The sequence below is a fragment of the Galleria mellonella genome, unplaced genomic scaffold (genome assembly GCF_026898425.1).
Source record: "Galleria mellonella isolate WM207_F2 unplaced genomic scaffold, CSIRO_AGI_GalMel_v1 utg99, whole genome shotgun sequence".
Classification (NCBI taxonomy): domain Eukaryota; kingdom Metazoa; phylum Arthropoda; class Insecta; order Lepidoptera; family Pyralidae; genus Galleria; species Galleria mellonella.
Window position 1 is genome coordinate 1 of NW_026442184.1, and position 833866 is coordinate 833866.

The 833866-nt window shown below is 36.7% G+C and overlaps 11 protein-coding genes and 1 non-coding gene across 14 annotated transcripts; 6 read left to right on the forward strand and 6 right to left on the reverse strand.

Moving 5' to 3' along the window:
• Positions 1-4227: 4227 nt before the first annotated feature.
• LOC113511381 (uncharacterized) lies at positions 4228-9554 on the forward strand. The gene is made up of 9 exons (XM_031909039.2): positions 4228-4930; positions 5005-5136; positions 5231-5353; positions 5955-6242; positions 6357-6520; positions 6597-7432; positions 7520-7749; positions 7865-8038; positions 8319-9554. Exons 1-9 carry the CDS (start codon positions 4365-4367, stop codon positions 8905-8907), a joined length of 3102 nt encoding a protein of 1033 aa, XP_031764899.2. The 5' UTR covers positions 4228-4364; the 3' UTR covers positions 8908-9554.
• Positions 9555-20196: 10642 nt separating this feature from the next.
• LOC128202481 (uncharacterized) lies at positions 20197-21639 on the reverse strand. The gene is made up of 2 exons (XM_052903004.1): positions 21331-21639; positions 20197-20606 (listed from the first exon to the last, which is right to left on the reverse strand). Exons 1-2 carry the CDS (start codon positions 21481-21483, stop codon positions 20388-20390), a joined length of 372 nt encoding a protein of 123 aa, XP_052758964.1. The 5' UTR covers positions 21484-21639; the 3' UTR covers positions 20197-20387.
• Positions 21640-183551: 161912 nt separating this feature from the next.
• Positions 183552-228718, reverse strand: LOC113516445 (alanine aminotransferase 1-like). The gene is made up of 10 exons (XM_052903001.1): positions 228520-228718; positions 213945-214034; positions 212779-212873; positions 209895-210085; positions 202586-202788; positions 199805-199927; positions 193670-193876; positions 190863-191006; positions 189858-189972; positions 183552-184299 (listed from the first exon to the last, which is right to left on the reverse strand). The coding sequence occupies exons 1-10, from the start codon at positions 228640-228642 to the stop codon at positions 184151-184153; spliced, it is 1440 nt and encodes a 479-aa protein (XP_052758961.1). The 5' UTR covers positions 228643-228718; the 3' UTR covers positions 183552-184150.
• Positions 228719-233783: 5065 nt separating this feature from the next.
• On the reverse strand, positions 233784-267539 carry LOC113521182 (alanine aminotransferase 1). The gene is made up of 10 exons (XM_026906635.3): positions 266776-267539; positions 256906-256995; positions 255574-255668; positions 249119-249309; positions 244820-245022; positions 242057-242185; positions 240512-240718; positions 239409-239552; positions 238370-238484; positions 233784-237339 (listed from the first exon to the last, which is right to left on the reverse strand). The coding sequence occupies exons 1-10, from the start codon at positions 267007-267009 to the stop codon at positions 237191-237193; spliced, it is 1557 nt and encodes a 518-aa protein (XP_026762436.2). The 5' UTR covers positions 267010-267539; the 3' UTR covers positions 233784-237190.
• Positions 267540-273652: 6113 nt separating this feature from the next.
• Positions 273653-618982, reverse strand: LOC113521536 (low-density lipoprotein receptor-related protein 2). The gene is made up of 28 exons (XM_052903003.1): positions 618738-618982; positions 317397-317516; positions 306205-306336; positions 297640-297748; positions 296431-296597; positions 295126-295380; positions 294301-294588; positions 294041-294201; positions 293269-293538; positions 290962-292570; positions 290441-290700; positions 289824-289976; positions 288939-289089; positions 288376-288562; positions 288037-288140; positions 286781-287962; positions 286585-286689; positions 286144-286489; positions 280030-285972; positions 279313-279471; positions 278771-278997; positions 278487-278688; positions 277559-278400; positions 277084-277248; positions 275866-276115; positions 275042-275241; positions 274837-274927; positions 273653-274694 (listed from the first exon to the last, which is right to left on the reverse strand). Exons 1-28 carry the CDS (start codon positions 618820-618822, stop codon positions 274604-274606), a joined length of 13854 nt encoding a protein of 4617 aa, XP_052758963.1. The 5' UTR covers positions 618823-618982; the 3' UTR covers positions 273653-274603.
• Positions 618983-626851: 7869 nt separating this feature from the next.
• LOC113521474 (protein virilizer) lies at positions 626852-641957 on the forward strand. The gene is made up of 9 exons (XM_052903000.1): positions 626852-627081; positions 627166-627457; positions 630191-635016; positions 635528-635791; positions 636231-636393; positions 638279-638471; positions 639102-639224; positions 640492-640565; positions 641768-641957. Exons 1-9 carry the CDS (start codon positions 626992-626994, stop codon positions 641830-641832), a joined length of 6090 nt encoding a protein of 2029 aa, XP_052758960.1. The 5' UTR covers positions 626852-626991; the 3' UTR covers positions 641833-641957.
• Positions 641958-642751: 794 nt separating this feature from the next.
• Positions 642752-796451, reverse strand: LOC113521224 (E3 ubiquitin-protein ligase ZNRF2). 2 transcript variants are annotated; one of them, XM_026906692.3, is made up of 4 exons: positions 795838-796451; positions 648903-648998; positions 645765-645870; positions 642752-643456 (listed from the first exon to the last, which is right to left on the reverse strand). In XM_026906692.3, the coding sequence occupies exons 1-4, from the start codon at positions 796202-796204 to the stop codon at positions 643399-643401; spliced, it is 627 nt and encodes a 208-aa protein (XP_026762493.1). In that variant the 5' UTR covers positions 796205-796451; the 3' UTR covers positions 642752-643398. The 2 variants fall into 2 exon arrangements, with proteins under 2 accessions (XP_026762493.1, XP_052758962.1); XM_052903002.1 differs by lacking the exon at positions 795838-796451 and adding an exon at positions 792832-793030.
• A 1280-nt stretch (positions 796452-797731) lies between these two features.
• Positions 797732-802243, forward strand: LOC113521310 (uncharacterized Golgi apparatus membrane protein-like protein CG5021). Of its 2 annotated transcripts, none has more exons than XM_026906814.3 (6): positions 797732-797892; positions 798152-798231; positions 798933-799087; positions 799296-799375; positions 800368-800481; positions 801948-802243. In XM_026906814.3, the coding sequence occupies exons 1-6, from the start codon at positions 797863-797865 to the stop codon at positions 802137-802139; spliced, it is 651 nt and encodes a 216-aa protein (XP_026762615.2). In that variant the 5' UTR covers positions 797732-797862; the 3' UTR covers positions 802140-802243. The 2 variants fall into 2 exon arrangements, with proteins under 2 accessions (XP_026762615.2, XP_026762616.2); XM_026906815.3 differs by having other exon boundaries at positions 797733-797892; positions 798167-798231.
• Positions 802244-806493: 4250 nt separating this feature from the next.
• On the reverse strand, positions 806494-806587 carry Trnai-uau (transfer RNA isoleucine (anticodon UAU)). The gene is made up of 2 exons: positions 806550-806587; positions 806494-806529 (listed from the first exon to the last, which is right to left on the reverse strand). It is a non-coding gene; the product is annotated as a tRNA-Ile (tRNA).
• Positions 806588-806690: 103 nt separating this feature from the next.
• LOC113521475 (TATA element modulatory factor) lies at positions 806691-830996 on the forward strand. Its single transcript, XM_052902988.1, has 11 exons — positions 806691-808890; positions 809135-809352; positions 810783-810924; positions 812554-812773; positions 818307-818528; positions 818805-818922; positions 819793-819988; positions 820595-820675; positions 828126-828338; positions 829617-829700; positions 830728-830996. Exons 1-11 carry the CDS (start codon positions 806995-806997, stop codon positions 830797-830799), a joined length of 3462 nt encoding a protein of 1153 aa, XP_052758948.1. The 5' UTR covers positions 806691-806994; the 3' UTR covers positions 830800-830996.
• LOC128202475 (uncharacterized) lies at positions 820728-821740 on the forward strand. The gene has a single exon (XM_052902986.1). The coding sequence runs from the start codon at positions 820829-820831 to the stop codon at positions 821723-821725; it is 897 nt and encodes a 298-aa protein (XP_052758946.1). The 5' UTR covers positions 820728-820828; the 3' UTR covers positions 821726-821740.
• Positions 822036-822960, forward strand: LOC128202476 (uncharacterized). The gene has a single exon (XM_052902987.1). It carries the CDS (start codon positions 822062-822064, stop codon positions 822725-822727), a length of 666 nt encoding a protein of 221 aa, XP_052758947.1. The 5' UTR covers positions 822036-822061; the 3' UTR covers positions 822728-822960.
• Positions 830997-833866: the final 2870 nt, after the last annotated feature.

Sequence of the window (833866 nt, forward strand, 5' to 3'; positions counted from 1 at the left end):
AGGACAATCGTGTTTTTAATTTGCGAAACGGAGTGTACTTGTTTAAAACGTAAAGTCATCGTTTGAATCTCTGGAACTAGATGTAATGTTATGAACAGCGCATGAAAACGGTGCATCGACTATTCGTCGATGAGTTGTTTAATATTGAGAGTTCAGTTTCGTATAATTAAATAAAAATCGGTAAAAAAACTTTTAAGTTAAACGGTTTTATTTTATGTGCACTGAAAACTACAAAATAAATAAATAGTTACTTACCTATCAACCTACGTAGGTGATCTCGGTCATTAATATCTCTGATGGTAGTGGTTGTCATAACATGAACCATGTCAGCGGCCGAAAGGCAGTTCATGAGAGAACACTAACACCAGGGGTTGCTTGGTAGGTAAACTAAGCAGCCCACACTATAACAAGTAGGTATTTTGACCTTCTAGTTCAGAAATATTTTAGTACTAGGCAGAATAGCTTTTAGGCATATTAGACTAAAATAAAAACGTGGGGCCCATTAACTATTTCTGTATTATTTTATACTATACTAAGTGTGGATTACATCGACTTATTATAATCGTCATCATCATCATCCTAGCGGTTTATCCCGGTCGCATCCGAAATCTCATAGCTCCGGAGTCCAGGGTCCGCTGAATCGACTTACTATAATCGTAACTGGAGGTTTTGACCATCAATAACCAGCCGTTACGGCTTCACCAACGAACGCCGAGCTCATGATCTACCAAAGTATAAGATATGCTCTGCTATAGGTATGATTTCAGAGGGGCCCCACGTTTTTATTTTAGTCTAATATGCCTAAAAGCTATTCTGCCTAGTACTAAAATATTTCTGAACTAGAAGGTCAAAATACCTACTTGTTATAGTGTGGGCTGCTTAGTTTACCTACCAAGCAAACCCTGGTGTTAGTGTTCTCTCATGAACTGCCTTTCGGCCGCTGACATGGTTCATGTTATGACAACCACTACCATCAGAGATATTAATGACCGAGATCACCTACGTAGGTTGATAGGTAAGTAACTATTTATTTATTTTGTAGTTTTCAGTGCACATAAAATAAAACCGTTTAACTTAAAAGTTTTTTTACCGATTTTTATTTTCTTGCTTTTAGTATTTAGTGAAATTGTTTACCGAATATTCCTCATTCTATTTAATTCATTCAGTGCATCATTATTATATGGTTTCTTACCTGATAATTTAGTACAATCTAATTCCTCAATACATAGCCCTTCCAGAGACTTGACTCGACTTAGAGCCACGTATGCTTGTCCTTCCTCAAACCATTTTGAGCCCAAATATACTACTGCATGGTCGACGGTGCTGACCTGCATTTTATGGACGGTGAATGCTCATGACAAAACTAAGGGCAACATCCTTTTTTCAGCCGTACCATAATTGAATTTTGCTGGAAACTGTATGGCTTTAGGGTAAATAACGTGCATGCCGTCTGTGCCAAAGTCAATTAAAACTGATGATATATCTGTTTCGTACATTTGGGTTCGACGGAACTGAGGCCAAAAAGGTGTCTGAGAGTCAAGTGTCTGAGAGTCTAGTGTCTGAGTGTCTTGTATCCGAGTGTCCAGTGTCTGAGTGTCTAGTATCTGGATGTCTGAGTGTCTAGTGTCTAGTGTTTAGTATCTGAGTGTCGAGTGTCGAGTGTCTAGTGTCTGAGTGTCGAGTGTCTGAGTGTCGAGTGTCTAGTGTCTAGTGTCTAGTGTCTAGTTTGAGTGTCGAGTGTCGAGTGTCGAGTGTCGAGTGTCGAGTGTCGAGTGTCGAGTGTCTAGTGACGAGTGTCTAGTGTCTAGTGTCTGAGTGTCGAGTGTCTGAGTGTCTTGTGTCTAAGTGTCGAGTGTCGAGTGTCGAGTGTCGAGTGTCGAGTGTCGAGTGTCGAGTGTCGAGTTTCGAGTGTCTAGTGTCTGAGTGTCTAGTGTCTGGGTGTCTGAGTGTCAAGTGCCTGAGTGTCTTATATCCGAGTGTCGGAGTGTCTAGTGTCTAGTGTTTAGTATTTGAGTGTCGAGTGTCGAGTGTCGAGTGTCTAGTGTCTGAGTGTCGAGTGTCTGAGTGTCTAGTGTCTAGTGTTTAGTGTCTGAGTGTCGAGTGTCGAGTGTCGAGTGTCGAGTGTCAGGTGTCGAGTGTCGAGAGTCTGAGTGACTTGTATCCGAGTGTATAGAGTATGTGTGTCTAGGGTCTGAGTGTCTGAGTGTCTAGTGTCTGAGGGTCTAGTGTCTGGTGTCTGAGAATCTAGTGTCTGAGTGTCTTATATCCGAGTGTCGGAGTGTCTTGTGTCTAGTGTTTAGTATTTGAGTGTCGAGTGTCTGAGTGTCGAGTGTCGAGTGTCGAGTGTCTAGTGTCTGAGTGTCCAGTGTCTGAGTGTCTAGTGTCTAGTCGACACTAAACACTAGACGTTTAGTGTCGAGTGTCGAGTGTCGGGTGTCGAGTGTCGGGTGTCGAGTGTCGAGTGTCGAGTGTCGAGTGTCGAGTGTCGAGTGACGTCGAGTGTCGAGTGTCTGAGTGTCTTGTGTCTGGTGTTTAGTGTCTGAGTGTCGAGTGTCGAGTGTCTAGTGTCTGAGTGTCTAGTGTCCGAGTGTCTAGTGTCTGAGTGTCTTGTATCCGAGTGTCTAGTGTCTGTGTCTAGGGTCTGAGTGTCTGAGTGTCTAGTGTCTGAGGGTCTAGTGTCTGGTGTCTGAGAATCTAGTGTCTGAGTGTCTTATATCCGAGTGTCGGAGTGTCTAGTGTCTAGTGTTTAGTATTTGAGTGTCGAGTGTCGAGTGTCGAGTGTCTAGTGTCTGAGTGTCCAGTGTCTGAGTGTCTAGTGTCTAGTGTCTAGTGTTTAGTGTCGAGTGTCGAGTGTCGAGTGTCGAGTGTCGAGTGTCGGGTGTCGAGTGTCGGGTGTCGAGTGTCGAGTGTCGAGTGTCGAGTGTCGACTGTTGAGTGACGTCGAGTGTCGAGTGTCTGAGTGTCTAGTGTCTGGTGTTTAGTGTCTGAGTGTCGAGTGTCGAAGTGTCTAGTGTCGAGTGTCGAGTGTCTAGTGTCGAGTGTCGAGTTTCGAGTGTCTAGTGTCTGTGTGTCTAGTGTCTAGTGTCTGAGTGTCAAGTGTCTGAGGTCTAGCGTCTGAGTGTCTAGTGTCCGAGTGTCTAGTGTCTGGGTGTCTCAGTGTAGTCCTATTATTTGATACCCTATTGTGGTGGTTGTGGAAAAATATGTACCTAGTCCGCCATATTGGAACGGCGTCCATCTTGAATTTTAAATTTTGACATAATCATCGTGTTTTACTAGTGTATAAAATTTGATACCCATATTGCGGGGTGTGTAATCATTTTTGTATCGGCGGCCATCTTAGATTTATAATGTTATTGATTTTATTATATATTGTATTGTCATCTAAATTAAATGTGTGTACCAAATTTCAGATCAATCTGACAACGGAAGGTGCTTAAATTCCAATTTCTTACCGTCTAAAAAGCCCGTTGAACATGTAGCAGAAATGTAAAATTAAATAATAATAATAAAATAAAATACTTGATAATAACAATTCATGTGTATATAATAATTCAGCAATAATGTAGTGGCATTGCGGCTGGTATAATTCGTTCATGACATTTGGTCTAGTTTGTGTTTGAGGCGTGTCACCTCGCTTCTCTTTTTTCAGTTCGTCGATGAGAATTGACAAACGTCCAAAATATTAATTTCCGAAACAGTGGTTTACAACTATCATTATACCATGCATTACACATTGTATCATGCACTACTTTTGAATTATGAAATCTCTTTTCCCCCTTTTTTTGTTTTTTTTTTCTGTTCTGTTTTTTTTTATTTTCATTCTTTTATCTCTTTTACTGTGTATTATGTGTATGTTTGTATTGTAATTTGTGTGCTGTAAGTAATGGTAATAAATTATCTATCTATCAAAGTATTATTAATCTATAACTGAACACAGACGACACAATAGCCATGATTTGCAGTTAAAGCAGCTTCTGTAGAGTAAATATATTGAATTGTATGCGGCTGTATGTGATGTTGTACGTTGATACGCTATCAACGAGTAGAAGAGATCTATTTCATCGGTTTTCTTATTTCCAATTCCCGTGAAAATGATAGTATGATTATATTAATGTACGTTGTAAGCGAACATGTTTCTCTTCCAGCTGCCCTTCATGTCACAAGTAGTGGGCGGAAGAATCCGCTCCCGCTGACAGCGGAGATAGCCGCCGGCGGCCGCTCGGCGACCGGTGCCGTGTGTGTGACGGACTCGTGAGCATGAGGAAGCGAGGTGTTCGATAGCGAGCACGAGTGCGAGCTGTGCAGCGGCGAGCGGCGAGCGGCGAGCGGCGAGCGGCGAGCGGCGCGAGGCGCGTAGTGCGATGTGGGCGATGCGCGTGCTGCTGGCGCTGGCGCTGGCGGCGGTGCGCGGCGCGGCCGGCGGCTGCGGCGTGGCCGAGTTCGCGTGCCGCAGCGGGGAGTGCGTGCGGCTGGACGCGTACTGCGACGAGCGGCCGCACTGCGCGGACGGCAGCGACGAGCCGCCGCACTGCACCGTGTGCAACCGCACGTACTACGGGCGCGCGGGCGTCGCGTACGCGGTGGCGGTGCGCCAGGCGCCGCGCGCGCCCTTCCTGTGCCACCTGACGTTCACGGCGGGCGGCGGCGCGCACGGCGACCTGGTGCAGCTCGCGTTCGACAAGTTCCGCGTGGGCCGCTACGAGGCGGGCGCGCTGGACGGCTGCCCGGACGGCTACATGCAGCTGTCCGAGCTGGGCCGGCCCTTTACCGGCGGCTCGTGGTGCGGCGAGGCGGACGGCGCCGCGCTCTACTACAGCGAGACCGCCACCGTTACCGTCTCCGTCAAGTTATTCCGCGCGCGGCTCGGCGAGCCGTTCGGCTTTCAACTGCGATATAAATTTCTGGCTCAGCGAGACGCCGTAGTCAGGTATATTTTAGTCCATGAATTATTCATGTACGTAAAAATGTTTTCCTATTTCTCTACATTACTTATGCACACAGATTCGGGGCGATGGAAGCACCCATAGAGCGTGGCGCGGTTTCCCCGGGCACTTACTGTACGCGTACTTACGAGGAGTGCCATCGGAAGCCCTGTCGACTTCAGAGTCCTAATTATCCCGGCATGTATCCGAGGCATGTATTATGCAAAGCTATGTAATGGATATATACACTCGTAGATTATTAAATTTGCAGTAATATGAGAATTATTTATTACTTCTTTCACCAGGAACGTTACATGTTACTGGAGCTTGCGTCAGAAGGATATACCTACGTGTAAACATGCGATGATTTCGGTTCGACAGGAATACTCACACAAAATGCAAATAAAACGCTCCATATCAATGGCTAGGTGAGTTGTGTTATTTTAATACATATTCGTATATAGATAGAGTAGTTAGACGTTTTATAAAATTGTATGATTTAAACTCTGAGTACCCGCGGTTCACTCATTTTCAGATATTTTGTCATGTATTAACATTTTGTGTATATTGCCCTTTTTTTAAACACTGTTTATGTTTTTTTTTTATAACAATTCTATGAATTTTAAAACCATAAGACAATATTCATTAATATATACAATTCAAAGGTTTCGACAGAAATAGTAAAAATAGATATGCGCGATTTACAATAAACAACATTTAATACAGGTTTCATTAGTCGGCTTTTAGTAACGTACATTAATAGTAATTTCGCTGATAGTAGACAAAGGTCTGACCTGAAAAGCATTTGAGGTGGATATTAACGTAAATAAATAGTCGAAGAATGCTAAAAAAAAAAAAAAAAAAAATGGGTTTTTGAATTTCTTCAGTTACCAGAAGAAAATTGTAAAACCGTACCTTTGTCATATTTGTATTTCGTACATATAGTATGAAAAAAAAAAAAAAAAAAAAAAAAAAAATATAGATCATTCTAATATATTATAACAACATATATTGTATATTCAAATCCAGTTTAAACAAAACTGGGCGGGTGGTGCGTGCATGGCGAGAGTGCACGGGCGAGCGAGACCGCCTCATATTCTACGATGGGGCATCTACTGACGATCCGGTGCTGGTGGAGTACTGCGGCGGCGACTGGCTGCCACGGGTCACGTCGCGCGGCCCTGAGATGCTTGTCGCCTTCCACTCGTCACCGTTCAGTGCACCCTTGAGGCCTGCCGTTCCAGCGGCGCCTCTTCGTGGTTTTGAGTTAGATGTTGACGTAGTGTTTGCAGATTCAGATTCACTTGATTATGCGAGGTGAGCGATGGTTTCCAGCTGAATTGTATAAATAATTCTACGTAATACTTACATTTAATGAGATAATTTTAAAACACAAAAAGTATTGTCTGATGATGCTAACATTTTTTGCAGAGAAGCGCGACGCTGCGAGTTTCATGTGAAAGCATCGTCATCCGAGGAGGATACGAACTCGACGCTCGCAAGCGGCGGACGCGGCAGGCGAGGACGACTACGTGCTCCCGCTCACACGTTACCTCCCAACACTACCTGTACATGGACATTTCACGGACGTCCAGGTCAGTATATTGTAATGAAAAATATTTAAATTTTGCCTATATTTGATATAAAATTAAATAAACAATATTTCCACAGGGGATCTTGTTTGGATCTATTTCTCCAGCTTTACACATTACTCGTTAGTTGAACCACGTCGAATTGAGAGTGGAGAACGAGAGGAAGAAAATGGCAATGGACCTCCAATGCCACGGACTTTGCCACCCCCTACTGCGGGGCGTGAGGGTCGTGAAGGGAGTGGTGTTTGTGCAGTAGAGTTGCGCATCTGGGATGGTGGAGGAGCAGGTGAAGCAGGCGCTTTACTGTTAGGTCACTATTGTGATGTGGCGCCTGCTTTATGTGCGCGAGCCGCACTCGCTAACGCTACGAGGTCACCGCGTCCTTGTGCACCGCCGGACGGTTATGTATCAGCCGCGCCACTGTTATCCTTGGCTGCAACTTCTTTACCAGGAACGGCTACACATCCTCTTGCATTCGCTCTACATTATGAATTCATAGATGCACGGTTAGAAGGAGCTCCATTGCTGGACAACGGAAGAGGAACTCGTGCTATACCAAGCGAATGTGCACGTATATTGAATATACCGGGTGCTTTTGCTTCACCACGCAACGCTCTTTGGTTTGGACGTGGAGGAGCTCGCAGGCTACGCTGTATATATCGACTTCAGGCACCCAGTGGCCGTATCGTACTTGATTTGACTGCGGCAACTTTCGGTCGGGAACCAATGTGTTCTACACGATCCGATACACTGACGGGGCGGTCCACTTGTGTGGTAGATCCAGTGGAACCACGATTGGAGGCGGTCGATGCGGATATGTCAGAAAATGAGTTTAGTGATTTAGATGATGATATGGAAGTTCCATTACGTGTTCCACATCTTCGAATATATGAATCACCATGGCCAGGATACAGGGTGAGTGTAGCGTAGTAAATTAAAACAATATTTTTTAACTCAAAGAGATCAAACAAGGGCTGTATAACGTAACATTTTATGTTGCAGGTTCCAATAGCTTGTGTGTGCGATAATAGTAGCACACCATTGCGATTAGAGTCAGCGGGAGGGGCGCTAGAGTTAGAGTTAGTGGCTAGATCGCTATTACCAGCCGAAGACCACAGGCATGTGCAATTCCGAGGCACGTGGTCCCATGTTTCTGGATATTCACCACCATGTGCTGCACGTCGACGTTTACCACCTCCCGGACAAAGAGTTCATTTGCTTTATCCTTATATGTGAGCATAATATAAATTATATTACAAATAATTGTTCCTGTATTTAAATATAAGTTTAATTAACTTATATTTAGATATTACAGTATTTTTACGTTTTATTATGTTTATTATACAGAGACAACAGCATGTCGGAATGCGAGGAAACTCCGTTTTTACTGGCGGCACGTGGTAATCGGTCTGTGTTTTTGCGTGTCTGGGGTGACGAGTTGCCGGCTACGGTGGCCAACTCTGACCCTCCTCCATGTCACACTTTGAATCGTATCCTCGTCTACGAAGCTCATAGTTCTCGGTAAGTAGCGTCAGAGTAGACTCTTGGAAGTACGCCTAAGTTCCAGTTACGTCCCTTCTTAGTACTGAAGTTATTCTTAAAGCAATCATTAAAATTGGTCCAATGCTGGAAATAGTCCATATAATAGTATCATGTTGTAGAATTTATTGTATCATTACGTTTTCTGTATAGTCTACTACTCGTATTTTATATATGTGGGAATTTTATATATTCAGTAGATTTGATTAAGTTTCAGCTTCAATGATAGTATGCATTGAGCCAGAGTAATGGTTGCGGACAGGCTGGTGCGCACGGTGTGCCCGGGCGGCGCGGAGGCGCGCGCCGTGCAGGTGTTCACGGACGACTGGTGGGGGCGCGGCGCGCGGCCCGCGGCGCTGCTGCTGGTGTGGGCGGCGCGCGAGCCCGGCCGCGCGCACTTCGCCTGGATGGAGGTGTGGCGCGCCGGGCCCGCGCCCGCGCTGCAGCGCCTCGCCGCCGCCGCCGCCGCCGCCGCCGCCGCCGCCGCCGCCGACGCCTGGCCCAACGCGTCCGCGCACTGCGCGCACCCCTGCGCCGCGCTCGGCGCCTGCATGGAGGCCGAGCTGTGGTGCGACGGCGAGCCCGACTGCCCGGGCGGCGGCGACGAGGCCGGCGGCTGCGGCACCGGCGCGCGGCTGCTGGCCGCGCTGGCCGCGCCGGCGGTGGCGGGCGCGGCGGCGGGCGTCGCGGCCGCCGCCTCGCTGCTGGCGCTCGTGTGCGCGGCGGCGCTGCGCCGGCGGCGGGCGCGGCGCGCCGACAAGCAGCTGCTCGGCGCGCTGGCGGCCGGCCGCCGCCTCACCGAGGAGCTGCTGTACGACGCGTCGCGCGCCTCGTCCGCAGCGTCGTCCTGACGTCGCGAGCGCTCCGTCGAGTACATCCACGTGGACCGCGAGACCACTGTGTGACGGAGCGCCGCCCCTGCACGCCCCGTGAGCCGCGCCCGTCTGTGCGTAGCGTGCGCGCGTGTATATAGCGACCCTGTACCATATTACGCGGCGCGGTAGTCGAATGCGGCGACGCCCGCGCGCGGCGTGGCGTCCCCGTGTGATATTATAAACTGTGTGTCACTCTGTTCCTCGTTACTGTGTTACGTTCTTTGTTACGTTGATACTTTGTGGATTTGTTACTACTAAAAGTGATTTTTACGTACTATTGTTTTTGAATCACGCCCGTCTCAGACCGCGAGCGCGCCCGCCGCCACAGCGGGGGCGCCGGGCGACGGATCGACACCCTCGAAGCGTGCCATATTCCTTTATATTATTCTCATACAGAATGATCGTTCCGAATGTGTTCTCTTCAACTTATTGTATCTTATTAAAACGAAACTTAGCGACAATTGATATTGAGTTGAAATTAGCGCACAACGAAATGACCCTTCACTCTGTATGCAATAATAATGCGTATTGTGTTTATCATTGATGAACTGTCCCGTCCCTCGTTTCCACCTAATTTATGGAACGCCAAATAAACACAGTTCAAATTTACGAACTAAACTGAATGTAGTTTTATTTACTGGCGAGCTGACGGTGTGTACTACCTATATAGCTACTCGTGTTTACAATATGCTGACATACATTTACACAGGTATATTAAATAGCTCTAGGTGTGTAGTATGTCGTCGTGATTGATGCCACTTAGAGAACTTCGTAGACATGCGACTATTGAAAACACAGAAATCTTTAAATTGATTGCACGGGAACTACTTGTAGTATAAAATTAACCTTAGAAAATGCCCTAAACGGCGAATCTGGTCAGGTATTTATCATAAAACCTTTTTTATGGAAAAGTATAAGTATTTTCTAAAAATATCAATAATGCTAAGTACCTAGTTACTTTGAAAACTCACGAAACTAAGGGACAAAGCTCAGCGTGCATGTTCATCTAAATGAAATACTCACATCAATCAATCACAAACTTTTGATTGCTATAACACATGCAAGTCCGTGAAGGTACAACTGTGATAAAATGCTTGTTTGCCACCTCAGTGGTATAAAAACAATATTGAATTGGCTGCGACCAAAAAGTCCTTCGTCTGCACAGGTCTAAATAACTAGTACAAAAAGAAATTGTTTAAAAGTTTTGTTACGAATGTCTGAAGTTATTTACAACGTAGAGAATAAAATAATTCCGCTATAGTAAAAAATTAAATAGTAAATACTGGCCACTGTGCGGCGGAGGCTTTAGAGCTGGTGCTGTCTCTCGATCAGAACAAACGCAACCTTCGCAGCCCACAAATGTCGGTACAACGATATTAAGCGGCTTTAAAAAGGACGTTGTCAATCCTATATTATTGTGTAACTGTTAATCCTGAACTTTTAGTTACAATATTGTTTCCTCCCGTTAACACAGTTTTAGTCTCGTTACGCTGTTATTCAAAGATGATAAAACTCGATACAAAGACACGCTAAGGCTGTTTACTAACTGACACACGTTACCTCTGTAAACAAAGTATGTATAATTGAATCACAATTCGCACCCATCGATACGTAGGTAGTTCGGTCGTTAAATAGAATATCAAATTGTTTTGAAAATGGTGTAAAATGTTTTTTCCATTACGCAACTAGCGTTGCGGAGTGCGGGGACGGAGAACGGCGAACGAGAGCGGATGATAAATTCGAATTTATCAACGCGACGAATGACGGATGGAACCGAGCAGTTTCACGCTTATTGACGGGGAAGAATCGTCGAAGTAAGAATAAAAACAATAATAAATGGCTCGGCTGGCGGTTGATTAAAGCCGCGCCACGTGGCTCGTGCGCCGCGCGCCCCTCCCTGTTATTATTCGCCTGAAACCGATTGAAACTTTTAAATTAGCCTTTCAGTTGGAGAGTTGAAAGCTTCATAAATGATAACGCTTTGTAATGCTCTACAAATAATTAGCTCCACGATTCGGGTCCATTTGGAAAAATATATTCATAATTTATTTAAATTAAACTGTATTCCCTAATAGAAACGGTTTTCTTAGTCGGTACTTCAATTGTAGCAAAACTAGTTATTTTTATTAAAAAGTTTACTGAATCGATTTTGATAAAATTTCTATGAAATCTTCATTGAGAGAGATTGGCGGAGAGCATAACACACTCGTCAATGGTTGTTACCAGAGGGAGACTTTGTACAAAAGTCGATTGCTTGGGTACCTCTGTCCCATTCGTGTTTCAACCGTGAAGCAGTTGTGTTTGCATGGCTGTGTTTCAGTTTGAAGAGTGGGATATGGCGTGAATTTACTGGGTACAGAGGAATAACACCTGAGTCCTCAGGAATGGCAACGCATGGGGAGTATCATGGGCGAAACAGTATACTGTGTTATGTCCATGGTACTGCTCATGTCTATAGGCGACGGTTACCACTTTCCATCAGGCGAGCCGTCAGCTTGTTTGCCATTCTAAGTTCTATAAAAAAAAAAACTGGTGTAGGCACTTCAGAATTATGTACATGATGGATACTCTCGCCTCAGCTAGTTGCAATATTGTTTTATATTAACTGTTATATGATGTGATATAATATGACGAAATCATACATTTTGCTGTGTTCGTGGACCGTGTCATAAGTCACGTTACCATATCACAAACCAAGTAAGTGTATCCTATTAAGTAGAAAAAAAATCTAAATTGGTTTATAAATTACAACCGAACTGAGAATTTCCTTCAATTTGAAGTCGGTTGAAAAGTAACGATAATTTAAACTTGGTAAAGATATATAAAATACTATAATATGGTAACGACTTTGTCGATTGGTAGATGAAATTTCTACGGCACGTACTCGTATAGTGGTAGCGGCAATAAGGCAGCGCGCGGGCCGCGTAGCTCCGTGATGCGTGCACTGCGCTGTCGTGGCCGCGGGCGACGCAAGTCACCCACTTGATATTAAGCGAGGATGCTACGGAGAAAATACAATACTACCTTACTGTCTGACTCGACCCACTGAAACTGCGTAGAGATGTTGCATTTCTGTGTGCGTCTGTGTCTGCGGGGAGTGCTCTGAGGAATTTGATTGAAATTGATACCTGTTGCTGATTTCTGACACCGTACAACCAGCCATAAAGTTTCATCCCAACCATCTGGAGTGGCAGTCTTCCACCGTGCATTTTTCTAGGCACTTTCTTCCACGCACAACCACTCATTAAATCAACTTTCAGTAGCATTATTTCCGAACCGATACGACATCATAACCTTCAAGAAAAAAGCATATTCCTTTTTAAAAGACCGGCAGTACTCCTACAATGCCTCTGGTGCTCATAGGCGGCGGTAGTCACTCACCATCTGGTGAGCCGCACGCTTGTTTGCCCCCTGTGTTGTAAAAAAAAAACAACTTCTATTCTATTCTGTTTTCCAAAAAAATTAAATTAATAACGTTCTTAATGTTGTATACTTGTACATATATATCTTTTATAGTATCACGATCACGACATGATACTCGTATTATCATTCAAAACCATCTTAGTCTGACGAAAGCAGCTTGCGGCCAACACGAGACAAAACGTTCTGTAATAAAAAATATATATATAATCAACAAAATCGGATCACACATATTCTACAAAATACAGTCGAATTGAATTGTTTAATTAATTATTTATTAATATTAAGTCAAACAAAAAGAGTTCCTAAAACTTAAAAAAAAAAAAACTTATAAAAAATATATCTTATAAGAAAATTCGATGACGAGAATTGACATAGTAAAAGGTAGGTCATCAATCAATAGCTGATCATCAAAATCAAATGGAACAATTCTTTATGGACGGTAAAATACACAGAAGGAGGATGCAAACTTATTAAAAAAGTTATTAAATACATGAAAGTGACGAGTCCGCCGGCCGTGTAGGTGGGTGAGTGCTCGTGTGGTATTCTTGGTGTGGAGATGCACTTATTTGTCAGATGTGACGATGAGTCCTTGACATGCGGCGCGTCACGTCGCGGCGGCGGCGGCGGCGTTCACGCTCGCGTGGGTGGCGGGATGGCGGTGTGGGAGGGAGCGCGCGGGTGGGGTGGGGGGGGGGGGGGGAGGTAGCTCGCTCGAGTGCAATCACTCAACGTCAATATTTGCGTTCGTATGCAGCAGTCGCGTCTGTAACGTCTTCACAAATTCTATGCGATCCAAACGTAAGGTCACATGTGCACGTGTGTGGTGAAGCCATTACCAATAATGTACTGTGCCCTGTATACACAGACCGTTGTCACGTACCAACGTTTAAAAAACAACAATAATAAATAATAACATACCAATATTATAAAGAAATGAAATGATATTTATTTGCCAGAAACATTGTAGATAAGATGTTGCATTTGTCAAGCTTACAAGATGTCGAAATTCGTATCTTAGGTAATAATATTATAATGCTTGGAATTATGGAGTATCAAGCGAGCTGTCGGACTGCTTGATGGACAGTGGTAGCCGTTGCCTGTAGATATGTACAGTGCAATGTTCATTATAAAACTGCGAAGCACATGGGAGTTATAGTAAGTTACTATAGCTTAGAGGTATGTTGCTGCGGTGCCTACGTACTCTATTTTATCGTAATCTCACAGTCGTACAATACAGCTGCTTTACGGCAGAACTACGACATCATCATACAACATGGGTACAGAAACAAAAAAAATACAGAAATAAATAAAAAATAAGATCTTTTGTTTCTGTTGCAATAAGTAGGCATTTATGTGTGTGTATTACAGACAGATAGTGCGACAATACTCGTAGTGTGCGGTTTTAACAATTGAAAATTTATTTTATTTACATTTGAACGAAATTGAGCGAAGTTTGTTGAGATATGAAATAATATTTATTGTGTATGCGTAAATGACACAGCGAAGATAAAGGAACAAGGGGAGAGAAGGGCAGAAAAGAATACAACCGAAGAATTTTCAGAATCAGCAACGACGGCTTGTAGTTCGCTGCTCGTCAGTGCGCCGCGACGCGCCGCGGAACGATGCGCTCCATTGACCTGAAAATATATTTTGGTTGAATTAGAACACGAGCAGTATTATTATCCTGATAGCAACAGAACTATCAGTATAAACTTATGTAACTTGCTTGTTACAAATTGCTTATAAAAATATAGTGTGAATTTTTTTTTATTATTTTTGCAGAGTTTTAAGATAAGCAGATATCGATTCGTAAAAATATTGACTACTTACTAACAGAAGTTCGAAGTTCGCGGCTCTACCCGTATCTTATTTTGTATACACCTGTATACTTGTACACCAAATTTTAAAGAAATCTGTTCAATAAAATATTTAAATATCCACACATTTTACACTTTCAGACCTATATTATTCGCTAGCTGGCTTCATTAGTATTACAGCTATAAAGTTAAAGAGAAACGAACTAGAAACAAAATGGTAAACGTAAATATTATGTATAATCGGAAACAAACTGCAATAATCATTGGATATAATGACGATGTACAGTAATCACGCGATGGGGAGCATTCACCCACGCTAATACTACTAGTACTAGCACGTTAGTATTTGGGAAACTGCAATATGGCAAGTAGAGCTCTTAACATCAACTGATGGAAAGAAAGAATTGACGAAAGAACACCGCGTTGTCTGCTACTAACATTCTCTCGTACAAGCCTCTAGGTTCTCCAGGTGCAATAAAATGTAAGCCCAAGCAAAGTATTTACTGTGTAGACTCAGTGAGAATATAAACAGACTACGCGCGAGTACATCAGGCGGATCATAAGCTTGATTGAAGCCTTATTAATAGAAAAAGTATTATAAAAATACATAACATGGACGGGGAAAGTGGCGAGAGATATTCAACCGCTTGGTGTGGAGTTCAAGTATATCAAGTTGTACTCTTTATTTGTATACAAATGGTCCTATTATTTTATTACTACGAAGTATAATATGTGAAAACTTGTAAAGATATTTCTTGTTATTGGTTACTTAAACAATGAATAGTTTTTAATGAAACTAGATACTACTCTGGATTAAGTAAACTTCAAATCATATTCTAGGAACCCGTATGGGTATTTTTTAGTGGATGATAATGTAATGGTAGCCTCGTCTGCGTTTACGGTATACGCTAGCGGGGCACCAGTGAGGGACGATAGGTGAACTAGAAAAGGCAGGACAGCTCATTGCGATAAATGCACCTTGAAATCAACACGATGGTTTCCAGTTGGGACCACGTAGAGGTCGACCTGCCAGGGTATATTTTTTTTTAATGGAAGATAATGAAATAGCAACCCCGCCTGCGCTATCGGTTTACACTGGCGAGGCACCAGTGAGGGATGATTGGTGAGGTAGGTCAGTTAGTCCATCGTGACGAATTTAACAATAATATAGTCACAATAGTTTCCAGGGGGAACCGCGTGGAGATCAGATAGAGTATATTGATAGTAATGGAGACCAACTGCCCCATTACTACCAATCGATAGGACATATTGCTAGCAATAAGTATTACTAACAGTCCTTTTTCCCCCCTTCCCCCTCGACTATATAGGTTTTTTTTTAAAAGTGAAAATGGAACGGCAACTTCGCCCGCGCTAACGGGATACGTTGGCGGGGCACCAGTGAAGGGTGATCGATGAGAATGAAAACAGGCCAGTTAGCCCATCATGACGATTTCATCAGGAATTAACCATGATAGTTTCCAGGGAGAACCGCGAGAAGGGCGACCTGGTTGGATATATTGCTAGCAATGGGATTTTTAGCCTCCATTAAACCATTTCTTTGCAACTGCTCACTGCGGTGCGGAGTAAACACCAGTAAGTCCACAATAGTACGGTGAAATTAAAAGATTACCTGAGCCGATTCAGAGAGAGTACATTTGTCTGCATTAATATTTATTTAATTACGTTCTTTATGTGCTGTGAGCCGCGGCGCCGCCTCCGCGCCCGCCGCGTCTCGCCGCCGCCGCCGCCGCCGCCGCCGCCGCCGCCGCCACTGCCGCGACCTCCGACGCAGTACGCACCGGCAGGATTACAATACAATTATATGGATTTACCTTTCAATTGGAAAGTGGATTAACATTGACGAGTTTCGAAAGAATACGCTTTAATTAGTAACATCGCTGCTTTTTTAATGAAACTCATTAAATGAATACTAATAAGAGACATTCCATATAAGCGACGCAAGTTTCTATGGTATAAAGTAACATAGTGTTGTGTTTACCTAGTTGTAACGTGCTCTTCATCTAGACGTGTTCGTTGAGTTCACATCGTGGATATAAGTAAGTAGTAAGTGCCCGCACACGTGTCTGCACGAGTAGCTACACAATAGAGGACAGTTGGGGAGTATTCATTAAAATATATGTATTTGTTGGTGACAGGGGCACGGGACGTCTGCCGTGTTTCACACGTCACAGACGCTGAATAAATTCAATTAACACCGCAAGCGGTGAATATTTGTTTTGTGTACGCCTACACGTACATATGTAAGTACATATGTGAAGGTACACACGAGTAGTGAGTTCGGTGCTCGCGCGTGCCCACCCACAATGGAGACGCAAGCTGCCAGTTATGGAATTTAAATTTTAAATAAACGAGCGCAGTAATGTTACGTTACAACGTACAAATTTGCAAAATCATTATATTCACTCCTAATATTTTTTTCTTCTATAGATTTTGGAAGGAGGTAAATTCTAAATGGTGTATTATACACCCTACCAGGTCGACCTCCACGCGGTTCCCTCTGGAAACCATCGTGACTAATTTATGATTAAATTCGTCACGATGGGCTAACTGACCTGCCTATTCAACTTCACCAATCAATCTTTTCGTCAATCGTTGTATCTGCATGGCTGTGTTTCGGTTTGAAGAGTGGGATATGACAGTGAATTTACAGGGTACAAAGGAATAACACCTGAGTTCTCAGGAATGGCAATACATGGGTGGGGTATCATGTTTGAAACAGTTTACTCTGTTATATCTATTACATATATATACAGGGGACAGTTACCACTTTCCATCAGGTGAGCTATCAGCTTGTTTACCATACTAAGTTGTATAAAAAAAATGACCGAGACAGTTGTTATTTTAAACACAAAAATTGGGCCACAAACGTTCCGCTGGGAATTGGCGGTTATATCTTCTAATCTACAACGCTCGCTTGTTATAATTGGCTATAAGTTAACCGTACTAGTATCCCTCGTACAAACTGCGCATTCATACTGTCATTACTCGTCAAGTGGGATACGTAGGTAGTGTACTTTAATGATAGGGCTCAGGGCGAGGCGAGCGGCGACCGTGTCCTTCGTAATTGAATATAAAGTTAATGAAAGAGCAACGCGGCCGCGTGGCCATCACTCCCGGACACCGAAATACGCTAATTACCCTCGGACACTGGCCGGGTGGGCAGCAGAATTATGTCGCATTACATTATAATATACTGGTACATATAGAAATAATATTTAATGTAAACTTACGTACTTAGCTAATACTACCAGGATAGAGTAGCGTTGGGTGAGATTCGTAACATTAAAGTGGATAACTGGTCCAAATATTAGTGAAATTGTAGCATGTTAATGGGGCTCTTTAGAAAGGACGTATTATGATTTCTTCAGGGTCGGCAACGTGCATGTGACAGCTCTGTTGCAGGCGTCCATAGGCTAAAGTGACCGTTTATCTTAAGATGTTTTTTTTATAAATGATAATGGAGTGGTTACCTCGTCTGCTCTATGGGTATATATTGGTGAAGTACTAGTAAGGGATGACAGATGATGATGAATTCAACAATAAATCAGTCAGGATAGTTTCCAGGGAGAACCGCGTGCAGGTCGACCTGATATCGGTATCGGTATATTGCTAGCAATGGGATTGCTAATCTCCATCACTCTCTCCTATTATCCCATCTCTCCCCTCATAAGATGGGTTAAATGCTTACATACCACTTTTACAGTACAAAAAAAATATAGTTCAGGCATTACTTTGGGCAATGTCTTTGCTTTTTGGTGGAAATAAATTATATTATTTCTCCAGTTACGTTGGAGACCTTAAACGGAGCTCACCAGAATGAGCGCACGTTAGATTTTAATAAGGACACAGAAAATTGTCGACTAAAATTCAATACAGACTCCGAGACGGCTGGTCATGGTAGTTATTTGAAAACAATTGAAAGAGAAGACGCGTCTTAGATTTATTCTATATCCGGACGAAGATTACGGAGAGAGACGTGATGCCGGGTCGCGTCCACGTCAGGGGCGCGCGCGGCGGGCGGCGGGGGCCGCGGCGGAGGAGGAGGAGCGGTTGGGGCGTGCAGCTCTCTAGTTAATGTGTTTAACGAAGCGCCGCGGATCGAACCCTTCAGCCGTCGGCGGCGATCACGTGAAATATCCGGCGTTATCGATATCTTATTCTTAGCGGATAATTTGCACGTAAAGTATTTGACTGTCAATACGAACATTTAGTTCACGGGGGAAATTTAATTTGCTCTCTTATACGCAGGAAAATTGTATAAAAATATTTTCGAAAAACAACAACTGAGACCTTTATTGAAAACCAATAAGAGGTTTACAATAACAATTATGAAGGCAGTAGATAATGTCATTTTCTTACTGTCATATTAAAGCTACCGAAGTTCAAGGTACTCGTAGTTCAGAAGACGATTAGAAATTATTACTACATTGTGTAGTCCGCCTCACCCGCCAGGTTTGGATTTTACGGCACTGGTTGTTGGTAAGGTCACCTTATCGGATATTTTTTTGAGCGCAAAGAGATGGAGATTAATCCCGTTAATAAACATTGTTAGAGTCAAACTCGATAATATAAAGAGCCGTATTTAAGTACGATTTAAAGCGCCACTAAGTTTTTCGCTTCATTCGTTTTTGACTTCATTTTCTATAATTTTGTAAAATCATTTCATCATTAAACATCTTACAAATTAATTAAAAATTGATCCGTCGTCTTCATTATAATATAATTTTGTCGCGGCATCCCAGAGATGACTCCGATGACTCCAGAAATTTCCCACATCTTAACCGCAGTTTTAACAATATCCGGAGCAATTTACACGTCACGTCACGCAGTCAAGGATGAAATGACAGTTATATGACACGAGGCGCAAAGTTTGCACATTCGGCGACGCGGCGCGTGTGCCCACCATTAGATAAAGCCGACTTGTACTGCTACACCTCCCCCCCCCCTCCCACTCCTCCCCGCCCCTGCTCCGGCCAGTCGGCTAAGTTGCCGGCCGAGGACACACCGGCGACACGCCGTCACTGTTATGTCATTTATGGTATAGGGATTTGTTTTTATGTAACCTGGAATGACGCACAAGCTGGAAACCCATCTGATGACAATGAGCACCATGGACATCACAGAATGCATTCTGATGCCTCCCTCACGTGTTGCCAGCTCGTTCCCAGCTGCCTGGCGGCAGTTCAAACTTGACAGTAGCAGACATTGCTTATATTAAAATATCCTGATACTTCTTCTACCCAGTGTATGTGTGTATAAAACGTGCCCTAAGTGTTAAACCAGGCTACAACACTACACTGTTGAGCAATAAACGTCGGTACAACATTGTATTGTAAACATTCCTATTAATGGGATACTAATTAAATAAATAATTGAGTCCTCGTTGCTGAGGCACCAAGTGCCACTGCGTTATTTACGGTTATACTCAGTCGTAACCGTCTCGTAGCTAAATCGTAGCACTGTAGCGCGTATGCTACGCTGTGCTACGGCGTTCAACTTGAATTACCTTCTTACCGTTCAAATGAACATAAGAAAATCTGCTATATTTTTTTTTGATGGGTGGAAGTGGTATGGTAGCCCCGCCTGCGCTAACGGGATACGCTGGCGGAGCACCAGTGAAGGGTGATCGATGAGAATGAAAACAGGCCAGTTATCCCATCATGATGAATTCATCAGGAATTAACCATGATAGTTTCTAGGGGGAACCGCGAGGAGGGCGACCTGGTAATATACCCAATATTGCTAGCAATGGGATTCTCTACCTCCATTACTGACAATCCATTTCCCCCCAATCTGCTATATTAGGAATAAGTTCTTGGTGATGTTATTTAATTCGAGTTTAAAATTGCAGGAAAACGCAGTATAGAATGGGTGCCTCTGCGTCACTAGATGGAGGTACAACCCCGAATGCAAAGTGCATATGCTATATAGAAAAGGCATATATTATATAATAATGACTTTTATTTAATCGCGTCATGTGGATATTTGTCTTCTGAAATAAAAATTTAAATGTGAATATAACGGCAGTACAATGTGAAAGTTTTGAAATCATAATGTGTGTTGATGCGGGTGCCGGTGGTGGGTAGGTTTGCATTCTAATCGAGAGCTGTACTCGTATTGAGGAGCAGACAGGCGGCAAGTAGCGTGCGGAGAGCGCGCCGCTGCGCCGGTGTGCGGCCGCGTTGACACATTGTATTAGCAATCAGCGCGACTCGTGCCGCCGCCGCTCGCACCGCTGCCGCGCCGCCGCTCACACCGCCCTGTTGCCACGCAGTACAGTACGATTCCGTACAACGGGACACCCGGCACAAGTTTGTTAACTCTCCAGTGAACCGTGTACACACCATCTGTAGGGCCGAGGATATTTCCATGCGAAACATTCCATGTTTTGCTAACCCGATTCAGTAGTTTGAGCTGTCAAAAAGGAAAAAGGTTAATGAATCAGATCTCAGACCATGGAAAAGTGGGCAAATAAAGGTATTATTTATTATTTATAAAGGGTTTGCCTGCATAATGACGATAGTCTTGTGTATAGCCCAATTGTGTATCAACCATCCAAATTTGTTTAGTACCAGAGGGAGACTTTGTACAAAAGTCGTTTGCTTGGATATCTCTCTCCTATTCGTGTTAAAGCAATTGTGTTTGCATGGTTGTGTTTCAGTTTGAAGGGTGGAATATGGCAGTGAATTTACAGGGTACAGAGGAATAACACCTGAGTCCCGAGGAATGGCAACGCATGGGGGGTATCATGAGCGAAACAGTATACTCTGTTTTGTTTATAGTACTGCTCATGTCTATAGGCGACGGTTACCACTTTCCATCAGATAGATAGATAGATAGCTAGATAATTTATTTGCATCACTTACAGCGCACAAACAGCAAAAGATACAAAAGCAAAGTGAAAAAAGATAAAAAAACATACATGTACAAAAGATAAAAAAAAAAAACCAAAAACAAAATCAGAATGCATAATAATTTTTTTTTATCATCAGGTGGGCCGTCAGCTTGTTTGCCATTCTGAGTTGTATAACAAAAAAGTAACGAATGACCTATAAAATGGTTGGATGATTTTTGTTATGTAGAACAGATAATAGAAGTAGATGATGAAAATGAGAGGACTGTGGGTGCTAGTGAACACCTGCGGAGTTGCAGCGAGCAGCGCGTCCCGGGCTGTCTCCGACGTTAAGTACTCGTTCATCAAGAACGCCATTTGTATATGTAGTACGGTTAAGGTAAAGCTGTTATTTGTAGTAGCGATCGTGTACATAAAGTAATATAACTGCATTCTCATGTACGCTAGCAGTAGGCGAGGCGCTGCGTGGTCGCTGGCGGCGGCGGTGGCGGGTGCAGCGCCGAGCGCGGGTTATCAGAGCGCGACGATTTAATGAGCGCGGTCACCGGCGCGGCGCGCTGCTACCTTGCCGCCACTTTTTATTGCACTCCCTCGCCCTCGCCCTCGCCCTCGCCCCCGCCCCCGCCGATACGAGTAGCTAAGTAGCAATACAGTCGCGAACGTTTATAACTGTACTTAAACAAATTTAAAAGCCTTCCAAGAGGACGAGGAGGAGGAGGAGGTCACCACTTTGTATTTTTTTGTGTAGCCATAAAAGTAATTCAGATAGGTGACCGATTTATAATCGATGTCCACAATTACTTTTACAATACGTAGAGTACGTATTGCTTACATATTAGTTTTATTACGATTGAAGTTCTTTGTGGAGTAAAAGTAAGCAAGTAAAAACAAAGCAAAAATAAAAAAAGATAAGCAGTTTCCAGATCTTTGATATTGAGTTCTAAATCACTGTTATTTGTTGGTGAAATATGAAGGATGATGATGACGAGACTTTTCTGATGCTGACTTATCATTCATCATCATTTCAGCCATAATCCGTCCACTGCTGGACATAAGCCTCCCCCAGAGACTGCCATAAAGATCGGTCCTGAGCCACCTGCATCCACTGACTTCCTGCAGCGCATTTCAGGTCGTCACTCCTAGTGAGGGGTCGTCCTACATTGCGTTTACCCGTACGTGGCCGCAACTCGAGAACCTTTCTCTCCCATTGGTTGTCGGTTCTTCGAGCTATGTGACCAACCCATTGCCACTTGAGTCTTCGGGCTATGTACTTAAAGCTGATTACTTTAATAGACAATTGAATGAAAATAAAAATGCGCCAAAAAAGCTTTGGAGTACTATTAAACGCATTACTCATAATTCTGTTGCTGTATCGACACCTGAGGAGTTAACCAGATCTAAAAGCACTATTATGGAGTCTCTTAATTACTGCAATTCCTTTTTCTCCTCTATAGGATACAGGCTGGCAAATAATATTTTGACAAAATTAAATGAAACACAAGAATCACTTGCCAAAAAAATAAAATTTACTTCTACTCTTAAAAATTCCTTTTTCATCAATCCCACTGACGCTCAAGAAGTATTAAATGTTATAAACACTCTAGATTCTGGTAACGCCTCTGGTTTTGATGGTCTTAACAATTATATTTTAAAAAACATTGGTCATCTTATTGCGAGCCCGCTGGCATCAATATTTAATCGCAGTATACTGTCTGGATATTTTCCTCAGATCTGGAAAACAGCTGTAGTGGTTCCTATACATAAAAGTGGAACTAAAGATGATCCCAGCAATTATCGTCCAATTTCACTCTTGCCCGCATTTTCCAAACTTCTAGAGCGTATCATCTACAAGCGACTAGTTGAGTTTCTACAGGAAAATAAAATTTTGAACAACAATCAGTTCGGATTTCGTCAGGGTAAGTCAACTGAGGACGCTGTGACGCTTCTGACGGATACTGTCGTCGATCATCTGGATGAGGGTAAATGCTGTATTGGTGTCTTTCTTGACCTTGCCAAGGCATTCGATACGGTTTCAGTTCCAATGCTTCTAAGGAAACTCGAGAGTTACGGTATTCGTGGTTTGCCTTTAGATTGGTTCAACAGTTATTTGTCACAAAGAAGCCAATGTGTAAAAATAGGAGATCAGAGAAGCGATCTTAACTGTGTATCCTTTGGTGTTCCTCAAGGAAGTATACTGGGTCCTGTCCTGTTTATTTTATATATTAACGATATTTTAAACGCCCAGCTGTAGAATTGTGATATAATATGTTTTTTTTTTTTTTTTTTTTTTTTTTTTACAACACAGGGGGCAAACGAGCATGCGGCTCACCTGATGGTAAGTGACTACCGCCGCCCATGATCACCCACAACACCAGCGGCATTGCAGGTGTGAACTGCATTGTGTGTGTGAATGTTACGCAGATGATACAGCTTTAATTTTTCACGGTCAATCGTGGCAGGAAGCACAATGCTTGACGGAAGCTGGTCTTCAGCGAGTATACAAGTGGCTAAATCACAACCTCCTTACACTAAATGCTTCAAAAACACAATTCATGTGCTTTCATAAAACAGCTGCATCTCGTCCTCCTACACTGATTGCTCTTAAGGTTCATGCTAATGGCTGCTCCCTTTCTGGTGGTAATTTATCTACAAATTGTAGTTGTAATCAAATTGAAAAAGTTTGCTCGTTAAGATATCTCGGTATTGTATTAGATGAAAATCTAAACTTCAAAAATCACGTATCAATAACAACTAAACGGGTCCGTAAATTAATGTATACTATGAAATTATTGCGGGGTGTTACCGATGGTCCTACCGTCAAATTTGTGTATTTAGCTTTGTGTCAATCCGTCCTTAATTATTGTCTGCTGGCGTGGGGTGGTATTGCGAAGTCAAACCTAATAGCTCTAGAGCGAGCTCAGCGCGCTGTCCTAAAAGTATCACTGAGAAAACCGCGGCGTTATGATACGAAGAAATTATATGAGGAAGCTCAGGTACTAAGTGTTCGTAAATTATTCATCTTGCGAGCGACTGTATACATGCATAAATATGCAATAAATCTCCCTACATATAATGACATGTTATCGAAACGAATTTACAAACTCCCTAACACACACACACACACACACACACACACACACACACACACACACACACACACACACACACACACACACACACACACACACACTCACACACACTCGTGTACCCAAACTCACATGAAACATTATATAATTAGATTAACCCTGTTCGCCGCACCATAACTGTAAAATGACTTGCTTTGACTTCCACGAGACAGGCTTTGCCTAGTGTGGGGTCATAGCTATATTGTACCATAGGCTAATTTTGTTAAAGGAAATAAAGATATTCTTATTCTTATTCTTATTCTTATTCTTATTCTTATGTCGGCTGACTCACTCACTCACTGTTAATTATTTTGCCATAATTTTAAATTCCATATTCAAAACTGTTCAACCATTTTCTGTGTTTTAATATCCGCATTTCACGTCAGCTGAGCTGTTGTTCCTATCTGTGTGAACATCTGTATGTGCGCGGACTCCTTCCATTCGACCGCTCCCATTTAATATGGGGCATCTCAATTAGTCAGCGAGCCGGCGATGTCCAGCCGGCGGGACTCTCTCTGTTCGATTTGATATCAGCTCCTGAGTATCAGTAACGTGGAACTCGTTGCCAATTAAAATTATATTACATAAGTAGATTAGATACTGTTTTACGTGTCTATTACGGAGCGGTGGACTGTAATGAGGTGATGAAATTATGTAGACACGGAATTTAGTAGCGAAAAAATGTATCAACAGCGAGCAAGGACAATATGATATATGGCAAAAAATATAAAAATGAAATTACAAATAATAATAACATTATAAAAGTAAATGTGTATAAAATAGTATAATAATGTCTAAAGAGTTTGCATCGGCCGGTCGCCAATAGTGCCTTTTGTGAATAGGACTCCCGAAGTGTCACTCAAAGATTACAACATAATATTTCTTTAAAACGAGGGTATTATTATTACTTTACATGATTTCTTCAAAATCGTTAATATCAACCACTCCACATTCCGGACATGGGCGTGCGTATAAATTCTCTGAGGTATTCAGAGGTTACGGTGATCATCCTCAATCAATATCAGGAATGCGAAAGTTTATAGTAATGGATGAATGGATGTATGGATGGATATTTTTTACACTTTCACGTAAAAACTACTGAATAGATTTAAACTAAATTTAGTTTACAGTTAAGTTATATCTTAATTTAGTACGTAGGACATTTTATATACTGATTCATACGAGCGGAGCCGTGGGATGCAGCTAGTTTACAATGATGCATTAGGAACACAATTACTATTTTACTTAAAATATATACTCTGTTCATTACTATTTATAACACGGTTAACAAAAAAATAAATAAAAAAAAAACATGAAATATAGATCCAATCCATTTAAGACTGTATGTATTGAGAACACACGCAGAAATGGGACTCTTTAGTTATGCAAAGCAGTCCGCGTTGCTTGTAGGACGCGGCGCGGCGGCGGTCGTATGTTGTACTCGTAACACTGGGAGCACTGTAATTACGTGTGTCGTGACGATGACGACAAGGCTCGCCGTACCAGTGTAGCGAGCGGCGGCGAGCAGCCGCGTTACGGTGCACATGTCGAGTCGCGGCTCACGGAGTGTATACAGGGCGCGGGGAACTCGCATATGCTATGAGCCTGCACCCGAGGACAGAAGGGGTTCACACCACTTACGACACGGATCATGTGATATTTACAGTCATGCAATCTTGAAAATGGTTTATATGAGTTTAGTGGAGAGTGCGGGAAATAGAGCCATGGAAGGAAAATTGTTGATTAAAGTCACATTTGTTGTAATTATTATAACTATTAGTTAGGAGCCATAAACTTTGTATAGTTGAGTATCAAATTATCACATTACAAATCAGGTATATTTGAACATTTCAGTAAAATAAGATTTTTCAAACAAAGTCATTAGCTACCATGACTCTATAATTCGGGAAACGAGGTCCTATTTAACACTCATATGTGAAATAATAGTTTTTAGTCAGTGTAATGGTGGTAAATTTTAATAACTTTTAAATTGTTAGATTTAAAAAATAAATTGTTAAACACAAGGAAATAAATATTAAGGATAATTATAAAAAAATAGAGTTTAAATATAAGAAGCTGGATTATCACTGAGAGAACATTCTTTATTCGCTCAGTTTCCGCAATTTTTGCAACGGTACCACATCTCTCCAGTGTTGTCCGTATCTAAACAAATTGCACGTGGAGTTTCTTCTCCCGAGTTCTTAAGAGCTATGAAAACTCCTTGCATTACTCATCAACCACTATTTATTACTAAAATTATTAATACAAATATTTTACTTGAATTTAGATCACAGTTTAACTACTGGTACTTAAAAAGAAGTCTGGGTATATAATTAGTATAAACATAAAACTGATAAATATTAATTTTTGTAAGCGTGGAATAAAATATCGACATGTGTCCCTTGGCTCGACTCGAGATACTTATGAGTTGGGGATGTTAGAGGCACTTTCTCGCTAGTCGACAAATTCGTACGAGTACCAAAGGGTGCGCGAAGGGGGGAGGGATTGTTAGTAATGAGGAGGTTAGTCCCCATTGCTATCAGTATACCCTATCAGGTCGATCTCCACGCGGTTCCCCCTGGAAACCATCGTGACTATATTTCAATTCGTCACGATGGGCTAACTGATCTGCCTTTTCATGCTCACTTAACATCCGTCACTGGTGCCCCGCCAGTGTATATCGATAGCGTACGAGTAGGCGGGGTTACTATTCCATTATCACCCATTAAAAAAGAAAGGGTACGCTAGGAAATGTAGACTCCATCCAACCACCATCGTTCTTATTACCCAACCGCTCTCATTACCGCACTCTAGCCTACTAAACAATTCATACCGTAGTTGTAAGGAGCCATCGAGGACTATCACTAGTCCGTACATGGAATACGTAACTATGATATTTAGAGTAATGCCATTTCATCGGTTTGTTTGCAATCTTGAGGAAGTAGAGGCGGCGGTGGTGCGGCGCCTGATTACACCGTGAGCTCCAATTAGGGGCGGCGCCGCGCACAGCGGCCGCCCGATATGAAAGGATCACGATTTAATTAAAAAGGGCCTTTTTAGCCACGTTGTTATAATTAAGTTTAAAATAAGGTACATTCCAGCGACACTGTAACCTTATAGTGAGCATAATTAGGGCTTCCAATTCAATTTGAACATTTTGTAAGTGAATACATTTTTAATTAACCTATTATTCAAGTGCCAAGCGTGGCAACTACTGGCGAAACCCCCCAAAGGGGAGGCTTATATTTAACAGTGTTCAACAGTTAAAGGCTGATTTGATGATGTTTATTCAAGTATGGGCATAATTTAAATTTATATAAAATATGCAATTGTAAATTTTCTCTAACTGTAATAGTCGAGTATACCGTTAGACGTCAAATATTCAAAATATTTTAACGATAACTTACGCTCCACGCACATTTTGTATATTTTAATTTAATATAAAATAAAGGCAAGGGTATCGTATTTCATTCCGCCAACAACCGTTTCTTACACGAGCGCAAACAACTATTTTTTAATTAAGATTTTAATTAACATGGTTATACATTATTTATTCTTGTAATTAAACACATAATGTATTATTATTAAATTATAATACATTTTAAAATGGCTGCTTTATCTAGTAAGTAATGGATTAGACGACACGATTGCACGTTGCGAAGTATGACTAACGTAGGATTAGAACCTAAACAGGCAAAATAAGACGAAAGTAATGACGCTGCAGCATGCAGTCTCGTGTGTAATTTTATACAGGGTAAAGAATGTTTCATTTTCAAGGAGCATTGTAACAGAGAGACCGAACATTTACCTAAGGGGTACTCATTTCACCGGTGTCTTATGATTATGGTGTTGTTATTATATATGAAATTAGTTTATACCTGGTTTAATACAGAGAGTGATTCCTTGCGTGATTCCTTTCTATAAAATTAAATTGAATTTAAACTAATATAATGTATTTTATATAACTGTAATAGTTATATTTTTATTAAAATATTAATATGTTTAAACGATATAATTTTTCTATATTCGGGTACATCATTATCGTGTCCGTCTCCCATCGAAGTACACAGAAACGATGTCAGTGGAACGAAAATAAATAACTTGGTTGTAATGTCTGTATATTTACAAAATTAACCAGTGACAGCGTATAATTTACGCTATTCACGCTCTGAAAAATCACTTTGTGGGAATAAATCTTTTCCCGCCGCAACGCGCGCCCGCGGCCCGCCGCCGGCCCGCGACGTCTCGCCCTCTACATTTGTCAGTGTAAATTATTAGAAAAAAATGCACGGGACCTTTATAGAGTCAATAGTGGCGGGCGCTCGTTTATCCGCCCTTTATCTGGACGTGTGTCAGGTCGCGTTGACGACGGCGATCCGTACGTTGCGGAAGTGCTGCCTTAAATCGGTTACTTTTTCATCGCAGAGCGAGTCGTATAAATCACAACGAATGGGAATCGATAAAACCAGTCATGAATACGGTCGCTTTTCCTAAATTCTCCATTACTGTTTCAAATCTCATCTTACTTATATAATAAAATTGTAACTAGACGATGTCTGTATGTAACCGACAACCGATGGGGAAGAAAGGTACCGTGTACGGGTAAACGCAGTGTAGGGCGACCCCCCCACTAGATGGAGTGACGATCTGAAATGCATTGCAGGGAGTCAGTGGATGCAGGTGGCTCAGGTTCGATCTTTATGGCAATCTATGAGGAGAGGCTTATGTCCAGCAGTGGACGGATAATGGCTGAAATGATGAATGATGATGATGTCTGTATATGGGACATAAGAAAAAATAATGTTAGAGTTTTAATAAGGCAAAAGGAACATCTGCTGACTGTAATTTCTGCATCAAATTGGATGCACATTTCACAGTGGTGTTCCTGAAGGTTTAACTTAAAATGTGATCTATGTTTTATCTGAATGCGACATCTAGAAGTAATCTACTTTACTGGTTTTATAAAAAAGCGAGCAAAAAGCTAGTTTGAAATAAAATTATATGAGAGAGAACTTAAAATTTAAACAACTTTTTTCGCTTAAATAATAATATTAAAATAGTCGATAACCACTAAAAATACAATATAATAATATATTGTATTTTTTATGTTCACACAATTGTTAACTACATAATAGCTACCGTCGTTTACTTTCACCTCTACCCAAAGGTTGTCTGAAAGAGATTACTTTAGCGACAAGACCGCCTTTTGTACTCCACAAATGTAATATATATTTAACTTCTTTAAGCGGCGCAATAATATATAATTGTAAAAAAACATTTGTATTTATTTACAACAATGACAGAATATAATAAATTCACACCCAGAGACCCCACACAACTGAAACTACCCACCTGTAAGTTGCATCAACAAAATTGCGGTGGCTATTCGAATTTATAATAGGATACCAAAAAAAATAAGAGAATTGCCATTAAATTATTTTAAATTAAAATTGAAAACATGGTTAATAGAAAATAATTTTTACAATATTAATGAGTTTTTGTAAAATATAAATGCTGTGACATTGACTTAGTTGAAATTTAAATTGTAATTTTAATTTTATTTGACATTTTTATTATTTTATTATTTGTAGTAGCTTTATTGATAAAATATGTAATTGAAAATTAAATATATGATGTACCTGTATAAAATAGACAATGGATAAATTCAATAATTAATATTTGCATGCCATTTGATGTGGCGAAACATAATGGACATCTAAATATATATAGCAAATAAATTCCATTTCATTTCATTTCATTTCATTTCATTTCAATAAAGAGCAAATAAATAAATAAATAGTACAACAATAATACGACTCTTTACTTCAAGCAACGAATACTTGTGTTATTACGAAATACTCGACACGACCAACTACTAAACAACTAATAAAACTAATAACTAACATAATATTCAGGCAGACAATCATGACCGTGGCCATAGTCAGTGGGATCCGCGGCACATGACGTGACGTCTGCAGAAACGATTCCCCTCAACGTCGCGTCGGCGGAGCGAGAGCAAACGGCACGGCCCCACTCGCGCGGTGTGGCGTCGTAATAATAAGCTATAGCTACTGATATACCTTTAATACCTCGTTGTGAATTAGTTTTTTTATGTAACAAGCTGACGGCCCATCTGATGGAAAGTGTACGGTATCATAAAAATATAGTCATTGGTCCATCTATAGTTTTTTACTTCAAATATTAACTGTCCACTGCTGGCCATAAGCCTTCCCCATAAGGGGAGTATTGTCAGTAGTTGCCACGCTTGGCAGTCGGGTCGGCAGTCGCAGTTAGGTTTAAGAGATGTTTTAAGAGGGACACTGCTGTCCATCCCTCGCCCTCCCTTAGTCGCCCTTACATCTATTGTATTGACATTTAAATTAATTAGCATCAAACATTATTGCAATCTTTCATGTGTGAATATTTGCAAGATTCATATAAAAGTAGGGTAATCAGACAAATAGTCTGTTGTCATTCGTACCAGAAACACGTTATGTACAAAAGTCGATTGCTTGGGTACCTCTGTCCCATTGATGTTTCAACAGTAAAGCAGTTATATCTGCATGGCTGTGTTTCGGTTTGAAGGGTGGGATATGGTGTGAATTTACAGGGTACAGAGGAATAACACCTGAGTCCTCAGGAACGCATGGGGGTTATCATGGGCGAAACAGTAAACTCTGTTATGTCCATGATACTGCTCATGTCTATAGGCGACGGTTAGCACTTTTCATCAGGTGGGCCGTCAGCTTGTTTGCCATTCTAAGTAGTATAAAAAAAACTTATTATATTAAAAGTTAGACAGAGTTGTCTGGATATGATTTGTCAAAAACTGCTAGAAAAGAGTCATAAATCACACAGCGATAATACTTAGGCGAGTCCGCGTGCCAGTCGAGTAGCCATTTGGCTACGATTTGCCAGCAGTTATACAATTAGGCAGTCATAGTCGTCAGTAACGTGAGATGGCGCGAGACAGACGTTGTACCGATATGAGCGGTTCATTTAAGCTCGCGTATCGAGTTGACGAACGACTGTCTGGCACAGCACTCATCCCTCGCCCCACCTCCACCCCGGCTGCCACGCCCCGCCAGCCACGACACAACTTGGAAACACTTTAAAAAGTTTGAGTTGGAACTTAAGTTTAAACTAATTAGGTATTTATGTACACATTTGTCTGCCAGCGGGGCAGGCGTAGGAACCAAATAACGAAGAGACCCTTAATATATTTCATGCTTTCATATAACGTCAAATTCAAGCATACTAGGCCTAAAGGCTCTAGCTTTACTTCTTTCCTTATGCAACCTAGAATGGCAAACAAGGTGACAGATGGCCCGCCTAATGGAATGTGGCTTTTTTGTTATTAAAGTATTTCATAAAAATAATAATCGTTGCGTATGTCAGTTATTTTATTTCTTATTAAAATTTCAAATGGAAATAATCACCGGAATATGCAGGTAAGAAAGTAAAGTACAATGGCTGAGTAAATTATGAAATATTTAAGTGTGGGCTCGGACTCGGAGCCAAGTTAACGGGTGGAGAGTAACGTGCCTTATAATTAATTCACTGTTGACATTTGAAACCGGACTCCATTTGTATTAATTTCGCGAGCAGCAGATAGACATCGGGCCGTAATAGGCATGTTACGAGTACGTACACCACTCGTGCATAATACAACAGTTCAATTGAGTTAACCCCGTGTCGTGACTTAGTGGTTTACTGACCCAGCTTACAGACGCCATATCAAGTGAGTACCAATTCTACTCACACTGAACACTTTGTGTCAATATATATTTCTGCCTAACTCTCTGATGAGGGGGAAAAGGGATTGTTAGTAATGAGATTTAACAGCTCCATTGCTAGCAATACACCCTATCGGGTCGACCTTCACGCGGTTCTCCCTGGAAACCATAGTGGTTAATTCTTGTTCAATTGATCACTATAGGCCAACTCATGCCATCATCCTCACCTGTCACCTTTCACTGGTTCCCCGTCAGTGTAGGTATACCGATAGCGCAGGCGGGGTTACCATTCTATCTTCACCCATTCAAAAAAAACTTTCGGATGAAGACACCCATTAACAAACTAAGTCAATCAGAGGGTTTGATACAGATTGTACTTTTTTTTTAACTTTAAATATTTTTGCACGAGATATTTTTTATTGTAAAATATGTAAAGTGGAGAACATCATGTAGCGTGACTTTATAACAGGACAGCCGTGCGTCCGTGAGTGGGTCATTAATAATAAATGAGAGCGGGCGACTGACTGGCCGGCTGTCGGCTGTCGGCTGTCGGCTGTCGGCTGTCGGCTGTCGGCTGTCGGCTGTCGGCTGTCGGCTGTCGGCTGTCACCAGTCGGCTGTCGGCTGTCGGCTGTCGGCTGTCGGCTGTCGGCTGTCGGCTGTCGGCTGTCGGCTGTCGGCTGTCGGCTGTCGGCTGTCGGCTGTCGGCTGTCGGCTGTCGGCTGTCGGCTGTCAGCTGTTGGCTGCCGGCGTCGCGCGAGACCCTCGTGCCGTGTTCACACAAGCCGGTGCTCTTGGTGCAGTGTGCACGGCTGGTCATCATGAACTCACTCCATGGACATCCCGTCGTTAGCCATGCGTTCTCTTATAGCAGGATTTAAGCTAAAATGGTACGTTGCCTGTAATAAATAAATTACCACTCTTTACTAAATTACAGATCTCGAATAAAAACTAACGAATGAGGAAGTCCTGAAAAAAGTGAATGAGAAACGAACATTAATAAAAACAATAGAGAATAGAAGAGGCATAATGCTGGGCCACCTTATACGACATAATAATTGTTTTAAGGGCATAGTAGAAGGAAAAATAGAGAGCAAAAGAGGAAGGGGAAGACCAACGAATAACAACATGGGACAGATAAAAGAAATACTAGGTGTCATGTCGTATAGGGAGGTCAAGGATATGGCCTGATATAGAGGTGGCTGGAAGGAGATGCATGAATTAGTTGCACCGACAAGAGGAAACTTTTAAATAAAAACATCTCGAATCCTTGGAACATAGAGTGAACAAACAATTTTAATATGTACTGTATACTATGCCTATAGGTACTAATGACATTTGCTAATTTTGTAATTTTTGGACAATTAATTATTGGTTATTTTGTTGCTGCATACTTTTTGTTTTATTGTAAAGTTGTTTCATGATATCTACTTGTTACTTATAAAAAAAATATTCAACACATAGTAGTATTTGTAGAGAATAAATTGAATTGAATATTGCATGATTTTAATATCTACTTTATTCTGTCGTACGTTGATATTCTGCATATTCATATCAACTTCATCTCGCTGTAATCCTCTTCGTATAATAATTTCTGTAGTATCTAGGTAGTATTCAACCTGTGAGTTTCAGTTTTACATCCTAGTGTTTCCTTGTAAGTGCAATATATCATGTCAGGAATGAAACAACCTTGTACAATGTCGTTGTAAATAAAATTTGATATTGTTTCAAAATAATTTTATAAGTAGTTGTAAATTTTAGAAAATTATGCTTTCCAAATTTAACAATAGATGCATCCCCCCCACCCCTCCATCGGTGATATCGGGCGGCCATCATTATGTAAGTTGCCAAACGGAAATAATCTGAGAGCAGCCAGCGATTTGGCAGCAAACGCTCTCCTCGAACATGCAAAAACTAATGCAGTCGTGCAGGGAAATAAATACTTGGCTCGTTAAATAACCATTAAATCCATCGGCCTGTAAACACCATTTGTGATGCAGCTGCACCGTCAAAATGGCGATATATTTACATCGTCGTGTAATCATGTAATTAGATAATTTACGAGCACCGCGACCTCGACCGCGGAGGGTCGCTCGCCCTGAGCGTTGCCGCAGCGCGTGGTGTAGCGCGGCGCCGCGCGGTGCGACGCGACGCCGATATTAACTTTTAATCTGGCCGCCCATTAATCTTCAAGATGTGGAAGAAGAATGACTAGTCACTAATCGTTTATGGCGGGGAACATGACGTGCAGTATACGTGCGAGCGGGCGACGGCGGCGGCGGCGGCGGCGAGCTACAAATCGCAGGTTGTTAGGCGCATAATAAATCGCATAATCACTGCTTGAACGCGTGCCGGGCCGGGCCGGGCCGGGCCGGGCGGCGCGCCGCCTCATATATTATTATCAAGTATTTGCACCAATTTAAATCCATATGCTCGTACTGACTATGATTGACTGATTGTGAATTACACTGTAGTAATAGTTACGCACGCGAATTTGCCTGTGTCACTGGACGCACTGACTAATGGGGAAAAAGTAACTTATACAAAAGTAACTTATACTTAAAGTAACTCCATCTCAAGTATGGTGCGTAGACGGCTCGCCATGTAAATATGGCAATTGATTACCCGTTATATATTAATATTATAAAGAGGAAAGATTAGATTTTTTGTATGTGTGTGGATGTAATGGATAAACTTAAAAATTACTCAACCGATTGTAATATTTCCTTTACATGTATAAAGCTACATTATTATCAGGGAGTAATATGGGCTATATGAGTATAGTTTTAATTGACAAATACCAAGGTATTTGTTAAATTAAAATTAACATAAAGTACTAATTTATCTTTATATCTATCTACACATACGAAGCCGGAGTGGATCGTTAGTTACTTTTATATTTATAATATCCGTAATGATATATAGGAGTTTTTTTTAATGGGTGAAAATGGCATGGTAATTCCGCCTGCGCTATCAGTATACACTGGCGGGGCACCAGTGAGAGCAGGTATGTTGATAACAATGGGGACTAACCTTTCCATTACTAACAATCCCCTCCCCCCGTTATATAGGAGTAGGTAGTTATAACAAAGTATAGTAATGTTAATATTTTGCAGCAATATCAACATTAAATAGATATATACCAAGCTAGGAACAAGTGTATATCTCAGACCTTATCACCTATATTTATTTATTTATTTATTTATTAAATACAAAAAAAAATTACAACAGCGAGTACATTGGACCCCGCACTAGGAGAACCTGTATCGCGGGAGTCCATATGAGATTACCAAGACACGGTGGTTTACAAATATAAATTAAATTAAAATACTAAGCCAGTTTTACGAAAGCAACAAGTTAAAATGAAGTGCTTCAGAACATAAAACAGAAAATTATGTAAATACTCACATAAATAAATACATACAATTAAATATACTAAAGACATACACTACTATATACGAATATCAATAAATGGTATATAACATGAATTCTGTGGCATCGTAATCAAGATTTTGTAAATATCCTTGTATCCTATGTTTAGCTTCCGCATTGTTAAGACCATCCAGTTTGCAGAGATTATTAAGTTTTTTATATATAAATGGGCACGAATAATAACTAAAGCGCTTTGCAAATGCAGTATTAATGCGAGGGATGATTATTTTGCGCCTTCTCTGGTCCGAAGGTTTTTATATAAACAAACATACAGTATTTCACATATAAATATTTTATAATTATAACATTTATTATAACATCCAAGAAACTACAGCATGGGGTTCCTCAAAAAAGGATAAAGAGGTTCCTTCAGGGTCGGAAATGTGCGCGTAATGCCCCTCCTGGTGGTATTGCAGGCGTTCATAGGCTACGATAACCACTTACCATCAAGTCGGTCGTATGCTTGTTCGCCACCACAGTGGTATAAAAAAAATTACTAATAGGGTAAATAACGCGCGACTATAGTATAATAAATTAATATAGTAATGTACATATGATGGTACATGCTCGATAGTGTAATATGGCCCGTAATTACGTACAAAATATGAGCAGCTAACGTGTGTGTGTGTGTGTGTGTATGTGTGTGTGTGTGTGTGTGTGAAGTGAGTGTCGCGTAATGCATCGAGTATTCATGGCGCCGGGCGGGACCGCGGCCCACGACGCGGCGCGCCCGTCGCGTCGCACCATCACGGGTAAAAGCTCGCAATATTACGTGCAAATGAAATACGCCCGCCATTAAAATACATTGAATGTTATATTTCGCGGCGCCCGATATGGATGGACCTAAATAAAAACAACGGCCAAGTGTGAGTTATACCATATCTGTGTATATTTAAAATTATGACAAATTGTGGTTCCTATATTTTTTTCTACAGATCAGAGAGATATCATTGAATGAATGAAGGAGTATACTTTATGTGTATTATACAATATAGGAAATCAGTAAGACAACAAATATAACGATACAATTGTTTATGTAAATACAATAAGGCTATTTTTTTTATACAACTTAGAATTGCAAACAAGCTGACGGCCCACCTGATGGAAAATGTTAACCGTCGCCTATAGATATGAGCAGTACCATGGACATAACAGAGTATACTGTACCATGATACCCCCCATGCGTTGCCATTCCTGAGGACTCAGGTGTTATTCCTCTTTACCTTGTAAATTCACGCCATATCCCACCCTTCAAACCGAAACACAGCCATGCAAACACAACTGCTTTACGGTTGAAACACGAATGGAACAGAGGTACCCAAGCAAACGACTTTTGTACAGTCTCCCTCTGGTATACTTTATCTGCATTATACTATATAGGAAATCAGTAAGACAATTAACAAATATAACGATACAATTGTATATGTAAGTACAGTAAGGTAGTCTTATTGCTGGGAGCAATCTTTTCAAGACAGCCTTAGGGTAATGGACTAATTGTTGTACAAGTAGGTATGATAGTACTGTATAATCAATCTTAACAAAGCCAATATAAGATTAACATAATGGCAAACTATTTTGATTAATAATTTAAAATAGCGTTCAACAGAAAAAAAACTACTAGGTACAACATGGTGGCAACACTATTTTGCTTAAACTCTACTTACTTTACTCACATTGATTTAAAATCAAAGCTACTAAATCGATTTTGATAAAATCTGTAAGTATATATTTTCTAATAAAAAAGAAATATTACAAATCAGTTTATAAATAACGGAGTTATGAGGTAACAAACATAAAAGCAAACGAACTGTAAACCTCCTTTTTGAAGTCGATTGAAAAAGAAAATACAAATTCTGGTCACAATTGGCGACGACGAGAATGGAGAAGGGATAAAAATAAGAGTTGAATTAAGAACTTTCTCTTTTTTGAGGACAGTTGTAAATTGTTTTTTATTTTCACATCACAAACATGTGTTTACTTATTAGCTACAACCCGTGGTATAGCTTGAGTATATTGATCATAAGTAGGATAAAGAACACCCATACATTAATCATTCAATCAGTTCAACTATGTAAACACAACTAAGTGACAAGTATCTACACATATTCACAAACTTTCGCATATATTATTAACAAATTTGAATCATACCTCTTTGATGCACATGCTTGATTACTGTTTCTTTAATGAATGATTATGGAATGTTATCCCTGCTTGCGCTATTGGTATACACTGGCGGGACACCAATGAGGCTTTGGCGAGACACGCACGCACGTACCCACGCACGTACGCACGCACGCACGCACGCATGCTTGCACGCATTCACTCACGCACGCACGCACACACACGCACGTAAACACGTATGCACACGCACACGTATACGCACATAATCCTAGTCAAATAAAGGTGGTAAGGATAAATGGGAACTCACCCACACAATGATACATATGGGACACAAGTCCCATATGTATCATTTGCCACTACTATACTACACTGCTACTATAGTTCCGAATATAAGAAGAGGAATGGACGAAGAAGATGTACCAAGTTTGCCTAATACTAAATAAAATATTTGGATCTCAAACTCAACCATTCATATCATTATACATATGATATCATTAGCTTATCTATTTTCCTCATAATAAGACAACGCAATGATAATATCTTTCAGATTGAATGGTCGCAAAAGTACGGTACATTTATCGTATCTAGAGATATTGCGCCAAAATGGCAACGTAGAGTTGCCAGTTAAAATGATCTTCGGGTCGTATACTTATTGTTGAACCCTAAAACAATTTCAACCCGTCGACTCGTCCCACCCCTGATCCCTCCTGCCGTACCTTCACTCGTCGTCCGGCAGCACTTGAGAAATGAGGGCGATGATTATAAACGCGTACCCACCCGGCGATCTTGTTAGAGGTCACAAATGACCGCCATAATATAATTCGGCCGTAAATATTTCACAAGCAGGCCGAATGTAAAGAAATATTCATTTTATAATTTCATCTGCGACTTGTCTGTATCAGAAATGTGGCGATAAGTATAAATCGAGTGCGTCCCGGGAGCGGCGGCTCAGTTCAAGTGGTCATTACGTGAACACACTTACGCGGGAGTGTGTGGAACTGCGGATGCAAGGAACCTCCCTCCACTGAAGTGGACTAATTAATGACCGACATTACGTGCAGGTGACCTTCTCCCCCGCCCCGCCCCGCACCGCACCGCACCACCTGCATGACCCCGGTGATTTAACAAGTTAAGCAACACGAGGCAAATTGCGAACTTACCCGCCAGCGGCGGTATGTAATGAACGCATTATAATACTTACCAAGTATGTCGCTCACGTATAAGTTTCAGCTTAAACAGGTGTCCAGTCTAAACACAAACGGTTATCTAGTCCTGACTGTAATAGGTGACTAAAATGCTTTGTACCATATACTGCCATTGCAAATATAAAACTACTCTGGTAACGCTGTTGAGCCATGTGAAGCTGGTTCGACCGCTGCTATGTGATGATAACAGCTGGGCTTCAACTGCGGCTCACTGTGTCCACTACTTTGAATCAATGCTCGTGTCAGAATTACACTAAATATTTTCTTTTGTGAGAAATGAGAATCCTGCTATTTACTTATAAATAATGACAGATATATACAATTATATTATAATAAACTTTAAAAAAATCATTGTTATTATAAAATTTGATACTATATTAGTATTATAGTGCAGTTCGCCAGTGGAACTCACTACTTACGTCTATTCGGTGCACTCACTCTTACTAGCTTCAAAACCTCTGTTAAAGCCTACTACTTCTCCCTTTAGTACTATTTTCCTGTGTTCTCTCTTCGTTTTCCTTCGTTATTTTTTTCTGTTGTATGTGTGCTATTATGTGTATGTTTATGTATATATTTGATTGTGTATATATAATATATGCATATATGTATATATGTTTGTATATGATAATATTTATATAACAGTGCGCCACCTATCCTTTGTCTTTTTTTCTCAATGTCCTCTACTCAAAGGTTGTCTGGAAGAGATTGCTTAGCGATAAGGCCGCCTTTTATATCACTTCTCATTAATATTTACTATATTTGTTTATTTTTATCTTTTTACTTGGTGCAATAAAGTGTAAATAAATAAAAACATATTGTAAGTGCTCATTTAATGAGTTGACGTAAATTTAAATAAGACAAGAGTAAATAGAACTGGTCGGCGTTGCGGACAAAGTTACTCTGACACGAAGCGGCGCCGCCGCGCCGTGTCGGCCGACAAGCGATAACTCGCAGCGAAGTTGTCGGGCTCCGCTCGCAGCGCACTCGCTGGCGTGGTGTGTACTCACCACGTACGGCCGCCCTCCACCAACGTCTGCCACCAGCCGCCGTGCCTTCAATATACTTCACACTACACAAACGTTGTTGACTCCGCAAAATTATCATATCGCATTACAAACTGAGCAGTAACTAAGTTCGAACCCGTGTAAGTGAATAAGAACTATATTCTGTGATGTGCATGGTGTTGTCCATGTCTATAAGCTAAGGTTATCACTTGCCATATGATCGTCCGTTGGCTTGTTTATGAATTTATTTATTTACATTACTCTAATATGGGTGTATATTACTAAAACAAATATAGTATTAATAGACAAATATGTACCTAGTAGAAATTGTAGTGGAAGCGAGAGAGATAGACTTTCTATTAATATTATAAGTAGACAAGTTTGTAAAGATGTATGTATATTTGTGACTCAATCACGCTGAAACGGCTGCACGGCGTACGAACAGGCCACATCACAACTTAACACACGATATATATTTATGCATTTATAAAATTCCGCTGTTAGTAGCTTGAAAAGAAGAAAAAGCCAAGACTAGAGGACATTGAGACGACCTCTTTTTTTAACATGATAATAAGCCCTACTTTGACGAAGCTGTTTAAATAGTCTATCCAACTTACGAAATTTATTTTCACTATTAACATGTTAGCCATTTTAAGTTGCATAGAACAAACTGTTGGCTCCACTAAAACATATTTGCGTTGTTTCTTGACCCAAAAATGAAAGAGTAAAACTGAATCTAACGAGTAGGAAATACTTCTTTTTACGTTTAAAAAAGGTTGGCTTAAATTTAAATCAGAAACCTTTTTATAATCAAGTAATATAATGATTTTGGATATGAACTGTAACTTCCAAAGACAAGACAATTTTTGGGGCAGGCAAGGGTCAGGTCTCTTCGTAGAGTGCAGTATGATGTATAATAAGTGTTAGAATTTAATTGTTGTTATCACATAGCATATTTTTTTTAATGGATGATAATGGAATGGTAACCGCGCCTGCGCTACCAGTGAGGGATGATTTGTGAGGATGAAAAGACAGGTCAGTTAGCTTATTGTGAAAAATTCAACGATAAATTAGTCAAGACGGTTTTCAGGGGGAACCACGTGAAGGTCGACCTAATAGGGCATATTGATAGCAATGGGGACTAATCTTCCCATTACTAACAATCTCTTCTCCCCACATAGCATATATTAGCTCAAAAGGGGCACCTCAAACACCGGTAGTTTTTAAATTTTTTAGTCAATTATATAATAAAAAACTATCGGTAAAAAAGTTCTTAATTTTAATTTTTTGTACCTAAAAAAAATAACACGTCATATAAAAATAAAAGATTGTTTCTATTCTATTCTTCACTAATTCTGATCCCCTTTTAATAATTTATTTGCATTCCATAAATTTTCTCATACAAATATTGTTAGGATGGAAGCAACTGTTTTAGTTATGGATAAAACTAAATTGTCCACATATGCAGTAGTAGTGTAAGCAAATATCATCCATAAGCGTGGCGGCGAGTTGCGCTGCCTCGCGCGGCCGCCTCCTCTAATTGGAGACAACTTGGTTACGGTTAGTTAGGATGTGCTCCCCTCCCCTTCCCCAGTTCTGCCTTGGAGCTGCACAGTTTGCATCGTGGGGCTTATTAAATCTTGAATATTTTTTTCGGTAGGGGTACAAATCTAGTACGTAAAAGGCTACGTTAGCAGCAGTTGTGTATTAATATCAAAGTAATTTATCGATGTATTGGATCCAAATTGTTTTTTTTTTTCATTATATTATGTTCACATAGCGTTAGAAGCCAGAGGTATTCTTCTCTAGAAATCTGTCCGATTTTAGAATAAGGGCATACGGGTATGCGATATTGGCCTTCCGAGCCGCTGCAGTATCCCAGTCCTTTCCGCAACTGCAGTGTCGCCCCCACCCTCTTTTTTCCCACATAAGTCCCTTATTTCTCTCATTTACCAATTTCCTTTACGCATTTCCAACGTTCCCTTTCTTTTATCCATATCCCTCAATTCTTTTCTCCATACCGTAGGTGTCGAAAACCACTAACAAACGCATTCCCAAAGAGGGTCGACGTCAGGCAGGCGGCCGGTCGTAAAACTAAAAACCAAATCTTTTTGTAATATTGATAAAAACATAGTACGCCGACCCCAAACAATAATTGGGATAAGGGTAGGAAGATGACGATGATGATTAGATTTAAATTGGTGACCGTAACAATGTTACTCACACTGATCGCAGTGAATACATGAATAGTCACATATGTTGTGGCGAGCGTAACTACAAGTTGCGTCTTAGCAAATGTTGTCATTGTGTTGATAGTATAATCGTAAATTCAAATAGCAAATATTTAAAAAATATTTTCATGGATTCCTATTACCACAATAATGTGGAAATTTCCTGACTGCCATAAGAAAAAGTCCCGAACCATGCTTCCATCGATTATGTGTAACACAGTTGTATTCGTCATTCCAAATGTAGGAGGCTTGCTCAACATACATTAGGCATCTGATAACAAGCATATAGTTATTTCATTAAATAGGTAGTAAAGTAGAAAAGTTTTACTCAACATGATGAAAGAAAGAAAGAAAGAAAAAACTTTATTTTACAAATGCGAGCACCCACACATGAATTATAATAAAGAAACAGCACAAAAAAATATTTATAAAATAAAATATATAAAATTAAAAAAGAAAAATAAAACGATTCGTATTATAACAATTTCATCAAAAATGAGTGTGTGTGTACGTGCGTCGCAATACCTGCAAAATGATGAGAAAGAAGAACATCAAATAGATGAGAAGGAAGAGTTGGACGTGGAACATCTTGCTTGTGTTATAATAATAAATTAGTTCGGTACCTATCTTCCTAGACACTAGACCAAAGTGTAATATACCTAATGCAGTGAATGCACACGTAGTGCATTGTGATGCAGCTCACGCGCCCGCACTCAGTCAACCAGTAGGTGGCGTGCAACGTGCAGCGGCCCACCGGAGACAGACGCGACAAATATTCACTGCCATTTTAGCACATGTCGGGCAAATGGTACCAGTATGTATTACAGTACCGTATGAAATACTGACGGCGTTTATAAAGCGGGAAATCAACGGTTTAACGGTATGTATTACGGATTCAACGAGTACCAATATCCAATTAGGTAATGCCGTGCCATTGCAGCATTAGTTTCAAATTTGAATTAGCAAAATTTTTAACAGATTAAATTAGGATTCCACATTAATTTCATATTTGTAGTCTAGGACGCAGGCAATATAATATTTAGAACTGTGTCTCTACAAAATTTTTATCCATGTACAACCGAGATCTATACATTTTGCATAAGTAAAATGAGAAAGACCTATGTCCAGCAGTGGACAAATAATGCCGGAGATGATGATGATGAAGTAAGGGTCATCTCATCAGGGTTTCTGATATAATTATAAAAATGTTTATATATATATTTTAATTAGTAGAGCATTTTATTTGCCTATCTATAATTGAGGAATAATAAATATGTGAAAGTTTGTGAAGCTGACTCTCTATATTTATTATATTGGTAGGGTTGCTTAGCTAAGAGCATCATTAATAGTAATTGTCCGTATGGTCCCGGCATAGAATAGATCACCACTTCTATATATATAGCCCGTATAAGGAAAATGCTATAGGGATGGGCAGTAGCGTCCCTCTTAAAACATCTCTAAAAGCCTAACTGCGGTTGCCAATTCGCTTATCAAGCGTGGCAACTACTGGCGGAACTTCCTTTATAGCGAAGTCTTATGTGTGTAAGCAGTGAACAATTAACGGCTGAAATGATGATCATAGTAGTGATAATAATATCAGCATATAGTGTCAACATTAATGATATCCGACTAAGTACAAGACGGGCAATAATAGATAATTTACTGCAAACATTACGGCACACACGTCGCCGGTAGCTAACTAACGACGCCAGCGGGACTCGCTCAAAATCTATTTGATTTATATCAATACTACTTCTATACTGGGCTTATCACAAACTTCTTTTTGTTTAATTCAAAATATCTGATAACTAGATACTTCCCACTGGTGAACATTGGCCTCCACCATAAAGGTGAGATTTTGCTAGTAGTTGCCATGATTGGCAGGCGGTTTGGTAACCGCAGGTAGCCTTTGGTAATGTTTTAAGAGTGTCACTGCTATTCATTCCTCGACTATTAAGTTCCCTTAGTCGCTTTTTACGACACCTACGAGAAAGTAGAGGGTAGTCCATCCTATGTATGTGGGGAACACACAGTAACAATTTTTGTGTTATATAGTTATGTTACAACAATATACCAATGTTACTTTAATATAGAATTCTTTAATAAAAAATAAAATACGAAGTAGGCACACAGTTCTTTTATTGCATACCATTTTCGTTTCAACATTCCATTTTTGTAGCTCCCTAAGCTTGGGTTTACACGGCTTGATAAATGAAATGAAGGGAGAGCGAAGGACTTTAGGTAGAGGTAAAAAATAAAAAAAGCATACGTAATAGGGAAAGTAAATACAAACCAATCGAGCGGGGTATTAGAAAGTTAAGAGGGAGAAATTCCCGAATGTATCAGCGCTGCGAACTTTCAATAGACCGCTGTAAGGGAATCTTATCACTGCCGGTTAGTCATAATGATGCGTACATTTAATTTTTAGAAAACTTGTTTGAGAAGGTCGTTAATTTAATTAGTTAATTTATTACTCACTTGATTGTTATTACTACCATAAATATATAAAATAATATTATTATTTATTCTGTGTTAATCAATAATATTATAAAGAAACAAAAAAGGGACGTTTGCCGCTACTCCGCTGCTACTATTCGTGTCGGAGTACCGCCATCCGGTATTGAGATGTTCTCAAGTTCCCTCCGTAGGCTTTTATACATAGTGACATTCTTATGTAAATTGTCATAATATTAACTTAAAAGAATACAGAAGTTTGGACAGGAATTCGATCTTCTATATACGTGCACAAAGGGAATTTTACGAACTTACTGTGTTTGTTGTTTCCGACAATTGTTCGATTTCATATGGAAATCTTCTTTAGAGGGCATACGGTGCTTTTCTTCTTCTGAGTAAAAACTCAGTAAGTTAGTATACTGTGTATAGACATCGTTAAAAAAATATCGAAACGAGGATATCCGCAAAAGAACCAAAATAAATGACATAGCCCGAAGAATAAGCATGCTGAAGTGGCAATGGGCTGGTCACGTAGCTCGTAGAACCGACAATCGATGGGGAAGAAAGGTTCTTGAGTGGCGACCGTGTACGGACAAACGCAGTGTAGGACAACCCCACACTAGATGTAGTGACGACCTGAAATGCATTGCAGAGAGTCAGTGGATGCAGGTGACTTAGGACCATTCTTTATATCAGTCTATGTGGGAAGCTTGTGTCCAGCAGTGGACGGATAATGGCTGCAATGACGATGATAATGATTCGCCGTAGTACAAACGGTATATAATACTGGGTAGGCTTTAAAATCGATTGTTCGCTCACTTAGAAATGTACAGGAAAAGGTTAAGTTGTTTATTTTTTGAATCTCATACAAGCTGTTTGCAGTAATGAGCGTGCGTGACGGCGACGGCCGGCCGCGGCCGGCGTGTTGCCTACCTGCTTAATATTTATATACGCTCGATTACTAATTCTGTGCCGGCCTCATAGAATAGCATAGAATAGCATAGAAGGTTATACAATACATTACACATCTCGTATATCACAATGAATGTCAAATTGTTCTAAGGGTCACTTCATCAGCCTATTCTGATTTGCTGCAACTTGGTCAGCCGGCGTTTTCTACACATTTGATAAATGTTTTTTTTTGTCCTTTTTTGTTCGTTCATTGTAAAATATACAGTTTTACGTGACATTGATTTTCATTTGTTCTTCAGTCATACCCATCATTGATTCTCTTCTTTTTGCTACCATTTTCTTCTCGTAATCTTTTGAAGGTTGCCGACCTCTGCTCTAGATAATTCGGAAGAGTAAATATTACATTTTATAAAACTTCAAAGTTTTTAAAGAGTCATAAAACTTTTCTTGCCAACAATAAAACGTATTTCTCTGTTTGCCCATTGGTTGGCCGGTAGAGAACACCGTCCGGTGTTAAGTCCGCCAAATGTACATAGAATTTTACTGTGCATTAAAGTTTAAATAAATAAATAGTACCTGTATAAATAAATTTAAGTGCCTAATCCTTGTTAATCGATTCAAAACCATTAACAACAATATTATTATTTTGTTAATATAAAACAAATAATATTTGCTTATGGCACTAAAAAGTCGCAGCTTTTTTTTTTTTATACAACTTAGAATGGCAAACAAGCTGACCGCCCACCTGATGGAAAGTGGTAACCGTCACCTATAGACATGAGCAGTACCATGAACATAACAGAGTATACCGTTTTGCCCATGATACCCCCCAAGCATTGCCATTCCTGAGGACTCAGGTGTGATTCCTCTGTAGCCTGTAAATTCAAACCGAAACACAGCCATGCAAACACAACTGCTTCACGGTAGAAACACGAATGGGATAGAGCTTCATATTCCAAGAGCCGCAGGTTGTCGACCCCTGGTCTAGAGTTTATATGGTAATGCTTGCACCATTATTTCGCGATAAGAAATGTGATCTTCTCTTTATAATGAAGTACTTATATTATTTCTATATAATATACTTACTCTCCGCGGTATCGTGTTACGTTATGATAGCTAGCTATATATATATATATATATATATATATATATATGTATGTATTGCGCAATGTAAACTATGAATATAAATAATTTCCCATGTCATTGTTGGGCCGGCGAACGAGTGTGGCGGGCGGAAGAGATATCGATCCCCGGTAATGCCGTGCAAAACGTAATGCTTCCGAGATTAGGGCGAGCAGTGGATAGAGGGAGGGGGGGGGGATGATCTTTTCGCTGGAGTGTTACGATACTCAACCAAACTATTCACTGACAAGGTCACGCAACACAAACCTTTTTCTTAAGTCAATTAACCTTATATAAATTAATCATTGTGATGAGCTATTTGTCAATAAAATATGATACCTCAATATAATATTCACATTGTCGTAACATTCGTAGGCTGTTACGATTAAATTAAACGAAACCGCCAATTAGCGGTGAGCGAACCTGAACGATTTCGTTATTCGATTAATTAGTAGTTACTAATTGTATAATTCGACTATTAAATTAGTAATGCACTAATATTTGTATTCGATTAATTTTACTACTTAGTATAAGTAGGTCACTATCCACTACCTTAGGAATAGTCGATATATATTCAACATGACGACCAAAAAAACAAACATTTTCTCAGTAGTGGTTACTCCAACATCTTTAAAAAAGTATAAATAATAATTAATCTACTTTACTAATAAATTAAATTAAATAACAAATTTTGTTTATTGCTTTTTTTTTTAAATAAACTGAATTGGATACACAATTAACCATTAATAAAAAAGCAATATAGTGAATGAATAAAATTAATAGTCGAATGATTTTCAGATACATTCGAATAAATCGAATGGATTACTAAGTCGAATAATTAGTAGTTTTAGTAATGAGGCGTATTCCTACCGTCAATATATAATCAATTTTGATGACTTGAGAGAACAAAAAATGGACAAACATACAATCATGAACTACGGAAACATTACACCATGGCAGCGGATTCATCCCATGACAGACATACGTTTACAATTTTCTTTTATCCTATACGTGCTCCAGGGACTGATCTATCAATTTGCCCTAAGAATAATATCCAGGCGTTTTTATGTCGAGCTAGCAACATCGAATATGTGGGAGTAACTTCAGGAATAAAATTAGATAAGAATTTCTGTTACTAATATCCAAAGAATAAATAAAGAAGGACAGACAAGCTGAAGTGGCAATGGCCTGGTCACATAGCTTGAAGAACCGTCAACAGATGGGGAAGAAAGATTCTTGAGTGGCGATCGCATACGGGGCTTACAACGCAGTGTAGGACGATCTCCCACTAGATGAAATGAGGACCTCAAATGCATTGCAGGGAGTCAGTGGATGCAGGTGACTCAGGACCGTTCTTTATAGTCTATGGGAGAAGCCTATGTTCAGCAGTGGACGGATTATGGCTGAAATGATGATAATATTATTACATCCCATTAATCATTAATTGTCCTACTGAACATAGGCCTCCCCATAAAGTGGGTTTGCCAGTAGTTGCCTCGCTTGGCAAGGGCGTTAGTAACCGCATTTAGGCTTTGGTGATGTTTTACGAAGGACGCTATTGCCCATCTATCAGCCATTAAGTTTCCTTAGTCGCCACTTACGACACCTACGGGAAAAGAAGGTCCATTCTGTGCCGGGACCACAGGGCAATATTATTATTATTGCTTGTTATTAATTTTATTTATTTATTTTAAGATTAATGCACAGTTTTTTAAGTACATTTGGCGGACTTAACACCGGCCGGTTTTCTCTACCAGTCAACCATTGGGTAAACCGAGAAATACGTAGGTGGTGCATTTTTGAATAGAGGAATTTTATGTTCTTGTAATAATGATAAAATTGTTAGTAATCATGCAATATAGATTCTGCATATATATAATGAAACGGTTTAGGTATGGACACCTTATAAACTAGCAGTGAACTGCATCGAGGGAAGCACGTAGGTAATATTTACTTCCTTTATAGAACGACAAACATGTTTACGGGCCACCGGTTATGGAAAACAATATACGTCGCCTATACACATGACCATAGAGCTCATGAATTATTACCGCGAAGCTCTTTCATGGCACCCCTCGTGTGTCACCCTTCACTTCCAGGGCAGGTATTATACCTTTACTATTAGTTCCTTTTACACCTGCTTTTTAACCGACTTCAAAAAAACGAGAAGGCTCTCATTTTGTCGAAATCTTTAATATTTGTTTTTAAGTATTTTTTTTACATTACTGAGATGGTAAACAAGCATACGGCCCACCTGATGGTAAACGGTTGCTAAAGGATATTAAGGGTTACGTTACTTAAGGCTTCCATACCGTTTGTAAGTCTGGGATCATCGACAAATCTCATAGCTTGTAAGTTCCTCGATTATTAGAAGACACTTGGATCAATTAAAAAAAATGATTTTTTTTAAGAATATATTATTGCTGTAAATATAAATATTAGCTTGAATTCAAAACTTGAATGTGAAATCAAGCTAACAACATACGGTAGTCATGGAAGGTTAATTTTTTTTTAACTCCTACATCAGCTCGTGTGAGGATGAACGCCCACGTTAAACATTGAGGCCCCTAACTCGACCGGACCACGGTTTAACTAATTTTCCGCAGCACGAAACAAGTGCTTTTTTTATGCAACTTAAAATGGCGAACAAGCTGATGGCTCAACTAATGGAAAGTGGTAACCGTCGCCTATAGACATGAGCAGTACCATTAACAGAGTATACTGTTTCGCCCATGATACCCCCATGCGTTGCTATTCCTGAGGACTCAAGTGTTATATCTCTGTACCCTGTCACTCACTGCCATATCACACCTTTCAAACCGAAATAGCCATGCAAAGATAACGAGTGACAATTACTTTTAATATATTAAAAAATAATTTAAAATTAGAAGTAGAGGTGGAATGAAGGGTATTAGGACTAATGAGCCGTCACTGATAAACAATTTGTATGACATGTAATTTTATTATATATAGTTCAATAAAAATATTATTATTAGTGTAACAGTAACGTAGTAGCGTCTCACTGACACAACTGTCCTGTCTGTGTAAGTGGAACATGTCGTCACTTCATTCGTGGTGGTATCCAATAGAACGAGTACACTCGTTTATTACAATGGTGGTTATTGACCACGAAATCATCTAATAAATATATATAAATGATATAGCTCTCTATCTATCTATAGGTATAGATGTAGATCAGATATTGGATCAAGGTATAGATCACAGTAAGATCAGTACTGGTTTTTAGCTTCGCTAAACCAAGACGACTGGCTCAAAAAGTTATATTTTGAAAATAGATAACTTTTTGAGCCAGTCAACTAATAATCTTATGTTAAACGCTAAAAAAACAAAATACAACTAACAAAAAGATACAACTAACAATCTTATGTTAAACGCTAAAAAAACAAAATGTGTTAATTTCTCTCTATCTAAAATTTTTAATACTAATTGCAATATTAAATTAAATGACGAATCTCTCGAATTTATAGAATCTACTGTCTTTCTAGGAATCACACTAGATAATAAAACACAATGGGGTGCACAAATTCAAAGCCTTGCAGCGAAACTAAGTTCAGCAGCTTTTGCCGTGCGTAAAGTTAGACAGTACACTGATACTGATACTGCTAGATTAGTCTATTTTAGTTATTTTCATAGTTTACTCTCTTATGGAATATTACTATGGGGAAAAGCGGCAGATATTAAGAATATATTCATATTACAAAAACGTGCCGTTCGAGCGATCTACTGTATGAAGAGTCGTGACTCATTAAGAGAGAAATTCAAAGAGGCAAATATTCTCACCGTTGCTTCTCAATTTATATATTCAAATATTCTATATGTTCATAAAAATCTTGACTTATTTCCAAAAAACAGCAATATTCATAATATTAATACTAGATTTAAAGACAAACTTGCTGTCCCCAAGTATCGTTTAGAAAAAGTTAATAGGTATAAAAATTTACAATAAGATACCAAAGGATATGTTGGAATTACCCTTAAATAAATTCAAAACATCTGTTAAATCATATTTACTGAGCAAAGCCTATTACTCACTAAACGATTACTTGAATGACGAGTGTGCATGGCAATAGTTGTTCATGCACTGAATTTTCATTTAATGTTAGACATAGACACCTATATAAATATACATTGTAAATAAACTGGCTTTAAAAAAAAAAGTAATTCAATTGAGTTTCTTGCCAGTTCTTCTCAATTGGATCTATATACCGAACTGGACGGTAGGGAAAATATAAAATTATAATGTAAAAATTTGACGTTCATAAGCGGCTAAAATGTCCTACATGAATAAATGATTTTTGAATTTTGAATTTTGAATTTAGAGAATGTATACCATTTACCGTTTTTGGAACTTGGAATACAAGTATACGTGTGTGGATATGTTCGAGGAAAAGGAATAATCTTCAGCAAAACATGTGAACGTGATATGGATATCTTGAGAAATAAATTATGTTAAAGGAAAAGTGGAAAAATAAGAGAGTTAAAGACATCGGGTGCCCCGGGCCGGGCCGTCTCCAGCGGCGGCCCGAGTTGGCCCGCAGCCAACATCGCCCCCGGTGCCCCTGCGCCCCCGCGTCCCCGCGCCCCTCGTCTCACCCCTCCACGTAGAGCACTCAGTGCGATTCTTACATATCACCCGGTGGCCACAATAAGCACCGAATTGCTGTTTTTGCCTTTTTTCGAGACGTTCACTGTTTGTATGCCGAGCAACGAATGCGTCGTAAGTCGTAACTGCGAGGGTTAGAAGCCCGCTGACATAATAAAGTCAATAAAATGTCCCAAAAAAGTATGCAGATAAACAAAAAAAAAACAAAAGGGGTACATAGGGAAGCGCACCTCGTGTGCAGTGATGGAGTCTTGATATAATGTGGCAGTATAATTTTTCGCCCAGGGTGTCGTAAGCAGCAACCAAGAGAATAAAACACAATACATCACGGCAAGAACAGGAAAATTCTTAATAAAAATAAACCCCGCATAGATCTCTTTTTTGCCGCGCCTCTTGTAACGGTTCTGTGACTTCTTTGTATTGAGGGAAGAGAATTGTTACAAGGATTAGTGGCCATGAAGTAAGTAGAGTATGGTGCCAGGCTAACTTCTATGCAGTCCCCCGGAAACTGTCGTAATTATTTTCTGGTGGATTAATATCATTACTCACTGGTGATCTTATCAAAGTGCAACGATTGTTAAAGATAGGAATGTTGCATCAGCCGTTATCTGTCCATTGCTGAACATAGCCTCCCCTATAAGGGGGGTTTCGCCAGTAGTTACTACGCTTGGCAGGCGAGTTGACAACCGCAGTTTGGCTTTTGGTGATGTTTTAAGACGGATGCTCCTGTTCATCCCTCCACTCTTAGTCGCCTTTTACGACATCCACAGAAAAGGAAGGGGTAGCCTATTCTATGCCAGGACCTACACAGCTAAAGATAGGGATAATCTATTTTATTCTATTATAAATCCCTCGGTGTTAAGTGGCAGTATACCTAACAATAGTAACAACATTTCGAGCGGTTTTGTTTGGTTCTTCTATTTAATGAGTGGAGTCGTTGGCAATCAAAAGAAAAGTGTTGATTTACACGCGATGCGATAATGTTAGGTCACGCATATATTATATAGATAGATAAATAATTTATTTGCATTACTTACAGCACATAAACAGCAATAGACATAAATGCACAGTGAAAAATATAAAAAAGATACATGTACAAAAAAAAAAAACAAAAACAAAATGCATAAAATTTGTAACAATTTTTCCCTTCACACGTGCGCCACAATAACACAAAATGGTCACAACTCAGCTTATTGCTTTGCCCTCAAAAGAGCAGAACACTGATATTCTGTTGTGGCCAAAAGTAAGACGCGAAATTCCACTGAAAAAAATAATAAATAAAAGAAATATAGATAAAAAACATTGTGTGTGTTCGTTGTATTCGCTATTAGTAAATAATATTTTATGATAAACAATAAATGACAAATACCATTAGAAGAAGGGTAGTCAGAAGTCAATTTCTATCAGTTTCAAGCACTCTAAACATAATGAATACTTAAATTATACAAATCCAATTACATAAAAGCATGTTAAAGAGGCAACGACAGGCGTGCCCATTACTCATAACAGTACTAGATATTTGCCTTACAAAGGAAAACGGAAGCTTAGATAGTCACAACTCTAAAATAGACCAAGACGGGAAATCAGTCCAGAATTGGCGATGTATTTGTCAACTCAAAAAATATTGACAAGAATCGAGAAATTCTTTCTTTTGGAAATCGCTTGAAGATAAATGACGACCTTTTTACAGTGGTTCAATTTTTTAACATGTAAAAATGAAATTCAAATTGGAAAATAGAAACGGAGCTGCGAAACTGCAGATAGTAATAGATCGCAGTGATAGCTCAGTGAGAGTACTTTGAATGATATTTTAGCTTGTCTATTAAGTTACTAACCACAAAGAACAAGGTTTACAGCAGTTCTATCTAAACGGTATTGTATTATTCATATATAGTTCATACTATCCTGAATAATAATTTACAGGGAAGATCATGGTAAAGTAAACGGAGTATCAGTTTGAGAAATAGTTCTATAGAATCGATCCCGTTATAGCCATATTTACTTTAGGATCCTCTGTCCACTTTCTAGTAAAATTATATGGTATCCATTTAAACTAAAAGATAAGAGTAGAGGCATATGGTATAAACAGTGTTGGTAAGGGCCAACATGTACGCACCGCCGTCGATGGCTTGGCGAGATCGTTCGGTGACCTTGTTTCATATTTCACGTTGAATTACATCTCTCAGCATATTTGTCGAGGAAATTGTCTACGAATTTCCGCTAATGTGTTTACTGACGCGTCTCGCCACACCCCACTACACATATTTCATGTTTCACCGAGAAAAAATTCACGCAATTTTTTTCCTAAACCTACTGGTACATAATGTGTTGTAGATGCAACGATATATGATGAGTGACAGCTAGGTAATCATTTATTGACAGCTCTGAAAGGAGAATCCGTTTATTACATATTTCATATATGGATGAAATGGAATACTAATCCCATCGGGCCTATTTGAGTATGCTGAATTCGTGTACCAGAGTGGGATGACAGGATGAGGTTGAAGTAAAGTTAGTTGGTCCGTTATGACGAATTTACCAGGAACTAATCACTCCCTGTCACAGACGCAAGAACAAATTTTGCACAGCATTTCAAAAAATATCTGTTTCCACGAATCTACAACCAAATCTCTAGACTTATTGATATAAAAGGTAGCCAATTTTCATTTGCAAAAAACCTTTTCATGAATTATTGATGTCTTGGTCTTACGAGGATATAGAGAAAATCTTAAGAAGCGTATTGTGATTTATGGGACAGAACTAAAAGTTTATGAGCTTCACACACACATACGCACGCACGCACGCATGCACGCACGCACGCACTCACGCACGCATGCACGCACTCACGCACGCACGCACGCACTCACGCACGCACGAACACACAAACACCTATGCATATCCAAACTCACATTCAATGTCACATAATTAAATTAACTTTTTATTTTTAAATTAGATTTATATTTTATTCTAGCTTTGACTTCCACGAGACAGGCTTTGTCTAGTGTGGGGTCATAGTTATATTGTACTACAGGCTAATTTTGTTTAAGGAAATAAAGTTATTATTATTATTAATGAATCACAATGATTTTCATACGGAAACGCGTCTAGATCGTCCTGAAGGTACATTGTCAGAAATGAGAACGCTAATCCCCGTTAACAATAACCCCTTCTCTCTACAATCGGATGTGGCTCATATTGTTTTCAAAAACGGTAGTACTCCGTCATGTTCTTGTTGCACCCTGGAAATTATCTTAAGATGTATGATATTTCATTGTTCCCACAGAATACGCCCTTTAATACGGCCTCTTTATAAAATAGCATGTACGTCATTCACAAAACGCTATCAGTATCTTTGTTTGTAATCAGTGTCGCTATTGATGGTATTTTTGGCCGTGTTGGTTAATTGGGAATAAAATAGTCGACTCTCTCACAGACTGTACCGTAAACTGCACACGGATTGGTATTTAAGAGTAGACTCACACCACCATCCATAGTACCTATCTTTAGTGCCTCAAGCTTTAATTAATAGGGCACTGAGATAATGTGATCCGTAGTACGTAGAAGTGGAACTCGCTTATGTGAAAGAAGTGCTTGAGAGAAATGGGTATAGTTGACAACAGAGCAATCGGACTGCAAACATCCCCATAACTAACGACACAATGGACAAAGGGCCGCATAATATCAACATACCTAACAGTTGTCAAAGGACGACAGAATAAAATGGACACTTAAACATGGCAAATATTACATTAAGACAATAATCAATTCCATCATACGAGTCAGAGAGTTGCTGCGTCTCCAAAAGATAGAGACCCACTGGGGGTCCCTGGCGTCTAAATCATTCCATGCAATTGTGGTAAATGTTACGTGTTTGAGACAAGGAGAAATGTATCCAGACGGCTGGTTAAACAAATTCGATCTATGAAGAATGTGAACACATATACATAGTTCCGCTGTAACAAAACACCTTTTGTCCTCTGGTGTGCCACACTACATGTTTTGAGAGGGATCGAAGCGTGGCGAGAGAGAAGTCGCTCTTTCCTCACAAGATTCGTACAGTAATCAAGTATCAGTTGCCGCCATAATGAAGAGATAACAGAGACAATGGGATGGACTTGGTCATAGAGTTAGAGAACATGTCTCCATGGATGGATGCGTCATGTTTCGGAGTTGCAAGTCTGGTAACTAAGTTTAAAAATTTCCCAGGTAAAATCAATTTTTTTAAAATTTAATTGGAAACTATTTTTCTGATAAATATATAGGTAGCATGAGTACGCATATGTACGTATTATTATGACTAATCATTAGAGACTTCATCTTGTTTTTCACATATATAATGGGTACAACTTTTGTATCATTTTTATTTTTCAGTTTTATAATATAATATAATATGTAAATGTAAAAGTTTACCTGTTTTTGGCGAAGCATTTGTATGGAGGCACTTTATCTTTATAATCTAAGTTGTCTACTTATGTGGTCATGGTGAATTATCAGAAATTATTTATTCAACAGTATACCTATAATGAAAGTCCAAACACAAACAACAAATACAAACCAAAAACGGTACAATAATTTTATAAAATCAAAAACACCCCTATTTTTGCGGTAATAGGATTACCCCTTTTTTATATTGGGTTCCAATGTACTCTGCAAATTCTACTTCCAACTAAGTCGAATTCGCAATTAAAATCTCAAATTCAGGTCTACTGAACTAAGATTACTCGGTCTAAGATTACAGTTGTGAGCTTGTTTCTCTCATGTGAGAGTGGCGTCATCTGGTGTCAAATGTTCTAGGCTGTCTTCATTATATATGAAATCCTCTAGTGTGTTTTACCTGCCTTGCGAAACATGATCCAAGAGATGTATATTTCTTGTTTGGAGTATTTAGAAATGTAAAGAATCAAAACAAAATATGAATTGAAAGTTCAAACGTTTGTGCTAGAGTTCTATCTTGAAATACCCAGACCACAGTCAAGATTACGGAGCTTAAAAATAATTACCTACTAAAAATGTTCGCAAGTGAAGTTAAAGTAATGGCTGTACTGTGATCGCGTTTCTGTGATGTCATGTAATATTGCACAGAACAATAATACGAGGGCAGACAAGACACGTTCAAATGCCGTGTCAGAACGACGGTTTATTACTATATATTTTCGAAATAAACGAGAATAACCTGACATCCGAATGTAATAATATATAATAACGTGTGCCTTAAAGGCTTCAGAGCAGCCGAAAAAATTGTTGCAGCGTCTACAACAGGGAATTAGATTGTTTGTTGTGCGTGCCTTACCCGACTGTGAGAACAGAGGTTAACAATTTTCTTATTTACTTATAAGTTCCCGTTATAGATTTCATTAAATTTTTAATATTCACACGTATAGACTGAACTTTCATGAAGTAAGTTTAGTAAAAAAGAGAAATAAATTCTTCTAATAGCAAAAGTTGTAAATTATTTTCTGCGGAGGTTTCATCGCCAATTATCTCAAGGCGTTATAGAGCGCGTAAAGATCTCTCAGGCGAAACTTGCCCAACTCCGGCGATGTTTATTTGATGCCCGGATTGGACACGAGGGGAGCGGAAGACATTTAGCTAAATAATGCAGACTCTGACATCAGTAGCGGAGTCTTCAAACTTTCATGGTGACATCGCCGTCGTGCCGCCGCCGCCGCCGCCGTTGGCGTACCATACTTAAGTCCACCTTAAGTAGCGCGCCGTTTTCAATTTTAAAATAGACTTTAAGCTCTCCAGAGGGCTCATTTGTGTAAATGATAAATGAGCATCATGAATTTACAAAATGTGTTTGGTCATGTGTTTTGTTTTAAACTAGTTCTAGTTTTGTTTTCGCAATAATCTGGATTAGATCAGTGTTTTTAAATCACGTCGTGTATCATGTCTCGTTGACAGAAGAACATTCTATCACGGTATGAGGGATATACTACTGGTTAGGTTCTAACTATGTATTTATCTTCACTTCAGGTTTCATTCTCGGATATCTAAGAAATAATAATCTCAGGATATTCAATAATATTGTTAATATAATTTCTTGTTTGTAACAACACGACAATGGCGTACGACTCACCTGATCATAAGCGCTTAGTTTATGGATACTTGCAAATAACCAATGGCGTACAAGTCACGCTATTGGTTACCCACCTTCTTGACTTAAAGGTCGCAAGTCATAGTACCTAGTAATTTTACTCAATAATTTCAAAATTTTAATTATTTTGGAGAAGTTGATTAAACAGACTTTTCCTAAAGATAGCTGTAAGGAACGACCCTGAATCACCTGCGTTCACCACTCTCTGCAACATATTTGAGGTCATTTTATGTAATGGGAGACCGTTATATATTGTGTTATTTAAATATATATCTATAATTTAAGTTTGAAGGGATATGTCAGTTTAATTACAAAGTACAGAGGCATAAGACCACAGTCCTCAGAAAGGGCAACACATGACGTCTTGTACCATAGGCGTCACAGTATATACCGTGATGTCCATGGTGCTGTTCACGTCTGTAGGCGATGCGACGGTTATCATTTTACATTAGGTGGGCTGTCACCTTGTTTGACAATGTAATTCGCATAAAAAAAAACATAAAAAAATATTACTTTTCCCTTTAAGAGGCCTTCCATTACGTATACAACTCCGTTTCGACTTCGTTGACTTCGTTTATTTGGTGTACGGAAGGGAATGGGCGAGGAGGCGGCGGGTGACGGGAGACGGACGTTGACGGTAAGAAAAAGATAAAGTTTGGTTGTTAATGAGCACTCTTGAATATTTAAAGGACGCCGTTAACGAGATGGCTCCGCAGACAATTCGACCGTAATGGACGCGTATCGTAAGATCCCGTCGACAATAGCCGAATTATGCCGCGACTCTATAGAACGCTAATTTAAACACAATACTGCCTTCGGGCCCTCCGGTGAGAATGAAAGGAAGTATGTCGGCACAGAAGCCGGTGACGGTTTGTGCTCTTTGTCTGCGCCTGAGGGAAATATCGTCTCGAAATAATGAAACTATATCTAACACAACAGAGAGGCAATACAACTAAGTCTCCATACGTTACAACATATGAAGACTTATGGGGAGAAGCGAGGAGGTGGAAGCAATGGTTAGTGATGAGTATCACCATTGTCTTGTCAGCTCGACCTCCACTCGATGCCCCCTGGAAACCATCGTGGTTAATTTTTTTTATACAACAGAATGACAAATAAACTGACGGTCCACCTGATACCACCACGGAAAGTGGTAACCGTCGCCTATATATATGAGCAGTACCATGGACATAATAGAGTGTATTATTTCGCCCATGATACCCCTCATGCGTTACCATTTCTGAGGACTCAGGTATTATTCCTCTGTACCCTGTAAATTCACGCCATCAAACCGAAACACAAACAAAACCTCTAGTAAATTTGCCGCGAGTGACCAACTTACTCGACTTCATTCTTTTTTTTATGCAACTTAAAATGGCAAACAAGCTGACGGCCCACCTGATGGAAAGTGGTAATATAGACATGAACAGTTGGCGCCTATAGACATGAGTAGGGCCAAGGACATAACAGAGTATACAGTTTCGCCTATTAAATATTCTCATACTTTTATCCTCACTGAAGCCTCGGCATTGTAGACCATAGAAACCATTAACATAGGAACGAGAAAAAAATAAAAATAAAAAAAAAGAAATAAAAAAAGGCAATAAATAGACAATATGACAAAGATATGAAGGTTGTCGCATTAAAACATAGCGATAGAAGCATTGGAAAAATTAAAAAAAAAACAGTTACGGATTCTTTCATGATCATCTATTAAATAAACACATAAACATATGTTGTACCCGTGAGTACTCTCTCTCTGTGGTACCCATGAGGCTGTTCCTGTCTATAAGCGATGATAGAGTAGCACTACTGTCCCTCAAGTAGGTCGTCTGCTTGTTCGCTATTCTAAAAGTGCTTTTTGTTATTGTCTCACCCTACATTATGTAAATGTACAAGAACATGAGTAATTTATGGAAAAAGTTGAAAGATTAATGTAATTTCACACAATTTTTTGTATCACAGAATCGATACTCGGAATCGTCATATAGTCTATACCGGTGGTCCTTTCGTAGGGAGTGTTTGCTATGAATAAAACAACTTTTGAAATACATACATTTGTGCTTTATAATTTTTTTATGAATATTCTACCAGGATATATCCATTTATTTGTGGTATTAGGATTGATTACGTTTTTAGTAAAATACTGGTACATTAGAAGAGATTTTATACTTACTTCTGTATAATCATAAACAATGTACATCGGGTATTGGAGATAGAAACTCTTGACTATTCTTACTACGAGTAATATTATAAATGTCGAAATAAATGTGTTTGTTTATTTGTTACTTTTCAATGCCATATAAGCTTAATCAATCGCTATGAAATTTAGTATACCTACACGTACTGTATAGAATGGAGGTGGATACTTTTATCTCAGTCAGTGAATATATTCTGGCCACACGAACGAAGTCGCGGGTAAAAGTAAATAATATAATGTAGTTTAATATTTTGTTTTTTTTAAAAAGACCATCCATTTAGACGAAATTAGTATTAAATAAATACAACTACAAATTCTAAGTTTCTCGGTCTGTTTGAATTTAATCTGTTTATAATCAGACATCAAGAAACACACATAAATACGAATATAATAAATAAATATTAAGGAACACCTGCTTTTAAGTATTCGAAGATAACATATAACAGTTGTTATTGCGATGTCTATATATCTGTTAAATAATATCATTTATAATTCACCACACTCAAGTTAATCAACCACTATCAACTATCAACATTTTCAGTATTCGATAACTGCCGCTCACTAACAAAGCTTGAAATAACAGATCAGCCAATAAAAATGAAACAACTATTCTTGTCTTTGTCTTTTGTATAATATTGTCATAAGCAAAAACGAGACACACGTAGTATTTATTTGAAATAAACCAAAATTATATAGTAAGTCGCTTCATAAGAAGAAATTCTCTTTGAAAAGCGAATACTTAATTAGATCGTGTTATCTGTTATTTCGCTGATTAAACTAGCTCGCTCACACCCATTTGATATACTGTTGCTAAAACGAGATGCACCTAGTATTATACTTAAACTCATATTTGTATGTCATTTCCTTCCTAATGGGCCGTGGTTGAAAAAAATAACACCTGTTATTTAATAACAGATATTGGTAGCTGTTATTATTGCGTAACAGTAATAACAGTTGTTATGTTTATCCTGTTATTGCCCATGTCTAGAAACAAACATTAGCTCGTCTTGTGCAATCAGCGGCACGTGTGTGACGCGCGACGGCCCGCGCAATTCCTCGGCTAACGATAGTTGTCGGCGAGTTGGTGCGACAACTACGACTACGTGCCAACTGCGACGTGTTCGACGACGCGTGCTGCCGCCTTCTACACACTAATTGTTACTCTCCATTAGCTTAGCATCTTGTAACATATGTTATATTAAATGATATACTCGTATTCTATATTTCTATTAAACTAGTTGGTCACCCCCTTATGAGGGAGGCTTGTGTCCAGCAGTGGGCAGTTAATAACTGATATAAGAATAATAATAGTTGGTCCCAATTTGCAGATTTCCCTTATCTAGTAACTTATAGGTGGGGCCTTTTAAATATACTAATGTAGCAGTTCTGCTCTTCGAAAAATCTGTTATTTTAAAGAAACAAATAAATCTATTTTCAAAATACTCAGTATAATAAATGCAGAGTTTCTGTCGGTCGATACATCTTTTTCTGTCAAAAATATTTATTATGTTAAAAACAGTGAAAGTGAATACCACCGCTCCCTTAAAAGGATTATAATGGTATCGATGTCAAACGGAGTATCGTGGTAGCACAATATTTTTTATTAACATACGAGATGAAACCGAAATTATTAGCTTTTGAAGAGACACTCTCTTCAAAAGTTAATAATTTCGGTAACAGTTAATTATTAGTAACCAGCGAAACTGACAATTTTTATAAAAAAAACATGGGGTTTAAATATAAAAAAAAAAATTGAGTTTGCCATACAAACACGGTACATGCAGTTGTTAAGTTGGTATAGGTGGCCCTACATTGTTTGTTGTTTTTGAATTACGTTAGTTATATAGGTACGGCAAACGACTTCGATTTCACTCTGTAGTGTAACACTGTATTTTCTGTTGCTATCCTGGGGTCAACTATTATGTCGGCGAGGCTACTGGCCGCGGCGGTAGTGTGAGGTACGATTCCTGCTCACGGGAGATTTACTAGTGGGCAGTACTTCGGCTATGTATCATTGCCCGTCGCGGCGAGCCGTGAGAGCTCGCTCGACATAAATCTGCAAAGGTGCACTATTGCACTTTCTAACGCTACGCTAACTAAAATCGTACCGCAAGATTGAGTACAGTGCGGATGCTGCATATTACATTTTACCTGCACACATATATATACATATCTACTTGCTTGTACTCGTAGTTCAAAGAAATAAGAATGTTCTCTTACGTCTTGACCAGACACAATTTTAGATATTCCTCTCCATGCTAAGGTTGTTTGGAAGAGATTGTTATTTATCGATAAGACCGCCCATTGTTGCCACTCTATATTGCTTCTATATAATGAAGTTTATGCAATTAAGTATTCGTTTTATTTGTGTACATATTGTTTATCTTTATAATCTGTATCATTCTTTGATGGGAACAACAAAGAGAGTTCATTCATTCTAATAAGAAGCTAATAATTAAAGAAGTTTATTAGACAAAAGTTTTGTTATGGCATTTAATTAATTTCGATGGAGCTTATACATTGTCTTTTATATTAATCATCTCACACGGAACCCAAGATAAGAGGTTATTATCTTCAAACACTTTACTAATGATATTTTTTAAATACAGATTTCATTGTAATAATTGAGATGCATTTCTAATTTATATTAAACTACGATGTGAAGTAGTAATACTAACCCCTATAAACGTACAAAGATCGGTCGTAATTCGGATGTTTAGCTCGGCTCTGTTAATATCGTTATCCGTGTAGGCATGTATTGAACCTGCGGGGACTTTGCGTCAATTTCAGCAAAACCAATCAGCTTTATCGACCACCAGCTGGCGTATCGTATGCAGCCGCGCTTTATACCCGTACGTGAGTAGCTCTCGGTGTCCCCGGGTATTGTCACTCTGTTGAATTACTGCCGGCTGTCAATAGAAAAAATGTATTTTCAAACGTGGAAAATCGTGTCATACGACGAATCAAACTGACAATACATTCATGGCACAAAAAGAAGCGCTATAAAAATGAAATAATGCAGCATGTTATGTCATGTGAATAATAGGACACAATTCCCGCGAATGGGAATAAGGACACCGGGCAATTTATAAGCGAGCGGAGAGCACGGCAGCGAGCAAACAATAGCTAGTGGGACGCGCCCGGCGCGCCGCGTCGTATTAATCAGACGGTGCACAGTGTGCGCACCCACTCACTACCTGGACACCGTACCACACATGGCCACCGTCCCTCCACGCTAATATACATTACTCTTTTACCGTGATATATTCTTGTTAATTTAGATAGCTGGAATGCAGTGAACGTCACCTGAATGCATATTGTGGGTTAGCTCTCAGCGAGAAATAAATCGGATGATAGTGGCAACATGCACGGAGCACCGAGACCACTGCAGTATTGCGATGAAAAATTTATGCATTTCGTAGGAAGATGAAATACAGTCGATGTTGCATGTTACGAATTGTATTTACGTAGAGAAGATTCAAAATGTTATCTCTAGTACGTAATCTTTATAAAAATAAACATAATTCAGTATGTGGTCATAAAATAATGTGTACAGTTTACCGAGGAATTTGAAAATACCGACATACTTTGTTGATTTAAACATCCGAATATCGAAGCTCAAATTTATGTGTACTCGTTTGGGAAGCCATGCAGTAACCGCAGCGAGATATAGGAGCTTCTTTTTACATTGTATCGTGGATATATTTACAGTGAACCGTTCATTACATTTTCCTTCATGTTTCCTGGCAAGAGAGCACGAGTGGGGGTGGGGTGCGGCGCGGGTGTGGGGGGAGAGACGATATTTACGAGCCGGTCTGCTCCCTGATCAGCTGATGCAGCGGATCCTGCTTCCGTTGGCGGCGCGCAGCCGCCGACGTACGAATCGTGAGGGAAAAGCTCGACAATCAATGCGGAACGCGGTTGCATCTGAAAACTCCATTAGTTCACCTGTCCGCTCCAGTTTTGCGGGATCCGTTCAGAGAGATAACGTTTGTGAAGCTTTTATTGGAGAACACAAAGGCGGGAACTCGAACTCGGGGCATAGTCAGTACGGAGGCAAATGTTTACGTGGAGAGCAGACGTATCAATCAATAGCGTACGCACGAGGCGAGTGCTGGCGCGCCGCCAACTCGGGCCGATCCTCGACATCCGTACACTTGTAGTGCTTGCTGGCCTCGAGCAGTAAGTTGGAGGCCGGTGCCTGACCGGCGCGGGACGGAAGGGGGGGGGGGGGGGGTGAGCAGGGCCGGGCTCGCGCCGCGTAATTCAATTCGCATGTTTAATTAATTTGAACCTAAACCAAGTTCGCGACTGCCGCTGATTATTCATGTACTTCATGTCGCTCTAGTTGGAGCGCGTCAATTATGTTGTAAATATGCCGATTTGTATACACCTTCATTGTATGTATTAATAAACACATCGCATAAATATAAGGATCGATTTCTTTTTATGCTAATCATAAAGTCTACCAGGTAGTAGTCGGATATATTCTATAGAGCTTAAAAAAATTTAACCACAAAAGTCTGGTAAAAATAAAGTTTGGAATAAAGAAGTCAATAAAACCATACGCTCTGGCGAAATTAGTGTTATTTTCTTTTTTTTTTTTTAATATTAATAACTCTTTCGTGGAAAACCGAATGTGTCTTCAAAAACTGTGTAAAAATGTTTCCTAACATTGATACTGTGGATGACGATATTTCTGCTACCTATAGACCACAGTCAGATGACTAAAATCAAATACATGTTTCTTAAATAATTATTTATCTATAAAATATCACGTGATCCTTCAGTGCGTTTCGATTGTTTTAAAATAAGAATACCGAGTAATTAATTAAATAAAGTAGTTATTTTTCGTGGATTAAAAAAAAACATCTAGTGTCTGTGTACTCGACACTAAAACGTAATGTGTGGTCAGGAGATGGACGGCGCGGTGGTAAAGAGCACGAGGTCCACTAGTAGGTAATTATTCAAATGCGTGCGATGCGAGGAGCCCATTGTGAGAGGGCCCGGCGGCGGCGCGGCCGGCCGGGGCCGACCCTCCCCTAATAGAAATTAAGACAATTAATTCATTAGACATGTTATGGCAATATACGCGCATGATGTATTGTATGTAATTGTGTTTATACGACGTATCTAATATACAGGCCCGAACAGGCATCGTACACGGACACTAATTGTGTTGTCATAGTCACACACATGCGTGTATGCGTTTGTGTGACTATGTGTGCGTTATTTACTTCCTGTTTATGTGTTTTATTGTGCTTCTTACAATGAACGAGCTTGGACAGTGGGCCTCTAGACACTTCTTTCTTACTCCCCGCTTCTTGCTTCCTGTTACCCGATGATTTACTGCGCTGATAATGACTATCGAATAATGCCGAGTCATTCTCATCGCGCGAGAAATAAAATATATTTGACAAGAAATAAAAAAAATGTAAGGAAACCTTTTCATTGAGAAAGAGTAAATTAAAACGTATATTAATAAAGACAACATTGTTATTTAGTGAAAAGTCAAAAGTTATGGTTTCCTGCTAACTGCCACAAAATATCAATATTTTATTTATATATATTGAAATATCAAATGGTATGACCATTCCAGTGTTGCTAGTTGACCTCACTCCTTCTATGTAAGTCAGTTATGACATAGGTCCTTGTATATATAACTTTACGTGTGTACAGTCGTCATCCAAGGTCAGTCATCACAGCAGTGATGGATAGACATTTTGAGGACAATATATAGCTCTGCTTACTTATACTTCTTAGGAATGTCCCGCTAGTCACCATCGTGTAGGGTCACGAGAGGCTGCAGTCCAAACCATTTGTTACGCGAGATAACATCGCCGCAAATGGGAACTTTCTAGTTGGCCCATATATCGCTGTGCTTTGCCTATTCATAGGAAGTGCCGCACGTCGCTTCCCGTCCGCTCCCCTCTGCCCCCCGCCGTTCCACCCCCTCTTGTTCCAACTGCCAACTATAAGTGCCTACTCTGTGGTATTGTGGGATAAAATTAAAAAAAAGAATAGGTATAATAGTCCTGTAATGTAACAAAGATTTTTTTTTAATTTAAAGTCTAAGATATTATCTGGAAAACCCAGTAAATATTTTATTTACTGTCGATTTGTCGGTTGTATTACTTCTAGAATATTGAAATCGAAAATATATATTTATTTTGATTAATTGTTAATATATACCATGCAGTTTTTATGGTCTGCTAGCCAACTGTTCTTAAGTTTGGAAGATGGGATAAAATTGTTCAGTGGCATCGCTTGTGGAGTACTCTGTGACCATCACGCTGTTCCTGTCTGTGTGTCTGTGGGTGACAATCGTTCACCATTCTCATTCGGTTGGTTCAACAGTTTATCTGTCATTTGGAGTGATATAAAATAGCGTTACACGTGTGATCATAAACGTATATTGTAAAGTTGGATATATGTGCAGCACGAGTACTGGCTAAATGGCTTCGGATCTGGGTTCGTTCCGAATGCGAATGTGGGCAAATACCGGGGAAATTACCTCATGAATAAAATAGGGTTTATGTTGGCTGGTTGGAATATTTTTAGAAAGCGTACCTATTTGTATCCGTAGACGAGCTAGAGTACGTCTCTGTGCATCTTCTACCGAATTTATCATGGGGAGTGTTCTGAGGAATTGTTCGGATTGATACCTGCTGCTGATTTTCACCACCGTACAACCCGCCACAAACTAAAGTTTCATCCCAATCATCTGGACGAGTGGCGGTCTTCCACCGTGCGTTTTTCAAGGCACTTTCTTCCACGCACAACCATTCTTTGGAATCAACTTCCAGCAGCAGTATTTCCGAACCGATACGACAACATAACCTTCAAGAAAAGAGTATATTCCTTTTTAAAAGGCCGGCAGCATACCTGCAATGCCGCTGGTGTTGTGGGTGATCATGGGCGGCGGTAGTCACTTACCATCAGGTGAGCCGCATGCTCGTTTGCCCCCTGTGTTGTAAAAAAAAAAAAAAAAAAAACAGCGAAATACGCTTAATCGTCACCTTTCAACGTGTCAACTATAAAGATACCAATGTTATGTGATGTTTACCGTGGTTCGAGAGCAGATTCAGTGTAAAAATCACGTAGGTAGGACACCCTCCAACTATGTTATTATTTAATACTTTATTATATTTTATACATAATAACCTCCAATGATAATTAGAAATTAAAGCATCATAGAACAGAGTACAGATCAAATTATGGACATAAAAAGGTAGGCTTTGTACAAAAGTCGATTGCTTGGGTACCTCTGTCCCATTCGTATTTCTACTGTGAAGCAGTTGTGTTTGCATGGTTGTGTGTGGATTATGGCAATGAATTTATAGGGTACAAAGGAATAACACCTGAGTCCTCAGGAATGGCAACGCATAGGGGGTATCATGGGCGAAACAGTATACTCTGTATCCATGTCTCCATGATCTGTGTCCATGGTACTGCTCATGTCTATAGGCGACGGTTACCACTTTCCATCAGGTGGACCGTTAGCTTGTTTGCCATTCTAAGTTGTATAAAAAAAAAAAGGTAGAGAAGGCAGTCTTACCGCTATGGCCTCTTAAATCCTATTATATAATCCTATTATATCCTATCTCTCTAATCCCTTAATCTCTTACAGACAACCTTTATATCAGGTACATAGGTTGTGTGTATTTTTTACATAACAGAGTATATCGCTCATGATACTCTTCATGCGTTGCCATTTATTTATTTATTTTTTATTGTCAAATTACAAAAAATTTTTGGTATAAAAGGCGCACTTATTCTTTCCCAGCCAATCTTTGCAAAAAACGAAAATGTAATATTATTGAAAGTTGTTGTAGATTAATAGTTACAGACGATAGGCAATGTAGATATTGCCTCACAAATTTTATAATCGAGTGATCAAGGTGATGGACTGACGTCATCAAAACGGTTATCAGCAGTCTATTGCGGAATGCTCTCGCTCGGCTGTGAACGGAAATAGATGGAGACACGTTGCGAGGACCTCAATCACAAAGAAGAGCCTCATCGACAATCCACTATAATCATGAAAACTACGACCACTCTGTCAGAAGTAAGAACAAAAGCAAAAACAATCGTTCGTTCGCCCAAACTTGCCCTACAGCAATCGCTACCTTTTTTCGGTGTTGATTTCATTCACTGAGATGAACAAACAGAGCCGTCTATAATGTTATTACGAATTTAATCTTATAAGATGACGTCAAAACAGGAATAATTATTATGGCTTCCAGCGCAATTTGCTGGAAATATGGTAACGAAGCGTGAAATGATAATATTGCCGGGGGAATTCATGTCGTTAATCTCCAAAGAGTGCAGCCGTTTTTTAACGAAGTACGTGATTATGTTACGCTTTGTGTTTTTAATAGTTGCAAGGAAGACAGCATAGGTTTGGAAGTTGATAAGGAGACAAGATAGGATAGGTATTTGGGATACCTGTCCCCAGTAGGGGGGAAAGGGATTGTTAGTAATGGAGACTAAGATTTCCATTGTTAGCAATATACCCAACCAAGTCGACTTTCTCGCGGTTCTATCTGGAAACTATCATGATTAATTCCTGATGAATTCATCATGATGGGCTAACTGGCCTGTCTTCATTCTCATCTATCACCCTTCACTGGTGCCGCGCCAGCGTATCCCGTTAGCGAAGGCCCCGTACTATACCATTTTCACCGATAAAAAAAAAACCTGTCCCCAATAGACATATATGCGTCACAAGTATTAGTCGACAATTTTGAGCCGAAATGCGTGTTTATTATTTCTTTAAGAAAGTCAATAGAAGTAATTGTGTATATGGCACTTGTTTCTTCACAAGGCCTTTCTATTTATTGGATCCGCGTGGGCCCCTCAGTCGTGGGCGCAGCAGCGCGAGCGGGGGACGAGAGCTGTCCAGCTGTTGCCTCCCATAACCGCAGCACGAGTCGCTCCCGTGAACTCTTACCTTACAAGTAACACCGTTTCACCGCCGCCATTTATAGCCGCAACCCGACATTTCCACGATATTAACCGCCTACAGGCGGGGCGGCCTTACAAACCCGCTGCATTACCTTAATTTAGCGATAATCTTAACAAGGGTTAAGTTTAGTATTTTTTTATTCCAAGGTTCACTTAACTCCCGTGTAGTGATAGCCGACACACGAATTTGTTTGTTTATTTATCAAAAAGAATAATATATTGCTTTATTTTTTTTCTCTATTAAAAAATGCACCGCCTATGTATTTCTCTGTTCGCCCAACGGTTGCTGGTAGAGAACACCGTCCGATGTTAAATGTACATAGAATTTTACTGTGCATTAAAGTTTAAATAAATAATCTAAATCGGTCTACTATATAAAAAGCTACGTTCGTGTAATTCACGGAAATATCATTACACGCGTCAATTTGAGAATTTTGTCGATTATAAAAGGAGTAAATATTAAATAGGAAAATCCCATGATCGTTATCATATCAGAGGTGAACTATCCACTGCGTAACACAAGGCTACTCCATAAGGAGCGTTTTGCCAGTAATTGCCATGCTTGGTAAACAAGTTGGCGACCGAAGTAAGGATTTGACGATTTTTTAAGAGGGATACTTCTATCTATCCATTAATTTAAATTCTAGCATTAAGTTCCCTTAGTTACCACTTACGACACGGGAAAGGGAGGAGTGGCCTGTACTATGTTGGGACCACACGGCGTAATACCCCATAATACCAGATAATACATTCTATTCTTCTTTAAATATTGGCAACTGTACAGCTTATCCAATACAGTTTAGAATGTTATTATGTAAAGTACGAGTATACTCATAATTTTATAAACGTCGATCGTGTACGTACACCGTAGCACTATCGTAGCAGTAGCTTTGTGTGCTACGAAGCTACATCGTGCCATAGTGGTTTCGCGTAGCAAAGAAAAATAACGTTTTAGCGTAGCACTTTCGTAGCAAACGTAGAAAAACTGTATTTTATTGAGTACATTCATTTCAACCATTATCCGTCCACTACTGGACACAAGCCTCCCCCATAGACTGCCATAAAGAATGGTCCTGAACCACCCACTTCCACTGATTCTCAAGAACCTTTCTACTCCATCGGTTATCGGTGTTTCCAGCTATGTGACTAGCCCATTGCCACTTCAGCTTGCTTATCCTTCCTTAATCAAATACATGTGTTCTATTAATTCGGATTCGGACCCACCTGAAGTATAACTAGCACTTTTGAGAACTCATCGACCTTATTAATTGCTGCGCGTGTTAAGCGCAAGCAAGAATAGACAAACGAATTGAGAGCCTTTATGTAGTTGTCTAAAACTATTATAAAAATACATATGTAATTAAAAAAGTTAATTAAAAAAATTCAGTAGAGTCATGTGCAAACGGTCGTGTGGAGCGGTTGGCGTTTGTTTGTAACTCAGTTACGGCCGTCCGGAGTGCAGCGGCGGCGGCGGCGGCGGCGCGGGGGGGCGATCGATCCCCCTCCCCCGCTGCCCCGCTCCCCGCTCCCATACCTACCAGCAGGGGGCGCGTTACGTCACGCGCGGTGTACGTGACGGTATATATCGGGCGGCGAAGAATTCACCGGCGACCGTCCGGACCGGGATACTCTCGGCCGACCACTGCTCATACAATAATACATTTCAATTGCTTCAATTGTCACTTTACTAGCGATCCGACCCGGCTTCACGCGAGTACGAGGGTCGAGAGGACAGCTAACATAGTTAGTATTTTAAAACATGGCAAATTTTTGTATGTCGGGTGTAATATTACTGTTATATTCTTAAAGACAACTGTTTGTTTTTATTTAATACATAGTCCATGTTACTCACTGATAATGTAACTTTTTTTATGCAACTTAGAATGGCAAACAAATTAGTATTACATAATTGTACAGAAGAATAACATCTGAGTCCTCAGGAATGGCAACGCATTGGGGGTATCATGTGCGAAACAGTATACTCTGTTATGTCCATAGTACTGCTCATGTCTATAGGCGACGGTTACCACTTTTCATCAGGCGGGCCGTCAGCTTGTTTGCCATTCTAAGTTGTGTAAAAAAAAATACCAAAATTGACCCAGTAAATGGAGTTTAACATTTTCTTCGTCATAAATCCTAACCTTAAAAACCCAAATGAACGATGTATTTATTTATTTTTTTTTTATTTATTTATTAAATGCAAAAAAAAAAAAAAATTACAACAGCGAGTACATTGGACCCCGCACTAGGAGAACCTGTATCGCGGGAGTCCATATGAGATTACCAAGACACGGTGGTTTACAAATATAAATTAAATTAAAATACTAAGCCAGTTTTACGAAAGCAACAAGTTAAAATGAAGTGCTTCGTGAAGACATGCGCATAAAACAGAAAATTATGTAAATACTCTAATATTACATAAATAAATACATACAATTAAATATACTAAAGACATACACTACTATATACGAATATCAATAAATGGTATATAATATTAATTCTGTGGCATCGTAATCAAGATTTTGTAAATATCCTTGTATCCTATGTTTAGCTTCCGCATTGTTAAGACCATCCAGTTTGCAGAGATTATTAAGTTTTTTATATATAAATGGGCACGAATAATAACTAAAGCGCTTTGCAAATGCAGTATTAATGCGAGGGATGATTATTTTGCGCCTTCTCTGGTCCGAAGGTTTTGCTGGAGGAGAGGAGATTTGTGGTGCATCATTACTACTTTAAGTATATAAAGTTGACGCACTGTCAGAACAGCAGCCTCCTGATACAAAAGATAGGTGGGAAAACGAATTGGTTTCCTAAACATTACTTTTAAGACAGATCTTTGTGCCCTTTCAAGTGCAATCATATATGATTTTGATGCACCGCCCCACACTGTGATGCAGTACATCAACTGTGATTGAGCTATGCTTTTGTATACAAGTAATAAAACATTCTTGCTCGCGCCGTTACGCAGAAGCTTCATAACGTGTATAAGTTTTCGTATACGTTTAGAAAGCACTTGTATATGAGAAGCAAAAGTCAACTTTTGATCCAAGATTAATCCCAAATATTTCACTTCATGAACCCTATCAAGGAAATCACAACTGCAGATTTTGTTATTATCACATGAATACTTATGGATAATCAAGGATAATGATGTTGGGGGACTAGAAGCTTTGGTGTTGTGAAAACAAACATACCTAGATTTTGCAGTGTTTAAAGTAAGTAGGTTTGCTCCCAACCAATTTGATACAATCTTCATGGCCGAGTTAGCTGCAGAAAAAACAGAAAACCAATTTTCTTGAGTGCAAATTATTGCAGTGTCATCAGCATAACAGATTACTTGGACGTTGTTGTCATCATCAAATAGATGGCAGAGGTCATTCATGTAAATAGAAAACAGTGTAGGCCCGAGGATACTTCCTTGTGGAATTCCAAAAGAAATATATGATGTATTACTTTTATGTTCATCTACGACTACGATTTGGTTTCTCCTTTCAAGATAACTAGAAAACCATCTAAGAGTCACGCCTCGTATTCCAATAACTTCGAGCTTCCGTAGTAGAATATAGTGAGAAACAGTATCAAATGCCTTGGAAAGATCGAGAAATATTCCAAGAGATTTCTGTCTATGATCAATAGCGTCAGTTACAGTTTTTATAAGGAAATTAGCTGCTTCTTCAGTAGATCTTCCTTTACGAAAACCAAACTGGTTATGACTTATAACGTTTTGAGATTCTAAAAATTTTGTTAAGCGAACGATATTTTAACATTTTTGGACTCAGGTGTTATTCCTTTGTACCCTGTAAATTCACGGCATATCCCACCCTTCAAACCGAAACACAGTCATGCAAACACAACTGCTTCACGGTTGAAACACGAATGGGACAGAGGTACCCAAGCAATCGACTTTTGTACAAAGTCTCCCTCTGGTATGATCGAAAACGAAATTGAATTGGAAAATTTGGTATTTCATTTCTTTGTAGATCCCTAGGCTCGTAAGCTTGTTTCGTAAATAAGTACAGGTTTATTGCCATTTTCGGTCCGGTTCTTGAACACTTTCATCATTTATGTAACTCAATCTATTAACATACATTTTAAAAAGAAATAAAAAAAGGAAACATATTTATTTATTTATTATTAATTTGTAAAAAGCATAAGTACATGTTTCGCTATACATAGGCGTGTAAATGTTGGGTGTTTAATATTATTTTTATTTATATTATTCTATTATTTTATAAGGATAAGCAAGCTGAAGTGGCAATGAGCTGGTCACATAGCTCGAAGATCCGACAACCGGTGGAGAAGAAAGGTTCTTGAGTGGCGACCCCCGTACAGGGATTACAACTACACTAGATGAAGTGATGACCTGAAATGCATTGCAGGGTATCAGTGGATGCAGGTGGCTAGGACTGTTCCTTATGGCTGTCAATGGGGTAGGCGTATGTCTAGCAGTGGACGGATAATGGCTGAAATGATGATGATGATTATATTATATCAATACGTCAGTGTTAATGTAATCGTTCATAATAAAAGCTGGTTGTGGTTGTATAAGGTATACTCGTATTTGAAATAACATAATAATACTCTCAAAGTATTCATGTATCAGTAGCTGTGTAGCTGTATAGCTGTACAACTAATGCACGAGTCGTCGCGTCGACTGAATTAACTTCAGTGATTGTATTCGAAATAATGTATTATTACACAAATGGTGAAGGTACGTTAAATTCTCATTCCACTAAAAGCCAATATTGCCAACTGGCGGCACTATTCAATAAATTTGCACAATCCTGTTTGCGTGTGTGTACGACAACTTAATTCATGATTTATTCGTTCTATATTGGACACGGTGCCGACTGTATTTGTTTGGTCGAGTCCAATTAATTTTGTGCTTATTTATCTTTATTACAATGATAACTAAATTCGTACGAAATTAATTAATGAACGTGCAATTATTTCTATGAACAATTTTATCGATTTAAAAAGAACAACACATAGATTTGTTGTGTCTTATCAGCTGAAATTTGTTACTAATGTGGATTATGTAGTAAAACATTCAGTCAATATCTATATTGCTAAAAAAAAAAAAAATAGACATTATTATATATTAATAAGACATTATTATATCAGGTGGGGAATCCATCGTGCTGAATTCCAAGTATACACTTGTAAGTATTCAACACGATGGGCTAAATGATCTGTCTTTTCATTTTCACCTATCATCACTCACTGGTGCCCCGCTAGTGTATACCGATAGCGTAGGCGGGGTTACTATTCCATCATCACTTATTAAAAAAAAAATAGATATTATTAACTTGAAAAAAATCCATTAAAATTAAATTGTAAATCTTCGATCGGATTAAAGGATTAGAGGATTTAAAAAAGGTGAATAAATTTAGTAAATGCTCTTGCTCTTCAAAAAGAAACTGGCAGGTCGATGCCGAATCAAAACAGAAGTCGAAGTAACAAACGATATAAGATCTCCAGATATGTAAAAGATATGTGATGCAGAACAATCCACTGTGGCTGCATTAGTATACGCCAGTGACCTCAGCGTAAGTAGTTTGGGTAACAAGATATCTCTAACTCTCGCTGCATACCCTTCAATAGCTTTGTACACGAGTATATATATACATAGTTATTGAAGTAACATCTAACTTCATAGTACTGTTGAGGGCAGGTCCTCTACTATATTTTAATGAAACATGCTCCTCGTGCTCTCGACAAGATCTCACGTTATGAATAGTGGATAAAATACGCTAGTGTATCAAGTGTCCTTGTGCACGTGAAACGATACCACAAACCCGTATGTCCAATTTTTAAAGTAAAACAATTTTCTTGTGTTGTTTATTTCATATTTGCTACAATAAAATAAGTTTATTTATTCCTAACTTGATTGTTTGTATCATCATGCCAGCCGTTACCTGCCCATAACTGAACATAGGTCTCCCCCATAGACTGCGACAAGCGTGCGGCTCACCTGATGGTAAGTGACTACCGTCGCCCATTGATACCCGCAACACCAGAGGCATTGCAGGTGTGCTGCCGGCCTTTTAAAAAGGAATATGCTCTTTTCTTGAAGGTTGTGACGTCGTATCGGTTCAGAAATACTGCTGCTGGAAGTTTATTTCAAAGCGTGGTAGTGCGTGCGCGTTTTTCAAGGTACTTTCACCTTGAAAAACGCGAGTGCGTTTTTCAATGTTCAATCCTGGCCAATTGCCATGACAGTTTCCAGGGGGAACCGCGAGGAGGTCGAGGGTATATTGCTAGCAATGGGATTCTCAGTTTCCATTACTAACAATCCCTTTATCCTCTAATGAGGGAGGTTAGCGGGGAATAAAAGACACTCGCTAATGGTAGTGAACTGGTGTACTTCAGATTTACATGATGCATACTCTGGCTTTAACCAGTTACAATATCTTTTATATTCACTGCTACTTGCTAATATGGAATATAACATTAAGTTACTTACTCGATTATATATTTTTATATGTTTCTTACCTTGGAATTCCATCATTTATAGATTCGATTTAGATTTTTTTTTTCAGAAAGGATATACTTACCGATGGAGACTTTGTACAAAATTGCTTGGGTACCTCTGTCCCGTTCGTGTTTCAACCGTGAAGCAGTTGTGTTTGCATGGCTGTGTTTTGGTTTGAAGGGTGGGATATGGCGTGAATTTACTGGGTACAGAGGAATAACACCTGAGTTCTCAGGAATGGCAATACATGGGGGGTATCATGGGCGAAACAGTATACTCTGTTATGTCCATGGTACTGCTCATGTCTCTAGGCGACGGTTACCACTTTCCATCAGGTGGGCCGTCAGCTTGTTTGCTATTCTAAGTTGTATAAAAAAAAACTTTTTTTATATATTTTTTATCAACATCGGTTAGTAGTTTAGTATTTAGATCAAAAAAACTGGTCACAATTGACGTAGATTTTTGTTGTGGGACACGATTTTGTTCGAGTGTTCTGTTGACGCGGTTCTACAGTCGAGAGTGCACTGTTTGTGTTTACTTTTTGTGCCAATTTCACAGCTATTTGGCTCCCACCGTCCGCCGCACATATATTGATAACGTTGCGCTACAATAAGACGTAGGATTAGTCGGGGCCGCAGCTCCCCAGGCCCGACCAGCACCGCTCTCTGTGTGCACGGGGAACGAGAGAAATCGAGGGAAATAACAAATTATATGCCTAGCTATTTGTTATACAGTAAACATGGGTCATTTGTGAACGATTATAATAAGAGAAGATATTTTTTTTTTACACCAAGGCGCTAAATACTGTCTGAATTCTCTTATTCAGTGAAGACAAACTGAAATACAGACGAACTGTGAATTTAATCTTTTTGAAAGTCACAAGTAATTGGATTAATAACTTAAAATGAGTGCCCCCCCCCCCCCCCACGAGCATGCGATGCTATAGTTCAAAAATTTCTCTCCTGACACATCGGTTTCCGTTTTCACTGCATTTTTTGCTCATTTCCAGTTCCCGACACTTTATGTTTGTCTCCACTACCTTAATTATTTTTCTGGCAAACATCTAAACCGAGATGCTCTATCTCTGTCGCACGTATGCGGCGGCGAGAGAACAGATTTATTCCACAGTGAATGAGGGCTCCGAGTCGTCTATAGCGCAGCAAATAAATATCCGAAGCACCGCAGCGCCATGCCAAAGGAATCTATTTGTACAGCCTTTGGTAGCATGTAGCTCTTAGCAAAGGCTATATAATATACTATATACTCTAGTTTCTTAGTAAAATTGCAGCAAAATGAAATTTCCTTGAAAGGCTTCCGTTTAGGTACCTTATGAGAAGCTATTATAAATATTAAATTCTGGATAAGTATCTGGTTCTCCCTGGTACAGGGTGTCATACCTTGAGGGTCAGGCGATTGGTGTAAACGTGTGCCACTTCATCATTTTCCTACCCTTATCCTATTTATTATATGGGGTTACTGTAATATGTTTTTTATTCATATTACAAAAAGATGTAACACGTGTGCTATCTTTTTGTTCTTTTTTTATAACACAGAGGGCAAACGAACTGTTGGCTCACCTGATGGTAAGTCACTACCGCCGCTCTTGATCATCCATAACACCAAAAGCATTGCAGGTGTAGTACTGGTCTTTTAAAAAGGAATATGCTCTTTTCTTGAAGGTTATGATGTCGTATCGATTCGGAAATACTGTTGCTGGAAGTTGATTCCAAAGAGTGGTTGTGCGTGGAAGAAAGTGTCTTGAAAAACGCACGGTGGAGGACTGCCACTCGTCCAGATGGTTGGGATAAAACTTTAGTTTATGTCGGGTTGTACGGTGGTGAAAGTCAACAGCAGGTATCCGAACAATTTTAAACAAACTTATTTAATCTTATTCTACAGTGACATAATAATGATCGTAGGTTGAATACGTATTGTCTAGAAAAGATCGCTTAGCGATAAGGCCGTCTTTTGTATCACTTCTCATTAATATTAACTGTATTTATTATTTTTTTGCTTGGCGCTATAAACGTAGTGTAAAATAAATAAATTAATAAACGTAGACATCGTCGCGGGTTATCGTTACAGCTGTTATATTTATTCGGATAATCGACTCAATTTTTCTGACAAGAAAAAACGGGCTGATAATTAAAAATACAAGAAAGAAGTCACAAATAAAAATATATTTCGTGAGGATATTAAAATTTTTATATTTATAACCATTTAATATGGATTCCACGACTTGAATGTACATATAAGTATATATTTTTAATAGCGTCAAACTTTTATACACGTGTTATATTGTTAAAAGTTTAATAAGCATACATTGTATTACATCCACGGTTAATGCCAAAAATGTCGAGTTAAAGGGTGACTTACTAACACACCTAGTGGCATAAAGATAGCAGACAGAGAAGAAGATTACGGAGACTAGCCGTTTATATCTGAAGAGTTCTAAACGTCTTTCATTATCCGTGACGATGCCGCAAGGGCCTACAGTTCGCGCTCAGCGGGTCGAGGCGCGCAGTAAGGCGTGTTAGCGTCATAGTTGCTCATGACTAAGGATCACGAATTGATTCCGAAACTAGTCGAGCTTTTCGACCTAATTACACGTAAGTAAAATCGGCAGTATTATGTTAAAAAAAAGGTATTAAACTGTTTCTAAGGGCGATCACGTAATTGTTTTGTGCCTAAAATCCGGACAAACCAGAGCTGGTTTTGTATGGTTTTTTTTAATGGAATGGTAACCCCGCCTACGCTAACAAATAACATGATAATGAAAAAGCAGGTCAGTTAGCCCATCGTGATGAATACATCTGGAATTCAGCACGATGGTTTCCAGGGGTAATCGCGTGGAGGTCGACCTGCCAGGGTATGTTGCTAGCAATGGGACTGGTAGCCCGCATTACTTACATTCCCTTGCCCCCGGATCTGTACGGTAAATCGACCTAACTGTTAGAGCGCATCCGTTCTTCCGCAACACATGCCGGTTAGTTTAGGTCAAACTCATGCGGTACTACCAAATCTCTCCACCGAGACTCTGATTTTACAATATTCTTGCTATAAAGGCTCATAGGCGGTATCGAACCCTTAAATCTTAGGAGAAATTTTGCCTCACTCTACGTGTTCTACCGCCTGTACAATGGATTGTGCTCAGAGGAATTGTTCAATATGATGCCCACAGCCACTTTCTACCATCGTACGGCTCGCCATCGACAGGGAATTCATCCTCATGTCCTACAGCCTCAATGGTCGCGTACTGCGCGGTTTCAGAGGTGTTTCCTCCCACGAACACTCAGGTGGAATGAGCTCCCTGCCGAGATTTTCCCAAGAGACTACAGCATGGGGTTCTTCAAAAGAGGGGTAAAGAGGTTTCTTCAGGGTCGGCAACGCACGCGTAATACCTCTGGTATTGCAGGTGTTCATAGGCTACGGTAACCACTTACCATCAGGTGGGCCGAATGCTTGTTTGCCACCTCAGTGGTATAAAAAAAAATATAAAGTAATTTAAAATATATAGTTGCAAATAATAGAGAATAGAAGAGGCAAAATGCTGTGCCACCTTATACGACATGACGATTTTTGTAAGAGTATAGTAGAGGGAAAAAAGATGGCAAAAGAGGAAGAGGAAGACCAATGAATAACTACATGGGACAGATAAAAGAAACAACAGGTGTCATGTCGTATAGGGAGGTCAAGGATATGGCCTGGAATAGAGCTGGCTGGAAGAAGATGCATGAATTAGTTACACCGACAAGAGGAAACTCTTAAATGAAAAGAGAGTTGCATTCAAATAAATATTTACCACAGTACCGGGGCCACGGATTCGTTTCAATATTATTCAAATTGTAAATTTTTCTTAAAATAAAACAACGTAAGTACCTCGGATTATAATCTAGAGTGGCTACAAAATATCGTTCCTTAGCGAATTTTTTTCCTTAAGTGAACTGTTCATTTGTTATAATCATTCCAGGCTGTTCCGACAGTGCCCGCGAGGGACTAATTCCGAAAAAAATACTTTGCTCTGAATATCTTAAAACTATAATTACAATGGAAAATGAAGTCATGATGGGATGAGAACGTTTTTATTCCATGTCTTGCTCTCAGTATAATGTCTCTAGGTCTAAGGTCAATTAGACTATAAGGTTCGCAAATTTTATTGATTACAAAGATTAATTAGTTATTAATGGATAGATTTTTTTTATCAATACCTATTTCTTATTAGAAGTAAAATGTAAGATTTCTTAATCAGTTCATTGCATAAAATTACTGTGAAGGAGAAGCTGAAAATTCGCCGTCACAGGAAAATAAATCGAACGAACTCTAATTACATCCGCTGCACTTGCGAGCTTTCCTGAAACCGTATTAGATGTCTCAATCTCCGAATTATACCTCTAATCCGCTGGCGAGGCTCGGAGGAGATTATTCATAATTTCTTCGACGTAATAAATAGCCAGTCAAGATAATTATATTTTTTTTTAACTAAAAGTAATTTAATAACATAATTACAAGTAGAAAATTAAATCACATTTGGATAGATAGATTTGCCATGATTTAAGATAAAAGTGATCTATTTATTAATCCAATATATTGTTGTCCATGTGGTCCCGGCATAGAATAGGCCACCCCTTCCTGTCCCGTAGGTATCTAAGTGGCGACTAAGGGAGGGCTAAGGATGGGCAGCAGCGTCTCTCTAAACATCTCCAAAGCCTAAAACATAAAAGTCTAATAAACTTTTTTTAAGAGTGACCCTGCTGCTCAAGCCGGGTCCCTCTTAAAATATCTCTAAAGCGTAGTTGTGGTTGGCAATCTACCTGCCAAGCGTGGCAACTACTGTCAAAACCCTCTGGCTGATGAGATGATTGTAATGGTCCGTTTATGTACTTTTTAGCAAAAAATAACGACTTCAATGGCGACAAATCCAATGAAAATAAAAAAAAATGTTTCAGGATTACACAAAAAAAAAGTACAAGTTAGTCTACCAATCTCTATTCGAAATGTACAATGTCTACTGAGTTTTAAAACAAAACTTAAGGATTTTAATCTGGTTAAGTTGTCATTTTTTTAATGTGTTTATTTGTTTGGTTAGCATACATATTTCTTTAGATTGTATTTCATCTTCATATATAAAAATGTTAGAATTTTCATCGCGCCTCCGATCAAACTTTACTTTACTCCTCTCCATCCAAAGGTTGCCTGTAAAAGAACGCTCTTAGCGATAAGGCCGCTCATTGTTTTCTTGTAATTGTTTGTATTTAAAAGTAAATAAAATTAAAGTAAATAAGTTTACTATTGTAATTTTTAAAGGAAACAATAAAGAGTATCTATCTACAAGTGAATTGTGTACCTTCTCTTTGAAATCATTAAAACATGACATTCCGAGGGCATCGAAAGGTTTGTAAGTTGTAATATGATTGTACAAAAACTATATCCTCGAATGTAATACTCATTACTCAGGAGAATTCTTTCTATACGTATAGACGGATACAAAAGTGTAATTAGCTGAGTTGCAGCATCCCTCCCCGGGGAGCACGCAACCATGGTCCGCGGTGCACAACGCGCGGGCGGGAACTAGAGATGTGGGACGAAAATACGATTATAAATATAATAAAATAAAATGGGAAATGTCTGCTCTCAGCAAACTAGCGAGCTCATCAGATGGTGCCTCGACATGCGATGTATTTAATAAATATATTTTCCTCACTCACCACCGGTCACGCCAATTTTTCATTTATAGATACTTTATTTTTGTAGAGTTTTATAACAGCGGAATAGTAGGTTAACAGTAGGTCAAATAGTTACTGTTTAAAATGGTTTAAACTATGGTTAAAAATTTATGAATAAATACAAAATAGTATACATATTTGTAATGACTCATGATAGAATTACAATGTGTTGTTATTATTCTCGTAAATGTCCACTGTTGAACAACCTCCCCCATAAAGGGAGTTTCGCCAGTAGTTGCCACACCTGTTATATACATTTTACTGTGTAATATGTTGAAACTGTAACTGTTATGTATCATGTAGTGCGAAATTATTTTAATTTGGCTATCTTCATAGCCAAGCCACCAAACCACTTCTGGTTGGAGAAGTGGTTGGACATAGGATTTTTTGGGCAAAATATAGAAAATTATTTTAATTTTCGAGTAAAAACATTTCAGATATTATTAACGGTCGGTAATTCAACGGGTGCGCTGCCACGAGCCGGTCGCCTCGTCGTGTGTATACTATAAATAATGAGAGCGCGCCGACGGACCGATCTAAGCCATCGGAGATCTATTCCAATACAGATACAGCCCGAGAGCCAAGTTAAACACTAGTCACAAACAGGACATGTTGGGGGCGCGGCGCGGCGCGACGCGGGCAGCTGCTGAATTATAAATTAGTGGCCCGGAGGGCGCAGGGCCCAGGGCGTATTCGAGGTGTGCCGGGGGGTGCGGGACGCTGTTTGCTGAGATAATTGTCTGGTTCGCCGACTACGGATATATCTCGTGTTCAGCCTGCGAGACGGGGCCGGGGTAGGGCGGGGGGAGGGAGCGACGTGTTAGCGGTAGATGCGGTGAACGTCTCCACCCGATACCTAAGGCTTCGCTTTAAAATAGATACCAATTCCTGATACTAAGACTTTCCACTTGGTAAACCTACTACGCGTCATATACACGAAATAGAATTAAAACTACTCTGTGTACCGAACTGTATTAACAATTCAACCGCTTTACTGTGACTGAATAATAATTTTCCAAACGAAAAAACTTTACAAACTTTCCTATTTATAACGTTAGAAGTAGTTCCTTATACTGTAATATTGGTACCTACATACAGTGCGGTTCCAGAGAAATTTTCTCCCATGAACGCTCAGGCTGTGGAATGAGCTCCCTGCCGAGGATTACTCTACAGACTGCAATATGGGGTTCTTCAAAAAGGGTATATTAAGATTTCTCCAGGGTTGGAAACGCGCACGTGAAACCCCTGGTATTGCAGGCGTCCATAAGCTATATTGACCATTTACCATTTTCTGGTATAAAATCTAGCGATTTTGTTCAGGCATTCGGCCATGTGATTACTATTTTGTATAGTATCATAGTCCTATATTTAATAGATTTTTTATGGAAGAAAATAGAATAGTAACCCCGTCTATGCTATTGCACTATGGTTTATACTGGAGGGTTACTCGCGAGGAATGGAGGATGAAGTTAGTTTATCCATTGTAAAGAATTTATCATGTTGATTTTCTAGGGGGCCTGTATTGAGGTCGCTTCATCGGGGCGTATTCTGACAGTAAATGTGACCACAATATCAATTTTTTCCCCATATTCGAACTCAAATTGACACCGATGTGATCCCATAAAATGATTCTACAACTTGGATACTAAATATAAATCTCGCAGCATACTTGCCAAGTAGGTAAATCGTGAACTATTTTCATTTTAAAAACAAGGGAAATTGCAAATAGCGGTGCAAAGGTGCGTTTAACCGCAGCAGTGACGCGCGCCGACCGCACGCCTCCCGCAGCGTCCCGGCGACGTGCCGCCGGCGCCGCCACCGCCGCCGCCGCCGCAGCAGCGCCGCGCCGCGGACGACCCATCGCACAATTTGCATTCATTGTATCCTGCATTTTATCATATACATTTGGAATTATTGTTGAAAATACATTTAACATTGTTAAAATTTCTAACGTGCTCGCTGGTCGTTAGGGAATGCAGAGGCTGCGATTGTGTTAATACAATATTCAGTTATGAAAGAACTATTTTAACAACAATGCGCTTAGGAATTGTTTTTGCAAATCTAGTTTTCGGTACTCTCTTCCTCATTATCACTGTTGTACAACGATACTTATTTTTCTATTCTCTCTTTAACTTTGCTATAAGATGTAGAGATTTTTTTTAATAATGAATAATGAATCATTTTTAAGGAAGATTAAAAATTTTTAATCAATGGTATTTCAACATTTTTACGTATACACTATAGCTAGTTCATCTGATAATAGGCGGCCAGCTTGAAAGCATTTCATTATTATTTTTTTTAATATGTTAAAAGTTCAGAAGCAAACAATATGTTATGTACATGTAATCTTATGTACATATGTTTTCCTAATGAGTTTTTTTTTAATACAACGTAGAATGGCAAACAAGCTGACGGCCCACCTGGTGGAAAGTGGTAACCGTCGCCTATAGACATGAGCAGTACCATGCACATAATAGAATATACTGTTTCGCCCATGATACCCCCATGCGTTGCCATTCCTGAGGACTCAGGTGTTATTCCTCTGTACCCAGTAAATTCACGCCATATCCCACCCTTCAAACCGAAACACAGCTATGCAAACACAGCTGCTTCACGTTTGAAACACGAATGGGATAGAGGTGCCCAAGCAATCGACTTTTGTACAAAGTCTCCTTCTAGTAATAATGTTTAAAGTAACCGTGTGCCCGTTACGTTACATAGTCCAATTTTGTATGAAGGCTAGAAAGGTTTGTAGACATTTATATTTTTAATACGATTATTAATGAAATTTCCAAAATAATGAAAAGTAGGATTTCCTCAATTATCGAGAGTTTCCTCAATTTCATAATTCTACTTCCTACTAATGATATAAATATACAAGCTCTGAAGTTTGGATGTTCGTTACTCAATCACGCCTGGCTGACGGCTCACGGGTGGGTGGGTTTGAATTTAATTTGCTACATAGACCATACTGTAGATTAATTCAGAACATTTTATCCTAATTAACTCAGGTAAAGCCACAGAATACCGCTTGCGAAACCAGAATTGTCAATAACACATAGTCGACATAAATAATTTTATTCTTAGAAAAAAGTTAATACAATGAAAAATAAATTATAATATTTATTTAAAAAAATAAATTACATTAATTCAACTTGAAAGTACAACAATTTCTAACGTATTATGTACATTACAGAATGAAAAGCAACAAAAACATGAGATCCAATTCAAGAAGCGCGGAGCGTTTCCGCGAGTCATCGCTTCACGGGGATTAATTAAAACTTGTATCGCGGACTGCCCCTATTCTATTCCCACGACTAACAACCTCCCTTCGCGGCGCTGCAGGATTATAACCCTTACGGGGTCTGCGTAAGGTTTATATCTGGTGCAGTGGTAGGTGCGCCGTCGGCGAGCTCACGGCGGAGGTGCACAATGGACGCGTATTTGCTGTTTATTAAAGGTACAGCTGTCGGCGACAAAAGAGCGAGCGTGCACTGCGATATAATGTGAAGCGAGTTATGATTCGCTTTCAGTCCGGATGAGACTCCATTTGATTATTCTTTAAAATGTTCTGACGTGGAAACGAATTCCAGTAGTCAGCCATAATTATGACAGTGTACATTTTTTATTATCTGTATTCGTGTTACAAGCTAACTCGCAGTCGACAAGTTGTTCATGCATTTTTTATGCGATTTGTATAGTAACAAAGTAGACGCTTTGAGAGAGACGTACATATGATGGATGTTGATAAAAGCAGCTTGTAGTCTTGGTAAGCGGCATGGATGTCGATACGCATGGTACAATTACATGGTAAAGTTTACCAGAGGGGATTTTGTACAAAAGTCGATTGCTTGGGTACCTCTGTCCCATTCGTGCTTCAACCGTGAAGCAGCTGTGTTTGCATAACTGTGTTTTGGTTTGAAGGGTGGGATATGGCGTGAATTTACTGGGTACAGAGGAATAACACCTGAGTCCTCAGGAATGGCAACGCATGGGGGGTATCATGGGCGAAACAGTATACTCTGTTATGTCTATGGTACTGCTCATGTCTATAGGCGACGGTTACCACTTTCCATCAAGTGGGCCGTCAACTTGTATGCCATTCTAAGTTGTATAAAAAAAAACATGATTACCCAGGCGGAAAAAAGATTGCTAAAAATGGTATCTAACAGCCTCATTGCTGGTAATGTCAGGTCGATCTTCGAGTGGTTATTTGTAATGGATAAATTAAAAAATATTTATATTTATCAAATTGTTTCATCTATAAAAGTCTACATTATCAGCGAGTGTAGTTAAAGATTGTCTCACAAAAAGAAAATTAAATAAATAATAAAAATAAAGATATTAATAAAATTTCTATAAGACTAATTTAAAAATATGTCCTTTCGGATAAAAATTAATTATTCAAATTAGTTTAGAACCGACGGAGTTATAAGGCAACAAATAAAGAAAAAAATTGAGAGCCTACTTATTTTTGAAGTCGGTTGAAAATGGGCTGCTGTATATTAAAAAAAATAGTGATCTTTGAATGACGAAGTGATTGATGAAGCAAGAGTGAGACGCTAGTTGCATACAAATCTGGAACCGTATGCATTGTGTAAATAAATATAATTTAGCAAAAATTCATATTGCATACTAAATTATTGAAGTATTGTTTAATTTGATTTGACTAAAGTGTTAAACAATTATCTCAACTGCCTTCTAACATCAAACAACGTCTGTACAAACCCAGAAGTTAGTTTCAATTTTGTTTTGATCAACCACGTACGTAATGAAATTTCGGTTCTAAATGTTACAAATTGTTAATCAATAACATATACTTACACGTGTCATTTTTGTATTATCATTTTAGCCATTATCCGTCCATTGCTGGACATAAGCAAATTAATTGTAATTGTAATTTATGTAAATATTTATTTTAATTTCTGTTTAGCACTACTACTGCCCACTCACTACTTCCTATGCCACTGTGTTAGGTTGACTGGAAGAAATCTCTTTTAGAGATATGTTCGCCTTTGCTAACATTGTTATTAACTTATTGTTGTTACTGTATGTTTTAGTGCAATGAAGTATATATATAGCCTCCCCCATAGACTGCCATAAAGAACGGTCCTAACCCACCTGAATCCGCTAACTCCCTGCATTTCAGGTCGTCACTCCATCTAGTGGAGGGGTCGTCTTTTACTGCGTTTACCCGCACGCGGTCGCCACTCAAAATTTTTTTTGTATAGATAATAATAAACTTTATTTATCTGAGAATATTCAACATTTTTCTTTGTGTATGTACTGACATGTACACAATGGAAGTAATGTTCCTCCTCCTCGGGTAATTTATTCAATTATCATCATCAGTGTCATCATCACCTTAGGACTGGACTTATAAACTTTATGAAAAAAAAACAACAGCTGAGTTTTTTTTTCCTTTCTTCTTAGCTGAAATTGTGTTCCGAATAGGCGGTAATGAAAAAATGACTATTTAGAAATGTTTAAATGTACGTTTACTTCAATAAAAATGATTCTTTCTTTCTTTCTATAGGCGACGGTTACCACTTTCCATCAGGTGGGCCGTCAACTTGTTTGCCATTTTACGTTGTAATAAAATGTTTTATCAGAAAAACGCCTTGTTACCTTAACATTACATTGTTTATTCTAGCTTTAAGATCGTTTAATTAAAACAACGAAAAGCGTCCCGTATATTGTACGGACATTAATTTTAAAAGGACGAGAGGTTTTGAATATTCCTTTATACACTTTCCAACAGCTCCGTCCAAAGTTCCTTCCGTTATCTCTTTAATGTCGACTTTCTCAACAAAACGTCTAGCGAACCATTAACCAGAGCTGACAGTCTTGAAAAGAGGGACTATTACAAACCGAGCTTATTTACTTTTCACATCTTTCTTGATCGGACACGAATATACGAATTATGAATGAATCCGGCCGACGGCAAGTTTTCCCGATCTCTATTTATAGCTATAAATATGTCTGTACAACGTGTAGTAGAACGGGTATAACGAGTGGCAATGCGGCGATGGTGTCCATACAGCGACGTGACGTGCTACCAATGTACGGCGTATGATTTTTAAACGACTTTACGAAAGAGATTTTCAAATCGTTTTGTTTCTTTTTTTTGTTGGCAACTTTACGTTCTTAGTTTTGAACTGATTTTCATAACTCTTTTTGTCATTAAAACGTGTTGTCGTGTCGGTGTGTGTGATTGTTCATTTTAGATGAGTTACTTATATAGATTTTTTATACAATTATGATGGCAAAGCAGCACACGGCTGGTCTGATGGTAAACGGGGTTACCGTAGCCTATGGATGCTTGTAATACCAAGGATATCACACGCGCGTTACCGTCCTTTAAGAAACCTTAATATGTCTTTTTTGACGAACCTCAAGCTGTAGTTTCTAGGGAAAGCCTCGGCAGAAAGATCATTCCAGAACCTGAGTGTCCGTGGAGGGAAGCTTCTCTAAATCTGTACTGTACGTAATCATTCTGATTCTAAGATGTGGGGGTGGATTTCTTGCCGATGGTAAGCGGTACGATGGTAAAAAGTCTCTATAGTTTTTTTTTTTTTACAACACAGGGGGCAACCGAGCATGCAGCTCACCTGATGGTAAGTGACTACCGCCGCCCATATAGATAATATAGACTTCATATTGAAGAGTTTTTCGGAACACAATCCGTTATACAGGCGGTAAAAGGTGCAAAGCGAAGCAAAGTCTCGCCTGAAAATTAAGGGGCTCAGTTAACCTGGGATCGTCGATAATTCTCATAGCACGCCTCTGGATCGCATCAAGAGGGCTAAGCTGGTATCCAGGAGCTCCCGTTCACAAGTGATTTCAACTTATATTTCTTTTAAAAAAACTTTTTCAGTTTCACGCATATTATGGCTGGGTTTGGATATGCTCGTTTCCTTTATTTACGACTTTTATTGATATTTGTTGGATAAAGATATTTTACATTTACGCATCGGAAATAATTTACCCCACACAAAAAAAGAAAAACATCAAGATAAACGAATACGACTGTGATCTTTAAGCCAAGATCCTAGATGGATCTTAGTGGTAGGATTTGATCAGGATGCGAAGGATAACAATGCCTATCCTACCTAAATCTACATTTTCATTTTTTTTAATGAATGATAATGGAATGGTAACCCCGCCTACGCTATCAGTATACACTGGCGGGGCACCAGTGAGGGATAATAGGTGAGAATGAAAAAGCAGGTCAGCCCATCGTGACGAATTCAACGATAAATTAGTCACGATAGTTTCCAGGGGGAACTACGTGGAGGTCGACCTGATGGGGTTGATAGTAATGGGGAATAACCTCCCCTTTACTAACAATCCCTCCACCATCATTTACATATTTGAAGTCGCTTAAAAATATTAGTGTGGTGGCAGGCTGCTGTAACAGCTGGATGTTTATTGACACATAGGAGCAGTGCGCGGAGTACGCAAGTGTTTATAAATCTTCAAGCAACTCACGTAATGAACGTCAGGTCAGATCGTAGATTGAGCTCGGCGCCGGCACTCGGCCGGCCACCTGAGTAAGTATATACACAGACCTCCAGTTACATACAAACGGTCTGCTCTAGATACTTTTTTGTACTCTTCGGTGGAACATTATGTAAACTTATCACAACAACTTAGAATGGCAAACAAGCTAAGGACTTACCTGATGTTATGTAATGTACGGGTGTTATGTCTGACAGAACATTGGCTTAAACAATATGAAATAATTTGTCCTTTTGAACATTATAATATAGCTAGTTTTTTTGCTAGGAACAATGCCATTCATGGCGGGTCAATTATTATTTTAAAAAATGATGTAGAATATAAAAACCGATTATGTCTTGACATTGTAAATATTTCTATTGAGCAAACAATTGAACTATCTTGCGTAGAATTAGTTACTTGTATAATAATTTGCGTTTATCGTCCGCCATCGGCTTGTTTTGATTCTTTTGAACTGGCTATGGAGGAAGCATTGAGACGAGTCGCACGGAGGAATAAAACATTATTTGTATGTGGCGATTTTAATGTTGATTTATTATCGGAATGCTCAATAAGCTTAAGATTGATTAACTTATTTAAATCATTTAATTTGCACAATCTTTTTTTAGAACCCACTAGGGTCGCAGGAAATTCTGCCACTTGTATAGATAATGTTTTTTGTAATTGTGAAGTAAAGGTGAAAATGAATTTCGACTGTCTTGGATCGCCGGCCACCTGAGTAAGTTTATACACAGACCTCGGACAGTGAAACTAAGGGATCCAAAGGGACTCAAACAATTACATGCAGACAAATAACACAAAAGAATTTGGCACGTTTTAAAAATAAAATTGAACATAAAATATCTAGTGTCATAGTACCTCAATATGACCCGGACATTGTATGTGAACATATTTTTAATTTAATTGAACATGAAGCTAGCAGTGAATTTAAAACAAAAACATTTTCAACAAGTCTAGGGCTAATCTTTACGAACTTTACGAAAAACGAAGCTATATATCCGATCCCTTATTTCACGAAAATATTTAAAAAGGTTTGTCATACAGCTAAGTCTCTCTATTTAGGTAAAATAATAACTAAATCTAAAGATAAAATTTGCGCATACATTCGAATCTTATTTTACTAATATTCGACACAGATACTTTTTATCAGTAGAAATAATGAACTAATAATTCGGTGGATAGTATAATGGGCTTTTAATATTATGTATAGAACTTGTCAAAATCAACTGGAGATAGAATAGCATAACAAGCACTCAGTAAATTTTTTGAAAAAACAACCTGCCTGATGGAAAGTGGACCTTTCTAAGGCTTTTGAACCTAAAAAATCTTTAAATTTAATAAAATCTTATTATAGATATGTGCAAATGGGTGTACCTCAAGGATCTATTCTCGGTCCACTAGTTTACATGGACACGATACTTCATTGATTTTTAAAGTTAATAGAATGACTAATAATTAAGAGACTGGTTTACAACTAACAATCTTATGTTAAACGCTAAAAAAACAAAATGTGTTAATTTCTCTCTAAAAGTTTTAATACTAATTGCAATATTAAATTAAATTTCGTTCAAGCTACTCCCAATGCGTTCCTGAAGACTTAGGTGTTATTTCTCTGTACCCTGTAAATTCACTACCATATCCCACCCTTCTAACCGAAACACAGTCATGCAAACACAACTACTTCACTGTAGACAGAGGTGCCATAGCAAACTATTCTAAACTATGGTATTATTATTGTAGATGGCCAGTATCAATTATATAACAATATTTTATACGTTCACTAAAATACATGAATAAATGATTTTTGAATTTGAATTTGAATTTGATGGGTTACGCTTATTTTATTTTATACACCCTTCCAACCGAAAAACAGCCATGCAAACACAACTACTTCACGGTAGAAACACGAATGGGACAGAGGTGCCATAGCAAACTATTCTAAACTATGGTATTATTATTATAGATGGCCAGTATCAATTATATAACAATATTTTATACCACATACAGGTTACTTTTATTTTATACATTTTTGCTCTTTTGACGACAAAATGAACGTGAACTGAATTTTAACAGTATTGTGTTATTGTTTGTCTCTTTTTATCGTATTCTATTTCTGCTAATACATAATAATTAAAAATGTGACAGTTACATATATTAGTGTGCACGACGCACCATTTTAGTTTCTTTTTTTAATTTTATTAAAAAGATGTTTTGTTTGTAATTTGAAGTCTGTATCAGTTCAGTTTTGTTCTGGTTCGCTTTTTTGCTCCGTTGCTTTGCTTTTGTATATTTTTTTATATAATTATATTATCTTTCTAAAACACCGTGTTTCCATACCAGTATACAGTCCTTTCGCCCACAATTATCAAATACTGTTTTCTATATTATACGCAAATAATATACGTCTGTACATTTACTTTTTTTGTATAATGCTTGTGCTCTGTAGAGATACTTACTCGTTGCGGGTGCGGGCTGCCGTGCAAACAGAATCGGTATGGACGAGGTGTCGCGGGGCGCTCACCGCCGCTGCTAACCTCCGCACCTCCGTGACCCGGCACCTACTCAATAGAACTTAGATAAAATGCTTCAAACAAACGGAAAGAGAAGTCTTTCCCATTATTTTAAGAATATCAAATTGAAATTTTATCCAAGTTAACAAAATGTCGACAATACTAATAAGGAATAATAACAATCAGCCCATGGATGGATCGGTGAATTCCGTATAACAAAAAGAAATTGTTATATAAAATGTTAGTCATTTACATAATATATATTTAAATTTGTAGTAGCGCCTTAAAATTGTGTACGTACCTACGTATATATATAATATTTTAACCTTTTTTTACTAATTGCAGTTTTATATTTGTGATAAAAAATGTTTATTCTACTGAAAGAAGAAAATCGCAAAATCACCATATTTCAATCAATCTAACTAGAACTTTATTCATGTACATCTGTTGGTACGTCATTTTATAATTATTATAATTACTACATAAAATAATATTGATTAAAATAATTAATAGTCATTTAAATCAGAATAAGACGAAAAAAAAAATAATTATACACTTTACATGAATATTATGCTGAATTCTATGTACTATTGCCATTTAAATAGTCGTTTATTTTACAATATGCAGCAAGAATAACAAAAATAATATAAGTATGCAGATTATTTTATTAGGCGCAGGTAAAACTCGACCAATTAGAAATCTATCTAGGTTTTTTTATAGAGCTACGTACAACTTCTTACTTGTGATCTGATGATTTACAAGATAATTGCGATAAAGGTAAGTAATGCTATTAATGCGCAATAGAACAGTATCTGTCTGTCTATCAGTTTTACTTCTTTGGCGTAACGTTATAGAAAATTTGGCGGCGTATAAAAGTTGAGTGAAAAACATAAACGAGAATGAATGAATAAATAAATGAGTATACTTTATTTGCATTATACAACATAGGGGAATGTTGTTTCTGTATGTTTTGACAAGTTTACTTCTCGATATTCTCGAATTCTCATCAAACCTAATTGTATTTACATTTTGAAAATATTACCATTACTTACTCTGATTGTTCAGAATGAATAACAAATGATTTTAAATAAGGAGAACCTCTTAAACGAAGACAATGTTCGTAATGAACGCTTTAGTGTGCCGCGTCACGTCGCTCTTGTAAATGACGTCGGCCACCAAACTCGCATTAAACTCGCGTCAAACGCGCGTGTCGTCGATAGACGTGAAGCGGTGCGCGGCGAGCGATGTGAGCGATCTGAGCGTCCGACGTGTGCAGAGCGAGCGAGCGAGCGGGCGATGTGTCACGAAGCGAGCGAAGCGTAATAAGTAGCGATTTGTGTGACGGGACCCTCGTAACGCCGGCTTTAAGACAAAAAGCCGTGTCCTCGTTCGGCCTTCGCAGTTTTTGATAGACACCTGTCACAGAAGTAACTGTGAGCTGACAAGCGAGAGCTACCTTACCTTACTTTGCGGCTAGTGCTGCAATCAAGCGATTTTAAAGGTCAACACCGAAAGAAGCGTGTTATATATAATTGTCTGGCTCTTATTATTAATATATTTATGTGTATATAAATATTTCAGAAAAAATAAAACGATGTTTCTAACTAGCACCGTTTGTAGTTAAAAACTTACAAAATGCAATTTAGTTATGCGGTTTAGGTTTTAACCAAAACTATGGCCTTAAATAAGAAACTGTAAATTGAAATAACATTAAAAATAACTATTAGGTATAATAATAACTATTAATATATATACTAATAATAACTATCGATTTCGTATAAAAAAAACAGTAAAGGATTTTATTTCTTCTCTATCTATGTACGAAACCTTCGGCGTGTGAGATCAATTCACACCTTACCGGTTTTTTAAATTTAATACTTATAAACTAAGTAGAAATCGGCCTAAGCTTTATTTATTTGTAAAATCCCCTTGAGCATACCCTTAATTCATTTAAGTGATGCCATTTATCAGGGTTAGCAAAATAAAATTTACCTCGCAGTATAGCTATGATAGGCGGAATAATTAAATAGATTTTAAGACTACAAAAATGTATAATCGATCCATATTGAATATATGTATGTCAATATATAAAATATACACAAGTTCTCGTATAATTGTAGTTAGACGCTGTCTTATGGTTTTAATTTAGTGGCATGATTATTTATTTATATGATCATCATCTCCCAGTCCTTTGCTTTATTTAGTATTAGCCTAGTATATTTTTATGGGCTGTATTTCTGTGTTTTCCTATTTCTAGTGTTTTCATGACAGATAGATATCAGAAGGAGACTTTGTACAAAAGTCGTTTGCTTGGACATCTCTGCCCCATTAGTGTTTCTACATTGAAGCAGTTGTGTTTGCATGGCTGTGTTTCGGTTTAAAGGGTGGGATATGGCAATGAATTTATAGGGTACAGAGGAATAACACCTGAGTCCTCAGGAATCGCAACGCATGGGGGATATCATGGGCGAAACGGTATACTCTGTTATGTCCATGGAACTGCTCATGTCTGAAGGTGACGGTTAGTACATTCCATCAGGTGGGCCGTCAGCTTGTTTGTCATTCAAGTTGCATAAAAATAGACAAATATTCCTACGGTTCAATCAAAATATATGACGAATTAAACATCTGGCACATTGCAGGGATAACAGTGGATCAATTTTAAGGTAACTGCTATCGCAACGGGACGTGCCGTCGCAGTAATCTCCATAAATCTGAGGAGCGAACAGGTGTAAGCTGCGGTTTATATGTCGCTCACGATATAAAGTTACTTGTATTAATTTAGTTAGTCGATGCGTACATACAAGTAGATAGCGAGCGAGCGTCGCGCGCTCTGAGTTGTGATGAATAACAATCGTTGGATATCGATAGAGCGATTACGGCTAGTTACCTTATAAAATGATAATAATTCTATCTCTTTCTTTTCATTTAACAGTTTCCTTTTGACGGTGCAACTAATTCATGCATTCTCTTCCAGCTAGTTCTATCTCAGGCCATATCGTTGACCTCCCTATACGACATGACACCTAGTGCTTCCTTTATCTGTCCCATGTCCATTCCTCGGTTTTCTCCTTCTCTTTTTTATTCTATAATTAATTACAAATTACAATTGACTGGATATTATCGATTGATCGATATAATAGTATCGAGAGTAAGTACTAAAATAATCTTATGAAATAACGTGTAATATTGTTTTGAAGTTGTAATCAAAGTGATCGATACTGTTATATTACATACCGTAGGCGATTATAATAAATAAATAAATAAACAGATTTATTTCTCTTCACAATTCATTACAGTGAAATACAATGCTTATATTAAACAAATTATAAATATAACTGTGAGAGACTGGTGCCTGAGATAGGTATAAGAATACCTGTATTACAGCTCACCAGGGCCTCACTCCGCAGGGTTACTTACTAAGCACTTGTATTACAATAAAAGAATTCAATGTGTGAATAGATTCAACTGTGTGAGTTAACGATTTTTATCGATAATCTATTATTATTGGTAAATACATTCGACTAATTGATTATTAGGCGACACTAGTAAAAGCGATGGGAGGGTGTAGGTGCGAGGTGCGAGGTGCGAGGTGCGAGATGTGGCGAGGACCTGTAATTGAATGCCGGATGGGGGATTATACAATATTACGTAACGACATAAACTCGTAACGAGGCAGCGGCGGCGGCGGGGCGGGCGGGATGGTGGGGCGGTGGCCCGGCCCGGCCGGGCTGGGACCATATTACCATATCATGTTTATCGACAACATAAGCCCCTTGTTTAATTGGCATAGGCACCCACCTGTCTGTACAATCAATAAGACAAATATAATTATTCTGAGCCGGTAATATAAATACAAAGCGGGACACTGATCACTCTTAGTGAGATGCGTTTTGCATTCCTTTAAAGGGATCGTAAATAAATGATAATTACCAGGATTCTTTTATATTAACGACTTTAAAGTATTAACGAGTATAATGGGAAATTTGAAAAAATATAACGCGTATTACATTGTAGTTTGTTGGCAAGTAAGTCCAAATACAAAATGGAAAGTTCATGTAATTTCTTTCTGCGTCATGATCGGTGTTCTTATGATGCCGTGATGAACGATCCACGTGAGTGGTTGGTGATGCGGAATGCTCAGCTGTCGTGTAATGGTTATCCCGGAGAAAGGGCCTAATTATGCGTGTGAATAACCAAAGAATTTTGAAGCATATTGTTAATGCTTCATTAATCACGTTATTTCATATTAACATGATTGTGTAATAAATAAAGATTGTGACCCATCGATAAAGAGTTCAAATGTGACAAAATCAGTAAATTTGATCTAAAAACTAAATTACTAAATCGATTTTGATATAATTTTTATGGGACCAATCTGTGAGTACACTTTTACAGACAAAAAAATATTTTTCCGAACCGATTTACAACTGATGAAATTATGAGGTTACAAACATAAAAAATATGACCGAATAGTCGGTTGAAAATACTAAATTAGTTGCGCAAGGGATGATAAAAAAAAGCTTATTTCGATTAAATAAAGAAAAACTTATCATCCTTTACAACCGCTTTTAATAAAAATAAATAATCAGGGTTACAGTCAGTAGTTGGAGTTAGTTCCAAAACACTGGAATGAGCGACAGGGATCTTAAAAGTAATAGAAACATGTATTTTCATGGCGGGCATGGGCAGGCCGACAATCACAACATGTAGTTAAGGACAGGGGGCGATGAACCAAGAAACATAAAAGTAAAAGACATCAGCGCGAGGGGCCCTCGAACCATTCTCGACGGGGATTTATTTTAATGTAGTACTCTTGTAAGCTTTGTTTGTTCCTTAGATATTTAATAGATCGATAAAAATATTATATTACGAAAATAAACAAATAAAAAAAGATACTGTAATGTAAAATAAAGTACAATCAAAGTACATTAGCGACAATACTTACGTGTTGAGATTTCAAAGGGCTACTTTTAACATTCTTTAGTTTGTACAATTAATATTAAATTAAATGCACGGATACTTGTTTCGTTTTATAATGTAGTTAGCAAGCCCGGTCTGGAATGTGAGAATTCAGCTGTATTTTTGTTATGTTTGTTACTTCATAACTCCGTCAGTTGTAAACTGATTTGTAAAATTCTTTTTTTATTTCCTACATATGTATTGATTCCATAGAAAATTTATCAAACTTGGTACAATACTTTAGTTTTTATATCAAAATAACTGGATTTACCACAATTGAAGTCGTTTCATTATAGAATACAGTCTTCTCTGCGTACTCTAATGAGATAGGTACAAGGTTACTTTTCGCAAACGCTTGTCAGCTAGTTTTATGAGCATTTGTAGTATCGTATCTTCCGAAAAAGTACAACTCGTCACCCATCCTGCACATAGCCCCGACCTAGACCTTGTGATTTCTGTATTTTCTCCAAAATTAAAGATTTGATGGGAGATTTCACTTTTACCAACTCCGAAGAGGCAGTGATAGCGTTCAACCAGCACGTAGAAAACATGCCTTCAGATCTGTGGTCCTCCTGTTTTAAAAGATGGTTCGATCGTATGAAAAAATGTTTAAAATGTAAAGGAGATTTTGAAAAGCAATAAACATAATATTTTGGTTATAACATGTTGGTTTTTTAAGTTACGCAAAACTTATATGTGACATATTATCTTTTATAGTCTAACATAAACTGAGTTTAAAAATAAGATTTTTAATAAATTTATGGCGTTACTGAATAAAGCGATAAAAGGCAGTATCAACTTATTAAAAAAAATTGAAGTCTTTGCTATTAAAATGACATAATTTTATAATGATTCTTTAAATTTAATTTTATTTATAAATCTTATGATGCGTATTAATTGAAAGTCGAATAAGTATATGTATTATTGAAATCGTCAATAATGAAATTTACAATTTTAGACATCATGTAATAAGATTTATACGATAGCAAAACACAACAAACATCATATTTATAAGGTTTGAAAGTACATTATTCAGTATTTAACATTTGTCAGTTAATTATTTAATATGAGAAACACTAGCGATACCATTGGAAAGGCTCTTTGTACATGTGAATGAATTAATTGCTATGTTCACAATTAGTTAATTCTCTCAAGTTAATGAGTCTATGGCATGTAGTAGACAAGTCGACCGATTACTTAGGTACAGTATTCACGTGTCGTATAAACATAATGTATTGTACCTACATACATATCTACCGAATATCATACCCAGATACAGATGCCTTACGGTTATAGTCTGTGGCTTCCTCTCTATTAGACTCGAAATGGAAATTGTGGTGTGGCATATGCCTAGAATAATTTATATTTCATAACCTTATTCTATAACATAAATCTATCCAACATTTATTTGCTTGTAATGATTTAATTTCAGGCTTGAGAAAGTTACAAATGTCTCCGTAGACTTGTAATTTTTAATCTAAATAAACAAATTCCAAAATGTAGCTCAATGAATAGACAACCGATGGGGAAGAAAGGTTCTTGAGTGACGACCCTGTACGCAAATGCAGTGTGTCCTACACTACTGATCACCCACTAGATGGAGTGACGACCTCAAATGCATTGCAGGGAGTCAGTGGATGCAGGTGGCTCAGGACCATTCCTTATGGCAGTCTATGGAGGAGGCCTATGTCAAGCAGTGGACAGATAAAAGCTGAAATGATGATGGTAATGATGATAATATGAGTTAAGTACGCTACCTACAACGGGCCGCTTGTATGTACCTTGGCCTCTGTAAAGATACTTACTCGTGTGGTACGTACATGTGCGGAAGCGGTTGGTCGGCCGATCAACTTTTATAAATAAAACAATAACTGCCAAGGGTTGCCAGGGGACTCGACCGGGAAAAGGTAACCGTCTTTTCACAGGGAGGAAATCTAAATATTATGTAGATTCAATATAGCGATTCTGAATGCCTCATAGCGAGTGACAATGATATGACAGCTCTGCACATAGCTCCCGTGTTATTACAAGTGAATAATATAATACGGATACGAAGGTGTTTTGCGTATTAGATAACATTTCATTTTGCGTATAACAGATACTTTTTTATTTATATAGGGGGGGGAGGGGATTGTTATTAATGCAAATCACCAGTCTCATTGCTAGCAATGTACTCAGTCAGGTCGACCTCCACGTGGTCTCCCCTGGAAACCATCGTGATGAATTCCAAGTGTATTCATCACGATAGGCTAACTGACCTGTCTTTTCATCCTCTCCTATCATCACTTACTGGTGGTCCGCCAGTGTATACCGATAGCGCAGGCGGGGTTACCATTCCATCATCACCCATTAAAAAAAATACCTTTTTATATATTATATGATAATAAACTCGGTATTGCGCACAATAGAGATTTATACAAGGAGTATTTATACAGAATGTGCATATACAAAAGGCGGCCTTATCGCTCTTACAGACAACCTGGCATAAATAGTAGATAAGTACAGAGAGAAAGATAGACGGCGCAAGTGATACACAGTAAAACACACAAGTAACACAGTATTGTATTTTTATAAATAAAATTTTTGATACTATAAATATAGTATTCTCGATACAGGATGGAATGGATAAGTCTGGATACTCAGTGTCAGTATTGGTGGCTCCTATTTTTATTATTGTTTTATGATCCATGTTTATTTGAATAAACAAACTAGATTTATCGATAGAAAAAAAAAAGAAAGCAAAAAACTGAATTTTGTACAAACATGCGACAGCACCCATATAGAGGTAAAAAAATAATTAAAACAAATAATAATAATAATCAAGTACTACTGAGGTAACAAAATACGTAGGAGAAAATAAATTATGTGTGTATTACTGCAGTCTAAGCGTGTGTGCGTGCGTGCATGCGTGCGTGGGTGCATACGTGTGTGGCTGCGTGGATACGCGCGTACGTGTTTGCGTGCGTGCGTGTGTGAATGCGTGCGTGGGTTCGTGCATGCGTACGTACGTGCGTAGGTGCATGCGTACGTGCGTACATGCGTGCTTCGCAATAATCGCCAAAACGAGGTCTGTGCTCAATATGTTGCTGCAGTGTTAGGGACGCTACAGCGCTGATCTTCAGAGAACACTGTTTATCTCTTCACTACTTTACAGATAGTAATAATTTCAGTATCACTCTATATATTATAACTTAATACAAAGCAATGTAACCAAAAACATTTTTATTATTTTTCTGTTGACAAGTCAATTTGACAAGTAAATAACACGTGAAACAAACTTTGAATAGGGCTCCGAGCGAATGACTTCTCAACTTCAATTATATTTGAACGGTTTATTTTTCCGAGAATTTAGCCCTGAGGGCTGCCACCTAACCGGGTACGGTAGACACTTACAAAGTAGTGTTTTACCGGGCAAGAAACTGTTTATAAGTTTATAAAACTCTATAGAGAAGGGATCGAAATCAATAGTATCCTTTTAAGGGAATGTTCTATGAGTGAAACTCAACATTACACATAATTAAGATTGTTTTCCACAATAAAAAAAAAGTCTACAATTGTGGCAAAACTAGTTATTTTGATTTAAAAAACTGATTTTACCAAAATTTCTATGGGACCAAACTGTAAGATAAAAAAGAATCTACCAAATCGGTTTACAACTGATACAATTATAAGGTAGCAAACATAAAAAAATAAGAATCTCTTTTTTTTCTAAATCCATCGAAAATGATTTTTTTTGTTATCGATGTTTCTTTGGGAAAAAGTAAAACGCTCGTATTCTCTTTAAAGGACAGCAACTGCAATATATACAAAGCGATTAAATTAAAGAGTATTATAGTACAAAGAGTAAATTACAATTTTTACTGTCACATATATTAGTGATCGCAATTCCCTCTATATAATTGCAACACATAATATACCAGGAGCCTACGTATTCACCATCCACTATAGGATACTCCCTAGATAATTGCATCTAATTGTTGCAGTCACGATCGCTCTGCAACGCCTGAGATAAATCCCCACTGCACAGTAGACAGTGCAAGCTCTCTACGTCAATAGCAATTCGATAGAACAACGACCTCCCCGGGACCAGACGCTCACCGCTAGAGCACTGTCTGCAGAATTGATATCCCTCTTAGGATAATCTGTTCTCCACTGCGCCGCCCACAATCGCGTGCTCCTTCTATTTTCAAACGTTCCAAATAAATTCACCATTAAAAACGCTTTGTTGTATCACGCAGATGAATTGCATATTTTTAAATCATAAAATAACAAGGAGATTTCTCAAGCGGTGAGGAGTAAAAAGGAAAATAGGAAAAAAAAAAAAACAAAACCGATGCTTCAACATCAAAGAACGTAATTTGATATTTTTTAAACAAAGACTCTTCAATTTCGACAAAATTAGTATGGGACCACCAGGAAAATAAATGTTTTTGATTAAAATAATTAGAGGGAGATTTTGTGTAAGAGCCTGTGTTTAGTGTGATCTAAGCAGCTTTACTTGTGTGGCTGTTTAGGTTTGAAAAGCTATGTCCCATAGCAGTGAAATTACAGAGCTGTTTCAGTTTGAAGGGTGGGATATAACAGTTAGATTATAGGTTACGGATATGACGTATGAAAATACCTTTCATAGTGTATTTTTTACTATGCTTTTCACGTCTATGCGACATTTACCACTTTCCATCAGACGAGCCGCCAGCATACTTGCCATTTCCAATGCATAAGGTGAATTTTGTTACACAAAAAACCACAAGTTTTAATCAAAATTGCGTATTTTGATTTAAAAACTAAATTATTGTACTGATTTATATAAAAAAAGATTTTTTTTAAATCAGTTTACAAATTATGAAGTTCTGGGGTAATAAATATAAGAAATACAACTGAATTGAATACATCCTTCTTTCTGTGATATCGGTTAAAACTCCCTCCAACAACACTTAAAATTTTGGTACAGATTCTTTGGCGACGACTCAAAATGTATATTGTTTATAGGCATAAAATAAACATCGCGACGTATAATTTTCCAATACTGATCTAGAAAATATGATAACAAACAGCTCGAAAGTACTCCTGTGCCAGAAACTAGCGCCGCCAGCCTCGGGCGACACAATTCGCTTGTATGGAATCGTAAGTAATGCTTTGTACTGTATTCATGGCGAACACGGGCGTAGATTTCGGGAGTGGTACACACTATGCGTACTTGTAGTTTCATTATTAAAACCTGTCTTTCTATAATAAAGACATATTTTAACTTAACTGTCAAAGAATGGGGAGTGATTTTTTTGGCGGTTGTGGACTAAACTTGGTACCAGTAATATTTTTGCCAATTTTGAACAGAGATTCAAAATACTTTTTCTAAATTTGTTATAGAAAAAAATGTTATAATTGTTATAGAAAAATATCTAGAAAACTTAAAAAAAAACTTGTAGACTCAAAACGCAGGCAAGAGAAATAGAAAATAAAGTACAGATAGTATGTTTTTTATGCAACTTAGAATGGCAAATAAGCTGATAGTCCACCTGATGGAAAGTGATAACCGTCGCCTATAGACATGAGCAGTACGATGGACATAACACAGTAAACAGTTACGCCCATGATACCCCCCATGCATTGCCATGCCGAAACACAGCCATGCAAACACAACTGCTTCACAGTAGAAACACGAATGGGACAGAGGTGCTAAAGCAAACAACTTTTGTACAGTCTCCGTCTGTTGAGTACATATGTACACTTTATCAAGCAGCTCGATCGATTTATCGAGCGGTTTTATACAAACGCGCTTGATTTAAGCAGCTGAACCGTCTACAGATATACTGACCTCTTTATCCGGACTACGATGACAAAATACATAGTTCACCGCGCCTTGCAAGCTCTTGCAATGTCCGCTGCATGCAAACGTAATGCGATTGTACGAGTATATTGATTTCCTTAGCAATGCTCAGGTTGGTAACGGAGTAAGAATACAATTTCTTACCAGTTCTAGGTTTTTCCTTAAGACTACAGTATGGGATTCTTCAAAAATTTATTCTTTAAATATTAAGGTTTAATCAGGGTCAGCAACGCGCACCTACTACCTCTAGTGTTGCAGGAGTCCATGGGCTACAGTGACCATTTATCATTAGACGGTCTGTATGCTTGTTTACCGCCTTTGTGGTAAAACAAAAAAAGTTCTCATTATTTTCCTTTTATTCTCAATAGGCTGTCGTACAAAGTGACAATATTTAAGCACAATACTAATGTAACAGAAAGAAAATTGTAATTTTAACAAGTGACGTGATAGTAATCGCCTTGTGGTCCCGACATCCTTTCCTTTCCCATGGATGTCGTAAGAGGCGACTAAAGAAGATCAAGGGATGAGCAATGGCGCTCCTTATAAAAAATCACCAGTCTAACTGCGATTGCCAACCCGCTTGCCAAGCGTGGCAACTACTGACAAAACCCCCTTTGGGGAGGCCTATGTTCAGCAGTGGACAGTTAACAACTGATATGATGAACGTGATGCTAATGATATGATAATAAGTTTACAGAGGGAGACTTTGTACAAAAATCTATTGCTTGGGTACCTCTGTCCCATTCGTGTTTCAACCGTAATGCAGTTGTGTTTGCATGGCTGGGTTTCGGTTTGAAGCGTGGGATATGGCGTGAATTTACAAGGTAAAGAAGAATAACACCTAAGTCCTCAGGAATGGCAACGCATGGGGAGTATCATGGGCGAAACAGTATACTCTGTTATGTCCATGGTACTGCTCATGTCTATAGGCGACAGTTACCACTTTCCATCAGGTGACCGTCAGCTTGTTTGCCATTCTAAGTTGTATAAAAAAAGTAGAGGTCATATCATAATTAAAATATTGTCTCATTCAATTATTGAATCCGTCACAATAGAAAATATAATGATCGGAGGATAAAAGAAGAACAGTAATTTCGGTAGATAGTAATTGGAACGTTTGTTCTTTGCAACATATATTTTTTTTCTTTGTAAAAAAATAATTAATCGAATAAATATTCTAAACGTAAAGACATTTCTTAAATTCGTCTTTTTTTTTCAAGATAGTTTTAGGGCTGTCATAGGTATCATAGTATATTCTGTAATGCCTTTGATATTATTTTTCCTGTCAGAGGGCTGTAAACTTAAATGCTTTCCTAATTTATCGTGGTTCTAATAAGTACTCGGTTGGGCCCTTAGATATCCATGGCCTGGTTCTTCATGACACTATCCTATCCTATTGTGTCCTAGGGTATCCTAGGTATCATAGTTTAACGAGCAGATGATTGGTGTGATCGTGTTTTTTTTTTATTCAACTTAGAATGGCAAACAAACTGACGGCCTGCCTGATGGAAAGTGGTAACCGTCGCCTGTAGACATGAGCAGTACCGTGGACATAACAGAATGTGCAGTTTCGCCCATGATACCCCCCATGTGTTGCCATTCCTGAGGACTCAGGTGTTATTCCTCTGTACCCAGGAAATTCGGTTAGTTGTTTTAAGTTATTTGTTACAATTAATTGTAAATTATAATAATAAGCGTACATAGTTAGTCATGAAAGGTATAACCAACTCGAAGCTTAGCCATAGTATTAATTGATATGAACCATTTGTCCCACAAAGAATAAACAAGTTCAACATAACATACTTCGCGGCAATAATTAACGGAGATAACATTGGAATAGACGTATTTCTCATTTTTCTAAGAAATATTATTTATTTATTATAACATTTCTACATGCGCTCTCTCCAAACTTCGCAGAAATATTCAACGTAAAAGATCCGAATTCAGTACACAATCGATCTGATTATAAAAAAAAAAAAATATGTGTATATTTTGCATTCCTACAACTTCTTCGACTTTCAATCTTTTGAATTGAGAATATGTGAATGACAACTCTATTGAGAAGTACATGCAATAATAAATTGTATATTTCCCCTTTGAAATTTCCTTTTAAATCAAGAACAACCGTGCAAACCCGAGCTATGAAACGTTATGAGAGACAGAAAAACGGAGCAAATCAAATTACTGTTTCACGTCCGCGTTTTGCTTGCGCTCGCCTTCGGGAATTAACTTAGCAAATAGGTTAGGAGGTACGTCAGTGGGCGAGTAGTCGAGTTATCGAGGTGAGTCCCTGAGTCGACGACTCGCTCCAGTTTATTCAAAGTTAAACAACGGCGTTTAATTCCGGTCCAGTGTGGGTAAGAGGTTTACTCGGCAGGCTCCCCAAACAGCGAGCGTAAAACATTAAGAACATGCATCAAAACAATTCAAGCCGGAGACGCCATTACAGACACAATGTAATTTATTTTTCGAGAACGTGTACGGTTAACCTTTTTAACTTTATTATGGTCGTGCATTAGTTAAATTAGATATAAAAATTAAGTTGAAAAGATTATAATGACTTTGTCTCCCGTGAAAGCTCTTAAAATAATATTTATATCAACATGAATGATATCTTTTGTTCTCTGCTGAACGTAACATTACTTCTTTTGACCGTACATATCATACTCATTATCAAATGGTTTGCCAAATCGTTTAGGTGCTTTAGTTATAATATACTCGTATATACTTTTAGGTACGTTTGTTTCTTTTTTTCTCTTCAAACAATCTCAGTAATATTTACATATTAAGTAACAATAACATGCCTACCATTTTTTGTATTAACGACAATTCGACAATCCAATATATACCATGAAAGTTTCTAACGATGTCTTAATATCTATGTTTTTTTGGCCGTGATTAATACGAGTGATAAGCCATACAAATGTGTTATAAAGAGGATTAACATATGATATTTTTATCATAATAAATGTGGTCAAGTCGCTTGGATACAGATATTTATATAAATGCTTGCATATCATTTTGTTTATATTAATAATCGATTGTTAATCATGCTATTTAGTGACTCTATTGCTAAAAGTAGAGTAACAATTCCTTCTTGAAAGCCTTATGGTTAATTCTTAATAAAATGATAATTTGGAAAATTTCTTCAATAAATTGTGAAAGAGTTATCACGGTGAGCCTACTGAAACTCTTTTGAGGGCAAATCAATAAACTGAGTTGTGACCATTTTGTGTTACTATGGCACACGCATGAAAAAAGGAAAAAGTTGTTTTTATCTTTTGCTTTTTGTTCTTTTTTTGTTGCTTTTTTTTGGTTTTTCATTCTTTTATCTCTTTTACTGTGTATGCCTGTATTATGTGTATGTTTGTATTGTTATTTGTGTGCTGTAAGTAATGCAAATAAATTATCTATCTATCTATCTATCTACTGGCATACTTTCATCCTCACTAATCACCTCTCACTGGTGCTCTGCCAGTGTATATCGATAGCGTGAGCATTACCATTCCTTTATGATTCTTTTCCATGAATATGAAATGTAGTACCAGGTATTCACCTATCTATTCACCAGGTTTATCAGATGACAGATACAGAAAGTATCTGTAAAAAGTTTTAATGTCTTCCGCTACGGAAGTTATGGTTATAAATAGGGATAATTTGTATAAATTATCGAGGACGAGAGAGGAGGGCGCGGCGCCGCCGCCGGGCGCGCGCCGACCACTCGGATCCTTATGGAAAACTTGATTTGCAAATGGAAGTAACATTTTATTGCCAAGAATGAGACGTCTGCTTTTTATCGGCTTTTTGCAGACAGCGTCGTTGAACGAAGCATTCTTGTTTTTATAAACAAGTGAAGGCAAACAGCTTACCAGTTTGTATCTGGTCTAGTACTATATTATAAATGCGACTGTTACAATTGGAATAGTTTTATTACATTTTTTTATATATATTCTGTGCCGTTATCCACAATGAGTTTGATCAGATTCATATACAACGGCATTAGTAATGAAACTTAATTATACTACAATACAATCTGGTTTTAAAGCCACATTGTGTTACGGATTGCGATTTATGCTCTCAGATGTTTGTTGATACTGAAATTCGAGAAAAAAAACGTAATTTCCTTAATAAAAAATTATATTAATATAATAGAAAAAAAAACTTCCCTATAGTTGACTGGGAGAGAATGCTTTTAGCATTAAGTCTGCCATGTATACATATTTGTACTAATGAATAAATAAATAAATAAATTAATTAAAAATTTTCCTAAAAAAATAATAGTATTATTTTATTATGTGTGACAGTATGTATGGTGACAGATATTATAACTATTTCTAGCGCCACGATCAGTTACTGATTTAACCCTCATTTAATGAGAACTAGTCACCCGTGTAACTGATTTGACCAGGCGTAATAAAGGTCAATCCCATCGCCATATTGTACAAGCAACATCTAACGGATTTTCGATCTCACAACTCCCCTAAGTCTCCGAGATTCGTCTAACGTTAAAGTTTTACTCCAACCGAAAGCGGTAAACAAAATACTACCAATTAAAAAGTTTTATCGGAACAGAGATAGCAGCCGATACTTATAATTAGTAGTTCGTTCATAAAATACTTTATTTGGCCATCGAAATTTTACTAATGTTTCTAAAAATAAACACTCAGATATATGTTACGAAAATAACTATAAAGAGAAGAATATAACTATAAAAACTATCGTGAATCTAACATGCAATTAACAACCTTTTGTATAAGTTCTTATTTTGTATCTAGTGACATGTTATTCAAATTTAACAATGCTGTGGGACTACATACAAATTACATTATATACTAGAAATGTATTGGTCCACAAAGCTGATTTAAAATATCTCGATGCTGCCAAGTTTCTTGCTATTGTTACCCCGTCCAATACCAAATACATACCATAGAGGAATCATTTATTTTATCAAAGAAAGTAGTACGAATTGAAATAACTTCTAGACAAACATGGTATTACGTATGTAAAGAGTTTTAATAATACCTCAAAATATTATATATAAATACCCTATAAACCACCCTACTGTTATAACTTAAAATATTAAATCGATTCTTAAACGAAAACCGATACCAAAGAAAGGACAAGAAATTAGAAGTTCTATCGGAGGATGAATAAATCTACGCGCGCCCGTATTTCTTGTCGGTTCGACGGGAACCTTTCGTTTGTCGTTCCAACTAGTGCTATTACAGCGTAGTTTTTTCGTTCCGCACCTCGTTCCGACCAGATATTTCCCTGAGGAACGCTACCGTTCCACTATTATTACATAGCTACGTGTATTACGCGCGGAATACGATTATACGCGCTTATAGTCTTTGTTTAGTCCAAGTCCCTTCGATGGTTACGTGCTGATTGTACTTTTAATTGTTGCTAATAACCACCAAACTTAATAAAAGACGGCATTGTCGAAGTCCACCGCATTGTGGGATGTGTTTGCGTTCACCTTAATTTTACAGTCAATAAATTCACGACACAATACCCCGTTCGAGCATCGGTCTGCTCCCGGGGTGTTGTTTCGGCAAAATTGAAATGAGATTTACCTAACTATTTGTTAGAAGGTCAGATTCTATAGAAACTAAATGTCTTTCATTGGTTTTCTAGCTTCGAAAGTAAGTTCTCAATTCGACTGTTGATATTTTCTTCAAATATAATCAGATTTTTATGATTCGTGTTAATCGAAAGTTGTTCATATGAACAACGTGATGAAATGTTAGATTTAGTATGAAAGTTTCGAAAAGTATTTTCATAAATTCATGTATGCTTTCTTCAGTTCAATGGATACCATCACTGAGATTAGATTCCTTATACTACTAATCCCATAAACAACACTTGTGAGAAATGTACACAACCATAAAGAAGTTTCACTTCAAAACGACACAACCGCAGCGATCGTAAATTCCATGAAGTAATTCATTTAACTGCTAAAGTTCTTGTAACCTCATTCCTTTCAATTCGGAAATCGAGAAACAAAATGCAAGCGCAGCGGTGGAACGCGAATCCGTATATTACGGTAACGACCGGCTGAAAATATTGCCACAAAAACATAGATGCGAGTCGGAAAATGCGGAGTGCAGCCATTTCCAGGGCAATGGAGTGATTTCCTGAAAGGCTGGCGAGTCGCGCCCGGCCGCGCCCGCCGCCCTCTCCTGCGAGATACGTCGGCGACTACAGAACCTGCATTATGCACATTCATCTCTAAACATACACACTGCATCTAGAAATACAGCTAACAAATAGCTCTGTAATATCTGTTTATAAGGATACCATCATGCACCACGAAAATTACTGGAAATATTACAAAATGACTTAGGTTCTTAATGCTTTGTGTCGTTCAGTAATAAATAAAGAACTATACATAACATGGTACTGTCCATGTCTATAGGCGACGGTTACCATTTTCCATCAGGTGGGCCGTCAGCTTGTTTTCCCTTTTAAGTTACATAAAAAAGGTATGACATTCTCTTCTAGAACGAAACTAGGCAGAGCTACTAGATTAGACGTACTAGATAATAAGGCATAATTATTATTACGGGGAATGATGTATATTATTTTTATTGTACTCAGATACACAGTAATAATTACAAATGAGTGTGTGAAAACCCCTAACCACACACAAGTACATGTACCTACTGATGAATACAAATGTTTGTATTGTATTGGGCTCGAACCCGTGACTATTAGAAAGTGAGGCGGTGTGTTAAACCGCTACACCGTCAAGGTAGGGGGGAAAGGGATTGTTAACAATGGAGTTTGACAGCCCCATTGCTAGCAATATGTCCTATTAGGTCGACCTCCACGTAGTTCCCCCTGGAAACCATCGTGAACAATTCTTGTTGAATTCGTCACAATAGGCTAACTGACCTGCTTCATACTCACCTATCATCCTTCACTGGTGCTCCGCCAGCGTATCCCGATAGCGCAGGCGGGGTTACCATTCCATTATCACCCATTAAAAAAAAAAAAAAAACCGTCAAGGTAATCAATAGTTTTATGTTTTCGTCCATTTACATATAAGTAATATTTATAACATACAATATTTTATATTGTTGATCTTTACTGGTACTTCATTTTTCATACGGTTTTTGATATGCTGGCAACAGACACTTCAAAGTGTTTGAGTCATATTTAAGACCCAGCGAACTAAGCACAAAATAACTTATTATTTCAAAAATAATAAATTGCTACAGATAATAACATCCGGTTATATTGTCTCGCGTCGCGTTCGAATTTCGGACCAATGACTGGAAATATTGTCTGAGTGAAAAGAGTTGAACTGCAGGAATCGCAAACCAATGTTGCATAATAAATACGCTATCAGCGGATTATACTTGTAGGGGGCGCACGCTCTCCAGCGGCTCCTGTGGGAGGGGGAGGGGGGGGGGGGGTGGCGGGCAGCGGCGGAGAGGTACATCGTGTAGTACATTTAGAGATACGCAAGTATGAGGACCTTTTCAGCGGAGCGTGTCGCGCGGCCCGTTCATCCATCACTCGTAATCCGAGCAATTGTGCCGATCGCCTCAACTTGCACGCCACTCGTTCACTCGCTCACAACACGTCACTGTATAAAAACTTAGCGTGAAATAGAAACATATTGTTTTATAATTGCTTTTGTGACATCGATTATTGGTTTAGTTTAGACGTTTGTAAATAGGATCTTTTTTGGTAAATTATTAAACAAATCGGTAAATCTTTTTTGAATGTCCTCTAGCCAAAGGTTGTCTGAAAGAGAATGCTTTAGCGATAAGACCGCTTTTTGTACTCCACAAGGAGTCTTCCAGAGGGAGACTTTGTACAAAAGTAGTTTGCTTGGATATCTCTGTCCCATCCGTGTTTCAACCGTAAAGCAGTTGTGTTTGCTATGTTTCGGTGAGCTGTTTGTGTTGTACTGCTCATGTCTATAGGCGACGGTTACCACTTTCCCCCAGGTGGGTCGTCCGCTTGTTTGCATTCTAAGTTGCATAAAAAAAATCTTGTTGTACAATACCAATCTATGTCGAGGTACTATAAGCGGTTTCTGTGCAACCTTTCTCCTTAACAAACACTTTGCATCGTTCTCAAAATTTGTATAGTGTATCAAAAAGTAACAATCATCCGAACGTCATTGCATTATATTTATAATAGATGATTCTATTGATGTGGTTTCGCTTATAGTTATTGTGTTGTCGTTCATTCCTTTCATCCTTTTCATCCCCATGACGTCGTCGCGATTAGCTAAACAAAGGACAATGCACCAGTCAAAGCAAAGAATAACATAACATATAACTAAATTTCTTATCAAATGGTTTATTTTGATGATAATGCAATTTGTATATATTTAAGCGAATTTTTCTTAGATTGTTAAATCCCAAATGTTCATCAAGTGTTTAAACCCATACGTTTTATATTATAGTAAGTACATCTTTAGCCAAAAACAAAACGTTTCCCGTCCTTATAAGCCGCGGATTACCACAAAAAATGTAGATGCGTTCCTCAAAGGTAGACTTTTGGCAGACTTTTTGCGGTGTAACGACGGAGGGTCGGATTAAAGAGGATGCCAACTAAATACTGTTTGGTTTGTGATAAAAGCTTATTTTTGTTACATCTTACACTTTATTGATATCGTGTAAATGTTTGTTACTGAATCACTGTCGAGTAGATTTGAATAACATTTGAACTAGAACATAGGATACTTTTATTTTACGCCATCAAGGTCACGAGTTCTGGGTTTGGTATTACAAGTTCAATTTGCTTCACAATAAAAAAAATAGTGATTTCAATAATAAAAACATACGCGCAGATGTTTATTATTAATAAAATAATAAATTTAAACTAATATTTACTTATATGTAAGTAAATTTTAATCGAATCCGAAACGAGGATATCTCTAAAAGAACCAAAGTAACCGACATAGCCTGAAGGATAAGCATGCTGAAGTGGCAATGTCACATAGTTCGAAGGATCGATAACCGACGCGGAAAAAAAGTTCTCGAGTGGTGACCATGTACGGGCAAACGCAGAGAAGGATACCCCCCCCCTCACTAAATGGAGTGACGACCTCAAATGCATTGCAGGGAGTCAGTGGAAGCAGGTGGCTCAGGACCGTTGCTTATGGCAGTCTATGGAGGAGGCCTGTGTCCAGCAGTGGACTGATAATGGCTGAGATGATAATACTGAAGTAGATTTTGTTCCACAAATAAAACGGCAACTTCAATCGAAATGAATTGAATAAGTAAAATCAATTCAGGACTGACTATAACTTACTGAGTACAGAGGAATAACACCTGAGTCCTAAGGAATGGCAACGCATGGGGGGTATCATGGGCGAAACAGTATACTCTGTTAAGGCCATGGTACTGCTCATATCTATAGGCGATGGTTATCACTTTCCATCAGGTGGGCCGTCAGCTTTTTTGCAATTCTATGTTGTATATATATAAATTTTAGAAACACAAAAAATATGAACGAATTTAAGAATCTTCTTCATTTCAAAGTCGCTTAAAAATTGTTAGCTGATTACTAGTGTTAGTTTAGCACCAGTTGGGAAAACAAACGGCCATGTGGTTGAAGGCTCACATTAATATTTGTGAGTAAGGAGTGAGACAGAGGGCGCGCGTGTCCGCTCCCTGCTCGACGTGTAAATAACAGCAATTCAGTTGTTTGAGGAGCGATTTAATTTAACTTTGCGGTTGTTGAAGGTGGGCGAGTGTGGTATGAGGCGGTGCCGACGCGGCACCCGGAGACTCCGCTTTACTGAACTAAATTCTAAGTTTCTTAACAGCCCAAAGGGTTCACGGTCCAGTGTTTGTTAGAATAAGAAATATTATCTTATATTTAATATTCATTTTGAATGGTTCTCTCATTTTATAAATATTTCCAACAAAAATAACCTGCAAAATCGCAACGGTTTGTTTTTACCAATCAATCAAAAGCGTCCTTACTTCTGTCTCATTTTACGTTAAAATTATTTCATCATCATCATCATATCCGCCGTTCACTGTCCACTGCCCACACAACTGTTGATCATAGGCTCCCTCAATAAGGGGATTTTACTAGTATTCGTTACGATTGGCAGGCGAGTTGGCAAAGGTAGTTAGGCTTTGGTGATGTATTAAGAAGACGCTGCTGCCAATTCCTTGACAATTAATTACAATTGTTTACTTGCTACAAATATATGTTATTATTTTGTTATGAATACAGAGGAAAATCAAACACAAGAAGCAGTCAAATATAGATTAAAAATATATAGTAAATACCTTTTTATAAATGTCAGAATCATATTAATGTACTGTGAAATCAATTCGTTATTTATTTTTATACTTCATTAATAAAATCATTTATTAATAAAATTGAAAATAAAAAAAAAATAAGTACATATACATAAAATCAGACACCTGTGGGAGTGCTCCAAGATTATTCATTCTAGCACGAGTGAATATATGCATTAAACCCGCCTTTGGTACCGCGTGTTAGGCCAGTAAATTATAAATAAATAAGAAATAGAAAATGTTCTTTCATTACCAGACGAGTCAAATAGGCGCTTTGCATATATAAAAGAAATATATCTGAAAATATATGAAAAGCCAACGATAACTCTGGGTATGCTTATATGTGTGTTTATTCAACATATATAAGTAGAATAGAATAGAATAGAATAGAAATCATTTATTCAAATAAACTTACATTGAAGCACTTTTGAAAAGTCATTACATTTTTTTTTTTTAATCTACCGCTCGTTCGGAAAGCTGTCTCATCACAAGAAGAACGAGCAAGAAACTTGCGTGTTGCTCTTTTAAATAATTTTATTATTACTTTACATTTTCAAGTTTAATTGTGTGAATACAAACCACCAATTAGCATATATTCAATTAAATACTCAAAAAAAAAAATATTGAATACATAACCAACTGGTTAAACAATTAATAAGAGTAAATCAGTCATAGTGATTAGAGCAGACCAGTCCCTACAAGCAGCACCCGTTCACGAGTATGACGGATGAGCCAGCCATCACTGCGCTCGACCATATTTTAGGGAGCCCAATGACCGCGGCCCACCACGCCGCCACAAGTCTGGACATTTTAGTGAGCATGACTACTCAAAACACTAGACCACGTCAAAGCTACTCACAATTGCCATCTGATAGTTATAGTATTCATATTTTACATAAGAATGCATGCGGCAATTAATACAAAAAACCGCTACGCTTTCATATTTCTAAAATTAATCAATTAAATCAAGAAAGCAATGAGAAAATAAAATTATAACGTTGTATGCTAATAAACTAATTATTTACTTGATATGTTGTCATCTATGAATTCGTCTATCCTGTAATAGGCTTTCTTACATAAAAATTGTTTAATATAAGATTTGAATTGCCTCTCTGTCAGATTTAATGCAGATTCCGGCAGTTTATTATAAAATCTTATGCAATTACCATAGAATGAATAACTGATTTTGTGCAGACGGCATTTAGGTAAAATAAGCTTATTTATATTGCGTAAGTTTCTACTTGTACAGTCTTTGAGTTTTTTAAAACTCTCTAAGTTCTTCCGTGTATACATAATATTTTCATAAATGTATTGTGAAGTAACTGTGAGGATATTTGAGTCTTTAAAGCACTGACGTAATGACTCTCTCGAACCCATACCATAAATAGAACGTATGGCTCTCTTTTGTAAAACAAATATAGTATTTATATTGCTTTACCCCACAGCAGTATGCCATAAGACATTATGCTATGGAAATAACTAAAATATAAAAATATATAGCCGTTGCCACGTCTGTTAATTGTCTAATTCTTCTAATTGCATATGCAGCAGAACTGAGTCTACTGGCCAATTTTGAAATATGGGGCCCCCATTGTAATTTCGAGTCCACTATTATACCTAAAAAAACTGTATCATTAACAAAATTTACTATTTCATCATTAAGCAATAACTGTGTATTTATTAGTCTTACATTAGGAAGTGTAAATTTTATACACTTTGTTTTGCTGGAATTTAATAATAGGTTATTACATGTAAACCAATTTAATATTGCAGACATAGCACAATTTACATCGTCTAATTGATTACTTTGACGTCCAATTTTAAACACTAACGCATATATCCGCAAACAGCACTATATCTGCAATTTTCTCTACCATAAAGGGAAGGTCATTTATGTAGATTAAAAAGAGAAAGGGGCCTAAGATTGATTGAAGAAGTTAAAATATATATCATTTGCAGGGTCCTTATCTACACACACAAATACAAGTACAATACTATGTCCGGCGCGTGGTGCACGGCGCGGCGGCGGCTCCGGGCTGCGGTCAAACGAATGCTGTTCACAGAAGGTATGGGACACCTGCGTCACGATCGATCCCGCCCTGTCTCTAACCCTTACTAGCGCGCCCTTATTACGCGTACCAGCTATAACAGAATTACTATAATATATATAATATATTTATATATATATCACGTTCATTTATAGCATTTATATATAAATGCTATAAATGAACGTGACGAACGAATCATGACGAAATCACGAAAAAACCTGACTGTAAAATGAGTTTTTAAAAGTTTATCGTCGTTACATTTATTTTATTTTAGTTGTTAATTGTTAATCCAGGATATTATCTATCTATAGGCATATTTAAAAGGATCCGTACAGACACTAGAATTATTTGGCGCCCATCCCAGGATCAGGAAGGGAGCCTTTCAAGGGGCAGGTCTCCCCTGGAAAATAAACACGCATAAATAATACCCTGAGACTAAATTTCACTTAAATTCGTTAAGGTGTTTAGACCTGATTGAATATCTTTATTCATCTAAACATGTTCATATTTATAATATTAATGGGATTTGATGCGGTGAATGCATAAACAATATTTATATTCCATCTAAATATTTATAATTTCAGACAGATGCAACGATCCCGTCTGAATGCGTACCGCGGTGGCGTTACAAGAAAACAGAATACTAAAAAGGTAGAATAAATACATTAACAAACGAGCGCCAGAAGGACAGAAGTTCATTGGCGTAGCAGGATTTGCTCGTAGAATTTTATTAAACCTCCATTCGTCCCTACGAGTACACATTTTTAATGGTAAATACTTGCACAAAGTACATCAGTAAACACCGTTAGGTTGCTGTATTTTAATTATATTTTCTCGAAACTTGAGATGCTCCGAGAGTATAAACCACTAGTTTGATTTAATTAATTACCAGAGGGAGACTTTGTACAAAGTGATCAGTGTGCGCTGTGTTGCGCTTTGAAGAGTAAGGTGTACCTACGGTATGAATTAGTCATGTCATTTCATATGCATTTTACAATTTTACAATCAAACAAACAGCACTACAATATGATAAAGGTTCCAGTTTGAACATTCACTTATGAAACACTAAAAATGTTTATACAAAGAAATTTATTTCAAAAATAAATCACTAATATTGGGAGACCGGGGTAGTTACTAGTAGCGTCAGCGATCCCATTATACCCTATCAGGTCCGTTTCTACTGGTTCCTTACGGAAACCATTATGATCGATTCCTAGAACATTTTTTATGGTTGATCCACTAACCTGATACATTTTTAAAATTATTTTTAATGTGTAACCTCAAATTGGGAATCCTAAATTATTAATAGGTTGAAATAAAAATGACTGACTCATTCTCACTTATCATCCTTCACTAGAACCCATATAATAATGCAAAATTGTGTGTATAGTGAAAAGCATTGAATCGGTTAAGAAAAAAAAATCCCTTAATATTGATGAAATTTTATTTAATCCGAAGAAACCTCATGACGTTTGAAACAAATTGAAGAGAACAATTTACTAGTGAATCCGGTCTGATAGAAAATTCCAAGACGGCCAAAGATATCGGTTGGGTTTTTTAGTGGCCGTAACGAAATTTAGGGGCCGTAAAATTTAGAACTAATAAAGTATGATCGTCGAGAGCTGGCGCGGCGTCCACTCTGAATAATGTAGTCGCAGGGCACGATCACGTGATGCGGCCGCCACTAAAGATGCCATTTGGAAGTGCTACCACTATTGCTTTTTTTAATAGGGTGAAAATGGAAGGATAGCCGCGCCTGTGCTATCGGTATACGTTGACGGGAGATCATTCATTGATAATAGACGAGGATGAAATCAGGTCAGTGGATCTATCGTGATTAATTCGCTAGAAATTCACTACGATGGTTTTTAAGGGGAAAATCTACCTGACAGGACGAAGACTAATCTTCCCATTTATTACTTTTGTACAAAGATTCCCTCTGGTAAAACATATATTACCGAAGTCACAAATCACGTAGGTGCAGGTGGCTCAGAACCGTTCTTTATAGCAGTTTATGTGGCAAGCCTTTGTTTAACAGTGGACGGATAATGACAGATGTTGGTGACTTTGTCACGTATGTAAGATCGTATTTGAGCCAATTTCCCTAATACTGAGTTAGTCCTCACAGGCATACCAAACTTAAATTCAGTGACAATATATTCATGAAACTAACAACTTTTCCCAAGAAGCAAAGTCGACATCCTTAAACAACTTTGGAACTTTTCTTACAAACGACACGTGTTCAGTTTAGTTTGAAAGGTTCAAAAATTATTTTCCGATTTCAGCTATATTTATTGGGGTAAGTGGTTGAGTTTCTTACTGTCACCACTGAGTGCCAGTTTGGTATATCTATAGTGATGTTGACAAGATTATTTGATTTTACTGTCCACTGCTGGACATTAGCCTTCCTCTTGAGGGGTTTTGCCAGTAGTTAACACGCTTGACAGGTGGATTGACAACTGCAGTTAGACTTTGGAGATTTTTTTTACAACACAGAGGGCAAACGACCATGCGGCTCACCTGGTGGTAAGTGACTACCGCCGCCCATGATTACCCACAACACTAACGGCATTGCAGGTGCGCTGCCGGCCTTTTAAAAAGGAATATGCTCTTTTCTTGAAGGTTATGTTGTCGTATCGATTCGGAAATATTGCTGCTGGAAGTTAATGTTTTAAGAGGGACCCTGTTGCCCATCCTCGCCCTCCCTTTGTCGCGTCTTAAGACATCCAACGGGTGCCTTAAGACATCCAAGACATTTAAGAAGGGGTGGCCTATTCTATGGGAACCACACGACGAAGTATCATCTATCTAGTATTTATCTGTCTTCATGTTAAGACCATTTGGAGTATACAGACGGTATTAAGTGACAAAGATCAATATCCTTATGTCCATTGTTTTATTCAATTTTGTAACACGTCTTATAAATACACGCTTATTTCGGATACTCACGACTCCTCCACCCGAGAGCGCATAGAAGGATACACTCTTGCATTTTCTGTCACTATATATCTATTACAACTTGTCATCTGTCATTCCTTGCACATGCTGGAACCACTGTATTATTTCTCATTGACACTGACACTCCATTCAAAATTCGCTTTTACATTTGTTATTGCATTACAAATGCGATCTGATGGTCTTACTTCACAAATTCTGTGCAATGGTCGTACTGCGACCGCATACATATAATCCGCTTAGGTATGATCAAATATATTTGATAGCGTAATATAGTTTAGTGACGTTGCATTTGGAAATTACAACCATATTACTATAATACTAGAGGCTATAAATGCATATTTTCCCTCACATCAAATTTATTGCTTTTAAAAAGGATAATATAAAGTATGTATTTTTATAGTGCACCTTGAATGTGAATGTGAGAAAGACTCTGTTTTCCGCGCTTATCATTCATTTGGGCCATTGTGCGTATGAGTCGTGGCTAGTGCAGCCAACCTAGCTCCGCCCAGAAGCGCAGAAGCTTCCTGGGTTCTTCACAGGCCTCACGGAGCGACCTTACCGTTCCGTGCATTTCTAAACGTTGATGGGCCACAGCCTCACATTCCAGGATTACGTGAGCAGCCGTTTCTTCGACGTCGAAACAGCCTCAACATAGAGGGCTGTCTGTGGTTCCTATTGTGTATAATTGTTTGTTTAAGGACAATGGCCCGTTATTGTCCCTATCATTATTTTGAGGTTTTTTCTATCTAGTATAGTGCACCTTTATATTAGATCAATTAATATAAATATATAGATGACTACTAATAGTGAGGTGGTTTCTCAACCGTAAGCTATGTCATGGGTAACATGGCATGTCTTTGTAGCCGGGGTATTATGAAATATGTTTGTTAACAACAGTCATTAGTGTACTTCAGGTGAAGCATAACGATCCACAGGGTAACAGACAAAACAAGCAATCAAGATTATGTAATAGGTATTCATAAATTATATAACTAAGATGAAACCAACAAGTAATAGTACTGACGATCTATAAATATGTCTTCAAATTATATTTTGATATTATTCGATTTTTAACAAGAGATCAGGTCATTCAACCACAACAATTAGACCGTGGAATACGCCAATTAGCTGATACCTATCGATTATCGTTTCATCTTTATTCGCTCTCCAACGGGAAGGCTTAAACAAACCTTCGTCCCCTTCTCTCCCACCGTAGCGGAGGTACGTGAGTAAGTATCCTTACAGAGCCCAATCTACATACAAGCGGTCCGCTGTAGGTATCTACACTCAGCCATAGCTGTGTAGCTCTCTTGATCGCAAACTTATTCATTCTAGGTTAAGAATGAGTTTACCTACATTGAGACACTTATACGTAACTTAAATAAAATCCTTAAAGTATCTCATATTTTAGTTTCAATATTTGCTGGAAGGGGGGAAAGGGATTGTTAGTAATGGAGTTTGACAGTCCCATTGCTAGCAATATGCCTTATTAGGTCGATCTCCACGTGGCTCCCCCTGGAAACCATCGTAAACAATTCTTGTTGAATTTGTCACAATGGGCTAACTGACCTACTTCATCCTTCACTGGTGCCCCGCCGGTGTATACCGATAGCGCGGATGGGATTACCATTCCATTATCATCCATTAAAAAAAAAAATATTTGCTGGAAAGTATAAAATAGTACAGCTTCAGTAGTTCTTATATACACATTAACAAGCGTTTAAATCATTTAGGTCACTAACTACTACTATAGATTACGCTAAAGATGAAAGTAATTATGTCGTAATTTTCTTTAATGATCTGGTACTCAAGGAGATTACACAGTTTGTAGAGAGCAAGCGGAAGGGTTTGCCTCTGTGTAGATAATTACTCATGTGCAGAAGCTTCATCGCCCTTACAAAGTTAGCGACGTGACCGCAATAACTCGACGTTGTCGCCTCGCCCCGCTCGCCTGCGCCCGCCGGGAGGGGCCCCTTCCCGGCGTCTTGTTCCTTCGCGCTCCTATATTCGGACATTATATTCGGGCTTCGAGATAAAAACTAACTCAATTCCACGCACATGCTCACCCCACATGGCTACCATGTAATGGAATAAGTTATCTTCATGGTGGACCGTTTGGATTACACGCTTACCCATCTCATGGATTTTGGAATCATATTGCAAGGAGTTCGATCTCGTTCCGTAATCAGGTAACGGAATCAAATTATAATCCAAATAATATTCATGGAACTGAACAACTTTACCCGAAGAATGTTAGTTGATATTCGGAATACAAATATAATTTTATACCATATCCTACTGGGAATGGCCACTTTTACTTTTTTTCCATCAAAACTAAGAGGAATTTTTTTTACTTGAGTTGGTTAAACTACAGCGGAAGGCAATAAAAAATTTCATCTCTAATAATCCCAACCTGATGGAATAATCAGGGTTATTTGTTTACATGATCATATATTATTTAGTATATATACCATTATATATATATATATATACCAGAGAGAGACTTTGTACAAAAGTCGATTGCGTGGGTACCTCTGTCCCAGTCGTGTTTCAACCGTGAAGCAGTTGTGTTTGCATGGCTGTGTTTCGGTTTGAAGTTTGGGATATGGCGTGAATTTACTGGGTACAGAGGAATAACACCTGAGTCCTCAGGAATGGCAACGCATTGACGGTATCGTGGATGAAACAGTATACTCTGTTATGTCCATGGTACTGCTCATGTCTATAGGTGACGGTTACCACTTTCCATCAGGTGGGCCATCAGCTTTTTTGCCATTCTAAGTTGTATAAAAAAAAATATATTTGATTGGTCTTAAAACACTGTTATCGAGCTAATGGTCGAAACGGTAGAGTATATTAGAATTTGTGACAAAAGATCAACTGTCCTGCTTTCATTCTCAACTAGTACAATCGTCTGTCACTGGTACCTTGCCAGTGTACACCAATAGCGCTGGCGGAGTTATTATTCCATATTCACCCATTAAAAAAAGTAGCCGATGACGTCTTTTTTTTTTTTTTACAACACAGGGGGCAAACGAGCATGCGGCTCACCTGATGGTAAGTGACTACCGCCGCCCATGGTCACCCACAACACCTACGGCATTGCAGGTGTGCTGCCGGCCTTTTAAAAAGGAATATGCTCTTTTCTTGAAGGTTATGTTGTCGTATCGGTTCGGAAAAATACTGCTGCTGGAAGTTGATTCCAAAGAGTGGTTGTGCGTGGGAGAAAGTGCCTTGAAAAACGCACGGTGGAGGACCGCCACTCGTCCAGATGGTTGGGATGAAATTTTAGTTTATGGCGGGTTGTACATTTTATTTTATCAACCCTCGAAACTGAAACCGTCGCCTTTATCTTGATCATAAAATGTCACATTCGTGGGTAATCGGTCACTTCCACACTCCCCTCGGTGAGCAATGTACCATTAAATCGTTCACATGAGTCGGGCGTATGTCGAACGAGATATATTGAAGTACGAAAAGTTCATATCTCGAGTCATTTTCCTCGAGGGAAGTTGTTCATAAAATTTTTAATATAACAATACTCTCCGTGGATTTTAAGCTATGCGTTTCCCAAAAATATTATCAGTACTCTCGGACTCGAGCATTACATCTGCGAAATACCATCACAGTTTAGTAGTTCAGCTGTGAAACTTTATGTAAGTCTAAAACTACTCATGTTGTACTATTATAATGTGGATTGATCTCCCGTCGGATATTTTCCCTCCAATTTACAATCTTGGGTCTTCAAAAGACGTGTGATAAAGCAGCCTGTATCTCGACATTGTAGTGACGGCTGATATGATAATCTGACATAGCTACAAGTGTGTTAGGTTCACCTAGCTTACCAGTTGATCCTGTTCATGGATTGATTTTACTTCTGCAGACATTTGTTACATCACATGTGGAGCTATTATAAAAAAAAAAGTATCATATGGACAAAAACTCCACTGCCGTCTAAAAACATTTCTAATTTTTATACCACATTATTAAACAGAACATATGTATGGATTTCTTCTTCGGCGGTCTTTCACTGTGCGTTTTTCAATATACTTTCTTCCACGCACAACCACACTTTGGAATTAACTTCCAGCAGCAATATTTCCGAACCGATACGACATCATAACCTTCAAGAAAAAACATATTCCTTTTTAAAAGGCCGGCAGCACACCTGCAATTCCGTTGGTGTTATGGGTGATCATAGGCGACGGTAGTCATTTACCATCAGGTGTGCCGCAAGATCGTTTGCCTCCTATGTCTTAAAAAAATTTAGAATACGCGTTAGAGTCCACGAACAAGAAATCTGCTGGGCGAAATCAAACTGTTGGACTGAATTTATCGCATTGCATGCTGTACATTAACCATTTCTGTAACATACTACCGTTCAACATGAAGTATGTATGACTAGTTTAGTCCGTTAGTGATTATGCCCAGGATACTGTCGATTCTCTTCCGAACCCTGCGCACCAGGGACACGCACCTCTTTCTCTAGTCGCGTAGAAACATTTGTTACTTGATTACAATTATTTTGTTTAATTCTACTAACGGCTAACACTGACAGTAGACTCGAGCAACTATCTATTTATTTGCCTGAAAAATATTTGTTTAGAGGTGAATGTGTTGCAAAACGTGCGTAGACTGAATGGCGATCGGAGATTGATAGCTAATATGGATGATTGCAGAACTTATGGTAATAATAATAATATTTTTTTTTTTTTTTACAACACAGGGGGCAAACGAGCATGCGGCTCACCTGATGGTAAGTGACTACCGCCGCCCATGATCACCCACAACACCAGCGGCATTGCAGGTGTGCTGCCGGCCTTTTAAAAAGGAATATACTCTTTTCTTGAAGGTTATGTTGTCGTATCGGTTCGGAAATACTGCTGCTGGAAGTTGATTCCAAAGAATGGTTGTGCGTGGAAGAAAGTGCCTTGAAAAACGCACGGTGGAAGACCGCCACTCGTCCAGATGATTGGGATGAAACTTTAGTTTGTGGCGGGTTGTACGGTGGTGAAAATCAGCAGCAGGTATCAATCCGAACAATTCCTCAGAACACTCCCCATGATAAATTCGGTAGAAGATGCACAGAGATGCAACATCTCTGCGCAGTTTCAGTGGGTCGAGTCGGACAGTAAGGCGTTGACTATCGATAATTCGAGCCGCCCGACTTTGAATGCGGTCTAACGGAAGGAGTTGGTACTGTGGCGCTCCTGCCCACAGGTGAGAACAGTATTCCATATGCGGCCTGACTTGGGCTTTATATAATTTCAGGCGGTGTTCTGGCATGAAATATCGTCTCACCCTATTGAGTACTCCTAACTTTTTGGAAGCTATCTTAGCCTTCTCCTCCAGATGACCGCAAAACTGGACGTCGCAAGATATATCAACGCCCAGAATTCCTAGACTCGACTTTTTATCAAGGGAAGTGCCCTGAAAGTGAGGAGATACGACAAACGGCGTCTTTTTTGCGGTAAACGCGCAGACTTGTGTCTTTTTGGGGTTAAATTGGACAAGATTTTGTTCACCCCAGATCGAAACTTGATGGAGTGAAGTTTCGATTTCAGACACAAGTCTATTCCGGCACTCATCGGTATGTGCCCGCGAGATCTTTGCATGACCGGTATATAATGTATCTCCTGTACTGTCGTCTGCATAGCAATGAATATTACTTATCTGTAACATATCATTGATATGCAGAAGAAACAGAGTCGGAGATAGTACACAGCCTTGCGGGACACCAGCATTCAAAGGTTTTAAATCAGAGCATGCTCCGTCGACTACGACCTTAATGCTACGTTCCTTGAGAAAACTGGCGACCCAAATGCACAGTCTCGCAGGCAACCCAAATGAAGGTAGCTTTGAAAGCAGCGCTCTATGCCACACCCGATCAAAGGCCTTCGCGATATCCAGACTAACTGCTAAGGCCTCTCCCTTACTCTCGATTGCCACTGCCCATCGGTGTGTTAAGTAAGCTAAAAGATCACCAGCCGAACGTCCCTGTCGAAAGCCGTACTGGCGATCACAGATCAGCTGGTGCTCTTCTAGGTACCGGAGCAGTTGACGGTTAATGATGGATTCCATAACCTTCGAGAATAAGGAAGTGATAGCTATGGGCCTATAGTTAGCTGGATCTGAGCGATCTCCCTTTTTAGGGATCGGATGCACCAGAGCAGTCTTCCAAAACTTTGGGACTATGCCCGATGAGTAGCTAAGCCGAAAAAGACGCGTAAGAACCGGAGCCAACTCTGGTGCGCACGTCCTAAGCACAATTGGAGGAATACCATCGGGCCCACTCGACTTATGGATTTCGAGGGAGAAAAGTGCTCTACGCACTGAGCTATGCGTGAATTTAATGTCAGGCATAGAGCTCCTACAACACGTGATGGTCGGTGGTGATTTCATCCCGTCATCCAATGTCGAGTTTGACGCAAAGATGGATCCAAGAAGATCGGCCTTTTCCTTAGCGTTCTGGGCCAACGAGTCATCCTCCCTGCGCAATGGTGGAAAAGATGACTTACAGAAATTCCCTTGTGCAGCTTTGGCAAGAGACCAGAAAGCTCGAGTCCCAGAGGGCAAACTAGCCAATCTCTTGCCAATTCTACTAATATGCTCTGACTTCGCTGTGGCTATAACTCTTTTGAAAGACCTAGAGGCAGAGTTATACTTCTTTTTGAGAGCACTGGTGTTAGGATCTCGCGACGCCACACCTTTAGCCCAGGTTAGGAAGCACTCCTGTTTCAGACGAGATGCTGTTCTACAAGAGGCTCCATACCAGGGCTGGGATTTCCCGCCGACGGGCACCACAGAGTTAGGAATAAATAATTCCATTCCCTGAAGCACCACATCAGCAATGGAATCGGCAATGGCGTCAGGATCATCCAGTGTGAAGCAAACCCGCCTCCATGGGTAAGATGCGAAAAAAATCCGCATCTCATCCCAGTCCGCTGACCTGTAGTGCCAGACACGACGTCTACCCGTGGAACGTGGTGGAATCGGACTCATGAGAGGCACCTCGCTCCGCACCAGACTGTGATCCGACGATCCAAGCGGAGCTTCGACGGAAATCACATAGTTGTCTGGGTGGGTGGTCAGCAGAAGGTCCAACAGTGAAGGTGAATGGTCCAACACATCAGGTATTCGCGTAGGCGAGGAAACAAGCTGCGTCAGACCATAAGCCAAAGCAAAGTCATGAACAGATCTTCCCGCATAGTCGGTTGTACGTGAACCAAGCCATTCGGTATGGTGGGCATTAAAATCGCCAAGAATCACGACTTCAGCGGAAGGAATCTGTTCGAGCAGGGAATCTGTAGCCATTTGGACGTGCTCAATGAGTTGGTCGGTTTCGATGTTACCGCTGTGGGACCTGTATAGGCATGCATAGACGCGAGGATGGTCATTGCAGTCTACGCGCAGCCATAAAATAGACAGGTCCGTACCTTCAAGAGTTCCAAGGCGGCGACAGCAGATATCCTCTCTGACATACGCGCATACACCGGCACGCGAAACAAAACAATGTTCAAGTTTATAGCCCGGGTACGTCAGGTATGAAGTTTCGTTTGGAGAGGATATCTGTGTCTCCGTTAGAAAGAGCAATGCCGGCCGCGCCGTTTCTAGGTGGTGGTGGACAGCGTTTAGGTTAGAATGTAATCCCCTGATATTGCAGAAGCTCACATTGAGCGAAGGGGATGCCGTAGAAATCTTGCTCCGTTTGCCCTTGGTTCCAAAGAGCGGAATTTTGCCCCCCCCAGAATACGCAGGGCAGCCCGAGCGTGGTTGCTCGAGAGAGGATTCTCCAGCAACATGGTTACTGGTACCTCCCTGGGGTATGCTATTTTTTTTTAATTCCACTGCCATGGTTGCGTGTTGTAAGATAGGGGGACGGGGTTGGGGAAAGGATTTTAGGAATAGGAAAGGGATGGGTATGGGATGGGTATGGGATGGGCCTCCGGACTCCCTCACTCACCGTACAAGTGCAACCACTTAGCGTCGGTATTCTGTGAGGGTGTGGTACTTCCCCGGTCGAGCCGGCCCATTCATGCTGCAATACCATATGGTATTACAGCGTGGCTCTACCACCTAAAAAATAATAATAGTAAATTTTCGAGTGTTGGCAGTCGCACGTATACAAATGGTAGCGGAATTAAACAAAATAATTCCAATAAAGCAAAATAACATCTAGTTCAGTAAAATATTTGCATAGAAACAGTCTATTTCGTGTCTGCAAATATCTCTGACAAATTCACTCCATCTCTGTGGTAGCTTTCTGAATACGTAGTTGTATTGGATTTGTTGAGATTTTTTGCACTGTCAAATTTTATTATTAAGTATAATAATAATTTAGAGATATAAATACAGGACTAGAAATGAAGAGAAACCTCAATAAATATGAATTAATATAGATAAACTATATGAGATATTCTAAAACATTTAGGTACTAATATTAAAAGTGGCTCAAATGCTTAGTCAATTGATCAATGGATTTATACAACCCATGTATGTATTTCACAGTGTAATAACTACGTCCCTTACTAACTTGAAACTCAACTAGTAACATTTGGCTTTGCATAGTTATAACAAAGTTACACGTAATCGACGACACCGCATAACTAAACTACAAATTAACTGAACAATTAATCAACTGTGACTAACTCAAACATGTATTGTCAATCCGTACACCAGTAAAAGAGCACGTGTAAGTAACTACTTGATATGTACTATGGTATGAATAAGTTAGTGATACCATCATCATTATTTCAACCATTATCCGTCCACTGCTGGACATAGGCCTCTCCCACAGACTGCCTACTGGAAACACAGGAAAGGTCCTGAGCCACCTGCATACACTGACTCCCTGAAATGCATTTGAGGTCGTTACTCCATCTAGTAGGGGGTCATCTTGCATTGCGTTTGACGGTCCACCTAAAAAGTAGTAACCGTCGCCTTTAGACATGAGCAGTACCATGGACATAAAAGAGTATACTGTTTCGCCCATGATACCCCTCCCCATGCGTTGCCATTCCTGAGGACTCAGGTGTTATTCCTCTGTACCCTGTAAATTCACGGTGTATCACACCCTTCAAACCGAAACACAGCTATACAAACACAACTGCTTTTCGGTTGAAACACGAATAGGACAGATGTACCCAAGCAAACGACTTTTGTACAAAGTCTTCCTCTGGTAATTAGTTTCCTCAATAACTTAAAACTTTTGCATACGAACAATCGTGTAGGAGCATGTTTCGGTTTCATAAATCATCACTAGCAAAGACCTTCGTCTTCAAATTCTGAGGTATTTTGTATGAAAAGATATAGCGTAGTTTCTCAAACGCTGCCCAGCCGAATTGGATACGCCGGTATGACCTCTCGGTCGAAGTTGAACTTATCTATTCGGACAACGTGTTCCAGGTATACATACTCGTCGACAACTTCGAGCGTAGTGTTCTCAATCGTAACCGGTATAGGTGTGACATGGACGTTAGACATGATTTTATTCTTGTCCATGTTTTATCCACCAGTTGTGATATATATAACATTACATATATAATAATAAAATAAAACTCAATATACATTAACGTACTCGTATTTGTAATTATTTTTGCTTAAAATAATCCAGCGCCAGTATCCATTCGTACATTTTCTAGATCCAGCCTAATATTACACATGCGAAACTAATTCTGTCTGTCAATAGATGGGCTCCTATTTGTTATTTAGCTTTCTATTCATGTAAAAGTTAGAGGAGGTGAAATAAGGGGAAAGTTTTTATGCACAGTCAATTGTTTTTCAAGTATAAATCATAAAACTTAGTTCTACGCAGACGTTACCTAGTTTTACACAAATATTAGAGATAAAATAATGATTACAAATCTAGGTAGCGTTGTAACTGGCTACACTGAGAGTAATTATGATTTGTAAAGTACCTTAAGTTAGCTCAAAATAAAAGTAGGACTTTTAATGAAAAAGTAGATTAAACCAACAAAAACATCATAATCATATCAGTCTTTAACTGCCCACTGCTGGACATAGCCTTGGGGAATTGCTTGGCAGACGGATTGGTAACCGCAGTTAGGATTTGAAGTTTTAAGAGGGACGCTGCTGCCCATCCCTCGCCCTTCCTTAGTCGCCTCTAACGACGCCCACGGGAAAGGAATGGGTGGCCTCTTCTATGCTGGGACCACAAGACAATAAAAACATAAAGTACATAAACATGAAACCAAATCCTTGCAAATATAAAGGTTTATTAATCATAATGGTGTTCAACAAAAGTTTGTATTTTAGGGAAAAATTTTCAATTTCGCTCTTAACTACAAGAGTAGCTAATTATGTAATTTTGATTCCACCGTGTGGATCTCATACATTCATTACATTAAATAGATCCTGCCGCCCTCCCCTTTTGTTGTTGATACACAAATGCCTCGTCATGAAACCAATTCGCGGTCGTACTGCTGGCGCCATTTTTCTGCATTGACGAGCACGTCCCACTCATTACAGCTCCGGCGGCTCACGTCCTGTACTAAGTTACGACTACCACTCCAGCACGCCAACATCGACCTTAATACTGTCACGAGAAGGTCCAGTCTCCCGTATCGACGAAGACGAGCCCGTGCCAAAACTACTGCAAGATTGTACAAAGCTTGCTGGCACTGCCGAAGATTTCAATCTCTATTTCCAGCTTTGGGAAATTAATGGCGAATTCTTACAAGTACCCACGGAGTTTATATGTTACAGGATAATGAGTGGTTTGAGTGGTTCGTAAATTATTATTAGGCACTAGATTAGATTTATGTGAACCGAGATACATGTAAAAATATTTTTCCTTCTGAATATACACGAAGATAACAACAGTATAGTTCCAGAATAGAATGAACCACCCCTTTTATTCCCGTGAATGTCGTATAAGGCGACCAAGAGAATTTATCATCAAAGCCTAACTGTGGTAGCCAACCCACCTGCCAAACGTGGCAACTACTGAAAAAGCCTCCAATAGGGAGAAGCCTATCATAATATACCTTTAGAAGTGGACAGTTGAGAGCTGATATGACGATGATGAATAAACATTTGAGTGTATTGATTATTTCAAAGTGCAAATTATGGCATAAGGATTAATTAAAAAAAAAGTTGGAAAATAATCAGGTAATAAAAGTGGAAAAAATATGGCAAAAAGTAGTATGTTTAAACGAAAACAAATTAAATCTATTAGTACATTAATATCCTAACAATCCTTATAAAAACAAAAACTTTTATAATGCACTTTTTTTCAAAGTCTATGAAAACAAGTTAAAACATATGGTAACTACAATAGTTAAGACATCTGACGTTATTATCACGTGTTAAACTTCTTTCTGTATAAATATTATACCATTTCCATCAGACAGTCAGGATAAATCATTCTAATTAGGTAACTCAAAGGAGAAACTGGGACTGGCAACACTGAACTTTGATATTACGCCGCCTTCTGTACTCCCAACACTAAATGACGTGTACATGAATACAAAGTTCACAGTAAAATTGCGTAATTTTTTAGATCATAAATAAACCTGTTAGATGGAGCAGGTCACGTGGAGCGGCGCTCGCTGGAACGCTTTGAAATATGTATCGTACGCGGTTGCGATCCGTTGCCGACCCGTTCCCGCCGCGCGCAATAATCGCCCCAAATGTGGTCTTTATTTCTATTACGTTAAAAAGCAAGGAAATGCAACTAGGAAAGCGGATCATATTAAATAGTTCCGTAGATCGGCGCAGGAAGGAAAACTTCCCTAATAATGTAGTTTGATGCGTGGAATATGTGAATATTTTATGGAGCCAAACGAACTTACGTATTCTCAGCGAGCCAGCGCTGCTCAGCCCCGGCATCCGGCCACGAGGGGTGCGTCCAAACAATATCATATAAATATAGCTTTTTATGATATCGATGACATGTTACCGGAGGGAGACTTTGTATAAAAGTTATATTCTTGTATATCTGACTAGCGGCTGTGCTTGTATGGCTGTTTCCAGATTGAAGGATGGGACGGTAACCGTCGCCTATAGACATGAGCAGTACTATTGACATAACAGAGTATACTGTTTCATCCATGATACCGTCAATGCGTTGCCATTCCTGAGGACTAAGGTGTTATTCCTCTATACCCTGTAAATTCACTGCCATATCGCACCCTTCAAACTGAAACAATGTCATGCAATCACAACTGCTTCACTGTAGAAACGCGAGTGAGGCAGAGGTACTTAAACAATCGACGTTTGTACAAGATCTTTCTCTGGTAAAACGTATATAGGTAGTAAAATTACAAGATATTGAGGCAAAACATCTTAATTCTCAAAATTACAACAAAGTATTTACTACACTCATATCTATAGGCAACGTATTTTTCAAGTTTTCATCCAAAGAGCCCTTAGATTATTAACCATTCAAATTATAAAAAAAAAATAACAGTAAAAGAAATTAAAGATGAAGCAACGAACAATTTTTAAATTAATAGTAGAAATGTTGTTTTGAATGAATTATTTAAAAAAAATCTTATTTATTAGGTACAAGCCGTTGTCATTACGATTAAAACATCACCAAAGTCTAACTATGGTTGCTAACCAAACGTGGCAACTACTGACAATACTCCCCAAGGGAGAGGCCTATGTTCAACAATGGATCGTTAACGATTGGAATGTTGATAATGTTGTAATTTTGGTGTTATCTATGTTTTTTTTTTATTGTTACGGAGGTAAACTAGAATAAAATTAGACGGTCCACCTGACGGAAAGCGGCTACCGGCGCCCAAGAACACCTGCAACTCGAGTGGAGTTGCTTGTGCGTTGCTGGCCTTTTAAATTGATAGGCACGTATTTTTTTTAAATTCCCCATATTATATCATCATCATCATATCAGCCTTTAACTGTCCACTGTTGAACATAAGTCTCCCCCTTGAGGGGTTTTACCAGTAGTTGCCACGCTTGGCAGGCGGATTGATAACTGTAGTCAGGCCTTATAAATGTTTTAAGACGCTGCTGCCCATCCCTAGTCCTCGCTTAGTCACTCTTACGACAGCCGCGGAAAAGGAAGGGGTGCCTATTCTATGCCGGGACCACACGGCCACATTATATAGTTAAGGAAAAACTGAAGACGGGAGCTCATTCCACAACCTAGATGTATGTTAGTTCATACTTTTAAACCCTAAGTTTAAGTTACGTATTCTTTATCAGCTAGTCATGATAAATAATATCATAGTGACAATAATACCGATTCCAAACATCGCCTCAAGCTGTGTGTAAAAACGATAAAAGCAAATGTTCGATGCATTACAATCGACAGAGGGCTATTTTAATAAAACGTTTTCGAGCTGAAATAGCTTAAGTTCACTTGTGTCGATCGAGTGTCGACGCGGTCAGTGACGTAGAGCGTGGCGCGGACACCGAGTGCCCGTTAACGACAATCCAGCCTTCAACGGCCACTCGGCTACTATCGTCGCGTCGCGATCGTAATTATGCTCGTGAATATATGTGTATGTACTAGTAGGTCCAATGTTAGCGTTGTAATCACTCAAAAGAAACAGACAATGATTTTTGAAAGAAAGAAGAGATTCAGAAAGAAATTGCCAATTTCATGTGCTTTCATTGTATAGCTTTGTAATTTGACATTGTATGCCGAAGCGAGTCCGATATTGAAAATATATGTGTGCCTTTAATAAATAAATAAATAAATAAATAGACAGCTTATGCATAATAAAGCAGCCGATATGAAAATATATTTCTCGTCAGATATTTAAGGTACTTTATAAAATATCTATATTTCAGTAAACTCATATAGTTACGGAATATAAATAATATTATAATAATACTATAATATAAATATATTATATTAATATAGCTTATATATTACCAAATTTCATAGTGATTGATTAAGCCGTTAAGGCTTTACACTTACAACAAGCTTTGTTTTTACAATGCATGCGGTTCACCTGATGGTAAGTGACTACCGCCACCCATGGTCACCCACAACACCAACGGCATTGCAGGTGTGCTGCCGGCCTTTTAAAAAGGAATATACTCTTTTCTTGAAGGTGTGTGTGTGGTATCTTGCCGTGTGATGTTTTACTCCCATATAGATGATGAAGGATATATATATATATATATATATATATATATATATATATATATATATATATATATATATATATATATATATATATATATCACCAAGATACAGGTCTGGCCTAGTTGGGGACTGATGGTAATGCATATATTTGCTCGTTGAATATAAATTGTAAAAATTGAAAATTGTACCTTATGCAACTGTATCTTTCTTGAATAAATATTATTATTATATAAAATCCAAAAAAGTTGATTAGGGACAGTATGGAGACTCAATGTGACAATATATTTTATTATGTGGCAATATTTTGTATCTTTTGCTGTTTGTGCGCTGTAAGTGATGCAAATAAATTATCTATCTATCTATCTATCTATATATATTTGCATGTTAGTACTTTTTTCCTACTGTATATCGAAATTTAGATACTAACTGCTCTTTGTGTAGTCATTAGTGAAAACCTTATTGGTTACTAACTACTTATCATGTAAAACTTATATGATAATTGTACCATTTGTTTCTCAAATAAAAAAAATAATATTTTTTTAGAAAATCATAAACAAATACAATATTAAACATAAACATATACTCGAGCATTATAAACACCAATCAGTGGGGGGAAAGGGATTGTTAGCAATGGAGTTTGATAGCCCCATTGCTAGCAATATACCTTATTAGATCGACCTCCACGTGGTTCCCCCTGGAAACAATCGTGAACAATTCTTGTTGAATTCGTCACGATGAGCTAACTGACCTGCTCCATCCTCACCTATCATCCTTCACTGGTGCGTCGCCGATGTATACGGATAGCGCGGGTGGGGTTACCATTCCATTATCTTCCATTAAAAAAAAATACCAATCAGTTACAATGGAAAAAAAGGTTCTCGAGAGGCGATCCCTCTAGATGGAGCGATAACCTCAAATATATTGTAAGGAATTCATGGATACAAGTAGACCAGGGTTGATCCAAACGGCTATCAGTATATAATATTTAGTAATGAACAAAGAATTGCTGATATGACGTTAAAAACTTTAAACAGTACCTTCAGACGACGACCGGCAGGAAATCATATTTATATCTCCCAGTAAAATGTTCTCGTCACATTTTCAATAAATTGGATTTAATCCAAAAGATACGGCTAATTAACGACAATAGACCTAATGAAGAAGATATAATTTGGGACACGACTCTTTGTTTGAGAACAGAATGGACATACTAATTTCGTTCACGCTTGTTAGAGCCAATTGTCCCGGAATTAGGTGCGACGGACACACAGACTGTCATTAATAGTATACGACCGATCTGCACTAAGTCAGACATTACAGGTGCATCCTAAGATGCCTGTGAGATTTTGTAGTAGAGTTTAGCGTGTATTCATTCATTCCAGGTGACAACTGTCCACTGCTAAACATAAGACTTTTCCATTAGGAAAGTTTTGTCAGTTGTTGCAACGCTTGGCAGGTGAGTTGGCAACTGCAGTTGGGCCTTAGAGACATTTTAAGAAGGACGCTGCTGCCCATTCCTCGCCCTCCCTTAGTCGCCTCTTACAACGCCCACAGGAAAGGAAGAAGTGGCCTATTCTATGCCGGGACCACACGGACTTAGCGTGTATAGTAAGCACTATTATATTACTTCTGGAAACATAACGTTTGCTTATTTAAATTAACATTCACTTGTTCTCTTGTTAGGCTCATATTTTAATTAAATATTTCGCAATGTAAATAAATTAATACTAATATTATAAAGAAAATATATTTGATTGTTCGTTTCTAATGACTAAATACAAAAACTACAAACCGATTTTAAAATTCTTTAACTTATAGAAAAGTACTTTAGCTGTATGGTCTCGGCATAGGAAAGGTCATCCCTTCCCATCCCGTTGATGTTGTAAGAGATGTTGCGTCTCGATCTTCTAAGAGAACCTGCTGCTGATTTTTACAACCCGCCACAAAAAAGTTTCATCCCAATCATCTGGACGAGTGGCGGTCTTCCACCGTGCGTTTTTCAAGGCACTTTCTTCCACGCACAACCATTCTTTGGCAGCAGCAGTATTTCCGAACCGATACGACAACATAACCTTTTAAAACATCATCAAATAAAGAAAATATATTTGATTGTTCGTTTCTAATGACTAAACACAAAAACTACAAACCGATTTTAAAATTCTTTAACTTATAGAAAAGTGCATTAGCTGTATGGTCTCGGCATAGGAAAGGTCATCCCTTCCCATCCCGTTGATGTTGTAAGAGGCGACTAAGAGAATTTAAAGGTCAAGGGATGGGCAGCAGCGCCCCTTTTAAAACATCATCAAAGCCTAACCTGCTTGCCAAGCGTGGCAACTAACTGGCAAAACCTACTAAGAGAGAGGCCTACGTTCAGCAGTGGAATGTTAACAACTGATATGATGATGATGATGAAAGAAAGCAACATTAAAAGCGAGTAAAATAAACTATATATTATTTACGATAATTCTATATACCCGCGCGAAGCCGGGCCGCATCATTAGTTAACGATACAACTCTAACTAGCACCGTAACAAGCACACAAGGATATTAATGAGTTCTTGTAAGATATATAAATCAATGCTGCCACCATTGAAACGCAAGCAAATTTGTTCTACATGAATCCCCGAACATCATTACTTGGCGAAACATTAATAGGAACGCGTAACTCTACGCTTTGATCACAGCAAGCGATCCTTCAATAGCAGGCGTTTCATAAATACTTTATACAGCTCAACAAGGCCATCAGCGCAAATTAAAAAGTGAAAAGATAAATAAATTAGTGTAATGTGCCATTATACTACACACTGAACGAATAAAAATGGTATTAAAAGCCTTTGAGGTACAGTATAATAGCTTATTTTGGTATAAACGTACGCCCATTCGCAATAACACAGCGACGCGACTCTCCGTCCCACGCGGTGTGTCCTTTGACCTTTATAAAAGAGCTATATAAAACTCATGGATCTTCTCACAGAACGATCGCGAAAACCAAGTCACCTGTGAGTTTTCTTCCTTTGATCTTCTGTTACATTTTCTTTAGGATTTATAATTTTAGGTTAACAATTCTTTTCGTGTAGTGTAGGTTAGGTTCAGGGCGCGTTTCTTTAAACGAGGACTTGGTTTAGAATGAATACGCAATATTACCTAAGGCGTCCAGTTGTATCCGTAGTATATTCGTAATTTTAATTGGAATTTTACGGATATAAATCTCGACTCATTTGCAAAAAAAAAACGGCTACTTCAATCTTAAGAAAATTTATCGGATCAATGCGGGAGTAAAACTTATATCATACCACATCTGCCGTTAATTGTCCACTGCTGAACACAGGCCTCCCTCGATTGAGAGGTTTTGCCATGTTTGGCAAGCGGATTGGCAACCGCAATTAGGCTTTGGAGATGTTTAGGAGGTACGCTGCTGTCCATCCCTCGCCCTCCCTTAGTCCCCTCTTATGACATCCACGAGAAAGGAAAGGGTAGCCTATTCTATACCGGGACCTCACGGCGACAAAGACATAGATTTGTGAAAATACATAAATATCAATACCGTTATTACAATATAAACATAGTTATGTTTATACTTGGAGAAATGTAGCCATATTATAACAGCAATTGCCAAATACTGTTCCACTGTTGGAATGCGGTTTCGCCCTACCCCTGACAGGGCCAAGGGCTTTAATCATACCACTTGGGTTCTTGTTGGCACCTCGTTCTAATGTCCTTGACATGTTTTATCGCCTGTTGTTTAGCGATAACAACCGGCGGCGACAGTTTAATGTGGGTTGTCTGTGGAGTGCGGTGAACTCTGGTTAACATGCTATACAGTACTTACTACTAATCATTGATTTATACACTATTTATTATTTTGAAGTTGACACTACTAAACGGTAGTTTAATTATAAAATGATTCTAAAATATATAACATCGAAGCTTTATCAAAATTATACATTGTTTCATGATCATTTCAGCCCTTAATTGTTTAATGCAATGCAACCTTTCCCAAAGTGGGCGATAACGCCCCCTTGTGGACACTGCAGGCCTAAGAGGGGGGGGGGGATAAGAGATCCAGCCAAAAATGGGGGTGCTAAAAATAATTTATTCTCAAAGTGGGCAGTAGCAACAAGTTTGGGAACCCCTGCTGTAGAGCATCGATTGGTACTTTTGAAATCGTCTCTCCATCTAGAGGAAGAATGTCTTACATTACCGGAGGGAGACTTTGTACAAAAGTCGTTTGCTTGTGCACCTCTGTCCCATTCATGTTTCAACCGTGAAACAGTTGTGTTTGCATGACTGTGTTTCGGTTTGAAGGGTGGGATATGGCAGTGAATTTACAGGGTATGGAGGAATAACATCTGAGTCCTCAGTAATGGCAACGTATGGAGGGTATCATGGGCGAAACAGTATACTCTGTTATGTCCATGGTACTGCTCATGTCCATAGGCGACGGTTACCACTTTCCATCTGGTGGGCCATCAGCTTGTTTGCCATTCTAAGTTGCATAAAAAACTCTATTGTACAGGGCATTGTACGTAGTCATATGTTAAATAATTAATGACTTAATTAAGTAATTATTTAATTTTAGGTATTGGTTTAATTAAAGTGAATAGTGTGCCATTGTAAACTATAAAATTATTAACAAATACCATAACATTTCCTATAATATATAGTCTACTGAAGTAGTTTGTTATTCATTTTTCTGAATGATCATTCATGATTTCATTTATTTCGATTGAAGTATCAAGCAATAATATTAGTCGATCCATCCGTAAGCTGAATCCTACGTGCTTGATTCAAACTGCTTAACTGTCTCCGAACTTCTTCGGAATTCCCATTCCATATATTTACGCGGGGGAGTGCGGGCAACGGGCGGGGCGAGGGAGTTCGTCATCGTTAAAAACTTTCCGTATTTCCAGCAGTACACACGAAAGGTGTTACCGAAGCGCCACCTACTTAAATAAGTATCACCACTTAAGATTTGAGGCTCATCCCAGACGAAAATGTGAGAGAACTCCGATCCGGGAGGCAATAGCGTCCCTACATTATGTATGAACGTGGATACTGACAGTGCACATGGCATATTATACCTTAGCTTGATAATTTTAAAGATAATATTCTTTGAACACGCGGAACAGCCAGTACCGTGAGCAAAGCCCGCCTGTCCGCACGTATTGAACGCTGAATGAATGATCGGTGGGTATTTATGAGGTGACAATCGATGCGAATCTATTCGTTGAGAATTACGTTATTTTTATACCATCAATGATAACAAACAAGCATTCCCTTTTGATAATATTTGTTACTATAATCCATGGGCTTCAAAGATGTCACATGCATATTGTTGAAGCAAACTAATAAATCTTATTGGGGGGAAAGGGATTGTTAGTAATGGAGACTGAGAATCCCATTGCTAGCAATATACTCAACCAGGTCGATCTCCTCGCGGTTCTCCCTGGAAACTATCATGGTTAATTCCTGATGAATTCATCATGATGGGCTAACTGGCCTGTTTTCATTCTCATCTATCACCTTTTACTGGTGCTCCGCCAGCGTATCCCGTTAGCGCAGACGGGGTTCCCATACCATTTTCACCCATCAAAAAAAAGAAATTTTATTAGATATCCTTTATAAATGACAAGCTGTAATCTCTAAGGAAATTCATCACATAACCTGAGAGTTTGTATGAGGAAATTTCTCTGAAACCGCAGAGTTTCCACCATCATCATTTAGATTTTAAAGTATAAGAATGGAGCCGCAGTCAATGAAGAGTCATGCGTTCATAGATAGTGACTGCAAAACAATTCTTCAAAACACATAAAGGAAATGGTCATCCGATGTCGTTATGAGATATTAGAGTAAACACCGTCATCAATCGCCGGCATCGACGCTATAAAACTTTTAATGAAACACACGCCAACAGACGGTTGTTCCATAAAAGTTAACCAAACTGTCTGAAGCATCATGGCCAACAAACTATTGCGATTTATTGACAATCCATACGATGTGTCACGATAACAAATACGAGTACGTACCAATTTTGTGAACTATTCCCGTTATCCTTTTCATAGTTTGTGACTTTAGATAGATTTCTTTTTATTTGGGAGTTTATTAAAAGTTCTCAGACTCTCATGATCCTATCAAAATATCGTTATGAGAATTGAATTGGTCGATCATCGTATGGTATCTGGCGGAGTAAGTATACAATATCTCATTAGACTTTTTTTATCCCCAAAATATCGATTACGGGTATGAAGATAAAGTTTCATCCCAATCATCTGGACGAGTGGCGATCTTCCACCGTGCGTTTTTCAAGGCACTTTCTTCCACGCACAACCATTCTTTGGAATCAACTTCCAGCAGCAGTATTTCCGAACTGATACGACAACATAACCTTCAAGAAAAGAGCACATTCCCTTTTAAAAGGCCGGCAGCACGCCTGCAATGCCGCTGGTGTTGTGGGTGATCATGGGCGGCGGTAGTTACTTACCATCAGGTGAGCTGCATGCTCGTTTGCCTCCTGTGTTGTAAAAAAAAAAAGATAGGTGTCGCAAGCTCAAGAGAAGAAAATCTAGAAATAAAACAATATTTCAGCTATCTGGTTACCACATTAATAGCTTTCTCCCATAAAAACTCATGCCTAGTACTACATGATAATGATGTCGATCGAATTGGTAATTGGCAAGAAAGAAACTAAAAGAACCTTGATTAGTAGACATGTGTACCGTGTTTATAGTCAGGTACCAGAGGGAGACTTTGTACAAAAGTCGTTTGCTTGGGTGCCTCTGTCCCATTCGTGTTTTAACCATAAAGTAGTTGTGTTTGCATGGCTGTGTTTCAGTTTGAAGGGTGGCATATGGCGTTAATTTACAGGGTACAGAGGAATAACACCCGAGTCCTCAGAGATGGCAACGCACGGGGGGTATCATGGGTGAAACAGTATACTCTGTTATGTCCATGAGCAGTACGTTCATGTCTATAGACGACGGTTACTACTTTCCTTCAGATGGGCCGTCAGCTTGTTTGCCATTCTAAGTTGTATAAAAAAACATGTATTTTTCATCACACAGTATCAACTTCTCTAAATCCCCTGTGTCTATTGCATACCTATTCAATAAATGACCTCTTAGTCTATACCGTAACCGCAATGAGCTTTCTCATTAAAACGTAGTGTAGATGCTGGTAAGCACCTATTCATCTTTGTGCCCTTTGACGTTTAGGTGGTGTGTGGCGCAGTTCAGTCAGCACACAGTGGCCCCATCTAGATTTAAGGTTACTTTATATCTATATATATTCAGAACAGTAAGTTATACATGCCCCGTAGTAAACTAATATTATACAAGTCAACAAGGTTCAAAATCGAAGAGAGAATGTTGCGTTTGTTTGGCCATTTGGAGAGGATTGATAAAAGAAGAATTACAAAAGAGATTTATCGAGCAAGAATGAATGGAGATATTGATAGGAGCCGCCCTAGATGCACATATGTCGACCAAATAGGCGACGTGCTGAAGAAGGGCCAAATTAAAAGTACCCGTAACCGGCGAGCGTGTACGAAAAGATTGATGAATGTGGAAGAAGCGAAAGAGGTTTGTTTGTATCGAAGTATTTGGCGTTCCATTGTTTCTACCTACTCTAATAGGAGACAGGCGTGACAGATATGTATGTAAATCAACAAGTCTTAAATATTGTATTTTATTCTTTATTGTGCACAAAAGGTTATTAAAATGTAAAGTTTATATTTATGCAGCAACTATTTTAGCAGATAATGTGGGTTCAGTTTTACCGGATTGGCAGAGGAACACTGTTGATAATCGTCGACACTTGATTACAGTATTGTTCATTATCAGTTCCGTGTCCAGAACGCATCTTGAACATCTACTCTCTTTACATATAAATAGATGCTGTCTGTGTGCAAGGGCGCGGGGCTGACTCGCGAACTTTTCGCTTCGTACGTACATTCGGCCACCGACACCGCGTGGCGTGCCGTGTATCTACTTTATAATAAAGAATTTAAGGGTGAACAGCGAGAGCGAATGTTACATATTCATGCAGAGAGCCGAGCTCACTATGAATTATTCTGGGACATTATAAAAGCGAGCGACATGTTTCAGAATTTGCAAAAAGTCGTGACCGTAGGTGAACGAGGTCGCAACGTTATGTGTACACACATGTTATACTGATTGACATGTTAATTCGTGGGCCACGAACTCAACGTTTAAATACGTCTACAACCCCGGTGCTGTAAAGCGATAGTGTCTACATTAAACCAAAGTAAATATGGGACACAAATAAATATCAAATGTTTTGTCAGACCCTGAAATACGCGATAGTCAAAATTTATTAAAAATGGATCAATAGAAATGAAAATTTAATAATCATGCCTGCGTTTTTTCTAGTTTACAGATAGATGTGACACAAAATACATCCCTTGCCAACAACATTTAATAGTTAATTTTAGATACTATATACCTGCACAGGTGTTTTCATCGCGTTAAGTCCCGGTTGTATATTTAAAACAATATTGTAGCCATATAACCATGTACCAGAGGGAGACTTTGTACAAAAGTCGATTGCTTGGATACCTCTGTCCCATTCGTGTTTCAACCGTGAAGCAGTTGTGTTTGCATGACTGTGTTTCGGTTTGAAGGGTGGGATATGCCATGAATTTACAGGGTACAGAAGAATTACACCTGAGTCCTCAGGAATGGCAACGCATGGAGGGTATCATGGGCAAAACAGTATACTCTGTTACGTCCATGGTACTGCTCATGTCTATAAACTAAACTAAAATAACTAATATGAGCGGCGTCTTCGTCTGACAGCCCACGCAGTTTCGTCGGCCACACTTATATTGTTACTACTATTGTCTAGATCAGCCTTTCCCAAAGTGGGCGATAACGCCCCCTTGTTGGCGCTGCAGGTCTAAAAGAGGGCGGTAAGAGACCCAGGAAAAAAAATGGGGGCGTTATGTAGAGGCTTGGGGGGTGATTTGTAATTTGAAGTAATAGTAGTTTTTAAGTAGGTGAAAAAATTGGGGCGCTAAAAATAATTTATTCTCAAAGTGTTAAAAAACAGTAGACAAAATAAGTTTGGGAAGCCCTGATCTAGATCTCCCCTACACACCGCACATGAGTGACCCACGATGACGTATCCACACTGCGTTTAAACAAACATATGTGTCAATGCGAAAATTTAAAGTTATTAAATTTTTGTTTCTAAATTATATTTACATATTTAACTATGTATTTTTAATACCAGGGGTGTTTATTTTTTATGGGTGATAATCAAATAGTAACCCCGCCCGCGCTATCGGTATACACTGGCGGGGCACCAGTGAAGGATGATAGATGAGGATGAAGCAGGTCAGTTAGCCTATCGTGACGAATTCAACAAGAATTGTTCTCGATGGTTTCCAGGGGGAACCACGTGGAGGTCGACCTGATAGAGCTGGGCTATCAAACTCCATTGCAAACTCCATCCCTTTCCCCCCTACCAGGGGTGTTATCCTGTAGTGATTTGTCGAATTTTAGAGTAAGGGTGTGACCCCGACTTTCCGAGTCACTGCAGTTTATAATCAGTATACCCTCCGCAAGTACAGTGTCCCTCTTTCCATTTTCCTCATACATTTTTCATTACTTTTTTACCCATTTCTTTTACACACTCCCAACGTCTTCCTCATTTTTCTTCAATCCTTTCCTCCATTACCGTAGATGGCGAATACCACTAACAAATGCGTTCGTAAAAAGGGTTGATGTCAGGCAGGCGGCCGGTCGTAAAACCAAATACCAAAACCTTGTGTAATACGAATAAAATCATATGATGCTGACCCCAAGTAATTGAGATAAGGGTAGAAAGGTGTTGACGATTAACTATGCTACATACAGCTGTGTTTCTTGCCCGTTCTCAGCTAAAATTGCATTCCGAATAGGGCGGTAGATTCATAGAAAAATAACTATTCAGAAATGCTTTTTCTTATTTTTTTAATAGATGAAAATAAAATAGTATTTTTTTTATACTACTTAGAATGGCAAACAAGCTGACAGCCCACCTGATGGAAAGTGGTAACCGTCGCCTATAGACATGAGCAGTGCCATGGACATAACAGAGTATATTGTTTCGCCCATGATACCCCCATGCGTTGCCATTCCTGAGGACTCAGGTGTTATTCCTCTGTACCCTGTAAATTCACGCCATATTCCACCCTACAAACTGAAACACAGCCATGCAAACACAACTGCTTCACGGTTGAAACACGAATGGGACAGAGGTACCCAAGCAATCGACTTTTATACAAAGTCTTCCTCTGGTAACCCCGCTTGCGCTATCGAGGTACATTGGCGGGGCACTAGTGAGGGATGATAGGTGAAGATGTAGCAAGTCAGTTGGTCCGTTGCTGATGAATCCGTCAAGAATTCATCACGATGGTTTCCAGGGAGAACTAGGTACTTTGTTAGTAATATGTCTGTTGGGTCTCATTATTAACAATCCCTGTTCCCCCAAATGCTTATTATTGAGTTTTCATGAATAAAAATTATTTTTATATTTATTTATTTTATTTATGTATTTTTTTATACAATTTGAAATGCTACCTAACGTCATCTTACTCTTATCTATATCTGTCTATTGAGTTCGTTTCATAAGAGTGACTCGTAATATAAATTCATTACTGTGTAACGTTACTCGGTAGGCTAAAGACTAATCCGCCGATCAATCAAAACAACTTGATATTTAACTTTATCTGCGTGTAGGTGTGTGTGGGAGAGTTCATTATAACTCCATCAAGTACTTAGTCACTGAATGTATCGAGGGTAAATTGAATTTGAGGATTTGTGTGTGTCTCTGAATGAGATAGAACGTCCCTGTGTCCAGCTGTTGACGATAGGAGCGTTACAAGGGCTCCCACTGGTAGATAACTTTAGGAAGTTTATTACATGTCTACGTATCTATGTTAGGTATACATATAATTTTTTATGCAATTTAGAATGGCAATCAAGCTGACGGTCTACCTGATGGAATGTGGTAACCGTCGCCTATAGACATGAGCAGTATTATGGACATAACATTGACATTCCTGAGGACTCAGGTGTTATTCCTCTGTACCCAGTAAATTCACGCCATATCCCACCCTTCAAACCAAAATACACCAATGCAAACACAGCTGCTTCACGGTCGAAACACGAATGGGACAGAGGTACCCAAGTAATTTATACCGAGACCACACCGCATTTACTAAAATTTAAAGACAATAAATAAAATTAAAAAGTAATAACGTAGTGAAATGAAAGGAAAATATATACTAGAAATAATTTGATATCTTGCATGAAAGATTTAGCTCTGCTAACGAACAATGACTAATCGTGACCTAATTAAGTGGGACTGGGGGGAAAGGGATTGTTAGCAATGGAGTTTGACAGCCCCATTGCTAGCAATATGCCTTATTAGATCAACCTCCACGTGGTTCCCCCTGGAAACCATCGTGAACAATTCTTGTTGAATTTGTCACGATGGGCTAACTGACCTACTTCATCCTCACCTATCATCCTATACTGGTGCCCCGCCGGTGTATACCGATAGCGCGGGTGGAGCTACTATTACATTATCGTCTATTAAAAAAAATTAAGTGGGACTCACATGGAAGTAAACTATTAAATGCAAAAAGAATTATCAAACTCGAATTCAGAATTGGCAAAGACATAAAAAATACACACAAATTGTATACATATATGTATATCCGCTCCTTTTGAAGGCATAAAAATAGGGTAATTCGCTTCAGGGAAAAACGATTTATTGGTTTTGCCTGTGACCTTTCGAAATCGTGGCTACCGTTTTTTATTTAAATGATTTTATTGTAATAATTATCCATGAGTAATTCTGTAGTCGCTGTAAAAATAATTCTGTCCTAAACTACCGATATTGCAGGTGATATGGGAGGTAGGACAGTTTCTTATGGCAGTCTGTGGAGGAGGCGTATGTTCGTTCAACAGCGGAAAGATTATGGCTGGTATGATGATATCATGAATCGACTTATATTATAAGTAAACATGTTATAGAAGTATGTGGAGATTTTTGTATCTATTAATTTTTTTAAAGAGTATATACGTGCCTTTTTTATGAAACCAGACACCCCTGAAAATTAATCTTAAATACGCAGATGAAATACCTTTTATTTTTTGAAAAATGTTTTTACCTAATGGTTAACTGGTAGAGAATGCCATATGGCATTAAACTCGCCACTTGTACAAAGTTTTATTGTGCAATAAATAACAAATACAGCTAACTTTCACTATTGCACTGCTCGCCGTCGGTAGGGAATCCATCCTCAGACCTTGGAACTAGAATGGTCACGCAGAGTGCGTTTCAGATGAGTTTACTTTTGGAGCACTTAGATTGTGGAATGATTTTTCTGCTGAGGCTTTCCCTAGAGACTACAGGGTAGGACGTCCCCTATAAACATGGACAGTACTATTTAGAATAGAGAACAGATTCGTATAAAATTAAGTACATAGATATATCATAGCCTGTATTATCGAAGAGGGTACATTTGTCCTAATCATATGTAAAACCATCGGATGCAGCTAGTAAATAAATAAATCCAATCACTATGTAATTTACTAGTAAGAATTTGAGTTACGCTCATAAATTGAGTAGTATTACGCCGAGAGCGGGTATAAAGCCAATATCTGGTGCGATCACGTACCTCATAGCACATTACACATACCCACGCCGGGCTTCAAACCAGCCATATCAGTTTTATCACGAGCGCACACGTCACCCCGACGAGACGGTGCTGGCCATTCGTGGTATTTCATACGAATTATGGAATTGCTCGCTGAAAACATATTTTATGGCATTGACGTGAATCGACATTAGGAAATATTAACGCCACATATCTACGGTACATATGTAAATAATGTATTTCACTCTGTATGTAGGATAATTGTTAAAGTTTAAATAAATGTTTTCGGATTTCACTTTCACTTTTTTTTTAACGTCTGGAAAATGCTTTATGCAGATCCATACAGATTGTGGGAGGTGAATGGGTACTGTGGGAATCCCCCCATAAGGTGGGGGGTGTACCCACCATAAACCAGACGATATACCCTCGAGGTGCCATATGTCGGAGACATGGGTTCGCTTTCGCATTCACCACGTCTCCGACTTTCGGATTTCACTGCCATAGCTTAAACTAATCATAAGGAGGGTAAGGGAGAGTTACTGAAGAGGACTAGCAGCCCCATTGCTAACAATATACTCTGTCAGGTCGACCTCCTAGTGGTCCCCACTAGAAAACATTCTGATTAAGCTATCTGTGTCCTTCAAAGTACGAAGTAATAATCACTTTTAAACGATTCTAAATGTATTTGAATATTCAGAGGTTTAGGCTGGGAACTAGTCGTGGCTTTCCTGGTCCCAATTCAATCAATTAAATCGTTGTCAAACTGTGCTATCAGACTCTTGAAACTAGAAATTACTAAAAAACGGCCAAGCAAGCACGGCTAGTTGGCGGCAAAATAAGTAAGATAAGGGTGTCCATGCAAATGAATTTTGTATGAACTATCTGCACACAAACCTGTGATAGTTTTAGTATGAAAGGTTCAGAATAGTATATATGTATATTTATGTATATAATTTCTTGTTATTGTTTTCTAACACAGGGGGTAAACGAGCATGCGGCTCACCTGATGGTAAGTGACTACCGCCGCCCATGATCACCCACAACACCAACGACATTACAGATGTGCTGCCGGCTTTTTAATTAATATTTAATTAATATTTAATTTTTATTAATTTTTATATATAAATATTTTAAATGCTTTTCCTTGAAGGTTATGATATCGTATCTTGATATTAGAAATACCTGTTAATTATATTTTGTTTGTCACGGATATCATTTTTTTTTAATGGGTGAAAATGGTATGGTAACCCCGCCTGCGCTAACGGTATACGCTGGCGGAGCACCAGTGAAGGGTGATAGATGAGAATGAAAACAGGCCAGTTAGCCCATCATGATGAATTCATCAGGAATTAATCATAATAGTTTCCAGGGAGAACCGCGAAGAGGTCGACCTGGTTGGGTATATTGCTAGCAATGGGATTCCCAATCTCCATTACTAACAATCCCTTTCCCCCCTCACGGATATCATTTGTATATAGACAGTGAATAGACGAGGCAAATACCTACCTGAAGTCATATTAAAATTAAACCTGCCATTAATAAATTAGTGGCCTTAAAGTTACATTGTTTCGGTAATATTATATAAACTTGTTTTTGTCGATCCTTTAAACATTTTTCAACATAAATACATAACGGGGACTCCTTATTGAGAATTGGTCGGAATCAATTAATCTCTTATGAGTCTATTTTAATACCGGTACCCAGTAACGGTATCGATTTTAGACGATATCTTTGTTATAGTGGTTATTTTGGTATAGTTAGTTTGGTACCTATTTCATGGCTGTGTTTCGGTTTGAAGGGTGGGATATGGCGTGAATTTACTGGGTAAAGAGGAATAACACCTGAGTCCTCAGGAGTGGCAACGCATGGGGGGTATCATGGGCGAAACAGTATACTCTGTTATGTCCATGGTACTGCACATATCTATAGGCGACGGTTACCACTTTACATCAGGTGGGCCGTCAGCTTGTCTGCCATTCTAAGTTGTATAAAAAAAAAATAAACGTTGTTCTCGGTTCCCCCACACGTGCGCGTATTTAATTAAATTTTACATCGCGCGATGAAAAATAAGAGTCATAATATTTGATGTCCAGCGAATGAGGGGACGAGGCGGTCACGGGACCAGTCCGCCATAATTTTAGCTGGGTCAAAATGTCAGACATTAAAATGAGTAGACTATCAAAGAATATAAATCAAAATAAATTAAAGAAAATTAACCTGGTACTTCTAAAAGTAATAAGCGAGAAATACAACTCGCCTATAATTAAACGTTTCATTCTGGTGTGAGTGAATTGCTTTAGTTGTATGTTCTCTTTTTACTAACATAGTTTGTATGAAAATTGTTTTAAACAAAATGGACCAAATTGTGGTCTGAAATAAAAAAAATATAATTATATTATTATTATAAATAGAATTGGGACGCTAGAAAATACGGTCAATGATCAATGATCGTCTTCTTACATGTTTACCGTGGAAGTTGTTAACTAGTAGTGTATACATGTAAATATAATATGCGTATTTTTTGTGGGCACTGCAGGCCTAAAGGGAGGCGGTCAGAGACCCAGAAAAAAATGGGGGCGTTGTGTAGAGGCTCGTTTAGAATTAATGTTTAATCTCCGCTAATACAGCTCACAACAATTGATTAATTTCATTTGAAGTAATAATGGTTTTTATGTAGGTGAAAAATGGGGGCGTTAAAAAATAATTTATTCTCAAAGTGGGCAGTAGACAAAATAGGTTCGGGAACCCCTGGTCTATAATAACAAGAGTAGTCTATCATTTAAGTAGAAAGGTTTTTTTGTATAATAATAATAATTTATACAACTTAGAATGGCAAAGAAGCTGACGGTCCACCTGATGGAAAGTGGTAACCGTAGCCTATAGACATGAGCAGTACCATGAACATAACAGAGAATACTGTTTCGCCCATGATACCCCCCATGCGTTGCCATTCCTGAGGACTCGGATGTTATTCCTCTGTACCCACTAAATTCACGCCATATCCCACCCTTCAAACCGACCAAACTTTATTATATAAACTTTATATTTATAAATTTGATTGTGTATTGTCTGTAATTCAGCTGTACGTTTTCCAAAAAATAAATAAATAAATAAGCAGCACAGCGTCGCTTGGACATGGACAATCAACGGGAGTGACCCAGTGACCAGTTGCCACCCACTGAGTCAGTGCTGAATCGATACACTTCTCAGTATCGAGCGTACTCGTGAGTCTTTCGTGGAATATCGCCATTTCTATTTTCCGCTAATATACTAACCCTTGCCGTCCTAGGGGGAAAGGCATTATTAGCAACTAATGCCCCCATTGCTAATAAACCCTGTCAGGTCGACCTCCACGCGGCTCCCCCTGGAAACCATTGTGACTAATACTTGTCGCATTCGTCACGATGGGCTAACTGACCTGCTTACATACTCATCTATCATCCATCACTGGTGCCCCGCTAGCGTATACCGTTAGCGCAGGCGGGGTCACTATTCCATTATCATTCATTAAAAAAAACCCTTGCCGTCCCCACAAAATCCCGTCTCACGTCATGTTAATTTCCAAGACTGCTTTTATTATTTTTATAATTTTACTAAAATTTTGTAAATAAGTGTAGCGGAGCAGCAGTAAGTAGCAGCTTTAATTTAAGAGAATAAAAGATAAATACAGTATGGGCTGCTTCGAGATAAAGAGGTTTCTTTAGTGCGCCTGTAATGCCTTAGGAACTGCAGGCTTAATGGGCTATGGTAACTGTTTACTATCAGGTGTGTCGTATGCTTGTGTGCAACATCAGTGGTATAGAAAAAAGAAGAAAACTTTATTTCTATAACTTATTTCTATGTCTATGTACATATATTTATTTATGTACATGTGTAAGTATATTATATGTTAATGTATGTGTAAGTATATGCATAGATGTAGGTATATATTTATGTATGTGTGTATTTATAAGATTAAATATAATGTAATTAATTTAATTTTGTCTAGTTTCTTTGTTTAAAAATTGTCACAATATTGTACACCGCTCTACCCGCTGACATTGATGCTCCTTTCCACATTTGGTTTGCTGGAAGAGAACTATTAGAGTTATTTTTATTTTTATTTATTTATTTTTTTATTTATTGCATTCAATAATAATTAATTAATACATAATACATAATTATAACATAAGGTTTCAATTATGGACCCTGTTGAGCACAGCAAGTAGGAGAGAGGAGGACAACACTTTTTTCACTTTCGAAATAGTATATCACGATAAGTACGTATTTTCTTATTATTATTACTCATTATTTAAGTATCAGTTAAGCATTAGTTAAGCTCGCCTCTGTACATTTGATTACCTCTGTCATATTCTTATAACTGGTGTGTACAATAAAGTATTAGATAAATAAATAAACTAGATTTCTTTACAACAAAAACAACTTCCTACAAGTGAAAGTTGATTTAAAGTTTGCAGTTTACGTTTACTGGCGCAACATAAATCTTAGCTAAGCTTCTACCGTGTCACAGTTAAATCTATTTTTGAAACTTATCCGATTAAGTTCAAACTAGATATAGAAGAAAAACAGTGTAATGTTTACCATTGTAATAGACATTGAGTTTTTTACAAAAAACATTACGAAAGGTATCAATTACAAAAAGAATGATCAAAATAGGTTCTGAATTGACGAAGATGTCTTGTAACAAATAAAATGAAACATGAGATCTCTCTCTTCTTCGATGTAATTTAAAAAGACCAATAATATAATAAAATTTAATAATCTTTAATATCTCTAAACAGATACATTGCAGGCACTAATGCAGGCATTCAGTTGACTTTTGAATGACTTTTTTAACTTGAAACTAAAATTTTTGTTTCACATTATGCTGTGATGGTCCCCCCCTTTGCAACCCTGTGTACCCCTTTATAATATAACTACCCTCTTAACTAAACCTACACATGGAAAACCTACAAAGCCTAAGAAGGCTTACGAAGGCTTTACCTAATGAAATCTATGAAAATATAATGAAAATCTACCCTAAAGAAAGGCCTAACACTCTCAATATAACCCCATACCTATATTGTCTTATACACCCCAAACAACCTATGAATCATATAAACCCTTACAATAAATACATAATATTGAACAGATCTTATAATAGAACACTTGATCATTTGGCCAAATAAATAAATGTGTGATCGTCTAGAAATGTAGGACCCGTTGTGTGTGTAATAACCAAAAGGTTCTTTAATTGGTATATGATAGGAGTTAAATAATGAAGATAATTGATAAAGCTTTAAGGATTAAGAATAATTAATGAATTATACTCATAATTCATGTAACTAGGAAGTTATGTTATTTTAATAGTAAATTACAGTATAACTGTAATAATAAAAAAAAATGGGGGAGCGGTCGGGCCCTCACACGCCCGGACCAGTGGAAGACTTTCCAACTATCTATAACTCTTCCTCCAAAAAGGTAGGGAAGGGTATTACTATTTATTAATGCACTCTGATGGTAATAAGGGAATGAGTATTCTCAGTTCCAAACCAAACATAAGTACATTTACTTCAACATTACAGTGGCTCCACCAGCCCCACGATGCTTCCAGTATAAATTAGTGTTTGCCAGAGGCAAACGGATCGGAACTGAAATCCCAGGATCACTCCGACACGAGAGCTTACTCATGGGCGATGACCCTTTCAGTCCTATATGGCGACATAGAGATCACCCACTAACAGTACGAAACTGTTTCCCAGCGTCACCCTGTTACGAGCTTACTCAATGGGGGTTTCCCTTCGGCTCCACAAGAGATCAGACCAAGAAGCGAGATCACCCAGACACCAGAACTTACTTTGTTGGGACATAACCCTTCGGCCCTATAATGTGACATTAGAGATCACCTGTGAAGACAGTCCGATAGAGATGAAGATTTGTGTGATAGGGGGGATACCTTCCACACCCTGGAATTGGCCAAGCCATATAATGTTGATAATTGCTATATCATAACATAGCATTGTCAATTTAATATTATTTACTTAATACCAAGAATACTCAAGGTTCAAGTTAAATCTGTTGATTAGGCCGGAGCCTAAAAACGAGTAGTCCAACCCATAGGTCGAGAGCTACTAAAAGTAATGAGTGCTATTGAATGAACTATAAGTCCAGTCAATTATATATAATATTATTGTTGATTAACCACATTGTGAATTAACCAATTATTTATTCAGAGAGATATATCTAAAGGAACTATAAGTCCTTTAAAAGACACTGATTAATCACAAGTTAACAACGTCTCGTGAAATAACCAGTTGGGTTTTCTATAAGTTTGAGGACACTAAGTCCAACAAGCTATTATTGTGTTGAGAGTAATAGAGATCTTTTGTAATATTTGTAGAGGTTTGATTAATCACATAGTGAAATAATCAGATTAAATAATTATGTAGCTTTATAGAGAGGACTATAAGTCCTAATTGGTTGTTGTCATAAGTACTGATAAATTACACATTAAAGTGCCAGGTCAATTATTATATATAGGTATATAGGAAGGACAATAAGTCCTATTTGTGTATGTTGTAGTAGTAGAGGCAATATATTGCATAATTATAATGTGAAAGATATAGATTAAATATATATTTGTATAGAAAGGACAGTAAGTCCCATACAATTATTGTAGCTGTACTATAGTTATACTATATCTACTTCCTTTTAGTGTCTTAGTAAACCTATTTACTAAGAGGATTTCTCAGATAAACAAGTGTTTTAGTGTTTAAATCATCATGATTAAATCCCTAAGAAATTAGGTCTTTAAATAATTATCATATCATTTAAGTGAAATTTCTCATATAAATAATTCCAATATTTTCCCTACAGTTATTATAAAATAACAGAAAATTATATAAATTTTCTATAGACTTAGATATAGAATCATAACGTGTATAATCTCCTTTTGTTTGACATCTGTCACATTAATGACGTATTGATGTATTGAATTGAATTTTGATTATCTATCACAACTGTCAACGTAACAAATACTAGCAAGTTTGTTTATTTGTATTTGTTTAATATAATTAAATATAAAATCATCATATATCAACCGTAATATACAACTAAATTATCAGTGACATAAATAATCATGGTTTACACCAGAAATAATTAATAGTATCCAGTAATGCTGCAGTTTATATTCATATCAGTAGCCAAGCTTACTTTCAAATTCAAGAATGAACAGAAGATTAGAAGTTTAACATTCTTATTGCAATTGTACTTGCAATAATATATACATACAGTACTAATTATCAAGAACATTCCTCAAATACATGTGTGGTGAAGATTTTCCCAATATGCTATCTATTTGATTTCTAAACTCTAATGTAAATTTATTAAAGAAGTGAATAATCAGTGTTAGTGTTTGCTTTATTAATATTTAAAGTAATTGTCCTAACTTGATATTAATAGGTTCATATCTCCTTGGATGCAGCCCAACATATACAACTAACTCGATAATGAAATTTATAAAATACTAATATTATATTTTACTACTTGTATATCTCCATTCTATTCCCATAAATATTCAAAATATGTATATTAAATATAAATCCAATAAAGATTCACTAATTTTAACCCTGTCTGAACTTGTCTAGTCAATATAGCATGAACAAACAACACACATACAAACCTTATCGCCATAACAACTTTCTTCCTAAATATGAGTAAAATACATAGCTCACACTTGTCATTTAGTACTAATTTTATACTGTATCTCATACCTAGTTAAGAGTAACTATAGTCAGAGAATCCTTTAGTACATTTATTACCATTAGGAAATAAATCCACACCCATAATATCAGCATAATTAAATATTATTAGAAACCAGTAATACACACAGAATTGTTATTATCAGCTTGCTTACTACAACAAAATCAATATTAAAGTTTATAATAAATCAAGACAAAATATCTATTTAAACAATACAGGCTTGTTTACCATAAACATCCCACCGTTACATGAATTTATCTACTAACACAATAATGTATTAAAAGTAATACATTCACATAAAATCACCTGCAACAGCTAAGCTGTTTCTCTGTACATCTGGAGTAAAACAAATCCCCACATGTAGTCATGGATAATCAAATATAGACTAAGAATCATTAATCTGGTCGACCGAGTAATGGTATAAAAACACTTCACCATGAAGCGTTAAGTATGAATAGATATTCTAAACCAACACTGTAATAGTGTAATAAATACAAATATTTCATCATCATCATCGTCTCAACCATCACCAACCCACGACTGAACACAGGCAATTTCCACCGACTGACACAAGGAACGGCCCCACAATACACATAAAACAGTCACTCCAAACAATGGAGGTAGCCCACACCGCACTTGCATTCACAGGGTCGCCACTCAATAACCCCTCTCTCTCATCAATGGCTGTTTCCCCAGCAATGAGACCAGACCATAGTCACTTTAGTCTATTATCCTCAATAAATAAATACTTTATAATAACTAGATATGAAACTAGTTAGTATTGTAATAGTTCAATAGTTGATTCAATAAGTATTTTCCAAAACTGGACAATTAGAACATTGAATCAAATTGATGAAGTTCTATCAAACGACCATATAATTGGATTTTGTATATGAGTAAAATAACGTAAGTACGTAAATTATATTGATGTAAACTTTGTTTAAATGTGATTGCATTTAACGATATACGCATTACCTAAAGGTATATGGACTCGACTAAATACGTATTTTAATAGTTGTTGGGAAAAATATTAAGTATAGACTTTGCCTGTGATCACAGTCAAAAATCTAACTACGTAGTAATAAATGGAACAAGCTCACCGGATTCTCCAGTCTTCTATTGATTAATTTCACACACTTAATCGATAGTGATACACTAAGATCTCAAACCCCTTCATCGATCCAGTCTCTCCTAGATCTATATCCCAGTTAATTTTTTATTTTATTGCGCAATCCCTAAAACACGACTCCCCGCCATTTGCCGTCCTTTTTTTCTTCTTTCATTGCGCAATTCCTAAAAAAAGCAACTCTCGCGCGCCCGCCGATCCGCCGTCTTTTTTTTTTTTTTTTTTTCTCACCTCGTAACGTCATAGATTATGTCACCGAAGGGTAGATATTTCAATAATCGGATTTAGCCTATTATTCGAACTGAACTTTTCTTTAAATTCAATTTAATTATATGTTAACGTATTTTGGTATTTTCTATTAAATTGATTATCGAATTTATAAAACTTTAAAGGCTCTCATAATTCTTATTAAACTGTGTTATATGCATCCTTTTTACACCTGATGAGAAAAAGGTAAACTATAATTTGGTTAATATAAAATATAATATATTTTTGTTTAATTTATTTAATTTTCTTGTGACGTCCACTACACTCTGGAAACACATCAAAGGAGTTTCCCTTCTGTGTCAATATTTCATATATGGTAACGTCTTCTCTGTATACTATTGTGAACCTTGACTTTAAAGTTTGTTTATATTAAATAGCTCAGCTTTCGCAGCGGTCACCCATAGGAACCCCTGTTTCTTTTCTATGTACTTATGGTATTAAACCTATTGTACTATAGGCGAACCGTCACATCCGGCCCCCTAATTATCAAGGAGTTTACCGGATTGATAATTACAAATATTCTGTTTAGCTTCCCCTCCCTTTTTGACATTACCATATTAAATCTATTTCCCTATATGCGAACCGTCACATCCGGCCCCCTAATTATCAAGAAGTTTACCGTAGTGATAATTACAACAAGATAAGTTTATCGTTACAAAAAAAAAAATTTTTTTTTTTTTTCGACCCTAAAAATGTACCTCACATATCTGTATATAATTTAACTTTACAGAGCTTAAGATCATCATTTATATTTTCATTGATTAATCTAATATTAAACATACTATCATAATATGAATCAGAGATACAGATAACTAAAGATAATATTATTCAAAATTCTTAAGGCTCAAAACAATAAAAGTATTAAAAAGATCTTTAAACCCGAAGTTATGTGTTGTTGAATGTTATGTGTATGAATAGCCTTAAAATTTCTACTCAATATATTAATAATTAAGCATAATATTTATTTATGAATAGATTTGTAAATAATTATTTATAATTAATTTGCATACGCTGTAATGATAGAGTGAATCCATTAAATTTTATAATTAATATTTTTATACTCGTTAAATGTGTGTAAAGGAGTCTATAAAACCTAAATGTATGAAAAGCCTAAGTATGTGAGGAGTCTAAATGTATAAAACCTAAATATGTGAAGAGCTTCAAGTAAAGAACCTAATAGATACGTTATTTGTATCAGTAAATTTAGATAAAGTATCTGTTTAAAAGATACGAGTTAAAACATCTAAATGGAAGTTCATAATTAAAAGCTTAAATGTATGAGTATAACATATCAACAAGCGAAAGAGCCTAAGTAAAAAACCTAAAGCGAAATGAAGTGAAATAATTTAAGCATTAAAATGTAATAAATGCAAAAAGGAATCCTAAAATAATTGTATATATAAGTGTAAATAAATAATTAGATAAAATCCCAAGTTAATTAAATATTAAAATGAAGATGTTCAAATAAATTTGTTAAAATAAATTTAAACAATACGAATAAAACTTTATGAAGCGTCTAAGTAACAACAAATACATATTTCATCTAAGAAATAACCTAGTGTTCATTGAATAAAAAAATAATAGTCCCTAACAAAATTCTAATAAATTTAATTTTTATTTATTAATTTTAATCATAGAAGTAAAGCTTATATAAATAATAATTTATCACCACCGGCCCCCCTGTCTGACAAATTTTGCACGGCCCCCCAATTTTAAGACTCCTATAAATATGTTGCATAAAATAATACAAACGGCCCCCATAGTTTAAAACTCTTATTATAAGAAATTCCTTTAATATACTTAAATTACCAATGACTATTTCTTAATACTCTCAGAAATAACATGATCAATAAGTTTTATAATAAAATATTATGTAACCCCATTAGATAGGTAGATAGACACGCCCCATCGCCTCCTCCAAAAGATCACAACAGCAAACCCAACACAAATACAACCAAATATATTAGATACATCAATTAATTTATTTTGTACAATAAATTATCATTTAAAAAGATACAAATGTCTTGTGTTATGTGCAATTACAAAGAGCAAAATAAACTAAGTGTGCGCAACATCTAAGTATATAAAATGCTTAGGTATGTAAAGAGTGTATATGTATAAAGAACCTACAAAATCTCTCTCTGATATAAGTATAAAGTTTTTTTTTTTTTTTTATAATAAGTGTCTAAGTCAAAATAAGCGAATAATCAAATAAAATCTGAAATATAATTGTAAAGTGGAATAAAGAAATTATGTATAGAACCATAAATAAAATATTATAATAGCATCCTAATAAATTGTTGGAATTAAATTTAACAACATGAAAACACCTAATTAAATTTTCAAATTTAGGTAATCAAATAAAGTAACTAAAGGCCCTAACTAACCTTAATGATATTTTATGAAACGTCTAACTTTCAATTTGAAACCCCCTATAAAACATTATATAAGCTATTTAAACATCTTAGGATGATCAAAATCAAATCATAATTATTTAATATTTTTATTTTTATATATATATAATCACTGTCACTACATCATAAAAGTTTATGAAATAAAAGTCAATTGGATATTTCCTCAGAAATAAATAATGTCATTAATTCATCTTAAATCATTTCTTTCACAATAAAAAGAATTTAATAAATTTTATGTATAAGTCATTATAGCATAATTATTGTTTATAAAATTTATATAATGTTAAATTAATAGTTCAGTAAGTATTGAGAATTAATGAAGCAAAAGAATAATAAATGTGTCCTATAGCATAAAATTAGATCAATGTGAACTGAATATAACCTAGTAAGCTATCCTCACTACTATTGTTATGTACCTATTAGTGTAATACTTAATATTATTTACTCAATTGATATAGAGTAAAATAAAATATAAACCAAATCATGTAAATTTATTGTATAATTGACTCCAATAGGTAACCACTGAATGAATTTGATAATTTAAATCCTAAGAACATGAGATAACAGTAAAATAGGCTATTTACCTATAGACATAGAAATCATGAAATTAGGTTCAAATCCTAGATCTATGACGGTATAATTATTTAGTCATAATCATCAAAGTTGGTTTTGAGTTATACTATTAGCAGATATTACTGTTTAACTTTATACTCCTTCATATTTTAATAACCAATCCCTGAAGTCACAAGCTCCAATTGTGACCAAGTGTTCTTATTGATCTGATATGTGTAAATAGTCATGAACCAATTATATCCTGGTCACGGCACCAATTGTGATGGTCCCCCCCTTTGCAACCCTGTGTACCCCTTTATAATATAACTACCCTCTTAACTAAACCTACACATGGAAAACCTACAAAGCCTAAGAAGGCTTACGAAGGCTTTACCTAATGAAATCTATGAAAATATAATGAAAATCTACCCTAAAGAAAGGCCTAACACTCTCAATATAACCCCATACCTATATTGTCTTATACACCCCAAACAACCTATGAATCATATAAACCCTTACAATAAATACATAATATTGAACAGATCTTATAATAGAACACTTGATCATTTGGCCAAATAAATAAATGTGTGATCGTCTAGAAATGTAGGACCCGTTGTGTGTGTAATAACCAAAAGGTTCTTTAATTGGTATATGATAGGAGTTAAATAATGAAGATAATTGATAAAGCTTTAAGGATTAAGAATAATTAATGAATTATACTCATAATTCATGTAACTAGGAAGTTATGTTATTTTAATAGTAAATTACAGTATAACTGTAATAATAAAAAAAAAATGGGGGAGCGGTCGGGCCCCTCACACGCCCGGACCAGTGGAAGACTTTCCAACTATCTATAACTCTTCCTCCAAAAAGGTAGGGAAGGGTATTACTATTTATTAATGCACTCTGATGGTAATAAGGGAATGAGTATTCTCAGTTCCAAACCAAACATAAGTACATTTACTTCAACATTACAGTGGCTCCACCAGCCCCACGATGCTTCCAGTATAAATTAGTGTTTGCCAGAGGCAAACGGATCGGAACTGAAATCCCAGGATCACTCCGACACGAGAGCTTACTCATGGGCGATGACCCTTTCAGTCCTATATGGCGACATAGAGATCACCCACTAACAGTACGAAACTGTTTCCCAGCGTCACCCTGTTACGAGCTTACTCAATGGGGGTTTCCCTTCGGCTCCACAAGAGATCAGACCAAGAAGCGAGATCACCCAGACACCAGAACTTACTTTGTTGGGACATAACCCTTCGGCCCTATAATGTGACATTAGAGATCACCTGTGAAGACAGTCCGATAGAGATGAAGATTTGTGTGATAGGGGGGATACCTTCCACACCCTGGAATTGGCCAAGCCATATAATGTTGATAATTGCTATATCATAACATAGCATTGTCAATTTAATATTATTTACTTAATACCAAGAATACTCAAGGTTCAAGTTAAATCTGTTGATTAGGCCGGAGCCTAAAAACGAGTAGTCCAACCCATAGGTCGAGAGCTACTAAAAGTAATGAGTGCTATTGAATGAACTATAAGTCCAGTCAATTATATATAATATTATTGTTGATTAACCACATTGTGAATTAACCAATTATTTATTCAGAGAGATATATCTAAAGGAACTATAAGTCCTTTAAAAGACACTGATTAATCACAAGTTAACAACGTCTCGTGAAATAACCAGTTGGGTTTTCTATAAGTTTGAGGACACTAAGTCCAACAAGCTATTATTGTGTTGAGAGTAATAGAGATCTTTTGTAATATTTGTAGAGGTTTGATTAATCACATAGTGAAATAATCAGATTAAATAATTATGTAGCTTTATAGAGAGGACTATAAGTCCTAATTGGTTGTTGTCATAAGTACTGATAAATTACACATTAAAGTGCCAGGTCAATTATTATATATAGGTATATAGGAAGGACAATAAGTCCTATTTGTGTATGTTGTAGTAGTAGAGGCAATATATTGCATAATTATAATGTGAAAGATATAGATTAAATATATATTTGTATAGAAAGGACAGTAAGTCCCATACAATTATTGTAGCTGTACTATAGTTATACTATATCTACTTCCTTTTAGTGTCTTAGTAAACCTATTTACTAAGAGGATTTCTCAGATAAACAAGTGTTTTAGTGTTTAAATCATCATGATTAAATCCCTAAGAAATTAGGTCTTTAAATAATTATCATATCATTTAAGTGAAATTTCTCATATAAATAATTCCAATATTTTCCCTACAGTTATTATAAAATAACAGAAAATTATATAAATTTTCTATAGACTTAGATATAGAATCATAACGTGTATAATCTCCTTTTGTTTGACATCTGTCACATTAATGACGTATTGATGTATTGAATTGAATTTTGATTATCTATCACAACTGTCAACGTAACAAATACTAGCAAGTTTGTTTATTTGTATTTGTTTAATATAATTAAATATAAAATCATCATATATCAACCGTAATATACAACTAAATTATCAGTGACATAAATAATCATGGTTTACACCAGAAATAATTAATAGTATCCAGTAATGCTGCAGTTTATATTCATATCAGTAGCCAAGCTTACTTTCAAATTCAAGAATGAACAGAAGATTAGAAGTTTAACATTCTTATTGCAATTGTACTTGCAATAATATATACATACAGTACTAATTATCAAGAACATTCCTCAAATACATGTGTGGTGAAGATTTTCCCAATATGCTATCTATTTGATTTCTAAACTCTAATGTAAATTTATTAAAGAAGTGAATAATCAGTGTTAGTGTTTGCTTTATTAATATTTAAAGTAATTGTCCTAACTTGATATTAATAGGTTCATATCTCCTTGGATGCAGCCCAACATATACAACTAACTCGATAATGAAATTTATAAAATACTAATATTATATTTTACTACTTGTATATCTCCATTCTATTCCCATAAATATTCAAAATATGTATATTAAATATAAATCCAATAAAGATTCACTAATTTTAACCCTGTCTGAACTTGTCTAGTCAATATAGCATGAACAAACAACACACATACAAACCTTATCGCCATAACAACTTTCTTCCTAAATATGAGTAAAATACATAGCTCACACTTGTCATTTAGTACTAATTTTATACTGTATCTCATACCTAGTTAAGAGTAACTATAGTCAGAGAATCCTTTAGTACATTTATTACCATTAGGAAATAAATCCACACCCATAATATCAGCATAATTAAATATTATTAGAAACCAGTAATACACACAGAATTGTTATTATCAGCTTGCTTACTACAACAAAATCAATATTAAAGTTTATAATAAATCAAGACAAAATATCTATTTAAACAATACAGGCTTGTTTACCATAAACATCCCACCGTTACATGAATTTATCTACTAACACAATAATGTATTAAAAGTAATACATTCACATAAAATCACCTGCAACAGCTAAGCTGTTTCTCTGTACATCTGGAGTAAAACAAATCCCCACATGTAGTCATGGATAATCAAATATAGACTAAGAATCATTAATCTGGTCGACCGAGTAATGGTATAAAAACACTTCACCATGAAGCGTTAAGTATGAATAGATATTCTAAACCAACACTGTAATAGTGTAATAAATACAAATATTTCATCATCATCATCGTCTCAACCATCACCAACCCACGACTGAACACAGGCAATTTCCACCGACTGACACAAGGAACGGCCCCACAATACACATAAAACAGTCACTCCAAACAATGGAGGTAGCCCACACCGCACTTGCATTCACAGGGTCGCCACTCAATAACCCCTCTCTCTCATCAATGGCTGTTTCCCCAGCAATGAGACCAGACCATAGTCACTTTAGTCTATTATCCTCAATAAATAAATACTTTATAATAACTAGATATGAAACTAGTTAGTATTGTAATAGTTCAATAGTTGATTCAATAAGTATTTTCCAAAACTGGACAATTAGAACATTGAATCAAATTGATGAAGTTCTATCAAACGACCATATAATTGGATTTTGTATATGAGTAAAATAACGTAAGTACGTAAATTATATTGATGTAAACTTTGTTTAAATGTGATTGCATTTAACGATATACGCATTACCTAAAGGTATATGGACTCGACTAAATACGTATTTTAATAGTTGTTGGGAAAAATATTAAGTATAGACTTTGCCTGTGATCACAGTCAAAAATCTAACTACGTAGTAATAAATGGAACAAGCTCACCGGATTCTCCAGTCTTCTATTGATTAATTTCACACACTTAATCGATAGTGATACACTAAGATCTCAAACCCCTTCATCGATCCAGTCTCTCCTAGATCTATATCCCAGTTAATTTTTTATTTTATTGCGCAATCCCTAAAACACGACTCCCCGCCATTTGCCGTCCTTTTTTTCTTCTTTCATTGCGCAATTCCTAAAAAAAGCAACTCTCGCGCGCCCGCCGATCCGCCGTCTCTCCTCTTTTTTCTTTTTTTTTTTTTTCTCACCTCGTAACGTCATAGATTATGTCACCGAAGGGTAGATATTTCAATAATCGGATTTAGCCTATTATTCGAACTGAACTTTTCTTTAAATTCAATTTAATTATATGTTAACGTATTTTGGTATTTTCTATTAAATTGATTATCGAATTTATAAAACTTTAAAGGCTCTCATAATTCTTATTAAACTGTGTTATATGCATCCTTTTTACACCTGATGAGAAAAAAGGTAAACTATAATTTGGTTAATATAAAATATAATATATTTTTGTTTAATTTATTTAATTTTCTTGTGACGTCCACTACACTCTGGAAACACATCAAAGGAGTTTCCCTTCTGTGTCAATATTTCATATATGGTAACGTCTTCTCTGTATACTATTGTGAACCTTGACTTTAAAGTTTGTTTATATTAAATAGCTCAGCTTTCGCAGCGGTCACCCATAGGAACCCCTGTTTCTTTTCTATGTACTTATGGTATTAAACCTATTGTACTATAGGCGAACCGTCACAATGCGAATTTGTTGTTCTAGGAATCATTACAAAATAAATTGAAAAAAGCGGACATACGCTTCCCCCTAGGGGGGCTATACCAGTAGTTGTCACGCTTGGCAAGCGGATTGTCATCAGTAGTTAGGCTTTGAAGACGTTTTAAAAGGAACATTGCTACCCATCGCTCGCCCTCATTTAGTCGCCTCTTACGACACCTACGTAAAGGAAGGGGTAGTTTATTGTATGCCGGGACCACACGGAAATTACTACTTTAATAATGCAGGGAGAAAGGGATTGTTAGTAATGGAGACTGAGAATCCCATTGCTGGCAATATACCCAACCAGGACGACCTCCCCGCGGTTCCCCCTGGAAACTATCGTGGTTAATTCCTGATGAATTCATCATGATGGGCTAACTGGCCTGTTTTCATTCTCATCTATCACCCTTCACTGGTGCTCCGCCAGCGTATCGCATTAGCGCAGGCGGGGTTACCATAACATTTTCACCCATCAAAAAAAACTATAAGAATGCATGTTGCTAAATAAAATGTTTCATTGATTTAGCAACATTTAAACGCTCACAAATATTTCACTAAAGTATTAAACGCATTTATTTTCAGCTCAAGTGAAAAGTGTCGTGTACATGCACGCCTCGCAAAAAGTCGAAGCAAAAATAAGCGCTTACATAATACTCGTATGTAGTACAGGCGTGGCCGGGTGCTGCCGGCAGCTCACAGCGACGCTATTCAAACAGGACCTATTACGGAGGTCACAAACTGAATTAACGGGTTCTCTAAATCGGGATTGGATAGTTTTGTTGTAAAGCATTGTTTTGAACACGTATTTAATCTTTTTTATTTTCAATATAATTTAAATGTATAGTATTGAGGGGAAAGGGATTGTTAGTAATGGGGTCTAATTTGCCCATTACTAGCAATACACCTTATCAGGTCGACTTCCACGCGGTTCCCCCTAGAAACTATCAATGTACCCCGCCAATGTACCGATAGCGGACGGGGTTACCATTTCATTGTCACCTTTAAAATACGAGTATATCTATATATACAAATACGGGATATTTTTCTATTGTTAACCGTCAAATATCTAAGGAAGACCTTATCTACTTAGATATGATTAGTGACAACTGGTGAGGAACATCATACAGTTTTTTTTAATGTTGACAATGGATTAGCAACCCCGCCTGTGCTATCAGTATACGCTGACGGGGCACCAGTGGGAGATGGTGAATATGAAAGTAAGGCAATTGGTTTATCATGATTAATACAACAGCAATTATACACGATAATTTCCAGAGAGGAACCGCGTGGAGGTCGATCTAATAGTGTGTATTGGTAGCAAAGGACTCCATCCCTGACAATCCCTTTTCCCTCAATAACATAGAGTGCAAATGGTAACAGCTATCAGTTTCTATTCGGTATAGATAGTAGGAACTATTACACTATAAGTGAATATTTTAAAAAAGTTTGTTTAAAAATCAATTGTTGTTCTTTTCCTAACAAAACTCAGTAACACATTTAGTAAAGACTTGACAAAAAGCTACAACAGCAGTCATTCAAACAACACTGTTTTAACTGTGCACAAAAAGCGCGAGAAAAATTCGTAACTGAATTAAAAGTCCCATACAAATTGCACTGAGACTTTTCACGTATTTGTGTAGCAAAAAGCGGTGGGTCAGACGACGCGGCATTTCGTTGTTCCTTTTTCAGTAACAGCCCGCTGCGAGCCTGTGATGTCGGCAACGCACGGGGCACGGAATGTTTGCACAACGTGACGCGGCCGTCTGACCACCAGCCTTGAAAAATAAACAATTCGATACATCGGCGAAATTTGATTTCACATACAGCCGCCTTTCGCATCAAAGCGAGCGACAAGGCTTTATTGGAAATGTTCCACTTATTTAGTGAAGGTCCAAATAGCTTTTATATAAATTCATTGTAGCAACACTCCTTTTGGGGATTAGGAATTTTGTAAACGGGATAAAAATAATCTTCGGAGTAAACTTTTGTCAACCGGCTTTAAGGGGTTGGTTCTCGATCAAATTTGATTCAGTAAAAAATGATGTTTTTTCATCAAGACGATGTTTTGCCTTTACTAAATTAAATACGATGATATTTTTCTAATCGTAATCATTTAGCCTCGTATTGGTTGCATACTGGCGTGGTTGGCGTGAATTTACTGGGTACAGAGGAATAACACTTGAGTCATGCGTTGCCATTCCTGAGGACTCAGGTGTTGTTCCTCTGTACTATGTAAATTCGCTGCTATATCCCCCCCCCCCCCAAAATCGAAATACAGCCATTCAAACACAACTGCTTCACGGTAGAAACACGAATAGGACAGAGGTACCCAAGCAGATGACTTTTGTATTAATCAACCAGTAAGCGTATTTTTGAAAGAAGACTTTTTAATTATTTGTTAAGTGAACAAAATTAATTCTAGCTACATACTACTCAACGGTTACTATATAGATAGATAGATAATTTATTTGCATTACTTATTTACTTACTATATCTCATAATGCTTATCGTTGTCTTATACATATTTATTTATTTATTTAAACTTTACGACGAACAGTACACTCTGTTATGTCCATGGTACTGCTCATGTCTATAGGTGATGGTTACCACTTTCCATCAGGTGGACCGTCAGCTTGTTTGCCATCCAAAGATGTATAAAAAAAAATACTAAATGTATCAAGTTGAAGGTCAGGGTTTCTTAAACGAAATCTTAAATTTTAATATACGAAATATTAGAAAGTACCACACAGTTGGCCGTGTGGTCCCGGCATAGAATAGGCCACCCCTTCTTTTCCCGTGGGTGTCGTAAGAGGCGACAAAATGAACTAAATTGTCGAGGTATGGACAGCAGCGTCCCTCTTAAAACATCTTGAAAACTTAATGTGGTTGGCAACCCGCCTGCCAAACGTGGCAACTACTGGCAAAACCTCCCAATTGGGGGAGGCCTAAGTTTAGCAGTGGACAGTTAACGGCTGATATGATCACAGAATTGCGTGATTTTCGAGCATTCCTCTTTCGTACAAATTACAAACTAGAGAACGAATATTTAGAGCCATACCCCAAAATACTCAAAATCAAACTAACTGCTACACTTCGGAGGTGGAAATAAAATTATTAAATTAAATATTAACAAGAAAAGGAAAAAAAAAAATAAACCGTGCAGGTAATGCTGTTAGTTGCTATTACAATATATATAAAAAACCTCGAGCTTACCGCAGCGGTTGTGGTAGCGGCGCGGTCCAATGCATTTGAAATGAATTCAATTGTACACGGGCAAGGCGGCCGCGGTGGCGCCCCCGACCGTCAGGTACCGATCCCGTAATTTACCGGTGAGTGGACGCTTAGCTGGGAATTTCTACTCGAGAAAATGCAGCTATATAGAGGCTACATTTCCAAGTCGCTATTGCTGTTTAGCTTGCGATATTAAATAAAGACGGATTTAATTTAGATATTTCTTCTATAGAATTGTAAATATGCGAATAGGTTTTTTTTTATACAACTTAGAATGGCAAACAAGCTGACGGCCCGCCTGATGGAAAGTGGTAACTGTCGCCTATAGACATGAGCAGTACTATGGACATAACAAAGTATATTGTTTCGCCCCCATGCGTTGCCATTCCTGAGGACTCAGATGTTATTCCTCTGTACTCTGTAAATTCACGCCATATCTCACTCTTCAAACCGAAACACAGCCATGCAAACACTGCTTCACGGTTGAAACACGAATGGGACAGAAGTACCCAAGCAATCGACTTTTGTATAAAGTCTTCCTCTGGTGAGGTACTTTGTATACGATTTATCATCATGATCTCTGCCATTATCTGCCCATTGCTGAACATAGACCCCCATAGACTGCCATAAGGAACGCTCCTGAACCATCTGCATCCACTGACTACCTGCAATGCATTTGAGGTCGTCACTTCATTTAGTGGGGCCTTCAATGCATTTTCCTGTACGACGTCGCCACTCAACAATCTTTCTTCTCCTTCAGTTGACAGTTCTCAGAGCTATGTAACCAGCCCATTGCCACTTCAGCTTGCTTATCCTTTGGGCTTTGGCGACGATTTTGGTTTTTTTGCGGATATCATCATTGCGTTTCAGGTTCTCAGGCAAAGAAATCTCGAGAATAGGTCTCTCCATAGTTCGTCGAGTAATTTGAAGCTGTTGCATATAATTCAGAAATAACAAATTAAATATATATATATATATATATATATATATATATATATATATATATATATATATATATATATATATATATATATACGAAATAAATGAATATAAAAAATAAATGTATACATGTTTAAATCTTACAATACACTGAGTTGAATTAAGATTGTATTGCAAAAAAAACCGACTTCAATTATGAAAGAACTAATTTGTAAGTATATCCTTTTAGATAAAAAATAAAAGATAGTTATTCAAATCATTTTATAACTGCTAGAATTATGAGGTAATAAATGTAAAAAGAAAATAAAAGCGAATCGAGAACCTCTTTTCTTTCGAAATTGATTGAAAATACGATTTAACGATAGCTCGATTTGCCGAGATTCGAACACATAGTTCTCAAATCGCAGCAATCTCAATCGCAGCGTTTGATACAAAAAGTTCAAAACGCCTGTTGTAGGTTTTCTTTCAACATTTCTCCTCGTAGTCACATTTCACCCTACTTGAATATGGCGTCTATGCTCAATATGGAATCCCGGCGACAATTACATTTAGCTACTTTGTTATTTGGTGTAATGAAATTTAAAAATCCGGAATATCTTCACAGTAAGTTGAAGTTCTCCACTTTTTATGATAGGTATCATTCTAGATCAGTGCGACCACCACTGTCACTTCAATGTCATAAAACTGTGGCATTTACCGGCAGCTTTCGCTATCAGGCCACGAAATGTTGGAATAATATCCCACCGCCCCTCAGAATAATGACATCTTTACATACGTTTAGGAAAAATATTAAAGAAATGCTATTAGAAAAACAAAAATCGGTGGCGGAAGCTGTCTCCCTTTGTACAGTACATTTTTATTCTTCTCCGTCGTAGTACTTAATACACCAATATATGCATACTCATATACACATATGTATTATTTATTTGCGTTTATCTTTTTAGTATATTATAAGGATTTAATTATTATTATGATTATATGTAAGTCTATTTTATTTATATTGTTTATACTGTGTTTAAATTGATTCTTACCCATTTTTTCTCTCATATTTTAGTCTTATTACTTTTCTGTCACACCTTTAACAGACACAATTTAATTCTCTCCATCCTTGGGTTGTCTGGGAGGGATCGCTGTCTGGCGATGGGCATGCCTGCTGTTGCCTCTTTAATATGCTTTTATGTAACTAGTTGTATTTGTATAATTTGGGTATTCATTTTGTTTTGAGTGCTTGAAACTGATAGAAATTAACTTCTGACTACCCTTCTTCTAAATAGCGAGTATAACGAACGCACACTATGTATTTGATCTATATTTCTTTCTTTTTTTATTATTTTTTTTTCAGTGCTATTTTGCGGCTCACTTTTGGCCACAACAGAATATCACTGTTTTGCTCTTTTTAGGGCAAAGCAAAAAGCTGAGTTGTGGCCATTTTGCATTACTGTGGCACACGCATGAAGAAAAAAAAATTATTATGCATTCTGATTTTGTTTTTGGTTTTTTTTTTTTTAATCTTTTGTACATGTATCTTTTTTATCTTTTTTCACATTGCTTTTGTGTCTTTTGTTTGTGTGCTGTAAGTTATGCAAATAAATTATCTATCTATCTATCTATCAAATTCAGCTATACGGGCCGAATGCGCTCCTAGTTCCGGAAGGTGTCAATGGTGGCAAATTTTTCACTCTTATATAAATGCCATTAAGTTTAACTTAGGCGCCATCTATCAAGCTATCAGAAGGTTAAATTTTTCAATCGAATTACTATTTTTTAAGATTCCTGAATGCTGTGTTAGTATTTAAAAAAAATGTTTTCAAACCATTCGTAAATACTTGATTTAATGAATATTTAAAACATACCTACAAAACTTATATGAATTGCCTGACCTTCAAACGAGGATGATTGGATTAATAATTTGAATGAGAAAAGCTCCAACATACCTACACACAATGTTTGTTTGCGTCCCTAAAGTACACGATGCCTTTGAATCTCATAACCGGCTCCAAAATAAAGTTTAGATCCCGGGATTAAACTAAGACGAACAACTAACTCTATCAAACACTAAGTACTTTGTACTGTACATTATACGTCACGAACTCCCGCGGAGACGTCGATAACTTGGATACGTTTCATTGCCTCTAATAGTTAATTGCTTCATCACCCTTTCTCTAAACTTAGAAACAGTATCTTATATCTGACTAATATAAAATAGTAAGACTGTAGCTAGCTAGACGATGTCTATACATGGGAGATATTAAAGGAAAATTTATATTAGGGGTCTTAGTAAAAGTAACAGAAGTGAGGAAAAAAATTTTTAGATCGTCTTTTTGTCTTTTTTCATGGTTTTGACGAGATTTCTTGGCGAGAGCAATTCTTATTCTTTACGTAGTACTGACAACCTCCAACTCAAAGTTCCTGCTTTCTTTTTCTACTCCTTTTCCCTGCAAGCAGTTCGTTTATGGAACTCACTCTGTACCTCTATACGATGCGCTCAATCTCTGGCTATTTTTAAAACTTTGTTAAAATTTTAAATCCCACTACCTATCCATATAACCTCCAATGTTCTCCTCTATACTTATTGAAAAATTTTCAACAAGTCCTGTAATATTAGTGCAATAAAGTGTTAAATAAATAAATTAAAAAAATCTATTAGTTAGTCTGTTTTCACAGTTGTATTCTTTAAGGTCTGGCTTAAAATATTGTATATGTTAAATCTCCATCTAGAAATGGTCCATTATATTCGTTTTCAATCAATTTGAAAAAGAAGGAGATTACGCAGTTTTAGTTTTCAAGTTTCTTTCATCTTTCACCTCCCGCCTACATCGGGTTCTGTTCATCAGAAGTAGCAACATTGATGCTGTACACCTTTACAATTAAACACCACAAAATATTAATTATTGCAATATTTAATTGAAATCCAACCACAATTACGAAGCGGGCCCCTCGCAACCGCGCCCGCACACCACCTGCATCCGACATAAAATACGGACGCGTTATTGTTCACGCGACACTGTTTTTATGTTCGGCCGAGTTGTGAAACTGCTTGGAATCTGTTACGAGTACTTGGCGAATGTTGTGCCCCAGTGCAGCGAGCACACGCTACCACACCACGCGTGACGCAAATAACAAATATATATATAGAAACGACATCCTGTAATGCACGATGCAAACATGGGGACACTGAATAATCCATGATACTTTTAGGTGTATCTCCCGTGTGATAGCGGAGTTGGAATTTATATGCCATCATTTTTCTCGTTCCCAAAATGTAGAAAAAGATGACTAAGGAACAAAGAACAGTAAATATATAATAAAACGCAAAAAATGATCTAAAACTATATAAAAAAATATATTCATCACCGTCATCATCATATCAGCTGTTACTGTCCAGGCGTTCTCCTATTGGAGAGTTTTATCAGTAGTTGCCACGTTTGGCAGGCGTTTTAAAGACTTTTAAAGAAGGATGCTGCTCCAACTTAGTTCCCTTAGTCACCTCTTACGCCACTTACCATAGGGAGACTTTGTAAAAAAAATCCAATGGTACAATTGAAAGCTGAAGAGTAAGAGATCTTTCTTAAGTCATAAATAAGTCTAGCCATTGACGAGAATAAGACACATTCTCTTATCCTTATATCCTTAGATTGACTAACAATGATTAATTACTGTCTATATACCTGAACGATTTAACAGAGGTTATGAATTTCGCAACGCTTTCTTATGTTGAGCACACACGAGCTACATTTTTGGCACAAAATGTAGATACGAAATATTGTTGTTGTATATGTATTGTATATGTATTGTATCTATGCTATGCTTGAGCGAGGGCAACACTAGGCAGGCGGCCATGTTGTAGACAATTAAAGCAGCTGTGAAAAGTACGACCCGGTCTTTTACTTATATTTAAGTAGTGTTATTTTTTTTCCATTTAAGAGTTTCCTTATATCGGTGCAACTAATTTATGCATCTTCTTCCAGCCAGCTCTATCCCAGGCCATGTCCTTGATCTCCCTATACGACATGACACCTAGTGTTTCTTTTATCTGTCCCATGTAGTTATTCCTCGGTCATCCCCTTCCTGTTTTGCCCTCTATTTTTCCTTCTACAATGCTCTTAAAAAAATCGTCATGTCGTATGAGGTGGCCCAGCATTTTGCCTCTTCTATTCTTTTAATTAATGTTCTTTTCTCGGTTACTCTTTCAGGACTTCCTCATTCGTTACTTTTTCTGTCCAGCTTAGTAGTAATATAGTGAACCCGAATACATATTCAAAAATTATTAACATACAAACAAACATAAAACCCATGCGGTCGTCCTTTGCAAACGTACCGTAACGATAAAACAGTTTTTTCTAAGCTGACCACATTTAAACACGTGTCTCTCGCTCATTACCATCCCTAACAATCGAGTGTCGAACATGTAAATATTTATATACACTGTCGCCATATAACGCGATGAAAAATTGCAAGTAAATAGTAGTTTCATACCTGCTTCTTTATTGCTGACATTTCGACGTGGATTACACCACATCGTGGTCACGACAGGATTGAAATAAGCCGCGTCTTTATTTAGCAACCCTCGCAGCCTTTCCAGGTTGACACACTAGATGTTAAACAATAATATCAAATAGATATTGTTCTCTCAATGAAAGGCTTTAATCATGCCTAAATTAATATTAACATGAGCGCAAGTAATTGTTTTAATATTCTTATTTTAAATATGGGTTATAGCAGGGAGACTAGAGGCATACCACCATGTTATCTTATATTCGCATATGGGGTCAGCTAAGCCGTTGCACGTCGAGCCATCGGAATCTTTTGTGCTTCCCCCTGCCTTATACCATCATTTCATAGATTGTATGTGTTACCCTAATGATATCCCGCTGTTTAAGATATTCGTAGTCCCCTGGCTCTGGATAAGCCGCTCCCAGTAGTCTCATGCGCATGCTCGCTAACGAATCACAGTTGCACATCAAGTGTTCCATGGATTCCGATTTCTCCCCGCACAGTCTCCACAGTGTTTACGAAGATAGACCCATCTTGTGTAGTATATGCCTTATTGGCATACCACCATAATCTCAGGAATGGCAACAGATTAATAGTTGGTCCTGTGGGCATTGTAGTACATTCTGTGGCGTCCATGGTCCTGCAAATACATATTTATAGGCGACAGTTACCACTTTTTATCAGGTGAGCAACCAGCTTGTTTGCTACTCCCCACAGATCCAGAAAAGTCCTTTAAATTTCTAAAATCAATATTTTTGTAACTGGAATAAATTCTTCTAAGTCCGCTTATTACCGTTTACAGCCTACTCATATAACTACATCTTTTTTTACATTTCGCTGAGCATATTTGAATTCTACGTGGCAGAGGGCGAGTCTATCGCCAAGCGCCGCCTCTTGGATTAATTAAGTTTGATAACGGTGTTTTCCATCACTGAAATTTAAATTGCCACTCAAAGTTTCTGATGTCGGTTCAATTCGAATTCATGGCATTATCTAATCATTCTATTTATACAAATCAACGTTAAAATACCACATCTTGTCATTTTACTAATAAAACGTACAAGTTTTATACAGAGGACTAAAATAGGTTTCTTTTTTTTTAGAAATTATTCAAACCACTGTGACATTTTGAAGTCTATTATGTTTATTTGTTGTTTCTTAAAGACTAATAACTCCTGTTAGTAATAGAAATTTTAGAATCTTCTCGACGACTTTGTATTTCTTTCCTTAAAATAAAGAATAACTATAACCAAAAGAATCTGAGATGAGTGGAATCTAAGAGATAATTTGGGCATTTAATTTGCAGTATCAAATAAGGGTCGCAGGTACTGTCAAATATCCTTTATTAGGACTTTCGTTAGCATATGGAATACTTTTTATTTTTCTTCAATGTAAAGCCAAAGCCAAAGATACAGCTAGTATGACAGTATGCTCAAATGTAGCCCGTGTACTAGCTCCAACACAGTTTGACGGGTGAATAATTAACGTGGAACGGAACACGCGGCGCGCGCCTAATCAGTGCTTGTGATTACAAGAGACGATTCAATTAGCAGGTTAATTATACACAAGCCGTTCCGCGATCCTCTCTTCACGGGGAGAGAGCGAATAGCGTTTTCTCGAATTAGTTTCGAGGCATTATTAGTCCAGTTCCTGTTATGTTAGATCTAATAAATGTTATAAATATGTTTATAAAGATATCTGTATGTTTATTGCCTAAACACGTTTAAACGGTTAAGAGCATTTCTTTATTATCCTGAGAATATTTTTTATCCCAAGTCATGAAGAGAAAATTACGAGTTTTTTTTTTGATGGGTGAAAATGGTATGGTAATCCCGCCTACGCTAACGGGATACGCTGGCGGAGCACCAGTGAATGGTGATAGATGAGAATGAAAACAAGTTAGTTAACCTATCATGATAAATTCATCAGGAATTAACCATGATAGTTTCCAGGGGGAACCGCGAGGAGGTCGTCCTGGTTGGGTATATTGCTAGCAATGGGATTCTCAGTCTCCATTACTATCTAACAATCCCTTTCTCCCCGAAAGTTACGAGTTAGGAGACAATAAAATATAATGTGGTATCAATATAGTTTTGTCCCCTAAGCCATGCCTAAAAATGGCAAATAAATTACTTACGGGATAGTTATATGAATGAATGGATTGATAATCATAGTTATAGTGGTAGTGGTAGACAAAATCCCATCGATTATGCTTATTGAAGCTAAATGTGTTGCCTGGAGACTAAACCTGAAGTATACCGCATTTGATGATTGAAGATTTGAAGTAATCTCATCAAGAAAATACGAGTCGTATAATGTGGATCCAATTTAGTGACTTTTACATGTTTATTTTTATACCACTGAGGTGCAAACAAGCATACGGCCTACCTGATGGTAAACGCCTGAAATACCGGAGGTATTATGCGCGCGTTGCCGACCCTGAAGAAACCTTTTTACCTTCCCTTTTAGAAGAACTCCATGCTGTTTTAACAACTAGATGTTTATTTAATTTCGTCTCTGTTTCAAAGCTATGATTTTTACAATAAGTACACGTGGTGCAACTACTCGTAACAAATGTAGAAATAGTAACCAACCTATAAATACGCAAGAATAATAGCATCATAGATAAGGGTTCCAATGAAATAAAAACAAACTGCCGGGACAAATTGAAAGTGGCTTAAGATGCTAAACAGTACTCCTGGTGCTAAGGGAGGAATTTGGAACGACACAAAGATGGTTTGCGAATTTCACGGGATGAGCCCACGAAGTAACCCGACACTCTAATTTCATTCCTTTTAAATCTTGACATTTTTGTTTCCAGTTTATTCAAAATAACGTTAATGATGATAATGCTCAATTTACATGATTATAAAAAAAAAGATGAAATACACATAAAACGGAAATAAAATCGGCAAATAAAATTCAGCTGCGGTTTCTGATATTGAATCTTTAAGTTACATTTTAATAATCTTTTTCTATTGTTTTAATGACAGATACATACACAGGGTAAGTATGGTCATTTTGATCGTTAATATAATTAAAATTTTGTTTAAATTCAAATTTAATTTTCCTTGTATTTTATTGATGTGTTAAGAGAAATTGTATTAATGAGTAGGAACAAATTCTTTTTAAAAATGTTTACTATGAAACCAATCAAACTTGTGGAACGTTTTATATTAATTCCAATTTTTCAATCAACGGTTACCACTTTTAATCACGTGGGTCACAAGACTGTTTGCCATTCTGGTATAGAGAAAAAAAAATAAACCTACTAAATGCCAACAATCACCAACACCGAAATTCTATTAACTGATAACACAAATATGTAAATCTAAATTAACGAGTAAATAATTCACTGCCTTCACCCATTACTTGATACGAACAAATGCCCAACATTCCGGCCGTCGCTACAAAATCGCCTCCAAAGAGACCAATATCGAAGGCTTTGTTCCCGCGTCCTTTGAAATTGAATGTCGCCTAATCTGTTATTATTAGCATAACAAAAACAAGGGACGGCTGAGAGCTGGGACGAAACAGTTGGACAATACGAGTACGTGTATCTGTAGGGCGGCGGGCGTCGTCAGGGGTGCGGGGTGATCAGTCGACTGATGCTGAGTTGGTTCTGTTTGTTTGTTGTGTGCCTTCAGCGGGGACATCACGAGTATTGACGAGTAATTTTGCACCGAAAAAAAGAGAATAAATAGATAGATAGGTGATTTATTTACATTACTTGCAGCACATAAATTACAATACAAACACACACATAATACACAGTAAAAGAGATAAAAGAATAAAAAGTGTATAGTAAAAATAGTGATTAAATTTTTACCTTTAAAACGAATAAAAGGCATTGATGATCAATGAAGCGGTTCACAGGCATATTAAATTTAGAGTATGTGGATTTACCACTCAGAATGATGTGTCTATATTTAGATTTTGCTTCGCTATCGACACAGTACCTCATTTACTAAAAACAAAATGTATCAAAATCTTTAGACTACTTGTAGAGCTAAATATTCATACATTCAAAGTCAGTTTCTACATTCTTCGATAAGTAAGTACCTAAGAAAATCAAAATATGAAATCCCACCTGAGTCTTTCTCCTTTTAATTCTTTGCTATCAGGCAATTTATACGACAATATTTCAGCTATTTTATGCTATTTAGTGTTCCGGATATTCTAAATGGATGTCAATTAGTCCACTTTATAGTTCGCGATATTTCGGGACGTAAGCTTGAACTAACTTACCTTCACAGTTGCTAACAACTTAGCGCGGCAGCTACTCGACAACGTTGCTGTTGAGAGGTAACATAGGAAGGTTTGTTAACAATATTACGAGTTTCACCTCTTAAGTCTATTCTGTGTGAATTTTGTGACATCAACAGGTTAATTAGGTTTTTAATAGATTATCATCAGCTCAGCCGTTAACTGTCCACTGTTGGCATATTCCTTCTCCTATATTTGGGATTTGCTAGCAGTTGCCATACTTGGCAGGCGAGTTGGCAACCGCAGTTAGGCTCCATCTTAAAATATTATAATAAAAATGAAAAAGGGATGCTGCTGTCCATTCCTCTAACATTAAGTTTCCTTAGTCGCCTCTTACAACACCTTCGGTAAAGAAAGAGGTGACACATATTATGCTGGGATCATATGGTAATAGATACTTTGTGATTAATGGCTAATTCTGGTAATACTATGTAAAACAATCACTAGATGGGTACATGTACTTTTCTAAGACAAACAGTGCCATTAGCGATCAGGACCTCTAAACAAGTGGCAAACGAATTCATCGATGGAATCGACATCGCTAGTGAGTCCATGAGATAGAATGAAATAACAACGCCTGGTGACTTATTCCAACTCACGGACTTGCTAGCGATGTCAATTCCATCGACGAATTCGCTTGCCACTTATCTAGAGGCCCTGGTGGCAATAAACAAAAGTAATTCGTAATAGTTTTAACTTCAACTTTTTAGTTTCAACCGTGAAGCAGTTGTGTTTGCATGGCTGTGTTTCGGTTTGAAGGGTGGGATATGGCGTGAATTTACAGGGTACAGAGAAATAACACCCGAGTCCTCAGGAGTGTCAACGGATGGGGGGTATCATGGGTGAAACAGTATACTCTGTTATGTCCATGGTACATGTCTATAGGCGACGGTTACCACTTTCCATCAGGTGGGCCTTCTACTAGTTTGCCATTCTAAGTTGTATGAAAAAAAGTCAAAGGTCGAGGAAGTGCCAGACTATATCGAAGTGAAATCCACCTTCATCCTGATTCCTGAGAGTCGAGCAGTTCGAATCTAGCCACAAATTTAATTTCACATCCTTTACGATGGAAGTGCCATCTGTCAACTCTTATGGTGGAAGAATTTTGGCAGAAACGTATTATTTTCCAACATTTTCAAGCGCATCACTCATCACCGACAAAACGTCTGAAAAATATTATATAATTCTTATGTATACTTCAATATGTATGTTAGACTATAAGGTCTGTATTTATTATGAGTCTATATTTATAAACTTATTGGTTGAAATAAATACTACCCACATTTAATTCTCCCATTACTCCTCACACGTAATATTGCTGATCGCTTACTAATCGCTTTTAGGTAATACAAAACATATCGAAAGAGAAGATTGAGTGCAGATATCGAACAATTTTCTACTTTACAAACAGTCCTAATGAACATAACGAATTAATATATCACATTTGCATCATCATACAATAATTATAACAAACCCATATCTACTATTTGTTGAACACTATACAATAAATTTTTAATCAATGTTAGTGACCCGAAATTTCCGGACCCGAAACTTTTAAAACGTCACCCGTGTCAAAATTTAAACACCCACATCGGTTTTCAAGTTGACCCAAATTTGAAATTCCGCCTCGCTGGAAACCTCACAAAGTAAAATTTTGATTATTACAGTAGGGATGCCAAACAGCGTAGGTATATTTATTATTTGGTCAGTCTTTTTGTATCTATATTTACACGATATTGTTGAGACTACAGCGATAATACAGATACCTGAGTCCTCAGGAATGGCAACGCATGTATCATGGGCGAAACAGACTGTTATGTATTATAATAGGCGGTGTTACCACTTTCCATAGGTGGGCCGTCAGCTTGTTTGCCATTCTAATTAAAAAAAAAAAAAAAAGATAAGATTTACATTTTTGAATGACGGCAGCAATCCCAGAATATCGAGACACTATTAGAATAAAAATAACAATCAAAGTACAAAAAATGACAGTTTGATTCGGCTTTACTTAATAAAAAATTTGTAAACTAAACCAGAACAATATCGAGCCATTGGTAAATTAGTGTTCAGAGGATATAGTGGAACGGTAATTGATATGGCATAACAAGCGCATGTGACGGTCACAGAAAACCGACTGTTAAATTCGACAAGTCTCTGACATTTATTACCATCATATTTATTTTACACTGTCGTATTGTAGCGTATATAAAATACTTTCTTTATTAAAATTGGATAACCTTTAGATAATATATTTTATATGTAATTTCACCATACATATGTAGTGGGGGAATGTGCAAAAAGACGTATAAAAATAAATATCCACTACCATTCAGAGAGCTGCGGTCACTGGTACAGATTTAGTTATTTCGCTGATCAAAAATACAATAGTCAAGGCTTGTTATCCGCATTATCTTAGGCTTATACTCTTGGAGATTACTTCACACACACAGTTCATAGGTAGTACAGATTTTTTTTACATTACTGGAGGCAAACGAGCATGCGGCTCACCTGATGGTAAGTTACTACCGCCGCTCATGATCACCCACAACACCAACGGCATTGCAGGTGTGCTGTCGGCCTTTTAAAAGATACCAAGTAAATTAGAAAATATGAGAGAATCGATCCATAATGTGACCGGCCGTTGTTGCGATTAATTACAACTACCTAGTCACACTCGCAAAGGATACTCACAAAATAACAAATAGACAATTGGTCTGGTTGGTTTGTATGTAAAATAAGTATCAAATAAAATTAATGCCACTATTTGTAAGTGATGTTACCAATCAAAAATAAACAAATATTCGAAAAATACTGAGCAACCTTCTCTTTTCGGCAGTTGAATAAGTAGATGAGTCAAATAAGAGTTTTATAATATGTATTTTATTGTTCCATTGTTTCTGCCTACCCTAATGGGAGACAGGCGTGACAGATATGTATGTATGTATGTATTTTATATATTAGTCGTATATATGTATTATATTAATAATAATAGAGTAAAATTATAGTCAATAAAAGATTTGCTACAGTTAAAGATTTGCTTCGTGTAAATATTTCGAAGTTTTATCACGTCTTTGAAGTTACAACTTATAATTATTGAAGTTCCAGCCTTTCTTACGATGTAAGTTATACAACATTAAGTTTATATTCGAAATTACTTAATCCTGTTATTTAAGGTTGCTTAGAATAATTTGGCAAACATTTTCTTCTGACTTTGAATCTTGCTTTGAACTAAATTAAAAGCAATTTATATTTTATATATAAAGGAAATGTTACTGTAACATTTATAATCTATGCGTATATGTTCTAACTTTTGGAATGCAACCTTTAGCTGTGCTATGTGCATATTATATTAATACATAACTAAAACAGAAACTTGCATGAACATTGTGAGTGATACCTAAATTATAAAAAAAGAAAATTATCTAACACAAATTAGGTAGGGGGGCAATTGGATTGCAGAAGAACGTTATCAAATTTTAATGTTAAGGTTTTAATATAATTTTAAGTAATATATAATTATATATATTATAATTTTTTAAGTATCCTAGTCACCCTATCAGCTGGCAGTGATCTCAAAGAAATTCTTTATATTTTTTTTATTTTTTAATTACTGGTATCTCTAATTATATATCGCAGGCGGGGTTACCATTTATTATTATCAAAAAAAAAAACACAAATTAGGTAGATTTCATTGAAAATAAAAAAAAAAAATTTTAAAGTAGAAAATTATAAAATACAATCGACAGCAGAAGGGTTTTATTTATTTTTTATTAGGAAAAATTTATGTTTAATAGTTCTTATGTTTTTCTATGCTAGAATATTAATAAAAGTTTTAATGCAGTGTAAAAAAACAAAAAGAGTGCTATTTAATAGATTATGTGATTCTCTTGATCAGGAAAAATATGTAATTATAAATTTAATTTATTATATAATGACATTTATATACATATAATCTGTAGTCAATATTGTGTAAAACACAAAGAAAGTGATAAAGTGGCAACACAAAAAATGTTATTTAATTCAAGAGACAATAAATAAATACTTAGCGTTATCAAACAAAGCGATTTTGTATTTTTAATGGAAGGAAAAAAAAACTGAATTTAAAATGAACTGAAGCGACTTTGATCTAGTTGTTGTTGTTATTGTATCAGCCGTTAACTGCCCACTGCTGGACATAGCCTCTCCCATAAGGGGAGGATTTGCATCTAGATAATAATGGTAAATGCTTGGAAAGAAGATTAGAGACCGTACATTTAGGCTTTAGAGAGTTTTAAAAGCAACACTGGTGCCTATCCCTCGCCCTATCTTAATCGCCTCTTACAACACCTACAGGAAAAGGAAGAGATGGACTATTCTATGCCGGTACTAACACGGCTTTGATCTAGTAGTAATGATAAAATAGTTAAGAGCAATGACTTTCCCTGTATGTTTTCAGTAGCAAGATACAATTGTGCCTTTAATAATTTTACTGTCTGTGTCGTTACCGTTCTGTAATTTATTGTCTAGATTGTATCCTAAATTCTAAGTTCATAATAATTATCGATTTATTTAAATCATAATAATTGTAAGCCTTATGACGATGATAATAAAATTGTGTTTATCCAGATTTAGATCGGATCGTCAAATCGTAGCCTATGTACATACAATAATTCGCACACCGATTATCCCCAGTTTGGTTGATGTACATTTATCAGGGCATGTTTAACGACGAGCTCATTAAATTCTTCCTTATAGATCTGCTATTATATTTAACGTAATTGTCCTTTATCAATATTATTGGGAACCATAAATATATTTATATTTACTGTTCTTATATTATACTACTGTTATTATATGTAAATATGCTTTAATTTTGAATGTCAGGCCAAACTTGTAATGGTTTATTTTTTTATTCCAGGTTCCAGCGTCACTGACGGAACTAATGAAAGCACTCAAGATGTTACGATATTCCAAAAATCCCTAGGCGGTATATTTAATTACTGAGATTCTCCACCATTAGATATAAAGTTTATGAGAGTTAACTTCGTTTTACGGTGTTAAAGGCGACTGAGACATGCGAGGAGGCGGGCGCGGGCAGTCAGCGGCTAGTCAAACACACATCAAGTTAATGCGCCTCGCGAAGTTAATCTCGTCTCGTTAAACATTACGGTTTGATGTCACGCCCCCCTTTCGACCCCCTCGCATGCTCCGAGCTCTGTGTGACGGGTTGACGGCACAGAATTAACTAATTCTAGTGTAGTGGCTCATTTAGCGGGGCATATGCGGGCGACGGCCGCGGCCCGCAACATACATACGCCACGTTTGACGTCCTACTTTATTTTGGATCATTTATTTATTGTAACTGTAAAATTTTAATGTTAGATTAATGTAGAAGTATTTTTAAATAAAGGATAAGGGACGACTGCCTTGTATCAGTAATTAAGGAATAAAGTTTATTTATTTTCCCAACGTTGAGTCTTTTTCGTCTTGCATTTTCTCACACATGGTCAAAATACAAGTTCATGGTACATAGATTGTAATACTACCATCAACCTCGTGGTAGGAACATTCAAATTGTGCAATGCCTACCTGTACCCTCGACTTTCCGTGTATACTGTCTTTGTGAATGTAGACACAAGTTATGTTCGAGTCAGTCATGTGCCTCCTATGAAAATAGTTCACATAATCCGCTGACAGTTGTAATGTAAGAGAAATATATCAATGTGATATTATATAAATTCTTTAGGGAGATCGCTGTGCTGTGGTAGTGTAGTCTGATATACCAGAAATAAGTAACGTACATTAAGGCAGCGCGGCCACCAACGTATACCTTGTAATCAATTATCAACTTGATAAAAACGGACTTAAAAAAATGAACCTATAGCTGCGAATAAGGTAGGTTTTGAGTATTAAAGTACCAGGGAATTTCTGTATGTAACTATCCCGTAACAATAGCTCTTCCAGTAACCACTGACCTGATAAATAGTCCGTGAAGCTGGACTTATACAATGCATTAGCGGTTGCCCGCATCTCTGCACGCGTGGTGTCATGTTTCTTCTTTAAGTTGAATCCTTTCTTATGCTTTCGTATTAAAATGAACCTATGCTATTTTTAGCTTTCAGTTAATAGTAAGTCAGGATAAACTATTTTATAAGTATAGATTAGTTTCACCAGCATACGTTGTTTTATCCTATCGCCAACTGTAAGATCCATTTTTTCTTACAAAAGCACAGAGATACAAAATTTCATTAAAATTGGTTGAGCGGTTTTGGAGATTGGCGTGAATGAACGTTGTAACACGGGATTTTTATAAGTTGCGTTTGCACTTCTGTGACTGTTTTAGACACAAAAAGAAAATTTTTACATAAAATTGTGTCAAGTTTTAATTACTATCCACATATTCAGTTGATAAACATAATTTAAAAGTGAATGATCGTCGCCTGTATACCTAAACAGCAGTATGGACCATGTCGTACCACATGGTACTTGCCATACAATACTGTTCCTGAGCACAGATGTGTTGAGCATCATTCCTGTAGACCGTGTTCCACGAGCATAGAACATCACTATACCGTTCAAGTGACGAAGTAAACTACCCTAATCCATAAACACTAAAGTCCTATACAAATCTTCCGGTTGATAGCCGTCCCTCCCTGATGCTATATTCAGCGTATATTTTATAGGAACGTCAAATGCGACGTGGGAGCAGACGGGACATCACATTACCGCCACTATACACGTAACGAGGCATCTTAAAACGTCCCTCCCCGCTGAGACGCCGCGGAGTACAAACGTAACAAACAGCTCCCAGCGCAATTCCATAGGGGATAATAAAACTTTACTCACCACTAAACCCCTTATCACTGTGCACTGTTTAATGCCGATTTTTATCGGTGCTTGTTCGTTTTATTCGAGTTCTACGGACGGAGTGAGCGCGTGAACACCTCACTCGATCCGCTAATATGTACTTCTATTATTTGACGCTAGTGACGGTGGACATAGTTGATGCTTTAATATTAAGGTAAGGTGTTTTGACAGATGACGTTTGGACGCCATTACCAACCAGTGCCGCCAACCTGAAAAACTTAACTCTTAAAAAATCACCCGTTATATTAGCCAATAGTCGTGTAGGTTCCGGCATAGAATAGGTCACACCTTTCTTTCCCGTGTGTGTTGTAATAGAGGACTAAAGGAGGGCGAGGGATGGGCAACAGCATCCCACTTAAAACATTATCCAAAGCTAAATTACATACAATGTTATTTATGATATATATATATATATATATATATATATATATATATATATATTTATCTGTATTCGTGTTCCACATTACTAGACTATATACATTTTGTTGTAATTGCAGTCGCTGTTATACTACGAGATAAAGTCATGTAACGTTATTCTACGAGATAAAGTCATGTAAATTAACGTACTTTCATTCTCTATTCCTATCTAAATATATCTGTGAGCATAACTGTCTTTATACGTTTCAATTAATATTAATTTGATGTCTGAAGGTTTATGGAGAGACGCATAAATATTTAATGTAGAGGAGACGATTACAGTTTATACGAGCAGCTTAGGAACAAGCTTGAACTGCTTCTATTAATCAGAAGGGAAATCTAAAAATTGTTAGAATTAAATCCTGTTTGTGAAACATTTATTGGGATATATTAAGCGAAATAAGACGGAGCTTTAATTATGTAAATAGAACTAAATAATTACACGTTACAGGAACTAGGGTAGCCATAATTATTTTCCTGGGAATGAATAATTATGGGGAAATTAAATGTACAAAAATACGCTCACAATTACGCGACTTTAATGAAAGGCATTTGTCATTAATTGCAATTACAGCGAACGTAACAATTGACGTGGCCATATTTCGCTGAATTATTGTATTAGTACAGTCTATTGGCATCAATTAAATAATAATACAGCACATCCTACTGCCGTCACTTCATCATCATCTCAGCCACTATCAGTTCACTGCTGAACATACGCCGACCATAGACTGCCCTAAGGAACGGTCCTGAGTCACCTGCAATCACGTGAACGTTTACCCGTATGGGGTCTTCCCTATCGGTTCTTCAGTCTATGTGACCATAGCCACTTCAGCTTGACTTATCCTTCGGGCTATGTCGGTTACTTTGGTTTCTCCTCATTTCAGATTCACGTCATCACTTCGATCGGTCTTAAATTATCTATCTATATCTACGTAAGTTTTTGTGCGGGCACGCGATTATATACGAGGTTTCATAGACGGACGCTGCAAGAAGGTAACCAGATTCGTAGTTGTTTCCGTCAGAAACGCCACCTTTTCTGAGAATGTTTACTTTAACATGACGCAAGTACAATGTACAAATAATTTTACCCAGAGGGAGACTTTGTACAAAAGTCGATTGCTTGGGTACCTCTGTCCCATTCGTGTTTCAACCGTGAAGCAGTTGTGTTTGTATGGCTGTGTTTCGGTTTGAAGGGTAGGATATGGCGTGAATTTACTGGGTACAGAGGAATAACATCTGAGTCCTCAGGAATGGCAACGCATGGGGGTATCATGGGCGAAACAGTATACTCTGTTATGTCCATGGTACTGCTCATGTCTATAGGCGACGGTTACCACTTTCCATCAGGTGGGCCGTCAGCTTCATTGCCATTCTAAGTTGTATAAAAAAAATATACCAGAATTAGTGAACAAGTTAAAAGTTACCATTTTCATCTAGTTTTGTTAAGTGATTTGCAGGCTGATGAAAACCTTACGCTCTCTCTGATTAGTCAACGTTTACTGTAAGAGTAATTTATAGACGCTTAACAACTACAGCCATTGCACGCGCATTGCTTATCTTTAGTCCTATTTTTAAGAAAGAAAAACATCAGCAGGTTATTCCATAAGCTGATTATCCTCAGGAGAAAGCATCTTTGAATCCTTATTACAATAAGCCAATATAATTATGCCAATTTTATGATCTTCAAGTTATAACCAAAAAATATTTAGAAGCACGACCACACCTGAATCAATTTAGAAGAGTTTGTTACGGGTGCAAACCCCTTCCAAACCATACTACAACATACCAATACATATTGCACAATAGCTATTCCCACGCACAAATTTCCAGAAAGAATGATAAAAGGGAATACCATAGGGTAGTGAGAGGCCAGTATGTTTTAAGTCGCGAACGTACGGTGTATATTTTAGGAATCAATCACGATTCATAGATATAACTAATATTATATAATTACTAATTTTAAATAAAGACTCTGTGTTAAATTATATTAAACGACATTGTGAACTTAAATAGTATGCGTTTTTAAAAAAACCTATCACCGACCGTCAGAACGTAATTAGCTTGTTTCCTGTATTGATAATCTGGAAATACTGTACTACTGTATTAATAATGCCATAAAGATACATACAATGTTCGTGACAAATTGCATCAATAAATGCAAAAAAAAAACTTCAAATAAGCGCAAGATAAACGGAACAATTATTTTTTCCCAGCAAAGCATTCTATAAAACTAATTCACGCCCCACGAATACTAAGAAGGAATTTCTGTCGTAAATGAGAAGAATATTACTACGCTGGCCTGGCAACTTGGTAAAAGTACTTTTTTAAATTTCTTGCTAAGTGTATTGCTTTCTTTGTAAGTCTACTGTGATTGTTACCCGTAGTTGTCTTTTACGATATCCTTGAGGTGTATAGGTGTGATGATATTAGCGACTCTTACTCAGTCACTAGCTAGATAGCTGTATGCTGATATAGCAGCTCGAGTGCTGCGGTCGCACGACCCGTGCCAACAACAAAACGAGCTGAAGCAGACCTGGCGGGAGCTGCTAGAGCGATCATTGGCAACACTTAGGTGGGCTGTGATGCGGTGTAAAAACCAAATCCTAGCCAATAACTCTCTAGACGAGAAGAACCGCGTGCGTCGTAAACTCAGCCAGTTTCTGATGAATGAGGTGGAGAGAACAAGGTCTTTCCAACTGGACATGCTGTGTGATAACTTTCAGTTATGCTACAATGAGCTGGTTCAAGTTAAATATCTTTCGACTTTCAATCAGAAGAAAAGTAACTTTTATTTTTTGTTTATTTATTTTAATACTTATCATCCAATTATCACATTTGTATGTACGTTTTCTAAAACAAAGGTGTTCGATTGAAAAACATGCTACAAATTTGTACAATTATTTATTTTCTAAAATAATTTACTGAATATGAATAAATTAATTACCGAATTGTCAGTGTAGTCTCTCAGTGGAATCCAATTTATCATAATGAGTGTGACTGGGGTTCATTTACATTTTATGTGTGAAATTGCTTAAATAATAATAAATATATAATCCAAACTTAATGGACATCAGCGTCCCTCTTAGAACATTCTTAAAATCTTAAAACCAAGGTCTAACTGTGGTTGCCAATCCACCTGCAAAGCGTGCCAACTACTGACAATACTCCCCTCATGGGGAGAGAGGTCTATGACCAGCAGTGGACAGTTAACGGCTGATCCCAATCCCAAAATAATTAAATATTTATAAATACAATTTTTTTTAATTACTTAATTTAAAAATAATAGCATGGCCGTAGCTTGAGGAAGGCATTAAGAGGCAATGCTCTACCTTAAAATTAAAAGTCCCAAGAAAATTAGACAGATTCGCTTTAATCAATTATGACTTATGCCCTACCAAAAAGTTTTTTGCCCTACATTAAACATGGGTCTAGCTACGGCCCTGAATAACAAGCTATCGATTAATATATGTAAATTAAATCGTCAGGAATACTGATCGAGGAAGTGTTGATGAAACTTGGCGATAGAGTGGAGCATGTGTTGGAACTCGTCTGGGGAATGCATTATCGTGGTGCGGAAGTGAAAGGAGCCCGGCAACTGACCGAATCCTGACCCTAGCACCACGCAGATACCTGCAACATAAACGAAGTCAGTTATCTGATATACTGGTCTATATATTCTAATGATAATTAAATCAACTTTTTTCAAATATACTTATTTACAAGCACTTTTAAATCGTAATTTTTTATGTATGCAGGGTTCAAATAGTTCTTATCGGTTGGGTAAAAACTCAACAGTTATTTTTTAAAATCTCTGTTAACATTATGTGTATAATTAAACGTAATATGTTTCAAAATTATACGGTCGTTAAAAGCCCATGCATGATCGACTAACACCATGCACATTTTTTATTCAAATAATCGTTAAGTGTGTAATAAATAGGCGTTATTCAATAAGTATTTTTAACCACAGTTTTAAATTTATTAAAAGGTATATCCAAAATATCCTTCAGTATCTTTTTTTTTATTTATTTAATTAGCATGCATAAATACATTAAAAAAAACTGAAATTTTTGGTATTACTTAAACCTCTTGGGCTTGTCTTATTATGAATATTTAATGTCCATTCCCATAAAATACCTAATATTTTTTTCTGAAAGATACTTTGAAACAGCAAGTTTGAATTTGTATCTAATGTTAAAATTATTAATGACCTTTTTAAGAAATAGTTGAAGAATAACAGAAGCTGACGGTTCACCTGATGGAAAGTGGTAACCGTCACTTATGGCTAGAACCATAGTCAATTGCATAAGGTATCACACATCCATGGTGCTGTAAAAGAAATTGATTTGACTAGAGCTTTATAAAGAAGTGCATATACAACAAGTTTTATTACAAAAACTATTTGAAGAGCGCTGAAGACCTATCCTTACACACATATCTCGCTTCATAAAAATTCTGAAATGTTTTGTCAACTATAATAAGTCAATCTAGACCCCTTCCGGCACCATATCTGTCAATTTGTTTTTTCTCGCATTTAAATCTGTTTAGTCACCGTTACATCTATTATTCTTTCCACATGCTCGAACAATAATTAATTTTATAAATAACTCAATCAGAGATCTATAGGTTAATATAAAATAAAAAATTATACAAACCGGAACGCGGACGCACTGCGAACATAAACATTTTTAATATTCACCGAGTTTATGTCGGAGCGGCGGAGGGCCCGCGCCGACTTGAGAATTTATCCCACTTCCCCAGTTGTTGGCCCTCGATAAATAAATGGAGTAAACTCCCCCTGGACCCCTTTCAGCCACCCCGCCGATATCGCGGCTGTATCTCTTGCATATATTTCATATCACTGAATATAATCGTCTAATGTATCAACAAATCGCTATTCCTTATAATAATATTTACATAAACAAAATAACAAAGCGAGAGACGACGTATGTAAGGCTACATACACGCGGTGCTCTCAACCGCCGTGCCGTGCTGTGGTTACATTTTTTTTATACAACTTAGAATGGCAAACAAGCTGACAGTCCACCTGATGGAAAGTGGTAACCGTCGCCTATAGACATGAGCAGTACCATGGACATAACAGAGTATACTGTTTCTTTTGCCCATGATACTATATCTTAAATAATAAAATAATATTAAATTATAAATATAATTTGTCTACAAACAAAATGAATAATCAATAACTTATACTCGTAATTTATTTTTGCAACATTCCGTCATAATAAATAGAGGACTCATTCTTGATTATGTTATTCATAGAATTCAATCATATACGTATATATCTTAGTTATAATGTACACCTGGTGTTAAAGTGTAAATTCACACCATAGAATCCCACCCTTCAAACCAAAACAAAGCTATGCCAACACAACCAGTGAAGACATCTAGTATTAAAAATATGTATTATATAGAAATGAGATTGAACAGTAATATTCATTGACGCTGTGCTCAATTCAATTAGCCAAAACAATAATAATCCATCAGCTATACGCGTGCACATCCAGTACTAATTGGACAACACGATTCACTTCTAATCAGCGGAATTGTTAGCGAGCGCGACACACTCGCTCGCACTAAGATAATTATCAACTTTAGTTGCATATACTATGTTAATATCACATCCGATGCCTACAGCTTCGGGGGATTACTTGTAATTAATATAGGGACTTTGAAATTAGTAAGCTTTATTATAATATTTAATCCCGCCGAGATGTCCTTTCACATTTCCGAATAAAGTTATAATGTTTTATATTGAGGGAGAAAGGAATAACAATCCCTTTCTCCCTCAAAAGTCTCCATTACTAACAAGTAATGGAGACTGAGAATCCCATTGCTAGCAATATACCCAACCAGGTCGACCTCCTCGCGGTTCCCCCTGGAAACTATCGTGGTTAATTCCTGATGAATTCATCATGATGGGCTATCTGGCCTGTTTTCATTCTCATCTATCACCCTTCACTGGTGCTCCGCCAGCGTATCCCGTTAGCGCAGGCGGGGTTACCATACCATTTTCACCCATTAAAAAAACTATCATGATTAATTCTTGATGAATTCATCATGATGGGCTAACTGGCCTGTTTTCATTCTCATCTATCACCCTTCACTGGTGCTCTGCCAGCGTATCCCGTTAGCGCAGGCGGGGTTACCATTCCATTTTCACCCATATATAAAAAAAAATGTTTTATATTATTATATGTAGTTAGAGGGAGAGGGAGACATTGTACAAAAATCGATTGCTCGAGTACCTCTAGTCCCATTCGTGTTTCTACCGTGAAGCAGTTGTGTTTGCATGGCTGTGTTTCGGTTTGAAGGGTGGGATATGACATGAATTTACAGGGTACAGAGGAATAACATCTGAGTCCTCAGGAATGGCAACGCATGGGGGTATCATGGGCGAAACAGTATACTCTGTTATGTCCATGGTACTGCTCAAGTCTATAGGCGACGGTTATCACTTTCCATCAGGTGGGCCGTCATTGTTTGCCATTCTAAGTTGTATAAAAAAAAAAGTAACAACGTAACAATACTAAAAATATATCAGTAGAAATACATGTAGTCAGAAAATATACAAGAGGCAGACAATAACCTCCGGTTACTTAATAAACTCTTATGGTTAAACTAGAGTGAAGAAATCACCTGACTCAACAAGGCAAGACAGAGAATCCTGCTCTGCAAAATCCAATGTTTAAATGTAATACATACAACCAAAACCGCAGGTTATATCTAGTTAGGTACTAAATAAATTGACCCAACCGAGAACTTTCTATCTAGTTAAATATTACTGTACTCCTGTACGAAGAGTTAAACAGTACAATGTTGAGACTGTCGGATTAGTTTATTTCAGTTATTTTCATATACTTATTGAAACTTGTTTATGATCGACTTTTGTACTAGAGGGAGACTTTGTACAAAAGTTTGCTTGGGTACCTCTGTCCCGGTGTTTCGGTTTGAAGGGTGGGATATGGCGTGAATTTACAGGGTACAGAGAAATAACATCCGAGTCCTCAAGAATGGCAACGCATGGGAGGTATCATGGGCGAAACAGTATACTCTGTTATGTTCATGATACTGCTCATGTCTATAGGCGACGGTTACCACTTTCCATCAGGTGGGCCGTCAGTTTGTTTGCCATTCAAAGTTGTATAAAAAAAAAATTTAAAAAAAATATAATTTTAGTCTGACAACATGTGTATGTAGATATTACATTTCTTATTGTATTTTGTTTCTCTTGGAATAATGTTCGTGACATATACAATATTCGTACATATGTATAAAATATGGTCTGAAAATATAGAAATTGTTGTCTCTGAAGATATTTATTCCCGTATGATCTTCTACAATATCATCTTATGTAATATTATTATAGGGTACAATCAATCAATCACTTATGTATCCAATGTATTTTTTATGCAAAACCGTGCTCTTCGCGCAATTTAATCTATGGAAAATCGTGAATCATTAAGAGAGAAGTTTAAAGAAGCAAATATTTTCGCTGTACCTTCACAATACATATACGCAAATATTTTTATAATTTTCAACTATATCTTATTAACAGTGATTTTAATAAATACAAACATGCTGTTCTGAAGTATCGTATTGAAAAAGTTAATAGGTCTTTTATGAGAATGGGCATTAAATGTTATAGAAGCACACCGATTGATATTTTAAATCTACTTTTTAATAAATTTAAAACTGTTATTAAGAAACAATAGGCTTTGTCCGTGTTATTAATGAGTAAATAATATTATATCCTAAACGATTACTTTAATGACAAACGTGCATGTGGTTAGTCGACCATACACGAGCTTTTTAATGATCATATAATTTTAGACACGGTACATTTCAATAAATACACATAATGTTAACAGAGATTTAAAAGAGTAACTGTTGAGTTTTTTGCGGGTTCTCCTCAGTAGATGACAACATTCCGAACCCTACAGTACAAGTCTATTTGAATAAAGTTGAATTTGAATTAATCATTTGGGGTTTCTGGGCCAGTTTTAATTATACCTGAAATATGAGCCTTGTGTTTTATTGGCAAAAAATATTGGAATATTAATACAATATCAATCGATTCTATTGTTTTTGATTGTCGTGTGGATTATCGTTATTTATTTCGTTTTGTGTCGTGGAACAATAGGGGCTTTATGAATATGCCGTCTACAATTCAGAACGAATATTAGAATTTTAATTATCCCGAAAAAATGAAGGGGCTTTATGTTGCTTGACGACTCTAAGTTCAGACAAAATCTCGACGGTATCAGCGTGTTATGTACGAAAAAGTGAAGAATATAGGGAATAAGAGTCCTAAACGAAACCTTTCTTTTTCTGTTTCGCTTTTTCCTCTCAAAGTCAGTTTTTTCTAATCTCGTAGCGCCATTTCTTTATGTTACAATCATTCTTCTCCATAAAAATCAACCATTCCAAATCTCTATAAACTTTTTAAAACCATATCGTTTCTTCTCCTTCCTCTTTTCTTTATATACATAAAAACTTTTTCTCGGCATGGTTTTTCCTTAACAGCAAATATCTATGCTGTCCCAACCTAGAATCTATAATATTATCAGATATCGGTGCAACAAACTTCCTCTAACATACTCATTTCGCACCGTCAACTCTAGTTAAATATGAATAGGCAGGTAGCAACTGGCCTGTTCAAGAATACTGCGTTTGATTGTAGCCGTGTATTTTTTTATTTTCTATCTTTTTATTAATATAAAGTTTGCAACAGTCATTTTATATTCATTTACATTTTTATTGTAAACTTAACTTGTATTTGAAAAAAGCAACAGCTGCGTTTTTGCTCATTATTCTTAGCTGTAATTGCATGCCGAACTGAGTGGTAGATTCATAAAAAATGTTCATAGGAATAAACCTACTTCAAATAATTATTTGAATTGAATAAACAAATTATTTATTATAATTATTATTAATAGCACCATGGATATTACAGAATACTAAGCGATCGTGAACTTGTTCATTACTGTTTCCAAAGGCTAAAATACTATGGCTCTGTACCTTAAAAAAGTATTGCTAACATGTACTTTAAATTCTATAGTCACGATCTCTATTCGCTCATCACTCCTCCTATTGGCATCATTAGTAACAGTGAAACCCGAAACTGTATTACTGTATGGTAGTGAAATATTGTCTGTGGTAAAAGTAACCTGTCTCTTCGAGCAGTCGAATGCAGTAAAATTCATCCGGTGTGACGCCCGCGTCGCGCGCTGCCTGCTGTGCTCGCTCCGGAACGTCGATGCGAGGATACGCAAACATGGAACCCTGCACATCAGTACCACCATTATATTACTTATAAAATAACATAATCCTGAATACAATTTGTCGAAAATTCCAAACGCACTGGCAGTATCGAGCCCCTAAATCTAAAGCAAGACTTTATGTATTCTATTTGTATAACGGATTGTGTTCTGAGGAACTGCTTAAAATGATACCCACAGCCACCTTTTATCATCACGTCGTTTGCTATCAACAAGGAGTTCATTCCCACGTTCTTGAACCAAAATGATACAGTGATTTCGGAGAAGTTTTCTTTCGCAAACACTCAAGCTGTAAAATAAGCTCCATACCGAAGTTGTCCTTGGAGATAACAGTATGGGGTTCTTAAAAAAGGGTGCAATAAGGTATCTTCAGCGCATGTGCCATTCCTAACGTTACAGACGTCCATAGGGTACAGTGACTGTTTACCGTTAGATGGGCTGTATGCTTGTTTCCCACCTTAATGGTATAAAAAGAATTGTTAATTTTTTCTCCACCTTAGTTAAGAAAACAATTGTTAATTTTTTTGAATTTTCTGAGAAGAGGCGACTAACGAACATAACATATCAGAAACAAGAGCATCGCAACGGCATCGCAGTCCCTATAGTAAGTCATCTAGGCAATGCGTTACGTTATCGCTAATATGGGAAGAAATCCGCCCCCAGCAGTGGGATATTAATAAGTAGTGATGAGTAAGCGAGTAGACACATTTATTGCCATGTTATCGAGAAAGTTTTGTTTCGAGTTTTCCTTGTCTTGCATTGATATATTGTTATACGGCGCTTTGTTATTTTTTCCTGTAGTTGCCTCTTATGATATTATGGGGATTAAAAAGAGGTACACTATTCTAACTCCGTCACACAAAGTTTAAATATTATTTTATATGATGCACCAACCTCAATGGGATTGCAGAAGTATCCGGGTATACTGTTGAAAGCTTCGTACGCGACAGCTGCCCTCTCGCACAGAGTACGGTGTATGTCGGAACGTTCCTTGATGAACTGCGGGTACGATGCAGACCCGGGAGTTGGAGGGCTCATCTTTAACAGATAACCTCAACATCAAACTGTGTCTCTATAATAGAATAGTATAAAACAAAGGCGCTTCTGTACGTTTACGAGTACATCTTTCAAATTATGCTACGGATTTCAATGCGGTTTTTATTAATAGTCAGAGTGATCCAAAAGGAAGGTTTATATGTACTATATAATGCATGCATGTTACAGATAAAAGTCGTACAAAGCCGGTGCGGGTTGCTAGTTTTCTAAACGAACGTGGAGACGCTTAGAATTGCAAACAAGCTGACGGCCCATCTCACGGAAAGGGGTAACCATCGCTCGCCTACAGACAGCTGTTGTTCCGCATAAGTGGCATCAGAGAGTATATTTTTATTTCAGCCGTTAAATGTCCGCTGCTGAACATAAGCTTTCCCCATAAGGGAAGTTTTGCCAGTAGTTGCCACGCTTGGCAGGCGGGTTAACAACTACAGTTAGGCATTTAGAGATGTTTTAAAAGAAACGTTGCTGTCCATCCATCGCCCTCCTTTAGTTGCCTCTTACGACATCCACGGGAAAGGGAAGGGTGGCCCATTTTATACCGGAGAACACACGGAGAATACATTACTACACTATAATACCGCTCATGTTTTGTCATATACTTGCACGTAGGTTTTTTTTAATGGGTGATAATAAAATGTTAACTCCATCCGCGTTATCGATATTTTATTTATTTATTTAATAAGGTTCACATACAACTTTTACATTTTACATGCAACTTAATAACACAAAAAATAATTTTGCCTAATGTAAAAATCTTTTATACGCGAACACTACATGCACTATTATAATATTTAATAAATCATTAACAATAACAGTAACAGTAAAATTATCTGAATAATAAGTAATTATGAACTTATGTCTAAGATTTTCCGCAATAAGCTATATCTGCTGTTGGTGGGTCCAAAATTGATGTCAATTTGATCGCTGTGAGCATTCAGAATCCTACACAATCTGGGTACAGGCGAGTTGGCTCCTAACACTGTTCTTCTTAACGGAGGACATAAAGGTGTTATCTGTTTCCGAGGTATTCTAGAGGGAACACGAAAGTTAAACAATTGAAGCAATGATATACACCGGCGGGGCACCAATGAAGGATGATAGGTGAGGATGAAGCAGGTCAGTTATCCCATCGTGACGAATTTAACAAGAATCGTTCACGGTGGTTTCCAGAGGGAACTACGTGGAGGTTGACCTAATATGGCATATTGCTAGCAATGGGGCTGTCAGACTCCATTACTAACAATCCCATTCCCCCCAAACTAGTACATAGGTATCTTACGCATATTCCGCTAATTGAGAATCTTAGATTGCAGCCCATAAAACTTGCTCAGATATATCAGTTACGCTTTGTCGCTTAACATCTCATGTACATCATGCGTCATGCGTTATGCGTACCCAGAAATTTCACTTCTCTCTTTTTCAACAGAATTCTTAGTTAAGACCCATGTTGCCATATTATAAAAATAAGTTTCTTTTCTAACCTTATATTATTCAATGTTATCCACGTGTAAATATCTCGCGAGATGTATATTGCTATTTAGTATATGGAACGGGCTGACCTTTCACGTCGATATTTGAGACCGTACTTGCGTCCGGCGCCCTCTCGTCGATCAGTAGCAACCCTTACATTGATTAAGTAATCTATAAACTACGACAGTAAACCCTTTTTATATAAATAACATACTAATGTTTATCATTTTTTTGTTTGCATTTCGGACTCATCCACGCGGTCATAGCTGGAAATCGGTGTTTTTCTCTTTGAGTTAAATTCCACACTGAGCTTTGAGCCTTTTTGCATTGCTGAGGCACAGACGTGTAAGCATATTTGTAATCTATATTTTGTTTGTTGTATTGTATGTTTTAAAATTTATTTGTAATGACTATTGTTGACTGTATTTAAATTATAATTTGATGAGTGTGCTTTAGGTGCAGATACTTTTTTTACCTCTTAGATAATTAGATTCTAATCTGGTAGACACTCCTAATAATTAGATTAATTAAAATTGTCCCACAACGAAAAAAAAAACAAACAGATTTCAATTAAAAACTAAACTACTAAACCGATTTTGATAAAAAATCTATGAAACTAATTTGTAAGTATATCCTTTTAGATAAACAAAAAAAATCCAAATCGGTTTACTACTGACGAAGGTATGAGGTAATTATCATAAAAGAAAATACAACCTCACTGAAAACCTCTTTTTTGAAGTCGTTTAAAAATTTATTTCCATATACACGTAAAGAATAATTACAGTATTAAAAAAAAAAACATTTTTTACGCTGAAAGAGATACGAATTCGGAGTAGAGTAATTTTTTGATGCTTTGGAACTATACGGGCTGACGATCTGTTTGATGAAATATGGTATCTTTCACTTATAGCAAAAAAAAAACTGTCACAGCTATGGTAGTTCTCATGCATTGCCATTGCCACGAATTATATCTCCGCATCTAGTAATATTACGGCGCCTATCTATCTAACTGAAATACAACCAAGCTAGTACAGTTATTTCACAGCACAAATACGAGCAATATTTGAAACATTGTCATATTCACTCGTTTTAAAAAATATTCGAACAATCATATTCCTTTGGAGTTCTCCGTATTTACCCTGTAAGTCTTAAGGATAGATATGCACATATCTCACCACACAATGTAGGACACACTGGCCCAGCACGCTGGGGCACTGCAGGATGGTGCGAGCGGCCCTCAACGCTGTATCCACCGCCGGCTGCAGTCGCAGCAACTCCACGTAGGCAGCACGCATCCCGGATTCCGCCGCCCAGCCTTTAGAGCACGTCACGAAGCTCGCCAGCTCCATTTGCGAATACGGCGGGCCCATCTCGAACATAACCTACGATTTAGAGTGATTAATTCATAAATTTTTTTATGCAACTTAGGTGAGATATGGCAGTGAATTAACAGGGTACAGAGGCATAATACTAGTCATTTGGAATTGCAACACATGGAAGTATCATGGGCGAAACAGTATACTCTGTTATGTCCATGTTACTACTCATGTCTATAGGCAACGGTTACCACTTTTCATCAGGTGGGCCGTCGGCTTGTTTGCCATTCTAAGTTACAGAAAAGAATCTGAAACCAATCAAACAGAAAAAATTCAAGACATTATTATTTTTAGCTTTTATTACTCTTATTAAGATCCCTCCCCCATATTTTTTTTCTTAAATATCACTTATATGCAGACATCGTCTATTTATTTATAGTTAACTGGACAATAAAATCTGTACAAGTGGCGAGCTTTATTTCGTATAGCATTCTCTACCAGGAAAAATAGAAGTTATTTGATAATAATGTAAATATAAGCACTAAGAAGAACTACGCTTCGCTTGTCACTACCACAGGATGGAGACAGGCCAGCGGCTGCTAAATTGTAATAATAGCAAGTGCCGCACAGCCTCGCCGATATGACCCTAGAGAGACCAAACTACTAAGAACCTGTTCACAATCCAGACGCCGAACAAACAAGACCCGAGGCAAATTAGGAAACTTTATGTCCTAAATTAAATTTCGTCTCCTAAAACTTGTTGGTCTGTTTATTTTGGTTATTGTTCTAAAGCCTAAGATTGTTTTGAGTTTGAGCTCGAACTATATACGCTATACGCTTTACAAATCTAGTACACATAAATTCAGTTTACAATATTTCCATATTTTTATTGTTTTTTTTTTCTTTGACGGCTCACAGGCGGTATCGAACCCTTAAATCTTAGGAGAGATTTTGCCTCACTCTACGTGTTCTACCGCCTGTACAATGGATTGTGCTCAGAGGAATTGTTCAATATGATGCCCACAGCCACTTTCTACCATCGTACGGCTCGCCATCGACAGGGAGTTCATCCTCATGTCCTACAGCCTCAATGGTCGCGTACTGCGCGGTTTCAGAGATGTTTCCTCCCACGAACACTCAGGTTGCGGAATGAGCTCCCTGCCGAGGTTTTCTCAAGAGACTACAGCATGGGGTTCTTCAAAAGGGGGGTAAAGAGGTTTCTTCAGGGTAGGCAACGCGCGCGTAATACCTCTGGTATTGCAGACGTTCATAGGCTACGATAACCACTTACCATCAGGTGGGCCGTATGCTTGTTTGACACCTCAGTGGTATAAAAAAAAAGATGATAATGAAATGGCAACCCCGCCCGCGCTATCGGTTTACACTGGCGAGGCACCACAGTGGTCAGACAATGGCCGAGATGATGAGATGATGAAGACAAGCTCAATAATAACACAAATAAAAAACAGATTAATTGATTGAACATTTTGATTTGTTACTAATTTCATTTTCTTTTTATTTATTTAACACTTTGTTGTATCAATGTTACATAAATTGTTGATGGATTTTAAATAAGTGTAATATATAGAGAGAGTTTATTTGATAACTATTTTGTAATATATTTACCAGAGGGAGACTTTGTACAAAAGTCGATTGCTTGGGTACCTCTGTCCCATTTGTGTTTCTACCGTGAAGCAGTTATGTTTGCATGGCTGTGTTTCGGTTTGAAGGGTGGGATATGGCGTGAATTTACTGGGTACAGAGGAATAACACCTGAGTCCTCAGGAATGGCAACGCATGGGGGGTATCATGGGCGAAACAATATGTGTCTATAGGCGACGGTTACCACTTGCCATCAGGTGGGCCGTCAGCTTGTTTGCTTAATAAAAAAAAATCACAACACACGTTGGTCACCTTATTATAGCGATTTGTTAAAATAGTTTATAGTAATATATTACAGAATACTTGTTATATTAATACTAATATGCCTGACAGATAGATACATAGACACTCTTTATTGTTTCCTCCAAAAGATTACAATAGTAAACTTATTATAAATATAAACAATTATAGACACACACACACACACACACACACACACACACACACACACACACGCATTATTTGTCGTTATATTTTTTTAATAAACTAACAAACTGATTATAAGATAAATTTAAAAAAAAATCCGATAGAAATTGTTAGCGCCGCCGTAATAAATTTGACTCCATATGAAATGGGAATAAGCTAGGGGCAAGAACAAGAGCTAGAGAGAATTAAACCCGAGACCTAAACTACATAACAGAATTTCCAAAATGTTGATAAGTTGTAACAGTGAGTTATGTCAGCGGTCGTGTTCCCGATGGGGCGGTAGAGGGCGCCCCGGGCGGCCGTGTCGACACGGGACCCAATGATAACATCGCTAATACCACAGCCGCGCCCTACCAAAACAATCGACCAGGAACTAATATTTACGGATCATACAAATCTTCATTTCATATAGGAAATTAAAATAATCCACGGGAAAAAACGTGATAACATAGCATTCAATAAGAAGTTGGACTTATTGGTCCAACTTCTTCGGCTGTAAAGTTGTTAAATAGTTAATAAAAGTTTGTTAAATATATGTGTATATTTGTCTATCTATATCGTATATTATATTTATAGATGAACCAGTGGAAGACTGTACAAAATTCATCTGCTTGGGTACCTTTGTCTCATTTGTGTTTCTGCCGTGAAGCGGTTTTGTTTGCATGATTGTGTTTCAGTTTGATGGGTGGGGTATGGCAAAGAAATTACAAAGACATAAATTTAGTCCTCAAGAATGGCAACGCATGAGGGATATCGTGATTGACAAAGTGTACTCTTTTACGTCTATGGGCCGTCAGCTTGTTTGCTATTTTAAGTTGCACAAAAAAGTGTATATAAGAATAGATATCAAACTGTAACAAACCTAAACAAAACCATGCAAACACAACTAGTTCACGGTTGAAATACGAATAGGATAGAGGTACCCAAGCAAACGACTTTTGCACAAAGTCTCCGTCTGGTAAAAACTAGCCATTCTATAAAATAAAGAAAAGGGCAATATTAACCAATTTTTAGAAGAAGTCAAAATTTTTATATATAGATATCTGTGATTGTTTGTTTATCACTACATAGTCACTTCCCGTCTGTCTGTCCTTATGTATGCTTACATCTTTAAAATTACGCAACGGATTTTGATGTGGTTTTTTTAAAAGATAGAGTTATTCAAAAGGAAGATTTATATGTATAATACATGCATAATATAGTGGAGAAACATTGATAAATTTAAAGGTTTCTAATGTGATATGAAATGTGATTAAATATAGTAATACTACGAGTATTAGTATAACAAATTTTATGTTTATAGATAACAAAGAAACTCATTTTGACTCGTTTTGAAAATCATTGTACGCAGCCACATACGCGGCGCCGTGACAGTGAGCCGCGGAAATCACGAAAATTCATGACGTTTACGTAACTGCAACGATAAACATCGGTGTGCGAGTGACAGTTTCATTACATTGTCCATGCATAAATAATTTACTGCACGTGTTACTTATTAAAATTTTGTATACGTATGACATGTGAGGTGCCTTACATAATATTTATAACGCGAGAGTTTTTAAAAACCTATTTAATGGTGGATCGCTGAGTGAAACTGAGGTACAGAGGAATAACACGAGAGTCCTCAGGAATGGCAACGCATAGGGGGTATTTTGGGTGAAACAGTATACTCTATTATGTCCATGGTACTGCTCATGTCTATAGGCGACGGTTACCACTTTCTATTAGGTGGGTTGTCAGCTTGTTTGCCATTCTAAATTGCATAAAAAATATAAATGTATACCTAACATAGATTTTTTTTTTTTTTACAACACAGGGGGCAAACGAGCATGCGGCTCACCTGATGGTAAGTGACTACCGCCGCCCATGGTCACCCACAACACCTACGGCATTGCAGGTGTGCTGCCGGCCATGTAGACATACGTAGACATGTAGCTCCGGTCGTCAACAGCTGGACACAGCTGGTTGCATATAAGTGGATACATATATGATATATGATATATATATATATATATATAGTATTATGTAACTTTACACGAATGTTCGCGTTGATTTTCATCTTTTATAAACCATAAATCATTGAACACGAAAATCTAAAATGCTCCGATGGTGAATTGGTCAACATTAGCACGATCATTTTAAATTGTCTTCGAGAGACTGTTTGATTACATTTTTCGTGGGCGCTCGCGTAATTGTATTACAAACTCTTCCGGCTTGATTGGATACTTATATAACTGTATAGATACAATTAAGGTTAACAACGCCCGTTCCGCTCCGCGCCGACACATACAAACTCCAGCGAGCCACTAATCCCGCCAGATTTCGGAGGCTTCCGAGTTTGGAATGACAGAAGGATAAATATGGATGAGGGTGTTTGTTTTGCCAATCGAACGCTACAAACTATACTTCGTGATACTCGTCTCCAATTTAAAACATTTAATATAAAAGATTTCAATCGTTACCGAGTTAAGCCTAATTTCTAAAAATAATCTTCCAACAGCGTCCCTCTTAAAACATCTCCAAAGCTTAACTGTGGTTGCCAATCCGCATGCCGAGCATGGTTACTACTGGTAAAACCCCCCTATTTAAAGATATTGTTAGTAATGGATTTTAACTGACCTATTGTCAACAATACACCCTATCATGTCGACCTCCACGCGGTTCCCCCTGGAAACCATCGTGGTTAATTCTAGTGGAATTCGTCACGACGGGCTCACTGACCTACTTTCATCATCACCTATCATCCCTCACGGGTGCTCCGCCAGCGTGTACCGATAGCGCAAACGGTGTTACCATTGCATTATCACCCATTAATTAGATATAGTGCTTCTAAGCCACCTGCGTCCACTGACTCTCTTCACACCTTTAAGGATGCTCGCTCCATCTAGTGGCATATACAAATAACCTATAAAATTATTATGAAGATTCTTCTCATGGAATAACCTTCCCTATATTATGATTCGCTCCTCTGAATCGCATGTCACTGAATAAATAACATAGCTGATCATGTGATGCTAAACGTATTGAACTCTCACGCTTGATTTGTTGATTTCTCTTAACTTTATTTCCTTAGAGAGTTAAGCTTATCCGAGCGATGTTAGCTGCGAGTGACTCAGTAATCGAACGATGTGTGAACAATTTCAACTGTGTGTAAAATCGCAAATTTTTAAATAACTTAGTTTAATATAAGGCCAACAAGGCAGTAAATCCTTTCGATTGGTGAAAAATATCAAAAAAGCTTAATAATTAGTAAAGGTTACTTAACGATTCACATACAAAAATAATTCTCTTTTTGGAAGTCTTTTGCAAAATATGTAATGGCAACACGCTACGCAGTGTTCTTTAAACTTTTAAAAACCACGAACGTCTTTCAAACTGTTCATGTAAAGCTGATCTCGGCAAAAGACAACTATTGTAGAAAGAGCATACGACATTAATTTCAACAAAATTATTTTAAATACAAAACTTTTTAATTATAAAATAATCATGCAAATTGATCCTTAATGTGGAAGAAACCGGTACACAAAGACTCTCGAACACAGTACCTTTTACAGAATTATATTAAAGTTTAACCAGAGGGAGACTGTACAAAAGTCGATTGCTTGGGTGCCTCTGTCCATTCGTGTTTCAACCTTGAAGCAGTTGTGTTTGCATGGCTGTGTTTCGGTTTGAAGGGTGGGGTATGGCGTGAATATATTGGGTACAGAGAAATAACGCCTGAGTCCTAAGGAATGGCAACGCATAGGGGTATCATGGGCGAAACAGTATACTCTGTAATGTCCATGGTACTGCTCATGTCTATAGGCGACGGTTACCACTTTCCATCAGGTGAACCATCAGCTTGTTTGCCATTCTAAATCGTATAAAAAAAAGTGTAGAAAGTGTTCTTTAGAAGTAGTAGCGTACCTTCTTGAAGGAGTGGAACGGCTTGCTGATTATGTTCTCCTGGTACACTTCGTCTGCGATCAGGAACAAATCGTGTTCATAGGCGAATTTTATCACCTCTTGTATATTCTCGCGGCTTAGTACCTATAACAATATAATATTATTTAAATTCATTGTTTAAATCAGATAAACAAATAGTACATTACTGCAGCGGCCAGCAACTGAGGCATTGATGGACGAACGTGCAAATGTGGGCCGAGGCGAAGCCGAGGCACACATACGTGAGTCCATCAATGCCTAGTTGTGGCCAAGGCTTGTATAGTACTTTTCTCAAACAATGCGCGGAAATCAAAAACATAATTTTACTTTTTAAGTTCAATGACGAATAACGAACAATAATTTTTCACGCGCCATAATGTTCTTTTGTTTTTTTTTTTTTTCAATAAACAGCTTTCTATTTGCAAACCAGTTCGAAATTTAAATAAAACCTTTTATTAGTTACCTCCTTGGTAGCCATGTTTCGAAGTAAAAAGTCATTCCATTTTTAAATTACAGGACAGATATGAGTTTACATAGTAATTTATCTGGTCGCAAAACACGACAGATATGGATTTTCATACAACTTTTGCCGGCCGCTGCCCGCATGTATCTGGCCAGTACGGCAAGTTTGATTTATCTCGAAGAAGATTGTCAAAATAATGCTCACATTTCCAAGCATGTTTGAGAAAAGGATATTCTATTCTATACATTTAATGTTAAGTAATAAAATAATAAATGTTGTATTAAAATACAATATTACGATTTATTAACGATCGAATCTCTTCCCTATACGAACACAATAAGATTTAACTTTGTATACGCTACACGAACCCTTAAAGTTGGAATGGAGACTATAAAACCGTATTTACGGGTTGGTAACGATTACATGAGAATCTATAAGAATATTTTATTCAAATCCAATTAAAACAAATAATTTATTCAGAGTGTTGTCTGACCATAGATATATATTACAATAGATAGCGTATCTATCGGTATATTATAACAACGAAACGTTACTTAGTTTTTTTTTTATATATATAAAAGAAAATACGAAGTAATCTGAATCGTGAGTACTGACATAGTCTACCTATCGTATAAACATGAATAACGCCATGGAAATCACATAATATATTATGACGGCCATGGTACGCCTCATGTGTTGCTGAGATGTCATCCATTGACTTAAATCAAAACACAGTCATGCAAACTCAGCTACATGATACCAGAAATACGAGTGGACGAGAAGTACACTACCACAGATAATATACTATGTATCACCACACCATTTAAGGGAACAAAACACAATACAACACTGCAAAATATCTTTAACAAACTTTAACTTAATATATCTATAAACAATGTTTAAATCGCGTACAACCAAGTATAAATAGAGAAATATTATGGGGCTCCATGCCTAGCAGTGGACACCACTGACAATAACTAATTTATTGATTACTTCACATTCGGCGTCAAATAGCTTCGTCCTCGTCGAACGAACGTTGATAAATCTGAATAGTCTTTTTTTATAAATTATTAAACCATTAATTTTATTACAATAAAAAACAAATGTAATGAATGTTTTGCCGCTGTCCAAATAAACTTCTGCTTTCTTATGATTACAAATTAACTTGCAAATTTATAGTTCAGTTGCGACATCTGTTTACAACCATATCTATGTGAAGGGAAAGGGATTTTTAGTGATGGAGACTGAGAATCCCATTGCTGGCAACATACCCAACCAGGTCGACCTCCTCGCGGTTCCCCCTGAAAACTATCATGGTCAATTCCTGATGAAATCATCACGATGGGCTAACTGGCCTGTTTTCATTCTCATCTATCACCCTCCACTGGTGCTCCGCCAGCGTATACCGATAGCGCAAGCGGAGTTACCATGCCATTTTCACTCATTAAAAAAAACTATACCTATGTATTTATATTTGTAATTCCAGCAGTACATTACAAAGGAATATAATTTGTTCCACTAAAAAGTAGCTATTCTCTTTATCATCACTAATATTGTAAATGTAAAAGTGTGTTTGTTTCATAGTTTTCTTTTCTCTTGGTAGCTTCAACTAATCCAAATTAAATTTTGATATACACATAATATTTGTGATGGCCTACATAGTTTACATTTTATTTAAATCAATTATCGTAGTCATGCGGACGAAGCTGTCGGTAAAAACTAGTATTTTTATAACTATTATACTCTGTCCCATTCGTGTTTCTACCGTGAAGCAGTTGTGTTTGCATGGCTGTGTTTCGGTTTGATGGGTGGGATATGGCGTGAATTTACAGGCTACAGAGAAATAACACCTGAGTCCTCAGGAATGGTAACGCATGGCGAAACAGTATACTCTGTTATGTCTATGGTACTGCTCATGTCTATAGGCGACAGTTACCACTTTCCATCAGGTGGGCCATCAGCTTATTTGCCATTCTAAGTTGTATAAAAAAAAAACTATATTAACTTTCATCTTGACCGCTTTTTAGCTTTTAGTCTGGTTTAAAAAGCATCTTCTATTCTTATGAATATATTATATTAATATTTATGAATGTGTATGTTATGTGTTTGTGTATAAATAAAATTGGCTATGTATAAAATTTTGTCTATTTTTTTTTTGTTTGTAAATTGTCACCGCCCGTTGATACTCATGCCTGTTTCCACTTTAGGTTTATTAAAAAAAAGCAACTCAGACTCGCTCGCCCTTGTGCATTTGTTTTACACTATGTATTTCTATATATTGCATGTATATTAAAACATACCTGTCCCGTCGGATTCCCAGGATTAATAACAACGAGTGCGCGGACATGCGCAGTCTGGCTGGCCTGCCGCCAGCTCCGCGCCAGCTCCTCCGTCTGCAGCGCCCACCGGTTGTCCTCGTCCAGGTAGTAGCCCGCTTGCTGCACGCCCAGCTCCGACAGTGTGCCCGAGAACAACGGATACTGGGGTATCGGGATCATCACCGCTGTTGGTCATTGGGATGATTGAGAAAAAAACAGAATAGAATTGTCCTAATAATGTAGTTCTATAGATGAAAACACACACAGCAGTCTATTGTGGAATGCTCCTGCTCGGCTGTGAGCGGAAATAGATGGAGACACGTTGCGAGGACCTCAATCACGAAGAATATATAATTATAGTGGATTGTCGATGAGGCTGATCGATTGGTTTTTTAACCTACTATTATAATTTTATTATTATTAATTGAATAAATAGTTAATGTAATGTTAAGTCTGTATTAATATATATTTCTTTTCAGTTACATGCTGATATATTGGGAGAAACATCAGGCGATATGTATTAGATATAATGTAACTTGTACCCAATAATAATTTTGTATGCTTTAGAATATAAGGCGACCATTTGTACTTTACAATAGATCAATATCTGTAAAAACAATGTTCTGGCAAATAAACAAATGTAATCTAATCTAATCATAAAAATTATGGCCACTCTGTCAAGAGAATGTGGCTGTAGAGAGACAGAGAGAGAGCGAGATAGGTGAAGAAAATTTTAAAATTGGTTAAGTAATTTTTGAGTTTATCCATTACAAATAAAGTAGTGATGCAATGGAAGGAGACGACGTAATAGATTGTGTGATAGATGATATGCATAAAAATAACAGACAGAGATCTCTAAAAGAATAACGTGGAACCATGTGTCTTTTCAAGCAAATTTTAGATCACAAAGTTAATATGCGATTAAACTCTATTGCAAAAAGAATTAAAATCAATTTGGAACTGGCAACGTCGCAAATAGTCGCAAAATATAAACGAATCGTAATAAAAACTTTTTGTGGACGTTTCAAAAACGGTTTTTAGAATTTGAAACGTGCAAATGAACGCTTTCGTGTGATTCTTCACTTGAAATAGTAGCCTTAAAATTCGAACCCACTTTACGGACCCTCTTAGAAAAGAGAAATATTTTTTCAATTTTTTCTTTGCAATAACTTTGAGCCAGCGATACCTAAAGCCACGTATAAAATATATACTTTCGTGTATATTTTGACTTTTTATAATTTCTTCTGAAACTTTCGACCCTCTTTTTAACCCCGTAAAATTACGGGGTCAAAAAGAGGGTTGAAAGTTTAATGAAGGATTTATTTTAATAATGGTCCGAAGAACTTAGAACTTGGTGAAAATTCTTCGATATATATATTTATTAGCTGCGACTTTGTCTGTATGACCGTTATACATTAATAATTTTTTGCATTATTCATACAAAATCGTTGAATAATATGAGTAAAGATGTGATATTAGATTTACGTTTTGCCTATTTTAGTATAAATTCTAAAGGCCTTTACGTTTTATCTACCTACTTGTACTAATGTACAGTCAATTAAAAGTTTATCTGCTAACTACATGCCAAGCCATTAGGTATAGTACTTGGCTCGCCCCAGATTGAGTTACTTAAGCGATTGTTGAGCTTCACTTTGTTATTTACTAAATTAACATGCGCCTCCTCACCGCACCAAGCCGATAACAGGTTCATGTGGCGACCGACTTAACTGTCAATTTGATATCGCCCACGGAATAACCCTTGTTAGGTTACAATTTGGTTATAGCATTAAACAAAAGGGTAATGTAATATTGTTGAACCTTTTTGCTTTAAATAGAAAATGTTAAAAATACGTTACGAGTTTAACTCTATAGACTTATTTTTATGGTATACGAACTTTGCCCATGACTCTGTCCGAATGACAGGAACCTATCGATTGCCCAGAATGAAATTTAGCGTATGTTATTCTACATAGTAAATAGTTAATTTCACCTAACCACTAAGACACCATGAGATAACATGAGCTGTAAATGGAGTAAGAGAGTAGGGATTTTTAACAATGTACTTTATCAGGTCGACCTCCACGCAGTTCCTTTTAGAAACCATCGTGGTTAATTATTGCTGAATTCGTCACGACGGGCCTACTGACATTTTTTTTACAACACAGAGGGCAAACGAGCATGCGGCTCACCTGGTAGTAAGTGACTACCGTCGCCCATGATCACTCACAACACTAAAGACATTGCAGGTGTGCTGCCGGCCTTTTAAAAAGGAATATGCTCTTTTCTTGAAGGTTATGTTGTCGTATCGGTTGGAAAATACTGCTGCTGGAAGTTGATTATAAAGAGTGGTTGTGCGTGGGAGACCCTGCTTCCATTTCACCTGTCACCCTTCACTGGTGCCTCGCAAGCGTATATCGATAGCGCAAGTTGAGTTACCATTCCAATATCATGCAAACAGAAAAAAACAAGAACTACAAACCCAATTGGCTACTCGACTTTTATCCGCGTGATTAAAACATTTAATTGAACATAATACAAAATACTATATAACTTTCTATTCTTAATATATGCTATGGGGGGGAAAGGAGTTGTTAGCAATGGAGTGTGACAGCCCCATTGCTAGCAATATGCCCTATCAGGTCGACCTTCACATGGTTCCTCCTGGAAACCATCGTGAACAATTCTTGTTGAATTCGTCACGATGGGCTAACTGACCTGCTTCATCCTCACCTATCATCCTTCACTGGTGCCCCGCCGGTGTATATCGATAGCGCGGGTGGGGTTACCATTCCATTATCATATCCATAAAAAAGTTGTGCTATATATTTCGTGACGATTTGCTAAGTCGTTAAGGTGTTAAACAAACAGGTTCACTCGTGCCAGTTTTAAATTAATTATAAAGTGTTTACCTCCGCGTCGATCCCGTACTAATTTGTAAAGATTGAATTCATTTCAAATTATGAAATTTAACGTTTCATCAATTGTCGCGGTGAGTATTGTCGTCGCTACGAAGTAATATAATAACATTACAGTAAACTTCATGCTCTCAGCTTCGTTAAATACATTAACTTTTTAACAAACATCCTTCCCAGACTTTTATTGTTTTCGACAAATTTTCAGACCTTATTTGTGCACGCGCCAGTCTGTTTTAAACTTAATTCGAGTTGAAAACTTTCTGTTGGTGTATTAATAAACAAATTGAGTACTAATTGGGTAAGGACTCAGTTACACCGTACTCTGCGTGGGCTGGTGACCTCTCCATCGGCCTACACACTAATTTTATTTAAATAAATTACATAAGAATAGGTCATTAAATATAAATGACCTATTTATAGACTACGGATGTGCTAAATATATATATTAATATATCCGCATTTAACTGTTTATTTAATTTAACACTCAGGTTATGAAATGAGCTCCCTGCCAAGGTTTTCCTAAGCGACTACAGCATGGGGTTCTTCAAAAGGGGGGTAAAGAGGTTTCTTCAGGGTCGGCAACGCGCGCGTAATACCTCTGGTATTGCAGGCGTTCATAGGCTACGGTAACCGCTTACCATCAGGTGGGCCGTATGCTTGTTTGCCACCTCAGTGGTATAAAAAAACTGTCCACTGCTATACATAATCCTACCTTTTAGAGGGGTTTGCCAGTAGTTGCTACGCTTGACAGGCGCATTGGTAGGCTTTGGAGATGTTTTAAGGGGAACGCTGTTGCTCATTTCCCCACCATAAGCTCTCTTAGTCGCCTCTTACGACACCCATGGGAAGGATGGCCTATTCTATCCAAAAAGGAGGTTATCAAATTGATTGTATTTTTATTACGTTTGTTACCTCTTAACTCCACCACCACCAGAGGGAGACTTTGTACAAAAATCGTTTGCTTGGGTACCTCTGTCCTATTCGTGTTTCAACCGTAAAGCAGTTGTTTGCATGGCTGTGTTTCGGTTTGAAGGATTGGTATGGCGTGAATTTACAAGATACAAAGGAATAACACCTGAGTCCTCAGAAATGGCAACGCATGGGGGGTATCATAGGCGAAACAGTATACTCTGTTATGTCCATGGTACTGCTCATGTCTATAGGCGACCACTGACATGTATATGTATAATATGCTCAATAAGCTTAAGATTGATTAACTTATTTAAATCATTTAATTTGCACAATCTTTTTTTAGAACCCACTAGGGTCACAGGAAATTCTGAAAAAAACTTGTATAGATAATGTTTTTTGTAATTGTGAAGTAAAGGTGAAAATGAATTTCGACTGTCTTGGATCTGATCATTACGGACAAAAAGTTATAATTGAAACTAAGGGATCCAAAGGGACTCAAACAATTACATGCAGACAAATAACACAAAAGAATTTGGCACGTTTTAAAAATAAAATTGAACATAAAATATCTAGTGTCATAGTACTCAATATGACGGACATTGTATGTGAACATATTTTTAATTTAATTGAACATGAAGCTAGCAGTGAATTTAAAACAAAAACATTTTCAACTAGTGTAAAATCAAAGTTTTGTGACTGGGCCACGTTTGGTATTTATAAGTCTAGGGCTAATCTTTACGAACTTTACGAAAAACGAAGCTATATATCCGATCCCTTATTTCATTAACATGTAAAATCTTATTCTAAAATATTTAAAAAGGTTTGTCATACAGCTAAGTCTCTCTATTTAGGTAAAATAATAACTAAATCTAAAGATAAAATAAAAGCCACTTGGAAAGTAATAAATAGCGAAACTGGAAAAGTTAATTTTCAAAATAGCAAAATAGCTTTAAATATTAATAACAAATTGGTAAATTCCGATACAGAGGTCGCGCATACATTCGAATCTTATTTTACTAATATTCCATTAATTACGACACAGGCTCTAAAATCTTCCCCGTCTGCTGCTGAAACTTTACTAACAGACAATGTTAGCAAGTCATCAGCTGTATTTAACTTTAGACATACATCATCAGTAGAAATAATGAAAATATTCAAACAGCTTAATAATAAAAAAACAGAGGATCTATGGGGTATATCTGTTAAAATACTGGATAGTATAATGGAAATTATTGCGCCCTCTCTTGCTTTTATTTTCAATAAATGTATAGATGAAGGTAAATTTCCTAACATAATGAAAATTAGTAAAATCATATTTTTAAATCTGGAGATAGGAGTGACCCAATAAATTATAGACCTATATCCATACTCCCAGCACTCAGTAAAATTTTGAAAAAATAATCCTTATGCAACTTGTCAGTTATTTCAATTTAAATAATTTAATCCACAATAGTCAATTCGGTTTTTCCAAAGGTCGTTCAACTACAGACGCAGGTGCAGAGTTGCTTAGACACGTATTTGCTGCATGGGAAACTAAAATGGATGTGATAGGTATTTTTTGTGACCTTTCTAAGGCTTTTGATTGCGTTGATCATAATACATTGCTAAAAAAACTTGCTTTTTATGGCGTCAAAGACAATGCTTTAAATTTAATAAAATCTTATCTATCTGATAGAATACAGAAAGTGAAGATTAGCAACGCTACGTCTGACGGGTCACTTGTGCAAATGGGTGTACCTCCAGGATCTATTCTCGGTCCATTTTTATTCCTAGTTTACATTAATGATCTCCCATATGCCATGCAGGATAGATGCGGCATAGTATTATTTGCAGACGATACTTCATTGATTTTTAAAGTTAATAGAATGACTAATAATTATGACGATGTAAATAGTGCTTTGCGGCGTCTCCTGCACTGGTTTACAACTAACAATCTTATGTTAAACCCTAAAAAAACAAAATGTGTTAATTTCTCTCTGTCTAAAAGTTTTAATACTAATTGCAATATTAAATTAAATGACGAATCTCCTCGAATTTATAGAATCTACTGTCTTTCTAGGAATCACACTAGATAATAAAACACAATGGGGTGCACAAATATAAAGCCTTGCAGCGAAACTAAGTTCAGCAGCTTTTGCCGTGCGTAAATATATATAGTACACTGATACTGATACTGCTAGATTAGTCTATTTTAGTTATTTTCATAGTTTACTCTCTTATGGAATATTACTATGGGGAAAAGCGGCAGATATTAAGAATATATTCATATTACAAAAACGTGCCGTTCGAGCGATCTACTGTATGAAGAGTCGTGACTCATTAAGAGAGAAATTCAAAGAGGCAAATATTCTCACCGTTGCTTCTCAATTTATATATTCAAATATTATATATGTTCATAAAAATCTTGACTTATTTACAAAAAACAGCAATATTCATAATATTAATAGTTGCTAGATTTAAAGACAAACTTGCTGTCCCCAAGTATCGTTTAGAAAAAGTTAATAGGTCTTTTATGGGAATAGGTATAAAAATTTACAATAAGATACCAAAGGATATGTTGGAATTACCCTTAAATAAATCTCAAAACATCTGTTAAATCATATTTACTGAGCAAAGCCTATTACTCACTAAACGATTACTTGAATGACGAGTGTGCATGGCAATAGTTGTTCATGCACTGAATTTTCATTTAATGTTAGACATAGACACCTATATAAATATACATTGTAAATAAACTGGCTTTAAAAAAAAGTAATTCAATTGAGTTTCTTGCCAGTTCTTCTCAATTGGATCTATATACCGAACTGGACGGTAGGGAAAAAAATAAAATTATATGTAAAAATTTGACGTTCATAAGCGGCTAAAATGTCCTACATGAATAAATGATTTTTGAATTTTGAATTTTTTGAATTTTATATGGCGTGAATTTACAGGGAACAGAGGAATAACACTTAAGTCCTCAGGAATGACAAATGGGGGGTATCGTGGGCGAAGCAGTATACTCTTATTATTTATTTATGTCCATGTTACTGCTCATGTCTATAGGCGACGGATACCATTTTCCATCAGGTGGGCCGTCAGCTTGTTTGTCATTCTAAGTTGTATAAAAATATCCATCAACTGTAAACTGATTTAGGAAATTCTTTTTTTTTATCTGAAAGAATATATTTACAAATAGGTCCCGTAAAAATTTTACCAAAATCGGTTCAGTAGGTATAAAATAACTAGTTTTGCAAAAATTTTTTTGTAAAACACTTTCTTATAGAAATAATTAACATATTATAAATAAATAAAGTTAAAACTGAATGTGTTTTTTTTTTCGTATTTGGCATTATATTTGTCATATTTTTTTTTAGTTTAAATTAATCTTTAATTACTGGTATTATTTCTCAACGATTAAGTTATTTCTCTAATTGTTTTTGTGAGTATACCAATCATGTATTAATCAAAAAAGCCATGGTTACCTGAAGGTTTCCCATCGATGTCTTGGGCAAACAATGTGAGCACTGCTTTGATGAGATCCGAAGCTCCGGCTCCCAGGAGTATATCATCAGGAGACGCAGGCACACCGTCCCGGGCTGTCAGATATGCTGCCACTTGTCTTCTCACCACAGACAGGCCTGCTGGTGGTGAACACGCGCCCACAGTTCCACGCCTGTGACAATTTAAAAAAAAATACTTATTTTAAGAGATGAATACTAATAATAATATATGAGCATACTATAATTCAGATGAATTTGTTTTTTTAAGGATAAGCAAGCTGAAAAAGCTATGGTCTGGTAACGTAGCTCTAAGAAACGGCAACTGAATGGGAAGAAAAGTTCTTGAGTGGCGACCCCATACGGGAAAAGACAGCGTAGGATGACCCCCCCCCCCCCACTAGATGGAGTAATGACTTCAAATGTATTGCAGGGAGTCAGTGGATGCAGATGGCTCAGGAGCGTTCCTTATGGCAGTCTATGGGGAGGCCTATGTCCAACAGTGGACAGATAATGGCTGATGTTGATGATGGTTTAAAGGAAAGGAATAGTAATCTCGACTATCCTCTTGCTAGCAAACATACTCTGTCGGGGGGAAAGGGATTGTTAGTAATGGAGACTGAGAATCCCATTGCTAGCAATATACCCAACCAGGTCGTCCTCCTCGCGGTTCCCCCTGGAAACTATCATGGTTAATTCCTGATGAATTCATCATGATGTGCTAACTGGCCTGTTTTCATTCTCATCTATCACCCTTCACTGGTGCTCCGCCAGCGTATCCCGTTAGCGCAGGCGGGATTACCATACCATTTTTACTTATAAAAAAAAACATACTCTGTCAACTCGACCTCCTTGTACATTATCTTGATATAGTGATCAATTGACCATGCTCTATCTTCACCCATCATTGCTACCACATCGTCGTAAACTGGGCGTGATAAATTCCATTTTCTTCCATAATAAAAATATTTCTAAGTCAACCGATTCGACTGCCTTCGCTTAATCAAATTCGGATACTATAAATGTCGAGCGAGCCGCATAAATCAGGCGTGATGCAATATCAGCCATAAATTAATCACGTCAAATCACGCTCATGAATCATTTATCATCGATATTGGTTAATGAGCCGATGGTTCGTAGGGAAAAGTAGGGGTAAAGAGAGCGGGGGGGGGGGGAGGACGGTGCGTGAACGAAAAGTGCGAGGTGTGTAAACAAGAAGCGGTAATTAGGATCGCATTAAGTGACTCGTGTCCACTGTATTTTATCACGGTACGGTTATAGTTCAAATTAGGATATTGCTTAACCCAGTTACTACACTGTCAAGAGTGTTTATTTTATGCAACTTAGAATAGCAAACAAGTTGACAGCCCACCTGATCGAAAGTGGTAACCGTCGCCTATAGATATGAACAGTACAATGGACATAACAAAGTATACAGTGATACTCATGATACCCCCCCATGCGTTGCCATTCATGAGGACTAAGGTGTTATACCTCTGTACCCTGCAAATATCATTGCCATATCCCACCCTTCAACCAAAACATAGCAATGCGTACACAATTGCATCATAACAGAAACAAGAAAGAGACACCGTTACTCAAGCAGACGATTTTTGTACAAAGTCTCTCTTTGGTAATTTTTCAGGTGTTCCTTGCAAAATTTAAAAGAATTTTAGGCAACAAATAAAAACAATCTTAAACTTGTATAATTTTTGTCAAATTTCATAGCATGTTTATAAAAATATTTTTTTAATATTTTTCTATTTAATTATAATAGTGTATTTATTTCATAAATTTACATTGCTGTTTTCAAATTTGACCCAAACGTGATAGTGGATAAGTTAATTTGTTAGTATTATTTTTTAAATTCCGCTACCAAGATTTGGAGTTCTGCAAATTAATACGTCAACCGATAAAACATGCAGTGGACACAGGCACAGACATTAAGTTTTCCTTTTCTAACATTTGTACGTTTCTTTGTCAGATGTCGATACGGAGAGCTCTGTCATTTCCTGGGTTCAAATCCCTTGTCGTTTATGACACGCATTCTTCCAATTACGCCGCCCCTCCATTGTGCACTAATTGAAAGGCCTATTTTTAAAAATCCATACATACATATATACAGTTAGCTAACAATAGTTACCTGTATGTTGTTGTGTTTTTAGTTCCACTTTCGTTACGATTTCTCTTTCTCCTTTCGAGAATTTCATAAGAAATAAATTAATCTTAGGAAGTTTGCATAGGAAAACTTATTTCTATAATGTCATAACTTATAATTTAATAATCCCGTAGTTAATTTCTAGCGAAGTCTTCACGATGGGCTCACTTTCTTTCATCCTCACTTGGTACTCATTGGTACTTTGTCAACATATGCTGATTATGCAGTTAAAGTTACCATTCCATTTTCATCCTTAAAAACATGTCAAGTTGCATGACCAGTAATTATTAAACTAATATCCCACTTTTATGGGAAGAGACTCGTGTGTAGTAGTGCATCATTAACGGGTTATGATGATTTCACTTCCAATATTGGCAAGATGCATTCAACCGTATGTGAAGTAATGAAAAGCTCGAAATTCTTTGTACTTCTTTACTGATAATTCATTGAGACAAATGTACACATTCGATTTATATTTATTTCATTTGCAACTTTAGTATCTACATTTAGCAGCAGAATTGTACTATTTCTGTAAAGCACAACTTAAAATAATTGAGCTACAATAATATCGTCGACATCGTAACTCTTGATCAATAATACTGCAGACACCTCTCATTCGCCACAAAGTCAGACGAATTTATCTGTAGCATCACCATTGCTACAAGAAAATATTACAAAACCCCTACTTCTTGTATTATTCAATACACTTACGTGCAGTCAGCTAGGATCTTCCTGGCACGCTCCTTCGCGTCATCTGGGATGTCAGGACTTGACATCAGCTGAGGACATGCCGCCAGTGCCACCACCTGATAAAGAAATCGATTTGATAATTCAATTCCATGTATTTATGCAATTTTATACTTTAAACTGTTATTTTAGTACTTATAACATATTCAATACAACAAATGTTCAACAAAAGTCTTAAAAAATTCTGTTCTGGCAAAGGACAGAGAATTTTTTAAGGATGTTTCATCATAGACAACTACTGAAAAGAATCTATTTTTATTTCTTATCTTCATTCAATACGTAGTAGGCTCGGCTCTTTTTTGTTCGACAACCTTTCTGATCGAGTTACAGAGGCGTCCTGATTGATTTGCGCCGAAGTCTCGTGCACTCTCCGGGGACACCTTTACAATTGTTCGGAAACAAAGAAATTCCTCGGCCCTTTTAACTGGGTTTAATACTCGGCTTATTGTTGGATAAATGGTATTGACCTCAAACAGCTCGAGTTTACTGGACTGTGATGAGCGCGATGAATCGTGTAAATAACGTGTTCAATTCTCGATTGAATCAACTTTGTTGTGATGGTGGAAAGATGTCATAGGGAAAATCATGTTTAAACTCTCTTTGTATAAAGCCATCGTCTGATAAACAAGACAAAAGACTTAGATATTCGCAAGACCAGAAAATACTATTAATAAAATGAACACAAGAATAACACTAGCTCTTGGCAAAAATATCAAGAAAGCAAATATCAGGCATGTAATCGTATCTCAGTCAATTTCCAAAATATTCATTTTTTATAGAACTTAGAATGGCAAACATGCAGACGGCTTACTTGATCAAAAGCGATCAAAAGCCATATACCTACAGTGAGCTCTAAATACTTCAAGTCCATACCCAATAATTTCGCTCCCATATCGTTTAGATGACTTTTATATTGGGTTTACATAGATCCAATTAAGCAGACCAGTCTACTTGTACAATGATAGGACAATAAAGTATTTCATTCCAATAATTCCACTGACGTCATGAACAAATGATGCCAATATTTTATTTTTTTACATTTTTTCTGAAATCACAATTCTGTATTGTAAGAATACTATTCTCTGAATTCTTTCTCTCTCCGTATTATTAACTTACAATGATGCACCTACCTGTCGGATGAAGGTAATCGGCTTCTGTCCCAAGGCTTGGCAGTCTCCGATGTTAGCACGCACCACGCAATCGAATGGCTTGCGAATCCCCTGCATCAAACATTATACTATTAATTTTTTTAAATACAGGCAGCAAATGAGCATGCGGTCATCTGATGGTATGTGACTATCGCCGCCTATGAGCACGCAGGATCATAGGAATTACAGGTGTGTTGTCGACCTTTAAAAAGAAACATGCTCTTTTCTTGAAGATTACGAAGACAATGATGGAGCAGGTATGTAGGTACTATTAACCTGTAAAAGCTTTTACATCGCGTTAAGACCCGATTATGTATTTTAAATATGTGTAAAGAACGCGAAAGTGTAAGTTTAACCAAAATTAACTGATTACGACGTAATGTCGTAATTCCAAAATGTAGCTGCGTGTGAAAGAAAGTGCTTTGAAAAGTATATGGTACAAGACCGCCGCTCATTCAAATAATGAAAATTTATTTGTGACGGGTTGTACGGTAGTATAATATATTATGTCAATATAACAGAAATACAGCAGCAGGTATCAAACCGAATAATTCCTTAGAAACATTCCCCATCATACATTCGATAAAAAATGCATAGAGATGCAATGTCTCTGCACAGTTTCAGTGGGCAAAGTCGGATACTAACATTAATAATTCGAGCTGCCTGACTGTATTTTTACTATTAGATTTTCATACACTGGAGGAGGACTACGTACGAAAATTTCTTGAAGATTGTATTTCGGTTTGAGTGGTAGAATATGGCAGTGAAATTACAAGATATGCAGACTTAATCTACAATAATAGCAACACACTTGCTGTCCATTTCTATAAGTGACGGTTACCACTTTTCATTAGGACAATCATTAACTTATTTGATATTCTTTACATTAACATTTAAATAGTCAAGTAAAAAAAATTATGTGTCAATGAACAAAAACGCTAGATCAATTTTAGAACTTTTCTGTTATTCAACTCTCAATGGGTGTACTCGAATGATACGTATAATAATATTATTGATGATAACCTAATTAAACATCTAGGCCTTAGTAAGAGGGCCTGCGTTAAAATCTCCATATCTCCTTAAATATATATATTTCAAACATGCTTGGAAATGTGAGCATTATTTTGACAATCATGTATATGGACTCACGTATATGTGCCTCGGCTACGCCTCGGCCCACATTTGCACGTTCGTCCATCAATGACTCAATTGCTGGCCGCTGCAGTAATGTACTATATATATATATATATATATATATATATATATATATATATATATATATATATATATATATATATATATATATATATATATATATATATATATATTATTAATAGGGCTCTTACCTTCTTCAGGTATATCAGCCCTATTGTACCCTAAAGTGATTTCTTAAATAAAGTTTTATCTACTTTCCCTAGACACGAGAAGAGAGGAATCAATGGGCATCAATATCATCTGATTTAGGTTCAGCTATTGATATTTTAATCTCCTAAATATATACTGTTAGTAATGGATGTATATAATTTAAAATCTCTCAATTTATTATGTACATTGAATATAAACAAATAAATCATTTAAATTTTATTCCGGTGCAGTTTTTAAACCCATTTCAGGTCAACGGTCGGTGAGAATTATGCAATATTTAAAATTTAACGCCAGCCAGTGGTGAACATTTATATTGATATTCGTATGTACGTATGTTGGAGCGCACGACAATTACGTGCGATCAATAGTTAATTACGTTTCGTTATTGAATAGGTGCTGTGCACTCATTGGAATTCACAATTATACGCCGGCGACAATATATCATCAGTCGTCACACGTGTTATTGGAACTAATGCAAATTGCAATACATTCGTTTGCAACATCATTTCATTTCATTTATTTATTTTGTGATACATAGGTAACAACGGATGGTAAAACAAGATAAGTCGTTTATATCGAGGTAACAATCAAATTCGCAATTATATAAGAAAATATATATAATTATATATTTCTTATATATATATATATAGTGCAGTAAAAAAATCTGAGGCATTGATGGACGAACGTGCAAATGTGGACCGAGGCATAGCCGAGGCACACATATATGAGTCCATCAATGCTTAGTTGTGGCCAAGGCTTGTATAGTATTTTTTTCAAACAATGCGCGGAAATCAAAAACAAAATTTTACTTTTTAAGTTCAATGACGAATAACGAACAATAATAATTTTTCACGCGCCATAATGTTCCTTTGTTTTTTTTTTTCAATAAACAGCTTTCTATTTGCAAGCCAGTTCGAAATTTAAATAAACCCTTGTATAAGTTACCTCATGCTCACATTTCTAAACATGTTTAAGAAAAGGAAATTTATTGCATTCATCTCCAAGGAAATATATATAATAAAATATCTTTATTATATCATCATATAATAGACATTTTTATTAATCAACATTTATATATTTCCCGGGATTATTTGTATAGATTATTTAAATAGATTTTTCCATTGCCGTGTGATCCCCGTATAGGATAGGTAACCCCTTCCTCTCCCGTGGGAGGACAGGACAGGCAGCAACGTCCCTCTTAAAACATCTCTAAAGCCTAACTGCGGTTGCCAACCCACCTGCCAAGCGTGGCAACTACAGGCAAAATCCTCCTAGGGGGAGGCTTGTGTCCAACAGTGGACAGTTAAAAGCTGATATGATGACGATGATTCCTTTCTAGTTTTAAAGAGCGACGTAACAAATAATTTGTGTGAAGGACTCTATAGTCATTATCATCCGCTAACTGTCGACTGCTGAACATAGGTCTTTACCTTCGGGAGTTTTGCCAACCGCAGTTAGGTTTTTTTTTTGATGGGTGAAAATGGTATGGTAACCCCGCCTGCGCTAACGGGATACGCTGGCGGAGCACCAGTGAAGGGTGATAGATGAGAATGAAAACAGGCCAGTTAGCCCATCATGACGAATTCATCAGGAATTAACCATGATAGTTTCCAGGGGGAACCGCGAAGAGGTCAACCTGATTGGGTATATTGCCAGCAATGAAATTCTTAGTCTCCATTACTAACAATCCCTTTCCCCCACCGCAGTTAGATTTTGGTGATGTTTGAAGAGGGACACTGCTGCTCACCGACCGTTAAATTCCCATAATCACCTCTTATCACAGCTACGGGAACAAGAATTATCAAAACTGGTTGTATCAAAATTGATTAATAGCAAAGAGTCCGTGTAACATACACACAAAAAGAAATATAAGCGAATGATTTGTACCATCCCTTCTTGAAATCACATAAAAATTATTCCCTGTTTCAAAAACGACACTTTAAAAACTTATACGAGAAAGTTCACCATCGTGTTAAATTATGTAGGACACATCCATGGCATTCTACACGAGTGTCCGTGGAAGCCATTCGGCAGCAATAAAATTGTTTTACTCTCTCATATTTTATAGAAACAAACGACGGTTGCGGCCATTACAAGCGCCGTGAACCGCCGTGGGCCCCATGGGCCGCCACTGGCCGCGCCATCGACGCATCCGGAGTCAGGATGCGATTCATTGTGAACGAACAACCCAGTGCACTTTACCGCCTTTTAGATTTACGTTGATATGGTTACGTGGAAACTACATGGAATGAAAATACGACGAAAGAGATGCGCAATGTGGATTTTTTAAACACAATAAATAATATAAAATAAATCCCCCTAAGACAATAACCTTTTTTCTTTTAATGGATGATAATTATATGGTAATCCCGCCTGCGCTATCGGTATACACTGGCGGTGTACCAGTGGGAGATGAGGATGAAAGCAAGTCAGTTGGCTCATCCTGACAAATTCAACTAAAATTAACACGATGGTTTCCAGGAGGAACCGCGTGGAGACCAACTTGACAGGGTATATTGCTAGTAATGGGGTTTTTGACCCCATTACTAACCCCTTGGGGGGAAAGGGATTTTTTTAATGAGTGATAATGATATGGTAACTCCACCTGCGCTATCGGTATACACTGGCGGGACACCAGTGATAGATGACTGATGAGGATGAAAGTAGGTCAATTAATCCATCCTGATGAATTCAACTAGAATTAACCACGATGGTTACCAGGTGGAACCACTTGGAGATCGACCTGACAGGGTATATTGCTAGTAATGGGGCTACTTGGCTTCATTACTAACAATCCCTTTCCCCCCCGTAAAGGGATTGTTAGTAATGCGGACTACTAGTCCCCTAAAACAGCCATGTAATCGATGTCTGTTATAGATACTGACCTCTTTTTCATTTGTATATTATTGATTGATTGATGTATACTGTACAGGCGGGGTTACCATTCCATTATCATCCATAAAAAAATCGCGGTTAGGCTGTGGTGATGGTTTAAGAGGAACGCTGACTGTCCCTCGACCATTAAATTCTATTAGTCACCTATTACGGCATCCACGGGAAAGGAAGGGGTGGTTCTTTCTATACCGGGACCACACGACCATATATCCATATCATAGTCATGATTAATTTATTTATTTATACGTTTGCACACATTAAAATATGTCTACAGGGCGGACTTGATGCCTGATAACATTTTGAACCAGTCAATCATTTATTTACAATATTATTTATCTAATACAATGTTTTTCAATCTTTTTCATGACGGACTTAGTATATAAAAAATGGAGGCATTCGAAACCATGGAACAGCGCCGGTTTCGAATGTGTATGGATTTTATAGAACAATTATGAAATGTACAGTTGTATTTATATTCATAGTTAGGTATTGATAAAATAAAAGAAATAATACGTAATAAAGTATCTAAAACATATGTGTAATCGATGTCTATAGAATGGCAAACAAGTGACGGGCACGCTGATGGTGTTTTATTGGCAATATAATAAACTTTATTATTACTAGCTTTTTTTTACAATTCTTTTTCTATTCTCTAATTTATATTACCTTTTCTCAAACATGTTTGGAAATATGAGCATTATTTTGACAGTCTTCTGTCTGTTATAGATACTTCATTATGTATTATTGATAGATTGATGTATTTACGGAACTGTTGATTTTTCAATGCTTCGCGACCTTCCGCGACCCCCGTGTAGAGGCTCTGGGAAAACACTGATCTAATACATTTGCAGGGATAAATTGTTAGTAATGGAGACTGAGAATCTGTCCATTGTAATATACCCAAAGGTGGAATCTCCTCGCGGTTTGGAAACTATTATGGTTAAACTGATGAATTCATCATGATGGGCTAACTAATGGCCTGTTTTATTTAAATTGCTCCGAACTCCCGTTGCGCAAATAGAAACCATTTTCATCCATCAAAAAAAAAATAAAGTTTCTATCTAAAGACATGGTTGTCATTTGACTGAAATAAATATTATTTTTCGTTATTCATCAATTGATCTATCATATAAAGAATAAATGTGATTATGATTTGATTTAACAGCGGCGCGTATTGTTTGAGAACAATCGCTCGCAATGAAGGGATCGTGCCTGTTATGTAAGAAACTACTTCATAGAAATCTATAGTTACCTATAGAAAAAGTAGGGCACGCTAGTGTTTTATTGGCAATATAATAATAAAGTTGGCTAGCTCTTTTTTTACAATTCTCTTTCTATTTTCTCATTTATATTACCTTACCTTCTATTACTTCTTTCAAGAACAGGTTGAAATTTCATTTTTTTTTAGTTATATTTTTTTATGTTTCTAATTGAATTGTCAAATTTTAAAATCTTTAAACTAAATTTCTAATTTAGGTAGTATATTCATTTATTTTATTTTTTTATTTTATAAGTAAGTAGGTATTATATTTATTTATAGTATAGTATGTAATATTTCACAATATTTATAAATGCATTATATTACATGTAATTTACAAGTGCATATATATATACCGCACGTTTTGATATTATTTTTGAAGTGAAAACTTCTTTAGGCATTGGACATTTTTTGAGATAGGAAAAACCATTGAACTGTCGACATTGTTACCATTATCATCACCTCTGTATATATGTATCTACATACATATATTGTGTATATACGTACAAAGATACACAAGCATTTTGGCATTTTTTGAGGTGGAAAAAACCATTGAGTTCGCGACACTGTTACCCTCACCGTAACCGACACCTCTGCAGATTCAAAAAGTACACACGTAATAGTTCAAGTTTTGACTTCTGTCGGCACTCCTGGAGTACCACAAGTTTTTTTCTAAGAAATTGAACATACAAAGTAAGGTTTAAAAACTAACTATCGCATTTGTGCCACTAACTTTTAAGTAGCCAGTAATTTAACTACCAACAGAAGAATAACTGTTCAAATCAAATTAGCAACGAAGAGAGCTGCCTCGCGGCAGAATTAATTAGTTAAGACTTAAGACAAATATCCTTCCCTGTAATACAGAGTCCAGTGATAATAAAACCTTATTTTTAAATTATCGAAAAAAAAATATAGTAAAGAATTTTATAAGTTCCTCTATTTTATTTATTTAAAAAACTTTATTAATCAAAAGAAAATCTGCTAGAAAAGGATATATATATATATATATATATATATATATATATAATCACATATATACCAATATATATATATATATTGGTATATATGTGTATATATAATAGATAGGATAGGTACAGAAAAAACAGTCAATAATGTATACTCTTTTTCATAGATAGAGTGTCTCCGTATAAATGCGTCGAGAAAAGTGGGTCAATTTTTTCATACAATTTTTCATACAATGTATGGGGAGAAAGGGATTGTTAGTAATAGAGACTAAAAATCTTATTGCTAGCAATATACCCAACCAGGTCGATTTCCTCGCGGTTCCCCTTGGAAACTGTCATGGTTAATTCCTAATGAATTCATCATGATGGGCTAACTGGCCTGTTTTCATTCTCATCTATGACCCTTCACTGGTGCTCCGCCAGCGTATCCCGTTAGCGCAGGCTCTACTATTTTCACCCATCAAAAAAAAAAGAGCCTATGTACAGTAATAAACGGTTAATGATTGATATGATGATGTTGATCAACTCTATTAACTATCATTTTAAAATAAAAAAGTAAGAAATATAACAGCTAAAAACAATACAAATTGAAAAGGTAACATTCCGTGGATAGATACATCCTTACACACGGTGCGTTTCGCCGCCTCTTTCATATTGCGGACAGCCAAAGAATGGAGTTCTCAGCCGTCCATTTTCCCGGAGCGTTCTGACCGTTTCAAGGATACAGTGGATGAATAGGCGTTTTCTAGGCAACTATGTAACAACTTAATACTGCTACTTTTTCTATTACAAATTCTTTTCATGTTTTCTTTTTTTTTTATTTTATTTTATGCAACTTAGAATGGCAAACAAGATGACGGGGGAAGATTGCTTGTAATTTGGATAAGCGACCCCATTGCTAACAATAATCAGGTCGACCTCCTCACGGTTCTCCCTGTAAATTATCGTGATTGATTATTGTTAAATTGGTTTCGATGGACCAACTGACCTGTTTCATCCTCACTAGTATCCTGCTAGTGTATACCGATAGCACAGGCGAGGTTACTATTCCATTATCACCCATTAAAAAAACCAAGCTGACGGCCCACCTGATGGAAAGTGGTAAACGTCACCTATAGATATTAGCAGTACCATGGACATAACAGAGTATACTGTTTCGCCCATGATAACACCTATGCGTTGCCATTCCTGAGGACTAAGGTGTTATGTTTCCGTACCCTGTAAATTCACTGCCATATCTCACCCTTTAGACTAAAACACAGCCATGCAAACGCTACTGCTTTACGGTTGAAACACGAATGGGACAGTGTTACCCAAGCAAACGATTTTTGTACAAAGGTGACTCGTAAGTATTTACTCGTAAGTACCGCACAATAAACATACTACGCAACGCCATCTAGTTCCAAACTAAGCAGAGCTCGCACTATGTGTATTGATGATGAGTCCCGACCATTTTCGGTCGGTCGGTAAAATAGTATTCACATAAAAAATATAGACGAAAACTATTGGCAACCTTCCTTTATCCAAGCCACAGAATGACACGGCCAACGTTGCTGAGCTCGGCGAATTCATTGATAGTTTGACAAGTGACAAATTAACTGAAGCGCAAGCGGCAAAAATAGGACGGTCTTACCCTCTTTTGATTAAAGCGCCAAGTATTAAGCGATATAGCTTTGCTTAATATACGAGTATAGTATTTATAAATTGCATTTTGAATTTATACATACATACATACATACATATCTGTCACGCCTGTCTCCCATTAGGGTAGGCAGAAACAATGGAACGCCAAATGCTTCGATTCAAACAAACCTCTTTCGTTTCCTCCACATTCATCAATCTTTTCATACACGCTCGCCGGTTACGGGTACTTATAATTTGGCCCTTCTTTAGCCCTTTGAATTTATAGTAGTCGTGAATGACAACGAATTACAAGTATTATAGGCATTACAGTTTTTCTGCAATGTTCATAATGCTGGTCATATCTAAGTATAGGTAGCGGTTATCACTTTCCATTAGCTAGGTCGTTAACTTATTTGTCATTTTAAATACCATAATTTTGTTTTGACATCACAATTTTTAATATAAACGTGCACAGCTTACTAAGACTAGCAAGGTAAAGAATTTATTTTACAACTAGTTTTTACTCGCGACTTTGTCCGCGTGACCGGGATATGTTTGCTAACCGGGATAAAAAATAGCCTATATCCTTGTCCATCGCATATAGCACATGTATACCAAATTACATAGCAATTGGGTAAACCATTAAAGTGATTTGGCGAAATAACAAACAAACTTACTTTCACATTTACAATAATAATAAGAACTAGCTATGTTCTCATTGAGATTTTTTTTTACAACTTAGAATGGCAAACAAGCTGACGGTCCACCTGATGGAAAGTGGTAACCGTCGCCTATAGACATGAGCAGTACCACGGACATAACAGAGTATACTGATTCGCCCATGATACCCATCATGCGTTGCCATTCCTGAGGACTCGAATGTTATTCCTCTGTACCCAGTAAATTCACGCTATATCCTACCCTTCAAACCGAAACACAGCCATGCAAACACAACTGCTTCATGGCTGAAAAACGAATGGGACAGAGGTACCCAAGCAATCGACTTTTGTACAAAGTCACCCTCTGGTTCTCCAAAATTTCAAGCTTCTAAATTCACTATTTTAGACTGTCAATTAATTACATTATTTTATCTCTTTTACATTTTATCATTTGCAATTAATGAACTCTATAGAGTCATAAAACAAGAGAAAAAATGTCTAATGACCTATAAATACCTTTCTAATGACCCCAGATTTCCTTGTAAAAAAGTTAATGGTTTAAAGACATTGTCTGGTTTAAAACTTACGATTGGAGTAGAGAGAGAGAGTAGAATACGGTAATTTTTTAACGAGTCCCATAATATTAAGTTTCTTAATAAATTTTATTTTCATAGCTATGTTATGTGATTAAGTCGCCAATTCTGAATGATTATTTACAATCGATAGATTTCACTCTCGATTTGTTCACACGAAGGGATATAGATAAGTTGACTGGTGGAGAACACCGTCCGGTGTTAAGTCCGCCAAATGTACATAGAATTTTACTGTGCATTCAAGTTTAAATAAATAAATATAGGTATAACACCTTAGTCCTCAGGATGGCAACGCATGATGGGTATCATAGACAACACAGTTTACTCTATTATGCCCATGGTACTGTTTATGTCTAAAGAAGATAGTTATCACTTTCCATAAGATCGGCCATCAGTTTGTTTGCCATTCTAAGCATTGCATAAAAAAACAGAATTATTACAGTCCGACCAAAATTGGCAATGTATGACGTAACACAAAAAAAAATACACAAGATTTGAGTACCTCCTCGTTTTACAGTATTATACTCATAATTTGTTAAGTCTTCTATCTCCGTAGATCATATAGGTACATAGTAATCGACCCACGCCACCTCAAGCGACAACAAAGGCCTACGACTCAAGTAACATTGAATTAGTAGGGCATTCGGCCATTCCGCGTCGACAACAAGCGACAAACAGCCCGATAAATCTCGCTTATTGCGTCGAACTGAGTATAATTCAGGCAAAAAGGGGTAGCCGACGAAAATATGTTTTTATTGGTCGTGTTTCGTAGTTTACGACCATTGCACTTCACATTCAAAACATCACACAGAGAAATATGATTATATTTCCCCCTATATCTTAGTTTATCGTTGGATCGGACTCTTTCTGAGCCCGTGGACCGTGGGTTATATTGGTAAGCTTATATCTGGCCAAGTTCTTATTATGAATATACATATGTCTACACAATAGGGTAAAATCCTAAAAATTAAGATTTTAATTTGATAGTCGAGCAAAACTGTAATGTTACGAATCATTAAGAACTGTCAAATAGTAAAATCATTAAACTAAATTTCTTATGTAGGTAGTATATTTATAGGTAGGTAGGTTTTATATATAGTTTACGTATTTATATAATATGCCAATGTAATAATAATAATAAACTCTTTATTGCACATAATAGAGATGTATACAAGGAGTATTTATACAGAATGTGCATATACAAAAGGCGGCCTTATCACTAGAAGCAATCTCTTACAGACAATATTGCAATGTATATATTAATATTTAATTTAACTGTTTATTTATAAATTGGTATTAATAGTTGTTCGTACACTTTATCTGCCCGCTAACGACATACTATCCAACTGTATTGGGTTGACTGGAAGAGATCTCTGTCAGGGATAAGTCCACCCTTGCTCACGATATTTATAAATGCATTAACAATAATATTTACAAGTACGATAAAGAATATATATATAAATATATAAATATATATATATATATATATATATATATATATATATATATATTCTCTTCATCCCAAAGGTCGACTAGTAGAGAATGTTTCTAGCATTAAATCCTTTTCTAGCAGATTTTCTTTTGATTAATAAAGTTGTTTAAATAAATAAAATAGAGGAACTTATAAAATTCTTTACTATATTTTTTATTCAATAATCTTAAAATAAGGTTTTATTATCACTAGACTCTGTATTACAGGCAATATATATATATATATATATATATATATATATATATATATATATATATATATATATATATATATATATATATATATATAGAGTCCGATCCAACGATAAACTAAGATATAGGGGGAAATATAATCATATTTCTCTGTGTGATGTTTTGAATGTGAAGTGCAATGGTCGTAAACTACGAAACACGACCAATAAAAACATATTTTCGTCGGCTACCCCTTTTTGCCTGAATTATACTCAGTTCGACGCAATAAGCGAGATTTATCGGGCTGTTTGTCGCTTGTTGTCGACGCGGAATGGCCGAATGCCCTACTAATTCAATGTTACTTGAGTCGTAGGCCTTTGTTGTCGCTTGAGGTGGCGTGGGTCGATTACTATGTACCTATATGATCTACGGAGATAGAAGACTTAACAAATTATGAGTATAATACTGTAAAACGAGGAGGTACTCAAATCTTGTGTATTTTTTTTTGTGTTACGTCATACATTGCCAATTTTGGTCGGACTGTAATAATTCTGTTTTTTTATGCAATGCTTAGAATGGCAAACAAACTGATGGCCGACCTTATGGAAAGTGATAACTATCTTCTTTAGACATAAACAGTACCATGGGCATATACTGTGTTGTCTATGATACCCATCATGCGTTGCCATCCTGAGGACTAGGTGTTATATTTATATATAAAATTCTATGTACATTTGGCGGACTTAACACCGGACGGTGTTCTCCACCAGTCAACTTATCTATATCCCTTCGTGTGAACAAATCGAGAGTGAAATCTATCGATTGTAAATAATCATTCAGAATTGGCGACTTAATCACATAACATAGCTATGAAAATAAAATTTATTAAGAAACTTAATATTATGGGACTCGTTAAAAAATTACCGTATTCTACTCTCTCTCTCTACTCCAATCGTAAGTTTTAAACCAGACAATGTCTTTAAACCATTAACTTTTTTACAAGGAAATCTGGGGTCATTAGAAAGGTATTTATAGGTCATTAGACATTTTTTCTCTTGTTTTATGACTCTATCGAGTTCATTAATTGCAAATGATAAAATGTAAAAGAGATAAAATAATGTAATTAATTGACAGTCTAAAATAGTGAATTTAGAAGCTTGAAATTTTGGAGAACCAGAGGGTGACTTTGTACAAAAGTCGATTGCTTGGGTACCTCTGTCCCATTCGTTTTTCAGCCATGAAGCAGTTGTGTTTGCATGGCTGTGTTTCGGTTTGAAGGGTAGGATATAGCGTGAATTTACTGGGTACAGAGATAACATTCGAGTCCTCAGGAATGGCAACGCATGATGGGTATCATGGGCGAATCAGTATACTCTGTTATATATGTCTATACTTTCCATCAGGTGGACCGTCAGCTTGTTTGCCATTCTAAGTTGTAAAAAAAAATCTCAATGAGAACATACGAGGTCTGTCCGGAAAGTTCGTATAAAAGTGTTCTGGAATGCGAGAAAGAGGAGTGGGGAGGCCAGGTAAGCGCAGGACCCCTTCCTTATGTCCCTAACAATGCTTCAGTTCTGGTCTGACCGCCGTGCGGTGCGAACTGGCTTGTCACGCCATCTGTGAAGTTACCTCTTAACGAAACCCCGTATGGAGCCCGCTTCCGTTGAAGATATCAAGTTTCTCTCGAAACTCGGCAAGAATGGCCGTGAAATTTTTGCCGATCTCAGAACAGTTTATGGGGATGATGCTGTGAAGGAACCAACCGTCCACAAGTGGCTAAAAAGATTCAGAGAGGGCCGAGAAAGCGTTCAAGATGACCCACGTTCAGGACGTCCTTCCACTTCACATTCCGACGAAAACGTGGAAAGAATTCGAACTTGTGTTAATGGGGACCGTCGTTTAACGGTCAGACAGTCGTGTGGCACGAGTTCGTCCAGAATTGGCGCGAGAGGGGCGTTGGATTCTTCACCACGACAATGCCCTTGCCCACACCTCTCTTGTTGTCCGTGAGTTTTTGAGTAAAAATTCCATTACGGTGACCGAACACCCCCCCTATTCGCCGGATTTGGCCCCGTGTGACTTCTTCTTGTTCCCAAAAACCAAATTGGTACTTCGGGGGCGGCATTTGGGGGACATAAATGAGATAAAAAAAGCTACGACGGGGCAGCTGAGAAACCTACAACCAGAGGACTTTCAAGGAGCCTTCTCACAGTGGAAACGGCGTTGGCACAAGTGCATTATGTCACAGGGGGAGTACTTTGAAGGGGATAAAATTGATTTACCTGAATAATTGTAAAATAAAATTTTTAAAAAACTTTTATACGTACTTTCCGGACAAACCTCGTAGCTAGTTCTTATTATTATTGTAAATGTGAAAGTAAGTTTGTTTGTTATTTCGCCAAATCACTTTAATGGTTTACCCAATTGCTATGTAATTTGGTATACATGTGCTATATGCGATGGACAAGGATATAGGCTATTTTTTATCCCGGTTAGCAAACATATATCACGCGGACAAAGTAGTAAAAACTAGTTGTAAAATAAATTCTTTACCTTGCTAGTCTTAGTAAGCTGTGCACGTTTATATTAAAAATTGTGATGTCAAAACAAAATTATGGTATTTAAAATGACAAATAAGTTAACGACCTAGCTAATGGAAAATGATAACCGTTACCTATACTTAGATATGACCAGCATTATGAACATTGCAGAAAAACTGTAATGCCTATAATACGAAGAAGAACTTATAAAATTCTTTACTATATTTTTTATTCAATAATCTTAAAATAAGGTTTTATTATCACTAGACTCTGTATTACAGGCAATATATATATATATATTTGTTTAGCTTTCGTATACTATGCGATATCTCCTCTGATTTGAAATTAATTTCAACAATTGTTTTTTATAATCAAGACATTTCTCCTATTAATTTTGTGCCTCTATTGACGAGCTGGAAACGAACTCCGAACGTCTATATTTCAAATCACTACACTAATGACTTTAGGCTGCAGCTGAAAATCAGAATTAGTGGGGGGAAAGGGATTGTTAGTAATGGAGACTGAGAATCCCTATTGCTAGCAATATACCCAACCAGGTCGACATCCTCGCGGTTCTCCCTGGAAACTATCATGGTTAATTCCTGATGAATTCATCATGATGGGCTAACTGGCCTGTTTTCATTCTCATCTATCACCCTTCACTGGTGTTCCGCCAGCGTATCCCGTTAGCGCAGGCGGGGTTACCATTTCATTTTCACACATAAAAAAAAATCTGAATCAGTGCTTTGCTTTTAAGCACAACTATCACTGAGCTATAGTTGCCTATTTGGGTCACTGCGACACACATGGCGAAAACATATTTTTGTATTTTATCTTTGGTTTTATATTTAAAAAAAAAATGTAATTAATTTAATGGTATGAACTCATTTGTTAATTTACGTGTGTCATAAATGGCTCAAATAAAGCGTTTATCTATCTATCTATCTATGTAATGATTACTCTGAAAAATATACGAAGCTGTATCTGAACTCCATACCTTATCTAATTCCCGTTCGAGTTGCGTCGCTCGCTCAGCTAGAGGTCCGCGCACTGCATACTTAACGTTTAGCAAGTTCTGATTAACATTATCAGACGTTATACACTTCTTATTTAAATTCATTTTTTTTATATAACCACCTCTTTTTACACCAATTTAGCCGTTACGGTTTACAAGTAGAACTGAAATGCAACGTACTTGCGAGGTCTAGATATATATATTTTTTTTTTATTTTGACACCTTATCGAGCTGGTAGATTCCCGAGCACTGAATTTAGTTTACATTGATTTTTCCCTGTGATAACATCACGACTCTGTCTTAACTAAAAATCAATATAACTATACAATGATTATAAAGTAGGTTTCCTTAAAAGAATATTACGGTAGATAATTGCATGAGATTTTTAGGGAACTATTTGTGATGCGTAAGGTCTTTTCACCCCGTATATATTTAGCTGTCAATGAAGTGTAGTCACGGGGTATTCGAACAATAAATATCATTAATAAAATGGAGGTACAATAAGATCAGAAGGTGCCAGCAGACGGCGTGTTTACGGAAGTGGAATAAAGAGAGTTATGATGTGGTTTCAGCCGACCTAATTAAGTTCCGTTATTATAATACTAGTGAACAGAAACAGTTTTTTTTTGTTTGGGTAAAAATGGTAACCCCGCCTGCGCTGACGGGATACGCTGGCGGAACACCAGTCAAGGGTAATAGATGAGAATAAAAAAAGGCCAGTTAGCCCATCATGATGAATTCATCAGGAATTAACCATGATAGTTTTCAGGGAGAACCGCGAGGAGGTCGACCTGGTTGGGTATATTGCTAGCAATGGGATTCTTAGTCTCCATTACTAACAATCCCTTTCCCTCCCATATAACCGTTAGGTATACCAATTTGTAAGTCTCTGAACTTACTCATTCTGTATATAATCATCGGTTACATGGAACGTATAATATCACAGTCAATAACGATGTTTCTTCATTGTTGTAGCCTAAGGAAATGCCCTTGATTAAATCCTGAAGTGACACATTAAGTATTCCTGAGAACAGCCGTGGCTTGGTTCTGGCAGAGTTCCGCAAGTGACATGAAGACTCTCCTGGCGTCCAAATTTAGTTCTAGTCATAGATTTAAATTGTAGTTTAAGTTATCAGGCAGTTCATCTATTATATCTGTTTAATTTAGTAAACGTTCCTTTTATTTGCAAGAAAATCCGTAACAAGATAAGTACCAAAAATATAATTAATTTATTTTCTTAGTGCTTATTCTTTTCATTGTTTTTTGTTTATTATTAAATATTTTTTATTATTATTATGTGTTTTTTAATGTGAAATTAAGCACTGAAATAAATATTTCTTTCTTTATTTCTAGCTTTCAATGAAAATGTATTGGTAACCGCCTACGCTATTTGCATTTGGCTCTATATGCAATAAAATATTTGTATATCCAATAAATAACAGCATAACATAGCGTTTTTTTCAATAATAATAATATTATAAATATAATAGTTAGTTTTTTCCAAAATACTACAGCATTCGATTCTTCAAAAAAGGGGCAAAGAGGTTTCTTCAGGGCCGGCAACGCGCGTGTTATGCCCCTGGTATTACAGGCGTTCTTAAGCTACGGGTATAGTATATTATCTGTGGCTACGGTAACCACTCACCATCAGGTGAGTCGTATGCTTATCTGCCACCTTAGTGGTATAAAAAAAGTAAAATATTTTTGATAATGATAATATTACTAGAGGGAAACTTTGTACAAAAGTCGATTGCTTGGGTACCTCTGTCCCATTCGTGTTTCAACCGTGAAGCAGTTGTGTTTACATGGCTGTGTTTCGGTTTAAAGGCTGGGATATGGCGTGAATTTACTGGGTACAGAGGAATAACACCTGAGTCCTCAGGAATGGCAACGCATGGGGGGTATCATGGGCGAAACAGTATACTCTGTTATGTCCATGGTACTGCTTATGTCTATAGGCGACGGTTACCACTTTCCATCAGGTGGGCCGTCAGCTTGTTTGCCATTCTAAGTTGTATAAAAAAAAACAGTACATATGTAAAATAAGTAGTATTATGTATATATTTTTTTAATGGGTGATGATGCAATAGTGTCCCCACTTGAGCTATCGGTATACACCGGCGGGGCACCAGTGAGGGATGATAGGTGAAAATGAAAGCAGGTCAGTTAGCCCATCGTGAAGAATTCCACGAGAAGTAACCACGATGGTTTCCAGGGGGAACCTGATTAGTAACATTGCTAGCATTGGGGCTGTTAGACCCCACCGCTAACAATCTCTTTCGCCCCTTATTTTGTATTTTAGGTACATATATAAGAGACACAACTACCAATTAAATTATCTATAAGGAAACTGGCGGGCGACGGGTATGTCCCTGCCCCGGGCTGCGCACGCGCCGCACACTGAATATCCCCTTATATACTTATAAATTAAAATTTCAATAAATTATTTCCTTATACATACTAGCTTTATCCCGTGGCTTTACCGTGGGATATTGGACAGAGCACAGTTCATAGTAAATGGAAAGCATATTATTGGTCCATGTCGATCAGACTCACATGATATACTGTGCCGCCCGTAGTGTTTCTTACCAGTACTATTCCCGTTCAAAAGAAACAAAAAGTTAGCTCCAGTGTTTCAGAGCAAAACAGTGATCTTATGGTTACACTCATTTACTGAGTTTTGTACTATTTTTTCGCAAACCGTACTTTTTCAAATCCTGTACCCTGAAAATACCCATTTGTATAATTTTATACTCACTTTTGTATTTTCACTGGGGAAAGGGATTGTTAGTAATGACGTTTAATAGCCCCATTGCTAGCAATATACCCTCTCAGGTCGACCTTCACGCGGTTCCCCCTCGAAACCATCATGGTTAATTCTTGTCGAATTCATCATGGTGGGCCAACTGACCTGCACTCGTTCTCACCTATCATCTTTCACTGGTGCCTCGTCGATGTACACCGATAGCGCGGGCGGGGTTACCATTCCATTTTCATTAAAAAAAAACCTACTAGTCCCATTGCTAGAAATATACCCCGTCAGATCGACCTCCACGCGGTTCCCCCTGGAAACTATCATGGTTAATGCCTGATGAATTCATCATGATGTGCTAACTGGCCTGTTTTCATTCTCATCGATCACCCTTCACTGGTGCTCCGCCAACGTATACCGTTAGCGCAGACGGGGATGCCATTCCATTTCATCCATCAAAAAAAAATAACAGGTTATATTAGAGGTGGTTTAATCTCAAAGACTCTGCATTGTGTGATGGGCAAATATTTCACTTGGAACTTATATTTAATATATTAAATTAATAAGGCCTCCTATTATAAGTCCGTAAACAAACACTGCACTCCGCAGACAGATTATCGTGTCGACAATCGTTATTCTTCGTGACTCTTAGAAAGCCAGATGATAAAAAGTTAAGCCGCTCCGAAGCGAGATTTAATTTATGTATATGGAGCGTTCGCCGAGCGCTCGGGTGACGGATTCGAACAAAGCTTTTTGTCTCAACCAAACGTGTTTTGGAAACGTGGCTTACAGTGAGAAAATATAAGATGAAAAACATTTAAGCGACTACCAATATTTTATATTTGTTTATGTATTAACTTTTTTTATACAACTCAGAATGGCAAACAAGCTGACGGTCCACCTGATGGAAAGTGGTAACCGTCGCCTATAGACATGAGCAGTAGCATGGACATAACAGAGTATACTGTTACGCCCATGATACCCCCCATGCGTTGCCATTCCTGAGGACTCGTGTGTTATTCCTCTGTACCCAGTAAATTCACGCCATATCCCAACCTTCAAACCGAAACACAGCCATGCAAACACAACTGCTTCACGGTTGAAACACGAATGGGACAGAGGTACCCAAGCAATCGACTTTTGTACAAAGTCTCCCTCTGGTCACTTTTTTGTGGCTATGTATGCCAATATGTCGCCAATTCTGAACCAACAGCCACACAGCAAATATAAAAATAAAGTACAATAGAGTATCTACTTCAATCCCATGCGGAGAGAATTTACATTTTTTTTTTTTTTATATTATTTATAATCCCTTCGATGCTCCATACCCTTACGCTTTAACAACAATAACATTACGTATGGTAACCCCCTTAGATTAGGGGGAAAGGGATTGTTAGCAATGGAGTTTGACAGCCCCATTGCTAGCAATATGCCTTATTAGGTCAACCTCCACGTGGTTCCCCTGGAAACCATCGTGAACAATTCTTGTTGAATTCTTCACGATGGGCTAACTGACCTGCTTCATCCTCACCTATCATCCTTCACTGGTGCCCCGCCGGTGTATACCGATAGCGCGGGTGGGGTTACCATACCATTATCATCCATTAAAAAAACCCCTTAGATTATATAGTGTCTCCATACAAATACTTCGAGAAAAGCAGCTCAACTTTTTCTTACAATTTTGCCTTATAAATAGTTATGAGTGATTCCTATATAACTTCTATATTTATTTTGTCTTATAATTTCTGCATCTTACATCTTTACAAATACGTCAAAAGACATTATGTGAGCAAGTAAGAACACTGACAAAAAAGCGAGTCAGCTAATTTGACAATTAGCTGACAAATAGTTGACCCGTTTTTAGGCTTGATGCGTTGTCAATTTATTTATTTATTTATTTAAATAAATTACTTACCACACTTACAGTGTCCCAAAACATTTTAAAAATATATCTATTTTGTCATTAAATATATCAATATCTGGCTGCTGAGCAATCAGCGAATTGAGCAGAGAAATAGCCTGATAAGTGGGAGCAAACTGAGCAGTACAGGTGCGAACCGGCGGTGCCGATAGTAGTCGACAAGCACGCAATCGCATGCAGCGTTGGGTGCGTACAAAGAACAACAGCTGAGGGTTGCAGGATTGTCTATTCCGCTGATTCTGACACTTATCCTTGGCAACCCTCTGGTTAGGGGGAAAGGGATTGTTAGCAATGGAGTTTGACAGCCCCATTGCTAGCAATATGCCCTATTAGGTCGACCTCCACGTGGTTCCCCCTGGAAACCATCGTGTTCAATTCTTGTTGAATTCGTCACGATGGGCTAACTGACCTGCTGCATCCTCACCTATCATCCTTCACTGGTGCCCCGCCAGCGTATCCTAATAGCGCAGGCGGGGTTACCATTCCATTATCACCCATTAAAAAAAATCCCTCTGGTTATGAGGCGTTCCCTCTCGTATCAAAGGCAGAGGAACATCAAAGAAAGAACACAAGTAAGCGTTTTACCACTTTAATACAACTCAACAATGACATATCAACAATGAAACTAACATTTTTAACTTCCTAATGGGAATGTAACCAAAATACGCCCAAGGAGACGAACAGATGTGCATGAAGTAATTTCATCGCTTGTTGTTACTTGAGTGCAATTAAAAAATTTAGGATCAAAGAATATCGTACCCTCTGCTTTAGTCAATAAAATCGATTTTCATATCTCGCACAGATCACGTTTAAATAATTCATTTTTTTATTTACATCAAAACAATTTAAGAGTCAAAAGCCTCAATTATGTATATACAATACTTTTAGCATAATTTCATTACATGTCAATTTCATTTATTTATTGAAAATTGTAAAATTTAATTCCATATTCATAGACAACATAATACTTTGACATTTGACGTAAACGAACGCAATCGTGGTTGTCTATGATATTATAAAGTGTGCGAACTTATTCTAAATTCAAAAACTTGACACATCCTTGTAGCATTTACATTAGAGTTACAATCCTTCTACTTTTTTTTTTTTGTAAATGGAATTATTTACCTCATTACTTCTTCTTACAAGTGTTACATTACCACTATTTTAAGCTAAACTTTTAGTCACGTAGCTACAGTATTAATTTATACAATAAAATAAATGTAGACATGAGTTAGTGACGAATAAATTAAATAAATCACAGTAGAACCTAGTCTTCGCGTCATCCTGATGAGTAAAACAAAAAAATAGTTAAACTACATTTTGTATATCAAAATACGTCATACTACATCTACACAAGCATACCAATATTCCGCGATACACTTGTATCTAATCTCACTGTCAAATTCAATTCAATACCAATGACGGTCTCAGACTAAGAACAAGGTATTACATAGGAGTGATAAAATTGTCAATTCATAGCAGGCTAGTGTATAGAAAATGTTATACGGCCGTATAACCCTACCAAATACAGATCTACTGTCTACATAAAGTGTGTCCAATATATAATCTAGTAATGTAAAATTTGTCATTGACAAATAATTGACATATCAAACATTTTCTACACACTAGTCTGCTATGAATTGAGAAAAATAGCAACTGATGGTGTATCTTTCGTCCTCTTTTTACTAATTATATTTGTATAAGAATAAAGGAGACAACCATATTATTCAAAATTTTAATTTATCATTCCTTCTATGTAATCCTTGTTCTTAGGTCTCATAGTGCACTCTTGAAACGTAACAGTTAGGTATTGGTTTTAAATTAACAAGTTACACTCACATGTATCCGTTAAAATAGCGTCAAGAGTGGTAGATAAATGAATTACAATATTACCCCTCAAAGATTACGCTATATAGAAACCAATATATCGCTAGTGTTCCAATTCTTGAGTGCGAACCGTATTTTTTTTTACTACACAGGGGGCAAACGTGCATGCGGCTCACCTGATGGTAAGTGACTACAGCCGACCATGATCACCCACAGCACAAACGGCTTTGCAGGTGTGCTGCCGCCCTTTTAAAAAGGAATATACTCTTTTCTTGAAGATTATGTTGTCGTATCGGTTCGGAAATACTGCTGCTGGAAGTTGATTCCAAAGAGTGGTTGTGCGTGGGAGAAAGTGCCTTGAAAAACGCACGGTGCAAGACGTTCATAATTGTCATATCGATCGATCGGAATCGATTTAAAGAGATATGGTTACTCTTATGGCCACCTAACTCACTGAATAAACGGCAAACGAATTTATCAATAGACCTTTTTTATACCATAAAGGTGGCAAAGAAGCCTACAGCCCGTCTGATGGTAAACGGTCACTGTAGCCTGTGGACGCCTGCGACACTAGGGGAGTCACGTGCGCGTTGTCGACCCTGAAGAAACCTTAATATACCCTTTTTGAAAAACCCCATACTGTTGTCTCTAGAGAAAACCTCGGCAGGGAGCTCATTCTACAGTCTGAGAGTTCGCGGAAGAAAATTTCTTTAGAACTGCACTGTACGTATCCATTTAGGTTAAGGCGCGTGAGGATGAATTCCCTGTCGATGGCGAGCGATGCGGTGATAAAAGGCGGCTGTCGCCCTCTACACAAGTAACCACCGATTCTATCGATAGAATCGTTATAGCTTGTGAATATATCAAATAGCGACATCTAGTGAATAGTTCTTTGTAATGTGAGCGCTGACCGAAACAATTCTATCGATAATCCTTTCCTTGTCTAGGGAGATGTTATTTAACTCTACCTCATGTATGAAGTAGCGATAACGTATCTATCGATAGAATCGTTAAAGAAAACGCATAATGAACATCAGAGACACAATACTCAAATTTCCTAAATCGGTGTAAGTGACATCGAACCCGGGGCCTAATTTGCGCGAAACATTCGTCTTAACACTGCCGAGGTCGTCGCAACTAATACTGTCCGCACGATATACCAACGGATGACTCGCGGTTCTACTGCCTTGTAAAATGCAATTGAATTATAAATAATAAACGAATTTTTTTTTTTGTAAATACTAAAACTGTACCAAGTGAATGGCACAGCCGAGACTAGACAGAAATAATTTAGTTCTTTAACAAAAAAGCATTTTAAATATAAAGTTCACAAAAATATACTATGTAATATTAAAAAAAAAAAGCAACAGCTCAACTATCCAAGCGGTGTACAAAGTATAACTTTCGTAATGTATTCCTTTACTATTTAAATATCTCGGTATCATATTAAAAAAATAGTAATAAAAAAAAAATATATAATAAGAAGCTAAATAATCACTGACCAGAGTTGCACCAACTTAACATTTGACTAATTTTTTTTAAAACTGACGGAGTAATCACAACACTATTATATTGCCATTTCTGAAACGTATAAGTGTATAATTCGACTACGTACATAATATCATAATGCAATTAATAATATCAAAAAAATATCGCTGCCCGTTAAGAAAGCCAAATACTGTCTGTACATTTAGTTCATTTCAATTTCGGAATTCAAAATTATGAAACAAATGATATTTTACTGATTTAACTGCAGCCTCCCACAATCCATACGATTGGAGGTTGCACATTATTAATGTAATTCATAGCTTTTTAGTTGGAAAATACAAAGTGCCCTCTCCCTTTCCAACTTCGATCACAAAACTCCTTTTTAAATACGACGACACGGCTGACACATCCTTAGAGCTAATTAAATAAATTCTAAGTTTCACATATGAAATAAATTACAACGGAACAAAACAATGTTAAAAAAATACTAGTCACTTACTGTAGTAATGAGTTACCTTCAAAAATCACATTGTCGTTTACACTTCAGCCATACTTCAGTCGTATTTCAAAGAGTAAAATTATGAAATTTGTCAATATATAACTTGTAGCGTGTTGCGGCGTGTTGCAACGTGTTGCGATATGTTGCGGCGTGTCGCGAAGTGCGTCTACTTGTACTCGCTGGTGAACTTGGCGTGGAAATCTTTAAAGATGTTGAGCATCTGCTGCAGCAGCGCCGGCTGCGGCAGGATGGTGGTGCGGAAGTGGTAGGTGCCGGGCCGCTGCCCGAACCCGGAGCCCGGTACTATGCAGATACCTGTGAATCAATAAAGTAATTAAAACTGACGTTCACCTCAGAAAAATACAAAAAAATATGTAAAAAAAAATTCCAACATTGCTAGAAACAAGGCAACAATGGAAAGCTTTTGAAAGTGCATGTTTGTCTGTTTATTACAGGGTCACTAGAGAACGGCTAAATGAATTTCGACGTTATAATTGAGTAGGTTTTCTATGAAACCGGCTATGACTATTTTTTTATACATACATACATATATATAAGATATATAGAATAGGGAAATTTTGTGTAAAATCATCTGCATTAGATCGATTTCATTCTTGTTTGCCTTCAAACAGCTATACTTCAGTCTCCAGTATTTGCCACACTTTACTAGTGAGGTGGTAAACGTAGTTAGGTTTTTGGTGGTGTCTAAGAGGGACGCTGCTGCTCATCCCTCGACTATTAATTTCCCTTACTCGCCTTTTACGACACCCACGGGAAAAGTCTTTATGTTTGAGATATGATTATAAAATTATTGGAAACACCTCAATTTCCAAGAATGACGACACGTCAGTGAGTACAGGAATAACAATTTAGTAAAACTGACAGTGCATTTCACATCATTGGGCGACAGTTACCAGTTTCCACCTGGTGGTCCGTCAGTCTAAGCCAGTATAGAAAATCTTTAGGTGTCGTAAGAGACGATTAAGGAAAGGCGAGGGATGGGCAGCAGCGTCCCTATTAAAACATCTCCGAAGCTTAACTGCAGTTACCCACCTGCCAAGCGTGGTCACTACGGGCAAAACTCTCCCAAGGGGGAGGATTTTGTTCAGCGGTGAACAGTTAAAGGCAGTCAAAGGTATGATGATGATGAAGTATGTATCTTAAAATTGAAAGCCAAACCTCATTTGCATTGAGCAACATATCTACTATCTTGTTACTCAAATTTGGCATTTTCAATCATTTGGCGTCATTTTCATCTTAGTTAATTAACCTTACAGAGCATACCTCTATGCTTTCTCTTGGAGACATGGCCAATATATATAAAAAAGTACCCATAAGTACGTACCCGTTTGTTCGAGCAGTTTGAACGCGTAGAACACGTCGGGCGCCTGGTTCTGTTTCTTGGCCTCCTCCACAGCTCGTGGCGGCAGCTCGAACCGCGGGAACGCATACATAGCGCCCTGATACGAACTCGCTCGGTTAGTTTATTACAGTATGAAGATTATTAAACAATGAACAGGGAGTCTACCATGAAATGAATTCCGAATTTTCGGACTCATCTTCCTGTTTTTATTCATGCCGAAATCGACCCAATGAATGGAACTTAACAATTCCTTTGTCATAAATCCTAATATAAAGGTCTAAAGGAATGATAATTTAACATTTTTATCAATTTTAAACAATATGTACCATGTAATTTCAATATCAAATTTGTGGGCCGGAATTTTGAAAAATATTTCACGGTTAGCCCTCAGTTTTCAATACTCTTCATATTTCAATGTTAGGGCGAAATTATTTGTCAACTTTCAAATAAATAACTATAATTGTGGCAAAACCTGTTATTTCGATTTAAAAACTTAAACTACTGTATTACACAGGGACTACCATGAAATAAAATTCCGAATTTCGAACTCAATTACGTGATTACGTACACACCGAAATCAGCACAGTAAATAGAGATTAATAGTTTGTTCGTCATAAATACTTCCATAAAGATCCAAAGAAATGATATTTCAACATTTTAAATACAGTGAACGCTATACATAGATAAGCAACTCGTTTGAACCAATTTTAATAAAAAAAGATACTTATCGTGTAAAGTTGCTTACAGGGAAAAAAGGAGTATAAAAATACTTACCGTCTGGAAAATATTTTTACTTATTTCTTTTACTAAGTTGAGTAGAATAATTAAAATATAAAGAATGTTGTTTATATAGAGCGTCACTGTATTTTTAAACGGTATGTAATATTTAATTTTAACATCAAATTTGTGTTTCGTTCGGTTCCTAAATTTCGGAAAACATTTCATGGTGGATCCTCTGATTTTGATAAAAATTAAGGCACTGGCTTAAAGTACGTAGCAAACAAGATATGAGGGTGGAGACCTGCACGATGTTGCAGTGGAAGCCCTCCATCTGGTTGAAGGTGTGAGCGATCATCTGCGCGCGCTTGTTGAGCGAGGCGAGCACGCCGTCCCTTTCTTTCTTCCACAGCGCGAACGACGGCTCGCCCTCCCGCGGCGGCCGCGCCTGCATCCAATACCACTTATCATAATAATAAATTATATAACTGTGTCACCTTTTTTATACAACTTAGAATGGCAAACAATCTGACGGCCCACCTGATGGACAGTGGTAACCGTCGCCTATAGACATGAGCAGTACCATGGACATAACAGAGTATACTGTTTCGCCCATGATACCCCCCATGCGTTACCATTCCTGAGGACTCAGGTGTTATTCCTCTGTACCCTGTAAATTCACGCCATATCCCACCCTTGAAACCGAAACACAGCCATGCAAACACAACTGCTTCACGGTAGAAACACGAATGAAATAGAGGTACCCAAGCAATCGACTTGTACAAAGTCTCCCTCTGGTACAACAGAAATCTTCATTATTATGTTGTCATATGTAACATGTATAATTTATATTATTTTTCTTAAAGAGAGATTGTATCTAATTAGTATTAGTTAATGTGTAAATAAATAAATAAATCAAATGAATAATTACTAACTATTCTAAACAGTGTGATTAGAGAGAAGTGTGGACTGAAAGACGATGTAGTGACAAAAATCGAAAAAGGAATGTTGCGTTGGTTTGGTCATTTGGAGAGGATGGATGAAAGAAGAATTACGAAAGAGATTTATCGAGCAAGAATGAATGGAGATGTCGGTAGGGGCCGCCCTAGACGGACGTATGTCGACCAAATAGGCGACGTGCTGAAGAAGGGCCAAATTAAAAGTACCCGTAACCGGCGAGCGTGTATGAAAAGATTGATGCATGTGGAGGAAGCGAAAGAGGTTTGTTTGTATCGAAGTATTTGGTGTTCCATTGTTTCTGCTAATTCTAATAGGAGACAAACGTGACAGATATGTATATACGTAACTATTCAAATGACAAAATAATTTGGATTCGCGCACTGATAGATGGCTCGTGTGTGCCAGTGGATATAAATGTAAATGTTGTAGTAGGCGCGACATACTGACCACGCAGTCGACGGCGGCCTGGCCGAGCGTGGTGGGGCACAGCATGGCGGAGATGGCCTTGTAGAGGTTGGCCTGCACGTCGCGCTGCAGGTGCACCAGCTCCATCCAGCCGCCACGCAGCCCGCATTCGCCCATGTAGCCCTTCGACACCGACATGAACGACGCCAGCTCCACGCCGCTGTACTCGCTGCCCATCTCTGTCAGCACCTGGTAGTATGGAGAAGAAATTTTTTTTATACAAATTAAAATGGCAAACAAGCTGACAGCCCACCTGATGGAAAGTGGTAACCGTCGCCTATAGACATGAGCAGTACCATGGACATAACAGAGTATACTGTTTCGCCCATGATATCCCCCATGCGTTGCCATTCCTGAGGACTCAAATGTTATTCCTCTGTACCCTGTAAATTCACGCCATACCCCACCCTTCAAACCGAAACACAGCCATGCAAACACAACTGCTTCACGGTAGAAACACGAATGGGACAGAGGTACCCAAGCAAACGACTTTTGTACTATGCATGCCAGTATTTATTTTTTTTCTTACCAAGGAGTATATCGTTCTCACTACTTTTTGATCCCTCTTTGTATAATGGACAGAAAAGTGGCGTAACTCGTAATCGAATCTATCGCTATGTGCTGTAAGTAACTACTAGTTAGTAACACGGATAACCAGTTATTTCGTGTTTTGGTTACAATGATTAATTATTGATATTATCAGACAGCACTGTGTGAGTGCGGGTCGTTCACTCGAGCTCGTGTCATGGCCGCGCGGAGACGAAGCCAGTGATAACATACCATGATCCAGTTACACGTGTTTTCTTTTATAGGAAACGCTTATTCATTACTACTAATATTATAAAGAGGAAAGATTTGTATTTCTGTGTGTATGTATGTTTGTAATGAATAAACACAAAAACTACTTTGCCTATTTCAAAAATTCTTTCACCATTAGAAAGCTACATTCACCCTGAGTAATATAGGCTATATTTATTGCTAGAAAAGAATAAGGATCCTTACTAAAACTTTAGTAACGTAACTCAAGGTGTAAAAAATGCTATAAAATATCTTTGGTCGCGTACGCTGCGGAAACTGTTGGTGATAGAACAAAAGTATGTTCTACAATATTGAAGAAAATATCGATAACTACAAAGAACTTCGCGATACTATATGTCCAACTATTATCGTTATGTCACAATAACCACTTTTTAAAATGTTGTAAACATGTACCACCCGTGCGAAGCCGGGCGATCCGCTAGTTCATTATAAGAATAAAAATAGTTTTTGTTCAATTATAATTAATTACTAGCCGTCTCCCGCGGCGTTTCTCGCTTCTATATAGTTCCCGTACATCATTCCCATGGAGACCCTTCATGAATCCGGTATTATATTTGTATTATTAACTAAAATATTTTTCTACAAACAATGTATATGGTAAAACAACGTTTGTCGAACAAAGCTTGTGCCCTTGATACTAGAGGGCGCCACCGTAACGGGGCGTAGTGGCGGCGTGTGTACATGTTATACCTTCATTTATAAACATACCTTCTTGAAGGAGAAGAACTTGCTGCCCTTGGCGTACACGTTGTCCTGGTACACCTCGTCCGCGAACACGAACAGGTTGTGTTTCTTAGCAAACTTTATGATGGACTCGATGTTGTCGCGCGTCAGCACCTGCCACGTAACCGAATTATATTTATAAATATGCTCACTATCATGGTACTACACAATTTTTACTTCATTGTAGGCAGTACGAACTGATGCAAAGTCTTGGCCAATTAATTAAGGACACATAAATTAAGTAACTATATTTTTTTATACCACTGAGGTGGCAAACAAGCATACGGCCCACCTGATGGTAAGCGGTTACCGTAGCCTATGAACGCCTGCAATACCAGAGGTATTACGCGCGCGTTGCCGACACTGAAGAATCCTCTTTACCCCCCTTTTGAAGAACCCCATGCTGTAGTCTCTTGGGAAAACCTCGGCAGTGAGCTCATTCCATAACCTGAGTGTTCGTGGGAGAAAGCATCTCTGAAACCGCGTTGTACGCGACCATTTAGGCTGTAAGGTATGAGGGTGAACTCCCTGTCGATGGCGAGCCGTACAATGATAGAAAGTGGCCGTAGGCATCATATTGAATAATTCCTCTGAGCACAATCCGTTGTGTATTGTAAATAATATTTTTATTACAACACAGGGGGCAAACGAGCATGCGGCTCACCTGATGGTAAGTGACTACCGCCGCCCATGATCACCCACAACACCAGCGGCAATGCAGGTGCGCTGCCGGCCTTTGAAACGGACTTAACTATAATTAATTTTATATGTATAATAAAATCATAAAAGTATGTTATTAATATTTTGTAGCATGCCTTTTAGCAGCAATGACGGCCTGACACCGCCTAGGCATTGAAGCAATCAATTTATTGCAGGTTCCGATCGATATCTGCTCCCATGCCTGTTTAAATGCCGTGTAAAGTTGATGCGCATAACTTGTACGTTTCTTTGCCACTATTTTCTTCACACGGGACCACAAGTTTTCGATCGGCTTAATGTCGGGACTGTATGGTGGCTAATTTAAAACTGTAACTGATCGGCGAGAAGACTCAAGAATAGCATTGTTGGCTAAAAAAGACCCTTTCAAAGGATCAGAAACTATTCGCTGGGAAGTAATTGGTGCAGAGGGGGCTAATAGAGTGTCCGCAAGAACGGTTCGAAGGCGATTATGCGAGGCAGGTTTGTTTGGAAGAATTTCTCGTAAGGTCCCACTTCTGAAGAAGGAAAGTATTTGCCCATATACATACATACACACATATATATATATATATATATATATATATATATATATATATATATATATATATATATATATATATATATATATATATATATATATATATATATATATATATATATATATATATATATATATATATATATATATATATATATATATATATATGTATGTATGTATGTATGTATGTATATATGTCAAATGCGGTTAGTCAAAGTTCATATATTTTTTTATTTATACGTTTCGTGCGGGTATTTTTTGTGTGTATGTGTGTAAATAGAACTTGTTTGATTTAATTTTATTACTGTTATCTTTATTGTTGTTTTTGTACTATTATAAACAAAGTTTTATATTTATTTGAAGGTTTAATATTTTTATCTTTATGTTTTTTCTTACATTAGATATAAACATGAACAAGTAGTTTAACGCATAAATGTTTTAATTATAGATTATTTCTTTTTAATAAAATCAATTTATGATTAATTACAACTAGAAAAAAGGCATAAATAGATACTGATTTAGAACAGTTCGTTAGATACACCAGTTTTCCGCTGTATCGATGCGATGAGATAGAACAATGTAAACATTAATCACAGACGATGTCACGGTCATTGGTTTAGAATTCTAGATGACTGCTTACCGTCACTGATCTGTGCATTTTTTTATACATTTTCTGATGCGTAGCTAACGACATGGTATTTAAGACTTGATTTTTTTATTTGTAATGGATAAACTCAATTTAAATTTATCAATTACTCTTATTTATTCAGGGGCGAAACAGTATACTCTGTTATGTCCATGGTACTGCTCATGTCTATAGGCGACGGTTACCACTTTCCATCAGGTGGGCCGTCAGCTTGTTTGCCATTCTAAGTTGTATAAAAAAAGAAAAAATTACTAAATTTTTAAAATTCTTTTCTCAATAGAATGCTATATTAGTAGCGAGAAAGATGGGTTGTACTTTATTTTAAAACAAAACCTTGGGAAGCGGAGGTGAATAGTTTTAAAAACATTAATCTCTCTCTCTCTCTAAAAAAGAGAGGATACAGCCTTGTACGATTACATTGGCCATTTGGTTTGATATACATTTTGATCTGAAGTTTTTACTCCCTGTACTCGTTGAATTATGCTGTTCCTTAGTCGCTTTTAACATTCTGGGAATTAAATGATTATATACATACTTACATACATATCTGTCACGCCTGTCTCCCATCAGGGAAGGCAGAAACAATGGAACGCCAAATGCTTCGATTCAAACAAACTTTTTTCGCTTCTTCCACATTCATCAATCTTTTCATACACGCTCCCTGGTTACAGGTACTTTTAATTTGGCCCTTAAAAGATTATTTCTATTTGTAATCCAATATAAAATCATAGTGAACCACCTGGATCTTTATTCTTACCTATTATCCCTTACTAGTACCCCCGTAGCGCATACCAATAGCCCAGACAAGGTCACCTATTCAATTTCATCCTTTTAAAAAAAAATACAGCAAATTCTGTGTGCTAACCTGTCCAGTGGGGTTGCCAGGGTTGATCACGACAATCGCGCGCACTTTGCACTTCTTCTCAGCTTCAGCCAGCGAGCGTTCAAGCTCTGATACATCCAGGGCCCAGTTGTTGTCCTCGTCCAGGTAGTAGCCCACCTGCTCCAAGCCGTACTCCGCCAGGGAGGCCGAGTACAACGGGTACTGGGGGATGGGAATCATGACTCCTGCAAAACATAACAATTTGATATTATACCAACTATCACAGTATTTTTCTATGCATCTTGGAATGGGAAACAGGTAAACGGCACTCCTTGTGGAAAATGGCAACTGTTTCATACAAACATGTACAGCACCATAATGCACTTTGATACCTATGGTGCTTTTCATGCGACACACTTCTCGAGGACTATGGTGTTGCCTCCGAAATCTGTAATTTCACTGATATATCATAATCATTGTGTCAGCCATAATCCGTCCACTACTGGACATAGCTACTGCCATGTACTACCAGTTCACAATAGAAACACAGGTAAAACAGAGATATACAAATAGGCAACTTTTATACAAAGTTTCCCTTCTGGTGAAATATATACTTTTTATCCGGTTGGCTCCAAGAATATACAGATCACCTTCGTCATGTCCAGGTAAAGTACTAATGTTATGATTGTCTCCATCATGATTGTCAACATCATTCATGGGTTGCTATGGAGACAATCATCGTCATGATCGTCTCCATAGCAACCCATGAACGCCCCATTATTGGGCACACGAGTACTAAAATCATGCCGATCAGGAAACTTTTTATAGCTTGGCAGTCTACTTAGTTATCTCTTATGATATCCTAAGGATGAAAAAGATGTGGAGACAGTGCATTCTGGATCGGATCTGGTAAATGCCATTGCTAGAAGTAAATGGTGTAACAGACTAGAAGGCAAAGTCATCTGCTTGATTATTGGCTATACGCATCACATACAAATTACGTATAAAAATGTTTGATCAGCATACCGTAACAAACCGGGGGAAAGGGATTGTTAGTAATGGAGACTGAGAATCCTATTGCTAGCAATATACCCAACCAGGTCGACCTCCTCGCGGTCCTCCCTGAAAACTATCATGGTTAATTCCTGATGAATTCATCATGATGGGCTAACTGGCCTGTTTTCATTCTCATCGATCATCCTTCACTGGTGCTCCGCCAGCGTATCCCGTTAGCGCAGGCGGGGTTACCATATCATTTATGAATTTATAGGGTACAGAGGAATAACATCTGAGTCCTCAGGAATGGCAACGCATGCGGGGGTATCATGGAGGAAACAGTATACTCTGTTATGACCATGGTACTGCTCATGTTTATAGGCGACGGTTACCACTTTCCATCAGGTGGGCCGACAGCTTGTTTGCCATTTTAAGTTGTATAAAAAAAAATTTTTCACCTATAAAAAAAAACCATAACAAACCGTAGCTATTACGATAAACAGAGATGAAGCCAGTTCATACGACCAGTCTTACAAACAACGTGACAAAAGATAAATATAGGAACTCTTACAATGAAACGGGTATTATATGAGCCGCGTATGACTGTGACCGTGAGACTGTCCCGCTAACATTGCCCTACTGGGGGGAAAGGGATTGTTAGTAATGGAGTTTGACAGCCCCATTGCTAGCAATATGCCCTATTAGGTCGACCTCCACGTGGTTCCCCCTGGAAACCATCATGAACAATTCTTGTTGAATTCGTCACGATGGGCTAACTGACCTACTTCATCTCCTCACCTATCATCCTTCACTGGTGCCCCACCGGTGTATACCGATAGCGCGGGTGGGGTTACCATTCCATTATCATTCATTAAAAAAAAAAACATTGCCCTACTGCGTTCGTAACAAGTGGATTCTTATATAAAGATTAACACCTTTACTTATAAATACTAAAACCGCCTACAAACCTATTTTAACTAGGCCAATGGGGCTAGCAATATACCCTATCAGGTCGACCTCCACGCGGTTCCCCCTGGAAACCATCGTGGTTAATGTTTGTGCATTCGTCACGATGGGCTAACTGGCCTGCTTTCATCCTCACCTATCATTTATTACTGGTGCTTCGCTAGTGTATACCGACAGCGCTGGCGAGGTCACTATTTCTTTTTACAAAAAAAAAAACCTGCTTTAACTGTATTTTTTTTTATACAACCATGATAGTTTCCAGGGGGAACCGCGAGGAGGTCGACCTGGTTGGGTATATTGCTAGCAATGGGATTCTCAGTCTCCATTACTAACAATCCCTTTCCCCACTAGATTACCATATTGTACCAGTCGTTAACTATTCACTGTTGAACATAGCCTCCCCCATAGGGGGAAGGGGGGTTGCCAGTAGTTGCCACGCTTGGCAGACAGGTTGGCAACTGCAATTTAGCCTATGATTATGTTTTATGAGTGACACTACCGCCTATCCCCCCATCATAAGCTGCCTTAGTCGCCTATGGTATGTTGCCTATCCTATGCCGTGACCTGCACAGCTAGGTTACCATATAAGACACTATTGATCCCAAATCACACAAACAAAGCTGTGAATTACAACTAGTAAAATATATTTACTTTTATGATTACGTTATGGAGTCGCGTAATAGAAGCGTGACTACTACATATTACTATAGTGCGCAAGGTCAAGCGACACGGTAGCCGGCTACGCGCTAATTAAAATAATGTGACGACGGCGACCGGCGCATGCGCATACTACCGTCAGGGGTGCTGCACGATCGTTTTAATACGAGTGTATCAATCCAATCGGATGGTAAAAGAGCACCACAGTGTATAAACGCTTGCAACGCCAGAGGTATGACGTACCAATACCCTAAGATAAGGAGGGAGGGATTGCTAATAATGCAAACTAAGGGCCCATTGCTAACAATATACCCAACCAGGTCGACCTCCACGTGGTCCCCCCTGGAAACCATCGTGCTGAATTCCAAGTGCATTTATCACGATGGGCTAACTGACCTGTCTTTTCATCCTCACCTATCATCCATCACTGGTGCCCCGCCAGCGTATACTGATAGCGCAGGCGGGGTTCCATCATCACCCATTAAAAAAAGTACCCTAAGATAAATACCCCGTACAAGCATAAAAATTTACGTGCTAGGTGCTTTCGGAGGGCACATCAGACTGTCGTCTGATAAGCCACAGAAAGGACCTTCAAAAAGCCGGCTAAGAAACTTGAGGCCGGACGACGCTACAGTAACTATCACATTATAATTGCAACCGTTAACTGCCCACTGCTGGACATAAGCCTTCCCCATAAGGGAAGTTTTGCCAGAAGTTGCCACGCTTGGCAAGCGGGTTTGCAACCGCAATTAGGCTTTTAGAGATATTTTAAGAGGGACGCTGCTACCAATCCCGCGCCATCCCTTAGTCGCCTCTTACGACGCGTACGGACAAGGAAGGGGTGGCTCATTCTATGCCGGGACACACACGGCACTCTCACACGAGCAGTAGTAAAATAGAATAGGTAGCATTGATATTAAAGTCATGTGTCAACCCTATTGTTGCGTTTATTACACATAAGGTAGAGGCGTAACTATCGCTGGTTCTAGAATCGATTGTGAATGCAACGTACATGTCGTGTAATTATTTTACCTGTAATTATTATACCGCATTATATTATAATGATTAAAGGTTAATTACCCGACATTATCACGTCAAGATAACTTGTCTTTCTTGATAATGCAGAGTTTTACACTATCATATAAGACTTGCATTAAATAAATAAAACGTTAAATGCAAGTTAGCGAACTCTCTACAAATTATATTATGGTATTTTTAGAAAACCTCATGCTACAGTGTGTAGGATAAAGTATTAGGAGGCTGATAGTGAAAGTATACTGGGCCCATAACCGGATAGAATTATTATGAGGGACTTGTTAAAATACTTTACATACTGTTGCCTATAGACATGAACAAGTATGTACAACACAAAATACTCTGTGGAGTTCATGGTGCCGCTCGTGCATTGCCATTCCATAAGACTATGGTGTTATACCTCCGTACCCTGTAATTGTACCACCATATGCCAACCTCCAAACCGAAATACAGCCATACAAGCTACTCGGCTACAGAGTGGAACCGAGGTACCCAAGCAGAGGACTTTTGTAATCTCCTTCTGGTTTTTCTAGACTTTTGGTTGTTTCTTTGCGTCGATCCGCAGATCGATACTATCCACAGTGGGATATAAGCCCAGCTGCTTCACGGCAGCAACACAAATGGAGCTAAGATATCCAAGCAGGCGACTTCTGTACAAACTACATCTCTGATAAGACCTCATCTTACCGGAGTTCTTGCCATCGATCTGATTGCAGAAAAGTTGTAGCACGTTCTTGATGGCGTTGGAGGCGCCGGCGGAGAGCACGATGTCCTGCCAGTCGGCCGGGTGGCCGTCGCGCCGCTCGATGTACTCGGCCACGTGCCGCCTGATCAGCTCGATGCCGTGCGACGCCGTGTACGAGCCCACTGACTGCCCGCTGATCCCAAGCAATGTAAACATTATACAAAATTGGTGACAAGTGAGGTCTTGGCGTCGAAGTCCAACGAAGTCCAAAAGGAGCGCCGAGTAATATAATTTGAATTAATTTAATTCCAGACCACAAGATCTATTTTGTTGGTAGTAAACTTAAAATTACGTTAGTAAAATAATTTAATAAATAATATACCTGAAAGGCATTCGGTCAGGACGGTAACAAACCAGGGCATGGTTATCTTGTGTTTTAGTCATCGCCCTGACGAAATGCCCTATCACAGGTGCATGGACATCCTCAGCTATCATTTTAAAAATGGTGTTGTCACTCTCTGACTTTCTTACGAATGATGGCATAAACACCATCAATCCGTGCTTGTGCAAACATTTCTGAAACGCTACAAAAGCGGGGAAGTCCTAACGTCTTCCTAAATATTATTGTACAGGACACGTAGAGCATCCAGCGATTTTTCAGTATGTCTGAACTATAAACCGCTTGCGTAGAGACCCTGACAATATGCCTGAACAGTGTAATCTTGACCTGGTACGAATATCGGGCGAATCTACGCCTCGAATCGCCAATGCCCTACGCTCCCTCTCTATATCAACATCATCTTTAGGGTCGTCAATAAACCAATGTCCTAGTATTTAAATTTATATACACGCTTGAGTAGGGTTCCATTTAAAACAAATTGGCGGAACATCATTCGGACACCTACCGACGACCTTAAAGACCATGTAATCACTTTTCTGACTATTGTAACTCAAGCCATAAGACATGGCGTAATTCTCACTCACTCAATATAATAAGCTGTAAGAGAGATGCTAGGATAATTAAAGGATCATGTTGATTTTTCACCAATCCCATCTGTGAGGAGAGTCATCAGACGTTCGCACTTTGCTCAGGGTTCCCCCAGTTATGACTGCTTTTTTGTCATCAGAGGGCAACTTGCCGATGCCCCAAGTACTATAAGACCGGCACTGAACGCATCACAGTGTATTGCGTGATGTCTATGTCTATAAGCGACTATTATCACTCTCCATCAGGTGGGCCGTCAGCTTGGTTGCCATTCTATATTGCATAAAAAGCTACATTATGTGATCGCGTCATATGTCTAAGATTTCATCTATCTATCCTATAGAAGAGCTGCTCTCTTGTCGGTGGAGTTCCTGCCACTCAATACGATTTTCTGCGGGTCTCTTCACCTCTTCATAAAACCCGACACCAATTCCTTCCTTGATCTGCTTGATGTAACTATGCCTTGGTCTGCTTCTTCCCCTCCTTCCTTCTATCTTACCTTCTATTATAATTTTCATAAATTCGTCGTGTCGTATCAAGTGCCCCAACATTTTTTTCCCTTCTGTACTCAATAGTTCTACTTATAATTTGTGTCTAACCCTAAGCAGGACCTCGTCATTACTAATAAAATTCCTTAAAAGATATGTTTTTCTTAGAGATTGCAGCATAAGATTCTACAAGGACGTAATTCTTAAGGATGCCTGCAAAACTAAGGGTGTCGCCCTGGCGTTTATTCATAGGCTACGGTAACCGTTTACCAGCGGAAGGGCTGTATACTCGTTTTCCATTATAGTATCATGAAAACTGCCACCATTATAAGGCTCGAAATATTTTTAAAAACGATGCAATCATTTACAAAAGTCGCCGGTGCGCTCTTATGCAAACATGTATGACGCACTGTCGCTATAACCGCGCGGAATGTAGGCAGGTCTCCGAATCGATATGTCTCAAGGTCTCAACTATGCAATAACTTCTACTGACGCCAGTATTTGGTGGAACAAATATTTGACATATTTGTTCCACCAAACTGAAAGTACCAACACTAGATTAACTCTATCTATTAACAAGCATTGCTTGGGTACCTCTGTCCCATTCGTGTTTCTACCGTGAAGCAGTTGTGTTTGCATGGCTGTGTTTCGGTTTGAAGGGTGGGATATGGCGTGAATTTACAGGGTACAGAGGAATAATACCTGAGTCCTCAGGACTGGCAAAGCATGGGTGGTATCATGGGCGAAACAGCATACTCTGTTATGTCCATGGTACTGCTCATGTTTATAGGCGACGGTTATCACTTTCAGACAGTTAGCTATGAGGTCTAACAGCCCCATCGCTAGCAATGTTACTAATCAGGTCGATCTCCACGTGGAAACCGTCGTGATTACTTCTCGTGGAATTCTTCACGATGGGCTAACTGACCTGCTTTCATCCACATCTATCTCTCACTGGTGCCCCGTCAGCGTATACCGTTAGCGCTTTCGGGGCTACCATTTCATTATCACCCATTAAAAAAAATAAACAGTCGAGCTCACTTTAGTAATGGGTTTATTATCATTAGCTCTAAGTACTTATCGTAAAATATCCACTTGTAAACAATCGAGCGCACTGATAGCCGTATCTGATAGTTACAGGTTTCGAAACGGCAGTGATAACATCGATTATGGTGCAATTTAGATCAATTCATCGTGTCACACACTACACTACGCTCTCAAGTGGCGGCCCCCCTGGGTGGCTGGGGAACGTGACTCGGGATACGTCGTGGAAAAATAAAAATGAAATTAAAATAAATTCTAATCGAAGTATGTCTAATACATAAAATGTGGGTGGGGGGAAGGGATTGTTAGTAATGCATACTACCAGTCCCATTGATAGCAATATACCCTGTCAGATCGACCTCCACGCGGTTCCCTCTGGAAACCATCATGGTAATTTTTTATCGAATTCCTCATGGTGGGCCAACTGATCTGCTTTCATCGTCACCTATCATCCCTCACCGGCGCTCTGCCAGCGTATACCGATAGCGCAGGCGAGTTTACCATTCCATAATCACCCATTAAAAAATCGAACCCTCTCTTTCGAAGTTGTTTAAAAAGGAAGTTGATTGCACTCGTCGACTTTTGCACCGCAGATTACAAGCGGAGCGAGCCGGGCGCCTTATAATCTCCTTCGACAAGTACAAAGTGCACAGTCGTACGGCATCCGTATCAAATGTCAATAACAATATATTTTCAAATATCTATATTAAACATGAAATATAAACAACATGGAAAAAAATGTGTCAGATAACACGAAACTATAAAGGAATAGATAATAATAAATAGATACGTATGTTTATTGTAAGTATTTAAAAATACACCTAATCTATATGAGCGCTGTGAATGGTACGTCAAATGTATGTCTATTTATCTAAAAAAACGTTGATAATTAGTGACCGCAAAAAAAGACTATAAAAATGCTAAAAAAGCGCAAATAAAAAAAAATCGGACAACGCGAGTACAAATAAGGTTCATTTATTGAGTTTCTAACGACAGTTGTCGTAGGTCAACCCAAATTATACTTAGACCAGGCTAGAACATCGCCGTGTGGTCCCGGCATAGAATAGGCCACCCCTTCCTTTCCCATAGATGTCGTAAGAATCGACTAAGGAAGGGCGAAAGATGGGTGAACAACGTCCCTCTTAAAACATCTATAAAACCTAACTACGATTACGAACCCGCCTGCCAAGCGTGGCAACTACTGGCAAAACAAACCTATGGGGAGAGAAAGGGATTGTTAGTCATGGAGACTGAGAATCCCATTGCTAGCAATATACCCAACCAGGTCGACCTCCTTGCGGTTCTCTCTGGAAACTATCGTGGTTAATTCTTGATGAAATTATCATGATGGGCTAACTGGCCTGTTTTCATTCTCATCTATCACCCTTCACTGGTGCTCCGCCAGCGTATCCCGTTAGCGCAGGCGAGGTTACCATACCATTTTCACCCATCAAAAAAAAACATATGGGGAGACTAATGTTTAGCGTTGGATAGTTAAAGGATGATACAATGATGATGATGATAGGTTAGATATGAAAAATGATGGTGATAATGATTATAATCATCAGCTGTTAACTTTTTTCTTCCCCATAGTCTTTCCCATAAGAGAAATATAACTAAACAGTCATGTTCATTCCCGTCTTTTATACAATATAAAACGTGCATCGCGTCCTAAAGCCCTCATCCAAAAAACTTACGCGTTAGCGGCCTATTTGTAAAACGAAGCCGGTTTATAACTTGACACGAGACAGAGGGTAAGGGACTACTCACACTTATTCATCTCTATTCAGCTTTTGACCATAGAAAACAACGATTTTGCATGGAGACGTGTACGCATCCATTCAGCTTTCCGCGTATATTCTGCTTTCGCGGCAACTCAGTATAAAATGAGGATAAATGTGTATCTATCATGCGAATGCTATAGAGAGTGTTCAGCGCTGTTCCGCCGCATTCACCGTCGAACGCGGCGAACCAACTTTTCAGAGGTGTTTCGCGACTCCTTGTCGACAAGTTGCGACCTGTATTGTTTCTCAATGGATTTGATTTATTATTGCGTAATCATTATGTACGCAAGGATTAAAGAGTGCATACGTATTTTATAGTAATTATAAGTATTTTTTTAACGAAATGCAGCATATTCAACGCCGTACGCAGTAGACAAGCATTTCAGCGGAGATAGCACGCTATGACGGCTTTTCTCATTCATACGACGCCGTACGCAGGTGATAGAAAGAGAGCTGAATAAGTGTGAGTAGTCCCTAACACTAACACGAGTAGCATGTAGATGAATTTGGTCAAACAAACTACTTGGTATTAAAAACTATGAGATAAAAAAATATACAAATTCATTAGTAAAATGTTCACAGTGTTGCCAGAGTCATTGACACAAAAGTGCATAAGTTCGTCTCACAATTCAATTCGTAATCGCGTGCATGCTAAGTGTACTAACGTTTTACAACACGTCAACACAATATAGAGTTTAGTGCTTTGGTCAACCATTTACTCGATTGTACCTAATTGATATGAGCTAGTTCACAATGGATGTGAGGTTATTCTTAGCATATCAGATATTCTTAAGGCCGGATTGACCATTAGACAGTGTAATCTACTGCCTGGAGACCGGTAGACAGCAGAGGTCGCCAGTTCGGAGGCCGACCACATACTCTTTTTTTTGTTGCAGTATCCGGCCGTAGTGCTCCTCAAATATTGCATCCACCATGTACCCTCTTGTATAGGCATTCCGTCACCCGTATCCAATAGCGAGGACGGGATGCCTTAAATATTGCACCGCAAACCATAAAAAAAAACTGCCTAACGACTCCAACTACTAGAAGCCCATGCCCCTGCATTTTTTTTTTCAGAAAATCTTTAAATGGAATATTTTATTTGAAGATTTGTAACTAAGAAACCCTCAATGAAAATATTATCGCATAGTATTTTCGTTAAAATATATATTTTCTCGTCATATTTCAGTATATTTCGTAACGCATTTGCAGTTATTACATGTAAAATAATATTATATCATTTTTTTGAGACCTAAGACCCAAACCTGTTTAATTTCTAATGACAAAACAAGTAAACACAAACAGTAAACTTTGTTACACCAGTTTTTTTTTTTTATACAGCTTACAATGGCAAACAAGCTGACGGCCCACCTGATGGAAAGTTGTAACCGTCGCCTATAAACATGAGCAGTAGCATGGACATAAAAGAGTATACTGTTTCGCCCATGATACCCCCCATGCGTTGCCATTCCTGAGGACTCAGATGTTATTCCTCTGTACCCTGTAAATTCACGCCATATCCCACCCTTCAAACTGAAACACAGCCATGCAAACACAACTGTTTCACGGTAGAAACACGAATGGGACAGAGGTACCCAAGCAATCGACTTTTTTACAAAGTCTCCCTCTGGTTAAAGGAAATTCACATTTGAATCCACAGTAATAATTGAAAATTGTGTTCCTAGAAAACAAACTTTTTATTTAGTTAAAATTAATATAGAATCCCATCGTAATTTCTATACCAAGATTTAAAAAAAGACCCTCTTTATGTATGTATAGTAAAAAGCAATCGTTCGAAAACACGCCTGCCTACTTCAGAAAAGACTTAGCTAAGAAATTTTTTTTTATAACACTGAGGTGGCAAACTAACATACGGCCAAACTGATGGTAAACGATTACCGTAGTGAACATCTGAAGAAACCTCTAGATAAAAGATATAAGAAATACAAATACATAGATAATCAAAACCATTACACGGAACGATCAGCTTTATTACGACTACATAAGATTCAAAGTTGCAGCTCCGACGTGACGCTATTTATATCAACTGTATAGCAACGGATATTACAGTACCAGAGCAGTACCGACGAAAATAAACACGTCATTCGATATAACTATAGTGTATTGAGGAGAGCGTTTAAAAAATAATGTCTCACCCGCAGCCATTCAAGATGTCGCGAGCTCTCTGCCTCACGTCCTCTGGGTAGCCGCCTTTCTCTATCAACTCCGGTAGGGTTACACAGGCGATCACCTGACAAGATGGAATTTATATATTTATTTATTCTTTACTATTTCCCGCGGCTTTGCTCGCGTGAAACAGTACATACATACAGTATTCAATAACCTACCTATTGCACCAAATTTCATTCAAATACGTTTAGTAGTTTTTGCGTGAAATAGTAACAAACATCGATCTATTCATTATAAGCCAAATATTTTATATATTTATATCATATTTATAATATTAATAAAAAAAAGCATTAATTGTATTGTATTGTAAAATCTTTATTGTACATAATTCAAATTAAGCACTGATAAATGATTTAATATACTCGTATAATGGCGGACTTATCCCATAAAGGGATCTCTTACAGTCGACCTTTGAGAAGCTAAAAGAAAACTGTAGAATGTATAAGGGTAATAACCGTACAATTGAAGATAAACTAAATAATACCCAGTAAAAAATTAAATATATAATACAATAAAAACAGCTCTATATACCTACATATGTAAATAATGTTGATCATATTTACAAAAGGACTGAATTTATATTAAATATATTCGAGGTTACAAACAAGAGAAATATAATTATTTATTTATTTAACTCTTTATTGCACCATAAATACAAATATACAATGACAAGTGAATAATTCAAGTGAAATACAGTAACATAAATACAGATTGAAATATACACATAAAGGTACTAAAGGCGGTCTTATCGCTAGGGCAATCTCTTACAGACAACCTTTAGTTAAAGGAGGAGTTTAGTTAAACAGATAGAAAAGGGCAGGTGGCGCAAGAGTGAATTAATAATTTTCGTGTATAAAATACAAAAACATGTAATGCACAAAAATATCAAATACATATAATTTATTAAACTGCTTACTATAACAATATATATACATATATACACATACATACACATATAAATATATATACATTCACATACACATACCTATTCTAGTGATGTTTTACTAAAAATTGAATTGTGAATAAATTACTTTACGAATAAATTAAATTACAAACATATAGAATTACAAAGAATTTAATTTTGTACACTAAATATGGTAACTAAGATATATTTGTTATTTCCCAACGCAGTTGAAGAATTATTTACTTGTTTTATAAGGTGACAATATAAATACCACTTTTTATTCAATGCAGGTCCCATCCCAGGCTGGTCTTACTTTCACATACCGGTGCAAAAGTTTTGAATCAAGAAATAAACAGACTTACAAACATGAAGAAAGAGAACGGTAAAGCCATACCTGTCTGATGAAGGTGATGGGCTGCTGTCCCATGGCGTGGGCATCTCCAATGTTGGCTTTTATTACAGTCTTGAATGGTTTTTGTGCTCCCTAGAAAAAGATAAAAATAAATGTAAATATTTGATAATTGTTACTATAACTCGGACCTTTTGACATTTGGCCTACATTCATACCCGACTGCGCAAGATGTTAGTATAATGATTTTTGATATGTATATTTTTACACAATTTAATTTTTTTTTATACAACTTTGAATCGCAAACAAGCTGACGGCCCACCTGATGGAAAGTGGTAACCGTTGCCTATAGACATGAGCAGCACCATGGACATAACAGAGTATACTGTTTCGCCCATGATGACCCCCACGTGTTGCCATTCCTGAGGACTCAGGTGTTATTCCTCTGTACCCAGTAAATTCACGCCATATCCCACCCTTCAAACCGAAACACAGCCATGCAAACACAACTGCTTCACGGTTAAAACACGGATGGGACAGAGGTACCTAAGCAATCGACTTTTGTACAAAGTCTCCCTCGTACAAACTGACAGCCCACTGATGGAAAGTGGGAACCGTCGCCTATATATAATATATGTAACATAGCAACTAGATGGATTTTAGTAATGAGATGTCATTAAACTAGGATTATCCTCTAATCCTAAGCTTCGACACACAATTTTGTACTTTTATGTTAAGACACAGACAAAAACACAGAATTGCATACTACAATTCATAGAACTAGTAGAGAAAGGGTTTTTTTACAATACAGAGGGTAAACGAACTTAGGGCTCACTTGATAGTAAGTGACTACCACCGCCCATGATCACCCACAACACTAAAGGCATTGCAAGTATGCTGCGGGCCTTTTAAAAAGGAATATGCTCTTTTTTTGAAGCTTTCATCCTCACCTATCATCTTTCACTTGTGCCTTGACAATCTACAATATATCAATAGCAAGCATTACCATTCAAATTTCACCCATTTAAAAAACACATAGACATACTTCAATTTTTTTGGATTTCATTCCTTTCACTCTTCATTCCATTCACACTATTCCCAGACGAGGACGGACAAAAGTCCCTCATCTGGACCAGATTTTTTTTTAATTTATTATTTCCGCCTGATTACTGTATGTGTTTTTATGTAATTTCTATTACTAATCTCCAATTTAGATTATATGTCATAATCAGAGTTTAGTATAAGTGCTCTCTACGCTTATCAAACTGGAACGAGCGAATTGTGTTCACAGTACTGTATAATTGCGACAGATAATGCATGTGTATGTATATAATAATAATAATAATAATAACCCCCCCAGGGGATCACCTTGGCGCGGTGGGGGGGCTTACGGGGAGTATGGTGCAGGACATAAGCTTATACCATCTTAAGCACAAATTTTAGTAAAAATCACAGATTAACAGTCTTTAACATCTAGACTACCCTCCTCAAACTAACGATCCCAACCCTTAACCCTCAAATTAATATATGATGGAAAATAATAAAAGGAAATATAATTTACGGCCGCTACCCGGGGGTCGCCGGGGCGCATCTGGGGCCAATGCTGGATGCCACAGTATACGAACCATTGGCGACGGAGAGTTGAACAGGCGGACTCTCGTCGATAAATATACTACAGCCGAAAACATTTCTCACCCAAATTCACCATCATCTGATTCACTTTCATCAATCAATAGCCTTTTTTCATCACCTAACTCATCTTCATACCCATCTGAAATACAATCCACATCACGATCATCCACTTTATCGCCAGAGTCAGTTGATGTTGTGCAGGAGGCATGCGCCGATAATCTAGCACCCATCTCTGGCATTACTAGCGCAAGACGTAAATGGAGCCCAGATATGAACGAATTTATATTGCGCAACTACCTTATTATAACTAAAATGGAAACAGATACGCGAAACTATCTAGACACACTACACCGAAAATTCATTGAAAAATACCCTGAAATGAATGCATCTAAACAAAGAATAGGTGATCAACGCAGAGCAATCATAAACAATAAATTATTACCTCAATCTGTAATTGATGAAATCAAGACCAATGTGTCGCCAATACTTGAAGATTTTCCATCAAATAGTGAGCCCACCCTAACATTAACACAGTCAACCGGAAGCCGAATGAGATGGTCAAATGAAATAAATGAATCTATTTTACGTATTTACTTTGAGGTAACAAATAATGAAACTGATATGACAGCACATCAGAAAAAGTTACACTGTGAATTTATAAAGCGATTTCCACACCTGTCACATATAACAGAAAAAAGATTATCAGATCAAAGAAGAGCAATAATGAACAACAATATGGTAACACAAAATAGGATTCAAGAAATAAAAATGGAAGTAGAAGCCTACACACATACAATCCAGATTAGTACTCCACCTGAAAACCAACCAAATATAAACCTCACTTACGAAACCATACAAATACCCAGAATAGAAAAGGAACAGACAATGTTAACAAACACACAACATCTTACACACACACATACTGAACAAATATCTACCATCGATAATAATAATCTACAACCAGATATACAGAAGAGAATCACGGAGCAATTTGTAACAGCTGTTGAAAAATTTGAATATACTGATCCAACAAGTAGACCATATATACCCAAACAGAAAACATCCAAAAAGCTTGCAAAGATTGTAGCATTCATTAATACAAACATCTTACCTGACTATTTAAAAGAAGATTTAGATTTCAATAAATTGCATAGTTTGATCTACATCGCTGCATATACTGCAGCAAGTTGTAACGGAACGAAAATTAAAGAAAGTAACACCTATAATAGAAATAAACATATAAAACCATCTTGGCAAAAAAGATTAGAAGATAAAGTCATAAAACTACGAACAAATATAGCACAGTTAACACATTATATAAGAGGGAATAGAAGCAAAAGTGTAATGACAGCAGTAGAGAAAATAAAAGTCAAATATTTAATCCATGCACAATATGAGAACCCAAACACACAATTAAACCATTATTTAGACACCTTAAAACAAAAACTTAACACAGTTTCCAGCCGTCTTAAACGATATATGACATGTACAGCGCGAAAAACACAAAATCAGAAATTCACCAATAACGAAAAAAGTTTTTATAGAAACCTAACTTCCACAACACAACAAGGTAGTCAAATAACTACTGAACCCTTATTAACTGAATCTCTTAGAGAATTCTGGAGTAATATATGGGAAGAGCCTATTGAACACAATGAAAACGCTGAATGGATTAATATAATTAATAAAACTACTGAAAATATCCCCATGATGAATTTCGACTCAATACCAATAGATACATTTCTACATGTTCTCAACCGTGCTCATAACTGGAAATCGCCTGGTTCAGACAATATACATAATTATTGGTATAAAAAGTTTACATCCACTCATATACACATACATAATCATTTAAACTCATTCATACACTCACCTACCAGTATACCCGCTTTTGTAACACAAGGAATCACCTATATGCTGCCTAAAGATAAAAATGATGCACAAAACCCGGCTAAATATAGACCAATTACTCCAGAATATTTACAAACTCTTAACGGCATGTCTGAGTGAATTAATTTATCAACACATAACTACACACAAGATCCTCACGGAACAGCAAAAAGGATGCAGGAAAAATAGCCAAGAATGTAAAGAACAACTAACTATAGACGCTATTGTTATGAACAATGCATATAAACAGAAAAAAGATATTCACACTATGTTTATAGATTATCGTAAAGCATTTGACTCGGTACCTCACAGCTGGCTAATTCGAATTCTTCAAATATATAAAATTAACCCTAAAATCATATCCTTCTTACAAACTGCAATGAGAAACTGGCAAACAACCCTAAAAATTAACCATAATACTCAATCATTAACTACTGAACCAATTTATATCAAACGAGGGATTTTCCAAGGCGACGCTCTTAGCCCTTTGTGGTTCTGCCTTGCCCTAAACCCTTTATCTAATCTACTTATAAACAGTAATCTCGGATACAAACTAGACAAAAATAATGATGATAGTTCAATTTCACATTTAATGTACATGGACGATATTAAATTATTTGCCACAAAAAAAACAGACCTCTTTCTTCTAGCTGACATTACACAAGAATTCTCAAAAGATATCCAAATGCAGTTCGGTGTTGACAAATGCAAAATTCTATCAGTTAATAAAGGTAAAATTCAAAATAACGGATATGCACTTGAAACTGGAGAAATGATCGAACCGATGGATGAAGCTAGCACATACAAATATCTTGGATTTCACCAATCTAGACAAATTCACCAAAAAGCAGCTAAACATGATCTTACAACTAAATTCAAGTATCGACTTAATTTTGAAAACTGAACTCAATTCAAAAAATACTATAAAAGCTATTAATACATTTGCTATCCCAATCCTCACTTACTCTTTTGGTATATTAAATTGGTCACAAACAGACCTAAAAAACCTACAACGCACCGTGAACACGCACCTTACTAAATATAGGAAACATCACCCTAAATCATCCATCCAAAGACTCTTTCTGCCACGACATGAAGGAGGAAGAGGAGTGATAGATATCCAAAACCTACATAACAAACAAATAGCTACCCTTAGACAATACTTCCACACTAAATCTCAACAGTCATTAATCCACAAATATGTTACAGAAACAGACAAAAAACTCACACCACTCAACCTGTGCGACAGACAAACTCAAACCAACGAGCAACTGACTAATTTAGAACAGAAAATCGCAACATGGACTGGAAAATCATTACACGGAAGACACCGATCCAACCTTTGCCATCCACACGTCGACAAAGATAAGTCGAACGAATGGTTAAAGAGAGGCGAACTGTTTCCCGAGACTGAAGGGTTCATGCTTGCGATACAAGATGAGGTAATAGCCACCCGTAATTACAAAAAACATATTATAAAAGATCCGAACCAGACCACCGACTTATGCAGACACTGCAATAGTGCAGCAGAAACTATTCAGCATATAACTGGATCCTGTAAGAGTATTGTGCAAACGGACTACAAACATAGACATGATCAAGTAGCTTCAATAATTCACCAACAACTCGCTTACAAATATGATTTTATAAGAAAAAAACAGCCTTACTATAAATACAAGCCTGAAACTGTTCTAGACAATCAAAAGTGTAAGCTTTACTGGGATAGGACTATACTTACAGACAAAACGGTACACTACAATAGACCGGATATCACACTTCATGACAAAAACAGTAACACAATATACCTCATAGACATCGCTATCCCTAACACACATAATCTCCAAACTACAATCTCAGATAAACTTGCGAAGTACCAGGATCTTGCAATAGCAGTGAAAACACAATGGCAAGCCCATACAGTACATATTGTACCCATTGTTCTATCTTCCACCGGCATTATCCCAAAGACTCTAAGTAATAGCCTACAAACACTAAATATCCACACTAATCAAACATACCTACTACAAAAGGCCACTATCTTAAATACCTGCCATATTACTAGAAAATTCCTCACCTCGTCTACTATTACATCTTCCTACTCTGAAACCTCTCCTACACTTGGTTAAGGCCCGTGTCGGTGAGTAAACCTTCGTCCATGTGAAGAAGAGAAAGAAAAACAAAAATAAATAATAATAATAATAAAGCCTTTATTCTCTGACATTTTTACTTTAACTTATATACTACTTATTACTAAGGTAGCTTTCTAGCAACCATTATGTTAGTCAGGTTGTCTGTCGACATAGGCCTCCCCCAACTGTTTCCACTTTCCCCTATCCCTAGCTGAGTTTCTCCATCCTTTAGGTAAATCGTTCTCCCATCTTTTGATTTGTCCTCCTCGTTGTCTTGGGGGGTATGTATATTATTAGCGTGTAAACAGCAGAATATATCTTTGTACCAGAAAGCTGGCACAAATTAGCAAACAGTTCGTTTTATAGTAAACGATTGCCACAGCCCAGGGAACCTGTTACACCATGTCATGTCATGGGTTTTTTTAATGGGTAATAATGGTATGGTAACCTCGTCTGCGCTGTCGGTATAAAATGGCGGGGCGCCAGTGATAGATGACTAATGAGGATGAAAGCACGTCAGTTAGCCCATCCTGATGAATTCAACTAGAATTAGCCACGATGGTTTCCAGGGGGAACCATGTGGAGGTCGACAATGGACAGTTGAAGGCCGATATGATGATGAATTGATACTATTGTTGGTGTCTAATACAATTTTTTTTTTCTATTAAAATGTTTATTTTGTATATTAAAATTCAGTAGGTATTTCATAATTACCTAAATTCTCTATTGTTTGTAAATATCACGTCAACTTATCAGCATGATGAAATGATTAGATCTGATTAGGCACGTTCGATGATACCAGCTGAATATAAATAATATTTATATTATATATTTTTAATATTTATTTACCAGAGGGAGACTTTGTACAAAAGTCGTTTGCTTGGGTACCTCTGTCCCATTCGTGTTTCAACCGTAAAGCAGTTGTGTTTTCATGGCTGTGTTTCGGTTTGAAGGGTGGGATATGGCGTGAATTTACAGGGTACAGAGGAATAACATCTGAGTCCTTAGGAGGGGCAACACATGGGGGGTATCATGGGCGAAACAGTTTATTATGTTATGTCCATGGTACTGCTCATGTCTAAAGGCGACGGTTACCACTTTCCATCAGGTGGGCCATCAACTTGTTTACCAATCTAAGTTGTATAAAAAAAAACATCATTTAAGGAATAATTCATCTGAGTGTTTAGCCATTCGCAGATTACTACAGAGTATGCGCCAGCATTACAATATTTATAATTGAAGTAGTTAACAAAGGTTTAATTACATGTTCCTTATCATTGTTATCGCCACTTTCACACAAACACCATCTATCATGCAAGGTAATGTATTTTCAGACTATTACATAATAGCTCAACCTTTGCAGACTTACATAATGGAATTTACCGAGTTGCATTTCAAGCTAAACAAGCAATATTTTTTATCTTTCATACTTATTATGACAATTAATAATATCAAAATTATGGTTTTGAGTTATATGTATTAATTCCTAATTTTCTTTTTTATATTACAATTTAAATAGTAAACAAGCTAACAGACTACATGTCAGAATATGGTAACTGTTGCCTATAGAAATGCACAGTACGAGTACTATAGACATAACAGATTTTTTTAAACAAAATTGGCTATTGGCCGCCTATGTCCTTTACAGCTTTACCGACTGAAAATGAAGCAAATACAGATGGAAATCCGAACCTTCCATTCTGTAATGCAATAGAACCTCTATGTAATAACATTCTTGAGGACAGTCCTCAAGAATGATGTCATGTATGGAGGGATAACCATAATAATAAAGATGTTAAGAAGATGTACTCGGGTGTCATAACAACAAAGTATACTAAAATGGAAAAACACACCTCATTAACATCTTAAACCACATAAATGGACTGTTAAATATTATTTTAAATAAATAAAATTCTACAATACATTCTGATGGAATAAACTTACAATATCTGGCACATCCATCACATAGAATTATTGCTTAAAATTTATTTTTCAGCTCCACCCATCAGTAAGAGATTACTTATTAGATATTTAGAATGAGAGTATAGTAAATTATTACATTAATATCAAAAAAAAAAAAAAAAACTTTAATAATATTTTATTTAATTTGATATCAATTAAAATAAATTATTTCATTTATTTCATATAAATATCATCATTTTCCTACCCTTATCCCAATCATTTGTGGTCGGCGTAATATGATTTTATCCATATTACAAAAAGATTTGGTTTTTAGTTTTACGACCGGCCACCTGCAGGACGTCAACCCTCTTTGGGAATTTTATATAAATATATTATTTTATATTTATTTAATACATTTGTAGACTATATCATACTTTGATGGGAACCATAAAGAGTTTTCATTTATTTATTTCTGTATTTAATGTAAATGTTTGAAGATAGCAATTGGTGTAGTTTTAAAACCATACATTTATGTAACAAGAAAGATAATGCTGAGTTGGAGAGCATTAAATATCTATTTTTGGATATAATTACTATCTTATCATAGCATGTGAAGGGTGACCTCTATGAGATCCAGTTCCAGACAATTTGGAGTGTAATCAGTGTGGCATATCATTTTAAAGATCATTCATTATAATGTACTATTTATTAGTCAATTAGTTTTTTTATACACTGTTAGATTACATATCTATTGGGGGATTCATTAATAAATATTTTTATAATAATCATTATAAAAAAAAATATGATTTTTTTAATATAATAAAATCATTTATTTGAAAATAGTAATTGTTGAGTTTCTTATGAGTTCTTCTCTAGTGAGATAACAACATTTTGAACCGAGCAATAGAATAAAAAAAAATTGTTCGATTTAAAAAGGCTTGTAAACAAGTATATTTGAATACATATTATTTCTATTTTATTCTAATAGATATAAAAATTTGTATACTATATATATATATATATATATATATATATATATATATATATATATATATATATATATATATATATATATATATATATATATATATATATATATATATATATATATATATATATATATATATATATATATATATATATATGCTATGCATATTAAGCACTTAACATTATTTTTAATATACCTTAGAAAATCGGCAGACATTGTCATGTCTGAATTCCATTTTTGTCGTTCCATAAGAACCTTAATGAGATCATTATAAATATTTCAATTTAGCCAAAATATTACAATAATCCACAAATGATATACTAACAAGAATTTAAAATTTTCTTCACACATATTTTAAAACTGCCTTTTACAAAATTTGCTTTAGAAACTAGATGTGGTATAACCTGAAGCAGGTATTAAAAATAAAACAATGGAAAGGGAAGAATAAAAATGCTATGTAACTACAGCATATTGTGAATTACAGAAACAATTAGCTTCACCATGACAATGCATGCATGGTAATAACTGTGACAAATAAATAAAAATAGTATATGTGTTAATTACTCATTGACACAGTCATTAGCGAATAAGCCATATTAGGATGTTACATAAATAGTGGTCATAAAATATACTCTGAATCTTTTATGAATAACACATAAAATAAAACTATTATAATAAAAGAAAAATAAATCCTAGTATTTCTAGTGGGTACATTCATTTTTTTTTTTTTGTACAATTTATTCTATGCTTGTGCAATATGTTTTCATTCATTCAATGAGTTCAAATAACAATGTTACCTATCAGAACACAAATGATCATGGAAAGGTTGCTATGTCACAGGTTTTTCTGACTAAAAGAAGTCCGCCTTTCCAAAATACCTATCAGAAAATATATTGAAGTGAAAATTCTTTATAGGTAAGTGGTCAATTAATATTAACATTAATGCCATAACCCTCTTATTAAAAAAAAAAAGTCAAATGCCTTTTAAATCTATTTTAGCTACTGGAGGGTGTATTGTGTATGTTTAGCTAGTCTTTTTTTGTTTATGGTAAATTAAATTTATAGGAAGTTTTAGATTTTATGAAAAAGTGGTTAAAGTGTACAACATAGTTTTAAAATAACATCTAAGTACTTTAATAGCTATTTTTTTTTATTTGAGTAAATAAAAGCTAAATATTTTGCAGGTTAAATTAAAATGGAACTAGTGTAGTGAATGCTTGGCCTTGATACATAAATTATACATGTACTTTCTTAGCAATTTTCACATTGTATATTTTTATAAAGAGTGGTAATTAATTATATGGCTACACACTAACTAAATTAAACCATGTAAGTAGTAATTATTTATTAAAAACAAAAATAAACACATCATACCTTTTGCAGCTCCTTTTCAATTTCCGCAGCGCGTATAACCAGTGGGCCGCGTACAGCATACTCCAATTTTAATATATTAGGATTAATATTCTCTATTGTTAACGATTTCGAAGCCATTGTGCGTGTGTTACTGGGGCTCTTCCGCGAAAATAATGGTACGAAATCCGCGATTTCCGATTGTGCCGCGCCACGGGACAACAGCCGGGCGCAACTTAATAATCTCATCTGTGACATTTTGTGGAATCAATGACAGTACTTTATAATTGTCACAATTTCCAATTCGTTGCACAAACTAGTCGGGCACAACAATAAATTGTAAAAATATTATACAGTCCCTTTTATAAAACGAAATAGTACAGTAAAATTACTTTAAAATACAACTGGAAATCCTGAACACAGCCAGTCTAGAAATACTAAAGTCGATCGATATTTAACTCACAAATTTGTAAACAAATACCGAACCCACTTGTTTCTTCGAATGCCGTAATACGATTAATTATTAAATTGTCGAATGGTATATTTGTAACCTCCTGAAAGGTTATCTGATTACAACTGTAGTTAATAGGTCCGATATTGTTATAAATTAATACTGGACTTTATCAGTACCACGGTCACAATTAATAATATTACTTAATCATTGTTTTCGTTACACTAGTTCATAGTCACAACAAATTTTGAAAAATACTCTGATTATGATTACGTAAAGTTGGTGCTTCGTCTTGGATTTGAAAATGTTTCAAAATTTATTTTGGCATTAGGCCCACATAGCCGCGTTCCTGTACACACAAACACGATTGGACTTTGACAGTTGGTTATAATTTCATTCCTATTCGAAGGTATAAACTATAATCTAAGGTATAAACCTCAGTATAAACATTATCCAATTCTAAAAAATTTGTCTTTAGAAAATTTAGTACATAACGTTGTCATCAAAATATATTTAACAAAATTTTGAAACCTTTCTCATGGCTAAAAATCATGTAATGTAAAAAATAATATAGAGATACTGTTCTTTTTTTATATTGATTAAACACGTAGTATATAAATTTGATAAATGAATTAGTGTATCGATGGACTTCCGCGACATAGCACGCTTCGCAGGTGGTCAATAAATAAAAAGAAACTATTAGTAATAAATTTATATTACCGAACAAATAACAATTTTCCTCCAATAAGTAATTATTTTATCCAGACTTATGAAAAAAGTAGCCTCTTTTATACCACTGAGATAGCAAACAAGAATACGGTCCACCTGATGGTAAACGGTCACTGTAACCTATTAACGCCAACAATACCAGAGGTATTACATGCGCGTTGCCGATCCTGAAGAAACCTTTTTACCCCCCTTTTGAAGAACTGCATCCTGTAGTCTCTTGGAAAAACCTCGGCACGAAGCTCATTCCATAATCTGAGTATTCGTGGGAGAAAACATCTCTGAAACCGCGTTGTATGCGACCATTTAAGCTGTTGGGTATAAAGCTGAACTCCCTGTCTCTCCCTCTCTAAATAGAAAGTAGCCGTGGGTATCATATTGAACAAATCCTTTGGGTACAATCTGTTGTACAAGTGGTAGAACACGCTGAGCGAGGCAAAATCTCTCCTAAGACTTAAGGGTCCAATATCGATTGCAAGCCTGGGATCTTCGACAATTCTTATAGCTGCTCGTTGCACTGAGTTGAAGGATTCAAGCTGGTATCTCGGTGCTCCTGCCCATAAGTAACAGCAATACTCCATGTAGGGCTGGATTTGCCATTTGTAGAGCATTATTCGCTGAACCAGCGTGAAGTAATGCTTTGCTCTATTAATCACACCGATTTTTTTAGATGCCATCTTAAAGTTATTTTGGAGATGGTCACGGAACTGTACGTCGCTAGAGATATCGACACCAAGGATCCCAATGCTTTTAGAGATGTTAAAAGACGTATCCTGGAACTATGGAGCCACAGCAAATGGTTTTTTTAGCGATGAACGCGCAAGCTTGTGTCGTAGCGGGGTTAAATTGGACTAAGTTTTGTCGTCCTAAATCAGGGACTCCAGTTAACGTTCTCTTCTTTTCAGACACAAACTGTTCAAGATTGTTCTCCAGGACGAGGGATTTTGGTACGACCCGTTTAATGGGCATCCCTAGTACTGTCATCCGCATAACAATGAATGTCACCAAAGGTTAACATATCATTAATATGCAGCAGAACCAGCGTTGGGGATAATACAGAGTCTTAAGGGACGGCAGCGTTAATATCCATGCTATCGGAGCAGCAACCATCTACAACGGTTTTTATGCATGTGCCGGACAAATAACTGGCGATCTATTTACACAGGCTGTCTGGAAATCCATAGTAGGGCAATTTCAACAGAAGACCCTGATGCCAGACCCGGTCAAATGCCTTTGCAATATCAAGATCGACAGCGAGCGCCTCACTATAACTCTCAATGGGTAATGCCCATCGATACGTAAGATATACCAAGAGGTCACCAGTTGAGCGACTATGGCGATAGCGATATTTGTGGTCACTCAATATATCGTGATCCTCTAGGTATTTTAACAGCTGTGCGTTAACTATAGGCTTCATCACCTTAGAGAGATGGGAAGCGATTGCAATCGGCCTGTAATTTCAAGGGTCCGACTTATCGCCTTTTTTAGGTACAGGATGTACAAGGGTGATTTTCCATATCGAAGAAAATTACCCTGAGGAGTACGAGATCGTAAAGAGATGCCTTAATACAGGACATAGTTCCGGAGCGCATTGCTTTAGGACCATTGCCGGTATATCGTCTGGCCCACTCCACTTATGAACATCTAAGAAGAATAACTCCCGCCAGATTTTATATTGTGTTATGGTAATTTTCGGTATAGAGTTTCCGCAACACAAGATGGTAGGTGATACAGAATTACCTTCGTCCATAGTCGAGTTAGAGAAAAAGAGAATATCAAATAAGTTGGATTTTTCTTTAGCACAGTAGGCCAAGTTACCTTTCGGTTTCCGAAGTGGTGGAAAAGATGACTAACACAAGTTTCCTTGGGCAGCTTTAGCAAGCGACCAGAAAGCACGTTTACCAGAAGAAAGGCTAGATAGTCGCCTGCCAATTTTGCCCACATATTTAAATTTGGCTCTGGCAATTACTCTCTTACTGTACTTCGAAACAGCGTTTAATTTCTGTTCTGCATCAGTGATTCAAGGTTCCGAATTATTGTGAGCCGTAGTCCAAAGCCTATGTGCAGCTTACTTAGCAAATCTGTCACTAGTGGTTTGAGGATAAATAACTCCATACCTTCAATGATTGCCTCGCTAACGGCAATTGCGCAGACATTAGGATCATGTGATGCAAAACAGAGTCGCTTCCACGGGTACGATGCATAAAATTGTCGCAATCCATCCCAGTTTTCTGACTTATAGTGCCGCACGCGACGTCGTCCAATAAGACGGGGTAGATCAGGTCGAGTGTTGGAGACATCAATCCGGATAAGACAATGGTCGGATATGCCAATTGGCACATCCACTCTGACGGTATATCCATCCGGTTGTGTTATCCAACAAGGAGCTTGTATGGTTCTCTATATCTGGTATTCTCATTGGAGAATGGACCAACTGAGAGAATCCATAGGTCAGAGCAAATTTATGAGCAGCTTTTTCCGCACAGTCAGTGGACCGAAAACCAAGCTACTCGGAGTGGTGAGCATTAAAGTCTCCAAGTATCATTAACTCCGTAGAAGGGTACTGCTCGAGAACTTTATCAATCGTCCTTTGCAGGTGCTAAAAAAGAACGAAAGTGTCCAAATCACCGCTGTGAGACCTGTAAAGACACGCGTAAATACGAGTGTTACGGCCGGAAGGGCCCCCGGTCCCCACTGATGCAGCAGCCGGGTCCATCTCCAGCACGACTACTACACTAGGGATTATGTACAGGCGGCGGTTTAGCTTCCCAGGGTGGAGATTAGGTACTCTCTGGGCTCGGGAACCCAACAACCTGCGGGCGGCCAGCGAGCGACTGTTTCACCAGGTCTCTTTGAACGCCGTGTCGATTGGCACCTCGCCCAGCACAAAGACAGTAATAAAAAACACGCGGGTCCCTCTAGTATTGGCACATCCCTCCCCAAGATGAAACTGGAAATCTTACTCCCCGCAGGAACACAACGCTATTAAAACAACATTATTTGGCTGTGAACTTCTGAAAGGTGGAGGTCTTTCCCCAAGCGGGAGGTTCCATTTACGAGCGAAAGTCTCGCTGCAATTTGAATCAATCAAATTTTTCAATTCGGCAATAATATGCCTATATACCAGAGTTATTACAGAATATTATATCTATTGTCAAATCCACGATCTTTGTAATTTGCTCGTAAATTATACCATTGTTTTTTATATGATCCTTTATTTTAGGTAGTCTAAAAAATGTCTATTTCATAACGTTAAATATAAATTAACTGTTAAATGTTAAATATAAAATCATGTATCGATATTAAAAGAATATGTACATACGTTACATATAAAATAGCCCTATTTGTACAAAATTATTATAATTACATATAATTATGAGTAAAATGCCTTGTGGTCTCAGCATAGTATGGGCCACCCCATTCTTACCCGTAGGTGTCATAAGTAGTAACTAAGAACACTTAATAGTCAAGGGATTTTTGCTTCATAAATCATAATACACATTAGTTATTTCATTTTTTTAAATATATAGATAAGTGAAACATTATTTTTAAAACAATACTGTGACTCTGACTATTATAGCGCCTATTCGAGATGGTGATAATCCGCCATGTTAAAATCTAGTCTCATAATGTTGGTTGGGGACGGTAACATAGTTTCATATAATTTTAAGGGTGACAAAGGCTTGTTACTATGAAACAAAACGTCAGATCGGTGTTGCCAAGACAGTGAAACTAAAAAAGCTAAATAATATCAAATGATTCCTAAAATGCTTTAATGCTACTGATAATTATACAAGTGAAAATTTGTTGTCGTTTGAATATTTGTATGTTTGTTACTCAATCGTTCCTAAACAGATGAACGGATTTGAATGAAATTATTAGTATTTCAGGCAATGTTTATCACGACACCTTTTGCTGACTAATTAATAATATAGAGGATTCTTATTTATTTTTCGTTTTGCAATCCATATGCCTTAAAAATATTGTACTCAGTTGCTCTAATAAACCTTTTTAAAAGGGTGTTAATGACTAACGTCTCATTAAGGTTCATAGTAGTGTAGCTGAAATAGAAATACAAATGGCTTTATTATGAATCTCAGATTAAAATCATTTCCTTATTTCGTCTTCCTCTTTCCAATTTCGCCATCACGAGGATGGACCAGCGACTATATCCAAGGTAGTCCTCTGCGTTCGTGTACAAATAAGTTTGCCCACTCTTACGTGAACGGTACCATTAGTGTGGAATAGTCTTTCCTGAGAAGTATTTTTTTAATCTTAGGATTAATGAATCATGAATCCTTCAAACATAGCTTGAAAAAGTACTTAGTGAGCCAGCATAGTGCGGTCAACCGATAAAAGTAAATCATTCTCTCTTCAGTTGATCGCCTTCATGGAACATATGCGTATCTCTGTTCGCTCAGAATGGTGTGGTCATATATTGATTTATTTATTTAAACTTTAAGGCACAGTAAAATTCTATGTACATTTGGCGGACGGTGTTCTCTACCAGTCAACCATTGGGCAAACCTAGAAATACGTAGGCGAATATATCGTGCTATAATAAAAAAAAATTTCGTGGTACAGTAACCATTGCTTATTAGACAAAGAATAACGAATAGATTAATATTGGGATTTACAATGAAACAGTAATCCTGTGCTATCGGTATTCGCTGGTGAGGCAGCAGTGAATAATGACAGTTAAGGATGAAAGCAGGACAGTTGTCCATTGTGACGAATTCATCGAGATTAATCACGGTGGTTTCCAGGGGGGCCCGACCTTACTTAATACGTTGCGGGGAATTGGGAGTGTTATTAACGGGGATTAGCAACCCTATTACCAGCAATATACCTTATCAGGTCGACCTCGCGGTTCCCCCTGGAAACCATTGTGATTGATTCATTGGTGAATTTATCACGATGGGCTGACTGACCTACTTCATCTTCACTTATCATCCCTCACTAGTGCTCCGTCGGTGTATACCGATAGCGCAGGCGGGGTTACCATTCCATTATCATCCATTAAAAAAAGCCGGATAAGGACTAACAAACCTTTTCCCCCATCATGCTACTGTTGTAGATATGTAGTTGTATTTCCTGGAGACTAGAATTTTTTTTAATGGGTGACAATAGGATAGCATCCCCACCCGCGCCACCGACATACACCAGCATGGCACCAGGTGAAGGATGTCAGGTCAATATAATCAGGTCAGTTAGCCCATCGTGAAGAATTCAACAAGAATTGTTCACGATGGTTTTCAGGGGGAACCACGTGGAGGTCGACCTTATATGCCCATATATATATATATATATATATATATATATATATATATATATATATATATATATATATATATATATATATATATATATATATATATATATATATATATATATATATATATATATATAGACAGCAATATGCCCATATTGCTAGCAATGGGGCTGTCAAACTCCATTGCTAACAATCCCTTTCCCCTCTGAAGACTAGGATTGTATGTGTTCAGTCAATTACATGCACACATAGGTATTCACGCAGGCACAAAAGTTATTATAGATTGGTGCTAGGATCAGTCATGTCTTAAATTAGACAAATTAAATTGGCTGATCACGGCGCGATAACATGGTATTGTGTGAACCGGTTGTAGTGGGATATATAATAATGAGTTCAAGGAAAATAAATAACACAATTAAGTTGATAAACTTCGTGTAAATGAAACAAACATATATTTTCATTTTAGTGTATTTTTACAGAATGTTTTTCAACTATGTCAGACAACTGTCTAATATTTATAATAATCCCAATATAAAAATATTTCATCTCCTTATCTATATAATATTGACAAATTTATATTTTTTACATTATCAATTCTCTTTCAAGTTTGTTTTATATTTATACAATACAATATATAATGTGATGTAATGATATATTCACAGAAGTCATCTTCGCCTATCATATTTTATGGTACATAGTTATTTTAATATATTAATTAATTCGTATAACAATATAAAGATACTATTTAATTTCGCCTATTAAAATGTACATCACAAGTCTGAACGCACATATTTACAATTCGTAGAGGTTCATATTTAACAAAACCGATGAGTTTACTAATTATTTAAAATTAAACAACAGAAAACATTATCTCACACGTTATGGCAAATCGTCAATCGATTCCACAAAATCTAAAAGTTTAATAGACAATTATAAAACACAACGTAGCTATATATTACATAGTCTTAAACCGAAATAAATAAATTACTCCCTAGACAGACAGTACACATATTATTGCTTATTGTCAAATCGATCGAAAACGAGAGGCGGCCCCGTCGCCGTCGACGGGCGCAATTCCTGAGTCATACTTACGCACTACGACTATAACTAGAGCGAGCTCCGCGCGGGGCCCGCCGGCCGGCCCGGACGGAAAGGCTCGGCGCTGCCGAGTCGGGAAACAAGAAGCGACAGCTGGAAAGGAAGTCTCAGAGGAAGAGATACGACGGCGAGGCTCGGCGACGCTAGTCGATGACCCGTATCGAGGGCAGCGGGAGGTACTTGGGGAGGCGAGAGGGGCGCAGCGCGAGGGGCGCGAGGGGCGCGAGGGGCGCGAGGGGCGCGAGGGGCGCGAGGGGCGCGGAGGGCGCGGGCGGCGCGCGGCGGGCGCGCGCACGCGCCGGCGGCTAGCAGTCGCGGTCCTCGCGCACCAGCTGCGCCGTGTCGGCGCCCGTGTCGGCCGCCGGGTCCAGCGCGCGCGGCCGCCCCGCGCCGCCGCTACGGGTATTTTTAGAAATATATCCGAAAACAGTGCTATCCAGTCTATAGATTTCAGTTCATTTTTAATACATTTACGAAAATTAGGTCTACGCCTGCCACAATCACTGTCAAGAAAATTGACCAAATGATTAAATTATACAGATTGCCGCCCCGCGTCTCCGTCGACGACGGGGAGATCACCGCGGATGCCACCTTCTCCTTTATTTCATCTGGTACCTCGTAGATCCCCGCTGTGGAGACGACCGTTGTCGTTAGTTGAGACTTTAGACCCATAGCTTAGGTACCTATGCTGTGATTTTATTATAATTAATCTATTATATACTGTAAATAATGTAAAAACTCACGAAGGGGCGGGTCTGGCTCGCCGGCGGCCTGGGCTCGCGTGACGGCCTCGTACATGGGGTTACTGAAATCGCGTCCCTTGCGGCCGGTGTCCTCGAGTGTGTAAGCCGGCTCGGCCACGCCACCGAACTCCACGTTGGAGCCCTGACGGAACGACACGCTCTGTGACGATGCTAGACTACCGAGACCGCCGCCTTTACCGCTGCAAAAGTAGAAACAGAATTCGATTAGGTTAGGTACTTAATGTTCTAAAATAAAATATCTTTCCAACATTTCAGATAGTTAAAACAACCAGAAAATACTTGTGCATGTTTTTACACAATAGCCGTTTTAGTAATGTAATAAAATTGTAATTAAAGGATGACTGTACATGAAAAATAAAAAAATAAGAAAAGAAATAGAAGCCAAAATAACCATTTTTTTTTTAATTTTGTCTGTCTATATGTTTGCCCTGGCACTACGCAAAAACCACTGGATCAAATGGAACACGGTTTTCATAGTTGTGTTCCTGAAAGTTGAACTTAAAACCTATATGTATTTTATTTTAATGTGCCATCTAGAAGTAGCCTACTTTATTGGTTTTCCTACTACTGAAATCCACAGTACTGAAAGTACAGAGCAACGGGAAAAGCTTGTATACAATAAAATATAGCTAAGATGAATTTGATTACACTCTGTCAACCACTCGTTTAAATTGTGTATATTCTCTTAAACGAGTCAAAAATTTGTAGAAATACACACTCGGGAAAGTTTATACCATTTCCATTAATAAATAAAAAATGAAGATTTTGAATTAGTAAGATAAGATACAAATGAGCGAACTTACAACGGCCTCTTCCTAATAAAGAACCAGGCGGCGGCGGCGCCAAGTACGAGCACGAGCACGAGCACGATGGGCACGAGCACGGCGGCGGCGGCGCCGCGCGCCGCGCCCGCGCCGGCCGCGTCGCCCGCGCACCGCGGCGGCTGCAGCGGCGCCGGGCACACGCACACCAGCGCGCCCTGCTCGTCCTCCTCGCAGCGGCCCTGGTTCTCGCACGGACACACGCGCGGCAGCGCTCGCGGCGACTCCACCGCTGTGTCCGCACAAACGTACAATGTTCAACATACGTACATTTACAAAAAAAAAAAAACAAGAACAAAAAGGTAAGGCTCAATTCCTCTATATATTTATTTTATTTATAGAAAAATCAGGGCTACACTAATGTAAATAGAAAAAGTCTAAGATTACAAACTAAGACACTAATAGTAATAAAATTGATTAGAGGCACTGCACGTGAATTCAGGAATAAAAAAAAAATTGTTTGTATGGTAAGTGAATACGTACGAATTTACTCCGAACTGATTTTTTTTTATTAACTTAATTTTGAAAATTTCTTGTCCGTTATTTATCATTGGCTTATTCATTGAGCTGCTAAAAATGCCAATATGGCAAAGGTAAGTTAGCTTGACTTGGCAACATTATGATTGACTGCATCCAAGTCGGTCTTCGATTTCCATATTTTGGATAAAAGCTAAATGTACGACATATTTTTATATTTTCAGATAGTAGCATAAATTAATTTTCAACATACTTCAAAAAGAAGGAGGAAGGAGGTGTCGATTTTGTTTGTATTTTTTTTATGTTTGTTACTCGTACTTAATAACTCCATCAATTCTAAATCGATTTCGATAATTCTTCTTTTATCTAAAAGGATACTTACAGATTAGTTCCGTATATATGTTATCAAAGTTGGTTTAGAAATTACTTTTGAAATTACAAAAATTGATATTGTCAAAAATGAAGTTTGTTTTTTTTGTGGGACACAATTATATAAGGGCAGCACCGATTAATAAGTAATGCCACGAAATTAATTTTACTTAATTTTTTTGATATCATTAAAATTAAGAAATGATTGCTTGATTACTTACAAAAGTAAAATCACGTTATTTACTAGAATAATTTCGCGGTCTTACCAGAAATTAAGATCAGGGGAAAGTAAAAGATGATGGTGTGTGAAGAGATGGTGGTAAGTTTATGGTGTTACGTATTGTGTGTGCGTACCAGCGTCGCAGGCGCGGTCGAGCGCGGCGCGCTTGGGCGGCGGCAGCAGGTCGGGGCACGCGCAGCGCCGCCCGCCCGGCACCGCCAGGCACAGGTGCGAGCACGGCGCGCGCGTGCACATGCCGCCCGCGCCGCCCGCCCGCTCGTACCGCCGCGGGTGGTACACTGCGCGCGACCATGCCGTGTTAGTGCTGTGCGCTATCCAACCACTTCACATCTAATCTATATCCTCCCGGAGGGTACAAGAATAGTTTTCATAGGACCTTGTATATCTGCCGAGTATCTGTGCCGTTGCATGGCTACGTTCCGAGTATGACAATAAAATTACTGAGTACAATAACGCAACACGTTACTCCTCACTGATGGAAGTGTCTATAGTGCTGTTTATTACTATAAAAGTTGCATGAAGAAGTATTCATAATATAATGAAACATAATACAAGTAATATTAGTATTAATTTTAAAAGTTTACTTACCTTTCACAGAGGATGGGTTGACTAGATCTTTAGAAATGACGAACGGCACCCCGCGGCCAAACTTGTCCTGGCGGATGAGCTCGCCGGTGTCGCGCGTCACCCAATATAACGACGACTCGAACACGTCCAGTGAGATCGGATGCTTCAGCGTCTCACCCCGCAGTATCACTTTCCGGTTAGAGCCGTCGTGTCTCATCGTCTCTATAGTGTTCAGCTTCGTGTCGGCCCAGTAGATAGAATGGTCCATTGCCTGATCGATAGTTAAGCCGGTCGGGTGCCTGATGTTCTCCGTGACGACGGGTCTCCTCTTCGAACCGTCCATCCACGATATTTCTATCTTCGGTGCCGAGCCTGCGTCCGCCCAGAACATTCTACCCATTTGAGGATCGAGGACCAGAGACGTCGGAGTTTCGATGCCCGCTGAGACGAGGGCTCGCCGGTATCTGCCGTCGGTCCTCGCCACCATGACTCGTCCTCTCGGCTTCGAGCCCGTCCTGTCGGTCTCGGTCCAGTATAGATTGTCTCCGACGTAGTCGACCGCGAGCGCAGTGGGCTTCGCGTTTCCTTTCATGTTGAGGTCCTGGGCGAACCCGGTCTTCACCTGGCCTCCCATCGCGTTGACCATGTACGAGCGCTTGATAGTTTTGTCGTAGCTGTCAGCCCAGAAGACCATCTCGTTCTTGGGGTCATAGTCGATAGCCTCGATTCTCTTCTCCGAAGTAATCACGTCGAACTCCTCGTTCTTATCTTGAATGAAAGCACGTATTTCAGGTCCGTTCGCGAACATCAGTACTACCTCGCTCTCGGTCGCTTTGCAAACGCCTGACAAGTTGTCCGCCAACCTGAAATAAGCGATGATCGAATCAAACTTAAACAAAGGATAACACTTTGGGAGAGAGTATTGCGACACTTATAATCGGACACGCACCTGAATCCCTCGCGGCAGCTACAGCTGTAGCTGCCGTTGATGTTGGTACAGATGTGTGAGCAGTGGTGCGTGCCGGTCGCGCACTCGTCAACGTCGACGCAACGCTTTTTGTCAGCCGGCGAGATGATCCATCCCTGGAAGCACGAGCAGATGTAGCCGCCGCCCGGCTGTGTCAGGTTCGTGCAGAAGTGCTCGCAGCCACCTGTCGACAAAAGGTGAGTGAGCAAGGTCAGGATGGAGATCGGGCCACTCGCGCGGCGGGTGGAGTGGGGAAAGCCGCAGACCTTTGTCGTCGAGGTCGCAGGTGCGGTCGCGGTGACAGCCGAGCTCGTCGGAGGCGTCGCCACAGTCGTCGGCGTAGTCGCAGAGCTGCGCGCGCGCCACGCAGCGCCGGTTGGCGCACGCGAGCTGCGACGCGGGATCGCAGGGCCGCGCGCGCGCTGCGCATAGCGTCATGTTGTTCTCGTCCGAGCCATCACCGCAGTTGTCTACGCCGTCGCACACCTGGTACCTGTCGCACGAGGACGCCTCGTTACAAAATGTATTTAATTTTGATATTGGGTATCATATGATTTACGTTTAAATAACGTTGATAGAATATAAGTAATCTCTCTGTATATTATTATCCTTTTTTACATCAACGTAATGTCAGCTTTACAATATTCTACTGAATAATAATAGGCCAACAACATTATGATAAATATTATGGTGGCATATTTTCTCTTCCATAAATCCCTTCCATCCGTCATACTTAACTTGCTCTTCTTTTGTCATTGTCTAACTTCATGTTCATAAAACTTTTTCATTTTTAGTCATATTAATGTACCTGGGTACGCATCTGTGATTGTCGCAATGGAAACGCCGCAGCGTGTCACAATTAAAGTTGGTGCAGATAGAGGCTGCCTCGTCGGACCCGTCGCCGCAGTCATCCGTGCCGTCACACAGGTCTGATTGCGACACACACAGATTGTTCGCGCATTGGAACCTAACAACAATAATGGAATACTTCATTTTATATTCGCAAAAATGTAGCAACAACATATTTAAAATTTACATTAAAAAAGGGATATAAAGGATAAAATAATTTGTTAATAATAACCTATTCAGCAAATATTGTTACACTTACAAAGAAGGTTCATACAGAGTAACATAACATATATAAGAGGTAAAGGCATTAGATAATGTTTGCTAAAATAGTTCCCGCTCAGCGTTATACTGTAGCCGAGGAACTATATCTTGAGTGATGATTATGATATGGAAGTATCATCACTCAGTAATATTTAATACAACATAGTTATTTACTATTCTTAAGGTACAATCTCATTAAAAAGGTCACAATCACAACCCACAAAACACTGATTACGTGTTGTAGGTATAATAATATTATAATTGAAGAATTAAATTCACATCTCAAACACAAGTGAATTCATTATTATTATGCAATTCAAAATATAAAGACAGATGTAGGTACAATACTGGAAGCAGTAAGCACATACTCGAAGAGTCGACCATTTAATAAGTTCATAAAAAATAGGTAACTTACCGGCTTTCAGGACAGTATTTTCCGCCCGGAAATCTTGGTGGACAGCCAATCTCATCGGACAAATCTCTACAGTCTCTGTCGCCATCGCATCTGAAATACGCAGCGATACAGTGTCCAGACTTGCACTGGAACGTTCCGTTCTTACACTTGAATCCACCACAATCCATTTCGTCTGAGTTGTCTCCGCAATCATCTTCATGGTCGCATCTCCACCTCGATGATATGCACTTTCCGTTGCCACACTTGAACTCTGATTCGGAACATTCTCTATATTTATGTTGGCAAGCGGTTTCTGCTTCATCGCTACCATCTCCACAGTCGTCAGTGAAATCGCATAACCACTGTTTTGGTATACAACGTTTATTATCACACGTAAAGTCGGTTTCAGAGTTGCAACTCGGACAATTTTCTGGAAGTTCATCTGACCCATCTCTGCAATCGTCCTTACCATCGCAGAATAACCACTTTGGAATACATCTATAATTGGACTGGCCGGGACATCTTCTCCAACCTGTAGTACAATTTCTTTGACGACACATATAAGCAGGTTCATCGGAATCGTCGCCGCAATCGTTATCAAAATCACACATCCATAATTTAGGTATACACCGGCCGTTCTTGCACGAGAATTCGGTATCAGGATTACAAGGCCTATTATGGCACATAGTTGGATCTTCGTCGCTGTTATCCTTGCAATCTGTATCACCGTCACACTTCCAACTTTCCAGGATACATCTTCCACTTGATTTACACTTAAATTCGAGTAATGGACATTCATGTGCGCATTGGGCTTCATCACTTCCATCTCCACAGTCATCTGTGCCGTCACAGATGGTCGCAGCTGGCGTACAGTTAGTGTTCTTGCATTGGAAAGAACCAGCACGGCAGTGCCGCACAGGACAGGTATCGAGCTCGTCGGATCCGTCCATACAGTCTTTCTCTCCATCGCATTTCCAGAACCATGGGATACATTTCTCGTCGCGGCCATTACACCTATGTTGTCCATCAGTACAGTTTGCTATACACGTTTTCATATCTCTTGCTAAATAGAACTGATTAGGGCATGCGCATTTATACGTAGTGGTACCTTCCTCACCGTAACCCTCGATATTCAAGTAGCTGGATTCGTGCGGTGGGGCTATAAGACAAAGATGGGAACAACCACCGTTATTATTACCACAAGGATTAGGATAGGGTAATTGTCTCAATGGATGAACAACATGAATATCGTAAGGACGGTGAGTAGTATTTCTAAGAACTATCAAGTTTTCACCAGAATGTTTATTTGCTTTACTTATAGCTTTGAGATTCCAATCAGTCCAGTAAATTTCGTCATCGAATAGGCTAAGAGCGAATACGTGTGGAACTTTAGTACCAGACAAAACAATGTGTCTATGTCTGCCCTCTAAATCAGCGGAGCCGATGTAGTCTAAGTGAGCGTCTGCCCAATAAATTCTGTCAGTGAAATAATCTATTGTTAAGGCGTTAGGCCAAGCGATATCTTGTTCCCAATTTAATATAACTGTGAAATTGGATCCATCCATTCCCATTTTACCGATGTAAGCTTGCAGATGCCACGATGTAAAGTATAAGTATCCAGTACCGGGATGAACGACAATAGCTCTTGGGTCGGCTATACCGGTCTTTAGAGTTTTTCTCCTAGTGCCGTCCAGTTCAGCCACGTCCAAATTCTTTGAATGTCTGTCGAGCCAATACAGTTTTCTACCAATCCAGTCTACAGCAATACCTTCCAGAGCATGCGAGTCGTGTCTTATTACAACCTCCTTAGTAGGATTTGGGTCGGAATAATCAGAACGATAAATAGTTTTTGCAGATACGTCGGCAAAATACATCTTTTGTTCCTTTATATCGAAGTCCACCGCGACTACATTCATCAAATCCTGATGAACGAGGTTATAGAGTGAGGCATCGGTGGACATATTTCTTACGTAATATTTGTTAGTAAAGATGACCCAAGCAGAAGTATTATCTTTACGTTTGCATGTATGTTCGTCGGCTTCGCGTTCATAATATTGTTCATTGCATTTACAATAGTAGGATCCGGGAGTGTTAGAGCAATATTGTGAGCATACTCCTGGCGTTTCTATGCATTCGTCGACATCGGCACAGGCTTTGCCGTCAGATAGCAATTTATAGCCTTGATTGCAATCGCAATAGTATCCGGTTAGCGTATCGATACATTTATGTCCACATTGATTGATCTCCAGCTTGGCACACTCGTCGATGTTACAGTGAGCTGGCTCATCAGACTCGTCAGTGCAGTCAGCCACCTTGTTGCACACGAGTCTGCTGTCAATGCATTGGTCATTATTACACTTAAATTGACCTCCGGGGCATGTCTTGTTTTCTTTGACACAACCAACCTCGTCCGAGTGATCACCGCAGTCATCCTCTCCGTCACATCTGAATTTACTTCTAATGCACTTGAAATTCTGACACTTGAACTCGAGATCACTGCAGGTCTTGTATTGCATGTTGCAGAACTTGCCTTCATCGGAGCCGTCGCCGCAGTCGTTATCGTGGTCACAGATCCAGCCGCGATTGATGCAGCGGCCATTGTTGCACTGGAATTGTTCCTCGGAGCAGGGTGTTGGTGCGGCGCAGTGATGCAACGTGGCGTTCTCATCGGCGCCATCGATGCAGTCGGGATCGCCGTCACACAGCCATTTACGCGGGATGCACTGCGCACGACCCCACAGCTTGTTCTCCTCGCATGTGTACTCTGTCTCCGCATCGCATTTGCGTTCATTGCATTGGTGGCGATCGTCCTCATCACTGCTGTCCAGGCAGTCGTTGTCGCCGTCGCATATGTATATCCTTGGAATACAGTTGCCGTTATCGCATGTGAATAGGTCGCCGAAGCAGGTGCGGCCCTCAGAACGGCAGTACTCTGGCGGTTCGTCGGCGCCATCACCGCAGTCGTCGTCGCCATCACAGTACCAGGTGGCGGGAATACATCGGTGGTTGGGGCAACGGAAACTGTTCTGCGGACAGGTGCGCATAGCGCAGTGCAGTGGCTCTTCGTCGGAGTTATCGCCGCAGTCATTGTCACCGTCACATAGCCAGTACGGCTCCACGCAGATGTTGGTGCGCTCGCACTTGAGGTGATTCGCTGGGCAAGTGGTATTCCGCGGACACCGCTCGTGGGTTTCATCGGATGTAATATTATCTTTACAATCGTTGATTCCATTACACACTTGCGACATTGGTATGCAACGAGAATTATGGCACGTGAATTCACCTTCCATACATGGCGGGTACACACAACCTTCCTCGTCGGATCCATCTTTACAATCGTTCTCGTGATCGCACTTCCACGATTTGAAGATGCAGCGGCCGTTGTTACAGCGGAACTCATTTGGAGAACACGAGTGATATGCGCAGTAGTTACGGTCCTCGTCAGAGTTATCTCCGCAATCGTCATCTCCATCACAGGACCACATGCGGCTGATACATTTGCCGTTTGCACAGAAAAATTTGGAAGGATCGCAGCTAATGTTGCGAGCCACGCACATACGTCCTTCATTGACCAGTTTCGTGTTTTCGTCACAGCGACATTCGGCTGTGTTGTTAGGTGCGGGATGACAACTTTGAGCGCAACCTCCATTGCTAATGCTGCAGGCATTGGCCTGACACATTTGGCGTTTCTTGCTATACACGTGAATATCTCGTGGAGAGTCCTCTAGCCTCTTAACCATTTCAACCATATTAGCTCCCGTGTGTTTTTCCGCGCGATATACACCACGTAACTGTAGGTCAGTCCAGTAAATATAGTTTCTAAAAACAGTAATAGCGAATGGATAGATAGTGGCAGATATGAGAACCTCTCTTTCTGATCCGTCCAGTTTTGATCGTTCTATTTTTTCTCGGACAGCGTCACTCCAATACAACATATTTTCATCGAAGTCTATAGCAAGACCGCTAGGTTGCGAAAGGTCCTTATCTATGATTGCTTTTTTAAGTGATCCAGCCATTGTAGTCCTGTATATCTTACCTGTGGTACCGAATCTACCCCAGTCTGTGTAGTAAAGAGTTCCATTGCAAGGATCTACAACGATAGCTCGAGGGCGTTCTACTCGTGCGATCATTACTACATCACTGCCATCGAGATTCATTGCGAAAATTGAATTATTCGAACTATCTGTCCAGTATATTTTCTTCTGCGTCCAATCGTAAGATATGCCCTCTGGATTTATGCCCTTATCGATGATACTTCTTATACTACTATTTTCAAGAGGTTTGTTGGTGGACATTATTGCAATCCTGGGCCATGGTCTAATTTGTGTAAACAATAATACATTGTCGGCATAATCAAACTCAACTCCAACTACATTTGTCAGGCCACTTATAGGTTTGAAAGGAACGCCAGTAGATTTGGGGTCTAAATTAATAGAGCGTATTTCTGTTCTGGTGGTGAATACGAGGTATTCATCAACTACGTCACAAGTTTTTGGGTTCGTAGTCGATACTTCGCCAGTGGCGCACTCACACCTGTGTGTAAATCCTTTGTTTGCTTCAGGCGGATAACTGAAACATAACTGTTCACAGCCACCATTACCGAGCTTGCGACATGGGTTATTTTCATCTGTAGGTTGATTATTCACGTCAAATATTACGATGTCTCTTAATTTGGGTAGATTGGTTCTCACTTTCTCCGGCATAGACATATTGCCTGGTAATTTTGAAGCTTTGTATATAGTTTGCAAATTTCTGTCTACCCAATATACGCTTCCAGTATGAATAGCAATGCCCATTGGATTAGGGAGGTTAGATCTGATGAGTTGCCTGTTACCACCGTTGTAGGATATTTTTTGAATTTGGTCCAATTTAGAATCAACCCAGTAGACATCGTGAGTTAACATATCTATAGTCAAATCTCTGGGATTCGATATTCCTGAGCTTACGACCGTCTGCCAGTTAGATCCGTCGAGGTACGCCTTTCCAATACGTGGATATTGACCGTAGTCGATCCAATACAACAATCTTTTCAGTGGATTAACTGCTAGTTCTCTTGGCGCATCCATAGTTGTTTTCACGAGCACTTTCCTGTGGGATCCATCTAACCAACATATTTCTACATAATTTTCATGAGGAAACACGTTAGTGAAGTATAAATTGCCGGCGACCCAGTCGATAGCCAGTCCTCGGATTCCATTACTACCAATACCGTCGCGGATGACGTGTTGCAATTCTGTGCCATTTGGTCGAATTCGGAATATACCATTCCACTGCCCTCGATTAAACTCGACCCAATAGATGTAATTGTCGGCAAAGTGGACGTCCACGTGTAAAATATGGTGTCCGAGGCCAGTCACAGGTACCATCGCTTCAGCGCTGGTTTCGAGGCTGTAGCCGCGAATAAGATCGAGCTGAGAGACTACGGCAAAGGTTTTGTACGGCACGCAGTTCACTTCGTTCTCTTTGCGATAACCCACCGAGCAGGCGCATACTCGAGAACCACCTTCACTTGGAATACAGATCTGCTCGCAGCCACCATTAGCTGTAGCACACGTATGGTGAATCATTTTACGTTTTTGGAATATTGTCAATGATTTGAGATCACTCTCGTTATCCAATATACTCTTGATATTATCGCCGTTGGGCAGATCTGCTTTTATAATCTTCTCATGACGTGGATCGAGTACATAGAGCCTAGAGTCGAGAACGGCTATGACTTTTGGGTATGATATAGCATTAGCTTCAGTAAGTATGGTCTTTCTGTCGTTGCCGTCGGTATTCACGCTAATAATGCTAGCCGGGAACTGCGTGCTAAAATACACGATTTTTTTTTCTATATCAATTGTGATGGCCTCTGGCCTCTCGAAGCTGTCTACTAATATGACTGGATTGCTACCGTCCATGTTGGCTTTGCCGACTTTTACGGGTACTCCATAACCTCCTTCATCGGTCCAGTACATTTTTCTGCAACCAAAAATAAATGAGTATTAAATGACAATTAATATGGTAATGATTTTATGTATTATACTCAATAAGCGAGAGAAGAATGCTCATCAATGGAAGTTACAGTGTTTACAATAATTAGTTGTAGGATATACTATCAACACAGATATATTTAAAAATTGTGCTATTTACCCTTCGGTCGGGTCCAGGCAAATTCCTCTGGGTTTAGCTACAGAGAATTTGCTGCCGTCGTTGGCCATCACGATAGTCCTGAACTTCACTTTGCCGTCGACTCGCACTAGTTCGATATTACTGGCGGCTCGGTTGGCCATGTACAAATTACGGCCGAGCCAGTCAAATGCGATGGCTGATGGAGCCCCGACGATGCCCGTATCTTGTCCGAATAATTCAGCTTTGTTTCCACCACCATAGGGCATAGTATAGATCGTACAGTTCTCGTCATCCTCGCTGTCACCTGATATCGACTGAAGCCAGTACAGCGTATGACCTTGACGATCATATTCCAACTGAACGCCACCTAAAGGTAAAAGTAGAATTTTAGTAACAAGCTGCAATATTTGTACGAGTCAGAATTAGAATAAAATTCAAAGTGTGGTATAAAATTTTACGTACCTTGAATGCCGACAATTGAGTCTAGTTGTCCTGCTCTACCCGAGCCGTCCATCGCCAGATCGATGATTTGCGAACCCTTCAGTACCATTAGATACGATTGCTCCTCTGAAACGACATTTGTTTACGTTAGATTATATTACTGCATTTTATTTACAAGAAAGTGACCCAGTACAGAAGTGACACAAAATTGATTTACCTTCGATGCACTTTCCGTCTGGCAACAGTTTAAATCCAGGTTTGCACATGCACGTGTACGGGACGCTCTCGTTCGGGCTCAATAGACAGAGGTGCTGGCACGAGTCCGGCCGGCACGGTGAAGGATACTGCGGCTGCAGCGACGGGTGATGCACGTGAATCGAGAGCGGCTGCGATATAAGGTGCGACACGACCGTCTGATTCGAGCCGCGGAACTTGTGCGCCGACAGCACCCGGTTCAGCTGACGATCCGTCCAGTACAGCGTGTCCTCAAACAGCGTCAGCGAGTGCGGGTGCAGCAGGTAGTGGCTGCCCGCGAGCACCTGCTGCCGGCCCGTACCGTCGTAGTTGCAGAAGTCGATGAAATCGAGCTTCGAGTCGGCAAAGTAGACGCGGCGCGCGGCCGTGTCGAGCGTGAGCCCGTTGGGCCAGTAGATCTTGGTGGAGATGAGCTCCTGGCGCGCGGAGCCGTCGAGCCCGGCGCGCTCGAGGCGCGGCCGCTCGCCCCAGTCGGTCCAGAACAGCAGCCGCGCGCCCGGCGCCGGGTCCAGGCACAGCCCGCGCGGCTGCGCCACGCCGCCCGCCACCAGCGCCGCGCGCGCCGACCCGTCCTCGCGCGCCACCGAGATGGCGCCCAGCTTGCTGTCCAGCCAGTATACGTTGCCGCCCACCCAGTCGTACGCGAGCCCCTCCACCAGGTCTAGCCCGGTCGTGATGATCGCGCGAGGCTCGCCGCCGCGGTCGAGCCGCGAGATCCGTTTCAGCTTCATGTCTGACCAGAATATCGTGCCGGTGTGCATGTTCGAGGCGGTCGCGACCACGTTCTCGACGTTGATCGGCACGCGCTCGAGCCCCTGCTCGTCGAGGTCCGCGACGAGGATCGAGTGCCGGTTCGAGATGATGAGGAACGCGCTGGAGTGGTTGTTCGCCTTGCAGGTGCGGTTGTCGGCGGTGAGCCGGTAGCCGTCGACGCAGCCGCACGCGTATGAGCCCTTCGTGTTGGTGCACACCTGCGAGCACAGCCCGGGTGGGTTGCATTCGTCGATGTCCTTGCAGTTGTAGCCGTCGGTGTCGAGTTCCTCGCCGTCCGGGCACAGGCACAGCGGGCCGTTTGGTGTCTGTTTACACTTGTTAGAGCAGAGCCCGTCTTGGTGTTCGCATTCAGCAAAGTCACAGCTGGCACCTAAAGATACATAAAATCGTAAAAAAATAAAAAAATAAAATAGTATTCATTATATCGGTAGGTATGTAAGTTACCTTCGTCTGCGCCATTGGGGCAGTCGACTTTGTTATCGCATACTTGTGTAATGTTAATACACCGACCGGTGATTCCAGGACACTGCCATTGGCCCGATGGGCATCTAGAAATAAAAATTAAAGCCGATTTATACTTTATCTATTACAATTAAAAATAAAAACGAAAAAAAAAGGTATAGACCGACTAACAAAGACTATATATAGCAAAGAACAGTAGAATTATAAAAAAAGAAGAAAGATGTCTATATTAAAAATTGGGTAAAAATATGGCTTCAAATGCAGGGCAATGGTAATAAATGAAAAGATATCGCGATTTTTGCGAACAGTAGGTTCAGTTACCTGAAGGGCGGAGGCTTGCAGGCGTGCTGAAGGCCTTCGTCGGAGCCGTCGCCGCAGTCGTCGTTGCCGTCGCATACGTAGGCCTTGAACACGCAGCGGCCGTTGTCGCAGCGGAAGTGGTTGGCGGCGCACTGCACGGCGCCGCATGATGCTGGCTCGTCCGAAAGATCCTCGCAGTCCGGCGTACCTATACACATCGCCACCATTGCATTCACATTCAAATGTAGCCTGTGAAGATCGCTCAAAAGCAATCTTTAAAATTTTACTAAATCCTGCCTAGTTATGATTTTATGGAACTACATATTGTACGTATGATATACACAATAATGAAACGTACCTAAAGCTAAATAGCTAAATGAAATTTCCTTTTATCTCTTCAATATTTTGATGCTAATCGTAATAATAACTTGGATGTAGTAATAAATAGAAGAATGAAAAATAGAAATTATATAAATTAATACGAATAATTGTAATCGTAAATATGTTATGATCCTTCAAGCCGGATGTGAACATTGAATTAAAAAATCTATGAATATCGGATTTAAGCATTTTATTCAACTTACCATCACAATACCAAGTTGTAGGAATGCATATCCCGGAGGAGCGGCATTGGAACTGTTTGTCGGGTTGGCACTGGTGCGGTGCCAGTGATGGGCAGCCCGCCTCGTCGCTGCCATCGTTGCAGTCCGGGATGCCGTCGCACTTATACGCTTCCTAGTGGCAGGCATAATAAGGATTCTTTCATTCAATTTCATATTTTCTTTAATATAGTTACTCTAAGATTTAAGTTTCTTATGGAGTAGGCAAAAAGGGAAATAGATTTATATGGTGTAGGTAGTTGCAAAACCAAAAAATAATTTATTTATTTAACTCTTTATTGCACCAGAAACATAATTATATAAATTTCTCATTACAATTAAATGTATTCACTAATTTATAAATGGTGAAATAAAGTTTGAAATAAATAAATATATAAAAGCAATTGAATAATTCAAGTGAAATACAGTAACATAAATATAGATTAAAATATATATATATATATATATATATATATATATATATATATATATATATATATATATATATATATATATATATATATATATATATATATATATATATATATGTATTTATCATCATTTGATCGAACATAAAGTTTTTAAGAAGGAGTGAATAATTACTTACACTGTTTATTTGATTAAAATTATTTTGTTTAATTTTTCTAACAATAGTATGTGTGTGATTGCCAACATTCGAAGATTAAACACCATTATTACTACCTAAAATTCCACAACCTTCCATGTTAGTTCTGATAGTAATAATGGTGGTCAATCGGCAGAGTTGGCAGCAATTGGCAGGAATACGAATACTAATAGTAGCGGAATTAAACAAAATAATTCTAATACGAGTACAATAACCAGTGATATGGACTTCCACAAAATGGTTACCTGCACGCACTGCTTGAGGTCTGCGCACTTGAACTGGCTGGCGAGGCAGGACACGGGCGGGCAATCGGCCTCGTCCTGCTTGTCAAAGCAGTCGTCGTCCCCATCGCACACCCAGGATGCCGGGATGCAATGACCGGTCCGCGGACACGTGAACTGCAACCGATGTCATACACCTTGTTACTCAGTATTTTTGTCTAATTCGTACCACTGTTTTTTGAATATATCAAATGTCATGCGGTATAATTGCACCTTATTCAAGAATGTGGCGTAAGTTTGTAATTATAAGTTTGTTTGTATTTGTGTTTTTTGCAATCCTAGGGCAATAAAAGAAGTACTATTATTGTGCTGTACTTAATAAGATAAGGCAGATTTACATCCAGTCTCATTCTGACGTTAGTGACATATTGTCTTCAAAATATGCAGCGCTTTATGGTAGAGAGTGCAGAAGTAAATTTAAAGCACATGTATGCAAGTAAAATTTCTCAAGTGGGCTTGGATGAGCAACAAGTAAGTTTTAGGTACAGCCTTATTTTATGGATACCGTTATATTTATAATGAAGGGACTTCGTATTTAGAACCATAGTTTTAGTCTTAATTAAAAGTCAGTAAATGCTGACCTGGAAGTAAGCGCAAGTCTTCTCGGCGCAATGTGTGCCTTCATCGGAACCATCTCCGCAGTCGTTCTCCGAGTCGCACTTCCACGTATTAGGCACGCAGCGGCCGTTGTCGCACTGGAACTGCGACGAGCTGCATGTTACGTTAATGCAGCCCGTCTCATCCGAAAAGTCACCGCAGTCGTTCTCAGAGTCACATTTAAACGTTGTTGGGATACAGCGTCCGGACTTGCACATAAATTCCGACGCGCTGCATGTTGATTCTGAACAGACCAAACAAAATATTTTTTTTTTTTATCACATGTTTTAAAATAATTAATTGGCACTTTTATACAAGGTGAAGTTCAGTTATACATCTGGTAAATTAAAAACAAGAGATTATTAAGTTAAATTAACAATGAGTTATTCGTGATTAACCATGCAAGCTATAGGTTATCTTAATTATGAAAATACAAAAGATTAATCAGAGAATATTAAATTTTACAGACTTAACGACTTAAATAAACATAAAAAATTCAACTTACTGGTGCAATTGGCGAATTCCTCGTCGCTGTTATCTAAGCAGTCATCGTCTCCATCGCAAACCCAACTTTTGGGGATGCACCGTTGGTTGTTGCAAGTAAAGTCCCAGGTATTTGGGCACGCGCGCACCGGTGGCTCCGAGTTAGGGTCCGCCACGCAACTCGTACCATCGGGAGCCAATTTCTCCCCGTAGGGACAACCACACTTCACCGTCAATAATTCTGTATTGTTCCTCGGTACGGCGAAGCAAAGTTTTTGGCAATTTCCATTACTTCTAGCGCAAGGCTGCATGGGATCTATTTTCTGGACTGCCTCGCTATATACTTTCACACCATAGAGCCGGTTCGTTTGAGGCTCCCGAACCATTACGTCTTCTTGTTCACCAGTCAGTTTATGAAGACGTATAATGGCGTCCAACCTCCAGTCAGTTATATACATGAACTCTTTATGAATAACAATGGAGAAAGGATGTCTTATTAATCTGGAGTTTACTGTCTGTACATCTGTGCCGTCTAGTTTCGAATGCTGAACATGGTCTAATAAAGCGTCACACCAGTACAGTCGGTCGGTATCGAAATCTATAGAAAGACCATTTGGCCAACCAAGGGTAACATTCTCAAATACAAGTAAACCAGTACCATCAGTGTTGGCTCTGCTGATGTTAGCGGGACGATCCCACTCCGAAAAGAAGATATAACCTTTGTTTGGATGTACTACAATAGCACGTGGCCTCTTCAAGTCTTTCAGGAGTGTTCTCCGATATGAAACGTTTCTAGTTGATAATACATTCAGTGTACCTTTCCTTGAATCAATATAGTACAAATTTTTGGACGCCCAGTCCACAGCTAGACCTTCGACGCCCTCGTTTTGAGATGCTAATACAATTTCTTTCGTTGTTCCATTCCTATGTACTCTATAAATAACATCTTGTAACACGTCAGAGTAATATATATGTTCGTCTTTCGAGTCAAAATCCAATCCTACGAACCTGGCTCTCTTAGAAACCACAGGGAGTATGGCCTCGCTGAAGCCTTCTATGACGGGATTCAATACTTTCCCCTTTATAAACCTCTGTTGAGAATACATGAGGAACTCTTGTACAAGATCACAGTTTCTTAAGTCCGTTTCTAACCTATATCCGATGTTACAGGCGCATCGGTAGCCCAATCCGCCGTTCGGGAGTGCCGTCACAATACACATCTGAGCACAACCACCATTGTTGTTACCGCATGGATTATTTACAGAAGTTTGTTTTAAAGAATGTATCACAGTTATAGCTTTGGGATCTCTAATATCTTTCATTTTATATATGGCTTGTATACTGGCAGAACCTTCGTATTTGTTGACCGAGCTGATGCCCTGTTTCGTGCTGTCCGACCAGTATACCCTGTCTTCGAATAAAGCTAATCTAGAAGGGCTGGGTACCTGCTGACCCCTTAAAACTAAGAACCTATGGTTTCCGTCATAATCTACAGTTTCTATATAATCTAAAAGTGAGTCGCACCAAAATACTCTCTTAGCTATAATATCTACAGCAATACCGGAGGCCTTGTAAGCCGCTTCTGATACTATTGACTTCGCGTGCGTTCCGTCCATATTAGCTCGAATAATCTGGAAACGAAAAAGCTGAAATTAGCAGAATCAAGATTATGCTTAATGAGTTTTGTCGTTTAAGATTAAGTTTTAAATAATATTAACAAAAGAGTGCAAGGTCAATCGAGTTTAGTTGTATGTGTCATATATTAAAAATACTTCATGATGATTATCTATTTTACTGGTAATCTCACATGTGACATTATCAAACGAATGTTGTAATTGATTAAACCGCAAATCCTTTACAGATAACACGTAATCATACAACTTTGAACTTTAAACAAGAGTATAATTGTTCCGAGGTATTCCTTAGAGATTACAGCATGGGGTTCTTTAATAAGAGAGTAAGATTTCTTTAGGGTCAATAGTGTGAAGTTTGGTGTTGCAGGTTTATCATTGTAGTAACCGTTTGCCATCGAACGAGTGTTATGCTTGTTTGTTACTTTTGTAGTATAAAAAATATTTCTCTTTTTTATGAGATGATAAATAAACTGACAATTCACCGTCAAGAAAGTGAATCATTGCCTTTAGACATGTACATCAGATCACAATGATACCCATGGTTTCTTTTTTGCATTGCTACTTTTATACCCTATAATTTAAGTTCCATGTTTCAAACCGAAGCATAACAACGCAAGTACAGCTGGTTCATAGTAGAAACACGAGTGGTTTTTACTGTATTCCGTATAGAGGTGCCTTCTGATTGATGTATTTACCTGGCTACTGTCAGCGACGAACATAAAGCCGAGCGTGGGGTCGAGCGCGAGGTCGGCGGGGCTGGTGAGGTTTGAGCCGAGTACAACGGCGTGCCAGCGGCCGTCTAATTCGAACACGTCGACCTTTTGTCCGATGGCGTCGGCCACGTACAGCTTGTCACCCACCCAGTCCACGGCCAGCGCTACTGGCGCCCACGAGCCCGCCACCGAAATGTCGCTGTCCGCGTAGCTGCTCAGTCCCGCCGGCGCGTTCAGCGGCTGTGAGTGGATCTGTAACGGGATTCAGTGGACATATTTTTATTCGGTTCCTGCTAATACTTTACTTAGCATTGATGTTACGATTTTGTGATGTGGAAAACAAAGATAGCGATATAATAGGTATGCACTATATATATATATATATATATATATATATATATATGTATAAGAACTACGGGGTAGGTGTATCACTTTATGTGTTATGTACCTACATGTAATACAGATATTGTACATTTTAGTTTTCAACAAAATGAGATTCTATTGAATTAAATCATTTTAAAATACTATGCGAATTTAGTTAAAATTTACAAGACACTGTTGGAATTAAATCCATCACGGTTTATACTCTTTGTATGCTATTTGAAATTTCGTGAATCTAAACCGTACAATTGCTTTTAATAAACGAGATTTGATTTTGTTAATGATCACCAATAACCGAAGGTGCACAGAGAGGTGCCCTTTCAATAGAGCGATAACGAGCTATGACTAGTAATCACGGAGACCGGAGACCCACCTTCCTAGTCTTGAGGTCGGACCAGAAGAGCAGGTTCTTCTTGTAGTGGTAGTCGAGGCCGGCGGCGGCGGTAGCGTTGGCGATGGGCGCGGGCGCGCGGCCGTGAAGGTCCATGCGTAGCACGGCGCGCTCATGTGCCAGCGCCAGCGCGGCGCCGTCCCCGCCGCCCGCGCCGCCCGCGCCGCCCGCGCCGCCCGCGCCGCCCGCGCCGCCCGCGCCGCCCGCGCCGCCCGCGCCGCCCGCGCCGCCCGCGCCGCCCGCGCCGCCCGCGCCGCCCGCGCCGCCCGCGCCGCCCGCGCCGCCCGGCCCCACGGCGGCGCAGCGCTGCCCGCCCACCAGTGCGTAGCCGGGCGCGCACGCGCACTCGTACGAGCCGGGCGTGTTGACGCACAGCTGGTGGCAGTAGCCCCACTCCTTGCACTCGTCGCGGTCCACGCACGTGCGGTTGTCGGCCGCGAGCGCCAGCCCCGCCGCGCAGCTGCACGCGCCGCCCGCCGGCGACGCCACGCACTTGTACTCGCACTCCAGCGCCGGGCAGGACACCGTCGCTGCTCGGGAAACCGATGCACATGTATATACACTTTTCTATGGACAGGAGCTGGCAATATACATCTTAACTGATTGTCTAACCATAACGATCTTTAAGGATTTACATATTAATGGTATCAATATTAGAGAGATACAGACGCGTTGGATGATTATTTTCAAAGTTCATTCCTCGCGGAGTGGTGAATTAAGCTCCAATTAAAGATAGACATAATTATCCAAATTGTAACTCTAACATGGACTAAATCGTCTCTAGTTGGACGAATGTTTGAAGTTTCAGCGTCGAAAAATAGAATAAAAACAGCATCCAGTAAAAATCTGATATAAAATAAGCAAGCCAAATTTCATTTTACAATTTTCATTTCGTATAAATGTTTTATTCAAACGTTTTTAATATTCAACTACATTATACTATATTACATTCTATTTTAGTACTTCCTTCCATCATTAACAAAACTCCTGCACGTTTAAACCCTTTCAAACCTTGAAGTACATACACATACTGGAATAAAACAAATTTTACTAATTCATTGACTCACAGCAGGCTTCCTCTTCATCAGCGTTGTCTTCGCAGTCCTTCTTTCCATCGCACAGCTGAGACCTGGAGATGCATTTGCGCGCTCCGCCGGCGCCGCCCTTGGGACAGAGGTACTTGTTGTCGGGACACGCAACCGCGGTGCAGTTGGCCTCGTCCGAGCCGTCTGAACAGTCTTTGTATCCGTCGCAGTGGTATGTTGCCGGGATACACAGCGAGTTAGTGCACCTGAACTGTCCGATATGACACGCTGGGAAATCTGAAAAATAACAATATAACTTTTATCACTCTTCACAGCAATTTAAGTAACGGTCTAATTGTTACATCTTAGATGGAGTTTTACTGTAAATTGATGGTGACATCCAGACAAACTCCATAAACCTCGTCCACGACTACCAGTACTCCCAAGGAATGTAATGTAAATTGGACTCTCTTTTCTGCATTTAGCCTCTCATTTGGGCTGTTGTGCGTATTAGTCGTGGCTAGTACGGCTAGCCCAGCTCCGCCCTAAAGCACAAAAGCTTCTTGGGATCTTCACAGGCCTCATGGAGCGTACTCATCGTTCCGAAGATTTCTAAACGTTGAAGGTCCACAGCTTCACATTTAACCCCCAAGGATTAAGATGATGATTTAAACGCAAAGTGTATTTTGTTGTGTTTATTGAAAAAAAGAGATACACTGTATTTAAAATACATTGGAAAAAAAACAGTAAAATGCATTTTTTTTATGCAACTTAGAATGGCAAACAAGCTGACGGCCTACCTGATGGAAAGTGTAACCGTCGTCTATAGACATGAGCAGTACCATGGACATAACAGAGTATACTGTTTCGCCCATGATACCCCCCCCCCCCCCCCATGCGTTGCACTTCCTGAGGAGTCAGATGTTATTCCTCTGTACCCAGTAAATTCACGCCATATCCCACCCTTCAAACCGAAACACAGCCATGCAAATACAACTGCTTCACGGTTGAAACACGGATATGACGATAATATGACGAATACAAGAGAAAAGTACGTTCATAGAGGTGGCAAAACATGACGTATGTTTTTAATGTATGGACATGATTGTAACCACTTTGTTACCACTGTCACCGCAACTACCATTTATTTTTTGTAAATATTCAACAATCTGATGGCCTAGTTGATGGAAAGCAATATTCTTTTAAATCGAATAATTTTACTACCGTAATCCATCCTACGTCCACAATCCTACGTCCATTTAAAAATTGGACGTAGGATTTTTAAATATTAAGATGGCATTAATTTAAAAAACATTATTTAAAAAATATCATGATCGTTGTACTCACTGCATAGAGCTTCATCCGAATTGTCGCCGCAGTCATCTTTGTGGTCGCACTTGGCCGTCGCGTCGACGCACTTGTTCCCTGACGCGCACCTGAACTGGTCCAGTCGGCACGGGATGCCGTTGCCCGGACAATCTTGCTCGTCTTTACCCGTTCTACAGTCTAAGTACCTGGTGGGGAATAATTCGATAAACGAAACATGTAAATCTACAGTCCTCTGCATCCTAAAGCATCCCCGTCTTTGGTGTGTTGGAGTTCCTACTCCAACACACAAAAGACGGGGATCCTTTAGGTGTGCCCAATATCACTCTCTAGGGTACTGCTTCCTCCTCGCAAGAGGAGGGGGAAGATGTTTAAACATTATTACGTTGGCCAAGCAGCTTGGGTATTGTACTGTGTATCGTATCAGTCGTTAACTGCCGACTGCTGAACACACGCCTCCTTCATAAGAGGGTTCTGGCAGGCGGGTTGGCACTACAGTTAGGTTTTGGTGATGTTTTAAAAGGGACGCTGCTGTCCATCCCTCGACCATTCAGTTTTCTTAGTCGTTTCTTACTACACACACGGAAAAGAAAGGGATGGTCCATTCTATGCCGGGACCATACGGTATTGTATTGTGTTCCTCTTGTCGTCTCTTAAGAGCTTTTATTATGAAGACAAAATTTGTAATACAGGGGATAATTTATGGATTTACTAAACTTATATGAAAAATTCTCATAACAACCCTATATTGGTCCACAGCTAAACACGGGTTTCTTTCTATATTATTTATTTTATTTATTCATTAGTACAAATATGTGTACATGGCGGACTTAATGCTAAAAGCATTCTCTCCCAGTCAACCGTAGGGAAGTGTCAGAATACTCGAATGCGGTACTACTAATTATTGATATACATACATACTAAAATTACATATTATGATGATATTAAGCTATTATAAATATACCACGCTAGCCCAGCATCTAGACAATAGGGTAATCAAGAATCTACTCTTGCGTTGGCATGCTGTATTCCCCATTACTAAATTATAAGCGTGAAAGGAGTAGATGCATATTTTTTGGTCACTCAGAAACGTAACAAGCTATTAAAATCCTGATGAATAAGCTATATAGAGAATGAGATTCCGTGCAAAGTTTTAGAGGAGTCAAATGTCTGTACATTTGCCTGATCTTGCCAGAGAGGGTTTTCGAAATCGCTTACGTATCCACTTACCCGTCGCATTTTTTGTCTTTAGGTATGCAGGGCCCCTGTGAAGAGATCTTGCCACTGCTAGCACCCTCCACGCCGCACTGGAAGTCATCTGGTAGACACTTCCGGTATGCTGGAATAAAATGAGATACATTATAAGTCATTATAAATGAAATTGTTTCTAAAGATAATGTTTATTATTCAATTGACTAAAAAAGTTAGAATGAATTTAGATGTATAGATAGATCATATTTCAGATCCACATAACATACTAGGCACATATACCCTACAAAAAGTACCATATCTTTTCCTAAATTAGACGATCGAAGTAGCGGGATAATGAAGATGTATAAATGTAATGATTCTGATGAAATAGTACATTACTGCAGCGGCCAGCAACTGAGGCATTGATGGACAATGCCTAGTTGCTGGTCGCTGCATGCCTATGAGTCAATGCCTAGTTGTGGCCAAGGCTTGTATAGTACTTTTCTCAAACAATGCGCGGAAATCAAAAACACAATTTTACTTTTTAAGTTCAATGACGGATAACGAACAATAATAATTTTTCATGCGCCATAATGTTCCTTTGTTTTTTTTTCAATTAACAGCTTTTAATTTGCAAACCAGTTCGAAATTTAAATAAAACCTTTTATTAGTTACCTCCTTTGTAGCCACGTTTCGAAGTAAAAGGTCATTCCATTTTTAAATTATAGGACAGATATGAGTTTATATAGTAATTTATCTGGCCGCAAAACACGACAGATATGGATTTTCATACAACTTTTGCCGCCCGCTGCCCGCATGTATCTGGCCAGAACGGCAATTTTGATTTATCTCTAAGAAGATTGTCAAAATAATGCTCACATTTCCAAGCATGTTTGAGAAAACATTATATACATGTAAATAATGTATTATTACAAACGGATACAACTTGACACGTTCACTGCGGACGGGGCGAGGGTTAGTGCAGAGCGCATGAAAATGCTAAACTGCTAGCTGTTTTTTGCAACAAAATGTTTTCGAGACAAGTCGACTTGCCAAGCGAGATAATGCGATTTTCATACAAAGTTATGTAAAACCCCTGATAGAGGGCGCCTTTGAGCGGAGTGGAGTGGCGCCGGCCTCGTGATGCCTTTCCAGCGGCACTGTTTATAAGGGTTACTGTTTTATGAGCTTTTGTGCAACTTTAAATACGTTTTTCATGGAAATTGATGCAAAAGATGTGAAAGGAAAATTGCAATTTTAAAACACAAATACGGTGATGCAGACTTGGTTCATCGGTGCAATGGATAATAACGACTTTTACATATTCACACGTAGTCTTCTCGTTTAAGAATGAATTTTGAAGAACATTTGCAACTTCATCATCATCATTATGATGTCAGCCGTTAGGTGTCCGCTGCTGAACACAGACCTCCCCCATAAGGGGGTTTTGGTAGTTGTTGTAGCACTTAAGGTTCAAAAATGTTTATGCTTGATCTGTTTTAGAAAATCAAATGACACGTCTTCTCACTACATTGTTTTATTGTGAACTGAAGTAACAATCCCTTTTTACTGATACTTATATCATAAAACATCAGATGACGACGTGTAGTGTGTTTGTGTGCGTTATGTATGGATGTATGGTACATTTGAATGTATTAGTGTGTGGACTGTATGTTAAGATTTTTTTTTATACAACTTAGAATGGCAAACAAGCTGACGGCCCAACTGATGGAAAGTGGTAACCGTCGCCTATAGACATGAGCAGTACCATGGACATAACAGAGTATACTGTTTCGCCCATGATACCCCCCATGCGTTGCCATTCCTGAGGACTCAGGTGTTATTCCTCTGTATCCTAGTAAATTCACGCCATATCCCACCCTTCAAACTGAAACACAACCATGCAAACACAACTGCTTCACGGTTTAAACACGAATGGGACAGAGGTACCCAAGCAATCGATTTTTGTACAAAGTCTCCCTCTGGTGAGATGTTAAGATTACATAATTATATTCCTTTATTTATCATTATGAACAATATACCATAATTAGCTACAACAGTAGTAGTTACGACGCTTGACTGGCGGGTTGGCGACCGCAGTTAGGCTTATACTTACTTGAGAATACTTTGCATATAATTATATTATAAAGCCGCCATGTGGTCCCGGCATAGAATAAGCCACCCCTTCTTTTCCCGTGGGTATCGTAAGAGGCGACTAAGGGAGGACGAAAGATAGACAGGGGACGCCCCCTTTAAAACATATCCAAAGCCTAACTGCGGTTGCTAATATAAACGTGGCAATTATTTGCAAACCCCCTAAGGGGAGACTTATGTCCAGCAGTGGACAGTTAAAAGCTGGTATGATGATAATGATATTATTAAAGTTTAGAGGACAACAATAAGAGATAATTTAATGTGAGTAACGGATCCAACCAGCTGACCGCTCGCTGGCCCGGAAGTGACCCGCGCCGTCCACTTGACTGCACCGGTTCTATTCTCACACTATTTAGGTGAAATTGTGACCGCAAAGTACTCCGATATTTCTTTAACAATATAGATAGATAGATACTCTTTATTGAGAAAACAATGGGCGACCTTATCGCTAAATGCGATCTCTTCCAGGTAACTATTGGATGGAGAGGAGTGTATATATATATATATATATATATATATATATATATATATATATATATATATATATATATATATAATGGATTTGACAGAACAAGATGTATTTAGCGTGTCCTAATATTGGATACGACGTTGATTAGAAATTTTATTCTAGTAAAATTATCTTTTGATTTTTTTACTGAAACGAATAAAATGAGAATTATGTATTACGTACACTGGATAGGTGACAGAACTGGAATGTATTTAATCTATCTTCTTGTACTTAGCTCTTTTCCACTTTATGTGAGGTTGGCTCTCCTAAATCAGCTGTGCCTGGAATTTTAGTCGAATTATAGAGTCTGATAATTTCTTTTCTACCCTGTTGTTACTATTATTTTTAACCGAAATATATTTAATAAAATTATCTCCAATGAAATAATATCAGCATTTTTTAAATTTAAAAATGTACATAAAATCTTTAGATAAAGTTAAATTAATTTAAAGAAATATAGGAAACAACTTTAATAATTAGTCTTAGTAATGAAATCTAAATTTTCAGAACTAGAAGTTAAAATTCCAAATCAATATGTTGCTATTTGTTTTAAATCAAGAATAACAATGAAAAAATAAGCAAAACAAAGATAGAATACTTTAATACTGAAACGAAAAAAATGGGAATTATGTATTCACTCTTAATTTCCAATTTTCCTGACAACAAGTAGATAAGCTCGTTCTACATTCGCAGATCCACAGGAAATTGTCTCCAAGAATACCGACTTGTGTGAACGTCGTATCTATGGAAGGATCACCGATCGTAAAGTCGACTCAATCTAGGAGTCGTCCGCTCCGCCGCTACGTAATGGCAGTAGGTGCTTTAAGATCCAATGATGTAGTGTCAATTTATATACTTCCATTTATCTATAGTCACAATTCTAATTTTCAATAAGACAGAATAAGACGATTAGACAGTATAATGGGAGTGAATGAATCTCTATCTTTTTAAACAACTTAGAAGCAAGGTGAAAGAGATAGAGATAGAGAGAGAGAGAGAAAGAATAGATTTATACATTCTGTATATTTTAGATTCAGGTGTGAAACTATTGCCAAAGAAGCCACTGAAAACATCTGTAGGCATAAAGATTATAGGAGATTATTTATTCTTATGCCCTGTCCTTACTACGTTCTTGTTACTAGGCAGGATGAGGTAACAACTACCCATATCCAAATTTGGTTGGTATCCTGCGCTGGTGCAGGTTGTTTCTAAAAATTCTTTACCCTGATCCATTTAATGGGAATCCGTCATCTAGAAAGGTCTTGATATAGAAATTTTATTAGGTGAGATAGCCATTCCAAGTTTTATAAAAAAAGGTAGATAGAAAGAGAGTAAAGGGTTCAGTTCTCACTATACTGTCTATTCACATATTCGTCGAAAAACAAAAACAATATCAAGTTATAATTACGATTCGTTCACATCATAAAGAGAATGTCTTTTTTTTATACAACTTAGTATGGCAAATAAGTTGACGGCCCACCTGATGGAAAGTGGTAACCGTCGCCTATAGATATGGACATAACAGAGTATACTGTTTCGCCCATGATACACCCCGAACAGAATTTAAACCGAAACACGGCCATGCAAACACAACTGCTTTACGGTTGAAACACGAATGGGATAGAGGTACCCAAGCAAACGACTTTTGGACAAAGTCTCCCTCTGTCTATTCTGTAGACGTCTTCTTGCATTAAAATTATTTATAAACGCTATTAAGAATTCTCGGATCAAATTAAAATTTAGCCGTTATAACAGCAATAAAGTATTTTTAATATGGGTATTTATTGAAAATTCTTGAAGCGTAGTTCTGCACAGAGACATTCTATGTTAATGATATTACAAAATACCATTGCGAAGGACAAATTTTTCATGCTCAATTATTCTGGTATTCATTTATTTTCAATTAGTTATCTACGATGAGAAGTAAAGTTTTAAACTTTTTAAACGTATTATGAAAGTGTGACGAGTAGAGGCAACGAAAAGAACCGTTTTCTAGTTGCTGTCACACACAGAAATGGAATTGCGTTAAACGAAAAACTTTACACTCGCATAAATCGGCAAATCTTGAAAGGTGTTAGAATTGAAACCCTTTTTCCGAGGTCCTTATCACTTTTCTCGTGTCGTTGTCATCGGGGATCTCGATTCTATTGTAGACGTTGGGCTAAAGTTAACAAAACCAGCAAACACTGAAACAAATCTGCCGGCACACAATAAGTCTGAGCCGCTTGGGAGCAACGGGCGATGCAATCTCGTAGAATGGTACCAATTGTCGACAAGATAGACGGCTCAGTAAATTTTTAACTACATATCCAATTATTCTACGAGTGGCGTAGCTACCTAACATTCATTACATACGACTACATTTTATATTATATTCAATAAATGCAATTTGTTATATTTTCAATAAATAAAAGGCAAACAAGGATTTTTTTGTGGAAATAAGTACTTAAACCTGCTCTCGAAGTAATCTCAGTACTTCGATTAAGTTTAAAAAAATGTAATGGAAAAATTTTGCTTCTAGGGAAATTCTACTTTTTTAACTTGAAGCTGCATTTATGAGAGAAAATATTTCAAAAAAGGTTTATACTTCACTCGAATTATTATTATTGGTATTTAGATCCTGATCAATGTTTTATAATAATAGTAGTTACTTTATAATGAAAAACTATACGAGTATATGTATAGTTAGAGAAAAAAATTAAGGGAAAAGAAAAGGAACGTTGGGAGTGTAATAGGAAGTTGGTAAACAAGAAATGAACGATTAATGGGAGAAAGAAAAATAAAGGAACTGCAGTTGCAAAGGGAATGCTGACCAGAATTTACAGTAGCTTGGAAGGCCGGGCTCGAATACCCTTGTGTCTTTATTCAGGAACCAGATAGATTACTAGAGAACAATTTTGGAAATAATTCAAATGAAAATTACTGCCTCCCTTATTGGCCCACTAATAATTTTGCTACATATAAGTAAATTTTTAAAATGTTGTTGTTACGACGAACGTAACACTGATCATTTTACCAAACATATTGGAATGTGGCATAGTTCCGAATGTTTCTTCGATAAATTGCATTGTTCACTAGTATTGCAGGAAATTTACAATTGATAAAACAAATGTTTAACCGTTTTGGCCAGAGCTCAAGTACGACCTTTTCAAATTCTACATAATAAGAACATCTGGATAGTGTGAAAGGGTTTAAGGTTATTTTATTTTAGACATTTATTTCATGACAAAGAAGAAGTTTGATTATATTTAAAAGAAAAAGTCTCTTTGTAAAACAAGTTCATAATAAAAAATTAGTAGCAACAAGCCTTCATTAATAAACAACTAGTAAGAAACTTGCAGATTTATTCCCGAGGCATAAATGAATGTTTCAGAGAACTGCAGAGAAAGTATAGAAGAGTTGTGATCTATTAAAAACTTGTCCTACGAGCTGTGGAGTGAGCAGTGTGTTTTATTCTTGTGAAATGCGTTTTATCCTTAGAGCGTAATAGATTAAGTTAACAAGAAGTTTATTTGTGGTATCGCAAACAGAAGATCAACAAAAGTTTGAAACAGGACTGAAGCAAAAATCCGTCTTCTTACAATTTGATATATCAGTACTTTCAGACTCATTAAAGATGGAATCTAAATAATTCAATAGTATTTTTAATCTACTGCAGGTCACAGAAAGTAACTTTTACATTAAATTATTCGTTTTTTTTGTCTACAGTAAAACTGTATTAAGGCGTCCACATGAGTCGTCTATATACACGAACTCTATTCCACCATTCATATTAGGCTACTAAACAATTTGCTTGCATGCAATGTTCTGGTTTTTGTTTTTGATGGATGATAATGGAGTGGTAACCCCGCCTACGCTAACAGTATATGCTATTAGGGCACCAGTGGGGGATGACAGGTGGATTTGAAAAAGCAGTTCAGTTAGCCCATCGTGATAAATATACCTGGAATTCAGCACGATGGTTTTTTAGAGAGAACCGCATGGAGGTTGACCTGTCAGGGTATATTGCTTGTAATGGGACTAGTAGTCCGCATTGCTAACAGTCCCTTCCCCCGCAATGTTCTGGTTTAAACAGATTAAATAAATAAAGAGGTCTTTAATTTGTACAATGAGTGAAATTACTAAGACTTAAAATATTTATTACATAAGATTCGGCTACTCGCGTGGGATACCACTGGTGTTGCAAACCTTTACGTAGCTACAATCGAATAGACCATAGAATGTGTTCGTATTGTTTATAAACTAAACAAAACATCCTAAAAATACAATTTAGAAAAGTTCTACAAAAGAGTTAATGCATACCCGAGAAACTTGTAACTCCATCCGTGAAGTGTAGGGGCAACAGATTTACATGAAAACAGGCACATCAGTGATACGGGCGACAAACAAAAACGCAATTTCCACACCATTAAAACTTGCCCACTTGTTGGAACTGCCTCCACTTGGTGCCAGATTATTTTGAACTCCGACGTGAGTGGCACACCCTCCACCTCCCCCAACGGTGCAGTGACGCGGAAGGTCTAGATTATTTGGTTTAAATGTTTCATTTGCAAATCGTCTCTTAAAGAAACAGGTTGCTATATTCGGCCTCTTGTTTTTTTGACACTATATGAAGTTACACAAAAAGGAACCACTAGTATGAATATGAATAGAAGAGAATTTGTATATATGATTACAAATTAATATTGGGCCGTGTGGTCCCGGGATAGAATAGGCCACCCCTGCCTTTTCCGCGGGTGTCGTAAGAGACGACTAAGGCCGGGCGAGGGATAGGCAGTAGCGTCCCTCTTAAAACATCTCTAAAGTTTGACTGCGGTTGCCAATTCGCTTGCCGAGCATGGCAACTACTGGCAAACCCCTCCTAAGTGGGAGGCTTATGTTCAACAGTGGACAGTTAAAGGTATGTTGATGATGATTAGGGCAAGTAGAAGCAAAGGCTTTGCTCATTTTTATTTAACCATTTAAGTGTAATTCATGAATCAAACATCCTTACAATTTTTTCACTGTAATTAGCGGAATTTTTCGGAAGTAACACTAAAGTTTCAACACAATTATCAAACGGTGAACTTCGTCAAACAAGTAAAGCCGTATTATGTACTATACATTATACACTGTAGTTTTTGCAATTTGATGAAATTTTGAGTTGTAAATGAATGAATTGAAAAAATATTTAAATTGTTTCATAATATTATTTTGTTATCATACCTGGTCAGTATTGCCTTAGGTATTCACAAAAGGTGTATCAATCAAGTCATGTGTATAGAAATGTAAAATAGTACAACGGTTACAAAAGTTATATTATGATAGCTGAAACTGTTCTCGTAAACCAATAGTAGAGTTCACTTGTGAATTTAACCGCACGGAGGTTGTTAACCAACAACGCAGGGCAGAAACTAATTGCAACTTTTAATGTGATTCCAATACGAATTTGATTTGCAATCGGAACTTCCGGAATATATTTAAATAATAAAGTAAAATTTCCACCAAATGAAATCAAATGCGCCGCAATTTTAGATTTTGTTCCACAAACAACAGAAGCTATTTCAATTAGAACAAAATGAATTGAGACTAACACGAGAAAAAACGTTATTTGATATAGATAGAATCACAAAATCATTGCAAAATGTAATCCGCCATCTTGTCGCTGCGGCCATTTTAAAATGACGTAATTTTCTTTATTGTTTGACTATATTTACTCCTCAAGATTTTTCATTTAAAACCCATAGCAATAGACTTGCCTAAATTCCACTATTCACTATCTTGTAACAATGGCTATTTTGAAAATCTCACAACATTCATATTGCGTTGTTATTAGAACAAAAGGCGTATGCGAAATGTCAACAAAATCGATTAGACGGAACTGGTTACAAATTGTGCTTGCAAGTTTTGACCTAAACAAACTAAAAAAAAAGCATGTAGAGAATGTAAAGAGGTGTACTCACTGCATTCCGCCTCGTCGGTGCCGTCGACGCAGTCGACGTGCATGTCGCAGCGGTAGTGCGGCGGCAGGCAGTATGTTTTGTTCCACACGTACTGGCCGCACGTCAGCTGGCCCGCCTCGCATTCTGGTGGAGCTGCGGATAGAACATTGACACTGTTCATAAACTTACACGTCTCGAGTTCAACAATAGTATGTTGCTTATAAATTTAACCCACATTCCTTTCGCACTTAAAAACAATGAAACTCTATCATGCAAAATTGTCCTTTTCATTTTACTAAACTACATTTTATTTTGCGCAAATCTTTATCACTGGTTAGTAGACTAGAATTATTTTGTTTAATTCCTGTACCCATTAGTATGTGTGCGACTGCCAACACACTTCAAAATCGAAGCGATTTATTAATTTCACTGAAGATGCCTCGTTTAGACGTGAAACACGTGTCGGCAAATGTGCGTGGACGGACTGGCGGTCGGAGATTGATGACTAATAAAAATAATGTTGTAGAATTTCTGGTAATATATTATTTTTTAATTTTAAGTCAATATTCTTATATATAAGTGTCTAATATATAAGTTTACAAATTCAAAGTAACAAATTAATAATACATATAAACCTATAGTAATTTATGTATGTATTTGTTTATGTATATATATATGTATATACATATATATATGTATGTTTTGTATATATTTGTTTATATATATTAGTGCGCCACCTACCCTTTGTTTTTCTTTCTTTTCTCAATGTTTTCTACCCAAAGGTTGTCTGGAAGAGATTGCTTAGCGGTGAGGCCGCCTTTTGTATCATTTCTTATTACAGTTAAATGTGTTTACTATATTATAAATGGTGTAATAAAGTGTACATAAATAAATAAATAAATAAATAATTTCAGCTATGAGTAAACCAGTCAGTCAGTTTCCTATTATGTATGTAATGTCTTTGTTGACTATATCACACGCGAATATTGTCTGCTGCCCAAACTATGCATATAGCATTGTCATGGGAATTACCAAATATCCTTTCTAAATGCTAATCTAAGCAAAATTTTATATTCTAGCGAAAATAAAAATAACTGTACCACTAACATTCTGTCTCCGTCCCATTCGTGTTTCAACCCTGAAGCAGTTGTGTTTGCATGGCTGTGTTTCGGTTTGAAGGGTGGGATATGGCGTGAATTTACTGGGTACAGAGGAAATACATCTGAGTCCTCAGGAATGGCAACGCATGGGGGGTATCATGGGTGGAACAGTATACTCTGTTATGTCCATGGTACTGCTCATGTCTATAGGCGACGGTTATCACTTTTCATCAGGGTCGTCAGCTTGTTTGCCATTCTAAGTTGTATAAAAAAAAACATGTTTTAACCTGTAAATTCACGCCATATCCCATCCTTCAAACCGAAACACAGCCATGCAAACACAACTGCTTCACGATAGAAACACGAATGGGACAGACGTACCCAAGCAATCGACTTTTGTACAAAGTCTCCCTCTGTATACATCAATGGTATGTACACACAGTACAATAAGCTGTGGTTAGTTCGGAACTAGACAGTAGTGTGTCTAGTGTCTAATAGAGTATTTAGTGACAGTTTTTTCCATAACTTTCTTCAAACTTTATTACATTACTAGCGGCGCGTCCCGGTTTAGCACGGGTGGACATTTTTACAACATTTCAAAAAGTGGTTATTGTGACACAACGATAATAGTTGGACATATAGTATCGTTAAGTTTTTTGTAGTTATTGATATTTTCTTCAATATTGTAGAACATACTTTTGTTCTATCACCAACAGTTTCCGCAGCGCACGCGACGAAAGATATTTTATTGCATTTTTTTTACACCTTGAGTTACGTGACTAAAGTTTTAGTAAGGATCCCAAATCTTTTCTAGCAATAAACATAGCCTATGTTACTCAGAGTGAATGTATCTTTTTAATGGTGCAAGAATTTTTGAAATCGGCAAAGTAGTTTTTGAGTTTATTCATTACAAACATGTACGCAAAAATACAAATCTTTCTTCTTTATAATATTAGTGTAGATGTCACCTCACCATCAAAACACTGTGTAAATGTTATTATAAACCTATCATACGAAATCAATTGTTATTAGTATAAAGGAAGCGTTCCAAACCACTTGACCTACAATCAGTGTCGGCCATCAATCAACGAGGACCAAAGCGAGATGTCGAGTGTCCTCGACGCAGTCTCCAGTGTGTAGGGTCCCCTATAATTGAGGTTGCTGAGGTGCAAATTGAATTTACGCGCCAATGCTCAAATAGTTTGATCGGCAGGGGTTCAGAGCACTACTTATACATGTGAACAAAGCTTTTGATATGTGGACCGTTTAGTTGATATTACAAATACAGTGGAATTCGCTTTGATGACCCGTTGTAATGACCAATCGTTTGTTATTTGCGCATTAGAGGATGGTGAGCTCAACTTGTCTTTGCCAAAAGAATTTAGACCTTGTTATTAAATAATACGTCTCTCGTTTGTTTATTTTTGGATGTATTAATACTTGTAATTGAAAAAAAATATATATATACATATAATTACATATGTATGTCCTTGAGTTTTATTTTTTCCAAAATTATCTATTATAATTTAATTTTCCACTATATTTAGCTCGTGTTTACGGTGAAGAACGTATATAAAAAGGGGTGGCCTATTCTATGCCGGGACTACACGACGATTCTTCTACTGTAAATTAGTTCAGTAGTCTAGAACGCTTCCTTCTTGTTTCTTATTACGGTTTCCATACATCCATCAACTTATTATTTGCCACTCACAGAGTAAAATAAAAAGTAATAATCCGAATTGCAGCGCGCCGCGGGCTATCTGTATCGAGCTTTACTCTGTAACGGCTCTCATTTGACACGTGACATGACGCTAAGCCTATTTTTCCCAGCTTAGTCGGCCATTTTGGCGCGCCCCGGGAAATCTAGCTGGCGCGAAAAATTGCACTGCCATTTCTCATGTGCAACAATGGCGGGTGGAGCTGGCCATTCGTGGGCCTGTTGTGGCTTGCGACATGTCTACGTGCTAGATGCGGCCATCTAGAGACGCTGTTATTAATGTAAACTTTAAAAAGTTTTACTTTTAAAGTATTAGTTTATATATTTTTGTGTAATTTGCCTACTCCGTACGTATGTTTTTATTATTCAATATTTATAGTAAATTTTTATTTTTTATTAATGTATTTACGTCTTATATCTAGATCCCAGGGTTCAATTGCGTAATACATATATTTTATTTATATTATATGGTATATGACTACATTTATATTAACTGTAGGAGCATTATTAGCTAGGTGTCGACATTCTAAAATAAATATGGCATCCCTAAACTATTAAAAATTTACAAAAATGTATCTGTCATATTTATATACATATATGTATCTACTTACATATGTATGCTTTGATGATAAAACAATTATTATACAACCGTTTGATAGTGGAGGCAGAAAGTGGCTATAGAATCATACAATCTCAACGTGGGCTCGTTTTATTCATCTCGATGAGTAGGCGGTATCTATAGTTAGCGGACAGATATTGATGAGTGTTTTGAAATGGACTTAATTATTACCGTGAGGGTTGTAAACCCTTCAGTATTAAAAAAAAAAATAGTTCAAGCAATATTATATAATTACGAACGTCTGCTGAGTGCGAGCTGTAAGCCAGCTGTTTACCAGTGGAAGACTTTGTACAAAAGTCGTTTGCTTGCACACCTCTGTCCTATTAGTGTTTCAACCGTGAAGCAGTTGTGTTTGCATGGCTGTGTTTCGGTTTGAAGGGTGGAATATGGCGTGAATTTACAGGGTACAGAGGAATAATACCTGAGTCCTCATGAATGGCAACGCATGGGGGGTATCATGGGCGAAACAGTATACTCTGTTATGTCCATGGTACTGCTCATATTTATAGGCGACGGTTACCACTATTCATCAGGTGATCCGTCAGCTTGTTTGCCATTCTAAGTTGTATAAAAAAAGGCATGGCTCGGCATGATTAAGGATCACGAATTGATCCCGAAACTAGTCGAGCATTCTCGATATAATTACATGTAAATGATGCAGGTTGATATTACATTAAAATATATGCGTTACGAAATTTTTAACAATAATGTAAATATTGATTCAAGGTCTGATAAACTGCATTCCCTTATTCCACCTTCCCCTTTCTAATATCGCGCCACGAAGATGGGTCAGCTAATACATCCCTACACGGTAGAAAGTCTGCGTTCGCGTATTTTGCAAACTCATACGTAAACTGTATCGTAACAATATGGAATAGCCGGGGGGAAAGGGATTGTTAGTAATGGAGTTTGACAGCCCCATTGCTAGCAATATACCCTATTAGGTCGACCTCCACGTGGTTCCCCCTGGAAACCATAGTGAACAATTCTTGTTGAATTTGTCACGATGGACTAACTGATCTACTTCACCCTCACCTATCATCCTTCACTGGTGCCCCGACGATGTATACCGATAGCGCGGGTGGTTACCATTCCATTATCATCCATTAAAAAAAACATATGGAATAGCCTTCCCTGTGACGACTGTATATGTGTGACGTATCCTTTGTTTATGGACAATATTTTTTTATACAACTGCAATGGCAAACTTGATGGTGACCGGTTACTTTAGCCTATAAACGCTTGCAATATCAGGGGCATTATGCGCGCGTTAGCGACCCTGAAGAAAACTTTACTCCTTTCTTTGTTAAAAAAAATTACATCAATATACAAGAGACTGTACGATGTTAAGTCTAATTTTCTATTTCACCATAATTATATAAAATAGCAACAATAGACGGTAGCGACTTGTCGCGAACAATAGTCGCGATGCAACGTCACGAGCGCGTCTCGGCGACGTGCCGTGAATGCGAGCATTAAACCCAGTTGCATTGTCTGATATTGTGGATAATTCGCGACTATTTCATATTAGTTCAAACTAGATATTTCTGTGCAAATCGTATTGTATTATATTGTACTTCGTATACGTGGATAATAGTATCGTAAGTCGGTAAATCAATGAAATAATAGAATTTCATCGTGCCTCCGATCAAACTGTTTATAGTAAACTCCTCTCCATCCAAAGGTTGCCTGGAAGAGATCGCTTTTAGCGGTAAGGCCGCCCATTGTTTTCTCATTGTGATTATTTCTTGTAATTGTTTATATTTATAATAAGATTACTATTGTAATATTTTGGAGGAAACAATAAAGAGTATCTATCTATCTATCAATGAAACAGAACATATTAGAGGGCGTATCAAGATAAACCAGTTTAAATTAGACTTTCACAAATATAATTGTGAAAACCGCATCTAATTTGGTGTAGTTGTTTTTTCGTGATGCTGGAACAAACATACAGACAAACAGACTTTAAATAACAAAGTATGCATTTAGAAATTTAATTATGAAAACAGGATTACTTAAATGTTTGGACTTGACGTCTAAATTACTAGGGAGTTATAATATATACAGAGGTTGCCTGGAATAGATCGCTTTTAGCGATATGGTTCCCATAGTTTTCTCAGTGTGATCATTTCTTCTAATTGTTTGTATATATAATAAGTTTACTACTGTAATCTTTTTGAAGAAACAATAAAGAGCATCTATTTTATATATTCTTTCTAAAGTACTGCCGTGAGAATAAGATAGATAGATAGATAATTTATTTGCATTACTTACAGCACACAAATAACAACAGACATAGGTTGACATGCACAGTGAAAAAAAGATAAAAAAATATATATATACAAAAAATAAAAAAAAAACAAAACGCATAAAAGAAGTATCAATTTTTCCCTTCATACTCGTACGTGCGCTACAGTAACACAAAATGTTCACAACTCGGCTTATTGCTTTGCCCTTAAAAGAGCAAAACACTGATATGTTGTAACCAAAATCTAGCCTCAAAATAAGGCTTATAGTATACTATAAAAATTCTAATAGTAAGTCATAAAACAGAAAATTTTATTTTTCAGTAAGAAATACTAGAGAGATGTTCAGTACAGAAATTGTCTGCATAAGTTTTACTCGTATTTTGTCGCCATGCAGCTGTGCTTTGTATAGCTGTATTTTAGATAATATAGCCGTGAAATTATAGAATACAGAAGCATAACTATCTTTCAAAAAAAAAAAACGTTCACGCTCACTTTCTTACTTTATCCGAACAGTAAGTGCTTTATATTATTCTCAATTTCGTGTATAATATAGTATATATCATATATGTGTAAGTATATTTGTTATTCATATATATTTATTCGTTTATATATGTAATTTTAGTATGTATGTATATCAATAATTACTAGTACCGCATTCGAGTATTCTGACACTTCCCTACGGTTGACTGGGAGAGAATGCTTTTAGCATTAAGTCAGCCATGTACCCATATTTGTACTAATGAATAAATAAAATTTACTGGGTACAGAGGAATAACACCTGAGTCCCCAGGAATGGCAACGCATGGGGGGTATCATGGGCGAAACAGTATAGTCTGTTATGTCCATGGCACTGTTCATGTCTATAAGCGACGGTTACCACTTTCCATCAGGTGGGCCGTCAGCTTGTTTGCCATTCTAAGTTGTATAAAAAAAAACACTACCCCTTCCTACATAACACCTCTGTCCCAAGGGATACCGTGAATATCATACTTTATTCAGACATATTTATAATGTTGATAAAATGTAAATTGAACGATTACCAGTTTTTTTTATAGGTAAAAATGGTATGGTAACCCCGCCTGCGCTAACGGGATACGCTGGCCGAGCACCAGTGAAGGGTGATCGATGAGAATGAAAACAGACCAGTTAGCCCATCATGATGAATTCATCAGGAATTAACCATGATAATTTCCAAGGGGAACCACGAGGATGTCGACCTGGTTGGGTATATTGCTAGCAGTGGAATTCTCAGTCTCCATTACTAACAATCCCTTTCCCCCCGAACGATTACCAGTTACCATCAGGTGGACCATCAGCTCGTTTACTATTTCACGTTGTATAAAAACCAAACCACTCTCAAATACAATTCTGTAAGTACATTTTGTTTGTCATGTATATACATCAGTATTTTGTTGAATTTTATCATCTAGAGTTGAGAAGAACTAGCAAGAAACAAGACTATGAATGGCTTATGTTCACTATGATAATGATTAGCTGAATTAATAATGATAGGGGGGGAAGGGATTGTTAGTGATGGAGACTGAGAATTCTATTGCTAGCAATATACCCAACCAGGTCGACCTGGAAACTATCATGGTTAATTCCTGATGAGTTCACCATGATGTGCTAACTGGCTTGTTTTCATTCTCTTCTGTCACCCTTCACTGGTGCTCCGCCAGCGTATGCCGTTAGCGCAGGCGGGGTTACCATAACATTTTCACCCATCAAAAAAAAATGATAAAAATATTGATAAAAAAACTGAGAACATTCATCTATACATATCTAGTGACAAAAAAAAAAAAATTACAAATTGTCCCGTCCCGAAATCAATCGGAACCTCATTTATGCGAAGTAACGTCCAACCACTGCACAACGCCCAGGGGAATTTATCGACGGGCGCGACCAGTATAAGTACAAACAAACATACAAACAACTTTTGTAAATAATTTTTATTTAATTGCACTTAAAGCATAAAATATACGTTCCTATGTACCGTAAAATAAATTGAAATAATATCTACCCTTAATATGGTGATAGAGTAAAAATATTTATACTCTATCTATAAGCTGACTGAGCACCAGTGAGAGATAGGTGGGAATGAAACGGCAGGTCAGTTAGCTCATCGTGATGAATACACCTTGAATTCATCAAGATGGTTTTCTAGGGGGAACCATGTGGAGCTCAAAATGACAGGGCATATTGCTATCAATGGGACTGGTAGTCTGCATTACTAACAATCCCTTCCCTCCGGTAATAGAAGGTTAACGATATCTTTCTTTTATGGGGATCTAATCTATCTTCTACCTTTTTTTATGGGTGAAAATGGCATGGTAACCCCGCCTGCGCTATCGGTATTCACTGGCGGGGCACCAGTGAGCGGTGATAGGTGAGGATGAAAAGGCAGGTCGGTTAGCCCATTGTGACGAATTCAATGACAAATTGCTCATGATAGTTTCCAGGCGTAACCGCGTGGAGGTCGCCCTGATAGAGAATATTGATAGCAATGGGGACTAACCTCCCCGTTACTAACAATCTCTTCCCCCCTTTGTCTACCTTTGGGACAATAACACTGCCAACTCAACCACTTCACACCGCAACAGCATTTATATTGTTTAAAATCAGTTCGCAAATGGCGGAGACAAAAATTATACTATCAAGGAAATGTCATTAATTGTAATATAACGTAATGACAAGCAAAATTATTTTGTTTCTGTACAAGATACACGTGTACATACGGTCGTGTCTACAAATCGTTGTAGTGACAAGGCGCTAAATTGTTTCAATTCAAACACGTAACAAAACACGCGCGGCCCGCGACCCGCGGCACCGTGCGGGCCCGTGCGTACGTACCGTGACACGCGCTGTTGACACGATATAATTCGTGCGGTTAATTATTCCCGCGTTAATATTGGCGATAATTAATCACGTGCTCTCTAAATGCTGGGTTTAGCACAATTTCGGTCACATTTTCTTTCAACATGATAACAATAAGCGCCACGTGATCACACCAATGATAGATAGATAGATAGAGTCTTTATTACCACCAATAATAGCTAAAAAACAACAATAACAAAGAGAAAAAAAAAAAAATATTTTGCTGGTTGCTGGAGCCGCCTCAGCTGTTGCTATATATGTACACCTCCAGCGAGATGTACCTATACAGCGCTGATTTTCAGACGGCCCTTTAACTCATTTAAATTTAGCATTCGTGCGGGTCGCCAATACCCTGATTCTCAAGCTAACGCATCATGTGTGGGGGAAAGGGATTGTTAGTAATGGAGACTGAGAATCCCATTGCTAGCAATATACCCAACCAGGTCGACCTCCTCGCGGTTCTTCTTGGAAACTATCATGGTTAATTCCTGATGAATTCATCATGATGGGCTAACTGATCTGTTTTCATTCTCATCTATCACCCTTCACTGGTGCTCCGCCAGCGTATCCCGTTAGCGCAGGCGGGTTACCATACCATTTTCATCCATCAAAAAAAAAACGCATCATGTGTTACATACATATAACATTTATTTATGGTATCACTTAAAGAATTATATATATCACACTTATGAGATAAAAGTCAGTCTTATCACTAAAGCAATCTTCTCCAGACAACCTTTGGATAGAGGTTTGGATAGAGAAAAGAAAATAATGGTAGCTATTTGGCTCAAGAAGTGTAATAAACAAAAGATATCTGAACACTACGCAGAACTCCCTGTTAGTTCTGTTCTGTTCTTTGTGAACTTGTATATTGTATATCCATCGAAGTAATGAAGATTCTGTTACACAAAACAATGGCGGAATGAATGTATGGTACTAGCGAGTCACCCGGCTCCATATGGGTAGATAAGTAGAAAGATAAATTATTAAATTATAAAAAAAACCAGCGGCCCGCCTTGGCTTTGCACGGGTGGGCATTTTACACTTTTTAACATAATATTTTTCGAATGGAATATACATTGAAAAATTCAAAAATTAATCTGCAGGTATTGAAACAATTTTGAATACAAAATAATTTATTTGTATACCATAAGGATTTAAACAGAAGTATGAATAACAATGGTGTAATTTTGGTCGGTATTTTTATCAACTTTTAAAATGTAAAAAGCGGTTATTGTGACATAATGATAATAGTTAGACATAAAGTGTCGCGAAGTTTTTTGTAGTTATTGATATTTTCTTCAATATTGTAGAACATACTTTTGTTCTATCACCAATAGTTTCCGCAGCGCACGCGGCGAAAGATATTTTATAGCATTTTTTTACACCTTGAGTTACATTACTAAAGTTTTAGTAAGGAACACTAAAGTTTTTTAGCAATAAATATAGCCTATATTACTCAGGGTGAATGTAGCTTTCTAATGGTGAAAGAATTTTTGAAATCGGCAAAGTAGTTTTTGAGTTTATTCATTACAAACATACATATAAAAATACAAATCTTTCCTCTTTATAATTCTAGTGTAGATATACAGCACATGTTCATCATCATCATCATCATCATTTAACTGTCCACTGCTGAACATAAGCCTCCCCCTTGGAAGGGTTTCGCCAGTAGTTGCAACGCTTGACAGGTGGATTGGCAGCCGCAGTTAGGCTTTTGAGATGTTTTAAGAGGGACGCTGCTGCCCATCCCTTAGTCTCCTTTTACAACACCCTCGTGAAAGGAAGGGGTAGCTTATTCTATGTACGCAATACAGCATTCTATAGGTGTTTTGTTTTTAAATCGGTTAGGTATTTTATTGAATTTATTCATTACAAACAATTAAGATTAAATAACTCTACGCTGATGAAAAATTTATATATATATATTAATAATCACAACTTTTTTCTGTACATATTTTATGTTATTGTATCATTCTTTAACGCGAAATGGAGGTAACATCCTGCGTGGTGTTGCTTGTAGTTTAAATTGGCATACTAATAAACATAAAACAAATAATAAATAGGTCAAAAGTCACGTGGTAGCCGTTTTATCAATAATCACAAAAGACGGTTCCCACAATGTCATAATAAGCACTTACGTTCGTGGCCCACTCTTTGGTGCGCTTGATCACGTCTCGACCGTTACCGTCCGTCTACAGATCCTACCATGATAGCTTAGCTACCATTGAGTGCATGCTCTACTAAAATTCTATTAGACAGAAAGGGGTACCGTTAATTCTGGTAACAGTTTGGATATTTCAGATAGAAACCATTTTACCAGAGGGTGACTTTGTACAAAAGTCGTTTGCTTGGGTACCTCTGTCCCATTATTGTTTCAACCGTAAAGCAGTTGTGTCCATGGCTGTGTTTTAGTTTGAAAGGTGGGATTTGGCGTGAATTTACAGAGCACAGAGGAATAACACCTGAGTCCTCAGGAATGGCAATGCATGGGGGGTATCATGGGCGAAACAGTATACTCTGTTATGTCCATGGTACTGCTCATGCCTATAGACGACGGTTACCACTTTCCATCAGGTGGGCCGTCAGATTGTTTGCCATTCTAAGTTGTATAAAAAAAAAGGATTGTTCCTGTAAAGCGGTATACTCACGGCACGATTGGAACTCGTCCTCTCCCTTGTCGCAGTCACGCTGGTAGTTGCACACCCATAACGCCGGTATGCACTTGCCCTCAGGACATTTGAACATGCCATTTGGACATATTGTGTCGCCTGCAACAATAATACACTACAATTAATAAAAAAAAACCTATCATTACTCTCATGTGGATGTATACTACATAAACAAATACAGTACAGTAGACAGGGGGGAAAGGGATTGTTAGCAATGGAGTTTGACAGCTCCATTGCTAGCAATATATTATGTCGACCTCAACGTGGTTCCCCCTGGAAACCATCGTGAACAATTCTTGTTAAATTCGTCACGATGGGCTAACTGATCTGCTTCATCCTCACCTACCAACCTTCACTGGTGCCCCGCCGGTGTATCTCGTTAGCGCGGGCGGGGTAACCACTCCATTATCACCCATTAAAAAAGTACAAATATACACATACACATGCACTTAGTAGGTTTTGATGGGTGAAAATGGATACCCCGCTTGCGCACGCTGGCGGAGCACCAGTGAAGGGTGATAGATGAGAATGAAAACACTAGTTAGCCCATCATGATGAATTCATCAAGAAATAATCATGATAGTTTCACCCATAAATAAGCAATTTGATTCTCAGTCTCCTATCCCTTTCCCCCCACATGTCTAGTAGGTATTGTAGTGGGAGCGAGAGAGATATACATCCTAGATGTTTGTATATTTGTTACCCAATAAAGGGATTCTTAGTAATGGGGTCTAACTGACCCATTGCTAGCAATACAGCAGATAGCAGTTCGACCTCCATGCAGTTCCCCCTGCAGACCATCGTAGTTAATTCTAGTGGAACTCGTCATGATGGGCTAACTGACTTGATTTCATTAACACCTATCATCCCTCACTGGTGCCCCGCCAGCATATACCGATAGCGCAGGCTACCATTCCATTATCACCCATAAAAAAAATACACGATCTAAAGATTGCACGTAGTTAAACGACACCCGGCGTACGAAGAGGTCACATGCCAACTTAACTCACGCTATATATTTATACATTTGGACAAATCAGCGGGAAGAAACTAGTAAAGATCAAAAACAGGACTAGAGGTCTTTATTATAGATACTCAGGAATGGCAACGCATGGGGGGTATCATGGGCGAAACAGTATACTTTGTTATGTGCATGGTACTGCTCACGTCTATAGGCGACGGTTACCACTTTCCATCAGGTGGGCCGTCAGCTTGTTTGCCATTCTAAGTTGTATAAAAAAAATCTAAGATTATTACATTATAAAATTATTATTCGAATGAAAAATAGAAATTAAATAAAAAAGTAGAAATTTGTGCAAATAAATATTATTTTTACTATTTTCAAAGTTCTAAATCACCATAATTATATCAACCGTCAACTATTGCACCAGAAACATAAAAATAACATAAATACAGATTGAAATATCCACATAAAGGTACAAAAGGCGGTCTCATCGCTAGGGCAATTTCTTACAGACAACCTTTGGTTGAAGGAGAACAGATAGAAATGGGTAGGGGGCGCAATAGTGAGATAGGTTAAGTTAGGCTTCCGCTAGTAGTTGTTATGCTTGACAGGTGAGTTCGCTAACGCAGTCAAGCTTTAGTGATGTTTTAACAGAGACACTTCTGCCTACCCCTCGACGTTTAAATTCCCTTAGTCGCCTCTTACAACACCCATAGGAAAGCAAAGTTCTAATTATCTCCCATAAATAGGAGATGAAAGTGATTTCATCTCCTATTTAGGGAATTAAATTTCATAGTGCCTTTTCAAGTGTTTACCTATTGTGCAAAAATGCATACTTTCAGACTCCATCTTGGCATATCCGTCGATAGTTTTGTGTCGAGACATCAACCAGTATTAGTGGGTATCGACTCGTGTAATCTGGACTTGTTTTTTGTAACGTTACGTTCAGCTAACGAAGCCACAAAAGCTTTTTGTTCCAAATAAAGGAAGCAATGAGAAACAGAGCAACGAAACTATGAATGCGATCGGAAACATCATTGGATATACAATGGCCGTACACAAAGGCTACACCTCTGCACCATTGTTGCACTCCGCCGCCGCTGTTCCGCACCGAATATATTACGGGCCAAAGCTTATAAACACACAAACTATGCCACTTTTACACACATACATTCAAATTACACTCTATACGCAGGGAGCACATTTTTTTCACAATTTTCATTACTACCAATAATTATAATTAGTTTAATTAACTTTATATAAAAATCAACATTCTATATGTAGCACTAAAAACTTTGCTGAGCTAATATTATAGTATCTATTGAGGGTTGAGCGCTGTTGTCTGAGATACAGGTTTTATAACCTAGTTCAGACACAGATGTTTAAACTTGTCCAAATGTACAAATGAATACGTACCTACTTCTACTGTAATTTCCAGTGCTGAGTTTGTTACAGTCATGTTTATGCAATAAAGTTATTATTATTAGTATTGTAATTGACGAAAACAATTCGTTAAAACTAGTATTTATTAATATGGACTCAAAGAACTTTATTTAGAAGAAAAAAATAAAAATAAAAAAAAAATCTAGAAGAAAACTAAAAACTAAATAATTTTAAGCTTGCATTTGAAAAGGAATCAACTTTATTATCAACGTTATTTTTATTGAAAAACTACGCTACTTTTGCTAGACTGCATTTGATGAGACCAATCAATTTCTAAATATATGTCCTTTCAAATAAAAAAAATAATTTTACAAGTCCGTTTAGAAAAAATAGAGTTTCGAGGTAACAAACACAAAAAAAAACAACCGAAATATCTCTCTCTTTTTTGAAGTTGGTTAAAAATAAATTAAGTAGATCGGAAATAAAGGATCAACTGTTTCTGCACCAATGCCAGCATATAGTACAAAATATGTACTTTCTGAGACCCTGTTAATAAATACTGACACTAGTTTTGGATTTGGATGGCTTTCGTTAATTAACTTATTGAGGTAGATTTGAGATCACACCGAAATATTTACTGTAAACACAAATATGAATTAATTTTCTAATACACTGAAGTTAAAACTATTATAATTTTAGTTTATTATTGTCCATTAAAAGAGTTATTTAGCGAAATTATCAAATTAAAATGTTAGTCTAAGAGGTAAGTTTTGAAAAATGGCGATATCGAATCGACTCGACGTAGAATCGACGCCAATGTACGAGGTTTGTCCGGAAAGTACGTATAAAAGTTTTTAAAAATTTTATTTTACAATTATTTAAATTACTCCCCCTGTGACATAATGAAACGTTTCTTCAAGTCCTCTGGTTGTAGGTTTCTCAGCTGCCCCGTCGTAGCTTTTTTTATCTTATTTATGTCCCCCAAATGCCGCCCCCGAAGTACCAATTTGGTTTTTGGGAACAAGAAGAAGTCACACGGGGCCAAATTTAATGGAATTTTTATCAAAAACTGAATTGTCGTGGTGAAGAATCCAAAATTTGACTGTCTGACCGTTAAACGACGGAACAAGTTCGAATTCTTTCCACGTTTTCGTCGGAATGTGAAGTGGAAGGACGTCCTGAACGTGGGTCATCTTGAACGCGTTCTCGGCCCTCTCTGAATCTTTTTAGCCACTTGTGGACGGTTGGTTCCTTCACAGCATCATCCCCATAAACTGTTCTGAGATCGGCAAAAATTTCACGGCCATTCTTGCCGAGTTTCGAGAGAAACTTGTGCTCTTCAACGGAAGCGGGCTCCATGCCGACGGGGTTTCGTTAAGAGGTAACTTCACAGATGGCGTGACAAGGCGCACCGCACGGCGGTCAGACCAGAACTGAAGCATTGTTAGGGACATAAGGAAGGGGTCCTGCGCTTACCAGGCCTCCCCACTCCTCTTTCTCGCATTCAGAACACTTTTATACGAACTTTCCGGACAGACCTCGTATATCAAGTATTTTTATCTATGAAACGTCTTCAATCGTGAACATTGTACACTAATAAACGTTACATTTAAAATATTGAATTTAAAATTTGAATTAAGAACGCGATGTCGAGTATTTCAAATAGATTTTCTTTACAGTTTTTTGTATGACAAATTTCATAGTGCTCGAGTTGATCTTTGAAAGCGCCAAGATGCACCTAACAAGTTCATTTTCACATATATAAATTATAGACTTTTCCTATAACATCATCCACGTAATCTTGATAAGAAGTAAGCTTCTCTATTCTAAATATTACCTACCTATAGGCCAAACTTACTAAAATTCGGTTGAGCCGTTAAGGAGCTAAGAGATAACTACTAAAAAAAATCTCTTTCTTATTTGAACATTAGTAAGGACCGGTAAGAAATGAAATCAGCGATAGAAATGTTCCTAGAATAATTACACCAGACGACTTCACAGTTCTTCCGGGGGGACTGGATTTCTGGAATATTCGTCAAACGACGATCAGAAAGATAAGCGACGTTAATTTGAATTAAGTGGAAAGTTTAAATTAATTTTAGTGAAGGCTTTTGAGGTTTGGACGAAGGCTGCATGGAGGGTCCATGGATTTGTAAATTAATTATTTGAATGGTCGAACGATTATTATTTGATGATATATTCCGTTTCAATGCAACTTTCTTTTTTTATACAACTTAGAATGGCAAACTGTTCCCTTTGAAAGACGCTTTAAAATTTCGTTGTGCTAAGATCATTAACTTAATTTACGAGTATTAATAATTCATTTTATTTGTTAATAATAAAAAATTGATTAGATGACTGTCATCATTGTGTTCTCTTTTATTTGATATTTATAGCACTACTACTGCCCACTCATTACTTCATATGCAACTGTGTTAGCTTGACTGGAAGAAATAAGTTCGCCTTTGCTAACACTGTTATTACTGTAGGTTTATATATATGTAAAATTTGCATCAAAAATATTAATATATTCGTCGAATAAGTGCTAATAGTGATCTTACAGGCATTATATAATGTGAGGTCTTGTTACCTACAGTGAAGCGTACCTTAATTTAAGCCAACATACGAGTAGACGCCTACTAGAAAATACAAATTAAATTTGTACATATGGTATATAGATTATTACATCTCCCTATTATTAATATAATATGTTATTAATAGTATAAAATTAAATACTAAATTATGCCTAAATTCTTGTTACTGAGGGTAGTTTAAAATTTAGAAATTAATATATTACCCACTTTAGGAATTAATATACAATTAAAGACAACAAGACATAATAAATAAACTCATTTTCGAATCTACAATACAAGTAAGGATATGAAAAGTAATGTGAATAAATTGGATTGTAAACTAAGTTAGTGCAGATATATCTCCGGCCTCTCTGGACGTAAATAAAACAATCTACTCTGTGTACTCTCATTGAATTCCGATAATCCTCGCATTTGAGGAGTGGAGGCAAAGGAAAATAAATCTTACTGTCGCGTGAAGACAGTCAAGTGCACTGCGAATTTACAGACCTAGGTTCGCGGCGGTCGTCAATCTGAGCTCGTTCTTTCATTCACATTCACTCGTTCATCGCTCTTGAATAAAAGATGGCGGGCAGTCCAGCCGGAGGGTAGCTAACGAGGCGGGAAAATGACGCTGTATTAAGGTAAATAGTACTCATCCACATAACAAATGTTCACTTAAATATCTTTTATTGAATTATTGCGCACAACGCACGAATTTCCTCGTAGGCGTACCCTTTGTTTATGATACCATGTGTCCTAATTGAGACGAACATTATAGACTTTATTACGTCCATGCAAGGACGTGGGAAGCATCAGTGATAAGGTAATATCATGTATCAAAACAACACAGTCTTATATGTATAATAAAAGAACTAATAATAATTGGTATATCATATTCGAACAGGTCACGGCTGGCGGAATGTTTTTCCGCTTTTTGAGCTCCATTAACGAAGGGGAAATGAGATTACAATGGGTAAGATTATCAAATTGTATTTTTAAGGAAGTCCCTTGTTGGGCGCCAATAGGCCGGCTCCGAGCGTATCCCGGATTACGGGCGCGATTGTTGTTTTTGAAATCGCAAAAGGCAGTTTCAACCAATTCCCATCATATTAGAAAGGTGGCAGTTCGCGTTTACGATGGACATCAAATTTTATTGGCTGTTTTCTGTTTAAGCTTGACACAGTGTTGTCCTGTTAAAAGGACAGTTCCCCTCCACATTCGGAAGCCTTTTTTATGTGCAATAACTTGGACGCTAACAGGAAAACGTATTAGTTATAGTTTTACTTCGTGACTGGAAGACATAACAGCGAGAAACGAATATCGCCACTGGCTGTCACGAGACATCGCCCCGTTGATTGCAAAGATTAAAGGTTAGCGAAGTTCAAGGAGAATAATTATTGACATATTTATCGATAGATTTGTCTCTTGTTTTGATTGGGCTGTTTTTCTCAGATGAAGCTTGTTCATATTGGCAGATCAATTGACTTATCTTACGTAGGTAATAGACCTACGTTAATATGGTACATACACGTTTAGATTTGATTAATCATAATTACTCTTATTTCAACCATTAATCGTACATTGGTGCACATGGAAAATCCATAGAGTATTAGAAGAAACAATCTTAAGAAAACAGAGGGTAAAGTTGAAATCACAAGCGTCACTTTAAGGGAGTTTACCGATGAAACTAATTATGAAAATACGAATTGAAAAATGCCAACGAAATTTGAATTTTCTATATTTTTATAAAATATGCTGGTTCTTGTTGTTATATATTATTATTTACTAATTATATTAATTGTAAGTGAAAATATCGTGTGTTGACTTGAAGTAATATATATTTTATTTATAATTCATTTGTTTATCAAGTTTCTTTTTTATAAAAAAAAAAAAACTATATCTATCAATGTATGTATGTAAAAAGGTTCATTTTGAACACTATATTAACTTGGCAGACGGATACGCCATGTCAGTATAGGATTTTTAGCTTTATTGAATATAACACAATGGCAAACGATGCATGCAATTAATTTGATGGGAAAGTTCAAACTTTTATGTCATGTATAGCTCATATTTTTGTGGAAACATATTCAGTTACTGATGAAACGATTTCACCTTAAGCTTTCATACACCGATTTCATCCACCCCATATAAGACAGTTGCGATTTTTGATGCATTTGTATGTGATTATATATAAACCGTTTGCTGTGGTAAGATATCTCGGTGCAGGCCATTAAGAGCACTTAATGCAGCCGGGCTCACATTACCCGCTGTACCCGGTTTATGTCCCATCTAGTTTGACCTATCTCAGTTGCTTTATGGCCTTAAAGTCATGTTGTAACGTGTAATAATTTCACTATTATTGCTATAGTGTAAAATTTTGCAATATCTCTCTAGCGTTATGGCTTATTGTAAAACGATTCGTAATTTGATGGTAAATACATACACTATTTAATATCAATAATTTAATTTTCTGACTTTACGTTAGTGAAGTTGTTGGGAACTAACTTTTACCCGCAGCTCGATTTCTAATTGGCACCTGGATTTGTTATTAATAAATTTTGGAAATTGAATAAAGAAGAATATAATTATAATTAAAGTTAAACGACGTATATAAACGTATATTTACTAAAGAAAAAAAACTTAATACACGAAACAAAAGGAAAACAAAAAAAAATTCGAAATAATACTTTATGACTTCTGTATTTATTTTGTCTTATAATTTCTGTATCTTTTTAATTCGTAAACACACATTTTATTTATTAAATAATACGTTAAAATATATTGTATGCGTATGTATATAACATACAGATATAAAACGAGTCAGCCAATTTGACAATTAACTAATAAAAAGTCGACCTATTTTTGAAACTTGATGCTCTATCTATATAATCTAAGATTTAAATGTACAATTATACTTTTTTCTTAATATCTTTTTTTATACAACTTAGAATGGCAAATAAGCTAACGGCCCACCTGATGGAAAGTGGTAACCGTCGCCTATAGACATGAGCAGTACCATGGACATAACAGAGTATACTGTTTCGCCCATGATACCCCCATGCGTTGCCATTCCTGAGGACTCAGGTGTTATTCCTCTGTACCCAGTAAATTCACGCCATATCCCACCCTTCAAACCGAAACACAGCCATGCAAACACAACTGCTTCACGGTTGAAACACGAATGGGACAGAGGTGCCCAAGCAATCGACTTTTGTATAAAGTCTCCCTCTGGTTGTTAATTCGATAACCTTATAATCCAAGTTCTTATAATCTAATATTTTACCACAACCGTCATTGTCACAAAATTTTTTAATAAAATTATCAATACATGAAGCACTGTCATCATTTACACGAATGGGACGGGAGATCAAGATATTTGTTGTGTTTTTGTCCTTTTTTAATTTATAATGAATGAATGAATGGTTTATTTTCTCTTCACAAAAGGTAGTATAAAGCGACAACTTGAGGTACAATTAGATATGTAAGACCAATTTTGTGAGAGCCCGGTGCTTGCGCTTGCAGTAGGTTTTGAATAACTTGTGTTACAAGTCACCATGATAAAAAAAAATTCCATTCCATCTCGTGCAGCCGAACACAGCCCTCCGTGGAAATTCTGGCAGCTCACCCAGGAGTTGGCAGCAACGTATTTACAAAGTGCACTTTGCAGATGAAATGGTGTAGGTAAAGCAATTTCCCGGGGGCGTTGTGGCTCGAACTGTGTACCGGCGCCGAATGTCGACACTTAGATAATAAGCAGAGAGATCTACATACTTGAGTGAATACAGTGGGTTGATTAACGAAATCCATCCCTTAAAACTAGTGTTAGTATTCATGTGGTGTCGAATAACATTTTTACGCTTTTTTTTTTTATTTTTATCAGAGGGAGATTTTGTAGAAAAGTCGTTTGCTTGAGTACCTCTGTCACATTTGTGTTTTAACCGTAAAACAGTTGTGTTTGCATGGCTATGTTTCAGTTTGAAGGGTGGGATATGGCGTGAATTTACTGGGTACAGAGGAATAACATCTGAGTCCTCAGGAATGGCAACGCATGGTCCAGGTATCATGGGCCAACAGATAAATATTCAAATAATTTTTAATCAAAAATCACTTGAAACGTAATAAATAAATAGCACTCCAGACATGAACATCTTACACGGCGGTTCACTACGTCAGAGCCGTCACGAATAAATAATAATAAATCGTTGGTAATCGAAAGTGGGCGCAGTAAAAGCGGAACGTATTGACACGATATGTTGTGATACAGACGAGCGAAGTGGTGCCAGGTGCCAGGTGCGTGTCGAGACCACGGCTGACACCTGTTGATTTGAACCCGTAAAAGATCGACTTGCGTTTCGAGGACGAGTTGCCTTAAAATACCCCAATAGTCATTGGCGTAACATAATTTTCCAGTGGGGAAAGGGTTTCTTTTTTCAACCGACGTCAAATTAGCAACAACTTTAATACTATTTCTAAAAGTCTTTCGAAAATATAGATCTATTTTCGAAAAACATAATATCAGTGAGAGACCAACTGAGTAGGCATTTTTTTTTAAGTCAGTTTGAATAGCTATTGTATGGACAAGAAGGCCATATTTTAATCGAATACTTGTAATTAATTTTTACTTTATATTTTATTCATCATTTTTTTGTTTTCGTTCTTGTTTGTTCATATTTTATTTTTTGTTAACTCGCTATTTTTGTTGCTTTGTGTACAGCGCCTTGTATCTATATTGTTGCTACTTGTGAAAACCTATTAGTGGCTTATTTTGTTATCCTAAAACTGTATCTTTTTGCTCTAGTGTAGCCCTGGTTTTCCTATGAATAAATAAATAAATAAATAGAAGTAGGTTCGCAATTGGATTGTATTTTTTTTTATTATTTCTTATCTCATAACTTCGTTACTTCTAAAACGGTTTGGAAAATTCTTTTTTTTTATCTTTAATTGTATCAACATCATGTAGGCTTGTTTATATATGTTCACTGCTCACGAACGTTAGAGCAGTGGGATTTGAAATGTTCTCTTATCAAACGGTAGCCACTGTCTAGATTCACTGGTCGTTTTTTTATCAACTGTAACATTGTTTCACTGTAATTTAGTTTTTTTTAATGCATGATTAATGGAATGGTAACCCCGCTTGCGCTAACGATATACGCTGGCGGGGCACCGGTGAGGGATGATAGGTGAATAATGAAAAAAGGCAGGTCAGTCAGCCCATCGTGATGAATACACCTGGAACTCGGCATGATGGTTTCCAGGGGGAACCGCGTGGAGGTCGACCTGACAGGGTATATTGCTAGCAATGGGACTGGTAGCCCGCATTGCTAACGATCCCTTCCCCCGTGTAATTTAGTATTAGTAATTGTCAACTATTATTGCGGTGGTTAAAAGTCTTGTTATAAAATTTTATATCGCAATTTCTTCCCTTATATTACTTTGCTTTGCTCCTTTACAATATTTTCTCTTTGTCCTCTTAGAACGTCTGACATGAAAAGGAATGTGATACGACGTATTCTTTCTTTGTAATAATTTTATATTAATAATAATACACGTATATATACCGGGGGAAAGGGATTGTCAGGTCGACCTCCACGTAGTTACCCCTGGAAACCATGGTGTTTAATTCTAGTTGAATTCGTCAGGATGGGCTAGCTAACTGACCTGTTTTCATCCTCATCTGTCATCTCTTACTGGTGCCCCCCCCCCCCGCCCCTCAGTGTATACCGATAGCGCAGGCGGGGTTACCATACCATTTTCATCCATCAAAAAAAAAAAAAAACTAACTCACGATTACAAGATTACAAAGAACTGGGTTTCAAATAGAAAAGGCTACCGTTTCGAGTGATAACACAACTACATACAGTATAAAACTCCATTAAAAGACTTCAAGCCGTACCCGAAGCCCTCAATCAGGCAGCTGACGCGCTAAGTTGTGATCGACCACAATCGACTTACGTTTCCTAGAATGGCTAAATCATTGCCACTGAACGTCAGTGAAGGTAAGGAAATATCCAATTAGATTTAGCTCGTGATTTAGCTGCGTCTGCCGCTGACGGTTCACGAGTCCGTTTTACGTGACAGTTTTTTTAAATACCATTTTGGAAACAGCAAAAAAATTTGACGGTTCGCCTGTTGGAAAGTGGTTACCGTCGAGGTACCTTCGTGACATCATTATCATGTCAGCTTTTAACTGTCCACTGCTGAGTATAAGTCTCCCCCTTGGGGGGTTTAAGTTCATCAGTGCTTTGCCAGTAGTTGACACGCTTGGCAGGCGAATTAGCAAACGCAGTCAAATTTTAGAAATGTTTTAAGAGGGACGCTGCTGCCCATCCCTCGTCCTCTTTTAGTCGCCTCTTACGACAGCCACAGAAAAGGATGGGGTGGCCTATTCTATGCCGGGACCACACGGGAGGGGTGGACCCGATAGTGAACATGGTCCTGGCAAAACCTCTCAAGGTAGAGGCTTATGTAGGCTTAGGCCGTGGACAGTTAAAGGCTGGTATGATGATGTAATTATGACCTGCGTGCGAATCATCTTAAGTCTCTGGCCCATGCTTGCAATCTAGAGATCCTGCCCCTCCAAGCCACCCATTTCTTTCCTAACTGTAATCCTTCCTTACTTGATTTGATTTTAGTCTCCTCTCCTGACCATGTTGCGAAACATGGCCAATATCCTGCAGATGCATTTTCCTTCCATAACCTCATTTATCTGTCTTATAAAATACGTCCTCCCAAAGTTAAACGGAAAATCCTTATGCAGCGCAATTTTGGTGCTATTGATATTGACCGTTTACGTCACGATGCTGCGGATTGTGATTGGTCGAGTATCGGTACAGCAGCAAATGTTAATGATCAGGTAGAATTATTTAATAAATTAATTTTAGATCTGTACGATAAACATGCTCCCATCCGCCCGGTCAGGGTTAAGCATTTACCTGCACCTTGGCTTACAGACAAGATCAAGTCCATAATCCACAAAAAAAATATTGCTAAAACTAAATATAAGTCGGATCCGGACAGACATCGTAATGAGTACATCAATACTAGAAATCTCTGCAACAGGGTGTGTAGGGAGGCTCAACGACGCCACATTCATAAATCCGTAGAAAATGGTGATGCAGCAAAAGTTTGGAAATTTCTTAAGTCATTAGGGGTTGGTAAGAGTCATAACGATAATCCTGGTAATCTTGATGTTGAGTGTCTTAATAATCATTTTTGTACTTCTACTGTCATGGACAGCAATGTAAAATCTAAGACATTGCACTATCTTTCATCCACTATCGCCCCTAATTGTACTCCTTTTATTTTTGATCAGTTGACCGATTGTGATGTTGAAAAGAGTTTACGGTCTATATCGTCAAACGCCATTGGCACCGATAGCATTAGTCGTAATATGATTTTACCTATCCTTGATATCCTTTTACCCACCATTACCTTACTTTTCAACAATTCCCTGTCCTCCGGTTTCTTTCCTTCAGCTTGGAAAGCAGCTTTCATAATCCCTCTACCAAAAAAGAAACTTCCTTCCTCGTTCTCAGATTACCGTCCAATTTCTATACTCCCTTTTCTATCCAAAGCCTTAGAACGCCTTGTCCAACAAAAACTTAACTTTTACCTATCAAGAAACAATCTCTTAAATCCTCTTCAATCTGGATTCCGTCCTGGTCATAGTACGACTACTGCTCTTATTAAAATTTCTGACGATATCCGTTTTGGCATGGAGAATTCTCAATTAACGGTCTTAACATTATTGGACTTTAGCAATGCCTTTAATACTGTTGATTTTGATATTTTGTTAGGATTGCTAACCTCTCTCAACATATCTCCAACGGCAATTGACTGGTTTCGTAGTTACCTGTTTGGACGTCGGCAACGTATTCGCATTGATGACGTTTTATCTTCTTGGTGCCATACGTCAGCTGGCGTGCCGCAGGGTGGCGTCTTATCTCCTCTTCTATTTGCCTTATTTATTAGCACTATCACTTCGAAACTTCAATCTTCCTACCACCTTTATGCAGATGATTTACAGATTTACTCTTTAGCCCCTCTGGTTGATATCTCTTTAGCAATATCTACTGTTAAGATTGGAATGTATATCTGCCTGGAGTAAATCTCATGGTCTTGTTATAAACCCCTTGAAGACACAAGCAATTATTATTGGGAGTCCCATACTTATTTCCAAAATTTCCTCGACCAATTATGATAGATTCAGAAAAAAAGTAAAAAATCTTGGCATTATTTTTGATAACACTTTGTCATGGTCTCCACAAATCTCGGAGGTCAGTAAAAAAATGTTTGCTGCAACTTTTGCCTTAAATAGACTACGTAATTTCCTCCCAGTTAACACCAAAATTGCGCTCGCACACACCTTACTCCTACCCATTCTTGATTATGCCGACTCATGTTATTTAGACCTCACCGAAGAGCAATTAAACAAGCTTGAGCGTCTCCAAAATTTATGTATCCGCTTCATATTTGGTCTTCGCAAATATGATCACATTTCTCAATTTCGTACTCAACTCAAGTGGCTCTCTATCCGTTTTCGTCGTAATCTGCATATCCTGTCTCTTCTTTACACAATCCTTTTTAATCCTGCTGCTCCTGATTATCTAAAAGACCGATTCTTGTTTCTCAGTGAGGCTAATGATCAACTTTACGCAGTGTCAATAACCTCCGACTTAAATTTCCCACTTTCTTCCTTTTATTCTAAATCCTTCACTGTTCAGGCAGTTCGCCTGTGGAACTCACTACCTACCTCTATTCGGTGCGCTCAAACTCTTACTAGCTTCAAAACCTCTGTTAAATCTTACTACCTCTCACTTTAGTACTATTTTCCTGTGTTCTCTCTTCGTTTTCCTTCATCATTTTTTTCTGTTGTATGTATGCTGTTAAATGTGTATGTTATGTATATATTAATTGTGTATATATTATATATGTATGTGTATGTATGTATGTATGTTATGTATATATTTAATTGTGTATATATTATATATGTATGTGTATATATGTATGTATGTATTTATATATGTTTGTATATGATAATATTTATATAATAGTGCGCCACCTACTCTTTGTCTTTTTCTCAATGTCCTCTACCCAAAGGTTGTCTGGAAGAAATTGCGATAAGGCCGCCTTATCGTTAAGCAATCTCTTCTCATTAATATTTACTGTATTTGTTATTTCTCTTTTTACTTGGTGCAATAAAGTGTAAATAAATAAATAAATAAATAAATAATTATGACAGAAAAAAGACCCAAATTGAAAACCTTCTTATTTTCGAAGTCGGTTAAAAAGTATGCTGTGAATACCTATAAAAGGCATGTGCATTAATATTGCATTATATTTAATGTTTGTTATACCTATATGTTATAATGCAATATGCTGTTGGTGTTCCTTAAATAAATAAATAAATATACTTGTATATATGTATGTCTTATTAGTAATCCATACTTTATTCGAATCCATTCAGAAAATAAGCAAATGAGGTGTGATTGAATAACAAACACCTGAACACATAAATATCCAAACACATTCACAAACTTTCACATTTATATTATCAATTAGAGAAGATATACGAGAAATAGGTTCGAGTTGAGAACGTTTTACGTTTATGGATGTCAGTTAAAAACAACTGCTGTATGCTAATCAATATCAAATAGATTTACTGCTATTTTGTTTATTTTCAATCTTATTCAAAAACATAGAAGGAAGGAGGGGAAGAGGGAGACCGAGGCATAGTTGCATCAGGCAGATCAAGGAAGGAGTTGGTGTCGTGTCGTATCAAGAGGTGAAGAGACTCGCTGAAAATGAAGATTGATATGTCGATGATGATGATTGTCGAAGTATCTTTATAGATCATTTAAAAGATTAGAAGGTCTATTTCGTTGATTTTCCTATTTTTGTAATCTAAAATTAGTGTACAATAAATTTTATGTTTTGTAATAAATTACATCCGTGCGAAGCCGGGGCGGGTCGCGAGTTAAATGTAAAGTACTAGGAGGGAGGTGGCGAGTGCCGACATGTCGGCGGAAGTGGTAGGAAACGCGAAACTTTGCCAACTTCCAAGTAGACGCACTTCCGGTTGCATTCGGGGGAGAAGGGAACTGTTACGAGTGTTATAAGCCAGTTTGGATTATAAAATACAATTTTTAAATTAAAGTGGGTGACCATAGGCGGCGGAAGTCACTTACCATCAGGTGAGTCGCACGCTCGTTTGCCCCTTGTGTTGTAAAAAGAAAAATTCGTTGTAGGCCTAAAAAGTAATTAAGAATCTGTAATCATCGTTACCTGAGGCAATTACTATCCAAATTTCAAATATTTTTATATACTGCTATATACAGTTATACATATATACAGTTTCTAAATTTTTTTTTATACAACTTAGAATGGCAAACAAGCTGACGGCCCACCTGATGGAAAGTGGTAACCGTCGCCTATAGACATGAGCAGTACCATGGACATAACAGAGTATACTGTTTCGCCCATGACACCCCCCGTGCGTTGCCATTCCTGAGGACTCAGGTGTTATTCCTCTGTACCCTGTAAATTCACGCCATATCCCACTCTTCAAACCGAAACACAGCTATGCAAACACAACTGCTTCACGGTTGAAACACGAATGGGACAGAGGTACCCATGCAATCGACTTTTGTACAAAGTCTCCCTCTGGTGAATTCTAAATATCAAATTACCGACATTTCATCGCGGCGATCTTATTTTTCAACACAAATTATTAACCAAAATTTTGAAAAAACACTCAATCTCAAAGACTACGTAAAAAATATGTAACATACATAAATACATATCTGTCACGCCTGTCTCCCATTAGAGTAAGCAGAAACAATGAAACGCCAAATGCTTCGATTCAAACTAACCTCTTTCGCTTCTTCCACATTCATCAATCTTTTCATACACGCTCACCAGTTACGGGTACTTTTATGCTTCAAATGCTTCGATGACCGCTAAAAGATATGTAATTAAAATATAAACTAGGAAATAATCTTTACCAATTTCAAAAATAGTAAAATCGGCTCAAGTTCGACGTAAAGACCGTACACTCCTTTTAAGGTGGCTTTAAAAACAATGATTTCATTTGTGACAAAATTGTGGGACCAAGATTGGAGTGAAGAGAGAAAGAAATATTTTTATTCAAGCTAACTTACATTTAAACATTTTTGAATACGTAGTAATTTTTTCATTACCGTCCATTCGGTACGGAATTTCAGTCAAGAAGGATTGGCAAGAAACTCAGCTATTTTGAAGCTTTTTTAAACAAATCTAATTTATTTATATAAATAATAAATTTAAATTACTGAGCAGTATCAGATCATAAAATTTAAAATATTAAGTTTATTTATAGTGAGAATAATAAACAAAATGCATGCAGAGACAGTATGCATGTATCACATATCATATACAAAACGAACTATCTAATTAGATAGATAGATGGATAGATAGATACGACAACATAACCTTCAAGAAAAGAGCATATTCCTTTTTAAAAGGCCGGCAGCACACCTGCAATGCCATAAGTGTTGTGGGTGACCATGGGCGGCGGTAGTCACTTACCATCAGGTGAGCCACTTGCTCGTTTGCCCCCTGTGTTGTAAAAAAAAAAATAGATAGATAGTTTTTACTACCAATAATAATAATAGCACGTAAGAAAACAACAATAAAAAAGAAAAAAAAGACATTGCAGGTGTTCCTAGGCTACGGTAGCCACATTTTTTTTTCCAACTTAGTATAGCAAACAAGCTGACGGCCTACCTGATGGAAAGTGGTAACCGTCGCCTATAGACATGAGCAGTAACATGGACATAACAAAGTATACTGTTTCGTCCATGATACCCCCCATGCGTTGCCACTTACTATCAGATGGGCCGTATGCTTATTTGCCACCTCAGTGGTATAAAAAAACAACAATTCATTTTGCTGGTTGCTGGAGCCGTCTCAGCTGTTGCTATATATGCACACTTCCAGCGAGATGTACCTATACAGCGCTGATTATAACTAAATACTATTTTTTTTAAATGGTTGACAATGGAATGGTAACCCCACCTGCGCTAACGGAATATGCTGGGGGGGCACCAGTGAGGGATGATAGGTGGCAAAGAAAAGGCAGGTCAATAGCCTATCGTGATAAATTCACTTGGAATAGAACACGATAGTTTCCAAGAGGAACCGCGACAGGGTGTATTGCTATCAATGGGGCTACTAATCCCCATTTTTAACAATTCATTATCCCTCCATTATATACCTTATATACCAAATTTTTTTTTAATGGGTGAAAATAGATTGGTAAACCCGCCCGCGCTATTGGTGTACACCGACGAGGCACCAGTGGAAGATGATAGGTGAGGATGAAGCAGGCCAGTTAGGCCGTTGTGACGAATTCAACAAGAATTGTTTACGATAGTTTCTAGGGGGAACCACGTGGAGGTCGACCTAATGAGAAATATTGCTAGCAATGGGGCTGTCAAACTCCATTGCTAACAATCCCTTTCCCCCCCAATATATACCTAATTAGCTCTTTTTATATGAAGTTACATTAAAACTCACAGAGAAGTAAATACATAATGGCTTTGATATTTACGGCCAAACCGCGGGCTAAGCGCCAAGAGCCGCGAAAATGGAACGTAATCCGTATTTCTTTGCATAAATGTTAAAAATGATATTCCTAACAATCCCTGAATGTAAGTGGAAATAGCTTTATCTACGGGCATACCCCTAATAGGCTATTATGACGCGGTGTACAGCGGCGTAGCGCACGCTGCGCCCCTAGATAAAATGTCGTAAATACAGCTAATTTCCGAGCTCTGTCACGACGAAACCACAGTTGCATTAAATAAGGAGAAATTAAAAATACTAGTGTGAAAATGGAACGTACCGCTGAAAGGAATAAATGAGTTGTTTATAATTCTAAATTTGAAAACTAACAATTTTTTATTATATTCTTCACCTTATTGGTGGATCATTTTTATTCTGGCTGAGTCGCCACTCACGCCGTCTTCTACCGTGCGTTTTTCAAGGCACTTTCTTCCACACACAACCACGCTTTGGAATCAACTTCCGGCCACAGTATTTACGAACCAATACGACATCATAACCTTTAAGAAAAGAGCTTATTCCTTTTTAAAAGGCTGGCAGCACACTTGCAATGTCTGGTGTTGTGGGTGACCATAGGCGGCGGTAGTCACTTACCATCAGGTGAGAAACATACTTGTTTGTACCCTGTGTTATCAAATAATTTCGCACGAAGTAATTGTTTATAATAACGGATATGTCTGTTTGTATTAGTGTCCGTAGAGGGGGGAAGGAATTATTAGTAATAGAGACTAAGAGTCCTAATAGCAATATGCCCAACCAGGTCGACCTCCCCGTGGTCCCCCTGGAAACCATCGTGCTGAATTCCAAATTCCATTAATCACGATGGGCTAACTGATTTGCCTTTTTCATTCTCACCTATTATCCCTCACTGGTGCCTCGCCAGCCTATACCATTAGCGCACGCGGAGTTACCGTTCCATTATCAACCATTAAAAAAAAGTGTCCGCAGCATAAGTTGTTTAGATTGGAACTAGATGGCGCAATGTTTAAAGATATATTTTAAGTCACTGGAAAAATGATCACAGGAATGTGATAAAATAAAAGGTTATGTTTCAAAATAAATCATGCATCCCTCTTTTACACTCATACGTAATAGTAGGTGGTATATATAAAAAGTTTTTTTAACAACACAGGGGGCAAACGAGCATGCGGCTCACCTGATGGTAAGTGACTACCGCCGCTCATGGTCACCCACAACACCAACGGCATTATAGTAGTACCAATAATATTGAGAATTTCAAATAATAAACGGTCAAATACAGCGAACAGGCATATCTCTGTGTTTATCTATTCTTAAGACACAGTGTCATTTCAAATCTGTAGAGAGGTCGATTCTGTACATGAAATATATTTCCAAAATAACTATCACGGGGTGATTAGTGATCGATACTGATGCCAAAAATGCAATCGGTAAAATTTTTGTCTGTTGTGTTCGTTATAGAAACAAAACGACGACTTGTTTTTAACGAAACTTGGTACAATTATTCTTCATACTCCTGAACAGGAGTATGAAGAATAGAATAGAAGTAAAGGTAGAATGATAATGATGATATTGTGATTAGCAGCAATTTCGCTCTTAAAATATCTCTAAAGACTAACTGCGGTTACCAATCCACCTGCAAAGCGTGGCAACTACTGGCAAAACCCCTCAAGGAAAGAGGCTTATGTTCAGCAATGGACATTTTTTTTTTACAACACAGGGGGCAAACGAGCATGCGGCTCACCTGATGGTAAGTGACTACCGCCGCCCATGGTCACTCACAACACCTACGGCATTGCAGGTGTGCTGCCGGCCTTTTAAAAAGGAATATGCTCTTTTCTTGAAGGTTATGTTGTCGTATCGGTTCGGAAATACTGCTGCTGGAAGTTGATTCCAAAGAGTGGTTGTGCGTGGGAGAAAGTGCCTTGAAAAACGCACGGTTAATTTAATTTAAAGGCTGATAGGATGATATATGTCACAATGCAAAAATCTATGGGTGTTCCTGTGAATAAATAAATAAATATGCTGTTAAATCGCTCCCGCTATCGCCTATGCACCAAACTAGCAAACTTGCCGAAGCAATCTCGTAGACAACAAAATAAATTGTCACTCGCGCCTCGTGGGGATTGTTTTTAAATTTCGTTACTGGAACTTGGTGAGTCTTGGTATTCGGTCCAATGTGAGCGTGACAGCAGTTATGCTTTTAAAATACGAGAGAAAGAGACAACAGATCGAGTCGGCGTAAAGTTTCAGCTATAATGCTAAAACAATTCAGCAGTTAAAGTCGATATCAAAGCCTCTATGCTTAAGTGTCAACTACAGCTTGTTGGAGAGGAAAGTTAAGTGCGAGCTGAGATTAGGTACACAAAGTTAGACTATGTAGTTAATGTGAACGTAAATCTTTGTAATGGTATTTTTTTTTTTAATTTTTAACTGACTTAAAAAAAGGGATTTTCGTTATTTGGATTCATTGTTTAGGAGGGATGGAAAATGTGACAGAGATATTGAAAGGAGAGTAAAAGCGGGAAACAGTGTTAACGGTGCACTGCTCTCGATTATGTCAAGTAAAAATGTATCTTGCCATAATTCAAGGAGTACTGACACCAACACTCATGTATGGAAGCGAATCGTGGGTATGACAGAAGAAGCATGAAAGTAAGATAAATGCTGTAGAGATGAGAGCTTTGAGAAGTATGTGTGGATATTAAAAGATAGAGTAAGAAACAGTGTGATTAGAGAGAAGTGTGGAATGAAAGACGATGTAGTGACAAAAATCGAAAAGTGAACGTTACGGTAGTTTGACCATTTGAAGAGGATGCATGAAAGAAGAATTACGAAAGAGATTTATCGAGCAAGAATTAATGGAGATGTCGGTAGGGGCCGCCCTAGACGGACGAATGTCAACCAAATAGGCGACGTGCTGAAGAAGGGCCAAATTAAAAGTACCCGTAACCGGCGAGCGTGTATGAAAAGATTGATGAATGTGGAAGAAGCGAAAGAGGTGTGTTTGAATCGAAGCATTTGGCGTTCCATTGTTTCTGCCTACCCTAATGGGAGACAGGCGTCACAGATATGTGTGTGTATGTATGTATATTAAAAAGGCAGGTTTTCAATTCGATTGGATTTTTCATGTTGATTACACGTACATCACGAGTGTATGTGGTTGTACATATCAATGTTGATATGGATCAGCCTTTAACCGTCCACTGCTGAACATAAGCCTTCTCCTTGGGTGGTAGTTGCCATGCTTGGCAGTCGGATTGCCAACCGCAGTGAGACTTTATAGATGTTTTAAGAGGGACGCTGCTGCCCATCCCTCGACTATTAGTTACCTTAGTTGCCTCTTACGACACCCACGGGAAAGGAAGGGGTGGCCTATTCTATGCCGGGACCACAAGGCCAGGACAACAGATAGTAATGAAAAATTTAAGTAGTAATTTAAATAAGATTGTATTATACAAAAAAAACGTCTTTAATTGTGGCAAAGTACTAAACCGATTTTGATAATATATCATTCAGATAAAGTATGAATTTTCCAAGTTGGTTTACAACTGACGAGGTAACAAACAAACTTAACTGAATTGAGACTCTTTTTTTTTAATTCGGTTCACAAATGACGAATGTCCTATCCTTTAGTTTATTAAGTGAATTTATCGAATCAGCCACATCAAACGAGACAAAGGAACTTCTTAACGACTCGAGAACGCTAGCTCCGTAGGAACCGACTCCGACCGTCTGAAAGTTTGAAACTTTTAGAAAAGAAACATATTTGGTTTGTTTATAGGATTAGAAAGTTGAGAGGGAGTCGCTCGGATCTAGCAGTTTTTCGTATCAATATTTCATTGATCGACTTTAATTCTTTCTACCTAAATTATCTATTGTAATGCTGATAAATATTAACCGCGTATTACCTGCATAATGGAAAGAAAGAAAGAAAAGAAGGAAAAATATTTATTTGGTGCATATTAATAACATATAATTGTTATTAAGGTTTAGGGAAGTAAATCTTTAGTAAGCCACTAAGGATTTACTTCCTCAGTGACTCAGGAAGTAAATCCAACCAATTATAAACCTATCAAGTATAGTATAAGTATTTACCAGAGGGAGACTTTGTACAAAAGTCGTTTGCTTGGGTACCTCTGTCCCATTCGTGTTTCTACCGTGAAGCAGTTGTGTTTGCATGGCTGTGTTTCGGTTTGAAGTATGGAATAACGTTAATAGTTGGACTTATAGTGTCGCGAAGTTTTTTGTAGTTATTGATATTTTCTTCAAAATTGTAGAACATACTTTTATTCTATCACCAACAGTTTCCACAGCGCACGCGACCAAAGATATTTTATGGCATTTTTTACATCTTAAGATACGTTACTAAAGTTTTAGTAAGGATATTAAATCTTTTCTAGCAATAAATATAGTCTATGTTAATCAGGGTGAATGTAGCTTTCTAATAGTGAAAGATATTTTGAAATCGGCAAAGTAGTTTTTGAGTTTATTCATTACAAACATAGATACATACAAAAATACAAATCTTTCCTCTTTATAATATTAGTGTAGAAGCACAATGGCTGAACTTACCCTACCTAGAGTATTAGATCAAACATTTTTATGGATGTTCAAGCGGCCAAATAAACACTAATACTAACACGTTACTGATCAAATGATGACGATTGTACAGTTTCTCCAGGCGGCACCTTCCCGCTAATTCGCCATATTAACAATCTGTCTTCTAACGCCCCTTTAACACTAGCCCATTTGGCACTTATGTTCACTTAGCCTTTGGATTTTACCACTTTAATTTTCCTTATTTCGGAATCTACTGGTATCTTGCAACGTAACTTCGAGCCCTCTATACAGTATTTTATTTAATACTTTTGTTTGCTAACTATGTTTCCACGTGACATCAGAATCAAAGCGGGAAACAAATAAAGCGGTCGTCATTAATGTTGAACGAGCTCAACTTCGCTGTTGGAGGGCGGACTAGTATTACAAATAATTGTTGGCAACAAAGTTTCTATTTGTATCCTCGAGTGCCTATCGACGGTGATATAGCAAATCTAATAATAAATTCGTTTGATACATTTTCTACCTGACTTATGAGTGTTTTATTCAAAAGTACAGTTTCTAATCTCGGACACAAATATCGATCGGATGATTGAATTCCAATCGGAAAGATTTACAACGATTCATGAGAAAATAACTTTGTACAAAATCGTTTGCCCTACCTCTGTTCCATTCGTGTCTCAACCGTGAAGCAGTTGTGTTTGCATGGCTGTGTTTCGGTTTGAAGAGTGGGATATAGCGTGAATTTACTGGGTACAGAGGAATAACACCTGAGTCCTCAGGAATGGCCACGCATGGGGGGTATCATGGGCGAAACAGTATACTATGTTATGTGCATGGTACTGCTCATGTCTATAGGCGACGGTTACCACTTTCCATCAGGTGGGCTGTCAGCTTGTTTGCCATTCTAAGTTGAATAAAAAAAAAAAAAAAAAAAAAACATAAAAGTTTTTGTATAGTAGTGTAGGAATTACATGAATTTATTATTTTTCATTACTTCACGTGACTCTAAAACGAACAGTTCAAATATTTGATTATATTACAGAGATAATACAGTTAACAAACATAGTGCACCCTATTACGCCTATTCATAGGGTAGTTATTCTCAGTCATGGGGGCATGCAAAATTGTATGGGGCTATCAATAAGAATGTCAATTTCCAGCCATTGTGCGAGACATTTAGCCCATAACTCGCGTCAGCTATCCGGCGTATATAACGGGCTCCTTTGCCCGAAAAAGTCCATAAAAAGTATTTAGATCGGCACACATATATCTTCCGTAGAACGCTACCTCTTCCGAGATGCGTTTCAGTTATAAGATCACAGCGGATTTGCATTGCTCTGAATTTGAGAACAATACATATGAAAATAGAAACATTAACAAAAGAGAGGTTTGCGCGCGGAGGTTGACCTGATAGGGCATATTACTAGCAATGGCACTGTCAAACTCCATTGCTAATAATCCCTTCCCCCCTACTACCGCCTATTAGAACACGCAATATCAGAGAAATAGCAGATATATTGCCGGCTTTCTAGGAAAGAATATGCTCTTAAAGGTTAAAATTTCGTATCTGTTCGGAAACACTGCTCCATTGGTTGTGCATAGAAGAAAGTGTCAAAAGAAACAAACAGCGCAGGACCGCCTCTTATCTAGATATTCAGGATGGAGTCATAGCTAGAGACAGTAAATTTGAATAAGAAAGACATTAAAAAACAGATATTTGTATCAACAAATGTTTTTACGATTTTAACTGCCTTTTAAAATAAAAGTAGATAGAAGAAGGCTGAAAGTAAATTATACTTTACTTAAACCCCTTACATACTTATATACAAATATTAAAAGGATTTGAGTAGTCCAGACAAATATATATATATATATATATATATATATATATATATATATATATATATATATATATAGAAATTATTACGAACTTTATAGGTATGAAATTATCTATACAAATTCAGTTATCAGTGTTCTCTGTTCTCTTTTCTAAAATATTACCATACCGTGACTTCACTATTCTGAATTAAGAAATAAAGTATCCTATGTGCTAAGTTAGGATATCGTCTATACATCTATAAAATATCATTCAAATTCATTCAGTAATTTTTATGTGAACGAGTAACAAACATCCATACATGCTCACAAACTGTCATGTTTACAACAGCAAGATTGATAAACCTCAAACTACAAAAGGGGGAGGGAAGGGATTGTTAGTAATGGGGAGGTTAGTCTCCGTTGCTATCAATACACCCTACCAGGTCAATCTCCACGCGGTTCCCTCTGGAAACCATCATGACTAATTTATCATTAAATTCGTCACGATGAGCTAACTGACCTGCCTTTTCATCTTCACCAATCGTCCCTCACTTGTGCCCCGCTAGTGTATACCGATGGCACAGGCGGAATTACCATACCATTATCGTCCATTAAAAAAAAAAACTACAAAAGGAAACAAAACTCGCTCGTTTCTCGTGGCTTCCACCGTGGCGCTTCTGACTGCAACGGGGAGCCCTTTCTCCATATTTGTTATGTATGCTCTATTTATTTTCGTCTATGTATTTATGACGCGGCGAAAAGATTCCTGTTTACCATCCCACTCACACTTCATGCTGCCAAGTGAATTATGCCTGATTATTGATCATTCAATGATTTATTTTATTGACGTGGAGAAAAATTGAAATTGTTAAACTGTGGTATAATTTAAATATGTTTGGTTATGGTTAGACACTTAATACTTATATAAATATGTATTAAGTGTACATACATACATATCTGTCACGCCTGTTTCCCATTAGGGTAGGCAGAAACAAGTTATTAAGTGTCTAATCACAAAATAAACAGAAAATATAATACTTTACACAACAAATTATATCTTTGAAATTTTATTAAATTATGAATATTTTGGATTTTTTTTTAAATGTAATTTATTTAAAAATATTTTAAATTCATAACTATATTGTATGTTTGGGAAGCCTAAATTATTAAAAATTTGAAAAATTTGTACTTGGGATGACATTTAAACCAGATAGCAGAGAGATGTAGGTTAGAATCCCATCGGTTTCAGTTGTCGTAGGATAAAATTTTAAACCTATTAATTATGTCTTCCCTAAGGTTGACTGGGAGAGAATGGTTTTAGTATTAAGTCCGCCTTGTACACGTACATATACTAATGAATAAACAAGTATATATATATATATATATATATATATATATATATATATATATATATATATATATATATATATATATATATATATATATATATATATATATACTAAATATCATCGTCATTAGTTAAGCTGTTAACAAACAAACTCACTTTTTTTTATACAACTTAGAATGGCAAACAAGCTGACGGCCCAACTGATGGAAAGTAACCGTCGCCTATAGACATGAGCAGTATCATGGACATAACAGAGTATACTGTTTCGCCCATGATACCTCCCATGCGTTGCTATTCCTGAGGACTTAGGTGTTATTCCTCTGTATCCAGTAAATTCACGCCATATCTCACCCTTCAACCGAAACAGAGCCATGCAGACACAACTGCTTCACGGTTGAAACACGAATGGGACAGACAGAAGTACCCAAGCAATCGACTTTTGTACAAAGTCTCGTTCTGGTGACTTTGTACAAAAGTCGAGGTGACTTTGTACAAAAGTCGATTCACTTTCACATTTATAACATTAGTAAGAAATTAAGTCGAATTTTTTTTTCTACTACAAAATTCTCAATTTAGCATTTAAATTTCTAGAGATAAATACACGGTTATTTATTGTACTAAAGTTATCGTACATTTGAGGAGAAAAATATCATTCCATTAGAAATGGCGGGTACAAAAGCAGTCTGTGGGAAAAATTAAATATTCACAATGAAAGAGATGGCTTAAGTGCGGACGTAGCAACCATGATACTCGTAAATACAATTTTTTGTATTTTATATAATAGATGTCTAGAAATTGGTATAATGTTGAAAACGTATTATCATTACTTTTATAATTTTTTTATATTTTTTATTGCACTATAACATATAGTAACAACAGTAAGGTAATAACAATGTTAGCAAAGAAATTTAAAAATAAATATTTATGTAAATTACAAGATAGAGGGCAAAAGAGAAAGAGGAAGACCGAGGATTAACAACATGGGACAGATAAAGGAAACACTAGGTGTCATGTCGTATAGGGAGATAAAGGATATGGCCTGAGATAGAGCTGGTTGGAGGAAAATGCATGAATTAGTTGCACCGACAAGAGGAAACTCTTAAATGAAAATGAATAAATTACAAATCATTATATATATATATATATATATATATATATATATATATAATAAATTTCATTCAAGATTTTGTTCTAACAATAACAACAAGATACCAGCTACTATTTATACGAGAACTAAGGGCGTAAATCCGAGTCGAGTTAAAAAGAATATTGAACATTAATACTGATACCTAAACAAAGAAATTCTGTAAATATCACTTCTGTTTTGGATTGCAAACTTTTTTAATTTTAAAATTAATACAAATATTGTCTTTTAATTTTCTAAACACAAAGACATACAAGTACAAAGGTGACATAACAATGTTGTAAACGTAATTTAATAGAGTCAAAACAGAGACTCGTTTTGATACGCTTTGTATCGTTAGAGTAAAATCGTGCAATATCGTGTCGAGACACAAAATTTAACAAAACCGTTCAGTTTTAAACAATTTTTGCTCATTCCAAACATCGCTGCCGTTCCTATCGGTCTGTCTGGATGAGGCTTTACACCCGAAACTTTGGGAACTGAATAATTCAGTCGAACTATTGATCCGATATTAAAACTTTGAGAAATTCAAACGGATGCTTTTAAAATGCTGAGGTGGAAAAATAAAGTGAGTAGCACACACGATACGAACGATGTCTACCAAAATTAAAAAAATATAATTTTAACTTAACGAAAAGGTAACCACGTTGAAATTATCTCATTTTGTTTGTACTACTATTGTTGCAGGTCCCGGTATAGAATAGGCCACCCCTTCCTTTCCAGTGGGTGCTGTAAGAGGCGACTAAGGGAATTTAATATTTTTTTTTATACAACTTGGAATGGCAAACAAGCTGACGGCCCACCTAATGGAAAGTAGTAACCGTCGCCTATAGACATGAGCAGTACCGTGGACATAACAGAGTATACTGTTTCGCCCATGATAAATTTATCACGAAGTAACCATGATAGTTTCCAGGGGAAACCGCGAGGAGGTCGACCTGGTTGGGTATATTTAGCAATGGGATTCTCAGTCTCCTATTAATTAACAATCCCTTTCCCCCTCCCACAAGGGGGGTTAGCCAGTAGTTGCCATGCTTGGAAAGCGGATTGGCAACTAAAGTCAGGTTATGGGGAAAGGAATTGTTAGTAATAAGAAAGTTAGTCCCCATCATTATTTCCCCACTGCTATCAATATACCCTATCAGGTCGACATTCACGCAGTTTCCCCTGAAAACCATTATGACTAATTCATCATTGAATTTGTCACGATGGGCTAACTGACATGCCTTTTCATCTTCATCAATCATCCCTCACTGATGCCCCGCCAGTGTATGCCGATAGCATAGGCGGATATACCATTCCATTATCATCTATTAAAAAAAAACAAAGTTAGGTTTTGGTGATATTTTAAAAGGGACGCTGCTGCCCATCCCTTGACCATTAAGTTCTCTTAGTCGCCTCTTACGACAACCACGAGAACTAAAGGGATGACCCATTACATGCCAGGATCGTATGGCAAAATTTTTTCTGTATACTTAATTAATTGCATTAAGATTTAATCTAAATAATTAATTATGTTGATTGGATTAATGATTTATTTATTTATTTATTCATTAGTACATATATGTGTACATGGCGGACTTAATGCTAAAAGCATTCTCTCCCAGTCAACCATAGGGAAGTGTCAGAATACACGAATGCGGTACTAGTAATTATTGATATATATACATACTAAAATTACATATATAAACGAATAAATATATATAAATAACAAATATACTAATGATTGATTGAATTAATGACATTCTTATTGATCTTATTGACATATATATATATATATATATATATATATATATATATATGTAAATGTACGTATATACACCACATATTTATATTTATTTATATCACACTACACATACACCCACGCATACATTTAACCATCTTTACAATTGGTGACCATGAATTTGTATTATTTAATCATTGCTGTCAATATCTGAACTGTAGCAACGTGGATTTTAATTATTTTATATATCAATTAAAATAACTTTATGGACACTCATTATTATACATGTTTTCTTTCATACATGCACTTATATTACTTGCATACACCCACTCTAACTCGCCTGCCTCGCTTTGGAATTATAATTTTTGTTTGTATAAATAAAATCCGTTATTGGCTGTATTCATAAGAGACTTAGCATGTAAGTTGTTTTTTAAGAGCTGTGGATTTTACTATAAAATAAAATAAAATTAAAAATAAAAAAAAATCTTTAAACTAGAATACAGTGTAAGAGTACAGTAAATATTTAGAATGTAAACAGATTTACTAAACAGAAACTATTAGCCATTTTTATAAGCAACTAATAAAATAAATCCCACTAAAACACACATAAAAAAAATAGATACATACATACACATAGCATTTCACTACATCTGGTACAGTATTCGTTCTTAGCAGTGAGAAAATTCCCAATTTAAAAGTAAAAAGTAAAGGAAATAAAGACAATCCGAGACAAACACACATCTAGTAGCGCCCTCTACTGACGTACCTTTGAAGTGTATCTTTTTAAGGAATTGCTTTGGTAGCCGCGACTGTTTTCTGCGCATCCGTTCTGTAACATATTATTTTGCTATATATATACGTTCATATTATTACTAGCAAATACATTTTGCTCCACAGAGAAAGCAAATTCAATCGTATATATACAAATACACGCCAATAAATGTCGATATATTATGTAAAAAAAAAAAAAAAAATTAGTTATAAATTGTCAAAGAATTTTTTTATCCTTAACTTATATTTTAAGGTCTTGTTATCATTATTTATAGTAATTGGTAAACAATACAAATGTTTACAATGTATTGGGACCCTCACAGCATCAGCTGAGCCGGTTCCTTTTGCCTAATATGAGATACTGGAGGGAAGGAATTGTTATTAATGCAGACTACCAGTTCCATTTCTAGACCATTTTCGACCCTGTCAGGTCGACCTCCACGTGGTTCCCCAAGGAAACCATCGTGCTGAATTCCAGATGTATTCATCCCAATGGGCTAACTGATCTGCCTTTTCATCCTCACCTATCATCCCTCACTGGTGCTTCGCCAGCGTATACCGTTAGCGTAGGCGGAGTTACCATTCCGTTATCATACATAAAAAAGTAAGATTTTTCTTAAATTGTCTTTTTCTGGCAAAATATATATTTTCATATATATATATATATATATATATATATATATATATATATATATATATATATAAATATTAATAAGATTATGATATTTTGTTACATACATACAATAATTTTGTTCCGCGAAGAAAACCGATAGTAACATTCGTCACAAAATAAATTATGTACCGTAAATGTCATAAGCCACGTCGATAATAAATTAAAAATCGGTACAGAATTCAAGACGTAATTTCGTAAAATGTTAATAATTGGCGTGAATTCACAGGGTACAGAGGAATAACACCTGAGTCCTCAGGAATGACAACGCATGGGGGGTATCATGAGCGAATCAGTATACTCTGTTATGTCCATGGTACTGCTCATGTCTATAGGCGACGGTTACCACTTTCCATCAGGTGGGCCGTCAGCTTGTTTGCCATTCTAAGTTGTATAAAAAAAAATCGATATATTATTGATATAAACTTAAATTGTAAATATTTTGACATGTACGAAAATTATAATTGCTTGTAGTGTCTTGCAGTTTAATCCTCTGTAAACTTTAGTAAACATACGTAAAGTACGCGATATATCGTGATAATATTATAACTTTAAAGACAGAAATATTTTTATTCAATTAAGATTCAATTTAAGCGTTATTAAAAAGTAAATTGTTATGATTCTACTGCCAATTCGGACTGCATTGTTATCTAAAAAGAAAGGGCAAGAAATTCAGCTGTTGTTTTTTTTTAAACTAAGTTTTATAAATTATGAATGTGTGTATATAAATCAAATATAAAGGCCAGTCCCTACAGGCAGCACCCGTTCACGAGTATGATGGATGAAGCTACAATCACTTTCTACTTACCAATGTAATAAGCCTATGACCAGCAGTGGACAGTGTTAATAACTAATGTTATAATGATGACGAATGTAATAAAATGAATGTTGTCTAAAATAATGGAATTGGCAAGAAAATATTTTTAATTAATTTTTATAGTTAATATAACAATAAATAAATAAATACAAACATTTGCATTACCACAGCTTCTGTTTGCTACGTGGACATCTCTAGCGTCCGCCGTCAATCGGTATCATATTTTTAAACTTGCATTTCACGTGGAAAAGTCGGGGATTACCTCGACCCGCAATTCGAGGCTTTAAAATCCATACCAGAAATATATAATATGAATAAAATGAATATTTAAATACGGCGAGATGAATATTTACATATTCACGCGAAGGTATCGGCGCCTTCAAATTAATTTGTCACTCTGCGGCGACTGGAGGAAGGTCGGGGGGGGGGGGGGGGGGGGGGGGGGGGGGAGGCAGCACCTCCACGAATTACCTGAAACAAATTTAAGAATAATTAACGCAGAGTTCGAGTGTCGTCAGTGTATGTTGTTTATATTATGACATGTTTACCATGTCTAATAACTTCGTGTAACAGTGTATAAAACATTTATTATTTTAGATACTTTATAACTTCTAACGTATTTTTACTCGTGATTAGTATTATACAGATTTCGTTTTGAAATTAGAATTTTTTTTATACAACTCAGAATACAGCCTAGGAATAACACCTGAGTCCTCAGGAATGGCAACACATGGGGGGTATCATGGGCGAAACAGTATACTCTGTTATGTCCGTGGTACTGCTCATGTCTATAGGCGACGGTTACCACTTTCCATCAGGTGGGCCGTCAGCTTGTTTGCCATTCTAAGTTGTATATTAAAAAATACAACTACTTTTTGAAGTTTTTTGTAAAAAGTGTAATTTTGCTATTACTCGATACAGGTGAGAGCATAACAATGTTGACACAGCCTACGAAATCGTGATCACATTAATTATACATGCACTCATCTGCATACTTTCATTTTATCACTAAAACAAAATGCAATAAGGTTTTAACATGGTTTAATTTATGCAAAAGCTTGTATAAAGCCTACATGCTTTTGGCACGTAGTAACAGAAAATTTTTCATTATGTTTTCATATATATAATAGTTATTTGGTTGGGAGTAAATATCTCAATATATTTTTACCTTAATAATAAATACCAATATAGTTACCAATCGCCAAATGTTGTATCTCTCACTCATTTCATTTGCTTCCACCTTTAAATTCTTTATATTGTACATAAGGTCATTTTGGTATATGGGAATTAAATTGCAGGATACCCTGACCTAGAGGGAGACTTTGTACAAAAGTCATTTGCGTGGGCACCTCTGTCCTATTCGTGTTTCTACCGTGAAGCAGTTGTATTTGCATGGCCGTGTTTCGGTTTGAAGGGTGGGATATGGCAATGAGTTTACAGGGTACAAAGAGTCCTCAAGAATGGCAACATCGTGGTACTGCTCATGTCTATAGTCGACGGTTACCACTTTCCATCAGGTGGGCCATCAGCTTGTTTGGCATTCTAGTCGCGTAAAAAAAAATTTAGCGCTATCATGTCTTCACTTTGATAAACCATAACTAACCATTGACAAACCATGCAACGTTAATGTCTAAAAGTTAATGTGGAAGTTTTACATCTTAGCTCTCTAAGGAATGGCAATGCATGAAAGGTACTATAGGCGTCACATTATATTCTGAAATGTCCATATTGTCAATGGTGCAGTTTATGTCTATAGCCGACGATTACAACTTCTCTTCAGAATTCTGTCTGCAATTTATATATATAAACATACACTAATAAAAACAAATTAGTACCAAAGTTAGTAAAGCGAACTTATCTCTAAAAGAGATTTCTTCCAATCAACCTGACACAGTGGCATAGGAAGCAGTAAGTGGGCAGTAGTAGTGCTAAACAGAAAACGTTATGTAATAATTTTTTAAACTATTAAAGATATGGTATTGTTCAAGAATAAGGAATTGTAAGGCTACATAAAAACTAACTAGCATAAACAATTTAACAAATAGTATAGATAGTTAATAAGGAATTGTCGATAAGTATAAATAAGCTTGTAAACTTTAAACCATACCAAAATACGATACAATAGACAGAAAACAGAAATAAGATCTTAAACCATGAACAAACCGGCTAGAATGCTCATAAAACTATGTACTTCAATCTCGAACGACAGACAAAATGTTGAAAGAGTGGAAACACAATTCCGGGAATGTTCGGCCGCCGAATAAGAAATAAAATGCCTCACAAAGGCAAGTGCTCGCAATTTGTGCGACCCCCAACTTGTGCAATGCCTAGAACCTCTGTAGAGCTGCAATTTCATGTTTAGAGGAAACTGCGCAGACATCTGGTTGTTATGTTTGGTATGTGAATGCATATTTACAGGTACTGACAAATGTCTTTGAATAAACGAAATATTTGTCTTAGGCGACTATTCAAAAATTCTCCTTTCATCTATATTTTTTATATACTTAGAATGGCATAAACAAGCTGACGGCCCACGGATGGAAAGTGGTAACCGTCGCCTATAAACATGAGCAGTACCATGGACATAACAGAGTATACTGTTTCGCCCATGATACCCCCCATGCGTTGCCATTCCTGAGGACTCGGGTGTTATTCCTCTGTACCCTGTAAATTCACACCATAATCCACCAAACCGAAACAGCCATGCAAACACAAACTGCTTTACGGTTGAAACACGAATGGGACAGAGGATGAATGGGAGATAGTTTCATCTATATATTTTATATGTAGTGGCCTGGCTAGTTTTAAAAGGATTAACATAGTTTTTACATCGATAAGGTTTATTCCTGTATTAGTAGTCCCGTATCAACCCCAATAGACAATATATCGAATTCTAATTCAAAATCAAATCATCTTTTTTCAAATAATCTTGTTTACAATCACTTTTAAATCGTAATTTTTTTTTAATCTACTGCAGAGAATTCTACTACTCGGAAAGTTGTTATCTGTTGAGAAGAACCCGCAAGAAACTTAACAGTTACTCTTTTAAATCTCTGTTAATATTATGTGTATTTATTTAAATCTATGTACTATGTCTAAAATTACATGATCATTAAGAAGCGCGTACATGATATCATATAGTACTTTATTATTTCTGATTTAATTTTAAGTATCTACATCTAAACGGAAAATATGTTTAGAATCTAATTTTAAATTAGTCTAAATATCACGGGTTACATCCCATTGTTTTTATAGTATTTTTCTATGGTATATGTTCTTTTTTTATCTAATTTAAGACACCTATTCTTATTTGAATACCAAGCATTCTATTAAAAATTTATTTATAAATTTCCATAACGCAGTTACCCACGTTGCATCGCGTAAATGAGATTCGATTCTTGATACAGTCAATTTAAATAAGGAGCTTTTCTAAATTGTCGGCTTTGGGTATTCCGGGGTTATGTCCCCAGATGTTCGTTGCCTGTTATATTCTTATAAACCCACGTCCACAGTATAATATTACTTCGTCATATGGCTTAGAGTACACTGCGCTATTAGTTACGTACCGGGTACGACAAATTGCTGTAATATCCACAGATCCACATCATAGAAGTAATAAATCAGCCGAGATGTAAGTACAGTCGCGTCTGACCGTCTGTTTGAAGAGTGAGGAAAGATATGAAGGAATAAGAAAAAAGGCCGGAAAGGTCTGGAAAATAAAAATAGCAATGATAATGCAGATAATAATATAAATTTAAGTTTCCGTAATGAAAACATATAGAATCGAGGAGATAAAAGAAACGTACATAGTAGAGGTGCAAAATCACCAAAAAGAAAATGGAGTACAAAAACAAATACGAGTATAAATTGAATTTTGAATGAATGACACTTATTGACATTTGTAAGAAGTTTTCGATGATTTCAATATCTTATTTGAAAACAAAAACGAACAAACAAAAACGAAACAAGCACTTTAAATACACACAATGAGCTTTTCGATCAAAGAACTTTCCGATACTATTTACAATTAACGTCATTGCTAACTATTAATGAATGGAGCTATAGGTACAATCACCGAGTGGAGAGACAACGCGGCACCGCACCGCCGGTGGACCGCCAATTACACGGACAGAGGGACAGACTGATGTGACAATTAATGATGTCACAGCAAGGGATGTAATTAGAGCAAGCAGGCATTGTGCTCTTTTAAAATTACAGTTTTTATTTGCATATTTACTTCAATTATAAGAAATCGCCGAAGCATTTTTTTTTAAATCGGAGTTTGAATTATTTATAAAATTGAGAACTTTTCAGTTTCTAAATACTAAACGGTAAAAGTTAAATTTGCTACTATAGTCTTTATTTATCTTTACAAAGCCATTAGGCCCATTTAAAAAAAAAAAACAGAGATTTATTTATTTTATGCTTTATTCTACGCTTAATGTAAAAAAAAAACCATTAATGATCGCCTCCTACAGTGAAAGTCATCCTTAAAATTTCTGAAATCTTAATGCAGGCGGAGTTACCATTTCATTATCACCCATTAAAAATACTCTTGTCTAAATATCATAAATAAGTGCTCAAATCTTTAGAGTCACACACTCTGACTAGAGATTTGGGAATATTTCTGGCTAAAACAACAGGTCTTCAGTTATTGTTGTCCCTATTTTAAAGCCTGTGATATCAAGGTCCATTAGTTACATCAGTGGTTTTGATTTTTCCACCTCTATTCATGATATATACGACCAAACGTAATAAAAACGTTGCTATTTGCACGGCCAATTCGTGTAAACAGTCCACTCGTTTGAGCCTGCTTAATATTCGGGGAAAACAAAATTATGATTCGAACATTTCTCCTATTTCAAATTCACATCAGCATTTCTTTGAAGCGCATTGCTAATATTTTTTGCGGCAACGTTTTTCCTAAAGAGCCTTTATGTAAATGTCGGACCGGTTATATTTTTGTCCGGGGAGAGCTTATTTCACCCGGCCCGGCCCATTATATACACGCATAATCTATTGTAATGACCGACGCCAATCGATCACATGGCAGCTCCCTAACGTGTACCTTCACAGGTGAATTGGAATTCAACCGGCCATTGCCAATTGTATTCGAATATATAATATTGTGAAAGTAAATATGTTGAAAATTACGCTCTGGTTGTATTTAATGTGGTGCTGGCTGTGTGGAAGGCTACAAAAGACATCAAGAAATGGCCATTGATATGCAAACGTTTAATAGAAATTTTCTTTTGAAATGGTAGTGAAAATATTGTAGTTCTATTTGGAATTTACGAGACTACAGAACTCATTCCCAAGTTCTTAACTTTATTCGTGTCAAAACTTGTATTGTCAAGAAAATCATTGGTTTGAAGACAAATAGATTATGCCAAAGATTCTGCTATCAACTAAAACTTTACGTATCTTCTTACTACTCACTTAGAATTCTTATTAATGTACTGAACTACCATTAGCTATTCGTTCTCACAGTTTTTATACCAGAAATGGTAAATATCATACTTAATTTCGCTTGAACTACTTTGAAATTATTTTAACCTATTTGTCAATATGAAATTAGTATTGAAGTTGTACGTTTCGACGTTATTAACTAATTGCCCATCGAAATTAGACCATCTAAACATTCCGCCATTACAGGACATTGCTAAACAAGTCCTTTAAGAGTAAACAAAAAGTAACTCTAATAACAGCTTACAAAGAAACTTGTAGTTTCCCGTTTAAAGTTAGGTCCTTAATAATCTGATTCTACTATTTCAGTGGTAGAGCCAGTGCGGTGTGAATTTTTTAGCATGAAACTTGAGAGCTCTCGACTTGTGCAAAGTTTTCTTGATTAAGCTTTAAGTGTGGTTTGTGGACTACGGCTTAGAAAACAAGGAGGTTTTACTGTTTAGTTGTTGAAGTAAACGCAATGAGTTCATTAATGTTTTTGGAAGTTTGCTTTGTAACCATAATGAGGGAGTTGCCGACGTTTAACACTACGGTTTTATTCGAGTAAAAACCTGATTTTCCTCTGTAGATTTTACCTTTTTTTATAGAATTTTTTATGATGAAAAAACTGATGATCCCTCTGATAAATAGTGGTGGACGGTAGGGTAAATATAAAATTATAATGTAAAAATTTGACGTTCATAAGCGGCTAAAATGTCCTACATGAATAAATGATTTTTGAATTTTGAATTTTGAATTTTGAATTTTAACAGTTTCCTATTGATATAAACAGTATTACGGACAATATAGATTTTTTTATACCACTGAGGTGGCACGGTTACCGTAGCCTATGAACGCCTGCAATACCAGAGGTATTACGCGCGCGTTGCCGACCCTGAAGAAACCTCTTTACCCCCCTTTTGAAGAACCCCATGCTATAGTCTCTTGGGAAAACCTCGGCAGGGAATTCATTCCATAACCTGAGTGTTTGTGGGAGAAAACATCTCTGAAACCGCGTTGTACGCGACCATTTAGGCTGTAAGGTCTTGTTCATAATGCCTCTCTTTCATGAGTAAAGGATTATCAATGTAACTGTCTATTGATGAATGTAAGCTTTCCCCTCGGTGAATTTGACCAGTAGTTGCTACATTTGGCAAATTTTGGTGATGTTTTATAAGAGATACGGCTGCCGATCTCTCAATCATTATGTTCTCTTAGGCCACCTCTTCTTTCTAATGGTCGAGGGATGGACAGTGGCGTCCCTCTGAAAATATCACCAAAGGTCTGCCTGCGGTTGCCAATCCGCCCGCCAAGCGTAGCAACTATTGGCAAAACCCCCCTTTTAGGGAAGGCCTATGAATCAGCAGTGGACAGTTAACGTTTAATATGGTATGGTGGTAATGACCCCCATGGCCAATAGCAATTAAATTAGAAAAATGTGTTTCCTAAACTGACTCGACCAAGTATCGAACCAGTGACTTCATTTACACAAAGCAACGTACTCAGCACTGCGATACTGAGGGCAATCGACACAATAGTGAAAAAGTATGTCGATACTAAAGGGGGCACGATTAATTGCTGACGAGGCGATCCGAGTTGCGTGATGTTCTATTTCTCTGAAAAGGGATAAAAACAATTGGGTATGTAAACTAGCGCCACGTTCTGGATTGTGTTACGGTCGCCAATGGGCAGTATTTTCTACGGAACCATCGATAGTGGGCATAAATCTACGTAACTACTGCGAGGACCCTCGGGTGCGATTTAGGTGAGTTTAAACGCGCGCAAGTATTTGCGCTAGTTGTGATATTAGAGAGGAAATTAAGGATATTGTGGTGAAACCCAATGTTATATGTACTAGAAAGTATATGAAACAGATATGCATATATTAAAAATTAGTTTTTTACTCAATCATAATCATCTTATCAGCCTTTCCCTGTGCTAAATGTATACCTCTTCGGGAACGGGCTTAAGTCACCTGTGTTTACTGACTCCCTGCATTGCATTAGATTTGCACAGCGTGAGCTGGGTTACCATTGTATTTGATGTCGTTACTCCATCTAGCAGGGGGTCATCCTATACTGCATTTGCTCATAGGGGTCTTTTTTTATGGGTGAAAATGGAATGGTAACCCCGCCTGCGCTAACGGAATACGCTGGCGGAGCACCAGTGAAGGGTGATAGATAAGAATGAAAACAGGCCAGTTAGCCCATCATGATGAATTTATCAGGAATTAATCATAATAGTTTCCAGGGGGAACCGCGAGTAGGTCGACCTGGTTGGGTATATTGCTAGCAATGGGATTCTCGGTCTCCATCACTAACAATCCCTTTCCCTCCGCTCATGAACTTTTCTTCCTCATCGATTGTCAGCTCTTCGATTTCTGTGACCAGCCTATTGCCACTGGGAGGAAAGGGATTGTTAGTAATGGATTTTAACTCACCCATTGCTAGCAATACACAATATCAAGACGACCTCCACGCGGTTCCCTCTGGAAACCATCGTGGTTAATTCTAGTGAAATTCATCACGATGGGCTAACTGACCTACATCATCGTCACCTATCATCTCTCACTGGTGCCCCACAAGCGTATACCGATAGCACAGGCGGGGCTACCATTCCATTATCACCTATTAAAAAAAAGCCCATTGCCACTTCAGCTTGCTTATCCTTCGGGCTATATCGGACACTATGGTTCTTCTGCGAATATCTTTATTTCAGACTCTATCACGTAAAAAGACTCCAAACATAGCTCCCCACGTATTATGTATAGTTAATTTGTTACGGTATTTAGATTAATTACAAAAGCATGCAAACACAACTGCTTTACGGTTGAAACACGAATAGGTCAGAGGTACCCAAACAAACGACTTTTGTACAAAGTCTCCCTCTGGTAAAAGTAGTAGTAAAGTGTAAAACTCGCTTGAAGTGAACAGAGCACAGCGGCCATTTCAATGAGCAACCCTTTAGCGGCGGGGCGTATTGTCAGGACGCTCGGCGAATCCTAATGAAACGGCTTTGTTAGCGGAGCCGGCTGGTGGGTGCTACCAATCAGATGGCCATTGTCGATAAGCCGACGAACGACTAGCATCTAATGAATTACCACTGATACACTTTTAAAGACTGTTCCAGTACTGTTTTAGAGTTTAAGTCTAAAAAAGAAGGAAAGAGATGAAGGTAGAAAGGTACAGCTGTATTTTGGAGTAAATAAATATGTTAATATTTTAATATTGTCGTATGGTCCCGGCATAGAATTAGCCACTCCTTCCTTTTCCATGGGTGTCGTAAGAGACGACTAAAGGAGGGCGAGGGATGGGCAGCAGCGGCCCTCTTAAAACATCTCTAAAGCCTAATTGCGGTTGCCAATCCGTCTGTCAAGTGTGACAACTATTAGTAAAACCCTCCTTAGGGGGAGGCTTAGATATACAGATATCAGTTTATAATTGGTTAAGATATATCACGTAACATACACACAAAATTATATAAACGATACCGAATTAACGAGTTCGAAAATTGAAATTTATAAATAATTTTAACAATAAATGGTTTTTATGTAAAATTTTCTTAATAAATGCAAGTAATTTATCTTTAATGTGCAGTTTAAACTTAATTAATTTACATGACAAATTGAATTATATTGAAATTTCAAATGATGGCAACACCACTTCAAACATGAGATAACTTGTGTCTCCCGTCTTAAACTAGATGAATTATTAAATTAGAAAATTATGAATTATGACACGAGAAATATTTATAGCGGAGCGTTCCTCCAAATTTAGCAATGGGGGCCACTGTAAAAAGCCAGTAGGCAGATTTATAAATAGAAATTTCAATTAGTGTTATAATTTGCATGGAAAAGATAGTTAAATATTTAAACACACAATTATATCAGCTTATACTAATATATAATATACCAGAGGGAGACTTTGTACAAAAGTCGATTGCTTGGGTACCTCTGTCCCATTCGTGTTTCAACCGTGAAGCAGTTGTGTTTCGGTTTGACGGGTGAGATATGGCGTAAATTTACCGGGTACAGAGGAATAACACCTGAGTCCTCGTGAATGGCAACGCATGGGGAGGTGTCATGGGCGAATCAGTATACTCTGTTATGTCCATGGTACTGCTCATGTCTATAGGCGACGGTTACCATTTTCCATCAGGTGGACCGTCAACTTGTTTGCTATTCTAAGTTGTATAAAAAAAATATAGTCGAATTGAGAACCGCCTACTTTTTCAAGTCTATAGAAAAATCTCCAATATCAATCTATTAGAGACTTATCTAGTCATGCTAAGCCGGACGAATCCCTAGTCTTCTATAAGTACGAATACTATGGTCATACAACTAAAATTAATTCCAGCAAAAGGACCTTACTCGAGTCGCGGTACAATGCAATTCGTTGTAACGGCGCCAGTCACCTTTTCTGGGAACACAGACTCCTTCAATACAATACGGAATACTTCCTCTATTTCATAAAGCAAGTTCTCTTTGAGTGGACCGTTTAATATCGCATAGTTTAATTTGATGTAACGAAATTCTAACCTGCGAGTACCTATTCGGTATGGAAATTATTGTTACGTTTAATTATTAAACGCAGTTATTTATCATTATCACAGTGTATTCGCCGTAACGAAGTTATAGACAGTGATTTTCACACGAAATGATCTGATATCACAGTTGCTACTTTTTACTGACAGTGAAATGTGATATATGATTTTTATATTAAGTGTTTTAAATTTTCTATTCACTATTATCTGTAACAGCCGATAACTTACGAAATAATCCGATTTAACACACAATGTACGATTTATTTAAATAGATAGATAGATACTCTTTATTGTTTCCTCCAAGAGATTACAACAGAAAACGTATTATAAATATTTTTTTTTTTACAACACAGGGGGCAAACGAGCATGCGGATCACCTGATGGTAAGTGACTACCGCCGCCCATGGTCACCCACCACACCTAGGACCTGCAGTGTGCTGCCGGCCTTTTAAAAAAGAATATGCTCTTTTCTTAAAGGTTATGATGTCGTATCGGTTCGGAAATACTGCTGCTGGAAGTTGATAAACAATTACAAGAAATAATCACAATAATTTCGTTTTAATGATATTTTATAGCAATGTAATAGAAGGGATGTAGCAGACGTAAACAATGATTTAACATTTCACCTGTTATTTTACATGTTATTTGTTAAATATTCCAAGACTACCGTCAGTCATTAAAGGATTATAACGCTTGTATACAGTTAATGTTTTCCTTATTACCCATGTGATATTATTTGGGGTCCGGACGTAGCATTGTTGTAAATTGTTTAGGCTCGTCTTTAGGGCGAAATGGTCTTCTAAATGGACTCATCATCTTGCTGGATACCGCTTCCTGGATGTAGTTATAACAATAAAGTCACACTTAAGATGGGCTCCCGTTTCATTATAAAGGGTCAACCGTAATCATTAGCGTTTAGCGTCCATTTAATGAAGTGTTTCACTGGTGAGGCTGGACAGTTTTCTCAAAGAAACATCGGTTGGAAAAAGACAAAAACCTGAGGTTTTTTTTTAACTTTTTTTTGGAAGTTTTTACAAACACGCCACTTGAAAGAACGATTAAAAATTAATATTTTAAACTATATATTTTTCCGACATTTTTATTAACAAATTGACTAATGTAAATCCTTGTATAAACATGAAAGTACGTTTGTTTATTGCATCTTAGCGCCTCATTGACTTAATCATTATGAATTTTAATATATACGTACTATATAAAATGCATTCTATCTAAATATATTTCTGTTTTAAAAGCATTGACATGAGAGGCAAAATTTGGGTTTATCAACCGACAAAAAGAACAAGATTCTCGATTCGGATGTAATTTTTTTTTAATGTTTCCTCATAACTTCGTTGGTTGTAAACCAATTTGGAAAAATCTTTTTTATCTAAAAAGATATGCTTACAGATTGTTACCATAGATGGTACCATATATATATATATATATATATATATATATATATATATATATATATATATATATATATATATATATATATATATATATATATATATATACATATATATGTATATATATATATACATAGATATTCCATAGATATTTATCAAAATTAACTTAGTAATTTAGTTTTGAAATCAAAGCAACTGGTTTTGCAACATATGGACGAAAGAACTGTATTCTGGTATGGAAACACGGTGTTTTTAGAAAGATAATGTAATTATATAAAAAATATACAAAGCAAACCAACGGAGCAAAAAAGCGAACGAAACAAAAAAAAACTAAAACTGACAGAGACTTCAAATTATAACAAAACATCTTTTTAATCAAATTAAAAAAGAAACTAAAGAGGTGCGTCGTGCACACCACGATTGAAGACGATTTTTTTAAGGAATACAATTTAATTATTACCTCGGACAAAGAACAGATTCCAGCCAAGTGGACAAAGTCCTGGATAAAAGCTAGTACGAGTATAAAACTAGAAATCTATTTACTAACCAAAAAATTTTACTGATAGAATTAATATCATCATATCAGCTTTTGACTGACCATTGCTAAATATAAGCCTTCCTCTTGGGGGTTTTCCAGAAGTTGCCATGCTTGGCAGGCATATTGGCAACCGCAGTTAAGCTTTGGAGATGTTTTAAGAGGTACGCTGCTGCCTAACCCTCGGCTTACCTTAGTCGCCTCTTACGACACCCACGGGAAAGAAAGGGGTGACCTATTACATGCCAGGACCATATGGCGACTGGTAGAATACTTAAAAACTATGTTTATAAATTCGACTTGCTTTTATATTTATTTCTATTCTATATACCGCTGAAATGGACAACGATAATTTTCTATAGTCTTTTATAGAAACGAAAAACTATCGCATTCGTTCACGTAATGCGTAATCATTTCAAACCCTCAACAACAAGGGCCCGACCCTCGTGGGAACAAAACATATCCACATGTTAGGATCTCGATAGGATATATATATTATATATATAATATAAATATATATTGAGAACGGCCTCCAGAGACTAAAGCTCAGTTCTTGCTGCTGTGTACGCGAACGGAAAACGATTCTATTATTCAATTTATTGATAGTTTTCGACCGACTTAAAAAAAGAAGGAGATTGTAAATTCGGTTGGGTATTTCCTGATATTTGTGTGTATCTCAGAACTCCGTTATTTATACAATGATTTGAAAATTTCTTTTTTTTTATCTAAAAGGATAAACTGTCATTTAGTCTCAAAGAAATTTTAATAAATCGGTTTGTTTAAAATATATTGTGATGGCTTACTGTGATGGAAAAAAATTTGCAGGTAAATAGTGGCTACAAACGTCTGCAATAAGGAAACAGCTATGTAGATACCATTTATATGCAAAAAATTTTTCATCATGTTAAATCTCAATGGTGTATTTAAAATGGTAAATGCGAAAGTTAGCTAAAATCGGTTTAGTAGTTTAGTTTTTATTTCAGTCGCTTTACAAAGATGGAAGTTGGTATTTTTAAGTTAATAACAGTGTTAGCAAATGCGAACTTATCTCTAAAAGAGATTTCTTCCCGTCAACCAAACACAGTGGCACAGGAACTAGTGAGTGAGTAAATACAATTTATATATATATATATATATATATATATATATATATATATATATATATATATATATATATCTATGCCGGCCTTTAAATATATATATATATATATATATATATATATATATATATATATATATATATATATATATATATATAATTTATAGAGATAGACACCTGCAATGCGCTGGTGTTGTGGGTGATCATGGGCGGCGGTAGTCACTTACAATCAGGTGAGCGGCATGCTCGTTTGCCCCCTGTGTTGTAAAACATATATATATATATATATATATATATATATATATATATATATATATATATATATATATAGTTCAGTGGTTCAGTGGTTTAGTTTTAGAATCAAAATATTTATTTTAAATCCCTTTTTTGTGAAACACAATCTTTTCATCATGATGATGTCATTAGAAGCCTTTGGAGAAAATCAAAATGAATAAGAAAGAAAATGATTAGCGTGATTATAGCAAGTTATATCTTTCTCGTATGAGGAAATCCGCTAACACGTCCAGCGTCCCACAGGTTAATGAAAAAAATTGTTAAGGTAAGGAAGTATTTGGCATGAAGAAGGATATTAGCTGGTTTTATCCCCACTAATTCATTATATATAATAATATACAATTTAGTACAGTCTCCCTCTGGTAAATTGATAATGATCGATTTACTATAGAGACTTTATACAAAAGTGGACTGTTTGGGTACTTTAATTTTTTTTTTATACAACTTAGAATGGCAAATTAGCTGACGGCCCCGACAGAACTGAAGCTCACTTCAGTTCTGTCGTTCACGACGTGGTGCAAACGTCGAAACGTCGGCAATAAAGAAGCAAGTATGTAGGTACTGTTTACCTGTAAAGGCTTTTACATCGCGTTAAATCCCGACTGTGTATTTAAAACAACGCGAAAGTTTAAAATTTATTGGGATCTATCTAAGTTGTATGAAAAAAAAATCTATTTTTATTTTATCTTTATTTAATCTCCTAGCAACTGTTACATTGATAAGATTTTATATTAAGATTACTATCGATTTATATACATAGTGTACAATCATTTTAAAAGAAACACAGTATGCTAATTATTCCTCTTCATTATAATTACTCCTCTCCATCCAAATGTTACCTGGAAGAGATCGCTCTTAGCGATAAGGTCGCCCATTGTTTTCTCATTGTGATTATTTCTTGTAATTATTTATATTTATAATAAGTTTACTATTGTAATCTTAATGGAGAAAATAATAAAGAGTATCTATGTAATTAATAAATAAACAATAATATGGTATAACAAACTTTTGAGGTATTTAACATAGGTATAGTTTAAATACAAGTCTAAGTTTCTCTAGAGACTATCGACTAAACCGTCTTTCAAAAAGAAACGTTCAGGCTTACTTTTTTACTTTATCCGAGCAGTAAGTACTTTATATTATTCTCAGTTTCGTGTATAATATAGTATATGTCATATATGTGTAAGTATATTTGTTTTTTATATGTATTTATTCGTTTATATATGTAATTTTAGTATGTATGCATATCAATAATTAGTAGTACCGCATTCATGTATTCTGACACTTCCCTAAGATTGACTGGGAAAGAATGTTTTTAGCATTAAGTCCGCCATGTACACATATACAAATAAATAAATAAGCCTAATGGTCAGTCTAATAGTTGAAAACAATTTTTGCAGGTTTGAAACAAGGTAAGAAAATTACGTTACCATTCAGGTTGAAATGTATAATATAATTAGTTTCGGTCCAGCCTTTGTCGAGTGCATCGCGTAGTTTAATTTAGTCTTGGCACTGGGTGTTGGCTCATAAAAATGCAAATAAGTGTTCCGATTGTGGTTGTTCGGCGGTGACAAGCAAGGGTGGCGACGCGACGTCCAACATAAATGCACAGTATCGGTATTCATTTTGCATTTGCCATGTGCTCCCGACATAGAATGAGCCATCCTTTCCTTTCCCATGGGTGTCGTAAGAGGCGACTGAGGAAACTAAATGGTCGAGGGATAGGCAGCAGTTCCTCTTAAAACGTCACTAAAGCCTAACTTAGGTTGCTAACTCACCTGCTAAGCGTAGCAATTACTGGCAAAACCCCCCAATGTAGGAGGCTTATGTTGAGCAGTGGACAGTTTATGGCTGGTATGATGATGATGATGATGATAGATAATTTATATGATGAATGATGATATATGATCGGTATTTATGTAAAAAATATTGTAAATATTATGGATACCAAGTATATTTGGAATGCGAAGTTATATAAATGCAAACTTAAATTATTTTGGATCTATATATATATATATGTATATATATATATATATATATATATATATATATATATATATATATATATATATATATATATATATGTCATCATGTTAAATCTCAATGGTGTATTTAAAATGGTAAATGCGAAAGTTAGCTAAAATCGGTTTAGTAGTTTAGTTTTTATTTCAGTCGCTTTACAAAGATGGAAGTTGGTATTTTTAAGTTAATAACAGTGTTAGCAAATGCGAACTTATCTCTAAAAGAGATTTCTTCCCGTCAACCAAACACAGTGGCACAGGAACTAGTGAGTGAGTAGTGCAACTACAATTTATATATATATATATATATATATATATATATAGGTGTGCTGCCGGCCTTTAAATTAATATATATATATATATATATATATATATATATATATATATATATATATATATATATATATGCCGCTGGTGTTGTGGGTGATCATGGGCGGCGGTAGTCACTTACAATCAGGTGAGCCGTGTGCTCGTTTGCCCCCTGTGTTGTAAAACATATATATATATATATATATATATATATATATATATATATATATATATATATATATATATATATATATAGTTCAGTGGTTCAGTGGTTTAGTTTTAGAATCAAAATATTTATTTTAAATCCCTTTTTTGTGAAACACAATCTTTTCATCATGATGATGTCATTAGAAGCCTTTGGAGGAAAGAAATGCAATGAATAAGAAAGAAAAATGATTAGCGTGATTATAGCAAGTTATATCTTTCTCGTATGAGGAAATCCGCTAACACGTCCAGCGTCCCACAGGTTAATGAAAAAAATTGTTAAGGTAAGGAAGTATTTGGCATGAAGAAGGATATTAGCTGGTTTTATCCCCACTAATTCATTATATATAATAATATACAATTTAGTACAGTCTCCCTCTGGTAAATTGATAATGATCGATTTACTATAGAGACTTTATACAAAAGTGGACTGTTTGGGTACTTTAATTTTTTTTTTATACAACTTAGAATGGCAAATTAGCTGACGGCCCCGACAGAACTGAAGCTCACTTCAGTTCTGTCGTTGCCACGACGTGGTGCAAACGTCGAAACGTCGGCAATAAAGAAGCAAGTATGTAGGTACTGTTTACCTGTAAAGGCTTTTACATCGCGTTAAATCCCGACTGTGTATTTAAAACAACGCGAAAGTTTAAAATTTATTGGGATCTATCTAAGTTGTATAAAAAAAAAATCTATTTTTATTTTATCTTTATTTAATCTCCTAGCAACTGTTACATTGATAAGATTTTATATTAAGATTACTATCGATTTATATACATAGTGTACAATCATTTTAAAAGAAACACAGTATGCTAATTATTCCTCTTCATTATAATTACTCCTCTCCATCCAAATGTTACCTGGAAGAGATCGCTCTTAGCGATAAGGTCGCCCATTGTTTTCTCATTGTGATTATTTCTTGTAATTATTTATATTTATAATAAGTTTACTATTGTAATCTTAATGGAGAAAATAATAAAGAGTATCTATGTAATTAATAAATAAACAATAATATGGTATAACAAACTTTTGAGGTATTTAACATAGGTATAGTTTAAATACAAGTCTAAGTTTCTCTAGAGACTATCGACTAAACCGTCTTTCAAAAAGAAACGTTCAGGCTTACTTTTTTACTTTATCCGAGCAGTAAGTACTTTATATTATTCTCAGTTTCGTGTATAATATAGTATATGTCATATATGTGTAAGTATATTTGTTTTTTATATGTATTTATTCGTTTATATATGTAATTTTAGTATGTATGCATATCAATAATTAGTAGTACCGCATTCATGTATTCTGACACTTCCCTAAGATTGACTGGGAAAGAATGTTTTTAGCATTAAGTCCGCCATGTACACATATACAAATAAATAAATAAGCCTAATGGTCAGTCTAATAGTTGAAAACAATTTTTGCAGGTTTGAAACAAGGTAAGAAAATTACGTTACCATTCAGGTTGAAATGTATAATATAATTAGTTTCGGTCCAGCCTTTGTCGAGTGCATCGCGTAGTTTAATTTAGTCTTGGCACTGGGTGTTGGCTCATAAAAATGCAAATAAGTGTTCCGATTGTGGTTGTTCGGCGGTGACAAGCAAGGGTGGCGACGCGACGTCCAACATAAATGCACAGTATCGGTATTCATTTTGCATTTGCCATGTGCTCCCGACATAGAATGAGCCATCCTTTCCTTTCCCATGGGTGTCGTAAGAGGCGACTGAGGAAACTAAATGGTCGAGGGATAGGCAGCAGTTCCTCTTAAAACGTCACTAAAGCCTAACTTAGGTTGCTAACTCACCTGTTAAGCGTAGCAATTACTGGCAAAACCCCCCAATGTAGGAGGCTTATGTTGAGCAGTGGACAGTTTATGGCTGGTATGATGATGATGATGATGATAGATAATTTATCTGATGAATGATGATATATGATCGGTATTTATGTAAAAAATATTGTAAATATTATGGATGATATGGATAGCAAGTATATTTGGAATGCGAAGTTATATAAATGCAAACTTAAATTATTTTGGATCTATATATATATATATATGTATATATATATATATATATATATATATATATATATATATATATATATATATATATATATATATATATATATATATATATATATATGAGTAGCATTCTGGAGTTTTAATAATTAATTATAAAATCAATGGGGTTAACTCTTGTGTTGATCTCATGTTAATTTAATTATTGATGAAATCGCTCTTTTATTTGTGGGGCAAAATCTTAAATCATTCCAATAGCATTTCAGAATTTTTTATAGCATAGAGGACAAACGAATAGGTCATCTCATGATAAGTGATTACCACCGCCCATAGGCATGCACAACATCAGAAAAATTGCACCTACATTGCCAGCATTTTAAGAGGAAATATGCTCTTTTCTTGAAGTTTTCAACGGCGTATCATTTCGGAAATACTGCGGCTGGAAGTTGATACTTTAAAGGAACAAAGAAAGTCAACAGCGTTACATCTCAGTTTCCTTTTAGAGGGGAAAGAAATCTTTATAACAAAACATTGAGTGTCTGTCGAAGTGGACGCTTGTTAACAAACTTTATTGACGACTTCATTGAAGTTTCTTCTTGTTCTCTTTAAACAATGCTAGTTAAAACATTGTGAAAGGAAATATTTAGCTTATTAACTGGCAGTATTAAATATTTGTACATAGATGACAGGCCATGTTTATACTCTGTTTAAAATAATTATTAGGTAGATAGTAACTGAAGAAGAAATATGTGTGGCATTGGTATGAAACTATAATAAATAAATAAAAAGAAATAGTGTGGCAAAGTTAATTTGGGTACCCAAAGAGATAAGATAGGAAATTTCATTTTGCCCTCAGCAAAAAAAAAAAAAACATTAAAATCGATTCAGAATAGGTATGTCTGTTTGTATACGCTTTATTTGTATTTTTATTCTTCAGGGTACAGAGGTGTAACCCCTTAGACCTCGGGAATGGTAACGCATGAAGGGTATCATGGGCGACAAAATATATAAGGTCCATAGTACTGTTCATATCTGTAAGCAACGGCTACCACTTTCCATCAGGTGGGCTTATCTATGCAACTTAGAATGGCAAACAAGCTGACGGCCCACCTGATGGAAAGTGGTAACCTTCGCCTATAGACATGAGCAGTACCATGGACATAACACAGTATACTGTTTCGCTAATGATACCTCCCATGCGTTGCCATTCCCGAGGAGTCAGGTGTTATTCCTCTGTAACCAGTAAATTCACGCCATATCCCACCCTTCAAACCAAAACACAGCCATGCAAACACAACTGCTTCACGGTTGAAACACGAATGGGACAGAGATATTCAAGCAAACGACTTTTGTACAAAGTCTCCCTCTGGTGAATAGAGTCTTGTATAGTATTATAAACATATAAAAAAAATATACAGAGGATTTCTATTTGACTAATTTTATTAGTTTTTTTTTACAACACAGTGGGCAAACGAGTATGCGGCTCACCTGATGGTAAGTGACTACCGCCGCCCATAATCACCCACAACACCAACGGTATTGCAGGTGTCCTGCCGGCCTTTTAAAAAGGAATATACTCTTTTCTTGAAGGTTATGTTGTCGTATCGATTCAGAAATACTGCTGCTGGAAGTTGATTCCAAAGAGTGGTTGTACGTGGAAGAAAGTGCCTTGACAAACGCACGGTGGAAGACCGCCACTCGTCCAGATGTATCTACAGATATGACGTGGAAGTTTGTAAAGATATTTGGTTGTTTGTTACTCAAAGACTCTTAAATGGAATTTTAATGCAATGTAGTAGGATCGACGACATCCTAGAGTAACACTTTATATTCAATCCACATATTAACAAAGCCGGAGTATGTGAGAAAAAAATATACATAAAATGTAAAAAATACCGACATTAAACTTGGCAAAATATGTATGCAATAACAAGGCAGTAAAATCTTGCGATTTAACAAATTAAATGGATTCTAAACTGACAAATATATTACGTATTTAGATACTCTATTTATTTGTGTGTATGATATCATACATACAAAAGTATACAGGCAAATTGGGAACTATAGAAAAACTAACTGTCATCCGCGATTAGATAGATAGATAGATACTCTTTATTGTTTCCTCCAAAAGATTACAATAGTAAACTTATTATAAATATAAACAATTACAAGAAATAATCACAATGAGATTAGTCCGGGTGAAGATGTTTAATGACCCGGATAAGAAGTCTCCCATATTCTTCTCTGTCCCATACAATTCGTGTATACCAAATTTAATAGTAAGAAACTTAAATTATATACATAGAGTCTCAAAAACGGGTCAACTTTTTGTCAGCTAATTGTAAAATTAGCTGACTCGTTTTTTGATTAGTGTTCTATATACTTACGCACACAATGTGTCTTGACGTATCTATATTTAATTATTTAATAAATAAAATGAGTTTTTACGCATTAAAAAAAATGCAAAAATTAAAAAATAAAATAAATATAGAAGTTATAAAGGGAGACTGTACAAAAGTCGATTGCTTGGGTACCTCTGTCCCATTCGTGTTTCAACCGTGAAGCAGTTGTGTTTGCATGGCTGTGTTGCGGTTTGAAGGGTGGGATATGGCGTGAATTTACAAGGTACAGAGGAATAACACCTGAGTCCTCAGGAATGGCAACGCATGGTGGGTATCGTAAGCGAAACAGTATACTCTGTTATGTCCATGGTACTACTCATGTTTATAAGCGACGGTTACCACTTTCTATCAGGTGGGCCGTCAACTTGTTTGCTATTCTAAGTTGTATAAAAAAAAATTAACGCTATAAAATGTTCTAGATTTTTCTGTATCACTATGGGGTCAATTCCCATTACTCGAGATGTAGTCGTACATGTGGTAAGCCCGCGGTATTTCGTAATTATCCCGTGACAGTCCGCGAGTGTCGCCCGCGTGTTAGTGTTGCCCGATCATCGTTAGTGTCGATTAATTAATAATCGATTCGGACTACAAATAATCGAATAGTCTATTATGTAATCAAAATTGGTTATTTATACTACCGATTAAAAGAGAATTTCAGTAGTTAATACTGTAACAATACTACCCAGTATAATGTATATAAATGATGGGCATGCCCATATTTTGACGAGCATATTCTACATATCACTTTGAGTGGCAACGGGTGACTACCATTTTTACAGTTACAGTCGTGAGCATATTGTTTTTATTAATTGACAGTGTTGTTCTGAACTATCAATCGATATAAACAATACTATCGATAATATCATATCTTATAAAATAGTTTGAAGTCTGTTATAATCGATTATAATTTAAATACACTATCGGGATTTTCCGCGATTTAAAATTGACTATAATAGGCGACGTGCTGAAGAAGAGCCAAATTAAAATTACCCGTAACCGGCGAGCGTGTATGAAAAGATTGATGAATGTGGAGGAAGCGAAGGAGGTTTGTTTGAATCGAAGCATTTGGCGTTTCATTGTTTCTGCCTACCCTAATGGGAGACAGGCGTGACAGATATGTATGCATGTATGTATAATAATTTAAATGGTTTAAAATAACTACAAGATGTTTCTTGGTGAATATTCGATTATTTACCAATCGATTATTACGAATCACTAGCGCGTATGGGTCGCGTGCTCGCACGGTCTGCATGACTCGAGCCTGGCACGCGTATAATTGTGTCCAGGGCCCCGGCCCGTCGAATGAGAATGTGTTGCGGCCCATTGCGATTAACGGGCCATACGGGACGCTTTTATCAGACCAGCATCGTCTCGCGGCTTTGTCTGTCTAAATTAAAATAAAAGTACCAGAGGGAGACTTTGTACAAAAGTCGATTGCTTGGACACCTCTGTCCCATTCGTGTTTCAACCGTAAAGCAGTTGTGTGTGCATAGCTGTGTTTCGGTTTAAAGGATGGGATACGGCGTGGATTTACTAGGTACAGAGGAATAACACTTGAGTCCTCAGGAATACAAATAAAGCGGCGCTATTTAGTATCAGTATTGCACCCGTGCGAAGCCGGGGCAGGTCGCTTGTGTAATATAAAAACGTCCTCGTTTACCCAAAGCATCATGTCTATTGTACCTATCATCGCGCTACGACAGTCATCAATTACGAGAGAATAAGGCTAACAAAGATTGCTTGCGAGGGAGCCAATAAATTTCCCAGCACCACCATTTAGGCGGCGGACAAGGCTGAATCTGCATAGTGATTAGATTTGCGACCACGACCGTGTTATCACGACATATTTTAAACGAATACAACTGACGGAAGATGCATTAGTGTCCTTTATAATTTATGATATTTTTCCATAAAAAAAAAAACAGTAGATAGATAAAGCGTGTTCTACCGCTTGTATGTATAACGGATTGTGCTCAGAGGAATTATTCAATATGATGCCTACGGCCGTTTTCTATCATCGTACGGCTCGCCATCGACAGGGAGTTCACCCTCATACCCTACAGTCTAAATGGTTGCGTACAACGCGGTTTCAGAGATGTTGTCTTCCACGAACACTCAGGTTGTGGAATGAACTCTCTGCCGAGGTATTCCCAAGAGACTACAGCATTGGGATTCTTCAAAGGGGGGGGGGGAAGAGGTTTCATCAGGAGCGGCAACGCGCGCGTAATACCTCTGGTATTGTAGGCGTTCATAGGCTACGGTAACCGCTTACCATCAGGTGGGCCGTATGCTTGTTTGCCACCGCAGTGGTATAAAAAAGAATTATTTGCATTACTTACAGCACACAAATTACAACAGACATTGAGACTTTGTACAAAAGTCGATTGCTTGGGTACCTCTGTCCCATTCGTGTTTCTGCCGTGAAGTAGTTGTGTTTGCATGGCTGTGTTTCAATTCGAAGGGTGGGATATGGCAATGAAATTACAGGGTACAGAAGCATAACACCATAGTCCTCAAGAATGGCGACGCATGGAGGGTATCATGGGCAGCACGTATACTCTGTTATGTCCATGGTACTGCTCATGTCTATAGGCGACGGTTACCACTTTCCATCAGGTGGGCCGTCAGCTTGTTTGCCATTTTAAGTAGCACAAAAAATCTTATTGATTTAAATTGCGGAATAGATAAGTTGTAACAACTATTTATACAAATTTAATAGATTATAATCGATGTTCCTAACTCAACATTATTAAAAATTTTAATCCAATAACATTCACCGCTAACAAATAACAAATAGACGGTGAAACAAACACCAAAAGACAGATAAAATTAATGGATCGTGTGTTACGCGAGCTACGCTTGTTTAAAACATACCTACCGCGTTTTGTTATTCCGGTCGCCACCAATAAATACATCGGAACGTACCTGAAAAGGGGAAAAAAATACATATTATATTACAAATGTTTTCATATTGGTACGATAAACTATTTTACAGATAGATAATTTGTGTGTACTATGTACAGCAAACGAATAACAAGGAAGACAGATTAAAAAAAGACGAACAAATCGGGAGGAAAGAATACAAAAAAAAAAAGGAAAACTCAAAAAAAGTAAACGACTTTCTTCATGTGTGCCACTATAGCACAAAATTATAAAAAATATAGGGGGAAAGGATTGTCAGTAATGGAGACTCTAGAACTCATTGTTAAAATTATAACTCTGCACACATTCTTTCTTGACTTTTTTAATCGTTTCTATTAAAAAAATCATAATTTACTCACATAGATAAAATAAATATTACATAAAAAAAAACAGTTGTAATAACAATTTCATCTTTAAAATACAGGGTGGCCCAAAAGTCCTTAGAAAAGTAAAATTTGAATTAAACGAAAACGGCGCGCGTGAGCGGTGCAGGGGAAGCGGGGGCAGTAACTTCGGTTTCTGGGAATTTAGTCGCGATGGAGCGTTTCACCGGAGCGGACCGTGCGTTTTGTGTGCGCGAGTTTTATCAAAACAACAATTCGGCAACCGTTGCGAGGCGTAAATTTCGAGAACACAAAGGTTTACACAACTTTGATGACACTCCAGCTCTCCAAACGATTAAGAATTGGGTTGCTAAGTTCGAGGAGACCGGTTCGACGTTAGATAAACCGCGGTTGGGTCGCCCAAGGACATCACGTACGGAACAAAACATCGACACAGTGGCACAATCTATTCGTGAAAATCCTACACAGTCAACTCGTAACCGTTCCAGTGCAGTAAACGTATCTAGGACATCATTACAACGGATTTTGAAGAAAGATTTACTTATGCACCCTTACAAAATTCAGTTGGTGCAAGAATTAAAAGAAACTGATGCTATTCAGAGAGTGAATTATGCTAATGAAATGTTTAATCGGTTTACTTCGTTCAATAACATAATGTTCTCTGATGAGGCACACTTTCACATTAACGGACATGTTAGTAAACAAAATTGCCGCTATTGGAGCCCGATTAATCCAAAACTTAAGCACCAGAAGCCCTTACATAGCCCTAAAGTTACAGTTTGGGCCGCTATGTCAGCCCATGGCATCATACGGCCTTACTTTTTTGAGGACGGCAGAGGTATATTAATTCTTCATAATTTATTTATTTCAATAAATAAATAATAATAATTTCAAACCATTCTTCATCCACTGCTGAACATCACCCAGGGAGAATAGACTATCCAAGGAACGGTCCTGAGCCACTTGCATCCAGTGACTTCCTGCAATGCATTTGACGTCGTCGCTCAGTTACAATTCGACAAAGTTATTTATCCTTACGTATTATATACAAATATGGGTGAAATTGTGTATTTTTTATATTATTTCTTAGCGCTTTTATGGCTCAACTAATAATCACGAATTTTGGCACACGCGGATTAATAACTAGGGTTACAGAATACTTGAATGCCAATCAACCACATTTTTTCCATCAGATGACGATCGTAACTAATCGCGGGAGAGATCAATAGTAACAAAAAGTGACTGGAATAATCACGGGAGAAAAGTCGCAGATAAAAACTTAGTAGACGATGATTAAAAAAAAAAAAGAAAACAATTAGACCAAATAAACGCTGTAAAGTCAGCACAAAAGTTCCATCGGCCAAGTTATTTATTAGTGGTCCGCACGGCGCGGCGTCGCGGCGTGCCCGTCCAAGTTCCCTCACGTACCGTCTCACCGCAAATTGTATTATATTCCCGTAGTTCCCAACTCGTATTATTTCTGTCCACAACTTCGCCTGCACTTGTCATCATACTTATACAGTCTCCTGACGCTATTACTTCAATTATACAAGATCTTTCGCGTTTGAATGCCGCAATAGGGGGGATTGTTAGTAATGGGAAGTTTAGTCCCCATTGCTATCAATATACAAATATATATATATATATAACAGGTCGACCTCCACGCGGTTCCCCCTGGAAACTATCGTGTCATTGAATTCGTTACAATGGGCTAATTGACTTCCTTTTCATCCTCACCTATCACCGCTCACTGGTACCCCGCTAGTGTATACGAATAGCGCAGGCGGGGTACACATGCCATTTTCACTCATAAAAAAAAAATGCCGCAATATCACGGAGTATTGTATTGTGTTATAAAATCTTTATTGTACGTATTTTACATTGGATACATTAAAAAGATCTAATAATATCTTATTATTGTTATGTCTTATTGATAATTCCAATGTATTATTGATATTAATTTCCCGTGTGGTCCCGGCATAGAGTAGGCCACCCCTTCCTTTGCCGTAGGTGTCGTAAGAGGCGACTAAGGGAAACATTCGTGTTTCTACCGTGAAGCAGTTGTTTGCATGGCTGTGTTTCGGTTTGAAGGGTGAGATTTGGCGTGAATTTACAGGGTACAGAGGAATAACACCTGAGTCCTCAGGAATGGCAACGTATGGGGGTATCATGGGCGAAACAGTATACTCTGTTATGTCCATGGTACTGCTCATGTCTATAGGTGACGGTTACCACTTTCCATCAGGTGGGCCGTCAGCTTGTTTGCCATTCTAAGTTGTATAAAAAAAATAAAAAAAAATCAAGCCACTAAACCACCAAGGTCGTAAAACATTTCAATTTCTATCAAATAACTTGTTAATAGATAAGTAATGACCTACTAAATACAATATAGTCTCAATTGGGAACTACCGAGACAACTTCACACTCTGGCTATCTGATCCGCGACAGTTAACTTGTGAATTGCCCACCCTCGAACAATGATACCGAGTTGGCCAAAGTTACCCAGCGGAGTTACGGCCGAGATAAGTAGCGCGTCGCGACTCCGTTATCGTTTAGTAATTGATACCTACGCTGGAGATAGCTACGCTCTCTCTCACGATTACTTGCTAAAAAATATAGAAGGATGTTACGTGTATGTAGTCCATTTTCACCCATTAAAATAAAACTATCAAATAATAAAATAAAACTCTTACTAGCTTCAAAACCTCTGTTAAATCTTATTACCTCTCACTTTAGTACTATTTTCCTGTGTTCTCTCTTCGTTTTCCTTCGTAATTTTTTTTCTGTTGTTGTGTGCTATTATGTGTATGTTTATGTATATATTTAATTGTGTATATATTATATATGTATGTGTATATATGTATGTATGTATCTATATATGTTTGTATATGAAAATATTTATATAATAGTGCGCCACCTACTCTTTGTCTTTTTCTCAATGTCCTCTACCCAAAGGTTGTCTGGAAGAGATTGCTTAGCGATAAGGCCGCCTTTTGTATCACTTCTCATTAATATTTACTGTATTTGTTATTTCTCTTTTTACTTGGTGCAATAAAGTGTAAATAAATAAATAAAATAATACTTGGGTAATCAGCAAGCAATCGACTTTTGTACAAAGTCTCCCTCTGGTAGGGTAATATAAAAGTGTATTTCTAGCAATGGAACTATCAAATTTCAGTACTAACAATCCCTTTCCTCCCATTTGATATATGTTTACATTGATTATTTTCAAGTTATTTGTATTGCAATATAGGAATTTTATACAGGAATTTCCTAGGTTTTGGCCACAACAGAATATCAGTGTTCTGCTCTTTTGAGGGCAAAGCTATAAGCCGAGTTGTGAACATTTTGTGTTACTGTGGTACACGCATGAAGGGAAAAATTGTTACTTCTTTTACCCATATTGTTTTCTTTCTTATTTTTTGTATATATATAATTTATTTTTCCTGTGCATGTCTATCTATGGCTGTTGTTATTTTTTTTTTTTTGATGGGTGAAAATGGTATGGTAATCCCCGCCTGCGCTAACGGGATACGCTGGCGGAGCACCAGTGAAGGGTGATAGATGAGAATGAAAACAGGCCAGTTAGCACATCATGATGAATTCATTAGGAATTAACGATGATAGTTTCCAGGGAGAACCGCGAGGAGGTCGACCTGGTTGGGTATATTGCTAGCAATGTGATTCTCAGTCTATATTACTAACAATTCCTTTCCCCCCCTGTCTGTTGTTATTTGTGTGTTGTAAATAATGCAAATAAATTATCTATTTATCTATCTATTATTTATATCCCATTTGTTGCAGTATTTTTGATCTGGGTTTATAATTTGTTTCGCTTAGTTTTAAAGAAGTAAATCTTTAGTAAGCCACTAAGGATTTACTTCCTCAGTGACTCACTCAGGAAGTAAATCCAACCAATTATAAACCTATCAAGTATAGTATAAGTATTTACCAGAGGGAGACTTTGTACAAAAGTCGATTGCTTTGGCACCTCTGTCCTATTCGTGTTTCAACCGTAAGCAGTTGTGTTTGCATGGCTGTGTTTCGGTTTGAAGGGTGGGATATGGCGTGAATTTACTGGATACAGAGGAATAACACCTGAGTCCTCAGGAATGGCAACGTATGGGGGGTATCATGGGCGAAACAGTATACTCTGTTATGTCCATGGTACTGTTCATGTCTATAGGCGACAGTTACCACTTTCCATCAGGTGGGCCATTAGCTTGTTTGCCATTTTAAGTTATATATATATATATATATATATATATATATATATATATATATATATATATATATATATATATATATATATATATATATATATATATATATATACATGTCGTTATTCAATATATATATATTTATTACAAATGAAATCGCTTTTTTTATGGGAGAGACATGTAAGTCTACATCTGATCAAGCAATTTTTTTAAATTTTGGTTATAAATATCTAATTGTGCCTACCACCGTGTGTTTTCGGCATAGAATAGGCCATCCCTTCCATTCCAGTGGGTTTCGTAAGAAGCGTCTAAGGCAGGGCGATGAATGGGCAGCAGCATTACTCTTAAAAGATTTCCAATACCTAACTGCAGTTGCCAATCCACCTGCCAAACACGGCAACCACGGGCAAACCCCCCACGGGAGGCTTTTATTCAGCAGTGTACACTTAAAGGCTGATATAATGAAAATGGTAAAGTACCTAATACATAGAAAAATGTCCTTTGTTCAGTTCAATGTTCAGCGTAGCACCATAGATATTATGGTGCTACGCTGTTTGTGTCTATAGACGACGATTACTACTTCTCATCAGCCGCCTCATACGACACCGTTTAATTATTTTAAACTCACTTAATTACATTTAAGTAACTGTAGAACTAAGCTGTAGTATCGATCAAAACATTTCAGTTTCACGCCGCCTGGGATCCTCCACCTGGCGTCTAATACGAATTGCAGATGTTCCCGGCTTAGGTGTCCTGAATGAGACCGGTTATTTGAATACTTGCTTGTTTCAAATTGTTGAAACAGCGTCATAGAACTTGGAATAGCTTTGGGAGAAATACGACGATATAACCTCATACTGTTAACATTATATTGGAATAGCTTTGAATAAGGAGACCAATATATACATATACATATACATATACATATACATATACATATACATATACATATAATATACGACGATATAACCTCATACTTGTTAACATATATATACGACATATACATATACATATACATACGGCGTTGCCATATACATTAAATAAGATGAAACATATGATATACATATACATAATATATACATATATACATATATACATATACATATATATATGTATATATATTCCATCACAGCAATACGACCGTCACTTTTATTTCTTCGTGTTAATAATTTATTGCTTTTGTAACTGATTTGTACAAGTGTAAAATATATAAATAAATTTGTATTTTGTATTTACTCAATCGCTGGTTAAGAGAGAATGATATACAGCATTAAATTTGTTTTTTGTAACATATATTTTTGTAATATTTACCAATTACCAATAAAAAAGTGAAAGTAATAGAGATAGAGAGACTTTGGGGCCATCCCAAGAGTAACAAACAATTAAACATCTAAACCTATGGTTTAGTCCAGTGGTGGGCAAACTTTTTTAATGGGGCGGCCACAAAGTTTAAAAATTCTAGAGGAGGGCCAGAATTATAGAAAAAATGGATTTTGTTTTAAAGCTTTTAATCATAATATTATAAAAAAACATTGTACCATTACACACGAATGTTACAAATTAACTTTTACCTTAAATAATAATTAATTTAACTTTTATTCGAATTTCGATAAATAAATCGAGTTAGATTCATGCCTTGACATGGTAGGCGATTGAGACATATCAAATTGTTTTTTTTATTTTCCATAATATTTTCAAACTACGCGGCTAGTTTAGTAACAATTAACTGAAATAATGAAAATCGATGAAGATATCACGAAAAATACACACAAAAATTACATTGAAATCGAATATATTCTCTTTTAACAAAGTCGGTTGAAGACGTTGTAAACGTTACAGAGCCGTACGTTGTTAACGAAGTGTCCGCCGACTAAGTCGATAAATCTCATCGGGCGAGCACTGGCCGGCATCGAACCCGTTCCTCACACGACGCTAAGTCCACGAGACAAGCTAAGCTGCTCAAATTGCTTTGGTAACAAGTTTAAATTGCATTACGCCGGCAAATGAACCAGCTATCTTTATCCACTTACATCTTTAAATTTTTTTTTGTAAGGTGTTGATAGTAAATTGGTATAATAAAGATTGAGTCCCACAAAAACAAAAAAAAAAATTACTTCAATTGTGATGTAACCAGTTATTTTGGTCTAAAAACTAAACCAAAAAACCAATTTTATATTATTTCAGGTAAAAAAAATCCAAATTGTTTTAAAAATGGTGGAGTTATGAGATAACAAACGTAAAAAAATTAAGCACGAAGTTGAAAAACTCCTTCTTTTGAAGTCGTGTACCCCTGTCCCATTCGTGTTTCAACTGTGAAGCAGTTGTGTTTGCATAGCTGTGTTTCGGTTTGAAGGGTGGGATATGGCGTGAATTTACTGGGTACAGAGGAATAACACTTAAGTCCTCAGGAACGGCAACGCATGGGGGGGTATCATGGGCGAAACAGTATGCTCTGTTATGTCCATGGTACTGCTCATGTCTATAGGCGACGGTTACCATTCTTACCATCAGGTGGGCCGAACAAAATGGGTTGTTTGCCATTCTGAGTTGTATAAAAAAATATTTAATATACTGATTCAGGTGTAAAGTAGCAGGAAACAGGTAGTATTTTTAATCAACGGTTCATTAACTTAACGTCGTGAACCTGATTTACATCCTGCACGGTTCTTAGTTCGAAGCTGGTCCTTAGGGTCTGATTATGATAGACTATTAAATAGAAATTAAGATAAATTGGTAAGAGATTCTAAGCTTCTTTTACTCATGTCTATTTATGCTCATAAATATGACATAAACACCATTGCAAATATTGTCCAGTGTCAACTATTTCCAAACTAAGTAGACCTTGTACGATGGGGACTAGACAATTAATAGAAATACTTGACTGATGTCTGCAATCAGCTTCACCGACGTCCGGTATATGGCGCCACCGCTACATCAGACGACTGCTTGTATTGCTTGCTTGAATGCAACAAATTTCTCTCCACAGTGATCCACTGTTACTTAAGAGTTGTATTAGTACCACTTTGAACTTGGTTAACACGTCCGGCTCGAAGGACCATGAACAACATGACCATGAACCGTAGTAAGGTGAGATAAAAATCTGGTACTGATGATGTCGAGTTAAACCATCACTTCAATAGGAATGATAGGGAACTTTAATAAATCCTCTCAAAGACCAGATCATTAAATACAAGAAAATTTTATAGTACATAATTAACAACGCCATCTAGTATCTGATTTCGAAACTAAAATTCCTATATGAAAATACTTTTCTTAAATAAATATTTTTTTTTAATACATACATATTATACATAGATAACACCAAGAACAATACAAACATACTCCATCGTCGTCTAATACGTGCTTATACTGTGTATTTTAAATTTTCAATTTATTATTTCTTTTCACTAAAAATTTCCGACTCTCGTGGTCAATTAAAAAAAAAGTGCCGTGTTACTTATGGCCACGGATGGAAATCCATCGGCCCATCTCGCCCAAGTGACAGTAACTTCACGGTAACCAATATTACCCGTAATAACAGTCATTGTGCTAGATAACCCTCACGCGAACCCACAATCAAGCGATCATTGGACAAAACCAGTCTTTATCAGCAACAAATTTACGTCCAAATTGGTGTGGCCACATATACCTCATTTCCATGGGAACTAGCGAAAGACATTGGTGAAAAACACGCCGCACTTTCCATAGATAGTCTTGATTGGGGCAATTTACTTTAAGCTCAATTTGGAAACCATTACATAAAAGAAAGTAGCGGTAGACAGCCCTTTTTGTAGGCCAAAGTTATAGAAATACAACCATAAAATACTATCTATACATACAAATAAAATTGGAGTGTCTGTTTGTAATATTGAAATAACAATTTTTTACTACATATATATGAATATATATACGGTTTTTTTTTCATTTAACAGTTTCCCCTTGTCGGTGCAACTAATTCATGCATCTCCTTCCAGCCAGCTCTATCCCAGGCCATATCCTTGGTCTCCTTATACGACATGATACCCAGTGTATGGTATATACGGTACATACACCAAAATAGCATTTTTTACAATTTTTGTCTGTTTGTCTGTTTGTTCTTACTAATTTTTGAAATGGCTGGACCGATTTTGACGGGACTTTCATTGGCAGGTAGCTGATGTAATAAATAGTAACTTAGGCTACGTTTATTTTAGAAAAATTCTTTTATTTTAGAAAAATAATGTTGCAAATAGATTGATGTCTATAACTGTTTGATTTACAAGTAATTTGGTCGAGTAAGCTCGAAGGGTTTACTAGTTAATTTACGCAGCGGGTTAAGGCGCGCAGTCAGTTTCATGCTCACGTTACAGCCGCTTAAGATTAAGGGTCTCGAACGGTTCCGAAACTAGTCGGACTTTCTCAACTAAATTATACGTAAATTCAACCGGTTTATTATTAGATTCAAATATTTTGTTATTGTGTGTGAGAACCTGTTAGTGGTTTAAATTGTAATCCTTGACTAATTTTATATAGTTAATTTCATACTTTCGCATTGTTTATGTATATATTTTAAATACACTATCGGAGGAGGAAAAGGGATTGTTAGTAATGGGTTCTAATATAACCCTATTGCTAGCAATATACCCTAACAGGTTAACCTCCACGCGGTTCCCCCTGGAAACCATCGTGGTTAATTCTTGTCGAATTATTCACGATGGGTCGACTGACCTGCCTTCATCCTCACCTATCATCTACCACTGGTAGATGATAGGTGAGGATGAAGGTCTACCTTCATCATCATCATCATCACCATATCAGCGTTTAACTGTCCACTACTGAACATAAGCATCCCCCACCACATGTGGCCACGCTTGGCAGTCGGATTGGCAATCGCAATCAGGTTTTAGAGATGTTTTAATAAAGACGATGCTGTCCATCCCTCGCCCTCCCTTAGCAGGCTCTTACGACTCCCATGGGAAAGAAAAAACCTGTTCTATGACGGGATTACACGGCGACTATTAAATAACTAACATTAAAAAATAACATATTCACTTTGTACTCTGCTTTGAATATTAATTTAGTGAGACGTGGCCGGTGGTTTCGCTGGCCACCATTCTAGTCAATATCGATAGCTCTCGAGAAGCTTTAGCCTTTAGCTCGTCCGCCTATTAATTCAGAACAAATGGCTTGGATGAAGCCTTTGTAATACACAATTTGTGGATAACTTCCTTCATAAAATAAACTGTAACTAAAATATGTCTTTGCGGGGGAGATATTGAAGAAAAAATAACATAATAGTTTTTACTAAGATGGTTAACGGTACGGATCATAAATATTACTTTCGATTGATTATTAATTTATTTTATTATTTAATTGAAACATTATTGTGATTCAAATGTAATTCTTTTTTTTATACAACTTATACATGGCAAATAAGCTGACGGCCCACCTGATGGAAAGTGGCAACCGTCGCCTATAGACATGAGCAGTACCATGGGCATAACAGAGTATACTGTTTTGCCCATGATGTTATAATGCAATATGCTGTTTGTGTTCCTTAAATAAATAAATAAATTATATACCCCCCATGCGTTGCCATTCCTGAGGACTCAGGTGTTATTCCTCTGTACCCTGTAAATTTACTGCCATATCCCACCCTTCAAACCGAACACAGCCATGCAAACACAACTGCTTTACGGTTGAAACACGAATGGGATAGAGGTACCCAAGTAAATGACTTTTGTACAAAGTCTCCCTCTGGTAATTTATTGATTTTGTTACTTCTGAAACCCATGCGTACGAAGACGCGGGCTGAAACTAGTATGTTATAAAATAAAAAAAAAATGGGCTCCCAACAGAACTGAATAATAGAAATTATAATAATTAAAAAAACAGGCACTATATTGCTAGTTTTTTGTGGATCAGAAAAGATACAATAATCACTCTGCACTGAAACTGCATTTGTTTCTACATTACACCCATGCGAAGCCAGGGCAGGTCGCAGTAACTTAAACTATACCATAACAGCTGTTAACTATCTACTGCTGAATACATGCTTCCCCTAAAAAGGGGTTTTACCAGTAGTTGCCACGCTTGGCAAGCAGTTTGGCAACAGCAGTTTTAGTCATATTCTAAGAGGATCGTTGCTGCCCATCCCTCGACCATTAAAAAACCTTAATGGCCTCATACGACATCCACGGGAAAGGAAGAGGCGGTCTATTCTATGTCGAAATTGCACGACGTTAAACGTATATACGATACACGAAAATAAATAAAAGAACTTTGCTTATAAAATTTTTTCTATTTTGCAATACTTCCTAACTCGTATTATTTGAGACATGAGACGTGGACGCGAGTTACCATGTGTTTATTCAAATTAATGTTATAAAACGACTTAATGTCCGCCTCGAAGTTTGAAGGAACTTAGAATGTTGTTCCGTTAATCATATGAGAATTATAGCTATACAAGTATTAAACAATTCCGAAGCCTTATTTTTGCTTTGAAAAAACATATGCCTCAAAATGATTAAGTATAAACAAATACTATAAAATTGTACAAAAGTTTGTCTTGGGCAAAAGAGTTGTACCTGTTTTTATTAATATGTTTTACGGCTCTGGATTCGGGTCCTTTTAAGCCCAATCTTATAAAGAATCTTTAAATTCTTCACCATACTTCATAAATATCACTTGTGTTTATAGTACTCATCAGTTGTGATTACGTGACTGTGTGGAAATTATAAAGTACAGGAGTGCGGGATAAATTTTAGTCCTCAGGTATGGTAACGCAAAAGATTTGGGGGGAAAGAAATTGTCAGTAATGGAGATCTAAATTCCACTGCTAATAATATACCCAATATCAGGTCGACTTCCATACGGTTCCCCCTAAAAATCATCCTAATTAATGTTATGTAATTCATCACGGCGAGCTAACTGACCTGCTTTCATCCTCACCTATCATCCTTTACTGGTGCCCCGACAGGATATACGGACAGCGCAAGTTGGGTTACTATTCCTTTATTACCCATTAAAAAAACGCAGAAGAGTTACAATGAATACTATTTGTGCTTTATAAGTGACGGATGCCATTTTTCATTGATCATTAATTATGTCATTCCAAATTACATAGAAAAATAATCGATATTTTTTATCGTTCTATTTATCATTCTACTGAAGTTTATTTAGATCTTGATAGATCAGAGCGAAAAATAAGAAATAGAAAAATAAATATGACAGTGCAAAAAAAATGTTTGGATCATAATGGTCGAAGCATATGTAGTATGAAGAATAGCAACAGTTTGAGGTGTTATTAGCCAAATCTTTTCCAAGTCTATTTCAAGTTTCCATCATACACCTTTTCATACAAATAAATTAATACAAACACTTCTACACAGCAACTATCGAACTGTGAAACTATACGAGTATAAAGCGGTTTATAGAAAACGCAAGTTGAAAACCGAATATGCGATTATAAACCCAAAGTACACAGGGCAAATTGGATTCAGTGTTCTATTTTGGGGATTAAGAATTGTAGGTTGTACATTTTGGCACTTAAATATTTGGTCTAATACGTTACAATATTAGGAATAGCGTAGAATTAACGCGTCAACTGCTCTTTACGTAATCTAAGATTAAAATTGTGAATTTTGCAAAAAAGAACTAATCAATATATATATATATATATATATATATATATATATATATATATATATATATATATATTCTTTATTGCACTTGTAAATTACATTGTTAATGCATTTATAAATATTGTGGGTGCAAGGGTGGAATCTCTGACAGAGATCTCTTCCAGTCAACCCAATGCAGCTAGAAAACATATTCCGTGAAACAATTGCAAAAAATAATAATTTTCTATACGGGACAAATCAATTTCGAAAATCATAAATTTGATTAAGAACAAAGTAAATTTTAATCTGTGCAAAGCAGTGACTTTAGTAATGCCAAAATATCAATAAACAACGAGACGTTTCTTAAACGCGCTGTCTTGAAAATATTTTAATTTCGAACGCGAACTGTACTCGTGTCTACAGTAGACTTCCTTCTCGACTTCCGAACAAATAATGAGTTGTTTCGCAAAGAAAAAAAACGAAAACATCTGTTATATACAGTATAGTCAATGTGAGGCAATTGCAGGTAAATGATACCAACATACAACAACAACAACGGCATTCTCTCCAAATTTAGATTCTCATCATTGGCTCTGGCATGGTTCCGATCATATCTTTCTGGCCGGCGCCAATTGGTACGTGTGGATGACTGTTGTTCTGACTGGTGCGCGATTAATGCAGGTGTCCCTCAGGGTGGAGTTCTTTCGCCTGTACTTTTCTCAATTTTCATCAACGGAATTACGTCTGCTCTCCTCTCTTCATTTCATTTGTATGCAGTCGACATGCAATTATATACTGCTGCTCCCATCTACAACCTTACTAATGCTGTAGATGTAATTAATAATGATTTGAACGTAATTGCTAAGTGGACGAAGGATTTTGGGCTTTTAGTTAACGCAGTTAAATCTCAAGCGGTCATTATGGGAGTTCTCATTTTATTGCTAAACTTCGGTATTTAACAGTTCCCAACGTTATTTATGACGGAAAAATAATCCCATATTCCACTACTGTTAAAAATTTGGGAATTGTTATAGACCAGACACTGTCATGGGGTCCTCATATAGGTGAAGTAAGTCGAAAAATCCACGCATCACTACATTTTAAAGCGCCTACAGAACTTCCTCCCTTTAGGAACTAGACTTTTACTGGCTCAATCTCTTCTTCTTCCTCTTCTAGACTATGCTGATGTTGCCTACCTAGATCCCACACAGGAGCTTGTTGATAAACTTGAGCGACTGCAAAATCAATGTATAAGATACATCTATAACCTTCGAAAGTATGACCACATATCTAGTTATCGCAGTCAACTCAAATGGCTTCCTATCAGGCTACGGAGAAATGTCTACATTCTTACTCTTCTTTTCAATATCCTTTTTAATCCAACATGTCCACATTACCTTCAGGAAAGATTCAAATTTCGCGAAATTGATGTTCGCCTGAGATGCAGTAATGACTTCATTATAGATTTGCCTTGTTTTAATACTCAAAGCTATGCCATGTCATTTACAAACGTCTCTGGAATTCACTTCCTAATAACTTAAAGATGGCACAGTCGCTGAAATCTTTTAAAGCAGGTATCATAAAATTTTATTTTGAAAATCCCTCTTCATTGAGCCAATTGTGAATATATGTATTTATTATGTATACATGTATGTGTATGTAGGAGTGTATATATGTATGTGTATGTATGTATATATATGTATATATATATGTATATGTATATGTATGTGTGTATATGTGTATATATGTAATGTGTAAAGTTTTTATTTATTAATGTTATATTATTATTAATTACTTTTATTATTTACATATGTAGGTATATGGAGCTGTTTTTATTGTGTTATATATTCAATTTTTTTTTTTACTGGGTATTATTTAGTTTATCTTTAATTGTACGGTTATTACCCTTATACATTCTACAAGCTTCTCAAAACTGTAAGAGATCCCTTTATGGGATAAGTCCGCCATTGTATACTAAATAATTTACTAGTATTTAATCTGACTTATGTACAATAAAGATTTTTACAATACAATACAATACTTTTAGTGCTGAAGTTTCGACGTGGATTATCTTATTTCATTATGACTGGACAGAAGTGGACGGTATCTATTTTTGACGGCGCATGCAATTTTTTCGGCCAACCTCATATTATTACTACAAACGTCTACACTACACTTCTTTTAAATGCACTAACGGGTAGTGTATTAAAAAAAATTGTCAACAAGGCGAAAGTTTAAACTTAAACGAAATCAACAAACAAGGGAGTAAATCTTATCAAATGCAAAAAATAATGAACAAAATCAGTTTATAATCTATGACGTAATCACGTAACACAACCACAAAAGAATTAAGATCCTACTATTGAAAAAAAAATACTATCATCATTCCCCTGGTACAGTTATGAAACACGCTCGAAACTACGTGTGTCGAAGCCACAGCTGTATAGTACTTGATAAGTGTCAGGTGATATCGTTAGTAGCCAACAATGGAACGAGAACGTATTGGAATCTCAGACGAACGGCAATCCCATCTCGCTATCAGCGGGCACAGCTCCGAGTACTGCAGTGGCGGCGGCCGCGAACGCATTTGCATCTCATTCCCCTGACGCCATTATTGCACCTCTCCTTTTACACAAATTGTTATTTTATCAGTTTTGTTGATTTAGCCAATGTATCAATAATACAGAAATTTATACAAATTATCATTTACTATACGAATTATAATTCTGTTCCAAAGAGATTCAGGTACTTTTATACAGCCGACGTGTTATTTTTTGTGTTAACTGTCCACTGCTGGACATAGGCCTCTCCCTATTAGGAAATTTGCCAGAAATTGCCATGCATGGCAGGTAGGTTGGCAACTGCAGTTATACTTTTGGTGATGTTTTAAGAGAGACGGTTCTGCCCATTCCTCGACCATAAGTATCCTTAGTCGCTTCTTACAACACCCATGGAAAAGGAAAGGTGGTCCATTCTATGGGATCTACACGGTCAATTATTTTATTATTATTGTGCTTTAATTAATGATTCATTAATAATTTAATTTTTAACATTAGAAATTGCAATTACATTAGAAAGACAGCCTAAACGGTCGCGTACAGCGCGGTTTTAGATGTTTAGATGAACTCCCCCCTGCCGAAGTTTTCCCAAGAGATTACAGCATGGGGTTCTTCAAAATAGGGTCGGCAACGCGAGCGTAATACTTTGGTATTGCAAGTGCTCATAGGCTACGGTAACCACTTACCATCCAGTGGATCGTATGCTTGTTCGCCACCTCAGTGGTATAAAAAAGAATTTAAAAAAATCAGAGCCGATATATATATACAGAAATCTCTAATATGATTAGTATTTGTTTGTTGCCTCTTATCACTTTAAACAATGAATAAATTTACTATATTCCCATTATAAGGAATGTCGAAGTTACAGGCTATTTTTAATTTCGATCAGTGAACACATCCCAGTCACAGAGTCGAAGCTGCGAGTGCAAAGTACTGATCTCATGCAAAGAAGATTTTAAATATCCATTTCAAGAAACTGTAAGCGATGATCACTGGTTACAGGTGTTATCGATTAAGCACATTCAATGAGCAATGTCTTTATAATTCCCTTTGTTCATACAACCATAAATTATTAATGATGAATTTAACATTAAAGCGCTTCGGTAACTTGTTTGCAGTACGCGGGTATGCTTGGCTTGTTCTGGCGGATACAAAGTTGGAAAGTGCCATAAACATATAGGTAAGTGTTACAACGTAAACAGCTCTAACAGATTCCAAATCTGTGGTGGAAAGTTCGAATCTGGCCAGAATATTACCAAATGTTTTTTCTTATCAATATTATTTCTTATTTAGTCTTTCACAGACCACAGTTGAACCTATGCACAATTGTGCTCTATCATTTATTAATTTAAATAACTTTATTGATCAGAAGAAAATATGGTACAAAAGGCGGACTTTACTACTCCTCTCCATCCAAAGGTTGCCTGGAAGAGATCGCTTTTAGCGGTAAGGTCGCCCATTGTTTTCTCATTGTGATTATTTCTTGTAATTGTTTAATGTTTGTGTAGAATAAGTTTACTATTGTAATCTTTTGGAGGAAACAATAAAGAGTATCTATCTATCTTAATGCTAGTAGCATCTTATGTAGATCTTCTACATAAATTTCCAGGAAAAAAGGGCTTATTAGTAATAGAAATTCCGCCGACCTCTTCGCGATTCCTTTTAGAAACCATTGTGGTTATATCTTGTGGAATTTGTCACGATAGCCTAACTGACTTGCTTTCATTCTCACCTATCAACTCTCTCTGGTGCCCTACTAGCGTATACTGATAGTGCAGGCGGAGTTAACAATCAATCAATCTTCATTCCATAAAAACAGAGATTGACACAAGAAGGATCCGTAACCACCCGTATTCATTGACTCCCTGTAATATATTTTAGACCATCGTTTTATATAGCTTCCTTTGGTATAATCATAAGAATGATTATATCAGAGGAAGCAGATAGTAGCGCTAGTGATAGAAAAGTTAAGAAGTAACTTCTATTCTTTTCTTCTTCTTCGTCTATCCTTGTATGGGCACGGCTATAAGGGCAGAGGAAGACCTAAAAAGACATAGATGGACTGTGTGAAAGATGATATGACCAGAATGGGAGTGAATGCGGAAATGACTGGGAATAGAGAAGAATGGAAGAGGAAAACATATTACGCTGAGCCAAATAATAATTGGGATAAGGGTAGGAAGATAATGATTCTAACATATATAGCTGAGGGTTGACCAACATTATAGTTTGGAAGTATAATAATTCTGACCAATTTTCCAGTGAAGGTAAAGCACCTATAAGAAAATGAATTAAAAGGAGTTCTTATCTTTAAATAGACAGCGTCTTTCAACGAAAATTAAATTATTTCACATTGCGAACCAAGGAGTATTTACGTCCCTTTCAATCTTCATAAATACAATGATACATTACATATCAAGGAACATATATATCACTCACAAAAAAAAAATAAGCTGTATCCAGATATGCATAACTTATAGTGTAATGTAATTGTATAAGTTGTTTAATGGATGATAAAGGTATGGTAACCCTGCCTACCATAACGGTATACGCTAGCGGTGCACCAATAAGGGATGATAGGTGAGAATGAAAAGGCAGATCAGTTAGCTCATCGTGACGAATACACCTGAATTTACTGGGTACAGAGGAATTTGAGTCCTCAGGAATGGCAACGCATGGGGGTATCATGGGCGAAACAGTATGACTGTTATGTCCATGGTACTGCTCATGTCTATAGGCGACTGGTTATCACTTTTCATCAGGCCGTCAGCTTGTTTGCCATTCTAAGATTTAAAAAAAAACCTGGAATTCAGCACGATGGTTTTCAGGAGGGTACCACGTAGACGTCGACCTGACAGAGTATATTGCTATTAATAGGACTGGTAGTCCGCATTACTAACAATTTCTTTCCCTACGCACGCAAGTAAGTGATTTCTGTGGTTTTATTTAAGAAGTAACGAGAATGATTATAGTAGTAAATTTACTAGGCGAGAAAGCATAATATTGTTTTTGAGAATGATAACTCGTGATGGACATCATCATCATCAAAATATCGTCATCGTATAAGCCGTTAACTGTCCACTGCCGAACACAGGCCTCTCTCTATTGGAGGTTTTTGCCAATAGTTGCCACATTTGTCAGAGGAGTTAGCAACCGCAGTTAGGGTTTGATGATGTTTTAGGACAGACACTGTTACGCCGAGGGCGACCTTTTAATAAAATAAAAAATACTACAATACTACATAATTATATACTGAACTATGTCGTCTCATTTGAGATTTCAAAAAGTATGCAATTGGTAGAACGCACAGGATTTCGTCAGTAAACAGTAGATCTTGGGTCTAGTCAAGTCGGCGATCCCTGCTATTTAGAGTACATAGGCTTTTTTTATTCCGGTCAATGAACATATTCTGATCACGCAGACGAAGTCACGGGTAAAAACTAGTCACTAACACATCACTCTCCACATTAGGAACATGTGGACGCGGCTTTTAGCTGATTTATTACAGCCAACTCTGAAGTTGGGAACAGGCACAATTCGTCAATTAGACCGTAGCATGTCTCTAATCGATCATCGCGTCCATCCATTATAATTACCGGTAGAGCCACGGATGCCCTAAGTAATGACACTTCGTCAACGCCATACTGGCGGTACATGAAACGTTTATACTCCTAAAAGGAAATAAAATATGAATTAGCCTGAAGATGAAATTAAATGAAAGAACATTTATTTGTCAAAACACTTTTGCATGGTTGATTAATTCACACTAGGCTTGCAAGCCTGTATCGTGTAATTCAGAAATACACTTTCCTCGTGCTCAGATGATATATAAAGATATATACATGCAAATAATACCCCGTTTAAAGGTAAAACACGTGTTGCAAAACGTGCGTAAACGAAATGGCAGTAGATGATTGATGGCCAATACAGAAAGTTAATACACAAAGTAGAACCTCTGGTCGCACACATACTAATGGTAGCGGAATTAAATAATTAAACAATTAAACAAGAGGAAGATCGAGGAATAACTACATGGGACAGATAAAAGAAACACTAGGTGTCATGTCGTATAGGGAGATCAAAGATATGGCCTGGGATAGAGCTGGCTGGAAGAAAATACATGAATTAGTGGCACCGACAAGAGGAAACTCTTAAATGAAAAAAAAATCCTAATTTAACCAGTGATATGGAATTGTATAAGATAATATTTAGTTCAGTAAAATATTTAATAAACAATAAGGATCAGAGATCAAAAAGATATGAAGATCAAGATTTAGGTATTAGATTGATAGGATTTTCAAAGTGAAATATCTATTTCTACCTCAATTGCTGGTACTTTGTTGGTGTTTGATCTTTCAGACTGAGAAGATATTTTGAGATACGAGTGTTTTGTTTTGCAAAGAGAACGTTTTGAATTCAAAAGCATTTGATTAACCGTCAGATTATAAAGTAAATTGAAATTTATTTAACCACCAGCTGTTATCTGATTCTGGCCATCTAACCGAGATATAGCCGTCAAGTCAAAATATTAAGAGATAAGCTTAAAGAATAGCACTTCAGAATTGATTCTAGTGTCTCTCAGGGACACTACTGCAATCTAGACACAATCCCATCGGAAATTGTTCTACATAGTGTAACTGTTATTTCTTTAATATTTTTCTGTATTTTAAATTCTTATAAGTCTCGTAACACTGTTAACATTTATTGGCAAATTGTTAATTTTAAACTCTCGCCTTATCATATATTTTAAATACACCATCGGGAATAAAATAAGGTATAATATAAGTCATATACCATAAGATTGGCAAAGTTAGTTACCTATCAAAAAATTGGTAACCCCTATGTAATATTTCTACCACTTTGGGGAATAAAAGTTAATCCATAAATGTAGCCTATATCTTTCTCCATCCCAATTAATACAAGAATATCCCAAAATTCATAATGATTGACTGCGTCATTAAGGCAACAAGAGGTAAAAACGTCCACACTTTTACATTCATATCATTAGTCGAAATTTACAAGTAAACTTTTTTTTATACAACTTATAATGGCAAACAAGATGACGGCCCACCTGATGGAAAATGGTAACCGTCGCCTATAGACATGAGCAGTACCGTGGATATAGCAGAATATACTGTTTCGCCTATGATACTCCGCATGCATTGCCATTCTTGAGAATAACATGTTATTCCTCTGTACTCTGTAAATTCACACCATATCTCATCCTTCAAACTGAAACACAGCCATGCAAACACAACTGCTTCACGGTAGAAAATAAATCAATTCCCTCTTTCATTAGAAAAAACTTTGAAAAATGCACGATTATTTGTCTACGATAAGAAGTTACCGTATCAATGAGAGAACATATGGCTGAGTTCCTTTGGGCATTAAATTTAAAATTCTTACATGACGTTGCGGTTGAATGACATCATATCGAAGAACCTGTAGCTTTAGAATCTAATATCCGTGAGAACAGTCGGTGCAGACATAAATGCCTTACCGACCACATTTAAGTCTAGACAATATAAACCCTAACATCAGTTGCTTAAAGTTGTGTTTCCAATGGTTTTCCATCGGCGTTTGTGTGTCAAGTAAAGGAGGTATGTAAGCCCCATTTCATACAGTGTGGCAAGTGACATATTACTATGATACTGCAAAGCGAATAGCAAACATAAATGTCATATGAACATGCGATGGTAACACCGGGCTCGTGTTAACAGTAACATTGAACGATAGGAAACGAAGGAAAACATATCATTTTAACCAAGTATCAAAAATAACTGATAGTACATCTAAGAAATTGCTAAATTCTGCAAAAAACAAACATACAAAAATATGACTGGCAACACAGTAGCACACTCTCTTGTGTTGCAAGTATTTATGGGCGATGGTAGCCACTTCTAGTCAGGTGAAATATCAACTCGTTTCTCTTCCAAACAATAAATAAAATTGACGTGTTCTTAAGTCGATATTTGAGTACTTTATAATTACCATTTTGTACCAGGTTGACTATCAGCTCGTTCGGTTAGTAAATTAGATTTATTACGTTTATTTTTTTTTATACAACTTAGAATGGCAAACAAGCTGACGGCCCACCTGATGGAAAGTGGTAACCGTCGCCTATAGACATGAGCAGTACCATGGACATAACAGAGTATACTGTTTCGCCCGTGATACCCCCTATGTGTTGCCATTTCTGAGGATTGACCTGAGATGTTATTCCTCTGTACCCTCGGATTTCGGATTGTTTTATATTATTGTCTGAAAGTCATTCAGTTTCAGTTTACTGGCAGTTAACTGGCAGAACGGAACAGAACTAAAAAAGATGCTAATAATATCGATTCAAACATGTACAAGTTGGCTGATTGGAAATAAAATCACTTAGGTTTGCCATTTTTACAGGTTTTTCGGACTTTTTGCTTTAAAAACATGCTCTATTTCATCTGAATACCTCGCTAAAAGGTGCCAATGACTTCGCTTCCACTCTGTATGTATACAAGATGACTGATTGGAAACATATTGGAATACATGAAACCCTTAATCCCGGCAGCAGAGCCCAGCCTTATAATAGAGGTTTACGGCGGATATTGCGAGGATAGCGGGGCGGATAGCGGGATCGATTCCCTGCGCGAACGGGAAATATCGAACGCTGGCAGTGAATGAGCTCCGTTCAGCGCAACCTGCAGTCGGTGAGGTTATCTAAAATAGATCCGTTTGTGAAATGTTTTTACTTTGAAAAGCAGATGGATGTATCTAAGTGGAAATATATAGTATTTATATGCATAGTTCTTAAACAGTGAGAGTCGATTTGAAAGTTTAATAAAATTTCCTACCACTTCAAAGAATTACCAAGTGATTATTTTAAATTTCAATTAAGAAATTGGCTTATAGATTATTGTTTCTAGTCAATTAATGAATTTGCAAAGTTAAAAGTAAAATAAATATTAATATTGTAATAAAATTGTTAACACTAATTACATCTTTCAAAATATATTTATTGGCCGTGTGGTCCCTGCATAGAATGGGCCACCCCTTCCTTTCCCGTGGGTATGGTAAGAGGTGACTAAGGGAAGGCGAGGGATGGGCAGCAGCGTCCCTCTTAAAACATCTCTAAAGCCTGACTACAGTTGCCGATCCGCCTGCCAAGCGTTGCAACTATTGGCAAAACCCCCCCTAGGGGGAGGCTTACGGTCAGCAGTGGACAGTTAAAGGCTGGTATGATGATGAATATGTATTTATAAGTGCCTATAAAATTAAAATGAATCCTATTGAAGGATTTTAATTAACATGAATTTATATTTGATATATTTTTTATCCATTTTTTATAAGAATTTTTAAGTTAATTAAATCATCATTTATACCTTTTATGTAAAAATAAAAATAAAATTTTTGGACATAAATTACTAGACATTAAAGAGAAAACAAAATTCAAAAATGTTATCTATACAATAAAAAAATTAAAATGGACATGGGCAGGACATATTATGCGAGAGAAAACACAAAAATGGGCAACAGCTGTAACAGACTGGTACCCTAGAATAGGCCAAAGAAGACAGGGAAGACCATTGACACGATGGGTTCCAGATATAAAAGCAGTATCGGGTGCACTTTGGACAAGGATAGCCAAAAACAGAATAGCATGGAAGACTCTGGAGGAGGCCTAGGTCTTTGGACAAGAGAGAGGTGACAGAACGGTTACTGATTGAATAATAATTACATTGATTTGTTTATTATGTTACTTATTTAATAAAGGCTTATTATATTTTTTATCCATTTTTGATAAGAATTTTTAAGTTAATTCAATCATCATTTATACCTTTTTTGCATGTTTTTTTCTTTAATTTTTGCATGCTTACCATCATACCATAACTCAGCAGTTAACTGTCCACTGGTGAATATAGGCCACCCCGTATTGGGGGGGTTTTGCCCATAGTTGCCACGCTTTGCAGGTGGGTTGGTAATTATAGTTAGGATGTGACTTTTAAGAGGGACGCTGCTGCCCATCCCTCGACCATCAGCTCCATCTAATTTTCCATTAAGTCGCCTTTTACAACACACTGGAAAGGAGTGGTCTATCTCATGCTGGAACTACACGGTACTGTATGCAATGAAATTTCGTAGTACTTCTCTTTTATAGTAGTTCTCACTACTTCCTATGCCACTGTGTTAGGTTGACTGGAAGAAATCTCTTTTAGAGATAAGTTCGCCTTTGCTAACTTTGTTATTAACTTCTTGTCATTACTGTATGTTTTAGTGCAATAATATATATATATATATATTATTTCAGCCGTTAACTGTCCACTGCTGGACATAAGCCTTCCTTATAAGGGGAGTTTTACTAGTAGTTGCCATGATTGGCAGGCGGGTTGGCAACCGCATTTAGGCTTTTAGAGATGTTTTGAGAGGGACGCTGCTGCCCATCCCTCGCTATCCCTTAGTCGCCTCTTACGAGATATATATACATATATATATATATACTTATTTAATCGAAATATAAATTAAATATTATTACTAAATGTAATTAAAAAATGTGTCAGCCATTAATCAGCCACGGAAACTTACTTATTAATTAATTATTAATTATAGCGTAAGTAGTTGGCGCACTTTTGTGGGCGGCATACACCGTTCTAGCATTAGTACCACAGTCGTGAGTCGTGAGTGATAGACGGCCGAGATCCAATGGCATAATACGTCACAAAATAATACTGACTACCTTGCTCTATGAAATATGGAAATCATATTTATTGAACAGTTACGTGAATGTTTATATAGCAGGCATTATTAGGAGGCCATAGTTTGTTTCTACATTTTATTTTCCGATGATCTTCGAATTGAATTCGAAAAGAATATATATATATATATATATATATATATATATATATATATATATAGTACAGTTTTCTTTTATATTTCACTTTTTTCTCATGCAACTAAGAATGGCAAACATCTAATGGAAAGTGGTAACCGTCACCTATAGACATGAGCAGTACCATGGACATAACAGAGTATACTGTTTCGCCCATGATACTCTCAATAGGTTGCCATTCCTGAGGACTCAGGTGTTATTCCTCTGTACCCAGTAAATTCACGCCATATCCCACCTTTCAAACCGAAACAATAGTCACGCAAACACAACTGCTTCACAGTAGAAAGACGAAAGGGACAGAGGTGTCCAAGCAAACGACTTTTGTACAGTCTCCCTCTGGTAAAATGTGAATGTGATATTCCCTCTGGAGATGTTTCAAAAGAAACGATGCTACCCATCCCTCGCTCTCCCTTAGTCGCTTTTTACAATACACACGGAAAAGGAAGGAGTGATCTATTCTATACCGGGATCACACCTTACAGTGTAACAGAAAGAGACGATAAAAGAAAAAAAAGCCTGCGCAATTGACTCACGTGACGAATCCATCAAGAATCACAATGTTTCCAAGGACTGCGTGGAAGTCAACCTATTTAGGTGTATTCTTAGGAATGGAGTCAAAGTTCCTGTTACTAAAACTGCCTTCTTCGCATAACAGTGTTGTTAAATGCATATACAGTAACCGTAGCTATGAATTATCGTGGATTGAGTAACCCAAGTAAATTCATACACATTCAATCAACATGCAGGTCAGAATACAGCAGGTTTATTATAATCACGACACTAAACAAGAGCTTCGCAAATTGCTTGCGGTTTATAGCAGTCTCACTGTGATGTGTGTCTGTATATTCGTTGTTAATTTAATTACAAAATTATTATAGAATATTCAATACTCGTATTACAGAATACACAAAATATGCTGTAGTTGTGCTAACCTCTTAAAAATGCAACATAGTTTATTTTTATTTATACAACTTAGAATGGCAAACAAGCCGACGCACAGTGGGAACTCGCCTAAGAAAGCCATCTCATAAATACTTTTTCTAAAACTCTGTGGATATGCATGTATAATACCTCAAATTGTAGCTAAAGAGTTACTCTATCATTATAAGTATGATTCAAATCTATCACTATTCATACTTCATAGAACAGAGCATCTAAAGTCAAGGAATGAAAAAAATACAAAAATAATTATGAAACTTAAATTTCGTTTGGTATAATTTTATAGTATCAAAACAATAGAAGTCATATAGTGTGATACCATTTTAAAATGCTTAGAATGTGTACTTTACTATCAAATAAAAATATATTTAGTTTAGTACAATATTACTTAACCAAAGATCCATATATCGTTATATGTATTATTTTCTTTTCTCAAACTTTCAATTGGAGATTTGACATGCCGAAGCTTGCCGAAGTTCTGATTTTGGTTTAATTTATTAGGAAATATAATGTAATTTGAGGGCAAAAGATTTTTTTTTGCAGTTTTACTGCGTAATATATTTAAATCTAGTATAATATCATGGTGAGAATGTTTTTTTCTAAGTACGTATATTAAGATTTTTTTCTTTATTTGAGATTCTCTGTCTGGACACTCAAAAAAATACTTTTGTCTCAATTATTACTTTATATTTTATCTTTTACGTTACTTTTAACAAGTATTTCACACAGTATTTAGTTCCCATTTCCATACAGACCTATTCTTTACCGCATAACCACATAATGATGAATTTTTTAAATCAAGTAATTTTGCACACGTCTATATCATTATTAAGTATAAAATAGTGCATTTACATATGAAATATTACAGTTCTTTATAAGCATTTGTCATTTCTGAACAATTGTTAATTACTTATCTCTCCGCAATGAGTGAAGTCTCGTGTACCGGACGCGACTTAAGTCTCTTATTGTTGAAAGTGATACAATTATATTGATTATATCTCAAACTATGTACGAAATAATATTACCGAATCTTCAGATGCGAATATAGCAAAAATTATCGCAAGTATTTAGAAGTCCTTCATAACTCAGTTTCGTCAACGCTATACGAAATGTGGTCGAAAGAAAGAACAGTTTTTAAATCAAAATAGCAATTGGTTTAATGTCATTTTCACTGTAAATCTAGAAAAAACTACATGCGAACCTGAACCTTCTACTTTGAAAGAGAAAAGAGGAAGACCTTCTAAAAGATACGATGACAGTTCAGAGAGTACAAAGAAACGGAAAAACAAGGGACTGCTTGATACCTGTGGACTTGATTTCATACTGAACTCATATGTACAGGGTTTAAGGTCACGTGGTGAAGTAGATGAAGCATTCATCGTTGATATTTTACGAGTATGGCCGTCAGAAAAAAAGAGTAAAATACGCAGTAATCTTCTTAATGAACCGGCACATATAACAGCATATTCAAAAGATGAAGATCTTAGCTTGGATCTGAACAAGGCACATATGAAAATATGATGAGTTGTTTGATAGCAAAGAATTGCTTATTGTTTCCATCATACAAGTTGATTCGTGAAGTTACAGAATCTTGCTATCCGCCAAAATCACAAGGTGTTGATTCATTGTGAAAGTGTGATACGTTACTTTTTCTGTCTTGCCTCTTGGGTAACTTTCAGAAGATGCTCAAGAGTCACGGAACAAAGACTATAAACAGTTCAGGCTTCATCATGCAAGACATATGTTCGAGGGTAGCCACTAACGAAGATGTTCTACACGCACTTTTATATACCTCTGACCCATACATAACAAGTTTAAGAAAACCTTCCAATAAAAAATATTTAGAACTTTTTGATGAAGTAAAGGAGCTCTTGAGTGACTTCTAAGTTATCTTTATAAGAGTTTTTGTTTTTTACGCAGATACTTTTACTATTCCTGTATAAACTTCTTAGGACATAAATGTAAGTCTACAAATTTTATATTTCTTGTATTCCTATATTATTTATAACTATTAGAAATAAATTTTTACTCACAAAGCATACATTATTTAAAAGAATATATATTTAAGATTGTCAGGAAAAAAAATCATGTACATATCTTTATTAATACGGAAGATATAGATTTATGAGATGAAAATGAGTCAAAGTTCCCACTGTGCGACGGTCCTTTTGTACAAAGTCTCCCTCTTAGTCTGGTCAAGTAATACCACGGGAAATAGCTAGCTTATAAAATAACATACACACCTGGCTCGCTTATAGCGATCACTATGTGTATCACGAAATAACTTTTACCGGGGAATCGAACTTTGTTACCGGGAACCTCGGCGCTCGTAAAATTTTAAGGGCTCCCACCTCTCGATCTTCTGCCAATATTTATTTACGATGTAAAATTTTCTACGCATCAAATGTTCGTTCGGACCCGGGGAGTTATTTCGAAGCCTTGTTCGTCCTTACTAATATTATAGATGTGAAAGTCGGTTTATTTGTTGACTTGAAATAGGTAATATCCGATACCTATATATTGGGTAGTCCCAATGACCACCCGTTGCGATATCGCCCATACGAGTCTGATATCTATATTCATGAAGAGCGGGCTCTTCTTTTCGACATTATATGTATATTGGACAACCGATATCTATCTGTTTTTGGGCCAATATATGTATAGATATTGTAACTACATCTACTACTATATAAGATGATCATTAATATATTCTAATGGTGACCATGAGTTAGTTTTTTTTTTTTTTGATGGGTGAAAATGGTATGGTAACCCCGCCTGCGCTAACGGGATACGCTGGCGGAGCGCCAGTGAAGGGTGATAGATGAGAATGAAAACAGGCCAGTTAGCCCATCATGATGAATTCATCAGGAATTAACCATGATAGTTTCCAGGGGGAACCGCGTGGAGGTCGACCTGGTTGGGTATATTGCTAGCAATGGGACTCTCAGTCTCCATAACTAACAGTCCCTTTTCCCCCGGTTTACCACGCTTGGCAGGCGAGTTATCAACGGAAGTTAGGCTTTAGTGACGTTTTAAGAGGGATCCTGCTGCCTATCCCTCGATCATTAAGTTCCCTTAGTCGCCCCTTACGACACCCACGGGAAAGGAAAGGGTGGTCCATTCCATGCCGGGACCATATGGCAAATGCAAGGTCAACCTGGTTTGGTATATTGCTAGCAATGGGATTCTCAGTCTCCATTACTAACAATCCCTTTCCCCCTTATAATTATATTAATCACTGCTGCACAATTTCCAATGGAATTGTACCGCGGTGATTATTTGTACATTATGTAAATATCACCGTGTCCTCCCGGCGCAAAATAGGCCACCCCTTCCTTTCCCGTGGGTGTCGTAAGAGTCGACTAAGGGAGGGCGAGGGATGGGCAGCAGCGTCCCTCTTAAAATAACTCCTAAGTCTAACTGCGCTTCCCATCCGCCTGCCAAGCGTAAATTAATATAATCTTACACTTGTGGGCACATTCTTTGTACAATAGTCCAATTTTTTTTTGTTGTTTTTTTTTTGTTTAACAACTTACATCTGACAGTCAGCAAACAAAAACTGTACCTGAAAACAAGTGAATAATAAATTAATACAACATTATTATAATCAGTAGGTATAATTCACCAGAGGGAGACTTTGTACAAAAGTCGATTGCTTGGGTACCTCTGTCCCATTCGTGTTTCAACCGTGAAGCAGTTGTGTTTACATGGCTGTGTTTCGGTTTGAAGGGTGGGATATGGCAGTGAATTTACTGGGTACAGAGGAATAACACCTGAGTGCTCAGGAATGGCAACGCATGGGGGGTATCATGGGCGAAACAGTATATTCTGTTATGTCCATGGTACTGCTCATGTCTATAGGCGACGGTTACTACTCCATCAGGTGGACCGTCAGCTTGTTTGCCATTTTAAGTTGTATAAAAAAAAAATTTAATCGTGTACCGTGACTTCACCTGTGATAAAAACTAGTTATTGTGATTTAAAATTAAACTTTTGAGTTAATTTTGATAAAATAGCTACGGGATTAATCTGTAAGTATATGCTTTAAGATAAAAAAAAAATCAAGCAAATCGGTTTATAACTAACGAAGTTATAAGGTAAGAAACATAAAAAATACAACCGAATTGAAAACCTCCTTTTCGAAGTCGGTTAAAAAGAACCGGTTTCGTTGTTTTCAACAATTTAAATGGACTAAAAGATAATAGCTGAGATTGAAATCTGAACCTTTAAATTTTGACTGTACCAACTTCAAATTAAGGAGTCCCTTACATAATTTTATATTAATTAAACAATTAAGATAGTCTATTGCCCCCCAAAAGTAACTCATGTTACATTTTTCCCCCCAAAAATTAAGATTTTTTTTTTTAATTAAAAAGTATTAATTTTATCATAAAATAACAGTTGACTGCGTTACTCTCATTTCTTGATTTAACCGTCTAATAATAGGGGAAAAGGGATTGTTAGTAATGGGTCTAAGTGACCCATTGCCAGTAATACACTCTGTCAGGTAGATCTCCACGCAGTTTTTGAAAACCGTCGTGGTTAATTCTAGTGAAATTCGTCACGACGGGCTCACTAACCTGCTTTGATCATCACCTTTCATCACTCACTGGTGCCCCGCCAGTGTATACCGATAACGCAAACGGGTTTACCATTCCATTATCACGCATTAAAAAAACCGTCTAAATAATAGAATGGAACAATTAGACATCACTTTATCACTTAAGCGGTTTAAAACATTGCCTTACTTTCCGATGGTTTCGGGTTAAATTTTGGAATATTAAATACTAACGGCCCGTCCCAGCTTCGCACGGGTAGACATTTTTATAACAGTTTAAAACGTGATTATTGTGACATAACGATAATAGTTGGACATATAGTATCGCGAAGTTCTTTGCAGTTATTGATATTTTCTTCAATATTGTAGAACATACTTTTGTTCTATCACCAATAGTTTCCGCAGCGCACGCGACGAAAGATATTTTATAGCATTTTTTTACACCTTGAGTTACGTTACTAAAGTTTTAGTAAGGACCCCTAATCTTTTCTAGCAATAAATATAACCCATGTTACTCAGGGTAAATGTAGCTTTCTAATGGTGAAAGAATTTTTTAAATCGGCAAAGTAGTTTTTGAGTTTATTCATTACAAACATACATACACAGAAAAATACAAAACTTTCCTCTTTATAATATTAGTGTAGATTTATATTTGTGACTTTGTTTGTATTGTTCTGGATGTTTTCTTTATATTTAGTATAATATTATAGAACCTTTAATAATAATTCTATCTTAAACATAGTACAGACTTGCTTAGTTACCACTAGATGGCGTTGTGTGACATGTCGAGGAGAATTATTTATTTCATTACGCCAATGTAGGTTATTTAATTCTAAATAATCTCACCAAGACGAGAACGTTTTGTCCACGAAAAACGAAAGTCCACGGAAGGTCGAAAGTGTCCGATGGGGAGTAAGCATAAGACAATTCTTCGATTCTGCTCGTTTATTTACAGAAGTTTAACGTGGACGTTAAGCCCGCTGTTCAAATTGAGGAATAAAGGTTCATAAACACGTTGTAGTGTTTTTCCTTTGGTTTAAAACTTTCAGTCCTTTATGTTCATTATGCAATGTAATTCTAAGTGTTCTGGCTTAACCAAAGTTTACTGCAAGCAGTAACGCCGAGCTCTAGGTTTCATAAAAATTTTGACCCAATTTCAACACAATACGCGTCTGCTAATACCCCTAAAACTGTTGGTGATCTTATCATAGTACAGAAATATATCCAGTGGCGGCTCCCGAGGTAGAAACAATGGAGCAGAGATTATCGTGGGATATTATAAAAATCGGCGGAACAAAAGCCTTTGTGGATCGTATAATTTTTGCGTAAGCCCCGACTGAAGGCTCTATAAACAACTGTATTATAGACTTAATACAACGCTTCCGACAGAAACTCTTTTCAGGTATTTTTTATTTATACTTTTTTTTTTTTGCAGTAGACAGAGATAAGATATTATTCTATAAATTGTAAAAATAAAAAAAAAGAATTAATATGGAAATTTATTAAAATGTTTACAACCAAATATATACATATATATTGACTCAATCTATTGCATATAAACGTCTGACGAAATTATTCTATAAATTGTAAAAATAAAAAAAAAAGAATTAATATGGAAATTTATTAAAATGTTTTTATACTTTGACTCAATCTATTGCTTAAACGTCTGAATTAGTTTACATAAAAATTTGTACACTGATAGATGCATCATATACATTTTAACCTAACCCGACAAGTTAATTAAAATAATTTTCTACATAAGAATTAGAAAGAAAGAAAGAAAACATTTATTGACAACAACAAAAAGTTGGGGGGAGAAAGGGATTGTTAGTAATGGAGACTGAGAATATAGCTAGCAATATAGCCAACCAGGTCGACCTCCTCGTGGTTCCCCCTGGAAACTATCATGGTTAATTCCTGATGAATTCATCATGATGGGCTAACTGGCCTGTTTTCATTCTCATCTATCACCCTTCACTGGTGCTCCGCCAGCGTATCCCGTTAGCGCAGGCGGAGTTACTATTCCATTTTCACGCATAAAAAAAAAAACAACAAAAAGTTACATAAATTATGAATTAAAAAACAAAAAACTTTACATTTATTATTGCCAACGTGGTCACCACTCAGCATGTGCTGCAGCAATTTAATTGCTACAGCGCTGATATTCTGTGGTGCCCATACGTGACATCACGAACGACGACAGCAAACATATATGTATATACACATATAAACACATACATATATACACATATATACATATATATACATACATACACATACACACACACGCACACATATACAATTACAATTCCACTTTTTTTTTAGATGTTTGGCAATATACTTACTAATTCTGAACCATTATCATCATATTCCTGCCTTTATCCTAATTATTATTTATATTTTCTTCTATTCGCAGTCATTTCACTCAAATTCTGACAATATAATCTTCTTACGCACAGTTCATCTATGTCTTCTTAGTTCTTCTCACCAATTCTGAACCGAATTTGATAATTATTTGTGTAGTTGATAGGTTTTACTTTCGTATTAGTCCATTACCTTAAGGTTGTCTTGAAAAGATTGCTCTCACCAATAAGACCGCCTTACTGTACTTATACAATTGTATCGTTGTGTTTGTAAATTGTCTTGCTTATTCCCTATATTGTATAATGCAAATAAAGTATACTCATTCATTCATTAATCTCATACTTATTTTGTTTCAATTGAAACCGCAATTGTTTTGCGAAACAATATACCACCATTGTGATGTGACGTGGTGATGGTTGACAGCGATCTAAAAGTATGTTGAAATTTAACAGATCTAAATTCCCGTGGCATGCCAGCGTCGGCGCTTGGTACACCAACTTTAAATTGGATAAAATTGGGGCGTCGTATAACTTGGCCGTACGAAGTCTGCGCTAAATTCAACGGTTAATTTTAAGTTCGCGCCAAGGGTATAGTTAATGGGAGTTGCAGATGTATTGACAGTTTGATAGTAGGAATATTGAACTGTTTATAGGTAGGTCATCTTTTATGTTCAATCTCTGATAGAGTAACCGGAGAGATTAGAACTAATGATATCTTTGTACAAGTTAGTGTTAAAATTTTCAACTTTTAAAAAGTGTTTTTTTTATACAACTTAGACTGGGAAACAAGCTGACGGCCCACCTGATGGAAAGTGTCCAAGCAGTACCATGGACATAACAGGACATACTGTTTCGCCCATAATACCTCCATGCGTTGCCATTCCTGAGGACTCAGGTGTTATTCTTCTGTACCCTGTAAATTCACGCCATATCCCACCCTTCAAACCGAAAAACACAACTGCTTCACGGTTGAAACACGAATGGGACAGAGGTAGCCAAACAATCAACTTTTGTACAAAGTCTCCCTCGGGTAAAACAACAAACAGTAAAACAATATAAGTTTTGTTTACTGTATAAAAAAACTGACCTAACTTATTTTTAACTATATTAAAAATTGTCATCTCCGAAGACTCTCAACTTCTTCAAGCAGTCAGACTCAAAGCCGTCTTAATCACGCTCTATGCCGGAATGCATAAATCTGCAACGCGCTACTCAAAAACTTCACAAACATTTTTATGATAAAAGTGAGCAGGAGAGGCGAATACAAATTCTCTAGAATTTGTTCCCATAGAGAACTTTCAATGAACGTGAAATGGAAAAAAGCAGATTAGGGTTTCTGTAGGTACAGTGCTTGTGTACCGTGCAGTCTTGCACCTGAGATTAAAACGGATCTTATATTTTAACATTAGTTATTGATTTTGTACCACGGGTGGGATACGAGGCAAATGAACAAATGATATACCTGCTGATAGTCGGCGATTGTCGTCTATTGTGCAATGCAATATAATGTTTATTTATTTATAAATAATGCCAATAGTTGTCACGCTTGGCAGGCGGATTGGCATCTGCAGTTAGACTTTGGAGATGTTTTAAGAGGGACGCTGATGCCCATGCTTCGCCTTTCCTTGGTCACCTCTTATCCACGGGAAAGAAAGGGGTAGCCGAGATCACACACATAATAAAATTATAAATATATATTCAAATCTAATTACTTTTATAGTTGTGATTGCAAAGATTTTCACTCTGTTTCTTTACTTTATCTAAATCAACTTTTGCTATATTTCGGTTCTAAAAATGAGTTATGGCAGTGAACTACAGGATGTCTTTACTAAAGATTCTTACGTCGCAAGGGACAATGATGTACAAGGTAAAGCTTCTAATGTTACATGAGGTCATCGACTGTGGTGATCATTTATTTGACTGCTAAATTTTATGCTGTGTAAAAAAAATCTCCAAGTATACGTAATCGTGACCCGGTTTGCAAACAATATCTGTGTGCATAATTTCAAATCGTCTGCGCTTCGGATGCTGTGTTGTTTAGTATGCAGCTGGTGACAGGTGGAAGCCAACTTGGTGCGCTGTTGACCTACTTGCATATATTCATCAGCCAGAGAACTCTCTGTGCTGCCTTAAAGTTATTGTAGTATCTACTAACTCTAATATTGAAAGACGATAGGCTCTAAGTGCCTGATTGATTATGGTTGATTTAAAATCCATATTTGTAAGTAGCTGATGCCCGCGACTTTGTCCGCGTTTTATGGCGAAAGCCAGAACATAGGGTTGAAATTTTCACAGATTTGTAATTTTAATATGTATCGATGTATGTACCTACTTTATTTTATTATTTATTAGATCTGGGAATACTGGACCAAAATTAACAAATGACGTGTCGTTCTCACTTTGCCTTAAGTCAAAATGACTGAAGTACTGTGTGCTAAGCTGTAAAAGTTACTATAGTTTTGTAATTATCCCACGGGAACTCTTTAATTTTCCGTGATTAAAAGTATCTAAAATGTTGACTGGGGGTCTAATGTATCACCATGTAAAATTTTATTTAAATCGGTCCAACAGTTTCGGAGATTAGCCCGTACAAACAGACAAAGAAACGAAAAATTTAAAAAAATCTGGATGTGCTCTATATCACTTCTAACATCCCCCTGACTCGGTTTATAGCATTTTTTTTAGTACAGACATTCGTTCTCTACAGTTTTAATATATGAATAGATGGTAGGTCCGAATCGATATATCAAAGTAAAAAGAGAAATCACATCATTTAAAAAGTGGCAAGAAACTATTTATTCAAGAAGAGTTAATATTTTTAAAATGTTCTCAGTTCTCGGCATGTTTATCGAGCCGACGAGAGTAGGTCACGAGAGGGAAAGAGATCTTGGTAAAGGTATTGAAGACGTTGTATTCGTACTTATAATCTGTCTTATCCAAGGTGCACTTCATGTCTACAGGCGAAAGGTATTTCAGGTTATTATGTCACATATTCCATCTCCATTGATAAGAAGAGTTACCTTCTTTACCACATAAATACAATGATAGCTCAAATATTAAAATCTATCCCACCGTTTGAATGCTACGAGTGAATAAAATTCGTGTAGACATCAAATAGAATGTGAATATATTAAATTGAAATTTATTATTTGACAAAAACACAAAGTTACAATCACAAGATACAGTGGGCCCCACACTAGGCGAGCCTGTATCGTGTGCACCCGACAAAGATTGACAATTCACAATATGTAATAATACACAGTACACAGTGGGCGGGTATTTAATATAAAAAGGAATATAATAATAATAATATTTATTCAAGAAAGGTACAGTTGCATAAGGTACAATTTTCAATTTTTACAATTTATATTCAACGAGCAAATATCTGCATTACCATCAGTCCCCAAACTAGGCCAGACCTGTATCTCGGGGACTTTGAGTGCGGTTACCTATTTAGTACACTTTATTTACAAAAAACATAATAATAAGGAAAACTATGTGAAAAGGCGTGTGTGTGTGTGCGTGCGTGCGTGCGTGCGTGCGTGCGTGCGTGCGTGCGTGCGTGCGTGCATGCTTGAGTGCGTACGTGCGTGCGTGCGTGATGCGTGCGTGCGAGCGTGCGTGCGTGCGTGCGTGCGTGCGTGCGTGCGTGCGTGCGTGCGTGCGTGCGTGCGTGCGAGCGTGCGTGCGTGCGTGCGTGCGTGCGTGCGTGCGTGCGTGCGTGCTTGCGTGCGTGCGTGCGTGCGTGCGTGCGTGCGTGCGTGCGTGCGTGCGTGCGTGCGTGAGTGCGTGCGTGCGTGCGTGCGTGCGTGCGTGCGTGCGTGCGTGCGTGCTTGCGTGCGTGCATGCATGAGAGCGTGCGTACGTGCATGCGTGAGTGCGTGCGTGCGTCCATGCGTGCGTGCGTGCGTGCATGCTTGCATGTGTGTGTGTATAAAATTGACATAGTGATCATTGGTGATCAGGCAATTCCGAAAAACTGTAACGTTAGTAAAATATAATATATATACAATAATATAAATACACAAGCAATTATACGCAAAAAATAAAACATTAAAAATATACAATATATTACACTCCTTTTGGGCAGTTTAAGTGCATAATTTACAACAAACAGCAAGCTATCGGCCGGTCCGTCTGTATATACGGCTACGGACTTCATTCAGCTTTATTTCAGCGCTTGCTTTTCGATATTCCTGTACGCTACAAATTTAGCCAGTTAAGCGTATAAAGCAAACTCGCAGATTTGTGTAAACTCTCTTTAAAGGCATTTTCAAATGGACTGGATAGTTTTATTTTGCACTAGCTTTTACACGTAACTACGTACATGTGGAATTTCGAAGTAGGTATACTACCCACTTCTAGATGGCGTGTCAAGATAAAATGTATATTAGATATAAAATTTTCTTTTTTTTATGCAACTTAGAATGACAAACAAGCTGACGGCCTACCTAATGGAATATGGTAAGAGTTGCCTATAAACATGAGCAGGACCATGGACATAACAGAGTATACTGTTTCGTCCATTATACCCCTCATACGTTGCCATTCCTGAGGACTCGGGTGTTATTCCTCTGTACCTTGTAAATTCACTGCCATATTCTACCCTTCAAACTGAAACACAGCCATGCAAACATAATTGCTTTACAGTAGAAACACCAATGGAACAGTGGTGCCCAAGCAAACGACTAATTTAAAAAGTCTCCCTCTGGTATATATTATGTAAGATTTTATATATAATAAGATATTAAATATAGACGTTCAGGAACATTCAGATGGATGCAGTAGTTTTTCCGTGATGCCGGAACAAACATACATACAGACATATAGATAAAAATCCTAAAACACATTGCTTTGTCTGAGAGCACATTATATGCTTTATCTAAAGGCGAGACTCTGCGTGAAAAGAAAATTAATACCATTGCTTTTCGTTATATAGATAAAGCAACGAGCCCACGACAGGTGTTCGTTGCTTTATCTATATAAGTCTATTTATATAAGTCTCCCTCACACCAGAGGGAGACTTTGTACAAAAATCGATTGCTTGGGTACCTCTGTCTCATTCGTTTTTCTACCATAAAGCAGTTGTGTTTGCATGGCTGTGTTTCAAGTTTTCAAGTTTGCAAGGGTGGGACCCCTCAAACCGGACCGGGAATATGACATTCATATTTTACCAGAAATAGACTTTGTACAAAAGTCGTTTGCTTGGACACCTCTGCCCCTTTCGCGTTTCTACCGTGATGCAGTTGTGTTTGCGAGGCTGTTGTTTCGGTTTGAAGCGTGAAATATGGCATGAATTTACTGGGTACAGAGAAATAACAGCTGAGTCCTCAGGAAGGAATCATGGGCGAAACAGTGCACTTTGTTATGTCCACGGTACTGCTCATGTCTATAGGCGACGGTTACCACTTTCCATCAGGTGGGCCGTCAGCTTGTTTGCCATTCTAAGTTGCATAAAAAAAAAAGATTGGCAACCAAAGGTAGACATTTAGAAATGTTTTAAGAGGGACGATGCTTCCCGTCCCCCTACAATTCAGTTTCCTGAATCGCATCTTATAATATCACAGGAAAGGAAGGGGGTGGCCTATTCTATGTCGAAACCACACGGCTAATACGTATTTAGTAAAGTAATAGGATATTTTTTTTACATTTAGAATGACAAACAAGTTGATGTGAACCTGATGTAAAATGATAACCGTCGTCTATTTTACCAGTTGCTTCACAACAGAAATACGAGCGGGACAAAGGTACCCATGCAGAGAACTATTGTACAAAGTCTGCCTCTAGTATTAACGGTTGGATTGGTAAATCAGACCGTTTCACTTTATTGTATTTGTATATATTGGCGCTAATACATTCCGCATCAGTTTAATGCGCGATTACCAAACGGTGCTTTGTAATTGGGTAGCGCTACAAGCGCCGCTAACATTACATTGATTCCACCCAATTAGGTAATTTGCCACCATCGACTACATACACACATACACTACGCTCGCGGTGTAGTCCCGGCATAAAATAGGCCACCCCTTCCCTTCCCGTGGGTGTCGTAAGAGGCGACTAAGGGAGGGCGAGGAATGGACAGCAGCGTCTCTTTTAAAATATCTCCAAAGTCTGACTGCGGTTGCTAATTCACCTGCCAAGAGTGGCAACTATTGGCAAAACCCCCCCAAAGAGTTTTATGTTTAGCAGTGGACAGTTAAAAGCTGATATGATAAAGTACATACACAAGCTTAAATTGAAATTGTTAGCATCCTTCTGAGCGAGTTCTGGTAGAAATTAAACATTTATAGAAAGAAAGAAAGAAATAATTTAATCAAAAGAAGCACGCGGCCCACACAGTAGCGCACAAAACAAGAACAAAAGAAATCAAAACAAAACAAACAAAAGAAAATAATAATTATATACAAATAGATAGCAATTAAATTATAATAATAATAATTAATTAATAAATAAACAAACAAACAAACAAACAAACAAACAGTAGGATAACTCTTGAATTTATCTTATAGCGTAAGGTCCCGTCGCGGACTTCTGCAAGTTTAAAAACTTTGTAATGAAATTTAGGGAAGGTTTTTTTTAATGGGTGATAATGGTATGGAAACCCTGCCTGCGCTATCGGTATACACTGGCGGGGCACCAGTGAGAGATGACAGATGAGGATGAAAACAGGCCAGTTAACCCATCCTGACGAGTTCAACTAGAATTAACCACGATGGTTTCCAGAGGGAACTACTGGTAACCCTCATATATGGAGGAAGCCTCAGCATTGGACAGTTAACTGATGATGATTAAATGTACACGTGTTATGTAGATTCTAAATTTCTTTTTAAAACTATCTGCGGGCCACGTAATGCCAGTCCATTGTCATGGCAGGGTCGCGGCACAATGGACAGGAAACCAATAAATATAATAACAGGAAATATAACGTACACGTATGTAATCATATAAAATGGTACTAATTGTACATAATTCGCCCTTGAATGTTGACACGTGAACACCTAATACCTGTTTGCTAGTTTATAATCTTCTAGAATGTGTTGTATTAAGTCAGTCAAGTATAAGTAAGTTTTAATTTAGTTTTAAATAAATAAATACACCCCTGAACTGTACAAAATTAGACTTATTGTTATTATTCAAGAAGTTCCTGAGCTTATATACACAGGTTAGAAATCTTAATATCGCGTTGTAGCACACAGATACTAATAGTACAACTCCATCTAGTGGTCAACGTGAGGAGTATTTCTGTTGTTGCCATGGTTACAGCATTTAACTCGATACGGATTATATAGATAGAAATAGTTTAAAACTGTTCACTAGTTCGTGGATTATTTTTTTTTATATCACGAAGATGGTAAACAATAAAGCTAATTATCGAAAAGTAATTAGATATTAAAAAAAAAAGACGTTGTGTATTGAAGACTCTTGTGCATTTGCAATTTCATACAGAAATATGTCTAACCAAGACACATGTTTGTCAACGCTAACTGTGAGGTTATAATAAACACGAACGCGACAGCGGGCGCGGTAACCTATAGGTAAATGTTCCTTACATTTTTTTATATTTACATTTCCTTCTATCAATTCTATTTTTTTTTATGGGTGAAAATTGCATGGTAACCCCGTCTGCGCTAACGGGATACGCTGACGGGATACGCTGACGGAGCACCAGTGAAGAGTGGATAGATGAGAATAAAAACAGGCCAACAAGATTGGAAATCGAGGAGTGCTAATTAGGTATCATAACTAAGTTTTGTTAGACTAAATTTTGTCCTTCCTTATACAGTTGCTACGTAAACTGAAAATATTAATTGTACTATATGTAAGGAGTTTGATTGTTTATTAACCGACTTCAAAAAGCAGTCGGTTCTCTATTCGGTTATTTTTTTTATGTTTGTCACCTCATAATTCTGTTAGTTGTAAATCGAAATTTGAAAAATTATTTTTTTTATCTAAAAGGATATAGATTTTTTTTGATGGGTGAAAATGGTATGGTAACGCCGCCTGCACTAACGGGATACGCTGGCGAAGCACCAGTGAAGGGTGACAGATGACAATGAAAACAGGCCAGTTAGCCCATCATGATGAATTCATCAGGAATTAACCATGATAGTTTCTAGGGGGAACCGCGAGGAGGTCGACCTGGTTGGGTATATTGCTAGCAATGGGATTCTCAGTCTTCATTTTTTTCTTCGACTAGCAACACCAACGACAGTTGTCATTTTCAGCTGGCCGTAATAAATAAATAATTTTTAATAGTCTATCACACGAATATTATATTTTCGACATCGTTATTAGTGATATAATAGTGCAATAAGTGTCGATTGTTGTTTGTGTACAATTTGGTAGTGTATTATTTGCAAAAATCGACATTAAAATAGTGCACCGGCCATCTGTCAAACTTCTTTCGTTGGTAAACAACTAATTTTAAAACTATTTTATAACTATTTGTTGGACTTATTCAAAGAATTTCATAATATATACAAGTTTTATAGAAAATATTCACATCAAGTTAAATTGATATTAATAATTGTGAAGTTCAGTTGTTGCGTACGTCGAAGGAAAAAATATACCCACAAAATATATTGTAAGTAATTTTATGTTTTATATTAATGTAATTTGAAGGAAAGGAGCACAATCTAATTCCATTTACTTAATCTTGTAAAATATAGGTCGTATAAATATACCTAACAAAAATTATTCAAAATTTTAACACATAAAATAAGTAAGGTTCAGTTGCTGTTCTCGTTGTGATACTTTTTTTAGAAATAACTCACTTCACTCTCCCTAGTAACTATTCATATATTCAATAATGTCACTATCTACCCGTTCCACAACTGCACGGCAGACAGAGATGAAGCTTAAAGTGGCCCTACAAGAACTTCAGGCATCCAAAGATCTCAGTGACAAGTTGATCAGGGAGAGAGAAGAGAGTGAAGATGAAATTTTAAAAATTATAAATAAAAATACCCAATTAAAATCAGAATTGTCAGAACTTCATAATAGCCATCAGGAAGTTATTGAGCAGCGGGATCAGCTTCAAGAACTAATAAGTAGCTTTCATCAATGTAGTGACACTCATGAGCAAGCCTTGAGGCGTATCACTGAATTGGAACTTGAGTTAAAGCAGGCATATTCTAAAATCAATGATCTAGACACAAGATTGGAATCTCGACAAAGTAATGAGATTAGTAATTTATATGAGGAACTTATTAGTGTTGACTGTGTGCCTCCTTCTACTACAGTTCCATGCACCCATCCTGTTGTAATTGACCTTACTAGTGATACATCACCTAAATTAGGCAACTATAACAGTAATATTTGTATGTTGAGTAATAATAAATTTAAAAAATATTTAAAACTAAAAAAGTTTATAATTAAGAATCGGAATATATTAAATAAGCGTTGCAAAAAGGGACAATTATTGAAAAAAACCACTTTGAATAATTTAAAATTGCATGATTACATTAATAAGTGTAATAATAAGTTAGTGGAAAGCCAAAAGTTATATGACATTGATACAGACTACCTAACTTCAAAAATCAATAGTTTAGAATCTTCGCTTCATGATTTAAATACAAAGTATATTATCTCTCAGAAACAAATCCAGGAGCATATTTTAGCAATGGATGATCTGATTGATGTCAGTAAATACAATGCTGACCGTTTTGAGTCGTTGACTAAGCATTGTACATGTAATCACACAAATATATCAAATAATAATTCAGTTGTAACTGTGCTGGAAAATGAAGTTCAGGGTGTTTGTGCCAGTGACTGTAACCCTAAGAGTAGCACAATGGTGTTCTCTGACAGAATAGGCTGTAACTTTGGGTCTATATTGAAGTATCATCTTAAGGGTGATTTATTAAACTACTGCATGCCAGAAGCATCATTTACACAAATAATAAATAAAATTAAGTCTACGAAAATGAACAATATGACCACAATTGTGTTATTTTTTGGTAATAGTATTCAATTAAATAGGCAGGATGTAATTAAAGGAATTGAATATTTATTACAATTAAATGTGTATAAGATTGTATTGTGCGCTTTTCCTTACACAAATAGACATCTTCATAAAAAAATTAACAGTAAGGTACATTACCTGAATAACTTATTACATACATTGACATGTCGTCATAGTGACATTTTGACATTTTTTGATACTAATAGTTTTATTAGTGATTTTTATTTGACAAAAGATACAATGTATCTTTCTAAATCATCTAAAAATAAAATAGCCACTTTAGTGGCTTATAATATTGACTACATGAACAGTTTACATGGTAAACTTAAACATAAAAATGCTGACATAACAGATAATTCTATTAATATTTGTGACATAAGTACTATGACTGCAGATTTAAACTGCTCACAAAGACAAAGGGAAAGCAATCAGAATTAATAATTGTTCATCAGAACATACAAAGTTTTCCCGGCAGCGAGTTAATTATACAATTATTTTTAGAAAAGTATAATATTGATATTGTCTGTTTCACAGAACATTGGCTTAAAGAAAGCAATATGATGTTCAATTTAAATAATTATAACGTTGTCAGCTGCTTCAATAGAAAGTCAGTTAACAGAGGCGGGTCTATGATAATTGCAAGAAATAATATTAAAGTAAAGGAACGTGCTGACATTGTTAGACTTTCTATTGAGTGTTGTATAGAATTATCTTGTATAGAACTAGAAAATTATATCCTTATATGTGTGTACAGGCCTCCTAATAGTGATTACAATGTTTTTGAAGGGGTGATGGAGGATATTTTAAAAAAAGTATTTAATAGTATTAAAAAAATTATTGTATGTGGAGATTTTAACGTTGATATTCTTTGTAACACACCCACATGTACAAAAATTATTAGTTTATTTCAGTCATTTGATTTATGTCATGTCTTTCATGAACCCACTCGTGTAACTGCCACGTCTGCTACTTGTCTTGACAATGTTTTTTGTAACTGCGAGTATACAGAAAAATTCATAATAAATAAACTTCCTTCAGATCACTGTGGTCAAGTTGTTAAGTTTAGCAGTCAAATCAATAAAGTCAACAATAATAAAAAATCAAAAAGACAAATAAACGTTTACAATATTAATAAATACAAAAGCGCGATTAAAAATAAATTGGATTTGCTGTTACAATCTAGTAATAATCCTGATTATCTTTACACCAAGCTAATTAATATTTTATCCGGAGAATATGAACAATTTTTCAAGAAAAAAGAAGTTCATGTTAAATCTAAATTCACGGAATGGGCAACAGTAGGAATACTTAAAAGTAGAAATATTTTGTTTGATTTATACGATCAAAAAAAATATCGATTTGATGACAAATTCACCACTTATGTAAAAAATTATTCTAAAATTTTTAAAAAAGTTTGTATTATGGCTAAGTCTAATTATTTTAATAAACAAATTAAGCAGTCTTCTGACAAAATTAAAACCATCTGGAGCATTATAAATAAAGAAACTGGAAGATCTAAAATAGCCTGTAATCAATTTACATTAAATTATGATAATAAATTAATAACAACAACAAAAGATGTAGTTAATATTTTTGAAGATTTTTTTGCTAATATTCCGATTGATATTACATCTTCTCTGGACTCATCTCAATCTCGAGCAAAAAAATTACTAGAGACTAATATCGGTTGTTGTTCTTTAAGATTTAAATTTTCACATGTTAGCCCCTTTCATATCATAAAAATATTCAAACAGCTAAATTTAAAAAATACGGAAGACCTTTGGGGCATGTCTGTAAAAGTAGTTAGTTCTTTCATAGATATTGTTGCTCCATATCTAGCCACTATTTTTAATAAATGTATTGATAATGGCGTTTTTCCACATTTAATGAAATTTAGCAAATTAATCCCACTATTTAAATCAGGAGATAAATTTGAGCCAGGGAACTATAGACCTATATCTATTTTGCCAGTTCTAAGTAAGGTGTTTGAAAAGATAATGTTAAATCAAATGTTACATCACTTCAGGGTTAACGGACTGCTTCACAGTCAGCAATATGGTTTCACCGCCGGCAAGTCTACCACTGACGCAGGTGTTGCGCTAATGACACATATTTTCGAATCTTGGGAGAGGTCACAGGATGCACTCGGAGTTTTTTGTGACCTATCAAAGGCATTTGATTGTGTGGATCATAAAACGCTTTTGTACAAGCTCGAACATTATGGTATAAGAGATAATGATCTAAAATTAATGAGAACTTATTTAGAGGATAGGGTTCAAACTGTAGATATTGACGGTGTAAAATCTAAGGGAGCTAATATTAAGATGGGCGTTCCACAAGGGTCAATCTTAGGCCCCTTTCTCTTTTTAATCTACATAAATGACCTTCCCTTTATGGTAGAGAAAATTGCAGATATAGTGCTGTTTGCGGATGATACTTCGTTAGTGTTTAAAATTGGACGTCAAAGTAATCAATTAGACGATGTAAATTGTGCTATGTCTGCAATATTAAATTGGTTTACATGTAATAACCTATTATTAAATTCCAGCAAAACAAAGTGTATAAAATTTACACTTCCTAATGTAAGACTAATAAATACACAGTTATTGCTTAATGACGAAATAGTAAATTTTGTTAATGATACAGTTTTTTTAGGTATAACAGTGGACTCGAAATTACAATGGGGGCCCCATATTTCAAAATTGGCCAGTAGACTCAGTTCTGCTGCATATGCAATTAGAAGAATTAGGCAATTAACAGACGTGGCGACGGCTAAACTTGTATATTTTAGTTATTTCCATAGCATAATGTCTTATGGCATACTGCTGTGGGGTAAAGCAGCCGATATAAATACTATATTTGTTTTACAAAAGAGAGCCATACGTTCTATTTATGGTATGGGTTCAAGAGAGTCATTACGTCAGTGCTTTAAAGACTCAAATATCCTCACAGTTACTTCACAATACATTTATGAAAATATTATGTATACACGGAAGAACTTAGCGAGTTTTAAAAAACTCAAAGACTGTACAAGTAGAAACTTACGCAATATAAATAAGCTTATTTTACCTAAATGCCGTCTGCACAAAATCAGTAATTCATTCTATGGTAATTGCATAAGATTTTATAATAAACTGCCGGAATCTGCATTAAATCTGACAGAGAGGCAATTCAAATCTTATATTAAACAATTTTTATGTAAGAAAGCCTATTACAGGATAGACGAATTCATAGATGACAACATATCAAGTAAATAATTAGTTTATTAGCATACAACGTTATAATTTTATTTTCTCATTGCTTTCTTGATTTAATTGATTAATTTTAGAAATATGAAAGCGTAGCGGTTTTTTGTATTAATTGCCGCATGCATTCTTATGTAAAATGTGAATACTATAACTATCAGATGGCAATTGTGAGTAGCTTTGACGTGGTCTAGTGTTTTGAGTAGTCATGCTCACTAAAATGTCCAGACTTGTGGCGGCGTGGTGGGCCGGGTCATTGGGCTCCCTAAAATATGGTCGAGCGCAGTGATGGCTGGCTCATCCGTCATACTCGTGAACGGGTGCTGCTTGTAGGGACTGGTCTGCTCTAATCACTATGACTGATTTCCTCTTATTAATTGTTTAACCAGTTGGTTATGTATTCAATTTTTTTTTTTTTTTGAGTATTTAATTGAATTAGTGCTAATTGGTGGTTTGTATTCACACAATTAAACTTAAAAATGTAAAATAATAATAAAATTATTTAAAAGAGCATCACGCAAGTTTCTTGCTCGTTCTTCTTGTGATGAGACAGCTTTCCGAACGAGCGGTAAATTAAAAAAAATTTAATGACTTTTCAAAAGTGCTTCAATGTAAGTTTATTTGAATAAATGATTTCTATTCTATTCTTATTCTATTCTATTCATTACTAACAATCCCTTTCCCCCCTATCAATTCTATTTCATTAAATTAAATTCAAAAAAGGTACGTTAAGGGTTGGCAACGCGCACGTGACACCCTAATGTTGCAGGCGTCCATAGGCTACAAGAACCATTTACAGTTGACTGTATGCTTGGTTGTATACCACTTACGTGGTATAAAAAAAATACCTACACGCAACTATTTACATGTTTTATTGAAAGTATTTATACACAGAATTATATTTCTATTATGTTTACAAATATTATATTACCTTGTGTGGTCCCGGCATAGAATAAGCCATGACTTCCTTCCCCGTGGGTGTCCTAAGAGATGATTAAGGGAGGGCGAGGGATGGACAACGTAAGCGTCCCCCTTAAAACATTACCAAAACCTAACTGCGGTTGCCATTCCACCTTCCAAGCGTGGCAACATATACCAAAGGGAGATTTATGTTCAGCACCGGACAGTATATATATATATATATATATATATATATATATATATATATATATATATATATATACAGCTCGTGGTCAAAGTGTTAAGGTACCTAAAAATATTGTTCAAATAACTGGTGCATGCAAAAATCGCTCTACCATTCACCCTGTCCGCTATCTCGTTCTCAACGATGGAATATTAAAAATCATCCGCGAAGAAAACGTTGATAGCGGCGGCTTGCGAGTGCAATTTTTAAAATTGTCGCCGCGACGAGACGCCATCGCGCATTGCAGCGTTGCATCAAGATTTCCCCGCTGCTTTGTAGAGTTGCAGAAAATATATTGCAATTAAATCCACGGTGCAGTTATTTGCGAATAGATATTTGGATAACTAAAACAGGGAAATTGGTCTTAGTTATTTATTTATTCTTTATTGTGCAATAAAACTTTGTACAAGTGGCGAGCTTAATGCCATATGGCATTCTCTACCAGCTAACCATTGGGTAAAAACAGAAAACGTATGTTATATATACTGTTATTAAATTATATATTTAGTATTTAAATAAAAAATTGATACATAAAAATAGGCAACGCATGGGGGGTATCCCACTTTCCACCAGGTGGGCCGTAAGCTTGTTTGCCATTCTAAGTTGTATAAAAAAAAATAGTTATAACATTTTTCATTTTCATTTAAGAGTTTCCTCTTGTCGGTGCAACTAATTCATGCATCTTCCTCCAGCCAGCTCTATCCCAGGCCACATCCTTTATCTCCCTATACGACATGACGCCTAGTGTTTCCTTTATCTGTCCCATGTAGTTAATCCTCGGTCTTCCTCTTCCTCTTTTGCCTTCTATCTTTCCTTCTACTATGCTCTTAAAAAAATCGTCACGTCGTATAAGGTGGCCCAGTATTTTGCCTCTTCTACTCTTTATTATTTCAATCAACGCTCTCCTCTCGTTTACTTTTTTTTTTTTTAATATTTTTGTTTAAATAAAATAGATAAAATATTACACAGAGATCACAAATCTTATTAATATAAAAAATAATTATAATCAGACGATATCTATTCATGAGGGGTTTTATCGAACAAAATTTAACATGAAGCTTCTTCATAAGACTAAAAGAAACCAAAACAACATGTTTTAGAAATTTAGTTTGTCTGCTTGTATGTTTGTTTTTTTATGCAACTTAGAATGGCAAACAAGCTGACGGCCCGCTTGATGGAAAGTGGTAACCGTCGCCTATAGACATGGAAAGTACCATAGTCATAACAGAGTATACTGTGTCGCCCATTGCGTTGCCATTCTTGAAGACTCAGGTGTTATTCCTCTGTACCCTGAAAATTCACTGGCATATCCCAACCTTCAAACCGAAACATAGCAAAAACATTGTTCCAATTTCAGGCAAAAATTACTACATCAAATTGTATATAGTTTTCTCAGTTTAGTTCCCGAAGATGTAACTTAAAATCAAGATAAAACATATCTTATAGTGGTATACCAGAGGGAGACTTTGTACAAAAGTCGATTGCTTGGGTACCTCTGTCCCATTCGTGTTTCAACCGTGAAGTAGTTGTGTTTGCATGGCTGTGTTTCGGTTTGAAGGGTGGGATATGGCGTGAATTTACTGGGTACAGAGGAATAACACCTGAGTCCTCAGGAATGGGAACGCATGGGGGTATCATGGGCGAGACAATATACTCTGTTATGTCCATGGTACTGCTCATGTCTATAGGCGACGGTTACCACTTTCCATCAGGTGGACCGTCAGCTTGTTTGCCATTCTAAGTTGTATAAATAAATAAATAAATAAATAAAATATTTAATCTTCTTACTTCTTAAATTCACGTGTATGAAGTAACGGGCAAAATATTATGTATGTACTTGTATATACAAAGAGACAAGCTCGTAACATCTTTTTCATACGAGGCTCTTTTCTTTTATCATCGCCCTGATAATCGTAATGGTGAATTACCGTTCATGTACATGACATGTGCATTTTTAACCAACTTGAAAAAAAGGAGGTTCTCAATTAGTTTTTTTTTTAATGGATGATAATGAAATGGTAACCCCGCTTGCGCTATTGGTATACACTGGCGGAGCTCCAGTAAGGGATGATAGGTAAGAATGAAACAGGTCAGTTGATCCATCGTGACTTATTCAACAATAAATTGATTGCAATGGTTTCCAGGTGAACGACGTGAAGGTCGACCGGCAAGTATATTGCTGGCAACGGGGCCATTAGTCCACATTACTAACACTCCCTTTCCCTCCTTTCAATTTAATTGTATTTTTGTATGTTTGTTAGCTCATTACTCCATCACTTGTAAACCGATTGTGGCGCCTTTTGTCTGATAGGATATACTTTCATATTGGTCCCACAGCATTTTTATTAAAATCGATTCAGTGGTTCAGTTTTCAAACCAAAATAACTGATTTTAGCAAATTTAAAGTCGATTGTTTATTGTGGGACCCAATCTTTAGTTATTTATTAAATGTTCCGGTATTCTTTGATTTGCCATTCTAAGACGTTATAAAACCTTTACAAACTTTCAATTTACTGCTAAAAACAGTAGAAAATAAAGTTCAAAACATGTTAATAACTGAACTGTAACATTGACGAGGCACTGTACGAAGTTATGACGTGGACATTCAATTTGATTTTGCACGCGTTTGATGTAGCACTGCATCTGTCGCGAGTCCCGCGTCACGAATAAATCCCGACCAGATGCATATAACGCCCTCGCTGGATCTATGGCTGAGCGGAACGACAGCTGCATAATGCTAGCTCAGCCAATGAATCAGACTGTGGAAGTTACGACACGAGAAAATTCATGAGCCACAGAAAAATCACTGCAGAGTGGATTTGTCGCATAGGTCGATTTGTAATATCGCGAGATTGTGTGTAGTCGAACAAAATCTTAGAGCGCAAGGTGATAGATAGATACTCTTTATTGTATCCTCCAAAAGATTACAATAGTAAACTTATTATAAATATAAACAATTACAAGAAATAATCACACTGAGAGAACAATGGGCAATCTGATCTCGCCAAAAGCGATCTCTTCAAGGCAACCTTTGGATGGAAAGTCCGTCACCTATAGACATGAGCTGTACCATGGACATAACAGAGTATACTGTTTCGCCAATGATACCCCCCATGCGTTGCCATTCCTAAGGACTCAGGTGTTATTCCTCTGTACCCAGTAAATTCACGCCATATCCCACCCTTGAAACCAAAACACAGCCATGCAAACACAGCTGCTTCACGGTTGAAACACGAATGGGACAGAGTTAGCCAGGCAATCGACTTTTGTACAAAGTCTTCCTCTGGTAACAATATTCTGCGAATATATTTAAAATTGTTAATTCCAAACATAAATTCCCGTAGGAATGTAGTACTATTAAACAATATAATATTTCATCTTTTGTTTTATATTTAAAAAAAATGTAAATAATCTGATTGTATAAACTCTTTTGTTAATTTACGTGTGTCATAAATGGCTCAAATAAAGTGTTTATCTATCTATCTATCTATCTGACGCGACAGTGTACCACACAGCACTGCAGATCAGTTATTGTCACCTAAATAACTATTGCCAATAATTTGCTATATTGACAAATGGTGACAGTCCTGCCCTATGACGTCATATAGAGTAGGTGACTTTGTGTATAAATCAAAGTTTAGATTGTCTAAATTAATATAACAAAATAGAAAGAATAGTCATTTTGTTAGTAAACTAAAAAAATAAAAAACCAATTTTAGAGACTCTATTACTTTATAACATGGTTTTCATTCTATATAAAAAATACCGTACGAAACCAGGTTGTGTTGCTAGTATAATATAAAACTTTTTAGCATGATTTCCAGTTGAGTTCACCGTATTTTTTTTTTGTTTCGACATTTCATAAAAGTCGATGTCCCCGGTATTCTATAAAATCGTTTCTTTTATATTTCGGGGAAATCGACTTTTTGAGGGCTCGAAGTTAAAAGTACAGTTAAAAGGTCCACCGAAGTTGGACAGGGATCGTATTTATTACAGAAAAAAAAACCGCTTAGATACTCCTTGTTTGTTTAACACTTGCACTAACAAACTTTGTATTTATATTTTTTATACACTAGTGTCTTTCTATGCCGAGACCACCGCCGTGTGGTCCCGGCCGAATAGGCCACCCTTTCCTTTCCCGTAGGTGTCGTAAGAGGCGACTAAGGGAACTTAACAGACGGGGGATGGACAGCAGCGACCCTCTTAAAACATCTTAAGCCTGACTGCGGTTGCCAATCCGCCTGCCTGTCAAGCGTGGCAACTACTGGCAAAACCCCTCAAAGGAGAAGCTTATGTTTTTTTTTTAATGGACCATAACGGAATGGTAACCCCACCCGCGCTATCGGTATACACCGGCGGGGCACCAGTGAAGGATGATAGGCGAGGACGAATTAGGTCAGTTAGCCCATCGTGACGAATTCAAGAAGAATTGTTTACGATGGTTTCCAGGGGAGAACCACGTGGAGGTCGACCTAATAGGGCATATTGCTAGCAATAGGGCTGTCAAACTCCATTGCTAACAATCCCTTTCCCCCCGGGAGGCTTATGTTCAGCACTGCACGGGCTAATTAAGGGCTATGATGATGAAAGATTTATTATAAGCTACATGACGACTGTATGTATGACTGTATGGATGAGGAAGAAAAATTTTTGAGCGGCAACCCCATACGGGCAAACGCAGTGTAGGACGACCGCCCGCTAGATGGAGTGATGATCTCAAATGTTATTACACGGAGTCAGTGGATGCAGGTTTTTTTTTTATACAACTTAGAATGCCAAACAAGCTGACGGCCCACCTGATGGAAAGTGGTAACCGTCGCCTATAGACATGAGCAGTACCATGGACATAACAGAGTACTGTTTCGCCCATGATACCCCCCATGCGTTACTATTCCTGAGGACTCAGGTGTTATTCCTCTGTACCCTGTAAATTCACGCCATATCCCACCCTTCAAACCGAACACACACTGCAAACACAACTGCTTCACGGTTGAAACACGAATGGGACAGTGGTACCCAAGCAACTTTCGTACAAAGCCTCTGGTGGCTCAGAACCGTTCCTTATGGCAGTCCATAGGTGAGGCCTATGTCCAGCAGTGGACGAATAATAGCTGAGACGATGATAATGACATGACGACTATATTAAACAATAATGGCGTCTAAAAACTTTTACATACATACAACAAACGCTATTTGCATAAACTATGAAGCGATTCTGCGTATATAATCATACCGTCTCAAGTCATATTCGGTCTCATCAGTGACGGAAATTAATTAGGGGCGAGGGAAGGGGGGAGGGGAGGACACAAAGCGTCATCTCCGGACGGACCAGAGTCGGTAACTATCTGCATTATAGATGGCGTTGGTTATATGAGAAGACTTAGACTAGAAGCAATTAGTGGCTCGGAGCCACTCAATATTTCATAATCAATTAGGGCTAAAATTAATATCACATTTGTTTAAATGTAAAAGGTATGAAAAGGATAAATAAGTGAAATAATCTATTACTTTGCTATCACTTTTTAATAAATCATTCAAGAATATAAAAAAAAATAATTTTTTTTTTCAAGTTTTTAATACGGTTTTCAAAGTTGACTGGAAGAAATTCCTTTAAGGAATTAGTCCGCCTGTGTACATTTTTGCTATAACCTAATATGTATACTATAATTGAATGTACAAAAGTATATATAAATAAATAAATAAATAACCTTTTGTACTAATCTTTTCTTTGTAATTTTGTACATTTATCATCATCGTTATTTATTTTACGAGCTCGCCAATCGCCATATTCGGAATGCAATTTGAAATGAGAGGAACGGACGAAAAACTTTGATGTTGCTATTTTTAAACGAAAGGTGAAATTACATATTAAAAAGTTTTATTTTTTATACAACTTATAATGGCAAACAAGTTGACGGCCCACCTTATGGAAAGTGGTAACCGTCGCCTATAGACATAAGCAGTACCATGGACATAACAGAGTATACTGTTTCGCCCATGATACCCCCATGCGTTGTCATTCCTGAGGACTCAGGTGTTATTCCTCTGTACCCAGTAAATTCACGCCATATCCCACCCTTCAAACCGAAACACAGCTATGCAAACACAACTGCTTCAAGGTAGAAACACGAATGGGACAGAGGTACCCAAGCAATCGACTTTTGTACAAAGTCTCCCTCTGGTAATGGATATTGATCAAAATATAAAAAAATGTGATTGACACTTCAGTATAAATGCTCTACTTAAAATGCAATTAATTTGCAAAACAGTATACGATTAAGGGGTCGAGATAAGAAAAAAATTTGCTTTCATAATCATTACCAAGAATATTTTTCGAAAAAGTTGCAAACAGCAGTACCATTTCTCTATTAGACATTTTTTTAAATATTAAAGGAAGACCATGCAATCTAACAAAGATGGCCGGATCTATAACATAGAGGTTTCTGTTTAAACTGTGACACAGCCATATATATATATATATATATATATATATATATATATATATATATATATATATCATCAGTATCATAAGAGTTTTATATTCTAATGAAAGATTGGAAGTAGAAAAAAAAGTTAATAAAATTAGCTTTTAACTTTCAAACTACAAACCAATGGGTAATTGGATTTTTTAGAAATACTGCAGTGAGAACAGATAGGAGATAATTAAAAGGTGGGTTAATTTAAACTCACGTTTATAAGATTATCAATTAATAGATTAGAAACCTTACCTTCTGACAACTCTGAAATTATATCACGGAAGGAGATTTACTGGTTATTAGTTTTCCTAATATACTTAGCCCAAGAGGAGAGGATTGTCAGTAATGCAGACTGCCAGTCTTATTGCTAATAATATACCCTATCAGGTCGACCTCCACGTGGTTCCCCCTGGAAACCATCGTGCTGAATTCCAGGTGTACTCGTATTCATCACGATAAGCTAACTGACCTGTCTTTTCATTCTTACCTATCACCTCTCACTGGTGCCCTGCCAGTGTATACTATTGGTGCAGGCGGTTTACCATTCCATTATTATCTATTAAAAAAAACATACTTATCTCGAATAGAAGAGAGATGTGGGTTCGATTCTCATTTAATCGAATTGTGAGAAGGTAGATTTTCAATTTTCTAATAATTATGTATTCACAAATACACTCTCAAGTTGCCGCCTTTTGTGAAGAGAAAATAAACCATTCATTCATTCATTCAATTCCAAAATGCAGGGTTTATACATAAAAATTATTTTCAAATAGACTACAGACTGTTACTTTTTTTTTAATAAATTTAGCGATAATAATGACATGTTTCTTTTACTTGTAAACTTGGGGTGTCTCGAATTGGAAAAGTTTTTCCGTTTTAAGTAGATACAACAACGGAAAATTGCCCTTGAATGTGATTGTAACTGTTCTAAATCACTGCTTAACTGTAATAGCAAAATAATTGAATGCTGTATCTTGTTTATTTGTTCAAACTTTGCAATGATATAAAAATTTTCTTCCTTACTTATTTATGACTTTCACTGTAAAGATAAAATTCGTAAAGTATATGTGATGATGTCATACGATAATGTAGATAATCTCATCGTTTTTACTAGAGGGAGACTTTGTACAAAAGTCGATTGCTTAGGTGCCTTTGTCCCATTCGTGTTTTAACCGTGAAGCAGTTGTGTTTGCATGACTGTGTTTCGATTTGAAGGGTGGGATATGGCGTGAATTTACTGAGTACAGAGGAATAACACCTGAGTCCTCAGGAATGGCAACGCATGGGGGGTATCATGGGCGAAACAGTATACTCTGTTATGTCCATGGTACTGCTCATGTCTATAGGCGACGGTTACCACTTTCCATCAGGTGGGCCGTCAGCTTGTTTGCCATTTTAAGTTGTATAAAAAAACTACACTATCAGATTAAAATGTAAATTAAATTTAAATGAAAGATAGGTATCACGTCCAATATCTCTTGCTTCCTGCCTTTCTGGACTATTATTAATTTTAATGGGCTCTCGTAATGCTATTGAAACCATAATATTATGGTTAAATTGTCAGAATATAGTCTGAAATTTAAGAAATGGACGAAACTGCCAGCAGTAACTTACATCTACTAAACATAGCAACCCATGGAGGTTATCATAGGCGACCTATTCAAATTTAAATCATCTTTATGCGAATAGACTTGTTTACAAGCACTTTTAAATCGTCAAAGTATCACATAATATACTTTGTTATGTTCTTGGTACTATTCATGCCTATAGGTGACTGTTACCAGTTTCTACCAGATGGACAGTCAGCTTGTTTATCATTCTATGTTGCATAAAAAAAAACACAAAAGTTTTTAAAAATGTAACCTAACCTGACTTAGAACATATAATTTTATGTACTGACAGTTAGACGAAGCCACGAAAGACAAGTAGTATTATAAAAGCGAAATTGCCTTTTTCGTTATCTCATAGCGCCTTAATAACTCAACTAATTGTCTTAAAATTGGTACAATACACGTACTATTTATTCAGTTTTTATTATTAATGTATACCGATCACACGAACGAAGTCGCAGGTAAAAGCTAGTAAAACATACTCGTATGTCTGATAAGACCCAGTTAAGTTGGAGTGCGGCACGTCGTTAGCTTCTACGAATCGAGACGGTCGTGCAATTCGTCCTGCGGGGAGAAAACTGTCCGCGCTGACTGATCACACACCATTAGCGGAGATCGGAGTGATCCCACCCCAGATTGGGGCCACCGACTCCGATATCTATTAACAAGGATCTTTTCAATCTTTTACGTGTTGCTTCAGCTTGTTTTGAGCAGCCGTTAACTGTCCTTTGCTAAACATAGTCTCCCTCAAAAGGGGGGGAAGGGTTTGCTAGTAGTTGCCAAGCTTGGCAGGCGGGCTGGTAATCGTAATTTGACTTTTAGTGATATTTTAAGAGGGACGTTGCTGTCCATCCCTTCACTATAAGCTCGCTTAGACGCCTCTTGTTACACCCACGGGAAAGGAAGGGGTGGCCTATTCTATGCCAGGATCTGAACGACACAAGGAGGTTCTTAAAAACTATTTATTCATCAAGGACATCTCCATGTATCTTATCCTGAGGTGAAACGTAGTATGTATGGGGGGAAAGGGATTGTTAGTAATGGAGACTGAGAATCCAATTGCTAACAATATACCCAACTAGGTCGACCTCCTCGCGGTTCCCCCTGGAAACTATCATGGTTAATTCCTGATGAATTCATTATGATGGGCTAATTGGCCTGTTTTCATTCTCATCTATCACCCTTCACTGGTGCTCCGCCAGCGTATCCCGTTAGCGCAGACGGGATTACCATTCCATTTTCACCCATAAAAAAAACTTAGTATTTATTTATTTATTCTGAATTAGGCACACCAACAGTATACATATTATACATAAATTAAAAAACATTTCTTAGTATGTACATATATAAATAAATATGTAATATTTTAATGAAAATATAATCAAGTTTTATTGAAATTTTGACTATTTAGAATTAGAAGTAAATTAAGAGTATCATGGGCGACATAGTACCAGTATACTCTGTTATATTCGTGGTACAGGTCATGTCTATAGTCGATGGTTACCACTTTCCATCAGATGGGCCGTCATCTTGTTTGCCCTTCTAAGTAGCATAATCAATTAATTAATTTTTATTTGTTTTAATTTTGGACATCAGCAAAATGTCTATGGGCAAGTCAATTGTTCATGCTTACATTGATCTAATAGGTGGCAGTGGGGGGAAAGGGATTGTTAGCAATGGAGTTTGACAGCCCCATTGCTACCAATATGCCTTATTAGGTCGACCTCCACGTGGTTCCCCCTGGAAACCATCGTGAACAATTCTTGTTGAATTCGTGACGATGGGCCAACTGACCTGCTTCATCCTCACCTATCATCCTTCACTGGTACCCCGCCGGTGTATACCGATAGCGCGGGTAGGGTTATCATTCCATTATCACCCATTAAAAAAAATAGTTGGCAGTAAAGAGCAAAATAAACTTTTTTTAAATAAACCGTTGAGACTTAAAGCGAGCGCGTTACAGATAAAAAGTACTTAAATACCTGATTTTTGATGTCAAGTTTTACTGATCAGTGTATACTTGGTTAAATAAATATACGTTGCTTTCAAAGATCGACTCAGTAACCGTATCAGCCAAGTGCAAGGCCGCAGTTGATTCTACGCATTCACTAGCCAACTCAATGACTTTGGATACACTCGGCTGATTCTAAATAACATGGTTACAGTCGCTCTGTTGGTACCTACGGCAGTTAGATAATGATATCTGCCAACAATATTGTAGGGTACACTATACTAGTTTTTACCATTATTTTTTTATTTAATTAGCATGCATAAATACATAAAAAAAAAAAACTAGATTTTTACCACTTAAACCTCTTGGGCTTGTGTGTGATAATCGACCTGATACCTGTGATACCCGTGACTCCGTCTGCGCGAACAAGATATGCCGTTTAACCTGTCTCGCTAGACAAGGTACAAATCTGTTGTCAGAATAACTTCTGTCAGCGCTCCCATGTGAAAAACAGGACAGCGTAGGCCGCCATCTCGTTGGGATTTTTTTAATGCGTGATAATGGAGTGGTAACCCCACGCGCGCTATCAGTATACACTGGCGGGACACCAGTGAAGGATGATAGGTGAGGATGAAGCAGATCAGTTAGCCCATCGTGATGAATTCAACAAGAATTGTTCACGATGGTTTCCAGGGGGAACCACGTGGAAGTCGACCTAATAGGGCATATTGCTAGCAATGGGGCTGTCAGACTCCATTGCTAACAATTCCTTTTTCCCCTCTCGTTGGGCAGTGGGGAGGGATTCTTAGTAATGGGTGTGCATTAAGGATTTTTCTATTAAAATAGGAAATAAGCAAGACAATAAATATAAAATTAGAATTAAGTACAGTAATGAGGTCTTATTGCTGAGTGCTTGGTGATTATTTGGTTAATTCTTGTGGAATTCGTCACGATGGACCAACTGACTTGTCTTCATCCTCACTCACCTCACTGCCTTTCACTGGTACCCTACCAGCATATACCGATAGCGCAAGCCGTACCATTCTATTATCTATATTAAGAGATTGTCCTAGCGATAAGACTGCCTTTTGTACCTTTATGTGTATATTTCAATCTGTATTTATGTTACTGTATTTCACTTGAATTATTCACTTGTCGTTGTATATATTATATTATTTATGGTGCAATAAAGAGTTTAATAAATAAATATCGTCCATTAAAAAATATCGCCATCTCATTCTTCCTCAAGGACTCGCTAACCACATCGATTCTATCAATAGATTCGTTTGTACTTTGTCTAGAGAAGCAAAATAGCTTATGTCCTTCTACATCTCAAATATTATAACAATAGTATAAATTTTTCAGTTTTAATTTTATATATTTTAAATACTATATTTTTGAAGTCTAAATTTCATTATTATACTCTCAATTGTACATATGGAATTAGTCTTTACCCGCGACTCCGTCCGCGTAACCAGAATATACCAACAAACCAAAACGGTACAACTTCTATCGTACGTTCTTCTCTATACTAAATAGTAGCTAAACTTTTTATACAACTTAGAATGGCAAACAAGCTGACGGTCCATCTGATGGAAAGTGGTAACCGTCGCCTATAGACATGAGCAGTACCATGGACATAACGGAGTATACTGTTTCGCCCATGATACCCCCCATGCGTTGCCATTCCTGAGGACTCAGGTGTTATTCCTTTGTACCCAGTAAATTCACGCCATATCCCACCCTTCAAACCGAAACAGCCATGCAAACACAACTGCTTCACAGTTGAAATGAAGAAGAAAGAATGAGACAAAGATACCCAAGCAGTCGACTTTTGTACAAAGTCTCCCTCTGGTATCTCAACAAACAAACTCATTTTCATATACTGCAAAGCAAGGATTGAATATCAGACATACAACAACTACATTTATTAAACTAACTAAAATATTATTCCGTTTTCAAAAGTTTCAATATTTTAATTTCAGTGTATATTTCAGAAATATCACCAGTCGCGAACTTCGTGAGAGACGAAACTCGAAATCATTGGAAGTTATTTGTCGGGTGGAATTGTTTGCGCAAGTTATGCGCGACGGCTCGTCCGATAGGGCTGTCACTTGTCCAATAATCGAATATTTAAGCAATGTATAGCAAAGTGATGTCATGAAGTTTTTTTTTTATACAACTAAGAATGGCAAGCAAGCTGACGGCCCATCTGATGAAAAGTGGTAACCGTCGCCTATAGACATGAGCAGTACCATGGACATAACAGAGTATACTGTTTAGCCCATGATACCCCCCCCCCATGCATTACAATTCCTGAGGACTCAAGTGTTATTCCTCTGTACCCAGTAAATTCACGCCATATCCCACCCTTCAAACCGAAACACAGCCATGCAAACACAACTACTTCACGGTTGAAACACGAATGGGACAGAGGTACCCAAGCAATCGACTTTTGTACAAAGTCTCCCTCTGGTAAATTAGTTATTAAATAAACTGTTTCTTTTGTTCCTTCAACCATAAGGTTGTCAAATTAATTTTTTTTTAATGTATGTTACGTGACAGGGTATCGTGTAATTCGAATACGTTTCAAACATTTTAATTAAAGGGTTCTGATGCTGTATTAGTTTCAAGTAGAATTTATTTATTTATTAACTAGCGGCCCATCCCGGCGTCGCACGGCTGGACAAGGAAGGGACTTTCCCCTTAGTGTCGTAAGAGGCAACTTAATGGGCAAAGGATAGGCAACAGCGTCCCTCTGAAAATATCACCAAAGCTTAACTACGGTTGGCAACTCGTCTGCCAAACGTGGCACCTATTGGTAAAACTTCCTAATTTATGGGGAAGGCTTATGTTCAGCAGTGGTCAGGTCAATGGCTGATAAGATGATTCGATAAACTTATTACACTTTTTCTTGTGTAATTAAATCTAAAATTATTTCAGTTCCTTGCGGCAGCCCTACATTACGCCCCGTCGCCCAAAGTGGCGCTGTCAAATTGTTCATGTCACGGTTAGTTTAGGTCAAAGAGTGAGTGTCAAGGTTATGGGAATTTCCAACCATGGGCGGATTTTTAAACGGTTACAAAAAAGGACGAGGTATTCAATTCACCTTTATTTTTTGTGTATATGTTACGTGATATCTCTGATAATCAACAGGTACTACTCCTATATATATATATATATATATATATATATATATATATATATATATATATATATATATTTAATCGAATACCAACATGTTCATTCCATATTAATTTTATTATAATTAATGTGGCTGTTTTTCGAAAACAACTCTTTTTAAACTTTGTAAACTATTTTTCTTTATATCACAAAAAGTTGTATAACTGTCTATTAGGTATTCAAAATAAATTAATAACTATTACCAATTCATCATCATCACTGTTAGTGTACTGTCCACTATGTACTGCTGAACACAGGACTTCTCCAAAAGAAGGGTTTTGCTTAACCTATTAGCTTAACGTTGGACGTGCCGTGTTAATTTGGGAATTTTAAAATCTATTATTGCAAATTAACCCTTTTTTGCATTATTTTTTTTATTAGTGAAAAAAATCAAGGTGATATAATTCATGTTCAAAATTAAAGGAAAAATGGTTAAAAAATAAATTTGACAGCTATGTTTTTTTTTCTGCAATGAACATTAAAAAGGTATCCAGACACGATCAACTTAAAGTGAACTTGGTCTTTTATATAATTTTTGGGCACACACTGTTATGATGGAAATTTCCACCATTATACAAAGAAGGATTAAATTTGTGCAACTAGTGATTCTTGAGGAAAACATAATTTCCTAATAGATCATTACAGTTTAAATGCAGTCTTGGTGACTTGTAACACAGGTTCTTCAAAACTTCAAAACTGCAGGCGTCAGTCTCTCACAAAATTGGTCTTACATATCTAATTGTACCTCAAGTTGTCACTTTATACTTACTCTTGTGAAGAGAATAAACCATTTATTGATTCATTCAATTTATACGCATTTTAAAAAAATAGACTGCGTAGATTCTTAGCCATGTAAGTACCTGAAACAAAGAAAAATAATATTAATAGTATTATTTCAATAGAACTAGGTCTTTAGGTGATTACCAAATGATTTTACGGTTTGAAGGGTGTGATATAGCGTGAATTTACAGGGTACAGAGGAATAACACCTTAGTCCTCAGGAATGGCAATGTGTGTGGTGTATCATGGACGAAACAGTATACTCTGTTATATCCATGGTATTGCTTATGTCTATAGGCGACGGTTACCACTTTCCATCGGGTGGGCCGTCAGCTTGTTTGCCATTCTAAGTTGTATGAAAAAAATTATTGTAAATTTAATTTATTCAATTGTATTCTTTCAATATTGTGCCTATATTATTGTAGTCAACGTTGTATACACCTGCTATAGGTATGAACTTCGGCATTCTTCACAAAATATACAACTTAATTTATATATACATACTAGCTGACCCCGTAAACGTTGTTTTACCACTTATTACGAAATATAAAAATCGCAATTAAAATACAGGGGTTGATCGTAAAACGATGAAAATTTTAAGTTGTATGTATTTTTCAATGCTAAATTATAATAAAATTAAAATAAAAAAATTTGTCAAAAAAATAAAAAAATAAATTTGGGATGGGTCACCCTTATTATTGACGGGTATGAAACATAGATGTCGGCCGATTCTCAGACCTACCCAATATGCACACAAAATTTCATAAATATCGGTAAAGCCGTTTCGGAGGAGTTTGGTAACAAACACCGTGACACGAGAATTTTATATATAAGATATTTATGTAGTAGTATGTATACGTACGGTGTACCTATTTCAAATAAATATTTTTTTATTAACTAACTTTTTTATTTATTAAGTAACTTATATGTATGTATTAGATGTAATGTATCTTGTACCCAATAATGATTTTGCATGCTTTAGACTATAAGGCGAACATTTGTACTTCACAATAGATCAATATCTGTAAACACAATGTTCTGGCAAATAAATGTATCTGTCTATCTATTAATCACATTATACAAAAAAATGTTTAGTGCAAAAGGCAAACTTAAAGGCAAAATATGGTAAGAATGATGGAAGATAACCCAGTCAATCTTTGGCAAAAAAGAAATGTAATTATGCGGTGAAAAAGTTAAAAATTATTATAAGTGAATAGTTACAGATGTATACATATTTATTTTTTAATGGGTGATAATGGTATGGAAACCCTGTCTGCGCTATTGGTATACACTGGCGGGGCACCAGTGAGGGATGACAGATGAAGATGAAAGCAGGTCAGTTAGTCCATCCTGACGAATTAAACTAGAATTAGTCACGATGGTTTCCAGGGGGAACCACGTGGAGGTCGACCTGACAGGGTATATTGCTAGCAATACAACTGACAGGGTGTATTGCTAGTAATAGGGCTATTTGACCCCATTACTAACAATCCCTTTTCCCCCGATGTATACATATTGATTTTCACACTATGATAATATAAATATACTTACACGAATACTTTAAACAAATATTACATAAATATTATATACATGAATTACAAAAAAAAGGCTACAAATTCTTATGACAGCAACAAGCTATTATATTTTTTAATATAATGCAAACACAAATAAGACACAGTCCCGTTATTGTGATACATTTGGATGCAAATTTTTATTTCACGTTTTGATATCTGAGACGAGTCGTGAGATGTTTGATGAAAGGCTCTGATAAAAGGGGCGAATAACAACAACCCTCAGGCAAGAGTGGCAACGTACGAGGGATGTGATAGGTTGTACGGTGTGCTCTGAGACATCCATGGCGCTGTTCATGTCTATACGCGATGGTTACCACAAATATATGAATGTAAAATATTATTTACTTAACTTCCATACAATGAACATGATAAATGCCATTCCATATAAAGAAAAGCTAATCAGAATATATACATTGACAAGTCGACAACACACTGATAGAATACAAATTGCTGAATCGAACGTACCCAAAATTATCATATTCCATTGTGTCCTCGAGTCTATACAACCGATTCATTGTCGGTGTATTGGGTATTTTATTCTCTGAATATTCACTAACATGGTCATATATTTAATAAACATCCTTTTACTATATGTTGCGTGTTAGATTTGAATGAACTATACCATATACAGTACAGTAGAATTATACTTTTTGTTTATATAACTCAAAATGGCAAACAAATGTAGAAATGAAGAAGTACCCAAGCAAACGACTCTTGTACAGTCTCCCTTTGGTAGATCTGGTATACGGTAGAACTCTGCAGTAGAATTATACGGTAGTACAATACGATAGAATTGTACGGTAGAATTGTATAGTAGAATTGAACGGTAAAACTGTATAGGAAAAGGAAGGGGTGGCCTAGTATATGAAGAGACCATGCGAATTTATTATAAAAGTAAGATTTAATGAGCAAAATTACATTTTGTACAAAGTCGTTTGCTTGGGTACCTCTATCCCATTCGTGTTTCAACCGTGAAGCAGTTGTGTTTGCATGGCTGTGTTTCGGATTGAAGGGTGGGATATGGCGTAAATTTACTGAATACAGAGGAATAACACCTGAGTCTTCAGAAATGGCAACGCACGGGGGGTATCATTGGCGAAACAGTACACTCTGTTATGTCCATGGTACTGCTCATGTCTATAGGCGACGGTTACCACTTTCCATTGGGTGGGCCGTCAACTTATTTCCCATTCTAAGTTGTATGAAAAAAAGTAATACTTAAAAATTCAGATAGAATGCAGAGAGCAACCTTAAAAAAGCTTATACCAAGCCGCCCGTTAGTGTGCTCACAGTTGGTTATAATTATTTTATGATCGTGACTTGGTGATTTATGATTCGGCCTCAACAAGGCAACTAAGCTGTCAATCAATCAATCAACATTTATATGCGGTTAACTAGAACTGTCTTTTTGTGTAGCATACGAGTACCTATACATTTTATAATTATTTGTTTAAATTCTCAGCTCTCTGGTAATTATAAACACCGTTAACATTAGATCTGTTAATGAGTCTTTCATGTAAAACAGAAATTGTCAAAACAATAAAAAAAAATTTTTTAGGGTGGGTCACCCTTATCATTGAGGGTATAAAAAATAGATGTTGGCCGATTCTCAGACCTACCCAATATGCACACAAAATTTCATGAAAATCGGTAATGCCGTTTCGGAGGAGTTTGGTAACAAACACCGTGACACGAGAATTTTATATATTAGATAAATAAATAAAAAAAATACCCTGTAACATCACCCCTCAGCTCGAAAACATAACGCACCATTTGTTAGCAGTCGGTTAAAATCAAGGGGACCACATTTGAATACCCATTAACAAGTGATTGTATAAATATTCAAATATAATCCGTCCAAATTCACAAATTCAGCCTGTACTCCAAACATATCCGAATGATTCACGCGAGCCGTGTTTACGTTTCAAAACCTGAGGATTTAATTAACGCCAGCGTGCGAATTTATGCGAATTCGAGACCCGGAACGTACTGCCGATACGTCACTGGAGTGTCGTTAATATTGCAATAACCGTAAGGGCGGATCCCCATCGGAGTTAGGGGATTGGAGATGATAACATGGAAATAACTCTTAAGTTTCAATTGTCGAGTCGTCCACCGAAGTCGCTAGGATTAGATATCAGTGGGAAACTTTGTACAAAAGTTATACAACTTATAGAGGTATCTAAACAGACGTTTGGGGACCTCTGTCCCACTAGTGTCTCTGCCGTGAAGTAGCTGTACTTACACGGCTGTGTTTCGGTTTGAAAAGGGATTGTTAGTAATGGGCCTTAGCCTCTACCCAGTGACTTTGAGAAAAAATATTATTTTTATGGCATAGTAAATAACATATACAATAACATACACACATACGGGGGAAAGGGATTGTTAGCAATAGAGTTTGACAGCCCCATTGCTAGCAATATGCCTTTTTAGGTCAACCTCCACGTGGTTCCCCCTGGAAACCATCGTGAACAATTCTTGTTGAATTCGTCACGATGGGCTAACTGACCTACTTCATACTCACCTATCACCCTTCACTGGTGCCCCGCCGGTGTATACCGATAGCGTGGGTGGGGTTATCATTCCATTATCATCCATTAAAAAAAAAACATACACACATAATAACGGTCGCAAAACAGTTCTATGATCATAAAAAAAAAAACATATATTTGCATCAAAAATAGTCCTTAAAAAATTTATAAAAACTTATATTTGGAGCATAGCATTATATGGGTGTGGAAAGTGGACATTGACGCAAAAGGAAAAAAAGTATTTTTTTATACCACTGAGGTGGCAAACAACCATACGACCCACCTGGTAGTAAGCGGTTACCGTAGCCTATGAACACCTGCAATACCAAAGGTATTACGCGTGCGTTGCTAACTCTGAAGAAACCTCTTTACCTTTCTTTTGAAGATGCTTAAGGCATTCGAAATGTGGACATGGAGGAGAATGGAAAGGATAAGCTGGACAGAAAAACTAACGAATAAGGAAGTTCTGAAAAGAGTGAAGGAAAAACTAACATTAATAAAAACAATATAGAATAGAAGAGGCAAAAATGCTGGGCCACCTTATACAATATGACAATTTTTAAAAAGCATAGTAGAAGGAAAAATAAATGGCAAAAGAGTAAGAGGAAGACCGAGGAATAACTACATGGGACAGATAAAGGAAACACTAGGTGTCATGTCGTATGGGGAGGTCAAGGATATGGCCTAGGATAAAGCTGGCTGGAAGGAGATGCATGAATTAGTTGCACCGACAAGAGAAAACTCTTAAATGAAAAAAAAAACGGAAATAAATAACATAAAGTGGTAACCGTCGCCTATAGACATGAGCAGTGCCATGGACATAACAGACTATACTGTTTCGCCCATGATACCCCCCATGCGTTGCCATTCCTGAGGACTCAGGTGTAATTCCTCTGTACCCTGTAAATTCACGCCATATCCCACCCTTCAAACCGAAACACAGCCATACAAACACAACTGCTTCACGGTTGAAACACGAATGGGACAGAGGTACCCAAGCAAACGACTTTTGTACAAAGTCTCCCTCTGGTAATCTCCATCTCCATTGAGCATCTCCTTCTGTTTGAAGTCGGTTGAAAAGATGAATCAATAATATAATTTCACAGTTTAGTAAAGATATCGTACAGCATTGAAAAATACATTGAAATCTCCTTTTTCGGAGTCGGTTAACTACAAAGGCTCATTTGTGGTAAGTTGTCTAACCATCATGTCGGATTACAAAGGCCTCAAAGCAATTTGGAGGGTGCCTTTATTGCAAAAAATCTATGTTCAGTGGCCGAGAGGTTTTATTAAAAAATATGGCCGCTGATATTGGAGTGGAATGGATGGCATAGTTCGATTTGTGCAGTGAAATACGCTATAATTAATTTAAATATTTTTTTTATACAACTTAGAATGGCAAACAAGCTGACGGCCCACCTGATGGAAAGTGGTAACCGTCGCCTATAGACATGAGCAGTACCATGGACATAACAGAGTATACTGTTTCGTCCATGATAGCCCTAATGCGTTGCCATTCCTGAGGACTCAGGTGTTATTCCTCTGTACCCTATAAATTCACGCCATATCCCACCCTTCAAACCGAAACAGCCATGCAAACACAACTGCTTCACGGTTAAAACGGTTATATATGTGAGATTGATATTTTTCATAAAACAACTTTTTTAAAAAGAACTTCTTTTATTTTTCGTCTTTACATATTTGCGTCTTTATAGCTCGTTTCTCTAAATCGTAATGTCATCCGCAATACAATGATACAGCAGAAAGGTACATACATCCCTCTCTATCGCACACTGACCCTCTCTTTCACCTGAAGATGCGATCATGTATTCGTTTAAAATTATAATTGCGTTGCAATATATGCATTCTTTTTTTAACGAAAATAATCAATATAATATAATATAATATATAAATATATATTTATTTTACTTGAATGAACAATTAAACAATATAAGTAAGTGTACATATGACGGACTTAACACCTAATGGCGTTCTTTACCAGTCAACCATGAGGCAAGCAGAAAATTAAGTAGGCGATATCTTTTTATTTTTTATTTTATCTCTTACATAATATAAAAAATAAAAAAAATACCGCCTATTTAATTTTACATATATAATTAATAAGAATTAGTTCAAAAAAAATTAAAGACTGCAATTTTAATCTAGAAAAATTAACAGTTACATGAATTATGTTTATTTTTAATTTCTAACGTGTTTCTATAATAACTCTGTAAAAACAAATGCGCGCCTTTTTTGTTATCAATTTGTACGTGTATGGACACATACAAATTATTTTATCCATTAGAGCTTATCCATTAGAAACAAAAAAAAATCTTTATTATATCAGTATAGTAAAATTTACATACTGTTACAGAATTATAGACTTGTCGTTATGTGAAAAATGTTAAATTTCCAAACCAGCAGGAATATTTATTTAGTAAAAATGTCAAAACTCCAAATCCGGAAAAATGACAAAAAAATTCCAATCCTGGGTAAACGTTTACCGTCTGCTCATAATCAAAAAGATCGCATATTGCGACAAGGGGGAAAAGAAAAGGGCCTCTGAATGCAGCATATTTGTGAACAAAGACTTTTAAAAAACTGGTCAAGTGTGAGTTGGACTTACTTTCCAATGCTTCCGTGCTTATTAAATAGTTCCTAGAAAGATTTTCGTTTACTTAAGACAAAAAAAATTGACTATGTTGTACACCCACCGTTGCTTCAAAAATGAAAACACCAGGAGAAATAAAACCAATTATTATTGATTATAAATTAGAAACTATACAGCCTAAAAATAAAAAAAAAGTAGTTTATGTAAACAAATATATATATCGCCAGTGGTTGATGATAGGTGAGAATGAGAAGGCAGATCAGTTAGCCCATCGTGACGAATTCAACAAGAATTGTTCACTATGGTTTCCAGGGGGAACTACGTGGAGGTTTTTTTAATGGATGATAATAGAATATCGCGCGCTATCGGTATACACCGGCGGGGCACCAGTGAAGGATGATAGGTGAGTATGAAGCAGGTCAGTTAGCCCATCGTGACGAATTCAACAAGAATTGTTCACTATGGTTTCCAGGGGGAACCACGTAGAGGTCGACCTAATAAGGCATATTGCTAGCAATGGGGCTGTCAAACTCTATTGTTAACAATCCCTTTCCCCCCACTACGTAGAGGTTGACACGATAACGTATATTTCTAGCAGCCATGTAAACACAACTACTTCACGGTAGAAACACAAATGGGATAGAGATGCCCAAGCAAACGACTTTTATGTATCATCTTTATAATTTGTAACATACTTATACTAATGCCATACATTTTTAGTTAACTATTATATTTCACAGTCATAAAGTATAAATAAATAAAAATCACACACACATAGAACACTTCTTTAAAAAAAACAATTTTGATTTCATCACTATTATATAAAAAAAAGGCCGTTAACCATTCTTCAGCAGGTAACTTTCATGATATTAAAGCACTCTGTCTATTCCGAAACGGATTTACTGCAAAGATATATTAATAAACTTTGTGACCAACTCTATTTATGGTAAATTGCTATGGGCGAAACAGTATACTCTGTTATGTCCATGGTACTGCTCATGTCTATAGGCGACGGTTACCACTTTCCATCAGGTGGGCCGTCAGCTTGTTTGCCATTCTAAGTTGTATAAAAAAATACCCCTAACTTAAGTCCCAAATATCATACAATCAGATAAATATTAACACATAAAATTATATTTTAATCATTAGCATTTGACTATAATACACATCGGTATATTAGTTAGAAGTATTGCAAAAAGTCAAGGTCAAGGACAAGAGTAAAGCCAACAAGAAAAATAGGCAAAACCCGGTACCGAGAAGTCCAATACAAGAGAACCAACAGCAATCGATATAGTAATTCGTAACTGTACTCAGGCGCATTCCTCCATCGCCTGGCACCGAATGGTACGGCTAAACACACACAAACGTACAACCAAACAAACAAAATTCAATCGTAGCCCCGCATAATAAAGTCGTTATCGGAATAATGAGGCAGTAATGATATACAAAGCGACAGGCGTCTTTTAAAGTTGATTTTAAACTTTAAAATGTAAGTGATAAGATCTAAATCGGATTAATACGTAAATGACTTATCCTGGACACACACATTTGGATGACAATATTAAGATTTATGTAAAGTAGTCCTTAAGACGATAGCATTAAGTTGAGCTTCAAATGAGTTTAAAATAATCGGTGTAGTACCGTATAAGAAGCTGCGCATGAGACGATGTTAGTCGCAATGTGACAGATCCCTGTGCTATTTGGTGAACACGAACCTCTGACAGTCGTGATGGATTTGCGTAAAGCCTTATTAGTTTATGCGATTATAGGACGGTTTATGTTATGCTTAAAAAAATATAATTTAACTGTCATTGGTCATTGGGTAAATAAATCTTTTTTACGCCAGTAAAAAAAAAAAATAATAATTTATAAAACAAAGATCAGCCGTTAACTGTCCACTGCTGAACATAAGCTTCCCCTTGGATTTTGTCAGTACTTTGCCACTCTTGGCAGGCGGATTGGCAACCGCAGTTAGGCTTTAGAGACGTTTTAAGAGACTGCTGCCCATCCCTCGTCCTCCATAGTCGCCTCTTACAACACCTACAGGAAAGGATGGGGTGGCCTATTCTATACCGGGATCACGAGGTATCAAAGTGGATGTAAATCTTATTAATTTAAAAACGAACAGTGGAGGCAGAAATGGTGAATAAATTGAGTAATTTTTTTTTTTATACCACTAAGGTGGCAAACAAGCATACAGCCCACCTGATGGTAAGTGGTTACCGTAGCCTATGAACACCTGCAATACCAGAGGTATTACGCGTGCGTTGCCGACCCTGAAGAAACCTCTTTACCCCCCTTTTGAAGAACCCCATGCTGTAGTCTCTTGGAAAAACCTCGGCAGGGAACTCATTCCACAACCTGAGTGTTCGTTAGAGGAAACATCTCTGAAACCGCGCAGTACGCGACCATTGAGGCTGTAGGACATGAGGGTGAACTCCCTGTCGATGGTGAGCCGTACGATGATAGAAAGTGGCTGTGGGCATCATATTGAACAATTCGTCTGAGCACAATCCGTTGTACAGGCGGTAGAACACGCAGAGTAAGGCAAAATCGCTCCTATATATATATATATATATATATATATATATATATATATATATATATATATATATATATATATATATAGGAGCGTTATATATTATCACAAATTTATTGTTAACAACAATCGAACACAACCGCATCTAACAAGCAACGCAAATCATTACAGCGACTAATTGCATGTCTCTCTATAATGTTGCGCGTCATCACGCCAAACAGCATTCAATGGCTAACGTGATAGCCGCTAATTCTTCATCTGCACGTAATGGCCAATTTAAATAACAGATATAAATGCGCACTAACTATTTTTAAAGAGTGACGCGTGTTTTTCGTGTTATAACCATCCGAGTTGACAACCATCGATCAGTGAATATTGTCTATTCGACTGTAATGTTATTCTATTCGGCCCCATATACAGATAGAAATATCAACTGGGCACACATCTTCGTCAGCATCATTGGGACACGTTTGATGAAACGGAATATCAATCAATCGTTATGGGGGGAAGGGATTGTTAGTAATGCGAATGCCAGGTACATTCATAAATCTATCCTAGATGAATGAATGAATGAATGGTTTATTTTCTCTTCACAAAAGGTAGAATAAAGTGACAACTTGAGGTACAATTTGATATGAAGACCAATTTTGTGAGAGACTGGTGCTCGCGGTAGGTTTAGAAGAACCTATCCCAGATATATAGATATCTATCCCATACAAATATAGTTTAAAAAATCTACCGCAGAATAATAGATAAGAAAAATTCTTTATGCTTTTTTTTTTCAAACAAAGAAGAAGGTGAAGAAGAAGAAGACGGAGGCCCTCAATTCGGTTGTATTATTTTGTTTTCTCATTGTGATTATTTCATTTAATTATTTATATTTGTAATAAGTATATTGTAATCTTTTGGAGGAAACAATAAAGAGTATCTATTTATCTATCTATTTTATTTATTACCTCATAACGCGATCAGTTAAAAAGAGATTTAGATTTATTTTATCTAAAAAGAAATAGTCACAAATTGGTCTCCTAGAAATGTTATCAAAATCGGTTTAGCTTTGCCACAATTGAAGTCAGTTTTACGAGTATTTATGGAACACAATATTAATCAAAGAAATGTAAGTTACTAATAATAATAAACAATTCTTTATTGCTCTTTTATAAAAATGTACAATATTAATTAGAAAGAAAGAAAGAAAGAAAGATTTGATAAAAATTAGATAATTCAAATGAGATACACTCGCATAAAGTACCTACAATTTGCTTGCGCACCTCTGTCCCATTCGTGTTTCAGTCGTGAAGCAGTTGTGTTTGCATGGCTGTGTTTCGGTTTGAAGGGTGGGATATGGCGTGAATTTACTGGGTACAGAGGAATAACACCTGAGTCCTCAGGAATGGCAACAACTGTCCACTGCTGAATATAGCCTCCCCCATAGGGGGGGGGGGGGACAGTAGTTGCCACGTTAGGCGGCTTGACAAACTGGCTTTTGATGTTTTAAGAGGGACACTGCTGCCCGTCCCTCTCCCATTCGTTATTTTTCGTTCGTTATTCGATACGTTCCCTTAGTCGTCTCTTACGATACCCACGGGGAAGGAAGGGGTGGTCCATTCTATGCTGGAACCAGACGACGGCGTATACTAGTCGTACATGCACTATACAAATATATACATATATATTTGGTATACAAATTGGGAATCTGTTATTAGCTAATGTAAGGTATAAATATGAAATTTAAAGATATAAGCTGTTGTTTCCAGATGTAATTAATAGGCATTAAAATAAAAAATAAAATAAAACATATATATATATATATATATATATATATATATATATATATATATATATATATATATATATATATATATATATATATATATATATATATATGTATTCTTTATTGCACTTGTAAATTACATTGTTAATACATTTATAAATATTGTGAGCAAGGGTGGACTTATCTCTGACAGAGATCTCTTCCAGTCAACCCAATGCAGTTAGAAAGCATGTTGTTAGCGGGCAGCTGAAGTGCTACAGCTATTAATATTTAGAGTACATAAACAAATATTCAGTTAGATAAAATATTAAGATATATAATAAAATATTACATAAATACATATACTATAAATTAATATAATACCTACCTACTTATACAATAGATGTTAAAATAAATGAATACACTACCTACAATAGAAATTTAGTTGAATAATTTTAAGATTTGACAGTTCAATGTACTTGAAAGATAGATTTTATGTACCAATTATTGTATATATAGGCGTATTGACTACGATGGTAGCATTGAGCTGTACAGTGGTACGCGATCACGACAGACTATGGACGCTTGCAACACCACAGCTCATCTCATTCATCACTGACCCTCACGACATGAACATCTTGGACAATCTTTAAATGAAAAACATAACTGATCAGCGATAGATATAGAAAAATTTGTATAAAGCGTACCTCTATTGGCAGTTCTTACAATGAAGTTAGGCTATAGCCTTCTTTAATAGAACTTACTGGAAGTGTAAACAAACAGATTTATTTATTTATTTATTTATATGCTTTCGTACATTCACTTGAAGTATAGATATTAGGTTTTTTTTTTCTATGTATAATTATTGTTGGCCGCAGATTGTCTGTAGGGTTTGTATATAAAGCATAACATATAATATATGGTGTAAAAATAATAAGATAAATAATAAATTATTAATAGCTATATAGTGGGGGGAAAGGGATTGTTAGTAATGGAGACTGAGAATCACATTGCCTGCAATATACCCAACCAGGTCGATCTCCTCGCGGTTCTCCCTGGAAACTATCATGGTTAATTCCTGATGAATTCATCATGATGGGCTAACTGGCCTGTTTTCATTCTCATCTATCACCCTTCACTGGTGCTCCGCCAGCGTATCCCGTTAGCGCAGGCGGGATTACCATACCATTTTCACTCATCAAAAAAAAAAGCTATATAGTTAGTAACATAGTATATTATTTGAGCCGATTATAAGACGATTCAAAACGCCGAGATTGTTTAGGGAAATTATTATAGTTCAACTAATTGATCGCGTTAATTCCAGTCTCTCATTAAACAAAAGACAAGTTTTTGCTAGTCCAATAGTCCAAAAAAAATACACCTAAAATTCAGCGCGATGGTTTCCAAGGGGAACCACGTGAAGGTCGACCTGATAGGGTATAATCAATGGGACTGATAAATCCGCATTACTAACAATCCTTCCCCCCCCCCCCTTCCCACACGCACTTATTACCGATAGATTAAAAATAGATAGATACATAACACTACAAGAAAATATTACACTGAGAAAACAATGGGCGACCTTAACGCTAAGAGCGATCTCTTGCAGGCAACCTTTGGATGGAGAGGAGTAATTATAAACAGTATGACTGGAGGCACGAAACTCTGTTGGTATTTGAAATATGTACATATAGAGATATGTATATGTACAATAACGTGAATTATATAAATGTATATTTTAAGTTACTGGTAGATTAATTGATTAAATATTTTGATTTGTTAATTTAATTTACTTGTTTTTTTTTTTTTTGGTACTTTGTTTGACTAATTTCATTTAAAGTATTTTTTTTTTCTGATAAGTGAAAATGGTATGGTAACCCCGCCTGCGCTAACGGGATACGCTGGCGGAGCACCAGTGAAGGGTGATAGATGAGAATGAAAACAGGCCAGTTAGCCCATCATGATGAATTCATCAGGATTTAACCATGATAGTTTCCAGGGGGAACCACGAGGAGGACGACCTGGTTGGGTATATTGCTAGCAATAGGATTCTCAGTCTCCATTACTAACAATCCCTTTCCCCCCTCATTTATAGTATTGTTGTGATAATATCAAGAGAACACGGTTATTTTTTCTAATAAATTGTATTGAAATAGACTTAAGTTGTTTAATTCATGTCGCTTTACTATACATTGTTACCTTCGTACGTTCATACCAAGTAATAACATTAATTGAGAACAGATTAACATAATAGGCGTAAATGGTAGTACAAGCACCGCCAGCGGTCTTAATAGGCTGTCATCGAGATCTGCTGGATCGGTCACTTGATTGCTTTAATTAGAAAATAGAAACATTTATATACTGGGTTTAACCATAAATAAGATTCGTAAGAAGAACATGTTGCGTCGAAAAAAATTAATTTAATCGGAGACACACACGTACTTTTTTTTTTTAATGGATGTTAATGAAATGGTATCCCCGCCTGTGCTAACTGTATACACTGGCGGAGCACCAGTAGGGGATGATAGGAGAGGATAAAAGGGCAGGTCAGTTAGCCCACCGTGATGATTACACTAGCGACTAGTGATGATTATGCTAGCAATATACCCAACCAGGTCGACCTCCTCGCGGTTCCCCCTGGAAACTATCATGGTTAATTACTGATGAATTCATCATGATGGGCTAACTGGCCTGTTTTCGTTTTCATCTATCACCCTTCACTGGTGCTCCGCCAGCGTATCCCGTTAGCGCAGGTGGGGTTACCATACCATTTTCAGCCATAAAAAAAATACACCTAGAATTTAGCGCGATGGTTTCCAAGGGGAACCACGTGAAGGTCGACCTGATAGGGCATAATCAATGGGACTAATAAATCCGCATTACTAACAATCCTCCCCCCCCCTTCCCACACGCACTTATTACCGACGAGACGTTATATAGACATTCACTGTCATCATCATCAGCCATTAGTAACTAACAAACTAATAGGAAATACTTTCTCTATTGGAAGTAATTTGAAAGTTTTTTAAAAAAAAAATCACTGCCATACCCCACCCTTCAAACCGAAACACAGTCATGCAAACACAACTGCTTCACGGCGCAAACACGAATGAGACAGAAGTAGCGAAGCAAACGAATTTAATACAAAGTCTCCCTCTGGTAAATGTGAGTGATTAATGACGATTAATATTTACTTGTCAATAATGTAGGTTTCGAGTATCTAATAATATTATATACCGTGCTTGCCTCTACATGTAAGAACAGATCTAATCCACTAGTGTATTCTATTGAAATGCTTCGCTGTATCATTCGCGGTGATCCTATAAACAAATGGGGGGTATCATGGGGCGAAACAGTATACTCTGTTATGTCCATGGTACTGCTCATGTCTATAGGCGACGGTCACCACTTTCCATCAGGTGGGCCGTCAGCTTGTTTGCCATTCTAAGTTGTATAAAAGAAAGTAAATATATTCCTTTTAATATCCACTGATATTAATTTAATTGACCTTTAATTGACGTGTTCATATGGCCTTAAGCTTGGTAGTGAGGAGTAAGATTTTTTTGTTCAAACTTAGATTTAAGCATTTTTTAATCGTAGTTGTTCTCTTTTACTTACTAATAACATTGTATATTCTCTGCTTAATTATTGTGAGCATATTGTTGGTGTGTCTTATATAAATAAATAAATATTGTGGCCCAATTCCTTGCAAATTGATTAACGTGTTGCTTGACGTATGTCTCAGTTAATGCATAATATATAACAGTATAAAGGATCCGATGCATAGGATGTGACGTGGCAATGGGAAATTGAGATGGCTATGCGAATGGATTATGTAGAATTGTGTTTATAATATTAATAACTGGTTGTATACCGCAGTTTTACCCGCGTGAGTTCTTACTAATATTCTAAATGTGAAAGTGAGTTTGTTTGTTATCTTATAATGTTTTAATTGTTTATCTAATTACTATGAAGTTAGTACGTAGTATATGAAATGGCAAAGAATATTGGATACTTTACTATCCCGGTCAATAAACATATTCCGGTATATATATTCTTTATTGCACTTGTAAGTTACATATAAAATAATGTATTTATAAATGTTGTGAGCAAGGGTGGACTTATCTCTGACAGAGATCTCTTCCAGTCAACCCAATGCAGTTAGAAAGCATGTTGTTAGCGGGCAGCTGAAGTGCTACAGCTATTAATATTTAGAGTACATAAACAAATATTCAGTTAGATAAAATATTAAGATATATAATAAAATATTACATAAATACATATACTATAAATACATATAACACCTACCTATTTATATAATAAATGTTAAAATAAATGAATAGACTACTTACATTAGAAATTTAGTTTAAAGATTTTAAGATTTGACAGTTCAATTAGAAAAATAAAAAAAAAATATTACTCAAAGGAAAGAAAATGTGACTTCAACCTTTTCTTATAAGAGTTAATAGAGGGACTCCCTTGTATGTGGGAAGGAAGTTTGTTCCATAAGTGGGCAGCTCGATATGTGAAAGAGTTGCCTATAAAATGTGTCCTATATAAAATAATAATAAGCAATATCAGATTATAAAATTGTAAATATATAATAGTATTGTATATGATTGATAGAGAAGAGAGATTTATCAAGCAAGAATGAATGGAGATGTCGGTAGGGGCCGCCCTAGACGGACGTATGTCGACCAAATAGGCGACGTGCTGAAGAAGGGCCAAATTAAAAGTACCCGTAACCGGCGAGCGTGTATGAAAAGATTGATGAATGTGGAAGAAGCGAAAGAGGTTTGTTTGAATCGAAGCATTTGGCGTTCCATTGTTTCTGCCTACCCTAATGGGAGACAGGCGTGATAGATATGCATGTATGTATGTATGTATATAATTAAAACAAATCAATACAGTAAATCAGTTGCAGTGACCATCGCAGGCCAGCCCCTACAGGCAACACCCGTTCACGAGTATGACGGATGCGTCAGCATTCTAGCCAGCTAGTTAGCCTATAAAAACAACTAAATGATACCATATTATGAACATAGTCACTATAAAACATCTAGTCACTCATCGATGTTGCTATATTTGTTATTACAATAGAAGTGGCTGTTTTTTTTATGAAGCGAAATATAATTAATGATGTCCTATCGACAATAATTACAAAAACAATACAACCACAAAAACAAAGTCTCATAATTCTTTGAATTATGAATAAACGATTTGTGTTTTTAACAAACATGCCATCGACCACGAAGTGTACTTTTCTTGGAAACATTTATGTGTTTATTTACTAGCTATATCTCGAATATGGATGTGGTCCACCCATGTATTGATTTCATTTAAATCTATTCAACTAGTGTGGTAGGGTATGGTAACCCCGTTTACAATCAAACGGGTCATATGCTTGTTTGTCACCAAAGTAGGATAAAAAAAAAGCTGTTTCAGTGTTATTAATATTTTTTACGAGAACATCTGCAGAAGAACTAAAGGGACCGAAATAACCCGAAGGAGAATCGACTGAAGTAGCAATAAGCTGGTCATATAGCTTGAAGAACCGACAACCGATGGAGAAGAAAGGTTCTTGGAGGAAAAGAAGAAATGGCTACCACGTACAAACAAAAGAAATTGTAGTACGACTCTCACTAGATGGTCGACCTCATGGCTCGAGAACATATATATATATATATATATATATATATATATATATATATATAATTTTTAAAATTAATAAATACGCATTACAAATGTATAAACAAACTGCAGTCAATGTATCAGCGTTTCCTATCTATCTACCTATCCTATTTAACTATTTAAGAGCTGCGCTCTTGTCGGCGGAGCTCTTGCCACTCACTACGATTTTCAGCGAGTCTCTTCACCTCTTGATACGACACGACACCAACTCCTTCCTTGATCTGCCTGATGTAACTATGTCTCGGTCTCCCTCTTCCCCTCCTTCCTTCTATCTTACCTTCTATTATAATGTTCATAAGTTCGTCGTGTCGTATCAAGTGTCCCAACATTTCTCCCCTTCTGTCCTCAATAGTTCTAATAATTTGTCTCTTTTCCTCAACCCTAAGAAGGACCTCCTCATTCCTAATTCGCTTTTCCATTGGACGCTCCATTATCTTAATTGAGCTATCAGCTAATACATACCGCGATGGTTTGGTTAGCATCCAGAAGACTGGACGTTACAGGATACTGACAGCTGCTGTCGTCTGTCACTTTAGTGTCCGGTAATGTAGTGGCCAGGTTACGTCAGTTTTAACCGACTTAAAAAAAAAAGGAGGTTCTAATTTAGGTTGTATTTTTAATGTTTACTAGTTGATACCCGCGAATTTGTTCGCGTAGTATTTCCTATTCCTGTTTAGTATGTATCTATGTATGTACCTACCTATTTTTTTTTTATGGATGAAAATGGTATGGTAACCCCGCTTGCGCTAACGGGTTATACGCTTACGCTGGCGGAGCACCAGTGAAGTGTGATAGATGAGAATGAAAACAGGCCAGTTAACCTATCATGATGAATTCATTAGGAATTAACCATGATAGTTTCCAGGGAGAACCGTGAGGAGGTCGACCTGGTTGGGTACATTGCTAGCAATGGGACTCCCAGTCTCCATTACTAACAATCCCTTTCCCCCCCTACCTATTTATTATGTCTGGGAATACTGGTCCAAAATTAACAATTGACACTCTTTTCCTTAAGTCAAAATGACTTTACTTAAGTAGGTTGTGTATTAAGCTGTATAAGTTACTATAGTTGTTTAACTATCCCACGGGAACTCTTTAATTTTCTGTGGTTGAAAGTATCTAAAATGTTCACTGGAATGTAAGGTACTGCTATGCATGCTTAAGGCCATGCAAAATTTCATTTACGTCGGTTCAACAGTTTCGGAGATTAGCCGGTACAAACAGACACACAGACAGAGAAATAAAAATTTTGAAAAAGAAATCTGGATGTGTTCTATATCACTATATAACATTGCCCTGACTCGGTTTTTAGCATTTTTTTTATGTACAAACATTCGACCTCTACAGTTTTATTATATGTATATAGATTACTTCATGACTACGTCATCAATGAGCTGATTTGGAATTTTTTCTTTATCCTAAAAATATACTTTCAGTTTTTTTTTTTTTTTATACAACTTAGAATGGCAAGCAAGCTGACGGCCCACCTGATGGAAAGTAGTAACCGTCGCCTATAAACATGAGCAGTACCATGGATATAATAGAGTATACTGTTTCGCCCTTGATACCCTCCATGCGTTGCCATTCCTGAGGACTCAGGTGTTATTCCTCTGTACCCAGTAAATTCACGCCATATCCCACCCTTTAAACCGAAACACAGCCATGCAAATTTAGGTCCTATAAATATTTCAAAATCGATTTAATAGTTTAGTTGTTATTTGCCACAATTAAGTCGGTTTTTTTTTTATCTAATACAGCCTTTTGCCACTCAATTTCTAAGTCTTTCTTAAAAAGCACTAGCCTTCGAAGTAACTAGACAAAGCAATCGAATATATTGATAGAATCCTTGTCGCTATCGAGTCCACTCTTCCCTGTGTGAGCGTTGACCGAAATAATTCTACTGATACGAACCGGTTAATTCGTACCTTACCTAGGGGGGAGAAGCCCCCTGGACAAATAGCAAACGTATCCGTCGCGACGTAATCATTATCGGGACATCGCACGTAGCCATCTCATTTACTTGCTAGCGTAAACGATTCTATCGATGATTTATTTGCCACTTGTACAGTGGCCAGGTGTGATGTGTGGTGGTGATGTATGTATAATTAAAAACAAGGTATTACATAGAAGGAGTGATAAAATTGTCAATTCATAGCAGGCTAGTGTATAGAAAATGTTATACGGCCGTATAACCCTACCAAATTCAGATACAACCCGCTCGCATACTAACTACATAAACTGTGATGAATATATAACCTAGTAATGTAAAATTTGTCATTGACAAATAATTGACATATCAAATATTTTCTATACACTATCCTGCTATGAATTGAGAAAAATAGCAACTGATGGTGTATCTTTCGTCCTCTTTTTATTAATTATATTTGCATAAGACGAAAGGAGGCAACCATATGATTTACAGTTTTTATTTTATCATTCCTTCTGTGTAATTCCTTGTTCTTAGATCTATAATTACGTTGTAGTTAACTGTGGTGTCAAAAACAAAGTAGAGAGGACATCACCTTTTTGTCAATGGCCAATGTCAATGGTCTCACTGGTGCCCCGCCAGTGTTTTTTTTTTTATACAACTTAGAATGGCAAATAAGCTGACGGCCCACCTGATGGAAAGTGGTAACCGTCGCCTATAGACATGAGCAGTACCATGGACATAACAGAGTATACTGTTTCCCCCATGATACCCCCCATGCGTTGCCATTCCTGAGGACTCAGGTATTACTCCTCTGTACCCTGTAAATTCACGCCATATCCAACCCTTCAAACCGAAACACAGCCATACAAACACAACTGTTTCACGGTTGAAACACGATGGGGCCAGAGGTATCCAAGCAAACGACTTTTGTACAAAGTCTCCCTCTGGTGTATACCAATAGCGCAGGCGGTGTTACCATTCCATTATCATCCACTCAAAAAACCCTGTTATATCCCACCCTTCCAACCGAAACAGCTCTGCCATGTTCGATTCAATATGAAAATTGAGCCAACATTATTCAATTTGGAAAGCGACTGTAGTAAACTCATAACAAATTGCCAAACATTTGTACACGCTGTGCAGTAACGCCTTATCTTCTTTTGTACAGAAATCTCGCAAGACACATCATATGCGTGAATAGGCAAACGAAGCTATTCAAAAACGATATCCTAATGTGGAAAAATCAGATTTAATATCACTTGCATAAAGTCTATATACGTACGGAAGGTCATTTAGTCACGCGTGACTACTTAACATTATAGTTGTGGAGAAATAAGTTCTATTAATAGACACATAAGGTTCAAATCTAGTTCATGTATGGATGATGCGTGCAAGGAGGTGAAGGCTCAGGTACCGTTGCTAGATTACCAAGCCTCAGTTCATTGACCCGTGCGTACGCGCAACGAGTGTCGTGAGAAACTGATCTTTTGCGTAAGACGTGTCGGATATAAACATAATATAACAGTTAAGATGGTAAGTCGTAAGTTGTGTAATGAATTGAACGAACGCAGTCTATCATCGTTACAACAAAATAAATCCACTAAGTTCCCACTACTGGACCTTAATCCGTAAGAAGATAGTAGTCTTCTTAAAGAAGATCATTCTTTTTTTTTATACAACTTAGAATGGCAAACAAGCTGACGGTCCACCTGATGTAAAGTGGTAAACGTCGCCTGAGCAATACCATGGACATAACAGAGTATACTGTTTCGCCCATGATACCCCCCATGCGTTACCATTCCTGAGGACTCAGGTGTTATTCCTCCGTATCATTCAGGTGTCATTCATCCTTTCCATATCCCGAAGATATCTTGCAGATAAAAATATCTCTTTTTGGAAATAAGTCCGTTTGTGTATCCAGTGTGTATTGATTTTCTCTCTTTATCATGTAAATATTTTTTTAATAATCATACAACCAAGGTGGGACGAGAAATGGACACTAATGTCCCTTTTAAAACATATCCAAAGCTTAACTACGATTACCAATTCGTCTGCCAAGTGTGGCAACTACTGGCAGAACCTCCCAAGGGGAAGGCTTATGTTCAGCAGTGGCTGTCCACTTAAAAGCTGATATAATGACGATAACAACCTAGTATTGTCCAAGTTCTTGACAGTTCTTGACAATTCATTACTGAGTTTTTTTTCCTTCACTAATCCTACAATATCTTAAGAATGAGAGGGAGTAAGTAGTGAGATCAAGTTCTTACTGTCACCGTACGGTTAATGAAACTCAAATGTCTCCAAAGAGATTGAGGATCCAAGTTGTTCATAAGTCCAATCCAAGTTGAGCATAAGTTATAATATTAACGATCGGAAGCCAGATGCACCGGTGACGACGGACTGTCGGCTGTGCGTATGTAGGTCAGCCCGATTTCACGGATGAATGACAAATTTGATTCACCTTTTATACAAGACAATGTACTTCCAATACGGGAGCGGTGATCTCAAAAGAAACTTCGTACAGGGAACTATTTTTGCGAGTCGTTTTGGAGTTTTTGTCCAAAGCGCTCCCAAGAAACTGTGAATGGCCAAAATGCAAACTTGTTATACTTAGATAATATACTCTTATATATAATTTTTAATCATAATTTTGCAAACTCCTTTTGAGACTTATTGCAGTTCCAATTCTACAGTTTGTTCTCCCAATTTCTATCAGTGACATAAATTATTATATTTTTTTATCTCTTCAAGACATACCTTAAGCCATGTTTTTGCCACTTAGAATGACAAACAAGGTGACGTCCTACCGGATGGAAAGTGGTAACCGTCGCCTATAGACATGAGCAGTACCATGGACATAATAGAGTATACTGTTTCGCCCATGCGTTGCCATTCCTGAGGACTCAGGTGTTATTCCTCTGTAACCTGTAAATTCACATCATATCCCACCCTTCGAATTGAAACACAGCCATGTAAACACAACTGCTTCACGGTTGAAACACGAATGGAACAGAGGTACTCAAGCAAACGACTTTTGTACAAAGTCTCCCTCTCCCTCTTAAGCGAAGGCTATCAAAATACCTACTTAAAACTTTAATTATACTAGTAATCAATACTCAACCGTAAAATCTAAACCAGAAAGGCTAGAAAAGTATTAAATTTAGTAAGGGAATCCTTTTAATCCATTGGTGAGTGATCCCGAATGGAAGGCATTTGGGAAGAGCTGTACCCATCAAGTAGATACAAGCTAAATGATAAAATTGATACTCTAAGACCCATGAATCTATTTATAAATGGAATTACCATTTTCTAATGACAAATGTTTCCAAGGCTAGTTCCGTATATAAAAAAAAAACATCATAATCCGTCACAATTGCTAATTAAACGACTCATATATGTGTGTGTACGTAACTTCAGTCCAACGAACTCATCCAAACTGAGACAATGTCACTCACACGCAGCAAGCTAATGGTGCGGAAGGCTTTTCATTCGAGATAGTCCCGAGTACTGAGGGGTGAAAGATGGCATGTCTTTTTCATGCCCTTTCATCCTCTTGACACTTCATAATATTGGATTAAATAGCACAAGATGATGTGAAACATCATGGGTCACTTCTTGTTTATATTTATCTCGAAAGATTAAATATTAAATTGATAGTTTTGCATCCTGTTTCTTTTTTTTTTTTGTATTATATCGAAAACCGTCATAAAGATTATATTAAAATGGATTTTTTTTTATTTTATGTGTATCAGCACGATGGTTTCCGGAGGGGGCACGTGGAGATCGACCTGCCAGGATATATTGCTAGCAATCCACATTACTAACAATCCCCCCCTCCCATAACTAATGATTAGGTGCTAATCAGTTGTGTCTACATCGCTGTATTTTAGTCTAAAGGGTGAAGTATGACAGTGAAATCATAGGGCATAAAAATATAACATCATGGTACTCAGGAAATACCATAAAGGGGCCATAGGCATCATGCCTATCTTGGGTGTTACAAAATACACTATAATCTGTGATGTTTGTAGGTTATATATGATAGGCGACATTTACTACTTTCCATCAAATGAACTATATGATGATTTGTCATTATAAATTGCATACAAAAACACCCAAAAATCATTATACCCCTTCCTTTGGCAATCGGTTAAAAATGTATGAGTATTATGAGCTTAATTTTGCATTTATTTTTCAATACGGCCATAAAGCGTCTGATGTATTGCACGCACGGATACTAAATTATGTAATTCAAATAAAATTCACCAATTTTTTTTACAGATACGCATTTTACAGTTCACCATGTATGTAATGTAGGTGTTTTTATGTATCTAACGCCAATACAGCGTGAGTTTATTAAGGCGTGTGCCTTATAATAATATGCAGTGAGTTCATTCACTCCGAACTAGGCCCGAGAAGGCTTCACTCAATTGGAGTTTCTTGTCAGCCCGCCGTTCGTGTCACAAGTGAGAAGGGACAGGAGGCGGTGGTAATGAGCCGATAAATATTCGTGAAATAAATCGAGAAACAAACAGTATTATAATATTATAAGTCATTTCGTCATAGTCGTAGAATACTGACGGATCCTCCTTACGTTACTCCTCTGTACTCTGTAAATTCACACCATATCCCACCTTTCAAACCGAAACACAGCCATGCAAACACAACTGCTTCACGGTTGAAACACGAATAGGACAGAGGTGCCCAAGCAAACGACTTTTGTACAGTCTCCCTCTGGTAGATCAGTTTGATATTCCACCTTTTACTGTTAAAATTGTCAGTATTATGTATTTTCATGTGTTTATTTTCAAATTATCATCATCATATCAGCCGTACTGTCCTCTGTCGAACATAGAACATAGATCAGGGGGTGGATTTTACCCGTAATTGTCACGCTTGCCTAGCGGATTAGCAACTGCATTTAGGCTTTGGTGATATTTTAAGAGGGACACTGCTGTCCATCCCACGACCATAGTCACCTTTTACCACACTCACGGGAAAGGAAGAGACGGTCCATTGCATACCGGGACCACACAGTGATATATGTATATAATCATATAAAACAAATGTAATCTAAATTATTATGAATGTGAAAGTGAGTTGGTTGGTGATTGGATTGGTTGGTGAATGGTTGGTTGGAAAGGGAGTGAGTACATTTACTTATCCGCTGTTCTACTTAAAACACAATTATCTTTGTCATTTTTTGTCGACTTTTGCTGTGTAGAAAAAGTAAGTAAAAAATAAATTATTAATAAGTTATTAAAAAGCCATTGCCTTGCGCCACCGTCCCGCGTTCCGTTTCCAGGCCCTTTTGTAGCGTACTGTCACTTCACTCCGCACTCGAGCCGAGCCTCTCCGAGAGCGGAAAATAAATTATATTTTGGATATTGACGCAAATAATGACCTTGTTACTGCATAATGACAATGTTTTATAAGAAAAACTGTGCAATCTTCACGTACACAGACACGCGAGGGAAACGAATCAAATTATTTGTTAGCGGTTGTTGACTTTTAATGTGGATTTAAGCTAAATGAACAAAATATGATAGAAATAGGAGTTAAAACATGGAAGTAAATAGATTTGGACAAAAATCAATAAAAGGGTGCTCTTAATACAAATTAACAGCGGAACAAAAAACTATCAACCGATAACTTTAGTTTTGCAAAAATAATGCAATGATTTCATATGTACATAAAACTACCGGTGTGTTCAATCGCATCCTCGAATTATGAGATATTTTGTAGACATATTTCCAAAAACAAAAAAAAAAAAATAAAGAGTAAAGTTATTCTCCTTTCGGTTGATCGTATTCGTGGACCACATTGTCTCTGTATTCGCTTACCATGGTGTAGTCACATGTCGTGCTATAATAATAAAAAAATAACCTTCCCCAATCTCACAATAACCAGTGCAAACACTTGCGCTCGCTACGTACGCGTATTGAGAGTGAAATTGACCGGGCGCTCTTGTTTACTGTTTACCCGAATGTCGATAAAAGTCCCGTCTCATTTCCCGGAAAGATTGATCCCGCGCCCCGGGCGGCATCCCCGGACAAATTCCGAAGGCTGGCTAACACTAAGGATTTGGTACAAAAGTGGTGTTTGCCCGCTTTCCGGGTTAAACATCAGTGTACCACTGTCTTACTATTCAACCCTAAGGGCCCGGCGTGATTCCTACGTGCTTTTGTTTAGCTAAGAGCAATTTTTCGAGGAGAAATAAAGACGTCTATTGTTACGAGGTCGAATTGGCGTGTAGCTTTAGGATACAACGGTGAATACTAGGGAATGTAACGAAAGTTTAGAATAATGGTCGTTCGCATTGAATTTGATATTGGAATGGACGCTGTTTACTTACTAAGATTATATCCTTAAAATGGGGAAGCAAGGTCTATGCAAGTACGTGAAGGTGATTTCATTATCTTCAACGATATCGTAAACATATACAGAAATTTCAAAGTGATTCCATATAACTGTATGTTTTGCATCATTATTAATATAATGGTAAAATTGTACAATACCATGCCATGGTAAATTATAAAATATTCATCGTATTTACACGGTATCAAAGTTTCGTAGTCATCCACAATATCTGACGCGAAAAATTGAAAGTGTAAAGTTGTGTAAAAATGTAAAGTTGTGTTTGCATGGCTGTGTTTCGATTTGAAGAGTGGGATATGGCGTGAATTTACTGGGTACAGAGGAATAACACCTGAGTCCTCAGGTATGGCAACGCATGGGGAGTATCATGGGCTAAACAGTATACTATGTTATGTCCATAGTACTGCTCATGTCTATAGGCGACGGTTATCGCTTTCTATCAGGTGGGCCGTCAGCTTGTTTGCCATTCTAAGTTGTATAAAAAAATAAAAAAAAGGTAAATTATAAAAATAGTAAATTATAATGGATACATTATACATATGTTTTATTAAACAACTTTGTATTCTACAAAAACTATTTGTAATTTCATAACGCTGTGCCTTCACATGGTGTTGAAATAAGAGGTCGTTAAACGGTCGGCAATTAATGAAATTATTTATAGTTACCGTCCACCAATTTCTGTCACTTTTCGAATATAAAAACTGAAATAAATAAGCGTTGTGATTATCATATTTTAATTGCATTAATGTGTATCGATAATTGAGGTGATAGAGGGACGGAGAAAGTCTCGCAATAAATTTGGTGGCAGCCAGTGATTTGGGTCGACTACTTAAAATGTAATTAAAAGTAAATGGTCTGCTTATTCGTCATACTCGTGGACCAGTGCTGCTTGTAACTAGTCTATTCAAGACTACAATTACCTTTTTTACTTCAAGTATTACTAGGTATAAAGAAAAAGATTTATTTTCTAAATTGCTTCGGACTCGAATGTTTTGGATTGTGTGACACTCACAGATATTTGGCTAGTTTTTCATAATATATTTTTTTTTATACAACTTAGAATGGCAAACAAGCTGATGAAAAGTGGTAACCATTGCCTATAGACACGAGCAGTACCATGGACATAACAGAGTATACTGTTTCGCCCATGCGTTGCCATTCCTGAGGACTCAGGTGTTATTCCTTTGTACCCTGTAAATTCACGCCATATCCTATCCTTCAAACCGAAACACGCCATGCATACACAACTGCTTTACAGTTGAAACACGAATGGGACAGAGGTACCCAAGCAAACGACTTTTGTACAAAGTCTCCCTCTGGTAAATTTTATAAGAGTTCTAGTTTGATGAGTACACTATTTATTTTTTATTCATAATATTTATTCTGTAAATTCGCCACTCCTTCCTTTCCCGTGGGTGTCGTAAGAGGCAACTAAAGGAGGGCGAGGAATGGGCAACAGCGTCACTCTTAAAACATCTTACCAGAGGGAGACATTCTACAAAAGTCGATTGCTTGTACACTTCTGTCCCATTCGTGTTTCTAACGTAAAACAGCTGTGTTTGCATGATTATGTTTCGGTTTGAAGGGTCGAATATGGCAGTAAATTTACATAGTACAGAGGAATAACACCTGACTCCTCAGGAATAGTAACGCATGGGGAGTATCATGGGCGAAACAGTATACTCTGTTATGTTCATGGTACTGCTCATGTCTATAGTTACCACTGTTACCACTTCCCATCAGGTGGGCCTTCAGCTTTACCATTCTAAGCATTGCATAAAAAATATCTTTAAAAGCCTAACTGCGGTTGCCAACACTCCTGCTAAGCGTGCAGCTACTGGCAAAACTCACCTTATGGGGAAGGCTTATGTCCAGCAGTGGACAATTTACGGCTAAAATAATAAAAAATATGTATAATTAAATTTAACGTTTAAATGCTGATTATATACAAGCAGTACTCAATAAAAATACCATTAATATCCCAAGGTGGGATATTATAGTATCCTAATGTGATGGCACTCCTGAGGACTTTGGTGTAATGCCTCCGTGCCCTGTAATTTTAGTGCAATATCCCATCCTTTAAACCGAAACACAGCAGAGAAGGCATTGTTAGTAACTGGAATTAACAACCCCATAACCAGCAGTATACCCCATCAGCGCCCCTGGAAATCATCATGATAGATTTATTGTTAAATTCTTTAAAATGAGCTATGTGACCTGCTTTCATTCACATCCGTCATCTCTCACTGGTGCCCCGCCAGCGTTTACCGATAGCGCAGGCGGAGTTAACGTTCTTTTATCATTCATTTCAAACAAAACTAATTACAACCATGTAAGCACAACTGTTTAGGGCAGAAATCGTCCTGCTGTGGTTTCATAATAATAATAGTTGATACGGGTTTCGTCCATGAATATGTAATACCAATGAAAATCTTATAGTAAAGTTGCAAGTTTGCTAGATTGCGTTGTTATTCCACGGAGGGTTGTTGAAATACGGTGGAACTTCAATGTAAGTTGAGCGAGCTCATTTTCATTACATAAAAAGCAACGACACTTGTGTCCGAACACCGCTGGTAATACGCAATTTTCACTTCGACGACCTTTTCATATGAGATTTTTCTAATCTTAGCTGTTCTGGCATAATGATATCGTCACTTTCACAGCTTATTATTAAACGTTTTCGATAAAGTTGATATTCTCAATTGGATTGCATTGTTTTTTTTTATATACAGTATCCCAAATTTCCATTCCTAAGAAATGAATCGGCTGAAGCAACATTGTATTAATCACTTATAACAATACATCTTCATGGTAAGTGACTTCATTATTATTGTCTTAATGATGTCACACCTATCCGCAGAACTCGAGTCGTTGCATCAAATGCACCATTGCAGCGTAACGACCTGATATTACACATAACGAGGCGACCGCCGCCGCCATTTCATGCGGCCGCCATCTTGAGATACTCGACTATCGCGTAATGGCGTCGGTAACGAACGACAAGCATTAGAAGTTGAGATTCTGATGTTTTTAATATTTAATTTCTAATATTTTAATATTATATTTAATTTACTTCTTAACGTTTTATTAAAAATAATAATAGTTTACATAGAAAAACGAGAAAAAAAAAACAGTCTATTAAATACTTTTACTGATGGGTAATTTTTTAAATGATTTTTTTATACAACTTAGAATGGCAAACAAGCTGACAGCCCACCTGATGGAAAGTGGTAACCGTCGCCTATAGACATGAGCAGTTCCATGGACATAACATACTGTTTCGCCCATGATACCCCCCATGCGTTGCCATTCCTTAGGACTCAGGTATTATTCCTCTGTACCCAGTAAATTCACGCCATATCCCACCCTTCAAACCGAAACACAGCCATGCAAACACAACTGTTTCACGGTTGAAACAAGAATGGGACAGAGGTACCCAAGCAATCGACTTTTGTACAAAGTCTCCCTCTGGTAAATGAGGGCATTCTGAATTTTTCAGTATATTTTGCTAAATAAATTCGGTCTTCAAGTAGCACGTATATGTTTATATGTACAAGTAAGTAATACTTAATCTTTAAAACGTCCGCAACGCATCAGTCATTCCTCTGGTGTACTTAATGTTTGTAAATGTAAATGGAAGTGCGGTGATCACTCACCATTGCAAGCCCATTTCCCCATCTCCCATAAAAACAAAATGTGCATTTCTTTTTTTATCTTATATTATATTTATAAACGCAATCTGTTCCATTTTCTTAATGGAGATTAACATTCGACCTAGCATCGTTACAATTATGCATAATGACGCTGGCTTCCACTTCGTTTCAATTCCACAATTCGGTGAATGCAATCAGAACTAGTCTCGTTTTGTATTCGCTGTGGATAGTGGAAATAATTAAATTAACATAATGTTGTGTTTGACCAATTAACGCGATTCAGTCCCGTTTAGTAGCAAATATGGAGATGCTGATACCCCACATTTGATAGAAAAATGATTTATTTGCCAGAACATTGTGTTTACAGATATTGATCTATTGTAAACTACAAATGTTCGCCTTATAGTTTAAAGCATGCAAAATCATTATTGGCTAGGTACAAGTTACATTACATACAATTTAAGTTACTTAACATTACATCAATTATTTATTCGATTAATAATAATAAAATTAATATGTTAAAAAATCAATCAATAACAATACATTAGATTCAGTTTAATGTCAGTGCTATTTAATAATAGAGTACTAATTATGTCATTCTGTAAATAATTCTTCCAAAAAACAATTACGTTTATCGACATTAAGTAATTTACAGGGTACAGAGGAATAACACCTGAGTCCTCAGGAATGGCAACGCATGGAGGGTATCATGGGTGAAACAGTATACTCTGTTATGTCCATGGTACTGCTCATGTCTATAGGCGACGGTTACCACTTTCCATCAGGTGGACCGTCAGCTTGTTTGCCATTCTAAGTTGTATAAAAAAAAAAACATTAAGTAATAATAATTCGTCAATTGTTACAATTTAGTTTATTACAATAGTTCTATGTGAGTAGATGCTAATTTCAAATAATAATCACATACAAGTAACAAATACAATAATATATATATTTAAATTCAATTTATACAATAGGAGTATGTCACAGCTTATATTTATGTCAAATATGATACACTACATATCACGTTTATGCTCAATAAATTCTTTCACCGAGTAGAAACACTTTTGTAAGAATCACTTCGACAAGATTTGTTTATTTTGATGATACTGAGATGATTGAAAATTGGTGCATTTACTTATTTATTAGGATAGAAATGTATTAAATCAACTTAGATTATATAGATAGTGTCTCCATATAAAAGTTTCGAGAAAAGCGGATCAATTTTTTCATACAATTTTAAGTGGTAAATAGTTATGAGTGATTTACATTATAACTTCTATATTTTTATGTTTTATAATTTTTGCATCTTTTTATTGCGTAAAAACTTATTTTATTTATTAAATAATTAAATATAGATACGTAAAAATATCCTATGTGTGTAAGTATATAGAACACTGATAAAAAACGAGTCAATTAATTTAACAATTAGCTGACAAAAAGTTGACCCGTTTTTGACACTCGATGCCCTATCTATACAATCTAAAAAATTCGACAATTTCGCTAAAGTTGAGAGACGTGACATATTAGCAACGTTTAGACTGTTCAAAACGAAGCAATCATTTAGAATTAATAAATAAAAAATGTTATTAAAATAATAATACTAATATATTTCTTTATGTCTCCTCACAAACAACTCAGATTTACATATTTGGTATTTAAGACAAAATAAGTGTGTAAGACGCTGGCATCCAGAGGAAGACTTTGTACAAAAGTCGATTGCTTGGGTACCTCTGTCCCATTCGTGTTTCAACCGTGAAACAGTTGTGTTTGCATGGCTGTGTTTCGGTTTGAAGGGTGGGATGTGGCGTGAATTTACTGGGTGCAGAGGAATAACACCTGAGTCCTCAGGAATGGCAACGCATGGGGGGTATCATGGGCGCAACAGTATACTCCGTTATGTCCAGGGTACTGCTCATGTCTATAGGCGAGGGTTACCACTTTCCATCAGGTGGACCGTCAGCTTATTTGCCATTCTAAGTTGTATAAAAAAAAATCTGAAATGAGTACCTGCAGTACAGATCACCAGGCCCCAACCAATGTCTGTTTAAATAACTATTAAGCAAAATACATAAAAAAAAAATTACGATGCTATAACGTACTTATACAGCCAATCAGATAGTTAAACATAGAGATATGACGAAATAAAACTTTAGTACCACGAAGAAGTTTCTGAATGCATCTGTGTTTTTTGTAATCATGTTACGCGCGACGAATTCGGAACTAACTTGGATAATTGCTCTTACAATCTTTAGGATTTGGATCCGTGTTGATCCTATATCAATTTCGGGTTAAACCCACCTTTTTTGTGCAGCAAAAACTTGTTAGGGGAAAAAAAAATACGTGTAATGTATTCTAAATTTAAATATTATGAATCGATTTATCTATGAAGCATCTCGTGGCTCGTGTATATTTATTTTGCCACGTTTTTTCTCGAGAAACAAGATGTTCTTGTAGCTAATCGGTTACGGAACTTCAAAAAGCATAATGAACCGTTCATATAGAACAACTAACAATAGAATATATAGAAACGACTGAGACAGTGGCGTTATTACTTCAACAATCTCTTGTCTATATGTGGAACTAGCTAATAAGTTGGGAAACAATAAAAAGAAACATTTCCTTTTATTGATTCACGGCTGTTCCGGCAGGGGGCGCGCGGGCGGCAGAGGGAACTGTTTCTCAATGCCAGCCTCATTACTAGTTGGCATTTGGAAAGTTATCTATTGATTTGTATCACACTTCTTATACCTTACAAGGTATTGCTTACAGGCAACGCTCAGACATTCTCACCAGAGGGAGACTTTGTACAAAAGTCGTTTGCTTGGGCATCTCTGTCTCATTTGTGTTTCTACCGTCAAGCAGTTGTATTTGCATGACTGTGTTTCGGTTTGAAGGGTGGGATATGGCGTGAATTTACAAGGTACAGAGGAATAACACCTGAGTCCTCAAGAATGGCAACGCATGGGGGGTATCATGGGCGAAACAGTATACTCTGTTATGTCCATGGCACTGCTCATGTCTATAGGCGACGGTAACCACTTTCCATTGGGTGGGCCGTCAGCTTGTTTGCCATTCTAAGTTGCATTAAAAAAAAACACGATGGTATATATGTATGTGTGACTCGGTCGATGATTTTTCTTATGCAACATAAAATGACATACAAGCATACAGCTCGCCTGATGAAAAGTGGTAATCGATGCATATAACTACGGACAGCAGCATCGACATCAAAGAATACACTGTGATGCCCGCGGCACCTCTCACGTAGAGAAAGAAAGAAGGAAATATTTTTATTTTATGTAAACTTAGATTTAGTTCTTCAAAAAGGGAGTAAAGAGGTTTCTTCAGGGTCAGCAACGCACGCGTAATACCTCTGGTATTGCAGATGTTCAAAGGCTACGGTAACCACTTACCATCAGGTGGGCCGTATGCTTGTTTACCACCTCAGTGGTAAAAAAAATTGTCATTTTTTTATTTTCTGAAGAACGGGCAAGAAACTCAGCTGTTGCTTTTTTCATAAAGTTTAACTATACAAACTCAAGTGTTACCATTCATGAGGACTAAGATGTAATACCTCCGTACCGTGTAATTTCATTGCCGTTCCCTACCCTTTAAATCGAAACGCAGACAAGTAGAGCTGCTCAGCGGCAGGCGCACAAATGGGACAGAGGTACCCATGCAGACATCTTTGTATAAAGTCTCCCAATGGTATAGTATCTGACGAAACACATTTTTTTTTATACAACTTAGAATGGCAAACAAGCTGACAGCCTACCTGATGGAAAGTGGTAACCGTCGCCTATAGACATGAGCAGTACCATGGACATAACAGAGTATACTGTTTCGCCCATGATACCCCCCCCCCCCCATGCGTTGCCATTCCTGAGGTCTCAGGTGTTATTCCTCTGTACCCAGTAAATCCACGCCATATTCCACCCTTTAAACCGAAACACAGCCATGCAAACACAACTGCTTCACGGGTCAAACACGAATGAGACAGAGGTACCCAAGCAATCGACTTTTGTACAAAGTCTCCCTCTGGTAAACACAAATTCTGTTTTGCAATATAAGGAAAAGACCTCGTATCGTTTGTCTCCTTCGTATATTTCTGAAAATAGATTTAATCTCTCCTAACGCAAGGTTAATGGACAATTTATTGATAAATTGTACAATTCGTGAAATAAACAAAAAAACGTGAACGTAACTGAACAAAGGACAGACAGCAAAAAAAAGCAAGGTTAAGTCTGGGGAGTGACGACAATTAAATCTGTTTTTGTGGACGCCGTCTGAATGTTTTGCTGTCTCTACAAATGTAATAATTAATTTAAAAATAATTTTAGAGTCGTTCATTATAATTTGTCATTGAAAATCATTATATTTGAATACAAAAATCAAGTCTCTCTGTTCATTACTCATAAATTTCTTTACTATTAACAGCTTTGCTCATACAGTTGTGTTTGGGTTTAAAGTTTCCGATATTACAGATGTAAACAATTAGAAAACGATAAAAATACATATATATTTGTTCTTCTAATACAATTAATTCTTTGATATAGTCATATTTCATGTATTTATTTTTGTATATATTTATTACACGTATACTTTAATTTATTTAACTAATAATATATATATATATATATATATATATATATATATATATATATATATATATATATATATTTAAATATACATATAAAGGTACAAAAGGCTGTCTTATTACTATGGCAATCTTTTACAGTCAACCTTTGGTTAAAGGAGAACAGATAGAAGTGAGTAGGTGGCGCAAGAGTGAATTAAAAAATTTTTCGTGCATAAACTACAAAGACTTTACAGTATAGTATATGCCTTACATCCGTGCTGTCTAACAGATGACGATTGCTATTTTCATCAGGTAGGTCGACAATGACGATGACCAACTTCAAGATTGTGAATACCTGAAACAATGATATGACAAAATTAAGCTTAAATTTCAAAGTGTAAAAAAATGTTTTTTTATCTGTGACGTTCGTTCGCCCTATCTCTTAAGCACAAATTAAGATTAAAAATATTGTTAATACCTATTATTAACAACCAGTTCTTTCGTTAGCTAATTATTTTTTTTTATAATTATTTAAAATGTTGGGACACTTGATACGACACGACGAACTTATGAACATTACAATAGAAGGTAAGATAGAAGGAAGGAGGGGAAGAGGGAGACCGAGGCATAGTTACATCAGGCAGATCAAGGAAGGAGTTGTTGTCGTGTCGTATCAAGAGGTGAAGAGACTCGCTGAAAATCGTAGTGAGTGGCAAGAGCTCCACCGACAAGAGCGCAGCTCTTAAATAGGATAGATAGATAGATAATTATTTGAATAAAAAATAGGGCTATAGGGATGAGGCTTTATTAAAAGTATTTTTTTTATACCACTGAGGTAGCAAACAAGCATACGGCCCACCTGATGGTAAGTGGTTACCGTAGCCTATGTACACCTGTAATACCACAGTTATTACGCGTGCGTTGCCGACCCTGAAGAAACCTCTTAACCCCCCTTTTGAAGAACCCCATGCTGTAGTCTCTTGGGAAAACCTCGGCAGGGAGCTCATTCCACAACCTGAGTGTTCGTGGGAGGAAACATCTCTGAAACCGCGCAGTACGCGACCATTGAGGCTGTAGGACATGAGGATGTATTCGTGAATCGATTTGATTATTCGTTTTTTAATCGAATGAGTTTCTTTCCGAATCTCTCATTGCACTAATACCTATTTACAAGTTGCTATATAAAAATCTTAAATTACTCAGGTACATTTATTGTTTTCCCCAGAACTTATATGTTATAAGTTTTGACATCACAAATAGGAAATAAGTCTAATATCAAGTTGGAAGGACAAACGAACAACCAGTATCAAGAACAATACAATTTCGTTCCTAAATCCAAGAGCATTTCTAATAAAGGCTTTACCAAGAGTAAAATCAAATTATTACACTAACTCAGCATCGAATGCCTCACACGGCATTTGCGATGATCCCATGTAATCCAAGGGAGGGTTCCATATTACATCTCCGGTAATGGGACGGACGGATAGATCAATTCGATCACGAACAATTCAATCACTCGATTAATTTATTCGATAATCCATAATCGATGTGATAATCGGTTGTGGGAACGTACTCGTATATGGTTATGTGTAGGCTGTAATCCGCTGCTTTTCCGCGTGAATTAAAAGTAAAGTGATCATAGATTAACAGCATCTAGATAGACCAGTCGTTACTTACTATTATACTCGTAAACACGTGTTTTTCTTTGTAGAGTAAAAACACCTTACTGCGAAGAAATATCCACTTGTAATTAATTATGCGATTTTACGTTTTAAATTACATAATTGATTTAATTATTTTTTTTTTTATTGGGTGATAATGGTATGGTAACCCGGCCTGCGCTATTGGTATACGCTGGCGGGGAACCAGTGAGGGATGACAGATGAAGATAAAAGTAACTCAGTTAGCCCATCCTGACGAATTAAACTAGTCACGATGGTTTCCAGGGGGAACCACGTGGAGGTCGACCTGACAGAGTATATTGCTGGTAATAGGGCTATTTGACCCCATTACTAACAATCCCTTTCCCCCCAGGTGGGAGGGTTGAGGAGTTTTACCAGTGGTTACCGCACTTAGCAGACCTACGACTACTAGCAAAACTTCCTTGTTGATTTTTTAAGACGGACGCTGCTCTCCATGTCTCGACCGTTAAATTCCCTTAGTACCCTCTTACGACACCCACGGGAAAGGAAGGAGGCCTATTCTATACCGGGACCGCATGACAAATAATTACCGTAGACTAATTTCGATTATCACGTACAAATTTCATTTCACGCGAAAGATTACGTATTCGTATTGAAGTCGCGTTAAAAACAATCGAAATGTCAGCAAGTTGTCGACGACCGTAACTGAACTGTTTGCCAATTTCTCACTAATTAGTTATAGATTGTTTACACTTAATAAACGAGTTTATTTCTAGATATTACCGGTTGAATCTACTTCGTGAACTGAAAAAAAAAACAAAAATGACTATTTTTTTTATACAACTTAGAATGGCAAACAAGCTGACGGCCCACCTGATGGAAAGTGGTAACCGTCGCCTATAGACATGAGCAGTACAATGGACATAACAGAGTATACTGTTTCGTCCATGAATGGCAACGCATGGGGAGTACCCATGCGTTGCCATTCCTGAAGACTCAGGTGTTATTCCTCTGTACCCAGTAAACTCACGCCATATCGCACCCTTCAAACCGAAACAGCCGTGCAAACACAACTGCTTCACGGTTGAAACACGAATGGGACAGAGGTACCCAAGCAATCGACTTTTGTACAGTCTCCCTCTAGTTAAGACGTATCGGATATTGTATAAAAAGACGTAGATGAAATAATATTATCTCATTTGAATTATAATAGACATATTATTGGAGTATTTTAAATTATTTTTGTATTTATAGCATCATTGCAAAATAACCCTTTGGCTGGGAACACGTCTCTTTCTAAATAGAATGATACATTGATTATTTTGTTTAAAGCAGTGTTTAACTATCGGCTTCTATAGTAATTTATTGTAATACAATTTATGTAATTTGCAATATTTTGAGAATTGTCCTAATCAATTTTTGTACGTAAATTTTTGTACGCATATTTGTACTAATGAATGAATAAATAAATAAATGATATATGAGAACTATATATATAGTTAGAAGCGGACAACGCAGCGGGAAACAGCTAGTGTTAATAATTTATCAATCAAAGAAAAACCTATTAAAATAGTCTTTATGTACACATATATGTATTAATGAATAAATAAAATAAATAAATGCACATAAAGTTTGTATTGATTTTAGATCCACGATTGATTTACTTTCTCACGTTCTAACTGAGCACATTTGCATTCTAAATTTAATTTAGTACGATAGCGAGGTTGACAATCAAAAAAGTGTTTGTTGTGTGTTTAAAGTCGGACAGATTCACACTAGCTACTTGTAGGGTCAAAGAAGTAAACTACAAATTAAAGACATTAGTAACTTTGATGAGACAAAAAATTTATGTATTTTCATTATTCATACATTGTTTCAACAAATAATAAAAAAAAAAATCATACATTTATTACTTTGTTTCAACAAATAATAAGAAAAAAAAAAACCATAGTTTTTAATGTTGATAGACATTTTTCAGACTACTTGAGTAATTAAGCGCATTACTCAAATAAAATTATCAATTTGAATGACTATGAATGAAATTATACAGACTCGTATAATTCATTTAATGGCACAGAGGTATGAGACGGTCCGTTCCACGTGCCCAGTGGGCCGTCAATAATGACATAAGCAAATCGCAGCGTGAAACGGAACGCGGCGGCCTGGTGCGATCGTCTTAATTGAGTGTAAACTATTCAAATGAAAACTTTTACATTATATTATATATTTAATTACATTAAATATAATATAATTAGACTTTGACAGCCCATGTTACTAGCTGACATGTAGCTTTCGTTAATTTATTTATTTCGTTAATTTATTTAAAAAATTGGCCGTTTCCTAATAAAAATTTTAATTTCGGAATTTTTTGTTCATTAATAAATATTTATTAGTAAAATATATTATATATATATATATATATATATATATATATATATATATATATATATATATATATATAATCACCACTGTACAGTTCTATTGGAAATTGCTCAGCAGTGATTAACGTACACACAGTCCATCCTGCCATAATAATATTAATTAATTAATTGTAATATTAGTTAACATTGGTATTTCCCAACGTGGGGCCAACGCCCCGCAAGGGGGCAATTTGATAGTTAAGGGGGGAGCAATTAAAAAATGGACTCGAAGCGATTTTAACGCTCTTGCTCCGAGCCATTTAAATGCAATGCTACGAGTACATATCGGTGCCGAATTCAACGAAAAAAGTAAATAAAAAAAATGCTGAAATCATTTATTAGGTATACTTTCGTTTCACGTTATCAAAATACCAACTGGGCGATTAGAGTCAAGTAAACTTTATCAAGAAAGATTATGTATAGGGCATAAAAATTTTAGAAACGTGTAAGTGGGGCATGGCACAAAAAAGGTTTTTTTTTGATGGGTGAAAATGGTATGGTAACCCCACCTGCGCTAACGGGATACGCTGGCGGAGCACCAGTGAAGAGTGATAGATGAGAATGAAAACAGGCCAGTTAGCCCATCATGATGAATTCAACAGGAATTGACCATGATAGTTTCCAGGGGGAACCGCAAGGAGGTTGAACTGGTTGGGTATATTGCTAGCAATGGGATTCTCAGTCTCCATTACTAACAATCCCTTTCCCCCGGCACAAAAAAGGTTGGGTTTAAATAGTTTAGATAAAAATATAGATCCCTTATAAGCGATAGAATGGAGTTTAGATTCACGTCAGTTTAGTAAAATAGTGAAATATATAATTAAAAAAATAAGACGAAAATACAAATGCCGTGGCTTATATTGTTAGGAACTGGAATTGATAACCCCACTACCAGCATCATACCCTATCAGCGCCTAGAAATAATCATGATAGATTTATTGCTAGATGAACTAACTGGCCTGCTTTCATCCGCATCTGCCATCTCTCTCTGGTACCCTGTCAGCGCCTACCAATAGTTACCATTCCATTGTTTTGTCGGCTGTTAACCGTCCACTGTTAATCATAGCCTCCCCATAAGAGGGGTTTTTTTTTAATGGATGATAATGGAATGGTAACCCCGCCTGCGCTAACGGTATACGCTGGCGGGGCACCAGTGATAGATGATAGGTGAGGATGAAAAGGCAGGTCAGTTAGCCCATCGTGATGAATACACTTGGAATTCAGCATGATGGTTTCCAGGGGAGACCACGGGGAGGTCGACCTGTTAGGGTATATTATTAGCAATGGAACTGATAATCCGCATTACTAACAATCCCTTCTCCCCCCATAAGAGGGATTTGGCAGTAGTTGCCACGCTTGACAAGTGGGTTGATAACTTTAGTCTTTTTATGATGTTTTAAGAAGGCGCTGCAGCTCATCATTCGACCATTTAGTTCCCTTAGTAGCCTTTTACGGCACCCACGGGAAAAAAGGGTGGCCCATTCTGTGTTGGGACCATATGGCGAGTAAATAATAGAGTGTAACACTCTATGTATGGGGGGAAAGGGATTGTTAGTAATGAGATCTAGTATCCCTACTTCTAGTAATATTGCTCAGGTCGACCTCCACACGGTTCTCCCTGGACGGTTCACTCTTGTTACACAATTAACAATTAATTCTTGTCGAATTGCCAACTGACCTGCATTCATTATTACTTATAATATACCACTGGTGCCTCGTCGGTGTATACCGATAGCGCGGGCGGGGTTACCATTCCACTTTCACCCATTAAAAAAAACACTATTTATTTATTTATTTATAGCAAGGCAACAGATTACAAATTAATACATTAATAAAATAAATATTACATAAAACAGCATTAAATTTGCACTCCAATAACTGCTCTGCATAACATTCGATATTGTTAAAGCCTGACTTATTATATACATTAAAAGAATGACCGCTATAAATTTAAAGTAACAAATTGGCAGCCTTAATGTAACATTACAAGGATTGTTGGAAGATATCAAGCTCCTTGCATACATTGTTATATTTTCTGCACATGCGGATAATTGGATTGTGATACAATACATTATTGTTACAAATCGGTATATAAAATAATTTTTGTATTCTTTTATTGCCTGTACGAAATGAAACAAGGCTCAACAATGTGCTACTGTCCCATTTATAGTTTATTTTATAGAGAGTGATGAAATCAGACATAGATCTTCTATTTATAAGAGAATTAATGTTAAAGTGATTAAGTCTTAATTCTTATGAATGAAGTTTCCTTCTCAGACCAAACTTAGTGCTCAAGAATCACTATCAGTATATATATATATATATATATACATATATCAATATATATATATATATATATATATATATGTATATATTATAAAGCAAATTTTTATTTATAAACAATATCGTATCTCGAATTAACTCATTTGAATTAACAGCACGAATTTGTGGAACGTACTTTTTATTTATTCTCATCTAATGTATCTTTGTTAAAAAAATGTATTTAAATACTACATAATCACAGCCCGCCTCCGTGCTTTCTACTAATTATAATACTACTACTACTACAAAACAAAGATGACCACCTTTCGAAAAAGTTGATCTAAAGTTGATTTCGATCTATCAGATATTACCAGAGGGAGACTTTGTACAAAAGTCGATTGCTTGGGCATCTCTGTCCCATTCGTGTTTCAACCGTGAAGTAGTTGTGTTTGCATGGCTGTGTTTCGGTTTGAAGGGTGGGGTGTGGTGTGAATTTACTGAGTACGGAGGAATAACACCTGAGTCCTCAGGAATGGCAACGCATGGGAGGTATCATGGGCGAAACAGGATACTCTGTTATGTCCACGGTACTGCTCATGTCTATAGGCGACGGTTACCACTTTCCATCAAGTGGGCCGTCTGCTTGTTTGTCATTCTAAGTTGTATAAAAAAAATATCAGTTCAACTCTTGGGTAACTTTCAGTTTGGAAACTGGACAGATAGATAGATACTCTTTATTGTTTTCTCAAAAAGATTACAATAGTAAACCTATTATAAATAAAAACAATTACGTAACTTGACTCAAACCTTTAAATTGGCGTTAACATTGCTTTATCTATCTTCGCATCAAAACCTTTATGGGGTAGGCAGAGTGAACCAAGAGCCAAATCTTTACATACATCGCTCACATCCTACTCTTTCAATTCTCGTCTAACAGATGCTTGCTACTTCCAGACTCTTTTGGCATCCCCCTCAAATAGAGCTCGCATAACATACATACAAATCGGAACATAGGAATATTAAGAAGAAGTTTCGTTTTGAAATTATTTAAAAATCCGTATATTGATAAAGTAAGAACACAGTGACTTTCATTTTATTTTTAAGGGAGGCAAACGAGCTGGTGATCTACCTGATAGAAGAGACTATTTTTTAACACAGAGGGCAAACGAGCATGCAGTTTACTTGATGATAAAGTGATTGCTATCATCTGTAATCACCTGCAACATCAGAGAACTACATCTAAAAGGATATCTCATACAGATATCCTTTTAGGAAGGAATATGCTTTTTCTTTGTAACTTTAAATATCGTATCTGCTCGAAAACACTAGTGTTGGAAATTGATTCCATAGTTTGGTTGTCCAACAGTGAAATGTTTATAGAAGCACACGGTGGAAGACTGCCACTCATTCAGTTGGGATATATATTTACCTTGTTGCGGATATTAATCGAATAATCCTCTAAAACAGTTTTTTTACAACATAATGTTATAAGAGACTATACAAGGTTCTTTTCTCTTTATACAATGCAAACAAACAGATACCAGTGCAAATAAGAAAATCTTTAAAATATAACGCGTTTCGCATAAAAATATATTCCAGAAACTTCATCAACAAAGAAGTGTTATTAGAACTATACAACGCGATGTACAGTGCACTGTAATAGATCGCACCCAGTGGAATGGAGATAAACCACTCCAGATATTGCTCAGCTGAGAATAATAACTTGTCGAAACGACTGGTGCACTTGTATCACGCCACTGGCGGACTGTAGTCTTAATTCATTGTTTGTACCAGAGGGAGACTTTGTACAAAAGTCGATTGCTTTGGTACCTCCGTCCCATTCGTGTTTCAATCGTGAAGCAGTTGTGTTTGCATGGCTGTGTTTCGGTTTGAAGGGTGGGATATGGCGTGAATTTACTGGGTACAGAGGAATAACACCCGAGTCCTCAGGAATGGCAACGCATGGGGGGTATCATGGGCGAGACAATATACTCTGTTATGTCCATGGTACTGCTCACGTCTATAGGCGACGGTTACTACTTTCCATCAGGTGGGCCATCAGTTTGTTTGCCATTCTAAGTTGTAAATAAAAAAAAGTATTGTTACTTCTATTACTGCACTACTACTTCTTCTTGCATTACGATTTTCTCTTCAACTCGCGATGACTCTGTTTAGCATTTTGCTCTATATATTTAAATTTTTAAAGTACCCACTTATACGTAATTGTTAGAAAAATGCCTAAAGGCAAGTATTGAAATCGGTCGCGTGTATAAATAAAAACATTATAATAAAAACAGTAATGTGTTTTGAATAATATTATGTTGTAGACTGTAGTTTTGTTCAACTACCTTCAATTAAATAGTACCAGTGAAAGTGGATGCGAGTTTAGAGTCTGCTTCGATAGAATTTAATGAACATCAGTCTTATAGACTTCATTAGAAGGATAATTTAGATTTCGCAGTTTGGGCCTGAACGGTTAAAACTAGGCTCCAAGCAGCTATCTAATAATTTACCTGAAGAAGCCTCGTTTAGAGGAAAAACACGTGTCGCAAAACGTACGCAAACAAAATGGCAGTTGGAGCTTTTGGAACTTCTGGTGGTAATAGTGGTGGGCAATCTTCGAATGTTGGCAGTCACATACACACTAATGGTAGCGGAATTAAATGAAACACTTCTAATCGAATAACCAGTGATATGGACTTCCGCAAGATAGCAGCTAGTTCAGTAAAATAAAAGTTTATTACATTATCTATGTGCTCTAAAAGAGCTAAAGCTTAAAAATTCTTTATATGAAATCATGAGATCAAATCCCAGTGAGCAAATTATTCTTCCTCTTCTTCTATTGTTTAGTGTGAACTCACCATTTACGAGCATTTAAAAGCTAGCGCTAAATCAGACCGATCCTCGCTCGCGAATCTTCGGCAATAGAATGCCAATACATCAAATTGTATACAATAACAATACTGTATTCATAAAAAAAAAATTAACAAGTATACTCTAAGAATACTTGTACTGCATGATCACGTTACACTATTATGATTTGACCGCATGTTATAAAGAAAAATACAAAAAGTGAACTTTCATCCAGTTATCATTCCAAAACCTTTTTGAACCCATTCTTTTAACACATATGATCTGCCCTTTTCAAATGTCTTTATTCCGGATTCTATCACGCTTCGCAACTCTGAACATAATTCTCTCCGTATGAGATTCTTATGTAAAATGATAGTAATTCAAAATCAGGAAATTTGAGAGACAATGCGCGACATAGGGATCCTTAGCAAGGGCGGCCTCTTAACGTAAGCTTTAAAGAACATATTAAAAGTGACATAAAAGCCTGTTGTAATTATTCCATATAAGTGGAGCGCCGACACTCGTCTGTTAAATAGATTAATGTTGAAAGGAATTATAATTACGACGGAAATGACAGCACTGTGACGGATTTGTGACACGTGCAGATTTTGCTCCCCAAAAATAAAACTTCTAAATGCGAGAGTAAATCCTAGAGATGGGCAAGAAGATATATCAAAATTGGTTCTGAATGTGCGATGGCAAGCAACACGCAATACAAGAATTGGGCATTTCCTCTACCCTGGGGAGAAATTGTTAATAATGATAACTAATATGTTTATTGATAATATACTCTACAAAGTCGACCTCCACGCGATTTTCCCTGAATAACCATTATGAAATCCTGATTGAATCCTAATGAATTTGTTATGATGAACCGATTAGCCTGACTTCATCTTCATCTATAATCACTTATTGGTATCTAGCGTATACCAATAGAACAAGCAGGGTTAAAATTCCATGTTAAATTTCTGTAAAAAACCTCCACAATTTAAAACTCTAATATAATTAAAAAAATACAGATGAATTAAGATCTTTACATTTACTAGTGCAAGTTTAGTAAGGAAAGGATGTAAAAGCGAATACTTTTGTTATGTCAACCAATCGTCAAGGAAATTGATATAACTATACATATAATATTTGGGATGTAGAAAAATATTGGTAACTTTCTATCTCAGGTAATCTTTACATCCCACTCATGCGGGCGAAGTCGCGAATAAATATTAGTATCTCTATACGAAGACAATTACTTACAATGACATCAATTATAGTTCGTTGTGAGTTATAGGATCCTGTAATCATTTACGTAAGGAGGCCTCATAAATGGGACGGTAACAAATGAGGCAAACCGCGGGTGAGATATTGCAGCCAGCAATTTGTAGTGGTAATTATCCTATATATTATGGGATAGTTGTTTATATTATTATAAGGACATTAGCTACTAAATATTTCGAATGCTGCTGATTTTCACAAGCGTACAACTCGCCACAAATTTCTATCCCAACTATCTAAAGAGTAGCGGTCCTCCACCGTGCATTATTCAAGGCACTTTCTTCCATGCACAACCACTCTTTGGGACCAACTTTCAGCAGCAGTATTTCCGAACCAATATGTCATCATAAACATCAAGAACAGAGCATATTCCTTTTCAAAAGACCAGTAGCATACCTAAAATTTCTCTGGTGTTGTGGGTGATCATGGGTGGCGGTAGTCACTTACCATCAGATGAGCCACATGCTCGTTTGCCCCCTGTATTATAATAAAATAAGACTTGTAATGGCAAACAAGCAGTCGCCTCTCCTGATGAAACTGAATACTCTCCAACGCCTGTTGCCTTTATACGCATATCTTAGAAAGTAACAGTACAGAACATAACCCAGCTAATGAAGTAACGACCACAACTGTGCCGACGATACTAGTCAATGAATGCGGATGACTCAAGACAGTTACTTATGGCCATGTATGTTCTGTGTTCTGTAGTGAATTGTGAATTGATACTAACGAAGCATGGTAGAAGATCTTGAATTCAAGAAAATCTCCAGCTTCCCAACCCACTAACTTCTTCTAAAAACCTTCCAAAAAAACTTGAGTTTATATGACATCTAAAGGCTTATGGCGTGGCCACCCCTGAATTGCCTGATGCCCACTTCACAATACTGATGAAGCTTCACAAAGGACGTGTCTAAGAGTACAAGTATATACCCTTTTTAAAATATTCCCTTGTCCAAAAAATAATCCTAAATACGTCAATGATCAGAAAACCTCCGAGAGAGTGAAAGAATTCAATCCTTCTAGCTGTTCATTCTCGATATCTACTTAATAATCATAGATGGTACAGCTACACGACGTTTACCGGTAGCTTCCAACAAGGCCCTTGTGTCCTCATGACCGCTGAGGCGTATTTTGTTGAGATAGTCCTTGATAAATAGTCCTGCCTTTGTTTGCTTTGAAACTCGCTCGTTATTATTTCTGATAAGCCTGGAAGATTTCTTATTTGAAAACGAACGTATGCGGAGTGTTGGCAAAACATTCTTTAGTAAAATCGAAAGTAACGCAAAGGAATCTATTAATAAATGAATTTCTGGCAAAAATTGCTAAAAACAATCCGGATTAAACCGGCCTCCAAATAAAAAAGCTCATTGTTGTTTTTGCATGCAAAAGCAGTTGTTTGTAAAGCTGTGTTTCGGTTTCAAGGGTGGGATATGACAGTGGATTAACAGGGTACAGAAAATATCTTATTCCTCAGGAATAGCAACGCATGGAGGGTATCATGGGTAAAACAGTATACTCGGTTATGTCCATAGTACTGTTCATATCTATAGGCCGCTTACCGGTTACCGCTTTTCATTAGGTGGGTTTCTAAGTTGCATTAAAAAAATTGAAATCGGTCTATCTGTATGAAAGCTACTACTGCATAGACAAAAGCATAAAAATTTTTTAGAAAATGTGGAGGGTCTCTATGCATTGGGAGTCAATTAAACGAATGTGTTGCTACGAGTAGGTTATTAATCTAACCACTTACATAATATTGGTTTTGCGGTAAACAGAAAGTTTTACCACTAAACCAAAGGGCTCGGAATATTTTTGCCTCACAAAAAAAATTGGAACATTAAAAGAAACAATTTCACACATGACAGCTGAGCAAGTCACGAATTATAACAATGTATAGACTAAGAGCTGACTACATAAAAGTTTATTGAACGTTTTATATGAATTTTAATATTTATATAACGATTCTGTTTTCAATACGTAAATGGCGGGAAAATAACGAATCTAAAGGTATCCCGATAAATGTCATCTGACTTTAATTACAACTTTTTCTAAAAATCATTGCCGTAATAAGAGGAAAATAATATTAGAATTTTTAAAAATTCATGTTTGAAGCATTTAAAAACTATTTCTTCGTACTTCGAAGAACATATAAACCCGATATTAGATAATTATGCCAGAGAACTATATTTATAAAAAACAAGCTGCCTGCTTTCAACACCAGAGGGCGATACCACAACACGAGTAATAGTAGCTCAATGGTATAAAAAAATCTCTATTTTCTAACTAGTTATTCGGCTACAATAAATAAGTACGCGATGTTAAAAATTGTTCGGGCGCTGCTGCGGTAAATAATAACAATTACGAACGAACGCAATCTTGAATCTCTTGATATTAGAATACGACTCCGTCACGTCAATAGTAATAATCTCCTATTTTTTTTTTTGTTATTTTTTTTTTTCTTTTTACGGACAAATCACACAGATTGAGCTAGCCCCAAAGTAAGTTCGAGACTTGTGTTATGGGATACTAACTCAACGGTACTATATTTATAATAGATACATATATATAGATAAACTCCAAGACCCAGGACAATCAGGAAAAGATCGTTTTCCATTGCCTGGCCGGGGATCGAACACTCCACGTCGCAGGCAACCGCTGCGCCACGGAGGACGACATTATTGATGCAAACGAATAGTCAATTAACCTTATGAGAAGAAACTACCGTTGCCTATGAACACTTGCAACACGGCGGAAGTTGCTTGTATGTTGCTAGCTATTTTAATGTAGACACGTTTCTTAAAATGTCCCATGTTATATTGTAAGAAAAAAACCGACGAAGCAAGTTCATTTAACAACCTACAATCCTATTAATATTATAAATGTGAAAGTTTCTATGAATGGATAGATGGATATACTTAAATTTTATAAAAAAAGTACCTTACCTTTTTAGACAACGAGCTCTTCAGCTACAATAAGTGTGCGACGTTAAAAATTGCCCGCCGCCTCGGTAAGTGATAACGATTACCGCACTGCAAATGAAATGCTGCCAACCGAGTGATTTATACACGCCTTAATTTCCATATCAATGCACATACTCGTCCGGGCGCGCGGCGTCGCTCGACAGGTAATTTCAGTACGCAGCTTTTGGGAACGGGTTAAAGGTAATTGGCGGAATGATAAATGACTGTTTCTTTTAATATTTGTCGTGGGATTTTCAGTTTTTTTTTTTTTATACAACTTAGAATGGCAAACAAGCTGACGGCCTACCTGATGGAAAGTGGTAACCGTCGCCTATAGATATGAGCAGTACAATGGACATAACAGAGTATACCGTTTCGCCCATGATACCCCCCATGCGTTGCCACTCCTGAGGACTCAGGTGTTATTCCTGTGTACCCTGTAAATTCACGCCATATACCACCCTTCAAACCGAAACACAGCTATGCAAACACAACTGCTTCATGGTTGAAACACGAATGGGACAGAGGTACCCAAGCAATCGACTTTTGTACAAAGTCTCCCTCTGGTGATCTCAGATCACTAATTTATTTCCGATGATCCCGAGTTCGTTCGGTGAAATTGTGAAATTGTTTTTAAACGACAATCAAAAGAAGGTTCTTCGTCTGTATTTTTTCTAAATCGATTTTCGTGAGTCTTTTTGCAGGGTTTTTATATAACATAAGGAGGTGCCAGTGATGACTTATGGAACCGAAACATGGTCCTACACGATTGGCCCGTATGCAAAAGCCTCAAGTACCTCAGCGGGCTAATAGATCCATACAATATTACGATTATTAGGTAATATGCATAACAAGACATAACATGCGCGAAAATTCAATTTTCTCAACAATTTAATGGAAGTTAACGGAGGCACGAGATGATTTCATTAATTCATAATGCGACAACTTGACGTGTGTATTGAAAATTGAATGTTGAGGAGACAGTTCGGATTACAATTATAGACACATATAGACACATGCGGTATACGCGAGTAAATACGGCGATAAAGATAGATAGATAGATACTTTTTTCTTTATACAACTTAGAATGGCAAACAAGCTGATGACCCACCTGATGGAAAGTGGTAACCGTCGCCTATAGACATGAGCAGTACCATAGACATAACAGAGTATACTGTTTCGCCCATGATACCCCCATGCGTTACCATTCCTGAGGACTCAGGAAGGTAAATTCACGCCATATCTTACCCTTCAAACCGACACAGTCATGTAAACACAACTGCTTCACGGTTGGAACACGAATAGGACAGAGGTACCCAAGCAAACGACTTTTGAACAAAGTCTCCCTCTGGTGAAATTGTTTCCTCTAAAAGATTACAATAGTAAACTTATTATAAACACAAACAATTACAAGAAATAATCACGATGAGAAAACAATGGGCGACCTTATCGCTAAAAGCGATCTCTTCCAGGCAACCTTTGGACGGAGAGGAATAATTATAAACGGTTTGATCGGAGGCACAATTAAATTCTATTATTTAAAATGTAGTATATACATATACATACATACATATCTGTCACGCCTGTCTCCCATTAGGGTAGACAGAAACAATGGAACGCCAAATGCTTCGATTCAAACAAACCTCTCTCGCTTCTTCCACATTGATGAGTATATTATATGGTATTAGTATTCGTTTTCTTCATAAGAATGTATGAACGTTTGTTACTCTTTTACGCAAAAATTACTGCTCGACTCGAAGCAAAAACCAATATTTAAATTCCATCATTTTTATTTTTTTAGTATCAGTTTATCTTAATTTATAGATAGATAGATAGATAGATAGATACTCTTTATTGTTTCCTCCAAAAGATTACAATAGTAAACTTATTATAAATATAAATAATTGAAATAATCACAATGATGTGATATGAACTGCCATTTTTATTTATTTATTTATTTATTAGTACAAATATGTGTACATGGCGGACTTAATGGTAAAAGCATTCTCTCCCAGTCCACCGTAGGGTAGTGTCAGAATACACGAATGCGGTACTAGTAATTATTGATATACATATATACTAAAATTTACATATATAAACGAACATATAAGATATACTATACTGTACACGAAGATGACAATAATAGTGAATACTTATTTACCATTTGATCACTGGTCCTTTTGTCTACGTACATGAAACCACTTTTTTGTTTTGTATATTCATGAAATATCACTTATTGAGTCAGAGTAATATTTAAAATATTTATATTTTCATATTTACTGTAATATTGTGTTAAAATAATGAATTTACATATTTTTCTGTGTCCTTTGTATTATCAAGTTACAGTTTATTTTGTATGTTTTAAACGAATATCAATTAATAAATCCAAATTATGTTATAAATATTTTATGCTCGTATTTAATCATTTTATATACATTTTTAATTAAATATTATTAATTTATTTTTATTATAATTAATGAATTTACAAAATAAGTACTAGTCATTCAACGATTCAGTGGCAATAATTAATTAGTCAATCTAATAAAATATAAAAATGGCAATACCCTTTTGGAAAGGGCAGTCGTGTTCGGAACGTGTAAGTGGATGGTACTATAGGATATAAAACTACCAAAATAAGCAGAGTTTTATTTCTTTTTTTTTTTATACCACTGAGGTGGCAAACAAGCATACGGCCCACCTGATGGTAAGTGGTTACCGGAGCCTATGAACACCTGCAATACCAGAGGTATAACGCGTGCGTTGCCGACCCTGAAGAAACCTCTTTACCCCCCTTTTGAAGAACCCCATGCTGTAGTCTCTTGGGAAAACCTCGGCAAGGAGCTCATTCCACAATCTGAGTGTTCGTGGGAGGAAACATCATGCCGATCACTGTAAAGTTATCAGTTTTACCCGCGACTTCGTCTACGTGACCGAGATATGTACTTGCACAAAAGTCGTTTGCTTGGGCATCTCCATTCCATTTGTGTTCCAACAGTGAAGCAGTTGTTTTTTAATGGCTGTATTTCGGTTCGAAGGGTGGGATACGGCAGTGAATTTACAGGGTACAGAGGAATAACATCTTAGTCCTCAGGAATGGCAACGCATAGGAGGTATTATGGACGAAACAGTATACTCTGTTATGTCTATGGTACTGCTCATATCTATAGACAACGGTTGAATTTTCATCAGGTAGGCCGTCAGCTTGTTTACCTTTCTAAGTAACATAAAAAAAAATTAGTCAGACGTTAAGGTGTTAATAAGTAACAAAAAAAAAACAAACAAATCTTCGTAAATCAAATATCAGTAATGATTATTTTATTAGATTATTTTATATGACAAGCTGTATGGTGCCGACATAGAATAGGCCACGCCTTCCTTTCCCATGGATGTCGTAAAAGGCGACTAAGAAAACTTAAAGGTTGAGGGATAGGCAGTAACGTCCCACTTAAATAATCACTAAAGACAAACTGCGGTAGCCAAGCCACCTGCCAAGCATGGAAACTCCTGACAAAACCCTCCATTATGCATATGTTCAGCATGGAGCAGTTATCGGCTGATATGAAAATGATAATTTGTCTAGAAAACACGCAACATCCAGGCATTCATCGACGAGAAAGTTCTCCACTAAAGTAGTTTTTATGCAAAGCACAATAAAGTCATTTTAAGGTTACTCTATCTGAAGCAATAGTTGTTTTATCGTAACCTCCAAACAGTGGGTTCTAACAAGCAGTCAATATCAGCTCCGGTGTTAACTTCGCTGTCAGTGACACGAGCCCACAAATCGGGAGCCGACCCTTGTTCATCATGAATATTTAGATTGCCGGTACATGACTGCTTGCCCAACTAATATAGTTTTGACCCTAAACTGACGTGAAGTGGAGCGTTTGTAATATTTATAAACGTACTTGATTGTTGAAGGGTCGGCTGGGGGTACTGAATCGTTCGTATTATATAATTTTGCAAGTTTCTTAGCTATGTACTATTACAATACATTATTACACGATGGGATTGTTAGAGGTTATATAAAATTACAAGTACCAGAGGGAGACTTTGTATAAAAGTCATTTGTTTGGCATTCTCTGTCCTACTCGTGTTTCTACCGTGAAGCAGTTGTTTGCATGATTGTGTTTCGGTTTGAAGGGTTGGATATGGCAGTAAATTTACAGAGTACAAAGAAATAATACCTCAATCTTCATTAATGGCAACGAATGGGTGTATTATGGGCGAAACAGTATACTCTGTTATGTCCATGATACTGCTCATATCTATAGGCGACGGTTACCACTTGTTTCCCATTCTAAGTTGCATAAAAAAAGTGAGTTTGTAATCATATATTCTTTTTAAAACAGAAACAAAACAAGAGAGAAAAAATCCTGAAGCTACCAGGAGGAAAGATGTTAGTACTAACTTTATAGCTCGTCTGAACATGGTCAAACATGGTACACGACATTAGGCAGTAGTGTTGTTTATTATATATTTATTAAATTACCTGTCCAATTGAAAACTATAAATAATCTCAATTCATTTAAAGAATTACATTACGATCTCTTTTATTGGACAAATTCTATTATTCCGTTAATGACTTTTGTACTGGTAAACGTAACTACCAGTATTTAAAAAATAAATGTATTGTATATATTATGAAGGATTAAGTCGACATTGTTGATTGTAAAATATATTTATTATTGTTATCCAATACTTGTAATAAGCAGTTTAATTTAATGTGTTTTTCATGATCATACATAATTTCAGACACAATTAACATTTTTTTTTTAGTAATTTTTCTTATACCACTTAGAAATGGCAAACAAGCTGACGGCCCACCTGATGGAAAATGGTAACCGTCGTCTATAGACATGAGCAGTACCATGGACATAACAGTATACTGTTTCACCCATGATACCCTCCATGCGTTGCCATTCCTGAGGACTCAGATGTTATTCCTCTGTACCCAGTAAATTCACACCATATGCCTCAGTTGCTGGCCCTTCAAACCGAAATTAGTTATGCAAACACAAATGTTTAATTTAATGTGTTTTTGAAACACAAATGGGAAGGACACCAGCAATCGACTTTTTTTATAAATGATATAATTATACAAATTGGGAGAAACACAGCTGGGACTGAAGTATCCAAGCACTTTTCTACCAAGTTTCCATCAGGTGATTAGCTTTAAAAGAATAATGTCGAATCGTCTCATTGTAATTGGGGACAGTAGTAACCCAACTCTATCGGCAACTGCAATCATTGACCCCATTATTACGTAAGGAAGTCTAGGGTCCAATTGGATTGATGAGACATCCGGCAGTGTGGGGAGAGACCGCTCGTCACCTCCCACTGTTCCGGATCCAGTCAATCTGGGTTCTTACTTGTTTATTTACTTCGACTTATTGTTTGTACAGATATTGTAAACATTCATATAAGTTTGTGGATTCAGAGAAGTTGCGGCTCACATTATAGAAGTAATTGAGCACAGAAAATATTTTAGGAACAAGAAATAAAATTAAATTTACTTGCTGGAAGTATTGTTTAAAAAATATATTACATTTTGTAGTCGTCTCTGTTACGTTTCGCCATATCAAATTTATTATGGAATTACAGAAACACGTCTGGTCAGTTAGAGAGTCAATATGCGTTTAGAGAAAAAATTCGTGTCACAAAATGTGCGTGGACGAAATGGCAATCGGAGATTTATGGCCAATATTACCATATTAGCCATACTGTTGTAACCTTCCGATGGTAGAACTTTTGGTAGTAGCGATGGTGGTCAATCGTCGAGTATTGATAATCACACGCTTACGGTAGCGGAGTTGAATATTATTTTATTTAACACGTTGGGCCCGGCGCCGGGGGGAAAGAGGTTTCTTCAGCGTCGGTCCCTGGGGACGCGCGCGTAGAATTTTCCGTGTGGCCAGCGTCGGACATATTCAATGTTATGGGCAATAACTATTTCCAAAACTAAATTCAATTTTCTTTTTACGAACAATCCGTACAATTTGATAGGTCTTTTGTAACTGATCACCTCTCGAAGGCACGTACGTGGTTTTACTATACATCATACCAAAATATGGAATAGAATCACACATACAGTACACATACACCTAAAAAACGTCCAAAATAGCGCGACAATCGTTATCTCATTAGATAATCACATACAACATTGTATGCTATGCTATGGCTGCCGGCTGAACGGAAAGGACAGCAAATTCGGCACTGGGCTCAATGTGTGAATTCTAAACAAATGACCAGTGATGTGGACTTCATGATAATACCTAGTTCGGTTCGGCGAAGTGCTCTATGCAATTTTATATTCACGTAAGGCGAAACGCACACGAACTTTGTTACATGATACTTTGCAAATAGTGAATAAATATTCCTGTAGCGATACGCTCTGATAAAAACGTAACTCCTTTACACTCAAAAGGATGCTATCGGGCTCGCTAACGTCTGAAGCGGGAACACCGGAAAATTATGGATCGAATGGATGATAACTGACACCTCGCCACCTAGCGTTAGCGTTGCAAATGGTTTTTGTAAACTTGTCTCAGAAAAACAAGAAGGCTTTATATGTTTATTTTTTATTTTTTTTTATTTCACTAGTTGCCTGATATTTTTGATTTAGAATGTGACTAATAAAGGAATGGTAAATATATGTAAGATGGACAGAATTATAGTGACCAGGGATATTTATGTAAATAGATATTGCAAATGAATATAATTGTGTATAAATTTCTTAATGGAGTAAATTTGTCTTAGTTCAAAAGAACACATGCAAAACTTGCTACTTTATTTTCATAATAATATAGGTGAAAAAAAAAAACAGATTCTTCCAATGTATGTACATTCATTTACCTATTAGAAAAACCCGGCCCGGAATTTTAAAAATTACAAAAAAGTTCTTCTATGCAATTTAAAATGGCAAACAAGCTGACGGCCCACCTAACGGAAAGTGGTAACCGTCGCCTATAGACATGAATAATACCATTCACAATAAACAAAACAAATTTAGAAATTGACGACTTAACCATTTGACGACGACAAAAATAATCATTAAAGAGTTATCACTTAAGTTATCAATTAAAAAGTAACTAAAGAATTTTCATTATATAAATAATTTAAAAATTGTTTACTTCGAATGGAACTTCCTAACTGTGGGTCGAACGTAGCACCTCAAGATGACAAGTAGCAAGTCGCTTAATCACTACATTACTGAACTATTGCCCAAAACAGAAATAGTGACGTCAGACGATTCAGACAAACGAACCATTAAGAAACAAAAAAGCAATTTTGGAGGATAAAAAAGATTTCCGTCGTATCACCGAAAACAATTATCCGCGACAAGAGAAATCGGATTCGACGCGGAGAATTTATATTAGATAAAAGATACGATTTATGAACTAAACTGGGTTATGGATATTCAATTTGCATTATATTATCGACAATGCAGACATTTTATAAGCGGATGGTACCAAAAAAAAACTCAAAATTTCAATAAATTTATAACATGTGTATAAGAAAAAAAACAATAATAAAAACAATAGAGAATAGAAGAGACAAAATGCTGGGGCACCTTATACGACATGACGATATTTTAAAGAGCATAGTGGATGGAAAGTTGAAGGTAAAAGAGGAAAGGATAAACCGAGGAAAGAACTACATGGGACAGACAAAGGAAGCAGTAGGTGTCATGTCGTATAGGGAGGTTAAAGATATGGCCTGGGATAGAGCTGGCTGGAAGAAGATGCATAAATTAGTTGCACCGACAAGAGGAAACTCTTAAATGAAAAAAAACAACATGTGTATGATAAATATGCAAACTATCACTCCAAAATAGGTGTTAAATTATTATGATAATAAAAATTGAAACTAGACTATTTCTGTACATGTGAGTTATTTAAAAACTAAATATAAGAGGTTTTAATAAGACCAAGAAGTTAAAATAACATTGTTTAGAATTTTTTTCTGTATGTATTTATATTTGTTTCTATTATCATGCAAAAACTACTGCGTCATATTGGATACGCAGTTGTGTTTCTGAATGTGTAACTTAAAATCCGGTGTATGTTTCGTGTTGATACTCCATTCCAGATAACTATTAAGTAAAAACAGAAAGCGTATGAAGGGCAGGTGTGGTGAAAAATATGGAACAATTGTAGTAACACATTTAGTAACATATATATATATATATATATATATATATATATATATATATATATATATATATATATATATATATATATATATATATATATATATATATATATATAACGTACCCTCCAACGTACGCTTTAAAAGAAAAATTTAAAACTACAGAGATTTAGACTGGGATTCGATCTTGAAATCCCCAGAAGATCAAGCATTGTCGCTATCTAAGTAAGTCTATCTCGTGATTGTAGTCTTTTTTTTCTTCTTTTTATCAGTACCAAGTTTGTGATAGTCATTGTATCCATTTACATTTTTGTTTTAAACTCAACTTTTATTTAAAAAAAAAAAAGCAACAGTTACGTTGCTTGCCCGTTCGTCCAGATGAAATTGTATTCCCAATTGGACGGTAGATATTCATAAAAAAATAACTATTTAAAAGTTTACAAGCAGTAAACAAGTTTACTTAAATAAAAAATATTTTATTTTTTATTTAAGTAAACTTATTATTATATTTTTAACTATATAGTAATTTTTGACATTGGAGGTTGTGAGAATTAATAACGAGAACTGATAATGATTTGATAATTAATTATTTATACAAAAAAGTGAAAAACACAGTCTCTTCGATGGAAGGTCGACGACATCAGTGAGTACAGATTACCTACATCAGTGACAGATACATCTCCATTTGTCATAGACAAACAATGGCATCACTATTCGTCGTCATAAAATACAAGCAATATATTCTATTTCATTAGGCGACGTCGCTGCGACGCTCGGTTCACTGCCAGGAAGTCAGATGGCGTTCGACACAGATTGATTTAATTTCCGGCTTTACTGTCAGCTTATACACATTTTTAGTTAAGTCTTCGACTGTATATAACAAAACGATACTGTGAAATAAAAAACTACGTAGTTTTTCTTATGCAATATTTTTCATAAAACAACTTTAAAAAAAAAACTTCTTTTATTTTTCGTCTTTACATATTTGCGTCTTTATAGCTCGTTTCTCTAAATCGTAATGTCATCCGCAACACAATGATACAGCAGAAAGGTACATACATCCCTCTCTCTCTCGCACAATGACCCTCTCTTTCACTTGAAGATGCGATCGTGTATTCGTTTAAAATTATAATTGCGTTACAATATATGCATTCTTACTTCAATGAAAATAATCCTACATATATTTGAGGGACTGGCTCTCACAGTATCAGCTGAGCCGGTTCCTTTTGCCTAGTATGGGACACTTTTTGTATATGTATGTATTTTCTATATTTTCTATTGTGATTGTGTGTTTACTCGAAGTTAATTTTTTTTACAACACAGGGTGCAAACGAGCTTGCGGCTCACCTGATGGTAAGTGACTACCGTCGCCCATGATTACCCACAACACCAGCGGCATTGCAGGTATGCTGCCGGCCTTTTAAAAAGCAATATACTCTTTTCTGGAAGGTTATGTTGTCGTATCGGTTCGGAAATACTGCTGCTGGAAATTGGTTCCAAAGAATGGTTGTACGTGGAAGAAAGTGCCTTAAAAAACACACGGTGGAGGACCGCCACTCGTCCAGATGATTGGGATGACTCGACTCGAAATTAATGTTTTCTATTCTATTCTATTTGTAGACAAGTAGCAAGCGAATTTGACGATGGAATGGACATTGCTAGTGAGTCCGTGAGATAGAAAGAGATAGCAACGCCGGATAACTCATTGCAACTCACGGACTCGCTAGCGATATCGATTCCATCGACGAAATCACTTGCCACTTATCTAGAGGTCCTGTAATAACAAAGTGTAAAATCAGTTTTTTTTTTATACAACTTAGAATGGCAAACAAGCAGACGGCCCACCTGATGGAAAGTAGTAACCGTCACCTATACACATGAGCAGTACCATGGACACAATAGAGTATACTGTTTCACCCATGATACCCCCCATGCGTTGCCATCCCTGAGGACTCGGGTGTTATTCCTCTGTACCCAGTAAATTCACGCCACATCCCACCCTTCAAACCGAAACACAGCCATGCAAACACAACTGCTTTACGGTTGAAACACGAATGGGAGAGAGGTACCCAAGCAATCGACTTTTGTACAGTCTCCCTCAGTTATAGAAAGAAAAAGAAATAAATGCTTAAAGCTACAACAGAATTAAATCTCATTGCGTTAAGTTCTAAACCTGTATTTAAATATATGTAAATAACACGAAAGTTTCAAATTAATTTATAGTATGAAAACAAATCTCTAAATTCCTCTGAGAACACATTGTATAAGGGGAAAGGGATTGTTAGTAATGGGGTCTAATAGCCTCATTGCTAGCAATATACCCTCTCAGGTTGACCTCCATGCGGATCCCCCTGGAAACCATCATGTTTAATTCTTGTCGAATTCATCATGGTGGGCCAACTGACCTGCATTCATTCTCGCCTATCATCTTCCACTGGTGCTTCGTCGGTGTATACCGATAGCGCGGACGGGGTTACCATTTCTATTTTCACCCATTAAAAGAAAAAAACATTGTGTACCACCGCTGGTATCCCTGATGCCCCAATTCAGAAGGCGACAAGTCATACACTACTGAATTAATATTAATTTGTTTAATACCTCAATTACATTACGCTGAATTGCTTATGTGACACGTGTTTCGCCTCTAAATGAGCCATTAATGCTTTGACATGTTGCAAATTGGATCTAGCATATGGAATACTAGCTTTACCCCGCGGCCCGTGGTCGTATTTTGATATTAAATTGTATCTTATCTTATCCTATTTAAGAGCTGCGCTCTTATCGGCGGAGCTCTAGCCACTCACTACGATTTTCAGCGTGTCTCTTCACCTCTTGATACGACACGACACCAACTCCTTCCTTGATCTGTCTGATGTAACTATTTTGTAAATTGTATAAACTTTAATAATTAAGAATTACTAAGAAAGTTTATAAAACATTCCTTAATTTTATAGTATAGTATGTTTGTATATGTACTATAAAACTAAATTTTTTTTTATAATCAGACTAGAAGTCCCATGATTAGCACATTGTAACAAAAAACTCATCTGCTTTTCGACACATATTAGATTTTTTTTAATGCATGATAATGGAATGGTAACCCTACCTGTGCTAACGATATACGCTGGCTGAGCATCAGTAAAAATTATAGGTAAGACTGAAAAGCTAGGTTAGTTAGCCCATCGTGATGAATACACCTGGAATTTAGCACGATAGTTTTCAGGGGGGACCACGTAGAGGTCGACCCGACAGGGCATATCGCTAGCAATGAGATATTATGTAGTGCGCATTACTAACAATCTCTTCCCATTGACATATATTAGTTAGATAGACCACGAAATTGAAAATTATATAATAAAACAAAACTGTATTTTTAGAAAGTGTAATCATGTGTCTACTCGATTCTGCTACGCAAAGGGAAAAGGCAACATTAATCGTCAGCAAATTAACATGAAAATAATATGAGAGTAATCGCTATCAACTGTAAAAAGAATTACCAAAATCGGCTCTAAATTTGCGACATAATCGCATAACATCTTCCATTTGGAAGTAATTTAAAAGTAACATTACCGGTTGCAGATTTATACTTTTATAATGTTTTCGTTAAAGTGTTTCAAACTCTTGCCATAAAACGTTTTTTGCGTTAACGTAGCCGCTGTAAGTACCGTTCAGTGTTTGTCTTTAATCCGCCCATGAAAGTAACTCCGCAAATCCTGACGAGGAAGGTTTGTGGTCAGAAATGGAACGGTACAAAGGGACAACCGCTAAGGGACCGCTTCACCACGTAATTACCGTACCTACAGACAAGTGTGACACAAACGGACTAAAAAAGCGGATAAAGGATTTTCTGATGGATGAAAATGGAATGGTAACCACGTTTACGTTATCGGTTTACACTGGGGAAGCACCAGTGAAAGATGGGCGAGGATGAAATCAATTCTGTTAGCCTATGGCCTATCGTGACGAACTCCACAATGGTTTCAGAGAGAACAAAAAAAATAACGACTTTAAAAATCGGTTAATTTGATTTATTGACTAAACTATTGAGCCAATTTTGATAAAATTTCTATGACTATTTCGTAAGTATATATCCTTTTAGATAAAGAAATAATTTCCCATTTCTGTTTATAACTAACGGAATTATAAGGTAATAAACATAAAAAAAAAACAGTTCCGTTCCGAAATCGATTGAAAAAACTAGAGAAAGTCTACGAAAATTAAAACAATGTAACCTAAAGAATCATAAATGGGGGGAAAGGGATTGTTAGTAATGGAGACTGAGAATCCCAATGCTAGCAATATACCCAACCAGGTCGACCTCCTCGCGGTTCCCCCTGGAAACTATCATGGTTAATTCCTGATGAATTTATCATGATGGGCTAACTGGCCTGTTTTCATTCTCATCTATCACCCTTCACTGGTGCTCCGCCAGCGTATCCCGTTAGCGCAGGCGGGGTTACCATACCATTTTCACCCATCAAAAAAAAAATCAAAAATATACCTGTTAAAAGAAAATAATAAAAAAATATAAAATACTTATCTTTACATCCGCCCGTGCGAAGTCGGGGCGGATCACTATTTAATTTTTATTAAAATTTTATTACTAAAATTTTTATATTAATCGTATACTCATTGCAGCAATAAAAAAAAAACATGTAAACATTAGTTTATTATTTTTTATAAAATTCGCCTCCGTTTTTTTTTGTACACCAATAAATAAGGGGATTATAAAAATATGAGAATATGGTACGCAGCGCCGTTGACTTAACCCCCTAAACGTCGCTCACACATGTTTGGGTGGCGCGTTTAGAAGCGGGACAAATCAAATATTTACTCTTTACTCGGTCGGGTTTGTTCACAAATGTTCACAGAATATTTGCAACCGGTTGCAGGCATTGCTTTGACGACCATGCACTATGTATTTACCAGAGGGAGACTTTGTACAAAAGTCGTTTGCTTGGGTACCTCTGTCCCATTCCTGTTTCCACCGTAAAGCAGTTGTGTTTGCATGGCTGTTTTTCGGTTTGAAGGGTGGGATATGGCGTGAATTTACAGGATACAGAGGAATAATACCCGAGTCCTCAGGAATGGCAACGCATGGGGGGTATCATGGGCGAAACAGTACACTCTGTTATGTGCATGGTACTGCTCGTGTCTATAGACGACGGTTACTACTTTCCATCAAGTGGGCCGTCAGCTTGTTTGCCATTCTAAGTTGTATAAAAAAAAAAAGGCGGGGTTACCATACCATTTTCACCCATCAAAAAAAATCTATATCCTTTTAGATAAAAAAATAATTTTTCAAATTTCGATTTACAACTAACAGAATTATGAGGTGACAAACATAAAAAAATAAAAAAAAATAACCGAATAGAGAGCCGACTGCTTTTTGAAGTCGGTTAAAAAACAATCAAACTCCTTACATATAGCACGATTAGTATTTTCAGTTTACGTAGCAACTGTATAAGGAAAGACCAAATTTAGTCTAACAAAACTTAGTTATGATACCTAATTAGCATTCCTCGATCTCCAATCTTGTTACGTTTGTATTTCTCGCGACCTTCCTTCTAAATTTCAAGACGGGACGTACCCTAGGTTTTTATAATCAGCCAGTTAGCGCACGATTTAATACAAGTTTCGAGACTCTGAGATAAATTTGCTTTTTTCAAAATTTTACCCATTGCACTCAAAATATTATAATATTTAAGGTGGCGAATAACGATAATAACTTTCATTGTTGTTTTTTTTTCGTAAAACGGACTTTATATTTTAAATTTTCTTTTAATTGTGATTTTATTTTTTTAAACCCCTTTAAAAAGAGAAGGCTTTTTAATTTTGTTTGGCTTTCCACTTGTTTTGGGTTTATTATGCGATATTATCGTCAATTATGAATTTATTTTGATAATTCTTTCCGATATCGACAGGGTTAATTCTAATATTGGCTCCATATTAATTGTATTATAAAAATAAAATATTATTTTAACAAAATTTTGCATTATTTATGTTTCTGTTGAGTTAAAGCACATTATTCTTGTTATATCTGTTGGAGAAAGTTAAATAAAACAATATACAACAGGAAAAAGACATCAATCTTCAAGTTTATTAGACAAGCAAACTTCAATAGACTGTCAATAATAAAAAGAATTAATATTTTTACCATTGAGGTAATCAGTTTTATCAGTAATAAATAATGTATTTTATTTATATTAATAACTAATTAAAATATTTTAACCATCTTCACAAACTATATTCAAGTGTCTATTTATTTATAGTAGCATGAATTGAGAAGCCTGAAAATTTAAGAGCTGTGTCCCAACTCATTTTCATTTCGAGTCGTAAAATACGACTAGAAGAAGTGTATGTGCTGTATGTACTAAAGAAAAATCAAAAATAAAATAATAACAAACTATTTGCACTGACCATGTTAGTGTTAAGCCAATATCCTCTTTTGACGAACACAAACTCATTGCTTGATTTTTCATTTTTTTTTATGGGTGAAAATGCTATGGTAACCCCGCCTGCGCTAACAGGATACGCTGGCGGAGCACCAGTGAAGGGTGATAGATGAGAATGAAAACAGGCCAGTTAGCCCATCATGATAAATTCATTAGGAATTAACCATGATAGTTTCCAGGGGAAACCACGAGGAGGTCGTACTGGATGGGTATATTGCTAGTAATGGGATTCTCAGTCTCCATTACTAACAATCCCTTTCCCCCCCATTGGTTGATTTGATATCATAATGATATCACAAGAATCGAATTCAACATGAAAATTGTCTACCTTATCTTAGATGACGTCGATGAAATAAGGCGCATTGTAACAATAAGATGCAAATGTATGTAAATTCTTAAGAGGGGGGGAACACTTTTCGCTAATTCGTCACAAGACGGAGACGACAGCGTTAAATAATTCATAATTATTATTCATGTAGACCGTCTCGGCCGCAGGATTGTTGGCGAAAAAAGAAAATGTGTAAAAAAAAAGTTTTCATTCGGCGAGCGGTGTTGCCGTTTTTAGAAATATTAGATTAGAGGTGAGGAGGGGGGGGGACTTGCCCAAAAAGTCGTTTGCATTATCTATTTTTTGCTGTTTAATATAAAATACCAATCAATGACTCGAGATCATTATTGACTACTTGTCGCTTGACAACAGGAATATATTCTTGATTGCTTCTCTCTTTATACATAAAAAAAAGATAAACTTTTTGCCACTTCAGTGAAATAAAAAAAAATAAAAATATACAACACCGGCTATTTTTACTCCCTCTCGTCTCTATTTTCGGCTAAAATTATCAACATTTTTATCAACTTAATGTGAAAAAATATTGCGCATTTTTAGCAGTAAAATTCTAATTTCTAATGGCAACACCGCCAGCGACTTGTATCCACGAAACAGATAAATAGGCATTACGGCGAATGAACGTACAGTCTTACTTTTTCCTTATTCAAATGAAGCCGGCTCCCGTGAATTTGAAATTACCTGGAAAAGAAATTAGTTGAGTTAGAACAAGTTTACTAGAAAGAAAATGTAACTCGAAATAAAAACTTCTCAGTTATTGGCTAGCCATACCCCGTCATGTTGCTCGTATGAATCAGTAAAAAATAGTCTATTCAAGATATATAATTTACCTGCGCACTTAATTTTAAAATCTCCTCAGCTGTTTACGCAATACTGAGTACCAAATAATCAAACATTTCAACAAACTTTTTCATCTAATCCTATTAATAATTGTCAATGCTAGTACTCTTTCAGTTCGACATCCACGGTCATCCCACATCCGTCTATCGTCGTTAATCCCTCCTGAGTTCGCCACAATAGACTAACCGACCAGACATCATCCTCACCTATCCTCTCTCAGTAGTACTCAGAATTTGTAAACCATTACATAAAAGAATGTTCTAAAAATGACATATTTGGATGTTGGTTATTCCATAACGCGAAAACAGTTACTTTATAGTTCAGCATACAAATTAACCGTATTTTGGATTACAATACTTTATATCCAGGTATTACAGAAGTTACGGATATTATTACCATCGTTAGAGACATAAAATTAAAAGTAGCCAAAACCGCAGCTTCTGCAAGCGTGCTGCGGTTTAAAGATACCATTTCTAAACACATGCAATTTAATAAAAGTAAATATTACAGAAGTAACAAACGATGTAGTCAGAGGTACCAATCGACTGTGACCCTTGTGATTAACATAACTTTCGATATGCCCATATTTTGGCAAGAGTTATTTACTACATTAGGACTTTATAAGTCGGGATACTTAATCTCTAGTCCAAGGCGTTTCAATTCTCATTTTATAATACAATTTTATTATATTGACAGCCTACTCATATTTAGTCCCTGGGTTTCCTTGAACCTGGACTCTTTGCATCTTCTTCCTACCCATTTGAGGTCGACATAATCTTTTTTTCTCTATGACCATATCAGTATTCAATCCTTTTTTGGCCATATCATCTTCAGAGACCATTCATCTGTTTTTCAGTGTTCCCCTATCCTTAACATCATCCAATGCGATATTTAAAATTTTCTTTAAAACATTCTCTTCATCTCGCATCATATATCCATATATATGTCCATCCAACACAATCTTACACCATCAAAAAAACATCTTGAGTACTCTGTTACATGGATTTACCATTAACAACTTCAATTATTGTACGCTTGTGTCTCATCGTAGTCCTACAGAAACCCAAGCAAATATCAAAAACCAGTTAAAGGCTGCAAAAAAACATCAAACATATAAAAAGTCGAATAATTACGTCACCCAAGGTTTTGTCATTTCGCTCATCTCCCCAGCGCGAGCGGGAGGTCTGCGATGAATTTATTCTCGTAATGTGTTAGAGCGGGACAGGGCACTGCGCGCGCGCAAGGCACCGACTGGCACAACGATAACAGGCTTGGTTTGGTTAATTAGATATTTATACATACAAATACAAGCATCGTATGTGGTTTCACTTTTATGGGTCAAGACAGAACCCTTGTTTTATGCCTAAACAACAAAATATGCTTTGATGGGCTTAGCAGTATTAATTTATCTGTGACACATTAAAATGTTCCCTTAAGAGGATTGTTCCTGATGAATTCGTCATGAAGAGCAAATTAACCTGACTCTCGCTTATGTAGCGTAAATGAATAACTTAAATTCTATTGTCACTAGTTAATCCAAATACTACCACAATGATATATCATTACTAAATTAGTAAATGATCATCATCAATAATATTAATGGCCAATTTAAACATTTTGCATCAAACTGTTAGAAAATAGTTGTCAAAAACTCCAAATAATGATGTGCTCTTTAATACTTCTAATTTTGTTTCATCCTATGCACTTTAATCAATTTCTTTTATATTTTCAATGTGTGAAGCGGCCTTAACTGTAGTGAGGACGATCAAGGTCAGGTCCTTCACCTTGAACTTACGAGCTTTGGATGTCTGACTTATTTCCTTGTATTCAACAAAGATTTTTATGTTCAAGCAACTTGCTTTTGACACTTTATTAAAGTTTAAATTATACTGACATAGAATTACACTCATATAACTAAGTAAAATAACAACGAATAAAATATTCATATCGGGTACCGAAAAAAGGCTCTTAGAAGACCCATAAAATGCTCTTAGGATGAGTATGCTAAACAAAAATTTTAGAAGTTGGGGAAGAATTAGTATTCAGTCGGTTAGTTTAAATCCAAGATATAATTTACTAAATAAATGGTCGAAAGAAACAAAATAATTTGGCTTCCTGAATCAGCACTGAGGAATGTCGAATTCTGATTCATTAACATAAAACATCATACCTACCGCCACATTAAATCAAGAATTCTTTTAATTGCTAAAAAAACTGTCAAGGGTCTGTCGTTTAAAAAGACGTTAAAATGCCAAAAGCGAAGAAATAAATACATTTATAATGGTAGTAAACATACAAGTTCTAGATATGTGACCTAGAATTCCAACAACTATAGCAATAACTGGGTCTGAAGCAACAGTAAAATCAGTTTTTACTTTGGAAGCAATATTGTGAGGCCGCGACAATAGCTGATCGGGTCGAATCAGTCTGCAGACAAATTTAATGGAAATGTCACAGGCAGCCTGCAGAGTCTACAGGGTAGAAAATACCTATTATTGGTGAAAGCCCTTTTGCAGGCTCACAGCCAGTCAGATATTGTCCGCTTATTTCTATTATAGTTGAAGAGGATTCCGTTTCTATACTGGATTTGTTGAAAAGACTAATATAATTAAATGTAAATCGTCTTTTCTCATAAAGTTTTGCATAAGTTGAAGATGTTTTCGTATTATGGCACTTGGAAAATAATTTAGGGAAATTTTCTCAATTTGTTTGTAGTTTTTTTTTTTTATATAGTATTGTAAAATATTTATTGTACATTATTTATATTTTTGTATATGTATATGTTACGCGATATACTCGTATTCTGAGCGATTTTAATAATGGTATTTACAATTAAAGGAATTCATTCTTAGGCGCTACCTCTTCATACTTATCTCTTAACATAATGTTTTAATTTGATAATTTCCCAAATTTACAGTTTTATATCGTGTGGTCCCGGCATAGAATATACGACATAGAGTAGTCCATCCCTTCCTTTCCCGTGAGTATCGTAAGAGGCGACTAAGGGAGGGCGAGAGATAGGCAGCAGCGTCCCTCTTAAAACATGTCTAAAGCCTAACTGCGGTTGCCAATTCGCCTGCCAAGCGTGGTAACTACTGGCAAAGCCCCTCAAGTGGGAGGCTTAGGTTTAGCAGTGGACAGTTAAAGCCTGACATGATGATAATGGTGATATCACCATCATAAATTAAAAAACAGTTATTAACTGTTTATTAATTCGTGATTCACTGTTCCTCCCAAAGGTTGACTGTTAAAAAACGCTACTGGCATTAAGTCTGCCTTTTGTATCAAACTTTCTTTTGATCAATAAATTTATTTAAATAAATAAATAAATATACATACACGTTTTATGTCTATATGCAACATTAGGTTATTAGATACCGTTAGATTGCTCTGAGAATATGTCTCAAATGGTTTTATTTTTTAGATATTTAGATTCTAATTTCCTGATAAATTAAGGTCGTATTCACGAAACATGCAAAGATATACACAACCGATGATTATTTTATGATAATCAGTATCGCATTAGTTTCTCTACAGCTTTTTTTTTAATATCAATGAAGACCAAGACGCTGAGTCTCGGTTTTGTTTTATAGCCGTGGGAGCATTTAAGCATTTTGATTAATCGTTAACAAACAATAAAATGGACGTGACAGTAATAAAAAAATCCGATTGTAAAATATGTTTCTCGTCAGGTCATGGTTGCTATATTTATTTTATAACTATATTTGCCAGCGACTCCGTACGCGTGACCAGGGTAAAGAGTAGCCTGTATCCGTTCCCATCCCAAATACTACTTGTGTGATAAATTTCATTTCGATTGATTGAGCTGTTAAGAAGCCAAGAGGTAAACTGCTTCAATCGGGGGGAAAAAGGATTGTTAGTAATGGGGATTAGTAGCCCCATTGCTAGCAATATACTCTGTCAGGTTGACCTCCTCGTGGTTTCCTGTGGAAACCATCGTGATTGATTCTTACATTCGTCACGATGGGCTAACTGACCTGCTTCATTCTCACCTATCATCCTTCACTGGTGCCCCACCGATGTATACCGATAGTGCAGGCAGGGTTACCATTGCATTATCATCCATAAAAAAAACTGCTTCAACCGTCTCTATTATGGTATGGTATGGTAAGTATAGAAATGCTCAAGGGCGAAAATGCAATTTGATAGTGCCCTATTATCTACTGTTCTACGGCAGAATAGACAATCTTGCAACTCTCAGCCGTTGTTCTTTGTACGCACCCCAACGCTGCAAGAGATTGCATGCATATAGTACTATAGTATTATGCCTTCGTGCCCTATAATTTCAGAGCCATATCCTTCCCTTCAAATCAAAATACAGTTAAGCAAGTTACTACACTGTTACCCGTGTAGTCCCGGCATCGAATAAATCACCCCTTGTTCTCCTGTGGAAATCATATGAGGCGACTAAGAAACTTAACCGTAGAGGGATGAGCAGCAGCGTCCCTCTTAAAACATCACTAAAAGCCTAACTGCAGTTGCTAACTCGCATGCCAAGCATAGCAACTACTGTCTTATATTCAGCAATGGGCAGTTAACGGCTGAAATGAAAGTAGGTACTTCACCGCAGAAACAGGGATTGGATATTTTTTTATACAACTTAGAATTGCAAACAAGCTGGCGGCCCACCTGATGGAAAGTGGTAACCGTCGTCTATAGACATGAGCAATACCATGGACATAACAAAGTATACTGTTTCGCCCCATGATACCCCCCATGCGTTGCCGTTCCTGAGGACTCAGGTGTTATTCCTCTGTACCCTGTAAATTCACGCCATATCCCACCCTTCAAACCGAAACACAACCATGTAAACACAACTGCTTTACGGTTGAAACACCAATGGGACAGAGGTAGCCAAGCAATCGACTTTTGTACAAAGTCTCCCTCTGGTAAAATAAATGATATGGATAAATGGAATTGTGAAAACTAATTCAGAAATGGAGGCGTAACTGCATAATGTAGTCGTAAAAATATCCGGACGACTTGAACCTTCTCTCTTTAAGTCACTTATGAGTAACACGGCTGGGGCGTACCCAATATTCGTTACCTATTCAAGGTATATCGCGACACCCTCGTCCAGTTGAAAAGGTTAATCTGAATTATCTTGAAAGCAGATTTAAACAGCCTCTAATCCAATACGTACTGCGCCCACCGCCTCCAATTCTATTTGAAACAAAGGCTATTCAGTCGAACTGTAATTCAATAGACTGGTTCAAGAGCTTCCCCAATGGCGCACACAAAAGAGCAAAACGGTTTAAATAAACCCTTAAATTTAATTACCATTCTGAAAGACTTAATTAACTGGCATTAAAGTAGTGTTCTGTATAGCCGAGTTGGAATATAACTGTGGAGTTTCATACTTTATCTGGCTGGAAGCTGCTCCAACAATTTGTGGGAGCTGGGAACACCTGTAGGAGTTAGTGGATTAGTTCTCTTAATAAGACCATTCTGTGTTTAGTATTGTTACTGTTTGTTATTGAAACTCTTTTTCCAACTTTAAAAATAAAGGGCTCTCAATTTGGTTTTATTTTCTTGTTTTTTTTTTATGTATGATAATATATTTATTTATTTATAATGGAATATTTACCCCGTCCGCGTTATCGCTATACACCGGCGGGGCATCAGTGATGGATGACAGGTGAGGATAAAAGCAGGTCAGTTAGCCCATCGTAACGATAGTTTCCAGGGGAAAACTACCGCACTTTTTGTTTAATGGGTGATAATGAACTGGTTACCCCGCCTGCATTATACACACTGGCGGGGCACCAGTGATAGATGACAGGTGAGGATGAAAGCACGTCAGTCAGCCCATCGTGACGAATTCAACATGAATTATTCACGATAGTTTCCAGGGGTAACCACGTGGAGGTTGACCTGATAGGGTATATTATTAGTAATGGGGCTGTTAGATCCCATTATTAACAATCCCTTCCCGCCTATTTTTTTATGTTAGTTACCTCATAACTCCGTCAGTCATGAACAGATTTGGAATTTTTTTTAGGTAAATATTATCTTTATTCACACATCAAGGTTAACAATAGTCGTATGGTCCCGGCATAGACTGTGCCACCATTTTCTTTCCTGTAAGCGTCGTAAGAGGCCACTAAGGGAACTTAATAGTCAAAGGATGACCAGCAGTGTCCCTTTTAAAACATCATCAAAGCCTCTATCTATCTCTATCTATCTATCCTATTTAAGAGCTGCGCTCTTGTCGGTGGAGCTCTTGCCACTCACTACGATTTTCAGCGAGTCTCTTCACCTCTTGATGATCAAAGCCTCTATGATGAATTAAATAGTACATAAGTAATAAAAAGAAAAAAAAAAACAAATATTTGTTACTATGCTATGTTCATACTTTAAACTATGAAAGCGAATTTTAGGAACCGTGAAATAAGTGCTAAAGATATAGAACTAAATAGACAGTTTATAACTAAAAAAACATAGTTTCCTCCGAGCAATGAAATAATAAACTTACTTAGATTACTTACAAAATGCTTCCGCAATAATAATCGATGGGGAAAACGCGTCATTGCCCTTCAATTTGCATACTGCATAAACTTTAGCGGTTTCGGGAAATTCCCAACTTTGTCACAGCGCGTGGAAAAACACGCGTCAGACACGATGGTACAAATATTAGCACATATACGTGAGACGAAAACGCAAATGAATGCAACTACAACCGTAACCATAGCTTTTTTTACGCAATTTAGAATGGCAAACAAGCTGACGGCTCACCTGATGGAAAGTGGTAACCGTCGCCTGTAGACATGAGCAGTACCGTGGACATAACGGAGTATACTGTTTCGCCCATGATACCCCCCCTGCGTTGCCATTCCCAAGAACTCAGATGTTACTTCTCTGTACCCAGTAAATTCACTGCCATATCCCACCCTTCAAATCGAAGCACAGCTGTGCAAACACAACTGCTACACGGTAGAAACACGAATGGGACAGAGGTACCCAAACAAACGACTTTTGTACAAAGTCTCCCTCTGCTGCTTAATGGCTTGTAAGAACATAGTAAATAATACAGTAATGCGAACAAAGTCGCAAGTAATAACTAGTTTATAAATAAATAGACAAATCAGTGGTACGTTATACATCGATCACATCACGAGGAAGTAAAACTCAAATTTTGCCTCTAATTCATTTGGTTTGATAACACATAAAGTTTGTACAAGGAATTAAATCTATCAAGAAATGTGTTTAAATATTTAAAAATTCATTGGTAATAAATATAAAGTAATCTTCAGATTCTAGTACTACAAATGTAAAATTTCACACACGCGTGTATACTAAGTATTAGTATATAAAGAGAAAAGAATTGAATGTTTGTATTTTTATAATGGATAAACTCAAAAGAACTCACTAAACCGATTCTAAAAATTCTTGCTTCTATCGAAAACTATATTATTAGTAATGTCCGACCGAAACAGGTTTTACAGCCGAAACCGAAACCGAAACTTACTGAAACATATTTAAAATTGCAAACACAAATACAGATAATTAAAGGGTAATTAGGGTATAAACACTAATTAAAATATTATATGTAACAAATATGTCATATATATTTATATTTAAAAAACATGTTAAAAAAAACAAGTTTCGGTTAGACACACAAAAGGTTTCGGCGTGGCCAAAAGTTTCGCCTAATTTTTAGCAGAAACCGAAACTAAGGCTGAAAGTAGAATTTCTGGCTGAAACTAGCCGAAACCGAAACCAAAAGTTCTGTCGGACACTAATTATTAGCTAGTAATACAAGCTGTTATATTACTTCCGAAAATTCTATTTAAACCGAGCCGGATCGCTAGTATCTAAGAAAAATAAAAAAGCTGCTATCGACCCTGGCTAGATTTTTTTTATTTTAAATTTATGCCGAAACTTGTCGCGTGTAGAATTAAAATGTATGCCGCTAGAGTAAGTGTTGTGTTCATGATTTCACTTACATGGAATCTTGTGGCGTGTGTAGAAATAGATGAAAAATTTGACAAAATAAGGCATTTGTATGCGAAGAGCAGAAATTCATGCTAAATCGCTTGCCTTGAACATGTATTTCAATGTCACCGTTTGAAATAAAATAAACTAGGAATGAAATAAATAACAATTGAAAAATAGTATACGAAGAGTTTGCAGAAATACTGTCAGTTTGTATATTGAAGTTAATTATGGCATTAAGTGGAATTTAGACTTCATCTTTATAAAGTGAGAACACATCTTTAAGAGCTGTCGATAAATTATGTTAATCCCGAGTGAATGGCGTCTGTCCTCGATCGATAGACTACATCTATCCCATCAATCTCCGTCCAGATGTCGCTTCTATTTAATTTATATTAACATCGCGGCGTGTCCACATCCCCGGCCAAAATTAAGAGTTTAAGAAACTTTGATTTACGACGGCTCCCACGAATTATGCCCCTCTTGGGGGCGTTTAGAGAACTTCATAAATTGCCCGTGTTTGTCTTTTTTATGTCCGCAGTAAACGGAACTCGCGACGGACTGTGATAATGCGCAGTTCTCCCAACTCTTGGCGGGGCAGAAAGATAACAGAACGCAATCCTGTTTTTGTAATGAATTCGCGAGAAATTTGGCATATCTATATACTTGAACTGCTATAACTTTTTTGCGAATTATCCCTCTTTTCCAAACTAAGAGACGTAACTCATAAATATACCGTAAATTATATTTTTCTCAAACATGCTTGGAAATGTGAGTATTATTTTGACAATCTTCTTTAAGATAAATCAAAATTGCCGTACTGGCCAGATATATATGGGTAGCGGCCGGCAAAAGTTGTATGAAAATCCATATCTGTCGTGTTTTGCGGCCAGATAATATACTATGTAAACTCATATCTGTCCTATAATTTAAAAATGGAATGACCTTTTACTTCGAAATATAGCTACCAAGAAGGTAACTAATAAAAGGCTTTATTTAAATTTCGAACTGGCTTGCAAATAGAAAGCTGTTTATTAAAAAAAAAAAAAAAAATAAAGGAACATTATGGCGCGTGAAATAATATTATTGTTCGTTATTCGTCATTGAACTTAAAAAGTAAAATTGTGTTTTTGATTTCCGCGCATTGTTTGAGAAAAGTACTATACAAGCCTTGGCCACAACTAGGCATTGATGGACTCACGTATGTGTGCCTCGGCTTCGCCTCGGCCCACATTTGCACGTTCGTCCATCAATGCCTCAGTTGCTGGTCGCTGCAGTAATGTACTATTATTTACTCATATATACCATCAAATAATATGCTATTACAACATATGGTTTAATCATCGATATTGAAGTACTGACGATTCATTCTGCACAATGCTCGACGGTGGATGTCGTAAGAGGCGACTAAGGGAACTTATGGTGAAGGAATGGACAGCAACGTCCCTCTTAGAACATCACCAAAAGTTAAACTGGGGTTTCCAACATTTTTTTGGTCGATACTTATGCAGACCCATATACCTCGGGGGAGATATGTGGATACTACCGAACTCTTACCGGCTAAAACCCCCCTGTGCTCCTTCTCAGCGCTATGATCGGAACGTGGGTGTGCGCGAGCAATTGTCTCATCCCGAACGCGTTGGACCGCCAAGCAAGGCAGACCCCTTCACTGCGGTTACCAATCTGGGAAACCCCCCTTTATGAAGGAAGTTATATTCAGCAGTAGATAGGTAACGACTGATACAGTAATGTTTGAAGGTTACTGAAGAATTCCTGTGTCCAATCCCAGTCCAAATCTCTTGAGTATTCAGACTTATACTCGCTTCGTGATTCAAAAGGCATGTAAAGTCAAGCCAAGTCTTCACATACGTGAGTACAACAAAATCGCTCTAAGAACTTTGGACATCCTTAGTGATATTCTCTAATATCTATTGCTTAGTAGGTACAAACTAGATTAATGTTAATAGTTTACTAGCTGTATCTTGTGGCTTCGCTCGCATGAATCTTATTAATATTATAAACACGAAAATTTGTAAATATTGGCGTATGAATGGATGTGCATTACCCTTTTACGCAAAAACTACTGGACGGATTTAAATTAAATTTAGTACACGGGTAGACTATATCCTAATTCAGCACATGAGGTACTTTACTGATTCACGCGAGTAAAGCCGCAGGATATAACTTTTTTTTATTTTATTTTTTTATACAACTTAGAATGGCAAACAAGCTGACGGCCCACCTGATGGAAAGTGGTAACCGTCGCCTATAGACATGAGCAGTACCCTGGACATAACAGAGTATACTGTTTCGCCCATAATACCCCGCATGCGTTGCCATTCCTGAGGACTCAGGTGTTATTCCTCTGTACCCAATAAATTCACGGCATATCCCACCCTTCAAACCGAAACACAGCCATGCAAACACAACTGCTTTACGGTTGAAACACGAATGAGACAGAGGTACCCAAGTAGTATTATTTCAAATACTAGCCATATACGAGGTGCGACATGAATAAAACTTGCAGTGCAATCCTAGTTTATCTTTTGACATTTAAAGAGGACAACGACCTCGGTTACTTGTTGATCAAGTTGGCCATCTGCGAGCCATGCTAGATTGCACCAGGTGATTATGGAGTTTCAAGTGTGGCAACTAGCAACTATCATATTTAATCACGACTCATCTAATGGACATAACTGATTATAACATCTGTGACATCCAGTTTTTTTTTTGATGCGTGAAAATGGAATGGTAACCCCGCCTTCGCTAACGGGATACGCTGGCAGAGCACCAGTGAAGGATGCTAGATGAGAATGAAAACAGGCCAGTTAACCCATCATGATGAATTCACCAGGAATTAACTATGATAGTTTACAGAGGGAACCGCGTGGACGTCGACCTGGTTGGGTATATTGCTGGCAATGGAATTTTTAGTCTCCATTACTAACAATCCCCTTCCCCCCTGTGACATCCAGTTATGTGGGGACGCGATCGTTGAAGCTGTGAAGATCATCAGTGGCCAACATAAATTAGAATAGACCGAGAAAAATGTAACTGGCATAGCAAAAATAGATGCAGACGTGATTGTTAACATAATAACTTATTTTACTATGATAGTTCTTTTATTTTTACTCAATTGTCAAAGAAAAGAGGATGTATGTATTAGTAATTTAAAATATACATTTATATATTCACATTATTGTACGTATACACATCTCTATAGGTATTTAAAAACGAACAGAGTTTCGTGCCTCCAGTCAAACTGTTTATAAATACTCTTCTCTATCCAAAGGTTGCCTGGAGGAGATCGCTCTTAGCGATAAGACCGCCCATTGTTTTCTTAGTGTAATATTTAGTTGTAATGGTTTGTATTTATAATACGTTTACTATTATAATCTTGTGGAGAAAATAATAAAGAGTATCTATCTATCTATCTATGATATTTCTGGATATTACATTTCGATCTAATAGAGAAGGTAACCAGAGAAATAGGTAACCAAAAAATCCTTAAGAGCGAAAACGAATCAGAGATACTGACCAAGATTAATGTCCAAGATGCTGTTTTTTTTTTATACAACTTGGAATAACAAACAAGATGACGGCCCACCTGATGGAAAGTGGTAACCGTCGCCTTAGACATGAGCAGTACCATGGACATAACAGAGTATACTGTTTCGCCCCATGATACCCCCCATGCATTGCCATTCCTGAGGACTCAGGTGTTATTCCTCTATACCCAGTAAATTCACGCCATATCCCACCCTTCCAACTGAAACACAGCCATGCAAACACAACTGCTTCACGGTTGAAACACGAATGGGACAGAGGTACGCAAACAATCGACTTTTGTACAAAGTCTCCCTCTGGCTGTTTATAGGCAGCAATTACTATTCTTGGTCATCAATGCCTACTAAATAAAAGTTGCTATATCAATCCAAAAGATAGCAAGTTTTTGTTGATGAATCAGTATTTTTAGCAGTCTACGATAATGTTTTTTGGGAAATTTCGGAGCCAAAAGAAACATGGACGAAAGGAATACTGTTAAAATGGTGTTATTCCTATTGTTCAGACACTTCAAGATAGGGTTTATGAGGAACAAAGCATCACTCTCCAACTAGGGATTCGATTTCGATACGAACGACGTTCGTTATATGCACAAAATTCGGGTCCGAAACTGCGGATACAGGTTTTATGGTAGACCCACAGATATTACCGGATCTTTTTGTCGCGATCAGACGTTCAATCGAGAAGTTGAATGCAAATAACTTTACACATGCGGTCTATCGTTTGATTTTCGATCTCGGTGTTCTCTATGTTTTATGTAAGTGTATATAACTCGCCGTGTGGTCCCGGCATAGAATAGGCCAGGGGCGAAAGTTGGGCGTTCCTTTTAAAATATCTTAAAAACCTAAACTGCGGTTGCCAATCCGCCTGCAAAGCGTGGCAACTACTGGCAAAACCTCCCAGGGGGAAGCTTATGTTCAGCAGTGGACAGTACAAGGCTGATATAATGATAAAATAAAAAGTATTGAAGTGTATCCAACAGTTATCTAGTCTCGATAGAGCAGCTGCTTAGTTTGACACTAGATGGCGCTCTTTTTTTTATTCTTGGAGGTACATTTGTTCAGGCCCGTAGCTCTATACAATGCGTCCAGTGATAATCGTTGTTATTAATTACCTTTATTTAGCTACTTCGACCGCGTCACCGAAATATATTGATTGACAGAATAAATCCTCTTCCATCCTAAATATATGTTTTATATCACAAAGGTAACAACGCAAACAGTAAACGGTCATTGTAGTCTATAAACACCTGCAATAGCAAGGGCAAGGGGGAAAGGGATTGTTAGTAATGCGGACTACCACAGGAGGACCACACCAGGTCGACCTCCAGGTGGTCCCCCTGGAAGCCATCGTGCTGAATTCCAGATGTATTCATCACGATGGGCTAACTGACCTGCCTTTTCATTCTCACCCATCATCTCTCACTGGTGCCCGACTAGCATATACAGATAGCGCAGGCGGGGTTACCATTTCATTACCTTCCATTGAAAAAAAAATAGCAAGGGCATTTCGCGCGTGTCACCGACCCTGAAGAAACGTCTTTACTCCTTTTTTTTTAAATGGGGGGGAAGGGATTGTTAGTAATAGAGAGGTTAGTCCCCATTGCTATTAATATACCGTATTAGGTCGACCTCCACGCGGTTCCCCCTTGAAACTATCGTGACTAATTTATCGTTGAATTAGTCACGGTGGGCTAACTGACCTGCCTTTTCATCCTCACCTATCACCTCCGACTGGTACCCATTTAAAAAAAAAACGCCTTTTTTAAAGCCACCATACTGTGGTCAAACCTCGATAGGGAGCTCATTCCATAACTTGAGCGTTCATAGGTTAAAACACCTTAACCTTCTATACGTGAATAAATTTTTTGTCTGTTAAATGTTTTTTGAGTCTATCCGTTATGAACAAAAAATCAAATATTTCTTGTTTTTATTAATTCAGAGCAATAAATTGAATCGTGTCGATTATTTTATTTTTATTTTATTTCATCTTTATTTAATCTCCTAGCAACTGTTACATTGATAAGATTTAATATAAAAATTACCGTCTATTTATACTTAGTGTACAATCATTTTAAAGGAAACACAGCGTGCTAATTAACAAAAACAATAATATGGTATAACAATCTCTTGAGGTATTTGACATTGGTATAGTTTTTTAGATTCAATAGATAGGGCTTCCTAAATTAGAATCCAATACTAATAAAATCGAATGCGAAATGATAAGTAAGTTATAAATAGTAACAGAATGAAATATCGTCCTTGCTCTTTGAAGCAGTCACGAGAACTAAGTACTTACAAGTACTTAATATAAGATTCACACGGATCTTTTGATTCGCTCTATTGATATTTGTAACGAGCGATAGTAACATAACGTTGGGTAATGTTGGTGCTATTAGGGCCTGTACACACGACCGACAATTCTCGGATTTCTTTCAAGAACCATTTAGAGTTCCATGCAAAAAATAATCAGAGACTACCTCCTCAAATACATAAAATTAACAAATAAAATTATTAATTAAGCATTGTTAGTAATGAAGTCTAATAATCCCATTGCTAGCAATATACTCTGTCAGGTCGACCTCCACGCGGTTTCCCCTGGAAACTATCATGGTAAATTCTTGTCGAATTCATCATGGTGGGCCAACTGACCTGCATTCATTCTCACCTATCTTCTTCGGCTGGTGCCTCGTCGATGTATACCGATAACGCGGACGGGGTTACCATTCCATTTTTACCCATTAAAAAAAGTACATGAAAATTTTAGGAAATTATGTTCCATACCTTTATTTGCGTAAACTGCGATAAAAAGTAATGTATCTAGATATAAAAAAATATTGTAACTACTTCTACTAATAAATGCTACTAATGTTTATACTACTATGGGGGGTATCATGGGCGAAACAGTATACTCTGTTATGTCCATGGTACTGCTCATGGCTATAGGCGACGGTTACCACTTTCCATCAGGTGGGCCGTCAGCTTGTTTGCCATTCTAAGTTGTATAAAAAAAAAACAATGAAGAGTATCTATTTATCTATTTTTTTTAACTCTAATTGATTTACTAGTCTGTCTATATATTAAGTTCATTTTATTGTATTTATTTTTAATGAATGAAGGTGGAATGGTGCATTCGCCTCTGCTAAAGGTATACAATGGCGGAGCACCAGTGAAGGATGAAGTGATGATGAAATAGGTCAGTTAGGTCATCGTGGCGAATTCATTAGTGATTGGTCACGATAGTTTCCAGAGTTTCTCCAGAAATACAACAGGGAAGTAGACCTGACGGGGTATATTGCTAGCCATGGGGACCAGTGTCCCCGTTACCTCCTCCCAATTTAATCGTATTTATCTTCACTGATGACACACTAGTAGGAGAAATATTTATTATGGACGCGTGGAACTGGCCATTTATTTATATTTAAAGACAAACAATCAAACGTCTTATGTTCAGACATTTTACAAGCTTTAGTGTAAATAATAATAATAAAGTCTGGTCACTAATATAATAGTCATGAGACGGTAAACAATGGTTCGTCCGATGACCCGGTCCGTGACAGACAGTCATGATCATTGCCGTCGTCAAAAAGTGAACGAACGGGTCGAATTAACAGTCACCTTTCTCGGAAATGGAATAAAGTCGCAAACTTTACTTGACCAATATTATAAACTAAAAAAATTATTAACTGATTAAAAAAATCTTAGATATAGGTAGTAAACTTAATTTTTTTTTTTATTTTAAATTATTATTTAATTTGAAATGAAAGTGGCAAATGGATTTTTATTTAATATTACATATTATTTCATTAATATTAAACGAAATTCACCATTAATGTAAGCTTGTTCACTAATTAATGGAACGTTTAATTATAATATAACATTCTGAGATTTAACATTCGAATTAATTGTATTAATTATGGATGTAAGTCGTTTAGTGAAAGTATTCTCACGCGATCGAATGCAGTCCGCCACATCAGATCCGTAACAAAAATCTTGATTCATTTACCGTGTAGGTATTTATTTATTTATTACATTACATCTACTGGGTAAGAATAGAATAGAATAGAATAGAAAATCATTTATTCAAATAAACTTACATTCAAGCACTTTTGAAAAGTCATTACATTTTTTTTAATTTACCGCTCGTTCGGAAAGCTGTCTCATCACAAGAAGAACGAGCAAGAAACTTATGATGCTATATATAATTTTATTATTATTTACATTTTTAGTTATATTGTATGAATACAAACCACCAATTATATAATTCAATTAAATACTCAAAAAAAAAAAAAAATTGAATACATAACTAACTGGTTAAACAATTAATAAGAGGAAATCAGTCATAGTGATTAGAGCAGACCAGTCCCTACAAGCAGCACCCGTTCACGAGTATGACGGATGAGCCAGCCATCACTGCGCTCGACCATATTTTAGGGAGCCCAATGACCCGGCCCACCACGCCGCCACAAGTCTGGACATTTTAGTGAGCATGACTACTCAAAACACTAGACCACGTCAAAGCTACTCACAATTGCCATCTGATAGTTATAGTATTCACATTTTACATAAGAATGCATGCGGCAATTAATACAAAAAACCGCTACGCTTTCATATTTCTAAAATTAATCAATTAAATCAAGAAAGCAATGAGAAAATAAAATTATAACGTTGTATGCTAATAAATATATTATTTACTTATATATATATATATATATATATCGTATATATATATAATATATATTCTTACATAAAAATTGTTTAATATAAGATTTGAATTGCATCTCTGTCAGATTTAATGCAGATTCCGGCAGTTTATTATAAAATCTTATGCAATTACCATAGAATGAATTACTGATTTTGTGCAGACGGCATTTAGGTAAAATAAGCTTATTTATATTGCGTAAGTTTCTACTTGTACAGTCTTTGAGTTTTTTAAAACTCTCTAAGTTCTTCCGTGTATACATAATATTTTCATAAATGTATTGTGAAGTAACGGTAAGCTTTAAAGTCTTCTAATACCAGAGGGAGACTTTGTACAAAAGTCGATTGCTTGGGTACCTCTGCCCCATTCGTGTTTCTGCCGTGAAGCGGTTGTGTTTGCATGGCTGTGTTTCGGTTTGAAGGGTGGGATATGGCGTGAATTTACAGGGTACAGAGGAATAACACCTGAATCCTCAGGAGTGGCAACGCATGGGGGGTATTATGGGCGAAACAGTACACTCTGTTATGTCCATGGTACTGCTCATGTTTATAGGCGACGGTTACCACTTTCCATCAGGTGGGCCGTCAGCTTGTTTGCCGTTCTAAGTTGCATAAAAAAAACGCTCACCCAGGAAATCATCAGTACAATGACATATATAAAAAAAGAAATAATAATAATAAATAAATTTAATTTCTAAATTTCTGCACACAAACACCTTGTGGTCTTTCGACGAAACTCCAACAAGTTGGAAGCAAAGACATCCAATTGTGGATACCGGTTCAAAATGTCATTGAGTAGCTTCAATGCAAGAGAGAGGAGAGCTTGCTTAGCCAACTCTGTTCTTCTTAATGGAACATCAAATAATCTTTATGTCAGTCTATGGAGGAAGCCCACGTTCAGCAGTGGACAGATTTTTTTTACAACACAATGGGCAAACGAGCATGCGGCTCACCTTATGGTACCCACCCCAGGTGTATTCATCACGATGGGCTAACTGACCTACCTTTTTCACTCTCATCTGTCATCGTTCACTGGTGCCCCGCCAGTGTATACCAATAGCTCAGGTTACCATTGCATTATCATCCATTAAAAAACTCCGTATGAAGGGCACCACATTCGTCCTCAAATTATTATTCCTTAATCTCAATAGATGACAGTTACCACTTTCTACCAGGTGAGTCGTCAGATTGTTTGTCATTCCACGTGTACAAAAACTACATTACTATAGGCAGAGGTTAGGAGATGTAACGAGCTCGACAAATAAATCGATTGTATTGATTGTGAGTTGTTCCCGACGCGGTTTGAAGTGAAAGTGTTCCCACGCATCGGCGACCCGATAGTGCGCCGTGAGTGAACTACATGCAACTATGTTAACAGTAGAGGCAGGTATAAATTTTATCTTACTACTTACTAGTATAATAACATTGTATATAACAACATAAAAGATATATATATATATATATATATATATATATATATATATATATATATATATATATATATATATATTTAAATTAAAATATTAAATAGTGATTATAACGGACACACACAATTAATTTATTTATATTTATTTTTTTGTCAAGAATTCTCGCAGCTGGTTTTTGACTTTTGGCCACAACAGAATATCAGTGTTTTACTCTTTTGAAGGCAAAGCTGTGAAAGCTTGTGTGTGTGAATGTGTGTGTATATGTGTGAGTGGTTGTGTGTGGAAGAAAGTGCCTTGAAAAACACACGGTGGCAGACCGCCACTCTCATTTGAAATCGACATAATATGTTTCTCTCTTCCATTCTTCTCTATTCCCAGTCATTTCCGCATTCACTCCCATTCTGGCCACAGCAGCTCAATCCGTGCCACAGTCAATCCGTGTCTTTATAAGTCTTTTTTTACCCCCATAGTCATCCACATTCATACGTAATACCTTTCTAAAAACATCCACCTTATCCCCATAGTAAATTACAAGTGTGGAAATGAATTTTCATTCGATTAAAAACAATATTCCTAAACGAATTCATAATACCGATTACGAACATTGTAACAGCGTCTGGTGAAAGTGTTCTCACGATTGTAACATCCTTGGTGTTAGCAATCATGGTAGTAGCTAATAGAAGCTTGTATTACATACATACATACATATATCTTACTAATCTTACTTAATTTTCTTTTATACAACTTAGAATGGCACACAAGCTGACGGCCCACCTGATGAAAAGTGGTAACCATCGCCTATAGACATGAGCAGTACCATGGACATAACAGAGTATACTGTTTCGACCATGATACCCCCCATGCGTTGCCATTCCTGAGGACTCAGGTGTTATTCCTCTTTACCCAGTAAATTCACGCCATATTCCACCCTTCAAACCGAAACACAGCCATGCGAACACAACTGCTTCACGGTTGAAACACGAATGGGGCAGAGGTACCCAAGCAATCTACTTTTGTACAAAGTACCCTCAATATTGAAATACACTTTTAAAAATATTTTATTAAAGAAATAAAATAAAATGCATCAAAAAATAATCCGCGTTGAATAGGCAAATATGAAAAATCAAAATACATTAGATTTATTGTACGGTGCTTGGAGCAAGGTAGGATTATCTCAGATTATATCTTGGAGTTAAAATCGGGGTTCAATTAACCGAGATAAGCGAAACAGGCCTTGTGTTTACTTCCTAATATTTCGCGAAAGGTGATTTACACTTTCGTTATATCTAGATTTCAATTTCGAATAATATTAATATTTTAAACATTTATGAAATGGACTAAAGAGAAATTTTTAAAAACTATAATTTTAAAAATTGACAATTTTTAGTATATATATGTATATGTATATGTGTATGTTTTGTATATGTATATGTATATGTATATGTATATGTATATGTATATGTATATGTATATGTATATGTATATGTATATGTATATGTATATGTATATGTATATGTATATGTATATGTATATGTATATGTATATGTATATGTATATGTATATGTATATGTATATGTATATGTATATGTATATGTATATGTATATGTATATGTATATGTATATGTATATGTATATGTATATGTATATGTATATGTATATGTATATGTATATGTATATATTTATATAGCAAAAAGTATTATCAAGTTATGTTTATCTATCTGAATTAGGGAAGATACCACAACATAATACACACGAAATGTTTTTTTTTTTTTTTTATACAACTTAGAATGGCAAACAAGCTGACGGCCCACCTGATGGAAAGTGGTAACCGTCGCCTATAGACATGAGCTGTAACCATGAACATAACAGAGTATACTGTTTTGCCCATGATACCCCCATGCGTTGCCATTCCTGAGGACTCAGGTGTTATTCCTCTGTACCCAGTAAATTCACGCCATATCCCACCCTTCAAACCGAAACACAGCCATGCAAACACAACTGCTTCGCGGTTGAAACACAAATGGGACAGAGGTACCCAAGCAATCGACTTTTGTACAAAGCCTCCCTCTGGTAAATGTTTGGAAGTCGCTTAAAAAACCTCTCCTCCCGTGAAACAAATTACGGGCCGCTGCCATAACCTCAGATTTCCCTCCAATATTATCCGCGCCGTTAATTTAACTGTATAATCGTATCAGAAGCCGACCATTTAATATCGAGCCAGCGCCAGCGGTGCACTCGAAATTCGTGAGCGAATAAATTCACAATCGATGAAAGCAATACCAATTGTTCGATATATCTAGGGCTGTCACTTGTGCAAACTTTTTTTTCTCTACAACCCATGGGGCAAACGAGTCACTTACCATCAGGTGAGCCGCATCACCTGATGGTAAGTGACTACCGCCGCCCATGATCGCCCACAACACCAACGGCATTGCAGGTGTGCTGCCGGCCTTTTAAAAAGGAATATGCTCTTTTCTTTAAGGTTACGTTGTCATATCGGTTCGGAAATAGTGCTGTTGTAAACTGATTCCAAAGACTGGTTGTGCGTGAATGAAAGTGCCTTGAAAATTATATTTCGATAAGAGAACTAGTGGGGAATTTAAAAAAGGCAGTGCACATAAAATTCAACATTTCCCTTCACTGCTCTGCTCCTATTGATCGTAGCGTGATGAAAAGTATACTATAACCTACCCAGGAGTATGAAGAATAATTGTACCAAGTTTCGTTAAAATCCGCCAAGTAGTTTTTGTTTCTATAACGAACTTACAGACAGACAGACAAAAAATTAACTGATTGCATTTTTGGAATCAGTGTCGATCACTAATCACCCCCTGATAGTTATTTTGAAAATATATTTCATGTACAGAATTGACCTCTCTACAGATTTATTATAAGTATAGATTATATTGTAAAATGTAGCACGGTTATGCATTTTTCAGTACAGAAATAAATTACTTTAAAATGGTTGAAACCCACGGAATTAGAATGTGGGGTCTATGTTTTAATCTAGGACGTTTGGTCCATCACAATACTAAATGTTCAACAGTAGGTACATGAACAAAAACTAGCAACAAACAAAAAAATATTTATATTTTTTTCATTAATTTAGATTTTTATTAGGTGGTAACCCTAGATAGTAGCGATAGCTAGCCTATTCGTATCAATCGTCGCCTATAGAGAGAATCGAATAAGAGCCAATCTAATTACGCGGTTTTTAATGTTCACCGATATATGGACAAGAATGGAAGTCTAACGAATTTGTACGTGAGTTATTCCTATTTTTCAAAATTTTAAATTATATATATATATATATATATATATATATATATATATATATATATATATATATATATATATATATGTTATTCATCTCTTACACTTACCAGAGGGAGACTTTGTACAAAAGTCGATTGCTTGGGTACCTCTGTCCCATGCGTGTTTCAACCGTGGAGCAGCTGTGTTTGCATGGCTGTGTTTCGGTTTGCAGGGTGGGATATGGCGGAATATGGTGGTAAATTTACTGGGTACAGAGGAATAACACCTGAGTCCTCAGGAATGGCAACGTATGGGGGATATCATGGGTGTAACAGAATACTCTGTTATGTCCCTGGTACTGCACATGTCTGTAGGCGACGGTTACCACTTACCATCAGGTGGGCCGTCAGCTTGTTTGCCGTTCTAAGTTGTATAAAAAAAATTGTATTACACTTTTGTTTCTGTTATAAGGCAACTATTTTTTTTGTTAGGAGTGAAAGTTTTTTATCAGACCCGTGGGCCCATCGTGACGAATCCATCAGAAATGTATCACAATTGTTTTCAGAGGAGACCATGTTGAGATGAGCAGCTGGACTATTAGACAGTTCAGTACTAACAATCCCTCACTCTCCCCCCGAAGAATATGTGTTTGCTTGTCTATGGTTCGGTTTGGAAGGTGAGATATGACAGTGAAATTACAGGATACTAAAGCATTATAGGTATGTATATAAATATATATATATAGAAATATATATATATATATATTATATATATATATATATATATATATATGCTATTCATGTCTATGGGCAACGGTTACCACCTTCCATCAGGTGAATGGCCAATCATTCCATTTGGCATTCTATGTTACGTAAAAAATTCATTTAAATTTGTCAAACATAATTTGTCTTGTATATATATATTTTTATACATATATTTTTTACCACTGAGGTGGCAAACAAGCTGACGGCCCACCTGATGGAAAGTGGTAACCGTCGCCTATAGACATGAGCAGTACCATGGATATAACAGAGTATACTGTTTCGCCCATGATACCCGCCCATGCGTTGCCATTCCTCTGGACTCAGGTGTTATTCCTCTGTACCCTGTAAATTCACGCCATATCCCACCCTTCAAACCGAAACACAGCCATGCAAACACAACTGCTTCACGGTTGAAACACGAATGGGACAGAGGTACCCAAGCAATCGACTTTTGTACAAAGTCTCCCTCTGGTAAATGTAGTGTATATAATTCTAATTAAATAATCCGTGCCGATAAACAGTCGCCCTCATTTCGTAGGCGTATCACCGACTCGGTCCATTAAAATATTCGTTCCACTCGATAATGTTCAAGCGAAATTGGACTAATATGTCCGATTATCAAACTAGTCAATTTCTAAAAGCTAGCTACTGACTTAAAACCCAACGGGACTGTATTGCTCTTTTATTAAATAAACTTCTTTGGTACTTAACGTGAAGTAATTACATACAAATAAATTATACTTACATACATATGTATGTATTTATGAAGTTTTATAATTTATGGTTATCATATTTTGTTTTTAAAGTACACAATTTTTTTTGCAAAAACAAATTATCAGTAATATTTTAAAAAGGGCGGTATTTTTATCTAAATCGTTTCAAAGAGATTTCACGTCGGTTGGTGGAAACCTCTAGTGACCTTGGTGTGACTAGTGACTTTGGTCAACGCATTTCCATTGCTATTTAGCGTAGAAATACAGCAAATCTCGATCTGGGGTGAACGCAATCTTGTTCACTTTAACCCTAAGAAGACACAAGTCTGCGCGTTCACCGCAAAAAAGACACCGTTTGTCGTATCTCCTCACTTTCAGGGCACTTCTCTCGATAATAAGTCGAGTCTGGGGATTCTTGGCGTCGATATATCTAGCGACGTCCAGTTTTGCGGTCATCTGGAGGAAAAAGTTAAGATAGCTTCCAAAAAGTTGGGGATGCTCAATAGGGTGAGATGGTATTTCACGCCAGAAAACCGCCTGAAACTATATAAAGCTCAAGTGAGGTCACACATGGAATACTGTTCTCACCTGTGGGCAGGAGCGCCACAGTACCAACTCCTTCCGTTAGACCGCATTCAAAGTCGGGCAGCTCGAATTGTTGACGATCGGCGTCTTACTGTCCGGCTCGACCCACTGAAACTGCGTAGAGATGTTGCATCTCTGTGCATCTTCTACCGAATTTATCATGGGGAGTGCTCTGAAGAATTGTTCGGATTGATACCTGTTGCAGATTTTCACCATCGTACAACCCGCCATAAACTAAAATTTCATCCCAACCATCTGGACGAGTGGCGGTCCTCCACCGTGCGTTTTTCAAGGCACTTTCTCCCACGCACAACCACTCTTTTGAATCAACTTCCAGCAGCAGTATTTCCGAACCTATACGACAACATAACCTTCAAGAAAAGAGCATATTCCTTTTTAAAATGCCGGCAGCACACCTGCAATGCCGTAGGTGTTGTGGGTGACCATGGGCGGCGGTAGTCACTTACCATCAGGAGAGCCGCATGCTCGTTTGCTCCCTGTGTTGTAAAAAAAAAGTCTCCTAGGTACCATACCAGTTAGCAGTGATCTCAAAGAATTTTTTTTTATTTTTAAATATTTTTTTTAAAGGATTAAGTATTTTATTTTTATTTCACTATCTTTGTACATATATCAACTTGTAATACACTTAAATATAACACAAATTTTGAATATTGTTCCATTATTTTTTAAAGTTGAAAAATAATTCCGAACTTGCCACACTTACGTATACAAGTTCCATATAAACACTCATAAACAATAATAGTTTATTTTTTTAAATATTATTACCAGCACAGTTCATAAATTTTTAATTGTTCAATTACATTAAAAAAAATATTAAACATTGCCGTTGGCTTCTAGTGGTCTGAGAAAAGCAATAACTATATTAACTGCAGCGGAGCAGTTTAAAAGAGAAAATATTATCACAGGGTCCACTGTTCCATTACACTAATGCAGTTCCAAGCAAACAGATGCCGCTGGGCTAAAGATAACATGCTCGTATCTCCACATGCAGCATTTCGAGAGTTATCAGATATTTTCGTGTAATAAAAAATAATAAGAGGGTAGCAAAAACACTTTAATTATATTTATAATCTAAATATGTCTTTAATTAACATATTCATTAGACCAAATATTGTTTTAATTTTTTTTTTTTTTATTATAGATAGATAAATACTCTTTGTTGTTTCCTCCAAAAGATTGCAATAATAAACTTTTTTTTTTATTCAACTTAGAATGGCAAACAAGCTGACGGCCCACCAGATGGAAAGTGGTAACCGTCGCCTATAGACATGAGCAGTACCATGGATATAACAAAGTATACTGTTTCGCCCATGATACCCTCCATGCGTTACCATTCCTGAGGACTCGGGTGTTATTCCTCTGTACACTGTAAATTCACACCATATCCCACCCTTCAAACCGAAACACAACCATGCAAACACAACTGCTTCACGGTAGAAACTCGAATGGGACAGAGGTACCCAAGCATTCGACTTTTGTACAAAGTCTCCCTCTGGTACTAGTCACGACTCATACGCACAACGGCCCAAATGAGAGGCTGAGCGCGGAAAAGAGAGTTTAATTTACATTACATTGCAATAGGATATTATTATAATATTTATGATTCATAGATCGCCGATGTGTTTATTTACAATTAAAATAACTTTTTAGGTAAAGCAAAATGTACTTGTGTCTTAACGTAAAGTTCCTACTTAAAAACAGCTACCTCCACCCCAGCGTTAACTTGAGAATTAAATTTTTACAAATTGTTATGTGCGTACAAAGAATGCCCGTTACATATTTAAAGAGTTTAATACTAAAAGGTACAAGATACAAGATAAACAGCACATAACATACATAATGCAGCGCGTACAGTTCAGCAAGTTAGCAACTTAGCTAAGTTAATGCGCTAAGCACGTCCGTGTTATATACCTTACTGCGGAAGTTACGTACTAGCTCGGGTTTCTGAGAATTCAAGAAGTTTCACTACAACATGAATTTAATAAAGGTAAGATAAGAGACGGATGGACAATGGCAGTAGATAATTTCATGGTTCACTGTGACCCCCATTAGTTGATGAACGGTGTTCCCATTTGTTTACTTGAAGAAATAAGATTAGGTAAATTTTAATAGACTTATATATATAAGAAACCAGAGGGAGACTTTGTACAAAAGTCGATTGCTTAGATACCTCTGTCCCATTCGTATTTCTACCATGAAGCAGTTGTGTTTGCATGGCTATGTTTCGGTTTGAAGGGTGAGATATGGCGTGAATTTACAGGGTACAGAGGAATAACACCTGAGTCCTCAGGAATGGCAACGCTTGGGGAGTATCATGGGCGAAACAGTATACTCTGTTATGTCCATGGTACTGCTCATGTCTATAGGCGACGGTTACCACTTTCCATCAGGTGGACCGTCAGCTTGTTTGCCATTCTAAGTTGTATAAAAAAAAAAACTCGATACAGGAAAGATAATATCAAATAGAATATATAAAAAATTATAATAAAAAGTACAAAATATAATACAGGCTTGCTGGCGATTTTGCCAATGACACATCTGTTAAACAAATGCTTAACAAATACAGCTTAAAATAAATATTATAATAGTATACTATATTTTTAAAAGCCGTGTGTGCCCCGACATAGAATAGGCAAGTATATTTCTATTAAATCTTACTAAAAAAAATCTTGACGTATTGCATTAAGCCAGATAAAATTACATGCTTCAACGTATGTTACACGTTCTGTGCAAGTACTAAATTAAAAGAAAGGCGAGTTAAGAAACTCCTCCTTTTGAAAGTCTTTTAAAATCTTCATAAATTGTAATAATATAACACCGTATATACTGATCACTAGCTAATAAATAATACTGTTAATGTTATTCAAAGCGCCTCTTTGCCAATGAGAGCTCCCCACGGGACGCTGTGCAAAACTGCTTCACCGCTGCATAAAGGAATCGTGAATTCAGCACGAGGAACTTCAAAGCAAATACATTCACAAACGCCACTTGTGAATTCATTTTCTTTAGTGCATGGTGGAAAAGCAATCACAATATAAGAGTTAAAATGCATCTTGCATTTTTATAATTTTTAATTAAACGATGGTGATAAAATAGAGAGAAATATCAGAGAGAAACTTTGTACAATAGTCATCTTGCATTTCGGTATAAAAATTTGTGTATATATGACAGCAAAATTATTAAATAAAGGTACTGCATTTAAAATAACACGTTAGTTCTCAGGAATGACATCGTAGGAAGGCTACTGTGGACGTCAGTGGTTTCTGTGATATCAATAGAGCTATTCATGTCTATATGTGATAGTAGTAACCTTTCTTTCCATAAATAAATTTTTAATTCAGTAAATTTAATAAGAAGCCTTTTTAATAGTATTTTTATGAACCTACCACTTAGAGAAGAACTGGCTAGAAACACGGCTATTGTATTTAATAAGAATAAAGATAACATTAAAGTTGATGATCGTTTGAAATTTGAAGTCACAATATCTGGTAAATTTATTGTCATATCTCACCGTTCCAATCGGAATACTGATATGCAAGCGTACTAATGCGGTGAACCTGTGATACTGAATTAGAATATGCTTGACTAAAATGTTGGCAAGTCGAGCGTTTATAACGAATGGTCGCGTTGCATGACGTGCTCGAAATCAATTCACTTTGTGAAACAACGAAGGAATATATTTTTATACATCTCTTTATAACATTTAAAATTGGAGAGTACATACTCCTTAAAGAAGTTTGACATCCAATTTGCACAGATCTGAAAAACTTTTTTTGAACAGAACACAATAAGTGTTAAATTTTCTCTAATTTTATTTAACTTTTTCAAAGTAAATAAGATTTACAAATAAAGAAACAAAGTCTTTGATATAATAAAAACAAATTTAAATTCATTGGAGCTAATACAGTCTCCGAATGCAATAAATTGTCAATCAATAGCATACAATATTTCGAGGATGTAGATGACGACTTTCATATGACCAAAACTGTCGAAGTTTGCTGCGAAGTGAACTGGAAAGGAATTTAAAGTGCTGATAACTGTAATGAACACGTCCTGACTTATCGAAAAGCTATAAAAACAGATCGCTTCCGATGCTTAAGGGCCTAAAACCAGTGGAAAAACCCGAGAAGTTTCTGTACCCGCCCGCAGTTCGCAAGTTTTCTTACAAACTGTCGGAACTGAACTACAGAACTCACCGAGCAATTGAACCTTTTATACTGTCTGCGATCCGGACTTAAATTGCAGTTCGTTTATTGACTGTAAAAGGTTTTTAAATCTTTAAGATGCGCGCTAAGTAGTCCTTGGAGAATAAGTCATTACTTCCAACATAAATGTGCATTCTAGAATCCAACCAAGTGACTTTTATGCAACTTTTGAAAGGAGCATATTCATTTGTCTGAAATAGTCAACATATTTTTTGTAGCTTTATAACGCAACAAAATTCCCAATTCTGAACTTACTCAGTCAATTCTTTCTTTTTTCTTGCGGAGCAAAAAATTTTCGCGAAGTAAAATCTATTTGAAGACACACGATTCCGAATTCTAAATTCAAATATTTTTTTATCTAATGTGTCTACAAAAATCTCGTTCAAAGGTATATTTTTCCACGATTGAAATCGCCGTTTTGTATACATGTGATGTATCAGTATTGTGAAACTCGAACAAATCAATTCACATAAATGTTAGAGCACATTTGCATACATATGTAGCGGAGAGAAAAATAAATTACCAAGTAAGCGGATGGAGGAAGCCGGTCGTATAATGAAATCTCATGTCTCTATTCGAAATGATAGACGGAACTCGTGTACGATGTTTTACCTGAAACAATAGTAAATCATATTAAATATATTGGCAAATTGTTATAATATTTTGAGCATACAACCTATGCAACCAATTTCAGTGTATATAATAATATAATATTCAATGTAATTAAGCCATGTGGTCCCGGCATAGAATCCTTCATCGTGGGTGTCGTAAGAGATAGCTAAGGGAACGTAATGGTCGAGGGAATCCCTCTTAAAATATCACTCAAGTCTAACTGCTGTTGCCAACCCACATACCAAGCGTTGCAACTACTGGCAAAATCTCCTTATCGGAGAGGCCTATGTCCAGAAATGAACAGTTTATAACCGACATAATAATGATTTCAATGTAATAAGTATCAATACGCATTTTTGTATGATTGAATGGAACAAATCCAAAATTAACAAATAGATCTGTTTTTATTCTTATTTATGAGTGTAAATTTGCTGATCATAGCTAACTATAACATATTTATTTTCATGTTGTTGGACATATTGCACGTTTTTGTTTTTTTTTTCGGTGTCATATATTGTTTGTTAAGTTTTTCTTTTGCTGTGTATGTATATTTAATAACTATATTATCTTGCTGAAGACACCATATTTCTATACAGTCCTTTTGTCTGTACTTCTGTAAAGCTATATACAATCTGAAATCGAATTCATCATAAATCTGTCATAGGATTATTATAATGTTTTCACTTTGTATAAAAAACATCGTAATCTGCCAATATACTATAATTAATAAAAAGTAAATACAGAGGAATAACACCTGAGTCCTCAGGAATGGCAACGCGTGGGGGTATCATGGACGAAACAGTATACTCTGTTATGTCCATGGTACTGCTCATGTCTATAGGCGACGGTTACCACTTTCCATCAGGTGGGCCGTCAGCTTGTTTGCCATTCTAAGTTGTATAAAAAAAATTGTGCAGAAATCTCATATTCTTCAACAACTCTTCATACACTACTCATATTCCGTTTTATATTCGTAAGAAATAATACGAAATCTACGAAAATTGCATTTTGGTCGAGTTGCAGCCCGCATGCCGCAGCGCCGAGGGCGAACATCGAATTCGCATTAGAGATAAAATGTCCTGCGAAATATATTTCATATTTGCCGGAGACTGGAAGGCACGAAGTTAAAGATACTGTTAACATGCAGATGGGAAAATACACGATTAATAGATAGATAGATAGATAGATAATTTATTTGCATTACTTACAGCACACAAATTACAACATAGAAATACAAAAAAGCGAGATAACATAAATGATTCAAAAAATACATAAAGCTAAATACAATTTTTCGTTTGTGCGTGTGCCATAGCAATAAAAAATGGTCACAACACAGTTTATTGCTTCGCCCTCAAAAGAGCAAAGCACTGATATTCTGTTGCAGCCAAAGGGAATAGTAGAATAATTAATATTATTAATATATTAATTTCTACTAAAATTTCCTAAATATGTGATGACGTAATGTGCAGGGATGAAGAGCATGTTTTAAGGAAGGTATTAAGGATGAATGTGAATGGTGATAAGGGTAGGAGAAGACCTAAAAAAGCTTGAATTGGGTGTGTTAAAGATGACATGGCCAGAACAGGAGTGAATGGGGAAATGACTAGAAACAGAGAAGAATGACAGAGAAAAGCATATTATGCCGACGTCCAATAAATAATTAGAATAAGGGTAGGAGAATCATTTTTTTTATGGGTGAAAATTGAATAGTAACCCCGCCTGCGCTAACGGGATACGCTGGAGGAGCACCAGTGAAGGGTGATAGATGAGAATGAAAACAGGCCAGTTAGCCCATCATGATGAATTCATCAGGAATTAACCATGATAGTTTCCAGGGAGAACCGCGAGGTCGCCCTGGTCGGGTATATTGCTAGCAATGGGATTCTCAGTCTCCATTATTAAGGATCCCTTTCCCCCCAGGAGAATGATGTTAATAATTGACCGGGATATAAAGTGGCCTTTGTCCTCCAGCTTAAATATTTACTACACAAATACCTTAAATAATGGTTGATTAAGCATTTGAAAAAGTGTAAAAAATTTGCTCGCCTATGTACTGACCGAATTAAATTTATATAAACCTATATGTAAAACTAAAAATTAATTCTGATTCAAATTCCGTTGACCTGAAAGTGGCCTAGAAAATCTTGATATCAGATACGCTAATCATTTTAACACAGTTTGTATTAACAAGTCTAGCTAACTATACATGTATTAGATATTTCAATAAAAACAATGCCAGCAATATCACCTAGGTCTTAAATGTTTCATTTCTATAAAACAATTCGAAGAATTTTTTTTAATGGATAATAAAACAATGGTAAACCATTCTGCACTATCAATATACTCGTACGCTTACAGGAGTGAGGGACAATAGATAAAAAATAAAAGTAGATCTACCCTTAATGACGAATTCAACAAAAACTCACCGCAATGTTTTAAAGGAATCAGATAGAGTTAGGGTATATATTAACATGGGGACTACCATCCCCATTACTAATAGTTCTATTTTTCCGCCTCCAAACACACTATGAACACTACGACACAACTAGACACATGTAAACACTAAAGAATTTATTTAAATTTTAACTGATCGCAATTGGCAATGACAGGTCCGTAATTTAATACATGAAAAATATATTGGGACTGATGGAAATGTTAAATGAAATGCAAATTCGTTCACAGGCGAACGCTGTCAATCAAATCGGCTCGACTGCGATGAATTGAGAACCGAATGTATGAGTATGTATAATACGGACTTCATTTTTGATGTTCCCGAAAGAATGGGTAAAGTGTTTGAACGTGATGTATGGTTATTATGAAATATAATTGAATCAGAGGGAGACTTTGTACAAAAGTCGTTTGCTTGATTACTTCTGTCCCATTCGTGTTTCAACCGTAAAGCAGTTGTGTTTGCATGGCTGTGTTTCTGTTTGAAGTGTGGAATATGGCGTGAATTTACTGGGTACGGAGGAATAACATTTGAGTCCTCAGGAATGGTAACGCATGGGGGGTATCATGGGCGTAACAGTATACTCTGTTATGTCCATGGTACTGTTCATGTGTATAGGCGACGGTTACCACTTACCATCAGGTGGGCCGTCAGCTTGTATGCCATTCTAAGTTGCATAAAAAAATCTTTAAGAGCATTCAGCAAAGTTCCCCGATACTACTGGGAAAGTCAATATACAGTTAAACGAAAATTAGAATTAGTACTATATATTCAATATATTTATTGCGTATACATACATGCAGATGTTGACAATATAATATCGTTCGACATGTTTAGCCTGTACGCCATACAAAAATATGTAATATGTAGTTACACAGATTGTTTACATTATACATCAAGTCTATTTTATACTATATATATATATATATATATATATATATATATATATATATATATATAAGGTTATGTTATCGTATCGGTTCGGATTCTGCTGCTTCAATAAAAGAGCATATTCCTTTTTAAAAGGCCGGCAGTACAGCTGCAATGCCGTAGGTATTGTGGGTGACCATGGGCAGCGGTAGTCACTTACCATCAGGTGAGCCGCATGCTCGTTTGCCCTCTGTGTTGTAAAAAAAAATATGAAAGAAGTTAGTAAACTACACACCAAGTCATTGGCTGTTATTGATTGAAAAAAAAACATGCAGTTTCCAAACGAACGCAATGGGATCGGACATTCTATCTAGAAGTTATAAGCTCCGTTAATTGGAAACTGCATCGATCCGCGACGTCGCGTTGCATCGACTCGGTCCATCGTTGCATCGCTCATTTTTTCCGTTTTCAAAACGACTTCCAATAGATTCTCGATTCAGCTGCATTTTTATATATACATATGTTACATGACATTTTTAGCAATTCTAAACCGATTTCGGTGATTCCTTTACAATAAGAGAGGTCGTTGGAGAGCGAAAAATACTAGTTGATGAGTACCTACTCTGATCTTAATTAGTTACAATATCATAACTGTTTCGTACTAATATGAGATATAACATTAGGAAGTTACGAATATTTAACATGCCATGCATTCTAACACGTTCCATGAACATGTTAGAATGCATGGAATGCTAAATAGCTTCCTAATGTTTTATGAATGCATGCATAAGTCACGTTACCATATCACACCGTGCTGACCCCATATTATCTTTGTAACGATTGAAACCGACGGTTTTGTTTACAGAGAAAATCCTATTTGTTATAGCAAAATCTTCATGTGAACATGGCTCCACGTTTTAAAATAAAATCTTACTTTGATGCTAGCGACTTCGGTATTTCTTGTCATTTACTGATACGTTTTATTTGTTTTGAAAATAAGACCAGTTAGATTTCTAATAGTCTTTATTTCTGACGCTTACACTTTTCCTTAATCCTAATTAGTTTATTCTATTACATCGACAATGGAATCCGTTTGCCTTTTTTTAACATAGTCCCCTTCCAATCCTTCCATCCTTCTCTGTCTCTGTCGGGGGGAAAGGGATTGTTAGTAATGGAGACTAAAAATCCCATTGCTAGCAATATACCTAACCAGGTCGACTTCCACGCGGTTCCCCCTGGAAACTGTCATGATTAATTCTTCATGATGAATTCATCATGATGTGCTAACTGGCCTGTTTTCATTCTCATCTATCACCCTTCACTGGTGCTCCGGCAGCGTATCCCGTTAGCGCAGGCGAGGTTACCAATCCATTTTCATCCAACGAAAAAAAAAACTGACCTGCCTTTTCATCCTCACCTATCATCCCTTACTAGTGTCCCGCCAGCGTATGCCGATAGCGCAGGCGGGGTTACCTTTCCATATTTATCCCTTAAAATAATCTCTGTCCCTGTCTGTCTTTAACCATGTTTTACCAGATACAGCTTTTATGTCGTCTATATTTGGGATACCAACTTGTAATAATTTTGCTCCATTTGTCAACACCTCTTAAACTCCTGCCCATCTCCATTTATTTTTCCTTATTGTGATCGAGATATTAGCTATTTTTGGTATTTTTCGCGTGACCAGTGAGATTATTAACCAATATTAATTTTATCACTAATAAAGTGATTATTTCTTGCAGAGCAAAATTCATTCTATTATGTTTTAAATATCGTTTAATTACAACATCTAAATACACCTCAAAAGACTTCGAAATGTGGAGTGAACTTTTTAAAAAACGTAAATATATATGTCATTTATAATCGTATACATGTTCAGTTTTGTGTACAATATAGTCGCGATAGAATGTCGCTGGGAAAACAGTTTTGCTGTCAGTATAAATCTGACAGCCAAGTAGCTCAAGTCTCGAGTTCGATCCATGATTGCCTGCAAACTTGAATAAACGATACACCGTTCTTCCCTTTTAACCAACTTCAAAAAGAAGAATATTCACAACGAACCTATATTTTTATATCTTACCTGATGTTACCAATCCCTAATCAATTTTAGTAATTTTTTTGTCAAAATTGAATCTTTATTTATGCAACTTTAAATGCTAAACAAGCTGATGACTATCGTTGACCTGATGGACAACCGTCGCCTATAGACGTGAACAGCACTTAATGTACTGTGACCTCATGCATTGCCATACCTGAGGACCATGATTGAATTATTACTGAATAAACTGTTTTTTTTTTTTTATTGCAAGACACACAGACTACTTGTTGCAAAACGAAACATCACTTCTTTGTATATGCACAAATCCGGCGTTCTAAATTCATACATTTTAAATCTAATGTGTCTACGAACTACTATAATTTTTTCCAAATATTAATTGTAAGTATTGTACTAATTATTACTAATTTTGCTGCGTTTTAAGTCGTCGTTCTTTGCAGGGCAAAAATCTACATGTATACCACAAGGCTAATTCCTAGTAGAGACCTAATCTGTCGCAAAATAGACGCCCAATTTAATAATAAACTTTACTTATGACCTATGTACTATGAGACGTGCTTTCAATTATTCAGAACCGGTGTACTTTAAAAGGACGACAATTACAAATGAAGGTATTTTGTTGGGGAAGTTAATTCACAGAGAATTTCATAGTACTTGGAATGATTAAAAGATTAGAGACTATTTTTAATTGTGTACTTGTCACTTCGTCCTGACAAGTAGGAAAAAAAGGTTGTAAGTTCTAGATCGTGGAAGGAATTAAATGTTTCAATGATAAAAAAAGTAAACCAGTCAATAAATTTATCGATTCAATGCGTGTAGTGAATATACATTCAGTTTCATAACAAAGAATTGCAATCTTAAAAACTACTCAATTAGTTACTACGTATAATTTAAAAAATCAGTAATAACGCGCAGTTTTATCGAATGGCTTAAGATAAAAGTACTAAAAAGTATTAAACCAGAGAACGTTTTATCTGTATACCAAATTTCATCCAAATCTTTTTGGTAATTTAGACGTGATTAAGTAAAATCTACATATACAAATAAATATCTTTACAAACTTTCATAACTATAATAGGATCCAATAATAATAACCACGCAATCACACTAATCACTTAATCCTGAAGCTAAGATACCTTGGATAATGAAGAATCTAACAACGAATATCTGAGGTTACAACCCAGAACATTTAGATTCGAGCTAATACAATAAAGTATCCTAAGTTGGCCCGATCGGCAATCGAACCCAGGAGTATGCAAAGGTAAATATCCGCCAACTGTACTACAGAAGTCGTCAACTAATTGAGAATCACCTTTATTGAATTGAAATAAATATAAATCAAATCCTAATAAGTTGATCACGTTCAAAAATTCAAAACAGGATCAAAACGTGGATAAATATTCGCGTAACTTCGGTCAACGCGACTAACTACTACAAAACTAATTGTAACTAAAATCGGCGAAGGGTCAAGAATAAGTTGGACTTGCTCGCACCTGGCGCCTTGCTAATGCGGTTTTAATCTTAACTCCTCAACTTGGGCACTCGCCCCAATTGGTGATTAACTTGGGGAGCCAATGTTGCTACTTCGGACCGCGTCGTAAACGCGACGAGCTTGAGTGTTCGCAAACTTCAGTGTGCCTTTCTAACTTAGATAATATTAAGAACTGTTATTGCCCCTTGCAGGTTTAGTGGATAATCGTTTCTAGGCTTTGTAGTCTTCAGTTTATACCCAAGTTGTACAAAGTATACATTTTTTGCGATCGCCAATCCTTCCCTAACATTTATCAGACATTCCCAATTCTGGGACTAGACAGTTAGAAGAATTAATTGACTGTTGATATCCTGTGAATGTAAACTATCTATGTAGTAATTTATTACAAATATTTTTATACAGAAAACGAGCTACTGTTATTCCAAATTTCATCAAAATCAGTTCACTACTCCATTTTTAAATCATGCATGAAATATCTGAAATGTTATGACAGTACAGGATCCCTGACTTCACGAATGCACTATTATACTCTGCTATTCATCACATCAGCCTTTAACTGTCCACTGTTTAACATAAACCTAAGGGACTTAACCAGTATTTGCCACACTTAGCTGGCAGATTGATAACCGCATTTAGGCTTTGGAGATGTTTCAAAAGGGACGCTGCTGTCTGCTCTTACGAAAGCCACGGGAAAGGAAGGGGTGGCCTATTCTATGCCGGGACCACACGACCGCTGCACACTCTGCTATTACTCCTATGGTAATCCTCATATGCCAAAGTAGAACAAAACTCTGTAATTTCATTATCATATATCATGCAAAACACAACTATGCCAAAACATAATACACAAAACTTGATCACTCATCGGGATCTAATTCTCGTAGGTGTGTAATATCAAAGATTTTTAGTTACAACATTAGAACATCAATACAATAAAGATCATACTATTCCAGGACTATATACTTCTGTTCATATAGGAAGACATCAAAAGCTTTATTCCAACAATTTGGACACAAAAGACCTGCAGTTAGATTGAAGTGATATGGGTAACGTCGCAAAACCTAGATATTTGAACATTAAAAGCAATCTTCCTATCATTCACACTTGAATAATTCATGTCACTCTCGTCGATAAAGGTGGAATAGGTACTCTTATTTCTTTTGTTGGAAAGCATTCATCAATTTTATATACTAATTAATTCGTCTTTTTAACATCAGTAATTTAAGATTGTCTTCCATAGAAAAAAAAGACCTCGATTGTGGCATTACAAGTTGAGACATACAATTCTTGCATACGTATCTCAGAATCGTTGCTCTGTACAGTGTAATCAATTGGCTATCAAGGAAACTAACCACGAAAACGATACACCGCAAAACTTTGCGCAAAAAGCCGGGTTCACTAAATAGCACGGCGGAGATCGTTTACAAGTAGTTGAAACAGCTTGAACTTGGCAGGCCGCAACCCTACGGAATCGGCAAAAAGCTGAACAGAAATTACTCGCAGGGTTGCCAACTGTTACACAAGCTGCTTGCTCATTGGGGTTATTTTTTTTTTTTATATTACAGTGTAGTGGAAAAAGAGTTTTAAATTAAGAATACTGAATATTTGAAATAATACATGATATTGTTGCAACAGTAATTAAATAAAATATATTCACCCATTAAAATAGCATGATCGAATTAGCAATGAGGAGGTCCTGCTTAGGGTTAAGGAAAAACGACAAATTATTAGAACTATTGAGGACAGAAGGGGAAAAATGTTAGGACACTTGATACGACACGACGAACTTATGAACATTATAATAGAAGGTAAGATAGAAGGAAGGAGGGGGAGAGGGAGACCGAGACATAGTTACATCAGGCAGATCAAGGAAGGAGTTGGTGTCGTGTCGTATCAAGAGGTGAAGAGACTCGCTAAAAAACGTAGTGAGTGGCAAGAGCTCCACCGACAAGAGCGCAGCTCTTAAATGGATACATAGATAGATAGAAAATAGCATGTGTTAATTAAGAATACAAAAAAAAACTCCGTGTAAAAAAGCGAGTCAAACCACAACATGAGTCAAAAATAATGACAGAATTGACACATAAGACCAAATATTATTAACTACTTCACGTATTTAATGTACATGTAATATCATAAATGAGAAAGTGGCTTTCTTTGTTACTTCTTTATATATCCAAAAATTTATGTTTTTTTTTTGGATTTCAAAATCATAAATTATATTTATTTGGAAATTATTGAATAATGTGGCATATTATGCTATCGATATAATATATATCACATATTCATACATATATTATAAAAAAAATATACACATAATATTTTTTATACATAAATACAGTTGACACCCCTATGGTAACTAGTGTGCGTGAGTTGAAGTTAATAGTAGACGCAGTCAGTTCACCAGAGGGAGACTTTGTACAAAAGTCGATTGCTTGGCTACCTCTGTCCCATTCGTGTTTCAACCGTGAAGCAGTTGTGTTCGCATGGCTGTGTTTCGGTTTGAAGGGTGGGATATGGCGTGAATTTACTGGGTACAGAGGATTTACACCTGAGTCCTCAGGAATGGCAACGCATGCGGGGTATCATGGGCGAAACAGTATACTCTGTTATGTCCATGGTACTGCTCATGTCTATAGGCGACGGTTACTACTTTCCATCAGGTGGGCCGTCAGCTTGTTTGCCATTCTAAGTTGTATAAAAAAAAGTCAATATTCTAGTATATTGTACAACCTGATATAGAATAGAGAAATGCATGTGTAATCTATGCTGAATTATAAATTAATCTGTTTAATTTCTGGCTAAATCTCCGGCGATGGAAAATACAGTTAACAAACCAAATTAATCTAAGATTAAAATGAAGCTGCGGGCTTAGATTCGACACAAAGAGGCTCGACAACACGCGAACATGTCTCGTGTTACATTCAAAATTAATATACACGATAACACTCGAAAAACAACCCCAAAATAGATAAGAACCGTCAGAATATTAATTTAATTAATTGTTTCTTTTAATATATATTTCATTTATTTAATTAAACATTTTTTTTTTAACTTTATTTCGCCATGTGTACCCCGGCATAGAATGGGCCGCTCGTTTCTTTCCCGTATGTGTCGTAAGAGGTGACTAAGGTAAGACGGGGGATTGGCCGCAGCGTCCCCCTTTAGAATTTTTTTTTATACCACTGAGGTGGCAAACAAGCATACGGCCCACCTGATGGTAAGCGGTTACCGTAACCTATGAACGCCTGCAATACCAGAGGTATTACGCGCGCGTTGCCGACCCTGAAGAAACCTCTTTACCCCTCTTTTGAAGAACCCCATGCTGTAGTCTCTTGAGAAAACCTCGGCATAACCTCCATAACCTGAATATCTCTAAAAGCCTAACTGCGGTTGTTAACCTGCCCGCCAAGCCAAACTACTGGAAAAACTCCCCTTTTGAGGAAGGCTCAGTCCAGCAGTGGACAGTTAATAGCTCAAATGATAATTAAACTCAAAAGCACAGTTTCATTATTTGTACATTTGACGGACTTAACACCGGACGGTGATCTCTACCAGTCAACCATTGAGCAATAGGTAATTTTAAACTTACGCGTTGTTTACACAATTTTTTTTTCTATGTACTGGATTTGGGTTCCCAAGCACTTGCGTTTGCGTTTGGTGTACGCTCGCATACGCCAAGGTATTAGGTAATTATATGGGTCAAGAATTTGGGCTTCGTCATTAAGTATTATTTCCGAACCGATACGACAACATAACCTTCAAGAAAAGAGCATATTCCTTTTTAAAAGGCCGGCAGCACACCTGCAATGCCGTAGGTGTTGTGGGTGACCATAGGCGGCGGTAGTCACTTACCATCAGGTGAGCCGCATGCTCGTTTGCCCCCTGTGTTGTAAAAAAAAAAGTGGGTACTGACAGCATGACTTTTAAGATAACCTTTTTCAATGCTTTACACATATTTTAAATGCACAATGCATATTTGGAAAAAAAAAACCTTTGCAGGTAAATGGTACCTACATACCTGCTTCTCTATTTTCGACGCTGACATTGTGTATTTAAATCCGTTGGGCTTACCCGTATTACCTCTATTGCTCGTTTTATAAATATGAAAGTTAGTTTGTTTATAACCTTATAACGTCTTAACGGCTCTACCAATTACTATGAAATTTAATATACACGTACTATATACGTGACACGATTTCAATAACCGAATAATATCGTACAAATTCTTAAACTATTTCTAAACTGCAAAAAAGTGTTGTCCTCCTCTCTCGTACTCGCTGTGCCCAACAGGGTCCATAATTGAAGTTGAAAGGTTATCTACTAATCACGTTATGGAATGCAATGAGAAATAAATGGGGGGAAAGGGATTGTTAGTAATGGAGACTGAGAATCCCATTGCTAGCTATATATCCAAACAGGTCGACCTCTTCGCGGTTCTTCCAGGAAACTATCATGGTTAATTCCTGATGAATTCATCATAATGGGCTAACTGGCCTGTTTTCATTCATCTATCACCCTTCACTGGTGCTCCGTCAGCGTATCCCGTTAGCGTAGGCGGGGTTACCATACCATTTTCACCCATCAAAAAAAAATAGGAAATAAATAAATATATGGGATGGAGAAGATTCTAGGCTTTATATATCGGCCATTAAATATATTCCGATCATACGGACTTCGCGGGTAAAAGATAGGAATTTTCAACTATTTATGACAATTTTACACAGAATGGAAAGACAGCTCGAAACTCATGCACATAGAATACTAGACGTCATAAAAATCGCTCGAAATAAATTATACGTCACTTTTACTTGAATATTTTTTTATACAACTTAGAATGGCAAACAAGCTAACGGCCCACCTGATGGAAAGTGGTAACCGTCGCCTAGAGATATATCTATTAATAGCATACACTTTTTTTTATTGAACGAATGAGTATACTTTATTATTTACTTATTTGCATTATACAATATATATAAGGGAATAAGCAAGACAAATAATAAATGTAACGATACAGTATTAAGGCGCTTTCCATCGCTACCGCTTTCCATCAGGTGGGCCGTCAGCTTGTTTGCCATTCTAAGTTGTATAAATAAAAAGTATATATATATATATATATATATATATATATATATATATATATTATTGCACTAAAACATACAGTAACAACAATAAGTTAATAACAATGTTAGCAAAGGCGAACTTATCTCTAAAAGAGATTTCTTCCAGTCAACGTAACACAGTGGCATAGGCAGTAGTGAGTGGGCAGCAGTAGTGCAAAACAGAAATTAAAATATTATAAATCATTATATTATATTTAATTTTTTATAGATTTTAATATCCTATATACTATGACAGTAAAAATATTAGGATACTTTCAAAACTATCGTACGAGTATACTATAGAAATTGAACATCTTTCATCAAATGTCATGGGTAGAAAACTACAACAAAAAATGTAAAGCCCCCCATACTAACTTAATTACTGAATGCGTCATGTTAGTATGGGATGCCCAACGTACCCCTTCAAGGAATGTTAATAGTTTCGATTCCAGCCTATATAAATAGTATCGAAGCCCGATAAATCATCCGTTTGCAGTTGGAAACAGTTCGGGCAGTGATTGAAAGGGTTCTGTAGATCCACAGGAAGATAAATACGAACAACATTTTGGCATGCACCTTCGATACATTTATACGGATTTGTTTATATGTACGCTTTTATATATACACTTGTAATATGGATATTAGGTTACAACAAAAATGTACACAGGTACACTTATCCCTTGAAGGGATTTCTTCTCGTCAACCTTTAGAACCCGAAACGAGAATGTCTACATTTAATATCTACATATTTTGTATATAACGGATAACATATTTTCAATGAATTTGTTAATTATTTAAGAAATTAATTTTTAATAATTATTTTTTAATGAATAATTAAATAAATAAAATATATGATGCGAAATAATAACGTATAGGCTAAGGATGGATATATATATATATATATATATATATATATATATATATATATATATATATATATATATATATATATATATATATATATATATATATATATATATATATATATATATATATATTCAAGCTATGTCTGTATAATATATATATATATATATATATATAGTATAGTGCTATGAAATTACACGATACGAAGACTTATCAGGAACATCGACTTATGAGGGATACCACGGGTGTCACAGTATAATTTTTAATATACATAGTATACTATTCATATCTATAAGCGATGGTTGCCTCTTTCCATCAACGGACCGTCATCTTTATCACCATTGTATGTGTCATAAAAGTGTGTTGTTACACCAATGATGACGCTACGGAACACTACGCGGACTTGCCTAGTGGCGCGGTCTCCCAGATCCTAATAAAGTTACCTCGGTTGGACCAGTTAGCCAGTTAAGGGAATTTATCGCAACTTTCTGGACGCGGTTAAATTAATGTTAGTGTTGTAGTTACATTAACCGTACCGTTGCCTTTAGCTGGACCGGTTAATATACGACTGTTAACAAATGATTCATTACTAATTCTTTTTCTAATAAATGCTTAATAAATTTATTCGATCGTTTATTAGTGTGTATTTTTTGTATCGACTTGACATTAAATATTAAATTTTAACTATTAAAGTAGGTTTTATACTAAAAAAAAATATATTCCGATTATAGAAAAGCATAACATGACACGAGCAAAACCATAGTAATAACAAAGTATACTGTTTCGCCCATGATGTTCATGGAATACCTAATATGTTACAATACCTGAAAACTGGGGGTTACCCTTTTACCCCCATTATATTATTATATTGTTATTAATGAGGATTAGCAACCCTATTGCCAGCAATAAACTCTCATCAGGTCGACCTCCTCACGGTTCCCCCTGGAAACCGTCGTGATTGATTTTTTTTTACAACACAGGGGGCAAACGAGCATGCGGCTCACCTGGTGGTAAGTGACTACCGCCGCCCATGGTCACCCACAATACCAACGGCATTGCAGGTGTGCTGCCGGCCTTTTAAAAAGGAATATGCTCTTTTCTTAAAAGTTATGTTATTGATTTATTCTTCTATTCGTCACGATGGGTTAACTGGCCTGCTTCATCCTCACCTATCATCCTTCACTAGTGCCCCGCCGGTGTATACCGATAGCACAGCTGGAGTTACCATTACATTGTCATCGATAAAAAAAATACTTGAGAACTATGGTGTTATGTCTCCATACTCTATAACTTTACTGTATTATCCACATAAAGTCACTATAAGGCACAAAAAGACGAATTGGCAACTTTCACAATTTTAAAGTCGCCTAAAAATGTCCATTAATTAATTAAATCGAATAAATTCTTAGTTAAACCGCATTGAATTCGAGTGGGCACTTAAACGGTAGCGAGTGGGCAGCCATTCGTCGTTCAGGCATCGCGGCCAATTAATTAATTTGTAATTAAAACTGTAGCTTAATTCTCGAAAAACAAATCGTTTAAATATCGTCGAGTCAAAGTATTATTTATTTTTGACCAGAGGGAGACTTTGTACAAAAGTCGATTGCTTGGGTACCTCTGTCCCATTCGTGTTTCAACCGTGAAGCAGTTGTGTTTGTATGGTTCTGTTTCGGTTTAAAGGGTGGGATATGGCGTGAATGTACTGGGTACAGAGGAATAACACCTGAGTCATCAGGAATGGCAACGCATGGGAGGTATCATGGGCGAAACAGTATACTCTTTTTTTTTTTTTTTTACAACACAGGGGGCAAACGAGCATGCGGCTCACCTGATGGTAAGTGACTACCGCCGCCCATGGTCACCCACAACACCTACGGCATTGCAGGTGTGCTGCCGGCCTTTTAAAAAGGAATATGCTCTTTTCTTGAAGGTTATGTTGTCGTATCGGTTCGGAAATACTGCTGCTGGAAGTTGATTCCAAAGAGTGGTTGTGCGTGGAAGAAAGTGCCTTGAAAAACGCACGGTGGAGGACCGCCACTCGTCCAGATGGTTGGGATGAAATTTTAGTTTATGGCGGGTTGTACGATGGTGAAAATCTGCAGCAGGAATCAATCCGAACAATTCTTCAGAGCACTCCCCATGATAAACTCTGTTATGTCCATGGTACTGCTCATGTCTATAGGCGACACTTACTACTTTCCATCAGGTGGGCCGTCAGCTTGTTTGCCATTCTAAGTTGTATAAAAAAAAAATATTTAAAATCGTTAATCAGGTATTGAAACTTGTCAAATGGGAAATAAAATTCGAACTAGAATCAAACGTATGCTATATATTTATAAAACATACAGTCCCGTGTGGTCCCGGCATAGAATAGGGCACCCCTATCCTTTCCCATGTGCGTCGTTAGATGCGACTAAAAAAGGGCGAGAGATAGGCAGCAGCGTCGTTCTTAAAACATCTCCAAAGCCTAACTGCGGTTGCCAATCCGCCTGCCAAGCGTAGCAACTACAGACAAAACCCCTTAGGGAGAAGTTTATGGTCAAACTTCTATTTAGATAAAAATATTAATTTCTCAAAAATAAAAATTATTCAAATTGCGATTTTCTTTTTTCTTGAAGTCGATTGAAAATTAAAGATGTACCTGTCCACTCATGCGAAGCTAGGGCGAGCTCCTAGTTGCTGATAAAGACCAGAAAAAATGGTGAGTTCTCAAATGATGTGCAAAATATAGTCGGTTTAATGCTTTCAGCAATTAAATTTCACTCAAATGAATTCCCGGACGCAACGCTGAAGGACTTGGGAAAATCATTGCATTTTATCTGAAACGATCCTCGGGAATCTCGCTTCATCCAGGTATATTTCACATTACGAAATACCATTTAATATATTTTCTAAACCATTTATACAATATACTTAACCTAGATATATTTTAATGTTTGTTACAGTACTAAAATTAGATTTAACTTAAGTATAATGCATATACTTCATACCTAAATGAATTCGCCTATACCTACTACAGGTGAATTACAGAGTCAGCCTTATATAGGAAACACGGTAAACGCTGTTTTGTCCACTACCGCCACCTATCGGATTCATTTTTTTCTCATCTAAATAAAAACTATCCTATCCCTCAAACTGGACAAAGCGATCTATACATATATAAAAATCAGTGCCACTTTGTGCTTTAAAGAAACATACTTTAATAATAAATTATTTTTTTTATACAAAATTTCATAAAAAATCATTTGGTTTCGACAAATAACTTAAACTAATATCTCGAAATAATAATTATGTACAATAAAATCGCTGACCACACTTTTTTATACAACTTAGAATGGCAAACAAGTTGACGGCCCACCTGATGGAAAGTGGTAACCGTCGCCTACAGACTTGAGCAGTACCATAGACATAACAAAGTATACTGTTTCGCCCGTGATACCCCCCATGTGTTGCCATTCCTGAGGAGTCAGGTGTTATTCCTCTGTACCCAGTAAATTCACACCATATCCCACCCTTAAAACTGAAACACAGCCATGCAAACACAACTGCTTCTCGGTAGAAACCCGAATGGAACAGAGGTACCCAAGCAATCGACATTTGTACAAAGTCTCCCTCTGGTAAAATACCTGTTTCTTCGCTTCGTTATATCAGCCGCTAATTGTCCATTGCTGAACGTAGACCTTTCATTATTGAGACCTTTTTCCAGTATATTCCACGCTTGGCAGGCAGTTGACGACCGCAGTTAGGCTTTTATGAAGTTTGAAGAATATTGCTGCCCATCCCTTAACCTCCTCTTTTCATTTAAGAGTTTCCCCTTGTCGGTGAAACTAGTTCATGCATCTTCTTCCAGCCAGTTCTATCCCAGGCCACATCCTTGACCTCTCTATACGACATAACACCTAGTGTTTCCTTTATCTGTCCCCCGTAAATATTCTTCAGTCTTCCCGTTCCTCTTTTCCCCTCAATTTTTCCTTTAACTATCCTCTTTAAAAAATCGTCATGTCGTATAAAATGGCCTAGCATTTTGCTTTTTCTATTCTCTATTATATCTCCCTCAATCATGCAACGAACTTTTTTACAAATTTTACGTTCAAGTAAATGTTTATTTATTAATTTAAATCAATACGAAGCCGGGATGAGTCGCTTCATATCTTACAATGATTTATTACAGGTATTTTTGAAAGGGTTTCATACGATATAAAGAAGTGTAGACTATCAATAAAACCCTTTTGCAATATTACAATGTTTATATAAAAATATCTAAATATACATATAAAAGTGCATGCTAAATGTGTATTGAGGTAGTTGCCACGTTCTTTATGTGTGTACGTGATTGGCAGTGTCCATCCATCTTGCGGCGTCCGGGGCTCCCGCACACTATCCATCCACTTAATTAATTAATTGTAACAGCATCACAAACAAGTTGTAATCTATCAAAGCCATAGGTAGATACAGTTCAGTTAGTATACTCACATGTCATAAGAAATAAGGGCACGCCACGTTAGTTCGGGCTTGTAGAATGATTCACAGATGAAAGATTAACGAATAGAGATTAATTATGAGAAAGTGGATATTCATATATGTATGAAAGAATGTTTTTTTTTTTATACAACTTAGAATGGCAAACAAGCTGACAGTCCACCTGATGGAAACTGACAACCGTTGCCTATAGACATGAGCAGTATCATGGACATAATAGAGTATACTGTTTCGCCCATGATACCCCCCATGCGTTGCCATTCCTGAGGACTCAGGTATTATTCCTCTATACCCTGTAAATTCACTGCCATATCTCACCCCTCAAACCAAAACACAATGTTAACACAGCTGCTTCACGGTTGAAACACGAATAGGACAGACTTGGCTAGGCAAACGACTTTTGTACAAAGTCTCCCTCTGGTAAATATTCACCAATGTAGTTATATTTTTTTGGCAATCTATTGCCAAAACTAATAACGTAACATTCATAATATTTTTTGATTTATTACTATCTTATTACTTAAAGTTGTCCTATTTCATTTCATACTGTATAATTATGTTAAAGTAAATGCTGTGAATACCTTTAACAGGCATGTGTATTAATATTGTATTAATAATAAATAAATATATATAAAACAGGTCTCTCTTGCTGCCTACTCTGTAAGGAATTCGGCTTAATAACAATATTAGGTTGAAAACTGGTTTTTGGTCAAAGATAAAAATGGCGTAACATAATGACTATTTCAGTGGCAAAATTACCGGTTAAACTAATTTTAGAAACTAGCTTATTTAGTTTTAATCGAATTTGAACGCGACTATTAATGAAACGAAACTATTTTTATATAGCTATTTTATATAGCTAATTAATCAAATTAGCTGACTTGTTTCATCTGTGTTCTATATACTCACGCATACAATGTATCTTGACGTGTTATTTAATAAATAAAATTAATAATTACGCATTAAAAATATGCAGAATTTATAAGATGAAATAAATATAGAAGTTATAAAGGAATCACTCACAACTATTTATCACGCAATTTATTTTATACAACTTAGAATGGCAAACAAGCTGATGGCTCACCTGATGCAAAGTTGCAACTGCAAAAAAAACTATACAAATGTTTCGAGAAAAAACTAGATACGTAATATTACTGTAAATTTGTCTGTAACAAAGAGGAAGGGATTGTTAGTAATGCGGATTCACCACAGTTGTATTGCTAGCAATATATATTCAGGTCGACCTCCACGTGGTTCTCCCTGGAAACCATCGTGGCTAATTCTTGTTGAATTCATCACGATGGGTAACTAACCTGCATTTATTCTCACCTGTCGTCTTCCACTGGTGCCCCGCCGGTGTATACCGATAGCGCGGGCGGGGTTACCATTCCATTATCACCCATAAAAAAAATCGTCTATACCTTTAATCCCATCATGAAGATAATGGCGTCATACATTCATAAACACGAAGCTCAGACTGTTTGTACGTCTGTAAACTGCTATGTAACGGCGTAAATCCGACACAGTTTACATTCTGATAATTTTACAATTCCCTGTAGGCATTAAAATTTATCATAAACGGTAAAATGTACTTACACGTATTAAATTTAAAAGCGATTTTCGCATGCAGCTGCGGAATGTTTAGAAAACAATTCGCGATATTAAAAAGAGGTCTGTAAACACTGCACGATCGGTGGAAAAACATTGCAAAGTGCATTTAACTTTGCTGAAATTTACAATATAAATATATTTTTGCAAAGAAAACCCTCCTATTTATAACAATACAATCATCATGGTTGTCATATCAGCTTTTAACTGTCCACTGCTGGGGGAAAAGGGATTGTTAGTAATGGAGACTGGGAATCCCATTGCTAGCAATACACCAAACCAGGTCGACCTCCTCGCAGTTCACCCTGGAAACTATCATGGTTAATTCCTGATGAATTCATCATGATGGGCTAACTGGCCTGTTTTCATTCTCATCGATCACCCTTCACTGGTGCTCCGCCAGCGTATCCCGTTAGCACAGGCGGGGTTACCATACCATTTTCACCCATAAAAAAAAACTGTCCCGTCAGTGGACAGTTTTTTTTAGGGGGAGGCTTATGTCCAGACATAAGCCTTCCGGTAGAGGAAAATATCCAGTAGTTGCCAAGCCTGGTAAGCAAATTGTCAACCGCAATTAGGCTTTAGAGATGTTTTAAGGGGGACACTGCTACCCATCCCTCGCCCTCCCTTAGTCTCCTCTTACAACACCCACGGGAAAGGAAGGGGTGGCTTATTCTATGCCAGGATCACATGGGAAAACACTACAATATTGGTATGAAAATATATGTATATCAAAACCAATTCATAATAAAATCAAAATATTTCTTTTGAAGTTGGTTAATATATGTATGTATAAATTAAATACCGAATATAGAATAAACTTAAATGTATAAATTTATTTTTTATTCTCAATGTCCTCTACTCAAAGGTAGACGACCTTTGGTTAGAGGACATTGATGCTTAGCGACAAGACGAGCTATTTGTAGTACAACGGAATTACTGTATTTACTTTACTGTAACCCTTGTTTTTCTGTACTTAATACGATAAAGTGTATATAAATAAATAAGTCTATATTAATACTGTTAAACGGAACAGTTTGTTTGTTTGTACACACATCTATGGAAATACATTTCTTGAGGAAGGCTATAGGTTGTTCAACATTACAATACAACCACGCGCGAGGCAATAAAATCATCATCATTATAGCCATTATCTGTCCACTGCTGAACATAGGACTTCCATAAGGCCGTATAAGGCCATAAGGCCCCATAGACTACCATAAGGAACATTCCTTATTTTTTTTATTTTTTTTTTATAGAACTAAGAATGGCAAACAAGTTGACGGCCCACCTGATAGAAAGTGGTAACCGTCGCCTATAGACATGAGCATGACAGAGTATACTGTTTCGCCCATGATACCCCCCATACGTTGCCATTCCTGAGGACTCAGGTGTTATTCCTCTGTGCCCAGTAAATTCACGCCATATCCCACCCTTCAAACCGAAACACAGCCATGCAAACACAACTGCTTCACCGTTGAAACACGAATGGGACAGAGATACCCAAGCAGTCGACTTTTGTACAAATTCTCCCTCTGGTAATGATAATGGAATGGTTACCCCACCTACGCTAACGGTATACATCGGCGACGACGTAAAGATCGACCTTATGAGGCATATTGCTAGCATCGGGACTGACAGTCCGTATTATTAACAATCCCTTCTCCCCACATTCCTGAGTTGCAGATTACTCAGGAATGCATTTGAGCTCGTCACTCCATATAGTGGAGATTTGTCCTACATTGCGTTTGTCCGTACTGGGTGACCACTATAGGACCTTTCTTCTTCACCAATTGTCGATTCTTTGAGCTATGTAACCAGTATACAGCCCAATATGAAATTGATAATTTAGAATCATTAATTAAATTTCGATTCATATTTATTAATTATTAGTTCATGCGACCTATTAGTTCATGTGTATAATTTCTTAATCACAATAACAAATTTCTCTATATTCACTGTATGCTCTGTGCTTGAAACCACAAAGCGGCTATAGTTAAGGACTTGCACACACGGTCGCCAATGACTACAGCAAGCTACAATTTGTTGAGAATATAATATACTAGAAGGAGACTTTGTACAAAAGTCGATTGCTTGGGTACCAATGTCCCATTCGTGTTTCTACCGTGAAGCAGTTGTGTTGTATGGCTGTGTTTCGGTTTGAAGGGTGGGATATGGCGTGAATTTACAGGGTACAGAGGAATAACATCTGAGTCCTCAGGAATGGCAACACATGGAAGGTATTATGAAACAGTATACTCTGTTATGTCCGTGGTACCGCTCATGTCTATAGGCGACGGTTGCCAGTTTCCATCAGGTGGGCCGTCAGCTTATTTGACATTCTAAATTGTATAAAAAAATTCTAAACAAACGTGCGCATAAGAAATTTGCAAACTTAAGTCTAGAGGTATTGATTACATCTACATAACATTTAAACAAAAAAAAAAAAAAAAACAAAAAATGTAAGATCAATAACCCAAAAAGAGAGACAAAGTAAGAGGACATGAGTCCAAATCTCGACAGAAATTCTACAATAGAAGCATTTCAAAATTTAAACCTGTAAAAGAGATTAAATTAAATGCAAATGAAATACAATAAAGATTTTATACAATACATTTATTTGGGGGGAAAAGGATTGTTAGCAATGGAGTTTGACAGCAACATTGCTAGCAATATGCCCTATCAGGTCGACCTCCACGTGGTTCCCCTGGAAACCATCGTGAACAATTCTTGTTGAATTCGTCACGATGGGCTAACTGGCCTGCTTCATCCTCACCTATATCTTTCACTGGAGCCCCGCCGGTGTATACCGATTGCGCGGGTGGGGTTACCGTTCCATTATCACCCATAAAAATAAAAATACATTTATTTGATTAAATACAATACAAAGTTTTATCTCACACATAAAAACAGAATTGCGGAACTAAGAAAAATTTTACACTTCAGTTAATAATAGCTAAGTGCTAGTCTAAAGCGTACAGTTGCCCTAAAATCCTACATATTAGGCCATCAGCTATTGGGTAATTAATAACGAGCTCGGGTCCGATCGGCCCCCGATAGCTTTGATATTGTTTATGTATTAGTACAAGGGTATTGCAGCTATCTGCTTTCAATTAATTTCGTTTAAGATAGCAAACACGTCCCGGTGTATGGCTGATCGTGATTTGGGCTGAGGTTTGTAGTGGGAATTATTTTAGCAGCACGATGGAGATCTTCTGCCAGGGTTTTTTTTATATATATCACCCTATGGTCCCGGTATAGAACAGGCCACCCCTTCCTTTCCCGTGAGTGTCGTAAGAGCCGACTAAGGGAGGATGAGGAATGGGCCGCAGCGTCCCTCTTAAAACATATCCAAAGCCTAACTGCGGTTGCCAATCAGCCTGCCAAACATTGCAACTACTGGAAAAAACAAAAATTTCATCCCAACCATCTGGACAAGTGGCGGTCCTCCACCGTGCGTTTTTCAAGACACTTATTCCCACGCACAACCACTCTTTGGAATCAACTTCCAGCAGCAGTATTTCCGAACCGATACGACAACATAACCTTCAAGAACAGAACATATTCCTTTTTAATAGGCCGGCAACACACCTGCAATGCCGTAGGTGTTGTGGGTGACCATGGGCAGCGGTAGTCACTTACCATCAGGTGAGCCGCATGCTCGATTGACCATGTGTTGTAAAAAAAAAACCCCAAAGAGGAGACTTATGTTCGGCGATGGACGGTTAACTACTGATATAGAGATAACACTATTGTCCTGAGGAATGGCAATGCATGAGGGGCACCATAGGCGTTATAGTGTAGTATAGAAGTTAATTGTGTCGTTAGTGACTATAGGCGACAGTTTTTTTTTTTCAATGAGTGAAAATGGTATGGTGACCCCGCCTGCGCTAACGGGATACACAGGCGGAGCACCAGTGAAGGGTGATAGATGAGAATGAAAACAGGCCAATTAGCCCATCATGATGAATTCATCGGGAATTAACCATGATAGTTTCGAGGGAGAACCGCGAGGAGGTCGACCTGGTTGGGTATATTGCTAGCAATTGGATTCTCAGTCTCTATTACTAACAATCCCTTTCTCCCCTATAGGCGACTGTTACCACCTTCGATCAGGTGGATATCCTAAAAAATTATAAATGGTACTCGACGGTTAGTAAAGAAGGGAGGAAAAGGAAAGGACCAAATTCATGCCTACGCAGTGAGGCGTACAATTAAGGAACTATCATGTAAAAAGTTGTTTATTTATTTATTTACATGGGGACAGAAGTACCCAAGCAATCGACTTTTGTACAAAGTCTCCTTCTGGACTTTGACTATCATTATGCTTAGGCTATGTTAATTCTGGATATGTATGTATTATCAAATTCTTATTCATGTTTTTTTTTGGAACACAGGGGGCAAACTAGTATGCTGCTATGTGACAACCGCTGCCCATGATCACCCGCAACACCAGAGACATTGTAGGTGTGCTGGCGGCCTTTTAAAAAGGAATATACTCTTTTCTTGAAGGTTATAATGTCGTATCGGTTCGGAAATACTGCTGCTGGAAGTTGATTTCAAAGAGTAGACGGTCATAGACATAGTAGTTTATATCTCAATGAATGTATCCCGGTCGTGTGTATAATGAAACCAATACAAATAGAAGTGCAGCTGTGTGTGGCACGATATAAAGACATCTCCACATAAATTGGCACACCCATAACCGTATATCGGATGCGACCTATAAGGTAACTCGTGCCGCTGGCCGGACCAGCACTAAACTAGAGGATATCTAGTGCAAGTATTGTCTCACAAACAAACCGCATCCTAAATTAACACATTCCTGGAATAGTACTTCGTCACAGAGACAATTTGAGGTATAATTAACGTTAATATTTTGTATTTAGTAATTTCCCCGCTTTGATTAACTTAGATAAAAAAAATACGACGAAACGTTGCGTTGCACGTTGCTACGTTACACGTTGCAAGTGTCATAAGAGTCTGTAACAGATCTATGTGAACAAATATTTTATTTGATTAGTTTTTATTTCCTAAATTGACGAAAATGTAGTTTAAAAATAACTCTAATTATTGATAATTATTATTAGTAGACGCTCACTGTAGTTTTTGTTAACCTATCTGAATCAGAAACAGAGCTTAGCTATGGCCGTCTTTTGACATTATATATACCGTAAAGCAGTTGTGTTTGCATGGCTGTTTTTCAGTTTGAAGGGTGGGATATGGCGTGAATTTACAGGGTACAGTGGAATAACACCTGAGTCCTCAGAACTGGCAACGCCTGGGGGGTATCATGGGCGAAACAGTATACTCTGTTATGTCCATTGTACTGCTCATGTCTATAGGCGACGGTTACCACTTTTTCATCAGGTGGGCCGTCAGCTTGTTTGCCATTCTAAGTTGTGTAAAAATATATATATATACAATTTCTACCTACATAATCACTTGTGGAAGACAGGTAAAACTGTCTCATTCTTATTAAGGTATATCTTATGTTAATTAACACGGCAGACTTTCTTCCACGTCTTCGATACCTAACAAGTGCGCAATTAAGTACGTTCCGAGCTAAAATTAAAATTTACAACGTTATAAATTCTATATTTTTCATAATTTATGAGACACTTTCTTCTAATAACATTTTAAATGAGTTTTTATATTATATGCGCAAAGATAGTTTACTTGTAAACTAGATCTCTTTTTTTATGCAACTTAGAATGGCAAACAAGCTGACGACCCACCAGATGGAAGTACCTAAGTAAGTTACGTGACTATGTCACTTACTAATTTTAAATCGATTTTAATTATTCTTTTTCCAATAATTAAGGTTTTATTCCGTGTTTTGTTTTCAATGAATGATAATGGAATGGTAACCCCGCCTGCGCTAACGGTATACGCTATCGGGGCACCTGTGAGGAATTATAGGTGAGAACGTAATGGCAAGTCAGTTAGCCCATCATGATGAATACACCTGGAATTCAGCACGATGGTTTGCAGAAGGACCACGTGGAGATCGACCTGACAGGATACATTGCTAGCAATGGGACCCACCTTAATTTTGTAACGATTGATCTGCCTATTTTCTTTGCAAAGCAATAAACTACTTACGTATCTACAAGTAGGTTTTAACCATTCTACATTTTACCTTCCCTTACAGGGCAGGCAATTAAATGCATCGTGCTCTACAATTAATTAACAAAATATGTTTTCATATTCAGCTGGAATTCAAATTATCCCTAATTGCCACTACTGTTTTATACAGGACCGTATAAAACTATGAATTTTGCATAAAAATCGTGTAAATTGCGAGAGAATAAGCAAACAAATAGACAATAACACATCTGAAAGCATCGCATCACTGTGAGAATAACGGCGACGGAAACAAACGTACTCGGCAACCGACAACGGGTACATATTCTATAAAAACTCATCGTGACGCTAACAATACACAAAAACATTCAAATACCCAAATGGCATTGTACTCCCGTACAATATATATATATACTCGGTATAAGAGCCGGATATTTAACCGGCGGTACCGGTACTCCGGCCTCCGAATTACCGCATTACCGGTAAATATAAAACTTATATGCCTTACAAGTATGGGAGGACATTCTCGTGAATAATATGAGAAATCCCCTAACACATAGTTGCTGCACTTCTAAATGTGATATTACATTTTTAAAAAGCACTTTACCTTAAGCATCTATTATTCTGACCTGGTAAGATGTCTCTTTAAAAGGACCGTTTGGAACATTTACAAAAAAACAAACTTCCGCTGCGAGGAATTTAAATAAAATGTACCTACCTATATTTTTAGAAATCCGCGCAAGAAAATTAGAAATAATCCTTATAGAGCAGACTTAGTCCGCTAGTTCTGAATTCAGCAAGTACTTTTTTTTTTTTAAACAATACTATTAAATTATTGTTTTAAATGACATAAAAATTGAAAGCATATTTTCTGTTCGACTTAGCCAAAACAGCCTCTTAGTCGTCTCTTATGACAACCATGGGAAAGAAAGGGATGGCTGTTGGCGTTTTAATACTGGCTGTTGACACTGAGGTTTTTTAGAACAATGTATCTATTATTTTTAAGTTTGTTCTATGTCAGATTTTTGTAAGACATGACTCGTATTTTTTTTTCACATAACTTATTATTTTATATCACAAATACATATATGTTTTATTACTGCATCCTGCTATTTACAACAGTGGCCTATTCTATGCCGGGACCACACGGCCGGCAATATCCTATAATTATATTTTCATGTAAGAAAAATCATAAATTCATTCAATACAGATTATTTCATTTATGTATATACAGAACCCGACGCAGAGTGAACCTACCCAACGGCGATTCTGACTCGCAGTTGACAGGTTTTTCTTTCTTTCTTTTCTGATTTCAACTTATAATGATGTTAACATTTCGGTGTTTTACGGCGATGTAAAAGTAGGAAAACTGTTACAACAAAGAGAATTGATTTCTCTTCACCAAATAAAATTTTATTTATTTATTTTATTTGGGAAAACAACAGCTTTTTACAACATTGAATACATATTACATTATATTTGGGTACAGAGGAATAACACCTGAGTTCTCAGGAATGGCAACACATGGGGGGTATCATGGGCGAAACACTATACTCTGTTATGTCCATGGTACTGCTCATGTCTATAGGCGACGGTTACCACATTCCTATATACCTACATATATATATATCAGATATCAGAATCAAATCAATTAAGATATTTTTTTATACTACAGAGGCTACAAACAAACATACGACCCACCTGATGGTAAGCAGTTACCGTAATTTAAAATAATACTTACAAAAACACCTATGGCTCTTAACAACTGGATCACATACCTGTAAAAAAATACAAAGAAAGGTTCATTAAAAACGTTCACTATAAACAAATCGCTGTAATACCCTACAACACACCCTGGCAAACGTTTAAATTTTCGGGAATCCGATTAACCGGTAAAGTGGGCGTCAATAGTCGCTGATTACCGGTACCGGTGATTACGGATATACCGGTAATGCACGGATATTTGCGCCCGACTGTGCCGATTGCATTCGCCGGTTAATTGAACGGAAAACCTAAATACGATAGTTTTCGGCACTCCCTGTATAATGTAGTCGTAAGCGCCAAATATACTATTTACATAAATTACACGGCGGATAGACAGTAAATATTGGACGCTATTTTAATCTATACAGTGAACTAGTAATTAAGTATATACGAAAGTCACATAATCCTTCGAGACAAATTGCGCGGCGAAATTAAACGAACAATACGTATAAAAAATACTGGAAGTAATTCACAATTTTTTAGAATCTTATTAAAAAATTATTCTACAAGTAAATTTGTTTTTATACAACTTAGAATGGTTAACAAGCTGACGGCCCACCTGATGGAAAGTGGTAACCGTCGCCTATAGACATGAGCAGTACAATGGACATAACAGAGTATACTGTTTCGCCCATGATACCCCCCATGCGTTGCCATTCCTGAGGACTCAGGTGTTATTCCTCTGTACCCAGTAAAACCCTTCACCCTTCCAACCGAAACACAGCCATGCAAACACAACTGCTTCACGGTTGAAACACGAATGGGACAGAGGTACCCAAGCAATCGCTTTTGTACAAAGTCTTCCTCTGGTAAAATATTCCCCCATATTTAAAAGAAAACCAATGACTTCGGTTATAAAATCATTATAAATTATTTTCGACCAATTAATAATTTATTTTTTTAATTTAAGAGTTTCCTCTTATCAGAGCAACTAATTCCTACATATTCCTCTATCCGCCTCTATCCCGGGTCATATTTTTAACCTCCCTACACAATACGACATCAAACCATTTCTTTATCTTGCCAATTATTAGCTAGCTTTATTATTGACTAGCGGCCCGTCCCGGCGTCGCACGGGTGGACATTTTTAACATTTCCCTTCATTGCTCTGCTCCTATTGATCGTAGCGTGATAAAAAGTATACTATAACCTGTCCGGGAGTATGAAGAATAACTGTACCAAGTTTCGTTAAAATCCGTCTAGTAGTTTTTGTTTCTATAACGAACATACAGACAGACAGACAAAAATTTTACTAACTGCATTTTTGGCATAGTATCAATCACTAATCACTGCCTGATAATTATTTTGGAAATATATTTCATGTACAGAATTGACCTCTCTACAGATTTATTATAAGTATACATTATTAATTTAAGATACCGAAATGCACGGTTACGTATTTAAAATATTATCGAAAATAATTAATCTAAACTTCATAGTATATTCACATAATCCGTATTTGCTTAATCACAGTACCGTATGCTAGGTAGTAAAGGTGCTATATTTCTACATAATTTTAATATAACAAATTCTGTATACAAGAAGGCGAGCGACGCGCGGCGCAATCGTATAACTCTTCATTTTGTAAACGTAAGCTTGGAGCACACGTGATGTGTTTCGCATATAAACGAGGAACGATGAAAAATATTATTTCCATAATATTTAGCCAATATATATCATACATACATACATACACACATATCTGTCACGCTTGTCTCCCATTAGGGTAGGCAGAAACAATGGAACGCCAAATGCTTCGATTCAAACAAACCTCTTTCGCTTCTTCTACATTCATCAATCTTTTCATACACGCTCGCCGGTTACGGGTACTTTTAATTTGGCCCTTCTTCAGCACGTCGCCTATTTGGTCGACATACGTCCGTCTAGGGCGGCCCCTACCGACATCTCCATTCATTCTTGCTCGATAAATCTCTTTCGTAATTCTTCTTTCCATCCTTTTTCCATCGACCCGGTAAGGCTTCGATACCCGTTTTAAAAAAATCTTCGTCTAACTCATTAAAATGAGCGTCCACGGCGGCTATGATATCTCTTCATTTGTGAATGAAAAAAAAAAAAAAATGTTTACCACGTGGTATATCTAAAAATTTTTTCTTATTTTGCAAGAAAATGGCCGCACAATGCTCAACTTGAGAGAGATCCATTTTCAAAAATAGCTCTGACTAGAAATGACTTACGGTATCACGCCATTTTATACAATATCTCTGTTATACCGCGCAAAACAGCAGTATAGTAGCTATTCCCGAATAAGATCGTTAATCTTAGAATCTTAAATGGTAAAACGTAGGGGGAAAGGGATTGTTAGTAATGGAGACTGAGAATCCTATTGCTAGCAATATACCCAACCAGGTCGACCTCCTCGCGGTTCCCCTGGAAACTATCATGGTTAATTCCTGATGAATTTATCATGATGGGCTAACTGGCCTGTTTTCATTCTCATCTATCACCCTTCACTGGTACTCCGCTAATGTATCCCGTTAGCGCAGGCAGGGTTACCATACCATTTTCACCCATCAAAAAAAAAATGGTAAAACGTAAAATTAATTTATTCTCGAATAACTAGCACTTTATCTAAGAATAAAATTTATTCTCGTTTGGTCGAATCCGCCCTTATTCACAGTAAATCACAGTTGTTTCACATCAGAAACACGTATCTTGGTATCCAGTAAATACTAATATAAAGAATAAATAGATGATGTCTTAGTATCTTCAATTATAACAGCAGTGTGCCAAGGGGAAAGGGATTGTCAATAATGGAGACTAAAAATCCCATTGCTAGCAATATACCTAACTAGGTCAGTCACGCGGTTCCCTCTGTAAACTATCATAGTGAATTCCTGATGAATTCATCATGATGAGCTAACTGGTCTGTTTTCATTCTCATCGATCACCCTTCAGTGGTGCTCCACTAGTGTATCCCGTTAGCGCAGACCGGGTCACCAATCCATTTTCATCCAACAAAAAAATAACAGCAGTGTGTCCTATCCTCAAGCCTGGTAATATCACGCTTGGAACCCTTTACCACTTAGTGTGCAGCTGGCACCGTTATACTTCACATCGGCGGGAACTCATCACGACCTGTCGTCTGTATTGAGACAAAGTACTACAAGTATTATGATGTGTCTACCGCGAGAAGGTGCTGCGGCTGTATGAGATTTGAAAAATGTCGGATATATATTACGTCTAGATTCCTTTTTCGGATGCCATAGGGTGTATGATAAATAAACGTCTTTATGGCCTACTTCGCTTTATGTAAATAAAGTCGTGTACCAGATTTCGACATTACTTGCATCAATTCTCGTGTACGTTAAGTGGGTCATTAGGATTTGTAATAAAGCTGATATAATATCCGAAGATGGTTTCCGCTTGGATTGGATGAAAGACAGGTTCCGGCTCCAAAGGTTTCTATTCTAAAAATCTAGCATCAACATGTAAATCAACCTAATAATGTAGTCAGGGGGGATAATGGATTGTTTAAATGGGGATTAGTAGCCCCATTGTTAACAATACACCCTGTCAGGCCGACCTCCTCGCGGTTCCCCCTAGAAACTATCGTGTGCTTTTCCAAGCGAATCCATCACGATAGGCTAACTGACCTGCCATTTCATTGTCACCTATCATCCCTGACTGGTGCTCCGCCAGCGTATACCGATAGCACAAGCAGGGTTACCATTCCATTATCATCCATTTAAAAAAAAATAATGTAGTCACTTGCATTTATAGTTTTATTTAAAGACACTAAAGCCATTGATGGCAAATTTGATATTAATTTGTATTCATAAATTAGTTGATCTAAAAAAGAACCTTTCTGTATAAAACTGTATAAAACGGGTATACGCAATTGTCCCCAATGGCCTGTGACGAATAGTAACGCTGATCTAGACTGGCGAATTAGGCTTTTTGACTCAGTCTAGATTTATTGAAGCGGGTAATCAAAGAACCGCTATTGTAGCCGTCAAAAAAATATTGTTATTCTTCTAAATAAAACTACAAAACACACTTTACATATTATTGGATTTACCAGAGGGAGACTTTGTACAAAAGTCGATTGCTTGGGTACCTCTGTCCCATTTGTGTTTCTACCGTGAAGCAGTTGTGTTTGCATGGCTGTATTTCGGTTGGAAGGGTGGGTTATGGCGTGATTTACAGGGTACAGAGGAACAACACCAGAGTCCTCAGGAATGGCAACGAATGGGGGGTATCATGGGCGAAATAGTATGTGTGTGTACTGTTATGTCCATGGTACTGCTCATGTCTATAGGCGACGGTTACCACTTTCCATCAGGTGGGCCGTCAGCTTATTTGCCATTCTAAGTTGTATAAAAAAAAATTAGAAATGCATACAAAAAGCAACAAGTAAGAGAGATTGTAAAATATTTTTTTACACAACTTGCAACGAGAAATCTGCTGGGCTACCCTGCGAACTCTAAATACAAGCGAATCCATGAGACAGAATGAAATGGCGACGTGCGTCATCATGTTCATTTCATTCTATTTTTCATTTTCTTCAGTTCATTCCCTCCAGATGATTCCACTTGTCGTGCTATTATAAAAAAAGAAGTTCCTTACACGCATTACATTGAAGAGTTTTTTTTTTCTTATGCAACTTAGAATAGCAAACAAACACCACCTGATGGAAAGAGGTAACTGTCGCCTATAGACAAGAGCAGTACCGTGGACATAACAGATATACTGTTTCACCCATGATACTCTCCATGCGTTACCATTCCTGACGACTCGGGTGTTCCTCTGTACCCAGTAAATTCACTGCCATATCTCACCCTTCAAACCGAAATACAGTCTTGCAAACACAACTGCTTCACGGTAGGATCACGAATAGGACAGAGGTACCCATTGTCCAAAGTCTCCCTCTAAGTTGTATGCTTCATTACAATTAAATTCGCTTTTTGCGATTTTTAAAGATAAATGGATAGATACTCTTTATTGTTTCCTCCAAAAGATTACAATAGTAAACTTATTATAAATATAAACAATTACAAGAAATAATCACAATGAGAAAACAATGGGCGACCTTATCGCTAAGAGCGATCTCCTCCAGGCAACTTTTGGATGGAGAGGAGTAATTATAAACGATTTAAAGCTTAGTACACATAGCGTTAAATGGCGATACACAAATAGCGTTAGATCCAACCGTCACAGTTTGTCCCACAAATTAATTAGCAAATGTCGCAACGCCACTGAATTATGTGTCGGCCGAATCCCACGGGATTTACGTCAATCTGATCGCGGCTTAAAACGTCAGTGGAAGCTTTATTTTATTTGTTTTCCCCGCTAATAATTGCCGCGGTTACATTGATAATATTTCAGCTACTGTTACCACGTATAAATTAATGGTCGCCACCGTTTGGTATTTATCCTATTATTTAGGATTGCCGGAATATTTTAAATAAATATTTTTTTCGCAAAACGAACAAACAAATTTTACGTTAGATCTTTGACGGAACTGGATACAACCGATTAAAAAATATATGCATATCCGAAGATATCGTCATTATATCAGCCTTTAACTGTCCACTGTTGAACATAAGCCTCCCCCTTGGGGGGTTTTGCCAGTAGTTACCACGCTTGGCAAGCGGATTGGCAACCGCAGTTAGACTTTAGAGATATTTTAAAAGGAACGCTGCTGTCTATCCTTCACCCTCCGTAAGAAGGAAGGGATGGCCTATTCAATGCCGGGATCACACGACTCCAAAGATATGCCAGTTACAAATTATTTTAAACCAGTTTTGTTATTTTTTTTTAATCTTTAGAATTTACTACCATGTCGATTCCATACTAATGTTAACGATATTTGGCCACAGCAGAATATCAGTGTTTTGCTCTTTTAAGGGCAAAGCAATAAAAAGTAAAAGAAAAAACGGTAACTGTAAAGGTTGTTCTAAATTTGAAATCACAGTTGTGTGAATCTAAAACGCACATAGTACTTAATAGTTTGTAGATATCTCGTATAATGACATTTGATGTAATCCAGAGGGAGACCTTGTATAAAAGTCGTCTGCTTGGGTACCTCTGTCCCATTCGTGTATCTGCCGTAAAGCAGTTGTGTTGCATGGTTGTGTTTTGGTTTAAAGGGTGAGATACGGCAATGAAAATACAAGGTACACAGGCATAACACTATTGTCCTCAAGAATAGCGACACATGAAGGATATCGTGGGCGACACAGTATACTCTGTTACGTCCATATTACTGTTCATGTCCATTGACAGTTACCACTTTCCATCAGGCAAGCTTTCAACTTGTTTGCCATACTAGGTTGCATAAAAAAAATAAGAAATTAATATAACGAAATATGTTTATAAGTAAATTTTGCTTCTCAACAAATGACAGTGTCATTACTTACCAAATTTTTTTGGAAGTGGAACTCCGTCAATTATTATATATAAAAAAAAATATTAAAATCATGTCACAATTTGTCATTATTATTATTACTACATGATGATACCGTTCACAGAGTAATCCGATTTTTCAATCTACTTCAAAAAACTAAAAAGTTCTTAATTCGCTTGTATTGTTTTTTTTTTGTTTATTACCACATAACTCCATTATAAATAAAGCAATTTGAAAAATTCTTTGTTTTTTATAAAAAAAAAGGGATATTTTTTTTCAGATCAATACGAGTACCAGACAAATTTTATCAAAATCGGTTGAAATCACGTTTAAAATCGATATTTTATTTCTGGAACAATAATCTTAAATTACTTTTACTCCCATACGGTATAGTGTTACAAAGATAACTTCAATTTACCCACAATTAAAAGGAAAACAAAGACAAATTACGCTCAAAATCCAATGACAAAGCGAAGACCACTAAGTAGGAACGTCGCCGCGAGCTCGTTTGTTTAACATCACGTACGCTTCGTGCTAATTTAATACGTGCCAACCATCGATGTACAAAAAGCACAAGATATAAAATCGTAGATTAAAAAACTACACTGAAAATAGAGCGCATTTAAGCAAATTATGCACTCATTTTTAACTATCCGTCGATTTCCGTAGCTAACCGTGCAGATAATGGTCACGTACAGTGCGGTTTCAAAGGCACTCTCTCCCGCGAACGCTCAGGCTGTGGAAGGAGCTCCCTGCCGAGGTTTTCCCTAGAGGCTACAGTATGGGGTTCTTCAAAAAGGGCATATTAAGGTTTCTTCAGGGTCGACAACGTGTATGTGACAGCCCTAGTGTTCAGACGTCTATAGGCTACAGTAATCGTTTACTTTTAGACGAGCTATATACTTGATTGCCAACTTTGTGGTATTAAAAAAATGGAGTTCTTATACATTTTATAAAATATATTATTTAGACACGAGATAGAAATACATACAGAAAATAACCACCTCCATCCATGTCCTATATATAATATAATAACTATTTATTTCATTTCATATTTTTCGGAACATTTTTGGGCACAATTTTTGCGGGTGAATATGATGGAATAAGAAGATCTTGGAGTAGATTAGTGAAGGTCACCGACGACGACGAAGCATGGGGTGCACTTTTAAGTTGGATTGATAATATTCAAAAGACAGAAAGGTGCAGATGCGGAAAGCGAAGGATCTCATGTGATAGAAAGCATTGTGAAAGACTTACGTCCGGCAAAAAATAAATAAAACTGAAATGATAATAATGAGAATCTAGAATTGTTTTATATCTATAATGATAGCCAATTTTGGGCACAATGACGGTTAACTCCTAATGATGTCGTATAATCATGTCTAATCTTAAAAGCGTGAAACAATATCTTTAGTTTATAGGAGAGAGAGGTGTTAAAAAACATAGATGAAAACTGTGATGCCTATGGTACCCTAAATGCGTTGCTTTTCCTGAGGACTATGCATCCGTGCCCTGCTATATCCCACCTTTTAAAACGAAACACAGCCTTGCAAGCACTACTGCTTCACGACAGAATAAATTTACCATTGGACTAAAAAAGAGTTGCTAAAAATCCCCCTCTGCTTTAGCTAATGTAATAATAGTTACAGTGAATTTACAGGGTACAGAGGAATAACACCTTAGTCCTCAGGTATATAAACGTATGGGGGTATCATGGGTGAAACAGTATTATGTTATGTCCATGATAAAGCTCATGTCTATAGGCGACGGTTACCATTTTCCATCAGATAGGCCGTCAGCTTGTTTGCTTAAAAAAACCGTTACTTAAAAGTAGATAAAGTCTTAAATATAATATGACATTTGGTGTGGCAAACAAGTTTATTGATATAAAGTAAAGCATACTTGTTTTTTTTTTCTATTTTCTCACAAAAAAATGCATTACGAATACTTGTACTTATTGTTAACATCTATACACTTACCATGTTTCTTGTAAATAAATAAATAAATATACCGCATCATTACATAGATTTAAGAACTTTTTAATTTATGCTAACTTTCGGAAACCGCGTGGACACGTGACAATTTCTTATTGGTGACCTACATATACGTCGAATTGGCCCGTTTACCTAGCAAATAAAACTAAAGCGCATTTCAAATGGAGCCAGTCGTAACGGTTCATGGAAGAGTGGTCCAAGTTACGAGTGAAAAGCGGGTTTTTTTTAAATATTTAAATTCCTTTCACCAATATACAATAATACAAGTATTTTTAATGAGTACGAAATATCATCATATCAACAGTCTGTCCACTGCTGTACATAAGCTTCCCACACGAGTTTTACTAGTAGTGGCCATATTTGGCAAGCGGGTTGGCAACTACAATTATGATTTGATGATGTTTTTACATTCCTCAACCTTTAACTTTCCTTAATTATCTTTTACGACACCCACGGAAAAGGCCCATTCTATGCTCCACCAGGGACCACACGGCAATGAAATATGATTACGGGTATTATGGAAAAATTACGTAATTTTTAAGTGAATCTCGAACCTTATCGATTCCAAATCTTACTATTTTGTAAATATATTTAGATAGTTGTATATTGTATGTTAATCGCATTCGTTACCCTAAATACCCATTTAGGGTAACGGATTTAAATGAAATCCTGGATTACCATATACGATATTTTTGAAATTTCTCTTCTAGCTTGTAATAAACAAATATCAGAGCCAATAATTTTATTGATTAAACAGTAGAAGAACAATAATAGTAAGTATAGAACTATTATAAAATTTAAATAAGATTTCACATAAAATACATACAAAGTTATAGGCGAGATGAGATACTTATTCTTCCGTAAAATTTTGCGTGACTAATTGTGACGAAATATGTGGACTTATTGTTATTTTAACACCTGTATACTAACCATGTTTCTTGCAGATAAATATTCATTCATTCGTTCTTTTTGATCGCTAACAATAAGATATAGCATACATATACATGATATAATAATAATTATTTACAAATGACGCGTTTCGTACAGATCAAGCGTAAACAAACTGCTCCATATATAGCAAGATACAGGTTTTAATGTTGTTTCTGCCAATAAATCTTTTGTTAAAGATCGAATGCTATACTTTTTTACATGGAACTTTCTTCTCATAAATACACACCGAGATATCTAGTAGTTAATCTGAGGATAAACATTTCGAAAGTAATTCATAGACAGAAATTCGCTTTCCATCCATAACTCGAGCCAGAGCCGCGGTAACGGTTCGCGGCGCACGCGCATCTACGCCGCCATGATTCACTTCGAGTCTCCGTCCCTTTCCCTCTTGCTTTTGGTAAATGAATTCGAGTGAGACAAAAGAACAATTGCCATTGAAAAGTCGGTGGGAGACAGTCGGTCTGATAGTAATGAGAGTCCGAGATGATGTGATTATGCGTTTGTATGATAAATGAAATGATACCATTCATTGTAATAATGACAGGTCAAACATTGTATGGAAAGCTATGTACTTGTAATGAATAAATGGCCATTAATAATATATACAACAGACAGTCACACTAATTGTCAAGTTTCTAACATTAGGATACTCGTGTAGGTAGATCTAGGCGCTATGATATTTTAAACAAAGATCCAATGGAGGAGAAAAGTATAAAAATCTTCAATTTTTTAGAATCAATCCAAAAAACAATAAAATAAGGTCGAGATTCATCATCATCCGCTGCTGAACATAGGCCTCCCCCATAAGAGGAATTTTGCAAGCTGCACTTGGCTGGAGGATTGGCATTCGCATTTAGGCTTTGGTAATGTTTTAAGAGGGACGCTGCAATCCATCACTTCAAATCAGACACATCAAATCAAAAACATTATGTTCTTTTAATCACCTCTTATGACACTCACGGGAAAGAAAGGAGATCGAGAGAGAATCTTTCCTATTTACTAGAATATTCCTTTTCTTTTTAGAGGGTTGACGTCAGGCAGGCGGCCGGTCGTTAAACTAAAAACCAAATCTTTTTGTAATATGGATAAAATCATATTACGCCGACTCCAAATGATAGGGATAAGGGTAGGAAGATGATGATTCCTTTTCTTTTTAGGAAAATGTTACCTGTATGTAACTGTTTAGCTTTCCTTTTTTTTTTATAAAATTCTTCGTTACTCTTTCTAATAACAATTTTTTTAAATACTAACAAGGACATGAAAATATCAAAACCGAATTTCGCATAATTGTTCTTGAATTGTGATTTACAATTCGATTCGATTCGATTCAAAGAACATGTATATTTTTCACACAGGTAACAGTCGACTATTGTTTCTAACTAGCCCGTGTATGATTACAGTCATAGATACCCCGAACACCATATATTCAGGCTAGACAAATGTAAATTACCCTCCAAACAGAAAGCCACAAAAGCATTTCAGAAGGCTGGAACGTCGCCAATAGCACCGTGATAAAACATGCGCCGTCAATGCACGTTTCTGACCACATCTGCTGCTATTTTCTCTGCAATTTCATTCAAGCTCTAAACATTTAACTTTGCAAATTTCGTACGTATATTATATTAAATTGTGTTTCACAGAAAAAACCAACTTCACTTGTGGCAAAACCATTATTTTGATACAGTTATTTTACATACAGTTAATTTGATTTAATAACTTAACTACTTAACCGATTTTAATAAAATCTCCATTGGACTAATCCATAAGTATAACCTTTCAGATTAAAAAGAATATTGCGAATCGGTTTACAACTGACGGAGACATGAGATAAAGAACATAAAAAAAATAGAACCGAATCGAAACCTTCCTTCTTTTTAAAATCGATTTATGATAAAAAGTTATTAAATAAAAAAGCGACAAAGAAGCTAACTGTTGTAAAATGTACGACCAAGGCACTATTAGACAGCTGGACGTGCTGTAACGTAAGAGAAGCTCAAAATATTTCACCCTATTTCAACCGACATTTTTCTGAGAAAAGTGTTCAGTTTCTCTGACAGAACACTTAAGGAAAATAGAATTACTAATAATTTCACTGTGTATAAACGCTAAGCTTTTATTGTAACTAAGATATTGTAAATAATACAGTTGCCAGCACCTTGTGAAAAGAAAAAATCATAAAGAATTCAAGAACTAGATAGAATCGACTTAAGTCTACTGTGTTCTTGCTATAAGCCAAAATTCGAGGTAAAGGTGCGCAATGCAACCTGTGACAACTCTAAGCATCTTGATAAACTAACTCTCCGTGTAATGCAAGTTAGTTAAATTGGTAAATGAATGCACGAGGCGTATGCATGCGGCCAAAGGCGAAGATATACAACAGGCTCTTGGCGTGGAGGCTGGAAAACCGCCAACGTCGGGTGACAATCTACGCGAGATAATTCGGCACACCTGCGTTTGTTTTGCTAAACTTTGTATTACATTCAAATATGTTTAAAAGTATGAAATAAATTTTTTATAACTACAACTAATTACTATTCTAATATTCAAAATTACGACATCGAAACCTTTAAGGGTATTCTTTTTTTTTAAAAGGCCAGCTACCCAGCTGTAATTTTTTTAATGTTGCGGGTACCTTTTGGCAGCGGTAATTACCATCAGACCAACCGCATGTTCGTTTGCCCCCAGAGATAGAAATAGAGAGAAGAAAAGAAGCCAATATTCCACACCACCATCTCATCTATTGACATCAGCCAGCAAGACACTAATCAGGTACCCGGGTGCAGTCACACTCAGTGATAAATTCGAAGTCAAGGAGTTCGCACCGAGGCCCTCACCTTAGCTCTTTTCGACGGTGAAGGAGACCTGCTTAATAGTATACACAAAGGGCTTGATTTTAGTTAGTTGAAAGTCACTAAAAATATTACATTGTACATATCAGCTATTCCTCAGTTAAATGTACATTTTTGTACATGTGTGACCAAAAGTGTTGAATGGGTAACAACAATGCTTTCCACCTTAAATCTGGAATATTGCCAACAGTTTAACGGTGGCTGACAAGCCACTTTAAGCTCTATTGCATAAACTTGTATTCATTTTAACGATAGACCTATCTATTTTAATAGAAATCATAGAAAGATAGATTGTTTCCTCCATAAGATTACTATAGTAAACTTAATATAGATACAAACAATTATAAGAAAATATTACACTGAGAAAACAATGGGCGACCTTATCGCTAAGAGCGATCTCTTCCAGGCAACTTTGGATGGAGAGGAGTGATTATAAACAGTTTGACTGGCGGCACGAAACTCTGTTCCTTTTTAAATACATATAGAGGTATGCATACGTACAATATTGTGAATATATGTATAACGTTTAATAAAACTGTTAGATATTTTGGTAGTTTTTATTCCTGACTGAATTCATATTCGGGGTGGATTTAAAGTCGTTAGCTATTAGTACGTTTTTCTAAAAGATAATAACGGAATCAGAACCCCGTCTGCGAATAAAACTGGCGGGGCACCAGTAAGGGATGATAGGTGAGAAAGAAAGCAAGGTCAGTTGGCCAATTATGACGAAATCATCGATACTTCTCGATCTTAACCACGATCGTCAAAAGCGTAAAGATCGACCTGACTGCAACCCCTGACTGTAACTAGCAACCCCATTGCTAGCAATATTCCATATATTGCTAGCAATGGGGTTGCTAGTTACCAGAGGGAGACTTTGTACAAAAGTCGATTGCTTGGGTACCTCTGTCCTATTCGTGTTTCTATCGTGAAGCAGTTGTGTTTGCATGGCTGTGTTTCGGTTCGAAGGGTGAGATATGGCGTGAATTTACAGGGTACAGAGGAATAACACCTGAATCCTCAGGAATGGCAACGCATGGGCGAAACAGTATGTGTGTGTACTGTTATGTCCATGGTACTGCTCATATCTATAGGCGACGGTTACCACTTTCCATTAGGTGGGCCGTCAGCTTGTTTGCCACTCTAAGTCGTATAAAAAAAAAAAACTTATGGCTGTATGTGCTAGCACATTAGTACTAGCACATACAGTTATAAGTATTAGTTTTATATAGATAAAATTGAGAATCTTCCCATAATTTTTATATGTTTTTTCTTTTATTCAAAATTATTCAATTATAATAAACATTTCCGTCGTTTCTCGATCCGTGTTTTTAGTGAAAATATTCTATTTCCCTGGTAAATAGTACATTCCCTTCAAAAGATGTTAATTGCTTCGATTTCTCCTGTATATACGTACGTTTCAACTGCATAATACATACTGAATCTCGTGGCTTCGCCTGTGATCATATCATAATATTGAATAATCTACCCATCCTCAAGAAAATAACTATTTTATTTAAAAATTCTTTTTCAATTAAATACAAACTAAATTTTTAATTCCAAATGGCAATTTTAGATATTAGTACATTCAAATAAAAAACCGACTCATCTGATTTATATACTCGACTAGTATACTCGTACCTACATAATATTTGAATCCAGAATATCACCAAGAACATCACAGAGTATACTGTGACACCCATGATACCGTTCATGCGTTCCTATTCCTGAGAACTAAGGTGCTATGCCTCCGTACTCTAAAATTTCATACTCTTCCAACCAAAAATCAGCCATGCAAGAACATTTACTTTATAACAGAAACGTGAGTATCGGAGGGACAGTGGTACCCAAGCAAATAACTTTCGTACAAAGTCTCCTCCTGATAAATATTAGTATAGTGTAATATTTGAAATACGTATACGAACGTATAAAAGTACATAGAATAACGTCACACACGTCATTCTATGTACCTTTTAGTGTCTAGTCGTTGAGACCAGACATCTGTGTTTTATAGCTGTCCCCAATAAAGCGGAACAGATAGACAAACGATATTTTATGGGTTCATAAGTAGCGCCATTAGGTGAGGCCCTAACCGAGTTACATCAATAAGTGTGGCTGTTGAGCTGACACGCTGGACCCTACCGCCATCTTATAGTAAACTATTTCTACCAATTTCGTAAAAGAGACGGTATCATGGGCGAAACAGTATACACTGTTATGTCCATGGCACTGCTCATGTCTATAGGCGACGGTCACCATTTTCCATCAGGTGGACCGTCAGCTTGTTTGCCATTCTAAGTTGTATATAAAAAAATAAAGGTTAGTACACTAGGTGTCATGTCGTATAGGGAGGTCAAGGATATGGCCTGGGATAGAACTGGCTGGAAGATGCAAAAAATTAGTTGCACCGACAAGAGGAAACTCTTAAATGAATAGGGAGAGTATACTTAGGTAGGTCAGGTAGAGACTTAGGTCACAATGTGGTTGCAGACTTTTTTTATGTTTGTTACCTCTTTATCGGTTATGAACCGATTTGGAAAATTCTTTCTTTTATTTGAAAGGATACATTTAGAGATTGGTCACATAGCAATTTTATCAAAAAAGTAATATAGTTTTTAAATCAAAATAAATTGTTTGCTACAATTGATGTCGGTTTTTTTTTTTGTAGAACCCAGTCTCAATAATGTGAGTTTAGTTAGGTAATTATCTACATAGCTTTGCTTGTAACAATATACATAATAAAAGTGTGTAAATGTCAGCTGTGCCACTCCCGGTATATAACCCACGTCACTCCGGACAACACTGGATTAGATTTATCTCACTGATAGATGGATAATACGTAAAAAAATATTTTGCACATTTGTTTATTTACGTTCTATTCGTCCAATCGTCAGTATCGGTTCAAGATTTAAAAGTTTATTGCTTGATTCTGCTTTGTTTGTTGATAATCAAAAAATGTATAGACACTAAAACTACCAGTGATATTGCTACACGGAAAAAAGTTACCTCTGTTTCAATTGTAAACAACGAATAGGATCAACGCCGGAGTGAACCTTGTTGGCCGCAAAAAGACTTAAGAAAATCGGTTTATTAAAATAACAAAGATATTGCATATACAAAAGAAAAAGTACCAGTGGGAGACTTTGTACAAAAGCCGATTGCTTGGGTACCTCTGTCCCATTCGTGTTTCAACCGTGAAGCAGTTGTGTTTGCATGGCTGTGTTTCGGTTTGGAGGGTGGGATATGGCGTGGATTTACTGGGTACAGAGGAGTAACACCTGAGTCCTCAGGAATGGCAACGCATGGAAGGTATCATGGGCGAAACAATATACTCTGTTATGTCCATGGTACTGCTCATGTCTACAGGCGACGGTTACCACTTTCCATCAGGTGGGCCGCCAGCTTGTTTGCCATTCTAAGTTGTATAAAAAAAAAGAAGAAAACTACCTACTACTCGAGGACTCAAGAAACATATCTCTCATCTTAATATCTTAAACATAGCAAAACTTATTATAAAGAATCATTGATATCGGTTCAGAATGAGTGAACATATTGCATTAAACATAAAAATTATTATATTTAGAAAACACTCCTTCTTTACAAGTCGGTTAACGATATAATAACCAACCTATGTATTAGTTATAACGAGCTAAAAGTATAAAAAAAAATTCCGTAAGATTGGGTTCAACGACACTGTCTATGCAAACACGACAGTCACATTGTTTTGGGTCAATCACTCGAGACGACAGATGAATGCTAATTGTACGTGTACATACAAAAATATTTAAAGCACTAAAACATATTTGGTAGACGTTTAGCATCTAAAAAAGATTCTAAAGACAGTTCCAGTTAATAAACATATAAAAAAATATGATCAAATTTTGAACGAACAAGGAGGAATCGTTTTTTGAAATCGATTGAAAAATACATGGGAAATTATAACATCTCTTTTTTGAAGTCTCAAAAATATGTGATGATATCGACTACAGTCGAGATCTTGTACATATATGGATACAATGTGACAGGTGAGTGACCCGTGACGTCACATGGCGACCATCGCAAGCCGGATGTCTCCACCACCACTCTACAATATAACTGAAAGAGAGCAAGACATCGTTCCATCTCGATTGATAAACTTAACTACGTACTTTTTTTTTTTTTTGATTAATGAAAATGGTATCGTAACCCCGCCTGCGCTAACGGGATACGCTGGCGGAGCACCAGTGAAGGGTGATAGATGAGAACGAAAACAGGTCAGTTAGCCCATCATGATGAATTCATCAGGAATTAACCATGACAGTTTTCAAGGAGAACCGCGACCTGGTTGGTCATATTGTTAGCAATGGGATTCTCAGTCTCCATTACTAACAATCCCTTTCCCCCCTACTATTTTATTTATTATATTATATTTATTTATTGCATAGTACTACGTACTATGCAATAAATAAATACCATAGGAATCGAAAACACATTGCCATCTAGACAAAACTAACAAGACTTGTACTATAGGCACTAGACAATTGATACTTAACTACTTTTGTAAATACATAAATATCAAAAAACTTAAGTTATGTAATAATTTATTTTAAACGAAATTTGGAAAATTTGATTAACTATGTGCTTCATCGAAAAATTTGTTTAAACTAAAATGAACTGAGACGCGATAGAAATAAATCACAATACCGTTCTGCTATAAAACATATATGACAAAAAAAAATGCCATTCCGATCGACTGGTGGCCATAACGGTCACACTCCATTTGCAATACCTACGAACATTTAAAAAGTTTAGTCGTATGATAATTAACATAATAATGTCGCTTGTTTGTTGTGGGACACAGGCTGGCTAGTGGATGATTTACAATTTTATTTTTATTTTAAAAATTGTGTTTACTTTTTTCTATCCATGTCTATATACTAGTATATGTATAACTAAAATTACATATATTTATATATATCAAATATGCTCACATATATGATATATACATAAAACTTTTGGAAATAATATAGTCTTTGATAAAAAGTGAGCTGAGCTTTTTTTACAATGGATTTAACACTTGAGTCCATCTAGTAATGGCAACTGCCTTTGCCATGGAGGGTGTCATGGGCTTAATGAAACATATACAATATACATTTTTTTTTTATGTCAAACAATGGTATGCAATATCTATAGGCGACAGTTACCACTTTCCATCAGATGGCCCGTCAGCTTGTTTGCCATTTTAAGTTGTATAAAAAAAAAATCCCACCCTTCAAATCGAAACACAGCCATGCAAACACAACTGCTTTACGGTTGAAACATGAATGGAACAGAGGTACCCAAGCAAAGGACTTTTGTACAAAGTCTCCCTCTGGTATATATTTGATTCTAGACTAAATGTAATTATTTTAAAACTAACTTCAATCATTTGATAAAAAATATATTGTATAAAATTTTGTACCCACAGGACAGAATCTAATTCTGTTTTTAATTTAATAAGATATCACGTAACATATTTTTTTAAATAAAAATTAAGTAGTTGATCGAACCTTAAAGGCAGTGAAAGTGTATTGAACAATACAATCTCGAAAAACAAGTTACACACGACCCTTTTAATCTCGCACTACCAGTTGCTACGTCTGAAAGGCTCTCGACCCACTATCTTCGAAAACAAGGTAAAAGCTACGTTTACTTTCTCGCGTGATATTCAAATATTAAGTGCTTATGACAACGTAAAGTAGTAATTTTTTTCTGCAAAAAAACAGCAAATTCAACCGTTGCAAAACACATTTATAAACGACGAGTTGTTTTTGTAGACACGTTAGATTTAAAATATTTTCATTTAGAAATCATGTCTTCGAATATATTTTTGTTTTGGACTTCGTTGTGTGAAGAAAAAGAATTAATCTTTAAATGTTTTTATCAATTCGGTTACGGTTCTTTTTCTAATATTTTTATTATATTTTTAATACACATATTTAAAGAAAAACTAAAAGAGAACAAAAACGGATATAAAAAAAAAAATCTTTAAAGTAATATATGTATACAATGTATGTCTAATGTAGATACGTCATACATCAATCAGGCGTCAGCGACTAAACAGATTCTAATGAAATTTGGTCCACGAAAAGATTATATCCTACTTAATTGATGTGTTCACATGGCCTTAAGCTTGGTAGGGAGGAGTGAGATGTTTTTGTTCACTAAACTTAGATTTAAGTATTTTTGAATAGTGATTGGTCACATTTTACTTACTTATAACATTGCACATTGTCTGTTTAATTGTTGTGAGCATATTGTTGGTAATAATTTTGGAAATAATTTTGGAAATAAATAAATAAATAAACAGATAAAATACTTTAAAAGTGAACAGAGTTTTATACCAAACTCTCTACAACTACTCCTCTCCATCGAAAGGTAGTCTGAAAGAGTTCGCTCTTAGCGATAAGGCCACCCATTGTTCCCTCAGTATGCATGGCTGTGTTTCGGCTTGAAGGATAGGATATGACAGTGAATTTACAGAGTACAGACGAATAACACCTGAGTGAGGACTCGGGCGTTATTCCTCTGTACTCTGTAAATTCACGCCATATCCCACCCTTCAAACCGAAACACAGCCATGCGAACACAACTGCTTCACGGTAGAAACACGAATGGGACAGAAGTACTGGGTACAGAGGAACAACACCTGAGTCCTCAGGAATGGCAACGCATGGGAGGCTGTGTTTCGGTTTGAAGGGTGGGATATGGCTTGAATTTACTGGATACAGAGGAACAACACCTGAGTCCTCAGGAATGGCAACGCATGGGAGGTATCATGGGCGAAACAGTATACTCCGTTATGTCCATGGTACTGCTCATGTCTATAGGCGACGGTTACCACTTTCCATCAGGTAGGCCATGTGGTTGTGTGGGCTTGTTTAACATTCTAAGTTGCATAAAAATAAATATGATAAATATCTTTTCTATTAATTGCTTGTATATTTATAATAAGTTTAATGCTGTAATCCTTCAGGGGGAACAATAAATATTATGTATCCATCCATCTATACTGATTCAGACGGGTAAAGTCGCGGGAAAAAGCTAATCTATACTCCGATTTATAAGTTCAATAAATTCAAAAGTTCGACGCCCCCAGTATTTGTCAGCTAAGACACAAATTTGCATCAACGCAAGACGGGTTTATAGCAGTGACGGGAGATTACAGATGGAACAAATTACAGCGTTCACAGATAAAATATTCCGAAAGGAGAACTGTTCCTCGCTGTGGCGTCTCTTTCGTTGGGCCGCTGACTATCGGCAACGGAATTAATTGTAATGAAAGGGTAATAACTTAACAGAACAGAGTCTGATAAGCTGGGAGCTGGTAACCAGACATTAGTCAAATGCGACTTACAAAATAAACGTCTTACAAGGTCTGTCTTGAAAAAGAATTACGTCAAAAATTTATTTAACCAGAAGACGATTTGGGAAAAACTACATGTCATTCGGACGCTGTTATTTTACATTTATTTATTTTTTTTTTTTTGCAACTTGTACAACTTGACGGTTACAACATAACAAAGTGGTAACCGTCGACTATAGACATAAGCAGTACCAAAGACATAACTGATTCGTCCACGATGCCCCCCGTGCCTTGCCATTCCTGAGGACTCGGGTGTTATTCCTCTGTACCCTGTAAATTCACGCCATATCCCACCCTTCAAACCGAAACACAGCCATGCAAACACAACTGCTTCACAGTAGAAACACGAATGGGACAGAGTTGTCCAAGTAAACGACTTTTGTATCTTTGTACAAAAATCGACTTTTCTCCTTTTAGTAAAATGAGAACAAAGAGGAAGTAAATTCTGTTCATTGCAAAAAGAATGATCAGATACAATTAAAAATTGATACATAGATCGTTTAAAACATACACAGAAATATAACTGAATCGAAAATCACATTAATTTTGAAATTGGTTTAATTATGTCTCAAACCAAGTGCAAACCAAGTGTTTATATTATATTAAGATTTTTTTTATGCAACTTAGAATGGCAAACAAGCTGCACTTTGTATAATTTGAAGTCTTCTGTTGATTTTCAAATTACATCGAATATGACTGAATTTGGTTTAATTTGATAAACAGCAAAAATACATTCATCACAAGCATAATTAGTTTAAACTATTTAGCAATTTTAATCCTATATATTACGATATTTGTGGTTGAACTCCTCCGAAAAGGCTCGACTGATTTTTATGAATTTTTTATGTATATTTAATAGGTATGAGCATAGGTCGTAAAGTAAATATTTCATACCACTAGTTGATTATGGTGTCTCGATGCAGAAAAAAAATTGTACATATATGGCAGAATAACACTTTCCAGGTCAGATTTTTTTTTATAAACGTATTTTTTTTTAAAGCGGTTTTTTCTATTTCATCATCATACCTACTGCAAATTTGATATCAACTATCTATTTTTTAACCGAATTCCAAAAAAATTTCTCAATACGTCCGATTTTTTTTTTGCGACTTTTATTAGCGATCGCATCTCCAATTCTGAACTACTTTTCAGTGTTTTTATGCAACCAAAATAAAATAAGGTACAGAAGGCGGACTTTCTCTACCAGTCAACCTTTGGGATGAACAGTGAATGACGAACCGGTACTTCATTATTGGAATAAGCAAAGAAAATAACAACTAATAATGTATATTTATACAAAGTAAGTAATATATATACATATACAAGTAAACAGATAAATAAAATATATGTAATATATAAATAAATAAAATATGAAAGATAATGTAGTATATATGTGTATACAATTCCATACAATCACCATAAAATAAAACACTTTACAAAGCTTCCCGCTGTATCCCATGCCTCGCATGTCATGGCTTAGATGGTTGTCGACAAGGAATTACCGCTTCATCAACTTAAGTATATGCTAATTTTCGTCGAAAGAACAAGAGAATTGTAACTAAAAGATTAACTGTAACCAACTGACGTTCAGTTAAAATAGGCCACGAGCAAAAACCTGTATAGCAATGCCTACCGATAGAGGCTTATATGGATTGATATGTACCTAAATTTAGACGAGTATAATGTATTTTATAAGTAATTAAAGCTGAATTAATAAGTAACATTAGCATTGATGGGATAGCAGTTTTTTTATGCAATTTAGAATGGCAAACAAGCTGACAACCCACTTGATGGAAAGTGGTAACCGTTGCCTATAGACATGAGCAGTACCATGGACATAACAGAGTATACTGTTTCAGTCATGATATCCCCCATGCGTTGCCATTTCTGAGGACTCAGATGTTATTACTCCTCTGTACTCTGTAAATTCACGCCATATCCCACACTTCAAACCGAAACACAGCCATGCAAACACAACTGCTTCACGGTAGAAACACGAATGGGACAGAGGTACCCAAGCAATCGACTTTTGTACAAAGTCTCCCTCTGGTAAATACTAAGGTAATAGTAATGCAATACAAAGGGATACAAAATTTATACTTCAATTCGATGCATCAATCCCGTAACTAAGTTTACGATCACAAATCGGTCATCAAACTACCAAAACAAATAGCAATTACCTCATCAGATGTGCAAAAATAAAGTAATAAGTCATTCTGATTACGTGAACCCCAAATGTTTGTCGAAGGCCCCGGGCTACGACGGCAGCACGGTCCCGGAAGGCGTGGACCTTCGTCCGATTGCCTTTTACCCCAATTAAAACAGTCTCAGTGTGGTAATAAATTATACAAAAGTAAACTCTACCATTGGATATAGTTATGGGTATTAAACTACGTCACAACTCCAGGTTTTCTGTTTTATCTCTTGACTAGTGATCCTCCCCTGCTCCGCACGGGTAAATAGATAGAAAACTTAGTATTTTACATTAACTTAAAACTGTCGTTCATAATATAAAACCATAGTTATAAGGGGAAAGGGATTGTTAGTAATGCAGAATACCAGTCCAATCGCTAACAATATACCCTATCAGGTCGACCTCCACGCGGCCCCTCCTGGAAACTAGCGTGCTGAATTCCAAAAGTATTTATCAAGATGGGCTAACTGAGCTGCTTTTTCATTCCCACTTATCATCCCTCACTGGTGCCCCGACAACGTATACCGTTAGCGCAGGCAGGGTTACCATTCTATTAACATGCATTAAAAAAAATAACATAGTTACAAGAGGGAAGGGGATGATCAGTAATGAGAACTAATGACCCCATTGCTAGCAAGCCCTGTCAGGTCGACTTCCACGCGGTTCCCCTTAGAAACCATCGTGATTAAAACTTTTTGCACTCATCACGATGATCTAACTGACCTGCTTTCATGCTCACCTATCATCCCTCACTGGTGCTCTGCCAATGTAAAGTTTAGATAGCGCAGGCGGGGTTACCATTCCATTTTCAACCATTAAAAAAAACATAGTTACATAAATACTACTTACAACAATCCTCATTTCCGTATCGTAGACTTTGCACAAGAACATTACGTACCTGAAACAAATAATCAAATACTTAGATATAATTCCTAAACAATTACTCCAGCACTGTTATTTCCAGCACAATCGGATTATTATAATAATACACTCCTAACAAAGACGTGCAAGTAGTTGTGCAAACTGTGTATTCCCTGTGGAGTTCAATAGCATAACATTTTTATAAACCATCTCTTAACTGGCCCCAGAAAAATTGGATTATTAGTATGTTTCTCCCGTGGACACTTAATTCGTTCAACGAACTGGGCTTCTCCCTGAGGACTACATGTTAACCTTATTAAAACTCCTCAGTGAAGGTTAGCTTACTAACTGTTAGAAGGTTAACTAATGTAAGCGGATTTTTTATTAGAATCTCTTTTTTTATACAACTTAGAATGGCAAACAAGCTGACGGCCCATCTGATGGAAAGTGGTAACAGTCGCCTATAGACATGAGCAGTACTATGGACATAACAGAGTGTACTGTTTCGCCCATGATAACCCCCATGCGTTACCATTCCTGAGGACTCAGGTGTTATTCCTCTGTACCCAGTAAATTTACGCCATATCCCACCCTTCAAACCGAAATACAGCCATGCAAACACAACTGCTTCACGGTTGAAACACGAATATTTGGTCATTATCGTCATATCAGCCTTTAACTGTCCACTGCTGAACGTAAGCCTCCCTCTAGAGGGTTTTCCCAGTAGTTGCCACGCTTGGCAAGCGGATAGCCAACCGCAGTTAGGCTTTAGAGAAGTTTTAAGAGGAACGCTGCTGCCCATCCCTCGCCCTCCCTTAGTCGACTCTTACGACACCCACGGGAAGGAAGGGGTGGCCTATTCTATACCACGCAACCGCAACTATTTCATAGCAGAAACATGATTGGGACAGAAAGACCCATGCAGGCTTTTGTACAAAATCTCCCTTTGTTTTTTTTTTACAACACAGGGGGCAAACGAGCATGCGGCTCACCTGATGGTGAGTGACTACCGCCACCCATGGTCACCCACAACACCAGCGGCATTGCAGGTGTGCTGCCGGCCTTTTACAAAGGAATGTGCTCTTTTCTTGAAGGTTATCTTGTCGTATCGGTTCGGAAATACTGCTGCTGGAAGTTGACTCCAAACAGTGGTTGTGCGTGGAAGAAAGTGCCTTGAAAAACGCACGGTGGAGGACCGCCACTCGTCCAGATGGTTGGGATGAAATTTTAGTTTATGACGGATTGTTCGATGGTGAAAACCAACAGCAGGTATCAATCCGAACAATTAGTGAAAAAATAATGGAGAGGTGGACGACTCCCTTCTTGTGGCGACAAATATACATACATGTAACAAACTCAAAGGAAAACCACTGAATTACCAAATTCTACATTTGAGTCTTACGCAACCTATTCTATACCAGAGAACACATCACACCCTTTTACCACAAAAAGCGTTCACCATTACATTTCTAATTCGACCTTAAATCTCCATTCTTAGTTGAACGGCAAGGCAATTATATTCCCAGTTCAGATCCGGAACAATCCCAGCGATTTGCGCCATTAAATGCGGTTAACTTTCATAATTTTCGTCATTATTATGATCATTAGCGAGCGTTTAGGATAGCATCTTGCTGTAATATATAATTGTACCTGCACAGGTTACATCTTTGTTGGTATCACAATCTTAAGGTTGTGTATCTTAGTCATTTAGTGATTCTATGTGGACGACTTGATTAGACCCAAGATCTAGTTTACTTAGATTATACAGGTTGGATGCCCTCGTGCAAATGCTTTGCCAAAACCAGGTGAACATTTTTATGCTTTTATTTATTTACAAGAAACATGGTAAGTGTATAGATGTTACAACAAGTATAAGTCCTCATATTTCGCCATAATTAGGCATGCTAATATTAAAACTTAAAAAGAATAAATGTTAAATAAGTCATTAACATTCGAAATGTTATATAAAAAAAATACATCAAAAATGTGAGACACTTGTCAACAATAAAAAAGAATGAAATGTCACTGTCGAATCATGGACTATTGATAACAGCTGCATTGTAACACGATAGGTAATTCAAGTAGGTTTGTGTACGTAAATCGAGTTACCAATATTACAGAACACAAAGTGTGTGGGAGAAATTTATCAATTCCTACATGACTATTTCTTTTCTGTGCCAAGATATCTTAAAAGGCCATAACAGAAATGAAATATTTATTTATTTATTTCTCTCACAAAACGACAACATAATAAAACTTACAGATATATAGGTTACAATTTTAAAATAATCTTTGTGAGAGACTGGATGTCGGTACTAGGATAACCCGTCTTATAGATCACCAGGCTCCCAAACTCAAGGACATCTATTTTACTTGATTAGTTAAGGCAAGAGTATACAAGTATATAAATGAAATTAGAAAAAAATTACAATTTACGTGTATGTACTAGTATGGGTGAGAGGGTAAGTGAAAAGTGAGCGTGTGCGTGTGAGTAGGTTCACGAATGCGTAAGTGTGTGAGTGTGTGTGTGTGTGAATGTGTGTGTGAGTGCACATGCGCGTGTGTATGTTTATATGTACATAATTCAGTTATTTTATCACCACAATAAGATTTTCTTTCTTCACACATAAGTCAGTTTTTATAGTATAAATAATACACGAGTTCCAGAGAAGGAAAAACGGCAAACTGGAATATTTTGACTCCAGAGGGCGACATCATCACATAAGTCGTCAAAATCCGAACTGAACGAAACCAAGCTGTATGGCCAGCATGATAATAATACCGTGATATCATTTATATTCTCCTCTTATGCAGCAAATCCCAACCCAAATGAATAAGTATGAATGAATAAGTATATGTATGAATAAGTCTACTTAACTCTTATTATCCTTGTTCTCAATATATTATCGAAATCCCTTTGTTCATTTCATTACTATTCCAATATAAAACTCAGTTGACATCATGGAAATGTAATGATATATAATTTATAACACATACGTGACTAAACGTCTATCATTATAGAAAAAACAATATACATATATACAAGTGCAAACGGTGCAACTATCTCGGAGACCTTGTAAATAAATAATGCATTTGTTGAAACCGACCAAGGTTGAGCACGTTTGGTTTTTAACCTCTGCTGGGTATAATGTTTAAAAATAGAGAGAACGATAACAGAAATAAAAGAGTGTAGGAAGTTCCCTCATAATATATTTCACTCACAAGATGTCGCGAGAAACGATAAGGAAAATAAACCAAAAGACATTTAGTGTATGAGAAAAAGGAAAAATAGAAGACTGCGACCCTTAATAGGGTTTCTTAAATGAGTGATCGGTATTCACTAGTGAAGCACTAGCGAGGGATCTTTAAATATATATATATATATATATATATATATATATATATTTACCAGAGAGAGACTTTGTACAAAAGTCGTTTGCTTGGGTACCTCTCTCCCATTCGTGTTTCAACCGTAAAACTGTGTTTGCATGGCTGTGTTTCGGTTTGTAGGGTGGGATACGACGTGAATTTACAGGATACAGAGGAATAACACCTGAGTCCTCAGGAATGGCAACGCATGGGGGGTATCGTGGGCGAAACAGTACATTCTGTTATGTTCATTGTACTGCTCATGTCTATAGGCGACGGTTACCACTTTCCATCAGATGGGCCGTCAGCTTGTTTGCCATTCTAAGTTGTATAAAATATATAAATATATATACATATTAAGATTACATAATACATATTATTTCAAATACTTAGGTACTGAGTTTCAATGTATTCATTGATACATTGTAAAATGTTTAATTGGTCATGCACACTGATTTTATTTCAGTGTGTTCAGCGAATCTTTTCTTTATTACGCCCTTGTAATACTTTTACTTGTCGCTCAATTTTATCACGTGTATGATTGTTAATTTTTAAAATACAAATTGAAACGTGTCTGCTTATAAATATTAAAGATACCGATGTCACGTTAATTATAATTATATTTGTTGTTTTTTTTTTAATAACCTGTTTCTAATCCAATTCTGAAGGGGGAAAGGGATTGTTAGTAATGGAGACTGAGAATCCCATTGCTAGCAATATACCCAACCAGGTCGACATTCTCGCGGTTCCCCTGGAAACTATCATGATTAATTCCTGATGAATTCATCATGAGGGGCTAACTGGCCTGTTTTCGTCCTCATCGATCACCCTTCACTGGTGCCCCGTCAGCGTATCCCGTTAGCGCAGGCGGGGTTACCATTACATTTTCATCCAATAAAAAAAACCTAATTCTAAAATATTTTTAAACTAACATCTCGTCAATTATCGGTGTTTTATCACTTTTTTATTGGAGCAAAAACATACTTATATAGATTGAAATAGAGCAATAGGGCAAAAGAGAAGGAGGAAGACCTAGGAATAACTACTCATACATGGGACAGATAAAAGAAACACTAGGTGTCATGTCGTATAGGGAGGTCAAGGATATGGCCTGGGATAGAAATGGCTGAAAGAAGATGCATGAATTAGTTGCACCGACAAGAGGAAACTCTTAAATCAAAAGAAGAGAAGAAGATTGAAATATCTGTGCCGTTTTTCTATTTCAATCCACTACTTAGGACTGCATAATAACAGTGTATCCAAATGTGTAAATCGTACGTCTTCCCGCGACGGTCAACACTTTGCAACAGTAGATTTGTCACCTTATTTTCAATTCCCAACAGATTTCAAAACCCATAATAGCTCGTTGCCACAATTATCAGGTATAAATACGTTGATATCCATAAATTATATATACATTCACCGTATAACACTGTCTGTATTTACCACGCTCCGTCGCCGAGCAGCGCGTGGCGGAAGCCCCCAGCTTCCGGGGCGTGCGGCGCCTCGCTAATGTCAGCACATTACACTAGGCTTAGTTATAATATGGTATCCATGTATAATGTAAGACAGTTTTAAAAACTTATGGTGAAAAAATTTGATATTTCGAATAAAATCCAAGAGGTTAAACACAAGATATTATTAACTTCAATTCTGAGAAAAATTAAATATAGAAATAAAAAAGTCAGTTTTTTATTACAACACATTACAATGCGGCTCACCTGATGGTAAGTGACTACCGCCGCCAATGATCACCCATAACACTAGCAGCATTGTAAATGTGCTGCCGGCCTTTTAAAAAGGAATACGCTCTTTTCTTGAAGGTTATGTTGTCGTATCGGTTCGTAAATACTGTTGCTGGAAGTTGATTCCAAATAGTTTAAATTTAACAAAGATACCCACAACCTTCACACAAAAATAAAGTTAAATCTTTAAACAGTATAGGGTTAACGTTTAACGCTCACAAATAAATTTAACCGCTTTATCGTCTATTTAACTTAAATCATGACATAATTAGCTAAGAATCGATTAATAAAAGAAGTCATAAAGTCAATTGGAAAACTCAAACTGGAAAATATTTCCATAACCTACACAACATAAAAATGATGTAGTTTAATCTTTAAAAAATAAAATTCTTTTTGTCTTATAGATTATTTATAAAAACCACAAATCAACTTAGATATATAACTTTAGATATTGTCACTTAGATATTTTAACCAATTTCAAGAAAGGCTGTATCTTCGACTGTATATCTTGTGTTAAAAAATATATTACATGTAGGTAAATACAATTTGCACTTATACCAAGCTACAGAGAGTGGCTAGTTGATAATAATTTAAAATATTTTCCCTTAACAAAACAACAAAATCAATAGAGACAAAATTGATATTAAAATAAGATCAACATGAGAGTAAATCCTAACATTTGCAAAAATAATACCCAAAACCAGTTCAGGATTGGCCACACGATTGGGTAACATAAAAATACATACATAAAAATTGAGTACCTGCTTTTTGGAATTTGCTCAAAAATGTATTCTCCTGATCCTAATCAGATTTTTATACAACAAACATTCTTGCCTCGTTCCTTAGGACAACAAAACCCTTGTGCAACTTGAAGTAGGGTACGTTTTTATCATATCAAATATTTGTTTTGTCAGCGGACGGCGACCGGCAGGCTAGTGTTACATATATTGTGTAAACACTTAAATATTACAAAGGCATTAATACGAGGACTTAGTTAATCTAAGATTCAAAATTCATATTATCCATGTCTTTTTTTATGCAACTTAGATTGGCAAATAAGCTGACGGCCCACCTGATGTAAAGTGGTAATAGACATGTGCAGTACTATTAACCTAACACAAATACACTATTTTATCTGTGATCCCCCCCCCCCCATGCATTGCCATTTCTGAGGATTAAGGTATTATGCCTCTGTATCTGTAAATTCGCTGCTTTATCCCGCATTTCAAACCGAAACACTGCCATGCAAACACAACTGCTTCACGGTAGAAACACGAATAGGACAGAGGTGCCCAAGCAAATGACTTTTGTACAAAGTCTCCCTCTGGCTTTTCGATTTAACAAGGAATTACCTCCCTCCCCCTTCAACTTCTATCCCTATTCCTACATAATATCACCTTTGCAACTTATCGAACGAGATATCAGAACAAAAGCCCATAATGCCCGTCCCAAGAGGCTCAACCCGGACGTAACCAAAACGTTAGCCTAAAGTCTCGGCCGATTACAAAGGATCACGGTTTCGATATTAAAAAAAGCGATTGTACATCCCAAATTAATATCCTCCGGGGTCTATACATAGTCTGCGCCATCAATGGGAACACGCCTCGGTGGTCAAAGGGATTCTGTGGACTTGTACGCTTAATAAATTATTCGCAATGTAAAATGATAATGCGAAACCAGAAATTATATCCGTATTTGAGCAATTCGAATCTGTTAATTGAAATATTTCAAAAAAATTTAGATACATTTATTTTCGTATTTTTTGTATTGTATTTTTTTTTTATACAACTTAGAATGGCAAACAAGCTGATGGCCCACCTGATGTAAAGTGGTAACCGTCGCCTATAGACATGAGCAGTACCATGGACATAACAGAGTATACTGTTTCGCCCATGCGTTGCCATTCCTGAGGACTCAGGTGTTATTCCTCTGTACCCAGTAAATTCACGCCATATCCCACCCTTCAAACCGAAACACGTGCAAACACAACTGCTTCACGGTTGAAACACGAATGGGACAGAGGTACCCAAGCAATCGACTTTTGTACAAAGTCTCCCTCTGGTATCTAAAGCTTCGACGAAATTTAGAATGCTGAATTATTTTTCGGCTACCTTATGTCCGTGACTTTATCCGCATGACTGGGTAGCCTATCTCTTTCTCCATCCCATATAGTAAATATCTATAAAAATTCATAGTGATTGATTGAGCCGTTAAGTGGCTAAGTAGTAGCAAACAAACACACTTTATGGATATTTATTTTTACATAATTAATTATAGTTATATTCACCTTTATGGGATTGCTGTTGCCGACATGATTAAAGTCAAGAACTTACAAAATTATTTGATTCTGAAAATTTACCATAAGAAGACTTTCTTCAAAAGTCTGGGAAAATATCTTTGTCCCATTAGTTTCTACTATTTGGAGTATAGCAGATTTTATAGAGTACAGAGACATAAACCATTAGTCCCTGGGAATGGCAATGCACGAGTTTTATCATGGCCATAACTGTGATACCCTTGATGCTGATTATGTCTATAGAATAAAACCACTTCTCACACATACACTCATTTTTGATGAAATTGTTATAATACGAATTGTTTTATTTTTCTTTTTTAATTTTATATTCTTTTTTTTTATATATATAATATATAAATATTTTTTATGTTGTTTCTTTATTATAATTCTTAATATATGGATTTTTTTTAACCCCTGTGTGGGTGTTGTCACATATTTCTGTAAAATAAAGTTTCTTTCTTTCTTTCTTTCTTTCTTCTCATCCTATCTACCTATTCTATATATATCATCTATCATCTATTCCAAGTTGTATGAAAAAATTAACAGCCAGTTTTTTATGAATGTACATTATATTCAACAAAATTTTAAAGTTATATTTATTTATAAACTATCGCTCTCTCGCAATTGTATAAATATAACCTATGTCCTTCTTCATCTCAAATAGTTAACACCAAATTTCAGAAACAAACTCATTTTCACATTTATAATATTAGTTGGGACGTTTGCCACAAACCTCATTTTATTTTATTCAGTAGAACTTCGGTAGACACGGTAAATGTGGTTTTATTAACGGCGGGAGGTCAAAACGTGCCTGTGTACAGGAAGTAATGAAGACGCGACCATAAAATTATCTCCACGCAACATTTCCGCGTTATAACTTTAAACGTATAATTGATGATGCAAAAAAAAAAGTATTTTTAACAGATGTAAAAAAGGTAAATAAGATTTTTTTAATGTTATTCAATCTCTCTGTCAATAGAGATTCGATTTTGATGGATCTTTTTTGAAACGATAGTATTTACTCTCGGGTTGGAGGCCATAGAAATCTGATGAAATTGAATTCCGTTTTCATTTGACAAAAAAAAAACAATAAAGTATAATTATAAAGAGGAAAAATGTTTTGTTTTTAATGATTAAACTCAAAAAAATACAGCCAATTTTAAAAATTCATTTACTTTGATTTACCTAAATTGTTGCGTTTGTACCTTTGCGATTGTACCTAAGTGGTTGCGATTTCAAAGATCTTTTCTCCCACGAACGCTCAGATTATGGAATGAACTCACTGTCGAAGTTTTTCCAAGAAACTATAGCATCGAGTCCTTCAAAAAAGAGGTATAGAGGTTTCTTCAGGATTGGCAACGCGTGCGTAATGCCCCTGGTATTGCTTAGGTGAGCCGAATGCTTGTTTGCCATCTCAGTGGTATAAAAAATAACGTATACGTATATATAGAAAAGAGAACTGTGTAAAACCGAGTCGAGTTGCTAGTAATTTATAAACACTTTTTTTATGAAACTTACAATAGCAAACAAGCTGACGGCCCATCTGATAGAAAATGGTAACCGTCGCCTATAGACATGAGCAGTACCATGGACATAACAGAGTATACTGTTTCGCCCATGATAGCCCCCATACGTTGCCATATCTGAACATTATTCCCCTGTAAATTCAATGTCACTGTTATTACTTTAGCTAAAACAGTGGAAGACTTTGAGTATGTCGTTTACTTTTTAGTCCAGTGGTAAAGCCCTATTTCTGTCACAAAGCAGTAGTGCTTGCAAGGCTGTGTATATATGTATGTATATATATATGTATATATATATATATATATATATATATATTCACAATTTGTAATTTTCCACAGCTCTTGACCCTCAAGTAAAACAAAAGAGGTTATTTACAGCAAATTAACAACGAAATAAATTAATAGTGTACAATGTATCCACGATACTATTCATAAACTGTTCTGTTCACTATTCACTTCACCATTGGCGTTCATCTAAAACTAAAAGAGCCTATGTTTCTAACCAGTAACCAAACGTGACACAGTGGCATATGGAGGAGCATATGTCCATGAGTGGGCAGTTAATAACAGAAATTAAAATAAATATTTACATAAATTATAAATAGAAAGAAAGAAGAAGAAGATGTTTAATAATAAAATTAATTGTAAACAATTGTAAATGTTTATTCAAAAACAGCGGCCTAATCTGAATAACATTTGTAATAAAAAATGAATTCGAAATTTTTTTCATCACCTCAAATATTTTTTCGTCAATCATCATCATTTTCAGCATATCAGCCTTTAACTGTCCACTGCTGAACATAAGCCATCCCCTTGGAAGGTTTTGCCAATAGTTTCCAAGCTTGGCAGGCGGATTGGCAACCGCAGTTAGGCTTTAGAGATGTTTTAAGAGGTACGCTACGCCCATCCCTCGCCCTCCCTTAGTCGCCTCTTACGACACCCATAGGAAAGGAAGCAGTGGCCTATTCTATGCCGGGACCACACGGCAATCTTCTTAAATTTTTTTCGTCAAACTTTTCGTCAATACTCTGAACTAAATTAATTTATAGTATTCTAAATGATATTTTTAAAAGTATATTAGCACGAGAGATACATTTGCTATCGAATAATTACTTTTTATAACACGACGACAAAGACTTACTTTATTCATGACTAGCGGCCCGTCCCGGCTTCGTAGGGGTCGACAGTTTTACAACATTTTAAAAAATGGTTATTATGACATAACGATAATAGTTGGACATATAGTATCGCGAATTTTTTTGTAGTTATTGATATTTTCTTCAATATTGTGCAACATACTTTTGCTTTATCACCAATAGTTTCCGCAGCGCACGCGACGAAAGATATTTTATAGTATTTTTTTTACATCTTGAGTTACGTTACTAAAGTTTTAGTAAAGATCCCTAATCTTTTCTAGCAATAAATATAGCCTATATTACTCCGGGTGAATGTAGCTTTCTAATTGTGAAAAAATTTTTGAAATCGGTAAAGTACTTTTTCAGTTTATTGATTACAAACATACACAAAAAAATACAAATCTTTCCTCTTTATAATATTAGTGTAGATAGTGTAGACAAATAGAGATACCCAATACCAAATAATAAACTTCAACGAAGTGTAATAGCAAATGAAACATTAATTATTAACCCTTTAAATTAATAATAAGAAGCGCTTAATTGACACTGACACAGGTTCCAAGGGTCACAGGTTGCGAGTCCATTACCAGACTCATGTATTTTGTTTGTAACTATGTAGTGTTTAGTGTACAAAGGGCTACAACACAATTCAATAAGCACAAAAGCCTCTAAATTAATAAAGAGACCAAAAACAATGTGCGAAATGTGATTAAATTGAAATATAGCTCCCATAAAGTCGTTTAAACGTTTTATATAATGATTTTTATAAAAAAAATAAGTAACATTTTTTTTTCAATTAAAATCTTTAATAAGTAGACCCGAGTTAATTATAAATTTAACTCTACAGTTAAATAATATGATGAAAATTATTATTCATTTATCTAATATGTTGATTTATTAGATTAATTTAAAAATTAATATAATTGGTTAATTAATGTAATAGACCCAGCTTGGCTTTGTACAGGTAGACAGAATTTTTTAAAATAATATATAAATATAGCTTATATTACTCGCTGATAATCTAGCTTTCTGTAACAGAAAGAATTTTTAAAATCTGTCAAGTAGTTTTTGTGTTTATCTATTAGAAACGAACAAAAAATCTAATCTTTCCTCTCTAATTTTAATTAAGTTTGTGTAAAATCAAAAATAGACCGTGTGGTCCCGGCATAGAATAGGCCACCGCTTCCTTTCCCGTGGGTGTCGTAAGAGCTGACTAAAGGAGGGCGTGAGATAGGCAACAGCGTCCCTCTTAAAACATCTTTAAAGCCTGACTGCGGTTGCCAATCCCAGGTGGATTAGCAACTACTGGCAAAACGGGGGAAGCTTATGTTCAGCAGTGAACAGGTAAAGGCTGATACGATGATGAAAATAAAAAATACCCATCCAACCTTGGTGTCAAATGGTTAGACCAACACGTAGCGACTTTGACCAGAGGGAGACTTTGTACAAAAGTTGATTGCTTGAGTACCTCTGTCCCATTCGTGTTTCAACCGTGAAGCAGTTGTGTTTGCATGGCTGTGTTTCGGTTTTAAGGGTGGGATATGGCGTGAATTTACAGAGGTACAGAGGAATTACACCTGAGTCCTCAGGAATGGCAACGCATGGGGGGTATCATGGGCGAAACAGTATACTCTGTTATGTCCATGGTACTGCTCATGTCTATAGGCGATGTTTATCACTTTCCATCAGGCGGACCGTCAGCTTGTTTGCCAATCTAAGTTGTATAAAAAAAAACGTAGCGTCATAAACTTCAATCACGTTTCGGACACCGACCCATCGTAAAATGTCATTGGCATTGAAAAATCTATACAGAAATACCTATAACCAATTGATTAACATTTCATTTTGCCAATCTCGCAATAAAAGCAATAAACAGTCTAAATTCATCTAAAAAGAAATTGAACTGAACTTATTGTTTTAAAATAATATTACTTTTATGGTATAATTAATTTATTAACATAATTATAATATCAAGTAATTAAAAAAAAAATTAAAAAATATTTTAAGATAAAAAATTTCTTTGAGATCACTGCCAGCTGGTAGCGTGCCTAGGATACTTGCTGCATTTCCACGCTGAATAGCAATGGAAATGCGTTGACCAAAGTATAAGGCCAGCCTTCTGGTCACCAGAGGTTTCCACCAGCCGGCGTGAAATCTCTTTGAAAAGATTCATGGCCTCGGGGCCCCACGGACCCAGAGTTTCAACTCCAAACGCCGCAAATATATATCCATTTCCAAGGGATGAATATTTACGGCGCTTGATAGTCTCCTGGTGCGCTGCGGCGGCACCAGCCCTCTTGGATGTACTTGGAAGGTAAGACGGTGCCACCGTGTCCACGCACGTGAAGTCCCATACAAGCGGACGTCCCATCTTCCTTTTAATTATATCATATCTTATTACTTTTAGAATTTTTTTCGTTTTATTATATGGAAAACTTTATGTTCTCGAAATTAGAACACAATATGACTAATTTGTAATGGAAATGACATAATTAACTGAAACTGGATTTGTAATTTGTATAAATCATGAATAAATGACCTATATCTGTATAATAATAAGTAGATTGATCATTGTAAATGATAAATCATGTCATTGGTTAGTCGATTAGAGTTATTTTATTTTATTCTGCTACCATCTTGCTTGCGACTTCTAACATTAATAGAAATTCTACAACCTTCCCTATCAGTCATTTATCTTCGACCATTATTCAATCCACAGCATACCCCAGACTTTCCCAGTCTGGACGCCGAACGGTCAACACTAGGCTCCGAACGGCGATATATTAATTTGAAATATGCCTCGTTTAGACGTGAAGCACATGTAGAAACATGCATGGACTGAATAACGATCGGAGATCGATGATTAATACTGGAATGCCGTGGCACTTCTGCTAATAATAATAGTCAATACTCAAATGTTATCAGACACACACAAAATAATGGTGGTGGAATTAAACTAAAATAACACCTAAAATAAAATATTAAAATATTCACCAAAATAGCTAATAAATGAATAAACAGAAATATATTAGTGATACGCAGTAGTAACACATGTTTTGCTGTTTACCAATGGAGCGATTGTAAAAATAATATATTCACAAGTATTGTCCATAAATTGAATACAAATTAAATACGCCTCAAATATTTCGCTAATACCGCGTGAATTCAAGAGCAAAAGAGACAAAAATTTATGTAGTAGAAATAAATTTGAAAATTAAAAGACTCGAATTGAGATAGACAGGTCACATGATCAGACGTGACAGATGGAGTAAAAAAGAGAAAAGATGGTATGACAGGGAAGGCAAAAGGGAAAGAGGCAGACTGCATAAGATGGGATGATGATATCAGGGAAGTGATTAGAATAAAATAGGACATAGTGGCTCAGGAAAGATGAGAGTGGAAACGGTTGGAGGAGGCCTTTGCCGAATGGCAAACAGATCTTTAGAAAATAAGCAAGAAGCAATTACTAGAATAGGTCATTTTGTTTTATTAGCTTTTTTTTTATGTTTGTTTTTGAAGGCAGTTTTAAGTTGATCTGAATAAAGGCTATATTATTATTATTAGTAGAAATAACAATAAAAATTAACAGCAAGTCTTCGAGTTAACGAGATGTCCGGGAGAGCGACCCGTTGCCCGGGTATCCGGGTGTCCGCGCGTCTACCGCTGACCGGAAAATTTGACCCGTTATGCGAACGTCGCTTTTAGACAACTGTGAATTAGTATCGGGTCGAAATACTGGTTGTGAGGGACAGTAAACTATCATTATTTCGACAACGGTATTGTACCTAATACCAAAGTGGTAACACGGCTGGAACTTCCAATAGTCGCGGGTTTGATTCCCGTACAATACAAACATTTTTATTAATGATCAGGCTGTTTGTGTGGGTCTCTATGTGGTCTGGGTGTATTCTCTATGTATAATGTTTCAAAAACAATATATATATATATATATATATATATATATATATATATATATATATATATATATATATATATATATATATATTTTGTAAAATGTAGAATTCCGTTTTTTCATCGCAGCGACGTGTTAACAAAAAAAAATTAAAAATTTTCTACAAAATTCTAATACTTGATACTTCATCTGTGATATATTTTTGACTAATCTAATCCAATGTTATTAATTAATAAAACTGAACGCTGTCGGTTGACGTTGCCGATTTGTTATCAAAACCCGAAGATTAAAATATAACCTGAATATTAAAAAAAACACATTCCAAAAATCTCTCCTTATGATAAACGCTATTAATTTTGAAATTCGACAACATTCTTACAAAAATGTACGAAACAATACAAATAAATTGAGACCTCCTTCGATCGAACCCCATAACGAGTGTTTTGTTTGACGTGTTTTTATATTCAATACCAAGCATAAACCTCGCATTTTACGATACATCTCAAAAGTATCAACTACAAAGCCTTAACGTCGTCTTGTTAGGTAATATAATAGCCTCATAAAGGGAACAAATATAATTAAAAGACATGTGAGCGTTGATAATTATTTCGTCGTATCACAAAACTCCTGTAGACAGCCCATTTACTTTATCCCCAGCTTCACACGCCACGGTTTTTAATATTCCTATAAAAAAAATAAGTAAATAAACTGTAAATTAACTCCCTGAACGGTTCAAGCCGACGCGTATATCACGGTTGAATTGACCGGTTCATATTGAACGGATAGTGCGATTGTACTGTGCGGTTATAAGAATAATATTACACTAGCTGTTTACCGCAGCTTCGCTCGCACGGAACCAGACATATCTCGTTCCCGTGAGAATTTTGGAAATCCTTTCTTATTGGATGCCGAACTCAAAAAAGGAATCAAATTTTCATGTTTCTATATCCGTCATTTAAATTGTGCGCGTTTGCATTATCAAAAGCTATCGATACTATGTCTATATAATAGTAGCTTTTACCCGCGACTTCGTCCACATGGCTGGGATATGTTAACTAACCGAGATAAAAAGTAACCTAGCTCTATAAAATATAGCACCTGTATACCAAACTTCACAGTTATTGGTCAAGCCGTTAAATCGCTAAGAGGTAACATTTTGTTTACGTGTAAATTTTGCTACGCAAAAAAAAAACAGTCACATTTATAGTGACTAAACTTATATGGGGCAATAGAATTAATGCTAGAGTAAATATTACTTAAACTATAAAAATAATAACTTGAGCAGATAATCTCGGGAAAATATCACATTCACAGTTTACCAGAGGGAGACTTTGTACAAAAGTCATTTGCTTGGACATCTCTGTCCTATTTGAGTTTTAATCGTCAAGCAATTGTGTTTTCTGTGTTTCGGTTTGAAAGGTGGGATATGGCAGTTAATTTACAGGGTAAAGAGGAATAAAAACTGAGTCCTCAGGCATAGCAACGCAAGATAGGTATCATAGGCAAAACAGTATACTCTATAATGTTCATGGTACTGCTCATGTCTGTAGACGACGGTTCCCACTTTCCATCAGGTGGGCCGTCAGCTTGTTTGCCATTCTAAGTTGTATAAAAAAAAAACATTTTTAATGTAAATATTTCTCTTTATACACCATTTACACGGTTATTTTTCTGGTTATATTAGCATGTAAAAATTACTTCCCTTTCTTTAAAAGTCAGATAATAATGTGCCTTCTTCTATCCGTATTCTCGCCGAATTCATTATTATCGCCGACGTAAAATAACAAATAATATTTCAATAACATAGCTATGACTACACTTATTGTTATTTTGCATGCAAATTGGAATATTTGCATACACATGTATATTAATGTAACACCTGTATCACAGAGATGGATGTTATTAAAACTTAATACGTACATAACATTATATCTTACGGCAAAACACATTCGTAGCCATTCATGAATAAAACAGAATTAATATTGTTTATTAAAAATAAGACATACTGCAGGAATATTGAATAAAGTATAGACAGAGTAACGAATCGCCTACAACCTTTGTCTAAATGGCAAATGGCAGATTTGTTTTCATTGTCGTACACATAAGAAACAATATAAACGGGAAACAGTTGGTTGAAATTTCATGATTGTATATATTCAGTATATAACTACTGAAATAAATATTTTAATGGGATTTTTTACTATTATTATATATGTTAAAATTTGTAAAAATATTACTTAATCACACTTAACTGACTTAATGAATTCGATTTCCTTACTGTTATTATAAATGTAAAAGTGAGGTGGGTTTGTTTGTTATTTCATAACGCCTTATCATCTTAGCCAATTATTTTCAAGTTTGGTATACACATACTATCTGATATGAAGAAGAATATAGACTTTAATATAATATAAAAAATAGGCCTTTTATATACATACTTTAGAAATTTATTTTATTGTGATTTTATAAGAAAATAAATTTACAGTAACAATAATATCATATATATATATATATATATATATATATATATATATATATATATATATATATATATATATATATATATATATATATATATATATATGTTTATTATTACATGTATCACATCCCCATATTTAAAACTACCAAAGGTTGCCTGGAAGAGATCGCTTTTAGCGATAAGGTCGCCCATTGTTTTCTTATTGTGATTATTTCTTGTAATTGTTTATATTTAAGGTAGGTAAGTTTACTATTGTAATCTTTTGGAGGAAACAATAAAGTGTATCTATCTATCGTTCATTTATCAGAAATCCTTTTTCCTCTGTAAAACAAAACCAAGCGCATACCCTTTACGTTACTACAAACAGTTGGAACGTCTAATTATATTGAGTAAACAGCTCCTATTGGCCGCCGTCTGCGACCGAGAGATAACAGCCACGCCGAGGCTCCCACTGAATAATTACACTGGAAACGTACGGAACTTCGTCAGAATAATTAATGCGAATGAACAACAATATTATTGCACTTAATAATAGTAAAGGCCGAATTACACGGAACGATTTGTGCGGCAGCGACGCTCGGACCAAAGTTACGCGAGCTTGATGTTTTTAGCACAGCGCCATCTAGTATTTCATTGTATATCAATTACATTGTATATATTACACATCATTAGCCTGTTATAGTTTATTTATTAAAAAAAAGGTTTTTTTACAACTTAGGGGGCAACAGAGCATGCAGCTCACCTGATGGTAAGTGACTACCGCCGCTCATGATCACCCACAACACCAAAGGCATTGCAGGTGTGTTGCTGCTGGCTTTTTAAAAAGGATTATGCTCTTTTCCTGAAGGTTATGATGTCGTATCGGTTCGAAATTACTGGAAATATATCAGAGAGAGAATAGACAAGAATCCACGCTACTACCATAGAGTAGAAGAAAGCAGAGTGAAAACCACGCCACACTCAAAAGGGAAGAGCTTAGACTAGTTAGTCCAGTGACCCGGGGGTAATCGATCCCGGAGTTGATACTGGGGTAAAGGGGTTTGCCCCGAGGCTCCCACCTAACCCTCCAAAGAGGGTAAAGATGACCGTGTGATGATAATACTGTATATATATGTAATATTTTATTATATATTTTAATATTTTATTTAACTGTATATTTGTTTATGATGGTAACGAAATGACTGGAAGAGATCTCTATATATATAGTCTATTCACAACATTTATATATATATTTTATATGTAACTTACAAGTGCAATAAAGAATATATATATATATATAGTCTATTCCTATATATAATACAAAACAATTGGTCGTGTGGTCCTGACAGAAAATTGGCCACCCCTTCCTTCGTGTACTTTGTACAAAAGTAGTTTGCTTGGGTACGTCTGTCCTATTCGTGTTTCTACCGTAAAGCAGTTATTTGCATGGCTGTGTTTCGGTTTGAAGGGTGGAATATGGCGTGAATTAACTGGGTACAGAGGAATAACAACTGAGTCCTCAGAAATGGCAACGCATGGAGGGGAACCATGAGCGAAACAGTATACTCTGTTATGTCCATGGTACTGCTCATGTCTATAGGCAACGGTTACCACTTTCCATCAGGTGGGCCGTCAACTTGTTTGCCATTCTAAGTTGTATAAAGAAAACGATGTTTTTCAAGGAGAACCGCGAAGAGGTCGGCCTGATAGAGTAATATTAATAATCCTGTGAGTTGTATATAACACGAAATTCACAGCATCAATTGGCATAATATAAAAACATAAAAAATCCTTTATACATATGTATTTTTGTATATATAGAGAACTTTTAATATGGAAGAGTGAAGGGGAGATAAGATTAGCTCCGCAAAAGCCTAAGTAGTATATAAATTAAAAAAAAAACCTAACAGAAAAGTCACAAAGAGCTATAATATAAAAAGAGATAAGCTGACATTTACAAGAATCCTCTATTTTCCTTAAAAAAAAAAGAACAAACGGCAAATCGTCATTGAACCTAAAAAAACAGTCTAGACTCCCACACCGCCACCGAACAATGGGCATTTTATATTTAGTCCGCCACTACAACTGTGTAGTTACTTTCAAACACTTTCAAATCTAAACCTAAACTCAAGTAGAACATTTACAATAGAACAATCTCGTGATAGGTCGTGGACGGAATACTTAAATATAATTGAGACAAATGAGATTATAATAAACTAAATACCTATTGCGAATTTATTTTATCCTGGGGCACTAGCAAAACTATTTCGATTTAAAAACTAAACTGCTAACTAACTGAGAAATGTTACTACTCCGCACATGACTTCTGTACTGTTGATTCATCATCATCTTCCTACCCTTATCCCAATTATTGTATGGGGTCGGCGTAATGTTTTTATCCATATTACAAAAAGATTTGGCTTTTAGTTTTACGACCGGCTGCCTGCCTGACGTCAGCCCTCTTTGGGAAACCCTCTTTGGGACTTCTGTACTGTTGATTAATGTAAATAATTAAAAATGAATTTGACATATGTATATAATATTACGATGAAATTGACACTGTTTATTGCAGAATTTATTTATTATAATTTATTGTTATTATTATAGTTATTGGATGGTTGTAATATTCAGGTTAATGTAATGATTTTTGTATGTTCATCTCTTATTTCAGACACAATGTACATTGTTTTTTGAGTAAATGACTAATGACCAATGACTGCTAAAAGGATTTGATAAAATTTTTATGGAATCAATTTGTATATAACATATATTCTTTCAGATAAAAACAGAATTTCCCAATTCAAGTCAGTTGTTGTAAACACAACTGACTTGAATTGTGAGATAAAAACAGTCTAATGACATAAAAAAGGTTTCTTCAAATAAGATATATTAAGGTTTATTCAGGGTCGGCAACGCGCACGTGACACCCCTAGTGTTTTTTTGTGCAACTTAGAATGGCAAACAAGCTGACGGCCCATCTGATGGGAAGTGGTAACCGTCGCCTATAAACATGAGCAGTATCGTGGACATAACAGAGTATACTGTTTCGCCCATGATACCCCCCATGCGCTGCCATTCCTGAGGACTCAGGTGTTATTCCTCTGTACCCTGTAAATTCACACCATATCCCACCCTTCAAACCGAAACACAGCCATGTAAACACAACTGCTTCACGGTAGAAACACGAAGGGGACAGAGGTGCCCATGCAAACGACTTTCGTACAAAGTCCCCCTCTGGTGGTGTTGCAGACGTCCATAATCAACAGTGACCGTTTACCATCACACGGGCTATATCTTCGTGTTATAAAAGAAAACTACAACCGAATTTAGTTTTCACGTTTAAAAACTTCTTAGCAAAGGTGGGCTTATTTCTAAAAGAGATCTCTTCCAGGCTACACCATGCAGTGAGAGAGAAAATGATTACAGGCTGTATATATATATATATATATAGATTTATTTTTATTTATTTATTTATTTATTAAATACAAAAAAAAAAAAATTACAACAGCGAGTACATTGGACCCCGCACTAGGAGAACCTGTATCGCGGGAGTCCATATGAGTTCATATATACATATATATATATATATATATATATATATATATATATATATATATATATATTTTAGAACACAGGGGGCAAACGAGCATGCGGCTCACCTGAGGGTAAGTGACTACCGCCGCCCATGATCACACACAACACTAATATATGGTCACCCCTTCCTTTTCTGTAGGTGTCATAAGAGACGACCAAAGGAACTTAATAGTCGAGGAATAAGCAACAGCGTCACTCTCAAAACATCACTAAATCCTAACTGCAGTTGCTAACCCGCCTGCCAAACGTGGCAACTACTGGCAAAACTCCCATTATAGGGAACGCTTATGATCAGCAGTAGGCAGTTAACAAATGATGTGACGATATACTATACAAAACAAAAACTGAATTTAAAACCTGTTTAATTTAAAATACATTGAAAAAAAATTTAAAATATATTCAGCAATGAAAGTAATTTAAAGTACTTTAATTTAGAATACATTTAAAAAACTGGAAAAAAACAGTAGAAATATATGCAGCAACGAAAATAAAGTACTTTTATTTAGAATACATTTAAAAAAACAGAAGAAATATATGCAGCAATGAAAGTAAAGTACTTTAATTTAGAATAAATTTTAAAAAGTAGAAATATATTCAGCAACGAAAGTAAATTAAAGTAGTTTAATTTAGAATGCATTAAAAAAAAGAAGAAATATATGCAGCAATGAAAGTAAATTAAAGTACTTTAATTTAGAATACATTTTAAAAAAAGTAGAAATATATGCAACAACGAAAGTAAATTAAAGTACTTTAATTTAGAATACATTTTAAAAAAAAAGTAGAATTATATGCAGCAACGAAAGTAAATTAAAGTAGGCATACAATAATTAGACCATTGTCTATAAAAAACACAACATTAATTATACTGTAGTAACAAGCAAAAGTGAAACGGTCACGATACTGTGAACACATCCTTTTGAATATGCATATCAAAGCCTTCTACGGACGATACACTCTATTATGAGGCTCTAGAATATCAAATAACTCGGCCCGGGCCAGTTTCACCCGGGAATTATGGATACAGATGGAAATACAAGATGTTATAATAATCGGTTGAGCCAAAATCAACTGACGAGAATAGAAAGTGGAACAAATTTTTGAAAACGAATTACAAGTAATAAGGTTTAACAATCTCACTGCTAGCAATGGCAGGTGTGTATTATATCCTTTATTAGGTCGACATCCACGCAGTTCTCCCTGGAAAGCATCGTGGTTAATTCCTAGAAAATTCGTCACAATTTACTGCTGACCCGCCAACGTATACCGATAGCGTAGGCAGAATTACCATTCCATTATCGTCCATAAAAAAAAATAACAAGTATAAATATATTTTGTTGTTAATTTTATATTTTACTCATTTATATTATACCTTAAAAATACATAATCGGATTAACTAGCTTCGAAAGCTGGCGCTCGCGTCACGGCCGTTCACGATTAAAGGTCCCGGATGATCCCGAAAGTAGGGGAACAATCTCGATTAAAATACATATAAGTCAATCCGGTTATTTTTGCGTTAAAAATACATTTAACTCCACAAAAAAAACGGCATACCATTCTGATGACCAGAGAGACATTTCATAGACATATTAGATCGAAAGTATTGTATAGAACGCGAAGTCGTATAAAGTTAATTTTGCTTCGTAACAAGAAGTATTTTCTCCACAAAGAGTGAAAAATCAATATCTCAAAATTAATATGCGACCAATTTTTTTTTTGTATTACTATGACGACAAACAAGCATACGGCCCGTCTTATGGTAAACGGAGTTACAGTAGCCTATAGACGCCTGTAATATCAGGGATCTCGTAGAGATTGTCAGGGATCGTTTTGGCGACGCAATCGCGTGACATACACACAAAAAACACAAATGAATTTATTTTCTAGTAATTTTGAAAACAGTGGCTTTAATCGAGACAAAAACGGTATTGTTCATGTTCCGATAAATTAAAAAAAAAATTGACTTTTTTGTAACCGTAAAAATAATTACAAAATGTAACACACGTCAACATTTTTAATTGCGTCACATAAGAAAAAACTCAAATAACCCATTCATTTAAAACATTAATAAATACATTTCCCACAGTTCCTCGAGGCGGCTAACAATAGCGAGCGAGCGTAGTACATATGCGCCGGCGCAGCGGCCGCGTTCCGGTACCAGCCCGTGCCAGGCGCGCGCGCGCCCGTAAACACGATGCCACGCTGCGCGCGCGCACACCTTCCCACTTCGGCGGTGACGGAAGGGCTTTGCTAAAGAGTTTAACCAATCGAAGGTTTTGTACTTATTACGATACAAACAGATAAATATTGACTTTGCAGCGGATAAAGTACAGTGAACGCTCTATTCATATAGGCAACTCATTAGAACCACTTTTTATAAAAAAAAAATCTTATTGGGAAAAGTTGCTCATAGGGGAAAAAAGGAGTAAAAAATACTTACCGTCTGGAAAATATTTTTTACTTATTTCTTTTACTAACTAAGCTGAGTAGAATAAATAAAATATAATTGCTTATATAGAGCGATGACTGTATTTATAAATCACTGCTGAAATAAAGTTATTTTGAGACAATCTCTTATTTCTAAGAAGATATAAAGGCAAAACACCTTAATCCACAAAATTATGGACCACGTGATGGGTACTGCAATGTAGTCTATGATGACCATAAGATACCTGAAGCAGAGGGAATAAAATTTCTATAATAATTTACTAGACCTAAAACCTATTTGTGTGTCAATTCATATATATATATATATATATATATATATATATATATATATATATATATATATATATATATATATATATATATATATATATATATATATATAATATCTGTCATATTGTCTTGCTTTTTACTATTGAGTGATTATTTGGTATTTCTGTCTATTTAGCGTTAAATATATACAATTTACTTGTGGAAAATTTGCTGATTTATATATACTAAGTGTGATAAGAAATTGTTAAAAATAAAATAAAATGACAAAAGCAGAAAACAAATATGGCGGTCGTAACTTATTTTAGTCAAAGTCTTCATCTTCATTAAGTCAAAAGTCAATAACTTATTTTATATTATATATATATATATATATATATATATATATATATATATATATATATATATATATATATATATATATATATATATATATATATATATATATATACATATACATATATATATATATATATATATATATATATATATATATATATATATATATATATATATATATATATATATATATATATACATATAGTGGATAGATATAAATGAATATTAACATTCAGGAATGATTGATAGCTATTACCATAGTGAAATTGAAGAGCATGAAAAATTTACCATTGCTCTGTGACCCATCACACTGACCTCAACATGATCAACTCAAGAACATGGCCCTTTCGATTGAAGAATTTTAGAAAGTAATACAACTGTTTGAATTGAATAGGAAATGTAAAAGATACGAGGCAACATATAACATACATACAAATATGTTGAGAAAGACACAACAATAATTTTATTCTAGTAATGTTATAAAGAAATGAGTACAAGCTAAACCACTTTAATTAAAAAAAAAAAACAGAATTAACAAATTTAGTCAAAACAGAGAGTCTCCCTCGTCTTTTTACTGTGTATATCTGTTATTATTTGTGTACTGTAATGTAAATAAATTATATATAAATTTAATAATAATAACTTTATTTCCTTAAACAACATTAGCCTGTAGTACAATATAACTATGACCCCACACTAGGCAAAGCCTGTCTCGTGGAAGTCAAAGCTAGAAATTTAACAGTTATAGTGCGGCGAACGGGGTTAATTTAAATATGTGACACTGAATGTCACATATTTATGTGTTGGATATGCATAGGTGTTTGTATGTGTGTGTGTGTATATGTATATATATATATATATATATATATATATATATATATATATATATATATATATATATATATATATATATAGAGCGGCCCGTTCCATCGCCAAAAAAAGTTCAATATTAGTTACGTCTGCTGCGTAGGGAGCCGACCGCGCGAATGAATCTACGAACTTTTAAAATGTAAAAAGTGGTTATTGTGACATACCGATAACAATTGGGCATATAGTATTGTAGTTATTGCTGTTTTCTTCAATATTGTAAAACATACTTTTGTTCTATCACCAATAGCGCAGCGCACGCGATGAAAGATATTTCATAGCATTTTTTTACACCTTGAGTTACGTTACTAAAGTTTTAGTAAGGATCCCTAATCTTTTTTAGCAATAAATATAGCCTATAATACTCAGGGTGAATGTAGCTTTCTAATGGTAAAAGAATTTTAAAAATCGGGAAAGTAGTTTTTGAGTTTATTCATTACAAACATACATACACACAGAAATACAAATCTTTCCTCTTTATAATATTAGTGTAGATATATATCGGATACCAATGATAAGCAATAATATTGCTTGTACCCGTATTAAAGTCGCTTCACGCTCCAGTGAATGGGCTCGAGGTGAAATATTGTATGAAATGTTTTCTGGATCAGACAAGGATGTAATGTAATTTCACATATATTTCTAAGTCTTGTCTAAACGCCAGACCCCTCTCGTAGATAGATAGATAGATAGACAAATACTCCATATTGTTTCCACCAAAAGATTATAATAGTAAACTTATTATAAATATAAACAATTACAAGAAATAATCACAATGAGAAAACAACGGGCGACCTTATCGCTAAGAGCGATCTCTTCCAGGCAACCTTTGGATGGAGAGGAGTAATTATAAACAGTTTGATCGGAATCACGATGAAAAATTCTGTTATTTCTAAATATGGAGATGTGATACATGTATGTGATGCATTATTATATACACACACATACATATTAGATTTTTAAACGATATTTCTTATGTGTACAAAGAAAAAGTGACCTTATTCAATACATAATTAACAAGGGACTAACATGAACCTTATTTTTTATACAACTTAGAATGGCAAACAAGCTGACGGCCCACTTGATGGAAAGTGGTAACCGTCGCCTATAGACACGAGCAGTATCATGGACATAACAGAGTATACTGTTTCACCCACGATACCCCCAATGCATCGCCATTCCGAACTCAGGTTTTATTCCTCTGTACCCTGTAAATTCATTGCAATATCCCACCCTTCAAACCGAAACACAGCCATGCAAATACAACTGCTTCACGGTTGAAACACGAATGGAACAGAGGCACCTAAGCAAACGACTTTTGTACAAAGTCTCCCTCTGGTACATGCGCAAACCCGTGATATACAGTTAGTAAATGCATAATCCTATTCTAAGGTTCCGTATTAATAATCTCAAATGCAAGTGTAATAAATTTAAAATTTAGAGTTCCTTAATAAACATTTAGATCTCGTATAAATTTTGTTTATACATGAAAGCAATAATGACACATATCTTACCATAAAAATAATTTAAAACATTGCTTATTTAAACAGTGTGTAACAAAACTTTGTCTAAATTATTAAACATTGTTTAGTCGATGCAATAATGTTTCATTGTAATTTTAAATGTCAAAGTCTATAAACTATTTATTTATTTTTATTCATAGGAAAACCAGGGCTACACTAGAGCAAATAGATACAGTTTTAGGATAACAAAATAAGCCACTAATAGGTTTTCACAAGTAGCAACAATATAGACACAAGGCGCTGTACATAAAGCAACAAAAATAGGAGTTAACGAACAAAATATGAACAAAAACGAAAACAAAAAAAATTATGAAAAAAATACAAAGTAAAAATTTATTACAAGTATTTGATTAAAATATGGCCTTCTTGTCCATACAATAGCTATTCAAACGGGGGGAAAGGGATTGTTAGTAATGGAGACTGAAAATCCCATTGCTAGCAATATACCCAACCAGGTCGACCTCCTCGCGATTCCCCCTGGAAACTATCATGGTTAATTCTTGATGAATTCATCATGATGGGCTAACTGGCCTGTTTTCATTCTCATCTATCACCCTTCACTGGTGCTCTGCCAGCGTATCCCGTTAGCGCAGGCGGGGTTACTATGTTATACCATTTTCACCCATCAAAAAAAAAATAGCTATTCAAACTGACTATGAATAAAAAATTTTAATTAGTATATTTATTGCATCAAATAACTATAATTTTTTCAATAATACAGAATTAAGTTTTTAGACACAAGCGTATATTAGACGTCTTACTGCTGGCTTTCTTACAAAAGAGTTAATAAAAATTGAAACATGTGTTAAACACTTATCTAACGAAAGATTAACTTTTTCGTGGTAAAACAGTGCTGTCACTCCGTCACTTATTTACATAATCGTGTAAAATTAATTCCTAACCTCGCACTATTACAGTCGAAAACAAGACTAGCATCCGGCACGCGGCGCCGGGCGCCTATTGTCACGATCGTTGTTGTTGCAAGTGTTTTCAATGTCAGCCGATTGACATTGAGAAGGCGTGTTATGTTATTGACAAATGTATATTATATTATATATTTATATATTGTTTTTATAATAAACTAGCGACCCGCCCCGGCTTCACACGAGTGCACCTTACGTCACATCACATTATTGAAACTTCTTTGTGGCCATCATGTAAATTTAAATCTGGCCACATATATATGTTGATATTATTTTTCTATGCGGTTTTTGTTTCTATTCAAATGGTTGTTCAATGTTTGCTTGGGTACCTCTGTCCCATTCGTGTTTCAACCGTGAAGCAGTTGTGTTTGCATGGCTGCGTTTCGGTTTGAAGGGTGGGATATGGCGTGAATTTACTGGGTACAGGGGAATAACACCTGAGTCCTCAAGAATGGCAACGCATGGGGAGTATCGTGAGCGAAACAGTATACTCTGTTATGTCCACAGTACTGCTCATGTCTATAGGCGACGGTTACCACTTTCCATCAGCTGGGCCGTCAGCTTGTTTGCCATTCTAAGTTGCATAAAAAAAAACCATGCCATTCATATTATGTAGGTACACCGCATAGTTGTTACACAGTACCAAGAATACTACATTCGTAACGGTTCTGAACAAGCGAACGGTGCCGTGAACAGACACAATTTTTGGCACAGCAGTAACCAGTTACGGGCCATCCGGAAGGGGTGTGCGTTTGGTTTGGCTAGATAGATAGATAAATAATTTATTTGCATTACTTTTTTTTTTTTTGATGGGTGAAAATGGTATGGTAACTCCGCCTGCGCTAACGGGATACGCTGGCGGAGCACCAGTGAAGGGTGATAGATGAGAATGAAAACAGGCCAGTTAGCCCATCATGGTGAATTCATCAGGAATTAACCATAATAGTTTCCAGGGGGAACCGCGAGGTGGTCGACTTGGTTGGCTATATTGCTAGCAATGGGATTCTTAGTCTCCATTACTAACAATCCCTTTCCCCCCTATTTGCATTACTTATATATTATAAAAAAATACTTATTTTCAAAAGATTGTTAAGTAGTTCCGCCATAGAATAAACCACCCCTTCCTCTTCTGTGGGTGTCGTATGAGGGACTAAAGGAACTTATTGGTAGGACAGGCAGTGGCGTTCCTTTTAAAACTAAAAGCCTAACTGCGTTTGCCAGCCCACCTGCCAAACGTAGCAAGTACTGCCAAAACTCCCCTTATGGTGAAGAGTGGGCAGTTAACGGCTGTATTGATGAAGATAAACATGGAAGTGGACCCTGCCGATTAGCAAAATAATTATCAAAATCGGTTCACAGTTAGCTACGTAATTATGTAAAAAAAGGAAAAAATTCCGAAGTCCGTCCGTATAGCACATACACTTTCTTCATTTCCGTGTCAAGGGTCGCCGTGTCAACTATCACACGTTCCACACTGCAATGATTTGTCTCCAATCAACGTAATGACGGCGATCGGCCGGCCGAACTACCGTTCGAGCGGGGGGGAAACGCGGCCGCGATGTTTCATGTCTTTACACAAATTAAGGCAACAAGAGATAGTAACCGCCGTAATGATACGACAATTTGTATGGAGTTCTCGATTCGACTGTAATTTTATATGTGTGTATGTATGTCATGCGACATCTTTCACAAATGCTGGATCAATTTAAATGGGTCTTTTTGCAGTCGACAGCGTTCGCTTCCGTGGTGCTCTCAGGGAGCTTGGGCTACGTTTTTAATCAATCAATATCTAGTCACGCGATTGAAGTCGAGGGTAAAAAATAGTATGAAAAAAATGTTATCTGGAGGAGATTTTGTTGCCATAAGATCGTCTATGTTATTACTTTTGTAGCAAATGTGATTTATTTACTAATTTTTACAAGAAAACCAGGGCAACACTAGTGTAAATAGAAATAGTTTAGAATTACAAACTAAGTCACTGATAGGTTTTCACAAATAGTAACAAAACAGATTTGAGGCACTGTATACGAAGCAACAAACACCGGAATGAATGTACCAGAGGGAGACTTTGTACAAAAGTCGATTGCTTGGGTATACCTATGGCCCATTTGTGTTTCTACCGTGAAGCAGTTGTGTTTGCATGGCGTGAATTTACTGGGTACAGAGGAAGAACACCTGAGTCCTCAGGAATGGCAACACATGGGAGGTATCATGGGCGAAACAGTATAGTCTGTTATGTCCATGGTACTGCTAATGTCTATAGGCGACGGTTACCACTTTCCATCAGGTGGGCCGTCAGCTTGTTTGCCATTCTAAGTTGAATAAGAAAAAATATAAAAGAGCATTAAATACAAACTTTCAAACATGTCCAAATCCCAAAGTGGAAGCGTTAATGAAATGAATAGTTTTGTGAAACTAAAGTATTTTTGTGAAACGCCAACTTAAATTTAGCGTCTACAGTTGGAATTAATGAAATTTGCCCGCTTAAAGTGTAAAAGTTACGTTTAAAGTGGTAGTCGCAAACATTTTGGGTCGCTTTTGAAATGTTCTCGTTTTAATTATGCATATAAAAAGTATATATATATATATATATATATATATATATATATATATATATATATATATATATATATATATATATATATTTCATAGAAACACGTCGATTTACATAGCGACGCATTATATTAGTTTTTATTTTTTTTATTTTCGAATAAAACCCAACGATGTACTGCGAGATTTTTCGTAGACGCTTTAGATATAAACGGTCTTATTGTAAAAAAATTTAAAACACTGTCTATCTAAACTGAGTTTAACAAAACTCTGTCTAAATAATTAAACGTTATTTAGTTAGAGTAATAATATTTGTTCTTTATTCTTTATGTATTATCTATTACAATAATTACTAAATTACTAAAACGTTTATTTATATGTAAATATATGTATAATTTTATTAACGTTTTAATTTTTTTATTATACAACTTAGAATGGCAAACAAGCTGACGGCCCACCTGATGGGAAGTGGTAACCGTCGCCTATAGACATGAGCAGTACCATGGACATAACAGAGTATACTGTTTCGCCCATGATACTCTCCACACGTTGCCATTCATGAGAACTCAGATGTTATTCCTCTGTACCCTGTAAATTCACGCCATATCCCACCCTTCAAACCGAAACAGCTATGCGAACACAACTGTTTCACGGTAGAAACATGAATGGGACAGAGGTACCCAAGCAATCTTCTTTTGTACAAAGTCTCCCTCTTTTGTTTAGACATGAACAGATGTTAGACACGCTTTTATAGTACGACGTCTGAACATCTATTGAACACCTATCTATCACAAGCTTCACTTTTTTATGGTAAATAGAAATTATTTGAATTTGTACAAATTTTTAAACGACATTCGAAAAACGTTTCTCAATTTGCCCGTTTTTAATATTTTTTCCTATCGATAAGGTTCACTCCCATTTTGGCCTCATTTAATTTTGTCATCGTTAAAACAGCTGCTCTTCTTTGTGAAACAAAATTCTGCATGTTGCGAAGCAAATTCTTATTGTAAAAACAATTTCGCATTATAAATTCAAATATTTTTAAAATCAAACATTCCTGCATTCCTAATTCGAATATTTCAAATTTTGTGTATCATAAACATTCATTGGTACGTTTTATTCGTTTTAAAATTAGAATAGCGCCATTAAAATAGTCGAATGAAGAGGAAAAAATGGCGGGAATAGTGAACATTTAGTTTTAATTGAAGAACTGTAGTTTGAGTATACATATAAAATACACGATAGGTCTATGGGTGATTATTTTTTTATGATTGTAGTGTGCTTGGAATATAACTTGTAGAAAAATAATAATTTTCGAGTTACGAGCCTCTCATACGTGATATTGGTAGAAATGGTCGTAAAAATGGCGGCCGATTGTCATTAAAACAAAACAAAATTTTTTTAAATATTATTAACGTTTATTTATACTTGAACAAAGGTTTATTACTTATAAGTACTTCAATGGGTTAAAATAGCTTATAGTACCAATATGTTTACACAACAAACAAGGTAATAATAGATCTGACCTAATTTTAGGTACACAGGGTATTTATTTATAAATTAATTAATATTCGAATCACAATTTTTTTCACTATGTTTATCATATCTTCACAAGATAACCCTTCTTTGCATAATGCTGGAAATTTCCATCATAACATTGAATGTCCAAAAATTATATAAAAGAACAAGTTCACTTTAAATTGATCGTGTCTGGACACCTTTTTAATGTCCATTGCAGAAAAAAAAAACATAGCTGTTAAATTTATTTTACTAACTATTTTCCATTTAATTTTGAAAATGAATTATATCACTTGATTTATTTCACCAATAAAAAAAACATGAAAAGAAGGGTTAATGAATAATCACATAGATTGACCACCTCTACTGATGAAACTCGAATACAATGTACCTACTAGAGTGCCGCGGCATCCTTGTAATCCATTTAAGTACTGCATCCATGTAATGCAGCTTCCAGAACAAACTTGGGCCGCGAATCACCTATCGTCCGCATAACGCGTCTATATAACGATATTGTAAAAACCAAGCCTGAACTTGCCATATATATATATATATATATATATATATATATATATATATATATATATATATATATATATATATATATATATATATATTGATATTTCTGTTAATTTGATAACATTTAATAATTTAATTCTATTGTAATGTTTCTCAAACACAAAGCATGCTGTGGTTGCCTATAAATGTAAAAACAGTTAGATCTAGTCTACCAGTGTATTGTATTAAATTGTTTCACTGTATCTTACGTTAGTGATCCTATAAAAAAATTTAATAAATACACAAACAAAAAAAAATAACGTCAGGAGGTATCCTCAATCAAGTATACAACATTGATTATTGAAACACAAATTCGTGTCAATTTTTTACTATTCGTGTTTCAACCGTGAAGCAGTTGTGTTTGCATGGTTGTGTTTCGGTTTGAAGGGTGGGATATGGCGAGAATTTACAGGGTACAGAGGAATAACACCTGAGTCCTCAGGAATGGCACCACTTCCCAACAGGTGGGCCGTCAGCTTGTTTGTCATTTTAAATTATATAAAAAAAAAACTATTTATTTTTCGCCATTTTTATACAGTACAATATAAAATTCCCCAGATGTGTAACGTAAACGGAATATTACAAGTTTGCGAAGCGTATTCCTGTGTGAGCCGAGTTATTAATCATAGTAAGAAAGGGGTGGGTTCCGAGCCGTCACGAACTAAACAAGTAGCCAACTTTCTTTCACGTAGCCCACCTTCGCTTTGGCAGCTAAAAACATTTCAATATGTTATAACTCGATGGAATATTTGAAATCGATTCGACTGTTTGATACTGTAAACACACTAGCTGTTTCCCGTGGCTTTGTTCATGCGTATCAGTGTATAAATGTTCTGTGTATTGAATTAGGATATATTTATTTATTTAACTCCTTACTAATTCTTCCTCTTTCGTTTGTTTATGAAACTCGCTCTTAGCTGCGGTTGCCAATTTGCCTGTCAAGCGTGGCAACTATTAGCAAAACCTCCCTTATGGGGGAGGCTTATGTATAGTAGTGGACAGCTAAAAGCCGATATAATAATGATGATAATGATCTTTCTATTTGAAAAGGAATAAAACGCACTGATGTAGCACTAGATATTTTGTAAGCAGTTGTGTTTGCATGGCTATGTTTCGGTTTGAAGGGTGGGATATGCCAGTGAATTTACAGGGTACAGAGGAATAACACCCGAGTCCTCAGGAATGGCAACGCATGGGTGGTATCATGGGCGAAACAGTATACTCTGTTATGTCCACGGTACTGCTCATGTCTATAGGCGACGGTTACCACTTTCCATCAGGTGGGCCGTCAGCTTGTTTGCCATTCTAAGTTGTATAAAAAAAAACACAATAGCTTTAAATATTTTGAATTTAGAATACAGAATATGTGTCTATATTAGATTATATAGATAGAGCATCGAGTCTCAAAAATGTGTCAACTTTTTGTCAACTAATTTGACAATTAGCAACAAACAAAAACTCGTTTTTCGTATTTATAATATACGTACATAATGCATCTTGACGTAGCTATATTTAATTATTTAATAAATAAAATGAGTTTTTACGCATTAAAAAGATGCAAAAATTGTAAAACAAAATAAATATAAAAATTATGAAGTAAATACTCATAACTATTTATCACGCAGAATTGTATGAAAAAGCTGACATGCTGTTCTCGAAGCTTTTGTGTGGAGACACTCTATCTATAACTATATAATCTAAAGTGTCTACATTTTAGTTCTGCTTCGTAACAAGCCGTATTCTATTCCGCAAATTAAAACTGCATCTTGAAAAAATCTATTATGAACCTGAAAATCTAACATTACCGTTAAAAATGTTAGTTATCTCCTATCAAGGTCTTGTTAATGTAAATAAGATTAAAATATTACTTTAAATATGGTATACATTAGAATAGTAAGCAATGAATTTATATAATACGTAAACAGTTTGAAGGTTAGAAACAAGGTTACCACTGCATTTAGACAATGATTTTGACAATTATATAAATTTTTATATTATACTCGTTTTAATTTTCATTTAATATAGCAATATTAATAATTAATTAGTTATTAATTAATTAATAATTTAAAATCGTTGCACAGTGACGTGTAATAGCAATATTATAAATGACGTGATGGAAAATATATAGTGTCATTTGTATAGGTAGTTCTAAAAGAGGGTCCCCATTCGTCCGTATTTTTTGTGATGTCAATGTTGAACCGAATAATTCTTTTGCAGACGACTAAAGACGACTTTTTATGGGGCAAAAAATTACTGTTGCAAAGCAAAATCTACTTATGAAGTTGTATATATATATATATATATATACTAGATTTATATATATACTAGCGGCCCGGTACGTGCTTCGTTACGTATAAAGTGAAATAATAAAAAAAAATTGTAACACCAAATTCATTTATTAAAAAAAAAATTTCATTAATTGCTAGCTATTTTAATTGTACTGTCAACACTGAAAAAAGTTTCAATTTGACAGCACAATCAACATCTTAAAATAAGTTTGAATTTGACACAAAAATCTCCATTAACAAAATGATCCGCCATTTATTGAATTACAAAAAATGTGATAAATGAAGTACAGCTCGACCGATTTTGTGCAAACTTCACTTCCTAAATATTTGGTTCAAAGCCTAAATATTTGGTTTGGATAGGTGAAACTTACTACTATAAAGGCAAAAGAATTTTTTGGTGCAGGCAAAAACCATAATCAAGTGACTTCGAAAAATCTAAACCGTCTAATTGTCTTGGAGCCTTTCATTTTAATGTAGGACATTAGGCCTTTTAAAGTAGGGTATAGCCATTCAATGCCCCCCCCCCCCTACCCGCTACAATAAAATAAAAGTGTATTTGTAGAAGGCTCTAATTCTTATGAACAAGAAGTTTACTCTCAAAACGAGAACATTTTTTCTATTACAATTATCAATGTAATGTTTGTATTTATTTATAAAACTTATATTCCCTTTCTAACAATACCTATTTTTTTTTTTAATGGATGATAATGGAATGGTAACCCCACCCGCGCTATCGGTATACACCGGCGGGGCACCAGTAAAGGATGATAGGTGAGGATGAAGTAGGTCAGTTAGACCATCGTGACGAATTCAACAAGAATTGTTCACGATTGTTTCCAGGGGGAACCACGTGGAGATCGACCTAATAAGGCATATTGCCAGCAATGGGTCTGTCAAACTCCATTGCTAACAATCCCTTTCGCCCATACAATAACTATATTATGTTTAACAAGAATTTATGGACTTACCATGTATGGATATGTTTGAATAAATGAAATGAAATTAACTGTCGGCAACGACATAGTAAGTCGATGAATGTTCGTTACACATATAGATATAAAGATATATCTGTCTCCACCAAATGGCCCAATGTCATTGTACAACTGGGCCGCTATACGGAACCGATGTCAGCGTCTGAGCAATTTTCCATCAAGCCCAGCCATGCGCGTCCAGTCGTTGACCTACAGAACTACACTTTTGCTTGATTCCATTCCAACGCTCACTACGTACGTCTAGGTGCGTTTACAATTTACATTGCTATTAGGGAACAATTGCGTCCTTTGACAGTTTTGTTAAATTAAAAAAAAATATTACATTTATTTTTTAAAAATGATCGAATCCAATTTAGTTTTGCTAACAGCCTGAATAGGAATTGTTACAAATTAACCTTTTTATATATTGACAATTGTAGTTTTTTATAAAAAAAAAAGAATATTTATAAACAATTGAAAAAGAACAAAAAATACATACAATACTTCAAGTCAACAGACGGCAATTTTATTTTACAACTAATATAATAAATAAATAATAATATATACATAACAAGAACTAGCATATTTTACAAACAGGAATATTTCGAAACGGTTCACAGTGTAGATTTTTGTTTATTTTTATTTTTGTTTATTTTTATTTTTGTTTATTTTTATTTTTGTTTATTGTTATTTTTGTTTATTTTTATTTTTGTTTATTTTTATTTTTGTTTATTGTTATTATAATTATTTTTTTGTAATCATGTGTGCAATAAAACACTAAGTAAATATTTCTCTCTTTCTTTCTTTCTAGCTGTATTAAAATATTGAATAAATTACAAAATATTTTGTAAAAACCGGTTTAAAATTGACGCCGTAATCGACTTATATATTACGAAAAACAAAATACGAATTGAGAAGCATCTTCCTATGGAGTTTACTCCGAAAATTTATATTTGACTGATCCGTTAACATTACTATTCTGTTTAGTTTGATATAAATACTTCACTGACGGTGTTTATGAAGCTATAAACAAGGTACAATATAATCACCTCGCTTGGATGACTCGTGACCTTTAATCAAAAATCTTTAATAACAATAATTAAGGCCTAAGCCCCAATACTCAGTCTAGCCCCACAGTTGGTGACATGTTAAATTAAGATTAAATATGTATTTATTTTTATGGGCAATTCTGTAAAAATCTTAGTATGACACTCTAATTAAATGGATAATAATTATATATTCTACCTCCTCTCCATCCAAAGGTTGCCTGGAAGAGATCGCTCTTAGCGATAAGGTCGCCCATTGTTTTCTCATTGTGATTATTTCTTGTAATTATTTATATTTATAATAAGTTTACTATTGTAATCTTTTGGAGGAAACAATAAAGAGTATCTATCTATCTATCTAAATATTCCTTATTACAAACAAATAAAAAATGCAATACGAAAGTGGCCAATAAGCATATAACCCGTCTGATGGTAAAGGGTCACTGTAGCCTACAGACGCCTGCAACACTAGGGGGTCACGTGCACGTTGCCGACCCTGAAGAAACTTTAATATACCTTTTTCGAAAACCCCCCTTAATTGCAATAGCTAGGGAAAACCTCGGCAGAGAGCTCGTTCTACAGCCTGAACGTGATAGTGATAATAAATTAAAAATAAAACAAATAATATAAGAATAATAACTATTTACTTCCAAAGTCCAAACTAAGCATAGTTTCAATAAACTAGGTATCTGTTCTAGACAACATATTGACTTAATAAAATACATTTTATTTTTTCAAATTATTATACACAGAAAACATTCAGATATGTACAAACATATTTGTGAATACAAATGTTTTTATTGCGCGGGCATCGAACCCGCAACCGTTGCAAGGTGAAGCAGTACGTACCAAGGTCATCAAATATTTTTTTTTTTTTATTATTGTGGACTTTACAAACAGAGAAACGCATTAATGCAGTTAACAGAACACATTGTTATAACTCAATCTTTGTTCATTAAAAAGGTGAAAGTGAGTTTGACCTCTTGGGGACTTGACCGCCCAACCCGTCGTCATGACATTTCTAATACACTAGTGATCCGGCCTGGCTTCGCATGGGTAAATAGATTAGTATTGTATATTAACTTTTATAAACAAATTTTTGATACTTCACAAAAATCTATACTTATAATAAATCTGTAGAGAGGTCAATTCTGTACACGAAATATATTTCCAAAATAACTATCAAGGGGTGATTAGTGATCGATACTGATGCCAAAAATGCAATCAGTAAAATTTTTGTCTGTCTGTCTGCACGTTCGTTATAGAAACAAAAACTCTCGACGGATTTTAACGAAACTTGGTACAATTATTCTTCATACTCCTGGGCAGGTTATAGTATACTTTTCATCACGCTATGACCAATAGGAGCAGAGCAGTGAAAGGAAATGTGTCTGTTACATCAAAACCACTGAATCGTAAGGAAGGATATAGGCTACTTATTTCACAAAAAACGACGGAAACGCGAACGAAGTCGCAGGCAACAGATAGTATCAAATAAAAATATCATATAATTATATTTTTTTTTTTATAAAAATAAAGTTATTGGTACAATACACAAAAGCGATGATGAGAACACCTCATCAGGTACATCTACCACAGTCAATGGCGACTGACAAGCGACGCCTTGTTTAATCAACTGTCGACAGCAACAAGGGCAGATAAAGCAGGTATGCCATTAACCATTAGTGGCTCAAGTTCACACAATGGTTTACACTACACGTACACGGCACGGCATCACTGGTGTTTTAAAATATTAGAAATACTTCTTTATGGGAGGGAGAGAGATTGTTAGTAACGAGGTCTAATATCCCCGTTGCTGGCAATATAGGGTATATCAGGTCGACGCGGTTCCCCCTGGAAACCATCATGGTTAATTCTTGTCGAATTCATCATGGTGGGCCAACTGACCTGCATTCATTCTCACCTATCTTCTTCCGCTAGTGCCTCGTCGGTGTATGCGGATAGCGCGGGCGGAGTTATAAATTCCATTTTCATTTGTTAAGAAAAAATACTTCTTTATGTTAAAAAAAACAATGATTGAAAGTTATGACAAAATCTGCGTTTAACAGTTTATTTACCAGAGGGAGACTTTGTACAAAAGTCGATTGCTTGGGTACCTCTGTCCCATTCGTGTTTCTACCGTGAAGCAGTTGTATTTGCATGGCTGTGTTTCGGTTTGAAAAGTGGGATATGGCGTGAATTTACCGGGTACAGAGGAATAACACTTGAGTCCTCAGGAATGGCAACGCATGGGAGGTATCATGGGCGAAACAATATACTCTGTTATGTCCATGGTACTGCTCATATCTATAGGCGACGGTCACCACTTTCCATCAGGTGGGCCGTCAGCTTGTTTGCCATTCTAAGTTGTATAAAAAAGAAAAATGTCCATTATGATGTTTATGTCTACAGACGTATACCACTTTTCATTGACTTCTTTTCCATTACATGTTGCATAAATAAAAAAAATATCTCAGTACAAAAATCTACAAGCAACAAAACGTAACTATAATCATAATAAACAAAATGAAGTTTTCGTTACAGTAGCATCTTTTATTATTAAAAAAAAAAAAAAATATTTTTAATTTAAAAACAGTTCCAACTAAAACTGGTGCAGTAAGCTTGTCATTTTCAAATAGGTTACTTTCTTCTTTTTTTTTTATTTCAATCCGTTCACTTTACTGTTTCGATGTGGTACAAAACGTCAGACTTCCTCCAATTAAACCTGTATTAGTTGTATCATCGTATCGCAAGTTAATACAACGAGGTAGTTTCGTAAGCCTGAAGGATTTCACTTGGCACGCATCGCGTGCGCTGTTCAGCTTTTTGCAGTGTTGCACGGGCGCAGGCCACCACAGCGTTTCCTATTATGAAAGTGCATCTCTATTGGTTGCCGTTAACACGAGAGAAACATTTTACAATGTAACTGATCGACGTGTTTTTGTTTTAATTGAAAGAACTCGTCGTTAACACTTGGGAAAACTACGTATCTTTTTTCATAAATAAGAATGATAACCCGTGGTTAGGATTAACCACTGGCATAAACAGTAGTTGGAGGGGGGAAAGGGATTGTTAGTAATGTAATTAGTAACTCTATTACTAGCAATATACCCTATCAGGTCCACCTCTTCATGGTTCCTCCCGGAAACCATCGCGCCTAATTCATTGATGAATTTGTCACGATGGGCTTACTGACCTGCTTCATCCTCCCCTGTCATCTCTCACTGGTGCCCCGCCGGTGTATACCGATAGCGTGGGTGGGGTTACCATTCCATTATCATCCATTAAACAAAACCCCTCTCCATAGCTCGCTGAGTAATTTGAAGGATTTGCATACGGACAATCGTGTAGGAGCATGCTTCGGTTACATAAGTCATCACTGGCAACACGCACTGGTAAAAGAAAGACCTTCGTCTTCAAGCTTTGAGGTATTCTGGACGAAAAGATGTGGCGTAGTTTCTCGAACGCTGCCCAGCCGAGTTTTTTTTTTGATGGATGAAAATGGTATGGTAACCCCGCCTGCGCTACTACGGGATACGCTGGCGGAGCACCAGTGAAGGGTGATCGATGAGAATGAAAACAGGCCAGTAGCCCATCATGATGAATTCATCAGGAATTAACCATGATAATTTCCAGATCGAACCACGAGGAGGTCGACCTGGTTGGATATATTGCTAGCAATGGGATTTTCAGTTTCCATTACCAACAATCCCTTTTCCCCCCGCTCAGCCGAGTTGGATACGCCGGTATGACCTCTCGGTAGAAGTTGGACTTACCCATTCGGACAACTTGTCCCAGGTATACATACTCGTCGACAGCTTCGAGCGTAGTGTTCACAATCGTAACCAGTATAGGTGTGACATGGGCGTTAGACATGGTTTTAGTCTTGATCATATTTATCAAAGAACTGACAACTGATGGGAAAGAAAAGTTCCTGAATGGCAACTCCATACTTACAAACGCAGTATAGGATGACCCCCACTAGATGGAGTGACGACCTCAAATGCATTGCAGGGAGTCAGTGGATGCAGGGGGCTCAGGACCGTTCCTTATGGCAGTCTATGGGGGAGACCTATGTCCAGCAGTGGACGGATAATGGTTGAAATGATGACGCTCTTCTCTTATATACAGACATCGCTCAATTAAAACTTAATTATATTAGTAGGATTTATGATCGCTTTTTCCATTAAAAGAGTAGTAAACTTTTCATTAATAATAGCAAGTTATAACAAGTATACAATAAAGTGATCAAGTTACGTTACAAGAAACGCCGGGCGGCGTCACAAGGTAACAACAACCAGCTCAGATAGCGGTTATACAAGTTCAAGGCAATGCGAAACCCGTTTTCGCCCGTCTCGCGTCCCACTCACAGGTGGTAAGTGCGAGTGAGACGCACTGTGTTTATCTAAGTCATGTTAAATTGAACACACATAGAATGTAAGATTTATCGTACACTCAGCTAACCCGCTCACGGCTTCGATTTTAAATGATACCAGCTTAACATATGTAAATTCATATTGTTAAGCCCTGCGCAGACGACGGGCGATTTGTCTGCGTATGTGCCCAGAAAGTGTCGTGTGGTCCCGGCGTAGAGTGGACCACCCATTCCCTTCTCGTGAGTATCGTAAGTCTTTGAGCGATGGGCGGTTGCGTCCTTTTAAAAATCACCTACAATATCACTACGGTTGTTAACCCGACAGCCAGCATGGCAACTACTGATATATATATATATATATATATATTTATATATAGACTTTGTACAAAAGTCGATTGTTACCAAACTCTGTCCCATTCGTGTTTCTACCGTGATTTTTATGAAGTTGTGTTTGCATGGCTGTGTTTCGGTTTGAAGAATCGGCCAACATCTATTTTTTACTGGGTACAGAGGATAACACCTGAGTCCTCAGGAAAAATTATTTTTTTATTTTTTTGACAAATTTTTGGGCTTTTATTTTATTATAACTAAGCTGTTGAAAAATACATACAGCTTAAAATTTTTAGGCGACGATTACCACTTTCCATCAGATGGGCCGTCAGCTTGTTTGCTAGTATATATATATATATATATATATATATATATATATATATATATATATATATATATATATATATATATATATTAACCCGACAGCCAGCATGGCAACTACTGATATATAGAATTAATAACTAAGTTAACTGTCCACTGTTGAACATAAGCCTCCCCCTTAGGGGGTTTTGCTAGTAAGTTGCCACGCTTAGCAGGCGGATTAGCAACCGCAGTTAGGCTTTAAAAATGTTTCAAGAGGGACGCTGTCGCCCATCCCTTAGTCGCCTCTTACGACACCCACGGGAAAGGAAGGCGCGGCCCATTTTACGCTGGGAGCACACAGCAGATATATCGACATTATAAAGAGGAAATATTTTATTATTTTTATATATTTCTTTACTTTCATATCAGAATAAAAATCAAAATTAAGACTGAATTTATTCCTACAGAGAACATGTACTCATATTTTATGATAGTAACTAAATATTTATATGCTAATACTTTTATACATACAACTATATAATGAATGAAACATTTATATGAAATAAATTTAAAAATGAATAATTTGAAACACAATTTGAATTACTAAATAATTTAAAAATCTTGATTACCAAAAATCACCAGCTTCATAAGTCTGTTTACTTGTTGTTTGTAATGGATAAACTCAAAAACTACTCAAATGATTTTAAAAATTATTTCACCTATAAAAAGCTTGATTACCAGCGAGTAACATACATAAGCTATATACTATACTATAGATCAGTGTTTTTTAAAATGTGGATCGCGACCCCTTGGGGGGTCCCCAAGCAACAAGCGACAAGGGGGTTGCGGAAGGTCGCGAAGTAGTGAAAAATCAACAGTTCCGTAAATACATCAATCTATCAATAATACATAATGAAGTATCTATAACAGACATCGATTACATGGCTGTTTTACATACTTTATTATGTATTATTTATTTTATCGATACCTAACTGTGAATATAAATACAACTGTACGGATTTCATAATTGTATTATAATAAAATTTATACACATTCGAAACCGTGGAGGGTAGGGGGTCGCAAGATATTTTTACATACTAACGGGGTCGCGTGAAAAAGATTGAAAAACACTGCTATAAATAATTTTATTATTATTTTAATTATGAAATCATAAATGTAAAATGTCTATTAATATATCAAGCCAACAATTTCCCGGAAAACTACTCCATTACGTAATTGAATCCCGAAGGATAAACCGACCGTGTAATAAGGTTTAAAATCATTATCTCGGCGAGAGACAACTGAATTTACTCAATACATAGCGCGAAAAGTGGTTTGTGTTGTAAAATAAAGGCAAACGAAAGTGCTTTCACCGCGCCGCGTTGTATTTGGTGATGCGCTTTTTATTAACGCTATTTCTGACAGAAATCAGAATATAATTTATTGGCCGACGACACGAACTAGAGTTTGGTCCGTTAGTTTTTATGGTTCCGAAACTAACTAAGGAAAAACGGATCCCTTATAGGATCAGTACGTTGACCGTTCGTCTGTCAAGACCCTTTTTCTTAGAAACGCGTGTAGGTATCAAGTTGAAATTAATATCGTATACTCAAATCTGCAATCTCTTAAAACAGTGAAAAAATCAAGCTTCTAAATCGACTCAATCAAAAGATACGGCCGTTTATGTTCCATTTTTTTTAATAAAAATTATATCGCTATATTTTGACATGATTGCAAACTGTGACGAATTCAAATCACGATAGTTTCCAGGGAACCGCGCGGAGGTCGACCTGATAAGGTATATTGACAGCAATGGGGACTACCCTCCCCATTACTAACAATCCCTTCCCCCCTTTATGTTCCATTTATATCGTATATTTTGAGATTCGCAAAGGGAATCAAAATTTATAGGGTACTTCCCGTTTATTTAGAATCATGAACTTTGGCATAAAGCAATGTCATATAGAACAAGTAAAAAAAAATCTGAACTTTGTAGCTATTTCACAAATAAAAGAAATTAACTTGATGATTTTGTATAGAACCCTCATTGCGCGAGTCCGACACACACCTGATCGGCTTTTTTTTTAAAGTATATTATGCAATTACGTCACCACATTTTTTTTATGGAATGGTCTTTTTTTTACAACACACAGGGGGCAAACGAGCTTGCGGCTCACCTGATGGTAAGTGACTACCGCCGCCCATGATCACCTACAAACACCAGCGGCATTGCAGGTGTGCTGCGGGCCTTTTAAAAAGGAATATACTCTTTTCTTAAAAGTTATGTTGTCGTATCGGTTCGGAAATATTGCTGCTGGAAGTTGATTCCAAAGAATGGTTGTGCGTGGAAGAAAATGATAATGGAATGGTAACTCCGCTAACGTTACGCCTCGGTATACACTGGCGAAATACCAGTGAGGGATCATAGGTGAGGATGATTTCCCAGTCAAATAAAATAATATTTCATGCGACACAAAATTAGATCAAGGTGATGATAGTAAAAAAGTAAAATATTTATTTCTGTTTTTTTTCTTCTCGACAAAGAACTTGACTTATATACTGTAATAAAATTATTCAGAAACTATACTAAATACAAGCATTTTCAGTCAAAAAGGAATCGTTAGAATCGAACAATTTTTTTGATGGGTAAAAATGGTATACCATACCATACAATTAAGATGGTTTCGAGGGGGAACCACAAGGAGGTCGACGTGACAGGGTATATTTTTTATTAATGAATGATAATGTAATGGGATACCCCGCCTGCGCTAACGGGATACGCTGGCGGAGCACCAGTGAAGAGTGATAGATGAGAATGAAAACAGGCCAGTTAGCCCATCATGATGAACTCATCAGGAATTAACCATGATAGTTTCCAGGGGGAACCCCGAGGAGGTCGACCTAGTTGGGTATATTGCTAGCAATGGGATTCTCAGTCTCCATCACTAACAATCCTTTCTCCCCAATCGAACATATTTGGACATGACAATTTTCGTCTATCGGTAGAAATTAGCTGAATTGTCGATACATATCCAGAAATACGAACACGTCCTTCGCCTAACGTATATCTAGAAACAATATATAAGCATTTTTTAATTTTTTTTTTTAATTCAATTGAAAACTTTATGAAGCAATGCAGACGCGTGAATAGTGAATATTCCATATAATTGCAGGCTGACTGAGTGCAGTACCAACAGACGTTCTTGAACTTGACTGAACATTTGGGTCGACATAACCTCCTCTCGTCCAGGGGATTTCCAACTTTACCATTAATAATAATAAAATGCACAATTCAACAAACTTCATTCTCGCTGGCAACATTTCACTCGACCCCATCACGCTAAACTGTGCTGTACTTCAAATGCCAATGAGTCGAATATTCAAGTAACAACACTATACATTTAGCTGGATAATTATCAACTTTGACGTTATATATTTAAGGTGTAAATTAGACTGTGGCAGTGGGCTCGTCAGCCCGGAAGCAACTTGTTGAGTGACAAACAGTGAGACGGATTGATTTCCGGCGGTCAGCGTCGTGTCGACCGACTACTGGTGTACTGTTGACGGTCCACCATCGAACAGTACGAGTGTAATCAATTTTACAACGTCCTAGTACTCCAGTCGATTCTACACTTGGTGAAATCTGATGTTAGATTCATAGCAAACAACAGTATACATACTATACAGTATTACTTGCTATGGATCTGCCTGATATTGAAAGAAAGAAAGTAAACTATTTATTTGATTCATAGCAATAACAATTACAACTAAAGCATATAGCATATACAAACATAATCATTTATAAATTTAAAGAAAAAAGGAAAAAAAGGAATATATATATATATATATATATATATATATATATATATATATATATATATATATATATATATATATATATATATATATATATATATATGTATATATATATATTTATACAAATTAGAATGGCAAACAAGCTGACGGCCCACCTTGATGGAAAGTGGTAACCGTCGCCTATTGGCATGAGCAGTACCATGGACATAATAGAGTATACTGTTTCGCCCATTATACCCCCCATGCGTTGTCATTCCTGAGGACTCAGGTGTTATTCCTCTGTACCTAGTAAATTCACGCCATATCCCACCCTTCAAACCGAAACATAGCCATGCAAACACAGCTGTTTCACGGTTGAAACACACTTGGGACAGAGGTACCCAAGCAATCGACTCGTGTACAAAGTCTCCCTCTGGTGGTGGTATATATATATAGAATTACTGAACATAGATAAGTTCAAATAAATTCATTCTCACCTATCATACTTCACTGGTGCCCCGCCAGCATATACCGATAGCGTAGGCGGATCTACCAATCCATTTTCCCACATAAAAAAATAAAAATACTAGACCGACTTTGATAATTTTTCAAATCTATAAAACTCCAGTGTTTGTCCCAAAAATTTGTTACAACAGAAGTAACATTAGGTGAAGCGAATCACTCGTTTATTTAGTTGTTTTAAATTAGCTTAATTTACAACATACATGTTATGTATGACATTGAAGTGTCGAATGTATGTATGATAAATGAATCGCAAAACATCTAGCAGACACAAATGTAATGCGACAGAGACATGAGTCATATTGACACAGTTGCAGTCCGCGTTCCTTCTACCACACAGCACAGCATATGAGACTCGCTTCGAGTCATAATTGGATGTAAACAATATTAATACAATTTTAACTAACTTCTAAAAGAGAAATTCAATTCGATTGTGTTCTTAATTCGTTTCTATCAAGTTTATACGTCACGCGATAATATATTGTTCTAAAATTCAGAACCGATTGGACGATTCTTTTCGTAGTTAAAATATGTTATTCCTCTTAGTTCTATGTTAATTTTTTTATACAACTTAGAATGGCAAACAAGCTAACGGCCCACCTGATGGAGAGTGGTAACCGTTGCCTGTAGACATGAGCAGTACCATGGACATAACAGAGTATACTGTTTCGCCCATGATACCCCACATGCGTTGCCATTCCTAAGGACTCAGGTGTGTACCCAGTACCTCTGTACCGTGTAAATGCACGCCATATCCCACCCTTCAAACTGAAACACAGCCATGCAAACACAACACGTTTAAACCACAAATGGGACAGAGGTACCCAAGCAATCGACTTTTGTATAAAATCTCCCACTGGTAATCTAGTATATCCTTTCAGATAAATAAATAATTTTTCAAATCGGTTTATGACTGACGGAGTTATAAGGTAACAAACAAAAAAGAAAAAAATATAATATATAAAAAAATTGAGAAACTTATTCTTTTTCAAGTCGGTTAATAAACGAACACCGTCACTTTTTGGATTATACGACACACGCAGACAGGCGAAATGTTTGTCATCGAACTTTCCTCATTAAATTTGGTACATGACAATTCCTTAATTATAACTTACCTATTTAATTACTTAAATGGGCGTAAAGTAACATTATGTCTTTCCACGTGACAAAATAAAATTGTAACTTACAGATTGGTGCCATGGACATTTCATCAAAATCGGTTTAGTTTTGTAATTAATACAACTAGTTTTGTTGTATAACGTAAATCACGTTATACAACTAGTTAATGAACGAAATTTTATTCTTACATTACACACGTAAATACAAACACGTTGTTCGTTAATAATTAATTAAATAAACAAATATACAAATAAAATGCCATCTTTTAATATATTTACCATACGATTTAAAAAGTAGGGAACGTATTTTAGAGAAATTGTATCCAAGTATTTACATTAGGTCAATTGTATGCGCGCGTTGAAATCTTTTATATGGTAATCGAGTTATTGATATTTCCTAAAAAAAGCCCAGCTATATCCCGTATTAATCTAAGTTTATGACATAAGAATATTTACAAAATGTATGAAAAATAAATATTATAACTTCAAATTTATGAAATAAAATATAAAATAATTAATAAACCGCGTGTGATGGCATCGTAACAATGGAAATCTTAATGTAAAACCAAACCAAACCACCTGGCCGAGTGTTAAGCTAATATCATATATATTTGATGTATGGAATTACCCAGTGGAAATACAACATAACTAGAGAATGGGGTCTAATGAACCCATTGCTAGTAAAATACCCTATCAGGTCGTCCTCCACGCGGTTCCCCCTGGAAACCATCGTGGTTAATTCTAGTGGAATTCGTCACGACGGGCTTACTGACCTGCTTTCATCCTCATCTATCATCACTCACTGGTGCCCTGTCGGTGTATACCGATAGCGCGGGTGTGGTTACCATTCCATTATCACCCATTAAAAAAAAAACTAGAGAATTGTGTCCCATAAAAAAACCAACTACAATTATAAGAAAACCAATTATTTTAATTTAAAAACCAAATTACTGCACGGATTTTGATAAAAATTCTATAAAATCAATCTGTAAATATGTCCTTTCAATTAAAAGAGACAATTTCCTAAATCGGTTTAAAAATGACGAAGTTATGAGGTAACAAACATAAAAAAATGCGACCGAATTGAAACCCTTTAAGTAATGGATAGATATTTGTTATCCTTTCACGCGAAAACTACTAAACGGATTTAAATGAGACCTGAAACACGAGGAGGTTATATTATAACATAGCATAGAGAATACTTTGATTCATGCGAGCGAAGTTTCAGGATGCAACTAGTATAAAAATATAAAAATATTTATACTGTTGTCAGCGACACTGCCACTTTTCGAATATACTTAAAACATGACTACGATTTTCAAAAAAATAATGCGAGTTTAATGCTTGTTAATTAAAAAAAAATAATCGACAACATCGCTCGAGAATTTAATACTAAAATGATCTATGTATAAACTTATTTATTATCCAAAAATATGTATTTAAATTATTTAATTAACAATTAATTAAAATATATTATTATTATTAGGTTTGACGTCAAGCAGGCGGCCAATTGTAAAACTAGAAGCCAAATATTTTTGAAATATGAATAAAAAAAAACATATTACGTCGACCCCAAATAAAAATTAGGATAAAGTTAGAAAGACGATGATGTATTTAAAAAAAAAATTGAGCAATATTCGAGTCGCATACAACCACGTCGACTGTAAACACTTTTAACAAAGGATCGATGGCCCGTTTCTATTTTGTATAATAATAAAATTAAAGCGAAACTTAAACAGCACTTGCTGCCTACCTACCAAATTGTCTATGCTCAATAAGTACCTACAGCCATTGTAGCCAGGTACGTGTAGGTAGGTACCCACAACACGTTCGAGTTCCTCCATTATCCGGAGTACAAAGACCGCTGTGACATTCAACTATTGTTGTATTGTAATGCATTTTGAATAATATTATAATTTTACAATTTAAATACATACCGATTTATTTATACATACATAATATTGTTTAAGGCGTTTCTTTTTAACATATAATCACGCTTTGCCTTCAAGTTTGGATACCGTTATTGAAAACAACGAGAGATATATCCAGTTCAAACATGCGCCAATTTAGAATTCCCATTATTGCTTCCTATATATCCTAAGCTAATCCAACCCAGAATCGAATCCTGTAACTCGTTTACGTAAAGCAACGTGCCTATCACTGCACCACAGTGATATACCTAGATATAAAGCTACCTATTTAATTATCTTACATGTAATTTATTACACTTTAAATAATACAAACTTAGTTATTAAGTAGGTAATAATTAAACTAAATAGTATAAAGATAACTAGCTAACATGTACACTTATGAAAAATAAAAACTAGATATTTAAAAAGTTATTAAATAAAGAATACCTAAATCAAACATACGAAACGAGGCGAAAGAATCTATATTTTACAGCTATGTGAATCCGCATGGGCCACTTCGGAACCCGTTTCCAACGTACAGTATCAATGAACTTCAAAACGGTAAACCTACCCGCAAAATTAATATATCCAATAACCGCTCAACAGTACACACTTGTACTGTAATATTTACATTCGAATGATTATGATTGGTATTTTAAAAACTTTCTTAATTACCTGATAAGTCCGTATGCTTGGGATCAATTTGTGCGGCGGTTGCGACGACCAGCGCAATCAGCAACGCCGCTCCAGCGGCCTGCATCTTCACACAACACACATCAACATAAAACACTCACTGGCAACAACAAAACAACAGCACACACAATCGACGTGCGAAAGTTAGGAAAGTTTTATTATATGCACGAGGTCAGATATGGACGTTTGAACGACACGAGCGCGGGTTTGCGACTAGAGCGCGACTAGCGCACGCCGGCCGGCACACGGTGGGGTGGCCATGTGCCCATTGAAGCCTTCCACTGTGGGGAAAATATATATCATAGCCGACTACGAAGTTTTTCTTGTATATTACACTTATATCTTCGACAGTTTTGAACCGATTTTGAATATTTTTTTTTGTATAAAACTTAGAACGGCAAACAAGCTGACTGCCCACCTGATGGAAAGTGGTAACCGTCGCCTATAGACATGAGCAGTACCATGAACATAACAGAGTATAGTGTTTCGCCCATGATATCCCCCATGCGTTATTTTAGAATTTTTTTTTAATCAAAATTGAAACATGTTATCTACTATTATAATTATAACCAAACAATACTACTTACTAATTCACTTAAGCACAAAGCAATTTTGGCAATAGGAGCATGCATTATCCTCTGAACAATACCCACATCCAATTTATTAATATGAAATGTTTTTAAAAACGTTTCCCTTTCCCTTCGATTCCTATTACATTCCATCAATAGGTGCTTATTTTGAATACAAACACACAAATATACAGATGTCGTTTAGTTGCAATTTTATTATTTTATCATATACAATAAGAATATTAACAAAAAATCAATTCAAAAATATTTTTTATTATTGTTAGTATTTTAAAATTTGACTTAATCGGACAGATACTTTTATTACTCACTAGCTACTTGTCCCGGCTTCACACCCCTTTTTAACGTACCATTTCAATTATTCAAACTATTTCTTTCAGGTGTTTGTAATTATCAGGACAAGATTTGTAACCTTTTCCTGACAATTATAAACATAACAAAAAAATTCGCCAAATTTGTCAGATTCAAACTCCAACTCAATATGACAGGTATTTTTTAATATTCTATTACAAGTAATTTCATCAAAAAAATCTGATGAAATAATTGATTATATCTCTATTTGTTATTATGTATTAAAGGATCCAGTTAAAATAGACAAGATACGAAATATTCAAATTGTAAATCTATTAATTTGTATGTCAAAGTAAAGGGAAAATAAATAAAATAATCAAGTGTAAGATGATAATGATGATAAAGCAATCAATTGTTTTCTAGATAGTCTTTATTTTTTTCCTCCAAAAGATTACAATAGTAAACTTATTATTTTATTTATAAATATAAACAATTACAAGAAATAATCACAATGAAAAAACAATGGGCGGCCTTATCGCTAAGAGCGATCTCTTCCAGGCAACCTTTGGATGGAGAGGAGTAATTATAAACAATTTGGTGGGAGGCATGATGAAAAATTTTGTCAGTTCTAAATATGGGAGATGTGATTCATGTAATAATATAAATATTATCCATACTCATTATTATTGTTTATTGTATATTGTTTATTTATCAAGCTATTTTAACAAGAAATTAAAAAATAATGTGGTACAAAGCGCAGTATTTTTTAAGTATTTTTCTACCTTTGAAACAGGATATTTACAGCAAAAATTTTTGGACCTCCATACTAAACAGACTGCGTAACTGTCAAGTTATTATAGCAGATTCTACAATCTTTTTTCTTTTTATTTTCCACTGACCTTTGCCATCATAAAATTCTCCCGTGAGCGCGGGAGCCGTAAATAGCTGGCAACCCTATTCACACAGGTGGTTGGCAGGTAGCGGCTAGCGGAGCGGACGACACGTCGCGTCGCATCGCTTGCTCCGTCTCTGAACATGTCTACATAGTTTTTTTTTAATTAAAAATGCGTACTTGCATTCAACTTTTTTTATTTGCTGACTAGTTTTTAGCTAATTCTACTGCATGTCTCGGATATATTTTTTGATCTTGATAAAAAAATAGCCAGGGTTTTGTCCATCTTCATCCCATATAGGACTTGTTTAGCAAATTTTATAGCATTTGCTTAAACAAGTAAGACACTGAGAATAAAACAAACTTACTTTCACTTATTTAGGATTGCATTGATAGGTTTACTTTACTATATGACTCAAAATACCTGTTGCTGGTGGAAAGGGATTATTAGTGATGCGGGCTACCAGTCCCATTGCTAGCAATATACCCTATCAGGTCGACCTCCATGTGGTTCTGGACATCATGGTTAATCATTAATGAATTCGCCATGACGGGCCAACTAACCTGATTCATCCTCACCTATCACCCCTCACTGGTGCCCCGCCAGCGTATACCGATAGCGCGGTCGGGGTTACCATTCCATTATCACCCATTAAAAAACTGTATCTATTGCTTAGATCCCACTTTACCTCTATAGTTACTTTTATTCTTTTTTTTAGTATTTTTTTTTTTATATTTATCCACTGAATTAACAGGACATAATACTTCCTGATAATGTGCAAACAAGAGAAATTCCTTGATGTACTTTACTTACATACATATCTGTCACGCCTGTCTTCCATTAGGGCAGGCAGAAACAATGGAACTCCAAAAAATGCTTCTATGATGTACTTTATTCCGTAAAAAATAACAATATAATAGCTACCACGAGACCATACAATCATAACTATTGCGGTATTTAAGATTATATCACAAGGAGGGCCTGACTCCCTAAAAAAAGCACGTTACATACCCTTAATGTCTACCGTGTTTTGCTGTGTGGTCCCGGTAAAGAAATGGCCGTTCCTTACTTTGCCGTGAGTGCCGACAAGTCTTGGCTTAGGCACTGTTATATCTGCGTATAAAAACATTGTGTTCCTTAAAAATGAATAAATGGTTTATTATATTTTATTAACGTCTACTTCAATTGTAGCAAACCTATTTATTTTTATTTAAAAACTAAAGCACTGAACAGATTTTGATAAAGTATCCAAATCGGTTTACAGCTAACGGAGTTCTGAGGTAACAAACGTAAAAATAAAAATACAAATGAATTGAAAACCTTCTTTTGAAGTCGGTTAAAAAGAGAAAAGACACAATGGAAAGAGAATTGGTACCGATGAGAGATGATAGGTGACAATAAAAGCATGTCAGTCGGCCCATAGAGGCGAATTCCGAAAGAATAAACCAACATGACGTCCAAAGGGAACCACATGAAGATTTATATAACCTAATAGGGTATATTACTCCACGTGGTTCCATCTGGAAACCATCGTGAACAATTCTTGTTGAATTCGTCACGATGGGCTAACTGACCTGCTTCATCCTCATCTATCATCCTTCACTGGTGCCCCGCCGGTGTATACTGATAGCGCGGGTGGAGTTACCATTCCATTATCACCCATTTAAAAAAAACCATTTATTGCACGAATATGGGTACATACATTAGATGAAAATAATAATTACATGTCCATTTAGGGTACTGTATGTCCAAATAGGCTATATTACTAGCAATGGAGCAGTTAGATCCCCCATTGCTAACATTTCCTTTCCCCCCAGTCGTCTATAGTTAGTAGCCATAAAAATTAAGTATATTAATAGATGTTCATAGGTAACGATAGCCGCTTTCCATCAGGTAGATATATATTAGCTCAAACAGTGTCCTGAAGACAATTGCTGATAAAATGGACTGTCCCATCCTAAAATATTGGGTGGGACAGGTTATCAATGCAAGAGCGTAATGACCGCTCATTTACTAACATAGGTTAAGTCAATGAATGAATGTGGAAGAAGCGAAAGAGGTTTGTTTGAATCGAAGCATTTGGCGTTCCATTGTTTCTGCCTACCCTAATGGGAGACAGGCGTGACAGATATGTATGTATGTATGTTAAGTCAATTAATAACTAACAAAATGGGCCTTATGTAGTTTGAGTAAATAAATATTATTATCTAATATATAAAATTCTCGTGTCGCGGTGTTTGTTACCAAACTCCTCCGAAACGGCTTTACCGATATTTATGACATTTTGTGTGCATATTGGGTAGGTCTGAGAATCGGACAACATCTATTTTTCATACCCCTCAATGATAGGGGTGACCCACGCCTAAATATTTTTTTTCAATTTTTTTTTGTCATTTCTTTTTATTTTTATTTTATCATGATTTAGCATTGAAAAATACATACAAATTCAAATTTTTACGCTTTTACAGTCAAGCCCTGTTGTTTAATTGCAATTTTTATATGCCACAATAGGTTTGCAAGATGACAATCGAATATAATAATTGTAGTATAATATATTTTCATGTATAGTTCTAGAAATAATGTATATGGTAAAACAACGTTTACCGAGTCAGCTGGTTATTTATTTGCATTACTTACAGCACACAAATAACAACAGGCATACACAGTAAAAAGAAATAGAATGCATGTACATAAAAAGTAAAATATATTAAACAAGTAACAATTTAGAAACATCTATAATGTTTCCTCCTATTATTGTACGCATACTGCCCGCTAATAATTAATGCTCCTTTCCACTCAGGGTTTGCTGGAAGAGAACTTTTACAGAGTTAAGCTCGCCTGTTGTACATCTTTATTATATATATATATATATATATAATTTTCTGTGTACAATAAAGAATAAATTAATAAATTTCATATCTTTCATGCGTGTGCCATTACTATTATTATTCCAGCCGATAATTTACCCCGCTGAACATAAACTTTCACCATAAAGAGAGTTTTGCCAGTAATTGCCACGCTTGGCAGCCGGGTTGGCAACCGTAGTTAGGCTTTTAGAGATGTTTTAAGAAGGACGCTGCTGCCCATCCCTCGCCGTCCCTTAGTCGTCTCTTACGACACCCACGGGAAAGGAAGAGGTGGCTTATTTTATGCCGGGACCACACGGCGTGTGCCATAATAACACAAAATGGTCACAATTCATGGACAATCAGACGGGCCTGACTGTTTCCCTCTCTAACAATAAAAAAGTATTAAAGTTTATAGATTTGTAATTCTACATTTTGCATTTTATACAAAATCTCCCTCACCAGAGGGAGACTATTGTACAAAAGTCGATTGCTTGGGCACTGTTCAGTGTGTTTCTACCGATGAAGCAGTTGTGTTTGCATGAAGCAGGCTGTGTTTCGGTTTGAAGGGTGGGATATGGTGTGAATTTACAGGGTACAGAGGAATAACACCTGCGTTCTCAGGAATAGCAACGCATAGGGGGTATTATGAGCGAAACAGTATACTCTGTTATGTCCATGGTACTGCTCATGTCTGTAGGCGACGGTTATCACTTTCTATCAGATGGGCCGTCAGCTTGTTTGCCATTCTAAGTTGTATAAAAAAAAATTGTAATTTCAAAAAGCTAGAATAAAATTTTTATATAAATTTTATTTTGTCATATTTAAATTAAACGTTTTAGGCGCTATCAAATCTACCTATGTCAGATATATCATCTAAGAGTCTCAATTTAATTCTACGATTCCCAAGGTGAATTTACGACTTATAGGTTTTTAATTCATTAGTTTTCCTCAAGTCAACTGGTACTACCAAGCACAGCCATCGTCTGATCAATGACGACTCGACGTAAGTAATAAGGAAAAACCATGCATTGATATCGTGTATCAACTTGTAGCAAACCTGATATAATACGGCCATGAACGAAAAACTCCCCGCAGGCGACCTCTAATGGTTAATTTGAACGTGAACTTGAACTCAGTTGATGCATTATACCAAAGTTCAGTGACAACAGTTCAATTCCCGTGACAATTTGTACTTTCTTTTTCCCTTTCTCTCGGTACTTATTTACTATTTAGTCCAGGTTGTCTGTAAGAGTTTGCATTTAGCAATAAGGCCGCCTTTTGTATATTTTTTTTTATACAACTTAGAATGGCAAACAAGCTGACGGCCCACCTGATGGAAAGTGGTAACCGTCGCCTATACACATGGAGCAGTACCAAGGACATAACAGACTATACTGTTTCGCCCATGATACCCCCCATGCGTTGCCATTCCTGAGGACTCAGGGGTTATTCCTCTGTACCCAGTAAATTCACGCCATATCCCACCCTTCAAATTGAAACACAGCCATGCAAACACAGCTGCTTCACGGTAGAAACACGAATGGGACAGAGGTACCCAAGCAATCGACTTTTGTACAAAATCTCCCTTTGGTGTATGTACGGTGGAATTATTTATCTCACAGAGTTTCAAAAAAGTCCGCGATTTCATACATCTATTGTTTATGTGGAAATCAGTACATGTGTAATTAAAATTGTGATATAACAAAATATATATAGTATTTTTTTTCGTTGGATGAAAATGGATTGGTAACCCCGCCTGCGCTAACGGGATACGCTGGCGGAGCACCAGTGAAGGCTGATAGATGAGAATGAAAACAGGCCAGTTAGCCCATCATGATGAATTCATCAGGAATTAACCATGATGGTTTCCAGGGAGAACCGCGAGGAGGTCGACCTGGTTGGGTATATTGCTGATGGGATTCTCAGTCTCCATTACTAACAATCCCTTTCCCCCCTATATGTAATATTGTTCTCTAATAATATTTAGTAGAACATGAATAAGTGAGCTGCGTGGTTCGTGGTGCAGATATAAATTTAATGCGTTTAAAGGACAAGGAAGTAATTAATCAGACTGCTTTTTATCGAAAACCCGGACGGAGTCGTGAGCAAAAAAATAGCTAATACCCTCTAGTAATAAGTTAGTATTTTTAAAACCTAATGAACTCCGTAGAAGCTTAATGGCTTGAAACAAACATTTTTTTTTTTTAATGTATTGCTGTTTGTAAAATAATAAAAGCTTAATACGTTATACTCTCTATAAAGCGGTACTCGTCTCTTTGGAGGGTTGGGAAAGGGGGGGGGGGGGGGTGTTAGGAATGCGAACTACAAATCCCATTGCTAGCATTATACCCTGTCAAGTCGAGCTCCACATAGTCCCCCTTGGAAACCATCTTGTTGACATCCAGGTATATTCATCACTATGAGCTAATTGACCTGCCTTTTCATTCTCATCTATCATCCTCACTGGTGCTACCGTTAGGAGAAGGGATTGTTACCATTAATGCATCATCCATAAAAAAAACCTCACCATTACTATCAATAGGTTCTTTTTTATACAACAAAGAATGGCAAACAAGCTGACGGCCCACCTGATGGAAAGTGGTAACCGTCTCCTATAGACATGAGCAGTACTATGGCCATAACAGAGTATATTCATCACCATGACTCTCTAATTGCCATTCCTGAGGCCTTTTCATTCTCATCTATAATTCACGCCATATCCCACCCTTCAAACCGAAGACAGCCATGCAAACACAACTGCTTCACGGTAGAAACACGAATGGGACAGAGGTACCCAAGCAATCGACTGGTATACAATTAGCGCAGAAGGAGTTACTATTCCATTATCATCCATTAAATAAAAGCACCAGAAATTCAACGGGTACCACAGTAGATCGATCTGATGATTACTGGTAATAAAGTGATTACACTCAATAACTAACAATGTTTTCCCCTTTTTAAAACTGTTGACACATTTTTCACAGTCACAGAACAGAAACGACTTTTTTCTGAAGAGCAAGCAATTACAGTACCTATTTATTTTGACTCAAAATTCCTTCTTCTAATCGAATTAATAAAATATAGAACAAAATTAGAAATATTTGTAATGTGTCGATTTAAATGTGACAAGCGCTCCCATCCCTGCTACTAACTTTTCGTAGATTTGTACAGAAAGAGAATGTTAGATACTAAGGTCTAAGAACCAGTTAGGTTTAAATACTGTTTTTAATCTATGTCAAACTTAGAAATTGTCTATCTGACTCCGAAATCTTTAATTCTTAATCTGACTATATTTGTCAATGTCAAAAAACACTGATGTCATCAAAGATTTTGTAATTCCTTGTTCTTAGAATGTCATTCTCAGATAAATTATTTTTAATGTTTACAATATTTTGGGTAATTATCTTAGGTCTCAACAATATTAATTTTGTACACGTTTCGCAAAACTACGGCAACACTGATTAAATGTCAATGTCAAAACTATCGGAATGTTATCCGTGACGCCGCCCTCCCCTCATTGAATAGATTTTTCAGTCATAGTTTTATTTTATTATTATATTTTTATTGTAAACAAGAATTTAAATATGATATCATTAACAAGTATTGCACTATATGCATGCGCCTAAATTCAATTAATTACAACATGGCGGCTCTGGAACAACCCGACCTGTTGTTTTTCGACACATTTTCACACGACACCAGTGAGGTTGGTAAAATTCGTCCAAAAATATTATGAAAACAACATCCTAAATTATTAATGTTATAATTTCCAACTGCGACTACCTTCCAGGAGCTGAATTTAGACCTCGTCCAGTTCCCAAAATCTGTGTTTGTGCGAGAGATTCGTATAATTCCGTTGGGTGCAAGAGTTGAGGGGGATTTTCCTGGCGGTGTTCGCTTGGGGGCGACAAATCCAACAAAGTTCCACATAGATTTCTTCGTAAATGACTTGAGCAAACCTGGTGCGTCGACGTTCGAGGCTCTTGGCAGTATAGATTATTGTCAGAATGGCCAGATTCACATGGAATGTGGAAACGGACACGATCAACCACGGATACCTACTGACGGCTTAGTGCTTAGAGGTTAGTTGACTTTTTGTAGTATTATATTTCATATAATGATATTAAGACCACAATTAAATCATTTTTATTAATTATCCGATTGGCATGTCTAAATAAAACATGATTTAATTGTTTTGCAAACACCCAAATTGAACCACTGATTATTCCGTACATTGTAGATCGATCTTTTTGACTGACTTCAAAAAGAAAGGAGTTCTCATTTCAATTACATTTTTTTATATTTGTTACCTTTCGGGGGCCAACTACATACTCTTTTGTTGCAATATATGTAGTATATTCCTAATGCTCCTCAAATATTGCGCCTAAACTGCGCCCATCATGCACCCTCTTGTATAGGCATTCCGTCACCCGTATCCAATAGAGAGGATGGGATGCCTTAAATACTGTACTGCAAATCATAAAAAAAACCTCATAACTCCATCAGTTGTTAACTGATCTGGAAAAGTCCTTTTTTTATCTGAAAGGATATACTTCCAGAATAGACCTATAAATGTTTTATCAAAATCAGTTTAGTAATTTAATTTTTAGACGAAAATAACTTGTTTTGTCATCAAACATAATGTTTAAGTTCTGAATGTGCTATTTGTTTTCTTACATTTTTGATTACTTGCCATCATTCTCTCATGTCTTACGATTATCACTAATTATTGTGATTTAATATTTATCATATTTAAAATGGCAAACAAGCTGACAGTCCATCTAATGGAAAATCTATAGCCTGTACACACTAAGAGCTTCAAAAACTACTTCACAGCAGAAACAAATGGAACAGGGGAGATGACTTTTGTACAAAGCAATGGCGTAACAATAGGGTGGCAGGGCTGGCAAAATGCCACAGGCCCACAACCTAAAAGAGCCTCTTTGCTCAAGAGGTTGCAAGCTCAGAAATATATATATATATATATATATATATATATATATATATATATATATATATATATATATATATATATATATATACAAACTTTTTTTTTACATTGTACCTGAGTATTTTATTTTACACAGTGCCCAAATGGTATAGTTACACCACGGGTACAAAGTCTCCCTCTGGTATCTACCTCACCATCCTGCTCATTTACTACTAACCATTTATGTATGTGATTCCCTATGGTCTGGATCTTAATTATACACAAAGACTTTTGATGTAAAAATTTCAATTAAAAAATCTATCAAATAAATATAATCACAAAAAAAAAATACATTTTGTTTGTCATGTTCTATCATACATATTCTATAACTAATCCTTATTCTATCAACATTTCCCTGTATTTTTTATTTGCAAAATTCCCTAAAGTTGAGATGAATATTATTAAAGAAACAAAATATAGTATGGAACCTTTAGTTTAGCTTAATTTTTAGCCAAAACAACATACATGTTTTATTTCTATTCTGTTTTATATTACATTCTTATGTAATATTACCATACTGTAATCAAATAAAGAAATTTTATAGCAAATAATTTTGTTTTTCCTCCTTATTTGTATAACCTATATGATATAATATACCTGTTGTTATAAAAAATTCAAATAATGAATATTCATGTCCACATATGCGAAGAGATATCAACAATCGAAGAGACAAACCATTTTTTTGCAACATCAAACAAACTGATGGTACCTAACCAAGAATTATATGTATTGCCTTTCCATTCATTAAAAATATTTGTGCCTAGGGTTTCAACATTAAAATTAAATAAGTAATAAATAACTTGGCTTCTCTCTGTCATGGCATCCTATATTAAAGTGCATATTCATTTTAAAACAGTTTTTTTTTATTACAAGGAAAACTTCTTTAAGCGTGCAAAAGCACATTCAAATCGTATCCCACGCTTTAAAACGGAACAAAGGCTTGCAAACACTAGAACATTTTTGAACTGCAGAACAAACCTAAATCACCACTGTGTCATAAATGAAATTAATGCCAAATTACCTGAAATTGATATAGAATACAGGAATAAATTGCTGAAATGTACAACAATATATGGATGAACCTAATTGTCATAATATATATTTTTTTAATATTTTTTTTTATTTAATTCACTCATAATCCTTTTTTCTGATATTGTCACAACTTAGATTATGTTTATTTTTGTGTTTTTGTTTAATGATATCATGTGCATTAATATTGTACTGTATTTAATGTTGTTATACCTATATGTTATAATGCAATATGCTGTTGGTGTTCCTTAAATAAATAAATAAAATAAATAAAGAATACCTAACCAAGAATTATATGTATTGCTTATCCATTCATATTCCTTTTCACTAAATTCTCTTCGAATTACCATAAAACAGTTGAAAAATTGTAAAAACCACAATAGTTTTGAACGAGTAAACACCACTGTGCAAATGAACCCGGAGAATGTAATGTCTATATGGATGAACCTTTTTTTAGTATGCTGATTGTCAGTAGAGTGTTTTTGTTTAATGATATCACATTATAATGCGTTAGATCGATATAGAAATAGTTTTAGGCACATCAAAACAAAGTACTATAACATTGCCCCACAGCGGGAGCTTGCCAGATGCGCTGTTCTTTTTCCAGAAATGTATAAAATGACGGCCGCCACTTGAAGGGATAATAGAGAACTTGGTTTCCTTTGTCTACCCAACAAGCAACTCATTGTAAAAATAGACTATTTTGAAATCTTTGATATTATTAATGATTACGAGTGTTACGAATGCCATGTTACATTTTAGTAATAATTATCATTATTCTATTATTTTTCCCCAGGATGGTACACAACTATCACATTGGCTGTTTACGGGACCCTAACGCAAATCATACCAGAGTCTCCAGTTGGCTCCAATCCTCCACCAAACATACAAAGACCTTCAATCGCTCGAGAGGTCGCACCGGTGCAAACGACGAATATACCACAACAGGGTGATTGGAACCAGGAGGGTTCCAATCCAATCCCGTCTTATACTGGCAATGTTGCATCAAGCAATCCTGACTCGTATGGTCCAAATAATTATCCTCCAGATAATTATGACAATCAGATGTACCGAAATGAGTATTATGACAACGAGCCGCCAAAAGATCCAAGGTCATATCATCATATGGATGATAATGAATGGGAAAAAGATCGCGGGGATATTAGCTGTGAAAGAGATGGTGATCGTTTAAGACATAGTCCTCGCTCGATTGATCATGATAGGGATAGGGACAGAAGAGATGGGAGAAGCCGGAGACGATCTCTCGACCGAGGGCGAAGTCGCGAATCTTCTAGGCACCGTGATCGCAGTAGGGAACTGGACAGAATGGAACGCCTCCACTCAAGATCTCGTAGTAGGGATAGAGACTTTGTGGTCAAAGGAGAGTACCGCCCACTCAGCCGATCAAGATCTCGTAGCATCGATAGAGATAGGATGAGAGGTGTGTCTGCAGATCGTGATTGGGACAGAGGTCCATATAAGAAGGATGAATACCGACGTCATCGTGACATTTCTTATGATCGGTCACGTGGTGGGTCTTATGAGAAAGATTCCGGATCCTACGAACGCAGATCACCATACGACAAGAGGGCACCATCTTATGAAAGAAAGATGGCTTATGAGAAACGTGGGCCGTCGTATGAAAAGAGATTGTCACCTTATGACAAGCGTGGATCCTCTTACGAACGACGGGCGCCTTCTTACGAAAAACAAACCTCATATGACAGGAAAAGACATTCTTCTCCTTACGGTAGAATGAGAGGATCTAGTTATGGGAGTAGATCACCAAGTCGAGATGATATCAGGAAAAAGCCTCGAACTCCACCAGGAGAGATTAGTCGACGACCTTTGTCTCCCAGAGAAGGGGATGTTTCAAGCCCTATTAATTCAATCAGATCCGAAGATGGCGGCGAATATGATAGAAGCAGTAAACAGATACCTCGAGTGGAGTTCTACCATCAAAATTACAGACACAAAAGTTCTATTAGAAGCCCATCACAAGAAGTGGAAAATCCTCCTTACGTTGAACAACAACACTCCAGTCTGGTCACTGTTCCAATTGTGGATAACGCATCTGTTCCGAAGATAATTGAATCGCCAATCCGTAATCTCGATGAAGATAGATCTATGGATGCAGAGCAATTTGAACCAATCTTGTCTGACGAAGATATTTGTGATGATAGTGAAGTACCTTATATAGAAGAAGAAATGTATGATGTAAATGATTATTGTGGTGCTGACGACATTATAAAATATTATAATCCATTCAAAGATGATTGGAATAGGTATGAGTACATAAATAAAATTCAGTTGCTTGCAGTAAAAAAGAATGAAGATTCCAAGGATGTTCTGAATGCTACTTTCAGTGATCTGTGTGATGCTAGCCCTGATTTATTCAAGATATGGGATATAACCAAAACAGCTAAAAAGAGGGAGCAAAAGTTTTTCTCTAACACATTTACAGAGATCGATAACGCGTCCAGGGAAGAGTGGGTGCACCAATGCGAGAAATTGTTTTTACCTTTAACAAATCTCTGCAAAAATACTGATATTATATTAAGAATTTTTCAGAATTCTAACAAGGATGACAATGAGTTTGTTGATGTTTATAATTTACTACTTACATTCTGTAAAATTGGCTTGAATTTTGATTTTGCTTTAGCACAACAACAGCCCACATACAAAATAAGACACATGAAATGCGGTATTCGTTTGGCCGAAGCTCTAATGTCACATAAACATAATGATCAAGTTATTAAAATCCTGCTAAATATGGGGATAGATATGCCGATGTTATTGCTTGATATATATTCAAAAGAATATATGGCTTTGAGTATTAGACTCATGATTCTAAAAGCATTGAATGCTTGCTTGTCATCTAAAGAGTCAGTTGAACATTTCATGCAGAAAGCTGTTTTCCCTAAATTTGATAAAAATGAAAGTGACAATGATAGAAAACCGAAAAATGGATATCAGGCTCTTATATCTATAATGCAGACTAATCCTTCAGCGCGGATCAAATTCTCAATCAGTGCATTGATAAAAAAACTTAATATGTACGAGTTACTGGGAAAACTTCATGATTTAGTTCTGAACTTTAACAAGAAAGCCGCAGAAAATAACCAGAACGAAGATGCAGAACTTACCGAGAATGATACAGAATTTATTATTAACGCACTGGAAGAGATTCTTTATATGTATCGTACGCAGTGTTTTCATATATCGCAGCCGAAGCGGTTCCTCCCAGCTTCTGCGCAATTCGATATTAATAAAGAGTGCTCAAATGAAATTCTTCTCGAATTTTTCAATATACACCATATATTAGAAGTGTGCCTCTATTTACTGACTTGTCCAACAACTTGCAACAACTTAGTGGTCATAAGTCCCATCCACGACTTGATATACGAATTAGTCAATTCTCACAATGGTCTTAACTTTTTGTATGAAAATATGAAAATGAGCGAACTTCTTTTTAAGACTTTAGCACAACCTTATGGCCAACAAAACGCTGACGAGTTTATTTATCCACATGATTTAAGCAATTACAGCGATTTACAAATATTGGGTCTAGAAATGGCTTATAGACTAAAAGCCTTATATTATTTGCAATCCATCTGTGACTTGCAGGCTGGGAAAACAGATGAGAATGAATTAATAGATAGATTGCAATCATTATACTGTCTTAGCTTTGGGAGCATTGGAAAGACTGCTGTACCTGATGTTATCGTTATGGAAGACAATGCTGAATGTCTTATGGAAGTTTTTGAAAACGATATGAAGGCAAAGAATAAGAACGAATCACAACTTAAACAAAAGTCTCCAGCTAAAGCTTACGCTATTGAACTCATTGTATCGGTGGTACGCTTCTCAGCAAATGTTCCATTTTTAAAAAAATATGGGCAACGACTCCTATGCGTATCGAAAGAACATGACAGATTTGAGCCCAGTGTATCAAGCGTTTTGCAGGAAGTGGTCCCTTATTTGAAACCGATAGAAAAATTGAGTCTTCTGTCAGGTGATGACATGGCTGAATGTGTTGAGATCTTGAAAACCAGTCTGGAACACACGCCAGACTTACCTGGAGAGCTTATGACTTGCTTGAGAATCCTGCGTCATTTTTCTATATCGGATTATGACAACAATTTAACAGTCAACTGTGAATCTGCCACTGAAGAATACATCGAGCTTAAATACAAGTATAATGTTCTACAACTCTTCTCACTAGATGGTGTTGCACATTTAGCTGCTATATTAGACCGCTTGGCAGTGCATTTCGAACAACCAAACATGCATACGTCGTTCTTTGCTTCTGCAAAAGGTTTGCAGCTAGCGCAAATAATGCTTCCTTGTCTAAGACTTTTAGACGAAATGTTGGCTAGAGTAGTTCGTTGTCGTGGCCCAAGATTTCGAGATCTTACCGCAGCACCCATATTATTAAAGAGTTATGGTATTGCAAAAGCATATCCAGTAGGATCTGTAGGCTACAGAACTGCGGCGAAGGCCGCTGAAGCTGCTGTTCGAGCACTACTTGCTTACGCTCAACCTATTGCAGATGATGCAAACGATGGAGATTCTATACGGCGCGGTCCGTGGACATCCCTTTGCTCTGAAGTGATATCGTACACTATGACTGCGCCATACACATTCGTTCCTGGTCTTCTTGTGTTCTCCGAACTCTTACCGTTACCTTTACCAATGCAATCGAAAACCCCACCAACTGAAAGAGAGTTGGCTGATGCCTCAAACGAAAGACGTCTATGGTCGGCCCATTTGCACGCTTTAGGGAACGATTTGACAGATATGATCCAGATAATATGTATGTCAACTTATAGACCAGTTGTCCATATGTTACGAAGAGTTTGTGTACAGATAGCCGATTTAGCGCCGAATACTGCTGCTATTGTCGCTAAAGCTGCTGTTGGTGCAGTAACAAGGGAATTGAAACCAGGCGAACCAGCGACAGCGAGTTGCGCCAGAGTGCTTGGTTTTCTAGCATGTTTAGTTTCACACGCGCCTGTGAAGTGTGCTGTTTTGCATACAATGAACAATGGTGGTCCTCGTTCTGCCGATGTTCAAACTGCTCTCTGTGGAGTGCTCAGTTTAGTTAATGCATGCAACGAGCACGCAGCCGCTCAAGAGTTTGCTGCACATGCATTGGCTGCTTTCTGTGATGCGGAAATTACTCTTACGCCGTTAAGCGCGGCTACCGATGTACTCCTTGCGAATTCTTTGCCGAATAAAGACGCCTTAGCGTCATTTTTGGATTCTACGGCAAATTGTTTGGAATCTACAAGCAAAACGTGTGCAGTGGCTTCTTCAATATTACGTGCATACTTCGTGCTAACAGAACATGAGTATGGTTTCCAACAGTTCAGAAAATTTGTGACCAAAAGGAGAGAATCTCTTGGAAACTATTTCAAATGGGCCCTGGAAGGTCCAGGGGAGGATAAAGCTGAATGCTTGAGCTTGTATATAGACCTGATCAGGATCTTGAAAGTGGAGGAAGGTGAAGGTCCTGTAGGAAGAAAATCGGCGTTGACAGTGAATGAACTGGCAGATATGGTGGGTTACTCACCATCAGAAGAAAATCATCCTGCTATGAACTTAGAGAAGATATTGAGGGTATGACATATTTTTATTACCTTCTCATATTAATTGTCAATGAAATTATAAAAAAAAAAAATCACTAAAATCTTTAGCAGACAAAATATTGAGAGTTAAAATAGAGGGAGACTTTGTACAAAAGTCGATTGCTTGGGTACCTCTGTCCCATTCGTGTTTCAACCGTGAAGCAGTTATGTTTGCATGGCTGTGTTTCGGTTGGAAGGTTCACGCCATATGTGGGATATGGCGTGAAGTTACAGGGTGCAGAGGAATAACACCTGAGTCCTCAGGAATGGCAATACATGGGGGGGTATCATGGGTGGAAACAGTATACTCTGTTATGTCCATGGTACTGCTCATGTCTATAGGCGACGGTTACCACTTTCCATCAGGTGGGCCGTCAACTTGGTTGTCATTCCAAGTTGTATAAAAAAAAAAAAAACTATTGTAATTCACTCCACATAAACTATATTACTCTCAGTAATAATTTATCTAAATTGTAAATACGAAATTTTTATTAACTTGACAGGATAGAAACGCGGACGATGACGCTTTAGCAAACGCCAGTTTCCTCACCACTCATCTGCAAAAGTTCAAAGTCACCGAGGAACCGGGAACACCTCCCACTGATCCTGCAGAGTCGGTTCTACCACCACCGGACACACTGGTGGCGCAGTTCGCGGCCAGGATCATATATTCCATAGGGGAAGCGAACGACGAGCGGCTGACGTCCAGCTACTGGCTCAACGTGCCGTCAGCTAGTGGAGACGACGATGTCAATGACAACGAACTGGTCAGTATACCAACTCTTCAGACGATGTCACCCGATCCTTTGAATACGACTCATAAATAAATTGCTAGAAAATGTTCTCTTTATAGTAGGCTTAACCCAAAAAAACCTACATACATACATACATAGGACCTTGATATTTTCTTTTTTTAATGGGTGATAATGAAATGGTAACCCCGCCCGCGCTATCGGTATACACCGGCGGGGCACCAGTGTAGGATGATAGGTGAGGATGAAGCAGGTCAGTTAGTCGTGACGAACTCAACAAGAATTGTTCACGATGGTTTCCAGGGGGAACCACGTGGAGGTCAACCTAATAAGGCATATTGCTAGCAATGGGGCTGTGTCACAACTCTATTGCTAACAATCCCTTTCCCCCTTCCCGATAGAATGTACTGTAACGTTTTGTTGTGAACAAGTGTGTCGGTTTCGGTCGGCGCAGGTGTCGTGCGACATTGTGGAGATAGCGTCGGCGTACCTGTCGGGCGGCGTGGGCGGCGCGGGCGGCGCGGCGGGCGGCGCGGAGGCGCTGGCGGGCGCCGTGCGCCGCCTGGCCGGCTGCGGCGCCCGCCCGCCGCCGCCGCCGCGCGACCAGCGCCCGCCGGGTCAGTTTCTTTATTCCATTTCAAAAGGGAATGTCGCGTACAGTAACAAGCGAATGATAGCAACACCGGACGTGCCCCAGGATCGGTCCGTCTACGTTACGATAAGGGAACAAAAACTGGCTGTATGTGTCAACGGACTTTAAAAATTTTGAGTGGATCAACACAACGGCTCTCTCGTCAAAATTTGTGTTAACTGTTAGCAATTATAATCAATTAATTCAAACTTGTTTAATATGAAATTGACTCTTTAACGATACAACGTACAACCCGCCATAAACTAAAATTTCATCCCAACCATCTGGACGAGTGGCGGTCCTCCACCGTGCGTTTTTCAAGGCACTTTCTCCCACGCACAACCACTCTTTGGAATCAACTTCCAGCAGCAGTATTTCCGAACCGATACAACATAACCTTCAAGAAAAGAGCATATTCCTTTTTAAAAGGCCGGCAGCACACCTGCAATGCCGTAAGTGTTGTGGGTGACCAGGGGCGGCGGTAGTCACTTACCATCAGGTGAGCCGCATGCTCGTTTGCCCCCTGTGTTGTAAAAAAAAATCTGTTGAAGACGTCGGCACGTACCAGGAAATCATACAGGGTTGACGTGGGACATCGTAAAACTGTAGGCCATTTAAAAAAAATTATGTTAATATTATCCAGTTGAAACATAACTCAACGCTCTCTAGATAAATTAATTGACGTTTGTAGTTTTAAAAAGGAAATATGGTGCCAAATGGGAACTGAATACAAGGATAGTTCAGGATTGAGAGTGGTCGTAATGATGGTTTCCAGGGGAGACCACGGGAAGATCGACCTGTACGAGGTTTGTCCGGAAAGTACGTATAAAAGTTTTTAAAAATTTTATTTTACAATTATTCAGGTAAATCAATTTTATCCCCTTCAAAGTACTCCCCCTGTGACATAATGCACTTGTGCCAACGCCGTTTCCACTGTGAGAAGGCTCCTTGAAAGTCCTCTGGTTGTAGGTTTCTCAGCTGCCCCGTCGTAGCTTTTTTTATCTCATTTATGTCCCCCAAATGCCGCCCCCGAAGTACCAATTTGGTTTTTGGGAACAAGAAGAAGTCACACGGGGCCAAATCCGGCGAATAGGGGGGGTGTTCGGTCACCGTAATGGAATTTTTACTCAAAAACTCACGGAACGATCTTGGCGCAAATTTTTTTCATTTGAAGTTCGTTTCTTAGAATTTCGTGGACCACGGTTTTGCCCAAATTAAGCTCTTCAGCCACCTGTCTGACCGTTAAACGACGGTCCCCATTAACACAAGTTCGAATTCTTTCCACGTTTTCGTCGGAATGTGAAGTGGAAGGACGTCCTGAACGTGGGTCATCTTGAACGCTTTCTCGGCCCTCTCTGAATCTTTTTAGCCACTTGTGGACGGTTGGTTCCTTCACAGCATCATCCCCATAAACTGTTCTGAGATCGGCAAAAATTTCACGGCCATTCTTGCCGAGTTTCGAGAGAAACTTGATTACGACGCGCTGCTCTTCAACGGAAGCGGGCTCCATGCCGACGGGGTTTCGTTAAGAGGTAACTTCACAGATGGCGTGACAAGCCAGTTCGCACCGCACGGCGGTCAGACCAGAACTGAAGCATTGTTAGGGACATAAGGAAGGGGTCCTGCGCTTACCTGGCCTCCCCACTCCTCTTTCTCGCATTCCAGAACACTTTTATACGAACTTTCCGGACAGACCTCGTATATTGTTTGCAATGGGACTGATAATCCGCATGACTAACAATCACTTACCCCCCTGACAGTGTATATTGTAATGGGGTTACTAATTCCCATTACTAAATATCCCTTCTCCCCCCTGTCTAATCTGATTGGTGAGTGGTATTAGAGTGGCGTGTGTTTGTGGTGGTCGGCAGGCGCGGTGGCGATGTCGCGCGTACGCGGCGAGGGCGGCGCGGACGCGTTCCGGTCGCGGCCGCCCAACACGTCGCGGCCGCCGTCGCTGCACGTGGACGACTTCACGGCGCTGCACCACGCGCCGCACCACGCGCACCACCACCACGCGCACCACCAGCCATACGCCGCGCCCGCCGCCGCGCTGCTCACCAGGTCGCTCACGTCACACCGGACATGAACAGTTGAACAGTCGTACCCCCCATGCGTTGCCATTCCTGAGGGCTCAGGTGTTATTCATCTGTACCCTGTAAATTCACGCCATATCCCACCTTCAAACCGAAACACAGCCATGCAAACACAACTGCTTCACGGTTGAAACACGAATAGGACAGAGGTACCCAAGTAATCGACTTTTGTACAAAGTCTCCCTCTGGTAATATCTATGTAGCGGAATCTGGGACGATATTGTCCAAGTAACCAGCGACAGATCGTGTGACATACAATCCTATACGTCATGGTACAATGGAGATATGACCTATACTTAGTAATCGATTCATTTTAATGGATGATAGAATGGTAGCCCCGCTTGTAATTGTACGCCAGTGAGGGATAATAGGTGATGATGAAAACAGGTCGGTTAGCCCATCGTGATGAATTCTACTAGAATTAACCACTATGGTTTCCAGGGGGAACCGCGTGGAGATCGACCTGATAAGGTGTATTACTGGTAATGGGTCAGTTAGACCCTATTACTAGCTAAAGTTATTACTAGTTAAAGGCTAGTTTGTTTCTAAGAATTGAAACAATGACACTTTCATAATTGTCTTATTATGAAATGTCTAGAGGGCCGAGGAGAGGCGGCGGCGCGGTCGGCGCGAGCGGCGCGGGCGGCGTGGGCGGCGCGGCCGGCGCCGGCGCGGCCGAGCGCGGCCGCTTCGTGGCGCCCGCGCCTCACTACCGCCACCTGTGAGTACGGGCTGCACTACACACAACCACTTTTTTTTATTCAACTTAGAATGGCAAACAAGCTGACGGCCCACCTGTTGGAACATGGTAACCGTCGCCTATAGACATGAGCAGTAGCATGGACATAACAGAGTATACTGTTTCGCCCATGCGTTGCCATCTGATATACCAACATGGCCACAAATTAAATGTTTATCTATTATATAATTTTGAAATCCAAAATGGTGAAGATTAATTTTTATCAACTATATATTAATACGTGAAGCAAAACTTTTGTACCCATTTTTACGAAAATTACTCGATTGAAGAAGTATGAAATTTCGCACACTTATAGTTTATATAGAGAATAGAACTGCAGAATGCTAATATTTTTTTTTAATTATTAATTATAATAAAAAAAAATTACACACTCTACCATGTATTTGACACACACACGCATTTATACTCTTTTGTTTATTGTTAGTCTGCGATCGAATTGATAATAAATTAATATTGTTTTCTCAAACATGCTTGGAAATGTGAGCATTATTTTGACAATCTTCTTCGAGATAAACTAAAATTGATGTACTGGCTAGATACATGCGGACAGCGGCCGGCAAAAGTATGAAAATCCATATCTATCGTGTTTTGCGGCCAGATAAATTACTATGTAAACTCATATCTGTCCTGTAATTTAAAAATAGAATGACCTTTTACTTCGAAACATGGCTACCAAGGAGGTAACTAATAAAAGGTTTTATTTAAATTTCGAACTGGCTTGCAAATAGAAAGCTGTTTATTGAAAAAAAAAACAAAAGGACATTATGGCGCGTGAAAAATTATTATTATTCGTTATTCGTCATTAAATTTAAAAAGTAAAATTGTGTTTTTGATTTTCGCGCATTGTTTGAGAAAAGTACTATACAAGCCTTGGCCACAACTAGGCATTGATGGACTCATATATGTATGCCTCGGCTACGCCTCGGCCCACATTTGCACGTTCGTCCATCAATACCTCAGTTGTTGGCCGCTGCAGTAATATACTGTTGTCTTTAATATTATTTGTCTATAGTCTTATTCAATGTCAAACATAACCATAATAAATGTATTTATTACAATATACGTTATGGTCGAATTTCGACCCCGTGGTCGAAATTCGACCGTCCCGTGACGACCACTAGTATTATTTAAAACAGATTTGTTTATATTAATAATGTATCTATACATATGTGTATGTATATATATATATTCATATGTAAATGTTGACCGTTCTCTGTGCCTGTTCCAGCCGTGGGCGGGGCGCGTGGGAGATGGGCGGTCAGCATTTCGGACACTTCGCCCCCACGTCGCAGTATATGATGGGTGAGCGAACATCGAGCTTCACTTTACTTGTTTAATTAAAATACATGTTATTATATTTAAGTTAAAATACAAGGAGGAGAAGGGATTGCTAGTAATGGGGACTAGTAGCCCCATTGCTAGCAATATACCCTGTCAGGTCGACCTCCTCGTGGTACCCCCTGGAAACCATCGTGATTGATTTATTATTAGATTCGTCACGGTGTGCTAACTGACCTGCTTTATCTTTTTTTTTATACAACTTAGAATGGCAAACAAGCTGATGGTCCACCTGATGGAAAGTGGTAACCGTCGCCTATAGACATGAGCAGTAGCATGGACATAACGGAGTATACTGTTTCGCCCATGATACCCCCATGCGTTACCATTCCTGAGGACTCAGGTGTTATTCCTCTGTACCCAGTAAATTCACGATATCCCACCCTTCAAACCGAAACACAGCCATGCAAACACAACTGCTTCATGGTTGAAACACAAATGGGACAGAGGTACCCAAGCAATCGACTTTTGTACCAAGTCTCCCTCTGGTTATCACTCCTTACTGGTGATACCATTCCATTATCAAAAAAAGTGAAAATAACCAAGAATAAACCAAAAATTCCAGTACAGTTTTTTGGTTAATTCGATAGTTTTAAATATCGCCAATTGTATACACCGAATTAAGAGTACTGGACTGTAATAATTAATTAAAAATCCATGAATGATATGAATATGTTGCACATTATATTTCCTTCAATCAAGACAGTAGCAATTTGACATAAACAGAAAATAATATAAAAATATCATGTGGCCAGTATCGAGTAAGAAAAATATATAAGCCCTTAAACACTGATAGATGACGTCATATTCTCCAAAGAGATTCCACGTGAAATAATAGTTAATTTCCGTTTCATCATCATCATCAACATATCAGCTATCAACTGTTCGCTGGTGAACACAGGGCTCCGCCATAAGATGGGGTTTGCTAATAGTTGCCACGCTTGGCAGGCGGATTGGCAATCGCAATTAGGCTTTAGAGATGTTTTAAAAGGACGCTGCTGCCCATCCCTCGACCTCCCATAGTCGCCTCTTACGACACCCATGGGAAAGGAAGGAGTAGCCTATAATACGCCGGGACCACAAGATCACTGCCGTATACCTTGAAACCGAAATAGCCATGCAAACACAATTGTTGAAACACCCATTATTTTTATATTATTTTACAGGCGGCATGGGCTGGGGCGGGGCACGAATGCAGCGTGGCCCCCGGCATCGTTCCTTCATGCGATAACTACATTCACTCCAGAGACAAGGTCCTAAACTATACGCAAGGAGAGATTTAGAAGCTCGCCTGTTGAGCGTAAATTAGCAATGTAATGTATGAATCCAATTTGTCTTAATAAATGTTAGATTGCAGCTTTTGGTACTTGATTTTCCTTACAATTTTTTTTTTTTTTTTTTATTTTTATTTATTTATTAATTAAAAATAATTATAGTATTATGATAGAAAAAGCCAAATCAATGTTGTAAACCTAGTGTGCTAACATACAAAATTATAATAAAGGTATTTAACCAGATATTTGTGAGCCTATCTTTGGCAGGCTACTACTAAAAATGTCAATATTTTTTATAATATTGTTTAAAAACTACAGCGTGAGTGGGGGGAAAGGAATGTTAGTAATGGAGACTGAGAATCCCATTGCTAGCAATATACCCAACCGGATCGACCTGCTCGCGGTTCCCCCTAGAAAGAGTGTATACCGATAACGCAGGCGGGGTTACCACTCCATTTGCACCTATTAAAACCTGCACCTATTTGGCTTGAATTTACTGGATACAGAGGAATAACACCTGAGTCCTCAGGAATGGCAACGCATGGGGGGTATCATGGGCGAAACTGTATACTCTGTTATGTCCATGGTACTGCTCATGTCTATAGGCGACGGTTACCACTTTCCATCAGGTGGGCCGTCAGCTTGTTTGCCATTCTAAGTTGTATAAAAAATATTAAAAGAAAACCGCCGTTAGGCTTTGATTGTTTGTTGTTTTATTAAGAGGGACACTGCTGCCCATCCCTCGACGTCCTCGAGTCCCCACGGTCGCCTCTTACGACACTCGCTAGAAAGGAAGCGGTAACTCATTCTCTGTTCAGCCTTTATTCAATATAATTAATAGGTATTCCACATTGAGGATTAAAAGAAACAACCGTAGAAAATTTAGAAACAAATCAAGTTTATTATCAAGATGAAAAAGATCAAATCATATATTTATTATACTATAAGCTTACGAAACAGATATGTAACAGCTGCTAGATCACAGAGACCGCACTAAACGTAACCCTTGCATTTATTATACCGTACTGCAAACGAACCTGGCTTCCATCAATACACAATGTGTCTCGAATATTATACATACATATATCAAATAATAAAAACAAACTATTATATTTATATATATATATATATATATATATATATATATATATATATATATATATATATATATATATATATATATATATATATATATATATATATATATATATACTTGCATCAACTAAACAGTAACGATGTAAAATTTACAATTAATAGTATTATTAATACTCCACCGAGAATTTCCCCATAGCGTTTTACTATAATTGTCTTTGTTTTATTTTTATTTTTTTTTTTAGTTAATTAAATGGTAAAACATCTCACTAGCATATGTTTATTTACAAGACCCTCCGAGGGCGTAGTCCGTTCATTGTATAAAATTATCACTCGCGACATGGCACGTGGCATGGCCGGGCGTGGCACACGTGGCCCACGTGGCCGGCGTGGCCCGGGTGGCCGAGGTGGCCGGGGTGGTCGCGCGGCCACTAGTCGCCGGGGTGCTCGGGGCACGATCTGTTCACTTCAAACCATTGGTCTATACATCTGGAATAGAAGAAATTTTAAATTTGTAAGTATTTATTTATTTATTTAACTCTTTATTGCACCATAAACAAAAATATACAATGACAAGTGAATAATTCAAGTGAAATACAGTAACATAAATACAGATTGAAATATACACAAAGGTACAAAAGGCGGTCTCATCATTAGGGCAATCTCTTACAGGCAACCTTTGGTTGAAGGAGAACAGATAGAAGTGGATAGGTGGCACAAGAGTATTCACTTTAATTTAAGCAATAATAAATATGATAGATTTAATGAACAATTAGGTGTACATTTTAGAATAGAGGGGCAAAAAAATAGTAGAAGAACAGCCATATCGATCGTTAACTGTCCACTGCTGAACATAGGCCAGCCCCAAAAGGGTCAATTTGCCAATACTAACCACACTTGGCAGGCGGGATAGCAATCGTTGTTAAGCTTTAGTGATACTTTAAGAGAGACGCTGCTGCCCTTCCCTCGACTAGTAAGTTACCTTAGTTGCCTCTTACGACAAACACGGGAAAAGTTGAGAGTCCATTCTATGTTGGATTAAACTATGTTTCGGTTTGAAGGGTGGGATATGGCGTGAATTTACTGGGTACGGAGGGAATAACACCTGAGAGAACTCAGGAATGGCAAATGGATGGGGTATCATGGGCGAGACAGTACTGTTATGTCCATGGTACTGCTCATGTCTATAGGCGACGGTTACCACTTTCCATCAGGTGGGCCGTCAGCTTGCTTGCCATTCAAAGTTGTATAAAAAAAATCCCACGTTTTAAATCAAAACAACAAGTGGAATAGAGGTACCCATACAATATACTCGCACAAAACTCTCTCATATTGCCATATTCCATCTGAAACGTAACATGACAGGTACCTACTACTCAAATTAGGTAAGTGGGTTTTATTTTGCATATGTGACAAGTGAATTAGGTTACGAGCACTCATGCAACTATCGCAAGCTCGTATCGAACAGGGGCATGTATGTGTGACCTAAATGCGGCCCTTTTGAAGATTATCGGCCCTCGATATGAGTACCTACCAGCACTTAGCCACTGCTGAGTTTATTTTTAAACCCGTTTGCAAAAACTAAGCAATTTTCTCGATAAGTGTATTTATTTTTAAAAGGCTGCTTTGTATACATGAAAACATAGATATCATTAAATTTTTATCTTGAATTCATCTATCACCATCATTATATCGGCCTTTTTTTTGGGTAGGCATAATAGGTTTATTTAATTTGATATGGGTCTCTGGACATATTGGGATTAAAGGTAATGAAAGGGCCGATGAGTTGGCGAGAAAGGGATCAGAATCAAAAATGATAGGTCCTGAATCATATGTTGCACTTGCATCAAGTGTTGTTAACTCTGCCCTTGAGGAGTATGTGAGGGAAAAAACAGCTAAAGAAATGGAGGAATTTGAAGGGTCTTAAACATTCTAAAAAGTTCTTAAATGACAATGTTGAAGGATGGGATAAGCTTATCTACAGCGGTGGCAGACAACAGGCAAGACTCATTATGGGTGCCCTAACTGGACATATGCCAATAAGGTATATACTACACAAGATGGGTTTATCTTCGGACACAGTGTACAGACTGTGCGGGGAGAAATCGGAATCCATGGAACACTTGATGTGCAACTGATTCGTTAGCAAGCATGTCCATGAGTCTACTGGGAGCGGCTTATCCAGAGCCAGAGGACTACAGATATCTTAAACCGCGGGATATCGTTAAGATAACACAAAGGATCAATGATGATGAAATGATGAAATGATGGTATAAGACAGGGGGAAGCACAAATGATCCCGATGGGTCGACGTTTTTTTTTTATCGAATGGCAATCGTGACGGCAACTGATGGAAAGTGGTAACCGTCGCCTATAGACATGAGCAGTACCATGGACATAACATATGCGCCCAATAAAGAGGACTCAGGTGTTAGATCATAATTCCTCTGTACCCAGTAAATTTACGCCATATCCCACCCTTCAAACCGAAACACAGCCATGCAAACACAACTGCTTTACGGTGGAAACACGAATGGGACAGAGGTACCCAAGCAACGGCTTAGCTGACCCCGTATGCAAATATATCATAAGCCTCCCCTTGGGGGGTTTTGCCAGTAGTTGCCACGCTTAACAGGCGGATTGGCAACCGCAGTTAGGTTTTGGAGATGTTTTAAGAGGAACGCTGCTGTCTATCCTCATCCTCCCGCACCACGTGAAGGTCGACCGGATAGGGTGTATTGCTGGCAATGGATCAGCTAGACCTCATGTATTGTATGTGTTATGAATACATACGTACCCTTTATGGTAGATGCAGAGGCATGGCAGGCGCGCGATAGTGTCTCCCGCTGACAGCTCCTCCAGGCAGATCACGCATTCCCCCTTCGAGTCGCTGAGCACGTCCTCTGAAAATTTTAATTAATAAATAACATTAGCGTTGATGGATAGCAGTTAACGGAAGACCATACAGTCTCATACATCCGTCCATTATAATAGAACTCAATGTAAAGGTCCTCAACCAAGACTTAGACTTTCAAATCTTTTTAAATCCCGTTTTTTATACCATAAAGGTGGCAAACAAGCATACAGCCCGTTTGATGGTAAATGGTCACTGTGGCCTAAGGACGTCTGCAACATTAGGGGAGTCACGGGCGCGTTGTCGACCCAGAAGGAACCTTAATATGCCCTTTTTGAAAAACCCCATACTGTAGTCTCTAGAGAAAACCTCAGCACGGAGCTCGTTCTACAGCCTGAGCGTTCGCGAGAGAAAATTTCTTTGAAACCGCACTGTACGTATCCATTTAGGTTCAAGCGTGTAAGGATGAATTCCCTGTCGATGGCGAGCGGTGCGATGACAAAAGGTGGCTGTAGGTATCATTTTAAACAATTCCTCAGAACGCAATCCGTTATTCCATTCATCAATCCATTATATATAATAATATTTATGTATTTAGACAACGTAAGGCCCATTTTGTTAGTTATATATTTACTTAACCTATGTTAGTAAACGAGAGGTCATGTAGCTCTTGATTTATTACATCAGCCTAAGCATTTCTAGAATTTCATAAAAAGAACATTCTGGTATTTTGCTGAACGAGCCGCGGACAACAACTAGTTAATTAATGAAGGTCACGTACAATATTATATCCATAACGACTAAATGCCCATTGTAATAGTTTCTATCGATTTCACATAAGCCATGGCCCCCCGCACCATTGAACACAGAGTTATTTACATACATAATGCGTACGCAATACAAACTATTATATATTACTGACGTTTTCTAGGAAACACTGTAGATTAAACCATTTATTAACATGTTTAGACGCACAAGGTTCCCTGTACGTTTAAATTATTTTTACGTCGTGTATGTTGCACGATACATCGAATTTTTTTACGAGAAATAATTCTTGTAAGAAGCTATTTACAGTGGGCCACTGCACTTTGGTTATGTTTTGTTAAGAGAGGGACTGGCTGAAAACCAGCGCTGTGCAGCTGTTCACATTGCGCTGGGACACTCACAGCATCCGCTGAGCCGGTTCCTTTTGCCTAGTACGGGACACTTGTATGTCATCTATATTTTATATTGTAATTGTATGTTTTCTGGCAATAAATATTTCTATTCTACTTCCCAAAATATGAACCAATTCATGTTTATTTTTGTATTCAATAGAATTAACTCCATATATGATATATGAGCTAATATCAGTATATTTTATTAACTCCATATATGATATATGATTTAATATCAGTATATTTTTTAATGAACATGGCATGGTAACCATTCCATTACCATCCATTAAACAAAAATGTGTCAAACAAAATCCTATTATTTATCAGAGGGAGACTTTGTACAAAAGTCGTTTGCTTGGGTACCTCTATCCCATTCGTGTTTCAACAGTAAAGCAATTGTGTTTGCATGTCTGTGTTTCGGTTTGAAGGGTGGGATATGGCGTGAATTTACAGGGTACAGAGGAATAACACCTGAGTCCTCAGGAATGGCAACGCATGGGAGGTATCATGGGCGAAACAGTATATTCTGTTATGTCCATGGTACTGCTCATGTCTATAGGCGACAGTTTCCGCTTTCCATCAGGTGGGCCGCCAGCTTGTTTGCCATTCTAAGTTGTATTAAAAAAAAAGTCGATTGCAAATAGAATTCCTAAAATCGGCAAAGAATTTGCGAGGAAATCCTGTACTATATAAAAAAGTACAGGCGAATTGAGTGGCCCGTTTCTAAATGAGTTACGTGAACTCTCTATATAAATTGTTGAACCTCAAGTTTCGTGTAAGTATGTATATATCTTAGTAGACCGCAGAGAAGTGTTTAACAAAATTAACTCATTAGTGTGCCAAACACGACTCGCAAAACTAGCAATAAATTAAGAGCCAAAGTCGTACTAAGTGTCCAGGCACGGAAAGGTAACACGGGCGTGACTTTGTTTATTCAATTATAACATTACAGTATTCGGGAATTTAGGTAATTGGATACAATTCTAATGTTGGAAGCGTGATGGTTTTTCTTTTACAGCTTAGAATGGCAAACAAGCTATCACTAAGCTACCATGGACATAACAGAGTATATTGTTGCGCCCATGATACCCGACTTAAGTTTACTTTTTGTTAAATATAATCTTTAATGATTTCCATTAAAGGTATGAATAAGGTACAAATGAAATACCGTATTTCCATTAAGTTAGCTGCATTAATTTAGCGTCTTATTCAGGTTCAATTTTCGACGCACTTGTAACTTATCCAATAACTTTTTTCTTTTATTTACAACTAGTTTCTTGTCAGTTACTTCGTACGCGTAGATTTTAGAAGTAGGAAAATCAATGACCATAGATTAGTCTAATCTATGGTCTAATCATTAAACTTTGAAACGTTCCATTTTTGAAAATTAATTTTCTTTTTGTCAACTTAATTTTCGGCCACTGTGTATTTCAACTTGTGATTATAAAGTGTTATTAAAATGTTTCATACGTTGACCGTATCGTCCCAAACGGCGCTTCAATCGATCGATTATTCGATTCTTAATCGAATGTCCACACACCTCGCGGATATGAAGCGATTACATTATTATTAAGTTGGAGGGCAGTTAGTGAACTCGTCCTTGCACACGGCTCGAGATCACGTACCGTCGCGATTCAAGAGCATATAACCGAACAGTGAACTAGGAGATCATCATATTAAAGATCAAATATTGTATATTTAAAGATATTTGTGTAGGCCTACCAATCAAGAATCTATAACAGCATCCAGTCAAAGGTGGAAAGCAGTGCGGCGCATGAGATTCCTTCAAGTAAGTGCACGTACCTTCTTAAATATTGTAATCGCTTCATCCTCATTATCAGAAGTAAGGACAAACGTATTTCCACCGCTTAACGGTGCCCCTACATTGACATATTTAGAAAATTATTTAAAAATAAATACCAACCGTTGTATGAGAGACGAGGCCTGGTGAGGCACATGACGAGGTGGCACTCTATATCGTCCGGCAGCACGAACTTGCTGCACACAGGACATTTTATGCCTGCAACAATTAAACATAGCCGGTTAGCATGCGTACAATCTACAGATTAAAAAATAAAAACTGGCCATGGGCCTGCGGCTGTCTGTCATGTGAAATCGAGATTAGAGCAATCCTTTTTTTTTAATTATTTTTCCATCAGTTTAGCTGTGAGAATTGCATAAGAAATTATACTTGTAACTCACATTTATATCCAAAAGAGTAAGGGTAGCAAAAAATCTATCTTAGGCTATCCATCTTTGTCCTAAACTCCATTTTTTTTTGTGTACATTTCACTAGCACTATGTCTAATTAGATAATTTTCTAGATTTTTAACAAACATACGCTTTCTGTTTTTACCCAATGGTTAGCTGGTAGAGAATGCCATATGGCATTAAGCCCGCCACTTGTACAACGTTTTATTGTGCAGTAAATAACTAGTAACCATTTTACCAGAGGGAGACTTTGTACAAAAGTCGATTGCTTGGGTACCTCTGTCCCATTCGTGTTTCAACCGTAAAGCAGTTGTGTTTACATGACTGTGTATCGGTTTCAAGGTTGGGATATGGCGTGAATTTACAGGGTACAGAAGGAATAACACCTGAGTCCTCAGGAATGGCAACACATAGGGGGTATCATGGGCGAAACAGTATACTCTGTTATGTCCATGGTACTGTCCATGTATATAGGCGACGGTTACCACTTTCCATCAGGTGGGCCGTCAGCTTGTTTGCCATTCTAATTTGTATAAAAATAAATAAATAAACAAACAACCAAGTCTAGCTAGTGAATTCACTAATTCGTCTTATCAAATACTTGAGTGTTCTCTATAATTTAGCAGTGAATGACAACTACATATTACAAGTAGTGTACAATATCCCAATGGTAGGTAATACAAGTCCTAATGACAGGCAGGGGACGCCATTCCACATCTAGTTAGAGGCGTGTGTTCAAAGTTATGATTGATACAATTTACATGTATAGTTGTATATGAACTGTGACGCACACACAGCTATTTTCGTAATGATTCTCTATTTACCGCTTGACATATGAAACGCATACTTCAAACAGTCAATACGTTCTGCGATACTTGTCCGTCAAGTGTCTTGTTTGTATGGCCGTGCAAATTGAATGCATTGTTATAAATGAAACCGCGGGATTTCAGTAGTATTAAAAGTGGTACATACCACTTCTAGATATGAACATTGCCTTCCTCCAGCCAGTTTGCGATGGCCAAAAATTATTCGATAATTTTCTACTTTAATGCTTATTTTTGGCCACAACAGAATATCAGTATTTTACTCTTTTGAGGGCAAAACAATAAACTGAGATGTGACCATTTTGTGTTACTATGGCACACGCATAAAAGAAAAAAAATGTACTTCTTTTATATATTTCGCTTTTTTGTATATGCATTCTTTTTTCTCTCTTTTTCTGTATATTTCTGTTTTTATTTGTATGCTATAAGTAATACAAGTAAATTATCAATCTATCTTTTGGTATATTTTGTATTTCTTAAAAGCAATAAGCAACCGAATAGCAATAAACGTGTGTGCTGCCGCTACAGTGCAATTTAGAAACTAAAATTACTATAATGAATTAGTTCCTCTTATTGTCGCTAGATGTACCTTTCTCAGAAAATGTAACTATAGATTTAGTATAGGTTATCTACGTTAACATGGCACGCCTCTCCAAATTTTTACTTCAATGAACGCAATTATGGGGAGAAAGGGATTGTTAGAAATGGAGTCAAATAGCCCCATTACTCGCAATATACCCTGTCAGGTCGACCTCTACATGGTTCCCCCTGGAAACCACCGTGTTTAATTCTAGTTGAGTTCATCACGATGAGCTAACTGACCTGCTTTCATCCGCCTCTGTTATCCCTCACCAGTGCCACGCCAGTGTATACCCGATAGCACAGGCGGAGTTACCATACCACTATCACTCATTAAAAAAAATGGATGCCATCCAAACAAACGGGGTACTCATAACGGCCAGATTAATATTATTTTCTTTGGTCGAAACCTTGTAAATATTTTTACCTGCCGGCCTACCAACGGCAAATAGTAACAACGTGTTTATTATAGCATAGATTGCAGTTAAAGTGCCGACATGACTATACAATACTGTAAATAGACGCGTCGAGTCGAGTCACGTACTCTGTCCGGCCACCGCCGCTCTTTGTCCGTTCATCTCCTAATATGTAGGTACGTCAGCTAACAAGTGGTATGCGTATTCCACGGATGAGTTTATTGCATACAAACTCAACTATCAAGGTTCACATATAAACAATATTGTGTTTTTTAATGGGTAAGAATGGAATGGTAACCCCGAAATATTTTCGGAAATTTCGGGGACGAACGAAACAGAAATTTGATGTTAAAACATAATACATGCCGTTTAAAATTATTAAAAATGTTAATATATCGTTCCTCTGGACTATTAGGATAGGATTTATGATGAACGAAATGTTAATTTCCATTTACTGGTTCGATTTCGGTGGGAACAAAAATACGAAATTGAGCGCGAAAATTCGGAATTTCATTTCATGGTAGACCACCAGATCAGTCGACCTATCGTGACGATTTTATCTAGAATTAATTTTCGACAGGGAATCCATCTTCACACCTTAGAACTAGGATGACCACGCACAGTAAGTTAAACCGAAGATAGATATAATAAACATACGTACATGGAATCAATTTTTGAACAATATCCATAAAGCAACTTTTCCATTTAATTACCAAACACAATATCTAACAAAACATCTACTGTCGAACGATCCAAGGACGGTAATTGCAGCCGTTATATTTCCAATAACGATACACAATCTATTTTAATTAAAAGCTTTCAATATTTTGTGGGGCACGACAAAATTATATAATTAAATACACAGCAAATGAAATCAAATGTTAAAAACCTAAAGCTATCTAACACAGACTAACTTTTGTCCACAAGTTATCTGACTGTACTTCATCAACCTCCAGGAGTTTTCCCATTAGTTGGCCTCGGCATGGAACGTTTTTGCCTTACATTCTAGTCTCGATTCAGCCATTTCATTTGTCACTCCACAAACAGTTCTACCTTTCAGAGAATCCATCCATCTTTTTAATGAGCCCATGCGAACAATTACCGGGAGAGTTTTGTCCTCATACGACCAGGGTGAAGCTTATTTTCTCTGCGGACCAAAATTTATTTGTAGATACACAAAACGCGTTCTAAGTTCAAATATTTTTTTAAAATATAATGTATCTACAAAACATCGCCGACCATCGATGCGTTTTATTCATTTTAAAATATTTATTTAAATTTAATTAACAAAAAAATTAAAATGTAGTACAAAAGCTGGTCTTTAGGATGTGCAAAGATACCCGATGGTGGTTTAAATAATAAAGTAACTCGAGATTACCAGTCAATATTTTTTTTATACAACTTAGAATGGCAAACAAGCTGACGGCCCACCTGATGGAAAGTGGTAATCGTTGCCTATAGACATGAGCAGTACTATGGGCATAACAGAGTCACGATTCCAACGTCAAACTCAAATTCACACATCATCACTGCAGCAATTTATTATTCTATTATATCATCATCATCATCATTTCAGTCATTGTCCGTCCACTGCTGGACATAAGCCTCCCCCATAGACTGCCATAAAGAACGATCCTGAGCCACCTGCATCCACCGACCCCCTGCAACGCATTTCAGGTCGTCACTCCATCTAGGGGCTTACACTGCGTTTACCCGTACGTGGTCGCCACTCAAGAACCTTTCTTCCCATTCAATTGTCGGTTCTTCGAGCTATGTGACCAGCCCATTGCCACAGCTTGCTTATCCTCCGGACTACGACGTTTGTTTTGGTTCTTTTGCGGATATCCTCGTTTCGGATTCTCTTATAGGTGAAACTCATAAATTAATGGAAAATTCGAAGGAAAAAGTAATTCAGCAATCCGATTCCCAATTGTACCGGTTCACGTGTCAAATGTATATCCTGAATCGATTCCACGAGAGTGAATCACATAATTGTCGCGGAGTTATAAAGCAGGTCTGAAGGCCGTTCCTTATCGGAATATCAGTTTACCTTGATGTAGAAACTTTTAATGAACTGACGTCAGGGGACTGTAGTGACCATACATTTTTTTTATTTCACCTCAAAACTGAGTAATGGGCGAAAATAGAAGTACCACTATCAATTTACGCTAAGACACTGATGGAGCTGCATTGAGGAGTTAGAAGAGAGAATGAACTAAGATTAGGGGGGGGGGGGGGGATACCATGTAATGATATTCCCAATTTTAAGAATCAATTTCGTGTTTTCGTTCAATTAAATGTTTTGTTCGTCCTAAATCCTACCATAAACGTCCAAAGGAACAATATTTTAACATATGAAACATTTTTAAATGATTTTTATTATATAAGTTTAAGATCAAATTTGCGTTTCGTTCGACCCCGAAATTTCGGAAAACATTTCATAGTAGATTCTCTTATCTCATCGTAAAGAATTCACCAGGAATTAACCGCTGCTTTCCAGAAGACATTATGTGGAGGTCAACTTGTGTCAATGAATTAAGACTTGCTAACAATCTCCTCCCTCCTACAATAAAATACATCACAAGAATAACTGTCATTCGTGTCGTATGACAGTTAAGAAAAATAAACCTTATTTCAAATGACAGACGTTTGGTCGCGTTGGGTCAATAATATTCATAAAATTCAGGGTACTGGGATAGAAAAAAAGCTGCTGGTAACAGTTGTCTACTTGATATATGACTTTTCGCAATGGTTCAGAGGCTTTAATTTAATCAAGGACTATATATCCGCAATCAATATAATAAAAAAAAACTCCTTTTTTAGAACCTATATATATATTAAGTGAATTGTGACCAGAGGGAGACTTTGTACAAAAGTCGTTTGCTTGGGTACCTCTGTTCCATTCGTGTTTCAACCGTAAAGCAGTTGTGTTTGCATGGCTGTGTTCGATTTGAAGTGAGATATGGGGTGAATTTACAGGGTACAGAGGAATAACACCTGAGTCCTCAGGAATGGCAACGCATGGGGGTAGTATGGGCAAAACAGGAACTCTGTTATGTCAATGGTACTGTTCAAGTCTATATAGGCGACGGTTACCACTTTCCATCAGGTGGGCCGTCAGCTTGTTTACCATTCTAAGTTGTATAAAAAAATGGTTTTGATCACTACAACTACAGACAAAAATACTAATACATTTGATGATAAGAAAGTATCTATTATAATTAGTAAATGTTATTTTACAGTAGAAACTTCCAAAACGTCAATTGTCGCCTGCCACCACGCTACAACGGGCAGGGAATAATATCTTATTTATTTATTTATTTAACTCTTTATTGCTCCAAAGACAAAAATAAACAATAACAAATGAACGCGCTTTCTGATGCCATTAAGAGACTACCGACTAAACCGTCTTTAAAAAAAAACGTTCACGCTCACATTTTTACTTTATCCGAGCAGTAAGTGCTTTATATTATTCTCAATATCGTCTATAATATAATATATGCCATATATATGTAAATATATTTGTTATTTATATATATTTATACGTTTATATATGTAATTTTAGTATGTATGTATATCAATAATTACTAGTATCGCATTCGAGTATTCTGACACTTCCCTACGGTTCACTGGGAGAGAATGCTTTTACCATTTGAACAATTCAAGGGAAAAACAATAGCATAAAGTATAAATTAAAATATATACATAAAGGTACAAAAGGCGGTATTATCGCTAGGGCAATCTCTTACAGACAACCTTTGGTTAAAGGAGAACAGATAAAAAAAATATTTTACAAGATTATTGGGGATTCATTAGGCAAACGAAACTGTATGTATGTCTGAAAGTTTCCATTTCAATTTCAATGGTAAAACTACGACTACCGACTGCCCCTATTCAGGTCGATACTCATTTGGTTGTCTATTTATATCTATTTTCCTGTTTATTTCTATGCGAAACAGTGGCACCGTTCCCAGTCTTTAACTGAAATGTTCAGGAAGTGGACTAGCGACCTGTATTATTTTAGAACTGTGGCCGTTTTCAGATATAAGAAAGCTCCAAAATCATGAAAGACCATCGTCGTGCACGAAGATTTTACAAATGGATGAAAATAGAATGATAAACTTTTTATTATTATTTTTATAGGGCTCTTACCTTCTTCAGATATATCAGTCCTATCGTACCCTGAACTGATTTCTCAAACAAAACTTTATCTACTTTCCCTAGACGCGGACAGAAAAGAATTAATGGGCATCAATAATTTACAGAGATGGTCAAAAATTTCTGGTGCACGCGCAACTAGCTTACGCCGGCGGCGTACGAGTGAATGGTTTTTTTTAATAGATTTTCACTATCGGCAACCCCCCCCCCCCTTATGGGGGAGATTTATGTTCAGCAGTTAACGGTTGTTATGTCCGTCACATGAGCTATTATAAAAATAAAAAAATAGTAACGAGGCAATTAGTGCTCATTACTAAGAATCTTCCCACTTGCAAATATGTAGGTTTACAAACTATCTTTGTAGCAGGTAAAATAGCTTACAAACTTTCACCCAAAAAGTGAAGAGGAAAACTGATCTTTTTTTTTTATACAACTTAGAATGGCAAACAAGCTGACGGCCCACCTGATGGAAAGTGGTAACCGTCGCCTATAGACATGAGCAGTACCATGGACATAACAGAGTATACTGTTTCGCCCATGATACTCCCCAGGCATACTATATATATATATATATATATATATATATATATATATATATATATGTTGTAATGAAATAGTAATTATTATATATTACTTACATAATAACTTAATAGGTTTACGCTAGTAAAAATAGTTATTTTTTAAGCGAATGAAGCCATCACTACCAAGTTAAGAGTGGTAACATTATTTTTAAAAGTCGCATTAACTTATGTCGGTTTACTGCATCGAATTAAAAGTCCGACAATAGGAATAAAATACCTAGCACATGTATTTTATAAATTCGGTAAGTCAACAATTCTAACAATTGATTCGCATAGAAACAGGCAGGACTGTGAAGAAATTGTAACCGCATACCGGCTCGAACAATGGCGTTTGTCAACAACACACCATGTACGTACGAATATCGATCATGGTACCGACTGTGTACTGTGAGTATTGATTGACAACCATACCCACCGGGAGTAATTGCCTGCCAACATGACTGAATTTAAACGTGCTACTCTGACCAATTTTACTATTTTTTTTTTATACAACTTAGAATGGCAAACAAGCTGACGGTCCACCTGATGGAAAGTGGTAACCGTCGCCTATAGACATGAGCAGTACCATGGACATAACAGAGTATACTGTTTCGCCCATGATACCCCCCATACGTTGCCATTCCTGAGGACTCAGGTGTTATTCCTCTGTACCCAGTAAATTCACGCCATATCCCACCCTTCAAACCGAAACACAGCTATGCAAACACAACTGCTTCACGGTTGAAACACGAATGGGACAGAGGTACCCAAGCAATCGACTTTTGTACAAAGTCTCCCTCTGGTACTACTATTATGTTATATATATATGGTTACTAAAATTAGAAATTTAAAAAATCTATGAAATATGAATGATGGAATTAAAATAGTTTAATATAAATGCACCCCATTTACTAGAGGAAGACTTTGTATTAAAGTCGTATGCTTGGGTATCTCTGTTCCATTCGTGTTTCAACCGTAAAGCAGTCGGTTTGAAGGGTACCCACCCTTGGTATACCCATGGTAGTGAATATACAGGGTACAGAGGAATAACACTTCAGTCCTCAGGAATGGTAACGCATGCGGAGTATCATGGGCGAAATAATAAACTCTGTTATGTCCATGGTACTGCTCGTGTTACAGGCGACGGTTAACATGTTCCATCAGGTCAATTTATTTGCCATTCTAACTTGCATAAAAAAATGAAATAAACTGGTTTTTTACTTTAGTTTTTAGGTATAAGTAAAATAGAAATCTATCAGAAGTTATTATAAAATAAATATATAATAATATTTAAAAATATCTCCCTCCACGCTTCTAATTGCTGTGCCAGACAGTATTACAAATAGGTTTTATTAATTTTTAACATTCTATAAACTTGATTACCTTTAAAATATAATTTAAATAAGAAACCTCGAGAGAAACAGCTATTTACCAATTTAAAATTATTGTGAAATTTTAATGTGAAAGTAACTTTATTAATTAATCGCCTCTTAACATATTAACGGCTGTACCGATCGTCATGAAACTCTGTATACACGCAGTACTCGTAATTACTGTGGATAATAATCATCAACGTCGACATAAACAAATTAATATAAACAGCTGTCCCTGCACACGACGTAGGCGGTGGTTAATGTAGCGGATGGCAGATGACATATTGCGGCCAAAGCAAATCCTTCAAATTATACACACACGATATGTTTTATCAAAATATATCAAAATATGTCAGATCTTATTCCGAATAGAAATTTAATATTAAATGTAAAATTCACTTTATAATTTTACTTTAAATATTTTAAAGAAAAGTTCTTGAGCGGCGATCCCGTACAGGCGCAGTGTAGGATGACCCTCACTAGATGGAGTGACGACCTCAAATGCATTGCAGGGAGTCAGTGGATACAGGTGGCTTAGGACCGTTCCTTATGGCAGTATATGGGGGAAGTCTATGTTCAACAGTGGACGGACAATGGCTGAGACGATGAAGATGATATTAATGTGTAATATATTTTTTTAAATGGCAACTTTTAGAATTCTGCTAACTTGAAATCAATCCATGATTTTGAAGTGAGACGAAGGGGGGAAAGAAACAAGCACAGGATTCACGTGGATTCAATTAAGTAATTACTACCGATAAATTAAAGTCTAATATTTTACAAATTCCCTACAAACTACCGTCCGTATATTCGTTAATAGCATTTGAATAGAACCTAAATGTAATATAGTTTATATTGATCTGTTACCCTACTTACCTACCTACTAATCGAACCTAAAATAATAACAAATATTTTAATGGATGAACTACCACTGCTGCTACCTTGATATTAGTCAATGCTTAATTGTCTAATACAATAGCTAACACCATTTTTCAGGTAAAATAGCCACGCCGTTGAAAATACGCTCTAAGTGGGTTTTGTCCCTTGATTTCTAGACCATACAATAGAGAATAAATTTGTAATATTGTATGATTATTTAATTATAATTTCATAAATTAAATTCGTGTAAATAAAATTAATAAAATGAGATGTAATTGAAAATACTACCGGTCCTATAGAAACATCTAACAAACCTATTCTATTGGAGTATTTTATTTACTTTTTAACCCTTTAATATCTAAATAAAATTTATTAAAAATTAACATAACTTCCTCAAATACAATGCAACAAAATCCAGTAAACCATTCAATAGCATCACGATTACACTCACATTTGGATAAATTTAATAATGCAATAGCAACTGATCATAACAAAAGGAAATAAAATATTTTATGTACTCTATCGCAAAACAATTCCATTTCATTCAATAGTTACAGCTAGTGAATTGCTCGAGGTATTATTTACTTATCGGTATAAAAGAGTACAAAGAATTATTGTCACTAATAAAATCTTTAGCAAAAAGGCAAACGCGGAATAAACTTTTACAAACAATGTTATATCAATAAATTATCTCGAGATTGATATTGGCGAAGTGGAAGACACAGCAAGGGCTGATAATAACTTTATAGCTATACAGACGTCAAACTCCTGTGTAGCAGAATATTTTGGGAAGGATAAATCTATTACCCTAACATCCTGAAGGAATATAAAATGTATAGTGGATATTGCGAAAGATAAACAAGAGAGACCCAATAATCAGATTTGGCGGATTTTTCTTCAAAAGAAAATCGTGTAAATTCGAGGAAGCAATACAAAAAGAAAGGAATTTTCTTAGGCGGATTAAGAGTATACATATATATGTATACTTACTTTGCAATTTAAAGTTTACTGTTATTTTTACTTATTGGCAAACAAATTACTTAAGCAAGCTAAAACATAAAAATATTTAATTATGTACAGTATATTGCTCATATTCCTTGCATTGATACCTTCAATAATATGTAAGATAGATTGTCGGAAAGCATGTCAAAGTTGCAAAGCGAAGACGGACTACGCAGAGATCTTAGAAGTTTTATGTGCAATGTGCAGCGAATGCAAGCGACTGAAAAGACAGAAAATGTCTAATAGATTACGAACACGGAACTCAGAGGGTGAGAAAACAAAGTATAGTAATAATTTAAGATAGAAAACCAAAAATTTTAATACGTTAACACGAACAGACAGTATTATTTTTAAGACTTGTAGATAGATAGATAGTCTTTATTGTTTTCCCCAAAAAATTACAGTAGTAAACTTATTATAAATAGATACAAACAATTTCAAGAAATATTCACACTGAGAAAACAATGGACGACCTATATTGCTAAAAGCGATCTCTTCCAGGCAACCTTTGGATAGAGAGAAGTACTTATGTACATTTTTAAACAATATCTACATACATGCACAACGAGAATTTTATAAATTTACTGTTTTTTTCGTTTCCGATAAGTACAATTGTTTTGATTTTACGTTATTTTATCTGGAAATCTTCAAGGGGTATATATGTATCACAGCATTACGGTACGAGACTACACGCTGTGATGCAAACGTCGTAAGTTCATAAAACTCCCGTTGTGAATGCATGTAGACAGTATATTCGGAATTTACGTGGATAGTTCTGACTAGGTAGTTTATACAGTAATAATTGATTTTAAGAAAAAAAAATATCTAGAAATTCTATGGGCTTACCCAATTTTGGTCAAAATTGGTCTTTACGAACTATTATACACATACATGATATTTTTTTTGATACACATTAATTTTTATTAAATTAATTTCACCGATGTATTATAAAATAACAAATACGAATATAAAACACCAATTAAGCAACTAGAACTCTGACTTTATCTTGTTAATTAACGTGTAATCGTGCCGTCAGACGCAGAATAATCGAATTAAGCGGCGATGACAGCCAATGTCACGGGGCAAACGTCGATTTTAAGGCCCGTATTAAGAAAACCAGTTGTTTTAATAACTTTCAATACTGCCTGCTCGCCGGAGCGAGGCTAGTTGCTGCAGAGAATTGCGAGGAAAACACTAATGTCGTATGAACTATTATAAGACTTATTCTGCAGCTATTAAAGGCCCGGAACTGTTAGTTGCGTCTTTAGCTAAATGATTACAAACACAACATGCATGACAACTGTCTTTGTTGTGTGTGCCCTTTGTGTGTCTTACAATTTGTTCTGTAAAAGAATTATTAGTAAAATGAACTATCTGCTACAATATCAAGTCAAGCTCCACGCTGTCTCCCCTAGAAAATGTCTTTGACAAATCCTAATAAGTTATACTATGACCAAATTAACGTAACTTTATCTTCACCAGAGGGAGACTTTGTACAAAAGTCGATTGCTTGGGTACCTCTGTCCTATTCGTGTTTTAACCGTGAAGCAGTTGTGTTTGCATGGCTGTGTTTCGGTTTGTAGGGTGGGATATGGCGTGAATTTACTGGGTACAGAGGAATAACACCTGAGTCCTCAGGAATGGCAACGTGTGGGGAGTATCATGGGCGAAACAGTATATTCTGTTATGTCCATGGTACTGCTCATGTCTATAGGCGAAAGTTATCACTTTCCATCAGGTGGGCCGTCAGCTTGTTTGCCATTCTAAGTTGTATAAAAAAAAGCCTCTTACGACACCCACGGGAAAGGTGTAGCCTATTCTATACCGGGACCACTTGACATATTTATTTACTTTATTATATATAGATAAATTATTTACAGAGATAAGTACGAAAATTCAGACAGAAATCATATACCCTGAGGGTTGTCCGACCCCGCCACCATGTGATACGGACTCCGAGGATGAAACCAATATTATAATACCACTTGCACGCCCTACCACGACCACGCCGAGTACCACGACCGAGCTCGTTTGCTCTCCGCCCGTGGTTTGCAAGCCTGTGCCTGCACCATCCTGCTATTGTATGCCAATGTGCCCATGCCCATATCCACACATGGCCTACATTACACCACAAGTGTTATTAACCCCCCCGACTGTACCCACAGTTGCGACCACTAAGATAGCGTTCCAGAATCTGTATATAGGTATACCGAAGAACTTGATGCAGAATGGATAAAACCATGACAATTCTTACTAATATTAAGAATGTGAAGGTAAGTATGTCTGTTTGTAGTTAACAAGTCATTAATAAAAGGAATGATTTTCATTTCATTGAAGTTTATTTTTATATCTTCACATTAAGTTGAAAATAAACAACAAAAGGGAGAAAACTCTCGATTATTTTGTATGTCAACTACTCCATGATGTATTTGTGAGTTTATGTCTATAGGCAACGATTACCACAGTCCATTAAATGCCATTCCGGACAGCATAAAAAAAATCTACCAACTAAACAAAGTGTAACAATATTCAAGTTATACAGAACTGGTATTTTCTATATTTTATCCTCCATGCTGGCAGTGTATTAATTAAATAAACGAGTACTTTAAATTTATCATACTATAATTCCATTACGAACATGATAATATTGTTATTTACAACGCTAATTAATAATAACAATACATTATCGCTGTAAATTCTAAGTTATTTGCTTTAATTAATAATTGGTAATTAATGTATTTATATAGTTTAATATAATACTAAAATTAATATACTAATCCACACAGTATGGAAAAGTGGCCACACTCCTTGCTTCTTTCTCTAGCTGACTTCACCCCTTTATGATTCCAATATGAATAAGCATTCCAATATGAAATAATTAAAGATTGGTCACCATAAGAAATGCGACTTCAACCGTGACTAAAATTGATATATATTTCTTTTTTCATAATAGCTCGACATGTGGCAAATGCCTGCAGAAGCCATGTTTCGGTGCACGAACCATGGACAGAATTTACTCTCTAGTAACATGGGTAAACGCTTGCTCTCAGGGGGAAAAGGATTATTAATAATGGGGCCTTACTACCCCATTGCTTATATTATATAATATTTAAATAAATACATACGTATAAAAACAGTAAAAGACTAATGCGGAGGGGAGTTGGTTGGGAAAAACTACGTAGTGGTTATTACGTGGGCAGTATTTATGGGGCTGTATTGGGCCAATCCCAAGCAAGACACATAAAGGCATGACGCATTAATAGATAGTTACTGCTATATTGTTATACTACCTCAGATTGCTCATGACATAACTGGTCGGTTTGGGGGGGGGGGGGGGGGGGGGGTGATTGTTAGTAATGCGACCTACCAGTCCCATTGCTAGCAATATACCCTATGAGGTTGACCTCTACATGGTACCTCCTGAATCCATCACGATGGGCCAACTGACCTGCCCTTTAATTCTTACCTATCGTCCCTCACTGTTGCACCACCAGCATATTCCATATGTCTCTTATATTCAGAGCAGCGGACAGTTAAAGGCTGAGGGCGAAAAGGGATTGTTAGCAATGGAGTTTGACAGCCCCATTGCTAGCAATATGCCTTATTAGGTCGACCTCCACGTGGTTCCCTTTGGAAACCATAGTGAACAATTCTTGTTGAATTCGTCACGATGGGCTAACTGACCTGCTTCATCCTCACCTATCATCCTTCACTGGTGCCCCGCCAGTGTATACCGGTAGCACGGGTGGAGCTACCATTCCATTATCATCCATTTAAAAGTAAGTAGCCGGGAAAAAAAAGTTAAAAGCTGATATGATGACGATCGATTTTCTCTCTGTAGTATATATATATACATATATATAATTCAAAAGAATATATATATATATATATATATATATATATATATATAAACACAATTGAAGCTAAACACGTATACTTGTACACAGAAAAACTTTGAGTTTGTGAATTATGAAACATGCCAAAAACTTACTATAAAATGAAAATTCGACAACTCTTTTCTTCCATACAGTGTTTAAACATAAATTTAAGAATTGGCTGTTATATAATAGTTTTTATACCATTAATAAATATTTTATTAAAAAAACACAAATGTACTTGACAACCTATACTGGAGATGTAATTAGTACTTTTGCTCTTAGGTTTTATTTTCTGTTTACTGTAATAAATTATGTATATATTGATTTATCGAATATAATATAAAAGTAAAAATATATGTTTCTCATATTGCTAATAATTTGCACGCCGACACAGAGGCAGAATGTATATGGGAAATGTAAACCTCTTTCATCTAAAACTATCTACATACATAGCAAAATAAATTCATTTAATTTAATTTAAAAAATATTATAAAATATGATAAATATAATGCACATAGACATTTTCTGTTAACACGAGAATACTTGAACATTAAGTAAGAACTGTTTGCTACACCCTCGCGAGGTGTTAACAGTGTCGAGTACTTGAACTCGAGCACTACTGTTATCTTAGTGAAATTCACGTGTTATTCTCACAAGTGTCACAATTTCATTGTCGATTCAATTCTCGAAATAACGATCAAGTAGTAGTAAGTTTTAATAGAAACAAAAAAAAAACATTACATATACGGGTTTACAAAAAGAAACGTGGTTGAATTTAAGAAGTTTAAAAAAGTTTATTTTTTTATTTTTAGTAACTTAATAACTCGGCAATCTTTTTGTATCGAAATAATAGTGCAAGAAGTTCACCCAATCTGGGGTTGTTGCATAGAGAGAAATATATACATATATATATGTAAACTAATTAACTATCAGTTAAGTTAACTAACTAATTAACATACCTAGTAGAAATAAGATAACGTTGTAATAATCCAAGGAATTAAAGACTATTATTCTTATAGTGCAAAAAAATAAATACTGACCTAGCATAAAAAGTTTTTTTGCATTAATCTATGGTATTCTGTGGTAAGAGATTTCCAGTTTAATAATTCCCTAATAATCCAATAAGACATCTCATAAATTAAAAAAAAAAAAACCTTGTTACCATAGAGTATTCGTCGGGGTGGTCTCCTCAGCTGTGCACCATAGGCCGCTGCGTCCTGCTCTGCGTCTGGCACACACGTTCCTATTATAATACCCATAGTTCACCATACCAACACAAATTTTAATACATCACTGTCACCTCATAGTCCACGGACTGCCGTCAAACATAAGACACTAATGACGGGAATTATTTATAAACAAAAAAACAATTGTAAAAGTTCAGACGCGCTGCCGTCTTGAGGCTACAACTGTGACTGTTACCTATGCGACCGTCACACAGTGTTATGTATGGCACGCGATTGGTGACGTCACAGCCGGCCACCCGTGCGTCACTTCCCTACAGGGCAGTAAGGGCGACGACTGCTATTTATTGATGGCCACATACAATGGACAGTTTAAACGATTACAATACTAATAACACATATACACATAATTGTACCCGTATAATAGAAACTCAGTTGGTTGAAGCAATAAACATTGTAAAAACGGATAGAGCGATTATATTTAAACTATACGATTCACACGTTCATAATCAACAAAACCTAGTCGACTAGGCCAATTTTCATTGACGACATAAACAAATAAACCTGCATTATATATATATATATATATATATATATATATATATATATATATATATATATATATATACATATATATATATATACATACATATATATATACATATATATATATATATATATATATATATATATATATATATATATATATATATATATATATATATATATATATATATATATATATATATATATATATATATATATATATATTATAACATAATATTCTGTATTCAAAGAGACATTCCGGCCGTTTACCCTCGCCCTTAGTGAACCAGAAATAGATACGAGTCGTACATGAGGAGTAGTTCAACGAGTTGAATGTACACATATAGTTTGTTTACCGTTTTTATAAACTATAACGTTGGTGGGGGCGAACTTGTTCTTGCTTGATTAGCACCTGGTAATCTCAACAGGATATCAGAACCGCAAACATAAATAGGAAATCAGAGATAAGACTGGCTAACCGTATCACTAAATTATTAGCCTTAAGGATTGTTAGTAATTCAGACTACCAGTACTATTGCTAGCAATATGCCCTGTCAGGCCGACCTCCACGTGGTCTCCCCTGGGCACCATCGTGCCGAATTAAAGGTGTATTCATCACGATGGGCTAACTGACCTGCCTTACTATTCTCATCTCTCACCCCTCACTGGTGCCCCGCCAATGTACACCGTTAGCTAAAGCAGGGCTACCATTTCATTATCATGCATTAAATAAAAAACTACTAGCCTGGATTGTACCCTTAAATCGTTTTACTGGGGTGGGGGGGGGGGGAATGGATTGTTAGTAATGGAGACTGAGAATCCCATTGCTAGCAATATACCCAAACAGGTCGACCCCCTCGCGGTTCCCCCTGGAAACTATCATGGTTAATTCCTGATGAATTCATCATAATGGGCTAACTGGCCTATTTTCATTCTCATCTATCACCCTTCACTGGAGCCCCGTCAGCGTATCCCGTTAGCGCAGGCGGGGTTACCATTCCAGTTTCACCCATAAAAAAAACCCTTTTACTGTGCTGGAATAGAAGACTAGAAGTAACTGACTAGAAGAGAATGCATGAATTAGATGCCCCAACGAGAGAACACTCTTAAATAAGAAGAGAGACTCTCTTACGCGCTAAGCCCTTTTCAAAATACCATTTGTTTTAATTCTGTTTTTGTCGATTCTCTTTTTGAAATAAAATTTAAGTAGGAAATACAAATCAAAATGTATAGGGAGTCAATTAAACTACTATGATGTGTGCTGTAAGGTCCAAAAATTGGCATTCAAAGTATATGCAGAATTGATGAATTAGAAATTACAGCTTACTAAACTCCAGCCCGGATAATAATAAGTTTTTCAATGTAACAACAGTACTGGCATATTTGACCGCATTTGTTTTTATACAACTTAGAATGGCACACAAGCTGACGGCCCACCTCATGGAAAGTGGTAACCGTCGCCCTGAGCAGTACCATGGACATAACAGAGTATACTGTTTCGCCCAAGATACCCCCATGCGTTGCCATTCCTGAGGACTCAGACGTTATTCCTCTGTACCCTGTAAATTCACGCCATATCCCACCCTTCAAACCGTAACACAGCCATGCAAACACAACTGCTTCATGGTTGAAACACGAATGGGACAGAGGCACCCAAGCAATCGACTTTTGTACAAAGTCTCCCTCTGGTTCATAAGAGGATTTCAAACGTATTAAATATGCCATTAGCAAATTTGTTACTAGTATTGATTTCTAAAAACTTTTAACTCCCTGAATGTAAATTTCATTAGAAACAACGTTCGTAAATTTAAAATTATCTACTGTACTAAAAATATCTCTAGTAACACTGCACCAGCATATGCAGAGAACGCATACGACGCATATTCAGTTAATCGATTTACAATAAAAAAAAAACTATATCAATTTGCATGTTGATAAAAATTCGACCTTGACTTTCTGATCGTCATAAAGCCACTCCCAAAATAGGTTTCTATAATTAGATGTCTACGTCATAGTGAAATCAAATACAAAAACATATAAATGCATGGAAACGTAATAAATTGTATTACCTAAATATGAGAAACTAACAACGTCATGTTAGAAACTAATCTCTTGACGTTAACTGTCCACTGCTGAACATTGGCCTTCACCATTAGGTGTTTTGCCAGTAGTTACCACACTTGGCAGTAGGATTAGCAACAGCAGTTAGGCTTCAGTGATATTTTAAAAGGAACACTGCTGCCCATCCCTGGACCCTTAAGCTCTTTTAGTGGTCTCTTACGACACTCGCGGGAAAGGAAGATGTGGCCCATTCTATCAACTAATTCCTTGTTCACATACAATTGTTATGAATTATGCTGAACAATATCCTTCAGTTGCAGACGATGAAAAATGAACAAACAAACAAAGAGATTGTATTAATTGTTAATCGTATTTAAAACCACTGCTACAGTAAAGTAAATAAAGTACAAAATCGTAAAGAAAAAATGAAAAGTCAAAAGTGCTTTTAAATAAAGATATTATAGGTATACACATACTTTAATTTGCATTCTTACGAAAGTATTTTTAGAAATTGGCGAAGTAAAAATATTCTAATATAAAAGAATTATTCCTGTTATTCCATTACTCATTCGAAGACGACAATAATGCAGCAGCTATGGGAGTATGATATAATACACACACCTACATACATATTATACACACCCCTTCCTTTCCTGTGAATGTCGTAAGATCGATGCGACTAAAGGAGAACGAGGGATAGGCAGCAGCGTCCCTCTTAAAACATCTCTTAAGCCTACCAATCCGCCTGCCAAGTTTGGCAACTACTGGCAAAAACCCCCAAGAGGGAGGCTTATGTTCAGCAGTGGACAGTTACAAGCTGATATGATGATGGTCATGATGATATACATTTAATGTCTGTGAGAACAAGAAAATAATACAATATTAAAAGATAAAATTACATAGACATGTTGATATAAAGAAAAATGTGAAGTTTTAGTAACAATTCATGTGCCGTGCACAAAAAACATCAGGTACGATTTTAAAGGGCAATCTAATCAAGGAATCAGAGAATTCATAAATAAAACGCAAAGCAATGGAACTGCTTTGATATTGCTATTTATATCACAGAAGTAGAAAGGTAAAAAAATGTAGAATCAGGAAAACATTGCCTTGCTAAAGATATAAAAATTTTCATCCAGATAACCTTCAAATACAAATAAACTGTGCAAAACATGTATATAAATACAAGGACTATAGATATATTACACGATTCAGATTTAGAGTTTCACTACATCTAGTATTTTACTTAAATAATACGAAAATAATTTCTCAATATATTTTTCATTACACTCTCATCAAGATTTTATAATTTGCAAAACTCATAAATCATCCAATATGATCTTCTTCAAATCAAAATGTACTTCTTCTTCTCTTAAGGGGACACCTCCTACCGGAAGTCGGCGATCATCGTGCCAATCTTTATTTTGTCTACATCTTGAAAAGAGATCTGGTGCTCATTCTAAACCACTGTTTTAGATTTTTTAACCAGAAGATTCGGTATCTTTCCAGTCTTCGGCAAGCTTGGATCTTTTCTTTTCTTTTCTTATAGTATAAAATGCAAAAGACTATATTTTCTATTCCGCATGTCCTTCACAAACACAATTTATTACAAAACTATTTCGTTTCTATAGTTTAAAACAAACTGTTGCTACGCTTAATCCTTGTATTTGTAATGCGGAATGAACAAACATATAACACGAATGTAACACAAGGAATTCCCGCTATCGACATACTAAGTGGAATTAGACAGATATATCGCAATTTGTGCACAGTAATAACATCAAGACACCCAAACGAAAACACTGGTGTTGCTCAAATATTTGCCCGGAGGGCACGAATGTCGCCAGACAATAAAGATATCACATTTTCTGGAGCGACAAACGTTTCTGCTATCGGTTTCAGCTTGGAAAACTAGACAGAATATTAGATATAAAAGTGACAGTGTAATAAAGTGGCAAATCCGTTTTAAAATAAGAGATTTTAGTTAAAAGACGTCTTAAAACTTAAGAACTCACAGGAGATGATTCAAGAAATCGTATTGATTTGTAGTAATTCTAAAACAATACATTCTTTTAATAGTAGAATATCGTGGTATAAAAACAGCCACCTCGAAGAGATTAATGTCTAAACTGAGTGGGGCTTTACAGATAACTATCATGTCTGGTATTTGGAGGGAACTTTAAAGGGTATAAAGTAGCGGTTGCGTGTTCCTAATCATCCCCTATGCCCCCTAATTACTAACGCCCCAACCGCGCCCTTGAGCATTTACGTTCGAGCATACAATGAGGGTTCTTTAAATTACATGACTCTGCATTATTACATTAAACATGATGCAAATCATCAACTTTATAGTCGCCTAATATAATTAATTAAAAAGTGGAAAGCTTGTTTTGATATCAATATATTTATTTTAGATCCTAATAAAAGATAATACAGTTGAAGATATTCAGAAAAATCAATTCGTTACTATTTTATGCCAGAAACAAGACTGGGAGGACAAGCCGCATGCCAAGTGACGAGTATGCCAAAATATATACATCTTGGCTCCTTAAAGAACAAAAAAGATAATCTCAACCGGTTTCACAAAAACTAGTACAGCTTGGCCAGCAATGGCGCAAGATGGAAGCAGTTGAAGGAGGCTTTTGTCCAGAAGGGGCACCATGAACTACGATTGATTGACTATTTAGTTTTATAATATTAAAGTCACGACAGAGTAAATAATTACCTTATTTACTCTATACTGAAAAATAACATTGAAATTAAACCTTTAGCTAATCGACAGTAATTATAGAATGTTTGTTATCAGATTCCCCATTCATAAACAAGTCAAAGAAGTTCCGATTCTTGTTCAGGTGATCAAATTTCGCAATTAGCATCGATCCGTAATTAAGTAGTCTAAAGCGCCCATTAATCCAACCATTTCATTTCGACTCCGGTGTTTACATTACACAATTTCCAAGTAATCATTATATGTAAGAGCGTGTAATAGTTCAAGAATGTAAAGCCATTTTGTATTTTAAACAAAACAAGTTATTTTTAAAGAAATAATAATATTGACTACTAGCACTACAGTCATAACTATAATACTAATATAATAAAATTGTAACGATATTTGTACATGGGAGATTATTTCAGCCGCTAACTGTCCACTGCTGAACATAAGCCTTCCCTATAAAGGGATTTTTGCCTGTCTCCTCCTCGCCTCGCTTGCCAACGCTTGGCAAGCGAGTTCACAACCGCAGTTAGGCTTTTAGAGATGTTTTAAGAGGAACGCTGCTGACTATTCCTCCACCATTAAGTTCCTTCAGTTGCCTCTTATCGAAGAAAAGGTAGGGTAAGCCTATTCTATACCGGGACTACACGGACTATACGAAGTAGCGAGCAAAACGTTGGTTAAAACATAAAAAAAATTAAAAAGAATGAAATGTAGATAATAAATTAGATTTGATATATAATAATTTAGAACGACAAATAATCTGTCAACAAAAGTCAGTAAGAACTAGATATTGCTCCGCAAAAAATAGCATTATTTGTAACAAAATTGATATGCCACCAACACAGAAGGAATCCATAAATTCTACAAGGAGTTTTAAGAATTTTAGTAAATATCGCGCATGCACACGAAACAAAAAATATGAACGGTGAAAACTTCCTTCTTTAGGAAGTCGGTTAAAACACATTTTCTGCAAATACTTCATCGTCAAAGAGGAAAATCGGAGACGGCCAACTCCAGAGGCTGCCGTTAATGACCGCGGTTAAAGTCACGCGAGTCGAAAGTAACAACATGGCTTCTGTGGTCAAACGCCATTAGCGTAGTGACCTTGGGGAAGAGGAAACAGAAACGGGTAACAACTGCGAACCACCATGGACGGGCAATAAAATATCGGATTACATTTCAAAGGATAACGACTTTAATTGGCTTAATGAAGCAAATGAATTTAGACATTATATATCATATATCTAAAGTAAAACAGTTTGTCGTTATTTGAGTCACTTAAGAGTTCGAAATGGGTAATATGGATAACGATCCGATATCTAGGTATATATTAGATTCCTCTGAGGCATTGATGGCAGAAAAAGGTCATAGATCCATTTCGTTACCGCCCATTCAAAAACTCTATTATCCAATTTTAGTTTTTGAATAACAGACTTCTAACATATTCATTATTGGACCAATATTTAGACATTGTAACTAATATATTGGTATACATTACCTACACCTACTTAGAGTGTTAGTTCAAGTCGTACCGCATTTTAAGTTTTAAAGTTTCCATATTTTATCACGCATATGTCAACACTGTTCAGAATCCTTGTCATTTTTTATCATCTATAATCCAATGAAACTTTTACAAATCAAAAGATTATAAATATTTCGTTTTAGATGTCATTGACCTATATAGAACCATTGAAATCAATCTCTTATTTCATCCCCAAATTTCAATTCCGCTCCCCTTGTTCAAACAGACAGAGGACCACTTAAACTGCGGACCGGGATTCCGTCGACGATTTATATCGATATACTTAGGGCTTTATACTCAGATTACTTATAATACGAATCAATTATAACTTCGTGAGCATTTTCAGACCAATATCACCAGTAATACATAAAATTCGGAATATAATATATATAATATTATAAATGCAAAAGTTTGCAAAGATAGATGGATGTTTCTTCTCTTTCACGCAAAAACTACTGAACGGATTTGAATGAAATTTGGTACACGGGTAGGTTTTGAGGTTGCGAGCATAACCGCGGGATACAACTAGTACTTGTGTGAAGAAAACGATAAAAGGATGAAACAAATGAACTCGGTGTGAACAAGTCGAGCACTGATTGCCTTAACTATTATTTGGATTTCAGTTGTCATTTAAAAAAAAAATCAAAGTATATTTTCTTTTCTTGCCACTTACCATAGCAGACAGTCAAATAGATGGAAAGTACTAACTATGGCCGAAAGTAATCTAACCAAATTTTTCAAAAAAGTTTCTTAATACGGTCATATTTTTTATGTTTTTAACCTCATAACTCCGTTAATAAACCGATTTCGAGTTACCTTTTAAAGGATATACTTTCAGATTTGTCCCCCAAAATTTTTCTAAAAATCTGTTCAAAAACTAAACTAGTTTTGAAATCAAAATAATTGATTTTTCCACGATTTAAGTCGATTTTTTTTTTTGTAGAACACGATCTTAAGTAATTTATTTCTAAGAACCAAGATGTACTGCTTCCACAACCTGTAATTTCACTGTCATATCCCACCTTTCATCTGGAAACACAGTTACGTACGTTACACGACAGCAACACAAGGGAGACGGAGAGACCCAAGCAGACGACTATTGCACACAACCTCCCTTTGGATAGAATTTTTGCAAAGCAACAAATTCTCTGTAGCCGCTTTCGATTCCAAGAAAATTAATATGAAAGCATTGCTCACGTCGGAGGCAGGGATCGTATAATTTGACACAGAAATCCCGCGGGCGCCGTGCGACAATCATGCAAAGTGAAAAACTCCATCCAACTGCCTTTTATTTGACGCAACTTTTAACAACTCTCCCTCTTTCCCTTCGCTTTTTTATTGACTAATTTTCTTCATATATTTCTCATCGCAGTGTTTAGAGAGGTAAATAATCTTGCCGAGTCTATATTATTTTATTGAAATATTCAACCGAATCTGCCGAAGAATCAGTCGTATTTTTGTATGTACGTCACATCTTTGGCGCAATGAATGGCCTACACAGGTTGATGAATTTTTACAAAGTGTCGTTAGATTCGTCTTTATTGTGAGAATGTGATGGGCTACACTTATGTCGGGAGCATAAAGATTTCGGCTATAAACTGGTAACCTATTGGTTATTTTACAATCGGGTTTTTTGTGACATTGTCACGTATTTATTTCAATCATGAGATATGAATGAAAAGAAGAAGAACTTCTTTTCATTTAAGAGTTTCCTCTTGTCGAGATGTGTTCGTTTTACAAACAATCAAAAATGTTCTTATTCACTAACTAGGTAAGACACCTTTATATAAAGAGACAGATGAATTGTACACTACTGGTTTGTCTTAATAAATAAATCAATAAATTATTTAAATTCTTAATATGATATTTATTACAACTATCTATGTAAGACTTTTATTACGGTTATATCTTTTTTTTTTTTTATACAACTTAGAATGGCAAACAAGCTGACGGCCCACCTGATGGAAAGTGGTAACCGTCGCCTATAGACATGAGCAGTACCGTGGACATAACAGAGTATACTGTTTCGCCCATGATACCCCCCATGCGTTGCCATTCCTGAGGACTCAGGTGTTATTCCTCCGTACCCAGTAAATTCACGCCATATCCCACCCTTCAAACCGAAACACAGCCATGCAAACACAACTGCTTCACGGTAGATTTATTGGCACGTCACATTAACTCTTTAGCTACCAGATTATAAGTGAATATATACTCATAATAAAATACGAGTAGACACCAAATTAATATGTATATGTATATTTATACAATTAAATATAATTTAATTTAATTTTATCTAGTTTGTTAAAAATTGTCACAATATTGTACACCGCTCTACCCGCTGATATTGATGCTCCTTTCCACTTTGGGTTTGCTGGAAGAAAACTCTATTAGAGTTAAGCTCGCCTTTGTATATTTATTACCTGTGTCATATTCTTATAATTAGTGTGTACAATAAAGAATTAAATAAATAAATAAAAAATATATATATATATCCATAGCTTAAGATAAAGCTAGAGGCCTCCGGTACTAGGTACTTTCTGCCTACGAGGCAAAGAATTTAGAATTATGTACTATTCTAAGTACACAAGTAATAATATTACTCTTATATTTCAGGCGCCAAATATAATTTGCCCTCGTGGCTAAATGTCAAAGGTTAATTGAACATGACAGGCGGGTAGCCTTTAGTAAATCGTATCGTTATTTTGTGAAAACATTTCACAAAGTATGACGCGGTCAAATAAAAGTTTAAATACCTCAATACAGTCAATAGGAAAACGAGCAAATTTGGACAAAATGTGCCCGCATACAAACGAATATTACGCATTTACGCTACATTCGACAAAAACCTCCAAACTTAACTAATCTAGGACTACATTTGGAACATACAACATTTTTTTTTCACAATCTTGAAAATATACAGGTAAGACTTAGTTCTACCAAAAAAAAAAAACCAAATTTTTAAAAGTATCAAAATCTATCCATCAATCTTGCCTTTCTTGATTTAAAACGATTTGAACGCACCGATGGGTGGCGAGATGTTTCACAGACACTTTAAATCAGAACGTGGACTCGTGTGTCTTCAAGTAAAATTGTAAACCATAACAGACTGTTTTAATGTCATAAAATTAATAAAGAATTAATACAGTAGTAAGCCTAATATATATTAGGTAAATTACAAATATAATTATCAAAATTGGTTTAGAATTGGCAAGGATATCGCAAAACACAAAAACAATAAGCGAATAAAAAACGAATTACGAAAGAGATTTATCGAGCAAGAATGAATGGAGATGTCGGTAGGGGCCGCCCTAGACGGACGTATGTCGACCAAATAGGCGACGTGCTGAAGAAGGGCCAAATTAAAAGTACCCGTAACCGGCGAGCGTGTATGACAAGATTGATGAATGTGGAAGAAGCGAAAGAGGTTTGTTTGAATCGAAGCATTTGGCGTTCCATTGTTTCTGCCTACCCTAATGGGAGACAGGCGTGACAGATATGTATGTATGTATGTATAAAAAACGTATTTAATTTAATCCTCAGTTGAATTAATCCAATATATATATATATTTTTTATACAAACAATGAAAAAACAAAAAACTAAAAAAAATATAAAAACAAAAGAATGGCAAACAAGCTGACGGCCCACCTGATGGAAAGTGGTAACCGTCGCCTATAGACATGAGCAGTACCATGGACATAACAGAGTATACTGTTTCGCCCATGATACCCCCGTGCGTTGCCATTCCTGAGGACTCAGGTGTTATTCCTCTGTACCCAGTAAATTCACGCCATATCCCACCCTTCAAACCGAAACACAGCCATGCAAACACAACTGCTTCACGGTTTTAACACGAATGGGACAGAGGTGCCCAAGCAATCGACTTTTGTACAGTCTCCCTCTAGTATCACCGGTGTATTATATTATATATAAAACTCTATTATTTATTAACATAATAACAGTACAAAATAATGGTAAAAATATAAACTTATTATATTACCATATTATAAAAATAGAAATATATATTAAAATTTCACTCGGCATATGGTAACGTTGTTATCTCCATTTCTCTTATTTCTATTGAAAGCAAACTGTATTTACAGAGAAAAATATCAAAGTATTTTTTTTTTTTACTGAAATTAATCTTAGTAAATAATATTAGACTGGTAGTAATGAACTTCTTATATAAAACATTATTTTGAATTATTTCTAACTTAACAAAGTCTATCGCAGAATTTATTAAATACAAGCTTTAACCCGCGACTTCGCCCGCGTGACCAGGATGTGTTCATTAACCAGGATAATTTTTTTCATTTAATTTATTCACATGCACAGTCCCCAAGATACAGGTCTGGCCTAGTTTGGGGACTGATGGTAATGCAGATATTTCCTCGTTGAATACAAATTGTAAAAATTTTAAATTGTATTTTATACTATATTTTCTTGAAAAAAAAATAAAAAAAAAAAACATACAAGGCGATCAAGCAAAAGCTGTACCCACCTAATAAAACTGTATCAAGCTCCGCTTTCCAAGATACGAAAGAGCCGTAAATTTTCATTGTAGTAATTAATAATATTCAAATTTAAAGGTAGCCTGGTACAGATAAATTATTTGATTCATTACTGGGGATGGTGTCGACAAAAAAGGCAATATTCAGAGCCAGTGGGCCGGAGAAAACAGGCAATTGGGTCGCATCAGACGAGAGCTTCGGTAGCAACTCAACGTCCAATTAAAATGTGAAATTAATAAACGTACCTACCGATACAAATACAATTATCTAAAGACAACGTCGGACCCAAAGAGAAGAGAAAAGAGCACGGGAAAACCGCTACAATCAAAACAATAAAGAGAACAATAAATAAATTGAACACGAATGCAGAAGAATGGAAATGAACGGAAAAATAATTGTCATTTGCATAGAAGAAAAAGATAACATTTTGCTACAAAAAAAAAAAACAGCAATCTGAGTAATCATGAAGTTACATAAACAGATTAGGTACAGCATATCGGCCATTATCTGACCACTGCGAAACATAGACCTCCCCATATAGGGGACTGGCATAAGGAACGGCCCTGAGCTACCTGCATCTACTGAGTCCCTGCAATGCATTTCAGGGGGAGAAAGGGATTGTTAGTAATGGAGACTAAGAATCCCATTGCTAGCAATATACCCAACCAGGTCGATCTCCTCGCGGTTCCCCCTGGAAACTATCATGGTTGATTCCTAATGAATTCATCATGATGGGCTAACTGGCCTGTTTTCATTCTCATCTATCACCCTTCACTGGTGCTCCGCCAGCGTATGCCGTTAACGCAGGCGGGGTTACCATACCATTTTCACCCATCAAAAAAAAAATGCATTTCAGGTCATCACTCCATCTAATGGGGGTTGTGACGGTTCGCCTATAGTACAATAGGTTTAATACCATAAGTACATAGAAAAGAAACAGGGGTTCCTATGGGTGACCGCTGCGAAAGCTGAGCTATTTAATATAAACAAACTTTAAAGTCAAGGTTCACAATAGTATACAGAGAAGACGTTACCATATATGAAATATTGACACAGAAGGGAAACTCCTTTGATGTGTTTCCAAAGTGTAATGGATGTCACAAGAAAATTAAATAAATTAAACAAAAATATATTATATTTTATATATAACCAAATTATAGTTTACCTTTTTATCATCAGGTGTAAAAAAGATACATACAACACAGTTTAATAAGGTTTATGAGAGTCTTTAAAGTTTTATAAATTCGATAATCAATTTAATATAAAATACCAAAATACGTTAACATATAATTAAATTGAATTTAAAGAAAAGTTCAGTTCGAATAATAGGCTAAATCTGATTATTGAAATATCTACCCTTCGGTGACATAATCTATGACGTTATTAGAGAAAGAATAAAAAAAAAAAAAAAAAAAAGAAAGGGACGGGAGATCGGCGGACGCGCGGGAGTCGCTTTTAGGAATTGCGCAATAAAAGAAAAAAAGAAAAAAAAAGGACGGCAAATGGCGGGGAGTCGTGTTTTAGGGATGGCGCAATAAAATAAAAAAAAAATAACTAGGATATAGATCTAGGAGGGACTGGTTCGATGAAGGGGTTTAAGATCTTAGTGTATCACTATCGATTAAGTGTGTGAAAAGAGTCAATGGAAGACTGGAGAATCCGGTGAGCTTGTTCCATTTATTACTACGTAGTTAGATTTTTGACTGTGATCACAGGCAAAGTTTATAATTAATATTTTTCCCAACAACTATTAAAATACGTATTTAATCGAGTCCATATACCTTTAGGTAATGCGTTTATCGTTAAATGCAATCACATTTGAACAAAGATCTACATCAATATAATTTACGTAATAATAATACATACTTACGTTATTCTACTCACATACAAAATTCAATTATATGGCTGTTTGATAGAAATTCATCGATTTGACTCAATATTCTAATTGTCCAGTTTTGGCAAATACTTATTGAATCAACTATTAAACTATTATAATACTAACTAAATTCATATCTAGTTACTATAAATTATTTATTTATTGAGGATAAATAGAATGAGGTGGCTGTGGCCTGGTCTCATTGCTAGGGAAACAACCATTGATGAGACGGAGGGGTTATTGAGTGGCGACTCTGTATATGCAAGTGTGGTGAGGGCTGCCTCTATTGGTTGGAGTGACTGTTTTATGTGTATTGTGGGGACTCGGTGGGTGCAGGAGTTTGGGGCCGTTCCTAGTGGCAGTCTATGGGGAATTGCCTGTGTTCAGTCGTGGATTGGTGATGGTTGGGACGATGATGATGATGGAATAGTTGTATTTATTCCACTATTACAGCGTTGATTTGGAACACCTGCTCATGCTTAACGTCTCATGGTAAAGTGTTTTCATACCATTGCTCGGTCGACTGTACTAATGATTCTTTTGTATACTTTTAATTACTCATGATTACATGTGGGAATTTGTTTTACACCAGATGTACAGAGAAACAGCTTAGCTGTTCCAGGTGATTTTATGTGAATGTATTACTTTTAATACATTATTGTGTTAGTAGATAAATTCATGTAACGGTGGGATGTTTATGGTAAACAAGCCTGTATTGTTTAAATAGATATTTTGTCTTGATTTATTATAAACTTTAATATTGATTTTGTTGTAGTAAACAAGCTGATAATAACAATTCTGTGTGTATTACTGATTACTAATAATATTTAATTATGCTGATATTATAGGTGTGGATTTATTTCCTAATGGTAATAAAAGTACTAAAAGATTCTCTGACTATAGTTACTCTTAACTAGGTATGAGGTTCAGTATAAAATTGGTACTGTATGATACTTGTGAAGCTATGTATTTTACTCATATTTAGAAAGGAAGTTGTCCCGGCGATAAGGTTTGTATGTGTGTTGTTTGTTCATGTTATATAGACTAGACAAGTTCAGACAGGGTTAATATTAGTGAATATTTACTGGATTTATATTTAATATACATGTTTGGAATATTTTATGGGAATAGTATGGAGATATACAAGTAGTAAAATATAATATTAGTATTTTATAAATTTAATTATTGAGTTATATGTTTATGTCGGACTGTATCCAAGGAGATATTATCCTATTGATATCAAGTTAGGACAATTACTTTAAATATTAATAAAGCAAACACTAACACTGATTATTCACTTCTTTAATAAATTTACATTAGAGGTTAGGAATCAAATAGATAGCATATTGGGAAAATCTTCACCACACATGTATTTGAGGAATGTTCTTGATAATTAGTACTGTATGTATATATTATTGCAAGTACAATTGCAATAAGAATGTTAAACTTCTAATCTTCTGTTCATTCTTGAATTTGAAAGTAAGCTTGGCTACTGATATGAATATAAAACTGTAGCATTACTGGATACTATTAATTATTTCTGGTGTAAACCATGATTATTTATGTCACTGATAATTTAGTTGTATATTACGGTTGATATATGATGATTTTATATTTAGTTATATTAAACAAATACAAATAAACAAACTTGCTAGTATTTGTTACGTTGACAGTTGTGATAGATAATCAAAATTCAATTCAATACATCAATACGTCATTCAATACGTCATTAATGTGACAGATGTCAAACAAAAGGAGATTATACACGTTATGATTCTATATCTAAGTCTATAGAAAATTTATATAATTTTCTGTTATTTTATAATACCTGTAGGGGAAATATTGGAATTATTTATATGAGAAATTTCACTTAAAATGATATGATAATTATTTAAAGACCTAATTTCTTAGGGATTTAATCATGATGATTTAAACACTAAAACACTTGTTTATCTGAGAAATCCTCTTAGTAAATAGGTTTACTAAGACACTAAATGGAAGTAGATATAGTATAACTATAGTACAGCTACAATAATTGTATGGGACTTACTGTCCTTTCTATACAAATATATATTTAATCTATATCTTTCACATTATAATTATGCAATATATTGCCTCTACTACTACAACATACACAAATAGGACTTATTGTCCTTCCTATATACCTATATATAATAATTGACCTGGCACTTTAATGTGTAATTTATCAGTATTTATGACAACAACCAATTAGGACTTATAGTCCTCTCTATAAAGCTACATAATTATTTAATCTGATTATTTCACAATGTGATTAATCAAACCTCTACAAATATTACAAAAAAATCTCTATTACTCTCAACACAATAATAGCTTGTTGGACTTAGTGTCCTCAAACTTATAGAAAACCCAACTGGTTATTTCACGAGACGTTGTTAACTTGTGATTAATCAGTGTCTTTTAAAGGACTTATAGTTCCTTTAGATATATCTCTCTGAATAAATAATTGGTTAATTCACAATGTGGTTAATCAACAATAATATTATATATAATTAACTGGACTTATAGTTCATTCAATAGCACTCATTACTTTTAGTAGCTCTCGACCTATGTGTTGGACTACTCGTTCTTAGGCTCCGGCCTAATCAACAGATTTAACTTGAACCTTGAGTATTCTTGGTATTAAGTAAATAATATTAAATTGACAATGCTATGTTATGATATAGCAATTATCAACATTATATGGCTTGGCCAATTCCAGGGTGTGGAAGGTATCCCCTATCACACAAATCTTCATCTCTATCGGACTGTCTTCACAGGTGATCTCTAATGTCACATTATAGGGCCGAAGGGTTATGTCCCAACAAAGTAAGTTCTGGTGTCTGGGTGATCTCGCTTCTTGGTCTGATCTCTTGTGGAGCCGAAGGGAAACCCCCATTGAGTAAGCTCGTAACAGGGTGACGCTGGGAAACAGTTTCGTACTGTTAGTGGGTGATCTCTATGTCGCCATATAGGACTGAAAGGGTCATCGCCCATGAGTAAGCTCTCGTGTCGGAGTGATCCTGGGATTTCAGTTCCGATCCGTTTGCCTCTGGCAAGCACTAATTTATACTGGAAGCATCGTGGGGCTGGTGGAGCCACTGTAATGTTGAAGTAAATGTACTTATGTTTGGTTTGGAACTGAGAATACTCATTCCCTTATTACCATCAGAGTGCATTAATAAATAGTAATACCCTTCCCTACCTTTTTGGAGGAAGAGTTATAGATAGTTGGAAAGTCTTCCACTGGTCCGGGCGTGTGAGGGGCCCGACCGCTCCCCCATTTTTTTATTATTACAGTTGTTCTGTAATTTACTATTAAATTAACATAACTTCCTAGTTACATGAATTATGAGTATTATTCATTAATTATTCTTAATCCTTAAAGATTTATCAATCATCTTCATTATTTAACTCCTATCATATACCAATTAAAGAACCTTTTGGTTATTACACACACAATGGGTCCTACATTACTAGACGATCACACATTTATTTATCTGGCCAAATGATCAAGTGTTCTACTATAAGATCTGTTTAATATTATGTGTTTATTGTAAGGTTTTTTAAGATTCATAAGATGTTTAGGGTATATAAGGTAATATAGGTATGGGCTATATTGAGGGTGTTAGGCCTTTCTTTAGGGTAGATTTTCATTATATTTTCATAGATTTCATTATGTTAAGCCTTCTTAGGCTTTGTAGGTTTTCCATGTGTAGCTTAGTTTTGAGGGTAGTTATTTTATATAAGGGTGTACACAGGGGCAAAAAAGGGGGGAACATCACAGGGTCCTTATTTTATTATTGTGAAGTAAATTATTTTAGTTTGACTAAAATCTGGATTCATGGCAATGGGCTGGTCACATAGCTTGAAGAACCGACAACCGATGGGGAAGAAAGGTTCTTGAGTGGCGACCAAGTACGCAAACGTACGTAATGGCAGTGTAGGACGACCCCACACTAGATGGAGTGAATGCAGGTGGCTCAGGACTGTTCTTTATGGCAGTCTATGGGGGAGGCTTAAGTCCAACAATGGATGGATAATGGCTGAAATAATGAAGATCAGGATTCAGTACCATTATCTGCTTGGCTGTAATGTTCACCTGTTTTCAATTATAGACCTACTGCTTACTTGTATATAGGGATTATATTATTATTAATATCGTTAGCGGTACATATATAGGTAAAAAGCTAAGCTATTACGCCATTATAGACTAGTGTACATTTTTATAGTCACATTTCATTTTTATGTACTAGCCTTATGTTTAATCAATAATGACCCCGTCAGGTGATATCGTGAGTGATTAAATATGGTGCGACAACGATACAAGCATTTAACTTAATGCATAAGTCTTTGGTATCCAACGGTGCAACGAATGCTTAACACACTATAAGCATTTTCGTATAATTTTCCTACTTTGAGAGTCTTTTCCCATAACTTTGTACAAAAGTCGACTACTTGGGTACCTCTGTCCCATTCGTGTTTCAACCGTGAAGCAGTTGTGTTTGCATGGCTGTGTTTCGGTTTGAAGGGTGGGATATGGCGTGAATTTACAGGGTACAGAGGAATAACACCTGAATCCTCAGGAATGGCAACGCATGGGAGTTATCATGGGCGAAACAGTATACTCTGTTATGTCCATGGTACTGCTCGTGTCTATAGGCGACGGTTACCACTTTCCATCAGGTGGGCCGGCAGCTTGTTTGCAATTCTAAGTTGTATAAAAAAATATCTCATTTTGAGTGCTATTTTTAATTATTTAAAATATTATCGAACACATTCCATTGCTATTTACAATAAACATAATTTTGCGTTTTCTCCAGCCGCCATATTAATTATTGATTAATTTAATTTTTGTTTTAGTTCGAATGCTATTTAATCGATTAAAACCACATTTGCTTCTGTGACGCAGACGTAAGTACGTCATATGTTTTATTAACCGTGTTCTATTCGCAGACTGACAGATTAGACGTAAGGAAGTAATAAAATCAATAAATAAAACTAACTATACATATTAAGCATTCAAGTTATATTCTGTATCAATATACAATTACATTTATTTATATAACTTCCTATTGAGGAGTAGACAGAGAGGACAGAAAATGATCTCTCTTTCTATATATATATAATTTCTATCTCTGCTAACTACCACAGAACAAGCCACATCCTCATTTCCCGTGGGTGTCGTAAGAGGCGACTAAGTAAACATTAAGGTCGAGTGATGGGCAGCAGCATTCCTTTTAAAACTTCGTCAAACCCTAACTGCAGTTGCCAACACGCTTGCCAAATATGACAACTACTGGCAAACCCCACTTATGGAGTGTCTTATATTCAGCAGTGGACAGTTAACGGCTATAAAAAGAATTTAACTCTACTCATGCAACATACGCCGATTCCAGAGACACCTGACTACTCCCTCAAATGGGGGTGGGGGGAGGACTTGTTAGTAACCGGATCTGACTGACCCATTGCTAGCAATACACCCTATCAGGTCGACCTCGACGCGGTTCCCCCTGGAAACCATCGTGATTAATTTTAATAAGAGTTGGTCACGATGGCCCAAATGTCCTGCTTTCATCCTCACCAGTCATCCCTCACTGGTGGGCACCAGTGGCGTGTACTCACCGGTGTGTACTGGTTGCGCTGACGGGGTTACTATTTCATTATCACCTATTAAAAAAAAGTCCCTCAAATTGTACACAATTCATCTCAAAAGATATATAATAAAAAAAACATTTTTACTACAATATTAAAGCCAAGTCGTGTTAAAATTGTGTATGCAAGAAATAATGTGAAGCCTAAACAAACGAGAGTAGACTGAAACATAATTGACATATGATTGGCAAGTCTTTTAACATGTTATTACTACAAACGAACTATATGACTGTAACATTTTTTTATTTATACAACTTAGAATGGCAAATAAGCTGACGGCCCACCTGGTGGAAAGTGGTAACCGTCGCCTGTAGACATGAGCAGTACCATGGAAATAACAGAGTATACTATTTCGCCCATGATACCCCCATATATTGCCATTCCTAAGGACTCAGGTGTTATTCCTCTGTACCCTGTAAATTCACGCCATATCACACCCTTCAAACCGAAACACAGCCATGCAAACACAACTGTTTCACGGTTGAAACACGAATGGGACAGAGGTATCCAAGCAATCGACTTTTGTACAAAGTCTCCCTCTGGTACATAGTTACAGCTGGGTGTTATCTTAGTGAAAACATATAAATATCGCGGTACAGTGAACAATAAGTAATTCATGCGTGAATTACTACATCTCAAGAGCAAACTGTTATAAATTGCTACTAGTAAGTCGGCCTTTTGGTTTACTTGAAAGGAGGAAGTTCCTTACTCGTCTGTGTCTTCGTCACGAGTCGTTTGCTTTGGCACCTCAATCCCATTCGTGTTTCTACCATTAAGCAGTTGTGTCGGCATGGCTGTGTTTCGATTTAAAGGGTGGGATAGGCAGTGAATTTACATGGTACAGAGGAATAAAACCTGAGTCCTCAAAAATGGCAACGCATGGGGAGTATCATGGGCGAAACAGTATATTTTGTTATGTCCATGGTACTGTTCATGTCTATATGCGACGGTTACCACTTTCCACCAGGTGGGCCGTCAGCTTGTTTGCCATTTTGAGTTGTATTAAAAAAACTACATGTACATGTAAATGAAAATGTTCAAATTTTATAAGCCCTACTTGTGTCGGAATTTAATTTTACTATAATAATATTATAAATGTAAAAGTTTGCTATGATTTTTGTATGTTCAATGCTCAATCATGCTAAAAAAAATGAACGGATTTGAATGAAACTTGGTATACGATTAGATTATATTTTAACTTATCACATAGGATCTTTATATGGTGACTCCTACGAGCAAAGCTGCGGGAAACAGCTAATATGTAATCCTTAACTAATATTACAAATTGCGAAAGTGAATTTGTTTGTTACGCTTTCTTTTTATGAATTTTGATGTAGAAATAGGTGAGATTTTAGATAATATATATAATATAGGCAATTTTTTTTCCGGTCAGTGAACAATTGAACATATCTCGGTTACACAGGCGAAGTCACAGGTATAAGTTAGTATCTAATAAAAACGTATAAGTGTCTATATCCATCTATCTATATGATTACTCCTATTTACTTCAGATACATTTTAATTCGAAAGAAGAAGAAGTTTGCGAAAGAAGTTTGTTTGAATCAAAGCATTTGGCATTCCATTGTTTCTGCCTACCCTAATGGGAGACAGGCGTGACAGATATGTATGTATGTATGAATGTACATTTTAATTCAAACCGGTACAATAAACTCGAGTTAAGAATGCCACGTCAAATAATTGTCGATGGCAAATAATGAAAATACATAAGTATTTATTGAATAGATAGCTCATTCTGTAAATATGTAAGTAGGAATGTCGTTGTAGGTCACGAGAATAAATTGTTTGTATGAGGGTCGAACAGTGAAAGACTGGGGAAATGGCGTGACCGATGTATTATTGCCTATTGATGAAAAAGAGGCGGTAGCGTTATGCGGTATTTCTTTTAATCCTTACTAATCAGCGACCGATGGCGCGTTGAAAGATATAAGCTACTTTTTAAACCAGTCACGCCGACTAATTGCTAGTAAAAGGTAGTATTTTATAAAATAGAATAGAATAGCAAAAAAAAAAATATATATATATATATATATATATATATATATATATATATATATATATATATATATATATATATATATAAAATAGCTTGAATATTTGAAAAAGCAAGCAAAAATTACCTGGTAATAAATATAGTAAAATTTTCAACGGCAATATTTCCATTCACTGGTCTGAACGCTTCCGGAAAATAGGTCGCGTACATTGAATAGAGGAAAATTATACAGCGCTACAAGCGGATTAATTTTAGCAAAATATTTCACGTTGCCCTTAAAGGGAATTTAACGGAATATTTTCGCCTGAAGCTACAAATAATGATAATGAGTGCCGTATAATGCTCGGTCCTTTTATAGACCTTCGAAAAAAAACCAAACTACCCAGAGACACTTTTAAAGATATTTTTTGCAACGATGTCTCCGTACTAATCTCACTGCCACATTCCACCCATTAAACTAAAAATAAACCACACAAGCATATATGTTTAACAGCGAAAATACTAGTGGGACAAAGGTACCCATATAGAATACATACATTTTTGTATAAATTGTACATAAAATAAACTGTTATGTACCCGGTAAATCTCTTACGTTCGTTGCTATTTCTGGCGACTAGGATAACTAAAGCTTATGTCTATTATTCACTACGTTTTTCTGTAATTTATATAGAGAATAGTATCTGACCAGAGATTAACCCCCCCCCCCCCCCACCTTCCTTACAAATGAAATATGGTGAGAACTCTAGTAGTTATCATAGTATTTTATATACATATAATATAACCTTATTTCATTTATGTAAATAATAATAAAGTCTAGAATGTAAAGTTTTTCAATAACTTTTCATCGAATTTAATAAGCAATTTTTAAAACACCAGAGGGAGACTTTGTACAAAAGTCGATTGCTTGGGTACCTCTGTCCCATTCGTGTTTCTACCGTGTAGCAGTTGTGTTTGCATGGTTGTGTTTCGGTTTGGAGGGTGGGATATGGCGTGAATTTGCAGGGTACAGAGGAATAACACCATTAAGAGTCCAGTATGCCAATCATCGTTTTTATTCAATTGCCAGAAACATTTTTCTGAATATTTCCTATTTTTTCTAAGAATTTCTTACTAATTAATATAATAATTTCCTAATTAATACTAAGCTCCAAGAGGAAACCAACGAACTATGAACGTAGGAAAACGGAAAAACACCTACCACATTCCTATTCGTATTTGATAGAACGAGATACAGGATACACTGTCTCACTTGATAACAGAATATAATTCTATGAGTATCTATAGATATGCAAGAGATCCATTTCAACGCTTGTATGTGGCTGACTACAGGTGTGTCGATAGATTTTTTGCTATCTACAAATAAATGTTTTACAATAAGATTTAGATCAAGCAATATATATATATACATATAACAGTAGTGAAATATATATAAAATTTTATTACGATAAGTCTATTTTTAATATTTTTAATAATACATACTATACTAGTCTATTTTTAATAATACATACTATTCATTTTTTATTTTCTTATACTAGCGGCCCATCTCGGCGTCGCACGGGTGGAGTTTTTTACATTTAAAAAAGTGGCCATTAAGGCTGCACACGCGACGGAAGCTTAAAAATAGAGTAACTTCTCCCGTTTTCCCAACATTTCCCGTCACTGCTCTGTTCCTATTGATCGTAGCGTGATGAAAAGTATACTATAACCTGCCCAGGAGTATGAAGAGTAATTGTACCAAGTTTCGTTAAAATCCGTCGAGTAGTTTTTGTTTCTACAACGAACATACAGACAGACAGACAGACAAAAATTTTACTGATTGCATTTTTGGCATCAGTATCGATCACTAATCACCGCGTGATAATTATTTTGAAAATATATTTCATGTACAGAATTGACCTCTCTACAGATTTATTATAAGTATAGATTACAGGAATTTATCCCACTGTCCTATTATTTTTAAGATATTTTTTGAGATGCCACTTTCTGTTCATCTGAATTCGTTTATACACTTTTACCCCCTTATTTCATAATAATTACAAACCCATTTTAACTATTGCAGTGTTTTGTCACTGATCTTCAAATTGAGAATTTAGTGGAAAAGGACAAAAGGAGATTAATGTTTATCGTTTTAAAGCTCTTTCTATAAATAATGATCCACAAAACGTTCCTGGAACAGAAATTCAATTCAAATGGTGTGAATTTCTATTGAATTTAACACTTCTAGGCCCTTCAATTCAGACATTCTAAATGATAATTGTAAAAATTGTTTCTTTTTGTACTTATAAATTAAATTTTGATTAACAATATAAGTCGTATATGGCAAAGAAATATCTTTTATGTTAAGTACCAGACCACCCTGAACACAATGGTCCATAAACTTCACGTAAACCTATAGCATAGGCATCTTTATTTAGATACAGATGTCTCATCAAAATCCTACGTACAAAATTGTTCTATTATACTCGAACAAACGTTCATCAAAGCAATAATAGAAATTCTTAGTAATCGGTCGTTTTAAATGTACTTAACCAAAACCCTATGAGGTTATTACATTGTTAATATGGAAACATAACTAAAAGTTACAGGAAAATACTCAAAAATCGAAAAAGGAATGTTGCGTTGGTTTGGCCATTTGGAAAGGATGGATGAAAGAACAATTACGAAAGAGATTTATCGAGCAAGAATGAATGGAGATGTCGGTAGGGGCCGCCCTAGATGGACGTATGTTGACCAAATAGGCGACGTGCTGAAGAAGAGCCAAATTAAAAGTACCCGTAACCGGCGAGCGTGTATGAAAAGATTGATGAATGTGGAGGAAGCGAAAGAGGTTTGTTTGTATCGAAGCATTTGGCGTTCAATTGTTTCTGCCTACCCTAATGGGAGACAGGCGTGACAGATATGTATGTATTACATACATTAGTTACAGGAAATGATTATTGATTATTAATGTAATTATCAAACTACATCTTATAAAACTACAAAATACAATTTTTTTTAAAAAAATTTTTATAGAAAAAAAAATATTTAGATTTCAACATTACAATATTAGAATTCTATAAAACACATTCAGCTTGGATAACAGAGCGACGTGGGTTTGACTTCCATCAAATTAACCGAAGATAAATCTTTCAATCTACTATTTGGGATTTCCACATGCAGGATTACTTTATAAATTTTTCAAATACACTAAGGACTTCGAATATATCTTTCCATTTTGTATTTACGTCAGTATTGGGACTACTATCAAGAAATTATATGTTTTAAATAACATTTCTCTAAATAATACTATTTCGTTTGATAAGGTAAATCCACGATGTTATTGGCAAATTAAAATTAAGGGCTCGTATCTATTTCTGAATCCACTAAATTGATTGCAATCATTATAGATCCTACCGGTTTGATGTAGTTCTTTAAAATAACACTAAATAAAATTTAGGACACCAATTTACAAAATTATTTAACACTATTGAATTAGAATACAATGAACACGTTAATCACAAGGGTGGATGAATATTCAGGTTTCGTATTTTTTTTTTTCGACGTGCGTCAAGAACGACCGATCGACACAACCGTGCCGACGCGACGCCCGGCGGCGACTGGCTCTAGGTGGTTACAAGGAAAGCGGGGGAAAACTTGGGAATACCAGACAATGGTCTATCGACTTTCCTATATGGTTTTAATATGAAACGAGGGATTTTGGCACATGACAATAACACTGTGCAAATGTTTCTCTTATTTCGGCAGATCTTTAAGGCATTTCTAGTTTTCAACACTTCATGAGGAAAGATAATCACTAATGTGGACCATGTGAGTGCTTATTCGTAAGCTCATGTCAATCTCATACAGTTTACATTTTTCCAATTTTTCCTCTCTAACATTGTTATGGTCCATCAGATTAAATTATTTTAAAACTAAAGTTAATAATCTGACATTTCTTTTCAATGTTTCTAAGATTTTTATGTTTCATGTAAATAAATATGCCCAGATTAGAGAAGCCTGCAAACGAGAACTTTATAGTCAAAGAGAGTCTGTAACAGTTAGATACTTATGTTTATTGTTTAGTTTGTTTATCACATTATACGCAGTTTAATGCAGCCTTATATATCTTAGAAACTTGAATAACAACATCCTAACAGATTTGATGGGGAACTAAGTATTAACTTTTAAATGGATAGTTGAAAATGGGTCAAGAGAGTTAGAAAAATAATTAACACGACATAAAACCTCATTTAAGGGGATGTAAAGAAAATAATTTCTTTATAAAATTAAAAATAGACAAATATTTAGCATTGTATATCTGTATGAAAAACATTTGGGATATTCTGTCAAAAAATTTGCAATAATTTGATATTAATGTAGCTACTTGAGATTGTTACAAAATTTTAAATGGGACTTAAACTGTAAAAGTTACAATGACGACGTTGCAAAATGACATAATAATTACCATATTATCCTGTTTTAGTCATTAAAGGTTTTGCACAATCCCAAAAAGTCTCTGATACGGGAATATGGTTTTTTTACTCCATGGATGATGAATGTGCAAAATATAGCAGATTTTATTTAAACTTCACTCCCTCTCCTCTCTCCCTCTACTGAGAAATATAACAATTATTCTCGCCTTTTACAATATCACCATGATATACATCTGATATCGATACCGATCTAATATAAAATCCATCAGTTTATGAAATAACAAGTACAATGACAGTATACATTGATATTTGTAGTATTATATTCATGCGTGTCTTAACAATATGGTAGATGAGAGGGGTAGATATGGGCCATGTCTCGCTATATCGGATTACCTGTCAATAATATATTTATTTTAATATCCGATTCAATATTTAGACAGGCAACATTTTAAATGTTTAGATTATCATCATCATCATCACCATCATCTATTTGCACTGTGTTTTGTTTCATTGCCATTGTTTCTGATTCAGCCAGTTCAGCCAAGGATTCAACTTTTAGAATGTATTATTATGCAGACGACTCTACAAAGTATCTCTATGCTAAAACTGTTTTCCAACAAAATCTCGAAGTGTATCTTTATTCTCGTTCACCACCTTAGTAGAATATAAACACTTACATTAGTGTTTTTACAGTAGTTGTTTTTCTTAGTAATGTAATAGTAGTAATATAAAATTCACTAGCAGAAAAGTCTATTTATTTTGTCCTTCTTTTGTGCTCATAATAGAATAAATCTCAAGAAAATACGTAATCCTATTTTAGACACAAAAGGTCCGCAAAAGCTCACATTACAGTACAGGTGAAGCCCACAAAAGTCGAGAATCCAGATAAAGTCCCGTAACTACAACGGGATCCTTTGATGAAGTCCGATCTCCATTCTGAAACCATACTATAAGACAACGATTAGGGATTTCGTCAAAATACCAATAGGATATTTGCTTTGAACTATTTCAAAGTCGATATTTACTAATTTTGGTATAAAAATACACGCAAATAAAGGACCTTGTGAGGATTGATTTATTAGAGCAAAGCACACAACAGACAATACAATATAGATACTGTTAACATATTTATAAACTTAATTACACTGTCTACTGCAACAAAGGGAAAGTATAGGAAAACTGTAGATAAAAAAGAATGACAAACGCTTTTCCAATGAATACATTTTTTGCCCGAATAGCAAAGAAATAATGTATTTCCTGTATATGTAGCCTGGGTCTTTGGCGCAATGTTGTAGTCCAAGCCGGTTTATGAATTTGATTAAATAGGGTTAGTTGTTAGATTTATAACAAAATATAGTATATTTAACTTCTTATATAATGTTCTAAGTGTCAAAAGTATAAAATAAATTCAAGTGATTTAAACTGTTGAAAACTTAAGAAGTTTTTACTTTACAAATTTAACAACTGGCTTTTCTATCTTTGGCTCAACTACTGATCTATGAATCAATGAAGAATTTCAATAAACTTTGTTATTTAACAGAATATCTTTAAGTTCTAATTCGTAATAGTCTTTTGTATTGGGCAACTCAATAGGTTGATTTATATATTTCTTCACCATTCATGCGTACAGCCAACTAAACTTTTCGCATAGTTCACGGTCCCTTCTTTCTTTGTCTTTTGTTATTGAAAAAGTTTATTGGTAGTACACAAATTTATAACGATAATCACCAGTTTGTTTTTGTGTAAATATTACTAAAGTTTGCCGTAAACGAGAACTTTTCTTTAAGACAAGTTACTTTATGCGATCAAAGTTTCAGGATCTAAAAGTATGGAAATTTAAAATTCAATGACCACTTAAAAGCAATACATAAGTAAGCATATTAAATATCTTGTTACATTGATATACATCATTTTGAAATTTCCTTCTTTATCTTGCTTTCCACCAAGTCTAGCCAAAAACTTTTGCACAACTCTTTTTATCTCATTGTTTCCAAAGCGTAAAAAGTTAAAATTTAACTAGACAGTAAGAAATAATTTTATACCAGAATGACAAAGCGTTATAAGATAAAGTGACTCCTAAAACAAACGTTTCCCAACGACAAAGATGCATCTGAAAGCTTTTATAGTGAAGAACATACTAGTACCTTCAAAGACACTAAAGTTTGCTGTGCATTCATAGACTAGATTAACACATTTGAGTGTTCGCATACGTGAACAAACATTTACTTGCTAGAAGACGAGCAGTTAACGTGAGAATATGTTGGAATTACTACGTTAAACGTTAGTGTCTGGTAATTAATTAAAAATCTAGCAAATATATCAATAATCTAGTAATTATAATCTAGTTACAATAAAACTAAAGACAACTTTAGAAACTAAGTTTTAATTAACATCAAAATTATCATTTATTAAATCAGTTAAGTATAATATAAATAAAATTGTGAATACAAATGTTTTATTACAAGTTTGAAGTTGACGTACATACTAAATCAATCAGATATAAGCCGAAATTCTTCTATATTTTTAAGTCAGAATAGCAAACAAGCTGACGGTTTACCTGATGGAAAGTGGTAATCGTCACCTATAGACATGATAAAGTAGTAAAGTAGGCATAACAAAGTATACCGTGTCGCCCATGATACTACCCTTAATGCGTTGCCATTTTTGAGGAATAAGTTGTTATGTCTCTATACCCTGTAATTTCACTGCCATATCTCATCCCTCCCTTAAACAGAAAGAGAGCCTTGCAAACACAACTGCTTCATGGCAGAAATACGAATGGGACAGAGGTACGCAAGCAGACGACTTTTGTACAAAGTCTCCCTCTGGTATATATTATTGGAAATTTGAATTTGACGATTTAGTTTTTACAGATCAACGGCGCCAAATATTTTTCCTTGTTATGGAAGAAAGCTTTTCAATATGTCAGATATAAGCTATACACTGAATCAAGATCTATTAAAGAAAATGTTATTTTGCATAAAACATTTCCGAATTATCCTGTAGCTTGCAGCAAAATCTATCTTCCCTGGACATGCTTTTGGCAGGTTTTGCATTTTAAAAATATTACGTATATATGTATCTTAACTTTAGGCTCGGAGACCTGCAACACTTTCTCTAAAACATCCGTACTTTAGTAGAACTTGGCACCATTTCGACTCGGCCAACAAAGGCCTATTTTGGTCTCAATATTGTGTTGCCCATATTTCACGTTTACACTTTTAACGGATGATATTTTATATAATTAATAGCTGTATCTCGGTCTTTGTATTACCAGTAATAGCTTTAGAGCTCCACTTAAGTGAATTAGGTTAAAAAGTATCCTATTTGTAAATCTGGAGTAGAGACTATCTGCAGGTATACGCATTCAGCCATTTAAGCGTGATCGTTAAGCTGGGAAGCGTTAACATGGGTTTGCGGTTGATCCTACAGTAATAGTAATAATAATAAGATCAGAAGTTACTTATTTAATAATATTAGAATAGTAGAATTAATAATTTTCTGGAAACTGAAACTGAAACCCCTTGAGCTGATACATTATTCCATATCAGCCTTTAACTGTTTACTTTTAACAGCCTGCAACTTGGCAGGTGAATTGACAACCGCAGTTAGGCTTTAGAGATGTATTAAGAAGGACGCTGCTGCCCATCCCTTGCTCTCCGTTAGTCGGCTCTGACCTCACCCACGGGATAGGAAGGGGTGGCCTATTCTATGCCAGAACCACGAGGCCACACACAGTTTATCAAACAACTAAACAAATATATCATAATATCAAGACTTAATACTTCCTAAATCTTTCTAAAAGAGACCTATTGAACTATTATTATAGTTCAATAGGTCTATTTTATAAAGATCCTTAGTAGAGACAATTTCCATGTCGCATAGCACGCATAGCAAATTGCTCATTTGTAAAAGAGAAGCCTAGCCTCATTATCCTGTCCTAGATTGATATCGATCAAATCCAGCATTTAACTGGGAACTGATGCAGTACACTGGCATGAATGGCAGGCGATGTGCCAACCGCGTGAGACGTTGCCAAGTGAGTTTATTGAACTGCATTTGACGACGTGACAGTTTTAGGATATTTAAAATTTAACAACAAAACAGAGAGATAAAGATGCTTTTCATGCAAACGATTGACAAGTGAATATGTTTCTATTATTTTTTTTTATACAACTTAGAATGGCAAACAAGCTAACGGCCCACCTGATGGAAAGTGGTAACCGTCGCCTATAAACATGAGCAGTACCATGGACATAACAGAGTATACTATTTCGCCCGTGATACACCCCATGCGTTGCCATTCCTGAGGACTCTTTTTATTTTTGTGTATGATACGCAGTATTATGCTGTGATAATTCTGTAACTATTAATTTACAATTTTCAATTTTTTTCACCGCCTGTGACACCCACCAAACATTTCTGTTTTGCCAAATGTTGATTAGGAGAGAATGCTATCATCAAGCCCGCCTTTTGTGCCAAACATTTCTTGTAATGTAGTCAATAAAGAATAAGTAAATAAATAAACAAATAAAATAAACAGTTTAAATCGCAGTTGTCACTTGCACAGCAAAATCCTGTTTTCTTTTAAAACTAAAAACACATTTCCGCATTGTAAATACAAATATTTTAATAAAACGTGTCTATGGAAGATATCATCGTTTATTGCAGGCATTTATTTGTTTTATTTAATAACTTTTATAGACAAAATTCCATGTGGTCCCGCCATAGAATAGGCCACCACTTCCTTTCCCGTTGGTGTCGTAAGAGGCGACTAAGGGAGGGCAACGGACGGGTAGCAGCGTCCCTCTTAAAACATCTCCAAAGCCTAACTGCGGTTGACAATTCGCCTGCCAAGCGTGGCAACTACTGGCAAAACCCCAAACATGGGGGAGGCTTATGTTCAGCAGTGGACTGTATTAATATCATTATTGAATAAAACCGCTGTTTATTTGTGCAAATAAATCTCCTTATACCATAATTGACTATTTTAATAATGTTGTTTTGCTTTATATTGCTTTTGTTTTGTTATTATATATTAGGCTAAAAGGTGACTCATCAAAATTTATAACTTATTAATTATATATATATATATATATATATATATATATATATATATATATTGTGTCATTACGCAAATGTGAAAACGATTCATGGCTTAAAATAAATATAAATTTGATTATGTATTGACTGTAATTCAGCTGTACGTTTTCCAAAAAATAAATACTTAAATAAATTATTCTATGACAAAGTCGTTCAGTTGCGAGAATGTTATCGTTAGATCTCAGATTATTATCCCTTGCCCACTACACACTGTTGTATAACACGCCCTTTGGCATTTACCGCCATACTTTGTCAGTTACCAGGTGGAGCTATAATATCCTATACTATCCACAAGTATATATAATATATACTTCTGGTATTAAAAATCATACCTGTGCGTGAAAAAACCGAGTCGGCAAAGGTCAAACTAATACGAAGACACATACCTGCAACAAAAGAATATTTATAAGAATATTGTACATTTTACTTCCATATTGATCACATACATACATACATACATACATACATACATATCTGTCACGCCTGTCTCCCATTAGGGTAGGCAGAAACAATGATCACATATTTATTTTGTCATAATGGAATTACGTGTTTTTTTTTTATATATATAAAATGTCACTAGTATAATAATAGTAAAACATCAATAGTATTATTACCACTGGAATAAAGAATACTATATATATATATATATATATATATATATATATATATATATATATATATATATATATATATATATATATATATATATATATATATATATATATGCAATCCATTTAAGGTTGTCATTCTTTGGAATCAAATCTATGGAGCATTCGATAAATATAGGTATAAACTAAAATTTAAGTTCGAAGAACTGACGATATATAAAAGATAAAAAAATACCCTCTGTTTTTTTAAATGGTTGATAATGGCATGGTAACCCCGCCTGCGCTATCGGTATACACTGGCGGGGCACCAGTGAGAGATGACAGATGAGGATGAAAGCAGGTCAGTCAGTCCATCCTGACGAATTCAACTAGAATTATACACGATGGTTTCCAGGAGGAATCACGTTAGTGGTCGACCTGATAGAGTATATTGCTAGTAATGGGGCTATTTGACCACATTACTTACAATACCTTCCCTCCCCCTATAGCGGAGGGTCATCCGACACTGATTTTGCCCGCACAAGGTTGCCACTCACGAACCTTTCTTCCCCATCGTCGGTTCTTCGAACTTAAATTTTAGTTTATACATATATTTATCGAATGCTGAACAAGCGCTTTGATAACGCTACGCATTGATATGCGTATTGTAATGCTAAACATCCAAACCCATCGTTTGAAGTTTACGTACGAAACTTCTCTCATGAAGATGCTTATCGCGGCCCGCGGAACCAACACTAAAATTAATGTCTCACGCTTAGTTGGGCATTCACGCTGCCACTCGCAAACTTTGTACTGTACGAGTATTTGCGTACACCATGTGAATTGTAAATTCTGAACGTTCCGAATGGGGTTTATCATTTATGTATGCTTAATGGATCTTGTTCTGATGCAAAACAGTTTTGACCTATTTCTGTTATGGTTTTGCGTAGCGTTGAGGTTTTAGCACGTAATTTGACATGAGGTTACTAGTTCAGTTAACAACTACATTGAAACTAGATAATGTATTCTGAGTTTAATCATTGCTATGTATGTTCAATTATCCGTGTGGTTACGGAGTGCCAATACAATGCGTCGGGGGGAAAGGGATTGTTAGTAATGGAGACTGAGAATCCCATTGTTAGCAATATACGCAACCAGGTCGACCTCCTCACAGTCTCCCTGGAAACCATCATGGTTAATTCCTGATGAATTCATCATGATGGGCTAACTGGCCTGTTTTCATTCTCATCAATCACCCTTCACTGGTGCTCCGCCAGCGTATCCTGTTAGCGCAGGCGGGGTTACCATACCATTTTCACCCATCAAAAAAAAATATTTTTTTATTACCAACGAGGTAAAACTATGAAATTATTTATTTAATTTAACTCTATATTGGACGAAAAACATAAAAATAAACAATAACATATAAACATTTTAACTGAAATACAGTAGCATGATGTACAGATAGAAATATACATATAAAGGTACAAAAGGCGGTATTATCGCTAGGGCAATCTCTTACAGACAACCTTTGGTTAAAGGAGAACAGATAGAAGTGGGTAGGGGGCGTAAGAGTGAATTAATATTTTTTTACGTATAATGCACAAAAACATCAAATACATATTGTTTATCATACACATATAAATATATACATAGAACGCACTGGGAAATATGACGAATCTAATAAAATTTCCTACAGTTCTTAGTCCATACGCCTCCTAATTAACCATTTAAAGGATGCCACCCCTCGGCTTACTGTTTAGTTGCTCAGTTCCTATACCTACAGTAGTCTAGACACAGGGAAGGGGCGCGGCTGGCGCCTGCCAGTTACTTACATACCACTACCAACGAATGCATTACTGTGCATTATATGACGTGTGAGGTGCAGTACCTTTATTACATAATGGCTCACTTTTATTGTGTACTTAAACTATAAAACTTTTTTTTTATATAATCTGTTATAAAATCAGCCGTCAACTGTCGACTGTTAAACATAGGGCTCCTTCTCTCATGTCTATGGGGGAGCCGTATGTTCAACAGTCGACGAGGGGGTACAGTAAATGCCTCGCTTTATAGGCATTAGCTTTTGGCGATATTTTAAGAGGAACGCTCCTGCCCATCCCTCTTTCATTAAGTTCCCTTAATCGCCTCTTACCACACCCATGGGAAAGGAAAGGGTAGCCCATTCTATGCCGGGGCCACGCGTATTTTTTTTTATATTTATACAATTGCAATAGATAGTATTGTGTTTACTTCCATTTTGTTCTCACATGCATTCAGCTGCCGTTTTTCTTTACGAGCGATCAATTAACTTGTTGCTAAGCAAAATCTAAACCAGAGGGAGACTTTGTACAAAAGTCGATTGCTTGGGTACCTCTGTCCCATTCGTGTTTCAACCGTGAAGCAGTTGTGTTTGCATGGCTGTGTTTCGGTTTGAAGGGTGGGATATGGCGTGAATTTACTGGGTACAGAGGAATAACACTTGAGTCCTCAGGAATGGCAACGCGTGGAGGGTATCATGGGCGAAACAGTATACTCTGTTATGTTCATGGTACTGCTCATGTCTATAGGCGACGGTTACCACTTTCCATCAGGTGGGCCGTCAGCTTGTTTGCCATTCTAAGTTGTATATAAAAAAAAAAAAAAAAAAAAAACGGATATTATTATCTAATACAAATATAAATATAATATTTTAATTGTATTACTGTATACCATACCTTACTAACATTTTTTAATTTTGTAATTTTGGACAATTATTATTGGTTATTTTGTTTCATATTTTTTTTCTTGTGTTATATTTTATGATATCCTCTTGTTACTTATAAAAAATATTCAATACAATGTAGTATTGTTACGAATAAATTGAATTGAATTGAATGTGTGTTAAACAGATATGGGCGGGCTGTGTAAAAGATGATATAACAAAAATGAGGAAATAACTGCGAATAGAGAAGAATGGAGGAAGAAAAACATATTACGCCGACCGCAAATAACAATTGGGATAAGGGTAGAAAGACGATGACAAATATGTAAGAGACATCTTTCAACATTTTCTTTGCGGACCACATTTTACTTGTCTTAAAAAAGGACGAAATTACATTAATCTCCAACCGACTTCAAAAAGTTCAATTAGTTGTATTTTTTTTTTGTGTTGTTACCTCATCCGTTAGTTATAAAAACCAATTTGGAAAGTTACTTTTTACCTGAAAATTTATATACCTATAGATCGGTCCTTTAGAAATTTTATGTGTATGTTTATATTAGTATAATTATATATTTACATTATATGAACATATAAAGTATTGCTTTATTTTTCCTCTATTCAATAATGCACCGCCTACTTATTTCTCAGTTCGCCCAATGGTTGACTGGTAGAGAACACCGTCCGGTGTTAAGTCCGCCAAATGTAAATAGTTTCACAGTGCATTAAAATTTAAATAAATAAATAAATATAGTTTAATTTTTTAAATCAATATAACTAATTTTGCCACAACTGAAGCCGTTTCTTTTTGTGCAACATAACCTTAAATTACACGAGTTTCTTACAAAACTACTACAATATTTTGTAGATAAAGCAGGTGCTTCTTTCTCTATTGCGATAACAAGAAATGTTTCTATTTTAAAATCTGTAAGTATACGTTCAGTGTGTTATTACATTTACAGATTTCATTTTTACAGATTTACTTACTTTATAAAAGATAACACAATCATTTTTATGTTAACATATTTTTAATTAGAATTAAATTATAAAATATAATGATAAATTTATTTGCATAAACATATGTATGTGTGCAGTTGGTACATGCTGGGTATTTTAATGACGTTATAGTACGAACGTGTTTTGCCAATATTAGCATGACAATTTTTTGTTGACAGACTGTAGCCTTACAAAAAAATATATTGCAGATAACACAATGTCAATAATAATAACAAATATATTCAAAAATAACGATTCAAAAATGCTTTTTTTACCATCAGGCGGGCTGTATTTTTTTTTCAAACATTTGTCATTTAAGAATTCATCAATGTTGTTATAAAATTGATCAATTAGTATTTTTTTTAAATTGTTCTTAAACAAACAAAAGTAATGAAATTGTGTTAAGTAGTAAATATTCTTAACTCATCCCAAACTGTATTTTATAATGGCCAGCACGGACGAGGTACATTTTCATTATCTTTTTTGAATTGCAATTTCAAATAAGCTGCTTAGCAACAGTAATAGACAGAGACAGAGGATTCTATCTACTCATGCGGACGACTTTATTTCTCGCTTTAGTTAACACCGTCCAAGATACGTACGTCGACGAAATTAGTGTTAAAAGGGTTAAATTAAAAACACTCTTAATCGCCAAGCCTGCATGAATAAATTGATGCGAAAGAGATTTATTTGAATTGGAGCATTTGGCATTACGATAATGGAAAACATGCGCATATGTATATATATATATATATATATATATATATATATATATATATATCTTCATCGCAGGCATCTTTCATAGACTGCCTTAAAAAACTATCCTAAGCTACCTGCATCCATTAACTTTCAACACGTTTGAGGTCGTCGCTCCATCTAGTGGGGCGGGAAAGGTACGCTTCCTACAAAATATACACCTTATTAAATTATACATGGACAATCCTGTCTGGCTGGATTCTAGACGAAGGCGTATACATTGGTGTACTGACAGTGGGGGATGGGTTTTAGGGTGGTACGAATTTTTTCTATAAAATCTTTATGATATATGTATTATCATTACCAGTGAAATGTTTAAAGAAAACAGCTTTTTCTAGACTGAAAATATTTTTATTTAGGGGCAAGAATAAAAAGGAAAAAAGTACAGTACCTCTCTCTCCAAGGGGGAAGGGTAAAGTGATTGTTAGTCATGAGGTCTAATAGTCCTACTGCTAGGACCTATCGACCCTATCAGGTCGACCTCCACGCGTTTCCCCCTGAAAACCATCGTGATTAACTGACCTGGCTTCATCCTCACCTATCCTCTCTCAATGGTGCCTCGCTAGCATTTACCAATAGTGCAGGTGAGGTTACCATTTCATTATCAAGTTATAAAAAACTCTCTTCTACTCTCCAAGGAACGTAGTTAAAATCATATTTAATACATATCATAAATGTATAAATTTGCACAGATGTTGAAATGTTTGACGACCTTGCTGTTGTAGTGGTTTAACACACGGCCTCGCCCTCCGCCGGTAATGAGTTTGATTCCCGCACAATAATACATTTATATTCGTGAGTATTACTGTTTATATTGGTCCGAATATATTTAATTACAATGTACCTATTTGGAAACAAGAGGGATTTTACCAGAGGAGGACTTTGTAACAAAAGTCAATTGCTTGGGCATTTCTGTCCCATTCGTGTTTCTACCGTGAAGCAGTTGTGTTTTCATGACTGTGTTTCAGTTTGATGGGTGGGATATGGCGTGAATTTACAGGGTACAGAGGAACAACAACTGAGTCCTCAGGAATGGCAACGCATGGGGGTTATCACGAGCGAAACAGTATACTCTGTTATGTCCATGGTACTGCTCACGTCTACAGGCGACGGTTACCACTTTTCAGCCCTTCTTTTAGGTGGGCCGTCGGCTTGTTTGCCATTCTTAGTTGCATAAAAAAATGTATTTAATATTATATATAGCCGTGGGGTACCGGCATCGAATGAATTTAACGATCGACGTGCTCCTTCTTTGTAAAGTCGGTTAATAAAAAGTATAATACCTCAGTCCTCTCTACACACCACTTCGTCCTAAATACGTGAAACATATAAAAGCATATTTTCTTTTTTCTCCGAAATAAAAAGAAAGGCCGAAAATAACAAATGGCCCGCGTGGCCCACTGTTCGGGTGCATTCACAAAAGCGTACTAATTGCTCGGCGTCGTTAACGACTTACGTTTACTTGGGTTAAATATGACGGAGCAATTAACGGTACAATTAGTCTATACTTTATATTGTGAAGAGGAAAGATTTTTTTTTTGTATATTTGTAATTAACAAACTCAAAAACTACTACAGCTGTTTAAAAAATCCATCGATTTCAGTATCACCGCTTAAGTCGTTTAAATGTTTCTTTCACAACGGGCATGACATATAACTGTGTGACACTATTTTAGTGATTTTTATTTATTTATTTATTTAAATAACTTTACTGACCAAAAGAAAATATGGTATAAATGGCGGGCTTAATGCTAGTAGCATTCTCTACCAGTCAGCCTTTAGGATTTAAATAGTAACACCAGAGGGAGACTTTGTACAAAAGTCCATTGCTTGGGTATCTCGGTCACATTCGTATTTCTACCGTGAAGCAGTTGTATTTGCATGACTGTGTTTCGGTTTGAAGGGTGGGATATGGCGTGAATTTACAGGGTACAGAGGAATAACATCTGAGTCCTCAGGAATGGCAACACATGGGGGGTATCATGGGCGAAACAGTATACTCTGTTATGTCCATAGTACTGCTCATGTCTATAGGCGACGGTTACCACTTTCCATCAGGTGGGCCGTCAGCTTGTTTGCCATTCTAAGTTGTATAAAAAAAAGAATGAATTATTTTTGTTGGTTATTAAATATTTTTGTAATTAAGCACTAAATAAACATTTATTTCTTTCTTTCAACGGACGGCGTTACTACATTTTAAAGAAACAAAAGCGATTCAAATTCTGAACCTCCTTTTTCGAAGTCGGATAAGGAATTATATAATGCACCCACTTATGGTATTTCGGTCTCAACAGTACTCGTTTCCGGCAACTACATAGGGATGTAACAAAGCGCCGCTAGACTAGCGTCGGCGCCCGGCGTCGCACGCGATCGATACGGCGCGACTGCACCGAGCCACCGGAGTGGTTGCCAGCAGACGTGTTCTCCGCACACCCTGAGTTATGCGGGTGATTATTTATCTTAGGAGCCCCTTACACTATCTTGCTTCCTGTTACTATTTAAATGCGGAAATTTGTAAGGTTGCACGAAACAGATGTATCTTTGTAACTTTCATGCAAAAACTACCTACTAAATGAATTTGAATAATAAGTGAATAAAGATTGTGTGCCACAACAAAAAAAACTACTCCAATTGTGTCAAAATCAGTCATTATGCATTTTTAATTGCAATTTGAAAAATAGAACAAAAGATATTTATATTTACTGGGTATAGAGGAATAACACCTGAGTCCTCAGGAAAGGCAACGCATGGGGGGTTATCATGGGCGAAACAGTACACTCTGTTATGTCCATGGTACTGCTCATGTCTATAGGCGACGGTTACCACTTTCCATCAGCTTTTACCCGCTACATCATCCGCGTGACCGGGATATGTTTACTGACCGGGATAAAAAAGTAGCCTCTATCTTTCTCCACCTATATAGCAAATGTATACCATATTACATAGTGATTGGTTAAGCCGTTAAAACGTTATAAAGTAACAAACAAACTCACACATTTAGGGTGGAAAGGGGCTGTTAGCAATAGTGTTTGACGGCCCCATTGCTAGCTATATACCTTACCCTATTAGGTCAACCACTTCGTGATTCTCCCTGGAAACCATCGTAAACAATTCTTGTCGAATTCGTCACGATGCGAACCGATTAAAGCGACCTCTGATTGGGAAAGGGATTGTTAGTAATGTGGTCAAATAGCCCTATTACTAGTAATATACCCTGTCAGATCGACCTCCACGTGGTTCCCCCTGGAAACCATCGTGGTTGATGCCAGTTGAATTCGCCAGGATAGACTAACTGACCTGCTTTCATCCTCATCTGTCATCTCTCACTGGTGCCCCGCCAGTGTATACCGATAGCACGGGCGAGGTTACCATTCCATTATCATCCATTAAAAAAAAACTCACACATTTATAATATTAGTAAGGACAACAGTGTAATAACCCCTCAACTCCAGGGGGAAAGGGATTGTTAGTAATAGAGACTGAGAATCCTATTGCTAGCAATATACCCAACCAGGTCGACCTCCTCGCGGTTCCCCCTGGAAACTATCATGGTTAATTCCTGATGAATTCATCATGATGGGCTAACTGGCCTGTTTTCATTCTCATCTATCACCCTTCACTGGTGCTCCGTCAGCGTATCCCGTTAGTGCAGGCAGGGTTACCATACCATTTTCACCCATTAAAAAAACCCCTTAACTCCCGCACTGTCCCCGTTAGAGGTAGGTAATTGCATGGTTGTTCGTGATATAGAAAGTTTCAGATGAAAATAGTAGTTTTAACTTTGTTATTTTAACGACGCTTGTTAACTCTAACTGTAGCGTCCGCGGAAAAACCTTATTGTATAAAAATAACTAACGAAAAGAAAAACTGTTGTTCAATATTTTCTTTTACAATTAACAAGTTAACAATATCTATAACTGAACAAGCGCTGAGATTCAGAGTTGCGACGTCAAAGTGACACCAAGGAGGGCGGCAAAGGACCTCCACGTGGTTTCCATGGAAACCATAGTGGTTAATTTATTGTTGAATTCGTCACTATGGACCAAATGACCTGTTTCACCCTTACCTATCACCTCTCACACTAGTGAGGTAATGAAATAGATATGGTCAATTAAAAAAATACCCAAAAAAGCGCAGAGAAAAATTATTACCTCAATATAATTCCTATGATTTTATAAAATTACATCTTCAGACCTTTTTATTTAGATATAGGAAACATTTTTTGTAATGTGGTCAACATTACAAAAAATGTTTCCTACAAAAAGCAGACTTAATGCTATTATATATCATTCTCTCCCAGTCAACCTTTGGCAAAACAAAAATGCAATTATGCAGTAAAAAAAATTTCATTTCAAATTTAGAAACAAAAAAATTTGCTTTCAACATGCTCCATACCTTGTTTTATTTACAAAATTAAAAACTACAAATTTAAAAAAAAAAACTTTGTTCTTATTTTAAAATACCACATTTAAAAATGGAACACAACAGTTTGTTTTCATAATATATTTTTACTACAAAGTTGAAAAGAGTACAGATCTGCTGCGTATTGAATTAGGACCTTGATAATATATGTATATATAAAATATGTTTATGCAACGAGTGTATTGAAGCGGTCGCTACTAAAACGCAATATAAAGGGGCCTTGCAAACGAACCAGCCAACTGTAACGGTTGCAGTTTGAATACGAGCCAAGGATTAGCGGGCCAGCCGGGGCTGGTAGCCGCTTGATAACTACGCTGGCAGAGCCACCGGCGGACTCGACGATAGCGGATAGCTCTTTGAACAGGATCATTTGGCGGAAAGGCTTTTGATGTTGATTACGGCTATTACTATAACCTTGTAAGGCTATTTAAACTATTATAATACTTTATCTAACTTGAAAGTCCAAGAAAGGTAACAGAGGTTGAAACGAAACAAAGAAGCTGACGGCCCATTTGATGGAAAGTGGTAATCATCGCCTGTATACCATGGAAGAAGGACCAGAGGGAGACTTTTTACAAAAGTCGTTTGCTTGGACACCTCTGTCCCATTCGTGTTTCTACTATGAAGCAGTTGTGTTTACATGGCTGTATTTCGGTTTGAAGGGCGGGATATGGCAGTGTATTTACAGGGTACAGAGGAATAAAACCTGAGTCCTCAGGAATGGCAACGCATGGGGAGTATCATGGGCGAAACAGTATACTCTGTTATGTCCATGATACTGCTCATGTCTATAGGCGACGGTTACCATTTTCCATCAGGTGGGTCGTCAACTTATTTGCCATTCTAAGCTGCAGAAAAAAACATGGAAACCACAGAATACACCATGACAACTATGGTACGCTGAAGAGTACCTAGAAATGGCACCTATGTTGCCAATTCTAGTCACTATGATGTATCTATATACCTGTAATTTCACTACTATATATTTAGCACTCATATATGGATGGAATTTGAAATCGCGTCTCCTTGGCAACCGAAGTTAGGCTTTGGTGATGTTTTAAGAGAGACGCTACTGATCATCTCTCGAATCGAACCCAAAACTCTTACAGATGGAGTCATCACTTCTTTAGACACCTCCCTCGAAACTATCAATCACATTTGGCTTCCGTAAACGTGTGTAGTTACTGACAATTGCGAGACAAATGTCAGATGTGAACTTGAAGAGAACAGGGGGAAGGGATTGTTAGTAATGGGGATGTTAGTCCCCATTGATATCAATATTGATATCAGGTCGACCTCCACGCGGTTCCCCTGGAAACCATCGTGACTAATTTATCGTTGAATTCGTCACGATGTGCTAACTGACCTGCCTTTTTTTTTATACCACTGAGGTGGCAAACAAGCATACGGCCTACCTGATGGTAAGCGGTTACCGTAGCCTATGAACGCCTGCAATACCAGAGGTATTACGCGCGCGTTGCCGACCCTGTAGAAACCTCTTTACCCCCCTTTTGAAGAACCCCATGCTGCCTTTTCATCTACACCAATCATCCTTCACTGGTGCCCCGCTAGTGTATACCGATAGCACGGGCGGGATCATCATTCCATTATCAACCATTAAAAAAAAATTGAACGGAAAAAGATCTGAATGCGCATTATACGAGACAACGTCACAGAGCGTCGCAGAGTAGAATTGTCTGACTTTTTATACTACTGTAATCACATCATAACAAAGAACGGTTTTTTTTTTTTTATATAGGTATAATACACAGATTAATACAAAGTAATGACTCATCTAATCGAAGGAGAGATGATTAATCAAAGTGCGATGATTACATGATAAACCAGTTCCCACCATTGACTCAACCTTTAGGTATATGTATGTGTATATATATATACACAGGATGGACGTAAAGTACATACACTTTTAAAATCATCGTCATCAGCCATTATTTGTCTACTACTGACCATAGACATCACCCATTTAGGGTGCCAGTAATTGCCACGCTTAACAGCAGTTAACGCAGAGGCTGTCAATGTAACTACAGCATTTGCAGAAGTACATTACATAAAAAAAAGAATCTATAATAATTATATATATGTCAACGAAAAATATTAATTTCTTATTTACTAAATTATTTCTATAATTTATTTATTTATTCTACACTTGATTGCACCAAAAAAAAAAAAAAAAGGAAAAATAACAAATATAGTAAATATTAATGAGAAGTGATACAAACGGCGGCCTTATCGCTAAGCAATCTCTTCCAGACAACCTTTGGGTAGAGGACATTGAGAAAAAGACAAAGGGTAGGTGGCGCATTATTATATAAATATTATCACATATATATATATATATATATATATATATATATATATATATATATATATATATATATATATATATATATATATATATATATATATATATATATATATATATATATGATTGCACTTGAAAGGGCACAAAGATCTGTATTAAAAGTAATGTTTAGGAAACCAATTCGTTTTCCCACCTATCTTTTGTATCAGGAGGCTGCTGTTCTGACAGTGCGTCAACTTTATATACTTAAAGTAGTAATGATGCACCACAAATCTCCTCTCCTCCCGCAAAAACCTTCGGACCAGAGAAGGCGCAAAATAATCATCCCTCGCATTAATACTGCATTTGCAAAGCGCTTTAGTTATTATTCGTGCCCATTTATATATAAAAAACTTAATAATCTCTGCAAACTGGATGGTCTTAACAATGCGGAAGCTAAACATAGGATACAAGGATATTTACAAAATCTTGATTACGATGCCACAGAATTAATATTATATACCATTTATTGATATTCGTATATAGTAGTGTATGTCTTTAGTATATTTAATTGTATGTATTTATTTATGTAATATTAGAGTATTTACATAATTTTCTGTTTTATGCGCATGTCTTCACGAAGCACTTCATTTTAACTTGTTGCTTTCGTAAAACTGGCTTAGTATTTTAATTTAATTTATATTTGTAAACCACCGTGTCTTGGTAATCTCGTATGGACTGCCGCGATACAGGTTCTCCTAGTGCGGGGTCCAATGTACTCGCTGTTGTAATTTTTTTTTTGTATTTAATAAATAAATAAAATAAATAAATAAATAATATATATATATATATATATATACACACTACACATATTACCAAGATCTACAATAAATAATAATGTATTTATAATCAATATAATAAAACGGAAAAGTTCGTTTATATGAACACGCTAATCTCTGAAACTACCAATCGTATTTAAACAAAATTATAGCTCATTTCTTGAGAAAGGTCTATAGGCTGTACAACATCACGATACGATCACAGCCGAAGCCGCGGGATAACAGCTAGTTTACATATAAATTAAATTAAGTATATTTTTGTATATGTAGTAGTGTAATACACCACTACGGTGAAAAACAGTAAAAACAATAACTTTCAATAGTTTTTCATTACATTTCTCTATTACGCAAACACAAAGTAATCTTTAATCAAATTTCCAATAATAATAATGTTATTTTCAGATGGAAACAACAAACAACTACGCAAAATACATAAAGAGATAATCCAGCAAATCCGTCCAAGGTATTTGATGAGTGAAAATGGTATGGTAACCCCGCCTGCGCTAACGGAATACGCTGGCAGAGCATCAGTGAAGGGTGATAGATGAGAATGAAAACAGGCCAGTTAGCACATCATGATAAATTCATCAGGAATTAACCATGATAGTTTCCAGGGGGAACCGCGAGGAGGTCAACCTGGTTGGGTATATTGCTAGCAATGGGATTCTCAGTCTACATTACTAACAACCCCTTTCCCCCCGTCCAAGGTATTAGAAAAACATGCTGTATATCAGTATTTTTCAAAGTGTGGGTCGCGACCCCTTGGGTCCCCGAGCCTCTACAAGGGGGTCGCGGAAGGTCGCGAAGCAGTGAAAAATCAACAGTTCCGTAAATACATCAATCAATCAATAATACATAATGAAGTATCTATAACAGACATCGATTACATGTCTGTTTTACATACTTTATTATGTATTATTTATTTTATCGATACCTAACTGTGAATATAAATACAACTGTACGGATTTCATAATTGTATTATAATAAAATTTATACACATTCGAAACCGTAGAGGGTAGGGGGTCACAAGATATTTTTACATAATAAGGGGGTCGCGTCATTAAAATCGCGTCTGAATGAAAAACACTGCTCTATATGAAATTGAAACGGCGTGCCGATATAAAACAAAAATGATCCCTTCATGGTAAATGATTTAATAAATCGTCGCATTAAAACAAACAAAATAAAACGTGATGAAATATAATCCACTTGGATTTCATAGACTACAATATATTAAATAAATACCACTGGAATAAGCTACACTAAGCTTAAACTAAAGCCCTGCTTAGTTGGGGATACCAGATGGCATTGTTATATGATCCGGCTCGAAGGACCACAAGCGGATGTTGAAATAAAAGTGCGTTTGATTTTTAATATTTGTTTATTTTTTAATTTGGAAATATACAGAGCACAGTGCAGAAGGTTTTACAATTGATGGTGGAAGGGGACGGAAACATCAATGTAACAGTGTTGCCACATTTACATCGATGTTTCTACATAAAAAGTTATATTAAACATTGTTTATGGTATTATTTACAATAGTTAAAGTAAAAAATACATCTGGATCTTGATAAATACCTTTTTTGTATAATTAAATACACAAATAATAAATATATTAAAAAATCAGACGAGACACACTTTTACTTAGATAATAAACGTCAATATGGTACGGGAATGGAACCCGCGATCATTGGAAAATACGTCACTATGTTCAACCGCTACACCATTCAATTTGATAAAAATGAAAGAGTGCTACAACTGATTCGATAAGGAAACAGTCCATTTGTCTGTCTGTCACACCTCAACGGTCACGGAAAGGTCTCTTTTTATTACTATATTGGAAGAAACTCTTTCCACGAACTCATAAATTTAATTACACTGATCCATTTGTAAGAATGCGACTGGATCATCCGTCACGCCTACTCAAGAATTGTGAGTCGATTGTGCAGATTCTTTTAATATAGAAAAGATTATTACCAGAGGGAGACTTTGTACAAAAGTCGATTGCTTGGGTACTTCTGTCCCATTCGTGTTTCAAACGGCTGTGATTCGGTTTGAAAGGTGGGATATGGCGTGAATTTACTGGGTACAGAGGAAGGGTGTTAGACAACTTAGAATGGCAAACAAGCTGACGGCCCACCTGATAGAAAGCGGTAATCGTCGCCTATAGATATGAGCAGTACCATGGACATAACAGAGTATACTGTTTCGCCCATGATACCCCCCATGCGTTGCCATTCCTTAGGACTTAGGTGTTATTCCTCTGTACCCTGTAAATTCAAGCAATATCCCACCATTAAAACCGAAACACAGCTACGCAAACACAACTGCTTTACGGTTGAAACTCCAATGGGACAGAGGTACCCAAGCAATCGACTTTTGTACAAAGTCTCCCTCTGGTACATTCCCTCGGTCTGGTATTAATATAAAATACAGCCCTAGCCCTTATCAATGCTTAATAAGATAACTATTTATTTATTTTATTTTTTATTTATTTATTTATTAAATACAAAAAATTTACAACAGCGAGTACATTGGACCCCGCACTAGGAGAACCTGTATCGCGGCAGTCCATATGAGATTACCAAGACACGGTGGTTTACAAATATAAATTAAATTAAAATACTAAGCCAGTTTTACGAAAGCAACAAGTTAAAATGAAGTGCTTCGTGAAGACATGCGCATAAAACAGAAAATTATGTAAATACCCTAATATTACATAAATAAATACATACAATTAAATATACTAAAGACATACACTACTATATACGAATATCAATAAATGGTATATAATATTAATTCTGTGGCATCGTAATTTTACCTCTTATCGTAATTTTTTAATATTTTGATATATAGTTATTACTACAGTCTTACCCCTACTCTGTTACCATAGAATTGTGCCGGAAATGATAACCCTGTACCTAGCAACTCTAGCTGGTACATACCTAATCAGCGCTATACAAATCTAGGTCCAGATAACTCGCGAAAACCTACTTCCATTAAGATTAGGTTCCACAACTAAAAATCGACTCCAATCAAGTAGCAAATTTAGTCATTTTGATTTCAAAACTAAAAAAATCATTGAAGTCGGTACGGTATGGGCGAGATTAACGCGTAACATACAAAAAATACAATAATTGAGAACCTCCAACCGTCAGAGGTCTTCTTTTTTTATAAACAACTATGTGTTCTGACGTAAATTTTTATACGACAACTTTTTTGCTAGAATAGCAAAAAAGTTAGCTAGTTAGTTAGTTAGTCAGCTTAAGCTGAGTATTTTTATATTTTTAAGATTTTTTCTTGTAGAATACATACAATATATATATATATACAATATTCTCTTGTAGATTTAGTACAAGATTGTATAATTGTATGATAAGTCGCGATACAAAATATTGTTCGGTAAAATTGTTAAGACAAGAAGATTTTCAAGAACGTCATTATTTATTTTTCTACAACTACGTAGGTTTGAAATAGATCGGTAGCCTACAAACCCTCAGAGGTCGCTTTTTTAATGGGTGATAATGGTGAGGCAACCCCATCTGCGCTATCGGTATACACTGGCGGGGCACCAGTGATAGATGACTGATGAGGATAAAAGCAGGTCAGTTAGTCCATCCTGGCGAATTCAACTAGAATCAACCACGATGGTTTCCAAGGGGAACCACGTGGAGATCGACCTGACAGAGTATGTTGCTAGTAAAAGGGCTATTTGACCACATTACTAACAATCCTTCCCCCCCCCCCCCCCCTCAGAGGTCATTTTAAATAAAATACAAAGATGAAAATGACGATATATCATTATTAAATTAATAATTATTAAAAAGCATACGACCCGCAAGTAGGACAGCACTGTATAGTATACGTATGAATACAATTCGATTGATTGAATTATTCAGATTCGATAGGTCACGGGTTATGAATTCACGATTTGAAGCACCCACGTATCCAATTGATTAATTACGCGTGTTTGCGTCAGTTACGTTAATTAATAAATTAATTTGATTATTTTGAGCATAGATAATAAAACAATAGTTGAAATATATATATATATATATATATATATATATATATATATATATATATATATATATATATATATATATATATATATATATATATATATATATATACCACTGAGGCGGCACACAAGTATACGATCCACCTGATGGTAAGTGGCTACCGTAACCTATGAACACCTGCAATGGCAGGGGTATTACACGCGCGTTGCCGATCTTGAAGAAACCTCTTTACTCCCCTTTTGAAGAATACCATGCTGTATTGTGTCTCTTGTGAAAACCTCGGCAGGCTGGGCATGTTATTAGATTTATTTCTAATATATTAATGATGAAAATGAATAGGTAAAGAAGATTATTTTGTTATACATTCACTAAGAATGTATCTCAGCCAAATCCCATAGGACTAGCAGATAAGAGCATTCACACGAGCGAAGCCGCAGTAAACAATAATCTAATCGTCTAATAAACATTGACTATCGCAGACAGAGTCCACCGGACTCTTCCTGATAGTCAGTCGTCTCTCTGATAACTCAGTTAATTCGGGCTCGTTATCTAATCTGACACCAGGGTTGCTAGATGCGATTAATGACTTTTAACCAAATGTCAAATATTCACTAGAGAGAGACTTTGTACAAAAGTCGTTTGCTTAGGTGCCTCTGTCCCATTCGTATTTCTACCATGAAGCAGCCCTATTGCTAGCAATATGCCCTATTAGGTGGACTTCTACATAGTTCCCCCTGGAAACCATCGTGAACAATTCTTGTTGAATTCGTCACGATGCGCTAACTGACCTGGTTTATCCGCACCTATCATCCTTCACTGGTGCCTCGCCGGTGTATACCGAAAGCGCGGGCGGGGTTACCACTCCATTAAAAAATACCTTAGTCCTCAGAAATGGTAATACATGGGGGTAATCAAATGGTAAATGTATCAAAATCAATGGTATCATGGGCGAAACAGTAAACTATGTTATGCCCATGGTACTGCTCATATCTATAGGCGCGGATACCACTTTAAATGAGGTGGGCAGCTAGCTTGTTTGCCATTCTAAGTTGCATAAAAAAATTTCCCGCAAAATCGATCCGATTTTCCTTTACTTTTTTACCTAATCACAAACTTGTATCGATTTTCACTACCTTTAGTCACAAATCACAAAAAGAACGATCAAAAACAAATTCTTATTCCGTAAGTTTTTTATTTTTACTTTACTAGTCTTATTACACCTGTTTTACTACCTTCATTCATATATTTTATATACTGCTACATGGTTTACAACTAACAAAACTGGAAAACAATACTCAAATTTGTACAAACCTATTTCACTTTTCTCCAAGAATTTCTCTGCTCCGAAATTTCGCGAAGAGAAAAAAAAATACCTAGAATTGTAACAATATACTCAACCTGGCAACCCCGTCTGACATATTAATAACGTTTTACTTTACCGCGAACCGATTACAATGTTATCCAGGGAACTTATTAATGCCAGCACTTATCGTGGGTTACATTTAAAACATACGCATTATTAATTCATAATATACACTAGTTGATAGACGCGTCTTCGTTTGTGTGAATTCTTACTAATATTACCTACGTGAGAGTGAGTTTGTTTGTTACACTTTGGCACCTTAATGGCTTAACAAATCACTATGAAATTTTATTATACAGGTACCATATGGGATAGGAATGAAGTATATGCTAGTAAGGATATGTTTTTTTTTATTTTTTATACAACTTAGAATGGCAAACAAGCTGACGGCCACCTGATAGAAAGTGGTAACAGTCGCTTATAGACATGAGCAGTACCATGGACATAACAGAGTGTTTCGCCCATGATACCCCCCATGCGTTGCCATTCCTGAGGACTCAGGTGTTATTCCTCTGTACCCTGTAAATTCACGCCATATCCCACCCTTCAAACCGAAACACAGCCATGCAAACACAACTGCTTCACGGTAGAAACACGAATGGTATAGAGGTACCCAAGCAATCGACTTTTGTACAAAGTCTGGTAAATAGTTCTGTTCTAGATGATTTCATCGTCATCATCATATCAATCCTTAACCGTCTACTGCTGAACATAAGCCTCCCCCTTGGGGGGTTTTGCCAGTAGTTCCCACGCTTGTATATCTTATGTATGTGTAAGTATATTTGTTATTTATATATAATTATTCGCTTATATATGCACATATAAACGATGATTAAACCTAAATTTATTTTTAAATAAACGATAAACATACTAAAGCATGTATATCAATAATTACTAGTACCGCATTCAAGTATTCTAACACTTCCCTATGGTTGACTGGGAGAGAATGCTTTTTTGCATTAATTCCACCATGTACACACACATGTAACAATGAATGAATAAATAAATAAATAATTGTATATACATTGAACAGACTTAACATAAGATGGAGTTCTCTACCAATCAACCATTGGGCTAATAAAATACATATGCAAAACATATATCCAAATGCAAGATTACAAGTCAGAGGAAAATTTCTTTGATGATAAAAGTGTATGTATCCATTATCATGTGTTAGGTCATTATCAATTAGGTATATCAATTATGTGGTAATAATAATTGAGATAACAATAGCAGGAACTGATAACGGCTGTTCAACTGATAACAGACTGATATCAGTTGAGTTCACAGCTGGTTGTTTACACATACACATGTATACTATACATGACTTTATATAATATATATATATATATATATATATATATATATATATATATATATATATATATATATAATGTATTACGGGAGTACCATGGGCGTCACAGTATTCAGAGCTCATAGATATTCTTGCCTATAGACGACAGTTATCACTCTCCAACTGAGGTTTTCATAGTTATTTTTCCATGGTACTGCTCATGTGTATAGGCGACGGTTACCACTTTCCATCAGGTGGGCCGTCAGCTTGTTTGCCATTCTAAGTTGCATAAATAAAGTTATATTTCTGAGTATTTAACTTAAAAATGGGTGTAGGTATATTTTATCTTAATACACCGTTATAAAAGTGGCCCATTTCATTGATTATCCTATTTTTGAAGCCCACACGTACGAAGTAACAGGTAAAAACTAGTGAAGAATACAAAAAAGAATAATCGAAATCAATTCACAATTTCTTTCAGACTTCAGCTAATGATAATTAGAGAGATTCTTCATCTTAATTCACCTAATGATACCATATTATTTTTATCGGACTTCAAATAGATTAAAACTTAATTTTGTTACCTCAAAACTCCGTCAATTATAAAGCGGTTTAAAAAATTATTTCTTTATCTGAAAGGATACACTTACAGATGGGTCCCATAAAAATTTAATAAAAATCAATTCAGTAATTTACCCTACCCTTTGTCTTTTTCTCAATGTCCTCTACCCAAAGGTTGTCTGGAAGAAATTGCATAGCGATAAGGCCGCCTTTGGTATCACTTCTCATTAATATTTACTGCATTTGTTATTTCTCTTTTTACTTGGTGCAATAAAGTGTAAATAAATAAATAAATAATTTAGTTTTTATATCAAAATAACTCTTTTTACCACAACTGAATTTTTTTGTGAAAAACAATCTTCAATGATGTTAAGATCTCATAACTCACCGATAAGAATTACCTCGCATTTATCTGCGGCGTAAATACACCATAATATATTACTTACAAGTTCAGAGCGTGCACGACAAACAAACGTACCTGTGAACGAAAACAAAACAATTAATTCCCTTTATTCAGAGGGTCTTGAACTTTTAAAATCACTTCATAAATTATTTTTATTTCATCGAACTCCCCAGTGGTAGTAAATAAAAGATTTGTGTTACTCGGTAAATACTTAAGGGCTTTTTTTAATTTATGATAATGGAATGGTAACCCTGCCTGCGCTGACGGTATACACTGGCGGGGCACCAATGAGGTAAAAAGACAGGTCCCATCGTGATAAATTTATTTTTTTATTTATATTATGTTATTATTCATATTGTTAATATCTTTACTTATTTAATGACATTTAATAATTTAATTCTATTTTAATGTTTATCAAACACAAGGCATGCTGTGGTTGCCTATAAATGTAAGAACAGTTAGATCTAATCTGCCAGTGTATTGTATTGAAATGTTTAGCTGTATCTTATTACCAACATAAGTATAAATAAATAATTATATATATAATAAATATCATATATTATAAATCAATAAATAAATACACCAGGAATTCAGCACGATGGTGAGGGGGGAGGACACGTGGACGTCGACCTGATAGGGTACATTACTAGCAATGGGACTGGTAGTCTGAATTACTAATAATCCCTTCCTCCCAGCTCTTAAAGGCTCGTGTTGCATGTATGCAATATACATACTCCGTCAATAGTACTGTTCTTGTCTATAGGCTACGATTATCACTTCCTATCAGGTAGACCGTCAGCTTATTTACCATTCTAAGCTACATAAAAAAAATGTGGGTTACTAATATAAATATAAAATTGAGTTTGTTTGTTTGTCCAATCGTCACGACATTTGATATACACGTAATATTTGGGATATAGGTTACTATCGTCCTGGATAATCAATACAAAGGCGGTCACGCGAACGAACGAAGCATAAATATCGTCCTACTACAATATTATAAATGTGAAAGGCAAGAAAATAAAAAATGTAAACGTAAAAGAGGAAGGGAAAGACCGAGGAATAACTACATGGGGCAGATAAAGGAAACACTAGGTGTCATATCGTATAGGGAGGTCAAAGGATATGGCCTGGGATAGAGCTGGCTGGAAGAGAATGCATGAATTAGTTGCACCGACAAGAGGACACTCTTAAATGAAAAGAGAGAGAAATATACGTTTGATCTGTACGCTGTATTATATTTACTCTCCTGAATACATTAAGTCTAAATTTAAATTTCACGAAGAGGTCAGTAACAGTTGTCTTAGAACTTTTAGAAATCTCCTGCTGCACCTTCCTGTCCATTACACAGGATTTTTCTCTAATTCTTTCGCCATTCAGGCTATAAAGCACTAGACTTTGACATTCAAGTGTAAACTACTTTCTTTTTATTTAGAATCCATAAAATCGTAATCACTTTGATTTGTCTGAAGCTGAAGTTTTGCTTGTACTGAGTGGTTTTTCGTCCAATAATATATATATATATATATATATATATATATATATATATATATATATATATATATATATATATATAAATGTAAGTAATATGAGTATAATACGTATGTTATTTTTAAATTCCTATTTTAATTCAACATTGTTCATTACGTTGCACCGTTTACATACATGGTCGACTGGTAGATAACGGCATATGGTGTTAAGTATATAGGTAATAAAATTTAATAAATAAATATGCTAGAATATTTGGATATTTAGACTTTCTTTTATACAACTTCGAATAGCAAATAAGCTACCACCAGATGGAAAGTGGAAACCATCCTCTATAGACATGAACGGTAGCATGGACATAACAGAGTGCATAAAGAGTCGCCAATACTACCCTCCATGCGTTGCCATTCCTGAAGCTAAGGTGTTATGCCTTTGTACGCTGTACTTTCATTTCCATATTCCTTCTTGCTTCATTGTGAAAACACAAATAGGACAAAAGTACCTAAGCAGACGACTTTTGTACAAAGTCTCCCTCTGTTTGTTACTGAATCACAAACTGCTAAACGGATGTGTATGAAATTTGGTGCACGAGTAGGCTACACTCTCACTTAACACATAAGACACTTCATGTACTAATTTACCCAGGCTAAGCCACGGGAAATAGTTATATATAAATGTCACTGGTACCCGGAACCCCTGTAACTGTTCCACGGAACTCTTACATTAAAACTTGAGTAGGTATTCTAATTAAATAGTTGGGTTACACGCATGCTTACTTATAACTGCTAAGTTTGTTCCTGTCCCGGGGTCACTGGGAACATTTATCAAGTGATTAATGATTCTAAACTTACCTTTATATATAAAGTTAAGTAACTATGTACAGTGAGCCTCGTAATAGACAATTTTCAACCGATTACAAAAAAAAAGATTGTAGAAAAAAATTCTTATGTTTGTTACCACATAACTCCGTCAGTTGTAAACTGAATTGAAAAAATATTTTTTTATCTGAAAGGATATACTTATAAATTGATCGCGTAGAAATTTCATCAAAATCGGTTCAGCAGTTTAGTTTTTAAATATAAAACAACTGGTTTTGTCAAAATTTATGGCGGTTTTCGTTGTGGACTACTATCTTAATTGTATACTCTAATAAAGAGATCTCGTGGGCCGTCAGCGTGTTTGGCAATCTAAGTTGTATAAAAAAATATAAAAAAAATCTATATGGGGCAGACTGTACAGGTAGTCATTATTTGGAACATGAAATAGGAAGATTATTGCGAGACAGGTGAACCGGTTTTGGTAATGATTGTGCGAATTACGCTTGTTTATTTATACGCGACCCTCTTTAAACGACTCTAATAATTTAGGATTTGTTTCATAAAACAATACCGACATTAATCGTGGCAAAACTATTTATTTTAATTTACAAGCTTTTTTTACATACAATATACAAACAATATTGATGAATGTGGAAGAAGCGAAAGAGGTCTGTTTGAATCGAAGCATTTGGCGTTCCATTGCTTCTGCCTACCCTAATGGGAGACAGGCGTGACAGATATGTATGTAATATACAAACAATAATAAATACACACAGATATCTGGTGTATTTTATATAAGGCAGTGTTAGCATCTTTACATTTAAAATACCTATATTTTATTATATTTGGTATCATAACGTAACTGTTGCCAAGTGCCACCGTTGCTGATTTGACTTAACTTCAAAATGGTGATTTGTCATTTCCGTAATAATTATTTTACCCACCAAAAATAGTCAATATAAAAGCTAGACGTAACGACCAACAGTTGACAGTCGTTGATTGAGCATCGACCAGTAAAGACGTATAATTTGGTAAGTCGCTTTAATACAAATGAATTTAAATTATAAAGTTGTGAAACTGTTAATAAATGAGTTGGATTCCCCTATAATAACACGAGTTTTTATCCATAACCACCGACCTCTTAAAGTAGACAGAAAATACATAGCGATAGTACGTAGGTAAGTAATCTCTGGGAATTGCGGGAACATGGGCCAATTTAGTTCTTGCATTCGAGCAAAAGGCGGCTCAGAGGGATTACTCGATGACAGCAAGTAATCAATTACTGGTACTAATTTGCTTCCAGTCGACGTGGCAAAGGTTTTTTTCTAATCTACACGTGCTTGTCTTATACCACTAAATGTGGCCTTTCGATCTCAATCGATCCGATATCCACTACTGATGTTGTGTGACTGTAAAGTTTGTAAGTACAACAAAGATTTTACAATACAATACAAAAGGAAGAATTTATTGGAAGCACATTTCGAATTTAACACATAGAATGAGTGAATTTCAATTAAAAAAATAATAAAAAATCGGTCGATAATTAACGAAACTATCGTAAGACATAAAATATAAATAATGCAGTCAAATCAAAAATCTCTTCCTATTTAGAAGTCGATTAAAAAAATATGAGTGACAAAGATAAACACTGTTTATATAAAAATAAATAATACTTATTAAAAAAAAATTATAAGGATAAGCAAATAGGATAAAAACTTATTTATTTATTTTTATTTAAATAACTTTATTGACCAATGTAAAATATGGTACAAAAGGCGGACTTAATGCTAGTAGTATTCTCTACCAGTCAACCTTTGGGATGAACAGTGAATCATGAACGCGGTACTTCATTATTAGAATAGGTAAAGAAAATAACAACTTATAAAGGGCGATGACCATAATTATTTATACAACTTTTTTTTATACAGTTTAGAATAGCAAACAAGCTGATGGCCCTCCTGATGAAAAATGATAACCGTCGCCTATAGACATGTGCAGTACCATGGACATAACAGAGTATACTGTTTCGCTCATGATACCCCCCATGCGTTGCCATCCCTGAGGACTCGGGTGTTACTCCTCTGCACCCTGTAAATTCACTGCTATATCCCATCCTTCAAAGTGAAATACAGTAGTGCAAACACAACTGTTTCACGGTTGAACACAAATGGGATAGATGTACCCAAGCAAATGACTTTTGTACAAAGTCTACCTCTGGCTTTAAAGTTTTACGACCTCACGCGTATTGTAATGGATAATAATTTGTTGAAATACAATGGCAGTTACATTTATAATTTACTCGCGTAATATTAAAGTGTCTTTATTTCAATTCTAATCGTGTCAAGGTACACTATTAGACGCAATTAGATATAAAGCTGGTATTACATTAAAGGTAGCTTCGCGTCTAGAACATTACCTTACGTTAAAGGCGCGTCTTCTGTTAACTAAATCAAGTTATTTCTCGAATTTATTTTAATTTTTCGCTTATGACAAGTTGACAAGATATTACAAGCAACTTTTTTTTTATACAACTTAGAATGGCAAACAAGCTGACGGTCCACCTGATGGAAAGTGGTAATCGTCGCCTATAGACATGAGCAGTACCATGGACATAACAGAGTATACTGTTTCGCCCATGATACTCCCCATGCGTTGCCATTCCTAAGGACTCGGGTGTTATGCCTCTGTACCCAGTAAATTCACGCCATATCCTACCCTTCAAACCGAAACACAGCCATGCAAACACAACTGCTTCACGGTTGAAACACGAATGAGACAGAGGTACCCAAGCAATCGACTTTTGTATAAGAGGGAGACTTTGTACAAAAGTCGATTGCTTGGGTACCTGTCCCATTCGTGTTTCAACGTGAAGCAGTTGTGTTTGCATGGCTGTGTTTCGGTTTGAAGGGTGGGATATGGCGTGAATTTACTGGGTACAGAGGAATAACACCTGAGTCCTCAGGAATGGCAACGCATGGGGGTATCATGGGCGAAACAGTACACTCTGTTATGTCCATGGTACTGCTCATGTCTATAGGCGACGGTTACCACTTTCCATCAGGTGGGCCGTCAGTTTGTTTGCCATTCTAAGTTCTAAAAAAAAAAACTCTCCCTCTGGTAACTTCCAAAAGATTGAAGTTCTCAATTCGTCCAAAATCTTTTCCTTTTTTTGCACTATCTTGCGTGATTAATTCACTAATCCTGAACCAATTTCCACATTTTTTCTACAATCAACACACTAGTTACGAGGCTTCAAGAGTATAACGGTAGCATAATCACACCTTTGTCAGTTGAATGATAAAAATACACAGCAAATGGGTAATTAATTGCAGAAATTACACAATAGCCACAGCCGTAACGCGGCCGATAATGATCTTTAATGTTTACGCCGTTGAAGGTGAAATAACGTGAAATAAGGTTTATACCATACTTTGGAATTACGATCGAGTTGTAATTAAAACTTGATAAAAATGGAGTACACTTGGAGCCGCCAGGATTCCATCATCATATTTTTTTTTAACCACTGACACAAAAAGAAGAGTATTATAAGTTTGACATGTCTATGACTCCGTCTGTAGCATCGTAACTCATAAACGAATGGACTAATTATGATACGGTTTTTTTGGTTTGAAAGCTGACTAGATCGAAATGTTTCTTAGCTTCAATTCATGAATATAATATTCATCTATTCTGGTATTTCAACGTCTTAAATTTGTTTGTGTCGACGCTTTTATACATTTTTAATTAATGGATGAAAATGGAATACTAACCCTGCGTTATTCGTTTACACAGGATTGATAAAAAGGTGATCATGCCTGATGAAGTAACATCAGTTGAACAATCTTAACAAATTTACAAGGAATTAATCATAATGGCTTCTAGTGAGAACCGGGTAGGACAACTCGGAATACATACAACTTGAAAGACATAATATATCACCATCAATGGGGCTCTTAGTCCCTTTACTAAGAAAACTGCATTACTATTAAACACAAATTAGATTTATTCGTTTTGGCGCGGAGTGACGGAAGTTCGTGGTATAGTTTTTTGTATTTATAAAACTATGGAGGAAACGAAGTATGCTCAATACATAATATACCCAATAATATATTACATTTGGGTTCGTAATATATATTGGTAAATACTTACTCACCTTAATGTAAAGACTCCTGTAATTTAGCAAGCTCAAAATTCGTGCATCGAATACAATTTGATCAACACAAAATTTGTTTTCACTTTATACTGGCATATTCCAAAGACGTCACCGGCACAGTAAGTTTTTACAAATCTAACAGAGGGATTTTACCAGAGGGAGACTTTATACAAAAGTCGATTGCTTGGGTACCTCTGTCCCATTCATGTTTCAACCGTAAAGCAGTTGTGTTTGCATAGCTATGTTTCGGTCTGAAGGGTGGGATATGGCATGAATTTACTGGGTACAGAGGAATAACACCCGAGTCCTCAGGAATGGCAACGCATGGGGGGTATCATGGGCGAAACAGTATACTCTGTTATGTCCATGGTACTGCTCATGTCTATAGGCGACGGTTACCACTTTCTATCAGGTAGGCCGTCAGCTTGTTTGCCAATCTAAGTTATATATAAAAAAAAAATCTAACAGCATTTCATTCGACAATATCTTTTCCATTCTTTCCTTTGAACACAGTGAAAACTAAATAATCCTCTTACAAAGTAATCACATTATAATCAAATAAATTAAGGCCGCCTTCAAAAAGAGAACTGATTAATAAAGCTTTAGTAAAATCTCCAATTAAAACTAGATCTAATACGACACTAATGATACTTCAGACTGGATCACCCATCGGTACTACTAATTAATGAGTTGGAAGACGATGCCTACAGTCTACCGACAATTGTCGCCGTGCAAATTAATTTGCTAACGAGGCTATAAATTTTTTTAATGGTCCGAGTGAATTTTCCAGTGGAAATTTTGTAGGTACTAAAGCCAGCCATTTAATTCGATTCTGGACAGAAGACCAAGCTATATCTCATAAATCATAGAGAAAGATGACGCAATTATTTCAATTTATATGAACAATATAATTCGCTCTGTGATCCCGGCATAGATTATGCCACCTTTTCTTTTCCCATGGGTGTTGTAAGTGACGACTAAGGCAGATCGAGGGATGGGCAACAGCGTCACTCTTAAAACATCTCTAAAGTCTAACTGCGGTTGCCAATCCGACTGCCAAGCGTGGCAACTAGCAAAACCCTTTAGAGAGGGAGGCTTATGTTCAGCAGTGGATAATTAAATAATATGACTAATTATGCGCACAAGACAAGCAACGTCAATTGTGAACACACTGATAAAGGACGAAATGATTCGTAGTTACTTTACAACGGTTGTAAATATTGCGTATAAACAGTTTTTTGATTTGCAAAGATAAACGAGTGTTTCAACCAAAAAGGAAACCAAATGATTTCAAGAACAATTATGAAAATTTGTTTTGACCTGGCGACGTTATCGTGTAACGTACCCCAAAAAAAAAAACCAGACAAATTAAATACACTTCTGTTCTTGGAAATCGCTTAAAAACAAAGTGCGTTATTACGAAACTGCTCGCTGTGATCATACAAAAGTTATTTAACGATAGAAAACTTCTCCTGTATTCGAAAATATCACTTATAATACTGTTGTCAATCGTCTCAAATTTTAACGAGATAAATTTAATGTAGCGACCTTGAATTCACATCCTCTGTCGAGCTTCCTTAATGAAGTCACTGAAAAATATTTTTATGCAACTTAGAATGGCAAATAAGCAGAGGGCTTATGAGAGAATACTCTGTGATGGCCATAGTATACCTCACACGTGGTCATTTAAAACAACATTGCTGCGGCTCCATATTCTGTAATTTTACTGCTTCAAACCGAAACACAGCCATTTATGCACAATTGCTTTACAACAGAAACACGAGTGGATCAGAAGTATTCAAGCAGACGACGAAACATTCATTGGTAAAATATTTCTCCTTGAACGATCATGTCCATTAGCAAACCGTTTCTCGGTTCTCGCTAGGTATTCTCAGGCGCCGCAGTCGCTACCTCGTATAATGTGACGTACGTAGAATTCTGTTTAAGCACAGAAATATCCCAACGTGTTGCAAACTCAATAAATACATCACCGAATCAACAACGCACCGATTGAATCTCGAAATACAGTGTTACAGAATGCTGTTCCAGTAATGATAATGTTTCCTGTTACGCACGTAGTGACGAAAATAATTAAAGTCGACTGTAAGGTAGTTGCAAATGTAAATAAAGTTTTGGAATTGGAATTTCTATAATAATACCCTTTTGTGAACATCAAAATATTGTTAAATGTATGAAAATCCAGAAGACTGTACAAAAGTAATCTACGTATACCGCTATTCCATTCGTGTTTCTGCAATCAAGCAGTTGTGTTTGCATAACTGTGTTTCAATTTGAAAGGTGGGATGTGGCAAATTGCATTGGAAACATCAAGTCTTAATCCCCAGAATGGCAACACATGAAGACACAATATCATGGTTGATACAATATGCTATGATCCATCCAACGATAATTAGTTTTCCTCAGGTAGATCTTCAGTTAAAGACTTATAGATATCTTCTATATGCAAACATCTATCGTCAGAGATTTCATAATCTAAAATACAGAAAAAAATATTGCAAACGTCTATATCGAATTTCCTGGACCCCACATCATGTGGATCTTCCAAACAGGGCATAACATTTTTTTTGCATCAGCTCCAGCTTCCTGCCATATTTTCCTCCTCGTCTTTAGTATAAAAATAATAAAGAATACACAGATCAACTGCTGCGCAATGTAGTTACACAGTTACGTTAACCGCGTCTCAAATTAAATTCCACACTCCAGACAGGGTAAACAATGGCGGGAGCTCGGGAATCTGACAAGCTAAAGATCGAGAGTCATAATCAAAATAGCAATTAATCATTCAATATTTAGACTGATAAGAAATAAAAAAATGAGAACATTAAAAATATTTTTAGAAGCGAAAGATATAATTATGTCAAAATACATTATTTGCAGATGCCATTGTGAAGTAGGTAGGTGTGTCATTTCAAATAATAAACATTTGCTAATTAAATAAAAAGCATTATTAATTTATGAAATTCTTAGAAGATTTTGTTATCTAACTTTAGTTGGCCATTTCGAATTCTTATCTTACAGTGGTGTTTTGCAGTTTGTTCCTGTAGTCGCTCAATCTTACAAGATGACGGATCTTGGACCAAACTTGGGACCATCAGTATAAGGTAAACGCTTACTAGTCTTTACTAATATTACAAATGTGAAACTGAGTTTGTTTGTTTGTCACCTCTTGGCACCATAACAACTTAACCAATCAGTATATTTGGTATACAGGTGCTACTAGATGGATAAAATAGGACAAACGCTCCTTTTTATCCCGGTAATTCAACATATCCAGATCACGGACGAAGTGGCGAATAAAAGCTAGTTTTCTATAAAAAACAAAACGCAAAAGCGCGACACATTAGAATACATTAGGACAGAAATTTCGTGGAAAACGTTCGAAAATAACAAAAAATTCTGGGCCTCTCATGCCAACTTAACAATTGAACGCGCCGCGTTATAATGAAGGCTCAATTTTTTGTAACGTTTTTCGAACCACGTTTCTTTGGTGAAAACATTCAGTTTTTTTTTTGCTAGAATATATCATATCTTCATCATATCAGCCGTGAACTGTCGATTGCTAAAGATAGGCCACTGCTTGGAGAATTTTTCCAATAACTGTCAAGCTTAACAGACGGGTTGATACCCGCAGTTAGATTTTAGTGTAATTTAAAAGGGACGCTGCTGCTCATCCCTCCACCATTAAGTTTCCACAGTCGCCTCTTACAACACCTACAGGAAAGGGTGGCCCATTCTATGACGTCATACACTTGTAAGTCTTCCTTAAAACGATGCTAAACATTTCTCTTGGGTGGAAGTGAATTGTTAGTAATGGAGACTAAGAATCCCATTGCTAGCAATATACCCAACCAGGTGGACCTCCTCGCAGTTCCCCCTGGAAACTATCATGGTTAATTCCTGAATGAAATTCATCATGATGGACTAACTGGCGTGTTTTCATTCTCATCTATCACCCTTCACTGGTGCTCCGCCAGCGTATTCCGTTAGCGCAGGCGGGGTTACCATTCCATTTTCACCCATAAAAAAAAAAACATTTCTCTTTCATTCCTGACATTCGACTCAAAAGATTGAAACGTCACTCGTACATATTCCATATGAGACGTATATATATATACACTAATACATACACAAATTTTGTTGTACAATTCTTCGGAATCGAGATCCACACAAGCGAATCCGCGGTGCCATTTGGCAAATAAATAAACGACAAGCAACTTATGATCCAAAACAAGTTGACTACGAATCGTTAAAACCTGTTATTCGACGCAACAAAACAGCGCCAGATAACACCATTTTATTTTTATGTACACACGTAGGTACATTGTTTTTAGTATAATGAGTTTTCACGTCGTTGTACATAAATATTCATTTGTAGCAATATCATGTTTTTTTACATGTTATTTTAAAATACAATGGTAAGTGTTTACTTAGTTTTAATATTCTACCTTTAGAAAAAAAATAACAGTGATAAAATTAATAATAATTACAATAATATTACAAATTATATTTTAAAATTAATAGAACATCGATTTTATTAAACTTAGATTTGAATAGTCATTTTTCATTACCGCCAATTCGGAACGCAATGACAGCCAAGAAGAACGGGCAAGAAACTCGGCTCAGCAACAGAGCTTTCATACAGATAAATTTAAAATACTTAAATTTCAAAACGCCAAAGTCAAACGTAGAATTACAAAGAAAAGCATGATTTTATTCCACAGTATCTACTTATGTGACAATGGCAGTGAATTCACAGGGTACAGAGTCTAACATCTGAGTCTTCAGGGATAGCAACGCATGGGGGGTATCATGGGCGAAACAGTATACTCTATTATGTTCACGGTACTGCTTATGTCTATAGGCGACGGTTACCACTTTCCATCAGGTGGGCAGTCAGATTGTTTGCCATTCTAAGTTGCATAAAAAAAATGTGACGTAGAAAAATTTTCCAGCAATTCCCACAGGAACAGGCGCGAGTTCCATGCAAACATCTTACGGTACGGTAGGTATACAGCGCGGCGTAGGTCAAATACAAGCAAGCAGTCCCTACATAAATCACTTATTAATATCAATTTTCTCAGACATTTCCGATGGTCCCCGGCAATAACAATATCTTATTATAACGGGGCCGAGGGTAAATAACACGATAAATCTAAACGAAGATAAAGGTTTGTTCACACTTACGACACCTAACGGACAGTATGATCCATGGCTGCCACCACTATGTCAGATAAACAGACGAGGTATATAAACACGCATAGTTTTTCTTTTTCTTAATGGATAACAATGAAATGGTAACCCTACCTGCGCTACCTATCATCCCTCATTGGTGCCCCGCCAGCGTATAGGCGGGACACCAGTGAGGGATGATAGATGAAGATGAAAAGGCATGTCAGTTAGCACATCGTGATGAATACACCTGGATGAATACACCTGGAATTCAGCATGGTGGTTTCCTGGGGGGACCACGTGGAAGTCGACCTGACAGGTTATATACAATCCCTTTCCCCCCCAGATAGCCGTGTTAGTCCCGGCATAGAATAGGCCACCCCTTCCTTTCAAGTGGGCGTCGTAAGAGGCGACTAAGGGAGCTTATGGTGGAGGGACAGACAGCAGCATCCTTCTCAAAACATCACCAAAAGCTAAACGGTTGTCAACCCGCCTACAAAGCCCTTATGGCGGATGCTATGTTCAGCAGTGAGCGGTTAGCGATTGGTACCTACATTTATATGAAATAAGTACCACGGAAATACAAACTACATTCGAAAAAAGTTGTACTGGAAAAAAAGTAGTGAGTTAACTACCTACTTGGGGGGAAGGGATTGTTAGTAATGGAGACTGAGAATCCTATTGCTAGCAATATACCCAACCAGGTCGACCTCCTCGCGGTTCCCCCTGGAAACTATCATGGTTAATTCCTGATGAATTCATCATGATGGGCTAACTGGCCTGTTTTCATTCTCATCTATCACCTTTCACTGGTGCTCCGCCAGCGTATCCCGTTAGCGCAGGCGGGGTTACCATACAATTTTCACCCATCAAAAACAAAATACTACCTACTTGAGTTATACATATACCTACCCCTTTATCATTCCACTGTTTCCTTGAAATAAGAGCGTACTTAACATACGAAAAAGACAACGTGTTAAATGAAATTGTAATCTCAACCTTATTACAAATAGCCTTATGTTTTTATTACAGTGTTATACGAAAGATCTTCAAACATCGTTGCTATAATTTCCAAACAACGACATTCGTATTCAATGAAATATATGATAATATATGTAGGTGGGGGGAGAAGGGATTGTTAGTAATGGGGATTAGCAACCTCATTGCTACCAATAAACCCTATTAGGTCGACCTCCACACGGTTCCCCCTGGAAACCATCATGATTGATTCCTTGTTGAATTTGTCAGGATGGGCTAACTGACCTGCTTCATTCTCACCTGTCATCCCTCACTGGTGCCCCGCCAGTGTATACCGATAGCGCGGGCGGGGTTGCCATACCATTATCATCCATTAAAATATATATATATGTAGGTACTATTATAGATAGATAGATTCTCTTTATTGTTTCCTACAAAAGATTACAATAGTAAACATATTATAAATATAAATTATTACAAGAAATGATCACAATGAGAAAACAATGCGCGACCTTATCGCTAAAAGCGCTCTCTTATATTTTATATTATGTATAAAGTCCCCATGTAGGTCTCGGCATGGAATAGACCCTCTTTCTTTTCCGTGGTCGTCCTGAAGCAGACAGATTGACAACCGCAATTAGACTTTTGGTGACGTTTTAAGAGACACTGCTGCCCATTCTTCGACCATAAGTTTCCTTTGTCGCCTCTTACTTGGGTGTCCGGAAAGAAAGAGCTGGCCTGTTCTATGCCGAGACCTACACTGCAATACCAATAAGTAGTAAATATCAGAAGAGATAACACCAGTCCAATACCGAGTGACACGAAGCAAGACGATAATTCGTGTTTCTACCGTGAAGCAGTTGTGTTTGCATGACTGTGTTTCGGTTTGAAGGATAGGATATGGCGTGAATTTACTGGGTACGGAGGAATAACACCTAAGTCCTCAGGAATGGCAACGCATAGGGGGTATCATGGGCGAAACAGTATACTCTGTTATGTCCATGGTACTGCTCATGTTTATAGGCAACGGTTACCACTTTCCATCAGGTGGGCCGTCAGCTTGTTTGCCATTCTAAGTTATATATAAAAATAAAAAAAATTACAAGAAAATATTAAGTTAAAAAAATCCTTCGACAACTGTCGGCCCGCGACACTAAGAAAACAATGTTTGTTTTAGTTTTTTTTTATACCACAAAAGTGACAAACATGCAACTCATCTGATGGTAAAGGGTCAATTCTGTGAAACAAACAATAATACAAAATCATGCCACACTATACTCTTATTCCGTCATTATATAAAAACAAAAACAATTTCGCTCAAATGACATTCCAAGACACGGCAAATACGTGCGCATTTTAAAATGAGGGTATATAAACGTAATGTGTGCGGTAGCGTGACGTCACAGCGCAACACTTGTGTCTACGGCCGCGGAATATTGACATACAATTGCGTAGGAGGCCTTTGTGAAGATTACCAAATTGAATAAGGGTATGATCACACTCTGGCAGCCGGGTAGGCGGCGCCGGACGCTAATGATACCCGGATGGAACATATGGTGTGCAGATGATGGGCATTGTGAAAACGCTCTAAAACGTCTTCATTTAACACTCTAGGACGTGTTGTCCAGATCAGCACCTTTGTAACTAAATTAATAAAAAAAAAAGTTAACCTGTACGGAACTTCAAGTAAATGAAACAATTTCCTATTTAAAAAAAAAGTGACTTAAATCATAAACACACACATACACACGTCCAGGTAGAACGAGGTGTTTCATACACACATAGATAGATTAAAAATCTTTTAACTTCAACAATTCAATGGTTTGCAAACAAAATCTACAGTTGCAATCGTCACAAAGTTAATATGGGACCAACAGGGGAATTAACCCTATCGATTAACCTTTGAAATCGATTGACAATTTTTTTATGGGTGAAAATGGTATGGTAACCCTGCCTGCATTAACGGGATACGCTGGCAGGGCACCAGTGAAGAATAATAGATGAGAATGAAAACATGCCAGTTAGCCCATCATGATGAATTCATCAGGAATTAACCATGATAGTTTCCAGGGAGAACCGCGAGGAGGACGACCTGGTTGGGTATATTGCTAGCAATGGGATTCTCAGTCTCCATAACTAACAATCCCTTTCCCCCCGATTGACAATTAACTCGTACTAATATACTAATTTGGTACAATTAATTAATTTAACATGTTTTATCACGAAATAAATTGTGCCTTGCAAAAATAAACGGCATCACATGGAAATGAACCCTTTCAATTAAAAAAAAAAATCAAAATCGATTCAGAAATTGGCGACACACTCGCGTAACTCAACTACAAAATAAAAATGACAAATTGAGAATCTCAATATTTTGCGAATTGCTTAAAGAATTAATTAAGCAGTATGAGACACAGTATATTATAATTTTGTTAACAAATCTACATAGTGGTCACGCGGGGCCAACGCGCCGTCCACACGGCGTGTGCGTCTTGTCGAACCTTTGGAATTGTGGTGTGCGGATGGACAACGACCCTAAAGGCCACGCTGTCTGAAAATTGTGCGTAATTGATTTTTTTATCTGTAATTGATAACAATTGTAGTTTTGTAATAATAATTACAAAATTACGTATTTAATTACAGATTTACATTAATTTTGTAATATCAGATACTCCGCATTATTACATATCTAATGAGAGATACTTTTTTGGTAATCATTTATTTAGTTTCGGAGACACGTGTATCTACTTTTATATGATAAAAAATGAATGGCGGCCCCGCATGTGCTGGCATTATTAGCTACTTAACAGGTCGACCTCCACACGGCCTCCTTAAAGTCCAAATTGGACCATATACCACACAATTAGTACCACATAATTAGTAAACAGGTTTTTATTAACTTCTGATAAAATATGTATTTGAAATAATATTGAGAACAATTTGTAAAACTATTCCAATTTCAAATCGGTAACATATAACGATAACTACTAACTGACAGAAAGGGAAACTTTGTACAAAAGTCGCTTACTTGGGCACCTCTGTCCCATTAGTGTTTCTACCGAGAAGCAGTTGCTTGTATGGTTGTTTCGATTTGAAGGGTGGATTATGACAGTGAATTTACAAGGTACAGAGAAATAATACCTGAGTCCTCACTAATGGCAACGCACGGGGGTATCATGGGCGAAACAGTACACTTTGCTGTGTCCATGGTACTGCTTATATCTATAGGCGACGGTTACCACTTTCCATCAGGTGGGCCGTCAGCTGCGTTGCCATTCCTAAGGACCCAGATGTTCTTCTTGAAGCTACGTTACAACATGAACCATGACATGGATTGTTAAAAATGGGGATTAGTTGCCCCATTGTTAGCAATACACCCTATTCCAAGTGAATTCATCACGATGTGCTGACCTGCCTTTTCATTCTCACTTACCATCCCTCACTGGTGCCCCGCCAGCATATACCGAAATGATATACATATACATAAAAGATAAACCCGTCATTATCTAGATTCAGGGGCTATCGTGTTCAACGGCAAACCTGCACTAAATACGTGTTGATGACCCTCGCTTCCGGGCCACGTCCGTGCTGCGCCCCACATCGGTGACCCCCGGCCCCGGCCCCCTGATACTTGTTACGTTGTGCCTTTGGCCTTATTTCAGGCCTTACAATTAGCACTATCACTTTTAAAGACGTCACATTTAACAACCGTACTGGTATAACGATACCGCCTTATCTTCCAATGGTTGCATGTTCGATTTCCACACATTATAAACATTTGTATTTGTATATATGACTGTCTAATACAAATTATAAGCTAAAAGTAAAATAATAAGGTCTCGCTGGGGGGTAGGGATTGTTAGCAATGAAGTTTGACAGCCCCATTGCTAGCAATATGCCTATCAGGTCAACCTCCGCGTGGTTCCCTCTGGAAACCATCGTGAAAAATTCTCGTTGAATTCATCACGATGGGCTAACTGACCTGTTTCATCCTCGTCTACCATCCTTCACTGGTGCCCTGTCAGCGTATACCGATAGCGCCGGTGGAGTTACTATTTCATTATCACCTATAAAAAAAATTATCCCAGGCCATACCCTTGACCTCGTATACGACATGACACCTAGTGTTTCATTTATCTGTACCATGGTATCTATTTACAAGAAAAAAATATATAAGCATTTCTATGGGTTATCTATTCTCCATAAAACAAGCTCTATTTATTTGCGACTAGATGCCATTGTGTAGGTAATACATTCAATTGTATTTATTTAACTATATTCCATATACGTATAACAAAATTCTAACTGGACGATGTGATAAACTCGAAGAACCAACAACCGATGGGGAAGAAAGGTTCTACAGTGATAACCCAGTACGGTCAAACGCAGTATAGGACTATCCCCCGACCGATGGAGTAACAACCTCAAATGCATTGCAGGGAGTCAATGTATGCAGGTGGTTTAGGACCGATCCTTAGTCAGTCTATGGGAGAAGCCTATGTCCAGCAATGGACGAATAATAACTGAAATGATGATGACGATGTGGCGAACAAAGAAGATATTTTAAAAAATCGATAAAAGAGAATAAAAGCCAAAACATTAGTTTTTCGAATTTTCATCTTCCTGTATTCGTATATTATGAACAGATTTTCAAGATTCCTTTTACAATCGATCGGATTTATCAGCCGCGTTGGTCCCATTTCAATTTTGTGACGACTGAAGGTGCTGTTTATCTTTACGGAGCACGAGTTATGTCGTGACAAAACAACTAAAATTAATTATACAAATCACTATGAATGTAAGGAACACTGAAACATAACTGATGGAAAACGTGAACGGTGTCGCGGGGCTTCACAAGTCAAGGTGAAGGACGCTCTACGTTGTTACACTACTCTTAATTGAATGACTCCCACGAACAATGGATCACATAATATTACTAATCATAAACATTGCGTATATTTGATGTATTCATCAAACATAGGCAGTCTGCAAAACCACACCATGACCACACGGCGACGACATGACGATATGACAACAGAAATAGGTTTCATCATTTGAGATTAACTCAATGTCCTCTTCCCAATGGTTGTCTGGAAGAGATTGCTTAGCGATAAGGCCGCCTTTTATATCACTTCTCATTAATATTTACTGTATTTGTTATTTCTCTGTTGGTGCAATAAAGTGTAAATAAATAAATAAAAAATAAAATTTATACAACTTAGAATGCCAAACAAGCTGATGGCCCACCTGATGGATAGTGGTAACTGTCGCCTATAGACGTGAGCAGTACCATGGACATAACAGAGTATACTGTTTCGCCCATGATACCCCCCATGCGTTGCCATTCCTGAGGACTCAGGTGTTATTCCTCTGTACACAGTAAATTTACGCCATATCCCACCCTTCAAACCGAAACACAGCCATGCAAACACAACGCAACTTAAATTTATTATAAATAAAAATATGTACTGCGTATTAATACAGAGCCGCCATTATTTTAGGTCATCGGTGTCATCGCAGTATGTTTTCCTCGTCACAATGAAGTCCATATGAACAAACAATCAACTGTGCTCATATTTCGTGGCGATTAACACTTTTCCGGGGTCACCTTAAACTCTGAACAAAGTTACTTCTACAAGACAAACTTGTTTTTTGTTAGCACGTAGGTGAGCAACGAACCTAACGATACGTAGGTGTAATTGCGACACGAAAATAGTTGAAATAAATTTAAAATCAAAGTTTTTACTTGAATTCACTTAAGAGGCAAAATTATAGTAATAATCACAGACAGAGTTAAGCTCGCCTGTCGTGTATGTATGTAGGCAAAATTATAGTAATAATCACAGAGTTAAGCTTATATATATATATATAACTACTGAACGGATTTCAATAAAAGTTGGTACAATGGTAGGTAGAATGGCAACGCATGAAGGGTATCATGGGCGAAACAATATACTCTGTTATTTTTAAGCTATTTCTGAGATTAGCATGCACAAACGTATAGACAAAAAGACAAAAAATTCTAAAAATCATTGTTTTGGGTTCTATTGCGTTTATAAAGTCCCTGTATAATAGTTTTTCTTATATATCTTCCATGTACAGACAGCGAGCAGTTACGATTTTATTACATATATTGATTGACTGACTAACACATAGGACACTTTATGTACTAATTAACGCGAGCGAAGTCGCAGACTACACCTAGTATCCAATAAATGTGCGAAATCACTACGTGTTCACGTGAACACGAGCAATATGTGCACGATTGCTAAACTGTATAGATTCCGCGCCGTGCTGGAATCGCCGCTGACGTCCATTACGGCTCAATTGGACATTTTTATTCAATAAACGGCCTGCGGGTGCACGGCTGCACGGGCGTGCAACCACGATGTGCTAATAACACGCATACCTATATATACGGTTGAGTAATACTGGCTAGTAATAAAAAAAATGGCTGTGTGATCCTGGCATAGATTAGGCCACCCCTTCCTTTTTCTGTGGGTGTCGTAAGAGACGACTAAGGAGGGGCGAGGGATGGGCAGCAGCGTCCCTTTTAAAACATCTCTAAAGCCTAACTGCGGTTGCCAATCCGCCTGCCTAGCGTGGTAACTACTGACAAAACCCCCTAAGAATAAGGCTTATGTTCAGCGGTGGACCGTTAAAGGTTGGTATAATGATGATGATAAAAAAAAAACAAATGAATCATTAGTAGTTGCTAAGGTATATGAAGACGGACGGGTAAAGTAGCACCATAAGGATTCCTTGATACCCTTTAGTTTGGTACGGAACCCTAAAAAGCACCTGTTCCCAACGGTAGGCCAATACTTGTCAAGTTATGGAATCCGTTAATATTATTAAGTTACAAATGTACAAATTGTGCTAGTGAGGTCGCCACAACTCCGGTCTCAAGGTAAGCCGCTCGCTGCGGCCTGCGCCCGCGCAGTTAATTGCCTACACCAGATTACAAAAAAAAACATAAGTTATTTATTGTACTACGTAAACAGTCGTTATTTTTAAGTGAGCACTGTTTAGTCGGCAAAGAGGCAAAATGCTGGGCCATCTTATACGACATGACGATTTTTAAAGAGCATAATAGAAGAAAAAATAAATAGCAAAAGAGGAAGAGGAAGACCGAGAAATAACTACATGGGACAGATATAAGAAACACTAGGTGTCATGTCGTATAGGGAGGTCAAGGATATGGCCTGGGATAGAGCTGGCTGGAAGAAGATGCATGAATTAGTTGCACCGACAAGAGGAAACTCTTAAATGAAAAGAAGAAGACTGTTTAATTGATTTCCAAATGGAGAATATTCTCAATTCAACCGTATTTTTTTTTTCTTTATATGTTACAAATACGGGACAATCAAGTCTGATTTTAATTATTCTTTTACAATCGATCGGGTTTATACACGTGGGTGTCATAAGAGGCGACAAAGGGACCTTATCGGACGGTGGATGAGCAACAGCGTCCCTCTTAAAACATCGCCGAAAACCAAACTGCGGTTACTAACCCGCCTGCCAAGCGTTGCAATTACTGGCAATTTCCCCCAATCTTTCATTGGTGCCCCGCCAGCGTATACCGATGGCGCAGATGGGGTTACCATTCCATTCTCACCCATTAGAAACCACAATGGTTTCCAGTGAGCCGCGTGGACAGAGAGACCTCTGACATCGAGGACTAGTAGGCTTCCTAGCAGTACACACATTGCTAGGAATGGTCCCGCTAGTCTCCAATACTAACAATCCACTATTTTTTTTCTATATTCTGTATAATTTGTAATACAGATTTAACACCTAGTACAGGCACCAGCTCCCACAAATAATATTGTTAAAATGTTTTGCAAGTTATAGATAATAATTCCCTAATTGTTTGTGGTGAGAAATAATAAATAAATATATATAAATTTATTTGTTTGAAGCACAATGACTGAAATTCATCAATACACGTGCGGTTAATTATGGTCGGTGGAGGATAAATGAAAAATATTTGTTTTAAACTTGTTATTTGTGTAGCGACATTATCATTCAACAAATACGAGTACACCTATGTGAAGTCGAGTACAATAACAATTTACCTAAGCATGCAATAATAAAATTGTTCAAAATAATAACAGGTAAGTGGAAATATTCTATTCGGTTACAGCTCGGATGGACAGGGGGGCAATAGAGTTTGACAGCCTCATTGCTAGCAATATACCTTATTAGGTCAACCTCCGCGTGGTTCCCCTGTAAACCATCGTGAACAATTCTTGTTGAATTCGTCACGATGGGCTAACTGACCTGCTTCATCCTCACCTATCATTCTTCACTGGTGCCCCGGCTGTGTATACCGATAGCGCGGGTGGGGTTACCATTCCATTATCATCCATTTAAAAAAAAGCTCGATGGACAACGCTTGATTGCGATCGGAGAATACCCACGATCCAAATATCGGATTAAAATTTTGAATTTTCAACTTCTATTTTGGATCAGTTGAAAATTATTGTGACTTACGTCAAATGATCCTATAAATAACTAAATAACCAATGTAGAGGTCCATAAGCGACTTACAATTAATTTAAGAATAGAATAGAAAACATTAATTGCCAGTAAACACACAATTACAATATAAAATATAGAAAATACATATACAAAAAGTGTCCCATACTCGGCAAAAGGAACCGGTTCAGCTGATGCTGTGAGTGTCCTAACGCAATGTGAACTGCACAGCGCTGGTTTTTAGCCAGTTCCTCTCTTAACAAAATACAACCAAAGACTGTGTTCCTCTATAAAAATCTATTGCAATTTTTTTATTTATTTTATTTTATACTAAAATCCAAAGCTCTTAAAAAACAACTTGTATGCTAAGTCTCTTATGAATACAGCCAATAACGGATTTTATTTATACAAACAAAAATTATAATTCCAAAGCGAGGCAGGCGAGTTAGAGTGGGTGTATGCAAGTAATATAAGTGCATGTATGAAAGAAAACATGTATAATAATGAGTGTCCATAAAGTAAGGTTAGGTTAGGTCTCCCGTTTTCCCAACATTTCCCTTCACTGCTCTGCTCCTATTGATCGTAGCGTGATGAAAAGTATATATATATATATATATATATATATATATATATATGTATATATACTATAACCTGCCCAGGAGTATGAAGAATAATTATACCAAGTTTCGTTAAAATCCGTCGAGTAGTTTTTGTTTCTACAACGAATATACAGACAGACAGACAAAAATCTTACTGATTGCATTTTTGGCATCACTAATCACCCCTTGATAGTTATTTCGGAAATATATTTCATGTACAGATTTGACCTCTCTACAGATTTATTATAAGTATAGAAGATAGAAGAAGATATTTTTTTTTACAACACAGTGGGCAAACGAGCATGCGGCTCACCTGATGGTAAGTGACTACCGCCGCCCATGGTCACCCACAACACCTACGGCATTGCAGGTGTGCTGCCGGCATTTTAAAAAGGAATATACTCTTTTCTTGGAGGTTATGTTGTCGTATCGGTTCGGAAATACTGCTGCTGGAAGTTGATTCCAAAGAATGGTTGTGCGTGGAAGAAAGGTCCTTGAAAAACGCACGGTGGTATATTACAGTATAGTATACTTTGCAAATACTCAACCGACTATAATCATTGTTTTTGCAATTAACAGGACTTGTTTTTATCGTAGTCCTACATCTCTAGAGACTACAGCATGGAGTTCGTCACAAAGAGGGTATTAAGGTATCTTCAAGGTCGACAACGCGCGCGTGACATCACTGGTGTTACAGGCGTCCATAGGCTACGGTAATCCCTTTTACCATCAAACAGGACGAATGTTTGATGCCACCATAGTAATTAAAAAAAAATGTGATAACAAATTACTTCGCCATGTTTCTTTTTTTACGAAATTTAGAATGACAAACAAGCTGACAATTCGGTTGATGGAAAGCGGTAACCATCACCTATATAGAAATGATATCCATGGTACCCCTTGTGCGTGCCCATTCTTCAGCACTATGGTATAGTATTAAGTCAGTACTGTTTCAAATAACGAATTAACTGTTTTTTTTTTTATTTTAGATCAAAGATTATGTTATCCGCGAGGAAGGGAATGTTAATAATGGGAAGGTTAGTCCCGACAGCTATTTTTTTTAGATGATAATGGAATGGTAACCCCACCCGCGCTATCGATATATACCGGCGGGACACCAGTTAAGGATGATAGGTGAGGATAAAGCAGGTCAGTTAGCTCATCGTGGCGAATTCAACAAGAATTGTTCACGATGGTTTCCAGGGGGAACCACGTGGAGGTCGACCTAATAAGGCATATTGCTAGCAATGGGGCTATCAAACTCCATTACTAACAATCCCTTTCCCCCCTCCCGATTGCTATTAATATGCCCTATCAGGTCGACCTCCACGTGGTTCCCCCTGGAAACTATCATGACTAATTTATCGTTGAATTCGTCACGATGGGCTAACTGATCTGCTTTTTCATCCTCACCTATCACCTCTCACTGGTACCCCACCAGTGTATACCGATAGCACAGGCGGGGTTACCATGCCATTTTCAGTCATAGAAAAAAAAACTATGGTATCCGCTTCTGCTATTGGCCTACACCGCCTGTGTAAACCAAGATCGAGTTTACTATTTCATTTTCACCTATTATAAAAGTACCTGTACCGTAATGTCGTGCGTTTGTGTACAATTTATATTAGCTACCTGCTAATATAAATAATGCGTGCCCTAATCTCTTTGTCTGCGTGTGAGTCAACGCCGGATGTCGTGCGGCGCGCCACTGTGTGCGCCCGCGCACCGCCACAAAATCAATGCCTATTTACGTGTACAAGCCTCTTGTATTAGGATCATTAGTGTTCGGTCGTCATGTGGAATAATACCATACATTTTTTGATGATTCACATATAACTAATAGTAGAGTTGAATATCCGAGATGATTTTATATTGATCATAATGATTCTGTTAGTCAAATATAATGAACTAGTTAGACAACCCATGGGTATTTTTTTTCAATGGCTTAGTGAATATTCAGGTGCTTAGGTATATTATATAGATAGAGTGTCTCCATACAAATGATTCGCCAAAAAGAGGTCAACTTTTTTAAACATGTCTGCGTAAATTGGAATACTAAATTATAAATTATTATTTTAAATTAAGTAAATTGTGTAATATAAAATATCATTATTGTTATTTATTTAATTCTTTTTAATATTTAAGTTTATTTATTTATTATTCTTTCATTAAAAAGAATACATTTAATTAATAAAATCGAGCGAACTAATTTGACAGTTAGCTGATTGAATGTTGACATGTTTTTGACATTCAATGCTCCATCTATACAATCTAAACCTATTTCTGATACAATATAAAAAAAGAACCTCCAATTATATGTACAAAATCGTTACTTATTAAATTCTCAATTCGTCCAACTATTTTGTAATTACGCGTCACGTTACCAATTTTGAATCGACATTCACCAGTCTTTGCAACCAATAGGGTTTCGTCTCGTATTGGTCTATATACATTTAGGAAGGCGCTGTTTAATATTTTACTTCGCAACAAGAAAAACTTGTTGCGAAGTAAAATCTATTTGTACTCACGTAATTCCGTATTCGAAATTAAAATATTTTCAATGTTATTCCGCGTTTTAAATTTAGATATTTTTAGTGTAATATGCCTACGAAAACTATTTATTTATTTTATTTATTTATTCTTAATTGTACACAAAAAATTACAAACATATAGTATATATTAAATAAAGATATACAACAAGTAAGAGTTCTCTTCCAGCAAACCCTGAGTGGAAAGGAGCATTAATTACCAGCGGGCAGTGTGCGTACAATAATAGGAAGCAACAGTATAGTCGTTTCTATTAAGAAATAATAAATATGTTGACATATATACAAAGTAACTATATTATATCGTTGTTCATTACTTTTTCCGTTAACTCGCTACGTTCAGTGCTAATTTTTAGTAACAATCTCCTATAGACACGAATAGCATTACAGCAGATACCATGGGCATAACAAAATATACTAAAACAAAAGCACAATTGTATTCGAAAACATATTTCCATATTTCATTTTTAGTTTAATATTAAGAAAAAAAAATGTAAATAATCTGATTGTATAAACTCATTTGTTAATTTACGTGTGTCATAAACGGCTCAAAGTGTTTATCTATCTATCTATCTATTCCTCATAGCAGAAAAGATCACAACTTGAACACTAAAGAAATTCACAAACGAATATCAAATTGGAAAACTGCTCCGACCGCAAATAGATGGTGTCACTGACCATCGAGAATCATATAGAATGGTGTACGGGAACCAGTTCTCCGAGTGTCGTGTCCGATCAGACCAGTCCATGCGAGAATTATTACAAATTCAGCCAAAAAGCAGCTCTTGTGACATTGTCGATTGCAAAACATATAACCAAGCAGCTGTAAGTCTGAGTCTGCCAGCATGAATGAAGAAAAAATTTGCTATATTTTTTTATGCAAGTCAAAAATTATTATATACACATATATACCTACACTAAATAAATACGCATAATGTTAACAGAGATCGGAAAAGAATAATGTTTTATTAGTATATATAAAGTATAGATAGTAGAATAACGATATTTTTTATACAACATGAATGGCAAACAAGATATTCACCATTTTCCATTAGGTAAAGGTCGTATGCTTGGGCACTTCTGTCCCATTCGTGTTCGATTTAAAGAGTGGGATATAACGTGAATTTACAAGGTACAGAGGAATAACACCTGACAGGAATGGCAACGCATGGGGGGGGGGGGGGTATCATTGATGAAACAGTATACACTGTTATGTCCATGTTACTGCTCATGTCTATAGGTGACAGGAGTGAAGGAGGGGGCTGCTGCCCATCCCTCGCCCTCTCTTACTACTCTTACGATACCCACGAGATAGGAAGATGGCCTATTCTATGCCGGGACCACACCACCAAATATATAAAAAGTGTATATTCTACAGATACAAAATAAAAATTCATCAGCAACAGTTGAGTAGTGAAATTTACTGTCGAGGTATCGTTTCATTGGACTAATAATTGAGATTAATAATTTTTATGCATTTTTTTTTGTACAACTTAGAATGGCAAACAAGCTGACGGCCCACCTCATGGACAGTGGTAACCGTCGCCTATAGACGACTATCGCCTTTATTTATTTTAATTTAAAAACTAAACTACTGAATCTTTTGATAATTTTGAAAAAAAAAATGTATTGGTCCAATCTGTTAGTATATCCTTTCAGATGAAAAAAAAAAATTTCCAAATCGGTTACACCTGATACAAGGTGACTAAAACATTAAAAAAAAAAACCTAACTGAGTACCTTTTTCTTTTAAAAATCGATTAAAGAAAAACAACAAATATACAATCACATTTGAACAGTATACCGTTCAAGAAATGTTCAGACGAATCAGTGTGTATCGCATTAGACACGTAACGTGCGCGTGCGCAGTATCTTTATCATTGCAGTAATACATTGCAATAACACAGCGCAATAATACTGAATCTCTTACCCTTGAAACTGGCAATGTCAATGTCACACAACTCGCATACACACATTTCATGTACTACCGTAGTATAGCACATTATAAAAATAGTAAAAAAAAGGGGTGATATGAATAAAACCCCAATATGATCAACGTAAATGTGAAACATTCATTTGCAACAATTTAACGGTCGAGGGATGGACAGCAGCGTTCCTCTTAAACATCACCACAGCATAACAACATAATACCCCCCCCCCCCCGCGCCTTAATAACATAGATCTATCCCTTAAACCTTATGGGTAGGCCTATGTTCAGCAACGGGTAGTTAACGCCTGACATAAATGATGATGATGATGAAACAGCAATATTAGTTTTTCTATCTATAATTAATTATATCCTACGACTTCATCTAACTAGTAACTTATCTAATGTTAATTGATAGATATAAAAAGTAGCCTTTTCTAGTATACTATAATAGATGTACATCAAATTTCATAACAATTGGTTAACCCGTTAAAATGTCAATAGACGACAAACAAGCTCTCTTCCCCATTTATATTACTAGTAAAAGTTTAAGATTACTCAAAAAAGATAGCTGCATTAAACATGACAAAATTGATGTTGGACCAACAAGTGCATAAACAAACGACTATAAAAAACATCAAAATCGGTTCACAAGTGGACAACATATCGCGTAACATACAAAAATAAAAACAAAATTAAATTGGAAGAATTAAAAAGAAGATTACAGACAATCCTCGGCGTACTTATTAGTCCGTCAAAATAGAACACAGAACTGCGTTCTACGCACATAAAACATCTATTTGTTCCCACGAACAAATACGACACAACGAAATAATTATAACGAGAACAATCAACTTACATATATCTAGTGTAACAATTATCATGATAAATCCATACATTTATCATGATAAGACACTTATCAGTGTGCAACAAGGACAATTTAAATCAATAACATAAAACAACGCATATATGTTGCGGTTATTTTTAGACTTTATGACACATATATATAAAATCAACTGCGCTATATCACAAATTGTATAACCTTGTTATTCTAAATAATGACTGACAGAGAAAGCACAGCCCGTGCCGTTGGGATTAGAGACTAAAAGTGAATTTTAGGCAAATATTTAGCAAACACACCAGAGCGATATGAAGACAACAACAACAACACAATTACATTAAAACACTTCCTTCTATATATAGATTCACGTAAACTTAGGTGCACAAACAAAAACATCCTTGACAATGGCAATCTATGTAAATTGCCCTTCTGCTTCAATTGAATAACAAATTCGAGCGGACGAGCGAACATTGTGAATACATATAAATAAATAAATAATAAGTGACAGTTACCACTTTCCATCAGGACCGTCAGCTCGTTTGTCTTTCTAGGTTGCAAAAAATTCTCAACTTTTTTTTTAATTTAGAATAAATAAACTGACGGACTATTTTCTAGAAAGTGATAACCGACTCTCTGACGCTGTAATTTCAGTGCCATATCGCTTATCCTATAAACCTGCTGAGAGATTCGTCACTCGAATCAACAAACACAGTGCAGAACAATCCTTTTCAAAAAGGAATAACATACCATACAAATGTTGCAATGAACAAATGAACAATAGAAATAGAATAGTTAGAGCAATGGAAAGTCCGAAACCGAAAATTTTAAGGCATAATCCAGAATGTCTACAATCGAGCTAGTAAAATATCTTTGTTTGTACCATTTTTCAAAAATCTATGCAATGTTTATAAGCACGTAAAATGAGCGCAATAAACATGAAGTTCAACAACAGTTATGCAATAAACAAAACATAGCGTCATTGAATTATAATAACGCATACATGGAATCATACTCGTACTGCATATCGTAATTACAGAGATGAAATAATCATTTGTGGAACCTCTACATACAGCAGTATCGAGATTCTAGACAGTTCGTGTTGACATATAATGGAATATAATATAATGTAAGATACTGAAGACCATGTAGATTTGATGATATTGTCCAGTCTTGTTTTATATTTAATTGAATTTTGTAATAAAGAATATGTAATTGTAAATTTAATTTATTATAATAATTATATTATGACATTTATATGCATGTAATCTGTAGTCAATGTTGTGTACGCCTGCTATAGGTATGCATATCAGCATACTACATAAGAAATGTTTTTTAATTTATGTATAATATGTATACTGTTGGTGTGCCTAATTCAGAATAAATAAATAAATAATATAATGTATACTGCAGATGACATACAGACAAATATGGTTACACAATCCAACTGAGACATGTAAATGCAACAAGATGACCTTCTGCTGAAAGCAATAGTTTCAAGGCAACATTTTGGTTTATGGATGATAATTAAATGTGTAAATATGCATAAAAGTATGAAACAATTAACAACAATACTAGTAAATTTATTGGCATTGTTAAATCTAAACTTTTTTTATGCAACTTAGAATGGCAAACAAGCTGACGGCCCACCTGATGGAAAATTGTAACCGTCGCCTATAGGCATGAGCAGAGCCATGGACATAACAGAGTATAATGTTACGTCCATGATACCCCCCATGCGTTGCCATTCTTGAGGACTCGGGTGTTATTCCTCTGTACCCTGTATATTCACTGTCACATCCCACCCTTCAAACCGTCATGCAAACACAACTGCTTTATGGTAAAAACACGAATGGGACAGAGGTGCCCAAGCAAACGACTACTATACCAAGTCTCCCTCTAGTAGTCTATCTCTAGTTAACTAAATAACAATAACAGTCAAGGACCAAGCAATTATACATAATTATTTCATTATTAAACCTAAAATATTTGTAATCAAATTAGTAAATTGTCTGTGTAAAAGAGAGCGACCTTGTTTTGGTTGGAAAAGTTAGTTTCTCAGAAGTGAAATAATAGAAAGATTCGATTATATGTAAACACTATAATTAAACTACTGTTCCAAAACCTTTATCTAGTAGTCTCTTTATCAGTCGATGTTACATGGTATTTCTCTCCAAATCTATAAACAGCTAATTGGAGAACAAATAACATAAAATAGGCATTACAGTGTTCAGTAATAGGGTTCTAACGATTCTTAATTGCAGTACGTCTAATTGAAAGTTTCTTACGAAAATTTACAACGTCACATACAGGCATGGCTATTCACAGCAGAAATAGGTATATGATTTGCCGCCATATAAAAACATAGATTTGAATCGTGACAAAACTCACATTGGACCAAATTCTACCGATTGCAGAAAAGAAAATTATAAAAATCTGTTCGGATTTAGAAAAGATACATAAAGCAAAGACAATTTGGGATGTTCTTGCTTTTATATCTTAAAAAAAAGCAACAGAGTATGAAAATGTTATTCGTTTATAGAAAACATATTGACGCTATTATTAAATGATGAGCATCGATCAGTTTAAAATTAATAGTTACAGAACAACCTTTGTTTTGTTGTGATTGACCAAAAATAGCAGTTGATCAAACTATAAACTGTTTAAAATTTTGCAGGTAAAACCGTAAAATAAAATTGCTTTGTATGGGCTCTTGTTGACGATCGCAGTATCGCTGGAGTATTTCGGTTTACTGTTTTATTAGCCCATAGTGAGTTGTCGTTTAATTTCTTTTTGGCAAAGGCAAGGGCATACCTTCGTACAATGTTCGTAATATATAATAATAAAATAAAGATAAAGTTTTTGAAAAATATAAACAAATGCCGTTGAAATCATTTAAATTCGGTGATAAATTGGGTGATAAGATAAGAACAAATTAATAAATTATCTCATATAGAGAAACTTGAAAAAAACACTAAACGAAAAGGTCGGTATGAACTTGTAGGTATTTTAAAAATGGATGACGATCAGGTTTTAGTAATATACTAGATAATGAATGAAACAAAAGAGGAATATTTGATTTTTTTAACCTTAAGAAGTGAGATTACTGAAACAATATCAATTTTGAACAATTCTTTCATTCCATCGACGCTAACAGACTGTGCCAAGTAATGGGAAAAGGCTGAGGAAAAGAATGACAATAATTATTATGTATTTAACCGGATATACTAAGAAGAACAGCTCGTCAAAGTGAAAGTCTAGCTCGCTTACAAATATATTTAAACCTAACCAGCCTACTCATTGTAAGTGGATATTACGAAATTGTACACGTAATATTTGTTATTTCCTTTTTTAATATAATTGAAATCAGAATGTTCTGGGGGGAAAGGGATTGTTAGTAATGGAAACTGAGAATCCCATTGCTAGCAATATACCCAACCAGGTCGACTTTCTCGCGGTTCTCCCTGGAAACTATCATGGTTAATTCCTGATGAATTCATCATGATGTGCCAACTGGCCTGTTTTCATTCTCATCTATCACCCTTCACTGGTGCTCCACCAGTGTATCCCGTTAGCGCAGGTGGGGTTACCATACCATTTTCACCCATCAAAAAAAAAATCAGAATGTTCTATGTATATTTTGAACACGAGTAAGGTTACCGAAAAAACTCGAGCATTCACAATGTAAATATAACAAAACCTGAAGACAATATTTTAATAATAAAATTTATGTACTTTTTCATTAAACATAAAATAACCTTTATGCGCCATAAATGTTTGTAGATCTATGCTGATCAATAAGGTGAAGCTACAGCCGGTTACTGAATTAAGATTTTTAACGTTGATATTGTCTCAAACTGTACATAAATGTGACTTTGTTTCTGAATTAAGTTTTAGTATTAATCTTGTCAGACAAACAGAGTCATAATACTTGAGCATTTTTTACCAAAAACTAGAGAGAGACTTTGTACAAAAGTCGATTGCTTGGGTACCTCTGTCCCATTCGTGTTTCAACCGTGCAGCAGTTGTGTTTGCATGGCTGTGTTTCGGTTTGAAGAGTGGGATATGGCGTGAATTTACTGGGTACAGAGGAATAACACCTGAGTTCAGGAATTTATCATGGGCGAAAAAACTGTTATGTCCAATGTCTAAATTACCACTTTCCATTGGGCCATCAGCTTGTTTGCCATTCTAAGTTGTGTAAAAAAAAAAAAAAATAAAAAAAAAAAATACCAAAAACTAAAAATTTTTATGCTATGATTATATTAATTGTATTTATACGATAAAATATAATGTAATTCATTTAATTTTGGCTGTTTAAAAATTGTACACCGCTGTATCCGCTGACATTGATGCTCCTTTCCACTTTGGGTTTGCTGGAGGAGAACTCTATCAGAGTTAAGCTCGCCTTTGTACTTTTGTTTACCTCTGTCATATTTTTATAACTAATGTGTACAATTAAGTATTAAATAAATAAATAAATAAAATAATTTCAAGTGACTTAGTAGACTGGACAGGTTGAAGTCAATGACAAACAACAGATAGGACTAAGTCAAAGTGCATTAATTTAATGACCGTCACTGATCAACGCCGCTAGAGATAACTAACTATATAACTATTATTATTTTGTATATTTTATAAACAACAAGTATCTACATAGCTACAAAGTCACAAACACCTATATCATATACCAAATTTAGATTGAGAGATAAAAATAATCTATTTCATTATAAACAAACAAATCAACGTACCGATTTCCTTTGTGGCAATGTGTCTCTGTTCGCCATTGTGCGAATTCGTTCCAAACGTTTGGCCCATCTTCAATATCACAGCACAGCACTGAGATCACGAATCGTTTGACAATCAGCTGATCACACACCTCATGTACGCATGCGCCGGCTCATATCACTAACGGACGTGCGCGACCCACCGCGTCTCATACAGTACTAAATGCCCAATGTGCGAGCAGCGAGCGAGCGAGGGCCGGTGAATGGGAACGGTGACCGATAACATTGCACTCGGATGACCTACATAGAACCACCAGATAACTCACCCTGCACGCTCTGTTTGTGTTTTGTTGGCGAATGTCGAATTTGATCCACATCTTAATTTATTCAGACATCTACGTGAAGAATGCTGCACTCAGCCAATAGTGCTTGTGTTTGCGAGATGAATTTTTACGAGCTATTGTATTGTAGAGCGGAAGATGCTATTTACAAACAAGCTTGAGTTAAAAAGTTTTGACTATATGATTACAAAAAGCAATACTTCTAATAATAAAGTCATTTGCTTGGGTACCCCTGTCCCATTCATGTTTCAACCGTGAAGCAGTTGTGTTTGCATGGCTGTGTTTCGGTTTGAAGGGTGAGATACGGCGTGAATTTACAGGGTACAGAGGAATAACACCTGAATCCGCAGGAATGGCAACGCATGGGGGGTATCGTGGGCGAAACAGTATTTCTGTTATGTCCATGGTACTGCTCATGTCTATAGGCGACGATTACCACGTTCCATCAGGTGGGCCGTCAGCTAGTTTGCCATTCTAAGTTGTATAAAAAAAAAAACAAGAAATGCACGCGTTGCCATGGTAACGGCATATAACAAAAAAAAAGTAATTCAAATTAAAAAACTATTCACCCCAGCAGAACACCGCTTTTTATTCATTGTAAAAAAATCTATTAAATATTATATATATAGGACATTCATTCGAAATCCTCGTTCAGGCTTTAACAGTCGAACTTACCAATACAAAGCATGATGAACCACTCTAGGTACTGTTGGAAAAGGCCAACCTATGAATATATTACGATAATTACGTAGAAGAATCAGTAAAACTTCAAATGAGGCTTGTAGTATTGAACCGTTTGTGGGCCGAGGCTGTACGGTCCACATACAGGTGTCAACGTAACCTGCGCTGTGCTCGGATCACACACCACAAGTCAACCGCTACAAAAGGTCATACGAAACGGGTTCTCATATAGTCTGTATTTTTTTTTAATATTATTTTAAGAGCTTTTACCTTCTTCAGGTATATCAGTCCTATTGTACCCTGAACTGTTTTCTCAAACAAAACTTTATCTACCTTCCCTAGACGCGGAAAGAGAAGAATTAATGGGCATTAATTTTTCAAAAATATAGATTGAATTTCAATTTAGTTAAAGTGGCGCACGAATTCTTCTCTTTCCTTCGTGTTAATACGACATTCTAATAGAATATGATGCACATCATCGATGGTATTACAAGTTTGACAATGGGGTGACAAGGACTTTTCCATCATATGTGCAAGTATTTTTTTATAATTGTTGTTATACGATCGTGTTGCAAATTCTGACTTCCAAAAAAGGCGGTTCTAATTCTTTTAAATTTAATTACGGCTCTATTACGCAATTATAAGTAACTAATTTGAAGTCCATTATGACAATCATTTGTCGATCGATAGGATTTAAAAGTCGCAAAACTAATAAAGTGTAAAGTCCCATTTTGCTTTGCGGAGCAAAAAGCCGTTCATTGCGAAGCAAAATCTATCTGAAGACTTAAAACTCGGATTCTTATATCAAATATTTTTAATCTTACAAGCCTACGAAAGACTTCATCGTTTATCACTGCGTATGTCGCTGTTTTTTTCGAAGAAAATGTACAAATAATTTTTTTTTATGCAAAAAGGCTGACGGCCCGCCTGATAGGATGTGGTAACCGTCGGCTATAGACGTGAACAGTAGAACAGTAAAATGATCATAACAGATTATACTACGTCACCCATGATACCCCTCATGAATTGCCATTCTTGAGAACTAAGCTTAACACCATAGTCTACAGAAAGGGTACAGTACCTCTGTACCCTGTAATTTCAATGCCATATCCTACCCTTCAAGCCGACAACTTTGACTCAGCCATACAAAGGAACTCAAGCAAACGACTTTCGTACAAAATCTCCCTCTAGTACTTTTGTGCACACAGTTAATTGCACAAAAAACAATTCTTTGAAATAATTAAGACCATAACGACTATAACATAAAGGCCAAAACATTATAAACTACACATACGTTTCAATACATTGTTGTAAGCAAAGAACCTTTGTAGTCTAAAACAAACTATCAACTATTTGAGACATGATTTAAAAGAAGTCACTGTCTAGCCTCTTGGGTTTTTCTCGGAAGAGAACACTAAGTCAATAGTGGAACAAAAACATAATGTGACGATACAATGGAGCTTGTAAACAAGCCTATATATAAATAAAGATAATTTTTATCTTATCTGAAGATATAAACAGTGTATCTACAGGGAATACATGTCTATTCTCCGTAGATGGCTCATCAACAAAAGTCATAATAGACGATATGAGCATTAGATTTTGTGATGTAGAATAAAGTTTCATTGTAAAATCTTACTAATATAATAACATTATAACATGACGATGTCTGTGCTTAAAAAATATTAGAAAAAAATAATAATATGAGAGGTCTTAATAAGACCAATACAATATCAAAACATTAGCTTTTAGAAATTCTGTCTGTTACATTTCCATCAAGCAAAAAATTACTGCAACAAAATGCGTGCAGTATTCATAGTTGTGTTTCTAAAAATTTAATTTAAAATCTGGTATATGTTTTATCTTTTTATGCTAGAAGGTATAAAAACAACCGATCTATTTAATTATTTTTTTTCGTTTAATAGTTTTCTCTTGTCGGTGCAACTAATTCATGCATCTTCTTCCAGCTAGCTCTATCCCAGGCCATAATCCTTGATCTCCCTATTTAATTGAATTTTCTATTTTTGAAATCTACAAACACGAAGTAGCGGGCAAAACACAATACATGCATATCTGTCACACCTATCTCCCATTAGGGTAGGCAGAAACAATGGAACACCAAATGCTTCGATTCAAACAGATCTCTTGCGTTTCCTCTACATTCATCAATCTTTTCATGCACGCTCGCATGTTACAGGTACTTTTAATTTGCAAGTATGCAATAAAATATCTATCAGGTTTTAGATATATAAAACTTATAGATACAATGTACCATCTTCTCATTATCACGATTGCTTATCTCATATTTGAACTACACTAGTTGTTCATAGAGGACAGCACTAGGTGAATGAATAACGAAGCTACGAAACACGGAATTGTCGCTTTATTGTGAACAATTTGCAAGTCAATGCGTTTGAAAAATGTCGAGATAAACTGGACCGCGTCTTTACTGACAAAGTTAATACAATTACTACGCAATATATACTGTTAGAATATATAGCTATATATAAGAAATATGTAGGTGCGCAATATGTGTTTAAAAGCTGGGGGCCTACCATGATATGATATTCCGAAGTTTCGGTCTCAATTTTGTGTTTTCTTTCATACCTAATACGGCCCAGTAAATGGAGCTTAACATTTATTAAATTTTAACATCAAATTTGTGTTTCGTTCGGCTCCGAAATTTCGGAAAACATTTCATAGTAGACCCTCTGGCTTAGGGTAGATCTTATGTCAAACGGGAGTGTGTTCCAGTGTTTAATAGCTTATGTTATGTTTATATAATAAAATCATCGTTTTGAAGGTAGAGCTCGGCCTTCACGAGATATAACTGTCTCGGTAACCCATGACGTCATGGCCTGATGATTAAACAATGATTCAAGCGTTGGAGACAAGTCATTACGGTCACGTCGTTGTCACATCGCCGCCAATTATTCCACTGTGTGACGACACTTACCTGGAACAAGAGAAGGGAGTCATTACAAACACAGTATTCAAACAAAGTATCTTGAGGGATTATAGTATAAATAAAGTGACAAGACCAGAGGGCGACTTTGTACAAAAGTCGATTGCTTGGGTACCTCTGTCCCATTCGTGTTTCAACCGTGAAGCAGTTGTGTTTGCATGGCTATGTTTCAGTTTGATGGGTGTGATATGGCGTGAATTTACTGGGTACAGAGGAATAACACCCGAGTCCTCAGGAATGGCAACGCATAGGGGGTATCATGGGTGAAACAGTATACTCTGTTATATCCATGGTACTGCTCATGTCTATAGGCGACGGTTACCACTTTCCATCAAGTGGGCCGTCAGCTTGTTTGCCATTCTAAGTTGTATAAAAAACATGGCAAAGCCCGTTACTTTGGAAGATTTTGTTACTTAAAACCAAAAAACAAAAAAAAAAATACAACCAAATTGAGACCCTTCTTTTTGAAATCGGTTGAAAAAGGTAGTAATCGTCTTATCCAGTGAAAGATTTATATACAAAAGTCGTCTGAATTATTAATACGTTAAAAATACCTTCCGTCAATTCGATACAAGGGTATTCGAATCCGCATCTTTGCTATCCGGGTCGGGTGTGTTCCCAGTTGCACCACGGAAGGAATACTATCGCTCGATAAATTTTCGACCCGTTTCAAACGTCGAATAGCAGACAGATATGGGTTCAAATCCCATCGGATCGAGTTGTTGAAAGATATTTTTAACCTACCTAATCGTATTAATAATTTTGAATTTCCAAATGCATTGCAAAATATTTTCAAAACTCATGTTCTTTATCAGAGACAATTCTTATTCGTAGTGGGGGGGGGGGGGTTGTTAGTAATGTGGACTATCAGTCCCATTACTAGAAATATACCCTATCAGGTCGACCTCCACGTGGTCCCCCTTGAAAACCGTCGTGCTGAATTCCAGGTGTATTCATCACGATGGGCTAACTGACCTGCCCTTTCATCCTCACTTATCACCCCTCACTATACCCCCAGCATATACCGTTAGCGCAGGCAAGGTTACTATTCCATAATCATCCATTGAAAAAAAATTGTTAATTGTATTTCTTGGTCATTAATTTAATGGCTGCAAAGGCATGACAACATAACCCTCAGGAATGGAAACGCACGGTCTCAGGGACGTAACAGTTGATTTGTAACGTGCATGGTGCTCGTCATTTCCGTACAGCACCATAGACTTGCACTGACGAGCTAACAGCAATTTCCAAACAGGTAGGCTGTCAACTTATTTTCCATTTATTGTAAGTCGGATAAAAATCCTTTTAATAATATAAATGAAAAGGTTCACAAAAATATTTGTGTATTTCTTACTTAATTAAATGACTAAAAGTATATGTATAGGTTTTTTTATACAACTTAGAATGGCAAACACGCTGACGGCCCACCTGACGGAAAATGGTAACCGTCGCCTATAGACATGAACAGTAGCATGGACATAACTGAATATAATGTTTCGCCTATGATATCGCCCATGCATTGCCAATTCTGAGGACTCAGGTGTTATTCCTGTGTACCCTGTAAATTCACTGCCGTGGGATATGGCAAACCGAAACACTTGCAATGCAAGCACAACTTCTTCACGATAGAAACACGAAAGGGACAGAGGTGCCCAAGCCAACGACTTTTATGTACAAGGTCCCTCTAGTAAAGGTGACTTTTATGAACCAGTAATGTTTATTTTAATATTTCCCATTATTGATACATATTTTAAATACACTTTCAGGACTAAACGGGACCCGAGTGCAGGTAAATCCACGTCGGTATGTCGGCAATAAAAATCAGGTAAGTAGGTACTATTTACCTGAAATCGCATCGGGGTAAGACCCGATAGTGTATTTAAAATGACGTTATTTTTTTGTCACAATACCTATGATCGTTTCCTCTATATTTTGTCCAATAGTGGACAATCAATGGCAAATGCTACAATGAATAAATTATATACTACCGATGCTGTTACAATGGATACCAGGAATGGGCAAAAACTCTTAAAATATCCACAAATCCCAAATGCGGTTTTATTAATAAGTGATAATGGAATGGAGCGGGGCACCAGTGAGTGAGAATAGATGATGATTAAGCAGGTCAGTTGCCCCATCGTAACGAATTCAAAAATAAATCAATCACGATGGTTTCCAGGGGGAACCGCATGGAGTTCGACCCGGTAGGGTATTTTGCTAGCAATGTGATTGCTAATCTCCATTACTAGCAATCCCTTCTCCCCCCGCCGAACTGCGGTTGCCAATCCGAATGCCAAGCGTGGGAACTATTAGCAAACAGCTTGTTAAATATTCGGAAAGTTATGCTCGTTGTATACTCTGACCAGCTTATCAAATGTTACTTATCACAGACTATTTTCTATGGTATTTTATCGACAGATGTTGTTTATGAAAACAAAGTATATTTACGCATATTTTAGTAAGTCCTATGTCTAGACAGTTTATTATTATTATCTATACAATATAAAGTAATATACAAAACGGAATACAAACGGAACGTTTATTAGTTCAAACGCTACTTATCTTTTTTGAGAAAAAATCTTCAATTTCCGACTGATTATTCCATAAATGTGTCTATGGAATATGTCGTCATATATTAGAAATATATGAATTTAAAACACAGAATCGGGAGTCTAGAAATAATTCATTCATCATCACCGTATCAGACATTATCCAAATATTTCTGAATATAAAGGAAGAGTTAATGCTGTTCCAGCTTTAAAAAGCTATAATAAATTTCACACATCATTTATTCGAAAGTTTTTATTATTTTCGGGACCATATTTATATAAAAAGACAAATAAGGAATTATCTATAGGTATATTCAAAAACTAAACATATATGCACAAGAATTGTTAGTGATTGGCTATTAAGTAAGACGTATGATGAAATTGAAGATTTGTTATTAGTAGTATGTTAGGTTATGACTGCCATTTTACAATAACACATCCATTCCATACACTCGCAAATTAGACAGTCAAGATTTCACTTACAAAATATGGACAAATTAAATTATTATTGTTTTAGTACCTTAAGTTTTACTGTTACTTAACTTAATATATATATATATATATATATATATATATATATATATATATATATATATATATATATATATATATATATATTATATATATAGGGAAGAGTACTGCTTATCTTAAAGTATAGGATTTACCTATTCAGGGAGCAGGGTTTCACCTACATTTAAAAATGTTTGTAACATTTATTTTGAAATAAACTTATTATTAACCTAAACTTATAAACTATATTAACTACCTAAGGAATGGTAACGAGCCACCTGCATCCTCTATTTAGTGAGGAGTTGTCCTACACTATGTATGTACAAGGTCGCTACTCAAGAACCTTTCTTTCCCATCGATTGTCGGTTCTCTAACTGCGTTCGGTCCACAATTGGAAAACGTAAATACGAAATTTTGTATTATTTAGTAAAATATTAAATCAAATGACAAATAAAAAATATATGACTGGGAGATAGAATTTACGTTTAACAATTGTCGATAGCTATGAGTAGGTAGCTACCTCCGGACGCCGATGTCATTTCGGCAGGGGATATAACAGATAGTTTCCCGGTATCCCCGGATGAACTTTCTGTATATCGTTCTGATAACGTGCCCCCGGAATTCAAACGTACTTCCGTCTCGTTCTCACGGACTTATTTTTCTAGGAAGTGTGAGTGTGAGTTATACGTAATTTTAAATATAATAAAAGCTTTTATGTCATACTAGCGACCCGTCCCGGCGTCGCACGGGTGGACTTTTTTAACATTTCCCTTCACTGCTCTGCTCCTATTGATCGTAGCGTGATGAAAAGTATACTATAACCTGCCCAGGAGTATGGAGAATAATTGTACCAAGTTTCGTTAAAATCCGTCTAGTAGTTTTTGTTTCTATAACGAACATACAAACAGACAGAGAGACAGACAAAAATTTTACTGATTGCATTTTTGACATCAGTATCGATCACTAATCACCCGCTGATAATTATAGGTACTTCTCTACAGATTTATTATAAGTGTAGATAATATCATAGCAGAGAAATATATATTTTCTTTAAATATATATATATATATATATATATATATATATATATATATATATATATATATATAATAAGAACAGACATTAATTATTAGGTGGGCCGTTAGACTTGTTTGTCATTCTAAGTTGTATAATAGCGCAAAAAAATAATAATAAAAAAATAAAAAGAAAGCGTGATGATAAGTGAAGATGAACAATTGATGTTAGCCCATCGTGACGAATTCAACAATGAATCAATCATGATGGTTTCCAGGGGGAACCGCGAGGAGGTCGACCTATTAGGATATATCGCTAGTAATAGGGTTGCTAATCCCCATTACTAACAATCCCTTCACCCCCCTGGTAAAAAGATAAAGGTGTGGTAATAGGCATCAATTATAGTAAGTCCACGCCAAACATCAATAATATAGCAATCCTAATCGACAAAAATAATTAACTAAACGGACAAATATTAATACATTAAATATTACATTTCATATAACATACATACTAGCCACGCTGGCTGGGAATAGAACTGAGATCCATTCGGTCTACATGTCAACTATTACGCAACTACAAGTTAACATCGCCCGACTTATTATCAAAACGTAAACTAACTACGGAGATATTATTATTTGGAGTGTTTTATATGTATGACTGTTAAACGATTTCCAAAACATATCAAATATATAAAGAAAACTCGACAACAAACTTTCAACAACTTACGAAAATGTAGTAGAAAAATGTGTGAGCGCCTGTACATTTGATTATAGCAATGAGTTACAGATATGCTAAATATTGAGAATCGTGTTTTTACAGGCGTTACATTTGAGTTCTTGTTTTTGTAAGCGCATTTTTGTTAGCGTAATGATAAACGAATATAATAAGCAAAAAATATACATTAATATGCAGCATAAATTACACTTCAGAAGATGCGATCAAATGGTAAGACTTGAAGTTCCCAGTGTACGCAAGTAGAACAGCAGGGTCAAGAAAATACATACACATAAAAAAAAAGCAGAAATGTACGATGGATATCGAGGTTTGTTTTCGAATTGAAAAAAAATCCTAATAAATAAGTATTTGGTTTTTAATTATTGTTTATATAGTCTATTATATATACCTACTGCCATTATTATTGTTAAATTAATGATTTGATTATCGTGTAAATTCATTTTTATCGGGATTCTTCACAGGAAGTGTGCGCTGTAATTCTTTTTCATCACAAACTATTTTTGCTGCACCAATAATTGTATTTTGTTTTCCATGTAATCGTATATAGTCACGTTCCGAGTATTCCTAACCGTCTGGCCGCCGTGATAATTGGAATTGATTGTTTGAGACTTTGTACAAAAGTCGATTGCTTGGGTACCTCTGTCCCATTCGTGTTTCAACCGTGAAGCAGTTGTGTTTCGGTTTGAAGGGTGGAATATGGCGTGAATTTACTGGGCACAGAGGAATAACACCTGAGTCTTTTTGGCAACGCATTTTTGGGCGAAATAGTATACTCTGTTATGTCCATGGTACTGCGCACGTCTATAGGCGACGGTTACCACTTTCCATCCGGTGGGCCGTCAGCTTGTTTGCCATTCTAAGTTGTAAATAAAAAAAAAATACCAATCACAAAGACTTCTGGCAGTTTATATGCGTTTGTGTTTGACGTATTTAAGATTATTTTCTGGACTGTTACCTCTTAAAAAAGGCGTATAAGCACTCTCCTGCTGAGATCTCCGCTCATCATTAGACCAGACAATTCTAGGGTGGGCACGACCCTCCCGGTCCCCCTCTAAACACACCTATGTTTATACGTCGCGATTAGGGTTACCTCCTCAGAGAGGGCGTCGAGTATAGTACTCTATCTGTTACGTAGGCAATAAGCCGTGAACGGTAATGACCTATAAAATAGTTTAGCGCATCCCTATTTAGGTAAGTATACAGCGATTACCACAAATAGGGACAGTAAACAACGCGTTTCTTGGATTAATAACTTTTTATGAATGAATGAATGGTTTATTTTCTCTTCAGAAAAGGTAGTATAAAGTGACAACTTGAGGTACAATTAGATATGTAAGACTAATTTTGTGAGAGACTGACGCCTGCAGTAGGCTTTGAAGAACCTGCGTTACAAGTCACCAGTGCCCCATCTCCCTGGACTACACAAATACAAGGCAACCAATTAGTGTACTTTTATTATTAAGTATATAATAGGTTTTTATTTAATGGGTTTTTTTATGGGTGAAAATGGTATTGTAACCCCGTCTGCGCAAACGGGATACGGTGGCGGAGCACCAGTGAAGGGTGATAGATGAGAATGAAAACAGGCCAGTTAGCCCATCATGATGAATTCGTCAGGAATTAACCATGATAGTTTCCAGGGGGAACCGCGAGGAGGTCGACCTGGTTGGGTATATTGCTAGCAATGGGATTCTCAGTCTCCATTACTAACAATCCCTGGTTGACAATGGAATGGTAACCCCGATTATCGGTATACACTGATAGGGTACTAGTGAGGGATGATAGGTGAGGGCGAAGCAGGTCAGTTGGCCCATCGTGACCAATCCAACAATAAATCAATCACAAGAGTTGCCAGGTGAACCGCGTGGAGGTCGGTCTGACAGGTATATTGCTAGCAATAGGACTGTTAGATCCCCATTACAAACAATCCCCTCCCCCAGTATATAATAGGATTAACAAACCTTTATTGGGGCCAACTTCTGACTTTACGCACTGGTACAAAAACAACAAGATTTATCTGCGTAAAAAAGCAACAATTTAAAATGAGACGTGTAATATAGGAGCCCAAATAGAGACCATGGGGGGAAAGGGATTGTTAGTAATACGAACTACCAGTACTATTGCTAGCAGTACACCCTGTCAGGTCCTCGACCTCTCAGTGTTTCCTCCTGGAAACCATCGTGCTGAATTCCAGATATATTCATCACGATAGACTAGCCGACCTGCCTGGGGGGAAAGGTATTGTTAGTAATGGAGACTAAGAAACCCATTACTAACAATATACCCAAAAAAAATATATAAAAAAAGTCGACCTGCCTTTTCATTCTCACCCCTGGAAACTATCATGGTTAATTCCTGATGAATTCATCATGATTTTTTTTGGCCTGTTTTCATTCTCATCTATCACCCTTCACTGGTGCTTAAAAAGCGATATCCCGTTAGCGCAGGCTGGCTCAGACCAATACCATTTTCACTCATAAAAAAAAAGTCGAATCTGCCTTTTCATTCTCACCTACCTTAGGAACTTACTACCTATCGTTTCTAGTCCGTTACCTTAATTTTTTTTTTGCTTTATACTTTTCTTTGGATGGAAAATGGATGCATTAAAAATGATTAGATAAAAGGGCTAGACGCGGAAAAAACTGTCTGGCTCAGACAATACAGAGGATAGAGTAGGTAGGGAAATGAGAAGTGAGTCGGAATCAGGTATAATCAAGCTTTGCGTTAGTGGGTCGCAACAGTGGATCTTTTTACTCGTTGATAAAAATGTAAAATTTACAATTATAAACACCATTTTATATGACCATTTCAACCCTTAAAAGCCATATATATATATATATATATTTATATATATATATTTATATATAGATATATATATATCTACATATATATTATATCCCCATATATATATACATATTATATATGTTATACTAACGGGGAAGAATAGTAAAATAAATCAAAACGATATTTTTATATATTTATTTTGAAAAAACATCTGGTATCATTTTTGATACTTTAGGCATTACGGTAATCAAAATATTTAAATTTATTTAACAATAAAACAATGCAAACCCCGGTATCAAATTTGAAACTTCATATATATATATATATATATATATATATATATATATATATATATATATATATATATATATATAATATATATATATGCCCTATATATATATATATATATATATATATATATGCAAACCGCTTCACCTTCCGATAGCCTCGAGTTTGATTCGCGTAACAATACAACCACTTGTATTGAAGAATTGGTCTGTCTGTCTGTATGTTCACGATCATCTCATGAATGGATATAGGTGTAGAACCTGGCAGGGTAAACTGCTAGCAATGGGACTCGTTAGTTTAATTATATATATATATATATATATATATAGCATATATGCTTTTCTACCCGTGCTAAGCTAAGGCGATCGCAACTGTATTTATAAAAAAAAAACAATTATATCACTTGCCTACCCACTATATCCACCCCTTCCTTTCCAGTGGGAGTCGTAAAAGACGACTAAGGAACAGCGAGGGATGGGCAACAGCGTCCCTCTTAAAACATCTCAAAAAGCCTAACTGCGGTTGGCAATCCACCTGCGAAGCGTGGCAACTACTGGCAAACCCCCCAAGGGGAAGGCTTATGTTCAGCAATGGACTATAATGAAGAAGAAATAGTCAATTCATAATAAGAACAAGGTTGGTTTAACTATGATAATGAACGAAGCGGGTCGCAGATAAAAACTATGCGGGCCGCACTTAGTCCTACCTGTCCAGACGTTTACGTATCCCAGTAGCGTTCGTATGCCGGTCATTGCATTGCAGTAAAAACTATATTAGTACTGCTGTTGAATTTAGCCAGATTTATTCCTCTGTTTGACTGGAGTGTTTGGTTTGGGATGGCTAAGCTCGAAATTTATGCTGTACACCACTTACAAATATATGACAGAAGCGAAGGGGAGGGGGGATTATTAATAATAAATAGTAACAGTTTCATTGCGAACAAATTACTGTCAGGTCGACTTCCACACGATCCCCCATAGAGACCATCGTCGTTAACTTCTAACGAATTCATCACAATGGGCCAACTGACCTGCTTTCATCACTCACTGATGCCCCGCCAGCGTATACGGATATGCGTTGTCGGACACGGTTACTATTTTATTTTCACATTTATAAAAAAAACTACAAACAGACATACGGTGTGTTAAACCACTACATCGAGATAGGTTTTTCATTACTTATACTAACAATTTTCATCAATTAAAACGCTAATCACCGGTTTAATCTACACTAATATTATAAAGAGGAAAGATTTGTATTTTTGTGTGTATGTTTGTAATGAATAAACTTAAAAACTACTTTACCGATTTCAAAAATTCTTTCACCATTAGAAAGCTGCATTCACCCTGAGTAACATAGGCTATATTTATTGCTAGAAAAGATTAGGGATCCTTACTAAAACTTTAGTAACATAAGTCAAGGTGTAAAAAAATGCTATAAAATATCTTTCGTCGCGAAAAAGACAAGTGGCTAGCTAGCCAGGCATTGTAGCAGTGCGGGAGAAGGGCACATCTATGAAATGTAAAAATTTCCACCCGTGCGAAGCCGGGATTTTAAATATTACACAATTTTGGTGACAGTCCACGATAAGGGGAGATAACGCGCGACGGCGACGCTCGTTGGCTCAAGGTCGACAAGAGATGACACCTCAGGATGGTTGTTATCAAACGTTAATTGATGAAGATATACAATGAGAATGTTCATAGGCGTTATTGTTGACGCCTGGTGGAACTTTGAACACACAATGATACACCTCAAGTGATTGTACTGAGAAAACAATAAAAAAAATTTGAGCCTATGTATATATTTTATTTCATTAATATATTATGTGTATTGCTTTTAATAATTTAATTATATGCTTATAAGATATGAATATTTTAACTTTATTTTTATATTTCCTCAATTCAATAATACACCGCCTACTTATTTCTCTGTTCGCCCAACGGTTGACTGGTAGAGAACACCGTCCAGTGTTAAATCCGCCAAATGTACATAGTATATGTATTTATGTAATATTTTATTATATATTTTAATATTTTATTTAACTGTATATTTGTTTATATATTAATAATTGTAGCACTTCAGCTGCCCGCTCACGAAATGCTTTCTTACTATACTGGGTTGACTGGAAGAGATCTCTGTCAGAGATAAGTCCACCCTTGCTCACAACATTTATTAATACATTATTTTATATGTAACTTACAAATGCAATAAAAAATATATAGTTTCGTGCATTAAAGTTTAAATAAATTAAAAGAAAACAAAAAAAAACCTCGAGTTATAATACACAACAACTGCAGTACTGCTAGTCCTTCAAATTAGAACACACCAAAGAAACAATCTGCTTCGAGTAAATAAGTGAGACAGAGGTCTTTATCCAGCCTACTTCTGGTGAGTACTCCATAAAAGGACTGACCAATTCGTTCCTTTGTCGAAGACTTGTGGAATGACTAAACCCTGACTCACTGTCGGTTTAACAAAGCCAATTGAACCTGCAGCCACAGCTACAAATGTGTCGCACTTACAGGGCATTCGCTCTCATACATACATTTCTAATCGGATGAAAATGATCAAAAATTAGCAGCGAATACAACTTTCTCGTAAATCGTGTCCACGACTTTTAATACTATTTCCTATATGCCACTCTTTGGTAACTGAAAGGGATTTCTGTTACTTTTCGCCATCATCATAGATCATCCCCATAAAGGGAGATTTTGACAGTAATTACCATGCTTGGCAGGCAGGGTTGTCAACCGTGGTTAGGCTTCTAGTAAGTTTTCAAGAGGAACGCTGCTGCCCATGCCTCTTACGACACCAATAAGAAAGGAACTCTTTTACTTGTATTTACAGATAAATAACATACATACTTCCTCACTGTATTTTTTTTAATGGGTGATTATGGAATGGTAACCCCGCCTGCACTATCAGGATACGCTGGCGGGGCACCAGTGAAGGATGATAGGTGAGGATGAAGCAGTTCAGTTGGCCAATCGTGACGAATTCAACAAGAATTGTTTACGATGGTTTCCAGGGGGAACCACGTGGAGGTCGACCTAATAGGGCATATTGCTAGCAACCTTTGTATTCGCTGACTTGAATTCGTCACTACTCGTATATGCCAACTGACCTGTTTCATCGTCACCCATCATCTCTAACTGGTGCCCCGCCAACGTATACCGATAGCGCGGGCACAGTTATCATTCTATTATTAAACATTAAAAAAAAAAACACATTTTTCTTCACTTGTTTGTCGTAATGATAACTAAAGTGGAACATACACCACTTATCATCACATATCGAGTGTGGGTTAATTATAAATTTGTGGACAATATAAGTATATTTATGTTTGTGTATCTGTAATGTAAATACTACTAATTGACGTCTCTACTAACGCGTGTACTATATAAGATATTACCCGTACATATTCCATACAATGATAAACAAGTGTACACGAGTTAACTAGATGGTAGAGAACATGTTTCACGAATGTACAGAGACTGGGCCAAAACAATGAATGAACACTATATTACATAAACATGTGTGTGTGTGTGCGTGTGCGTGCGCGTGTGCGTGCGCGTGTGCGTGCGCGTGTGCGTGTGCGTGTACGTGTGCGTGTGCGTGTGCGTGCGTGCGCGTGCGCGTGCGCGTGCGCGTGCGCGTGTGCGTGTGCGTGTGCGTGTGCGTGTGTGTGTGTGTGTGTGTGTGTGTGTGTGTGTGTGTGAATCTATTTCATTTGGTGATAATACAGCTTTATATTTTATTTTTTATTAAAGAAACACCAATAGCTAAAAGATTTCATAATAAAAAAAGACAGGAAAGAACAAAAGCCAACTACAGGTTTTCACAAATAAAAACAATATTTAACTAAATGCACATTACATAATTTTTTTAGTTTAATCCGTTACAAACAACAATTAAATCATTGCTACTTATATCAATGCATATCTCCTATTCGGGTAGGCAGAAACAATGGAACGTCAAATGTTTCGATACAAACAAACCTTTTTCTCTTCCTCCACATTCATCAATCTTTTCATACACGCTCGCCGGTTACGGGTACTTTTAATTTGGCCCTTTTTCAACACGTCGCCTATTTGGTCAACCAACATACGTCCGTCTAGGGCGGCCCCTACAAACATCTCTATTCGTTCGTGCTCGATAAATCTCTTACTTAATTCTTCTTTTATCCATCCTCTCTAAATGGCCAAACCAACGCAACATTCCTTTTTCGATTTTTGTCACTATATCGTCTTTCAGTCCGTATTTCTCTCTAACACACTGTTTCTTTTTATATTAGTTTAAAAAAATCTATTCTATATTTGAAATTAACATATCTTATTTTACAATGTTGCTGGCACATAATACGTGTGTATATATTTATATATATTCTTTTTTTGAATCGAAGCATTTGGTGTTCCATTGTTTCTGCCTACCCTAATGGGAGACAGGCGTGACGGATATGTATATATATATATATATATATATATATATATATATGTATGTATTCTTTATTGTAATCAGAAATAGTCAAACTCGTAATTATATTTAGGGACAATATAATAATATGTTCCAATCATCGTAATAAACAATGGTGGTTAAAAAAAAATTATGCAACTTAGAATGGCAAAAAAGCTGACGGCCCACCTGATGGAAAGTGGTAACCGTCGCTTATAGACATGAGCAGTACCATGGACATAACAGAGTATACTGTTATGTCCAATAAATATATAAAGATATACTTATTTCAATTATATAGCATTACTAATATTTGTGTGGTCCCGGCATAGAATGGGCTACTCGTTCGTTTCCCGTACGTGTTGTAAGGAGACAACTAAGGGCAATTTAATGATAGAGGGATAGGCAACAGCGTCCCTCTTAAAACATCATCAAGGCCTAACTACAGTTACCAACCTACCAAGCGTGGCAACCACTGACAAAACCCCCCAAGGGGGAAGCCTACACAGCAGTAGTCAAATAAGGGCTGATATAGATTAATACTTATAGCTAATGGTTATCTCAAGAACACGATGATTTCAGAGCGATTGTTTATTTTAAATTTAGTGAGAAAAAAAAAATTACCCAGAATCGCTTAAAATTATCAACATACGGGCAAAAATATATTTTAATAATTAACAAATGGAGGAGAAAAAAAAAACGACACAAAAAGTACAACATTATCAAAGAGTACCAAATAAAACTTTTTATTTGAAGTTGTTAGTACAGCATCAAGTTTACGAGAGAATTTATACAAACGTTCTCCACTTGCCTTGTAATTTGTATCTAAGTTTAGACTTGGGACTGTTGAAACTTTGTTACAGGTCTACAAAGTTACCAAACGTAATATATTATATCTAAAATAAGAATTTAAAAAAATTAAAACAGTCAAAGTTTTTGACAATGATTATAAACTCTATATTTCGCCCGATACAGATTTTAAAAAAGGAGATAATTTTGAACTAGTCAAAATTCATTCCTTTATTCTCTTCGTGTTTGCTACCAAACGGGGGCTTGTTGACTTAAATGTTTAATTTTTTCACATCTTCTAGGGATTGCAGATTTGAGTATATGATATTAATTTCAGCTCGATACCTCCACGCGTTTCTCAATAAAGGAGTTTTGATCAGACTGATATAAAAGTGAACCTCCTCTAAGGACTCGTTTTTCATACTAAAGTACGGAACTTTAAAAATGCAGCAGGAATTGAATATGTTAATGTATTAATCGGCGAAACGGTGAAATAAAAATCAAACGCACCAAAGAAAACAAATAAAACAACGTTAAACACAAATACGAAACAAAGTATTCTATAAAATGGCTTACACCATCGTTTAACTAAAGCAATATTGATATCAACAAAGATATCCCATGTTTAGACGTTACGGCCGCTATTAACATCAATGGAGCAGTCTGTACCCCAATTTTTCTAATGACTACATCACATTGTCCTGTTACGAGATAATGTATCTATCTATATATTGACACGATATCCAATTTCGTTTGCCGAGTGTCTGTCGTCCCACGCAAACAAGCCACCGTCCAGTCGCCGGGAACAAAGAGGTTTGTCCTCCAAAAATAAATACGCAAGGACGCTCGCCCAGATCTTTGTTGGTGAAATTGGATTTTTGGTTTTGTTTGTTGCCGACTGCGTTTTCACTTTTGAAGTTATTTCGGACACTTATAAGGTAAACAAACGCCTCTTGAGGGCGTTGATACCAAAATTATTTTGGTGTTCTCACGATAGCGATTCGCGTGAATTATTAGCAACGTGGAAACAAAATATAAACATTTGGACTTGAGAAATGTAGGTGCTACGTGTAAAATTTAATTTAATCCATCAAATTTCTTCGAAATTGGTGTAATAATTAAACAAGTTACAAATGTTGATCAAGCAGAAGACGTATGTATGGGAAGTCTTCAATTTACTTTGTCTTCTTCGTAAAGAATAAACATGTGAAGATAAAATGATAAAATAAATATCAGAGATATAGATACTCGCCATGGGAATAATTTTAGGACAGCGGAGAAAAAACTCCGAAACTAATATCCGAAACAGTCCAGCCAATTAATCGAACTATTTAAGAAATTGACGTCACATCGGTAGATCTATATATATATATATATATATATATATATATATATATGTATATATATGTATGTGTGTGTGTGTGTGTCTGTGTGTACAGACACGGACAAGTTGTGCACAGGGATATATCAATTAAAAACTGTAGAACAAATTTTAATGAATCAAGGATTTGTTAACTTAGGACATGGATCTAAATTTAGAATACATTTATATCGCTGGAAAACGTGTCATTCCCAAAACAAAATATAAAAGCTCACCGTGCGAACGATGCCTCTGGCAATGTACCCAGCACTTCGTCAATATTACCAACAACAATAAATATTACACAATATATTTGTATTAATAATGCATTTATTCCGTTGCGTTTATTATTCCTTTCCTTTGTTATTTATGAGATCTTTTCTAACAAATAACAAATTTATAGAAGCAACTATCCAAGAACATCGCAACAACATAAGCGGTGCCCAATGAATAAGCAATGAGATACCATGGTGGTGTCGTCATTAACGTCTATATACGATGAATAAGAAATAAATCAAACCACATTGGCTCTGCGAAATTAACATTTGAATTGTAAAACGCGGTATTTTATTGGCGGTTAGGTATAGTCTCGAATCGGAGCTGTTTTGAAGAAGCAACTGCGCAACTGAGACTGAATTGAGATTGGTTTTCCTAAATGCAAATTATGGTGTAGACGCATATCTTAAGGTTGGAAATGACTCTATTGCCATTCATCTTCTAATCATTAGCAATTATAATAATATATAAATGATCAGCCTGTCCACTGCTGAACCTCCCCCTTGGGGGATTTTACCAGTAGTTGACACGCTTGGCAGGCGGGTTGACAACCGCAGTCAGGCTTTGGAGACGTTTCAAAAGGGACGCTGCTGCTCATCCCTCGCCCTCTCTCAGTCGTCGCTTACGACACCCACGGGATGTAAAGAGTGGCCTATTCTATGCCGGCACGAGGAGCAATAATCTAAATGATTAATCTTTTTAAATACTATAAATGTGAAAATGAGTTTCTTTGTTTGTTACCTATTGGCGTAATAAAAGCGTTTATTAAATTGAAAAATTTTCAATGTCTCTAAATGATTATGCTCTGCCTACGAATGGAACGCCTGAAACTAAAACGTTTTTTTTCTTTTTCGATATCATTACCATCGTCAATTTCATTGGTAAATTATTAGAAATCTAATTGTACAATTGTCAGGATTATTCTTAAAACGATATATTAGAACTAAAAAAAAACGTTGTTGTTTGAATCGAAGTATTTGGCGTTCCATTGTTTCTGCCTAGCCTAATAGGAGACAGGCGTGACAGATACGTATGTATGTAAAAAAACGTTTCATCATTACAATTTCTGTATATATACGTTCTCTTATAATGTGAGAGTAAGTATAAAATTAGACCAAGTTGGTATACATTAAATTGTCTAAAAATACAAAGCTTCATAGTTTAGCACAGATATTATGGCACAGACAGAAACGCTAGTGTTTAATATTGTTAGTTCACTAACGTTAACAATATTTCACAAACAATTAAATTTCCGTAGCTAACAACCCCCTCTTAACGGCTGCCGACCTAAATAATTATGTACAACGAAATTAACGCAGCAACGGTTGATACATAGTTTATTCTTATTATTTACAATGCTGAGAGGCGTTTGTGTTAAAATAAACGGCTTACAGTACAAGGTTGAGCTGAAACCGATTCAACGAGTGAAGTAAATAAATTTAATGTTAATGTAGAGACGAAATAATTGCTAATGTAGATACTAAAATGGTTAGTCCATCATTAGCGTGCGTTTTGATGATTGATAAAGATTTATTTTACATCTTTCATCATTTTCATCATCATTTTCTTTTGTTCGTTTCAATTGACTAGAATCAAAAGTACCCTATATCCTATTACATCATAAATACTATCTCTTTTCATTTAAGAGTTTCCTCTTGTCGGTGCAACTAATTCATGCATCTTCCTCCAGCCAGCTCTATCCCAGGCCATATCCTTTATCTCCCTATACGACATGACGCTTAGTGTTTCCTTTATCTGTCCCATGTAGTTAATCCTCGGTCTTCCTCTTCCTCTTTTGCCCTCTATCTTTCCTTCTACTATGCTCTTAAAAAAATCGTCATGTCATAAAAGGTGGCCCAGCATTTTGCCTCTTCTATTCTCTCTCTTCTAGACTCAACGCAATGAAAAATTTTGCTGGTAACTAGTACCTACATACCTGTTATTTTTTATTTCCGATAGTATATTTAAAATATATATAAACAACGCAGAAAGTTTAAAATTATTTGAGTTATAAGATTATTTGAGCCGCTAAGCCCTTAAAACTAATAAAAAACTCACTTTCACGATTACAAGATTAACACAATAGTACTGTAAAGAAGCAGGGGTGAAGGTAAAACAGTAAAGGTTTAAAGGCAATTTGAATTCAAAAAGATTTATTTTTTAATTCTAATTCATATTACAACTAAAAATAAAGACATTGTTTATACTTAATTCTATCGTGTGCGACTTCATTTAAAATTGAAAACTTTGCTATTCAAGTGTTATTTGCATCTATGTATGGAAAATGAACAACTTCCCCGTTCTTCGTGAAGGAGTCTTCCACATGGACACATAGAGAGAGATAGATAGAGAGAGACAATCGGATATTATGTGTCTCATTTACCAGCGTCCGCTAGTTAGATTCACGTAATGATTTTGACGAGAAAAATTAACATGTTTTCATTCAAAATGAGTTCTTTTAGATCAAGATTTTCAAAACTTAAAATAGCTATGCTAACACGAATATGATGTAACGAAACAGGAAATACTAAAACCCAATGCCCATAACAACAAAGAACAATCTATGTAACGTTTGGCAAAAAAAAAAAACATCCAATTTCGTTTCGTAACCGATTTTATGAACGTCTGCACTCGTAAAACGTTTGAACCTCACTCACCCTCGCTTGGGATCATAAATGTGTCGTGTAGCCTATAATCGGCCACCCTCTTTGATATCGAATTGTTTTAAGGTTGGTTGGTGGATAGTTTCCATAGGATTCTCTTCGATTGATATTTATGTTTTCATATTTTCTTACTACGACTATTTTCATTTTCGTGACCATTTCAATTGCACTTGTCTTGTTTCAAAACAGACAGCTCTTAACACTTCATTTAACTACAAAGGATGTATAGTTCGGTCGGAGAAACCTTGCTTACGATTCGTAAAACTCAAGATCTAATATCATTTTAGGTTCTTTTAATTCATATTTGGATTATTTAATAATAATTGTCATTCTCTTTATGCTTTAAATAACACATTTGCTATTATCTGATAATCACATGAAGGCATCCTAGAAGCTGTAGATACCAGAGCAAAACGTACCATCAGATGTAAATACAGTAACAGTATCACTACCGACTTCCTCTAATTAATCCGCGTGGTTTTATTTAATGCTATTTCCAAATCAACATTAAGCATATTTATTACGTAATTTATACTCTTTTAGTTCTAATATGTTCTCGTTTTTAAAGATTTTATCTATGAAAGTACAAAGCCCCAAAACGTCTAAATGGTACACGTATTTAGAACTAGAACGCAAGAAGTTGCTTGAACCTAACAAACGCATGCGTCCTCTATTTTCTATAATATAGTGTCTCGGTGCGATCGTACCATTGTACCACTGTGAAACAACTAACCGCAATGTAGTTCGCTGAACTATATCAACTTTGAATAAATTTACTTTGGCTCCCTTTACTTTTCTTTAGCACTTTGTATCAGGGGTCTTCGGGCTTTTCAAACCTCCTATGATTCAGACCATGTTGTAAATTGTTACAAAATCTTTATATAAATATATTTAGGAACACCCTTAGTCCTTAACATTAAAAGTCGCTATTTATCTACAAAGTCTGACAGGAATGTACGGGACAAGCCGGTCGTCGTGATTAATGGATCAAACGTTTCATCCAACCATCTCATGTTTTAGACGAAAGTGATTTGAAAACTTATATCAAGGGTAGGATTTATATCTTGTCCAGAACATAAGCGCTTGTTTTTCAAATACAAGTAATGTGAGAGTATCCCACCACCATACCATCGGTACAACAAAGATAGCCAGATACTCTTGACGCTAATATTTGACAATATCAAATTTGTTTCAAAAACAACATCAAAACCAAAGCAAACAGCAGTACAGCAACAAGATACTGTTGCTATTTAATAAACTCTATCAAATAATACATAGAGAAATAAAATAATCAACCAAAAAGGTCGAAAGAACTTCTCCTTTTTGTCTTTGTTAAACTACAGTATGGGGTCCTTTAAAAAGGTTTTACATGGGTTCATTAGTGTCGATAATGAAATAGGGCATACGTAATATTTGGGATGTGGAAAAACATAGGCTATCGGTATCCAAAATCACGGGCACACTTAGTTAACACGACTACGGGCTATTCGCGTGAATGCACTACGCGCCTCAGCGGCGTGTAATGTCCAACGTGCATCGAAAATAGCGTGCAAACTGCTGACCAGTAGCCCAAACCACCAAGGTCGCTTATTTTTGACGCTAACTTCTCGTCTCTAGAGCCGCTTCTAAATTACATGTAACTAGTTGGTTAACAGTATATTTCTAGAGCAACCGCGCCGGGCTATGAACGTGGATGAAGCAAGAGAATAATCTTCCAAACTTAGTTTATATAGATAAAGAATTGAGCCTCAAAAACGGGTCATTTTTTTGTCCGCTAATTGTCAAATTAGCTGACTCGTTATTTTTGGTATTCAATATTATATTATATATATAAATATTCTATATACTCACTCATAAAATGAATCTTGACGTATCATTTAATAAATAAAATGAGTGTTTACGAATTAAAAAGATGCAGAATTTATAAGACAAAATAAATATAGAAGTTATAAAGGAATCGCTCATAAATATTTATCATGCAAAATTGTATGAAAAAGTTGGACCCGTTTTTCTCGAAGGATTTCTATGGAGACACTCTATCTATACAATCTAAGCTTCCAAATGTATTAGTGAAGGATATTTTAAATATACATTTGAATAAATTTTAAATTAAACAAAATTTAACAACTAGGTGCTAAATGTGCTTGGTGCTAATTTGACCATACAATACACGTGATGATTCAAGATTGTGTTTCGCAAGAAAAGAAACGATTTCAATAGTGGCAAGACAAGTTTATTTTGATTCCAAACTAATCTATTCAATCGATTTTAATAACATTTCTATGGGGCCAATTTGTATGTTTTTTTTTATACCACTGAGGTGGCAAACAAGCATACTGCCCACCTGATGGTAAGCGGTTACCGTAGCCTATAAACGCCTGCAATAGCAGAGGTATTACGCGTGCGTTGCCGACCCTGAAGAAACCTCCTTACCCTCCTTGTGAAGAACCCCATCCTGTAGTCTCTTGGTAAAACCTCGGGAGCTCATTTCACAACCTGAGTGTTCATAAAAGTATGTTCTTTTCGTTTTATCTGACCAGTATATGTATTGATCAGATAAAACGAAAAAACAATCTATTCACATCGCCCTTGCTGATATCTACCTTGCTTTATTTGGTAGATTATATTTAATAGCTATGTAAACCGCAATATAACTAATGGCAGCTGGCATTAATAACAGGTACACAGATTGCTTTTCTGTTATTAAACTTTAGTCTTGTATTTTTAAATTAAAAAATTAACTCAGCAAGTTATATTCATCTCAGCCATTAACCTTTGGAATGCCCTAACCAAAAATTTGCCAGGGGGAAAAGGGATAGTTAGTAATATGGTCTAATTAACCCATTGCTAGCAATGTACCCTAACAGGTTGACCTCCACGCGTTTCCTGGAAACCATCGTGGTTAATTCTAATGGAACTCGTCACGATGGGCTGATTGAACTGATTTCATCCTCACCTGTCATCTATCATTGGTGCCTCGCAAGCGTATACCGATAGCACAGGCTGGGGCACCATTCGATTATCCCACATTAAAACAAAAAATTGCCTTCAAAAAGTCCCTTCGTGAACATTACTTCGACCTATCACAAATTGAAGAGGTATTCAATTCAATTTATACTTTACGATTTGAGATTGGCGACCGCAGTTTGGCTTTTGATGATATTTAAAGAGGTACTCTGCTGCCCATCCCTCCACTGTAAGCTCCCTTAGTTGCCTCTTACGACACCCACGGGAAAGGAAGAAGGTGGAAAGGAAGCGGTGGCTTATTCAAAATAAAAATATTTGGATCAAATATAAAAAAAATAATATTTGGATTAAAAAATAATTAATTGTAATAAGTAGAGATAATTAAACTTATCAATCAAACTCTTAATCAGAGGGAGACTTTGTACAAAAGTCGATTGCTTGGGTACCTCTGTCCCCAATGTAGAGTAGTAATATTTACACAGCATGCAGTTACCAACAGAGGGAATCGATACCTATAGACAACATCTCCGTGGACATCATAGACTATGACGTGCATGGTACCCCTAATGTGTTGCTACTCTCGAGTACAAAGATGTTATTTGTCTGTAGCTTGTAATTCTATTGAAAGGCTGGGGTAAAATACGTCCGAAGTTTTTTTTTTTTTATACAACTTAGAATGGCAAACAAGCTGACGGCCCACCTGATGGAAAGTGGTAACCGTCGCCTATAGACATGAACAGTACCATGGACATAACAGAGTATACTGTTTCGCCCATGATACCCCCCATGCGTTGCCATTCCTGAGGACTCAGGTGTTATTCCTCTATACCCAGTAAATTCACGCCATATCCCACCCTTCAAACCGAAACACAGCCATGCAAACACAACTGCTTCACGGTTGAAACACGAATGGGACAGAGGTACCCAAGCAATCGACTTTTGTACAAAGTCTCCCTCTGGTAGAAGTTGCGGGAAGTAGCTAGTTTGTATAATCAAACATACGAGTACATCATCCATGACTCGCGTACCTATCGCTTGGTATCGTATCGCCTATATAGCTCCCTACAGGCCATCACAAGTAAGATTCCACAACAAAAATCCTTTTGTGTTTTCCAGTAAGGAGTTATAATTTTCCTCACTGGTCTATCTACTAGTATATTGCTATATCCACAAGCTCAATAGCCCATTACTATTTATGGGATTTACAAAAGGAGATAAATTACAAGATTTACAAGAGGAGCATTCGGTGTATATATATATATATATATATTTGTATATATTTGTTTATATATAATAGTGCGCCACCTACCGTTTCTTTTTCATTCTTTTCTCAATGTTCTCTACCCAAAGGTTGTCTGGAAGAAATTGTTTAGCGATAAGGCCGCCTTTTGTATCATTTCTTATTACAGTTAAATGTATTTACCATTTTATAAATGGTGCAATAAAGTGTAAATAAATAAATACTGCTAAGTTCACACAACAGAACATACAAATATATATAATAAATATGAGTAGTAGACAACTGAATGTTACTTAATGAATACTTAAATGTTATTTTTTTTCAAGAAATACATGTATATTATGAATATAAAACACCCACATCAATACAAACATATATTGTCATATTTATACTGCACGAGGTTCGAACCCGCGACCGTCGGCAAGTAAGGCGATATTAAACCGCTACATCACCAAGGTCGTCATTGTAGGTACTGTATTTAATTTAATAATCTCAGACCAAAAAAAAAAACAATAGCTAGAAACAGTTATTAGGGATTTAATTAAATTCTCTTTACGACGTAACGCAGATCTCGCAACAAAAGAGAAGCAATGTTGGAGAAGTTTCAAAATAAACAAAAACTATCGCTGAGATACGAACATTTTGCTTAAGCACAAACCATCATCATGTCTGCGTCTTATTACTAAGATGATGATGATGACAAGAAGCAAGTGATGATGTTGGTTATTACTTACTGTACTGACATCATCTATGATTAAGATATGTCATTTTTTTAATGGATGAGACTGGAATGGTAACCCCGCCTGCGCTAACGGTATACACTGGCGGGACACCAGTGACGGATGATAGGTGAAATGAAAACAGGCCAGTTAGCCCATCATGATGAATTCATCAGGAATTAACCATGATAGTTTCCAGGGAGAACCGCGAGGAGGTCGATCTGGTTGGGTATATTGCTAACAATGGGATTCTCAGTCTCCATTACTAGCAATCCCTTTCCCCACACTGCTTTACATTACTACGCCTATATTTGGTACATACGCATTTGCGCATGTAGTAACGTCATCTGTTTATAATAGTAATGAGTGACAGCTATAGATCACGCCGTTTTTGTATGACGTAGATTCAGTTTCAAAGCACATATTCCATATAAGACAGTGAAATTATTGAATTCGGAGGCAGAGCAATTTAGTTCTTAGGAATGGCAATACATAAAGGACAACAAAGTATTTGTGATATACATGATGCTCTAGCTACATCTATCTCTACATGAAGCCTCTAGGCGACGGGTACAACTTTCCCTGATATGGACCGAGAAGTTCTTAAAATTAGATCGTCTAAATTACTCATAATAACTTTAACATCACAATATTCTGATGTACGAATAAAAAGTGTAAACATTTGATAGCTTCAAAGGAAACAGAACTAAATATAAATCGACTAAACCGGTATTCTGCGAATTGATATTACGAATATAAAAATTATAACATTGTCTACCACATGACATAGATGTATTTAACTTAAGCCATTACTAATGACATTAAAAAAAAGTTGAATTAACCATCTAATAGAATTCCTTTCAAGAACTAACAATGCACTTGTCTCCGATAGCTGAGAGATACCGGATCATAACTTGTCGAATCCAATCCATGAAAGAGGGAAAAATATTAATTATTCAAAAGGAATCATTACTTTGATGCACCACAGAAATTTTGTTTATTTGACATCTTGAGGTTTAAAAGTGCTCTAGTACCAGTACATGGTATACCAGTCGTTATAAATAATCATTTACCAATAAAGCAGGCTGATAGTATCAGAGAACTGTAATTGGCTAATCTTTAAATTAGAAAACTAGAAATCGAACATCTGACACTGGCCACATAATTGGAATGAACTAAAATGTTTCCTTTAGATGATCAGATAGATGATTTTGGTTTCGCTATCCAATACAGAGGTCGGCGACCAGACGAGAACTATTCTTAAAAGTATCGGCTATTCTTAAACCTGTACACAAATCCTTATTCTTGTTGCGTGTGTACTTTTCAGTTTTATTACCCTCTTCTGGTGCCAGAGCGGCGACCTTGGCATTCATTGATCTAAACGCGACCTTCAACTTCGTATGGCCGGACAAAAGGCGATTACGGTTTCTCCAACTGACGCCATAAACAGCGTTGCCAGATTAGTTATTCTTTCGAAATTTGGGTTAAAATTTTTGAATTGGAGAAATGGAACCGTAGGAGAAATTTATGCAAAAAAATATGGATGGGAAATTTGGATATTTTTTTTAATATTTGTAAATGTTAGGTACATTACCTTACATTACCTTATAACCGCAGATAATATCTCTGAATTTAACAAGAGATGCTTTTTATTTATTCATCGCTGGTATCGTGTTTACTTCGTAAAACATTGTGCAAATACTGGGTAAATGCAAAAAAAAAATCGTATCATAGAATTGAAATGTTTGTGGAAACAAAAATATTTAAAACTTTGGGAGAAACAAAAATCGCATCTGGCAATGCTGGCCACAAAGCCCAGTTAGTCGTCGGTTGTCGATCGGCCAAATTGGCCACGACGTGCGACCAGAGTGACGCAATGTGTCTACGATGGCAATACGTAAAATGGCAAAACGAGGGAAAGCGGCCAAAAAATGGCCAGTCGCATAATGAGTTCGGGATTCTGTAAATCACTAGCCGTTTGCCGCGGCTTTGACCGGTGAAACTCCAATACAGGAAAACAAATTCATAGTGAATGTCTGCATCATAAAATGAATCTTATCAAGATTTGATATTAGGAGTTTAATATCCAATATTATTTTTTTTAATTGCATAGTTTGACCTCACTGAATTGCCATAATTGTGGATACTCCGTTATTCATATCCATTAGCATGACGGGGTCCTCAGCTGACTAAACCTATCAAATCCTATCGTATTTCCCTCTTATCCCCCACTTAAATTGTATAGTAAAGAGTGAAATGTCACTCATATTCAATAGTAAGGATGGGGCTTTTGGGTTGAAAAGTAAACCCTTATCCCAAATTCATCCCTTTTCTGCTATTTAAACACGATACTTCCTTTCCACTATATTTCGAGGCTTATGTTTGCCAATGAGTAAGTACCACACAAAGATTGTAAGGGAAGAATGTGATGATATAGATGTAACTAACATATACAATACCAAAAAAAAGCATATTTGTCATACTTGATTTTTAGCCTAGTAACAACTTGTTACTTGGCAACCATTTTTGAATAATAATTCAAATGTACAGTAAAATTCCATTGCTAGATTCAAATGTAACATCACAGAAAAATACTATAAAACCGATAGAGACAACAATACTTAGTTCCGCGAGATAATTACATAAAGGCGTAGAGATAAAATTAATCGATTTTCTTCATTTAGATCGATTTAAGAGTAATTTCACGACATATTTCACGGCCGGGTGAATATAGTCGTTTCAGTACTAAATAGCATGTTAACTTAGCCTACGTAATAAGGCCAAAATTAACATAATTCGCGGCACATTGTTTAGCACGCGAGCTGGGTGCAAATTCTTGGGGATTCACACGCGAACACTAATCTAGCATATGATGTTAAATTTTTAAACAGCTGGAATAACAAGCTGACGGCCTATCTGATGAAAAACCGTCAACTAGGGATATGAAGACAGATTATAATTTGTCGCCCAGTATTATATTATTATACTGAAAAGATAAAGTTATTAAAATAAAGTTCCAGATATTATTATAAGTATATAAAATACTCAAGAATACATCGAGAAGTGTCTTAAATACACTAATAAAAATAAAATTTCGCTAAAATAAAATTTTAACTACATGCGGATGGATATTACACGGGTAAGGTCAGACTAAAAAAAAATAAAAAAAAAAACATACAATATGAAATTAATTTATATAAATTCATCTAAGCCTGAAGAGGAGGCGTTTGCGTCAAGGCATAAATTGCAATTTGGCAAACAACCAAAGTATCACGCGTCTGACAACTTGATTATATGGAAAAATCTGTGTTTTATATACAAGGAAATAGTTTTCAGTAAATATTAATATGACAATAAATTCGAAAGCACGTGATCATGCTGTGACACCAAATATTAATAGTACTAAAGTATAAAAACTATAATAAAAGTATTTAGTATTGACTATTTCCAATTCTCCAGTAGGAAACAGCAATAATATTTCTGATACTATAATATATTAATCTAAATCTAATTTCTTTAATACAAAATTGCAAAGTACAAAGTACAGGAATCCAAATTTATATATTTTTTGAAGACGATCTTACTTTATCTGCTCACATCACTAGAAACCTTATGGATCAGACAGAGAAACACGACGATAATGAAGTCAACAAGTGAATGTGATAATCCGGATAGCTTACGAAACGTTATTAAGACAGTAAATCACTAACAGGACAAATCAAGCAACCCATTTGCGATATCAAGTACCGAGACGATACTACACGCTGCGAACCAAGGCTCCAGACAGCCTATTGTGTAGAGACGATATATTATCCGTACTTGGCGCACTCACCTCAATCTGAGCTGTGCTCTATATTATTACAATACGTTGTCATGTAATATAGCTAGTGGCCCATATAAAAGTTTTCAAAACTGGACATTTTATGTTTTTTTTTTTTTCATTTATTTGTATCCATTTGAAGCTGTTCCAAATCTTGACGTTTATGGTTTCATGAGTTGAATAACCCTATTTTTATATAGAAAATCACATGTTTTGCGGCTGAAATGGCAACAAGACTAAAACATTCGAGACAGACAATGAAAACTTTTATCTTACAGATTAGTCCACTATGACACTGGCATTGGTTACTTACTTAGGGAGTAAGGTAAGGCTGTCTTAGTTAAAGCAACTAAAACATTTCTGCAATACAACAGATATAGAAACAAACCATATTAATTAAGTACCAATGACTTAATGCAGTTTAAATACGAGTATATCAAAACTATATCAGCAGGATTTAAACCACATTAAATACGTCAGCAGAAGTTCCATCAAGACGTAAAGTTTTGATGCGGTCTTCTAGCTACATTATAACTGATTCAACGAAAATTAACTGGATATAATAATAACTTACAGTAACGTCTAAAACATTCACTTAAACGAAACCTAGCTTCTGTCATAAGAAAAGTATCACGTCGACTGCGAAAATGAACAAGCTACGAACTAAAACAACTTACGCTGGAAACTTTTGAGTAAAAGGTAAAGTGAAATAGACCACAATCACAACTGTACAAGTCCTGGACTCAACTTCGTCAACGAAACTCACAAATAATTGAGAACAAGGTGTGTTTTCATTTACAAAACGGATTCAATTTGGTTCCGAATTAAGGGAAATTTCCACGAATCGCAAATAACACGAACTGTTCAACTGTTGAAGGGTTTCTTCCGATGTTGTTTTGAAAATTTTCAGAACCAAGCCCGTATTCCGACTACTCCAACGTCCTCGATAAGCTACCGGAACTTTTTATAGTCTGAATTTTAAATTTTGCAACAGTGTAAAGTTCTGATGGTAGGTAGAAACTTTTTAATGATCAATTTTTGTTAATTTACTTTTCTAGCTTATACATACTACGTAACATAATTAATATCTATATTACAACCAAATGATCTTGTTTAATCATGAAATCTTTACGATTTACTATAAATATTGGTGCCTATAACGTACCAAAGAAAGATATGACAAAGAAACATACAATTCTTGAATCATTTTCTATGAAAAAAAAAACATTATAGGCGATGATAGCTAATGTCTGACGAATATTTCAGCTATTTGTTTTTAGTTAAATATAAATTGTAATTGTCAATGACGGAAAAAAATATTTTTTTGTGAAATAATAATTTTTAAGTGCTTTTATTTGTTGACTGGAGGTCATTCTATTTATTAATCCTTTAAATTTCTTTAATCTAAAATTCCATATTTAGAAACAAAAGTAACTTTTCTTTGGATTCACATCACACAGGTGACTTTTACCTTTCAATCAAAATAGCTCCACAAAAAATTCCGATGACAAAGTCTTGGTGAAATACGGCTTAGCGTATTTATCATGTAAGATTTCATTAACCAAATCAAGAAATATCAAGTTTCTGAAATTAAATTGATTACATTTTTTCTAATAGTAAATAATTTATAATTATACTCATATATTGTCAGCTCTTAAGGTATAAATACCTTGACTAATACTATTATGTCTTAAACTTGGAGCCATGCAAGAAACCTGCTTGGCGACAGAAATAAGACAAACAAAGTAGACAATTTTTATAGAGCCTGCAGCAAGTGAGATTTCAATATACTGTATGAAAGTTTTGAGGCCCAAACATTATATTTTTGTCCGTGCAGCCAGAACCCGATAAATATATATTTAGGTTTCGTATAATTCAGCTGTCAGTTAGTTATTTTCAATTAGTTAAATGTCAGTTTTAGCATCAGCTTACATTGAAATATTATGCGAAGATTATTAAAATAAAATCTGCATTCCTAAGACAGTTCGAATCTAAACTCCCTCTGTTTCCTTTGTGCCTGGATCTGCTTTAATAACTTAATGAACCACTTTTTGTCACTAAGTGGTAACACTGATAAAACAAGGGAAGAGTGCTCAGACACTTCCGACTTAGAGTTGCTAATATGTGTCTCACTCAGACAGACATTATTTTTAGCTGATCTCAAGCAAAAAAATAAATTAATGCGACATTTACGAGATTATGAGATAGCAGTCCCGCTGTCACTGCCAAGGGGACTTGTTTCGATATACATACGACTGGGAGATATTAATCTACGTAACAACCTCTATATCAAAAGTTTGGCATGATTTTGGATTGTTTAAAAAATTTCCAATTTTTGAGAACTGTTAAAATTAGAGATGATATTTGGTTTTTATGAACACGATCAATGTTATCTCGACGTTTCGTTTTACCTAAATAAAATCATAAATCATTCAACGCCAAATTTAATTTAACAATATTAAATTTAACAATATTTAAATTTTTACTATATTTGGAATAAATACAACGACTTCACGAACAACTAGTTTGTTATTTTTTGGAAAGAAATAACAAACCGATTGCGCAGCTTGTGAAAAGCCATGGAAATGGTAAACTTACACATAGATAAAGAAAACAAACATGTTTTTCACTGTGGCCTTTTCAGTATCTATTCACACTACAAACCTTTGTGAAACATTTCTTGTGACTAGTTATTTTTGCTATATATACATGTATTATACCAATCAAGACATTTCATTTCGATTACAATTTTTATTTTATATAAGATTAACCATTGTTATTATTATAATTTACTAATATTAATTTATTCTATAAAATATGGATTTTATCTTACGTGATTTAGTTACACAAGTGTCGTGGCATTTATCATTGTTTTTGTTACTTATTTATATTCAACTTATAAATTTATATTAAAATAACAATAACTTTCGTTGTTGGTGACATTTATTTTAAGGTTTAAAACATTAATATATTAACTGTTGTAAGGTAATTTTCTTCTTTTACCATGGGCATGGTAAAAAGCGACGTTGGAGGGATACGTAGCAGCGTCCCTCTTAGAACATCATCAAAGCCTAACTGCGGTTGCCAACCCGCCCGCCAAGCGTGGCAACTACTAGCAAAAACCCCTAAGGGGGATGCTTATGTTCATCCGTGCACAATTAACGGCAGATATCATCATCAAGGTAATTTTCAGAGAATAAAATACTATATAACTGATAGAATTACTTTGAATAATAATACAATACGTTAAACTGCTGTACCGTCAAGATCATCCAAAATATAAGCTTTTTTTACAACACAGGAGGCAAACGCTAACATGCGGCTCACCTGATGGTAAGTGACTACCGCCGCCCATGGCCACACACAACACCAAAGGCACTGCAGGTGTGCTGCCGGCCTTTTAAAAAGAATATGCTCTTTTCTTGAAGGTTATGATAATGTATCGATTTGGAAAATTTAAAAATTAGTAAAATATGCGTCATTGCTATAAAAGTAATAATTGGTTACATTGCCGATTGTATTCCATGCTCTACTGTCGTATTATAACTGTTCAGATGTAGGAATTATAACAAAGCTGCGTATCGATCGCGGACAAGCTCTCTCTCGTTGCTTCGTACAACAGGCAAGAAAACTATAAATACACGCCGCCGCACGACAATTCGCGAAGACTGTCGCTGTGCTGACCTTCGGAGTCTTTTTTTTCATGAACTGCACTCTACATGTTGTGTCACCAAGGTCAATGTGATTAGGTACGGTAGCAGCATGCGAAACTATACGGAGACCTTAGTTTTTGCAACCAACTGTATACAATACTACGTTGCCAATTGTGAACCGATTTGAACAATTCTTTTTGTAATCGACAGCTGATTATAGTTCTCATATCAATTTTGTGAAAATATATTTTTTGAAATAAAAAGCAGTTATTCATTTAAAAACAAAAAATTGCTGACAGCAAAGCAAAATCTAAATGCAGATATGCGATTGCGCATTCTGCATCAAAATGTTATTACTTTGTTTGGATCTACAAAGCGTTGGTCATCGATATATTTTGTAATGTTAAAAAGCACTATTATTTGGCGGCCCAAAATCTTTAAGTAATATTCGTTACATCGATTGAGGTTTTAGGGAATAAAAAGATTTGATGAATCCATCGGATCAACAAGACAGTTTTTATGACAGACTCTAGAATAACAGGTTGATCGTCTTTGACTAGTTTAAATATTTATCGATGAAACTGTTACAATATACTATAGGTCAAGATTGAAATGGAAGTACCGCAAAAAAAAAAGCATTCACCGGAAGGTTGGAAGCGTCATCAACACATTTGATCATCTGTCTGTTTTCAGACGCCGCCAAATCTCAGGTTCACAGACCGGTGGCGTTCAGCCGCCCGCGAGAAGCAGATCTGGCTGCGCTCCAAGGAATCGAACTGCGTACCCGAGTTAATAAACCCGGCTACTATTGATTGTGCAAATGGATTTAGATTGGCAAACGCTATGGACGCCACATGACCGTTTGTTAGAAGTTCGATGACTTCAATAGGAGTGTATTAAGAGGATGCGAAATGAGAAAGCATTGATTTATTGACCAATTGTAATCTCGGTTTATTTATGAAGACGCACATGACAATATTTTACGATAATTTATTTAACTATTAATTTCAATAACATTAATCTCAAATCCAGGATTCTTAGTGAAGAAAGTTATATTTAAAGTTAGTATTATATATAATATAATATGAATAATAAATCTATGACTAGACTGTGTCTTTACATGCATCATGCGAAAACCACTAGATGGATTTTGATGAAACTTAGTGTGATGATAAATTAACTTGGGTCTAAAATTATCCTATGTATATATCTATATGAAACTCTTGGGGAACATCTCAATCCTTAAGTAGAATTCGTCATTGAAACTACATCGTAAGCGTAATGCAGTTTTCTATATGTATAATACTAAGACAGAAATTGTTAAAAGGATATTTTTCTGTATGTGATGTACTAGTCTTTTTTTTTTATATTAACAGTCAAAGTATTTTTTAGGGGCGATATATGACGTATAGTACGAGTTATGAAAGAAGATCATAGATCGATTAGATTAGATTAGATCGAGTTAAAAAAGAAGATTTATATGTAAGACAGGCATATACTACAGGCCTATATCATTGAATCTTCCCTGCTCGAAAGGGCCTAATTCCACATACGAAAAAAAGACGTCACAAACTTGTCAATCAAAAATATCCTGCAATGGACGAAACCTGCACTGTGGACCGATATTCTCTTGTCGTCATACAATTTTGCACTTCACAACGATAGATTACATCAAAATATCGGTGCCACTTCCTGCCCGATAGGCAGCTGCCAATAGGCCGCGGGGGGCTGCGCGCGCGCACTATTTTAAGCGCATCTAGGCCAAGTCAGTGGGCCGCGAACGCTATGAGACCAGGTGGCAACCACTCAGCTAAATATAACTTGCGTTTAACTGCAATAGGTCTTGATTGAGTAATGATTTAAACTTTGTCTAATTTTTAATAAATGTAACATACTGGATTTTTTTTAAATGGACAATAATAGAATGGTAAGCCCACCTATGCTATGGGTATACACTCGCGAGAAGCCAGTGAAGGATGACAGGTGTCAATAAAGATAGGTCAGTTGGATAACTGACCTGCCTTTTTGTTCACGCCTATCATCCCTCACTGGTGCCCCGCCAGTGTATGCCGATGCGGAGGCGCGGTTACTATTTTATTATCATCCATTGAAAAAAAAACCTCAATGCTAATTTGATCCAAATAACCAGCTGAAGATATTTGTCCCCTAGAAAAAAGAATAGAATAAATAGAATCGTTGTCGCTAGCGAATTTATGATATGGGATGAGATAACGACATCGGTGTCTTGTTCTTTCTCATGCGTGCGCTAACCAAAAGTCGATAGATTCGTTTGCCGCTTATTTGACTGATGATCCTGAGATCTGCGCTTGATAATCGTTCCTTTTCGAACATTTTCTCACCAGAGCAGAGAGACAGTATTTTAAAAATAAGTATTCCAAATAAACAAACGTAAAATAATTGATACAAAAAGCATTGAGTAATGACATTAGGTCTTGAATTAACGATACAGTTCAAGAAAAGCGGAGGGACTGAAGGAACATTACATAAAATCAATGAAAACACGACTCGACATTTGGAGCCAAAGTGCATTTACTTTACATATTTTAACTTCCCATTATGTGATACAATGTGGCACTGCAGTTTGCTTCGATATTTAAATGTAAAATAAAATCAAGTAACCATCAACTAATTTGTTTTTTTTTTTTCTTCACCTTTGAAGCAGACAAAGAAAATACAAATAAATATTTGTATGTATTATTATGCATTAAGATGCTACTAGCCGAGTATAATAGAGGGATGGACAAAAGAGATATCCCTCTTAAAACATCACCAAAAACTAAACTGCGGTTGCTAACCCGCCTGCCAAGCATGGCAACTACTGGCAAAACCCCTCTTTATGAGGGAGACTATGTTCAGCAGTAGACAATTAACGTCTGATACGACGACAACAATTCATATGAGAAGGCAAATCATAGAGTCATAGAATTTTGTTTAATAGATGAAAATACAACGGTACTAATGAAGGGTGATAGGTGAGAGTGAAGTCAGGTCAGTTGGTTTATTGTTTGGCAAATTCATTAGGAAGAAAGGAGGATGGCTTCCAGAGGAGACCTACCGTGGAGAGAGACAGAGATCGACTTAACCAATGGGGCCACCAGACACTACAAATCAAATAGACTGTAATAGGTCTAATGTAAACGCCGAGGTAGAATCTGGTATCCCTGAAAGAAATTTCACTGCTAGATCGCCTGGATCATTTGGATGAATGCCTTCGAATCAGATAAATTAATCTATACATTTTAAATATGACATCAAAAAACCAGTGGTTTATTGACCTTTAATTTTATCTACGCTTTAACATGCGAAGTCGTAGGCCTTAGATATAGAAGCGCTTTGATGTTCTTACTTGTTTGTCTTACTTAATTATCGTTCCAATTTATTACCAAATATAGTTATAGCTACGTACCTATTCAAAACAGAATATGAACCAATTTTGTAAATACGTCATAGATTAATTCTGTATAGGTGGATAACAAAAAATGTATTTAGCTAAAAGAGTATAGAATACCTAAACCCTATCCAATTACAAAAATATCAAAATAATACATTTCAAATATTGTAGAATCTATTGTTTATAAAAGACTAGAAAACTATGATAATTTACTTAAGTTATCTTAAAAACCATAAACCATGCAACGCGGAAGTATAAAAGGTCGTAATGGAGAAACTCCTTTCGAAAGTGGTTTAAAAGTAACAAATTACAAAAATGATCATGAGAACAATCGATAGACTACAATATGAGCATATGTTTACACTATATTAGGAGAAGAGAATATAGTAAAAAAAAAGTTATAAATTTGGATGGTCGCAGATGTAGAATAAGACCCAGATGACTGTGTGAAAGGTGATATGGGCCAGTACAGGAATGAATACAGAGATGACTGCAAATTAAGACAAATAGAAAAGAAAAACATACTACGTCGACAACAAGTAGATATAGGAAATGAGAAGAAAGATAATATAATAAATTATATTATAACAATAACAAAACTTGGTATCAACACTCATTTAATCTTGTTTACACTCGTATAATAAAATTGTAAGCAGTTGATGTCTATACAGAGGAGCTGTTTAAGAAAAATTGCTATGAAAAGTCTTAATAAGAGCAATGGTAATCGAAACAGTAATTCGTAAAATTTTGTCTGTTTGCCTATTTATTTGTTTATTTATTAATATCATAGGTTTATTTTACAAACTTAAACATTTTAAACAACATTTTAAAAATATATCTATTTTGTCATTAAATATGTCAATATCTGGCTGCTGAGCAATCAGAGAATTGAGCAGAGAAATAGCCTGATAAGTGGGAGCAAACTGAGCAGTACAGGTGCGAACCGGCGGCGCCGATAGTAGTCGACAAGCACGCAATCGCATGCAGCTTTGTGGTGCGTACAAGGAATAACGGAGTTACAGGATTGTCTATTCCGCCGTTGGTATGTTTGTTCTCGTATAACGCAAAAACTATTGTACCAAATTAAAAGCGGTTTTCATAGATCCTGATGATCGAAATTTGAATTGATACGCCAATTCAGAAGTAGTATATTCCATTGGTTTTCCTTCAAAGTTAATGTAACATACATTTGATGGAAAAACAGTGTAAGAAATCGTACAAATGTTAGACACATCGTCAGTTGGCGCGAAGTCCACAAATCCCCGAAGCTAATTACATCCAATTTCATACGTGTGTGCAGGGTAAGTTAATTAACTTAGCTAATTCCTTGAGTTTGCGCAATTCAAAGATGGAGGCAAATTTCGTCAGGGTTCCATTTTGTTTTTACACCCACGACGGGGTCCTAAACGGGGTTTAAAAATTAAAATCAATTCTGAAAAATATAAAGTAGCTGCAATAAAAAAACAGCGACTTTAAACGTCATAACATTCTATTTCTATTGACAAGTAAAGTATTCAAGTAGCCAGATATTAATGATGTTTCGTAGACAATAAATTTAATGTATCAGGTCAGGCACGGCAGTGACCCTGACAAGTCAAGCACAACTGGACCATCCTTTTCTTGAAGCGACTCACGGCACTTTTGGCCCCTTTGTAACTTAATTGTAAATAAGGCAAGAAGTTTGAATTTTTAGACATCAAGAGAAAATACTATAAATGGCTATAATACCAATATACGTAATAATTAATCATGTGAATGTAAATGTGAATGTGAATCTTTAAAGTCAAAATAATTTAAATTTGTAAATGACACGCCGATCATCAAAATTCTAATTAAAGCCGATCAGTAATTTCACAAACTTCAAAAATTTTAATTTTAGAAAGCTGTTGTGTCCGTGGTACTGCTCGTGTCTATAGGCGATACCACTTTTCATCAGGTGGGCCGTCAGCTTGTTTGCCATTCTAAGTCGTATAAAAAAAAAGTTCTCTAACGATAGAGAGCGCCCATGAAGAATGAAAAATTCATTATTCAATTTCAATATTAATAAATGAAAAATAATGACTATTAAAAATTACGTTCATTCCTTCAAATAATGAATCGCACTTGTAACTAACGAACGCGAAAAAATAGTTATAATAAAAAATAATAATTATAATGACTTGATAATCGCATGATATGGCAATTATAAAAGAATAATCTAATACAAAACCTACTATTTCTATTACTAAGTTAATCTAAACAATGCACTTAATAATAAAGTATTTTATTAGAAGAATATATCGCCGTACAATTGCCGAACCATTATAATTATTATACAAATAAAGATATTGATACGGTCACTATAATTGTTCATAAGTAATTGTTTAAATAACAATTTACAACAAAGTTGTTGAACATCTATACAACATGAGAGACATTACATCTCACGACTTTTTGTAGTGGCAGAACTGCGTTGTGAGACTTGGCATTTTTTTACACTTTGTGTTTTTGATGGGATTTGAATTTAAAACACGATGCACGAGTAGATTTTGTTTCGCAACAAACAAAATTTTTCTCTAAAAATAAAAACGACTGCTGCTTCAATCGTTACAAAATTTATATGATGCCAAGAAATATGGGAATTGACGCCGTCAGTTTATTCCCCTCTTTTGTTGCAGAAATAATTACTGAAACCTATTCAGATTTGACAAAGATATCAAATACGCATACAAAATATATGAATAAATTGAAACTTTCGTTTGAAAGTCTTGTCAACTTAATTTGAGATTGTGTTCCAAAACAAAAACGACTTCATTTGTGGCAAAAACAGTTATTTTGATTTTAAAACTACTGAATCTTTTTTTTTTTTATACAACTTAGAATGGCAAACAAGCTGACGGCCCACCTGATGGAAAGTGGTAACCGTCGCCTATAGACATGAGCAGTACCATGGACATAACAGAGTATACTGTTTCGCCCATGATACCCCCATGCGTTGCCATTCCTGAGGACTCAGGTGTTATTCTTCTGAACCCTCTGTACCCTGTAAATTCACGCCATATCTCACCCTTCAAACCGAAACACAGCCGTGCAAACACAACTACTTTACGGTTGAAACACAAATGGGACAGAGATACTCAAGCAAACGACTCTTGTACAAAGTCTCCCTATCTATTTATTTTTATAAAATTTCTGTGGGACCTATGTGTAAATATATCCTTTCAGATAAAAAGAAAATTTTCCAAATCTTTTTTTTTATACAACTTAGAATGGCAAACAAGCTGACGGCCCACCTGATGGAAAGTGGTAACCGTCGCCTATAAACATGAGCAGTACCATGGACATAACAGAGTATACTGTTTGGAACAATCTGTTAATAACATTAAAAAAAAAACCGAATTAAGAAACTTCTTTTCGACGTCGGTTGAAAAAAAAAAACAAAAACATAAATGTTCACACAAACTAAACACATCACTATAATACAGATACATTATATAACTCTCGCGTCTATTTAATATAATATTATTGTTTCTCTTAGAAAGATGGGTTACGAGCTTTTATTTTTTCCCAGGAGACCTTGTCCCGGTAACGTCGCGACGGGCCCGGACGGCCCGCCGGCGAGATTGCCCAATGTCACCGCAATAAAAGAAAGTTCAGTATTAGGAGCGGTCATACCCAAACTTCTATGGGCACTCTATGGGGGAGACCTATGTTCAACAGTGGACAAATAGTGGCTGCGATGATGATGATTCCTCTAGCAATAAGACCGTCTTTTTTACCTTTATGTACATATTCTAATCTGTATTTAATGTTACTGTATTTCACTTGAACTGTTCAATTGTCATTATATATTTTTATGTTTCTGGTGCAATAAAGAGTTAATAAATACTCAAACTTATTAGGGGAAGGAATTGTTGAATGAATGAATGAATGAATGAGTATACTTTATTTGCATTATACAATATAGGGAATAAGCAATACAATTAATATATGTAACGATACAATTGTATAAGTATAGTAAGGCGGTCTTATTGCTGAGAGCAATCTTTTCAAGACAACGTCAGGGTAATGGACTAATTGTTATACAAGTAGGTATGATAGTACTGTATAATTAAAAAAGTATCTTTTGCAAATTAAAAATAATGTTGTAATGGGGACTAGCGGTACTCACTATCAGGTTGACCTGTTTGAGATATCCTATGGGAACTATCGTTTACCACGACAGTGGATTCATTATGATTAATTGGTCAACTAACTTGAATTAGTCCTCACCTATCGGTTCTCCTTGGAAACTATCATGGTTAATTCCTGATGAATTCTTCATGATGGGCTAACTGGCCTGTTTTCATTCCCATCTATCACCCTTCACTGGTGCTCCGCCAGCGTATCCCGTTAGCGCAGGCGGGGTTACCATACCATTTTCACCCATTAAAAAAAAAGTCCTCATCTATCGTCATTCACTGGTGCCAGACTACCGTATACCGATAGCGTAGGCGAGGGTTACCATTCCACTTTTGTTCAATAAAAATCATTAAGCTTATTTCATCAGAATTATCTGAAATGATTAGAAAATAATTCGATAATCCTTAAATAAAACTAAACAAATATTATAAATGTGAAAGTGAGTTTGTTTGTTACTTTATAGCGCCTTGACAGCTTAACCAATCACTATTGATTTTAGTACACACATACTATATGGAATGGAGAAGGATTTTATCCCGGTCAGTAAATATATCCCAGTCATTCGGGCAAAGTCGCGGGTAAGAGCTAGTTATATTAATAATGGGGATTGTTTGGGGTTCTATTGTCTCTGCTTGCTCTAATGGGAGGTAGGCAAGATGGATATGTATCTATGCATGTAAGGATTGTTTAAATGTTATTTTAAATTGTCAGATAACTCCAACATTACGGAGGGAATAGAACTATCAGTAATGGGGAATAGCGGCTCCATTGCAATGAGGAGGTCCTGCTTAGGGTTAAGGAAAAAAGACAAATTATTAGAACTATTGAGGACAGAAGGGGAAAAATGCTGGGACACTTGATACAACACGACGAACTTATGAACATTATAATAGAAGGTAAGATAGAAGGAAGGAGGGGGAGAGGGAAACCGAGGCATAGTTACATCAGGCAGATCAAGGAAGGAGTTGGTGTCGTGTCGTATCAAGAGGTGAAGAGACTCGCTGAAAATCGTAGTGAGTGTCAAGAGCTCCGCCGACAAGAGCGCAGCTCTTAAATAGGATAGATTGCAATATATTCTGACAGGTGGACCTCATCGCGCCGATCCTCCTTTGAAACCACTGTAACCTATTCTTGTTGTATTAGTTACAATGGGCTAACTTATATGCTTTCAGCCTCACCTATCATCCCTCACTAGTACCCGGCAGCGTATACCGATAGCGCAAGTAAGTCTATCATTCCATCATCATCCGTTAAAAGAACCTCCAACATTGCCGCACTTCAACAAGTTTCGGTATGAACCCCCTTAAGCCGCCGCGAGCGCCATCTGTGTACAATGTATTAACAGCAATAATACCATAAGCCGCAACTTTTCTTGTTTTGTTCATCTTAAAATTGGTAAGTACATTATTGCTCGTTCAAACTTTTTGATTACAAAACTCAATTGAAATTGGTATTGCGTAATTTTAATAAACGACTAAGTAGTTATCGCCCGCGTTTTCGTCTATATATTTTGCATATTTTTTTTTTATATATACGACTTAAAATAGCAAACAAGCTGACGGCTCACCTGATGGAAAGTGGTACAATGGACATGAGTAGTACAATGGACATAACATAACTGTTTCGCCCCTGACATCCCCCATGCGTTGCCATTCCTGAGGACTCAGCTGTTATTCCACTGTACCCTGTAAATTCACGCCATATCTCACCCTTCAAACCGAAACACAGCCATGCAAACACAACTGCTTTACGGTTGAAACACGAATAGGACAGAAGTGCCCAAGCAAACGACTTTTGTACAAAGTGGGAGACTTTGTGGAGCCCATCATGAAGAATTCCATGAGAATTTACCACGATGGCTATCATGACTAATTGAACGATAAATTTGTCACGATAGTTTCCAGGGGGAACCGCGTGGAGGTCGACCTGATAGGGTACATTGATAGCAACGGAGACTAACCCCTTCCTCCCACTGCCCCTCACTAGTGTCCCGCCAACATATACCGATAAGGCAGGCGGAATTACCATTTCATTTAAAAAAACAATCCGACTTGACCAACCGACGGCAAGTGGTAACCGCCTATAAATATAAACAGTACCAATTTTTATTTACCACATAAGTATTGTATACACAAACGTCGCAAAATCCATTACGCGATAAATAATATTGCAAATAGAATCTATGTCAGATAAACATTATGGATAACAACTGGATAAATCATAAATGTAGACGTGTCCGGCGGGAGACCAGCTTTCCAGTGAGTCGTAAACGTTCAAATTGGTATTAAAATATTTAACACGGCCAGATACAAGACTGGCGTGGTTAAATTTTCAGCTTGTGAGCGTATTACGAGCGATGGCCGACGTTGCATCGCACCATTCAAAGTTTAATAGCATTTAGGATGTCACTTTCGAACTTGTCGTGAATGCATTTTATATCTATTACAGTTGTTAGTATTGCAAAATAAAAAAATAAAAGTAATACTCTTTGGAATAACTTGTAATAGTTGATCATCTATATTATATCATTGTAACACTTTATTATTATTATTTCAGTCATTAACTGTCCACTGCTGGACATAAGCCTTCCCCATAAGGGGGGTTTTTCCAATAGAAGCCACGCTTGGCAAGTAGATTGGAATCAGCAGTTAGGCTTTTAGAGATGTTTTAAGAGGAACGCTGCTGAAAAACTTTGGACGGAATTTGATGTCGGAACAAGTTAAAAAAATGAATAAAATAAACATTATAACACTATATTAAACCAAGGACATGTTACATTAAAACCACGACATGTTACCAACCAAAACTAACTAAGAAATCAAGCAAAATACAAAACTGTACGAGAATGAAACTCAAGTTTTTTTCAGTTTACTTAATAGTATGGGTCAAATTAAAGAACAGCATTTACATTGAGCCAATTTTAATAAAATAATTTAATTACATCAACTCCAGGATATCTAGACCTACTGAACGTGATTAACGGTTATTATTCCGAGTATCTGAAGGCGGGTTCACGTCATTAACCAAAATAGTAACAGAATGATGGGAGTTTTAATAATTTATCAGCTGATTAATCGAAGTGCTAGTATTCGTAGCTATAAGGTTGTATATAGGGTAACTGTTATACTCGGGGGGCAAACGGATTGTTAGCAATGGAGTTTGACAGCCCCATTGCTAGCAATATGCCCAATATATATAGCAAATGTCGACCATCGAACAGACGGTAGGGTTGGTTAAAAAAAAACCTTAAAAAATTATCAGAGCAACACATTTTTGGAGATCTCACAGCAGACAGACAGCTCCTGTCCAACATATATTGACTACGACTGAACCAACCAACCAACCTTCGATCCTCATCTATCATCCTCACTGGCCTCCCCAGCATAGCTCAATAGTACAGGCTGGTTTACTACTCCATTTATTTCGGGGGAAAAAGAGGTTGTTAGCAATGAAGTTTGACAGCCCCATTGCTAGTAATATGCCTTTTTAGGTCGACCTCCACGTGGTTCCTTCTGAAAACCATCGTGAACAATTCTTGTCGAATTCGTCACGATGGGCTAACTGACCTGTTTCATCCTCACCTATCATTCTTCACTGGTGCCCCGCCGGTGTATACCGATAGCGCGGGTGGAGCTACCATTCCATTATCACCCACTAAAAAACTGTTATACTCACACGTTTGTTAGGAAAAGTAACTAGATTTTTTTTTCCTAATTTGGTACACTCAGTCAAACTAGATGTCCCATCCTCGCTAATACGGGTGATGGGACACCCCAAAGTACAGTATTACATTGTCTGTGCCCAAAGCGAAGGGAGAAAATGTAAAATCATGGTACAGATTTTTTTTTTATATGTAATTATTCTTTTCAATTTAGACAATGGAAGTCTAAGGCGAGTCAGAATTAATTTTATTTATTTATTTACATAAGTATATTAAGTAAGCAGATTACATTACTACTTTGGGAAAATCTACAATGTAACAAAACTATAACGAGACCCATCTATTTATGAAGTATTTTCTTTGAATTAGTGTAAGATTTTTATCATTTTGGATATCAAACATTTCTTTTTTCGATATTTTGTCTTTATAACAGCGCGAGCGTTATGCAAAAACTATTGGACGGATTCCGATGAAATTTGGTGTGGGCACAACTCAAAATCTACATCAGCATATAGCTGCTGGAAAGTGTCTTTTCCCGGGGAAAATAAAAAAGTTCAGCTTACAAAACCTCAAGCTTACCCAGTTAAATATGTTTAACATTTATGTAAATAAATTGTTATATATAGCAATTATCTATAAATAAACCACGCAGAGACACGTTCTCTTACAGTTTTTATACAATGTATCGCTTAACTATCTTTCAGTTAACATAATTCTCAAATAACCATCAGTTATAAGACAGTATGAAGTTCTTGAAAACGGTTTTTTCAGGACAACGCACATGTGACACTTCTGCCAAAGTAGGCTTGAAAAGACTATGGCAAATGTCGACCATCGAACAGACGGTATGCTTGTTTAAAAAAATCCTTAAAAAATTATCGGAGCAACACATTTTTGGAGATCTCACAGCAGACAGCTCCTATCCAACATATATTGACTACAACTGAACCAACCAACCAACCTTCGATCCTCATCTATCATCCTCACTGGTATCCCCAGCATAGCTCAATAGCACAGACTGGTTTACTACTCCATTTATTTCGGGGGAGAAAGAGATTGTTAGCAATGAAGTTTGACAGCCCCATTGCTAGCAATATGCCCTTTTAGGTCGACCTCCACGTGGTTCCTTCTGAAAGCCATCGTGAACAATTCTTGTTGAATTCGTCACGGTGGGCTAACTGACCTGCCTCATCCTCACCTATCATCGTCCACTGGTGCCCGGCAGTGTATGGAGCGCGGATGGAGTTGCCATTCCATTATAACCCATTAAAAAATATACTCCATTTAAAAAAAAAATTAACACATCAGCTCCAAAAACGCACCTTGCGCTGTCCCGGCGCTTTCGTACTTGGACTTAAGTTTGGCGGCGGTGGCGCGCGCGTCCGACCTCACGGTGTCCGCTGCTGTTGTGGTGGTCGTCCGGAAGGACAGGGTGGTGGAGAAGGTGGATGAAAACGAGGAGCCCAAGCCCAGGCCGAGGGTGGTGCGATAACGGCGGCGGTACATGACGCGGTGTGGTCACTACGACGGCACAGATGCGACTGAACTGAAAACCTGCGTAGGCGCACCGGCAACCCGGAAAAGCGGCCGCGATTTATTATGGTACACCAAAGTCGCTAGACGAACGGACGCACCGCTCACACGTCGATTGTATAGATATAAGTTCTGGTTGAGAAAAAGCTTTCTTTTGTATACATTGTTCGAAACTAACTTTAATTCATGGGGCAATTAAGTTAATGAATGAGAATAAAATGGTAACCTCGCTTACACGAAATGGACCAGTTAGTAAATTGTGATGAATTCCACAAGAATTAACCATGATGGTATTCAGGGGGACCCGCGTGGGGGTCGACCTGATAGACTTATATATACACAATGTAAGTGTATGAATAAATCAAATTTATTTGCAGCAATAACGGTACACTTTTAGTACAGAAAATCATCAAAATCGATACAGAAATAGTGAAGAGCTTAAAAGCACAAGCTTAACAACAATACAATAACAACAATAACAATGTAAGGCAGTCATCAACATTACTTTTAACCACAAATGGGGTCAGGACATTTTTTGTGCCAAACAGTGGTGGAAGCCAATTACTGAATGATTTGATCAAGGTATCATACCAAATAATTGCTTCTCAATCTAAACAAACAACTATATCTGCAAGATGTTACTTATTTTTATACTCACCTAAATTTAATATCACCACTAAGTACCTAAATGTAATATTATTGAACACTTGAAAAATGTACTTTATAACTACAATATTACAGTAACTTATAATATTTTGCCAACAGAGAAAATTATTATTTTCATATAAAACACTTTTTATTAAGGAACCTCAAAAAAAAAATTGAAAATAAAAAACAAAATAGATAAAGACTCCTAGTAACTATTATTATCAACTAGTGATCTGCCCTGGCTTCACATGGAAAAATAGAATTATTGAAAGTATTTTATAGCTTATATTACTCACTGATAAACTAACTTTTTATATGAGAAAGAATTTTTAAAATTGGTTGAGTAGTTTTTAAGTTTAAATCTTTCCTCTTTATAATATTAATATCTAAACAGTAGTACCTATTGGATTTAAATGCTTTTTTAATTTGTTTTTATTTTTAGGACCTCTCATTAGCTGTCCACTTTACAAAACTTCTATATCTATGTTTTGTTGGAACTCTGTAAATATCTGTATACCACACTATCCAGGAGCAACATGCTGGAGCAAGCAACCACCATGAAAATACCACCATTCACTGTGTTGACCTTAACATCATATACCTACCTACAATAGTATATTACATGAATACAAATATATAATAAATTTATTTATATCTACAACACACACATAACAACAAAAATAAATAAACTTACACTTTAAACAGTATACTCTGTTACGTCCATAGTACTGCTCATGTCTATAGATTACCACTTTCCATCAGGTGGGCCGTCAGCTTGTTTGCCATTCTAAGTTGTATAAAAAAAAAACAAACAGAAAAAGAGAAAAGAACATAAAAAGCAACACAAACTGATACTGTCAGTGTGAGCCACAGTAATACAAAATATATTATGTATGTAATTTTCAAATGTCAAAACTCTCAATAACCCAAATACCAGTGATTTCGAGTTTGTTGGAAAATTTTTGATTTTATAATTTTTTACTTAAAACTCTAAAAGAAAAGTAAGCAATTATATTGAATATACCTAAAAATATATTATCCAAATTACTGGACATAAAAAAGATAAATATAATATCAATCCTATTTAATTTATTCAGTCTATCAAGTTTCATTAACAATCTACGTTCCTGAAATTTGGGTATTACTCAAATCTGTATGAGATCTCACAAAATACCAAGCACTTGCGAGATTAATGCTCTTAAATCTTGCTAACACTGAGAGTGAAGATATTGCTGCAAGATTAAATGTGTTACTCAATGCTACTTGTCTATAATTTTAAAACTTCAAAAAGGCGATGGGTCTCAATTCACTTGTATTTTGTTGTGTCACACACATTTCTAGTTGTATATGTTACATAAGTCGAAATAAGTTCACATTACAAGTAAAAACATGAGTTTACACTATATTTTTACAACTAAAATAAAATGTAAGGTTATCAAACTTTTAACAATAAAATCACATAATAAACCGAAATATAGCAACGGCTGGATCGAACCTGTAGTGTGTACAATATAGTGTGAATTCTCAATCTCCTTTTATATATCCACTTACTAATTCTTGATTATAGATTATAGGAGTATAAACTTAGTTTTATAAAGAGGATCATACATGTTTATTTATACTTAACACATTGCAGTTATAATATTAAAACTTTCTGCTCTCTATGCAAGTCAAATACAAACCACATGTCTAAGGGCCAGAATAATCAGTATTCATAATACATATTATAACTTTTTAATTTGTTTTTTTTTTTTATTTCCATAACTTCTTTTATAGAAAGAAAGAAATATTTATACTATTTAGATAGTTTATAAAGGCTTTTAGAACATTTGTTGTTCAATCACACCAAATGAAGCATTTCACTACTTAATAAATGAGATAGATACTTTTTATCCCAAAAACTTGCCTAAAGTCAAATATTTTTTTAATATACAGCAAATCAATGATGTAACTGACATAATATATTTATGAAATTTTACTTACAGTATCATTATAATTGAATAAAAAATACAGTTATAGCCAATTATAATTTGAAATTTAAGTGAATATTAATTGCTTATCCAATTGAAATTTTTTTTAGTTTGATTACTCATATTCATGAAATGTTAATACTGTTTTTGTATTGTACATAGATTATGTGTACTCACCATTTATTGACCAGATATGTGAAGGCAAGGAGTGAGCCGCATAAACCCTGCCGAGCGACAGGGAAGTGCCGGCGACCGGGCCAGCCTCCTCATTTGAACTAGAGTCCGTGTCGGGGCTCGCAGCAGCCGATGCCTCGTAGCTCTGCGAATTTGGCGGAATCGCGATTGCCTCATGCGAAGCGTGAAGATCTGGCACAGAAGACAACGACCTGGCTCGCTGACGGTCGTTCGACACTTGAATCCCGGGTATTGCGCGCAGTAAACTAAACCCGGCACCCCCGGATACGACCTCCGAGCTGGAGCTCGTGGAGAATGTCCTCGTACGTGGACTCTGCCCTCCATTTGCGGTACTCGCTTTTGCGCCCATAGCGATTTACGTTACGCAAATCACACCCGTTGTACACAGAAACTTAAGCTCTTTATGATCACAAACACAACAGTAACACGGCACCCGCGGTATCGGAAGACATTGTACGAATGTGAAAAAGAGCAGGTGGTCCAAACCAAAACAACACTGCAAAACAACAAACACAGGGATATCGTCGGAGTAGGGAAATTGTAAACAGCGTTTGCATGTGTCTTCCTGTCCTGCAAAATTTTGACACTTACGTCTCTTGTATGAAGTTTGCCGCATTTGGATTTGCGCAAGTTTTCGTTCGAAAACATTAGCTTCTTATATCTTTGACTTACATATAGTACCAAGTCGTTCGGTAAAAATTGATAAAATTAATGATTTTAATATCACGAAATAAAATCAATATAAAACATAATACTTATATTACATTGGAAATTTACAAAAACAGTCAAGTAAAATCTTAGTAAGAAATTCAAATAAATAAAAAATATTCAGCTTCATATAATTGGTTTTATATTTGTCGCAAGATCTTATGGATCAAGCGATTCAATTCAAATCTAATTCGTTGAAATTTTGTTGCAAATTTATGTTCTGCTTTTTATAAAATTATTTAATGCTGAATTGAAGAAACCATAAAACGGAAAACTTGAGACATTGTACTGCGCAAAAAAAAATTGTAAATTAAAATAAATAAATGCTAACGTAAATAAAAATAAAAATAGAAAAACATTTATTCAATATTTTAAGTAGGAACATAAACAATAAATTATACATATTTTTCTATTACCAGGATTCCGGAAGTTTGTTTTTTAGGTTGCCGTACTTCCAAAAAAAAAAAGAAATACAAATCCATTATAGGAACACTCGCATATGTCTTTTTGCTCGTCTATCATAGCTAATTTTTTTCGAAACTACTGTACAAATTGAATTGAAATTTAATACACATATGTAAATCGATAACCTAAAGATGGGCTCCATTAAAGTAAATTTATTTACGCTACACGTAAATAAATTTACTTTAATGGAGCCCCTGAACTAATTCAATTATGGTGGTAAATGATTTCTTTTTTAATTTTTACAAACAAATAGAATTTTGTAAATATATCAAATGCTTTAGTTTTTTTTTTTTTTTGCTTTTTGTCTTATAAGTACTTGTCTCAACACACGATCACTTATAAACGAATAATATAATAATATCAACTAACAATACCAGCTAGTAGATACCTACATATTTAATTAGTGCCGGCCACCTTTGATAAGTTTGCGGTTAGGTGGTAGTTTTAACGGCATAAGATAAGTTAGATAGATTAGATAGATTGTTAGTTATTTCATTACTAGTAATATACGTCTCTATCAGATTAACTTTCACAAGGTCTCCCTTGAAATTAAATATAGTGGGACGATCTGACTTTATACCCCAATCTATACCGAAAGTGCAGACAGGGTTAAAATTGCGTTTTCATCAAAAAAAAATCACTAATGGCAACCTAAAACAGCTCAATGTCAGCGAGTGAACGTCATCTGATATGACATACATCACACTGCTGATTTGACATTTGATTGACAACCATTGATTTGATATTCTTGTGAATCACAACAAATTGTAAAATTAAATATTAATTTGTCTGGTTTACAAACCAATTAATTTATTTTTACAATTAAGTAATGAAATGAACAATCCTACGATGAATTCAGCTACCGTGAGTATGCTTTAATGAAGTTATAAAATCGCGTCAAACTTATGTTTGCGATCATACTTAGTTTCATTAACTATTTACTAGATAAATTAAGAACCTGGCTTTTTTTATTTGCATGTATTTAGTGGTTTAATTTCATTATTAATTGAATGAGTAACATTCATCACTAGAGTTAGCAGTACAGCGTTTAATTCATTAAGCAACGTAATGCCAGCTTTGCACGGCTTGCCCTGACGTAGTATTGTTACCACGCTACTTACAGCCAGGTGTGCCTCAGGTGCCGTTGCTGGACGATGACACCATCGCTTTTGGCGAAGAGGACAACGCCAATAAAGATTTCATGTGAGTTATTTTATTTTTTAAATCCACAAAACAATGGCAAGAGAACTCATTTATAAACAGGTTTATACAATATGTATGGTATAAAACAAAATCGGAACGTTTAGCGTTTCTCTTTCTCCTAGACATAAAATCCGCAGATTGATTTGCCTTTTTTGTCATAATAAAATAATAATAAAAAAAAAATTAAACTATTATTACATCTGCAAAAATGCAGTTTTGCCTACATGATTTAGAATAAAAAGCCCCTATTGTATATATCCAGAATTAAATTTCATATATAAATTGAACATCAAGCATCCATTTATCAATTTTATATGTGGTACTTAATTTTTTTTTTTTAATACATACATATATATTAACATTTTTTAAAAAGTGTGTTGATTTAAAAAATGTTAATATCATGCATGTATGTGAAGCTGATATATGATATTATACATAGTGTATGGTATTTTATTTTTATAAACAGCTGTTAAATATTGATACTTAATTCTCTTTGCCAGGATAAGTAGAAGGGGTCTGATACCTTGGCCTTTGATAAGTTAATGAAACAAAATATCACTCTTTGAGAGATCAATAATTTATTCATAGTACTGTTCATGTCTATAGACATCAATTACCACTTCCCATCACAACAGGGGGGCCATCAACTTATCTGCCATTTTAAATTGCATAAAAAAAAATTATTTATAACAATGTTTCAGTCACCCTTACATAGTATTCTTCCACTTGGTGTTCCGGAGTGCAGCTGTGGTGGTATACATCCTCTGTGGATGGTTCTCAGACTCGTTCATCGCTAGCTTTGTGCTGGTGATCTTGCTGTTGTCTGCTGACTTTTGGACTGTTAAAAACATTAGTGGTTAGTAGGAGTATACATAAAAGTAGACTCATAGTTTTTTGTTTGTCATGAAAAACAGTTTTTACATTAATTGCAGATAACAAAAAAAAAGTAGGAATTTAGTTTCCAAATAGAAAATACATCTTGATTTGTGTATGATAATTGTTGCTTACAGATTTATTTGCTTTTTAAAATCTTTTTAAAAACACATTTATGTTTATGTATTCAGGTCGATTACTAGTTGGTCTAAGATGGTGGAATTACGTAGATGACGATGGAAAGTCACATTGGGTGTTTGAAGCAAAACAAGTGAGTTTGATTATGTACATACATACACACATATCTGTCACGCCTGTCTCCCATTAGGGTAGGTAGAAACAATGGAACGCCAAATGCTTTGATTCAAACAAACCTCTTTCGCTTCCTCCACATTCATCAATCTTTTCATACACGCTCGCCGGTTACGGGTACTTTTAATTATGTATTATTAATTTTGATTATGTATTATTAATTTTGATTATGTATTATTATTATTATTTATGTTTTTTATCTGATGTCATTATGTTTTTTTAATATTTGTTTTACATTCATTTATGAGGATTTAATTATTCTTATATATGCTAATGATATAAATGCGAAAGTAGTTTATTAACATATCCAACAGTTCTTATGAATTTTGATATATAAATAAAATTTATAATTAGCTTTGTACAAAAGTCGATTGCTTGGGTACCTCTGTTTCATTCGTCTTTCAACCATGAAGCAGTTGTGTTTGCATGGCTGTGTTTCGATTTGAAGGGTGGGATATGGCGTTAAACTACTGGGTACAGAGGAATAACACCTGAGTCTTCAGGAATGGCAACGCATGGAGGGTCTCATGGGCGAAACAGTATACTCTGTTATGTGCATGGTACTGCTTATGTCTATAGGCGACGGTTACCACTTTCCATCAGGTGGGTCGTCAGCTTGTTTGCCATTCTCTCTCCCTGTGGTCTCCCTGTGGTAAAATATTTTTTTTATATATACTAAATATATTGATATATATGAAAATAGTATTATATTTGATTAATTTTTATATGCTGAAGGAAGAATACAACTTTTTGTTGCTTTTATCCTCAGATATGTTAATTCCTATACCAGAAATAATAAAATTACTGGGTCTGTCTTTGTTTCCTGGGTAAACAATCCAACTAGTGGTCTAGTCTACTAGTCCAGAAAAATGATGTGCACCTGCTTAGCATTTCAAAGGCCCCCAACTCAAACAGCTCACTCACTCATTGATCTTGTTTATCAACTTTCAGAATCGTGTGAATAGAAACGAGAGTCGCCTGTTCTGGTTGGGCCTGATATTGTGCCCACTCATCTGGTCCGGCTTCTTCATCATTTGCCTGTTTGGCTTAAAGTTCAAATGGATGGTAAAATATTGCAATATAATTTAACCTCCTTTTTCATAAAAAAAAAAAAAACAACTTAAAACTCTACTACAAAACTATTTTAATATATTTGATATGAAGACCAATTTTGTGAGAGACTGGTGCTTGCGGTAGGTTTATAAGAACCTGCGTTACAAGTCACCACTGCCCCATCTCCATGGACTACACAAATACAAGGCAACCAATTAGTGTTATAATACACAGATAACAATAATGAGATATAAAATACAAGAATAAACTTAACGTTAAAACTTATTTCTAATATATAACTTAGGCAAAGTTAATTATAAAATACAGACTTTGTGTGTGTGTTTGTGTGTGCGTGTGTGTGAGTATAAAACATAATTTATATATTTTATCACTTTAAATTTTTACTCAAAAGAAAAGACAATTTAGTTAGATACCTAAAATAGCTTTATTAGATTACTTCATGTAGATGTAGTTTGTAGATTTTTATAAATAAGGGACATATAAAATTAGATGTACCTAACACAATGTGTTCTCTGTAAATGTCTATGGCTGTAACCAAAAATTTTGTCAGTCACAACGAATTTTATTGCTTTTTGCTAAAAGAAATCTCTTTTGGAGATATGCTCGCGTTTGTGCACTATTATGTTTGTTTTTCCATTTCGATAACCTTTTGTGTACAATAGAGAATAAAGTTTTTTTATTTACTAGATATTCCAGTGAACATTCTATCACTTACAATGCCATCTCTTAAATCTGAAGTAGTACTTCTCATATTAAATAACTTATTTTTAATTTTTCAGTTTTTCACCTGAACTTTAGTTTTTCAGACTTTTTTCTTTCACACCACCTCTGTATTATAATGAATTAAACATCAAAGAAATATCTTAATCGGTCAAGCCATTTTTGAATTTTAGTGAGACTAATGAACAGCAGTTGATTTATATATAATAATAATATAATAATAATAATAATAATTTATTTCAAAATAAATGTTACATTTTATATATACACAACAAACAGTCTTGCTAAGCCCAATTTTAAATTTATAAAAATAATTTTTCGAATACCAACAGTCATATGTGCAAAGTTACAAACGTGTTTAAATCATCTGCACAAAACTCATATATTAATAAAAAAAATATTTACTCAACATAATAACAGAGATTTAATAAATCTTGATAATTTAAAAATAACATTTCACTATATATTAATGTATGTTCCAGCTGCTATTTTTTTTTAATGGGTGATAATGGAATGGTAACCCTGCCTGTGCTATCTGTATACACCGGCGGGTCACCAGTGAAGGATGATAGGTGAGGATGAAAAGGCAGTTCAGTTAGCCCATCACGACGAATTCCACTAGAATTAACCACGGTGGTTTCCAGGTGGAACCGCGTGGAGGTCGACCTGATAGGGTGTATTGCTAGCAATGGGTCAGTTAAACCCCATTACTAACAATCCTTTTCCCTCTGTTTCAGCTGCTAGTTCTGATCGCGCTGACGCTGACCGGCGCGAACCTATACGGTTACATTAAGTGCAAGATTGGCGCCAAGCAGAACATTGGCACCGCCACCAGCGACTTCGTGCGCAAGCAGCTCCTGCAGAACGCCACCTCCTTCATGTTCTCGCAGCCGTCGCCTCCCACCACTGGCAACACCGGCGTCGTTTAATGATTTATCGTTAACAATATGGAATAAGTATTAGATGAGAAATTAAAACGATCCACACAATGGGCGATTTTATAATTAGAGCTGCGTATACAGAAAGTGATTATGCTATTATGTTTTTTTTTTAATGGGTGATAATGAAATGGTAACACCAACCTGCGCTAACGGTATACGCTGGTGGAACACTAGTGAGGAATGATAAGTGACGATGAAAGTAGGTCTGTTGGCCCATCATGACGAATTCCACTAGAATTAACCACGATAGTTTCCAGGGAAAAACGCGTGGAGGTCGACCTGATAGGGTGTATTGCTAGCAATGAGGAAATTTTCCCTTGCTCTTGTGGTTGTTCCATACTTAACTTCAGTTTTTTCCAGAATGGCACATAAAATATATAGAAATATTTGATGATCTTAGTTTAACACCGTCTCAGGGGGGGGGGGGGATGAGTTTGTTACTAATGCGGGTTACTGGCCTCGTTGCTAGCATTATACTTTGCCAAGTCGACCTTCACTTGTTCTCCCTGGAAACAATAGTACTGAATTCATCACAATGGGCTAACTGACCTACCATTTCATTATCACCTATCATCTCTAACTAGTGCCTTGCCTGTATACGCTACAGTTAACGTTGGAGAGATATCTATTCCGTTATCAACCATTAAAAAAATAACACTGCCTCACCTTCCTATGGTCGCAGATTCGAAAATACAAATTTTGTTGTAAAATTAATAATCAGACATTCATTAGTTGGTCAATTTATCTTGGTTTCGGTATTTCTATCACCCAGTACCAGTACTGGATGATTGATTCTACTTATAATAATTAATACCAACAAGTTTACCATGGTTTGTTAGTAGGTGGCGCTGTTTAACACGTTGGGCCCGGCGCCGGTCTCTGGGGACCGGCAGCGAACTTTCCGTGTGGCCAGCGTCGGTCCCTGGGGACCGGCACTAGAATTTTCCGTGTGGCCAGCGTCGGACATATTCAATGTCATGGACAATAACTATTTCCAAAACTAAATTCAATTCTCTTTTTACGAACAATCTGTATAGGATCTTGGATAGGTCTTTTGTAACTGATCACCTCTCGAAGGTACGTACGTGGTTTTACTATACATCATACGAAAATATGGAATAGAATCACACATACATTACACATGCACCTAAAAAACGTCCAAAATAGCGTGACAAAGAATTCCTTATTTCATTAGTACTAAAGTAATCATTTGGCGATAGCTTACAACATTGTATCTCTTGCCGGCTGCCGGCTGAACGGAAAGGACAGCAAATTGGGCGCCGGGCTCAACGTGTTAATATACCATGTAATCAATTCAAATTACCATTCATGTTTATATCATGCTATGCATAGTATCGTCTTGGAACATTAAACATGTCTCTATACAATAGCACTTATCTACTTTCCTGTTATAATGTGACAGTAAGGAAGTCGTGTCACGCTATGGCAATAAATTATAAAAGCGCCCAATAGAATAGAATAGACAGCAAATAATACTGTACTAGGAACATATTCGAGTATGTTGATCCCATGATTGTCTTAGCGACTGGAGCAACAATTAATAAATTGCAATTCGTAATTCCTTACATTCCTAATATCTGTTTTACTATTATAACTAGAATATGTTCATATCAAAATTGTCTATTTTTTAAATTAATACGTTAATTTTAAATATACAAAGAATTGCAACAAAAATGTTTGATTTACAACGTGTGGAAAATGCCACTTTATAATATATTTATATATATATATATATATATATATATATATATATATATATATATATATATATATATATATATATATATATATATATATATAATCATTTTTGTAAATACACTCTTGCCTTACGTTCCGCTATTGGGAATCAGAGGAGACTAGGTACCTCTGTCCCGTTCGTGTTTCAACCGTGAAGCAGTTGTGTTTGCATGGCTGTGTTTCGGTTTGAAGGGTGGAATATGGCAGTGAATTTACTGGGTACAGAGGAATAACACCTGAGTCCTCAGGGATGGCAACGCATGGGGGGTATCATGGGCGAAACAGTATACTCTGTTATGTCCACGGTACTGTTCATGTCTATAGGCGACGGTTACCACTTTCAATCAGGTGGGCCGTCGGCTTGTTTGCCATTCTAAAAAATATTTACCACACATGTTTAGTATATTTTATTACAAGTGTTCCTTTACTGGCATTGAGGTGTAGTGGTTTGTTCCTATTGTTGTCTCTAACGACTTCCTGGATGCTTGTGGGCATCGGTAGTACATTGTATTCTAAACAGCTCTATCACAGGAGTAAATATTATCAAAAATGTTGTATCATTATTTATACTGGAACAATAAACTATATGTAGACACCATGACAATTACATGGTGCTTAAATGTATTTACACTTATTTTAAAATATTCATATTGTGCTGTAAGTAATATTTATAATTAATTATTGTACCAATTGTAAATGTGTTAAATGTGATATTAAATAATTCTTATTCTGTTTGACACTCTTTTTTTTTTATATTGTTTATCCTTTATTATTTTATTATTTCTAGATTTTTTATTACACTGTCCTGAATCGTTTGTCTCGTTTTAGGACGCTCCTCATGTGTTCATGAAAAAACGTCATATTGTTAGTGCCCCATTTGAGAATTTTGTCATGTCGTACAAAATAATAGGTATTTGCTGCATTTTTAATAGACATTAATATTGTCCCAGAGTAATAGATAAATTATTTATTTTTATCTATCAAAAGCGTAAAATGTAAGAGATACCAATTTTTGCAACGAGGTTTTTTCACAGCAAAAAGTTGTGGAATCAGGTAAGTATATAAAATCAAGTCAGTTTTATTTATAGTGACACTACATGGCAACATATTATAACAGAATACTTTATTATTAAACACTGCTTAGATTTATTTAGTGATAGAAATAAAAGATTTGGTATTAGTTTATGGCCGTGTGGTTCTGGCATAGATTAGCCCACCCCTTCCTTTCTCGTGAGTGTCATACGAGGCGACTAAGTTAACTTAATGGTAGAGGGAGGAGCAACAGCGTCTTCCTTAAAACACCTGTAGCGCCTAACTGCGGTTGCCAATCCGTCTGCCAAACGTGGCAACTATTAGCAAAACCTTCCTTGTGTTTACCAGTGGACAGTTTTTTTTTTGATCGTTGAAAATGTAATGGTAACCCCGCCTGCGCTAACGGGATACGCTATTATATAATAAAACAACATAATAATGTAGATTACACAATTGTATATTAACATTACTATTTTACATTGAAATTAGAATAAAAAAAGAAAAACATATAAAAAACAAAAGTTAGAGTCATGCAATTTTAAATTTCGGCTTTTGGTTCAGAACAAAAATCAATGTTTGCTTTGTTTCCTTATAAAGAATTCACACCTGAAGGGGTGACATAGCGGATGCAAGTTTGTATGGGAATTCTGTTATAAATTGAAGTTGTAAGTACGAAAAATTAGTTTTAGACTTCTCATTAAAAATAAAATACTTTTCAGCATTTTTTGGAAATTTCACCCCTAAAAACGAGAAATGGGTGAATGAAAATATGTACAGGAATTCTGTTATTTATAAAGTTACAAGTAAGAATCTTGATTAAAACAAAACTTTTCAACAGTTTTTGGAAACACTATCCCTCGGAGGATGAAATAGGGCATGATTTGATTTAGATGTAAATTAACGCAAAATTAAAAGTTTTAAATTAACCTCTTTATTTATAAACATTAAAAGCTTTTACAGACCTATTTATTTAGTTTAGTTATTTGTTTTGTCGTTGTTTTTCAAATAGAGAATTTAGCGCAATAGAAAAAGACAAAACGATAACTAATATAGGTTTATACTTTATAAGATGTTTCTATTAATAAGGGGGTTGGTCTTTCGTTAAAAAAATATGTAAAATGGGAGTTAGTGATAAAATAAAATTGTGGGTAACAACTATAATTTTTAAATGTGACGTGGAAAATTGACTTTCGTGACATATCGAATACTACACGCGAGTAAAGCCACTGGCAAAAGCTAGTGATAATATATACTACTGGCAACCTGCCCCGGCTTCGCACGGATTCTTTACAGAATGTATAAAATATACTTTTATTATTATTTTATTATAAGCTTTCGATAAAATTGGTCGTGTAGTTTTTGAGTTAAATTGTAACAAACAAAAAGTCAATCATGTTTCCTCGTTATACATAATATTTATTAATTTACATTGGTACACTACCTAAACTTTTAGTGTTTTTTCCTATATATTCTTTCTCTATATATATATATATATTCTATAGAGGTGTAGCGTAAATTATTTTTGTGTATAAATTACAAAGCGGCAAAAATATGCTCCAGGTGAGGCTCGAACTCACAACCCCGGCATTTCTCACACGTATACTGTCTTATAAGTACCATGCGCTAACCAACTGCGCCACTGGAGCTATGGTGATAGTGACGAAATTTGTAATGACTCTCTATTTCATCATACAAGTCAATTGACATTCTTTTTTATAACAGGGAAATGTCAAATTTGATATAATTTTTTTCCACAGTGTATCTAATAAATTACAAAATTTCTCACAATTTACAATAATTTTTGACATAATATATTTATTTCATATTTGTTTCTAAATGTCGTAATAAAATATTACGGCACTAAATCGGTGAAGGACGAAAACTGAATGAAGAAAATAAACAAAATGGAAACGTCATCTGTGCTCTGTTGTGATTCTTGAAGTAATCAAATATTTTTTTCGTAATATTAATGCATTAAAGAAGTTCTACTTGTTGATAATATAATTGCAATAATTCTACGGCTTGTGTAGTGTTTATCTAATGCGACCACAATATGAATTGGTTCGACACGTCGGGTTTGACGAGTTTAGCAAAATCTGCACTAAAAGAAGCTCAGAAAACCATCGATAAAGCTCTAGATATACAGGATGAAAGTAGTGAGGAGCAAGAGGACGAGCCTCCATCTCATAGCGGTACAGCGGGAGGCAAATCTTCGCCAGGTAACAGCAATACGCCCTCCAAAGATAATTCTGATTTCTTTTCTTCTTGGGGCCTAACTGTCAGCGCTGAGAGTACCAAAGATGAGCCAATTAAAGAACAGCCCGTGGTCACTGAGAGTCCTTCCAAATCTACGTCGCAAAGCGTATGGGGCTCTTTTGCGGGGTCATTTTTTGAACAACCTAAGAGTGGTGATGGTTCTACTATTATTCAACCACCAAAAGCAAAGTCTATGAATTTAATATCTGATAGTAAGTACGACAGTCAAGATGACTTGTTCTCTAAAAGCCAGCTTGTTATGTCCGATGGTGGGGACGGGTTAGAGTCTAAATTTAAAAGTAGTAAAGATGAAATGTTCTCCAAAGATGAAGATAGACGTAACTCAACAAAGTCGAATAGATTGTCTCTCGTGTCGAGCAGGAATAGTTCAGATTCTGTGGAGGTACTTTCACAGAGTTTGAAGACAACTCCTGATTCAGAAGCAGTGTCATGTCAATCTATGTCCCACAGTAGCAGTACTGGAACAAAACACAATTCAGAATCTGTTGAAGTGTTGCCAGACAGCCTCCTCAGCCCGAGTTCTATTGAGTGCCTTGGTTTTGACAGTTCTCCCTCAAACTTGTCCCCTGTTGGTGACGTTAGTGACAAGAAGTCCACTCCTGTCGGTGATAGAACGGAAAGACCCGAAACTGCTGATAGTGTAAGTTTGGTGGCTGATGACGATGAAGATACAATGTCTTACAATTCAATTTCGGAATGCACAGCCCCCACTGTTTTAGATACTGAGGAGAAACCTGTGAGCCCCTTCCAAAAGACCACAAGAACTGAACCTAGAAGAGGAATAGACAAAGACTTTATACATTTGGACCAATCTGTTGTACCTTACAAAATGCAAGTGAGTGAAAACTCTTCCAATGATGGTTCATGGTCTGATCGGACGTTGAATGCTGACAATGATAGCATCATACTAGACACTGCAATTGAAGAACAGAAAAAAGAACATGAACAAGAGGACATATTGATTGAGAAGTTGAGTGACTCATCTTCTTTCTATGATGTAAAAGTTACAGACATGTTGAGGTCAGAAAGTTCAGTATTTGTTAATGTTGAGAAACAGCAGTGCTCCACTGATAGCAATGAGTCTTCACAAAAAGAGAGCAGCGTTAAAGAGAGAACTTCACCAATAAGTTCAGATAGTAAGAGTGATCTAGTCAAGATTGGTTCAGATAGGACATCAGGGCACACATCAGGGGATGAGCTAGAGACAGCTACGTCATCAGATATAGAAATTATACCTAGTCCAAATGGAGATAATGGACATGGCTTCTGCAGGAACAGCCCAGGCAAGTATGCCTTTAAGCAGTCTACTTCCCCTAACCTTGTGGACTTGGTTCTGGGAAAATCCCTGGCTTCCAAAGTTCGTGGACACAATAGAGAATTATCAGAAGCGTCTGTACAGAGTAACACTAGTGATGAGAGTCAGGGATCAGAAAATGATCGTTTGATGAGGCGGCTGTGTGAAATGGCAGAAATTTTGGAGGCAAGGGAGAACAAGCTCATGGAAGTGAGTAGAAGTAATGCTGAACTGGCTGAGAATAATGCTGACTTGAAGACGCAGGTGGAATCTTTGATGGCGAAACATGAAGGTGGTGATATCAACTTGATAACAGAGGATTATACCCAGAGAATGTCAGCACTGGAAAAGAAATTTCAGCAAGCCATTAGGGAAAAGGTATGTTATTGTTGCCACTTAAGATAAATCATTAGTCTTTTTTTTTTATTACAGTTAATGTTTTGAGTATTTACGTAATTATATAGACTTTTTAAATAAATGCCAACTAATGTCTGTGTTACCATTTACCACAATAGTAACAGTGGACAAAGGCCTCTGACTACTCTATCAGAGATTACAGTCATGAGTATGTTTATGTATTTTATGGTAACTAGTAAACTTGTATTTGACCTGCACATTCTAGGATCAACTCAGAAAACAGCTAGACACATTAAAATCTGAGTCTTCATCAAGAAAAAACTCATCAGAACTTGAGAATACACTGAAGGAGAAAGATGATGTGATAGCTCAACTGCAAGAAGAGGGCGAGAAGCTGGCGAGGCAACAACTGCAGCATTCAAATATAATCAAGAAGTTGAGGGCTAAGGAGAAGGACAACGAGCAAGTCATTAAAAGTCTTAGGTAAGTAAAAGATGAAACAGTTTCAGTGTAAAATGACCCTTTGTCTTACCATTCTTCACCTCGCTACTCCTAAGTTTTAGGCCTCCAAATGAAGTCTGAAATAGAGTCATTGTCATACAAAGATAGGGTACTCTTTATTGTTTCCTCCATAAGATTACAACAGTATAAACTTATTATAAATACAAACAATTACAAGGAAATATTATACTAAGAAAACATTGGGCGGCCTTATCGCTAAGAGCGATCTCCTCCAGGCAACCTTTGGATGGAGAGGAGTAATTATAAACAGCTTGACTGGAGGCAGGAAACTCTATTTTTTGAATACATATAGAGATATGCCTATATGTGGATAAATAAATGTACATTTTAAGTTATTAATACATATTTACATATAAATACATATGTAGTTACAAAAATAAAAAGAATTTAAGTTTTGAATTTTTATCATTGTTTATTTCTATAATAAAGTATAAGCATAAGGGATTTGACAGTCCTTCAAAATGGTTGTCTATCCAAATACTACGAATTTCTCAGGTTTTGTTTAAAATTATAAAATTTTTAAAACTAATTTATAATACCAGCAAAACCCTAATCAATTCCATTATATTTTTAAAGCGAAACTTTGTATTAATGTCGTCTGCGCTTCATAACTACCTTTAGCACACATGTACTAGTTGTGTTTGCGTGTAGGGTAAATTTGGGCAAAATATCTATATATATTAGACGATGCACTTCAAAATGATACCACTTCTATAGTTCCACTAGTGTTTTTTATATTTATTTATATAACAAAATTATAGTTATAAAACATTACATGAAGAGATACAAGAATGGTATGCAAAAATTCAAATCATTCTTTTTTTTTTAAATATACTATATGGCTTCTTTCCAGCCATGACCACATATATTGGCCCCATAATGGATATATTAGATATCTGTTATCAAACAGAACAGAACAGAACCCAATAAAGGAGAATATAGATTTTTTTTAAGGGTGAAAATGGTATGGTGACCCCGCCTGCGCTAACGGGATACGCTGGTGGAGCATCAGTGAAGGGTGATAGATGAGAATGAAAACAGGCCAGTTAGGCCATCATGATGAATTCATCAGGAATTAATCATGATAGTTTCCAGGGAGAACCGCGAGGAGGTCGACCTGGTTGGGTATATTGCTAGCAATGGGATTCTCAGTCTCCTTTACTAACAATCCCTTTCCCCCCGAATGTAGATATTTGACTGGTATGAGCGATTACGCGATAGGTGGTCATCAAATTTCAGAAAAACCCAATAGATATTGTATATTACCCACCTCTGAGGGGTACAATAGTGCTGTTTCTGTCTATAGGCGACTGTTACCACTTTCCATCAAGTGAGCCGTCAGCTTGTTTGCCATTCCAAGTTTGAAAAAAATGTGTCATGTTTATGTTCAGAGACAAGGTAGCGGACCAAACTGCCGAGATGGACAGGCTGAAGCGATCTATGGCCGCCAAGGAAGAGCTAGAAGTAAATCAAATAGAGGCAGTGTACAACCTCACCACCGCCAATAAGAAATTGGAGATAGATTTAATCGAGGTATTCTCAATTTCGTTTATAATATAGTATATATCATATATGTGTAAGTATATTTGTTATTTATATATATTTATACGTTTATATATGTAATTTTAGTATGTATGTATATCAATAATTACTAGTACACCTATCCCCCGATTTACACGGTAGATACGTTCCAGAGAAAAACGTGTAAATCGAAAAGTAAAAATTTTCAAGTCAAAACCGTGTAAATCGAAAAGCTTGCAGAAAATGCATAATTTTGCTACTTAACAGTTGTGATTTTTTTCAATATTTTTAGGTGTACACAGAAATAAAAATAAAATGCATTGACAGGTTAAAATATGTAATATATTACGGAAACACTGTTTTTTTATTTAATTACAATGCATTAAACAGAAGAACAAAAAATAAAACCAAAGGTGTTTTATTATCCTTCATCACTATCAGAAATTACTCACATTCTTTTTTTCGGAATCGAAGGTTGGAATTCACTTTCATCACTCGAAGTGATTTGTGCCGATTCGATGTTTGAAGCAGAAATATTTACATTCTGAGAGGTGGTAATAAAATCGGTTATTAACAATTGTTTCGAATTTTTTGTAAAATCGATTCGATCCAAAATTTCGATTTTAATTTCTAAAGAAATAACTTTTCTTTTAACTTCTTTCGACATTATAAGCCTATAATTTTTTTTTTTTTACATTATGTTAATTTGTAAAAATCTTAATTATGCACTCACTTGTAATTTACGAATATGAAAAATTAAATCTTTCTGACACTGTGAAACTTTCACTCAAATACAATTTTCCGTAGATAAAACTTTAATTTTATGCGAAGAAATACAGACACAGTGTGCATGTGCAGCAAGTCAGCACATAAGCTCGGGATTCCCCGTGAGATGTGTACACAGCGCACGTGTTCAAACACAGTAGCATTTAGTAGAGTGCGATAAAAACAAAAAAAAAAAAACTTATTTGGAAAACCGTGTAAAAGCGAAAACGTGTAAAACAAGTACCGTGTAAATCGGGGGATAGGTGTATCATATTCGTGTATTCTGACACTTCCCTATGGTTGACTGGGAGATAATGCTTTTAGCATTAAGTCCGCCATGTATACATATTTGTACTAATGAATAAATAAATAAATAAATAGTTTTCATTGGTCTGTATGCTTTTTGTGTGTATTCTTGACAGTAAATTACTAACACTAGTAATTTCTGGGGTTTTAGAATAATTCTGGACATGGTTTCTGATCTTTGAGTACCCAAGTTTCTGATATTCAGTAAAATCATTTTAGTTTTCAACCAACTTAAAAAGATGGAGGTTCTAAATATTTCATTATCATCTATTGAACGACTAGATACCGCTAGTCAAAAATCTGAGTTAAAAACAATCACAATACAATAGGAATGATAGGATTGTTTAATTAATTCTCTCTAAGGGCAGGCCATCAAAACACAGGAAAACCTTAACAGCCAATTTTACATTGTCAACAACGCCATCTAGTATCTGTTTTTAAACTAAATTATCGATTTGAAAATACATTTCTTAAATATCCATTAAAAAAAAGTACCACTACAGTCGGAAACACATTTAATGTATTGTGGTAGTGATGGAAATGTAAAGTATTTATCTGTGTGGTGTCCAGACACGGGGCACCTTGGAGGACACGCAGGCGCGGCTGGAGAGCTGCCGCGCGGCGCTGGAGGCGGCGCGGCGCGAGCTGGCCGAGCTGCAGCGCGGCGCCGCCGACGCCGCGCGCCGCGCCGCCCGCGCCGACCGCCTGCAGCGCGACGCCGACCACGCGCGCCGCGACGCCGACCAAGCTGCCGCCGATCTACGCCAGCTGCGCGCTGATTTGCAGCGAGGTAACTTCACACTCATTTATCATTATTACTAATGTTGAAAGGATTTTTTTTTAATGGGTGAAAATGGAACAGTAGGTCCGTTTGCGCTATCGGTACATGCTGGTGTGGCGTTAGTGAGATATGATAGATGAGGATGAACTAGATCTGTATGGTCCAAACACCATGAATGCTGCCGTTAATAGATATTGTAAATTAAAGATGATAAGTAATAGATTATAATCAGAGCACGTCGACGGCACTTATTTGATGTTCCATTACGAAAAACAGAGTCAGCTAAGCAGGCTCCCCTATTTCTTGCATTGAAACTATTCAATGATATTTTGAGCCAGTATCCGCAATTGGATGTATTTGCCCCTAACTTGCTGGAGTTTTGTCGAGTGACCACAGAATATTTGTGTTCAGATGTTTTTTGTTTACAATAGTAAACTTATTATAAATATAAATAATTACAAGAAATAATCTTTTTCTAGCGATCTCTTCCAGGCAACCTTTGGATGGAGAGGAGTAATTATAAACAATTCTTGTTATATATGAGTGTGATACATATAATAATATAAATATTATCCCTACTCATTAAATAAGTTTGAGTTAAATCTTTTTCTATTATTCTTGTTATATATGTGTAATATTCCTTTTTATATGTTATTGTACTCATGCTTTCCTGGGTGAGCGTATTGAAAGACTGTAAGGCTCACCTAGTGGATTTAATAAATAAATATATAAATAAATAATTCAAACTGTTGACAAACAATATTGATGATGCATAAATACACTATACGGGTATGATATGTTTTATATATTTATTTATTTATTTATTCATAGGAAAACCAGGACTACACTAGAGCAAATAGATAAAGTTTTAGGATAACAAAATAAGCCACTAATAGGTTTTCACAAGTAGCAACAATATAGACACAAGGCGCTGTACACAAAGCAACAAAAATAGCGAGTTAAAAAAAAATGAATGAATGATGAATTCATAGTGATGAATTCATAAAGCATACATTGATTAAGCTTGTCCTGATAGAGTATATTGCTAGTAATGGAACTGTTAGATTCTCATAACTAACAATCCCTCTCCTTCCTGTTTTTAGATTAGGATTAGACTGTGGTTTTCTTGATTTTAGAAATTAAAAAGGTTAATTTTTTTTCTTCTTTTTCTAATCTGCTCATTGGCAATCTGTTCCTTATAGAATAATAATGCAATCTACTGTTTGGATGTCAGGTTTAAATTATTTATTATATGATAAGGTCAATTCATTAATCAGCTCTCAGTCTCTGTCTGCAAATCTTTCTACCAGTCCTTGGATGCTGTGTCTTTTTAATCGGGAGAAACTAATACTTCCCGATCCTTGTAATTGAGCGGCCAATTCATTCCTATGCCTATTTAATCTGGATTGATAATATTTATTTATTTATTTAAAGGAACATCAACAACATATTGCATTATAACATATAGGTATAACAAACATTAAATATAATACAATATTAATGCACATTCCTATTATAGGTTATATATATATATATATATATATATATATATATATATATATATATATATATATATATATATATATATATATATATATATATATATATATATATATATATATATATATGTCACGCCTGTCTCCCATTAGGGTAGGCAGAAACAATGGAACGCCAAATAGATTATACGCTTCTTCGACATTCAAATCTTGTCATACACGCTCGTCGGTTACGGGTACAATTATAATGAATTAAATAACACTAGACTACAAATATTTTAAAAGTTGCATTATTAGTTATAGAAATATACAATGTAACCTTAGTTTGCTGAATGTCTCGCTTTTCTGTTTTACCGTTTTCAGTTTGATGTTTGATGATTGAGTATGTTTCTTATTGTCTTACTTTGGAACCTTTCCAGTATTTCTACATTGCTGTTACTAGCTGAGCCCCAAAGTTGTCCAAATAGCTTTGATGATGGTTTTGTATATGGTCATTTTGCAATCATATGTCAGTCGGGATTGTCGTCCTATTAGCCAGTACAAGCTTCGGATTTTTGTGTCTAGTTGTTTACGTTTAATCCTATATATGCTTTTGCCAGGTAAGTTACCATTATTTGCTTGGGTTCATTGTATAACAACACAGGTGGACATGTTTTTCTTCTCAGTGTGAAGGTTACATGAACAGATTTGTATTTGTCGACTTTGATGTGCCATGTTTCAAACCATTGTATAACCAGAATAAGATGTCTTTGGAGATTTTCCGTTGCTATTTTTGGGTCTCCGTGAACAGATAGGAGGGTTGTGTCGTCCGCATATGTGGCAGTGGTGGTGACATCTACGAGTGTTGGTAAATCAGCAGTGAAAATCAGGTACAGGACCGGATCCAAAATGCTGCCCTGTGGCACTCCAGAAAGTATTTCATACATTTTAGAAAGCTCGTCGTTATGATATATTTCAAAACATCTTTTATTTAGATACGATTTTATTATTTTTAAGAAAGATCAAGGAAGCACCTGTTTAATATTGACTAGAAGCCCGTCATGCCAGACTTTATCAAATGCCTAACTGATATCCAGAAATATAGCAGAGCAGTATTTTTTGTTTTTTAGAGCTCTGTTTATGATGTCAACTGTGTCCCTCTCTAAAACCAAACTGGTGCTTTGGTAGGTTTTTGTCTAGATCTTGATCCATCCAATTTAATATTACCTTTTCAAATAATTTACCAACGATAGATAATAGGGCCTATTGGTCTGTATGAATACACTTCTTGAGCAGGTTTCCCTAGTTTCAATAACATAATAACTTTTGCTATCTTCCACTGGTTGGGAAATGTTAATAATATCAGACAAGTATTAAAAACTGAAACAAGTAGTAATTTCGTTGGTAATTTCTTTAAAAGTATTGTATCTATTTGATCATATTCCTGTGCTTTACAGTAATAGGACAGTAGTAAAAGAATACACTTTCCAGGTGAGTTGCAAACGCATTCGTTTTATTCTTATCAAATCGAGCCCATGCTCCAGATTTTATAGGAACTACTTGTGTTTTCGGACGGTTTAAGCTTTTTGTGGCTTTCCATAAAGAATAGTTTGTGTCGTTTGTTGGGATAAGTTTGCTAAGATATTCTTGAACATTCCTGTTGTTTAGATAGCTTAAGATTAAGATAAAGTTTAAGATTTTCAATTCTTCTCTATTGAAAACGGCTTTATCTTTTGTATCCCGAGTATTGTGCCAAGCCTTACGTAGTTCTTTCAGCGATTTTGTCTTTTATGAAAGTCGGATATACAAGTGTCTTTGGGATCAGTATTCTGCGCTTAGGAGTAAACCTGTGCACCGCAATATGTAATGTTCTATTAAAGTCCTCTACCGCATCTTTTACTTCATCAGAGGATTTCAATAATATTTTTAATTCAATCATAGATGTGAGTATATTTCGATACTTTTCCCAATTGATGTCTCAGGTGTGTTGCTTTTGTGATGCTTTTCCTGAAGTAGTATTTTGTAATGTACGTTCAGGATAACAGGAGTATGATCAGAAGAAAGGTCTATTATTTGCTCAGTACTCATGTTGTTAAGAGAAAGGTTTTTGGTTATAAAGAAGTCCAATAAGTCTGGTTTTCTTAAGTCCAATAACTTTGGTATTCTTGTTTTGTCAGTAAGCCAGTAAGTAGGTTCGCTAGTTGATAAACAACCAAGATTGAGATCTTCCATAACACGAATGAGTTGTCTTCCTTTAGGGTTTATAAGACGTGAACCCCAATGTAGATGTTTGGCATTCTAGTTACCTCCACAAACAAAGTGGTGTCCCAATGTACTCAAGTATTCTTTGTAGTTTTTCACATTTAATGCATGCCGTAGAGGGCAGTAGATTGCTGACACAGTAATTTCTGAGACATTATCGGTGAATTTGATTGAAGATGCTTGAATTTTCTCTGTGCAAGGATCAAGTGGATAGTGCTTTAGTTTATATTGAATTGTATAACATAGATTGGTAAATAATTTGGTGCTCATCTGATGGAAAATAGTAATTGTTATACGATATTGCCATTGAACGAGGAGGGATCAAAAAGTAGAAAGAACGACATACTCTTTGGTAAGAAAAAAAAATACTGGCAGGCATAGCTCAGATACATATTTGTAATATTAATAAAGAAAAAAATCTTCGTTTCTCCTTTGTTTTCTTCTGAATGTAATCATTTGTTTCCTTTGTGTCGGATCATGTTCTCGAAAAGAATAAAAATGAAGTGCAAGCCGTTATTAAATACTTCTGTTTAAAAAAGTCAGCGACGCAAGAGATTCATTGCGATTTGGAGGCAACATTAGGAGAGTCTGCTCCGCCGTATTCCACTGTCGCAAGGTGGGCTTCTCAATTTCGAGTAGGGAGAACGAGCACGAAAGACAAACATCGTTGCTTCCGTCCATTGGCGTTAGTCACCCAAGAAAATGTTGCGAAAGTCGAGAAAATTGTATTGAGCGATCGAAGAGTTACCATCCAATACTTAATCCAAAAAACGAGCATTTCATATGAAAGTATTCAATCCATATTGAAACAATCTTTAAATAAGAGAAACGTCTCCGCAAGATGGGTGCCGAGAATGTTAACCGACAGTCAGAAACAAAATCGACTTGACATTTCGAAGATATTGTTGAACAAGTTTCAAGAAGATTCTGAAAATTTTTGTCTTGTTTCGTAACAATGGACGAAATATGGGTCCATTATTTTGATCTCGAGAGAAACAATTTTCGCAATTGAAACTGCCATCATCACCGACCCCGAAAAAGTTTCGTGCCGTAGCATCGGCTGGCAAGGTTATGGCCTCAATATTTTGGAACTCAGAAGGGATATTGTTGATTGATTACTTGGAGCGTGGAACCACTATTACAGGCCAATATTATGCAGCTTTAATTCCCAAGTTGAGGAGTGCCATCAAAGAGAAGAGGGAAACTTCGAAGGGATGTGCTGTTTTATCACGACAAAGCATCCGCGCACTGGTCAGCAGTTGCGATGGCCGCCATTCAGCAAGCTGGCTTCGAATTGGTTGACTACCCCCCTTATTCACCAGATCTGGCATCTAGCGATTTTTATCTGTTCTCCAAATTGAAAGAATACTTAAGGGGGAACAGGTACAAAGACGATAACGAGGTGAACGATGCCGTGGAGAGCTTTTAGCAGGATCAAGACAATTTTTTTTTTTAAAGGGATTGTATCCTTGGAGAAGCCCTGGACTCAGTGTGTAGAGAGACTCAGCGACTATGTAGAAAAATAAATTATGAAGTTATCAATAGTCATTATATTCTATCTCATTCTCACTATTTTTTGATCCCTCCTCGTATTCTATTTCATATATCATCCTAAGTGAATAGTGTGATAATTTGGCCGACGAGAGCAATCAACCAGTAAGGAAAATTCCACGTTTAATCATTGGCTGCTTTGAGTTTATCGTGTGTTTTTTATGTTACGTTTGACGGATCCGAGGTTGATAGGATCATAGTCCGTCGATGTGGTACCCATAATAAAATTAATGTGAACTCGTCCTGTGCGGCAGAGGAGAAGAAGTGGGTGTCGCGCGAGGAGGCGCTGCGGGCTCAGGTGCGCGAGGCTCGCGAGCACGCGGCGGCGCTGGCGGCGAGCGGCGCGGCGAGCGGCGCGGCGGGCGGCGGCGAGGCGGCCGGCGCGCTGCTGCAGCAGCTGGCGGCGCTGCAGCGCGGCGCGCTGGACCGCGAGCGCGCGCACCGCGCCGCCAGCGCCGCGCACGCGCAGCGCCTCGGTACGTAGCGCCCTCCCTCCGCAGGCGGCCGCGCTCAGCAGCAGCCGGCGGCGCTGCAGCAGCCGGCGGCGCTGCAGCAGCTGGCGGCGCTGCAGCGCGGCGCGCTGGACCGCGAGCGCGCGCACCGCGCCGCCAGCGCCGCGCACGCGCAGCGCCTCGGTACGTAGCGCCCTCCCACCGCAGGCGGCCGCGCTCAGCAGCAGCCGGCGGCGTATTTCCCCATGTCTAGACATGGTTCGGTTTCAATTGTATCATAGGAACCATTGTATTGTGCAGCGGAGGCGGAGGCGCGCGCGGCCAAGGCGCTGGAGAGCGAGCGCGTGTCGCGAGAGGACGCCGCCGCCGCGCGCCAGCAGCTGGCCGCCGCCGCCGACCACGCCCACACCCTGCACAAGTACGGCCTCGCATCTGTACATAGGGGGCAAGGGATTGTTAGTAATAGGGTTTGACAGGTCCTTTGCCAACCATATACCTTATCAGGTCAACCTCCTCACGATTCCCCCTGAAAACATACGTGGCTGATTGATCCATTGGTGAATTTGTCACGATGGACTAACTGACCTGTCAGTTCTAGGTTCGTCCTCACCTATCATTACTTACTGGTGCCCTGCCAGCGTATAACAATAGCGCAAGCGGGGTAACATTTCTATTATCATCTTTAAAAAAAAATCTTTACATACACATTCGTTGTAGCTATTTTTTAGTGAACGATAATGGAATGCTAGCCCTGGCCACAGTGGTATCCAGTTAATTTGATTAAAAATTCTTTTTTAAATACTCTTTATCGTAATTCACAAGAACAGCGAATTTTGAGTTACAATTAATTCTACAAAAAAAATTCTATACTAGCACTGTACATTCAGCTTACCTCCCTTGTTTACACATACACCACTGCAGGCTCGCCACATTTACTTTAAAAATTCACAACACACATACTAGTCCATTAGTGTATTCGCTTGTATTCAGTTTCTGTATTTTTGTTTATATATTAATTGGTCCCTTAAGCCGGATCAAATAATGAAATTCTACTCCTTGGGATATTCTATGAGCTATAGTGAACTGCAACAATGGACATAGTTTATATGCCTCATACTAATCATAAAACAATAATTACTATATTGATTTTTAATATGCTCCACGAAATATAGGCATATTGAGTATTGCGTTCACAACAATAGTCGAAAAAAAACCTCTGACTTTTCCTTTAAGTCATAAACATATTTATTTATATATATTTTTTAATAACTGCAATTTCCTATTTCAGTAAATGCGAAGAACTAGAGAAGCTGAAAGCGGAGAAGGAGGCTGCTCTAGCGGATTTGCAGCGGCGGCTCGAGGAAGCGGATCGTGCTGTAGAGGACGAGCGGCGCCAGCGCGCTGCGCTGCAGCACGACCACAGCGCGCTGCAGCGCGAGCGGGACGCACTCGAGGCCGAGCGCAGCAGGCACGCTGTCCTACAAGTAACTACCTGCACTTGGTATAACTCTTTCCTGGCACTCACCAGGCAGACATGAATCTAAGTAAAAAGTCCCAAATTGACATATAATCACTTGGGACAGGGGGGAAAGGGATTGTCAGTAATGGAGACTGAGAATCCTAGCAGCTAGCTAGCAGTATACCCAACCAGGTCGACCTCGTCGCGGTTCTCCCTGGAAACTATCATGATTAATTTCTGATGAATTCATCATGATGGACTAACTGACCTGTTTTCATTCTCATCTGTCACCCTTCACTGGTGTTCCGCCAGCGTATCCCGTTAGCGCAGGTGGGATTATCATACCATTTTCACCCATCAAAAAAAAATCACTTGGGACATTCTAATATAGTCCTAATAAAGTCATTTAATAGGTACTTCTATTATGTATTTTTGCCAATAAACAGTTGTACTTGTAAGCTGTGTTTTGGTTTGAAATGTTAAATGAGGCTATTAGAGGTATATGTAATCTATAAATAATATGGATGAACTATTTTTGACTTCACATTTTTACTTGTTTGCTAAAGAGTTGTAACTTTTATTAAAATATAAACTGGACCAGTTCTTTATTGTTTATGTTGCTTCGTTACAGGAGCAAATGTCGACGCGTGGCGATATTTCGCCGCCGCATTCCGTTGCTTCTGATTCGTTGTCTAACTCCTTGTGGAATATGGTGAGTTAATTTATATCAGTAATATATCGTTTAATATAAAACTTCTTTTTAACATATGCATTTTAAAATAATTTGGAAAAATGTTTATCAATCGCATGCGCGTGTTCACGGGCGTTAGATGTGTTTTTTGATACGCGAAATATTTCCGCAAAAATGTCGTGTACCGTGAAATGTGCTACCTGTAATATTGTAATTGATGAGCTTCTATCTTACATACAGAACAAAATATCGATAGCTGATGAAGAAAGCTTAGTAAAAATTTGTGCATTATCGTTTACAAGTGAACAAGTTCAAAAGTCACATACGTTACTATTTGAATCAGTGTCTTCAGAGTTACGAAGAATCGCACGTAAAGGAAAAGGAAGGGGAGATCGTCTGTTGTACGACATACTCAGCTTCTTCAAAGTCACAGATCCTGATATGCTGCCTATATTTGTTGCTCGTGACCTTGAAAAACTGCCACCTATCACCTGGGATCATTTGGACGTATCTAAAGTCCTGAAAGATCTATTGATTGTACAGTCTGAAATTAAAACAATTAAATCATCGTATGCAACTGTTAAGCAGCTAGAGAAAGTTAAAAAGGAGTGCTATAATTTAAAAACCGTTTCGCCACCATTCTCTGCTGCTAAGATTAACATAAAAAGAGGTGCTTATCGTGACAGCGGCCCTATAGCTCTATCGGTTATGGATGAGTCTACTATAAGTAATCATGAAGATGAATCCAGTGGTGAAATGTCTTCTACACGGGATCATAATTTACATTATAGAAATATAAATATAAACACAAATTATCCGGAGGGTAGTAGTGATACACTTATCGATGCAACGTTCCATCAAACGTTTGAAACTGAAAATAGCCGTGTAACCGACAATACGAAACGCGATGAGTCATTGTTGACATGTAACCGGCAGTCCACGCAGCCAACGGTCGGCAAAGTAGGTACAACACTTGTTAAATCTTATGCAGGTGCCGTAAGGTCTAATAATGAATGGACAATCGTCGAGAAGAAAAGAAAAAAAAAAATAGACGCATTGAAAGAAAATTAGGGACAGTTGTAATCGGAACAGATGAGATGTTTAGAGCTGCTGAGAGAAAAATACCACTGTTTATTACTAATGTGCATAAAAATACGTCAGAATCAGATATCGTTCGATACATTTGTAAGATGACACAAGAAACAGTAGCATTAGAGAAAATATCCATTAAGCGTCAATGTGATTACAATGCATTCAAATTCTTTGTAGCACAAAATAAAGTCTCGTTGTTTTTGGATGAGAATATATGGCCAGAAGGGATAATTTTTCGACGGTTTATTAATTTTAAACTAAAAAAATCGACTGGAAACGCACACATTTCCATTGACGGCATTACACACCAAAATTATGGATAGTGGGATCTACAACTTTGTTACCTTCAATTGTAAGAATGTGAAGCGCTCTGTAGAAGGGATACGGGAATTATGTAAAAGATCGGATATCATAGCCCTGCAAGAAACGTGGTTGTTGCCGAGTGATCTATCATATTTGTGCAGCATAGATTGCGAATTTACCTCTACGGGAACGTCGGCGATCGATACAACAGAGGGAATACTGCGCGGGCGACCGCACGGTGGTGTCGCGATCCTCTGGCGGCACAGTGTATTTTCCAATGTTGTAGTAGTGCCATGTGATAATCCCCGCATATGTGCGATAAAAATAATGTTAAAAGGGCGGTCAATCCTAGTGATGAGTGTCTACATGCCTACCGATATGTCTACAAACTTAGTGGAATTTACGGACATTCTCTGCTCGGTAAGTGCAATCATAGACAGTAATAATGTGGATTGTGTTTATATTATGGGCGATTTCAATGCTCATCCCACAGAATCATTCTTTAAGGAATTATCTATATTTTGTGAGGAACAGGAATGGACTTGTATAGATATAGAAATGTTGAAGGGTTCATCGAACTGTTTTACGTTTGTGAGTGAAGCTCATGGGTCTAAAGTGGTGTCAAGACCACGAAGAACAAATAAAGATGGATATTCTAGCTTCACATCATTCAAATAATGATTTTCGGTCTTTTTGGAAGGCTACGGGGAAGCTAAGTTTTTTTTTTTTTTTTTTTTTTTATAGAACTTAGAATGGCAAACAAGCTGACGGCCCACCTGATGGAAAGTGGTAACCGTCGCCTATAGACATGAGCAGTACCATGGACATAACAGAGTATACTGTTTCGCCCATGATACCCCCATGCGTTGCCATTCCTGAGGACTCAGGTGTTATTCCTCTGTACCCAGTAAATTCACGCCATATCCTTCAAACCGAAACACAGCCATGTCTACGGTTGAAACACGAATGAAGCAATCGCTTTTGTACAAAGTCTACCCTTCCTGTGTCTATTGAAGGCGTAAGTAATGCCGAGAACATAGGTGATCTTTTTAAGGATCATTTTACTGTTAAATCCCCTTTGGGGCCATCGCGTGTGGAGTTGAATGTTGAGACTGGACGTGTGGTGGAAATTAGATGTACTAGTGAAGTAGATCAAATTATAAAATCTATGAGTAGAGGTAAATCTCCAGGACACGACAGTCTCAGTATTGAACATCTAAAACATGCGGGGCCACACTTGGCGAGACTGTTGACAATGCTCTTTAACTTTTGTATAAGTCACTCGTACATGCCGGAGGAGATGATTAGAACAGTGGTGATACCTGTAGTTAAGAATAAAATTTCTGATATAACAGACAAAAATAATTATAGGCCAATCTCCTTAGCTACTGTTGTCTCAAAGGTGTTTGATAGCATGCTTAACTCTCGACTGACTCAGCATATAAAACTTCATGACAACCAGTTTGGCTTTCAAACTGATTGTTCGGACTGTCAACTGAAAGCGCTGTTCTTTGTGTTAAGCATGCTATTAGATACTATACAAATCGAAAAACGCCAGTCCATGCATGCTTCCTCGACCTGTCGAGAGCTTTTGATCTGGTTTCTTATGACATCTTGTGGAAAAAGCTCGAAAATTTTCAATTACCATCAGAGCTCATAAATATCTGCAAATATTGGTATGGAAATCAGCTCAATAGCGTGCGATGGGCGGGGACTATGTCGCAGTCATACGGATTACAGTGTGGCGTGAGGCAAGGAGGGTTGTTTTCGCCGGTACTATTTAATCTGTATATTAATGATCTGATTGTTGCTTTAAGTGGTACCCGTGTCGGCTGTCACATAGACGGCATTAATGTTAATAATATAAGTTATGCCGATGACATGGTGCTGCTCAGCGCATCGATATGTGGGCTTAAAAAACTCGTGGCTATTTGCGAGTCATATGCTGCATGCCACGGACTGATATACAATGCTGTGAAAAGTGTGGTCATGGTCTTTGAGAGTAGAGGCAAAAACTCAATAGGCTTTCCAGATATTAAACTTAAGGGTATAACGCTGAAGAGGGTGTATAAATTTAAATATTTAGGACATCAATTGGCCTCGGATCTCAAAGATGATGATGACATTGAACGGGAGCGGAGGGCGCTGGCGGTGAGGGCGAATATGATAGCACGCAGGTTTGCGCGGTGCTCTAGACAAGTTAAAATTACGCTATTTAGATCACATTGCACATCTTTCTATGCATGCAACCTGTGGGCTGTATATATTCAAAAATCCTACAGCGACCTCCGTATCCAATATGATAACGCATTCAGGGTGTTGATGGGGCTGCCACGATTCTGCAGCGCGTCAGGGATGTTCGCTGAGCATCGTGTAGATTGTTTTTATGCCACAATGCGAAAAAGGTGTGCATCCCTGGTGCGCAGAGTACGTGCCAGCACCAACAGCATCCTGAGTATGATAGCAAGCAGGCTGGACTGTGTGTACGTTAATCACTGCTGCGCAATTTCCAATGGAATTGTGCAGCGGTGATTATCTGTATACTGCTTAATATATTGTATGTGTGTATGTGTGTGTATGTGTATTGTGTATGTAAATTTACTAACATTAGTTTTATGAATATTGTTACTAATAAATATTTAATGGACCAAAAAGTCTAAAATAAAAATTATTATTATTATTTAAATTTTACTATAATTCTCATCTCCCCTCTTAAGGAGAGGAGATGGCAACTAACCCCCGGCAGAAGCACAGTCGGCCGGGGTTCAGGGCCCCAGGGAGAGAAACCGGCGTACAATGCGGGCAGAATCTAAGAGCACCGCTTTCTGCATCTTTCCCGGGAGTGAGCCGCCTCGGAATCCCAACCGTCTGAGATGTTGTTCCAGACTGGTTGGGATAAGACCGTTCACCGACATAACGATTGGGATGATTTCGGTAGATGTCACCCCCCACATTTCGGTCACCTCGTGAGCCAGGTCGAGATATTTTCTCTTCTTCTCGGTTTCGGCTTTCACGAGGTTCTCGTCATGCGGTATGGTGACATCCACCAAAAACACCCTCGAAAGTGCCCGATCCATCACCACGATATCAGGTTTGTTCGCAAGAACAGTCCTGTCCGTGATGATGGATCGGTCCCAGTAGAGCCTGACGCTGTCGCTTTCGAGGACCGGCTGTGGCTCGTACTTATAGTACGGCAACCTCTCATTCGCGAGGCCGTACTTCAGAGCTAGCTCTTGATGGAGTATTTTGGCTACCTGGTTGTGTCTGTGCAAGTACTCTGTGTTGGCAAGAGCTGAACAACCCGAAAGCACATGTCTGAGTGACTCTCCGGGATGGCGACATGCTCGACAGATGTCCTCAGTGCCATCCTTCAGAATGTGCTTTCGGTAATTGTTCGTCTTAACCACCTGATCCTGTATTGCACAAACAAAACCCTCGGTCTCTCCGAAGAGATCACCGAACTGTAGCCAGTGCACGGAGGTCTTCGTGTTTACGTACGGCCCGTGAAGGGCTTTGAAGAACCTTCCGTGCAACTCCTTCTCTTTCCATACGGCCTCCCGCTGAGAGGTACCCAAAACTTCGGGTTTTCGGTTTTTCCAGTCCTCTTTAGCCAGAGAAAGAGGGGTGAATCCTTTGTCACATTCTATGACCTCTCTATGCAAACCCTCGTCTCTTTTCTCCAGAAAATATGTCCTGAGGCTGTCAATCTCGCGGTTGTGCATGGTCTTAACGCTTAACAAGCCTCGACCACCAGCTTTCCGCGGGATATACAGCCTCATGACTGACGATTTCGGGTGATGCATTCTATGGAGGGTCATAGTTATGCGGACTTTCCGATCCAGGGCTTCGAGTTCGGTTTGAGACCATCTGAGCACGCCAAAAGTGTAAAGGAGTACGGGTATGACCCAGCCGTTATAAGCTCGGACTTTATTGGCGCCCGACAAGCAACTTTTCAGTACTCTTGTAAGGCGCGCAAAAAATTCCTCGCGAACTGACTGTTTCACATCCGTCTCCCTCACACCGATGTTTTGTGACATGCCCAGATACCGGTATGTTTCAGCCTCGGAGAGGGTTTTAATATTAGAGGGATCTGTGGCGATCTCTTCAGTTTGAGTGACCCGTCCCCTCTGCACACGGAGGACCGCGCACTTGTCTATTCCGAGTGCCATCCTAACAGAGCTGCTATAATCGTTTACGATATTTAGCAGCTCCGTCAGGCGTTCGACACTCGGAGCTAGTAGTTTCAAGTCATCCATGTACAGAAGGTGAGACACTCGTGTACCTCCTCTCCGATACTGAAATCCAGTCCCCGAATTCCCCAGTAAAGTACTGAGAGGATTCAGGGACAGGCAAAACCAAAGTGGACTCAAACAATCACCCTGGAATATTCCCCTCTTGATCTCTATCCGGTCAGCGGTATCCGTCAATCGCTCGCCCTGGATAGTCAGGATCGTCGTCCACCGCCCCATGCATGCCTCCAAGAACACTCGAATTGTACCGTCGATCTTGTACAGCTCGAGAATCCTCCGGAGCCATGAATGGGGCACAGAATCGAATGCCTTTTTATAATCTATCCAGGCGGCGGAGAAATTCCGACGGTTCCTCTTGACCACGTGCCCAGCGACAGCGTTAATGAGGAGCAGCTCCTTCGATCCGCAGCTACCGCCCCTGCATCCGTTCTGAGCGCTAGATAGGATCTTATTTTCGTACACATGACGAGAGATCTTAGCGCTCAGAACGGATGTTAACGTCTTATATATTGTAGTAAGACAAGTGATGGGGCGATATTTAGATGGATCCGCGGTATCGTCCGTCTTAGGAGCTAAATGAGTGATCCCGGTTGTAAGGAAGTTTGGGAGCGTCCTGTTTTCGAGGGCACTCTGGAATTGCACGGCTAAGGTCGCATGGCTGGCCGAGAACGCCTTTAACCAGTAGTGCTGCAATCCGTCGATCCCCGGACTTTTCCAGTTCGGAGCCCGACGGATCGCGGCAACCACGTCTTCCTCCGTAATGGCAATGGCGTTCATCGGCGTTATTCGAGCACATGCTTCCTCAACATCGTGCATCCATGCGCCCTCCTCATGCTCCACAGGTTCAGACCACAGCTGTCGCCAGAAGGCGACGAAATTGGCTGTTTCTGGTCTTTCTCCTGTGGGCTGCAGTTTTGGGCGCTCCAAGTTCCTATAAAACTTCCGTTGATCACTCATAAAGAGACGATTCTGTTGATACCTCTCGACCCTCTCAGAGTACCGTCGGAGTCGCTTCCCCCATGCAGCGATCTTCTGCTACAGATCATCTATACGCTCCGCAAGTTTTTGCTCGAAGTCCGGCTGGAACAGACGTACACCTGTCCCAGCAAAGGCCTCTTTTACGGAGCGTATAATTCTCGGGCGTGTATTGCCCTCCCTGAAGCAGAGCAGTCTGCCAATGAGAACCCTGGCCTGGGTGATCCGTCGCTCAATTCTTCTTTTCCAGGCTGGTTTCGCATTATCCCTTCGGATATTACGTCCAGCCCGGGGCATTTTTGCGCCGGTATATCGGCATACTGCCAACGCAGCGCCGAATAAGATTGAGCTCGTCTCTCCCAGGTCACCGCTGCCCTCAAGGTATTGAGGCAGCAGTGTATTTGTGGTCTCAATGGCATCCCGCGTCGCCACATTTGGATATATCCGGGGAAGCTTCGGTCTCTCTTCGAGGGGAGTTCTTCGGATCTCTAGAATCGCCTCCTCTAGTATGCTCCTCATATGCTCTATGTCCTGGGAAGTTGTTCCGACCACATCCGCTTCTGAAGGCGTTTCGGCAACCACCTCTACGCTAGGTAACACGTCCGAGATGGGTTGCTCCGTGGTCGCCAAGTCTGCTTCTGGAACAACTTCCTGAAAGTGATCATAATTTTTTGAAGGAAACAGTATATAGTTATCATTAATTCTATAAGTGACAGCGTTTGGAGGTGATATTTTGTTCTTTTAATATCAGATTCCCACATACTTCCAAAATGTAGGATGAGTGAAGATTGCAATCAAAATAGTTGTCGTAAAGTTTAGATGGTGTATTTGTCGTATGTGTTTGAGTGTAGACAGCGGTGGTGTGTGCGCAGGAGGAGGAGGGCGGCGTGGGAGGTGGCAGCGTGGGTGGTGGCGCGGTGGGCGAGGAGCAGGCGCTGGCGGCGCTGACGCGGCGCGCGGGCGAGGCGCGGCAGCTGGCCGCCGCGCACGCGCGCCTCGCCGCCGAGCGCGACCAGCTGCGCCGCCTCGCCGCGCGCCTGCACGCGCGCCTCGACCACTACCAGGTGCGCCGCCACACACACACACCACACACACCACACACACCACACACACCACACCACACCACACCACACCACACCACACCACACCACACCACACCTCACCTCACCTCACCACACCACACCACACCCGCTCTCGGTGACACTTCCTCTAACCGCAAATTAACCGTGTCACCAAAATATTGTGATTCGACATATTGTTCACCAACAGTTTATGATCTTCTCCGTGCCTCATAAATAAATTGTAATTCATTCAGCAAACATTGTTACACATACAAAAAAGGTTCATACGTATTAACTTGTATAGGAATTAAAGTGTTTTGCAATATTTGCCACAGTGATCCCCACAGTGTTATGCTGCACTTGACAAGCTACAGCACTGATTTTCGACACTATAGCTCCTCAGCTGCGACCCCAGTATAATATAATAATTTAATAGTGATAGATTGAGCTGTTGCTCAAAAAAATGATGCATAAATGATGAACACATGTGGCAGAAACGCCAATATTGAAGTAAATGTGTGCGGTAATGATGAATGTCAGAATAAGAAATGAGGATGTATGGGAAAGTCGAACAGTTGCACCAGTAACAGGGAAGTTACAAAGTAATAGATTGTCTTGGTATGGTCATGTCATGCGTAGAAATGAAAGTCATGTTTAAAAAAATGTCTTAACACTTATATAAATGTGGATGGATGTAACAGAAGGGGATGGCCGAAAAAAAGATGCATGTGCTGTGTATACGCATAAAAGAGATATGATCCCAAAAGTTACAGTTGACAGGAATTTGTGGGAGAAGAAGACATACTGCACCGCCAGGTGGAAATCACCAACCAGAACCAATCAACCAGAGGGAAACTGTACAAAAGTCGTTTGCTTAGGTACCTCTGTCCCACTCGTGTTTCTAGCGCAAAGCAGTTGTTTGCATGGTTGTGTTTCGGTTTAAAGGGTGAGATATGAACTGTCATTTACAGGAATAATAATGTCATTTACAGAGTAATTCACTGGAATTTACAGGGTACAGAGGAATAACACCTGAGTCCTCAGGAATGGCAACGCAAGGAAGGTGTCATAGACGAAACAGTATGCTCTGCTATGTCCATGGTACTGCTCATGTTTATAGGCGACGGTTACGATTTTCCATTAGGTAGGACGTCAGCTTGATTGCCATTGTAAGTTGTATAAAAAAAATAACTTACGAGTATTTCCATAGAATATTAAGCGAGTTTAAACAATTTGTTACTAAAACGAAGTAATACGATTATCTATGATATGTTATCACAGAGCGTCCAGGAGCAATACGACGCGCTGCTGCAGATGTACGGCGAGAAGGAAGAACAAATGGAGGAGCTTAAACTCGATCTACAGGTGACTTGATCATCTAGTCTCCTTTTATATATATATATAGTGCAAAAAAAAAAAAATTAAATGAAGCCTATTCACTCTACATTTGAAAGACCCCATATTATAGTGATCTGGAAATACAGACTCTGGAATCTAGCTTCTAATTTATTCATATAAATAATAAATCATCGAAATCTACCTTTTTTAAGCTAACTGCTTATTTTTTTTTTTCCAAAATTATTTAGTTCGCCATTGGAAGATTAAGCGTCTTAGTTGACTTAATCTGCGATTTGATACAGCATAAGCTAACTGCTTATTAAGTTTAGACTGTTTCTCAAATTTTCAAAAAACAAATTCCCAATTGGACAGTAAAAAAAGGCCGTGTAGTCCCAGCATAGAATAGGCCACCTCTTCCTTTCCCGTGGGTGTCGTAAGAGGTGACTAAGGGAAGGTGAGAGATGGGCAGCAGCGTCCCTTTTAAAACATCTCTAAAGCCTGACTGCGGTTGCCAATCCGACTGTCAAGCGTGGCAACTACTGGCAAACCTCCAAAGGGGGAGCTTATGTTCAGCAGTGGACGGTTTTTTTTTTGGAGAATATAAATGGTATGGTAACCCCGCCTGCGGCTAAAGAGATACGCTGGCGGAGCACCAGTGAAGGGTGATAGATGAGAATGAAAACAGGCCAGTTAGCCCATCATGATGAATTCATCAGTAACTAATCATGAATGGTAGTTTCCAAAGGGAACCGCGTGACTGACATGGTTAGGTATATTCTTAGCAATGGGATTCTTAGTTTCCATTACTAACAATCCCTTTCCCCCCAGCAGTGGACGTTTAAAGGCTGGTATGATGACGGTCATCAGATAATATTTACGCCAGTCTCCATCGATTTGTACTTTCGTCCTATAGTCTATACTTCGTACTATAGTCCAGTATTAATTTTGTCAAGATTGAAATCTTATTTTTTGGCATAACATTTTAATTTTTACCAGTCAAAAGCGTTAGCTTGTTTGGGAGGTCGACTGTAACAGTTGTGGTAACGTTTGGCAGGACGTGACGCAGCTGTACAAGGCGCAGCTGGACGAGCTGATCGCACTGAAGCAGAAGGTCGGCTCTCGATAGCGGCTGAAGCCGTGCTACCGCTGCACCGCGCGCTTCTGGCTGTGACTCGACCTCGTACTGGCTCCAGGACACAACACTGCAAGTCGATCATACCTGCTCGATCGTAAATTCATGTTGTATGTAGCAGCTATTGTATAAACAATTACGTGTACGTAGCTTTTTGATCGGCTCCAAAAATTCTCATTTCAATTATATTTTATTTAAAATACCTTCGTCAGTTGTGAACCAATTGTGGTGTTCTTTAGCTCTCTGACCGCGTATTTCTTTTTTACAACATTAAAACACATCGCTTTGACAACAAATAGCAGTACGAGTATTTAGCCATCTAGCGAGATTCTTAGAAACTATATTAGTGTACCAAAACAAAAATCGCAGGCTAGCAACGTCGATAAACATAAAGAATGCGAGCACGTCGAAATCTCGAGATGCTTGAAATTAAACTATCGGATAGTGCACGCGGAAATCGTTTTTTTTTTTAATATTTTTTTTTTATACGACTTAGAATCGCGATCAGAGAGTTTTCATTCTAAAAACCTCATTGAAAAACCATGGTGTTATGGTAACTTCGGAGATATTAGTAGTCAACGAAAACTGTATAAGCTCGCGTCGGTGTAGTTGTAAAGTTTACGACAGACAACAGTGGGCATGTATATAGCGGATTGTTTATACGCATTTAAGTACCAATTGTTTTTTTGTCAAACAAATGCCATTTGAATTTTGTAGCGATTATCAGACATACGGTTACGAAAGTTTATTTTGCTGAGGGCAAAAGTTACTTTGAGAATATATTAATTAATTATTTAAGTTCGGCATGGAAATGAGGTCATTTTATAAAAGCACAGCCATATAAAAATGACCCTGTAAATACTTTTTTTTGTTTAAAAGTAATATATAATACACGGAGTTAGAGAGGAAAGATATAACGAAACGAAAATTCAGTGATTTTTATGTGTTATCAATGATCGGAGGTCGATTTTGATGAGTCATTCCCTAAGTCTGAAATGTTCTCCTAGATAAGTGACAAATGGGTCTATCAATGGAGTTATTATCGCTAGCGAGTCCATAACATAGAATGACATGGTGTTTACGCACCGATAAGCGGTGGGAGTTTTGTATGTCCCCACTTCTAACGATGGTGAAGCGATTACAACACTTAAGAAGGTGCGTGCACTTCCTTGAGATATAATCATGTGCCGTATCGCTTTCCACCTTGCCTAGACTGGATCCTGTTTATTTATTTATTTATTTATTCATAGGAAAACCAGGGCTACACTACAGCAAATAGATACAGTTTTAGGATAACAAAATAAGCCACTAATAGGTTTCACAAGTAGCAACAATATAGACACAAGGCGCTGTACACAGAGAAACAAAAATAGGAGTTCACAAACAAAATATGTACAAACAAGAGGAATAAAAACAAAAACAAACTAATAATGATAAGTAAAATACAAATTAATGATTAAATGTAAATATTTGACCAAAATATGGCCTTTTTATCCATACAATAGTAATTAAAACAGACTATGAATAAAAAAATTGCTTACTCAGTTGGTTTCTCACTGATATTATACTCGCCAAAGGCCAAAGTCGAAGCCGTTGTTTAAATAGGCTTACACAAATGTCTTTATAATATTCACAACAATATTTTTTTTTTATACAACTTAGAGTGGCAAACAAGCTGACGGCCCACCTGATGGAAAGTGGTAACCGTCCCCTATAGACATGAGCAGTACCATGGACATAACAGAGTATACTGATTCGCTCATGATACCCCCCATGCGTTGTCATTCCTGAGGACTCAGGTGTTATTCCTCTGTACCCAGTAAATTCATGCCATATCCCACTCTTTAAATCGAAACACAGCCATGCAAACAACTGCTTTACGGTAGAAACACGAATGGGACAGAGGTACCCAAGCAAACGACTTTTGTACAAAGTCTCCCTCTGGTATTTTAAGATTTTATAATGAAATAAAGAAAATCTCCTAGTTGATTGTCCTCTATGTATTCTTGATTCGCGAAGGCGGTACGCGATCTCAAGCCGAGTGCAAAGGCGCGTCCACTAACCGCCCTCCAACTTAGCAATGATTGTAATCGATTCACATTCGAGAACTATATGCATATTCGATTCTTAAGCGAATTCGAGACGATTTTATGATGTAACCGTTTGTCACTTATGATAAGAATATAATATATATATATATATATATATATATATATATATATATATATATATATATATATACGGACAAATCACACAGATTGAGCTAGCCCCAAAGTGAGTTCAAGACTTGTGTTATGGGATACTAACTCAACGGTACTATATTTATAATAGACACATATATAGATAAACATCCCAAGACCCAGGACAATCAGGAAAAGATCGTTTTCCATCATGACCTGGCCGGAGATCGAACCCGGGCCTCCACGTCGCAGGCAGGCGCTATATATATATATATATATACTAATATATAGTCAATGTTTCTAATGTGTCTAAAGTTCCTCTCGATTTAAACGTTTATTTTATTTGTAAAATTATCTTGTAAGCTATCCACGTAGCGTTGGTGACTGGTAGATCATGCGGTGGTCTGACTGTTAGTTCTATCCTACAGTTTCAAATATTTTAAATTATATCATTAATTGTTTGTCAATGATTGTATTATATTATTGTATTATGTATAGATTTCAATGTATGTACAGTGTATTGTAACGTTTTGTGATGAAATATATTCTATACAGTTGGTCTGTGTGTGTGTTTTAGGCAATTTATTTACTTTTATTTATTTATTTACACTTTATTGCACCGAGTAAAAAGAGAAATAACAAATACAGTAAATATTAATGAGAAGTGACACAAAAGGCGGCCTTATCGCTAAGCAATCTTTACTTTTTTTTATGTATGGAAATAAATGCCTCGTGTTTGTATTTCCTTTTATTTACTTGTACGCTGTCTCTTCGTGATACGGGCGTCCAGTGAAACAGTAACTTAACTGGTACATGCTACACTAGCATCCATCACTCAATTATTAGGATATGATTCTATATTTTAATTTTATATTATAAAG

Excerpts from the sequence above, each read along its gene's own strand:
- LOC113511381 (XM_031909039.2), top strand. The coding sequence starts at position 4,365 with ATGTGGGCGATGCGCGTGCTGCTGGCGCTGGCGCTGGCGGCGGTGCGC. Across the intron at positions 4,931-5,004 it reads CAGCGAGACGCCGTAGTCAG|ATTCGGGGCGATGGAAGCAC; the intron begins GTATATTTTAGT and ends TTATGCACACAG. Across the intron at positions 7,750-7,864 it reads CATTTGCTTTATCCTTATAT|AGACAACAGCATGTCGGAAT; the intron begins GTGAGCATAATA and ends TTTATTATACAG.
- LOC128202481 (XM_052903004.1), bottom strand. The coding sequence starts at position 21,483 with ATGAGAATGCAGTTATATTACTTTATGTACACGATCGCTACTACAAAT. Across the intron at positions 20,607-21,330 it reads TGCTCGCTGCAACTCCGCAG|CTCAAACTACTGAATCGGGT; the intron begins GTGTTCACTAGC and ends CCTTTTTGACAG.
- LOC113516445 (XM_052903001.1), bottom strand. The coding sequence starts at position 228,642 with ATGAATTTAAATAAGAAGTGTATAACGTCTGATAATGTTAATCAGAAC. Across the intron at positions 199,928-202,585 it reads CTGGGAATCCGACGGGACAG|GTACTAAGCCGCGAGAATAT; the intron begins GTATGTTTTAAT and ends ATATTGTTATAG. Across the intron at positions 191,007-193,669 it reads AGTGTGTCCTACATTGTGTG|ATGAGCCCTCCAACTCCCGG; the intron begins GTGAGATATGTG and ends TATCTGTTAAAG.
- LOC113521182 (XM_026906635.3), bottom strand. The coding sequence starts at position 267,009 with ATGTCACAGATGAGATTATTAAGTTGCGCCCGGCTGTTGTCCCGTGGC. Across the intron at positions 249,310-255,573 it reads GACATCTTGAATGGCTGCGG|CGGGCAGTCAGTGGGCTCGT; the intron begins GTGAGACATTAT and ends GCTTGGGATCAG. Across the intron at positions 242,186-244,819 it reads CTGGCAACCCCACTGGACAG|GTGCTGACGCGCGACAACAT; the intron begins GTTAGCACACAG and ends GTTACGTGGCAG.
- LOC113521536 (XM_052903003.1), bottom strand. The coding sequence starts at position 618,822 with ATGCAGGCCGCTGGAGCGGCGTTGCTGATTGCGCTGGTCGTCGCAACC. Across the intron at positions 289,977-290,440 it reads AGACTTGCGCTTACTTCCAG|TTCACGTGTCCGCGGACCGG; the intron begins GTCAGCATTTAC and ends CATCGGTTGCAG. Across the intron at positions 286,490-286,584 it reads CTCAATTGTCGGCATTCAAG|GTGGCGTTCAGTTGGAATAT; the intron begins GTACGTAAAATT and ends TTTTACCTTTAG.
- LOC113521474 (XM_052903000.1), top strand. The coding sequence starts at position 626,992 with ATGCGCCTAAATTCAATTAATTACAACATGGCGGCTCTGGAACAACCC. Across the intron at positions 636,394-638,278 it reads GCGCGACCAGCGCCCGCCGG|GCGCGGTGGCGATGTCGCGC; the intron begins GTCAGTTTCTTT and ends GGTGGTCGGCAG. Across the intron at positions 638,472-639,101 it reads GCCGCCGCGCTGCTCACCAG|AGGGCCGAGGAGAGGCGGCG; the intron begins GTCGCTCACGTC and ends TGAAATGTCTAG.
- LOC113521224 (XM_026906692.3), bottom strand. The coding sequence starts at position 796,204 with ATGGGCGCAAAAGCGAGTACCGCAAATGGAGGGCAGAGTCCACGTACG. Across the intron at positions 645,871-648,902 it reads GCCTCGTCTCTCATACAACG|AGGACGTGCTCAGCGACTCG; the intron begins GTTGGTATTTAT and ends TAAAATTTTCAG. Across the intron at positions 643,457-645,764 it reads CTCTGCATCTACCATAAAGG|ATGTATAGACCAATGGTTTG; the intron begins GTACGTATGTAT and ends CTTCTATTCCAG.
- LOC113521310 (XM_026906814.3), top strand. The coding sequence starts at position 797,863 with ATGAACAATCCTACGATGAATTCAGCTACC. Across the intron at positions 798,232-798,932 it reads AACGCCAATAAAGATTTCAT|TCACCCTTACATAGTATTCT; the intron begins GTGAGTTATTTT and ends ACAATGTTTCAG. Across the intron at positions 799,376-800,367 it reads GGGTGTTTGAAGCAAAACAA|AATCGTGTGAATAGAAACGA; the intron begins GTGAGTTTGATT and ends ATCAACTTTCAG.
- LOC113521475 (XM_052902988.1), top strand. The coding sequence starts at position 806,995 with ATGAATTGGTTCGACACGTCGGGTTTGACGAGTTTAGCAAAATCTGCA. Across the intron at positions 808,891-809,134 it reads AGCAAGCCATTAGGGAAAAG|GATCAACTCAGAAAACAGCT; the intron begins GTATGTTATTGT and ends TGCACATTCTAG. Across the intron at positions 818,923-819,792 it reads CACGCCCACACCCTGCACAA|TAAATGCGAAGAACTAGAGA; the intron begins GTACGGCCTCGC and ends TTCCTATTTCAG.
- LOC128202475 (XM_052902986.1), top strand. The coding sequence starts at position 820,829 with ATGTCGTGTACCGTGAAATGTGCTACCTGTAATATTGTAATTGATGAG.
- LOC128202476 (XM_052902987.1), top strand. The coding sequence starts at position 822,062 with ATGGATAGTGGGATCTACAACTTTGTTACCTTCAATTGTAAGAATGTG.